We start from the raw sequence: 1,029,050 nt of genomic DNA on the forward strand, positions 1-1,029,050 counted from the left end.
ATCTGGAGCTCCCAGATGCCAGGTCAGTCTGGCTGAAGGCTTCTTGCATATATTGCTGATCTCTCCCAGCCAGACGGTAAGCCTCCAAAGGGCAGGAACTGTCATGAGGACATGGCAAGTGTCAAATAAATATTTTTAAATTATTGATTATTTTATAGTGCCTGAAAATTTTACATATATGATCTCATGTCATAGTTTGCTCAAAAAGTGAAAAAATTTAAAAGATACTCTTTATGCTGGAAAATTAGGAAAGGAGGGCAAAGAAGGAAATTGATTGGCCATGCAGGTTCCTGTTAGCCTTTGCAAAAAACAGAGAAGTCTTCCTTCTTTCCTTCCTTTCTTCCTTCTCTATTTTCTCCCTTCCTTCCTTCCCTCTTTTCTCCTTTCCTTCCCTCCTTCCTTTCTTCTTCCCTCCCTCCCTCTCTCATTCCCTCCCTCCTTCTCTCCCTCTTTTTCTTCTTCTCTGCTTTCTTTCCTTATTTATTCATTTATCTGCTCATTCATCCTCCATATAGCATGTGCACCTACCATATGCAGAATTCTGTGCTGGGGTGGGTAGGGTGGGAGGCATGAATATGATGTTCTTGCTAAAGAGCTTGCAGCTTGGATGGAGGAACAAGACTAACAAACAGAAAGCACCTAAGCAGCCATCTGTATTTAGGTGGTATAGACAAGGAGTACAGGCAGGAAGAGGTTGCCAAATGCAAGTCACTGTGGCCACACAAGGCACTTGAAGTCTATCCCAGGATGAAGAGACAGAGCAGGACCTTCAAGGACAAGTGAGACTTGAACCTGTGAGAGGTCTGGGTGGATAGTGCAGTGGAGCTGCCCAACTGGTGTCTGGGGCACAGCAAAGAGGCTGGTCTGTACAGAGCCAAGGGTTTGTGCAGGGCTGGTGTGGACAGTATGTTACATGTGCCACTTTTCCCATCAAGCATTCTCCCAGGACCCTGCTTCTGCAAGTATTGATTACTCTGTCTTCCAGCTCCATTTTGTTTATGCACTATCTTTGGCCTTTTTGGAGACACTGTAGTAAGCCTGGCCCTGTACCTCTCTTTGCATACCCCACCTCCAGCCCCTTAGTCTTCCTCATGTGTCTAGTGAGTGATTGCTCTGAAAGAAAGAGAAGGAAAATCATATTTTCTACCTCTGCTGGGCACTCAGCTAGAGCTAGTGGCGCATAGGAGCCATAGGCTCTTCCAGTCCTTTCAGGCAGGAACTAGTGCCCTACAGTGTAGGGCAGAACGGGGGCGAGGTGGAGTGCACAGGCTCCTGCTGTTCTGAGAGGTTGGGCCACAGTGACCCACAGGCCTGTTTCCATTTTCAGCCCTAGCTCCTGAGATGCTCACAGCTAAAGGGGGTGGAGAAAGAATGCTCCAGTCTTAGCCCCTGAAGACATCAGACAGCCCTGCTCAGTGACCAGTGAGAAAGCACCCACCAGGCCCATTAACCCAGAAGCAGCAGCAACACGTTTGAGTCAAGAGGGTCAGCCAGCCCCAGAAAGCCCTCACTTGGCCCTCTCAGAGACTGCTACTGGGGCCCTAATTATCTCACCTCTAAGGGGCTGGCCCTGGCTGGATCTTCATGGAGCTGTGAGCTTGTTGCAGTGTCTGGGCTTGCTTTCTCCAGAGCCCAAGTCCCCTGCAAAAAAAAAAAAGAGAGAGAGAGAGAGAGAGAGACAGCTCTCAGAAACCCAAAATGAGGATGATTTAAGCAGGTCCTCCTGCACTGAGCTCGGCTTATTCCCACACTAGGCCAGCCAAAGAACCAATCATTCAAGCCACCCTTCCCCTGCCAGCTTTTTTCTGTCCTGTATCTGGGTGGTGCAGTTTAATTATTCATCCATGCAGGAACTATTTATCCAGTGCCTACTATGTGCAAGATACGAGATCCAGCAGAAAGCAGAAACACTCTATCCCTCACTAGCTGAGAAGCCTGTGGGGGTTACTTTACCAACTTCCTTCTCTGCCTTCATGATAATATCTGCCAACATGGACCTTTCCTCCCCAAACCACCTATGTCCCAGAGCTGGGGTGACACACGTGACAAGTGGCAATCCTCAGATGGCCCTTGCCACATCCTATCTCCCCTGAGCGGCTTTTCTCTCTATGAATCTGCAGGTTCTTTAGGCAAAGATTCTGTCATTTGGTCTCCTCATCACTACAGGGCGGGTCTGAGATGGCACTCAACATGCATTTGTGGGATGGAATAGAATAAGACAGGAGAGCCCAGCATAGGCTGTTTTTCCCTGGGTGGCACAGCAAGCCACCAACAGCCCCAGGGGTCACTAGAGGGGTGTGGCTATTTGTTTCTTCTTGGCAGTCATGTTAATAAAGCTATGGATTGCTGGGGGAAGCAAGCTTGTGATTCAGAGAAGTTCATTGAGACCATATGGACTTCCCCTAGAGGAGACTCAGCCCTTAGTCCATGCAGATGTAGAACTTAGCCACGGAGTAGAGCTCACCTTCCCAATGCACCAACATTAACTGGGAAGTTGCCATGTGCTGGGCACTGAAGACACAGGTACGGCAGGGGATTCAAGCAGTCCAGTGCCACAGTGTTGCTGAGCCTCAATTGTCTCTTCTGCACACCCCTGGAGGGCATGGATATACCATTGTCCTCACCTTGTCACCACCCTCTGTGACCTTGTATTCATTAGGTGGGATACGGGAGAAGTAAAAGACAGTGAGTCCAGCTAAGCCCCAGTGCAGTGCAAAAATATCCCATTGATCTATCAAAACTCAGTCCCACCAATGCCTGCCTGCTCCTTGAGCAGCTGAAGTCCAGGCCTTTCCCGGGGCGCACCTGCAGGCCTGCCGCTGTCCGTGGTGCTAATGGCTGTGGCTGCCGGACTTCCCTTGGCAGGAAGGAATCAGGTTTCAGAAATCCAGGAATTAGCTTATGTTCCAGGCTTTGATGTGCGGCCATAGCTCTGTGTGGAGATCTCAGACACTCCATATATGCCCTCCCCTCCCTGCTCATGCCTACACAAGAGACTTCCTCCCTGCCTGGGCCGGAGGCTGGGTGGCTGAGAGGAACAGTTCTTGCCTTTCGGACTCCCTATTTCCTGCCTCTCAGCTACTTGCTCTATATACCCACTCTGACACACACACACACACACACACACACACACACACACACACACACACTTCCCATGAAACACAGCTGTAATGAGGCAACCACCAGCCCTCTCCAACAGGCAGAAGAGAGAGAATTCAAGCACGAGGCTAAAAATGCAGCTTTGACAACATCAAAAGGGCTTCCTCCCAACTGATTGTATCCTGCATGTTCATGTTTTGTAAAGTATTTGGAAGGAACACATGATCCTGTAAGATTCATTTAGGGAGGGCCTGCAACTCTGTAGAAGGCAGCCAGGCAGTGGGTGGAATTTTGGGGTCACTGGGAACCAGAAAAATCCTCCAGCCCCCACCACTCTACCAAAGGGTCTGGGCTTCACTGGAGTCACTTTGGGGACAAGGCAGCAATTCTCAAAGAATTTTTCCATCAGTGAAAGAAAAAAAAAAGCATCCCTGGGTAAAATTGGTTTCAAAAACTGTGTCAAAAAACTTTTGTAAAGACCTTCTCTCTACAAAAAAAAAAAAAAATTAATTAGCAATGCATGGTAGTGTGTGCCTGTAGTCACAACTACACGGGAGGCTGAGGTGGGAGAATCACCTGAGCCTGGGAGACGAAGGCTGTTTTGAGCCAAGATTGGACCACCGCATTGCAGCTTGGGTGACAGAAGACCTTGTCTCAAAAAAAAAAATACATTTTTTTTGTTTGATGAACTTTTCAGAACCTTTACCACACCAACAGTCATTGTGTTATTTTTCCCTGATATATTTGGCCAGATTTTATTTACTAGTAGAGCTTGGGTTCTAGAATATTCTAGCTTGAGTTGCACACTTAGCTCTGGCACTGACTAGCTGTGTTGCCTTGATCAAGTGTCTTACACTCTCTGTGCACTGTTTCCTCGTCTGTGAAATGGGAATGAAGGTAGCACCTTTCTCATAGGGCTGTCATGGAAGTTAAATGAGTCGATGCATGGAGAGCTCTCAGAAGGGAGCCTGGCATGTAGAAAACCCTAGAAAACTGTTATGTTGTATTATTCACAGGGACACTAATATTTGTGATACTCATTCTCAGAAATTCTGGGTTGAGGCATTGTCTCCCAAAGGCCCCCACAGTAATGCTTTCTGGGACATGATTTGAGAAGAGGAAATCCTTTAGAAGCTTGCATTTCTCAAAATGGGGGCAAAGATTTAACATCACAGAAGGAAGTGTGTTTCCACTGTCCTCCCTCCTGCAAGCCCAGGCCCTATTGTGGTTCTACAGTCCCTTCCCCTCTCCAAACCTCAGTTTCCCCCTCTGCCAGATGGGTGTAACCACTCAAGCCTTCCTTAACTTGGAGAGTTGGGGTTGGGGGAGATACGGAATGAGAATCTCCCTGTTCCACATTTAATTCCAAAGAAGAAGAGGAAGAGGAAGGGGAGGAAGAAGAAGAAGAAGAAGGAGGAGGAGGAGGAGGAGGAGGAGAAGGAGAGAAACATCTCCCTGGACAGGCTCTGGAGGCAGAGAAGGAAGGGAGACCCTGTCTTTCTCCTGGGCGGTGGACCGAAGAGGTCTTAGTCGGCTCCAGCCCCCCAGCCACTCAGCCAATCCCCAAGTCCTGAGTGGAGGCGCCTCCACTGCTCTCTCCTCCCACTCCTTACAATGAAAGTTAACACGGAGTCATAGTTCTAGGCTGTGGGTTCGGGGGCACTCTCAGGAAAGGAGGATTCCCCCAGGGGCCAGAGTAGTTCACTCACCAGGAGGGTGGGACCAGTAGGGGCAGTTTAGGCAAAGCAGCACTTCAAGTGGCATTAGTCATTGCAGCTTCCTCTGCCCACCTGCCCACACACCAAGCTCTCAGCTCCATGCTGCCTTAACCCAGGCCTCACACACCTTTCTCATCTTCTGAAACCTCAAACAATTGCATTCAGCCCATGTGCCATGCAACAGAGCCATTCTCTGAGAGTTGAGTGCAGCTATCTCCCTGAAGCCCTCTTAAAACGCAAATATCCCAGGGAAGAGCAACTTATCCAGCGACTAACACCTCAGTCTGAACCGATACAGGCTTTCTAAATGATAGAAGATGCTCTGTGCAGCCTGGGAGCTGAGAGCCAGGGATTTGTAAAAGCCGACCAGAGGAAGGCAGTGCACGAAGTGGAAAGAGACTGGATCTTGGCACCAGAGCTCGGTTCAGATTCTGGCCTCTTATTGTTGGGTGATGCCCTCTCTGAGCCTGAGCTTCCTCACCTGTCTAATTGGTGTGATAGTAACAACTCCCAGGTGCTGATGAGGAGTACACAAGATCATGTATTCAAAGTGCCTGGCACAAGCCGGGCGCAGTGGCGTGCACCTCAGCTACTCAGAAAGCTGCGGTGACATCATTTGCACCCAGGAGTTCTGGGCTGTAGTGCACCCGGAGTGCCCATTGGGGGCCCATACAATGTTCAGCATCAATACAGTAACCTCCTGGAAGCAGGGGATCGCCAGGTTGCCTCAGGGAGGGGTGAACCAGCCAAGGTTGAAAATAGAACAGGTCAAAACTCCCTTGCAGATCAGTCATGGGATCGTGCCTGTGAATAGCCACTGCACTCCAGCCTGGGCAACTTAGCGCGACCTCGTCTCTAAAAATGTATTTATTTTTTAAAGTGCCTGTCACACAATGAGCACTGAAACATTTTGTTTCCTCATCCCTTTCTTCTCACAGTGGGAGAAGCAACATGAAGATGAGGAGGGGGTGAGGCTGAGGCCCAAATCAGGCTGTCACGCTGGGAGATTTATTTTCATCATGGCTGGCCTGGTTGTTTTGGGGGGGAAGGAGGAAGATGTGGGGGTGCCTCTCCAGCTGCTGCACTTGAAGGCCCCCACAGCCCCTACTCCCACCTCCAGTACTGATGGCAGGCACTGGGGGGGTGGGCGGGGAGGTGGGCGAGCAAAGCCCTGAGGCAGCCTGGCTGTCACCCTTGCCCCTTCTCACTCTGCACCAGAGACCTCTGCCTCATCCTCAGGCTGCCAGTCGGCAAAGCCACTCTACATGCAGGAGGGTGAGCCAGCTGGCTGAGCTCAGCCCCGGGTTGACACAAACACGGGAAGATTCTGCAGGAAACACAAGGCAGCCACGGCCTCTGTCCCTGAGAGGAGCAGTGAGGGAGCCGCAGGGCTGGGCTGCGGCGTGACACTAGGGACGTGGGGGGAATGCAAGTGGGTCCAGACCTGGGGGCCACCAGTGCAGGAGCAAGGGCAGGCCGGCCATCAGAGCTGGGCGGGGAGGGGGGCGCTGAGCTTGGCGTGGGAGTTTCCCCAACGGACTGTGTCTTCCAGGGACCCTCGCCCCTCATGCCCCTCTGCGTCCTGAAGGGAGGAGGCACCACCCCTCTGTGGCATCTGCTTTTTAGGGCTGACGATGGAACAAGCTCATGGACAGGAGTGAAGCCCCTGGCACATAGCAGGTGCCACAGAAGGGTGGTGAAGTCTGCCCTAGATCAGAGATCATTCAGGGGGTCTGTTAACTTGGATGAAGAAGAAATACACTCTTATCACTAACATCAGGAAGGTAAGCAAGGAACCACACATAGAATTGACAATAAGTGTGACTTTGCCACCAAGAAGAATCACAAAGTTTTATTTTATTTTATTTTATTTTATTTTACTTTAAGTTCTGGGATACATGTGCAGAATGTGCAGGTTTGTTACATAGGTATACTTGTGCCATGGTGGTTTGCTGCACCCATCAACCCGTTATCTAGGTTTTAAGCCCCGCACGCATTAGGTATTTGTCCTAATGCTCTCCTTCCCCTCGCTCCCCACCCCCAAACAGGCCCCGGTGTGTGATGTTCCCCTCCCTGTGTCCATGTGTTCTCATTGTTCAACTCCCACTTATGAGTGAGAACATGTGGTGTTTAGTTTTCTGTTCCTGAGAATCATAGAGTTTTCATAGCCCAGTACAATAATCACAGATACATGACATAGAGTTGTGTGACATGTAGACCCCAATAGTCCGGTTAATGGGATGCTTTAGTTAAAAAGTACATAGATTACTGTATTATAAGTTTATGTTTTAGGATATTTTGATGATTACTTTTTAGAAATAGTTTCCTTTGTAACCTTTATTTTACTTAATGCATATGAAAGAATCATTCAGAGGAGGGGTCCATGGCTTCACCAAGATGAAACAGGTCATTGGCATGAAAAAGGTTAAAACGCTGTGCCCTGGAACCAGGAGTTTATGATCCAGGCCTGCAGCATGCTGTATGACCTTGGCCACATAACTTCATTGTGCCTCAGTTGCCTCAACTATAAAATGGGGATAATAAACCTGTGACATATGATGCTTGGGGGGTTAAATGTGACAAAAGTCTTAGCACTCTGTGTGCCATACAGTGAGGGCCCCAGCATGGGCATTGATGCACCGTCTTGATTCCTCCTGCCTTTCCCAGGTACAGGGAGCTTCCCCAGCCTGCCTGCATCTGAGAAGATTCCACCAGAGAAACAGAACCAATAGGAGACATATATTAAGAGTTGTGTTGCGGCCAGGCCTGGTGGCCCATGCCTGTAATCCCTTTGGGATTACACTTTGGGATTACAGCACTTTGGGAGGCCAAAGCGGGCCTATCACCTGAGTTCAGGAGTTCGAGACCAGCCTGACCAACGTGGAGAAACCCCGTCCCTACTAAAAATACAAAATTAGCCAGGCGTGGTGGCAGGCATCTGTAATCCCAGCTACTCGGGAGGCTGAGGCAGGAGAATCACTTGAACTTGGGAGGCGGAGGTTGCAGTGAGCTGAGATGGTGCCATTGCACTCCAGTCTGGGCAACAAGAGCAAAACTCCATCTCAAAAAAAAAAAAGAGAGAGATGTGTTGCAAGAAATCGGCTTACGTGACCGTGGGGGCTGGATCCATAGCGCAGGCTCTCAGGAGGGGCAGTCCAGAACTCTCAGGCTGATGCTGCAGGCCACAGGTGGGATTTCTTCTCAAGAAAGCCTCAGCTCTGCTCCTAAGGCCTTTCAACTGATTGACTCATGCCCACTCAGATTATTGAGGGCTATCTCCTTTATTTAAGGTTAACCGGCCCAGTGCAGTGGCTCACGCCTATAATCCCAGTATTTTGGCAGGAAGATTGCTTGAGGCCAGGAGTTTGAGACAGGACTGGACAACAGAGCAAGAGCCTCATCTCTACAAAACATAAAAAAATTAGCCCGGTGTGGTGGCACACTCCTATACTCCTAGCTACTCTGGAGGCCAAGCCGGGAGGATCACTTGAGCCCAAAAGTTCAAGGCTATACTCCTAGCTACTCTGGAGGCCAAGCGGGGAGGATCACTTGAGCCCAAAAGTTCAAGGCTGCAGTCAGCTATGATCAAGCCACTTATACTCCAGCCCAGAAAACAGAGTGAGACCCTGTCTCTAAAACAACAACAACAAAAAACCCCAACCAATTGTAGATATCAACTACATTGCTGTGGCTTGAATGTCTCCTCCAAAACTCAATCTGAAACTTAATCCCTAATTTAATAGTATTGGCAGGTGACAGGGCCTTTCAGAGGTAGTTGGGTCATGTGGGCATTCATGGATTAATGGGTTAATAGATTAATGGGTTATCATGGGAGTAGATTAGCTATCACAAGAGTGAGTCTGTTACAAAAATCCAGCTTGGCTCTCTCTTGTGAGCCCCTCCCCATACGATGCCCTGCACTGACCATTAGCAAGAAAGCCTTCATCAGATGGACCCCCTCAACCTTGGACATCTCAATCTTCAGAACTCTAAGAAATAAATTTCTTTTCTTTATAAATTGCCCAGTCTCTGGTATTCAGTTATAGCAACAGAAAATGGACTAAGATACACATCTACGAGATACCTCCACAGCAACTCCTAGATTAGTGTTGATGGAATAACTGGGGATTGTAGCCTAGCCAAGTCGACACCTAAGACCGGCCCTCATGTCACCCAAGGACAAGACAGCGAGGTCCTGAAGAGTTTCATGAAGAGGAGGGGAAGGAGAGAGTGGGGAGCTCAATGTGGACCCCTCAATTAATTTCCCAAGTGCTCAATGAGGCCTGCCCCACCTCTCATCCAGCTCCTTGGCCAGGCCCTGCCCCCACTCACCTCTCTTATGTGGGACACGTGAGCCCCTCCAGTGTGCCAGGAGCACATGGGTACAGGCACACATAGAGAATGCCGTGTCCACAGGAAACCCAGTGAGCCTGAAGGGCCTTGGCGTGCCATTTACAGGTCACTCACTTGGGCCAGGCCTCACTAGGGATGCCAGGGTGAACAAGACGTGGCCAGTGCTCTTGAAGGGCTCCCACCTGGTGGAGGTAGCAGACAAGTAAGGGGACAAAGGCCCCTCAGAAGTACACATCTGGTGGGCCGGGCGCGGTGGCTCACATCTGTAATCCCAGCACTTTGGGAGGCCGAAGCAGGCATCACTTGAGGTCAGGAGTTCGTGACCAGCCTGGCCAACAGGTGAAACCCAGTCTCTACTAAAAATACAAAAATTAGCCAGACGTGGTGGCGCGTGGCTGTAATCCCAGCTACTCGGGAAGCTGAGGCAGGAGAATCACTTGAACCCGGGAGGCGGAATTTGCAGTGAGCCGAGATCACGCCATTGCACTCCAGCCTGGACACAGAGCGAGACTCCATCTCAAAAAACTAAAAAAATAAATAATAAAAAGTACAAATTAGGTGTGGTTATCGCCTGGAGAGCCAGGAGCATCCTTGGGAGGGGACTTGGGGAGGGGTCCGCTGGGCTGCTCTAGCCCACTCTGGGCCAGAATCGTGATTCTAATTGCAGGTAGGCTTTACCCTATCAAAGCCCCCTGGGCTGGGGACTCTGTGAAGAAGCAAGATGTGCTTGAAACCTCCCTCTCTGCTGAAAAATCTAGACAAGCTCCTGACCGGCTGCATTGCTGCTTCAGCCCCTCCTCAGGGAAGCGGGAGGCCCTGGGTCTCTACGGGTGCTCTGTGAAAGACTGCAGAGGCTGGTGGGGCTGCATTCCTGTCTGTCTGCCTAGGACAGTGCCTACTGACTTCTGACTGCTGCCCCATGGTCCAGGGCTCCAGGTACACCACTGCAATGTCACTTTGTGCTTGGGGTTCCAACTAGACAAAAGCCCCACGTTGCACAGCCCTTGAGCCGTCCCGGGTAGCATGCCCCCTGGTGGCCGTGGGCAGTTATTACCGTTAATCCTTTCTTGCCCAGATGCCTCTAGCGTAGGCCACAGCAGCCGGCCGGGTTCGTTGTGTCTGGAAAGACCAGAGAAGGGTTCCCGGAGAAAGAGGCCGTCTGATCGGAGTTTTATGAACCAGAGGATAAAGAAAGGAAGGGATTTCTGGGCCTCAGAAAACCACATGCCAACGCATGGGGGTATTAAGGATAGGGGCTCTTGAACGCCCAGGCTGGTAAAATCTAGAACGGCAGAGGGAGGAGGGGTAATTTTTCTGGTTGGTAGAAATAAAGTGGGGATGAGGAAGAGCACGAAAGTCTGTCGGCAAACCTGAAAGTGGGAGCGAGCTTTTGTCAAATCCAGGGTCAACCTGAGCTCTCATTAATTGGGAAACTGGAGAGTCAGATCCTCTAAAGAAAGTGGAAATATTTGTTCTAAAGAACCCCTGCCAGGTCCCCGTTTACGTGACTCATAAAGAGGCCTTCAGGCAGAAAGGATCCCAGTGCACCAGTAACAGAAGGGCTCCAGGACCAGAGGGAATGGACAGGGAACCACCACCCACACCAAGCACAGGCCCATTGTCGGCATGAGGAGCCTCGCCCCTGCAGATCACCTCCCAGAGGGGAGCGGATCAGAGATTAAATTCCACACCTTTCTACAAAATCATAGCAGTTTGAAAGTGCCAAGGGGAGTAGGTGAGGAGGTTTCGAGGCATGTATGCAGCCGTTTGGAGACACCAGCCATGTCGCCTGAGTTTTCTGATGTAATCCTCATAACAACCATTCCAGATTTAAGTGATTAGTCCTGTTTTACAGATGGGGAAACTGAAGCTCAGAGAGGTTAAGCAACTTCCCCAAGGTCATACAGTAGCCAAGTAGCATAAGTGGTATTCGAACCCAGTTCTATTTGGAGCCTTCACAGGCTTTTTGCTGCATTCCACAAGAGTCTGTATATTCAGAAGCAAGTCTTCCACAGCCATCATAAGTCATCCTCACAGCCGGCTGGCAGGGAGGGAACATTGCCACTGTAGCTGGGATCATAGATATCGTGGTCTCCATTTGACGGATAAGACTGAGGTCTGGAAGAGAGTCAGTCAGTCTGTGTGATAAGCCTGAACCACCCTCTCCTTCAGTTCCTCCCCTAACCCAACATCCTCCGGGTCTGGAAGGACAGTGTCTTGAGCAACTTCTTGCAGCTATACTTCTCCAGCTAATAGTCTAGAAAACCGAGCCTGGTCCCGAGTCTCCTCCTCGGGGTACGAGCCGAGGGCACTGATGGGGGTCAGGAGGTGCTGGCTAAAAGACGGTGGTGCAGGTGCCCCTGGCTTTAAGCGCGCCCAGGTTATAAAAAGCTTGGTTCCCATGCTGGCCCTAATTCTCCATGCACTGAGTACCTTAGGTCCCTTCTCTGGGTCTGTTGCTCCCCTGTAAAACAAGGGGGTGGGAGAAATGACCTTCAAGCTCAAACACCATATGTCCACCTGGGTTGGTATAGCAGATTGCATTAGTTTGTTAGGACTGTTTTAACAAATGCCACAGACTGAGTGGCTTAAACAACAGACATTTATTCTCTCACAGCTCTGGAGGCTGGAAGTCTGAGATCAAGGCAGTGGCTGGCAGGGTTGTTTCTCCTGAGGCCTCTCTCCTTGTAGCCACCCCTCTTCTCCCTGTGTCTTCACATGGTTGTCCCTGTGTGTGTGTGTCTGTGTCCTAATCACCTCTTCTTATAAGGACACCAGTCACAGAGGATTACCGGCCACCCATAGGACTTCATTTTACCTTAATTATCTCTTTAAAGTCTCCATCTCCAAATTAGTCACATTCTGAGGTACTGGGAGTGAGGACTTAAACATACGAATTTGGAGGATAGGACACAATTCAGCCTATAACACAGATAGAAGACACTGCTCATTTTAAAAAAGAAGTAGCAGGCTGGGCGCAGTGGCCCATACCTGTAATCGCAGCACTTTGGGAGGCCGAGGCGGGAGGATCACCTGAGGTCAGGAGTTCGAGACCAGCCTGGCCAACATGGTGAAACCCCGCGTCTACTAAAAATACAAAAATTAGCCGAGCATGGTGGCATGCTCCTGTAATCCCAGCTACTCGGGAGGCTGAGGCAGGAGAATCACTTGAACCTGGGAGGTGGAGGTTGCAGTGAGCTGAGATCGCACTGCTGCACTCCAGCCTGGGTGACAGAGCAAGACTCCGTCTCAAAAAAAAAAAAAAAAAAAGAAGTAGCAGTCCCAGCCCTTTAACAGCGAACTTCTGATACATTTAAAACAGAATCTGATTCTCACTTTTTCTTCCAGGCCCACTTCAATGCCACTAATGAGGCCTATCTGTCTGCAATCTGATATTAGAGGCCAAAAATAATCTTTCTATTTGCCACTTACTGGGCACCAATGTCCTACCTGACACATGCTGGCTCAGGTGGGGGAGGAGGTACGGTCCCTGGCCCTAGGAACGCTCCATCTTAGAAAGAGACAGAATGTGCTGGGGTCAGAGTAAAAAGTGCATGGGCTTCAGCAGCAGATCCCAGCATGGCTACCACCAGCTGGGGGACCTTGGGCAAGAGCCCCCTGTGAGCCTCAGTTTTCTCACCTGGTCAATGGGACTCACACTACTGCGGCACACATTGTGCGCCCACATTGTCTCGGTGCACAGGGGCCACCCTTCAAACTGCCAGGGTCTGCACCTCTGTGCCCAAGGTGCAGAAAGGGCTGGCTGCCAGAACCCACTCTGCATTTTGCCTCTTTGCACCCGAGGCTGGAAGAGCCCTGGAATCACTGACTCGCTGGAGCATCCATTCACCAGTGGCCATGGGAGCTGATGCATAAATATTCCAGCGCTCTGGTCCTTCGAGAGGGACACTCTGTGACATGCGTTGCTCACCTGTGACATGCCCCTCCCAGCGTCTCCTGACCTCCCCTCCCAAATGCACTACTTGCACTTGCTCTCATTCCCATTCTGCTTGCTCACAGGCTGGATCACACAAGACCACACATGCGTGTACACTCGTGCCTGCCCATGGCAAGTATTCAAAAACTGCTTGCTATTTTGTGGGTGGTGGTGAAGGGAATAGTATATTTATAATACTTCAGGCCAGGAATATACATCTCCTCTGTTTTCTGACCCTTCCAGGAGTAGGGTGGATTCCACCCGCTTTTTTGTAAGCCCTCAGAAGTGCTCCAGGCTCTCTGCACACCCCCAGATCTCCCCTGAGCTTCAGCCCTCACCCAGCTCCCCAGTCAATTTGGCCCCTGTGACGATGTTGGTGGGGGGGGCGGGGGCAGGGGAAACAGCTGGCCCTGGCTCCTGACAGGCACTCTGTTCCCATCTCAGCTGCCTGGCCCTGCCTGTGGCATCCTCAGAGACCCAGTGGTGAGTACTTCCTTGGCCCTTTAGGCCCCTTTCCCCAATCCAGTAGTGAGACACGGGGAGGGGCTGGCAGAGACACAAGTCTGCCACCCTTTCCTGGACAGCCTTCTCCTCTCTGGCAGCAGGAAACCACCCCCTACTCCCACTCCAGACCTACGCTCACACTCCCCGTCAACCCCAAGTGCCACTCCAGTCTGGGGTCCCTCCCTGAGCTTTCATAAGCATTGCAAATGCCCAATTCCTTCATTGGCTGGGGAGGGCAAAGCCTAAATGGGCAGTGGGCTATAGATGGTGGCCTTCCAGGCACTGGCAGCAGGACACTTCAGGGCATCATTCAAATGCAGAGGGGAGAGCATTCTGCCCAAGGGCAGGCCTATTTGGGGTGGGCAGGGCAGACTTACAATGGAGACTACCATACTTACGTGGCTCTCTGCAGGCCACGTGACCCCTTCCCTCTGCTCCATGTGCCCAGGATTCAAACTCAGGCTAGTCTGATTCCCAAAACTGTGGGCCTCAGTTTTGGGAAAACTGAGAAAATTGGGCCTCAGAATAGGGATAGGGATGGAGATGGAGATGGAAGAAAATAAACCAGGCCCTCTGCCTGATCCCCTCCCTACTTTGGCTCTGGGGTTGGGAGATGCTGCAGAGGCTTCATCCACTCTCTGCCCCGACCCCCTAACTCCCTCTCCTGCTCTGTCCACTGGGCTGGACCCTGTCTGCTGGGCCTATCAGGGCTCCCCGTGTGTCCTCCACCAGCCAGCAATGGCCAGAGAGCCCAGCTGGCCCCAGCCTATCCCCTGCCCACCCTGGGCCCTGCTCAGAGGACAAGGCTGAACTGATTCTGTCAGGAAGGGTTAGTCTTGTCTCAGGCCTGGCTGAATGCAAAAGGACGAGACAAATGCATGTGGACAGCCTCGATCCGGAGTGCTCTGTCAAACATGCTGGCCACCTCTCCGGGAAGATCACTCAGACTCCTTGCATCCCATCTTGGGAAGGCTGGCCTGAGGCTCCAGAGAGATGTTGGGAGATGCCAGGTGCCTGCAAGCCAAGGGCCCTCCGGGGAAGGGTGTCAGGACCCGCTGCTTCTTGCCTCTTGCAGAGAGGGCAACAGCTGGCTCCTTCTCCTGCCCCAGGTGAAGACTGATCAGATACTGATTCCAGGATGAATCCAGCAACATTAGGCCCTGCCTGGTCCCATGGTAGCATCTGGCTGGGCTTTTGGCCTATAGTCGAGTAGATAGAGGGAGGGCTGATAACTAAGTGACTACAACAGGACCTCCCTGTGTAAGGGTTCTAGCTTATTTCCACACTCTTCTGGCACAGACAGGTTGGCAGGGCAGCTGGTAGCAGGCACAGCAGATGGAATGTCAGGAATGAAATCCACAAGACTCCAAGCCCCTCCCAGGGTGAGCTTGCCACAGGCCACACCAGGAAGCTGAGCTCCTCACCCAAAGCCTGCCAGTGCCTACGTGGCAGTCATTCCCTTGTCAACAGACTTCCCACTGGCTTCTCTTGCTCCATTATTAAAAGCAAGAACCAAAAACTTCACTGAGGGGATAGAATCCCACTAATAAGCATGTCCACGCTTTGGGTCATCTTAGGGGCACAGAAAATCTGAGTATCCCCCATAGCATCAGGCAGAGCAGATTTCTTGTCAATTAGCTCAGTTGGTTGGAGGCTGCAGCCATGAACATGCTGGCCTCAGGGCCCTCACAACACAGGTGGGTTAGGGAATGAATGAAAGTTCAGCTATTATTCCTGCCAGAGACTCCAGGCCCAACCTGGCCTCTAATGAGCTATGTGACTTTGGGCAGGCAGAAAAGTGTCTCTGCTATGGTTTGAAGGCATCCCCCAAAGGCCTCCAATGCAACAGTGTTGAGAAGGGGGACCTTTAAGAGGTACGTGGGTCACGAGGGCTCTGCCCTCACGAATGGATTTGTCCTCATCGCAGGAGCGGGCTCATTATCATGAGAGTGGGTTGGTTATAAAATTGAATGTGGCCCCATTCCTTCTCTCCCTTTCCCCCATGTAAGGCCCCACCAGACATGGCCCTCCAGTGGTGGAGTTCCCAACCTCCAGAACCACGAGACAAATGAACTGTTATTTTTTCATAAATGACTCAGCCTGCAGTACTCTGTTACAGCATCACAAAATATGCTAAGACACCCCTGAGACTCATCGGCCACCTGTCTGTCAGCTTTGCCGCAAAAATGATTTGGGAGCAGCTATAGTCAACTTTCCTCAGACTACCTCCTGCTGGCACATTACGGCCACCTGCTGTGTGCCTGGTGTTTTTCTAGGTTCTTGGAATAAAGTGAACAGGCCGGGTACGGTGGCTCACGCCTGTAATCCCAGCACTTTAAGAGGCTGAGGTGGGCAGATCACCTGAGGTCAGGAGTTCGAGACCAGCCTGGCCAACATGGTGAAACCCCGTCTCTGCTAAAAATACAAAAATGTGCTGGGCATGGTGGCAGGTGCCTGTAATCCCAGCTACTCGGGAGGCTAAGGCAGGAGAATCGCTTGAATCCGGGAGGCAGAGGTTGCAGTGAACCGAGGTCTCGTCAGTATACTCCAGCCTGGGCAATAAGAGCAAAACTCCAAGTCAAAAAGAAAAAAGAAAAAAGAAAAAAAAAACAGAAAGAAAGAATAAAGTGAACAAAGCAGGCAAAAATACCTGCCCCCAGAAAGATCACATTCAGTGGATGTGCCCATGTTCCTTCCTCTTCCTAAAGCACTCACAAATATCAACATTCCCCTGAACTCACCACTGAGAGTCACTTCTCAGCGTGACAATGTTGACCAGTCTTCACCTGCTGTGTAAAGCAGGCCTGCCCTATAGTGACCCCCCAAACAGGTGCAGAAGGCAGGTCCACCATCAGCCCATGGCCAGCACACCAGTTAGATACCTGCTGTTGCCAGGCAGCTGTCTGCCAGCCCGTAGGCACTAGAGAGCCTTGGGGCCTTTCCTGAGCCCTTTTAAAGAAGTGCTTCCTTTAGACATGGACTCTCAGGCCTGCTCAGAGCGGGGAGGGTGCTGCTCCGCCCCAAGGCCTTCCCTCCATCCTTTCCTCTGGCAATCACCGTGATAGCAGCAACGCCCAGCCTGAGGCCTTGGGTGCTGCTTCCCTCAGGAAAACTGGCCAAAGAGTAGACAGCAGATACTTTCTCCATATTCCCACCCCCACAACACAGGCCAGCAGCACAGCAGCTGTAGACAAGATTTCATAAAGAACTGGAGGACAAGAAAGGGGAGATTAAGGAGCCCTAGGCTCTAGGGCCTGGCTCACACAAGAATGGTCTTCCTCCTGCCAACTTCTTGGCCTTTACAAAGGCCCCACCTGACCCAGCCCAGCCTCCTGGGCACTGGCCAAGTTCCACACCAAGACTACCAGACCCCGCCAAGTCCAGGCTCAAGAGAGAAAGCCAGACCCTCTCTCCTTCCACCTACCTGAGAGAGGCCTGTCCTCAGGTGTCTGGCTCACAGATGGGGGACCCAACTGGGAGTCACTCCCTTCTGGAAGCCCCAGGCCCTATAAACAGGTCCCCGGCCTCACTGCTGGGCCTCGGCCTGGAGACAGCGGCTCAGTGCAACACAACCACGCCAGAGCTGATCAGGGGAAACCCACGCAGCAGTTGAGGGGGCTGGGGCTTTGCGGGTGCAGTGAGGGGACTGCTTCCCTTCAGTGGAGTTGCTGCCGCAGGTGAGGGGAGGAAGATGAATCTGAAGGTTCTAACGTCAGCCCACAGGCTGAAGCGAAGGCTGGCCTGAAGTGTTCCACCTGGGCCCCCACCTGAGCGGCTGAAGAGTTCTGTTTCCTCAAGGCCCACAGAGCTCCTCAGAGGGAAGCTTTAGTAGCTATTTCCTTAGGAAGGCAAGTATGTGTGCAACATTTCCTAATAAAATGCAAAGGCTGTTGGAGGCACTCCAGCCCCCTCATTTAGCTCTGAGGTGTAATTAATACATAAATTAAGCTCCTGCAGACTCACAAATGTCCAAGAAAAAAAATGAAAAATATAATTAGTTTGCCCATCTGACTCCATCTGTCAGCTCTGAGCTCAATGCTCAACGTAGCAAATCCTGAGGGCTTTGGTCTCGCATTGGCTGGGCCCGGCGCTGCTCCTGCCCTGCTCCAGGGAAGTGGGCCCTCCGCAGCAGCTGCCCAGAGCCCGGGCTCTGGACTCAGCCTCCAGGGCAGCAAGGACTCTGGAGTACACAGACTGCAGGCTGGGAGCCGGGGCACTCGGCAGAGCAGCCAGGACCTTCTCTGTGGCCCTGAGCGCTGGCTAGGGGTGGCAAGGGCACCCCGGGGAATTTGCATGTGCCTCTTGCTGCCATGTTCCTATTTGTGCAGACCTGGAAGTGGGCGGCAGAGCCCTGAATGGGCTAAGACTCGCCCTCCTCCTCCAACCTGTCACCTCTGTCGCTTACTATCTGTAAGAAGAGAAAGGCTGCAAAGGGGAAAGGGAACTCGAGAGGAAGGCACCGAGGAGAAGAGAGGAGACAAGAGGGCATTGGGGGAGCAAAGGAGGCCACTCACACAGGAGGATTAGAATTAACAACTACCCCCACCCCAGCTCCCCCCAACACACACTTACACACGCTTGTATTACACCGGGGATCTCACACACATCCGGTCACTCAGTATTCAGCACTCTAGGAAAAGAACAAACAAATGGCTTGTCTTTCATCCCCCAAAATTACTTATGTCATAAAATTAATCCATATTTGTTTCAGAAACATTTAAATAAGACATAAGGGGTATGGCATTAAACGTACCCCCAAATGCCTCTTCCCCTTACAAGTGGGGATCATCATTAAAAACTTTTGTCCCAGAAGTGGTGACTCAGGCCTGTAATCCCAGCACTTAGGGAGGCTAAGGTGGGAGGATCACTTGAGGCCAGGAGGTCAAGACCAGCCTGGGCAACACTGTGAGGTCCTGTCTCTAACAGAAAAAAGAACAGGAAAATTTAAAAGGAGGAATGAAAACAATTGTTTAAATAATAATTTGGTGTGTATTATTTAAAGTACATTAATATTTGGTGCAATCGTTTTTGAAAGGGAGATTGTACTATACATGTTGTTTGGCAACTTAGGTGCTCGCTCAGGCACCAGGCCACACACATCTTGGGCATTCCACATCTGGGTTTTGAAAGTAAAATTATAATAAGAAAATAAGCAAAGGTCAAAATGGGTTGGAAAAAAATTATTTACACAGTGAGTTTTCTACTTTATCATACCAAGAAGATGACTTCTCTAATTATTATTATTTTTTTTTAAGATGGAGTTTCACTCTGTCACCCAGGCTGGAGTGCAGTGGCGCAATCTCAGCTCACTGCAACCTCCACCTCCTGGGTTCAAGCGATTCTCCTGCCTCAGCCTTCCAAGTAGCTGGGATGACAGGCTCCCACCACCACATCAGGCTAATTTTTGTATTTTTAGTAGACATGGGGTTTCATCAGGTTGGCCAGGGTGGTTGCGAACTCCTGACTTCAGGTGATCCACCTGCCTCGGCCTCCCAGAGTGCTGGGATTACAGGCGTGAGCCACCGTGCACCCGGCCCCTAATTATTATTTACGTAGAACAATATCAAAGATATTTTTCTTCCTAACTCTATACTCCTTGACAAGAAAAAAAAAGAAAAGAAAGGAAGAGCCCGCGATATATAATGGTACATTTGAAAATGAAGCATTTGTATGTGCGCTCACATGAGTACATATATATGTATTACATCCATATGCATGTATGTGCATAGACTGTTTCTAGAAGAATTCACAAGAAACTGGTAACATTTGTTGCCTCTGGGAAACAGATTGGCAACTGGTAGAAGGTGACTGACTTCATTATAAACATATTTTGTAATGTTTTAATTTTCTGTCACATGCATTATTACTTTTTTCCTTAGAAAGGATTTTGGTTTTGTCTATTTTATCGGAAGAGGCAAATTTTAACAATAAAAACAAAATGACTGACATTCAGCCATAGTCCCACCTCTCTGAATTACTCAGATCTACTGATTTACATGTAGATTAAATGCAAATGAGGGTGGCACTATGGTTGATTATTTAGCAGCTCAGCAATATGACCAATGCCCTGTTCCCTTCTACCCTTCTGCTCTGCCCCCTCGGCTTGTAGACTTTGTCCTTGGGCTTCCTAACCTCATTGCTACAAGAGTCAGGCACATGATCAAAACAAGACACTGCCCCAAGGTAGGAAAGAAGCCACCTCTTCCTTCCTATTTTTAGGAGAAAAATCTTTCCCCCAAAGCCCTCCTGCAGACTTAGCCCACATATCCCACTGGCCATATTTATTTCCCATGTCTATGCCTGAGCCCATCTCTGGCAAGGGAAAGGGACCCCTTTGGACATCCCAGGGCAAGCAGGCCTCCTCAGTGTTATCAGACCAACTACCCCTCTTGAAAACAATGACTGTATTCTTGTAACCACCCAACCTCAATCCAGAAACAAAATTCACAGATCACAGAATGTACCTACAAAAACATATTTCAAAAAAGAATCAAAACGAAGCCCTAGCTGTCACGTAAAGGAGAAAGTAAAAGTAATTCAAGACAAAAGAGTATGTTTTATAATAAGCAAAGGCTCAGGCAGCAGACTCTACAGAACATAATGAAGTGGTGAGATGCTTGCAGCTGCACACGGAAATGCCAAGGTTGCCCCATCATACATATAGACAGATGCGGGAGATGACTCACCCAGCACGAGGCCATTGCCACTGGCGGCATGATTTTCCAAAATGGCGAACAACTGTTGGTAAAGCTTCAAACAAAACACAGTGCAACCTCCCCTTGATTTATACAGTAGGATACTTCCTAGGAAATTTAGGGCATATTTAAAAACATGCAAAAAGATACTTGGAGCTCATACATCAAATGGAATGAAGTTTTAGGCTTAAAAAGGACTTTCAGCTACATAAAAGTCTCATGAGACATCAGAAAGTCACGTGGGACATGGAGCCATTTCCTCTTAGAAAGGACTGTCTCACACATTGTAAGGTATTTAGCCTTCCTAGACCCCGTTTATTGAAAGATGATAGCAAGGGCCCTCCCCACAAAATGTCAAAGCCCCCACCAATTTCCAGAACACACTTAGGGAATGGTTCTGTCCCTTTCGAGAACTCCTGGCTTAGGCCAACCTGCCTCTCCCAGCCCAGGTGACCTCAGAGCTGGGTGGTTGTCTGAACAACATTCAGGTTCTTGCAGGAAGCATAGAAGGCGATTAGAGGTTGGATAGATAGTCAACCGTCTGTTCATCACAGAAGCATTTGCACATATTTGTCTCTAGCTTTGCCTTTGTATACATATTTTTAAATACAAATAAAATACGTATTTAAAATATGGCCAGGTGTGTTGACTCATATCTGCAATCCCAGCACTTTGAGAGGCTGAGGTGGGAGGATCAACTTGAGCACATGAGTTTGACACCAGCTGGGCAACATAGTGAGATCCCATCTCTATAAAAAATTAGCCAGGTGTGGTGGCATGTGCCTGTGGTCCCAGCTACTCAAGAGGCTGATGTGGGAGGATCACTTGAGCCCTGGAGGTTGAGGCTGCAGGGAGCACTCCAGCCTGGGCAACAGTGAAACTGTTTCAAAAAAAAAAAAAAAAAAAGACAAACAACTGATTTACCGAATGGGCAGAACTTCATGGCACATACTTGGCTTTCTTTTTCTTTTTCCCCCATCACTGTTTTTCAGTGCTGGCTGGTCAGCTCTCCTCTTTCAGCCCTTGGATGACAGCTGGGGCTGTCCCATAGCTTTTCAGTCACTTTGAGCTATGTCATAACTGTGGTCATATTTTCAAGCATGAAAAGTACAGATTTGTCTCAATCAAAACTCAGTCTCACAAAAGCCACTTTCCTCCCCAGCTCAGTGCCCACCCAGTGGGCAGGAGGAGGGGCAGGTCTGTTCCTTTTCTCCCTCGCTGCCACCCTCAGTCCAAGTTCGGGTGGGGAAGAGTTGATTAGAGGATGGGGCAAAGTCTTAGAGGGCCGGACGTGGGTGATCCATCACACATACCCATTCTATCTTGGCCTCTAGGGTGGATTTTGAGGAGCCCCCTCCCCATGATGATCTCTGCACTCCACAAGGAGTTCCTCGATGTGACGGTGCACTCTCTAGCTGGTCTTCTGTGGCATGCCCCCTCTGGTACCCAGTGGTTCACCCCTCCCAACCAGCCTTTCCCTGGGGGACCTCTCCTACCCAGCAGGTGAGTCTCCTGAGTGGGCTTCTTTCAAGATACCTGAAAACCCAACTCCTGGGAGGTTCACTTGCTCCAAGGAAACTTGTACATCTTTGCCTTGCCTAAGAGTGGAGGAGCAGCTTCCCCACAACTGACCCTGTAATAGAAAAAAACAAGGTGTTTTGCCTATTCTCACACACAGAACTCCCAACACCAGATGTGTGGAGCATTTCCCACATACCAGGCAATTCTCCCTTGGACACCAGCTGGGTGTCCTCTAATTCAGTTCAGTTTTGATCCTATCTACCTGGAGATAGCATCAGATCCCACAGGTCGATGGCTCAGTCCTGCGAGACTGCCCCTCTAGAGATGCCAATCTCAAGTGCAGGTTGTGACCTGTGCTTTGAACCATTGACTATATATTGGGGCTCCCTCGACTCCCTCGTTGGGTGAGATTAATCTGCTAGAGCAGCTCATAAAACTCAGGGAAATGCTCTATTTATGTTTACTGGTTTATTAATAAAAGATGTAATAAAGAATACAGATAAGCACCAGATGAGGAGATACATAGGGTAAGGTCTAGAGGGCCAGCAGCTTCTGTCTCTGTGGAGTTGGAGTGTACCACCCTCCCAGCAAGCAGATGTGTTCTCCAACATGGAAGTTCTCTGAACCTCATACTTAGCTGAGGGATTTTTTTTTTTTTTTTTTGAGACAGGGTCTCACTCCGTCACCCAGGCTGGAGTGCAGTGGTGCCATCTCGGCTCACTGCAACCTCCACCTCCCGGGTACAAGTGATTCTCGTGCCTCAGCCTCTTGAGTCGCTGGGATTACAGGCGCTTGCCGCCACACCCAACTAATTTTTGTATTTTTGGTAGAGACAGAGTTTCACCGTGTTGGCCAGGCTGGTCTCAAACTCCTGATGTTAGGTGATCCCCCCACCTCGGCCTCCCAAAGAGCTGGGATTACAGATGTGTAGCTCAGGGATTTTTATGGAGTCTTCATCACATAGGCATGATTGATTTTCAAGTCCATTTCCAGCCCCTTTCTCCTCTCCAGAAAATGGGTCATGGGGCTGAAAGCTCCAAGCTTCCAATCATGGCTTGGTCTTTCTGCTGACAAGCCCCCATCCAGAAGCCCACCAAGAGTTGCCTCAATAGAACAAAAGATCCTCCTTTTACCCAGGAAGTTCCAGGGACTTTAGGAGCTCTGTGTCAGGAGCTAGGGTCAAAAACCAGATATTAGAACAAAAGATTCTCCTAGCACCTGTATCTACAAGGATATTAGGAGTGCTGTCTCGGGAATAAGGACAGAGACCAAACATTGGAACAAAAGATTATCCTGACACTTCTATCACTTAGAAAATCACAGCTGACCCTTCAACAATGCAAGGGTTAGGAGTGCTGACAACTGCCCAACTCCTGCCTCGCACACGGTTGAAAATTTGTGTATAACTTTTGACTCCCCCAAAGACTTAACTACAAGCCTACTGTTGACTGGAATCCTTATGGGTAACATAAACAGTCAATTAACAGATATATCGTATATATTTTATATACTGTATTCTTACAATAAAGTAAGCTAGAGAAAAGAAAACATTATTAAGAAAATCATAAGAGAAAATATATTTATGGTGCTCTACGGTATTTATTGATACCATAGGTCTGCACCATGTGTTTACAACATGTATCATCTGTCTGAAACGTCAGGCAACCTCAGCTGCTGACCTTAGTCTATGGTACATATCGAGCAATTCAACTTGTTCCTGTGAGGTCATGACCTTACTTCTTAGGAGCTCTTCCAGCATCACTAGTGGCACTTCGTATGGGTCCCATGATGCTATTCAAGGTTTACAGTATTGCACTAACCATGAAAATAAATGAGAACTGAGAGAGATCATGGTTTTCACTGCAATATGCAATTTACTGGAGATTGCAATAGTAAATTGTAAATTGCTATATGCAATCTACTGCTCACGTGGAGATGGTCAGTATTTCATAGTGTTTTAAGCAGACACTCGCAACACGAGCTCACCGCAATAGCAACAGGAGGTAGCTACAAAAATATTACAGTAGTACAGTGCTTACTACAGTGAATTTTATGTAGTTATGATTGAATACTTCATCTTTACATTTGTTTACATTTCCCTCAACTACAAATGGTGCCATGTATGATCTGTGTTTTTTGCATGTTTTCATAAATTTTAACTTTTTATAATAGATTTGTGTAATTTTATAGTAGTAACTTATAAAATAGACTAGTACTCGCATATACTTTATGCATTCATGACATACCTAACTTTTTGTTGTTCTTTTTTGATATTTCTGGGCTACACAAGGGCAGTGACATGATCGTAGCGCACTGTAACCTGTAACTGTAAGTTTTTTCAAACTGTCACAAATCTCAAAAAAAAAATCTAATATATTTAATGAAAACTATCCAAGTATAAGTTGACCCTTGCAGTTCAAACCTGTGTTGTTCAAGGGTCAACCTTACAAGGATTTTAGGAACTCTGCTGGGAACTGGGGACAGAGAGCAATGTGTATATTTTGTGTTATTTCAGGTGCGTTTGCTCATGCCTATAATCTCAGCACTTTGGGAGGCTGAAGGGGGAGAATTGCTTGAGGCCAGCAGTTTGAGACCAGCTTGGGCAACACAGAGAGATCATGTCTCTACCAAAAAGATCCCAAAAATTCATATTCTCCCTCCTCACTTTACCTCACACGATGCTCCAAATCAGTCTCCCACCTTAAGAATTCTCCATAAGCAAAAGCCCATCTTGAATCCCACACTCTCAGGGACCCTTGCCACACTATCCCCCCAATTTTCTTTTCTTTCTTTATTTATTTATTTATCTTTAAGACAGAGTCTTGCTCTGTCGCCCAAGCTGGAGTGCAGAGGTGCGATCTCGGCTCAGTGCAACCTCCACCTTCTGGATTCAAGCAATTCTCCTGTCTCAGCCTCCTGAGTAACTGGGACTACAGGTACATGCCACCACAGCTGGCTAATTTATATATATATATATTTAGTAGAGATGGAGTCTCACCATATTGGTCAGTCTGGTCTTGAACTCCTGACCTCAGATGACCCACCCGCCTCAGCCTCCCAAAATGCTGAGATTACAGGTGTGAGCCCCCGTGCCCGGCCTCCCAATTTTCTCATTGGCCAGTCACTCTGGTGCCCTGGGGACTAGCATCCAGCTAAGGGATAGATGCCAGCTGCTCTCTCAGTGCTATGGTTTGAATGTTTGTGCGCCCTCCACAATTCATGTTGAAAATCCCCAGCACAACAGTATCGAGGGGTGGGGTCCTTAGGAGGTGATGAGGACATGAGGCCTCTGCAGTCATGAATGGATTAGTGCCCTATAGAAGGGCTTTAGAGGCTGAGTCCCACCTTCCATCCCTCCACCATGTGAGGACACAGCATTTGTCCCCTCCAGAGGATACAGCACAGGTGCCATCTTTTAAGCAGTGAGCAGCCCTCACCAGACACCAAACCTGCCAGTGCCTTGAACTTGGACTTCCGTCCTCTAGAACTGTGAGAAATAACTTTCCATTATTTATAAACTACCCAGGCTCAAGTGTTTTGTTACAGTGGCACAGACGTACTAAGACTTGTGGGTACCCACAATTCCATAAGCCATTTTCTTTGCTTGGCCTGGGCATGACCCCCTGTGCTGTCCCCGTGAAGAAAAAGGATAAACCAACAAACTCTATGAATTAACTTCAGTGAATCTCGTATGTTTCTAATCTTCTGCTTTGGAGCTTTGGCGATAAAGAAAGATTAGGAAATTAGATTAAAAAAAACTAACATTATCTTAAATGACCCATATTCCCAATCAATATCTCTTCCCTTGAAACTTGGTGTGTATAAATCCAATACTTTTTAATGTATTTGTATATACATATGTAAACATATACAAATATATACATCATATATATGTATGTATCTGCCTAAATAACCACCTGGAGTTAGCAGGTTCCATACCTGCAGGATGCAAGCAGGGATGGGCAGAGGCAGGCTGGTCAGCTTCCAGGTATATATATATATATATACTCGGAAAATACTTGCTATTAGTTTGGTGGTTTTATTATTAACGTAAATGATGTCTTGCTGCACATATTATTCTGCAAGTTGGTTTTCCCACATAATGTGTTGGACATCTTTTAGCCCCATTTCACACTCTTAGCCTGCCTTTTGCACAAGAGTTGCTGTGGCAACAAGCTGCCCCCAGGTGTAACCTGACAGCTTCACTTCAGCTGCACCAGGTATGTCTTTCTTTCTGCCCCAGGCATCACGGTATACAGGCAAATCTTGAAGTGCCAGGGAGTCAACCCTCCCTGGAGCAATCCTTGCCCAATAGGAGAAGGAAGCCAATGAATAAATATGCCAGGCCTCGAGGTCTTAGGCCCTCAGTCTAAGGCATAGTCTACATGGTTTCTCTGGGAGTCCTCAGTTAAACTGAGCCCCGACTGCCCACAGCAATGGCCAGTGTTAAAAGAACAACCTTAACCAGATTAAATTTAACACAGTTTAACTGAGCAAAGGACAATTCGTGACTAGGGCAGTCTGCTGAGCCAGAGTAGGTTTAGACAGACTCTGGTGGAAGATTTATGGACAGAAAAAGGAAAGTGAAGCACAGAAAACAGAAGTGAGGTTCAGAAACAGCTGAATGGGTCGCAGCTCGTCGTTTGCCTTATTTGAACACAGTTTGAAAAGTTGGCCACCTTTGATTGGCCAAAACTCAGTGATTGACACAAGAGTACGTTACAGCCTGTTTACATTTCCCTGTAGGCTATAGTTTACTATGCACAGAGAAACCTTTAGGCTGAACTTAAAATATGTAAGGAGGAAGCTTTAAGCTAAATTTGATTTTTGTTGTTGTTGTTGTTTTGTTTTGTTTTGTTTTTTGTTTTTTGAGATGGAGTTTCACTCTTGTTGCCCAGGCTGGAATGCAGTGGCATGATCTCGGCTCACTGCAACCTCCGCCTCCCAGGTTCAAGTGATTCTCCTGCCTCAGCCTCCCGAGTAGCTGGGATTACAAGTGTGCACCATCATGCCCAATTAATTTTTGTATATTTAGTAGAGGGGGTGGTTTCACCATGTTGGCCAGGCTGGTCTCTAACTCCTGACCTCAGGTGATCCATCTGCCTCAGCCTCCCAAAGTGCTGGGATTACAGGCGTGAGCCACCGCGCCAGGCCACTAAACCTCAGCCTCCCAAAGTGCTGGGATTACAGGCGTGAGCCACCGCACCAGGCCACTAAACCTCAGCCTCCCAAAGTGCTGGGATTACAGGCGTGAGCCACTGCGCCAGGCCACTAAATTTAATTTAACAGTAGCTTAACACATGGCTGGATGGGCTTTTCCTACTTCCTTGTTTCATTCTTCCCAGTCCTCCAACTCTTGACTCCTAGATTTATGGACCCAAATAAATGACTCAAATGCAGTCCCTTTGTCTCAGGTTTTTGGTGGAATCCAAGCTAAAACACTAAATAAAAAATGTTGTTAAAAATAAGTTTATTTTGGTCATTATTGATCCACTTGGAGTGGTCCTCAAAATGGGATCTAGGGAATCGGTCCCTGAGGCTGGTTTCTGGGAATCCACAAATGCAAAACTATTTCCATAGTCACACTAAGGAGGTGTGGCCTTTTCAAGAAATTACATTACCCGTAAAGTGCAATAGACGGAAAACAGAAGCCCATATGAGAATCCAGCTATCTTCTAGCAAGCCAGAAGTAAAAGATGCCAGGTGCAGTGGATCACATCTATAATCCCAGCACTGAGGATTGCTTGAGCCTGGGAATTTGTGACCAGCCTGGGCACCATAGTGAGACCCCCATCTCTACAGATAATTTTTAAAATTAGCCAGATGTGGTGGTGTGTGCCCATGATCCCAACTACTCGGGAGGCTAGGAAGGAGGATCACCTGAGTCAGGAGGTCAAGGCTGCAGTGAGCTGTGATTGCACTACCACACTCCAGCCTGAATGATAGAGTGAGACTCTGTCAAGAAAGAAAGAAAGAAAGAAAGAAAGAAAGAAAGAAAGAAAGAAAGAAAGAAAGAAAGAAAGAAAGAAAGAAAGAAGGAAGGAAGGAAGGAAGGAAGGAAGGAAGGAAGGAAGGAAGGAAGGAAGGAAGGAAAGAAAGAAAAAGAGATCTGCAAAAAAATGTAAAACAATACCACTCTTCTCACTAAATTTTTGTACTTGGAAAACATAGTCATTTTTCACAAAAATGCTATTTATATTAACATAAGTATTTTGATGTGCAATGGACTTATTTTTGTTATTTTCACATAAAGATTGTTTAAATTTCTTAGTTTTAATTTCTAATACTGTAAATATCAGTAGATATAACCCATGTAAACAAAAGCTTTTTGGGGTCCTCAATAATTTTCAAGAGAGAAAAAGATTGCCAAGACTAAAAAGTTTGATAGCTATTAATAGAGTTCATTGCTTTTAACTTCTGAGTCCCATGCATACTTCATTATTATTATTATTATTATTTGTAAAGACAGGGTCTTGCTGTGTTGCCCAGGCTGGTCTCAAACTCCCAGGCTCAAGTGATTCTCCCATCTTGGATTCCCAAAGTGCTGGGATTACAGGTATGAGCCACAGTGCCCTGCCTCTTCTTTTAAAATCTAATTATGTATTTGTTATCTCTTACATTTTTCCTATCTTTCTTTTTTCTGATTATGGCCCAAAAGGGGAAGATTTCTGCCCATGCTCATGTTACTATCTTGAAATTATTTCTTTTCAGACTCTCTAGTTCAGGAAAAAGGTCCCCTGCCACATCAAGTGGCCACGGAGGAGCTTGGGCCTGTGATGTCCCCTCCCTTCTGCCTAAATGACCACCTGGAGGCAGCAGGTTACATACGTGGAGGATGCAGGCGGGGATGGGCAGAGGCAGACTGGTCAGTTTCCAGGGCACACTTCGGGGGCATACAAGGGACAAAAATGTGACGGTGGCTCAGGAGGGCACCAAAGATGGCCAAAAGCTTCTGCTTTTAAGGTGGCAGTAGGAGGCAGTTAATGGAAAAATAGAAACCAATCAAGCTACGTCTGCCACCAATGAAAATGAATTATTATTTATTCAACAAAATATAAGCTTTTTAAGAAAAAAAAAATAGCAAACGCTCAACCCACTTGCTAAGTTCCGTTGGGGTATAATGGCATCAGCTCTGAGTGCCAACTTACCTTGGCAAGGTGGTTGCACGCCCTGAGGATATGTACACCTTCTCCGCTGCTGGCCAGCTAGATGACCTTGAGCAAGCCACCCACCCTTCTGAACTTCGTCTATTTGGAAAATACAGACATTAATACCTCATAGTTTGTAATGAGGCCTTAGAGTCCACATATTAATCGTTCAGAACACAGCTCAAAAAAATCTAAAACTTCTGGTGGGGCACAGTGGCTCACACCTATGATCCCAGCACTTTGGGAGCCTGAGGTGGGAGGATAGCTTGAGCCTAGGAGTTTGAGACCAGCCTGGACAAGATAGAAAGGCCCCATCTCTATACAAAATATAAAAATTAGCCAGGGGTGGTGGCACATGCCTGTAGTCCCAGCTACTCAAGAGACTAAGGTAGGAGGATCGATTGAGCCCAGGAGTTTGAGGCTGCAGTGAGCTATGATCACACCACTGCACTCCAGCCTGAGTGACAGAGCAAGACCCTGTCACCAAGAAAAAAAAGAGAGAGAGAGAGAGAGAGAGGTGGCTTCAGTGGGCCGAATAGCAGAGATCCACTGGGAGCATTAGCAACATCAGGGCCATTGCTTCAGCAGCCTGGAACTAAAGAGGAAGAAAGCAAGAAGCTTCAGGAGATTGAACAGTAGGAAGGAAGGAAGGAAGGAAGGAAGGAAGGAAGGAAGGAAGGAAGGAAGGAAGGAAGGAAGGAAAGAAGGAAGGAAGGGAGGGAGGGAGGGAGGGAGGGAGGGAGGGAGGGGGAGAGGGAAGCATATGAGAAAGCGAGGCTAGGAGTCTTGGAGTCATCCTTGACTCATCTCTTATTGTAGTCATTGCCAGTACTCACAGCTCTCAGACAACAGTGAGGAAACAAGTTATTTTCAACATTTCAGGAAGCTAAATGGAAACCATGCACACAACAAGGTTTCAAAGTTAATTGAGGATCAAGATTTTCTGCTGTTGTCTGGTAAGTTATCAATTCTGATTTTTTTAAACCTGATTACAGGCATCCACAAAAAAATATGCAACTAACATCATGTTTAATGTTGAAAGACTAAATGCTATCCTCTGGGATTGGGAGCAAGGAAAGGGTATCCACTCTCATCACTCCTGTGTACTTAAAAAAAAAAAAGAAATAAAACATATGTTCACACAAAAGTCTGTATGCAAATGTTTATAGTGGCTTTATTTATAATTCACCCCAACTGGAAACAACCTAACATGACCTTCAGCTGGTGAATGAATAAGCAAACCATGGTACATCCATACAATGAATTACTAGACAGCAAAAAAAGAAACTGGTGATATAGGCAACAACCTGATGAATCTCAAATGCACTGTGCTTAGTGAAAGAAGCCAGGCCCAAAGGACTACATACTGTATGATTCAATGTTGTGACATACTGGAAAAGGTAAAATTATAGGAACAAATCAGTAGTTGTCAGGGTCTAGTGGCTAGGGAAATAATTGACTACAAAAGGACAGCAAGGGGGAATTTTGGGGGGAATTGGAACTGTTCTGTATCTCAAAGATGGGCATGATTGATTACATGATTATGCCAAAATTCATTCATCAAAAATGTAAATTTTTATGTATGTAGATAGATTTTATTTTAAGTGAATAAAAGGAACAGGCAACTTGGAAGCAAAAGAGCAGGAGCCGGGCCAGGCCTGCGGCTAGATTCAGAAATAGGGTTAGAGGGAATGATCGAGGGGAATGACCCAGGCAGCCACAGCTCTGGAGAGACGGCTGCAGGTGGACAAAAAGCAGGTGGAAGCGCCCAGCAGGACCTTGACCAGACAGGCAATGGGAACATAAAAGACAGCAACAGATTGCAACATCATGTCCATGGGCTCCCAAACCTGATATCTCAGAATCACTTCCAGAGCTGATTGGAAAGACAGATTCCATTGCTAAGCATAGTGGCCTGCACCTGTAGTTCCAGCTACTCCAGAGGGCTTGAACCCAGGAGGTTGAGGCTGCAGTGAGCTATGATCGCACCACAGCGCTCCAGACTGGGTGACAGAATGAGACAAGTCAGAATGAAAGAAAGGAAGAAACAAAGAAAGAGAGAGGGGGAAAGAAAGAAAGAAAGAGAGAGAGAAAGAAAGAGAGAGAGAGAAAGAAATAGAGGGGGGAAAGAAAGAAAGAGAGAAAGAAAGAGAGAGAAAGAAAGAAAAGAAAGAAAGAAAGAAAGAGAGAGAGAGAGAAAGAAAGAAAGAGAGAAAGAAAGAAAGAGAGAGAGAAAGAAAGAAAGAGAGAGAGAAAGAAAAGGAAGGAAGGAAGGAGAAAGAGCAAAAGAGACAGAGGGAAGGAAGGAAGGAAGGAAGGGAGGGAGGGAGGGAGGGAAGAGGGAGAGAAGGTGAGAAGGAGGGAGAGAGGGAGGGAAGAGGGAGAGAAGGTGAGAAGGAAGGAGGGAGGGAGGAAAGAAGGAAGGAGGGGAGGGAGGAAGGAAGGAAGGAGGGGAGGGAGGAAGGAAGGAAGGAAAGAAGGAAAGAAGGAAGGAAGGAGGGAGGGAGGGAGGGAAGAAGGGAAAGAAAGAAAGGAAGGCAGATTTCTACTGAGGCTGCCTCTTTATTCCCCTCTTTATTCCCCTCAGAGAGGTCATTTAACCTCTCTGATCTCTGTGGTTGCTGTAGGGACTAAAGGACACAATCCTTGGGAAAGTGCTTGGCACAGAACTTTTCAGCTTGCTATGGGGAGTGCCAGCCACCGGCAACAGGTGTGACTGCAGGGGAAAGCCCCGTGCAGGTGAGAGAAAGGGGCCAGAATGAGAAGGGCTTTGTAAGGCTGGGACCACTATGTTGGGTCTGCTATGGAGGGGGGAGCTCAGGAGTAGGCAGGGCAGATTTGAACATGGGAAGGGGAAAGCTGCTGCTGGAAGCAGTGGCCCATGCCCAGGTGCATGGAGAAGAGAGCCTGGAAGCCTCTCTTGGTCCCTCTAGGCTGGCAGAGGCAGGGCCCCACATTGGCAGTGGTGTGAACAATTTCCCCTCATCATGGGGCTGCTCATGGCTGTGAAACATGGGATGGCACTAGATTTGGTCATTAAGTAAATAGGATAAAGAAATAATTGGAAAATGGATCCCTGCCTGGAAGGAGTGGAATTGTTCCTGGGGCTATTGTTGTCCGGCATCCTGCTTTCTGAGTAATCTCCCGAGCCAGGCAAGGAAGGATGTCAGGCTTAGGGCTGATGAGAAACTTACACTTGAAAAGAGCTCAAAATTACCCATGACAATGGAAAAGCCTTTGTATCCTGAACAGAGAGAGGAAAAAGACTCTGAATCTTCTCTGGGGCGGGAGGAGAGGGAAGATAGGAGGGCAGTCTCGAGTCACAGAATGTCAAACCCAGGACCCCTGTGTCTTTCCAAGTTGGGGGCACTGGCCAGGGAAGGATCCTGGTTCTTCCGGTGTCTGGGATGATGAGGCTGGTCCTCAGGCAGTGGGAGGCTGGAGGAGGGGGAATGTGTGAAGACCACATGCTTTCGCCTGCAAGAGCATCCATCCATGTCTTGGTCACTGCAATTTACATCCTCCCATTCAACCCTCAGCACACCCACCAAACCAAGCTCCTCCTTGCACCTTGATGGGCAGAAAGTTGGAGTGATGATTATCTAAGACAGAGCCCTGAGGTGAAGAACTGGTTTTCTGGTGGAGGGGGTGAGGGGAGGATGGAGGGAGCTATCCCTTCCCTGTCCCCGCAAATCCTTCAGCAAAAAATCCATAGTGTTGAGTCAAAATGCCAATCAGATGTGCCTCTCAGCAGCTTTAGGCCTGGACTTTGACCTCAGCCCCAACCCCCACCCCCACAGGCACTCAGCCTAAGCTCCCATTCTGCACCCTCCCCACCCTGGTTTGCAAAATGCATCAAAGCAGAAGCTGTGCTTTTGCCTTTCCTTGTAACTTCTTGTCTGCAAGCTGTATTAGATGCTTGCTGGTGTTTAAAACATTTTCTATTTCTCTAAAAAAACAAGTTGGGGCACCCCAAAATGAAGCCTCCCAAGTTCGGTCAAACATGCAAGATTGCCACTCAATTTCTCCATTCTAGATGAGAATAGCGAGTCCCAAAGGCTCGTGGGTGTCTGCGGCGTTGCACTCACTTAACTCACTTGTTCAAAATACAGGTGCCAGGGCCTCCCCCCCGAGCCACAGAACCTAAATCCCCAGAATCAATAACTTTCTTTAAATAACTAGATGCTTGATTTAAAGGGAAAACTCTATTTAAAGTGCTGTATCCCTCCTTAAAGACAGATTGTCCTACACGAAGCAGCTACATGCAAAATGAATTATAGGAGTGTCCTTGGTTTTACAAAAAATGAAAAGCATTGCAATTCTCCAAACATGATAAGAAAGGAATTTTTTTGTTAAACTCTGAGAGCAAAACAATTTACTAGAAGATACAGATGCAAGTTGAGTAAGCAAGCCAATAATGGAGAAAGGAGGAATTTTTACAGAAGCAGTTTTTCCTCACCCCATCTGCATTTCATGTCTATTAAAACACATGTCATGCAACGAAAAAATCAAAGCAGTATGGTTGGGTACACACATTAGTGGCTTTCTGTATGGTTAGTGAGATGAAAGGACAGAGAAAGCTATGCTGGAGTCATCAGGACATGGTAGAGCCCTCTTGTGAGCTGCTGGAACACATCAGTTGCACGTACGTTCTCTTGCTGGTGCAGCCCATCCGGTCAGAATCTGTCGCTCACAGTAGCTGTTACTGAATACTGTCTGCTTCTTAGCTGAAACCTTACCGTAGGACCATCCGGCCCTGCTCCTTTCCCGTTAACATGTAAGTTGTTCTCAGACCCTACCTTTTCCCTTGGTTTCTCATGGACCGTGGCCAGGACTTGGGTGTCCACAGCCACACCCACAAAAGAAGTGCCTGTTCCACCCAGGACCTCTGGGTTAAATGACCTCTCTGAGGCCACACAGGATCTACAGCACAAACTCAGCTCAGATTATAAAACTTGCACTCTGAACGACTGCCCTAGCCAGCCCCACCAAGGCCATGAGGGGCCTCCCAGAGCCAAGTGCGACGGCTTCTCTTGGCCTCTGCCTCCTTGACCTGCAAGCAATATTTGACCCCACTTCCCTTCCCGTCTCACACCCTCCTGACCTCCTCAGCTCTCCTTTCTGGTCTCTCTTCCCCTCTCCTCACACCTCCAATTGGATCTTCAGCCTTCCTCTCCTCTCACTCCACATTTTTCAGCTGGATTCCTGTGGTTTTCACTCTTATCTCTCCCTATGCCTGCCAAATCTGTGTGTTCAGCTGTCCGAACTTCTCAGCTCTACATGTGTGTTTGCAAAGGCTTCACCATCCTCCCCACACTTCCTCTACCAGAGGCTGCACCATGGGTCACTGGGCCTCAATCTTCCTGCCCACTCAGGTAGAGGCTCTAGGGTCAGCTTTGCCTCCTGCCGGATGCTGCACTGCTGGAATCAGCTGCCCACACTTCTCTCCTTTTGTATGGTGTCCTCACTGAAACTTGGGCGGTGTCCCTTGGAGTGCCTTGAGAGCTGATGATTGCCACCCTCTCTAAGAGCCTACAGACCCCTGATGGATATGTGTCCTGGAGCCCCTCACACAAGCCCAGCCCTCTGTGTTAGCTAGACAGTCAAGTGGGTGCACACAGGGCTAGCACCACCGCGGCTCAGAAGCCACCTTCCCCTGGAAGCCACTCCTTATATCTGGGCACTTTCTCCTCTGGACTACCCTTGCATTGTGTTGTTCTATAGGAGGTGCTGGAGACAGTGATAAGAACCCATGGCCCCTGCCCTCAAGAAGTTCTCCAGTTTTATTGGTGGGAGCAAACAAATAAACAGACAGACATGGAGAAAATGCATCAGGTCGGGTTTGCATGCAGGAAGTTGTCACTTGCGAGGGAATGACAGAAGCAAAAGTGGGCAGAGGGAGAAGTTAAACCAAGGTGCAGTCCCACCAGAGGCCTCAGAAGAACCCATGAGAAGCTCTGAAACTGGATGGGCTTTCAGAGTTGTACCAAATGGAGGCAAGAGGGCTGGCCTCTACCCCTGTCTCATCCACTAGAATGTGGGCTGCTCCCAGAGAGGGTGTGAGTGAGTTGGGGCAATACATCTGCCTTCAGTGGAAAGCAATTAATTCCCAGAGAGGGTTGCAGCCATTGCTCCTCCAGCAGCCAGGGATATGAGTACCTGTGTGCAGATGGGGACCTGGGCAACATGCCACAGCATCCATGACACGGCACAGACAGGGATGCCCAAAGTGGGGGCTGGCCAAGTCAAAGATGGGGGAAGTAATGAGGTGATCATCAGATCTTCCCATTTCACCTGGGCATTGACCTACATGTAGGTGTTTTTCAAGTGGACAATCTTTAGTTCCCTCTGCTCCTCATCATACAAGTATACCAGCAATGGCTAATGTTATCTTTGCACTTGCTACATGCCCAGCTGTGTCTTAGCTCTTCACATGCATAGCTTATTTAATATTCACAAGAACCCTACGAATTAAGTAATACTGGCTAGGCACAGTGGGTCCTGCCTGTAATCCCAGCACTTTAGAAGGTCAAGTTTGGAGAATTGCTAGAGCCCAGGAGTTCAAGACCAGCCTGGGCAACATGGTGAAACCTCATCTCTACAAAAAATACAAACAATTTGCTGAGCATGATGGCAGACACCTATAGTACCTGCTACTCAGGACCCTGAGGTGGGAAGATCACTTAAGCCTGGGAGGCAGAGGCTGCAGTGAGCCAGGATCGCACCACTGCACTCCAGCCTGGATAACAGAATGAGACCCTGTCTCAAAATAATAAATAAATAAGTGGGCCAGGCACGGTGGCTCTTGCCTATAATCCCAGCACTTTGGGAGGCCAAGGCGGGTGGATCACTTGAAGTCGGGAGTTCAAGACCAGCCTGGCCAACATAGTGAAACCCCATCTCAACTAAAAAGACAAAAATTAGCCGGGCATGGTGGCACACTCCTGGAATCCCAACTACTTGGGAGGCTGAGACAGGAGAATCACTTGAACCTGGGAGGCGGAGGTTGCAGTGAGCTGAGATCATGCCACTGCACTCCAGCCTGGGCAACAGAGCAAGACTCCATCTAAATAAATAAGTAAATAAATAAATAAATACATAATAAAACTATTGCCCCTGTCTTAATGTAAATGGAACATGAGGCTTAGAGAGGTAAAATGACTCAAGGTCACACAGTAAGTCAAAGGCTGAGCTATCTCTGCCCTTTCTTCTTCCTGGTGTACACCTTTCACCCTGCAAAGCTCAGTGCCTACCTTACTTGCTCTATCAAACCTTCCCCATTTCCCTCAGAAAGACCAAGTCCCCCTCCTGGTCTCTAGAGAACAAGCTGCCCTGGACCACACACCTTGGCTTCCAGCCCCTTCACCATCCTAGACGAGGTCACCTAGAAGGTTCCATCCAGACTGTGAATGTCCCTCTTTAACTACAGTCTCCAGTGAACCCACAACCTCAGGGACATATGACCTTGGAGGGTTAAGTGGGATTTCATTTCCCTGACTCTGGACCTGGGCTTTGCTAGCACACCTCTCCCACTATGATAGCATTCGCTTAAGGCAGCTGAGCCCCGTCAGGGGCTCCCTGAGCTTGTGGTCAGCTCAAGCCATCACATCTTTCTCATCTGTGCTCTGGGAAGCTGCCTCTGCTTGGTCTACACAGCTGAGACAATGGAGCCTGGGTGGGCTCAGGGGCCCCTTCTGCTGGGAACCTGCTTTGAAACAACATATCCATTGCATTCACTGGAGGAGCATCAGAAGTAGACGGTAATTTGTGTTTTTTCTTCACTGGATGCCCTAGGGTGGGTTCCCCCGAAGCAGACCCTGAGATGAGCATTTATGCAACTGATCGAGGATGTGCCCAGGAGAACCGGATAAGGGACTCAGAGTTGGAGGGAAGATACTAAGAAAATCATGCTCCAGGCAAAGTCCCAGCCTCGGCTTGATATAAATTACACTGACTTGAGGCAAGGGAGCTGGGCTCTCACACCCCGGCTCCAGTCAGCCACTGTTTCAGGGCTGCCCCAGGAGGACACCAGCTCCCAGCACTCTTGCCGTCTGTGCATGCATTCAGCACACTGGCACCCCCTCAAAGGCCAGCCATTTAAGAGGGGCACAGGTGCTGGGGCCACAAAGCACCCAGAGCCCAGTGATGGGTGCACAGGCACTGTAAAAGTGATATGAGGGCCGGGTGCAGTGGCTCATGCCTGTAATCCTAGCACTTTGGGAGGCTGAGGTGGGCGGATCACCAGGTCAGGAGATTGAGACCATCCTGGTTAACACGGTGAAACCCTGTCTCTACTAAAAATACAATAAATTAGCTGGGTGTGGTGGCACACGCCTGTAGTCCCAGCTACTCGGGAGGCTGAGGCAGGAGAATCACTTGAACCCAGGAGGCAGAGGTTGCAATGAGCTGAGATTGCACCACCGCACTCCAGCCTGGGCGACAGAGTGAGACTCACCTCAAAACAAAACAAAACAAAACAAAACAAAAAAAGGGATATGAGAGGATCAGAGCAGCGTCCCCTTGCCTCCTGTTACCAAGAAGGTACCAAGCCGTTGTTCCCTCAGGTTGTTCCTCATTCCATGTTGCTCAGCCAGCCAAAATCAGAAGCTGCCAAGCCACCTGGGGAAACAAGGCACCCACCGAAGCTCTTGTTTTCAAAAGTTTGAGCTAATTAAAGTTGATGGAGCTGGATTTCCCCTGAAGGAAAGGATACCAATGTTTGGGAAGGTTAGGATTCAGAGAAAGAAGCATTTGAAGTCTTCCCCAGGGCCTAGAAATTAAAGTCTAGAGATTTGGGAGGGTCTCTAGAAGGGCAGGAACGCAGGCCTTCACCTGAACCACTTCCTAAGCAGATAGCCAACCTCATATGGGAGATTCCTAAAGGGGCTGACATCAAATCCTGAGACTCCATAGTGAAGACCCCAAGCTGCAGCCTCGCCTGGAAGTATAGGAACTTACCAGAGTATCCAATGACAGGAGAAGTCCAGAGGGCTCTACCCTGAATGTTCACCATGGATAAGTCCTGCCCCAAACCTGACAGATACAGATTTCTCATCTATCTTGACAAATGGGAACTTGCAGCCAGTTTAATTTGCCTCAAAGAAAATAAAATAATGTGACATTCCTTCACCCCCAGCAAGAACTAATCCCTTTCTCCAGTGCTCCTACAGCAGGGAGGACATTTCCCTGATATTGATTTTTCATGACTGTCCTTCCTCCCTAGGAGACCCTGATCTCCTTAGGGAAGAGGTGGTGCTTTTTAAACCATTTCTGCAGCCCAGGTGCCTATCAAGGCCCCAGCATCCAGTGGGTCTCAATAAATGAGACCTATCATAATTAACATTCCCCTACCTCAGCACATGACTCATCAAAGTATTACATGTTGTTTGCACTTCTCTACCCCCTCCCCCTTCCCATCACCTCAAAGCTCTCCAAGCACACATGAGCCACTGCTCATAAATGTTGCATGAAAGAAGGGATGGATGGATGGATGGATGGATGGATGGATGGATGGATGGATGGATGAATGGATGGATGGATAGACAGACAGATGGCCTGATGGATGAGGCTGGTGAGCAAGTGAAAGAGTGCTTGTTTTAGAATAAGCTATTTAGGCCACTGCCATTTCCTGTTGGCTGAGCAATGAGCATGCCACAGGGCCAATCAGCTCTAAATGCAAGGCGGTGCATGGCCAGAGGAAAGTTCCTGCTGTCTCTCCTTCACCCTGACAGCCATGGCCCCAAGGGCTAACAGAGGCCCTTGAGACCAATTCTGCCATCAGGAAGGAAAAGCCCTGCCAAAATATTTGCATTCAGAAAGTTAGCATTTATAACACAGTCAGAGAACTATGAAATATCTTCCAGGCCAAGCACTGGGCAATGCCATGTTGGTGGGTTCTGATGAGCCCTGGGAAACTTACTTGCACCTTTTCAGCCCCTAACCCTATTACACAGGCCCCTGCATGGAACAAATGCCTTCATCCTCACATGTTGCTGTTGGGAGTGTACTTTGATACAGCCTCTACTCAAGAACAATTTGGGAATACCTATAGACATTTTACTAACAAATGTGCACGCCATTTGACCCAGGAATTCTACTCCTAGGAATTAATCCTGCACATATACTCACGTATATGTACAAAATCCCCATATACAATGTTTGTAAAAAGCACGGTGTGAAAGCCATCTAACTCTTCATCAGAGGGACTGGGTAAATAAAGGATGTTCTGCAGCCATCAAAAAGAATGAAAGTTCTACATGTTCTGATATGGAACAATCCCCAAAATATATTGCTAAGAAGGAAAAAACAAGGTGCAGATCAGTGTGCATCATTTACTACCATTTGTGATGGTCTTATATAGCACAGACCAGTTCTGGAAGGATCCATAAGAATGGGTCCCAAGGGCTAGGTGCGGTGGCTCATGCCTGTAATCCCAGCACTTTGGGAGGCCGTGGCGGGCAGATCACCTGGGGCTGGGAGATTGAGACCAGCCTGATCAACATGGAGATATCTCATCTCTACTAAAAACACAAAATTAGCCAGGCCTGGTGGCACATGCTTATAGTCCCAGCTACTCAGGAGGCTGAGGCAGGAGAATTGCTTGAACCTGGGAGGCGGAGGTTGCAGTGAGCCAGGATCGAGCCATTGCACCCCAGCCTGGGCAACAAGAGTGAAACTCGGTCACAAAAAAAAAAAAAAGAAGAATGGGTCCCAGGAGTTGCCTCCAAGGAAGGGACCATGGGGACTGGGGACTGAGGACTGGGAGACAAGAGTAGAGAAATGCTTCTCATATTGCACAATTTTGAATTTTTTTGTATCATGTGTATGTATTACTTATGCTTAATCAAATACTCAATTTTAATATTAATTTAAAAAAATAATAATATCCCCATCCACCCAGCCAGGTGCCATAGTATCTGACATTCTGCCAATAGGGAGTCACAAGGTTGAAGTCTTAGATTGAACATTGTTTCAACATCATTTCTCACTGGAAGCTCTTTATAATGCAAGCCTTACTAGAACTGGTTTAAGTGTGATCCAACCTATCAGACCAACTTTCCTCTTTCGGGCATACAAAAAACTTCACTGGGCATTGACTTTGTCCTACACACTTGCCCAGGCACTGGAGAGACAGGGAGAACAGGGCTGACCTCACAGTCAGCCAGGTGGACAGCTGCACGCACAGAGTGGTGGCAGTGCACAGGGAGTGGTGGCTCTGCACATGGACTGTGGGCCCTGCATGGGACTAGTGGCACTGTGTACAGAATGATGGCCCTGTACAAGGAGTGGCAGCCCTGCATAGGGACCTATGGCCCTGCACAGGGAGTCGTGGCCTTGCATGAGGCCGGTGGCGGCCTGCACGGGACTGATGGCACTGCACAGAGAGTGTGGCCCTGCACAAGGAGTGGTGGCCCTGCATAGGGACTTATGGCCCTGCACAGGGAGTTGTGGCCCTGCAAAAGGAGTGGTGGCCCTGCACAGGGACGGGGCAGATATACCCTGACATTTGAGGAGACTGAGGCAAGGATATAAGTGGGAGAGAGTTAGAATTTCGAATTCTCAGACTCCTTGGGTTTCATGCTGGAACACGCTGGCATGAGAGAACCAGGCCTTGGCCTGTGGCCCAGCTCCCTCCTCTTCCCACCTCCTGCCCTGTCCCACCCCATCAGGGGCTTGCACACACACACACACAGACCCTTCAGCCCTCAGAGCCAAGCTCCTTGCACACAGACTCTTTCCACAGTCAGCGCCCTTAGCTCCTGTCAAGCCTCCAGGTACACACAAACCTGCGTCTCTGCTCGCCTGCACAAGGAAGGACCCAGCCAAGTGTCCCAATAGGGCCTGGAAGCGATCTTGATGCCATCCGGGCAGAAAATCCCAGGTGGAGTACAGCCGGATAAAGACAGCCCAGGTTTCAGGTTGGCATGTTCCTCCGGTTCTGCAGATCCCTCGGGCCCTGGAGAAGGAGATGGCCAGAGGAGGATAGCAAGGCCTTCCAAAGTGCAGTCCCGGGTCACAGCCCACCTGCCTGGATCTAAGGACGGTGTCGCTGAGGCTGTGGCAGTGGGAGGTTCCAAGACACGGTGAAGGCCTGAAGGAGGGGGTGGCCCTTGCTAAGACCTGTGGCCAGCTGACAGGGCTCCCCAGCACTCTGTCAGTAAGGCCCTTCCAGGAAGAGGGAGTGGCTGGACAAGAGGCTGTGTGTGGAAGGCAAAGGGGAGAAGGGAGAGAGAGGGCTGGTAACCCAATTCCTCTTCCTGCCTCCCTACACTTCAGCATCACCCTGTTCACGCCCCTTGCAGATCTCCCACAGCACTCCCTGTGTACACCTTTGCTGCTCAAAGGGTCTACACAAGCCAAGCACAGTGGCTCTTGCAAAGGTGGGAAGATGTCTTGAGGCCAGGAGTTTGAGACCACCCTAGGCAACATAGTAAGACTCTGTCTCTATTAAAAATAATAATAATTTTTTTTTTTTTTGGAGACAGAGTCTTGCTGTGTTACCCAGGCTGGAGTGCAGTGGCGTGATCTCGGCTCACTGCAACCTCCCCTTCCCCAGTTCAAGCTATTCCCGTGCCTCAGCCTCCCAAGTAGCTGGGATTACCGGCACCTCCCATCACACCCAGCTAATTTTTGTATTTTTAGTGGAGACAGGGTTTCACCATGTTGCCCAGGCTGGTCTCCAACTCCTGACCCCAAGCAATTCGCCCACCTCGGCCTCCCAAAGTGCTGGGATTAGAGGCGTGAGCCACCACAACCAGCCAATAATAAAAATTTTTTAAAGGGTGATCTAAGATCAGCAGCATGGCCTCGGAAATTGGAAATGCAGACCCTCTGGCCCCACCTCAGAACCACTGAATTAGAATTTGTATTTGGATAAAAGTCTCAGGTGAGTTCTGCAAACTTTGTAATTTGAGAAGCACTGGTCTACACCACACTCCAGCACCTTAACGCAGCTCCATTTAGCAGTGGTGGACATTGCATCATGCAGTGCATGGTTCCTTCTTGAGTGCAGCTTATGGAAGGAGGGGGAGTGACAGGACTGAACTTATTGTTCAAATCCCCTTGTGGTCTTGGGGTTCTTGGTTGCTCACTGCAGAGTTTATAGGTGAAATGAGCAGCTGTCCTCACCTCTCCAGCACCCTTGGAATGGAAGAGGCTGCCCTGAGCTGGGCTGCCATCTCCTGGGTCCTCAGTCTCAAGCCGCTTTCTGATGTCAGTGAGCTCTTTGAAGTCAGGTCCGCATCCTACACAGGGTAGGTACAGGGGGCCGGGAAGGCATAGAATACACATTAGGTTGGATCTAGCATCTGATCCACCTCCCCATGTTTCACGAATGGGCCAGTGGGTGAGTCTTAGGGAGGGCTAGGCCCTGCCTCTTAGAGGAAGGCTTAAAAGGCCCCAACCTACTCTTCTTGGCCTGGTCAGCTGGAGGCAGGCAGATGCCCCAAGTTCAGACAGTCAGATACTCCCACCAGGGATTTGGGTCTATGGTGAGTGACATCTAGAAGCAGGGCCAGCCAGAAGTCCTTCTTGGGGCTGGGCACAGTGACTCGTGCCTGTAATCCCAGCACTTTGAGGGGCTAAGGCAGGAGGATTGCTTGAAGCTAGGAGTTTGAGACCAGCCTGGACAACATAGCAAGACCCTCATCTCCACAAAAGTAAAAATAATAATAATAATAACCAGCCATATTAGAGCATTCCTATAGTTCCAGCAACTCAAGAGGCTGAGGTGGGAGGATCACTGGAGCCCACGAGGTCAAGGCTGCAGTGAGCTACGATTGCCCTCCTACAGCCCAGCAATTGCACACCTAACCCCACATACACATAATCAAATAGAGATTATACATTCACGATTGAAGCCAAAGTGTTATGACACAAAACTTACCCTTAGGACATGTCATAAGATCTGATGTTTTATATTTTTATTCTTTTTTGTTAAAGAAAGAGCTTGTTGATCCAACCCTCTAATAAAGCTGAAAGCCAACATTTGCAAACACTGGCAGGTGGCTGCGTGTCAGGGTGAGGTGTCACTGAACAGGGTGATAAAGCAAGATCTTGTCTCTAAAATAAATAATATAATATAATAAATATAATATAATTAAGTAGAATAATGAAATATCCTGCTGGCCAAGGTGGCATCCCCGCCCCCAGCAGCAAAGTCAGCAGGGCCAGTGGTGGCAAGCTGGTGTCCACACCAGTGGCCACAGTGTCATGTCCAGGCAATCTCTGCCCTATGACCTCAGCTGCCTTTCCAGCTGTCTTTGGTTTCTGCCTGTTTCCCTTCAGCCTCCCTAGATTCTGGGAGGGGCCGGTGTCCTGCTCCAGGTAGGCAGAGTCCAAGTCTGTTGTGGGCAGAACTCTGATGATCATTGCAGGGGTGGGAGGAGGGATGGAGGGAGCATGATGCTGGCAGAACCTCCATGGCATCTGGGGAATTGAAGGCTGTTTTTTGCTCAGTTCTCACCATCCAAAGCAGCATGAACAGTTTTCACCACGCCTCTCTTGTGGATGCCTGTGTTCCTGGTACACACCTCTGCTATGACACTTATCACCTGGTATTAGTTAAGCATCTGCCTCCTTCATTTGCTGTGGGTATTTAGAAAGCAATCCATATTTCCTCTCTGTATGCCTCAATTTCTCCACCTTTATTAGAGGACCCAGGATAAGATTATTTCTGAGGCTGCTTCCATCAGTGGTTCTGTGAGCTGGCCCATGTATTCAGCCAGTCAGTAGGCCATCAAGCATGCATCTACGCAAGGCACTAGAAGGGTTACATACAATGGGAAACTGAGGCCCAGAAGGAGGAAAGATGAAGTGCCCAAAGTTAAGGAGATAAAAGCAGAAGTGCAGGTAAGAGAAGGAGTATTCATATTACTGCAGGAATCCAAATTCTACAAGAACATACGCTTGTTCTTTAAAGGGAGCCCTCGCTTTAAGCATTATTTGCCGATCAATACCCATTAATAATTACAGGACATGGGCAAATATTCTAGCAAAGGTCCTGAGGTCTTCCTAGATGTGCCCAAAATAACAAGGACTCCCCCCGCAGGTGGCACCAAAAGTCGGAGGATGTGTTGGAAGCTGACCTTCCCCACCTGTCCCTGCCTCACCCACAGTCACCCACCCCTCTAGGATGTAATGGTGAATCATTCAACACATGGGCCACCTTGGGAAGTCGCTTAACCTCTCTCCCTTTTCACGTTATAAAATGGGCATAGTCATTACACAAATGCATAAATCAACCTCAATTTTCTCATCTCTAAGTGAGAAGGTTGGACTGGAATTAACAAGAGGATCCTTGAAGTTCTTTCGAGCTCTGACATCCTCATCCATTGCAAAGCGGCTGTGAAACTGGATTATGTAAGGTCCTGTGGCCCCACCAATTGTTTGGCACATCCTGTCTTTTTCCCTAGCTAGATAATGATGTGGCTGAGGGCAGGGACTGTGCCCACACTCACCAGGTGCATGTGAGTCAGCGTCTGGATTGTGTGGCCCCGCTGGGGCTGCCCTGGCTGTATCACATGCCTCTTGTGCCCATCTCATACCCCTCAGCCACCCTCTGACCACAGCATTGCCCGGCGTGCCCCCTGCAGGCTTTTATTCTCCTGCAGCCCCAGGGCCTCCTCAACACTATGATGTGAGTCACCTGAGAAGCCCAGTCCCACAGGCATGCACAGCTCAGGAGTGCAGGACTGTCAAGGACTCTTGCAGCAACCCTCAGCCATGTGGTAGGTATGTGGGGTGCAGGGTGGGGAGGCAGTGGCATACACACTCCCCAGAAGCTTCAGTGGGATGGAGATCAGCTCAACAACACACCTTTGACTTGACTTCCCCTCCTTCTCCACTTCACTCCCCCAGCCCCTCACCCTGCTCCCTGAGCTCTCCTCCCAAATAAACTGCATGCATGCAGGCACACATGACCAGGCTGAGGCTCTGCTCTTAGTGGGATACCAGGCAAAGACACCTGCCCTAGGGATTGGAGCCTAAGCCAGAGGAGGCAGGAGGGTTTAGGGCACCAGCCAAGAAGTGCTTTCCAGATGCTGAGTGGGATCCCGAATAAGGGAAAGGGCATCTAACATAGAATGAGGAGGAGATAACACAAGGGTAGAAATAACCAAGAAAGGGGATTTCTCTCAGATGGCTTTAGAGGTGCTCCCAGCCATTGCTGGGCTCACATGGCTCACATGTCATAATTTTTGCCAAGGCGGTTTCACTGCCACCACCACCCCGCTCAGCCTCCAGTGGCTTGTCCACCCATGGCTGTGGCCTCTAACTGGGCAGGATTTTATAGGCTAGGAAGAAAAGTAGGGAATGTTAAGGGAGACGGAAGTCAAGTTCAACTTGGAACCATCCCAGAATGTCCAGCAGGAAAGGCCCATGGATGTTATAGGCTACAACCCTCTCAGTGCTCAGCGGAGGAACTAGGAGCAGAGAGGGTGAGTAAGTCAAAGGCACCCAGACCTTGTAGGGAATCCTGTGTCCCTGCAGGATGCAGAATGGATGCTTCTGAACCCTGCCACACCCTCAGGGTACATGTCAGAGCACGTGTGTGGCTGGGACAATCCTCCATCTATGTTCCTCACTTACACCGGCTCCAGTTTAGGAAACCCAAAAGGCTACAACCAACCCACCACCACAGTGACCACAATGTACTTGGTGACACCTCACCTTGACACGCAGCCACCTGCCAGTGTTCACAAATGTTGGTTTTCAGCTTTATGCGAGGGTAGGATCCAACAAGCTCATTCTTTAATGAAAAAGAATGAAATTGTAAAATATCAGATCTTATTACATGTCCTAAGGGTAACTTTTATCTCATAACACTTTTGCTTCAATCATGAGTGTATAATTTCTATTTGATTTTGTGTCTATGGGGTTAGGTGTGCAATGTAGAAAAGCTTGAAAACCATTGCCTTATACCCATTTGAAAAATGAACCACCAAACAAAGGCTTAAAAACATGAATATTTGTCAACCAAAAGGAGAACTCCTGGGCCTGGAAGAAACATCACGATTCAAGTGCTGCAGCACGAAAGAAGTTGAGGCTGGATTTGTATTCAGCTTGACTGTTTGTAAAGCACCATGCACCATGCAACTGCCTTCAGTTCCTTTTTTTTTTCTTTCTTTTTTTTTTTTTTTTTTTTTGAGATGGAGTTTCGTTCTTGTCGCCCAGGCTGGAGTGCAATGGCACAATCTCGGCTCACTGCAATCTCCGCCTCCCAGGTTCAAGAGATTCTGCTGCCTTAGCTTCCTGAGTAGCTGGGATTGCAGGTGCCTGCCACCAAGCCTGGCTAATTTTTGTATTTTTAGTAGAGATGGGGTTTTGCCATGTTGGCCAGGCTGGTCTCAAACTCCTGACCTCAGGTACTTGGCCTCCAAAGTGCTGGGATTACAGGCATGAGCCACCATGCCCAGCCTGCCTTCAGTTCTAACCACTAAAGGATTCGTGTTCTCAACTGAGAAACAGCCATATGGAGGGGCTTCCTGCAAGGGCACTGAAGATGTCAGAGATGATGCCTGTGGAGCACCTGGCACAGAGGAGCTGCCCTGCTGACTGCAGCACAGCCAGTTCACAGGGGTGAGCCCCGGCATCAGCTTAGGGAGCATCCCTTCTTGCAGCTCCTCCCCCTAGCACACTCTCCCACCTCTGCTCGCACAGGACCTCTGTCCAGGAGTGCTTACGGCAAGGTTTCTGCCTCAAAAACAGGGCTTTTGGGGCTAACTGGGAGTGTAAGGGTAAAAGGAAAGCTTCCACTAGGCCCCCCCGATTGTTCACTGGAAATGAAGGGACAATAGGAGATTAATAGGAGAAGAAGGCATACAAATGTATTAACATACATAAACACAGGAGCCATGAAAATATGAGGCTCAAAGAAGAGCCAGATGACTGAAGTTTAAATAGCACCCTCTTCATAGGAGAGAGGGAAATGGGGGTAGGTAATTTTCAAGGTTAGTAAATAATTTTGAGGGAAATCAAATGGACCCAGAAGGCAGACATTTTCCTGTAAATGTCCTCTTAGGAAGCTGAATGGGACTGCAATTTAAGGGAAAGTGAGGGGCAAAACTGCATTGTGAACAAAGGTTGTCTTATTACATAGGTAAAGTCTCCCTAGTCATCCCTCAAAGCTGCCCTCAGAAGAATAGATGAAAAGCCTGGGCTTAGTGACAGCTTTTACTCTTTTCTCCTTGCAGGTGGGTGGTTAATCTTTCCTGGTTATTTGATGAGATTTCTAGGGAGGGGGCCTTAAGACAGTTGCATTTCTTTTGGAAAGAAGTGTCCATAGTCAGATATGGAAATTCTAGACAGCCTCTTTTTCCTGCACTTGGGGAGGGGGCAGAGGAGAAACAAGAGAAGATTGGAAAATTCTTGGTTCTGAGGCAGCTTCTAAGGACTTGCATTTTCCTTTAATTCAAAGTGCTCAGCCTGCCAACACTTCCTACTTTGGGGTATCATTCTCTGTGACCCCACAGGGGAATGGGGTCTGTCCTCAGAGAATGGGGGAGGACCTCAAGGCAGCAGGGCAGAACTCCAGGGTGAGAGTCAAAGATGGTTTCCTGGACCTGAGACTCCAGTGGGGTTCATGCTAGAGTCACCCCAGTCTTCAGGCTCACTGCCCAAACACGCACTTGAGGAAGTCTGTGGGGGCAGCTCCTTGTTTTGTTCCTCACTGTCATTTTCCAAAAGGCAGACAAGCCCTGGCCGCCTTATGCCCAGGGCTGAGTCCACACCATGCTACACGAGCACCTGAGGGGAGGCTCCTCTCCAAAGTGCATTACCAGGGCCTGTGCTAAATTTTTCAGCAGCCTCTTGTCTCACTAATGGTCCCGGGAAATAGACTAAGCCTCCATCCCCAACTAAGTGCTCAGGCCTCCCCCACCTCTGTCCTGCCTGGGCAAGAAGCCCAGCGCCGCCCCACAGCCCAGCTCTCCATGCAGCCTCAGCTCCCAGTGGCCCTCTGCCAAGGACTTGCGCCTCTGCAGTGGGATGCAGTGCCTCATTTTATCCATAATTGTACGTGGTCCCTGTGTGATGTCCGGGGACGTGAAAAGTTGTGTCTCATTTCATTTGGGATCCAGTTAAATTCCCAAATGCTGCAACTGAGCAGGAATCTCAGTGCTCAGAGGCCAGCAGTAGGAGGAGTCTGGCTGCTGGGCCCGGACACCTGGCCTCTCCGGCCTCTGACCAGCTCTGGCCATTGGTCACCACCCTGGCTTTGTTGGGTATTAATCCACCACACTCTGCCTGGCTGATCCCTGAGTCAGAGCCAGGCTGGGATTTGTGGGTCTCTGAGCCCACCAGCCTGTGACTCCCAAAAAGAGAGCACCCTTGCTACTTGGAAGGCTTGCCACCATGCCTAGCCAGCACTCTTGCTTTCTAAGCTGAAATCATTATAAGATAGTCCCCTACTACCTTCTACCCAGAAATGTATCCCCTCACAAAGTATATGTTCCCACCCTATCCCAATCCTACCATCGTGATTTCTGAGTACTTTCCAGAAAACTGTCTCCACTGGCTCCCAAGGGCAGAGCACTTCCTCCAGCCTCTGGAATGTCCACCATGTTGATGGTGCATGGATGATAATGACCCCACGGATGAGCTCTCTCCAGTGGGATCACGAAGGGAGAATGGGATCCCTGACTCCCCACAGAACAGCTCGGCCCAGCTGTGAGGTTGAGCAAATACACTCAAAGCTCAGCGTTAACCCAAGTCCAGCGCTCTCAGCTTACACAGGTGGCAGCCCAATCTTAGTGCTCCACTCAATCCATGTCTATGTATACTTAATTCTCTGGAACTAAAATGGGGAATAGGGCCAGGCACCATGACTCAAGCCTGTAATCCCAGCACTTTGGGAGGCCGAGGTAAGTGGATCACCTAAGGTCAGGAGTTCGAGACCAGCCTGGCCAACATGGTGAAACCCCATCTTTACTAAAGATACAAAATTAGCCAGGTGTGGTGGCGGGCGCCTGTAATCCCAGCTACTTGGGAGGCTAAGGGAGGAGAATCACTTGAACCCAGGAGGTGGAAATTGCAGTGAGCCGAGATCGAGCCATTGCGCTCCAGCCTAGGTGACAAGAGTGAAACTCTATCTTAAAAAATAAAAATAAAATAAAATAAATTTTTTTAAAGGCCGGAGGGACTAAGATGGGAGTGGGAAGGAGGGAGGTTCCAGCTCAATCCTCACCAGCAGATATTCCTGCATCCTCCATACCTGAGCCTTCAGACCAATGCTCCCCAGGCCCAAAGGGGACCTCCCTTTCAAGTATAAGGCTCCCCTAATTCCTCACCTTAGGATCTTTAAGGCAGATGACTGCCTTAAAGAACATATATTCCTTGCAGCAAGAAAACCCAACTCCCAACACCCCACAGAGTGTGGTCTGGCCTGGACAAGTCTGCCCTAAGAAAAAAGCGACAAAGACCCTTAGTAATTGAAACAGACTTTAAGTACCATAAAGATGAGCTTTCAATCATTAAAAAAAAAAACGTTTACTGAGCCAGGCACCAGGCCTAGGAACAGAGAGGTGCATCCAGGCTGCCATGTTAGGTGGGCCTGGGCCCCACTGCTGGGGTCAGAAGGTATTAGAAAGGGTCTGGTCTGCTGGGCGCGGTGGCTCTCACCTGTAATCCCAGCACTTAGGGAGGCCGAGGCAGGCAGATCACCTGAGGTCTGCAGCTCGAGACCAGCCTGGCCAACATGGTGAAACCCCGTCTCTACTAAAAATACAAAAATTAGTTGGGCATAGTGATGGGCACCTGTAATCCCAGCCAGCTACTCAGGAGGCTGAGGCAAGAGAATTGCCTGAACCCAGGAGGCGGAGGTTGCAGTGAGCCAAGAAAGCGCCACTGCACTCCAGCCTGGATGACAGAGTAAGAGTCCATCTCAAAAAAAAAATAAAATAAAGAAAGGGTCTGGAAGCTCTAGGTGACCTCATGCTCACATCTATACGCACACCTTGATACATTATTTATGGATCAGGTGGCACAGCATTGCAGGCAGCAGCAGGGCAAAGACAGTGTGGAATCAGAGTCGGGCAGCGTTGGATGGGATTCCGGTTCTGCCACCACTGGCTATGTGATGGAAATCTACCACATCTCTCCAAGCCTTGCTGTCCTGTTTTATCAAATGAGGACATTGTACTGAATCACAAGGTCTGTACAATGCCCGTGCATGTGCCTGGAATCTTCCCCTCTGGTGTCCCCTCAATGCCCATGGTGCTTCCTGCACAGGGTGTACCATAGTTGCTTGCTGTCTCCTGCTGAAGCCTGCTGTGAAGAGGGACTGTGTGGAGGTAAGGCAGTGGGCCTCTCCCTGTGAGGTCCTCAGGGGGCTGAAGGCAAAGTCAGAAGTAAAAAAAGAGAGGGGGGACCCATCCCCAACCAGCTGCCATCCCAGGGCACTCAGCCTAAGGCCACTGCATTTGCATGCTATTTACATAAATCTGCATATACACTGTATTCCCACTCTATCTTGTAGGCAATTATTGCATTTAGGCAGCTCTGCATTCCAGGAAGGGGCACAAGCAGAGATGTGATCCCCTGAACTTCATGACAAGAAGGTACCCGAAGCTCCTCTCCCACCTCCAGCAGCAAATGTCTCCCCTGGGGCTGTCCTGTGTTGTGTTTGAACCCTGCTCTGGGGCTCCTGCCCGCCACCTGTAGTGGCTACCATCAGAAGTTCCTGTTAATTGGGGATGGCAGGGTCACCACATCTCTACTCTTCTCCCACTTCTCAGCAGTTCTAATTTAAACCAGGTTAGAATCTTCCCACTTGGTAGTCTGGTAGGGAAATTATAGTTAACAATAATTTATTAATAAGTTAAAATAGCCAGAAGAGAAGAACTGTAATGTTCCCAACACACACAAAAAAGATAAATGTTTGAAGTGAAGCATTGAAGTGATGCTCCAATTATCCTGACTTGATCATTACATATTGCATGCAAGTACCAAAAGATCACATGTACCCAAAAATATATACAACTATGATATATCAATTAATTTTTTAATTGATTTTTTTTCTTATTTTCCTGTGTAGTGGCAGAATCACAGTTCACTGCAGCCTCAACCTCCTGGGGTTCAAACAATCCTCCCAACTCAACCTCCTGAGTAGCTGGGACTATAGGCCCTCACAACCATGCCCAGCTAATTTTTTGTGTGTTTTTGTAGAGATGGGGGTCTCATTTTGTTACCCAGCTGGCCTGTAACTCCCGGGCTCAAGGGATTCTCTTGCCTCAGCCTTCCAAAATGATGAGATTACAAGTGTGAGCCACCGACTCTGGCTGATATATCAATTTTTTAAAAAAAAGGTTCTTCTCCAGGCTTCAATGCGACTTCACCTATACCAGGTGTGAGCGGCCCTCATGTCCAGGTGGGTGGGGCCAGGCATCTGCAGGGACCTCAGGCTTCTTGGATTGTTTGGGATGGAGGCCCAAGGAGGCGGAAGGTCTGGGGTCTCACCCAAGCTGGCTCTCCCCAAGGAATAAGAGTAATCACATGGGCCTGGAGCAGAAAAGGGAAGAGAAGGGTCCCCAGGAATGATGATTTCTGGGGCTTCAGGAAAGAGTGTGGAACTGAATGGCAGAGCTAAGGGAAGACTAGGACTTACAACCACCAAAATCAGGCCCTCCAGCTGGGTTCGGGGCCAAGGGAGAGTGCAGCCTGGCTTCTGCCATTCTCCTTTCATCCCCCTGGAGCTTCTGAAATCCACAGAATTGTGGTGAAGGACAAGGAGCCAAGGGCTCACAGGCGAGGGGAGGCGGGGAATTCAATGTGTTCAAGGCCTACATTGCACATCTGCCCTTGGTTTACTCTATCTAATGTTCCCATTTGACCGGTAAGAAAACTGAGGCTCAAGATTCAAACCCAGGTCCTTGTAACTTCAAAAACCTTGTTCTTTCTAGGTGTCAAAGTCAATAGATGGGCCACGGGGCTAGCAGTCACTTCTCTTCCTGGACTTGGCAGTCAAGGGATAGGACCTGAACTAAATTGCCTTTCTACAGACTTTTCAGCCCCAACCAGAGGCCTGCTGCAGGCAGTTGTTTGAACTCCTTGATTAAATGTTCAGCCCCTGGCCTGGGCGGCAGACTCCCAACACACAAGACTTACTGAGTCCCCCAAATAGACTTCAAAACACAGTCCTGAGACTCTGCCTGCCAGTTGCCCATTAAGCTCATCCCAGCCTGGCATCTTCCTTTGTTGGTCCACTCTCCCTATGGCTACCAGGGAGAAAGTCTTTTCAGAGATGAATAAGGGCGTCCAGACAACAGAGATGTAGTAGTAGGAGGTGGAACCAAAACAGAACCAGGGGTCTGAATCCTGGCTCTGCCACTTTCTGAGATATGTCACATCAGACAGGTGACTTAACCTCCTGTGTCTCAGTTTCCAAATTCAAAAACGGAAAATGTATTATGACGATCAGATGAGTTAATACAGTCAAAATGCTTCTTAGAACAGCATCTGGGATGTAGCAAGCACTCAAAAACATATTAGCTATTATGATCACACAGAGATGCATACCTCCTAAAATCTTTCTGGGCTCCCACCGCCAGCATGATAAAGCCTCACTTCTCACCAAAGGCAAATCAGGCCTCTCATCATCTGCCTCCTCCCTCCCCAGCCCCATCTCCCGAAGCGCCTCTCAGGGCACCTCTGCCCTTGCACAAGGCAGGGCCTGTTCCTAGCAACTCTCAGAGTAGCAGTGGAAGTTTCCAACACCAAGATCTCAGATACCTCAAGCTGGCAGGAGTGCGAGGTCCAACAAGAAGAGATTTTATGAATCAGCCAGCCATGGGGGTGGGGCATGGCCAGGTTTCCTGATTCCCAGACCAGGGTGCCAACAACACCTACTGTTCATGTGAGAAAAGGAGAAAGAGGAGGAGGGGCCACTGGCGTCTTTTGCCCACCTGGGGTTCCTCGCTGTGGGAGAGGGGGAGGCCAGAGGACAGCAAGTTCCCTGAGAGCCTCTCAGAGAAAAGGAGGGTTTAGATCATCACACAGGATAAGGAAGAAGACCTTTTCCAAGGGGGTGGAGCAGAGCCTGCCTGGAGGTAAATTTCCTTTGGGAACTGTCTTCTTCAGTATTTCCCTTCCTCTCTGAACACCGTTTCTTTTCCTTTCAGATTATCTGACAGCCTTTTAATGAACACCTACTAAGTGCCCAGCACTTTCCTGGGAACTTAATTCTTACAACCTGTTAAGAGGTCTATACACTCATTTTACAGTGGAGGAAATGGAGACTTAGCGGAGATGTGAAATTTGAACCAGGTCCGTGTGGTTTCAAAGCCTGCGCATGTTCCTTTACCCTATGGAAGCCTCCAGAAGCCAAGGTCTCATCTCCCCTCTTCCCTGGAGGCCCCAAACCTGGGTAGCTGTGCCCCTAGACCTTTGAGGGAGGGTCTCGAGCCATTATCTCCCTTACCTTTTCTTGCAGTGACTTGGCTTCTCCCAGGCTGCCGTAACCAGCAAACGCCTAAAGATGGCTCTGAGACGATGGCCTTCTGTGTGTGTGTCCATGAAATCAGGTAGTACACCACACAGAACCAGACTCTCAGTGACATGCCTGATATTCCACAGACCTGCATCCGAGCTGTGCAGATCTCAGGTAGACACAACCAGTGATTGGGGATGGCTGGTAGGATCTTGCCTAGGCAGGCCAGGGAGCTCTGTGAGGAGTGTTTGGGAGAAAATCCCCCAGGTTCATCTCCCTGCATGGACTGCCCCTGCTGGGCCCTCACACTAAGCTGGTCCTGGTCCTCAGTACTGAGGGATCACCACAGGTGTGTAGGCCACAGCTCACAGGAGCCCTCCACCTAGCGGGTCAAAGGTAGTGGAAGATCTGAGAGTCAGGCAGACCTGGTCCAAATCCCGGATCTGCCATTTCCTCACTGCATGATACTAAAAAAGTCACTTCTTCATCTGAAAAATGGGGCTGATCCCACCCATTCTGCAGGGTCTCAGTGGGGATTGAAGGGGGCTGACCTCAATGTAGCACGATGCCTGCCCCAGGTGGGACTTCAGCAAACTCTCTTTCCTTTCCCTTCCCTCCCCTTGAAGGCCAAGACCAAGGAAACAGAATTGGGCATGCCAGAACATATCCCAGCCCTGTGGGGTGTATTTACCTCCACTTCTGATCACAGTGTGTTTGCGTATGACCTTGAGGCCAGTGACTTTTACACCTTGCCTATGCTGGGCTGGGCTGTGACTTGGCTGTGACTTGCCTGCCCTGAAGCCAAGCCTCAGCTGACATGTGTCTTTCCACCACCCCTGCTGTGCTGAGTGAGCACCAGCCACCTGTCCCATTGTTCCTGCCCCAGGCTGTGTGTGGAGAGTGGTCTGACAGGGCAGACAACACCCTACACTCCAGATGTGTTGAGGTGAGCTCTGGGGGTCAGGAAAGAAGCAGGGAGGGGCACAGTGTGAACATCCTGTGCAGATTTCCCCCCAACTGGCCCCCCAGCTGGTTGGGTTTTCTTTTCTCAGTAACTCCTGGCAGAAGTCCAAGGAGGCCTCCTTCTCCCAAACCCTCTGTCCTTGGCTCAAAAATCCAGCAGAGGACGTGCCACGACCACGAAAGGTGACAGCAGTCAAGGGGAAAGAGGACTCCCTTACTGGAGTGCACAGAAGTTTCCTATTTATTTTGCTTACGCGGTTGACTTTTTCCAAAGGCTGCTTGGGACGGCTTACCTCGAAAAGCTTAGCAATAAGGCTAGTAGTAAATCAGACAAAAAAATCATGGACTGGGGGAAAGAAAGTAGCATTTAAATATATTTAATAAGGACGATATAGTCGTGAACATGTGCCTGAGTATCCTGGCTACCACAGTAAAAGGGGAAATATGATCAGTTATGGGAAAAGAGTAAAAATATTAATCATGATTTTTTTTTTCTTGGAGCTTTGTGTAATAGGCACTGATGTTGAAAAGGGTAGAGTTATTTTTCCATATTTGTAGAAATTCAGAAGATTATCAGACTATTTGCCTCACAAGGACTTTTTAGCAAGCAAAAAGTATGATATTGTCATGCACCCTGGTGAGGGGAAGTGTCATCCAGTTCTAGGTTTCTGTGAATCTACCTTGATGCAGGTGTTCAGGGAGTAGTGAGTTTCCTCAGTTGTAATGTAGACCAGCGCTTCTCAAACTTAAACACGTATACAACCTCCTAGGGGGTCTTGTTAAAATGCCATTCTAATTTGGGAGCTTTGGGGTGGCCTGACACTCTGCCATTCTAAAACCCTCCCAGGCCATCATGATCACCACCTTCCGAGCAGCAAGGGGTTAAAACCCAGGCATCTCCCATGATCTAGTAGTGAGTGCCTTTCTAATCGCCCCCAGCTGAAAGGCAATGCAATGTTATCATAGACGGGCAAGAAGAATCTCTTCCTTGGCTCTGTAAATGCTTCCGGGATGTGCTGGGTCAGCCTCCCTCCATTCTGGTTGGCGATCTTGGTCTAGTCACAAGCCAAGACCGTTGATCATACACAAAAGTTTAAGTACCTACTACGCGCCAGGAAGCTCCCTCAGAAAGATGGTTGGTCCTGCTCCCCCACCCACCCTCCACCCTGGCATCTTTTATCCACTCTTCCTTCAGCAACTGCCTTTATCAATGCTCCCTTGAGCCAAAATAAACAAATAAAAAGCAACTTCCTTTGGAAGCTACTCCATACTCTTGCGCTGGCCACAGTTACATCTCCCTGCAGATACACAGATTCTCATGACACAGAGCTCAGACAGTGCTTCCTCTCTGGAGGGCTCATGTTTCGAGAGAAGACTGGAAGGAGGACAACCTTATGCTCCAGTAGAATTCCAAATTCTGGGGTGCAGGGACATTTCGTGTGTGTATGTGGAGGGGGGGGTGTCCTAATGCCCTGTAAGCCACACTTTATAATGCTGTACAATATTGGGTCACCATCATGGGCCATGGAAAGCAGAATCTGTGAGGTTCAGTCCCAGGCTCCAGCACCCCTTTGTCAGCTGGCCTCCCCGCTCAGTGCCCTCTCCCACTACCTGCCCTGCCTCAGCTCTGACTGCTGCTGATGTGCCTCCACCCATCAGGTCATTGTGATGGCAAAGACAATGCCTCCATTTGCCCTGAATGCAGCCTTACATAGGAAAGAGCTTCCTGTGCTCCAGAACTTGGAGGAGTCCTGCAGCACCTGGTCTAGTGGGGAGAGCATCAGTGGGGAGCGGCACCTTTCCTGCAGCCACGGCCCACTGGGCAGGACCAGATCCAAGTGGCCTGGCTTCTGGCTAGGGTGTCAGAGTACATTGGGGCATACAGCTTCCCGTGGCCATCTCGTTTTCATGGAGGATTTATTTTGTGAAGTGGACCTGCTCTGTCCCATCCTATAAATGCTGGATTAATCCAAGAAGCTGAGGGTGAGCAACATCCCTCTCCTTCCTGATCAAATAAGAAATAAATCTAGATTTTCTCCTGGATGCTATTCTCTTCTTAGCCAAACAGCTAACCTTGTCTTCAAGGAAAAAGGGCAATCCCAGGGGCTCTGTAAATTGAATATTCAGCAACTCCAGGGGCAGACATCCCTAAGTGCATAAGTGGAGCACCCCTCTGAATCAGCATCACACCAGCTGGGGGCATAAAAAGGAGAGCAGAGTAGGCAGGAGCTGTGGGGACATTTCTGAGATGCTAAAAGAGGCAAGGAAGTGTGAGGACGGGTGTGCATTCATGCAACAGGTATTTACTGAGCACCTACTATGAGCCAGGCAGTGCTCTATCCATTAGAGATACGGAATTGAATAAAACATAAAAATCCCTGCCCAGGAGGAGCTCACATTTCTATGGGAGAAGACAGTTACTGAAAAACAGTCCAAAAAACTCTATTTTATAGTGTGTTCAGAGGTAATACAGGCTATGGGGAAAAAAAGAAAGCAAGCAGGTACATGGATGAGGAATGGGGGCGATCAGCGTGGGCCTCACAGAAATGATGACCTTTCAGCCAAGACTTGGAGGAGGTAGGGAGGGTACCTGGGGATGCCTAGGGTCCAGGCAAGGGGAACGGCAGGGGTCAGGATCCTGTCAGATTCATCTGAGGTGGGACTGAATGTGAGCAGAGAGAGGGAGACAGAGGATGAGGGCAGAGAGAAGGCCAATCACACTGGGCCACGGCTATTGCAAGGACTTTACTTTTGCTGGGGGAGGGGGTAGAGTTTTGAGCAGAGGAGAAATGCGATCTGGCAAACATCTTGCAAGGATGGCTCTGACTGTTCTATCCTTGGCAGAGGACACCAGAGTCTGGCCCATAGAAGGTGCTCAACAAAGCTCAGCACATTGCACTCCTCCCTGGAGTAGGAAAGGGCTCGTCTGCTTTGGGAAATTTGGCTCTCAAGCTTCTGGAAACACCTGACCCCATGCCAGGTGAGACAAGCTCACACTCAAGGCCCCCTTAGTCCAACGGTCAGTGGACAGAACAAGCACCAAAGGTCAACGGCGTGGGCGGTGGCCTCTCTGCCAAAGTGTGTGGGCCCAAGTAGGGTATTCACCTCCCTCCCTGTCTGTGAGAAATTTCAGACCCCTCTACTTTTTCCAGCAGGAGTTCATGTTCCTTTTAAGATAATCCTCTATAGACCTCTGGCAGCCCAGCCTTCAAAATGTCTCCCCCTGTCTCTCTTACTCATGGAGAGCCCCGCTTCCCCGCCTCAAAAAAAAGTCTTCCTCTCTCTTACTCATGCATGGAGAGCCCCACAAAAAGACACTGGTTCCCAGGGATTCTTCCAAAGATGCTGGAAGACCTCTCAGTGTTTGCATTTCCCAAGCTCGGTTTCCTTGTGCTGTCCTTGGGCATTAAAGGAAGGCTATTCAGCCATCCCCATCAGCAGGAGCAGGCATCAAAAGAACAGCTACTGCAGGGGGAGCATATTAGGGGCACCAGAGGGGGCTAGGAACTGGGTCTTGTCTTCTCAAAGTTTACAACCCACTGCAGGGGCCACTCACCAGCCCTGGCACCCTAAGGGCAGGAACCTCCATTGGGCACGTGTGTCTCCAGCACTGGGAGCACTGTCTGGCACCTGGGGCACTGTGAGTGTTGAATGGATAAAGGACCTGTAAGAATTGCCATAAGAGGTGTTGCCCTGGGGCAAGGTGGGACAGGAAAGTTCTTGCAAGAGAAGAGAGGCTCTGGCCTTGGGCCCTGGCTGAGCAGAGAGCTGGGAGGTGGGTATTCGGGTAGGAGGAAAGCTGTGGAGGGGGAAAGCAAACTGCCTGCGGGGGTGGGGGGGTTCTCGGCGGGAGTTGGGGGTGGAGGGAAAGGCGCTTTACAGCAGCACTCCCTCCACAGGGAGACCAGAGCTCTGCCTCTTCCTCCCCACCGTGCCCTTTGGGGTCCAGTTGTGGGGCCTTCCTTGAGGCCCAGCTCCTGCCTCTGGCCTCCGGAGGCTTATCTCCCCAACAGAGGCTGGCTCCCCAGAAAACAGGATTCTTAGACTTCCTAAAAATAACCTGAAGCTCCTTATCAGAGGCTAATAGTGTATGTCTCCCAGGAATACTCTAGAAAGAGTACCAGGGGTCAGGAACCCCCACTCAGCCTCCACGAATCTGAGCGGAAAAGCCCGGGTCTCCTCACCTGTAAAGAAAATAACTGCAGCCGGCAAATGTGACCACAGGTGAGAAGGGGCTTCGGACCAGGGCGCACACCTCTAGAGAGGTGCCCACAGACAGCCTCCCCTTACTTACGCCCTGCTTCGCTGCAGTGCTGTGAAGCCATCGGCATTGGAAGTGCGGAGGGCAGCGGGCAGTGCCCCAGGGGGAAGGGGGGACGGGTAGGGTTTCAGAGCCCAGAAGGCCTAGACAGGGAGGCAGCTCCGGGAGAAAGGTACCCGCCATCCCACCGGTCTTGGAACCTGAGGACTGCTGGGAAGGGTCAAAAGTCTGCCCTAAGGGTGGACAAGGGACAGAGATTGGGGGGGGACCACAAAGGCCTGGGCGCAACCTTGTTGAGAGGGAAGGGATCCGGACCCAATCTGGAGCCCTGGTCTCTTCCCACCTGCAACCGTGGCTGCCACTTGGCCTCGGTTATAAAATGGACAAGGATTCGAGGTGCTCCTCAGGTTAAGAGAGGGGGGCCTAGAGGTCACCCTGGCCTCGGTGCCCTCCGTGGCCGGGTTAAGAGGAGGTCCCGGAGTTCTGCTCACTTCAGCCGTGTGCCGGGCACTGCAAATCAGGAAGTGTTGGCGCCGGCTGGCGACCTCCCGCCTGGGGCCAGGGGAGGAGGGTGGTTGGACGCTGCCACCGCTGCCGGGGCTGTGCAGGGCTGGGCGGGGAGCGAGGACCCGGCGGCTCCTGATTGCGGCCCCGGGGGAGGTGGCCGAGCCGGATAAGCTGCGGCGGGCTGGAGGGCGGCCACCTCCCCTGCAGGTCCGGCCCTCCCGGGCGGGTGGGGCGCGGGGGAGGAGGAGCCTCGGGCCGAGCCACCGCCTTCGCCGCGGACCTTCAGCTGCCGCGGTCGCTCCGAGCGGCGGGCCGCAGAGGTGAGTGTACCCTCCCCCGGTCTCCGCGGGGCTGCGTGCTGCGCCCGGTCCCCGAGACGCCCGCCCGGTTGCACCCTGCGCCGTCGCTGCGCGGACCTCGGGTGCCGCCACACGTCTGGAGGCGACTTCTGTCCCCTGGGACCGAGCCACGTGCGCCCGGCGGCAGAGAAACCGGGTTCCGGGGCCCCCACCCCGTGTGCCTTCCTTCCCTAGGCGTGGAAGCCGCTTGCGCCGCGCAGGTTAGGCAGGGCCGGCGGCGACAGTGGCGGGGAGCAGGCTCCGGAGCCCCGGGTGCAGATGTGGGCGCCCCTCCGGATGACCCCGGCTGAGTCCACAGGTCCCGTGTGCCCCACGGCTGGGGCTCTGGCCAGCGGTCCCAAAGGAGGGCTGGTAGCTGTGGGCGGGGATCTTCCAGGCTCTTCCTCGCCAGACCTCCCAGTCCCTTCGCAGCCGAACAGGGCAGGGACAGGGGCAGGTGCAGGGGCTGGGCAGGGGCGCCCGACCTTGGTCCCCAGGAGGAGGCTGGCCTCACCAGTGCCCGCCTCTGCCCGCGGAGCCCTTGCCTGGCAAAGTTCCCCCTCCTGCCCGGCAAAGCTCCCCCTCCTGCCCACTTCCCCGAAATTTGGGGACAGGCTGCCCGGAGAGGTGTGGTTGGAACTTTGGTCACTCTGGGTAAATGAAGGGGAGGGTGTGCCCAGATAATATGCGGTTTGGGGACCAGAAAGCCGGATCCGTGGGGAGAAGCAGGAAGGTCCCGCTGGAGCCCTGGCAGAGGGCACAGAGAGGCCTCCCAAATATCCAGGGCCACCTCAGAGATGGGCTCCAGAAGTGGGGATTCTGGAAATGCCCCCAGGGAGGTATTTCTGTCCATCAGAGTGCAGCCATAATATAATTAACAGCAGATATTCCCATTTATGTGTGCCAGGCATCTTGCTAAGGGCTTTGAGCACAATATCCCAGTTAATCCTCACAACAGGAAGGCACCATTATCTCTTGTTAAAAATGGGGAAACAGCCTCAGAGAGTCCACGTATTTTGCAAGGATACACAGCTAGGAAGTTGCAGAAGTAGAATTTGAACCCAGAGTTATCTGACTTGGAGCCCAGAGGAACCTACCACTGGGGCGAAACAGGCTGTGTCCTCACGGGGATTCTGGCAGCCCCAAGAATACAGTGCTGAGAGCCAGAAGGTCCACAAAACCAAAGGGTCTCACCTGGGTGTGTCCTCTCAGTCACCTGCAAGGCTTGTTAAAAATATAGATCCCCAAGTCCCATCCGAAGCTGACTGAATCAGCTAGGGGCACCTGGAGGACCCAGACTATGTCTTACTCATCTCTGTCCCTGGTGGCCTGCAGAGGGGCTGGCAAGGAGCAGGTGCTTAGTGAATGTCTAATGGGTAAGTGGGCGGGGTGGGGTAGATGGTGTCACTAGTGTCCTGAAGGGGGCTTAAATGGAGCAGGTGGCCTCAGCCAGGCAATCCGGCAGCAGGTATGGAAGTGACACAGTCTAATGCTGGCCTCAGAGCCAGCAGGGAGCTCAGGCTGGGCCACTTGTCCACCTGGGGGTTGAACAGCCTGCCCCAGGTTTGCTGAGGTCCCCAGGACCAGGCCAGGTCAAGCTGGGATCACACATGTTCCCTCTCCAGCCTAGAGATGTCAAACAGGTAGATTCCTCTCCCATTCATATCTCCTATCCTTGGCCCACAGCCCTTCCCTTCTTGGACTTATCAGAGACCAAGGTGCTGGGCAGGGCTTCAGGTGGTTAAAAAGTGAAAGTTCTTGAGTGAAGTCCAAAGGCGCACACCTGAGAGCTGAGTGGGCAAAAGGTCGCTGGCTGAGTGCTGGGGATAGTCTGGCTTTGGAGTCAGATGGACGAGTCCAAATCTCAGCTCCTTACCCCGTAACATGAAGCCCTCAGCTCTCTGAACCTCTGTTTATTTGCAAAACCTTGCCAAGGGCTTCAAACAGGATATCCTCATAAAACAAGTATGCCTATTTGGGGGACTAAGTGTGTGAAGTGCTGAGTTTTAGGAGTGCAGTAAATATCGGATCCCTCCTTCTTCACCTCAGGTTTGCGAGTTAACCAGTGAGGGGCCTTCCAGGCCTAGTGCTCTTGTAGACCGAACCACTAGCTTTCCTAGAGAAGGCAACTGAGGCCTAGAGAGTGGCCTCCAGGTTCCGTGCTCTGTGGCAGAGCTGGCCTTGGCTCCAAGTCCCAGGGTTCCCAGCTCAGTCTCAGCTGATGCCTCCCAGCCTGGCGGTCTACGCTGCCTGCTACATTCCCTGTCCAGCTACAAATGAACAACTGAGAGGGCTGGGGTGAGATTCAGGCAGGCTGGGGCAAGGGAAGGAAGCAGGTCATTTGGGGAGTCGGGCTCTCTGGTCTTCCAGCTGAGGCTGGATCCACTCTTTCCTGTCCACCCACGGTGCGTAGTGGCCAGGTCTTCCTGAGCTGAGCAGGTTGAGCACTATGAAACTGCTTTCTAGCATCTAGACCAGGGAGTTGCCTCTTGATTTAAAATGAGGATGTTTACCAGTTTAAGTAGTTATTAAAACCTAAGGCCAAGTTGGTGCCTTTCCTCCCTCTAGGAGTTGGAAGGGTGTGTGCTTTTTTCTGCTCCTACCCCACCCCTGCCAAACCATCCCAATTTGAGAGGCTGTGGAGATTACAGAACTTGGAGAGGAGAGGGGCAGGGATCGGGGTTGGAGACTAGATGGTTTTCAAACATTGGGCTACAGAAGTCCCTCTTCCTCCCATCTGTCTCCTGCAGCTGGGTCCACCCACCTGTCCAACACAGCCTCCCACAGGTCCCGGGCCTCTTTGTGCTCCAACCGTCACATCCTTGGCATGCCACACACCCTCACCATCCTGCCTGAAATGCCAGTCCTCATCACTGACATTCAGCCTCCCATGTGCCAGCATCCGGGCCAAACACTTTATCTACAGGAGCTCATTTGTACCTGGAGACTCTTAGGAGGTCGATAATGTTATTCTCCCAACCATGTGACTTTCCAACTCCATATGGACCCCAACCTCTTTTTTTCCACCCCTAACCTGAGACTCCTAGCCACTAACTAACTGCCACATTCTCCTGTCCAAATTCTGCCTCATCGGTTATTCATTCAACAAACACTTACCGAGCACTAACTTTGAGCCAGGCACTCTAAGACCAGCTGAGTCCCACTTCTGGCAGGATGAGTGTTGTTGTCATCAACCACCCCACAAACACCCGTGCCCTCTGCGTACTTGCGAATCTGAGTGAGGAGACACGGTGGCAGTAAGGCTCAGGACCTATAGCTCATGTGAGTGAGCAAGGATGCAAAACCAAAGACACCCGCTCCCCTCACCCACTGAGCTGGAGGGATCAACCACTGTGCCTGCCATCAGGGCTGATGGGCGACTGCTTGTGGATCACAAACTCTTGCGTTGTCACTTCAACCCAGGGGCAGAGTGTGTTCCTCTTCAGGTGTGGCCTGGTCTCGTGAGCCCTGCACTGAATGGGCCAGGCGTTCATTGCTTCAGCACCGTAAGAACACTGTCACCGGAGAATTGTTCGATACTCAACTCTTCCCAGTCAGTCTGTCTTCTGCATGCCCACAGTTACCGGGCAGCGTGGGCAACAAGTGAGCACTGATTGTTCCGCAATCAGGCTGTGACTTACTCCATCTCTGCCTTCTGCTTAATGAGAGCCAGGTGGGAGTTCAGCAAAGATCACATGTTTAAGCCTTGTTATTAAACACGTTAAAAAAATACTGCCCCAAGATTATAAAGCCGACTTCGGTACATATAAAGAGATTTGGGGTCGGTGAATGGGCCCACTAAGCTTTATTTTGTGGTGTCAGCTGTCTTGGTTCATGTGTAGACAGCAGGGCTCCCAAAGCCAGCATGCTGGGGTCTGTGAGGGAACAAGCTTCCCATTTCTTGTATTTATTTATTTATTTATTTATTTATTTATTTTTTGGAGACAGAATCTCGCTCTGTCACCTAGGTTGGAGTGCAGTGGTGCCATCTTGGCTCACTGCAACCTCTGCCTCCCGATTTCAAGCAATTCTCCTGCTTCAGCCTCCTGAGCAGCTGGGATTACAGGTGTGCTCCACCACACCCAGCTAATTTTTGTATTATTAGTAGAGATGGGGTTTTGCCATGTTGGCCAGGCTGGTTTTGAACTCCTGACCTCAGGTGATCCACCTGCCTCGGCCTCCCAAAGTGCTGGGATTACAGGTGTGAGTCACCACAGCCGGCTGCTTCCCATTTCTATAAGCATCCGACTGGTGGGGTGGCCAGTAGGCTGTGGGGAGTGGTGCGTGATTTTCCTGGTGGGCTTGAGAGAGTAACAGTATACCCCCAGTCAGGGCAAGTGTCTCTCTGAAGGTGAACTCTGGGTGCACAGCTAGAGGATACAGTGGCTGTGAGCTGGGCCCTCCAGGTGAGGTCTGGCCTGCCCATTGCCACAGTGGGCTTGCTGGCATCCAGGGGGGCTTTCTGGGTGACTGCCCAGGCCTGCACATGAGTCAGTAGCACGCTGAATGCAGTGGAGTTTGAGGGGACCCACCACTGTCCATCAAATCGCCCCAACCTGGGTGAAAGGCCAGAGCAGCTGCGGGAAGTGACACCAGGCCCTCTGGAGATGACCCTCTGGCCCTTGGAGATGTCTCTGGACTGGCCAGAAAGAAGGTGGTGCCTGGAACTGGAAGGGAAGGAAGCAAGACAGTGCTGGGCCCAGCAGCCAGAAATCAGGGTGATGGGTGGGTGGAGGGGCAGGCATCTGGGAAAGCCCTGCCCTCCTGGTGTTCCCAGATCTGAAGGCTGGAGGCTGGAAACCTTGTGTCACCTGTGCTGGTGTGAGTTCCATTGGGGCTGCCGCTTACCCTCCCATGACCTTTAACATCTGGCATGGCTTGTGGGGGGTGCTGAGAGGAGGAGAAGTCTCAAGGCTGAGGGAGCTCAGGGTAGAGCCAAGGTCTCAGTGAGAACCCCAGGGGGCAGCTGTCACAGCTGACCTGGAGCCCTCCAGGAACGCGTACTCTCCAGCTCCTGTACTCTCAAAAGCAACAGAAAGGTTTGCTTTCCTCAGGTGCGGTTTCCTCACAGTGCAGCTTCTCCAAAGAGATCTGGAGACCCCCCAGCAGCTTTGACAGGAAAATAGAGTCCTATCCACCCCACACCAACACACTGAAGTAGAGACTCTGGGCCTGGGGCTGCCCAGAAACCCACCCACTTAAACTGCCCGGGCGATTCTGGTGTTCACAAATATTTGAAAGCACTGCCTGACACCTGCTGGCTCAACAGGTGTCCACCTAGGCTGGAGTACAGTGGTGCCATCTCGGCTCACTGCAACCTCTGCCTCCCAATTTCAAGCAATTCTCGTGCCTCAGCCTCCCGAGCAGCTGGGATTACAGGTGTGCTCCACCACACCCAGCTAATTTTTGTATTATTAGTTCACCTAAGCAGAGAGCGATGTGAGGGGCTGTGAGGATGTGCAGGGGTGGAGGGCACTTAGGTCCCTCCCTCAGCTGACCATAGAGCACCCAGAGTGGCAGAGGGGCCACGTGCAGTGAGTGGCCACAGCAGAGCAAGGAAAGGTGCACACAAGAACAGTCCTAAGGAAGACATGTGTTTAGGGGTTTCATATTCACTGTTTAATCATCAGGACAGAGAGGGAAAGCAACCTACCCAACGTCACACAGCTAGCACATGGCTGGACCGGAATTCACACACATCTCTGTCCAGCTAGGTCCCCCAACTAACACAGCTGCCTGTCTGAATTCAAAGCCGGGAGAGATTGTCAGGGGTGGGCGTTGGGGGAGATGGCAGGTGCCTTAAGTGCCCAAGGCCTTGGGCTGGATCTTTAAGGAAGGGGGATTGGGATGGGCCAGGAGGTTGTCAAGATTGGAGATGGAAAGAATGCCATTGGCTGTGGTGGGGGGTGGAGTGGGCAGGGACTGGAAGGAGGGGTAGTGGAAGTCAGTCCCTGCCTACAGGCCTGTGTTAGACTCCGCGGAGATTCAGGAATCTAGCCCTGCCCACAGGGGCTTTCACTCCAGTAGAAGAGAGGAGACCCAGGGGGCCACAGCAGTCAGAGAACAATGAGGCCTTGGCTTGGTGTTTGGTGATGATAGGGGAAACCTGCCCAGAACCTGTTTATCAGATGCTCAGGGATCTGAAAAACAGGTTCTGCATGTGGGCTTGAGATAAAGATGCCCGGGATACTTAGATGTGCCCTATTCCAAGATCGCTAGGTTCCAAACAAGTTGAAAACAATAGAATACACTTATCCCTAAGAATGGGCTTGCACATAATTCACTTCAACAATGCAAAAGCTTCCAAACCTCCAGCCTCCTTTGGGCTGCCGGTGTGGCCTCCAAGGTCCACTGAAAAGCCATCCCCAGCCAGCAGAAACATGCCTGTGTCTTCTTCAGCCCCCGTCCATGCTTTGCCCTGGAGACAAGTGCTGTCATCTGTTTGTGGGTCTGTCTGTCTGTCTGTCTGTCCGTCTTTCTCCCCACTGTGAGCACTGACAAGCAAGTAAAGATGACAATGAAGCCTTTGTGGGCACCAAATGCTGACAGCATTATCACTAAGCCAGTGGCAGCCATGGTGACTGCAATAAATTTCCCCCACAGAAATTGATAAATTGCCACTTTCTGCAGCCATTATGTTTGCCTTTGTATCCCGAAGAGTAAACGCCTCTCTCCCTTTCTCTCTCTCGCTCACGTGTGTGTGCGCGCGTTAGATGACATTTATTCATTTTATGCATCCTGGGTTCTACTGGTCGTCCCACCTCAGTTCCTGTAGCAAAGAGACTTGAGTCTGAGCCACTAATTATCACCCGTGAGGTTTCCTCCCCGAGCAGGAAGCAGCAGGCCAGAGCTGCGCTCTCTCAGTGCACTCTCCAACCAAGCATCAGTCACCACTCCCGGTCCAGCCCCTGTGGCCAAGAGCTGGCGTGCAGGCTGCGGGAGGCAGCTGGCTGTGCAAGACCCTGGCAGGGCCCTCGCCTCCTGAGAAACCGAGAGTCAGAACCAAAGCCAGGCTGTCCTGGTTGGAGACTGAGCCAGAAAGGGTGGCTCACCTCACGGTGAGGCTGTCGAGTGACCTGAGAGCCTCAGACCCTCACGTCAGCCGGATGTCGCACCAGCCTGCTGTTGGTAAGTCTGGCTAGGACGCAGATCCAAGGGGGCATGGGTCGTGTGCAAACCCCTCCCACCAGCTCCCTCACCACCTGACCCCTGCCCTGCTGGAGGGTGCCCCTTGAATCTCCAGGAGGTCCGAGGAACTCGACACCTCCCAGAGATCTGTACTGCCTTGGAACAGGCTGCAAAAAGTGCAGTATGAAATGGGAAATATGTATCAGCTGCACGTTTTCATGGCCCCCTTTGGAGGAAAGGGAGTCCAGGTTATTAAGTCAGGAGGCTTTTAAATTTCAGGGGTTCAAGGATTTATCACACACAGTTGCGTGTGTGTGTGTGTGTGTGTGTGTGTGTGTGTGTGTGTGTGTTTAAGGATGTTAATGTTTATGATGCATTTCTGTGGAATGCAGGCCCATTGGGAATTGTAAATTTTTCTTATTGGTAACCATTTCTGCATTGGTTTAGCACGGAACTGCTGCTGCAAGTAAATGAACCAGATTTTTCTGGAATGATTCGAAAATCTAGCTGTTTGTAAAAAGCTCTCTAAATTATTCATTCACTTTTATTTTGCACAGTTGTGTGACGGTAAACTCTTTTCCATCAGACGAAACTTGCGCGCACGTGTATTTCTGCGGGGATTGGCTCGAGTGTGCTTGAGTTTTCTGTATTCTCTTTTGTAGGAACTTCTCAGCCTTCCTTTTAAAAAGATAATAATTTTTTAATGATGTCTAAATAATGATTCCAGGCAGTATTACAAGAAATATAACAGTAAAACGTTTGTAAGAGTCCATCAGAAAGGGAAAATGCCCACAGAGAAAAATAGAAATCTACCAATTAGATGTGTGTGGCTATAAGTGAGCTTTTAAACCATGATTTGAGACTGGCATCCTCTGGCCTCTCTGCCCTCAGGTCAGCTGTGGGAGGCTAGGGGTGGGATAGCAAAAGGGACCTGGGATCAGGTGGGGCTTCCTGGACCCCAGGCCCAGTAAGAATGAAGCCTAGGGGTTCTAGGATAGGGGGCAGCCCTGGATTTGCAGAAACAGCCTGAGAATGAGGGGCTGGAAAGTATGAGTTGGAGCAGCTCAGTGAGGAGACAGAAAACTGAAGCAGAAGAAAGCAGAAGACACCAGAGTCTGGTGCTGACTGGGTGACTGGCTGTTACTCACATCCTGAGCAATGAGCCACAGACCCTCCCCACCCCAGAGGCAGCTTGAATGCAGGGACTGGATGGGCCCAGGGCACAGTGGATCCGGGGCAGGCAAGAGCCAACTCGGGGCCCAGAGGAGGACCTTTAACCTGACTGGGCCTCAGTTTTCTCTTCTGCAAAGTAGAAGGAATTATAGCCTTCTGCAGGTCAAACCCTGTGCCCACATCCACAGGCACGATCCCCGACTTCGCCTCGCTGGCACTTCTCTGCATTTGACTCCTGGTTATTGCAGCTGTGCCCATGCCAGGCATTTGTTAGGTGCTGGGATGTGCCTGCCCCGCTCCTCTCTGTTGGGGAAGACGGAATTCATGCTGTAGGGGAGGCCCGGAGTTTCTACATGGGGCAGTCACAGGGTGGGGGACTTCCCTGAAAACTTCTTATTTGCATAAAATGTGCGCTGCTTTTGACTTATATTGTAAATTTCAGATCCATAAAATGGGAAAGACTTTGCAGAAGCTGTTATTCACTTTACCTGACTGGGAGATGTAGATTGTTCATATCCAAGGGTGTTAGTTTTAATACTAACATTAGCATGTGGGGAAGGGTGATCGAGATGGTGGGGAGTAGGGCCCCCCACCACCTACCCCTGGGACCTCTAAGGGAAAGTACACACCACCGTATGCTAGTTGCATCCTGTTACCTGTGCTGCAGAGCCAAGGGGCCAGAGGCAGGGAAATTAATTCTGCCTTGTAAAGGCACTGGGCCTTCCTGTTGAATTTTGCTACTTGCGGGGAAGGCACTTCCCAGGCAAAAAGATTAAGCCTATAACCTAAGCAGAAAGCAAGCAAGAGCTTTGGGTGGGAAGTGGCCAGAGACATAGATCAGGCAGACCCAGGTTTGGAAGGGCCAAGGAGACAGCACATCTGCCAATGGCAGCAGCTGGGCCTCACCTGCCCTGACACCCCCACCTAATGGGGACTGGGCAGAACCCTCCAAATGGTTGCCATGCCCTGGCCCAGGAGCCTCCAAAAACCCTGAAGCCATTGACTCAGCATCCCTGAAGCCTCCTTCCATGAGTACCCCCATACCAGGCTGCACCTCAATGCACCTTAGATCTGGTGTTTGATTTTCACTTTGACCAGATCTGCAGCAGTCTCTTTGTTAATATTTATTTCCAGTGTTTACATTCATCTTTGCATAAGTCCTCAGTGTTACTAAGTTTATCAAATAGCGAAATGCTTGGCCAGGTCTAACAATGTCACCAAGCTGCAGAAGGGATTAGAAACTCATAGTATTATTATTTCATCACCACTGAGTACAAGAGAGCCCCAGCTAGGTTCTGGGGAGAACAGCTATGACTCACAAATACTCCCCTCCCAACTCACAAATACTCCCCTTAGAATCTAGTCCTTAAATCATTCAAACCACAAAAATGTATTGAGCACTTACTGTGTGCTAGGCCCCGGTAGGTGTTAGAGGCACAGAAATGAGTTTTTTATTGGCCCCCATCCAATGAGGTGACAGACAAGAGAACCAGTGTGTGCAGCCAATGTTAATGTGACAAAAAGTGCAGAGTTAGTCCCAGAGCGTGAAGTCCTCCCTGTCCTAGGCCCAGGTGGAGGCCAGGAGCTGCTCCCCGGGCTGCCTGGACCAGACTTTTGAGCTCTTGGGACCCTGGCGAACATCAAAGCTGTTGCAAAAGTCAGAGCTCTTGCAAAAGTTGGAGCTGGCCCATGGCAGGTGGTTGAGAAGTGGCTACATGACTCTTCCCATGCAGAGCGGTTAGAGGGTGGAGGCCGATTTCCAGTATCCCTGGGAATCCAAAGAAAGAGGCCACTGAGGGGCAGGGGAGGGCCCCTCCGAGGCTTCCAGAAAAAGGCAGTGCAGCAGCTGGGCAAACCAGGATAAGGCATGCATCCCTAAGCCCAAAAATCAGGTGATGTGAGGCAGGCCGAGCTCCATGGCAGACATGCTGAGCTGCCTCTGTGTGTCTTGGCTAACTCTGCCCTTTCCTAACCCCACGGCTCACCCTGCCCAGGAGCAGGGATGAGGCCCATCCCTGATTCAGCAAATCCTGTGCCATAACAAGGGGAGGGGTGGGGGCAGCCACAGCCCACAAGACCCACCAGTCCCAGGGTTTGTGCAGCTCCAGGTCTCCCTGGAAAGCAAGAAACCACCCAGCTCCAGACGCTGAGGCTGCAGATTCAGCTGCCACTGCCTGATGGCCTCCAACCTGGCTGGATTAACTGGCCCATAGGGAGCTGGCTGCCCCCACAAGCCAGCTCCCTGGCCTCCCTGGGCAAACTAAAGCCCTCCTCCCTGGCTCCATAGCGCCCGGTCATCCCCTCATTCCAGCACTTTGCTTCTTCCTGCATTGTGTAGCTGGCCTTTCTCCTAAGAGCCTTAAAAGGGCAGGTCATCTTTGGCCACCTGCATGGCCCCGGCGCCTTGCTTCATGCTGGGTACACAGCAGGTACTCTGGGAATAACAAATAAGAGAATTTGTCAGAGGAGGTTTGGCAGGATGGACTATTGCATAGAACTGCACAGACTGTGCACTGCACGCCTCCAGAGGGCACTCTCCACAGGGATTACTATGTAAATGGCACCTCCTAAAGTTGTGCAGCATAGGGACCCTAGGGCTTGAGCATGCCCCACCCGCCTCCGCTGCTTCAAGCCCCTGGCCTTGGTGCTGACTGTTGGGCTTTCCTCTTCCCCTTCCCAACCAGCACTGACCATCATCCTTCCCATACGCTGGCGATGGGTAGTAATGAACTGTCCCAGTGAGCAGTTCTCCCAGACTGGGCTGTCAAAGCATGCTAGTGAGAGATTCCTGGATGGCAGGCAGGCCATCTGGATTCTTGCTCAGCCAGGAAACTCTGTCCTCTGGGAATATCCTCCCAGTCAGGGTGTTAGGGGGCTCCTGGATCCCCAAGATCTTCATGGTCCCCTAGAACTGCTCCTCTCCCCAGCCTGCAGTGGGCCTAATGACCCACATGTAGCCAGGGAGTGGTCCCCATGGGGTTTGTTTTATTGACTCAGCTAACAATGCCACAATGACTCTGATTGCCTTCTTCTCACCTGAGAGACCCAGCTCTGGGCAGCCAAGGGGTACGTAGGGACAGAGCATATGCATGTGACCCTCAAGATCTAGAGGAGCTCAGAGACAGCATGGATACTCGAAGCCCCCGTGAGCAGGGAGGACTTTCTGGACCAAGTGGGCTGGGAGCTGGGCCAACTGTAAAGACCCAGGGAAAAAAAAAGTCAAAACTGAGTTGCTCTTGCATGCAAGTGAGTGGTTAGTTCATTGACTCCGTCCACAGCCCTTTCCTGAGCAGCTACTGCAGTGGTTTTCAAAGTGTGGTCCCCACACCAGCAGCACCAGCAATTCTGGATGTGGAGCCCAGCAATATGTTTTCATCAGTCCTCCAGGTGACCCTGATGCAGCTCAAGTTTGACCTGATGTGTCCTAAGTGCTGGGGTTTGCAAAAGTGAGTTTTACTTAGTTCTCACCTTGAGGAGCTTGGAGTGGGGGAGAAGATAGACAGGAAAGAAAACAGTACTGTCCAGTGAGACGTATTGCTCTGGAGGGCCATGGAGGCAGAGGAGCAGTTGGTATAGGCTTGATCCTTGCAAGGGTAAGTGGCCTGGAGACCCCAGTGGCATGACTGTCCTCGGCAGGGAACCAGATGTTGGGACCAGCATCCCCTAGAGGGCTCAAGGAGCCCAGTGCCGACCCCAGTGCCCCAGTGCCCAGCCACCAGGGCTGTGGCCCTGAGCAGCAGGTCCTCCTACTCTTCCCTCCACCCCAGATCTTCTGCTCTGCTCTTCCCCCTTCTTCTTCCCACTCCCAAGTCCCAAATAGTAGCAGGTCTTTTCCTCCGATTGTCTTGGGGAGAAATGGGCATGTACCTCCAGGCCATTATCTTAGAGCACATTTTTAGAAGATTTTAAAGTAAATTTTTCCATTAGGCAGAGAACACCGTGTATTGATTTGGGTGCATCTATTTCTGCTTTACCCAGACAAAAAGATTTACAAAATATCCTAGAGAGGAATAGAATTAAAAATGAGTAAATTTAACAGGCTCAGAGCGTAGCACTTTATTTGTCTCATATAATCCTTGCCACACCTCATTAAGGTGAGGAACATCAGCCCATAGTGCAGATGAGGAAATGGGGCTCAGGAAGGTGAAGTGACTTGGCCGGGCCGCCAGCTAGCAAGTGGTCTGGTGGGATATGAAATTCCATCCCTCTGCTGGGCCCTTGCTGGCTGACCTTGCAGTTTACTAAGGTGACTGATCCTGAATAAATCCAGAGTGTTCTAACGTTTTGCTGAGCCCGTGTCCTGTTGGCTGCATTGTGGGGAGTGGCCTGGCCTGGCTAGGGAAGCTCTCAGTGACCAATTGTGGCTTCAGCTGTGTTATTTAGAGAATCCCAGGGGCTGAAATGATCCTCTGCCTGGTTAGGGAAGGGATGACTTTAGGAGGAAGAGGGACCTAATGCCCCACTTAGCAGATCTGCAGCTGTGTGCATGTTTCCACCTGCACATCCTTCTATAAACCCTCAGCCATGTGGGTGAGCAGCAGACGGTGCCTCCCCCACTCCCCCTGGAACACATCTGCCCTGTTCACTGACCTGGGAGCTGGTGGGGTGGACCTCAGACCCCAGCACTTGGCACACACACATCATCCCCTGGGCCCTGGAATGGCTTGCATGGATGGCAGAGAAATAGCTGTGTGAGCAAAGGCCAAGAGAACAGTTTAGCCCAAGGCACCATTTTTACAACAACAACAGGTAATGGTACTGATTATATAAGCCTCACTTGTCCAGAGGTCACGGGGCTTAGGAACCTCAATTATGTGGAAAACAAATAGGACATAACTTCAGAAGGTTGCAGAGCCACTGTGCTAGTGTGGTCTTTGTGTTGCTATAAAGGAATACCTGAAGCTGGGGAATTTGTAAAGAGAAAAGGTGTTTTTCAAAAGGAAGACAAACATTTGAATGCTCTGGATTTATTCAGGATCAGTCACCTTAGTAACCTGCAAGGTCAGCCAGCAAGGGCCCAGCAGAGGAGTGGATTCATATCCCACCTGACCACTTGCTAGCTGGTGGCCTGGGCAAGTCACTTCACCTTCCTGAGCCCCATTTCTTCATGTGCACCATGTGTGCAGAGATCACCTGGGGAGAGAGGAAGTAAGAGAGAGAGAGAGGGTAGGGAGGTGGCAGGCTCTTTTTAACAAGCTGCTCTCGAGGAAACTAATACAGTGAGAACTAACAGGGAACTTACTTGCTCCTCTGCCCTCCCCCCAGCCAGGGAGGGAATCCACCCCCATGACCCAAACACCTCTTATTAGGTGCACCTCCAGTATTGGAGATCAGAATTCAACATGAGGTTTTTGGGGGACAAACCTCCAAACCACAGCAGCCACCAACATTGGTGTTACAAAATCCATCCAATGACATAGGCTCATGGAGCGCGCTTAAGCTGTCATCCAAAACATGTTTACTCTTGGTTTACACACACTAGTAGCAGTCTGCCATACCTCAATTTCCTTTTTTATTTTAGGTAACAACTTTTTAAATAACCTTACTGAGCTATGCCTCACATCACCACGCAATTCACCCATTCAAATGGTGAGTTGCATGGTGTACCCGTGAGGATCACTCCCCATTTTCTCCAAATCCCCCATTCTGGCCACCACTAATCTACTTTCTGTCTCTATTGATTTGTTTATTCTAGACATTTATATAAGTGTAATTATGTAATGTCTGGCCTTTTGTAATTGGCTTCTTTCCCTTAATGCTTTCAAGGTTCACCCCTGTTGGATGCATACTTAGTTCTCTTTATGGCTGAATATTAATCCACCGGATGGATAGGCCACATTTTGTTTAACCATTCCTCAGTTGATGGACGTTTGAATTGTTTCCACTTTTTGGGTATTATGAATAATGGGTGAAAATGTTTTTGTGTGGATATACATTCTTCCTTCTCTTGGATATATAGCTAGGAGTGGAGTTGCTGGGTCATATAGAAACTGTTTAACGTTTTGAAGAATTCCCAGGCTGTTCTCCACGGTGCCTGCACCATTTTACAATCCCAGCAGCAGTGTAGGAGGGTTCTGATTTCTCCACATCCTCCCTGTCTTTTAAAAAAATATATCATTGTAGCCATCCTAGTGGGTGTGAAGTGGTATCTCATTGTGGTTTTCATTTGCATTTCCCTGAGGGCTAATGATGCTGAACATCTTTTCATGTGCATTTGTATATCTTTTTTGGAGAAGTGTCTTTTCCAGTCTTTTGCCCACTTTATGTAGGTTGTTTGTCTTTTTAATACCGAGGTGTAAGAGTTCTTCAGATATTTAGAAACAGGTCCCCTTATCAGTTATATGATTTCCTGAACTTTTCTCCATTCTGAGTTGGCTTTGCACTTTCTCGATGCTGTGCTCTTTCGATTTCGTCAGCAGCGAATTAGCAGGACCTGGGGGGCTTTAAGAGGTGAGCAGGCAGACAGACAGCGCCCACAAAGTCCTGAGGATGAGAGAAGAGGCAGAGCTTACACAAAGGCTCTGTGAAAACTGAAGATGGACCCCAGGCAGGTTGGGGTGATCCCTGGGGTGCTGGATGAGGATCTGATTTTGTACTGCATTTTGGAAGGATTTCTGCCCCCAGAGGCTACATAGGCTCCAGTGGTGTGTGCAGTCAGGCAGAGAGATGCACAGAACCTCTACAGTGTGCCAGGCATGGTGTGGGGTTCTGGGTGCATGTGGAACAACACACAGCAATCTTGCCCTCCCAAAGCTCAGGGAAGTGGGGGCGGGGGGTGGACAACGAGCACATGAGAAAAAGACCACAGGGGAAGAACTCCCAGAAACATCCCAGCCACAGCGCAATGCCCCAGGTGTATATGGCCCTTGGCTACTTCATGCCCTTGAGGGAAAATCGGTATTTTCATTTTACACTTGATGAAACAGGTTAGAGAAAGGACTGGCGTGTCCAGTACCTCCCAGTGAGAAGATACTCAGAGTAGACCCCAGATCCAGGTCCTTCCTCTTTCCCTCTCTACACGTTTTCAGTCTAGAAAAGAGTTCTGTGCGAGAATTTTTTTGTTTTTGTTTGTTTGTTTGAGACGGAGTCTCACTCTGTCGCCCAGGCTGGAGTGCAGTGGCGCGATCTCGGCTCACTGCAACCTCCGCCTCCCAGGTTCAAGCGATTCTCCTGCTTCAGCCTCCGGAGTAGCTGGGATTACAGGCACGTGCCAACACACCCAGGTAATTTTTGTATTTTTAGTAGAGATGGGGTATCACCATGTTGGCCAGGCTGTGTGCAAGAATTTATGTTTTCACTTGTGGCTTGCTGAGCCCTGGTGCTGGCTGTGGGCACATACTCGTTCACCCAGGGACATGCACTGTTGATGGGTCCTTGCACTCTGGGCTATCTTGGGCCCCGTTTGCTCAATGCAGGCCCCTCTTTCTGAAGCGCTTTTCTTGGGCTCACTCTCAATTCGTCAAAGTTCGGCTCAGGCCCACCTCCTGCAGGAATCCTCCCAGTCCCCGCTGTCCGAAGTCAGTACCCTTGTCAGGAGACCTTAAACACTTTAGTCCACTGCCTGGCCCTCCCATGGGGCAAAGGTCTCCAGGGTGTGTGTGCACTTCCTTGGGGCTTCTTAAGGCTCATTCCCTGGGATTAGGGAGGACATACAGAGCCTCCTTGCACCTACATTTGTTTACATATTACTTATACCACATACAACGTTATAGGGCACTGCTGCATAAGTGTACATTTTGAATGTATTTTACTTATAAAGAAATAGAGCAGTAATAGGAACATGTGCCCCTAAATGTAATTTTACTGACCAGACAAAAAAAATTTTTTTTAATTGAAAATAAGTAGCTGGACGTGATAGCATGCGCCTGTAGTCCCAGCTACTCAGACTCAGAAGTCTGAGACAAGAGAATTGCTTGAACCTGGGAGGCAGAGGTTGCAGTGAGTCGAGATCGCGCCACTGCACTCCAGGCTGGCGACACAGCGAGACTCCGTCTCAATAAATAAATAACTAATAAATAAACAAAAATTTAAAAAAATTGAAGATAACTGTGGGCTGCTTGAGGACAAGAACTGGGTTATTTTCTCTCTCTTTGCTCAGTCAGTCCCCACATGGGAGGCGTGCGAGGCACCCCGTTCTTGGCCTGCAGGCCGCCCCCACTCCATCTGGCTGCAGGGTGCCACAGCCAGCCTCTGATTGCCAGTGGCCCCAGCACCTCAATCCATACCGACCTCACAGCAAACCCTCCGTGGCCACAGCCTGCCCTGGCCACTCATGTCTGAAAGGTGATCGGTGTCCATGAAGAAGAGGCCATGGGGCTGTGGATGTCATGTGGCCAACTGTTAGTGGCCTGCGCAAGAGCAGACAGGAGCTGGCAGGCAGGCCCATGGGCCAGGCGTGGCTCCCAGCCATAAACACAGGCTGTAGCCCTGCCGGGAAGAAGGAGGGGACAGACAAGCCTGGGCAGAGACCCAGAGGGGACCAGGACACCCGATCCTCCATGGCAGTTCTGTCCACAGCTTGGGAGGAGAGGCAGGCAGGTCTGCAGGCAGGAGACAGGCCTCGGCCCACAGAGCTGCAATCTGATCCCATCTGCTCCCTCTCCAGTTCTATAAATAGAACCCCCAGGGAGCCAGGGCCCAGACAGGGTTAGTCACACCCTCACCTCAGGCCGCAGGGACAGGCCTCTGGGACTTCCAAGACATGTACCACCTGTCCTGCCCCCAACCCCTGCCAGCCTTCAGCAGGAGGGTTCATGCTGAGCATCAGGAGGGGGCAGAAGAATTGAACGTGGCCACTGTCCATGAAGAAGTTAGAGAAGAGTACACACAACACACATGCACACAAGAATAGGACACGTGCACACACACACACACATGCATACAAGATTAGGAAACACAAGTGCACACACAACCAGTCAGAAATGAGCTCTGAGCTTTTACACATATTAACTCATTTCATCCTCAAACAGTCTTTAGAGAGGTATAATTAGTGTTCCCGTTTTAAAGGTGAGGGAACTAAGGCACAGAGGAGCTATGTAACTCACCCAAAGGCACCCAGCTACTGGCATGTGAGGCCATGATTTCTCCCCAGCAGCCCCACCCACAGCCCGTGCCTTTAACCACCTGCCTGACCCCTCCCAGCCAAGTGGCTCCGTCCCTACATCAGAAAGGTCAAGGAAGAGGCCGCCTAGGGAGCAGTACAAGGCAGCATTACAACCTGGCATTTTCCTGTTGCAGACTGCATTTTGGTGGCAAGAGAAGCTTTGGAGGTGCTTAACGTTTAGTTTGCATTTATCCTACCGCTGAAAAGCAGGGACCCTTAGGACCATAAGTCTAGGACTTTTCATAGCACCCTAGACTGCTGGGGATGAAAGGGGCTTGGAGCTGAGCTGGTGCAGCAGCTCCTGTTAGAGAAGCCACCCAGAGAGGCCCAGGGACCTCCTATGTCCCAGCGCCAGTTAGGGGCAGACGTGGGACCAGCTCCCCTCGGCTGCAGCGGCCTCCATATCAGCTCCCTGGAAGGGAGCAGATGCCAAGTCAGGTTCTGAGCAACACCCTCAAGGCCCAGCCCTGGCAATCCCTTCCCACCTGTGATTAGGTCTGGGGTTCAACAAAAATAGGACTCAAAATCTGGATCTTCTCGCCTTGCTTCACTTTGGGCTGGTTCAGTTTTGTTTCGAGGTAAATCATTCGAGGTTTTTCAGGGATCCTCAGATGCATGTCTGCGTGAAGCCGTCCTGGCTTCCCCTTCGGCTGCCCCCTGGGCAAGAGCCTGGGCCATACCTGTGCCATTCCTGAGCTCTGTCTCTAGCTGCCCTATGTCCAGTCATTGGCGATGGGTCTTATTCAAGCCCCCTTTCCCCCAACCCACACTAGATTGTAAGCCCTCAGGGTGGGGACCGCTTCTCACTCATCCTTATATGCTTAGGAGTGTTCAGCACAAAGTCACTCAGGAGATGGCAGGCAGCGGGGAGAGGGCAGAGACAGAGGAGAGGCTTCTGTCCAGAGGGTTCCTACTTAGGATCATCCAAATCATCAGCAAATGTTGGAAAGATGGTCTGGGGGCCTCAGGCTGGCTACTCTTCCTCCCCATCAGGGCAAAACTCCCCGGGGGCTTGTGTCTCCCTGTGGTTGGGGACAGGCCTGGGTGTATCTGTCCCAGCCTTGACTGACCACAAGGGGAGACTTGGCCCTCCCGACCACAGGAGAAGAGGGATTTGAATTCACCTCGGCCCAAATTGCAGATGCTGGCCTGCGAGCCCTGAGGCCATCTGCAAGGCTCCTGGGCTGACATAACTGTCACCCAGCTCTTCATCCTCCTTCCCCGGGGCTGAAGGGGTGCCTGCAGGGTCTTCTGCCCTCCCTCCACCTGGGCCCTACTGCTGGCACGGAGCTTCATTTCTGTTGGCAGCCAGTGTTTGCTTAGTGATTACTGAATGCCGTTTGCTGGGTGCTTATGATGTGCTCAGCACTGTTCTAAGTGCTTTACACAATTGACTTATTTACTCCTACAACCTGCCCATAAGGGAAGTGCTGCCATGGTCTCCCTTTTATAGCTGAGAAAACTGAGGCACAGATAGGTCCATGGTCACACAGTTAACATAAGGCAGAGTCAGGACCAGAATCCAGGCGGACTGGCTCCAGAGCCCGGCTCCTGGACCGAGCAGCCTTGAGTAGGGACCTGGTGCAGACCCGCCTGCCGTGGACTCACTATAGGATGGGTCAGGAGGCCCGTTGTCACCTACAAAATGTAGCCCACCACCCAGGAAACGCTCCCAGAACCAGGCAGAAAATACTGTCTCCTATTCACAGGGTGGCTGTGCCTGGCGTGAGTGTCTTGGCGGGTGCCTGCATGTCTGTGCAGGAGTGCCACCCCCATCTGTGGACTCGGAAAGCATGATCCCCACAAAAGCAACCCCTCAGAGTCTCAGCTCAGCCAATCCCTGTTATCCTGTGACAGGCAGGGCCATGTTTCAAAACCATGTTAAAGATGAGCAAGAGGCTAAGGAAGTTTCCCATGCTGGCAGAGGCAGGACAGGAACACATGTCCCCTGACTCTTGACATTGAGAATGCACCCCCTTCCACCCACCTGGCCTCTTGTCCCAGCCAGTGTGGTCCCAGCTATGCAGCTCTCTGGGACATCTCTGGAAAGCTCATTGTTCTCTGTCTGGGCAGTAAGACGGAGTGAGGCTCTGACTGCCGAGGCAGACAGACCTGCCTCCTGCTCTTCCTCCCCTCAATTATTTGTGCTGCCTGAAACAAGTTCCTGAGCCTCCCTGAGCCTCAGTTCCCTCCTCTGTAAAGTGGGAATGATAACTGAATCTACTTCCTGGGGTTCTTGTGAGGACCAGAGGCCCATCACCCGAGGAAAGGCCTGACAGCAGCAATGGGTGTATGGTAGGCATCCATTAATAGGAACTGCTGCTGCTGCTGCTGCCTTATAAAAGGAAAAATCACAGTTTCAAAAACCTCTTAAGATTGCATGATTTGTCATCTGAGAGCAGAGATTGTGATCTCCATTGACAAAGATGGAAGCTGGGGCCCAGGGAGGCACACAGACTTGTCTGAAGACACACAGCTGCTTCATAGCAGAGCCGGGCCCAGCCTCCTGGTTCCCCTGCCCCATCTTTATGTCAGTCCCTGGATCCACTCCCTCACCTGGTCAGGTGTCCAGAGGTTCCAGGAGAGTGTTGTGGAAAAGTAGGAAGAGGCAGACGCCCATGGAGGGTGTTGAAAGCCACCCCAGCTGCTCTGCTGCTTCAGGGCAGGGGATCTTAAGCCCTGTGGAACTGTAGGCTGGTGAAGCTTGTGGACTTCTGCTCAGAATAATGTTCTTACATGCACCAGACAAAATAGCTTAGGGTTACAAATGAAATATATTATATGGAAACACAGCGAAAATATTTTTTAAAAAAGACTACAGTAGCATTAGGCATGCTTCTTTATTAGCACATTAAATGACAAGCTCTAGTGGCAGATCTAATGTCTACCATAATTTTATTTTTACTTTTATTATTATTATTATTATTATTATTATTATTATTATTATTATTTTGAGATAGTCTTGCTCTGTCACCCAAACTGGAGTTCAGTGGTGCGATCACTTCAGTCTTCAACTCCTGGGCTCAAGCGATCCTCCTGCCTCAATGTCCTGAGTAGCTGGGACGACAGGCGTGTGCCACTGTGCCTGGCTAATTTTTTTTTTATTTTTTTAGAGATGGGACCTCCCTGTGTGGCCCAGGCTGGTCTTGAACTCCTGACCTCAAGCGATTCTCCTGCCTTGACCTCCTGAAGTGCTAAGATTACAGGTGTGAGCCACTGCACCTGGCTAGCATGGTTTTAAATTTGTGCTCAATTTAAATGGTATTAGGATAAATTATTTACAGGTAAATTTATGATATGATCTTGGTCAGTATTAATGAAAAATTATGTTGCCTACCTTCATACTTAAAGGAAATAGCAAATTTTAGTTAGAAGTTGGTGACAATTAATATATAATAATTTTTCCATCCAAGTTTACTGTAGACCGATGGCCCGAGTTCAGGGTTTCCTCCACATCCACTCATATCTTGGGCTCAGCAAAGAAGATCACAGGGCACCCACTCTATCTTAGGGGCCCATTCACTTGTCTCTCAGTCCTGCCCTCAGAGATCAAGGTTTGGTGTTCATTCATTCATTCATTCAGCAAACACTGAGCACTGCCTCCGTGCCAGGCTATGATACACAGTGAGGTCCAAGGTCAGATGAGATGAGGTCCTGCCCTCAAGCTGTTCACCATGCTTCAGGGAGAGCATAAGAAGAACTGCTCCAAGATGCAAAATGTAGACAAGCATAGGGACATGCTCACCCTTCCTGGTCATCAAACACCCAGCGATGGTGAGGTTGGGGTTAGATGGTCACTCCTGGCTAGTGACACTGTCCATTGCCTAATCCTTTTGAAAAGAAGTATGGCACTGCATCACATTGGTCATGGAAATTCCAGAGTTCCCTTTCCCAGCACTCTCACTCTGCCAGTTTTTCCCGAGGAAATCATTCAGCAGGAGGGACAAAGGGTGGAGGGCAGAAGTCATCCCTGCTCTTCCTGAGTCTGTGCTCTCCCCAGGGAAGGGGCTGTGTTGTGTTCAGCTTGTTCCCCTGGTGCTGACACGTGGTAGCACTCGGTGAACACCTGCTGGGTGAATGTCTGACTGCCGTGTAGTTACGATGTATAAGAGGAGGGAGGTGGCAGAAGGGGCAGTCCAGGAGCCCTCCACTGACCAGGTTCCTGACTTCTCTTGCAGCCACCAAAATGCCAGAAGAGATGGACAAGCCACTGATCAGCCTCCACCTGGTGGACAGCGATAGTAGCCTTGCCAAGGTCCCCGATGAGGCCCCCAAAGTGGGCATCCTGGGTAGCGGGGACTTTGCCCGCTCCCTGGCCACACGCCTGGTGGGCTCTGGCTTCAAAGTGGTGGTGGGGAGCCGCAACCCCAAACGCACAGCCAGGCTGTTTCCCTCAGCGGCCCAAGTGACTTTCCAAGAGGAGGCAGTGAGCTCCCCGGAGGTCATCTTTGTGGCTGTGTTCCGGGAGCACTACTCTTCACTGTGCAGTCTCAGTGACCAGCTGGCGGGCAAGATCCTGGTGGATGTGAGCAACCCTACAGAGCAAGAGCACCTTCAGCATCGTGAGTCCAATGCTGAGTACCTGGCCTCCCTCTTCCCCACTTGCACAGTGGTCAAGGCCTTCAATGTCATCTCTGCCTGGACCCTGCAGGCTGGCCCAAGGGATGGTAACAGGCAGGTAGGTTCTGGGGGAATAATACCCATCGTAACAATAAATATAAATGGCTAATTTTCATCGAGTGCTGCCAGCATGCTCTTTTTGATATGTTATCATAACTAATCCTGCATCACTGCAAAATTCCATTTTACAGAACAGGAAATTGTGGCTCAAAGACATTAATGATCTTACTGAAAATTCCATAGCTGGTAAGTTGGGATTTGAACCCAGTTCCTATGGATCTGAAACCCATGTTCTTTCTGCTATGGTAACAGGGTTTCCTAGAGGGCAAGGAGGAAAAGGTTGATGGCTTTTTGCTATTTGGAGCCAAGAAGGAGAGAGACTTGGCTTTTAGAATTGGACTCAGAAGGAGGAAAGTAACACACTTATGTACCCGGCCCTGAGGAAGGCAGGCATGTCTCAAATTTTATCGTATTTATTCTAAGGGCTTCCAAGAACTGATTTCTCAGAAAAGTCAACAGCAGGTTTTTCTGGGGCTAGATAATGGCTCCACGGAACAGCTAGAGCTGCATACGTTTCTTGCCACGAGGAGCTCTTACCAAGACAAGGTGGTTTTTAATGCCACCTTGGTTTTTAATGCATTTTCTTGGCGAAAGAATGCCAGACTCCATGTGTGAGAACTTCCACCAGTGAGTCGAGCCCAGGTGCCAGGCTCTGTAGGACAGTTTAAAGGTGCCCAGCCATACCTGACTACAGCACCTTAAATGCAGGCTGCATCATGGGACTCCCAGGTATGGACCAGGAGGAACAGTGGAGAGTGTTGGATGCAGGGCCTGGAGGGAACGGAGCAAGCAAGCTGGCTGGAAAAGACTTGGAGGAGGGCTTTGACCTGGGCCCACCTCATGCTGTCAGGCTCAGGGAGCAGGGAGTGCATTCCAGTCTGAGGGAACAATCTGAAAAGGCACAGAGATAAGAAACAATGCTCCTAGACCTCAGTTTTCTCACCTGAAAAATGAAGACTATAGTACCTACCTGCGGGCTCATGGCAAGGCTGAGAGATCATATATGTAAAGCTCAGCATAGAGTAGGTGTTCAGTCTGTGTTTGGAGACTAAACTGACCAATGCAGTGTCAACAAGGCCCACGGGGTGCTTGGGGATCTGAGGACTGCAATGTGCCTGCAGGGGGACCTCGTGGGTCAGAGCAGCGGGCTTCAAGGCGGAGAGGGCAGGCTGGAGCTGGCTTGTAGAAGGCCTTATGTGCTGGCTGAGGGCTCTACTGAGCCGAGGGACATCATCAAGGGGGGTGATTCTGAACTGAGGGATGGAGCTGCAGCCACAGCTGCCCATTCTGCACCATACGCAAAACTCTTTTGCTGAGCGGCTCCCAGGGCAGGCCACGGCCTTGGAGACAGCCATGTCGGGGGCCCATGGGGACTACCTGGATGAGCATTTTGCTTGTGGTTGCTGATGTCCACGAGCTGGGCAAGATGCTTACTGTTTGCAGCTTCCCTCCTTGAGTAGTTGGCCTGGCTTGGCAGGTGGGCCAGAGGCTGGGAGGCCTGGGCAGCAGAGAAAAGACCCCTAGCCTGGGAGCTAGAACCCCATTGGCTCCCACCTGTACCATTGACTGGCAGCTCACTTGAACAAGTCCCTGCCCCTCTGGCCCTCGGTTTCCTCAGCTGCTCAGTGAGGCCCTGCCCACTCCTGTGGCCTGTGACGCCGTCTGACTGCCCCACTTTTCTCCCGCAGGTGCCCATCTGCGGTGACCAGCCAGAAGCCAAGCGTGCTGTCTCGGAGATGGCGCTCGCCATGGGCTTCATGCCCGTGGACATGGGATCCCTGGCGTCAGCCTGGGAGGTGGAGGCCATGCCCCTGCGCCTCCTCCCGGCCTGGAAGGTGCCCACCCTGCTGGCCCTGGGGCTCTTCGTCTGCTTCTATGCCTACAACTTCGTCCGGGACGTTCTGCAGCCCTATGTGCAGGAAAGCCAGAACAAGTTCTTCAAGCTGCCCGTGTCCGTGGTCAACACCACACTGCCGTGCGTGGCCTACGTGCTGCTGTCACTCGTGTACTTGCCCGGCGTGCTGGCGGCTGCCCTGCAGCTGCGGCGCGGCACCAAGTACCAGCGCTTCCCCGACTGGCTGGACCACTGGCTACAGCACCGCAAGCAGATCGGGCTGCTCAGCTTCTTCTGCGCCGCCCTGCACGCCCTCTACAGCTTCTGCTTGCCGCTGCGCCGCGCCCACCGCTACGACCTGGTCAACCTGGCAGTCAAGCAGGTACCCACCCCATGCCCTTCCTCCCTCTGGCAACTCAGCACATGCTTGTCCAGCACCTCCCCCCCCCACCAACCAGGTGCAGCCGATACCCACGGGTGCAGCCTTACCAGGTGCCAACTGCAGATTCTGTTCCAATGGGGCAGCACCCACATCCTCCTGCCCAAGATTTTGAGTATCAGTGAACAAAGCAGATGAAAATTCCTGCCCCCATGGGTACAGCCCAGTTGGGGCAGACTTAAACAAAATACAGCAGTGAGTCATAGTGGGCGTTGAGAGGATCAGGAGTGCTAAGGCGCAAAGGAAAGCAAGCGTGGGCGGTGGGGGTGCAGGTTTGAAGATGGTCCAGGAGGACTTGCAGAGTGAGTGCTATGTGAGCAGAGCTGGAAGGAGGGGAGAGGGGCCGGTGGCCTGCTGGGGTGATGTTGCAGGCCACGGGGCATAGTCCTTGGGCAGAAGTGTGCCTGGTACGTTGGAGGAGCAGCCAGGAGGCCCATGTGGCTAAAGCTGAACAAGGAGGGGGTGGCAGGCGAGGCCTGAGAGGAAGAGCTTCAGCCTTAGGCTCCGAGTGAAATAGGGAGCTGGTGAAGGTTTGAATTTAGGTGTTGATCGGCCTGACATTTTAAGTGGTTCTCTCTGGTTTTTGGCTGAGAACAGACTGTAGGAGGTCAAAGGCAGCTAGCTGCTGGGGCCAGCGAGGAAGCCGTGCATATGCCCAGATTTGAGGCAGTGGAGGCTGGAGGCAGTGGGAGCAGTGGAGGAGCAAGGAGATCCTGAAGGCACATGTGAAGCTGGAGTGCATGGAATTGCCGCTGGAATGGCCCCAGGGTTTTGTGGGTGATCAGGGATGACTCTGGGGTTTGGGTCTGAGCACCTGAAAGAGAGAGTTGCCATCAGCTGAGATGGGGAAGGCTGCAGGAGTGAGCATTCCAGGTTTAGGTTTGTTGTTGTTGTTGTTGTTCTTTGTTTGTTTTACTGGGGGTGGCACTAATCATTCATTTAGAAAATTCATATGGGGCTTGGTTGCCAGCAGGGTTCCTGGGAAGTGGAGGACCTTCAGGCCACACCAGGTGGGGACCCAGGCATCAGCTGGCACCTGTGCCCACAGAAACAGGCCCCTGATGCTCCCTCCTGGTCCACAAGCTCATGGGGCTTGATTCTTAGTCCCAAGCTCACATCTTCAGCAACACTGTCTTTATTTTCTCCAAATTAATTCCACCTCCAGTGCCCAGCCCCGGGGCTGGTTGATGCATAGGTCCTGCCCACTCCAGGACGCTAGTCACCCAACAGGGTTCAGCCCAGGTGCTGGTGAGACACTTCTCATCCACCCCTCATTCCAGCCTGGCAGCCCCTGCAGCTCCTGCTCCTGCTCAGAATGCAGGGACCTTGGTGAGGCTGGGCCCTCCCCTAAACACCTAGCACAGGGCCATCCCCTCCGAGCATGGGGGATTGGCAGGACTGGGAAGCAGGGCTGGGCACCTCCTGAGAACCACAGACCTCAGCCCCTACTCACTGTCAGGGTTGCTGCTTCTCTGCCAGCAGCTACTCGACTGCCCTCGTCCTTTGCCACCCACAGATACCGGCATCATTGCATCTGTGGGCTCAGAATTTCCTAAGACAAAGGAAGAACCCCAGACTTCAGGCAGAAAAGCAAGATGCTTGATGGAAATGAGAGGAAGGGAAGAAATCAGTCATGAACCCTTAACAAGAGCTCGCTGTGTTCCAGGAACCATTCTAAGAGCTTCGTACACCACTGTGAATTCATTTAACCCCATCTCATCCCTGTAGGCCAGGTGCTATTATATCCTTATTTCATAGATGAGAAATCTGAGGCACAGAGGGGTCAAGTAACTTGGCCAAAGTCACACAGTCAGTAAGTAGCACAGCTGGGATTCAGATCCAGCTATTTTCCAGATCCATGCTTATACCCACGCTGCTTTCTACAGGCAAACCAAATTCACAATTGAGTAAATGATTTCAGAACTAGGTCATTCATTCACTCATTCACTGAGCACCTACTCTGCCAGGCCCTGGGGCCACAGAAAGGAGTAAGAAAGACACAGACCATCTGGCTCCTCGCCTCAGCTGGTGTGGGGCGGTGTGGAGGCCTGAAGGCTAGAGGCTGGACTCCTGCTCTCCAGCATCGCTGACTGGAACAAAGATCTTGACCTTGAGCAAGTCACAGCCCCTCTTTTGTCCTCGAGGCCCTGATGTGTAGATCAAGCTCTCTCCTAGTGCTAATGTTTTCAATGCTCTTTGACGATATTTTCTTACTGACTTCTACAAAGCACCAGCCCCTTGGCAGGAGGCTCTGCGGGGCTCCCTGGGGACTAGTACAATGTTGCTGCCCAGGACGGGGCAGATCTGCATGGAGGAGCCCACTCCCTCTCCCCTGAGCTGGCAGGTATTTCCAGCAGCAGTGGGAAAGACGGGGACGGTGCCCACTACCCCCCAGGGTAAAAGACACACCACTGCTCCCTCCCTCCCCTGCCACCCTTCAACTGCCTTTGTCTAAATTCTCTGCCCTGCCAAGGCTCTCCCTGATATTCTGTTAACCCAATTCTGCCCTGATGCAAATACCAGGGCACAGAGGGGCGCATGCAAGGTAATTTTCCCCGTGTCCCAAAAATCTTTAGGGCTGCAGGCCCTGGTGAGGTTGCCAGGCAACCATCCCTCCCGCAGGACGAGATCAGTCAGAGACACCGAAGGCCTCTCATGCAAAGGGGCTTAAACTTGTTCTGCAGAGTTCTTAAGGGCAAAACCAGGGCTGATGTGGTTATGTCGGGGTGGGTGGTCGGAGGGAGGCAGGGGCTTGACACACAGCAGCCCAGATACGGGGAGGTGCCCAAGCCTGGGCACATCCAAGCAGATTCTGGATGGTCCATGGTAAGCCATGCCCGCGGTTCTGGGCCTGGGCACCTGAGGCTGTTCTGCCTTCAGCCCCAAACAGCAGGGACTCCTGGGTGGCTCAGGCTTGATGTGTGGCTTCTGCTGCCAGCCCATGGGCACCTCACCACAGGGTCCCCACATGGCCACTCACCACCCCAACTGCCCACTAGGCCCTTGGGTCAAGGGAGCACATTAGTCTAGGCACAAGAAACTCCTCCAAGATTTCCTTACAGCCCTGAGTCTGCAGATTAGGAGGCAAAGGTGTATGCCAGCTGTAGAGAAAACCTTTGAGACCATGTTTACAGACAGTATTATTACCAACAATAACCGATATTTGTACAGGGCATTTGGATTTGCTTGTGTATTTCCCTGGAAATACACATTTCAACATCAAACTCAAAGATCAAGATCAAAGAAATGTTTAACCTGCACACTGTTCTCCTGTTACCTTCACCCCGTTCTCCTATTACCTTCACCCCAAGCTACATCTGCACATGGCTGGCACAGGATGGTCTGAAACTCTCATCTGACCATGTCACTGCTGAAAAGATCCAGTGACCCCAGTGTCCTTGGGATAATGGTAGAACCCTCACTATGCAGCTAGACTCCCTCCGCAGCCTCATCTCCCCTTCTCCTGTGACGTGTCAACACTTGGGTCCCATACTGTCCTCTAAATGGGCAGAGCTCATTCCTCTCGGCTTGGAACGCCCACCCCAGGACACCTTGACAGCTTGCAAACTCCTATTCCTCCTTCAAAACCCTACCTCTGTTAAGCTCCCCCAGACTATCCCCTTACTTCCCCATACCTGCCTCTGTAATCTGTTGCATTTTGTAAATACTTTTTTATTATTTTTCTTACACACTACTTCATACCCGACTCAGAGGTCCATGACTGGGTCTTCTACACCTTGGGGTCCATGGTTCCTAACACAGGTTCACAGTGCATGCTCACTGAGTGACTGATTTTTAAATTGGCCACCACAGAGCCAATATCAGGCATCTTAAGAGGAGTGCACGTAGAGCTTGGAGCAAGAACTAGTCTAACTGCCTTGCTGCCACTAAGAACAACAGCCATTTATTACATTAAGTGCCCACTGTGTGCCTGTTCCATGCTACTCATTCCACAAACGTAATGCTTTTAGTCCTGCAGTAACACAGCAAGATACAATGATGCTATGAGCCAGGAAAGGGACTGCCCAGGGTCTCATGACTGCCCACCAGTGGCAGAGTCAGCGTCAGAATCCAGGCCTATGGTCTCTATGCCCCAAGGTTGCCCTTCCACACCCTGCCACCCCCTCCTCCTCTGAGTCTGGCAGGCAGTGAGTTGGTACCACTCTCTTCCCATCCATCACCCACTATGAAGACATGGAGAGGGGCTAATGCTGCAGCCTCACTGGTCCTTCAGCGTCTGACCTGCAACCTAGAGGGAAATCCCACACCTGAATGCTGTCTTTCCATCTCTTGTTGATGAACACTCTCCTTGGCCTTCTCAAGGAGAAGGTGGTGAACTTGATCATCTCTAAACATAGAGACTTACTTACTAGGGGAGCTGTTACATCTGCGTTCCAGTTAGCCATGTGTGCCACTGGTCACCAGGGAGCTCTGAGCACAACACTGTGGTTTAATAGGCTGGCTGAGAATCTCATGGACTCCTAAGGCTGGCTTAGGTTCTGTCCTCATGCGGGTCTTTGCCATCCACTGCTCCCTAGCCCACCTCATCCCTCCCTTCCCAGCGTCACTGCAGACTGGAAATGTTAGAGGAAAAAAACAAGGCATTTTACAAGCCAATGTGGTATACGTGTGTGTAATCATCCAAACTCTGACTTGTGACATTAACTGCCTGATCTTCCCGAGGCGCAGAGAGGAATGACTAATGAAGCAGAGTTAAAGAACAAACAACTTCCAGCGAGGAGATGACTTACTCAATTCATGCTGTGAGGTGTGAGTAAGACTTCTCTGGGCAGAGGTACGGAGGAGACCTCTCTGCCCTCTGCACGCCTTTCCAGCTAATGGTGACTTCAACCACAGCAGGCACATAAGCAAAATCAAGAGAATTTCAGACATGACCTCATCCAAACCTCCTAGGTAGAGAAACTGAGGCCCAGAGACAGTCTTGCCAGAGTCACATGCCACTGGTGGTCAGGACAAGAGGCTGGGTCCCTAGACTCCTGGTCCCTTAGTGGCTTAAAGTCACCAAAGTGAGCCAGGCCTGCCCTAAAATAGAACAGAGCCAATCATTTTTCACAGATTGCAGGAAAAGCACTCAATGGATGGCATTTTCTCTGTTTCTTTAAACTTTCTCTTATAAGCTGTACAACCATTTTGCTCAGCCCAGTGGATTCACTTTTAATATTTTATGTGGTAACTGAGCTCGTGTTTTTTTTTTTCTGCTGAAATTGTTTCTCAAAAAACCTGTATGAGTCATTCTGTTTTGAGAGGCTGCCTATTAAAGTGTAGTCACATCTTCTAATGGAAATACTGTTCCTTGTTCTGCTGACATTATAGAATAAAAGTACCAGCATTTCACAGTGTTTCACAGAGAACACCTTGACTTCCAGGAACTCTGCTACCCGGTCTAGTTGCACCTTGATAAAAGTTCTTCCTCATGAGGGCACTATGCGAGTGAGTGTTGGCTGGGCTAGGAGGGGGCTCAGTGGCAAGGTGGGGAGAGAAGGGTCAGAAATCTCCAGGTTCATAGGGGCTCCCCAATTTATATGTCCTGGAACTTGGTGGGGGGGCCCAGATCTCTGTGAGGGCAGGGTAAGGGCAGGTATCTTTATTTTCTGTAGCCCAGGGCCTGGCACACAGTAGGTGCTTCGTAAGTGGTCACTGAACTGCTTGGTGAATGGCCGTCAGTCTCTCTTGCCTGGCAAAGTTGAGCCAAGGCTGTGTGCCTCAGGCAGAAGTAGAGAACTGGGTAGGAAGAGGGGAGGCTGAGAGCTTTGGGTCGGGGAGTGTTGGGGGCTCAGTGTCTGTATGTGTCTTTGTATGTCCTGAGTGTGAGCCAGTGATGGGGGCAGTGTGGGGCTCCAGGAAGACAGAGGGCTCAGGGTGAGACAGGCTGGGAAGGGAAGCAGCCAGTAAGGTGTGAGCTCATTGGCTGAGGGGATTCAGAGCTAGGAGAGCTCCTCTCTCCTGTCCTGGGATTCTGGGGCCGGAAAACCGTGAGACGGAGCCATGCTTAAGGGCTGTATTTCTGGTTGACTCCTTACTCTGCTGATGTGACTGTTCTGATTGGCTGCCCCGGGGCAGATATGTGAAAGCCCCAGGAGCCCCGGTCATTGGCACCAGGCTGAGTGGGTCCTGATCCCAGCTCTGCATCTGTTAGCTACATGTGACCTTGGGAAAGTGATTTGATCTTTGTGCCTCATTTCCTCCATCTCTAAAATGGGCTAATAGTGATCTCTACTTTGTGGGGTGGTTTTGAGGATTCGATGAGTTAATGCCTGAGAAACGCTTATCACAGAGCCAGGTAGCGTCAGGTGCAGTGTGAGCGCCCGCCGTCTTGTCTTTCTTGTGTCCTTCATCATTGCCCTCCCGGGGCACCAGCCTTTGCCACAGTGTTCATGGTTTTCCTTCCATCCATGTCAGGTCTTGGCCAACAAGAGCCACCTCTGGGTGGAGGAGGAGGTCTGGCGGATGGAGATCTACCTCTCCCTGGGAGTGCTGGCCCTCGGCACGTTGTCCCTGCTGGCCGTGACCTCACTGCCGTCCATTGCAAACTCGCTCAACTGGAGGGAGTTCAGCTTCGTTCAGGTAAAGTAGTCTCTAGTCTGCCAGCCAGCTTCAGCGTGGCCCTGGCCCACCTCTCATGAGTAAGTGCTCTGCCTTTGAGAACTGCCTGGGCTCTGATCATCTGCACAGCAGGACCACTCGGTGAGATGCCAGGCCTTCCTGACCCAGAGGGCCCATCCAAGCCTCTTGATAGGGGCTGCCTGCTACAAGCTTAACCTCCCAACACATGAGGAAGCCAGACACAGGCATGTGAAAAAATTACAGACCAGGACACTGAGCCCTGGGTCCACCATTCTCAAGCTTCTAGAATTCTTGAGCTTTCCAAACAAAATTGAATGACATGAAGTCATTGGACATTTTGCTGGTCTAGGTAGGAGTCATCATCTACCTAGACATCCATCTAGGTAGGAGTCTAGGGAGTGAGCGAGCCTAGCCCACCACCCTCCACCCCTCATCTCAACCTGGCTCTGTTGTTCCCCTTAACCCCTTGATTCATGCAGCGTGGATGAGACACAAGCATTAGGACCCCAGTTTATAGGGGATGCGACACAGCTTTTTCCCAAGGATGCCATTCCTATGAAAAAATCCAGAAAAAGGAGGTCTGTCATCAGATGAATTTGAGAAAAGATTTACTTCCCCCTAAGAGATCACAATGCACTTTGGCACATCAAAGATTCGAATAACATCTACAACAAACAAACCTTTGTTAATCAGACTTATTGGAGTGTTAGCACCCTCCCCCTCCTTTTTTCCAAATAACAGCTATCAGCACTCCACAAGCTGGGCGCTGTGGCATGTGGCTGGGATCCCAGCTACTAACAGAGGCTGAGGTGGGAGAATCACTTGAGCTTGAGCGATTCTTCCAGGAGTTAGAAGTTCAAGTGTCCAGCCTGGACATCATAGCAAGACCTTGCCTCTTAAAAAAAAAAAAATACTCCACAGAACATACTCTGGGAAATGCTGCTAGTGGCAAAAGTTTCTTTTTGCATTTGTTCATTCAACAAACATTTATTGAGCACTTACTGCAGGCCAGGCATCCTGCTAGGCCTGTGATGCAATAGAGAACAAGACAGGCAGAGCCATCTTTCCATGATAAAGGAAACGGAGGCAGGGACATTGTTTACATTTCTTTGGCATCTCCCACTGTTCTCCACACAGAATCTGCGGTCAGTGTTGGCGGATTAACTCCTCCCCTCCCATGAGTGGGAGCTGACTAATGCTGTATCCTGCCATTGTAACAGGGCAGAGAACAGCCATCCTATCCACCCCCACTATCAACAGAAATCTGTGCAGGGAGGACGTGGTACAGGACTCAGGGACAGTGACAGCGTAATGCTCTTACGTAATCCAAATTAATTGCTCCTGACCAGGGATGCTTCACATCCATTGGAACAACACAGAGTTGTAGCCGTGTGTTTTTTAAAGTGTGTCTGCCTCTGAATCTCCCTGGCTCTGCTCATCTCAGAAGGTCCCTGGAGGAGGGCTCATGGCTGACACATGTTAGCATACGAGAAGGGGAAGAATTTTATTTATCTGCCACTAATCCCCATGTGTCTCATACCCAAATCTAGGATTTTCCTCTTCCCACCTGGAGTATCCGGCGTGCATGGTTTATCCACAATTAAAGCAGACTGCAGGCTGCTCCCCTCACCAGAAAGCCGCTCCCTTAAGCAGCCATAGATTACATGCCCTGGCTCTGCCTGCCAGAGAAAGCCGGTGGATTTGATTTTGTTAGCAAGAGCTGACTGAGACCCTAGCAGCTGCATTCTACTTTACATATTAAAGAGTGGAAATACAAATAGGACAGTCCTTTTGCCACTGCAAGAGCAGGGGGGGTTAGGTGGGTAGAAAGGCAGGATTTTACTTGTGGAAATCAGTGCCTGCCTTCCATCCACAAAAACCAGATGTCAATATGGAGGAGGCACATGTCAGCGGCGCCTGGGAAGCCTGAGTTCCAGCTTTCCCTCCCCACAACCCTGCTCTGTAACTGTGGGCAGAGCATGTCTGCTCCAAGAGCCTCAGTTTACACCCCTGAAAAATGGAGTTAATGCCTTACAGGGATTTTATGAGCCACAGTAAGAGATTATGTGTGAAAGAAAAATAAAAAGCATTTTGCTATTATTCTTAGGGTATCTGGCCACATTTCCATTATCTCTGACTAAGGTACCAACCACCGATTTCTGAGTTCAGTAGGAGACAGTGAGACAGAGGCCAAGGAACCCCAACCCTGGGCCTAAAAGTGGTCCAGTCAGTGTTTGCAAACTGGCGGACACTCACTAGTGGGTCATGCAATTGATTCCATGGATCACAAGCAGCATTTTAAAAATGAAATAAAATAGAATGACAAAGAAAACAGTGGAGTGTTTTGCATGGTGTCGGGATACTTTTTCAGTTATATGGAATTGCTAGTTTTATTTGCAAATGTAGCATACCTCGTTGTCTACCGGACAGCAGAGTAAAACATGGTTCTTACTGTGAGTCCCTGTCAAATAGGCTGAAGCCAGAGCCCTCTTGGAGAAACAGAGATAACCCAGGCCTGCCTCCCATCCGTGGACTCAGATGCTGAGGGATGGCTCTGGCAATCTATTTTTGCAGCTCCCTAAGTGACTGATAGGTGCGCATGCCGCAGTGTGTGGCAACTTCCAGTGCAGGAAACACAGGCAGTGGAACCCGAAGACCTGAATCTCAGTCCCAAGACCCCCACTTACCTGCCCCGCATCATCAGACAAGTTTCCTAGGCCCTCGGAGCTTCTGCTGCTCACTTGTGCCTGTGTCCACCCCATATGGTCATCAAGAGGATTTGAGCTGGACACGTTAAATGCAGGATGCGTGCAGCCAACAGTGGCATGCTGGCTTTTGAGGTAAGCTGCAACCTTCTCCTTTAAAGTTAGCGTGGCTAGTGAGAAGTTACCTGAGCCCCATCACCCTCCCCTACACACATGTCCACAGCAGACACCAGGCTATGGGGACAGCCATGGTTCTTGAGGGGCCTTGGCTGACCCCTAGATCTGTAATGCTTTTGTTACCGGAAAAGGGTCCCGATCCAGACCCCAAGAGAGGGTTATTGGACCTCACGCGAGAAAGAATTCAGGACCTGTCCATAGAGTAAAGTGAAAGCAAGTTTATTAAGAAAGCAAAGGAATAAAAGAATGGCTACTCCATAGTCAGAGCAGCGGCATGGCTGCTCAGCTGCTTATACTTATTGTTACTTCTTGATTATATGCTGAACGAGGGGTGGATTATTCATGAGTTTTCCAGGAAAGGGATGGCAATTCCCAGAACTAAGGGTTCCTTACCTTTTTAGACCATATAGGGTAACTTCCTGACATTGCCATGGCATTTGTAAACTGACATGGCGCTAGTGGGAGTGTTTTTTAACATGCGAATGCATTATAATTAGTGTATAATGAGCAACGAGGTCACTCTCGTTGCCATGTTGGTTTTGGTGCTTTTGGCTGGCTTCTTTACTGCAAGCTGTTTTATCAGCAAGGTATTTATGACCTGTATCCTGAGCCGACCTCCTATGTCATCCCGTGACTAGCAACGTTTAACCTCCTGGGAATGCAGCCCAGTAGGTCTCAGCCTCATTTTACCCAGCCCCCCATTCAGGTGAAGTCTCTCTGGTTTGAACACCTCAGACACTTCGTTTAGCTAAAAACCATTGAAACAGTGTATTGATTCCACAAAGAGGTGACTTGTGCTTGCATTTATCCTTTTGTTCCCAAATCTGTTTTCAAAGTTTTACATGTTGTTTTGTGTTCCTTTGGGTATTTTTTTTTTTTTTTTTTTTTTTTTTTTGAGACGGAGTCTCACTCCGTCACCCAGGCTGGAGTGCAGTGGCACAATCTCGGCTCACTGCAACCTCTGCCTCCCGGGTTCATGCCATTCTCCTGCCTCAGCCTCCCAAGTAGCTGGGACTACAGGCGCCCGGCACCACACCTGGCTAATTTTTTTTTTTTTTTTTTTTTGTATTTTTAGTAGAGATGGGGTTTCACCGTGTTAGGCAGGATGGTCTCAATCTCCTGACCTCATGATCCGCCTGCCTCGGCCTTCCAAAGTGCTGGGATTATAGGCGTGAGCCACCGCACCCAGCCTTCCTTTGGTATTTTTTTGTTATTGTTTTGGTTTGGTTTGGGTTGTGCTAAGTGTTTCAATTCAGCCAGTTTTAACTGGCTGTTAGATATTAGACTGCAAAATACTCCAGTCAGAGCAGCTCACCTGCGCAGAAAAATGAGGGTTCAGCTTTTAGAACCTAAGTTCTTTCCCAGAGTTAGAGGAACTGCCTGTGACCTTGCCCACTCCAGCCACCTGCCTGAAATAATGACAAGACCAGCCTGACCCCAGCTTCATGAGCAATTGTCCAAAGCCCCTTTGTGCCGTAGTAATTGAGCACCAGCAGGAGCTACAACGACCTGGCTGTTTCTTTTTTGCTAACAAGCTTACGTATAATAAAAATGGCTCTAGCTTGGGGATCTTATTAATCGCCTCATGACAATCCCTCTCCTTTTGGGCTTCTTTGGGTTCTGGGATTTTTAAATTGTTCCCAAGGAGAGTTTTTGGGAAACAAACTCCCTGGAATCATGCAGGCTTCCCACTGGGACAGGAAAGTCAAAGGCCCTTTGTTATTGGCTGGCCTTTGGCTGTCAGCCCTTGCTATGAACCACTGGCCTGAGGCTGGAACTTCCTGCTGTCTGCACCATGGGATTTTGAATGGCACAAGAATGAGGCTATATGAACAGGAGGAGCTGACTGCCACTGGTGGGCCTGGGAGCAGCGTCTCCACACTGTCCCTGTGCAGAGCCCAGAGTGCCCAGCAAAATTCATCACTCTCCAGATCAGGGGCTGGGGACAGTGGCCCACACAGACCAAACACTGGAGCTACAGGGCATGTCACCCGAGGGAGATGCAAAGACCTCACTGGGGCTACTAAGGCTGGCTTTCCAGGCCTGGATGGGCTCCCATTGCTGCACCTCCTGGGAAAGCCCACGACACAGAGGTGGGCGCCAAAAGGCTCTCAGTGGGGCTTTGTCTAAGGAACAGATAGGTCCAGGTCTTCCTCAGGCAAGTGACCTGAGCAGAGGGGCCCGTGTGGACTTTTCACCCTGAAGCTAGAAGGGTGTGGTGACGACAGTCTCCTAAATGAGTGGCTTTAGTCCTAGCTGCCCATCAGCCTCATCCGCCGAACCTTAAAAAACAACAGATGCCCCGCCCCAAACCAACTTAATCTGAATTTCTGGAAGTGGGGTTTGGGCACTAGTATTTTACCCAAGCTCCCCGGGTGATTCTAATGTGTAGCAAGGTTTGAAAACCACAGTCTAAAAGCCACAGACTGTTAAACTCTTGGGGATAAAGGGCATCACCCAGCCATCTTGGCAACACCAATAAGTCCACAATGAGGAGGGGTGGGAGGGCCCACAGTTAGTTAGGGCTGGGCACCTGGCTGGGGAACATCAGGGTGATTGACTTCAAGACTTACTCTTTTTTTTTTTTTTCTTTTTTTTTGAGACGGAATTTCACTCTTGTTGCCCAGGCTGGAGTGCAATGGCGTGATTTTGGCTCACTGCAACATCCACCTCCTGGGTTCAAGCGAGTAGCTGGGATTACAGGCATGCGCCACCACACCTGGCTAATTTTGTATTTTTAGTAGAGACGGGGACGGGGTTTATCCATGTCGGTCAGGCTGGTCTTGAACTCCCAACCTCAGGTGATCTGCCCGCCTCGGCCTCCCAAAGTGCTGGGATTACAGGCGTGAGCCACCGCACCCAGCCAAGACTTATTCTTGATGGTCAGTGCTGGGGACTTTTTTAACCACAGTCTTCCACACTAAGAGATTAGAATTTAGAAAAGTTGGGGTGGCTCAGAAGTTGCAGGGGATTTGGAATTCTTGACAGACACTTCTGGAAGTGGCAAGGATTTGCTTATGTGCAACTGACAGTCAAGGAGTCTTCTCTTTGGGAGGTGACCACATTAAAATGATAGGAATTCACTGTGGGTGACAGCATAAAGCCAATCGTGGCTTCCTCACTCTTCGTGGTGAGCCAGAAGTTGTTAAAGACTGGGCCAAGAAGATTCCAAAAATGGACACAAAGCCAAGAAGAACCAGAGAGGGTGAGGAAGGATAGAGAAGGTTTTATTTGGTTATTTTACTTGGGCCCAAGAATGTTGAACGTGAGAACCTGTCTGTGAAATTGTAGTGTGCAGCCATTGGAAAATGTTTATTATTATCTTTAGCAAAAGCTTTACAAGCAATTCTCCCACACCATGTTCTTTCACTCACTGACGTTCACTGTCCTGGTGTCTGTCCTGGAGCAGGAAATGAAGGGACACACACACACACACACCAGGGAGGAGCAAGAACGGGGCCCAATGTGGAATCAGACCCACTTAGAAACACTTCTGAGGGGAGTGCAAATGAGAAGCGTCTGTCAGCCGAGGCTCTGGATTGATGCCAACAAGCTGGGCTAGAAGGGAATCCAGGAGGCTCAGTCCATGCAGACCACCCAGAGGTCTCAGTGTGCCGCCACACTTAAATTACACCCTCGCAATGTCTCCTTGGAGAAAATGCATATGTGTTCATTGCTTGATGGGTCATCGCTATTTCCATCCCTGTGTAATAGACGTGGGAGGTCTCTCCCAAAGCTCTCAGTGGCTCACCAGTGCTAGCAGAATTCAGTCAGAGCACCCCTGTGCCACGACTCCCTCGCTCTCGGTGCCCTCTGCTGTGTCACTTGCCTGCCCTGTCTAGGGGACTAGATGGAGGCTACTGCAACTACTCAGCGCTTCCCCCTCTGACTTTAGCTTTGGAAATTACTTATCTCCCACTGAAGTTGATTAAGTCGCCTGCCCAGGGTTCATATCAGTTGAACCAGCACCAACAGTAGAACCTGCATCTCTTCCTTCGTGGTCCACGAGAACTCGTACATGCCAAGAGGCTGGAGTCATAGAGCAGCACTTCCCAGCCATTTTCACATTGCATCTCTTACAGAAAGTCATGCTTTGGGTGGTGGATCAGCCACTCTCGGCTGGAAGTGACCCACAAAAGCCCACACATTGTTCAAGGGGTGTGAAGCTCCATTGTAAAATGGCCGGGACCATTTCCATTTAGAGTTGGGATGGTCTCTTCTCCCAACGGTCACTAATCTCCTCCAGATGGAAGAGTAGGCCCAGCGGGGTTTCCACCCGGGTTGTTTATAACCCAGTGTGGGGTGGGAGGTGAAGGTCTAGCATGCACAGAGGGCATCTGTGTGGTGTTCTGGGGCTTTCTATACGGTGCCAGGTCACCCAGACCACAGGCCCCGTGAGTCCCCTTCGCTACTGGTGCCAAATCCACGTGCCATCTGTAAATTATTTACTCTGCATTTATCTTCAAGCTAATTTAAAATCAATCCACTTTTTGTCTGATCTTAACTTAGGCCAAATGTTATCTGTGAAATTATGATTTTGGTATGCAAGCAGACACTTGTTACTCTAATATACATTAAAATACACACATAACTAGTAAAATTTATACACACACACACACACACACATATACATGTATATGTATATATATATTTAGAGACAGGGTCTTGCTCTGTTACCCAGGCTGGAGTGCAGTAGTGCAGTGGCACAATCTTGGCTCACTGCAACCTTGACCTCTTGGGCTCAAGTGATCCTCCCATCTCAGCCTCCCAAGTAGCTGGGACAACAAGCACATGCTGCCACAGCCTGGCTAATTTTTTTGTATTTTTTGTAGAAACAGGGTCTCACTATGTTGCCCAGGGTGGTCTTGAACCCCTGGGCTCAAGCAGTCCACCCACTTAGGCCTCCCAAAGTGTTGGGATTACAGGCGAGAGCCACCGCAGCAGGCCTTAAATGTTTTTTAAACTTCTTTGAACTTAATTCCATCTGAAATCATCCAGCAGCCTCCAGAGATAACAAATAACAAAGTTAAGGAAAAAGCATGGTCATATAGTTATTGTATGGAATCCGTGTGAATTGGTGGGTCCTTAGACACCTTCAGCATAGAAGCATTATTCCCATTTTCCTGTTGTGGAAGCTGAGGCACAGAGAGTTGAGAGTTATCATAAGATCACACTAAGAGAGTGACAGGACTGGGGTTCCAACCCATAGCGGTGAGTACTAAAGCCACCCTCCTTCCCCTCCGCCAGGCCAGCAGATGAGTCGTTGGCAGGATCACTGCATCTGTCATCCCCTCGCCCTCACTCCAGCCTTTTTTTCCCTCCACAGTCCTCACTGGGCTTTGTGGCCCTCGTGCTGAGCACACTGCACACGCTCACCTACGGCTGGACCCGCGCCTTCGAGGAGAGCCGCTACAAGTTCTACCTGCCTCCCACCTTCACGCTCACGCTGCTGGTGCCCTGCGTCGTCATCCTGGCCAAAGCCCTGTTTCTCCTGCCCTGCATCAGCCGCAGACTCGCCAGGATCCGGAGAGGCTGGGAGAGGGAGAGCACCATCAAGTTCACGCTGCCCACAGACCACGCCCTGGCCGAGAAGACGAGCCACGTATGAGGTGCCTGCCCTGGGCTCTGGACCCCGGGCACACGAGGGACGGTGCCCTGAGCCCGTTAGGTTTTCTTTTCTTGGTGGTGCAAAGTGGTATAACTGTGTGCAAATAGGAGGTTTGAGGTCCAAATTCCTGGGACTCAAATGTATGCAGTACTATTCAGAATGATATACACACATATGTGTATATGTATTTACATATATTCCACATATATAACAGGATTTGCAATTATACATAGCTAGCTAAAAAGTTGGGTCTCTGAGATTTCAACTTGTAGATTTAAAAACAAGTGCCGTACGTTAAGAGAAGAGCAGATCATGCTATTGTGACATTTGCAGAGATATACACACACTTTTTGTACAGAAGAGGCTTGTGCTGTGGTGGGTTCGATTTATCCCTGCCCACCCCACCCCCACAACTTCCCTTTTGCTACTTCCCCAAGGCTCTTGCAGAGCTAGGGCTCTGAAGGGGAGGGAAGGCAACGGCTCTGCCCAGAGCCATCCCTGGAGCATGTGAGCAGCGGCTGGTCTCTTCCCTCCACCTGGGGCAGCAGCAGGAGGCCTGGGGAGGAGGAAAATCAGGCAGTCGGCCTGGAGTCTGTGCCTGGTCCTTTGCCCGGTGGTGGGAGGATGGAGGGATTGGGCTGAAGCTGCTCCACCTCATCCTTGCTGAGTGGGGGAGACATTTTCCCTGAAAGTCAGAAGTCACCATAGAGCCTGCAAATGGATCCTCCTGTGAGAGTGACGTCACCTCCTTTCCAGAGCCATTAGTGAGCCTGGCTTGGGAACAAGTGTAATTTCCTTCCCTCCTTTAACCTGGCGATGAGCGTCCTTTAAACCACTGTGCCTTCTCACCCTTTCCATCTTCAGTTTGAATGACTCCCAGGAAGGCCTAGAGCAGACCCTTTAGAAATCAGCCCAAGGGGGAGAGCAAGAGAAAACACTCTAGGGAGTAAAGCTCCCCGGGCGTCAGAGTTGAGCCCTGCCTGGGCTGAAGGACTGTCTTCACGAAGTCAGTCCTGAGGAAAAATATTGGGGACTCCAAATGTCCTCTGGCAGAGGACCCAGAAAACCACACTGGCTCCAACTTCCTCCTCATGGGGCATTACACTTCAAAACAGTGGGGAGCAACTTTTCCACCAAAGCTACAAACCTAAAATGCTGCTGCCCCAAAGCACAAGAGGGAAGAGCACCGCCGGGGCCACAGGACGTCTGTCCTCCAGTCACAGGCCATCCTTGCTGCTCCCTACTGACTCTAGCTTACTTCCCCTGTGAAGAAACAGGTGTTCTCGGCTGAGCCCCCAACCCTCTGCAGAACCAGGTTGATCTGCCACAGAAAAAGCATCTTTGAAGACAAAGAGGGTGAGGTCTTCATGAGTCTCCTGGGCCCAAAGCCATCTTCTGATGGAAGGAAGAGAGTAGGGCCAGTGAAGGCTGCCCAGAGAGAATGTCACAGATGAGGCTGCCCCTGCCCCCCCCCCGCCAGGGAGGTTTCATGAGCTCATGTCTATGCAGCACATAAGGGTTCTTCAGTGAAAAGCAGGAGAAGAGCCCACTGCAAGGATAGCTCATTAGGCACATGACCGATGCAGGGAAGGCCATGCCGGGGAAGCTCTTCCTGCAGGTATTTTCCATCTGCTGTGCCAAGGCTGAGCGGCAGAAACTTGTCTCATAAATTGGCACTGATGGAGCATCAGCTGTGGCCCACAGAGAGCCTTGCTGAGAAGGGGGCAGGTAAAGCAGAGATTTTAGCATTGCCTTGGCATAACAAGGGCCCATCGATTCCCTACTAATGAGAGGCAGGGAGAGCATGGGCAATGGAGACCCACCAATGATCCCCAACCCCGGTGGGTACTGGCTGCCTGCCCTGGGCCAGGGAATGGCTCCTTATACCAAAGATGCTGGCACATAGCAGAACCCAGTGCACGTCCTCCCCTTCCCACCCACCTCTGGCTGAAGGTGCTCAAGAGGGAAGCAATTATAAGGTGGGTGGCAGGAGGGAACAGGTGCCACCTGCTGGACAATCACACGAAAGGCAGGCGGGCTGTGTACTGGGCCCTGACTGTGCGTCCACTGCTGTCTTCCCTACCTCACCAGGCTACTGGCAGCAGCATCCCGAGAGCACATCATCTCCACAGCCTGGTAAATTCCATGTGCCTCTGGGTACAAAAGTGCCTCAACGACATGCTCTGGAAATCCCAAATGCCACAGTCTGAGGTTGATATCTAAAATCTATGCCTTCAAAAGAGTCTCTGTTTTTTTTTTTTAACCTGGTAGACAGTATAAAAGCAGTGCAAATAAACACCTAACCTTCTGCAAACTTCAGGCTTTTATTTCTGCCATGTAGATCACGTATCCATTCGTCCACTGACTCGAGAAGCCTTCAGCTTGGAGCCTGCTCTCAGGCAGGCAGTGTGCAAGGACTTGGGACTGCCAAGGTGAACACAGTGATCTGTGCTAGAGCTGGCCAATGAGGAAGGGCAGATGTGCAGACCTAAGGGACTAAGGGACATGCCAGGGAGGAAATGGGCAAGATCCAGGTGACAGAGTGTCGGGTGGGGGTGTGGGGATGTGAAAAGGTGGCTTCCTGGAGTGGTCTGAAGGCTGAGGCCTCGGTGCAGGTAAAAGCAGCAGAGCTTCTTGAATTATAATGTGCCTGGGAGTCACCTAGGAATGTGGTTCGAATGCGGGTTCTGATTTGTGGTCTGGGGTGAGGCATGAGACTGTGCATTTCTAATAAGCTCCTGGGTGACCTGTATGGTGATGATCCTCGGACACTCCGAGCGACAAGAGCTTAGATGGCATTCTTTGCCTCTGCTGTGCTTAGTCTATGGCACACTAATCTGTACACACACATCTCTGTCCCCTCAATCCTCCCCATGAGCCTGCATTCCCCTGGCAGCCCTGGCAAGGTACACGTCTGTACAATGCTATCTATGACCCCCGTGTTCTCTTAAAGGCAGAGGGAGAAACACTCCATCTTGGAGCCACAGCCTTGCACTTTGTGCTTCACGAGGGCTGCGGCACATTGGCCCTGGGTCCATCAGGAAAACAAAAGGAGCTCTCTTCAGAGACCACCCAACTACCATGCAGCCGAGCCTTCCTGCTGAAGCAACCAGACTGCCTTATGGTACAGGGCAAGGGGGCAAGAAACCCAGTGCAGAAAGTGGTCTAGTGGCTAAAAACCATTTCTTGGGAACAATAACCAAAATACAGCCCTGCCATTTTGAGTTCATTATAAGGATTTTCCAAAGAAAGAACCATGGCCAGTAAATACATTCATGACAAACAATTTTCAAGGTGAAAAGCATCTTGTCCTTGGAGGTTTACTTTTCTCCTCTGTGTCCTCCCATGCATAAAGCTGAGAGAGTTAACTTTACAAAGAAGTAATCAAATAGATGAAAAATACCCCCTACCAAGGTAGCCCATGTAAGAACTAAGGAACCACCAAAATCACGCATATCAGTTCAGGAGAGAAAGTTATCATTTAGCTGTTTGACACGTTGAATCTTTTCCAAAAGCAATGAAGCTAGCTCTTGGAGTGCAGAAGCTCTCTTGTGCTGGGCCACTTCCCTGGTCTCAACCAAGAGAGAGTTGGCTCCACTAAAGCAGAAATTCTCAGTCCCATCCACAATCACTGACTTCTTCTAACAAGTCTTCTGAAAATCTCTTTACTAATTTCTGAAATGAAATTCAGAAATAATATAACCTACCTATGCATATAATTTTTAAAATCAGTGTAAGGTCTAAATTGAAACATAAAGTAGAAATAATTTACACTAATACATATATAACATTAATAATGAATAATTATTATATTAATAGCCTTACAATAAATAAATTGGTTTTTAAATACAGTATATTCAACTAAACATTGTTGGCTCATTTGTAGCTGACATTTTAAGATAAAAGTGCGTGTGTGTGTGTGTGTGTGTGTGTGTGTGTGTACTGTGTCCACTGTGAGTGTTTGAAATTGTGTTGAATGCTATGAAGAAATCACATAGGGTGAAGACCAATAAATGTCAACTAGATTTGGAAACATGGAAACCTAATGGTGAGAATTTCAGTAGGATGTTGAGGGTAAAATCCAGATTGAGTATGAATAAGAAGGAAATGGAGACAGTAATACTGGACAACTCTTCTGAGATTTGGCTGTAAAGCAAGGGAAAGAGAAAGGATGGGTAATGGGAGGGGTATGTGGGGGTTGAAGGAGGGCTGGTTATTTTTTTCCATGGTTCTGACCTAAACATGTTTTAAATGCTTCTGGGGAATAAACAAGGTGAAAAGGAATGATGGAAGATGAGAGAGAGAATGATAGAGAATCACAAAGTCCTGGAGGACATGGGAAGAGATGGAGTGCAGAGTACAGGTGGCTTTAGAGGAGGAGATTGTCCTTTACAACTAGGAGAGAAGGGGAAAAGAAGTGGCTGAGTATTGAGGGGAGGGGCTAGTTGTGATGACACAGCATGTGACAGTTCCCTTCTGATGTTGTCTGTTCTTTTTAAAAAAACAGTCAATCCCTTCTGCTGAGAACAGGGGAGGAGGAAGGTTTGGCTCTGAGGGCTGAAGAGGGACAAAATGGCTGAAAATAATTGTTGGAGAAAATGTAAAGGGAGCAGACCAGAAAAACTGATAGGGTTTAAAAAACAAAAACAAAATTTGATTATAACCATTTTTTATCCAGAGTGAAATATACCAAATTGTGTTTCCTGGGAAGTGTGCAAAGTAGATTTTTGTTTAGTTAAATTCCATTTTCCCTCACCAGTTTCTTTAATAATTCTAGGTAGTTTGTCTTAGTTCAGTGTCATCTCTAATAGTCACTCAGAAATGCCTTGGCTTCATTTTTGTTTTCTCTATTCAGAAATGAACAGTCACAAATGGAACTTTGATGCACTAGGCAACCAAAAACTTCCATTGCCAATCCTCCCATAAAGTGAATAATCAACACTCTTGCTTATTGAGGGTTGATTGCATTTATTGGACCAGAAACCTAACTTATATCTATAATTCTCATATATGAAGAGTCTATTCTTAAAAATCTAATTTTAGCCAACATTTAAAACTTCTGCAACTAAAGAATTCATGTGGGCTTTTAACTTCCTGAAGGGTCTTCCTGCTTAAAACACAATTAGTTCCTAAACAAAAGACATACTTTTTAAGGCAATACTGAATTTGCAGGAAGTAAGGGAAATCATCAGGACAGAAAATAAATGGGAACACACACAAAAATCAAAAACAAACAAACAAAAAAAAGCTCTCCTTGGCTCCTGGCAGAAGCAAATGCAAGTCCTTTCTGAAGAAAAGCAACCTCAGTTCAGATCAACCAAATAAGAAGCTTAATATTTACAATTAATAAACCATAGGTGAGACTCAGTAGAAACAAAACCTGAAGGACTTCGAAGAACAGAATCGTCAAACATACGATAATGATATATTAAGTATCTAAAGAATTAAAAAATAGAGTTGCAAAAAATAAATAAGCAATAATATACTATAAAGGCACAGGCATGATGAAAAATGGAATTTTCAGAAATAAAAAATTGTCAGAAACAAACTTAATTTGGTGAGTTTAACAGCAGATTGGAGAAAATCGTGAATTTTAAAAGCTAAAAAAATTACCCAGAATGCAAAAGAGAGACAAATGGATAGAAAATATAAAAAAGTCATTAACAGAGATAAAGGTTAAAATGAACAACTATAACATACAAATAGCTGGAGTTCCAAAAGGAAAGAATGGTGAAGAGGCAAATTTTAAAGAGATAAAGACCAAGAATTTTCTAAAACTAGTGAATTACTGGTATCCAAAAATGCTGAAAGTGCAATGTATACCATCAGGCAGGAAAGCAAATTTAAAAGTAAAGCTACAGTTAGCCACACTAAGCAGCTCTTAAAAGCAGTCGAGAAAAATTATAAATGACCTACAATTGTGGAATTACAACAGACTTCTTAACAATATCAATGGAGATTAGAAAATAGTAGTCTAATATCTTAAAAGTTCAGGGGGAAGTGATTGCCAACTTAGAATTTTAAATCAAGCAAAACTGACTTTCAAGATTGAGTGCAAAATAAGAATGTTTCAGATTACAGAAATTGAGAGCTTACCAACAGTTCTTTTCTGAAGAACTTCTAAAAATATACTTCAGATAGAAAGAAAATGATCCCAGAGGGGAATCTGAAAACAAGAAGAAACAGTGAGTGAATAAGTGGTGACCCTCAAGGTAAATCTAAGCAAACCTTTTCTCTATAGAAGAAGAATATCTATGTAAGTGTTTTTTTTTAAAGGACATACTAGGCTGGGCACGGTGGCTCACGCCTGTAATCCCAACACTTTGGGAGGCCAAGACAGGTGGGTCACCTGAGGTCGGGAGTTGGAGACCAGCCTGACCAGCATGGAGAAACCCCACCTCTACTAAAAATACAAAATTAGCTGGGCGTGGTGGCACATGCCTATAATCCCAGCTACTCAAGAGGCTGAGGCAGGAGAATTGCTTCAACCTGGGAGGCGGAGGTTGTGGTGAGCCGAGATAGTGCCATTGCACTTTGGCCTGGGAAACAAGAGTGAAACTCCATCTCAAAAAAAAAAAAAAGACATACTAACTGGCTAAAAACAATGATATGTAAATAAGGGATTGAGTTAAAATGTTCTGAGGCTCATATTTGTTTAGAGGTTGGGGTTGGGAAAGTTATGGGCTAATTTAGATCTTGTTAAGTACATCTAGAAAAATGTCAAGGGTAACCATAAAAAGCTAAAAGTATAATGCCAAAATCCTTAGGAAGGGAAAAAAATTTTAATTGGATTTTTGAAAAACAAGAAACAAGAAAAATAGCATAGGTAAAGCAAGACACAGAAAACAAAAAGTAGGTATTAGAAAAAATCCACATATATTCATAATTGTGAAACAGAATACCATGCACTGGTATCAATCCTTATGAGGGGCACACCATATGTTGGATACCAGGAGAGGACTCTAAACACTTTGCCAATTTTTGTAAAGATTCCTGTATCTGGTGGATGCCCAGGTCTGGCAGGAGTCTTTACACAAACACAGCTTCTAAAGGTTTTGCACAAACCCAGCTGCCGGAGTCTGAGTCTGGTATGACAAAACACCTGCACAAGTCAGGCAAAGCCGACTTATTACTCACAGATATGTAGCAAAGATAGAAGCATAGAATCCGTGGGGAGCTGGTCCCCCAGAACTCAAGCAAGCTGCCCAGGGCAGACGGAATCCCATCTGCATATGCCCAACTTCACACTACAGCTGAGGGACCCTGAAAGCAGTCCACTCTGGATTTTATACCCTACAGGTACTTAAATCACTGAGCTTAAGCATTGCAGAGCACCTTGTTCTGAGAGGAACAAAGACAAAGCCCAGGCTGTTCTAGATGGTTCTTCCTTATCCCAGGATGTTACATTCTCAGTACATTCTGCCCAAGAATTGTAAGAAGGAGCAGGGAGAGCTGAATCAGCCAAGGTCATTCAAGGACTTGTCCTCCTGCAATAATCACAATAAATACAAATGGATTAAACACTTCAGTTGAAAGATAGAGATGGTCAGATTGGATTTTAGTTATATTTATAAGTGGCATACCTAAAGACTCAAGGTAAAGACATGGAAAAAAGTAAGTTAGGCAAAATCAAACTAAATTAACATTGGAGTGGCTAGATTATTATCATATAAAGCATATTTTATGAGAAAAGACATTATTAGGAATACAGAGAATTACTACATAATAATAAAATAAAGATTTAAATATTTTAGAATAATGTGCTTTTAATAATATAGCCTCAAAATATGTAAAGCAAAAAAAAAAAAAGAAAGAAATGTGAACAAATCCCTCATTATACTAAGAGATTATAACAAACAGACAATTATATGCATGTGTGCACATGTATGTGTGTATAACAACACAAGTTGGATATAATACGAAATAGAAAAATTATATTTTTCTCAAGAAAACAAATTGAAAACATATTATACCATAAAGCAAATTTCAATAAATTTCAAATAATAAGTATCGGCATTCTCTCAAGTGAGTGCAAGAAAGTTAGAAATCAAGAACAAAATGCTATATATATGTGTGTATATATATGTATACATACATATCATATATATGTATACATACATATATATGTATGTATGTATACATATATGTGTACACACACATATATATCATATATATATATTTATATTTTAGAGACAGGGTCTCACTTTGTCACCAGGCTGGAGTACAGTGACACAACGATCACAGCTCATTGCAGCCTCAAACTCCTGGGCTTAAGCAATCCTCCTGCCTCAGCCTCCTGAGTAGTTGGGACTACAGGCACACACCAGTGTGCTCAGCTAATTTTTAATACTTATTTTTTAGAGATGAGATCTTGCTATGTTGCCCAGGCTTGTCTCAAACTCCTGGCTTCAAGTAATCCTCCTGCCTTGGCCTTCCAAAATGCTGGGATTACAGGCATGAGCCACCATGCCTGGCCTAAAATGCTATATTTTAAATGTCTATACATTTTAAAGCTTTAAATACACATTTCTAAATAAGTCATTAATCAAAGAGAAAATTACACTGAAAATTCTTCAAAATTTTTAAATGTGAATGATTATTAAATATCTTCATATCAAATATTTAGAGATGCAGCAAAAATACTGCTTGGAAGGAAATCAATAACCTTGATGAAAATCAGTACAAAAAGAATCCAACCCACAGAAAGTAAAAGATAGATACACACAGAAAGATATACTGAATGTAAGAGTAGAAATTAGTGAACTAGGAAACAAAAATATAATAGAGAGGATTGACAAAGCCAAAGGTTGGTTTTTGGATAAAACTAATCAAACAGATGAATCTCTGATAAAGCTGATCCTGAAAAACGATAAAATGCTCAAATAATTGTAGGCATAAAAAGGAGAGAAAACTGCAGATGAGACAGAAATTTAAAAGATAATAAGAGAATCTTATACATGAGATTATACAAATAAATTTGAAACTTAGAAAAATATAACTTACCAAAACTGATTCAAGAAAACAAAAAGTGAGCATGTAGACCAGGTGCAGTGGCTGACACCCGTAATCCCCAGCACTTCAGGAGGCTGAGGCAGGAGGATCACTTGAGCCAGGAATTCGAGACCAGCCTGGGCAACATAGCAAGACCCCATTTTTACAAAAAATAGAAATTAAAAAAAATAGCCACGTGCCTGTAGTCTCAGCTACCCAGGAGGCTGAGGTGGGAGGACCACTTGAGCCCAGAAGGTGGAGGCTGCAATGAGCCATGACTGTACCACTGCACTCAGCCTGGGTGACAGAGTGAGACCCTGTCACTCAAAAAAAAAAAAAGGAAGAAAGAAAGAAGTAACTATATATCTGTGGTGATGGGCATACAGTGTATAATGATGTAATACGGTCTAACTTAGCAGTAATTACATTAAATGTGAAAGGATTTAACACTGCAAGAAAAGGCAGAGATTGGCAGAACAAATAATTCTTTTAAATGACCCATCCAGGCACAGTGGCATGTGCCTGGAGTCCCAGTTACTCAGGAGGCTGAGGTAGGAGGATTACTTGAGCCCAAGAGTTCAAGTCCAGCCTGGGCAACATAGTAAAACCTCATCGCTCGACAAAACAAAACAAAAACAAAAAACCCAAAGATTTGAAAGTAAGAGGATGGGCCAGGCACAGTGGCTCACACCTACAATCCCAGCACTTTGGGAGGCTGAGGTGGGCGGATCACGAGGTCAGGAGATGGAGACCATCCTAGCTAACAGGGTGAAATCCCATCTCTACTAAAAATACAAAAAATTAGCCAGGCGTGGTGGCACACACCTGTAGTCCCAGCTACTCAGGAGGCTGAGGCAGAAGAATTGCTTGAACCCAGGAGGTGAAGGCTGTGGTGAGCTGAGATCATGCCATTGCACTCCAGCCTGGGCAACAAGAGCAAAATGGCATTTCAAAAAGAAAAAGAAAAAAGTAAAAGGAAGGAAAAAAGATAGGCAAACAGTAACCAAAAGAGAACGGGATGACTACATAATAATGAACATTTTATAATAGTAAAAGTGTCAATCCATTAAGACTATATAAATTATAAACATACATGCAACTAACAATAGAGCCTCAGATATGAAGTAAAAGCTGTCAGAATTCAAGGGAAAATAAACTATTCAACAATGATAGTTTTTTGTATTTTTAGTAGAGATGGGATTTCACCCCGTTAGCCAGGACGGTCTCCATCTCCTGACCTTGTGATCCACCCACCTCAGCCTCCCAAAGTGCTGGGATTGTAGGTGTGAGCCACTGTGCCTGGCCCATCCTCTTACTTTCAAATCTTTGGGTTTTTTGTTTTTGTTTTGTTTTGTCAAGAGATGAGGTTTTACTATGTTGCCCAGGCTGGACTTGAACTCATGGGCTCAAGTCTACCCATTACTGAAAATACCTCATTTTCAGTAATGGGTAGAACAACTAGACAAAAGACTACCAAGGAAATAGAAGATTTGAACAATACTGTATACAACTATACTTAACACACATCTATAGAACACTCTACTCAACAACAGCAGAATATGCATTCTTTTATTATTCTTTTTTGAGATAGAGTCTCGCCCTGTTGCCCAGGCTGGCATCCAGTGGCACGATCATGGCTTACTGCAGCTTCTACCTCCTGGGCTCAAGTAATCCTCCCACCTCAGACTCCCGAGTAGCTGGGACCACAGGTGTGCACCACCACACTCAGCTAATTATTAATTTTTGTAGAGACAGGGTCTTGCTATGTTGGCCAGGGTCTTGCTAAGTTGCTCATTTCGTAGAGACAGGATCTTGCTATTTTGCCCAGGCTGGTCTTGAACTCCTGACTTCAAGTGATCCTCCTGCCTCGGCCTCCCAAAGTGCTAGATTACAGGCATGAGCCACCATACTCAGCAAAGAATACACATTCTTTTTTTTTTTTTTATTATTATACTTTAAGTTCTAGGGTACATGTGCACAATGTGCAGGTTTGATACATAGGTATACATGTGCCATGTTGGTGTGCTGCATCTATCATGCTATCCCTCCCCCAGCCCCCCACCCCCTGACAGGCCCCGGTATGTGACATTCCATGCCCTGTGGCCAAGCGATCTCATTGTTCAGTTCCCACCTATGAGTGAGAACATGCGGTGTTTGATTTTCTGTCCTTGTGATAGTTTGCTGAGAATGATGGTTTCCAGCTTCATCCATGTCCCTACAAAGGACATGAACTCATCCTTTTTTATGGCTGCATAGTTTTCCATGGTGCATATGTCTATCATTGATGGACATTTGGGTTGGTTCCAAGTCTTTGCTACTGTGATTAGTGCCGCAATAAACATATGTGTGCATGTGTCTTTATAGAAGAATAATTTATAATCCTTTGGGTATATACCCAGTAATGGGATTGCTGGGTCAATCTGTATTTCTAGTTCTAGACCTTTGAGGGAGAATACACATTCTTAAGTACATATGGAACATTCTCCAGGAGAGACAATCCATTAGACCACAAAATAAGTCCCAATAAATTTTAAAAGATTAGAATTATAAAAAGTATGTTCGCCATAGAATAAAATTTGAAAACAATAACAAAAATTAATTTGGGAAATTCACAAATATGTGGAAATTAAAAAACACTCTTCTTAACCAAGAAGTCAAAGAACAAATAAGAGAACTTAGAAAAAAATTTGAGATGAAGGAAACAAAATAGCATACCAAAGTTTCTGGGGTACAGCTAAAGCGGTAGGTACTTGGAGGGAAATTTATAGCTGTAAATAACTGTATTTAAAAAGAAGAAAAATCTCAAATCAACTACTTAAACTATCATCTTAAGAAACTAGAAAAGCGGAGAAAACCAAATCTAAAGAAACCAGAAGGAAGGTAGCAACATAAATTGATACAGAAACTTGAGAAAACAATTTAGCATTATAATGTTGAGCCTTTACATACCCTAACAGCCTGTAATTTCTCCCCAAAGTATATTTAGAAAAATTCTTGTAGGTGGGCAATAGTGAATGTATATAAAAATATTCAATGTAGGCTGGATGCGGTAGCTCACGCCTATAATCCCAGCACTTTGGGAGGCCAAGGCTAGATCACCTGAGGTCAGGAGTTTGAGACCAGCGTGACCAACATGGTGAAACCCCGTCTCTACTAAAAATACAAAAATTAGCCAGGCATAGTGGTGCACACCAGTGATCCCAGCTACTTGGGAGGCTGAAGCAGGAGAATCACTTGAACCCAGGAGGCAGAGGTTGCAGTGAGCCGAGATCGTGCCATTGCACTCCAGCCTGGGCGACAGAGCAAGATTCCATCTCAAAAAAAAAAAAAAAATTCAATGTATATGAAAACAACATGAAGATTCTGAGAAGGTGGCAGCCTTGATGGTATAATTATTTAATCTCTTCAAATCCCCCATAAAGATACACAAAGCAGCCAGGATTGCAAAACTAAAAACCCATGGAAAATCCCTACAACAAACCAGATGACACTGAATCCCTACAAACCCTAAAACATAAATGGGTGGAGACACACCTACAAGATCTGCATGGTATCAGCAGCTGTGTTGGAGGACACAGAAGGAAGCAACAGAGCACCTGGTAGGCCTCAGAACTGTGAGGTCCTAACAAGGGGAAAGAAGTCAGGCTGGCAGGAGCAGAGGAAGCAAAAAACAGAAAGCAGATAAGGTATAAGGGATTTTATAAGGTCCAAAACACATAGCCCTCCTGTACAAATAACTCACAATCTTCCTGTTCTCAACTGTGCCTTCCTGTGCCAACCCTCAACTAATAAAATAATGCAATTTAGTTCCCTGCAACCTTGGCATTATCAGTACTGCGCAAAGCCCTCTTCAGCACATAGCACAAGCACCATCCTATAAAATCCCCAGGAAGCCTATGTTTCCTTGCAGTCAGTTCCTCTCTTGCTAACCTGCCTGTTGCATCCTTGCAACCTATTTGCCTACTTTCTCTAATAAATCTGCCTATTTTAAACCTACAACTGTCTTGGCAAATTCTTCTTACTGCCCATGCTACTGGCCCAGATAGTCACTGATCACCTGCAACAAGAACTTTAAAATAATCAAGAAACAACTATTGTAAAGCCACCAGGCAGGTGGAGGACAGCACCTGACCCAGGGAGGTATTTGTATCCTTCAGTAAAAGCATGTGAGTTCCAAAGGTAAAGTCAGAAGAGGCCAGGGAAGACTGGGCCTAATAAACACTCCAAACTAACCAGCCCAAGCCCCTATCCAGAATAGAACCCCAGCTGGGAACAGACTCCAAATTGAGCACTTCAGGAAAATAGAGAAAAGCAAAAAAGAGAACCCAGACTACAGTAGGGGAGAACGGAATGGAAGTTCTCAGGAAGTGAGGTGCCCTATTTTTAAAATACTGAACAAAAACAACAGAAGAGAGTGCTCTACCATTGTGAAATGAGAAAAACCCTTAAATTATACCTCCTTTCAAAAAGTTCAGGAAATCTAATATTATGTAAACATAAGTAGCAGAAAAGGATTGAAGTCAAATCCCACACGGTTATTCAAAGAAAAAATAAAAAGTAGAATAACATCCCTGCAGACGATAAAAGCATGCCAGAGAAACACACGGGTGAAAACGACAGCCTAATATTTTGACATAAAAGCAAAGGGAAGGGAGGGGAGGGGAGGAAGGCACAGCTCATCTGTGGTATTCAGTAATGGGGAGCACAACTGCAAAGAAAAGAGGCAATGAGCACAAAAGCCAGGCTGGCGTTTACTCTTGGAGGAGGGGCGTGGCATTGCATTTGGGAAAGTGAGCCTGGCAGGCTTATGGGGTCAGAGTCAGCTTCCTTTATGTGGGGATGTTTAAAGGTGTTTATCTTGTAATTTCGTTAACCTCTCATTTTGTCTTATGCTATATATACACGTATATGTATAACGGTGTTTTTTGGTTTTGGTTTTGGCTTGTTTTTTGTTTTTGTTTTTGAGATGGAGTGTCACTCTGTCGCCCAGGCTAGAGTGCAATGGCGCGATCTCGGCTCACTGAACCTCCTAGGTTCAAGCGATTCTCCTGCCTCAGCCTTCGGAGTAGCTGGGACTACAGGCGCCCACTACCATACCTGGATGATTTTGGTATTCTTAGTAGAGATGGGGTTTCACCATGTCAGCCAGGCTGGTCTCAAACTCCTGACCTCAAGTGATCAGCCTGCCTTGGCCTCCCAAAATGCTAGGATTACAGGCATAAGCCACCGCGCCTGGCCATAATGGTTTCTTTTTTAGCAACTAAATTTGTTTAAAAGAGTGTTGATTTCAGTATTGTTCATAATTGCCCCAAACTCCATTGACAGGAGGGCATGAATAAATTGTGCTATTCAGATGATGGCCTGTTATTCAGCAATGAAAATAAATTACCTATTCTTCCAGTGAAACTTAGAGACATGATTATGGACAGGGAAAAAAACAAGTATCAAAAACCTACATGCTATATGATACCATTTTTATAAGCCTTAGAAACCAAGCAAAAATGAAACAGTGTATTATTTAGGAATACATACATATGTGATTTTTGAAACTATATTTTAAGGAAGCAAGGCTGGCAAACGCAAAATTTAGGATAGACTGTATACCACGATAACATTTTTATAATGCTCAGAAATCAGCAAAAATTAAACAATATTGTTTAGGAATAAGTAGACCCGTGATTTTTAAAACTATTCTTTAAAAAAGCAGGGGAATGATAAACCCAAAATTCAAGCTGGTTTTTATTTCTAGGGAAGCAAGGAGCATGGGATAGGGGAGCTAGACCCAAGTTTTCTTCCTAGGTCGTGTGGTAGGTTCACAGTATACTTTTGATTATCATGTTTCATGATTCACAAATGTGTTTTATATGAAGACTTTATCAGATCTGCACACTAAGAATACAAATTAAAAATTGAATTCTCTTTTTCATCAGCAATTCATCTGTTCATTCATTCAGTTATGCAACAAATAGGTATTGTGTGCCCGCCCTACGCCAGGCCCTGTGCTAGGTCCTAGGATAGGGCAGTGAGCAGACACCATGGCTGTCCTCTCAAAGTTCACAGCCTCCTGGGACTTTCTACGCCACTGGTGATGGGGCCAAGTGGGAAATGGCTTTTTACAAATCTGCAGAGAGCACTATTTACAATAGCAAAGACTTGGAACCAACCCAAAGGTCCATCAATGATACACTGGATAAAGAAAATGTGGCACATATACACCATGGGATACTATGCAGCCATGAAAAAGAATGAGTCCATGTCCTTTGCAGGGACATGGATGAAGCTGGAAGCCATTATCCTCAGTAAACTAACGCAAAAGCAGAAAACCAAACACCACATGTTCTCACTCATAAGTGGGAGCTGAACAATGAGAACACATGGACACAGGGAGGGGAACATCACACACTGGGGCCTGTCAGGAGTTGGGGGCAAGGGGAGGGAGAGCATTAGGATGAATACCTAGTGAATGCAGGGCTTAAAACCCAGATGACAGGTTGATAGATGCGGCAAACCACCATGGCACATGTATACCTATAAACCTGCACATTCTACACATGTATCCCAGAATTTAAAGTAAAAAAAAAAAAATCTGCAGAGAGTAAGAGCCAGGACAATCCATAATCAGGACCTTCCATTTCAGGATAACCAGGAAATACCTTGTTGGTATGACTTGAGGGAGGTAATTTTTAAATTAAGATAGTTAAGGCAGCCAACAGGAGACAGCAAAAACAGCAGACAGGCACTCCAGGCCGGTGGTTCCCAATACTGCCAATGTTGTTCCCCAGAGAAGTTTTCATCATCTTAAGCAATGTGATATGCACATGCATGCAAACATGCACACGCACACGGGTTATTCGGAGTTTATTTCCTCCCTATGTTTCTGTGTTAGGATCTCCTTTCATTTACGTATTGATAGTGATGATAGACAGTGGTCGGACTTTGTTTAGGGAACTGTGGTTTGGTTTTTAATGTCCATACTTAGTAAAATAAAGAGCTGCCAAATCCAAATCAATCTCTAAGATTTAAATTCTTCATTATGTAAACCCTGAAGTTTGAGAATCATGGTCCAGTCATGTTTGAACCTAGCACTTTCCTTTTTGAGTAGGAAGACTGAGGTCACTTTTCTCTTTTTTTTTTTTTTTTTTTTTTTTGAGACAAAGTCTCACTCTTGTCACCCAGGCTGGAGTGCAGTGGCACAATCTCAGCTCACTGCAACCTCCACCTCCCAGGTCCAAGTGATTCTCCTGCCTCAGCCTCCTGAGTAGCTGGGATTATAGGTGCCCACCACCATGCCTGGCTGATTTTTGTATTTTTAGTAGAGACGGGGTTTCTCCATGTTAGCCAGGCTGGTCTCAAATTCCTGACCTCAGGTGATCCGCCTGCCTGGGCCTCCCAAAGTGCTGGGATTACAGGCCTGCGCCACTGCACCTGGCCTGAGGTCACTTTTCAATACTTGGTTAAGACCTTGCTTGGCCTCAGGAGTAGCCTGGCCTTGACTCCCTGCCCAGCACCACCCCCATCCGTAGGGCCTGGAGGAGTTCCTCAGCTTATCTCTGAGCAGAGCTGAAAACCACCCTATGGCTGACACCAAGGTGAAAGGAAAGGACTGGTACCTAATAGCAAAAGCAGCAGTATATGTGTGTGCATGTGTGTATTACTACAAATACATCTGTTCCGGCAAGGTATCTCTACTACAGAATCAACCCGCGGGAATGTTTAGCTGAGGCTCCAGAGACCCTGTTGAGGAGTGTGCCGTGTCTGAGGTCAAGTAAGTGCTTAATCCACTAGCTCCTTCTTCCTTGTATCTGCCAGTGTGGCCAGCCGCTGCATCCATTTCCGTTCACCTCCACCATATCTGCCATTTCCACCCAGGCTTGGACCTCATTTCTTTATATCAACGTTTCCTTCAAATCTACTCACTTGTTTTCCCTGAAAATGTTTGTTTGTTTGTTTGTTTGTTTGTTTGTTTGGAGACGGAGTCTCGCTCTGTCTCCCAAGCTGGAGTGCAATGGTGCGATCTCAGCTCACTGCAAACTCCACCTCCCGGGTTCAAGCGATTCTCCTGCCTCAGCCTCTGGAGTAGCTGGAATTACAGGCGCCCACCACCACACCTGGCTAATTTTTGTATTTTTAGTAGAGATGGGGTTTCACCATGTTGGCCAGACTGATCTCGAACTCCAGACCTCAGGTGATCCACCTGCCTTGGCCTCCCAAAGTGCTAGGATTACATGCGTGAGCCACGGCGCCCGGCCTGAAAACATTAATTTTTAATGTTCCCTATGGAGAGGCAGCATAGCACAGAGGTTAAAAACACAAAATCCAGGCCAGACATGGGGACTCAGGCCTGTAATCACAGGAATCCGGGAGGCAGGAGGATCACTGGAGTCCAGGGGTTCAAGACCAGCTTGGGCAACATAGTGAGACCCCATCTCTACAAAAAATTTTTTTAAAATATTACTCAAGCTGGTAGTGCACAACTGTAGTTCCAGCTTCTCAGGAGGCTGAGTTGAGAGGATCACTTGAGTCCAGGAGGTCAAGGCTGCAGTGAGCCATGATTGCACCACAGCACTCCGGCCTGGCTGACAGCAAGACGCTATCTCTAAAAAAAAATGGTAAAAAAAAAAAAAGGAACACAAAATCTGGAGCCACACTGCCAGGGTTTCAGCACCACTTCTACTACTTCCTAACCCGATTTAACCTCCTCTTGCCTCAGTTTCCCCAGCTATAAAATGAGGGTGATTATAGTTCTTACCACATAGGTTTGTAATTAGGTTATGAGAAAAATGACAGCTTCTCTTTTAACTTAATTTTATTTTTAGCTTTTATTTTAGGTTCGGTGTTACACAGGAAAACTCATCTCATGGGGGTTTGTTGTACAGATTATTTCATCACCCGGGTATTAAGCCCAGTACCCAAAAGTTATCTTTTCTGCTCCTCTCCCTCCTCCCAACTTCCACCCTCAAGTAGGCCTCGGTGTCTGCTGTTCCCCTCTTTGTGTCCACGTGTTCTCATCATTTAGCTCCCACTTATAACTGAGGATATGTGGTATTTGGTTTTCCGTTCCAAGAGTTTCTCTTAGGCTGAGGTGGGAGGATAGCTTGAGCCAGGGTGGTCGAGGCTGCAGTGAGCTGCCATCCTGCCACTGCACTCCAGCCTGGGGTGACAGAGTGAGACCCTACCACAAAGAAAATAAAAAGAGAGAGAGAGAGAGAATGAGAATGACAGAGAGAGAAAAAACAGTTTCTCTTTTTAAGGTATTTAAAACAGATCTTCCACAGAGTAAGTGCTATATAAGCGTTTGCTAAATAAACATCCTAACATGAATAGGAAACCGTTATTACTGGCTATAAGACCTTAAAGCAGTTACAACCTCAAAATAAATAAAAACAAAATAATATGATTAAATTCTAGCTAGATTTTTTACCTGCTAAAATGCTTGGTGGAGACCCGCTCTCAAAAGAACAGAGAGAGGGAAGCAAGTGAAGTCTTAAGGACGTTGCCATCACCAAACTGAAACCTCTTCCTCACTCAACCAGAAGACCTGAAAGAAAACTGAAGTAACAGTAACTGTCTTACTGCGCTACCCACCCTCAACCATCCCCAGGCCCACTAGGAGCATGTTGTACATGTTCTGGAAAGTTCTGGAAAGGCCATTAAGATATAAAAATTGGTAGCCAGGTGTGGTGGTGGACGCCTGCAATCCCAGCTACTCGGGAGGCTGAGGCAGGAGAATCACTTGAATCCAGGAGGTGGAGGTTGCAGGGAGCCGAGATCATGCCATTGCACTCCAGCCTGGGCAACAGAGCCAGACTCCGTCTCAAAGAAAAAAAAAAAGATATAAAAAGTTGGGAAAGTGAGAGGTGTCCCGAGAAGCCCACATACATGAAAAATGAAACCAGGCAATCCTATGTGGATCTATTTATCACAAACGCCGCTGGGCTGCAAGTGAAATCTCTTATACCAATAGGTCGGCTCTGATGCAGGGAGTCTGTTTTCACTTTGAACTGCTGTTCATGGCGCTGCCAGGGTGGGACTGTCACTCACCAAGCCTCCTTCCTGTCCTTGGTCTGGGGTGATTCGGCACTTCCCAGTAGGTGACTCCAGATGACAGCCAACAGCCAGCTTGCTCCTGTTCTCTTTCGCAGGCAGAGCTGGCTCTTAATTTTCATGCATTTATTCTTTAGCCACTTGAGACGCCTGGCTGGAGGGATGGGTAAGAGATTTGGCATCTTGGTGCCTCCAAGCCTCCCGTCCAGCATGGTCCAGGTTAACAAACACCTGTAAAGCGTCCGTCTCTGCCGGCCCTGACGGACAGGGTGAGCACCCCGGTGCATCCTCCCTCCTAAGAGGATTAAGCGGGGTGTTTGGAAAACAGAGCTGCATCCCTGGAGGGAAGGTGCCACAGAGACATCAACACACAGTTCTGCATAATCGGTTCAACAGCAGAACAACAAAAAGGGGAAGAGAAGATTAAAAAATAATCCAAATGTCATAATACTGAGGAGTGTGATGAAATGGGCAATCGGGTGGAAGCATTAAACCTAGAATCACTAACCACCCCCGCTTCACTCTTCAAAACTCAAGGCTGCGGGGGGAAACAACATGCTCGTCCTTGGGAGAGCTCCTCTAAGCCCCTCCTGAAAGACGGATGTCCACTTCTGAGGCTGTCTTTGAGGATGGGCACAGGGGAAGCTGTGGCAGTCCAGCCACTCTGCGGGGATGTCATGAATAATTAGCAGGGTCCTTCACAGTGGAGGGCAGCCCTAGTCTCTCTCCCTCTTCCTTGGTGGGAAGGAAGCCCAAGTCCCTGAGAGACACTGGTGAACATCTCCCTGGAGGCTTTGGGCTGACTGTCAACAGTGGCACCAAGGTGTAGCTCGGGGCAGGGGTGCAGGCGCTTAGCACTCAGCAAGATCTGTGGGCCTCCTCCCTGCCTCCCATTCTTTGTCATGAGCTTGGCAATGGAAGCTTCCAGTCCGCCTCTCAGTGCTGCACCCCCTCTGCCCACACTCCTGGGCATCCAGCCCAGGGCCTGCCTTGGTGCCAGCTCTGCCCTTCCTGCCTCCTCCTTCCTGCTTTGCCTTCTCCCCCTCTCTCTTCCCCATATCCATTTCTATTTTACAATGGTTCTTTTGGTTTTTTTGTTTTTGTTTTTGTTTTTTTCTTGAGAGGGAGTCTGGCCCTGTTGCCCAGGCTGGAGTGCAGTGGCGCCATCTTGGCTCACTGCAGCCTCTGCCTCCTGAGTTCAAGCGATTCTCCTGCCCCAGCCTCTGGAGTAGCTGAGATTACAGGCGCCCACCACCACGCCCAGCTAATTTTTGTATTTTTAGTAGAGATGGGGTTTCACCATGTTGGCCAGCCTGGTCTTGAACTCCTGACCTCAAATGATCCAACCGCCTCAGCCTCCCAAAGTGCTTGGATTACAGGTGTGAGCCACTGCACCTGGCCCTATTTTACAATGTTTAATGACCCAAACTTGAGGATTTTTCCACTTCTCTACACCATATAATCAAATCAAAAAATCAGATATTAGGCTTTGACAATGGGACTGAATCTTGGAAACTGGAAAGTCCAGTCTCAGGACATCCCGGAAAGTTGAGCACACAAGCAAGTCCCATGCAACTGTGTGATGAAACAGCCCCACACATCCGGGAGCACAGCCAAGGCGTCCTGTGCCACCTCCCTGGTAGAATCTGGCTTTTCAACTTGCTCACCCATGAGAGGAAAGCGGTTTTAGACATCAGGCTTACCCCTCTCCTAAGCCACACCCTTTTCTCATTCCCAGCTGAGGAACTGAGCCTGAGACACTGAGGTTCCCAGCTGCCTCCATGATTCGCCAGCACCCAGCTTCAGTTTCACATCCTCCCAATCGTCATAGCCAGGACAGCATGCCTCACTGACCACGAGGGAATGTCACATCCCGCCTGGCTGAGCCATGCCGCAGACAGGCTCCTGGCTAAGCACTTGGCCGACACCCCAATATTCAATGCTGACACACCACAAAGGCATAAGTAGGCTAATTTTGCGGATGATGAAAATAGGACTCAAACCAAACTGTGTACAGTTGTAGGGCTTATTGAGGGCAGAAAACTTCTCCACAGCAGGTCTCTGGCAACCCAGAGCCCCTCCCTGCACTCCTGCGTCCCTGTCACTGCACCCATAGAGCCCCCAAGAGGCCTCAGTGGATCACCGGGCTTGCATAATTTTTATCTGGGCATACATTACCAAATTACCTCCACCCCAAAAATACCGTTCCAGGTTTCCTGTTACTATACGGAAACACTGATGTACATCATCAGCCTGTGTTCATTTTGTATACTCTCCATATAGTGGGTGGGTTGTTTTGGGATTTTGGTTTTTTTTTTTTTTGCAACCTAAAAGCTAAAATACTTTTCATGTTTAAAACTGAAATTCATATGCATGGACAGGACATTTTTAAAAGTAAATATTTCATGGGTATTTGTCAACAGAATCTTATGGTTGATAATTTTGTAAACGATTTAACCCATCATTTCATGTGAATAAATTAAGATTTGAATATCTATAGGTAGCATAAGGTGAAAAACCTCTAAAATTTGAACCCGTATTCTGGGATGGGAGACCTTAGGCAAATTAACCTGTCTGAGCTTCAGTTTTCTCATTTGTAAGAAGGGGATGTAATATCTGTGTTCCAGGATTGTGGCGGAGATCAGAGGAGGTCATCTACCAAAAAGCCCCCACCATCCTCACAAAATACCATTATTCTCATCATTTCATTCTTAGGTTGACTTAAATAGGGAATACAAATGTATTTACATATTCTTATTAAATTCTTAACAATCTGATAATTTATTCAAATCCAAATCATATGTAGATAATAAAATTATCTACTGTGCATAAAACCATTAGAAAAGAATGACTCAATAACTATCACCTGACATTTTATTTAACATGATATAGTGCGATAGTCTCGGCACAAAGTGACCTTAACTGCTTCCAAATTCCTTCCTTATTTTTCCTGTAACAAATCATATGGTGAAGGAAGACCTTCATCAGGGTCACGTAACTTGGAGGAGCTTCTTGGGGGAAGTGCACAGGCATCTCTGCGGGCTGTGGAGGAAAAGGCCCCGGAATTGGCCCCAGTGGGGCTTTTTCCCAAGAGGATCTGTCCCGTTTCCCTGTTCATGTGTTGCGTCCTCAGTAGCTGGGACCCCATTTTCTCTGTCGTATCCCACCCCCAACACCTGACCAACTCAAATCAGCACATATATTTTAAACAGGTAGTGGATATCCAACACTGTGTCAGGGCATGGAGAAAATGGAAAAGAAACCAAAATTGTGGTCCTAGTGCTGAGACACAGGTAATCTCATCAAGCAATTTGGGCAGAGGCTGAGTTACCTGGATATTATTGCTGGTATCTGAATTTCTTAATATAAGTTCCAGAAAGCCTGGTAACTTTTAGAAGAGTATATGGTATAGCAAGGAAAGTGAATCCATTCATTCATGCAGAAATAACAGACCCTTGCATTTATCAACTCCCAGTGTGTGCAGGCCATGGAGATGCAAGAGTAAGCCTGATCTTCAACCTCAGGGAGAGCCACATCGTTTGGGGAAGGTCAGTATATAAAAAAGCAAGGCCGGCCAGGCACAGTGGCTCACGCCTGTAATCCCAGCACTTTGGGAGGCCAAGGCGGGCGGATCACGAGGTCAAGAGATCGAGACCATCCTGGCCAACATGGTGAAACCCCATCTCTACTAAAAATACAAAAATTAGCTGGGCATAGTGGTGGGCACCTGTAGTCCCAGCTACTTGGGAGGCTAAGACAGGAGAATTGCTTGAACCCAGGAGGCAGAGGCTGCAGTGAGCCAAGATCATGCCGCCGCACTCCAGCCTGGTGACAGAGCAGGACTCCATCTCAAAAAAAAAAAAAAAAAAAAAAAGCAAGGCCACAGTGTGTGATCAGTGCTCCAGAGGACTGGCCAGCACACAGCAGGATGAAAAGGAGAGCAGGGACCAGTCTCCTGGCTGTGAAGTGCTGGGAAGGTGGGATGGAAAGGACCTTAAGGACAAGATGGTCCTTGGTTGTGCCTCCCAGGATGAATGCTAGTCTGGTGGAACATTCAGAGACCAGAGTGGGAAGTCTGAGAAAGTGGCAGCATGGTGTGCCCAGAGAGAACAGGGTAAGGGGACAGGGGAGAGCTGGGGGAGACAGGAGGAGGTGCCAAATTCCATAGCTGGAGGAGAAGCTGGAGATGTAGCCAGAGATCAAACCAAAGAAGCCCCACTACACCATGCCAGAGTGTGCTCGTGATTCGGAAGGAAACAAGGACCCATCCGATGGTTCTGAACAGGGAGGGATACAGCAGTCAGACTTGCATTTTTAAAAGATCACTCTGGCAGCGGCATGAAGGCTGGACTCGGTGGATGAGAGTCTGCAGGGAAGGACACCAGACGGGAGAGTGTCTCTGCGGTCAGGATGAGAAATGATGAGGCCCAAAGCAGGGCAATGGCGGTGGGAAGGGAAGGGGAGGCCGTTCTCATGAGATGTTCATTCCAGCAATTCTGAGCTGACTTCTGTTGAGGAGGTATCAGCAAGTAGTGAAAGGCAAAGAAGGGTTTCACTTGCTCCAGCTATGGACTAGGAATTTCTTCTTAGTACCCCCAGTGAGCAGAAGAACCTTCTTTCACCTGCGAAGTCCCTCCTGATGGTTGGTTCTGGCAGGCTCCATCACTTAGGAGCTGGGAAACCTCGGGCAGGTCACTTTACCTCCAAGTGCCCCTTCCCCATCTGTAAGATGCAGATAACTAGTACCTACCTCACAGGGGTTGTGAGCAGTAGTGAGTAAATATCTGCAAAGTGCTTTAGTGAGGCCTGACAGGGCAAGCACTTGATAAATGCTGGCTGTTTTATGCCTGGCTCAGTCTCGCTTCTGATGGCTTGTCCTGCAGAGCTTGCTGGACCTTGCTGGAAAAATACTTGAAATTTTGAAATATGGCTTTTGTCACATATGCAATATCCACATAATGGAAGTGCCTACCAGCCAGAAACCAGGCAACTATCACACCTCAGTCCCCACCAGCTCACCATCACAGGTTCCCATGTACATACATACACACCGCCCGAGACCCTCTCCCACAACCCCACCACAAGGGCCTCTGCCCTCAAGTATACAACTTTAGAGGGTTATTTGAAAGCAGGGCTAATAACATGTTTTTTTTTTTAATAAGACATCACATATACATTTTTAAGATGGGAAGTCTCTGTTTTTGTTGAGAACAACAAAGGGGAATATGACATGGAAGATCTGAGGAGACGTGATATTTGTTCGAAGACATTGAGGCTCTTTCTTGATTCCTTGAGTTTTTTTTCATGGCAGAAATTTTTAACTGACATGAAGTTCTGGTTATGAAGGAAATTCTAGAAGACAACACATCTTCTCTCCTTACTCCTGAAGGAAGAGGTTAGATTTGGACGCAACTGTGTGTGTTTAAAATAAAATGGCATTGTTCTTACTTAAATTCCAATTTCTTATAATATTAGAGTTGGTCTTCAGTTAGTTGGTTGTGTTGGGAGAGTGATTTGGACCATATACATTACCCTCAAATATTCAAAAATGAAGGCCCAAATTTACCTATGGTGACAGAAATCACAGCAGTAGTGGCTGATGACAGAGGGCAGTGGTGGGTGATGACAGAGGGGCAGAGAGGGGACTGTGATGGCACAAAGGAGGTTTTGGGGGTGGTGGGCATGTTCTGCATCTTGACTTAGATGTGGGTCGTGCACTTGTCAAAACCCAAAGAACTGCATATCTAAGATCTTTGCATTTCACCATCTGTAAATTATACTTCAATTTTTTTTTTTTTTTTGAGACAGAGTCTCACTCTGTCGCCCAGGCTGGAGTGCAGTGACGCCATCTCGGCTCACTGCAAGCTCCGCCTTCCGGGTTCCCGCCATTCTCCTGCCTCAGCCTCCCGAGTAGCTCGGACTACAGGCGCCTGCCACTGCGCCCAGCTAATTTTTTGTATTTTTAGTAGAGACGGGGTTTCACCGTGGTCTCTATCTCCTGACCTCGTGATCCACCCACCTCAGCCTCCCAAAGTGCTGGGATTACAGTATACTTCAATTTTAAAAAAGTAAGGGAGAGAGCAAGCAAGCAGATTTCCAAAGTTAAACATGAGAGGCTGATTATTCATTTACATCATCTCCTCTGAAAACCCCATTAAGATGGGAGTAAGGGGATAATACAAACATAAACTCATGAAGACAAAGAGACCCAGAGAGAGGACATCGAGGACAAGAGAGTTGATCCAAGTTTTGAAGGCGGGAAGTGGATGGAAGGGTGGAATTGTAAGAGCAGAGAAAGCTCCAACCCCGACACTGGCAGAAAGCACCATCCACCAGAAGCTAGACACTCACCCTCAGAACCTGGAAGCCGCAGGCCTTGCTCAGGCCAGAGACTGGAGAGGAGGCACTCACCTGCTTAGGGTCAGCTATTCCCCTCTGAGGACAAGTCACCTCCCCAGAACAAGACACGTGGCAATGGTAGAACCCACAAGCTCCATCCCCTCAGCCTTGGTGAGTCACTCCAGCCCCCAGCCTCCTCTCCCTCTCTTACACCTCAAGCCTTCTAGCAAAATTTCCCTGACTCTCGAAGGCTTTCAGGGAAAACCGAAATAATCTGTCTTCAAGCTGCTCTACTTTCAAGTGTATAAGCAACCCTGGGCCAAGACACTGAAAAAGCCAACATGTTGGAAAGAGAGGAAGAGAGAATACAGAGAGAATTGCTGGCTCTAGAAACTACTCTGTCCCTTTGACTTGGAGCCCGAGGAAGGCCAGTTACCAGGACCTTTGCAGGCAGGTCCCAACGCATTTCTAGCAAACACGGGGGCCTTAAGGCTGCAGAATGTGCGCTATGTCAGGAGGTCTCATGCAGCCAGAAGGTAGGGACATACTGTACTCTGCCTCAAATCAGCCTTCTTAAGATTCTACTCTCCTGTGGTTTAGCTTCTGTGTTCCATCTTGCACTTAACCAAGTCTCCTTGACATCTTAGTCTGGAAGCGTCTACCAGCTGTGGTGTCTGCATTAAAGCGCAGGGTGGCCGGGCGCAGTGGCTCACGCCTGTAATCCTAGCACTTTGGGAGGCTGACGTGGGCAGATCAGGAGGTCAAGTGATCGAGACCATCCTGGCCAACACGGTGAAACCTCATCTCTACTAAAAATACAAAAATTAGCTGGGCGTGGTGGCACGCGCCTATAGTCCCAGCTACTTGGGAGGCTGAGGCAGGAGAATCGATTGAACCCAGGAGGCGGAGGTTGCAGTGAGCCGAGATCGTACCACTGCACTCCAGCCTGGCGACAGAGTGAGACTCCGTCTCAAGAAAAAAAAAAAAAGTGCAGGGTGGCTTTGACAGGACTGGGGACTGGAATTAGACACCAAGGGGGTCCACAGAGCTATAAAGAGACCCTGCCACTTTAGACCTTGTCTCAGGCCCCGCTCGTAGCCCCAACTCAGCCCTCTGCCGGTAGTAGTTCTCTGCTGTCAGCCACACCCAGCTAAGCCAGGAAGAGAGACCACAGAGGCACCGCTCTGCACCAGGGCAGACTGGTTTTTATTCTGTCTGCTGCCTTAAAGTGAGATTTCTTAATTTTTAAAATAACCTAGAAACAAACATAGGGTTTTGTACACTATCCAAAGAGTTACTGGCATTGCCTAATTATGTGTGAGAACATTCAGTCTTCAGAAGGGAAGAGGGACATTCCCTCTGCAAAGTAATTCCTGCGTCCCTGCCCCTGCATGGGAGTCACCATTTGACCCCAAAGCTCTGGGCACTGCTTACAGGCTCACATATGCCCAAGCTAAAGGACAGCTTCCAAGCCCCTCCACCAAGCAGAAGAACGTCTCCCTGCAATTGGTTTGAGAAGGAATTTTTTAAGCACCTCACCTGGGCCAAATGGAGGAGGCTGCCTATCAATTGTTGTACTAGGAAGCATTTAACACAGAAGCCATAGAAACCGGCTCACGACCTTTCAACCTTCAGCTTTAAGGAATCCTCAACAAATATACAGGGACGTTTTCCAAAGCGTTGACACATTATTAGTCTTCTTTTTAGAAATGGCCCATCATTAAATAGAGTGGTATAAAAGAAAAAGAAGGAAATAAGACTATAGAGGTAAAACTGACTAAAGTTAGGTATTGGCTTTGAAATAATTAAGCATTGACTTTTAAAATAAAATTTTAGGCTGGGAGTGGTGGCTCATGCCTGTAATGCCAGCACTTTGGGAGGCGAAGGCGGGTGGATCACCTGAGGTAAGGAGTTCGAGACCAACCCGGCCAACATGGCAAAACCCTGTCTCTACTAAAAATACAAAAATTAGCCTGGCGTGGCATTGCACGCTTGTAATCCCAGCTACTCAGGAGGCTGAGACAGGAGACTCGCTTGAACCTGGGAGGCGGAGGTTGCGGTGAGCCGAGATCGTGCCACTGCACTCCAGCCTGGGCGACAGAGTGAGACTCCGCCTCAAAAAAATAATAAAAATAAAAATAAAATTTTAGGCAGTAGCAATTGCATGGTCGCTGTTGAGCACTAGTACAACATGCCACCCCATCTACAAGCTGATGGCTTTGACTTTCAGCTATCAGACGCCAAGGCTGACTTACAGGGGGACAAACCTATTGAACACAGTCCTTAACAAATGACTGACACCGGCTCGGCCTCATCAGTTCCCAGGCCCAGACAGACTCTGCTGCCACCTGGTGGCTGAAGGGTAGGCAAAGGCGGACAAGTGCAGAGCCACTCCACCTGACCTGCAGCCTGGACTTCTCCGCGTAACGAGGCTCTGCTAATATGGCAGGAAAGGTGTCATACCGAGGAGAAGCTGCTCGGCAAGATGTAAAGATGAACGGCTGGGCATTAATCGGCTGGTGCCTGGCAGGTATCTAGAATATTCTAACTACAAAACCTGCCTTTGCAAGATTTTTCTTCCCAGAGATTCTATTTCCTTGAACAAGCTGTGTATCCATTCATTCTACCACCTCACTCCACCCCATCCCACCTGAAGCAAGTTACAGCCAGAGAATAGTGAAAGGGACGGCTTTATCCTTATAGAAAGGAAATTTAAAGTGCCGGCTGTTGTTAATGAGCCCATTACTCCTAATTGGGGAAAATTGCAACCAGAAGAAAGGGGATATGTCAGGGAAACATGTGACAGGTAATGTGCTCAGGGCTGGCTGAATCCAAGGGCAAGGCACCTCGGGAAATGAAATGGGAAGAGAAGGTTCTTGGAAAATAAAAAACGAGTCCTTCCCTGGGTCCAAGAACACTGCTGGGTGGTGTGGTTGGAGCTGACAGGTGGAGGGGGAGAACGGGCAGCAGCCGGACACCCCTGCCTTGTAGGAAGAGGCCTGGCTCCACTGCCTAGCACTCATGGGGGACAACCTCCTATTCAGTGTCTAAATGTTCTCTCTGCGCGATGGGATTAGTAGTATTTCTTTGTAAAATAGCAGTGTAACAGAAATTATTCCCCAAAACAATATGTTTAGTCAGGCACCGAGCTAGGTCACCTTAACAAAGTCACAGAGAAATTCTGGAAGGTCAGTGTTATCATCCCCACTTAACAGAGCCAGAAACTGAGACCTGGAGAGGCCAAGCAGCTCACCCAAGGTCACACCTCCAAGCTAGCAACAATGCCTGTGTTCTTCCAACCCCGGGCTGCCTATGTCCAAGCGGAGCTCTCTCTTCCCACTCATGCTTGCCTAAAGCAAACACAGAAAGACAAATGATTCCAATATATGCAAAAGTGCACCATTTGCCTTTTCCAATTTGTATAATTTTAAATGTCACCACAAGTTCACTTCTAGGTCACTTTTAAAACAAGCAACTTTGCTTTAAGGCAAGTGGGGAAAAAAATTCTGCCTTAATTTGTACAGTTGTACAATCCACTGTTCAGTTTTCTACTTAGTTTTCCAGGGAACAGTTCAAACAGAAACAAATGACAATCTAGGACACTTATCTTGCCTATTGTGACTAACCACCACAGCGTTTGAGTTTTGTTTTGTTTTTTTTCCAGCTGGTAAAAAAGCCCTCACAGGAGGCTCAGGACCGCCTCCGGGCATACGCAGAGCCCTAGCGGCAGAAAAGAACTGTCAGCCGCATGAAAATGCAAGTGCAGCAGTGACCCGAGTCAGACCGACAAAAACAAACTAACTTTCAACACAGGTTTTCATCTCATTTCCTCAACTCCATTTGAAACACATATGCACACAGGACTGCTGACCAATTATTCCAGAGCTCAGTCTATACCACTTTACACATCTGGATGACTAATTTCAACTAAAGAAACTCCTAGAGAGTGTATTCAGTCTACACAGATCTGTTAATACATTGCTATGGGATGAGCTTCAACAAGCTGTAAAGTTTCGCTTTAACATTCAAATACAATCTTAGGCCAGGTGCGGTGGCTCATGCCTGTCATCCCAGCACTTTGGGAGGCTAAGGCAGGCGGATCACCTGAAGTCAGGAGTTTGAGACCAGCCTGGCCAACATAGTGAAACTCTGCCTCTACTAAAAATACAAAAATTAGCTGGGTGTGGTGGCATGCGCCTGTAGTCCCAGCTACTCAGGAGGCTGAGGCAGGAGAATCGCTTGAACTCAGGAGGCAGAGCTTACAGTGAGCCGAGATTGTGCCACTGAACTCCAGCCTGGGCGACACAATGAGACTCTGTCTCAAAACAAAACAAAACAAAACAAACAAACGAACAAAAAACAAATATAATTTTAAAGTCATTCTCTCATCCCAGAAACATCCCTGCTGGCCTATGAAGTGCCAGCCACTGTTCTATACATTGGAGACATTCTAATAGCAGAAGACGGAACAGAAAAGGATTTTTAAAAAAGTAAAACAGAGATAGACAAATGAGTTTTGCAAGGGCAAGCATTTGCTATTTTATCTAGGATAAGCAGAGAAGGCCTCTTTTATGGCATTTGAGCAGACAGCTGACAGAAAGGGAGAAAACCATGCAAAAAATGTAGAAAAGTCACTGCAAACAGAGGGAAGAGCAAGTGCAAAGGCCCTGGGGCATGTGTATGTTTACCAGCTGGCCCTGGGGCGTGCATATGTTTGGTGTGCACCAGGAAGAGGACCAAGGCCAAGGTTCTTTCTCTGAGTAAGGGTTTTGAACTGAGGCATGACAGGATCTGACTCATGTTCTAGAAGAATCACTGTGATGGCTGGGTGAAGAATTGCAGCGGGGCAGGAATGAGAACAGGAAGAATTGTAGTGGGGTAGAAGTGAGAGAGAAGTGAAACCCAGTTGGAAGGAAGGTGACTGCAATAGTCCAGGTAAGAATGGTGGTGCCTTGGACCCAGTGGTAGCAGTGAAAAAGGTGAGAGGCGCCTGGGCCCTGGATATACTCTGAACGCCCGTGGAGCAGACAGAACTGGCTGATGGCCTGGCTGTGGGGGTAAAAGAAAAAAGAGATATATATCCAAGGTTTCTGGCCTAAACAAATGGAGGACTGGAGGTCATGTCCTTCAGTGGAGAAGACTGAGCATGGTCCACCCTCAGGGAGAAAGCTCAGAGGCTCAGCTGGAGTGTGTTATCATCTGAGGCATCTATCAGAGGATACCTATCAGCCACCTCACCAGGGATGGGGAGCACCCAGCAGGGACTCCAGCGGGCAGCTGGGCTGTGGACTGAAATCCGGAGTCTGCAGCATTTAGTTGTTATTTAAAGCTGGGAGCACGCATGAGGTCATCTAGGGAGAAGATATAATTAGAGAAGTCAGAGGACCGAGCCCTGGGGCCTTCTACATCGTAAAGGATAAGGGATGAGGAAGAACCAGCAAACGAGATGGGGAGGAGTGACCAGTGAAGCCAAGCGAAGCAAGTGTTGGCAAGAAGGGTGTCAGTTGATTCCATGTGTCCAGCACTGCTGAGAGGTGAAGCAATTCCAAGACAGAATCCTATTCCTGTGGCAACAGGAACCTTTGGTGACCTTGGCAAAAGCTGTCTCAGCAGAGTGCTGGACGGAAGCCCTCATGGAGGAAAGAGGGTATGGAGAACTCGGTTCAGGAATTTGGCTGTGAAGGGAAGATGGGGCGGCTCTTGTGGTAGGGTTCGGAAGGGAGAGCTGTCCGTATGCTGGTGGGGTGCAGAACTTGATGGTGTGGAAGAGGGAGGACAACGCTGAAGTGTGCTCATTGGTGTTCCAGAGGTGGGGAGCCCAGGCACGAGGGAGGACAGATAGCACTACTCGCTCGCCCACCCACACAGGAAGGCAGGTGAGGGACATGTCCGGGAGCAGGAGCATGTTGTCTAGGATGGCCCGAAGTGAAGACAGCAGCTGGGAGTGAGAGGAGGGGTCTCAGAGTTGAGGGTCTAAAGGAACCTGGAGAGCGAGCGGAACTGCAGGGCAGCGTGAGGACCTGACTGCAGCTCAGCAGCCATGACCGACAGCGTGGCCAGTCAGCACTCGCCCTCCACCCCACCACGCGCAGTACAGCTAGCTGTTCAGGTGCAGGTGTAGAAGGCGGAGCGCGGCAGGGTTAGGCCTGGGGCCAGAGGGGTCCGGGCAGCAAGGGTCTAGGCAGAGATTGATGAGAAGGCATAGAGGATCTCAAGTCAGGGAGTGGGATAGTGAGAAGACAGCAGGATCAGTGAAGGTGGGGGTTGAAGAGCCTTGGAGGGGGCACCAGAGGCAGAGAAATGGAAAGTCAGGAGACAGCAGTCAGAGAACGGGAGGTGGATATTGAGACGGTGTTGTGGACTAGGGTGCAGTTATTAATGACTACGGCAAAGGTGTGCCTCCAGGAGGAGGTGGCTGAGACAGAGACGACAAGAAAGTTGCAGTGAGTTCTTCAATGACCTAAGAGGCCCCAGGGTACAGGAAGGTTTGTCTATGTCTATCCTGAATTACGAGAGATAGCTGCGGTCAGCCAGGAGCTAAAATCATCAGGTAATAAGGGAGAGTGGCACAGGGCCTGCAGGTGTCGGCAACAAGGTTAGGGGACGGCAATAATGTATAGTCCGATGGCATAAGCCTCAAGGTCACAGGATGGAGGGAGGAGGAAGGGGCACTGATCAGGAAATTAAATGAGGTTGTTGTGCTTTGCTAAACAGAATTAACACTGAGTGGATTGAAGATGACAGCTCCCGATCTTACTGCTCTCATTCCCCACCAAATCAGAGATGGAGGGGAAGAAGCCCTCACCACCCTCCATCCCTGCCACTTGCCTTAGTCCTGTGAAGGAGTCACAGCCTTAAGAGTGCTCTGGTGACTGCTTTGATCGACCAGATTTGATAGATCACAAGAATGCCATTATGGACGACAGTTTTTTTCCTGTGTATTGGACATAATAGAAATGAAGTTAAAACCAAAAGCTTGAGTCTCTAAGGCAGCATTCCCAAAACGGTCTGCCCTTACCTATTTTGAAAGAGTCACATGACTTCATCCGGGACCTGAAATGGATTTTCTCCATCTTAAAATCTCATGGCCTACGAATGACATTATTCACTGAACACTCATCCAAAGTGGCAGCAGCACGGAATGGAGGAGGGTCACTGCTCCCTAACAAATCACACCGTCGAGCAGCACAACACACATCCTGTATGTTTAAGTCATGACAACTATATGACCCTCTCGCTGACTAATGATCAACAAATGAGCCTCCAAAGGCCATTATCGAAACTCTTATGCTCATATTCTAGCCCAAAATGCACATTTGGGGATGGGGAAAGTGGTCTCAGGTCTGATTCATTGAATAAATATATCTCCTTTGATGGAAAGAAATGACAAATGTCGTGCCTTCCTCTTCCACTCCTATAAATGCTAGAAGTGCAGAGTGAAAGGTACAGAGTGGCCATGAGATGCATACTGTGGCTTCACGTGAGAGATGGGTTCTTTCCAGGCCTGCAGACAGAAAGGCCCACTGTCTTGATGGTGGAGTTCAAAATATTAACCTCAGACCAATCAAGTCAATATTCCACTTCAATTAGCTTTGCTACTCTGAGCAATCATGAGAGTTTCTGAAAGCAAAATGAGGTGAAACTGCCCAGAACCAATAATCAGAGCCCTTCTCCCAACACACATGCATGCATACATGTATGCATGTGTACACGTACAGTGAGAAAAAGATGACAAGATTGCTGGACAACTTCTCTAGTGGGCAGAGGGGTCCCAAGTACAGATCCTTGGACACTCAGGCCCACGATGCCCCAATATGCATTAGCAGAAATGGGGAAGCCCCTGCTCTTCCCCCTTGTCCCCAGCAATCAGCAGAAGGTTTCCAAAGGGGCTCAGGCCAGGCCAGTTCTCTGGGTGTCCAAATAGGCAGGAACTTCACCATCTCTCCTGCCTGTGTCTGGGGCAGGCAGAAAAAGAAGGAAAAGAAAACCCGTTTGCTACGGCAAAGAAGTTCCTCAAAGTCACATGAAACCTGGCCCAACTCGTGGGACCAGGGCCCAAGTGTTCCTTTGGCAAAGGCAAGTTCTCTTCAAAGGAGAATAGAAAAATGCCTGTAAAGGGGCGCCAACAATGCAGATGGGGAACTGTCTCTTGGCTGTGGTTGACCACCTTTCTACCATGTTTCTCCTAGTGCCCAACTCCCTTTGTTTTCAAAGAGTGGCAGAAAGTAGGATTTGAAGCCAGAAGAGACCTGCTCTTTGACTTATCAGATCTTAGGCCTTGGACAAGTGGCTTAATCTCTGAGGGTGAGGGTTCCTTGCTCCAAAATGAAGTTGCTGCTGCTGCACTCACTCTCACAATAAGTACCCGAAGACATGTAATAAGTGCTCACTTCCTGCTAGGCTCTGTCCGTAAGTGCCTTGTAGGCAATGTCCCACTTGATCACAAAACTCTGCAAAGTGGCCCTTATTATCTCCTCCATCTCACAGATGGGGAAACCAGGACTCCTCAGAGCTCTAGCACAGTCTACTGTGTGGATTAAATGAGATAATATAAAATACATACAGTGTCTGACACACAATGGTGATTTTTTAAAAAATGAGACTTCTCAACCATCTTTAAGAGAGTGATCATGCTTTGAAATGCATAACATGACAATGCTTTAAAATGCATACCTATATGTTTAAATAACATATGTGCAAAAAAAGAAAAAAAGGTCTGAAAGTATGCTCACCAAGCTATGCAAAGGAGTGACCTTGCAAGAAGAGGATTTTTACTTTTTTTTAATCTTCAGAATTTTGTTGTTGTTGTTTTGAGACAAGGTCTGGCTCTATAGCCCAGGCTGGAGTGCAGTGGTGTGATCTCAGCTCACTGTAACCTCTGCCTCCCAGGTTCAAGCCATCCTCCCTCCTCAGCCTCCTCAGTAGCTGGGGCTACAGGCATGCACTACCATGCCCAGCTAATTTTTGTAGAGATGTGGTTTCACCATGTTGCCCAGGCTGGACTCAAACTCGTGAGCTCAAATGATCACTGGCCTCGGCCTCCCAAAGTGCTGGGATTACAGGTGTGAGCCACCATGCCTGGACCAGAATTGGTTGTTTTAACAAGCAAATGTGACTTAAAACACATGAAAAAGCTCAGAAACTCTAAAAAATAGACATAGAAAAAATAACCTAGATGGAAATATGTCAAAATGTTCATGGCAATTGCCTGATGGATTTTTTCTGCTTCTTTTGATTTCTATACATGTTTTGGTTTTGTTTTTACTAATTCATTTTTTATGAGACAGGGTCTCACTATGTTGCCCAGGCTGGTGTCAAACTCCTAGGCTCAAGCAATCCGCCCCCCTCAGCCTCCTGAGTAGCTGAAACTATAGGCATGCATCACCACACCTGGCTTGCTTTTAGTCATTCTTAACACAAATACATTCTCCTTATGAAATTATGGCATACGCCTTTTGTGTTTTCAGAAGGCCTTCTCTACCCCAAGGTCACAAATATAATCCATTTTTTCTTCTAATAAACTCATCATCTTGTTTTTCATGTTTAGTTATTTAACCCATCTGAAATTTTAGTGAATGGTATGAAGTAGGACCCTTAACTGTTTTTTTTAAATACTTGGCCATGTGCTAAATAATCTTCCTTTTCCTCATAATTACAAATACTACCTTTATTAGCTATTGTTTCCATGTAAATTTTATTAGTTTCCATATTCTATTCCATTGATCATTTTATCTAGTTCTGTATCATTACCAACTTGTTTTGATCACTGAATCTATTTTGACATCTAGTAGGCAACCACCCTTTCTTCTAGCCTACGTTTTGTTTTTCCAAATTGATCTTGGCTATTCTTGCATATTCTTCTTCCAAATGAATTTAAAAATCAATTTGTCAAGTTCCATGATAAATCCTTTGGGATTTTGATTGAGACTGCATTTATTTATGGATTAGGTAGGTATCTTCCATCTATAAACATGTAATCTATCTCTATTCAGGTCTTTTATACTCATCTAATAACACTATTTTATAGCTTTTGTGAACAATACATTTTAGGTTCAGCACTCAAGTCTCTTAGTTCAAAAAAAACTTAATCTTCTTGCAATCATATTGTCTACAAATGAATGTTTTGCCTACTCCTTTCCAATATCTGAGAATCTTACTATTTTTCCTACTGGCTACAATAAGACTTGCAGAAACATACTGAATAGTACTGGCAATAGTGTTCATTCTTGTCTAATTCATATTTTTTGTGCTGGAGTGCAGTGGTGCAATCACAGCTCACTGCAGCCTTGACCTCCTGGACCCAAGGGATCCTCCCACCTCCGCCTCCCAAGTAACTGGAACTACAGGGGCAAATTACCACACCCAGCTAATTTTTTTTTTTTTCTTGTAGAGACGGGGTTTCATCCTGTTGCCCAGGCTGGTCTCGAACTCCTGAGCTCAAGCAATCTTCCCGCCTCAGCCTCCCAAAGGGCTGAGATTACAGGCCTAAGCCAATGCACCCAGCCGCAGCCTCTTATTCATATCTAATAGATTTGCTGAAACACTTCTCCATTAAGTAGGTTTTCTATGAGCAAACTTCATCAAGTTAAGGGTATTTCTTTCCCTTGCTAATTTTTATATATGCATGAGCAAGAATATCATCAAATGCCTTTTGGCATCTATTGAGATAAACATAATATTTTTTCTCCTATATAGATTTTGAAAAGTATATTGAGAGATTTTCTAATTTTGAATCAATCTTCCATTCCTGGTAAAAGTCCTTTTTAGTCACAATACATTTTTATTTATTGTAAACACAACAGAAATGTCTTTTCTCATAGCTGTGGAGGCTACAAGTCTGAAATCCAGGTGTCAGCAGGGCTCTGCTCCCTCTGCAGGCTCTAGGGAACAATCCTTCTTTGCCTCTTCTAGTTTCTGGTGGTTGCTGTTGATACATTTATTTTTGATTTTTTTTCTGTATTTATAAGTGAAAATACTCTATATGTACCTTTTATAAGAAAAATACATACCAAAAAAGGTACTATACATACATATTTTTGCATTATCTACTTAAAAATGCACAGGTAAAGATATGCTTAATTTTATATTTTAAAAAAGCCTGGTATGCAAATTGAATGCGTGCAAAGCAAACAAATGGAATATGTTTTAACCTCTACTTATTGAGTTCCCTATTTGGATTACTGCTGCCATCATTAATCCAGCCACTCAACTCCAGCAAGAATCACTGAAGTCTCCATTCCTTCCTCCCCACACTATCCCCGTCCAGGCATTCACCAGGTCCCAAACATTCTAAGGTCATTCTACCTCAGGTCTCCACTGGGAGGCTGCAGGATGGAATGGGGGAAGTCAGGATTTTAAGACAGATTTGGTTCCAATCCCATTGCACATGACTGCATTCTCTTGAGCAAATAACTTTACCTCTCTGGGCCCCAATTTCTTCATCTATAAATATACATGCTACCATTGAAGAACTGTGGTAAAAGTCAAATGAGATAACATATGTAAATTAACTACCACACCATATTTGCCACGGAACGCACGATCACATGGTAACACCAAGAACCTCCCCAATCCTCCTCTTCCCCTCGGCCCCTGCCCTAGGCCAGGCCTTCCAAACTTCACCTGCTCAATGATGTCTTCTAGTCTTTCTGCCACCTGGACATTGCTGACAAAGCTCACTTTCTAAAATATAAATGGAATCAAATACCTGTTTAAATCATGCTACTGGCTCCCATCTACCTACTAGATACCGTTCTAACTCCTTAGCATGACTTGTAAGGCCTACCTCAACCTACCTTTCTGGCCTTATCTTCCTCTACTCTGTTCCATGTACTTTACACTCCTGTATAGATGCTCCTCAACTTACAATGGGGTTAGTCCCAATAAACTCATTGTTGGTTGAAAATATTATCTAAGTGAAAAATGCATTTAATACACCTAACCTATCAAACATTGCATTAGCTTAATCTACCTTACATATGCTCAGAACATTTACATTAGCCTAGAGTTGGGCAAAATCATCTACCACAAAGCTGATTTTATTGTAAAGTATTAAATATTTCATGTAATTTATTGAATACTGCACTGAAAGTGGAAAACATAATGGCTGTATGGGTACTCAGTGTTTCTACTGAATGCCTACTGCTTTCATACCACTATAAGGTCGAAACATCATTAAGTTGCACCATCTATAAAAGTCAGGGACACTAAAATTTGCGCTTTCTCCTGAAACCTCAAGCTCTTTCACAGTCCTTTGCCTTTGTGTATGCTATTCCCTCTTCCAGAAAGCCTTTCCCTTCTTTTCTTCTAAGCAAAAATTCCCATTCAATCTTCTAAGACACAGCTCAACTGGTACTTCTTAAAAACACACACACACACACACACACACACACAACTAATTTCTGTCAACAATGCTCTGATGGCAGCTTTTTCTGCTATTCTTAAAATCATTTGCTTGTACTATGTCTTTCTCCATTCACTGAGGCAAAAACTGGGTCTTATTTTCCTCTTTATTAACTCCCCCAAAACTACATCATCTGTGTATTCAACACTTTGCTCCTGAATGAAACAATGAATAAAATAAGTAGAATTTATCTTAAAGAAGACCCTATTAACTTTTTCAACAAAGCAAGGCATCTTCTAATCATGTTAATCAGAGTTTCAAAGTTGATTTGTTAAGAAATCATAGGTTTTCTTAAGTTAGACGTGACCATAATGAAACCAATTTGCCCTCCTGGCAACTCTGAGGACTCAAGGAGCAATGGCAGAGCCGGCTAAGCCCTCCGGCACTCAGGGAGCAATGGCAGAGCTGGCTAAGCTCTCCGGCACTCAGGGAGCAATGGCAGAGCTGGCTAAGCTCTCCAGGACTCAGGGAGCAATGGCAGAGCTAGCTAAGCTCTCCAGGAGTTCTGATTAAATGCAGCCTGACTGAAAGGCCTCTGAAATAAGGACTCCACAGGTGCTGGCGGTCAGCCATAATCAGGAACCACAAGTATTATATTATTTAGAAGGAATGTATCTTCCAGGACATAGACTTGTTCTCAATGAACAATTTTCTTCCAGAAGTGCAAGCATCCTGCCGCTTCCTCTCTCCAAATAAATGAGTTTGATTCTATGATAGTTTCTTCCTGAAGATGGAAAACACAGCTCAAGAAAGAAAAGAAAAAAAAAAATCAGCAACATTATTTGTATAGGCTGCAATACTTTAAAAAAAAAAAAAAAGTAACCTTCCTACATCATAAAACCTCCCTAAAATATACACAATTCAATTGCACATATGGTGGTATGTATCACACACCCTGAACTAAAAGGTAGCCATGAAGGTCAAGAAACTCAGAATTTCTGGTAGCCACAGACAGAAACAGTTGCTCTAATTAGAAACTACAGAAAAAATATACAATAAACAGTATGATCTTAGTCTTAGAATCTTTTTAAGGAGCTCTACATGCAAGTCACAAAAATAATTCCTAATTTTAGAAAACAAATTATAATTTAAGAATCAATATTCCACAATAATTTTTAATAACAATTTATTTCCCTTTAAAAAGATCAAATGTTTTTCTCATAATATATTATTTTACAACAACAAAGAAAAAGAAAGAGAGAAGGAAAGACCTGAAGAGAAAGAAATAACCAGATTTTAGCTCAAAGAGTATAGCCTGGGATTAATTTTTTAAGATTTGTTTGTCAATTTCAAAAATTCAGCAGTGGAATAAAGAGCTTAATACAGGTATGCAAAAAGGAAGCCCTCGAGATGTTTTCACCAGGATGAAATGGGATTAGCTTTGTAGTTCTTATAATCTTCTTCACAGAAGAATGCAATTTCAGTTTCACTGGCTGAAAAAAAACAGAAAATGGAAAAAAAGATTTTAATGTAAATCTAAATTTTAAACAAGTATGGAAATCCATATGACTTTGATTCGGTATTTCAGAATAGCTTCAGATGCCCAAAGTGAAAAAGATGAGTTATTTGTTGGGTCGCACAATGCATTTTACCAAATCAACAAGAAGTTTCAGGTGAAGTTTTAAGAATCAAAACCTCAAATGATTTAAAAGTAAAAAAGAACAAAAAATAAAAAACCAAAAATTAAAATCAAGAGTTAATACAAGAATCTGGTTTTCAGGAAATCATAAAATTGCTCATTTACAGTCTTTTTTACAGTGCTAGGAAATAAAAAACCTTGATTTTTTTCTCAAATATGCTACTCAGGTACTGAAGGAAGGGGAGGGAAAACTCTTTTCCCCCCCTGAAATTAGCCTGTAGGTATAATAATTTAATACTTAGAGGATCAGTAGAATATTTTACAGATCACTTTACATTCTCCCTCATGACCCATCAAAATATGTGTCTGAAGAAGTTAATTTTTTGCCCTGCTTATGATTAATTCATGCGGCTTCAACAATATGCAAAGTGAAAGACACAAATTGGCTTCTACCTCAATACCTTCAAATACCTCTAATTATTCACAAGGGAGATGGCACAGCTAAAGGACCCATGAAGGTTCAGAGCAGTCACAATTCTTTCAACCTAGCAGGTCAAGGACTGCGTCTTCTATAACAATAAGTCAGCAACATTATTAATTCAGGCTAGAGACAAATCTGATGGAAAGCCTTCCAGTTATTAAACATGCAATTCTTTAAGGTGTTGTGCCAACAAGTTCCACATTCATTTTTCAAATTAAACCAGAAGTTAATACAGTCTGCTTGGCTTTTACAGAAAGAGCAAAAGGGCCTTCAGAATCTCCACAAGAAAACAGACAAGATTATTCGTAATGCATACTGAGCACTCAATTAACATACTCTCTAAAAACAGACAAGTAAAACTCTCCAAGTCAAATAAATAGCATAATAAGAAAGGGTGCCAAGGATTACCACTCGTCTCTTAGTTTACAACTCTCATCTCATCATTAGACTTTATCACAAAATAATGAAATTAATGAGATTAGCATGCCATTTCATTAAAAATGTTTTTGCTGTTTTCAAGAATATCCAATTTAATGTTTGTTAATCATAAGCTACCCATGCTCATTACAGAAAATAAACAAGTGTCAAAAGAAGAAAATAAAGCCACCCATAGTCACAGATCCTCATTCCAGTCCTCTACTATATCTTCAAGATTAAATTTAATCTGAGTAGATGAAAATCAGACTGCAACCTCGCATGACAAGGAGCCTGTGGGGGATACAGCACAGAGAAACTGGAGATCAATAAGGAGGAGCTGTAAAAAGATGCACCCTGTGCAAACAGTAAGTTAAGGTACAGTTAAATTTTACAAGAAAGTGGCATCTAAAAGAATGGGTAAAAGACTCCTCCACACTTGGAATCAGTGGGAAAAAGAAAATCAAGAAAGAGAGCTTCAAAAACTTCAATATTCAAAGATATTTGGAAATCTATCCCTTATAGAAAAAGCTCCTGGGGTTTCCTTTTTTGAAGCAAAGCATGCCCAGAGGTAGATGTATATAATTTGCAAGTGATTCTAATCAACCTTCTAATGAAGAATGAGCAAAAGACACCCTGTTCTTAATAATCACAGAGCAAGGTTTTATCTGTGATGTGCTATTTACATACAGAACTTTACACAGTGCTTTGCCCACACAGCACTTCGCTCAGTCCACGCTAACTGTAATTACAATTTTCACTTACTGCAGTTGACATTTATCTGAACCCCTTTTGAGAAACTAATATGTTGTGTGGCTCTTCAGCAATAGTAGGTTCAGAGAAGCTGCTGGAAAGCAAGGAGTTCTGTTTTGACACATAGGTTCTTTTGGATCCAGTTAACTGAAACATCAATCCATTATTTACATAAGGCATTTATGCTAGCTCTCAAAATGAGAGTCTGCAGTGTAAAGATTTTATTTTCAGATGACTGCACTTGTTTTCAGGAAATCTAGGTAAACAAATGGGTTAAACTATAATACTTCAGGCTGATTTAAAAAATTTTTCACCCTTAACAAATTGGAAAACACACAAATTAAAATTTACTCCAAACATTCAAAAGTAAAACATTAAATGGGTTTTAAATTTTAGTAATGTGGTCCTTAAGAAGAAGTAGAATATAATGTTTTCTTACATCTGTAAGACTCTGTGGAAAATGTTTCAGAGAATGATTTCAGGGACTTATGCTGCAAATTTATTTGCCAATTTATGTGAAAACCAATTATAAATGATTTTTAAGGTTTCTACATCATCACTTTCCACCATTATCCCTTAAATTCCTGCTTCCCAAATACTATTTAAAATGGCTCCTTTAAAACTGGCTGGGGATGAACCCTCAGGAAGTCTACCTTGTGCTGGTCCCCCAGGGCACCTGATTTTAAATTAAATGTGCTGCAGGCGGCAGTGCAGTCAGGTGCAGAGTGCCTTGGCATGGGAATCTGAAATGAATGTGCAATCTAAAATCCAATAAATACACTGCCACTTCATCCCTTCGTCTTACTATCAAATGAAACCAAGAACCCTCCAAATACATTTGCAGGATCCTTTTAATACTGATGTTCAAGTTTAATGAAATAAACACAAGCTAGGGCTTTCAAACTTTGGATATAAAATTAATCATTTTATAATGCTTCCAGACAGACAGACAAGACACACACACACACACAACTTTAACAGGAACATAATGATAATGACTTTAAATGAAAGAATATAAGAACAATCGATTTTAAGTATAAAATCCCAAGAAAAATTAAATGCAATGTATTTAAACTCTTAAACTAATTTATCTCAATAAACTCATCTATCAACAAGGATTTACCCATATGTCTGAGTCCCTAGCCTCATGCTAGTCAGCACCAACGTAGTATGAGGCACAGCCCCTGTTGTCTGGAAAAAGGAGCCTGAGACACACGCACTGATTTTGTGGTACAGAAAATCCACAATCTTGGAAGCTGACATGTGACAATAACTGCACACTGTTGACAAAAAAAAATACAGGAAGGGCGAGGTGTGGCTTCTGTGGCAATCTGAGACCAAAAGGACAAAGTTTCACCCTCTCTCCCGCTCTAGGAGTATAGCCTAGCCTCCCAAATGTCATAAAATCCTAATCTATAAATCATTCAAAGCTGTGCTCACAGCTGAGTTATATTTCTAAGTTTTCATCACCAACAGACGTCCCAAGTGCTGTGCCTTTTATTTCATGACTTGCTTCAAATATTTGTTTTGGATCTGCTGGCAGAGAAGATTTCAAACTACAGTTTGAAGAAAACAACTAGCCAAAAAAAAAAACAACAACAAAAAAAAAAAAAAACAAAAAAAACCTCGGTCTTTGATAGACTGGGTACATGCCTGTAATTTCCACCATGGTGTGGGAAGGTAAAACGGGAAACACTCTACAGAGGTTCACTCTGAGTCCTGCTTCTGGAATCCCCCAGTTTCCTGGGTCCGACACCCACATTACCGAGTAACCAGATTATCACTGTTTCTATGTAAGAGTGAAGAACGGCCACCATAACATACTGTCGAAGGAAGAAAACACGCATGACCTAAAATATTGCTACCCAGAAAAAGAAAGGGAATGGGACTCACACCTTAAGGAAACACAAATCAAACATCATCCCGAAAGAGAAGGGGGAGCCACAGAATCCCACAATATTAGCTGTACAGACAAGATCACCCAAAGGGGCGAGGCGTGAACGACAGGGTTCCAGTTGGGGGCAGATGACAGAAGTGACACGCAAAATGAAAACGAACCACGAGGGAGTTCTGGAATTATTACAGGACCTGGCTTGCCGAGAATGCTTCCCTCAGATAAACACTTAGAGTTTGGCCGCTGTATCTTGTTTTAAAATGTTTCCAATGAAACACAACTGGCTTTGGAAGAGTTACCCAGCCACAATTTCTCTCTTAAACCAGACCAGATTCGAAAGACAACAGTAGTAGAATGTAGCAAAATGAAAGAGAGAAAATAACACTTAAAAAAAAAAGCTTACATGTAAATTTATTACTTAGGGGAATTAGCCCATAAAACTACAATTGCTGACAAAAAATTATAAGTAACATTTCTAGGTAAAAGTCTCTTCTTGCTTCTACTGATCAAATCTTTTTGAAGTACGTATTTTCGTACTGGGTCCACAAGCAAAAACTCCACTGACGTCAGGTGTAGAATGTTCCACGGGGATCTGCAGTGCAGATAAAAAGCCAAAGGATGAACTAGAGAATTTCTCCCTGAGAAAAGAAATCTTCAAACACCTTTTTTTCCCCTAATTTCCCCACTTGCAGCCTTTCTTTTCCTTTCATGACTACTGCAGAAAAGTCCTAACGATAAATTTGTTACCCTGGCATTATTCCCATGGCAACTGGCTGTGATAGCAGTGACAGCTCTACAGCAAGATCAAGCAGTGAAAAGGGAGACAGAGATGACTTCGAATTTTTCTCTTAAACCTCTTAAAAATCTAACCAGACACGGCACTGAGGGAGGGAAAATTCCCTAGAAAAATCACATATTTCAGGCCAGGCACAATGACTCACGCCTATAATCCCAGCACTTTGGGAGGCTGAGGTGGGCAGATCACTTGAAGTCAGGAGTTCAAGACCAGCCTGGCCAACGTGGTGAAACCCCGTCTCTACTAAAAATACAAAAATTAGCTGGGCGTGGTGGCACATGCCTGTAATCCCAGCTACTCAGAGGCTGAGGCAGGAGAATCACTTGAACCTGGGAGGCGGAGGTTGCAGTGAGCCGAGATCGTGCCACTGCACTCTAGCCTGGGCGACAGAGAGAGACTCTGTCTTAAAAAAAAAAAAAAAAATCACATTTCAAGTATCATTTTCACAACTCAATTCTCACTAGAATTTTTTGTTGCTCTCCAGGTACCCTCATCTCCTTCCCCAGGTATAACCTCAGCTTGTCCCCAAGAGCATAGCAACACCACTCTAGATAACAAAGAGAAAATCGCTCCCTGCAGGGACCCAAATCACCCCGAGCCCAGGGTTGCTGGCTTGCCGGAGTTCGGAGTTAGGAGTTCGGAGGGCAGTTTGGAGTCCTCACAACACCCTGAAATGAGTGGAGAATCTGGGAAAATAATCTGACTCTGATCCAGGACCAATAGCCTTAAAGTAAGAGGACAAAAAGAGGGATTTGCTTCTCACCTTTACAGATGGTTCATTACATAAGTCAGTTTGAAATTAATCACAACAAGACCAACAACTCAATATTTTAGTAAAGTCAAAACTTGCCAACTGCCTTCTCCAGGACAGTTTCCAAACAAAGCAGTTGTTCCTGAGGGCCTTTTACACACATCACTCCGGATGCCTTCATTGTTTTACACAACCTTTATGACAACCTTCTAGAATAGGTTTCATTATTCTGTTTTTACAGAAAACAAAATAGAGTTTCAGAGAGGATAAGAGGCTTACAGAAAGCAAGCAAAGCACACAGCCTTCATTCTAACCGATTTTCCCCAACTTCATGGGTTTATACTTTTAAAAAAAATTCGTCCTTTAATTACAAGGAATACATGTAAACTGTAGAAAAATTTTTAAATCACCATAAAAGCAATTAGATAATACAGAAAAGAAAGAAGAATATCAATTACTGGCAATGCCAGCACCTCAAGAAACCATTTCTATAATTTTGGCGTATGATCTTTTCTCCATATACGCATAAACAATAATCTTACATGTATACTTTAAACATTTTAAAACAATAATGGGGTCGGGCACAGTGGCTCATGCCTGTAATCCCAGCACTTTGGGAGGCCAAGGCAGGTGGAAAACCGAGGTCAGGAGTTCGAGACCAGCCTGGCCAATATGGCAAAACCCGGTCTCTACTAAAAAATACAAAAATTAGCTGGGCATGGTGGTGCACACCCATAATCCCAGCTACTCAGGAGGCTGAGGCAGGAGACTTGCTTAAACCCAGGAGGTGGAGGCTGCAGTGAGCTGAGATTGTGCCACTGCACTCCAGCCTGGGCGACAGAGCAAGACTCTGGTCTCAAAACAAAAACAAAAACAAAAAAACCCAAACAATAATGGTATCACACAGTATGTTCTATTTCTATTCAATAAATCAAGCTCTACATCAGTGCTTCACATACAGGGAAGGTCAGGGCTAACCCCACCACCCTTCTGAAGACTTAGCACAACCTCACAGCTTGTCCCTGTTGGCTTAGAAACAAGTACCATTGAAATTCAAACTTGAGAAAGTCTTATTGGTCAAACCGACCCACAGAAAATTCAAGGTCATATTCATTCCCGACGGTGGTATAAGAGTATCCATTTTCCTACACCTTGAACTCCCTTGGACAATGCCACTTTTTCATGTCTGCTAATCTTATAACAATTGCTGCTGTCCAAGGTCACCCAGACAGTAAAAGACAGAATCAGGTTTTGGACCCAAGCACTCTGGCTCTGGACTCTGTTATTTTCATAGAGATGAGCATGCTAATTGTTGTGCAGGCTAATCTAGAGCTCCTGGCCTCAGGCGATCCACTAGCCTGGCATCCCAAACTGCTAGGATTACAAGCATGAGCCACTGCACCTGGCCCCAGACTAGAGTCTTAACACTAGACTCTACTACATAAAACAGTATCTATGTACTCATTTCTAATAAGTACTCATTCTCTCCTAATAAGGTGGAGCTATTTTTTATGTGTGAGTTATTTCTTCTATCAATAGAATTTTTCTTTTTCATAGTAATTACAAGGGCTCTTTATAAAGTCAGGCTAGTAACTTTTCTTTTTTTCTCTTTTTCTTTTTTTTTTTTTTTTTTTTTTTTTTGAGATAGAGTCTCACTCTGTTGCCCAGGCTGGAGTGCTGTGCTGGAGTGCAGTGGTATGATCTCAGCTCACTGCACCCTCTACCTTCCAGGTTCAAGCCGTTCTCGTGCCTTAGCCTCCCAAGTAGCTGGGATTACAGGCGTGTGCCACCACACCTGGCTAATTTTTGTATTTTTAGTGAAGATGGGATTTCACCATATTGGCCAAGCTGGTCTCGAATTCCTGACCTCAAGTGATCCTCCCCGCCTTAGCCTCCCAAAGTGCTGGGATTATAGGCATGAGCCACCATGCCCGACCCCAGGCTAATAACTTTTTATCTGTTGTATATGCTGCAGATATTTTTCAAAGTTTATTGTTTCTCCTTTAACTGTGTTTACAGTTTTTAGTTTATAGGTAGTCAAATTTATCACTTCTCCCCCTTTATGGCTTCTGTCTTTGAGCTCATGCTTGGAAAACTCTTCTCCTTCCCAAGATTATGAAATTATTGAACTACACTTTCTTTTTAAAAAATTTTTTTACATTATAACATTTAACCCATCTACAATTTATTTTGTAATAAAAACAGAGATGAGATACGAGTTTGAATTTTATTTTCCTGAATGCTTTGGCAATGGGCTTGACATAATTTTCTGGCTAAATCATTCTTTCCTCACTTATTTGAAATGTCAACTTTATCATCCTGTGAAATATTACCCTTTTTTTCATTTTTGGATTCTCCAGTGTTTTCCATGGAGCTGTCTGTCAACACCCCCATTAATATCAGTCTGTAATATTCATTATGCTTTATGCTTTAACAACAAGCAGGGCTACCTTATGGGTGCTACATGCCCCAATCACAAAGGTGCCACCTGCTACAATAATATAATAGCATTTAAAGAAACAAATGCCAAATTTAAAATCATTCTTCAAAATAACAACCTTACATATTCATAACATGGAAAGACAAGAATATTCTAGCAAATATTGTAGACATCAACACAGAAATCAAGTCTAAGATTTCACAACATGGTATTTAAGATCCTATTTAACTCAGAAGATCTATGTCAGGAATTCATGCTCATCACGTGAATCAATCAGAAGTAAATTCCTGATACAAGTGATTAAAGTAACTCAAAATAATACTTGTCAAAAAAAAAATTCAGGCTCCCAATGTGCACCTCACTAACCGTGTTCCTTAACAAGTGCATATAAATAATTATGAACAATGTGAGGCCGAGGCAGGCAGATCGCCTGAGGTTAGAAATTCGAGACCAGTCTGGCCAATATAGTGAAACCCTGTCTCTACTAAAAAAATACAAAAATTAGCCAAGCGTGCTGGTGCACACCTGTGGTCCCACCTACTCAGGAAGCTGAGGCAGGAGAATCGCTTGAACCCGGGAGATGGAGGTTGCAGTGAGCCGAGACTGCACCACTGCACTACAGCCTGGGCGACAGAGTGAGACTCTGTCTCAAAAAATAAATAAATTAATAAATAATTAAGAAGAAGCATGGCTTGTGACACTGCATCCGTCACCAACCGCAGAGGTGTGTGAGGGGCACACTGCCTTTAACCACTCAGACCTCCCTGACAATCTCCACTCCCTCTCCTGCCAGATCAGCTTTAGGTGTACATATACGTAGAATAACAGTGACATCTAATGGTCACAAAACATGTCACATAACATTTATTTAGAATAAAACCACATGCACATTCTAGGCTGGAAGGCCCAATCAGGTACTTTTCAGCTGCACACACCAGGTTCCTATTTTAAATTCCATGCCTTGGTGGGCCCTGAGTGATTCGGAAGACTATCAAAAACCACACTGCATGTGATACCAACAATGCGTTTCATTATTCCTCATTAGTTCTTACTATGTCCATTTCTCTCCAACCATCGGCTCAAGTGACAATGATAAGAGTAAGTAGACGTGGTACTTACAACCCGTCACTTAAAATGACCCTCAGGAGAATTCTGAGCATACCTTCTGAAAACAGCCATTTGCATTCTGCATATTTGGAGAGCAGACACCTACTGTCCTCAGCCAAGAGATCGGAATGCACATCATTCTCATCCTCCTCCTCTGAACAGTTACCGGGCAGTGTCAGGGGGACCAAGGACAGCATTTACTTTCCAGTGAGTTATCCAAATACCATCAGCCAGGCCTCAGGATAGGCCGGCAGAGGTCCCCCTCCAGCAACACAAGGCCCCCTTCCTCACCGATTCCAGCTGCTTTCAGAGTGCTGTCTTCTTTCAGCAGGAGTCTTTCGTCATCTTCCAAACTCAACACAAGTTCATTTGTCTAAAAAAAAAAAAGAAAATCTGCATTTTATCAGTACTTACATGGGTTTGTTTGGTGAGACTTCTCAAAGACACAGAGTTGTAACTCTGAGCACAGCAATAATCTAAGTAGATTCCACTGCCCTGGCCGTAATGAGGGCAGTGAACAGAGGCACAGTGAGGTCCTGCCGAGCTCACGCACCACATAAAGCAGTGGGGACAGTTCTGTGGCATGGGCGTGAAGTCAGATCAGGATGCAAATCCAGACTCCACCAGCACCCAGCTGTGTGTTCTCAACAAGCTACACAACCTCTCTAGGACTCGATTTCCTCATTGGTAGAAAAGGGGAGGAGAGGCCCCTTCCTCATCACCTGTGGTAAGGGTGACAGGATGGGGCATATAAACCCTCAGCAGTGCCGGCCGCAGGGTGAGCACTCTCTCTTAGCTGTCACTGTTCTTTTGCTGCATCATCATCATCATCTTCTGCCATCCTCACCTGGTCAGCGACAGAGCTGAGCTTCCAGCTCTGGCCAGTCCGACTTCTGAGAGAAGCAAGTATACTTCCTTTTTTCGTTTTGTTTTTCGAGACAGGGTCTCACTCTGTCACCTAGGCTGGAGTGCAGTGGCGTGATTATGGCTCACTACAACCTCAGTCTCCAAGGCTCAAGCAATCCTCCCATCTCCAGCCTCCTGAGTAGCTGGGACTGCATACATGTGCCGCCAAGCCTGGCTAATTTTTTTTATTTTTAGTAGAGACGGGGTCTCACTATCTTGCCCAGGCTCGTCTCAAACTCCTGAGGTCAAGTGATCCTCTGACCTTGGCCTCCCAAAATACTGGTATTACAGGCATGAGCCACCACACCTGGCCACAAGTATACTTCAAACGGCCAGAAGTCCACATATCTAAAAACCTTGCCCAAGCTAAAAAACATCTGGTTCCATGTCACATTAATTGGAATATTTCTCTATGTGATTTGGGGTGGGGGTAAATGAGAGTGCTCTCCAGTGATATTTACAAATCCAGTGAGACTCATAAATACAAGTGAAAATTTAAACTTGCTATTGACTGGGTGCGGTGGCTCATGCCTGTAATCCCAGCACTTTGGCAGGCCGAGGCAGGCAGATCACAAGGTCAGGAGATCGAGACCATCCTGGCTAACATGGTAAAACCCCGTCTCTATTAAAAATACAAAAAAATTAGCCGGGAGCGGTGGCAGGTGCCTGTAGTCCCAGCTACTCAGGAGGCTGAGGCAGGAGAATGGCATGAACCTGGGAGGCAGAGCTTACAGTGAGCTGATATTGCACTACTGCGCTCCAGCCTGGGCGACAGAGCAAGACTCCATTCAAAAAAAAAAAAAAAAAAGTTGCTATCTGCCCCTAAATAGCACAAAGAGATAACCACTAGTGGCACACAGCACTACTTGTCAACCAGAACACACCTGTTTAGCAACATATTCTATTTGTAGAATACAGCTGAGACAGAGAGTCAACAGAAAGGCCTCTCAGCAGCCAAATCAGAAGCCCAAGCCACGCAGGGTTTATGGACCTCATTCACTGCAGAGCACAGGGGCTTAAAACTCCAGAGCATACAGATTAAAAGAAAAAATACTTTACTCAAAAAATCATTTTAGAATAGGTAATACAGTCTGTAATCCCAGCACTTTGGGAGGCCAAGGCAAGAGGACTGTTTGAGCCCAGGAGTTTGAGACCAGCCTGAGCAAGATAGCAAGACCCGATCTCTACAAAAAAAAAAAGTTTTATTTAATTAGCTGGGTGTGGTGGCACACATCTATACTACTAGATACTCAGGAGGCTGAAGCAGGAGGATATCTTGATCCTGGGAGGTAGAGGTTGCAGTGAGCTGTGTTCATGCCACTGCACTCCAGCCTGAGCAACAGAGTGAGATTGTGTCTCAAAAAAACAAAAAACAAAGAATAAGTAATATCTACTCATTATACAAAGTTCTCCAAGCATATATGAATAGAAAGTGAAAAGTCAGTCTCCTTCCAATCCCCATCCACCAGCTATCTAGTTCTCCAGAGAGGACTGGGACCACTGAGAGGACCTGTTTCCCACACCCTCCCAACACAGTATATTAGCAAAGCCTTCTGATCCTTGCCAATCTGACAGGTGTGGATTAAGTATAGTCTTAATTTGTATTTTATTATGCTTAAAGTTCTGAATATTTTCTATTTTTTAATGGAATTGTAGGCTAATTTTTCCAATAGAATTGTAGAGTCTAGAGCATCTTCACATGCTAAGGAAATTCGGCCTTTTCTGTAAGTTAGAAAAATTTCCCCCACTTTTCATTTGTTCCTTGCTTTTCTCAGTGGTTTTTTTTTTTTTTTTTTTTTTTACATAGAAGGTGTTAAATGAATTTTCGTGGAATAAATAAGTTAGTGAATGAAGTAAAATGTATCAATCTCATATCGTTTCTCAGTTTTCTGTCATATTTAGAAAGCCCTTCTTCACGCCAAGATTTTTTAAATTCCCTGTTCTCTTCAAATATTTTTAAGAATTTCATTTTTTGAATTTTTCATCGTGGAGAATTTCAAATATACAATAGATACAGAATAGTGTAATAAACCCCCTGCCCTGTACCCAGGACCCAACTTGAACAAATTATCAAGTCATGTTCCATCTGTTTCATCTCTATCCTCATCTATGGGTTTAATTTTTTAATCCAAGGGGTATTTATTTTGGCATAAAGAAAAATACATGGATTCAACTTAGCTGTTTTTTAGATGTTTATGCAGTTATTCAAATACTATTTATTGAGTCCTCCATCTTTTCTTTACAAACTTGAAATGCCATATTTACTATACATTCAATTTCCATATTTGGAAATATTGGGGTCTATTTTGGAACTTTTAATTCTGTGCCCTTAAACTACCAGTTCATGTGACAGTGCCATACTGTTCTAATTACTATCGTTTTATAACATGTCTTATATGTTAGAGCTAATTACTCTCATTTCTCTTTTTCAAAATTCTCCTGATTATTCTTATTTTTTACATACTGATTTTAAAATCAGCTTATTTAGTTTACATATAAACACAAGTATTGTATTTTATTGGGGCAGCATTAAATATGTAAATTAAGAGAGAACTGATTTTACGCTGTTGTATCTTCCTATCCAAAATATCCTAAGCATTTCTATTTAAGTCTTATTTTGGAACTCTCATAGCAGGTTTTGTTTTGTTGTTAAGTTGAAGTACAGTTTCACACAATGAAACGCACAGATCTTGAGAGGAGTTCACTTTAATGGGTCTGAAAAATTAATCGCAGAGTTTAGATGCGTATTTTCAAGTGTGTGTGTGGTGAGGGGTGAGGAAGGACAGCAGCATTTTAAGTTTTCTTTTTAAAGACCTTGCACATTTCTTATAAAGTTTGTTCCAGGATATGACTTCCACACATAAAATGGAAATTAAAGTTTTTATTTCAATCTTAATAGAAATTATTCCGACTTTATAAACACACCACTGATTACCATCCATAATACACACACACATACACACACACACACACAGAGGAGGCTCGGGTGGGAAGGTATCCAGTCAGTCTTTTTATTGTGGGAATGGGAAGAAATTTCTGAGGATATGTAGTAACTGCAATTAGGAAAGTCTCTAAGCCCAGAAAATTAGGGAAATGGGGAAAATGCCTTTTATGAATGAGTTCATTAAGACAAAGGAATTATTTAGAAGTCTCTCCTTTCAGCTGACGAAGGAGATTAAAATTACAGCTGAGTTGGAACACTAACAGGCCAAGCCAGCAATGCCACAGGCCCCGCAGATGGGGAATAGAAAATGAAAGGACAACAATAACTTGGAAATGAGAAAAATGACTGTGAACTGGATAAGGCACAAATGAGGACATGTGGATGAAGTTTCTCTGAAGTTTTAAAACCGTATCTGTGAAAATATATTGAACTCTTCCCTTAGAAAAGTTGAAGCAGAAACTTGCAGAACCATCCCCAGGGCATCTTAACTAGCATTGTTATGATTTGGATCAAAGTTCATAAAGCCAGATTCCAGAAGCACTCTGAGTGACTTAATTGTTTTGGGAGTCCTCCCTTAAACAAATACATTGTTCAACTGGAAAAACAAGCCCTAATTTTATAACTAGAACCTGCCAGTGTGAAACATATGTCTTAAATATAAGTAACAATTCTAAGATTGTTTTGTCTTCCGATGACAGGATAATTTCCAGATTTTTTAAATGTTATAATACTGATAATTTGAACATGATGAACTATGTCTCCACTAAGATAAAGGAATAATTTACTACTTACTCCTTTTTGGCAACATGAGCATATGAAAAGCCAAATGATGTAGAACATGCAGCAATGAATGGAGAATGGGGACTTGCTTTGCTTTACAACCTTTTTGAAGAGCGTATTGTTTTATTTTAACTTTATTTTATATTTGTATTTGTATTTTAGATGTATATAATACACAAAAATATAGAACATTACCTATTCTCTACATTTTAGGAATGAGGTTGAAAACATTCCTGTCCCAGAGGAGAGAAATTGGACGAAGTCCAAATATGGTGGCCACACATTCTAGTACCAATCAAAAGGGCAGATTCCATACCACAGCCCCAGACACGTGTGAGCATGACATTTTGAGGCATTTCACAATGGATATTGTAAAACTGGCATATACAATCCTTGGTATAAAAAATAAAGTTACTAGAAGGAACCAAGCCTACTAAACCCTTGACTTTTGCTCAGTGAAACTGATTTTGGACTTCTGACCTCCAGAATTGTAGGAGAATAAATGTGTGTTGTTTTAAGCCACAAAAATATTTTTTAAATAACATAAATTTTAAAACACAGTTACTAATCAATGGTCAACAGACATAGCCTCATGCCATTTTCTTGTGATCTGTGATACGCATTTATCTGAAAGGTGATTGAGTGTATGGAGTGCATCTACGACTACAGAAGACAATGAAATAAAATGAATTAATAAATACTTCATTCAAAAATTGTTATGGAAAAACTCCTATGAGCCAGGCACTGTGCTAGGTATTGGGATATGACAAATAATATCTTATTCTTGAGTAGTTTATATAATACAGGAAGATTACTGCTTTAATGAGGACTCTATGGAAGGCCAGAGATTAAAGAAAAAAAGATCACTCTGCTCTGTCTGTATGATAAACAAATCTTTGACTGTGGCTTCATAAAAACGTTACTCTAAAAAAGTAAAAAAACAGAAATATAAACACACAACAAACCCATAAATAAACAGCTCTCTTTGGGAAAGGTAAGACAACTTCAGGATTGCAGGCCATGGCCTTGGTGGAGCTAAAAGGTGTGTTCCCAGAGCCACAGTTCTGTGCCTTCTCTTATACACAGCAAGAATCAAATTAGAACAAGTGAATTATTTGTGTCTGCATCTGGCCCTTTTGTTCTGGTACAGAATTAAGAAAATCAAAGACACTGGATTGCCAGATAATAAGCAGTTTCTTTTATCTGTAAATTGAATTTACTTTTCCAAGTTTTATGCTTATTTTATGTTAAATATGTGCTTGATAAACAAAATATGGTATACTTTTTTTAATTAACACTTTTTTAAAAAGGACCTACTACTAACAGGGAAATAGCTTATTTTTCTTCAATGAAAAAGCTAAGGCAGTAAAAAGGGTACCTACAAAATAAAAAGCGCTATTATAATGGGAAATATTTTAGATGTACATGTATTCATTCACTTATTCACAAATTCAACCAACATTGATTACTTGCTATGTGCCAGATACTGTACCTGTGGAACATACCTTTGATTTATGTGCTTGATGAATAATCTTTAGTGCATCTGAAAGAAAAAAGCAAGTTATCTTTTTACACAGTTTATTCTAAACTTCTTTTCAAATTATTAAAATGGGTGGAGGGTGGCTACGAAATTGAGAAATGTAAGTCCTTGTTTTATAACCAGACTCATTTAGAAATATACTATACAGCAAAAGAAAAATTACTTCTGTAGATCATTAAAACTGAAGTAAAAGATCTTTATCTTTTAAAGCCTTGGTCTTTGACACACAGCAGTGTGTGTGTCAGAACTTTTTGTCAACTCAGCACATTTTTTCTTAGAATGGAAGACAAGCAAATCAGATTACTGTACCTTGTTTTTTTGGAGTCAATACAGAACAGGATTAGCAAATAATGTAAAAAAAAAAGTCTTAAAATAGACATTAGCAAATGCAGTTCAAAAAAATCTATTCAGATGAGATATAATGACAAGAGAGCAAATGATGATACAGGTGTTGCCACTCTCAGTATTCAAACACTGTATCTAGGACCACCGGGAATCTGAGCAAGGCTGCTAATGCCCCAGGAATATCACTATCTGTCTCTTGGTTTGCAAATACTGCACAGGCTCACACCATTTCATCTGCTCTATTCAAACCCAACTTCACTCCTTAATTTGTTTATCTTGAAGTCAGGCTACACTGTGCACTTCCAGTAAGTAATTTCTCCACACTTGGGTAAAATTCGAACTCAGCAACAATCAGCCCTTAATTACATAATCTACACAGCCATTCAACAGGTTGAAATTCAGAAAGTTTCCGATTCTTCACTCGTTTTTATTTAAACATTTAATGAATGCATTATGATTACAGTGTATTATTGAATAAACTCCCAAACTTAAACTAAAACTCATTCCTATCAATCACGTTGTAACAAGGAATTCCAACAGTGACAGGAAATGAAAGGATCTATTTTTAAAACAGACCTTATTTAACTATGTTCTCATAATACACAATAAGGTGGCTATCTAGATAAGAACTAGCACTCTGAATTTGCCCATTATTTTAAATAGTCAACTTTCAGTTATCTATTGCAATTTTTTTTTTTTTTTGAGACGGAGTCTTGCTCTGTCGCCTTGGCTGCAGTACAGCAGCATGATCTCAGCTCACTACAAGCTCCACCTCCCAAGTTCAAGCAATTCGCCTGCCTCAGCCTCCCGAGCAGCTGGGATTACAGGCTCCCACCACCACACCTAGCTAATTTTTGCATTTTTAGTAAAGACAGGGTTTCACCATGTTGGCTAGGTCTCGAACTCCTGACCTCAGGTGATCTGCCCTCCTCAGCTTCCAAAGTGCTGGGATTACAGGCATGATCCACTGCATCTGGCCTTGTAATTTTTTATACAAGGTCAACATAATCCTCAGTAACTCTGTATTCCTAAGAAATAAAAATAAATCTAACCTAAGTAAAATATGCATATTAGGGATGTAAATAAACCATAATTGCTAAAAATAAGCTTAAAATGTGTGTAAGAAAATAAACAAAGTTGACTTTCAGCTTATCTAGTATTCCAAATTACCTATCATGTCCTTTTTCTTACTATAGATATGTTTATTATTTGAGACAAGTGAGAGAAGCCAATAGTATTTTTAAAATAACAGGAGCTCAAAGTCTGTTGCAATCAACCTGCAAAACTATAGTCTGACCTTACTAAATATTAATCCTGTTCTATATATTTTGCTAATGAGCCTTTAAACTAGAAATCCTGCTGCTCTAATAGGTTTGGCAAACACACAATTAAACGGCTACATATTTTAGCAGAAAAAGAAATGTTTTGAAGAGAAGTTTTTGCCAGATTTTTCTCTCCAACAGAAAGGGGTGTGACCTGAGGAGTGGGTAAGAAAGGAGAAATGACAAACCAGCAGAGAGATGTATTACTGTCCCTTTCTGTGTTGAATAAGCTGCTTCCCTTGTTCTTGCTTCTTTCAAATAATCCTCATAATTATCACAAACAATACCTGTGGGCATTGTTTTCTTAATACAAATTCCTTGAGGAAAGCAACCTCATAAAAATATCATCTTGTATTTGTGGAGCATCACACACAGCTTTATGAAACAGAGAGGGATGAGCAGCCCACACTGTACAACAACTACATTCTTGTGTGCCCTCATGGGTCATGTCTAGGCGATAGGGATTTAAGATAAGTAGCATGCGTGGTAAATCAATAATAGATGTGGATGCCAATTAAATGGGAGGAGGGCTCTGAGATATCTCAGGCTCTTGGTGGCAGAGAGAATCAGCCCTTTGCCAAAGGGTAGGGAGACAGTGACTGGCAAAACTGAAATCTGACTCCACACTCTTTCCACTCCCGAATACCTAACAAAGTGCCCTGTCCCGCAGACCGTGAGGTGGCAGTCCCGGATGACAATGACAGGTGAAAATAACACTGCAGCCTTTCTTGTTCAACAGAAAGCAGAAGATTGTTAAACAGCCAAGTTCAGACAAAGCCACTTGAAGTCTATCAAAACTCGAGTGGTTCTATAATTTCTTCACAAATAAATGTATTCATTTTTTCTGCCAATTCATCTGAATAGTATAGAAATACTAGGGCAGAAGGAAGTTAATAAGATAGAATAGTCTAAAAGGTACATTATCTACCACAATAATGCTTAGCAACTTGGATATTCTAACGCTTTCATTATCTAAAATTTCTTTCAAAAGAACTTACATGGAACACAGCTTTGCACATAGACATATAGATACACACATACACACACACCATGAAAAAAGGAAACCATATGTAACTATTCTAATTTAAAATGGCATCTGTAAGTTGATTCAAGTTTAAGGCTATATTTCAAGACATTATACTTTGAAAGCCTTGAAAGCCACAATTGAGAAGTTTCATATTTACCTTAATCATCCTTTTTATTCCTTTATCTTATTCAATATTGAGTATGTAAATTCTTTAAGCCCAATAAATCAAAGTACTTTCCACTCAGTGCCTTCAACTTCTGCTTCACTACCCCTTATAACCTCACAATTAGTTTCTGGATATTAAAATGCATACACACGGCGAAGATTGTGATTTCAAAGGATTTTAGGTCATAAGTTGTTCTATCAAATGAGAACAGAATGAAAAGCCACTCCAAAAAAAAATCTAAGGTAATAAAAAATTTATACTTTAAAATGTCTGCACCAATTAAGAGAAATATTTATTAGGTGCATCATACCTTTCAAATGAAGTCTCAAATTCAAAGTTTGGTGAGTGTCACTCTGCTGAAGGTTAATAACTGTGCCATCTTTATAACAAATAATGAATGACAACATCTAGCTTCTTACCTTATTACTCCATTTTTAAATCATCAATTGTAACACATAAAACTACTATATAACATGCTCAAATTATTGGCATTTAAAATGTTAAATCCCTTCTTTTAATTCTTAGTCTTCAATCATTTTTCCTTTTCTAATTACCTGGCAGAGAAACTCGTTTTAAACACAGTTTTGGCAAACATGCTACTCTTTGCAAATACGCCACTTCCTTACTATTACAATTCATTTCAGCAATATACTAGCATTCCTGTATTTCTAAATAAACTTCCAAATTGGTTTTTATTTACAGATAGTCATTTTTGAAAACAAAATTTAAGTTTGTAACAAACTAATGCAAAATTGTATTTATATATATTTTAAAAGAATAAAAAAATGGTTACCATATTTATAATTTCTGAATGGTGGTGGCAGGTTGGTCCTTAAAGGGATATCTACAAGAGAAAGATTATTTTTTTACACAATAAGCAAATAGACACTCATAGAATATGCACAGTCTTTTGGTTCTATTCTTTTCTATCTACAGACTAAGTTACCTTGAAAAACCTGACAGAACACAGAATAAATACATCACCGAAATCCAAGGGCCATCTATATTAGTCCATTCTCATACCACTATAAAGAAATACCCAAGACTAGGTAATCTATTAAAAAAAATGTTTAATGGACTGGGGAGGCCTCACAATCATGGCAGGTGAAAGAGGAGCAAAGGCACATCTAACATGGCGCCAGGCAAGAGGGTCTGTGCATGGGAACTGCCCTTTATAAAACCATCAGATCTCACGACACTTATTCACTACCGTAAGAACAGCATGGGAAAAACCCACCCCCATGATTCAATTCTCTCCCACCAGGTCCCTCCCCTGACAGGTGGGGATTATGGGAGCTACAATGCAAGATGAGATTTGGGTAGGGATACGGCCAAAGCATATCACCATCTAAAATATTAGAGCTATTGACAAGATGTTGAGTTGTTACTATCTGAACTAAGACTTCAGTAACACTATTAAAAGAATGTTTAATTTCATTAGACAACAGTATCTATGTATAGTTAAAATATATACTAATACACTTGTGTGAGACATATATATATATATATAGCTGATGTTTGTTTAGCATATGAATCTGAGAGCCCCTTATGGGTCTTTGGCCATTAGTGGAAACCAATGATCTAGAACAATCTTATTACTCCACCAAAATTCATATAACCAACAAAATAACTCCTCTAACTCCTCAAAGACAACAAAACACAGTAAATATTCTTTTAAAAACATATTCCAAATGCCAGTACTAATTTTAATTAATATCTGCTGGTACAACACCTAACAGAGAAATGTGTGTATATATGTGTATATATATATATATCTCAAAATTACATATGCACATACTCCTTGACCTAGCCATTCCACTTCAGAATCAATGAGTGAATGAACGAATTTATTGATTAACTGATTGACACAGGGTCTCATTTTGCTGCCCAGACTGGAGTGTAGTGGAACAAACATGGCTCACTGCAGCCTCGACCTCCCAGACTCAAGTGATCCCCCTGCATCAACCCCCCAAGTAGCTGGGATTACAGGTGCATGCCACCGCACCCAGCAATTTTTTGTATTTTTTTGTGGAGATGGGGTTTTGTCATGTTGCCCAGGCTGGTCTCAAACTCCTGAACTTAAGCAATCTGCCCACCTTGGCCTCCCAAAGTGCTGGGATTACAGGCATGAGCTACTATGCCCAGCCGGAAATTTATTATCATAGAACTATACTACACACGAGTGTGTGTAAAATGACATTCATAGAAGGGTATTAACTGCAGCATTGCTCACAGCAGCAAATGTTAGGAAAAGTCCAAATGTCCTTCAATTAGGTACTCGTTAAGTAAATCATAATATGCCCAAACAATGAAAAATACTTTTCAACTGTTAAAAGAAAAAGAAGGAAGCTCTCTACTAACATGATAAGATCTTCAAGTTACATCAAGGCTAAAGAGATATGAGAGAACATTATTTTTAGGAAGCTACCTTTTGAGTAAAAAGGGGGTAAAATGAGAATTTATGGTGGGATTTGCTTGTACTTGCTGAGTGGGGGGTGGGGAGGGCAGGGGGGTGCTGCACTGGTCAGACAGAGACCAGAAGGGTAAAGGAGACTTTTCACTATATTCCTTTCCACATTTTGATCTTAAAACCACATGAATGTGTTACCTACTAAAGAAAAGTAAAACAAACAAAAAATATCCACGTATCTAAATTAGGAAATGTGAAGGTTTTTGAGACAGGGTCTTGCTCTGTTGCCCAGGCTAGAGTGCAGGGATGTGATTATACTCACAGTAGCCTTGACCTCCTGGGCCCAAGCGATCCTCCCACCTCAGCCTCCCAAGTAGCTGGGACTACAGGCGCTCAGCACCATGCCCATAGTCCCGGCATTTTTTTTTTTTTTAATAGACAGGTTTCACTAGGTTGCCCAGGCTGATCTAAAATTCCTGGGCTCAAGCAATCCTCTCACCTCGCCCCGAAAGTGCTGGGATTACAGGCATGAGCCACTACACCTGGTCAGGAAATGTGGGTTTTTTTAAAATGCTTTTTCAAGATCAAATACGTATCAAATTAAAATATAATTGATTAATTTATGTTACAAGCATTTAAAGCACCTACTACCAGGTATTCCAGGAACAGAGTAAAAGAGGAGCTGCCCACTCATGACAGCGTGTGCTCCAGTGGTGAATGCTGTAACAAAAGTACGTTTCCAGCCAGTGCTATGGTCCTAGGAGTGTGGTCCTCACCCCGGCTGCACGTCAGGATCACCCAGCCTGGCACGAGTGGATCTGACTCACGGTAGGCTGGTCCCAGGCAGAGATATTTAAACACAAAACAAAACAAAACAAAACAAAAAAAACCCTGAGATGATTCGTACTCAAATTCACCCAGAGGCCAGACAGGTGACAACAGGTAAGTGAAGCAGGTCAAACAAGGAGGGGCAGTGAGATCTGAGAGCATGCGCCCATCAAAGGGGGCTCTGCCAGTCAGTGCTGACTGATCACAGTGCTGTAGGAACATGAGCCTGGAGTGGCCACACCTAAAGATTTAAATGGCAATGCTACAAGTCTAGGGTTTTAGGTGAAATTTCTTGACTTTTAAAACACTATAGGCCAAAAGAAACCTCTCTGGAGGCAGGATTTGCCTGCCAGATACCAATTTGAAACCTCTGGCTTAGGCTTACCAGAGCATATGTACTTCATTTTATTCTTCTTGTGTCTCCATTATTTGTGAATTATGGGCCAAAGCAGTATTCATTCAACATCAGAAAGGAGAATTAATTCCATTTAATGTATTGACATTTATATTTCCTGAATTAGACAATGAAACTCCCTGAAGAAAGCCGTGAGGTGAAGAACAGATGGCCCCATGAAGCTATTATCATTTAGAGATGTCTACGACTGAAGAAATCAAATCAGTCTTATGTTCAATCCAGACTTCTGAGAGAAGAGACAACGACCAGGACACAGCGAGCACCTATTCTCTTCCTGCCTTTACATCTTAACTGAAGTGCCATCTCCTCTGACAACCCTTCTAAAGCGGGGGTCTTCTCTGATATTGTTTCCTTCATAACAGGTTTTACAATTATAGTTTTGTCTTTTAACTTATTTTTGTCACTATTTCCTATGAATTTATAAATTCCTCGGGATGAAAACGTGGGCTGTCCTCTCAAAACCTAGGACCATGTCCGGCCCATAACAAATTATCACAAACTGCTTCCATGAGGGCAGGGACCACAGCCTGTTTTCTTCATTGTGTTGTCAGAACCTAAAATAGTGCCTGGTACACAGCATGTGCTCAAAATATTCATGAAAGAATACATATAATTTAATGCCTACAGTTGCCAGTGGAGAACACTGAGGTCTCAAGAAGTGCCTGGTCAGCCCAAGGTGTCAAGAGCTGGGACCAGAACCCTGCCCTCTCGACTCCCCTCCTGCAGCACTGAGAAGGGTGGGAACTAAAGCAGTTACCTTCCACAGTGGCAGAAAGACAGATTAGACATTAGACACACTCCAGTGAGATAAGAGCTTTAACCAAAATACATATAAAGATGCCTGCAAAGGAACTGGAAAAAAACAAACATGTTCTTTATGCTAAAGGTCATTTTTAATCTTGCGCTATTACAAATAAAGCTGGGAACATTCACATGGAGGAAATTACTTTCATTCTCACAGGCACATACTGTCATTCCACCTAGAAGTGGAATGGCTGGATCATACAATAGGTATATGTTTAGCTTTCTAAGAAATTGGTGGCCGAGTGCAGGGGCTCACACCTGGAATCCCAGCACTTTGGGAGTTCAAGGCAGGAGGATCGCTTAAGTCCGGGAGTTCAAGACCAGCCTGGACAACATAGCGAGACCCTGTCTCTACAAAAATAAAAATTAAAAAAAGACACACCTGCAATCCCAGCACTTTGGGAGGCCGAGGCGGTTGGGCCACCTGAGGTCAAGAGTTCGAGACCAGCCTGACCAACATAGTGAAACCCCATCTCTACTAAAAATACAAAAATTAGCCAGGCGTGGTGGCGGGTGCCTGTATTCCCAGCTACTCAGGAGGCTGAGACATGAGAATCGCTTGAACCCAGGAGGCAGCGGTTGCGGTGAGCCGAGATCTTGCCATTGTACTCCAGCCTGGGCGACAGAGCAAGACTGTCTCAAAAAAAAAAAAAAAAAAAAAAAGACATGATGATGTCTGTAGTCCCAGCTACTCAGGAGGCTGAAGCAGGAGAATCACTTGACCCATGAGTTAAGGCTGCAGTGAGCTATGGTTGCACCACTGCACTCTAGCCTAGGGGAGACAGAGCAACACTGCCTCCAAAAAAAGGAAAGAAATGATAAATCATTTTCCAGAGTGGCTGTTCCTTTTAATATTCCCACTAGTGGTATATGAGAGTTCCAATTCTTCCACATCCTAGCCAAAACTTCCTATGGTTACTCCTTTTAATTTCAGTCATTCTTATGGATGTGTTGTGTAATCTCATTGTGGTTTTAATTTCCATTTCACTAAAGACTAATGATGAGTATTAATTAATGTGCTTATCTGCCATACATACGTCTTCTTTAGTGAAGTGTCCGTTCAAATATTTTGCCCACTTTTAATTGTGTTGTGTGTCTTATTATTGAGTTATAAGAGGTTTTGGTTTTGGTTTTAATTCTTATTATTCTAGATAATAGTTCCTAATAGTTCCTTGTTGGATGTATGTTTTACAAATATCTTCTCCACATCTGTGGTTTGGTTTTTCATTTTTTTAGTATATTTTGAAAAGGAAAAGTTTTTAATTTTGCTAAAGCCCAATTGATTTTTGCTTTTATAGTTTATGCTTATTGTGCTGTATTTAAGAAACTTTTACCAAAATCAAAGTCTCTAAGGTTTGTTGCTGTTTTCTTCTAGATGTTTTATAGTTTTACCTTTTACATTTAGTTCTTGGCCAATTTTGAGTTATTTTTGTATATGGTAGGAGGTAAGCATTGAGGTTCATTTATTTGCATATGGCTATCCAATTGTCCTAATACCTTGCTTGGGAAAATTACACTCTCCTCAAAAATACCTTGAGCAAAAATCAATTTAACACATCTGTGTGTCTGTCTCTGGACTCCGCTTCCATTAACGTATATGTTTATCTACACACCAGTATCACATATGCAGTACTTGATTACTATAGTTTTATAGCAGTAAGTCATGAAATAAGGTAGTGTAATTTCTTCAACTTTTTTCCTTCTTTTTGTGAGTTATGACGATTTTAGGTCTTTTGCCTTTCCTTACAAATTTTAGAATAAGTTTGGTATTATCTGAAAGGAAAAAAAAAAGCCTGCCAGAATTTTGATTAGAACTGGAATCAATACCACAGTTTGAGGACACATGACATCTTAACAGTTTTGAGTTTTCTGATCCATGAACACAGTATACCTCTCCATTTACTTAGGTCTCTAAATTTCTCTCAGTGATATTTAAAGTTTTTAGAGTAAAAGTCTTACACTTCTACCAAATGTATCCTAAGTATTTCAGGTTTTTTGATGTTTTATCATTTTTTTTTCAGTTTCCCACTGTATATTGCTTGTAACTAGAAATACAATTAATTCTTGTACACTGATCTTATATCTTAATATCTTATAACCTTGCTAAGCTCAGTTTGTAAGTTCTGGTAGCATTTGTATAGATTTCATAGGATTTTCTGCATAGATAATCATATTGCCTGTGAATAATGACAGTTTCACGTCCTCCTTTCAAACAGGGTTGCCTGTTACTTCATTTTCTTGCCTTAATGAACTGGCTAGAACTCCAGTACAATGTTGAATAGCAGTGATGATGAACAGATGTCCCTGCTTCCTTATTTTAGGAGGAAAGCACTCAGTCTTTCACCATTAAGCATGATGTTAGGCAACAGTTTTTCATACTCTTCATCAGGTAGAGGAAGTTCCTTTTTATTCCTAGCTTGAAAAGAGTTTTTAGCAGGAATGGATTTTGGATTCTGTCTTCAATTAAAATAATCTTATAGTTTTCTTTTCTTTACTATTAATATGATGAATTACATGGATTTTTTTTTTTTTTTTTTTTTTTTTTGGTGGAACCAGCATTGCATTCTTAGGATAAACCCTACATGGTCATTGATATAGTTTGGATGTTTTGTCCCCTCCAAATCTCATGTTGACATGTAACCTCCAAAGTTGGCGATGAGCCTAGTGAGAGGTGTTTGGGTCACGGGGGTAGATCCCTCACAAATGGGTTGGTGCTCTCCATGCTATAATGGGTGCGTTCCTCCTCTATTAGTTCACGTGAGATCCGGCTGTTTAAAAAGAGCCTGATATCTTCTCCCTCTCTCTCTCTCTTGCTTCCTCTCTCATATGGCATGCTATGTGGCATGCTGACTTCCCTTTGCCTTCCACCATGGTAGTAAGCTTCTTGAGGCCCTCACCAGAAGCACATGCCAGCACTAAGCTTTGGGTATGGCTTACAGAACCGAGAGTCAAATAAATCTCTTTTCTTTATAAATTACCCAGCTTCAGGTATTCCTTTATAGCAATGCAAACAGACTAACAGAGTCATAATGTATTATCCTTTTTAAATATTGTTGGATTTGATTTACTAAAGTTTGGGCAAGAATTTTTACATCTCCATTCATGATGGATATTGGCTGGTAGCTTTATTTTCTTTCAACAACTTTTTCTGGTTTGGTATCAGGGTAAGGATGACCTCAGAGAATGAGTTGAAAAATATTCTGCCCCCCTCCTTTTTTTTTTCTTAAGAGACAGTATCTCGCTATGTTGCTTGGGTTGTTCTCAAACTTCTGGCCTCAAGAGAACCTCCTGCCTCAGCCTCCTATATAGCTGGGATTAGAGGCAAGAACTATCGTGCCTGGCTCCCATCCTTCTTCTGGAAGAATCTCTGTAGAATTGAGATTATTTCTTTCTTAAAAATATGGTAGAATGTACCAGTGAAACCATCTGGGCCTGGAGTTTTCTTTGTGGAAGTATTTTTTAACCATAATTCCTTTTAAAATACAGAGTTGTTCATGCCGTTTCTTTTTTAGTGAGCTTTGATAGTTTGGGTCTTTGAAGCAATTTGTCCTCTTTATCTAGGATACTGTACTTATTAGCATTAAATTGTTAAGAATATTCCTTTATTATTCTTTTAATATCTGCAGAAAGTCTGTAGTGATATGACAACTGTCACTCCTGATACTGGTAACTTGTATCTTCTCTATTTCCTGATCAGTCTGGCTAGAGTTTACTCAATTTTATTGATCTCCAAGAATCAACTTTGACTGTTATGGATTTTCTCTATGGTTTTTCTATTTTCTGCTGTGATCATTATTATTTCTTTTATTCTGATTATTTTAGGTTTCATTTGCTTTTCTGTTTCTAGTTTCTTAACATAAAGACTGAAATCATTGATTTGAAACCTTTTTTAATATTTAGGTGTTTTAGTACTATAGACTTTCTTTTAAATACTATTTTACATGCATCCCACAAAATTTGAAAAGTTGTATATTCATTTCCACTCAGTTCAAAATACCTTCCCTTTTGATCTCTGCTTTGACCCTTAGGCTATTTAGAAGTGTGTTATTTGGTTTCCAAATATTTGGAGATTTTTCCAGAGATCTTTCTGTTATTGATTTCTAATCTAATTCCATTATGGCCAGAAAATAGACACTGTCTAATTTGAATCCTTTAAAATCGATTAAGACTTGTTTTATAATATGAAATCTGGACTATTCATAAACGCTCCATGTGCATTTGAAGGAAATGTGTAAATTCCACTATTGTTGGAAGCAAGATTCTATAGATGTCAATTCAGTTGATTGGGTTGCTAGTGTTTTTAAGTTCTCTTGATCCTTACTGATTTTCTATTTGTTCCATTCCTCTATTTCTTCCTGCAGTTCTATGAGTTTTTACTTCATTTATTTTGAAATTCTGTTGTTAGGTGCATCGTTATGTCCTCTCAGTTGATGCCTTTATCATTATGAAGTGATAGTTTTATCCCTAGTAATATTTTGCTCTAAAATCTACTTCATCTGATACTAATACAGTCCCTCCACTTTTCTTTGGATTCATATCAGCATGGTATAACTTTCTCATCCTTCTATTCTTACTTGATTTTTATCTTTAAAGTACATTTCTTGTAGGTAACATATAATTGGGACTTCCTATTATATGTCTGTCTTTTAATTGGGGTATTTAGACCATTTACTTTCAATGTGATTATTGATATGGTTAAAGTTTGCTATTCTTTTAAATTTGTTCTCTATTTCCTCTTTTTCTATCTTCTTTTGGATTGTCTATTTGACAATATTTTATGATTCCATTTTATCTCTTTTTTTAGCTCATTAGCTGTAACCCTTAGATTGTGGGGTTGGGAGGCAGGAGTTGCTTTGAGGTTTACAGTAAACATCTTTATCGGTCTACCTCCAAATGATACTATAACACTTTGTAATAGCAAAAGATTCTTCCATTTCTCCTCTGCTGGCCTTTGTGCTACTGCTGTCATAAATTTCCCACAAAACCCACAATACGTTGTTGTTGTGTTTCTTTAAATGGTCAAATATTTTTTTTAATTATTTTCAAAATAAGAAAAAATATTTTATATTTATTATATTTACCATTTCCAGTACTCTCTATTTCTCTGTGTGCATCCAGATTTATATCTGGTATCATTTTCCTTATGCCTGAAGAAGGTCTTCCAACATTTCTTACAGTGCAGATCTCCAGGTGATGAACTCTTTCAGCTTTGGTATGTCTGAAAACATCTTCATGTTGGCTTCATTCCTTAACTGCTTTAAAGAAGTTACTCCAGGCCAGACACAGTGGCTCACATCTGTAATCTCAGCACTTTGGGAGGCTGAGGAGGGCAGACCACTTGAGGTCAGGATTTCGAGACCAGCCTGGCCAGCATGGTGAAACCCCATCTCTACTAAAAATACGAAAAAAATTAGCTGGGCGTGGTGGCACATGCCTGTAGTCCCAGCTACTTGGGAGGCTGAGGCAGGAGAATCGCTTGAACCTAGGAGGCAGAGGTTGCAGTGAGCCAAGATCATGCCACTGCACTCTCCATCTCAAAAAAAAAAAAAAAATGTTAATCCAGTATCTTCTTTCTGGCACACACTGATTCTGATGAGAAGTTGGCTGTCAATTTCATCTTTGTTCCTTTTTATGTAATGTGTTCTTTTTTCTCTTGCTGTTTTTAAGATTTTTTTTCTTTACCACCAGTTAAGCAGTTAGATTATGGTATGCCTTGGTGTGGCTTTCTTCATGTTTCTTTTGCTTGGGATTTGTTGAACTGCTGGGAAATGTGAGTCTCTAGTTTTCATCATATTTGTAAAATTTTCAATCATTATTTCTTCAAATATATCTTCTGTCCCCCGTCCCTCTCTCCTTCACTATCTCCAATTACATGTATATTTGGCTACTAGAAGTTGTCCCATACCTCCCCACTGCTTTATTTTTTCCAGTCTTTTCCTGTGTTTCATTTTAGATTGTTTTGTTGCTATGTTTTCAAGTTGACTAATTTTTTTCTCCGCAGCATCTAATCTGCAGGCTAATCCTGTCCAGTGTATACCCATCTCAGACAATATTTTCAATTCAGGTATTTTTAAATATCTTCCATTGCTAACATGCTCAATCTTTCCTCTAGCTTCTCGAACATTTTGCAATATGGTCATAATTATCTCCATCATCTTTGTTTACTAATTTTATCACCTGCAATATTTCTGGGTTGGTTTCAATAGACTGATTTTTTTTTTCTGCTCATTATGGGTCATACTTTTTTGCTTCTTTGCATGCCTGTTAAGTTCTGATTTGATGCTAGACACCGTAAATTTTATCTTGTTGGGTGCTGGATATTTCTGTATTCCTGTAAGCTTTCTTGAGCTTTCTTCTGCAACACAGTTAAATTACTTGGAAACAATCTGATCCTTTCAAGTTGTGCTTCTGAACTTTGTTAGGTGGGACCAGGACAGAATTCAGTCTACAGCTAATTTTGCTCTACTACTGCAGCAACACCCTTCTGGATACTCTGCCCGATAACCTGTGAATAACAAGGTTTCCACTCCAACAGGTGGAATAAAAACTATTCCCAGCCCTGTAGGAGCTCCGAGCATTTCTCATTCTACTAGTTTTAGGTGGTTCTTTCCCAGGCTTCCAGTGGTTTCTTTACTTGCTTGCACTGATCCATACACAACTGAAGACTCACACTCTGCATATCTTCAAAGATCCTCTGCAAATCTTCAGAGCTCCCCATCTCTCTGTGCAGCTCTCTATATCCCTGTACTCTGCCCTGTGAACTCTCCAGGGTCCACTCCAGACTGCCAGCTCTGACTCCTAAACTCATGGAACCCACCAGCTTTGCCTGAATTCCCTCTCCCCGCCCTGTGGCCTGGAAAGTGGCACAATCATAGGGGTCACCATGTCTGTTTCCCCAATCCCAGGGAAATGATTGTTTTATATATTATACATAGTTTTTTTAGTTGTTTAATGTAGAAGAGCAAGCCTGGTACCCTGGTCCCACTCCATCTTGGCTGAAAGCAAAAGTTTATGACGTATCTATTATATTCTGAAAATTATTTCCCACTTTGCACTGCGTTTTTCTTTCATTTTATGTTTTCCCACCTTTGAACTTAAGACTTCAGAATGTTGCAAAAACTAATTTAATATTTCATTAATAGAAAGGAAGGTCACGAGAAGGTAACCACTAACTTTTCTCATACAATTAAGTCTCCATAAAAAAAAAATCAGTGGAAAAATTTAGGCAACTTAACAAATATACTACTGAAAATTACAATGCCCCAGGGGAGTCTGAAATGTTAAAACACACATTTCAATACAAAAATCAATAAAGTCTAGAAAACCATTGAAATATCAAGAGGCAATAAAATAATTCTTTGCCTCACAGTAAAGGCTCTAAAAATAGAAGTGGTACAATTTGTAACTTATTATTGGATGCTGGATCTACATTAGAAGACCTTTGAGAAAGCATAAACACCTAAAGGAAAAAAAAAATAAAACTAAGCCAATGACTAATCTATATGGACAAAGAATACCAAACACCTAATAATCAAAACTATGCACCAACATTCAAACCTGATAAGGTATCCTTATCAGATATGATGGTAAGATTCAAAGGTTAAGCTATATGCTTTTTACTTTAATTATAAAATAATCTAAATTATAGAAAAGCACAGAGTAGAACAAAAAATTCACTTAACCCACCAACCAGATTTTACAAATGTTAACATGTAGTCATATTACTATAGATCCTTTATTATTTTTTTTAACTAAGTAAAACAATCTGGATGCAGCTAAAGCCTTTCTATCTTTTGCCAGTCCCACTGTTACTCCCTTCCTAGAAGAAACCACCTGCCATCCCTAGGTTAGCACACCCGCTCTGTTGTTTTACTCTCGTTCCAAAGACTAATAGCCAGGGATGATAAAAATAGTTTTGTTTTGTTTTGTTTGAGTCAGGGTCTTTCTCTGTTGCCCAGACTGGAGTGCAGTGGCACAATCAAGGCTCACTGCAGCCTCGACCTCCCAGGCTCAAGCAATCCTCCCATCTCAGCCTCCCAAGTAACTGGGCTACAGGCATGCACTACAAAGCCAGGCCAATGTTTTTACATTTTTAGTACAGATGAGGGTCTTGCTATGTTGCTCAGGCTGGTCTCGAACTCCTGCATTCAAGTGATCCTCCCGCTTTGGCCTCCCAAAGTGCTGGGATTACGGTGTGAGCCACCACGCCAGGCCAAGTATTATTTTGTGTATTAAAATTATAAAGTACTTAAATTAAAGAATGCGCAGCACATCCTGTAGTAGAGTAGTAAAAACAACAAAGCATTGCCTTAACAGTATGTTGAAGGAACTGCCTCACGTGATAAGGCAATAATACATTATGACTGTGCTGCAGCCACATTATTGTATTCCTTTCAAAAAAAGAGAGGCTTCAAGGGACGGGTTCTCTACAGAAGAGTGCCAGATAATACATGTAGAGATAATCATAGAATTAGAAAAATCACAATTTTTCAACCACCAATGATTCAGATAAGGATCATCAATAAATGCTAAAACCATAAGAAACAAGATATGTAAATGGTCTCAATGTTGATCACTCCATAGACTACTTATAAATTAGAAAGACACTTTAACATCAGGAAAATCTGGTGGATGGCACCTTTAGCCAAAGGATTTAAATCTGTATCACCAATGAAGGCATAAACTGACATTCAGTGTTTCCTGATGTGATGCAACAAGGAGGAATCACCTACATCAAGGCCAGCAAACTAGTTTGGTAAAGGCCAGCGAGTCAGCATTTTAGGCTTTGTGGGCCAGTCTCTGTCTCTGCGACAGTCTGTCACAACTATTCAACTCTACTACTAAATCACAAAAGTGGTACATATATGGTCCACAGACTGTTGTTTGTTAACCCCTGACCTACATGGTAATCCTGCCAAAACTGCTTAACCCGAACCTAATCATGAGAAAACAATCTAGACAAATGTAAATTATGTAACATTCTGTAAGACACTGGCCTAAATTTTTCTTTAAGAATCAATATAATGAAAAACAAAAGGTGGGGGATTGTTCCAGATTAATGGAGATTAGAAAGATATGACCTGTCACAAAATGACATGAAGGACCCTTCAATGCGTGTTCAATGCATGTTTCTCTGTTCTTTTTTTCTTTTTTTTTGTACAGATGGGGTCATACTGTGTTGTCCAGTCTGGGCTCAAACTCCGAGGCTCAAGTGATTTTCCTACCTCCACCTTCCAAAGTGTTGGGATTACAGGCATGAGCCACTGTGCCTGACCCCTTCAATGTATATTTCTAAGTAAAAGAAGCCATTCTGAAAAGTCTACATACTGTATGATTCCAATTCAGTGACATTCTGGAAAAGATACAGAGATAAGAACAAAATCAGTAGTTGCCAAGGGTGCAGCATGGGGAGGGAAAGGATAAAGAAGTGAAGCACAGCGGATATTTTAGGCAGTGAAACTATTCTGTACGGCACTGTAAGGGTGGCTACATGACATTACCCATTTGTCAAAAACCCAAAGAACTTTGTAGCACAAAGAGTGAACCTCAATGTATGCAAAGCAAAAAAAAAAAAAAAAAAAAAAAAAGGTCGGGCACAGCGACTCACACCTATAATTCCAGCACTTTGGGAGGCCGAGGCAGCGGACTGCCTGAGTCCAGGAGTTTTGAGACCAGCCTGGGTGGGCAACACAGCAAAACCCCGTCTCTACTAAAAATAAAAAATTAGCCAGGCATGGTGGCATGCATCAGTAGTCCCAGCTACTCAGGAGGCTATGGTGGGAGAATCACCAGGGTCCGGGAGGTTAAGGCTGCAGTGAGCCGAGATGGTGCCACTGCACTCTAGCCTGGGCAACTGGAATGAGACTCTCTCTCAGAAAAAAACAAAATATATATATATATATATTTAAGAAGTCAGAGGATACCAGGAAAGAATGCAGGTGGTGACAAGAGAATCTAATCTATCTGTACTACAAATGCTACAACAACCTTACTGAAGGGAGTAGAAGAAAAAGTGCTGACCTAAATAACTCTGGCAATGAACAGATTTTGTAAGACTACAGTGCTTATGGCGAAAGGACACAAAAGGACTGTATCTAACTGATATCAAGTTGCTTCCCATGGGGATACACTGCTATACCTGTATGCTAGAATTAAACAATTAAATAAATGGATAGCAGATGGTGGGACCACGTTTCTCACTGTTGGTATGGGAATTAACAGATAAGCAAGGAGAGGAAGCTAGAATGACCCACAGGGTAATGGATCAGAGATGGAAAGATCAGTAAGAACTCACGTTTAATGTATTTGTATATAGATCATTACATATAAAAATATTTATAGATATGTACATACGCACAGGTTAATACAGACACATATATTTCTTTGCCTGATCAGCTGAGACAGTTTAAAATAACACTCCTTGGCCTTTAGATATCTACCATAGAAAAAAGAAAGAAAGAAAGAACACTCTAGTAGCAATGAACACATCTAGTACCTAGATCCTGGTTTCTAACACAATTTTCCACTAAAAAAGAACTGAGACTCCTTGGAAATAAAGCTGATTCTAAGAACAGGGCATGTACAAGATGAGTCTGGAGCATCCTGTAGTACCAGAAAGTAAAAGTACTGAACACGTGCACCCATGCACACTGAGGGCATATGTCAGAGGAGCACAGAAGGCAATTGAAAGAGCTCCCAAACCTAGCAAAATCTGAGCAACAAAGTCAAGTCTGCCACACAGAACTCCAAAGGATTTTTGTACATGGTTTATTCTAAAGGAAGGGAAGCATAACTCCCGAGTGTTTAACTGTGATATGAATTCCTTCTGAAAAGTACCATTTGAAAAGGGAAGGAAAAAAGAGTAACTTTACAGTAGAGAAACCTGACATGACTTCAGCCACTTAATCAACGTCAATGTCAATAATCCTAAATGATGTGGAAAGCATACACCTCTGATACTATCTGATAAAATCACTCTGTGCCTCTGTGACCTTCCTCTCAAAAATCCATAAGCCCAGTCTAACCATGAGAAAAACATCAGACTGAACTGGAAGGTTGGACAGAGCTTCCACAGTGTTCTTTTTCATAGTTGGGATGACTTTACATTTGGAAACCAGATCTAAAGTATTAGTAAGAATCGAAATGCTTGCAAATTAAGAATAATTAAAATAATTTTATGTTATCTAGATAATTGGTTTGTCTAGTATTCTGAATCTAAAAAATACAGTCATCTATAGATGGTAATATATTATGATACCTCTATGATCATAATATTTGATTAATATCCATTTCCCAGGCCAGGTACAGTGACTCACACCTGTAATCCCAGCACTTTGGGAGGCTGAGGCAGGCGGATCTCTTGAGATCAGAAGTTTGAGACCAGCCTACCAACATGGTGAAACCCCATCTCTACTAAAAATATAAAATTAGCCAGGCATAGTGGCGCACACCTGTAATCCCAGCTACTCAGGAGGCTGAGGCAGGAGAATCGCTTCAATTCAGGAGCCAGAGGTTGTTAGCCGAGACCACGCCACTGCACTCCAGTCTGGGCAACAGAGCGAGACTCTGTCTCAAAATAAATAAATAAATTTATCATACATCAGAAATAGGTTTATTATATTTATATGTAAATATATACATTTATATTTATTATATTTATATGACTTAAGGTTTTGATGACGTGATGATGCTCTAGGGCTGTGATTCTCAATGGGGAATGAATAAAATTTAACCAAAACTTTTTGGCTGAGGAGAAAATACAAACAATTATGGCAGGTAACTAGGTTAACCTGTGGATGGCAAAACATGACTACGAAAGAAAAGAACATTTAGAAAGCCTTGGGGAGGGAGGAGGATCGAAAAATAAAATTTAATTTAAAAAGAAAGAAAGAAAGGCAATAAAGTGTGTAAAATAACTCCAAGAGATCTTTCTTCACAATGCCCATTTCTGTATCTGTACAAAATTCCCTATGCCACTATGTCAGACAATCTCTTTAGCACTCAGCACTCAAAATGCTAGAGCAAGATGAACTAAATTCAAAGACCCTTTTGACACGGAGTCCATCCATTTATTTCAGAGATCCCACTCAAGCAAGTGAGGCAGTAGAGAAGAATAAAGAAGCAATTTAGTGCAGTGTTTAGTAAGAGTACATGTTTGACACTTAACATGCCTGGGTTGATTTGCAGCTTTGCCTTTTATTACCCATGCAACATCAGGAAAGTTTCATTTATTTATTTATTTATTTATTTATTTTTTGAGACACAGGCTTGCTCTGTGGTCCAGACTAGAGTGCAGTAGTGCAATCAAAGCTCACTGCAGCCTCAACTTCATGGGCTCAAGCGATCTTCCCACCTCAGCCTCCTGAGTGCTGGCACTACAGATGTATGCCACCATGCCCAGCTAGTTTTTTGGGGTTTTGTTTTGTTTTTTTTTTGGAGAGACAGGGTCTTGCTATGTTGCCCTGGCTGGTCTCAAGCTCCTGGGCTCAAGTGATCCTCCCGCCTTAGCCTCCCAAATTGCTGGGATTACAGATGTGAGCCACTGCAGGTGGCCAGGCAAGCTTCTTAACCCCTCTGTTCCTTAGTTTCTTCACCTGTAAAATGGTTCCAACTTTAGAGGGATGCTGTGAGGATGAAATGAGATAATCTAGGTAAAATTCTTAGTATAGTACCTGATACAGAGTAATGTTTGCTATCATTATTATTATTACATATTTCAAAAATCCCTCACTATCAAACTGTTTGGTCTTTGTTATGTACACAATTCATAAAAGGCAAATCTGTGGCCCACCAACCTTTCAGAGTTCCATAGTACCTCAAATCAGATGACAAAGATAGGCTTGGACACAGAGCCCACAACTCAGAAAAGTCTGTACCCCAAAAGTTCACCTTTTAGTCAGTGGAACACATTTCCCTAAGTGCACAATTGAAACAAGCAGTGGCTGTTATTCCCACTGCAGATGAAAGGTGTGAGTAGGTGGGTCTGAGCATCTCACTGTGACCAGTACCACTGCTCTGCTGGGGAAGGTATCTGTGGTACCTGGAAAGAAAAGAACACCGTGACCCTGGAAAAAAGACATCTTCCCCTGCCATTGCAGCAGCTTGAAAATACATCTTATTCTCAAGGACTTCAAGAACCTAGTCTGTACTGTACAAAGAACATCATAGCACTTGCTGTGTCAACATTAAGAAACACTGTAATCCACAATACACACAAAGATTATAAAATAAAAAAGTACGGATTTGTTTCTATTTCAAACTCTGACTATGCTTTGGGTAATGACCTTTCAAAAGCAGGACACTTTCTAATTGACACTGTCAGAGACCAGGAAGTGCCCCCCAAAATATGCCTCTTTAGCTAAGGATTTTTTTTGAGCTAAAGGCAATTAAGCAGCAGCAGATGGAGGAAAGCTCTCGGCCCTCCGTTTGCCTAAAATCAGGACATATAATAGATTTACAAAGAGAAAAGGTATCCTGCCCACCTCTCTCCCAAGGAAAACAAAGGTTAATCACTGAAGACAACTTTAGACCCCTATCAGTCTGGAGACAGCACAAGAGAATCCACATTAACGAGCTTTACTAACTAGCCTTAGTATTCAGTTTCCCACAAGTTGTCACCCTGAGAGATTTAGAGTTCATTTCCTTTGTCTTGTCACTTCTCTAAAATTTTACTGTTCTTTGTTGAGGATGCTACCTAATCTGGGGGAGTGAGGAGAATGAGAGAGAAAGGGGAAGAGGAGAGAGGGGAGAGAGTGAGGAATTGTTTCAAGGTGAGCAGGTCTATGTGAACCTGCCCCAGAAAGTCCGAGGAAACTGAGAGGCTGAAGAAAGAGGCTGACATATTCAGTTTCTTAGAAAGACATATTTAATAGGAACTTACAAACAGAAGCCATGTCTGTGTCTCAGGCTTTGGCAGGACAAGACAAGGGATCCACGCACCACTACCCCCCAGACCCAGGGCTTATATCATAGGGAAAGGGTGATCTGAAGGGATGTGTAGGGCAAGCAAAGTACAATAACATCAAGGTTGCTTGACCTAAGGTCAGGATTTATAGTAAGTACCTGTTCTTACATAGGGAATAGTAGATAACCTGGAAATCTTAGAGGTATCTTGAAACTGGGGCTAATGAGAAGTCAATATGGCAGATCAGTATCCAAGATGGAGTTGCTTTGGCCTCCGCAGGAATAAAACAAACATAGCAAAATGTTAACACAAGGAATCTGTGTGAAGAACATCCAGGAATTCTTTGTCTTGTTCTTGCAACTTGTCTATGAGTTTGAAATCATGTCAAAGTAAAAAAATTACATTGGATATAAAGCAATACCTTTGTCAAAAGCAATGGAACTATACAAGAAATCTGCAGATTGCACCATATGTAAATAACACTTCAATTAAAGTAATGAAACCTTATTTTAGATGTTTTCTCAAAGTTCGATGATTGGAACACTTCAATAATTAAAAATGGAGAAGAGAAACCCATTGAGGACATAACAGAATGAAGACTAACTTCATGCATACTTCTAGTTTGAAACAATCAACTAGCACCGCCGTTTCTGTGTCTGTGACCACAATTATCAGCAGCTCTCATGACTTCCTGCTGTACAGCCTCCGCTCCCCTCCCACCACACTTCCCCATGTGACCACCCCACACCCTCTGTGCTCAGCTGGGTACCACAATCAGCTACACTACACCCGCTTGCTAATCAACCTCCAAATACATAACCCCATTAACAACAAACCTAGATATTACTTTTAATTAAAAAAAAAAAAAAAGAAGCCAAAAATGACGGTCACAATCCCTCATGAGGACACAGACTATTCAGTGAGAATCCTTGAGGGAGGCCCTCTGCAGATGCCAGGGCCCAGAACCGGGGCTCGCCCAGCACCTGGCTTGGAACCCAGGTTAATCTTTCAAAGTACTTTAGGATTTGTTAAAGATTATTATTAATGTCATAGTCAGCTATTTTTAAAAACTACTAGTAAAACAAAATGGCTTTCACATCTCATACCTTGCTTTAGAAATACGATAAATTCCTTTACAGTTTGGTCCAAATTCACTCCGTGATACACTACAGGTTTGAAATTGCGATGTTCAAAGGAACGGATGAGGCGAACTGTGATGGTCACTTCTCCAGGAGCCATGTGAAGAAATTCCTGTGGCAAGAGACATGAGAACCATCTAAATGAAGCCAGCTCACAGTTGTCTACCAGCACCTAGCCTGCATCTCTATCAGCTCTCTGGCACCAGCCCCGCTCTTCCATGCTGCATGATCACTGACAGAGTTCCCAAACAGAAGCCAGGTTCCAGAGTCCCCAGAAGGGTCCCAGTGATTATACCCACCTATCCACTGCAATCCTGGACAGCTCTGTCACAGTCACAGATGTTCTGACCAGCAGAAAACTGACAGAGTACAGAAGATGAACCAAAGTAACACAGGGGCATGTGTACGTGTGGAAACAGAGAAGCAGGACGGCCGAACACAAACACACAGCAGACACACGCCTATTGTGGGTGCCCTATGTCCGTGGGCCCCTCAGCTGGCCCTGAGATGGAAGCACATTTACATTAGAATCAACTATCAACAGACAGCATTTCAATTTCATAAATGCTGCCAGATTTCAGGGCTTATTTAATTATATACGATGGTGTTACCGTCTTTCACATTACTAAAGCTGAGTATGTATAGTTCATCCTAAAACTAAGTACTAGGCACATGTACCAGGTCTTAATGTTATCTCATTTAATTCATTTAATTCTCTAAACAAAACATGAAGCATTTTGCCTCATGGTTTCGTGAGAGAATTAAATGAGATAACATTTTAAAGATGAGAAGACTGACTTGGAGAGATTGCATAAACTGCCCAAAATCATGAAGCTGGTAAATGATGGAGTCAGGATTCAAGCATCAATTTAATTGCAAAGTTCATGCTTTCTAATACACACACACACACACACACACACACACACACACACACACACACACAAATTGGAAAACCACCCCAAATTATTTCCTCCAAAAAATGTCTGCACAGTTGCCAATGTTTTTTTCATGCTTAAAAAATATTTTTGTTTTGAAATATTGTAAGCAAACAGTTAAAAAAAAAAAAAGAACTTGCTACACTACCCTGTCAAATCTTAACATTCTGATGCATTCTGAGTCTTTTAGGAAGAAAACACATCAGAAGCCCCATGTACCCTCCCCAATTCCATCAGCATTTTCTGCCCTGGGACGACAGAGCAGTGACTCGCACACACCATTCCAATACATAATTTTACACTCTAATTCATATCATTTGAATCTACAGAAAATAGACTATTATGCACAGCAGTAACAACACTTTCTATATTTTTTTTAATCTTGTTTTGTTTTGTTTGAGACAGGGTCTCACTCTGTCACCCAGGCTGGTCTCCAACTCCTGGGCTCAAGTGATCCTCCTGCCTTGGCCTCCGGAAGTGCTAGAATTATAGGTGTGAGCCACCATGCCCAGCAACACTTTCTGTTATATATCAGCAATGCTTACATGCCAGATACTACTCTAAGTGCTTAGCATTCATTAGATCATCGACTGCCCACTCACCTCCAATCACCCTGTGAGGTTGGTAAGATCATCTCATACAGAAAAAGTGAAACACAAATAGGCTGAAGTACTGTGCCCACAGATACACAGTATGGTTAACTTTACATACATGGTGTATTATAGGTAGCTTCCACAAGCCTTTCAGCATCGCTTTTCATTTATCTATGTTGAAAGATGTAACTCTAACTCTCACATTCACTTTCTGAAGTATCAAAAACGCATTTGTTTTAAAGATACGAGCAGGGCATAGTTCTATCTAGTAGCACCTACTTTGTGCTACTTACAACTTTGCATGTAACTTTAAACCATAATATACAATAAAAGTAAGTACTAGAAAAAAAATACCTGTAATACTGATAAATGTAAGGAAAGATATACAATATCACTAGTAGTCAGGGAAATTCAAAATAACAGTGAGACATATCACTCATCTAACTGATAAATTACAAAGTCTAACAATACCTACTATTGGCAAGGGTAGAGAACAATGAAAACCTCATCAGTGACGGCAGGGACTTAAAGGAGCAGTACTTTTGGAGACAATAAGGCGATCTTTAGTAAAACTGAAGATACATATACCTTTTGATCCTACAATTTCATTCATACATAGGTACCCTAAGGAATCTCACATATATATACAAGGAGGAACCATAAAATAACATTAATAGCAGTGTAATTTTTTAACTGCAAAAACTGGAAACAACTGTCCATCAACAGCAGAATTGATAAGTAAAGGATGGTGTACTCCTACGATAGAATATGACAAGCAATAGAAATGAATGGATTGAAGTACAAGCATTAAACATGGATAAATCTCAAAAATACTACCACGAGTGGAAAAAAGCAAGTTGCAGAAGAATCAGAGCATCCTGTACTATCATTTATACAAAGTTCATAAACATAGTCTTTATTTCGTTTGATAGGAGACAATTGGCCAGGCGCGGTGGCTCACCCCTGTAATACCTGCACTTTGGGAGGCCGAGGCGGAAGGATCATTTGAGGTCAGGAGTTCGAGACCATCCTGGCCAACGTGGTGAAACCCAGCCTCTAATAAAAATAAAAAAAATTAGCCAGGCATGGTGGCGGGTTCCTGAAATCCCAGCTACTCTGGAGGCTGAGGCAGGAGTATCACTTGAACCCAGGAGACGGAGGTTGCAGTGAGCAGAGATCGTGCCACTGCACTCCAGCCTGGGTGCCAGAGCAAGACTCGGTCTCAAAAAACAAAAAAGAAAAAAAAAAAGAAAGGAGACAATTATCTGAGGTGTAGGAAGAATTATGTACTTGGGAAGGAATAAATTGGGGCTTCAATTATATTAGTAACATTTTATATCTTAAGCAGATGTTAGGTATATGGGTTGTTTGTTTGTTTGTTTGTTTGTTTTTGAGATGGAGTCTCACTCTGTCGCCAGGCTGGAGTGCGGTGGTGCCATCTTGGCTCACTGCAACGTCCCTCTCCCGGGTTCAAGCAACTCTCCTGCCTCAGCCTCGTCAGCCTCGTGAGTAGCTGGGACTACAGGTACGCGCCACCAGGCCCGGCTAATTTTTGTATTTTTAGTAGAGATGGGGTTTCACCATGTTGGCCAGGCTGGTCTTGAACTCATGACCTCGGGTGAACCGCCTGGCTCGGCCTCCCAAAGTATATCATTCTTTATGCCTTTTAGTATGTCTGGAATATTTTATAACATACACAAGCAAGTCACATTAATTTGGCCTAGAAAGTCTCTCTGAATCTTATAAGCATGTTTTGTGGTTAATGAGTTTAACAAATCTTTTCACAATTTCAATATTAGTTACTTCACTATTTCTTATTAAATCTGGCTTACAATGCTTCTCAGAAAATCGTATCCCAGAATCTACCACATAATAGCAGTTCAGCAAATACCTACAAAATTAAAATTTAAAATATACTGAAGTATTCAATAAGGAGTAGCTCTTCAGAAAGAGACATATAGAAGCCTCTTGTATTTTAGAAGCAGTGTTGACAGGTTTGCTAAAGCTATGACCACGTCTCCCTCTTCTCACCCCCTAAAACAACAAAAAAGCCCTCCCATACACACGCATATGCACACACCTATACCTACACACACACACACACACACACACACACACACACACACACTGGGAAGCGCTGGAATGCAGCCCAGTGTCCCTAAGAACCTAGAGTTGAACAGATTTAACTTAAAGATCAACTCTGCTTCTTAGCTGCAACTGTCTGATATATAAATAAGAATTCCTTAAAAAGCTGTTCCATGTTAGCCGGGCGTGGTGGCACATGCCTGTAGTCCCAGCTACTCGGGAGACTGAGGCAGGGAGGTGGAGGTTGCAGTGAGCTGAGATTGCGCCACTGCACTCCAGCCTGGGCAACAGAGTGAGACTCCATCTCAAAAAACAAACAAACAAAAAAACAAGTCGTTCCATTAATTTAAGAAATTAACATACATAAAACACAATTCCTCACACACAGGATCTCAATAAGTAGTAGCTGCTTTTGTCATTATTATTCTATTTGGATTAAAATAGGTTTGGGTATAAAGACAGCCTATATAAGCAGCAGATAAAGATAAATTCCCAGATGTAATGAAGCGAAGGCTGGGCAGGCTGGCACTTGCATTCCTCATGAAACTGTTTTTCACAATTACAGGTTTGTTATTTTCACTTAATAAAAAGCTGCCCATATGCTGTACTTAAATAGTTGAACTTTTCCATTTAAAACCCCAAAATTTGTGTTATATCTAATTTTGGACAACTATTGTCATCTTTCTTTTATGTGCTTCAATTTATACTCAGTAACAAAACAATAGCTACTATCAGAAGGACCATTATCTAATTTGCCTTAAGGACAGTGGGACATAGGCTTGTTTGCCTAGAGGAGCTGCCTCAGCTTAGAAGACTAACCTTACAGATAATAAAATCTGACATTTTTCCCAGAAAGTTTGGCCTAGTTTTTTAAAAAAGTGAATCTGATCAATTTTTAAAAGTATTCCTCAAATGAAAAGGCAGAGAAGCCAATAAAAATAAACTTCAGGATAAATTAATTAAAAATATTCAAGGATATAAAAGATTTAAATAAATGAAATGATAGACAATGTCCTTAACTACAAAGGTTCAAAGTAGTAAAGAAATCAAGTCTCCCTAAATTGACCCATTGAATAAAATCCCAATCAAAATAAAAAAGAGCTGTTTGGGAATCTTGACACAAACAATTCTAAAATCCATCTAGAAGAATCTGTGAGCTTTGTCAGCAAAGTCATAAAACAACAAAAAAGAAAAGAGACCAGTGACACCAATTATTAAAACACATTATAAAGCAACTGTTACATAGGAAAAAGCTTGTTTGATTTTCATAATTTTACAAAATCCAATAACAACTATTTTAAATGCAAAATCAAGCCACGGTAATATAAAATCGGATACTGGAGCAGAAATAGATGGACAAATCTGTGAAATCTAACAGAGAAGTCAGACTTAAGATTATAGAAAATTTAATATAAGATGAAAGTGGCATCTCAAATTAGTGGGGAAAAGATAGTTTCCTTAATAAATGGCATTGAGAAAACTAATAATGGATTTGGGGAAAAGTAACAATGGATTCTTATCTCACTCCTTATACAAAATAACGTGTCTATGAAACAAATATTTAACTATAAAATCATGAAGAGGCACCAGAAGAAAATAGGTACATATTTTTATAATCTTAAGATAGGAAAAGCTCTAAGCAAAGACAAAGCAGCAATCATCAAGGAAAAGACTGATAGTTGTAACAACATAAAAATGTAAAAAGAGACCAATATCCTAATAGAAACAAGGATAAAGGTAATTAACAGGCAACTGGCTAAACTTAAGCCAATAATGTGAAAAGATCAGCTTTACTTCCAACTAAAGAACTGAAAGAGAAACAGTTATCAATTTTGCCATCAGACTGGTATAATAAGAAAAATTGAAAACTGGCCAACCAGTGTTGGCAAGGATATGGAGAAACAAATATTTTTTTATAAACAACTGGCAAGAACATAAAATGAAACAGCCTATCTGGAGGTGAGTGGGTAATCTGTACCAAAATTTTAAATTTGTCTACCCTTTGATATGGCAATTTCTTTTCTAACAATTCACCCTGAGAAGAGAATCATATCAATTATTTTATAAACCCATGGGTTCATAATGACACTTTTTTAAAAAGCTGGTCATTCTGGAGGCTAACAAGGCACTAATTTGTTTTTCTGAAAAGTGGCTTTCCAAGTGAGGGTTGGTAGAAATAAGAAGTCAAACATTTTACCCTTCCTTTCTTGTACAGACAGTATTTCAGCGTTATCAAATAGCTGATGAAAAAAAGTTTCTTCTTTATAGAAGAATTACAGCTAAAAAGTACTAAAAGAATAAAATTTTGGCCAGGTGCGGTGGCTCACGCCTGTAATCCCAGCACTTTGGGAGGCCGAGGCCCGCGGATCACAAGGTCAGGAGATTGAGACCATCCTGGCTAACACGGTGAAACCCCGTCTCTACTAAAAATACAAAAAATTAGCCGGGCATGGTGGCGGGCGCCTGTAGCTACTCAGGAGACTGAGGCAGGAGAATGGCGTGAACCTGGGAGGCAGAGCTTGCAGTGAGCAGAGATCGTGCCACTGCACTCCAGCCTGGGCGACAGAGTGAGACGCCATCTCAAAAAAAAAAAAAAAAAAAAAAGAATAAAATTTTAAAATCCTAATTTACATACCTATCAGGATGGCTAAAATAAAACACAGCAATAGCCCCAAATGTTGGTGAGGGTGGAGAAATTCACATACATTGCTGGTAGGAATGTAAAATGGTACTAGCCAGTCTGAAAAAGAATATGGCAATTTCTCACAAAACTAAACATACCCATTATATAACCCAGTAATTGCATTCTTGGGCATTCATGCTAGAGAAACAAAAAGTTATGTTAACACAAAAACCTGTATATGAGTGTGCACAGCATATCCATGTGTAATGCCCCAAAACTGGGAAATAATCCAAATGCCCTTTAACATATGAATGGTCAGGCAAACTGCAGTATATCCATATCATGAAATACTAGTCAGTAATAAAAATAAATAAATTATTGATACAGGCAACAATCAGGGTGAATCTCAAGGGAATCAAGCTGAATGAAAAAAGGCAGTCTCAAAAGCTTGCATACTGTATAATTCCATTTTTATGTCATTCTTATGATGACAAAATTACAGAAATGAAGAATGCATTAGGGTGTTGCCAGGGGTTAGGGGAAGAGGGGGAAAGAGGTGTCATGTCTGTGGCTATTAAAGGGTAAAATGAGAGATCCTTGTGATGGAAATGTTCTGATTCTTGACTGTAGTGTTACCCATTTTTATCTACATGTGATATAACTGCACAGAACTAAATGCATACACACACAGGCATACACATATATACACACACAAGTGTATATAAAACTAGTGAAATCTAAATGAGGTTCATTGCTTGTATCAATTTCAATTTCCCGGCTGTAAAATTGGACTATACTCAAGCAAGGTGTTGCCAATGGGGGAAAGTGGATGAAGGGAAATGGGATCTCTGTATTATTTCCTACATCTACATGTGAATCTACAATTATCCCAAAATAAAAAAATTCCAAAAATTATCATTCTGAAAACTCTAATGAAATGAGTGTAGGTGATGATCATAAAGCGGTGTTAAAACCATCAGGTAAGACTGACGGGGAACTTCAGCATGGGTACATCTGGGGCTGACAACACCTGAACTTCATAATCAACATTAGTGAATGAATCGAGCCTCCAGATCTCATTCCCAGTTTATCAGCTATGACAGGGTATGGAAGAACATGTTAAATGACACCACAAGGAGGCCATCAGCCAAGTTCAGATGGTGGAAAATTGTACTGGAAAAATGACTCGATTTCTTCAACAAATGGCATGAGAAATAAAGAAAAGAGAGGAAGGCTATATATTAAAAGAGACTTAAAAGAGCTAATCTCAACGGATGCAACATTTAGTCTTTGTATGGATCCTAATTTGTATAATATTAGATGATATTAGGAATTAATGTTAATTCTGTTTATATGATATTATGGTTGTGTTTTTAAGTCCTTATCTTAAAAGACTGAGGAATATACAGGTGAAATGATGACCTGTATTTGCTTTCAAATACCCTAGCAGAGGAAAAACAATTATAGAAGCGTAGATTAAAAAAAGAATAGTAGAGACCAAGCATGGTGGCCCACGCCTGTAATCCCAGCACTTAGGAGGCCGAGGCAGGAGGATCACTTAAGCGCAGGAGTTCAAGACCAGCCTGGGCAACATATCGAGACCTCATCTCTCCAAAAATAATTTTTTAATTAGCTGAGTGCAATGACCTCAGCTAATTAACCTTTTTATCTTGAAATAATTGTAGATTCACATGTAGATTTGGGAAATAATACAGCGCTCCCATTTCCCTTCATCCACTTTCCCCCACTTGGCCACATCTTGCTTGAGTATAGTCGATTTTACAGCCAGGAAATTGACATTGATACAAGCAATGGACATCTATAATCCTAGCTACTTGGGAGGCTGAGGCAGAAAGATCACTTGAGCCAGAAGTTTGAGGCTGCAGTGAGCTATGTACTGTGCTCCACACCACTACTCTCCAGCCTGGGAAACAGGACAAGGCTCTGTCTCAAAAAAAAAAAAAAAAAAAAAAAATACTAGACCATTGTTAACTGTTGAAGTTGGTTATGTATGAAATCTCATATACTATTCCATTTGTAAATGCTTGACATTTTTCATAATAAAAACATTTTGCAAGAAGACTATAAGTGCGCAAAGGTGTACATTCAAAGATTTTCTTTCACTGAAATGTTTCTAACAGTTAACAAAATTAGAATCCACTTAAATGTCCAACAGTAAAGAAATGGTTAAGTAAATTATGCCACACAGTAAAACAAAATACCCTGCAGCCATTAAAGGGTGATATGGATGTATGGATACCAACTTTGAAAGATGGCCATGACATACCAGTGAGTAAAAAAACAACTTAGGCTGGGCACAGTGGCTCACGCCTGTAATCCCAGCACTTTGGGAGGTCAAGGCGGGTGGATCACCTGAGGTTAGGAGTTAGAGACCAGCCTGACCAACATGGTGAAACCCTGTCTCTACTAAAAGTACAAAATTAGCCAGGCGTGGTGGTGCGCGCCTGTAATCCCAGCTACTCGGGAGGCTGAGGAAGGAGATTCGCTTGAACCGGGGAGGCAGAGGTTGCAGTAAGCCAAGATTGTGCCACTGTACTCCAGCCTGGAAGACAAGAGTGGAACTCTGTCTTAAAAAAAAAAAGAAAAGAAGTTAAAGGGCTCGGTGCCGTGGCTCACACTTGTAATGCCAGCACTTTGGAAGCCCAAGGTGGGCAGGTTGTTTGAGTCCAGGAGTTCAACAGACCAGCCTGGGCAACATGGTGAAACCCCATCTCTACTAAAAATACAAAAGTTAGCCCGGCATGGTGGCGTAAGCCTGTAGTTGCGGGGCTGAGGTGGGAGGATCGCTTCAGCCTGGGAGGCAGAGGTTGCCAAGAGCCAAGATTGCACCACTGCACTCCAGCCTGGGAGACAAAGCCAGACCCTGGTCTCAAAAAAACAAAACAAAACAAAAATTAGAAAATTGCCTGTGTACAGTATCACTGCATGTTTGTAATGTAGGTGTGTTACATGTGAACATAAGCATGGAGAGATGTCCAGAAAAGCCTTTACCAAAACATTAACAGTGGCTGTCTCTGAGGGGCAGAAATCCAAGAGACTGTTACTTGTTTTATATACTTTTTAATATTGTTTGATGTTTTACCAATCATGTGTTTTTAAATTAAGCTATTTCCAGTATACTTGTATTTTCACTTTTCTGATATATGTGTATGCATCAACAATAAGTTATTTTTAAAACTCAGCTATTTCCATTTGTTTTTAAGAAGGAAGAGACAACAGAACAAAGCAAACAATACCAAACTTACAGAGTACTGGAAAGGAGGGAAAGGCTAGGAACTTAGTTATACTCCTGCTATGTACCAAGGAACACCAAATAAATCCAAACAGCATTCGGAGGCACCAGAAGCAGGTCACACGCCCAGAGGAGTCTGAACTTGTCCCGCTGCCTCTTCAGTGGTATACGTCAACATCAAAATCTGCTTTTAACATATCCCTCCAGCTACAATGACAGCTCACAGTTCCCCACACCCACCACGCTGTTGCCAAGCCTCTACCACACCTCTCCAGCCCCAGCTTCTCTCCAAAATCCCTCCGCCCCTCACCCTCTTTGCTTTCCCACAGAGGCTCCTTCAAGACCCAGCTCAGGGGGCTATCTTCTGCAGGACACCTTTGAGCTGGGCTCCTCCTCTCCCCCAGGCTGAGCCATGGGCCCCCTCTGTATGCTGTAGCACCTATCACTCGATGTCGATGTCATCTGTTTTAGAGGTCTGGCCCACAAGCTCTTTAAAGGGAAAGAATGCTGTATGGTCCGTTTTTGTAGACCCAACAGCTTGTGTAGCGTGAGGCACCTCAGAAGCCCCATAAATGTTCTTTTTAAAATTGTTAATTTTGTGTAGAGCTAGGGTCTATGTTGTCCAGGTGGGTATTGAACTCCTGGGCTCAAGCAATCCTCCTGCATTAGCTTCCCAAAGCACAGGATTACAGGTGTGAGCCACCACGCCCCGCCCACACCGCCCCCCGCCCCCCCACCGTCCCGCGTAAGTGTTTGTAGAACTAATGAGCAGTTAAAGGGAGGAAAAAAAACCTGATTTCTTCCATTTCCTAAGGACACACGAACATGGCAATCTTGCACTAGAGACACAGGACCCAAGAAAATGTTTGAGATGTGGAAAAAAAATCAAAATTAATATTAATTATATATTTATAATATGTAACAGTTCAACAGCAACTTGATTCTATTCATAATTATATATGTTAGATTTAATGTAGGATACGTGTATATTTCAACACATAAGACCCAGGTGGTGCTTTGAAAAGTAAGAGTGCCTAGGGCTTGGGAAGGTCTTTAAGCCTCCCTGCCTAAAAAACCTGTAGTTCTAGCTAGTAACTTACCCAGCTAGTTTGGGGCAATGCAGAAAAGCCCATATGCAAAGCAAAACAAAGCTCTTACAAACAAAGCAAACACAAAACTTCCATAGGAACTGCCTTGCATGGAAGTCCCAGTTCGATGGCCAGTAACCACTGCATCAGAGCAGCCCAGCACCCTCCCCTCTGCAGCTGCTTTTTTGGTCCAAGCTGCAAGGATGGTGAGGAGGGAAGCATAGCTTGGAAGCTTTGAGACCCCATAGATGAGATGGGCCTTCAGCCTTCAGTCCTGGAGCCTGTGGTGGAAATTCAGCAACCAGGCAAAGCCAGAACAAGCTAACTGCAACGCTCCTTAACTTGCCCAGTGGTTCCCCTTCCCAAGCTGGCTGGTCTCCCCAGGGCAGAGCTCTAAGCTGCAGAGTTATAAACCAGCAGGGGCAGGCTTCTGGATGAAAAACTAGGCACCACACATAAAAGCTCAGAGCCGAGCATCCAGATAAGCACAAAACACCCACAAGATACTTGATTGTTGATGTTACACTGATCTCTGTCAGCTCAAAAAAAAACATCACTACAGTTGATTCTGGTTGTTGGTAGTAGTTATGGTTTATAAAGTTGGCTGTGAACACTGAATTAGCAAATCCTGAACCACTGCTCCTAGGGGAACTACAGGATTAGGGTCTCGTGAGCTCGACTTCACATTTTGGCAAATGATCAATACATAATCTTGTTTCATGCATGTTTCTGTTGAAAGAGACATTTATTATGTGTTGCTAATTCATCAGCATTGAACTCACAGCCAACACCACTCACAGCCTGCCTGAACAAAGCTTATCTAACACAATATTTAATATTTTCTCCATAAGGCACATCACAGCCTTCCTGCGCCTAGGAACACTTGACTGCACGTCTGCGCTATGCTTGGGGGACATTTTAAATAGCAGAATCACCAACAGAAAAGCATTAAAATGAAAAAAACATGGCAATAAATAGTCCACAAACTGGTCACTTGTTTACAATATAAGAGCTGAAACAAGAAGGCAGAGCGACTGGGCACGGTGGCTCACACCTGTAATACCAGCACTTTTGGAGGCCCAGGCGGGAGGATCACTTGAGCCCAGGAGTTTGAGATCAGCCTGGGCAACATAGCAAGACTCTGTCTCTACAAAAAAAAATACCAAAATTAGCTGGGTGTGGTAATGTGTGCCTGTAATCCCAGCTACTCAGGAGGCTGAGGTAGGAGGATCCCCTGAGCCTGGGAGGCAGAGGTTGCAGTGAGCCAAGATTGCACCACTATACTCCAGCCCCAGCCTGGGCAACAGAGCGAGATCCTGTCTCAAAAAAAAAAAAGCATAGTGTTGTCTTGTTTGACTTCAGCTGGGAATGTATTGAGTGACTCAAAATTTTCACTGCTCTGCACATGTCCAAGAATGACCAAGAAAGTGCCATGAATATTGCTTTTGGGGTTACAAATAAATGTTAGTATGTAGGTGAATTTGCAAATACAGAATCTGAAAATAATTAGGATTGACTGTACTACCTAAAAAACCTGGTATATATGCCTTATGGTATTCGAAGAAAGCATCTTCTTGACTTTTTTGTAAGAGAATGGAATCCAAAATGAGCTATTAGAAGCTTTAAGGGTAGGAAAAGCACTCAGGCACTAAGGCAGTTAACATGGAGAAGACCCTATAACCACTTGCGCACTGACTGACCTTCCGTCATGCCACACGCAGGTTTCCAAGAAATTATGCTTATGACCAGAATTTTAACAAACTCCTAGAGAGAATCATTTTGAAAAACCAAAATATTTTATAAAGCATATATACTCCCTAAATTTAAGTACTGTAAAATTACACTTGTCATATATCAACTTTGCTTTAAAGTTTGTCTTATCCAAATGAAAAAGGTACAACTTTCAAAAAGGGAAGGTTCTAACCACTGTTCAATTAAATTTGGCCTAAAGCTGCCTCCACAGGTAATGAACTGCACCCTATCTTACTATGTAAACAAGCTGCAACCTAACCTGCAAGTGTATTCTTGGAATAAGTAACTGAGTCTCAGCCAATCACAGCAGCCAAACTTTCAGCCAATACAGGCTGCAAACTGCCAAAACATGTCAAAATAAGGCAAAAGCCAAGCTGTAGCCAGTCAGACTATTTCAGTCTCTCACTTCTGTTTTCTGTCTATAAATACCACCTGCTGGGTATTTATAGACAGAAAATACTGTTGCTGGTTAGAGCTCTCTGAACCTTTACTGGTTCAGATGCTGCCTAATTCATGCATTGTTTCTTTACTCAAATAAATGCTGCTAAATTGAATTTGTCAAAAGTTTTCCTTTTAACACCAGATTCTCTCTCTCATTATAGACAGGTTATATATATAGAGAGAGTGTATTAGAGTGATTACATATACATACCTACGTATGTATGTATATGTAATCATGCTAAATGCTTAATTCTCCTCAAGATTTAGGAACCAGTATCACAGGGCAGAGAGTCCATCACCTTCCTTTTAAAACAAATAAATCAATAAAAAGAATATATGAAATACAGTTGTTACTGTTCTTTTCTGTGAGGAAACTAAATTGGCAAAGGTGAGCAGATATAAAAGGAGAAAGAGCAGGAAATTGTTAAGAAGAAAATCACTGAATATGCAAATGATTCTGAAACTGCCCTTAATGATTTTGGAGTAAATAATCCTTAAGTACAATTAAATAGCATTCAAATATGTCATTTTATCAAAAAAAAAATGTTGTTTAAGGCCAGGGGTGATGTGGGGGAGCCTAAATTATTTTTATTATCCTTCTTAAAAAGATGGAACACCTAGCATACTGTTAGTAGATGAATGATAAATGCTCACCATTTACAGAAAATTTAACCTTGGCAAATTAATAACTTTATATTAATTTCAGTTTAAGTTTAGAAGAATGACAAATTAAAATTAATTCACACTTAGGACTATGACTAAAAGTAAAATGTTAATTGCATTTTAATCTACTCTGGCCTACTTCAAAAGCATAATTTTAACTCTTGGATGGAGAACGAAATTTTCTTCTAAAAATAGATTTCGGTAACAATGAAATATCAAGAGCTGGACATTATAATAAAAAGAAAAAAGGTAACAAGAATTTTCTTTTTTTTTTTTTTTTTTGAGAGTCTCGCTGGAGTCTTGCTCTGTCACCCAGGCTGGAGTGCAGTGATGCGATCTCAGCTCACTGCAACCTCTGCCTCCCATGTTCAAGTGATTCTCCTGCGCAGCCTCCAGAGTAGCTGGGACTACGGGCACACGCTGCCACGCCTGGCTAATTTTTGTAGTTTTAGTAGAGATGGGGTTTCACCATGTTGAGCAGGCTAGTCTCGAACTCCTGATCTTAGGTGATCCGCCCGCCTCAACCTTCCAAAGTGCTGGGATTACAGCTGTGAGCCACCACGCCCAGCCCCAAGAATTTTCTTTTTAGGACAGACTGGAGAAAGGGTGGGAAAAGGATTGGGAGAGGCTGGTTGAAGGTACAGTTGAAATTAAATAGGAGGAATCAGTTCTGGCGTTCTATGGTTAACAGTACATTACAAAATAGCTAGAAGAGAGATTTTTAAATATCCTCACCACAAAGAGATAAATGCATGAGGCAATGGTCACACTAAATACCCTGATTTGCTCATTCTACAACTTATATATGTATTGAAACATCAAATTGTGCTCCCCAAATATGTACAATTACGTGTCAATTAAAGAATCTGCTTTAAATTTTTTCAAAAGCATATTTTTTTAAAATATGAAACTCAGCATTTATAAACTACATTAATGGCAGGGCACGGTAGCTCACGCTTGTAATCCCAGCACTTTGAGAGGCTGAGGAAGGCAGATCACTGACGGATCACTTGAGGTCAGGAGTTCGAGACCAGCCTGGCCAACATGGTGAAACCCCGTCTCTACTAAAAATACAGAAAAATATTAGCCGGGCGTGGTGGCACGCTCCTGTAAGCCCAGCTACTGGGAGGTTGAGGCACGAGAATCGCCTGAACCAGGAGGTGGAGGTTGCAGTGAGACAGGATCGCACCACTGCACTCCAGCCTGGGAGACAGTGTGAGGCTCTGTCTCAAAATATAAAAATTTTTTTTAAAAAACCCTACATTTATAAACTAGGACTATATGAGGGTTAAATAACATTTGAAAACTTCTTGGCATTTTTTTGTTGTTGTTTAGCTGCATAATACAAATGAAAGCACCATTATTCTAGAAGAGTTGGTTAAATCATCTTTCACTGACAGAACTTTTGAGAAAGATATTTTCAACATATTCATTTATAAATGATTTCAAAGTCTTCAACCTCAGCCATTTTTTAGATAGGTCAAAAAAATAAAATCTTCCACCTCTAGGGGTTTAGGTAACACAATAGGTACAAGATAAATTTTAGCTAATCTGCTGACTGGCACATGCTTCTCCATGCTGTAACTGCTTTACTGCATAATGACATTAGCAGCTGACCTTCCCTGAGGAAGAACCATAATCAGTTCCAAATAAATATATCCTTGATTACTGTTCACATCTAGAATACACCACCCACTGACAAATCAACATCTACAATTCCTCAGACCTGCCATTATGACCTTGAATCTGGAGCAAATACACAAAACCATAATTCGTTTTCTCTGCTCAAGATATGCAAGACTCTCCATAAACCATTCTGGACAGTTGAGTTTTCCCAAGGGTTGGAGACTTAACCATTTAGAAAGAATATTTCATACACTTTCTTAAACAAGGTATACTGGGTATAAATTCTATTTTTCTTGATTTGCAACCATCAGTGAGAATATTAATCCTTGTACTGTGTGTTGGGAGACATTTCTCCATGGGTCTCTCACACGTCTGCGTGTCTTAGAAGCAGAGGGGCTGGCTGCTTTCATTCTGAACTATCTTTCAAGGATATGTACATAGCGAACAGCTTAGAAAGACAGAGACAGTATCTCCCACCAGACTGTCCAGTAGCATGAAGACATCTCACTCCAGGGTAAGGCTGGGCAGGTTTGCTTGCAGCCCTTTATAAAGAATTTGATTTACCTAAACCTGGGGTTCTACAGCTGTGACATAAACCCACTGCACATGCAGTAGCAACTGAGCTACTCTGATTGCCCCTGTGGGACCTATAGGGAGGAGGAATGGAATAAACTCCTCCTCTCAGTGGTGGCATTAGATTCTCATAGGAGCGTGAACCCTATTGTGAACTGAGCATATGAGGGATCTAGGTTGCATGCTCCTTATGAGAATCTAATGCCTGATGATCTCAGATGGGACAGTTTCAACCCAAAACCATCCCCCTACCACCCCATCCATGAAAAAACTGTCTTCCATGAAACCGGTCCCTGGTGCCAAAAAGGTTGAGGACTGCTACTCTACAACACCATCCACCGAACAGGATGTAATGGACATTTATAGAACACCCCACTAATGACTGCAAAATACACATACTTTTCAAGTATCCACAACATAGATGCCAAGACGTCCACATCCTGCACCACAGGAAAAAACCATGACGAGTCTGAAGAAGTGAAATTAAACAATGTGTTCTCTGACCACAGTGGAATCAAATTAGAAATCAGAAACAGGAACCTACCAGGAAAGTCTTCAAACACTTGGAAACTAAGCAACAGACTACTAAACAAGCCCTGGACCAAAGACGAAGTCTCAAAGGAAACAAAGGCCAGGTTCGGTGGCTCTCAGTTGTAATCCCAGCACTTTGGGAGGCTGAGGTGGGCAGATCACTTGAGGTCAGGAGTTCCAGACCAGACTAGCCAACATGATGAAACCCCAACTCTACTAAAAATACAAAAATCAGCTGGGCTTGATGGCAGGCACTGTAATCCCAGCTTCTCAGGAGACTGAAGCAGGAGAATCGCTTGAACCCAGGAGGGAGAGGTTGCAGTGAGCTGAGATCACTGTTCTCCAGCCTGGGTGACAGAGCGAGACTCTGTCTCAAAAAAAAAAAAAAAAGGAAACTAAAAATACACTGAACTGAATGAAAGTGGGACACAGTTAAAGCACTGTGAAGAGGAAAATGTATAGCACTGTGAAGAGGAAAATGTATAGCACTGTGAAGAGGAAAATGTATAAATGCATAAATTAAATGAGAAAAAGTCTCAAGTCAATAATCTAAGCTCCCACCTCAAGAACCTAGAAAATCAAGAGCAAAACAAACCCAAAGCAAGCAGAAGGAAAGAAATAATAATGAGTGGAAATCAATACAATTGAAAACAGAAAAACAATAGAAAATCCATGAAAAAAGAGGTGGTTTTTTGAAAAGATTTTTTAAACACTGATGAATCTTGAGCAAGACCAGCTAGGGAAAAAAAAAAGAAGGCACAAATAACCAATATTGGGAATGAAATGGAGGATATCATTACAGGCTCTGCAAATAGCGAAAGGATAATAAGGGAATACTATGAACTAATTACATACATACATTTCACAGCACAGACAAAATGGACCAATTTCTTAAAAAACTAAAACTACCACCACTCACCAATATGAAATAAACAATATGAATAGCCCTATAACTATTAAGGAAATTAAATTCATAATTTAAGAACTCCCAAGAAAGAAATCTCTATAAGAACCTGATGAGGTGCCTGGAAAAAAGGAAGGAAGGAAGGAAGGAGAAAAGAAAAGAAATCTCCAGTCCTAGAAGGTTTCACTAGAGAACTCTACAAAACATTTAAAGAAGAATTAACATCAATTGTACACAACCTCTTTCAGAAAATGGAAAAGGAACATTTCCTAATTCACTTTATGCAGCTAGTTTTTCCACAATAAAGCCAGACAAAGCCATTACTAAAAAAAAGACAACAACAGACCAATATCCCTTATGAATATAGACATGAAAATCCTTAGTAAGACATTAGCAAATAGAATTTAGCAATACATAAAAATAATTATACACCCTGACCAAGTGGTTTTTTCCAGAGAAGCAAGGTTAGTTTAATATTTGAAAAGCAATCAATGTAATCCACCAAATTAACAACCTAAAGAAAAATCACATGATCACATCAAGTGATACAGAAAAGGCACCTGACAAACTTCAATGGAGACTCAACATCCACTGACAATAAGGACTCTCAGAAAAACAAGAAAAGAGGGGAACATCTCAATTTGATAAAGAGCATCTACAAAAAACAAACCAAAAAAAAAAAAAAACTAGAGCTAACGTTAGACTTCATAATGAAAGACTGAATGCTTTCCCCCTAAGATCAGGAACAAGGAAAAATAGCCATTCTCACCATTCTTATTCAACATGCTGCTGGAAGTTCTAGCCAGTGAAACAATGCAAGACAAGGAAATAAAAGGCAAAGAGATGAGAAAGGAAGAAATAAAACTGTCCCTATTTGCAGATAACATGATTATCTACACAGAAAATCCCAAGAATTCTCAAAAAACAAAAAAATCTGGAATTAATGAATTTGGCAAAGTCACAGGATACAAAATAAACATACAAAACCAACTATATTTCCAAATAGTAGCAATGAACACATGGAACACAATATACAATATAAATACAAATACAAAATACAATAACATTCACAATCACTCAAAAACAAGTATTTAGGTGTAAATCTAACAAAACATGCACAATAATATTGAAATTAGGCCAATTAATAACACTGCAATGGCCTCTAAGTTTTTAAGTGACAGGAGGAGTTGTTAGTCTCTCATTTTAAATCAAAAGTTAGAAATGATTAAGCTTAGTGAGGAAGGCATGTCAAAAGCCAAGATAGGTTGAATGCTAGGCCCCTTGCACCAAACAGCCAAGTTGTGAATACAAAGGAAAAGTTATTGAGGAAATTAAAATGCTATTACAGTGAACACACAAATGGTAAGAAGGCAAAACAGATGGCTCACGCCTGTAATCCCATCATTTTGGGAGGCCTAGGTGGGTGGATCACCTGAGGTCAGGAGTTCAAGACCAGCCTGACCAACATGGAGGAACCCCTGTCCCTACTAAAAATACAAAAATTAGCTGGGAGTCGTGGTGTGCATCTGTAATCCCAGCTACTCAGAAGGCTGAGGCAGGAGAATCACTTGAATCCGGGAGGTGCAGATTGCAGTGAGCCGAAACTGCACCACTGCACTCCAGCCTGGGTGACAGAGGGAGACTCTGTCTCAAAAAAAAAAAAAAAAAAAAGGCAAAACAGCCTGTCGCTGATATGGAGAAAGTCTGAGTGCTCTGGATAGAAGGCCAGACCACCCACAACATTTCCTTAAGCCAAAGCCTAATCCAGAGGAAGGCCCTAACACTCTTCAATTCTATGAAGGCTAAGAGAGGTGAGAAAGCTATATAAGAAGAGTGAAGCTAGCAGAGGTTGGTTCATGATGTTTAAGGAAAGAAGCAGTCTCCATAACAAAAAAAGTGCAAAATGAAGCCTCAGGTGCTGATGTAGAAGCTGCACCAAGTTATCCTGAAGATCTAGCTAAGATTGATGAAGCTGGCTACACTAAACAACAGATTTTCAACACAGACAAAACAGCCTTATATTGGAAGATGAAGCCATCTAGGATCTGCATAGCTAGGGAGAAGTCAACGCCTGGTTTTAAAGCTTCAAAGGACAGGCTGACTGTGGGTAAGGGTTAAGGCAGCTGGTGACTTTCAGTTGAAGCCAACGCTCACTGATCATTGTGAAAATCTTAGGGCCCTTAAGAATTATGTTAAATCTACTCTACCTGTGCTGTATAAGCGGAACAACAAAGTCTGCATGACAGTGCATCTGTTTACAGCATCGTTTATTAAATATTTTAAGCCCACTGTTGAGACCTAATCCTCAGGAAAAAAAAGATTCCTTTCAAAATATTACTGCTCATTGACAATGCACCTGGCCACCCGAGTGCTCTCATGGACATGGACAAGGAGATTCATGTTTTCATGCCTGCTACCACAATATGCATTCTGAAGCTTATGGATCAAGAAGCAATTTCAACTTTCATGTCTTATTATTTAAGAAAATACATCTTGTAAGACTACTGCTACCGTAGATAGTGATTCCTCAGATGGATATGGGCAAAATAATACGAAAACCTTCTGGAAAGGATTCACCATTCTAAAGGCCATTAAAAATATTCATGATTCAGGAGGAGATCAAAATAGCAACATTAATAGGACTTTGGAAGGACTCCAACCTTCATGGATGACTTTGAGGAGTTCAAGACTTCAGTGGAGGAAGTAACAGCAAATGTGGTGGAAATAGCAAGACAACTAGAACTAGAAGTGAAGCCTTAAGATGGGACTGAACTGCTGCAATCTCATAATAAAATGCCAGCGGATTAGGAGTTACTTCTTATGAATGAGCAAAGAAAGCAGTTTCTTGAGACAGAATCTACTCCTGGTGAAAATGCTCTCCCTGTCGCCTAGGCTGGAGTGCTGTGTTGAAACGACAAAAAAAGCGTTTAGAATATTGCATAAACTTGTAAAGCAGCAGCATGGTTTGAGAGAATTGACTCCAATTTTGAAAGTTCTGCTATTGATAAAATGCTGTCAAACAGCATCTCATGTTACAGAGAAGTCTTTCTTGAAAGGAAGAGTCAATCAATACAACAAACATCATTGTTAGCTTATTTTAACAAATTGCTACAGCCACCCCAACCTTCAGCAACCACCGCACCAATCAGTTAGCAGCCATCAACATTGAGGCAAGACCCTCGACCAGCAAAAGGATCATGACTCGTTGAAGTCAGGTGATAGTTAGCATTTTTTAGCAATCAAGTATCTTTAATTCAGATATGTACATTTGAGGCCAGGCACGGTGGCTCATGCCTGTAATCCCAACACTTTGGGAGGCCGAGGCAGGTGATCACCTGAGGTCAGGAGTTTGACCAGCCTGGCCAACATGGTGAAACCCCGTCTCTACTAAAAATATAAAATTAGCCAGGTGTGGTGGCACATGCCTGCAATCCCAGCTATTCAGGAGGCTGGGGCAGGAGAATCGCTTGAACCTGGGAGGCAGAAGTTGCAGTGAGCTGAGACTGCACCATTGCACTCCAGCCTGGGCAACGAGAGCAAAACTCTGTCTCAAAAAAAAAAAAAAAAAAAAAAAGATATATACACCTGTTTGACATAATGCTATTGCACACTTTATAACAGACTATACGTATAGTGTAAACATAACTTGTATATGCACTGGAAAACCAAAAAACTGTGACTCATTTTGCTGTGATCATCATTTTATGTCAGTGGTCTGTGACCAAACCTGCAATATCTCTGAGGTATGCCTGTAGACAAGTGATTGGCAGCAGCTTAATTCATAATAGCCAAAAAGTGGAAACAATAGCAATAGCCTTCAAAGAGTGAATGGTTAAACTCTTTCATCTATATGATGGAATAGTACTCAGGGATAAAAAAGAACAAAACTATCATTCACTCAACAAGCTAGATGAATCACCACAGAATTATTCTGAGTGAAGAAAAAACAATACAAAAAGGCTATATACCACAATTTCATGATATATAACATTATTGAAATGATAAAATTATAGAAATAGAGAAGAAAGTTGTGGTTGCCAGGGGCTAAGGAGGAGCTAGGTAGTGGTTGTGGCCACAAGGCAGTATTAGGAATCTTTGATGATGGAAATATTGTTACCTTACTTAAATGTATCAATGTCAATGTATTGATTGTGTTATGTATTCTATATGGTTTTGCAAGATGTTACCACTGGGAGAAACTAGGTAAGATGTACAAGAGATCTCTCTAGGCTACAGTAGTCCTCACTTACAGTTCCACTTTTGATGGTTTGAACCCAAAATGGGTTTCGTGGGTTTGTTACCCACGGCCAACCACTGTCCAAAAATATTAAATGAAAAATTCCAGAAGTAAACACTCACACTTTTATTACAATATATGGTGATAACTGTTCAATTTTATTATTATTTTGTTACTCTCTTACTGTGCCTAATTTAAAACTCAAATTTTATTATAGATATGTATGTACAGTCAGCCCTCCATATCTGTGGGTTCTGCCTTTGCAGACTCAACCAACTTCAGGTGAAAATATCCTGGGAAGAAAACGATAAAAAAATACGGATACACACACAAAAAAATTGTAAAATACAGTATCACAACTATTTATATAGCATTTACATTGTATCTAGTATTATAAGTAACCTAGAGATTATTTAAAGTATACAGAAGAATGTGCATAAGTTACATGCAAATACATCATTTTATATAAGGGACTTGAGCATCCATGGATTTTTGGCATCCATAGGAGGTCATGGAACCAATCCCCCACAGATATTGACAGACAACCATGTAGGAAAAAACATATATAGGGTTCAGGCCTCCATTGGGGGGGTCTTGGAATTTAGCCTCTGAGGATAAGGAGGGACTACTATATTTTTTATAACCGCACGTCAATCTATATAGTTAGCTCAAAATAGTGTTTTTTTGAACAACATTGCCCTTTGAAGGAATTATTAGCCAAAGCATGTCAGCAGATCTTTTTTTCTTTGAGGCAGGGTCTCTCCCTGTTGCCTAGGCTGGAGTGTAGTGGCAGGATTATACCTCACTGCAGCCTTGTCACCAGATTTTAATACAGTGGCGTTTTGAACAATAGGAGTCCAACTTCTATTTTTTTCCACCTCTGCCATCCCTGAGAAAGACCAACCCTTCCTCTTCCTCCTCAGCCTACTCAGTGTGAAGATGACAAGTCTGAAGACCTTTATGATCTACTTCCACTTACTGAACAGTAAATAATTTTCTCTTCCTTGTGATTCTAGTAACATTCTTTTCTAGTTTACTTTTAAAAATACAGTAAATAATACATATAACATATAAAATGTGTTAATCAACTGTTTGTTATCAGTAAGACTTCGAATCAACAGTAGGCTATTAATAGTTAAGTTTTAGGGTAGTCAAAAGTTACACACAGATTTTTGACTGTGTGGAAGGTCAGTGCCCCTAACCCCTGTGTTGTTCAAGGGTCAGCTGTATTTCTAATTTTCTTGTTGACAGGCAGAAGAGTTTACTAAGAAAATTCACCTCTAACAATCTAGTTTCAAGGCATTTTCCAGGTGGTTTGTCATGTGCAGCTAGGAGCTAAATAGGCAAAGATGTAGAAGACAATGTAGATTTAGAAGAGAATATATAACACATTTTTATTAAAGTATGAAGTTGAACAAGAACTCAGTACTGAACTCAAGATATTTTCATTATTCCTGCCCATAATCATGAATGCTTCTAAACAGAGCGCAGGCAGCACCTGACCAGTGTATGACCAACTCATGGAGAAGCAATTCTAAAGGAAGTCCTGTCTTCCTTACTTCCAGCCAGCCTAGGATACTTCCCTATCAGAATCTTCCACTCCCAAGCCATCTCTGCAGCTCACCTCAGCCCTAACCACCCCCAGCCCAAGTTGGCTAGGCAAAAAGAAGAGGAAGAAGAAAATGGTAAACATGTGCATGCCACACCTGTTTACTCTTCTCTCCTGCCCGCCTTGCCACAATTCCTCTGAAGACGAACACCCAAAGGAAGGAGAGGGTAGGAATGGCACAGGACTTGCTAACACCTCCAGCTGCCAGGCCTCCTCTCACCAGTTATGAGGAAAGCCAGGCTTCATTCTTACCCCACCCCCACCAACTCTCACCTCCCTCAGCCTTCACAAAAAAACTCCACCCATACCTCCCCAATCCTATCCAGAAGCATTTCCAAAGTCCCTTCTTCCCTTTAAAACTAGTCTCCTGGGCCAGGCGACATGGCTCACGCCTGTAATCTCAGCACTTTGGGAGGCCGAGACGGGCGGATCACGAGGTCAGGAGATCGAGACCAACCTGGCTAACACAGTGAAACCCCGTCTCTACCCAAAATACAAAAAATTAGCCGGGCGTGGTGGCGGGCACCCATAGTCCCAGCTACTCGGGAGGCTGAGGCAGGAGAATGGCGTGAACCCGGGAGGCGGAGCTTGCAGTGAGCCGAGATCGCACCACTACACTCCAGCCTGGGCGACAGAGCAAGACTCTGTCTCAAAAAAAAAAAAGGCAAAAAAAAAAAACTAGTCTCCTCCAGCTCTGCTGAAGCCCTGCCACAGGAGTCACATTCCAAGTAACCGGAAAGAAAATACAGAATGAATGTAATCCATCATTTGTGGATACCCTAACCCTCGCCTTATAGTAACTCTAGTTACTAGAGCAACTAGGAAGCTCTCCTGAAATCGTAGTTCATTTTCTGGTGATTAGGTTACTTTCAGAAATTAGAGGTTTCATTTATACTAAGAAACTTAATATGAAACTACTATTCCCACCTAATGAGCAAGAAATGCTTTCACTTATTAATATATCTTGCCAGGGCGAGGCACAGTGGCTTAGGCCTGTAATCCCAGCATCCTGGGAGGTCGAGGCAGAGGGATCACTTGAGCTCAGGAGTTCAAGACCAACCCAGGCAACATGGCAAAAACCCATCTCTACAAAAAATTAGCCAGGCATGGTGGCACACACCTGTAGTCCCAGCTACTCGGGAGGCTGAGGTGGGAGAATCATCTGAGCCCAGGAAGTCAAGGCTGCAGTGAGCCATGATTGTGCCACTGCACTCCAGCCTGGGTAATGGAGTGAGACCCTGTCTCAAAAAAATAGAGAGAGAGAGAGAGACAGACAGACAGACAGACAGACAGAGATAGGAGAAAGGGGGAGGGAGAGAGAGGTAGGGCAGAGAGAGAGGGAGAGGAGAGAGGAGAGAGAAGAGAGAAAGAGAGAGAGATCTTGCCCATCTGGCTTTATTCTGAGACCCACCGAGTGAAGCCTGTGGCAGACAAGAGTGGTTTCTATGAAAAAAATATAAATAAATAATAAATAAAAAGTGGTATTCCCAGATGTGAAGGCAAACTACAACAATGACAATGGCCTCTCTATTGATTGGCAGGGTCAATTTGGCTGACAAGTTGGCTGGTCAGGTTTCTCATCTCCAGGTGCTCTGCTTCCAAAGCTGGGAGTGGTACAAAGAGATTACATGGTCCTTGCACCAGAGTTCATCTACTTTACTCAACCCCATAGTTTTACATTCAGTTCTAACAAATTTAGATGGTTTCCAAGTTCAGTTAATCAGACAGAATAAATCTTCATAGAGAGAAAAACACTTTATTCATTCAACAACTATTTGTTGAGTGCCTAAGAAGTGCCAGACACTTGGAGATTCAGCAGTGACTGATACACAATGACCCCATCTCCTCCTGGCTTATGTGTGTTTGGTGGGAGGCAGAGGCAGAGGGTTAGACAGTAGAAAAGTAAATTAAAATTAAAATAATTGTAAATAAAATAATTACAACATGTTACGGTGGCTAACAAGGACATAAACAGAGCTGAGGATCTTGCATTCTCAGAATTATGAAAAGCAATATTCAATCAAGGCCAGGCGCAGTGGCTCACACCTGTACTCCCACCACGTTAGGAGGCCAAAGTGGGAGAATCCCTTGAGCCCAGGAGATCAAGACCAACAACATAGCAAGACCCCATCTCTACAAAAAATAAAAATAAAAATAAAAAAATTAGCCAGGCATGGTGGTTGTGCCCACATTTCCAGCTACTCGGGAGGCTAAGGTGGGAGGATCGCTTGAGGCCTGGAGTTCAAGGCTGCAGAGAGCTGAGATTGTGCCACTGAACTACAGCCTAGGTAAAAGAGTGAGACCACATCACACGCGAAAATAATTAAAAAACAAAAACTAAAAAACTAAAAGCAACTGATCTTTGAGAAGTGATAACTGCATTCTCAAAGTACCTAATCTCAACAATACCCTAACTTAAAACCTGCTGACTAGGAGATGTATTTGACTGCAAATCTGGCCCACACAAGCAATAATCTGAGTTTCCATCAAGGAAGCTGTAAGCACCAAGTAGAGCAAAAACAAATCCAGGCCTCAAATGGAAAAAGCAGCTCTGAATTGTGATTTTCGAAGAAACCTGCATTTCTTACACTTCAGTGTACTTTCCCCATATTTAACTCCAAGATTTTTGTTAATTTGTTTGGTTTTCCTTTCTCAAACAAAATTATGCTCAGACTGAAAACCCTAGATTTGTTCCCTATTGCATCTTCATTTCTTCCCAAACATTCCATAAAACGTGACCTACATTAAGTTAGCAAGTTAAGTCTGAAAGCGTCTACCTTCCCTGGGGAGGGGGAAGGTGTAGGCAGGGCAGAGATTTGTAGTCCAGCCCTCTTGCCACAAATTATGAATTAGAGAGGAATGACTTTGCTTTTTTAATGATCTCCAGAGAATTTTCCATCATTTCCCTCTCTTCACCCAGCTCCTTTGCAACCACTGCCAGAGAAGTCTTCCTTTAGCTTCTTAAACATCGATCCTAAAACACTTCCAGACACCTGTGCTGCTCCTTTCAGTTCCCATGGAGATTAGGCTGTGTAACAATCTCGCAAAGACGTTCCCCTCCGTCTCCTCATCCTCTTTTCAAACCCTTTTACGATTTCCCATCTCACTCAGCATGACAGTCAAAGTCCCTGTGATGGCCAACTTCTGCATCACCTAGCCAGTCTGCCACCGCCAAAACTCTCCAGCCTCATCTTTCTACTCTTCCCCTGGTTCCTTGCCCACGCCTTTACACTTGTTCTCTGCTTGGAATCTTCCCTCCCCTCCTTGAGGAACTTTCTCAAATGTCACCTTCCCTCAATACTCCCCCTCCTCCATTTAAAACTATAAACTTCCAACTCTCTAAGCCCCTAAAGTACTCTATATTTAACTTATTGTATAAACTACTGTCCCTACTTGTAAGTTCCAAGATTGCAGGGATTCACCCGCTTTGTTCACTGCTGTCTGCCAAGGTCTAGAACAGTGCAAGTTACCCAACAGGAGTTCAATAAACAGCCATTCATTTAACAAATATTTGCTGAGCACTTCGTCCCGTCCAAGTTTGTTAAATCAAGACAAATAAGACACCGTCCCTGCCTTTAACGCACCAGATGGAGAAATGCACCACAGACATAAATGTGCAATACAGGCCTGACACTACGGCCACAAGCAAGTCAAAGAACGTGCCAAAAGTTCAGAGGAAGAAGCCTCGGCTTCGCCTTTCGGGAGACCAGTCCAGCTTTCCACCATCACGCTGCTCATCAGGGACCATCTCCGGGGGTCTCCTCTAGACCCCAAGGGAGGAGCGGGTCCCGCCCGCCATTCCCAGGTCTCAGAGTTTACTTGTCCAGAGATGCAACTTCCGGCCTCTTCAGGCCGGGCAAGATTTAAGGAAAGAAAAGAAACATAAGGACCTCCGTTCTTCGGTCTCCGTCCCCTCCCCTTCCCCCGCGTGCCGTCCCCACAACGGGCCAGGACTGAACCCAACTCTCGACCAACTCCCGGCAGCAAAACTAAGCACCCTACTTCCGTTGTCCCCACCTGTTCCCGGCGTCCCCTTCGGCTACTCCCGGCGTTTGCGCAAGCGGTCCCACGTGGGCTCGGGCGGGGCTAGCGCCGCGGCGGGGGCTGGGCACGCCCCTAGCGCATAGCTGGCTTCTGATTGGCTTTCCGGTGCTCGCCCGAGCAGGGTTGGGGCGAGTGGACCGCGCCTCTAAAGGCGCTTGCCAGTGCAATCTGGGCGATCGCTTCCTGGTCCTCGCCTCCTCCGCTGTCTCCCTGGAGTTCTTGCAAGTCGGCCAGGATGTCTCAGGTACAGCGCGTGCACAGCCAGGCTGCGAAGGTGCAGCGGGCGGGAGGCCCGTTGGGGGCTCAGCCGGCTGCCAGAAGCTCTCGGGCTCTTTCCTTCCGTGCCCCTCACTTGCTCATGGGCCCATGCCTAGCCCTGATTCGTTGGACAGAGCCTTGTGAGCGGGATTTTCCGTTTGGGGATTTCTAAATCTGCTGCCCACCCCGCAACTGCCGGAAAGTTGCCCATGGGGTGGACTTCGCTGTGTAGCGGGAGAGGGGTGGGAGTCGAGGGTGCTTGATGGAGAGATGGGGGAAGGGGTTGCACGGATTGGAGGAGCGAGGAGACTCAGTCCCCATCCCGAAGCACAGGGCAGGACGTCGCGGCGGAGTGGGGAAGCGAGGAGTCCGTGGCCGAGAGCTTGGAGGTCAGGGGAAGTACGGGGCCGGCTGCTCAGAGTGCGGGACGAGGAGAATCGCGGCCCGGGGAGAGGTGACCCAGGGGCCCCTCCCTTCTCTCCAGTGTAGACCCTTGTCTGAGACCGAGCTATGTGGGGCGACCTCTGGCTCCTCCCGCCTGCCTCTGCCAATCCGGGCACTGGGACAGAGGTCGGTGTTGAACGCGCGGGCCCCAGGGGGAGGGAGGGGACCAACGGGCTCCGGCGCTGACACCGCGGCACTCATGCCCTGTCCCCTTTCAGCTGTTTCCAGCATACTGTGCCCCGTCTGTCCTCAGGCCAGGGCTTCGCTGCAGCCCCGGCCACTCCCTAGTGCCTGGCCCGGTGGTGGCCAGGCAGTTGGCCGCGCTGCTTCTCCCGCAGAGGGGACCCCCACTGGGGGCGAAGGCTTGGCCTGCCCTCTTCACTGCTGTATTTCCAGACCTGATGCCTGCGTTTGTGAGAGCTCTGGATATATGGTTTTCGATTGAATGAGTGAACTGGAGGGGCTTCCCCTTCTTGTGTTGCTGAATCTTTCTAGCTGCCCTGTTGGGGCAGGGAGGGGCAGACACACTTCAGGGGCTGCATTGCCCGAAGGGTGCCACCTTTCCCACCTCTCCATCCCCGTAACTGGGCTGTCATCAGGCCACAGTAGGATTCTTACCCTCTCCCACCCAGAGGAGGCCCTCAATCCTCTCCTCTCCCTTCCATTTAGGCTGAGTTTGAGAAAGCTGCAGAGGAGGTTAGGCACCTTAAGACCAAGCCATCGGATGAGGAGATGCTGTTCATCTATGGCCACTACAAACAAGCAACTGTGGGCGACATAAATACAGGTATGCAGAGCGGGGGTTGGAAGGGCATCTGCTCATCAAAGCAGGCTCAGCAGCTCAGACTGGAAGTCCCTGGGAACTTCACTCTCAAACTGCCTGAGGCCCTACTCTTCAGGTGGGGTATGGTGATGGTTCCTGAGGTGGAAAAGACCATGTTCCGGATTCTCAGTGTCTCCAGTAGTAACAGAATTCAAATCCTGGTTTTAGAAGGTCTTTACTGGTTATCACCAGCAGCTACTCTCTACTAGGGAAGAAGCAAAGGCTGCAGCTTGGAAAAGACTTGCTGAAGGCTCTCAGCTCAGTAGTATCATTGTTGAGCCGTTCAGCTTCTGCCCTAGATGGGCAGGATCAAAGTTGGAGCACTTTTTGGAGCACTTGACAGCCTGGCCAAGCCTGATGTCAGGAGCAGAGAAGCACCTGGTTTCTTGGGCTAGGTCAGAGCATTTCGCTAACAAGTCTGTGCCTTCCTGATGATAACTTTTTCCCTGCCCAGAAATCTTGGTGCAGATTTTGAGGCTGTGCTTTGGACTGTCATGTTCTGTAATAACATCTTTCCTGCCTTGGGCAGGTTTCATTCTGTCCCTAAGTCCCTGAAACATGGGTGGATACTGAGGCAACAGCGCAGTGCATTCTGTGCAAGGACTCAGGGTTATCATGGCAGCACAGAAGGGAGGTCTCCCCTGCCCCTGCTGAGGAAGAAGGCGAGCATGGTCCCTATTTCCGCAGTAGCTGGGGTGGAAGATGGAGCAGGTGGGCTGGCTGCCAACCAGCTGGAAGCAGGAAATAGTACCCAGAATGACAGATCACAGGCAGTACCATATCAAACCCTGGGGTTCACATGGAGCACTTAGTTGAAGAAGGTCTTATGGCGAAGGTGAGTTTTACAGTGAGTTCGTAAACTCTGTCCTTCCAGGGAGGGGAAGGAAAGGTGAAGTGGGGGAGGCCAGAGGTGCCAAGATGCTTTTCTGACAAACAGTATTTTCACAGAGACTGGCCTGTGCCCGTACTAGAGTTACCGATTTTCACATGAGTCTAGATAGACTGGCATAGGAATCTATCACTTACTGATCAAAGAGGTGTCATCGGCTCTCTCTAGGGCTGTACTATACAGCCCTATTACACGATTATAAAACATGATAGTCCAAACACGATAGTTTAGTATAATAGCCAGTAGCCACATATGACTATATAAATTTTAACTGAGGCTGGGCGCTATGGCTCATGCCTGTAATCCCAGCACTTTGGGAGGCCGAAGCAAGCGAATCATGAGGTCAGGAGTTTGAGACCAACCTGGCTAACGTAGTGAAACCCCATCTCTACTAAAAATACAAAAATTAGCTGGGCATGGTGGCATATGCCTGTAGTCCCAGCTACTTGGGAGGCTGAGGCAGGAGAATCGCTTGAACCTGGGAGGTAGAGGTTGTGGTGAGCCGAGGTCGCACCACTGCACTCCAGCCTGGGCAACAGAACGAGACTCTGTCTCTAAAAAAAAAAATTTTAACTGAAAATAGTTAAATAAAATCAAGTTTAGTCTTCATTCACAGGAACCACATTTCAGATGCCCAGTAGTCATTTCAGGTACTTGGTGTGGCAAGTGGCTCCTGAATTGGACATTGCAAATATACATGTACATTTCCATTTCCACCGCTTGGAGAGAGCTGTCGAGGAGTGCTATTCTAGGATCCTGATGATGACCACAAGGGCAGTTTGTTTCAGCTGTCCCTGGGAACACTTCCCTGAAAGCGCTCAGGGACATTTTCTCAGGCACAGTGCTCCAGGCTACGGACTCTGATTGTTCCCTGTGGCTTTGGGGCTGGGCATCGTAGTGAAATAGGACAACAGGGAGATGGTGAGTGTGTTTCCCAACTGCAGATGACAACAGGTCTATAAGCATAAAGTCATCATATAACTTAAAGAAACCTTACCCTCGGTGAAATCTCCCACAGATCAGCAAGAAATAGACTAACAATTCGGTAGAAAAATGGGGCTAGGATATAAACAGTTCATAGGAAAGGACACCTGATATCATTAATGATTAGGGAGAGAAATTGGGTAGCTAACAGCAGGGGTGAGAGAGAAACTTTATAGTATTTTCCTCTGTAGCTTTTGAATTTTAAGACATATGAATGGATTTTTTTTTTAATTGTAATTAAAGTATAATTTTTTTAAAAGAGAAATTTTGGAGTCATTTAACTTGTAAGACAAAGGCTATCTTGTAATAAGAATACTGTTCTTCCTATTTGCTCTAGATTTTAAGTTTGGATTGGCATACATTGGTTTTCTTAGGGCAGAACCCACTCTACTAGACCTATTTAACCCCATGACAGAGCCTAGAAGGAACAGGTGTAATAGAAGATGGCATTTATGGCAAGAAGGTTGATCAAGTTCTCCATTAGAATTTGAACCAGATCTAATGCCTTTTCTTCCCTTGTTTAAGAACGGCCCGGGATGTTGGACTTCACGGGCAAGGCCAAGTGGGATGCCTGGAATGAGCTGAAAGGTAATTGTTCTAATCAATTTCTCTCATTTGTGAAACCCAGTAGTGAAAGAGTCTTCATTATGAAGTGTAAGGGAAGAGGAGAGAAAACAAAGTCAATGGGGCACGTGTGGGAAACCAGCCTGACCTGTGCCAGAATGGGAAAAAACCGGGCCACCTACTTTTTCTCCTAACACCATTTATGCCTTTTCTAAAAGCACCATCTCTGAGCAGGAGCATCATCTAGAGAGGAGGGGCTGGGAACCAGGCCACTGAAAAATAGTTTGGGAAATGATGTAGTTGGCGTAGGCTTTGGATGTGTTCAGAATAAGGGGTGGTTTCCTGTCTGCAACTCCCTCTCCCCTACAAGGCCAGGCGGTGACCCCCTAACCCCAGTGGCCCTCCCCAGTTCCTTCCTAGCCAGAAGGATACATAAAAGAAGGGAATGAGCTAATGCATGGCCTGCCGCTGGCATCGTAGGCTCAGTGAATGGAGCCATTATATGCTAAGCACCAGCAGCCAAGAAGTATCCAAGCTCGTACTTAATCACGTGCCACCTGCAGCAGCAAGACCCAAGAGTTGGCACCAAAGCTCCTGGCAGCATTAGTGTTCCTGCTGGCTAGTTTCTGAATAAGCCCTCTGTCCTTCTGCGAATGAGAAACCCTTGAATTCAGAAAGGGCCACAATACAATAAACACACTCCTAGGATCTGCAAGTAACTGGGAAGGGAATGCCCATCTGCCTGCCCATTTTCATGGGACATTTCCATACCATCCTCAGGCCCCATGTACTCTCCAGTGCTTCAGAACAAGCTCTGAGTTCCAAAGGGTCTCTATCCTTCACCATAGAATCCAGGAAACTGGGTGTCACTGTCTCTGAGGGATACATTCAGTGTCCTTTCTACTGCAGCAAGAAGACAAAGATTTGTCTCATTCCCCTCCAAGAAGCAGCCACTTTTGGTCAGAGTTCCTGAAACTTTTCTCATAGCCTCTCTCTGGGGAGAAGAGGGTGCCTGGCTTTGCTTTTTCACTGCCAGCTTAACAGCTCTGGAAGATAGGAGCCCAAAACAGAGACACTGAAAAGGCCAAAGCCAATATCAGCCACGAGAGTTAGCAGGACCAGTAAAGTCACCACGATGACAGTTTCCTACCTGTCTGGAGGGTGGCACCTCTCTCCCAAGGCTCACAATGGCCATTCCCCCAGGACAGGTGGGGGACGCAGGTGTCCAGCAGATGGGCGACAGATCTTGGCCAGCCCCACCAGGCTTTCTGAGCACAGTTGCTTATGGAGCATTCACTTCGGGCCAGGTTCTGTGGATACTGTCTCCTGTAATTAGTAGAATCTCAACTTTATTAAGTGAGAAACTGAGCCTAGGAGAGTTACAGCAGAGCTGCCTGGGGCTCTGGAGGCTGCTTGTTTCCTACCATGCTACCTCCCTGACACATAATCCTGTCGATTCCTTACAGGGACTTCCAAGGAAGATGCCATGAAAGCTTACATCAACAAAGTAGAAGAGCTAAAGAAAAAATACGGGATATGAGAGACTGGATTTGGTTACTGTGCCATGTGTTTATCCTAAACTGAGACAATGCCTTGTTTTTTTCTAATACCGTGGATGGTGGGAATTCGGGAAAATAACCAGTTAAACCAGCTACTCAAGGCTGCTCACCATACGGCTCTAACAGATTAGGGGCTAAAACGATTACTGACTTTCCTTGAGTAGTTTTTATCTGAAATCAATTAAAAGTGTATTTGTTACTTTAAATAACTTTAGTGATCTGAGTTCTTGAGATCATTTACTCTGTCTGACCTCAGCCTTGCTTCCTTTTTCTAAAGACCTCTGGTAGTGCTTCAGCTGCATACCTGGTAGAGTATAAGGTGGGCAGTCCTGCCCTGCACCCTGGCCTAAGGTGTGCTGGCCCTTTGTGGGGAGGAGGAGGATGGTAGAAGTGACCTTTCTCTCTTCCTTCCCAGTTCAGCCACGCCGAGGAAGATGAGGCAGGCTGGCTGAGACCACAGTCTGCAAGTACTTCTGACGGGGACGTTCCTGCCCCAGGACCTGTGTGAGGCAGGGTTTACAGTGCTTGAGGTTTGTCTGAGGCCCAGCTGGTCCCTGATTCCAGAGTGCATGAACCAGAGTGGAAGCCCCCATCAAGAATGGAGTGTGAACCTGACAGGAGGCGTTCCCCAAGTCCCAGGGGAAGCCACAGACAGCTGTGTGGGCAACAGTCAGTGGGCAAGGGGTGTGTCCTCTGCAAGGAGCAGAACCCTGGGAGCTTGCAGAGAAGAAAGGCTGGAGCTTGACTCTGGAGGACGTAGGAGGTAGATTGTTGAAAAGTAATAATGAAGAAAAGGAGATAGCTCTCTAGACCCTTCTTGCCAGATGTTCCCTTCCAGCTCTTGGGTTTACAATCCCGCTGCCCTTTGCAGTGGGGATCATACCTCAATATTGTGTAACGGGGATTACTGTGCCCATTATGTGAGTGAGGAAATTAAGGCTCAGAGGTGATTTAACTGGATCCAAGCCCAGGGCTCACTGGCCAGGAGGGCCCTGTTTGTCCCCCTCCACCATGTTCCCTCTCATGGCCCCTGGCTGCCACTTAGTCTGCACCTCTGCTGTGTTGCAGTGAGTGACATCTGTCTCTCTGGGCTAGCATAAGGTGCTGGTGTGAAATCTGTCCCTTGGGCTGTGCAGCTCACTCCGGAAGAGTGGCTTAGACAAGGAGGTCCCACTTCCAAAGCTGGAGTGAGGCACAGATGAGAGAGACTTTTAGGCACCTCAGGTGACTAGGTCATAGCCGGTTTGGGAGATGCCCTCCCCGCTCACTAGAAAGTACTTGTACTGGTTTCTCAGAAAGCAGTGTTTGTGCAGTTCTGAGAGCACCAGCAGCCTGGGGCTGCACCTGCTCCTGTGGCTCCCACAGGAGTCCTTGTACCACCCAGGGCTGGCTCACAGGGTGTCACTTGGGGACAAATTATCAGGGAAACCCACCCCCAATATTTCAACATAGGCTGTTTCTATTTTCCATAAGTTTCAGCCGGCTGAGAAATAAAGAGAAAGAGTACAAAGAGAGGAATTTTACAGCTGGGCCGCCAGGGGTGACGTGACATATCAGTAGGACCGTGATGCCCACCTGAGCCTCAAACCAGCAAGTTTTTATTAAGGGTTTCAAAAGGGGAGGGGGTGTAAAACAGGGAGTAGGTACAAAGATCACATGCTTCAAAAGGCAAAAAGCAGAACTACTAATAAGGGTCTAACAAAGATGACATGCTTCTGAGGGAACAGGACAAAGGGAAAAAGCAGAACTACTGATAAGGGTCCAACAAAGATCACAAGGCAAAGGGCAAAAGCAGAACTAATGATAAGGGTCTATGTTCACTGGTGCACATATTGTCTTGATAAACATCTTAAACAACAGAAAACAGGGTTCAAGAGCAGACAACCAGTCTGACCACAAATTTACCAGGGCAGAGTTTTTCCCCACCCTAGTAAGCCTGAGGGTACTGCAGGAGACCAGGGTGTATCTCAGTCCTTATCTCAACTGCATAAGACAGACATTCCCAGAGCAGTTGTTTATAGACCTCCCCCCAGGAATGCATTCCTTTCCCAGGGTATTAATATTAATATTCCTTGCTAGGAAAAGAATTTAGTGATATCTCTCTTACTTGCACATCCGTTTATAGGCTCTCTGCAAGAAGAAAAATATGGCTCTGTTCGCCTGACCCCACAGGCAGTCAGACCTTATGGTTGTCTTCCCTTGTTCCCCAAAAATCGCTGTTATTCTATTCTTTTTCAAGGTGCACTGATTTCATATTGTTCAAACACATGTTTTACAATCAATTTGTACAGTTAACACAATTATCACAGTGGTCCTGAGGTGACGTACATCCTCAGCTTACGAAGATAACAGGATTAAGAGATTAAAGTAAAGACAGGCATAAGAAATCACAACAGTATTATTTGGGAACTGATAAATATCCATGAAATCTTCACCATTTATGTTCCTCTGCTGCGGCTCTAGCCGGTCCCTCCTTTCGGGGTCCCTGACTTCCCACAACATCTCTCCCTTTCTTTTTATATAAATGTGCCATGGCGATGAAGTCTTGTTCGTTTTCTCGGTTTTGACGCACGATTCTTTGACTGGTCCAGCACACTAAAAACAAGCCAATTAAACAGAGAAACATGATTGCAAAATTTACTACAGTGGAGCCCCCAATAGACTTAATCCAAGTCGTGGGGTTTAATCCAGAAAGACTTCCTGCCACCTGATCTAACACCTCAGCTCCAGGCACAATGGATAAACGAGCTTGAGAGGCTTCAAAAATTTGTTTATTTAATTTAGTTATGTCCAAGGATAAATTATCTTCCCTACCCAGCAGGTGTCCTTTGACCATTTCCCATGAATGATCAGTCTTGTTGTAGGAATATGGTGTGATACAAAGATCAGAAGTATTCCAATCAAATAGCATTTGCATGCGATGTTTGAGACTCATTAGCCAATCTCCAAGCCAAATAACAGACTGTCTTAAATCATTAATTTGATTAGCTAATTTTTGATCAATGCCCTGTTGAGAATTCCACATTTTGGTGGAATTGGCTTGCCAATCATTAACAAAATGAGCGATTTGAATAGATTGGTGTAATGCCACTCCGGCAGTGGTGGCCAGTGCAGTGACTGTAATTAGGCCCATGATCACAGCAATTAAAGTGAAAGCAAATCTCTTAGATCTTTTGAGAATTCGTTGTAACACTTCATTAATTAAATGTACTGAGGGGGAAGATTCCCAAGTTCTGGGTAAAGTTACCGGTATCCAGATTCCTTCTCAAGCTCAAACCAACATTACACTTTTCCTGAAGTCAAAACGGGAGTTAACACAAGTGTATAAATGACAGTTAATGCATTGGACAGTTTGATTGTTCATCCAAATTTTGATATTTTCCACTAACAGCATGTAAGGAGGCTTAACACAACTCACAACTCTGTATAGGAATTGTCAGGCTGGAGGTAAACAAAGCAGAATGTTTGAATCTACGTTGATACTGAGGGAGAGGGGCAGCGGGGGTAACGCACGATGTTCTCCACCATAAAGAAGCAATCCAAGGTGCCTGGGGATGCCGAAGAGGTAGAGGGGCATACCTGGGTCAAGAAGAATTATCATAATGCCAATTGGAGTCTCATAAAGGAGGATCGGCATCAAAAAGAGGAAAAGGGTTCAAAGGGGATTTATCATGGGGTTCAGAATCACGGATGCGAGGGGCGGTAGTGGGGATAACAGACAGAAAAGTTTCCCCTTCCCATACTCGCAGTCCGGACATGGCAAGAGCCAATTTCCAAAGTTCTGGGTGTTCTGAACTCAGAATGGGGAATATCATATGAGGCCTCAGGGGGGTAATGCCCTTATCTTCCCATTTTAAGGGAAAGAAGGAGCTGACCTCCTATGCAAAGTAAGATGAAGATCCTCGTCCTCCCAATAAAAAAATAAAATAAGTAGCCTCCAGGCCTTCCCTTCTGCCAGAGGAGCAATTGTTTTTTAAATAGCCCTTTGGTGCCCAGTCTATTACTAAACTATATGAGTAATACTACTGCATGTGAATTAACACAATCTTCCCAAATTAAAGTTTTAGATGGGCTCTCAAAATTTTTAGGACATGGTTTTCCTACAGGTTTACATTGAAAGTATGGGGTATCTCCTATTACTCCCCTTTTCATTTGTCTTAAAGGAGAAAGGGAGAGGCCAGAGACCAAATGTCCCCATTCCCCTGTGGCTAATCTCTCCGGAAGATAAGCAGCCCAGACTTGAGTTAATAGATGGATACAACCAGGTGCATGTCTGAGGCACAGAGGAGGGTATTTATAACCCATAGTAACATTAAATGCAGTGCCTTCTCCTCCTGGTTGAGCAGGGCAACGGTCATCTGTAGCCCCAGGCATCCACACACTATCGTTAATATAGATTTCTGCAGAAGCATCCATCCAGGTGAGAGGTCGAATAAGTGGAGGACCCCTCCGTTCGGGGTCCCTGACTTCCCGCAACACAAATGAGATTGTCAGTGGGGGCATCACCAAGCGTCACCTCGTCTGTGAGGAGCCCACAGCACCTCTGGTCCATCTTAGCTGGAATCTGGCTTTAGTGACACACTGACTTGTGAATCCTACTTCAGTCTCTCAGTGCTAAATCATGTATCATCTCGGAGCCACAGTTCCCTCATCTGGAAAATGGGTAGAATCTGCACCTCACAGTGCTGACAAAATGGATCAGTGTTTAGCGCAGTGCCTACCCAACAGCAGCTGGTTTGTGGCCCAAAGGTCTCCCTGGCAGGCTGGCCTGGCCTGGTTGCACAGTGCTGCTCCTCACCTTAGCAGGGCTTCAGCAATTTAGGGGTCAACCACGCAAGTAAGTGGGGGTTATCTGAGGATGTCCTCCCCAAACAAATAGTTGCAAGATTCACAAGTCTGGAAATCGGGGCTGAGGACCAGGAGCCAGCCAGAAGGGAACATGGAAAGGCCACTGAATTTCAAGTGGCAGGGGCTTTCACTCAGTCACCACCCAAATTAAATAGACATGGGACAAGGTATGTCACCTCTGTAAGCCTCATATTCTTCATCAGTAAGCCGGGGCTGAGCAGAAGGTCATGTGTCCATTGAAAGCCAGAGAAGGAGAAAGAGAAAACCCCCGGGGCTGGCTGGCTTGATCAGAACCAGGCTTGGGCTGGGAAGTGGTGAGGGGGTAGTTGAAGTACCCACATGATTAAGGGTGCTTAAAATTAAATTATAGGTATTTGAAGTTGAGGATGAGCCAAGAGACATCATCAGCGAGGGCGGCTTTTGCACAGTTGTGCCTTTGGGGTCTGGGTCAGGGCAAGACAAGGCCTGTGCCCTTTGCAGCTCCCATGGAAGAGAAGTTCAGAATGTGTTTTCTCCTGTTTATTTTGTGGTCACAGTCTATCTCTCTTTCAAAAGGACTTGGGACAGCTAAGAATAAACCCCAAAATAAGGGAAGTCCTGTGCTGGACCCTAGGGTTTAAAGATAATGAAGACTCATTCTTGCCTGAAAGCTGTAAACCGCAGCACAACAGATGTGCCATGGGGGGGCCTCTCCTCCCACTCCAAGCAGAGAACCCATCCCCTTCTTGGTAACAACCCGCTGCGTCAGGTACAGCTCAACCCTTGGAAGAGTAGGAATCATTGGTCTACAGTTTTTCTTATTTTATGGTTTTTGGTAAGTATCCTTGCTAAGTAATGAATGAACATAAGTCTAAACTGTAAATATTTTCTTTTTAATGTAGCTGTTGACAACCAAAATGAGTGACCGAGGCAGGTGTCCCCATCAATGGAGCTTTATTGAGCCAGCTTTGAGGGCGTGCCTGGGAAAAACACACGAGCCACACAGACAGATCTGTGGCTGTTTTTCTTTTTCCAAAGAAGCTCTGGGGAGGTTTGGTATTTATACAGTTTCCCTAAAGGGGATGGGGGCGGGGTGGCAGTGACAGGAATGGTTACATACTTGTGAGACCTCAGTCAGTGCCTACTAAGTCTACGTTTTACTAAAATAAGATTTGAAGGAAAAGGGAATAGAGGAAGCAGATGTCTCAGGGAGGGGTGAAGGAACAATTAATCTCATCTTTGTTCTGTACCTGGGAAGATAAGCTGATAATCTACATTATCAGTGTGGAGTCCTTGGAAAGGACTGGTTTCTGTTAGCCCTTAGGATGGTTAGCCAGGGAGAGGGCGTAATGAGGTATGTCTGAACTCCCATCCTATCATGCTCAGGAACTCAGCTTCCAAGGTTTCTCTGGGGTCCTCTTGGCCAAAAGGGGGTACGTTCATTCTGCTGGGGAGCTTGGATTTCATTATTGATATGGCTTGGATGTGTGTTCCCTGCAAATCTCATGTTGAACTGTGAGTCCCAATGTGGAAGGTGGGGCCTGGTGGGAGGTATTGGATCGGGGCGGGGGGGCCGGGGGTGCTCGTTGATCCCCCATGGATGGCTTTAAAAGTCTGGGCCCTCCTCCTCCTCACTCTCTTGCTCCTGCTCTCATATGTGACACGTTTGCTGCCTTCCATCATTGGAAGCTTCCTGAGGCCTCACCAGGTGCAGATGCCAGTACCATGCTTCTTGTATAGCCTACAGAACCATGAGCCAATTAAACTTATTTTATTTGTAAATTACCCAGTCTCAGGTAATTTTTTATTAAAACACTAAGCAGTGCCTAACAGTGATTTCTCATTTCTCTCCTTTGGCCAGGATTTGCCAGAGGCAGCATAGATGACCAAACTTTTATTTTGTCACATATTATTGCCAGGATGGTGTGGCTGCCTGCCCCATGTCCATTCTGTCCCTTGGAACTCCTATTCCCATGGGACTTAGAGCCAAAAGACTTACAGCCAATTAAATGTTCTAGGCCAGATGAGAATGGAGGTGGGCAGGCACTCATCAACCTTAGAACATTTTAAGAGCCAAAAAGCAAGATTATAAAATTGGCTTCTCTATAAGTTCTATGAATTGAGCTACTGTAGTCTTGTTCTTAGTTAAATATGTAGCAATGTAAAACTATTTGAGCTAAGGAACTTAGAGACTTTTGTTGTGCCAAAATGTTTTTTTGCGGTCTCCTTAGAAATTTGTCCTAAGGTAGTCAATAAATTATGTCATATCTCTAGTTTCATAAACCCCATAACTGGGAACAATTATACCCAGAAGCCTTCATCACAAGTGTCTTGATGTCCTTAGCAATTCTCTTTTAAGTCTATGAGAAGCAAAAATTTCTTTATGGTTGGGATGGTGAAAAGGAGCCACACAATGGCCCAGGAGGCAAAGGCCCTAAGCTGGCCAGCTGTTTGAGCATCTATGTGCCCATCCTTGATTTGGAGAGTCTAAACCAATTCTATTCCTCAAAACCGACCCTTACAGTTTCGCATATCCACCTGCTTTATGATCGTCCCTGGGCCTAGAGGGAGGGTGCTTGAACAGTTTTAGCAGCAGGCATTAGTAATGAAAAACAGATCAAGCCTAGTGGGTATGAACCCCAAAAATCTGAGACAGATCTCAGTTAATTTAGAAAGTTTATTTTGCCAAGGTTGAGGATGCGCACCCATGACACAGCCTCAGGAAGTCCTGACAAGATGTGTCCAAGGTGGTCGGGGCACAGCTTGGTTTTATATATTTTAGGGAGACATGAGACATCAATCAATATATGTAAGAAGTACATTGGTTCCATCCAGACAGGTGGGTACAACTCGAAGCAAGGACGGGGCTTCCAGGTCACAGGTAGGTGGGAGACAAATCATTGCATTCTTTCGAGTTTCTGATAAGCCTTTCCAAAGGAGGCAATCAGATATGCATCTATCTCAGTGAACAGAGGGATGACTTTGAATAGAATGGGAAGCAGATTTGCCTTGAGCAGTTCCCAGCTTGACTTTTCCCTTTAGCTTAGTAATTTTGGGGCCCCAAGATTTTCATTTCACATTTTCCCCTTTTTCTTTTTTAACATCTTTTGGAGAAAGCATTTGAAAAGAAAATGAGTTTCCGGTCTCAGGTTGCATCTGATCTCTCATGGCTAGGACAGTTTATTCCTATATGGTTGGGTTCCAAAAGCTCATTAGTGGCTTTGTCCTATGAAGAGAAAATAGAAGGAGGAAGGGGAGAAAAACAACAACAAACAAAAGAAGGATCCTGGAAAGTGGCTTATGTATGTAAATAGGTTGCTGTTATTTTCTTCTGAAGTTTAAATTGTCTAGCTTCAGTTCACAGGGCTTTAAGAAAGCACAGCTTAGTTTTCAGTGATTTCAAATTAGAAAAAAAACTGGGAAAGAAAGGAAAAGAAAGAAGAAAAAATTAAAAATATTATGTTGGAGACTTATAGCCAGGAAAAATTAGAATTCAGCCCAAACTGTAGAAAATAATAAAAACTGAAAATTAGGCAAGATTAGAATCTAACAACAGGTGTACTATAGTTTTTGAAACATAATTTTTCTCTCTCCAGTTTCCCATTTTTACTAAAGACAAATCATGGTAGGACCAATTTGCTTTATTATACTTGGCCAGATTATTTGTATAAAGTACATCAAGAATAATTATTTTTCACTTAGGCTTTTTAAAATTGGCTTTGATGGAACTTTCTCTCAGATAAGACTTTTTAAAAGCCAAACCCAGCCATGGATTTGTATCATCAAATACCTATGAGTTGGGTGAATCTCCTCTCCTCTTGAGGTCCCTGGATAAACCTGGGGCTCCTGGGCCTATCAGAAAGTGACATTCATTACTAACCACAGGTCAGAAACCCTTTAGAGGGACTGTGTAGACAAGGTATGAGGCCAGTTTCCCCAAGGGCTTTTATTGGCTCCATAAGTCAAAGTTGATTCCTTAAAAGAAAGCATACCATTCCAGTCAAAGCCTTGGTAAAATAACCAGTTTCTCCAATTGTGTCCTGTTACAAATGAAAACAGATTCTTACTGCACTTGTGCAAATAACTGTATTGCTGTAAGTTAAGAATACTCAAGCCTGTAATCCCAGCACTTTGGGAGGCCGAGGCAGGTGGATCACGAGGTCACGAGATCGAGACCATCCTACCTAACACACGGTGAAACACCGTCTCTACTAAAAATACAAAAAATTAGCCAGGCATGGTGGCAGGTGCCTGTAGTCCCAGCTACTCAGGAGGCTGAGGCAGGAGAACAGCGTGAACCTGGGAAGCGGAGCTTGCAGTGAGCCGAGATCACACCACTGCACTCCAGCCTGGGTGACAGAGCGAGACTCTGTCTCAACAACAACAACAAAAAGAATACTCACAAATAGTTTTCAAATTCTGGAGAGATCAGGTAGAGAGAAACATATGCTCTAAATTTTGTTCATAGGAGTGTACTAAATTGTTAAAAGCTGTCAATAGCTCAAAAGAAATTTTCAAGACTGAAACACAAAACAAAGGATCAGCAACGTTTTAAGCAAAAAGTCAAAAAGATTAGTTCAGTCCAGGCAGTTAACTCCTGTTCTGTTTGATATTCATGAACATTTTAGCTCTCCATGAGTCCTGAAAGTTTTTCCTCTATTCTGATGCCACAATCTCCAAAGTTATCGAAACCTGCATTCAAGAGCACCTGTTAGAGTTTTATAGCTGATTATAAAATCATCTTCTAAAGAGGACCAAAACAAGACAACAATTGTCCATGGGTGAGAAAAAGTTTTAGGGCAGCCATAGTCAAAGACACAATTGACAAGGAAATTTGTTACCTCTGTCTCACACAATAATTTTAACGTTACAATTATGATTATTACTGATAATGTACACTAAGTCACATAAGAATTACAGAAGTTTCCCATAATTTTGGAGCACATACCAATAACATTTATACAAATACAGTCCAAAGAAAACCAGACACCATTTTATATTTGACAATACTTCCTGTGTAATTTTTGTTCCAAATAAGCCAAATTATGTCATTTTTGAAGTCACTTTTGAAGTCACTTGTTCCCCATAATTTGGAACCTTCCTTTGGATATGATCAAGTCAGATATAGAGTTGGTCAAACCCAATGGGAAAAAGACTGAAACAACAACAAAAACAGAAACAAACAACAACAACAAAAAGTTAAGCAAAACAAACAATTGTACAACTTAGGTGATTACTGAGCACTCTAATGGTAAGGAGAAACTAAGACCAGCTGGTTGTTAACTTTAGCCAAGACAAAATCCCAAATCAGCTACTTACTTAGGGATGGGTCTCATGCTGAAGACTGCTCTCTCCTATCCTAAAAGCAGGGAGGATGGAAACAGAAAGATAAAAGGATCTCAATTCCGGGTGGCTCTGAAGAAGTGTTGAATTATCCCTAGGCTACTTACCTCAAAATTTATTCCGTAAGATAATAGATCCTTGTGTGTTTAAACCACTTTTTTCAGGAGACCGCTACACGCAGACAAATGCAATTCCTAGGTAATAAAGTTACTGTAGTTAGTCAGGGCTGTGCCCATATTAGGTAAGTATGGTAAAGTCCTAGGGTATGGGACCCAGGATTCTGGAACAGAAACTATTGCATTTATAGTTATGTGACAGTCTCAAAAATTTGGTGCTCCAGAAGTAGAAAATGAAAAGGACACAAATTTAAGGGGCTCTTTGAGATGGAGTGTCGCTCTGTCGCCCAGGCTGGAGTGCAGTGGTGAGATCTGGGCACACTGCAACCTCCGCCTCCCGGGTTCAAGCAATTCTCCTGCCTCAGCCTCCTGAGTAGCTGGGATTACAGGCGCGTACCTCCACACCTGGCTAATTTTTATATTTAGTAGAGACGGGGTTTCATCATGTTGGTCACGCTAGTCTTGTAATCCTGACCTCGTGATCCACCCTCCTCAGCCTCCCAAAGTGCTGGGATTACAGGCATGAGCTACCGTGCCTGGCCTAAAAGTTTCTTACATTTGGGTTGTGAGCCTGTATTCCGTATTTGTTACATTAGTCTCTGCACTTTTCAGTATTTTTAAAAATAGTGGGCATGGGATGTAGTGGGAAGAAAATCACTGTAGCACTCCTCCAGGTCAAGTGGGCATGAAGAGACATCCCTACAAAACTTCCTCACTGATGAGGGAAGTGGATTGGCTTAGCTCACTGTGGTAAATTGGATGATTGTTCCCAACCCCTGGCACCCTCCGTAAAGGATTATCTGTCTGTGCCCTTCACTGTTCCAACCTGAAGTGTGCCCACCAGAAGTGAACTGCTCGTCCCCACCCATTCACTCGAGCTTGGTCATAGGACTTGCTTTGCACAACGGCATGTGATCAGACATGATCCAGGAAAGAGCTTTATATGAGCTTGTGTGGCTTAGCCGGCCCTCTTGAACTTCTGCCATCTGCCATGGGAAGAAGATGCCAAGGAGCCACTGTTGCCAGGTACATGAGAGATAAGCAAGGCCTACCTGAAGCTAACCACAGCCTTGAGCAAGTCCAACTGATCCCAGATAAGCCTGGCAGAGCCACCATCAACTGAAGGCCTGTGAGCTAGAAATTAACAAATAAATCTTGTAAGCCACTGAGTCTTAGGGGTTGTTGATCATGCAGCATTATTGCAGCAGATGTTTATAATGAACATCTGATGTTTTTGTCTGTCTGGCATCCTTCTCTCAGCCTACTAAGAACAGTTCCTCTCTCTTTGCAGCAACTGCCAAAAGGTGCTTCTGGCAGGCTGCCAGCCACAGTACCTCATCCCAGAAGTGGATGTATCAGGAGTCCATTCAAGACAGCAGGAAGGGAGAAGAAAGGATAAAAGGGTACCCTTCCTTTTTAAAGATTTGTGGTTAGCAGAATAATGATCTACCCAGAGAGGTTCGTGTCTGAATCCCCCAGAACCTGTGAATAGATTAGGTTGCATGGAAAGGAGAAGTAGGGTTGCTAATCTGCTGATTTTAAGGTGGGGAGATGCCTGGATTATCCAGATGGACCCGGTGTAATCACAAGGGTCCTTAAGTGTGGAAGAGATAGGCAGAACAGGCAATGTCAGGATGGTGCGATGTAAGAACAACTCAGTCAGCCATCACTGACTTTGAAGATGGAAGAAGACACTAACCAAGGCACGTGGCAGCCTCTAGAATCTAGAAAAGGTGAGGAAACAGATTCTCCCCTACAGCCTCCAGAAGGAACAGCCCCCCAGACACCTTGATTGTAGCCTGGTGAGACCCATATCAAACTTCTGACCTCCAGAACTGTAAGTCAATAAATTTATGTTGTTTTAAGCTACTGCATTTGTGGTGATCTGTTACAATAATAGGAGCTGATACAGGATCTTTCTGTAAAGGACCACACACCTGTCATTGGCCAGAATTTAACCACCTAGCCATCCCTAGCTACAAGAGAGATGGGCACATTGCCAACATGAATAAAATCAGGAGAATTTATGTCATTACCAGGGGAAGGAGGAAATGTATGTTGGAGTGAACAAATGGCAGCCTCAGTCACAGAATCCCATTCCTCTGGCCACAGTGACGTTCCAAAGATGGGCATAGGAGTCAACAACACACTAGCTGTCCTCTGAGATCGTATTTGGACGTTAGAAGAAAAATCTCTTTCTCATGGAGATGCTAAGCCTGGAGCTTACTCTAGCCACTCCCTCCACCCTGCCACCCACCAGGAGAGAATGAGTTCAACAAAAAAGAGAGGAAGAGCTAAGAGATGGACATTGTTCTAGTTCTCTATTTTTGTGTAACAAGTCACCTCAGAAATTAAATTAGTGGCTTAAAATAACAACAATCACTTTATTATTATTGTTTTCATGGCTCTGGGGTTAGTTGGGCTCACCTGGGTGGGTCTTGTTCAGGATGGCTCCCAAGGCTGCACCTGATGGTGGAGGCTGGAGTCCCACAGAGCTTCCTCACTCATGTGTCTGGTAGATGATTGATGCTGGCGATTGGCCAGACGCCTACACCTGGCTCCCCATGTGGCTTGGGCTTCCTCAGAGCATGGTGGCCGAGTTCCCAAAGTCGGTGTCCCCAGAGAGTGGGCAGAATTTGTGTCACCTGGTATAACCTAGCCTCATAAATCACACAGCATCCCTTCTGCCATAGTCATAAGCCCACCCAAATTCAAGGAGAAGGAACATAAACCCCATCTCTTCATGGGAGGAAAGTCAAAGTCATATTGTAGGAAAGGCCCATGGGATGGGAGATTGTTGCAGCCATTTTTGGAAAATATAAGCTGCAAGAGATTCCATATTATCACATGAAGCTTCAATCAAACTGTCCTTTCCAATGTAACTCTTTTTTGTGTATGCTGGTACGAGAGAGGTTTCTGTCATTTTCTGGCTACAACAACATTATACACACGTCCCACAAGACTCCATAAGTGGTAGTTCCCTTTCCCCTGTTCCTTCTTTTCCAGTGGCCCTTCACTTTCCCTGTGGATGGTGGAAATTTGTCACTAAAGCTGTCTGTGTTGCAAGAGAGCATAGCAGCAACCTTTGCCACTATGGACGGTTATGAAACTTTTTCAACATACATAAAAGTTGAAATAATTTTACAGCAAACTCCTGTGTATTCACTACACAGATTTTCTTTACTTTAGTTGCATTATCTTTTTTTTCTTTTAAAAAAAAACATTTTGTAGGAATGGGGTTTTTCTGTTTTGTCTACACAGTTCATAGCCCTGCCTTACAACTACACTTTCGGGAAGTTTTATAATGCATCTGCCCCAGCCGAATGCAGGCAGAGCCCTGCTCTTCAGCAGTAGGCTTTGTTCCGCCTACCCACAGACTCAACATTTCCATCAGTACGAATCTAAACTGGAACCTGCACTGTCTTTACAGTATAAGCAAAAAATTTGCAAATTTTGCCATATTCTTGGACAGACTGTAAAAAAGATTTTTAAAAAAAGAAAAGAAGGCAAGGAGCAGTGGCTCACGCCTATAATCCCAGCACTTTGGGAGGCTGAGGCAGGCAGATCACCTGAGGTCGGGAGTTCGAGAAACTTTAGTAGAGACGAGCTCGTCTCTACCAAAAATACAAGCATGCCTGTAATCCCAGCTACTCGGGAGGCTGAGGCAGGAGAATCACTTGAACCCCAGAGGCGGAGGTTGCAGTGAGCCGAGATGGCACCATTGCACTACAGCCTGGGCAAAAAGCAAAACTCCATCTCAAAAAAAAAAAAAGAAAAGAAAGAAAAGAAAAAAGATTTGCAAATTGATTTTTCATCTCTTTCTTTCTTTTTAATTTTAATATAGCAAGCTTATCCTTAAGCAAATTGATTTTTAAGAGATATTAAACAAGCCTTGGCAATATTGCCTTCTCAATCCCCAGAGAGAAATCTTCACATCCCATCTCCAAACTGCTGCATTTTAAGAAATATTTTTCCAAATATGAAAAACAATATGCATGCATTGCAGAAAACTTAGAAAATATTGAAAACTATAAAAAGAGAACAAATAATCTCTCATAATCATTTAGCACATAATGGGAATCATACTGTGTATAAAGTTCTAAACCTGATTTTTCTCCCCTAAAGTATATCATGAAAAATGTCTGCATAATATTTGCATCGCATTGTTAAACTATAATTTAATTAGTACACTATAAGCAATACCCTATTTTTCCTGTTATTATAATAATTTGTTAAACTTTTTTTTTTTTTTTTTTTTGAGACGGAGTCTCGCCCTGTCGCCCAGGCTGGAGTGCAGTGGAGCGATCTCGGCTCACTGGCTCACTGCAAGCTCCGCCTCCCGGGTTCACACCATTCTCCTGCCTCAGCCTCCCAAGTAGCTGGGACTACAGGTGCCCGTCACCACGCCCGGCTAATTTCTTTTTGTATTTTTAGTAGAGACAGGGTTTCACCGTGTTAGCCAGGATGGTCTCGATCTCCTGACTTTGTGATCTGCCCGCCTCGGCCTCCCAAAGTGCTGGGATTCCTCGCCCAGCCTGTTAAATATCTTTATACATGGATCTTTGAAAACATTTTTTTTGCCCCTAGAATAGATATACTCTTGGATATAACTTATTGAGTAAAAATGTATGATCTTTTATACATATTGTTAAATTATTTTTGTAAAAACCTGTTACTAGTAATGTATAAAAGTGCCCTCTCACCAACTTCTTGCTAGCACTGAATATTATTATTTTAAACATTGTTGTTTTTATAATTCAGCCGGTAAGTTGTAGCTTGCAGTTTCAGGCTCCCTTGAAAGTGAAAAAGGTTTGATGGCTGCCTTCTCCAGGATTCTCTTTAGCGGCCTCTGCTGCTTCAGAGGCAGTCTTTCTCTCTCTATCGCTCTCTCTCTCTCCCTTGGGGCCATCTTGCATAATTTCTGGTTTCCTCCTTCCTGTTGTATTTTGGAGTTCTTCCCACAGACTTTTTCTTTTTCAGTCCCAGCTCTCCACTTCAAAGTCTACTTCTGCCAGGGTGCAGCAGGTCAGATGTTTTCCATTAACTAAGGTAGTATATGTTAAATGGTTAACCCAGAACCCTCTGGAGTCAGCAGAGGTGTTGAGTGGAGCTGTGCCTGCCAGGAAATGCCCCCTTATCCTCATTTCTGCCCATTGGGCAGAGCAGCATTTTCCGCTTGGCAGAGCAGGCCTGATGCAGCGCTCAGAGGGAACCAAGCCAGTGCTGGCATTGCTGCCAATAGCTACTGAGGAAGCAATCTCCTTAACGATACATGTGATCAAGACTCAAAAGCTTAAAAGAGAACCTGTAGATCTTGCGTGGGCAGAGGCCATGAGTCATCTAGAAATGGTGTTTGGGGCTGTGAGCAGATGACACCATTTCCAGTGGAGACAGTCACGGGACAGACTGCAGGACAGAACTGGGACCTGGGATCTGCAGAAGCCACATGATGGAGTGATAAGACCACCTGGCCTGGGCCAGGACGCAGACCATTCTTTTAGCCACACCAAACTTTAAAGGACTTTCCATTTGTTATTTCTCTCCATTTTATTATGAAAATAAGTTGAAAGAATTTTCCAGCAAACACCCATGTGTCCACTACATAGATTTTCTCACAGCATTTTACACGAATTGCTTTTTTTTTTTTTTTTTTAACATTTTGTAGAGATGGGGTTTTGCTATTTTGCCCAGGTTGGTCTCAAATCCTGGGCCTCAGGCAATCCTCCTGCCTCGGCCTCCCAAAGTGCTGGGATTACAAGCATGAGTCACTGCACCGGGCTGCATTATCATATATTAATCCACCTATCCATCATCCCTCTATCTCTCAAGCAATCTAAATTATTTTTTCTGTGAATATCAAAATAAGTTGCCGATGTCAGTATGCTTCCCCAAAAAACTGAATCATGTATATTATTAATCAAAGTTCAGTATTTATTTACAGTCCATTATTTCCTTAGGGAAAGATTTATATACCACAGATTGCATGCAAAAACGTGTACTGTGTGATGTTTTAACAAATGCATATACTTGTACAACCCAGATCCCTATCGAAATATAGAACATTACATCCAGAAATTTCCTTCATGCCCCTTCCCAGTCAATATCTGTCATCATGGTCCTAGAGGCAAATTCTGCTCTGGCTTTTTCTACCGCAGATTAGTTTTGCCTGTTCTACAACTTCCTATAGATGAAATTATATATTTGTATTTTTGTGTGTGAGACTTCTTTTACTCCATCTAAGGACACTTTACTATGTAGGAGGAAACTGGCAAACTATAGGGCCTGCCAGGATCCTGTTTTTTGTTTAGGAACAGAGAAAACCTTTTTTCCTAAATCGAATTTTAAGTGACAGTAAGAAACACCATTAAGGGGGCAAAGGTTTCCTATCTCATTCTATGGAGCCAGCACTGCCCTAACACCAAAACCAAACAAAGACATTACAAGAAAAGAAAACTGCAGACCAGTATCTTTTATGAGCATAGATGCAAAATCCTCAACAAAATATTAGCAAATTGAATCCAACAGTTTGATAGAAAAGTGTAACTGACTTTGGGAGGCTGAGGCAGGCAGATCACTTGAGCTCAGGAGTTTGAGACCAGTCTGGGCAACATGGCAAAACCCCACCTCTACTAAAAATACAAAAATTAGCTGGGTATAGCGGTGCACTCCTCTAATCTCAGCTACTGGGGAGGCTTAGGTGGATGGATTGCTTGAGCCTGGGGAGGTTGAGGCTGCGGTGAACCGAGATCATGCCACTGCACTCCAGCCTGGGCAACAGAGCGAGACACTGTCTCAAACAAAACAAAACAAAAAAAAACAAAAGAAAGAAAAGTGTAATCACCCAACAGGTTCTCCTTGCCCACTGCCTAGAGAGAGCTGATTTATCAAGACAGGGGAATTGCAATAGTTTAATTCTCACAGAGCCAGCTGTATGGGTGACTGCAGTTTTATTATTATTCGAATCAGTCTCCCAGAAAGCTAGGGGATCAGGGTTTTTAAGGATAATTTGGTGGGCAGGGGGTCAGAACATGGGAGCACTGACAGGTTGAGTTGGAGATGAAATCATAGGGAGCTGTGCTCTTGTGCTGAGTCAGTTCCTGGATGGGGGCCACAAGACCAGATGAGCCAGTTTCTCGATCTGGGTGGTGCCAGCTGATCCATTGAGTGCAGGGTCTGATCTTAGGTTTTGCAATAGTAATATTATCCCCAGGATAATTTGGGAGGTTTAGAATCTTGCAGCCTCTAGCAGCGTGACCCCTAAACCATAATTTCTAATCTTGTGGCTAATCTGTTAGTCCTGCAAAGGCAGTCTAGTCCCCAGGCAGGAAGCGGATTTGTTTTGGAAGAGGGCCGTTATCATCTTTGTTTCAAAGTTAAGCCATAAACTAAGTTCCTTCCAAAATTAGTTTGGCCTGCACCCAGGAATGAACAAGGACAGTTTGGAGGTTAGAAGAAATATGGAATCAGTTAGGTCAGATCTCTTTCACTGTCATAATTTTCTGTTCTAATTTTTGCAGAGGCGGTTTCAAAAGAATTATACACACAACCAAGTGATATTTCTCCCAGGAATGCAAGGCTGATTTAATATTCAAAATCAATTAATGTTACTCATCACATCAACATGTTAAAAGAGAAAAATCACATGATCTTATTAATAGATGCAGAAAAAGCATTTGACAAAATTCAGCATGCATTTATGATTAAAAAAAGAAAACTTCAGTAAACTAGGAATAGAGGGGAACTTCCTCAACTGGGTGAAGGATATCTACAAAATATCTATAGCTAACATCTTACTTAATAGTGAGAGACTCAAAGCTTTCCCACTAAGGAAACAAGGAATAAAGCAAGGATGTCCTCTCTCCCCACTCCTTTTCAACATTATCCTGGAAGTTCTAGCTAATGCAATGAGATGAGGAAAGGAAATAAAAGAATACAAACTTAAAGAATACAATAAATACAAATAAAAAATACAAATTAGAAAGGAAGAAATAAAACTATTTTTGTTTGCAGATGATATGATCATAGTCAATGAAAAACTTCTGGAACTAATAAGCAATTATAGCAGGATTCCAGGATACAAGGTTAATATACAAAAGCCAATTACTTTCCTATATACCAAGTGGAATTTGAAATTAAAAACACAGTACCATTTCCATTAACATCCCCCAATATGAAATCCTTAATTATAAATCTAACAAACTATATCCAAAATTTTTATGAGGAAAAGTACAAAATTCTGATGAATGAAATCAAAGAACTAAATAAATGGAGGTATATTACATGTTCATGGAGGAAGACTCAATATTTTCAAGATGTTAGCTCTTCCTCAGCTTGATCTAATTTAATGCAGTCCCAATCAAAATTTTATCAAGCTATTTTGTGGATATTGGTAAATTAATTCTGAAGTTTATATGCAGAGGCAAAAGATCTAGAATAGTGAACACGATATCTTCAAGTACAAAGTCGGAGGACTGACAGTACCTGATATCAAGACTTACTATCAAGCTCCAATAAGACAGTGTAGTATTGATGAAAGAATAGCCAAATAGATCAATGGAACAGAAGAGAGAGCCCAGAAAATAGATCCACATAAATACAGCTAAGTGATCTTTGACAAAGGGGCAAAAGCCACACATTGAAGAAAAGATAGTCTTCAACAAATGGTGCTAGAACAACTGGACATCCACAAGCAAAAAAAAAAAAAAAAAAAAAATGACTCTATGCACAGGCCTTCCCCCTTTCGCAAAAACTAACTCAAAATGGATCATAGACCTAAAAGTAAAATGCAAAACTATAAAGCTTCTAGAAGATAACATAGGAGAACACCTAGATGACCTTGGCTATGGTGATAACTTTTTAGATACACACCAAAGGCATGATCCACAAAAGAAATGTGTGTGTGTGTGTGTGTGTGTGTGTGTGTGTGTGTGTGTGAGTGTGTGTGTATTTTTGTAGAGACAGGGTCTTACTTTGTTGCCCAGGCTGGTCTCAAACTCCTGGGCTTAAGTGATCCTCCCGCCTCAGCCTCCCAAAGTGCTGGGAATACAGGTGTGAGCCACCGTAACTGGCTGACACACAAAAAAATTGGTAAGTTGAACTTTTTAAAAATTAAATAATACGGAATAGTCACACTATGGAATAATATACAGTAACAAATGGAAAACGACAACCTCATGCAACATATCCTACAAGGTTGTCAGAGGAACATGTAAAGGGAATGCTGCAAGGTTCTCAGAGGGACATGGCAGAATGGTCTGGTGGAATGGGCCCAGGTCTGGAGGAAGGAAGGCCTTGGGGCCTGATGAGCAAAGTGTGAAGTGTCTAGAGAGGGAGCTTTGGGACAGAGTACATAAAGCATGGGATTTACTTCAGTTCCAGCAGGCCTGGTTTCAAATCCTGGCTCTGCTACTTACCGCTAACCTCTCCGGAACTCCATTTACTCATCACTAAAAGGGATTATTATGATGATTGAATGAAATCAAATGTGTTCAAATGTATAAAGTGCCTGGCATCCAGTACCTACTCAATACATGGAGTGAGTTTTATTATGTGGAGGGAACAAGGTTTTTCAGTGGACTAACAAAGGGCGTGGAATCTAAATAATCTGTCTGTGTGTCTGTTGCCCCCACTGCCCGATGGACAGTGGAATAGGGACTGCACCTGGCACACGGTAGCCATTCAGTATGAGCATTCAAAGAATGAACCTGCATAGGAAGCACTGGAGCTCCTATGACTGAACCAACCGTCATTTTGGGGGTCCCCACAAGCTTACTCAAGTCCTATTGCCTGGCTGACTGTGCAGCCTCTGCTTTTGGTGGCTGGAATTGACACTGCAGGTATAGATTTATGCCAAACCCTGATCTCTTTATGCAGAGCCCAATCCTGGACCCCACCGCCTGCCTCTTCTCACCTGCCTGGTGGGATCTGAGAGGGAACTGCTTCTCTGAGTCGCCTCCTGCTATGCCTCCCCACCCCAACTTTCCCCTGCCTAACTGGCCCCAGGTTATAGCACCCTTGTATGGCCTTGAAAAAGCTGTTCCCTCCTCTCTTGCAACTGATAACACCCTCCTCTATCCAAGCCACCCACAGGGACACATTTCTATCACAGAACTCTAGATGCTTTATTTTTATTTATTTATTTATTATTTTGAGAAGGAGTCACACTGTGTCACCCAGGCTGGAATGCAGTGGTGCAATCTAGGCTCACTGCAACCTCCACCTCCTGGGTTCAAGCGATTCTTCCACCTTGGCCTCCTGAGTAACTGGGATTACAGGTGTGCACCACCAAGCCTGGCTAATTTTTGTGTTTTTGGTAGAGACATGGTTTCCCCATGTCGGCCAGGCTGATCTCGAACTCCTGACCTCAAGTGATCCACCCGCTTCAGCCTCCCAAAGTGCTGGAATTACAGGCATGAGCCACTGCCCCCAGCTACATGCTTTGTTACAATTATTTGTTAGCACAACTGCCTGCTTCCTCCTGGGTAAGGTCCTTGAAGGCAGCGGCTGTATCTTCCCTGTCTCAGAGGTTAGCCACATAAATCCTCAATAAACACACTTATTGAATGGATGAACAGATGGGTGTCAAAATTTCATCTCCTTCTTGTCTTCCTCAGCTGTACCCCATTCAAGGTATTCCAAAACAAATTCTATTAGTAAATCCCCACAGCCAGCAATCATTGCCACACTTAAGATACAAGAGCCCCCCTTATCCACAGTTTCACTTTCCAAGTTTTCAGTCTCCTGCAGCCAACCACAGTCCAAAAATATTACATATAATAAGATATTTGAAAAAGAGACAATTCACATAACTTCTATTATACTATATTGTTATATTTGCTCTATTTTATTATTAGTTATTATTAATCTCTTACTGTGCCTAATTTATAAATTAAACTTTATCATAGGCATGTATTCATAGGAAAGAAACATATATATGTGTGTATGTATATATATGTATATAAAAATATAATTTTATTGCTCAGTCATGGGAAGCACAAAATAGAGTTCTTGCTGAGTGGATGGCTCCTTCCAGGTTCTGCCTCTGCCTTCCTTTACAGCCTTGGGGGCCTCTGAGCTCAGCATGAGGACTGGGAAGGACAATGGAGGTTTTTGTTTTTGTTTTTTTGAGCAGAGTCTCGCTCTGTCACCCTGGCTGGAGTACAGTGGTGTGATCTCAGTCCACCGCAACCTCTGCTTCCCAGCTTCATGCGATTGTCCTGCCTCAGCCTCCCAAGTAGCTGGGACTACAGGCATGTGCCACCACACCCAGCTAATTTTGTATTTTTAGTAGAAATGGGGTTTCACTATGTTGGCCAGGCTGGTCTTGAACTCCTGACCTCAGGTGATCCTCCTGCCTTGGCCTCCCAAAGTGCTGGGATTATAGGTGTGAGCCACCGCACCCAGCCAACAATGGAGGTTTTGATAGGCTAGGTCTTGAATTGACATGCATCACTTTTGTTGATATTCCATTGGCTAGAATTCAGGCACAAGGCACCCAAATTGTAAGAAAGGCTGGGAAATATAGTCCAGCTGTGTGTGCCCAGAGAAAAGAGGAAATGGTTTGCTTAGTAGTCGGCTAGTCTCTGCCACACCACCTTAATGGGAATTATTTTACCAGTTCAAAGATTTGAGAATTTAGATTCGGCTCTATCATTAGCATCAGTAGACTATTTTCATATCAGAAGGGCTTTTGTGTGGTAATTAATACTGCCTTGATTAAACAGAATGCAGTTTTAATAAACCACATTTAGAGAATGATTTTTCTTTAACATTTGGACACTGATTACAGATGTTATTCAATACATTTCCTATGTGACTTAAACTAAAATTATGGTTTTATCATGACAGATTACCTCACACTTCAAATATTCTACTCCAGGAGTCAGCAAACTGAGGCTCACTGCCTGATTTTACAAATAAAGTTTTATTAGCACATAGCCACACCATCATTTCCATATAGTGTATGGCTGCTTTCCCTGTACAACAGCAGAGTTGAGTGGTTGCAACAGTAACCACATGGCCTGTAAAGCCAAAAACATTTACCTCCTGGCTTTTTAAGAAAAAGATTTAGACTGAAACAAAATATCCACAAATATACCAGACAAAAGATTACATTTAAACTTGTTCTAAAATACCACCAGTATGAGCGTCCTCTTTCTTTTTTTCTACTTTTTTTTTTTTTTTTTTTTTTGAGACAGAGTCTTGCTCTGTCTCCCAGACTGGAGTAAAGTGGTGCTATCTCGGTTCACTGCAAACTTTGCCTCCGGGTTCAAGCAATTCTCGTGCCTCAGCCTCCCAAGTAGCTGGGATTACAGGTGCACCACTATGCCCAGCTAATTTTTGTATTTTTAGTAGAGACAGGGTTTCACCATGTTGGCCAGGCTGGCCTTGAACTCCTGACCTCAAGTGATCCACCCGCCTTAGCCTCCCAAAGTGCTGGGATTACAGGCGTGAGCCACTGCACCCAGCCAGGAGGCTTCTTTTTTTTTTTTTTAAGATGGAGTCTCGCTCTGTTGCCAGGCTGGAGTGCAGTGGCACGATCACGGCTCACTGCAACCTCCGCCTCCTGGGTTCAAGCAATTCTCCTGCCTCAGCCTCCCGTGTAGCTGGGATTACAGGCGCAGGCCACCACACCTGGCTGATTTTTGTAGTTTTAGTAGAGACTGGGTTTCACCATGTTAGCCAGGATGGTCTCAATCTCTTGACCTCGTGATCCGCCCCCTTCAGCCTCCTAAAGTGCTGGGATTACACCGCGCCCAGCCAGGAGGCTTCTTATAATCACCATCCTTACACTTGTCCTTTTACCTTTTTAGAGCTTGTAACGCATATATTGATACCTTCAAGCGATACAGCAAACATATCCTGAAAAACAAGGAGCAGAGATTAAGTAGAAGAAGAAAGAGAAGGAGGAAAAGGAAGAGGAGAAAGAGGGACAGGAGGAAACATATGCTTGTTTTATTAGGATGCTTTTTTTTTCATAGATTATTGGGGGACAGGTAGTGTATTTGGTTACATGACTAAGTTCTTTAGTGATGATTTGTGAGATTTTGGTGCACCCATCACCCAAGATTAGGATGCATTTTGATTAATTAGGACAACTAGAGATCTCATCCCCCAGAAGTCACGGATGCAGTCTGGACAGCTGGTCTCTCTGGGAGACTCACCTGGTCCATCATTGTGCAGCACTCTTGGGCATCGTTCTACTCTGGGGCTTTGTGTGACTGACAACACTGATAGGTCCTCCTTGCTTTTCCTGGTCATCTCTCACTTGCTCACGCTTCCATGTTTATTCTTTACCACTTACACATGGAGAATGCGTCTTACATAGACTTAGAAACAGACATATCCACACTCTCCTCACTACTGCAATTTATTTAAATACTATCTTTTTACACTTTCTATAAACATTTCTTTTTCAGGTATCATTATATTCGCATGTCTTTTTAGACTAAACTTATTCTTAACAATACAAGTATTCCATTTTGATGCTCAGATTATGATAAATTGTTGCCAATTGTTACAGTTTGGCCAAGCAGTTCTTTTGGTGCCAAATTTTTGAAACCTTCCATTGTTTGGGGCCAACAGCAGGATATTCTAGGACCATCCTGATCTTTCTTAACTCCCAGGACACAGACAGGCCATCAGTTACCTTCTACTAGAATCCTGATTCCTTTGGTGTAGAGTTATATTAGAGTACAAAACCTTGGCACTTAGAATTAAGCAAAATACTACTGCTTACTGCTGAGTCTTTTTTTTTTTTTTAAAGACAAGGTCTTATTCTGTTGCCTGGACTGGAGTGCGATGGTGCATTTAGAGCTCACTGAAGCCTCGAACCCTTGGGCTCAAGCTATCCTCCCACCTCAGCCTCTCAAGTAGTTAGGACAATGGGTATGTGCCACCTTACCTGGCTAATTTTTAAATTTTTTCTAGAGACTGAGTCTCACCATGTCCAGGCTGATCTCAAACTCCTGTCCTCAAGCAATCCTTCTACCTCGGCCTCCCAAAGCTTTGGGATTACAAGCGTGAGCCACCATGCCCGGCCTACTGAGTCACTTTTGAAGCTACACACATAGAAAAAAGATGTCTTTTGAACATGTCATTAATGCCCTTTCAAACTGATTTTTTTTATTAAATCCTAGAAAGACAAGAATGTTTAAAACTCAACTTTATGAAGACAGACAAGGTTTTCTGACCTCCAAACACTTCCCATTACTTATCAAAAGTAAAGCTTCGAGGGATGAGACTAGACCATTAATATAAACTACAGTATCAAGAAGATACAGAATGACCAGGCTGTTGCGCTCCATGAGACAGAGGAGGGCCTCCAAGGAGGTGTGAGGGGGCAGAGCTGGCAGGGAGGGAGGGAAGGGCTGGAGGTGAGCCCACAGTGTCTTTCGCATCTTCTTGGGCTGAGTACGGAGGAAGGAGGCTAAGTCCTACAAGAGCAAAATACTCAGGTGGTGTGGGGGTGGGATGTTGGATCCGACAGGTGGCTCCTTCCCTGCTTCTGGATACTCTGCTGGGTCTTAGGAATGCTGAGGCCCCCTGCCTAGGAGAATGGGGCCCCAGCACTGAGGGCCAGGCCCAGAGAGCTCCAGCATCCAGAGATGCCCAGGGGTCCCAAAGGTAACCCGGGGCTGGCTCCCTCTGAGGAAGAGAGCCTGAGGAGGAGGAACAGGCTGGACTTTAGGGCCAGAGCTTGAAAAAGAGCGACATCCAGGCCTCAAGGATGGCAGCCCCAGCAAGCGCCCAGGCAAGGGCAGGCCAGCCCAGGCCAGCAAGCACCCAGGCAAGGTCAGGCCAGCAAGCGCCCAGGCAAGGGCAGGCCAGCCCAGGGACTTGGGGAGAAGGCCTGACACGGCCCTGAGTTCCCTAAGGCACTCACACCTCGGTAAGGGATCCAGTGGGGGCCCTGTGACAGTTCCAGGCCAGGGTCCATCCTTCTGCCCCTATCCCCTTGAGAAGGAAGGGTGAGAGAGGAGACCCCTTCAGCGAGGAGAAGAACTGATGGGAAGTCTTAATTCTGAAGGGGCTAAGTCTTTGAAAAAAGTCTCTTTTAAATTGGAGAAGACTGAGATACTTTGACTCAGCAAGTCACCCACTTCTCATCACTCCATACCCACCCTCAGTGGACTGGAAGCAGAGCACGGTGAGGCTGGGCCAGTGATGGAAAACAAAGACGGGGCACATCTGGCTAAGCCAGTGATGGAAAACAAAGACGGGGCACATCTGGCTAAGATAGACCACTCCCAGTCTCCCGACCAGGCAAGGGGAGTTGGGGGAGTGGGGTGGCTCCACCTGCGAAGCACTTTGAGCTTTTGTCTCCAGAGGATGAGCGGATACCTCTACCTACCCAGCATTTTCACAGCCTCCTGGAGACAGGGTCATCCTTGGTCCCCGCAGAAGCAGGGTGCTCATTTGTGAAAGCCCTTCACAGCTTCACCAATCAACGCTTTCCCTTTGCTGCCTGTGTTGCAACACCGTGAGTTTTTCCTTTTCCAAATATGAGTTCTTTTTTTTTTTTTTTTTTTTTTTGAGACAGAGTCTTGCTCCTTTGCCTAGACTGGAAGCAGTGACGTGATCTCAGCTCACTGCAACCTCCACTTCCTGGGTTCAAGCAATTCTCCTGTATTCTCCCGCCTCAGCCTCCAGAGTAGCTGGAATTACAGGAGCCTGCTACCACACCCGGCTAATTTTTGTAGTTTAGTATGGACAGTATTTCACCATGTTGATCAGGCTGGTCTCGAACCCCTGACCTCAAAGGATCCACCCACCTTGGCCTCCCAAAGTGCTGGGATTACAGGTGTGAGCCACTATGCCAGGCCCAAATATGAGTTCTTTTAATTTGAATGTGTTTTTCTGATACACATGCCCCATCCCAAACTGAAGATTTTCATCTCTCTCTCTCTCTTCTCCCACACACATACACACACACGCACACACCCACTCACTCCCTTTAAGAATAGCCCTGGAAGGCCTGTCCTTCTCAGGGACATCCTGGGACAGTCCCATTCATTTCAGGAGCTACACATGCTCAGAGCCTCGTACCTGTGAGCTGCTCCCCAAGAATGGGAGCAGAACTGCCCTTTACAAACACCCGCTTCCAATTCTCCATTTTCAGCATTTTTCCCTTCCTTTTAGTCCCAGCCCCAGAAATGCTTAGGATTTAATGCCGTCTGGGAATATTTGCTTTCCAAAAGGAGAAATGGGGAACAATGCAATGCTCTACCTGAGAGATGACTCATCCGTGGTTCATGCTCAGGCATCAGAGAGCAAGGGAAGCTGCACCGGGGCGAAGCTGCCTTCCTCAGGGCTCCTCCTGCCTCCCCCCAGGGGACACTTCCTTCCCCAACTGCACCACCTGAGACGCCCCAGTGCTCGCCTGGATGTCCAGGCAGGTTAAATAGCTAATTACAAGAAGAATAGTCAACAGCAGCATTTTGGAGCTGTGCACCAGGAAGTCTATTCTATGCTATTACATGGACTAGGCACTAACTTATTCTTTCTTCATAGAGTAAGAAGCTGAGACACAGAGAGGTTAAGTAAGTTGTGCAAGATGCACAGTTGGTAAGGGGCAGGGCCGAGCTGCAAATGCAGGCATCTGGCCCCAGAGCCCTCACCCTAACACTCCACGTTGCCTCCTCTTGGGCTTTTCATGGAAAAAAGGAAATGATGACTCTCCACTTCCTCCTGCCCCCATCTCTGTCCATCCTGGGGACAGGGAGAGCCTGGGACAGAACAGCCCTGGAGCAGACTCACCCACCATGCCCAGGTCTGAGGTGGATCCAGGGTAAGGAGGAGACCCTGGACAGAGAGGGAGCATCACATTGACCGGGAGAAGGGATACAAGTTGCCCACACCCACTGCTGGGTCCAGGGGGCCTAAAGCAAATGGAGGCCAGGTTCTCACCTTTACAGAGGCCGCTGCTGAAATTCTTGGTCTTTGGGCTCACATGTTTATAGACTGCAACACTGCAGTCCCGCATTAGGCTCTGGAGATACACAAATAAATAAGATGTCTCCCTGCTCTCCAGAGTTCCCTGTCACCTGGGAACCATGTGATGAAACCACTGCAGCACCTCTGGGTCTTCTTCCCAAATAATCTAACCCCAATCTGATCAAAACCCCAGATCTATCAGCTTTCAGGAAATACAGGGGGCAGGGAAAGAACGCGTCAAGCTACTCCATGGGGATACAATCAGCAAAATCTGGGTGGCACAACAAACAATCCAGTTTTGTCGAAATAAAATACATGCTACGGGGAAGTAAAGAGAGGAGAGCCTCTGAGAGACAAATCAACACAGCACAGTGCATGGACCCTGGGGGATCCAGACTAGAACAAAGTAACTTTTTTTTTTTTAAGACAGAATCTCACTCTGTCACCCAGGCTGGAGTGCAGTGGCGCGATCTCAGCTCACTGCAACCTCCGCCTTCTGGGTTCAAGCGATTCTCCTGCCTCAGACTCCCGAGTAGCTGGGACTACAGGCATGTGCCACCATGCCCGGCTACTTTTTGTATTTTTAGTAAAGACGAGTCTCGAACTCCTGACCTCAAATGATCTGCCCACCTCAGCCTCCCAAAGTGTTGGGATTACAACCAGTTCTGCAGCAGATGCCAGCTGTGTGTCCTATAACTTAACTCAATTCTGGTACTGTCTACCTGGAAGCAGCATGAGGTGAGGACCTAGCCCCACGAGACTGTCCCTGCTTCAGATGCCAATCACAAGCACAGGTGATGTCTTGTGTTTCTTACCGATGGGCTGCTCTCAGGGTTCCCATGACTACCTCCTCGGAGTCAATTACTTTGCTGCAGTGGCTCACAGAACTCACAGAAACACATGTTTACCAGTTTATTATAAAGGATATTACAATGAGGAAAGAAAATAGCTCTTTTTTTTTTTTTTTTTTTTGGAGACAAAGTTTCACTCTTGTTGCCCAGGCTGGAGTGCAATGGCGCGGTCTTGGCTCATGGCAACCTCCACCTCCCGGGTTCAGGTGATTCTCCTGCCTCAGCCTCCCAAGTAGCTGGGATTACAGGCACCCGCCACCATGCCCAGCTAATTTTTTGTATTTTTAGTAGAGATGGAGTTTCACCATGTTGGCCAGGCTGGTTTCAAACTCCTGACCTCAAAGGATCCACCTGCCTCAGCCTCCCAAAGTGCTGGGAGTAGGGGCGTGAGCCACCACGCCCACCCCAGAATATAACTCTTATCTGAGGAATGGGAGCCCTTTCAAATTATTAGGCCCAGAGAGGAGGCATTGAAATGAGACTGCTGCGATCACATCCTCTTGCCTGCTTTGAGCTATGTTGCATCTCTTGAAACTGCTTGCTATTGCCACGAGTAGCTGTGGATTAACCTAATTATGCCTCACCCAGCATATAACCCACATCCTATAGCGTAACAGTGTATAGCCAATTGCTAATCGATGTCATTCCTGAAAAACAGAATTTCCGACAGAACTTTATATCAGCCATTCCCTGTTTCACTTTTGTTTCCTTTAAAAACCTGCCTGCAAAAAAGGCCACGTGAAGCTCATATCCAGGATTACTTGGGTCTGAGTTTTTTGGGCAGCTGTCCTTATTTTTGCTCAAGTAAACTATTTTCTTATTTTTATTTTTTATTTTTTATTTTTGAGACAGGGTCTCGCTCTGTCACCCATGTTGGAGTACAGTGGCACAATCACAACTCACTGCAGCTTCAACCTCCTAGGCTCAAGTGAACGTCCCATTTCAGCCTCCCAAGTAGCTGGGGCTACAGGTGTGTACCACCAAGCCTGGCTAATTTTGTGTTTTTTGATGAGATCGGATCTCACTATGTTGCCCAGGCTGGTCTCAAACTCCTAGGCTCAAGTGATCCTCCCGCCTTGGCCTCCCAAAGTGCTGGGATTCCAGGCATAAACCACCACACCCAGCTCAAGTAAACTCTTTAAATCACATTTTGCACTTCAGCCTCTTCCTTTTAGGTTGACACAGAGGACGCAGATGAACATGTTATGGAAGAACATGTTATGGGAGAGGCATGGGAGAAGAGTCTCAGAGTTTCCATGCTCTCTCTGGACACGCCACCCCCTAGGAACTTCCATGTGTTCCACTGTCCAGAAACAACCGAACCCAGTCCTTCTCGGTTTTTATGGAGGATTCATTACATATGCATAATTGATGAAATCATTGGCCATTGGTGACCAACTTAACCTTTAGCCCCTCTGCCCTCTCTGAAGGCTAGGAGTGGGAGTGAAAGTCCCAATCTTCTTGGCCAGCCAACAGTTAATTCATCAGCATACAACAAGACACATTGCTTTAGAGATTCCAAGGGTTTTAGGAGTTGCGTGCCAGGAAACAGGGATGAAAGCCAAACATATGTATTATATCTTGGCCAGGTGTGGTGGCTCACACTTATAATCCCAACACTTTGGGAGGCCAAGGTGGAAAAATCATTTGAGTTCAGGAGTTTGAGACCAGCCTGGGCAACATATCCAGACCTCATCTCTACTAAAAATAAAAATTTTAAAATAGTAGCTGGCCCATGTCTGTAGTTCCAGCTACTCGGGAGGCTGAGGCGGGAGGATTACTTGAGCCCAAAATATCAAGGCTGCAGTGAATCACAATCACACCACTGCACTCCAGCCTAGGCAACAGAGCAAGACTTTGTCTCAAAACAAAACAAAAACATATATCTTATCATGAGTCACAATACTGTATCACAAGCACTTACTATATGCCAGAGACTGTGGCATATGCTTAACACATATTATTGCATCTAATTCTTGCAATGACTCTGAGTTAGGGATTGTTATTATCATCATTTCAGAGATGAGAAAACAGCAAAAAGAGGATAGGTGGGTTACCCAAGTCACCGGGACTTTACAGCGGAGCGCCTGTCTCCATGTTCTTGGTGCGATGATCTATACCAGTGGTTCTCAAAGTGTGGTCCCTGGACCAGTAGCCTCAGCATCACCTGAGAACTTAATGGAAGAAAAATTCTTGAGCCCCACCCCTGACCTGCAGCATCAGAGGCTCTGGGGGTAGGGCCCAGCCATCTGGGTTTCAGCAGCCCTCCTGGTAATTGATTCACATTGAAGTTTGAGAGCCACTCTTCTATACTCTACTGCCTGCTTTTGGCCCCATCCTGCAGCAACCACCCAGTGGAAAGAAGCCATGTGAGCTTGGAACCGAAACAACCCAGTTGCAAGGGCAAAGAGGGCAAGAGTGATAAGGTGGTGCTTTTCTAAGCACCAGAGGCTGTTGCAACATCCCGGAAGTTCAGAAAGCACCCAGGGTGCAGGGCCAAAGATTTCTGGTTTATGATCCTTCAGCTACACTGCACTCTTTACACAGGTCTCAAGGAAATTTCTGCTCAGCATTTAAAAATCAGACCCTAAAAGAAACAGAGCCTGAAGGTGTTACCCGAAAACACCGGGGTTCATTTGCCTGGCAAGTAACAAATGACTCCCCACAAGAACACAGGTTTTGATCAATAGGAGTTTTATTCTCCAAAGCAGTGTCTCCCTGACGGAAGTGACAGAAGGGTTTTATGGCGGTGATGCAGACAGCAGAGGGTGCATTGCTGCATGGAGAGGGGGGTCCTAGCGGCGCAGGCACAGCAAGTCATCACGCCAGCATGTGGGTTGCATGTTACGGTTATAAAGCTACAGCTCCACCCAGGGTGGATACTTTAGCATGGTCATCAGGAAAGTTCACTGAGCCTCATCTATAAGTTGCTGGGGTCTGTCAGGAGTCAGTTCCAGACAACTAGGTGACCACATGCCACAAAGGGTTTGGGAAAACCAGGCTGCAGGGCAGGAGGCTGTAAAATACCCTGATTGCTTGAGTGGATTACATTCCTGTAGTCCCTGGAGACCCTCCCTGTCTGCTTACATTTTTGGTAAGTTCTCTCTCCTTCCAGGCATTGTTCCTATTCTGGTTTATTTTTTTCTTTTTTTGAGATAGATGAGACAGAGTCTCGCTCTGTCACCCAGGCTGGACTGCAGCAGCACAATCTCAGCTCCGTCCCAGGTTCAAGTGATTCTCCTGCCTCAGCCTCCTAAATAGCTGGAATTACAGGCACGTGCCACCACGCCTGGCTACTTTTTGTATTTTTAGTAGAGACAGGGTTTTGCCACGTTGGCCAGGCTGGTTTTGAACTCCTAACGTCAGGCGTTCCATCTGCCTCGGCCTCCCAAAGTGCTGAGATTGCAGATATGAGCCACTGTACCTGGCGTTTCCATTCTTCTTTCATTCATTCACTGACTCATCAAACATTTGCTGAGCACTGCCATGTGCCACTCACTGCGTCCAGTGCTGAGAATGCAGATGAGCCATGGAATGGGACGTGGCAGTAAGTGGAAGCTTCCCCTGTTCCTCCATGGCACCGCTCCTCCAACCCCGTTCCTGAGAAGTCCCCAACCTCCAGCCACGAAGGGGTAAGGCCACTTCAGATAGGAGCCTCCAGGGCTCTGCAACTGTTGTGCCAATCGTTGGATGTGAGGTGGGGAGCATGCACAGGCAAGTGGACTTCGCAGCACAGGGACAGGCGAGCCCATGGAGGGAGCCCCCACCCAGACAGAGAGCCCAAAAGTCCCCCCAGTGCTCTGGGTCCAGCGGCCCTAGCTGTGGATGCCGTGACTTGTCCCCAGGGGCAGGGACCAAGCAAGGGGGACTAACACTTATTAAACACTTACTTACAGGGCACAGCTGGTTCTTTCCACCCCAGGGAGTCCTCACAACGGCCATGAGTGTTATCCCTGGTTTCCCAGTGAGGACACAGGAAGGCTGAGGGTCTTGTCCAAGGTCCCACAGCTGGGAATCAGGTTCCTGTCCATCTGATGACACCCCCCATAGCTCTGTGCTGCCTCTGCAGAGGGTGGCCACTGGACCTATCATGCCTCCATGGTATTCCTAGGAGCTGCTTTAGCTCAAGGAGTTTGGTGTAGAAACACAGAGCCTTGGTCTCACCTCTAACCAGCTATGTGGACCCCTTAGGTCTCTTCTCCCCGGAGACCTCCTTTTCCTCATCTGTAGACTAACAGGGTAAGAAGGCCCAGGACTCTGTCCTCTCTGGATCCACACACCTGGCCTCTGGTCCCATCTGCTCTTGAACCTGTATCTCCTATGCTCCCAGGCAGGACCTGCAATGAAAATGCAGGGCCCCTGGCCCCAAAACTATTCAGAATGTCAAAATGCCCTTTCCTACATTATACATTATACATTTCTTCAGATCATAAGTTTTGTTGCCCACTCAACACCAGTGGCAGTTTGGAGAAGGGAGAGGCCATCCAGACCCACACATTGGGCCAAGCAGAAGGCACCACAGAGACCCAAATCAGTATAAAGAGGGGTTCTAAGGATCAGAAAAGGTGAAATCTCTCCCACAAACCCCAGCAGAAGGCATGGCCCGTCTCACTCAAGAAGAGTTGGGATGGGAGTGTCACTGTCACCGGGTGTGACAATGGTGACAGCAGAGCTTAAAGCAAGCACGGGTCCTTCTGAAACAGGGAACTGTGTGTGGGTCATGCACTCACGAAGCTGGCCCTGGTTGGACAGAATCTGGCAGAATTTGGTGGCCCTAAAGAAGAGCCAGGTGCCATCCATTGCATGTTCTCAGGGTAGGAGCTCCTGTACCTCATGTCCTAAGGAGTGCCTAGAAGACAGGAAGCCCTGCCAGTAGGGGCCTGTGGCTGACACCAAGAGCAGCCAAGCCAGGAGCCATTCTTCCCTCCACACCTGCTAGCAGGTGCCCAGGTCCAGACTCACACCTGGTGTATGCCAATCATAACACTCCCATCCCAACTCTCCTTGAGCGAGAGGGGCCATGCCTTCTGCTGGGGCTCGTGGGAGAGATTTCACTTTTTCTGATCCTTAGAACCCCACTTTATACTGATTTGGGTCTCTGTGGTGCCTTCTGCTTGGCCCCATGTGTGGGTCTGGGTGGTCTCTCTCTTCTCCAAACTGGCACTGGTGTTGAGTGGGCAACAAAACTTATGATCTGAAGAAATGTATAATGTAGGAAAGGGCAAGCTTAAAATGGATGTTAGAAAAACTATCATGCATTTCTGCATTGCTCGCTGGAATGCTCACTCTTGACACCTTCACCTCCCAGGGCTGACTTTGCAGAGGCTGCCATGCTGAGAGGAAGCCCAAGCTCCCCCCACATGGATAGACTCCATGGAGAAGACCAATCACCTGACTGCACCCACCTGAGCATCCCCCAGCTGGAAACACCAAAGAACAAAGCAAGACTGGATGTTAGACCTCACAGTTCCTTAAGTCAGGCTAGGCCCTTCCTAGGGCTCCTCTACTGGCCAGATGGATGAAAATTCTGTGGGCTTATACAATATGGTGGAGTCTCCTCAAAACAGAAGGTGTAAAATTATTTATCTCATATTAGGTTTGAAAGCTAATATTGATTTAGAAGAGACCCATTTAAGAAAGAAGTCTTGAAGCTTGAGCCATGCACCTCTCTGGCTCCAAGCCAGTCATTTTTGAACTGCAGTCTTCTGTCTTAGTCCAATTGTGCTTCTATAACAAAATGCCTGAGACCAGGTAATTTATAAAAAACAAATTTATTTTCTCATAGTTCTTGAGGCTGGGAAGTCCAAGATCAAGGCACCAGCAGGTTCGGTGTCCAGTGAGGGCCTATTCCTCATAGATGGCATCGTCCAGGTGTTCTCTTGTGGCAAAAGGAATGAAGGGGAGCAAAGTCTCTCCCTTTGGCCCTTTTTTAAGGACAATAATCTCACCCATGAGGACAGAGCCCAAGCGGCCTAATCACCTCCTAAAGGCCCATTTCTTAATATTGTTGCTCTGGGGATTAAGGCTCAACATGAATTTTGAAGTAGACATGAACATTCAAACCACAGCACTTCCAGTCCCTCAAAGTGCAGAATATGAGCTGGAAGTGGGAGGGGTCAACAAATGACCCTTGACTAAGGGAGCTGGATCACCACCACACAAGCAGCAGCAGGGATGGAGAGCTGAACCTTGGCCTGGGAAGGGGATCCAGGAACATGGCAGGCCCTGGATGCTGGACCTCCAGGGCAGAGCAGGACCAGACGCCAGGCTGACTACTATGGCGAGAGGAATTCCTCCTATTCCCTGTATGAGAAATGGGAATTTTACCATCATCCTTAGAATGCAGAAGCGACATTAGCATTAACATTTACACTTTTAATTGTTGTTGCTGCATTTGGGACTCCCAGCTCTAGGCAATATGATTGCCAAGCCATTGCCATTTGTTACTCCACTAAGGGACATTTGGGAACATCCTGCCTCCCTGGGTTCCAGTGTCACTGCAGCCAGAGGCTGTGTGGGAGATGGGGAGGGACCAGGTGTGCTCCTGCCATAGGGCTCCCCCATCACTGGGTAAACTGAGGCTTGGCCTGATGTCTTTCTAATTTAAAATCGCAGGACCAGGACCTGCACCACTGGACAAAATGAAAGCACCTGTCCCTGCTCAGGAGACAGTGAGAGAGCTTGGCAGTTGGGATGGGGGTTGGGGGTGGAAATAAACAAAAAGATGTACACAAGAAATGGCTGAAAAACAAATAAAATGAATGCTAATGAATACTGTGCAGACTGACTCAGTATATTCCCAGGTACAGTGACCAGTGTGCACAGCCAAGTCCACATGCTCAGTTGCAATGGTGGTCAAATCTCTAGGGAGCCCCCAGCTTCAACGTGTGTGGCTTTTTTTCTCCACTTCAGTTTCAAGTCCCACAGCAAACTGGTTGGCCCACTGGGCCTGGATCTAGGAATGTAGATCCAGGGTGTGGATCTGAGTGTGCCTCCAGCCTTCCCTCCCTAGGGTGTCTCTGTGCAGTGGCCTTGTTCTGTCCTGCTGGGGAGGGACTTTCTTAGGCAGAGAGGAGGGCAGTGGCTGCTGACTGCCCCACCGACGGAGACCCTAGAGGAAGAAGGGACTTCCAAGTGTATATATAATGCCCCAGAACTGTCCCATTTAGGTTGACTAGGCACTCACCCCTCAGACCCATCCATTACTGTCACCACCCCCAGGCCATGTGCCCCTTGCCACAGCCAGGAATGACAGGATTCTGAGACTGTGGCTCCATTGGGAACGGGTAACGTGGGCAAGGGGAGAGGGCCAGTCTCCCCCCAGAGAACAGGGCAGTGCTACCAAAAGAAGAGGGAAAGAGACACAGAGGCACTAAAATCTCTTATGTCTGCAAGATGTGTATATGTTTGTGGCAGTGGGGTGCCAGACTTGGGTGGGGAATAAATCAATTATTTGTCTGTAATGTCAGGCAGAGGCCAGCAGAGGGAGATGTTGGAATGTGTTGGGATTTGTGGGCCCTCTACCCACAGACAGGACTTGGGAAGCCAAGTTTATTCTCGGCTGAGACATTTGTGTTGGTGGTGACCCCAGTAGTTCAGTGTACACTAACTTTGTCTTATGTACAAAACCATTTAAAACAGTGTATAAAATTACCTTCAGACTACATGTAAAAGATGTATATGAAAAAAATGAATTTCATGTTTAGACTTGGGCCCCGTCTTCAAGAGATCTCATTCTGTATATACAGATATTCCGAAATCTGAAAAAAAAAAAAAAATCCAAAATCTGAAACACTTCTGGTCCCAAGCATTTTGGATAAAGGACACTCAATCTGCATTGAATTAACAGCACCGCCCAGCTCAGCGAGCCTGCCAGGGGCGTGAGAGCCCTGAATCCACACAGTCTGCTCCAGTCCCCACTTAGATTTTCCCCAGAGGGAGGCATTTCCTGGTGCTCTTCTCACCATCTAGGCAGCTGGGCATTCTGAAATGTCTCCAGGAAATGCCGTTGGGAGATTTCTGAGACTCTTCAATCAAACCCAGGCCTTCAGGGAGCACCCAGGTTGCAAGTGGTGAGTCCAGAGTGCAAGTGTTGTGCTGAGAGTGCTGATGGTGCAGAAAGCCCTGGATTTGAAACCCCAGATGCAAACGAGCTTGGGTCAGCTGCCTGACTTCCTTGTGCTTCTGTTGCCTCTCCCTAAAATGGAGATATAGTAGTTCCTGCCTAAAAAGTTTGATGCGGGCCGGGTGCGGTGGCTCACGCCTGTAATCCCAACACTTTGGGAGGCCAAGGCGGGCGGATCAGGAGGTCAAGAGATCGAGACCATCCTGGCCAACATGGTGAAACCCCGTCTCTACTAAAAATACAAAAATTAGCTGGGCGTGGTGGCGGGCGCCTGTAGTCCCAGCTACTCGGGAGGCTGAGGCAGGAGAATCGCTTGAACACGGGAGGCAGAGGTTGCAGTGAGCCGAGATCGCGCCACTGCACTCCAGCCTGGCGACAGCCTGGAGACTCCGTCTCAAAAAAAAAAAAAAAAAAAAGTTGATGTGAGGAATAAATGAAACAATACATTCTAGCGTGCCTAGCACAGTATCTAGTACACAAGTGCTCAACAAATATTATAATAATATTGTAATCCCTAACACAGACACACATTGGAATAACCTACGTAACTGGTTGCACATAAATCTGTCCCAAATATTTGCAGCTGACCCCTTCAGGCAGGAACAGCCCATCACAATGGATAGAAAGCATGTTAAATGCCTGTGGGCTCCCTGCCTTCTTAAGGACACATGACCCAACTTTTCCAATTAACTTGAGGTCACAGAACATCAATCAGTATATTATGTGTTTTTGTTTTATTTTAATTTTTGTGGGTACATAGTTGTTGTGTATATCTATGGGTTACATTGGATGTTTCGATACAGCATGCAAAGTGTAATAATCACATCAGGGTATATAGGGTATCCATCACCTCAAGCATTTATCTTTTGTGTTTCAAACAATCCAATTATACTCTTTTACTTATTTTTAAATGTACAATTAATTTTTTTTTACTGTCATCATCCTGTTGCACTAGCAAATACTAGGTCTTATTCATTCTTTCTAACTATTTTTTTGTACCCCTTAATCATCCCTCTTTCACCTCTATCCTCACCCTCCCCAGCTACCCTTCTCAGCCTCTGGTAACCACCTTCTACTCTTCATCTCCAAGAGTTCAATTGTTTTAATGTTTACCTCCCACAGATAAGTGAGAACATGTGATGTTTGTCTTTCTTTGCCCAGCTTATTTCACTTACCATAATGACCTCCAGCTCAATCCGTGTTGTTGCAAATGATAGGATTTCATTCTTTCTTTATAGCTGAATAGTACTCCTTTGTGTGTATGTACCACGTTTTTTTATTTCTTCATCTGTTAACGGACACTCGGGTTGCTTCCAAATCTTGACTATTGTGAACAGTGCTGCAATAAACATGACAGTGCAGATACTTCTTCAATATACCGATTTCCTTTCTTTTGGGTGTACACCTAGCGGTGGGATTGCTGGATCATAGGATAGCTCTATTTTTAGTTTTTTGAGAAACCTCCGAACTGTCCTCCATAGTGATCGTACTAATTTACATTCCCACCAGCAGTGAATGAGAGCTCCTTTTTCTCCACATCCTTGCCAGGATTTATTATTGCCTGTCTTTTGGATAAAAGCCATCTTAACTGGGGTGAGATGATATTTCACTGTAGTTTCGATTTGCATTTCTCTGATGATCATTGATGCAGAGCACCTTTGCATATACCTGTTTGCCATGTGTATGTCTTCTTTCGAGAAATGTCTATTCAGATCTTTTGCCCATTTTAAATCTATTATTAGATTTTTTTTCTATAGAGTTTTTGGAGCTCATTATATGTTCTGGTTATTAATCCCTTTTCAGATAGGTAGTTTGCAAATATTTTCTCCATTCCATGGGTTGTCTCTTCACTTTGTTGTTTCCTTTGCTGTACAGAAGCTTTTTAACTTGATGTGCTCCCATTTGTCCATTTTTGCTTTGGTTGCTATGCCTGAGGCAAAAAGAAAAGTCTTTTCCCACTCCAATGTCCTGGAGAGTTTCGCCAATGTTGTTTTTAGTAGTTTCATAGTTTGGGACCTTAGATTTAAGCCTTCGATCCATTTTGATTTGATTTTTATATATGGAGAGAGATAGGGGTCTAGTTTCATTCTTCTGCATATGGATATCCAGTTTTCCCCCAGCACCATTTGTTGAAGAAACAGTCTTTTCCCCAATGTATGTTCTTGGAAACTTTGTCAAAAATGAGTTTACTGTAGATGTATGAATTTATTTCTGGGCTCTCTATTCTGTTTCACTGGTCTGTGTGTCTGTTTTTAGGCCAGTACCATGCCATTTTGGTTACTATAGCTCTGTAGTATAATTAAAGTCAGGTAATGTGATTCCTCCAATTTTGCTCTTTTTGCTTAGGATAGCTTTGGCTATTCTTGGTCTCTTGTGGTTCCATATTAATTTTAGATTTTTTTCTATTTCTGTAAAGAATGTCATTGGTATTTTGATAGGGTTGCATTAAATCTGTAGATTGCTTTGGGTAGTATAGATATTTTAATGATATCAATTCTTCCAATCCATGAACATGGAATATCCATTTTTTGTGTCCTCCTCAATTTCTTGCGTCAGTGTTTTATAATTTTCATTGCAGAGATCTTTCACTTCTTGGTTAATTCCTAAGTATTTTATTTTATTTGTAGCTATCGTAAATGGGATTGCTTTGATTTCTTTTCAGATTGTTCGATGTTGACATTTACAAATTTTTTGATTTTGTATGTTGACTTTGTATCCTGCAACTTTGCTGAATTTGTTTATCAGTCCTAATAGTTTCTTGGTTGGGTCTTTAGGTTTTACCAAATATAAAATTATATCATCTGCAAACGAGGATAAATTTGACTTCTTCCTTTCCAATTTGGATGCCCTTCATGTCTCTTTCATCTGATTGGTCTAGCTAGAATTTCCAGTACTACATTGAATAACAGTGGTGACAGTGGACATCCTTGTTGTGTTCCAAATCATAGAGGAAAGGCTTTCAGTTTTTCCCCATTCAGTATAATACTAACTGTGGGTCTGTCATATATAGCTTTTATTGTGTTGAGGTATGCTCCTTCTCCACCCAGTTTGTTGAGGGTTTTTATCATGAAGAGATATTGAATTTTACCAAATGCTTCTTTAGCATTCATTAAAATTATCATTTTTTTTGTCCCTCACTCTGTAAATATGATGTATCGCATTGATTGATTTGTGTATGTTGAACCACCGTTGCATCCTTGGGATAAATCACACTTGGTCATGATAAATGATTTTTTTAACATATTGTTGAATTCACTTTGATAGTATTTTGTTGAAGATTTTGGCATCAATATTCATCAGAGATATTGGCCTGTAGTTTTCATTTTCTGATGTGTCTTTGTCTGGTTTTGGGATCAGGGTAATGCTGGCCTTGTAGAATGAGTCTGGAAGTATCATCTCCTCTTCTGTTTTTCAGAATAGTTTGAGTAGCATTGGCACTAGTGCTTAACTATTTGGTAGAATTCAGCAGCGAAGCCAAGTATGCTATGTTAATTTGGTGACGCCAAGTATGCTATGTTAATTCAATGCGGGTTGAGTATCCTTTTTTTTTTTTTTTTTTTTTTGAGACGGAGTCTCGCTCTGTCGCCCAGTGGCACGATCTTGGCTCACTGCAAGCTCCGCCTCCTGGGTTTACGCCATTCTCCTCAGCCTCCGGAGTAGCTGGGACTACAGGCGCCCGCCACCAAGCCCGGCTAGTTTTTTCTATTTTTTGGTAGAGACAGGGTTTCACCATGTTAGCCAGGATGATTGCGATCTCCTGACCTCATGATCCACTCGCCTCAGCCTCCCAGAGTGCTGGGATTACAGGCGTGAGCCACCACACCCGGCCAAGTATCCTTTATCTAAAATACTTGGGACAAGAAGTGTTTCAGATTTCAGATTTTTAAAAAGATTTTGGAATATTTGCTTATACATAATGAGATGTCTTGGATATGGGGCTCAAGTCTAAACATTAAACTGATGTGTTATATACATCTTATACACATATTCTAAAGGTAATTTTATACAATTTTTTAGTAATTTTGTGCATGGAACAAAGCGAACCTTCAGAAAGCAAAGGTGTCACAATCGCAGCCACCCATGTGGACAATCTGTGGTTGTTTGGCATCACCATCACTCCTGACTCTGAATTTATATGCTACCGATAGGCAATCATTTTCTTACCATTATTCACATGTAAATATTTAAGAGTAAAAAATCTTACATATCATTAATAGAGTGAAAAAATAATGTACTCATGGTAATTAAGCAGCATAGTAGCATCACCAGAACACCTGGATCAGCTGCAAAACAACAGCAACAAACAACGGCAGGCTTTTGTTGTCATTTTTAGTGGGGTTTGTTTTTTGTTTTTTGTGTTTTGTTTGTTTCTGAGACATGGTCTCACTCTGTCACTCAGGCTGGTGTGCAGTGGCACGATCATGGCTTACTGCAGCCTCAATCTCCCTAGGCTCAGGTGATCCTCCTGCCTCCTGCCTCCATGCCTCCTGCCTCTGCCTGGGACTACAGGCACATGCCACCATGCCCAACTAATTTTTTTTATTTTTTGTAGAGATGGTTTTCGCTATGTTGCCCAAGCTGGTCTCCAACTCCTGGGTTTGCCATTCTCCCACCTCAGCCTCCAAAACTCTGGGATTAAAGGCATGAGCCCCCAGGGTCCAGCTAATATGTTTTGAATAAAAAGTTACTGTGTGCTGTACTTTATTTCGTAGGTGAGAAGAAACATCAGAAGCAGTTGAGGGCCCAGGAAGTGGGTCTTGTAGAGATGAGGAGGTATTCTGCTGGATGGCTTTTAGAATGTTTCCTCCAGAGTCCTCTGCCTTATTCACAACTGTTTTTGTCTTAAAATCTCTCTTGGATTTTATAAACTGACATGATTTCTTGCTCTGTTAAACTGCTCCAGCCCTTCAATAAGCCCATCACACATTTTCACCACATGGTCTATAGGCACTTTTTCTGCAGTGTTACATTAACAATAACATCTTCATATCTCTATTATTATGATCAACTAGATTTAGAGCCATTTTGGCTTTTTCACCATCAGTAAATGAATGAACAACTAGAGTCTCCTTATTGATCTTGAAAACTTCTTCAATATCCACTTCTCCCAGCTTAGAGACAGATTCTGGAGGTTGTTTTTTTTGTTTGTTTGTTTGTTTGCATATGTAAGGGGGTCAGACATTGCTTTTTTCCCACTTGACATACGGAATCCTTCAAAATCACCACCTTGTTCATTGTCATCACTGAACATAGTTGCAGGCCAGACATTGTTCAAGGCCTACACAACTGTCTTCACTGTGTTCCAAGCATTTGCGACAGCATATATGGCATCCTTCTTGCTAAACTTCTTTTGAAAACCTTTCACACCCACACTTCTGTTCACTGCTGTTAGCATACTGTTCAAGAAAGAGTTTTTATATTTACTCTTTGTTGATTTAAGGATACCCTGGTCACATGGCTGAATTAATAGAGCCATGTTTGGGGAAAGTACATGGCATAAACATTATTTTTTATGAGAATTTCAGCCAGAGGATGAGCAGAACAGTTGTCAAGAAATAACAAAATCTTGCAGTCAACATCTAGTTCAGCTTCCCAGCAGTGAGAACAAGCCACTGGTACAAAATGTTTGTGAAGACAATCAGAAAAGATGTCCCTAGTGATTCATGCCTTTCTGTTAGCATAATAATAAGCTGATAAATTCTTTCCTTGAAAACAGCAAGAATGCAAGCTTTTTCCTATCACAGCAAGTGTACACTTAGCATGCCTGCCACATCAGCACATCCCAGCACAGTTATTCTCTCTGTGGCATCCTTAATTCCTGCAAGGTCTGTCTCATTAGCTGTAGTCAGTGTCTTTTGGGGGCAATAATACTAAAACAATGATGCTTCATCAGCATTATAGACTCGTCCTGGCATCAGATTTTCATCAGCAATGACCTTGGCAAACTCATCAGTGAATTCCTCCACTGCTTTGTGATCAGCAGATGTTTCATCACCAGAAATCTTTAAAAATGTAATGTTATGTCTTTTCTTACATTTCTGCAAAGAATCTGTTGAATATTTACAGTTCCCTTTAATTTTTAGTTCATTGTGACACATCTTTGCTTGTATCATGATCAGCATACCATTAAGGGGCGTGTGTTCATGGCAATGCTGATAGATCCACTCTTTCAATACACAATTGGGATCTTCATTTTTAGCTTTATGCAGTGTTTTTCTATGTTTCATTAACTTCTTCTGTTCATCACTCTCAGTGTAGAGCCTCAACAGTTTATCCTTCTGTTTCTTCAGGTCATATATAATGGCCATTCAAACACTATACTCTTCTGTAAGACGTTTTGCATTTGCACTGCTCTCCAGCTTTTTCAACAGCTTGACTTCCTGTGCTATACATATAAATGTTTCCTCTTTTTGTTTTGCTGTTACCCATAAAGGTGTCTGCAGGCCTTTTTGACATTTTCAAGAACATCTCTTCACTACAGGAAGAGAATTAAAAAAAAAAAAAATGAATAATGCACACACCGTCAGGCCTTGTCCCCACGTACTGCATTGTGGGAAAGCTGCCATTGGCACATCCAACCTGTACACATGTCATTTTGTTACCCTTTGTGGGTGTGCTTGTGTGAAGGAACCTAGGCATGGGCAGAAAAGATACATTGCAACTGAAGGGAACTGGGACTGTCTTTTTTCCCTTGGGGACTCCAAATAAACCGTGTGTTGTACACCTGCATTTTAACTGTGACCCATCATATGAGGTGTAAATTTTCCACTTGTGATATCAAGTCAGCACTCAAAAGTTTTGGATTTTGAGCAAAGTGTGGTGGTGCATGCCTATAGTCCCAGCTACTCAGGAGGCTAAGGTGGGAAGATATTTGAGCACAGGAGATCAAGGCTGCAGTGAGCTATAATTGCACCACTCACTGCACTCCAGCCTGGGCAACAGAATGAGACCCTGTCTCTAAGAAAATAAAATTGAATAAAATGTAAAAGTTTTGGGTTTTGGAGCATTTCAGGTTTTGGACTTTCAAATCAGGGATGCTCAACCTGTAATGATATCAGGGACCCTATTTGATGGTAGAGGAACTTCTGGGGGGCTTGTTCCTTGGTTCTCACTTGTGTTGGACACATGTGAAATTACCAAGTAAGTGGCATGTGGACAAGCAAGAATAGCTTCTCTTTTAAGGTATGTGTGTAAACTGATGCAGCTACACAGATCTCCAGCACACACACACAGAGGCAGTCTCTAACTTACCACATTTACCTACAGGAAGAGCCAACCCCAACCCTCCACTTCTGAGCTCATGTTGCTCTAGGGCAATTATAAACAAACAAATGAAACTCCAAGATCAAAACATCTCCTGAGAACCCAGAACAGATGAAAAGAGTAGAGCAAGAAACTAAGGAAAGCAGAAAGCCTTGAGGGCAGAGGTTTGCAACCTCGAGTGCACATTAAAATCACCTAGGGAACTTTAAAATATGCCCTTGTCCAACCATACCAAAACTCCGAGTTCTTTGGTCTGGGACAGGGGTTTGGTGGTGTTTTCTAAAGCTCCCAAGTGGGCCAGCCATGGTGAGTCACGCCTGTAATCACAGCCCTTTGGGAGGCTTGAGGTGGGAGGATCATTTGAGGCCAGGAATTCAAGACTAGCCTGGGCAATACCGCGAGACCTCCTCCTCCATCTCTACAAAAAAAAAGTTTTAAAAGTTGGCCAGGTGTGGTGGTGCACACCTGTAATCCCAGCCACTTGGGAGGCTGAGGCAGGAGGATGGATACCTTGAGCCCAAAAGTTCAAGGCTACAGTGAGCAACGAAATCATGCCACTGGATGACAAAGCGAGACTCTGTCTCTTAAAAAAAACACATAAAAATAAAAATAAAAAAGCTCCCAGGTGATTCTAATGTGCAGTTAGAGTTGGCAACCCTAGCTTAGAGTCTGGCCTCAAAAGTTTCACTTTACTCTCAGAGTAAATTCCCTAGAGGTTCGCTTTACATTTCTACACTGCCAAATAGCCTGAGAATTAGAGACCTGTTATTGTTCACCAATATCTTCACATTAAAAGTACTTCCCTCCACTTCTTGGAGGGGAGTAAATCATCCATTTACAACTAAATGTTCATTAGTTTCTCACTAATTGAGTTCTAGGTCAATGAAGGAAGAAAAGTTGGCAAATGTGGTAAAGGGCACCTGGGTTGACTGTGTGTGCCACAGCCACAGCTGAAGAGTCTAGGACAATGGTTTTCAACCAGCCAGCCCAAACTATTAAATCTGATCCTCTGGAGCAGGGCCCAAGGGTCCAAGCATCACCCTCCCTCTCCTCCCCACCTTTTTTTAAAAAAGAGACAGAGTTTTGCTCTTTCGCCCAGGCTGAAGTGCAATGACATGATCATAGCTCACTGCAACCTTGAATTCCTGAGCTTAAGTAATCCTCCCAACTCAGCCTTCCAAGTAACTGGAACTACAGGCATGTGCCACCATGTCTGAAATACACACACACACACACACACACACACACACACACACATATACACATATAGCTTGAAAGAGAGTCTGGCTATGTGTCAAAGCTAGTCTTGCACTCCCGTCCTCAAGTGATCCTCCCACCTCAGACTCTCAAAGCAAGCACTGGGCAGCATCCATATTTTTAAAAGCTCCCCATGGGAGTCCACTGAGCAGCCAAGGATGGGAACCACCAGTCCAGTGGGTGAAAGTATCAGGAAGCAGAACATTAGTACAGGAAAGTAGAAGAAAGATATTACCTGTTGTCAGTGTTGAGGCTGAGAGCACAATACCCCCAAAATACAGTGCTTTGGCATATGCTGAGCACTTTTGAATTAAAGGATACTAGAAGGCCTCAGAAGCTCTCTCAGAACCAACGATTTTCTTACTTTCTCTTTTTTCTCCGTCCACCAAACCCCAACTACGAAGCACAGGGAGGTGCTCTCTCTGGAGTTCCCTTATGTGACTAGGGAAAACTTCTTCCAAAAAAATGCAATTTCTTAAGACCCTCTCCTTAGAATGTCATCAAATACGCAGGAAATACTAATTACTGGAGAAAAGAAAAGACTAAAAGTAGTCATCATGCCCAGGTGAATGTTTTTTTTGTTTTGTGTGTGTGTGTGTGTGTGTGTGTGTGTGTGGTTTTTTTTTTTTTTTTTGAGATGGAGTTTAACTCTTGTTGCCCAGGCTGGACTTCAATGGCACGATCTCAGCTCACCGCAACCTCCACCTCCCAGGTTCAAGCGATTCTCCTGCCTCAGCTTCCTGAATAGCTGGGATTACAGGCATGCACCACCACACCTGGCTAATTTTGTATTTTTAGTTGAGATGGGGTTTCTCCATGTTGGTCAGACTGTCTCAAACTCTTGTCCTTAGGTGATCCACCTGCCTTGGTCTCCCAAAGTGCTGGGATTACAGGTGTGAGCCACCACGCCTGGTGTGGATGTTTTACCTATTTTTCTGAGGGCCGCTCCAAGAGATTACTTGGGAGACTTTATCTGCATAGTAAGACAACCTTTGTTCATAATGAGATTCCGCCCCTTACCTTCCCACCATATGACCCAGTGCCCAGAGAAACTTTGTCCCAGACCATTGTCTGTCTTCTGGCCCATTTATTCCCCTTGAAAATCATTTACTAACCTCTCACAATTTCCTGCATTCTGCAATGAAGAGGGCACTATTTAAGCTTTGGCCTTCTGGCCCTTCTTCGGGTCTCATGTTATATATGACTCCTGTTCTTATGCATATCAATACGTTTGTACGTTTTTTCTCCTTTTAATCTGTCCGTTGTCAGTTTGAAGGAAAATTATCTCTGCCACTACTTTGAGGGGGAAAATTTTTTCCTCTGCTCTCTTAGGTTTGTTGACTGTGGGTCTGCAAATTAAACTGACGAAATACAGATTAGAAAGAGAAAAGATAGATTTTAACAATATACATACGAGAGTTCTTGTATGTAATAATATACGTACAAGAAAAAATGTGCCTCAAGGAGATGGTTAGAATTTTGGGTTTATATACCATCTGACTAGGGGAAGGGGGCAGAAAGGACACTTATAGGAAAACAAATGACTTTGGGGAAAAGTAAGTGGGCCTTTAGGAGATAGGACAGTCTTGTGGCAACATTTGTTTATATGTAGTGCTGACTTCTAGTGTGTGATGATAAGAATCAATCTTTACCTGGGTGTAGTGGCTCATGCCTATAATCCCAGCATTTTAGGAGGCTCAGGTTGGAGGATAACTTGAAGCCACGAGTTCAAGACCAGCCTGGGCAACATAATGAGGCTCTGTCACTACAAAAAAAATAAAATAAAATATTAACCAGACATAGTGGTGCAAGCCTGTGGTCCTAGCTACTCAGGAGGCTAAGGTAGGAGAATTACTTGAGCCCAGGAGTTTGGGGTACAGTGAGCCACAATGATAGCACTGCACTCCAGCCTGAGTGACAGAGTGAGACCCTGTCTCTTAACTAACAAACAAAAAGAATCAACCATCCCTGTTGTTCTTGGGGGAGTAATTTATGACAACTGAATTTGAATAGTAGTAGAACATACCACTCCAAAATGTGCCACTTTGGCATAGAATTATTTTGACCTGAAGGCAATTGAGAAGAAGCAAATACAAGAAAAGCTTTCTGCCCTCTCCCCATTTGCCTAAAAGCAGGATAGAAATTTGTAAAGATGTCCTCCCTCCCCTTTCTACCAGGAAAGACAGAAGTTAGTCACCAGAGAGCTGGAGATGATCCTAGATTCTTATCATCCTGGAGACTCCCCAAAGGAATCTACATAGCAAACCTTGCTAACTAGCCCTTATGTACCATTAATCTCCCTATATATTTCCCTTCCCGCATATTGCTACTCTAGAAACTCAAAAGTCTTTTTCCTTTGTCTTGTCACTTCTCTAAGAACTTATTGCTCTTTCATTAAGATGCCATTTTAGTCCATTTGCATTGCTATAAAGAATATCTGGGCCAGGAGCAGTGGCTCATGCCTGTAATCCCAGCACTTTGAGAGGCCGAGGTGGGCAGATCATGGGGTCAGGAGATCAAGACCATCCTGGCTAACACGGTGAAACCCCATCTCTACTAAAAATACAAAAAAATTAGCCTGGCATGGTGGCAGGTGCCTGTAGTCCCAGCTACTCAGGAGGCTGAGGCAGGAGAATGGCATGAACCCGGGAGGTGGAGGTTACAGTGAGCCAAGATCGAGCCACTGCACTCCAACCTGAGCGACAGAGCGAGACTCCATCTCAAAAAAAAAAAAAAGAATATCTGAGACTGGGTAATTTGCAAAGAAAAGTTTATTTGGCTTATAGATATGCAGACTGTACAAGAAGCATGGTACCAGCATCTGCTTCTGGTGAGTGCCTTAAGAAGTTTCACCCATACTGGACGGTGGAGAGGAGCCAGTGTGTGCTGAGATCACATGGTGAGGGAGGAAGGAAGAGTAAGAGGAGAGGAGCTGTTGAGCTCTTTTCAATAACCAGATCTTGCAGGAACTAAGAGTGGGAACTCACTCACTCTGGTGAGAATGGCACCAAGGCATTCATAAGGGATCTTCTCCCACAATCCAAATGCCTCCCACCAGCCCCACCTTCAACACTGGGGATCAAATTTCAACAGGAGAGTTGGTGGGGCCAAACAAATCATATCCAAACCATAGCATTCTGCCCCTGGCCCCCCATGTCTCATGTCCTTCTCACATTGCAGAATATAATTATTCCTTCCAATAGTCCCCAAAAGTCTTAACTTGTTCCAGCACTGACTCAAAAGTCCAAAGTCCCATCTGAGACACAAGGCAAGTTCCTTCCAGCTATGAGACTGTAAAATCAAAAACAAGTTGTTTACTTCCAAGATAAAATGGTGAAACAGACATTGGGTAAACATACCCACTCCAAAAGGGAGAAATCAGCCAAAAGAAAGGAGTAACTGGCCCTATGCAAGTCCAAAACCCAGCAGGGCAGACATTAAATCTTAAAGCTTCAGAATAATCTCCTTTGACTCTGTCACCCTAAAGGAAAAAACTGAGGCAAACTTAATAGAAATAGGGAATTTATTTGAGCCAAGCTTGAGGATTGCAACCCAGGGGTATAGATTTGCCCTGAATATACACTCTGAGAAGCAGCAGTTACAAGTGGATTTTTAAAGGAAAAGAAAGGCAATTCCTAAGTTGTTTACCAAGCATTTGCATTAAAATAAGATAAGATATTGATTGGCTATACATTGTTCTTTGTATCATGAATTCCAGGAACATGAAGGTAATGAGTGAGACAGCTAGTTAGGAACAAGATGTCTTTCAACAATTGTCCCCAGGGATGGGTGCAGGGGAATGAAAGGGAGGTGAGAAGTAGGATGGGATGAAAGTCCCATGCTCATGTCTCTCACATAGCTCAGACTGCCCTAAGCTATTTTACTTTTCTCAACTCCATGTCCTGCATCCTGGGTACACTGGTGCAAGGGGTGGGCTTCCAAGACCTTCGGCAGCCCTGTGTCCATGGCTTTGCTAGGTAAAGCCTACATGGCTCCTCTTACAGGTTGAGGTCTAATGCCTGTGGCTTTTCCAGGCTGAGGTTGCAAGCTGCTGTCCCACAACTCCACTAGGCAGTGACTCAATGGGGACTCTGTGGGGACTCCAACCCCACATTTTCCCTTGGCACTGACCTAATAGAGGGTTTCTGTAGGAGCTGTGCTCCTGCAGGAGTCTTCTTCCTGGGTACTCAGTCTCTCTTATACATCTTCTTAAATCAAGATGGAATCAGCCAAGCCTCTACCACTCTTGCATTCTTCATGCCTGCAGACTTAACACCATGTGGAATCTGTCAAGGTTATAGCTTGTGCTCTTCCAAGTGGTGCCCCAAGCAGTTCCTGGGACCCTTTGAGCCATGGCTGGAGGTGGAGCAGCAGGGATGCAGAGATCATCATCTTGAGATGGTGCAGGGAAGTGGCATCCTGGGCATGGCCCCTGAAACCATTCTGTCCTCCCATGCCTCTGGCCCTGTGATGGGAGAGGTGGCCTCAAAGATTTCTGAAATGTTTTGGGGGACTTTTTCCCATTGTTCTGACTATTAGCACCTGGCTTTCTTTTATCCATGCTAATCTCCCTAGCAAGCGGTTGTTCAGCCAGATTCCTCACCTGAAAATGCTCTTTTTTCCTGTGCCACTGGCCAGATTATGGATGTTCCCAATTTTTATGCTCTGCTTCCCCTTTAATTGTAAATTCCAACTTTAAGTCATTCCTTTGCTCTCAAGTTGATTTAAGTTGTTAAAATCAACTTGTCACTAATCAAATACTATGCTGCTTAGAAATTTCTTCTGCCATATACCCTAGGTCATCACTCTTATATTTAGCCTTCCACAAATTCCTAGGGCATGAACACAATGTGGCCAAGTTCCTTGTTAAGGCATAACAAGGGTGACCTTTGCTCCAGTTCCCAATAAGTTCCTCACTTCCATCTGACACCTCCTCAGCCTAGACTTTGCTATCCATATTTCTATCAGCACTTTGGTCACAACCACTTGATTAGCCTCTAATATTTTAAGTTCTAAACTTTCCCTCATCTTCCTGTCTTCAGCTGAGCCCTGCAAACTCTTCCAACCTCTGCCCCTTATCCAGTTCCAAAGCCACTTCCATATTTTCAGGTATCTTTATAGCAATGCCTACTCTCAGAATCAATTTTCTTAGTCTTTTTGTGTTGCTATAAAGGAATACCTGAGGCTGGGTAGTTTATACAGAAAACAGGCTTATTTGGCTCATGATTCTGCAGGCTGTGCAAGAAGCATGGCATCAGCCTCTGCTTCTGGTGAGGCCTCAGGAAGCTTCCATTCTTGGTGGAAGGTGAAGGGGACCCAGTGTCACACTGTGAGAGAGGATGAAAGAGAGGGGAGGAGCTGCCAGGTTCTTTTCAACAACCAGTTCTCGCAGGAACTAAGAATGAGAACTCACTCACTCCCATGAGAATGGCACCAAATCATTCATGAGGGATCTGTCCCCAGGATCCAAACACCTCCCACTAGGCCCACCTTCAACATTCATATTTCAACATGAGACTTGGAGGAGCCAAACAATCCCTATCCAAATCATAGCCGATGCTGTACAAACCCGAGTTGTATCCCCCTTTTGAGTTTGCTCACACAAGCGTAATACACATGTTAATAAACTTTTGTTTGCTTTTCTCTTGTTAATCTTTCTTTTGTCAGTTTAACGTACAGGGGGCCAGACAATGAACCTAAGATGGGTAGAAGGAAAACAGTTTTTCCGCCTCTAGAAGTTCTTCTTGGGAAGCTCTGTTTTTAGGCTGATAAAAGGTTTAGGACAAACAAAAACAAAACCATTCTCATATGCCTTCAATTCAAAATAACGTGTATGTCATAGTGGTATGTTCTGGGCCCCTTCACTATGAAACAGCTGTGGCCAGGCCTACTCTCCTTTAACTGTCAAATAGAGCAAATGTGTATGTTTACCCTGGGGCACCATCTGTCTCCTGGACACCCCTTGCTCAAACCTCAACTCTAGCCCCCTCATTCATCTTCAGTGGGGAAGGCTGATGCCAGAGGGGAGGACAGAGAAGACATTTGAGCATTATGCACCTGGGACACAGGTTGTGCACACCTTCCAGCCCACTAGTACCTTATCCTAAGCATGTTAATACACTCCCCATCTCTTATCCTGCCTTCCTGCTGCATGTTTTCAATTGATCTAACATGCCGTGTGACTCAGGCAGCCTAATTTGCCCTATGAGCCTTTCTATTTTGTGACCTCTGTCTCAGCCTGTCTGGTGCTGTACTTAGAGGCTTCCATAGCATAAAGATAATTCTCTACATGACAGAACTTGGACAAAGATATTCATCAGTGTGGTTGGCTGAGGGGGACTCTGAAGCGACCTAGTTGTTCACCACTAAAATGAACAAATAAAATGCAGTGGATGAATAGCAGGGTAATCACAGCAGTGAGAGGCAGTGAACTAGATTAGGAGCTTACAAACTTTTTTTATCATGAGCCACAACATAGAAATACTTTTTACATTGTAACATGGGATCTATCTATCTGTCTATATCTATCTATCTATCTATCCATCCATCCGTCTTTGAAAAAAATTCATAAAAATATATTTAATTATGTCTGAGGCACTCTGACATTTTCTATTCATTTTTAATAAATGTTAGTTATGGTCCCACCAAATTCGTTTCACTAGTCACTAGTGGGGCCTAGCCTTTCATTTGCAAAGCACTGACTTCAATGTACATGTACATCAACAGAGATGGTCTTAAATCATGCTGTTGGGGAAGAATAGTAGGAAACAGAACAAGATTTATAGCACAATGCAACTCAGGAAACAAAATCCACACACACACACACAAGGATACACACCTGGTTACAGATATATATCAAACACATTAGAGGGCGTGCCACTATAGGGAATGAAAATAGAGTCTGAGGAAACACATGAAAAACCAACCCTAGAAGGACCTTGAATGTGAGGATTCTGTCAATATGCCATGATCTGAGAAGAATGGTTAATGGGCTCTGAACCAGAGTCCAGCCAAACAAAAAGATGGGGTGGAGGTGGGTTTCCTGCTGGAAAAGAAATTTGAGAATCATGTAAATATTCACAAAGTACTTAGGAGCTGGAGAATATTGTATTTAGAATTCTTTAAACGTATCATTAAAATGGGTTCATAAGGATACAATATCTTCTGGTGCAAAGTTGGAAGAGAGAAGGGTCCCCTCGCCATCAGTGTAGGTGAGACCAACTGAAAGGAAGTGTAGGCTTAGAAGTTTGCAGTCACAGAACAAGGCTGGCCAGTGTACCCACCACTTGCTTCAGAGGAGGGGGCCTGGGACCAGGGACACCTGCCCCCAAGGAAGAGCTCTCTGTTGGGTGGACAGCCCGGCCTCAGTGCTAGCCCCTTCTTGTCCATAGTCCCTGTGACCCAGGAGGCCATGCTTAATGCCACATGACCCTGCCCCCAGCCCTTGGTCACAGCTTTTGGGGATAGCGTTGGGCCCCTAGCTCTGGAGGAACCAGCTCTCAGACTGCTGGGTTATCATTAAACCAAGCAGCCTAGCTCGACTGGGCTACAGAGATTCTCCCTGAGGAATCTGAGCCCAGAAGTGGAGAGATCATTTGCCACAAGGGGTGAGGGCTGCTGTAGAGCAGCCATGAGCTGGAGTCCAGGCAGGAGGCTGCAGTGGGTGGCGAGGTGGGGAAGGCAGATGGTGGTGGGATAGCGAGATGCAGATGTTGCAAGCATGGCTGGGTTATCATCTCACCAGCACAGCAACAGAGCTGGTCTTACAAGCTCAACTCTTACGAGGGCCAGCAGATGACATAGAGGATGGACAGAGCCAGGCGTAAGACTGGTGGGGCCCACAGAGCATAGCCTGTCCATAGGGCAGCACTGCAGGGCTGTGGCCATTGTTCTCATGTGGCCAAGTGATCCTCAGGGTTCCAGATTGTCTCATTTTCAAGAGAAGCCAGGGTTGGGGCTCAGAAAATGATACCCCAAAATGTGGCGCTTTGACTTACTGACCTGAACAAAAAGCCTCTGACGGTCTCTCTGATCTTCCCCGGCTCCATCCTTACTCTCCCAAAGAACAGAGTGAAATTGTTCTCTGAAGTTTCCTAATCTGCCTGAAGTCTGGACCCACTGAAGAAGAAAACAATGGCTCCTGGTCCTTTCCCTGAGTTTTCATTAACTGAACTCATATGGCAGGAAGACCGAAGTCTGTCAACACACCTGGGCAAGCTTTTGTCACAAACTATTGTCTGCTCTGCAGGCTCAACAGACTCTGTTCCAGGCCATTGTGTGTTCTTCAAGACCACTGAATTCCCCTAAAGATCACTTAGCACCCCTCTGAAATCATTCATACTTCTCCATCTCCCTCTCCCCTAGAAAGAAGTGTACAGAACCATCTGTACCCCATCGTGTGGTGGGGTGACCACTCTGTGATTCACCCCCTTGCATGCTAATACATTTCAGTGCCACAACTCCTTTTGCAAGTTGACTTTTCAGTAAACCTTCAGAGGGTAAGAGAAGTTTTTCCTTGACCCCTACACCAGAAATCCAGAATTTAGCATAAAATCCTCTACTTTTTTTTTTTTTTTAACTAAAAACACTTCGAGGCCGGGCATGGTGGCTCATGCCTGTAATCCCAACACCTTGGTAGGCTGAGGTCGGAGAATTGCTTGAGCCTGGGGGGTTGAGGCTGCAGTGAACCATGATGATGCCACCGCACCACAGCCTGACCAACAGGGTGAGACCCTGTCTCTTTAAAAAAAAAAAAAAAAAAAAAAAAAGCCACACCCAACACTTTGTGGAAAAAACAATACAGGACTACAGGCTGAGGATGATGGGCAAGTGCTGGCTGAAGGTCTGAAGTCCATCCCCTTACCCTATTCTCCTGGGGAGGCCACCCTGCCCCCAGTGAATTCCCCGAGAGATCCCAGTTTCCCGTATTGCTCCTCCCAGACCCTTTGACCCAGACTGCTTTCCTTGTAAACATCAAATCTAACAACCTAAGTGGTGGGGTGTTTCCTGGGTTTCCCCAGAGCTTAGGCAAAGCCCTGTGTAAACCATTTAACTTCCATAGTCATCAGCCCAGTCATGCCCAGTACTCATGCCCACACTGTTTCTTCTTTGTCCCTCACTGGTCATTCTGTGCCCACCAACCAACTCCTGGTGCCTAACTTTGCTTCTTGGGCACTTTGATCCCAGCAGGGGTACCCTGATGAGGAAAGAACACAGATCCACTCTGGGGAAGAGATGATCTGGCAGTCCGTGCTGTACAATAACTCTGGGTGCATTTGTTTATTGTCTCCAAGAGACTGAGTGTCCCAGAGTATGCTGATAAGTCCAATGTCCAAGTCTGCGAAGAAAAAGTTGATAGAAGTCTCTCCCGTGGGGGTTCGATGTGTGCCTGGAATCTGTGGGGTCCTGATGCCTCTATCTGTCTCGAGGGAGGACTTGACTTTGGAAAGGGAGGCCCTACAGAAAGGCCACCCTCAGAGGTCCCATCTACATCATTCTCCCTCTCCCCACCTCTCTGGTACCACCTCTAAATACAGAAACACCTTCAAAAAACTCACGTGGGTTAAGTTTCCCATATACAGACACGTTTAGAAGAAAGTTTCCCATATATAGACATATTTAGGAAAGATACTAGTTCCTCCTTGTTTCACTCATTGCTTCAAGCACAGCCAGCCCACCCCTGCATTCCCCCTTAGATGCTGGGTGTCCCCGATGGGGCTGCTGACAGGCCCTTTCTTCAGTTGCAGGGTGAACATCATACCTGTGACCCTTCCTCACCCAAGGGGAAGGCAAGGAGGAAAGACTCAGGGGAGGGCGGGGAAACTCTTTGGCTCCCAGCCGGCTCACACTAAAATGCGGTAAACAAGGTCTGTGTTGCAATCGGGCGCCTGAGAGGAGGTCAAGGAGGTTGAATGCTGGGCTGGGGCTCAAGGCAGAGCAGGGCAGGGCGCAGGGAGCCCTAGCTGGAGGGAAAGGAACCAGCCTGGAAAGGTCTGGAATCAGGAAAACCATGGCGTGGGGGCTGGGAGAAGAGGAAGACCTGGTTGGTAAAGGCGGGGCAGCAGGAGGAGAGGAGAGGGAAGAGGCCATGGGCCACAGACAAGGCAAGACCTGGAGAGGTCAGAAGTACAAGGCACGGGCGGCAGGGAGGGTGGGTCATCCTGGCACCATGCAGCTTTAAAGCTACCCAGTGAGCTTCAAGGGGCTGCTCCTTGCCAACTCCCTGCTATTACCTCTGGGTGTTTGGAGTGTGTCTGCCCCACCTCGTCCCTCCCACCTTCCAACTCCTCAAAAGAGAAACTTCCAGCACTGGGAACTACCCCCAAGACTAAATCTCCGCACAGGGGAGTCGCCTCTCAGATCTAAGTTTCCCTGGGAGCAGGGACCGCGCAAACTTAGAGCCCCCTGGAAACTGGATGGTAAAGATCATGAGTTATTTAGACTTATGCATATGCCAGCCGGGATGGTGCACCTGACACCTTATGCACATTCATTGCTTCATGGGATCCTCTCAACACCAGGAGGGAGATGCTTCCCATTTGACAGAAAAGTGAGGAGCACAGAGGGGAAGTATTTGCTCAGAATGCATTAGAAGCCTGGTTCTTCTGTAAGCAAACCTTATTGACCAACCTGTATTTAGGGACTGGGCATGGAGTGGTGAAAGAGGGAAAAAGTCCCAGCTCTCATGGAGCCCATGATATTTTAGAGAGGGAAAGGGACAATCCAGGAAATAGACAAATAGCCACTTTCAGCTAGTGATCAAGAATTTACAAAGGTAAAAGAGTGGCAAGTGGGGGGTGGAGTGTTACTCTGGCTGGGAAAGTCAGGAGATGCCCCTGAAAAGGCCCTGCAGACACCCAGGGGAAGGTCTTGGCAGGAAGGTCGGGGGCTGGGGGGCCAGGAACCAAAGCTTCCTGAGCCTTGGAAAAGAGGGATGGGAAGATGCTTGAAGGGACAGAGGAAGTGAGAGTGAAGGCTGTTCCACAGGCATCCAGGCTAGAGAGGAGGGGATCTGGGGTGGGCTGAAGCCGGGCAGGCACTGGAGGGGCAGAGAGGAGAGGATGGAGTATATGGAGGGCGTGAGGGCAAAGAGAGCAGGAGGATGTGGAGCCTGAACTACCGAGGCCTGGGAGAGAGCAGAAATGGAGAGGTAGGTTTGGACTCTAAAACTCAAGCACTTTACCATTGACAGGGACTTTGTCTTTTTCTTCTTTGTCCCTCATTGGTCAGGACAGTTGTGACTACATAGTAGGTATTCAATCACTTCATTCATTTAGTCAATGAATATTTATTGAGAACCTACTACATGCCTGGCTCTGTCGTAGGCACCAGCGATACACTGGTGAACAGGACAATGCCCTTGGCCTCTTGGAGCTTACATTAAAAGGGGGAGAGAGGACAAGTAAATATGTGTATGTGGGCAGAAGAGAAAAGAGAATGGAGGGGCTGTTTTAGATGTGGGGGTCGTCGTAGGCCTCTCTGATAAGGTGACATCTGAGCCCAGACTTTAAAGAAGTGAGCTGGTGAGTCTTAAATGGGAGTATCTGGAGGAAGAACATTTCAGGCAGAAGAAGCAGCAAGTACAAAGGCCCCGAGATGAAAGAGTGTTTGCTGACTGAACAACAGATCTAGTGCTTGTTGACTGAATGATCAGGAATTGTGTCCCTACCAATACACTTGAAACTCTCTAAGGAACATGCCTGGATCTTCCTCATCAGGCAAGAGTGGTCAGAGGGGTGGGAAGGAGCCACTTCCTGCCTTTCTTTAAGCCATTCCTCTTTCCCCAGCCCTGGCCAGGCCTAGAAGCAGGGGTCAGGGAGGGTCAAGTGCCGAGTCTGTCACAATCTGGACAAAGGGCAGAGAAAGTCAAAGAATAGGCAGGCTCCATGCTGTCCCACAGCCCAGTACTCATGCCCATGCTGTTTCTGCTTTTAACACCTGGGGGTCCACCCGGTAATCCAACCCCCACCTCTGCCCCTGCCATGTTTCCCCTCACACTAAAACTCCCTGCTTCTCTGGACATTCTTCTCCTGGTGCGGTATTTGTCTCTGCAGGGTTTAAGGGAAAGCTTCTTCACCCTCTGAAGTTTCAATGAAAAATAAACTCACAAAAGGCACATTAAATGGAGAAAAGGTATATACATTAATTCAAGGTGTACACCCCGGGAGAATCACGGAGTATGCCCACCCCTCAGCAGTGCTCAGAAGCTTCTATACTATCCTGGCAGAACAGGTGATGGGAGAGGAGAGAAGACGAATTCTGTAGAGGGGCTAGCCGAATGGATCAGGGAATAGAGATTAACTTGCCGGGTGTGGTCACATTCTCAGTCCTACAGGGAGGAGAAGAAACACAATTGTTCCTTTTGGTGGGTCTGGATGTTAGGCAGATAAAGGAACTTCAGTTTCATCCTGTGTTTTGGGAGAGACGGTGAGGGGAGGGAAGGTCAGAGAGACCTTGAGGCTTTTTCAGTTGTGTATGTCAAAGCGCCATGCTTTGGGACTTCTGACCCCAATACCTCTGGCTATCTCACCAGGATTTGAGAGGGCTGTGGATGCTGCCACTCCCCGCACCACCCCAACCCCCTAAGCCAGAGAGGTACCAGGAGACTCCAGGTCTTAGAGTCTCAGCTCAGATTCCACCCAAATTCTGGCCATATTCCCAGTCCTCATGTGAGCATAAGATGATCAGAACTGGATAGTCACTTCCTCCTTATTATTCTTAAGTCATTTCTGCTTCTCCAACTATCTTGCTGACAAGACATGTTGCTCTAAATTCTACTGATTCAATACTTTTCTATTCTTACCAACAAAGCGTAACAGGCTGTGAGAAACATGCCTGACCACACACGAAACTGGAGAAGGCAGTGGGTGCAGATGACCCGACCTGACTGTTCTTCTGATTTTAATTCCAGGCACTTCCCTCTTGGCCAGGTGAGATGCTATGATCCAGAATCTCACCTGGGAGAGCCCACAGGGCATTCTTAGGGCTCAGTGAAAGGATACCCCCGCAACAGGACAGGTCTTCCTTTCCCATGTGGGCTCTTTATCCAGAACCCAGAGCTGCGGAGAGTCTGGCTTCTGGGACCCTTGACTGGGGAGAAAGCAGGTGGGGGCCACGGAGGGAAGGCCCCAGAGCAGAGAGGCACCAGGCTGGCTGAGCCTGGGCAGCTGCCCTTTGCCTTAGCTCAGTGGTTCTCAAAGCCTGGCCCCCAGGCCAGCAGCACCAACATCACTTGAGGCCACTCAGCCAGAAACTCTGCAGTGGGGCCTCGCAATCTGTTTTAACAAACCTTCCAGGTGACTCTGGTGCAGAATGGTGGCAAGAACTCAAACCTGGACTAGGCCTGCTGGGTAAGTGGAGTCCCAGCTCTCCAGTGGACTCAATGTGGGTGGCCTGGGCCAAGCCTTCCTGTGCCTGGGCCATTTCTCCGTTTGTCAAGCTCCAGGACTGGGGTAAAGGATTTGACAAGGTCTGTTGGGCAGGGATGGAATCAGATGAATATCTAAGTGGAAGATATACAGACAATTGTAACTACCCCTCTTTCTCACATGGCTCTAAAGGGGAAAACAGATGAGTGCAGTTGCTTTGTCTTTGGGTAAAGTCACCAGGAGCTGCCTGCCTGAGTGAACCAGACAATTTAATGTGTGCCATTTAGTGAGGGGCCTTGTTTTACCACCACATTTGAGGATGGGGGGAGGGAAGCCTTTCTGTTGGAATTTGTGGCCCTTGGACACTCCTCCCACCTCCACCCTTTTTGGCGGTAAAAGCTTTTAGGTGCTGCCTCTTTAAGAACTCAGATCCGGCCGGATGCGGTGGCTCATGCCTGTAATCCTAGCACTTTGGAAGGCCGAGATCGGTGGATCACCTGAGGTCAGGAGTTCGAGACCAGCCTGACCAAAATGGTGAAACCCCCGTCTCTGCTAAAAAATACAAAAATTAGCAGGGCTTGATGGGGCGCGCTTGTAATCCCAGCTACTCGGGAGGCTGAGGCAGGAGAATCGCTTGAACGGGTTTGAACCCAGGAGGCGAAGGTTGCAGTGAGCCGTGATCGCGTCATTGCACTCCAGCCTGGGCCACAAGCGCTAGACAACGTCCAGAAAAAAAAAAAGAGAGACCTCAGTTCCCATCGAGGTGGAGAAAAAATAACCACATTTGTTTGGCATATTTGCATTTTTAATAGTCCCTGAGGAGTTCAGGAGGAAACAGGGTTTTACATCCCCTTTTAGGGACGCAAGTAGGATTGCCCCAAAAAGTTCCACTCCGTTCACACTCAGCGAGGGCCCGGCAAGAGCCCCACCTTTCACATTCATTATTTCCCTTACTAACCGAGGCTCCGAGACGCTAAACAAGCAGCCCAAGGTCACACCGCAGAGTGAGGGCAGCAGAGCCTCTGCGCCTGCCTCCTCCCTTCGGACCCTGCCGCGTTCCCAGAGGCTGGACTCAGCAAGCTGGAACAGGAATCGAACCCTCAGGCCCTCGTCGCCGTCCCAGCCCTCGAGGAATCTGCGCCCCAGGCGAAGCTGTCCTCGGAGGTTCGGGAGCGTCGGAGTGACTTCCCGATCCTTTCCCCTGGGACCCGAGGGATCCCTCCCCCCAAGTGCCGGGTCCTCCCCGCGGCTCCCCAGGGGCTCCTCCGGCCGCCCTCGCTGACTCAGCGTAATCCGAGCCGCGGAGGGCGGCGGGGTTGGCGGAGCCCGCCCGGGGTTAATCGCCGAGCTTTGAACGCCCCCTCCCGCCCCGCCCGCCTCCAGCAGCCGCCCCGCCCCTGCGGAGAAGTCCCGGGCTGGCGCCGGCGGCCACAGCGGAGCAGCTGGAGCGATCGAGGCTGCAGCGCGGCCGCCGGGCGCAGCATGACTGCCGTCGGCGTGCAGGTAGCCGGCGCCTGGCGGGGCGCTGACCCGGGGTGCTGCCCCGCCGTGGGAGGTTGGGGGTGGGAGGACGGAGGGAGGGGCGTACCCACCGCGAGCGCCGGCGTCGGGCTGGGGGTGCGAGCGCCCCCCGTGCCCGCCCCCTGTTGCAAACCTGGGTCCGGAGGAGGCTGGGCGGGGAGCAACCTCGGGGGGCCTGCCTGCCTCACATAGCTGCTCCCGAGGCGCGGACTCCGGCTGCTTCTGCTCGCGGCCTTGCAAGCACCCGAGGCTCCCAAACTTCATTTGGAAAGATTTTTCTTCTCTTTGGTGTCACCAGTGACTTACTGGTCAGTTTACCATAAGGGTCCCCCTTTGTGAGAAATGAGGCGCGTCTGGGGTGGAGGGACAGAATCGACTTGCAAAGTGAGGCTTATGTAACAGAGGATGCGTCTCTTGGGAAGTTAGACCTTTCTGGGGGTGGAGGTTAGGAAGACCGTCTCCCTCCCCAAAGCTGCGTTTGGGGTGCTGGGCTGGGGGTGGACTTGCTGAGTCGCGCGGACACCTCAGGGAAAGGCTCTGGCGAGGGAAGAAGCCCGTGTCTCCGAAGATTTGGCTTCTCCTTAGCGTAGTGCACGATGTTTATGTTGGCTAAGAACCTACACATTCCTACCCGCTCCCTCGGGCCTGCTGCTCCCCAAAGGGAAGTCAGTGGGTGGCGGTACCGCTGCCCAGCGGGCGAACTTCCTTTCCGCGCAACTCGCCCGCTGCAGAGTCTATCCGCTGGACTGTCTCCAGGATTAGAGAGGCCCGTTGACTTCGTGTACAAACGCTCAGCCACAACACTGACCTAGTAGACACCGTTCTGCCCATTGTATAGATGAGGTAACCGAGACTCAGAAGTAAGGTGCCCTCCGTGGCTGGCCAAGGAACAGAATCAAGATTCAAACCCAGGGCTTTCTGGCTCCAAATCCCACTGGCTCCTCCTGCCTTTACCTAACGGGAGAAACCCCACCCACAGGACACCCCCAAAACCGCTTCTATAGCCAGGACCTAGGCACCTGGGCGAAGCCGGGCATGGGGCGCAGGGAATTCCTCCCCTTTGTTCTGGGGGATGTCTGGAATCCCGGCCAGGCAGCATGGTGGGACAGACCAGGTGCGGTCCCTCCCCTCTAGGAGCTTACAGCCCATGTAGGGAGAGAGACTTGGAAACAGGGCATGGGGGAGCGAATGCTAAATTAAGAGGTGCAAAAGTTGCCAGACGGGGAAGAGGAGGAAGCCTGGTAGCAAGGTGGGAGCTCAGCTGGGGAGGCCACAGGCTCCAGGTGAAGGGCGGGTGCTCCGGCCGCTTCGGGATGATAACTCTTCATCCCCACAACCATGACTTGCCAGGGGGCAAACACAGGTAGGAAGCAAGTTCTGGGTCATGCAGGCAGCGGTGGGCCAGGCTGCAGCTGAGAGGAGCAGAGGCAGGCCGGCTCATCAGGAGGCTGTGAACTTCCAGGATGTTGACGATGGTGATGGCCTCACCTGGGTAGGGGCAGAGTGGGTGATGAGGGGGAGCAAATATGGGAGACATGTTGGGGATGTGCGGAATGAGTTGGGAGGAGCTTAATTTGTCTACCTGGGGGTGCTTTGGTTAAGGGGAACACATGAGGCCCTGGGTTATAGGAGGAAGACCATGACATTGGACTCAGTAGCCCAGTAGTGTCAAGTGACCCTATTCTATAGGTCACTAGAAATCATGCAAGGTTACAGATGAAAAAGGAAAATGCTTACATTTTTAGCAGAGCAGTTAAGCTCCAGAGAGATTTAAGTGATTGCCTAAAGGTACCCTGCAGGGGTCCTCTAGGTCAGGGGCAGGACTTGACCTCCCCGCTCCCTTCTTTTCCACTGCACACTTGTCCAGCTGCCCTCCAGTAGCCGTTTCAGGCCCTGCATCACTGAAAGCTGGTGGAGATGCCGGGTGGTTAGGAATGAAGACTCTATATGTGTTATTATTGTTATTAATATTAATAGCTACCATGAGTTGGGAGCGGCCCGTGTACCATGCATCTTTATATACAGGATCTCATTTGATTCCTGGGAGTTTCAGTGGTGGCCAGAGAGTTTAAATGAAGCCCTACTTTGGGGCAGGAGCGGGAGGAAACTAGATGAGGTCAGCTGTCTCCACTTTCTGATCCTGACGTGACATCTAAGGGCCTGGAGATTAAAGTCCAGTCTGCCTAGGACAGGTAGGGCTGGAGAAGGGACAGGACGTGCCTGTTTTCCAGCCAGCATGCTGTCTCGGGTTAAAAGGTTTCTGGGTCCTGTGATTTGTTCTCTGCCTGTGGTGCTCCTCCTTTTTAGGACCATTTATCATTCTCTAGGGACCTTGTAACCTTGCCAGGTGCCTTCATGGCTACGACTTTCCTGCAAGTGTCATTAACTTCATTTTCTAGATGAGGAAACAAGGGCTCAGGAAGTTAAGAAACTGCCCAAGGACAAACACCTCTAATGGTTTGTGGAGTAGACACAGGTTTTCAAAGTTTCCTTTGGTTTCTTTCTTACCGGTAGATTTTTTTTTTTTTTGTAATAAAATGCAATACAGACTCCTGGACCCCCAATGTCCCAAGCAGGTACAGGGCTCAGTTGAAGTGAGGAAGGGGATGCAGAGCCAGCCTGCTCAGCTTCCCTGCCCACCCGGCTTCAGCACTGGAAGCCCCACCAGGAGCATGGGGACACAGTTTGAGAACCACAGCCCATACTCTTAGCTCCATGTTTTTGACCGCACCCAGGCTGCCTTCATCTCAGCTAGGACCCAGGCTGGTCCTAGCTCTGGCATGGCCCTTGAGGCATCCCTCTGCACGCACCTTTTCCTCACCAAGAGGGCATGGGGCACAGGGAATTCCTCCCCTTTGTTCTGGGACATGTCTGGAATCCTGGCCAGGCAGCGTGCTGGGACAGACCAAGTGCGGTCCCTCCCATCCAGGAGCTTACAGCCCATGTAGGGAGGGCTGTAAGGGCTCAGTACTGAGCCCCTAGCACAAAGGCCCTGTCCTTAGAAGGCCCTAGTCAGTATTTATTCGCTGAACGGATTCCACCTCCTGCATATCATACAATTGTCTGGGCAGCCATAAAGAGCTTCATTGTGCTTTAGGTGAGTGATCTCAGGCAAGTCACCTGCCCTCTGCATAGTTTCCTTCTCTGTACACCCACCATGGAGCTTCCTACTTTATCAACCTCATAGGTTTAAGAATAAAATAGGATCCTACTTAAGGCAGAGGTGCTGAAAGCAAACTGCATCCTTATTCCTGTATCCCTGGGGTTGAAATTAGCGGTAGCTCCTGTGTCTGGGGCATGTGAGCAGATACTCTTGCTGGGCTCTTTGACCACAGGAGTCTCCCAGAAGCAGGGCTTTATTTTATGTCTCACACAGAGAGGAGTGGCCCAGACCTGCCTCAGGAAGCCTCCATTTGCCCATGGCATAGGACACACCCCATGTTCCTCACTGCTCCATTCTCCTGGGTCCTAGCAGTGACCGTCATGCGTGCCTGTTTTGCATACCTCCCAAACCGAGGTGTAACCTGGGCAGCTTCTAGACACACTGCAAAGCAGGTCATTTAATGTATGACTGTGCAGGAGACTCAGTTTAAAGGAGCTTCAGACGGAAGTGACAGTGGTTGCCAATGACCTTTGACTTATCTCACAGCTCTCCCTTGAGCACCCACTGAATGCCCAGGTATTGGGGACACAGCAGTGCCTAAACACAGAATGTGGTGGTGTGGGGGTAGGGGGCGGCCTTCCCAGAGCACACAGTGTTGGAATGAGACAGAAATAATATGTAACTACAAACTGTCCTCAGAATGGTGAAGAATTTGAACAGGTGCCTGACACAGAATACCAGGAGGGGCCTGACTCTGGGTTGAGTGGGCAGGAAAGCACTCTCTGTGGAGGAGACTTTAAGCTGAGACATGAAGAATGGAGAAGAGGTGTTGTCCTGGAGGGGTGGCAGGAGCTGCAGAAGAGCCACTACAGGCTTAAGGGCCAGTCATCTGAGGAAAGAAAGTTCTAGACATGGGGAGAGGGGAGTGTGCTGGGAGCTGAGGTTGGGTGGGGAGGCGGAGCGGATTGTGAGAGGCTTGTGGGCTGTGTAAAGAGTTCCTGAAGTCTTTCTTTTGCTTTCTGGGTCAGGGCTTGGGTGCAGTGCCCGGGTGGTGTCCTTGAACTGTGAGATGAGACACCTCACTGGACACCTAGCCTGGCTTGCCAGGAGACCGGGGTGGGGGCGCCTCCTTCCAGGGCTGAACCGGAAGTGGAGGAGAGCTGCAATGGCCTTCCCATGCCCAGAAGCTGCAGGAGCAGACAATGGGGTTGGCAAGCTCTGGGTAGGGTACAGGCCGCACAGGTCTGAGGGCAAGATGCAAATGTCACTTTCAGTACCAAGAAAAACGAGGCAATAATCTAGAGTCCTGGGCTGAACGTGGACAGCTCCCGAATCATCAGGTGGGTGGGGATTAGGACAAAATCGTGTATCCTGGGGAGATGGAGGGAAACAGAACTGTGTATTGGTGTGCTAATGTCTCAGTGCTTGGTACAACCCTGGCAACTCTGCCAGGCCGTATTCTTGTTTTATGTACAAAGAAACCGAGGCAGGCTGCATGCTCAAGGTCATGGGATGCAGGCACGACAGGTTTTCTGAACTCAGAACTGACTCAGATTTGCCAGTCGGTTTGGACTTCTCACCCACTCTGAAGATCACAAAAGAAAGAAAGGTCAGGAAGCTCTTAGTGCCTGGTGAATACTGGATGGTAAATGCTCACAGGTCTGGAAGGGAGGAAGGGTTCCCCCCAAACGGTGGGTCTGGTCTGTTCCGGGCTTCACAGGAGACCAAGCAGAGAATAAGACAGTGCGGAGCAGGATGGAGGGCTCAGGGGTCTTCCCTGCAGAGGTTCCTGGGGGCGTGGCAGGGCTGTGGCTGACAGGGTGCTTCCTACGGTTTTTTCCAGGCCCAGAGGCCTTTGGGCCAAAGGCAGCCCCGCCGGTCCTTCTTTGAATCCTTCATCCGGACCCTCATCATCACGTGTGTGGCCCTGGCTGTGGTCCTGTCCTCGGTCTCCATTTGTGATGGGCACTGGCTCCTGGCTGAGGACCGCCTCTTCGGGCTCTGGCACTTCTGCACCACCACCAACCAGACGATCTGCTTCAGAGACCTGGGCCAGGCCCATGTGCCCGGGCTGGCCGTGGGCATGGGCCTGGTACGCAGCGTGGGCGCCTTGGCCGTGGTGGCCGCCATTTTTGGCCTGGAGTTCCTCATGGTGTCCCAGTTGTGCGAGGACAAACACTCACAGTGCAAGTGGGTCATGGGTTCCATCCTCCTCCTGGTGTCTTTCGTCCTCTCCTCCGGCGGGCTCCTGGGTTTTGTGATCCTCCTCAGGAACCAAGTCACACTCATCGGCTTCACCCTAATGTTTTGGTGCGAATTCACTGCCTCCTTCCTCCTCTTCCTGAACGCCATCAGCGGCCTTCACATCAACAGCATCACCCATCCCTGGGAATGACCGTGGAAATTTTAGGCCCCCTCCAGGGACATCAGATTCCACAAGAAAATATGGTCAAAATGGGACTTTTCCAGCATGTGGCCTCTGGTGGGGCTGGGTTGGACAAGGGCCTTGAAACGGCTGCCTGTTTGCCGATAACTTGTGGGTGGTCAGCCAGAAATGGCCCGGGGGCCTCTGCACCTGGTCTGCAGGGCCAGAGGCCAGGAGGGTGCCTCAGTGCCACCAACTGCACAGGCTTAGCCAGATGTTGATTTTAGAGGAAGAAAAAAACATTTTAAAACTCCTTCTTGAATTTTCTTCCCTGGACTGGAATACAGTTGGAAGCACAGGGGTAACTGGTACCTGAGCTAGCTGCACAGCCAAGGATAGTTCATGCCTGTTTCATTGACACGTGCTGGGATAGGGGCTGCAGAATCCCTGGGGCTCCCAGGGTTGTTAAGAATGGATCATTCTTCCAGCTAAGGGTCCAATCAGTGCCTAGGACTTTCTTCCACCAGCTCAAAGGGCCTTCGTATGTATGTCCCTGGCTTCAGCTTTGGTCATGCCAAAGAGGCAGAGTTCAGGATTCCCTCAGAATGCCCTGCACACAGTAGGTTTCCAAACCATTTGACTCGGTTTGCCTCCCTGCCCGTTGTTTAAACCTTACAAACCCTGGATAACCCCATCTTCTAGCAGCTGGCTGTGCCTCTGGGAGCTCTGCCTATCAGAACCCTACCTTAAGGTGGGTTTCCTTCCGAGAAGAGTTCTTGAGCAAGCTCTCCCAGGAGGGCCCACCTGACTGCTAATACACAGCCCTCCCCAAGGCCCGTGTGTGCATGTGTCTGTCTTTTGTGAGGGTTAGACAGCCTCAGGGCACCATTTTTAATCCCAGAACACATTTCAAAGAGCACGTATCTAGACCTGCTGGACTCTGCAGGGGGTGAGGGGGAACAGCGAGAGCTTGGGTAATGATTAACACCCATGCTGGGGATGCATGGAGGTGAAGGGGGCCAGGAACCAGTGGAGATTTCCATCCTTGCCAGCACGTCTGTACTTCTGTTCATTAAAGTGCTCCCTTTCTAGTCCTTTTTCTGCCCAGAAGTAGGTGATGTTATTGCCCTCAGCCCATTTCATTCTACACTGACTCCTTCCCATTCCCTCACCTGTTGAATTCTGGCTCCCAGCAATTGCATGGGTTTTTGGTCTCTGCCCCGGTCTTGTCACTGCTGCAGGTTCCTTTCCTGGTCTGGGCTGAGTGCCTATACCTACGTCTATTGTGATGTTTTAAATTTTTTATTCCAGGATGCATGGAGTCATGAAGCTGTCTGCTTTGTAGGATATAAGGCCATGGGCTTTAAGGTTGAACCACCAAGGTGCCCAGAGTCCATGGAGATCATCCTGGAAAGGTTTCCATGAATTGCTCAGTTTTACAGAGTACAGAGCTCATCAACCACACTGGCGGCATCTTAGCCTGGGAAATGGGAACCTGGAGCAATCTACAAGTTGCAAAGGGGATGTGTAACCCCCTGGTTTCTTCACGGGGAGGGGATGTATGGAGGTGGGGAGTCAGGGCCCAGAGAGGGATGCACTTGTCCAGGGTCACCCAAAGCTGGGAGTAGAGCTGACCCACCCACCAGCAGGATGCCTTTTCCTTGACACGGAGGGGAGTTTCTCTACTTCCCTCCAGAACGCTACCCCCTGAGCACTAGTAGGTTTGGTTTTGCAGAAGCGTTCAAAAATGGAGTCCTTTTTCATCCTCACATGGGGGCAGGGAGTGCAGATATTCAAAGGAACCAAGAACGAGAGTGGAGGGTGAGACTGAAGTCCCCAGGAGCTTAGAGGGGCAGCAGATGGCCCCTGTCCTTCCCTGCCTGGGAGCAGGGAGAGCACAGACACAGCCTTGGAGCATGGGCATTTGAAGTCAAAGGCCCTGGACTGAACTTCCGCCACCTCTTTGCTTAGTAGCTTGGGCAAGTCACAGGGCTTTGGTGGACCTGTCTTCTCTGAAATGGGATCATGCCCCATTTCCTGCTGTGTCTGCCTCAGGCCGAGGACATCTGTGTGGAAGAGCAGGAAAAATAGGGGTGTCCCCCTCACACCCTGTTGGGGGTAGTAAAAGGGGGGATAGTAAAAGGGACTGGGGGCCCTGGGGCTTCCCTGGCCTCCGTGGTGACTTTATCATATTATTTTAGCTGTTGTCCTGAAGGTTTGGGTGAGAGCTGCTAACCAGGTGAGTTACAGTAGGAGACAGACAGCATCCGCCAAGGGCAAACATTTCATGTTGGCTGGGCCTTCTAATCTGGTCCCTGAGTAACTGAGCTGGGGGACCAGGGAGGAGCCCGCCTCCTGCGGGAAGGCATTGGGAGCAGGCAAGAGCGTACACCCTCACCTTGTGTCAAGGCAAAAGGATGGACAAATATAGATTGAATCTCATCCCAGGCACCATTTATTTCCCTGTCCCTTTCTGGGACCCCTGAACTTCTCTTCCCAGAAGAGCAAACGAACCAAATCCCAGGCCCTTGTCCTGCCCCACAGTGCCTCACATCCCTTCGGAAGAGTCCAAGGCCTGGGGAGGGGCATCTTCAGCTGAAGGAGGACACAGGGTGTCTGCTGGGAAGACTGGCTGTCCCACAGCAGTGCCCAGCCTTCGCAGGACCTCTCTTGGTCTCTGTCCGTGGGTGACCCTGCTCCAGCCTCTCAGATGATGCTGGTCCTGCAGGTGCCCTGGCTCTGCTCCAAGTGGCTGGCCTTGGTGCTGTTGCTGAAGGAGGCCACGGGGTGCAGTGGGAACTCACGGAGGTGCCATTGCTGCCACTTCTTCTGAACCTCCAGCTGCACCTGCCCGGGAGACCAGCCATCAGCCCAGGAGGAGAGGACAGTTCTGTGCCTGGAGCCCTGCTCACTCCCCCAGTGACTCCACGCAGGCCCTGCCACTCCTGCCCAGCTGCCCTGTCCCCTAGCCTGCAGGCCACGCAGATTGACTGTTTCCAGCCCCAATGTCCAGTAGCTACTGAGGGTCCCCTCTCTCCTGGGCACATGCACCTGCAATCTCATTACATCGTGTCTTAAAGAAAGGACTTGTGCACCTTGGGACAAGTGTGTGCCCTTGACATTACAAGAGCAGTGGTGGGGAAAGCTAGCTCCCTGGCCCCCAGGCTGAGAGGAAAAGAATCCCGGATTAAGCCAGAGGCTGAGTTCTCTGAAGGTCTGGGGCACTGACAGGGGCTACTGGGCAGAGGGCCAGCTTAGAGGAGGGTGTGGTCTGAAGGTGTGGGTAGGGCAAGGCCTGACTCCACTCAGTGATGGGTCCCCAGTGATTTTAAGTGATTTAAGATGGGTCCCCACTTATTCCCAGGAAGCCACCCAAGCTCAGAACTGATCTGGGAACTAGGGAGTTTCTCTTTGTAAATTTCCTTCACAATTCCCAGCTGCAGCAGCTGAACCTTTGAAGCTAGGCTTGATATTTGATTTTTGGGAAACATCAAAGATCACTCCCATTCAAGTGCAACAAACCAGATAGATGGTCAGTAGTCACAGAAAGCCTTAGCTCATGTTAACCACATAGCTCTGTATGCCCAGAGCCTGGGGTCCTGACCCAGATGCTCCATGTGAGGCTCGAGTCCTCAAAGTGAGTGTGCAGTCTCCCAAGGAGTCAGTGCTCATCTGGAGGTCCCTAAGGATTGAGCTGCAGACAGTTCTGAGTCACCCGTTTCACATATGGGCAGACTGAGGCCCAGAACAGGGCAGTGACTGAGATCGCCCATTAAGCAAGCAGCAGGGCAGTCAGGAACCTGGGTTCTGCCCAACTTTCCTCCTGCATTTGCTGAACAGATCAACATCGGCACCAGGAATGCTTGTTAAAAAACACTTTCTCAGACCCCAGTCCAGACCTACAGAATTTATTTCTGTGGAATGAGAAACTAGGAACAGGGTCCAGCCATGGTTTGAACAAGCCTTGCTCCCATTAAGCAAATTCAGACTCCTAAAAGAACTGGCCAAGCCACCTGCCACCAGACCCAGGACTCCCTCTGACCCTTTCCATCCCCCTTCCTACCACCCCTCCCAGGTAGCTCCTTCTGACCCGGAAACCAATGGCTAGGAGCTCTCCTGGGTACCTGGGTGACCCAAGACTACTCACCTCCCCATTGAGGAAGCAGTAGAGGACGGCCACCACCAGTCCCTGCCAGAAGAAGAGAGGTAGCAGGGTTAGCACAGGTGCTCAGCATGCGGCCTGAACCAGCTGGCCAGCTGCACCCTCCCCAGGTCTCTTAATCACCAGCTACAGGCTCATTTCCCCACCTCTCTTGCCTCACTGGGAATTAGGCTACCTCTTGTGGGCTGCCCACGGTGGCCCTGGCTGTGCTGGCTCATCCAGCATAAACTGTGAACTCCTTGCAGCCAAGGGTAGGCTCCCTTTTGAACACATATGGTGTCAGGGGGGCTGCTAACCCAGCCAGCCGGGATCAGGAAGCTCACCTGGGAGCCACAGGGATGGGTGGCACCTGAAGTCCGCCCACTCTGCCAGGAGGAGTGCAGGCTGCCCAGGGTGAGACCCTGGGCCCTGTGTGGTCTTATTTCAAGATAAACTGGAAATCTGAATATGTTTAAATGTAGATAACTAATTCAAATTGAAAAACAAATGTGTAGGCAGAACAAACTATGTACAGGTCCCGGCCAGCCAGTGGTGAGCAGGGTTGGAGCTCCCTGCTTAATGGACAGGTGGGTGCACCTCCGTGCTCAGAGTTTTATGTTCCCTGGTGTGGCAAGGTCTGTGCCTGTAAGACCCTCCCTCCCTGGTATTTGGAGCTCCTGATTTCCTGATGGTGCCCCCAGGATCCTGGTGTGGAGCTCTGTCAGGGGAGGGACTCCAGGCTGGGGCGCCTGCTTGGAGCCTAAGAGGCCTCCAGATCAGCAGGAAGCAGTGTCTCTGCGGCGCATTCACCCTGCTCCTCTCCTTTCTCAGGGACCCACCTCAGGCCACCCTTCTCTCCCTTACGGGCCTGCCCTCCCCACACAGAGGCCTGACCTCAGATGGCCCAACTCCTCCTCCCTAGTCCCACCCAGGCCTGCCTGTAGCTACTTATGATATTGGAAAGGAACCTCGAAGGGTGATGAATCAGCTCATCGATGGTGGGCTTAATATGTACAACTTCTCAGGGATATTGGCATTTTAAAAAGAGTTAGTGGCGAAGCTGGAAGGGTTTGCTTTAGAATTTCAGGTATCAATGACTGCTACATAGACTGGGGACTATTTGAGGGGCAGAAACACTCAGGGCATCGGTTTCCAAGTATTGCTGCACATTAGAATCACCTGGGACCTTTTATCCAGGTTGCACTCCCCAGATCCCAGTAGCTGGGGGCATCAGCAGCTTTTAAAGATCCCCACACAGTTCCAAAAAACGGGCATCATGGTCCGGGAACTACTGTCAGAGAGGGAGTAAAAGGCACTTCAAGGCAGGCTTTGAAATGAAACAGACTTGGATCGGAGCACAGCTAGGCCTGAGTAATTGTAGGTCCCAGGTGCTTCATTTAACCTCGCCAAAGCTCTCGGAGGCAGGTGGGAGGATCTTCACCTCACAAGCGAGGGAACTGAGGCACGGAGGGGTTTAGGCATGCCTGGAGCTCTGTGTGCTTGGCCCAGAGCCACGAGCAGGCCAAGGATGCTGCCCGTTGCATGGGCTAGGGTTGCCTGGCCTCCGCTGCGCTAGGGTCCAGGGACACATTTTCACTGTTCAGGGGAGGGAGTTAGCTGTGCTCCAGTGTATATAGGGCAGGCCTCACACAAGCCAGCAAGTTTACTAATTTCCACCGTGATTCTGCGATCATTAAGGATGAAGACTTTGAAGAATTTTAATGACATGAAGAAATGCTCATGATGGGCATGATAGAGAATTAAACAAAACAAGCAAGATACAAAACCATACACATCATGATCCCAATTATGTGTGTGTATCTTTGTGGAAAGAAAAGAGACGGAAGTAAACACACCAACACTTTAACAGAAGTTATTTCTGGGTTATGACGTTCTAGATTTTTTTCTTATTATTTTTCTTTTTTTGAAAAACTTTTCCTTATTTCCCAAATTATTCACAATAAGCAAGCATTATTTATACAATTAGAAAGAGTGAATACATATTTTTTTTTGGAGACGGAGTCTCGCTCTGTCACCCAGGCTGGAGTGCAGTGGCGCGATCTCGGCTCACTGCAACCTCTGCCTCCCAGGTTCAAGCAATTCTCTTGCCTCAGCCTCCCGAGTAACTGGGACTACAGGCACACACCACCATGCCTGGGTAATTTTTTGTATTTTAGTAGAGACAGGCTTTCATCATGTTGCCCAGGCTGGTCTCGAACTCCTGAGCTCAGGCAATTCGCCTGCCTCGGCCTCCCGAAGTGCTAGGATTACAGGCGTGAGCCCCCGCGCCCGGCCATAAATACATTTTTAAAGAGTATATGACAGTGATGGTGTTATTACAGTTGTATGTGTTCTTCTTTAAGCCCCGTCTTTTAGAAATGCACACTAAACTCTTTGAAGATGAAATAACATGATGTTTTGAATTTACTTAAAAAGATGGGGGTAGTAGGTAGGGATGGAGATGAAACAAACAGGCCATGAGTGGATACCGCTGAGGCTGGGGATAGGTAATGGGGTTCATTGTCCTATTCTCTTCACTTTTGTATATGAAAAACATTTTCTCATGTGTGTGTATATATAAGAATATATATACATATTCTTATATATATATACACATATGTATATATACATATGAATATATACACATATGTATATATACATATGAATATATACACATATACATATGAATATATACACATATACATATGAATATATACATATATACATATGAATATATACACATATATACGTATGAATATATACACATATATACGTATGAATATATATACACATATATACGTATGAATATATATACACATATATACGTATGAATATATATACACATATACGTATGAATATATATACCCATATACGTATGAATATACACATATATATACGTACGTATATATATACACATATATACGTACGTATATATATACACATATATACGTACGTATATATATACACATATATACGTACGAATATATATACACATATATACGTACGAATATATATACACATATATACGTACGAATATATATACACATATATACGTACGAATATATATACACATATATACGTACGAATATATATACACATATATACGTACGAATATATATACACATATATACGTACGAATATATATACACATATATACGTACGAATATATATACACATATATACGTACGAATATATATACACATATATACGTACGAATATATATACACATATATACGTACGAATATATATACACATATATTCGTACGAATATATATACACATATATTCGTACGAATATATATACACATATATTCGTACGAATATATATACACATATATTCGTACGAATATATATACATATATTCGTACGAATATACACATATATTCGTACGAATATATATACATATATTCGTACGAATATATATACATATATTCGTACGAATATATATACATATATATGTATAAAACTTTAAAAGATCCTTTTTCTTCATCAACATTCGTATGAGAACATCAGGAAAGTGCTTTTGATTTTCTCTTGGCAAGACATTTTCCTAGAGAAGTAGTCCACAGTCCCAACCATTAGCCCCAACTCTGAGGGACAGGAAGTCCCCATCCATGGCCAGGCAGACCCGGGTCCAAGCTCTCAGCATGGTCCCTTTTCTGAGCCAGGTCAAGTCCTTCCACCCGACTGGTCCTCAAATCCTCTACCTGCTAGATGGGCCATTGTGTGCCCAGCCTCCCTGGACGTTACAAGAGCAGTGGTGAGGAAAGCTAGCTCCCTGGCCCCCAGGCCGAGAGGAAAAGAATCCTGGATTAAGCCAGAGGCTGAGTTCTCTGGAGGTCTGGGGCACTGACGGGTTACTGGGTAGAGGGCCAGCTTAGGGGAGGGTGTGGTCTGAAGGTATGGGTAGGGCAAGACCTGACTCCACTCAGTGATGTGTCCCCAGTGAGGCATCCTCCCTAGAACCTGTAAGTAACAGGAAGACCCTACCCTGAACAGAGCTCTAGGGATGAGGGGAGGGTTTGAACCCCTGCTCGCAGGCCGAGGCCACCCCAGTGAAAGCTTGGCTGGACAATATCGCCCTACCGTGGAAATGTCGTTAAGGACTAAGTCCTTTAAAAAAAACTACTGGGAGAATTTTGTCTCAGGCCTAGAGCCTATAATCACTGGCTTCTCCCGGCCGTTAGTTTGATTTTGTCTTATGGATATGCGAAATTTTGAAACAATTGTTTTGTCTTTGCTTTGGCTACTGGGAAGCTCCCTATCATACTTATGACCCATCTCTCCCTCCTGTATAGAACTTTATCGTATTTGTTTCTGTGTAGCAACCCAACCAGTTGTACATTCTTTTTTTCACTGATCCTTCATCGACTTATTTTTTGTCCTTTGTATGTTTTTCCCAAAAGCGACATTGCATTATTTTTGGAAGGAAATAGCTATGAGTAAATAAACAAACGGCATTGTGAAGTTTGGGATTCACGTTCAGGCTCCCTCTGCCCAAACACGTTTACTGTTGTTGTTTTTAAGTTCACAGCATCTTGTGGAATTAGTAGGTAAGCGCTTTTCCACCTCACTTTATTTTTTAAAGTCAGTTTTTAGTTTTAATAATTTGCATATGCACATGGTTTCAGAGAATCAAAGGATTCCTGTTACAGAACCAGCAGCCTCCTGACACCCCACCCTCACTTCCTTTTCCTCACATGCGACTGCTCCTTGAAACTCTCTTAACTGCTTCTAAAAAATATGCTGGTGTCGCCACTTGAGGAGTTTTCAGTCTAGGGCATTTTCTATGGACTTCCCAGTGTGAAGATGAGGACAGTGTTCTCTTCCAAACACCCGCCCCACGCTCCCGCGAGGCTCATCTTCCCGCCCCAGTGTTTGATGACTTGGCCATCCGCGCTTACGTTATTTTGACCATGTATATGTTATTGAGAGTTGTACAATATAGTGTACTGGGGCTACTTTTCCTTTTTATTTTCCCTGAAGTCAGTCTCTCTGTCTCTCTTAGTTTTATCTCCCACCCCCATTTGACTGGTGGGGACCAGGGATCCCACTCAGGGACCTGTAGCACTGTCAGGTCCGACCCCTTCTTCCCCTGGGTCTCTGCCAGATAAGGCATCTGGCTCGCAGTCTCTATGCCCTCCACTTCTCCCTAAGGACACAGAGAACTCCTCTTTTCAGCTGGCAGCCCCAGTCCTGGAAACTTACCTGGAATGAGCCAAGGGCTAGTTCAAAAAACAGCTGGATCTCCATAGCGTCCTCTGGGGAGAAGGCGAAGACGATGTAGTGGATGCCAAAGAGGGGGATCAGCAGGAGAGTGGACCTGGCCAGGCGCCTGGGGACACAGAAAGCCTGTAGCCTCCACTCTGCCTCCCTGCGCCCTTTCTCCTCCTGTAGGCACACAGCTGTGCCACTCCCCAGCTCGGGACTGACTGCTGAGGCTGGCTAGCAGTACCCCAAACTTTTTTGTTTTCATTTTTTATTTTGAAAGTTTCTAACTCCCTCATATCCATCACTCAGATACAACAATTTTTGACTCATGGCAAAGCCCCAAACTTTCTGATCATGCACCTCCATCAGTAAAAAGAAAAAAAAACGGTACCTACACCATTAACTTTATTTATAAATTACGTGCCTATATCACTGCTGCTCTATGTCTAACATCATACAAGCAAAGCCGGCTTTCTCATTTGCTAGATAATAAATATCTGTAGGGACAAATTCTTGTATTTTCTTCCCAGATTAGGGTTGCCAAACTTAGCAAATAAAAATACAGAATCCCCAGTTAAATCTGAATTTCAGATAAACAATGGACACCATGTGGGGGTATAAATATTGAAAAACGATTTGTTGTTTATCCAAAATTCAAATGTAACTGGGCATCCTGTATTTTACCTGGCAACTTTATCCCAGGTCCCCAGGAATCTGACACCAAGTAATCTGAGGCACTGTCAGATTCTCAAAACACGAAACACCATGGAGAAGGTCTCTGGGGGACACTAATTTGTCCTGTTTTTGTTTTGTTTTTTTCTTCTTTTTGAGACAGAGTCTTGCTGTGTTGTGCAGGCAGGAGTGCAGTGGCGCAATCGCGGCTCACTGCAACCTCTGCCTCCCAGGTTCAAGTGATTCTCCTATCTCAGCCTCCCGAGTAGCTGAGATTACAGGCGCCCTCCACCACGCCTGGCTAATTTTTGTATTTTTAGCAAAGACGAGGTTTCACCATCTTGACCAGGCTGGTCTCGAACTCCTGACCTCAAGTGATCTGCCCACCTTGGCCTCCCAAAGTGCTGGGATTATTGGTGTGAGCCACCGCGCCTGGATGCTAATTTGTCTTTAATATAATTTATGGGCTGAATTATGTCCACACCCACTGCCAAATTTTTACACTGAAGTCCTAGCCCCCAGTATCTCAGAATGTGACTGCATTTGGAGAAAGGTCTTGAAAGAGGAGGCTAAGTTACAACAAGGATGGAGTGGGGCCTAATCAAATCAACTGGTGTCCTTAGAAGAGGAAATATGGACACACAGAGGGACACCAGGGATGCCCACACACAGAGCAAAGACCCTGTGAGGACACAGCAAGAAATGCTTCAGAAGAAACCAAACCTGTCGACACCTTGATCTTGGACTTTCAGCCTCCAGAACTCTGAGAAAATACATATCAGCTGTTTAAGCCACCTAGTCTGTGATATTTTGTTATGGAAGCCCTAGAAAACGAACGTATTTCTCTTTAACATTTGAAAGGTCTTAAGTGTTTTTGGATCACGCACTTCCCTAAAATCTGATGAAACCGAAGGTCATCCTCCTCTGAAAATACACATACTGTACCTACACACATTTGTGTGAATTTCAGTCTTTGAAGCCCATGTGGAGACTCCCTAGCCTTGCCCCAAGGATAAGATCTCTCTGCCGTCAGGCTTCCTGCCTGAGATTTCTTAGTGTTTCCACCCCCATACAGTGTCTGAGGCTCTAAAATCAGACCATTCCCCGCAACCGCCCCCATGTACCTGGTAAACTTCTTACGACTAGGTCTACAACGTTTCCTCCGTCTCCAATAGCTAGCACCAGTTAAGTAAACAGTAGGTGCTCAGTAAATGCTTGCTGACTGACCATGCCTCAGTCTTTGCCCTTCACTTACTTATAATGGCTGACTTCATTTCCTCTTGTTTCTTGGGTTCTAAGTTTTCTCATCAGGATTCTTAGAATGTTTATGAAAAGGATGAAATTAATCTGCAAAACACAAGGCAGAGGTGGGGCTGAAGGCATCTTGCTTTTCCAGCCACCTCTCCTGGCCCTGTCCCCTGGACCTGAGGGCAGAGAAGACATTGCAGACACCACAGCCAGGATGGCCCACCAGTGCTGCCGCTCCTCTCCATCCCCTCCCCACCCCCAGTCCTGGTGAAACACTGTCTAGAGTCCATGGCTGGAGGCAGCACTCCCTCCTGCCCCTGGGCTGCAGAAGCTCTAAGGTCTGCTTAGTTGCAAGGCAGATCACTCACCCGTGCAGAGCATTGGAAGCCCCCGGGGATATTGTTAAAATGCAGGTTTGGGGTGGACCTGAGATTCTGCATTTCTAACAAGCTCCCAGGTAATACAATGCCAAAGCTGAAAGCCTTTACAGCAGTGGTTCTCAAAGTTTAGGGTACCCATTGCTGGGCTCTAACCCCACAGGTTATGGTTCAGTAAGTCTGGCGTGGGGCCCAAGAATTATTTTTAACAAGCTCCCAGGTGATGCTGAAGCTGCTGGTGTGAGGACCAGTTTGCAGCTCAATCGCCAGCTTCAAGAAGCCACCCTTGATTACTTCCCTTTCCTGATTCACCGTATTTAGGGATAATATTGCTGTGTAAGAGCACTTAAAATATCTTTTTTTTTCTTGCGAACTATGATTGGAAGAGAAAATATCTTAAAAGGTCAAATGCATGTGTCTGTCAAACATGTATGTGCCTAGTTATCTGCCAATTCAATTGTAACTTCCTGAAGGACAGGAACGCAGTCTTTTTATTCATTTTGGTGTCCCCTCCCCCAACCCCAGTGCCCAGTGCCAACAACATTAGGAAGTTGCCCACATGGTAGCATCTCTCCCTCCCTCACACACCTGCTCCAGCCATTTTATAGAAGCAGGGATCAGTGGAATCACCCAGCCTCACACCCGCATTGTTCACACAAGCAGCCTGGGGCCTGGGAATGCTTGCCAAAAGACACAGGATTAGTGGCTGTCTAGGACTCCTGGCCCAGCACTGCTTTTCGGGGAACCCTGCTTCTCTGCAACTTGCTTATGCATCTTGTTGTAAGCTGGCTATGCATGCTATCAACTCATTAAGGCTATTTAGTTTAATTTTGTTTGCCTTAGAGTTGTATTTAATTTAATAGGGAGCACTTGAAGACAAAAAAAAGAAGGAAGGAAGGAAGGAGGGAGGGAGGGAGGGAAGGAAGGAAGGAAGGAAGAAAGAGGGAGGGAGGGAGGGAAGGAAGGCAGGAAGGAAGGAAGGAAGAAAGAAAAAAGAAAGAAAAAGAAAGAAAGAAAGAAAAATAAATAAATAAATAAATAAATAAATGGAGGGAGGGAAGGAAGGAAAGGAAGGAAGGAAGGAAGCAAGGAAGCAAGCAAGCAAGCAGAAAACAAGGAAAGAAAGAAAGTCTTTAAGTTCCCAAGAATGAGTCCATTTTTAAATAGTGGAATTCCAGGCCCCATGCTAGGTTGGTAGGGAGATATTTTGCATCAGGAGTGCTCATCCAACATCCTCAATTGCTGAATAAACCACAGCCCTCTGAAACCAGCCCTGGACACTGGAGCTGGCCGTCCTTCATCCAGGGTTGTCCTGGGCTGGGCTCTCCGAGTCCCAGAATAACAGCGGGCTTGCTTAACTAAATGAGGAAACAGCCTCCAGCATGATATTATGAAGCCATGGCAAATCAGTTTATCAAGGAATTCCACATGAAACAGGAAAGCTCACATCTATTGCTAAGTGAAAAACAAAAAACAAAAAAACAAAAAAAAAACCTAATTAAGGATTTTGAAAAAGAAAAGTATGTCTGCTCAAAGAAGAAGGAGGAAGGAAAACACATGGTCATAACATATATGTAGCTGGGAGAATGATGAATGATTTTTTTTTTCCTTTTTAAAAAATACATTTTGTGCCAGGCACAGTGGTTCACACCTGCAATTTCAGCATTTTGGGAGGCTGAGGCAGGCAGATCACTCGAGTCCAGGAATTCAAGACCAGCCTGGGCAACACAGTGAAAGCTCATCTCTACAAAAAATTAGCTAGGCGTGGTGGTGGGAGCCTTTAGTCCCAGCTACTCGGGAGGCTGATGTGAGAGGGTCACCTGAGCCCAGGAGGTGGAGGTTGCAGTGAGTCATGGGTTGCGCCACTGCGCTCCAGCCTGGGTGACAGAGTGAGACCCTGTCTCAAAAAGTAAAACCAAAACAAACATTTTGTATTTTGCATTTTTTGCTCAGATTATGTAATTAAAAAAGAATAAAAGAAGGTTGTCATGGAATGGTCCTCTCCTCTCAACCAATCCCAAGATGCCACCCAGGCAGCTACTGGAAGAGAAGGGGCCCTGTCCTGTGCCCTCTCCCCCTACCCCACGCAGGTGAGCCTGCACAGGACACTCACTTTCAACTGGTTCTGCAGCCTTGGGCATCCCTGGGCTGTCCGTGTGGATGTTACTTCCAGCCAAGGGACTGCTTCCATCCATGAGATGATTCCTGTGTGTCCCCATGTGCCTTCCCTCCTCTGTCCCCCTATGCTGAACCATACCCATGGGCTGGGCTACAGGACTCTACCCTGGCACAGAGCAGAATCGCCTGGGGACCAGTACCCAGGCCTCTTGCCAGAAAAAGAAATGGAATCAATAGCTATCAGTATTTTCTAAAAGCTCCCAGGTGATTCAAAAGGGCCACCAGGGTTGACACTCACAAGCTCCTGTCCAAGATGGTCACCCAGCATCTCTTCCCTGGGGCCGCCCCTCCAGGCCTGAGCCCACTCGCAGCACTGCAAAGTCCCAAGACCATGACCCCACTGAGCTTCCCCGATCTGCACTCCCACCCTCTTCAGTGATCTCAGCTTAGCGACTCATCCCAAGTTAACAAGCAAATCCCTAGAAAAATGTTCAAGGCCCACAGGTCTGAACCAGTGAAGGTGGAATTTCAGGCCAATGGGAGCCAGCCAGTTTAGAACAAGGAGCTCTGCTCACCACACTTGAGCTGCTGCTTGTGGGAAAGAACCAGGTTCGCAGGCTCTTGCCTCCAGCTTACCCCTCACTGCACTCCCACACATTCTGCAGGGGGCAGAGCTTCCACACCCCACGCTGCTCACCAACCTCACAAACACTGTGGTTTATCCCTCCTGGCACCTGCAGGGAGCCCTGTCCTTCCACCCTCTGCCCCTGTGGGCTGGTCACCATTTCCGTCTCTCCCACTGATCCCCAGCTAGGGAGAGGAGGGCCACTCACCAGGATGGAGAGGATCACAGGACCACGAATGATCCACCAGATGGATGCGTTGGCATTGATGTCCCAGCACCTAAGGGAGGGACAGCTGGGCATGGTTATGAGCAGGAGCTGTGGGAGCTGGGCTAACCAGCAAGGACATGTTCCCTGAGGTGGCCCTTGGTATGAAGGACCTGTGTTTGTGGCACTGAGCCCCTGCAGTGGTGTGCCCAGCACCATTAGAACACCCCCTCCTGCCACCCAGGAGCACTGCTGGGGCTGAGGGAGTGGCCACCTGTCTCCCTGCGAGAACCTGAGAGCCGGGAGACTCCCAGATCCAAAAGTTAGCTTACTGTCAGAATTCACCAGCGAGCACGGTGGCAAACTCAGCTACCAACAGAAGCCAGGAAGATGACATCAGTAAGAGAAGTGGTGGATGGCTGACATGTGACCTCAGGATCTGGGGACATCAGGCCTGGAGGGTACTGAGCAAACTGGGGAGCATGTGCCCTGTCCAAGACAGCCGCAGCTCTGCTCCAGCTTATTTTTGCCACAAGGAAAAATGGAACGTGTTAAAGGACCTCTCCATTTTTTTCTAGACAAGCTGAAAATCCAGATTTTTTGAAAAAGTGAATTCACCCAATACAAAAATTACTTTGAAGCAATTATTTCGGGCTAAATTTGGACTATAGACACTTGGATGTCTCATTTGACCTCATCCACTTATTGGCCTGGTTGTGTCATTATGCCCCTGAGAAATCAACTCCCATGCTGCCCCGCTGCCTCGCTGCTGCCCTGCTGCCTCTCCTCTTCCCCAGCTTCTTTTAAGCTTGCTTCCCATGTACCTACTCCCAGGTGCGTCCCCTGGGCTCACTGCCACCCTCAATGCCTGACTTCTTTAGAGTCTGGCTCTGCAGGGCTCCTAAACACCCAGGGGTAGAGAGGCATCCAGGAGGGAGATCCCAGGAGGAAGAAAAAGCTGGACTGGCCCTTCCTTGAGTTTCTTCCATGGAGCAACACCTGCCTGGAGCCCCGTAGCTCTTGTCTGGCATCTGACCCACATGCAGAGCGGACAGGCAGCAAGAAGACAGGAAGGCCAGGACAGTGCAGGCATGGCCAAGGCTGCTCGGCCCACCTGGAAACACACCTGGGAAGCAGTGAGCATCAGTCCAGGGAACTCATCTGTGGCCTCTACTTTGAGAAAAAGGCCTTTCCTAGATAGCTCCAAAGAAGTAACTATGCTGTTTGAAAAGCTGGACGATGTCAGATACATTCTTGTTATCCTCCTTCCGTTAGCTTACCCAACATCTTCCAGAAAGTGTCTGGCAATAGCCCACAAAGCAACAAAAATGGCTGGAGAACCTGAGGATTAAAAACAAAGGGAGGGGCAGAAGAGAGAGGACTCAATTTTCAACACACATATCAGAACAGGACAATTGGTTACCCCAGCCCAGCTACTGAGCAGGTGCCAAGATTTGGTTTCCACAGAAACCCCTCTGCCATCTTGTGCCATCTTGTGTGAATGTGGCACCATGTGCCTCAAGGGTGCCGGGCATGCCCTGGGGACTATGGCAGAATCAGAAGGATCCCAAAGGCCACTTGGTGTTAGGGGTCTCCTGGGAACCCAGGCCAGACTCCAGAGGACCACTGCAAAGTATAGAGGGGCTGGGACTCCTGGGCAGGCTCGTGGACACATGGAGGCAGCTGGAGAGCCCCCTTCTCATACTGTGATCTGCCTGGCCACGTGCAGCGGGGAGGAGGAAGTGGAGAAGGGGTGGACACAGGTCATGAAAGAAACGTTGATTTTATTCAAATATTGGTTTGTAAAAAGCTTGGCCATTTAACAGCTAAGGTAAGCCATCACTGTCATGTTTAAACAAAAATATAATTTGGACTAGAGATGAGATCAAGTCCACAAGAATTTAGAAGAGAAAATACAATAACATTTCCTGACTTCTAGTTAAACGTGGCAAACTGAACTTATACATTTATCCCTACTTCCCCTGAAGCCCCTCTAAAATGATAATAAAGAAATAGAAATGGTAAAAGCCCGTAAGGACAAAGACTGAGAAGGAAGGGCAGAGTAGAGGAGAGACGGCAACACGCTTAGGCACACAGAAGCCTGCCAGAGGAGTGGCAGCTGATGTCCCGAGCAGAGGAAGCTGAAACAGAAGTGCTGTCTGGGGCAATGCCGCTGGGGAAGTGCCCAAGGATGCTCTAGGGCCAGGGCACCCGGTACCCAGGAGGCAGGCGGCAGAGTGGGGCTGGGGCAGGAGGATGGTTTGAAGTCTGGATAAGAAACAGATAAGCACCCCAGGCGGCCAGCACTACCCTCACCAGACTGAATAGTCAACTTCCAACAGAGTTTATTCTCTGGAATTACTGAACCAAGGAGAACAGGGCTGCAGCCCAGCAGAGGGTTGGAGGGGTTGCTCAGCTGAGCAGGAATGGAGTGACAGTCTACACCAGCGCTCAAGGTGGCTCTTGAGCACCTGGTATGTGGCTGGTCCCTACTGAGTTGGGCACTAAGTGCAAGATAGATACCATATTTTGAAGACTTGGTACAAATAAAAGGACGTAAAACATGGCCAGACGCGGTGGTTCATGCCTGTAATCTCAGCACTTTGGGAGGCTGAGGCAGGTGGATCACCCGAGGTCAGGAGTTCGAGACCAGCCTGGCCAACATGGCAAAACCCTGTCTCTATTAAAAAAACAAAAACTAGCCAGGCATGGTGGTGCATGCCTGTAATCCCAGCTACTCGGGAGGCTGAGGTGGGAGAATAGCTTGAACCCGGGAGGCGGAGGTTGCAGTGAGTCAAGATTGCGCCACTGCGCTCCAGCCTGGGTGACAAGAGAGGAACTCCATCTCAAAAAAAAAAAAATGTAAAATATGTCATTACCAATTTTTATATTGATTATACATTGAAATGATACTATTTTGGTCACCTTGGGTTGAACAGAATAGATTGTTGAAACAAATACTGCCTGTTTCATTTTACTGTGTTGATTGTGGCTACTAGAAAATTTTAAGCTAGATGTATGGCTCAGATTCTTTTTTTTTTAAGCAGAAATACTTAAATCAGATTCTATTTCTAGTGGACGTGCTCAAGCTGAATGGTAAAAGCCCTGGTCCCCGGGCCGCTCAGTTTTCAGGCCTCTACTGAATGGGCTTCTACCCCTACCCCAGCCCTCTACCCTCTGCCCACCTCCCTGCCACTGCACGCTGGAGATGAAAGGATTCTCTAGAGGAACTGAACAGCCCCAGACAAAGAGCCTATAGATAGCCATGGGGGGACCCCCCAACACTTCCAGTCCAGTGTCCCTTGAGAGACAAACCCCACACCCCCAACAGCCATTAGCCGGCTCTGAAGTGATTCATTCTTAAATAGGAACAGACAGCCAAGGTCACCAACATCTTATTACATAAAAGACACAGACCAAAACAATCAGAGAAAAGGAACTCAGAGGAAACAGACCATACAGGAAGCAGAAGGAACTTGGAACAAAACAACTCTAAGGAACGCCATCGGAGAGATAAAAGGTCGTATCTACAAGACACAAACAGGATGCTGTCAACAGGGAGTGCCCGGAGAACAAGAAAGGGGGCTTAGGAACGGAGCATATGATAACCACAATTAAACACGCAATAGACGGGTTGGAAGATAAAGACTAGGAATCTCTCAGCAGAATAAACAACAGTGGAATGAAAAGTAGGAAAAAGAAATTCGAACATTAGAGGTTATTCCAGGATGTACAACATTAGACTAAAGGGAGTTTCAGAAAACAGAGGATAAAAAACAGAAGGAAAAAACAATTAAATAGATAATGTAAGAACATTTTCAAGAAATGAAAGACATGAATTTTCAGATGAAAGGGACACCGTATGCCAGGAAAAACGATGAAAAAAGGCCTGCATCACAGCACATCCCTGTGACATTTCAGAACACAGAGAGAAGATCCTGCAGCTTATGTAGAAAGGAGTAAAAAGTTCAGGAAGCAAAATGGCATGGCACATCCCATAACACTGATGCCAAAACACAAGACCCTCAAAATTCTGGGGAAAATGATTTTTCAACTTTTTTTTTTTTTTTTTTTTTTGAGATGAAGTCTCACTCTGTTGCCCAGGCTGGAGTGCAGTGGTCTCAGCTCTCTGCAACCTCCACCACCCGGGTTCAAGTGATTCTTCTGTCTCAGCCTCTTGAATAGCTGAGATTACAGGCACCCACCACCACCCCTGACTAATTTTTGTATTTTAGTAGAGACAGGGTTTCAACACGTTGGCCAGGATGGTCTCGAACTCCTGACCTCAAGTGATCTGCCCACCTTGGCCTCCCAAATTGCTGGGATTACAGGTGTGAGCCACTGTGCCTGGACTTCAGCTTGTTTTATGTCCAGCAAAATAATGAATTAGGTATGAAGGTTGAACGAAGATATCTTCAGACATGGGATTAAAAAAATGTTCCTTTCAGGTGCTCTTGGTTAGACAGATACTGGAGGATGTGCTCCAACACAACTAGAGAGTGAACCAAAGACAGGGAGATGAGAAAGAAAGGAAACAGGATTTGTGGAAGAAGGTGAAAGCTAAGGGAGCTGAGCAAATCTGGAGAACAGCCAGGCCAAGTCAAGCAAGAAGGCAGAAAGCTCTAGAAAAAAACACTGGCAAGTATACCAGGTTGAATAGTGTCTCCCTAAAATTCATGTCAACCCAGCACCTCAGACTGTAACCTTACTTGGAAATAGGGTCTTTGCAGATGTAATTGGTTAAGATAAAGTCATACTGGAGTATGGTGGGCCACTACTCCAGCATGATTGGCATCCTTATAAGAAGGCCATGAGAGACACACAGAGAGAGAAGACACAGAGGAAGAAGTCCATGTAAAGACATAAGCAGGAATGGGGCTGATGCAACTACAAACCAAGGAATGCCAAGCATTGCCAGCCACCACCAGAAGGTAGGAAAGAGATATGGGAGGGATCCTCCGTCAGGGCCTCCAAAAGAAACCAACCCTGCCAACGCGTTGATTTCAGACTTCTGGCCTCCAGAACTGTGAGAGAGTAAATTTCTGTTGTTTTAAGCCACCAAGTTTGTGGCAATTTGTTAAGATAGCCTTAGGAACTAATACAGCAGGAAACAAACAAATAGGAACTGATAGATTTCCTATTGCATTTGATGATTTGGAAAATAAATAGCATTGGAAGGCTGTCCAAAGAATTTGAGAGAATTGATGCTGGCAATATATATATATAAAAAGCAAAGGAAAAATGATTCCAGGAAAATAAAAAGTTAATAAGATTGAAAGTAAAATTATTGTACACCACTTGTCTCAGTGGTAAACACTATTTACATAGATATAATAATGTATACACTGAATCTGATTTAGCCAAAAATGATAAGAAACTGTAAAGGAAGAATGGAGGTAGAGGATTAAGAATTTTATATTCTTGGTCAGGCGCAATGGCTCACAACTATAATCCCAGCACTTTGGGAAGTTGATGCAGGAGGATCGTTTGGGCCCAGGAGTTCAAGACCAACCTGGGAGACATGGCAAGACCCTGTCTCTACAATAAATGTAAAAAATCAGCCAGATGTGGTGGCATGCACCTGTAGTCCTAGCTAGTTAGGAGGCTGAGCCAGGAGGATCGCTTGAGCCCAGGAGCTTGAGGTTGCAGTGGGCTGTGATTGAACCACTGCACTCCAGCTTGGGCCAAGAGAGTGAGATCCTGTCTCAGAAAAGAAAAAATAATTTTATATTCTTATCTTCCATCATGTGGAGTCAATAACTAATGCTTCAAACAGACAAATCAAGAAATAGTAGTGTATTGATTTTAGAAACACGAGAGTAAATCTTAGGAGGAACAAGTTAAAAGAGTGAAAGGCATTAACTCTGGAGGCTGAGCTCGGGAATAAGAAGTGAAGGCAGGAGATTTAGCTTTTGTTTATTATAAACCTTGTAGTCTTTTGTTTAATTATTTAAACCAAGTACATGAATGACTTTGATAAAAATAACAATTAAACAAATGCCTTGGGCTGGGTGTGGTGGCTCATGCCTGTAATCCCAGCACTTTGGGAGGCTGAGGCAGGAGGATCACTTGAGGCCAGGAGTTCAAGACCAGCCTGGGCAACATAGTGAGACACTGTCTCTACAAAAAATAAAAATAAGTAAATAAAAATTAGCTAGGTACAGTGGTGCATGCCTGTAGTCACAGCCACTCAGGCGGCTGAGGCAGAAGGATCACTTGAGCCCAGGACGTTGAGGCTGCAGTGAGCCAAGATTGAACAGTTGCACTCCAGCCTGGGTGACAAAGAGAGACCCTATCTTGAAAAAAAAAAAAAAGCCGGGCGTGGTGGCTCACGCCTGTAATCCCAGCACTTTGGGAGGCCGAGTCAGGTGGATCAAGAGGTCAGGAGATTGAGACCATCCTGGCTAACACAGTGAAACCCCGTCTCCACTAAAAACACAAAAAATTAGCTGGGTGTGGTGGTGGGCACCTGTAATCCCAGCTACTCAGGAGGCTGAGGCAGGAGAATGGTGTGAACCCGGGAGGCGGAGCTTGCAGTGAGCCCAGATTGCGCCACTGCACTCCAGCCTGGGCAACAGGGCAAGACTCTCTCTCAAAAAAAAAAAAAAAGTCTTGCCTCAATTCTTAGTGCTTTGGGCAAAGAACATGGGTTTTGAGAGGCACTTGTTCATTATCTTCCATCCTTAGTGGCAAGTTGGTGGGAAAGTTTGCAAAATTTGTAATGGTTTAAGTTGGTGGCTCAGTGTGGCCCCTGGACCAGCAGCATGAGCAACACCTGGGAACACGTCAGAAATGCAGTCTCGGGCCACCCCAGACCCACTGCCTCAGAGTCTCTGGGCGGGGAGTGCAGCAAGCTGGGTTTGGCAGACCTTCACCCATGCTGAGGCAGAACCGCCAGTGCCAGCCGCTCACTCTCACTCGCTGAGTGGCAGCCTGGCTCATCTATAAAGCCTGCGCTGTCACTATTTTCTGGATACAGACTCACACCTCAGCCGCTCTGAAAAAGTCAAAGCTTTGGGTAAGTGTTAAAAACCTTAAACGTGCTCACTCCTTTCCACTCAGGAATCCATATCCTGGGATTCTGTATTACATACAGAAAACACTTTGCCCATAAAGGTATTCATCACTGTGCTATTTATAATAGTGAGACAACCTAAATGTCCAAACAATAGGTATGTGGTTAAATACATCTATATCACATCTATCTATCTATGTGGTAGTTTAAAATGTTTATGAAAGATTTGACATAATACAGAACATGCTTATGTGTTAATGGGAAGAAGCGAAATTCAAAATTCTTCATAGAGAATGACCACAGCTATGTGAGGAAAAACTGCAAGTAGAAAAAAAGGTTGGAAGGAAATCTCAGAAAAAGTTCAATCTGTGGGACTAGGGTAATTTTTTTTTTTCTACTTAAAAAAATTTTTTTTACAAGGTTTTACAGTAGGGGTGTACCCATTTAAGCAACCTATCTTTGATGAAATCAGTATAATTTCAAGCAGGGGCCGTTACCTTCGCATGAAAAGGGCTTCTCACAGATAGAGGGGCTTCAGGCCTTCTAGGGACCCTTCAGGGTCTCTTTGGTGTCTGGCAGGCAAACAGGCCAGGAGGAAGAGAACCATTGCTGTTTTATATGTCACTCAATTCTCAGCACCCAGCACAGGGCTGGCGTACAGTAGATGCTCCACAAAGATTTGAAGAAGAAAGGAAGGTTCTTATTATTTCATTCCAACATCTTAAAATCCTGTGACAGAGATACTATCACAATGCAGCTTTGTAATCCCTGAACACAGGAAGTGCTCAAAGAATGTTGAATAAATTATGGTCCTGATATTATAGATGGGAAAACGGTCCATGTTCATACAGCTGAATCTTGGCGTATCTGGGATTTAAAGCTTAGTGAACTGGGCTCAGTGAGTTGGGTGCTTTTTTGGCAGAGCCAGCTGCATAAGGCAAGTCCCTGGTCCCCAGGCACTCTGGGATTGCTGGCCTCTAGAGACGTCGGCATAACTCTGCAACCTCCCGATGGCCCGGGGTCAGGTGCTGACTGGGCTGCCAAGGTTCAGAAGCAGGAGGGCTCAGCAAGCAGGAGGGCTCAGCAAGCAGGAGGGCTCAGCAAGCTCTGCCAGCTCAGGCAGCTCCCCTGATCGGGAGACAGGGCCCTTGTAAATAAGGATTTAGACAAGCAGAAAAGGCAGCACAGGGCATTCCTGGCAGGGACACTTCTTAAAGGCACCAGGAAGAAACCAAAAGAAGCTAATGCTTGGTGCACATGACTATCTCTGTAAGCCTTTGAGTCACTCACAGGAACCTGGCTCTCTGTCTAGAACTCCTTAGGGTAACGTTCATGTTTATCAAATGAGCAACTAATGGATGAATGGATAGAGGAATGGATGGATGAGTGGGTGGATGTGTGCATGGGTGGGTGGGTGGATGGATGGATGGATGGATGGATGGATGGATGGATGGGTGTTAATGGCAGGGTAAAAGTTAAAGGGCTTTGGAAACAGACAAGTCTTGGCTTGAATCCTGAGGTCTGTCCTTGTTTACCATGTGAGTTGGTATGTTACGTTGTGTCTGTGAGCTGAGGTCTCTGAGAGGCCTCTGGAGATTGCTACGATGATTAAATGATACATGTAAAGTGCTGAATCCAATGCCTGGCACATAGCAAGTGCCCCTAAAATGGAAGTTGTTTGTCGTCTTCATTGACCGAAAAGGAAAAGGGACAGAGATGGAATGGGGGCCCGCACTTGGCTGTCTCGCTCTCATTCTCCCTCTTTCCTAGACAATGAATCCCGAATTTCCTTTAGGAAGTCATGTGGTTTGAGTAGCTAAGGCCAATCAACATATTTCATTCTCTCAGGCCTCTGTGACTAGTTCAAGGGTGTCTATGAGATTCAAGCAGTCCAACCAGAGTGCACCTCAGAATATTTGCTAAGAATGCTGGATGGAGTCTCTTTCTTTCTCTCGTTGGAGTTCGGTACAAGGAAGTCTCTAGCCCAGAAGCTGTTGGCCATTCCATTGGGAACACCAGCTTAACTACAAAGCCGATGTTACGAAAGGCAAAGTAGAGACAGAAAGCAACAGTGTGACGCTGCTGGATTCAGCCTCTCCTGAAGTTGGTGATCACTGGACTTTTCAGTTATATGAGCCAATTAATTTCGTTTATGTTTAAAGGTTTACAGATTTTCTGATGCCAGCAGTCAAAAGCGTTCTAATACAGAAAGGAAGCAAGAAAGAGGACGTAGGAATGCACCGTCTAAAGGCAGACGAGGCAACAAGTATTGGGTGGGAACGAACTGTAAAAAGCTCTAGATGCCAGAAACTGGGGCTAAATTTGAGCTAGGATTTCCCACTTGACAGATAAGTAAACTGAGACCAGAGGGTTAAACATCAAGGAACTTGTCTAAGATTACACAAGTTAGCTGGATGCGGTGGCTCACGCCTGTAATCCCATCACTTTGGGAGGCCGAGGCGGGCGGATCACCTGAGGTCAGGAGTTCAAAACTAGTCTGACCAACAGGGCGAAACCCTGTCTCTACTAAAAATACAAAATTAGCTGGGTGTGGTGGCACATGCCTGTAATCCCAGCTACTTGGGAAGCTGAGGTAGGAGAATCACTTGAACCTGGGAGATGAAGGTTGCAGTGAGCCAAGATCATGCCATTGCACTTCAGCCTGGGCAACAAGAGCAAAACTCCAACTCAAAAAAAAAAAAAAAAAAAAAGATTACACAAGTTAGTTAAGTGTGGAGCTGGAACTAAAAGCCGAACCCTCCGACTCTCGACTCAGCACCCCTTCCCACATACCATGCAGATATCAGACCCAGGGAGAAACATACCCCATCCGAATGCCACAAATCCCTGGAGGTACTTTCTTTCAGAGAAGAAGGAGATGGCGAGGAGTGTGTGAAGGTAGAGGCCTTCCACCAGCAGCCAGGAGTAGTTGGCCATGATGCAGTACTGGAACAGCACCATGACCAGCTTGCAGCCCGCCTGGAGAGAGAGAGGCAGCTGAACCCAGGCCGGGTGGCAGTGGGGTTCCCTCTGGTGAGTGGCCCCAAAGGGAGCAACAGGGTGTTGTAGGGGCAGGAGCCAGGCCACAAGAGCGGGCCTCTGGGGTTCAAGGCCATCTTCTGTGGCCTTCCTCCATCAGGCCTGCAGCATTCTCTAGAGAGTAGGAGTCCACAGGCCTAGTGGGTTCAGTCAAGCTGGCCAATCAATGAGCCATCATAGGAGCAGGAACTAGGTTCAAATCCTAGCACTGGCTGCCAGGCTAGATGAGGAGGCAGTCCTTCAACTACAGAACTGTGTCGGATACTGCCCAATCCCCTCATTTTTTCAGATGAGGAAACCAAGGCCTAGAAAGGGAAGAGATTTCTGAGCAAAGGGTTAAAAAAATCTTTTCTAAGCTCAGTTCCCTTGCAAACACATAATGAAGGGATGTGCCAACTCTGTTAGGAGGTACCACTGATTATGGTAAAAATGGCCCTGGCTGGTACATTGCACTCTCCACATATCTGATGGGGATGTCATGGAGTTGGACTTCCCTGATGCAGTGACTGACTCTTTTAACAGGCATGTCCCCTGCAGGGATCCCCGGAAGTTATGCCTGTAGAATTGTGGGGCACCAGGCTTCTACACCAGCACAGCTCCTGTACCTCTGCCATGGTAGGGCCTTTGTCCTTTTCTTTGCATTGGGCTGTCCCCTGGGGATGGGACAGCTCCCGGGATAGCCGTAGGGCTGCTGCAAAGACAAGCCCGAGAAGGAGGAGCGCCCGGTGCTGCCTGGGGACAGTGGTGGTTCCTGCCTTATGGCCTTCCCAGAGGCTCTGACTCCAGGCAAGGCCCATGGTTGACTTGTGAGTCTAATGTTTAGTAAAACCTGAGAAGGTTCCCTGCTGGGGCATTGCTGGCCTTGTCCACTGCTGGTCAGTAATGAAGCGTGGCTAGGATTTAAGGCTCCTGACTCCCAGCAGGTACTCTTGTTTCATCCTGGAGACCTCCTTGAGAGACATGGATCCTACCTGAAGAACCTCTCAGTCTGAGTCAGAAAATACACACACACACACACACACACACAACTCTGAACAATACAAACAGGTGAGTGGTAGGAAGTGGCAGGCAGGTTGGCTGAACTAATCTCAATTTCCAATCTCTTTTCTCCCTTGCTCGCCTCTACTATAGAGATTGTGATAGTAAAAAACTCTATCACCCTGCTTCCTTTGCGATTAAGTGTGGTTACATGACTCAACTCTAGCCAATGAGATGTAGGTAGGAGTTTCTGGGGAAGGTGCCCTTTCTCAATAGAAAGGCAAAGCTGCCCAAAAGATAAAAAAATGTTTAACGTTTTACCTTTCTCCTTCTTGCCTGGAACACAGACAGGAGGCCTGGGGTTGCAGCAGTCATATTGCAACCATGTGGTATAAAGCATGACATCAAAGGCCTACTCTAAGGATGGCAGTGCGGAAACAGGGGAAAAGACTGTGTCCCTCATGGTATCACACAGCCATTGCACCACCTCATCTGTGGACTGCTTACGTAGGAAACAGCCCCCATTTGTTTAAGACCCCAATATATAGTTTTCTGTTATTCGCAGCAAAAGGAATCCCAACTGACACACAGGGTGATTGCAATGAATTGAGTCATCTGGGCATTTGGAAGGAGAAAGGGGGTTAGATTTAAGAAAACACAACGTTTTATTGCAAATACATTTATACAGACATACTGGCCCATGCTCACCCTTTTCTTTTTATGACCAACCCCCACCCTCTCCAGACTGGGTCATCTTTCTTCAGCTGGGAACTGGCAGAAGTAGGGAAAAGAGGAGTCTCCCTATATATCTAATTCCTAGAGTGACCAGTTCACTCCTGGACACTGGGAGTTTACGGCAACCCCCATGAGCTTCTCTCCTACATGACCCAGATTGTGCACATGTGGCTGTGGAATCTCCCTGAACCTCCTGGCCCAGTGTCAGCACTGGCTGCTTTATCCTTGGTATTAAGTGCAGCCTCAGCAGGGGCTTGGGGGAAGGACAACTAGGCTACTCCCCTCTCCAAAGCTAGGCTGGGGAAGGCAGGCGGGCCTGGCGACATCCTGGGGCACCCAGACATATTACCCTGTGGGCATCGCAGTAGGTGACATCATCTGAGGAGAAGAGCACGGCGTCCTTGATGAAGTTGGACAGGGCACGAAGGATGAAGGACACGAACAGGTGCATGTGGATGTAGTTGCGAGTGCAGTGGAGCCTCCTGCAGGGAGAGAATGTAGGGACATAGAGGCCAGAGCCTGAGGGGCTGGGACTCAGCCAGGCCCACCTGCCACCAGTGCACTGGGGAAACTGAGGCCCTAGACTTCAGCTCTTTCCGGGTAACACATTCTGTGAGCATAACCTGAATGAGGAACTGGGTCTCCAGGTGGCCAGTCTAATTTGCTACATGCTGCAGTGAGAAAAAAAAAAAAAAAGGCCAGCCACAGTGTGGCTCACACCTGTAATCCCAGTACTTAGGGAGGCCAAGGCAGGAAGATCACTTGAGGCCATGAGTTCAACATATTGAGACTTCTGTATCTACAAAAAAATTGTTTTTGTTTTTAATTAGCTGGGCATGGTGGTGCCTGCCTGTATTCCTTGTACAAGAGGCTGAAGTGGGAGGATTGCTTGAGCCCAGGAGTTCTACCATTGCCACTGCACTCCAGCCTCAGCAGCAGAGCAAGACTTTGTCTCTAAATGAATAAATAAAAAGCTGGGGCTGTAGGGGCAACATTGTATTCTGCCCTGACCTACCACCATCTCCAGCTCCCAGAATTGTTTTGGGGGAGGGGTGAGGACGGCAACCAGAACGGGAGAGGGCTAGGGGCACAGAAGGAACACAGGCTGCGGGGAGAAAGCAGACCCTGGCTCTGCCACTTAGCAGCTATATGACCTTGAGCAAGACTTTTCACTTCCCGGAGCCTCAGTGTCCTCCTCTGCTGCAGGGGACAGAAGTCAGTTACTTGTTCTGCTTCTTCTGGTACCGGAAACAGGCTTTCTTCTGGGAAACCCATTCCAGCTCTGGATTGGGAGGGCTCCACCCTTCTCACCCTCATGACAGACTTGATCAATCAGAGTGCTCCATCGCTGTCCATAGTGATTGGCTCAGAGTTGGGCATGTGACCTAAGCCCGGCCTATGAGAACTCTGAGGACTTTTACTGGAACCAGAGGGGAAGAGGCTCTTGTTGGCCCTGGTGTTGCTGAGCTAGCAGGATGAATGCCAGCAACTGCTGGTGGTTGTCTCTGCCACTTCTGCAGAAAGCCTCCCAGAGGATGAGGCCAACCCAGAGCAGTGGAATGGAGGGAGACGGACCTAGCTGCTGATGCCACTGAACACCTAGATCCAGCCATGCCTACAGCAGATGCCCATGAACTTGCCACTTACATGGGTCAGGTCGCCTTTGTTTTTCTTATGCTGTTTCGAGGTGGATTTCTGTCTCTTGCAACAGAATCTCGCTAGTACTACTGTAAAATGGGGTTCCTGTTACCTATCTCATAGCATTGTGTGAAAATTAGAATACATATAAAGCGACCGGCCGCAAGTTCTCAGTAGTGCTTAGTAAATGTTGAAAAAATAAAGGGATGAATGAGGTCACAGGAACCTCGATGTTTTGCCATAGGTCAGCTTTAGATCAAGAGACGACAAGGTAGTTCACTCAGACCTTCCTCTTTCTGTCCTGGGTGGTTGAGAAGAGACCCAAAGTCTGTACCTGAGGAGGGCTGGGGTATGGAGAGCTGGCAGTGTGTTCTCACCGGAAAGCACAGAGGATGCCAAGGGCGACCAGGAGCATGACCAGGGAGGAGCTGTAGCCCACGGTGTACATGACTTTCAGCTTCAGCAGGTAGGAGTGCTGCAGAGAGAGGCACGTGTCAGCCCCGCCGGCCCTCCTGGCTAGCTCTGCCTTCTGTGCCTCACTGCATCCGCTTCAGGCAGCTTGAACCCACCGACGCTGCTATTCTGTCCATACCTCAAGGACGCCAATTCACAGACACATAACACCGTAACATCCTGGCATTGGAAAAGCCCTTAGGGATCATCTGATGATCCCTAAGGATCATCCCTAAGTTTGAATTGATGCCAATTCAAACTTCCATCTTATGTATAGGGCCCCTTACCAACTCTCTGAATTCAAACCTTTGCTTGAATACCTCTAGAGACAAAGTGCTCACTGCCCTTTGAGAAAGTTATTTGGTGTAAAATAGCACAAAATATTAGATTTTGTTTATGTGAAGCTAAAATCAATTACTTGCACCACCTATTGGTCCATTTTCTGTCTTCTGGATCCACTTAAAATGGATTTGTCTTTTATATAAGGCAGGTTTTATATAGAAAAGTTACAAAGGTCATACAGGGAGGCCTGCCATTTTTTAATACAGCTATTCTGCCCATCTGTTTCTCTTTCATTTTCTCTATGTCAAATATTCCCTGTGTCAGGTCGGGTGCGTTGGCTCATGCCTGTAATCCCAGCACTTTGGGAGTCTAAGGAGGAAGGATTGCTCGAGCTCAGGAGTTCAAGACCAGCCTGGGCAACATTGCGAAACACTGTCTCTACAAAAAATTTTAAAATTAGCCAGGCACAATGGTGCACACATGTGGTCACAGCCACTCAGAGGCTGAGGTAGGAGGATCACTCCAGCCTGGGAGGTCAAGGCTGCAGTGAGCTGTGATCCAGCCACTGCACTCCAGCCTGGATGACAGAGTAAGACCCTGTCTCAAATAAATAAATATATACATACATACATACATACATACATACATATTCCCTGTGTCTTTAACCTCTTTCCACAATCCTTCAACCTTTAGTTAAATTAATATGCTCCAGTTTGTTAATGTCCTTCTTAAATAAGACCCCCAGAACCACATAGCTGAAAAGCTCCAGATGCATTCTCTGACCAGGAAGAGGTAGAAGGGATCCATCACCTCCCATCTCCCCTGATCTATACATTGCGCGCCTATGCAGCCAAGCAGGCATTCACTTATTCAGCAGCCACTTCACACTATTGGCTCATCTTTGAGTCAAAAAGATCTAAGTGGAATATTGGTCAGAAAATTAAAAGATCTGGCCAGGCATGGTGGCTCACACCTATAATCCCTGCACTTTAGGAGGCCAAAGTCGGTGGATCACTCGAGGTTAGAGTTCGAGACCAGCCTGGACAACGTGGAGAAACCCTGTCTCTACCAAAAATACAAAAATTAGCCAGGCATGGTGGCGTGCACCTGTAATCCCAGCTACTTGGAAGGCTGAGGCAGGAGGCTCGCTTGAACCCGGGAGGTGGGGGTTGCAGTGAGCTGAGATTGCACCACTGCACTCCAGCCTGGGCTGGAGACCCTGTCTCAAAAAAAAAAAAAAATTGAAAGATCTGCATTTAGGTCCAAAAAATAAAGTATCAAAAAGAATCAAGGGAATAAAAATTAAAAGAATAATTTTTACCAACCAAACTAACAAATATGTAAAAGTAATAATTTCCTCTGCAGGTGAGGGTATAGTGGGACTCAAAACTGGTTCAATCTTTCTGGAAGGTAATATAGAAATATGTATCAAGAACCTTTGAAATATGACCTTTTGACCTCCCTTCTACCTTCAGGAATTGATTCTAAGAAATAATCAGAAATTTAAAAGCATATTTATACATGAAGATGTTTATCACAGAAGTATTAGTGATAAAAAAAACCCAAATGTCCAACAATAGAATAGTTACATCAATTATTTCAAATACAAATTACTTTCATGGTATACCGCTAATAAAATGTTGTTTACCAAGAATTTAAAATGAGTCAGGACATGCTGATATATTATTACATGAAAAAGCAGAATTCAAACTTTACATGTGCAATGTGATTCCAGCTATATGTAAAAACATATTAGGGAATTATATGAAAACTGATTCTGCTGAGAATTTTTAAAATAAATAAATTTTAAAAAGATTTATATGAAATTACCTTTTGTGTAGATCCAAAATGATTGAATATCAACACAAAAAATAAAGAAAACAAAAAAACTGAATATCAGCCATTCCATGTGGTTCAATCTCATACATACAGAGAGACAAGATTGTAAAGAGATATGGCTGATGTTAACAGTGGTTAACTTTGTATTATAGGCTTGCAAATAGAGTTGTTATTTTCTTTTATAATTTTTCTATACTTCTAATTTTTCCACAGTGGATAAGGGCTATTTATAACCAAAAGAAAAGGGTAATTATTTTTTTAAGAAGGCACAAGAATAGAATAGGGGAAACCTGGCTGACAGCTCTTCATGGGAAAGTAACCTTGAGGTTAGAAAGACCCAAGCTCCATGGTGTCACACAGTGTACTGTAGAGAAAGAACACAGGCTTCAGAGCCAGGAGACAAGGGTTCCAAACCCGGACTGTGACTCACCAACTGTGTGACCTTGAGCAAATTATTTAACTTCTTTGAGCCTCAGATTCCTCATCTGCAAAATGGGGATAATAATATCTACCTTGCAGACTTGTTGGAAGAACAAATACAGTGTCAGATAGAGTACCTAGACAATGCCTTGGCATGTAGGAAACACTCAGTGTATGGTAATTTTAATTTTTCCCCATCCCACCATCCTCCTTCAAAATGAGTCAGCGGTTTGAGATGGTAGGAAGTCTGAGCATGAAATGGCTCAAAAATTAGCTTTATTCTCAGTTACACTGATGGAGTGCTGTGGGCAGCTGGCCACGTGGGAATGTTTGGAGAGGCTAGGCATGTTATTTTAAGAGTCACATTAATAAACTGAAGCATTTCCAGAGGAGGGTGATTGTGTCATCTGTAGAGTACATGAAAAAACTGGGTCCATGACACCTGGAGGGGAAAAACACACACTTAGAGGAGAAAAGTGTTAGACTGAACAACATGTAGAAGAAGGGCCAGACCTCATGTGTGAGCTCCAGTTGGGGGAAGTTTCCAGAAAGGAGGTAGATTTTGACTCGGGGTGACTGATCATTTTCTGACAGCAGGAGGTGGCCTTCGATAGGAAGGCTACCATGTGACATTGAGTTCCCCACTGATGTAACTGCTCTCCTGAGAGCCAGGAGTCACCTCTCAGGGATGTGAGGAAGACCCTTGAAGGGCAGTGGGTTGCCTTGAATTAATGGTTCCTAGGCTTTGGGACATCAAAGACCTGTGAAATGTCAAAAAATTGAGGACCAATATGTTAACATATAATCTCGCCATGTACAGATGAGCCGCATTGCAGAGGGTGTCAGCCTCACTCCTGGGGATACCTGGACCAGCCTGCAAGAGCCTGAAGAGGCACAGGGTGACAAGGGGGGTGTCATGCAGAAGATTCTGCACTGTCCCGTGGCTGTGGCCATTGCTTGCCAGGTGACCAGCCCGCTTCTCATGTAGACCCGTTCTTGCCTTGTAAGGTAGGAACCATAAGACCTCACCCACCCAGAAACAGCCTTGCTCCCTGAAGGTTTCATGTGACCTTCGGTCCTTAGCTTTTTTTTTGTTGGTTTTTGAGACAGGGTCTCACTCTGTCATCCAGGCTGGAGTACAGTAGCACGATCATGGCTCACTACAGCCTCAACCTCCCAGGCTCAAGCAATCTTCCTGCCTTAACCTCCGAGTAGCTAAGACTACAGGCAAGTGCCATCACACTCAGCTACTTAAAAAAATTTTTTTTGTAGAGATAGGGTCTCCCTATGTGGCCCAGACTGGTCTTGAGCTCAGGAGTTCAAGTGATTCTCCCAGCCCAGCCTCCCAAAGTGCTGAGACTACAGGCATGAGCCACCACACCCAGCCAGTCCTCAGCTCTTAACATCTAAAAGTGTGCACCACTCCTGGAGGACATGGGGCCCAGAAGCCTCACTGTTGTCTGTCCTGAATTCAGTTGCCTCTCTTACTGCTGTATGTTCTGACTGTACCACCTGCTTTCTGTAGCCTTTAGATCATCTGTCACAGACATTTTTTGTTAAGGGACAGAGAGTAAATATTTTGGGCTCTGAGTGCCCTGTGGTCTCTTTTGCAAATACTCAACTCTGCCCTTGTCATGTAAACGTAGCCTTACTGTGGTAGGAATGGGCTTGGCTGTGTTCCAATAAAACTTTATTTACAAAAGCAGGCAGTGGAGCCTCATTGGGTCCAAGAGCTACAGTTTGCAAATCCCATTTTATTTACCCATGTGACATCTATGTGCGGTCTTACTGCCAATCTGAGTCCACTATTGGTGTCAGTAATATTGTGTGTCAATAATATAGTGGTGTATACCAAGTAAGGATGTCACAAAAAGAAAAGAAGAAAAAAAGAAAAGCAACTAATACATACCTTCACCCTCAGTTGATAAAAAGACATTTTAATAATAAGAAATAGGATGGTTTAAATCTCAGAATAAAGAACAAAACTCGTGCCAATTTGTGGACTGGCATTTAGGGACCGGTGAATCACGTGGTCAGGAAACCCTTCCAATCTCAGAGCTGTTGTTTTGTTTTGTTTTTTTAATGCAAGCTGAAGCCAAGCTAGGTCTCCTTTCCACCATTTTTGGACAATCATTTTTCTGAGTTAAGTCCAAAGCGTTACATTTTCCTTTATGAAATTTCAGCTCCTTGGTTTGGGGATTTTACAGTTTTAATCTTGGCATGAACGTTGTGGTTAAGGCCCTGGGCTCCATTATTCGTACTGATTAGTGTAAACCAACAGTTCTCATTGTGTGGATGTTTTTTCCTATTTTGGGGGCAGAGTCTCGCTCTGTCGCCCAGGCTGGAGCGCAGTGGCGAGATCTTGGCTCACTGCAACCTCTACCTCCCAAGTTCAAGCGACTCTTGTGCCTCAGCCTCCCAAGTAGCTGGGATTACAGGCACACGTCACCATGCCCGGCTAATTTTTGTATTTTTAGTAGAGACAGAGTTTCGCCATGTTGGCCAAGCTGGTCTCAAACCCTTGACCTCAAGTGATCCACCCGTCTCGACCTCCCAAAGTGGTGGGATTACAGGCATGAGCCACTGTGCCTGGCCTGTGGCTGCAATTTCTGATGGCAGTCATCTTACAATGCCAGCCTAAGGAAGAAGCCACCAGGACAGCAGGGAGAGAGATGCAAATGACACAGACCCTGGTGATTCTGTGGTGCTGCCTCATCAAAGAATCCTGAAGCCCATTCTCTGCATTTCCAGTTACGCAAGCCACATGTGCTTATTAAACCAGTTAGAAATGTGTGTTATTTGCAGTACAAAGCCTTCTTATGAACCTCATCCGGCCACCCATCATGATATTATTCCTTTTTAGTTTTATGGATTTTACAAATTTGAAACAAATAAGCCCCCTCTCTTCATATAAGTCGATGATAGAACTGTTCCTCTGCAGAAGGCAGAGCCCACTCACCATCCCTCCAAGACCACGAGTGCTCACTCCTTGTCGAATCTCCTTATTAAATCATCCCACTCTGACCAGATCTGAAGACCTCGTGTATGTTCCCAATGGGATGACAAGCCCTGGGAAGGAAAGAACTGCTTCCTCTCCCTTGGAGCTTGCCTTCCTCCACATAGAGCAAGGCTGATGCGCTACAGAGAGAGGGGTCTTCGCAAAATGCAGAAGACGGGGTGCTCTGACACACAACTTCCTCCCTTCTCCCTGAATTCTGCCACTCTCCACCCGTGCTTTCTCCCATGACCTCACCCTACCCTCCAAGGGACAGGCAAAGCTTGCCCATATTCCTTCTAGGGAGTTTAGCTAATGGGACCTGCTGAAAGTGTACTCCCTGGGCGGGGCACACATCTTATGGGGAGGTATCAGAAGACAGAGGACGGAGCACTGGTGCTTTTGGAGCTAGGCTTGGTTTAAATCCTACCTCCACTACTTTACAAGCATGTTCCTTAATCCCTGAGCCTCAGTTTCCTCTTCTGCAAAGTGAGGAAAACAATGAATGTACAGGATTATTTTGAGGATTTAATACAATTGCGCATCAAGCAGCTGGCACTCAGTAGATGTTTAAGTGCACAAACAAATATTTATTGGGCACCTCATAGGTGCCAAGCATTGTGCTGGGCACTGGGGCCTGGAAATGAACAAGACTCTCTGATTTGTCACCGTGATTTTGCCCAGACCCAACCCTGGCCCACAGCAGGTGCTCAGTGAGTGTTTGTGGAGTGAATGAATGCCTTTGAGGAGCATGTATTTTAGTGAGAGAGATGGAGGCAGGTGGCACACGCTGATCATTTTAATGTAACATGGTAGGTAATAGTTGGAGGCCAACACCAGGCTCTAAGGGAGCCCTTCCCGTGGGGAGGGGAAGAAAGGGCTGGCATGGATGGGCCCGAGGGGAGTCTCAAAGGATATATAAGAATCAGTCAAGAAAAGAGAGGAGGAAAGTGCTCTCCAGGCAAGGGGCCCTAACGGGGGCAAAGGCCCAGGTGGGAGGCAGGATGGCACAGTGTGCATGAGATTTGAGAGAAAGGGCCATCCTGGGAAAGGACAGTGATGCAGAGTGAGCTGAGCCCAGACAGGGCCCTGATGGCCACCCTCAGAGGAAGCCTCTGGAGGTCCCCAGCAAAGGTCAGCCGATTGCCGAAGGGAGCATCCCCTCAGCTAGGGCAGCTCTGCAGCCGGACTCCCTCCTTGCTTATCAGAGCCGGGAGACTCCTTCGAATGCTGTAAACATTTTTTTTTTTAAGAGACAGGGCTCAATCCTGTCCTCCATTGCCCAGGTTAGAGTGCAGCGACACAATCACTGCTCACTGCATCCTCAAACTCTCCAGCTCAGGCGATCCTCCTGCCTCAGCTTCCTGAGTAGCTGGGACTATAGGCACGCACCACCACGCTCAGCTAATTTTTAAACATTTTTTGTAGATCCAATGTTTCACTATGTTGCCCTGGCCTCAGGCAATCCTCCCACCTCATCCTCCCAAAGTGCTGGGATTATAGGTGTAAGCCGCCACACCCGGCCAAAAGCAAACATTTACTGAGCACTTACTGTGACCAGGCGCCCAACTCAGGATGCACATATATTAACTCATTTAGTTCTCTTGACAAGCCTATGTTGTCAGCATTATTAACACCATTTCCCAGATGAAGAAAGTGAGGCACGTAGTGATTAAATCTTCCCCAGCCCCACTAAGGTCAAGGTCGGAATTCAGACGCACCAGCCTTGCTCTGAGCATTTAGCCACTATGTTAGCGTCTCTTTCAGTTGAATGAATACAGCACCCCCAGTCTCGCGGTGGTATGCGACAGTTCCTACCTGTGCCTGGGTTCCTCCTAACCATCATCTCCGGGTCGATAGACCAGGGCAGTGAGGCAGACCCACTGACACCTCTGTGAGTAGGAGGCATGGGGACAGGGGGTAGCCCTTACATCCTGACCACTGTCCCAGGCCTGTGCCACCCTGTCCTCTCCCAGGGCCTCCTCTCCCAGGGCCTCCTCACCCTATAGGTTCCTGTCCCCGGGTTCGTGGGGTGGAGGTTGACAGGCTTACCCGCTTCTCGTTGGAAGAGTCGTTCACATTAACGCCACAGGCCAGATTAGGCCTGGGGAAGGTTTCTGACCAGCCATCCTGTGTGCAGTTTCGGAACAAGGAACCTGTGGGTGCCAAGAGTCCTGTAGGTGAGCCATGGGCCCAGGCACTGTGATTTTCATAGTAACATCTATTGTAACATGTAGCTGCTACAACCACTCTATAGTGTGGAAACTGAGGCACACAGCAGTTCCAGAACTTGCCCAAGACCACACCCTAGTAAATAGGGGGAAAGTGATTTGAACCCTGGGGCTCGGGCTCCAGAGCCCAAGCTCTTAAGCACACACCACGTGCCAGTCCCCCTTCTCACCCCAGCCGGGTGCTGCTCCTGATCCCAGGCCCTGCCACCGTTTAACAGGTGGGTACCCCGGAGAATCTGTGGTGGCTGCCCAGTACCTGGCCACTCCCATCATGACTTTTTCTCAGGCTCCCATTTTTACTCATCCTGCTCCATGGAAGTTCTGTTTTAAATGGAACTTCATGCCCTGCTCACTCAGCCATTTGAAAACCACCAGAGTGCCATTGAGATGAACCCCTCCAGGCAGCGCCCCTCACGGAAGGGTGGAGGGTCCTTCGGCCACGACCTGTAGGCCACCCCTCTGCATTTCTCTGCATAATAGATCGTGAGACCACCACAGTCCTCCGGCTCAGCTGCTCACTGCCCCCCACCCCTGGCACGAGGACGCATGCTGGGCCCTCTCACCACATGGGCAGTGGCTTCCCCGCCTCCCCAGTGCCTGGCCCAGAGCCTCTGCTTATCAAACGCGGGCTGGCTGGCTGGACAGAAAGGCAAATTGAATGGGGATAAAGAGCCTGCCCTGAACTCTTCTCATAGGGAAGAGGAGAGCACTTCCCCACTGGAGCTTTTACAGCAGGAGCCCAGCCTGCGGAAGGGAGCCACTAGCCAGGAGGGAAGTCTTGGAAGGCCACCGTGAGGAGTTTCCCTCCTCGGGCTGAATGGCCTCGCTGAATTCTGTACTCTGAGCTGCCAAGGAGGGCTGGGATCTGGCTCCCCAGCTCAGGCCGGTGTAAGTGTTGCAGGGGGCAGGATGCTGATGGCCGAGTCCTGTGGGTAGGAGCCCTGCCACCCCTTTGCTCTCACTGGAGCCTTAACAGCCCCAGCTGAGCGTGGCATGCTTCTTTACACAGTCTCCAGGGGCTGGGCCCCTGGCTAACAGGGTTTAGGGTCTAATCCTCACAGTGCCCCACTGAAGGAGGTGCTGCTGCCCATTTTACAGGACAGAACACCAAGGCCCAGAATTGAGCTATCATGCCCAGCCACAGCGTATGCTATCACTGTTCTACCCACCCACCGGGCCCTCTTCCTGAAGTCTCAGGGGCAGCGTCTAGGACCAGGAGACCGTGTCCTCTGAGATCTGGGCATGCCTGCCCTGTGGAGGCTCAGGAGGCCTGGAGCGCAGGTTTAGAAGCAGCCAGATCTGAGTCTGAAACCCAGTGCAGCCTCTTGGTCACTGTGTGACCTTCGGTGCATCATTTCTCTGTGCCACAAAATAATCACCCACACTGCAAGAGTGAGCAGGGAACATGAGAGCACACGGAAAATGCCTAGGCTGGTGCCAGGCACAGAGCGGGCACCGAGGCATCACTCCCCTCTCTTTTTGGCCTTTCTAAAATAGGCAGAAGTGGGAGGGGCTTGGAATCTTGGAATTTAGGCGAGGGGTGGGGAGGTTTCTGGAACTGAATCAAGAGAGTTAGGTTGTCAGATGGGAAACAACGGTGGTCAAATTTAGGCTGGGTGGATGGGAAAGCAAGTTAAGGGAACACAAATTCCCCCAAGGCCAGAATCGAAGGTTATAAGACAGCGCGTGCCTAGAGGCTGGGCTCCCTGTGGGCTCGCCCAGGGCAGCAGGCCTGCCCGTTTGGGGCCCTCTCCTCACTGACACAGCAGGACTCCCAAGACAGATGCTGCATGTGACCCAGGCCAGGTGCCCAGAGCTGCTAACAAGGCAGGGCCCCCTGCCTTCCACTCTGTAGAGCTGCAAAGCAGCTGCCTCCCCACTTCCCCAGGGCTGAATTCCTAATAGGTAAGGGAAACTTAACCAGGCACAGGCCAGTGTGCACCTCAGGGGACCCCTGAAAGGATGTTTGTGCATATATATATATATATAGATGTAGATATTTATATTATATATATAATATAAATAGATATTTATATTTATATTTGTATTATATTATAAATATAAAATAAATATATATATTATGTGCATATATATAAATATATAGATATATAGATATATATTTATGCAGTTCGGGGAAAGACTAGTCCAAAGCTTTCATCTGATTTTCAGAAGGCTCCGGGACCCTAATCAGGTTGGGAAGCATGACCGCTTTAAGGCCAGATCCTCACTAAGTAGGAAGAGAAAGAGGGCCAAGGGGATGCCGCTGGGGAATTGTGTTTTTTAATAAGGAACTCTGGAAGACCAGCGTCCTTTTCAGAATCAAAGGAATACACCCTAGAGGGAGCATTCTAGGCCTGGCATGAACAGAAACATCTGGGGGCAGAATCGGCCTGCGGTTTCTCCAGTCACATGGACCCCACCCCTCCTGTCAGGACCCATGTAGTAGGTGCCCTCAAGGAGAATTAATTTATTTTCCAGAGCACCTTGTCCTCACTGGGCGCTCCCCCTGGGGTTAGGGTTGGGGGCACCACCTAGGGAAGCCTGCCTTCCTGCCGGGAGATGAAGGGGCAGGAGTCTAATCAGACCCAGAAGTAGATCTATGGGGATGAAGGAGGGGTGGGTGGGAGTTCTTGATGATAAATTGAGGCCAGACAGCTGTTGACCTGTGCTCTTGGGCCACCCACCCCCAGGCTGGGTATGAACAACGTGGCCCCCACCACCCTGGAGGGAGCCCAGAGCCCAATAGGCAGGCCTTTGGTGTGGCCCTGCAGGCCCACAGCGACACCATGTGGCGGCGAGAAGAAACTGCAGCAGAGTCGGCACAGGACCCCAGCTTCCATCCTCACGTTGTGTGGACATGGTCCAGCTTCCTGCCGCGGACCATGAGCAATCCAAGGGTAGGGGAGCCTCAAGAGGGAGACACTGAGCCTTTACGTAATGAGGCAGGGAGGGGTTCAAGCAATTAATTGAGAAAGGATGTGACAGGACTGGCACCTGGTCACTTTGTGGCCGTGAGCACCAGCTCCGCCTATCCCCTCTGCAGGGCAGAAGGGACAGTGCTGCGGGAGGCGGAGGTGCTGTGGCTCTGGGAAGGCTGAAAAGGGACGGCTGCAAAGGAGAAGAGCTTCGAGTCCTTTCCATCAGGAGAAAAACCCGGTCAGCTGTGGAGGAGCACTGCACAGGAGTCAGAAAGTGGAGTCTGGGCGTGACCTTGCACCTGACCAGCCTGGGGCTCTAGGTCCGCCACATCTGGACTAATCTCCTGTGTCCTGAGCTCCCAGGACCCCAGAGGCAAGCATGGAGGGGCCACGCTGGCAGGTAAAGTTGGTAAGCTTGCGGGGGTGTGTGTGGCAGGGGTAGGGGAGGGAAGGTGGGAAGGAGAAAAAGGAAAAGAAGGGAGAGGAGTAGGGGAGAAGGGACAAAATTTATTTCCAAGCACAGCCTTACAGGGCAGGTCTTATTTATTTTCCCCATTTTACAGTCAAGAAAATTGAGGCTCCCCAGCAGTGAGCAACTTGGATCCCGGGGCTGACTGGCACCCAGCTAAAAGACATTTCCCCAGGTCCCTTGCAGTTAGATGTTGCCATGTGACTGAGTTCTAGCCGAGGGAATGTGGGCAGAGTGGGATCCTTCCCAGGCCCGCCCCTTATGAACCTCTGCTGTGTGGTCCTCCGAGTTCTTTCCTCTCCGCCAGTCAGCCTGGAAACTATGTGATGCCACGGTTGTGAGGTGTGGGGTGCTGGGGTCACCGTGTAGAGGAGAGCTGCCTGCTAATCAGGAATACCTGTTTCCTGTTCTGGACGTTTTTTGTTTGTTTGTTTGTTTGTTTGTTTGTTTGTGACAGAGTCTCACTCTGTCGCCCAGGCTGGGGTGCAGTGGCACGAGCTCAGCTAACTGCAACCTCAGCCTCCCAGGTTCAAGTGATTCTCGTGCCTCGGCCTCCTGAGTAGCTGGGATTACAGGTGTGCACCACCACGCCTAGCTAATTTTTGTACTTTTAGAAGAGATGGGGTTTCACCATGTTGGCCAGGCTGGTCTCGAACTCCCGACCTCAGGAGATCCGCCCACCTCGGCCTCCCAAAGTACTGGGATTACAGGTGTGAGCCACCGCACCCAGCCTGTTTTGGACTTTCTGTGGACAAATTTGCATGAAGGCTTTGAGATGTGGGGCATTGTCTGTTACAGCAGCTAGCATTACCAAGCCAGGAATTGGAGGAGCGGGTTTCAAGCCTGTCTACCTCATTTCCCCCAGTTCCCATAGTGTAGGGTGTTGAGTGAGGCTTCGAGGGAGCAGCATGTTCCCCAAATATGTGTGTGTGTGCACACATGTGCGTATGTACAGCAGAATTATGGTGAGAAGAATCTCCACTCCCTTCCCACAGTCTCTGAACCGTGGTCATCTTTGCCTTGCCTGACTTTGAAAGGCTGGTGGGTTTTAGTGTTAAATCACCTATTCTTGTTCAGGCTTCATCTGGCAGCTTTGCTGTCCTGCATGGACCAGGAAAGAGGGGCAGCTGCACAGCTTTTCTCAGTCCCTGTTATTATTACTCTTTACTGGATCAAGGGAAAAGTCCTGTGATCTGCAGGGGGTTTATGATGAATAAATGAGCCCGTATGTACATATAAAAATGTCCAGTGCATGGTCGACTTCTAATCAATGTGAGTCAACTAGGAAAATTCTTAAATCCGCAGCTGTCTTCTGGTAAGACAACCCCTCGCCCCAGGAGGCCAGGGGCTCCCAGGGAGCCAATTTCTCAGCAGGGCCTGACAGTGGAAGGAAGTATTTTGGAAGGCCAGGCCATTAGGGAGCCTGCCACTACCAGGAGGGGTTCCAGACATGGGGACTGGAACAAGGCCCCTGGTTGCTAAGGGGGCAGAAACATGGAAGGAAGGAAGAGAGCTCCTAGCTGAAGGGCCTGGGGAAGACAGAAGCAGGCCCAGCCTCCCTTATCGCCTTCCCCAGTGCACTGCCTCCTGCCCCCTTGCTTGACACCCTCAGAATTTGAGTCCACCCCACATTCCCAAGCAAGGCTTCTAATCCTTTGCAGTGATCTCCCCCATCATTGTACCCATACTTGTCCTCAGAGAAGGTTCCTTGGCCTCCTGCCTCTAAGCTGAGGCCCCACCCAGAGGGACACCCCTCAGCCTGTCCGCCAGGCCCCATGGGCCGAGTGGTTACCATTTCTGCTGGTGAGCATCCGGAGGAATCTCGGGCATTCCACCTCCACCATCCGGCCCGGCACAGAAGAGGGCCAGCAGCTTATGTTGTCCCACATCCCCTCACAACCTGCCAAGAAAAGCAGCATCAGACAAGGATGGGGGATGGACCGAGGGCTGCCCTACCATCCTGTCCACATCACCGACACCCTTGCCTGCCTGGAATTCCCACTAGACTACTTTCAAAGCTCTCATTAGGTGCTGACTCCTCAGGATCAGGAACCTATCCTGTCTAATGCACCCTTGGACTCTGCCATGTACACGGTAGTGCTCAGTGTTGAAGATAGAAGGAAGTAAGAAAGGGAGGGAGGAAGGGAAGAAGGAAAGAAGGAAGGCGCCCTCTCCTATAAGCTTTGCAAGTAAAGGTCTGGATTTCTCTGGAGCAGATGGCACATCTGTTGGCCAATCAGTTTGCATTAAACAACTAAGCAGCAATGGGTCTCCCTTCTAGCTTCATGGTACGACTACCTGGGGAGCTTTAGAAATAGACCTAGCCGGCGTGGCACACAGGGATCCTGCATGAATTGGTTTGGGTGGGCCCAGGCATCATGTCCTTTGAAAGCCTTACAGGTAATTCTAACGTTTGACTGCAGGGTTGAGAACTCTTGTCCCATGATTCTCAAACTTCAGCTTGCATCAGAGTCACCCAGAGGGATTATTAAAACACAGATTGCTCAGTAAGTCTGGGGTGGGGCCTGAGTATCTGCATTTCTAACAAGTTCCCAAGTGATGCTGATGCTGTTTGTCCTGGGACCACACTCAGAGCCACTGCCCTGGCCTATGGACACAGCTCCACAAGTGTCACCACTGTATTTGCTGCAAGAATATTATTGAGGATGTTGCTTTCTACATCACTTGAGTTCCCTTGATGAGGCCCCTCTGGAAGGAGAACCAGGTCTCAATGCAGTGAGAAGCTGAACTTATTGTGAACGACTAGTATACATAGACACTACATTTGAAGCTGGTTTCCTCTTTGATTTGGCTGCTAGGAAGCTCAGAGCCAGATGCGTGGCCCACTTCTGAAAACTGAAAGATTTTAAGATGAATAAAAAAAATTACTAGGTGTTTTCAATGCAAAACTAGGCATTGTCTAAGCACAGCCTTCTGGATTATCTGATTCAATGGGGTGTCAGGTCTTTTATTGTCTTCGAGCTACACTGCAACTCTGTAAGTTCTAGATGATTGGTAGCAATGCAAATGATTCTCGTCCATAGGCACAATAATTATTGTCCAGTTGAAATACAATTAATTTCACTTCCCTCCCTGTGTATTCAGTCAGCTTTGCATCTATTTGTAAATTCATGTTATCATTCTGCCTTATAGGTATGGTACTGTATTAGTCTGTTTTCATGCTGCTGATAAAGACATACCTGAGACTGGGTAATTATGAAGGAAAGAGGTTTAACGGACTCACAGTTTCACATAGCTGAGAGGTCTCACAATCATGGTGGAAGACGAAGAAAGAGCAAAGGGACTTCTTACATGGCGGTGGGCAGGAGGACACATGCAGGGAAACTCCCGTTTATGAAACCACCAGATCTCATGAGACTTATTCACTATCACGAGAACAGCATGGGAGAAACCTGCCCCCACAATTCTATTACCTTCCACCAGGTCCCTCCCATGACACATGGGAATTCTGAGAGCTACAATTCAAGATGAGATTTGAGTGGGGACATAGCCAAACCATATCAGTTACTTTGAATGCTATGAACCAGTGATAAGATCTTACTGAGTCCCTCACAAATTAAACAAGCTGTTCGGCAGGTATTCATTTTATATTTGTGTGTGAGCTGTGACTGTACTGTCTTTTAAGACATCATTTCACATAACAACTCACCAATTCTCCCAAAGTTGATCCAAGGGCAGCCACACAGGGAAACTGCTTCCTGCAACAGACTTCTGGAACCCGTGCCCTCTGAGAGGTCATCGCTGGGGTCAGGCTTGGAAGGGGCTAGAAATGAGCTGAGGGACACCCATGAGGCGAGCCGCAGTCAGCGCTCCTCCCGTTTGGGGAACATGGTGCAGGGCAGAGCCCAAAAAGAAAGAGCCAGGACTCAAGTCGGCCGACCCGGCCTCCAGGCCTCCCCCACCTTGCCAGCTGCCCTGCTCACTTGCTTATCTCTTGTGGGAGGACCGGCACCTCCCTCCTGAGGCTATCCAGAGGAAGAGCTCAAAGCCCAACTGAAAAGCCTGCCCAGAGCAGGCACTGGGACTGGCAACCCCTTTCCCGCTGGCCTCCCCAGGCCTGTTCCTTTTTCATCTGGATTCAGGAGGTTGGACTAGGCTGGGTCCCCTGAATGGCAATTCTTAGCTCTGGGGACTGGGCGATGGATGCGGTGTGCAGACATTGCGGGAGTACCCAGATGGCAAATGCTCAGCTTTTTTAAGGAGCAAGAACCTGTTTTTAGGCATCAATCTGACCAGACCCAAAGCATCCATAGTGTCCTTGACCCCTTCATCCCCTCTAAGTGAAATCTCCCTGGTGACCTGTCCCATTGCAGAAGTGTGACCCTCCAGCCTACATCAGAATGAGCTGGGTGCCTGTCAGAGATATGCAGATCTCTAGGCCCCAGATCCTCCTTGTGAGACCAGACCCAGGAATCTGCATTTTAAGAATTCCCCAAAAATGCCGCTGAAGTGGTTCCAGGGCTTGCTTTGAGAATTTCCACTCTGAGTCTCCCTGCTCCTCACAGCTGAGGGTTCCTCATTTCTAGGCTTAGCCCTACCCCTGGCTCCCAGGAGCAATTCACAGAGAGTGAGACAGGCAGTCACAGACCCACCAGTGGGGGTCACTACCAGCTGTGTCTTCACCTTGGTACCTGGGTACAGATGCCTCCCCCACCACCAGGCAGAGAGCCCAGGAGAGCACGCCCCTGTGCCTACGATGGGCCAGGCATAGCACAAGTGCTCAGCAAACACAGCAGATGAACAAATGAAGGGACGCCAGCTGGAACCACTGCCTCCCACACCAGTCCCGCCAGGCATCCCTCATAAACGGGCTTTCACCTTGACACCCAGTTGACTTCTACATTCTGCATCCAGGGCCTGCCAGCTCTGGTGCTGTGCTGATGGGGAGGAGCCCTGTGCGTCCCACACTTGAGCTCCTGTAATCCCATGGCGGTGCCCCCAGTTCCCGATGTGCCTGGCTCTACCCCCACTTTATAAACGCAGCAATCAAGCAGAGCCAGAAGTGGCTTCCCAGGCCACACAGCCAGGACATGGAGGGGATGAAAGCTGTCTCCACCCAGCCCTCCACCCACCTGACCAGTCTCCAGGTGACACCGGCCCCAGCTGCCAAGTGCCCTCCTTGTTCAAGCCAGGCTCTGGGAACTGGAGAGGGACAGAAGGGGTAGGGAACGGTAGGGTGGGCCGGGCCAGGGCCTGGGTTAGGGGGGATGCTGGCCTAGAGCGGGGCAGGTGTGGCCTGTTTCTCCCTGAAGAGAGGCCCAGCCCCTAGCAGGAGAGGGGAAGTGGGAGGGCCCAGAGAGGAACCCAGTCCTGAAATCAGGACGCCTGTGGGGGCTTTGGAGGCGGGGCAGTCCCAGGAGCCACAAGGGCAGGCTGCAACCATGAGCAAGGGTGTCGTAGAATTGTAGAGGGACACAGAAGGCAGTGTGTGGGCGGAGCTTTCACAGGACAGTGGAAGCATCTATGAGGCCAAGGGGCAGGGGTCTGTGTCCTTGGAGGCATATGGGAGATGAGGAACTCCTTGGATGTTCCAGAAGCTTCACCTGCAAGAGGAGGAGCCGGAGCTTCTCTCTGCTGTGCACTCCCCAGGGACGGCTCCGCCACTATCCCGAGGCTGCCCGTCTACATTCCAGCTGTGGACGCTGCTGGCTGGGCCTGAGCAGGGTCTCGGGAACTCAGCAGGCCTGCCGGGTAACCCTGGGCCTACCCAGATGCCTGTGGGATGGGGACTTGGTCCTGAGGACCCTTTACGGACAGCCCACTCTGTGTCTCCGTGCTGACCTAGCCTGGCACCTGGAGTCTCAGGAGGCCAAGGGTGACCCAGAGCCCTCTTTCCCTGTGCGGCCGTCTCAGGGTTGCAGCAGGATGCCTCGTTTCAAGTTGCAGCTCCCCTGCCAGCTCGGGTCAGCCTCTCTTGCATTGGAAGCAGCTGGGGCATTTCCAGAGCATGGAAAAAGGCAGGAGCCTTTTGCCTCACTTGTGGAAAAACAGATTCAGTGCTGGCTGGACTGGCCAGGTCAGCCAGGGTACCAGCCGCAGGCTCCAGGCCATGAGGCTGGACAATGCCTGGCTGGTTGGCCAGACAGATGTGGACGGTGCCAGCACGTCTGAGAGGCTTCCTAACTTGGGTCACGTCAGGCAGGGCCCCCAGGGATGCCTGGGGACAGGCCATGCCAGGCCTGTGCTGGATGCACATCAGACATCCTGGAGCTGAGGTTGACAGCAGCTCAAGGGTGAGTAGGGTCACTGCCCCACGGCGGAGATGAGGAAGCTGAGGTTCCAAGAGGGGGAAGTGAGAAGTGTGGGTGACAGAGCTGGTGATAATGGAGCTGGGATCCCACTCAGCCTTCCCATCTCCCCAGCCTGGGACAGGCTGCCTCCTCCAGGCTGGCCTTGGTGGCAGCAGACCTGGCTGCTAGCCCCCCACAGTGTTGATCGTTTCCTGAACACGAGTGACACTGCCTTGTTCTCTCCCAGCCCTGGCTCCAGCGTCTGGGCACAGAAGGCACAGAACAGACCCAGGGTTTCCCAGCGTGCGATGAGCTCACCACTCACTGGTGGCCTGTGCTTTTGGCTGGTACATGGTTGAACATTTTTTCATAGTTGCACTTTTTTAAAGAAAATGTGTATTAGAAACATTATAAAACTAGCATATCACATCTGTGATTTTATAGCTACTATTGTTTAGGATGAGGCTAAGTTTTTTAAAAGTCCATTGATTGAAAGGAAAACATATGAAGGAAATCATAGCACAGGAGGTGCGTGGCTCTAGCCAGGCTGGAGGGAATGTGGCTTGGGGGAGCTGGACAGTCCCTGTGGCCTCCTCAGTGCTTGTGGAGGCTGCCTTGCACGGTCCCCAGGCTTTGAATGCAGCATCTCAGACTCCACTCCGGGACTCCCCAGTCCCCCAAGCCAAGCAGGAATGGGAGGCAGGGGAGAGCGCTCCCAGCTTAGCTTCGGATACCTGTCCTGGCTCTGGCCTTCCCAGGGAGCCCTGGCAGGGAAGGGACACAGCCCAGGACTAGGGTCATCCTGGGCAGTTTTAGTTCCAGAGCAGCACAGCTCACTGCCTGACTTGGGGGTAAGCGGCATTCATTGAGATAGGGGATGGGGGAGCTTTGTCAATAGGGCCACACTTACTGAGCCACGAGGGAGGGGTCACCGCCCCAGGAGAGCCAGGGCTAGAAGGAATATACATTAGCTGTGTGGGCAGGCAGATCCAAAGCATGTGAAGAGCAGGGCTTCCCACGCCTCTGTCGTCTCTGATGGCCACCTCCGCCACCAATTGTCTGGCTGGAGGGGATGGGATGGAAGGCTGGGAAGTTTAAGTGGGGAAACAAGAGAAGACAATGCCACCACCTGGGGAGGAGGGGTTGCCTGCCCCAGTGCCCGTGGCCCAGGAGGACAGCATGGGATACCAGGTTGAGGGAGGTGGTATGGTGGAGATAGAATGGGCTTTGGACCCAAGCCTACTTTGGGTATGACACTTAACCTCTGTGAGCCTCAGTTTCCTCATCTATAAAATGGGCACAGTAATATTTCCCAGGATTTTTGAGAGAATTAAATGATATGTGGGTGCGGTGGAATACTTTCTGATCCATCAATCTCTTCTTTTTTCTTCTCCTGTTTTTTTTGTTTGTTTGTTTGTTTTTTGCCTTTTCTCTCTCCTTCCTCCTCAGATTGAAGTCACAGAGAAAGGCAGGAAAACTTCCTGGCTTAGGTTTCCAAAGGCCTCTGGGGGATGAAGAGGTATGCTGGGATAATCAAAGCACTTGGGAGAAAACAGAAAAAGAGCAAGAATTCCCAGAGACTGGGGAGAGATGGAGGGGAAGTGATGAGCTGGGACATGGAGGGTTCCAGAAGAGGTGCAAATACCCTGCTGCCCAGCCAGCCCTGAGGAGGTGGGATGGCCCAGAGGAGAAACAGCTGTGGGGGCAGGTCTAGATGGGCAGACCACACACAGCCTTGCCGAGCCCATGCCTCCCGGCAAAGCACAGGAGGGGCCAGTGGCCCAGGATAGACAGGGCTCTGCCAGTCACCACCTGTGACTAACACCATCATCAGCTGCAGGCGAGATCCCCCTGAACGTGGTGGTGCTACGTGAATCTCTAGCCACCTGGGAAAATTGCAGGGGAAGATCCAGAAATGTCTGCCATCCCAGGAGAATGCAATCAGAATTAAAGTCAGAAAACGGAGAAAGTTCTATTTTTGCCCAAAGGGGTTTATAGATAAAGATTCCTGGTCTTTATATTTGTGGAGCCCCTGGCCCTGGGCCAGGTCTGAAGCAGACCCAGCAATGTCAGCTTCCTCTGTCCTGCCCACAGGGATAGAGAGGTGGCCCCAGAGGCAGGTCTGGGTGGGTTGGGGGAGGACTGAGAGAGGGGAAAGGGCCATCTCAGAGGGCAGGACAGTGCCTGGGAGTTTGCCCTGCATTCACCTGGCATGGAGCCTCTATCCTCCAGTCCTCTATTTATAAATAAGCTCAGATGGCCTGATAAAAACCTGGGACTATTTCTGGAGCAATGTGTCAGGCTGCAGTGGCAGGGGGCCAGGAACAGCCCGGCCCCCGGGGCCATGCTGAACTGGGCCACTCACACCCCTCCATGTCCCTGGTGCTCACTTCATCGGCTGATGGGGTCACCAGGGAAGCCACAGCTCCTCTTTGTCTTGGCCTTGTGTCTGTCCTCTCCTACCTTCTGCTTCTGCCGGTGTTTGCTCTTTCCTCTGCCCGCGGACCGCCACATCCATCTCTCAGGCACTTCCACTGCTCACCCCCACTCATCCCTTTCTCCTCCCCAGAACCCACAGTGGCTTAGGACGAGCTCCTGCACAGCGGCCTGTTTCCCAATTGCATCGTGTATCTCTTTGCCTCTCTTGGCTCAGCCATGGCCCCAGCCCCAGGCCATCCAAGGGGCAGCCTGGTGAGGTTTCTTCAACTTTGCTAATGACTTGACCTACAGTCTTAAGTCAAGAAGGTGTCGCTCTCCTTTGTGATGGCTGGACGCACAGGAGCTGTGGTCAGGATGGGGCTAGAGGAGCTGAAATCCCAGGGCAACAAGGGTATTTAAAAACACATCGCAGGAGAAACAGCTAAAGAGTCTTGGAACCAGGAATCATAAGCTGTTTGATGGGATGAACTATCTTGGGAGTGATGAGGTCCCCATCACTGAAAGTATTCAAGCAGAGAGAGTCATGGAATTAGGAGACGGAAGAGCATCAGACACTGAATGAAGTCTGCACTACATGAGATGAAGAACCCTTCCAGCCCTGAGGCCGAGCAGCCACTTCTCTGGAGCAGGCTGGCCCATCTATGTCCAGGAGGCCAGCCCCAGGCTAGCTTCTGAGCACGGGGAGCTAAGTCCTTCGCCTTCCAGAGACTGCACAAAGTGTGTGCCACCTCCACAGAACCCTCCTCATCCACCCGAGAACTCTTCCTCACCTGACCTAAAGCTCTTCATTTCATACCACCTTTCAAGCGAATTAAGGATTAATTGCCAGCAGCAATCTCTGTCTTTGTTTGTTTTCTCTAATGGAAAACCTTTCTCTCGGGAGGGTAAGGTTATCAGTCATTCACAGCTCAGTTGTGCTGTGTTTGATTAGACTGGACGGCAAAGCTGAGTCCTGTTTCGGCTCTGTGCGATCCTGGGCCCCTTGGAGCCTGTTTTCTCATCTATGAAATGGGAGTAATAATAGTGCTTATTGCACAGTTGTTTTAAGAACTAAAAATTTAAATTGCCTAGAATGTTATACAAACATAAGCTGCCATATTTTGGAAAAATGAGCCAAGATCAGTGGTGCCAAGGGAAGAATGGGCAGAGGTGAGCTGTGGGCAGCCGTGGAGGATGGTCCACGGTGTGGCTGCCAGAGGGCATCGGGGGCCAGGCAACTCCAGAAAGGAGCTAGGAATGTTAGAGAAAACTGCACTAACAGCCAGCATGCGTGAAGAACTGATTCATACTACACCGTGGATGAACCTCAAGAACATTATTCTCGGCAAAAGCAGACAGACACAAAAGGTCACATAGCAAATGCTTCCGTTGATATGAAATGTCCAGCACTGGCAAATCCACAGAGACAGAAAGTAGATTAGTAATAGCCAGCGGCTGCAGACAGGGAAGGAGGGGAGTGATGACTTAATGGGTACAGGGATTTTATTTTGGGGTAATGAAGATATTTTGGAATGAGACAGAGCTGGTGGCTGCATAGAGCACTATGAAAGTGCTAATTGCCATTGAATTATTCACTTCAAAACAGTTAATTTAACGCTATGTGAATTTCACCTCAATAAAAAAGGTACAAAATAAAAAGCCTGTTTTCCTGGACCCATGCTCTGTGGAGTGGGCAACCAGCAGGTAGAGACAAGAAGGAAAATGGGATGTCATGACCCCACTTGAAGGCAAGGTCACTAAGGCTCAGAGAGGACCAGTGTCTTGCTCAAGGTCACAGAGCACCTGTGTGACACAGCAGGACACATGCCCAGGTCTGTCTGACTGTCAAGCCCACACCTTTCCTGTCACCACACTGTCCTTCTGGAACATTCTTCCCCTGGGGAGAGCCATGGCCCTTCCACCTGCCAGCTCTGAGGGGGTATTGGCCTCTGTAAACAAAGTAATAAATAGCCCTGTGGGGCAGGCCGTGCAGCTATTAGGGTGACCCTGAAACGTTCCCAGAAAATGCCAGTAAGACCTTGGCCACCTAACCCGGAATGGCTGAAGAGTTAATTTTTTATTTGTGATAAGTGTGGCGGGCTCGGTGACAGCTCCTTGAGTGGTGTTTCCTGTGACTGGTCTGGCGTTCAAACATTAACCTCTACCCCAGGGAGCTTAACCATTAACCCTGCACCCTCAACGGAGAGCCCCAGCAGCCCCTCCCCCCACACAGGTGTCAGGATAGAGTCTCGGTGCTGGGAGAGGCCCCCTGGACACCAGATCTAGGCCTTGGCCATTTCTCCTCTTAGTCTTTTAGGGGATTTTTCCTCAGACATCACACCCGCTCCACACTCCCAGATGGAGCCCTTGGCCCTGGCTTCTGACCCCCTCAGTGGGGCAGATCTGAAGACTTTTCCAGCAGGCAGAGTCCTTGGGCCTCTTTGGAGCTTTAAAACCATGTTTTCAAAGTAACAGATCCCCTTTCCTAAATGCACACTGCAGAAGGTCACTATGCAAAACAGATCCCAGTGACAGCTGTTTGTGATGGGTGGGGGGCCAGCTGAGCCACCCTTTCACCCACCTGCACGCTGGCCCTCCTTGGTTCAGCCGCCAGGGCCTGGCCAGACACCACAGCTCTTGCAAAGCCAGGGGAGCCCTTTTCTTAAGCAGAGTAAGGTCCGGAAGAGAGGGGTATGGTCAGGGCTTGCCCAGGTCCCCCCAGTGAGTGTGAGGCAGAAGTCAGGCAGGAATCCCCAGTGAGCTTTCTCAGCCCTGGATGCACGGTCAGGACCTGGCGGAAAGCGCTGGTTCACTGCATGGGGAGCCTTAGGGAAGAAAGATGACCGATTCTGCTCAGATCGGTCAACCTGGAATTGAGACATGGACGTGGGTGCAACTTCCCGGAGTAATGTGAATGTGCACTTGGCATTGGTAAGGTGACTGGGCAACAGGTTCGCAGAAGAGGCGCCACCCACAGGCAGGGCTGAGGGCCTAAGTGAACACCAGCCATTCATGGCAGAGGTCAGCTTGGCTGCACCGAAGGGCTGGGACAGAGAGGCCATGAGAGGAGCTTCTGCCTTCTTCAGGTAGTCATTCACTTATTCTCCACAACAGCGTCATGAAGTTGATCAGATTATTTTCCCCACTTTAAAATGGGCACATTGAGGAGTGGGGAGAATCCTCTAGCCCAAGAGCCCCATAAAGGAAGAGTGGCACCGACTCCGGCTGACTCTATTTGCTTTCTGCCTGGCATTCAGCCCTGCTCATTTCGTCAGATCCAGCAGTGAGTGGCCTCACAGCAGACCCTCTGCCGCCACGGGGAGAGTCTTTTCCTCGAACCGTGAGAGCCCAACAGGAATGCTGGGTGCCCAGAGGGGAGCAGGAACCCCATCTGGCGTGGTCACTAGTCAGAGCCTGAGTGGGGCAGGCAGAGCCGGCTCACCACTCCATAGGGGAAGGCCAGGGAAGACAGGGACTCACCTCTCTCCCCCAAGGTTAGACCCTGGAAAGCATCCCTCCACCGGTGACCAGGACCACGTTGCTCGCCTCAGCTAATTTGTGACAAGTTGGGCAGCTGGTGGCATTTGTGTCCTCTGCGGGGGCCTCACCTGCCTCCAAGGCTCCACCTCATCTCCCACTCTCTCCTTGGGGCCAGCTGTCTTTTGTTTTATCCTTTCTCCCTGCTCTCAGTCATGTATCTGCCCTCATTCACTCAGTAAGTCAGTCAACAAACACACACTGAATACTCGGTCTGGCAAGCCCTGTGTCAAGCACTGAGGAAGAAAGAAGGCGACACTGTAGCTGCCTCAGGCTGGGGCAGGGACAGTCCAGGAAACACACCTTTACAGTGCAGTGCAGAGGTGCGAGACGAGAGAGAAACAGTATCCTGCAGGAGTCGGGGTAACTCGCTTGACCAGGGGAGCTATGGGCATTCAGACATCATTCCTAGAGGAGTCTGAAAAGGTGGGTAGCTTCAGAGGGAAGAAGATGGAGAATGGTGTTGTAGCAGAGCAGTCTGCATGTGCAAAGGTTGGAGGCAGGAAAGAAATGGACAGGCAGGAAATTGCAAGCAATTTGGTTGACAGTTGAGCTGATTGGCAGTGTTTGGGGTGGAGATGTGGACAGGGGCCAAGTCAGGAGCTGGGCCTCATCCTGGAACCACTGGAGAACAGTGGGACATTTTAAACACATGTTATGTTAAAATAATCATCCCTTACTTCTCCGTGTAAACGAAAGTTCACCATCAGCCCCACCAGAGACTCCGCATTCTAGGCCCTATCTCACAGGGCTGCTGTCATTGGAATTTCAGGCATTGTCCTTGGGGACAGGAGGTGGGGGACACCCACAATTTGGCTGCACCTCTGGCTGGCCTTGTTGGTGCCTTGCTTCCTGCTGTCCCAGACGCAGTTTCCGGGGGTAGCAGGAAATCAGAAGGCTCTCTTTGGTGCCCCCATGAATGCCATAAGACCATGGTCTAGCTCCCCAAGTGCAGTCGGAGCCAGAGGGAAAGTGCAGTCAGGTAGAGGGAAAGCAAAGGCTCAAACTGTGGGAGAGATGTCTGTTCTGTCCCTGTCCCTTGCGCAGTGGCCGAGTGCATGGGCTAAAGCACATTTGCAGCATCCATGCTGCTGCCTCCGCTGCTCACAAACCCTCATGTTCCTCTGCTTCCAGCTGCTCCTGACAAATGAGGGCCGGGAGTGCTCCAGGCTGGCTCCTGGGTTCTCTTCCCTTCCCGCTCCTGCACTCTCCTGGTGCAACCTCAGCCTCACCTGCCGCCTATGCGGAGGTTTATCCCCAGCCTTCATCCCCACTCTGAAGTCTCACCTCTACACGTCTAAAACTACATGTGTGATTTTTTATCTCCTCTCCTCCAAAATGCTGATCTTCCTTTATTCCTTCCTCCAATTGCTCAAGTCAAACACCTGGGGGCCATCCTGGATTCTCCATCTCTCACCTCATTCCCAGTCCAGCTCATCACCATGTGTGGTCAGTGTCCCCACCCACACAGCTCTGCCACGGGGGTGTACCTCTCCAGCCCTTGCAGTGGAACCTGCTTGTAACTCCTTAGCCTTAACCTTTTCTGGGCACACCAATCTCACTTTCACCCACTGGCCCAGTATCCCTTTGTCTGGGGGCTTTCTCTAGCTACTGATTGTCCCTAAGCACAGCAGGCTGGAAGTGCAAGGGAATGAAAACTGCTCGCTCTGAAGCAGCCCCATCTCTGACTGACAGGGCACTGGTGGATGCATCCTCCAGCTCCTGTGCGACTTGGAGGCGTGTGTTCCACAAGTGCCCACAGTGATGATGCAACATTTGCCAGCTTTCTTCTCTTCCCTGTCTCGGTTCCCAGTCCTACAGATCTGGCCTGGAATCACCTGCTTCTGGGGAATCCAAACAATGACATCGTATCCAGTCCCAATGATCATATCTCTTGCCTAGACCACCAGGCTCACAGCGAGTCTCTCTGAACTACTCATGTCCTTTTCCAGTTCACCTCCCACACTGTGGCAGAGGTGATCTTTTCATAATGCAGACGGTAACACTCCTGGCCTCCTAAGACTCTCCAAGGCTTTTGCTTCTCTTAGGATAGGATGAAAATCCCCCAAGGGATGATGAGCCCCTGTGGTCTCATCCTGCAGCAGGATCCCTCATGTCTGTGCCCAGCAACCACCAGTCAGGCTCCGGCCTTGGCTCAAACGTCATTTCCTCAAGAAAGCCCTCGTGGAGGCCCAGGCCAGGTGAAGCCTCCTGATTAGACACTCAGGCAGACCCACATACTGTTCTTATCTCATCATTTTACATGTTTCTTTCTTTCTTTCATTATTATTAATATTATTTTTTTTGACAGAGTTTCACTCTTGTTGCCCAGGCTGGAGTGCAATGGTGCGATCTTGGCTCACTGCAACCTCAGCCTCCTGGGTTCAAGCGATCCTCCTGCCTCAGCCTCCTGAGTAGCTGGGATTACAGGCGCCCACAACCACACCCGGCTAATTTTGTATTTTTAGTAGAGACAGGGTTTCACCTTGTTGGCCAGGCTGGTCTCAAACTCCTGACCTCAGGTGATCCACCTGCCTCGGCCCTCCAAAGTGCTGGGATTACAGGTGTAAGCCGCTGTGCCCGGCAATCAATTTCTAATCACTTGATCCATGTCTCCCTCACCAGGCTGAGTCATGGGGACAATGGCAAAGGCTGCCCACTGCCATCCTTCTCTTCTTTCTTACTAGGAGGACCTGGTTTTGCTCCAGGTGGCTACATGCACAGCTATAAACTCAACCTGCAACATCCATTGCAGCTGGGGTGGCCATGCAGTCCTATTCCAGCTGATGAAGTATACACAGAAGTCACTGGAGACACTGGAGAGTGTCAGGAAAGTCTGGCTTCCCAGTATATCTCATCCTTCCTTCTAGTGAGTTTCTTCTACTTCCTGCCAGAAATGCAGGTATTCTTCTCTCCTCCCTGAAGGTACAGCAGCCATTATATGACCATGAGGACAGAAGCCACACATTCAGGCAAAAGAGAGGAATCTGGAATATGGCAACATCTTGGAACTTTGCTCCAGCTCTTTTTGTAATATGCAACAAATAAATTCCTGTCTGGTGAAACCAGTGTATCAGGCTCCTGCCACACACTGCAAAACGCATTCCTAAGTGATGAGAGCACAGCCGACAACGCTTGTTTCTCACCACTCACCTGACACCACCAAGTGCTAAATAAGCATTCTTTGAATGAATGCTTTTCATTTCACACCAACTCCATAAAATAGATGTCAAAACTGAGGCCTTGTTCAAGATCAGTCTGTCTAATTTAAAAGCCTGGGTTCTGTTTATTTTTCTTTCCCGCTGTCTTTCTTTTCAAATGGAAGAAAAATCATATAACATAACACTAACCATTAACCATTTAAAGTGTACAATTTAGTGGTTTAGTACCTTCATAATAAAATATTGTGGAAACATCACCTCTATCTAGTTCTAACACATTTTTACCAATTCCAAAAGGAAACCTGTACCCCTCAAGCAATCACTTCCCATTGTTCCTTCCTTCAGCCTTGGCAAGCACTAATCTAATTTGTCTCTACAGGTTTGGCTCATCTGCACATTTTATATCAGTGAAATCATACAGTGTGTTCCTTTATTTTACTTTTTTAATATTTATTTATTTATTTATTTATTTATTTATTTATTTATTTATTTATTTTGAGACAGAGTCTCACTCTGTCACCCAGGCTGGAGTGCAATGACATGATCTCTGCAGCCTCTACCTCCCGTGCTCAAGCGATTCTCCTGCCTCAGCTTCCTGAGTAGCTGGAATTACAGGTGCCCACCACCATGCTGGCTAATTTTTGTATTTTTAATAGAGATGGGGTTTCACCATGTTGGCCAGGCTGGTCTTGAACTCCCGACCTCAAATAATCTGTGCACCTTGGCCTCCCAAAGTGCTGGGATTACAGGCGTGAGCCACTGCACCCAGCCACAATGTGTGTCCTTTTGTATCTGGCTTGTTTCACTTAGCATTATGTTTCAAGGTTTGTCCATGCTGTAGAACATATCATCACTTCTTTCTTTTAAAGGCTGAATAATATCCCATTGGATGGATAAACCACATTTTGTTTATCCATTCGTCAGTTGATGGGCATTAGGGGTGTTTCCACTTCTTCATCCTTGTGAAGGGGGCTGTTATGAACATCCATGTACAGATGTCCATTTGAACCCTGGCAGTGGGTTCTTAATGCTATACCCCTCCTTATCCTTAGATGACAGAGAGCAAAGATGAGACGTTTAGTAAGGGAATAAAAATAAAGTTAACATTTAAATATAAACTTAGTGCTTAAAGTGTTGATTAATAATAATAATTAACATTTAAATTAGCAATATTTACAAGGCAGCTGTATTTAACACACTTTATCTCATTTATCATTATAATCCTGAAGAAGACATTATCACCTCCATTCTTCTTCTTTTTTTTTTTTTTTTTGAGACAGAGTTTCACTCTTGTTGCCCAGGCTGGAGTGCAATGGTGCCATTTCAACTCACTGCAACCTCTGCATCCCGGGTTCAAGCGATTCTCCTGCCTCAGCCTCCCTAGTAGCTGGAATTACAGGCATGCGCCACCACGCCCGGCTAATTTTGCATTTTTAGTAGAGGTGGGGTTTCACCATATTGGTCAAGCTGGTCTCGAACTCCTGACCTCAGGTGATCCACTCACCTCAGCCTCCCAAAGTGCTGGGATTACAGGCATGAGCCACCACGCCTGGCCACCTCCATTCTATAAATCAGAAAATGGAGACTCAGAGGGCTAAATAATTTGCCTGTGTTCACACAGCCGGTGAGTGTCACCTAGCAGGCAGGCCACACTACTGTGGACCCAGGCTGCCTTTCCTACTACCTCACTCATGGAGCTGGCAGGGAGGTGGGAGGATGAATGAGAGGAGAACTGTCTTGCAGAGAAATTCCCACCAAGCTCTTACGTTGGCCAAGTCAGCATGCAGAAGCTGATGATAGGAAAACACCGGCTATGTTTACTTGCCCAGAGAAAGGAAGAGTGGTGAGGATCTGGCTTTGGGGTCCATGCGATCTGCTCACCAGAACCACTCCAGCCCTGCCCCACCAGCTGATTGTCTGAGTGAGAAAAGCTGGACCAGCCTCCCACATCCCATCCTGGCCCAGGATAAGCTCCCCCTGCCCAGCAGGACCGGACATGCTCCACCCCCAAGAGAGGACATGGGCTGTGGCAAGCCTCATACCTGGCACTGGCTGCTCCGTGCCCAGGTCTCCTGTCTGCTCTCTGGAGAGTTCCTGCAGGCACTGGTCTTGCTCTTCCCACAGCACTTGTAGCACGTCACATAGTCGGGGAAGGGCTCCAGTCTGCAAGTCCAAAACCAGGGATGCTCATCATTGCCACTAACTCAATTTTGCCACATGGGGGAGAATGGGGCAAGACAATGCAGATTCAATGGGGATTCAAGTAAAGCAAAGCCCTTGCCTGCAAGGATCTCCTGGTCTGCAGGAAAGGTGGAGGCAGCCACTCCTGGGAGAGAATTCAGAACACAGCTGGGAAAGCTGGGATGTGCAAATCATCTGTGGCTTGTCCACTGCAAATTTTGCTTTTAAGTTTATGAAGGCTCCTGAGCCCAACAAGCTGTTTGCTTTCTCAGCATCTTATTCTACATCTGTGGGACTTACTTTATGCTACTCCAACTGTGTGAGTGTTTTCTTTTTTGAAAGCTTAGTGTTTTTTGTTTTCTTTGGTCTTGTTTTCTATTTTTCTAGAGACAGGGTCGTTCTCTGTCACTCAGGCTGGAGTGCAGTGGTGTGATCATAGCTCACTGCAGCCTTGATCTCCTGGGCTCAAGCAATCCTCCCACCTCAGTGCTCCCAGCAGCTAGGACTACAGGCCAGGCATGTGCCACCATGCCTGGATATAGATTTACACACACACACACACAAATGCAAACACACACACACAGATATATATACACACACATAAAAGAGAGAAGGGGGTCTCTCTATGTTGCCCAGACTGGTATCAAACTCCTGGGATTATAGGCATGAGCCACTGTGTCCAGCCTGAAAACCTAGTTTTGATTCAGACAAGTTCTTTAAAATGTACACTTAACCATCTTCTTGTCCCACAGAAGAGCGCATAATCACACCTAGAACAGCGACTGCAGGGAGGAGTTGGACAGGAGAGTGGAGGAGGGACTGGCACTCAGCTGTGACTTCCTCACTCTTTCCAGTGGCACACAGCTCACGTACTACTGCTCTTGTCCTCTTCCTTGTGGGGTCTCACCTGGTTCTTGCTGAAGCCCATAGTCTCTGGAAATTCCAACATAATGGAGCAGGGAGAGAAGACCCTGGAGACAAAGCCACATTCCAAATTGGCCCAAGTAATCAAAAGTTCTGGGCCAGAGAAGGACAGCTAAGGTAGCACTATGGTCAAATGGCTCAGAGGCAAGTAGAAGTCATCTTCTGATTAGCTCCTATTCAGGATCTTCCACATGTTACCACCCTTCACTAGTGCTATCGGAAAGGATCTACCAGCTGCAGCAACTGCTCCTCTCCCCGACTCCATGACACCAACTGACCAAGGTTTATGTTCCCCATGAAAAACACATCACCTCCCCTGGCCCAGAGCTTGTGATCAGTCATGGCCGGCTGTTGCAGAAACACCTGGGCCCAGCCAGCTCTAGGATCATAGAATGCTCATTCTTTCCCCACCTCTCAGCCTTAAGTTTCCATTTACTCTCGACACCATACAGCAAATGTGTTAATCATGTTGTTTGTCATTTAGACTCTTGATTGGAACAGGCAGTTTCCCTAAGAATATAGCAGTTGTCAAGAGAGCTGGCATTGGCACACAGCTCACGCACTCCTGCTCTTGTCTTCTTCCTTGTGGGGTCTCACCTGGTTCTTGCCGAAGCCCATAGTCTCTGGCACCCTCTGGCTTCTCAGTGGAGGAAGTGGAAGAGCTTGAGTGGAAAAATCCACCTAGAGATTGGCAGGCACTGCCTGTTAGTTCACTGGTCAGCACACATGCTGTTCAGAGCTGCTTAGAAATTAACATGACTCTCAACAGGACAGAAAGTGCTGGAGGTAGTGAGACCAGGTATAACCTTTTAAGTAATTTAAGGAATTGTAGATGGTAAGTGTCACAGAAATGTTCATACCCTTTGGCCAACTAACTGTACTTCTGGGAATCCATCCCACATGTGGGGAAAGCTTTATATAGACAGATTCTGTCACAGCTTTATATATAATATAGAAAAAAAAGACAGACTTCTGCTTCCAGAAAAATGGGTTAGATGTACTTTTCCCTATTACGTCTACTAAGTGCAAATAAGATCCTGGACATTATATACAAAACAAACATAAGAAGACTCTGAAAAGTGGAAGAAGAAGACAGATGGACTAGGGGCCCTGGAGCCCAAGAATGACCCAGTGGTGAGTCCCACCTCATATATCACAGGACTGGAGCTGAAGATGTTGGCAATAAGGAAGCACTGCCAGATAGTGACAAAAACAACCCCAGCAAATGCCTGATCTTTAGCCAACGACCAGGAAAGGGGCATCTAGCGAAACAGAAAACTTTTAGCCAATAACCACCCTACTCCTGCCAACCACCACAGAAAACCTGTGGCCCCACTCCCACATCCCTGGAAAGGTGAAGTAGGGAGTCCGGACCCCCACCCTTGCCAAGCCATAACTGGTAACCAGCCTTGGTGATGTTAGGAGGTGATACGTGTGTTTCACAGAGACTGCAAACTCTGGCCAGGGCAGTGCCAGAGAGGCCAAATAGGAGCTGTAACTTTCATCCCTGCTGTGTGGTAATGAAGTCTCCCCCAACCCATGATATCAGTGGAAACTAGACTACTACCCTAGTTCAGAAGTAACAAGGTCCTCCTCTTCATGTCTTCACCAGAAGGTGTCAGAGAAGTCCTAATGGAGAGTTGGGGTTTCCACTACCACCGAGTGGCACTGTGGCCACCCCCACTGCTGTGTCAGTGGAGACTGTGTGTGGAGCTGATACTCCCACCCCACACTTATCATCAGTCACTAGGCTCCTCCCCCACTCTGCAGGTGTCAAATAAGGCAGAGTGGGAACGTTGGACTTCTATTTTCACCTGGTCATAAGAAGGGAGCACCCATTCCCCCCACTTCCCCTCTCAAAAAAAAAAAAGCTAACTAAAAGAGAAGGCTTGAATAAGATCCACAGTTCCATAACATAAAATGAAAATGTCTATCTTTCATCATATCAAGAACCAGGAAGATTTCAAACTGGATGAGAAAAACATAATTAACAGATGCCAACACTGAGATGATAGAGTTGTTAGAATGATCTGACAAAGATTTTAAAGCATTATGAACATGCTAGAAACAAATGTAGAAATACAAACATCAGCAAAAAGGAAAGGAAAGGAAGGAAGGAAGGAAGGCAGGAAGGCAGGCAGGCAGGCAGGCAGGCTAAGCAAAGAAATAAAAGATATAAAGAAGAATCAAATGGAAATTTTAGAAGTGAAAAAGATAATAAACAAAATAAGCTCCGTGGATGGGCTCAAAAGCAGAATGATGGTGATGGAAGGAAGGGTGGATAGAGAAAAGAAGCAGTGACCTAGAAGATAGAACACTAGAAATTACACAACCTGAACAACAGAGAGAAAATAAACTGAAAATAAAAATTAAGAAACCTTGAGGAACCTGATGGGGATTATAACAAAATACCTAGCATTCATTTCTTAGGAGTTTCAGAAGGAGAGGAGAAAGAGGGTGGAGTTGAAAAAAGTACTCCAAAAAATAATGGCTGAAAACTTCCCAAATTTGGCAAGAGACATACACTTGTAGACTGAAGAACACAAACCAGCCCTAAAGAAGATAAATCCTTAAAAGTCCACACCAAGGCACATTATTTTTGAAAACTAAAGACTAAGAAAAAACCTAGAAAGCAGCCAGAGAAAAACTACACTTTATCTAAAGGGGGAAAACAGTTAAGATGACAACTGGTTTTCCATCAGAAGTTACAGGAAGATGGCACAATATTTTTAAAGTGCTGAAAGAAAAGTATTGTCAACCATGAATCCTATACTCAGTAAAAATATCCTCCAGGAATGAAGGGGAAATCAAGACATTCTCAAATAAGAAAAAGTAAAAGAATTTGTTGCCAGTAGACTCACCCTAAAAGAATGGCTAAAAGAACTTCTCTAAATATAAAGAAAAAGTTAAAGAAGGAAAACTGTAACATTAGCAAGGAAGAAGAACACAGTAAGCAAAAATGTGGGTAAATGCGATAGGTTTTCCTTCTCTTCAGTTTTCTAAATTATGTTAATGATTGAAGCAAAAATTACAACACTGTCTGATTTTATTCTAAATGTATATCAACTACATATTTAAGACAAGTATATTACAAATGCGGGATGATAAAGGGACAAAAATAGAGATAAGATTCTATACTATCCTTGAACTGGGAGCATGAGAACACCAGTAGCCTATTATAAGTTATGTATGTATAATGGAATATCTAAGAGCAACTTAAAAAGCTGCTTAAAGAGATACACTCAAAAGCACTGTAGATAAATCAAAATAGAATTTTAAAAATTGTTCAACTAACCCACAAGAAGGCAGAGAAAAGTAAACTAAGAAATAAAAATCTTAGAGAACAAATATAAAACAAAAAATAAAAAGGCAGATTGAAGCCCTCACATATCAATAGTGACATTAAATGTAAATGGTCTAAACACACCAATTTTAAAAAGAGAGACTGGCATATTGGATTTTAAAACATGATTAAACTATACACTGTCTACAAGAAACTCACTGTAAATATAATCTAGGCAGGTTGAAAGGACAGAAAAATATATATTATGTAAACATTAATCAAAGAAATCAGGAGTGACTATATTAATGTAAGATAAAGTACAGTGTAGAGCAAAAACAATAACCAGAAACAGAAAGACACATTACATAATGATAAAAAAAGGCAAGCTATCAAAAAATACATAGCAATGGTAAATGTGTATGCACCAAACAATCATGCTGTAAAATATGTGAAACAAAAACTGATAGAACTGAAAGGAGAAATAGGCAAATCTACAATTTTAGTTGGAGACTACACACTCTTCTCTTAACAATGGATAGAATAACTAGACAGAAAATCAGCAAGGATCTAGGAAAACACCATTAACAAAGACAATCTAATTAACGTTTATAGAACATTTCACCCAACAACAGCAGAATACACATTTTAATCAAGTGCTCATGGAACATTTATCAAGCAGATCATGTTGTGGGCCATAAAACAAAACACAACAAATTTAAAAGAACTGAAATCATATACAATGTGTTCTCTGACCACAATGAAAACAAATTAAAAATAAATAACAGAAAGAAAAATGGAAAATCTCCAAACACTTGGAAATGAAGCAACACACTTCTAAACAATCCATGAGTTTAATATTGAAAATGAATCAATGTAATTTATCGTATTAACAGCTGAAGAAAAATCACATGATCATATCAATAGAGGCAGAAAAATTATTTGAGAAAATTCAATGTCCATTAATGAAAAAACTCTCAGAAAAATAGGAACAGAGGGGAGCTTCTTCAACTTGATAAAGAGCATCCAAAAAAAACCTACAGCTAAAACCATACTTAATGTTGACATTTCTTGCCTTAAGGATGGCAAGATGTCTACTCTCACAATTCTTATGCAACACAATATTGGAAGTCTTAGCCAATGCAATAAGACAAGAAAAAGAAATAAAGGCATACAGATAAGAAGGAGGAACACATACATATACATAAGACACTCAGACAACTCAATAGCAAAAATAAATATACACTTCAATTTAAAAATGGGCAAAAGGACTAAATAGACTTTTCTCAAAAGAAGACATACAAATGGCAGCAGGTATATGAAAAATGCTCAACATCACTAATCATTAGAAAAATGCAAATCAAAACCACAATGAGACAGTATTTCACCCCAGTTAGGACTAAACTAAAAAGTGTAGTCCTAAAAGTTTAGTCCTTAAAAAGACAAAAAGTACTAAATGTTGGCAAGGATGAGAAGAAGGGGAATGCTTGTATACTGCTGATGGGATGAATTGTAGTACAGCTATTATGGAAAACAGTATGGAGGTTTCTCAAAAAACTAAAAATAGAACTACCATATGATCCAGGAATTTCACTTCTGGGTATATATCCAAAAGAAAGGAAATCAGTATGTCAAAGAGATATATGCAGTCTCATGTTTATTGCAGCACTATTCACAATAGCCAAGATATGGAATCAACCTAAGTACCCATCAGCAGATGAGTAGATAAAGAAAATGTGGTATATATACACAGAGGAATATTATTCAGCCATAAAAATCAATGAAATCCTGTCATTTGTGGCAACACAGTTGGAAATGGAGGTCATTATGCTAAGTGAAATATGCCAAGCACAAAAAGACAAAAAAAATCACATGTTCTCACTCATACATGGGAACTAAAAAGGTGGATCACATGAAGATAGAGACTAGATGGGTGGTTACCAGAGGCTGGGAAGGGTAGGGGAGAAAAGGGGTTGAAGAGAGGTTGAATAATGGGTACAAATATAGTTTTGATAGAAGAAATATGACTTAGTGTTTGATAGATCAGTAGGGTGACTATAGTTTAAAATAATCTGTTGTATATTTCAAAATAGCTAGAAGACAATAATTTCAATATTTCTAGCATTAAGAAAAGACAAATATTTAAGGTGATGGCTATCCCAACTACACTGATTTGATCTTTACAAATTATATGAATGTATATGATTATCACATGAACCCCCAAAATATATATATCTAAATGTGTCAATTAAAAAAATTTAATAACAAAAGGTTGAAAAAGAAAAGAAGTAAGCCAGACACAAAAAGACAAATATTGCATGTTGTCACTAGCATGTAGGAGCTTAAAAAGTGGATCTTGGCCAGGCATCGTGGCTCATGCCTGTAATCCCAGCACTTTGGGAGGCCAAGGCAGGTGGATCACGAGGTCAGGAGATCGAGACCATCCTGGCTAACACGGTGAAACCCTGTCTCTACTAAAAATACAAAAAATTAGCCAGGCTTGGTGGCAGGCACCTGTAGTTCCAGCTACTCGGGAGGCTGAGGCAGGAGAATGGGGTGAACCTGGTAGGTGGAGCTTGCAGTAAGCCGAGATCATGCCACTGCACTCCAGCCTGAACAACAGAATGAGACTCCATCTAAAAAAAAAAAAAAGTGGATCTCTTGGAGGTAGAGAATAGAATGGTGTTTACCACCTGCTGGGAAGGGTGGGGGAGGAAAGGATGAACAGATGTTGGTTAATGGGTACAAAAATACAGTTAGGTAGAAGGAATAAGTTCTAGCCTTTGATAATATAAGTAGGGAGATGATAGTTAGCAATAATTTATCATACATTTCAAAGTAGCTAGAAGAATTGTAATGTTTCCAACAAAAAGAAAAGATAAATGTTTGAGGAGATAAATATCCCAATTACCCTGACTTGATCATAACATATTGTATACCTGCATCGAAATATCACAATTACCTCCAAAATATGTAAAACTATGATACACCAATCAAAAAATACAAAGAAGAAGAAGAAGAAAAACCTATTTGCAGATAACATGACTGTCTACATAGAAAATCCCAAGGAATCTACCAAAAAAAAATCCTAGAACTAAAAAGTATATTCAGGAAGGTCTCAGGATAAAAACTAAACACACACAAACAAATTGTATTTCTATATACTTGCAGTGAGCACATGCACAGTGAATTAAAAACCCAGTGGCCAGGCGTAGTGGCTCATGCCTGTAATCATAGCACTTTGGGCGGCCAAGGTAGGTGGATTGCTTGAATCCAGGAGTTCAAGACCAACCTGGGCAAGATGTCAAAACCCCATTTCTACAAAAAATACAAAAATTAGTTGGGTGTGGTGTCATGAGCCCGTAGTCCCAGATACTTGGAAGGCTGAGGCAGGAGGCTTAAGCCCATGAGGTTGAGGCTGCAGTGAACAGAGATTGCACCACTGCTCTCCAGACTCAGAGACAGAGTGAGACCCTGTCTCAAAAAAAAGAAAATACAGTATCACTCAGAATCAATTAAAAAAAGAGATGCTTAGGCATAAATCCAGCAAAACATGTGCAGAATTTATATGCTGAGAACAACATAATGCTGATAAAAGGAATCAGAAGTCTAAATAAATGAAGAGACATACCATGTTCATGGATTAGAAGACTTGACATAGTAAAGATGTCAGTTCTTTCCAAACTATGTTTAACACAATTCCTATCAAAATCCCAGCAAGTGTTTTGGAGATACAAAGATTATTCTAAAATTTATGTAGAAAAGCAAAAGAATGAGAATACCTAAAAGAGGTGTTTTTTTTTAAGAAGTGAAATTAATTATTCATAAGTGCTAAAACCAGGAATCAACTAGGACTTCCTTCTATAGGTCAATGGATAAACAGATCATAATACAGACATACAATTGATGATTATCCAGTGATAAAATAAAGGAATGAGCTGCTGGGCACTGTGGCTCACACTTGTAATCCCAGTGCTTAGAGAGGCTGAGGCCAGAGGATTGCTTGAGTCCGGGAGTTCAAGACCAACCTGGGCGACAGAGTGAGACCTCGTCAAAAAAAAAAAAAAGAAAGAAAGAAAAGAAAAAAGAAGGCTGGGCATGGTGGCTCACACCTGTAATCCCAGCACTTTCAGCACTTTGAGAGACCGAGGCAGGTAGATCATGAGGTCAGGAGATCGAGACCATCCTGGCTAACACAGTGGAACCTCATCTCTACTAAAAAAAAAAAAATACAAAAAATTAGCCAGGTGTGGTGGCAGCCACATGTAGTCCCAGCTACTCGGGAGGTTGAGGCGGGAGAATGGTGTGAACCTGGGAAGCAGAGCTTGCAATGAGCCAAGATAGCGCCAGTGCACTCCAGCCTGGGCGACAAAGCAAGACTCCATCTCAAAAAAAAAAAAAAAAAAATAGAAAAGAAAAAGGAAAAAAGAAATGAGCCATTAAGTCACAAAAAGACACAAAGTAATCTTAAATACAGATTGCTAAGTGAAAGAAGTCAATCTAAAAAGGTTACCAGCTGGCAGTGGCGTCTTACACTTGTAATCTCAGCACTTTAGGAGGCTGAGGCAAGAGGCTTGCTTGAGTCCAGGAGTTCAAGACCAGCCTGGCAACACAGTGAGATCCCATCGCTTAAAAAAATTATTTTAAAAATTAGCCTGGCATGGTGGCGTGCATAGGATTGCTTGAGCCTGGGAGGTGGTGGCTGCAGTGAGCCATGATAGCACTACTGCACTCCAGTCTGGGGGACAGAGTGAGAAATAAATCATTCAATAAATTACATACTATATAATCTCAACTGTATGGAAAAGGCAAAAACTTTGGTGACAGTAAAAAAAATCAGTGGTTGCCAGGGGACAATAGGGAGGGAGAGTGGGCTAAGTTGGAATGGAAGAATAGGTGGAACGTGGGACTTTTAGGGCAGTGAATCGATTCTGCATGATACTGTAATAGCGGATACATGTCATTATACATTTGTCAAAACCCATAGAATATACAACACAAAGTTTATTGTAAACTATGAACTTTAGTTAGTAATATTGTATCAACATAAGCTCAGCAATTGTAATAAATAAACCACATTGATGCAAGATGTTAATAGGGAAAACTGGAGAGGAGGGATTGAAGGGGTATATGGAAACTCTTTGTACTTTCCACTCAATTTTTCTGTATACCTAATTCCTTTCAACAAAATTAATTCTATTAATTTTAAGAAAAGTGGAAAGAATCGGTTTACCTGATTTTAAGATGTATTATACAGGTACAGTAATCAAACAGGATATCAATGGAAGAATAGAAAAGTAGATCAATGGACACAATAGAAAACCTAGAAATAGACCTACGTAAATATGCACAACCAATTACTGACAAAGGTACAAAGGGATTCAATGAAAGGATCATCTTTTCAACAAATGGTGTTGAAGCAACCGAACATCTGTAGACAATAAAATGAACCTTGAGCTCAGTCTCACACTTTACACAAAAATTAAAATGGATCACGGGCTTAAATTCAAGCTATGAAACTTTTATTTAAAAGCATAGGAGCTCAGCTGCAGTGGTGCATGCCTGTAATCTCAGCACTTTGGGAGGCTGAGGCAGGCGGATCACCTGGGATCGGGAGTTCGAGATCAGCCTGACCAAGATGGTGAAACCCCACCTACTAAAAACACAAAAATTAGCTGGGCGTGGTGGCGCACACCTATAATCCCAGCTACTAGGGAGGCTGAGGCAGGAGAATCACTTGAATCCAGGAGATGGAGGTTGCAGTGAGCTAAGATTGCGCCACAACACTCCAGCCTGGGTGACAAAGTAAGACTCTGTCTCAAAAAATAAAAATTAAAAATAAATAAATAAATAAATAAAAGCATAGGAGAAAATCTTCAAATCTAAAGCTGCATAGAGTTCTTATGCTTGGCACCAAAAGCATGATCCATATAAGAAAAGATTGACAAATTAGACACAATAAAAATTAAAACCTTTGCTCCTTGAAAAACCATGTTAAGAAGATGAAGAGACAAGCTATGGAATCGGAGAAAATGTTTACAAACTACATATTCAAGGAAGGAATAATATCTAAAATATACAAAGAATGCTTGAAACTCAACAGTAAAGAAGCAAAAATTCTAATTAGATCATAAGCAAAAGACATGAAGAGATAGTTTACAGAAGATATACAGATGGCACAGAGAAATGCAAATCAAAACCACAATGAGATACCATCTCACACCAGTTACAATGGCGATCATTAAAAAGTCAGGAAACAACAGGTGCTAGAGAGGATGTGGAGAAATAGGAACACTTTTACACTGTTGGTGGAACTGTAAACTAGTTCAACCATTGTGGAAGTCAGTGTGGCGATTCCTCAGGGATCTAGAACTAGAAATACCATTTGACCCAGCCATCCCATTACTGGGTATATACTCAAATGACTATAAATCATGCTGCTATAAAGACACATGCACACATATGTTTATTGCAGCGCTATTCACAATAGCAAAGACTTGGAACCAACCCAAATGTCCAACAATGATAGACTAGATTAAAAAAATGTGTTGTGTGGTGGGGGGAGGGGGGAGGGATAACATTAGGAGATATATCTAATGTTAAATGACTAGTTAATGGGTGTAGCGCACCAACATGGCACATGTATACATATGTAACTAACCTGCACGTTGTGCACATGTACCCTAAAATTTAAAGTATAATAAAAAAAAGAAAAAAAAATGTGGCACATATACACCATGGAATACTATGCAGCCATAAAAAATGATGAGTTCATGTCCTTTGTAGGGACATGGATGAAGCTGGAAACCATCGTTCTCAGCAAACTATCGCAAGGACAAAAAACCAAACACCGCATGTTCGCACTCATAGGTGGGAACTGAACAATGAGAACACATGGACACAGGAAGGGGAACATCACACACCGGGGCCTGTTGTGGGGTGGCGGGAGGGGGGAGGGATAGCTTTAGGAGATATACCTAATGCTAAATGAAGAGTTAATGGGTGCAGCACACCAACATGGCACATGTATACATATGTAACTAACCTGCATGTTGTGCACACGTACCCTAAAACTTAAAGTATAATTTAAAAAAACAGAGAAAAAAAGATATACAGATGGCAAACAAGCACATGAACATGTATTCAACATTATTAGCTATTAGGTAAATCCAAATTAAAACCTTTATATGGTATCACTCCATATCTATCAGAATGGCTAAAATACAAAAGTAACAACACCCAATGCTGGCAAGGTCACAGGGAAATTGGATCACTCAGACATTGCTGGTAGAAATGTAAAATGGTACAGTCACTGTAGAAAACAGGTTGGCAGTGTCTTGAAAACCAACCAGGCAACTAAACATGCAACTACGACAGTCCTGGGCATTTATCCCAGAGGAATGAAAACTCACGTTCACAGAAAAACCTGTTCATAAATATTTATAGCAGCTTTATTCATAAAAGCCCCCAAACTTAAACAATCCAGATGTTTTCCAATGGGTAAGCAGTTCAATAAACTGTGGTACATTCATACTATGGAACCCTATTCGGCAATAAAAAGAGCAAACTATTGATATATGCACCAACCTAGACGAATCGCCAGAGAAATATGCTGAATGAAAAGAAGCTAATGCGAAGAAATTACATACTATATTATTCCATTTATCCATTTGTATAGCATTCCTTATTTTATTTTATAATATTTATTTATTTATTTATTTATCTTTTAGAGACAGGGTCTCGCTCAGTCACCCAGGCTGGAGTGCAGTGGTGTAATCATAGTTCACCGCAGCCTTGAATCCCCAGGCTCAAGAATCCTCCTGCCTTAGCTTCCTGCACAGGTAGGGCTACGCATGCACTGCCATAGCCAGGCTAATTTTTAATACTTTTTGTAGAAATGGGGTCTCTGTTCCCAGGCTGATCTTGAACTCTTGGCCTCAAGCAATCCTCCTGCCTCAGCCTCTCAAAGTCTTGGGATTACAGACACGAGCCACCATGTCTGGCCTATATAATGCTCTTGAAATGACAAAATTATAGAAATGGAGAAGAGATGCGTGTTGTCAGGAGTTAAGGACGGGGTGAGAATGGGAGAAAAGTGGAAATAACTATAATAGGGCACCATGAAGGGCCCTTGTGATGCCAGAAATATTCTGTATCTTGACTGCAGCAATGTCAATATCATGATTGTAATCTTGTACTGTCTATATATAGTTTTGCAAGATGTTACCATTGGGAGAAACTGGGCAAAAGTTACAAGAGATCTCTCTGTATTATTTCTTACAACTGCATGTTAATTTACAACTATTTCAAAATAAAAAGTTGAATTACAAAAAAAAGACAACTTAATTATCTGAGTATAAAAGAACATCTAGCTAGGTAAAGTATGTTGAGTCCATTTAACAGGATATGTTCAGGCATTACATATGATTATTTAAGGAAAGTGTTTAGCAGTACAGACTATCAACAGTAATACCGTGATGTTAAACAGGAAAATCAAGACAAACTTATATGTACAGTATGATTGTAATTATGTTAAATGTACTAATTTTTCAGAGAAAAATCTGGAAGAAAATGCATGAAAATATTATGAAAATTATCTTTTAAACCTTTTAAAATAATGTTTAAATATGCAGAGGAAGGTAGACAACCAATGTGTGTGTAGCCCTGCTATCACTAAGTGAACATGTCAACAGAGCTGCCATTTGTCAGGGGAATAGGGGAAGAACTCGTCCCCTGGCTGTCACTAGTAAGGTAGGCTGGGGACTCAGCAGCAGTTATTAGTTTAAAGAAAGAAATTATTTCTTTAAATCAAGGTTTCTGAACTAAGAGCCAAATTTGCTATGGGTGTCATATATGAAATGAAAGTCCGCATTCCATTTCCTCTTTCTCGTTCTTTTTTTTTTTTTTTTCTTTTTTTTTTTTTGAGGCAGAGTCTGGCTCTGTCGCCCAGGCTAGAATGATGCAGTGGCACGATCTTGGCTCACTGCAACCTCTGCCTCCCAGGTTCAAGCGACTCTCCTGCCTCTGCCTCCCAAGTAGGTGGGATTACAGGCACCAGCCACCACGCCCAACTAATTTTTGTATTTTTAGTAGAGATGGAGTTTCACCACATTGGCCAGGATGATCTTGATCTCTTGACCTCGTGATCTGCCCATCTCGGCCTCCCAAAGTGCTGGCTCATTCTCACTCTTACCACCCGTCTCTTTTGGCAGAGACTGTTTCCCCAGTAAATATTCTTCCCTTTCTCTAGTATAATCAAAACTTAACTAGGCAATTGGTTACCCACTTAGACACTACAGTTTCCAATTTCCTTGCAACTAAGGCGTGCCCATGAGATTAGATTCTAGCAATGGATTGGAGTGAAAAACACATGTGCAAATTCTGTCTCATGCCCTTGAAGGAAAGGGACGTGCCTCCCTCTTCTACGTGTGGATATTGCGGTGAACCATATTCAACCATGGGGATGGGAGTAACAGCCCTAAGGCTGATTGTTCTGCTGGACTAAGAGGACTAAACTTATCCTGGAGTTTGCTTCTGAACCTCCACATTCCATCATATTCTCTTTTCTAAAAATTTTCTTTTTCTTTCTTTCTTTTTCTTCTTCTTCTTCTTCTTTTTTTTTTTTTTTTTTTTTTTTTGGCAATCTCGCTCTGTTGCCCAGGCTGAAGTGTAGTGATACAATCATAGCTCACTGCAGCCTCGACCTCCCAGGCTCAAGCCATCCTCCCATCTCAGCCTCTTGAGTAGCTGGGACTACAGGCGCATACCACCACACTCAGCTAATTTTGTATTTTTTTGGTAGAGACAAGGTTTTGCCATGTTGCTCAGGCTGGTTTTGAACTTATGAGGCTCAAGTGACCCTCCTGCCTCAGCCTCCCAAAGTGCTGGGATTACAGGTGTGAGCCACTGTGCCTGGCCTAAATTAATTTTTTTCATTGATAAATAAAAACTGTATAGATTTATTATGCACATGTTGTTTTGAAATATGTATACACTGTAGAAAGGCTCTTATTGAGCTAATTAACATAGGCATTATTTCACTTTTGTGTGTGCGGTGAAAACACTTAAAATCTACTCTCTAAGCAATTTTCAAAAACACAATACATTGTTATTAACTTTAGTCATCATGTTGTACATCCATTGCGTCCTCTTGATGTTAATATACAGGAAGTAACTCAGACTTAGGAAATTTACTGCCAAGGACAGGAAAGAAGTATGCTGTAGTTACAAGTACTGGTCTCAACGCCCTATGGGGTTTATACATACATATGACTCCTATCATGGTGGGCGAGGTGTACTTCTTTGCTTGGCCTTGGCCGTGTGACCATGGTCAATGGGACGTTAGTGATTTGATGTGAGCAGAGGTTTGAAATGCTTACCTGCATTTCAGAACCTGGGGTAGCTTGCTCATCTTAGAATGAATGACAGGTGTAGAAGACTGAACCTAACCCAGGGGATGGAGCCAAGCCGGGAGAGCCCAGCCTGGATCAATCACACCCTAGCTCAACTGTAAATGCCAAGAGGGAAATAAACACTTATTGCTGCATGCCACTGAGATGTGTGCAATTGTTATGCCGCCTAGCTGACTGATACAGGGTAGGAAATAAACTCCAGGGCGGTATCAATGTGTGTGAATAGTGAATGAGGTTTCCCAAAAGTAGATGTCAATTTCCACTGTAAGAGTTGAAAGTCCTCTGGCAAAGAGGACTCTCTTGAGAGCAACAGAGCAAGGTTAGAAATGGGATAACATATCTATGATGGGAAGCCCTGTGCAAGAAGAGTTCAACTTCCTTGGCGATTTTCCTTTGGACTATAGAAACAGCAACAATGGAGGATAGTTTAACTTTTTCTTCTCATCCAACAATTCTTTTTTTTAACTGTGGTAAAATATACATAACATAAAATTTACCATTTTAACCATTTAATGTGTGCAATTCAGTGGTATTAGGTATACTCACAATGTTGTGCAACCATCCCCAGTATCCATTTCCATTACCCCGAACAGAAGCTCTGAACTCATCATTTAGCAATAACTCCACATCCCCCCATTTCCCCAGCCCCTGGTAACCTCTATTCTACTTTCTGACTCTAAGAATTTGCCTATTCTAGATACCTCACATAAATGAATCACACAGTATTGGTTTCATTGCACCTCGCTTGTTTCGCTCAGCACATTTTCAGGGTTAATCTATGTAGCAACACGTATCAGAATTTCCTTTTTTTTTTTATTTTACTTTAAGTTCTAGGGTACATGTGCACAACATGCAGGTTTGTTACATAGGTATACATGTGCCATGTTGGTTTGCTGCACCCATCAACCTGTCATCTACATTAGGAATTTCTCCTTAATGCTATCCCTCCCCCAGCCCCCTACCCCCTGACAGGCCCCGTGTATTATGTTCCTCACCCTGTGTCCATGTGTTCTCATTGTTCAACTCCCACTTATGGTTGTGAAGTGGAGCATCTCACATTTGTTTTGCCCTTGATCCTTCCTCTAAAATGTAACAAGCCAAGATAATGTGGGGGGAGGGGGTATGCCAACTAAAGAAATGTGTGGTGTCCACCAGTGTCTGTGAGACAGGAATGTCATTCTGCTGAGAGGACTGAGTCCATGTTTCCAGGTGGTGACCGGCAAAGAGGGACTGGGGTCCCCAGGGTTGCTGGGAGCGCCTGGGAAGAGCATGTGGCTCCTTGGAGCAACCACCCAGAAGATGTGGGAGATGAGAAACAAGCCCTTTTGCTATCTACATCAACCTAGAGAAGAGGGGGAGAGGCTGACATTTAGTAGCTATATGCATGTGTATATGTACACATATTGTATATATTCATTAAATTTAAAAGTATTAAATACATTTTAGTTGTAATTCACAGGAGGGACAAATGAAGATGAAAGAATTGCTGAACTTTATGTAAAATTTTCCTCAAAACAAGAGCTATTCATTTTTTTTAAATCCCTTTAAATTTTTAAAATTGAGTTTGTATAACCACACTGAGCCTTTTTTTTAAATTTGTACTAGTACCAAAGAGTATAATGACAAATAGTATTTCCCTTCCATAACCTTTACCTGCTCTCCAGGCAACCATTTTCAACTCCTTTTAGTTGTTTATTTTCATTTTTGTCTCCATGTTTTAAAATTATATTCTTGGCTGGGCATGGTGGCTCACGCCTGTAATCCCAGCACTTTGGGAGGCTGAGGCGGGCAGATCACAAGGTCAAGAGATGGAGACCATCCTGGCTACCGCGGTGAAACCCCGTCTCTACTAAAAATACAAAAAAAAAAAATTAGCCAGGCGTGATGGCGAGCACCTGTAGTCCTGGCTACTTGGGAGGCTGAGGCAGGAGAATGGTGTGAACTTGGGAGGCAGAGCTTGCAGTGAGCCCAGATAGCGCCACTGCACTCCAGCTTGGGTGAAAGAGCAATCTCTTTGAGATCTCCGTCTCAAAAAAAAAAAATTATATTCTTTTACTGTTGTTATTTCTTGGTTTTTAAATTTGAGACAGTCAAACTTCCTATTAGGGAAGAGAAAGATGAGATGTTTTAAAATCTCCCTACATATACTTCTCTCCTCATATATTACATATACTAATCTTCATTTCATTTTTAGTGAAGAATGGTCTACATTTATAATGACTTATTTTGACTAGGAAATATTGTTCGCTGCTGAGTCAAATCATGTAAAATGATTATGTGTCTTTCTTGTACATTTTGTTTTTCCTGAGGTCTATCATTATTGTTTTTTCATTGGATTAGTTTTCCATGTACATATGGCTAATTTTTCCAAGTGCTCCCACAGCTCTGTTACACATCTATCCACAGTCCTATTGGTTTTTCCTCCGGATATTTCTGTCTCAGAGTTCTCCTTCCTCTTGCTCCACCCAGGCCTGCTATCTGGCTGTGGTTTGGGGTGCCCTCTCCCTGTCTCCTGGCTGGGGTCTCATTTCCTAGGTATCATGGCTTTTTCCTTGGTTTGCTCTCATTTTGCAAAAGCACAGAATTCTCTAGTAACCTCCTAAGAAAAAGTACATGGGGGTAAATTTTTGAATCTTTGCAGAAGTGAAAATATTTTTATTAATTTGATTAATTATTAAACTAATTAACAATTTGGGTAGAAAATACTAGGCTGAAATAATTTTCCTTCCAAATTTTGAAGGCATTTCTCCTCTTCTTGTATTGTTAATAAGAAATCCAATTCTGATTCCAAATCTTTTGTATACAACTTTTTTGTTTTGTCCCTAGATATATGTAAGATTTTTCTTTGTTCTTAGGTATTTTGAAATTTCTTGAGGAAATGGTTGTTTTTAAATTTATTGATTGGATACTCAGTCAGCATTTCAATCTGAAGACTTGTGTTCTTCATTTCTGGGAATTTAAAAAATATTATGTTTTTAATTTATTATTTCCTCCCTTCATCTTTATGCTGTCTCTCTGGAATTCCCACTAGCAGAGTATCGGACGAGGTGCACTGATTCTCCAATCTTTTCATCTTTCTCTACTATTCTACCATTTTGTCTTCGTGATCTTCTTCCTCTTCCTCTTCCCCTTCCCCTTCCCCTTCCCCTTCCCCTTCCCCTTCTCCTTCTCCTTCTCCTTCTCCTTCTCCTTCTCCTTCTCCTTCTCCTTCTCCTTCTTCTTCTTTCTTTTTGAGATGGAGTCCCGCTCTATTTCCCAGGCTGGAGTGCAGTGGCGCAATCTCAGCTCACTGCATCCTCTGCCTCCCAGGCTCAACTGATTCTCCTGCCTCAGCCTCCCGAGTAGCTGGGATTACAGGTGCGTGCCACCAAGCCCAGCTAATTTTTGTATTTTTAGTAGAGACGGGGTTTCACCTTGTTGGTCAGGCTGGTCTCCAACTCCTGACCTCAGGTGATCAACCCTCCTCAGCCTCCCAAAATGCTGGGATTACAGGCGTGAGCCACCGTGCCCAGCCTTTGTGATTTTCTTTATAAAAGATTTCCTTGACATTATCTGTAGAGTTTTTTTATGAATGTTTTGTTTCATACATTTAACTTCCAAGAATCCTTTCTTACTCTGAGATGATTCCTTTTCTATAGCATCCTTTTCTAGTTTTGTGGCTCAGGCATCATTTTCACAAAGGATTTCCAAATATTAGTTGTACGTCTTAAGTTTGTCTCCTCTTGTCTACATGATCTGTTTCCTTGAGGCACTTTTCTCATGATTGTTTGCTTCCACATTGGAGGCCCTCCTCAATGTACGATCTAAGCTTGAGACAGTAACATAGTCCTTGGAAACACTGTGGACCTAAACAGCTTCTTGCCTGGTGGCCTTCACTGTAACATAACCAGGCCAAGAGGGAGCCCACTGCTGGGGTCTATGAGTGGACTCTCCTCAGTGTCTGGGGCCTTTCCAGGGTGCCACAGGATGACTTGACAGTTTCTCCTCTGCCTGCTACAGGCATTGAGGTTATTCTTTCCATACAGCTATCACTTCATCACTTTTCATTTTCCAAAGATTTCTGGAAATTTCTGCTTCATCTCTGTCTCTTGTTTTGTTCTCTTTGTATGGGTTTATACCTTTTCTATTCCTTTACTGTCATTTTAAAAGTGTTTCCAGAGACAGAGCAGATAAATATATGTGGTCAATCTGTCATCTTAAACTGAATGCCCTAAGCATATTTAAAAAAATTCCTCAAAAATTTAATAAGAGATTGTCAGAGAAAAATCACTAAATGGTACTTTTCTATATTATTTTATTATTTTTATTAACTAAACAAAAACATACATTACATATTCTTTCCTTTTTGGTTTCAGAGCCTGAGTCTAAGTCATCATTACATGGAGTTTTGGAAATATTGCTAAAATCATGTCAAAGTTTGGATTTTAAAATATTTAGACCACAAACGTTTTGTATAACTTTTGTCTTTTCCTAGAATTTTAAATCCACTTTCTTTTTTCTTGTTGATCACAAAATTCACAGGCCTTCACCTCATTAATTACACATCAGAGCTGTACTTCAAGGTTCTGAAGAGAACGGCTTTCTGTAACATTGCCTACTGTCTTCTCTGGGGTGTTCTTCAAGGAGCCCTTTGATTTTCTGAACTGAATCTTTTCTAGGGTCTTTTGCAGAACCATGGAACTGGTGCCCATCCATTGCTTTTCTGGGTAAATTCCACTTTTTAGTATCCCATAATTTTACATTGAGTTTTGGTTTTGCTACATAAAACTATGGTAATTTTTTAAAGAAGAAGTGCTTAAGTTGTAAACTGTGTGAGTCACTGCATGTCTAACAGTGTCTCTGCAGGGTGTATCACCCTTTGTCTCACTCAACACATAGTCGTGGTTGGTCCCACTGTGGTGTATAAGTTCACCTCTTGCTTGACAATTCTATGATGAACTTCCACCATCTCTTTCTTTGGGTTATTTTTCCAGATGGTAGACATGTTTTGAGGTGTCTGCTTAGCCCCTGAACCAACAACTGCCCCCTGGGAAGAACCCTTTCATGTCTAGGCTGGGTGGTTTATGCTGTGTGATCCTATCCCACTGATTAGACCAAAGGAGAAAACCTAACCAGGTGTGAGACAATCTGCCTTCCTTGGATATTTGGTGTTGGCATGGGGAGAAAGCCAATCTCTCCCATTTCCAAAGCATGCAAACTTGGAGGCTATGGAGCATCCATATACTATCCTGTAGAAAGCAACAGAAAAATCCAGTCTGCAGAGAGAAAGAATAACAAAGAAGACACAAATAAGAGAGAAAATATGTCAAGTGGGTTCTGTTAGCTATTTTGGAGTTTAATTTTGGACTCTTAAGTCAAGATGGCAAAATCTGGGAGGAGATATAATAAAAATCTTTTAAATTCTGAATAAAGGCTGGGTGCAGTGGCTCACGGCTGCAATCCTAGCACTTTGGGAGGCCAAGGCAGGTGGATCACCTGAGGTCGGGAGTTTGAGACCAGCCTGACCAACATGGAGAAACCCCGTCTCTACTAAAAATACAAAAAAATCAGCCAAGCGTGGTGGCGCATGCCTGTAATCCCAGCCACTCAGGAAGCTGAGGCAGGAGAATCTCTTGAACCCGGGAGGCAGAGGTTGCAGTGAGCCAACATCATGCCACTGCACTCCAGCCTGGCAACAGAGCTAGACTCTGTCTCAAAAGAAAAAAAAAATCTGAATAAGGTAAAGAGACTCAACATCATCTCTCTTCTCACACTTTATAATTACTTGCCTAACAACCAGAGACTGGAAAGATATCGCTTCAAGGGGGGAAAGGAAAGTAATAGTCTAATTTATACAATGAGAAATAAAAACAGGAAACTCATCATTATATAACCTATTCAAAACTCAAAATTTTAGCAAACATTTATTGGGCACCTACTATATGCTTAGCAGTCTGCCCATCACTGGTGACATGAAGGTGAATGGGACATAGATTCTGTCCTTGAAGCTCATGGTCTCCAACAGGGGCCAGAGAAGTCAATGGCCAGAGGGCCCAATGTAAGTGCTGTGAGGAATTTTAAATGGGAGTGGCATTGCCAAGTCTGCCATTATGAGAAGGAAGGAGGATGGGGTCAGAGTAGTAGTAAAGAACCCCTAGGAGATGGCTCTACCATTTAAGCAAGACGTGAGGATTGTCTTTGAAATAATTACTTTTCAGTGTCAACTTGACTGGATTAAGGGCTAACTGCATAGTTGGTAAAACACTATTTCTGGGTGTTTCTGGAGGAGATTGGCTCAGGAGTTGGTAGACTGAGTGAGGAAGATCTGCTTCAACGTGGGCAGGCACCATCCAATCGGCTGGGCACTGAATACAACAAAAAAGGCAGAGAAAGGTAAATTCACTAACTTACTCTCTCTCTTTCTCTCTCTTTCCTGGAACTGGGACACCCTTCTCCTGTCCTTGAACATCAGAATCCCAGGTTCTACAGCCTTGGATTTTAGAACTTGCACAAGTGGTCCCCCCATGGTTCCCAGGACTCTAGCTTCTGACTGAGTTCCACCATCATCTTCCCTGATTCTGAGGCGGTCAGACTCAGAACCACGTTGGCCTGAGCCATGTTGCTGGCAAGATGGAAAGGAAGGAGGTGCCCAGCACTGCATGCCTCTAAGATGTGTTGGGTATTTCCTAGTGTCTCAGTGTAACTATTCATAGTATCTCTTCTCTCTCAAAAACTGCATGGATGACCCTTGGTAGGATCCGGACTGGAAAGTATCTAGTGCATACAAATGGCCAACAGGTAAATGAAAAGCTGCTCAACATCACCAATCATGAAGGAAATGCAAATCAAAGCCGCAATGAGCCATCATCTCACACCTGTTAGGGGGGCTAATGTGGGGTGAGAACAAGTGCTAACAATGATGTGGAGAAAAGGAGACTCTTACATACTATTGGAAGAAATGTAAACTGGCTTAGCCATTATGAAAGACAGCATGGAGCTTCCTCAAAAAAATTCAAAATAGAACTAACATATGATTCAGGAATCACACTTCTGGTCATAAACCCAAAGGAAATGAAATCAGCACCTCGTAGAGGTACCTGTGCCCCCATGCTCACTGAAGCACTATTCACCATTGCCAAGATGTGGGAGCAACTTACGTGTCTCTCAACAGATGAATGGATGAAGAAACATGCTGCATATATACAATGGAATGCCAGTCAGCTTTAAAAAAGGAGATCCTATCATTAGTGACAACATGAATAAACTTGAAAGACATGGTGCTAAGTGAAATAAGCTGGTCACAGAAAGAAAAATACTGCATGATCTTACTTATATGTGGAATATTACAAAGTTGAATACAAAGCAGCAGGGAGTTGAATGGTGGTTGCCAGGGCCTGGGAGGGGGTGGGAATGGAGAGATATAGGTCAAAGGGTATGAAGTTGCAGTTACACCAGGATGAATAAGTCTAGAGATCTAATGTACAGCATGAAGACTATAGTTAATAATACTGTATCGGGCCGGGTGTGGTGGTTCACGCCTATAATCCCAGCACTTGGGGAGGCTGAGGTGGGCTGATCACCTGAGGTCGGAAGTTCAAGACCAGCCTGGCCAACATGGTGGAACCGCGTCCCCACTAAAAATACACAATTAGCCAGGCATGGTGGCGCATGCCTCTAATCCCAGCTACTCGGGAGGCTGAGGCGGGAGGATCACTTGAACCTCTTGAACCCGGGAGGCAGAGGTTGCAGTGAGCTGAGATCGCACCATTGCACTCTGGGCTGGGCAAAAAGAGCGAAATTCTGTCTCAAAAGTAATAACAATAATAATAACACTGTATCGTACACTGGAATTTTGCCATAAGAGTAGATTTCAGGTGCTCTTACCACACACACACACACATGCACACAAATGGTAACTTTGTGAAGAAACATATGTTAATTTGCTTGACTATAGTAATCACTTCACTGTGTATTTCAAAATATCATGTTGTACACTTTAAGTGCTTTTTTTTTTTTGAGACGGAGTCTCACTCTTTCACCCAGGCTGGAGTGCAGTGGCACAATCATGGCTCACTGCAGCCTCTACTTCCCTGGTTCAAGCATTCCTCCCGCCTCAACCTCCTGGGTAGCTGGGACTACAGGCACACACCACCACACCCAGCTAATTTTTAAAATTTTTTGTAGAGACAAGGTCTCCTATGTTGCCCAGGCTGGTCTTGAACTCCCAGGCTCAAGCCATCCACCTGCCTCAGCCTCCCCAAGTGCTGGGATTACAGGAGTGAGCCACCGTGCTTAGTCTACAATTTTTATTTTTTAAAAAAGATTATAAAAAAGAATCCAGTGAATGTGGCAAATCGAAGGGCACTGGTGAGGCTGGTTTCTGTGGGTGGAGCGTGGGAGCCAGGTTGCAGTGTGAGAGTGAGTGAAGTGGAGGCAATGAAGGTGGACGCGTCTTACAGGAAGCTGGCCACCAGGGGGCAGAGAGCAGAGGGCTATTTACTGCCTGGGCTGGATAGACTTGGGGAAGTTAACCAGCTGATGAGAAAAGTCAGCGGAGAGGAAGAGGGTGAAGGTTGGGTGAGATGGCTGTCATTGTGTTGTCCTGGGAAGGAAGTCGGTAGGGGTAGGAGTAGGGACAGGCTGTTGTCTGGGGAACAGCCTCTCTTCCACTTGGATGCTGTTATGGACTGAATGTGTCTCCACTAAATTCATATGTTGAAGCCCTACCCCCAGGGTGGCTGTATTTGGAGGTAGGGCCCATAAGGAGGTAATTAAGGTTAAACAGCATTGTAGTAATAGGGCCCTGATCCTATAGGATTAGTGTCCTTACAAGAAGAAATACCAGAAAGGTGTTTCCCTCCCCTCCCCTGCATCCACACACTCACTGGAAATGCCACATGAGGACAAAGTGGCCATGTGCAAGCCAGGAAGAGGGTCCCCACCAGAGACCAAACCCTTGGGGATCTTGATCTCACACTTCCAACCTCCAGAACCGCGAGATTAATTTCTTTTGTTTAAGTCCCCAAGTCTGTGGTATTTTGTTATGATAACACAGCTGACTAAGACAGACGGGAAGGAAAGGAACAGAGGGTACAATTTAGACACATCTGTAAGGGCAAGATGTTGGTTAGAAGTTCATCCAGGTAGTCTCAACTCTTGGGAAATGGAAGGTGAGCCCATCTGTTGAACATGAGAGGGAGGCGGGAGGTGAGAAATTTGAAAGACACGTGGCCATCAGGAGCACGCCTAAGAGCCTCAGGTGAGGGAAGTGGGGTGGGGCATGGCAGGATCTGGAGATGACTCTGGGAACCTCAGGAGCCTGCAGCACAATGGGCTAAGACTGCGGGACGTGATGAACCAGGGATGACCCTCCCCAAATGCCATCCTTGGAACAGACGCACAATGTAGAGGCTGGGTGGGCCCCAGGAGTCCATAGGAATGCTGAGCAGCCTTCTGTTTGTAATGTAAGCAAGTAGATAGCATCTGAGTATTGTGGTTTTACCTTGAGCTGCAGGTTGTCCCGAAGCCTGAGTGAAGGTCAGTGGTGAGAACCTACAGCTTGCTAAGAGCAGGGATGCAGAGACCAAGCTGGGGCTCACTGCAAGAGGCTGTTCTGGTGGTGGAGCTCGAATCCCAGATATTAAATCTAGGCTTTCAGCAAGGGGGTGCCAGGAAGAGAGGCTATGTCCTCCCTTGTCATGGTAGGAAATCTGGGGACTTCCCAACCTGGGTGGGGATCATGAGGACAGGGTGAGGTTGGGAAGTTCTGCGGGAACTCCAAAGGGTGACGATGCCAAAGCAGGTGGACTCCCCCTTTTTTTTTGAGACGGAGTTTTGCTCTTGCTGCCCAGACTGGAGTACAATGGCATGATCTCAGCTGACTGCAACCTCCGCCTCCCAAGTTCAAGCGATTCTCCTGCCTCAGCTTCCCGAGTAGCTGAGATTACAGGCCACCACGCCCAGCTAATTTTTTTGTACTTTTAGTAAAGACAGGGTTTCTCCATGTTGGTCGGACTGGTCTCAGACTGGTCTCAAACTCCCGATCTCAGGTGATCCACCCGCCTCGGCCTCCCAAAGTTCTGGGATTACAGGCATGGGCCACCGCGCTCCGCCTAAGTGGACTCCCCTAAACTGTTTGGGAACTGGTATCTCCTCCTGTTGGATTTTGTGACCCCATGCTCATTTCTGGGCCCCTCAATAAATGCTGTGTGTAACTCAGTATTTTTTTATGTTTCACAAATTGATTAGTTTAAATGAAAATTAATGCTATTTTGAAGTTTGGGAGATAATTTTATGACAGCTCCTTGGGCACCAGAAACCCGGAACAGGCCTCTCTTTTGGAGCAGATGCATGTGCTGGTTAAGAAGCTCTGCGGTGGCTCACGCCTGTAATCCCAGCACTTTGGGAGGCCAAGGTGGGTGGATCACGAGGTCAGGAGTTCAAGACAAGCCTGGCCAATGTGGTGAAACCCCATCTCTACTAAAAAATACAAAAATTAGCCAGACATTGTGGTGCATGCCTGTAGTCCCAGCTACTCAGGAGGCTGAGGCAGGAGAATCGCTTGAACCTGGGAGACGGAGGTTGCAGTGAGCCAAGATCTCGCCACTGCACTCCAGCCTAGGTGACAGAGTGAGATGAGACTCTGTCTCAAAAAAAAAAAAAAAAAGAAAAAAAGAAAAGAAAAACAAAGAAAAAAAAAAGAAAAAAAAACAAAAAAGAAGTTCCAGGTTTAAGGTCTCATGTCACCATGTCCAGCTGGGTGGCCTTAAGCAAATGGCTTCACATCTATCCAAGTGTCAGTTTCCTCATCTGCACCATGGGGCTAATAACTGTTGAAGTGAGTGTTAGTGTTAGGAGGGACTCAGCAGAGTGTCTGGTAGAAAATAAGAGTCAATTAAAGGAGCCTTCATCATCCTTCACTTATTAACTTCAGGGATAATAAAAATCTCAAAAGAAATCCACAAATACTTCTTCAGAAAACTAGAAAGTGTTTTTCCAGGTACACAAAAAAAATCCCCAGTGACCCTCTCTGAAAAGTCATCAATAATCAGCTCCCAGGCTGGGCATGGTGGCTCATACCCATAATCCCAACACTTTGGGAGTCTAAGGCAGGAGGATCACTTGAGCCCAGGAGTTCAGGACCAACCTGGGAGACATGGTGAGACCCATCTCTAAAAAAATTAAAAAATTAGATGGGGATGGTGGCAGGTGTCTGTAGTTTCAGCTGCTTGGGAGGCTGAGGTGGGAAGATCACTTGAGCCAGGAAGTTCAAGGCTGCAGTGAGCCATAATCGCACCATTGCACTCCAGCCCGGGCAACAGGGTAATTACCAGCTCTGCAGGCAACGCTTGCAGGCCTTTCTAAGGTTCTGCTCACTGTGCAGCCACAGGGCTTGTCAGCTTCTGGATCCAGATGCATGACCGGACAGGGCAGCGACCACCATGTACTGAAGGCTTCCATGTGCCAGAGCCTGTACTTGGAATTTTTATATTTCTTAGCCATCAACTGAGGAGGGATGGAGATAGGAGGGAAAAAGATGGGAAGGGAGGGTGGAATAGATCAAGGAAACATTCTCCACAGAAGTCCTTTGTCCAGTTTGGAAACTGGTTTTCATCAGGCACACCTGTTTCCATCCTCTGACTCAGATGCCGTATCACCAACCCCACTGCCCCAAACCCAATGTGAAATGAATACCTATTGTTAGCCCTATCTGTGTATCTGTCCTGAAACATGACAACCTTTAAGGCAACGGTTCTCAAGCAGGGGCGATTTTGCCCTTCCTACCCCCAGAAAAAATTTGGCAATGTCTAGAGATACATTTTCTGTTGTCACAGCTTTGGAGTGATCATGGGCTTCTAGAGGGCAGAGGTCCATGATGCTGCTAGACATTGTACAATGCACAGGACAGCTCTCAGAAGAGAGAATTATCTGGCTCCAAATGTCAGTAGTGTGAAGAAACTCTGCTTGAAGGAAAAACCAGCCCCACACACCTCACTTAACTCACTAAGGTTAACAAATTGGCAGTTTGCCAAATGTCATGGATTAAAAAGCCCTACCTTGAGTGACTCTTTCTCTACAGCCTGACACATTTCTGTACAATTTAGCAAGTAAGGAGTGCTTTCAAGAGGTGATTCTTCCTTATTTGTTGCTGCATCAGCATGATTTCATTCAGTCATCCATGCATTCATTCAACAAACACTCACTGAGCTCCTTCTTACACTGTGACAGACTCTAGGGATGAAAGATGAACAAGATGAGTCTCCATGTTCAAGTTCAAAGTGTGCATATTGGGGTTTGGGGGACAGATGTGTTAGTAAATAATTACAGTAATGTTCCAGGTAAAAGTTCTCATGAGATGTATGGGGGTGGGGCCGCAGAGGGGGCTGTGATCAGTATTTCTTATAGGGAGGCCTCAGAAAACTGCCCCATTCGGCCACTTTTTGGGTTTCACTTACAAGGGTCACTTCTGACGCCTCCCTATATGGAGTAGAGGGAGAGCGGTAATAAGCAATTTGGCCTCACTGACCCCCCTCCATTGGGAAGATGCCTATAATCTCCCTCAAGGGGGAGCTTCAAATGAATAAAAAATTATTTGAACACACTTAGATTTCAAAATCAAATGTGTGACCACCCAGAGTCAAACAGAAGGAAAGCAGGGCTCCAGAGGCTGGGAAATATTCCAACCAAAGTAGGTCAGTTCCACTCCTATTTATTACAGGAGTTCTCAGCCAAGAAGTGTGAGATCTAAGGTCTACAGAAGCCGTAAAATAACCCAAGGACCACGACTTATACACAGGAAACCATCTTGTGATTATGTAAGGCAGTAATGCACATTTGAAAATACAAGGGACCGCCGGGCGCGGTGGTTCATGCCTCTAATCGCAGCACTTTGGGAGGCCGAGGCAGGCAGGTCACCTGAGGTCAGGAGTTTCAGACCAGCCTGACCAACATGGAGAAATCCCATCTCTACTAAAAATACAAAAAATTGGCCGAGCATGGTGGCACATGCCTGTAATCCCAGCTACTTGGGAGGCTGAGGCAGGAGAATCCCTTGAACCTGGGAGGCGGAGGTTACAGTAAGCCAAGATCGCGCCACTGCGCTCCAGCCTGGGCAACAAGAGTGAAACTCTGTCTCAAAAGAAAAAAAAAAAAGAAAAAGAAAAAGGAAATACAAGGGGTATAAAAGACAGAGCCCTGGATGGTTGGGAATCAAGAGATCTGGGTGCTAACCTTAGTGGGTTAAGTGGGGTATGTGGGGCGAGTAGAGCTGCTAGTCCCGGCTCTACTACTAACTTGCTGATCTCGGGCAGCTCCCTTCTCTCTGAGAGTCTCAGTGTGCTCATTTTTAAAATGAGGGATTGGGACCATAGCATAATGAAGCATCCTTCCAAGGTACACTGAAGACTTAAACCAAGTGAAGCCTCTCATTTTCCCCTTCCATTTATTCCTGTGATAATCCAGGGATTTCCTTGAGATAAAAATGTAGGCTGAACCTCAGTCCTGCACTCGAGGTACCAGTTACGACAGTCTCAGAGTCACTGCAAATACTTAAGAAGGAGGCTGGGAGGGTCCCAAGGAAGGAGCTATTGCCTCTCCCACCCCCAGCCACGGAATAACACACCTTCTGGCTCTACCTGGCTTTGCACTGTCCCCAGTATCCCAGTTGGCATTTCTCCAAATTGGGAGTCAAAACTCATGAGTGCATGCTGTTGCTCTAGCGTCTTCCAAGGCCAGCACTGCCACTGAAGAGAGGAGGCTCCACGGTGGCAAGGGAGCTCCAAGCAAGCTCCAAATTGCACTCATCCCAACTACTGCTGCTGAAAGTCTTGGGGCTACCAGAAAAATGAGCATCTCCTGAGTGTCAACACTCTGGTCGGCTCCGGGAGCATTGGTTTTCCTTATAATCAAACCAGAGGAGACTAAGGGAAGACAAGGAGGCTGGACACCATGAGACTTGCCCAGGACAGAGATCAGAGACTCAGTTGGGTCCCCAAGCGCGTTCCCTGGGGAGCTTCTTGGAAGAGACGACTTGGGGACCAATTTGGAATGCTAGTGGGAAGGGATGATTCTGGAATCTGGCCCCCACCTCTAACCCCCACTCCCTCCCCATTCCTTCCTTTCTGCTGGTCTGGGTGGGGCCACTCTCTTTATCAGAGATCCCGGAGCTCAGAGAGGCCCGGGACTCCCAGGAATTTCTGTTGGAAAGAAAAACAAACCACCCATCCTGCCGCTATTATTATTATTATTATTATTATTATTATTATTATTATTATTATTATTTTCCTCCTCCAGCCCCTTGCCAGGACCTGGCTTTGGGGAACAGCAGCGCCCTGGAGCCACCAGGCACGCAGACATTAGGGAGCCGCATCCCACACGAGACGGTGTGGGGAGAGCGGCAGGCGGTCCCATCGCAGACCCAGAAGCTCCTGCCAGAGCTCCCTCAGGTTTTCCCATCCGCAGCCCGTGAGTGTGAAAATGTCAAGGTTTGGGGGCAGACTGATACTGATGTGGGTTCCAATCCTCTTTTTCTGACTTGCAGCAAGAATTTTTATTCCCCCTCTCCTCTCCTTTCCTTTCCTTTCTTTGTCTGTAAAGTGACGGTGATAATAGCAGCCTCGAAAGGTGATTACCAGGTTTCAAGGAAAGATTGGAGGCAAAGCGCCCAGGACACAGTAGGCACTGCCACGGGCGGCTCCAGAATTTCCGTGTAGGAGAGTTTCAGAAGCCAGACCAGAGGAAGGGGTCGGTGGTGGGCACAGGGATTCATCTTAGAGCCGCCTTCGTCTGGCGCGCACGATGTTTTTCTTTGGGAAAGGGTCCCTCCGGAGAAGAGCTGGGAGAGATTAATGTTGGGAGGATTGGGAGGGAAGAGTCCCTATTCCTCATGGGAAGATCTGCTAGTCCCTCTCCACCTGCATCCTGCCCGAGGCCGGAGAAAGGGCGAGACTGTCGCTCCCTCGGGTCCCCAGCCTGCAGAAGGGCGCAGTACTCACCGAGTGCGCGGCGCAGGCGAGCAGCACCGGCAGTAGTAGCTGCTGCAGCGGCGGCGACAGGTGGGGACGCATGGTGCCCGCACGTTCCCCGAGGGCGCCCCGACGTCCGCCTGCCCGTGCCCTCTGCCCGCTCGGGAGCTCAGCGCCCCGCGCAGGGTCCCGGGCTCCGGCCGGCCGCTGCGCCCCGAGGAGCCATGGCTGAGCCACCCGACCTGCGGCGGGCCCCGGGACTGCTCCTCCTCGGACCAGGTGGCCGCGCGCGCTAAGCCGCCCGCCCCATTGATCAGGACGCGGCTTTGCCGGCGCGCCTCCTCCACCCGGCAGGGACTGGCGCGGGGTCGGCGCGGAGGCTGGCAGGGGAGGAGGCAGAGGGAGGGCGCGGGGACCCGGAGTCGGCTCCCGCAGGCTGGGCCCAAGCTGGAGGAGGCCAGGAGAGGGCACGCTGGCTTAGCCTTCTACGCGGCAATCCCGCCCAACCCCGGGTCCGGAAAGAGCACTGTCTCTGGAGTCCACGGACAGAAAGCGCAAGCTCGCTGGGGGCCGGTGGGCAACTTAGGTCACCTTTGTAAGCCTCGGCTTTCTCATCCCTAACAACACGTCTGATAATACCCACTCTCGGACTGAAAGTTGTCACACAGTCGAGGCCCATTGCATCTATTCCCCCCGATAGCTACCTTGCACTTTATTTCCGATTTTTTCATTATTGAAGTCATTAGCGCTAATTCCATGAAGTTTCACTCCCATGAACTCCTCCTTTGATGATGACCAAGGAGGATCTGTGGTACACTCAGGCATCTGGGGACCGTCCTGAGGATGAACCCCCTGGGAGGCTATTTAAGCCTCAGGCAGGTAGTCCCAGTAGCCCTCTCCATCGGTGCTGTGTATCCTGGAGGTTTGCTTTTGGCCTCTTAGTACAAGGCGTCTCTTAGTACAAGACGTCCTCTTAGTACAAGGCGTCTCTTTTGGCCTCTTAGTACAGGGCGATGGCCCTTTTTTACTGTTACATAAAAAAGAGAGTCTCACCATGTTGCCCAGGCTGGTCTTGAACTCTTGGGCTCAAGAGATCCTCTCACCTCGGCCTCCCAAAGTGCTGGGATTACAGGCATGAGCCACTGGGCCCAGCACTAGATGGGTCTTGCAAACTCAATTTTCCTTAGTCTGCACTGGTGCCCACTCCCTTCCTTCTTCTCTCTCCTCCTTTCTTGATCTTTCTCCCAGGCACTTTAAGTACATCAGCTCATTTAATTCTCCCTCACACCCCTAGGTGATACGATGTCCATTTGACAGAGGAGGGCATTGGAGGTGGAGGAGGATTCATTACATGTCTGGGTACTGCAACTCAGAGGCTCAGACAGGAAAGCCTGAATCTACCCTTACATGGCTGACCCGACTCTCTGTAACTGGCCCTTACGCAGAAGGCCATGCAGCTGTTAAGGTAACAATGTGTTGTCCTTAGCAGCCTTCCCTACCGGAAGAGACTATTAGTAAATTGAGGCTGGTAAATCCCAGCAGAAATAAAAGGGAGGAAAATCCATTCAGCTCCTAGGTCCAAAACCAATGCTCAGTACACATCAAACCTAAAGTATACATAATCACCAACCCCCTGCTAGAAACTCTTTCTACATAAATACTCACCCAAGGGCCTAATGAAATGTGCAAGGATGTTTGCGGAAGCACTATGACAGTGGCAGGAAACGAGATGATATATGGGGAAAGGGAATCACCCTTATTTCTTTCTTTCTCATGGGCAGCAGTCATTACTATAATGCTCCTGACTTGTTTCTACCCCTTCCCTCTCTCTGTCTGTCTATCCCCCACCTCTCTCTCATGTGCACCCACACGCAAGCATGCATGCAGGCACGTATACACAGGTGAGGCCAGCTTACATGATTGATGCATTTGGAATAAGGAACTGGCATGAGTTCGGTCCCCTCCTCTCTCCTTCCTTTGACAGTGTGCCCCCCTACAGAGAGCCTGTAACTGGATTTCCCTGGGCCAGGCTGTGATTAGTGGTCGAGGCTCTACTGGAACTGGTCCAGTATGAACTGTTGTCTCTCTAATTCTGGGGTTTAGTTAGGAAACCCACTTGCCTACAAGTATAAACCACATTCTGCAATACTGACTTTATAAAGTGATATTTGGCCGCATCTGTCTTGATCTTATTTCTCAATTGGTTCAAGTTTCAGGCTAGAAAGAAAAATGTTATTTCCTAGGCTGCTTGAACCGCAGCACCCTAAATATCCATCGCAAAGTGCCTGAGGTAAGGACTTGCAATTTTTACTATACAGATTTCTGTGTTGTTTGAATGTTTTCTGTAACAACGCTGCGTATGGCTGTTTGGCGTTGAAATAAATAAAAAGAAAACAACACAAAAATGCAATCCGTGCTTTATACCAGAGCTTCGTGATATCTGATGAAAAAACAAAACAACATTAGTTCTGGGCAATTCAATACATTTCTGGCCTGTAGCAAGCCATTCTTGCTTAAATGGGAAGCTCTGCCTCTCAGAGAGTTGAGAAAAGGGATTGAAGTGCTCCCTGAAAGGTCCTTAAAACCTGCCTAAGACAATTTCACAATAGGGGTAGAAGGGAAGAGGTAGGAAAACTAACCATATATTTACCACCTGTCGTGTGCTGGGGAGTCTGTTAGGAAGCTCGGGTGTGTTATCATATCCAGTCCTCCAAGACCATAAAAGAGATGGGAACTTGAGGCTTAGGAAAGATAAGTGCTTGCCTCCATCAGCACAGCTAATAAGGGGAGGAGCCAGGATTTGAATTCAGGACTGAGCCCAAGCCTGTGTCGTGAAGGAAACAAAATATTTCACTCTATTATTTGACATATTTTGAGATGGCTGTTCAGAGGGCCTCCAAACAGAAGTAGCCCTGCAAGGCTGTCTTTTACTGGGGAGATTGCATCTGGAGAGAGAACTCTGCACTGATGCAGCCAGGCTTTCTCTGTGGAACCTCCCATATCCAGATCTAAGAAAGGTTAACTGAGAGTTCAACACCTTAACTGTCTGAAAGACACACACACACACACAATCTGTCCTCTCTTAGGCCTGCTACCTGTGAGGTTTCATCTGCATAACAAGCCCAACTTTACCAGCCAGGCCTCCTCTTCTCCACCACCCCCCAACCTATTTTGCCACACACCATAAGCCCCCATTCTTCCTGTAACTTCAAGATGGAATATGAAAGCGTCCACCCTCTGGCCATTTCTTTGAGTTGTGTTTTGAAAGACTCCTGTGCACATTTTAAAATTTGCATGCCTTTTCGCCTATGAATCTGCCTTTTTTTTTTTCAGTTGATTTTCAGTGGAACTTCAGAGGGCAAAAGGGAAGTTTTTCCTTGGTGCCTAGAGCTCTTTGCATGGTACTGGGATTCCTCTCCAACATGGAGATGGTCTCCTTGTACTTAGGCTTCACAAGCTCTTTTGTGTGCATCTTCTTATTAATTAACAGAGCTCTGTGAGGTAGGTAGGGATGAGCAGGCAGGGGCCTGGCAGAAGAAGGAGAAACTGTGGCTCAAACGGTTTAATCAAAGGGAGTTTAATGAAAGGACTATGTGCAGAGGGTAGGCAGGAACCAGCAAGGGATGGTGAGGTGGAGGGATCGGCAACAGGAAGTCTGAAGGGTGACGAAGACTCTCCTTGACTAAAGTTTAGTCAGGCTCCTCTAGCCCTCTTCCCAACTAAGCTTTGACCTTGGCCCCCCGTCCTGTTTTCAGTTTCCCTAGCCCAGTCTCGGTAAGGATCCTGTGAAGTGAGTTTAGGAAGATCTCCTACTCCACTCTTGATATCTCATCACTTTTGATATCTGCTTCAGTTCCTCATTCTCCACCTTTGATATTTAAGCCCTTGGTCTGCCTTTAGCAAGAATCCTATTTAGAAGGGTTTAGCAAGAATCCTGCCAGCACTGATATCTCCTCTTAGTAATTTTCCATCCACTGACCCTTACCCTGCACCTGGGCTGTAAATCTTCACTTATCCCTGTTGTATTTGGAGTAGAGCGTGATTGCTCCTCCCCATCACAAAGCCCCTGTTGCTATAGTCTTGAAATAAATCATCCTTACCATTTTGGCAAGTGTCGCAATAACTTTTTCTTTAACAAGGGGCAAAGAGTGAAAGCAGTGCTTCTAAAAGCTGGCAAGAGTTGTTCTTGGGAGAGAGGTCACCTATAAGGGCTGTTGGGGCTCAGAAACTGTTACCCCAAAATGTGGCATTTTGACATGCTGATCTGAAGAAGGCTTAAGGTCTATCTGACCTTCCCCTCTACCCCTGCCCAACCCCTGTCTCTCCCAAAGCATAGGACGAAGCTGTTCCCTGAAGTTTCTTTATCTGCCTAAAGTCAGGACCCACCAAGAACAATTGTTTTTCTTCTCCTCTCTGGTATCTCATTATCTATTACAGAAAGAAGACCAAGAATGTAACCATACCTCAACAGACCCTTTTACAAGATGTTTGTGTCTCAGACTCCTTCAATTCCAAAGAAAGCTATTTACAAGTTAATCTCTATTTCCCATCCATTCATTCTCCCTAGAAGTCATTTTGCCCCTCAACAGAATGACTCTCTCCCCCACTCCATAACCTGTTTTGCCATAATCTAAGCCTCCCATTCTTTCTGTAACCTCAAGATGATATTGAGAAAACTGTTACTTGAGGAATGCAAATCCTTTTAATTATCAGGCCCAGAAAGACATTAAAATGAGACCATGTTCACATCTTCCTCCCCACTTTGACCTATGTATTTATCTTTTTTTTTTTTTTTGAGACAAAGTCTCTCTCTGTTGCCCAGGCGCCCAGGCTGAAGTGGAGTGGTGCCATCTCAGCTCACTGCAACCTCCTCCTCCCGGGTTCAAGCAGTTCTCTTGCCTCAGCCTCCTAAGTAGCAGGGATTACAGGTGTGTGCCACCACGTCTGGCTAATTTTTGTATTTTTAGTAGTGATAGGGTTTCAACATGTTGACTGGGATGCTCTCAAATTCCTGGCCTCAAGTAATCCTCCCACCTTGGCCTCCCAAAGTGCTGGGATTACAGGTGTGCACCACCACACCCGGCCTATGTATTAATCTCTTGAAATCACTTGCTGTTGCCACGAAGAGCTACAAATTAACCTAATAATGCCACACTGGACACTATAACCCATACACCACAGCTTACCGCTTATAACCAAACACTAATCAATGTTATTCCTGTAAACCAATGAGAATTACTGACAGACAACTTTTCATCAGCCCACTCCATGTCCCCCTTTTCTGCCTTTAAAAATCCACTTGACAGCTACTCGGGAGGCTGAGGCAGGAGAATGGCGTGAACCCGGGAAGGGGAGCTTGCAGTGAGCCGAGATTGCGCCACTGCAGTCCGCAGTCCGGCCTGGGCGACAGAGCGAGACTCCGTCTCAAAAAAAAAAAAAAAAAAAAAAAAAAGAGTGAGGGCTTCAGTCCATCTTTGGACAGGAGGTTTAGGTAATGAGCACTGCAGAGAATGGCCTTTTTTCTGCCTCTGTCTCAGGACTGGGGTCAAAGTTTTTCTGCCTCTGTCTCACAGCGGAGGTTTGGGTCAAAGGATTGGCATTAGGCACCAGTGGTCTTGCTTTACGTAGCATACTTTCAACATTGCAGCTGCTTTCCTGTTTTTGAAATTCGGGTTTGATTTTTCATTTGTGACAAACTCCTTTGAGTTAACCAGCAGCTGGTTTTATGTACAACACTTATGGGGCATTGTTTTGTGGATGTCTAGGAGAGAGGACCCACCTAACCCAGGATGGTCATAAGCAACTGTGACCAAAAGAAAAAGTGGAGGGGGAATCTCTTGAAATACCTAAAGTAATTTATTTGCACACACAATCAGAAAAAACTGGCTGTAGAACCAGATAACTTAAATACGGGACTTGCCCCCAGTGGCACCCAAAATCCTTTAAAACAAATTCTGAGAAAAATTGCCTTCATTCAGGAGGCAAACCAAAGATGTCCATCACCAACACCTGAAGAAGTTCCCCAGGTCTTTGAGCCCCTGCCTGAAACTCCTACTGTGGCAGTTCCAGAGTCACTATGAACCGCATCTGGTTCTGAACCGTTCTGTGCCCAATTAAAAAGGGCACTCAATGAACAAGATGAGTCTCCAAAACACAACTTTGTTGCCCAGCTGACAATTGCTTAGGGTAATAAAACAGGTAATTAAAAGATTAATAGTCCTTTAAAGGGGGAAATGGATGAAAATAAAAGTGTTGAGCTTATAAAAATGCAGATCCAACAAATCTTTCCTAAACCAGAAGTACTCACTGACACTGATGTTGAAAGGCTAATATCCAGGGAATTTGCTAAACAATATTAGATCTGAAACAAGTTAAAAATCCTTTAAATGCGGCCAGGCATGGTGGCTCACTCCTGTAATCCCAGCACTTTGGGATGCCCAGGTGGGCGGATCACCTGACGTCAGGAGTTCAAGACTAGCCTGACCGAAACATGGAGAAACTCTGTCTCTACTAAAAATACAAAATTAGCCAGGTGTGTGGCACATGCCCATAATCCCAACTACTTGGGAAGCTGAGGCAGGAGAATCGCTTGAACCCGGGAGGCGGAGGTTGCAGTGAGCCAAGATTGTGCCATTGCATTCCAGCCTGGGCAACAAGAATGAAACTCTGTCTCAAAAAAAAAAAAAAAAAAAAGAGCCTGAAAATAAATAATTAATTAATTAAAATTAAAATTTAAAAATCCTTTAAATGCTCAAACTACCTTCTTTGTATCACCTGCAAGATTTGCCAAAAGAAAAAAGAAAATAAGTAAATAAAAGCACTCCATCCTGTGGTCTAGTGGCAAGGATCTGGAATCTGGAGCTCTCACTGCTACGGCCGATGTTCAATTCCTGGTGAGGGAACCAGTTCCTTTTGGTTTGATGTTTGCATGACTTTTGACTTTTAGGGATATTGCTTTGCCACTTGGGAGGGTGTCTTTGGGAAAAAAGATTCAAAAGCCAGAAATATCAGCCTTTTGTCCTGGCTGAAATCTAATAATAAGAGATTTGAAAGGAATTTTTTTAAAAGGAGCTCTATGGCCAGACTGTTACACACACAGACACACACAGACACACACACACACACACAGCAGAAAAAAAAATTCTGGTTTTTCTCTTTGGATCTTGTTTTTTGGAATTTTTTTTCCAGTGGCCTGAAATTATGTGCTTGGTCCTTGTGTTTACTTCCCTTCTTAAGGATTGTTCTCTCATTTGCTTCTACTCTTCCCTATTCTTTCTTTCTCTTTGCTGCCTTCAGTACCACAGAAAGAATCTAGAGGTGACATCTAATGATTCGAACACTTTAAGGAACATAGGAAAAGTACCACTGCCCCCTTTTGGTGGTCTTCTGTCTTCCTGTAGAGTATAAAGAGTTGTAAACAGATTTTTCTCACGCCTAAAACTCTACTCTTTTGTATTGTGTTGCCTGATCTCTTTGGCTTTTGGGGATATCAGAGATTGCTTTGTAGTGTGAGAGAGAACTTGACGTTGGTGTGTGTGATGACTGGCAACAGCTGCAGTTTTGGAGGTGGCCAAGAGCACTTGTTTACAGTAAACAGTTATTACTACAGGAGACTACTTATTTCTTTGTGTTTAGATAAGAAATGTGTGGTTTAAACACTTATAATGTCTTTGTAGCAAAGTGCACTCTGAAAGTGTTGCATGTGCTTCCCTCTTTTTGGGGACCTGGAAATCAACGTAAAAGTGAGATCCTCGATCTTTAAGGGTCTAAATGTTCTGCCTTCAGTTGTGCCTGCTTTTCACATATTTAAATCATTAGGCGCTAAAAACTGTAAATGCTTCGTTGGTCCTTTGGTCCTCTTCCTTAATGGGCTCCACCCTGATCCCAGTGGTCCAGTTGGAAAACAGACACTAAATTAAGTGCTACCTTAATTTACTTGATAAAGTAACTTGATAAATACTTGATAAATAAACTTGATCTCTTTATAAAATTATATGGTAAATTCCTATGATTTTGTATTGCCTTGACATCCATTTTTAACGTTCCTCTAACACACCCAAACTCCTTGAAAAAGCTTAAATTCTCTCTGTCTCTCTGTTTTTTGTGTGTGTGTGTATGTTTGGAACGTAAATTGCTACCTTGCTTTCTCTAAAATTCAGTAAGTGCTTGGACCATGTGGGACAAATAACCTTTAACTTGTTCCATTTACAAAGGCATAGTTTGAATCCAGCTGTCCTTTTAAACCAGTGAATTTTATTTGTCTTGTGGCCAAAATTATAAAATCAATGCTATAAAGTTTTTGTGTCTATCTGTATCTTTACATGTATGTGTATATGTCTGTCTATAGACTGTCTACATGAGTATCAAATTGACTTATAAATAAATGAGTACTCATAAGTTAAGTAAATAAGCCCACATGCTTTTCAAGTACACATGACTTTAATAATCTTCAGCACATAAAGAGTTTCAATACTGTTGGCAAAATAAAATAGAAATGCCTTCAGATATTAATTTAGACATTTTTTCCTGGGTTTCCATTATAAACCTTCCTGAAGGTTTATAATATCTCTGCTAGATGTTTTTTTCAATCCCCTGGGTTTACCATGAGCTGCTTTCGATCTTCTGTCTTCTATCTATAAGGAGACACAAGGATTTGGGACCTTTGTCTGTAGACACTCAGGTGAGACCCTAGAAAATAAGGCCAGAAAGAAATGTGGGTTGTACTAACAAAACTTTCCTTTTTTTTTTTTTTTGTTCTGAGCTGTCTCCCCTTGTGAGTCCTTGGTTAAGTCATAATCTTCATTACAGTTTACTGGCTTTGGTAAGTCACTTAAAAGGTAACTTTGGTTTAAAAAAAAAAGTCAAAAAGTCATAAATATCAGCTGTGTGTCCCAGCTAAAATCTGATAATAAAATATTTAAAAGGAATTTTTTAAAAGAGCTCAATAGTCAAAAGTTTACTTAAAAGTTTACCCTCAAAGGGCAAAAGGGAAAATTTCCCTTGGCCCCTACAGTTTGGCACAGTTGGTAGGACCAAAGCTCTGCTCTTCTGGAAGCTACACTTAAGGGAATCCAAGGCCTGATTAGCCCTCTGAAAGTTCACTGAACAATCAACTCACAAAGCACAAATTAATTGGAGACAGGCATGCAAAATTTATTAACATGTGTACAGAGAACCACAGAGTGATTGCCTACTCCCCGAGAGAGTACAGAGGCTTATATATCATCTTGAGGTGACAGAAAGAATGGGGACTCAGAGCATGGCCAAAACCAGATTTTGGTGATAAATCAGATGATAGTGGCAAGACAGGTTGTAGGAGGGAGAGAAGAGGAGGCTTGGCTAGCAAAGTGGTCATGTTATGTGGATGAAACCTCACAGGAATTTCTATGGAAACAAAAGAAAAACAAAGGTTAATGGTTAGAACAAACTATAGTCTACAGTTTTATCTATCATTTTTCCTTCAATTGAAAACAACTTTTAAAGTGCTCTAATTAGATAAAATTACTTTCCCTTCAAGAAAAACCACACTTTCATGCTTTTATAAGCTCACAGAGAAATTAAGAAAGTATCAAAAATATCATAGAAGCAGCAGCTTTATGATCTTCAAGTTGAAGGTCTCCAGTAAAGACCTTCAAACTTCTAGTATAAACCTGTCTGACCAATAAACCCAGGCAAAGAATGTCTAAATTAAATTGTGAAGATTATTTTATTTTACCAAAAATTTGAAAACTCTATTTATTTACCAAAGGTTACTAAAGTCACACGAACTTGAAAAGTATTTGTGATAGTTATTTAATTTATGAGTACTCACTCATCTTTAATTTGGTATCATGTGTAGATAATATATAAACATATGTTTAGACATATACATGTATGTAGACACAATGTATAACATACACATGCATACATGTATGTATTTTAACACAAAAGAGATAAAGGAGTTTAATGTAAAAGAGAATAGTGCTTTAGGCTTGAGAGAAATTTCTCCATTTATAGCATATGAAGTTTCATGAGATAAAACAGAGGTTCCTTCCAAAAAGAGGAGTCACCATGTTGGCCAGGATGGTCTCGATCTCCTGACCTCGTGATCCACCCACCTCGGCCTCCCAAAGTGCTGGGATTACAGGGGTGAGCTACTGCACCTGGCCGAGGTCAGATGATTTCTTTATGGCCAGTTTTTATACAGAAAGGCAGAGGAAAAGTTAGAGTAATATTTTTAGGTTTTTGTGGTTAGCTTTGGAGAAAAGGAGTTCTGGTTTCCATGATCTACCTTAGGGAAAAGGACCTGTTCCAGTGGCTGGCCTTTGGAGAGAGCAGGACTGAGAGATAGGCGGGCAAGAGAAGGTCAGAGAAAAACTTTTGCTTCTGAGGCCTTCATTTTGGGCCACTGTTTTCTGAGTCTCAAAATCTTGTTTATTCCAAAATAGCCATAAGAGAGGAATTGAAATGTTCCCAACACATAGAAATGGTAAATACTCGAGGTAATGAACACCCCAAAGACCCTGACTTGATCATTACCTAGTCTAAGTATGTCACAAAATGTCACCCATACTCCATAAATATGTGGAAAGATTATGTATCAATAAAAACAAAAACAGAACAAAACGGAATAAGAAATCCTTTCTCTGTGTCTTTGAGATGTATGCAAATCTTTTTAAAACCTAAACAAGGCTCTTGCCAATTTGCATCCCAGGAATGTGTTTCTTGGAGGCCTTAGATCCATCTCCTTGAAATGTGAACACCCAGGAGATGGCCCCCTGTCTTCCTGTCTCTGTGGGGGTTTAGCCTAGGCATTTGGCTCTTCGTTGTGATTTCCTGCTTCTTACAATTAGGAAATCTGAAACGTTTTCTTTTTCTATTTGATAAAGACAATTACATGTTTATAAAAGATTATATCTGCCTGGCCATATAAAAGGGTGAGGTTTCTATCTGTCTTGGCAAACTCTTGTGGATTGCCAGTGATGCACATCACAGTCTGGCTTGATGCTTCTTTCATCATAAAATAGTTTCATTGTTTTCCTCATTTTGTGGAGCAGATTCACCAGGTTGACAGATCTTATTTTTAATTACTTTTCCAATTATGACTTATGTTTCTTTGTGTTTTTTCAACAGCAATAAACGCTTGTTGGAGAGCTAACTTTCAGTTGATGAGTATTTACTGAACGCCTACTCTGTCCCAGGTGCTATGCTAAGATGACAGAGACCTGAGGAAATTGCCTTTGGCAGCCCCAGACCCACATAAAGCCAGGGTGCTATGATAGCACCCCCTCTCAGGAGGCCCAGAAAGATGACTGAGACTAGGGTTAAAGAAATAAGAGACTTGCATAATCACATATTTAGCAAACCTATTGGATGGCTGACACTAGCAACTGCAGAATGTATGGTGGATGATATTGCAAATTGTGATAAATTATATGGTAATATATAATGAGGGACCGGGCCAAGCCTGGAGTATTAATGCATTAGCTTGAGTCAGATCAGCCATCATTTTTGCAGGTCAAATACATTTGAATATCAACAATGTTGTGAGATTCAAGTTAATAGACATCTGTTGGTTTTGCTGTCCAGTCTTCATTCCCCCTTCTTCTGGCATAAGAACCTCCTTTCCCGGATTCTTAGACCATGTAACTTGGGTGGGGCTTTCTCCATGAGCAACTGCAGGAGTGAGCACATGACCCAGGCCTGGATAAAGAGCTTCACCCCATCCTCCAACCAACTAACCACAGTGATTTCTTCAGGGATGGGCACAGGACTCAACCTGGACCAATAGGGGTGGCACCAGCAAAACCTATGTGTTGGCATTATGATCAAGCTAAAAGGAAGATGGTAGCCTTTTCTACAGCATGAGGAGATCCTGGCTGAGAATGAAGCCAACTTGGCCGGGGAGAACCAAGAGATAGAGTGGACAAAATCCTGATATCATCATGTAGCACCTAGATACAGCTGTGACTGACGCCTCTCTCTCTCTCTTCTCCTGCCCCGCACCCTCACCCCCTTCCCATATATTTCAACTGTTTAAATCAATTTCCATAACTTGTAACTGAAAGAGCCCTGACTTATACTTAGGGAAGTCTCTCTGGTGAAGTGATCTTTGAGCTGAAGGGGCTGATTTGGGGCCAGGAGTGAGGGTAGGGGATGGTGAGGGGGAAGGAGAGTTCTGGGAAGGAAGTGAGAAATTGGCTACCCCTGCGTGTCTGGGTCTAAGGTCTTCACCACATGACTACACAAGTGCAATAAACTTGCTCTGCCCCGTTGCGGTGTTGAATAAACCAAACAAAACGATCTGCCCTCTCGTGAATGTCAGCTTTACTGGGAGCTGAGCTAATGTATTATTGATGAGGCATAAATAATGGGACAAGCATGATTTCCTATTCAGTCCAGAAGTACAAAGGTATAACACTAACATTTTAATGAGGTTTCTATGGCCCAGGCTCGCTGTTTACACTCTGGAAATGTGGACTGGCTTTCTCAGGAAAGCAGGCTTTTCTTTACTTTTCTTATTTCTCTCCTCCATTTGTCAGCATCCTTTTGAATATTTATATAAATTATTATAATTAACACAGATCGAATAAAAGAGAGCAAATAAGAACCATGCCTGAAAGGCACTGTTACTAGTCTTCCCAAGGCCTTATCTTCACTGGATGGAGCAAAGAAAGGTCAGGTGTACCCCCACCTCCCAGAGACTCCCCACATTTCTGCCTGATAAGGCCTTTGAAACAAAGACAAGAATGTTGACAGCAGACAAATCTAGTTTCAATAGTCCTCACTCAAACTGGCTGAAACAGCAATTAAGTTGTTTCTTGGCTCACATAACGAGAGTGCAGACACAGAGCCTGTTTCAGGGTGGACTCATGCATGGACCAGCCTCTGTTTGCCTATGGTTCTCTTGGCTCTGCCCTCCTTGGAGTTGGATAACACCAGGATGGTGGCCAGGTGGCTACAGCAGTTCTGCAGCTTCACATCCACAATTACCTCCAGAAGAACAGACTGTGGTATTCTATCAAAAATGTTGACACTCGGTTGGGCGCAGTATGGCTCACACCTGTAGTCTCAGCACTTTGGGAAGCCAAGGAGGGCTGATCACCTGAGGTCAGGAGTTCGAGACCAGCCTGGCCAACATGGTGAAACCCCATCTCTACCCAAAATACAAAAATTAGCTGGTGCGGCAGCACACACCTGTAGTCCCAGCTACTTGGGAGGCTGAGGCAGGAAAATCGCTTGAACCAGGGAGACAGAGGTTGCAATGAGCCAAGATCGTGCCACTGCACTTCAGCCTGGGCAACAGAGACTCCATATCAAAAAAAAAAAAAAAAAAAGATGTTGACACTCCTCCATCCAAAGGTAGTCTATGTTTCCTCTTCTTAGAACTGGGTGGGCATTCATAACTACCTCAACTAATGGATGAGGTGGATGTGATGCTGTATGACTGACTTCTAAGCCTAGGTCATAGAAGGGAATACAGCTTAAGCCTGGCTCTCTCCTGGGACACTTGCCATTGGGACCTGCGGCCAGGTTGTGAGGGAGTCTGGCCACATATGACTGTGTTGTCAGGCTCCCAGCTGACAGCTTTAGTATCAACCACCAGATGATGCTGTGGGCAGTCAGAATATGCCACCCCAGAACATCCTTTTTTGGCATATTTCAAGTTGATTATTTAGAGAACTGCAGATAGGAATAGTTCTGAAAGCTGTCCTTTTATAAAGGAAATTTATATTTATCTACAATAGTAAAGTAAACAGCAGATGCAAGCAAAGCTTTTTCTCTGAAGCCCCTTTATTTGCCTAAAGAAGAATGAGGGTCTGATATCTTCCCAAGACAGAGATTACCACAGGCAATCACCTATTCTTTTGATGGCTGTTACCTGACCTTATCAGCACAATAAGATAACCTTTGCTCACAGTGCATTTCCTCCCCTCACCCTCCAATAGTTTGTCACCAGCATCTCCCAGGAGCCTTTAATTCTCTTTTTATAACTCAAAATACTATCTGAGCTTCTAGACCTCATTGGGTTATTGGGTACTCACTTTCTTGTGATACCTCAGTGCATGTAAATAAATTGGCATGCTTTTTCTCCTCTTAATCTTTCTATTGCCTGTATATTTCAGACCCAAACCTTCAGAGGGGAAAGGGAAAAAATTTCCTTTGCCTCTATGATGACTTTAGAAGATTCTATCTTCCAGCTTTCATATTTTCCACCTGGCGCCCCAAACATCCATGGAGCAGAAACAAACCATCTCCGCTGTGTCTTGTCTAAATTTCCATCCCAGAAAAAACATAAGAAAAGATAAAGGATTATAGTTGTTTCAAATCACTAAGTTTTGGAGTAATATGTTATGGAGCAATAGATAATAAATACAACATAATTTTTAATTCTGAAAGGTGAAACCTATTAACAGCACAGTCAAATGACAAACTGGGAAAAAATTTTGCGACAGTTATCACAGAACAAAAGATGAATGTTTCTATATATAAAGAGCTCCAACAACTCAATAAGAAAAAGACCAAAAGCCAAATGGAAAAACGGGTAAGGGACATGGCTTTACAGAAAAGAAAACACAAACGTCTCCTAAACATATGAAAACATGCTCATCATTAGAGAAATGCAAAATAAAACCTCACTGAAATACAATTTTTCACCATCAGATTGACAAAAATGTAAAAGTTTTATAATATACTCAGTGAGGCTGTAAAGAAACAAGCACTCCTATGCATTACAAATAGGAGTAGAAATTAATACAACACCCATGCAAGACAATTTAGCAATAGTTGTCAATATTACAAATGCACAGATTTTTTGACTTAGCAATTCAACTTTGGAAACTTTTCCTACAGATATACTCGTATGTATATGAATGGATATATATGTGTCTGTAGAAGTGATGTACACATCTATACAAATAATTAAAACATTGCTTATAATAGCAAAAGTTCAGGAACAACCTAAATATTCAACAATGGGGAACTAGTTAAAGAAATATGGAATGTTACGTAGTTATAAAAAAGAATGAGGAGGTACTTCATGTACAGATATGGTATAATCATTCAGATATATTTTTAAGTGAAGAAAAGGGAGACAGAAAAGTAAGCAATTTGGGCTTTTTAAACAATGGGTAAGGCCAGGCACAGTGGCTCACACCTGTAATCCCAGCACTTTGGGAGGCCGAGGTAGGCCTCCCTCAACACTTGAGCCCAGGAGTTCCAGACCAGCCTGGGCAACATGACCAAACCTTGTCTCTACAAAAAAATTATGCCCGCATGGTGGTGCATGCCTGTGGTCCCAGCTACTCAAAAGGCTGAAGCAAGAGAATCACCTGAGTCTGGGGTTCCGTCAAGGCTGCAGTGAGCCATGATCACACCATTGCACTCCAGCCTGGGTGACAAAGAAGACTCTGTCTCAAAAATATATAAATAAAATAAGCAAGAGATAAACTTCTTACAAATATAAGCATACACACAATTGTTTTGATATGTATAATATATTCCTGTAAAGATAAATTCTGATCTGGTAACATGAGTTACCTCTGGGAGAGAGAACTTGATGGCAAAAGGCAGAAGAAGGAGAGAGATTTTTCACTTCTTGAATTTTGAACCACATGACTATATTACCCATATTCCAAAGATATATATAATTTAAACTTTAGAAATCACTTGGCATAACTCATTAATTAGTTACTTCTGCAAATATTTTTGAGGTCCCAGGATGTGCCAGGTAGTGGACAAGGCACTGCATACACTGTGGTGAACTAGTCAGCCTTCACTGAACTTACAGTCCAAGAAGGCAGATGTCAAAGAGGTCAACCCAGCAGCTATGGTCTGAATGTGTCTCCCAAAATTCCTTTGTTGAAACCTAACCCACAAGGTGATGGTATTCAGAAGTTAAGCCTTTTGGAACGTGTTAGATTATGAAGGTGAAGCCCTCGTGAATGGGCTGAATGAAACTGGCATAAGTGAAATGGGCTTATGAAACAGGCGTAAGGGAGCTCATTTACCCCTTCCACCACGTGAGGACATAGCCAGAAGTCTCCATCTATGAACCAGAAAGTGGTCCCTCAGCAGACACTAAATGTGCTGGTGCCTTGATCTTGGACTTCCCAGCCTGCAGAACCATGAGAAATATATTTCTGTTGTTTGTAAGGAACCCAGTCTAAGGGGTTTTGCTACAGCAGCCAGAATGGACTAAGACAGCTATGAAGGGAAAGAACACAGTACTGGAGACAGCACCAAGGTGCAGGACCTGATACAGAAAGAAAGCCAGGAAAAGCCCCACTGAGGAAGAAACCCTTAGGCTGAGTAGGAATCAGCCAAGTTTCTGGTTATTTATTGCTACAGAATAACCTACTATCCCAAAACTCAAAGGCATGAAACAACATCATTTTATTATATCTCACAAATTCTGGTGTCAAGAATTCAGGTAGGACGCCACTGGGCAGTTAAAGCAGTCATAGACCCACCCAGACTCAAGGGGAGGGGACAGGGACCCCACCTCTTCATGGAGCAGTGGCAAAGAATTTGCAGCCAGCTTTCACTCTCCATACCAGGCAAAGGGGAGGTGGGGAAACACAATGAAGCAGGGCGAGGAGGAGGCAAATCAAGGGGCCAGCAGCCAGGTCCTACAAAGCCCTAAAAGACTGTTAAGGATTTTTTTTGCCAGCCACTGTGGCTTGCACTTATAATCCTAGCATATTGGGAAGCTAAGGCAGGATCACTTAAGTCTGGGAGTTCAAGACCAGCCTGGGCAACACAGTGAGACTCTGTCTGTACAAAAAGTTAAAAAAAAAATTAGCCAGGCATGGTGTCATGCACCTATAGTCCTAGCTATTCTGGGAGGCTCACCTGAGCCCAGGAGTTCAAGGCTGTAGTGAGCTATGATGGCGCCACTGCACTCCAGCCTGGGCAACAGGGCGAGACCCTGTTTCTGTTGGGTGGCGGGGAAAGAGTGTTAAGGATGTTGAATTTTCTCTTCTGTACAATTTGAAGCCACCAAGGGGTTTTAAGCAAGGAAATTAACGGCTCCCCACGTATTACTGAAGCTTATAGCTTCCAAGCCTTTTATCACGCTTGTCTTATTGCACTCATATGGCAGATGCTGGGACACCTTTGTGTTCCACTCATTGTAAATTCTATAAGTGAATTTAAATTCAATGAGTGAATTGTGTTCACTCATTGAAATAAATAAATGTGGACCACATAAATAAATGGATTAAATAATTGATTATCTAATATAGCTATAATTATAGGGCTCCATCAGTTTAATTATTCTCAAACTTTAATGTGCCTATGAATCTTCTGGGGCATCTTATTAAAATGCAGGTTTTGGTCCAGTAGCCTGAACCAAAGTCTGGTATAGCCCAAAACTCTGCATTCCTAACAAGCTCCTGTGCCACAGTTTACACCTTGAGAAGTAAGTGTCCAGAAGTCATTATATGTCAGTTGTTTTCAGTGGGAAGAAAGAGAAAATGGAATGCAAGGACCAAACAAATAGAAGTGAAGTGACATCATCCAGCCCCAGGGTCTCTCTGTCTCCTTGTTCTCCTGTCCTTGTCACCTCTTTAACACTTGGGCCCCTCATGGCCTCTGATGGCAGCTGCAGTTCCGGGATCATTTCCTGACACTAAGAAGTCAAGAAGAAGAAAGATACTGTATCTATGTATATCTTCTTAGGAGAAAGAAAGTCTTTTCCAGAGGTCCCCAGAACCCTTTTCCTGTCCCCGTGGCCAGAATGGGGCTACATATACAACCCTAACTAAATCATGGGCAATGTCGGCAAGGGGATCAGGAATTCCATACTTGGCCTGGATTGCATTGTTTTGTTTTGTTTTGAGACAGGATCTCTGTCACCCAAGCTAGAGTGCAGTGTCATGATCATAGCTCACTGCAGCCTCCAACTCCTGTGCTCAAGCAATCATCCCACCTCAGCCTCCTGTGTAGCTGAAACTACAGGTGTGAGCCACCACATTGGGCTAATTTATAAAATTTTTTGTAGAGATGAGATTTCACTATGTTGCCCTGCCTCCTCTCAAACTCCTGGGCTCAAGTGATCCTCCCACCTCAGTATCCCAAAGTGCTGGGGATTACAGGCATGAGCCACCATGCCTGGCCTGGCCTAGATTAATCAAGGTCTACTGTTAGAATTGGGGACTGGGGAGAAACTTCAGGAAAGCTGTGGTTCCATTAGAAAGAAAGTGGAAGGAGGCAACCAGCAGTGTCCACTACACTATAAAATTCAAATGGGTTTACTTCTTATACAGAGACCTATGGGTTATCCATATATATAATAGGAACTTTGGTGATTTTTCTTAAAAAAGTTAAATACCAATTAAAAAGTGTTACCCAATATCCATTAAAAAGCATATGGAGTCTAAGGCAGAAAAATTGCTTGAGGCCAGGATTTCAAACCAAGCCTTGGTAACACAGCAAGACCCCCACCCCTACAAAAAATTAAAAATAAAAAAGTATATGAAAACAAATATCTCATGATTTGTGCTGGATGGAGAGGTCTGGGACTGTGGGAAGCATAGTACCTGTTCTGAAATCTACAGCTTTGTACCAACAAAACAGAAGGAACTAAAGCAACCTACTCTATAAACAAATGAATTGTTTCACCCCCTTGGCCAACAGTTACTGAGTAATCAATATGGACAAAGAACTGTGTCAAGGTGGCCGAGCGCCGTGGCTCATGCCTGTAATCCCAGCACTTTGGGAGCCGAGGCCGGTGGATCATCTGAGGTCAGGAGTTTGAGACCAGCCTGGCCAACAAGGCGAAACCCTGTCTCTACTAAAAATGCAAACAATTAGCTGGTCGTGGTGGCGGGCGCCTATAATCCCAGCTACTCGGGAGGCTGAGGCAAGAGAGTCTCTTGAACCCGGGAGGCAGAGGTTGCAGTGAGCCAAGATTGGGCCATTGCATTCCAGCCTGGGCAACAAGGCAAAACTCTGTCTCAAGAAAAAAAAAAAAAACTGTGTCAAGGGCTCTGGGAGATCCTAAGACAAGGTACAGTTCCCTCCCCCAAGAATTCTGCAGTTTAAGTCACAGACATGAATCATGTTGGGTGCAATATAAAGATAGTGGAACAGAGGGTTATGGAAGCCCAGAGGAGGGAAAGAGTCTTTCCGGACTGGTGGGTTAGAAGGAGGGTGGGGAGGAGAGGAGACCTTATCTACAGCTAGCCTTGAAAGATGGGGAGATTTTTAGTAAGTAATAATGGTAGGGGACAGAGAGGAATTGGAGAATGGGAAGATGGAAAAAATGAACATTTCCCATTGGGAAAGAGCAGGGAGGGAATATACGCATCCAGCACAAGTGGCAATGTAGGCAAGACAGGTACCCTCACTGGACTCTTACTATAGCCTCTCGTCAACATGAAGCCATAAGTAACATCAAGCAAGTATCAAAGCCACACAAGGAGGGAGTGAGACAAGGACAGTTCCTGGGAAAAGAGAAGCTTAAGCTGTCTTTGAAAAAAAATAATATTCATGGATGAGCAGGGTGGAATGGACCAGGGCAGGAGGTCAGAGGAGCGGGCACGGTTTCATGTTTACAACCCCTAAATATCAGTATCAAGGACATAAACAGTTTCTTCAATGAATAAATTGCAACAACTAACAAAGAAATGAAAGAGGAATCTGTTGATGAAAAGAGACCTAAAAGACACATCAATCTATTCCAATTTGCAAATTGTATTTGAATTCTGATTCAAACTCTAAAAATAAATATGAGATAATTTGAAGATGTTAATAAATTATAATTTTTAAGGTATTGTGGTTTTTTTAAGAATCCTTATCTTTTGGAGGTATATTTTGAAATATTTATGGATGAAATATCTGGGATTTTCTTCAAAATAATACAAGGAGTCAGGGAAAGATACGGATGAAACAGGATTGGCTAGGATTTGATCATCGTTGCAGCTGGGTGTTGAAGATCTATTTTACCCTTCGGTCTGCCTTTGTGTACGTTTGAAATTTACCGTAACAGAAAATGTAAAACAAACTACAAGAAAGTGGGCGTCGTGAGTGATGCCTGTCAGGTGAAGCCCCGCCCACTGGCTCGGGCGGCTCCGCCCCGTCCGTCTTCTCTCCCGCGCTCCGCTCTTGAAGGGTTCCAGTGTGTGGTGTTTCCAACTTTCTCATGTCCCCTCGGGAATCCATTCGTATCCCATGCCATAAGTCGCGCTGTCTATTCTTGACCAGGCCCGGCAAACTGCTCCGAGCTCCCAGGAATCACCCGCCGCCTCCGGTCGTGGCCCGCAGCAGCCCGGCTCCCCCGCCCTGGGGCGTTTGGTCGCGCCCGGCCGCCGGCCCTGGGAGCGCGTCCGCGTCGTCATGGCGACGCTCCGAGCGGGCGCCGGCGCTGGCGCCGGCCGAATCCGGCCCGGGAACCACCTCCAGGGTGAGCGGCCAGGGACCTGGGGCCCGGGTGGCCCAGGGTCGGCCGCTGGGGCGCCGCAGCCTAGCTGCTGAGGCGACCGAGCCCCGGGTGGTGTCCAGCCGCAAGTCGGCCGCGGCTTGGGTCCGAGGAGAGTCGGGCCCAGAGGGTGACCTGAGGATGGTGGGGGGAGCGGTGCGCGGGCCTGGGGCGACCCTGACCCTTAGCAGGAGTGGAATGAAAGGTCGCGGAGGGGAGGAGGCGCTTGGCCGGGGCGAGAGGGCCTGCCCGGGGTGAGAGAATGGGGCGAGGGAACGAGGGTGCGGCGGTGAGACCCGGAGCCAGGCCTACCGGGGCGGTGGGCGAGCCGGCGTGTGGGCGGCGTGGAGACCGCCTGGCTCCTGGGCCTGCCTGAAGCACAGGGGATGTGAGGCTCCGGGAGGAGACGGGCTGCAGGCTGATCCTAGGGCTGGCGTTGAAGGGCTGGAGGGAAGGGAAGCAGGTGAGGAGGGGGCCATGCAGCCTTCAGCGATGCTATGAGAGGTGGTGCGAGGGGAGGGGAGAAGAGGGGAGGGGAGGGGAGAACTTCTTTCTGAAAGTTATTGTTAAGCGCCTTCCTTCATAGATTCACTGCCTGTCGCTTGATGTTGTCCGTCTTGGGAGTCTGAAGCTATGGGTCTTCTCCAGAAAAAACAAAACCGAAAAAACACACAAAGATCCACACTAATTAACATTCCATTTCAGAGGCTTCGCCGACCAGCCCCATGGCCTGCGCAAGGGCCCCAAGTTAAGAGATTTAGTTGTGCAATATATAAGGGAATGTGAGATTTGTAAAATGTTGTTACAGGGTTATAAATTATTAACACCAAATGAGTAATAGAAGCAGTGATTGCTAAAGAATGTTAAAGTGTGTTGGGATCACTGTGAACTTCATGAAGAAAGTGGAACTTAAAATGAGTGTGTTAAGGGAAGGCAAATCGGACACAGGGTTCGACATGAATCAAGATCCACAGAGCTGGAATACCCCCATGTCTGGCACCTGGCTGGCCGTAGGTTTCACCACCTCCTCATCACCCCCTCCTCATCACCCTGTTAGCAGAGGGATGGAGGAGGGTGACTCTGAAATGCCAGTGTCCTGTAAACAGTGCCTCCAAATGTTAAAGGCTTCCATAGTCAAATATTCTAAGAAACTCATTTGGAGAAATCTCTGAAAGAAGAGTCTTATTTGGAAGTCTTATTTAACTGTTTACATCAATACTTTCCAAACTTGTTTGACTGAGAGCCTTTATTTTTCCCTTCTCGGGCCCCTGCAATGAACTCAAGAAGCATCTCAGAAGTACATTTCAGGAAAAGCTCCTGGGGAGAATCAAGGACCACAGAAGGGTTTGGAGCAATGGCATGACATTGGGTTGCAATGGGTTATGTAAGAAGATTAATGGGACAGCCATGTGTGGGAATGGAGTGGCCCGCAGAGAGGAGAGCCAGGGAGGGCATGAACCACAGTAAACCACACAGAGACGAGGTACATTTATCAAAGAAAGAGAAAAAATGTGCGTGGTTTCTCATGGATGATTATACTGCTGCTCTTTCCTCCCCAGGACATGACCTTTGGCTCTAAAAAGAAGACTCCATTTTTCATGATAAAATGGCAGTGGTGAAAACCCCCAGCAGAGGACTAAAGAATGCTAAAGAACCCTTTAATAATGCATCACCCCATCTCTTGAAGAACCTAGTGGAGGAGCCGAAAAAAAGAAAAGAAGTACCTAATCACCTCCTAGAATCAAGTAAGTGGCTAGAAGACAGATTTGCTTTACAGCTCACATCTTCCCAGGCGAGCCAAAGTCCAGAGAGCATAATGGGACTTTTAGTGCTGATTTATCTATATCATTTTATAGGCTTATACTAATTTTTATTACTAAGAACAGTAGTTCTATTTAGATCCATCTGCTTAACTGATAGGTTTTTGTGGGGTATGTAAATTAATCAAGTTCTGTTGCTTCTACTTCTTCTAATGTCTTTCCTATCTGCTCCCCTTATCTTGTTTCTCATGTTCAGCAGGCAGCTGGGACTCCTCCCCCACCACATTCTCCTCCTGTCAGTTTGCTTTCTAAAATCCTGGCTGGCTTTTATCCCTAATCTGCTCAAACTCCCAACAGTCCCCCTTGCATACAGAATAAAGTCACAATTCCTTTGCTTGGCCCCCTTCACTGTCTGATCTGAACCTGTCCACCCAGCACCATCCCCATCGCCATGCCCCACTCATTTCCAGCTCTGGCTACATGAGGTTCCTTCCTGTCCTTCGGACCACAGGCATTTTAGACCTTTTTGCCTTTTCATGTACATATCCTGTGTCTGGAAAGCCTGGGAAATCCTATAGCTATTATGGAAAAGGATAATCATTTTGCCTACATTTTTCCCATTCAATCCACACAACAATACATCATGAGGTAGGATCTATTTACGTTTTACTCTTGGAGAAGGTGAAACTCAAAGAGACCACATTATTTCCCCAACATGGCACACCTGGTAAGTGGAGAGCTGGTGTTCAGCCACCAGAGCCCTGGGTCTAGCTCTTAACATGCTTGGTTACCCACCACTCATCTTTTAAAGCCCATCTCAAATGTGAGGACATAATAGTGTATTTGGATATGCTTCTTTTGTCACTGTAGAACTTGTCAAGTGAAAATTGATATACTTGACCATTTCTGGGCATTAGAAGAAAAATGCCAGTTTTATATCTACTTCGTGGATCTAAAATAAAATCTTTCAACATTAAAAAAATCATAGAATAGGCCAGGTGCGGTGGCTCACTCCTATAATCCCAGCACTTTGGGAGGCCAAGGCGGTTGGATCATTTGAGGTCAGGAGTTTGAGACCAGCCTGAACAACATGGTGAAACCCCAACTCTACTAAAATACAAAAATTAGCTGTGTGTGGTGGCAGGCGCCTGTAATCTCAGCTACTTGGGAGGCTGAGGCAGGACAATCACTTGAACCCAGGAGGCGGAGGTTGCAGTGAGCCAAGATGGCGCCACTGCACTCCAGTCAGGGCAACAGAGCGAGACTCCCTCCCTCTCAAAAAAAGATAATCAATCAATAAAAATAAATATAAATAAATTTTAAAATTACGGAATATGGTAATTTCAGTGCTTAAAAATGACCAAATAATAACCTACAGAGATCGTCAGTTCCCCTACCACACCAGCCTTAACCCATTGTAGCTGTTCAGTTTGGCCCAAGTGGATGACAGTGACAGCTCACCTGGTGAGAAGAAAAAAACATCAAATGTTTCACACCCACTTCAGATGTATCCTAGAATTATGATGATCAAAGGGATGGGGTGAAGGTGTCTGTGCCTCATAAGATTTGGATGCAGTCAAAGTCAAATGTTATTATTTGTAAGAAGGTGGGCAGTACATTCATGAGGAAGGCAGATTACTGGTTGGAATCAGACAGACCTGGGGTTGATTTTTTTGTTTGTTTGTTTTTTGTTTTTTTGAGACGGTGTTGTTCTGTTGTCCAGGCTGGAGAGCAGTGGTACAATCACAGCTCACTGCAGTCTCAATCTTCTGGGCTCAAGTGATCCTTGCACCTCAGCCTCCCATGTAGCTGGGATCACAAGCGCACACTACCACACCCAGCTAATTTTAAAATTTTTTGCAGAGACATGGTCTCACTGTGTTGCCCAGGCTGGTCTCTAACTCCTGGGCTCAAGCGATCCTCCTGTCTCAGCCTCCCAAAATGCTGGGATTACATGTGTGAGCCACCATGCCTACCTTTTATTTTTGATTACCAGCTGTGGGCAAGTTTCTTAACCTTGCTAAGTCTTACCTCCTTCATCTGTAAAGTAGAAATAATACCTACCTCAAAGGGCTGGAGTGAGGATTATAAACAAATGTATGCATAGCACTGCCTGGCACAAAGCACTTACATAGAGTGGGTTCTCAGCACCTTCTCCAAACATCTGCTCCTGCCTAAATAAAGAGCTGGGAAAATTTTTGTAGACCTGGACACTTTTGTGAGCTCAGCCGTTTAAAAGGGACATTCACATGACACCAAAAGCAGTTTGAGACTTACTGTTCCGAGTGATAACTTTTCAGAGCTTTAAGTTTTAATATTACTCTACATCACATTGTAATTCTAATCAGAGGAAATCAAATAATAAAAGTTAAATACATAGTAATAAACTTAAGTGTGCGGTGTTTGGATACTTTGATCTGGGTATTCATTATGTAATAAGTAATCTCAGTGCTAGGCAGAGCAAAGACAGGCCATGTGCTCTTTATGAGCTGGTGATTTATGACAAAGATGTGTACAAAATGTGTGAAGAGCAAATTCTTTTACTAGGTAACAGACAATCTACCTGACTTTGTATTGTAATGATAGTATCTCCCAAGTGATGTTTAAAAATAGAGAGGGAGAAAGAGTTCAGTTTATTTAGAACAGATAATTAATCTTGTTGACAGCTGGATCCAATGTCTGCAATTTTCATATGCTTAAAATGCCCTAAATTAAAGAAAGCTATGTTAATAAGGATCAACTTTAATTTAATATTTTCTTTGATGTCTCATGATGTGCTTATCTACATTGTTTTTATAGAGGTTTATGCAAAACTTGTGAATAATAAGGTCATACAGGCAAGACCTGGCATAATACATTTTGGAGGCTATCAAGTAGAAAAACAACACCAACAGATTCTGGTAGGTACTTTTTAAATGGGATAATTAATCATCATAATGAAGTGACAAAAATGTTCTGAATTTATATTATTCACTTATCTAAAGCACAGCATAATCAGCCGTAGTGCAAGAGTAAATTGGGCCAGAAAGGTAGTTCTATGATGAGAAACTTTAAGGTTGCATCAATGTCTTGGACAAGTTACTTTCCTCTTGCCAAAGGCTCCCCTTGCACTCTTTCCAGATAGGTGTCATTGCTGAGTGACTCATAGGGGCCAGATGCTGTGCTTCATGATTTACATGATTTAATTTAATCCTTATGCTAGCTCTGTGGAGGCTGCATTATTCCTCTCATTATATATATAGATGAGGAAACAGAGACTCCAAAAGATTAAATAATTTATTCAAGGACATAGAGCTGCTTAGTGTCAGAGGCAGAATTTGGCTCCTGGGCTGCCTTTCTCCAGATCACTCTTGCTCCAGTCCTGTAGCACCAGGAAGAGGGGTGTCCCTTTCCTATGAAGCTCCAGCCAGGGCTTCCTTTTACCTGCGTGGGTCAGATGCCCATGCCTAATCAGTCACTCTGGCCAGAGAGAATCTGTCTAGGTCCAGGGAGGCAGGGGTCAGCCCCACTGAAGAACAGGCTCCTGAAGAGACAGCTGAAGGGCTGGACTGCAAAGTAGCCAAAGCCTATAGCAACTGCTGTTTAGCACAGAGCCACACTGAGGCCCAACTCTTGCTGGGTCCCCTTCATTGACCTGGATGTTGACTAGGGTGGGCTCTGCCTTACTTCAGCGTCCCACCTAAGCATCCTGTGCGTAAATGGACCTGAACAACCTCAGTGACTTCACCATGATCCCCTAGTCATGCCTGGCAGAACTTCTCAGAACTACTCCAGTTCGGCCCTAGATCCAGGCCAAACTGGCCCCATGTGTTGTTGGGGAGGGGCGGAGGTGGGCTCTTTGCACATGCGCCCTCTGAGACTCTGCCTTTGTGTGTGATGTCCCTCCTGTGGCCCTGTCTCCAGCCACCACAAGACTACTTTTAGATGTACGCATTCTTAGAAGCCGTATCTTAAGGTAGATTATTTTAAGAAAGTTCTATCACGTTCGATTGTTTAGAGTGAGGCAAAACACTGGAGGAAACTGACAAATAGTAAAGGTATCGGGAAGGAAATTTCCGTCAGGAAGACCCCAAAGAACAGAGGAGAACACAGTTTCCATGAATCCTTATACAATGAAGTGAGTAGCGAGAATAGATGAGGAGGGGAACCTGTTAGGTGCCAAGTATTTCCTCTTAGGAAAAGGATTAGGATTTGAAACTCTTATTAGGAACTTCACCCATCAACCTCCAAGGTCACATTTCTTACAACACAGCATCAAAGACCAAAGTTAATGATTCATTTTGAAGCCTACTGTTCGTGGTTATAAGGTTTGCTGTCTATGCTGTGGTAGGATAGATCTAAAATAATTATGATTCATAATTACTAATTGTTTATAAATGAAATATATGCCAAAGGCTAAGATAAAATTTTATTACTTGCTCCTTATGCTTTCTTTCTTTTCTTACTGCTTTATTGAGTGATCATTTATTACCATAAATTTACCCATTTACAGTATGTATACAATTCAATAATTTTTAGTGTATTCTCAGAGTTGTGCAACCATTGCCACAATCTAAGTTGAGAACATTTTTATCACTTGAAGAAGAAACCCCACACCCACTTTCAGTCACTCCTTATCCCCTATTCCCCTCCCACTCCCACCCTAGGCAATCACTCATCCAGTTTCTGTCTATAGATTTGCCTCTTCCTGGACATTTCATATGAACGCAATCATACAATACCAGGTCTCTTGTGACTGACTTCTTTCACTTAGCATAGTGTTTTCCAGGCTTATCCAAGTCATAGCATGTAGCAGTACTTTATCCCCTTTTATGGCTGAACAGCATTCCATTGTGTGGATAGATCACATTTGGTTTATCCACTTATCAGCTGATGGATGTTGGATTGTTTCCACATTGGGGCTATCATGAATGATGCTGCTATGAACATTCATGGGCTTGCTTTTGTGGACATATTTACCATTCCCTTGGAGATATACATAGGAGGAGCATTATTGGGTTATATGGTTTGTTAGCTTCCTGTGGCTGCCATACCACAAATTTAGGGTATTAAAGAAACAACTAACAAAGTCATAAAGACTTACTCCTGTGTTTTCTTCTAAGAGTTTTATAGTTTTAGCTTTCATATTTAGACCTATAGTTTATTTTGAGTTAATTTTTATGTATTATGTGAGGTAGGGGTTCAACTTCAATCTTTTGCATGTTCTACCATCATTTGTTGAAAGGACTATTTTTTCCCCATTGAATGGTCTTGGCCCTCTTGCTGAAAATCAATTTACTGTAAATGTAAGAGTTTATTTCTGAACCCCCGGTTCTACTCCATTGACCTGTATGCCTACACTGATGGAAGTACCACCCTTAATTACTGTAGCTTGTGGTAAATTTTGAAATCAGGAAGTGCGAGTCCTCCAGTTTTGTTCTTTTTCAAGACCATGTTGGCTATTCTGGGTTCCTTGCAATTCCAAATGAATTTTAGGATCAGCTTTTCAATTTCTGCAAGAATACTTTTGGGTTTTTGATGGGAATTGCATTGAATCTGTAGATCAATTTGGGGAATATTGCAACCTTAAGAATATTAAGTCACAATTCTTTTTTATAATAAATGTTTCGTAACTTTTGTCACTAGCCCTAGGATATTTTCCACCTGTGTGGGTTCTGAAGAGGAGGGCTCACCTTCCTTAAAATAGACTTTCCTCAGAATTACATAGTTATAATTAGCTTGCTAAGGGTCCTGTAGTTTCAAGAAATATTGACATTTTTTAAATGATGGCAACTATTAGAGTTAATAATGAACTGGTAAGTTAAAAGTTGCTATACCAAAAAAATTAACAACATAACACTTTTGGGTCACAACATAGCTTTTTAAAACTGGCCTTTTTTTTTTTTTTTTTTTTGCTTAGTATAATGTTAGTGATTCCAATAATGTTACTAAACTTAAAAATATTTCAGCCTCCTCATAATTTTAATCATATTATTGTACACTTTACTATTTATTTATTTCATAATAAATAGAAATATTTCTTTCTTTAATAAGAAATAAATAGAAATATTTCTTTCTTTAATAAGAAATAAATAGAAATATTTCTTTCTTTAATAAGAAATAAATAGAAATATTTCTTTCTTTAATAAGAAATAAATAGAAATATTTCTTTCTTTAATAAGAAATAAATAGAAATATTTCTTTCTTTAATAAGAAATAAATAGAAATATTTCTTTCTTTAATAAGAAATAAATAGAAATATTTCTTTCTTTAATAAGAAATAAATAGAAATATTTCTTTCTTTAATAAGAAATAAATAGAAATATTTCTTTCTTTAATAAGAAATAAATAGAAATATTTCTTTCTTTAATAAGAAATAAATAGAAATATTTCTTTCTTTAATAAGAAATAAATAGAAATATTTCTTTCTTTAATAAGAAATAAATAGAAATATTTCTTTCTTTAATAAGAAATAAATAGAAATATTTCTTTAATAAGAAATAAATAGAAATATTTCTTTCTTTAATAAGAAATAAATAGAAATATTTCTTTAATAAGAAATAAAGAGAAATATTTCTTTCTTTAATAAGAAATAAATAAATAGATAAGAAACAGCATATTATTTTGTTATCTCTAACGAAGTTGTACTCTCTGGTTGATGTTACCTTGTTTCTAATAGAGTTAAGGATTTTCTTCTGTTTAATTTCACCCACAGTTGGTGAGAGTCCCCATTACATGCCAAACAAAGTGTTGAAGCATTATGGGAAATGCTAAGATAAATAAAATCAAGGAGTTTTCCAAGTAGCAGAAAGTGTTTCAAAACCACCAAATAACTCAGACATGAGACCAGGCAAGCAAGGTGGCATGAGGAAGTCCAAAGAAAATGTTCTGTGGAGAAAAGGCACCGTTTCACCTCTGTAGGAGGGTGTTGGAGGCGTGTGGAGGAGAGGCCATTGGGGGTAGCCCAAAAGCCAAGTAGGAAGTGGGGAGAAGGGATTTGGGGCCCAGAGAAAGACATGCAGGGGCTTGAGTTGAGCCAACAAACGGCGTATTTGGAGGCTGGTTTGCCTGGATGGTAGGGCTTTGGAGCGGGTAATGGAGAAGGTGAGACATGTGGGTTGGGACAAGAATATCAACGTAAGGAACGTGCATGTGATTCAGAAAGCAGCAGGAAGTTAAGGAAGTATTTTTGAGCAGGGTTATGATGCATTTGAGGAAGATCAACTTAGTGGAATTTTAAAGGATAATGTGGTTCTCAACATTTTCTTTCATTAGCATCCCTTAGGGAGACATGAATGAGAGAAACTAAATACTAAGGAATAAGATTTTGTCAGGTAGGATTGAGCTTTGGAAGGTTGTAGCCATCACAATGTCTAAGATTCCTTTGTCCTCCCAAGAATCAGTTTTCACTTCCTTCCCTTGTGGGTAATTTCACCCCCACTGAGAATTCGTGGGGAGCAAGGGAGTATGGTTTAGTTATTGAAAAAGATATGAAGCCTCAGCTCGGCGTCATTCTGCTGCAGAATGGAGACCATGTCTGTCTTTCATATTGCTGCTTCCCCAGCACCTTGTGCAGTGCCTGACATGCAGAAGGCACCCAACAAGCCCTTGTGAGTGAAGGATGTGGAACTCACTTTAATGTAAGAGTTGTGAGGTTATTAGAAGAGTGGCAGAGGCTCATTAATTCCAAGTAAATACAATGTAAAGTCTAGGTGGTCATACTGCTTCGATCAGACATTAAATCAAACAAATAGATAAAAGTAAAGTGATTTCATCTTAATAACATTCTCGGAAATCTTGGGAGAGCCAGCCCCCTGTTTCCACGGCAAAGTGAAGCGGAAGCTTAAGGCAGTTACCTTGAAATTCTTGCCAAACAAGGTGGAAAATCCAACAACTGCTTTTATCTTGGTTTTGCTACAGCAAACTATGCAAATTGCCCAAGAATGGAATGACTGAATGTGTATTTAAAACCACAAATAAATTGTTCATTAACATTTCAGATCAATCCAGATCTGGCTAAAGGATCTGAAACATTTTGCTTGCATTCATGTTGAAATCAGTGTTTCAATTTACTTTAAAATTTGAAATAATGGTCCCTGGTTTTCTCAAAACCAAGACCCCTTAAATTTGTTTTTACCTTTGTGGAGTGATTTGGTCCTGGAAATTATTAAGTAAATAATCCATCAATTTTCCTTTAAGACAACCAGTGTTGCTATTGCCAGCCCAAAACAAAATTGTTAGCCTAAAAAGTCTTACCTTAAATAAATGAACAGTTTCTTCTGGCTTTGTCAAATAATATTTGTTTTTACATCAGTTTACATTAGAGACCTATTCTATTACAGCCTTAGAGACCCTGAAGATCTTGCATCTCAAAATCAGGGCCATGAATCGCATTGGCTTCTCAGTGTGTGGGGTTGGGGGAATTGAAGCCACAGTATAAACATAGTACGTCTTTCTAGAGCATCAATTTTACTCTTGCATTTTGGAGAAATGCAATATAGAGCAAAATTTTAGAGTAAATGCATGACCAAGATGCATTTTAAAATAAAACGCTTTAAAGAACTTATAAGGCTGCTTGAATTTGTCCTTGGATCCCTTATGTTAAGTATGAACCTTCTTTGAGAAGCTGTGTCACTGAACTTGCAGGCCAAAGTGTTGTGTTTGAAGGTTGTGTTTGAAGGGTCGGGACCCACTCCAAGCCAAGACTTCACTGGAGGGCAGGTTCTGCCATTCCCTCTAGAAGGAGGAGAATAGACTCCCCCAAGGAGACACAGAAGGGAGCCTGAAGCAGCATGGGATTGGGGGTGAAGAGAGCTGTGAGCCCTCTTGGGGAAATTCCTACAAATCCTGAGTAATGGCTGTTAAACTTATGACTATTTTATGTGTGGTTGATGGTTTTTGTGGGGTTTTTGTGGAGTGGGAAGCGGTTCTGAAAAACTCTAGAAGGGGCTGAATTTCACTTTGGAGTAAATATGGTGCCCTGTGGAGACAGCACCAAGGAAACAGGGACCCCCAGGCCAGCAGAAGGTCAGCTCCCAGGGGAACAGAGATTCCGGAGGGACTAGGAGTTCTACTGACCAAAAATTGAAACACAGGGTAGGATTTTAGGCAATTTTATGTTGCCTAAGGGTAACGCTGGATTACTTGTGTTTTGTTATGTTTTCAAATAAACTCTTCATATTAATTTAACATACACTTTCTAAGCACTTTATTCATTTTCCCAAGGTTTGTTTTTCCTTTGAATGATTATTATTTTCCCCAGTTTTAGTTATAAATGGAAAGGCAGGACTGCCATTTTATCCCTGAAGGGATATTATTTATAACGATCTAAAAATAAAGCTGATCTGCTGATAAAGTATTAAAAAAAAGACAGGAAATGCAGGCTGGGCACTGAGATGTGCTGAGCCATGAGACGGTAGGATGTAGTGGAAAGAGCCCTAGCCCAGAGCTGGAGACCAGGTTCTAGGTCCAGGTCTTGCACTCACCCTGTGGCATGGACAGTACCAGGTCACTGTGTCTTCATGAAATAAGGACATTGCACAAAATGGCCTCTGCAGTCTTCCTGGGCTCAGACAAATCTTTGAGAGGACAAAGAACATGGATGATTATGGGAAGCAATGAGTATTTGCAACCAAAAATTGAGAACTGCAAAATTAATAAAATCTTCCTATTTTGGAAGTCAGGCTTTTGGATGTTGACTTTGTTTTCTAAAGTGTAGAAAATAAGCTGTTCATTTTTGCTATAATTTGTCATGTTTTGTTGTTGTTTTAAGTTCACTGAAAAAGCTCATTGGCACGATGTCCCCTGGAATTGTCTTAGACATTATTTGGTTGAAATATCCCTGCCCGCACCATCACTATGTCTGCTGACTGCCTTCTCTGCCATCCACCACGTGGATCACAGCTCACTGCTGCCTCAAACTCCTGGGCTCAAGTGATCCTCCCACCTCCGCCTCCCAAGTAGCTGGGACTACAGGTGTGAGCCACTGCACCCAGCTGTCCAGGCCTTCAGTCTCCACTAGTCTCCATTTCACTTCAGATCTTAAGCAGAAGCTGAACGTTTTCTTCCTGTTTCTGAGCTCCTATTAACTAAATATCTACAGTTTTGTTTGAGTCTGTTGTTTCTTATTTCTCTGTTGATCCAAATGAACAATTCCAGTTCAAGAATCTTTTAAAGGTGGACATGGGAAACTATAGTCAAATAATGTATCTTTTATTATCACAAATTGGATCTATGTTGTTTTATTCTCTAAGAAAATCATCTAGTATTTTCTTATTGCTAAATTTTTTTTCTTTTTTTTTTTTTTGAGACAGAGTTTCACTCTTGTCACCCAGGTTGGAGTGCAATGGCGCGATCTCAGCTCACTGCAACCTCCACCTCCCAGTTCAAGCGATTCTCCTGCCTCAGCCTCCCGAGTAGCTGGGATTACAGGCTCCCACCACCACGCCCAGCTATTTTTGTATTATTAGTAGAGATGGAGTTTTACCATGTTGGCCAGACTGGTCTCAAACTCCTGACCTCAGGTGATCCACCTGCCTTGACCTCCCAAAGTGCTGGGATTACAGGTGTGAGCCACTGTGCCCAGCCCTCCTATTGCAAATTTTTTACTCACTTGACAATATAGATATTATGTCATGAATTCTAGCATGCCCCCTTCATGTTCAAATGGGTAGTGGGTAGATTTGGATTTGCTGTGACATACTCATGTTGGAGGAAAGGTCAAGTCTCTTTATTTGTCCATAGGTGCTGGCTGGATCTCCAGTCTTGGGAGTTTAGGTTCCTGTCTTCCTTGGGACCATTCAGGAATACTGGAAAAATGGAGCGAACCCAGCAGCTTTGAGGACAGATCTCTGTTCTGGTCTTCTGCCCATAATGTCGCTTGTTGGAAACTGATTTAAGCCAGTGAGCTTATTTCTAATTGTCAGGCAGATATTGAGAGTCTGACCCTGACAGCATGTGGGAGTCATAGGTCCACTCCTCAGCAGCCTTGCTACAGGTGGTCGGCTGCAGCGAACAGGTCTGAGAAGACACTCTGCAACACATATGAACACTTACTAGCAAGCAGGCAAAAAGATCATTGTGTTTGTAATCTCACGAAGTCCCAGCTGCAGTTCCTAGTGGGGAGGCTTTGATGGCCGCAGGTATGACAACTGGCTGACCGAATACTTTAGTAAAGTGCAGAGCATGGGGGACTAAGGGAGTCTGGGGCCCTTGAATGTCATTCTAAAGGATATTGGTCTTTTGCACTCACCAGATTGTCATACCCCTTTTGTTTGAGAGTGGAAATGCCTGGATAATATTTCTAGTTAATCCATAGATTCTGAGTATCCTTTCTGCTACTATAGAAGACTCTCCAGAATGGATTTAGGTGGCATAATTGAAACACTCTGATGGCTGCCTGTGGAGTGTAGATGCTGGGTTAGGATCCTTCAGTGCTCACAAAGCACTCCTAGAAGCCAGGCACGGTGGCTTACGCCTGTAATCCCAGCACTTTGGGAGTCCGAGGTGGGTGGATCATGAGGTCAGGAGTTCGAGACCAGCCTGACCAACATGGTGAAACCCCATCTGTCTCTACTAAAAATACAAAAGTTAGCTGGGCCAGGAGAATCACTTGAACCTGGGAGGCAGAGGCTGCAGTGAGCGAAGATCGCGCCACTGCACTCCAGCCTGGGCAACAGAGCAAGACTCCGTCTCAAAAAAAAAAAAAAAAAAAGCACCCCTAGAGTGCAGATTGCTGATTTCCTCTAAGCTTAACCACTCCCAGGGTACATATTAAAACCAGCTTATGCACCCTTGTTTGTTGCAGTGTTCTTACTGAATTATTTTTAAGTAATAACAGATGATAGAACCACTTCCACTTCCAGCTCTTCCTGGACTCCAGCTTGAGGACTTCACAGCCCTCCCCCAATGAGAAGCATGGGGACAAAGCTCTTTGTTAAGATTCCAGGCCTGGGGCTGAGTGGCCCCTCTCCATCCTCAGGCGGGCCCTGTCATCCCAGGACTCTGAGTGTGATGGACTCAGCAAACCTCTCCTCCCAGTCTCTCTCAAAAGGGCTGCTCTCATGGGTCTGGCCCCTGGGAACTCATATCTTCACCAAGACTGCCCATGTGCAGGGCCCCTTGGAGGCCAAGAGAAGCCTGGGAAACTTTTTGTTTGGGCTTTTAACAAGTTTCGTAAGAAAGGGAAGATACACCAAAACAGGGTCACAAAAATTGTAGTGCTTTAAGAATGTTCACATGTAATAAATAAGAACTTTTTAAACACATGCATGACCAGACACAGTGGCTTACACCTGTAATCCCAGCACTTTCAGAGGCCAACGTGAGAAGACCCTTTGAGCCCAGGAGTTCGAGACCAGCCTGGACAACATAATGAGACCCCATCTCTACAAAAAATAAAAAATAAAAATTAGCTGGGCATGGTGGTGCATGCCTATAATCCCAGCTACTCAGGAGCAAATGCAGGAGGTTTGCTTGAACGCAGGAGTTCGAGGCTTCAGTGAGCTATGATTGTGCCACTGCACTGCAGCCCGAGCAACACAGAAAGACCCTGTCTCAAAAATAAAAAACAAAAAACCAACAACAACAACAAAAAAACACAGGCAAACACAGTGTACCCTCATCAGGAGAGAATGTCTAAAGTCTAATTTAGGGCATTGAAGAATGTCAGTCCTCAAGCAATGGGACTTCCAAGCCCCTGGGACAGACCCAGCGTCTGGCCTAGACTTCAGAAACCAAAGGTCTCTTAACCTTCTCCTGGCCCAGGCAAAGCCCAGATCCCCAGAATTCAAAATTCTTGTGTCCCTTTCAAACGAAGGAAGGAAAAACACCTTTCCTCAGAGACCCAGCTGACATATCCACCAGATGATCCTGCCTCACAGGGATGGCCTTCTCCTGTCACTGTCAGAGAATTCCCACCCTCAACTTCCTTTTCATCTGCCCAGGCGTGGATTGGAGGCTGTCTTAGTCACGTTCTTTTTCCTGACTTTCTGATGGTCTCAGTGTCCTCTGGGCCCCTAAACCAGTGGCATGTAATTAGAGAACCTTTAGGAATTGGTGCCTGACTTAGCTCGATTGAATCGCAGGACTAAATTGAATTAAACAAAAAGCACTTGCAGTAACATTCAGGACTGTGGGGAGGGGGCCCTAAAGGATGCTAAGTCTCGGGCTGGGGTGGGAGGGTACTGCAGGTATTGTTCCTAAGGGGGAAAGTGGGGACATGGGGCACGTTTTATAATTCTTGAAATGGTGTGTGTTATGTTTATTATTTTTTAAATGGTGTATGATGTATTTCAAATATTTTGAAAAGTTAAATATAGGATATCTCCTCAAATTCTTTTAGGAACAGATGAAGTCTACATAAATGAGGTGAGTATGCAAATAAAGCCGTGTATTTCCTCTAAATACTTCTTTTTCTCTCCCAGCATCTGGTCAATGTTTCCAATGAAGACACACGTGTTCATATTTTACCCCCGCAAACCAAATACTTTGAGATCAATTATGTAAGAAAGGTAAGCGTCATTGGTTTACCTGTTCTCCCACGGTGTGGTTGTCTGCGTCTCAGGCCTGTGTGGGGTGGGGGGTGTGTGGTGTGTTGTCACCCCCGGTGCTGCTCTCTGTGCAGTCCGGGGCTTGTCCCAACAAGATGCCACCTGTCTTCCAGGAACACCACCTGGTCCCTGGCTTGTCCCTCACGGTCACCGTTACATTTTCTCCAGATGAGTGGCGATACTATTATGACTGCATCCGTGTTCACTGTAAGGTAGGTCTCTTAAAATTGCTTTTTTTTTTTTTTTTTTTTGATGGTGGGTTAAAACTTACATTCTCAATGGTGGCAGAAAGAGAGGTGGAATGACCACTGAGAGCTTTCTTGGCCCAGTACCGGGTGTTCCCCAGGTCACCAGTGTGACTGGCGTGCAAAGCTTGTTGCCCAGTGACATGGCCCAAGATGGGAAAGTGTTAGGCTGCAGAGGACCTGGACAGAGTCAGGAGACGCGGTTTGCTGCAGGCTTCCCACTGCCCTGTGCCTAAAGCTTCATCTATCATGTGGTGCTGGCAGTTGCCGAAGCCTTTTCAAATAACTTCAACATACTCCCTTAAATGCTAGGTTGAAAAATTTACAACCATCCAAGTTATGATTATAAACACCAGCCACTGGCCTATGCCTGGGAATGTCTGCAGAGGCAGCCCTGGTGCAGGGGATGGGGGTGGTTCCGGGAGGTGGGGACTGTTTGAGTTCTTCTGAGCCTTTCCTAGGTCACCTAATTCATCCTTTGGCCTCCAGCCAGAGCTGCCGTCATTCCTTCTCTTAAAACTGTCCCCTCTGCCCCTCCCTTTGCTCTATAGTCCAGACCCCAGTCTTCAGCTTGAGAAGCCATTAGGTTAGCTAAATTATTGATGTTTCAAAACCAAAACAGAAGAGTATACATTAGTAACAAATGAGTTTCTACTTTTTTTCTTTTCAGGCAAATTTCCTACAATCTGCACAATAAGGTGACTTGCCGTGAAAGCATTTCACTTTTTCTTTCCAAAAAAGTTATAAAAATTTGCAAAGTTAACTTTTATAAATTGATAGTGTTGTCTCTGACTCACTTCGTCATATTAGAGATGCATTTCCATAGGGGGAGGGAAAGAATCTTAGACCCAACATACCCACAATAGTATTTTAGATCAAGAAGCACATTTCCTTAAGAATATGATAGACCATTATTATTTTTTTGGAGTTTCAATTAAAAAAAAAATGGCCAGGCGCGATGGCTCATGTGTGTAATCCCTGCACTTTGGGAGGCCGAGGTGGGTGGATCACCTGAGGTCAGGAGTTTGAGACTAGCCTGGCCAACATGGTGAAACCCCATCTCTACTAAAAATACAAAAAATTAGCCAGGCCTAGTGGCATGCACCTGTAGTCCCAGCTACTCGGGAGGCTGAGGCAGGAGAATCACTTGAACTCAGGAGGTGGAGGTTGCGGTGAGCCAAGGTTGCACCACTGCACTCCAGCCTGGGCAACAAAGCGAGACTCCATCTCAAAAAAAAATAAAAAAATAAAAACAAAACCAGAATATTGCTTTCAGATGGAATATTCTGTGCTGAACAGAAGAAGAATGCCTAGAACAGGCATTGTATAAAATGCCAGGACACATTTCCTGTTACTACCAAATAATGCTAATAATAATACCTCACTTTTATGCAGTACTTTTGACATTTTAATGCCATCATCTGCTTTAATTCTTAAAAATGCCTTTAAGGAAAAATATGATTATCTCCATTTTGCAAAGAAAGAAACTATGCCTGGAGAGGTTAAAAGTCCTTCTGAAGGTTAACGTCATATGAGACAAGAAGCAAGTTTCTGTGCCCTCTTGCCAATACATTGTTTTCTATTCTGTGCTGTCTGGATCAGATGATTCTGTGCTGGTTTCTCTTTTTCTTGGGCCACTAAAGACTGTGTTTCTTTATAATTTTCTGAAATAGAAGCAGATAGATTACTGTCTTCATATCTCTATGAGGCGTCATTATCTTTAGCTTCCTTGGATAATAGCGAACATCATTTCAATAAAGAGTACTTAAAATTTTCTACGCTTTGTTTATGGCTAAGAAAACTCAGTATGTCTAATGTTGTAGTTAAGCGCTGAAGTTTCTTAAGGAAATATTTTTTAACGATGGAAACAAGATAAGAAATAAAGCATCTACAAGTTTGTCTAAAAGTTGTAGTCTTCAGAATGTTAAACTTGACTTTTTCTGGTTAATTTTAGGGAGATGACACTTTGCTTGTTCCTATTCATGCCTATCCAGTCATGAACTCACTAGACTTTCCTTCATTTATAAATCTGTCAAATGTTCTACTTGGTGAAAGGTGAGTTACCAAAATGTCAACAAAATGTATAGGATGTGAAAAACTAAGAGATACTCATACAAAACCTTAGACTTTTGTTTTTCCTAATGGAAGTTCATCCTTCCACCTGAAATAGACTGGACTTGTCATTGTAAAAGGCAAAAAAAAAAAAAGCAAAAGCAAAAACCAAACATGCGTCAAAAGATCATAAGCAAGAAAGGGAATTTATTGGGTCAATTAACTGAAAGGTGCAGTCCGGGTGGATCTTCAGGTGCCTCTGGATCTAGGGATTTAAATCCGGTTGCAGGAGCCTGACTCTCCCCATATCTTAGTTCCACCATCTTGCGCTTCATTCTCAACAGGTCCCCTTCATGGGGGCAAGACAGCCTCCAGTAGCTCCAGACATTAGCCTGGGGATGAGGTGATTGGAGAGGGTGGAGGGGTTGGGGGCATTCAAGCAAAACCCCAGGACTGAGGCTTATCAGACCTCATATACCCATCCATTAACCAATCTGTTTTGGAGACAAAGGCAAAGACAACAGAATTTCACTATAGGAGCCAATGCTCAGATTCTCTCCTTTTTTTGGTGAATGATTCCAATGTAATTTAAGGAATGTCTTGTTCTTTCAGTATATACTAAAAGTCTGTCCCTAGATGGATATTGAGCTGTTAGATATTGATATATAGTTGCCCTTCAATATCCATAGAGGATTGATTGGTTCCAGGACCCCCCACAGGGTCCATGGATGCTCTAATCCCTTATGTCAAATGGCATAGAGTGGGCCTGGTGGCTCACGCTTGTAATCCCAACACTGTAGGAGGCCGAGGCAGAGGATGGCTTGAGCCCAGGACTTTGAGACCAGCCTGAACAACAAAAAAGACCCCATCTCTACAAAATAAAAATTTAGAAGTTAGCCAGGTATGGTGATGTGTGCCTGTAGTCCCAGCTACTTGGTAGGCTGAGGCAGGAGGATTGCTAGAGCCGAGGAGTTTGAGGCTGCAATGGGCTGTGATCACACCACTACACTCCAGCCTGGGTGACAGAGTGAGATCCTGTCTCTAAAATATAAAAAATAAAATGGCATAGTATTTACATATAACCTATGCACATTCTCCTGTGTACTTCAAATCATCTCTAGATTACTTATAATGCTAATACAATGTAAACACTATGTAAATAGTTGTCATACTGTATAGTTTAGGTAATAATGACAAGGCAAAAAGTCTATACATGTTCAGTACAGAGATAGCCATCCATTGCTTTTTCATATATTTTTGATCTGTGGTTGGTTAAATCCATGGATATGGAACCCTCAAATGCAGAGGGCCTAGTGTATAATGGCCATGCCAGTTGTTAAAATATTTAAATACTTCTGTACTGGTTGGAAAATATATACTGTCCTGAGTCCCCTATCCCTCCACCCCACCTACCTGGACTCTCCCCTGCCCCCACCTGCCTCCTCCCCATTGATGCAGCAACTAAGGGGTTAATACCTAGCAATTTAGGAGTGGAGGAGGACATCTGCAGGACCTGGTTCCAGCTTTATACAGTATTCACTCTGATTGATTGCTGTCTGTGAAGTGCTGATGGGTTGATATTTTGAATATCACTCATGGTGAAAAGAAGACTAAATAAAGGCTCCAGTTCTGGAGGCCTCAGAGTCTAATGGGGATAGGACCATGTCATCAATTAATCACTCCAGTTGCTAAGAACAACTCATACAGGAGGTGACAGCTGGGTTATCCTCCAAGGATGCCATGGGCTGGGGACAAGAGGATGGCACCGCAGGCAGAGAAAGAGCCTCTGCAAAGGCGTGATGGCAGCAGAGAGCATGGACTCCATCTTGCAGGTGATGAATGGCCACTGGGAGATTTTAATCCACTCAGTAGCTGGTAAATGCCAGATCCCTCTAGATATAGGGCCAGCAGGTAGATAAAGACTGTGGGCTTCAGCAGGCTTATGGAGGGGGAAGCAAGGCCTAAAGAGCCTGCAGGCAGCACTGAGCAGGGGACTGTAAGCTGCTGATGACCGGGTGGATCAAGTTAGAAAGAGCAGCCACAGAACCCTTTTAGTGGTGGTAGAGGCTTATGGACCGTGCATATGAGCTTTGAGGTCCTTCTTTTTCAGTACAACCTGCTGTCCTTGAATGGAACTCCAAAGTTTAGATCTGGAACAATTTCCTTGGTTCAGCTGTTGCGTTGCCCTCCTCTCTGCCCCCTCCAGAGTGAGACAGTAAGCTTCTCACTCACTCTCTCTGCTTACTTTTGTTTTTAAAAAGCTCTTTAAAAATTGTAAAATAAATAATACATATAAAATAATCTATAATAATTTGCACAGTTTGAATAATAATAATAACAATGAATACTGGTTTTAAGGCATGAAATATGACCATTACCTTTGCAATCACTCTTCTGAATCTTGTAATAACCATTCCCTGGGTTTACTTTAGTAGTTTTGATGCATGCACATGCACCCCTAAATCATACATTGTTTAGCTTTGCCAGTTTTTGATCTTTACATAGATGGAATCCTACCGTGTAAGTTCTTTTGTAACCTGCGTTTTTCATTCAACATTATGTTTTTGCGGTTCAGCCACATTATTATACACAGTTGTAGCTCACTGCTATATACTGTCCACTGTATGAATTCACCACAGTTTTTTATCCACTCCACTGCTGATGGACCGATGGGTAGTTTCCACTATTTTGTTTTGTTTTGTTTTGTTTTTGCTATGCTGAACATTGCTGGCATATATCCTTGTAAAGTACATGGCTCCTGTACACATGTTCTAGAGCTTCTCCAGGGTATATACCTAAATGGGGAATTGCAGGTCACAGCACAGATTGGGTTACTATGTAATGGCTGTCTGTTTTCTAAAATGGTTGTAGGCCTTTACACACCCACCTGCAGTGTGTGAGGATTTCTGTTTCTCCTACATTGTTGCTAACAATGGGAACTATCAGACTTCTGCATTTTTGGTGACTTTTACATTCTTAGCCCCGTGCTCTTCCATTCTCTCTTTATTTTTCCCAAAAAGTTCTGCAAGAACTCCACCACAGTACTTCCTCCTTCCCACTCACCAACCCTTCCTGTGTTCGCTCACTCCTCCTCAGTATTAAATGGTCTGTGCAGGGACCCCAAGAGTTTAAAAAGGTGAATCCTTCCTTGCAGGGTCCACTCACTCTCTGAATTTTGAGAACAGATATTTCCTTTGAGTGGGCAAATATAGCAATTTTTATCAAAGTTGAAGTGGCAGAAAACAACTAACTCCCTAGTTCATTAATTCTTTTTTATTTTCTTCTTTTTTCCCCTCTATAAATTACTTTTTGTTTGGATCATAAGCCAGGCTTATGAGTTGAGAACAATGATTTATAAAACTGGTGAAAATAATATGCCTAATAATGCAGACATCATCCTTGGGCTCTTAATACAAAAATGTACCAACCTCCCTAGAGGCTGTTCCCAAGCTACTTTGTATATAACACCATTCATTTGTAACCAGAATGAAAATTTCAGCTAAACAGTTTATTTAACTGTGTTATTGTATATAATGATGTGATATTTTTAAAAAATCTTTCAAAAGATAAGCATGCTACTGTTTTCCTCCAGACATTCTGGCAGCAGGCATAGCCTTCCAAGACTTCATACCCTTAACGTAATGGCTTATAATCAACTTTTAACTACTCAAACTGTCCTATGCTACATTCAATCCAAAATGTGTGGTAACAGGACAGGGGGTGACTACTAGAACACGTTTTCAGCTAAAGTGTTTTCTATTAATCCTAGGCTACCCTGGGGTTGAAGGTATCATTTGGGTGGGCTGTTTATTCAGTATTCATTCAGTCGGTTAACAAACCTTTATTGAATGCCTTCCATGTGCCAGGCACAGTGTTAGGTTCTGAGGATGCAGAGATGATCAAGACCTGGTACCATGACTAAATAGACAGTTTCCATTCCTAATTCAGTGTATGCTGAAAAGGGATGACCCGGCTTGGTTGAGGTCAGTTGGGGGCAGGTAGGATGAGGAGCTCAGGCACCACTTCCAGGAGGAGGACATGCCTGAGCTGAGTTTGGAAATTTGACTAGAAATGAGCCAGCAAAAGGAGGGTGTGGAGTAGAAAAGAAGAGGGGGTGTCCCAGGAATCGTCATCTGTAGAAAATATTAAAGCAATCAACTCTACTAAAAGTGAGTCGGCTTTTGCATGTTACCATGCACTAACAATTCTGAATATTGCCAGTGATAAAAATACTCCTCCTGCAAGGGTGGACTTGCTCCCGACCACCGCCTCTGATGCATGAGAAGCTATCTCCTTAAATGCCAGTCTCACCTTTGGTCTCCTAGCTTGCCACTCTCATTTTTGTTCGTGTCACAGCACTTTGTTTCCTGTGAGAGCCATCGAGCTATCCTACTCTGTGCTGACTGCAGTCCAGCCTTGCTCCTTCTCTGCCTTAGCATGAGTACCCCCCCAGCTCCTACAGACATGAGCAGCCTCAACGTGGCTCCATTCCTTTCTGCAGGGGCAGTTTGTCATTGGATTATGGGCCTAGAAATGTGCACCTCTGAGTGCTGCCTCTTGGCCCGTGTCCCAGCTACCTGGCAGCTTCTGAGCCCTACCTCACTGGTCTTTCCTACCCGCACACCCCACTCAGAGGCAACTCCTGGGTCAGTGCCTCTTTTGGCTTAACCGTCTACTTGTCATGATGTCTTTCAGAGATGGGACTTCTGACCGTGCTTGCAGGGTTTTTTTTTTCCTTCTAAGTTTTAGATTTTATTTTTATTGTATTGTATCAAAATATATGTAGCATAAAATTTACCATCTTAACCATTTTTATGACTATTTATCTTACCATAATAGGGCCTGGAGATTTTTGAAGACTTTATATTCTTATAGCAGTTTTTAATTCATAGCAAAATTGAAAGGAATGTACAGAGATTTCCCATATCTCCCTGCCCCATGCATGCAGAGCTTCTCCTTATCAACAACCCCCACCCAAGTGCCGTATTTGTTACAATCAATGAACCTACATTGACACATCATTATCACCCAAAGTCCATAGTTTAGGGTTCACTCTTGGTGCTGTATAGCCTGTGGGTCTGGACAAATGTGTGGCATATGTCCACCATTGTAGTATCATACAGAGTATTTTCACTGCTCTAAAAATCCCATGCTTCTATTCATTCCTCCTCCAACCCCCACAACCACTGGCAACCACTGTTTATTTTTTTTACTGTCACCATAGTTTTTCAGAATGTCATATAGTTGGAATCATATAGTATTTAGTCTTTTTCTGATTGGGTGCTTTCACTTAAAATATGCATTTAAGTTTCCTCCATATCTTTTCAGGGCTTGGTAGCTGATTTATTTTCAGTGCTGTATAATATTCCATAGTATAGATGTACTACAGTTTACTTATTCATCCACCTACTGAATGGCATCTTGGCAGCTTCTAAGTTTTGGTAATTATGAATAAAACTGCATTAAACATCCATATGCAGGTTTTTGTGTGGATGTAAGTTTTCAATTCCTTTGGGTAGATACCAAAGAACATGATTATTGGATTGTATGGTAAGAGTATGTTTAGTTTTAAAAGAAACTACCAAACTATCTTCCAAAATGTCTACAGTGATCTACTCTGATGATTTCCTTTAATTGGTGCAGTTAGACTACTGATGTTCACAGTGATTACTGATATAGTTCTATTAATATCTAGCATATTTGTTAGTTTTGTAATTGTTGCCCTTGTACTTTGGTTCTCTTTTTATCTTCCACTATTTATCTTCCTGTGGTTTTAACCATGTATTTTATGTGATTCCATTTTCTCTCTTTTCTTTTAGCATACCAGTTATATTTCTTTGTTTCCTTTTTTTAGTGGTTGCCCTAGAGTTTGCAAAATGTATTTACAACTAATCCAAGCCACTTTCAAATAACACTGTACTGCTTCACAGATAGTTTGAGTACCTTAAGATAGCAAAATAATCCTAATTTCTTCCTCTCCTCTCATGTATAACTGCTGTCACTCATTTCACTTATATATAAGTATACATTAGCATTATGTATACACATATCTGTGACTATTTGAACGTATAAGATATATACATAAGAACACATAATTGAAGTCATTGTTGCTATTATCCTGAACAAACTGTTAGCTGTTAGATCAATTAAAAATAAAAAATAAAAGTTTTAATTTTACCTTCATTTTTTCCTTCTTCAGTGTTCTTCCTTTATTTTTATTTTTATTTTTATTTTAAGTTCTGGGATACATGTGCAGGATGTGCAGGTTTGTTACATAGGTAAATGTGTGCCATGGTGGTTTGCTGTACCTAACAACCCATCACCTAGGTATTAAGCCCAGCATGCATTAGCTATTTTTCCTAATGCTCTCCCTCCCCGTGCCCCCCACCTCCCGACAGGCCCCAGTGTGTGTTGTTCCCCTCCCTGTGTCCATGTGTTTTCATTGTTCAGTTCCCACTTATATGTGAGAACATGCAGTGTTTGATTTTCTGTTCCTGTGTTAGTTGGCTGAGGATAATGGCTTCCAGATCCATCCATGTTCCTGCAAAGGACATTATTTCATTCCTTTTTATGGCTGGATAGTATTCCATGGTGTATACGTACCACATTGTCTTTATCCAGCCTATCATTGATGGGCATTTGGGTTGATTCCATGTCTTCGTTATTGTGAATAGTGCTGCAACGATTGTTCTTTCTTTATGTAAGTTCAAGTTTTGACCCATATTATATTAATTTTCTCTAAAGAACTTCTTTTAACGTTTCTCGCAAGGCAGGTCCACTGGCAACAAATTCCCTTGGTCATTTTTGTCCGAGAAAGTTTTTATTTCCCCTTCACTTTTGAAGGATAATTTCACAGGGCACAGAATTCTGAGTCGGTGGTTTTTTTTCCTCTCAACACTTTAAATATTTCACTCCACTCTCTTCTTGCTTCCATGGTTTCTGAGGATAAGTCTGATGTAATTCTTATCTTTGTTTCTCTACTGGGAAATTTTTTTTTCCCTCTGACTTCTTTCAATTTATTTATTTATTTATTTATTTTTGAGATGGAGTCTCGCTCTGTCACCCAGGCTGGAGTGCAGTGGCACAATCTCGGCTCATTGCAACCTCTGTCTCCTGGGTTCACACCATTCTCCTGCCTCAGGGACTACAGGCACCCACCACCACACCCAGCTAATTTTTTGTATTTTTAGTAGAGATGGGGTTTCACCGTGTTAGCCAGGATGGCCTTGATCTCCTGACCTTGTGATCCACCCACCTCGACCTCCCAAAGTGCTGGGATTACAGATGTGAGCCACCGCACCGGCCTTCTTTCAATATTTTTTTTTCTCTCTGGTTCTCTGTAGTTTGAAGACAGTATGCCTAAGTGTAGGGTTTTTTGCCTTTTTTTCTTTTCTTTTGCATTTATCCTCAGTGGTTTGATGTCTGACATTCATTTATGGAAATTATTAGGCATTGTTTTAAATATTTCTTCTATTTTTTTTCTTTCTTCTCCATCTGGCATTCCCATTACATGTATAATATACCTTTTGTAGTTGTCCCACAGTTTTTGGATATTCTGTTTTTGTTTTTGTTTTTCAGTCTTTTTTCCTCTTTATTTTTCTGTTTTAGAAGTTTCTATTGATATATCCTCAAGCTCAGAGATTCTCTCCTTAGCTGTGTCCAACCTGCTAATAAGCCTATCAAAGGCATTCTTCATTTCTGTTATTATGTTTTTGATCACTAGAATTTCTTTTTGGTTCTTCTTTAGGATTTCCATCTCTCTGCTTACACTTCCCATTTTTTCTTGCATGCTGTCTACTTATCCATAGAGCCCTTAGCATATTAATTATAGTTGTTTTAAATTCCCTGTCTGATAATTTTAGCATTTCTGCCATTTCTGGTTCTGATGCTTCCTTTGTCTCTTCAAACTGTTTTTTGCCTTTTAGTATGTCTTGTAATTTTTCCTTGATAGCCAGACATCATGTACTGGGTAAAAGGAACTGCTGTAAGCAGACTTTTATAATGTGTTGGTAAAGTCACAGCAGGAGGGTATTCTACAATCCTGTGATTAAGTCTCAGTCTCTTAGTGAGCCTGTGCCTCTGGACTGTGAACTTCACAAGTACTTCTTAGTTGTCCCTCACCTGCTTAGGTGAGACAGAATGGCTAGTGGGCTGGAGCTAAGTCTTTTCATTCTCCCATGTGAAGACTAGAGCTAGCTAGAACTGGGTATTTCTCTTTCTGATTTCACAGCATGAACAAAGACACACTTATACTTTCCAAAAAAGTCTTATTCAGGTATAATTCACATATGATAAAATTTGCTAATTTAAAATGTACGATTCACTCTTTTTTAGTATATGCAACTATCACCACATGCAAGTTTAGAACATTTTTATAACCCCCCCAAAAAAACCCATACCAACACCTATATCCCACTCTCAAACTTTCCAGCCTCAGCCAAAGCTGATTTTACTTTCCATCTCTATAAATTTGCCTGTTCTGGACATTTTATATAAATGGAACCATACAACATGAGGTCTAGTGTGACTGATTTCTTTCACTTTGCAATCATGTTTTCAAAGGCCATCAACTTGTAGCTTATCCAACTCAAATCACTACTTCATTCTTTTTCATTGCTGAATAACATTTCATTTAATGGATATAACACATTTTATTTATCCATTCATCAGTTGATAAACATATGGGTTGTTTCTACTTTGGGGCAATTATGAATAATGGTGCTATGAACATTTGTGTATATGTTTTTATAAGGATACATATTTTCATTTCTCTTGGTAAATACCTAGAAGTGGAATTGTTAGGTCATATGGTAAATCTATGTTTAATATTTTAAGAACTGCCAGACTGTTTTGCAAAGTGGCTGTACCATTTACATTTCCACCAGCAATGTATGAAGGTGGATCTCTTGAGCTCAGGAGTTCAAGACCAGCCTGGCCAACATGGTGAAATCCCATCTCCACCAAAAAATACAAAAAAGTTAGCTAGGTGTGGTTACACCGTTAAATTAGTATAACAACCCCCTTTTTTTTTTTTTTTTTTTTTTTTGAGCTGGAGTTTCACTCTTGTCACCCAGGCTAGAGTGCAGTGGTGCAATCTCGGCTCACTCAACCTCCGCCTCCCGGGTTCAAGTAATTGTCTTGCCTCAGTCTCCCAAGTAGCTGGGACTACAGGTGTGCGACACCACACTCAACTAATTTTTGTATTTTTAGTAGAGACGGGGTTTCGCCCTGTTGGTCAGTCTGGTCTCGAATTCCTGACCTCAGGTGATCCACCCACCTCCGCCTCCCAGAGTGCTGGCATTACAGGCATGAGCCACCACGCCCGGCCAACAACCACTTTTTTTTTCAAGCTTTTTTTCTTGAGACAGAGTTTCACTCTGTCACCCAGGCTAGAGGGCAGTGTCAGGATCTCGGCTCACTGCAACCTCTGCCTTTCAGGCTCAAACAATCCTCCCACCTCAGCCTCCTGAGTAGCTTGGACCACAGACATGCACCACCACACCTAGCTAACTTTTTTGTATTTTTTGGTGGAGATGGGATTTCACCATGTTGGCCAGGCTGGTCTTGAACTCCTGAGCTCAAGAGATCCACCTGTCTTGGCCTCCCAAAGTGCTGGGATTACAGGCGTGAGCCACCACACCCAGCCTAACAACTACTTCACAGCTAAAAAAGAAATACTGTACATGATGAGAAAGCACAAAGCTGATGGGAGACCATAAATTCAGCAAAAGGTGAATTCAGAAGGGTATGTTTTCCCTTTCACATAGAATCAATTGGGACAGAATTGTCAGAGGTTGTAGGATTTGTGTTTAATACCACTAATTCTGCTTTCTTACTTTGGGGTTGCCCCTTACTTTGGGGCTGCCCCTTACTTTGGGGCTGCTTTTGCAGTCTGGGGAGAACCTCTCTTAGGGTAGGATGAGACCTCAGCACATTTTCCCCAAGGTCCTGAATTGGGCTGGTATGTATTCGTCAGATGCATTTTCAGTGGCTGGATTTGATGGTTATAAATTTTCCTTACTGAGATAAAATTCTATGTGGGCACTTGCCAGCCACCTATAAACAACTTTGGTGGCTTGAGGTCTGGTAAAATGTATTTTGACAGCCTCTGTAAATAACAGAAAGTTGCATTCCAGTTTCTGTCCAACATTTCCAAGTCAAACACAGCATCTGTGGGGTGCAGAGGACTTTCAGTTCTCTTTCCCTTCTGTAGGTTGAAACTGTGCTTTATAACTAGATATCCTAACCATTATGGCTGGTTAAAATTTATAATTATTCAATATCTTAAAGAGTATTATAGATAAAATACAATCTCAATCTTCTTATAATAAGTAAATATGGATATGCTTATATTAGATACAGAAATTTTATATTTTTCCATTCCCATGGTTCTAAAAAGATTCATGTTAATTCATCATGCTCTGTAGTTTACCCAACAGCGTCTTCCTGGTACCAGATAACTAGTTGAAACTTGGAGCAGGTCCAGTTGGTTGACCAGTTGCTCTCCCATCAACTCATTTTCCTTGCACCAAGATGACTTTAACCAATTGGTTAGCGTGCTCTAGACAAACCTGCCTGAAACTCACCTGGGGAAGTGATGACAAATCCAGGAGAGGATCCACTGTGGATCTGGTGGCTGAAGATCTGGTAAAATGATGCCATGGGCAAGGCCGCCATGGGCTCCTGCAGCAAGTGGACCATGTACTCATCTCAAGGCTATAGAGGCTCTGTAGCCTGCAGGGCCACATTAACAACATTCACAGAAGAGGCTCCTGGTGACTCCATTCCAAAGCCAGGATACTTTAGCTTCTTGAACTTTTATGTCATAAGGTCAGAAATTTACCAAAGGATGCTTTTCCTTACTTAGTGAATCTTATGGCTCCTTTTAGAAAGCGTGGGAACAACCAAGGTCAGAATATGATGTTTGAGTGTAACCAAATTCTCCTACTGCCCCTGGAGCTTAAAGCATCTGGGCCACATGGGAATGTGCACTCTTAAGCTAGTGCTAAGAAGGAAGATTGATGGTGAGAGTTTGCCCCCACGTAGACAGCCCCCAGTCTTGCATTGTGCCAATAAACAGTCTCTAGGAGAGGGGGCTGAGAACCAGCTGTAACTGGGTTAAAATGCAGATGTCAGGAGAAGACGATCAAATTGATGTTCACAAGTGTTTTTTGAAGCCCTCCCTACTCGGAGAGAAAAAATTCACTTTTTTCAGCTTGTCAAGGGAAACACTGCTTACTCATATGAGGGACTCATTTTATGTGCCCCAAGCTTGAAGTTGATGGAAAGGAGCAGCAGCATTTTATGAAAGCATCTGACCAGGGTGACGTGAGCTCACGACATAGTCGTTCTTTACTTTCACCCCTATTTGGGTGTAGAATCCACAGTGAGCTTTTATTGCAAATTGATATTTGCATAAAACAATTCTTGTCATTTAACAACAGCCTAGCTGGGTGCACCTGTAGTCTCAGCTACTCAGGAGGCTGAGGCAGGAGGATCACTTGAGCCCAGGAGTTCGAGGATGTAGTGAGCTCTGATGGTGCCACTGCACTCTAGCCTGCAACAGAGCGAGACCTCATCACTAAGAAGTAAAGAATTTTTAAAAAGCCTAAATGTTTATTATAGGAAAAATTCTTCCATACATTGTTGTGTAAAACTTCTTTAATTTAATATACCTTTGCTGACCTAATGTCAGTCTAGTTACTCATCTTGACCCAGTCTCTTTTATGAATTTTAGCAAGAAAAGAAAATCATCCAACCTCTAAACTATAGGGATCTGTAATGCAATAATAAAAGGGCCTACATATTTCTTCCTTTCATTTACCGAAGTGGGCGCCACCTTGATATAGTCAACAAAGGGAACTTTCAGTGGAAGACTTGGGTTATTCTTTTCAAAATTTTCTCACAAAATGTTAAATTCTAGACTTGTGGTTCCTAGAGAAAGCAAATGATAGACTGAAAAACCTAAGATGAAGAAAGCCAGTGTTGACCTTATAAAAGCCTACCTTGAAAATGGTGATACTCTGCTCTCCTCCCCTAGACTTTGTGCAAATGGGTCAATTGGTTTGCATGAGGCCAAGGGGTGGAGTGGTACAAATCTGGGAACAACGTCTAGAGCAGATGATTGTATGTACCAGGGGCAGTGGTTACAGGTGGAACCTTTTTCTTGTTTAGGGTTTTCTGTCTAGTCTGTATAAACTCTTGGAATGATTCATTACATTCAACAGCATGTACACATTGTGGCTTCTGTGAAACTACCAAGCTAGTATCAGTACTGAGAAGTAAGAAACTTTAAACTACTATTAGAAAAAGTGTTCATGGATGAATTCCCACGAATATTTAAGAATATAACATAGGGAATTTCAGAGTCTGCGCCACAGTACATTCCTGGAAGGAGCAAAGGTGACAGTTGTGGATGGTTTTTGGCCCTGGAGAGACACCCCTACATTGAGAGTGCTTTCTGGGTTCTCTTCCTCCTTGCCTGATTAATACAGCTGTCAAACCTGACACCTGAACACTGCACAAGTAGCCACCTTTGGCCACTGCTTCTGCTGCAGCAGCCCAGGTTTGTAGTATCTGCACACACATGCATGCACACACACACACACTCACATACATGCACTTTTAATGTAGTTTCTAGCATGTGATTATGTAATGCTTGTCAAAATATTTAGAATAGAGTAACTACCAACCCATTCACTGAACTGACTATAATTTCTTAAATAATTTTTTAAATTAAATCTGCCCCAAATTTCTCACCCCAGATTCTTATATACTGCAATTTCAAAACCACAAGTATTTGAATTTAAGTTGCTTTGTTTTTTAAAAATGGATTTCTTACTCCAGCACCAAGTGAGCTTCTTGTTTTAATTATTGCTGGTGGGTAAGGTATTGGGACCAGTAAACTGGCAGCTGGGGATCCTGCCGGCTGTTTCAGGCCAAACGTTATTATGGGTCATTTAGCTCTGAGGAAGTGTGGTTTGAAGATGGTCAGTGTGTGGTTTCTTCTGCTGCCTACTCTAAGAGAAAAGGCTAGCAGCAGTTTTTAGTGTGTCCTCTTATCTTTCCCCAATAAATGCTATAGTTTTCTCAACAAAAAAAGAAATTAGTCTGCAGGATGCTTTTCATGTCCCTTCACATCCATCTTAGCTGCCTTCCTCCCCTCGACCATGGCTTTCGCTCCTGATGCCAGCTCGCCGTGTTCTCGGGCCCCAGCCACAGGCCCTTGCTCCCACCTCCAGTCGGCCCTCCTGAATCTCCTTCCTCACCCCACCTTCCTCCATGTTATCTGCAACTCTGGTGAGGTGCAAAGAGCTATTGTCAAATGTGTTAATTATATTAATACTTTCATCTTAAGTGCAGTTAATATTTAATTTTTCATCAGTATTTTATACTGTATAATTTCACTCCTATGAAGTATTTAGAGTAGTCAGATTCACAGAGACAAAATAAAATGGTGGTTGCCCGGGGCTGTGGGGAAGCAGAATGGGGAGTTGGTGTTTAATGAATATAGCATTTCAGTTTTGCAAGATGAAAAAGTTTTGTGGGCAGACAGTGGTAATAGTTTCACAATAGCATGGCTGTACTTAATGCCACTGAATGGTACACTTAAAATGGTTAAAATAGTACATTTTATATTATGTACATTTTACCACATTTGTTTTAAAAACCTGTGTTTTTGAAATATGAATAGGGTACATATGATCTCTGCAGATGACAGATATCATGTCATCTGGTCACCTCTAACTTGTTCTGAATTCAAGTTAGCTTCCAGAGAAATGCCTTCACTTCCTTTACCAAGTATGAAGAGGTGGCCTTATTTAATTCAGTTTGTTCCCTAGTGTCTTCAGAATTCTTCCTTTTCTTAAATTTCTGGGACAGAGGTGAAGGTGGAGGGGTGGGAGCAGCTTTACCAATAGGTGGGACTAAGTCAGGTTGAAGAGGGAACTGAACTAAGAGCTAGGAAGTCAAAGGTCAGGCCAGGAGAGAAACCATCAAGCCCCCTTGACTCTTCCATTCCACTCACTTTTTTCTTTTAACCTTAAACTAAAGTTTTATTTGGGAATTTTAACTTCATTTCTTTTCCTTCAACTTTTATTTTAGGTTCGGGGATACATGCACATATTTGTTACACAGGTAAACCCATTTCACAGGGGTTTATTTTACAGATCATTTCATTACCCAGGTACTATGCCTAGTACCTAATAGCCAGTAGTTACTTTTCCTGCCCCTCTCCCTCCTCTCACCCTCCACACTCCATAGGCCCCAGGGTGTGTTGTTCACCTCTGTGTGTTCACGTGTTCTCATCATTCAGCTCTCACTTACAAGTGAAAACATGCGGTATTTGGTTTTCTGTTTCTGCATTAGTTTGCTATTTGATTCCCTTTACCTCTAATATTGGTCTAAGTTTAATCTAAAATGAGGGTGGTGTTTAATTCTCTAGGTGTAAAAAATAAGTAAATGCTTGTTACTTAAACGTTTCTTTATGTAAATTTGTGTTTATCTTTATTTGATTATATCATTAAAGTTTGTGGGACTACCGTACTTCTGGTCTGAGGCTCCAATCCCAGTGAGATTGATTGTGTCTTTGAAAACAAGATAAGCAACACAGGAAAGTTCAAAAGAACATAAATTATCTTAGATAAAAGAGCATTATTTGAAAGTTAAAACCTATTTTACCCTCAGCTCTTTATAGCTCTTCAAATTGTTGCCCGTTTCTTTGGGGATTAGGGTTTAATCAGACAGCTAATATTGTGTCTTATTTCCTTCTGTTTTTGTTGATCACATTCTGAATATAGCAATTTATATCTAAAGCTTAAATGAAAATAACTGGCGAGTTCCCTGACTTTCTTCCTTCTCTCTATGTGTATGCCGGTCCTTGAGAGGAGGTTGGTAACATTTTATAAAAGGTCTTGGCATTTGCCTCAGCTCCAGCTGCTATAGCAAATTCCCATAGACTGGGAGGCTTAAAGAACAGACATTTCTCACATATCTAGACTGAGAATTGTGAGATCAGGGGCCAGCATGGCTGAGCTCTGGTGGGGGCCCTCTACCAGCTTTCCTCACATGGGGTGGTGGGGAGGGGCTCCAGTCCCTTCCTCTTCCTAAAAGGACACTAATCCCATCAGAGGGTGCCACCCTCATGACCTCATCTAAACCAAATCACCTTCCTAAGTCCCCACCTCCATCATGGGAATTGGGGCTTCCACATATGAATTTTGAGGAGACACAAACAGTCCATAGTGGGATGTTATAGTCCTTTTTTGATGGTTGCTTATTAGAAGAAATGCCCTCTAAAAAGCTTAACAAACAAGGCACAGAGGGATCAGTTTCAAAGAGAGCAGCAGGAGGGAAGGGGACTGCAATGTAAACAACGCAATGCCAGGAGCTTTTCTGTAATATTAGAGACCTACAAGAGGGGCTATAGTACAGCAGGTAAGAGCTCAGGTTCTAGAGACCTGGCTTGAAAACTCCACTTCACCATTTATTAACCATGTGACCTTGGACCTCTCTATAGATCAGTTTATGTATCTATAAAATGAGGATAATAATAGTACTTACCTCATAGGGTTGTTAAGAGAGTTAGATGACATATAAGCACAACAGCTGGTACATATTAAGAGATAGTACCAAAACAAAGACTTTAAGATTGCCAAATTAAGATGGCATCCAGAAATGGGGTAAGATAATCATTCGCTGAAGGAGAAATGAAGCAGGAAAGAGAATGTTCTTTGGTTTCCTTTTTCTGTATAAAAACCACCCCGAAGGTAGTAGCTTAATGTATTATAACAACAGTAATTTATTTTGCTCATGGATCTACAACTTGGGCATGGCCTGATGGGGAGTGCTCCTCTCTGCTCCATGCACAGCCAGCTAGGGCTGCTCAACTGGGAGCTGAAAGACCCACTCTCAAGATGGTCCACTCAAATACTGGCTATTATCTGGGAGCTCAGATGGCCTGAGGGCTGGAAGTCTGGTTCTGTCCTGGTAGGTCTCTCCACAGGCTACTTGGGCTTCCTTACAACATGGTGACAAGGCTCTAGAATGAGCATCCCAAGAGAAATGGAAGATACCAGTTGCTTAGGCCTTGGCCTTAAGAAACAGGTACAGCATCATTTCCACTGTATTCTATTAGTTAAGTAGTCCTAGAGCCCAGAATCAAGGAAGAACACATAGACTCCACCTCTAAGTGGAAAGAGTGTTGAAGAGTTTGTAGACTTATTTGAAACCTGCCACAACAGGTAACCCCAAAGCTTGCCCAGGCTCGGATTATTTCCTGAGTCTTCTGTACCTTCAGAGGGGAAAGAATGGCACACGATACATCATTGTTGTCCACATCCTTTGATCTATGAATGATTCTCATATCAATGAGCAGTTGACAATGGAAAAGTCCTACTAAATTGACTTAACCCTAAAATGAGATCACTGGGCCTATTAACTCCAAGCTTCACTTGGTAGTGATACCACCACATGTTATTGTCTATGTTATAGCTTACCTTATCCATACATCTCTGTGTGAAGGCTTTCTTTTATCTTGATGTTTCCCTCAAATTTCATACAAGTATAATAACTAATGGCTAATTTATTGTGCCCTCTGAACCTAGTCATCGTGGAAAAAGTTAGCATTTGTCATGCTTGTTGTCAGTTAACCTTCTTTTTCCAGAAAAGAAGCCAAATCCTATTATGGTAAACTAGCCTCTTCACCCCCCTCTCTAGATATCGGGAATTTTTAGTTAGAGTATATTTTTAATTAGACAGTATATTTGATTTTATGTTAAAGTAAGTTCAAGATCATTTGTTCTAGAGAAAGGACAAGAAAGAAATTTGAATTTCTATTAAGTCATTTTATTATATTTGCTTTCTGTAAGGCAAATTTTGCTTTCTTCTAATAGGCATAAAATTTCCACATGATTGTAATATAAAAGTCTACCATTTAAAAGGTTTGAGTTCAATTTTATTCAAATAAGGGATAATTATTTTAAAGTACTTAATATATTTCTATGTATAGCCTTAGCATAATTGATAAAATGTTTAAATAATAAGGTAAGAGGGATAAAAGTTGTAGTTACTTCCAAAAGCACTAACATGTACTTGCCTTAATATTTTAGTTGCCTGATTCCTCTAAGTTACAGAAGAGCTCTAATTCAGTATCCTACTCACTTCTCAGAAATAACAGGCACGAGATATATATATATACATATATATATGTTTCTTCATTGTATATCAGATTTAATGGTATTTAACAATGAGAATTTAGTTTAAAATGTAAAATTCCACCCAGACTCTAATAGGATTCTGTCTCTTTAAATATGAAGAACTTCTAAATAAACTTCATATTAGCCAAAATTCCTTTTGACTCAAATTCATCTGGACTGTCTTTGATTTATGATTATGGTGGCCATGCAAACTAATTTGACATGCATAATATGCACAGCAGTAGTGAAAGCAAAAGTTCAGCAATTCCACTGAAAACTGTACTACTTGCACTGCTATATCTGCTTCTGAATTATGGTACTTGGAATTTTGTGCCCTTAAGGAACTGTTTGTTTTTCCAGACTGGCTAATGCATCAGGAACTTGGCTTCAAATAATTATTATTAAACAAATACCCTGACACCTTTTCTATGGGACTTATCAGAGCTGTGAAATTAATTGAAAATTGAGTATATGTAACAAATGGGAAAAGCTCCAGGAGTTTTTGTTTGTTTCAATTCAGGAAAATGCAAACATGCAGCTTTTAGCAGAGGAGCCCTGAGTATCAGACTTTGCTTTGCCGGGACAGCTTTGAGCAGACTCCTGGGTTACTGACCTAGGGCAACACAGCCTGTGTGGCTGCGTGAGTCCACTGGCGTCATCTTCAAAGACCATATTTGGGCCTTTCAACACTTCACATCGCGCATTACCCAAGGCCTGCTTAGGTTCTGAGGGTCAGAAATACCTCACACGCATGTGTAACTAACTTGTAATGTTAGTTTTATCTACCCAGCGCTGGTAGAATAGCTGACACTCAGTGGGGCCTGAGCACCTGTTAGCATGAATTGCCTTACCTTCATATATTCTGTTTTTCAGAATTAGGAAACATCTCACAGAGTGAAGATTGACTGCATACCTCTAACAGAGCCTGATTTAAGACAGGATTTGTGAGTTTGGTAGACAATCCTATGAAGTTTTCATTTTACTGTTGACTGAAGACCATACACTGTACGGTGACCCTTATTCAGAATTTTTATCAGAAACCTAGGGCCCCTGAACATGAGTATATAAAGTCTGATGCAGGCCTATACCCTATTGGGGATCTCATGTGCTCACAGTACAGCTACGCTCCTCTCAAAGAGACATCATAGCTAAGGAACAATGTTTTAAAAACAAGTACCAGTGCAAATTAATTAGAAACAGGGCACTGCCTGACGTTAGGAACTCTGCATTCAGAGTGTAGATCTCTCAAAAGTACAGTTAGAGACATCTGGTCAGGATGAAGCAGTGTGCGCAAACTGCAATGAACCTTTTTTGTGCAAAATTACTAGTTAGTGACAAACAAAATATAAAGAGACCTCCAAAAAGACACACTCAGGCTCAGAAACAAGCTGAACAACTCCACAGAGCAGGAACAGCATAGAAATGCTGAGTGGGTTGCAGGGTGGAGCCACAGGCTTGCAGGCTCCAGGTTTTGAAGCAGTCAGGCAGTGTTGGAGACCACTCCATGGGGTAAAGGAGACTGCAAGTGTCTCACTGATTCAGGGGATCCGCACTTGGCCTGCAGCCAGGAGAAGAGGTAAGCTGCCCCACCTTTGCACTTCCCACGAAAGGAAGCTGGAAACCCTCTGCTGACCTGTTGCCTGGGCCTGGGGCCTCGTCCCTGGTTGTGGACAGAGGACAGTGTAAGGGACAGTACTAACCAGCTTGTGGTGCAGAGGTGAGCCATGTTACCTGCTGGCCCAGTGACTGAGTTCACTGTAGCACTAAAATAGCTGGCTGGCAGGAACCCCAATATGCAATTATAAAATTGAATATAGATTAAATCCTTTTACTCAAAATGAGCCTGCAAATCCAAATTCCAAAACACACGAATAAATCTTGTGCTAAGAAAGCCAAAACCCAACAATCAGAATATAATTGAATGAAATTAATTATTAAAAACAGTTTAATAAAACTTTAAAATAGATACACTTAGGATTCTTAATGAGATGATTGAGGCAAACTTCCATTTTAAAATGTCAAGAAATTATGAAACAAAAATAGATGGACATTGTTTTAAAGATCAGATAGATAAAAAGAACCATTTAGAAATCTTAAAAATTCAAAATATAGTCACCGAAAACTTAAATCTCAATAGACTGAATAAACTCTATACTGGACACAATTGAAGAAAAGATTAATAGATTGGAAGATAGTAATAATACAGGAATTCACCCAGTATAGAGTACATAGAGGTTACATTTTACATGAAGGGAAATTAGGGGGTACGGAAGCTAGACTGAAAAGCTCCAAGATATATGTGTCTAATAAATTGGAGTTCTGTCAGGAGAGAGTGGAGGGAATGGTATAGAATAATACCAAGCTTTTCAGAATTAAAGATAATTATGAAGATTTGGTAAGTGCATTCAAATATGAATATCTAGCAGGATAAAGATAAATTTCTACCTAGACACGTAAGAGTCAAGCTGCAGAGCATCAAGAATAACGAGAAATCTTGCCTGTAATTCCAGCACTCTGGGAGGCCAAGGCAGGAGAATCACTTGAACCCAGGAGTTTGAGACCAGCCTGGGCAACAAAGTGAGATCCCATCTCTATAAAAAATAAATAAATAAATAAGAAAAAAAAGAGAAACCTTAAAAAGCTGCCAGAGAGAAAAGAGTGATAATCTACAAAAAAGTGACAGCAGTTCTTCATCAGCAACAAACAATTAAGGAAAGATGTGGAGTAAATATTTTCAGAATGCCAGGGGAAAATAAACAGTCAACCTAAAATTTTTCCCAAGGAAGAAAATAAAAAATAAGTTTATTTACGTAAGAATTTCCCACACACAATCCTCACTAAAAGAAAATTTAAAAGGAATATGCCAGCAAGAAGAAAAACATATTTGGAAAGTAGCCATGGGAATGGAAGGAGAATGGCAAACACCAAAATTAATTACATATGTTGGTAAATTTAACTAATTAACCATTTTTAAAAGTCAGTACTTTTTGTTGTTTAAGCTAAAACTACAACTCAACATAGCATATACAAGATGGAGGGGTAAGAAAGAGTCTTCAATAGGCAGGTAGGGCTGACCACACTGTATTTGGGAGGATAGAAATACTAGGTATGTTTAGACTTTGTTGGGAATTTTCAATAAGTAAGACATATCTTTTTTTTTTTTTTTTTGACAGGGCCTGTGCTCTGTCACCCAGGCTGGAGTGCAGTGATGCGCTCTCGGCTCACTAGAACCTCCGCGTTCCAGGCTTCAGCCATCAGCCCATCTCAGCCTCCCGAGCAGCTGGGACTACAGGCACACGCAACTGTGCCCAGCTAATTTTTGTATTTTATGTAGAGATGGGGTTTTGTTACATTGCCCAGGCTGGTCTTGAAGTCCTAAGCTCAAGTGGTCTGCCCACCTCGGCCTCCCAAAGTGCTTGGATTACAGGCGTGAGCCACAGCACCCAGCTGTCAATAAGACATATCTTTAAAAAATTTAGAGTAATAATTAAAATTATAGAAATGCAATCTATAGCTGCCAAGTCATAGGAGGAAAAAAGTAGAAATATAAAAGCAATCAGTCCAGCAAGAGGCAAAAGAACAAAAATGAAGCAAAGTTGTTTTTTAGAAAATACAAAACAAGGTGGTAGAAATAAGTTCAAATATATCTATTATTAATTGTAACAAATGAAAACCTATTAAACTCACCTATTAAAGGAAAAGATTATCCTACCTGCTAAACATTTTTTAATCCAGCTATATCCTGCTTTCTGGAGACACACCTAAAATAAAACTTTTCAGGAAGCTTGAAAATGAAGGAATGGAAGAGGTATGTATACCAAGCAAATTTTAACGAAAAGAAAACTCATTAATTGGGAAAAAAAAGCTTAGAAATAGACAAAAATTTCCTTGACCTGATAAAGGCTATCACAAACTTTCTAGAAACATCATTCTTAGTGGTAAAAAATTAAAGTATTTCCAGTAAAGTCAAAATAAGAAAAAGATGCTCTCTTCACTTCCATTCAGTATTATACTAGAAGTCTTCAATGCAATGATCAGAAAAAAATACATGAATTACAACAGTTGGGAAAGTAAATAGGAAATAGTCTCTTTTTTTTTTTTTTTTTTTTAGATTTTATGACTCACACTGGGATTATAGGCACAAGCCACTGTGCCTGGCCTAGACTGTACAATTTTTTACATAGAAAATCTAAGGAAATCTACAGATAAACTTTTACAACCCATAAAAGACTTTAGCAGGGTTTTAGATCAAAATCCAAAAGTAGCATTGCAATACACTAGTAATAAAGAATTGTAAAAGACAAACATTCCATTCACTATGATACAGAAGCTATAAGATACCTGGTGCTATGGTCTGAATGTTTGTTTCCCCCTCAAAATGTATGTGTTTAAATCTAACCCCCAAGGTGATCTATTAGGAGGTGGGGCCTTTGGGAGGTGATGAGGCCATGAGGGCAAAGCCCTCATGAACAGGATTAGTGTCCTTATAAAAGAGATCTGGAGAGCTTCGTAGCCCCTTCCATTATGCGAAGACACAGTGAAAAGATGGTCATCTATGAACCAGGAAGTGGGCCTGCACCAGACACCAAATCTGCCAGCACCTTGATCTTGGACTTCCCAGCCTCCAGAACTGTGAGGAATAAATTTCTGTTGTTCATAAGCCACCCAGTCTGTGGTATTCTGTGACAGCAACCCAAACATACCAAAACACCTAGGGAAAAACTTAACCAAAATGTATAAGCTCATTATGGAGACACTTATAAAATTTGATTGAGGACATAAAATTAAACCTTAATAAATTAGAGACATACCATGTTTATAGTTTAGAGCAGATTTCAATTTTCTCCAAAACAATGATTGATAAAACTGACTACCTTAAAATTAAAAATTTATGTCCAACAAAAAACACCATAAATAAATCAAAAAATAAACTATGGCTTGGAAAAGATACTTGCAATGCATATAATTAACTAAATTAATATTAGAATTTACAAATGAGGCCAGTCATGATGTCTCATGCATGTAATCCCAGCACTTTTGGTGGCCAAGGCAAGAGGATCACTTGAGCCCAGGAGTTCGAGACAAGCCTGGGCAACATAGTGGGAACTCATCTCTACAAAAAATTTAAAAACTAGCTAGGTATGGTGATGCACACCTGTGGTCCCAGCTACTCAGGAGACTGAGGTGGGAGGATCACTTCAGCCCAGAACATCAAGGCTGCAGTGAGCTATGATTATGCCACTGCACCCCAGACTGGGTGACAAAGTGAGACTGTGTCTCAAAAAAAAAAAAGAAGAATTTACAAATGAATAAGAGAACAAAACCAATGAATAGAGAAATGGGCAAAGGATATGCACAGGCAATTCACAGGAGAGGGAACCCAAATGAATACACAGGAATAGAAACTCAACCTCAAAAGAATGAGAATGAAAGTGAAATGAGATGCCATTTCATCTCCATCAGGTTGACAGAAGTTAAAATGCCTGAGAATCCTAAATGTTGGTAAGCAATAGAAACTCTCCTATTCTGCTAGTAAAGGTGTAAATTGGTAAAGGGCTTTGAAAAATATTTTAGTCGTATCTAGTAAATTTAATATTTTTACTTTGCTACTAACCAGAAGTCCCATTTGGGGTTATTCCTAAAGTAGCTCTACTGCAGGTGCATGTGGAGTCATGCAGTAGGATCTTCACTGCCACATTGCAATAGTGAAAAAATGCAAACAACCTAAATGCCCATCAACAGGAGAGTGGCTGAATAAAGTGTGGTATAATTATATAACAGAATACTCTTCACTCGTTAAAATGAATGCACAGAGCTTTACATATATCCATGGATAAATCTCAAAAACATAGTTTGAGCAAAAATAGCAAGTTTCAGAGCAATATTGTTAAAAAACAAACAACATACTATATATTTTATACATACCACATATTTTTATGCATACATATGTAAGTAGTAATATTACTAGAATGCATGAGAATGGTAGAACAGTGAATACAGGGTAGGGGTCACTTATAAAATTTGATTGAGGACATAAAATTAAACTTGAATAAATTAGAGACATGCCATGTTCATAGTTTGGAACAGATTTCAATTTTCTCCGAAATAAAGGTTGATAAACCTGACTATCTTAAAGCAGGGAGGAAGAGGGAGAGAATTGGGGAAGGAGCTACAAGGAGCTTCAACTCTTTTGCAATGTTTTATTTCTTTAAAAACATCATGCTGATATACCCAAAGCAAAAGATTTGTTAGAGCTCAGTAGTAGATAAAGGGGTCGTTATTTTATTGTTCTTTACATTTTTCTTTATATTTGAAATATTTCACAGATTTTTTAAAGATAATAAATTTTAAAGCCAAATAAAAATGTTTTGGGCATAATTTTAAAAGCCACATGTGAGTTATGTCATATCCCCAAAATTGCTACTGAAAAAAGGGTTATTTCGCTTCACACCAACAAATATTTATTGAGCCTTTGGTCCATGCGACACTCTGGGATACACTGGAGACCCAAATGGACTTGGTCTTTGCCTTCATAGGACTCTGAATCTCCAGGGAAGACAGACACTGGGCAGGTAGGGAAGCCTGTCATTATTGGAGAAGTCCACAGACAGATGGGTTCGGATGGGTCCTGCCCAGAAGGTAGAGCCCAGCTGGTCTGGCAGCTCTGCTCAAACCAGATTACAACTGTGTTCTCCTGGGAGTATGAACTGGAAAATGAGAGGGGATGGGCTGTTGGCAGGGAGACCAGAAGCTAAAAGGATAAGAGGCAGGGCCAGCCTCGAGGCAGGAGGGCTGTGATGGGGTGAGGGCTCAGAAGGTATGGGGTAGAGAAGAGATGTACAGAGTCAAAGATGAAGCTGGCTGGTGGCTTAACGAGAAGGGAGGGGTGCAAAAATATCAGGAATGCAGGGAGTGGCTGGGTCACTTGAAAGGAAGCACTTGACTTCCTGCTGCTGCAAGGGGACCCAATAACCTGCCCCCAGCACTGCACAGGATGTAGAATTACCCTGGAGAGCTCTGCTCCCCCAGGCAGTCAACTCTGGCTGACTTGGATTGCCCTGATTGAAGGAGAGGACATTATGGGAAGCATGGGGCACTCCAAGAAATGCCACTGCTGCCACAGCTCCTGGGGTGCTGTAAGCAACAGCTTCAAGCTAGCTTAGAGGTCCGCCTTGTCTTGGGGTGACAGACCATTTCTGAATACATAGACCTCCTCCACGTTCTCTAATGGTTGCTGGACTTCTGACCAAATAAAGAGTACCTAGCTTATTTCAATCAAACACAGCCCAAAGTGTGGTTTCTTCCACACTGTCCCGTCCAGGCTCTGTGAAAGGCCAGGGGTCTCCCAGGCTTTCTATAAGCCCATCTATTTGGCCTTTCCTTGGTTCGGTGAGGCCGAGCTCTGTGGTAGAGACTGCCTTTTCCCTATCGCTGCAACTCTGGAAAATAAACTTAACAGTACTCGAGAGGTAGCAAGGACAGTGGGGTGAGGAGTATGGATACCCAGCACAATCGACTACATTAAATCATGGTTCTGCCACTAACTATGTCACCTTGTGTGGAACACTTACCCTCTCTTGTGCCTCAGTTTCCTCTTCTGTAAGTGGGGATAATCACGGCACCACCTCATAGGATTAAAATAGTTAATACATGGGAAATGCATGGGGTTACTCCTGGCACACAGGAAGTGCCAGATCAGCATTGGCAGTCATCATTGTTTATTACGTAACTTGAGTCTCCATTCCTTGCTACCAAAAGAACCAGTTATAAAGAAAAATAATATTTTTATTTTCTTTTTTGTTTGTTTTGCAGCAAAACTTATGTTATTCCTTTGCAGTGCAGCTGCCCTGTAGATTTTGAGTTTTATATCACCTTGATTCAGTCTCATCAAGCCTTTGCTATTGAGCCAACATCAGGTAAGGAGTGTCAAGATTTCAAGTTCTAAAAACAAGAATAAGCTGCATTCAAACGTTATATTTTCAAACACATATCAGTGATGAATTTTACACATAACTGACCTGATGTAAAATGGAATTGGACACGTCAGAATAACGACACTTTGGGATCATTTGTATCATGCAGATAATTTTTAATAATGTTCAGGTAAGTTTCTTCCATGATCGAAACTTGAAATCAGAAATTGATCCATTCCAATGCTAAGTTTGGCTCCTGGTACATCCTTGGTTTTGTATCCACCTTATAATTCAATTTCAGATAAAATAGGAATCTTCTTTCTTCCAGAGCTTTCAGAATCTTAGTGAAGGGTCTGATGAATTTGTCTCATTTGTGGTGTAGACAGTATGTTTTTGCATGCCCCAGAGGACATAGATCACTAGGCTGCTAAGGACATTTGAAAGTGAGATTTTACACCTAAAGTAATCTCTGCTTCCCAGTTCCTGTCTCTTGATATTTAGGTTTGGGATTTAAGTATCTGTCCACAGTGGTCTACTGTGGTCTACTGTGGACAGATATTTAAAATTGTTAAATTTAAACAATTTAACAATTGCTAAAATGGTTTTAAGTCCGGGTATTCATTTGTTTACAACTCTTTCAGTACTGCAAGTACATATTTTGTCCAACAAATGAGTGTTTAAAGCAGAAACTGTGAATTAATTCTCAATTATGAAATGTACTTAGATTATTTTCTAGAGGACCAGGAGCCATTCTGAGATTTTGTAAAATATAGGGTAACCACTGTTTATATTGCAAAAAACAGGACTTGATTCTCTTTTCAGAGAGAAGAGGTTTATTGTTTTCAGCTGTGTGGGCCTAAAAATGAAGGGAAAATAAATGGTCACTAAAATTATACTAAACAAGATAATATTTCAGATGTTAAGTATAGTTGATATTCTCACAGTAGGTCTTTCTGTGGGTCCCTGCCCCTCTGATGGTCCATAATTCTATTAAGTTCCATGGGCTGAAGGGACCACTACAATTTCTGAGCAGTCATGATGGGAGCCGTTTTAGACAGGTCAGCGTGCAGGTTTACAGGTATGACTGAGGTGGGTACAGACAGGAGTCCAGGAATTCGTAGTGTTGGAATGAACTCACATGGGACTTGAGATCTTGAAATGAGCTGACATCAGTAGCCAGGAAAAGGAAGAAAAGCTCAATAGCTTATGGCCTAGCCATACTTCTCTAAAAAACTGTGACCTAAGACTCAGAATATTAATTTACCCAGTGGGTTTTGAAACACAACCTATTCAAAATCAGGGTACTATATAGATAATAAAATACAGCATTAAGCAGAATTGACTGACAACTATGTATGACACACTTAAAAAAATCATGCAGGCCTTTCCCTCCGTGCTCAGATTATAAAATGCAGGGCCACATAATTCAGACAAATGCATGATACATGAGATACTTTGTCTGATTCATCAGGTAAGAGATTGTGGTTGTTTTGGTACTTTGTTTATTACTTAATATTTTAAATTTGTCCTTTAAGTGAAATTAAATTGAATATACCAGTTTGGAGTTGAGAGAGAGGGGAGTGCTAGGGACATACACTTGGATGTCACTGGGTGTTATACATTTGTACAGCCATGGGACTGGACACGAGGTCACCTTGGGAGTGAGTGTGGATAGAGAAGTGGACCGAGGGCCACTCAGACACTCAGACGATAGCAAGGGGAGGTGGATCCAGGAACAAAGAAAGACCAAGGAAGAAAATCAGGAAAGTGCAGTGCAGAAGAGGAGAATGAAGGAGAGAGGGAAGCCCTGCAAGCCAGGGCTCTTGGACTTTGGGACCCGTCTTTTGCTGGTTTGAATGACCTGCATTGTGTGGATGGTGTTGCAGATGTGGCATTCCAAACTGGTCTCATGGGCTCTGCCCTTCAGCCTCCTCGGTAGCTATTTTGTGAATCTCAGGTCATCGTTGCTCCACCAGTCTCAGGAACGTTCTTGGTTTGGTTTCCCACTTTGATGGTGTATCAGTACATTGTTGGCTGTTATACTTTTGAGGTTCCAGAATTCCACCTGCAGTGAAGAAAGCCTTGGCTGCATGGAGAGTGAGTGCAGCTCAGGCAATCTTTGTGCTTACTGGTCTCCTGACTTGCCAGGCATCTGGCTTGACTTGGAGGCCATACAGCTGGACAGTCTTGGATGGCTTTTTGGCCACAAGGCATTATTGCCTCCGTTTTACAAACTGGGTTCAGATAGACTAAGAAACTGGGCTAATTTTACACAGTTAGCATGTGTATTTGTAGACACTGTTTCAAGCACGTGTTTGGTAACTTATTTCTAAAAGACTTGGGACATCCCTAGTCTGTTAGGTTATGAAGCCATATCTTCTCTAGGAACTAGAAGCATCATCTACGCACACCTTCCAGGCATTTTATGCTGAAGTTTGCCAAATGAAAAAACAATTTGAATCAAGCTATTAATAATTCTATTTATAAGGTATGCCCTCAACTTTAACTCAACTGGCCATCCTTAAGATGCAGGTGGGCTCTGTAGCCGTCAAAAGCTGGACCTGCTGTTGTTGGGGGCCAAGATATTCCTGAGGCTGGAGAAAATGAATAAAGGATTTTATGACCTTCCTGTACTGCTGACAAGAAATCATATGCAACCAAAACTTCAAGAACACTCTGTTGATAATTTTGGAAGAGCCAGCAATGCACGACTTTGGCCAAGATATTTTTTTTTCCGTGAAATCTGAAGAGAAGTATTGACCAAGATCTTATTAGCATCGGAGATCAGGCAAATGCCACAAAAAAATTGTTGAACTTGTCTACTTGTCACTATTTTGTGATCCTGGACATTCCCTTGTTGTCACAAATGCTAGGGAAGAATGCATCTAACTCATATAAATGGTAAATTATAGCATTAAGTGGCTGGCTAAGCAAGAGTTCCTTGGGGGCTGTTGCTTAGAGTTCTTATATAAAGTTTCAATAAGTTCATTCTCTTTTTTTAATTATAAGAAAAATATAAGCCACTTACAAATAATTTTATATTTTGCATTTTCTTCTGAAAGGCACATTTTTTACAACTTTATATCAGTTTGGGAGTAAACCCAGAACCTCTGCCCTTGCCTTGGCCTCAAACCACTTTTTGGTTCTAGACATTACCTGGGGGCCACCAATCCAGCAGGAAGCACCTTCTAGCAAAGAATGAATCCCCATCCTCCAGCATGAGCACAAGGACACCAAGCGCACTGTACCCTGCCTGTTGAGGTTCAAGGCACTTTCATGCAGCACCTGCTCTGGGCAGCCTGTCTGGACTTGCCGCTAGTCCAATCATCCCATCTCAGCTGGGCTCAGCCATACTCTTGGCCATACCTGCCACTGTGCTGTCCACACACCAGCATTCACCCACTTACATTTCAAAAGGGAGCATATGCTGGTTCCTTTTTGCATCTTTTTTCTCCAAAGGCCCCTTGGCCCCTGGCTGAGGTAGTTTATCACATAATAAGCCCTACCTGCAGGGTCCAGCAGCCTTTGGGATTCCAGAGCAGAGCCATTACATCCACAAGGGAAAATAATGAGGGGAGGTTTCCCCTACTTCTCCTCCCTGCCTCACTGTACTCCTGCGGACAGGTGAGACAGAAGACCCCCAAACCCCAGCACAAACTGTGCGGGGTACAGATCAGGATTGTCAAAGGGAGGGTGAGACCAGATCTCCAGCACACAGCGCAGGCCCCCATAAAATGCTTCTTGCTGGTAGTTAAGACCATGATGAACAGCCTTATCTCAGAAAACACATAGTGGCTATATGACTGCTTACAGAAATGAAAACATGCAGGCCTTTGGCAAGGTTCACTTCCAAGAAGTGATGGAAATTAGTGAGATAACCGGCAGAGGGCCTCTGATAATGATAAACTTCCAGGTCAGCAAATGGAGGAACAGCTGGGGGCCATATGCAGGGTTGGAAAAGAGTCCTTACCAGAGGTAAAATAGAGAGATCAAACCTTTAAAAGATTTTCCAAAGCACCAAACCCAATAGTGAGGAAGGGAGAATAATTAGGGATAGTTAATATATGAGATGCAAATGAGTTCCCTAGCTTTTAGAGGACGTAGGTAATTAATAATGACACACTGAAGAAGTCAGGAAAAGCTGGACAGACAGGTGGCAATTTTCTGTCACATTGGTAGCAATGGTCAGTTTTACCTGGTGCTCAATATACCCTTGATGGGTGGCAGTGGTTGCACACAGCGTGGCTGGCATGATGTTCATAATTGCTTCTATTTACTAATTGTTAGCCGCATGCCAGGTGCTGTGCTAAGCACATCACATGCACCATCTCATTGAATTCTATAACCCTGTCCAAGAGGACCATTTGATGGGCTGTCATTCTGGGCTGCTTGAGCTCAGTTGACCACAGCAGCAGTCAGTGAACTTGACCCAGAGGACAATGCCTGTATCTTAATGAAACTCTTACCTCACACCTCTACTGCCCATACAGAAGTGCTTGTTCCAGCAAGGCCAGGAAGAAGTCAGATGGTTTGGCTCAGCCTCTCACCCTGCTGGGAAAGCCAGTCTTCCAGGAGGCTGGAAGAGAATGTGGCTTTCGTGATCGACAGCAGGCACTTCTGCGGGTCCCACAACACTGGTCTGGGGTAGGTGCTGTGCCAGAAAACAGGCAACAGCAACAATGGGAAAAAAAGAGCCACTCCAGGTGTAAAGTATAGAAGAAATGAGGTTCAGCAAATAAAAATATTTCTTTAAAAATGGCTTTATAAAAAATGAAATGTGTTTATTATATAAATATTAAAACACTGAAGAAAAGTACCAAATCCAAGTTGAAAAAACATTACCGAGAATCTCATCACTCCAGAAATATCATGAACATTTATCCCTGCAGACACCTCTCTGTGCCTATGTACAAAGAGGAGAAAGAGGGAGGCTGGAGGCATACGATGATGCAGAGACACGGAAAACTACAAGAAAACTTGGATCATATGATATGTAAAAATGATGTTACTTGATATTGACTGAAGAAAAACAAGTGAAGCTAAAAGGAATTGGTGAACTTCCTTGGTATATGCAATATTCATTCCTAAAATTTGTTGCTAAAATTAAGAAAAGAGATAATGAAGGCATTAAGAGGTCAGAGCCACTGTCTTCTTCAACTGTGTGCCTCACCTTCAGCTGGAATCTTGGCCATGGAAAATGGGAAACAGCATGCATGTACTTTCTCCCTCCCCTCTTAGAACTCCCGGCTTTGTCGTACCCTTCTATGTTGTCTATAGCATTTATATTCTCTTTTGTGACCATGAATGCTGTAGCTATTTAGTTCCTATTGAAATGGAGCCACAGATTTCACCTCTGTTCTTTATTCCATGTTCCCTACATTCACAAATTCTTCACTTCAGTTTTTCTGGCTGTCTGGATGCTGTCACCTAGTGGCTTGTTAACCAGAGGCTCCTGGGGCTGCATGCCTCCATGCTCGCATGTTTGACAGTGTCTCTCTGCTGTCTGCAATCTTGAAAGACAACCTGGTGAGGTCTAACAGTCTTGGTTTCCAACTTGGTCTATCTCAGAACTTAGTAGACCTTGCTGATCGTCCCCGGCTTTGGCTTTGCTAGGAATTTGGAGGCTGGGCTGAGTTGTTCCCCACTGAAGGTGAATTCTGGATGCCCTCAGAAATTTTCTTTTTAGTCTTGAGGTTAAGCAGTTCACCAGGATATGTATTGGTGTTGTTCTGCATCATTTTTGTCCCCTGGAAAATGGCATGTCCTTTTGATCTGGAGAAAAATGACTTGTTATTTTGGGAAATGTTTCAACTAGTAAAACCTTGAATGTTTTCATGTTCTATTTGCTTTGTTCTCTTCCTCAGGAATACCAATTATGTGTGTATGTTGGTTCTCCTTTGCCTTCAGTATCTATTATCTGCTTTAAAATAATTTCATTTTGTGTGGATTTCTCATTCCTACCTGCCACATCCTTACCTGTGTTTTCAGTGTGTGTGTATGTGTGTGCATGTATGTGGTATTTGCATGAGTGTGGTGTATACATATGAGTGTGTGTTTATTGTTGTTCCTTTGCTGATGTTTCCACCTCAGTGCTTGTGTTAGTCTGTGTCTTGCTATAAAGGAATATCTGAAGCTTGGTAATTTATTTTTTAAAAAAGAGGTTTAATTGGGTCTGTAGGATGTACAGGAAGCATGGTGCTGGCATCTGCTCCTAGTGAGGCCTCAGGAAGCTTCCAACTATGGTAGAAGGCAAAGGGAGAGTAGGCGGTATCAGATGGTGAGAGAGGGAGCAAGAGAGAGGTGGGGAGGTGCCAGGTTCTTTAAACACCAGCTCTCTTGGCCGGGCATGGTGGCTTACGCCTGTAATCCCAGCACTTTGGGAGGCCGAGGAGGGCGGATCACGAGGTCAGGAGATCGAGACCATCCTGGCTAACACAGTGAAACCCTGTCTCTACTAAAAATACAAAAAATTAGCCAGGCGTAGTGACGGGCGCCTATAGTCCCAGCTACCGGGAGGCTGAGGCAGGAGAATGGCGTGAACCTGGGAGGCGGAGCTTGCAGTGAGCTGAGATGGCACCACTGCACTCCTGCCTGGGCAACAGAGCGAGACTCAGTCTCAAAAAAAAAACAAAACGAAACAACAACAACAAAAAAAACCCCACCAGCTCTCATGTGAACTCAGTGCAAGAACTCACTCATCAGTAAGAGATGGTGCTCAGCCATTCATAAGGCATCCACCCACATGACCCAACACCTTCCACCAGGCCCCACCTCCAACAGTGGGAACCACATTTCAACATGAGATTTGCAGGGGACAAACATCCAAACCATAGCATACAGTTCCTTTTCTTTTTCCATGTGTCTCCTGAGCTCCACCAGTTCTCTTTTCGTCTCCTTTGAGTGTGTTCTTACATTGCTTTCTTGAATTCTGGTGACTATTCCTGTGATGAGGCATACTGTCTGTTTTCTTTAAGACTCTGATGAACTACTTGTGTCCTGAGGTTGTCCTCTTTTTCATGTGTATTTTTTTTTTTTGAAACAGAGTCTTGCTCTGTTGCCAGGCTGGAGTGCAGTGGCATGATCTTGGCTCACTGCAACCTCTGCCTCCCAGGTTCAAGCGATCCTCCTGCCTCAGCCCCCTGAGTAGCTGAGACCACAGGTGTGCACCAACACGCCCGGCTAATTTTTTTTTGTTATTGTATATTTAGTAGAGATGGGGTTTCACCATATTGTTCAGGCTGGTCTTGAACTTCTGACCTCATGATCCACCCTCGTCAGCCTCCCAAAGTGCTGGGATTACAGGTGTGAGCCACTGCACCCAGTCATCATGTGTATTCTTTATGTGATTTTCTTTCTGTTCCTCTCCTCCTTCAAAAAGTATTAATTTTTAGTTTTGCAGTTTATATGCACAGCACCTGTGGTGTTCTATTCAGCACTCTACTCAATGTTGAATACAGTCTGCCACCAGCAAAAGAATAATGTGGAAGAAGGGATAATAATTTGAATAGCTAATGCTTACATCGTGCTTACCATGTGCCAGACACTACACTGGATGCATAAACTCATTTAATACCCCAGCAACTCTTATGAAGTAGATTCCATTATTCTGTCCACTTTGCTGATGAGGAAGCTGAGGCATGGAGTGTTATGTAGGTTGCATGAGGGCACAAAGTTGGGAAGCAGCAGAGCTGGGGTTGCAATGCAGAGAACCCAGCCCCACAGTCTGTGTATTCAAGCCCTCTGAGAGAACATCTCCCATCTCTGCTCAGTGGTCACAAGGGCTGGTGGCTCCCAGGAGAGTCACCTGTCCTGTGTGCTGCTGTACAGTGGTCACGACTCTCCTCCCTCCCTACCAGGTCACTTTCAGCGCCTTCTGAACTGGGTCCAAGGTCACAGACAGTGGGCATGGTGTGGCAGCCTAGCTGCTTCTTCAGCCCCCTCCCCTGCTGGTCTGTGATGCTGGGGTTTGGTCTCTTTTATCTCTGTCCCTGCTCAAGGCCCAGGCAGACTCCTACATTTTGTCACTTTAACCAAAGAGTAGTTAGAGACTTTTCCAGGGCTGTGACTCTTACTTTAGGAGAAATCTGCACCTCTTGGTTCTCGGCATGCTCCCATGTCTCAGTTTACAGGACTTGGTAGTCAGGCTTTTTGTTTGTGCTTTAGGATTATAGCCACTTCCCTATTTAATAGATTTTTTTTCCTTACCATTTTTACCCTTCTTTTCCTTATTGTTTTGTGATTTTTGAAGAAGGGTAGTTGAGCTGAAGCTTTACTTCACTATCTTTTGCCAGAAATGCTCTGCGCTTGGTTTCTGCCGGGCTCACCTCCTCCCTGTGGTCTTACATACTTCATCTGTCCATTCATTCCATAAGTAACTACTGAGCGCCTGCTGGGCATCAGACACTGGTATAGGCATTGGGTACTGCAGAGAGCAAGACAGACCTGGTCCCTGCTGTGTTGGAGCAGAGATGCCAGTCGGGGGAGACAGGCAGGCCTGCAAACAAAAGACATTGTCCAGAGCAAAAATGGTGGTGAGAAAAATAAGACATGGTGATGTGACCAGGTGACTGCTCTCAACTTGGTGGTCGAGAAGAGCTTCTTGGAGGAAAAGTCATGTCAGCTTAGACCCAGTTAACAAAAAGGCACCAGACTTGGGAAGAGGGTTTCAAGCAGAGGAAGCAACCCACACAGGGCTGCAAGGCTGGAACAGGCTCGGCAATGGTCACATTCAAGGGAAAGACGAGAGCCCATTGTGGCCAGGGTGTGTGAGCAAGGGGAGCAGTGTGCAAGGCCTATTGGAGAGGCCTGCAGGGGTTCGAGGAGGGTGGGTATTAGGATTGGGTTCTGAGTGGGATGGGAGTCTACTGGAGAGTTTGAAGCAGAGGGTGACATGGCCTGATGCATATTTTAAAAAGTCTCTTTGGCTCCTGAGGGGAATGCAGGTTGGAGTAGCACAAGGTGGGCACAGGCCTCCCCCTCAGGAAGGAGCTGAGGTTGGCTCGGATGGGTGGTGACCTTGGAGATGGTGAGGGACAGATGATGGAGTGAATGGGCTCCAGCAGTGGGTGGCTAGGGGGTGCGCTGCACTTCCTGCAGCTCCTAGAGCAGGCTCTGAAGCCCCTCCAGTCGCCCTGCCCTCCATGGGTGCTGTCTCCGCGATGTTAGGCACCAATGCCTGTGTGCTGCACACATTGCTCCTGGCCAGCAGCTTATATACTTGATGGAAAAGGAATTCCTGGCCTGGGATCCTCCCCAGCATCCTCTACTCAGACTCCTTCTCCACATCCCCCCATCAGTACAGGCACAGCCCTCAGGTTGTCTGGTGTTGCAGCTGAGGTCTGCATTTTGGATATTTGATGAACAGGGATGAAACAGAAAGTTAGTAGATTCCAAAAGACTTAATTTTACCACTTATTTCGAGTTCCAGTCAAAAAAGCTTGCGGGAGGGAGAAAGGAATAAAAGATTAAAATAAGTACTAGGGATTGTTAGCGTCTCAGTATGCACACCACACGTGTCTTCATCTGCTATGGCTGAGCAGGGGTTGTTCTTCCTGGGAAATTTAGACATGAACAGTATCCAAAAGCCCTCAGGGCTTCTCTTTCACCTCTTCATGATAATGTCCAGGCCTGTGTTTTAAAATAGACCTTGTAGAGGCCACTGAGTCCTTGTCTTCTGAGCTGTGGATCGCCTGCACTTGGCACTTTTGTGGAGCAAAAGGAAGACCTAGTGCTTTGGGACGCTCATCCCAGTGATTTGGCATCATGAGGCAATTGCCTCTTCCTGTGTAAGAACTCAAGCGGGTCAAGTGTAAGTTTTTCAAAGAAATATTTCTTCTTTCTGATATTTTAAAGACAATTTAATACACAATAAATTGTTTCTTGTTTTATTTAGCATAAGGATTGAGAAGGCCACATTTATAGGACACACACTATGTACCAAGCACTATCCCAGACCCTGTACATTATTTTCTCCTTTAAGCCTTGTCTCATTTTACAGATGAGAAAACTGAGCCTCAGCTAAGGTAGCCAAGCGGAGTTACACAATTCATGTATAATCAAGCAAGGTCTAAGTCAGGGTCTGTGTGGTCCTGGGGCCTCTCTGTTGCCCACACTCCCTGGGCAGCAGCAGAGGCTGGGGAGTGTTGCCACTGTGAGTGGGATGGTAGCCCTCCTTTCTATAATCCAGTGAATCGAAAGCATTGCTAGAATGTGGATGATTTTAAAGCTAAATAGCTATTAATTTCCCAACATTAGCTTTGAGAGATCGAGTTGTTTACCCAAAGTCACCAAGCTAGAGGAACCCTAAATCTTGGAATATTAAAACCAATACTTAGAATGTTACCAGTAGAGGGTGTCCAGGTTCTTGGCGTTTTGAACAAGGAATTGGACAAAATACACAAAGCAAGGAAATAATGAGCCAAGAAAAGCAGAAATTTACCGAAAAACGAAAGCGTACTCCACAGGGTGGGAGCCGGTGAGCATAGGGCCTCAAGAGCTCTGTTATAGAATTTTCTGGGGTTTAAATACCCTCTAGAGGTTTCCCATTGGTTACTTGATGTACACCCTATGTAAATGAAGGAGTGACCCCCAATCAGAGGCTGAAGTTACAAACTTAGACTCCTATGCTTTGGTTGCTTTCTGCAATCAATCAGAGATACTTTCAATTTTCCATCTAACGCACAGAAAATGTGGGGGTTTTACAAAGGGAGTAGCCTCCAGTCCTTCTGTTGCTTAGGTGTGGAGAGTTGGGGTTTTCTTTCTGATTTAGTTCTAGGAGGTCAGCGTGAATCGGCCTTAGGTTCCTTGTCTCCAGACTCTTTTCTGCCTCAATAACACCTTAAGTATGTGGCTCGAATGGCTCTATGACAATTTAGGGAGAGTGATCTGTACTTTTTGAGATCTTTGAAGAAAAAATTATTTTAAAATTAAATAATTTTACAGTGTTAGTACAATGTTGTAGTAACACTGTCTGGACATGGGAAAGAAGAAATTTTTTTTAATGTTCCCCATCCTGGGCCTCACTGCCATAACAAGTAATGTGCTTTTGTTTTTCTGTCTCCTTTTAATAACTTTTCATACTTTTGCACATGCTTTATATAATTGTAGTCCAAGTGAAGACACAGTGGTATTTCCTCATGACTTCATTTATTTCACTATATTATTTTTCAGTGCTGTTACTTTTTCTTTATGATACCCATCGTATTGATAAACTAGGGTGTTCTTAGCCTTCAGTTGATTTCTGAGTTTTTTCCTCTTCTCTTTGTCTCTGCTCACCACCCTCCATGTCCTGTGATTCCACATTACCCCTGGTTATGTTAAGGGTGGTGATCTGAAATTGACCAGATGAAATTGGCCTGGAGCATAAGAGAGCAATTTGGGGTGGGGGTTGCCCTTCTCACTTTAAAAGCATGAAACATACTCTCCTTTGTGCCACTGTTAGTTTTGGCTGAGCAGTAAGCTGTAACTCCTTGGCACGCCTTTTACAGCTGCTAACATTTGACGATCTGCTGCTCCCTGTGTTAACTGGCATCCCTGTTAATGGAAAAAGCAGTGTACTCTGGTTGCCTAGACTACACCTTCACAGTGTGCTTTATGTATTAGGTCTGAGCTGGCAGCACTTAAAAATAAATCAGCCGGGTCAAGGCAAACATTAATCCTTGCTTCCAGAGCTTGTCTTTATTTTTTTAAGTTAATGAGCTAGAGCAGAAGCAATAGAATGCTTTTATTTTAGAGCCCCGGGTCAATTTATGGGTTAAAGGGGGCTATTTTCTGACCAAGTGGGTGGTCAAAGTATTGAAGCCCCACACATGATGGAGAGTCACAGTTTCTATCCAGCTGGTCTTAGGTTGGCTGATGGACCCAAGGTCTTTTGCTGATTCCCTCCTCCCTGCAGTGGATTCTAAGGTCACTAGTGGGTATCATTGAAAGAGTTTGACTTCTGCTCTCAGGAAATTGACGAAGACCTATTTCTAAAGCACTGTGCTGGGGATCCAGGAAGATATAAAAGGTATGGGGCTGGTGTCTGCCTTATGAGCTTGATACCTAGTTGGGAGACAGGGAAATTTTGAAAGGTAACACATCAAGGGAACGCGAGTTCAGTAGGGCTGACTGAAGGTTCCTGTGGAGGGAGAGGCATAGGGAGTTTGGTGTAATATATAGGTTGATATAGGCTTTTAAGTTTGGGTTCATTCACTCATTCAACAAGAATTTATTGTGCTGGGAATGCAGTAATGAGCAGGTGCCTGCTTTCCTAAAATTTACACTCTAACTAGGAGAAGGCAGATGGTAAATGCAATAATTTCCGGGAGTAGGATGAAGCTAAAAGAAAATCTGGAGAGAGTTCTTCAGGCCTAGGGAATTGCAAGTGCTGAGCCAGTGCACAGTGCAGAGCCAGCAGGAGCCAATGAAAAGGGATTAGAGCCAAGGCCCTTTCGTTCTCATACTCCTGCTCCCACCTCTCCTCACAAGGGGGGCCTTTCCTTTCCACCCACTTGCTTCCCCCTGCCTGTTGGTATTCATGTCTTGACTTTGTATTTTATGTTCATTTGTTTATTTATTTATGTTTTGCTGTCCCCCACTAGAATGTAAACTGTGAGATCTGGGATTTGTTTTGTTTATTGCTCTAACTTTAGTGCCTAAAACAGTGCCTGGCACACTTATTAAGTGCTTATTAAGTAAGCACTTAATAAGCACATGAATGGGTGAAGGAAAGGCCCATGTGGTTGGGCGCAGGGAGAAGGGAGGGTAGCACAAGATTCAGGAAGTGAATGGATGCAAAGGAGGGCATGTTTGGGGGGACTGTGCGAGGCCTCTGCAGGGACAGTGGGAGGACCAGATGCACAAGGGCAGACGGTCTCATCTAGAAAGCAAACCTAAGAGCCTTCAGTGGAAGTCAGAACATTCGTCCTCCAGTTTACATTCTAGTTGGGGACAGCAATAAGTAAATAAATAAATAACATTGATCCTCCCTTTCTTCGCTTTTTCTCTCCACATTTGTTAGCACTTACTATGTTCCAAGCCCTGTTGGCACCAGAGATACAAAAGAGGAATTAGGCACAGTGTGATATTTGACTCTGGGGAGAATAACAGTCCATCCTAAAGATTTGAAAAGAAAGAATCAAATTATACAAAGAAAGAACTGAATTATTTGAACACAAACTTGTATGTGCGTTCCTAGCTTTTCCTGTTGCTTACAGCATTAATATTGACATCTGGTAATTTGCTTACAGATGATAGTTCTGGGAATTCATGTCTGAATCGCTAATGCAGATTGATGTGTATATATTTGTAGAAGTGACACAATCAAATAATTATTGTAAAGGATTAATATAGTAATTAATAAATAAGATCAATGTAAACATGCAGAAGTTGATTCACATGTATTTAATGAAAAAGCTACATAAGGATAATAGAAAGACTGTGTTTGTGCTTAGCATGGGAAGAATGTACAGTTGACCCTTGAACAGCATGGATTTGAATTTCATGAGCCCACTTATATTCAGATTTTTTTCAGTAAAAGTTAAACCGACTGTGCCTGCCTCTTCTTCCACCTCTTCCACCTCTTCTGCCTCTACCACCCTTGAGACAGCAAGATCAATCCCTCCTCTTCCTCCTCCTCAGCCTATTCAACACGAAGACAAAGAGAATGAAGACCTTTGTGATGATCCACTTCCACTTAATGAATAACAAATATATTTTCTCTTCCTTATCATTTCCATAATGACATTTTCTTTTATCTGGTTTATAGTAAATAATACATATAACATATACAATATGTGTTAATTGACTGTTTATGTTATCTTTAAGGCTTCTGGTCAACTGTAGGCTATTAAGTTTTTGGGAAGCCAAAAGTTATGTGTGGATTTTCAATTGTGTGGGGAGTCAGTGCCCCTAATCTCCACATTGTCAGAGGGTCAGCCATATTTGTGTGTGTGTCAGCATGTGACTGGACTTGGCAAGAAGAGAGGGTATCACATTTTCTCATTTCTTTCCTCTCAGGAATAATTCCGGCTAATGGGAAGATGACTGTGACTATTAAGTTTACACCCTTTCAGTATGGGACTGCACAAATAAAAATGCAGTTATGGATTTCGCAGTTCAACTCTCAACCATACGAATGTGTCTTCACCGGAACATGCTATCCCAACATGGCCTTACCGTATGGCGTCTTTGCAGTGTTTTTGTTTATTTTTAACCCTTTTTTGAAAATCCAAGTCTTCCTTTCTTCCATTCTGTCTTTCTTGTAAAAGAATGTCATCAAAAACTTATTTAAAATGATGAGCCAACATAAGATATACTGTAAAACATAACAGAAATATAGAATATATCTATGCTAGTAGCAAGAGTTGCTTCTGACAAGAAGGGAAGAAACAAGAAAAAGGGATTTTTGAAGGACATGTTTTTTCACTGATCACTACTGGTGCACTGTTGGAATTTTTTTACCATATGCATGTCTTATTGCCTAGTCGAAAATTTAAACAATAGGGCCAGAACAACATAACTGTTTTTAAGGTTTCCATATAGCATTTTAATTAATTGAGTCCCTGCTGTTTGCAGTGCCCATTGCAAAGCTCAGTGGGAAATGGCCCACAACCTCAAGAGACCAAAATAAGTCATATAACAAGTGATTTCACATGAGGCAGTGACAGAAATGTCTGAAAAACAGAAATGTTTGAAAAACACGGGAGGTTTTCAAAGCACCATCAGACTTCAAGTCAGAGTAAAGATGTGAAATGGGATTAAGTTGTGCTTCATAACAAATCCTTTCTGAACTTCCATTTCCATTTGAATATGAGCTTGTACTTTTACATGTCAGTACCTCTGGTTAACATCATGATTTTTTTCTTATACCCAAGATTTTTATATAAACGTTAAAAGTTGCTGGGTATGGTGACTCGCGCCTATAATCCCAGCACTTTGGGAGGCTGAGACGGGTGGATCACCTGAGGTCAGGCTTTCAAGACCAGCCTGGCCAACAGGGTGAAACCCTGTCTCTACTAAAAATACAAAAATTACCTTGACGTGGCATCCTGTCTGTAATCCCAGCTACTTGGGAGGCTGAAGCAGAATCGCTTGAACCTGGGAGGCAGAGGTTGCAGTGAGCCGAGATCACGCCACGGCACTCCAGCCTGGGTGCCAGAGCGAGACATCATCTCAAACAAACAAACAAACAAAAAAGTTGTCACAGTATAAATACCAATCTTAGAAGATTCTGACAATTATTTTGAAAATGATAGGGAAATATCTTGGTTTTCCTCTTCTTTGCGCATGGATACACATCACATATTCACATCATTAAGCATATTACAAGTGGAGTAGCAACCTTATATCAAAATATGAACTCACTCCATGATATCTTAGATATTTATATCATGATTTTTCTTCCTAAAAATTCAAAGCAGCCTAAGTCAACTGTAGGATATTAGTGTGGCCTGCTGAACCCAAATCCTGCAAATAACCATCATTGAAATCACTCGGGCAACAAACAAGTAGAACTGAACACAAATTTTAAAACTGCTGATTTTTCTGGTGGCAAATAAGCAGGTGAGCAAAATGGTGTTTGCCACTTCACATCAGGTGCTACAATACTCAAATGACTTTCTTAAAGACATAACATGAGTGCGATTTTTATTTGTATATCCTTCCATGGCTGTGCTTTTACATGCACGACAGCATTGTATGACAGAAGCACCATACAAATGCAGGTGTACGCTATTTCTAAATTATTATGTTAGTATCTTATCTGGTATACTCTTGACATTGTCAAGGACTATGTCTTAAGATCTGCATGTCTCTCCAAAACTGCAAATAATATTATAACATATAAATTCTATCATGAAGGGAAAAAAACTAGCTGTAGTTTCTGAACAGGAAAAAATACTGGCTGTAGTGCTCTCTGAAATTTTCATAGATTGCTTTCTTCATTTCATTATAGGGTGTGTGATAGACTTACTCATGTCTAAATTTGGCCCTGCCAAATTCCACATGTAACTGATTTATCATTTTCTTAGACCTCTTCATTTCCGTCATCGACGTTGAGGATATTGTTTAGGAGGCTGCTTTTTAATGCCCCCAGGTTTAGTTGCTCCCCAATATTTAACAGCAGAGGTGGTGTCAAGGCTCCACTGAGACAGGGATGCTGAACCTCAGTTCGCTACCTGGCTAAACACCTCACCCTTCACATCAGAGCATGTCGGTGGGTGGGAGTCTCACCAAGGGACACGTTCTCCCATGCCCTGGGTTGTAAGGATGCTCTTACATGAGAGACATTAAATTTGAGGTTGCTAACATAAGTTCCATACAATGCAACCAGGCCTGTTCAGTGGGTGGTCAGCAAATACATATTAACTGTCAGAGTGAGTGAATGTTCACCTATTTTTATCTTATTTTTGTACTGTCATGGAAAACAAATGTTTATCCTATAAAACAATTGTCCACACATCGTTGCTTAAAGAAATGCTTCCCCTAAGCTATTATGCCAAATTGGTACTGAACAAATAAATTTTAAAATGGTTATTTTCAAAATCGTAACTTTGCCTTGTGTTGCAGAAAAATATAACTATTTAGATAAAAATAATTTCTAAAAAAAGAAAAAAGAAATGCTTCAAAGGTAGCATTTCTGAATAGAACACAGTTCTACTGCATCTCATAACAGATAACCTGAATAGCTTCTGCGGGCTATTAGCTGCACTACCTCTAACTACCATGTCCAAAGTCAGTTTCTAATTACAGAAAAGATCCCAAACATTAGTCTGAGTCTCTTTTTGAAACATCTTGCTACAAACAATTGGCATAATCATTCTTTTACTAGGAAGATAAATCAAGGTAAGATTTTTTTAAATGTAATAAATCTAGCTATTGAAAACCAACAGGCTAGAAATTGATTATGCTAGACCTTGAGAGCATTTTTCAGCATGTCATGTTTTCAGTCAGTATGTTCTTTAAGAATGTAAAGCAATGTAATCCCAGCACTTTGGGAGGCAGAGGCTGGTGGATCACAAGGTCAAGAGATCGAGACCATCCTGGCCAACATGGTGAAACCCCGTCTCTACTAAAAATACAAAAATTAGCTGGGTGTAGTGGTGCACGCATGTAGTCCCAGGTATGCGGGAGGCTGAGGCAGGAGAATCACTTGAACCCGGGAGGCAGAGGTTGCAGTGAGTCATGATCATGCCACTGCATTCCAGCCTGGTGACAGAGTGAGACTCCATCTCAAAAAAAAAGAATGTAAGGCAAAAAAAAACCGTTGGTGGGCAATTTTGATATCGCTGATTATACTCTAATGCACTGACATCACATTTATTTTAGTAGACCACTGTTGGGGCACACATTTATTTTCAGTTTAGGTATAATAAGGGACTTCAAGTTGTGGTGTTATCAGAAGGAACATAAAACATTAGGAACCTTGAGTTAATGGCTTATTTACTAATTTAACACTTGTTTTAACCTATAGATTAGAAGAGTTTGAAAGGTTGAATACCCTTTCTAAGAAAGTAAACGTTCCTCCAGAAAAAGCAATGATGCATATAAATTTTCACCGACCGCCAGCGAAGCCGAAGCCTCAGAAGGTGAAGGTACGGTGGGCCTTGTCCTTGGTGCGATGAAAGGGTGACAGAGGGGCAGACTAACTGATTTCCCTATTGATTTGGTCTCTTAGGAAATTGAGTACCAGAACCTCAGATTTCCAGTAGATTTATCGAATCCATTTGCTGTGGCAACTGTTTTAAACCAAGAACCAGGAAAATTGAAGATTAAAGAATTAAGAGAAGGTAACCAGTTGATTGGCCATAAAGCAGCCCCTGAGCAGAATATGAAAGAGTCATTGCTGGTCACACTGATTACCTATGAACAACAAAATTCAGTTAGATTGCTGTTATGCCTCGCCATTAGAAATGTGTTTTTCTCTCCGCACATGATTTTAATCTGATTACTGGTATAAACATTGTCTGCTCCTGCCTTCAGTTTTGGACCAGGGCACTGAAATTTCAAAAACGAGACAGATGAAGGAGGCACTCTTTGAACAGAAAGTCAGACAGGACATTCACGAAGAGATGGAAAATCATCTTAAGTGGTAAATATTGAGCAATTGTTTGTATCAAGTGTCAGTACAGTTATTTTTAGGTGATGATCTTTTATAAATGAGAGACAGTAAAATGTAATAACCTTTTAGGTACTTTGGAGAATTTAATGATTGTTTCACTGCCAGTGGTCCTTCAGTAGGAAGTTTCTATTAGGAATAAATATATGTGACCAAACCACACTGTTTGCTAAGTGTGACCAGTGGCAGGACCAGAGTGAATTGTGGGAGATGCTCCCTGCTGCTGCTGGCACCCCCTCACCCCCGGACAGATCTGGGTGCCTTGGGCACCCCCAATCTCACCCCCATCATCCTCCACCTCACCAGGAGCCCCTGTGCCTTGGGCTGTGTGCCCCAGAGGCCTTCTGGGTAGCCCAGTGGGGTGAGGCTCTGGGGGGCTCCTAATGGAGGTTTTAAAACTGAGATGTGAGAATTCTTGTGCTTCTGTGCCCAAATTAGAAACTTTTTCACAATTTTTTTTTTACCAGATCAGACCAAGCATATGCATGTGTACAGATTTAGCTGAAAAGTAAACTCTTTTTTTTGAGAAAGGGTGTCACTCTGTCACCCCAGCTGGAGTGGTCACATAAAAAAGATATGGTCACATAAAAAAGTGCATATAAATGTTCATAGCAGCATTATTCATAATAGCCAAAAAGTGGAAACTACTGAAATGTCTAGTAACTGATAAATGAACAAGCAAAATGTTGCATATCCAGTGTTATGGATATGCAACATTTGCATATTTCAATGTTGCATATTTCAGTGTCACATCATGGCCGGCTGCACCCCCAGCCTCCCAGCCTAAAGTGATCCTCCCTCTTCAGCCTCCCAAGTAGCTGGGAGCACAGGTGCGTGCCACCATGCCCAGCAAATTTTTTTTTTTTTTAGAGATGGGGTCTCACTATGTTGCCCAGGTGGGACCCAAACCCCTGGGCTCAAGTATTCTCCTGCTTGACCTCCCAAAGTGCTGAGATTACAGGTACGAGTCCCCATGCCTGAGCTAAAGTAAACTGGGCTGAAAAAGAGACTCTTGGAGAGTGTCATTGAGAGGCTGCCTACTCCATGACCCAGCCTCCACCCTTCCCGACACATGAGAACACGCCCTCACCTGAAGCCCTCTGAAGGTGCCCACCGGGCTGCTCCCCTGTCTCTGGGGAATGGCCCTTGTTTCCATCAGAAATCCCTTCTGTCTCAGCTTAAGTCTATAGTTATGGTCCCGCCTCAGTTAACGGGAAGTACTCCAAGGAACTGAAAATTTTATGTTTATAAACACCTTTTCCCTATTATGAAAAACAGGTAGGTCATCATTGTAGGAAACCTGAAAACATGTTTTTTTACATATAGAGAAGGAAAAAAAATCACGGTGATGCCCCCAGTCAGCAGTGACCAGTGACCACTGTCAGTGCTGGTGTTTTTGTTCTTTCTATGCATCTCTGTATCAGACTTGAAGTCACATCCCAAATCCCATTCTGAATGCTGTGTTGTTCCTTTAATATTTTTCCCAACTTTTTATGTTGAAAGATCTTAAACTGACATACACTTGACCTCGGTTCACTAATTGTTGACATTATGACACATACACTTCCCCTCACTCCACACACATGCACACACACACCTGCATGCACCTTTTTCCCCTGAGCCATTTACAGATAAATTGCAAATATCAGGAAGCTTCACCCCAAAATACTTCAGTATGTAGCTCCTAAGAACAAAGACATTCTCCAACATTATTATAATCACTTCCAAGAGATTTCACACTGATAGAATAATATTATCTAATAATCAGTCTTATGGGCAAATTTAGCCAGTTGTCCCAAAATGTACTGTATACCTAGTCTTTTTAAAAGTATTTATTTTAAATTTTATAAAAATGAAATAGAGACAGGGTTTTGCCACATTGCCCAGGCTGGTCTCGAACTCCTGACCTCAAGCAATCCACTAGCCCTGGCCTCCAAAGTGCTGGGATTACAAGTGTGAGTCCCCACACCCGGCCCATACCTGGTTTGTTTTTGTTTTGTTTTTGAAGAGAGGTGTCTGGGGTCCAGTCAAAGATCATACCATTTGTATTTAGCTTGCATGTCCCTTTAGTCTCCTCTAACCTAAAACAGTTCTCTAGAACATCCTTCCACCTCCACTTTAAAAATCATAACTATTATTTATTTAAGATATGTGCTGGGTTTCGTGATGAATACATTGCATATTAGTTTCTTTAAATTGTGATAAAATTCATCATTTTAACCAGTTTAAAGTATATTGTGCAGAGGTTTTTAGTAAATCCACAATGTTGCATGACCATCACCACTACCCAATTCCAGAACATAGGCATCACTAGAAAAAGAAACCTCATACCCATTATCAATCACTCCCCACTCCCCACCCCCTGGAGCCCCTGGCAACCACAATCTACTTTCAGTCTCTATGGATTTGCCCACTCTGGACATTTCATATAAAGGGAATCACAGAATACATAGTCTTTTGTGACTGGCCTCTTCCACTTAACATGTTTTTAAGATTCATCCACATCATAACATGTGTTAGTACTGCATTCCTTTTTATGGCTGAATAATCTCATTGAATGGATATGCAACATTTTGCTTGTTCATTCATCAGTTACTGGACATTTCAGTAGTTTCCACTTTTTGACTATTATGAATAATGCTGCTATGAACATTTATATGCACTTTTTTATGTGACCATATCTTTTCAGTTCTCTTAGGTACATACCTAGGCGTGGAACTGCTAGGTCATATGGTAACTCTATGTTTAACTTTTTGTGGTGCCACCAAACTGTTTTCCATGGTGGCCAAACCATTTTACATTCCCACTAGCAACATATGAGGGTTTCTCCACTTGCTCAGCAATACCCGTTATTTTCCATTATTATCATCATCATCATAGCCATCCCAGTGGGTGTAAAGGGGTATATTTTTGTGGCTTTGATTTGTATTTCCCTAATGATTTAGAAGGTTGAGCATCCAGATGTTGTTATTCATAACTATTTAAGATAAGCTTAACTTTGTAGAACACATTATTCATCTTAGTTATGTTGCTGAAGCCTCTATAACTAACTTCTCTATCCCATGTGTCTCCTCCAGCATCTCAGGGTTCCTTTTCAGTTTTGGAATATAGTGAAATATTCCATCCTAAAGTTGACTCTGGTATTCTGATGGGTTCTGGACACAGTTTTTTTTTTTTCTCCCCAGGCAGGTGCACCTTGGTAAAGATCCTATGTCTTTTAAACTTAAAAAAGAGCTTACTGAAGAGTGGCAAAAAGCATGTGCCAAATATAAGGTCAGAGTTACTGCTAATTTGCTATCATTTGTTTCGCTAGATGTTTTTAAATTCCTACTATATGCAAGATGCCAGGTGGAGGAAAACCCACAGTTAAGTTGGGAGTGGGAAAGGCTGACGACAAGTAAATTGTCAACCATAAATCAAGACTGGCTATAAATGTCACCAGAGACCTATACTAAGTTTTGTGGGGATTCAGAAGCCAGAGAGGAGAGAGAATTCATCTGATTGGAATGCTTCCTGGAAGACATTGTATAATTTTTTGAAAAGTAGCAAAGAGGACAAAGGCATTCACATGGAGGGAATGGCTCAAATTCGAGCTGGAATTTTGAGTTGGGGTCCCCTGTCCCATGATCTACAGAGCATGAAGACAAAAGAGACCCAAAGTTGGTAACCAGGACCCACATCAGAGACAGATGCAAATGATAGTCCCAAGTCAGAGACCCTCAAAGGGGCTGAGCAGAAAAAGGGAAAGTGGGCTGAGGGGAGTGGGACCACACCTGGGGTGCCAAGATAGCCCCTGTAGGTTCAGGGATGGGAACTGTGGGACTGTCCAGCACCCATGGCCTCACCATGCTTTGAAGATGGTTGTTACCTACACACAGGTGCAGAGAACACTGAGGACAAGTCCACAGTGGCTAAAACACAGGATACACATGGGCCAGAGGAGACAGGAGTCTGCTGGGGCTCTGTGTCTGAATTTAATTGGTAGGACTTGCAGAATGATCACATATTATATTAATTGGCTCAGACTGCCATAACAAAGTACCACAGGCTGGGTGGCTTAAAACAGCAGAAATTTATTTTCTCATAGTTCTGGAGGCTGGAAGTCCAAAATCAAGTTCTCAGCATGGTTGATTCCTTCTGAGAGCCATGAGTGAAGGATCCATTCCAGACCTCTCTCCTTGGCTTATTGGTGGCCACCTTCTCCTCATATCTTCATGTGGTCTTCCTCTGTGTCTGTGTCCTAATCTCCTCTGATATAAGGGCACCAGTCATATTGGATTAAGACCGACTCTCACAGCCTCATTTTAACTTGGTCACTTCTTTAAAGACTCCATTTCTAAATACCATCACATGCTGAGTTCTAGGGGTTAAGGCTTCAATACAGGAATTTCGAAGGGACACAATTCAACCCATAACACAGATTTTTGAGCTGGGTAATGTGAGGTTCAGGTAGACTGACTTGGCAGCAGTGGATGGGTGGGATTGGGGAAAAACATTTCTTGTCAGATATGAATATGTTTCTCATAGAGAATGTACTTTTCTTTCCAGATTTGGAGTCCAACTAGATATTTAAATAAATTTGTCTTATTTTTCTTCATTTTTCATAAGACAAAAGAATATAAAATCATTACATTGGTAAATCTTTGCATTTAGGAAAAGCACATATTAGATGTGCATTTAAATTTAGTTCCACATGTTCAGATTCTTTGCATGCTTTCTTAAAAACAAAACATCAAGTATTGTCTGTCAACCCAACAGTGGAATGCTGTTTTCTAACCTTTTTAAAGGTGAAGTTGGCACAGACATGCCCAGATCAGTCATTGTGGGCATTGAGGCTGTGGCTGCGGGCAGTGACAGCCAAGGAGCAGTCCCATCCTTAGCATGGCTCCTGGGGCAAGGAGGATGAGCAGGCAGCCCAGACGCCCTGGAATATGGGAGATCAAACGTCTCAGGGACCCCATTCTGTGTGTCCAGGGGATTTTATCTGAGAGCTGAGTCCTGGCAGGTGACCCAGTGGCACGGAACTCCTGGAGGCCCCAGGCATGTGGTGGAAACAAAGAGGAGAAATGGTGGGGGAAGGAAGGAGATGGCCTGAGAGTGAGATGGCACAGCCCTCAAGGATGATGAGCTTTTACTCATCATCAAGTCAGCAGTGTCTTAATAAAGATATAATAAATCTCCCTTGCCATTATTCTAGCTAGTGATCTATTTGCCAGTCCCTTCTTTATATTGCCTATTTTATTTTACTCCTAATGCTGGTGGGGGTCTGGGTCTCCCCACGAAATCTGTACTTTGAACTTAATGTGTTCAGTCTCAAACTCAACTTCCCAATATGTGCCAATCAGAGCTAGGCAGCTCACCACCCTGGTGACAATAACACACCTCTCTTATTTCTGATTAGGGTGTTAATGTGATGATCAGAATAGATTTATTCCAAATAAGTCTTTTAAAATTTTTATAAACAGTATACTTAAGAGCCAAGCTGGTTTTTGAAGTTACCCAACAAACAATTAATAGAACACACAGATAGGCAAAAACTAACACCATCTGCGGAGTACGCAGTCCCCTTTCCCACCTGGGCAGACACATATAGACACTGAACCCAGCCCAGCCAGCCTACCCCAGGAGTCACTGTTGGCTCCTGGGAATAAGAAAAAGGGCCCAGGCGTCATCAGGGAAGCAGGCAGGTGAAGGAAGGAGAGCAGTCTGGGGTCACTCACCTCCGGGGAACCGCAGGTTGCTTTCCAGCCCAGGAAGACCTGTCAGCTTCCACCACCCAGGAGAAGGAAGGAATCCCCACATGCCTTCCTTAAAACCTGACACCTGGATAATCGACTCTGAGGAGCTTAAAACTTTACAGGGATGTTAAATGTCTTTTTAATGAAATTTGTATAGTCCCATAGTTACAGTTTCCTAAAATTCTTTCTATGAATGTTAAGTGTCTTGGAAATAATTTCCAAAGACACTATCTTTTAGTTATAAAAAGAAGGTATCTACTTGGGAGGCTGAGGCAGGAGAATGGCGTGAACCCGGGAGGCGGAGCTTGCAGTGAGCCGAGATTGTGCCACTGCACTCCAGCCTGGGTGACAGAGCGAGACAACGTCAAAAAAAAAAAAAAAAAAAAGGAGGTATCGAATCTGTGCTTCGATAAGAGCTCCCTATGTTTAAACAGTGTAATCATACTGATCTTTTTTACCCACTTGTGTTTCACCACTTCCAATGGGAACGTCGTGGGTGGATTTGGCCAATTGCTTAATGGGTTTCTACAAGTTTTAAAGACAAATTGTTTTACGCATTTATATTCAACTTAAATTATTTTGATGATTAAAAACCCAGCTAGACAGAGGAGATCCTATTTTGGATGAGGAATTTCAGCGACTTAAAACAGAAGTTAGCCATAAACGGGTTGTTCGCAATCAAGAAGAGGTGGGTAACTTTCCTTTATTTAGAATCTGATTATTGGCAGCTCTTTAAATGCTTATTTTTTTGAATGCTAAACAATTTTATAGAAATCCTTTACCAAGAGATATTTAATACTTTTTAATTTGCATACATTTTCAGAATGTTACCATGTTTTTGCAAGTAAAGCATCAAAACTTGTAATTCATGTTTCTCTTGAAATGAACAGCACTACATACTTTGGCCACTCCTTTTCATCCCACTACTTTCTCATTTTAGGTCTCCTTTTTTGTTTTCCTTCATTCTCCAAGCCCCTGTCCACAGGTCCTCAAGGTGGGTCCCTTGGCCTCTATTCATTATCCTCCTTCCCTTGGTAGAAAGGATACAAAGTCAGAAGTCAGAAGCCAGAGTCCTAGTTACAACTCTATGACAGATTTGGGACCTTGGCAAGCCTCTTGGCTGTGGTGCCTTACTGTTCTCAAATCTAAAATGAGTACTGTGGCCCCATCCACCTGATTATCTCTGTCTTGTAATATTAGTTCATTGTCACACTGCTATGAAGAAATACCCAAGGCTTGGTAATTTATAAAGGAAAAAGGTTTAATTGACTCATAGTTCTGAATGGCTGGAGAAGCCTCAGGAAACGTACAATCATGGCAGAAGAAGAAGCAAATACTTCCTTCTTTACATGGTGGCAGGAATGAGAAGAATGAAAACCAAGCCAAGGGGGAAGCTCCTTATAAAACCATCAGATCTTTTGAAAACTAAGTCGCTATCATGAGAACAGGATGGGGGAAACTGCCCCCATGATTCAGTTATCTCTACCTGGTCACTCCCATGACATGGGGATTATGGGAACTACAATTCAAGATGAGATTTAGATGGGGACATGGCCAAACCATATCATTCTGCCTCTGGCCCCTCCCAAGTCTCATGTCCTCACAATTTAAAACACAATCATGCCCTTCTATGAGGGTCATGTCTTGAATTATGGAAACTACAATTCAAGACGGGATTTGGGTGGGAACACAGCCAAACCATATCATTCCACCACTGGTCCTCCAAATCTCATGTCCTCACAATTTAAAACACAATCATGCCCTTCCAACAGTCCTCCAAAGCCTTAACTTATTCCAGCATTAACTCAAAAGTCTCAGTCCAAAGTCCTATCTGAGACAGGGCAAGTCCCTTCCACCTATGAGCCTGTAAAATCAAAAGCAAGTTAGTTACTTCCTAGATACAATGGGGGTACAGGCATTGGGTAAATATACCCATTCCAAATGGGAGAAATTGGCCAAAACAAAGGGGCTACAAGGCCCCATGCAAGTCAGAAATTCAATAGGGCAGTCATTAAACCTTAAAGATCCAAAATTATCTCCTTTGACTCCATGTCTCACATCCACGTCATGCTGATGCAAGGGATGGGCTCCCATAGCCTTGGACTGCTTTGCTCCTGTGGCTTTGCAGGGTACAGCCTCCCTCCCAGCTGCTTTCACAGACTGGCATTGAGTGTCTGTGGGTTTTCCAGGTGCACAGTGCAAGCTGTCAGTGGATCTACCATTCTGGGGTCTGGAGGATGGTGGCCCTCTTCTTACAGCTCCAGTAGGCAGTGCCCCAGTGGGGATTCCGTGTGGGGGCTCCAACCCTACATTTCCCTTTGTACTGCTCTAGCAGAGGTTCTACATGAGGGCTCTACTCCTGCAACAAACTTCTGCCTGCACATCCAGGTGTTTCCATACATCCTCTGAAATCCAGACAGAGTTTCCCAAACCTAATTTCTGGACTTCTGTGCACCTACAGGCTCAACACCATGTGGAAGCTGCCAAGGTTTGGGGCTTTCACCCTCTGCAGCCATGGCCTGAGCTGTACCTTGGCCCCTTTTAGTTATGGCTGGGACACAGGGCACTGAATCCCAAGACTGCATAAAGCAGCAAGGCCCTGGGCCCAGCCCACAAAACCATTTTTCCCTCCTAGGTCTCCAGACCTGTGATGGGAGGGGCTGCCATGAAGACCTCTGACATGTCCTGGAGACATTTTCCCCATTGTCTTAGTGATTAACATTTGGCACCTCATTACTTATGTAAATTTCTGCAGCTGGCTTGAATTTCTTCTCAGAAAATGGATTTTTCTTTTCTATTACATCATCATGCTGCTAATTTTCCAAACTTTTATGCTCTGCTTCCCTTTTCAGCATAAGTTCAATTCCAAACCATATCTTCGTGAATACATAAAACTGAATGCTTTTGACAGCACCCAAGTCACCTCTTGAACACTCTGCTGTTTAGAAATTACTTCTGCCAGATACCTAAATCATCTCTCTCAAGTTCAAAGTTCCACAGATCTCTAGGGCAGGGGCAAAATGCCCCCAGTCTCTTTGCTAAAACAAAGAAAGAGTCACCTTCATTCCAGTTCCCAACAAGTTCCTCATCTCCACCTGAGACCACCTCAGCCTGGACTTCATTGTCCATATTACAATCAGCATTTTGGGCAAAGCCATTCAACAAGTCTCTAGGAAGCTCCAAACTTTCCCACATTTTCCTTCTTCTGATCCCTGCAAACTGTTCCAATCTCTGCTTGTTACCCAGTTCCAAAGTTGCTTCCACATTTTTGAGTATTTTTATAGTAGCACCCCACTCCTGGTACCAATTTAGTGTATTAATTAGTTTTCACTCTGCTATGAAGAAATACCTGAGGCTGGGTAATTTATAAAGGAAAGAGGTTTAATTGACTCACAGTTCCACATGGCTGGGGAGGCCTCAGGAAACTTACAGTCATAGCAGAAGGAGACACAAACACATCCTTCTTCTCATGGCTGCAGAAGCAAGAAGAATGAGAACCAAGTGAAGGGAGAAGCCCCTTACAAAAACCATCAGATCTCTTGAGAACTAACTCACTATCACGAGAACAGGATGGGGAAAACTGCCCTCACGATTCAATTATCTCTATCTGGTCCCTCCCACAACACCTGGGGATAATGAGAACTACAATTCAAGATGAGATTTGGGTGGGGACACAGCCAAACCATATCACTGGTTAAAAGTCCAACTTTTAATTTCAACGATGATAAAATTCTAATCTCCCACCTCCATCATTCTCACTTTTCTTTGCTAGGTTTGCCATATCTGAATTATTTTTACCACATTTCTCCCTGCCCTCCTCCTCACTAGATTTATTCTGGCCACAAAGTCTTGCCAATGGCGCTTCCATGGGCCATATCAGAGTCCAACCTTTGGGTGTCCCCGATGACTAATCCAACAGGTTTTTCTGTCTGTATAACTGATCTTCTTCCCTCTCCTCTGCAGCTCATGGCATAAGCCAAAGTAAGACTGATTCCCTTCTGCTGTCTCTTTTTATATAATTTCCTTATTCAAGAACCTACAGTGCCTCAGGCTCTGGCCAGCCTCACTATACCCGCAGACACTCTTTCCTCCTTATTCATTTACTAACTTAGATACACTGGTGCCCAGGACATGCAGGCACATGTGGGACAATACATGTGTCAGCGCTGGGCATGCAGGGCTGAGTAAAGTAGTCCTACCCAGCCAGGGGATCTCACAGCCCATGCCTTTCAATTCTGGATGCACTGTCAGCACCACCACATGGGATTGGTGACTTTATTCTTCCTCAAAGTCACATGTGTTTGCTTGAGCTTTCCTAACTAGACTATAAGTTTCTTAAAACCCTAATCTTGTCCTCCACTTTTGGCCCCCAACTCAAGAAGTGTTCCTTATAATGCTGTGTACACTAAAAGTGCTTAATAAATAAATGCTCACTAAGCAATACAACAAATAAATAACAACTTGATTTGGGATCAAACTCTAAAATGTTTTTATTAGATGTTTATGACAGGAGTTAAAATTTAAATGTAAGATGTGCCTATATTTTATATTCACAGAAAATCAAGGAATTTCATCCTACTTTTGATCCACTCATTAATAACACTTGGCTCAGCAGGTCCAGGGCACAAAAACGGTTTCAACAAGTAGCACGCAAGGTAAGTCTCAGCACCAGCTGGAAATGTTGATTTGTTTACTCATCAGCATAAGGAAATCAAGCAATGGTGGTTTGATAACACCTTTATTGAGATACAATTTACACACCATAAAATTCACCCTTGTAAAATGTACATCAGTCATTTTTAGTATATTTATAGAGCTGGGCAGCCATCACCCCTATCTAATTTTAGAACATTTTTATCACCTCAAAAGGAAACTTGGTGCCATTTTCAGTCACTCTCCACTCCCTCCTCCCCACAGCCCCTGGCAACCAATAATCTACTCTCTGTCTCTACGGATTTGCCTTTTCTGGGCATTTCATATAAATGGAATCATACAATATGCAGCCTTTTAAAAAATCAATTTATAAATTTATAATTGACACATAATAGTTGTACATATTTGTGGGGCACAGTGTAATGTTTCAATGCATGTATACATTATATAAGAATCAAATCAAGATAATTACCATATCCATCACTTTAAACATTCAATACATGGCTTTTGGTAACTGCTTCTTTCATATAACTTATTTCCTAGGCTTGTACATATTTTAGCATGTATCAATACTTCATTCTTTTTATGGCTGAATAATATTCCATTGTATGGATAGACCACATTTTCTTTACCCATTCATCAGTTGATGAAAGTTTCAGTTGTTTTCACCTTTTGGCTATTATGAGTAAAAATGGGATATTGATCAGTTACTTCTAGGGAGAACAATTGAGAATGTCTGAGGGATCGTACCTCTAGCATCCAGGCTTAATGCATGCCTTTCAGAGTTGCCATCTCCCTTCTGTGGCTTCCTCACCCTCATGCTGGTCCTCCAGTGGCTTCCTGTTATCAGGATAAAACGAAGACTTCTGAGCCTCATATGCCAGTAAAGGGTGTCATGTGACCCCTGGTCTGGCCGCAGCCACACCCCTCTAGCAGCCACTGTCCTCTCGTTGTCCCAGTCTGGTCTGCCACACACATCGTACTCATTCCCTGCTACTACCCCTGTGAATCTGCTCTCAGCTCTGACTATAGTGCCTCCCCAGCTCTGCTCCATGGGACTGCACCTGTCCTTTGGGCCAGCCTGAGTCCACTTTTCCTACAAGAGGCCGTCCTTGTGCACTTTAGTATTTAGGGATCTCCTCGGTGCCATGTGCTTCTTGTGCTGCCTGTAAATCTCTCATCTCTGTCACTTGTGTGTGACTTCCCTGGTGGGCAGGGCCACACTTGAAGCCAGGGAGAGCAGTGGATAAAGCCTGGGCTGTGGAGCAGACTGCCTGCACTAATTCCTGGTGCTGCTTCCTTGCACTTTCTGATCCTGGACAAGTTATATAACCACTGTGCCTTAGTTTCCTCACCTGAACACTGAGGACAATAATGAGACCTGTCTCAAAGTGTTGTTGTGAGGATCAAATGAATGAATATATATAAGGGACTTCAAATGTTGTGTTACAGCTTGTCTTCCAGGCAGTCTTCTCAGCCTGGACTTGTGGCAGTCTAGGTAGAGGAAGGCAGAGATCACTGCCTTGGGGACCTACTCACCAGCTTCCAAGGCCCCATGACCCTCACCTATTTACCAGCCTCCAAGGCCCAAGAGCCAGTGTCCCTGGTAAGGCTTTCCCTGGGTGGTCTCTGCATATGTGCAAACAGAGTCCACCATGACATGCTCAGGGCAGGGAGCACAGTGGTAAGAAGAGGCAGCACAAAGCTGTGCTCCCAGGGAGGAAAGCACAGCCATTGACAATAGAAAAACAACAGCAAGAGACTGGCCAGGCTGGCTTGTTGCTAATGGGACCACCTTGGTCCTTCTGCACTGAGCCTTCCAGCCTGAAAAAGGGTATCAGCAATGATGGGCTTTGTTCTGAGTAATGGCTCAGACAGTTCCAAAGCAAGCCCTGTCAGTTCTATGTGCCAATGTGTCGCCAGCCAATTCTTTGCCTAATCTCCTCAACTACAGCCACAGACCAGGCTCCCAGCATCTCTTGCCTGGACCATGGCCACAGGTTCCCCTACATCCAGTGCCATATGGCAGCCAGAGTTGTGTTTGCAAAACTAAAAGGTGACAGTGTCTCTCCCCTGCTGAAACCCTCCGAAGATGTTCTGTAACAGTTGAAATAAAATACACAATTTTTATCAAGGCTACCAGGTCACATCGGATTTCTCTGTCCTTTAAACATGTCTCCTTTGTTCCGGCATCAGGACCTCTGCACTGGCTACCTCCTCTGCTCAGAGCTCTCTTGCAAACATCTTTCCATTGTTGTCCTCTCACCATTCAAGCCTTGCATCACATCTCACCTCTGCAGAGGCCTTCCCTCATTATCCTTGCATAAGTGGGCAGGCATCCCACCTCCAGCCCCTCCAGTCATGGCCTCAGGCATTATCCTCTTATTTTCTTCAGGGTATTTATCTTGGTTTTTTCTCTTGGTATTTATTGTCATCCCACTTTGCCTCCTATACACACGTGGAATATCAGCTCCTTGTGGGCAGGACATTTATTTGCTCCTTACTGTATCTCCAGTGCCTTGCACAGGACAGGGCACTGAGTAGCCACTTTATAATATTTGTTAAATAAAAGAGCCATTTGGGCTGGCAATATGGCTGAATAGGAACAGCTCCTGTCTGCAGCTCCCAGTGAGACCAATGCAGAAGGCAGGTGATTTCTGCATTTCCAACTGAGATACTTGGCCCATCTCACTGGGACTGTTTAGACAGTGGGTACAGCCCATGGAGGGTGAGCCGAAGCAGGGTGGAGCATCACCTCACCCAGGAAATGCAAGGGGTTGGGGAACTCCCTCCCCTAGCCAAGGGAAGCCATGAGGGACTGTGCCATGAGGAACAGTGCACTCCAGCCCAGATACTACACTTTTCCCATGGTCTTCACAACCCGCAGACCAGGAGATTCCTTCGGGTGCCTACACCACCAGAGCTCTAGGTTTCAATCACAAAACTGGGTGGCCATTTGGGCAGACACCAAGCCAGCTGCAGAAGTTTTTTTCATACCCCAGTGGTGCCTAGAATGCCAGTGAGACAGAACCACTCACTCCCCTGGAAAGGGGACTGAAGCCAGGGAGCCAAGTCATCTAGCTCGGCGAATCCCACCCCCATGGAGCCCAGCAAGCTAAGATCCATTGGCTTGAAATTCTCGCTGCCAGCACAGCAGTCTGAAGTCCACCTGGGACACTTGAGCTTGGTGGGGGGAGGGGCGTCTGCCATTACTGAGGCTTGAGTAGGCGATTTTCCCCTCACAGTGTAAACAAAGCCACCAGCAAGTTCAAAATGGGCAGAGCCCACTGTAGCTCGGCAAAACCACGGTAGCCAGACTGCCTCTCTAGATTCCTCCTCTCTGGGCAGGGCATCTCTGAAAGAAAGGCAGCAGCCCCAGTCAGGGCCTTACAGATAAGACTCCCATCTCCCTGGGACAGAGCACCTGGGGAAAGGGGCAGCTTTGGTGCAGCTTCAGCAGACTTAAACATTCCTGCCTGCTGGCTCTGAAGAGAGCAGCAAATCTCCCAGCACAGTGCTCAAGCTCTGCTAAGGGACAGACTGCCTCCTCAAGTGGGTCTCTGATCCCTGTGCCTCCTGACTGGGAGACACCTCCCAGCAGGGGTCTACAAATACCTCATACGGGAGAGCTCCAGCTGGCATCTGGTGGGTGCCCCTCTGGGATGAAGCTTCCAGAGGAAGAAACAGGCAGCAATCTTTGCTGTTCTGCAGCCTCTGCTGGTGATACCCAGGCAAATAGGGTCTGGAGTAGACCTCCAGCAAACTCCAGCAGACCTGCAGCAGAGGGGCCTGACTGTTAGAAGGAAAACTAACAAACAGAAAGGAATAGCATCAACATCAACAAGAAGGATGTCCAAACAATAACCCCATCCGAAGGTCACCAACATCCAAGACCAAAGGTAGATAAATCCACGAAGATGAGGAAAAACCAGTGCAAAAAGGCTGAAAATTCCAAAAACCAGAATACCTCCTCTCCTCCAAAGGATCACAATTCCTCGACAGCAAGGGAACAAAACTGGATGGAGAATGAGTTTGACAAATTGACAGAATTAGGCCTCAGAAGGTGGGTAATAACAAACTCCTCCAAGCTAAAGGAGCATGTACCAACCCAATGAAAGAAAGCTAAGAACCTTGAAAAAAGGTTAGAGGAATTGCTAATTAGAATAACCAGTTTAGAGAAGAACATAAATAACCTGATAGAGCTGAAAAACACAGCACGAGAACTTCATGAAGAATACACAAGTATCAAGAGCCAAATCGATCAAGTGGAAGAAAGGATATCAGAGATTGAAGATCAACTTGATGAAATAAAGCGTGAAGACAAGATTAGAGAAAAAAGAATGAAAAGGAATGAACAAAGCCCCCAAGAAATGTGGGACTATATGAAAAGACCAAACCTACGTTTGACTGGTGTACCTAAAAGTGATGGGGAGAATGGAACCAAGTTGGAAAACACTCTTCAGGATATTATCCAGGAGAACTTCCCCAACCTAGCAAGACAGGCCAATATTCAAATTCAGGAAATACAGAGAACACCACAAAGATACTCCTCGAGAAGAGCAACCCCAAGACACATAATCATCAGATTCACCAAGGTTGAAATGAAGGAAAAAATGTTAAGGGTAGCCAGAGAGAAAGGTCATGTTACCCACAAAGGGAAGCCCATCAGACCAACAGCGGACCTCTCTGCAGAAACCCTACAAGACCGAAGAGAGTGGGGGCCAATATTCAACATTCTCACAGAAAAGCATTTTCAACCCACAATTTCATATCCAGCCAAACTAAGCTTCATAAGTGAAGGAGAAATAAAATCCTTTACAGACAAGCAAATGCTGAGAGATTTTGTCACCACCAGGCCAGCCTTACAAGAGCTCCTGAAGGAAGCAATAAATTTGGAAAGGAAAATCCGGTAACAGCCACTGCAAAAAACATACCAAATTGTAAAGACCATCAACACTATGAGGAAACTGCATCAATTAATGGGCAAAACAACCAGCTAGCATCATAATGACAGGATCCAATTCACACATAACAATATTAATCTTAAATGTAAACAGGTTAAGTGCCCCAATTAAAAGATACAGACTGGCAAATTGGATAGAGAGTCAAGACCCATCAGTGTGGCGTATTCAGGAGACCCATCTCACATGCAGAGACACACATAGGCTCAAAATAAAGGGATGGAGGAATATTTACCCAGCAAATGGAAAGTTAAAAAAAAAAAAAGCAGGGGTTGGCTGGGCATGGTGGCTCATGCCTGTAATCCCAGCACATTGGGAGGTCAAGGCAGGCGGATCACCTCAGGTCGGGAGTTCGAGACCAGTCTGACCAACATGGAGAAACCCCGTCTCTACTAAAAATTCAAAAATTAGCCGGGTGTGCTTGTGCATGCCTGGAATCCCAGCTACTCAGGAGGCTGAGGCAAGAAAATCGCTTGAACCCGGGAGGCGGAGACTGTGGTGAGCTGAGATTGTGCCATCGCACTCCAGCCTGGGCAACAAGAGTGAAACTGTGTCAAAAAAAAAAAAAAAGCAGGGGTTGCAATCCTAGGCTCTGATAAAACAGACTTTAAACCGACAAAGATCAAAAAAGACAAAGAAGGGCATGGTAAAGGGATCAACACAAGAAGAGTTAACCATCCTAAATATATATGCACCCAATACAGGAGCACACAGATTCATAAAGCAAGCTCTCAGAGACTACAAAGTGACTCAGACTCCCACACAATAATAGTGGGAGACTTTAACGCCCCACTTTCAATATTAGAAAGATCAATGGGACAGAAAATTAACAAGGATATTCAGGACTTGAACTCAGCTCTGGACCAAGTGGACCTAATAAATATCTACGGAACTCTCCACCCCAAATCAACAAAATACACATTCTTCTCAGCACCACATTGCACTTATTCTAAAAGTGACCACATAATTGGGAGTAAAACACTCCTCAGCAAATGCAAAAGAACAGAAATCATAAGAGTCTCTCAGACGACAGTGCAATCAAATTAGAACTCAGGATTAAGAAACTCACTCAAAACCGCACAACTACATGGAAACTGAACAACCTGCTCCTGAATGACTCTGGGTAAATAACGAAATGAAGACAGAAATAAATAAGTTATTTGAAACCAATGAGAACAAAGACACAACATACCAGAATCTCTGGGACACAGCTGAAGTAATGTTTAGAGGGAAATTTATAGCACTAAATGCCCACAGGAGAAAGCAGGAAAGAACTAAAATCGACACCCTAACATTATAATGAAAATAACTAGACAAGCTAGCAGCAGACAAAAAAATAACTAAGATCAGAGCAGAACTGAAGGAGATAGAGACACAAAGAACCCTTCAAAAAATCAATGAATCCAAGAGCTGGTTTTTTGAAAAGGTTAACAAAATAGATAGACTGCCAGCCGGACTAATATAGAAGAAAAGAGAGAAGAATCAAATAGACACAATAAAAAATTATAAAGAGGTTATCACCACTGATCCCACAGAAATACAAACTACCATCAGAGAATACTATAAACATCTCTATGCAAATAAACTAGAAAATCTAGAATAAATGGATAAATTCCTGGACACATACACCCTCCCAAGACTAAATCAGGAAGAAGCCAAATCCCTGAATAGACCAATAACAAGTTCTGAAATTGAGACAGTAATTAATAGCCTACCAACCAAAAAAAAGCCCAGGACCAGACAGATTCACAGCCGAATTATACCAGAGTTACAAAGAGGAGCTGGTACCATTCCTTCTGAAACTATTCCAAACCATAGAAAAAGAGGGACTCCTCCCTAACTCATTTTATGAGGACAGCATCATCCTGATACCAAAACCTGACAGAGACACAACAAAAAAAGAAAATTTCAGGCCAATATCCCTGATGAATATTGATGCAAAAATCCTCAATAAAATACTGGCAAACCAAATCCAGGAGCACATCAAAAAGGTTATCCATCACGATCAAGTCAGCTTCATCCCTGGGATGCAAGGCTGCTTCAACATATGCAAATCAATAAACATAATCCATCACATAAACAGAACCAATGACAAAAACCACATGATTATCTTAATAGATGCAGAAAAGGCCCTTGATAAAATTGAACACCCCTTCATGCTCAAAACTCTCAATAAACTAGGTATTGATGGAACGTATCTCAAAATAATAAGAACTATTTATGACAAACCCACAGCCAATATCATACTGAATGGGCAAAAGCTGGAAGCATTCTCTTTGAAAACTGGCACAAGACAAGGATGCCCTCTCTCACCACTCCTATTCAACATAGCGTTGGAGGTTCTGGCCAGGGCAATCACACAAGAGAAGAAATAAAGGGTATTCAAATAGGAAGAGAGGAAGTCAAATTGTCTCTTTGCAGATGACATGATTGTATATTTAGAAAACCCCATTGTCTCAGCCCCAAATCTCCTTAAGCTGATAAGCAACTTCAGCAAAGTCTCAGGATACAAAATCAATATGCAAAAATCACAAGCATTCCTATACACCAATAATAGACAAACAGAGAAACAAATCATGAGTGAACTCCCATTCACAATTGCAACAAAGAGAATAAAATACCTAGGAATACAACTTACAAGGGATATGAAGGACCTCTTCAAGGAGAACTACAAACCACTGCTCAAGGAAATAAGAGAGGACACAAACAAATGGAAAAACATTCCATGCTCATGGATAGGAAGAATCAATATTGTGAAAATGGCCATACTGCCCAAAGTAATTTATAGATTCAATGCTATTCCCATCAAGCTGCCATTGACTTTCTTCACAGAATTAGAAAAAAACTACTTTAAATTTCATTTGGAACCAAAAAAGAGCCAGTATCGCCAAGACAATCCTAAGCAAAAAGAACAAAGCTGGAGGCATCATGCTACCTGACTTCAAACTATACTACAAGGCTACAGTAACCAAAACAGCATGGTACTGGTACCAAAACACATATATAAACCAATGGAACAGAACAGAAGCCTCAGAAATTATGCCACACATCTACAACCATCTGATATTTGACAAACCTGACAAAAACAAGCAATGGGGAAAGGATTCTCTATTTAATAAATGGTGTTGGGAAAACTGGGTAGCCATATGCAGAAAACTGAAACTGGACCCCTTCCTTAACACTTTATACAAAAATTAACTCAAGATGGATTAAAGACTTAAATGTTAGACCTAAAACCATAAAAACCCTGGAAGAAAACCTAGGCAATACCATTCAGGACCTAGGCACAGGCAAAGACTTCATGACTAAAACACCAAAAGCAATGGCAACAAAAGACAAAATTGACAAATGGGACCTAATTAAACTAAAGAGCTTCTGCACAGCAAAAGAAACTATCATCAGAGTGAACAGGCAACCTATAGAATGGGAGAAGATTTTTGCAATCTATCCATTTGACAAAAGGCTAATATCCAGAATATACAAGGAACTCAAACAAATTTATAAGAACAAAACAAACAACCCCATCAAAAAATGGGTGAAGTATATGAACGGACACTTCTCAAAAGAAGATGTTTATGTGGCCAACAAACATATGAAAAACAGCTCATCATCACTGGTCATTAGGGAAATGCAAATCAAAACCACAATGAGATACCATCTCACGCCAGTTAGAATGGCAATCATTAAAAAGTCGGGAAACAACAGATGCTGGAGAGGATGTGGAGAAATAGGAAAGCTTTTACACTGTTGGTGGGCCTGTAAATTAGTTCAACCATTGTGGAAGACAGTGTGGCAATTCCTCAAGGATCTGGAACCAGAAATACTGTTTGACCCAGCAGTCCCATTACTGGGTATATACCCAAAAGATTATAAATCATTCTACTATAAAGACACATGCACATGTATGTTTATTGCAGCACTATTCACAATAGCAAAGACTTGGAACCAACCCAAATGCCCATCAATGATAGACTGAATAAAGAAAATGTGGCACATATACACCATGGAATACTATGCAGCCATAAGAAAGGATGAGTTCATGTCCTTTGCAGGGACATGGATGAAGCTAGAAATCATCATTCTTAGCAAACTAACACAGGAACAGAAAACCAAACACCGCATGTTCTCCCTCATAAGTGGGAGTTGAAGAATGAGAACACATGGACACAGGGAGGGGAACATCACACACCAGGGCCTGTCAGAGGGTGGGTGACTAGGGGAGGGATATCATTAGGAGAAATACCTAATGTAGATGGCGGGTTGATGGGTGTAGCAAACTACCATGGCACGTTTATACTTATGTAACAAACCTGCATGTTCTGCACATGTATCCCAGAACTTACAGTATATATTAAAAAAAAAAAAGAGCTGCTTACAGAATGGAAAGTGATGTAAATAAATTATGGAATGAACAATACCCTCAGCCACAGCTCTGGGCTCAGGTAGCACTCACCTGCAGTAGCATCAGCTCTGAAGGCAAAGCTCATTGGTAGGCAGTTAGCATTGCCCATAACCCACAGTGCTATTGCTGCAGAATCACCCGTGCCATTTGTCCTTCAACTCTGAAAATAGCACAGTGGTAGCATTACTATTCAGACATATCCAGAAGAAACAACAAAGAACTAGTCATTCTTTCCACACTGGAAATATGAGAAAATCAAGGCTCATAAATTGAGTGGGACAAGGCCAGATGACAACTTGATCTTTTTTGTATTCAGGCAAGTCAGTATTGCCCAGACTTTGAAGTCCCTGTGGCCGCAGCCTAGGGAGAGTAGCATGCCACACTCCCTGTGGACTCTGACTTGCAGTGGCAGTCTCAGCTCTTAGTGTGGTTGGGGAAAGTGAATTAGGTTGAATGCCAAAATGAGCGTGTGTTGATTAATAATTTGAAATCATTATCCACTCCAATTTCAGGTCATGATTCAGGGACGATTATTCAATATGCTGAGTGCTGTTCGTGAAATGGACAAAGAGAGTATACTGAGAAAGATTGGCCAAGCAAAACAATCGATAGCACAAGGTGAAGTATGGCTGCAAAGCACAGAGATGCCGAGACTGATCATGCCTCTGAGCGTGAACTTTCCTTAGAATGAAGTTAGCTCTATGCAAATAAAAAATTTTCACCAGTCACAAATGTTAGTTTCCTATCCTTGCTATAACAAATCACTTGTGCCTTCTGCTTCCTCTTGTCACCAGAGACTAGGTTAGTCATCATTTATACTTGCTGATTGACTGGCTGAATATGGTATTTTCTCAACCTAGCATTCACACATTAAGCCTTTTAAACTTAATGGCTTAAAAGAATGCAAATTTATCATCTCACAGTTCTGGAGGTCAGAAGTCTAAAACCAAGGTGCTGGTAGGGCTGCGCTCCCCCCAGGGGTTTCAGGGGAGCCCAAGTCGTTGCCTTTTCCAGCTCCTGGAGTCCACCTGCATTCCTTGGCTTATGGCCCCTTCCCCACATGACTCTAACCTCTTGCTTCTGTCCTCACATCTCCTTGTGTGAGTCTGACTCCCCTGTTTCCTTCCTATGCAGACTCTGATTATATAAGGCCCACCTGTCTAGTGCAGAATAATCCCCCATCACAGAGCCCCATCTGCAGAGTGCCTTTTACCATGGAAGATAACACATTCACAGGCCCCTGGGAATGGGATGTGGGTACCTCTGAGTGCCATTATTCAGCCTATCTGATGATATAAAGTGGATCTCTGTGCCAGGTTTGGCTGAAATACCTACCCACTTGATAATGAACAAGGTCCCCCAACCCCATACCAAGTTGTAATGTCTGTGAAGTTTGGCTGTGACTAGACCTCCTGTTTTGTGCCCTCTGCTTCTTCTTGTCACCAGAGACTAGGGTAGTCATCATTTATACTTGCTGATTGACTGGCTGAATTTGGTATTTTCTCAACCTAGCATTTGCACATTAAGCCTTTTAATCTTGTATGGTCTTTCCCTAAGTTAAGGAAATTTCCATGCTGGCCACTGTGGCCACTGTAGTACATGCCTGTAATCCCAATACTTTGAGAGTCCAAGGTGGGAGGATCACTTGAGCCCAGGAGTTCGAGACAAGCCTGGGCAACATACATAGTGAGACCCCTGGATAATTAAAAATTATCCAGGACCGGTGGCATATGCCTGTAGTCCCAGCTACTCAGGAAGCTGAGGTGGGAGGATCAGCTAAGCCCAGGAGTTCAAGGTTGCAGTAAGCTATGATCGCACCACTGCACTCAAGCCCAGGTGATAGAGCAAGACCCTGTCTCTGAAAAAAAAAAAAAGAAAGGAATTCCAATCCTCTGATGCCCAGCTTGGCTGGGACTGTTGGAGGCCCACTCTCGGTAGCTTCTGGGAGCCCAAACACCATATCGCCATCTTCTCCCAATACATATATTCCCAATCCACAGTTTGTTTGCCAGCCCACAAGCAGGCCCTAATCTTTCCAGACTCTTCCTCCCTTCCTGGCCTGAGCCTCTGAGCCTGGCTCAGCCTTCCCCATCCTCCCTAGGCACAACCACACTCCCGTCTGCCACTCCACTGAGACCCAAATGTGTATTTTGTTTTTCAAAATATTGTACAACATTTTAATGATTCTTTCTTCCTCCTATATTAATTTTTATCTCTGATGTTGAAGTTTCTAATAAAGAAACTCTTTTTTCTAAAAAATTATAAAATTTACTTGTGAATTCCATGGGTCTGTGTAGAAAATGTCTTCATTTACTTCTTTAATCTTTTTCTTTGCTTAATTCATCAGAAATATTTTAATTATGAATTATAGTTTTTTGGAAATAAAGATAAAATTTTTTTAACCAGAAAGGAGGTTGAGGTAAGGAACCAATGGGACAGTAAAAGTGGATATATATATATATATATATATATATACACACCCACCCACTAATTGGTATATGGAAAATATGCAAATATATATGGTGATTTCCCATAAAAATACCTTTAGTACCCCCTAAAAGTGCCCTTTTTTTCACCCATAGAGGCGAATTTCTTCAAATTCTTCCTGAGGCGGATCAGTCAGGATGATTATACCAGCCGGTTCTCTGTGTCGCCCAAGGAGGTGCTGCCCTTCGCTTTCCCAGACTGCAGCCCACCCCAGGACTCCAACGAGTTGGTAGGTGCCGTCAGGCTTGGGGGCGGGGAGTGGACATGATCATGATCGTGTTGGGCAGATACAAGGCAAGCCCTACCTCAGTCTCAGTCCCTTCACCTCCTCCCAGAGGCTCCAAAGGAAGATGAGGAGAGTATTACCAGTGGAAAACCAGGGATCATCTCCTGCCATCTGCCTTGCTCCTGATACACCTGCACAGAGCTCCCTGGTAACCTGGACTGGGTCCTTCCCAGCCTGAAATGCAGCATGAGCACTGACCCCCGCCCAACTGCCCTGGAACTGCGCCTGAGTGCAGAAGGGCAGAGAGAGGAACCGAGAGGGCCCCACCTGGCCCAGGGAGGCAGGCTCTGCTCAGCTTGGCCCTTCTGCTGCCTGGGCAAATGGTAGAAGTCAGGGAAGGGCAGCCCTCAAGTCTGGGCCTGACCTCATAAGAAGGGAATGTGGCCCCAGAAACTGACAATCTAACCCATCAGACTCACAACCCACTTCTCTCTCTCTCTCTCTCTGGGGGGTGTGTGTGTGTGTGTGTGTGTGTGTGTGTGTGTGTGTGTATCTTTCTCTCTTGGGGTAGCAGGAGGTATAATGGCTCATCCTTCTTCCCTTCGGGCACAATGGTGCATTATTGAAAAAGTGAGAGTTAACCCTTAGGTTGTATTTACTATACATCAGGCAGTGTCTTAAGTCCTTCCGGTTCATCTCATTTAATCTTCAACAAATCTACCTGATAGGTTTACCATTTTTCAAATGAGGAAACTGAAGCACAAATTCACATAGCCAGTAACAAAATGTTGCTCGAGTTCACATCGTTAGTAATAAAAAGTATACTCAAATCAATATTGCAAGTGCATGTGCAAAATATTTTGTCAATTTCAAAGAATAAACTTGTCATTCACATTCTAAAATATTTGTTAAGCATTGCAGGTAATCTACTCAAGAATTACGGGACTGAATTTAGAAATTCCACATGTTTTCTGCTTTTGATAATTGTGTGACTTAAAAGAGCAGAATAATTAGTTCCTAAAGAATAAAAATCCTGTGATTTTCAAGCAACAATAAATGTCTGACACTCGATAATTAATGGGGTGAAGAGGTTGATGGGGTGGAAAGAGATCCTCACTGTGCAGTGGAGCCCCCCTCATTATTTTTGAATAATTTGAAGCTGATATGTTTCATTTGATATTTTAGTGCTACAAAGACTTCTCTGCTGCTCAGGGTTATTGAAAAATAGAGCGCTCAGCATTCCTGTCTATAAAAAAGAATGAATTAATTTATTTTATAAATACTGTATTTCATCAATTGTAAGATGCCTTTTTCTTACATTTAGCATCTCAAAATTGGGAAATGGTGTCATTGTGGCATATTAACGTTTCATCATATTAGTTTAGTGATGGTGTATTAGATTAGGGGTTGTATGCTATTTTTTGAGTGCCTGTCATATTCAGGCACCATCCAGATCCTCTGGGTGTTTGAGGCAGACTAGCATGCAGGAAGTGTATTAGGCAGTTCTTCGGGGGTTCACACCTGTGGAAGGCAGATAGAGGGGACAGGATTGGGTGGAGAGAGAAGTAGGACTGGGGTCCACCTCAACAAAGGCCTCAGCTGGGCCTGTGAGAACTCTGAGGCTGGCACAGGGTGAGAGGACACAGCATGTTTCCCGTGGCTTCAACCTGCCATGGAGGTGAGCTGCCTGGGAGGAGCGCTTGACTCTGACTGATGCAGTGCCGTTCAGATGAGGCAGCCCCTGAAGAGGGCTCCCCTGCCCCCAAGAGGTGTTTCTATCCCTACACTCCTGGCAGCTAGGGACTGAGTCCTTCAAGCCTGAGTCCTTCAAGCCTGAGGAAGTTTCTGAGTGACACGTTGCAGCCTCCGCAACCACAGAAAATAAGAGACTCACATCCACTAGGAGACATGGAGGAGGGGGTGATCAGGGCTGCCTTCCTGCCCTACAGATCAAGTGGCAACTGTGGTTGCAGGAGGAGTTGCTCTGAGAGTAGAACTGGTCACTAATGTTTCAAAATGTAGTGGAAACAGAAGCATAGCCACTCTTGCTCAGTGGTGATTGTTCTCTTTTTTTCTCCTTTCACATTTTAGGCTCCTGATGGCCTTGGACTGGTCCCAATTAAGTCTTCAGAAGTTCAAATCAAGCAGAGTTATTCCTTCTTCAATCTGCAGGTCAGACCTGTCACATAAATTAATTAATTGAGTTTCTTATTAAGTAAACAAAATATTCTTGAATTTGAATTGCAGTGTTTTATAGTTTTGCTTTATGGTAGATTAGACTGTGTGGCACACTCTACTGTTTTTGGATGGCATATGGGAGGTACAGCAGATTCTTTTCTCATAGTGTGGCTTAGGCAAACCAGGATTTCTACTCTGTGGATATACCTATATCATGCATATATGAAGCTATCTGAACTACGTATGTTAGAAACTTCAAGAAAAAATATAAGATAAAGTGAGCAAAAATTAGTCAGCCTTTCTTGAGGTATATGACCACTTCTGTTTTTTAAAATGAAAATATTTTGGTGTGCTTCTACACTTAAGCCGTGTAGTATGGTTGAGTAATCATGAACACTCATGTGTGCTGAAACCCAGAACAGGGCTCAGGACTTTCACTAAAGTCTGTGCAGTCTGGTCCAAACCAACAATAGCCACAATCCGATGACTACAACATGGTGCTTGTCTTACTTTTACCACCAGGAAGCTCGGAAATGCTGTTGTTGAGAAGTAGATCCCACCAAATGGTAACAGGTTTTTAAGGATTTTCAATCTTCTTTCACCTTCAGGTTCCTCAACTGTACAAAATTAAGAGATATCAGCCATTCTCTGTCCACAAGTCTTCAACAAGTTACAGACCTCAAAAGCTTGCCCGAGCCCTAAAGCAAGGAGCTGAGGTAACACACCCCCATCTTCCAGAATCTCTCTCATCTTTTCCCTCTTATCCTGGCATCAAAACTAACGTGCTGTCCTTGCTCCTTGTTAGGATGAAGTCACCACCATCACAGCCCTTCCGAAACAGGACTCCACAACTCAGCTCTCTGGCAAAACATCAGTCTTGAGCATGAAACCACCTGAGGCCTTAGCCATGTCTCTAGATTATGATCCTCTGTATGTTTTTGTAAGTGACAACTGGCAGAAGCCTTGTTTTCTGTGTTCCTTTATTTCAGCAATTACTCTATAGGAAACAGAGCACTCATTGGGAATATTTTTTCTCTTTGGAATTTCAAGTGTTAAACAATATCTGACCTTTAATATTGTTTGCCAACCTTTATTTTTTGGAGAATATCAGTGATTCCGTCTTTTAGCAATTCCTGCATTTTTAATGAAAATAATTTTATGATCTTTTCTAAATATCTATAATATGTACATATAGGCCAAAGAAGAAATTGAAAAAGAAATTAGCAAGTATTTTTAAGTGAATGAAAATGAAAACAAACAAAAAATCTGTGGGAAATTAACAGCACTACACACCTACATTGGAAAAGAAGAAAAGTTTCAAGTTAATGTCCTAAGCTACCCCTTTAAAAAATTAGAAAAAGGAGGGCAGATGAAACCAAACTAAGCAGAAAAAAGAAATAATAAAGGTCAGATTGAAAATCAATGAAATAGGCCGGGCACAGTGGCTCATGCCTGTAATCCCAACACTTTAGGAAGCCAAGCCGGCAGATCATTTGAGGTCAGGAGTTTGAGACCAGCCTGGCCAACATGGTGAAACCCTGTCTCTACTAAAAGTACAAAAAAATTAGCCAAACGCGGTGGCACCTGCCTATAATCCCAGCTATTCAGGAGGCTGAGGCAGGAGAATTGCTTGAACCCAGGAGGAGGAGGTTGCAGTGAGCTGAGATCACGCCAGTGCACTCCAGCCTGGGTGACAGAGCAAGACTCCATCTCAAAAGAAAATCAAATGAAATAGAAAGCAGAAAAACAATAGAGAGAAAAACTGGTCCTTTGAGAAGATCAATAAAATGAATAAACCTGTAACCTAACTGATCAGGAAAAAAGGCAAAAGGCACAAATTACCAATGTCAGGAATGAGGAAGATGACATCACTACATATTCTACAGATTTTAAAAAGATAAGAAGTTAATATTATGAAAAACTTTATGCCAGTAAATTTGATGACTTAAGTTAAATGTGCAAATTCATTAAAAGGCACAAACTGTAAAATCTTATTTAAGAGGAGATAAATAGCCAAAATAGCTTTATATCTGTTAAAGAAATTGAATTTTTGGTTGAAAACTTTCCCACAAAGAAACCTCCAGGCCCAGAGGCCTTCACTAGGGAATTCTGCCAAATATTTAAGGAAGGAATAATACAAAATCTACACGAGCTCTTCCAGGAAATGGAAGAGAAGAGACTAATTCCCAAATCATTCTGGAGGCTAGTATTACTCTGATACCAAAGCCAGACAGAGATATTACAGGAAAAAAAAGAAAAGATCAATATCCTTGATGAACATAGATGAAAATATTTTTAACAAAATTTTGATAAATCAAATTAATTGCTATATAAAAAGGATAATGTATCATAACCAAATAGGGGCTTGAACCAGGAATACAAGATTAATTTAACATTACAAACTCACTGTAGTTTACATATAACACACCAAAAAGGAAAAACATCTCAATAGTAACAGAAAAATTATCTAACATCCATTCCTGATGAACACTATCAGCAAGTGCGGGATAGAAGGGAACTTCCTCAACCAAATAATGGTCATCTATTTAAAACCTAGAGCCAACATCAAACGGAGTAGTAAATCACTGAATGCCTTCCTCCTAAGATCAAGTATAGGGCAAGGATGTCTGCTCTCACTAATTCTATTCAGGATTATAAGTATAGCCAAGGTAACAAGACAAGAAAAATAAATAAAAGGTACCCAGATTTGAAAAGAAGACATAAAGCTGTCTTTATTTACAAAAAAAAAAAAAAAAAGATTGTCTATCTAGAAAATACAATGAAATCTACAAAAAAAACTACTAAAATTAATAAGGGAATTTAACAAGATTGCAGGATGCAGAATCACCATATAAAAATCAATTATATTTCTGTATACTAGCAACAAACATTCTGAAACTTAAGTTTCAAAAGCCATATCATTTAACAATAGCATCAAAACATGAAATATTTAGAGATAAATATGACAAAAATGTATAAGACCAGTACACTGAAAATTATAAAACATTACTGAGAGAACTCAAAGAAAGCCTAAATAAATGGAGAAATAAACAGATTAATGGAACAGAATAGAGGATCCAGAAATATATTCATTCATACATTATGGTCAACTGATTTTTGACAAAGGTCAGAGGTAATTCATTAGAGAAAAGATAATCTTTCAACAAATAATGTTAGAACATTTGGATATCTATTTACCAAAAACAAAAATAAAAATTTCAATTAGTACCTCACACCATCTACATAAATTAATACAACATGGATCATAGACCTAAATAGAAAACCTGAAACTATAAAACTACTAGAAAACACATAGAAAATCTTTGTGATCTTCAATTAGACAAAGATTTCTTAGATAAAACACCAAAAAACCACAATCCATAAATGAAAAAAAAATGGATTAATTGGACTTTGTCCAAATTAAGAATTTCTGTTAATGTTAAGAAAATAAAAATATAAATTACAGACTTGGAGAAAATATTTGGAAATTGCATATCTGATAAGAACTTGTATCCAGAATATATAAGGAACTGTCAAAACTCACAAAGGAAACAGTCAACAGAATGAAAAAGTGACCTACAGAATAAATAAATATATAGTCAGCAAACTATATATTTGATAAGGAGTTAATACCAAAATATATAAGAAACTTCTACAAATCAATAGTAAAAAAAAAAACCTAATAACTCAGTTTAAAAAGTGGGTTAAAACTTGAATAGACATTTCTCCAAAGAAGACTTATAAATGGCCAACAGCTATATGAAAAAAATACCACCAATCCTCAGAAAAAAAATGAAAGCCACAATGAGATATTACCTAACATCTGTTAAGAAGGCTATTATCAAAAAAATAAAACACAGTAAGTGTTAAGGAAGATGTAGAGAAATTGGAATCCTTACACACTATTGGTAGAAATCCAAAATGGTGCATCCACTGTAGAAAATAGTATGGAGGTTCCTCAAAAAATTAAATACAGAACTGCCATATGATCCAGCAATCTGCTGGGTGTGGTGGCACATGCCTATAGTCCTAGCTACTTGGGAGGCTGAGGCAGGAGGACCTCTTGAGTTCAGGAGTTCAAGGCTGCAGTAAGCTGTGATTTCACTACTGCACTTCTGCCTGGGCAACAGAGTGAGACCCTGTCTCGAATAATAATAATAATAACAGTAATAATAATAATGTGATCCAGCAATCCCACTTCTGGATATGTTTCCAGAAGTATTAAAATCAGGGCTAGGCATGGTAGTTCATGCCTGTACTCTTAACACTTTGGGAGGCTAAGGCAGGAGGATCAGTTGAGCCCAGGAGTTTGAGACCAGCCTAGGCAACATAACAAGACACTGTTTCTACAAAAAATTAGTCAGGTGTGATGGCAGAAGCCTGTAGTCCCAGCTATTTGGGAGGCTGAGGTGGGAGGATCATTCGAGCCCAGGAGGTCGAGGTTGCAGTGAGCCATGATGGCACCACTGCACTCCGGCCTGGGTGACAAAACAAGACCGTGTTTCAAAAAATAAAGACAGAGAAAGAAAACAGGATATCAAAGAGATATTAGCACTCCTATGTTCATTGCAGCACTATTCACAATAGCTAAGATGTGGAAACAATCTAAAAATCTATCAACAGATGAATGGAATAAAAAAAGTGGCATATTCAGACAGTGGAATACTATTCAGCCTTAAAAAAGGAAGGAAATACTGTAATATGCAACAGCATTGATAAACCTTGAGGACATTATGCTAAGCTAAATAAGCCAGCCACAGAAAGACAAATACTGTATGATTCTGCTTATATGAGATATTGATAATAGCCAGATTGACATAATCAAGAGTGAATGATGGTTATCAGAGGCTGAGAGAGGGGAAAACGGGGAGTTACTAGGCAATAGGCATAAAGTTGCAGTCAAGAAAGACAAATCTGCTCTCACAATCTGCGGTACAACATCGCACTTATAGCCAATAATGCACATTTAAAAATTTGTTAAAAGGGTAGTTCTCATGGTAAGTGTTGTTACCACCATATAATAAATAATTTTTAAAAGAATTATCAGAACTCAATAATAAGAAAGCAAACAATCCAATTTTAAAATGGGCAAAAGATTTGAACACATACTTCACCAAAGAAGATATACAGATGGCAAATATGCACACGAGAAGATGCACAGAATAATACATCATTAACAATGCAAATTAAAACGTCAATGAGATCTCTCTGTTAGAACACCTACAATTTGAAAAACTGCTGGTGGGAATGTAAAATGGTACAACTACTTTGGAAAACTGTTTGGCAGTTTCTTACAAAGTTAGCAGTTAACATACACCCACCATATGTCCAACCATTCCATTCCTAGCTATTCACCCAAGATAAATAGAAGCATTAAACTTGTGCAAGAATATTCATAGCAGATTTATATGTTCCCAAACATATAAATCTTGGGTAAAAGAAATCAGACAAAAAAGATTACATGCTGTTTTGTTCAATTTAGTTAAAAGTCTAGAACATCTGAAGTAATCTACAGAGACAGAAAGATTGGTGGCTGCCTGTGGATGGGTTGGGTGGATGGTGTGGAGGGGCAGGAAGTGAGGATGGGGGAATGATGAAGGGCATGAAATAACTCTTGGGGGTGATGGAAATGTTCATTATGTTTATGACGGCAATGGTTTTGCAGGTGAAACAAATGTTATATCAAACTATGTAATTTAAATGTGTCATTTATTATACATCAACTATACATCAGTACAGCAGTAAAAGTAGGAATTAGGAGACCCTAAGGAAGGAAAAGAAATACTGTAGTGGTTACAACCGGTGAAGCATTATAGTGAAGTCTTGGGCTGATCTCTGGTCATTCAGTCTGGAGGAGGGAGGGTAAAGGGCTCTGAGAAAGAGGTGTCTAGGAAAGGGTAGGCTCCAAGCACTAACAGTGCAGTTGAGAGTCTCGAAGACTCAAGGATTGCATAAAGGCACATCAAGAAAAGAAGAAGCAATTATAATCTACAAGGGGGGAAATCAACTGAACATCAGTATGTGCTCCAAATAGGAAACCAAACTAAAATTTGACATGATTTTTAAGAGCTGATGGAAAAATCTAAAAATATAATCCATTTGGCCTTGATACCAGAACTCTTCTCTAACGGTGGCCCAGAGGTCATGATATTGAACCTTTAGCCAAAATATAAATAAGTAAATAAGCCAAACCCGTAATCCAAGCCTCTACTTGGCCTGGAAGAGAAACATATTTACATAGCTGAGAGTAAATGCTACTTATTAGTTTTCAACTTTTAGAGACAACCCATGAGCAAAGCATGAAGGTCTTGGCTGTAGTTCCGGAAGGCAAATGTTAAGAATCTCAACAATATCAAAGGAAAATTGTGAAAGCAAGAAGAAAAGGTACAGAAAAGCAGAAGAATGATGTTTTGATTTCACCTGAAGGGGAGTTGAAATACTCAACTAAAGATGATGTACAAGAAATAGGGGTATGTGTGTACCATTTCAAGTCACAATGGTGAGCAAAAGCAGAATAATGTAATCTTCAAAATAGGAAAGAAGTTTGGAAGGGGCATTTGTGTACCTAAGCGAAGTCCTTGTCTTGCATAGTAATGAGTCAGTAGATACTGCCTGAGGTTGACAATCAAGAAGTGGAAGAATAAGCATGATGTTTAGAGTTAGGGTGGTGACCACCAGAGTCACAAAAGCCAGAAACAAGGGAAAGAAGCAGCCTCTGGGATGTGGGCCTGGGAACAGGAAGGGCCTGCGGAACCACTGCTTTTCCTCACAAATCCTTGCAGCCGAGGTGAGTCGCTACCACATGCATGCGTTAGTTTAGGAAAATTAAAATTAAAAGCATCATGGGGTGACCACTGAGACCAGTTACTCTGGGAGCAATGGGGATCTGAAGGATGACAACTATGGGAGACAGTGCCATTGCCATTTCCACAAAGACTGCATTCATGAACGCCTGGCCCAAGGCAGACCAAGAGAGGCGGCCACATGGCAGCTTCACATGCCCTCAGTCAACCAGAGTAGAAGACACTCCTGAAGCCCACACAGGTCATTTCCCCTCCCCTGGTGTTGTGTACCTTTGCCCTCACACTATCCCCATAGGGTGGGCCCAGCCCCACTCCCCATCACACTGCCTCCCTAAATCCTGCCTCAACCACAAGTGCTTACCAAGGTGTATGCTTGTTTCCACATTACTGTGGGCATCTCAGATCCCCTCAGTGGTCATCGTTGCCTTCCTGCCCTCCCCACTCGTTTATATCCAGGAGTTGAGCCCAGAGCCCTCTCCCTACCTTTGCCCCAGGCCCTCATCCTGGCCCTCAAGTGGCATAGCAGCCTCTGCACCAACGCTTACCTCCTTTCCAGCCTTCTTGACTCACCACCGCTGGGCCCTCCCCTACCTTGCATCTGGGTGCCGGAATGCATTCAGGTCTAGCTGCATGTCACTTAAGTTTGGGGGGACATTTGTTTCTTGGCAGTGAGATTGAGTTTCCATAAGCTAAGTGGTTTTGTGGGGCGTTTTTAACTTGTTTTTAAAAGTTAGACAAACAAACAACAGAATCTCAGTGTAGTGGTTATTAAACATCAAACATCTGAGGTTAAACAGCTGGCAGGGAGGGGCGCTACGTTGTTTGGGACAAGAATAGGGTTTTTGTTTTACGAGCCTCTGAGAGAACAGTAAAAGGCTCTATATTTTAGTATTTTGATATAATTGCTCTGTGCCTCCATTAGTTCTGCTGGAAAATTAATAAAAAACAGGATCTCCCTTAAAACCAGATACTACTTCCAAATGGAGCCTTCCTGAATCAAACACATTACCAAAACAATGTTAAATGTTGACATTTCCTGATACATCGAATGTCATCCTCTTTTTTGTCATCTCTTTAAAGTAGCTTTTAAAAGCCTATTTTTGTTTTCAAAAGCAGAAGCTTATTTGCTTTTTTAAACCAGTGTGCTCATTTAATAACTCCCCCTAATTCATCAGCATTAGCAACAAATACTCAAAGCTGTTTTAAGCTGTGATTTCGGTTGTACTTATTTTCATGGGAGTTTAGTAAACCCATATGGTTTGTAATGAAGCTCTTAAGCCAGAAAAGTGACATTTATGAATGACTATGATTTTTTAAACGCTGCCGACTTGAAGACACCTCTGCTCTCCTGCTTCTCTTTTCCAGACAAGCTGACATGGAGTCACAGAGTGTTAGTGCTAGTGGGAGCCACAGACAGCATTAGCTGATGCCTGTCCTATGCCTGGCTTAGAAACTGGTAAACAGAAAAGAATATTTTTTCCCTGTCTTCGGCAGAATCCCAACCCAGGATTATTTGCTGTAATGCATCCTCTGACCTATGCAGAAACGTTGATAGATTACCATCTATGCTCTCACCCCAAGTACAAATTCACCAAAGAGTCCCGCCACGGGTCCAGCATTCCTGTCACCCAAAAGCAGTTTCTCCATCACACGGTAATGTCATCACCAGGCTCACTGGCAGAGTGACCCTGGGCTGCAGGGAGGGGCAGGGGACAAGGACAGGGTCACAGCTGGAATTGCGACAAAGGTTTGCCGCCACAGCTGCAGAACAAGAATGGTAACACCGCCCCTCATACCGCCAGCCCTAAAGGGGTACAGGTGGAGACCCCGCACCGCCTTGTCCTGACCACACCTGCCTCTCGGGCTGCCTGCTACCCTTTGTCAACATTCCTCTGGAAGGCTGCACCTAATGTTCACGTGTTTGTATTTCAATCATGTAAAAACAGCCACACGGTATGCACAACCGTTGGTCTGACCTCCTCTCTCTTTGGCCCCAAGTGTAGAAACCAGAATGGACAAAGTAGTGGAGTGACACATGCAAAGAAGTGGCTCCAAGGAATTACTTCCCCCCCAGGGAACCACCCTGACCTGAATATCCCCTGACACCCCTTGAGGATTATCCTCAGGCCCTTCAAGCTCAATTAACCCTTAACTCAGATTATGAGCTCTCTCCCCACTTCTACCAGCCACACCCTCAACTGCCTCCTCTTCCTGTGTCACCTACTTGCCTTTCTGTTTTATGGACTTTGTGTAGTTACCCATGAGATCCTTTCCCTCCTTCTCCCCCATTCCCCTCATCTAACCACCCCGGGGGGGTGGGGGGGCGGGCACCGGTGTGCCACTGACACACTGATGTGCAGACCTCCCTCTAGTCTAGCCCTTGGCCCACTGCTGCTGCAGTCAGCCTTCCCTTCAGAGAAATCTTCCTTATGCACGAGTTGATCCTGTCATTTCCTGCTCGAAAGCCCTCCGTGGGTCCCCGCTGCCTGCTGTAGCAGCTCCAAGCTCATTAGCTTGGCCCACAATGCCCTCGTGACCTGCCTGGCTCTCCAGCCACATTCCCTTCTGCCTCTATCATGCACCCTGCACTCAGCCCAGCCGGGGGTCTCCTTGCAGCGCTCGCCTCCCACGTGGCGCGCGTGTGCAGCTCTCCTGCCTGGAGTGCTGCTGGATGAACTGCCATCCTCTCCAAGTGTTGCATTAGCATCACATTCACAATAAACAAAATAGATTCTAAGGCCGCAGCTGCCCTCCATCCCGAGGACATGTTGCTTGTGCAAGTGCCTAATGAAGCAAGGGAAGCAAACCTCGCCTTTGTCTCTAATTCTGTGTTGCACTGTTTAATGTGCTTTGCTGAAGCAATTGCCTTTTTGCTTCAGAAAAATTCAAACTGAATGAAATTACAGATTTTGGTGCTTAGCCTTTTAAGTCTGAAAAATAGTTGAATAAAACAAAAGTCCTTCAGAAACTTTACCTCACCAAACAGTTGCTTCCCATGTGCTGACTTTCCTTACAGGACATTATTCCCGGAATAATGCACTGGAAAAGCTTCCAGTCCCTGGTTCTCTCCTCCCTGCCGGACCCCTCCAAGATGGAGACCACAAAGAGGTAAGCACAGCTCATCTGTTTGCTCACGAGTATGTGTGCCCCATGTATTACAGAGGCAATGATCCCCAAAAGTTAAATGCCAATAATATGTCAAACCATACTTTTAAAGCATGAGAGAAGTTTGCTAGTCAAAGAAATTTGATGATGTGTAACTGATTTTCATATTTGGAATTTATCTTGAGATACACTTCTTTGAAAAGTAATGTCCTAGGTGACGAATTGGCAATGCTTGAGTACAAGTAGACAACCATTCCATATAATTCAACTGAAATATTCATGGTCAATCTTTTTAAAATTCATAAATTGCGGCCTGGGTGACAGAGAGAGACTCCATCTCAAAACAAAAAAAAAAAAGGAAAAAAAATCATAAATTGCCAAGATTAGCCTTCCGCAGTCTCTGTATCCAGTTCCAAAGGATCCATGGCCCTCTTGTGCCACAGGCTGGCATTCACTGTGAGACCATGGCAATCCCCACACAGAAAACAGCCCTGCTCCAGATACACAATGGGTAGATCAGAATATTGTTGGATGATGAAAGAAGAAACTTAGAGTGACTACATTTTTGCTAATTTGCTTATTTAATAGCTCTTCAAAACCATAAGATATCAAAGAAGTAGCCTGGTGCCTTTTCATTAGACTCTGCCTGGCCAATCGCTGACTCCTGAGCCCTTGAATTCGCTTCTTCAGTTCACTATCCTTATAAATACAGCTAAGTGAGTGATTGGTGAACAGATGTGACTGGTGTCCCAAAATGATTATCATCAGCTGTCAAACAAAGTTCCAATCCTCTGATCCAGAATGAGGCCCACCCCAAGGTGGCAGAGCCCTGGCATGGCTCCAAGAGTGGCCAAGAAACCTGAGCTCTGCCACCAACCAAGATCAGTAGGTGATCTTTACACACACCCCAGCTCCCACTCGGGTAACCTGGATCCTCTGACTCAGAAACTCACCAGGGAGGCTACATGACCTCCAGGAGTCATGTGACCTCAGCCATGCCCCTTGGCCAACTCTCTGGGCCCAGTCCTCTTGTCAGTAAGACAAGGGGATTGGACTTGTTGCAAAGGCCATTCTCAGCGTTGATGTTTTAATTTTAGTAAGAGTACAAGAGCTCACCCAACTTGTAGTGTACAAGTGCAGCCGTCCCATCCACCCACATCCACCCACACCTCCCCAGGTATTTGAGGAGATAGTTGGAATCTGGGTTGTGACCCCAGAACACTGAATTTGACTTCCTCCTTCATCATCTTCATTGAAGGGCTTCATTGGTAAGCTCTTCCTGAACTAAGCCAAATGCAGCTGTACGTCATCTACGTCAAGGCTTTCCCATGTGCCGTCCCCTTGGGGTCACTTCCTTAGGGCTTCTCTACTCCTCTCCTTTGCCTGAAGATTAGCATGCGGTAAACAAAAAGCACCCAGCATAGGATTTGGGACATGGCAAGAGCTCAAAAATATGCTTCTTTCCAATTATTATACTTCATCCTTTCCTCAACCACCCTATTGCCATCTGAAAACCAGCATCCTTGTTCTACATTTTTAGCATATTTCTAGAATGTCAAATCTCCAGAACTGGCGGGAACAATGGCATGGAAGAGAGAAGGAAAGCTTTGGCATGGGAGAGACCTGCCTCCATTGTACACTGGATGTATCACCAGTTCAGTCCTTGGGCGAGCTACGTACTAATGAAGCCCTTCGAGCAATAATCTCCTCCTCTCTGAGGGAGAGGCAGTGATGGCATCCTCACATTTGTGTGTGTGTGAGGATAAAAGTGCAATGATCTTGTGAAGCATCTAGCATCATGCCTGGTGCATGCTTAGTAACTCTTCTCTCACTTCTACCCTCCTTCCCCGCCCACTAAGCGGCGCAGTCACTCCATCGCCACCAGATGGCGATAGTCCGTCACCACATTGACAGACTGCCTCATTTTGCTGCGGGGTGAGGATGCTTCAGAACTGACCTATGCAGTCAGTAAACCGGGTCTGGGGTGCTGTCAGCACACTGAATAAGAAAAATGAGGAATGGTGAGAAGTGGCGACCCGCTGACCATGTCCACCCGTTGTCAGCGTGTACCGTTCTTGAGAATCAAGAAAAAGCATCCTATTTTCTTTCCAAAGCAATGTCCTTGGAAAAAAATCTCCCGAGGCTGTTCTTTCAACAAGCAGTGAGAATGCAGTTACCTTGGGCTTGAATAACCATGAATTAAACATGAACTCTCCATGAATTAAAGAAAACTCTCGAACCATGAGTTGTTACTTTCAGCTTATGTGCCTGAGTGCTCTTGTTGGGCCAGTTTGTTTCTAAATAAACTGCAGTTGCATAACAGCTCATAAAATCAAGGGAGGATTCTGTATCTATCTTCTTAGCATGGATTTCCACGGGATGTAAGACTCTAGGTCATGTTTTTATTTCTGAAAACAGGTACAAAATAAGAAGTGTAATTCCTTTTTTAAGTTCTGTCTTAGTTCGTTTGGGCAGCTATAATAAAATACCATAGATGTAATTTATGAACAACTGAAATTTATTTCTCAGTTCTGGAGACTGGGAAGTCCGAGATCAAGGTGCCAGTAGACTTGGTGTCTGGTGAGGGCCAGCTTCCTGGTTCCTACATGGTTGTCTTCTCACTGTGTCCAAACATGGCAGAAAGGGGAAGGGAGCTCTCAGGCCTTTTTTTTTTTTTTTTTTTTTTTTTTAGATGAGATATCACTATCTTCCACGCTGGAGTGCAGTGGCATAATCATAGCTCACTGCAGCTTCAAACTCCTGGGCTCAACTGATTATCCTTCCTCAACCTCCCAAGTAGCTGGGATTATAGGTGTGCATCATCATGCTCAGCCAATTTTATTTATTTATTGTAGAGATATGGTTTTGCTACATTGCCCAGGCTGGTGTTGAACTCCTGGCCTCAAGCAATCCTCCCACCTCAGCCTCCCAAAGTGCTGGGATTACAGAAGTGGAGCCACTGCACCCAGCTTCTCAGGCCTCTTTGATAGGCACTAATCCTATTCATGAGGGCTCCACCCCTATGACCTAACCCACCTCCCAAAGGCTCCATCTCCAAATACCATCACATTGGGGGTTAAGTTCTTGTTATTTTTAATGTAAATAGGGATAGGGTCTTGCTATGTTGCCCGGGCTGATCTCAAACTCCTGGCCTCAAGTGATCCTCCCACCTCGGCCTCCCAAAGTGTTGGGATTACAGGTGTGAGCCACTGCACCTGGCCTGGGAGTTATGTTTCAACGTGAATTTGGGGAGAACACAAAATTCAGTCCATAGCAACTTCCTATAAATCCATTAATGATATTCCAACTTTGCAGCCATTTTGCTTGAATAAATTAGCTCCTATTACTTACGAGGTTTGCCTTGTATCTTTTGCCCCTGACAACTGTTTGTTGTTAAACCATGCAATATAGTTAGTGTTTATTTATTCCAAGTCATTTTTGTATTCGTAATAATCGAAGCAGCTCATTTATTTCTTTACTCTTCAGTAAATTCAGAGATAACTTGTTAAATCTCTTTGGACTTCCATAAAATCAGAGAGTCAGTGACAACTGAAGAAATTATCTAACCCAATAGTTCCCAGACTTTCTGATTTCATAGATGAGTGAAATGTCCAGAAGAACTTTGGGAACTGTCTTGGCATTGTCAGGGTTTTACTTTGTCAAGTAAGGACATTAAATATATATATGATTTTTTAGATGGAGTCTCACTCTGTCACCCAGGCTGGAGTGCAGTGGCACGATCTCAGCTCACTGCAACCTCCGCCTCCCAGGTTCAAGCGATTCTCTGCCTCAGCCTCCTGAGTAGCTAGGACTACAGGCGTGGGCCACCACACCTGGCTAACTTTTTGTATTTTTAGTAGAGACAGGGTTTCACTATGTTGGCCAGGTTGGTCTCGAACTCCTGACCTCAAGCAATCCGCCCACCTCAGCCTCCCAAAGTGCTGGGATTACAGGCGTGAGCCACCGTGACTGGCCAGGACATTAAAATTAAACAAAGCAACAGCCAGAAACATTGGTTTATGCCTATAATCCCAGCACTTTGGGAGGCCAAGGCAGGAGGATCACTTGAGGTCAGGAGTTCAAGACCAGCCTGGACAACATGGTGAAACCTCGTCTCTACTAAAAATACAAAAATTAGTTAGGTATGGTGGCGGGCACCTGTAATCCCAGGTATTCAGGAGGCTGAAGCAGGAGAATCGCTTCAACCCGGGAGGCAGAGCTTGCAGTGAACCAATATTATGCCACTGCACTCCCGCCTGGGCAGTGAAACAAGACTCCATCTCAAAAGAAAATAAACAAAAATTTAAAAAATAAATAAAAGCAAAACAAATTTTAAAAATGCCCAACCACCATCTACTGTCATCACTATTTCAATTTTAAATGAATATATTTAACACACACAAAAAAAGTGAGAGGAACTGGTCTCAGAATTTAAAAACTGGGTAAGTTTTGCTTCATGAAAAGCTCTTGGTTGCTGCCATTCCATTGTGCTAGACCAGCCTGGTCCCTGGCGAGCGGCCCAGACCCTGAACTTCTCAGTCACTCTTCTTAGTGGGAATTCCCTCTGACTATACATGTTCTAAAGTAAAGTTTTGGTAGAATTTTCTAATATAACCTGGATTCTTTATCATGAAGTCAGTTACTAACAAGGATAAGCTCTATGTCTCCGGGCCCAGGTTTGTTTTGGTGGGAAATGGGATTAAAGACCAAAATCTGGGTGCTATGTATACACATTGCTTCTGGGGTGGGGCAGGGTTTGCTTCTTGGCCTATTCAGCAGACAAAGTCAGGGATACACACAAACACACACACACAATGTACACACAAAGATATATGCAACATACATATATATGTAATGTATGTGCATATAAACACACATATACATATCCATATTTTAGAAAGCATGAATTCACACCAATGCCTACAGTTCCAGTCCATATCCATAGAGTTATTGCTTGCTTTCCACCATTCCATATTTGTATCTCCCTTCTTCCACTGTGAGAAACCTGGCTTCTAATACATTTACTTACTCAATCTTATAATACATCAAAAATCATTTCAGAATTGCTTGATCCATAACCACCTTAATAAACATGCAAAATAAGTTCAGATTGGTTTCCAGGTCCCCCCCCCCACCCCCTCCCACCCAAGTCTTTGGGTATGTAGTCAAATAACTTGTAGTAAGTTACTTGGGTAATTTCTTTTTCTTTTCTCTTTCTTTTCTCATTCCTTTAGCTCTCTCTCTCTCTCTGTCTCTGTCTGTCTCTCTCTCTCTCTCTGTCTTTCTTTCCTTCCAGTGTGTTTATGGAATTTCTGTGAAGTATTATGATTTGTTTCAGTTTGCTTTCAGCCTTTGTTTTTTATTTCACTTTCTTATTGATTTAATTTTATTTTTTCAATATTTTGAACATTAACGTTTTCCAAACTCAAAACTACATTAAAGGCATATTCAGGGAAGTGTCCCTCCCACCTCCCTCCAGCCCCTGGCAGGTAGCCAGCTTGGTCTTCTAATGTATCCTTCCTGTGTTTCTCTTTATAATGGTAAGCAGAATATATACATTTTTCTTTTTTTCCCTTCTGTCTTATACAAAAAGTGGCATTCTAGATATGCTTTTCTGCATTTGTTTTTTTCACTTACTATCTCCAGAAAGTCATTCTATATCAGCTCACAGATGCTTTCCTCATTCTCTTCCCATTAGTCAAAACCATGGTGCTATAATTTTTTTTTCAGCCAGTCTTCATACTTGACAAGGGGGTGCATTTTTGCACAATAACAAAACAAAGATAAGAATCTTATCACAAAGACATATGTGCACACACAAAGGAGCCATCAATTAATCCCTGCTTTCCATTGCTGCCTCCTGCCCTACCTTCAGCCTCAGCCTTTCCAGCATCTGTGAGGAGGTCTGTTTCCTTCCGAGTGGGCTCCAGGCTCTGTCATTCTTCGCTGTTTTTCATGAGACAGCATTCTCTAGGGTTCTAGAAATTTATTCCAGAAAATGATTGAAAACTTTTATCCATTGATTTCTTTTCTGTTGTTCTCTTTGCTGTTGTGTGTTCGGTTTTTATTCCTTCTATATCATCTGAAATGTGTGTATGGAAGGAGTCGAGACCCCAAAAAAGTGCTCATTCCATCCACTTGAAACAAAGAGCTGTTGCCAAGTTTAAAAATAACAATGTATTTTCCACCCTATCTCAATTCCTTTAACATTCTCAATAGCCAGGAATTTTTATATAAAGCTCTAAAGTTATAATACTAAACAATACACAAGGAGGTGGGGAGGAAGATATGAAATGGAATAGAATGTCTAAGAAGGAGTATAAAGGTGGAGGGAAAATACTAGGACCAAAAGTAAACTACCTGTATTAGCCTGTTCTCTCATTGCTATAAACAAATGCCTGAAACTGAGTAATTTATAAAGAAAAGAGGTTTAATTGGCTCATAGTTCCATAAGCTGTACAGGAAGCAGGACAGCTTCTGCTTGGCTTCTGCGGAGGCCTCTGGAGACTTACAATCATGGCGGAAGGCAAAGGGGAAGCCAGCACCTCACATGGCCAGAGCAGGAGGAAGAGTGACGAGGAGGTGCCACACACTTTTAAACAACCAGATCTCAAGATAACTCACTCACTCACCATCATGAGAACAGCACCAAGGAGATGGTGCTAACCCATTCCTGAGAACTCCACCCCCGCGATCCAATCACCTCCCACCAGGCTCCACCTCCAACACTGGGGATTACTATTCAACCTGAGATTTGGTGGGGACAGGACCAAACCATATCAGTATCTAACTACACTCACCCCAGGAGATAATACAATTTTAAACACTACAAACTGAAAAATTCTATGATTCTCTTTTTAAACTCCAGGAAGTGTCTTACTTGGCAACATTCTCCCAGGTTTGCCTGGGGCCTATTGCATCCCCTGCCTTTGCCTCTGGGAACCATAAATGGCTTTTCAAGAGTGAGGGAGGACAGAGTAGTAGAGGCCTCGCCAGCAGTAAAATAAAAATTCTTTAGAAAATTATGTAAAGACCCCAAGACTTCTAGTGTGACTCTATCTTTGACTGCTTGTGTGGTTTTTCCACAGCTGCGATTCCTTCAATTCATTTATGCTTCCGATAGACGTCCCTGCCATCCTTGATGCCTTACCAGAAGAGGACAGACTAGAAACAGTAGAACGGTATTTTTTTTTTTTTTAATCTTTGGCCTCTAATGTGGTCTGTTTTCCAAAAATATGTGAGGTGCTGTGAGGAACTTCAGAATAGCACACAGTTCCTGAGCTTGCAACTCAAATGAGAAGATAAGGCTAACACCCATCCATACCATCACCTAGATAAGATGTTAAATTCGTGGTGGAGAATCGACAGTCTCTAAGCTCTATGGCTTCCTGATCTTTAGCTCTTCCAGGAGCTCAAGGGAGAGATCTGAGGTGGTGCCAAATGGCCTTGGAAGGCTTCAGTGGTCACATGGACTTGGGTTAGTATGTGAAAGATAGGTAGGACTTGGATGGGCATAAAGAAATACAAGTCCAGAAGTAAGGCACTTACATTTGATTTTACTGATCAGCACGCAACAGCCAGTGAAATGGTTTTGAATCTCCTATCCGTATGCTCATTTACAATTGATGGCTACAGACACAGCAGCAGAGCTGAGAATGGGAAACCTGAGCCAAGCAAAGCCTGTGCCCTTGTCCCAGGGCAGCTTCTCCATCATGAGCACCACAGCATACAGCATTCGTACGTCCAGCTCACACGTGTACGTCCAGCTGGCTCACCTGGCATTGCCCCATTTGCAAATGCCTCTAGATCTGAGTCATTACTTCCTCTTTTTTAAAAATATACTTAGCTACTTATTATATCACCACATAATTTCAGGGAGAAAATTAGAAGTTCCATATGTTTTAAAGCAGATACTTTCTACCAGGCAAAAGTAAAATTCATTTAAGTTTTCTAGTTTAATTAACCAACATAGCATAAGGTTGTATACAAACTCATCTCTCATTAAAATTAGATTCCATTAGAAGATTATAGAGCACCCGAAATGTTGTATAGAATAGTGTGATGAAGGGGTAGGCTGTGGGTTCAACACCACCACCACCACCACCGCCACTCACTCACAGTACACCTTGGGCCACTGACTTCACCTCTCAGTGCCCCAATGTCCTCATTTTCAAATGGAATGATCCCAGGACCCATCTCATGGGTGGCTATGAAAAGCAAATGAATTACTACATGCCCAATGTTTAGTTCAGTGCCTCACACATAGTAAGGTTTTGATAATTAGATATACTACCATTAATGACCCTGGTATTCCAAACCCCTAGCCCGCTATCTGACACTTGGTAGGCAAGCAACAGCTCACTTTAGAATGAAGTTGTATCACCCAATAGTAACATTATGAGAAAATAAGCATAAGAGAAGATACATGGTTAGATTTCCAAAACATCAGATGAAGAGGTATTCATATCCCAAGAGGTTTTCCTCCATCCAGTGTTATGTCTCAAGTGTAGAAAATGAATACATATTTCTGATATTTTTAAATTTTGATTTTTCATGTCTTTGGGGGTATAAAGGAGCACCTGGATCTGCTGCTGTATCTGTGACGACAGAGTCGGGGTATAGCACAAAGAAGGCCACCAGCCCTGCATGACAAGAGCTCCGGCACATTAGGAAGACTCTTGGTCCCAGAGTTCCTCCCTACCCGCTATTTCCTGAACTCCTGTTACTGAAGACCCATTCCTTTAGCTTTGCGCTTTGTTTCTATTAAACTACCTCTGGGGAGGGAACATTTTAAGTCTCACTTATAACTCAGTATAAAATCACCAGAGCGTTTTTAGAGTTCAGGCTTGAGGGTCAGTGGCAGGAGAGGTGATGGGAATGAGAAGACTCCTGGTCCAGTGGGGAGTTCTGGGAAAACACGAGGAGGGGACAAGTGAAAAGCTGGAAACACAAGAGGCCAACTTAGCTGCTTTACCAAAAGCCAGATGCTCCTGCGTGCTTCTGTTAGACTGGCGTGAAGTACTGGCATGAAAGGTCTGGGCTGTGATCACTGTTCAGGCAAAGCGCCCAGCCCTGTGCCTGCCTGATCATTCTGCATTTGGTTCTGACTCCTGCGCTGGTAGCAGTTACCTGGTACTGCATTGCCTTGAAGTGAGTGAAGGAAGTGTTCTGAAGTATATTTCTGTGGTGAGATGGATGTCTTCATTTTTATTTGAGATGCAGCTCATGAATGAATTGTGCCTATACATGGTCTTTGCTTTCTCACTTCACGAATGAAGCTCTCAGTATTTAACTCCTGTCACTTATCAAAATATTATGGAAACTACAGACGGTACCTGGCTTACATAGGTTTGACTTATGATTTTTCAGCTTTACAGTGGTGTGAAAGTGATTCTCATCCAGTACACTCCTCGACTTATGATGAGGTTCTATCCAGATAAGCCCATTATGAGTAGAAATTATCATAAGTCAAAAATGCACTTTCAACTCACGATATTTACAACTCATGATGGGTCTAATGGGACCTAACCTCATTGTAAGTCAAGGAGCGTCCATATTTATCAACATATTTTTCTGTTTCTTTGACATCTGCAAAGGTTCTTAGGTCTAGTTTAGTGAGACAGAACGCAAGAACAGTAAGTCAGGCAAAGCAGATGTATGACTCATAGATAGGCAGCAAGAATAAACAGAAGCCTAGGATCCAGGGTGAGCCAGTCCACCAAGGCTTAGTGAAGCTGCCCAGCATTGATGCAGTCTCGTCTGCATGTCTCCCACATTGCATCACAGCTGAGAGACCCCAAAAGCACTTTACTTTGGGTTTTATTCCCTGAGTGTCACAGGGATCGCTGAGCCTAAGCATTACAGAACTTTCTGTTCTGAGAGGAACAAGGACACAGCCCTGTTGTTTATCTTAGGATGTTGCATTCTCAGTACATCCTTGTCCAAGAATTGCAAGAAAGAGGGGGAAGAGCTGGGTTGACCGAGGCCATCTGAGGACCTGGCCTCCTGTAGCAACCCTACTGATAGGCACTCCTTAGCTCCATTGTTCAAAAATGTTTTCATTCTTAACACATAAAAACTTTTGCATTCTAAATTACACCATCAGCTGTGATAAAGCAAAGAAATTCTGATAACTCAAGCACTGATAGCAAATTATCACTGTCATGATCAGACTAGGATCACTGCCAGCCTGCTTGTGATTGCAGGAAATGGTTTATTACACATGAGACTACAGCATCTTTCACACCATATATACTCAAAAATAAGTATTTGTTGATTACGGTTTCTATTTTTTCTTTTATAAACACATACTATATTGATAGTTTAAGTATATTTTTACAAGTAAGTAATCAATTAGTGGAACCCTAAATATGTGAGGCAAATAAGACCTGCCCACATGCAATGATACTTGACAATACCTGAGCTTCTAGAGCTTGGACTTCAGTTCCGAAAAGGAATGTTGATTTGCCATCTACTCAAATCACTGCATGACAGCATTTCTTGAGAGGACTGCAGCCAGGGTGGGATGATTCATATTTGCTTCAGCTTCTTTCCGCCAGGCCCACTGGGGAGATGTTCAGCAGATACAAACATACCCAACTCCTCCTCCATTCAGCACTGATGTGCACACTATTTTGACTCCGTTTCCTCATCTTTGAAATGGGAATAGTTGTATCTACTTCATAGAGGGTTGTCAGAATTAAAGGAGATGCTGATGCTGATGAGAATAGTAATTATAATAACCAACACTCACTGAGCATTAAATGTGTGCCAGGGAGTGCTTTGCAAACAGTCTCATTTAATCCTTATGATGAGCTCTTATTATTATGCCCACCTTTGAGACAAAGAAACTGCTAATGGGAAGATAATGTTTGCAAAGCGCCAGCATAGTGATTTGCATATAGCAGCTACTCAGTAAATATTAGCTTTCAATCTAATGAGGCTAGAACAACTTTTGCAGATTTCAAGGGTATTTTTCTTAATAGAAAATTGTCATGCCCACCTCTTTTTACATATGTCACTGCTGAGTAAAGTGTCCCTGTTTGTAATTCCAGACTTCTGAAGCCTTTGTTGCCCTTTGATGATCTTGGAAGCATTTCTCTAATTGAGTGTGGTGGAGATGGGTGCTGTCAAAAAATTAGTTGTCCTGAGAATCACTGAAACTAGAGGCTAAGTTTCCCAGCCTCCCTTGCAGTTAAGTTGTCCATTTTACTAAGTGTTTGCTGATGGAATGTTAGCAGACAAGATACAGCCCATTCCTGAGGTCAGCTCTGAACAGAGTGAGTGTGTCTCCTGCACACCATCCCTCCCTGCTTTGCTCCAGCTGAAACCCAAACATGCAGTGGCCCAGCCTGAACCATCAAACAACAAAGCTCTAGGCCAGAGGTCAGCAGACTATAGCTCGGAACCAAATGTGGCCCACCACCTGTATTTGTAAATAAAGCATTATTGCAACACAACCACACCCATTCACTTACGTATTTTTCTATGATTTCTCTCTTGCTACAACAGCAAGAAAAAAAAAAGTTGTGTAGTTGTAACAAAGACCATATGACCCATTAAGTCCCTAGAGAAAAAGTTTACTGACCCCTGGCTCTAAGGGATAGCAGACCACAAAAAGATCGAAAAAAAAAAAAAAACTAGACTATTTAGCAATATAGTGTTTAATTTTAAAGCCATTGTGGGCTTTCTAGTTGTCTTCTTTGCTGTTGATTTCTATTCTAATTCCATTGTGGAGAGAGAACATATTCCGACTAATTTTAGTCTTTTGAAATCTTTCAGGCTTTCTTTATAGCCCAAGATATGGTCAATTTTGGTAAATGTTCCATGTGCACTGGAAAATAATGTGAATTCTGTAACCCCCATTTTTAAAAATTACTTTTTATTCTCTGGTTATAAATAACTACCATTATGCCTACCATTGTTTGTTGGTGGACAGCAATTTATCAGCCTTATGCTTCTTTTAATGTAAACAACAAAAGTAGATGGAACTAAAGTTGAATACCACAAGAATTGCATAACTCCTAAATGATCACAATATTTCATTCCTATTTTTACACTGGGAAGGAAAAGCAGTGCCCACTAAACATCTTATTACTTTGCAGTGAGCTCTGTGAGCAGAATGTAGAAGTTATGTTGACTCCAGAAATGATCAAAGTGGAATTCCCTATGTTGAACTACAAGGACATCAGGAAGGAGAAGTAAGTGGATGCTTTTATGCCTTATTAAAAGGTAATCTTGGATGAAATTTGTTCTGCATAAAGTACAAAAGTGTCATGTTGTCTGAGTCTAAATAGCTCAGTCTTTGAAAGAGACACATTTCTGGTGCTTCATATATTTAGATGTGTATTTTATTTTAGGCACAATTACACTCCCTGAAATCTTGTTATCAAGTAAGCCTTTAAAAACTGAAATCAATTTTCCATGTGCTTATCAATCAATTTCAGGATGTGTTTGTTTCTCATTAATAGCTGATTGAGTTTCATTCTGTATAAAGAACTGGCTCTGGAGCCAGACCATCTGGAGCTGCACCGTTTGTACATAGAAAATCTCAAGCCAAGTTATTGTCCTTATCAACTCTGAGCCTCAGTTTCCTCATCTGTAGCATGCAGAAAATAAAATCTGTCTGTCACAGGGCAAATGTAAGGATGAAATGAGATGCCAGCCATGGAAGCACCTAACCAGTTGCCTGATGTGAACCAGAGCTCAGTAAATGTTCTCTCCTTCTCTCCATCAGGGGCTAACTAGCCAAGCAAGCATCATCCCTTGAAAAATTGGTTTCAAAAACACAGTAATAAACATATAAAATGTGTTCCTCCTCATTGTAATGAAAGAAATACAAATTAAAACAAAAATTTTGAAGAATACTTTTTAATGTAAACCACCTATAGTTCATATGCTTTATAAGTTTGAAATTCCATGTATAAACTTTATTTTTATTCTTTTTCTTTGAAAAATGCCTTTATATTATGTTAAAAATTAGAAAATATAAAAAATTTTAAATATGATAAAAACAACCATCCAAAGGTAGTAACATACATTTTGTTGTGTGGTCTTCCAAAAATATGGATATATATTTATATTTATATATTTATATTATGTATTTATATATGTACTTATATTTTAAACCATGTATATGGTTTAAATATACATTATATGGTTAAATATATATAGTTAAATATATATTTTCCATATATATGGAAACCATCATATGTGGTTTAAAATATAAATACCGGGCGTGGTGGCTCATGCCTGTAATCCCAGCGCTTTGGGAGGCTGGGGCGGGTGGATCACCTGAGGTCAGCAGTTAGAGACCAGCCTGGCCAAAATGGTGAAACCCCATCTCTACTAAAAATACAAAAATTAGCTGGGCGTGGTGGCAGGTGCCTATAATCCCAGGTGTTTGGGAGGCTGAGGCAGGAGAATCGCTTGAACCTGGGAGGCAAAGGTTTCAGTGAGCCAAGATCGCGCCATTGCACTCCAGCTGGGTGACAAGAGCAAAACTCCATCTCAAAAAAATAAATAAATAAAATATAAATACATATGGTTTTAACAAAATTCAATCATATTATACATATTGTTTTATCTTCTGCACTTTTATTTAACAACATATCATAAGCACATACTTATAAATATACATATGAATTATTATATTTCCGAGTAGATGTACCATAATTTATTTAATCAACAATCTGCCAATGAACGTGTAAACTCTTTGCAGTGTTTTCCGTTATCAATAGTTCTGCAACAAACATCCTTGTGCTATAATTCCTTTCAAACTTATCAGACTGTTTTCTTAGGATAAATTCTAGATCAATGCGCATTTTAAGGTTTTAATATATATTGCTTAATGACCATCCAGATAGTGTGTTACCATCTCTCCTACTGGTAGAGGTTAGAGCTGCCTGCATTCAAATGCCCTGGACAACATGGAATAGTGTCATCTTTTTTTTTCATCTTTATCAATGAGACAGAACTTTTTAAAAGACCATCTCATTATTTTAATTCTTTGTTTACAAGTTATACTAAAAACTTATCTATGCTTTTCAACCATTTCTCTTCTTTTATGAGGGACTTGTTTTGCCTATTTTGCCTATATTTCTTCCTTATTTGCAAGAGTCCCTCATTTATTAAAGATAATTACCCTTTCTTATATATGCTGCAAATTTATTTTCTCAGTTTGTCGTCTACTTTGTTGTGGGGGGCCTGCCTTTTCTGAAAGGAATGCTCACATTTCTTAGAGCTGTATGAGGTCTCTCTGGTTTGTCTGTGATAGTTCCAGAGACCTGCAGCAGCCAACACTGCTCAGAAAACAGATTGGCAGTTTCTGGTAAAAGAAAATGTAAGAAACAAAATTTTAAATGGAATTCCAGTAAGCATCTGTTTTGATCAGTTAATTAATTAATTAATTAGTTAATTAATAGAATATTGTGTTCTGCTACCCAGCACATAAAACCTCTTGCACCTCAACACATAGATGCACTTTGTGTTTTGCTTCAAGTTTCAAAAAACTGACCTAGGGTTTTAAATGAAAACCTTTTTTTTTTTCTACTTCAAATATTACCTCTGGACATAGAATGGCTTGCCCCAGGAGCAAGGTAATATTCAATACCTATCTACTCACTTGCTCTTTTACATGAGTCTTCACTCTTCATACCATGGAGCTAATGTTGAATGGCATTTGGTTATCAAATTATCATTAAACGAAATAGAATTTATTACTTTACATATTCACTCAAAGTGGTATATCATTTTTTACGTATTTTTAGTACTTTACAGAAAAACAAACTAACAATGAACTATAAACATTTTCTGCACACCAAGTCAGCTTCTAATTTTTTCAAAAAACATACATACATTTCACACATTTGCAATAAACATTTCCATGACATTTTTAATTTACCTCTTTGGCAGGTAAAATTATTTTATGTACATTTTTTGTGAACGAAAATTGTCAACATAATTATCATTTTATTGGCTGCATAGTATTTCAGCAAGTTGATATCCCACAGACCATTTTCAAAAGTGATTTGGTTCAGAAACTCTCCTCAGCTCACATCAAGCCTAATCCTGTGCTCAGTTTTTCCTTCTCTGTTCTTACTTTTTCCTCTTCCTCACCTCCTTCTCTCCAGCCAGAAGCCAACAGAGTCCTCCCTGCCAGACACCCAGAGCCTGGACAGACAGGGACGGAACAAAAAGAACACATCAGCAGTGTCCCATTTCCCCCTGAAGACTGTTCTTTATTTGGTTTCTGGCAAACATTTATTTTCATGGATGCAAAGAATCATCTGCTCTCACTCAATGGCTGAAATTCACCAGAGAGATTCTCTGCTGCCTGGACAGCGGTCTTGGCCCTTTCAAGACCCACAGGGGAATCACATTCCCCACAAAATGTTCAAGGAACTGTGAGACTGTGACTTTAGTTGCTGACACATTTTTCAGCACTCCTTAGATCAACACAGTATTACTCAATCATTAGTATCTCTAAGGGGAGACAGGATCTATATATTTTTAGACATGATTCCATAAAATGGTACCAATTAATTTCTTTAATTATGTGCATTAGGGAACATCTTAATTCTCCATTTTCAGGTATTTCTGGTTTTCCAAAACTGTCAGCCATTTGCCAAACATGTCACCCTCTTTTCAAAAATGTCTCAGAAGCACTTTATTTTATATTGGATTTATATTGCCCAAGCAGATTATATAGCTGAGTTCACAGTCTTTGAACAAGACATATGGCCTTTTAACCAAAACACTCGTCATTTCCTCCCACATATCTGGATGCTGGTGAGCACCATGACAGTCTCTGAGCCGAGTCTCCATCTTAACCCTTGGCCCCAGCCCACCAAGAGGCAAGCTGGCCCCTAAGAAGCCCAGGTCCTCCCCATCTCTCCGCCCTTTGTCTACTCCCACTGCACCCATCAATTGATAGCCTCATTTTACACCACGTCCAGTCAAAGTTCTACCCAGCAACCCCCGCCACACCAACATCAGCCTCGGCTCCACTCAGCCACTACTTGGTCCAGGTGCACAACTCTCCCTGAGGTGCTCACTCTTCTGGAGCCATTGCCAGAGTTAGAAATAGTGTGTATCTACCTCATTCATAAAGATGAAAAACCAGCCAGCATTGACTGAGCACTTAGAAGACCTCACACCAGGATCTCTGTGAATAAGATCTCATTTCACCTTTGCTACAATGCTGGGAGATGGGAATTACACCATTCGCACATCAGGAAACAGGGGCTGTGGATTCTTGGGTAACTTGCCCATGCTCAGAAACTGATGCAGCTGAGGCCAGAAGCCAGGTTTGAATCATTCATAAGCTGAGTGTTTTCACTGGTAAGTAAACTATCACTAACTGTGGTGAAAACCTTCTTTGTATATTAAACGAAATGCTCCTCCGACCTTCACCAGCACTGCTGGCGGGGGGTGATTTGCGTGGTTTTATTAAGTGTCCTCATGTTTCCTTCTTGGGTTTTTTGATACTCAGAGAAGTGAAAGATCAAGCACAACCAGCAGAGAAGGCCGGAGAGAAGCTGCTCGAGGAGATGAGGAACCTGCGGGGCAAAGCACTCAACACATACCTGATTCTAGAATGAAAGTCACCAGTAGGTCAGTCCCTTCCATTTGCTTTCCGTGGGCCACTGTGGCCCCTTGCGTCCATTTACATGCCAGCCATCTCTGCAATTAAAGTTTCTGGATAAAAAAATGAAATGTAGAGGATGTATATATCTTTTAAGTGATAATTATAAATCTTATATTTAAAAATAAAATGGAGTTAGGATGATGACAGCGTTGTTAGCTTCTTGGTGCGGTGTTTAGTGCCGGAATGCTTCTGAGCAACATGTGATGAGAGACTAAGAGCCGGGCACTGGCAGCTGTTTCTGGGGGTCTTTTGGAGGTGTGGTGTGGTGGGAGACTGGTTTTGGGGAGGGGATGCTCTCCCACCTCTGCAGAAGCAGCCCCCTCCATCCCTGGGGCATCACTAGATTTGGCTTTGGAAGAGCAATACTGGTATGAATGCTGGCTCCCCACATAGCTGTGCAGGTGGCAGACAGTGGCAGGGGACCTGGACCTGGAGAGGACACTGTGAGGTGACTAGAGCTTGCACCAGTTTCCCAGGAGGAAGCATCCTCCTGGGAACTCACAGAAGCACCTGGAGCAGGAGGTCACTGCAAGGGAGCCAGGAGTTCCAGTGAACACATGTCAGTAAAAACCAGGCCTCAGTATTGTGTTTGTGAACATGACTGCCTTCATATGCACAGGCCAGGAAGGCTGATGACATTTGGGTTGTGTTATAATAACCCAAAATTATCCAAATATATTTGGATGTATTCCCTCCACTCATTTTTCTATGAATACATTTAAATAGCTGGTATCAGACTGTATGTTTGTAGTCTTCATTAACTCATTGATTCTGAATCCCAGTCCTGCTCTTACTCACTATGTGGCCTTCTTAACATTTCTGAACTTCATTTTCCCCTCATGCAAAGACAAGTGCTCACCTTACATGGGGTTGTGAGGATTCAATTAGGAAATGTGCAGAGTATACCTGGCATAAAACAAGAGCTCAAACATGAAAGTTGCCCTTCACTCACAGGGCAGGACATAAGCATCAGTCATTTTTTAAAAACTTTTTATTTAGAAATATTTTTAAACTAAAGGAAAACTTGCAAAATAGTACAGAAAGTTGCCATCTATATTTTACTCAGATTCCTCTAACATTAACATCTCCTGCGTGACAATGATCAGAAACAGGAAATTACAATCGGTACAGCTTTATTGAGTAATGTCCGTTCAGTGTTCCAGGAGTCCACACTGCGATTGGTCAACGTGTCCCCTTCTTCTCCTCATCTGTGACAGTCCCTCAGTCTTTTCTCATCATTTGTGACCTTGACACCTTTGACAGTTGTTTTGTAGACTGGCCTTCAGAGTGTGTGTGTGTCTAATGCTTTCCCAAGACTAGGGTGAGGTTATGCATTTTTGCAAGAATTCCACAGAAGCGTTATGTCCTTCTTGGTGCATCTTATCAAGGGGCTTGTGATGTCGATATGTCTTCTTACTGGTGATGTTTACCTTGGTTGCTTGGCTAAAGTGGTGTCTGCCAAGTTTCTCCACTGGGACATTAATATAATCATGGGGAGAGACTTTGAGATTATGCAAACATCCTGTTTCTCCTCAGCTTTTTTCCCACTCTGTATCTACGTATCTTTATATGAATTCCCACTTTAGCATCCATTGGTGAGTGGGTCTTGTCTGCCACAACCATTACCATGATGTCCACTTAATGATAATGTCCATGAGCTGTCCCTCACCGTCATTTAGTTACTTCTTTATTCAGTAGATTTTTATATCAGCATGGAATCATGGACATTTATTTTATTATATAGGTTATAATCCAACACTACCGTTGTTTATTTTGTTCTCAAATTGTTCCAGCTCTGGCCATTGGGAGCCCCTCAGGTTACACCTCTGACCTTTCAGTGCATCCTCGACCTTTCCTAAGCACATCTTTACCTTCCAGCATCACAGTATATTCCAGACTCATCTGTATCTTTCCCACGTCAGCCCTGGAATCAACCATTTCTCCAAGGAGCCCTGGTTCCTTTCACTGGAGAATGGCATTTAGAAATCAAGACCTGCTACAGCAACTGGTACTTGTTGCTACTGTGGTCCAATTGCTTCCGAGCCCTCTCAGTGGCCAGAGCTAGAAAATACAAGTATTTATACTGAGCCCCCCTCAACACGCACACACACACACACACACACACACATTTTCATCTCTCTATCTTTATGTCTTGTATATATATCAAAAAACATGAATTATGGCCAGGCGTGGTGGCTCACGCCTGTAATGCTAGCACTTTGGAAGGCCAAGGTGAGCAGATCGCTTGAGCCTAGGAGTTTGAGACCAGCCTGGGCAACATGGCAAAACCTCATCTCTACTAAAAATACAAAAATACAGAAAATTTAGCCAGGCATGGTGGCAAACACCTGTAGTCCCAGCTACCTGGGAGGCTGAGGTGGAAAGATCACCTGAGCCCAGGAAGTCGAGGCTGCAGTGAGCCATGATCACACCACTGCACTCCAGCCCTGGTGACAGAATGAGAGCCTGTCTCAAAAAAAAAAAAGAAAAAGAAAAAAAAAAAAACGCATTGATACTGATGCTTCCAATTCCAGTCCAACACCTGGGGTTTGTTTTGGCCTTCCTCCTTTCCTTAATTGTAACTTCTTTCCCCTACAGTGAGCAGCTTAGCTCCCATCATCTACGATGTATTACCTTATGTGTTGCTTGGTGTATCCGTAAAGTAACATCCCATTTGCTAACACATCTCCTTGCGAGAAACACATTTACTAACTACATTACAGTATTGGTGTCCTTTTTACTTTGGCTTTATAGAGTCCAGTTAAAATACTGGTTCCCGAATTGCCTGGGCTGGTTCTGTTGCTTTCTTTGTCTCCTACTCCCATCAGTGTGGTTGTGTTTTCATATGAGTTAGGTTCATGTGTTACTGTTTGTATTTCATCTTGGGTTCCCCTACACGCTAGTTGGGTTTAATTATTTATTTCAGGGTACGTGGAACATTACGATGGCTCTAAATACAAAGATACTCAGAGAAGTATCATTCCTTCTCATTCCCAATCCATCTCCATTCCGCCATCTTGCTGCCCCATGGGTACCCACCCTTCCCACTGTGGGCAACCATCTCTTTAGTTTCTGGTTTATCCTTCTTGTGGGTAATTTTTAAGGCCCCCAAGGGCTCCCATGTGCTCCTCTGCATTCCTCCTCCACATTAACCAGTCACTGGCCTGACCTACTAGCAGTTTCCGAAGCATAACCCACTCGTCCGCACCCCTGGGCCTCTGCACATGCTATTCCCTATGACCTCACCACCTTCTTGCTTAGTGTCCTTCTCACCTAAGGTTTCCCCAGGCCTCTGCCCCTTGGCCCCTGTACTGACCTCTGAGGCAAGGCCTACCTAGTCCCTGCTTCTGTGGAGAGGAAGGGCCCAGGCAATGTTTGTTCAGGGAATTGCTTCCCTCAGCATCCACGCTTAATACCATGCTGTGCACATCACTTCGTTCACCAACATCCAACCAGCAGCTACTGAATCCCTGGCTACTTCCACCTACCCAATCTCCCTTTCTTGCTGGGTGCCCCACATTGCATTGTTGGTGTGAACTTTCTGGCTCCAGACTTTGAGCCTGTTCCCATGTCAGTGCATGTACTTATGTCCATTTCAGTTTCCCCACCTATAAACAAGAGCCAATTTCTCTTATTTCCCTGCTCTCCCCAGGTTGAAAAGGTCGTGGCCCCTTGGAAAGATTGTATTGACTGTGTTGGGGATCTGGTGCCACCTGGTGGTTGCCACAAGAAAGGCCTCTCCTGACTCCCAAGTTGTAACCCGTTTCCACCAAATCGACTTCCAAATAATATTTATCAGATCATCATCTGTGCTTTTCTTCCTTGTTTCAGACCACTTTTAGGTGGAAAAGGCAAAGAAGGCTTATATGTATTTTCTTCCATAATGAGTCCATCAGAAAAAGTTCCTTCGGTGAAATCGTTGACCACGTGATGTTTGGGGACTCCCTATGGGATCAATCATCCGGGTTCCTTAGAGACCATGGCCATAATCAGGGGCTGGCCAAGGGAATGAGTATCCCTGGGTTCAACAGCTGTTTCTGAAGACCTGCCAGTTCCCCTGTCTTGCATTAACTCGGGTTATCATGCCATTCTCCTTCTAAGGCCAAAGATACCTGTAACCGAAGAATCGGGATACTTCACTGCAGTCACTTCATTTTTTTTTCTTTTGAGGCAGAGTCTTGCTCTGTCACCTAGGCTGGAGTGCAGTGGCACAATCTCGGCTCACTGCAACCTCTGCCTCCCAGGTTCCAGCGATTCTCCTGCCTCAGCCTCTCAAGTAGCTGGGATTACAGGGACCCGCCACCACGCCCGGCTAATTTTTCTATTTTTAGTACAGATGGGGTTTCACCATATTGGCCAGGCTTGTCTCAAACTCCTGACTTCAAGTGATCCACCCGCCTCAGCCTCTCAAAGTGCTGGGATTACAGGCATGAGCCACCATGCCTGGCCAAGCAGCTTCATTTTAGAAGTGATTATTATTGCTTTCCTTTCTAGAACTTCCGGTTTGTGAAGTATTTTCTCAATGATCCTCAAAACATTCTAAGACATAAAGTAGCTGTTATTAGTGTGATTTTATGCAGAAACTCAGGCCCAGAAAGCTTCATGGACTTACCCAATTAGCAGAAGAGCCAGGTTTGGGCAGGATCTTGGTTTCCTGCAAAGGTTTCGTTGCCTAGCCAGGCGTGGTGGTGTGTACCTGTAGTCCCAGCTACCTGGGGGGCTGGGGTGGGAGGCTCACCTGAGCCCAGGTAGTCAAGGCTGCAGTGAGCCATGATCCTGGTACCCAGTCCACTCTTCTCTCTACTACATGGTAATCAATGAAAATATTACAGATTTACATTTTTTAACTTTTTATTTAAACTTTCAGCTTTGGAGTCTCTAAGAGTAAAGATATTATGTGATGATATTTGTATTTTACTTAATTGCTTATTCTTTAAAACATGTAATATAGAAAAAAATACAAATTAGCAAATGTCCTTTGCTCTAAAGAAATCAGCTGGCAAGTTTGCCCCACCCAGCAGCAGCCATGTCTTACTCATTTCTGTATCCCCAGCATGCAGCAAGATGTTTGGCACAATGCAGGCTCTCAATAAATGTTTTTTGAGGCTGGGTATGGTGGCTCACACCTGTAGTCCCTGCACTTTGGGAGGCTGAGGCAGGTAGATCCCTTGAGCCCAGGAGTTCAAGACCACCCTGGGCAACATGGTGAAAACCTGCCTCTACAAAAAACACAAAAATTGGCCGGGCATGGTGGCCCATGCCCAGCTACTTGGGAGGCTGAGGTGGAAGGATCACTTGAGCCTGAGAGGTCAAGGCTGCAGTAAGCCGACATTATGCCACCACACTCCAGCCTGGGCAACAGAGCAAGACCCTGTCTCAATTTTTTAAAAATTGGCTAGGTGCAGTGGCTCATGTCTGTAATCCCAGCACCTTAGGAGACCGAGGTGGACGGATTGCTTGAGCTCAGGCATTCAAGACCAGCCTGGGCAACATGGCAAAACCCCATCTCTACAAAAAATACAAAAAAGATTAGCCAGGTGTGTTGGTGCACATCTGTGGTCCCAGCTACTGGGGAGGGTAAGATGGAAGGATCACTTGACCCCAGGAGGCTGAGGCTGCAGTGAGCCAAGATTGTGCCACTGCACTCCAGCCTGGGCAACAGAGCAAGACCCTGTCTCAAAACAATAGCAATAATGTTTGTTGAATTAAGGAATATAAAAGAAATGTGAAAACTATGTATCTAATATTCATTTACATTTTCACGGACAAGTATGTTCATAGAGTCTATTTGCTATAAAAAATATAGGAGTTGGTTCTAATAGATAAAATTTAGAATCCAGAACATCCGAGATGGAAGGACATGGAATGTCGTCTAGCCCCACCCTGGTAAGTATTGGTGGAATCTCTGTAAATTTATCAAGTCCATGCAGTTTCCTTGCTTTTTATTAAAGAAGGGGAAGTAACAGTATTGACGTCATAGAATTGTTGTGAGGTTAAATGAGATCATCCTGGTAGCACAATGCACAATAAATACACAATAAATATTAGCTGTTATTAGGATCACAATATTTATTTGTTAAGGGAGTGAAGCTGAGTCCTCACTCACCACTGCATCTTCTTCAGTTATCCTTTCTACCCTCCACCCATTCATCTCCTGTGCTCCAATAGCTATGTTGGGATCTATGCATGAAAGAGAACTCTCCAGATGGTGAAGGAGATGGAGCATTGCACTAAAGAACACTAGGCCAGGCGTGGTGGCTCACAGTCTGAAGTGCCTTAGCACTTTGGGAGGCTAAGGCAGGAGCATCGCTTGAGCCCAGGAGTTTGAGACCAGCCTGGGCAACATAGTGAGACTTCGTCTCTACAAAAAAATTAATTAGCCAAGCATGGTGGCACGTGCTTGCAGTCCCAGCTACCCAAGAGGCTGAAGTAGAAAAACTGCTTGAACTCACGAGGTCAAGGCTGCAGTGAGCCATTATCGCCACACCACTGCACTCTAGCCTGGGTGACAGAGTTAGACTCTTTCTCAAAACACACACACACACACACACACACACACACACACACAAAGTCTCTCTCTTCCAGCAGGGTTTTGAGGATGGGTTTCGGTAAATGTTTAAAGAGTGGAGATGATTAGAGTATGGACTCCCTGAAGGTAGGGGAATGGACTTGGCCCAGGGCTACTCATGTCTCTTCCAAAGATATGGAGACATCCCTCTCAGGTCTCTTTGCCCAAACCATGCAGCCTTCCCTTTTGGATTAAGACCACTGGCCTCCTGCTCTCTCTCACTAGATGGCATCACAGAGAGGTGTTTCAACATGAAGGCAAGGAGACCTACCTCTCCTGGAGGACATCTTGCAGGAGGCCTGGGAGCACCAAGAAAATGGGCAGCCCCTTACCGTGAGGGAGAGCCACAGCACCCCTCCCCTTCCTCCTCACCATGAGCCCCATCAGAGCAAGCCAGGCAGGCCAGAAACTGATAGTCTGGCATTACAAGACAGGCTGAGCTTACCTTATCCCTTCTTTCAGGAATTTAGACCAGGAAGTAGAGAGAGACCAAGCAAGTTAGCAACAAGGACAGAAGCTGGACAGTTATAAAATGGAGAAATTGGGCGGGGCAGCTGCGATGGGCCATGAGTGACTGAAGTTGTAGGCAAAGAAGAAGTGGGTTTTTGGTGTTTGGAAAACACGAGGAAAAAAGTAGATGCACCAAGAGATAGCAAGAAGCAAGCTGGGATAGAACCCAAGCACACCCATTGCTGAGTTCCTGCCCCCGTTCCCAGCCAGCCCCTGGAACAGGGCCCAACCTGAAAACCACCTCTGTCCTGAAAAAGCTTAAGTGACTCTGCTTCTTACCACCAAAAAGCCTGATCAGATCTTGGCCAAGGCATGGACCCAGGGGTCTGGTGACCCATTCTCTAAAAGTGGTGTGTTCTTAGAAAAGTATTTCATTTCTGATACTCTGTTTACAGGAAGTTTGTTAAAACCACTGTGAAAAGACTTTTCAAGGAAGCAATGCACTTTGAGGTGTATATATAAGGTAGTCAAAGAATGCTTATCCCTCCCACACACCCCCATAACCAATAGTGCAAGCTTTACACATACACACACACACACACACACACACAAATACATATACACACACAGAGTGTGTGCCCTGTCTCAGGTCCAGCTGTCAATATCTCAAAAGCTAGAGGCCCACCAAATGTGGGGTGCTTTTTTTGTGCTTACTGTCCCTGGTGGTGGAAGTTGACCTCATTTGAGGCTGAATCTAGGGACAGGCTACTCCCAAGCTCACCACTGCCTGAAGCTCCAAGCTGGCCATCCTTGGGGTGCCAATGGATCTGTTATGCACCCAAACCTCCCCACCCCCCACCTTCCAGAAGTCCTCACCCCTGCTTCAGGCTGAGGTGCCCTTCTTCTTCAACAAGAAGAGCTAGCTATTCTAAATATATATGCACCCAATACAGGAGCACCCAGATTCATAAAACAAGTTCTTAGAGACCTGTGAAGAGACTTAGACTCCCACGCAATAATAGGGGGAGACATTAACATCTCACTGTCAGTACTAGACAGATCTATGAGACAGAAAATTAACAAGGCTAATCAGGACTTGAACTCAGCTTTGGATCAAGTGGACCTAGTAGACATCTACAGAACTCTCTACTCAAATCAACAGAATATACATTCTTCTCAGTGCCACATGGTACTTATTCTAAAATCGACCACATAACTGGAAGTAAAACCCTCCTCAGCAAATGCGAAAGAACTGAAATCATAACAAACAGTCTCTCAGGCCACAGGGCAATCAAATTAGAACTCAGGATTAAGAAACTCACTCAAAACCACACAATTACCTGGAGATTGAACAACCTGCTCCTGAATGACTCCTGGGTGAATCATGAAATTAAGGCAGATATCAAGAATTTCTTTGAAACCAACGAGAACAAAGAGACAACATACCAGCTTCTCTGGGACACAGCTAAAGCAGTGTGAAGAGGGAAATTTATAGCACTAAATGCTCACATCAGAAAGCTTGAAATATCTCAAATTGACACCCTAATATCACAATTAAAAGAGCTAGAGAGGCAAGAACAAATTAATCCAAAAGCTAGCATAAGACAAGAAATAACTAAGATCGGAGAAAAATTGAAGGAGATAGAGACATGAAAAACCCTCCAAAAAATAAATGAATCCAGTAACTGTTTTTTTTAAATTAACAAAATAGACCACTTTAGACTAACAAAGAAGAAAAGAGAGAAGAATCAAATAGACACAATAAAAAATTACAAAGGGAATATCACCACTGACCCCACAGAAATACAAACTACCATCAGAGAATACTATAAACACCTCCACGCAAATAAACTAGAAAATCTGGAAGAAATGGATAAATTCCTGGACACATACACTCTCCCAAGACTACACTAGGAAGAAGTCGAATCCTTGAATAGACCAATAACAAGTTCTAAAAGTAAGGCAGTAATTAATAGCCTACCAATCAAAAAAAGCCCAGGACCAGATGGATTCACAGCTGTATTCTACCAGAAATACAAAGAGGAGCTGGTACTATCATTCCTTCTGAAACTATTCCAAACAATTGAAAAGGAGGGACTCCTCCCTAACTCATTTTGTGAAGCCTGCATCATCCTGATACCAAAACCAGGGAAAGACACAACAAAAAAAGAAAACTTCAGGCCAATATCCCTGATGAACATTGATGTGAATATCCTCAGTGAAATACTGGCAAACCGAATCCAGCAGCACGTCAAAAAACTTATCCGCACGATCAAATCGGTTTCATCCCTGGGATGCAAGGCTTGTTCAACATACACAAATCAATAAACATAATCCATCACATAAACAGAACCAAAGACAGAAACTCCATGATTATCTCAATAGATGCAGAAAACGCCTTTGAAAAAATTCAACATCCCTTCACGCTAAAAACTCTCAATAAACTAGGTATTGATGGAACATATCTCAAAATAATCAGAGCTATTTATGACAAACCCACAGCCAACATCATATTGAATGGGCAAAAGCTGGAAGCATTCCTTTTGAAAACCGGCACAAGGCCGGTTGCAGTGGTTCACACCTGTAATCCCAACACTTTGGGAGGCTGAGGCGGGTGGATCACCTGAGGTTGGGAGTTCAAGACAAGCCTGACCAACATGCAGAAACCCTGTCTCTACTAAAAATACAAAATTAGCCAGGTGTGGTGGCACATGCCTGTAATCCCAGCTACTCATGAGGCTGAGACAGGAGAATTGCTTGAACTTGGGAGGCGGAGGTTGCAGTGAGCCGAGACTGTATCATTTGCACTCCAGCTTGGGCAACAAGAGTGAAACGCTGTCTCAAAAAAAAAAAAAAAGAAGAAAAGAAAAAGAAAGAAAGAAAACCAGAACATGACAAGGATGCCCTCTCTCACCACTCCTATTCAACATAGTATTGGAAGTTCTGGCCAGGGCAATCAAGCAAGAGAAAGAAATAAAGGGTATTCAAATAGGAAGAGAGGAAGTCAAATTGTCTCTGTTTGCAGATGACATGATGTTATATTTAGAAAACCCTGTCATTGAACTGATAAGCAACTTCAGCAAAGTCTCAGGATACAAAATCAATGTGTAAAAATCACAAGCATTCCTTTATACCAGCAATAGACAAGCAGAGAGCCAAATCATGAATGAACTCCCATTCACAGTCGCTACAAAGAGAAGAAAATACCTAGGAATACAGCCAACAAGGGACTTGAAGGACTTCTTCAAGGAGAACTACAAACCACTTCTCAAGGAAATAAGAGAGGACACAAACAAATGGAAAAACATTCCATCCTCATGGGTAGGAAGAATCAATATCGTGAAAACGATCATGCTACCCAAAGTAATTTATAGATTTAATGCTATTCCTATGGAACTACCATTGACATTCTTCACAGAATTAGAAAAAAAAATTTTAAATTTCATATGGAATCAAAGAAGACCCTGTATAGCCAAGACAAGTCTAAGCAAAAAGAACAAAGCTGGAGGCATCACGCTACCTGACTTCAAACTATACTACAAGGCTACAGTAACCAAGACGGCATGGTACTGGTACCAAAACAGATATATAAAAACCAATGGAGCAGAACAGAAACCTCAGAAATAACACCACACATCTACAACCATCTGATCTTTGACAAACCTGACAAAAACAAGCCATGGGGAAAGGATCGCCTATTCAGTAAATGGTGTTGGGAAAACTGGCTAGCCATATGCAGAAGACTGAAACTGGACCCCTTCCTTACACCTTATACAAAAATTAATTCAAGATGGATTAAAGACTTAAATGTAAAACCCAAAAACCCTGGAAGAAAACCTAGGCAATACCATTCAGGACATAGGCATGGGCAAAGACTTCATGACTAAAACACCAAAAGCAATGGCAACAAAAGCCAAAATTGACAAATGGGATCTAATTAAACTAAAGAGCTTCTACACAGCAAAAGAAACTATCGTCAGTGTGAACAACCTACAGAATGGGAGAAAATGTTTACAATCTACCCATCTGACAAAGGTCTAATATCCAGAATTTACAAGGAACTTAAATTTACAGGAAAATAAACAAATGACCCCATCAAAAAGTGAGCAAAGGATATGAACAGACACTTATCAAAAGAAGACATTTATGCAGCCAACAAACATGAAAAAGAGCTCAACATCACTTATCATCAGAGAAATGCAAATCAAAACCACAATGAGATACCATCTCACACCAATCAGAATGGCGATTATTAAAAGTCAGGAAACAATAGATGCTGACAAGGCTGTGGAGAAATAGGAACGCTTTTACACTGTTAGTGGGAAAGTAAATTAGTTCAACCAATATGGAAGACAGTGTGGTGATTCTGCAAGGATATAGAACCAGAAATACCATTTGACCCAGCAATCCCATTACTGGGTGTATACCCAAAGGAATATAAATCATTCTACTATAAAGACACATGCACACGTATTTTTATTGCGGCACTGTTTACAATAGCAAAGACGTGAAACCAACTTAAATGCCCATAAATGATAGACTGAATAAAGAAAATGTGGTACTATACACCACGGAATACTCTGCAGCCATAAAAAGGAATGAGATCATGTCCTGTGCAGGGACATGGATGAATCTGGAAGCCATCATCCTCAGCAAACTAACACAGGAACAGAAAACCAAATACTCCATGTTCTCACTCATAAGTGGGAGTTGAACAATGAGAACACATGGCCACAGAGAGGGGAACAACACACACCAGGGCCTGTTGGTGGGTGGCGGGTGAGGGGAGGGAACTTAGAGGACAGGTTAATAGGTGCAGCAAACCACCGTGACACATATACCTATGTAACAAACCTGCACATTCTGCACATGTATCCCTTTTTTTTTTTAGAAGAAATAAAAAAAAAGAAGCCCTAGGAAAAGAGCAATCGGTGAGAGAGCACCCCAATCCCACCCCTGGCTCCAAGCCATTGGAACAGCAAGTTTAGTCTACCCTGGGAGTGAGGTGCTGATGTGGTAGGGGCAGCCCTGGGTGAAATATGAGAGTGAAGTTTTAAAGCAGACAATAAGACTGAGTTTTAACCAAAATCAGACTGTGTTAGCAACTGATATTGACTAACAAATTACAGACTGCATCATTGAGGAAAGCTGCTAGTAAGCTGGACATCTGGCAGTTTACAGCAATCACTGGAAAAATAAAGTCATTTCTCCAGTCAGATGAGGTTCACAGGGGAAAAAAGTCATTTTATTTATCACTCAATGAGTCGGTTTTACTCAAACAATTCACACTACAGTCATCACCAGAATTCCCAGCTTCTGATGTCAAAAAGATACTAAGGAATGATAGCTGATGGAAAAATAAGGAGCAAGAGGGTGAAGTGGAGGTACAGCGCAGGCCAGCAAGGAATCCAGGACTGGATTCGGTCTCTGAGGGTCACAATATAGAGCATGGCAGGTTGCAGTTAGTAAAAGGATATTGTGTACTTGGCAATAAGAGAAGCTAGTATCTCAGAGAAGACCAAAAAAATGAAAATCTTTATATATTTGAACAGGTTTGAATTATCAGTTGAGTTAAACTGAAAACAATGATATGATCCCTTGACATTTAAAAAATATATCTTGGGCCAGGTGCGGTGGCTCACGCCGGTAATCCCAGCACTTTGGGAGGCCGAGGTGGGCAGATCACGAGGTCAGGAGTTCAAGACCAGCCTGGCCAATATAGTGAAACCCCATCTCTACTAAAAATATGAAAAATTAGCTGGGCATGGTAGCACATGCTTGCAGTCCCAGTTACTTGGGAGGCTGAGGGAGGAGAATTGTTTGAACCCAGGAGGCAGAGGTTACAGTGAGCTGAGATCACGCCACTGCACTCCAGCCTGGGTGATACAGCAAGACTCTGTCTCAAAAAAAAAATAATAAAAATAAAGATAAATTTATATATATATATTTTTTTCTGGGTCTGCCTCTCATGTGGCCTACTGTGCTGTCACTCACTCCCAGCATCAAATAGAGTGACCTCACATGTGCCCAAAGCACCCAGATTTTGGTCTCAAATGCAGTTCCCCAGTAAAAGGAATTTTGGTCTCAAATGCAGTTCCCCAGTAAAAGGAACGAGGGTTCCTTGAAAAGTATCTGAGCAAGGATAATTTACATCCTAGAGCAAGGATAATTAAGATGGGTCTGAAGCATCAATTTGCTGCCAGAAAGAAAGTATGCTTCCAAAACTATCCAGAGCAGTTTTAAAGGCTAAAGAAGTCGGCTTAAAGGGACTCTCAATCAGCAAAGTATGATGGTTTTCGCATTTGAAAGAAAGCAATAGTTCTCTGCAGAGCCGTATGAGGCATGTTAAAGGAAACAAAAAGAAAGAGAAAAGAAATAAAGAAGAAGAAAGGCATGTACAATATTTTAATGATGTTTACAGTTGATTGACCAAGCTGAACTACACGCATACTATATTCAAGTACTCAAGTTTTGGTCAACTTCACAATTTCATTATTGCAAATCAAGCAGTTAAAAGATTCATTGCAATCCTAGTAGGGGGTCCAGAATCTTAACAGCTCTACTCAGGCAAAGAAAATTTATGGAGGATCCTACTATAACAGAAAAGATAAATAGTCTTGGATAGTCTAATTCTGCCCACAGATACCCAGCCTAATAGAGCCCAGCTTATGATGAATCTCCTGGAAGCCTTTCTGGCCCCCTGTCCTGCGCACGAGGACCCCCCAGCAGCTCAGCTTACTGCACCTCAGCATGAAGCGGCCTGAGATGATGGCTCTGTGACCTTGGGTTAGGAGAGTATGTCTGTAACCCCAGGAAGAATAAAAGAATCTATTCAAATTTTCCATTGATACATTTATGCTGGTTAGTTTATCTGTAATAAGGAGTTCTGTAATCATTCCACCATTTCATATGTACTTCAGTTTTAAGATGTTTGAAACAGTTAAGAGAATCTGGCCTGGCACGGTGGCTCACACCTGTAATCCCAGCACTTTGGGAGGCTGAGGCAGGTGGATCACTTGAGCCCAGGAGTCCGAGACCAGCCTGAGCAACATGGTGAAACCCCGTCTCTACCAAAAAAACAGAACAAAACAAAACAGAACAATTTAGCTGGGTATGGTAGCAGGTGTCTGTAGTCAGGAGGCTGAAGTGGAGGATCCCTGGAGCCTAGGAGGTCAAGGCTGTAGTGAGCTGTCTTAGTGCCAACTGCACTCTAGCCTAGGTGACAAAGCAAGACCCTGCCTCAAAAAAAAAAAAAAAGAGAGAGAGAGAGAGAATCTTAACTGTTACATTTCTGTGTCTATTTTTTTTTTTTTTTTTGGATTTTTGAGAGTTGCTTTAAGGCTTAGGAAGATTTTACTTATTAAATTTGAAACACTACTTTCTGTGGGAGACTTGATGGCTAGTTTTATGTGTCAACTTGACTGGGCCAAGAGACACCCAAATATTTGGTTAAACATTCTGAGCATGACTGTGAGGGTGTTTTGGATGAGGTTAACATTTGAATTGGTGGACTGTGCAAAGCAGGTTGCCTTCCCCAGTGTAGGTGCACCTCCTCCAGTCCATTGAAGGCCAGAATAGAACCAAAGGCACAGTGAGAAGGAATTCTCCTGCTCTGCCTGACTGTCTTAGAACTGGGACATCAGTCTTCTCCTGCCTTCTGACTCAGCCTCAGCCTTGGCTCTCCTGCCTTTTTAGCACTTTGGACTCAGACTGGAACTACACCATCAGCCCTCTTGGGTTTCCAGCTTGCCAGCTGCAAATCTTGAGTCTTCTCAGTGTCCATAATTGCATGAGCCAATTCCTTATAATGTCTCTTTAAATAAACATTTGCACGCACACACACACACTCACACACACACACCCGTGTGCATGCACACATATTCTACTGGTTCTGTTTCTCTGGAGAACCCTGACTAATACAGCAGGTTAACATATTTAAGAGAATCAGCTAAATTAAATTTGAAAGTGTGGTTTGAAATGTCTAAGGAAATTTGATCAATTAAGTACAGAAGTGGTACAGTATAATTAAGAAAGATTTAATCTGTAAACCCTAGGAATTAACTGAATGTTAATCAAAGACAAGTAGAAAAAAATCTCATTTTTTATACAAAAATTACTGGACTTATTAATAAGATGACAATATTTGTAAATTGGCACTTTAGGTTTAAGAGACATAGGGTATTCAAACTTACTGCTTTAATACAGTACTGAAAATGTTAGTAACTCTTAAGTATTCCTTTTATGTCCAAAAGCCCCCCAAGAAATTTTTTAAACCCATCTTATGCTGTGTCAACCATGGTTTCCTGGGGGCTTATCCATGTATTCATTTCCTGTTTATCCCCTAATCTAGCCCCGGTCACTCACCCTTGCAGGCCTCCCAGGGCCGTTTCACTGTGACTTTGGCAGGCTTGGTCCATCATCAGTAAACCCCCGCCCCACCTCCTCTCGTTTGCTTGCTCTCCGCAAAGCTTGGCTGTCTTTGCTGAGGACACCACAGCCCTCTCCAGTGAAGTCACTTTCTTCCCCATATTCCCCTGAAATCAGGGCAGAATGCATGTTCCCTTTTCTCCCCACAGCCATTTCCTCCTATACATACCCCAGCTCCTTTGAAACGCATGCCACCAGACCATTCCAGTACCCCCCATCCTTGCTGCTATCTACCAGCTTCCTGGTTGCTTCCTCTCATTCTTGAATTGTTTCAGTGCTGTGGTGTGATCCCTGATCTTTACCACTCCCCCTTTCCCCAGTGGCCAATGCCACTGAAAGAATAGTTTATTACTTGCAGTTCCTGAGAGGAGGGAGGCACACCATGCCACACAGAGCCACCCACCTGGGGAAACACCAGGTCAGTCAGGAGGGAGGCAGAAGGAGCCAGGGGAAGGCATGGCCCAGAGGCTTCATTGTGGTTTTTTGAAGGAATAGGCAAGGCAGGGTAGTCACACTGAAGCAAGCGTAGGATTGGGTAGTTAAGATGCTTTCAGTGGGCTGTGGAGGATAGGGGTATTCTCCAGTTGTCCAGTACCTAATCCTGGGGATATTTAGAGCCAGGAGAATACTGACTTGGAGTGTGAAAAGTAAATAAAAGAGGTGGTTGGGGTATGGGCTGTGGATTGGTTGGTTTGCATATGAAAGGCGTGCTCATGGGAGAGTCATTCGCCATCACTAGGAACCAGTGCCCTGGGAGGGGCAGTCTTTCCAGGATTAGTAAGGCCTCCCAGATGTCAAAGCTTCATAAAATATAGAAAATAAAAATGATTAATATACCCCCTAACTTTTAATCATCTTCTCTTCCACCTCACCGCAGCTCCCGCAGACATGCCCTTGACCTTGTCATCACCAAATGGATACCACCTCTGAAAGGTCCATTTCAAGACTCCCACCCACCCTGTACTCACCTCCTTATACTTCTACCTGGCTTACTATGGTGACCCCATTAGAACATTCCTTATGTTCCACCAGGCCAATGATCTCGCTATCTCTTCCTTCTGCAAAGTGTCTAGGAACAAAGTGCTTAGGAGCAGCACAGGGCACATGGTGTGTAACATTTAGGTGTTAAGTAAAATAGACACCCCACAGGCCCTCACTGTCCTCCCTGCTGGCTGAGAGTTCATGGTCCATCACTATGTCATCACTTCTTTGCAAACACCCTCACCAACCTTGCCCCTTTCTCTCCACTTTGTACTTGACTGGCAAACCCAGCTCTAATTAAACCCAACTATCCATCTATTTATTCTTGTACCTGAGCATCCCAACATTGTTGGAAAGAATCACACAACCATACTAACTTGTCTCACCAACGTTGTGGTTTTGTCCCAGATCCCAAATGGGCACTCAACGGTACACAACAATCATTTCATTTTCCTGGTAGAAAGGTCTTTCTTTTCCTCACCTAGAAATGTACATCTCTTCTGCTTTCTTCAAACCTTCACCACTCCCTCCCTACTCTGTCCCCACTGCACTTTCACCTGATGACCTCACTCCATAGATCACTGGGAAAAAGAAGCAGCATCCAATAAGGACAACCTCTCTTCCCAGCACGACTTCACCAGCCTGGGCCCATTGACCATAGCTTCCCTCCCGTTACAGTGAGGAAGTGCTCCTGACCCCCCTCCTCCTCCCTACCCCGGACCCATCCCCTCTTACCTACCCATGGAGAACCTTCCTGCAGTGGTCCCTCTCTCTGGCAACAAACAAAACAAACGAAGCCCTCCTTGCACCCCATGTGCACCTTGAACCATCACCCCATCTTTACTCCTCTTCACAGCCAGAAGAGTGGTCCATATTCCTCACTGCCCATTCTCTCTTCAACCATTCGAACATTCCTGCTCACCTCACAGATCAGCTCTCATCTAGGTCACCAGTGACCTGCCATTGCCATTAGAATAACATGCAAGGACCTCACTCCAGCTTACAAGACTGTGGCAGTCCAGCCCCTGCCCACCTCCCCAAAGTCCCCTCCCACCTTCCCCTCAGGCTTCCCTCTCATCCAGCCACACTGGACTTTCTGCCCCCTGGGCCCACAATCCCATTCCTGCCCTTGGGCCTTGGACCTGGCCATTTCCTCTGCTGAGGACATTTTCCACACATACAGCCCTCTCATGCTTCCCCTCACTCAGGTTTCAGCATAGACATACCCTTTTCGGAGAGGCCTTCCCTTACCACCTTAGCTAAGAACCCCCTACCCTACCTTTTTTTTTTTTTTTAACTCTGGTAAGATAAGTCTTTATCCCTGCCAGGCACAGTGGCTCACACCTGTAATTCCAGCACTTTGGAAGGCCGAGGCAGGCGGGTCACCTGAGGTCAGGAGTTCAAGACCAACCTGGCCAACATGGTGAAACCCTGTCTTTACTAACAATACAAAAATTAGCCAGGTGTGGTGATGCTCACCTGTAATCCCAGCTACTTGGGAGGCTGAGGTAGGAGAATCGCTTGAACCTGGGAGGTGGAAACTTCAGTGAGCCAAGATCGCACCACTGCACTCCAGCCTGGGTAACAGCGTGAGACCCTGTCTCAAAAAAAAAAAAAAAAGATAAGACTTTATCCCTAAAGTAAAATATCTTATTTTCTTATGTTTGCAAGTGCTGAATAAATACAAAATATAAAATAAACGAATGAGCAAACACTTACGGGAAGTTTGGCCAAACCCACAAGTAGCAGAGAGGAGGGGGCAAGAAGTCAGACTCCAGCTAGCAGAGCCAGGGCCTGTGTGTGGGTTCTGCCGCTAAGATGCCTGGCTGGCTGGCAGCCCAGGAGCACCATTTATGGGCACAATTGTGGGCCCAATTCACAACCCCCGCAGTGCACTCCTGGGTGTTGTCCCCAGCCAGGGCCACCTGGCAGGGGGAAGACGGGCTCCACAGCAGGAGCAGACCACAGCCAGCCCCAGACCTAGAGTAGGACATTCCTGAAAAGGAGAATCCCAGCAGAGGAGGAGAAGGGACAAGAGATCTGTCACAGCCATTCCTGAATCCCGACAAACAGCAGCAGCTCAGTGCTGCCTCCCACCCAGCTGGCAGCCGGGCAGCCGGGCAGCCTGTGCTGACGGGGCTGGACATTTGCAACACTCTGGCCTCACCTAGAGGGTTGTAAGGAGGTTTTGGAACCATATAAGCTTCAGCTCTGAGAGCCTGCCTCCTAAACCTAAAGTCACCCAAGGTGCTTCCCTCTGGGGCCTTGCCCGTTTTGTTGTGGCTGCTTCTTTCTCAATGCCATCCACTTCTGCACTCAGGAGAGGATCTGGCTGAGAGCTGGGATTGGACCAACTCTCACCTCACCAGTCTCTACAGGAAAAGCACTCCAACCTGCCCCTTTGACCACCCATAAATTCCAAAGAGTCTTCTAGAGTTCAGATACCCGGGAACCACCCTGTGGAGAAGTGGCCGTTACCTCCTTTGTGGCCCTACCAGAGGGAAGAGGGGAGGACTCTTTGCTCCCAGGGGTTCATGTGTCTGCTTTAATGATCAGGGAGCTACGGAGGACTGTGACTTTTTCTTATCGGTGTTTTGCCCCCATCACTTGGCACAGGGTAGGAGCTGAATGAATAAGTGTAAGAACACATAAGTGGGAGCATTTCAGATATTCAGAAAGCGATGAAGGAGGAGCTGTTGGAGATGGTTGTACCTGCAAGCACGGGATGCAGATGACCACACACTCTGACTGGGAAGCCCAGCTTCAGGCAAAACACCTGCCTACCCCATGGGTTCTCACTCCTGACTCCTGAAAAATAACTCTCCCAGGTGCTTCAGTTGAACGGTTGATAAATGTTCTATCAGCTCTGCGGTAGGATTGGCCAACCTACATATATATGCATTTTTTAAATTGAGATTAAATGCACATTACTTAAAATTTACCATTTTAACCATTGTAAAGGGTAAAAATTTACGGGTTTTAGTCTATTCACCATGTTGTGCAACCATCACTACTATCTAATACACAAACATTTCATCACTGCAAAAAGAAGCCCCGTACCTGTTAGCAGTCACTCCCATTTACCCCCTCCCTCATCCCTTAGCAACCACTAACCTGCTCTCTGTCTCAGTGGATTTGCCTATTCCGGACATTTTATATAAATGGAATGATACAGTCTTTGTCCTTTTGTGTCTAGCGTCTTTCACTTAGCATAATGTTTGTAAGGTCATCCATGTTGTAGCATGGCTCAGTATTTATTCTTTTTTATGACTAACTAATATTCCGTTGCATGAACTATGCCATAATTTGTTTATCCATTCATCAGTTGATGAACATTTTGATTTCTACATTTTCACTAGTGTAAATAGCATTGCTATGAACATTTAGGTACAAGTATTTGTTTGAGTGCCTGTTTTCAATTATTTTGGGTATATTTCTAGGAGTGGATAGCTGATTCATATGGTAATTCTAAGTTTAACTTTTTAAAAAAATTACTATTTTTTTTTAGAAAACAGGGTCTCACTATGTTCCCCAGGCTGGCCTCGAACTCTTGGCCTCAAGCAATCCACCTCGGCCTTCTAAGTAGCTGGGACTACAGGCACAAGCCACTGAGCCTAGCTTAGCTTAAGGTTAACTTTTTGAGGAAGCTCTAAACTGTTTTCTACAGTGGCTGCACCATTTTACATTCCCACCAGCAATGTATGAGGGTTTCAGTTTCTCCACATCCTCTCCAACATATATTATTTTCTAGGTTTTCTTTTTCCTTATAGAAATCCAGTGGTTGTGAATAATATCTCATTGTGGTGATTTGCATTTCCCTAGCCGCTCTGTGATCAGCCCTAGTGACTGATACTAGTGAGCACATTTTTATATGCTTTTTGGCATATATTTGTATATATTTTTTGAGAAATGTCTACTCAAGTCATTTGCCCATTTATTAATTGGCTTGTTGAGTTGCTAAGAGTTCTTTATATATTCTGGATACTACACCCTTATCAGATCTATGATTTGTAAATATTTTCTCCTATTGTGGATTGTCTTTCCACTTTTCTTGATAGTATTTTTCATGCACAAAAGTTTTTCATTTTGATGGAGTCCAACTGGCCAGCCTACTTTAAAAAATTTTTTTAAACTTTTTATTATGGAAATTTCCAAACACACACAAAAGTAGAGCATGGTATGATGAAGATCCCTGAACCTGTCATGCAGCTTCACAATAACTAACACTTTGTCAATGTTGTTTCATCTGTGCCCCTGTTTTTTTGTTGTTGTTGTTGTTTGGATTTGGTTTCGTTGGAATATTTTGAATCAAATAGTAGACATTGTGTCATTTCACCTGTAAACACTTCAGTATGCATCTCTAGTAAGAATTTTTTGGTTTATATAAACTCCATGTCATCATCCCATCTGATGAAATAAGCAATAATTCATTAATATCATCTAATATTCAAATCCAAATTCAAATTTCTCCAAGATGCCTTTTGTTTGTTTGTTTGTTCCTTTGTTTGTTTGAGACAGAGTCTCACTTAGCCACCCAGGCTGGAGTGCAGTGGCACAATCTCGGCTTACTGCAACCACCATCTCCCAGGTTTTAGCGATTCTCCCGTCTCAGCCTCCTGAATAGCTAGGATTATAGGCGTGTGCCACCATGCCTGGCTAATTTTTGTATTTTAGTAGAGACGGAGTTTCACCATGTTGGCCAGGCTGGTCTTGAACTCCTGACCTCAGGTGATCTGCCCTCCTTGGCCTCCCAAAGTGCCAGGATTACAGGCGTAAGCCACCGCGCCCAGCCCAAGGTGTCTTTTTTACAGTTAGTTTATTTGGTTCAGGATCCCAATAAAAGTCACATATTGCATTTAACTGCAATGACTCTCAAGTCTCTTTTCTTTTGAGTCCCCCTCCTTCCCTGTTTATGCCATTGATTTGTTGGATAAACCACGTCATTTGCCCTGTAGAATGTCCCACATTCTGGCTTTGGCTGAGGTCACATTGCACTATTTACATACAAACAACTGAGCAGCCAAAATTGGGGGGGGGGGCTCAGAAACAGAACAGACTTTAATAATAATAGCTAATGGCTAGGCGGCACAAACCGTGAGGCACAGGTTACATATACACCAACTCATTTTATCACACAGCTAGTAAGGGGTGGAGCCCGGCTTTAACCCTAGGCAGTCTGTTTTCACCCTCTGTAAAGGATTGGGCATGGCTGTGTTCCAAGAAAACTTTATTTACAAAAGCAGGTGGAGAGCTGGATTTGGTGCACAGATTAGATGATCCCTCATCTACCTCACAGAGCAGCTGGAAAGGAGAAATGACAGATGGCACGCTGCTCTGTGGACTGTACAGTGTGAAGCACCTGGGAGGAGCTTGGGGGGCAGCGAACATGGTAATAAACATAAAGCTCAGAGCTCCCCGCCAAGGGTGAGCGCTTCCAGACGGAGAAGTACACGGGCCGGCCAGTCAGATGGGCATGGGTTCTGATGGGGGCCCTGCCATAGGCCGCCTGGTGACCCACGCGGGGCTGCCGTTCCTTCGGGGGTTCAACGGCATGATCAAAGACACCGGGATGTGTGTGTGTGTGTGTGTGTGTGTGTGTGATGATCAAAGACACCGGGGTGGGTGTGTGTGTGTGTGTGTGTCATGATCAAAGACACCAGGGTATGTGTGTGTGTGTGTGTGTGTGTGGCATGATCAAAGACACCGGGGTGTGTGTGTGTGTGTGTGTGGCATGATCAAAGACACCGGGGTGTGTGTGTGTGTGTGTGTGTGTGACGGAGTCTCGCTCTGTCGCCCAGGTTGGAGTGCAGTGGCGTATTCTCGGCTCACTGCAACCTCTGCCTCCCAGGTTCAAGCGATTCTCCTGCCTCAGCCTCCCCAGCAGCTGGGGACTACAGGCGTGCGCCACCACGCCCAGCTAATTTTTGTATTAATCAAAGACGCATTTCAACGCAGAGGAGGAAGTGCTAGCGGACCCACCCCAAGGTGCACAGTTAGAGAAGGAGCCTCTGCGGCGGCCGGAGCCCCCCACGGACATCCCCTTGAGGCCCCCCCAGCCACACCCCCAAGAGTCCCGCCCCCAGACCCGTCGAGCGAGCTCCCCTCCCTGAAATCCTCGCCCCGAGATCTCCGGCCGGCGAGCTCCGCCCCCTGAAGTCCCCATCCCAAGATCCGGGGCCGGCGAGCTCCGCCTCCCGAAGTCCCCGCCCCCAGATCCCCGGCCGGCGTGCTTTGCGGCCGCCCTGCCGCGCGCACATGTAGGCGTTCCGAGCGGCGGCGGAGGTGAGCGCACGGACGAGCGGGAGGGACCCTTCTCCGGCCTGATGCGACCCGGTAACGCGTTCAGACTGCGGAGTAGCCTAGGGGCCCAGAGTGGAAGCGTAGCGAGGACCCCTCTGCGGGGCTCCTGCAGCCCCTCCTCCCCCAGCCACCGGCGGGCTGCATGGTACTGTGTTCTAGGCCCACCCCGCAGCGCGATGGCCCTAGGGACGTTGGACTTTGGTCCAGACCTTTCCTTTCTTAGCCTCACTTTCCGCATTGGGAAAAAAAAAAAGCCCGAATGATAATGATTCTTATAGGAGTTCTTGATTAAGATAGGCCAAGCGGTACCCTGCGTTTTTGTTTGCGGCAACTCATTCGTTGCTCATTAAGCACTTTTCACGGACAGGAATACAGTAAGTTTCAATCAAAGTGAAATAATTGTGAATTTTTACTGACGTATTCACGGATGAAGTGATAGGATGCCCGGGGATGTTTCAAAATAAACCAGTTGGACGGAAGTGTGGTGGAAAGAGAAATCAAACAAGATTGGCCATGAGTTGATGGGATTGAAGTTGATGGATGTACTATTTTGTCTACTTTGGTATATGCTTGTAATTTGGCATAACAAGTTTTCTAAAACAAAAAGTTTGCTGTGGACACCTGACTATGCCTGTGTTAGCTTGCTAGAGCTGCCATGCCGAAGTACCGGAGACTGGGTGGCCCAACCAGCAGAAATTTGTCCTCTGGGAGTTATGGAGGCTGGAAGTTCAAGACCAGGGTGTTAACAGGGTTGGTGTCTTCTGAGACCTCCCTTCTTGGCTTGTAGGTGGTAGCCTTTTCCCTGGATCCTCACATGATCTTCCTGCTGTGCCTGTTTGCATCCTAATCTCTTCTTATAAGTACACCAGTCAAATTGGATTAGGATCCATACTGATGGCCTCATTTTATCTTAATTATCTCCTTAAAGACCCTGTCTCCAAATACAGCCACAGTCTGAGGTACTGGGGGTTAGGACTTAAATATATGAACTGGGGAGGAGGAGGAGACACAGTGCAGCCCATAACACTGTCACTTCACTAGCTTAGGATTTTGGCCATTTAAGTTTTCACAGCTTTGAAATAGGGTTAGCTGTAGTAATTAGGTCATGGGGTTGTGAGGGTTCAATCGGTAAGAGTGCTCAGAACTGAGTCTAGCATATAGTAAGCACTCAATAAATTGAACACGTTTTTCCTTATAAATTAGTAATCATAGGGCTTTACCATGGGATGAGTGGAATGAGGCAGTTGGAGTGCCGTGCCCAGCGATGGGAATAAAAGTCATTACAGCCATTATTATAAGGAATATCTGCTGCTGTGCCAGACACTAAATGTTTTATGTATGTTTATTCATGTGCTCATCACCGCCACCCTAGAGGTGGGCCATTACGACACACCTGTTTGGCACATGGGGAAATTGACGCACAGAGACGGAGCTGGGATTTGAACACAGGCACTCTGGCTCTAGAGCCCACACTCTTCACCACTATGCTGTGTTACTTTGGTTTAAAAAGGTGGTGTGGACCCTGGAGGATGTTCAGTCTGCAGGCTGACCCAGGGAAACTGGCTGACTTCTCTTTTTCTTGGCCCAGATTGTCCGCAGTGACTACACTCATGGCAGGTCCCCTGTGGCGGACCGCAGCATTTGTGCAGAGACACAGGACAGGCCTCTTGGTGGGTTCCTGTGCAGGCCTGTTTGGAGTTCCAATCTCGTACCACCTCTTCCCGGATCCCGTGGTCCAATGGCTCTACCAGTACTGGCCTCAGGGCCAGCCAGCTCCGCTCCCTCCACAGCTGCAGAGCCTCTTCCAAGAGGTGCTACAGGACATAGGTGTTCCTTCAGGCCATTGCTACAAGCCCTTCACCACCTTCACCTTCCAACCTGTGAGTGCAGGCTTCCCAAGACTCCCTGCTGGGGCTGTGGTGGGCATCCCTGCCAGTTTCTTGGGAGACCTAGTGATCAACACTAACCATCCCGTGGTCATACATGGGCATACAGTGGACTGGCGGAGCCCAGCAGGCGCCCGGCTGAGAGCTTCCCTGACCTTGTCCCGTGAAGCCCAGAAGTTCGCCTTGGCCAGGGAAGTGGTGTACCTGGAAAGCAGTACCACTGCCGTGCACGCCCTGCTGGCCCCAGCTTGCCTGGCAGGGACCTGGGCACTGGGCGTGGGTGCCAAGTACACCCTGGGGCTCCATGCAGGCCCCATGAATTTACGGGCTGCCTTCAGCTTGGTGGCAGCAGTGGCAGGCTTTGTGGCCTACGCCTTCTCCCAGGATTCTCTCACTCATGCCGTGGAGTCCTGGCTGGACCGCCGCACGGCCTCCCTCTCTGCAGCCTATGCCTGTGGTGGAGTGGAGTTCTATGAGAAGCTTCTGTCGGGCAACCTGGCCCTGCGCAGTCTCTTGGGCAAAGACGGGGAGAAGCTGTATACACCCAGCGGGAACATCGTCCCCAGACACTTGTTCCGAATCAAACATTTACCCTACACCACCCGCCGGGACTCTGTGCTGCAGATGTGGAGGGGGATGCTCAATCCGGGCCGCTCCTGATGGGCTCATCACAAGGACACTTCCAGCTTGTGCAGACACCACCCTGCCATTGAGTCTGGAGGGCCCTGTTGGAGCCTTTGGACCTATAGCTCACGGCCAGAAAAATCACTGGCTTTGGAATTAAATAGCTTAGATTGTACTATAACCACTACTTATGAACTCAGGGACTATGAGGGACTATTCAGGGGCTATGAATCTGAGCCTTTGTTTCTTGAACTGTAAAGTGGAGATGATGTAAACCGCCTTGCAAGATTGTAGAGTTGGGTAAGGTCATGAACATAAGGGCCTGGCACAAAGGGTGCACTGTAAATAAACAGACATCCCTCCTTCTTGGTCGTTTTTTTTTTTTTTTTGAGAGCATCTCACTCTGTTGCCCGGGATGGACTGCAGTGGTGACCATAGCTCACTGCAGCCTCAAACTCCTGGGCTCAAGTGATCCACCCTCCTCAGGCTCTCAAAGTGCTGGAATTACAGGCGTGAGCCACCTCGCCCAGCCTCCTTCTTGGTCTTGAGTGCCACCAGGCTGTGGGAGTCAGGGCACACCTCAACACCAGGGTACTAGCAGTTATGTGAACACTTTCCTACAGTGAAGAACCACCCCTCAATTTAAGTGGTGGTCAAATCCCAATTTTCCTCCACTCTGTTAGAGGTTAAAAGACTAGAGAGCCCAAGATGAGAAGTTAGTGTGGTCCTGAGAGGCTGTTTTAAGGTGAGGGGGCCTTAAGAGTGTTGTGTCAGTCAAGGTCCCGTGGATGCAGATGGCACACTCAGGGAGAAGGAGACCAGCACGTGCCAGGAGAGTCCCTGGACCTGAGGGGAGGGGAGGTGTTCCAGAACTCCGAGATCTGTGGCATGGGAGACTTGGCAAGAGCTTCACTCAAATGTAGAGGAAGGAACAAACCATTGTAAGACCGAGGCCCTGCAGGGAGGGAGCCCACTGGCGCCATCCAGAGCTGTCAGCCTCCCCAGGCACAGCGTGGCCAGGGCTTGGAGAGGAGAGGCAGCAAGGTGGGGGTAAGCTTGGCTCGTAGGGGTCAGCAAGGAGAGCAGAGGGGTGGAGGTGGGCAGTGGGTTAGGCCTGGTCCCACTCAGGACCCAGGGGAGACTGCAGCCCTGCCCTGCTTATTTCCCTTGAGCCCTCCGGTGGTGGATGGAGCCGGGCCCCTGGGTTAGATCCTTGGACAGGACCACAGCAGGGCAAGGTGAGGAGAGTTGTGATCAGGGAGCCAGACCCAATTTGGCTTCATGACATCTTTTAGTTGGAGATGAGGTTTTCCCTGGGAAAGTATTTGAACACAGTGGTGGCAGGTCCTGGCAGTAGACCTGGAGAGGAGAGTGAGCCAGTGGGGCTGCAGAATGCAGTGGGAATGGCACACCTCCCTGCTGGGCCCCTCACTGTGGGCTGGAGCTCAGTGTGCTGGGCCAGCTCACGGGTCCTCACACTGGACCTGAACAGGCTGAGTTCCTGAGGGCAGCACATCCTTGCTCATTCCCCAGGCCCTGGTACCTAGGACGGCACTGGGCACGGGCTTGGAATACATAGGTGGATAGATGAGGCAGTGGCTGGGTGAACCAGTCTTCACTCAGGGACACACCATTTCATGGGGCCCCTTGGGGTGTCACCCACCTGCTGCTGCTGTACTTAAAGGGCCACAAGGCCATGTGAGGCCACCTCATTCCTGAGCAGTACGGTCTGGGGCCTGGATTTGATGGGCTCCACTTTCTCACCACTCCCACCCCCAACCCATCTGCTCTCAGTACTGCAGGAGCCATGATGGTTTCAGGCATTCCTGCTGATCTGCCCGAACCATTAGCGAAGGCAGCCTCACGATGGGGAGAAAAGGCTGCTTACTCAGCTCCCTCTGCTCCAAGTCACAGACCTTGTCTCCACTCACAGGCTGTTCCCAGTCCTCACACAAGCCTTACATGCTACCCTCCAACCTTGGCGCACACATCCTCCAGCCGTGTGTATGTGTGTGCGTGTGTGTGCGCGTGCATTGCTCCGCCTTGCTGCACTGTTCGCATCCTCCAGTCCTCCACAGCCCGGCTCAGGCCACCTCAGGCCCTCCCACTGAGAGCCCCCCTGGCAGGTTGGCTGAGCTCCGTGTCCCTTCTTCCCCCTCCCACCCTCCCACTGCATGACTCACCCAGCACCCAGCCTTGGTGCTTTCCCTCCCAGTAGCTCTCGGCTCCATCCCCTTTTCTTCATCTCCACTGGGCCTCCTGACTCTTCTCCCAGTTCTCCCAGCTCCTGGAAGTGCAGGTTTGACTGGGTGACTCTCCTGCCTAAAGCCCTTTAGAGACATCCCCATGCTTTCTGGCGAAAACCGCATCTCCTGCCCATCCGTGTCCCACTTTCCCTTGCTCTGGATCCTAGCCTCACTGCAGTTTGGTTCCTGAACTGCTCTCCCCTCCTGCCCACACAGCTTTCGTGTTCGCTGTGTCCTTGATCTGGGCTGCGGTCTCACAGCCTGCCCGGTGCTCAGTTATTTAGTGTTCCTCCTGCTGGAATGCCCAGGGGAAACTGTTCACTCACACGTTGCTTCTCCCAGGGAAGCCTCCCTGTCTCACGTCAGATGCCCGTTTATACACTGTCATACACCCAATACCTCTTCCTCGCCCTACTGCTGACTAATTAAGTTACCGTGGAGCTAGCGGCTTAGCATCTCCTCCACTGAAATGTAAAATCTGCAGTGGCAGGATCGTGTATCTTGTTTACAGCTCTAAATTGAGGCTCTCCATAATATTTATTTTTTGCAGTTTCAGTAACTAGAAACAATATTTTTTCATAAATGAACAGGGCTCTAAGCTATAACAGACACAGCCCCAGCTTCCTAAAAGCCTCTGAGCAATTACAGCAAGGCTGGTTGCATTCCTTGTATGCGGCCATTCTGAATCCTATCCGACCCTGTCCTGTTTCCCACCTTGGGACTTGCCAAGGACAGAGCCTGGCCCTAGTCATCCATGATTGCTGACATCAGTGGGGAAATCAGGACACTTCTGGGTCACTTCCTGTAGGGCACAGATTACTACCTAGGGCACCAGGGACCCTGGCTTTAGGAAGATTTTTTTATAATATTGCGTCCCTACACACAGGTCAGAGGTTGATCTCAGAAAGGTGAAGAAACATGCTCTAGGGCTTTGTCGCTAAGTTGGGTGGTAGGCAGCTGCCTTGTAACTGTCACCCTGCACTTTTCCTTCTCCCATGCCTGCTGTGTGCTGGAATCATTAGCACTCTGTCCTAGATCCCTTGTGAACATTGTTCTCCTGGCTTAGGCCTCGCCTCTCCCCATCCCAGGTTCATGGTTCTGTGGGTATGAACCTGCAAGGATGCCCGACATCCCAGAGCAACCAAAAACAGACCCAGGACTTGGCTGACTTACAGAAAACTACAACACACAAAGACTCCCCCTCCTCAGCCCGCCCCCCCCCCCCTTTGCAGGCACACACACACACACACAAACACACACACACACATCTGGATACAGCCAGAATACAGGGAGGGGAGTCTCAGAGTCATGGCGCTGATGCTGGCTCTGCTCTTCACTGACCCTCCTAGCCCTGCTGCCTCAGTCCCCACCAGTGTCCACAATGCAAGGTTCCACTCAGCCTTGCCTGGAGCTGGGCGCGCACACACACACACAAACCTGATCCCCATGTGTGTGTAGATCACAGGCTGAGTTCCAGATCAATGCATGGGTCCTCACCCGGCGAGGCCTCCTGCCTGTCTCCTCCCCACCATGTCCCTATAGTAACATAATGGGGCCTTTATTATCCTCCAGACACTGTGCTAGGTTTTTAGAGACATTTTCTCATTTATTCCCAATTGGGGCATGTGGTTGGTAATATTATTATTTCAATTTTACAGGAAAGGGAACATCACAGAAAGGTGAAGAAATTTGCCCTAAATCATAAAACTTTGTAAGTGGCAGAACAAGGATTTGAAGCTGGCAGTCTGGTTCCAGGTATCGTTCTTAAAACACTAAATTTATACTGTCCTATTTAGCCTGAAAGTTTCATGGTGCAGACTTATACTGTGGACTCCATAGCCCTTTTCCTCATGCTGGGTTAGAAGTAACTTTTTCAGGCTCACTATTTTTATTAGGAAAAAATAGTCACTGAGCAGAACTTCCGAGGAGACCCCTCCAGCTAACTGAAGAGAAAGGGACAACCAGCCTACCATGTTTAGTGCAGCAGGGGGAACAGGACGGAAGGGCAGGGTGTCATGGAGCTCTAGGAGGCACCAGCTGAGGAAAGGGGATCTCAGGAGGTAGGGAGAGAGCAGAGTGGGCAGCCAGCTGTGGGTTCAAATCCTGGCCTACCACTTTAACAGGGCGATCTGGAACAAGTGACTTCTGGTCCTGAGTTTCCTGTCTGTAAAATGGGTGCATTCCTATCTATCTTTCAGGATTGTTTTGACGATGAAAGTGAAAGAAAGTTTGCAAAATGTGGAGCCTGGTGAGGGCATATAGTAGGCTTTAAAAAAAAGATTGATTTTCTAAATGTTAGTGCTCCTAAATGGCATAAGGTGTTCAGGTCTTGGAGTTGCTGCCCAAATACCAGCAATTTCCAGAGAACTCGCTGCTGCCTAATACAGCTTTATTTTAAAGCTTTTCAAAGCCCCAGTTCAGTTAGGGCAGTTTTCCCAGTGGCTATCAGTTGGCATCTTCTGGAAGGTACTTGGCAGCAGCTGAAAGCAGAGGACACATGTGGCCTTAGGGGGAAACACCAGGCTGGAGAAGAGGGCATTAGCGTGGACGGTGGTCCTTTACACCTACTCTACAGGGAATGTTTTTCTTTTTCTTTCTCTCTCTTTCTTTTTTTCTTTTCTTTTTCTTTTGAGAAGAGTCTTACTCAGCCTTGGCCTCCTGGACTCAATCAACCCTCCCACCTCATCCCCCTAGTACTGGGAATACAGGTGTGCACCACCATGCCCAGCTAATTTTTTTTTTCTTTGTTGTAGAGATGGGGTTTTACTATGTTACCCAGGCTGGTCTTGAACTTCTGTTCTCAAGAGATCCACACACCTCAGCCTCCCAAAGTGCTGGGATTACAGGCGTGAGTCACTTCACCTGGCCCATACTGGTAATTTTAAAATACTAAAGCATTAAGTGTTAGTAAGGTTGTAGTAAAATTGATACAAGCATATGCCCTTGGTGACATTTGTGTTAGGCAGCTTTTAAGATGACCCTAATGATCCCTGGTCCTAATATTTTTGGCCCTGGTTCATAATCCACTCCCCTTGCTCCTCTTGGTTCTAAACAATAGAATACAGATATACATTGAGGGTATATCACCTCAGTGATTAGATTACAACAGATTATGACTTCTGTCTTGCTAAGAGGCCCTTGTCTTCTTGGCTTCACATGTTTTATCTTGAAGCACGTTGCCATGTTGGAGAGACCCACATGGCGAGGAACTAAAGGCAGCCTCTGAGCAAACAGCCAGCTAACAGCTGGGGCCCTTGGGCCACAAGGCACTGAATCCTACCAAGAACCGTGTGAGCCTGGAATAGAATCCTTCCCTACTCAAGCTTTCAGATGAGACTGCATGTATTAATCCATTCTCATGCTGCTATGAAGAAATACCCAAAACTGTGTGATTTATAAAGAAAAGAGGTTTAATTAACTCACAGTTCCACATGGCTGGGGAGGCCTCAGGAAACTTACAATCATGGCAGAAAGCACCTTTTCACAGGGCAACAGGAGAGAGAATGAGTGTCAGCAGGGAAAATGGAAGTAGAAAATCATCAGATCTCTTGAGAACTCACTCGCTATCATGAGAACAGCATGGGGAAACCATCCCCATGATTCAGTTACCTCCTACCAGGTCCCTCCCGTGATACATAGGGATTATGGGATTACAATTCAAGATGAGATGTGGGTGGGGACACAAAGCCAAATCATAGCACCCCAGCCTCAGCCAGCACCTTCACTGCAGCCTTGAGAGCCCCTGGAGCAGAGAAGCAGCTAACCTGTGCCTGGATTCCTGACCCACAGAAACAAGAAGACAATAAATCCATGTTGTAGTAAGCCATTTGGTGTGGTAACTTGGTATGCAGAAATAGATAACTCATACTCTTTATTAACTGGCATAATGTTTTTGGAAAGCAATTTGGCAAAACTTGATACAATCATAAAAGTTTATCTTTTGACCCAGTAATTTCAAACCTATGTATTTCCTAGGGCTGTAACCCCATAGAAACTGAATACTACATGCCCAAAGAGGTACATAAAAGCATTAGATATAAATACAACAAAATGACAATAATGGAAATGTTGAATAGCAGTGACTTTGGAAGTATCCACTTGTTGAACATTTTCAGCCATTAAAAAGTATAATTATGAAGACTACAGTAGAAGCATGGGGAAATACTAGTTATAAATATCAAATCTTTTTTTAAAAATGAGGTACAATCTGCATGGTGATTGCAATAATGTAAACATGGTAAAACCTAGGAGGAAATTCACAAAATGTAAAGTAGTTGTGTTATAGGGGAATTTTAAGTGATTTTATGAATTCAAATAATAAGGACTTAGCACTATATATATTTACGGTCACGCATCACTTAACGACAGGGATATGTTCTGAGAAATGCCTTGGAAGGCAATTCCATCTTTGTGTGAACATCATAGTGTACTTACACAAACCTGGATGGCACAGCCTCCTACACACCCAGGCTAGATGGTGTCACCTTTGCTACTGGGCCCCAAACCTGTAAAGCACGTTGTTGTGCTGAATACTGTGGGTAGCTGTAACGCAATGGTGAGGATTTGTGTATCAAAACATAGAAAAGTAAAAATACAGTAGTATTAATCTCATGGGACACTGTCATATACGTGGTTCCTCGCCGACTGAATGTCATCATGCAGCGTGTGACTGTGTGTAAGCATGAAGGCCTACTCAGAGGTACCCTGGACCTCCACCCTCTCCCTGCATCAAGGTGACAGATTCTGGCATCCCTGCTTCTGGCCCTGCATTCTTGGGGCATGGCCAGCCTTCTGTCTGTCGGTTACTGTGGTGCCCATGAAAATGTGCCACTCAGACCTGCTGCGGAGCGGATTTGACTGACAGCCCCAGCTGCTGTTTCTCTCCGTCCACCCATGCTTTGCCTCCACAGGCTGCTTTCCACCAGCGATGGAGCGTGGGGACAGTACTGCTGCAAGTGGATCGTGGGACTCCTCCAGTAGGTGACTGTGGCTCGAGAACTCCCCAGTGGCCTGGGCAAGCCTTTCTCAGAACTGCTCTGAAGTCTGAGGCCCATCCTCCCCACTCCTCCACAGATGTCACACCTGTACTGTGGTCTGAAGGATCTCCCTGCCTTCTATCCCCTCCTTCTTTGTCCTTCACAGGCGGTTCCCCCAATATGGCTCTTACTCATGCAATCCTGTCTTTGTGTCTGGTTCTCAGAGGACCTCCACTAACACGGTTACTCCTCACTCAGTCAGGTGCAGTGTGAGGTCCTGGGGACACTTGCTGTGAGTACCCTCAGCCAGCTCAGAGTTCTACCGAAGAGACTGACAAGTACACCTGCAGTGACAACACGTGAGTTCAGTGCTGTGAAGATGTGTGAGGGAGCATAGGAGGAGGGCAGCCAACTCAGCTGGGATGGGAGGTAGTCAGGGAGGACTTCCCAGGAGAGGTGACCCTGTTGCTGAAACCCCTACGAGTGAATGGAAGGAAGTCAACAACAATAATACCAAACACTTATTTAACACTTATTTTGTGCCAAGTGCTTTACATATAAGAACTCATAAAATTTCCACAACAATCCTATTATCCCCATCTTACAGGTAGGGAAATCAAGGCATAAAGAAGTCGAATGGCTTCTCACCAGCCAGTGCTGGGCTTGGGAACTGAACCCAGGCAGTCTGGCTCTAATGCCTGTGCCCTTAACCACTCCACCTTCACTTAGGCAAGTGAAACTGGCCATGGGAACAGCCTGTACCAAGCCAGGAATGAGACAGTTTATGTAGGCTTTATCAGGGTCCAACCAAGAGATTGAAACCACACTGTAATGTGAACAGAGAGAATTTAATATAAAGGATTATTATTCTATAAGGAATATTATTACTATTATAACAACAGAGGGTTGGAGTGATGAGGACTGGCTTGTAAGAAGTCCAGAGCCACCTGGACTCAGAGCCACCCTAGCTTTGGATTTCTTCCAGTCTCAGCCCCCTAGAGCCCTTGCTCCCCAAAGAGCCTTGCTCCCCGCTAGAGGTCAAAGGTAAGTCATAGCAATGGACCCAGACTCTTGTTATTACCCATGACATGGTTTGAATCTGTGTCCCCAACCAAATCTCATGTTGAATTGTAATCCCCAGTGTTGGAGGTGGGGCCTGGTGGGAGGTGATTGGATCGTGGGGGTGGCTTCTAATGGTTTAGCACTGTCCCCCTGGTGCTGTCTCATGAGTTCTCACGAAATCTGGTTATTTAAAAGTATGTGGCACTTTCCCCTTCGCTCTCTCCTTCCTGCTCCAGTCGTGTAGGACGTGCCTGCTTCCCCTTCACCTTCCGCCATGTTTGTAAGTTTCCCGAGGCCTCCCCAGAAGCCGTCATGCTTCCTGTACAGCCTGTGGAACCATGAGCCAGTTAAACCTCTTTTATTTATAAATTTACCCAGTCTCAGGTAGTTCTTTATAACAATGCGAGAATGAACTAATACAGCCCACCCCTACCCCATACCTCTCCTACCCTCTCCCCAGCAGGCTGTGAGGACAGGGTGCTCATGCCAAACCCTGAAAGCATTACAAAGGCTGCAGGGCCTAAGCTGGGGCCTGGGCCTGAGGAGCAAACTGAGGAGCAGAGCCCACGTGGAGAGAGGGAGGGAGCCGGCGTCCACATGCCACACGGACGGCAGTGTCACTGCTCTATCATCACATCCTGCGTGTTTATAGACTTCATTGTCATCATCAAATGAGACCTGCCAGAGTCTTAACCCCTTGACGCTGGCTCGCTAGTTAAGCGCGGACAGCTCACAGCCTGGCTGGAATTATGCTCGCTTTTACCCATCCGCATCAGGTGGACACTTTCAGCTCACTGGCTTGGTTTTCCAAGACCTGAAATCAACGTCAGTGTTGAATTTTCCCTAATTTTATCCACTTGTGAAAGACCAAAGTCCTAGCCCTTTTCCCCCACAGCAGGGACACCCTCACTTTCCCAGGTCCCTGGGCTGGTCCACTTCAGGGTTAAGCACAGCAGATTGGGAAGGCCCTTCTGGTTCCATAGCTGTGAGCAGCTCTGCAGGCCTGAAGCATGCATGTCTTTGTTGATTTTCTGAGGCAGGAAGGATCTGGAATCAGAGTCCTGGAAGCCTGGAGTCCACTGAGGTGCCCTTGCCGGGGGGCAAATCTGTGGGCGCCTCTCCAGGCAGCCTCTGGCCTCAGAGCCAGACCACCCGGGCTAAGATCCCGGCTCTGCAACTCACTGCTGTGGGCACGTTCCTGAGCTTCTCCGTGCCTCAGCTTCCCTCATATGTAAATGGGAATAATGACAGTGCCCAGCCCCTGGGGTTGGTTTGAGTGAATATTTTTAAAGCACCTTGGACAGTGCCTGGCACAGAGTTAAAGCCTGAGGAAACGGAGCATAGTTTCCATTCACCAGTCATTGCCCAAGGTGCAGTTGTCAAGCAGTGACTGAATTAGAGCTGGCCCAGGGTGATACTTTTGGAGATGTCTCAGGTGGCAGGGAGGTGAGTCAGGGTTGGCAGCACTGCCTCACACAACATTCTCAAGCACCCAGTACGGTTTTATTGATGTTGCTGACGCCCCTGCCAGCTGGGACCTCTGTAAGGGGCAGCAGTGGGCCACATCCACCTCTTCTTCCCAGTACTGGACCATGTCGCTGTTCAGGAAGTGTTTGCTGGACACATGACCTGTGTGAGAGAAGGGAAGGGAGTGTGGCGTGTGGGGAGGCCCCAGAGGTCCTGACGTGTCAAGGTCAGTTCAGCACACACTTCTCTGGGGGCCACATGGGAGAGGCTGCTGCGGCAAGGCCTGCAGACCCCAGTCTTGTCCCCTCTGGATTAGGCTCCTCTGAAAGGTCCCCATCACCTGGTGACATTGCTGTGGCAGCAGCTGGAGGCTGCCCTCAGCCACCGATCCCCAGGTCCGGAGCCACGTGCCCACGTCCTGACACCTGATTGTCCTGTGCTGGTCCCTGCAGATGGCCCAGCCTCGCAGTCTGGACTCCACCCCTGCAGAGGAAGCACAACCGATGTCACAGGTGCAAAGACCACTCGGGAGCTGGGCCACAGCTTCCCATCCTGTCCCGTCAGTGCCTCCCTCTCCTAAGCCTGGAGACCCTTCACTTCCTCTACCTCCTAACAACTCCTGTTGGAGCCATTTTGAATGCAGCCCTAAGGCTTTCCTTGTCAGCCAAATGGGTGTCAGAAGCCATCTGTGCCTGAGCTGGTGGCAGCTGGTGGGAAAATGCTTGCATCCATATGAATCGATTTTGTTTTGCCTCCTAAGATCTTCAGTTGAGCAAGAGGAGATTTGCTGAATTTTTCAGAGGTTGCATTAACCTGGGGAAGGCGGAACTGACAGCCCAGCAAAGGGCAGGAGGAAGAAAGCCTGGACACAGCTAGAGAGATCCAGCCAGTGTGAAGGCCTGTGGCCCGAGGAGGGAGCCGTGAGGTGTAGCCCAGGCCATGTCCCCAGGCGAACAGCAGCTCCCACCAACCCCTGACGAGGTCGGCGCTGGGGTGGCCCTCCACAGAGGTGGCAGAGTTGGCTTTTGGTGCCTCACCTGAGGTGAAGCTTCCCTTTGGCCTGTTCTGCCCAGCTCCATGCTGGAACTTCTTTCAGAGAACAACATCCCAGCTCCCACACAGTGCCTCAGGCTGTTTCCTCACCTTCTCATTCAGCCACCATGAATCCTTTAGAGAAAGGCAGGTAGGCTGGGTGTGGTGGCTCACGCCTGTAATCCCAGTACTTTGGGAGGCCAAGGCAGGTGGATCACTTGAGGTCAAGAGTTTGAGACCAGCCTGACCAACATGGTGAAACCCCATTTCTACTAAAAGTACAAAAATTAGCCGGGTGTGGTGGTGGCACCTGTAATCCCAGCTACTCTGAAGGCTGAGGTGGGAGAATCGCTTGAACCCGGGAGGCAGAGGTTGCAGTGAGCCGAGATCACGCCACTGCACTCCAGCCTGAGTGACAAAGCGAGATTGTCTCAAAAAAAAAAAAAAAAAAAAAAAAAAAAGGCAGGGATTTGTCCCCAGGTCCCTGTGGAAAGCAGTGGCTCAGAGAGGTTAGGTCCACTACACAAAGCTGAAGGCAGTGGGGCCGGCATGGGGACCTGTAGCATCCACACGTGAAGCCTGTGCTGTTTCCCTGTCCAGGTTGTGTCCACAGTGAGGAGGTAGGGGGTCACAGGTCAAGGCCGTGGCCGCAGTGAGGAGGTAGGGGCCACAGCAGCACCCTTTTGTGGAGCAGCAAAGCCCCCCTGGAGACCCTGGGGTGCCCCACCCTGTAGTAGGGTGCTTTTGGGGAGTGGGTTTGACGCAGTAGCACACAGGGCACCCAGGAGCCCTGAATGGGCATCTCAGTCATGCGGTCACTGTTCTGTCCTTGTATGACAGAGCTGGCCAGAGGCCTCATTGCTAAAGATCGGTCTCTCCTAAAACTTCCTCCGAGAGGAAGATGCGGAGTGAAGTTGGGTCAGGTTTTGGAGAAGGAGCGTCTGCACCACCTGGCCCTTGTTAAATGCAGTCTCAGGCTGGCCTGGGAGCCACTCAGACCGTCCACAGGCAAGATCCAGAGGCTGCTGTCTGCACAAGCTTCTCTCTGAGCTGACCCGTGTGTGTCCTAGAGGTCAAGATTCACTACTTTTAGGGAAGCCAACACTGAGGCTGACATTCTCTAAATACCTGGGGGCAGAGCCTCTCAAGCCCATGCAGCCTGAGGAAAAAGGCCTCAGCCACACCTGAAGCAAAGGGCTCCTGTGGGTGCCACGTGACCCACCCACATGACCGCTGCCCACCAGCTGCAGTCACAGAAGACACACATACACATCACACATATCACACACAAACATACCACATACACATCACACCACACACATCACATGCCACAAACACAACACACAAACATACCACATACACCACACATCACATACACATCACACATGCCACACACATCACACAAGCCACACACACATGCAACATACCACACACAAACACATACCACATACACCACACACCACATACGCATACACATTACACATACCACACATATGACACATACCACACACATCACGCACATGCAACATACACACACAACATACACACCACACACATGGCACACACAAACACATACCACATGCACCACATGCCACGCACATTGCACGTACCACACACATGCAACGTGCCACACAACACACAAACACACCACACACAACATACCATGCACACACAACACAAACACATACCACATACATATCACACTTACCACACATGTGCAACATACTACACCTGTGTGGTATACCACACACACACACACACACACACTATACCTCCACACACACCACTCACCTCACCTCACACACACACACCCACACACACACACCCCTCAGGCAGCATTTGGAAGTCCAGCCTAAATAAGGGTGATGTTAACTCACTGCCCCCACCAGATTCTCAGCATATCTGAAGCAGAGGTGTGGGGAGAGTGGGTCAGCTCTTAGTAGGGCCTTAGGGCCCCTCAGAGACAGCAGGGCTGGAGTTTAGTGCAGGAGCGGGCTCTGCCCTGGACCCTGTGTGTGCAACAGTGCTGTTGGCCGGGCACTGTCCCCATCCTCCTCCTGGCCCCTTTGAAGGTAGGTGTGGCCACATGACTGCTCTGGCCGGTGGATTTCATATGCGCAGGGTCACTTCCCCGCGAAAGCATTTGAGAGCCAAGGTGCCCTTCTCTGTCGTACACGCCCCTGATGGGGCCCCAGACCTTGGGCCCCCGGTGAGGGTGGCGGGGAGCAGAGCCCACTGCATCATGTGCTTGTGTCAGGGCAATAAATAAGCCTCTGTACTTTTAAGGCCCAGATTTGGGAGTTGCTACCACAGCATCACCTACCCCAGCCTGCTTATATGCCACACTTAGGAGCCAAACCACCACAAGGGCTCACTCACTCTATTTGGACAATTCATGTCATTTGGGCACTAAGCTAGAAGGACGTGTGGAGTGGCTCATTAAGCAGAGGTGAGAATTCTGCTCCTGGGAGGCAGCGCTGCAAATTTTTAATGCTTGGGTCTTTACAGCTCAGTGTCAGCGGATACGGCAAAGCCCTTCTGAAAAACAAACATCGGGCAATGATTGTGCAACACAGCTGCTAAAAATCCTTCATTTCTGGGTAGGAAAGAGTCTCTCTGTGTCCTTTCCATTGAAAGAGCATAAGCTCAACGAAGGTGACAGCCCCGGAATGTGGACAAATGGGACTGGGAAAACGCCATGTCTTCATTCTCTATCCCTCCCCCACCTTTCACACCCAGCCCTTTGAAAAGCAGAAAGCAATGCACAGATGTAAGGAGCTGTTTTCATTCTTGTGGTTACGAGCCCTCCCCTCTGTTCCCATGGCAGCCTGGCACACTCTGCCATGCACTTTTCACACTGCATTTTGTCTGCTTCCTTGTCTGTCTCTCCCAACTGGGCTGTGAATGTCTCACAGGCAGGGCCTGGCCTTCCTTCTTGCATCCTGGGCACCTGGCTGGGCACCTGGTCCGCTGGAGTGCTCAGTGACTGGTGAGTGGGTGGGGGATATGGGAGATGGAGCAAGGGCAGAGAGGTGGGGAGGAAGCGCCATGGAGGGAGGCCTGCGGGCTGAGAATCCAACCCAAAAGCATTTTGTGAGCACCCGCTATGTACAAGCCACAGCGCAAGGCTCTGGGGAAAAGTCCAGATTTGTAAGACATATTTATCAGTTTGTAAACACTCTCATATATGTTATTTTTTTGAACTTCACAGCACCCTGGGGTGGTAAATTGTACACAGTTGATCCTCTTTTGAGAGTGGATTTACAGAGTTGATGTGGTGTATAGCACAAATGGCAGTGGCCTTGACCGTGCATCTTGCTTTGAGTCCTGGCATTGCCCCCATCCAGCTGTGTGGCCTTGGGAAGCCTCAGCAGCAAAAGAAGGGGACTGGCTCTGCAGGGGCCCACTGCAAGCATGGCCCAGCCTGGCCTGAAACCTAGGACTGTTTGATTTACCCAACAAAAGGTGTGCAGCTGCCCTGAGTCTGTGGGCAAGCTCAGACCTCAGGGGTGAGCCACACTAGGGAGAGGCGCAAGGGGCTGTGACCATCTCATCTCTGTGGCTGCAGACCATCCTACAGGGCCTGGCCCAGGAGGCATGCAGTGAATTAATGCATGAGTGAGGTATAGGCAGCCTGAATGGGGACAGTGTTCAGAAATCCCAGCTGTTCAAAAGCATGAGGGCAGAGCTCAGTCCTCAGGGATTAAACTAGAACCAAGGGAAGAGTGTAGCTGGGTGGCAGCTGTTGAGGTCATTATTGAGGGTACTGTAAACCCCAGTAGGACTAGACCTGGGGAGAAGGTCTGTTGCTGGTATTATCATTTGTCACGGACCTCATGGTGACCACGGTGTGGGGGCAGTGCTTCACACAAACCTGCCACATCCCTACCACCAACCCTTCATTTATTAGCACACATTTATTGAACATCTGATATGTGCCAGGCTCTGTTCTGGGCCCTAGAGAAATCACAATGGATAAAAATGCCTGCTCTTATATTCTAGTGAGAGGCACAGCCAATAAACAAGGAATAAGTCATTATAGAGCATCCAGGATGATAAGCAGGGCAGCAGTGGGACAAGGGATGGGAAGGGCTGGGTATAGGGGGCAGATGCATTTCTCAACAGTGTGGCCAAGGACAGCCTACACTGAGAAGGTGACGATGGAGCAAAGAGGAAGTGAACCAAGTGGAAATCCGGGGAAAGAGCATTCCAGGCAGAGGGGAGACAAGGGCAGAGGCCCTGAGGCAGGAGCGGGCCTGGCACATTTGAAGTTGGAGCAGGGAGGTCGGGGAGGCAGGGAGAAGTGGAAATGACGTTGGGGAGGTGGGGGAAGGGGCCAGATTGTATAGGGTCTTGTGAAGGATGGACAGGAGTTTTCCCCACCTGTGTCTGGAAGCTTTTGTTCTAGCTTCACTCTGTTGTTGAAATCCATTGTCTCTCCAGCTACTCCGGTCTCTGAGGGAAGCACCCTGCCCTGGGGAAATTCTCACATGGCCAGACACAGACCTGGCTGACCAGCTGCAGGCTGGTGCTGACAGTTCCAGCACACCTTGGCTTCCTCAAGAGATCCAAAGGTACAGTTCCCAGAGGTGCTGGTCACACTCAACTTGCCTTGAATTGAACCACAACAAAACACGGAACCAAACTCCTAAACAGGACTGCAGGGTCAGGGTCTGCCTCCACTTCCCGTCTCCACATGTGCCTGCTTTAGGGATCCAGCTCTGTAGAAGTACAGGCTATTTGGTCAGGTGCTGTGGCTCATGCCTGCAATCCCAGCACTTTGGGAGGCCAAGGCTTGTGGGTCACTTGAGCCTAGGAATTTGAGATCAGCCCAGGCAACATGGTGAAACCCCATCTCTACTAAAAATATAAAAATTACCCGGGCTTGGTGGTGTGTGCCTGCTCAGGAGGCTGAGGCGGGAGAATCACTTGAACCTAGGAGGCGGAGGTCACAGTGAGCTGAGATGGAGCCACTGCACTCCAGCCAGGGCAACAGAGAGACTCTATCTCAAAACAAAACAAAACGAAGTCCAGGCTATTCTTTCTTACCTCCAGATATTTGCACATGTTGTTCCCTCTGCCTAAAGCACTGCAGGCCCCCCTTCCCAGAAAACTACTCGATTCCTCACCCCTCCCCTCTGTCTGTGCTGTCGTGGCTCCCTCAGCTTCCTCTCTCTCTCTCACTCTGGATTCCTTGCTTTCTGTCTCCCTCCTCTTCACAGCAACCTCGCTGAGGGCTTCCCCTCCACCCTCTGAAGGTTCACTGAAATGAACCGATACTAGACAGATTAAAGGCATGCAAATGTATGAATGTGCAAGTATGCACAGGAGCCATACAAAATATGAGGCTCAAAGAAGGGCCAGATGGCTGGAGCTTAAATAGCACCCTCTTCATAGGGGAGAGGGAGGTGGGGGAACATAGGCAATTTTGAGGCATAATAAATTATTTTTAGGGGAAATGAATGAGCCTAAAAAGCAGACAATAGCCTGGGATGAAGTTCCTCTGAGCTCCAGGGGAGGCAATGCCAACTTGCAGGAAGGTGAGGGCAGAACTTCACGGTGAACAAAGGTTGCCTTATTTTGCAGGCAAAGTCTCCCCGGTAATCTCTTGGAGTGGCCCTCAGAAGAACAGATGAAAAGTCTGCCTGGGTGTGGTAGCAACTTTTATTCTTTTCTCTTCTCCCGTGGTTAATCTTTCCGCTTATTTGATGAGATTCCTAGGAAGGGGGTCAAAGTGTTCCTTCTGGAGGGAACTTCAGAGAGATCCCCTCCCTGCACAGTTGGGGGAAGAAACAAGAGAAGGCTAGAAAGTCTTTGGTTCTGAGACCGCTTCTAAGGCCTTCCAACTTCCTTTCATTTAAAAGTGCTCAGCACACCGAAGCACCATACTTTGAGGTATAATTTTCTGAGCCCCAGCAGCTTGCACACAGGTGCCAAGACATCCTGGCTGAACAACAGGAGGTAAGGAAGCAAGTTATTGGCTCACTGGTTCTAATGACCAAACTTCAGGGTGAAGAGGAACCTAGGATGGAAGTGAAACAGCAGATGGGGGTCTTCTCCTAAGTGGCTTGAGATGATCTGTGAAAATGGTTCGCTATTCATTTGACCCAGAAAACCCTACTAAATCTTGCAAATCAAGGTGTTTCCATCTTTGTGTTCACTTTAAGAACACTCTTGAGACTGGGCGTGGTGGCTCACGCCTGTGATCCCAGCACTTTGGGAGGCCGAAGTGGGTGGATCACCTGAGGTCAGGAGTTCGAGACCAGCCTGGCCAACATGGTGAAACCCCGTCTCTACTAAAAATATAACAATTAGCCAGGCGTGGTGGTGGGCACCTGTAATCCCAGCTACTTGGGAGGCTGAGGCAGGAGAATTGCTTGAACCCAGGAGACGGAGGTTGCAGTGAGCCAACACGATGCCACTGCACTGCAGCTTCGGCGACAGAGTGAGACTCTGTCTCAAAACCAAAAGAAAGGACACTTGTGAAACTGCCCAGGTCATCAAGGGTGTGCTTATATGAAAAGCCACGAAGTGTCTGAACGATGTCACTTTACAGAGACAGTGTGTACCTGTATTAGTTCGTTTTCACACTGCCATAAACAACTGCCCCAGACTCGGTAATTTATAAAGGAAAGTGACTCACACAGTTCAGCATGGCTGGGGAAGCCGCAGGAAACTTACGTTCATGGCAGAAGGCGAAGGGGAAGCAAGGACTTATTCAACAAGATGGCAGGAAGAGAAGTGCCAAGTGAAGGGGGAAGAGCCCCTTATAAAACGATCAGATCTCGTGAGAATTCACTCACTATCACAAGCACGGCACGGGGGAACCGCCCCCATGATCCAATCCCCTCCCACTGTGGCAGGACTTTTCCTTAGTTCAGCTAAAGACAGGGCTCTTTGTCCCACAGCTACGAAAATTCAGGCTCGCAGACAATTTGAATGGTGAGTAAGACAGGGTTCCATTGTCTTGTTAGGCTAGAGTCCCTACTAGGGTGCTTCCCACCCGCAGCTAGAATCCCAGGTTCCACACAGGAAGAGGAGGGGCCAGGCTCCTCCCCACTGCAAAAGGAGTGAATTTCCCAAGGCTCCACCCCAGGGTGCAAGCCGGTTGGAGTTTTTCCAGGGACCCCCTCCCACCTGGCTGTCTCACCAAGAGGTCACTCCCCCAACACATGGGGATTACAATGCAGATTACAATTCAAGATGAGATTTGGATGGGGACACAGAGCCAGACCATATCAGTGCCATTCTGATGTTACAATGGGGGAGTTGGTAGTGCCCAGGCCAAGAAGTGAGGCTGGACACAAGGTCAGTGGTCCAAAAAGAGTGCTGAGTTTTTGTTGCACTAGCTTAAAAATGCAGAGAGCAATGCTGAACTTAAGGGTTTAGATGTAGATTCTTTGGTCATTGAGCACATCCAGGTGAATAAAGCACGTAAAATGCCCCTCCAGACTTAGAGAGCTCATGGTTGATTAACCCACACATGAGCTCTCCCTGCCACATCGAGATCATCCTTACTGAAAAGGAACAAATTGTTCCTAAACCAGAAGAGGAGGTTGCCCAGAAGAAAAAGTTAGCGCAGAAGAAACTAAAGAAACAAAAACGTATGGCTCTGGAATAAATTCAGCATAAAATAAATGCAATTAAAAGGAAACAGAAAGAAAGAAGGAACAGGAAACAGGAATGGGAACAAGAGGTGGGTGTACTTGGGGTATGGATCGTGGGAGGGAACAAGCAGGAAGCTGGGTGCCATGGGAATCTGCAGGCCAGTGACTTTCAAGGTGAGGCCAGTATCATTGTTTCTTTCAGTTTACTCTTGTTGGGAGCCTGAGAGTTCCCGTGGCATTGTCCTTGGCTTTCCGGGACATTTAAAGCAACGGTCAACTCGAGCTTGTCCACATGGAGAGAATGCCCCATCTCCATACGCCAAACAGGTACTATGTTAGGTCTTCTGATATATATTCTCCTTTAATCCTCACAACACTGCAATGGGGAGATTGTCTGCTTTGCAGATGAGAAAAATGAGACTTATGGAAAGGTTAAGGGTTAAGAACTTACCTACAGTTGCACCCACCATCGGGCCATGTTTCAAAAGGCAGCATCAACTGCAAAGGCCATGATCTTTTCTCTTTACTTCTGCCTCCCAGATTCAATGACAAGACCTGGCCTATGGTAAAATGGAAACACCATTTTGTAGGTCTCCTGGCTCCTAGGCAAGTGTCACTTCACTAAAGGCAGTTTTTCCTGCAGATTTCTGTCCTAGGAGATCCACATGGCTTTGTTTTTCTCTGCAGCTGTCCCGGCCTCTTTCATGAATAGGTAACCTTGCTTTTTCTGGCTGTTTTGAGATCTTTACATGCATGCATTTGCAATTCCCTCAGGCCAGGCCTGTGCTGGCAACCGCGATCACAGGGAGGACGCTGTCCCTAAAAGGCTCACAGCCTTCTCTTCTCTGATTCGCCACAGGTCTGACTGATCCTGGGGACAAGAGAGCCAAGGACAGAGCTGGAGGCAGGAGGGCAGGAATGTGTGGTGACCTGGTAGTTCTGAAACAGCAGGTTATTCCTCCCCCATCCCTCCCACCTCCTTTTCCCTTTATTCCTTTTTTCTCCCTATTTAAGGTGCTGTGTCCTTTGCCCCAGGGAAGAGGTATGAGAGCAGAAAGCAGAAAAAAGGAGTTGCTTCCTGGCTTTTGTTTTCCAAGCCTTCCTAGAGCCATAGGGGAACAGAAAGTTACTTGGGCTTGGACAAAAGATCTAGGAGAAAACAACAGGAGCAAAAGAGAGGAAGTTGAGCCAGGCTAAGGTTCCTGGGGCTGGGTGAAGGGAAAAAGGTGAAAAGCGGGTTCTGGGTCCTGCCTCCTAACTGAGGCCCTGGGAGGTGGCAGGACCGCGAGTGGGTTGAGGGGATTGAGAGCAGAGGGAGCCTGGCCCTCATTTCCCTAGGGGGTCGGGGGAGCCCAGTTGGGGGTGGGGTGCGGAGAGCTGAATAGAGCTCTCCTTACCTGTTCTTTCAGAAAGTCCGGTGTCCCAGCGCAGTGACAAGGCCACAGAGGGGTTCCAGTGAATCCCAGTGTAACCGCCCAATGGGTTCACCTTGCTGGCTGCCTAGACAGAGCCGGTTTATCAAGACAGGAGAACTGCAATGGAGAAAGAGGAATTCACGCAGAGCCAGCTGGGCGGGAGACCGGGAGTTTTATTATTACTGAAGTCAGTCTCTATTATTACTAAAATCAGAGTTTTTAAAGATAATTTGGCAGATAGGAAGGCTTGGGAAGTGGGGAGTGCTGATTGGTCAGATTGGAGAGGGAATCAGAGAGGATCAAAGTGAGCTTTTCTTGCTGTCTTCTGTTCCTGGGTGGGACAGCAGAACAGGTTGAGTCAGATTACCGGTCTAGTTTCTCAGCTGATCCATCCAGTGCAGGGTCTGCAGAATATCTCAAGCACGGATCTTAGGTTTTACAGTAGTGATGTTATCCTCAGGAGCAATTTGGGGAAGTTCAGACTCTTGGAGCCGGAGGCTGCATGACCCCTAAACTGTAATTTCTAATCTTGTAGCTAATTTGTTAGTCCTGCAAAGCCAGGCTGGTCCCCAGGCAAGAACTGATTTTGTTTCATAGCCAAACCATGAACTGAATTCCTTCCCAAAGTTAGTTTGGCCTATGCCCAGGAATGAACAAGGACAGCTTAAATGTTAGAAGCAAGATGGAGTCGGTTAGGTCTGATTTCTTTCACTGTCATCATTTCCTCAGTTATAATATTGCAAAGGCAGTTTCACCAATGTAACAAGTGAAGGGGTCCCACCATCAGGAATGTGGGGCCTCTCATGGGGACTCCTTGGCTGCTGGCTGCTGGCTGCTGGCTGCTGCCCAGGAACATCTCAGCAGTGAGTGAGATGGTGCTTATGAGGACAGATGACAAAGAGGATTGGTGGCTCCTATGTCTTGGCACTACATAAGAGTTCCTTTGTTCACCCACCTTGCTCTAGGACATAATCCCAGGGAAAGGGCAGGAGAGAACCCTGAAATGACTAAAATTAAGTTACTACCACTTTTTGATGGAATTGGAGTTCAAAATAAAAATGTAAAAATTAATGCAAAATAAAGTTACTTTTCTTATTCACCTGAGTCAGAGACAAGCAAAAATGCCATGGGATCAGGGGAAAAGGGCATAAAGATTGCACTGGGTGGTTGGGGAGTGTGATTGCAGAAGGCTTCCTGGAGGAGGTGAGGCTGAATTGAACATTTTAAGGTTCTTGATATGTATGCCGATTTAAATTTCCAATAGTGTCAGACCTCCTGCTCTAACCAAAACAGTCCTCTATCCCAGGGATGTCATCCCTTGGATGCTCAAAGCCCTGTGGGAACTTCTCAGGGGGCTGGTACCAGAGCCTGGGTGCATACTATCCTCAGAGTGGCCAATTCCTGTGACCGGGCAGGAGCCCGCTGGGCACTGTTTCCCGCAGATGCCCTATCTGGCCAGCAGGGGGAGCAAGCTCACCGTGGCCCAGGGCGTGGCCGGCTCAGCAGGAGCCCCCGGGAGAAGGGCCGGTGGAAGCCCAGAGAGCTAGGAGCGCCTCCTCGCTTTACTAGCCTGCTAGGGAGTGGCACCTTTGTCACCGTTAGACTTTTATCCCTCAGCCCTCAGCCCTGGGCCCAGCCCTGCATTTTCCTCTAGAACAGTTCTTTTGGGTGCTACTCCTGACTTGTAACTGGACAAAGAAAGTAGGAGTTGATGGCACATCATGGTTTCCAGGGACCTCTTGGGACAGCTGGGAGCGAGGCTGGGCCTCTGGGGTTTCTCGCCTGAACTCTCCAAGCCTGTGGCCTGTGGAGAGGCCCCATCCACTGAGTCATGTAAAATGGCAGATGTTGACAAATAATTATGGGCAAAGATGCCCATCACACTCATTGAGCAGGGGCCATTCCAAATGTCCCTTCATACTACTACTGATAATAACTTGTAGTCCCACCGTATGATGAAATGTCATTTAGCAGTTAAAAACCCTGGCGTCCAGGGATATTTAATGACATGGGATAGTGCTCACATATAATGTGGATGTTTTTCTCCATTCGTTCTTCCAGAATCATGCTCTGCCCTGCCCCGCACCCCAGGAGGTTGGTCCCATGCTCCGGATCACCCCGACTCCCTTCCCCTCTGGCTCCAAGCTGGATTCAGCCCACAGGAGACACCAGCAGAAGATGGAAGGCTGGGAGGAGAGGCTGGGATCTGTCTCCTCCACTCTCTGCCTGTCTCAGGGCCTCCAGGACTGCAGCTTCCACTGGGCAGCCTCCCCTTGATCCTAAGGGTGGTAACAGCTTCCTGCTATTGCCAGCTGCTGGGTGCCTCAACATCCTTTGTTGGTTTCCTTAAACTTGTCCACATCTCTGTAAATCATCCTTTACTAAATAGCCCTTCATCTGAAGCATCAGTATGAATGCCATTCCTGCCAGGACTCTGACCAATGCACATGGTAAGTGAAAAGAGAAAAATACAGAACTTTGTATTTAAAAAAAGGCAGATACTTTATCTGTATTATTTCACTAAACCCTCACAGCAATGCAGTGGAATGCAGCCGAAAGGAGTGTTGACACCAGATTCAAATTTAGAAAGCATTTGAAAGCATGGTCTAATAATGTCTCCATGGAAGAGGAAGAACATGCTGACAAAGGAAGTGAAGAAGGTACTCTAGACATTTATTCCATTTAGAAGCTGCCATAAGTTACTACCAGATTGTATTTTTTTAATGCATAATATTTTAACTCTTAAGAATGTACTTCTGGGCCAGGCATGTTGTCTCACGCCTGTAATCCCAGCAGTTTGGGAGGCTGAGGTGGGTGGATCACGAGGTCAGGAGATTGAGACCATCCTGGCCAACATGGTGAAACCCCGTCTGTACTAAAAATACAAAAATTAGCTGGGCGTGGTAGCGCATGGCTGTAATCCCAGCTACTTGGGAGGCTGAGGCAGGAGAATCGCTTGAACCTGGGAGGTGGAGTTTGCAGTGAGCCAAGATTGTGCCACTGCACTCCAGACTCCGTCTCAAAAAAAAAAGAATGTGCTTCTGATAAAGAAGAAGGGGAGGAAAGGAGGAGGAGGAAGGTAGCTTGATAAAGTAGGACACATTTTCATCGTTGTGCAAACATAAGAAAATAAAGTAGGCCACATGAGCTCAGATGACCTGGTTTTTCCCTAAGCCAAAAACCCAGCTTAGAATGGGAGGAGCTGACTTAATTTCTCAGAATCTCAGCTCTACCACTGTGTGACCTCAGTGTTATAAATCTGTAAAATGGTTATATTAATCCATGCCTTATGAGTCATTGTGTTGATTGATAGAGTCAACATATGGAAAGCATCTGGTTCTGTGCCCAGGTCCTGTGGGAACTCAGTATAATTTGAATTCCCCTTCCTGTCCCTTCAACCACATCTGGAAGGGAAAGTTGCGGCTCTGGCTAAAACTGAAAAAAGGAGTGTGAGACAAAAGCCTCATTTGGTGACCTAGTTCCTGGCACGTATTAGTGGCTCTTTTTAAGCAGCTGACAAATGGATGAATGAACAAATGAATGCTCTGCCCAGATCTCCCCTCCCCAGGCCAGGTCCCAGGCTGACTTTTCAAAGCCTTCTTGTACCAAAGCATCTTTATTCTCTATTCCACTGCTGTGTATGAGGTTTCCACAAACCTAGTGGCTTATTCCAGCACACATTTATTATCTCACAGTTCCTGGGCACAGCCTAGCTGGGTCCTCGGCTCAGGGACTCACAAGGCTGCAATCAAAGGATCAGCTGGGCTGCATTCTCATCTGGAGGCTGGACTGGGGCTGGTCTCAGAGCCTGGGCACACGCTGTTGAGTAGCCTCAAGGTCTCCCAAGTCTTACAGACTCATTCAGATTGTTGGCAGAATCTGTCGCCTTACGGTTGTAGGACTGAAGTCCCTATTTTCTTGCTGGCTGTCAGCAGGAACCCCTCTCAGCTTCTAGAGGTTGTCCATAGTTCCTTGTTATGTGGCATTCTCACAACATGGCAGCTTACTTCCACAAAGTCAGCACATACGAGTTACTCTCTCCCTTCAGCCCACTCAGATCCGTGTGTGTGTGTGTGTGTGTGTGTGTGTGTGTGTGTATAAAACCCCCTTTGCCATATAATGTAACTTAATCAAGGGAGTGACAGTCCATCACATTGGCCAGGCCATATTCTGTTGATGAGAAGCAAGTCCCAGTTTCCTCCCACACTCAAGAATAGACGGTGGGGGTTATACAGGGTGTGACTCATTGGGGGCCATTTTAGGGTGTGTCCACTACACCTATCACCTTAGAGTCCTGTTGGGTGACGAACAAACTTATGTATTTTCCTTCCATGTTATCTACTTGCATTTTTACCATGACATTCAGGAAATAATTCCTTAACCCCTGGTAATTGTGACAATGCCAGGAATTCTGGCTCTCTCTCTCTATATATATATATTATATATTATATATTATATATATTTATATATATATATATTTTTTTGAGGCAGAGTCTCGCTCTGTCACCCAGGCTGGAGTGCAGTGGCGCAATCTTGCTCAGTGCAACCTCTGCCTCCCAGGTTCAAGCAATTCTCCTGTCTCAGACTCCCAAGTAGCTGGGATTACAATTGCGTGCCACCACGCCCGGCTACTTTTTGTGTTTTTTTAGTAGACACGGGGTTTCGCCACGTTGGCCAGGCTGGTCTTGAACTCCTGACCTCAGGTGATCTGCCTGCCTCGGCCTTCCAAAGTGCTGGGATTACAGGCGTGAGCCACAGCGCCTGGCCGAATTCTGGCAGTATTTGTTGCTGGTTTCCTGTGGGGAAATGGAAGGGGTGGCCTCACCACTAGGAGTCTTCACGCTTTCCAGATTCACTGCTCAGATGGCCACTCACTTGTTCACATCTGTTCACCCATCTGTCAGCATATATTTCCTTTGCTGAGTGGCTAGCGCTGGGCCACAGAGGTAATGCTGCTAGTCTCTTCCTTGGTAACTGACTTTGCTTCTTTTATGTTACCTCCTTGAAAAGCTAGCTTCCTTTTTTTTTCTTTTGTTGACTAAAAAACATATTTTTTGCTTTGAATCAGGTATGTATTTACCTGCAAATAACACAAAACCCAAGAAACAGTGGGTTAAATAAGAGATTTATTTTAATTACCTTACAAGAGGTCCAGGGTTAGGCACTCCAGGACCGGTGAAGCTGCTCAAAAATGTCATCATTGTCTCAGCCTTCTTCTTCTCCCAGCATCTAACATTAGCCCTCATGGTCACAAGGTTGCTGCTGCATCACCAGGCATTGCACCCATGTTTCACACAGAAAGATGTGGGAGAGTAAAGAGACTTGCCTTTTTATTTTATTTATTTATTTTATTTTATTTTATTTTATTTTTGAGAAGGAGTCTCGCACTGTCACTCAAGCCAGAGTTCAGTGGTGTGATCTCGGCTCACTGCAACCTCTGCGTCCCAGGTTCAAGCGATTCTCCTGCCTCAGCCTCCCGAGTAGCTGGGACCACAGGCGCCCACCACAACGCCCAGCTAATTTTTTGTATTTTTAGTAGAGACAGGGTTTCGCCATGTTAGCCAGGCTGGTCTCGAACTACTGGCCTCCCAAAGTGTTGGGATTACAGGCATGAGCCACTGCGCCCGGCCTGAGACTTGCCTTTTTATTCTGGAAGGATCACCCACCCCGAGGACTTCCATCTACACCTCATTGGCCAGAACTTGATCACGTGATCATCAGTAACCCCAAGAGCACTGGGGAAGCAAATTCGTTTAGCTGGGCACATTATCAGCCTGAACAAAATCAAGGTTCTGGTGGCAGGAAGACAAGGAAACGGATTTGGGTTAGGTCACCACTGGGACCACTGTGGAGAATTAGGCCAAATCTCCATGGTTCCTCAAAGCTGAAGGTTCTGCAATGACAGCAGTGGATTCTTTCTGGGTCCTTGTCAGCAGGCGAAGCTGACACAGAAACGTTCTTGGTTTCTTTGCCAGAAAGGTGTTATCTGAGCTTCCAGCAGCTGCTGTAAAATGGAAATAATGGCTCTTCTGCCCCAAGGGCCCTGCTGTCCAGAGCTCTCTGGAAGGTGGCAAGAGGCCTCCATGGCAAGCTTGAAGGGATGAGATGCTAATGTGCAAACTATGCTTCAGGGTAGAGATGAGACAAACAAACAAAAATGCACAGAGAGAACAGAGCTTAGGCCCTGGACCTGTCTGGCTTCACATCCATGCCACTCGCCCCTCCCCTCCTCCACTCCGTGTTGCATGGAGCTGCCCCTGATGACTCCATTTTGGTTGGAGATGGGGCTTGGCCAACGGGGAGCACTAGCAGGAGATGGGGAGGTGGGAGGATGGGACAAGCCAAGGTTTTCCCTCTCTGTCTACCTCGGGTAGTGTCCCTGCTGCAGCTGCGGTTCTGCCATGGCTCCGGCGCCTCTCCCAAAAGGCCTGCTGTGGTTTCTGTTTTGCCCCTGTGCTACAGCCCCTGCTCTCCAGCGACAGCACTTTCCTGGCCTTGCCCCCCAGCCCAGGGTTGTCACATCTGACACTAATCTCAGGGTTGTGTGTTTGGCTGCTCAGTCTCCCACCCACTGTGTAACCAATAACCAATACTCTGCCTCAAAGTCCTTCTGTTTTCAAGACTCCAGTGGTCTTTGTCTCCTGGTTAGATCCTGACTCATACAAACCATACAAGAAATACCCAAACACCCATCTCTTAGCTTTAACAATGATTACCATTCTGCCACATTTGTTTCATCTATTTTTATTTTTGTGGAAAAAAAAATCTCAGGCATCATAATGTTGCTAAATGATTTCAGCATGTATCTCTGAAAAATAAGGACATTTTCTTACATAACAGGCATATTTAGTTGTTCACACCCGTGTTCACAAATTAACACACCTAACAACATGAGCAAAACTTCCTTATGGCCATCAAATATGCAATCCATATTCAAATTCCCCCGATTGTTCCAAAGATGTCTATTTTACAGTTGCTTTGTTCAAATCAAGATTTAAACAAGGTTCACACATTGCATTTGGTAGATATGTCTCCTGAGCGTCTTTTAATCTTAAGCAGTCCTCCCCACTAGACAATCACACGCAGACACACACACACACACACACACACACACACATACACACACACACAGTCGCACTGGCACACCCTGCTCATGCCCACTTCTCACATCACTCTTTGTAAAAACTATCCTGTCAGTTTTGGTCCACAGCCCTTCTCTCACAGGGCACACACCCTCTCCTCCCTTCTCTGGACCCCTAGAGACTCCAAGTCACTGAGCCACAGCTTGGTATTGACTCTTATTGTTTTCTACATTTCTTTGTTTTGTTTTCCTCATACTAGGTAATGCCCCACAGAGGCAAGAACTAAGTCTCATAATGACCTTAACATCAAAGAAAACTTAAAGGTTACCTATTCTGAGACTTGATTTTTCTTTTTTATTGTTTTACAATTTGCATAAATAATATGTCATCACTCATCTTATGGATAAAAAAACTGAGGCCCAGGGAAGCTAAGTAATTTGTCTAAGAATGCACAGCAAGTTGGCATCAGAACAGGCATCCACTTTGGGTGGATTTTCCACTGTACCATGCGCGTCTCTTTCCATTTTTCTGTGGCACCCACCACTGTGTTATGACATGCAGACAAGGGTCCTCACTAAGTGCCTGTGGCCTGACAGATTGTGGCTCTGAGGTCAGTGCAGTCGTGGCCATTTAGAGATGGTTACTGAAAGTTAATAATTGGTGGTTCCTGCCTAAAAATCCCACCACATACTACAATCCCTTTGAATTTTCAAGAAATATTTGGTCCATTAGGGATATCAGAAGCCTTTGGTGAGCCAGACATGGTGGCTCATGCCTGTAATCCCAACACTTTGGGAGGCCAAGAGGGAAGGATCACTTGAGCCCAGGAGTCCAAGACCAGCCTGGGCAACATAGTGAGATCCTATATCTACAAAAAATAAAATGAAATAAAAATATTAGGCTGGGCACAGTGGCTTACACCTGTAATCCTAGCTCTTTGGGAGGCCAAGATGGGCGGATCACGAGGTCAGGAGATTGAGACCATCCTGGCTGGCTAACATGGTGAAACCCCGTCTCTACTAAAATACAAAAAAATTAGCCGGGTGTAGTGGTGGGCGCCTGTAGTCCCAGCTACTTGGGAGGCTGAGGCAGGAGAATGGCATGAACCCAGGAGGTGGAGCTTGCAGTGAACCGAGATCGCGCCACTGCGCTCCAGTCTGGGCGACTGAGCAAGACTCCATCTCAAATAAATAAACAAATAAATAAATAAAAAGGAGTTTTTGGTCATGGTTGATAGAGTCATCCAGCTAATCTTAGGGAAAGAAGACCCAAAAGAAAGATGTCAAAATGTACGCACTTGTAAACCCATAGAGATGGAGAGCAGATTGGTGGCCGCCGGGGACTGGGGAAAGGGGAAATGGGGAGTAACTGGTTAATGGGTGCAGAGTTTTCTTTGGGGGTGATTAAAATGTTTTGGAACTAGATAGAAGTGGTGGTTGCACAACATTGTGGAGATACTAAATGCCACTGAATTTTGAGTTTAAGGTGATTAATTTTATTTGATGTGGATTTCACCCCAATAAAAATAAACTGGTTAGAATGTCCCAACTCAGCTCTGCTAGACCCAACCACACCCCAGCCTTGCCATCCCCTCAGACTGTGTAAGCAGAAGATGAGATTCCAGGGGGAAATTCCCCGGAGTTTATAGGAGCAGTGTATTGGGCAGTATTTTGGCTTTCCCCTCCTCAGTCAAGGGAGGCACTGCAAGAGAATTCCAGATCATGGATGCCCGTAAGAAGCACATTTGAGCATCCACGGGGCAGGATGGAGGAGTCTGCAGTGGAGCAGCTCACATGCCCAAGCCCTACCCGCGAGTTTCGTGGGGCAGCAGGTTTCCTGGCCTGTCTACCGGCATTGCCCCCAGGAGCCCACCCCAGACAGAGGGACTCCAGCTGTCAGAGGGAGAGGCTTGAGGGAGGGACCCAAAGTCATCCCCCTTGGGAGATGGCACTTGGACACCTGCCATCTTTTTTTTTTTTTTCTTTTTGAGACAGAGTCTTGCTGTGTCACCCAGGCTGGAGTGCAGTGGCACGATCTCGGCTCACTGCAAGCTCCACCTCCCGGGTTCACGCCTTTCTCCTGCCTCAGCCTCCTGAGTAGCTGGGACTACAGGCGCCCCCACCACCCCCAGCTATTTTTTTTTGTATTTTTAGTAGAGACGGTGTTTCACTGTATTAGCCAGGATGGTCTCGATCTCCTGACCTCATGATCTGCCCACTTCCGCCTCCCAAAGTGCTGGGGTTACAGGCGTGAGCCACCACGCCCGGCCCAACACCTGCCATCTTGAGAACAGCAGTAGAGAACCCACAAAACCTGCAAAGAAGAGGCTACGATCAAATGCCCAGTGAAGCGAAAAGATTATCTTCCCCATTGCACTCCCTCCTCTTCCCCAAGTCCCCAAGCACAGGAAGAGAGAGGCACCAAAAGAGGGAGGAGAGGGATGAAGACCGACCACCCCACCCTCACGATAGGTGCCTGGCTCGAGGCAGGCTGGTCTGAGGGAAGCGCAGGCAGTGGATATGATATCGGATTCAAGATTTGAGGCTTTGAAAAGAAAGTGGACTGGACCATAGGGGTTTTTTAATACCTAAAAACAACCAAAAAGCTATGGAATTATGAAAAGGAGATTTGGTATAAATCTCTAAAAAGATCTGGAGAAAAAATAGAATCATTTCATGTTTGTGCCCCACGGAGTTCAAACAGTTAAGTAAGTTGTTTAATCTCTATTTTCTCATCTGTAAAATAAGGATAATAATGCCTTCTTGCTGGGTATTGGGAATTTCAGTGCGGTAATATTCACAAAGCCCCTGGCACGTAGGCAGTCAATAAAACGAGGAAGAGAACTGCAGCCTTCAGAAAGCAGAAAACGCTTCAGGGCAGAAACACGCAAGTCCTGGGGGCTGACACTCCCAAACAAAGGCTCAGTTTTTCACATCGCCTGGGGCTTGAAATACTGATAGGCTTCTCCCTTCTGAGGCTGTCTTCCTTCCCTAACTAAAAGCCACCTTTGTCATTGCCCAAGAAGACCAAGTATGACCCAAGCCGCACTGAACACAGCAAGACCTGGGACACCCAAGGAAGCTCGACAAGGCGCTGGGGAAAAGCAAACTGAGGACTCTTCGTAGTTACCTGATGACTCCATGGAACAAAGGAGTCCAGGCCTTTCCAGAAGTCACCAGAACAGGCTCCCTGAGATGACAGTCCTGGGGTGGGAAAGGAGCAAGTTACGCCAGATGACCTGGAACACAAATACCCTGTTAGCCTGGCACCCACTGGCAGCTGTCACTGGACACCTGATGGGAGAGTTTATCCCAAAAGTTATGGGCTGGCAGCTCCGGCAGCAGAATTTCCACGTGCATGGTCCTGAGGACAGAGACAGGTCCAGAGCCTGGGGGTTGAGAACAAGAAAAAGGTGGAGCAGCCACGCTCCAGGGCAGCAAAGAGACCTGGATTTGTCTGAGGCGTTGGCGTTAAGGCACCCCTTGATGCGGCTTCCTAGATATGTGGTATGGCCTGGGGCTGGTCTTTGGGCCCGTTTCTTTATCTATAAAAATGGAGATAGCACCTCACTTTGATAGGTGGATTGTTGCTGTCAATTCTGTACTCTCTCCTGCCGCGTGGCTCTGCGGTGCCCAACAGCAGCAGAGTATATTTCACCCCCATGGACACTGAGGCTTGGTGATTGTGATGGGTTGCCTTGTGTCCCCTCTAATTCCTATGTTGAAGCCTGAACCCCCAGTATCTCAAAATGGGGCCGTATTTGGAGGTAAGGCCTTTAAGGATGATTAAGTTAAAATGAGGTCATTTGAGTGGACGCTAATCCAGTGTGACTGGTGTCCTTATAAGAGGAAATTTGGATACACAGAGACACCAGGGATGCATGGGCTCAGAGAAAAGGCCACATGAAGGCACGGCAAGAAGGGGGCATCCACAAGCCAAGAAGAGGGGCCTCAGGAGAAACCAGCCCTGCCAACACCTTGACCTTCGACTTCCAACCTCCACAGCTGTGAGAAAGAAATGTCTATCGCTTAAGCCACCCAGTCCATGGTACTTCGTTAGGGCAGCCTGACACTGAAAGTTGGTCTGCTTTTTATTACCAGCATGCATGCACCAGCAATTCTAAACAATGCCAGTGACAAAATGTTCCTTCCTGCAGCCTGGACTGCTCCCACCACTCCCATCCTTAGAACCTCACTGACTGGCATGACTCTTGTTAAGACTGTAATAAAAAGATTATTATTGGTATCAGCAAGAAAGCAAGAGTTAGCTTGTTGAGCAGGGGGTAAATCTCATAAGGATATGTACATTAAGTCAGCATTTACATAGTCTAAGAACACACAAAACAATGCTATATATTATTTAGGTACATACACACATAAAGCATGAAGATTTGCCTAGAAATATTCGACACCAAACTTATGATAATGGTTTTCTTTTTTTTTTTTTGAGATGGAGTTTTGCTCTTGTTGCCCAGGCTGGAGTGCAATGGCGCAATCTTGGCTCACTGCAACCTCTGCCTCCCGGGTTCAAGTGATTCTCCTGCCTCAGCCTCCTGAGTAGCTGGGATTACAGGCATGTGCCACCAAGCCTGACTAATTTTGTATTTTTAGTAGAGACAGGTTTCTCCGTGTTGGTCAGGCTGGTCTCCAACTCCCGACCTCAGGTGATCTGCCCGCCTCAGCCTCCCAAAGTGCTGGGATCATAGGTGTGAGCCTCTGTGCCTGGCCTGATAATGGTTTTCATTGGTGGGGAGAGCTGGAGGGGTAAAAAGAGGTCCATAGATAATAAAGGTGACTTGTCATATATTAGGCCATTGTGTTGTTCATTGTATGCATTGTATCGTATTATATTCGTTATATTATTCCCCATGAGTTTTTATATGATTTAAATATTTCATTTAAAAACTGTGCACCATCTGGCCTGGCATGATGGCTCAAGCTTATAATCTCAGCACTTTGGGAGCCCGAGGCAGGAGGATCACTCAAGGCCAGTAGTTCCAGACTAGCCTGGGCAGCATTGAGAGACCCCATCTCTTGAAACAAAATTAGCCAAGTGGGATGGCTGGCACTTGTAGTCCCAGCTACTTGAAAGGCAGAGGTGAGAGGATCACTTGAGCCCAGGAGCTTGGATCTGCAGTGAGCCATGATTGTGCCCGTGCACTCCAGCCTGGGTGACAGAGTGAGGCCATGTCTCCAAAAAGCAAAACAAAACATAACTGTGCATCAGTCAAGGAGCCTGCTCTACCCTCCACACCAGGGCAGACCCACCACCAGGCTCCATCTCCATTTTCTATGGACTGTCTTCCCTCCTGGCCTGGAGCCATGACCCGGCCTGCCGCTTCAGGGAACAACAGGTAGTTCAGGATGACTGAGCCCAGAAGTGGCACGAGACCAGGGATGTGGCTGAACAGATGAGTGGTGGCCAAGGCACAGAGGGCCTTGTGTGCCATGTTGGAGAACTTGGGCTGTGTATGAAGAGAGGAGTCACTGGGACAGATCAGTGGCTTGGTGACAGGGAGACAGGGTGGCATTGGAGGCATACAAGAGACAGTGAGGTGGGCTCTGCAACAAAGGGAGGGATGTGCAAAAGGAGTTGGTCAAGAGAAATGGGGACAGATCTAGCCCCATGGCCGATCTGCTGTAGGATGGCAGCCAGTTCCAGCTGGAGGTGGAGTTTTCCTGGGTAAAAATGGAAGCAGCCGGCAATTGCTATTTATAAAAATAACTACAAAGACTTGACAACCCAGAGAGAATGCTGAAAAAGTAAATTGAGGGCTGTTGGGAAAATGCTCAGTGTTTCTCATCTTCAAAGCATTTCCGAGACATGAGCTCATGAATCCTTTCTCCGTGGCCCTGAGAAAAATATAGAAAAAGAAGGTGGGACAAAGCATGGGTGCCTTCCCCAAAGCAGCAGAATCTGGCTGCTGGAGATGTTATCATGGGATGCCCCTCAAATGACCACTCCTTCGATCTGCCCCAACTCTGTTCCTCAGACCCAGCCTGGTTAAGGGCTTGGCTATGAAGCAGCAAAGGGTGAGGCAGGCAGAGTTGGCAGGCTATGACAGCAGCTGTGCTGGGGGTCACTGCAAGCCCCAGGGGGCTGCTTAGATCCTAGTGATGAAGGCAAGAAAATGGCCAGGGGGCAGCCTGGGCTACTGATCAGGGGTCACACTGACCCCACAGCCCTGGCTGAGGCACATGGGACTTAATCGTGAAATTGGTACAGGCAACAGCTGCAATGCAAGCTTGGGCAAGGAAGAGGGTTTGAACCCAGACAAGGCAATAGGGAGGGAATGAAGGGCAGAGAGCAGACAGGAAGTGTATGCCACCTTGTCACCTGGAATAAGAACTACCTGCTACAAGTGCTAGGAACCAGGCACTTGAGCTCCCATTGTCATGACCCCCAAAAGCCCAAAGCATGGAGGCTCTTATCACTCTTTCACAGAGAAAGAAACTGGGAAGGCCAGGTGTGGTGGCTCACACCTGTAATCCCAACACTTTGGGAGGCCAAGGCAGGAGGATCACTTGAGGCCAGGTGTTCAAGACCAGTCTGGGCAACAAAGTGAGACCCTACATCTACAAAAAATAAAAAATAAAAATTAGACAGGCATGGTGGCTTGCACATGTAGTCTTAGCTCCTCTGGAGGGTGAGGTGGGAGAATTGCTTGCCCAAGAGGTCAAGGCTGCAATAAGCTATGTTCTCACCACTGCACTCCAGCCTGGACAGCAGAGCAAGACCCTGCCTCAAAGACAGAGAGAAAAAGAGAGAGAGAGACAGAGACAGACGGAAGATTTCTTTTAGGGAGAGTATCTCGCACAGCAGCAGTAACGGGATTTGCATTCATCTCCTCACCCCCAGCATGCCCCCACTCATTCTTCAAGTTTCGACTCAAGATCCCCGCCTCTGGAAGCCTTCCCAGGCTGCCCTCAGAGGGAAAGAGCAGTTTGCTTTTCTGTGCCCAGCAGTCCAGAGCTGGCCCTGTGAGAGCACCATGGTGCTGAGCTGTAAGGGCTCATTGCTTCTCTCCCACTGGACGGTGCCCTGAGAAGGACCAGCGGAACTTCGGCTTCCCTTGCTGTTGCCCCAGTCCTGGCAGCAATCAGCTTCCTCTGCTTTCTTGTCGTTTCAGCTCCCCAGGACCTGGTGCACCCCATGTCTCCTGCAGGGTGACCGCTGGCTGGCAAAGCCTGTCCCTGTGTTGTTAAGTCGGATTCCCCAGAGGGAGAAGCAGACGGGCCAGCAGCTTGGGTCAGGTAGGCAACCCCGCGTCAGAGGGGAGGGTGGCCCAACCCACAAGTGCAGTGACCCATGGGCCCAGAACAAAGACACACTTTACCCACACCCAGGCATGTGACAGAGTGGACTGGGCATCTAAGTCCACTGGGGAAACAGCAGGAAACAGAACAGATGGTTCGGCTTGCATTCCGGTGGGGAGTTGGACAACACACGAGCAGATCCATAAAGTGATATCCGAGAGTGATCTGTGCCGCCAAGAAAGGAAGACAGGTCCTGCGACAGGGCTGACTGTGGAGCCTCCTTAGCCAGGCTGGACAGGGATGCCTCTCCCAGGAGCCCGCACTGGAGACTAGTGTGTCCCACCAGACTTCCACGTGGCCTGCGAGTGCTCAGCAATAGTGACAACAGGGTCTCTACTCCATGAAAAACCATCCCCAGACCCGAAAGCACTGCTTTCATTTCATGGTTCTGCACATTTTCTCCAGCCTCTGCAGTGAAAGATTATTTCATTGCCTTCAACAGAAGGCGTATTTGTGTGTGTACATATGCTTGAGAGAAATTTACTGAAAAGATGTGGGTACGAGACCAGCTGGCTGCACTTGCCACGCCAGGATCCTCTCTCAGCAATATGCCCAAGAGCTCGTGTTTGCAATGCTCGAGTCCCAGCCAGGGGAGAAATGGGTGTAAGGGACCCACAGGGGAACAATTTGTGTTGACTTGGAGCTCCACATGCTCCTTCAAAGGAAGGGAGAACCTTGGAAGGAGGAAAGGACTGAAGACTTTCCAGGGAAATTCAAGAGTCTCAGGCAATTAGTCAGATCCAGAATATAGATCCAATATTCAGAAGCAGAAGAGGGAAATGCAATTATTTGGGGGTCTCTCTCTTCTAGTCTCCTTCTGAAAAGCCCTTTTCTAAGACCTCAATTCCTATGTCTACTCAATGGGTATGATTCCTATCACTTTCTCGTAAGTACATTTTCCTTCAAAGTTTAAAAATTTTGTAGATCTTCAAGTGCGTAAGGCATAGTAGTGCTAAACAGAGGTGGAAGTAGTGAAGGGAGTTTTGAACGTAAAAACATAAATCGAGAGATGATGAACATGTTTACTTCTTCCTTCACCTCTCTCCCCCCACCCCTTTTTCTCTTCTTTTTTCCGTCAGTTTCTCTTTATGGTTAATACAAAAGGGACAGGCTTTTGCCAAGATCCGATTCTTCATGGGACACCATGGGCCTCAGGGGTGGGGCAGAGGCAAAAGACATCTCCCCTTGCTGGCCATTCTAGCATTCAGGACCAGCTACATAATTTGGGGAGCCCAGTACAAAATGAAAATGCAGGGCCCCTTGTGTAAACTAATTAAGTGGGAGGATCGCTTGAACTCGGGAGGCAGAGGTTACAGTGAGCCAAGATTGCACCACTGCCCTCCAGCCTGGGCAACAGAGTATGACTCCATCTGGAAAAAAAAAAAAGAAAAAGAAAAAAAAGAAAAGGAAAGGAAAGAAAGTCTGAGACAGTGGCAGGGCTCTTGTGAGTGTGGGGCCCCATATGCCTGCACTGGGTGCACCCCCAGGAAGCTGGCCCTGCCCATAGTTATGAGTGTAGATGTGGGTTACCCAGGAGCTTTTCTGTGGGCCCCTGGGTGGTGGATACACCTTTTGTCTGATTACTAGGCCACAGCTTCTTGGAACCTCTCTCAGTTCCCCCATGGCTGACTTTGCCATTGACTTGAGTCTTTTTTTTTTTTTTTTTTTTTGAGACAGAGTCTTGCTCTGTCACCCAGGCTGGAGTGCAGTGGCGCAATCTTGGCTCACTGCAACCTCCACCTCCCGGGTTCAAGCAATTCTCCTGCCTCAGCCTCCCGAGTAGCTGAGATTACAGGCGTGCGCCACCATACCCAGCTAATTTTGTTGTTGTTGTTGTATTTTTAGTAGAGATGGAGTTTTGCCATGTTGCCCAGCCTGGTCTCGAACTCCTGACCTAAGGTGATCCACCTGTCTCGGCCTCCCAAAGTGCTGGGATTATAGGCATGAGCCACCGCACCTGGCCAACTTGAGTCTTTAAAAGGAGGATGTGCCTGATACGTATTAGCTGATACCTCTTCCCGGCTCCTGCTTCCCGGTCCCTTCTCCGAGCTGGTTCGTTCTGCTCTCCCTAGGGGGTCTTCAGCACCAAGGGAGTGGGGGCACAAATAGGGGTCTGAGTAAGCTGAAATTGCAGGCAGGAATCAGAAGCAGAATTTTTATCTTAAATCAGAGCAAAAGGAATAAAGCGGACAGTTCCTAAAATGCCTGTGTTTCTAGAGTTTAGAATCTCAGTTTATGTTCCTTCTGGCAAACCATATACAAAGGATTCTTGCAGAACCACTGTTCCTTACCAAGCTGTGTCAGGCTGAAATCACCATTACGCTCATGTATATTTTAAGTCATTTCCCCCACTAAGGAGCACCACACACCCCACCTCCGTGAACATCCCATCCTCACTGCCCAGGGCTGACCTCTTTAAATGGGGACTGGGGGTTTGTTTTCAATCTAATGTCTCCAGCTGAGGTGGGCGAGTGCTTGGTTTCAGGCAATGGAGCAGGTGAAGGGAGGCCTTTGGCATTCACTCTTTCTCAATAGAGGTAAGATTTTCTTACTATTTTCCCAACGCCTCTGGATAATTATTTGCTACTTTCAAAGGAATGAGGCTCATATTTCAGAGGAAATCGCCATCTCACTCTTACTTCATGTGGCTGTCCTTACCACGTGACTAGGTCCGCATCCAGTGTGTTTTGAGCCCCCAGGTGCTGCCTGAGCCCCTGTTTTATGAAAAACAAATTGTTGAAAGGAGAGAAAGTGAAGAACAGTTGAAGAGAGGAAGAGCGGCAGAAACAGCTGCCACTGAGTAGGGATTGGTGAGTAGCTACTTCATAAACCCTGTAACAGGCTTTCGAGTCAGCACTGTTCCTGCTCTACCCAAACCCAGTCTCCCCACCTTCATTGCTGGGAAAGCCCCGATGTTTCCTATGAAAGCAGTTTTTTAAAATTGAAGTATAGTATTGTGTTTCTCGAACTTTAACGTGTGAGTGTATTGCCTGGCAATGTTGTTAAAGTGCAGCTTCTGATTCAGTAGGTGCTGGGACCTCGGTTCTGCATTTCTAACAAGCTCCTGGGTGATGTTAATGCTGCTGGGCCGTGGACCACACTTTGAGCCTCAAATATACCTACAGAAAAGTTCACGAATCATGCCCACAGCTTAATGGTCAACACACCCAAGTACCCATGACTCAGATTAAGAAACAGAGAACATTCCTTGTATCCCAGAAGCTGCCCTCCTGCCCCTTTCCAATCACTACCCTCATCCACCTCCCCTAAGGTGACAACACTCCTGAGCTCTATGCCATAGACTAGTATGGCTTGTTTTTGCACTTAATCTTAGCCAAAAGGCTGAGAAGTGAGATGTGTGGCTTCTTTCTAAACTTTACATAGTATGTGTTCTTTGGGGTAAAGTCTTGAACTTGATCAGCTGTCCAACCTCCCCAAGGCCAGGGGCTCAAGGAAAGCCACATCCTCCCCAGGCTCAGAGTGTGATTGCTGTAAGCCAAGCGTGGGTGCTGCCCCGGCCTCGTCAGTGACTGGTTTAGACATGGCATGAGGTGCAATTCTGGCTAGTGAGGAAAGTCTGCTGGGAGCTTTTGGGAAAGTTTTCCTTGTTGATGAAAAGATGCACAGAACAAAACACTCTTTGGTTTTTGTTTGAGGTTGTTGTTCCCAGAATAGTGGCAGTCAGCTTACAATCATGAAGGGAAACAGCTGAGGTCTCCAGTCAACATCTGAGGATGGGAAGGTGAAATGGAGTGGGAATGGGCCCAGGTCAGGGAGGCACTCACCTAGGGCACAAAGTTTGAGGGGTGCCCAAAATCTCAATCTCAGTAGTCAAGATTTTCTATATATATATTAGAGACAGTATCTCACTCTGTCACCCAGGCTGGTGTACAGTGGTGCAATCATAGCTCACTGCAGATTCGAACTCCAGGGCTCCAGAAATCTTCCCACCTTGGCCTCCCAAATAGCTGGGACTATAGGTGTGCACTACCACACCTGGCTAATTTTTTATCTTTTTTGTAAAGATGGGGGTTTCCCTATGATGCCCAGGCCAGTCTCAAACTCCTGACCTCAAGCAATCCTCCCACCACAGCCTCCCAAAGTGCTAGGATTATAGGTATGAACCACCGTGCCCAGCCTAGAATTAACAGTTTTAAAAATAAAATAATGCAAATATCCAAAATTTTTAAAAATATCAAAATTTTAAATAAACACAGGGTTACTAACAGTGCCATGCTGAGTGATACTGAAGCCCAGTGCAAAAAAAGAAAATCAGTAATGCTGATTGTCTTTACTTAAAATTTTGATATTTTATTCCCAACTTTTTTTTTTTTTGAGACGGAGTTTCCCTCTTGTTACCCAGGCTGGAGTACAATGGCGCAATCTCGGCTCACCGCAACCTCTGCCTCCCAGGTTCAAGTGATTCTCCTGCCTCAGCCTCCCTAGTAGCTGGGATTACAGACATGTGCCACCACGCCCAGCTAATTTTGTATTTTTGAGACAGGGTTTCTCCATGTTGGTCAGGCTGGTCTTGAACTCCTGACCTCAGATGATCCGCCCACCTCGGCCTCCCAAAGTGCTGGGATTACAGGCATGAGCCACCATGCCCAGCCTATTCCCAGTCAACTTTTTGCATTAATTTTCATTTTTAAAATATTGTCATAAATATTATTTATCTTGCTGACTGAATTTTTTTGGACGCCTGAAATTTCGTGCCAGCCTTGTCCCAACCCTGAGTGAAAAAGTGAAAACTCTGGAACTATTTTACCTCCAGATTTTCATTTTGTGAAATAATAGTTCTTATTGTTTAAGTTATTTTTTGTTGGGTTTTCTGTTTCTTGCAGTTCAAAGTATAATAGTCAATGTAAGATCAATTATCTACAAGTGCAGAAACCCAATTCAAACTGGCTTAAATAATGAGGAAAGTACTAGCTCATATTTCAGAGAATGCAGAGTAGTATGGGCTCTGGCTTTGTCTCCCTTCTGTTCTATCAGTATTTTCTCCATAACCTTCAGGTTTGTCTGAAGGTCAGGGTTGTATAATAAAGAATTTGTCTGGTCCTGTCTCAGGTTCCTGGCCCAGAGCTTCTTAAAATCTTTAGAATTTCCCAGGGGATAGGAGTGTTTTTGTTATTCATGAGCTCCATGGATTACACCTGAGTTTATGCTGAGATGGCTCAGGATTAAGACTGGTCACCAGAAAGACCAACCACGTAATTAGAGGGTTGGGGTTTTGAACCAGCCCTGCCTCCAAGGAGGGAAGGACAGCTGGAGATTGAGTTCCACCACATGGCCAATGTTCAGTCATGCCAATGGAATGGCACTCTGATAAAAACTCTGGATGTTGAAGCTCAGTGGATCTCCTGGTTAATGAACACACTGATGCACTGGGAGAGTGATATGGCCCAATTCCATGGGGAGAGAGCCCAGAAGCTCTGCATTCTAGAAGCTCTTAGGTCTTGTCCTATGCTCTTGATTGATATTCTTTATTATAAAACTATAATCATAATGTAGGCTTTCCTGAGTTCTGTGAGTCATTCTAGTAAATTATTGAACCTGAGAGGGATTGTGGGAACACCCAGATTTGTAGCCAGCTGGTCAGAAATGCTGGTGGTCTGAGACCCCACCTTGTGGTTGGCATTTGAAGTGAAACAGTCTTGTAGGGGACCGTGCCCTTTAACGTGTGGAGTCTCCACTAACGCCGGGTATTTGTATTTGCATCTGGGGAATCATATTACAGTACACCAGTTGGTGTCAGAACAGTTGGTATCAGAAGAGTCAGCCTCGTCCAGAGTCACAGAAGGGCTGCCAGCAGCAACATACCTACTAGTCTATTTCCAGCAAGAGAGATAGAAGAGCCTTTCCCCAAAATATGGAATTGATGACCATTCCTTCAGTCTTATTGTGCCCGCTTATGTCATCCTAGACCTAAGACAATCACCAGGAGAATGTCACATAATGATTGGTTTAAGCCCAGATTCTTAAACCAAGCACAGGGGATTATTGTGATTGGCTAATCAATCTTCCCATCCTGCCCACAAGAACCTAGAAATGGGGTCATTGACCCTTGGCCCATGTTAGCTATTTTGAGGAGTGGTAAATAATTAAACAAAGCTGACGTTCTGTTAGAAAGGGAACTGGGGGCCAGCTGTGGTGGCTCAAGCCTGTAATCCCAACACTTTGGGAGGCCACGTTGGGAGGATTGTTTCAGGCCAGGAATTGAGACCAGCCTGGGCGACATAGCAAGACCCCATTTCTACAAAAAGTTAGAAAAAATAAGCCAGTATAGTGGCACACACCAGTAGTCCCAGTTACCTAGGAGGGGATACGTGGACATATCACTTGAAAACAGGAGGTAAAGGCTGTAGTGAGCTATGATCGTACCACAGCACTCCAGCCTGGGCAACAGAGCAAGATCCTGTTTCTAAAAAAAAAAAAGGAAAAGGAAAAGAAGAAAAGAAAGGGAAGGGAAAATAAATAATGGAAGTTAGAAAGACCACCAACAGTCTAGCACCATATATAAGAGAGAATGGCCTTGATTTGAATCCTAAGTTCAATACTTACCAGCTGCGGGAAGAGACTCTGTTTTCTCATCTGTAAAAAAGAGGTAACAGTGTCTACTTGATGTAAGTGCTTATGAGGGTTAAATGAAAATGCATGGTGTCTGATATACAGCAGGTAAATAATTAAATGCATAGTGTCTAACATACAGTAACTGCATAACTAAATGCATAGTATTTGACACATCATAGGCACACAAATATAGTTCTTTCACCCAGTCTCCTTTAGACACTGAGTTCCTGGGGGGTGAGTGCAGTGCTTGCCGGGCATGGTGCTTGGCACATGGTGGGCCTTTAACAGATACTTATTAAAGGAATAAGGCAAGAGAACATCCCTCTGAATAACTGGAACCTTTTCCTTCTCCCTAATACTAAGGATTATGCAACTGTGTGGCCCATTCTTCCTTTGACACTAGGAACATTTTAGCTAACTGAATTTGAATTTCAGCTATAACAATTAGTTGGCCTTCCTAGACTACACATCTATGCTCCTCTGTATCTAATCGTGACTCTCTACTCCTAGTTTTCTCAGGCCTAATTCTCTACTTCTTTGTTTTTGTTTTCCCAGCATCATTTTGTTGTAAGTATCCCTGCTATAAGCCATCTTTGTGGAAAGAGATGGCGCAAAAACAGACGAGTAGACAAACCAAATGCTTTATAAAAAAGCCATCGAAGACACGTCAAGGAAGCCACTTTCCACCATTTATTAAATAAATTCTTTCCCAGGCCGGTCTGAGTCGCACCCAGACTTTACATCAGGCTTTGTTCCAGGTGGGTGGGGGTGCCAAAGGGAATACTGCGGCCTGAAAGACATCCAAGGAAAAAGGCTTCTTTTAGAGGCAAGTCCACATTACACAGTTGGCAATGCTAAGCTGAACGTCCTCCCAGCTTCCAGGGGGAAATGAAAGACATTCCCCCCATAGCTTTGCTTTCAAGCTCTTACAGCTGGCAGGGCAGGAGAGCCAAGTTCCGCCTTTTCAATGCAGGTTGTCACTTGGGTGCCAGGATCTGCTGATCAATTAGCCAAACATCCAACGTGAGAAAAAGGCCCAGCACACATCTTTTTGCTTAACTGTCATTAAATGCTCCATTTAACCCCAAAGAACCTGACTTTCTCTTTTTTTCATCTGCTATAGCCCAAGAACACCATTACTAAAGAATTTTTCTTGAAAAATTACAAAGGGAAGCAAAAGAAAGAAACATGATTTCTGAGCAGACCTCTCCTTCGCAGTTCTGCACCTGAGGCTCTTTGTTCTTCATGGGATCTGAGGTCTGGGAGGGAACTTGGGGATTCTCGAGAGTCACCTCATTGTACAGATTGAGAAGCAGATGCCCTGAGAGGTACAGTGACTCACCCAAAGTCACACAGCTGGTTAAGGGCAAGGGGAGGGCTAGACCCACATCTCCTGACTTTTAATTCACTCACTAAACCACATGCTTCTCCAGTACCGTACACTTAGCCACAAACTCTTTGAAGAGATTGAATAATTCAAACAGATGACGCCCTTGTAGAAGGACAAAGTGCGGGGCAGCCTCACTTCTATGTAAACCAACAACCCAAATAGCATAATGAAAGAGCCCAGTTTATTTTTCTTGTCACTCAAATTAAAATCATTTACAGGCAGACATTCCCTAACTCACAAATAAGCTGTGTCCTAACAGTGTGTTTGGAATTTGCTATTTAGAACCCAGGATGTGTTTTCTTCCTGGGAAATCACATGATCGAGTGTGGTCAGAACCCCAGGCCAGGTCACAAAGGGCGACTTAACCAATAAGTAACCACCGTGGAGTCGAAGGAACCCTTCATCATATTGTCTCCATGAAAAAACACATTCCAGGTTTCAAGTAGGAATAGTGGAAACGCAGCTATCCCACCAAGGTCCCAGTGCAAAGATGTCCCTCCCAGGCGCCTGGTGGGGAGCTGGGAGGTTAGGCTAGGTAAGAGCTAGGAAGCCGTGCAGAATTGTGAACTGGACATGCGCTTTGGGTGGAGACAGAACAGGTTTCCACTCCACTACTTAATAGCTGGGCAAGTTCCTTAACCTCTCTGATCCTCTGAAAAATGAGGATGGCAACAATACCTCACTGGTAAATTATAAGGACAAAAGAAGACAATGTCTGTTAAGAACCTATTTCCGTGTCTCGCATGTGTCAACAGGCTATCATTTATTATTGTGGTTGCTTGGGAGGAGAAGGACGGGCTCTGGTGGTTTGGAGAGCTGGGATGCTCCATTTGAGGAGGCAGCATCTGGGGTGAGGAAAGGCTCTTGCCATAGCCTGATGGGCAGGGGGCAGTGAGGGGACCCTGGGTTCTTACCCCCCATCCCTGCGCCTTAGGCAGTAGAAGTGGCAGCAGCTGTGGTTCCACCCCTGTCTGGGAGGAGGCGGCAAGGCCCTGGTGGGGCCCACAGTGGCCACTCCAAGCAGCCTGGTTGTTGAGAGGGTCGCCCTTGGCAGTGCTGGCTCATAAGCAGCTTCAGCCTTCCCCTGCCCTCTGTCATCATTCCTCCCCATCCCCGGGGGACGTCCCTGGCAGCTCCCACAGTGCTTCTCGGCCCTTTCAAGTCTCATTTCAGTGACTTAAAATGTCCAAGACAGTGTAACATCAAACTTTAAATTTTGTTAAGTTCAGTCTCCTCCCACAATCTGAGGCTTGCTCCAGGCTTAGAAGCGGCCTGAGGAGGAGTCGGGGGTCTGTGTTGCTAGTCTCTTCTCTCTCCTGGCTCTACTTCCAGCCCCCATTCTCACTAGCTGGGTTTCAGACCATCTGAGGCTAGGCCCAGAGGGAGAAGGGAGGGAGTTGAGCACAGCAGTGTGATCTGGCATGGGTCCTCTGGGTGTCTGATGCATGGGTGTTAGCTCTGTCCCCAGGCCCATGGCTCCAGAGCCCCTCAAAGCCCCTCACACCTGTCTTGAGGTAGGAAGGAAGTGCCAGAATCTTCCCCCAGAAATATGGTGCTCACCTGACCCAGTTTGCCTGGGACTAAGGGGTTTCCCGGGATGCAAGACTTCCATTGCTAAAGCCGGGAGAGTCCCAGGCAAACCAGCAGGAAACAGTCACCTGACCCAAGGGCGGCGGGCACATCATGACACTCAGCTCTCTCCCAAATAACCCTTTTCTCATGACTCTTCGGCCCAAGTGACCAGTGGGCTAGAGCTGGCAGGCCAGGTTTACACCTTCCTGGCAGGTCCTGCACAGGCAGCCTACCTCATGCTAGTAGGCAGATTCTCGGAATCTTCTAAATGGTTGTCTCTGGGGCCCCTGCCTAAAGTAAGACTCATCCTCGAATATGGACTAGAGGGATTTGCAGTGCCGTGGAGAATCCTGAGCTGAAAGGTTCACTGCATGCTTAGGAACATCTCAGCAGGGACTGAGATGCTGTACAGTATGGTGTAGGCTGTGGCCTGGGTTGAAATCTTAGTTCAGCCCCTCATTACCTTGGACTTTGTTACCTTTAACACCCCTGCGTCTCATTTCCTCACATATGAAATGGATGGATGATGGCCCCTACCTCACAGAGTTATCTGCAGCACTATGAGAATTAACTCATGTCACACATTGCCTGGGACATGGTAACTCCGCAATAGATGTTAACTCCTAGCAACGTTTTTATAGCAAGCCAGGATTGTGTAATAAAGACTTGAATATATTTAATAAGTTTCAAATCTACTGCAGGCATATTTTCTTAAGTTATTTTCTTCGTTTTAAAGCACATTGAAGAGCCAGTGTTGGCAAAGGCACCAGAGACAGGCCATGCACTCATGCTGATGGTGGGAGCGTAAATTTATAGTCTCTCTGGAAGGTCATTTAGCGATAGGTTTCAAAAGCCCTAAAAATGCTTTTGACCCAGCAATTCCACTTCTAGGAATTTATCCTGAGGAAATAATTGGAAAACTGGCTAAAGATTAATGTGCAAGATGGTTCATTGCAGTATACTTAAAACAGAAAAACATTTGAAGCTGTCTGAATGTCTTAGACGATCAGAAAAATTTTTGTTCATGCGTATAGTGAAATACTATGCAACTATTAAAAATTATGTCACGATCTATATTTGTCGACATGGGAGGGTGTTTATGATATATATAGTATACTTATATAGAGAGTGTACATTTTAAAATCATGTATATTCCAGGATTTTTTCTGAGCATGCGATTTAGTATTTAGCTGAGATCAAAATGTATATACAATACTGTATTTTGCTTTTGTTTTGCTTAATGTTATGTAAGAGTCATTTTGTACCATATATCAAACCTTCTATAAACTTCAATAGTAATAATATCCATCAAGTTGATGTTCCCAATTTAAATAACCAATCATTTATTGTTGGAGCAACTTATTCCAAAAATGTTTTAAGAGGTCGGGTGCGGTGGCTCACCCGTAATCCTAGCACTTTGGGAGGCCAACATGAGCAGATCACTTGAGGTCAGGAGTTCGAAACCAGCCTGGCCAACATGGTGAAACTCCGTCTCTACTAAAAATACAAAAAAATTAGCCGGGCATGGTGGTGCCTATAATCCCAGCTACTCGGGAGGCTGAGGCAGGAGAATTGCTTGAACCTTGGAGGTGGAGGTTGCAGTGAGCTGAGATCGCATCACTGCACTCCAGCCTGGGCGACAGAGCAAGACTGTCTCAAAAAAAAAACAAACTAAAAATGTTTTAAGGAATATATTGTTAACACCATCTTTGTGCCTAATACCTTTTTCATTTTCAGGAGCATTTTCTTAAAATTAATATATGTAAATTAAATTACTCAAACTATAGGAATATGCATGTATTTGAGGGGGACATAAATATTTTTAGGGCTTGCAATACATATTGACAAACTGCTTTCCAACAAGTTATACCAATTTATCCCAAGAATTGATTTGGAAATTGGATGCTTGTCCACTTTTCTCTGCAAAGAAAGAAGATTCCACTGTACATATGATGTCTTCCACAGATTTATTGTGCAAACTGAACGGATCACCCTTAGAGTATCTATCTGATCCTCTTGCCCTTATGAAGTCTCACACTTCCTGATGAAACTGTTCACCAAATTGCCACAGAAATGGAAAGAAAGGGGAAAAAAAGCAAAGAAAAAGGACTCCAGGGTAATGAAACCCCTACACATACTCACCAATAGATCAGTCTATGTGGCAAAAAAGTAATTTGATTATGCAATATGCAACTCAATACATTTCAGCAATTTTCAAGTGCATTTGAACTGCTCTTGAGAATGCCTTTATTTCAAAATTATTAACTATACAAAAATCAAGCGTGTTGAGAAGAAAACATCCTAGTAGAAGTCTCAGACAAAAACTGAAAGATAAAAGACTGGAAGAAGTTACAAAATGTCAAAAACTCTTTTGTTCTATCACAACAGAAGCTAAAAAGCCTGATAGACAAAAGCATGAAATTGAGAAGAAGAATCATAATAGCTAAGAAAATATAAATAATAAAGATGAGAAGAGAGAATAATTATAAAAATCAGATCATGCCAAAGTAGTACTTGATTAAGAGGAAGAGATAAATTTGGAGCATAATTGTTTGAATAACCCAATTTAATGAAGGGGAGTGAATCATATGAATATGTTGAAAGAAGGATTTGCAGTCTTGGTGATTTGATCACAAAATACAGACATCGACAACAATAACATGAACCCTACTACTAGGATTAGTTACTACTAGGGTTAGTGCCTACTAACATGTAGCCACTACTACAAGGACATCAACCAAAAAGAATAGGAAAAAAATATAGCCCAAAATGTAGAAAAAAAGCATACTATAGTGATATGTCCAAGTTAACCAATACAAATATTGTTATGCTTCTAGATTCTGCGATGTATGCAGTATTTGTTAGCTTTTCAGGATGTGCGATTTGTTGTGATTTCTCCTAAATTAATATTCACATTGATGCCTAATTTTGTCTTCATAATTTGATATTCTTTTTCTTACAATGAACTCCAGTTCCTATAAGCCTCAGGTTCCCAGAAACCTACATCTGCCCTGCTGTTAACACTGAGTGCCTGTAAATGTTCTTAGAGAAGATTCTAAGTCCAGCTCAGCTGATCTCCATCATCATACCTGGCATGTTTTATAACAAGAAGGGTTACCACAGCTAAAGTACTCTTGGGAAGGATTATGCAATGCCAGAAAGATTCTCTCTTCATAAGTCCCATAGGTGAAAGAGGGGTCAATTCACTGAAGCTGTCAACATTCAACATTCAGACATGGCCAGGCACAGTGGCTCACACCTATAATCCCAACACTTTGGAAGGACAAGCTGGGAGGATCACTTGAGGCCAGGAGTTGGAGACCAGCCTGGGCAACATAACAAGACCCAATTTTCTTCTTTTTTGTCTGTACAAAGAAAAAAATAAAAATTAGCCAGGTGTGGTGGTATGCACCTGTAGTCCCAGCTACTTGGGAGGCTGAGGCAGGAGGGATCACATGACCTCAAGAGTTTGAGGCTGCAGTGGGCTATGATCACACCACTGCACTCCAGCCTGGGCACCTGAGACCCTGTCTCAAAAAAACAACACAGTCAGATATTTACTGAGCATCTACTATATATGCCATGAACTGGGGACACAAACAAATGCTAAGATGCTAGTGAGAAAGACAGCTCTGCAAAGAAGCCATCAGTTTGGGAACCACTGCTACTCAGCTGAGCACACTCTTGAAGCAACTCTCCTTTCACCCACTGTCTTTTCCACCTAGCTCCAGGACCTGCTTCCTTCCCCATCTAAGACATGCCGTCTTAGGCAGACATCATAGGTCTCTTTAAGTCACAAGAAGAGTAGTTGTATGTCTGTGTCTGATCCAAGTAATAATCAAAATGTTCAATTTCATTTAAAGTTAAAGCGTCTCGTCTCTGGCTCGGAAGCCTGAAGTGATGGAGATGGTCATCTCCTCCTCCTGTCCCCTCCCTTCTTCCACCTCCCACTCCCTATCCTGATGAGGCATTGAGGTGGGGGACCAGGATGACAGAGCAGAAATGATCTTACTTGACTGCTTCAGTTGTGAGCTGCCATTGGGGTTTCTAGGGCTGACTTTTCTTTGGGGTGCTTTTGTGGGTTTCTTGGAGAAGCCACTTGAATTTCTGCTATAAAGCTCCCAACTTAGGGTTGCCAGATAAAAATACAGAATGTCCAATTAAATTTGAAGTTTAGATAGATAAAAATAAAAAAAGATCTAGTGTATGTCCCAAATATTTCATTTAACATATACTAAAAACATACATGTTGTTTACCTGACATTCAAATTTAAACGAGTATCTTGTATATTTATTTGTAAAATCTGGCAACCCTATCTCAACTACACTTTTCATTATGAGGTTGGGATGTGTGTAGTTGTGGGGCAGGGTCTCAGCAGCCCTTGGGTCTCTGGTTTTCCAGTGGCCCACATCTCTGTTGGGTCCCTTTGCCCTTCCAGGCAGCCCACTTGGGTGGAGTCCTATTCAAAAGGGCCCCCATCTGGTCCCTGGGAGCCACACACCTTCACCCCACTGCCCTCTGGGGCAGGGCACCACTGGCCACGGCAGCCCTGACTTCTCAGACCAGTCCTCACGTTTCCCCAAACACTGAAAGGTGTGGGGAGAGCTCTCCGTGCAACCCTTGTCACTTCCTTGAGGTGAGGGGAAGCACTTGCTGCCCCACCCCATGGAAGGGCAACAGGGGTGGTGGGAACACACAGCCCTCAGCCCACCCTCTTCAAGGAAACCCTCCCTGATGCCTCGATCTGAGGCTGGAAGTGCGCGAAGGGCTGACAAAGGAAGTTTTCCACTCACCAAGCTTGTCCTGGGCAGGGTCTCAGCACTGTGCGGATGTGCGGCTCCTTGCACTATTTTGTTCTGCCTTTGAGGCCTCTGCTGAAATGTCTAGATAACAGGAAAAGTCCCTTTTACCATCCAGTTATACTCCCTTGTTACGAGTGAAGTCCAAATGGGGCACAAGGGAGCAGGAAGAAGAGTTTATTTGGCTGGGCCTAGGGGTAATCAGGAAGGGGTGCAGCGAAGAGGAGCCGCCCCTCACTCCGTGCTGCACAGACAACATGCTTATGAATCTCCAGGGATCACGTTAAACAGCAGATTTGGCTTCAGTAGGTTTGGGGTGGGGCCTGAGATCCTGCATCTCCTACAGCTCTCAGGTGATGTCCTCAGATGCACTTTGAGCACAGAGGGGCTAGAGGGCTGTGTAGGAGGGGCTGCTAGGCCCTCGGGGGAGGTGGGAAGGAAGGGGCATTGCAGGCCAGGGAACAGCAAATGAAATGCAGAGGAAGACCTCAGGTCTGGTAACACTGCCTCCGCAGGTTCCAGTATGCGGTCAGAGGCTAAGAGGGCCACCCACACTCGTGGGAGGGGAATGGGGGAGCTGGCAGTAGATGAAGTTCCAGGGGGGTCCTGACTGTGCGTGAAAAAGCTGGAACAGGAAAAGCAAGCTGAGTGGGTTCCACTGGCGTCAGCTCTTGTAAAAACACTTGACGAGCTAGCCTACATAGTTGTATTTCACAAAGCCATGTGAACATTAATTACTCAGGGCATCTGATGGCTCGACCACAGAGTGCATGTGATGGACACATTCAAGTCCTGCTTTGCACAATGCCCAGCTGGCACTGGCAACAGCTGTAGTTCACATGACTGTCTCCTGATGTGCACAGGTGGTATGAGTCACCTGGAAAAGGTTTACTGCCTCAGTGTAACATCTGCAGAGGGTCAGCAAATCACATGGCCTAATCTGCCTGTGGGTGGCAAGCTAGCGGCCTCCTAAAGATGTCCACTTTCTAATGCCCAGAACTAGTGAATAGGTGACCTTACATGGCAAACAAAAGGGCCTTTCCAGATGTGACTCAGTTAAAGACTTTGAGATGGGGGGACTACTCGGGGTTGTTCAGGTGGGTCCAATCTAATCACACGAGTCCTTAAAAGTAGAGAACCAGCCAGGCGCGTGGCTCATGCCTGTAATCCCAGCACTTTGGGAGGCCAAGGCGGGTGGCTTGCTTGCTGGTCATGTAGACCAGCCTGGCCAACATGGTGAAACCCCATCTCTACTAAAATACACAAATTAGCTGGGCGTGGTGGCGGGTGCCTGTAGTCCCAGCTACTAGGGAGGCTGAGGCAGGAGAACTGCTTGAACCCAGGAGGCGGAGGTTGCAGTGAGCCCAGATGACGTGACTGCACTCCAGCCTGGGCGACAGAGCAAGACTCCGTTCCAAAACAAACAAAAAAAAGTAGAGAACCTTCCCCACTCATGGTCTGAGAGAGAGAGAGAGGTGAAAACTGAGGAAAGGTAGAGAGGTGGCAGCATGAGGAGGAGCCCTGCTGCTGGTTCTGGGATATCAGGGTTCATAGACAAGGATAAGAGAGAGGCCTCCAGGGGGGAGCTAAGGGATCCCCCCCAGTGACAGCCAACAAGGAAATGGGGACTTCAGTCCCACAACCTTGTCGAACTGAATTCTGCCAACTGACAAGAAAATGCATTCTCCCCTAGAATCTCCAGAAAAGAATGCATTCTTGTGTCCAAGTGAGGCTCATGTCTGACCTGCAGAACTGTATAATGATAAATTATGTTGTTTGAAACCGCTACATTTGCGGTAATTTGTTACAGCAGCAATAGAAAACGAATCCCCTGCCCAGAATGACTTCCTCCTTTCCTGTCGGACGAAGGCTCAGGCCTTCTGCTGAAAGCTCGCTCCCCTAAGTAGTCACACCCAATGCCGAATACTCCCCAGAAGCAGCTGCTATTTTCTGAGGACAATGAGTTGCTTGTAAGCCTGAGAACAGGACGAAAACCCACTTTGCAAGCAGCCCTGCGTGTGACGGGCATGCCCTCGGAGGGCAGGTTGGTTTTGCTATCTGCTTTCTGTCCTGCCTTTTTCCCCCCATGGGTCCTGTCTGGCTCTTTTGCTTTCTCACTTTGTGCAGAAAGCCATCTCAACTCTTCTCACAGGAGAATAGCTGTATGGACGTAGCAGGGGGAGTTACCACATGCCTACCTCCATGGTTTTCGAGAGGGGCCCCTGCCCAAATGTCTCAGTGGCCACCTTCATCAGACCATGGAGCAGTCAGAGCGGGAAGGGATTCTAGAGTTGGTCCAGTCCAACCATCTCATCTTACATGTGAAGGAGGAAAGGAAGAAAGGGAGAAAAATAAGAAAGCTGAGGTCAACCCTCCTACAGGGATGGGCCTGGCCAACAGGATCCCAAGGGATGACATAACATTGAAATTAAGAAACCAAGGAAAGTTGAGAACTAAAGAAAACAGAACCCAGTCAGCCAAGAGGCATCCTTGAGGGCCAACCAAGCCGTCAAACCTGGATGCCCCCGACAAGTCAGAAAGTCGGGTGCCTCAAGAGCCAAGCAGCCAAGAAATGGGGTCTGGAACTGGCACTTTGGTCCGCCTCTGTGCACTCACCCAGAAAGGGTGGAAGGGACCCTGGGACCAAGTGCCAAGGTCACACAACGGATGAATAGAGCTGCTGGACTTCAAACTGAACCATGCCATTTTGCCAAAGCAGTCATCACCTTCCGTGAATCATAAATGTTTGTTCAAAGCCACAAATGTATATACTCTTTGTATGTATACAGATTTTTTCTAAAGGTTAACATCTAAACAGATCAATTAAGGTCAGCCTTAATTTGTCTGAGCTTTTTGGTTAAAGTTTCCTGAGTAATTGAGCGAATTCAAGTTTCTGGCTTTCTCCTTTTTCTTTCTCCATTTAAAACATGATCTCATGAAATTTTTGTCCCAAGAAAGGCAGGATTACATTTTCTTTTAACAGTTTGAGTTGGTGTAGTGTATTCTTGGTTATCAGAATACTCATATAGCTTTAGGATTTTGAATTGGTAAATATTCATGATGTGTGAAAAATCATGATACATACTGTACAATCTCAGTGCCATAAAATTGGATGTTGTGCCTACACACGCACAGGACCTAGAAGAGCATGTCAAACTATAAACTGCCTGTGATTGTGAATGACTTTGTTCTTTGCTTCTTGCGTTTTTCAGTTTCCTATAATGCACATCTTAACTTTTAAAAAATAAAGGTTATTTTAAAAGCCAAAAAGAAAAAAAAAGATCTCTAACCTGTTGGCTGGTTAAAATTTGAGAAAATTAGACAAATGCTTACTTTTCCCTTTTTGGCTGACAAACAAAAGCCCAGTGAGGTATCCTCATCTGTAGAGATTTATGTCCTTTGTGGGGGGCCTGCTTCTCCCTCAAGATAGAGTAAAAAAAAAATCAGTGGTGTCACTTGGGCTCAAAAGGACAGAAGACTTGACACTGGAGTTTGAGGGTCCCAGAGGGGCTCAGCCACATAGACCTTCCTGCCCCACCCTTCCTACCACAGCCCTTTTTAGGAGCTGCCCCTACCCCCACAAGACTGTCCTTTGTTGCTGAACTATTAATTACTTAAATAGTCATTGATCACCTACCCTTTGCTAGGCCCAGGAGTCCTGTGAGATGGGCTCTTCCCTTAGTCCTCATTCCCACTGGCTATTGACACCATCCCCCGCTACACCCCCAATTCTACTATCCCCTTCCAGCCCGACACAGGACTTGCCTCTCTGAGCCTCTGACCTCTGCTTTCTCCCAGCATCTATTTTGGTTCTTCCTCCTTGGCTCAGTAAGTACATGGACAATCCCAGACCAGCCTTAAAGGCAGCCACCCCCCATGTTGGCCTCAGCCTCAGGGGCAGGGGAGGATCCTGGCCTACAAATCATGCACTCAGAGCTACAGTCCAGTCTCTGCAAGGACTGGCAGCAGACGGCGCTCACCCTGGGAGACCGAGTCCAGACACCTGTTCCCTGGCACAGCAGAAGCCCTCCACCCAGGCCCTGGAATGACAGCCCTGACTGATCTCCTGAAAGTGAGCTCTCCTGAAAGTGAGCTCAGGCTGTCCATCTTCCCTGAAGTCCAGTCCATCCCTTGCAAAGCCAGTTTCCGCTATCCCATCATGATTAATGCTGAAGCTCTCTTTCCAACCTTTGAAATGCCTTTTCATGCCATGCATTTAGAGAAAGGGCTCTGCCATCTGCAGAGGACCTGTGCGGAAATGTGGGGAAATGACCGTGTGTTTATTTATGTCATCCATTGTTAGCTAAGAATATCCAGGTGTTCTAATAATGGAGGTACCAAGAAAGGAAACAGTGTTGGATGGTGGGAAGGACGCTGGGCTCGGGGCAGGAAAACAAGTCCCACAGCCCAAGCTGAGTGACCTTCAGCAAGTTTTTGTTCTTTAGCCTCAGTTTCTTCCTCTGCAGAAAAAAAAAAAAATGAGTCTACAGTACTTGCTATGCTGACCTCAAAGGGATATAACAAGAATCCAATGAAAGGATGTATGTGCATCCCAAATTTGCTCAGGCCCAGCACCAGAGGGACAAATGAATCCACATTAACAGATGTCACTGGGGCCTCCCACCTGCTGACACAGGCCTCCAGCACTTCCCCATAGAAGTTTCACTGAAATATTTTTCAGAGTGCCTAGGTGTGTCTCAGGAGGACCCCATGCAACCTTCTTTCTCGGTTCACTGCCTGAGAAGACTCTCCCTATAGCCACTATGTCCCAAGCAGGGGCTGAATCTCAGGGCTCTCAAAGCTGCAAAAGACAAGAGGTGTCAAAATGGTCTGTCCCCTCTCGGAATGCACCCCCACCTCCTGACAGAGGGACACCTGGAGGCTGGGTCATGCTCGGGAATGTCCACGCTGCAGGTTAGTTCAGGAGAACATCCCTACGCAGAGGGCAGGGCCCAGGCTGAGGGGTTTATTCAGGTTGCCACTGGATCCACCCAGCTGCCTGGAGACAGGGATTGTCCTCATTTGACCAAGTCACACAGCTAGTAGTAGTAGGTGGTGGAACCCTGTGGTGGACATTGGTCATTCTGGCTGCTTAGCATCTAGGTATACTTATTCTATGCTTTCTTGCAGAAGTTGTGCAGTTTTCAATCTTATATTTAGGTCTATGGTCCAACCTGAGTTAATCTTTGTATATGATGTCAGGTTAGCATCAAGGTTCTTTTTCTTTGTATTGGATGTCCACTTGTGGATATACAGTACTTCTTATTTGGGAGGAACATCAGGGTAAGTGTTCCATTTGCCCGCTACAGAAGATTCCATTGCCCAGTACAGAAACCAAGCTGAAGGGGAAGCTTTCCGCTCTCTAGTTGCTTAAAGGTTTCACCCTTTAGGCAGACAAGCCAAAGCACATGGTCATTTAGGGATTAGATGAGGTGGCTGTGAACAGCAGTGACAAGTGCCCCTCCCAAGTCGGTGGCTCTCAAGGTGGCCTCTGGACTGTGCCTGTCCTCCTCTACGTCTTGCCCCCGCCAAGGCCTCCCAGCGGCCCCATGATGCCATGCGCTTCCCACTGCTCCTCACGTAAATTCCTTCTCTGCTAAAGTTAACCAGAAACAGTTTGTGTTTGCAACCAAATTTGCAGCTGCTACAAGGCAGAATTCAAACTCTGACAATGTCTTGCTAAAAAACCCATGTGCTTTCTAAAATACCGTTCTTGGTGCACTGTTAAAGCTTATGTACATATAAGACATAATTATTATTACAATGCATTAAATTGGATGATATCCTAGTGAGATAGGTGGCAGGGTGGTGGTAATCACGGAAAAAAGAAAGCTCAAACCATCAAGGCTAGATGCTGTCAAGCTACAGGCTCACAGAAAGCTTTGGGAGGAAAAGAGCTACACGAGTCAGGAAAACAGCAGATTAAATAGGAAGCACCCAGCTGGGTAATGCGATTCCACCGCCTCTTTTCCAAAGAACTAAATTCAGCTGTGGCTTAAAAAAAAAATTCCTGTATGGTTTGTGGGTGGTCATAGTCATGAAACCTAGAATTTTAAAGCCAGGAAGGACCTTAAAAATCATCTGACCTTCAGACCCGCCTGGGTTTTATAAAAGAAAATCATCTATTGTACTGGCCTCATTTCCTAGATAAGGAGACTGGTTCCCAGTTAGGTTGCAAGACTTAGGAAACATCACATGCAAGGCAGTGACAGAGCCAGACTACAGGGAGGCTTTCTCTTTACCTTCACCCTTCGGAAAAGGGTGGTGAACACAGTCCAAAAAGTCAGAGGGGAACCGCTCTTACACAGTGGGAAACTAGACATTAGTTTAAGTAAGAAATCAAATTGCATGTTATGCCAGTCTTGTCATCTCTGTGAAGTCACTGATTCATTCTCAAAACCATCACCCTGAGATATACCCACTCTTTCCTGTGTTTCTACTGGGGAACTATCCAGGTAAACCTCTCCTCCCAAGGTCCTCTAGAGTGTTCCTGAGGCCCATACTTAAATAAAGCATTTGAGGGCCAGGATGTACTTGAAGTTCTTCTTCAAAGTATGTGTTTTTCTGCAGTTTACACAGGCTGTCGTACATGTATCACCTGGGAGGAGTGATAGGCTGTGGCGTTATCTCAGTGCTATGGTTTTAGCTTATAGACAGTCATTCCCATTAGCCCCTAGGGAAAAGGGATGCTGAAGAAATTCAACAGAAGACCTAAAGTTTCTATCGAGGCATTTTCACACAATCAGCCTACACTCTGAGTACAATTTAGGGAAAAGCTTTCCTTCTCCAAAATGCATTTTCTTAAGAGGCTCTGGAAGTTAGGGGAGATGTTAGAGACAGCTGACCACCTTCCCCTGTGAAGGGGCCTCCTCTCCAGCCGATCCTCCCCAGCAGCCTGAGCTTCCTAGTCAATCAGAGAGCTGTGGCCCCCCACAGCAGCAAAGTGATGTAAGCCTCAGGGAGAATGAGATCGCTCAGTTTGTAGTGATGTGGAAAGTTCTCCAAGGTTCATTGGGGATGCAAAAGTGTGATAATTTGATCACATAGGTGTAAAAAATAAACATATATGATTTAGCAAAATACATAGACAACTTCCAAAAGGAGACACATGAAACCATTAACAGTGTTTGCTCCTGAAGAGCAGGACTGGAATATCAAGGAGGGAGGGGATATTTTTGCTTTTTGCTTAAAACATTTCTGTAATGTTTACCTTAATGGCAATAACAAGAACGATGAATACAGGTTACCTTTATAATTAAAAGTAGAAACTATTTTTTTTAATCCGGTTTCCAGTTTCCAGAGCATTAGCCCTCAGACCTGGGTGGGTGGGGCTCAAACATCCATATCTCAGTAAGTTCTTCTGATGATTCTAGTGTGCGGCCAGAGTTGAAAACCACCGGGTCAAGGCATTGAGGGTCCCTGGTAATGTAGGAAGTGGGAAAGGAGGTAATGTATGAAGTGTTATGGTGTTATCTTAATATGAATCTCTCTGTCAGGTTAGCTTCTGGGGAGAAAGAGGTGCTGGCAAAATTCAGCAGAAGAGCTAAGCAGTGTGTTTCCTGGGATAGAAGTGGGTTCCTCAGGTAGGCATCTCAGGGGGCAGCCAGAGGGCACTTGGGTTGATGCCCAGGAAGCGGAGAAGAGAAAGCAAGAGAAGGCAGTTCAGGCCCACGGAGCAGGCCTCCGAGGCCCCCTATGTCCCCAGAACCATTGGCTCCATAGCCTCTGTTCTCCCCACCACAAAGCAAGGACTTGTAATGTAGGAACCCACAGGCAGTTTGAATATTTGTTGTATTTGGAAGCCTCCAAATTCTGTTTAAAAATAATTCTGGGTTTCTTTCAAAAGGCAGGTTGGGGAGAAACATCTGGAATAAAATAAACCCGCAGACCACTTGCACAGACCAAAAGGGAAAGAAAAAACATCCCACTCCAAATTACGTTATTCCCAAAAGAGCCAGGAAAGACATGAATGGGGGAAGGAAGAGTAAAAAACAAACCTCTAAATGATGTTAAGAGAGGGTGGGGAAAACCAGGGTGGAGGTCGGTCTGACAGTACTTTGCTCTCACATTTTGGAAAGAAAGAAGTTCCATTTTAGTAATTTTGAGTCTTTCTCAAAAAAGTAATTTTTCTGTACAGTTCTAAATGATACACTTGAGTCAATTCTGAGGAGCTTCACACACAACTGGTATCTACATTCCCCTCATCCCCATAGACCTGGCTAAAGAGTCAGTGTCCTGGCAGGGCACGGTGGCTCACACCTGTAATCCCAGCACTTTGGGAGGCCCAGGCGGGCGGATCACGAGGTCAGGAGATCGAGACCATCCTGGCTAACACTGTGAAACCCCGTCTCTATTAAGAAATACAAAAAATTAGCCGGGCATGGTGGTGGGCGCCTGTAGTCCCAGCTACTCGGGAGGCTAAGGCAGCAGAATGGTGTGAACCCGGGAGGCGGAGCTTGCAGTGAGCTGAGATGGCGCCACTGCACTCCAGCCTGGGCAACAGAGCAAGACTCTGTCTCAAAAAAGAGTCTGTGTCCTACCCCACTAATAATGGTTGTCCTCTCAGGGAAAGCATGTTTCTGACAGACATTGTTCTCAGCAGCAGGGCTGGTGTCTGCATGTTCCATGTACTGAGTTGAAAAGGAGCTGGCATCCGCAAGATCTCTTTCAGAAGGGCTGATGAAGGCCTTCCAGATCATCAGCTGCAATTCCCATTGCAAATCAGTTCATCTTAGGAAATGTCTGCCGTGGGGACAAATCTTTACTGAGAGCCAACATCTCAATGGCTCATGTTGACTCCTTTAGGATAGCTAGGGGAGCCGAGCATTGCTCCCCTAGCATTGCTAAGCATCTAGTAGGGACCCTGTAGAAGTGATGTCTCTTATTCTTGCTCAGTCCTGTGAAGTCATTTTTACTGTCCACATTTCACAGATGAGGAAGTTGAGTCCTCTATGATAGCTAGGGGAGCCGGGCATTGCTCCCCTAGCATTGCTGAGCATCTAGTAGGGACCCTGTAGAAGTGATGTCTCTTATTCTTGCTCAGTCCTGTGAAGTCATTTTTAATGTCCACATTTCACAGATGAGGAAGTTGAGTCCCAGGGAGTCTGGGCTCCAGAATCAGGCAAATCTAGCTCCTCTACTCAGCAGTAGTGACTTCAGGCAAGTTACTTAACTCTCTGTGTCTCGGGTCCCTCCTCTTTAAAGTGGAGAGAACAATGAAACCTCTCTCATAGTAACAGAGAAGATTGAGAGAATGCCTCTCAAAGCATTTAGCAGACAAATATGCAACCAATAAATATTAGGTGCTATTGTTATTGATGTTGTAATGATTTAAAGGGTTAAATAGCTCACTTGAATTAAGTAATTCAGCACTGTAATAAAGTGCTGAAGCTGGGATTTTTGTTGTTGTCTTAGCCCCAGCACAAACTCTCATTACTCAGCACTGTGTCTCTAAGCTGAGGATGAAAGACAGAGACACAGACGTCAGACAGAGGCACCTGTCCTCTTCCCTCAAGGGACAGCAAAGTAGCTAAGGGTATAGATTAGGTAGATGTTGCCTTCTGGACACAAGGTTTATTTTGTGGCTTATTAGAGAGTGGGACTGACTGTCTGTCACCTGCTGTAACACAGGTCTAGGATGAGGCCCAGGAGAATTCTGCTGACCATGCAGCAGGCAGGGCCAGAAGCTGGGAACAGGCTGGCAAGGGCTGGAGAAACTGGGCACCACAGGCACTGGTGCAGGGAGGGGACACAAGGTCTGGGCACCGTGTCTGTGGGCTCAAAAGGCTGACAGTTTGGAACCATCTGGGGGATGTGGTCAGCCAAGCAGGCTGTTGGGGGAAGTGCCCAAGTCAGCAGGCTGCAGCTGAACTCAAAGGAACCTGACATGGATCTGGCAGCCAACGGGTGACCTGCAGGTGTGGAAAGTGGGATCCTGGGTTCTAGGGTCCCTTGGGGAGGTCACTGGCTATCAGTAATTTACTGGTAGCCCTGGCCATTCCTAGTCTTTCCTAGTGAGGGTGTGTGTAAAGAACCCACAGGAAGGCCGGGCGCGGTGGCTCATGCCTATAATCCCAGCACTTTGGGAGGCCGATGTGGGTGGATCACCTGAGGTCAGGAGTTCAAGACTAGCCTGGCCAATATGGTGAAACCCTGTCTCTACTAAAAATACAAAAAAATTAGCCAGGCATGGTGGTGCATGCCTGTAATCCCAGCTACTTGGGAGGCTGAGGCAGGAGAATTACTTGAACCCAGGAGGTGGAGGTTGCAGTGAGCTGAGATTGCGCCACTGCACTCTAGCCTGGCAACAGAGTGAGACTCCATCTCAAAGGAAAAAAAAGAACTCACAGGAAAATAGGAGTCAAGCACTATCATTGCTATGCTAGGCACTTTGCACGTCCCATCTCAGTTCCCACAACAGGCCCATGTGGTAGCTATTCTCATTCCCCAGGTTATCAAGGAGGAAACTGAGGCTCATACAAGTTAAGAAATTTGCTCAAGGTCAGCGTTAGAGTGTCTAATAAGCTAAATAAATGTCTGCTTAGGATACCTGCAAAGCAAGAGCACCTAAAAATTTGCTTCTGAAATAATTTTAAAATTGATTTTTCTAAGACTGCATCAAGGGAATCATTGCTGGAAAAAGAACTTTGTTGAATTTCCTTACAATTATTTTTATGCCCTAAACAGAATGGAAAGGGATAGGTGGAAAAAAGCTTTCTCCTCACTTTTCTCTCTTTTTATAGTGAGGGAATGAGGTGATTGGGAGGAAGAGGGAGGATTCTTTTCAAGAAGTCCTCAGAAAATGTCCTCCAACATCCCATTGGCTAGGACTGGGTCGCACACACCCCTAGACCAGTCACTGGCAAAGAGAAACCACATTGTGTTGATTGTCTTACAACAAGCACAGTGTGTACTGTGGTGCTGGGCAAATGGCCACATCAACAACACTGGGTTCTGTTAGCAAGAAGAAAGGGCCAACATAATGGTGGTTGAGTAGGCTATGGATGGAGCTATCGCAACCCTTCAGGTGCTCCCAAATCCCAGAGAAGCTAGGAAAGCACAGACGTTTCATTTACCAAATGGTTACCTTGGGTTTGGGATTTATTTACTACAGGTTTTCAAGAAGAGAATATCAATTGACCCTTATGGAGACTTGAATCCCATGACACAGTATTATTATTATTATTATTGTTTTGAGGTAGGGTCTCACTCCTGTCACCCAGGCTGGAGTGCAGTGGTGTGATCATGGCTCACTGCAGCCTCAACCCCCCAGGCTCAGGTGATCACCTCAGGTGATCAGCTTCTTAAGTAGCTGGGACTACAGGCATGTGCCACTATGCTTGGATAATTTTTTGTATTTTTAACGAAAATACATTGGTTTTGCCATGTTGCCCAGGCTGGTCTCGAACTCCTCAGCTCAAGCAGTCTGCCCGCCTCAGCCTCCCAAAGTGCTGGGATTACAGGCATGAGCCACTGCACCTGGCCAGACACAGTATTATTAGAACTATGTATGTTCTAACCAAAGCTTCCCCCCAATTCTGTCCCCTCTTTCTATTTCTCTCACCTTCTTTAATCAGCTAAGTGCCTTGTCACCTGTCTTCATTTAAAGTCCCCACTTCCCACTCCCTCCTCGACTCCCTGACATCTGGCTTCCACCTCAGTTTCTCCCTTGAAACTGTCTGGCAAAGGTCATGAATGAATATTAAGTTCCCCACTCCCTTGCACACTTTTACACTCACCGCTTACTCAGCTTTGTGACACATGGCACTGTCAACCCCTTCACAGTCTTCCAAGACTCTCCCCCTTGGTGCCTGGGGCCCTACTCTCTCCTCACCTTCTTCTGAGCTCTCTGGCTGCTCAGTCTCCAGGCTGGTTTACCACAGGGGCCTATTCCCAAATGTTGGGGCTTATTCCCAGGGTTCTTCCCTTTACTTCCTTTCTTCTCTCTCCAGACACTATCCTTACGACATGCACTACCATCTCAGATCTCTAATTCCAGTGCAGGCTGGAGACCTGAGCTGCAGATCTGTATGTTTAATTGACTTTTGGATAGAATTTCACAGGCTTCTCAAGTTCAATTACTTGTATTTATTTATTTAGAAACAGGGTCTTGCTCTGTTGCCAGGCTGGAGTGTAGTGGCACCATCATAGCCCACTGCAGCCTCAAATCCTCAGGCAGTCCTCTAACTTCTGCCTCCCAAGTAGCTAGGACTGGAAGCACATACTACCATGCCTGGTTATTTTTTTTTTTTTTTGTAGAGATGGTTTTTATATGTTTCCCAGACTGGTTTCATATTCCTGATCCTCCTGTCTCGGACTCCCAAAATGCTGGGATTGCTGGTGTTAGTCACTACGCCCGGCTCAACTTCTGCTAAATGGACTAATCATACTCTCTTACTTGCCTTTTCTCTTGTGCCTCCTCATCTTGGTGACTGGCACTACCAGCTAACCAGCCACTTGGCCAAGCCAGAAACCTGGGTTCCGCCATGCAATAGATAGATCAAGTCATATTGTTTCTATTTACCTGGTGTCTCAGGTATCTCTGTTCTCTTGTATATCCACAACTTCCACCCAGACTCAAACATATATCATAACTCTCTGGGTCATTACAAGGGTCTGAAACTGATCCTCCACCTTTATGTTCACCCTAGCCCCCAGCCTATGTGTCACCATCATGATGGTGGTCTTTATAAAATATGGAGATGATCATTTCTCCACTCTTTAGAAGCCTTCTATGGCTCTTCTCTGATGCCAACACATAATTCATGACATAGAAATGCAAAGGCAGCCCGTCTTTTCAGCCATATTGGCTTAGGCTCTCTCCACTCTAGCTGGAGACAGAAAGACATTACATTGCATTTTAATAGGTAAAATGTTTTACCTTTAATAACTTGGGTTGCTTGCATTTTTATAACTCTCTTTGATTTGTCCAGCTCCATTTTGGGAGACCATTATGTAATGATGTGACTAAGCTTCAGTCTGAAACACTGTGTGTCTGATTTGAATTGTTGAAACCTCTAAATTCAAGTTTCCTTATATGCTAAATGGGGATACTAATACTTGCTCAGAGGGGAGTTGGGAGGTGTAAATTCAGTGATATATATAACAGGCATGGCATATGGTAAGTGTCCAATCAATGATAACAGCTACTACTTATAGAGCAGATCTTACTCTGTGCCAGGATGGTTCTAGGTGCTTTTTGTTGTTAGTTCCTTTGATCTTCATAAAAATCTTATGAGGTAGATACCGTTATTCTTATTCTATGGATGGAGAAACAAGCACGGGGGTTTGCATAGCCCATCCAAAATCGCACAGATAGTAAGTGGCAAAGGGAGATTTGAATCCTTGCAGAGTAGGGCCAGAAACTATACTCTTTTGGTTTTGTTTTGTATTTTGAGACAGAGTCTTGCTCTGTCACCCAGGCTGGAGTGCAGTGGTGCGGTCTCGGCTCACTGCAAACTCTGCCTCCCAAGTTCAAGCGATTCTCCTGCCTCAGCTTCCCAAGTACCTGGGATTACAGGAGCGTGCCACCATGCCTGGATAATTTTTGTATTTTTAGTAGAGATGGAGATTCACCATGTTGGCCAGGCTGGTCTTGAACTCCTGACCTCAAGTGATCCACCTGCCTGGGGCTTCTAAAGTGCTGGGATTATAGGCGTGAGCCACCACGCCTGGCCCAGAAACTATACTCTTACCCACTAAGGGACCCTGCCTCTTCATAACTGTTGATCATTTAAATTAGTGCATTTATTTTAACTGTATGTACCAGAAAGTACACTTGGAGTTTTTAATAAATATGTTACAAATGATTTGGAGGAAACATAAAATATAAGGACTAATTTCTAGAATGTTAGTATAAAAGCAATAGAATGTCCTCTACCACACACAAAAAAACCAACCTCTTGATACATTGAAGATGCTTTTTCTTCACTGAATTGATCCAGGGACAAATTGCTTTGACATCATTGATACCAAAATAATTCAGACCAAAATTAAATCTATCATTCTGTAAATTAAGGAGTTTAGAAATTACTTCAAAGAGATTGACATTTTTGCCTTTTTCAAAATTCCCATTTCACAATGCCTTCATTTTGGAAGAGCTTCAAGCCAGAGGCACTTGTGGCTGCCCTTCAGGTAAACTTGACTTTTAGCTGGAGCAAAGTGCTCCACAGTCACAGCATTTACCTAGTTCTTCTTGGTTTGGATTTTTGCCAATCTGGCAACAACCATAGGTGCCCCAGGATGACTGTAGTGGTGCCCCAGGATGACTCAGGGACTGGAGTGTGTGCTTTATGTCAATACAGACAGTTCTCTCACTGCTTGGTCTCAACTCCATGAACACTTGGAAATTTTACCCCTCGCAAAGAGAGGGAGAATAAGTGTACAGGCTTTTAGATCATCCCTTCTCTGGTCTCCAAAATCCTTTAGGGCAGGGACTGTGTTATATTTACCTCTGCAAACCCAGATCCTGGCATGATGCCTGGCACAGAGAAGGCACTTAACTAAGCCAAGTGCTGGTGGGTTTAGAAGTCCTAGTTTATCTTCTTCTTCAACCAGAATTGGTTAAGAATACGGGTTGGGATGACAGAGTACCTACAAGGGACAGATATTGGTACCCTCTCATACAGGAACCTGGATGGTAGTGATAAAATGAGATATCAGTTGATAATATTTGAGAAATTGTCAAGTTGTTGGAAACACATATAACTTCCCCAAATAACTAAGTTGGAAGACTGTACTAGTTTGAATGTGTAGATTCTGGAATTCTTATAACAACAACAACAAAAAAGGCACACCATAATGATCACACTTTATAGTGGCACATGCTTCCTCTTCCCTATAAACCAAATGAAGATATAGTTCCAATTCTCTCCTCTTTTGGTTGATATTTCTCTTGCTCTTTTCCCATTAAGACTACATCTGTGATTCTGTAAAATCTTTCCTTCCCTTTCTTATTACCTAAGCATATAAAACATTCATATGTGGAAAGATTCTGATATGCACGATAATTCCAAATGCTGCAAGCCCAAACAGACTTAGAAAAATTCTCGATCTCCTACCAAAGCATGCTTAAATCAGAAATGTCTTAAAGCACTAAAAGAAAAAGGGAAAAATTTTAGGGCAAAGACCCAATTGTAGTAGCAAGGAAAACCAGTGGTTGAAGAGAGAGTACATGGAAGGGTATTTCCTCCCCACCCCAGGCACTCTGCAGTGACTTGATGGAGCATTGGGCAGGATCTTAAAATAATCCACTCTCCCATCAGACACTATTGAATTACTTATTATCTTCATAAACAAGTACTGCCATTAATTAATAACACTATGTACCAGGCGCTAGGCTAAGTGCTTTGTATGCCATCTCTTTTAATGTTCCTCACACTTTGCAGGTGTCAATAATCCATTTTTAGAGGTTGAGTAATTTGCCTAAGAACCTACAGCAAATAAATCTGTTGTACTCCACAGTCCAACTTCCTTCCACAGAACCAGTATTTCCAAGACAGGCCCAGAGCCTGGCATTGTTAGCAAAGCTGTGCTTATTAGCTGTGTGGGTGAGAGGAGCAAAGGAGTTAAGACCTTCAAAGTGCAGACAGCAGTGCCTGGTAGGGGGCAAGCACTCAATAACGGTTGCCAGTGTGCAGATGCTGTCCTTGATGAGGAGGGCAACCCAGTTTGTCCAGGTCGAAAGGGAGGCTCAGAGCACAGGTTAAGATGGGGCCAGGGCATGTGTTATCCTGACAGTTGCCTGGTAAAAGACCTGATCCAAGAAGGAGAAATGAAAATTAAGGGGAGAGCCTGCTTCAACCAGAGCAACTGGCCCAGATCTCCAAGCTCGTGGGGCCACGTGAGGATTCAATGAAGACCAGGAGGGTTGAGAGAAGGCAGCAAGGAACAGGTAGGGGGATGTTGTCTGGTGGTTTAAGTAACTGTCTTTGGATGCTAGGCACAGGGTGTAGAGCCCCTTCTGTGGAGACCTCAGACCTCTCCCCAATGCTAGCAGCAGCTCTTCAAGGTGTGCCTGATAGAAAGAGCCTGGGAAGAACACATGCCAACCTGACCACAGCAGTCAACTCATGGCCAATGAGGAGGGCCCAAGCTTGGGAGCAGTTGCCAATGGACATGCTTGCCTTGTATGTAATCAATTTTAATATGTTAATAAAATCAAAATGCAGTACCTTTAAAATGGGTCTCATACATGACAGCTCTCTGTCAACTGTGACACACAGTGGAAATGCTGTGTGTGAGAGGGAGATAGAGATGTGCTGGAACGGGGAGGGGCCAGAGGTCTGGATTGCTGGCGATTCGTCCTTCTCCACTGTGGCAGATGCTGCTACGGATCTTCCAGTTTCCAGTCTCCCCTCTCCCTCAGTATTAGAAGTGCAGAAGCCTCACATTTCAGCTGGGAACACTGCAGCCCTGCAGTGGAGGCCACACTTCTCAGGCTCCCTTGCATCAAGGTGTGGCCACATGACTGAGCCCTGGCCAGTGATGAAGTGACATGTGCCAGCTTCAGGAAACTCTCCTTTGAGCTGCAGGCACCTGCCTTTGCCCCCATTTCTTTGTCTCTTCCTCCAGTGGCCGCCTAGAATATGGATGCATTGGAGACCTAATCACCAACTTAGACCATAAAGATGGGAGCCACACCCTAGGGATCGCAGAGCAGGAGCTGGAAAGAGCCTGGGTCCCTGAGGACATCACAGAGCAGGGCCACTATGCCAGCCCAGGAGCGCCTCCCTCAATTATTCACAGGACAGGGACACGAACCTCTCCTTGTATGAGTCACTGTAGTTTAGGTTTTCTGCCAAATGCGGAAGGGACTATCTCAGTCTCTTGGATTCTTTTGTTAATTTTTGCTTCTTCTCTGCCTATGTGCAGGTCTCTTAGGAGCCCCCCTGCTGAACTGAGGAGGCTGAGGCTGACCCGTGTGTCTCAGCCGTTCCCCTTTGTGAGCCCCTAAGTGCCTTACAGACCATGTATTTATTAGTGGTCTATTGTTAATAATCATAGTAAGCTATCCAAGCTGACTTTTTACTGAGCTTCGGAGTTTCATGGTTATAAGAGAATGAAAACCTCAGAATAAAATATTAGGCTCTTTGATCTGTGTGAATAGTCACTCTTGAGCTGTTCTGGGTGTGTTTTTCTGTGATTTCCCAGCTATCGTGCTAAGCGTCGCACTCAGTCTCAGCTGCCTGTTAACGGCAATAGGAGGACTGATGCATTAGCATAACAAGGGATCTGCAGCTAGCCTAGGCGCTCTGAGTACTCCATGCACAGATGGGGTGGACGGTGGGCAGGGACCAGAGCTGGGTGGGGAGGGTGGAAGGGCATCTGAGAACAGGCAGGCATAGAAGGCAAGCGCAGGAGAGGTAGAGTCAGAGGGGTGGACAGAGATGGCTCACTGCCACTTAATAGGTATACAATGAGCATCTCTTGAAGAAAGAAAGGGAGGAGGATGAGAGGGAAAGAAGGAAGGAAAGAAAGAAAGAGGCTGCTAAGACCAAGTGCTAGGCAGCCAAAAAAGCTTTGGGGGTTGCTTCAATAGAATACACAGGACAAGAATGTACATGCAGGTGCACTGGGATAATGCTTCAGCAGGGTGACAAATACACACACACACATGGACACAGGCATATACAGACACATTGACTTATACAGATATACACATAGGTACATGTATGGTAGCCAGCCTCCACGATGGTCCTAATCCTTGCCTCCTGGTATTTACACCCTTATGTCATTCTCTCCTACAATGTATATGTCTGACTTGTGTAACAAATAGAATATTGTAGGCATGATGGTGAGTTCCAAGGCTAGGGCGTAAAAACTTATGGAGGCTTCCACCTTGCCCTCTCCGGGATCACCTTCTCTGCAGGAAGCCAGCCCTCATGTTGTGAGAACACTCAAACAGCACTATGGAGAATTTCACCTTCCAACTGGCCAGCCATGCGGTGAGCCATCTCAAAAACAGATCCTCCAGCCCCATTCTGGCCTTCAGCTCCAGATGATAGCAGCCCTGGCCACAACTTTACAGCAGACCTTAAGCCAGAACCGCCCAGCTAAGCTACTCTCGCTTTCCCAACCCACAGAAGCTGTGAGGTAACAGTTTACTGGGGTTTTATGCCAAAGGAACTTGCTAAGCAGCAATAGACAACTAATATAAACTATATACACACATAACTTTCCATATATATAATTTATAATACAATGCATATATAGTTTTTCATAATTATCAAAATAATGTGGATTTCCTGGAGAAATTTATGAGATAAGTACTATCATGATTCCCATTTTAATTGACAGGGAAACTGAAACACAGACAGTTCAAGTACTTAATCTAAGCAGTAAGTAGAGGAGACAGAATTTGATCTCAGGAAATCTGAGCTTATCACTATCTTATAGGATGGCACACTCTGGCTGACATTTTGTTGTATTTCCCTTCAGTCTTTTAAAAATACAGTTTAAAAAAATTACTAGACTTTATTTTCTAGAGCACTTTTAGGTTTGCAGAAAAATTGAGCAGAAAGTACAAAGAGTTCCCATACATTCCCTCTCCCCTCCCCTTTCACCTGGTTTCCCCTGTTGTTAACATCAGGCATTAGTGTGGTGTGTTTGTTACAACTGAGGAGCTGATATTGATGCATTAAGTTTGAGCTGGCATTAGGTTTCACTGTGTTGTACATTCAATGGGTTTTAACAAATGCATACGGATGTGTATCCACTATTATTGTATCATACAGAATAATTTCCTGCCTTCAAAATCCCGTGCTGCACCTGTTCATCCCTCCCTATGCATGCCATTCTTAAGCAGAGCTAATACTACATATACTAATTTTGCAGTTTTTAAATTAATATTGCATAAGTATTTTTTCATGTCAGTAAAACTTATAAGCATTATTTGTAATACTTGAATACCATTCTATGTGTGCATGGCTAAACCATAGCTCAATTTATTTATTCCCTTTTGTTGGGCATCAGAATTGTTCTCCCAGGACTCTTTTTTTTAAGTCCTGGGATGGAGGACCCTTGACAATTCAACTCAGCATCCTTAATGTAAGTGTGCATTTGTCTAAGGATGTATGTGTCAGCTTTAGCAAGTAGGTACAACTGCTGCAATTCCAACATCCTTAACCTGGCTCTGTCAGAAACTTGGAAACTATTGATTCTGTAAGTTATTTCTAGCCTGCCAGAGCACTTGTACTTATTCTCTCTCCCCCCAACCCCAACTTGGCTTTTAGAATAAGTTTTCATCAGTTCCCAAGAAATGAATCATTGTGAATACAAAATGACTAAGAGCATTTCTTTGGACCCTACACCCCACAACAGACACAGGCTGACCCCCTTGATGCGCTTCCAGGATTAACAAGGATCTGAGAACAAGCAGTATAGAAGTAGGGGCAATAAAGGAAATTGATGTTCTCTGAGATTGATTTGTCAAATATTATGTATATCTTTTGCCTGTTCCCAAATTCCTTCACTTAATTCTAAATTTGATTTTAACAGCCTACAAATTCCTGTTGGATTAAATCTTTATGACTCATCTGTACTTTCAAGTTCCTGTAATTGAAAATTCCATTTATATGTGATTTTCTTATTATTATAGTATCTTCTTTTGCACACCAGAGGACACCTGGGTGTGTATTTCAGGAAGGTATATAGACCTGTTTGGACTGGCCTAATAGTCAGATTGTCATCAATAAGAAGGAATGAGGCACACAAAATTTAAGCCTCACATTTAAGCCTTGCCCTGCCCTCCACCTACAACTCTCTCTCTGTCTCTCTTTCTCTCTCTCTCTCTCTGAAACCTGATGCTCAGATAGAAAGTTGGGTTCTAGGCCAGACGCGGTGGCTCACGCCTGTAATCCCAGCACTTTGGGAGGCCAAGATGTGCAGATCACGAGGTCAGGAGATCGAGACCATCCTGGCTAACATGGTGAAACCTCATCTCTACTAAAAATACAAAAAAATTAGCCAGGCGTGGTGGCGGGTGCCTGTAGTCCCAGCTACTTGGGAGGCTGAGGCAGGAGAATCGCTTGAACCTGGGAGGCAGAGCTTGCAGTGAGCCGAGATCGCGCCACTGCACTCCAGCCTGGCAGCAGAGTGCGACTCTGTCTCAAAAAAAAAAAAAAGTTGGGTTCGAAACTGTGTGACTTCGATAATCCTTAGTGCTAGTATTGACAGGAGAAGAACCTAAAGTAGTTAGAAACTAGAAGTGGTAAACTTGAACCAGCAACTGCAAGACTTTGTAAGTCACTGATTTTGATGAAAGAGACATTTGTCTCACTCATAATGGGCAGTTTGTCTTTTAATTCTGAGAAAGTTAACCTAAAAAGAGTGAAGCACAACCTTAATTTTTGTTTTAATGTGTTCCCGGAAATTCAGATTGAAGAATAAAAATGTATATAACTTGCTGAATGCCTACAATATAATTTAGATAACTTAGTTGGTTTTTCCAGTGAAAATTATTAGGCCACAGTAAAATGCTGGGTTAACCTGTCAACATTCAGTAGAAAATTCAGGAACTATAATAAATAGGGGGCCCAACAGCCTTTACTGAAAATTAATACAAATTTTAGTCAAGTGACTAGCAATAAGCTTTTAAGATCACCATTTGTTATAATCTATTATAAGTTTTGCTTTACCTCCAGCAAAAGTTCTCATATAAAATTGGAAACATTATTTAAACTGTTTAAATATATGATGATAACACATCAAATCTCTAGTATCTCACATCTACAAGATTACAACAGACTTTTGAATTTCCTTCCCCTACACCTCAGGCATAGAACAGACTCCCCTCAGTGCAAAGGTTCCCACGGCAGTGATTACTAACTAGGGATGGGACCTAGAAGGGTGTGGGTGACACATCGAAACTGGGTGGGGAAAGGAAGGGTATTGATGTAGCATCTCAGGTGATTCTGAGATGCCCCTCATGGGGAGATACTACCACTGTTTTAACCAGTGTGCCAGGTTCAATCCTTGCCCAAATGTAATCTCTCCTTCCTCAATACCATGACATTAATTTTTCTTAAATCATTCACTTTATCATCCTACTCCCTTTCTTACACACCTTCATCATCTATCAGTTAATGTTCATACTCTTCAGCTTGACTTTCAAGAAACACTGCACCTCTCCCTCCTACCGTCATCACAAAGCTTCATAAGATTAGAAGTTGGCTGTATCTCCTGTACTACCCCTTGCCATTACATTACCCTTTGAGAATGGTGCAGGAAAAATCAGTTTATTTCAACAATTTTTTTTTTTTTTTAATTTTAGGCTCTAACATGTATGGCTACGGGGGACCCAAGAGTAAACAAAAGCCAGGATCACTGTTCTAAGGAGCACAAAAGTCAACTGGAGAGAAGAGAGGAAACTGGCCATTGCAGCCTCACAGGCTGTGTGCTTTACTTGGGCACAGGGAATTGAGCCTTGAGTGATGGGAGGTCAAGGTGGCTTCTGGGAGGATCCAATCTGAGAGCTGAAATCCAAAAGGTGAGAAGGAATTTGGCAAAGAAAGGGAAGGCAGGACATTAAAGGCAGAAGGAAAAGACTGCATATAAAAGGTGAGAAGGAGTGACCAGCTCAGGATGGATGAGTCATCTGTGGACCAAATCTGTGCGGGAGATAGTTGACATATCTATTGCTGAAAATAATCTGGGGATCACTGAAGTCCAATCACGGTAATGTGGGATATACTTAGAAGTGCTAAAACCAGAGAAATTGTTGACTCAAACCAGTACATTGAACATGCCTGCTTGGTGGCAATGGACAGAAGGGAACATCCTAGAAGTGTGACAGGCTGTCAGAGTCTGTCTGTGCTTATTAAGCACTGTCCAAGGGACAGACACATGCATCAGTTGGGCATGAGTATTGTCATCACTAGAGGGAGATGCTCCATGGTGGGGCTGGGAGAGATCTCTATTCTATGTTCCCTAAATAACCTTCTCATGCCTGGAGACCTCCATATTGGAAAGAGGCTGTCATTATAGCAAACATCAGTATCTGGTCCCTTCCAAAGGCATATTTGCTTTAAAAAAGAGAGTGATTTTACTTTATAACCAGTTTCTTAAAAACAGTTTAGCATATGGACAGTGCCAAGTACCTGATTAATGTGTGTGTTCTGAGAAGATCAAAATTTGGGCTCTGTAAAGCCAAGGACTAGGCTCTGGGCCCTGGTGGCTCCATGGGGCTCTGCCACATGGAAGGCACTAACTAAGAGGTCAGCAGGCCTCCTCTTTAAATGCAATAAGAATGATTTGTGTGTCCTGCTACTACGGTTACTTGTGTGTTTTGCATCTCCTCTGTCTTCTCCTTGCCCCCATCTCCATCTAGAATGTAACATGGAGCAGTGTGACTCAAAGTGCCATGCTGTAAATGGTTTGTCACTGGTCCAAAACAAGATAAATCCAGAAACTGAGAGTAAGAGTTAGAACATTTTAGAGAAATTTGACAGAGTAATTAATTTCTGTTGAATCTGATAAAATATTGGAGTTTGCTTTTTATTATGCTGTATGTCTTTGTTTTTTCATTTCATTTTATAGTAATTCATTTCTACAAAAATATTGGTCCATGGTGAATTGGTCTTTCACCCCAGATAGTTTGAGAAGTACCAATATAGAGGGTAGGGATCCCTGTTTTACATTGATGGTGTATGACATTCAGTGCCTTTCCAAATGTTAACCTGGCTGCACAGTAGAATCACCTTGAGAGCTGAAAAAAATAAATCTTTATATCCCTCTATAGAGAGAAGCTTCAGCTCCACCCTCACCAATTAAATGAGAAGTGAGGTGGGATTAGGGTGTGTCAAGGGCATCTGCATTTACTAAAAACTTCCTTGGTGTTTCTAACTTCCAGCCAGGAATGAAATCCTTAATGTGGGTGGTATCCAATCAATGACCACAGGTTGAATGAATGACTAAAACATGTCAGCCAGCCAACAACAGGTGTTTATTACACAGCTGACGGTGCTGTACCAGGTGCTGAGTAACACATTATAAAGTCATGAAGCTTAATCAAGATTTTCCAATCTGATGATAAAGCTCCTATTACAAAACCAATACAAAACAAAGGGCACAGATTAATAAACCTACAATATTCACCCACAAATAAAGTAACATTTATGCACTATGGATGGATGAAGCCCAACTCTCTCTCTGTCTCTCAAAAGCAAACAGCATATTCAATAACATGTCACCTAATGGGAAAGAGATTTCCTTAGGCTGGTGTCTCCCCGTTGGTCAAAGAATCCACTAGATGTCACTCAAGGTCCCTCAAGGTTCCCTTTCACAGACTGCGTGGTCTTTAATTTTACATCAGATCATTTTCCTCACCAAACTTTGTCCCCACAGTCCAAGGCTCCTAATGGAAACCATGCAAAATGTAAGGCACAGAACATGCTGGTTGTTTGATCTCCTTCCATGGCTTTCCGTAGTACTCTAGGGCCACACCATTCATGCATCTATTCAAGAACAGTAACTGAGGGCTGATGTTCTACGACACATTAGTTTAAGCTGCGGTGGAATCATGATGAGTGAAAATAGCCTTGGTTCTGTCCTCACGGAGTTTACAGTTTAATCTATGAAAGCACTCTTCATTCTAATTTGTGTTGTTTATTTATTTATTAGTTCTCCCTTCAGACCAGAAGCTCTCAAACTTTTTTGGCCGCCACATCCAAGTAAGAAAGAGATTTTATATTGCAATTTATATTCACACAAATGCTCAAACACATAACCAAAGTTAAAGTTTCACAGTACAATGCTTATCTTCATGTTGTGTGATACACTCTGATATTTTCTAGTCTATTCCAGTTCCTTTTTTTTTTCAAAATGCTAGTCATGATCCACCAAATTGATTTCACAATCCACTAATAAGTCACAATCCTAAGAATAAAAAATACTTGACTAGAGGGCAATGGTAACCTCTTGTGCCTAGCAAATAGTAAATGAGCAATATATTTTTTTAAATGAATGAAAATTATGAGGACTAATTTGCATTAATGTTTACATTAAGAAGAAATAGATACAGATTAAGTGGTTTATAATATGTATAATCAGTGTCCTAAGAACACATTTCTATATACACATTACATTCTATATACGCAATTATAATGGATAATTTTTTTCAGATAATCTATACCAGCTATACTAGGTACACTATATATGCTGTCAATGTAATTTATTATTTCAGTCACAATCAAGGACTCACATATTTTAAATTCACATAATTAAAAATATGTTCATCTTGGAAAAAGAAGTCATAAGCAGCAATGAACTCTTTCAGATATTAAAACTCATTATAAATTCCAATAGTAAAAGAGCCTGGGATTAGAGACCACAGCAACAGAATAATGGCCTCCAAAGATCCCTAATCCATAGAACCTGTGAATGTTAGCTTGCATGGTAAAAGGGATTTTGCAGATGTGGTTAAGTTAAAGATTTTGAGATGTGGATATTATCCTGGATTATATGAGTAGACACAATGCAATCACAAAGATCCTTATAAAAGGGAGGCAAGAGGGAGAAAAAAAGGCAGAAAAGATGATGAGAGAGAGACTTGATGCCATGCTACTAGGTTTGAAGATGGTGGAAGGAGCCATGAGCCAAAGAATGCAGGTGGCTTCCAGGAGCTGGAAAAGGCATGGAAACAGATTCTCCCCTAGAGCCTGCCTCCTCAAGGAACACAGCTTGGCAACCTGTTTTGGACTTTTGATGTCCAGAACTGTAAGATAATAAATTTGTGCTCTTTTAAGCCACTAAAGTTATGGTAATTTTCTTGTTTTTTGGGAGTTTGTTTTTTTTTTTTTTTTTTGAGACGGAGTCTCACTCTGTCACCCAGGCGGAGTCCAGTGGTGTGATCTCAGCTCACAGCAACCTCTGCCTCCCAGGTTTAAGTGAATCTCCTGTCTCAGCATCCCGAGTAGCTGGGACTACAGGTGTGTGTCACCACGTCTGGCTAATTTTTTGTATTTTTTTAGTATAGATGGAACCCCACCTATACTATAACTGGCCACCATGTTGGCCAGGCTGGTCTCGAACTCCTGACCTCAAGTGATCCACCCGCCTCGGCCTCCTAAAGTGCTGGGATTACAGGCATGAGCCACCACGTGTGGCCAAATTTATGGTAATTTGTTACAGCAGCAACAAGAAATGAAAATAGAGATGGAGTAAATAAATAGTTCAATGGCATAAAGTAAAAAAAACAGTCTAGATCCAACAAAAACTTCGAGAATTTCATATCTGATGAAAGCAATTTGGTGTGTGTGTGTGTGTGCGTGTATGTGTGTGGGTGTGTGTTTATTCCATAAGGTGGTATTAGGACAACTGGATAGTTATTTAAAAAAAAAAAAAAAGCTACATCTCTATCCCCTTACACCAAAATTATTTCCCAGATAGCAGCAGAAGACCCATTAGCAATCCTGAGATCAGGATCATGGATTTTTAAGTATTTTAAAAACACAACTAAAAGTACTAGAAGAAAATGTGGGATTTTTTTAATGTGAAAAATACAAAACCCAGAATGATAAGGAAGAGGTGGATTATAGCAGTAATAACTCTCACACAGTGAGGCAATCAGTAGTCAATTTGGCAGCATTTATCAAAGTTAAACATGGCCATACACTTCAACCCAGCAATTGCATTTCCACGAATTTGTCTTAAAGAAATGCTTCATTATGTGTACAAAGCTTTATGATGAAAATGTTCTTTAGAGCATTATTTGTAACAGCAAAGTACTAGAAACAGCCTGATGCCCATTAATTAGAGAAAGTTAAATATATTATGGCTCAGCCCTTAGATGACATGTATCTACATGTTTTGTTAAGGAATGATTTCCACACACATTTGTAAGTGAAATATGGTATGATCCCTTGTGTGTGGGGAAAAGAGATGTAGGTTTAGCTTATATATTCAGAGAAAATTCTGGAAGTGTACACAAGAACTGTCAATAGTGCCTATCTTTTGGGAGTGGGACTGACAGTAGGAAGAAGTCTTAGATTTTTAAAATTTTACACTTTTTTGTAGAGTTCCTGATATCAGGATTGCTAATGGGTCTTCTGCTGCTATTCAGCAAGAAAGGAAAAAAAGGAAAGAATTGCTGAAAATGAAGAGGGAGAGCCATGCTCACATGGTGACAAATCTGGGCCAGCTGCCTCAGAGGTATATGGTATAGGATTTTGAATTTTTTTAAGTATATTTAACACAGCTCTGTGATTAAAGGAAGCCCAAGTCACAGAATCCTGAACTTATTGGAAACATGTGTGACACCTCTTTAAAGGTTTAAATTATTTAAATTTGCTTGCTTTTGCTTTTAAGTTATGCATGAAGATTCCAGGCAGGTAAAAAGATGAAATTCTCCCTTAACTGACTAGCTAAGGCAGACAGGTACCTAACCAAGGTCTCCTGTTGGGGACCAGGTTAGATAGGACTCACATTTCACTGAAAGCCTGTATACCTTTGTATGTCCCACCTCACCAGCGTAGGCAACAAAATCAAGTCAGTTTAAGTCATGTGCTTTTTTGAAGTTAAAATTCATACCACTCTGAGCTCTACCTAGCGAGTAGAGTCCAACCTTCTGTTGAGGTTCTTCTCCCTAGGTATCCCCAGTGATCCTACGGTTACTCATTTCTTCCAAAGAAGTCCTCTCCAGTTACTGATAGTGGGTGGCTGGTGAGTCAGCCACAGTGCCTAGTCAAAGTTTCTTCTTCACGGCTGCTGCCTGGGGTCACTGCCAAGGCCCATACAGGCAAGAACAAATGCTTGTTCCCTTCTGGCTGTAGCTACCCAGGGTTAAGAGAGGTCCTACCATTGACCACACAGTGCAAAACGGCCAGTCCTCGCCTGCCAACATCCTCCAAGTGTGGATACAACCTTTGCTCTTACTCTCCCAAAGCACAGTCAAGGGCAGACTGCAGACAAGGAAAAAAAAACAGTCAATAGCAGTGTCTGCCAATATCCAGTAATGTTTGAGGCCACTTTTGAATGAAAAAAAAAATTCTTGCTAACTTCCAACTGTTAAGTCATTTTAATTATGTCTCTTAATTATACATAAACTTTAGGTAATAATTTCTTATTCTTATAGCTCACGTCTATAAAACTAAAACAATTTTAGAAATTAAATTCACAAATTTAAAAAATTCAATTAATATGATGTATGTAATGTGTGGTGAATTATATTTGTTGTTTTGCTGAAATTAAATTGTCCTTTGATATGAGAATATGGAACTCACTGCTATGGTATGTACTTTTTTGTTTGGCATGCTTATAATTGACTTAATTATCTCAACATTCTTCTCTATTTGAATTTCTGTTAAACTTCTGTGCAGTGTGCCGTAAAGGACGTATGACCTTCACTTAGCCAGAATGCTGTCCTTTCCACAAGAAGTATTCTATTCTTTTCCCATTAGCCCCAGAAAATTAAATTTGTGGTTGGTGCCAAATACAAAATCAAGTGCAGGGTTTCGTTACAAGGTGGTCATCAAATGATCCAATATAGTGACTAGAATATATTAACTTTTAAAAGAACATAATTTAAGTAAGAGCAAAATATTTACATATTTTATAGATAATTTGCATATATTTTTTCTTAGACTCCAGTTTAAGGAACAGTAGTCTACACCCCTGCTACTCCAGGGTGGTCCAAAAGCCAGGGAGCTTGTTAGAAAGAGTCTCTAGGCCAGGTGCAGTGGCTCACTCCTGTGATCCTAGCACTTTGGGAGGCCAAGGCAGGAAGATTGCTTGAGGTCAGGAGGGTTCAAGATCAGCCTGGGCAACACAGTGAGAGCCTGTCTCTATTGAAAAAAAAAAAAAAAGAAAGAAATGCAGAATTTCAGGGCCCACTCTAGACCTAATGGATTAGACCATGCCATTTAATAAGAACTCCAGGTGATCAGCATGTATATTAAAGTGTGAGATATACTAATTTATTATTTCCCAATTCAATTTTCAGTGGGCCCATGTGAGCCTGGGGCACAGTCTAAAGCTCTCTCTCTCTTTTTTTTAAGGACAATAATTGCTTCTTCTCTTTCCAGGGTTGCAGGCAGGTAGATTTAAGGTGAACTCAGATTTTTCAAGGAATAATGGTGAGTATTGGTAACTTCAAAGGGTCCATCCTGGTGACTTGCAGGGGAAGTTCCACTCAGGAACTTTTGTGTCTTGCTTAACACCAGACACAAGACTACATGTAAGCCATGTGGCTCACATGTGTAATCCCAGCTACTCCGAAGGTTAAGGTAAGATGATCTCTTGAGCCCAGGAGTTGGAGACCAGCCTGACAACATAGCGAGACCTTGCCTCTAAACAAAAATTACATATTGTATGATTCTATTTATATGAAACATTCAATTTCTGGTGGAAGTCTCATATGATCTTTGGTTGGAGGATGACTGGATGTTGACAGATGACAATGAGGTGAAGAGCATTTTAGCAGAGGGAATGGCATGATCAAAGACAAAATGGAGAGTCAGAGGCAGGAATGCATATTTAGGGAGGAATGAATGAGCACTGGCTACAACAGAGATCTGGGAAGAAAAGCAAGTGAAGGAAGTAAAGCTGGAAACATGGATTGACAAGTTGCCTTTTTCAAATGGAAAAACTAACAGGTGTGAGGGAGAAGAGAGTCAATAGAAATTTCTGTCTTTTCCAGATTTGTTCACATTCCCCTGATTTGTAGTCATTTTGTCGGCTTGGGAAAGTGGTTTTTGAAAGATCGTCTTTATAAAGGTAGGCTCTGATAGGATGCTCAAGCTAAGAGCAAGGAAGGACAAAGAAGGCGCCTGGCGACAGAAAAGGGCACTAACAAAAATTGGGCAAAAAGGAAGTGTGGCGGTCCCCAAATCCCTTCTTCCTCCATTTCAGCTGAGATCATTCGCCAGTAGGCAACTGTGGTATTACCAATAAGTTTGTATCACCAATAAAATATTATAATGCACCTGGCTAAAAACCCTGGCGTGATAACACCAAATTCATGTTATTAGAAGGAATTAAATTTTAAAAAGCACACCGTTCCAGGCACACAGAAGGAGCCCCCGAACGTTTGTTTTATAAACGCAGGTTGGTTGCTGAGGCTTTGTTTTGGAGCCTACGTTTAGGAGAGGAAATGATTCAAAACTGCCCCCCAAAACCTATATCCTCCAGGAGCACTGAGGTTGGGGCGACCTGCTGCCAACTGGTCTGGTTTTCCCTTTTAACACACGCTTCTTGCCCACTATCCGGTCCCTGCGGTCAGTGGGTGCAGCAGGGGTCGCAGTCCAAACAACCAATCGCGACGCGGCTGCGGGGCGGGGGCCACAGCGCTCCGCCTCCCCCCTCCAATCCGCCCTCCCAATCCTCCTAGGCCGCTCTCTCTCGCACCTGCGTGTCCCTCTGCGCTCCGACTGGTGCGACTTCTCCCTGCGCTAGCGAGGCAGGGTTTTGGCCTCGCCTCTCGCGAGATCGCCTCCTGTTGCTGCCGCCGCCGCTCCTGGCCACTGACTGGCGGCGCCTGCGCAGCCGCCATGTTCGGTTGCTATGCTGCGGCCTAGGAGAGGGGGTGTGCTTGAGGGAGGAGGAAGAGATAGAGGAGGAGGAGGGGGAGGAAGAGGAGGTGGAGAAGGAGGGGGGTGACTGAGCTCCTCTTGCACTCTCACACACAAACGCTGCCCAGGATTACCCGCCAGCTCACGCCGCGCAGTGCGCTTTTCCGCTCCTCGCGCCCCACCACCAACATTGTTCTCTCAGGACTCCTGGGTCCCAGGGGCCGGAATTGGGCCTGAGCGGGAGAGGAAAGAGACTTGGCTTTGGCCGCGGGGTCGGAGGATTGGGGCCAGGCCCCCTCCCCCACGCACTTTTGGGGGTGTGGATTATCTCATCCCTGCAGGGAGGTAGGAGAGGTCGCCGGCTGCCCGCCTCCCTGCCACCTCCCCAGCGGCGCCGGCCCGCGGCTGCCCAGCAGCATGAGGTGGTGCTGGCGGCTCCGGGTCGTGGCGCGACCGCTGCGGCGGCGGCTGCTCGGGGGGCGCTGAGGTAGCCCCCCGGAGCGGCACGGAGGACGCGCTTCTCCTCTGCGCGCCGGGGCCTCGAGGCTTTTTTTCTCCAGCCGAGAGGACGCGGCTGTGATATACGAAGGTAAGAGGTTCTCCGGTCCCCGCCGGCCTCTCGGCCCTGCACGTTGAACGGGAGGCTCTTACCTGCATGTGTGGCTCCTGGGAGGTGAGCCAGGTGGGGCAAGCCGGAGGTACGAGGATGATTTGAAAGGAAGGAAAAAAGGACAAAAACAAACAAACAAACAAACAAAAAAACGCTTTCTTTCCTTTCTTCCTGGGACCTCTGCTTTTGCGGGGGTTATAGTTGGAATCTCTGTTATGGGTCAGCGAAGGGCCAAGGGATGGAATAGGTGCGGAGATGGAATGTTCCCAGTACCTAAACTCTAGGTAAAGCTTTGGAATCTTGAGTTTTCCATTGCTGGTAGAATTCCTTTTTTTTTTTTTTTTTTTTTTGGCTCATATGAGCGCTTCTTGCACGCTGCATGAGCCAACTATTCCTACCATTGAAGTTTTAAGCCTGTTATGATTCTACCAGTATATACCTGTATTTGGGAATCTGTAGTTGAGCCAAAAAAAAAAAAAAAAAAAAAGTTGAGATGTGGGTAAACAGTGATGCATTTCGCAGGGTTTCCATAAAATGGAACAGCTTACAGTTGCACAGGTGATGTGTGGATGTTTCTGCAAAACTTAGGGTGGAAGATTTTATGTCTGGGCTTGCATCATGTAGTGACATCAGTATGTACAAGGACGATTTGTAGGATTTTTCAAAACGCCTGTTCTAGGATAACTTGTTATGCATCTGCAATATGCCAGCTGCTTTTCGAATAAGAGGTTTCAGTAATACTAAGTTTCTGTGTCCAGATCTTGGGCCCAGTTGAAACAGTACAGCTGATTGGTCACATTTAAAACATATTTATGGAGAAAGATAAAAGGCCAATGTGTCCGACTTGCAAAAGACAATTAGAGTAGAAAGAAGACTGGAACAGTAAAAGCCAGGGCATTTTTAAATCTTGGTTTTCTGAACTTTAACGTGCCAGAGGAAAAAAATTTTTTTTCAATTTTAAGGGGGAAGGAGATGGCCTTAAAATAAAGGATTGTTCAGAGCCTAAACTGTGCTTAATGGAATAGAGCTAGGTATATCATCTAAATCTTGAATTTGACTAATATAAATTCAGCTTTCTTTTAAAGAAAAAACTCGTAAGCAGAAGTTTGTGTATTCTACAGAACCTCTTCACTAGCTCGTAAGTGTGATCATTTTGTGGACATCACTGTTTTTTTGTTAGAATAAATTTATGCTCCAATTACCACAAAAGCAATTTTTATGTCTCTTCGCATTTTTTATGGTACACATATCTTTGTTACATTTTGCATTGAAACACGCACGGTCCCATAGTATCATAATCTTCAGTGATTTATAAGAGAAACAGTCTATTTTGTACATGGGAATGTTTGTCATGTTGCCAGTCTGTTTTAAAAATTTGGCAAGAGGTTTTTAAAATCCAAGGAGGCACCACTATTTTGTAGTTTTTAAAAATATTAATTGAGTAGGTCCATGTTTATTAAGTTAGAAAATCACGAGTTCCTCAAAAGTAGTAATAGACGAGGATGTGATTTTTCTTACTGCCCATTTTCTAACATCTTAGCTTCAGAGCTGTAGGTATTGAATTGAGTCAAACTTGTGTTTTTTTCTTATGTTCTAATTAAATATCTTTTAAAATGTCCCTAGTAACATTGTTACTTTAAATTTATAACACCCAATTTCTAATTTAGGCTAGGCATAAAACCAGCATTGATTGAACGTACTTGCTAAAAATACTTTCTGGGTCGGATGTACTTAGAATGCAGCCTCAGGAAATTTCATTTGAACTATTCTGTGACCAGTGTACACTTCATTATTGTTGAAGGACTTTTAAAAAAAGTATAGATCTCTCATACTCGATTTAATCAGTTTGAGCATAGATGCCTAACTTTAAAAAAAAAGTATAATAAAGTGGGATAGTAATACAATTTACGTGAGATGGTAATAAAAACTTTTCAGCTTTTTTTTTTAACTTGTATGACTTCGTTAGGTTGTTATTAAACTGTGATTTGTATTTTTAAAATAGTTTTGTCTGTTAAACATAATTGAGGTGTACAGTACAGTATCCATTGTTATCTGTTTAGTATTTATTTATGACTTACAAACTCTAAAAGCGGGATCAGTGATCATGGTTTTTAGTAAGTTGTCTTTAAGGAGCAAAGTAAGAGACTAGCAGAAAATTGCAAGGAGGTTTGTTATTGAGAGTACTTCTGCCCCCCGCTTGAGAGTTAATATGGCCACTTTTAAACAAGAAAAGTTTTCCAGAAACGTGGAAATCTTGTTTGGTGTATGTTTAGGGGCAAATGTTTTAAAGTTTTGCCTAAATTCTTAGTTAGAATGCAAAATTGATCAACTCCCTAGGAATGGTTATTGTGGCTAAATATGAATTGTTGCTCCTATGTAAAATTTAGTTATTGGTAGAAGTTTACTAACTGAGTTGAATTTTGTTGTTTTCCTGGGTTATTGCATGTTATGAAGTTTTTTATGTACTATAATCCAGATTTGTTAAATTTGCCAGTTTACTAGAATAAGCTGTGAAGCCTTGAAGTTTGGCTTAGCATTCTGAAAATCCTTTTTATTGTTTGCCAGGAAAGCACTGTAGGAAGGAGGTGTTATCTCTTCATTTAATATTTAATGAGTAGTATAGATGATGAGATAGGATATAATGTAGAAATACCGTAGAATCTTCTTTATTGATATGAAAGTACCATTGTCTAGGAACAGCATAATTTCTTATCTTTTGCATGAATGGGGAAAAAGAGGAGGGGAAATTTATTAGACTCTTTCATTTCATTAGAGATATCTTCCCTCACATTCATTCTTCATTTCATTATTCTTAAGTAGAAACTTTGGAAGAGAGATGCAAGTATTTGAATTAATTAGTAAGAACAAAATGAAAATTACATCGTATAGACTATCATGAGGAAAATATCAATTTGGGTTGGTTATTGTGTTTGTATTTTTTAACAAGGAGGTTATATAGAGTAGTAGAAAGAAAAAAGGACCCAGAGGGGAAGAGTGTTAATATTTATTGTCTGTTAAGTGTCAGATCCTGTATAAGGGGCTTTTCATGTTGTCCCACTCACCAAGTATGCTTTATGAGGTAGGTATTATTAATCCCCTGTCCTCTCCCTGCCAAATAGAAGCTAAGGGAAATGAAATAACTTGTCTAGGCTCATACTTCTAGTAAGTGGAATTCTCTAAAACTTATTCTTTAGATCGGTTCTGTCCAATTAAACTTTCTGCAATGATGGAAATATTCTTTTTTCCTTCAACTTTATTGAAGTATAATTGACAAATATCATAGAAATATTTTTTGCACTGTTAGTTATGGTAGCCATTAATCATGTGTGGCTATGGAGCACTTAAAATGTGACGAGTGTGTCTGAGAAACTCAATTTAAAATTGTATTTAATTTAAATCAATTTAAATTTATAGCCAGATGTGGCTAGTAGCTATAGTATTGGAGAGCATAGCTTTAGGTCTGACTGCTTAGAAAATCTGAGTTGTAGTATTTAATCTTCCACTGGTTTATGCATGGCATTGGGCAAGTTGTTTAGTTCTGGGCTTCAGTCTAATCTGGTGTGAAAATGAAGGGGTCGCCACTAAGAGATTATCTCCAAGGTTCCTTCTTGCCTGAAGTTCTGTGACTGTTATTAAAACATACAGTAGCATTCAATATTCACAAGCATTATGTCTGAAAGGATCCCCTCCCCAATATGCTCACCCATTACCTAAAGATTTCTGTTTAGTCAGTTTCTCTTTTTGAGAAGCGTATGTATAAAGCACACATAAAGGATAGTGGATTATTCCCCACCTCCCCAACTGTTCGGCAAAAACATTGTGTAACTCAAGGCAGTACTTTATGATGGAACAAAGTTTGAATCTTTAAAGGCCATATTTTAACATGCCACCTTCCCGTTTAAAAATATATAGGAGTTCCCCGGTGCTTATCAAATTAATCCCAAATTTACCTGCTTGACCTTGAAGACTTTCTACCAACTTCATCTCATTAACCTTGTTTCTCATTCGTGCTTAAAAAGAAAATAGTCTTGTTTTTTCCTTTGTCCTCGTTTCCATAATTTAAACATCTCTGTCTCCAATTCATGTGCCTCCTCTTTAAACCTTTTTCAAAATTCACCTGTTTCTGGAAGAATGCTGCTTAATCCACTCACAAGGATCAGTTAATGAATCCTGGTAATAAGTACCCTAAGGTTAATATATGCTTGTTTAGATATAGTTTAATATCTTCTTAAGCTTTTTTTTTTTCTTAAGTTTTTATGTTACCTACTCTGTTTCCTTAATTTTCTTAGGTTAAAAAAATTAAAATAGGAATAGCGTCTTTTGTATTGTCTTATGAATTTAGTTCATTTTTCAACAATGCTACTTTTAAAAGTTGCTAATTTTTAAAAAGGATAAATACTGTAACAACGTTTACCCTTGATCACCACCATAATAGCTATTTTTTGTTTCTTTCCAGGTAATTGTTCATATTTAAAAAATAAAGTTGTGTGGTAGAGAGAATTTTGAGAGGAATATAATGGGAACATTGTATGGTGGAGGCTGTGCAATGTAGGGGAAAGATCACAGACTTTGGAGTCAAATCTGGTGTGGAATCTAGCGTCAAAAACCTCGGGCAAACTGTCTGATTTCTGAGTCAGGAGTCAAATCTGGTGTGGAATCTAGCGTCAAAAGCCTTGGGCAAAGTGTCTCATTTCTGAGTCAGGTGGTCTTGAATTGTGGGGATTAAGATACTATATGTAAGGCATCTAGCGCTGTGCTTTAAATACAAGAGATGATCAGTCAGTGATAGTTGGTATTATTTTTTCATTTTTCTATTCCCATCTTCATGAATATTATTTATTTATTTTAGCTACCCAAAGCCACCAAGGTCAATGAATATAATTTAAGTGATTAGTTAAACATTCAGGTGATATACCATAACTGATTTAGACATTTACATTTTGTTAAGCGGTTTTTTGTTTATTTCCTCAGTTTAAAACCCTAGGACTGGGATAATGGTCAAGTGTCATGAATATTTCTGTGCCAGATCTCTCTCTTACAGAAGTACCTACAGTGGTTGTTCTTGTTTTGGGAAGAAAAAAATGCTAATTTTATAATTGTATTTCATTGTTTTAATTAATGTAATTTGAAAATTTATTTGGTGATGATGTAATGAACATTCCTTTATATGTTAAGCAAACATTTGAAATGCCCATTGTAGTGGGAGCAGTGGTATAAAGGTAAATAAGACATGATTCTTGTCCTTGAGCTCAAATTCTAGGGTGGTAACACATGTCAACAAACAATTAACAATTCATAGTGACAGTGTAATAAGATCTGGGGAAAAGAAGTGGCATTTGAATATGGTCTTGGAGGATCATTTGGAATTGATCTGGGTAGAGAGAACAGCATATAGAAAAAGTCAAAGTATGAAAGAATGTGTGGTGTGTTTGGAGAAATGTAAGTTGTCTTGTTGGATATGTCTGTCTCTGTCTGGGTGGGTGTGGTTGTCTGTTCCTGTGTGTGAATCTGTGTGTGTGTGTGTGTGTGCGCGCGCGCATGTGCGTTGATTGCAGTGGGAAATGAAGTCTTGTGAGGGTCCTTGTGTTTGGGCAATGAGTGGGATCATTTTAAGACCTTTAAAATAGAGCTTCCCAACTGGTGTGCCATGAATGGTTTACCAGTGTTTCGGAGAGCAAGATACCCTTGTTTAATGGGACCTGGGCATATCAGATCCCCCTCCCCACCCTGCCCCAGGATGGTTTCTTTTGGCTTTGAATAGCATTTGTGGCTTATCCCAACGTGCTAAGAAATTATTATTTTCTTTGTTGCCAAGTTGGGAAAAGGATTGGGAAAACCACTGTTTTAGAGACTGTAAGTATTAGAAAGTTTATGGTTCCTACTCACCCTTGGCATCCACTATGGAATCAGAAATAAATATCAAATCCTAAAGTAAGCTTAAGGTAAACTTAAGAATTCTTAAGTCACCTTCCTCTTTCTCTCTCTTTTTCCCTCCCTTTACCCGCTGCCTCCCCCATTTCACTGGTGTATGCGCATGTGCGCGCGTGTGTGTGTGTGTGTGTGTGTGTGTGTGTGTGTCTGTGTGTGTGTGTGTGTGTGTGTGTGAAATATCTCTTTGGTGCCCTTGCGTTACTGGTGCCCTAAACATGCATTTAGTCTGCCTCTTGGGAAATCAGCATTAACATTCAGGAACAATTTAGAGGTATTTAAATAAGGGATGATAAGATTAGATGCAGGTTTTGAAAGGTAACTCCTGACTTCTAGATAATGATGCAAAGTTACAAGGATAATGCAAGGATGAGGTTAGAAATGGAGCAGAGAGACCAGATGCTGTTGCAGTGGTCCAGGGGAGGGATGATAGGAACCAGAAATAGGGCAATATAGATATGAGATTAGAACTGAAAACTGAGTAGTTTCACTAGACCTGAGAGTCCATTTGGACATGGGGGGAAAGAGTTGAAGATGATGCTAGGATTTCTTCTTTGGCAGCTTCCCTTCTTTAGCAAGGGAAGGCCAGATTATTTTTATTGAGCACTTCCAGTGAGCCAGGTATTTTGCTAGACAGCGAAGTTGTCACGAGTTCTCATTTAACATTTTGAAATAATTTCAAACCTAATGAGAAATCTCAAGAAAAGTACAACAAAGAGCTCCTGAATCGCCTTAAACTAATTTTTAACATTGTACTAGCTATGTACCGTGTGTATACACAGCTCAAGATGAGCCTGGAACACCTCGTGCTTGGCTCAGTAAGGCCTTTTCCAGATGCCCCAAGTGGTCACCTTGGAATTGTGTTTAGCCCTTTCCCTTTTTCTACTGTATCTAATTGGATCCTCAAATTTCAGTGAAACAACCTCATCATCTCTCATTTCTGGTCCTACATTTTAATCCTTATTTCTCCATTTCAGGGGAATGCACCATTTCTAATTTCATTTGGCTTTTTTCCTGAATTATTTGAGAGCAAGTTGCAGACATGATCCCTATCACTACTAAATATTTTAGTGTGTATTTAGCAAAACAGGACAATCTCCTACATAACCGCCAAATCAGGAAATCAACGTTGATATAACACTACCTTCAGGTCGAACCTAGATGCCATTCAAATTTTTCCAACTATCCCAGTAGTATCTCTCTTTTCTTTTTGGTCCAGCATCCAATTCAGGTTCACACATTGCATTTAATTGTCACATCTTTTAGTTTCCATCAGTTTGGAATGATTCCTCAATATTTCCCTGTCCTTTATGACCTTGACAGTTTTAATGAGCAGAGTCCTTTTTTTCTGTTACATGTTTTCCTCAACTTAAGTTCATCCAGTGGTTCCTCATGTGCAGACCGAGTGCATTGTTGGCAGGAATGCCATAGAAATAATGTCGTGATATTCTTAGTACATCACTAAGAGACGTGCTGTATAGTCCTGCTACTAGCGATGTTTAACTTTGAACACCTGTTAAATTCAAGTCTGCTGGGTTTCTCTACTGTGAAGTTATCGTTTTTTTCCTTTTGTAATTGGGAATTCTTATGTGAGAAGATATCTGGGAGTGTGTCAATAGAGCTGAAGGCTGTAACCACGAGCCTTCAGGTCTGATGATTGCTACCTGAATCAGCCACAACTGTGAAAGTTGTCACCTACATTTATTAGTTCATATTCTACTGAAAGAAGATTTTCTCCTTCTTCTCCATACATTTATTTATTCATTCATTTATATCAATATATACTCCTGGATTTGTTTCTGTTTAGTGGTTTATATTAGTTACTGTCATTTTAAAATTTCATTTTGTTGGTCAAATTGTCCCAAATTTGGCCTTTAAGTTGGCTCCTCTATCTCCTTGACCTGTCCCCCTCCTTGGTGTATTTCCTTACTTTCTGGCCTAACAAGATGTTCCAGATGATCTTAATACTCTCCTATCCCAGCTCTGAAATCATTTATTTTTCCAAGGAATCCTGATTTTATTTTACTTTTTTAAGTAGAGATGCTATTTAGGAACTGAGATCCGAGTGTTCAGTGTGTTCATTTCTGCTGGCATGTCATCACTTTTAGGGGGATAGAGCTAGGAAATACATATATGTATACACACATCTGAATCTGTTTCTATGCCTATGTACAGGTATTTTATAAGTTCACACTGATACAACCAATTCCAATCTAACATCTCAGGATTCGTCTAGCCTTTTCCCTTTCTGTATTTGTAAATCTCTTCTCCAGCAGTGATAAATTGGTTCCTATTATCTCCTCAGTGTATTTACTTATTTGCTCAATCCCCTTGTATGTGCCAGTCTTCCGACCCCGCATTAGTTGTCTCCTTTCTCCTTGCTTGCCGCCTCTGAGGCCTGTGGCATGGGGTCCTCAGAGCTTGCTGTCAGGTCCATGTAGGAAAGAGAACTTCTCATTTAATCTTTTTCCCCTCATTTAATCAGGACAGAAATTTGTTAGAAAGGTGCTATTCCCAGTTTTAAAAGGAGAACAGAGCTGAAATTCAAAAAGGTCTGTGTCTTTAGGCATGTTACTGTGTAAATAGCTGAGTAAATATTTTGCATTCAGATTCGTCTGATACTGAAGCATCTTTTCTCTCCTGTACTGCATAGCCTCTGAGTATCTGTGGAATCCAAAGTGGCAGGATTTAAGGTTGTATAGATGGTAGCTGAAGCAATGGGTGGGACTGTCACTGCTTATGAAGTATATATAAAGTTAGGAAGAGGCACACTGACAGAGCTCCTAACTACCATCACTGAAAGATTAAGGGCTCTCCGAAATCAAGAAGCCAGTGAAGAAGACTGAAAGAAAGGTTGTGAGAGAGGAGTGTGGTTGTGTGTTAGATGATGGTGAAGTAAGGAATTTCATGAAGCTGCCATGTTGCTGAGAGAAAAAGAGAAGACCAAGAGGCTTTGAATTTGACTGTTGGAAAGTTATTGATAATCTCAGCTAGTTGGTTTTCCAGTGTGTTCAGGCGAGCTGCCTGTATCAGAATTATGGAGATACTAATGAAAAATATGAACTCCCCAGGTCTCATCTCAGACCTTATAGATTCTTAAAAGGGGGAGTGGGGAGCCAGGAAGTGGTAGCCTGGGAAAATCTGCTGAAATGCTAAGGTTCTTCTGAGGTGTACTAGTTTGAGGTTTGTTGCTTTAGCAGAAGAGTTATAGTGGAAGAGTGTAATAAACTAAATTGAGGAAACCAAGTGTACAATGAATATAGATGAGACAGCTCTTCGAGAAGTTTGCCATAGAGGTAAAAGATCTCAGGTCATGGAAGAATAGGGGACAGCATCAAGAAAAATACCTTTGCGTTTCAAGGGTTACATACACCTTAACATTTGTTGGGATTAAGAGAAGGAAACTGTAATGGTTATTTTAAAGTTGGGTAAGCAAAACTAATTAGCAACACCTACTATCAAAAAAATGCCCTGAGTGAACTTTGATATGTATCTGGGATAGCTGCCTGCTCCCATTTTAAATGCCATCTTTTGGTAGGTCTTTGGAGTAATCCAAGGGTCATTGTTTATTTTGTTTTTAGTTAAATTTGTATCTTGTGTTTTTGTTATACAGTTGTGTAAAGAGCTTCTCTTTGCTCATTTTTATACAAACACGAATTCTAAGTATATTCTTGTATATAGACGAGTCACTAGCAATACAATTAAAAATTACGTCCAAAATTGGAGGTGACTTTAGAGGGAAATCCAATCCAGGGCTAATTTAATGTATTCTTTGAGCACCAGCTAGGTACTAGGCACTGTGCTTGGCTGTGGGGATACAGAATTGAATAAGACATGCTCTTTATCATCAAGATTATTGTTCTTTCTTCAGAGGAACTTGAAATCTAGTGTATAGCTAGAAATGGTACAGATAAGTCATAGATAACTATGTTAGTCTACAGTAAAATAAGTACAGATAAGTCAATGTTTAATTAATACAGCAGTGTATATTACCATAATTCTCAGACTTGTCATTTTAAAATTGTATTTAAATTGTATTTTCGTATTTGAATTGGCAATATGGCTACATGGTTCAAGTTTCAAAATAATATAAAAAGGCATATAATGAGAAGTCTTGATACCACTCCTTCTCTTTCCTGTTCTGTATAGGTAACTACTTTTATTTTTTGTATATTCTATGGTATTTATGCAAATAGAAACACATATAAAGATTACTGTTTTCCCCCTACCTTTTTTATGTAGAAGGTATTTACTATATTAATGCTTTGTACCATAATTTTTAAATTTAAAATATACCTTGGAGATCATTTGACTTCAGCATATAAAAAGCTGTCCCTTTCTTCTTCTTTTTAAAAAATATAGTAGTATGTTCTATTGTATAGATATACTATTAAGCTAACTAATTCTAATTATTTAAACTTTAAGTTTTAGACCCTTTTACTTGTGTAACCCATTTCCTTTCACCTCTTTCTGTATGAACTAGTGCTCCCTGAAGCATTTTACATTAATGACCTGCCTGACTTTTCTGTATCTAAAGGGTCTAACTTTTTTTTTTTTTTTTTTTGAGACGGAGTCTCGCTCTGTCGCTCAGGCTGGAGTGCAGTGGCGCAGTCTCTGCTCACTGCAACCGCTGGCTCCTGGGTTCAAGCGATTCTCCTGCCTCAGCCTCCCGAGTGGCTGGGACTACAGGCTTTTAAAAATCTTGTCAGCTTCTGCTTTTACTCAGTAGAAATCAGTTACCATGTAACAAGTCTGATTACCTTGAGACTCCCATGCTGTGAGGAAGCCCAAACTCTCACAGGAGAGACCAGAAGGCCATGTGGATGAGTACTTCAGTGAGGACACATGAAAGTGATGCCTTCTTGGACTTTCCATCCCAGCCCAGCCATCAACTGAATGTAGATGAGTGAATGATCCCAAATGATGCCAGATGACATCCAGTGCAGCAGAAGAGCTGCCTAATCTAGCTTTTACCCAATTCCTGGCCAGGGAATTGTGAGACATATAAATCCTTATTGTCTGAAAATAAATAAATAAATAAAAGTAGGTTTATTTGAGTGCAGATCTGTATCTGTTCTGCTCTGTCCTGGTTTTCTGTGTTAACAATGTCCTATTTTTAAATTCCTGTACTCCAATCTTGTAGCTGGAGCTCTCTGCTATCTACTGTAAGCATTGCCTGCTGCCATGTTTCCTTACTGTGTTTTTCCGTGATTGCTGGGATACCACCTGCTTATCTGACCTCTACAATGCTAAAGACCTGCTTGCCTGGATCACTGCTTATTGTCTGGTACTGTAAGCTCTGGATACTATTTTCTAACTGCCTGTCTCTATTGCCTCTCATCATCATTAGCGAGTTTCCCTCTTCTCCCCTAATTTTCCCTATCACAGCCCTATCAGCCCTTGAGTTTTAGTTTGTCAATGTGAAACTTGGCAAAACTTCTGAAATTATTTGGGATGATTTAAAATCTTCTTGATGTTAGTTGTTATAAGTCCATTATGCCTTGTCTGGACTCTTGTAGTAGTCTTTTTAAGTGCAGTTTGCTATAGTTTTGCCCTTTATAATCTCCTTTACACTGTAGCCAGAGTGATCTGACATTCATATCTGATCAGAATTCTTTTGTTATCTCTCCATCTCTCTATAAAATAAAATGAAGGAGTTTTCCAAGGGGATTAAAGTTATTTGGGAAATATCAGTTTTTAAGATAATATTATTTTTGTGTGTTTCTTTTTTAGATACTTGTTCATGAAAGCAAAATATCATTACAAATGCCAAGGACTTCCAAATTGTTTCATTTGCATTGAAATAAGGGAAATCTTTCTAATTTATCTTACTGTTTCCAGCCTAGCACAAATTGCAGTCAGTTATAGTGGCTTACTACAAGAAGCTGCTAGGGAAAATGGAATGTCTTCTTTGGGAAGGGATCGTGATTTGAAAAAGTTCTCTTAGGTGATTCTGATACTGTGACTCATTTTGTATCTGGCTATTTTTATGGCTTTTGATCTGTGTTATCATAATTGTTTATGAAAAGAATTTCGTAACCAACAGTTTGTTATATGCAATTCTGAAATTCCCACATCCCTAAAAAGCCCAAAAGTTTTGTTAACTAATTTGGCAACCAAACTTGACTTATACTGAGGTGAGACTACTTAGTCTCATTTATTCCACTTACAGTGTACATTCTTCAGATTCTCTAAAGAAATTTTATTTTATTTTTATTTTTTGAGGCGGACTTTTGCTCTGTTGCCCAGGCTGGAGTGCAGTGCCATGATTTTGGCTCACTGCAACCTTTGCCTTCTGGGTTCCAGTGATTCTCCTGCCTCAGCCTTCCAAGTAGCTGGGATTACAGGCTCACGCCACCACACCCAGCTAATTTTTTATATTTTTGGTAGAGACGGGGTTTCACTGTGTTGGCCAGGCTGGTCTTGAACTCCTGACCTCAAGTGATCCACCTGCCTCGGCCTCCCAAAGAGCTGGGATTACAGGCGTGAGCCACCGTGCCTGGCCCTTAAAGAAATTTTAAATAGCAATATGGTTGAATACAGGGTGCTGCCCTAGAATCAAGAATGTTACTTAATGTAAGGTATCTGTGCCGTATCACCTGTCTGTGTCCCAGATACTCTGAAATTCAAAACACTTCTGAAAGTGTTTTGAAGCTAGAGATCTTAGATATGAGATTGTAGAACTGAACCACCAACTTCCTAGCAATGGAAAGAAGTGGTACTTTGTTTTCTTTTGTATTTCTTTTTGGTGGTAATGTAGTTGAACATTTTTTCATGTTTATTAATTTCATTTCTTATATTCTTCAAATTTTTTGTTCATTTATCTGCTAGGGTGAATAGTTTTTCTTACTAATTTATAATATCGTAGATACTAATTGGTTTTCTGTTCATTCTAAGTTTTTGTATCTAGCATATTGGTGGAAAATGCTACAAGTTGAAAACGCACATACAGCTGATGTTTGAACAACATGGATTTGAACTGTGTGGGTCCACTTATACGTGGATTTTTTTTCAATAAATATATCGGAAAAATTTTTGGAGGTTTGGGACGATTTGAAAAAAACACAGATGAACTATATAGCCTAAAAATATCAAGACTTTTTTTCAATTAAGAAAAAAACTGGCTGGGCGCGGTGGCTCATGCCTGTAATCCCAGCTCTTTGGGAGGTCAAGGCAGGTGGATCACGAGGTCAGGAGTTCAAGACCAGCCTGACCTACATGGTGAAACCCTGCATCTACTAAAAATACAAAAATTTGCTGGGCGTGGTGGCGCACGCCTGTAATCCTAACTACTCAGGAGACTGAGGCAGGAGAATCACTTGAACCCAGGAGGCAGAGGTTGCAGTGAGCCGAGATCGCACCACTGCACTCCAGCCTGGGTGACAGAGCAAGACTCTGTCTCAAAAAAAAAAAAAAAAACTAAAAAGGAAAAATTAGATGTCATGAATACATAAAATATATATAGATACTAGTCTACTTTATCATTTACTACCATAAAATATACACAAATCTATTATAAAATGTTAAAATTTAACGAAACTCACACAGACCATACATGGTATCATTTGCAGTTGAGAGAAATGTGAAAAAACATAATGATGCAGTATTAAATCAACTGCACAAAATTAACCATCTTACATAATGTATTACTGTAATAATGTAATAACCACCTCTATTTCTAGTGAGTTCAGGTGTTGGAAGTATCCATTTAAAATGCCATGTGATGCTAATCATCTCCACATGAGTAGTTTGTCTCTCCAGTTAATTGCCTGTCACAATAAAAAGTGATCTTTTGTGGTTCTTGAGTATTTTTTAGCTATGTTTCATCATGTTTAGTGCAAATCATAAACCTTGAATAACACCATGGAACCCATATGAAATGCAGCTAGTGATGCTGGAAGTGCTCCCAAGGAGAGAAATGTCACAACATTACAAGAAAAAGTTGAATGGCTTGATATGTACCATAGATTGAGGTCTGCAGCTTTGGTTGCTTGCCATTTCAAGAGAAATGAATCCAGGATAAAGACCATTTTTTTGTTTTGTTTTTGTTTTGTTTTTAAAAGAAATCTGTGAAGCTGTTGCTACAGCTACACCAGCAGGTGCAAAAATCTTGCACTTTTTGTGAAATACCTTTTTATCTCACATTGAAAATGCAGCTTTTATATTAGTGCAGGATTGCTATTAGAAAGGCACACGTATAGACTCTAATATGATTTGAGTAAAAGCAAAGTCATTATATGATGACTTAAAGCAAAAGAAAGGTGAAGGATCTAAAGCTGGAGAATTTAACCCAATCCAAGGATGGTTTGATAGTTTTAGAGTTTGGCTTAAAAAATGTCAGGATAACAGCAGCTTCTGCCAACCAAGAGGCAACAGATGAGTTCCTAGGCACCCTTAAGAAAATCACTGAGGGCCAGGCATGGTGGCTTATGCCTATAATCCCAGCACTTTGGGAGGCCGAGGCGGGCAGATCACGAGGTCGGGAGTTCGAGACCAGTCTGACCAACAAGGTGAAACCCCGTCTACTAAAAATACAAAAATTAGGCATGGTGGCATGTGCCTTTAATCCCAGCTACTCAGGAGGCTGAGGCAGGAGTCGCATGAACCTGGGAGGTGGTGGTTGCAGTGAGCCAATATCGCGCCACTGCACTCCAGCCTGAGCAACACAGCGAGACTGCTAAAAAAAAAATAAAAAGAAAATCATTGAGGAGAAAAGATATCTGCCTAACAGGTTTTTAATGCAGATGAAGGTGCCCTATTCTGAAAAAAAAAAAAAAAAAAAAAAAAAAAAAGCCACAAAGGACATTTATTAGTAAGAGAGAAGTGAGCATCAAGATTTAAGGGAGGAAAAGATAGGCTAACTCCACTGTTTTGTGCAAATGCAGTCCGGTTTATGATCAGGACTGCCCTTATCTATAAAGCTGCTAACCCCCGAGCCTTGATGGGATAAGGTAAATACCAGCTGCCAGTCTATTGGTCATATAACAAGAAGGCCTGGACAATAACTCTTTTTCTGGATTGGTTTCATTTGTGCTTTGTCCCTGAAGTCAGGAACTACCTTGCCAGTAAGGGACTGCCTTTTAAAGTTCTTTTGATGTTGGACAATGCCGCTGGCCACCCGGAACCCTGTGAGTTTAACCTTATGTTGAAGTGGTCTGCGCGCTCTTCCAAACACAACATTTCTAATTCAGACTCCAGATTGATTAGTCCTAAGGACCTTTAGGGCTCATTACACATGATACTCTATGGAAAGGATTGTCAGCATTATGGAAGAGAACCCTGATAGAACATCATGGAAGTCTGGAGGATTACAGTATTGAAGATGCCATTGTTGTTATAGAAAAAGCTGTGAAAGCCATCAGGCCTGAAACTGTAAATACCTGCTACGGAAGACTTTGTCCAGATGTTGTGCATGACTTCACAGGATTTACAACAGAGTCAGTCAGGGAACTCATAAAAGAGATTGTGGATATCTATATCTATATCTATATCTATATCTATATCTATATATCTATCTATATACTTTTTAAAGGTTGAGGATGAAGGGTTTCAGGTATACATCTTGAAGAAATTCAAGAGCTAATTAGACACCACACCAGAGGAATAAATGGAAAATAACTTGATGGAGATGAGTGCTTCCAAACCAGTACCAGATGATAAGCAAGAAGATGTGGAAGAAACAGTACCAGAAAATAAATTAACTATAGACAGTCTGGCAGAAGGGTTCCACTTATTCAAGACTGCCTTTAACTTCTTTTACAACATGGACCCTTCTAAAATACGGGCACTGAAACTAAAGCAAATGGTAGAAGAACGATTGGTACCATAATATAAAGATTTATTTATTTATTAATTTTTTTGAGACAGAGTCTCAGTCCGTTGCCCAGGCTGGAGTGCAGTGGTGCAATCTTGGCTCACTGCAAGCTACGCCTCCTGGGTTCACGCCATTCTCCTGCCTCAGCCTCCAGAGCAGCTGGGACTACAGGCGCCTGCCACCACGCCCGGCTAATTTTTTGTGTTTTTAGTAGAGACGGGTTTCACCAAGTTAGCCAGGATGGTCTCAATCTCCTGACCTTGTGATCCGCCCTCCTCGGCCTCCCAAAGTGCTGGGATTACAGGCGTAAGCCACCGCACCTGGCCCATAATGTAAACATTTTAAGTGAAAGTTTTAAAAAGCCCAACAGAAATTACTATGTATTTCTGTAAAGTTACGTGGAGTGTGCCTGCCTCTCCTGCTTCCCCTTCCACTTCCTCCACCTCTTCTATCTCTGCCACCCAGAAACAGCAACACCAATCTTTCCTCTTCCTCCTCCTCAGCCTACTTAATGTGAAGACAGTGAGGATGAAGACCTTTGTGATGATCCACTTGCACTTAATGAATAGTAAATATATTTTCTCTTCGTTAGGATTCTTAACATTTTCTTTAGCTTTATGGTAAGAATTCAGTATATATAATGCATGTAACATACAAAATATGTGTTAATTGACTTTGTTATTGGTAAGATTTCCGGTCAACAGTAGGCTGTTAGTAGTGAAGTTTTGGGAAAGTCAAGAGTTACATGGAGAAATTAGACAGTGCAGGGGTCAGTGCCCCTAAACCCTGCATTGTTCAAAGGTCAACTGTATTTATATGGTAAAGGAGATGATCTTGCTCTTTTGCTCAAAATCCTTTAACGGCTTCCATTCTTTCTTAGAGTAAAAGCTAAAGTTTTTACTGTGGCCAAAAAAGCCCTACATGGTCTGTGGACCTGGCTGTCTCTCTGACCTTATCTTTGACCACTCTTCTTTTTCATTTTTCTCAAGGCACACTGGCCTCCTTTTTGTTCCTGGCACTGGCAGACTTGTTCCTACTTCAGGTCTTCATGTTTGTTCTTCCTTCTGCCTTGAACACCCACCTTTCTCCCAAGTGTTCCAGGCAGATGGAGTATGCACATGGCTCACTCTTTTACTTTTTAAGTCTCTGCTCAAAAGCAAATTTCTCAGCCATGGCTTTCCTGAGCACCCTATTTAAAATTGCTTTCCTACTCCTACATGGCTGTTCTCCTTTGCTTACCACCTCACATTATACTATATATATTTTTTTCTTTCCTCATTATAATGGAAGCTCCATGAGGGCAAGGACCTTTATCTTGTTTTGTTTGTCGATATATTCATGTTGCTTCTTCCTGTCTGGCACAATGTGAGGTACTTAATAGATATGTTGAACATGGGAGGGGTTAGGGAAAAGTAGAGGAACATTTATCTAATTGCCTAACACATGGACACTTGATTCGAGCCTTTAGTTATAAATATTCTGCTAATTCTGGTGTAACTAGAGTATTTTATATATATTTATTTTAGAGATAGGGTCTTGCTCTGTCTCCTTAGCTAGAATGCAGTGGCATGCTCACAGCTCACTGCGGTCTCAACCTCCTAGCCTCAAGTGATCCTCCCACCTCAGCCTCCCTAGTAGCTGGGACCATAGGTGTGTTCCACCATGCCCAGCTAATTTTTTTTTTTCCCCTAAGAGATGAGGTCTTGGCATATTGCCCAGGCTGATCTTGGACTCCTGGGCTCAAAGGATGCTCTGGTCTCAGCCTCTCAAAGTGCTGGGATTATAGATGTGAGCTACTGTGACCACTGGAAACAGTTGCTTTCTGAAGGAAGTATAAAAACTCTATAGAGACCGGCATTCTTTTTTTTTTTTCCTCTAAAAAAATGCACTAAACCTCTAACTAATAAAATATTTTTTGCTAGGGAAGAGAGGAACAATAAAGCTTTAAATATAATACCACATACACTATAAGACTGCCTCTTTTTAGACAAAAATAAAAATATTCTCATTGACTGGTAGTACTTATGAAAGATTGGCTTTATTGTTGGAATCTCATAGGGAGGAGACCAAAGGACAGAAATTTAGAAAATGGAGAGGGAGAGAGGGAAAGAACTAGCTGGCTGCTTCTAATGTTTCTAGTACTTAGGTAATGAACTGTAGATAGGAGAAAGAGTAGTTCTTTGACTCACTAAATTAATTAATATACGTCTGTTTTAGTAAATAATTTCACTGAATTATTTAGTTTCCATCCCTAACTAGACTGAGCTTCTTGAGGGCAGAGATCTAGATGTGTGCATATGTGTATCTCTAGCATCTAGCACTGTGTCTAGCAACTAGGAGCTATTCACATACTTACGTGAATAAACAGGTATATTGAAGGCATAGGTTTAGAGAACTCTGTAGGGCCTTAGTGGGTCGGGAGTGTGTTTCTTTCTTGCACGCACAGTACTTTAAATGCTGAAATGTATAAATAGGATATAGTGAGTTGTAAAAGATTAAAATAAGTTAAATAAAAAAGGAAAAGCCTTAGGTAAATCAGTTTGATGCAAGAAATGGCACAAATTAGATTCCTGTATTTAATATATAGTTAATATAAAATCTATTTTGACATTGTAATTCTTTATTCTTATCAGGTCGGTAACAATTGAGTAGAGGACATACAAAGGACATTTTGAAAATGCTGTCTGTACATCAGTGAATCCCAGTGTAGGTCCAGTGTTACGCATTCCTGTTTCAGATGATTGATTTTGCACATGATTACCAGGAATACTTTGTTGTCGTATACCATTTCTTAAATAAGAAGCTTCTTATTTAAGTTGTTGCATAATGACTTCTATATAAATGTGTTTGGTATGTGTAAGTACAGAGAGAGAAATTTTAGAGCAAAACCTGTTGCTACATTTGAATTTTTTTTCCTTCTACAGGGTATCAGTTTTATAGTTCATAGTTTTGGTAGCACTATCCTAAGGGAATCTGGCCCATTCTGTTGCCAAGTTCAGTTCACATGGCTTGAGGGAACCTTCTTTGTATACAGCGTTATAACAATAAGCTAAGTTAGTCCATTATCTTATACTACCAGCATTTGAATTTATAATTACATACAAAACATTGTGTAATAAACTAAGTTGGTAGCAAAGCAGATGGTCCAGTTGGGAATATTCCATTTCAAATAAGTGTAAAGAATTGTCGGCTGGGCGCGGTGGCTCACGCCTGTAATCCCAGCACTTTGGGAGCCCGAGGCAGGCGTATCACGAGGTTAGGAGATTGAGACTGTCCTGGCTAACACGGTGAAACCCCATCTCTACTAAAAATACAAAAAATTAGCCGGGCATAGTTGCAGGCACCTGTAGTCCCAGCTACTCGGGAGGCTGGGGTAGGAGAATGGTGTGAACCCGGGAGGCGGAGCTTGCAGTGAGCCGAGATTGTGCCACTGCACTCCAGCCTGGGCAACAGAGCGAGACTCCGTCTCAAAAAAAAAAAAAAAAAAGATCAGCTATCGAGGATACTTTTTCGGTGGGTAATTGATTGATGATTTTTGATAACTGTGGTTTTATTGTGTATGCATTTGTTAAGTATAAAAGCAGAATTTGAAATAATTCTTTTATTTTTTGTTTTTGAGACACGGTCTCTCTTTGTCTCCCAGGAGAAGGGCAGTGGTGTGATCTTGGCTTGCTGCAGCCTCGATTTCCCAGGCTCAAGTGATCCTCCCACCTCAGCCTTCTGGGTAGTTGGGACCACAGTCACTCACCACCACTCCTAGCTAATTTTTTGTATTTTTTGTAGAGACAGGACTTCGCCATGTTGCCTAGGCTGGTTTCAAACTCCTGGACTCAAGAACTCTGCCCTCCTTGGCCTCTTAAAGTGCTGGGATTACAGGCATGAGCCACCACACCTGGCTGAAATAATTTTTTTTTTAACTCTTTCCTCACAACTTTTTATTTTGAATAATATCATGCCTATGGAAAAGTAGTAAGAATGGTATATTGAACATCTGTATAATCTTGCATAGATTCATTAATTGATACTTTGCTTTCTTGCTCTCTCTTTATATGTACTTTGAAAATTTCTGAACTATTTGAGGATTGCAGATATCATGATCATAACACTTAACCTAAATGTTTCAGCATGTAATCATGCATCTTTTGGTAATAAACACATTCTTCTATGTAGCATGATCACACTCAGGAAATTTAGCATTGACACAATAATATTACCTAAAACTCAGTCTGTATTCCAGATTTCTCCAATTGTTCAAGCAAGTCCCTTATACTTTCTACCCTAACCCCCCGCCAAATCCATGATTGGATCAAGAGCTACACATTGCAGTAGGTTGTTTTATCTTTTTAAATCTACAACGCTCCCCCATCCTTTTACATCTACTCCTCACATTTTCGAAGAATCCAGGCAAATTGTTTTTTAGAATGTTCCTCAATTTGGATTTGTCTCATTGTTTTAGTTTTATTTCATCACTAGATTCAAGTTAAACATTTTTGGCAAGAACACTATATAAGGTGTTATGTTCTCAGTATATGACATCAGGGTGTCTATGATACCAGTTTTGGTGATGTTAAATTTGATTATTTGGTTAAGGTGGGATATGACAGATTTCTCCATTGTAAAGATATCGTTTCCCCTTTGTAATTAATAAGTAATTTATGGGGTGATACTTTTGGATTATGTATCTTGTTACCCAACAACTCTCACCCAGTGATTTTAGCATTTGTTAAGTCTTGCCTGAATCAGTTATAGTAACTGTAAAATGGCATTTTTCTATTTCTGTTCTTCCTTCTATATTTATCATTAGATATTATTTTTAAAAAGTTATTCCTCTCCCTCACTTAAAAACATTAGCATCACTCTGGACTTATGGATTTTTATTCAGAGTATTATAATCTATTATTTATTTTGGAACTTAAGTTGTTTCATATTTCCTGATAGGAGTTTCTTTAAACTGCCTCTCTTTTTCTTTGACTAGTCCTCAGTTAGATTTTGAGGGCTTACTTCCTTACTTACCAGTACAAGACATTTAGCCTCACCTTGTATTTTCCTTGCCCCAGCTCTGAAATCAGCCTTTTTTCTCCAGAGTCCTAATTTCTTTTAGTGAGGAATAGTATATAGTAGGTTAAGTATATTCAGTGTTATTGGAGTATTTTGACTTCTAGGTTCTAGTGGATAATTTTTTAAAAATGAGATTAACCAATGCCTCTAATTCTCATCCAGTACTGCAACCATCTCTGATGCCATATCTGACCTCTTGTGTCCTGTAGCCAGACTCCTGGTTCTCAACAATATTAATATTTATTCATTTGTTCAATCCTATAATAGACACAAAATAGTTTCAGAATGTTGCATCAAGACCACTGTCAACAACAAACTTTATAAAGTTCGGAGTTTTTTATATTTCTTTTGATTTATCTTCAGTGTATTCTGCTGTGGTTAGCAAACTGTGGCCTGTGGGTCAAATCTGACCACCACCTTTTCAGTATGGCCTGTGAACTAAGAATGCTTTTTAAGTTTTTAAGTTCTTTTAAAAAATAAAAAATATTTCATGACCCATGAAAATTACATGAAATTCAGACTTCAATATCTGAATTTAGAATACAGCCATACTCATTCGTTTACATATTGTTTATGGCTGCTTTCATGCTACATAGGTAGAATTAAGTAGTTATACCAGAGATCTTAATGGCCTGTAAAGCCTGAAATATTTTCTGCCTGGCTCCTTACTGAAAATGTTTGTCAATTTTAATACTATTATATTTAACAATTACTGGAATGCTTTTTTTCCTGCGTGATTGTGTTATATATTATTAGATTCATTTATTTACTCAATTTTAGGGAGAAAGGAATTTTTTTTAAATGTTGGAAATTGGCAGTGATCGAATTTTAGAATTAGAAGGATATTTAGTGTTCCTGTAGTCCCACACTGTCCAGTAGGATAACCACTAGCCAAATGTAGCCATTTAAATTAAATATAAAAAATTCTTGGCTGGGCGCGGTGGCTCACGCCTGTAATCCTAGCACTTTGGGAGGCCAAAGCGGGCAGATCACTTGAGGTCAGGAGTTCAAAACCAGCCTGGCCAACATGGTGAAACCCCGTCTCTACTAAAAATACAAAAAAATTAGCCGGGTGTGGAGACAGGCGCCTGTAATCCCAGATACTCAGGAGGCTGAGGCAGGAGAATTGCTTGAACCTGGGAGGCAGAGGTTGCAACGAGCCGAGGTCATGCCACTGCACTCTAGCCTGGGCGACAGAGCGAGACTCCGTCTAAAAAACGAAAAGAAAAAAAAATTCTTAAGTTATATGAGTCACATTTCAAATGTTTAGTCATCCTATGTGGCATGGTTCCTATATAGGACAGTACAGATTATAGATCACAAAAAGTTCTATCATTTTACAGATGAGGAAGTTGAGGTTCAGAAAAATGAAGTGACTGCTCCAAGGTAATAGATAGACAGTAACAGATTTAGAGTGAATCAGTGGCTTACTAGATATTACAGTTGTTGTGACATTTGTAATAGAAAAGAAAGACCCCTGTGTTAGGCTATGAAACCCCCCCACCCCCCTTTTTTTTTTTGAGACGACCTCACTCTGTCATCCAGGCTGGAGATCAGTGGTATGATGATGGCTCACTACAGCCTCAACCCCCCAGGCTCAAGCTATCCTCTCACCTCAGCCTACTGAGTAGCTGAGACCACAGGCATGTACCACTACTCCCGGCTAATTAAAAAAAAAAATGTGTAGAGACAGGATCTCCCTATGTTCCCCAGGCTGGTCTTCAACTCCTGGGCTCAAGGGATCCTCCTGCCTTGGTATTACAGGTGTGAGCCACCACGCCTGGCTGAAATCCCTTTTTTTTTTTTTACTAAATTCCAGATGAGTGCATCATAGTAACATCGAAATATTTGTATTTTGAGAGCTTAATGATTGGTTGAAATGGGTGCCCTGTTTTTGCTGCTTTGCACTCATTTGCATTCATTCATTTGAGTTCAGTTTTCACTCATTCGTATTCATTCATTTTTGCAGTAAGGACGTTTTTCCATTTGTACATTGATTTAGGAACATAGGAAGCTATCGGGAAAGGTTAGAAAAACTGGGGTATGCTAAGTAAAACAACAACAAAACTATTGATTCTCTGTCCAGCTGTAATCCTTTTCCTGTTAATGTCACCAACATACATGAGCAGGGTTATTCTCTCATTTGTGAGCCCTTACTGTAACAAAGGTCTCAGTATATGTGATTGTGACTTCTTTTCCCCTTGATTTTCTGGGGCAAGTGTTGAGGTGGAGATTGCGGAAATAATATATTGAGTGCAGTGAATCAGATTGAAGATTAGCAAACCTTACAAATAGTAATGTGTCTTTTTCAGTGATACCTTCAATTAGTTTAGGTGCTTCTGTGGTTGACTTTGAAAATAACAATCAGAATAATTTCAGCATGAAGAAATAGAAATCATTATGATATGGTGGAAATCTTTGAGATTAGACAGATCTGGATTCAAGTACTACTCTATTACTTTTGCCTGCGTAACCGTAGGCAAGCCACTTAATCCTTCTGAGGGGATTAACAAAAGGAACTGTCATTGTTTTAAGAATAAGTGACAGAATGTGAGATGTTTAAGTTATTGTTGCTGCATAACCATGCCAACATTTAGTAGCATAAGTTAATCACCATTTTATTATTTACAGGATCTCTCAGTGAGGAATTCAAACAGGGTACAGGAGTGAGAGCTCTTTTCTGTTCCACAGTGTCTGCTTGCTCATTGGCAATGGCTGGGGGTTGGAACACTTGGAGGTGGGGGATCCACTTCGCAGATTGCTTATTCATATGTCTAATGACTGAAGGATGGGCTCAGCTGGGACTGTTGAGCAGAGCACTTATGTATGGTTTCTCTATATGGCTTGGGCTTCTTAACAGCATGTTAGAAGCTGGGTTCTGAAGGGAAGCATCCTGAGAGTGAGTGTTCCAAGGGAGCTAGATAGAAGCTAAAGGGCTTTTCTGATGTAGTCTTAGAAGTCATATAGCATCACATCTACTGTACTCTGTTGGTCAAAGCAATTACAAGTCTCAAGCTTCTTCCCCCACCCCTCCTTCCCCAGAATCAAGAGAGGTGATGTAGACTCCCTTTTTTTTTTTTTTTTTTTGAGACAGAATCTCCTGGGCTCAATCAGTCTTCCTGCCTTAACCTACCACCAAGTAGCTGGGGCTACAGGTGCACACCACCATGCCCACCTAATTTTTTTTTTTTTTTTTTTTGAGACAGAGTCTTGCTCTGTCGCCCAGGCTGGAGTGAAGTGGCGCAATCTTGGCTCACTGCAAGCTCCGCCTCCCGGGTTCACGCCATTCTCCTGCCTCAGCCTCCCGAGTAGCTGGGACTACAGGCGCCTGCCACCATGCCCGGCTAATTTTTTGTATTTTTTAGTAGAGACAGGGTTTCGCTGTGTTAGCCAGGATGGTCTCGATCTCCTGACCTTGTGATCTGCCCGCCTTGGCCTCCCAAAGTGCTGGGATTACAGGCATGAGCTACTGCGCCCAGCTGCCCAGCTAATTTTTTTTTTTTTTTTTTTTTTGTAGAGATGGGGTTTTGCTGTATTGCCCAGGGTGGTCTCGAACTCCTGAGCTCAAGCAGTCTGCCCGCCTCAGCCTACCAAAGTGCTAAGATTATAGGCGTGAGCCACCATGCCTGGTCAGTCTTCTAACTCTTGAAGGGAGGAGTGTCTGGCATTAAAAGCAGCATAAGTCAAAGTTTCTAGTTTTATCAGTCTGGGTTCCTCATCCTTTCCATTTTTCTTCTATTCATTTTATGATACTGAGGAGGAAAAGAAACACCTCTAAACTTCCTCTTATACTGTTTGTTAACAGTAGATTAGAGTTTCTCAACTTTAGCACTATTGACATTTTGGACCAGATCATTATTTGTATGATTGTCCTGTGCAATCCGTGATGTCTAATGGCGTCCCTGGCGTCTCTGCACTGGAGCCAGTAGCACTTTACCCTTCAATTGTGAGAACCAAAAAATGTCTGCATACATTGCCAAGTGTTCCGTGGAGGACAAACTTGCCCCTGTTTGAGAACCACTGCTCTACATTCGTGTTTCTCAAAGATATTGATATGGACCAGCCACATTGATATCACTTGCGGGACTTACTGAAGTGTTATTTTTTCAGAATCTGGAATTGGGTCCCAAAAATCTGTATTTTTTAAAAACTCCTCAAGTGATTCTGATGCACACTTAAGTGAGAGAAATGCTGATATAGGTTATCCTTAAAAGCTGAATGACTAAGAGGTATATAAATGCTTTACTCACTGGTAATATACTGGTTTCAGGTCAGATTAATGGCATAGTAGAGTTGTTAAATATACTGTTATATATTATATATTATTTTGGGTTCCATTTCCATAGATTATTAGTGTAAATAGTATATCCATTCCTGTTTCATGAAATTTTTGTTTTTTAATTATTTTTCTCAGCTTTATTGTGAAAACTTTCAAACACAGAAAAATTAAAAGAATGATGCATATAATGAACACTTACATACTTTACCACTGAGAATCAAGAGCTGTTAAAATTTTGCCGTGTTTGCTTTGTGTGTGTGTGTCTACGTGTGTGAGAGAATGAGTGCACACGTGTGAGCAATCAGAGCTTTCCTGGTGTATATGAGAGAGAGACAGGGAGAGAGCAATCAGAAGTTTTCATGGTATGTATGAAATCCAAGTAAAGGAGAGAGAGGTGTAGGATTCTGCAGTATAAGTGCTCCCATGTGGATAGACTGATCCATTCATCTTCACGGTATTTAATCAGGATACCTTTACTCTCAAGCAGAGTTGATTTAGTGTAATGGATTGCAAAGTTTTAAAAATGCGTGCTTGGTTGAACACCTTTCTTTCCTTACTATTTAGTGGTTTTAATGCCACTCCAGTCAAATTACACTTCTCCTCCTTTCATATAGCCTAGGACAGTGCTACTCAACAGATTGTCTATGGACTGGGTACCAGTCCCTGGCCTATGAGGAAATAAATACAGTAAATGAGAGTGAGTATTTAGTATTAGTATTTTATAACAGTTGAGAGATACTTCACCTTCTGCTTAATAATGAAAAATTATGACTCGTATTTTTTGTGTCTTAAAAAATTTTATTTTCTAGTCACTTTTATTGTATTTGCAAACATACTGTATTGGTCTGTGTTCTAGTTACCTACTGCTGTGTAACCATCCCAGAATGTAATGATTTAAAACAATAACAGTAATTAATTTTGTTCATGAGTCTGTAATTTGGGCAGGACTTGGCAAGGAAGACTTTTCTCTTTTCATTGCAGTCAGCTGTAGTGGCTCAACTGAAGTTGCTCCACTCACATATCTGGCAGATTGGTGCTGGCTCTGAGCAGAGATTCTGTCAGTGCTGAGGGCTGAGGATCTCAGTTCCTTTCTACATGTGACCTGGGCTTCCTTGGAGGTGGGTGACTGGATTCTGGGGATAAGTATCCCCAGACAAACCCAGTAAAAATTGTATCTCCTTTTGTGACCAAGCCTCAGAAGTCACTGCGTCATTTCTGCTATCCTCTTATTCACTGAGGCAGCTACTAAGGTCTACCCACATTAATGGTGGAAGGGACATAGACTCCACCTCTTGGTGTAGTGGCAAAATTGTAGAAAATTGTTGCTGTCATTTTTGTTAAAATACAATCTGCCATAGCCTGTGATAGATTAAAAATGGAAGAAACTGGCCCTTCCCCACAGATACAACCTGAGAGGCACCACTGACCTGGTCCTACCTGGCTTTAGGTTGGGCACTTACTATAATACAGTTCTAATTTAACTACTATACATTTGGAAGACACCTTATTATACCTTTATGCAGTAGACGTAATATGGGACAATGGTGGGAGAGATAACAAAAGGCTAATAGGAAACTCGTGAATGGGTGTGTAGGTGTGTGTGGGTGCACACGTGTGCATGTGTGTGCATGGTGGTTCTGTTTTTGGCTTACAGGTTTTAGCATTTACAAATCTTCTCCTGGGCTGGTGGCTAGTTTTCTCAAAGGGATTACCAGTATCCTGCCTGGGCAATAAACCTGGCTGCTAGTGTTCCAGAAACCCAGTTGGGGAAGGACATTGAGGGAAACAGAGGCCAAAGTGATACTGATGTTTCTATATAATACATACTTTTTGAATACTGCTGAGTACAGAGCTCAGTACTAGGTGCTAAGAGAAATACAAAGGTAAAGCTCCTTTTATTTGACACTTTAATGTTTAAGTAGTATTCTTATTAATATTCAAGATCTATACATTATGATTACTACTAATAGTGATACTGCTATTAGAAGTAGTATTGTCTAACACTTTATGTATGTAATACTTCAAAGATTCCAAACTGGTTTTCAGATATTTTCTACTGCCTTAGCTAATAGATTAGCTCTAGTAAGTCGTCAGTACTTACTGTAGTACCTGGAACAGAGTGGATGCTTAATACATATTTTATTAAATAAATAAATGAATCTTTAAGGTATGGTAGAATGATTGCAGCCTCTGGTGTCTGGCTCATTAGGTCTTGTACTTTCTAGCAGTGTGGCAATGAGGGGATTGTGGAACCTATGTAGTTCTATTTCTTCATCTATAGAAATAAAGTTAATCTCTCTTTACACACTATATATAAAAATTGGTTGAAAGCATCAGGTATGAGTCCCTAAGTTGGTGTGTATGTTTTCCACTTCTAGTTTTAAAGCCCAGTATGTGTGGTGAGTAGAAGAAATTGCTGGTATTAAAGACTAGTATTAGACATTTTAGGCACTGAAGTTTAAAAATAGAATGTTGCCCCTAGGAGTAGGGCAGTGCATTATTAAATTAAGTGTTGAAATCTTTATGCCTCTTCATGCAACATAAACTTTTATTTGGAATAAATATGACATATTAAACAAAATTAAAGTTTATTTTGGTTTATTTAAAAATTTACCCTTGTTACAGTAGTTTTATTGATGTGTTCGTAAGAAAACTTAGGGTTTTCTTTTTCTCCCCAGATTAACTTGTTGTTTGCAAATTTTGACAGGGCTTTTGAAAATAGGTAATGTATTTTTAAAAAGATGATGGAGGAAGAAATCCAATTGAGTGTATTTATTTAGAATAAGAGAGATCACAAATTAAGAGATGCTAATACCACAAATTTCACAAAATTCAAAAATAAAATAATTTCACTAATTAACTGCCTGACACACCTCTAAACATTTGATTACAGAAACTTAGATCACTTCATAAAATGTTATGTTTTAAAAAATTGTTTTTAATCGAGGTAAAATATGAATAGCATAAAATTTACTAAAATTTACCATCTTAACCATTTTTAAGTGTACAGTTCAGTAGTAGTAGGTACATTCACATTCCTGTGGAGCCATCACCACCATCCATCTTCAGAATGCTTTTCATCTTTAAAGTATGAAATTCTGTACCCAATAAACATCTCTCCATTCCCCATTCTACTTTTTGTCTGTGATTTTGAACGTACTAGGTTCCTCATATAATGGAATTATATATAATATTTGTCATTTTGTTGACTGGCGTATTTGACTTAGCATAATGTCTCAAGGTTCATCTGCATTGTAGCATGTGTCAGAATTGCCTACCTATTTAAAGGCTCAATAACACTTCATTGTGTGGATATACCATATTTTGCTTATCTCCTCAATGGACACTTGGTTTGTTTTCATCTTTTGGTTATTGTGAATAATGCTGTTGTGAACGTGTGTACAAATATCTCTTTGGGACCCAGCTTTCAGTTATTTTGGGTATATAAGCAGAAGTGAAATTGCTGAATCATAGGATAATTCTATTTTTCATTTTTTGAGGAACAACTCTACTGTTTTCCACAGTGGGTGCACCATTTACACTCCCACCAACAGTGTACTTCCAGTTTCTCCTTATCCTTGCCAACACTTGTTATTTTTCTTTTTTCTTTTTTTTTTTTTAAAGTAGTAACCATCTAAATAAGTGTGAGGTGGGTATTTCATTGTGGTTTTAATATGCGTTTTCCTAATGATTAGTGATATTGAGCATCTTTTCATGTGTATATTGGCCACTTGTATATCTTCTTTGGAGAAATGCCTATTGACGTTCTTTGTCCTTTTTAAATTGGATTGTTTGGTTTTTGGTTGAGTTATAGAAGTTATTTATATATTCCAGACATTAGGTTCATCTGATACATGATTGGCAAATATTTCCTTCTCTATTGTGTTTTTAAAAATCGCTTTCTTGATGGTGTCCTTTGACAGACAAATAGTTTTAATTTTGATGAAGTCCAATTTATCTGTTTTTTTCTTTTGTTGCCCGTGCTATTGGTGTCATATAAAGAAATTATTGCCAAATCCAGTGCCATGAAGCTCTATTCCTATATTTTCTTCTAAGAGTTGTGTATGCAGGGGTTTATTTCTACATCCCATCTATTTTGATGTGTTGTTATTTTTGTTTTCATTTATCCATCTCAGAGGATTTTCTGATTTCTCTTGTGTTTTACTTTGACCATTACTTATGAATGCGTTATTTTTCACTTTCTTGTAAATTTTCCTAATTTCCTGTTAATAATTGATAATTTCTTCTTTATTATTTTTTGAGACAGAATCTCACTCACTCAGGCTGGAGTGCAGTGGTGTGATCTCGGCTCAGTGCAACCTCTGCCTCCCAGGTTCAAGTGATTCTCCTGCCTCAGCCTCCTGAGTAGCTGGGATTACAGGTGCATACCACCATGCTCAGCTAATTTTTTTTTTGTATTTTTAGTAGAGACTCGGTTTCATTATGTTGGCCAGGCTAGTCTTGAACTCCTGACCTCAAGTGATCCTCCTGCCTCGGCCTTTCAAAGTGCTGGGATTACAGGTGTGAGCCACTGCACCTGGCCACCTGTTACTCATTTCTAATTTTATTCCATTGTGGTTGAATAACATACTTTGCATGATTTCAGTCCTTTTAAATTTACTGATGATTTTTTATGGCCCTAATATATATTATTCTACTTTGGAGAATGTACCATGTGCACTTGAATAGATTCTATATATTTTTTTTGTTGGTCATAGTGTTCTATAAATGTCTGTTAGATCTAGTTGGTTTATAATGTTGTTCAAATGTTCTGTTTATTTTTCTGCATATTTTATTCATTATTGAGAATGAAGTATTGAAGTCTCCTACTATTGTCAAATTGTCTATTTCTCCCTTCAATTCTGTCAGTTCTTGCTAGATGTATTTTGGGACGTTGTTTTTAGCTGCATATATGTTTATAATTGTCTGCCCTTTTGTTCTTATACAATAAGAGTAAAACTTATTATCTAGTAGCACTTTTGGATAAATATCTCATTTTGACTGAAATTAGTATTAGTATAGGTATGGTAGCTCTGTTGTTACTTTTTTGGGGTATATATTTATATATATTTTTATATTGTTTATGTTTTAGAATCTGAAATATGGCTTTTGTAGAGAGCATATAATTGGAGCAGGGTTTTAAAAATCCATTCTGCTCATCTCTGCCTTTTGATTTGAGTATTTAGTCCATTTACACTTAATGAAATTACTGACAAACCAGCACCATTTTGCAAATGTTTTATATGTCTTTGGTCCCTTTTGTTTCTCTATTCATCTATTATTGTTTGTTTGTTGTTGTATGTTGATATTTTTAAATTTGTCATTTTATTTCTATTGTTTATTTCACTGTATCTTTTCAAGAAAATTTTTTCTTTGTGATTGCCCAGGGTATTTACTTATAACTATCTCATGGGGGGAACTGCAACTTAATTCAGTAGTATTCAGAAATTTTGCTCCTATATAGCACATCCTCCTTTCCCCTTCCTTTGTATTACTGTCACACAAATTGCATCTTTATACATTGTAAGCCCATCAACGTTGTATTGCTTTACGCAGTTATATTTTAAATCAGATAGGAGGAAAAAAGAGTTACAAACACAAAATGTATTTCTACCGTTGTTTACATTTAGCTATCTAATTACTCTTTTTTTTTTTTTTTTTTTGAGACAGAGTCTTGCTGTGTCGTCTGGGTTGGAGTGCAGTGGCACAATCTCAGCTCATTGCAACTTCTGCCTCCTGGGTTCAAGCGATTCTCCTGCCTCAGCCTCCCGAGTAGCTGGGACTACAGGCATGTGCCACTATGCCCAGCTACTTTTTGTATTTTTAGTAGAGATGGGGTTTCACCATGTTGGTTGGCCAGGATGGTCTCAATCTCTTGACCTTGTGATCTACCCACCTTGGCCTCCCAAAGTGCTGGGATTACAGGCCTAAGCCACCTAGCTTAGGCTATCTAATTACTCTTAACTGGTACTTTTTATTATAGGACAGATTGCTAGTGACAAATTCTTTTAGGTTTTGTTTCTCTGGGAATATTTAAAATTATTCCTCATTTTCTAAAGCTTTGTTTTGCTACATATGGTATTCTTTTTGATAGCCATTTCCTATTAATACTTTGAATGTATCATCCTACTACCTTCTAACCTTCATGTTTCTGGACTAGATATTGCCTTGTACTGTAATTGAGGATCATTTGTAAGTGATGAGTTACTTTCTTTTTGCGCTGGAGATTTTCTTTCTCTTTGATTTTTGACCACTTGACTATGGTATGTTTAGGTATAAATCTCTTTGAGTTTATCCTAATTGGAGGTCATTAAGTTTCTTGGATGTGTAGATTAATTTTTCTAAGTCAAATTTGAGGAGGTAGGTGCCATTATTTCTTCAAGTATTCTGTCAGCCCCCTTTTCTGTCTACTATCTTTCTCGGACTTTTATTGTGACTGTATTGGTATGCTTGTTAGTGTCTTTGAGGTCTCAGGCTCTGTTCGTGTTTTTTTGTTTTGTTTTGTTTTGTTTTCAGTCTATTCTTTCTGTTCTTGAGACTGGATATTCTCAGTTAACTTGTTTTCAAGTTGACTGATTCTTCTGTCTGTTCGAATCTGCTGTTGCGCTCTTCTATTAACAGTGGTAGAAAGTTCGATTTATGATTATGGAAATTGAGATGTCATTTTTAAACTGTCCTTTTATTTCAAAAGGATTTTTAAATTGAAAACATTATAAAGTGCTTTCTTTTATATTTGAGCTAGAATGTATAGAACCACTTATATAAATTATTTTTTAGGGTAAATTGATCACTTAAAGATTAGTCATTTTGTGTTTTAGCTTAGTGCAGTACCTATATTTCCTGGTACCTACAATAGCCCTTTGAGTTGGGTGCTATTATTATTTGTCCATTTCAGTGAAGCAAGTGAGGCAGAGAGAGGCTAACTAGAATAAACACACAACTGGTTATCACTGTTCTTTTCTTATTAACAGGTTTTATGGCTATAATCTATAGAACAATGCATAGCTGAATTGTTACAACGTCTGAGGTTAAAAGCCAATATTAAAATTTTTAATTTGCACTTATATTTACCATCACTGAAAGAAATAAGCTACATTTTATTAACATAATGAAGAAAAATTACCAAAGTATGAATTTTGCCAAGTTAAACTAATCTTGATGATAACCAGGAGATTGTGAACCAGAATATCTATCGGGGAACCAGCCCCCAATATTTCAACGTAGGTTCTTTTCTATTTTCCCTAAGTGTCAGCCGGTCTGAGAAATAAAGGGAAAGAGTACAAAAGAGAGAGATTTTAAAGCTGGGTGTCTGGGGGAGACATCACATGTCAGTAGGTTCTGTGATGCCCCCTGAGCTGCAAAACCAGCAAGTTTTTATTAGCGATTTTCAAAGGGGAGGGAGTGTATGAATAGGGTGTGGGTCACAGAGATCACATGCTTCAAAGGCAATAAAGTATCACGAGGCAAATGGGCAGGGCAAGGTCACAAGGCCAGGGTGAAACTGGGATTGCTGATGAAGTTTCATGTCCCACTGTGTGCGCATTGTCATTGATAAACATCTTAACAGGAAACAGGGTTCAAGAGTGGAGAACTGGTCTGACTAGAATTCACCAGGCTGGAATTTCCTAATCCTAGCAAGCCTGGGGACGCTGCAGGAGACCAGGGCGTGTTTCATCCTTACCTACAACTGCATAAGGCAGACGCTCCCAGAGCGGCCATTTTAGAGGCCTCCCCCTGGGAATGCATTCTTTCCCCAGGGCTGTCAATTATTAATATTCCTTACTGGGGAAAGAATTCAGCGATGTTTCTCTTACCCGTTTTCAGCAATAAGAGAAATATGACTCTGTCCTGCCCGGCTCCCAGGCAGTTAGACCTAATGGTTATCTCCCTTGTCCCCTGAACATCGCTGTTATCCTGTTCTTTTTTCAATGTGCTGAGATTTCATATTGTTCAAACACACATGCTTTACGAACAATTTGTGTAGTTAATGCAATCATCACAGGCTCCTGAGGTGACACATACATCCTCAGCTTACAAAGATGATGGGATTAAGAGATTAAAGTAAAGACAGACATAGGAAATTATAAAAGTATTGATTGGGGAAGTGATAAATGTCCGTGAAGTCATCACAGTTTATGTTTAGAGATTGTATTAAAGTCGGGCGTAAGAAATTATAAAAGTATTAATTTGGGGAACTAATAAATGTCCATGAAATCTTCACAATTTGTGTTCTTCTGCCATGGCTTCAGCAGGTCCCTCTGTTCGGGGTCCCTGACTTCCTGCAACAAATGTCAAAAATCCATGTATATTTTGCTTCTTAGGTGGTTTGACCATATAGTTTGTTTATTTGTTTCATTTTTAGTTTTTTTTTTTTTTTTTTTTTTTTTTTTTGGTGATAGTCTCACTCTTCACCCAGGTTGGAGTGCAGTGGCTTAATCATAGCTCACAGCAGCCTCGAACTCCTGGGTTCAAGTGATCCTCCTATCTCAACTGGGATTACAGGTGCGTGCCACCATGCCTAGCTAATTTTTGTTTTTTGTTTTTGTAGAGATGGGGTTTTGCCATATTGTCCAGGCTGGTCTTGAACTCCTGGGCTCAAGCTATCTGCCCACCTCAGCCTCCCAAAGTGCTGGTATTATAGGTTTGAGTCGCTGCACCTGGCCAGATTTTTTTTTAACAGCTTTGTTGAGGTAAAGTAGCATATAATAAGTGACATATGTTTAGAGTATAGTACTTGATGTTTTTGTTATAGGATCCGTGGGATATTGCTTAGCCAGCTGGAAACCTCTGTGGCCAGTGGCGCCTTTGCCTGAGTTTTGTTCTGGCCTGCTGGGCTTGTTCCATCCACTTGGCATGGCAGGCTGTACTTGGCTCCCGCTACCAGCCTGGATCCCACACCTGCCAAGGGTGAGCCAGATGTGGAGCAGCAAGGCGTGTGTGGAGCTGGGGTCCAGCCACTGTGCACAGCCAGGCATGCTGGCTGTTGCAGGGTATGCAGCTCCAGGTGTCGGCATGGGTGCTGGCTCTGTGCAAGGCTGTTGCTGGATCAAGCATACCATAAGCAGCTTCCACGGCTGACGCTGGGGAATGCGGTGTGGCACCTGGAAGCTTGGAGATGCCAGAAATCACGGAGCCTTGAAGAGGGTGTCAGAGCCCTGGCTTGGAGAGTTTCTAGGTCTGGGCTCCCTGAAGGGCTGCAGCATTTCTCTCCTCCTCTCTTCTGTCCTTCTTGTCACCTGCAGCAACGTGGTGGGCAAGAGGTGTGTTTCAGCCCTGTTTGTGTTACAGCTCTTTTAAGCCTGCCATTCAGCGGGTCCTGAGTTCTTGTCCTGTGTCCAGGAAGAATGAGGTATGCAGACAAGTGGAGAGTAAGCAAGACAAAGAGGAGCTTTATTGAGCGACAGAGCAGCTCAGAGGAGACCTGCAGTGGGCAGCTCCTCTCTGTAGTCAGAGTGTCCAGATGAGTGTTCAGCTCTCAGCAGAAAGGGTAGCTCCACTCTGCAGCTGGCTATCCCATTGTTTCTTCAGCTCTCAGCGGAGAGGGTAGTTCTTCTTGGCTGCTGGTTGTCCTGTTGTCTCCTCAGCTCTGAGCAGAGAGGAGACCCTGAGGTGGGCAGGTCCTCTCTGCAGTTGGTTGTCCCATCATCTCTTGGTGTCTGGCTGAGTCTGGGGATTTATGGGCCTCAGAGGGAAGTGCTTGCTGCTTGGTCCATGGGTGGCCATGGACGGACTGGAAAAGGCACCACAAGTTCCCACTCTGGTCCATGGGACCAGCAGCCCAGCCCCCAGGCTTCAGGCTCTCTGTGGCTTGAAGGTGGGGCTTTACCGGGGACCTGGCTGGCCTCTTCCACCCAGGAGCCTGACTCCTGCCACCGTTCATGGTGCCCAGGCTATTTGTGCCAAGGGGCGCCTGCAGGCCAGTGCTAAGCGGGCCTCACCCCCTCCTCGGCCTTTCTCCTGTGCTCGTTGGCACCCAAAGTCCAGAGGGGGCCAAGGTGGCAGGGGGCTGGCATGTCAGTACTGCTTCTGGTGTGTGCATACCTGGCTGGGTTGTGACAGCACCCGGGCTTGGCCTCAACTTGGCTCCACAGTCGGAGCTGGCGTTGACAACAGGGAGAGGCCAGGCAGTGGGAGCAGACACCTCTGAGCCTGTGAGGGCAAGGGGGGGCCTTCCTGGGTCCCCCAAGATTGCAGAGATGCCTGGGTCCACAACTGTAACTTTTGCAGCAACATCCATGCCTGGGGGGCGGGGCTTCTGCCTGCTCCTGGCTTCCACCAGCTCTGTGGAGCAAGGCACCGCCCTGGGCCCAGTTCTGCCTTGGGGCCCTCTATCCCCACCCCTTTGTGCCTAACATCACTGCTCCCTCACTGGTGGGTGACTTGCCCGGCCCCATCGCAATGGCTCAGGAGCGAGGGGAGGCATGGGGGCAAGGTGCAGGTGGCACTGCAGCCAGGCAAACCCTGCAGAAATGAACCCTACACTTGGGGCCAGCCTTGCGAATCCTGACTGCACCTTCTTTGGGGTGCCTGCGGGCCCCTGAGATGCAGTGGGGAGCATGATTGCCGAGGCTTCGGGCCTGGAAATGGGTCCTACCCGGCCATGCGAGGGCAGGGGTGGCCCAGAGGCTGCCTCAGGGATGCAGGACACAAGGGACCCACTGCTGCTCCCACAGCTGCTCCTGCTGCCACTGCTCTGGCCTCCCCACTGCAGCTGGCGTGATGGCAGTGGCTGTTCTGGATGGCCCGCTGCTGCCACCATCATTTTGACATATGTATACATCCATTAAACCACCACTACAATAAAAATAATGAACATATCTATTACTCCTGAAAGTTTTTTTGTGCCTTGATGTAATCCCTTCTCCCACAGCTCCCCCACTGGACTCTCATCCCCAGGGAACTGCTGGTCTGCTGTCTATCACCATAGCTTTGTTTGTGTTTTGTAGAATTTTATATAAATGGAATCATACAGTATATACTCTTTTTTTGGTCTAATTTGTTTCTCATTGTAATTATTTTTAGACTTGTCTATGTTGTTGCATGTATGAATAGTTCTGTTTTATTACTTGTATTCCATTTTATTGATATACTACAGGTCAATTAATATCACATATGAATAAACTAATTCACCTATTAGATGCTTGTTTCCAGTTTGGGGATATAATAAAACATTCATATACAGATCTTTATATGGATCTATGCATTTGTTACCTAGGAACGCAATGGACAGCTCATAAAGCAGGAATATGTTCAATTTTGTAAGAAAGTGCCAAACCGTTTTCCAGCATTGTTGTAACATTTTATATTCCCACCAGTGATGAATGAGAGATGTATTTTCTCTAGATCATTTCCAGCATTTGGCATTGTCACTGTTTTTGTGTGTGTGTGTGTGTGTGTGTGTGTGTGTGTGTGTTTTGCCATTCTGATAGGTAGGTAGTGATATCGCATGGTTTTAAATTGCCTGAGCCTAATGTCTCATGATGTTGAGCATCTTTTTGTATGGTTATTTGCCATCCATATATCTTCTTTGGTGAAGTATTTGTTCACATCTTTCGCCTTGTTTTTTTAATTGTTTTTTTCTTTTTATTTAGTTTTGAGAGTTCTTTATATTTTGGATACAAGTCCTATGTGCTTTTGCAAATTTTTTCCCAGCCTCTGGGTTGTCTTTTCATTCTCTTAACAGTGCCTTTTGAACAGCAGATAGTTTAATTTTGATGATGTCGAAAGAGTGATGAAGAAAAGATTAGCCACTCTCCACTGAATTCCCTTTTTACCTTTGTCAAAGTTACGTTGTCCATATATATGGGGGTATTATTCTGGACTGTTTTGTTCCATTGATGTGTTGTCTTATCTTGATGCCTGTATGACAGTGTCTTGGTTTTGCTAGCTTTATAGTAAGTCTTGAAATCAGGTAGATATACTCCCCTATGGTGACCATCTTTTTCAGAGTTGCTTTAGAAGTGGTAAAAGTAGATGGACATCTTTGTTTTGTTCCTGATATTAGATGAAAAGTGCTCAATTTTTTGCCATTAAGTGCGATGTTGAATATGTTTTCTGTAGATGTCCTTTATCAGGTCAAGAAGATCCAGCTGATCTCTTTCCTCCATTCTCTGCCACCTTCAGTCCATCTTTCTTGTGCTTTCTTGCTGCTGCTGCATATGGTCATGTCATTTGTCTTCTATGGCCTAAATCCTTTAATCTCTATTTATGGCAATAGAAAAAATAAACTAAGTTTTTGCCATTTGACCTTTGAGGTTAAAACAAGGTCGGAAACAGCATGCATATTTTTATTAAACAAAATAGATTATATTAACGTTAACAGAATTTTAAATATGAAAAAATTGTATCCCAGAATTTTAATTCCCCAGTCATGGTGTGCATTTGCCTAAGCGCTTCTTCTTTTTTTGTATTTGTTCATATCTTTTATAGTTCGAACATCATTTATGTTCAACTCTTCACTTAACATAATGTATATAACTTTTTACATATTTTTTGAACATAAAAAGTAGATTTATCTTGGTTTTCAAACTTTTAGAATATTTACAATTTTATAGGTACATTAAATATGTTTAAAGGAATAAACATTTTTATAGATTATTATTTATAATCCTTTTTTAAAAGAAATGGGCTCTTTCCTACTGTCAGCAGCTGTTTATACATATATACCAATTTTACTGCAACATCTTTTTTTTTTTTTTTGAGACGGAGTTTTGCGCTTGTCACCCAGGCTGGAGTGCAATGGCATGATCTCAGCTTACTGCAACCTCCGCCTTCCAGGTTCAAGCGATTTTCCTGCCTCAGCCTACCGGGTAGCTGGGATGACAGGCACCCGCCACCATGCCTGGCTAATTTTTGTATTTTTAGTAGAGACAGGGTTTCACCATGTTGGCCAGGCTGGTCTTGAACTCTGGACCTCAGGTGATCCTCCCACCTTGGCCTCCCAAAGTGTTGGGATTACAGGCATGAGCCACCATGCGCGGCCAACTGCAACACCTTTCAAATGGAAAAGTAAAGATGTGATAGATAATTTTATTTGATCTTCTTTCCCCTTTTAAAACATGAAGATTTAGCATATTTTTTCCCAAAGAGAGAATTTTCAAGTAGTGAATTCTCCAGAAATTAAGAATTACTGTATTGTGAAATGAAAAGTAAATGTGGCAGGAAGTGGGAATATATTTGATACCTTGGTAACTAAAAATATTGTGTTAGTTTATGGAAAAATCAAGAGCTGATTAGACAATTCACTTAAGCTTTAGGTCTATATTTATTTGGATAGATTAATACCATATTCAGGTAGGTTCTCCAAATATACTGTTTTATTAACTATTGTTTATTCATTTTCAAAGACTCAGCTTATAGTGTCAGACTAATTTATTCACAGCCGTAACTAGTGGAGTATGAGGCAGAAAAGCAGGCTGGGAGGAGTGCTGATTTTCAGGACCTGAAGGGTGGAAAATATACTGTTGATATATCGTTATGATTGCTTTATCGAATGTATTGTTTGATGGCTACTCCTCGGCTTCTCTCTGATCCAGTAATAAACCTTATAAAACCCAGGAGATAACCAAAATGTAGCTCTATACAATCATCTTTCATAGTTGTTATGGCAGGTGAAGTTGTTAGGGACATTTGAATGTTATTTTTCGGCTTCAGATCATTGGAAACTAGGATGACTTAATGTTCCTCTATTGGTCTGTAGAGATTGTAGTAGCAAAGTTCAAACTACTGATACTAATTTTTGTCACAGCTATTTTTAACCTCCATAAGTGAAATGCTGAAAAGTTATAAAGCAGGAACAGTGATTATTTCAATGATGACTGCTTCTTAGTATTGGAAATATTTTATTGACAAACTATCCAATCCAAAGTTATCAAACAAATTAGTAGAACATTTGAAAAATAAAAAACACTTCAGTTAATGATAACCCTTGTTAAGAATCAATAGAAATAAGACATGTGAGTAATGGCAAATTTTTCGTTTTAAAGTTGGCCATTTAAAAGGGAAATACTAGACATGGTAATTTGGTTATTATACTTTAGGTTGGGAGTATGAAGAATTACCTTTGTATCTGGCTATAAGTCTGCCACCTCTCAGCAAATTTGAAATAATTGAGCTTACAGATTCTCACCTTTCTAAGAAGTTTGCCTAATTTAGGCACTTTTTTCACCCCAGAATTCACTCTTCTTGGAACTGAAAGAATATGGTGGGGTTTATAATTCCAAAACATTTCCCCTGGAAACACAGGAAACGGAAAAGAAGGAAAAGACGTTAAAGCTGACTAGGTGGGTTAGCTTCAAGTGCTGGTTCTCTTTTCCTGTGTCTTCACTTCATAAAATCAGGAGTTGATCATGCTTTTAATGTAATTATTTTCTGGTCAAGAAAAATACCATATAGAAAACTTTAGACTCCTCCAGTGATGTAGTTTGCAAAATAAAAATGCGTTCTTTGACCATTATGAAAGTAATTTTATACAGATTTTTCTTCATTTTCTTAAGTTACATATAGAAGATAAAATAGAAAAAAATTGTGAGTCGATACATTCTTTTTGGGTAAAAGGGAGATAATACCTTATTAAAGGAAAAATGCGTAATGACTTCATTCCTCCAGATTGCTTTAAAGAGCCTTTTGTTCTCATATGTTCTTTTAATTCTAAGAGGATGCAATCATTATTTTTAACATTCCTCTACCTCCCACTTGTAGTAAGATATTTGAATTGTATGTATTTGTTTCAGGATTTTGTCAGAGATCCAGTTTCTCAGCATCTTTACCAAAATGCCACTATTTTTTATTTTGGCCGTTAAATAGGTATATGGTGGTATCTCATAATGGTCTTAATTTACATTTCCCAAATGGCTCAGATTGAGCATCCTTTCATGTGCTTAATGGCCATCTGAATATCCCATTCGGTAAAATGTCTTTTTATGTTTTTTTGCCCATTTTCTAATGGGATTATTTGATTTTTTTTTTTTTTTACTGTTGAGTTCTGAGAGTTTATTACATATTCTGAGTACTAGTCTATTGTCAGATAAATGTTTTGCAGGCTTTTTTTTTTTTACAGTCTGTAAGTTTTAAATTTTGATGATATAGCTAATTTGTCTTTTTTGTTGTTGTTTTTATGAATCATGCTTTTGATGTCACATCTAAGAACACTTCACCATACCTAGGTCCCTAAGATTTTCTAGTATGTTTTCTTCTAAAAGTTAGTGTTTTAGGTTTTACATTTAAATCTGAGTCAGTGAGTAATTTTTTGCATAAGGTGTGAGGTTTAGGTTGAGGTTCATTTTTCATTTTGTGTATGGATTTCTGATTGGTTCAGCACTGTTTGTTGAAAAGGCCATCCTTTCTCTGTTGAATTGTTTTTGTACCTTTGTTAAAAATCAGTTGGCTGTACTTGTGTGGTAATTCTATTTTGTTCCAGTGATCTCGGTGTCTCTACTTCTGTCGTTACCAACAGTCTTGATAAATGTAGGTACATAATCATAAAATCTGGGAGAGGGATTCCCAGTTTATTTTTCTTTGGGAGTGGGAGTATAGTTACTCCCACTTTAGTCTTTTTCAAAATTGTTTTTGCTACAATGATTCCTTTGCCTTTCCATATTAATTTTTTATTTTTTTTAAATTTGAGGCAGAGCCTCGCTCTATCACCCAAGCTGGAGTGCAGTGGCACGATCTTGGTTCACTGAAGCTCCGCCTCCTGGGTTCAAGTGATTCTCCTGCCTTAGCCTACTGAGTAGCTGGGATTACAAACATGCATCACCACGCCTGGCTAATTTTTCTATTTTTAGTAGAGATGGGGTTTCGCCAAGTTGGCCAGGCTGGTCTTGAGCTCCTGGCCTCAAGTGTTCTGCCTGCCTAGGCCTCCCAAAATTCTGGGATTACAGGCGTGAGTCACTGCGCCTGGCCTTCCATATTAATTTTAGAATAAAATTATCTAAAATAAAATTATCTACAAAAAAGTACTGGGATTTTGATAGAAATTACATTAAACCTGTATGCCTATTTGGAGAGAATTGACGTGTTTACTAGTTTGAATGTTCCAGTCCGTGAACATAGTTATGTCTCTCCATTTATTTAGATTTTCTTCAATTTTTTTATCAGCATTTTGTAGTTTTTAGCATAGAAGTTCTCTATGTGTTTTGTTAGATTTACACCTAAGTATTTTGTTTTTTGTTTAGCAGTTGCAAATTATACTGTATTTTGTTTGACTCCTCATATTTATTCCTAGCATACACAAATAAAACTGATTTTTGTATGTTGATGTATTGGGTGACCTCGCTGAACTTACTTATTAGTTCTAGGAGTGCTTTTGTAGATTCCTTGGGATTTTCTTTGTAAAATTATTTCATCTGCAAAAATGTTTAATTTATTCCTGTATGCTATTTCTTTCTTTTTCTGTTTTTTCTTTCTTTCTTTCCGTTTTTTTTTTTTTTTTTTTTGAGGCAGTCTTATTCTCTCACCCAGGCTGGAGTGCAGTGGCGCAATCTTGGCTCACTGCAACCTCCGCCTCCTGGGTTCAAGCGATTCTCCTTCCTCAGTCTCCCAAGTAGCTGGGACTACAACAGGCGCCCGCCACCACACCCAGCTAATTTTTTGTATTTTTAGGAGAGACGGGGTTTCACCCTGTTAGCCAGGATGGTCTCGATCTCTTGACCTTGTAATCCGCCTGCCTTAGCCTCCCAAAGTGCTGGGATTACCGGCCACCGTGCCCGGCGCTCCTCCTTTTTTTAACCTCACAGCATAGGCTAGGACTTGCAGCATTATGTTGCATATGAGTGGTGAGAGCAGATACCCTTCCTTGCCTTATTCCTGGTTATAGGGGAAAGCATTCAGGCTTTAACCATTAAGTATGATGTTAGCTGTGGATTTTTTTGTAGATGCTTTTTATTATGTTGAAGAAGATCCCTTTATTTCTAGTTTTCTAAGAATTTTTTATTATGAATGGGTGGTGAATTTTGTCAAATGCTTTCCTGCATTGATTAAAAAGGTCATGTGATTTTTCTCCCTTAGTCTGTTAATAAGGTGGATTATATTGATTGATTGTTAAAATATTGGGTGAACCTTGTTGCACCTTTGAAATAAAACCCCCTTGGTACATGGTATGTAATTCTTTTTACATATTGCTGAATTCTGGTTTCTTGTATTTTATTAAGGGTTTTTGTGTCTGTATTCATGAGGAATATTGGTTTGTAGTTTTCTTTATGTTTTTGTCTGTTTTTTCCATCAGGATAAAATTGGCTACATGGAATGATTTGAGAAGTATCCTTTTCTATTCTGCTTTCTGGAAGAGATCATCTAGAAATTGTGTTACTTTTTCTTTAAATGTTAGGTAGATTTTCCCAGGAAACCCTCTGTGTTTGAATATTCTGTTGGGGGAGTTTTAGAATTACGAATTTGATTTTTAAAATAGTTATAGGGCTGTTTAAATTTTCTGTTTCATATTGGCTGAATTTTGGCAGTTTGTGCCTTTCATGGAATTGGTTCTTTTTATGTCAAATTGATGTATAAGTTGTTTGTAGTATTACCATTTCAATGGTTGCAAAGTCTATGTGGTATCCTCTGTTTCATTCCTAATGTTAGCAATTTGTGTTTTCTGTTTCTTTGTTAGCCTTGCTAGAGGTTTATTATGTTTATTGATCCTTTAAAGAACTAGCTTTTTTCCCCTATTGATTTTCTCTATTTTTATTTTCTTTAATTTCATTGATTTATGTTCTTTGTTATTTCCTTCCTTCTGTTTGCTATGAGTTCATTTAGCTCATTGTCTAGGTTCTTGAGGAGGGAGGTTAGATTACTGATTTGAGACATTTCCTGTTTTCTATTGTATGCATATATTGCTGTAGATTTCTGTCAGCACTGCTTAAATCATATCTCACAAATTTTGATATGTTGTGTTTTCATTTTTATTCAATCAGTGTATCTTGATTTTCCTTAAGATTTCCTCTTTGTCCAGTGGATAACGTAGACTTGTTTAGTTTCTACGTGTTTGGAGATTTTTCTGTTGTCTTTCTGTTGTTGATTTCTGGTTTGATTCCATTGTTCTCAGAATACATTTTGCATAATTTCAATTATTTAAATATTTAGATTTGTTTCTTAGCCCAGGATATGGTCTCTCTTGAAATGTTCAGTGGATGTTTAAAAATAATTAATATTCTGTTGTCTTTGCTAGAGTGTTCTATAAATGTTCATGATTAGATCCTATTGGTTGTTAAGTTCTCTTATATTCTTGCTAATTTTCCTAGTTGTATCAATTATTGAGAAAGGGGAGTTGAGCTCTCCTATAATTGTGGGATTTATCTTTTTTTATTTCAGTTTGACAGTTTTGCTTCATGTATTTTTGCAGCTCTGTTGGTTGGTACATCCACATTTAGGATTGGTAATGTCTCGGTGGCTTGACCATTTTATCATTATGTAATGCCTAATCTGTTCTTATGAATTTTATTTGTTCCCAAGTCTACTTTATCTGATACTAATATAGGTACTCTTCTTCCTATTGATTAATGTTTCCATGATACATCTCTTTCCATCCTTGTACTTTCTACCTGCCTGTATTGTTATATGTGAGGAGAGTTTCTGGAAGACAGCATTATAGCTGGGCCATGTACCCCATCCCCACCCCCACTCCGCCAATCACTGTCATTTTAGTTTCTTAGAGACAGGGTTTCTGTCTGTCTCTGACACTGGGGTACAGTGGCATGATCATAGCTCACTGTAACCTTGAACTCCTGGGCTCAAGGGATCCTCCTACCTCAGCCTCCTGAGTAGCTAGGACTACAGGTGCATGCCACCATGCTCAGCTAATTTTTTTTTTTTAATTATACTTTAAGTTCTAGGGTACATGTGCACAACGTGCAAGTTTGTTACATAGGTATACATGTGCCATGTTTGTTTGCTGCACCCATTAACTCATCATTTACATTAGGTATTTCTCCTAATACCATCCCTCTCCCTGCCCTCCACCCAACGACAGGCCCCCGTGTGTGATGTTCCCCGCCCTGTGTCCAAGTGTTCTCATTGTTCATTTCCCACCTGTGAGTGAGAACATGCAGTGTTTTGTTTTCTCTCCTTGCGATAGTTTGCTCAGAATGATGATTTCCAGTTTCATCCATGTCCCTGCAAAGGACGTGAACTCATCCTTTTTTATGGCTGCATAGTATTCCATGGTGTATATGTGCCACATTTTCTTAATCTAGTCTATCATAGATGAACATTTGGGTTGGTTCCAAGTTTTTGCTATTGTGAATAGTGCTGCAACAAACATACACGTGTATGTGTCTTTATAGCAGAATGATTTATAATCCTTTGGGCATATACCCAGTAATGGGATCTTTGGGTCAAATGGTATTTCTAGTTCTAGATCCTTGAGGAATCATCATACTGTCTTCCACAATGGTTGAACTAGTTTACACTCCCACCAACAGTGTAAAAGTGTTCTATTTCTCCACATCCTCTCCAGCATCTGTTGTTTCCTGACTTTTTAATGATCGCCATTCTAACTGGCATGAGATGGTATCTCATTGTGGTTTTGATTTGCATTCTGGTCATCTCTGATGACCAGTGATGATGAGCATTTTTTCATGTGTCTGTTGGCTGCATAAATGTCTTTTTTTGAGAAGTGTCTGTTCATATCCTTTGCCCACTTTTTGATGGGGTTGTTTGTTTTTTTCTTATAAATTTGTTTAAGTTCTTTGTAGATTCTGGATATTAGCCCTTCGTAGATGGATAGATTGCAAAAATTTTCTCCTGTTTTGTATGTTGCCTGTTCACTCTGATGGTAGTTTCTTTTGCTGTGCAGAAGTTCTTTAGTTTAATCAGATCTCATTTGTCTATTTTGTTTTGTTTGTTTTTGCCATTGCTTTTGGTGTTTTAGTTATGAAGTCCTTGCCCATGCCTATGTCCTGAATGGTATTGCCTAGGTTTTCTTCTAGGGTTTTTATGGTTTTAGGTCTAACATTTAAGTCTTTAATCCATCTTGAATTAATTTTTGTATAAGGTGTAAGGAAGGGATCCAGTTTCAGCTTTCTACATATGGCTAGCCAGTTTTCCCAGCACCATTTATTAAATAGGGCCATTTCTTGTTTTTGTCAGGTTTGTCAAAGATCAGATGGTTGTAGATGTGTGGTGATATTTCTGAGGCCTCTGTTCTGTTCCATTGGTCTATCTCTCTGTTCTGATACCAGTACCATGCTGTTTTGGTTACTGTAGCCTTGTAGTATAGTTTGAAGTCAGATAGTGTGATGCCTCCAGCTTTGTTCTTTTTGCTTAGGATTGTCTTGGCAACGTGGGCTCTTTTTTGGTTCTATATGAACTTCAAAGTAGTTTTTTCCAGTTCTGCAAAGAAAATCATTGTTAGCTTGATGGGGATGGCATTGAATCTATAAATTACCTTGGGCAGTATGGCCATTTTCACGATACTCCTTCTTCCTATCCATGAGCATGGAATGTTCTTCCATTTGTTTGTGTCCTCTTTTACCCCAGAATTTCATATTCAGCCAAACTAAGCTTCATAAGTGAAGGAGAAATAAAATTCTTTACAGACAAGCAAATGCTGAGAGATTTTGTCACCACCAGGCCTGGCTTACAAGAGCTCCCGAAGGAAGCACTAAACATGGAAAGGAACAACTGGTACCCGCCACTGTAAAAACATGCCAAATTGTAAAGACCATCGATGCTAGGAAGAAACTGCATCAACTAATGGGCAAAATAACCAGCTAACATCATAACGATGGGATCAAATTCACATATAACAATATTAACCTTAAATGTAAATTGGCTAAATGCCCCAATTAAAAGACAGACTAGCAAATTGGATAAAGAGTCAAGACCCATCAGTGTGCTGTATTCAGGAGACCCATCTCACGTGCAGAGACACACATAGGCTCAAAATAAAGGGATGGAGGAATATCTAACAAGCAAATGGAAAGCAAAAAAAAGCAGGGGTTGCAATCCCAGTCTCTGATAAAACAGAGTTTAAACCAATAAAGATCAAAAGAGACAAAGACGGCCATTACATAATGGTAAAGGGATCAATTCAACAAGAAGAGCTAACTATCCTAAATATATATGCACCCAATACAGGAGCACCGAGATTCATAAAACAAGTCCTTAGAGACCTGCAAAGAGACTTAGACTCCCACACAATAATAATGGAAGACTTTAACACCCTACTGTCAACATTAGACAGATCAGCGAGGCAGAAGGTTAGAAAGAATATCCAGGATTGAACTCAGCGCTGCACCAAGCGGACCTAATAGACATCTACAGAACTCTCCACCCCAAATCAGCAGAATATACATTCTTCTCAGCACCACATCACACACCACATCCAAAATTGACCACATAGTTGGAAGTAAAGCACTCCTCAGCAAATGTAAAAGAACAGAAATCACAACAAACTGTCTCTCAGACCACAATGCAATCAAATTAGAACTCAGGATTAAGAAACTCACACAAAACCACACAACTACATGGAAACTGAACAACCTGCTTCTGAATGACTACGGGGTAAATAACAAAATTAAGGTAGAAATAAAGATGTTATTTGAAACCAATGAGAACAAAGACACAACGTACCAGAATCTCTGGGACAACTTAAAGCAGTGCGTAGAGGAAAATTTATAGCACTAAATGCCCACAAGAGAAAGCAGGAAAGATCTAAAATCGACACCCTAACATTACAATGAAAAGAACTAGAGAAGCAAGAGCAAACACATTCAAAAGCTAGCAGAAGGCAAGAAATAACTAAGATCAGAGCAGAACTGAAGGAGATAGAGACGCAAAAAACCCTTCAAAAAATCAATGAATCCAGAAGCTGGTTTTTTGAAAAGATCAACAAATTGATAGACTGCTAGCCAGACTAATAAAGAAGAAAAGAGGGAAGAATCGAATAGACGCAATAAAAAATCATAAAGGAGATATCACCACCCATCCCACAGAAATACAAACTACCATCAGAGTACTATAAACACCTCTACGCAAATAAACTAGAAAATCTAGAAGAAATGGATAAATTCCTGGGCACATACACCCTCCCAAGACTAAACCAGGAAGAAGTTGAATCTCTGAATAGACCAATAACAGGCTCTGAAATTCAGGCAATAATTAATAGCCTACCGACCAAAAAAAGTCCAGGACCAGACGGATTCATAGCCGAATTCTACAAGAGTTACAAAGCGGAGCTCGTACCATTCCTTCTGAAACTATTCCAATCAATAGAAAAAGAGAGAATCCTCCCTAACTCATTTTATGAGGCCAGCATCATCCTGATACCAAAGCCTGGCAGAGACACAACAAAAAAAGAGAATTTTAGACCAATATCCCTGATGAACATCGATGCAAAAATCCTCAATAAAATACTGGCAAACTGAATCTAGGAGCATATCAGAAAGCTTATCCCCCAAGATCAAGTCGGCTTCATCCCTGGGATGCAAGGCTGGTTCAGCATACACAAATCAATAAACGTAATCCATCAGCTAAACAGAAGCAATGACAAAAACCACATGATTATCTCAATAGATGCAGAAAAGGCCTTTGACAAAATTCAACAGCCTTTCATGCTAAAAACTTTCAATAAACTAGGTATTGATGGAACGTATCTCAAAATAATAAGAGCTATTTATGACAAACCCACAGCCAATATCATACTGAATGGGCAAAAGCTGGAAGCATTTCCTTTGAAAACTGGCACAAGACAGGGATGCCCTCTCTCAACCACTCCTATTCAACATAGTGTTGGAAGTTCTGGCCAGGGCAGTCAGGCAAGAGAAAGAAATAAAGGGTATTCAGTTAGGAAAAGAGGAAGTCAAATTGTCCCTGTTTGCAGATGACATGATTGTATATATAGAAAACCCCATCATCTCAGCCCAAAATCTCCTTAAGCTGATAAGCAACTTCAGCAAAGTCCCAGGATACAAAATCAATGTGCAAAAATCACAAGCATTCCTATACACCAATAACAGACAGAGAGCCAAATCATGAGTGAACTCCCATTCACAATTGCTACAAAGAGAATAAAATACCTAGGAATCCAACTTACAAGGGATGTGAAGGACCTGTTCAAGGAGAACTACAAACCACTGCTCAACGATGTAAAAGAGGCCCAGCTAATTTTTAAAACATTCTTTTTTGTAGAAACAGGGCCTCCCTGTGTTTTCCAGGCTGGTCTCAAACTCTTGTCCTGAAGCAATCCTCCCACCTCCCAAATCGTTGGGATTACAGTCATGAGCCACTTCACCCAGCCCAATCACTGTCTTTTAATTGTGGAATTTTACTTGGCAAGCGTCTCCTTGTCAACATAGTAAGACTTTTTTCCCCTACATTATTTTTATATTTATATAACAATGACTTTTACTTTGAGCTTTAATCTTTTGAAATGAATAATCTGTGAGAGATCAGCTCCAGGTATTATCACTGATTTGAAATACTATTTTCATTATATTTTGCTTACTCATTGTTCATACTGCTTACTACTTATTGCTTACTCATTCAAACATCCCAAATACTAGTCTTTCTTCTAGTTTAGTGTGTTTCCTTTACCTAATTGTCTTTAAGACAGAAGTGTTAGGTGTTTTAAAGTTTGAATCCTTAAATGCCTGAGTGTTTTAAGAGTTTTTTTTTCTCCTCCATGAATGTTAATTTTCTAGGTATATAAGTCAGTGTTTCAAAGAATTTTCTTTCACAACTTTGAAGCTACAGCTTCATTGTCTTTAAACATCTAGTATCGCTGATATCACTGTGATTTCTGTTGTTTTATAGGCCATCTAGTTTTTATCTCTTAGGTTAAAAATTCAGAAGCAAAGATTGGTCACCATTTCTATTTTGTTTTCTTAGGAATAATAACAATAATACTATTAGGTTGAATTTTGAGGATGGTTAAAATGAAGGGTTGTTTTTTTTTTTAAACTTCTTGGTTTCCCCAACACCTTAAGTTTTTTAAAAAAGGGAAGGGCCTGCCAAAATTAAATAATTTTTCCTCCTGTTGTCATTCTACAGTGCTTTAAAATACTTGCATCAATGAGTAATATCCAACTTCCTGAGGCAGCATAATCTTCCCGCCCCTTTTGGCTACTCCAAAGTTTACATATTTTGAATTGGAATATGACTTCCTTAAAAATTTATGTATTAAATCTTCTGGATGGAGCAGTTAAAAAAAAAACCTCTTTTTCAAAGCAGTGGTAACTTTAGTTTGATGATGAACTATATATAACTTATACCTACAATTCTTATTCTGGTGTTTCAAAATTTATAACTGTTTTCCACCTAAGTTTTAATTGAGAAATATATAATAACTTTGCCTTTTAAACTACAGCTTATATTTTACGAACCTTTTATTTAGTGAATTTTTTTTTTTTTAACTTAGACTTTGTGTGGACAGTAATGACCTCACGTTTCCGATTGCCTGCTGGCAGAACCTACAATGTACGAGCATCAGAGTTGGCCCGAGACAGACAGCATACTGAAGTGGTTTGCAACATCCTTCTTCTGGATAACACTGTACAAGCTTTCAAAGTCAATGTAAGTATTTTGTGTCTTTTAAAAAATAATCTCTGGCTATAAGTCTGAATTTAGACATATATGTAAACTAGGATTATTAAATTATAGTACAGTTTGAAAAGTCTTATTCAAGTAAAAAAGTCTTTTTGGTGCAGGATTGTATTAGATGCATGCTCTCATTCAAACTGGGTCTTTTTAAAAAGTGTTGCTCACTGGATGTTGTTGAGAAACCAACAGTGTGCATTTTGATTAGTAGAGCAGATCCATAGTATGTGTGTGGTTTTCATAAATGTGCTTGAGGGTGCCTGAAAAGAATTTGTTCTTCTAAATAATTTATACATATTCATGGTAATTTTACTTGTACTGTCTGTGAGTAAAATTTTTGCCAAACAAAAATAAATGACAGCCCTGATCTTATCTATCGTCTGAAATATTTATTTAACAAATATTTGTTCATCCTATTTGTGTCTAGCTTTGTTTGCTCATCGTTATTTGTGAGTTTTACCCATGTGGTGTGTTAACAGTAGTTAGTTCATTGTTACTGCTCTGTAGTACCCTTTTGTATGAATATACTATAGTTTACTTATCCTTTCATTTACCATTTACTTGTCCAGTTTATTGTTGGTATATATTTGGATTTGTTTCCACTTTGGGCTCTTACAAATAATACTGCTGTGAACATTCTTGTACATATCTTGATACATATAAAAGTGTATTCTCCCTTTTTATTTAAAAACTTTTCAACCTATATGGAAAAGGTGAAATAATATTATAATGAATACCCTTATACCCTTTACCTAAATTGACCCAGTGTTAACATTTTGCACATTTACTTTATGTTTCCTTCTCTCTACATGACTTTTTTTTCCTGAACCTTTTGAAAGTAAGTACTTCAGTATTCCGAGAATCTCATAATTACCACATCCCTAAATTTAACTTTATGAAAATAATAATATATGCAGTCTGTATTCAAACTGGAATTCTTATTCTTCAGGATGTTTTGGTATTTCCAAATTTTTCAGGATGTTTTCTGCTGTATTACTTGGGTATTTCCACACTTTGAAATCTTTAAGTAATATAAAATATGAATCTTACACCGGGGCCAGTCGGGGGATTAGGGGCTGGGGGAGGGATAGCATTAGGAGAAATACCCAATGTAAATGATGAGTTGATGGGTGCAGCCAACCAACATGGCACATGTATACCTAGGTATCAAACCTGCATGTTGTGCACATGTACCCTAGAACTTAAAGTATAATAATACAAAAAATGAATCTTTCTTATTTACCAGTTTAAGCTTAAAATTTTCTGTGTATTACTATATAGCAGGATTATGAATTTATCTCAAATTCCAAGCTATTTCACATTGAAAAAGGGGCTGCAGAGTAGTGAATATTACATCATTATCATTAAAAATACCTTCAACATTATCTAAAATACCCAACAGATTTAGGATTTAGTGTGCTTTTCTAAAAAGCTAAACTTTTGATTTCTTTTGTATTCTATCATCTGTTAATATATAGTTGGAATATAGGTTGCCAAACAGAGATAACATAAAGTGAAGAGAATTCTACTTCGTACAAATTTCTATTTAATAGAAACTCTCATGTATTAGACAGTTGATGTAAGAAAATAAGCCTTTTTTCCTATTATTCACGTGTTAGAATTCTTTTTTGGAAAAGGCATAAATTTAATAACTTTTGTCTTAGCTTAAATTTAGCTACTATTTAGTTTTCATTTTAACTATAGTTTTGAATGTATTTCAAAATATTGTAAAAAGGTTTGGTATGTTTCTCAGCTAGCATAATTTTCTGTTGAGCACTTTAGTTAACAGTAGTATGCTGTATTTTTCAGTGTAGTAATCAATGTGCTGTCTAGTTACTCTTTTAGAAAGACATATATATTAATGTACTTTTATATGTTTATATTTTAAAAATATATATTACATATATTTAGCTGGCAGTTTCAATAGACCTGGATATATTACCTAGAATGGTAAGTAAGCTTACCATTCTGTGGTGCTAGAAACTTTCTCTACCATTATCTCAGGTCATCAAAAAACTTAAGAGGAACAATATTTATGAAAAATTGCTGGTTATGTGGTATATTTATTCCTCTGGGTATTTGAACCCAAGCCATTCAAACCAAAAGAGTTGCTTTGTACTTTTAGGTAGATTATTTATCTTTTAATCCATGTGAATAGATCTCCAGTTATGTACTTTACAACCTGTGGAGTGGTATGTGGCAGCCTGCAAACTAATTGGGGGTTTGAAAGTTTTGGTGTTTGTTTTCTTGTGTCCACTTAGTACCATTAAGTCTCAGAAATCCTTTGTGGGCAGCTGCCAGGTTCACCAGCATTTCTCTGTTCACCAAGAAGGAGAACTACTCAGTTTCCTTTGGAGACTACCAGGCATTGGAGTCATTGCTTTTCATGAAAGATTTTTGCACCACAGGTAAAATATTCATGTTGCCAAAGCCTGCTTTGTTTCATCTGGTAGTTATCTCATCAAAGCCGTTTCTGTATTTTCTGAGGGAAATTTTTGTAATGAAGGAGTTGATGTAACTTCACTAGATCTTGCTTTTTCTCTGCTGTGGACATAGGAATGATAAGCCTGTTATCACTGGGTTTGTGTTGGCTTGTGTTGTTTCAATGTCAAGTCCTATTTTCACTGTGGCTTTGGTATAACCATTTATTTACTGTGGCCAACCTATGGAGTGTATTGTCCCTCTCATGCCGTGAATTCATTGTCACTAAATGAATTCATGATATGAGAATTCATCTCACCAAATATGTTTGCATTAACAACTCACTAAATATGTTTGCATTAAATACTTTAAAATGCATAGTGTCCGTACTACATGGATTGATGTCTTCAATCTATGAGGATTTTTACCCCTAATTTTTGACTTGACTTTTACTTTGGTGCAGCTGATTAACGTTAGCCTGTATGATGAACAAGGAAGGGCTGGGAGGACCAGCCTATTTTAGTTACTGTGACTGCGTAAGAAATTACCCTAAAACTTAGTGGCATAAAATAACCATGTATTGTCCTCAGGGATTCCGTGAGTCAGAGATTCACACACACACACAAAAGGCTTAATTTTGCTCCATTATGTATCAGTCCTCGGCTGGAAGACTCAAAGGCTGGAGGCTAGAATCATTCGAAGGCTTATTCACTCACATGGCTGTTACCTGAAACCTTAGCTGAGGCTGAGGCACCTATATATGACCTCTTGATATCCTGGACTTCTTCATAGCACAGTGGCTGGTTTCTTTCTTTCTTTTTTTTTTTTGAGACGGAGTTTCGCTGTTGTTGCCCAGGCTGGAGTACAATGGCACGATCTCGGCTCACCGCAACCTCCGTCTCCCAGGTTCGAGCGATTCTCCTGCCTCAGCCTCCCTAGTAGCTGGGATTACAGGCATGTGCCACCATGCCTGGTTAATTTTGTGTTTTTAGTAGAGACAGGGTTTCTTCATGTTGGTCAGGCTGGTCTTGAACTCCCGACCTCAGGTGATCCACCTGCCTTGGCCTCCCAAAGTGCTAGGATTACAGGCATGAGCCACTGTGCCCGGTCACAGTGGCTGGTTTCTAAGGGTGAGCATCTTTAGAGAGAGAGCCACACTGTAGCTATATTGCCTTTCCAGTCTGGCCTGGGAAGCCATGTAATGTTACTTTTTCCATGTTCTATTTGTCAAGGTTGTCACAGAGTTAAGTGAAAGGAAATAGACTGCATCTTGATAAAAAGTGGAGGATCATCATGTGGGATCAGAAATGTTGCCGTGGACTTACTGGGAAAATACAGTCTGCCAATATGGCATCCTGTGGAGGTGTCCATTTTGCCTCTTCCTCATCACTTACTGTACCCATCTTCCTACTTTCATAGATACCCAGAAATTTCATCCCAGAACTGTCTCCTTTGCTTCTCAAGGGATAGCTACCATATTTAAGGAGTCAGAGATGATGAAAGACAGGTTTAATTTTTATTATTTGCTCTTTGTGTTTATTATTTAAATTATTTACCCAGGTGTGCCATACTTAAAAAAAAATGTATATGTGTGTGTATGTGTGACACACACACATCTATCTTTTAAATTTGATCTATATGTTTTATTTTATAAGTGTATGTATGTACATGTAATTGGCGTATTCATTTACACAATTTTCAAAACCATATAGTTTTATAGGTCTTGAGTTTGTAGAGCCTCACTGCCAGTCTTCTTAGAGCTGAGTGAGAGGAAGGGATTGGAGAGGACTTACCTATTCACTATGTAGATTTTTTCTTATTATGCAGGCTCTGTCTGTACAATACAGGCAGTATAATCTGCCTGTACAATTAGTACAGTACAAATTAATCAGCTGCACATGATGCTCCTGATTCCAGAGTCCTTCTGGTTCATTTTCTTCAGAGAGTAAATCTCCAGTTCCTATGGTGATTGGCTGTAGGGGAGGGGAAGTGAGAGAAGTCATGTAGGGGCTGTTACTTGTATAGACTCTCAACATTTTTTCAGTCCTGACCCTGCCTTCTCTTTTTGAAAGATAATTTGTACCCCTATTTCTAGAGTTTGTGGGGTAAATGAACTTGCTCCTAGGCCTTTCTCACACTGTTAACTTTTTCTGTCACTTAAGGTGACCACTGAAGTTGCTTTTCATTTTCCAAAATTTTCTTAGGGTAGTCTTTTCTTTCATTACTAACTATACCTACACTGTTATTTTAGTGTGCCTTGAGCAAACATTTATGTTCAGCCTTCCTCATTTTTAACCTTGACATCTCTCAAGTTGATTGTCAACAGTGCCTACCTTGAAGGAGAATTTATTAAATACCAAACTTTAAAAAATAAAATCAGATGTTAAAATGGAATTTATCTTTAGTACAAAAAGACATGATAATTTTGTCAGCTTTTATAGTATATGAAAAGTCCAATATTATAGTGTATGATAGATTTTTAAAGCTTTTATCTATTTTGAAATCCTTTTTTTCTAGGCTATAATCATATTAAACACTAGAAAATTATTTTATCAGTCAAATTTAGAGTTGAGCACAATTAAGGTGACCATATTTCTTGTTTTATTATTTCACCTTGCTGTGGTTTCATCAGGCATATAGTTCTTGGGTCTCATATTATATTTGCCATGCATAAGTCTGTTACTGAAAATGACCTTTACTTCTATTGAAAGATTCTTGGGCAGTTATTCAATGATGATTTTATACATCTTTATTTTGAAGGCTTACTCTGTGACTATACACAAGTTGTTCTTGTCTGTGTTTCATATTCTTTCTTTGTTAAGAGAGAATAATATCTACCTGACATTAGGATGCTTAGCATTAAACAAGAATGTTGGTGAAGTGCCTGTTTATGTATCTGACTAGTATTATGCATTTAGAAAGGTTGACTTTCCTCTCTTGCTTGTAATCCAATTGATCCATTCTCTTGTTCCAGAAATGTTTTCTTGGAAATATGTTATTTTTGAAATTCCACAAAATAGCAATTTACTAATTGTTTGATGTGCATATATAACGTTTTCATCCATGTATTGGTGTACATATACTGCTTGCAAAACCCAATTTGTTTACTGGCAGTATTGATTAAAAATATATATACACAGAAATTTTAAAATGCCAGTTATTTGTAAAAAGTAAAGAGAAAACAATTGTCAAGTGTTACTTTTTTGAGAATTAGGTTTTTTTTATCCCACAGAAAATTGTAGTTATTCATGTACATTATTTAATAATTATTGAATACCTAACATACATTATGGAGTATAATTCAAAAATAGTTGGCAGCCATTAAATTATGAGAGAGATGTTGGATTCTATTTAGAAAGATTTTCAGCTTGGTTTTCCTTCTCTGGAAATTACATGTAGATTTTATTGTTTTTTGTAATATGTATAATGCACAAAACAGTGCAGTACACAGATCTTCATTATATAACTCAATGAATTATTTTATGTATACACCTGTGCAGTACCACCAGATTAAGGCATTGAATATCTCTCTCAATAAAAAGGATTCCCTTGTGCTCCTCTAAGTATAGTCACGCATCACTTAACAACAGGCATACATCCTGAGAAATGTGTCGTTAGGTGATTTCATCATTGTGTTGAGCATCATAGAGTGTACTCACATGTAGATGGTATAACCTATTACACACCTAGGATATATGGTATGGCCTGTTGCTCCTAGGCTACAAACCTGAACAGCGTGTTAGTGAACTGGCTATTATAACATGATGGTATTTGTATATCTAAATGTATCTAAACATAGAAAAGGTATGGTAAAGATACAGTATTAAAATCTTAGTTAGGCACAGCGGTAGGCACTTATAGTCCCAGTTACTTAGGAGGCTGCGGTGGAAGGATTGTTTGAACCCAGGAGTTTGAGTTCAGCCTGGACAGCATAGCAAGACCTTGTCTCTGAAAAATAAATCAAAAATCAAAAATTAAAAATCTATAATCTATGGCAGTGGTCCCCGACCTTTTTGGCACCAGGAACCGGTTTCATGGAAGACAATTTTTCATCGGACTTGGGTGTGGGGCAATGGTTTCAGGGTGATTCAAGCACATTACATTTATTGTGTATTTAATTTCTGTTATTACTGCATTGTAACATATCATGAAATAATTATACAGCTCACCATAATGTAGAGTCAGTGGGAGCCCTGAGCTTGTTTTCCTGCAACTATATGGTCCCATCTGGGGGTGATGGTAGACAGTGACACCCAAAGTGTGTTGCTTATGTCCAGTCTACTCCATAATCTCATTTTGGTTGCTGTCACTTCAGAAAACACTGCTTCATAAAGATAGGATGTTGGAAATGGAAGCAGGCTTTTCAGTGCTGTTGTAGCAATCTCAGGATATTCCACCTTGACTTTAATCTGGAATTTACGGAGATGTGAAGTTGTCTCAAACATACTTTTATAAGGCCACCATCATTTGCAATCTCAAGCAGTTGATTCTCTTCTAGCACGGACAAAGTTGATTCACCTGGTTTATTCACAAATGGGTCACAGATCCATGTAATGCTCGAATTCTTTTGAAAGCTGAGACCTATCTCAGAAGTTGCCATAGAGCTGTGTGAACAGACCTGAGTTAAGGGAATGCATTTGTCAACTTTTGCTTTTGTTGCAATTGCTTTTGTTGTCTTCGTCATGAAATCTTTGCCCATGCCTGTGTCCTGAATGGTATTGCCTAGGTTGTCTTCCAGGGTTTTTATACTTTTGGCTTTTACATTTAAGTCTTTAATTCATCTTGAGTTAATTTTTGTATATGGCTTAAGGAAGGGGTCCAGTTTCAGCCTTATGCATATGGCTAGCCAGTTATGCCAGCACCATTTATTGAATACAGAATCCTTTCCCCATTGCTTTTTTTTTTTTTTAATACTTTAATTTCTGGGATATATGTGCCCAACTTTTCTCTCTGGCTGCCCTTAACATATTTTCCTTCATTTCAGCCTTGGTGAATCTGACCATTATGTGTCTTGGGGTTGCTCTTCTCAACAGTTGTAGGTGTGTAGCATTATTTCTGGGCTTTCTGTTCTGTTCCATTGGTTTATATGTCTGTTTTTGTACTAGTACCGTACTGTTTTTGGTTACTGTAGCCCTGTAGTATAGTTTGAAGTCAGGTAGTGTGATCCCTCCAGATTTGTTCTTTTTGCTTAGGATTGCCTTGGCTATTTGGGCTCTTCTTCGGCTTCATATGAATTTTAAAATAGTTTTCTCTAGTTCTTTGAAGAATGTCAATGGTAGTTTAATAGAGATAGCATTGAATCTATAAATTGCTCTGGGTAGTATGACCATGTTAACGATATTGATTCTTCCTATCCATGAGCATGGAATGTTTTTCCATTTGTTAGTGTCCTCTATGATGTCTTTGAGCCGTCGTTTGTAGTTTTCCTTGCAGAGATCTTTAACTTGCCTAGTTGTGTTCCTAGACATTTTATTCTTTTTGTGGCGGTTGTGAATGGGAGTTCATTCCTGATTTGGCTCTTGGCTTGACTCTTGTTGGTGTATAGGAATGCTTGTGATTTTTGCACGTTGATTTTGTTTCCTGAGACTTTGCTGAAGTTGTTTATCAGCTTAAGAAGCTTGAGGGCTGAGACTATGGGGTTTTCTAGATATAGGATCATGTCAACTGCAAACAGGGTTAGTTTGACTTCCTCTCTTCCTATTTGGATACCATTTTTTTCTTTCCCTTGCCTGATTGCCCTGGTTAGAACTTCCAATACTATGTTGAATAGGAGTGGTAAGCTAGAGCCTCCTTGTCTACACATATATTTACATCACCCCTAAATCTGTTTTTATTGACTGTCTTGTCTCTTGATTGTCAGTCACTTTCCCCTGCTTTACACATCTGCTAATTTGTCGTTGTATATTGAACATAGTGAGTGAAATGTAGAGTAATGGACAACATACTATGGCCATGGGCCAAATCCAGCCTTCTGGCTGTTATTGCATGGCCTATAGCTAAGAATGGTTTTTTACATTTTTAAAGGTTATTGTTTTTGCTATGTTGCCCAGGCTGGTCTTGAACTCCTGGCCTCAAGCAATCCTCCTACCTCAGTCTCCCAGAGCACTGAGATTACAGCTATGAGCCACCATGCCCAGCCTCTGTTTGTTTTTAAAGAGAATGTACAACAGAGACTATGTGTCCTCAAAGCCTAAAAATATTTGCTTTCTGGCCCTTTATAGGAAAGGTTTGGACTCTTATTTGTTGGAGCTCTGGATTATTAAGTCCCTCTAAATAATAGTGAATTATATTATGGCAGGCAGTTAAATAGCCAGCAGATTACTTTGATCTTATGGAGATTAGTTTTAAGCTTTTTAAGATAGGTCTGTTTCACCTTTGTTCTTACTCCTAGGACAGAGTTTGTCTAGGGTCTCAACTAAGTGACTAAGGTGTTCATCAAGATATCTCTCCTCCGAGCCTGGACCACACCTTCTCAGAACTGCACAACCTCTGAAATCTCTGTTTAGTTAACAGCTATTTTCTCCTAGAAATTCTAACCCTGTGTACGCACATCCTATGAAGCAAGTAAGGACCAAAGGGCAATTTCATGTGTATTTTTATAGCTTTTTTCCTTTCACTTTCTCAGTTCTAATAACCTATCCCCAAAACCCTGGCACCATAGCAACCCCAAACATTAATTTTAGTTTTCTTATCCTAGCAGGACTACCACTGTCTGCTTGGGCTTTGTTTCTCCACAGTATGGTTTGGCAGGTGCCCCCAAGGAGAAAGCCAGCGTGAGACTTGATTCATCTGCCCTTTTCTCCCAAAGATCATAGCCCTGTGTTGGTTGGTATCTGTTGCTTGTAAATGTTACATACATGTTTTATTTGGTCTATATTTGGTCCGGTTTTTATAGATGCTTGTAACAGGAGAATATTGCAATACCAGCTACTCTATATGATCAGAACCCCAAATCCTCATTATTTTAAAATATGAAAACGTATCTCATTATATAATCAGTGAATTTTGATTTGAAACATTTAACATGTTACTTGCTGTATTTTCTGATTCATTGTTTACTTGACCCAGATAGTTGAGCCAAATAGGACTTAGATCTCAGTTAATAATAGTAAATATATTCATCTTATAAAATCGAAATGGCCCTTGCTTTCCAAAGATGGAACCCTAAACAGCTGGGCTAATGGATTTGATATTTTAGAAGATTTCATCTGCAACATTTGAGATGCACCTTCACACAAGTTGATCTGGGCATAGCCGTTGTCAGAGAAGCTTCTGTCCTTGGCTGATAAATTATTAATGCTTAATTATTTAACTTTTTTGTTTGTTTACATATCTAGCATCTTAAAAATATTTCATAAATATTTTAGCCTATGCCCTTTTTTTCTCTACTGTATTCACAGTGTGTAAGGAATACTTGGCTGTTGTTTTTTTTGTTTTGTTTAGAGACAGTGTCTTGCTCTATCTTCCAGGATGGAATGTGGTAGTACCACCATAGTTTAGTGCAGGCTTGAACTCCTGGGCTCAAGGGAATCCTCCCACCTCAACTTCCCAAGTAGCTGAGACTACGGGCATGCGCCACCATGACCACCTAATTTAAAAAATTCTTTAGAGACGAAGTCTCACTATGTTGTTCAGGCTGGTCTCTAACTCCTGGTCTCAAGTGATCCTCCCACCTCGACCTCCCACACTGCTGGAATTATAGGCATGAGCCGCGGTGCCTGGCCTATTTGGCTCTTAAATGTGCTGCCTTTTGACTTATTTCATATTCTTGAAGGGAATAATCATTTAAATATTTTTGCCATCATAGTGCTTTGTATGTCTCTCCTGAAGCTCATTTAATAGCATGTCCATCTGTGATAGATGTGATCTGTTCTTTGGGAAAGGATGTATGACATAGCTCTGTTTTCTTCCTAGTACTTGCATAAAGAAACTTTCAGTATTCATTGGAATGGAGTTGGTGAGCATAGAAAGAGTTATAGTTATCACATAAGGAAGCTACATGACTCACTCTCTGCTGCCTCACTGCTTCCCCTGGGTAATTGTCTGTCCTGATTCCCATGTGGATTCAAGAATCCCCCAAGGAAGCCCTGGTGGGAAGACCTGGAAGGTCTGGCTCTTTGCCCAGATGCTGGTGTTGGTGTTGATGTTGATGGATGTGCTCTGCTGATCATAATACTCTAGAGAAGAAATTGCATCTTATCTTTGAACCCACCATTCATAATGTTTATTCCTAACTCAAATTGGATAGTTCAGTATCTGTATATCAGGAATTTGGTTTCATATTAAAGGTAATATCCATTTATTTGAGTCTTTGCCCTTATTATTTAACATTCTTTTCAATAATTAGACTTAATAATTATGCTTCCAAATGTTTAAAATAAAGCTGGACTTGCACATATATATATGTATACTTTACATATATATATACACAGCTTTACATACACACATGTGTGTGTATGTAAAGCTGGACTTGCATGTGTATATGTATACACGTATACATGTATGCACACATAGCAAGATTTACTTTTGAAAATATTTATCCTGAAACTCCTTTATCCTCTTGGTAATTCAGTATAGTAGCTCTTCCTCTTAAATATTATTCCTAGTGACATTTTATGACTCTGTTTTTCCATTTACCTTTTGAATTCTATCCATAATTTTTTTTTTTTTTTTTTTTGAGACAAAGTATCACTCTGTCACCAGGCTGGAGCAGTGGCGTGATCTCGGTTCACTGCAACCTCCGCCTCCCAGGTTCAAGTGATTCTTCTGCCTCAGCCTCCCAAGTAGCTGGGACTACAGGCGCCTGCCACCATGCCCAGCTAATTTTTATATTTTTAGTAGAGATGAGGTTTCACCATGTTGGCCAGGATGGTTTCAATCTCTTGACCTCGTGATCTGCCCAGCTGGGCCTCCCAGAGTGCTGAGATTACAGGTGTGAGCCACCGCCTCTGGCCTCTATAATTTTTAGTGTATCAGTTTGGTTTCCACCAAGAAAAGTGACAGCTGTACTATGTGAGGAATTAGTAATAGTATTATGACACTTTTTTTTTTGAATGTGCAGACATTTCCTTTTGATGATTCATTTGATTTGTTTATGATAAACTTCAGAGCATGTAGTTTTGGCTTTCTTTTGCAATTATTTAATTTTTTCATGTAAAATCTGGATGTTGATAGGCACTTGATACATTAAATAGGTACTTAATTTTAGCACTAGGTTAATTTACAACTTTGGATTCACTGTATTTTTTGACATCACTTACTTTGAATCACTGTGAGATGACTTTCATTTTTCTTCATCAAGAATATCTTGTGTGGGATGTGTGCTAGTTCTTTATATCCTTCGTTTTTGAAAATGTCTTAAGTTTTACCCTAGACTTAATTGATAGTTTGGGTAGAGAATTTTAGATTGGAAATAATTTCTCAGAGTTTTGAAAATATTGCCTTCTATTAATATTGCTGATGAGGAGTCTGATACTATTTCAATTCCTGATTGTTTATGTATGACGTATTGTTTGTAGACATTTAAAACGTGTTTTCCTTTTCACTTTTTTTTTTGCTTAAATTTCATGTAGATTGTGCATGAAATCCACCAGCTTGCAATATGACACTCTTTTGCTTTCCACTATGCTTGATGTCCCTAGATTTGAAGCCACTTCAGTTTATCTTAGAATAATTCAGGGGAGGTATGGGATTGAGAACTGAGGGACACAACTGTTCCCTACATGGATCTTCAACCTTCCTTTCCCATTTTTAGCCTCATGCCTTATCTTGCTGTTTCTCACACTTATCCTCCAATGTTTGAGCCTTTCTGTATATTTGATTTGCTTCCTGTTGATATCTTTCTCTGCAGGTATTTGGTGTTTAGCTCTGCTGTCTCTTCCACATGCTTTCTATCTTCCAAAGTGTATTAGTATCCCCTCCCCCCCCCTTTTTTTTTTTTGAGATGGATTCTCATTCTGTTGCCCAGGCTGGAGTGCAGTGGCGTGATCTCAGCTCACTGCAACCTCCACCTTGCGGGTTCAAGTGATTCTCCTGCCTCAGCCTCCCAAGTAGCTGGGACTACAGGCATGTGCCACCATGCCCAGCTGATTTTTATATTTTTAGTAGAGACGGGGTTTCACTATGTTGGTCAGGTTGGTCTCGATCTCCTCACCTCGTGATCCACCTGCCTCGGCCTCCCAAAGTGCTGGGATTTCAGGCGTGAGCCACCGCACCCGGCCTGTGTGTTAGTATCTCTTTAGCCGATATCTTCTCTCCTTTTGTTGTTCTTGTGGTTTTTATGTTTTTAGTACATTCCTTCTTTTTTTTTCCCCCTCAAATTAGTGGGCTTTCAGGAATGAGTAAAGGTAAACACATTTTCAGTCCATCACATTTAACTGTAGGTTTAAGCATTTTTGAACAGTAAGTTATTAATTCTTTTTCCTTTAGAAGACTAACAACAGTGGATGGTGGTTTGCCATGACATTTGAAGTCACATTCTTGTATTTTAATTAAAATCAAGTTTTTATTTTTGAAGTTTGCCTCTCCCCCCATTTCTATTTTACATGTGTTTTGGGGACTATAACAAGAGTCACCTTAACCAGTTTGTAATCAAGCACCTAAATATTGCAATCTTATCTCAACCTTTATTCTTTTACTGTAACTGCTTCCTCAGTGATTATTATCTAGTTAAGAAATTCATCAGTTTATCAAGGCTCATTTTGTTTGACCTCTAGGAGCTTTAAAAACTGGTACTGCTCCTTATTTCAAGGAAAGCTCTCTTCTCTGTGATCACATTCTGGATATACTTCATCTGTTTCTTTTTTTTTTTTTTTTGGAGACGCAGTCTCGCTCTGTCGCCCAGGCTAGAGTGCAGTGGCTCGATCTCCGCTCACTGCAAGCTCCGCCTCCCGGATTCACGCCATTCTCCTGTCTCAGCCTCCCGAGTAGCTGGGACTCCAGGTGCCCGCCACCACGCCCGGCTAATTTTTGTATTTTTAGCAGAGATGGGGTTTCACCATATTAGCCAGGATGGTCTCCATCTCCTGACCTCGTGATCCACCCGCCTCGGCCTCCTAAAGTGCTGGGATTACAGGCGTGAGCCACCGTGCCCAGCCCATCTGTTTCTTACATATCAGTATTCCTTGAGGATTTACTATTGTCTTTTGTATCTTTTCACTTTCAATTATTTCGTGGTTGCTGAAGATTGTGGTATCTGTTATCTCTAGTTTGGATATCTTTCCACAACTCAAATTCTGTGTTTGCTGAAGATTTCAGTGGTGGTTTTAAAATCTTCGAAATATTTCTTACTGAGAGAGAGAGGCTGTATTCCCTTTACTTGAACCTTGGTGAGCCTTTATGAGTGCCGTTTTCTTCCAATAGAATCTGTTGAAAGAGATGTTGCATGACTTCCCTCGCTAGCTTAGAAAAGACCCTTCAGCTTCTGCTATTGTTTTATGGTAAACTCACTCTCGAAGAACTTTTAGCTGCTCTGTAAGAAGTCTGGCTCCCCTGAGGCCACCATGTGGAGACTCTGTGGAAAGACAACATGCTATAACTATATCTTTTTGATATGTTGTCTTTTCATATTCATTTAGTTCAGAATATTTTCCAAATTCCCGCTAGACTTCCTGTTTCCCCCAGGCATTATTTATATGTATGTCGTTTAGTTTTCAAATAGTTGAGGATTTTCCATATATCTTTCGCTTAATGATTTCTATTTCAATTCTGTTATGGCTAGAGAACATACTTTGTATGATTTCAGTTCTTTTAAATTTGATAAGGTTTGTTTTAAGGGCCAGAATATGACATATCTTGGTGAATAATCCATGTGCACTTAAAAAGGATGTCTGTTCTACTCTTTTTGGGGGGGAGGCAGGGCGGTGGAAAGGGCTAGAAATATCAGTTAGGTTAAGTTGGTTAGTAGTATTTTTGTTTTTATATTTTAAAAAAATTGAGACATTCTGTGTTGCTCAGGTTGGTCTCCAACTCCTGGGCTTAAACAGCCCTCCCACCTCAGGCTCCCAGGTAGCAGGGATTACAGGCACACGGTAGTGTTTTTATATCTTTGCTGCTTTTCTTTTAACTTTGTTCTATCAATTATCGAGAGAGTAGCATTGAAGTCTTCAAGTATAATTGTGCATTTATCTATTTCTTTCAGTTATATAATTTTTATCTTTTGTATTTTGGAGCCCTGTTGTTAGATACCCATTTGGGACTGTGATTTTCTTTTTGGTGACATGACTCCTTTATTATTATGTAAGGAGTTGAATATAAACATTTTTTTCTTTGAGATAGAGTCTCGCTATGTCTGCCAGGCTGGAGTGCAGTGGTGTGATCTCGGCTCACTGCAGCCTCTGCCTCCCAGGTTCAAGCACTTCTCCTGCCTCAGCCTCCTGAGTAGCTGGGATTACAGGCACGTGCCACCACGCCCAGCTAATTTTTGCATTTTTAGTAGAGACAGGGTTTCACCATGTTGGCCAGGCTGGTCTCAATTTCCTGACCTCAAGTGGTCCGCCTGCCTTGGCCTCCCAAAGTGCTGGGATTACAGGTATGAGCTACTGTGCCTGGCCAAATATAAACATTTTTAAGCCATATTAAAAGAAAGCAAGTTTTTATTTGGTAGTTGTATAGGGTCTTTCCTACGTATATACTTATTTCTATAAACTGAATAACTTCTCCCAGCTTTTCAACTTGTGGAAATTATCTTGTTTTTCAATGTGTTGTCCATCTATCAACTTGCTTAACTGAGATATGCTTTAGTTTTAATAGTTTTGAATAATATTTAGAGTATGTTTCTGTAGAAACAGCTTTTTTTTATATATCCAGATTAATATTACCGTAATTTTACTGGGATATGGCCTTCCGTTTAGTCATAGGTATTAATATCTATGAAGTAATAGTAATGTGTGTTTATTATGTCCACAGAGTTTTCACTTTTCACACTTGTTTCATTCTTGTCAGTAACAATGTGGTGGGGCAGTTACCTCTTTTTTACAGATAGAGGAATCAAATCCAGGGATTTTGCGGCTTGCCCACAGCCACGTGCTAAGCAGTAGAGCCCAGGCTAGAACCCAAGCCTTTTTTTTTTTTTTTTTTGAGAGGGAGTCTTGCTCTGTAGCCCAGGCTGGAGTGCACTGGTGTGATCTCTGCTCACTACAACCTTCACCTCCCAGGTTCAGGCAATTCTCCTGCCTCAGCCTCCCGAGTAGCTAGGATTACAGATGCCTGCCACCACGCCTGGCTAATTTTTGTATTTTTAGTAGAGACAGGGTTTCACCATGTTGGGCAGGTTGGTCTCGAACTCCTGACCTCAAGAGATCCACCCACCTTGGCCTCCCAGAGTGCTAGGATTACAGGTGTGAGCCACCACGCTCTGCCAATCCAAGCCCTTTGACCCTTCAAACTGGTGTTTTTATTTCCCACAACATCTGCTATCAATTGGATGGTCTTCTGTTTCATCTCTATATGTCATTGTGAAAAGTGACACAAATTTAAAAATTAAAAGTTATGGCCATGAAAGACTAAATAGTCTGTGATGCTGTTTTTCTTATCTTTTGTTGAACATAAGAATATAATAGTAAGTTACTAAGGAAGGTTTATTAGAAGTTCAGATTGGTGCTTTTCCACCTCAATTTTATAGGTCTGTGTTGGGACCCAGGTGTGTATATATTAAATGAGTACACAAGATAGTTCTGATGCACATATTCTCTGGCCTTACAGAGAAACACAGTTGGGAGAGATGGAGACTGCCTTGGCCTCATTAACATTCTATAATTAGCCATATATTTATAGAACACATTTTCCTATTTGTTCATTGCATATACCAAGTGAGACAGAATCAAAATCCATGTTAAAACCTAGCTGCACTATACTTATTTTTCTCCTCACTCATGGAGTAGGATTTTCTGTTTAGTGTTTTTCTAAAGCTGAATGAGAAAATAATCTGTACAAGGATAGTGTTTAGCAAGAGCTTTTGAGCCCTTACCGGAAACTATAAACTCTAAAGGAACTGTAAACTCTAAAGCAATGATTCCTAAATGGGGCAGACTTTGCATCTCCCCAACCCAATCTCCAAGGGACATTTGGCAACGTCTGTAGACATTTTTTGTTGTCACAGTTGGATGGTGGGTGCTACTGGCCTCTAGTGGCTAGAAGCCAAGGATGCTGCTAAACTTCCTTACAATACACAGTACAATCCCTCCCCTATCCCCCACAATAGAGAATGATCCTAATACAAAATATTGACAGTGTCAAAGTTGGAAAACTGTGCTCTAAGGTTAATATTCAATAACATATTTTTGATGAGTAAATTTTTAAAATAATCTTAGGTGAGTGTGGTTGCTCACGCTTGTAATCCCAGTGCTTTGGGAGGCCGAGACAGAAGGATTGCTTGAGGCTAGGAGTTCAAGACTAGTTAGGGCAACATAGCAAGACCCCTTCTCTACAAAAATAAAAAATAAAATTAGTCAGGCATGGTGGCATGCACCTGTAGTCCTAACTGCTTGGGAGGCTGAAGCAGAAGGATTGCTTGGGCCAGGAGTTCGAGGTTACAGTGAACTGTGATTGTGTCCCTGTACTCCAACCTGGACAACAGAGTGAGACCCTATCTCTAAAAATAAAATAGTTTTTTAGCTGCAGTTTTGATCTAACTAGGCGTTTCTTCTTCAGAAAGTTGAGTCAAGTGATTTTGTTTTGTCTGTAGCCGTACCCCTATACATACACATTTGCTTCCTAAGTTGATAGTGTGCGTTGTGAGAATACTTGAAGGTTGCTTGAAGATACTAATCACACAATGGATAAATAGGTATAACTGCATCAACAAACCGATTCACAAATCTTTTATCACCCTGTTGGGGGGAAATCTATTTGAGTTTAACCTTTAAAGGAAGGCAAAGAGGGAAAGTAGAATGTTTCAAAGTACTAACTTTGAAGTAGGGAGCATTTAAAATATAAAGTAAAATTTGCAAGTTTTGTGTGCATCAGCATTACATGAGAGTCTCCACTGAGCTGTTTGTTTACTTGCTAATTTTCCTTGGTCAAACAAAAACTTCTTCCCATTCTGAATGAATGTGAACTAGTATTTTATTGAGGATTTTGGCAGTGCAAGTGGGCCAGAAATAACTTTTTATTACAAGTATAGCATATATACAATAAAGAACAAATCTTAAATGTAAGACAAGAATTTATAAGGTGAAATCTCCTGTGAAACTATCACTGGATCGAGATAATAGAATATTACCAGTACTTCAGATGCGTCCGTTGTGCTTCCTTACTGTTACTATTTGTCTCTTGCCTAAAGTAGTCACCATTCTGAGGTCTGTCATTATAGTCTAGTTTTGTTTTTGTTTTTGAATGTTATTGAGTTAAACTATATGAGATTGTGTTTTTATAGGTTGTAATTATAAGCAATTTCATATATGTAGTTCAATCTAAGTATTTTTTCCCCATTGCTGTATAATACTTCATTTATGGTAGCTAGTGTCAATAGATGGCCCCCTACACGTACACTTGATACTCACACCGTTGTAAAGTCCCTCACCCCTTGAATCTTGGCTGGCTTCTAAGTGACTCACTTTTAACCCTGACAGTAAAGTTACCCTTTGTGGCTCCCAGTCATAAGAAGCCTTGCAGCTTCCAATTGGGTCTCCTTAGAACACACACTCTTGGGGACAGTCCATTTTAGACTTCAGCTGTCATGCTGTGAGATGTTCTCACCATATGGAGAAGCCATATGTCAGTGCTCTGGTCATTAGCTCCAGCTGACCTCCCAGCCAACAGTCAGCATCAGTTGCCAGCCATATGAGCAAGGCATCTTGTACGTCAGATTCAATCAAACTTCTGATGACTTTACTATCTGCTGTCTAACTGTAGCCACAAGTGAGAACCGCCATGTGGGCCCAGTCAACCCACAGAACCATGAGTAATACTAATATTTGTTTGGTTTATGTTTGTGTATTTGTCTTAGCATTGTGGTGTATTTGCTGCATAGCAACGTAAAATGCATCATTGCATGAATATACCAAAATTTATTCAGTTTACTGTTGGTGGACCCTTGATTTGTACACTTTGGGGCTACTATGAATACTGTAGCTCTAAACAGTCTTACAATACATATATTGGTGAATATATTCATATACTTCTGTTGGGCAATTATCTAAGAGTGGAAATGCTGGGTCAGCTTCAGGAGACACTGTGAAACAGTTTTCCAAAGTGGCTATAAGTATGTATGCTCCAGCAGTTTATGAGACTGCATTTGTCCCACATCTTCAAAAATACCTTATATTTTAAAATTTTAGCCATTCTGTTGCTTATGTTGTAGAATTTCATTGTGGTTTTACCTTCTGTTAGTGAATTTTCCCAACATCTTTTCACTTGCTTTTCCCAACATCTTTTCACTTTCTTTTTTACATAAGTAGAAGGCTCTACAATAAAAAGTATAGGATAGTAAATGCTAGGTGATAGGAATTTTTTATCTCCATTATAATCTTTTGGGACCACCATAGTATATGCAGTTTATCATTGACTGAAAAGCAGTTAATGAGGCACATGACTGTACTGAAAGCTTTCCCCTGAAACTGGAAACAAGGTAAGAATGTCCACTATCCACCACCCTTTATTCATTGTGTTTTTTGGGTTTTTCTTCCCATATATTTGTTGACCATTTAGGTTTCCAATTCTTATCTCACTCTTTCTGTGGTTTGTCAGTGATTTTTGTTTCTCATGCTGAAATCTCCTACTATGAGGGATTTGTCCATTTCTTCTTTTAGGACTGTCAGCTTTTTACTTTGTGTGTTTTTTTTGAACGGTTTAATTGAGATGTGATTCACATTAAAGTGGATGATTCACCTTTTAAAAGTGTATGGTTCAATGTTTTTATGTATCACAGAATTAATTTTTAAAAATTGTTGTAAAATACATATAACGAAATTTACCACTTTAGCCATTTTTATATATACAATTCAGTGGTATCAATTAAGTTCACAATGTTGTATAACCTTTCATGTCTACTTCCAACTTTTTATTTTGCCAAACAGAAACTCTAGCCATGTGGCAGTTGTTCCCATGATTCTCTCCCCTCAGCTCCTGTTAACCTCGAATCTTTGTTTCTCTATGAATTTACCTAGTCTAGATATTGGTTATAAGTAGAATCATACAATATATGTCTTATTGTGTTTGGCTTATTTCACTTAGCTTAATGTTTTCAAGGAAGCATGTAGCATGTATCAGAACTTTCACTTTTTTTTCATTCCAGAATAATGTTTTATTGTATGGGTATACCACATTTTGTTTACTCATTCATCTGCTGACAGGCACTTGGGTTGTTTCTACCTTTTACTTATGTGATTAATGTTGCAAACATTGGCATACAAGTATCTGTTCAAGTCTTTGTTTTCAATTCTTTGGAGTCTATACCTAGGAGGAGCATTTCTGGATCACGTGATAATTCAGTGTTTAACCTTTAAGAAACTGCCAAGCTGTTTTACATGGTGTCTGCACCATTTTAAATTCCCACCAGCAATGTACCAGGGTGCCTATTTATACATATCATTACCAACACTGTTATTTTCCAGGTTTTTTTTTTAATAGCTATCTTAGTAGGTGTCAAGTGGTTACATTGTAACCATTGTAGGTTACACTATTTTTGAGACTGCAGTCATTTACTGCATAATAATGTTTCATGGGCCATAGTCACAAAGGTGTGTATTCCTATATTTTCCTCCAAGACTTTTGTAGTTCTAGCTATTAATTTTAGGTCCAAACTTCATTTGGAGTTAATTTTCTATATGGTATGAGGTAGGGGTCCAATTTATTCTTTTGTATGTGGATATCTTTTTGTCTCAGCACCATTTGTTGAAATGATAATTGATATGGTTTGAATCTGTGTACCCACCCAAATCTCATGTCAGATTGTAATCCCCAGTGTTGGAGGTGGGGCCTGGTGGGAGGTGATTGGATCATAAGGGTGGTTTCTCATGAATGGCTTAGCACCATTTCTCTTGGTATTGTCCTCGCAATAGTGAGTTCTCATGATACCTGGTGTAACACCTCTGCCCTCTCTCTCTCTCTATTTTTTGAGACGAGTCTCTGTCACCCAGGCTGGAGTGCAGTGGCGCGGTCTTGGCTCAGTGCAGCCTCAGCCTTCCAGGTTCAAGCAGTTCTCCTGCCTCAGCCTCCAGAGTAGCTGAGATTATAGGCGCCCGTCACCACGCCCCGCTAATTTTTTATTTTTAGTAGAGACGGGGTTTCACCATGTTGGCCAAGCTGGTCTCGAGCTCCTGACCTCAAGTGAGCCACCTGCGTTGGCCTCCCAAAGTGCTACAGGCATGAGCCACCGTGCCTGGCTCACCCTCTCTCTCCTGCACCTGCTTCTGCCACATGAGACACCTTGCTCTCTCTTTGCCTTCCACTATGATTGTAAGTTTCCTGAGGCCTCCCCAGAAGCCAAGCAGATGCCAGCATCATGCTTCCTGTACAGCCTGTGGAACTGTGAGCCAATTAAACTTCTTTTCTTTATAGATTACCCAGTCTTGGGTATTTCTTTGTAGCAATATGAGAACAGACTAATACAATAATTCAGCAGTACCCAAACTTTTTGGCACCAGGGACTGGTTTCAAGGAAGACAATTTTTCCATGGATGGGGGGTGGCAGTAGGGCGTGGTTTGGGGATGAAACAGTTCTACCTGAGATCTGGCATTAGATTCTAATAAGGAGTTTGCAACCTAGATCCCTTTCATGCACAGTTCACAATAGGGTTCATGTTCCTATGAGAATCTAATGCTATCACTGATTTGAGGAGGTGCAGCTTAGACAGTAATGCTTGCTAGCTCAATACTCTCCCGCCCATCGCTCACCTCCTGCTTTGTGGCCTGGTTCCTAGCAGGCCATGGACTGATACTGGTTATGGCTTAGGGGTTGGGGACACCTACAATAATTCATTTTCACTTGAGTGGTCTTGGTATTCTTGTTACAAATCAACAATAAATGGAATAGTTTATTTTTGGACTCTCTATTATTTTTTGTTCCAATGTCTACCCTTATAGAAGCACCACGTTGTCTTATAGGTTCGTAGAAACTTTTGAAATCAGGAAGTGTGAGTTCTCCAACATTCTTTTTAAATATTATTTTGGTGCATACACATTTAGGATTGCTATGTCTTATTGGTGGATTGGCCCTTTGGTCATTGTATAATAATTCTTTGTCCCTGTTAAACTCTTTAGCTCTGAAATCTATTTTATTTGATATTATAGGCACATCTTTCTTTTGATTAATGTTTGCATGGTGAATCATTTTCATCATTTACCTTCAATCTACCTATATCATTATATTTTGAGTTTCTTTGAGACAACATATATCTGGGTCATGTTTTTTATATATACTCTGCCAATATTTGAGTCCTGGTTGAAATTTGAATTCCTACAGAGAGGACTTTTATTTACTTCTGCAAGTAACCTGTTGGCATCATCATACTAGAACCACTTGAAGTTTCTTTTTTCACTTGGGTTTTCTGACTACGTCATAGTAAGTTCTCAACAGACAGACAATTTTGATTTTATTTTTTAAGTTATTGTTTTGTTTTTCTTTGCCATTCTATGTGGTATGATTTTTGTTGTTGTTTACTTTTATTCTGTGAGAATAGCTCATAGAAAGCTTGTGGGTCTCTTATTGTATATCCATCCTGAATAGACCTTAATATCACTTTTGATTCCCATGTATATTCTGTGATCAAAATCGGAGGTAGAAAACTTAAGGACTAGAAACTGACCTTAACAGGTCTTACTAGGTAGGCTCCCTGGTTTCACTTTGCTTTGGATCTTTGTTTCTACTTTTTTTCCATGCTAGCTCAGTAACAGACTAAAACAAAAAGTTTCGAAAATAATTTATCTGGCAATTTTATTGTATTTGAGAGGAGTTTTCCATAATACGTTATCTCCTGTACTGTCTGTCAAAAAGAGGAGTCATTTTTTTTTGGTGTCTTTATTTGCACAGAAAGTTTTCATTTTAATATAGTCAGATTTATTTACTTGTTTTCTTTATTGTTCATACTGTGGGATCTTTTTCTGAGAAAGTTTCTCCTATTTTGAAAATATAAGGATATTCTCACATAATTTCTTCTAGAAATTTTATAATTGTGCTTTAAATTTATATTGAATTTTTCTGTATGATGTGAAATAAGAATCAACTTTTTTTCTTACTGATTTTTCAATTTGATTTCCCCCCTATTTTTAAGGAGATACTTGTATATCTTTTTCTCCTTATTCTGTTAATATTAGTAATTACATGTACTGCATTTGCAATACTGAATTTTCCATGAAATTCTTGTACCTTTTTTTTTACTGTGATGCAAAATCAGTTTGCTAATATTTTATTTGAGGTTTTTGCATCTCTATTCCTGCATGTGATTTGCCTTTATACATTCTTTTACGCACATTCCCTCTTGAATTAGAATCATAAGACTAACTGGGTAACAGTCCCTGCCTTCTCATTCTTTGGAATAGTTTAAGTAAACTGGAGATTATTTGCTCTTTGAAGGTTGTTAGAACTTCACAGGTTTGATAAAAGCTTTCAATGTCAGATGATTTTTATGTGTGAGATTTTTAACCACTTGTTTTTCTTTAATGGTTATAGGTCTAAGTGCTCTATCATTCTGTTCCCTTTTTTATTCTGATCTGTTTGTTTAATTTGCTTCTTTCACTTCCTTCATTGTTCTTCTCTAGTCTTGTCAGAAGTTTGTTGTTAATCTTTTTAATCCATCTTTAAGTAATTTTGTGGTATGGTGCAGTTTGGATTTTGATTGTTTTATTCTTTCCATGTGGCTATCTAGTTGGCTTATTGTTATCTCATTGAAAAAGACCTTCCTTTCTCGTGCTCTTCAGTACTACTTTGTTGTAAATAACATTTGTGTAGGTCAGTTTTCTGGGCCCTTTTTCCTATTCTAATGGTCTCTTGGTGTATCTGCATGCCAATCCATATTGTCTTAATTATTTTAGCTTAATAAATAAGTTTTTATATTGGATAGAGCAAATCCTTTTGTATCTTTAATACTTTTAATCATTTAAGTTTGTAATCTCTATAGTTCTAATTATTTGAAGTTTTAAAGGGATATAATTGAGTCCTGCTAACTCTTGTTAATAAATTGATTACTCTTGTGTCTTATAATTTTGTATTGTGACCTGGTCATCAGGTAAGTGTTAACTCTGTGAATCACCTTCAGTCGGAGTTACGGATGCGTTCCTGAAGATGTTTTATTTTCACCTCGGACTAATTTTTTTTTTTAATCACAGTGTTTCACCTTTGGGGTTCTGTAAACAGTATATAATGTAAAATCAAACTTCACACCCACGTGAGACTTTTCCTTCTTCATTCCAGATCCCATTTGGAGGCAGAAAAACTTAACTTGTTCTCATCTTGGGCTTATGGGAGGATTTTTCCCCCTCCTAGTCTACCTTTCATTCAGAAATGTTGCTATCCAGACTCTGGGCTTTCACTGGGAAAGACTTAGTTCTGTATCTCACCTTATTTAGGCCCAAGGCCTGCACATTTTTCCACCTGTTTGTGATAAACCCGAATTGCTCGGTTATTTTTCCCCTCTCTTTTTTCCAGTGCCCACCTGTTTTCTGATTGATATATAATACTTGTACATATTTATGGGTACATATGATACAGGGTGCATGTTACATGCATAGAATGTGTAATGATTAAGTCAATGTTTAGAGTATCCATCACCTTGAGTATTTATCATTTCTATGTGCTGGGAACATTTCAAATTCTCTTTTCTAGGTATTTTGAAATATATAATACTTGTTTTTAACTATAGTCACCCTACTCTACTGAGGAACATTAGTATTTCTTCCATCAGACAACCTCTCATCACCTCTCCCCAAAATTCACACACCTTTCCCATGGCTTACTTTTTAAGAAACCTGTCCATGACAACCCTAGCACAGTTACACCCAACTTCTATTTTTCCTTTCTGCACACTGGAGATTTCTTTTCAGCTTAGCTATGTAATTAAAAGGGTATTTGTTAATATTATCCAGCATGTTTTAAGTATTTTGTTGCTGAGATTTCTAGATTATCTAGTCTGCCATATTGCTGGAAAAGGAAGTTGGTATTTTAAAATAAGCTATACAAAGCAATTGTATATTGTTGGCTGAAAGAATTTCCCCCTTCAGGTGGGAGTACTAAATATAATACCCTTCCATTGTTGACACAGTTAAAAACTGTGTCTTTGAAGCAAAGTATTGCATAGTGGCTCTAAGCATGGACTCTGGAGCTTGATAATCTGGGGTAGAGTATAAGTCCTGCCACTCATGACCTGAATGATCTTTACAAGTCTGTGTAATCTCCCTGTGCCTCAGTTTTTCATCTTTAGAGTCTTAATAGTAACTATCTCATAGGGTTGTTTTCATGATTAAATGAGTCAGTCCATATACACTGAACAACAGTGTCTGGCAATAGTAAGCAGTGAATAAGTTTAGCTATTACTATTGTTGTTATTAACTTCATTAGATATAACTCTTACTTAGAGCTCTTATCCTGTATGTGAAAAATTTTCCACTGACTTACATATAGACAGCATTTTTCATTTTCAACGATAGCGTCCATACTTTGTATTTGGAGTACTGTATTGTTTGGTTTCCCTTCTTCCTGCTTTATAAAGGAGCTCAGGGCAGAAAATGGAGTCTATTGTCACTTCCTTAAGCCACTACTAAATTTTAAGTTATCCATCAGTAAGTAATCTTTTTCTTATCAAAATCAGTATGTTTATGTTATCTCTTTTTTTGAGACAGAGTCTCACTCTGTCGCTCAGGCTGGAGTGCAGTGGCACAATCTCAGCTCACTGCAACCTTCGTCCCCTGGGTTCAAGCAATTCTCCTGCCTCAGCCTCCTCAGTAGCTGGGATTAGAGGCGTCTGCCACCGCGCCCAGCTAATTTTTGTATTTTTACTAGAGATGGGGTTTTACCATCTTGGCCAGGGTGGTCTTGAACTCCTGACCTCGTGACCCACCCGCCTCGGTCCCGAAGTGCTGGGATTACAGGTGTGAGCCACCGTGCCTGGCCATTTATGTTATCTCCTGAAGTTTCTGCCTTCTCTTATTAATCACTCCCTCAAATGAAGATGTATTCCTATGATGGATTCTTCATTCAGTGAGGTGATCAGTCTATATTCTCTATAAGGATCTGAAGGATTTCAGTCACTGTTAAGTCTGTATGCCTTTGGACTAAACATTATGGAACGAACTGGTTCTTACAGACTTTCTTTCTTACTGACCTGCCCAACCTATTAAATAATTATGTTTTTTCTTATATGGAAAATAGTCCCTCTGTCCATCTTCAGGAGAGCATCTTTAGAAATGTGGAAGGAACCGGCCGGGCATGGTGGCTCACACCTGTAATCCCAGCACTTTGGGAGGCCAAGGCGGGTGGATCACGAGGTCAAGAGATCGAAACCATCCTGGCTAACACAGTGAAACCCTGTCTCTACTAAAAATACAAAAAATTAGCCAGGCGTGGTGGCGGGTACCTGTAATCCCAGCTACTTGGGAGGCTGAGGCAGGAGAATGGTGTGAATCCGGGAGGCGGAGGTTGCAGTGAGCCGAGATCACGCCACTGCACTCCAGCCTGGGTGACAGAGTGAGTCTCCGTCTCAAAAAAAAAAAAAAGAAAGAAATATGAAAGGAACCTCAGAGATCACTATACTAGTTGTTTTTAGACACTTAAAAATAAGTGTCTTTCCAGTGAAGATACGCATACATGCATACACCACTACACACATGGAGACTTCATATGTGTATGACGAATCAAGTTCATTATTATAGTTAAAGCTAGGAGCCCAGATTTGGCCTTCTTAGACTTTTCTTCCTCAGTAACTCAGCCTGAGACACTCAAGGAGCCTTAGACATTACACAGTAGAACTCTGGAACTGCTGATCAGGTCTTTCTTGTAGTTTAGGGTTGATGAAACTGGCCTGTGTAGCAAGAAAAATTCACCCAAGACTACTAACTAGCCAAATAAGAACTCAGCCTTAGTGATGGCAGTGGCAGCCTGTCTGGAGCGGCCGCTGCAAAGACACCAACTGCAGTGGGGGACGCGCAGCTGGGGCTGTGCACTCCACGGAGCCTGCGGGAGCTGGGAACAGGTGGGAGCCCTGCCCCCTTTCCAAGTTGGCAGAGTGGGAAACCTGCCCTTCTGGGGGCAACTGCAGCTGCCCAGCCACGGCTGCAGACCTGGGCATCCCTGTGCTCTCGCGGGGTCCAGGAAGCCCCTCAGCCCCTGCAGGCTTGGAAGTACCTGCTCCCACTGCCTGGCCTCTCCTCGCTCCCAGCGCCTGCTCCAATTTCCAAAGTTGAGGCCAAGCCCAGGTGCTGTGGCGACCTAGCTGGGTGTGTGTGTGCGCAGGGTGGTGATAACACACCAGCCTCCTTCTGCCTCGGCCCCCTCTGGACTTTGGGCGCTGATGAGCACAGGAGGGAGGCCTGTAGGGGGCTGAGGATGGCTCGTCACGGGCCTCCAGGCAACCCTCAGCTCCAGCAGCCTGGGCACCGTGGACGAAATGATTGATGGCGGCAGGAAGCTGACAGGCTTCTGGGCGTAAAGGGGAAGGTTCCCGGTGAAGCCCCACCTTCAAGCCAGGGATGACCAGAAGCATGGGGGCTGGGCTGTCAGTTCCAAGTTGAGTCCACAGCCTGGAGGGGGATAACTTAAAGTGCTTTTTCTGGGCCCACGCATGGCCACCCATGGACCGGTTAGCATGCACTTCCTCCCTTCTGAAGTCCCTAAAAACAGCCCGATTCACACAGATGTTGGGATTTACCAGCTGTGGGAAGGAGCTACCCACTTTGGGTTAGGTCTCCTCGACTCTTCGAGGCAATCTGTCTGTGGGAAGGGGCTACCCATCAGAAGTCTCCTCTCCACTGAGGGCTGGACACTTGTCGGGTCGACCTGCCTGTGGAAAGGAGCCACCCACCATAGGTCTCCTCTCCACCGAGAGCTGGACACTTGTCTGGACGACCTGCCTGTGGAAAGGAGCCATCCACTGTGGGTCTCCTGAGAGCTATGCTGTCGCTCCGTGAACTCCTCTCTGCCTTGCTCACCTCCAGTTGTTGACATACCTCATTCTTCCTGGAGGGAGGACAAGAACTCTGGACCTGCTGAATGGCAGTACTGAGAACTGTAACACAAACACGGCTAAAACACGCCCCCTGCTCGCCATGTTGTGGGCAACGAGAAGGAGAGAAGAGCTGCAGCCCTTCGGGGAACCCATACCTAGGGTACCCTTTTAATTACGTAGCTAAGCTGAAAAGAAACCCAGACCTGTGACACCCTCTTTGGGGTTCTTGTGTTCCTGGCATCTCCAAGCTTCCAGGCACCACCGTGTTCCCCTCATCTAGATTCAGGTGCCCGCATCGGAAGTCTCGTGTGTTACATCTGGTCCAGCCACAGCCTTGCATGGAGCTGGCACCTATGCCAGTGCCTGGGGCTGCCTGCCCTGGCTGTGTGCAGTGGCTGGACCCTGTGCTCACTCGCCCACACACCCCTCGCTGCTCCGCGCCTGACTCGCCCTTGGCAGGTGTGGAATCCAGGCCGGTAGCGCGAGCCAAGCTTCCTTCCAGTAGGAAATATGATGGGAAAACAGGAAGGCCGTTTAATTCAGATTAATAGAAGAAGTAGGTTTCAATGGAGACTTCAAAGGGAAAATGTGAACACTTTTTTTTAAAATACTTTTTTTTCCTTTTTATATCATCTTGTATTTTTCTTCAGTGGATGATTTCTGGTTTTATTGTTTGTTTGCTTTTTTATTTCCAACTTTTATTGTAAGTTCAGGGGTACATGTGCAGGATGTACTCCTGCACATGTACCAGGTGTAGCCTGCCAGGTCAAGTGGGCGGAACAAGCCCAGCGGGTATGAGCAATACTCAGGCAGAAGGTGCCGCCAGCCACCGAGGTTTCTGGCTGCCGAAGTGACACCCCATGAATTCTGTGACATTAATATTTACTGTTTCCATTTTGGCTTGGAAACATACTACCTTCCAAAGTATTTTCCCCTGCTGCAGGTCTGCAGAGCTGCTGCTTTGTCTTTCCTGCAAACTTGTCTTAACATATCTCTCCTTGTACTTGGTCTGCCAACAGGAAGCTCCTTTTGCCTGGCAGTTGTTATTGACTTAAAATTCTAGTGATAAAGCTAAATAAGATCTGTCGGGACCAGTCTCTTCATCTTTAGAGAAACAATAACCAGTAAATTAGTTTCTCTGTAGATGTATTATCCCTTGAGCTTTAGAGATTCTTTCAAGTACCTTGTTCTCTAGCTGGTCCTCTTGTGAAATAAGAAAGACTGAAGAATCTGCAACACTGGCAAAGGAACTAAAAGCACATAAACTTTAAAATTGCTTCTATTTGCTGTTTTATCATTCACTCATTCAGTTATTCAACTAACCAAATATGTATTGATTGTTTTATTTAACAGCCTACTGGGGATTTTGGTATATGTTAGAATTCTGGCCACAGTTTACCAATTACATTTATCTCTCTTTCTTACAGTTAAGTGTTGCCTTTTGCCTGTGAGTTTTCTTATGTACTTATTCTCTCTGCCTGAAATACCCGCCTCCAAACCTGGTGAACTTTTATTCATCCTTCAATTGTAACTTAAAACTCCCCTATTTCAGGAGGGTTTTTCTAGCACTCTTGAGTGAATTAAGGGTTTTTTCCCCTATGGCTTTCTTATCATAATTAAATTAATTATTTTAATTAGTTTTCATTCCCACACCCTCACCTCAAGTCCCCTTCTCCAATATGATACCCATGGCAATACTAATTTTAGGAGAATTTGCTATCATAAGGTTTTTTCAGTCTTGTATTTTTTGGTCCTAGCAATGTTTCTGACACATAGTAGATGCTCAATATATATTTATTGCATTTCTTATACTCGCAGAAGATTTATAGTGCTAATAATGCATGTATAGTATTTGTCTTCCAAGACATTGTTTCCAGAATCTTCTGAAGTGAGTGATGAGAGGACAAAACTTTCAAACACATAAATATGATTACTAAATGTTGCCTTTGTCCAAGAAATACTTAAAAATCATTTAGTTCACTTGTTAAGTATATCAGAAGTAGCAACAATTTTAAAAATACTTTTTTTGGTTAGTTTACATTTTAAAAATTGCAATAAAAATAAAACTGCAAGCAGGCAACCAAACACTGATATAAGACTGTAGACCAAAGTGTTCAAGTATTTCTTATAATTAGAGGTTCCTTATTATGAATAGTATTTGAAGATACTTCAGTGCTTAGGTAAATATCAACAAATGTGAAATTATTGTACAAAATACATTACAGGACATATACATTTTGCTATATGTTGCAAATATATATATTTGCTAAGCCATCTAGTTAATTGACTGTATTTAAAATTTTGTCATCAGTATGCAGCTTGCTTAGAGAGTAAGTTGTATTGAATTTGAGAAATTATGCCTTAGATTTGTGACTTATTGACAGGCTTCCTTCCAGTGGAAAGTATGAGGGGAAAACAGGAAGGCCATTTAATTCAGACTAATAGAAGAAGTAGGTTTCAATGGAGACTTCAAAGAGAAAATGTGAACACTTTTTTATTTAAATACTTTTTTTTCCTTTTTAAATCTTCTTGCATTTTTCTTCAGCAGGTGATTTCTGGTTTTATAGTTTGCTTGCTTTTTATTTCCAACTTTTGTTTTAAGTTCAGCGATACACGTGCAGGTTTGTTACACAGGTAAATATGTGCCATGGTGGTTTGCTGCACAGATCATCCCATCACCTAGGTATTAAGCCTGGCATCCATTAGGTATTCTTGATACTCTCCTTCCTCCCACCTCCCACCCTCTCACAGGTCTCACAGGTGTTGTTCCCTTCCTTGTGTCCCTGTGTTCTCATCATTCAGCTCCCACTTACAAGTGAGAACATACGGTATTTGGTTTTCTGTTCTTGTGTTAGTTTGCTGAGGATAATGGCTTCCAGCTCCATTCATGTCCTTGCAAAGGACTGCATAGTATTCCATGGTGCGTATGTACCACATTTTCCTAATCCAGTCTATCATTAATGGGCATTTAGGTTGATTCCATGTCTTTGCTATTGTGAATAGTACTGTGATGAACATAGGCATCCATGTATCTCTACAATAGAATGATTTATATTCCTTTGGGTATGTACCCAGTAATGGGATTGCTGGGTCAAATGGTATTTCTGCCTCTAGGTCTTTGAGGCATTGCCACACTGTCTTCCACAGTGGTTGAACTAATTTACACTCCCACCAACAGTGTAAATAAAACATTCCTTTTTCTCCACAACCTCACCAGCATCTGTTGTTTTTTGACTTTTTAATAGCCATTCTGACTGGTGTGAGATGGTATCTCATTGTGGTTTTGATTTGCATTTTTCTAATGATCAGTGATGTTAAGCTTTTTGGTTGGCCGCATGTATGTCTTCTTTTGAGAAGTATCTGTTCATTTCCTTTGCCCACTTCTTAATGGAGTTGTTTTTTTCTTGTTGATTTGTTTAAGTTCTTTGTAGCTGCTGGATATTAGACCTTTGTCAGATGGATAGATTGCAGAAATATTCTCCCATTCTGTAGGTTGTTTACTCTGATAGGCTTTTTTCTTTTTTTCTTTTTTCTTTTAGCTGTGCAGAGCTCTTTAGTTTAATTAAATCCCATTTGTCAATTTTTGCTTTTGTTGCGATTGCTTTTGGATATTTTCTTATATTTTAACCGCCCACCAGATCATAATTTTAAAAATTATTTTGAAAAATATTTTTTCTCATTAATAAAACCCTAGAGGGTTTGAAAGTGTAAAATACAAAGTTAAAAACCCTTGTGCTTACACATTACTGTAATAAACTTGTGTATTCCCACATTTTCTCTGCATATGCAAGCATACATACACATACATGTATGTGTCTATGTGTGTGTATGTGTTTATATGTATACATTATATATTCTTAGAGTTGGAGTCATGGAATACTTCCTGCTTTCTGTTACCTGCTACTTTTCCTCTTTCTGTATGCTTTTTACATACAAAGAATCTTTTTGGTTCTTTTTAATGATTGCAGATATTCCATTGAATGCATGTGTTTTTCTGTTACAATGAAGCAGAGATGTATTTATGCATATATATCTATTTCTCCAGCTGTAGTACTAATAGTATAGTTGCTAGCTCAAAAGGATTTACATTTTTAATTATCTTAGTCACACACTCCCATCTAAAAGGCTTGTGTAGATTTACACAATTTATGTTCTCTCTACCAGTTTATGAATGTATCTGTTTCTTCTCCCTTCCCATGCTCATTACTCAGCAGCCTTCTAAAGTAAATAATCATGGGCTTTTACTGCGTAATCAGATTAGCACAGTAAATGGTGGAAAAATAACATTATTGATTGAAAAGTTGGTTAAGAAGACATAAGCTTGCTGTTGTTTCTTTCATAGTTTTGGTGTTAAAATTTGCTGGTGTTTGAGGTAACTAATTTTAACTAGATTCAGGGTGACACTATCTGTAAGAAAAGATCCTGGGAACTTGAGAAGAATGAATCCATATTCATACCAGGTTAGTTCATGGAAATATCTGCTCTCAACATTTAAGCAAACTAAGAATGAATAATTTGTTACAGTTTACAACATATGATTTCATTTATTCCTCACGTAGATTTTAATCTGTTATGCAGAGGAGTAGAGTGAAACTCAGAAAGATAAGGAAGGCTCCCTCAGGTCACAGTTTATAAATGGTGGAACTTTTGTTTTGTTTTGTTTTTGATGAATTATATTGCATTTCTAATCTAAGGAAGCACGTGTGCATCAGGTCCTAGTATAAGGTCTACTAAATAACAGAGGCTCAATAAAAGTCTTCAAATTAATGAATTCTCTTTTGAGAGGAAATATTTTGAAGTCTTTAAAGGCATTAGTAGGGTTCAAGACTAAGAAAGAGACCACATGGCCTTATTACTTTGATTTTTACTAGGGAAAGTTGTAAGCATATAAAAGTAGAAAGAATTGTAAAAATGAACTTCTGTATATCCAGCTTTATAACAGTTATTAACTCATGGCCAACCGTTTTCATGGTGGAAATCCACTCAACACAAGATGACAACTCAAAAAAAGCTATAGAAAACAGAAAAATTCAGGTGGACTCATGATATAATAAAATAGTTATTGAATGCCTACTATTGATAGACGTGTAGAGTAGGGTTTTGGTTGTTTTGTTTCGTTTTTTTCTTTTTCTTTTGAAGTAATTGTAGGTTCACAGGATGTTACAAATATAGTACAGAGAGGTCTCATTTACTGTTTACTCAGCTTCTCCCAGCGGCCCAATGGTAACATCTTCTCTAACTGTGGTACAATATTAAAGTCCCATTAGTTGACATTGGTACCATCTACAGATCTTTTATAGCTATCACCAGTTTTTACATGCTGTCATTTGTGTGTGTGTGTGTGTATTTGCATGGATGTGTTACTTTTTACATGTCTAGATTCATGTAACAATTATCAAAATACAGCATAAAGTATTATATATGATGTTAGCTGTGAGACTTCATAGATGTTCTTTATCACATTGAGGAAAGTTCTCTATTACTAACTTGTTAAAAGTTATCACGAACGAATGTTGCATTTTTAAAAATGATTCTTGTCTGTCTATTGATATGATCATGTGACTTTTCATTAGCCTGTTACTATAGTGGATTACCACAAACAAATAAATTTTAAACAAATAAACTAAATATGGTGGATTATATTGAGCTTTTTTAGAATATTCTGCCAAGAATTGGTATGCATTTTTCTTTTTTTTTTTTTTTTTTTTGCACCGCCCTTAATCCATTTAATCCTGAGTGGACACAGCACATGTTTCAGAGAGCACAGGGTTGGGGGTAAGGTCACAGATCAACAGGATCCCAAGGCAGAGGAATTTTTCTTAGTGCAGAACAAAATGAAAAGTCTCCCATGTCTACTTCTTTCTACACAGACACGGCAACCATCCGATTTCTCAATCTTTTCCCCACCTTTCCCGCCTTTCTATTCCACAAAGCCGCCATTGTCATCCTGGCCCGTTCTCAATGAGCTGTTGGGCACACCTCCCAGACGGGGTGGTGGCCGGGCAGAGGGGCTCCTCACTTCCCAGTAGGGGCGGCCGGGCAGAGGCGCCCCTCACCTCCCGGACGGGGCGGCTGGCCGGGCAGGGGGGCTGACCCCCCCCACCTTCCCTCCCGGACGGGGCGGCTGGCCGGGCAGAGGGGCTCCTCACTTCCCAGTAGGGGCGGCCGGGCAGAGGCGCCCCTCACCTCCCGGACGGGGTGGCTGGCCGGGCGGGGGGGCTGACTCCCCCCACCTCCTTCCCGGACGGGGCGGCTGGCCGGGCGGGGGGCTGACACCCCCACCTCCCTCCCGGACGGGGCGGCTGGCCGGGCAGAGGGGCTCCTCACTTCCCAGTAGGGGCGGCCGGGCAGAGGCGCCCCTCACCTCCCGGACGGGGCGGCTGGCCGGGCGGAGGGCTTACCCCCCCACCTCCCTCCCGGACGGGGCGGCTGGCCGGGCGGGGGGCCGACCCCCCCACCTCCCTCCCGGACGGGGCGGCTGGCCCGGCAGAGGGGCTCCTCACTTCCCAGTAGGGGCGGCCGGGCAGAGGCGCCCCTCACCTCCCAGACGGGGCGGCTGGCCGGGCGGAGGGCTGACCCCCCCACCTCCCTCCCGGACGGGGCGGCTGGCCGGGCGGGGGGCCGACGCCCCCCACCTCCCTCCCGGACGGGGCGGCTGGCCGGGCAGAGGGGCTCCTCACTTCCCAGTAGGGGCGGGCGGGCAGAGGCGCCCCTCACCTCCCAGACGGGGCGGCTGGCCGGGCGGAGGGCTCACCCCCCCACCTCCCTCCCGGACGGGGCGGCTGGCCGGACGGGGCGGCTGGCCGGGCGGGGGGCTGACCCCCCCCCCCCACCTCCCTCCCGGACGGGGTGGCTGCCGGGCGGAGACACTCCTCACTTCCCAGATGGGGTGGCTGCTGGGCGGAGAGGCTCCTCACTTCTCAGACGGGGCAGCTGCCGGGCGGAGGGGCTCCTCACTTCTCAGACGGGGTGGTTGCCGGGCAGAGGGTCTCCTCACTTCTCAGACGGGGCGGCCGGGCAGAGACGCTCCTCACCTCCCAGACGGGGTCTCGGCCGGGCAGAGGCGCTCCTCACATCCCAGATGGGGCAGCGGGGCAGAGGCGCTCCCCACATCTCAGAGGATGGGCGGCCGGGCAGAGATGCTCCTCACTTCCTAGATGTGATGGCGGCTGGGAAGAGGCGCTCCTCACTTCCTAGATGGGATGGCGGCCGGGCGGAGACGCTCCTCACTTTCCAGACTGGGCAGCCAGGCAGAGGGGCTCCTCACATCCCAGACGATGGGCGGCCAGGCAGAGACACTCCTCACTTCCCAGACGGTGTGGCAGCCGGGCAGAGGCTGCAATCTCGGCACTTTGGGAGGCCAAGGCAGGTGGCTGGGAGGTGTAGGTTGTAGTGAGCCGAGATCACGCCACTGCACTCCAGCCTGGGCACCATTGAGCACTGAGTGAACGAGACTCCATCTGCAATCCCGGCACCTCGGGAGGCCGAGGTTGGCGGATCACTCGCGGTTAGGGGCTGGAGACCGGCCCGGCCAACACAGCGAAACCCCGTCTCCACCAAAACCAGTCAGGCGTGGCGGCGCGAGCCTGCAATCACAGGCACTGGGCAGGCTGAGGCAGGAGAATCAGGCAGGGAGGTTGCAGTGAGCCGAGATGGCAGCAGTACAGTCCAGCTTCGGCTCCGCATGAGAGGGAGACCGTGGGGAGAGGGAGAGGGGGAGGGGGAGGGGGAGGGGGAGGGAGAGGGAGAGGGAGAGGGAGAGGGAGAGGGCATTTTTCTTTAAATGTAATTTTTTTCTTTAAATTCACCAGGGAAACCATCTGGATCTGATTTTTTCTTTATGAAAAGTTGTTTCTAATTCAGTCTCTTTACTTATGATAGGTATATTTAAAATTTTTATTTCTTCTTGAGTTAATACGTGTAGTTTGAGTCTTTCTGGCAATTTGTCCATTTCATCTACATTATCTATCGGCATACATTTGTTCATAATGTTCCTTAACATCTCTTTTTTCCCCTTGTAACTTCAGTATTAATGTACCTTCTTTTATTCCTGGTTTTAATAACTTTTTACTCTTTTTTTGTTCTTTCTCAGTCTACCTAAAGGTTTATTAGTTTTTCTGATCTTCTCAAAAAACTAACTTTCGGTTCTGTTGATTTTCTTTATTGTTTTTTAATTCTCTATTTTATACATTTCTGCACTAACTTTTCTTTCTTTGTGCTTTGGGTTTAGATTTGTATAGTGTCTTCAGATAAAAGATTCTTTATATGAGATCTTTTCTTTTGTTATGCAGTCATTTGTAGCTATAAATTTTTCTCCAGTTTACCTGCATCCCATCAAATGTGATATGTTGTTATCTTCATTTTCATTTATATCGAAGTATTTTCTAATTTCTCTTGTGATTTCTTCTTTGACCCCTTGGTTATTTATGAGTGTGCTATTTAATATCGACATATTTGTGAATTTTCCAAATTTCTTTCTGTTACTGATTTCTAGTTTGATTCCATTTGTTGTTGGAGAATATGTTGGGTATTATTTCAGTTCCTTTAAATTTACTGAGGTTTATTTCATGGCCTACCATATGGTTTATTGTGGAGAATATTGCATGTGCACTTGAGAAGAATGCCCATTCTGCTATTGTTGGATGGAGTGTTCTGTCTGACCTGTCAGTCAGGTCTCGTTAGTTTATGGCATTGTTCCAAGTCTTTTATTTCCTTGCTGATCTCTGCCTTGTTGTTTAATATGTTATTGAAAGTTGAGTATGGGAGTCTCCAACCATTATTGAATTGTCTGTTTTATAGGTACATATATTTTTATGTTTGTATCTTCTGATGGAACGACCTTTAGCGTTATAAAATTTCCCTCTTTGACTCTAGTAACATTTTTATTTTAAAACTTTGTGTGATATTAGTATAGCTGTTCCACCTTCCTTACGGTGTAACTTTTTAAATCCTTTACTTATTATATATTTGTATTTCTGAAAGAAAAGTGTGTCTTTCTTTAGCAGCATATACTTGCGTCTTATTTTTTTTTTTTACCAGTCTGACATCCCTGCCTTTTGATTGATTTTTGTTATGTCAGTTAATGTTATTATTGATATGGTTGGATTTATATTTGTACTATTTTACTTTTTGCTTTTTTTGTTTCTCTTTTCCTCCTTTATTGCTTTCTTTTACATTCAGTGCATATTTTCTTGTGTAACATTTCAATTCCTTTAATGGTTTTTTCAGTTTTCTTTTTTTTAACTAGTTGCTTTAGGACTTAACCAGATACATCTTAACTTATCAGAATACTTCAGGCTTATAATAACTTAATTACAGTGAGATATAGAAATGTTACTTTATATAGCTCAGTTTCCTCTTTCCCCTTCTTGTGCTATTATTCTTATATATACATATATTACAAACCCAAAAATATATTCTGTAAAATTATTACTTTATATAATTTATGTAATTTTATGTCTAGTAAGCTGAGAGAAGAGAGGAGAGCAAGTATGTATATATAGAAATTGTATATTAGCCTTCTATTGATCATTTCTGGTGCTTTTCATTTCTTTCTATAGATTCACGTTACCATCTGGTATCATTTCCATAGGCCAAAACAACTTTGATTCCACTATAATTATATACATATACATATATATGTATACATATAAAAAAATATATAGAGTATATATATACACACATATGGTTTTATACTATTTATACTATAATAAATCAGTTAAGAAAAAAAGGAGATACTCTATATACACACACACACACACACACACACACACACACACACACACATATATATATATATTTTTTTTTTTTTTTTGAGACAGAGTTTTGCTCTTGTTGCCCAGGCTGGAGTGCAATGGCGTGATCTCAGCTCACTGCAACCTCCGCCTCCCAGGTTCAAGTGATTTTCCTGCCTCAGCCTCCTGAGTAGCTGGGATTACAGGCATGCACTACCACGCCCAGCTAATTTTGTATTTTTAGTAGAAACGGTATTTCTCCACATTGGTCAGGCTGGTCTCGAACTCCTGACCTCAGGTGATCCGCCGCCTCGGCCTCCCAAAGTGCTAGGATTACAGGTGTGAGCCACCATGCCTGGCCAGAGATACTCTGTTTTATAGTTACTCATTTACCTGTACCAGTGCTCTTTGGTTTTTCATGTAAATTCATATCACTGTCTGGGGTCACTTTTTTTCAGCCTGAAGAACTTCCTTTGGTATTTCTTGTAAGGTGGATCTGCTGGCAACAAATACTCTCAGTATTCATTTATGTGGAAATGACTATCTTTATTTTGCCTTCGTCTTTTAAAGATGTGCTGAGTACAAGATTCTTGGTTAGTGTTTTTGCCTCTTTCAGTGCTTTGAATATGTCATCCAGGTGTCTTCTGGCTTCTGTTGTTTCTTATGGCAAGTCAGCTATTCATGTTTTTGGAGTTTCCTCGTACATGAGGAGTTGTCATTTTTTCTTTTGCTGCTTTCAAGATATTCTTTGTTTTTTGGGGGCATTTTTACTCTAATGCTTCTTGGTGTGGATCGTTTTGCATTTATTGTACTTACAGTTCATTGAGCTTTTTGCATGAGTAGATTAGTGTTTTTCATCAAATTTGGGAAGTTCACATCCACATTTCTATTTTTTTTTTCTCCTTTTTCTTTTTCTTTTTTTTTTTTGAGATGGAGTCTCGCTCTGTCACCCAGGCTGGAGTGCAGTGGCTCCATCTCGGCTCACTGCAAGCTCCGCCTCCCGGATTCACACCATTCTCCCGCCTCAGCCTCCCGAGTAACTGGGACTACAGGCGCCCACCACCATGCCCGGCTAATTTTTTGTATTTTTAATAGAGACGGGGTTTCACCGTGTTAGCCAGGATGGTCTCAATCTCCTGACCTCGTGATCCACCTGCCTCAGCCTCCCAGAGTGCTGGGATTACAGGCGTGAGCCACCACACCCAGCCCACATCCACATTTCTTTAAATAATTTCTTCCGTTTCCTTCTCTCCTCTCCTTCTGGTACTGTCATTATACATACATTGGTGGGCTCTTAATGGTGCTTGCATATCTCTGAGGCTCTTAATTTATCTTCTTTTTATTTATTTTTTTTGAGACAGAGTCTCACTCTGTCACCCAGGCTGGATTGCAGTGATGCAATCTCGGCTCACTGCCACCTCTGCCTCCTGGGTTCAAGCGATTCTCCTGTCTCAGCCTCCTGAGTAGCTGGGATTGCAGGCACATGCCACCACGCCTAGCTAGTTTTTGTATTTTTAGTAGAGACGGGGTTTCACAATGTTGGTCAGGCTGGTCTCAAACTTCTGACCTCGTGATCCACCCACCTCGGCCTCCCAAAGTGCTGGGATTACAGGCGTGAGCCACCACACCTGGCCTCTTCATTCTTTTTTCTCTGTATTATTTGGATTATATAAGCTGTTGATCTGCTTTCAAGTTTGCTGATTATCTTTTTTCAGTTCAGATCTACTGGTGAGCCCCTTAAATATATTTTTCATGACAGGTATTTTTGTGAAAAACCATTTGATTTTGTTTTATAATTTCTATCTCTTTATATTTTGTATCTGAGATATTGTCATCATACCTTTCATTACCTCTTTAAGCATGGTCTCCTTTAGTTCTGTGGATATATTTATAATGACTGCTTTGAAGTATTGTTCAGTCTGACATGTAGGCCCTCTCACGAGCAGTTCCTGTTACCTGCTATTTTTCTTCTGTTTCTCTTATATGTTTCTGTTTCTTCTCCTGTGTTATGTTTTCGTTTAAACTTGACGTTTTACTTTATTTTATATGTTTTTGAGATAGGGTGTTGCTTTGTCACCCAGGCTGAAGTGCAGTGGTTGTGATCATGGTTCACTGCAGCCTCAACCTCCCAGACTCAGTTGATCTTCCCCCTCAGCCTCCTGAGTAGCTGGGATTACAGGCACACAGAAACACATCTGGCTAATTTTGTACTGTTTTTGCAGAGATGGGGTTTCACCTTGTTGCCCAGGCTGATGTCGAACTCCTGGGCTCAAGCAATCCACCCACCTCAGCCATCCCAAAGTGTTGGGATTAGAGGTGTGAGCCACCGCATCCAAGCAAACCGGACATTTTAGATTGTGTATTGTAACTATTGATAATATATTGACCCCTCCCTTCCAAGGCTTGTCGTTATTGTTTACTTGTTTTTCAGTGATTTGATTGAACTATTTTAGCCTCTGATATCTTCTCACAGTGCGCACAGCATTAGGCATTCTCACAGTCACCCTGGGATGACAGTGGTTTATCAGGGCTCTGTTTGACTCCTCTGATTTCTGTTAGGTTAACTACCTCTGTCAGTTTCATATGCAGCTGTTAAGCTTCAATAATTATTGTCTAATTTCTACATTTTTTTCATCAGTATATAAATAGAGCATAAATTGTTCCACAGTCTTGATCCAGTTAAATCTAAGCCCCTTTGCAGGGATAGTTCTTGAGGCCAATCTTTGATGTTTGTTCTGACTCTAGGAGGGTTCTTACTTTATTTGTCTTACCTGCTTATCGTATTTCCCTGGTTATCTCTGGTAAACTAGCTGACGTATGTTGTTTTCAAGAGCACTCTTAGACTGGAACTTCTCTATACTCGCTACCAAATAAAGTCAGTTTCTTTGGGTAGAGTTTTAAAGTTTTCTGTTCTTGTGGCCTGTCTCCCTTTAACACAGCTTCTCCACTGCCCTGGAGCTGGGGTGGGGACAGTGTTCGGCTTCTCTTGGAGTGAAACTCCTGCCTTACAAGCAGGGCTCTTGTAGGGGCAGTGTCCTTTACTTGATTTGCCTCTCCCTACATGGAATTTCTGCCCTATGAGTAAGCTGAGGCAAGGGTGATTAGGGCTCAGTATTCTGGACCATCTGTGTCTGAGGTAGAGTCTTGCCCTGCAGGCTTTGGGTGGAGGAAGGTTGCTTTTGATTCTTTGACATACCATTCTGGAATTTAAATTGTGATAATGTTGCTGGGAAGCATGAGAAGTGCTGGTGGTCTGCCTCTCCTATATCCCTTGACTAGGATCTGGGGAAGAAGGGATTTGCATCTTCCTGGCCATATTTTCCCAGAGTGGAACATTGGCCAGGGCAGAAGAAGGAGGGAGTGGGTTGTGGCTCAAGTGCCACAGGGTCTTGCTGATTTTACTGAGATTGAGTAGACTTTGTGGAATAAATGCTGTTTTCTTTGTTACTTTCTTTTAGGTGAATTCTCCAAGACTAAATTCTTGCTTTTTGTTTTTGTTTTATAATTTTCCCTAATAGTAGTTGTTATGCTCAGGAGCAGATCCATAGAGTTCCTTTCTGTACATTATTACTTGATTGATTTTTAAGCACTGAACCAGCCTTGCATCTGTGGTAAAACCCCATTTGGTCATGTGTATAATCCTTTTGAGATATTGCTCAGTTCCCTTGCTACTATTAATATTTTTTGAGGATTTTTGCATCTGTGTTCATGAGAAACATTAGTCTGTAGTTTTCTCTTTTATACTGTCTTTTTCTGTTTAAGTATCAGGCCAATGCTGGTTTCATAGAGCAATTTGGGAAGTTCCATCCTCTACTGTTTTCTGGAGGAAGATTGTGTAGAATTATTCTTAATTCTCATCTAAATGATTTGTATTTTTTAGACTTCTCCAGTGAAATCAGGCCCAGGAGATTTGTTTTTGGGGAGGTTTGCTTTGAAACTGTTGTTACCGGTGGAAGGTGTCCCGAGTTACCGGCAGTGAATCCTTACAGGTCTGCAGCAACCTTAATTCTTGCCTCCTTATAAGAAAGAATTCCACTGAGGGTCATATGGTAGAAAAAGAGACTGAGGCAAGTTTCAGCAGGAGTGGAAGTTTATTAAAAAGCTTTAGAACAGGAAAGAAAGGAAAGTGCACTTGGAAGAGACCCAAGTGGGCACCAAGAAGGTCAAGTGCCACGTTTAACTGTGATCCTAGGACTTTATAGGACTTCTGGCATCTTGGAACCCTTCCCCATGATTCTTTCCTTACGGTGGGCTGTCCATATGCACAGTGCCCTTCTTACCCTTTGGAAGTGAGCACATGCAGTGGATTTAGGAAGTTTTATACATGCCCATCTGAGGCTTTCTTCCCTTTTCCAGTGGTGTGCCCTCGGAAAGCCAGGCTCTGCTATTTTGTCTCTTAATGCACATGCCTGGGTTCCCTCACCCAACACCTGAGATTTTATTGGATGCCCTTTTTACTTCTCCCTGGGGCCTGCATTCAATTAACACTTTATAATGTTAACAGCTGTAGATTATCAGGAGATTGTCTGTCCCTGCCTCCGGCTGCTGAATTATCTTTAGAGAGGCAATGCAATAATTGTGGAACCATCACCTGATCACCTGACATTCCTGGTGGATGGGGAGAGCCCTCTCCTGCCTGGCTTATGCCTGCCTAACTACCTGTAACACTATGATTTCAATTTTAAAATTATTGTGTGTCTTTTAAAATGATCTATTTCATATTAGGTGAATTTTAGTAGGTTTTGGTCTGTGAGGAATTTGTCTGTTTCATCCAAGTTCTCAAATTTATGCTTAATAGATTCCTTTCTCCTATTTTGTTACCTTGTAAATGTTTTTGGAGTGTGTAGTTACATCCTCAGCTTTGTTGGGACAACTAAATTCCTCTTCAAAGACTCAACTTCCTGGTCATAAGTTGTAAATCAACCCTACCTCCTTCTTTTTTCCGCTTCTCCTTTTCTTGCAGATTGCGCGTTTACCCTATTTGGGAAAAAAAATTAGGTCTAAGCCAACGGGGATCAGCTTAGGTTGTGCGGTCTGACCCCAGCCAACAGGGGAAGGACACAGAAACAGGAGCTGTGTTAGGGTTAAAAACCCCTTCCTTCCTTTGTTCAGTGTGCTCTTGCAGTTGTAACAGGTGCAGGCAACACCCTTCCACCAAAGTAAAAGTGCCTTGCTGAGAAATTTTCTGTTTAGGTGCGGGTTTCTTTTGGCTACGCCAAGCACTTGTTTCTGACAGCTTCAATTCTGTAAAGGTTGATTTGTGTCTTTTTTTCCCCTTTTTATTTTAGTCTTGTTTGAGGTTTGTTAATTTCATTGATCTTTTCAAATTGACCAGATTTTTGTTTTACCAATTTTGTCTATTTTTTGTTTTCAAATACTTAGATTTCTGCTCTTTCCTGTATTCCCTAATTTTGGTTTATTTTCTCTTTTTCTAATTTTCTTTAGGTAGGAGCTTAGACTTGATTTGAGACCTTCCCTTTTTTTAATGTAACATTTAGGTTTATAAATTTTCCTCTCAGCTCTGCTTTGGCCTTATTCCACAAGTTTTGATATGTTGAGTTTTCTTTCAGTTCAGTGGTTTTTTTTGTTTTGTTTTGTTTTGTTTTGTTTTTCTCCAGAGTCCTCTTTGTCCTGTGGGTTATTTAGAAGTTGTTTAATTTCCAAATTTTTCCTATCTTTCTCTCACTGTGTTCTATTTTGATTTCATTATAGTCACAGAACACACTATGTGATTTCAGTTATTCTGAATTTAGTAAGGTTTGTTTTATGACCCAGGATATAGCCTGTCTTGTGAATGTTGATGGATGCTTGAAGAGAACATATATTCTGCTGTTGTCGAGTAGAGTGCCCTAGAAATGTCAGTCAATCCTATTAGTTAATATGTTGTTGGGTTCTTTTATATCCATGCTGATTTTCTTTTTTACATCTTTGCTGATTAATCTAGCAATTGCTGAGAGAGGGATGTTGACATCCCTAGTTATATGTGTCCCTTTTCTATGGCTTAAGTTGTTTTCTGCCATTTTATTACTAGTTTTATGACTTTATTATTTGTTTCCTTATTTTCTGTTTGTTCTGCTTTTCAATTCTGTTTTACTTTTTCTGCTCTTCTTAGATTTGTGGCATTTTCTAGAATTTCATTTTTGTTTTTATAGTGTCTTTGAGAGTAGTGTCTTTGAGTGTCTTTGGATAGCTTTTTTAGGTGATTCTTGCTATTATAATGTACATTAAAAATTTTTTATGCTATATCATTAACAACATTTTACCGCTTTGAGTACATATAAAAACCTTATCTACTTTTAGAGACCTTTGCCTTCCCCCTTTATAATATAATTATAATAGTATTGTGTTTTCCCCAATATAATATAACTGTGTTTAAGTATTTTTCTATATACATTAGGAGCACATCAAATAGGTATAATTTTTGCTTTAGCCTTTAAACATTTATTCTTAAAGAGAAGAATAGGCTTTTTTATTTACTTCCATTTCTCCCATTTCATTACTCTTTCTTCTTTTCTGTTGTTCCAAGTTTCTTCATGTTACTTACTTTCTGGTTGGAGAACTTCTGATAGGGCTCTGATGACTAGAGGAACACCAGGGTCCTTTGTCTCAGACCGATTAGATAAACAACACGGACACATGTGGCATGGTTTCAAGGTTTCAGTGAGTGGAAAGTTTAATAAGAAAGAAGGAAAAGGCTCCCCCATAGAGAGACAGAGGGAGCGGGGCTCTGAACGAAGAGGAAAACCCTGAGTGCACCAGAAAACAGTCTGTTATATTAGGAGGCTGGAGGAGGCGGTGTCTGATTTGCATAGGGCTCAGGGCATTGGTTTGACCAAGTGTGTCATTCACATAGTCTGTGAAAAACCTGGCTCTCCCACCCTGGCCTTTTAATATGCAAATGCAGGTCTCCATGATGTCCTGCACACGCGGAGTCATCTGGAGGCAGCCATGACACTTGGCACACATGGTGATGAGGAGGAGACGGAGGAATTACCATGCTGAATGGACCCAGTTTCTAATCACCAGCATTTGCATATCAAAGCTTGCTGGCCTGGCTTTTTAAGCTGCTTTTCTATTAGAAAAGAAATGTTTGAGGAGCTACCTTTATTAAAAGAAAAAAACCTTACTGAGGACTCCTTACCCTATCTGCGTAAAATAATTTCTTAATAACTCCCGTAATATTCCCCCCTGAGGAGATGTCACCTTAACTGCTGTTAGAGAGTTTTGGGTGACGACTCTTTCTGGCCACTTCCTGCTGAAAAGGGGCGTCAAGTGGGGAAGAGCAGCTAGGGTTCCTCTTGGAGTCGATCTAAGGGTCCTTGGAAGAATGGCCTGCCCATGCATGGTTCGTTTTGCAGCACCATTTGGAGTTTGATTGCTTCTAGGCAAGAGAAAACAATTTGAGTTATAGTATTGAGTATACAAGGTGCAAATATGAATACAAGATGTGTAAGCAAGAGGGGGCTTAATAAAAGAGCTAACCAATTCCGTAAAGATGATTGGAATTCATTAAAGAGGGATTATGGCCACCCGGGCTGAAGCCTGCGTTGTTTCTTAGCCTGTCAATTATTTTGATTTGATCTTTAAGTACCTGTATGTTTTCTTCTACTTGACTAGAGGTGTTAATCCAGAAACAGCGTGTTTCATTTAAAAGTGCACAGGTACCTCCTACTTCAGCTATGAGGACACCTAAGGCCTGTCTATTTTGTGCTACTACTGAGGTTTTTAGTCTGTAGATTGCTGTTGTGCCTCTATGACACTTAGAGTTGCTTTCCATCCTTGTTGTATCATAATGGAAATATTAAGTACTGATCTTTCAAGGAGAGGGGTGCCCATAAACCAGAATAGACCTCTGTCTATAGAATTTCTCATCCATGGTTTTTCTAAGATGATGTTTTCACGTGCATGTCCTCCCCAGTCTACCCTTTCAGTTAAATCTCCATACAAGGGCATAGAAATGATAGATCTCTTTGTCCAGCATATACAAGATAATGCAGTTTCCAGAAAAGACCCTAAGTTAGGGATGTCCCCAGATGATGCTGCTGTCTCGGTAGAATTTAAAAATAACAAGTTGGGAACTATTGCTACTATAGTACAAGTTCCCTTACAAGGCCTTGGGAGGATTAAGTTTATCCAGGAGCCGCAAAGAAAATATAGCCCTGTTCCTTGAAGGGACGGTTCTAAGTTGTGGCTTGTGAGAGACACCGGCAGATTTTTCTCATATCTTAGAAGTTTCCCTTCTTTACATATAATAGGGGCATCCTTGGGATAAGGATATCCGTCTTTAGGATAGTCATTTACGATGCCGTTTGGAATTTGACATGCCAAGTGAAAAGGATCCACCTGACAAGTGGAGTTTGGAAAAATCAGAGACGTAATATGCCCTGGCCAGTATCTCAGATGATCCTGTGGCAAGGGCTGTCAGTCCAGATGTCTCCAGTTCCCCCACAGATCTGTAAGCTGCTACTATGAGCAAGCATCATACAAGGGTCTGGAATTCCATGGGGGAATGTTTGGAAAGGCTCATGTGTTATTTTATTTATTATTATTTTTTTTTGAGACAGACTCTGTCTTTGTTGCCCAGGCTGGAGTGCAGTGGCGCGATCTCAGCTTACTGCAAAGCTCCGCCTCCTGGGTTCACACCATTCTCCTGCCTCAGCCTCCCAAGTAGCTAGGACTACAGGCACCCGCCACCGCACCCAGCTAATTTTTTGTATTTTTAGTGGAGACGGGGTTTTACTGTGTTAGCCAGGATGGTCTCGATCTCCTGACCTTGTGATCTGCCCACCTCAGCCTCCCAAAGTGCTGGTATTACAGGCATGAGCCACCGCGCCCAGCCTATGTAATTCTTTACATTATAGTCAACATGGTGACTTAGAGCATATCACTCCCATCGGGACTTTCAACCAGAAGGAGAGGCTAGATTCTGAAAGCCCCCCATTAGGGCTTCTCATCCTTTTAGATCGCTCCTGTTGCGTTTTCCTCCCCACATCTTTGAACTATCAGCAGTTACAAGTGTGATGTTACAGTATCTGAGATCTCCCAAGTATGGTCCTTCCCTACTGCTTTTAAAGCAGAGGGAGCCATTTGCTATTACCCGATCAACTTTTACCAGCCTGAGGGTGTGAAATTTATCTTTGGGGAGAATGTTGTTTGGCACTGGGGGAAGAGTGTTCTCCTGAGAGGAGTTAGTTACCCAGTTAAAAGTGCCCCCATACTATGTCCCATTTATGCCTCATAAATCTTTAAGGGTTAAAGGTAAAGCTAACAAAGGGAATCCTACGATGATGAGTTGTGGGTCATTGAAGGGTTCCTTAGTGTCATTAAACTGAGCAAACCACTTAGGACAGACCCAACAATTAGTCTTGTTGTCCAAATGGGCCATGGCTGATACTGCAGGAGCCAAAGGATGTGACATATTACTAAGTCTGATAAGAAGTCTTAACAGACTTATTGGTAGTAAAACGCTCATGTTTACTTCCTGTTAGTAACTGTTATTCATACTAGGAGGATAATAATTAAGCAAAGTGCTACAGTAATTGAGATTCTCTGTCCAATATTGTACCCTGAGGGTGCTACAGTCTATAATCCTACTGCAAATAGTAGAATGTAGCAATTCCTGCAGGTGTGGCATGGTAAATAACTTCCATCAAAAAGAAATTCTAATATTTGGCAATGAATCTTGAAAGGAGAGGTAGACACGGCAAAAAGTATTTGGTGAGGTAGGGGTGAGACTGAGTAAAATGAGTAGTTCTTACTCAGTTACTTATCTTTTGTGACTTTCAGCTTAAGATCTCCTATTTCTTTTTTACTTATATTTTTAAATTTTTTTTTATTTTGAGACAGTCTTACTCTGTCACCCAGGCTGGAGTGCAGTGGTGTGATCTTGGCTCACTGCAACCTCTGCCTCCCGGGTTCAAGGAATTCTCTCTCAGCCTCCCAAGTAGCTGCTTTTCAAGCTGCTTTTCTATTAGAAAAGAAAAGTGCAGGGCACGGTGGCTCATGCCTGTAATCCCAGCACTTTGGGAGGCCAAGGCGGGCGGATTGCCTGAGGTCAGGAGTTCCAGACCAGTCTGGCCAACATGGTGAAACCCCGTCTCTACTAAAAATACAAAAAAAATTAGCCAGGCTTGGTCGCGTGTGCCTGTAATCCCAGCTACTGGGGAGGCTGAGGCAGGGGAATTGCTTGAACCAGTGAGGTGGAGGTTGCAGTGAGCCGAGATCACACCACTGCACTCCAGCCTGGGTGACAGAGTGAGACTCCATCTCAAAAAAAATAAAAAAGAAATGTTTCAGGAGCTGCCTTTACTAAAAGAAAAAAAAAAAAAACCTTACCGAGGACTCCTTACCCTAACTGCCTAAAATAATTTCTTAATAACTCCTGTAATATTTCCTAGAGCATTATTTTAGGAAAATGATCTGTTGGTGATAATTTCCTTAAATTTTTCTGAGAATATTATCATTTACTCTTCATTCCTATTGAGTATTTTCTGTTGACATAGAATTCTGGATTGGCAGGCTTGGGTTTTGTTTGTTTGTTTGTTTAGCACTTGAAGTTTTTTTGTACATTTCCTGATATGGTTTGGATGTTTGTCCCCTCCAAATCTCATGCTGAAATGTGATTCCCAGTGTTGGAGGTAGAGCCCAGTAGAAGGCAATTAGATCATGGGAGCAGATCCCTCATAAATGGCTTGTGACCAAGCCCTTGGTGATATGCGAGTTCTTGCTCAGTTAACCTGAAATCTGGTTGATTCTGGGACCTCCCACACTGGCTCTTTTACTCCTGCTCTTGCCGTGTGATGTGCCTGCTTCCACTTTGCCTTCTGCCATGATTGTAAGCTTCCCGAGGCCCTCAACAGAAGCTGAACAGATATCTGTGCTGTGTATACAGGCTGCAGAACCATGAGCCAATTAAACTCCTTTTCTTTATAAATTACCCAGTCTCAGATATTTATTTACAGTGATGCAAGAACAGCCTAACACATTTCCTTTTGGCCTTCTTGGTTGCAGATGAGAAATTCATTCTAATTTGAATTGTCATTGCCTGTTGGTAATTTCTTTTTTTAAGTTGCTTTCAAGATGTTTACTTTGTGTTTAGTTTTTAGTATTTTGATTATGATGTGTTATAAGGTAGATTTATTTTGATTCATTTTGTTTGGGGTTCACTTGGATTCTTGAATCTGTATTTTTGTTTTTGCCAAATTTGTAAAAATTTTATTTTACAAACAAAATACTCAAATGTTTTATTATTTTATCATCCTAGAAACTCTTCCTCATCTCTTAAATACTGGAGTGAAATGAATGTCACCTCATTTTTTTCTTGTCCCACAGGTTGCTGACAGTCTGGTTGTTGTCATCTTTTTATTTTTTCAGTCTGTTTTTTCTGTTGTTCTTTTTTTTTTGAGATGGAGTCTCGCTCTGTTGCCCAGGCTGGAGTGCAGTGGTGCCATCTCTGCCTCCCAGGTTCAAGCGGTTCTCCTGCCTCAGCCTCCCGGGTAGCTGGGACTACAGGCACGTGCCACCATGCCCGGCTAATTTTTTATATTTTTTTAGTAGAGACAAGGTTTCACCATATTAGCCAGGATGATCTTGATCTCCTGACCTCGTAATCTGCCCACCTCAGCCTCCCAAAGTGCTGGGATTACAGGTGTGAGCCACCGCACCCGGCCCTTTTCTGTGTTGTTCTTATTGAGTAATTTCTATTGCTTTTTCTTCAGGTTCATTGATTATTTTTTTTCTTTCTTATCTTTATTCTTTTGTTGAGCCCATCTAGTCAGTTTTTATTTGTTATTGTATTTTTCAGTTATATAATTTGCATTTGGTTCTTTTATATCTTCTATTACTTTGCTGAAATAATCTTTGTTTTTTTCTAATTTCTTTTCAACAGCATTCATAATGGTTGCTTCCATTGAAACATTTTTTTCTGATGACTGCTTCCAAATCTTTGTCAGATAATTCCAATATCTGATTCCTTTCGGTGTTGACATCTGTTGATTGTGTTTTCTTATTCTAGTTGGGATTTTCCTAGCTCTTGCTATAATAAATGATTTTAGGTAGTATCTCAGACATTTGAGACATTTTGTTACGAGACTTTGGATCGCATTTAATTGGCTTTGTAGTAGGGAGTCACCTTGGTAGCATACAGGTCTTGGCTTACTTTTTAAATTTTGGTCAGTTTTACATGTAGTCAGTTCGTTGTTAAGTGTCCTATCCAGGATTACATTTCAAGATTTAACTATCCCTTTTTCCATCTACCTTGTCTCCTGAATCTTCTTCCTCCTGTCTGTTTGGGAGACACCACTTGCTACAGCTATGTGATGATAGCAGTGGAAGTCCAGGCTTCCTCTTCAGCTTCTCCTAGTACCAACTCAATAGGGGAAGCCGAACACCTCCTGCTACCAATAAGCCTAAGTGAAAGTTCAGGATATGTTTTCTGCTTCTGCTTAACACCACCCTAGAGGAGATATTATGAAGTACTACTCGGTACTGTTTGGAAGTGGGTATAAGTTCAGGCTTTTCACTTGCTGCCTGCTCAAACCAGGTGGCACATGAAACTAGGCTTCTTATTTGATTTCCGTGGACACTAGTAGAGAAGGGCTCAGTTTTTTTCCCATTGAGTTTGGCATTGTCAGGTTTCTGTCCTACCACGTACCCTTATCTGGTCCTTTTCCTAGAGAAAGCAGGCTTTTCTTGGGCTCTTTCATCAGCACCTATTAGCATTTCTGGGTAACAGAATTCTACAGTACCCAGTCTGTGATATATAGGAAGTGAAAAGAAAATGCAAGGTCTAGAGTCCAGAAATAAATCCATACATTTAGTGGAAGAAAGCATAGTTTCTTCAACCAAAGGTACATTGGATTCACCTTAGTAGCTTTTAAAAAAGATTAATGCTTGCTCTCTTCCCCAGACAAATATAATCAGAATGAGAGACAGGTCAGGGAGGTAGACTGTATCAGTATATAAAACATTTGCAGGCGATTTAAATGGGGGCCAACATTGAGAAGCTCTGTTTGAAGCACATACTTCCCATCATTGATGAGTTTTTTCAGATAGCCATTTGACCCAATTCTGGCCAATAAGAGTCTTTGTAAGGTAACTTTTACAAGGAAGCTTGTTCTTTTAAACATTGTCACATGGATATGAATCTTGGAATTGCTGTGAGCATCTTGCTAAAGGCTCACGAATATAGCCAACACTTGGAATGCAGATGAGAAAGATGGAAAGAAACCTAGTCTTAATGTCCCTCATCTGCCAAATTAGCTTGCGCTGGAGTCTTTTGTGCCTCTGTACTTTCCATTATATGAAAAAAAAATGTCCTTAGTGTTTCATCCATAAGTTTGAATTCTGACTGGTACCTGGAAGCTTCTAAACTGCTATAGCTAATGAGAAGAAAAACTAGTGGTAAAATATATTGCTATTCTCTACCATATCCATTTTCTGTTGCTATAACAGAATACCTGAGACTGGGTAATTTATTTTAAAAAGAGGTTTATTGGCTAGGCGCGGTGGCTCACATCTGTAATCCCAGCACTTTGGGAGGCTGAGGCAGGCAGATCACCTGAGGTCAGGAGTTCGAGACTAGCCTGACCAATATGATGAAACTCTGGCTCTACTAAAAATACAAAAATTAGCTGGGCGTGGTGGCATGCACCTATAATGCTGGCTACTCAGGAGGCTGAGACAGGAGAATCGCTTGAACGTGGGAGGCGGAGGTTGCAGTGAGCCAAGATCAGATTGTGCCATTGCACTCTAGCCTGGGCAACAAGAGCGAAACTCCATCTCAAAAAAAAAAAAAAAAGTTTATTTTGGCTGGGAGGTCCGGGATCAGATGGCCACATCTGGTCTGTTCTGAGGGTTGCGTGCTGTCATAACATGACAGAGAAGCAGAAGGGGAAGTGGGTGCATGTAAAAGGGATAGAACTCCAGGGGCAGCCTCACTTTATACCAACCCATTTGTGGTAATTAATCTAGTACTGTGATAGTGAGAACTCACTCGCTCCCTTGAGAATTAACCTTGTCCCTGGAATGTGACATTAATCCTTCTAAATGACCTAATCACCTCTTAAAGGTCCTGTCTCTCAAAATCACCATACCAGGGACCAAATTTTCAACACATGAATTCTAGGGGACAAACTCAAACCATTGCACATATTTTTCTAATATATGTTGTATATAAATGTAACGAGAATAAACTTCTCTAGTGAATTTATTGATAGGTATAGAAGTTTCCTCCAGTATTAGCTTTTGTTTGCTACTTATGTTAAGATGCCAGAGTAGTTGATATTGTTATTGCTTGTTTTGTCAAATTGCTTTCCCAACAGATATCTTTCTACCATGTTAGCAGCAATAAGTATTTCTTGTCTTTATTTTTTATCATTGGATTTTATTTTGGGGGTTGTTTGCCCATGGCATGTCATTATAATTTCCCATTTTCTTTTTTTATTTTAACTGAACATGTTGATCATTTGTCTGTTTTTACTCATAAGTTATATTTTTTATTGGAGGGGGATTATCTAATCATGCCTTTTGTACCACAGTTTAACAGCTTTGGAACTTGGGGAAGTTGTATTTACTCTTTAATGCCTACATGATAGAATTAGTATGAGGTTAAAATGAGATAGTTTTCTAAAGTTCTCTGAGTACTTTGGCAATGAAAATATTAGCAATCCTTTATCAGTTTGCTATAAATAATTGTTACCATCTTCGTTCCCCTTTTATGGCATTATAATACAAAATTATATTTTAAGTAATATTTAGCCAAATATGTCACTTTCCAGTCACAATTTAAATATAAGAATAAAAGGCATAACAAAATGATATAGATATATGCATGAGTTAATGTGGCAATAATATAAACTAAAAAAATATCGTGATAGCCTGAAAGTGAAAAGTATTTTCAATCAAATGTTTCTTTGTATTTTCATATTTATTATATGCTCTTTAAACCAGTTTGCCTAAGGTCAGGTTGTTTTCTAAAAGTGCTGTGTCACATGTGAAGTCTTTTTTCTCAACCAAGTCATTGGTATGAAAACAGTTACCAAGTTAACCCATTTATGCCTAGTGCTCCATTATTGGCTTGCTAAGCTTATGGGAGTTATTTATATCCTACTGCTCAAGGTCATTGCCAAGGCCTGATTTTTCACACAAAAAACGTTTGCTACCTCTGGCATAAATGGGTTAATAGATGAGGACAAAAGTCAACCAGGTTAAAAAATGTGAAGAATGTAACCTATCAAAGTTGATTTCATTCAATTTTTTTTTTTTTTTACAGAAACATGATCAGGGGCAAGTCTTGTTGGATGTCGTCTTCAAGCATCTAGATTTGACTGAGCAGGACTATTTTGGTTTACAGTTGGCTGATGATTCCACAGATAACCCAGTAAGTGTAAGATTTTGTCTTTCATTTTCATTTAGTTTTTCCTCTCAGTTTAGTGTAGAAAGTCCTTTCTGATTTACAGTGTTCACTGATTTGATGAGTTTTTTTTTTACTTGACTTAAATAGAGGTAATTCTTTTGCTTTTGTTCCTCTTTTCTTGACATTTTAATCTTTCAGAAGTTATTAGCTTTAAGGTTTTCATAATTATGTCAGGTAATGTCACTTTCATTAATTATGTGTCTCAGACAACTAAAAAGTAAATCCAATTTATGCCTGTTGACTGAAAGAGAGGAAATTGGGCATAAAGGTTAAAATACCTTCAGATGTATATAAATTAGTCTGCACTAAAGTAAAATTAGTTTTTTATTGTATTTATAGAGAGCTATTTCTAATAAAAATTCTTAATTTATTCAATGTCAAATTTCCAAATTTCATCAGAGACCCTCACAAATAAGATAGAGATTAAATTTCAGAGCTGTACAATTATTTGGCATTAAATTTCTTGGATTTTTACTTATTCTTCAGTAATTGCAATTGTGGTTCTTTTAATTAGATAGATCACATCATAGAAATAGAAGATAGCATGTGATGAATAATAGAAATGTTTACTTTGACAATTAAGTGTTATAAAATGCACTAAAGGATATACCTTACTCTGAACCGAGATAAAGGGTATACAAGCAAATTCTGATTGAATTCTTTGTAAATTTATATGCTTATACAGTGAGGGACTTCTGCAATAAAGTATATTCTTTTGATTAGTGTAAGAGGATCTCCATTTTGAAGGGAATATTTTGTATACTTTTAGAAAGATTAGGAGGCTGAAGAAATGGTTCTGGATTAATGTTTTAGAAATCTGTTTATAAGGCTATATTAATAGAAGGGCTATAGAAAATACAAATAATGTTTATGAGAAAAGTTGGTTTGTTTTTTTCTTCCTCTCTCTCATGGTTGGGATCTTCATTCTCTGAATGAATAGCTAGTGGGAATTATATATCAAACGTTAAATACTACCACTTATTTTTTTGACATCATTTACTGATTTTGTATTACAAACCAGTCATGGAAAAATACGAGGATGACACAAAGAAAAACAAACCAAGGGCCAGCTAGTTTCAGTGAAAATAAATGCTTTTATACTGAACTAAAATTAAAATAAACTTTCCTCATACTTTGATGCCTTCACTAGACCACTTGAGCTTCTTCAGGGGCCTAGAGTTATACTGTTGTTTCCTGATAAATAAACCCATGTAAAAATGGAAGTGAGTAGAAATGTCAGTAATGCAGCCTTTCCCAGGTTGAACCTAAAATAATCAAAAGGGTCAGAATGTAGTTTAAAGAGAGTTTATTCAAGTGCAAAGGTTGAGGACCTCAGCCCAGGATACACTTGCAAGTTGCCTTGGAGAGTGCTCTGGAGAACATAAGAAAGGTTCAAGTTTTTAAAGAATAAAGAGGATCACTCAGGAGAGTGAGTAAGTGCAAAAATTGTTCTTCAGGAATTCTCATTGACTTACAGAAATAACATTGGTTAGCGATTGGCTATACATGGTTGAACTATAGGGTGTATAACATTTTATGGCTACTTGGCTTCAGTCTGCAGCCCACATAGCAAGTAGCTTCAAGAGGTAACTATGTAGCTGAAGGGAGAGTGAGATGTGACTGCTGTTACTTTTTAAATGCCTTTCTTGCCCTGATCATTTAAAGGTGCTCCTATTCCTCAGATATAAGGTTTTTTTCCTTTCTTACCAGAAAGGCAAATTGTGAGCCAAGCAAATACCTGAAAGGTGACTGTTATACCTCATTAAGTATACCTCGTGAAGAGAAAAAATAGATAATTCTTAGCTCTTGCTGACCCTCATAAGTCAGGCCCTGTAGCTGTAGGCTGGCATTAGATTGACGGGGTAAGTGACAAGATGACAAAAGAGGAAGAGACCAGTGACTCACCACTGTAGTCACTACCATAAATATGAAAACAGTCCTTTTCAGGAAGTACTCCAGAAGGATTAATATCGAGATCATGTATACTACAAGAGATAAAAATTCTATCACATAAATTTGTATACAAAAAGACATATCATATACAAAAAGATGTAGGGCTAATTACACCAGAATGAATGTAGGGAAACAGGTATTTGGAGCTAGATTGATCTTTTTGCTGTCTCCTACTTTTTCTTTCTTTGTCTTTCTGTCTTGAGTATTCCTTCTCAAATAAGATACATTCCAAGTTCCAAGAGTCCAGTTGTTTATGATTCAAAGTAATTCTTCCAGAAAAGTTAGAATCATAGAATTTTAAAGGTCCAAAAGAGGCTTTAGAGATTATCTAGCCTCACACTCTAATTTTTCATAAGACATTATCCCAATCCAAAGCTACTTCCTGGCATTAGTGAAACTAGGACCTGGATCTCCTAACTCCCCATGCTAGTCTTGTCCACTGCACTGCAGTTTCATTATTTAAATATTTGGAAGAATTTCTGAGATGCCAAAATGTGTCCACAGAAAGATCTTTAGAGCACAAATCTTATAAACAGTGTCCCATTTCTAGTTGTCAAGAGCACAAATCTTGTAAGTAGAGTTCCAATTCTAGTTGTCAATGTGAAATTAAGGCTTTGAGGATAATTAACGGACTGAAGGAAAAAGATGCTATGCTTCAAGAGAAAGGAGTAGGGGAGTATCATTTATAAAACATCTGCTGTGAATTTGTTAATCAACTAAATAATATTCCATTTTATTCTCACAATACTTTCCTCACTTATGATGAAAGTGTCATTAAAATCATTTTAAAGATGAAAAACTAATACTTATAGAAGTCAACTAATTTGTTTAATGTCACGCAAATTAGTGAAGTAGCTGAGAAAGGACTTGAACTCAGATCTAACTTCAAAGCCTGTACTCTCTACCATATGATGTTGCTTCCCAAGTGATGATGATATAGATGCATAGGATTTACAGAGTAAATGAACATATTAAGGAGAGGAGGTAACCATATAATAAAATTACTATCAGTGATCCAAAGGAATTTGCTAAGATTCTACAAGAATTAATTCTCACCTATCTTTAGCTCATAATTTTTAAATCTTAAAACTTATGTATGTTACATATACATATGCACATGTATGTATATATTATGTGTATATGTGTATTTTTATATATTAGTTTTAGAGAATTAGAACTGTTGCCTTAGACATTGAAATTAATGTAATTGAGTTTATAATTGATAAACTTAAAAGGCACCTAGCATTTTGTTTTTTTCTCCTAAGTATGAAATAACAAATACAGAATAATAGCTGACGGTCTTTTCCTTTAGAATCTTCCCTGGTAATGAGTTCCAGTGCAACAAAGAAAATTACTTGAAGCTTTGACTTTTCAGAATTTCTCCTGCTTTAATTTAAAGCCTGTTTATCACAGTTTTAGCTTTTAGCATAATATCTTGTTGTAGTAGTAATAGTAAATGTATGTTGAATAAATGAGGAAAATAATATTGTGGTTATAATTCATTATGCATTATTTCTTTAATTTTATGAGCAGTCAAAGGTGGCTTTTTCTTAGTGGTCTTTATCAGCATGCTATTTAACAGAGGCTTGAGATTATATTATTCCTGTGCATTTACTGTTTCTTTCCCTATTAAATTGAATTATACTGCTCTTAAGTAGGATAGAGGGTAGATTATTAATTATTGTTGGCCTGATCTTTCTGCAGGTTCATTCTTCTGGTAGTTTTTGTTGGTTTATGATATTTGACTGGTTTACTCCTCTTTGCATAGCTCCTAACCCTGTGGTTTTCAAACTGGAGCTTGCATGAGAAACAACTGGAAGGCTTCTTAAAATACAGATTTCTGGGACCTATGCCTAGAGATTTCTGAATCAGAAGGTCTACTTTGGAACTCAAGAAATTGCCTTTCAAATAAGTTTCCTTGTATCACTAATGCTGCTAGTCCAAGGAACTATATTATGAAAATCACTACTCTAACCCAGTATGCTGTTAATTAACACTACTAAGTTATGACATATTTTTCTTGGGGTAAGTTTATTTACCCTTTGAAGATTTCTTTTATATAACTCAATTCTTACATTATTTATTTCATTAGGTTTGAGTAAATATGGGAAAAGTCACATACAGGCTGACCGTTATTTCAACAAGCCATGTTTGAATACATGGTTGCTAAAATGCTTAAATCTATTTTATATGTTTCACTATTTCTCTCTTATCTATTCATATGTTTCCACTGTAATATCTTAATTCAAGCTCTTATTTGCCTGTTGTGTAATCCTCTTTGGTAGCCTGCTAAATGCAATTTTTTGCTTCTTGTCTCGTTTAACTCTGTTGTATTTTGAGAGGGAATGGCAAAGAGACCTGGGGTGCACAGAAGTGTTTAAGAAAGAAGCAGGAGCATATGCAGAGATCAAGAGTGAAGAAACAGGAATGCTGAATTTGAAGAACTGGAAAAAAGTTTTAGTATTAAACCTTTATTTAATAAAAGGAGAAGGGGTAAAAGATGAGATTTGAGCATTACATGATATCATGAAAAGCCTTTTAATCCATGATAAAAATCAAACTTACCTATGAATTTATTTATATGACTAAACACAAGACTTGTATTTTACACATATCCCTGTGGTTATAGTGTAGCCAGCAACTAATAGACAGTTGGGAGATTGTTGGAATAAAGAAATTGCTAAGAAAGTAGTGGTTGGCTGTGGGGAATGAAGAAAAGAAGATGAGTGCTAGAGATAATTCAGTTAGGAGATAAAGTCAACAGGACTGGTTGGTTTGATTCAGATACAGTGAGTTCATGAGGAAAAGGGGTAAATCAAGGTTACTACTTCAAATTCTGCTTTTGGCAACTTGGTAAATAGAAAAAACATGCAAATAGTATTGTTGGTTTTCTTTTTTCATTTCAAATTGTTTATTTCTAGCATATAGAAATACAGTTAAGTTTGTGTATTGATTTTGTATTCTGTACCCTTCCTGAACTCACTTAATTCTAGTAGCTTTTTGTAAATTCTATAGAATTTTGTACCTAGATTATCATGTAGATATATGGTAAATTACATTGATTTTCAATTTTTAAACCAACTTTGTGTTTCTGGGATAAACCCCAAGATAACTAACTGATTGTATATTAACCTTGTATCTTGAGACCTTGCTAATACACATTACTGTTAGTAGTTGTTTTCATTGATTCCTTAGGATTTTCTGTGTAAATAATCATGTCTTTTGTAAATAGGGACAGTTTTACTTCCTCCTTACAAGTCTTTATCCTTTTTGTTTTTCTCATTTTTTAATTCATTATTGCACTGGCCGAAGCCAGCAGGGCAAAGATGAATAGAAGTGATAGGCGCAGACTACCTTGTCTTGTTCCTGATCTTAGAGGAAAATACCGAAGATACTGTTTCCCCATCAAGTATACTGTTGAGTTTTTCCCCTAAATCAATGTAACTGAGGCATAAATTACAGAGAATAAAATTCAGCAGCCATTCATAATGAAAACCCAACTAAACTTGGAAAAGAAAGGAACCTTTTTACTCTGACAAAGGACATTTAATAAATATTTAAAGATGCATCCAGGAAATGCAAAGTAAAACCACAATGAAGTAGTACTTCCTCTAGAAGTAGTATACCCACTAGTAGTATATCCAGTGAAGTAGTATATCCACTAGAATAATTAAAATTAAAAATTATTTCAATACCAAATGTTGACAAGGATGTGGAACAACTGATAAAATTGCTTGTGGTAATTTAAAATGATACAACCACTTTTTGAAAAATAGTTGGAAATTTTCTTGTAAAATTAAACATAGATTTAATATATACTGTTGGGAACAGGACCCCCCAAAATCTGGCCATAAACTGGCTCCAAAACTGGCCATAAACAAAATCTCTGCAGCACTGTGACATGTTCATGTTGGCCATAATGCCCACGTTGGAAGGTTGTGGGTTTACCGGAATGAGGGCAAGGAACACCTGGCCCACCCAGGGCGGAAAACCGCTTAAAGGCATTCTTAAGTCACAAACAATAGCATGAGTGATCTGTGCCTTAAGGACATGCTCCTGCTGCAGTTAACTAACCCAACCTATTCCTTTAATTCGGCCCATCCCTTCGTTTCCCATAAGGGATACTTTTAGTTGATTTAATATCTATAGAAACAATGCTAATGACTGGCTTGCTGTTAATAAATACGTGGGTAAATCTCTGTTCGAGGCTCTCAGCTCTGAAGGCTGTGAGACCCCTGATTTCCCACTTCACACCTCTATATTTCTGTGTGTGTGTCTTTAATTCCTCTAGCACCACTGGGTTAGGGTCTCCCCGACTGAGCTGGTCTCGGCATATACCACTGAGAAATCCCACTTTTAGCTATTTATCCAAGAGAAATGAAAACATGTCTCATAAAGCCTTGTATACAAATGTTCACAGTAGTTTTATTCATAATAGCCCAAATGTGAATTAACTTTAATGTCCATCAATAAACAAAGGGATGAAAAGTAACTGCTGTGTATCTATAGAGTAGAACACTATATGGTTCCATTTATATTAACTTACAGAACAAGCTAAACTGACACATAGTGACCAAAAGCAGATCAGTGGTTGCCTAGGATTTGGCAGACTGATTGCAAAGAAGCACAGGAAACACTTTAGGGTGATAGAAATATCTTGATTGTGGATGGTGGTGGTTACCTGGCTGTACACATTTGTCACAATTTAAACTGCATATTGCAAATGGGTGCAGTTAACCTGGCTGGACCCACAGTCTGTATTCTGTGTCCAATTTGGGAGCAGTATCTCTACTTATTTCTTAAAGGTTCAAACTCCTCTTTCTTGGGACTCTGGAGTCTAACTATACATGCATAGTTCAGCTGTCAGCCAGAGTTTGGAGCTAATCCTCTTTCTGAGTTCTCCTTTTCAGAATCTCCTCCTCAATTTTCTGTTTTTCCCCCACCCCCATTCCTAAACTCTGTCCTCTGACACCTCAAGTTAGTAAGGATGTCCTCTGCCTGTGTAGGATTTGAACTTGCCCGTAGGCAAAGATTGCTAATATATATCTCAGCCCTTGCAGTTTTTGTTTTTCAAGAGTAGACTTTCCTCCTCTTTCTGCCTACTTTTGGTTGCTTTCCAGTGTCAAATAGTACACTCATGAACACACAGAGAATAAAAATGAATGCCATCAGCAGACAAGAAATTTTCAAGATTTTTTAAAAGATCGAATGTTGACATTCAGTGTTGACAGGATTGGTGGAAGAGTCAAACCAGAGGAAAACTTACCAAAAAGGTGTTGAAGAGGAAAGATTTCTGGGTAATGTAGTACGGGTATCAAAGTGATTAACTGAGAAACTATTTGAGGCCACTTGGCCTCCTCTTTTCCCCATTTCTAATTGAACAGAGGGCAGCAGATACAGTTCCCTGCAGAATAAAGCTGTGTGTTAGGGTATGTTTGTTGGGGGAAGAACTCATTTTTCTTTAGCAATATGATTATCCACCTTGAAAGCTCAAATGAATCATTTGGAAAACTATTATAACTGGTAAGACTTAGAGCTCAACAAACATCAGTACCTTTTTATATACCATTTAGGAGACATACACCAAAAAATAGCAAATCACGTTTTTTTTAAAACCCAGATTCATTAAACATCTAGGAATAAACTTAAGCAGGAGTGTCAAGAGCCATATGAAGAAAATATAGAACTATGCAGGAAGATATAATAGAAATTATGAATAAATAGAGACACACCATGCTCATAATGAGGAATGCTCAGTATTGTAAAAGATGTCAGCACTATTTCAGTTTCATTGGTAAAACCAGTGGTATTGCTGGTTAGTATCTGAATGGAATTTTTGGGGAGAAGATTTGACAATAGGATCCTCAACTTCCTCTGGAAGAGAATCTGGATAAACTTAGCCAGATATATAAAATATAATCAACTCGTCCTAACAGGTATAAAAATGGAATATGATGACATAGTACTTAAAATAGTGTGTTCTTAGTATCGATATAAGTCAATGGGGTAGAAGAAACAGCCCAAGTATCAATTTTTGTCTATATGAAACATAGTTTATTATAATGATGGTATTCAAGATAGGTATTGGAACAATTGGTTAAAGATGAGAAAATATGTATTTAGATTCCTAACAGATACCATATATAAAAATAAATTCCAATGTAAATTTAAATGTAAAACAATAGTATAGTTGGGTAAGAGTTGGAAACATTTTTAATAATATTTGTTATGATCATCCTAGGCAACAATAGTTCCTGCATTTGTAAAGGAAATGTTGATAGATTTCACTGCATAACATACAGAGTATACACTGAGGACAAAATACCAACTGGAGGGAAATACTTGCAACATATGTAACATAATATTAAAATCTAGAAGAGCTTCTACAAATAATAAATAAAAGTCACATAACCCAATAGAAAAATGGGAAGATAGCATGAACAGAAGAAGAGTAACTATTAATAACAAACGTGACAAGATATTCAGCTTCACTGGTTAATCAGAGAGATGCCAATTACAATGATAACACTCTTTGCATACTAGATTAGCAAAAATACAGATTCACACTACCTGTTTCTGGCAAAGGCTCGGGAAATGTGCATTCTCAAGACAGTTGGTGAGAGTGTAAAGTGAAAAAGTGTTTTTGGAAGGCAGATGGCAGCATATATCAAAATTTAAAAATTATTGTATGGAAGAATTTCTCTTGCAACACTATTTTTAATAGGAAATAGTAATGGAAAAACCTGAAACCCTCATAAGAGAATAGTTGAATAAAGTATGTGACATCTGCTGGGCATGGTGGTGCATGCCTGCAGTCCCAGCTACCGGGGAGGCTGAGGCAGGAGAACCACTTGCGCTCAGGAGTTCTGGACTATAGTGCACTATGCTGATTGGGTGTCTGCACTAAGTTCAGCATCTAACATTATTAAATGCTTGTATGCAGGTGTACCACAGCATTATAAGGTATACTTGCTGGTATGTGAACAGAGGCTACCTCTTTGGATGGAAGAGTAGAATTGGAAGAGCCATAATAAAGGACTTTTATGTTTTTTTGCTCTGTATGTGTGTGAGAAAGAGAGAGAGAAAAAAAAAGCTTGAATGTTTTATATTGATACTGTTATTTTAGTAATAATTTTATTATAGAAAACAAAAGGATAAACGATCATTCATCTAAACTTGGCTATGCTTCCAAATTCCTTGGGAAACATAAAAAAATTGCTGACACCCTATGCCTACAGATTCATGGTTAGTTGGTCTATTCACCTAAATATCTGAAGAAAGTCCCTTTGCGAGTCTGATACTCATTGACTCATTCATAGTCACCCATTTGGTTAAATCACCTGATTTTATAATAAAATGATGAAAGACTTGAGAGGTGAAAGGGGAGCTGTAGTGGGAAAATATTCAGACGAGGATTTATTGAACCCCACTAGTTCTCCAGTATTGTTTTTAATTTTATTAAATTTTGTTTTAATTTTATTTAGCCATTGTTTTTGTTATTAATTTTATTTTATTTAGCGTAGTGAAAGGTAAAGTTGGGATCAAATCCAAGTTTTCCACACCTTTTCTTTCTACTGTTTTACTAAACCCTATGTTTTTTACTGGATCTAGTGACTCTCCAGAATTACTTTATTTGGGAGATGCTCTTCCTCCCAAGTTTCTAACTTAATTTCTAGTAAGAAATAGGATTGATTTATAAGAGAAACAAAAGGTTAATATCACAATGTATACAGCTACCATTAAGATGAGTAATGGCAGGTATTACAGCTAAAGATTTCTAAAAATGGATAGAAAATGGAATATTTTACAGATGAAATAGGCAGTACTTGATCTTTGCTATCTTGGGCATAAATACTTTCTCTTCCTGAAATATCTTACCTTTAACTCACATCCTTCACTCCCGTCACATCTTTTACCCTACCCCTCTTACCTTCACATTTTTTAAGACTCAGAGTAAAAGTCACTTTCCCTCTCAAGCCTTTCCTGACTACCACTACTCCCCAGGTACAGTTTACCTCTTTCTTTTTTATCTGTAGCAGTGATGATACTTTCTTGAGGTGATATGTTTCATGACTTACCAGTTTTTGAGGATAGGGACCATGTTTTGAACTTATATCACCCCAGTACCTGACACAGTGCCTTATAGAAAATAGGCTTCAAATAATGAATGAGTTAAGGGAAAAAAGTATACATCTAAAACTTGATACTGTGGAAAAGAATATAAGCTAGAATTTAATCTCCAAAGTGATACTGAAACAGATGAAGAAATAAATATATGGCTGTAATTTGTCCAAATTATATTTTCTTTAAGACCAAGGCTATTTACAATAGGAACCCTGAACAGTTTGGAGTTAAATTACTTTATTGATTGATTGAAACAAGGTCTTGCTCTGTCACCCAGACTGGAGTGCAGTGTGCAGTGGTGCGATCATGGCTTACAGCAGCCTCAGCCTCTCAGACTGAACCTCAACCTCCTAGCCTCCCGAGTAACCAGGACTATAGGCATGCACTACCACATCTGGCTAATTTTTTCTGGGTTTTTTTTTTTTGTTGTTGTTGTTGTTTTTTTTGTAGAGACGTGGTCTTGCCATGTATCTTTCCCCTAATTTGCAGAAAGATACAGATATGCAAATAGAAGAAGCTCACTGAACTCCAAGTACAATGAAAATGGTCGAAAGAGTTTTGAAAGCAGCAAGAGAAAGAGAAAAGTGACTTGTCACATAGAAGTGCACCTCAATGAAATAACCAGTGGATTTCTTAGTAGAAACCATGCAGATCTCAAATGTAGAAATTTTATTACTACGTTTTGGCAGATACAAAAATTAACTTTGTCATGTGAAGCAGTATATAGAGTAAACAAGAGATTCTTCCCAGGGAAAAGAATGGGAAATTGGCTTTGAAAAGATTAGAAACCATGAGTCATCAGGTAACCGATTAGCAATGTCTAATCGCTTTGAAAGGTTTGAAAAGATTAGAAACAGAGCTCCATCCCTAAGTAGACACTCCTTCATGAATGGGGTTGATGATGTAGTACCGTCTCTTGTTAGCTATCAGTGTTAACTAGATAGTTATAGTTTCTAATAAAATATTATGACATTTAAAATTCATATATATTGTATTGCAGACAGTTCAGCTTTTCTCAGATGTAGCACAGTAATCCAGCTAGTACAGCAGTTCTTGGCAAAGAAAATGCAGTCTGTAACTAAATATAGGTAGTGATATAACCCCAATGCTCATTTATATAAGAACAAAATTAAGGGTTTATCATATGTGATTTCAAGATGTATTAAAACAGTTACTTTAAGCAGTTCCACTCCCAGATATATATTGAAGAGACTTGAAAATGTATGTCCACACAAAAATTTATACACAGATGTTCATAGCAACATTATTCATAATAACTAAAATATGGGAACAATCCAAATGTCCATCAAGTGATGACTAGATAAACCAAATATGGTATAGCTATACAATGAAATATTCAGCAATAAAAAGGAATGGCATACCACAGCACACTCATTGGGATGGCTATAATTTTTTAAAGATAGTGTTGATGAGGAAGTGAAGAAATGGAAATCTTTATACATTGATATTGGAGATGTAAAAGGTACAGCCATTGTGGAAACAAGTTTGGCAGTTTCTCAAAAAGTTAAATATACAATTATCCTGTGACCCAACAATACTACTCCTAGGCATGTACCCAAGAGAATTGAAGACATGTGTTCACACAAAAATGTGTACACAAATGTTCATAGCAGTATTATTCATAATAGTCGAAAAGTAGACACAACCCAGTATCAGCCATAAAAAGGAATGAGTTATTGTTACATGCCACAATGTAGATGAACCAAGAAAACCTTGTCTGTGAAAGCAGACAAACACAAAAGGCAACCTGTTGTATGATTCCATTCTTACGAAATGTTCAAAACAGGTAAATTTGTAGAGACAGAATGTAGGTTAGTGATTGTTAGGGGCAACAGGGAAGGGTACATTGAGACTGACTGCGAATAGGTACAAGATTACCTTTGAGGGTGATGGAAATATTCTGGAATTAGATAGTGATGATGGTTGCACACCGTAGGGAATATACTAAAGTATAATGACACATACATGTTAAAATGGTAAATTTTGTGGTGCGTGAAATATGTCTCACTAAAAATAATAAAAATAATGCTGAGTCTTGGCATATGCATTTTATAATTTGATAAATTTTGCCAAGTTATCCTCCATTGAGATGGTACAATTTATACTTTCAGAAGCTATGTATGAGAGTGCCTGTTCTTCTCACGTGTGTGTCATCAAACGTTTTAGTCTTTGCCCAATATTACTGTTGAAAAATAATAACCCAATGTAGATTACTTTTGTATTTCTCTAATTATGATCAAGATTGACTATCTTGTCATATACTTAAATGCCATTTGTAGTTCCTTGATTGTGAACTTGCATTCTTATTCATTGCCTGTTTTTCTATTAGTGTCAGTTTTTTCTTATTGATGTGTAGAACTTGTTTATATATTATGTTTTTTCCTAGTTTGTTTTGCAACTTGATGGATTTTTACAATGAATGCTATTTTTACCATTCAGTAGTGCTTGTTATAGCACTGTTCCATCTTCCTGGTTTAAACCAAGAACCTTAACCCTATCTCACTGATATCATTGATGAGAGCAATTAAATTTCTCAGTGCTTATCTTTGTACTTCTAAGCTATGTCAGCTTGACACATCTGTGTATGTAAATGTGTTTGTATTTCTTTTACCAGAATATTTTGAAGGAGAACTGAATGAGGAAGACAAGCTTTCAATAGATTAATTGATCTGAAATTTTGATTGTAGACAGTCATTAAAGTGGATATAATTTATGACTTTTCCTAGAAGATATGAAGAACAAAAATCACTAGATTAATAGATAGATGGATGGGAAGGTGGATAAATGGTAGATGATTGAGGAAAGAAGTTTATTAAACAGGGCTGAAAACCCTACCCCCAGCTATTGAGTCATTCAGCAGGTTTAGTCCTTCAGTAAATTATTTATTTATTTATTTACTTATTTACTTTGCTTACTTTCTTATTTTGAGACAGGGGATTACAGGTGTGTGCCACTGCTTTTGACAGTATTTTTAACTCATATTATGTCAAGCCCTGTGCTAGGTGCTGACTCTACAGTATTGACTGAAACAGCTTTTATCCCTGGTTTCATTATAATCTAATGAAGGAGTCAGACAAAAAAAGACAAAAGGTGAAACAAACTTAATTGAGGTAATGTAATGAAGGGATATAATGTTCCTTACTTGTTAAATGGGAGCTGTACGACATACTTTTGGTAGGGTGGTCAGTTGAAGGCCTTTCTGAGGTGGCAGGCTTTAAGCTGAGACTTACGGATAATGAAGAGTACTGTAGGAAATCTAGAGGGCATTCTGTGAAAGGGAAGCTTGAAATTGAGGGCCTTATGATGGCATCTTTCAGAAACAGAAAGGAGGCCATTATGGCTGGAATTTAGTAAGCTGAGGTGGAAGAGGTAAGAAGAGACCATACAAGCTGTAGTGTAAGGACTTTGGATCTAGTACTGAGAAATTATCAAGAAGTGTTAATCAAATGAGTGACATACTCAAAGTTATGTTTTAGGACTATTCTTGCTTCTTTATGGAGCATGAAGAGGGACATGGTGATGAGAAAATCAACTGGGAGAGCAATTAAGAGGCGATAGAGCTTAGACTAGAGAGATAAGGATGATAAATTGATAAATTCTAGATACAGTTTGCAGATAGACTCAGTTGGATTTGATGTGTTGGATGTTATGGACAGTGGAGAGGAAATCATTGTTAATTACTCCCAGCCATTTATTTATTATTAAAAATCTATGTGTTCTGCCTGGATTTAATTATGGGTGGTAGAAGTTAGGTTTATAAATAATGATACATAAACTTACTTGGAAAATACTACCACATCTAGTACCTCATTTTGGGTTCTTTGATTTTTTTTTAATTGAAACATGTTAGCAGTTGAAGTTTTTCTGAATTCAGTCCTAATTGTCCAGAAATAGAGCTAAACTGGCCTTCAGAAGTATTGAAACTGCTTAAAATTTCTCACACATAAAAATCAATCATTCTCAAAACTAAACATTATATCTTTAAAAATTGGTGGGTTTTTTTCAAATGGGAGGTATTTTATTTTTAAAGGAATGAGGCAAATGTTATAAAATTTCTCCTCAGTGGATTTTCAAGTTCTGTAGTAGAATTTTGCCTGAATGAGTATAAAGCCCAAGAGCATGTGTGTGTGTGTGTGTGTGTGTGTGTGTGTGTGTGTGTGTGTGCGTGAAGGGTGAAGAGAATTTTGAAAACTTGCCAGACTTTTAAGAAATATAGTTAGATTAATGTGAATCACTTCACATTCACTTCAGGTTGCTGCAATTATTAACTATCTTTACTTATGAAATAGAGGTTGTTGCACATTGTACTGTTTGATGGAAAAGTCAAATCAAAATCTTAATATTAACACATTCACTAATTTCTAGCATAATTTTATTACATTTGATATGAAAAATATTGTCTGTAATGCAATGATTTTTTTCCTACCTGGGCCTTTTCTGAAATGCAGCTTTTAGCATTAATCTCCAAATGGAACAGATTTGCAAGAATCAATATAGTAGTTCCTCAAGGAAAAAAGAAATCAGTTTTATTTATTTATTTTTCAGAGGTGGCTGGATCCAAACAAACCAATAAGGAAGCAGCTAAAGAGTGAGCATACATATTTACTTAATGTTTTGCAAGTTTACTTTATAAAGATAAAGGATTAATATAGTCTGATTAATTAGAACTACTTTTATTAATTCTAGGAGGATCTCCTTACAGTTTGAACTTTAGAGTCAAATTTTTTGTAAGTGACCCCAACAAGTTACAAGAAGAATATACAAGGTGGGTTTATGGATATATTTTTCTTGAAAATATTGTCAAAACTCTAATATGAAATTTTGAAATTAATTAGGCAAAAAGAAATTACTGTGGTGTAATTCTGAGCTTTCCAGTCAGTACACAGAATAAGTTATGGCTATTCCAAGATAACGTTTTCCTCCTTTTTTGGATGGCTGGGAGAGTGTAAGGGGATTTAGAACCTCAGGGCTGCCCAGTCCAGCCCCAGCTTCCTGAACCATGTAAATATTAAAAATTTCTACTTGTGAACACTGCTTAAGTGTGGCTATAATTAATTGAGGTCATCAAATGTGCTGAAATTGTATCCAAAGGATGCTGTGTGGTGAGAAATTTGGGTTTTTTTTTTCCCATGTGAAAGCATATTCTAGTATCTTTTTTTATTGGGGAGAACATAGAATTTATAAAATATATAACCATTATTTGCGGGTCAGTAGGTACCTTTTGTCCCCTATGTGTTTTTAATCTTTGGTTCCAAAAAAATATAATGGAGTTTATAAAGGATGTTGCAGAGAGTGCACTAGCATGTTGAGGCCTTTACATGCCCACTTGACTCTCCATTTTAAGTCTCAGCTTATGTTACTATCTAATTTTATGGTCATTTCGACTTGACAGAGTATATACACATGAATGATCCAGATGAACATTTTGATAATGTTCTTGATTATAGGGTGAAATATTGAAGGTAGAAATGGAGAAATACCAACAGTGTAGTAACTGTCAGTATTAACCTGAATGACAACCTTGTGTGTTGCCTGAAAGACAGAATTAGTAATGAGTTATTTTACAAAGACAGTTAAAAATTAGCATGTTATACTCTCTGTAAAATTCTCAGATATAAGAATATAGGCCAGTGACTACATTCAGAATTACTCTAAAAGATAGGTGTCAAAATTAAAAAATCCATACCTAAAATTACCTATAGATGGGATGTTAAATTTTAATGTATTGGTTATCATTTAGGATACTGTCTTGGAGTAGAGAAACAAAAGGATAAATTATTTAATTAGCTGCAGCTGCCAGTTCTAAGGTGTTTGCAGAGTTTTCAGTAGTAAACCAAGTGAGAAAAATTAGATTGAAATTCTAGAGATTTCTTTTCAGTCAGTGTGTTTTGGGGTGGGTGCGCAGGTGTTCCTTTTTTTTTTTTTTTTTTTAACAAATGGGAGAACTCAGTAATGTAGTCTCTGGATTATGTAATCCTAATGCTTGCAACTATTAGTAGAATCCAAGCTAATTCCTCTTGAAAAACTAAGTTGTGGCCGGGTGCAGTGGCTCACGCCTGTAATCCCAGCACTTTGGGAGGCCAAGGTGGGCGGATCACGAGGTCAGGAGATCAAGAACATCCTGGCTAACACGGTGAAACCCCATCTCTACTAAAAATACAAAAAATTAGCCGGGTGTGGTGGCAGGCGCCTGTAGTCCCAGCTACTGGGGAGGCTGAGGCAGGAGAATGGCATGAACCCGGGAGGCAGAGCTGGCAGTGAGCCGAGATCACGCCACTGCACTCCAGCCTGGGCGACAGAGTGAGACTCCGTCTGAAAAAAAAAAAAAACAAAAATGAAAAACAAAGTCGTGTTATATGTATACACCTTAGCTTAATATTGTAGCCCTTAAAATATTGTCAGTTAAAACTATGTTTATAATGTACTTCACTTGAAAAACTGTCTTTGAATTTCTGAATGGAGGTAGAATGTGTTGATTCTTTTATAGCCTGCATTGAAAACATAATAAGGAAATAAATATGTTTCACTAATAAGTTGAAATAACTGCCTGAAGCAGAAGAAAGTAAAATCAAGTTTGATGGTAGTCAAGGAATTAATTTGCTCTCAGACCCTTTTATAATGGAATGTTATGGAATCTTATAACTGGTATTGTTTGGTAAAATGGGGTAAATGTCTAGTTTTTTGTAAATTTTACTACCATAGTGTATATCAGTGATTTTTCTACTCTGATTAGAAATTAGAATCATTTGGGGGAGCTTTAAAACCATAATGATGTCTTGGCCACATCCCTAGATAATTCTGATTGAACAGGTCTTAGATGGGACCTGAGCATAGGCATGCACAAGTTCCCCCAAATGATTCTAATATATAGCCAAGGCTACATATTAGCCAAAGCTTTAATGCTTGAGTAGCCTTAATGTGATGGTTATGATTAGTAACAGTGCACCTTCTGCCACAGCTGCTAAGTTTTCAGAACTAGTTTAGACCCCAGGAAACAGGAAATCTGCTGCACCTCCTTACCTTGAGATTTCAAGAATGTAAATAGTATATTCCCAATATGCAGATGAATCTGCTCAGTAATTCTTTCTCAGTTTTTAGCTATATGAAAGTTGACTCTGTTTGGTAGTGAGCCAAGAGGAGAAAATAAACTCTATGTAATACTAAATTAATTTTTAAAATATCCCTTTAACTAATGAATTAGTTTAGTTTAATTAGTGAAAAATATTCCTTTAATTTTGAAATTATGGGGGGGTGGGGGGCGGGAAAGAATGGAGTCAAACAGGTTCACCAGGTTAAACACCGTTTACTTTTAGCAGGTGCTAGCATCATTAGAACTGAATTTTTCCAATTCCTGAGATACATATACTAGGCAAGTTGATACTACTTTCTTCTTACAAATGTAGAAACTAAGGCTCAGCCACATTTTAACTAATTTGCCCAAGATCACAGGCTAGTTTTGCCTAGGACTTGAATTCTGGTTTCTACTTTTAACAGTTAAGTTCTTGCCTCTTGGTTAAATGAGTATGTAAGTAAAATTTGGCAAGTATAGGCATTATTTATGTCAGATTTACAATATTATGGCAAGGATATGCATGACCTTTAAATCCTGACTATAAGATTGTTTCTTACCAGGAACCTTTAACTTTGAATTTTTTTTTTTTTCTTTTTTTGAGATAGAGTCTCACTCTGTCGCCTAGGCTGGAGTGCAGTGGCGCGATCTCGGCTCATTGCAAGCTCTGCCTCCCAGGTTCACGCCATTCTCCTGCCTTGGCCTCCCGAGTAGCTGGGACTACAGGTGCCTGCCATCACGCCTGGCTAATTTTTTTTTTTTTGTATTTTTAGTAGAGATGGGGTTTCACCGTGTTAGCCAGGAAGGATGGTCTCGATCTCCTGACCTTGTGATCTGCCCGCCTCGGCCTCCCAGATAACTTTGAATTATTAAACCAAAACAGGCCTGATAGAAATATACTGTCTTGGATTGAGTAAATAGATTATATTTATAATATTATGCACTAAGCCTCACAAGAAGTTATATATGAAGCCAGGATGTTTGTATTCTTTTTTTTTGTAATGAATATCTGATTCTCTGAAAACCTCTTTGGTAATTTGAATATTGTCATGGAGCTCTTCAGTGACTTAATCAGCCAAACTAGAATTTCTAATGACTTTTGACTCTTGGAATATGTACTTTTTTTAGTTTAGTGAAATAAAAAATCTTAAGATTTCCTGGTTAAACATTTAAAACCAAAAAGTTTGGTCTTCTGCCACCCCTATACAACACAGGTGACTTTGCCCAAGTATTGACAAATCTTTGAGTGGGTTACCCACTAGCAGAGACCAAAGGACAATGCTATCTTGTAAGCAATGACAGCAGGCTTGTTAAAGAAAACCTAAGTTTTTGTTGGTTTCACAGGAAATTGAATACTTGACAATTCTAACAATAGTAGACAAAAGTATTCTTCCCCTGCCCCGCCAATCAAAGAGAGACTTCCTTAATTCACATGGAAGTGTATAGGTGCTTTTCTGTAACAGGCAGCTTCCTGCCATCTGATGATAAAATGATCAAAACGCTGGCCTGTCCTTGTAGCTGGCTTTCTATCTCAGACCAGCGAAAATCATCGCTGGTCTCTAGTGCATTGCTTACAATGCTCTTCCATGTTTGTGATACTCAGGTTTTCTATGCTTCCCACTTCTTTCTGCATATACCAACCCTCAAGAGTATTTCTCCCTCTGTCATGTAACTATTTGAAATCTTGAGGGCTTCTATAATGGAAGCTAGTGGAAACAAGACATTCGAAATACAAATTTCATACATCAAAGAGTTTTAAAGATTTAGATTCATGAGCTTATGAAATCTTATTTTTAAACTACTTTACATGTTTTAATATGTAAATTATAAAAGCAAATATTTAAATATGTTTATTTGTTAATGTAAGTATACAGTTTCTTAGAATTGAAATTGTTACAATTCTATTAAATGCTATCCTTTTTGTTTGTTTGTTTTTAAGGTACCAGTATTTTTTGCAAATTAAACAAGACATTCTTACTGGAAGGTGGGCTCTTTAAATTTCTTAAAAAATTTTTTGTAATGGACTTTAAAAATACTTTTTAAATCTGTGTTAAGTAATTCATGGTCATTGCAAACAAATTATTTAAGAAGGTTACATGTAGTGTGAATTCCTTTCATCAGATAAGTTTATTTCTTAACAGTTAAAATCAAATCACATGAAACTTCAAGTGTGATTGTTTAACAAATTATAGCACTTTTGAAATTGCTATGTTTAACCTTCGGTTGTGTATTTTTGTTTTGTTTTATTAGATTACCCTGTCCTTCTAATACTGCTGCCCTTTTAGCTTCATTTGCTGTTCAGTGTAAGTATCAGCCCATTTTTAGGTCAAATAGCATATAACTGTGGTTTGTGTTGCTAGTACATTGGCTTCAATGTGGGAGTTCTTTAGAAATGTTGCTATATAGAAAATAGTGACTGCAGTGGAAATGTAATGAAATCTCCAGTTAGTTAGCAATTACTATGATTTTTGAAAAAATTTCCTCTGAAATTGAGACCAAGAAGAATGTTAAATGGATTGCTGTGGCTTGCTTAAGTGGTTATATTAGAAACATAAGTATTTTACATCCAGAAATAGAATTAATGGCATCGCTGATTTGACTATAATAATTTAAAAATTTGTTTATTAAAATGTGAATGTTTTCCTTTCATTATTAGCTGAACTTGGAGACTACGATCAGTCAGAGAACTTGTCAGGCTACCTCTCAGATTATTCTTTCATTCCTAATCAACCTCAAGATTTTGAAAAAGAAATTGCAAAATTACATCAGCAACACATGTAAGAGTTTTTTAGTTTTTTATTTGATAAACTTCTTAATGGCATTCTTTCTAGAGAAATGTTTGAAATTCTAATATGATGGCTGTATTTAATATAGAACAATTACTGTTACCTAAAATAATATTATCATAAAGAAATATAGGTGATCTATGCTAAAAAACGATTTCATAGAATATATGAAGCTCATTTTCATTTCTATTCAGAGCCATTAAGCTATCTGTAAACAGATATTTATTTGCTATTGTGTAATAGTCTAAATAATTTTAGAATATAAACAGTATAGTCACAATATAGAGATCAGTCTGCTTAGTAATTCTTTCTCAGTTTTTAGGTATAAAGGACTTGATTCTCCTTGGTAGTGAGCCAAGAGGAGAACAGGAACTCTATATAATACTGAATTAATTTTTAAAAAATATTTCTTTAAGAACAGTACAGGTTGAACATCCTTAACCCAAGAGTTTGAAATTCAGAGAGCTCTAAAATTTAAAACTTTTTGAGCACTGACATTACACCACAGTGGGAAATTCTGCACCTGATCCCATGTAATGGGTTTCAGTCAACATTCGGTGAAAACTTTGTTTCATACACAGAATTATTTTAAATATTATATAATATTACCTTCAGGCTATGTGTATAAAGTGTATATGAAACATAAATTTCATGTTTAGACTTGGTTTCTATACCAAGATATTGCATTAAGTATATGCAAATATTTCAAAACTTGAAAAAATCTGAAATCTGAAACACTTACGATCCCAAGCATTTCAGATAAGAGATACTTAACCTTATCAATATTCATTCATTAACAATATTCATTCAACTTTGATTTTTTTGTGTGAGTATAATTTTATATATTATTTTTTCAAAAGAGATTTGTTGCCTTGAATAGAAAGTAATATTGTTTATTGGTTCAGAATTCAGTTGTGCTTCAATATACAATTCAGAATACTCAGGGAAAAACTAAGGCAGTGTTGCGTATTGGCTAAGAGTCTGAACTAAAGAGCCAGACTGCCTGGTTTGAAATTCTGTAAGATTACTTACTATCTTATAACCTTGGCCAAACTGTTTTATGCCTCTTCTTCTCTGTTTCCTTACGTAAACTGGGGATAATAAAAGTATCTATCTCTGGAGTTACTGTAGGTCTTAAATGAGTTTATATACATAAGGTTCTCAAAACCATACATAGCACATTGTAGGCACTGAAGAAATGTTAGCTGTTGTTATTATTAAGAAAACTTACTTTCTTTTACTAATAACTCATGTATCTAAAACAGGATAACAAACCATGGCCATTGAAACGGAGTCTCGCTCTGTTGCCCAGGCTGGAGTGCAGTGGCGCGATCTCAGCTCACTGCAAGCTCCGCCTCCCGGGTTCATGCCATTCTCCTGCCTCAGCCTCCCGGTAGCCAGGACTACAGGTGCCCGCCACCATGCCTGGCTAATTTTTTGTATTTTTAATAGAGATGGGGTTTCACCGTGTTAGCCAGGATGGTCTTGATCTCCTGACCTCGTGATCCGCCTGCCTTGGCCTCCCAAAGTGCTGGGATTACAGGCGTGAGCCACCACGCCCAGCCCCTATTGCCTATTTTTATATGGCCCACAGGCTAAGATTGTTATGTAGATTTTAAGTGGTTGCAGAAAATCAAAAGAAGAATAGCATTTTGTGGCATGTGAAATTTTGTGAAATTCAGTGTTCATGAATAAAACACTTACTGGAACACAGATACCCTCATTCATTTATATGTTGTCTATGGCTGTTTTCGCACAATGGCCAAGCTAAATAGTTGCCACAGAGACTGTATGTCCTAAAAGCCTACAATATTTACTGTCCAGCCCTTTGCAATAAAAGGTTTGCTGATTCCTGATCTAAAATAGACTAATGACTGAGTTTTTAATGGACTACCTAATGTGGTGAGGGGGCTATTTTAATCTAAGTAAATTCCATTCATAGTGAAAGTTATACATACAGCATATCAGAATCAAGAGTTTGAAGATAAGCCAGATTTTTTTAAATTTACCGATAATGAAAAGACTCTTAAGGAAAAGCTTATTGATTATATATATCTATTTGGTTTAAGTAAATGATTCATCAGATCTTTAAATGAAGAAAAACAGAAGTATCCACTTTAACTGGAGGGAGTATATATTTAATTTAATTTTATAGAAATTGGAAGTGTACTGTTTTTTTTGAGGAGTCGTGTTATGATCATGCATTAGCGGGCTGTTGGCTCCCTTTTCTAGTAGCATTAGTGAATAGAAAGTTTGTATCTTTGTTTTTGTAATTTGCTGCTTTTGCTCTGCTGTAGTCTGATAATAACAGATAACTAAGGTTGTAAAAACTATATGTGAAATAGGAGTAAATCTATTTTTAAAGGCCTTACATTTAGAGCAATGGTTCTTCAACTTGTGTTTATAAGAATCACTTGGTATTCTTGTTAAATATAAACAGTTTTGACCTCATCCTTTCTAAATCAGACTCTACAGAATAGTCTTCTTAAACCATCTGTGATGAAAGATGATTTCTTCCCCCCAGCTGTCATTATTGTGTTACTTATATTTTGTAGAATATAATAAAAATTAATTACTAGAAAAATAAAGTGGAGAAAGAAAACAAAGACGTAAAAAATACAAGTCCTCATTTGTTTGTTTTTTTGTTTTGTTTTTTTGCTGTTAGATTTAACAGATATTACCCAGGCAGATTGCTATACAAGCCTCCAACACTCAGGTTCCATACTGTGAATCAACCTCTGTCTGTGCACCACACTCTGAGAAGCACTGCCCTGGAGGTTGGCTTAGAATCTGCAAGTTTCAGAGATATCCTGTGTGATTTAAATGCAGATATGGTATATGAACCAAATTTTGAGAAATACTGCTTTTAAGTTATATCTAAAAGTGAGGGGTTTTGTTACAGTCACCCATATAAATAGTGAGGAGCTTTAAAAACTTGGTGTATTCTTGTATTTCTAGAAAATAAGACAGTATTCTGGAAAATAATAATTTGGGTTACTGAAAATGTGCCCTCCAGATAAGTTAGAGGAGTAGTCCTGCATGGTGTTTCATAGATTTAATTAGACTGCTCAGTTTTTTCAGATAAATAGCCTTTTTCTAATTTAGCCATATTTATTTGATTGATTGATTGATCTCATTTTTAACTTAATGATGTCTTTATAGAGGCTTATCTCCTGCAGAAGCAGAATTTAATTACCTAAACACAGCACGTACCTTAGAACTCTATGGAGTTGAATTCCACTATGCAAGGGTAAGTGAAGAAAACTTACTTTGATGTTGTTGAGTTAGGCTCCGTTACTCAATATAACATTTTTTAAGATTAGATAACAAATGGAATAAGTTATGATTGCTGCTGACACAGCTGCACTGAAAATTTCCTCTGAATTTAAGTATTTTCACAATAACTTAAGATTCAATTCCCGAATGTGAAGGATGGTTAATGTGGATTCTTCAAGGTAGTGTTTTATATGTAAAGATAATTTTTACAGACCGTAAGATATAGTACCTTTAGAATATTTATTTTAAAATATAATTGTTAGGCTATAGGAAAAGTGGCTTTTGTATACTTTTATAATAATGATCATTAAAAATGTTCTCACATCACTGAGGCCTGTATTAGTGCACTTACTTTGTTTTCATCATTTAAAAGCACTATTACGAGTTTTTATTTATAAAGCACAACATGGAGCATATTAACATTTTTATCTCCCCCCATCCCTGTAGTGAAGTGGAATTTATAGTCACTGACTTTTTCTATATTATACCGTGTGACTTCTTTTCCCTTGTGTCAAACATTGCTGCCTTTGAAAAACTGGTAACCTCCTGGCATAAGCATATTTGTGAGTGTTTATCCTGTATTTGTGTGTTTCCTCATGTTTTTCTTGAGTTCTCTATCAAAAGTTCTTGGAGTACAGCTATTCTATACCCAGTGAAAAGTGGAATTATAATCATCAGTTGAGTTGGTGATAGCGTTTATCTTCTCTTGGAAATGAATAGTTGAGCCTAAAAAGGATATCAACCTGAAAGAGAATTCAGAGCCAATATTTTTCTTAGATAATTATTTTCAATCATGTTAATACTCAGACACTCACAGGTACACAGATAGTTGTTGAAGTACTCAAAGTTCTACTTCATGTAATGGTTTTATCCTTTAGGACCTTACCTGACCATGTTCTGGGAGAGGAACATTAGTTCTTATGTTTCACAAAGCTTATGTCAATCTTTCCTTTAAAAGACCAGATGAATTGCTTTCCTCACATGATTTTATCTTGTAATTCTGAGTGTTACTTGGAAATCTTTTTGTCTGATTCCATTTAAAATGTGTCTCTTAGAAACCTTCAGCTTTCTTTTTTTTTTTCCTTCAACTTTTATTTTAAGTTCAACTTTCTGCTTTCTTTAAAATATGCCCCTTTATTTTCCTTCCTTATTTAGGGCCTATATCTTTTGAACATGATTCTTAAAAATGTAATGTACTGGTCAGTATTTGTGTAACTAGTTTGTTTTTTATTATAATAAAGTTTAAAACAGATGGAACTTTAAATATATGAATTAAACTATGGTTAAAAATAAAAAGGGGCTGGGCATAATGTATCATGCCTATAATCCGAACACCTTGGGATGGCGAGGCAGGAGGATTGTGTAAGCCCAGGTGTTCAAGACCAGCCTGGGAAACATAATGAGATCACATCTCTACAAATTTAAAAAATGACCTGGGCATGGTGGTGCATGCCTGTAGTCCCAGCTACTCAGGAGGCTGAGGCAGGAGGATCAGCTGAGCCCAGGAGTCTAAGGCTTCTGTAAGCTATGATCATGCCACTTCACTCCAGCTGGGGTGTCAGCAAGATCCTGTCCTTTCTTCTAGTATTTTTATAGTTTCGGGTATTACACTTTAGTCTTTCATTGTCTTGAGTTGATTTTTGTATATGGTAAGAGCTAGATGTCCAGTTTTCTTCCTCTGTATGTGGCTATCTGATTTTCTCAGAACCGTTTATTGCAGAGAATGTCCTTTCCCCAATGTAAGTTCTTGTTGACTTTGTTGAAGATCAGTTGGCTGTAAATATTTGGCTTTGTTTCTGGGTTCTCTAGTCTGTCCTATTGGTCTGTGTGTATGTTTTTATATCAGTACCATGCTGTTTTGGTTACTGTAGCCTTGTAATATATTTTGACATCAGGTAATTTGATGCTTTGTTCTTTTTGCTCCGGATTGCTTTGGCTATTTGAGCTCTTTTTTGTTTCTATATTAATTTTAGGATTGTTTTTTCTAATTCTATGAAGAACGATGTTGGTATTTTGATAGGGATTGCACTGGATCTGTAGAGTGCTCTGGCAATATGGTCATTTTAACAATATTAGTTCTTCAGATCCAAAGGCATGGGATTTTTTCTATTTGTTTGTGTCATCTTAAATTTTTCATCAGTGTTTTGTAGTTTTCCTTGTAGAGATCATTCACCTTCTTGGTTAAATTTATTCCTAGGTATTTTTTGTAGCTATTGTAAATGGGATTGCCTTCTTGATTTCTTTCTCAGCTAGATCATTATTGATGTATAGAAGTGCTGCTGATTTTTAATGTGTTGATTTTTACTGAATTTATTTATGAAATCTAAGCATTTTTGGTGGAGTCTTTAGGTTTTTTTTAGATATAAGATCATATCATCAGCAAAAAGAGGCCATTTGACTTCCTCTTTCCCAATTTGGATACCTTTTCCTTCTTTCTCTTGCCTGAGTGTTCTGGCTAGGACTTCCACTACTATGTTGAATAAGAGTGTGAAAGTGGGCATCCTTGTCTTTTTCCAGTTCTTAGGGGGAACAATTTCAACTTTTCTGTGTTCAGTATGATGTTGACTTTGGGTTTGTCATATATGGCTTTTATTATTTTGAGGTATGTTCCTTTTGTGCATTTGTTGAGATGTTGAAGTTTTTCAAATGCTTTTACAATGTCTTTTGAGATGGTTATATGGTTTTTATTCTTCATTCTGTTCTTGTGATATATCATGTTTATTGATTTGTGTGTGTTGAACTATCCTTACATTCCTGATATAATGTATTGTATCTGATTGTGGTGTATTATCTTTCTAACATGCTGTTGGATTTGGTTTGCTAGTACTTTGTTCAAGATGTTGGTGTCTGTGTTCACTAGGGATATTGGCCTGTAGTTTTCTTTTTTCTAGTTTTTGCATCTTTGTCTGGTTTTGGTATGATGCTAATGCTGACCTTATAGAATGAGTCAGGAGAATTCCCTCCTCTTCAGTTTTTTTTGGAATAGTTTCAGGAATGTTATTACTTCTTTGTGTGTTTGGTAACATTCAGCTTTGAATCCATCTGGTCCTGGGCGTTTCTGTGTTGGGAGACTTTCTTTACTGATTTCAATATCACTACACATTATTGGTCTCTTCAGGTTTTCTATTTCTTCTTGATTCAGTCGTGGTAGGTTATATGTTTCCAGGAATTCATTTCCTCTAGGTTTCCCAGTTTGTCAGCTTGTAGTTGTTCGTAATAGTCTCTGATGGGCTGGGCACAGTGGCTCATGCCTGTAATCCCAGCACTTTGGGAGGCCAAGACGGGCGGATCACGAGGTCAGGAGATTGAGACCATCCTGGCTAACGCGGTGAAACCCCGTCTCTACTAAAAATACAAAAAAATTAGCCGGTCGTGGTGGTGGGCACCTGTAGTCCCCACTACTCGGGAGGCTGAGGCAGGAGAATGGTGTGAACCCTGGAGGCGGAGCTTGCAGTGAGCCGAGATGGCGCCACTGCACTCCAGCCTGGGCGACAGAGAGAGACTCTGTCTCAAAAAGAAAAAAAAAGTCTTGATGATCTTTCGTATTTCTGTAGTATCAGTTGCAGTGTCTCCTTTTCATTTCTGATTTTACTTATTTGGGTGTTCTGTCTTCTTGGTTAGTCTAGCAGTTTATTAATTTTCTTTATCTTTTTGAAGAACCAACTTTTTGTTTCATTTATCCATCATTTTTTTTATGATCACTATTTCATTTATTTCTGCTCTGATCTTTGTTATTTCTGTTCTATTAATTTTAGGTTTGTTTTGTTCTTGCTATTCCAGGTTTTTGAGATGCATTGTTAGACTGTTAACTTGTAATCTTTCTCCTTTTTTTGTGTAGGCATTTATTGCTGTAAACATTCCTCTTATCAGTGCCTTTGTTGTATCCCACAGGTTTTGCTATGTTGTATTCCATTTTCATTTGTTTCAAAGAATTTTTTTATTTCCATCTTAATTTCTTAATTGACCCAATGGTCATTTAGAAGCATGTTGTTTAACTAATTTGTTGAGACTTGTTTTGTGGCCAAACATATGGCCTATCTTGGAAGATGTTCCATGTGCTTATGAAAATAATGCATATTCTGCATTGTTCAGTGGAATGTTCTGTAAGTGTCTGTTTGGTCCATTTGATCTAATGTTCAGTTTAAGTCCAATGTTTCTTTATTTTTTTTCTAGATTTGTCTAATGCTGAGAGTGAGGTGTTAGTCCCCTACTATTATTGTATTGCAGTCTGTGTCTCTCTTTAGATCCAGTAATATTTGTTTTATGAATCTGGGTACTCCAATGTTTGGTGCATATATATTTAGAATAGTTATGTCCTCTTACTGGGTTGATCTCTTTGTCATTATATAATGACCTTCTTTGTCTTTTTTTTTTAACTGTTCTTGAAATAATTAAAATCTGTTTTATCTGATAAAAGCTGAGGTACTCCTAACTTCTCATTTTCATTTGTATGGAGTATTTTTTTCCATCCCTTTATTTTCAGTCTATATGTGTTTTTAATGAAAAAGTGAGTGTCTTTTAAGCAACATATAGTTGAATTATGTATTTTAATCCATTCAGCCATTTTGTATCTTTTAAGAGGAGAATTTGATCTATTTACATTCAAAGTTATTGGTATGTGAGGTTTTGTTCTTTTCATATTGTTAATTGTTTTCTGGTTATTATATGTATTCTGTGTTTCTTTCTTTTTCTCTTATAGGTTGTTGTTTTGATGGGTTTCTGTAGTGATACTGTTTGAGTCCTTTCTCTTCCTCCTTTATATTTCTTTACCCATTAAGTTTTATACTTTTGTGTGTTTTCATGATGGTAAATGTCATCATTTTACTTCCAAGTTTAGGACTTTCTTGAGCATATCTTACAGAACTGATCTAGTGGTATAGAATTCCCACAGGATTTATTTGTCTGTGAATGATTTCATTTCCCTTTCATTTATAAGTGATAATTTTGATGGATATAGTATTCTGGAGTGGCAGGTTTTTTCTTTCAGCACTTTCAGTATATCATTCTATTGTCTTCCGGCCTATAAAATTTCTGCTGAGAAATTCACTGTTAGACTGGTGGGATTTTCTTTATAGGTGATGAGACACTTCTGCTATTTTTAGGATTTGTTCCTGAAGTTTCACTTTAGACAGTCTGATTATAATGTTCCATGCAGAACACCTCTTTACATTATTATCTGCTTGGGGGTACAAGTAACATGTAAATTTGGTCACCTTATCTTGCCTCAAATTTCAGGAAGGCTTTGCTCATTCTTTTTTCATCTCTTTTCTTTATTTTTGTTTGACTGGATTATTCTGAAAGACCTGTCTTCAAGTTCCAAGATTCATTCTTCAGACTGATGTAGGCTATTGTTGAAGTTTTCAAATGTATTTTGAATTTTTTTCAGTGAATTCTACAGTTTCAGTTTTTTGTTTGTTTGTTTGTTTGTTTTTGAGACGGAGTCTTGCTCTGTTGCCCAGGTTGGAGTGCAGTCGTGTGATCTCAGGTCACTGCAACCTCTGCCTCCCAGATTCAAGTGATTCTCGTGCCTCAGCCTCCCCAGTAGCTGGGATTACTGGCGCACGCCACCATGCCTGGCTAATTTTTTTTTATTTTTAGTAGAGATGGGGTTTCACCACGTTGGACAGGCTGGTCTCGAACTCCTGACCTCAGGTGATCCACCCACCTTGGCCTCCCAAAATGTGGGATTACAGGCATGAAACAGCTTCAGAATTTTTATTAGGTTCTTTAAAAAAATATCTCTTTGGTAAATTTCTCATTCATATCCTGAATAGTTTTCCTGACTTATTTGTATTGTTTTTCAGAATTCTCTTGGGTCTCACAGACCTTTCAAGTCAATAATTTGAATTCTTTATTTCATGCTGGGATTTTGAACTTTTCTTTTTGATTAAGATCTATTGCTGGAGAATTATTGTATTCCTTTGGAGATACCATATTTTCTTGCTATTTCATGTTTCCTGTGTGCTTACATTGTATCTGTGCAATAGTTGCTGCTGCTTATATTTGAATTTGCTTTTGTAGGGGAGGACTTTTTCCTGAAGATTTATCTGTGGTTTGGGTTGAGTAGGGTACATAGACTTCGATTCTGGCTGCATGCAGTAATATGGTCTCATTTATAGATATCGTAGACATAGCAGTGAGTAAAGTAGATAAAACTGAACCCTCCCAAAGCTTGCATTCTGTGGGGCAAGAAACAAAACTATAAATGAACAATTATGGGTATATCAGAGTATGTACTATTTGATTCCATTGAAGTTCAGTAACTAGCAAAATACCAGCCTATATTGATAGAAGTCAGAATAGCAGTCAGTTCTGGAGGAATGTTTATTAACTGGGAGACTCATGAGGGAGCTTTCTGGATTTTTCAAAATGTTCTATATATTGGTTTGTGATGGTTATGTTGGAGTGTAAATAGGTACGTGTATGTATGTGTGTAAAATTTTGAGTTGTACATTTAAGAAATGTGCATTTTACTATACAGTACTTCAGTTCTTTTAAAAAATTAAGCAGGTCATACATCAGATATTGATAGATGCTATGAAGAAAAGTTAAGCTGAGAAAGGGGAATTAAGACAAACAAATGAGGGATCAGGGAAGGTCTCACTGAGAAGGTAAACAGATCTGAAAGAGCCATGCAAACATCTGGGAGGAGATTATTCTAAGCAGAGGAAAGAGCAATGAAATAGTGTATATAGCAGTTCAAATAATAGCTAAGAGTTTAGTGTGGCTTGTGTAGTGCGAACAAGGAGAGGAGAGTATTAGGGCATGAGATCAAAGCAGACAAGAACTTTTAAGACTTTTTTTTTTTTTCCTTCTTTCTTTCTTTCTTTTGAGGCAGAGTCTTGCTCTGTCATCCAGGCTGGAGTGCATTGGTGCAATCTCAGCTTACTGCAGCCTTGGTCTCTTGGGTCCAAGTGATCCTCCCACCTCAGCCTTCCATGTAGCTGGGACCACAGGCATGTGTCACCATGCTGGTTGAATTTTTTTTTTTTTTTTTTAAGTGGAGATGGAGTCTTGCTATGTTGCTCAGGCTGATCTCAAACTTCTCAGCTCAAGCAATCCTACCTGCCTCGGCCTCCCAAAGTGCTGGGACTGCAGACATGAGCCACCACATCTTTATAAAACATTTTAAGGACTTTGGCTTTTAATTATAATCAAAACCATTAGAGAGTTTTGAGGCAATAAAAGACATGTTGTGAATTTACATTTTTAAAATATAACAATGACTTTTGTTTTGAGAGTATACTATAAGATACTAAGGGAAGAGACTGTTGGAGTGATCCAGGTGAAAGGTAATGGTTCTTGTAGTATTGGGGTGGTGGACAGTAATCAGATTTTGAATATATTTTGAATATGGAAGTGACAGCTTTTACTCATGTGTACTGGCTATGGGTGTGAGAGAAAAAGGATTTGGTAATTATTCCAAAGCTTTTGGCCTGAACTTTTACTAAGTTGGGAAAGACCTGGGAGAAGTAGATTTAGTAGAAGCATAAGTCAAGAATTTATCTTGGGACATGTTAAATTTGAAGAGACGTAAATCCTCACGAAAGAGGGGTAGGCAATTCAATTTATAGACCTGGAGTTGAGAGGAAAAGTCTGGACTAGAAATAATACATTTGGGAATTGTTAGCGTATAGTTAATAGTTAAAATCATGAGATGAGAGCACTGAGGAAGTAAATTTAGTAGATGTTGAAGAGAACAGGTCCTCAAAGTTAGAACACTTCAATGTTTAGAATTTGAAGAGATGAAGAAGAACCAGGAAAGAGAACCAAGAAGGAGCAGCCATTCAGAAAGGAGAGCCTTTCTTTCTATCAAAGACACAAATGTGTGTCTCTGAAGCCAAGTAAATCAGGAGCAGTCAGCTTTGTCAGATGATGCTGTTAGGTCAAATAAAATGAGGACAGAGAACTGGATTAGAAAAGTGGAGGTCACTGGTGACTTTTCAAGAGCAGTTTTGGAGGTGCAGTGATGGCCAAAGAGTGATGAGAGAATATGAAAAAAAAAACAAAAACGGAGAACAGTAATTTTGAGGGCTTTTGCTCTACAGGACACAGATAATAATAAGAGGAAACACCTATATAGCATTTACTGCGTGCCAGCCATCCTTCTTAGGGCTTTATGTATGTTAATCCCATTTAATCCTTACAACAGCCTTGTGAGGCAGGAGTATTATTATCTCCACTTTACAGATGAGGAAAATGAGACACGGAAAAGTTAAGTAATGTGACCATATAATCCCTATTTCTGTATTAAGAGCCAATTTATAGCTTCTTTCCAAAACCTCATTTTTAACCTGCATGTATTTGAAGACTTTTCGACAGATCCATTAAAATAATGAAACAATTTACAAATGTAATCTCTTGGAACAGAGAAAGGAACTCTTTTCTCAGATTGGAGCTATACATATGACTTTATCCATGTCACTCTACTGTACTCAAATCACATAGTGGTTTTCCATAATTCTGATGTGTGCTTTCACTTATTGTGACACAGCATTATTTTATTTTTAGTCAACCATCTTTCTATATCAAGCATCTTTATGAAAGCATAAATAGGTCACTAATTGTTTTCATTTTCACTGAATAATTTGTTTGCATTCTCATACTCCATTAGGCCTATATAAAGCATACAAACATTTTTTTCATCATTAATGAATGTATAAGCCTTTATGCCTAACTACATTAAAAATAGACATGAAAATTTTAAACAAGTGATATATTGGAAAAGAACATACTGCTACAGGATAAAAGAAAATAATTTCAACATATGTTACAGAAAATTTTTTAATATTCATGTTTTATAAAGAGTTCCCCAAAGGAATAATTTTTTTACAACTTGTAAGTAGAAACATATGGCATACAGATGTAATAAACATTTCACAGGAGAAATATAGGTGATCAATATTATGCACTTGTCACTAATAATGAAAACAAGGAGATACCAATTTTATCAGATTAGCAAAAGTTCAAAGGATTAAAAATAACTATTTTTTGCCTGAGTATGGGAAAGTGGACACTCTAATACATTGTTGAAATATAAATTTGTAGAAATCTTTTGGGGGGCAAATATGAATATAATCTTTGCTCACTTCCATTACTGAAACTCCATTCTTTAAAATATTTATAGATGTGTTAGAAAAAGTTGTATAAAGATAGAGGAAAATATACACCAAATTGTTAATAGCGGTTATCTCTGAGAATGAGGGAAGGAGGCAGGGAAGGTGATGAGGGGAGTCTTTGACTTCTTATTTGATATTTGAAATTGTTGTATATTGTTTTGAAATTGTTTTATAATTGAAAGTAATTAAGAAAATTAACGGCTGTCTCCACCGTGTAAAATTAATGTTGTTCTTATGTACATCATAACATTGAGTGGGTTTGCGTTATCGTACTGTTAACATGTGATAGTAGAGAGGTCAGAACATTTAAGTACCCTAGGTAATTAGTTTGTGTATAGTGTAGTAGTCTCCAAAGAAAGGAGGGGATGTTGGGAGGCCGAGGTGGGTGGATCACCTGAGGTCAGGAGTTTGAGACCAGCCTGGCCAAAATGGCCAAACCCCGTCTCTACTAAAAGTACAAAAATAAGCTGGGCATGGTGGTGGGTGCCTGTAATCCCAGCTACTCAGGAGGCTGAGGCAGGAGAACTGCTTGAACCTGGGAGCGGAGGTTGCAGTGAGTCGAGATCGCGCCACTGGACAAGAGCGAGACTCCATCTCAAAAAAAAAGAAAAAGGCCGGGTGCAGTGGCTCACGCCTGTAATCCCAGCACTTTGGGAGGCCAAGGCAGGCGGATCACGAGGTCAGGAGATCGAGACCATCCTGGCTAACACGGTGAAACCCCGTCTCTACTAAAAATACAAAAAATTAGCTGGGCGCGGTGGCGGGCTCAGTCCCAGCTACTCTGGAGGCTGAGGAAGGAGAACGGCGTGAACCCAGGAGGCGGAGCTTGCAGTGAGCCGAGATGGCGCCACTGCACTCCAGCCTGGGCAATAGAGCCAGACTCTGTCTCAAAAAAAAAAAAAAAGAGGGGATAGCGGTCTATACACCACAAGAGAAAGTGAAATGAACAATTAGGGTATGTGCAGAAAATGTTAGAACATCTGTTCATATTCAGTTTAAATATCATTTTTTTCCTGCTCTTTTTAAACATACTGTTGTAAAATAAAACACAGACAGGTATGTATATCTTACTGAATTACTGTAAGGCAAACATCCTTGTAACTACCACCTAGTTCAAGTGGTAGAATGTTGCCAGTTACTCCAGAAACCTTTTCCCAATAACAGCTCCTTCCTACATAGTATTTTTTTTTAAATAATTTTTATTACCCAAATGTGCCTTGGTAGAAACTGTAGCTTGGTCTTGCTGTTGTTTAGTTATTTTATTTGACTCACAGTAACTGAGATCTCTCTTTTTAATCTACAGGTTGTTGCTTCTTCTCTTGTGCTTAGAATTTACCTGTAAAGCACTGGATTATTTTACCTGTAGTTTCTTACAGTCTGGATTTTACTTGATCACATATTCATAATGTAATTCAACATAATTTGCTGTCCTCTCTATTTCCTGCAGATTGGCAGCTTAATCTAGCAGCATGTTCAGATTCAAGATTGATGTCTGTTATGTTCTTTTTTCAGGTGGTGCATAATGCCTGGGTTTTGCTCTTATTCTGTGCTAGCAGCCATTTATGCTGGATGCCTAGATCCATTAATTTATTGGAAGCAGCAAAATGGAGATATCCTAATATATTTTTGTTTTTATTTATTTGCTGGAATGATTTTATAAAGGGTCGTTTTCTTTCTTTTACTATTCAGTTACCCAGTGGTATAGTTCATATAGAAAACACATGGAAAAGAATGTTTGATTCTTTTCCTTTTATTTACCTGGTTTTCAAGGTAATGAATATGAAGTGGTGGATTAGATATTACTGATAAGATTTAATACAGTATAATTATTCTCCTTATTAAAGCTCAAATTAGCCCATCTTTGGTCACCAGTGGGGAGTGTTCTTCTTTTGGCTCGTAAGTTTTGTTTTTGAAACAGGGTCTCACTCTGTCACCCAGGCTGAAGTATAGTGGTGCAGTCTCGGCTCACTGCAACCTTCGCCTCCTGGGTTCAAGTGATTCTCCCACCTCAGCCTCTTAAGTAGCTGGACTAAAGGTGCACACCACCACACCCAGCTAATTTTTGTTTTTTGTTTGTTTGTTTTTGATAGAGACGGGGTTTCACCATGTTGGCCAGGCTGATCTCAACCTCCTGACTTCAAGTGATCCACCTGCCTCAGCTTCCCAAAGTGCTGGGATTACAGGCATGAGCCACCACACCCAGCCTCCTAAGTCCTTTTGACATGATCTTGGTCTAGCTTTGATAGCTTTTATGCTATCTAGTATTTTTAAGATGTTTTGCCACAGACATGAAATTAGCCATTTCTCCAAGAAGCCCTTTTAATGGAAAATGATATTTCAAAAATCTCAGTGTGGGTGCTAAGGATGCTTATTCCTACTGGGTTGGTCATTGTTTCTAGGCTTTTTAAGTGAACAGAGTTGGGCATTTGCTAGTTTCTATATCTATATTGAGATACACAGAATATTTTGGTTCTTAGGGCTCAAAGAATTCTACAATTCACATATCCTATAATTATTTACTTGCTTCATGCTATCCTGTAATTAAAGATAGTACTTATAATTACCATATCAGTTATTACTAGAACAATGAAAATTTTTAACTTTATCTCCCATTTTCTTTCTTTTTTCATAGTTGCTCTGAATTTACATTTTCAAGCCATATAGCCACTGCATGTTATAAATTCTCCCCTTTAATTATCATTTAATCATAGTTCCAAAGATAACTACATAGTTAAAGCTCATCACAAATCTTTATAATCTGATTGTGTATTAAACATTTTCTAGTAATATGACTGGCTAAGTGTAAGCATAAAATTACCATCAGAAATCAAATAACGTATTTGATAAGTAGGCTCTTTGGAGGAGTGTGAAATGATGTAATTGTTTGTTGATGTTCCAAGTACGATCCACAGACTGTTGCCAGTCTGTAAACTGTAGTTGGTCCGTGAAGAGACACATGCAGAAATTAAGTGTAAGATTTAGCTACTTTTATAGCAGTCTGACATAAAGCATGTTAGTGTGTTTTGCAAAAGCATCAGTAGCTGACAGATTGGAAACTTAAACAACAAAACATAACTGGTCCTTTTCCACATGTAGTTTGAAAGACACGGTTACACACAATCTCAGCCCTTATCTCTACAATAATTAGGTCTTTCAGATAAGTGGTTTAAGAAACAGATAAATATGAGAGAAACATGTAGATGTGGGCTAATAAAATTTTTACTGAGAAGATGGATGTAAGCTAGACTTTGGTTTGGTTTGGCTTGATTTGGCAGGGAGATATGATCAGAGATATGAGAACATTTTTAACACGGAATTGTGGGCACACAAAACATATCATAAAAATGGCCTGGCTAGAGTAGAAGATTTTTACCAGTTAGGGAGGAGAGATTAAATGGGAATAGTTGTATAAAGGCCTTGGATCCCAAGCTAAACAGCTAAGACATTTTCATACAGACAATAATAGGGAGCCATTCATGCTGCAAAAGAGTACAAGGTACTTTTTTCAATGCCTACGAGGTACTTTTTTCTATGCCTAAGAATCCAATAAATAGCTCTACTCTCTGTTACTTGGGTTCTAGTGAATAATTTATTTATTAGATTTATAGTACAGTATTAATAAGTGATATGAAGAAAAGCAAAATAAGGTATTTTAAATTAAGGTGGTCAAAGTGTATTTTTCTAGACATTGGAATTAATAACATTTGTGTCCCTGAAGGCTATAATACTTGTTCTCTCGTTTTATCTTACCCAACTCTAGGAATGCCTTGGGAACTGCCCCTTCAGTCTAGATATCTATAATTTAAAACTTGAGTTCCTACATATTTCTGAATATGTTATTTTTTAAACTTGTTTTTCTACTAACATTGTATCTTGATTGGCTTCTCTGTTTATTGGGTTTGGTATATCTCTCTAATGGTATTAGCTTTCCACAAATACTTGATGATTTTTGGTTATGTACTGTCTTTTGTATTTGTGATTTCTGGTTCACTTGGTTGCGAATGCTGTTTCTCTTTACTGTAGCCTGCCTTATGTGATGGTTAAGGTGGGAAGGAATACAAAGCCAGCTACAATGTGCCTATAGTTTGCCTCTTTCAGTTTGGGGTTCTCCATTCATTCCTTCTGAAGATTACCCTTAATTCTAAATTTTTGGACCTACTGTCCACAATTGCTGTTTTAGACAGGCTTCACACTTTCATTTCCTATAGTTGAATCCAGTTGGAGTGGGATTATGGGACTGTTCGGAGTTAATTACCACAGCTGCTCCCTACCTGATTATCCTGACAGTAATTTGCAGGCCTCTCTTAATTATTTTATCTATGGTAACTGAACTCGTACCTGAAAATTTCTTTTCTGTTTTTTACCTCCACATAGAGCAGTCTCTTTCCTACGTAGTTTGGGCTGTGGTTTTATGAATTTTTTTTCCTCTCAGTAAATCTAGTCTTACCACTTTATATCTTTAAGGATTCCTCAAAATGTCTGGTCCATTGATAACATATGTTCATATGTTATAGATTGTTTTTAAGTATTACAGATTCTTTTGCTTTATGTATATCTTCCCTAATGTATATCTTCTCTAATGTTTTATGAGGTTGGGAGCAGATAGGCTAATAGGAGTATATATTTACCCTTGCATCATTTAGGCTCAGTCTTAACATCTTGATCCAAACTTCTAATTGATGTCCTTTAAAACATGCTTTTTAATACTCTGATAATAGTGTACTAAAATAATGTTGATTATTGCTAGTCAAAGGCAGCCATGCAAATTAATATACACTGTTGCATTTGACCATTTATGTATTACCTTACCTAACAGATTAATAAGATTTTATTTCATTAGAAGTTATTGATACTATAAAGTATTTGTTCTAGGAAGACAATGATAAAATCTAGTTTATATTTTATTAATAAGTTCTATCTTCTGATTAAATGAATGGTAGGTGGTAAAAGCGTGCCTCCTGTATTAGGTTACTTGTAGAATCTTTTAAATAAAGAAGCAAAATGGTTTCAAGGTAAATTAGCATCTAAGAAATGTATTTTTATTCTACCCATTCTCTCATTAGTGTAGGTTAGCTATTCAAATTGGGTCATTTAGTTTGAAAACTCTCACTCATTCTTCAAGGCACAATTCAAATGTTATTCTCCGGGGTCTTCTAAACTCTCTAAGAATTGTTCTCTATTATATACTCTCATGATGTTTCTAATGTATTATATTAGTTATAGGACGTCTCATTATGTTGTAAATATTGCTTTATTGGGTTCCTTTTCACCAAACTCTGAATTCCTCCATGTTTTATTCATGTTTGTGATGTTAGCATCACAGTTACTTAGTAAATGGATTGTAATACTTTTAGGAATGGTAAAATGAATACTAAGGAAAAGGTCTCTGATTTCTGAATTCTTGGTTCCTATTCCAAAGAGTCAGTTCTAGTCATAAATTGTGGGAAATCCTGAGATCCATTTTACTTTAGATTAAAGAATTTTAATAAGACATTTCAGTTTGGTTTAAAATTTGTTCTTTATTTTTATTTGGTAATAAGTACCATTTGGGTTTCTAATTAGTATTCGGTTCTTTGCAACCTTTGAAAATGCAATGTTTAGTTTTAAAAATAGAATCCTATTTTTAAAATATATCTCTAACAAAGCCCATAAATTTAGATTTATCATGTTTTTATTCATTTTTTTTGAAGGATCAGAGTAACAATGAAATTATGATTGGAGTGATGTCAGGAGGAATTCTGATTTATAAGAACAGGGTACGAATGAATACCTTTCCATGGTAAGAACATCTATTGATACTTTTATGTTTACCACTGTATTACTAAATATAATAATTTATATTAAAGGCAGTGGCTGTTGAACTATTTTAATGTTGTCATTTTACTTGTGAGATAAACTTTATACTTTATCCCACTTAGTTAGCACCTACCAGAAGACACCAAAATGGTTTATTTCAAAATTACTTTTTAAAAATTATTACTTATGAGTTTTTCTTTTATGGAATTTTTGAAAGATGATCAGAGCTTTCCAGTCTTTTTAGCAGAGATTTGCCCCCAGGGCAAATTGTTTTACCAGCATCTAACCAATATGGGTTTTATCAGAGTTTAACCAAAGTAGGAGAATGGAAATACCCAATTTAGACCCCTCCTGCTTTCTTGTCTCACCTAAGGAGGGGTTGACCTGAGAAGCACCGAAGATCGCAGCCAAGAGGCACAGACCACTAAACCACTAAGACCTAATTACAGGATGAAAGAATGATTCCTCCCTGTCCCACACCTTACTGCCACATCAACATGGCTCATAAATAATAACAGGGAATCACAACTAAAATAACTGTAAGGCTCAGATTGTTTAGGAGTCCCTTAGGGAAACCTGAAGACAGCAAGGATGTGAAAAACAAAGATAGAGAAAATTACAACCTCTGACACCTACGGTTTGTACACAAACATTAAACATAGTCTTATGCCTTGCCAGGTCTACATAAAACTTCACACCAAAGGCATATTTATTTCTTTCTTTTACCCAGTATATCATATCCAGCATTTAGCAAAAAATTACAAGACGTGTCGAAAGGCAGTAAACACAATTTGAAGAAACAAAGCAAGGATGAGAACCAGACCCAGATATAGAAGAAATTTTGGAAGTATTATACCAGAAATTTAAAATAACTGTAATTAATATACTAAGGGAAAAGTATATGGAAAAAGTGTGTAACGTACAAGAACAGACGGAAATGTAAGCACAGAGATGGAAACCTTATGAGAAAGAATTAAACAGGAGTGCTAGAAATAAAATGCATTGCAACAGAAATGAAGAATGCCTTTGGTCTTATCGGTAGATTATACACAAGAAAAAAATGAGTGAGCTTGAAGATATGTCAATAGAAACTTCAAAAACCGAAAAGTGATGGGAAAAAGGAATGAAAGAACAGTATTTAAGATATGTGATGGGAATAAAGAGAGAGAAGATCAGAAGAAATAAATATCTGAAAAAATAGTGGCTGATAGTTTTCCAAAATTCATGACAGCCACCGAATCACAGATGCAGAAAGTTCAGAGAATACCTAGCAGGTTAAATAACCCAAAAATCCACACTTACACACTATCATAGTCATGCTGCAGATAATCAGAAAATCTTTTAAAAAGCAAAGCATAAAAAGCACATTTAACCTAGAGGAACAAGGTAAAAAATATGTTGTATTTCTCTTCAGAAACCATGTAAGCAAGAAGAAACTGGAGTGAAATATTTTGGTTAAAGTGTTGAAAGAAAAAACCCACCAACCTGGAAGTCTGTAGCAAAGTTATCCTTCAGAAGTGAACGAGAAATAAAGACTTTCACACACACAAACAAAAATTGATTGAATTTGTTACCAGTAGACCTGCCTTGTGAGAAATGTTAAAAGAAGTTCTTCATAGAAAAGGAAAATAATATAAGACAGGAATCTGGATCTACAGAAAGAAAAGAAAGCAGAGAGGGGACTTCAAGATGGCTGACTAGAGTCACGGAGGCACTTGTGTCTTCCACAAAGAAGGACCAGATCAGCAAGTAGATAAACACACAATGAATAGGACATTTAAAAGAGAACAGAAGAATTCAACAAGGAAGTGACAGGGAACCTCTGAGACACAGAAGGAGAGGGAAGCAAAGTAGCCAGCCTAGCCAGGATCACCTGAGAGCCAGGAGGAATTGCCCATTGCAAGGAAAAGGTAAGCAAGAGATCCTCAATAGTTCACATTTGCACCAAAGATTACTGCAGTCCTTCTTATATGAGAGAGGCCCTTGACCCTCATGGGCCGTGAGACTAGCATAGGGAGCTGCCTGAAGTCCACACCATGGCATTGTTTCAGAGAGGGAGTTTGCACTCCCTCTACACACCCCCTAAGACCCAGGCAGTTGCAACACAATGCCATTTTGAGAGCTCAGACCCCATCAGAATACATCCTGCAGTGAGGCCCAGTAGCTCCTGCATTTCCCCACTGACAACCCTCCATGTCCACACAGAGGGCTGCAAAGTTGCAAGACTTAACTGCACCCAGGATACAGCTAGGTCCTCGAGACTGTATCTCGTGCAGTGTCCTTCACCCTGGGGAATGGGCAGTGCAGTGTGCCAGGGAGGCTGTACCTGTCATAAAGGGAGATGAAGCATGTGCTCACCACAGCCTCAGAGTTGCCTGCACAGGGACATTACCATTGACAGCAACTCACATCCTCCGGCAGCAAGACCACTGTACAGCTGCATGTGCCTTTGGGGGGCTAAGTAAGGACTGGCCTATCTGAGCACACCTTCCAGGGACATTTATATGCCCTGTCCACCGTCACCAGTGATAACATCAAGGGCCTGAACAGAGGACCATCCCAGCTGCTGGCACCTGTATATGTTATTCATGAACCTAGAGATTGACCCACTTAGAACTGTGAGGGCCCTCACGTGACATCCAAGGGCCTGACGATAGATGTGCCTCGCCCTCAGCTACCACCTCCAGACACTGTTGGAGTCTAGGCATTGGCTGGCCATACCTGCAGCTGCTGACACACACACACACACACACACACACACCTTTCAGGGGCTCAATAATGGACCTACCTTGCCTGCCACTGGCACCTGTGGGCACTTCCCAGGGGCCCAGGGACTGGCTCGTCCACCCTGCCTCTACCACTATTGTCCCCCACATGCATAGCTCAGGACCCCAAGGGATAGCCCACTGATACTGCTGACACCATGCATACCACCTGGAGACCCAAGGACTGGCATGCCCAGCCTGCCATCACCACAGCTGGTGCCCATGAACCAGCCTACCTGGCATTTCCATCCCCAATACAGCTTCACCACAACCTCTACACCCTAAGCCACTGAGGAACTCACAGACACCTCTGACACTGATTAGAGCCAAATAAATAATGTGAAGACTATGCTACTGCACCCATCCAGAATCAAAGCCAAAGCACCCTATCCAGCCAACACTATAGGTACATCACAAGAAAAAGTTTGTTCCTATGACAGCCAATTCATAAAATTGGAAGAAGCACCTGTTACACCAGATGTGCAGATATCAACGTATAAGGACAGAAGAAATAAATGCCTGAAAAATAAAATAATGATATTAAAGAAATGCAATGATATATGACAGCTTGACAATACAGAGATATCAAGAAAACCATTCATAATCTGAATGAGAAATTCAACTGAGAGATATTTAAAAAAAAAAGCCAACAAATTTTGGAACTGAGTTCAGTGAATGAAATAAAAAATACAATAGAAAGCATCAACAATAGACTAGATTAAGCAGTAACAATAATTTCTGAACCCGAAGACAGGTCTTTGGAAATAACCTAGTAATTTTTTAAAAGGCTAAAAAAGCCTGAATGACAAATGGAACACTGTAAAGCAGCCAAATATTTGAATTTTGAAAATTTCAGAAGAGTTGGGCAAAGGCATAAAAAAAAAACCTATTTAAGAAAATACTAGCTGAAAGCTTCCCAACTCTTGCAAGACGTAGAGACGTTAAGATACCAGAAGCTCAAAGAACCCCACAGACATTCAACCCGAAAAGGTCTCCTCCAAGGCACTTCATAGTCAAATTTTTAAAAATCAGAGACAGAAGTCTAAAAAGAGCAAGAGGAAAGGATCAAGTCACACATAAGGGAATCTCCATCAGACCAATGGCAGATTCCTAATCAAAAACCTTACAGGCCAGGAGCGAATATGGTGGTATATTCAAACTGCAGATAAACCAGTAGAAATGCTGACTGAGGATACATCACCCAAGCAAATCTACCCTTCAGAAGTGAAGTAGAAATAAAGTCTTTCTGAGATAGGCAAAAACTGAGAGAATTCATCACCACTAGATGGATCTCACAAGAAATGCTTAAGGGAGTCCCTACATCTGGAAGTGAAAGGATGCTATGAACTATCATGAAAACACACAAAAGTATAAAATTCCCTGACAGAGCAGATAAGATATATCTAGAGTAGATGAGAAAAAGAAAGGAGTCAAAGGTTATTACTACAAAAAAAAAAAAAACAAATAATCAAGGGAAACAATAAGAGGATGAAAGGAATAAAGGATGTACAAAACAATCAGAAAACAATTAGCAAAATAACAAGAATAGATCTTTACTTAACAACATTGAATGTATATGGTTTAAGTTCCCGTTAAAACTTAGACACTGGCTGAATGGATGTAAAAAAAGAAGACCGAATTCTATGCTACCTACAAGAAACTCAACTTCACCTGTAAAAAGCACAATAGACTAAATGTAAAGGGAAGGAAAAATCCCATGTAAATGGAAACCAAGAGCGTACAGAAGCAGTTATTTTAGACAAAATATACTTTGTAAAAAACCATAAAAAGAGACAAGGTCAATATCAAATGATAAAGGGATCAATTCAGCGAAAGGATATAACAATTGTAAATATGTACCTAATACTGGAGCACCCAGATATATGAAGTAAATATTGTTAAAGATAGAGAAACAGACTCCAATACAATAGTAGTTGGGGACTTCAGCACACCAGATTCACCACTGGACAGATCATCTAGACAGAAAACAAACATTGGACTTAATCTGCACGGTAGACCAAAGGAACCTAATAAACATTTAAACAACATTTTATCCAACAGCTGCAGAATATGCATTCTTCACCTCAGCACGTGAAACACTCTTCAGAAAAGACCATATGTTAGGCCACAAAACAAGTCTCAAAAAAATTTTTAAATAGTAATTATATCCAGTATTTTCTCACACCACAATGGAATAAAACTAGAAATCAATAACAAGGAACTTTGGAAACTGTACAAATACATGGAAATTAAACAACACTCTCCTGAAAGACTGTTGGGTCAATGAAGAAATTAAGGCAGAAATAAAAAAAATTATTGAAACAAAAACAGCAACATAACATACTAGAACCTGTGAGATACAGCAATAGCATTGCTAAGAGAGCTATTTATAGCAATAAATGCTTACATCAGAAAAGTAGAAAGAGCTCAAATAAACAGTTTAATGATGCATCTCAAGGAACTAGAAAAGCCAGAACAAACCAAGCCCCAAATTTAGTCGAAGAAAAAGCAATAAAGATCAGAGCAGAACTAAATCAAGTAGAGACTGTAAAAATAATACAAAGGATCAACAAATTGAAATTTGTATTTTTTGAAGTGATAAAAATCAACTAACAACAAAAAAAGAAAAAATTATCTAGGTGTGGTGGCACATGCCTGTAGTCCTGGGTACTCGGGAGACTGAGGCAGGAGGATCACTTGTGCTCAGGAGTTCATCCTGAGTGACAGTGTGAGACCTGTCTGAAAAAAAAGAAAAGACAGAAAAAAACTACCAGCCAGTATTCCTAATGAATATAGATGCAAAATTCCTCAACAGAATACTAGCAAAGCAAATTCAATAATACGTGAAAAAGAAACATTTTTCACGTATCTACACGTGATCAAGTGGAGTTTATTTCCAGGATGCAAGGATAGTTTAACATACAAATATCAGTAAGTGAAATACTTTATTACATCAACAGATTGAAAACCAAAAACCATGCAGTCATCTCAGTAGACACATAAAAAGCATTTGATAAAATTCAACATCCCTTCATGATAAAAACTCTCAACAAATTAGGTGTAGAAGAAACATATCTTGACACAATCAAGGCCATAAGTGACAGTTCCACAGCTAACATCATACAGAACAGGTCAAAGCTGAAAGCTTTTCTTCTAAGAACTAAAAGAAGACAAGGATGCCCACGCTGACCACTCTTATTCAACATAGGACTGGAAGTCCTAGCCAGAGCAGTCAGGAAAGAGAATGAAATAAAGGCCATCCATATAGGAAAACAGGAAGTCAAATTGTTCCTCTTTGCAGAAAACCTGATCATAAAGAAAAGCCTGAAGACTCCACTGAAAGTCTCTTAGAACTATTAAGTGAATTCCGTTAAGTTGCAGGGAACAAAATTAATGTACAAACATCTGTTACGTTTCTGTACACCAATAATAGCTGGAAAAGAAATCAAGAACGCAATCTCATTTACAGTACCTACCAAATGTTACACTTAGGAATAAACCAAGGAGGTGAAAGATCTCTACAACAAAAACTACAAAACACTGATGGGAAAAAATTGAAGAGAACAGAAAAAAAGTAGAAAAACATCTCATACTCATGAATTAGAAAAATTAGTACTGTGAAAATGACCACACTACCCAAAGCATTCTACAGATTCAATGCAACATCTGTCAAAATATCAATGACATTCTTCACAGGCATAGAAAAAGCAGTTTCAAAATTCATATGGGTGGGGAGCCAAGTGGCTCACACCTGTAATCCTAGCGTTTTTGGAGGCCAAGGCAAGAGGATTGCTTGAGGCCAGGCATTTAATACCAGCCTACACAACATAGCAAGACCTCGTCTCTATAAAAAATATTTTTAAAAATTAGCTGGGCATAATGGCATGTATTTGTAGTCCTAGCTACTCCGGAAGCTGAGGTGGGAGGATCACTTGAGCCCAGCACTTTAAGGGTTACAGTGGGCTATGATCATACCACTGCACTTCAGCCTGGATGGCAGAGTGAGACCCTTTCTCTATTAAGAAAAAAAAAAATATTGTATGGAACCCTAAAAGATCCTGAATAGCCAAAACAATACTGAGTCAAGAGGACAAAGATGGAAGACATCAAATTATCCTGTGAAGCTACAGTATTCACAACAGCATGGTACTGGTATTAAAATAGACACATAGACCCAACAGAACAGAATAGAGAACATAGAAATAAATCCACGTATTTACAGCCAACTGAATTTTGACAAAGGCACCTAGAACATAGAGTAGGGAACAGACACCCTTTTCCATAAATGGTACTGAGAAAACTGGGTATCTATTGCAGAAGAATGGAACCAGACCCTTATCTCAGTATATAAAAAATCAGCTCCAAATGGATTAGAGAGTTACACGTAAGACCTGAAACTATAAAACTGCTAAATGAACATAGAGGAAATGCTTCAGAATACTGATCTAGGCAAAGATTTTATGGGTAGGTCTTTAAAAGTACAGGCAACAGAAAGAAAAATAGTCAAATGGGACTATCAAACTAAAACGCTTTTACATAGCAAAGGAAACAATCGACAGAGTATAGAGACAACCTATAGAACTGGAGAAAATATTTGCAAATTGTACATCCAACAAGGGCCTGGTATCCAGAATAACAAGGAACTGAACAGCAAAAGCCAGCCCAATAATTCATTTTTTAAAATTGACATTTCTCAGAAAAAAGACATGCAAATGGTCAAATTGAAGGTTTGTGGCAACCCTGCATCAAACAACTCTGTTGTTGCCATTTTTCTGCCAGCATGTGCTCACATTGTGTCTTTGTGTCATATTTTGGTAGTTCTCACAATAATTCAAAGTTTTTTATTGTGTATGTTATTGTATCAGTGATCTTTGCTCTTAGTATTATAATTGTTTTGGCATGCCACAAACCACACCCATATAAGACAGCTAACTTAAGTGATAGATATTGTATTGTTTGTTCTTTCTGCCCCACTGACTGGCCGTTTCTGTCTCTCTTCCTCTCCTTGGAACTCCCTGTTCACTGAGACACAACAATATAGAAATTAGACCAATTAATAACCCTTCAGTGGTCTATAAGTGATCAAGTGCAAGGAAGAGTTGCACTTCTGTCACTTTCGATCAAAAATTAGAAATGATTAAGTTCAGTGAGGAAGGCATGTCAAAGTCAAGATAGACCAACAGCTAGGCCTCTTGCACCAATTAGCCAAATTGTGAATGCAAAGGATAAATTTTTGAAGGAATTGAAAGTACTACTCCATTGAACACCCAAATGATACAAAAGTGAAACAGCCTTATTGTTGATATGGAGAGTATCTTAGTGGTGTGGATACATGAAACCAGCCACAGCATTCCCTTAAGCTTAATCCAGAACAAGGCCCTAACTCTCTTTAATTATGTGAAGACTGAGAAGAGAGGTGAGAAAGCTGCAGAAGAAAAGTTTGAAGCTAGTGCAGGTTGGTTCATGAGGCTTAAGAAAAGAGGTCATCTCCATACATAAAAGTTCAAAGTGAAGCTGCAGGTTATACAGAATATCTAGCTGTCTGGCTAAGTGATGAATGGCTACACTAAACAACAGGTTTTCAATGTAGATGAAACAGCCTTCTATTGGAAGAAGATGCCATCTAAGACTATCATAGATGAAGTTAATACCTGGCTTCAATGTTTCAAAGGACTGACTGACTCTCTTGTTGCGGAATAAAGTTGAAGCCAGTGCTCATTTACCATTCTGTAAATGCTAGGTCCTAAATCTACCTTACCTGTGTTCTAGAAATGGAACGTCAAAGCCTGGATGACCACACATCTGTTTACAGCATAGCTTACTGAATATTTTAAGTCCATTGTTAAGTCCTACTGCTTAGAAAAAGATTCCTTTCTGAATATTACTGCCCATTGACAATGAATGCACCTTGCCACCCATGAGCTCTGTTAGAGATGGCAAGGAAGTTGATGCTTGCTGTCACAATATGAATTCTGTAGCTGATAGATCAAGGAGTAATTTTGACTTTCAAATCTTTTTTAAGAAACATATTTTGTAAGGCTGTAGTGGCCATTGAGGATGATTTCTCTGATGGATCTGGGAAAAGTAAGTTGAAAACCTTTTGGAAAGGATTTACCATTCTAGATGCCATTGAGAACATTCATGATTCATGGTAGAAGGTCAAAGTAGCAACGTTAACCGGAATTTTGAAGAAATTGATTCCAACCCTCATAGATGACTTTGAGGGGGTTAAGACTTCAGGGGAGGAAGTAACTACAGGTGGGGTGGAAATAACAAGAGAACTATTATTAAAAGTGGAGTCTGAAGATGGGGTAGGGGATGAATTGCTGCAATCTCATGATAAAACTTGAATAGATGAGGATTTGCTTCTTATGGATGAGCAAAGAAAGTGATTTTTTGAGATGGAATCTACTATTGGTGAAGATGCTGTGAGCATTGTTTAAATGACAACAAAGAATATAGACTATTTCATGATAAAGCAGCAGCTGGGTGAAGAGGATTGACTGTTTTGAAAGAAGTTCTAGTGTAGGTAAGTGCTATCAAATAGCATTTGGCAATGTGGTCTTGCCACATTGTGGCAAGACCCTCCACCAACAAAAGATTACAACTCCTGAGGGCTCAGATGATCATTAGAATTTTTTATAAATTACTCTGATTTTTTATTATACAACTTGTTTTCATTATAGTATATCGAACTCTTAATAGACTACAGTATAGTGTAACCATAACTTTTATATCCACTGAGAAACCAAAAAATAGTGTGACTCACTTTATCACAGTATTCGCTTTAGTAGTCTGGAACTAAGCCCTCAGTATCTCTAAAGTTTGGCTGTACCAATATCCAGAATGAAAGGGGATAGCATTACAGACCCTACATACATTAAAAGCATAATAAAATCATATTGTGAGCAGATTTGAATGTTTGAATATTGATATGGTTTGGCTCTGTGTCCTGCCCCCTCCTCCACTAATCTCACCTTGACTTGTAGTCTCCATAATCCCCATGTGTCAAGGGTGGGACCAGGTGGAGGTAGTTGAATGATAGGGACAGTTTCCCCCATTGTGTTCTCATGATAATGAGTGAGTCTCATGATATCTGTTGGTTTTATAATCATCTGGCATTTCCCCTGCTTGCACTTCTCCTTCCTGCTGCCTTGTGAATAAAGTACCTTGCTTGCCCTTTGCCTTCTGCTGTGACTGTAAATTTCCTGAGGTCTCCCCAGCCAGGCTGAACTGTGAGTCAATTAAACCTCTTTCCCCAATAAATTACCCAGTCTCGGGCATGTCTTTATTAGCAGTGTGAGAATGGACTAATACAAGTACCATTAATAAATTTCACAACGTAGATTAAATGTGCAAATTCCTTGAAAGACACAAATTAAAAAATGACCTGAGAAGAAAAGAAACTTGAATAGATCTGTATCTATTAAAGAAGTTGAAATTATAATTAGAAACCTTTTGAACATTAGAACTCCAGGCCCCTTGTTGTGAATTCTATCGAACATTTAAAGTAGAAGTGAGGCCAATTTTACATAAGCTCTTTTAGACAATAAAGAAGGAACATGGTTTATGTGATTATTACCTTGATGTTAAAACCAGACTTAAGACCTTACAAGGAAAGAAAACTGCAGTTACTCATGAACATAGATGCAAAAATACCTAATAAAAGTTTAGCAAATTCTATCCAGTAATATATAAAAATGACAATTCATCATGTTCAAATGGGGGTTATTTTAAGAATATAAGGTTGCTTTAACATCTGAAAGTCAGTCAGTATAATTAACCATACTGTTATAATAACATAGAAAAACCATTTGAGCATTTCAATAGATGCAGAAAAAGAATTTGACAAAATTGACCATTCATGATTTAAAAAAATAAAGACATAGCTAACTATAAATACAAGGCACTTTCTATTTTGATTAAGGGCATCTACAAAAAATCTGCTAATATTATACAAAATGGTGAAAGTCTCAATGCTTTTTATATAAGATGAGGAAAATATATGCTTCATCTCACTACTTCTCTTCAGCTTTGTACACCAGGTCCTTACTAGTGTTTTAAAAAAAGAAAAAGGAAAAAGGAATAAAAGGCAAACAAATGGGGAAGAAAAAAGTATAATGGCTTTCCTTGTAGATAAGAATATATATATAGATTGGCTGAAAATAAAGAGATAAAAAAGGTATACCATGCAAGTAGTAAGCATTAAGGAGACTAGAATGACTGTATTATTATAATATATACAATGGTCCAACCAGTCTAGAAAACTGTTCTGTAGTTTCTTAAAAAGTTAGAAATATGTCTACCATATGACCTAGCTGTTTCACTCCTACCTGGTATTTGACCACCAGAAATTAAAGCAAATGTTTGTACAAAGACTTGCACACATGTGTTCAAAGTGACTTTATTTGTAATAGCCGAAAACTAGAAACAACTTAAATATTCATCATGAAGTGATGGCTATTTCCATCCATGTTGTGGTATATCCATAGAATGGAATGCTCCTCAGCAAAGTGGAGAAAAGATTTAGTGAAAAACACAATGCAGATGAATCTCTAAATAATTAAGCGGAGTGACAAGACAGATGAAGAAAAATACATACTGTATGCTTCCATTTATATAAATTCTAGAAAATTCTATCTGTAGGGACAAAAAGTTGGTCAGTGGTTACGTAGGCGGGATGGGTTGCTGTGTTGGAGTTCTAGAGGAGGATCACTGTGTGGCGGAAGGAATCTTTTGGAAGTGATAGATATGTTCACTATCTTGACTGTGATGATGGTTTGATAAGTACACATGTATGTCACACTTACCAAAGTATATACTTTAAATATGTGCATTTTGCATGTCAGTTATACATAATAAAATGCTTAAAAGGGAAAATGAAAAGATGCATTGGTGGTATAATGATGAGCCTAGCTGCTTTCCAAAACCATGTGAAAGTTAATCAGTAAAACAGTATAAAATAGTTATATGATTACATAATTGGCATTCCAGTAGAAACAGAAAACTTTGGACAAGTAGCAAAAAAAATTATGGTAGAGATAAATCCAAGTATGTTAATTATTATCGAAACTGTAAATATGTTGGATATTCATATTGAAAACATCAAACTGAATTTTTAAATCACTATTGATATAATCTATGTACCATAAATTTGCCTATTAAAGTATACAGTTTAGTGGTTTGTGGTATAGTTTCAGGGGCAGCATCACCATAATCTAATTTTGAATCATTTATATTACCCCTAAAAGATAACCTTGTAATTATTAGGAGCCATTTCCTGTTCTTTTCTATGCTTTTTATTTGCCAGAAGTCTTAGGCAATCACTAATCACTATCATATATCTCTATAGATATGCCTATTCTATATATTCTATTAATATTGAATGAGATCATGTACTGTGTGGTCTTTTGTGATTGATTTTTTTCATTCATTTTTGAGGTTCATCCGCATTGTAGTATGTATCAGTTTTGCTTTCCCCTTTATTGCTGAATAATTTTCCATTTTATGGTTATACCACATTTTGATAACCAGTTCACCAGTTTTTTCCCCTTTTTGGCTGGTGAGAATTATGTTGCTCTGAACATTTGTACAAGTTTTTGTGTGGACATGTTTTCATTTTTCATGAGTGTATATATCTAGGAGTGGAATACCTGGGTTTGCTAAACTGTTTTCAAACGTGGCTGCATCATTTTACGTTCCCACCAGCATTGCATGTGGGTTTAATTTCTCCAGATTCTCACCAGCACTTGTTATCTGCATTTTTATTATAACCATTCTAGTGAGTATAAAGTAGTATCTCATTGTAGTTTTTATTTGCATTCCCCTGCTGGCTAATGATAATGAGTGTCTTTTCAAGTACTTATTATTGTTTCATATATTTTGGATTATTCAAACTGGATTTTTAAAAATCAATCTGAGCCAGATGCAGTGGCACACACCTATAGTCCCAGCTACTCAGGAGGCTGAGGCAGGAGGATCACTTGAGCCTAGGAGTTTGAGGCCAGGCTGGGCAACATAGCGAAACCATGTCTGTAATAGGATACATTTTAAGATGGCAAAGGCAAACCTTAAACTGAAATGTAAAGTCATTGTAAAACCTCTGATGTCAAGTGAAAAATGCGTAGTATGTCTAATGATTTATTAACTACAGAAAGGAATTGTTCCAGTTAAAAAAAAATCAATCTTTATACTGTTTACAAGAGACATACCTAAAATGTTATACAAAATGACAGAAACATTGAAAAAGATAAACCAGGCATATAGAAGCCAAAAAAACGGTTATGGCTATATTACTGCTATATAAAATAGATACTGTTTGAAAGATTTTTAATTTATACATTGGTATTTTTCTGAAAAAACTTTGTAGCAAATACAAGTCACACACAATACATTTATAAGAAAATAAAAGTTATACAAAATATATATTATGCCACAGAGAGCATTCAGTGAAAAGATTTTTATTCATTGATTGATACCTTCCTGGGAATTTTTGAAATTAAAGTGATTTGAAACTGGCCTAGATTTCCTTTCTCTTGATCATTTAGAAATGAACAGTGTTTTTTGTTGTTTAACTTCTGAAATATCAGTGTGTCTTCATAAGATTTTTTGAATTGAGGCACCTGGCTTTTTTCCATAAATACAGTCAATAGTTACTCAATTTTTTTTTTTTTTTTTTTTTTTTTTTTGCTTCTGGAAATAATGCCCTCTCTCTATGACAGAATATTTTTCCCATGTCGAGTGAAAGCTCAGTATCCAAAAGTAAAATACAAAGTTTTCAAATCAGAAACCTAAACATGTCTCTTCTTCCCTATTCCAAACATGCATGCTTGAAAAGTTGACTCATGCATTTGCCTCTTCAAGTGATTAAAGTGTGAGAAGTTTATTCTTTGAGAATGCTGAGAGCTTCTTGGATAGATAGGGCCATAAGCCATAAAGATTAAGACTTAGAATTATCATGAAAATATTTACTTAGAAGACTGAGACAGGATCCTGAAGGACATTTTTCTCAGTAAGAAAGATCAAATCTCTTTAGCCTTATTACCCTTATGTCTTAAAGTTTACAAAGACTGTGTTTACTGTGTTACTTATTTTATGGTTTCAATGAGACAAAATGACTTGGCTCATATTGATTGTACTAATAAGGCTTTGAGAACGCTTATGGCATTATGTGGGTTGCGTTTAAGAAGAAGGGTGGTGTACAAAGGTAAATTTTTAAAATTTAATGCTTTTTAAAATTAAAAGTGTTTTTAGGGTTGTTGCATAAAGTAATGAAATCTTACATTTTTCCAAGGCTTGCTTATAGTTTTAGAGAGTAAACAACTAAGTTAGTGATAGTTTTTGAAATTTTAATTTGTGACATCTGTTTTTAAGTATTTCTGTAGATACAAAATTTTCCTCAGTTGAACACAAATACTAATTATTTTTTCCATGAAGCAAGAAAAACTTTCAATTCTTTATGTACTATGTGTATGTATATATGATAAAATGTTTAGATATTACTAAATATACACTTAAAACATTTTTTCATAATTTGTTAATATTTTTATCATTATTCAATACTTTGAATAATTTATTGTCTTTTGTCCAGGTTGAAGATTGTAAAAATTTCTTTTAAGTGCAAACAGTTTTTTATTCAACTTAGAAAAGAATTGGTGAGTACGGATTTAATAATTATTGACATAAATGAAGCCTTTTAAGAAATACCCATTCATGACAGAACTTTTCTATTATTAGTACAAGTGAAAGTGCAATTAATACTGTGGATAACTGCCCGCTGAGGTAATGAATTCACTTGTTATAACAAAATGTACTTGTTTTTCCAGTGTGTATGTGGTTCTAATTTAAAGTTCTTCTAGATATTCCTCTTGCTGTTTCTCGAGCTTAGAAACTGATTTCTCACACATGATGTTCATTGAAAACCTCAGGGTCCATTTTTGAAGGGCAGCAAATGAGCATTTCATATATCCCTTTTTCCCTACTAAATCTATAGTACTTACTTTCGTATATAAGTTCATTTTATTTTAGGGGAGCTGAGTGTTACAAGTTCATGAACTTATAACACATTGCCTCCCTTTGTTGGAGTGGTAATGGCTTTATATATTATAAATAACAAATTGAGTTGTCATGGAAAGTACAGTGTTGGAAATAATTTCATCTTGTTAATGATTTTGTCTGTTTCATTAAATCAAACTAACCTTATCCTTTGATGTACATTATTTCTTAGAAATCTGAGAAGTCTTGGCAAATTCATGCAGATTTCAAGATGGTTGTGTGTGTATGTGTGTAAAATGTATTTGAAACCATAAAAATGTCTTTGGGGCTGTCCTCAGTGGCTCAATCCTGTAATCCCAGCACTTTGAGAGGCTGAGGTGGGAGGATCCCTTGAGGCCAGGAGTTCCAGACCAGCCTTGGCCACATAGTGAGACACTGTCTCTACAAAAAAAAAATGGAAAAAAAAAATTGGCCAGGTGTGATGATGTGTGCCTCTAGTCCCAGCTACTCAGGAGGCTGAGGTGGGAGGCTCTCTGGAGCCCAGGAATTCAAGGCTGCAATGAGCTATCATCACACCATTGCACTCCAGCCTGGATGACATAGGGAGGCCCTGTCTCAAAAAAAAAAAAAAAAAAAGCCTTTGGGTACAGTGGTGGCTTCTACCTGTTATCCCAGCTACTTGGAAGGCTGAGGTGGGTGGATAGGTTGAGCCCAGGAGTTCAAGGCTGCAATGAGCTGATTGTGCCACTGTAGTCCAGCATGGGCAACAGAGCAGGACACCACTGCCTCTTGAAAAATAAAGAAAGTCTTTGAATCAGCTCTGTTGTATTGGTCTACTACGTGATTATAAACTATGGTTTATCGTTTATGTTCATAAAATACAGAGGGATTTTTTTCAAGAGAATTTTTATTGAAATAAAACATAATACCAAAAATGTGCATATTTTAAGTACACAACTTGATGAAGTGAACATATCCATATCAGCACCTCCAAGATATGTAGTATATGTACCGCCTTCTAATATGTAGAACTTTACCAGCACCCCAGATGCTTGAAATGTTGCTGCTGGAGCTGATGCCCACTTCCAGTCATTAAGCCTCCTGGAAGGTAAACATTACTCTCATTTGTATGACCATGGATTAGTTTGCTTATATTTGAACTTTAAAAATTGAAATTATACAGTTGTTGTCTTTACTGTCTGCCTTCTTTCCCTTAATATTTTTTGTGAGATTCATCCATGTTGTTGCATATAACATTAGTTCGTTCCATTTATGTATGGTATTCCTCTGAATGACTATGCCATAAATTATTAATTCATTCTGCTGCTAGTGGACAGCTTTGCCATTTCCAGGTTGGGGATATTATGACTAATGCTGCTAATGGAAATTATTTTACATGTTTTAAAATTTAGGTGATTAAAATATAATATTGTTATCTGGAAACTAGAGGACAAATATTTTACTTTAAGTAATCATAGATGGCACTGTAGAAGTCAACTTTTCTAATTAGACTTATAATAATATCCCATCATAATACTAGTGTTATTAATAATAGTTATAATATCCAGCCTTTATTGAGAACTTACTATGTGCCTGGTAAAAGACCAGTCATTTTCATATCACTGAATCCTCACTCTCATTTTCTGAAGTAGTGTACCAGTTAAAAATGTATTTACCAATAAGTGATAACAGCAACAATAGCTAACTGACAATTGATTAAAGACAGTATACAGGGATCCTTTTGTGGTTCATAAGCATGATGATTAGATTTTCATGCTATTGGGTGAGATATGCCTTCCTCAGACTTTGTTACAGCATAGGCACATTACAACCTGTCTGATAGGAGAAAGAAAGTAAAGATGGTATACAGGCCAGGTGCGGTGGCTCACGCCTGTAATCCCAGCACTGTGGGAGGCTGAGGTGGGTGGATTGCTTTAGGCCTGGAGTTCAAGACCAGCCTGGCCCACATGGCAAAACCCCATCTCTACTAAAATACAAAAAAATGGTTGTGGTGGCACACACCTGTATTTCCCGTTGCTTGGGAGGCTAAGGCACAAGAATCTCTTGAACCAGGAGGTGGAGGTTGCAGTGAGCCAATATCGCACCACTGTACTCCAGCCCGGACAACAGAGCTGGACTCTGTCTCAAAAAAAACAAAAGAAAAAAGGAAAAAAAAGACAGTATACAGGCATACTCTGCAAAAGGTGGCCTTGTTAATGTTTTCTCTCTAAAACATCTTTGTTTTTAAATACCCAAACTTCATACGATATACTTATCTCTCAGTACAAATTTTTTTGTGTGTTGTTTAGAAATTGGGCAAGAAAAATTTTTGTTACATTTCAAATATAATTGATAGAATATGGAAATTACTTATAGACTTTTTGAAAAGTATACCAAGTGTCAAAATGGGTGAATATGTATGCATCTTAGATGCTGACAGTGAGAAGCTTCAGTGCATCATAGTAGCTGAGACATTTTCTGTTATTTTGTGTAATGTTTGTGGCATATGGTAAAACATATGAACTATATATGTTAGTGCAAACAAAACAACTATTAACCATAATTAAGACAATTTTCTGGCAATCAAGAAGTGATGTTTTAAGCATATTCCCTTCTAATATGATAGTTTAATACTTTATACATGGGCATTTATTTGTGTATTAGTCACAGGAAATATCTTAATGACCTTTTGATGGGCAAGAATTTCTTTAACCGGACATAGAAGGAAACCTTCATACCCTTAAAAGATTGATGATTTGGACTATGTTAAAATTAATAACTCTGTTCATCAAAAGATATCACTAAGAGAGTGAAATAGTATAGACCATTATATAATACACACAGAATCCTTGGTTGTATATGCATCCTGATAGAAATATATGCCAGTGAATTGAACAGACACTTCACAAATGAGGATATCCACGTGGCCATTAACATTGAACCTCAATAATTATAAAGGAGGTTCAGATTATAACCAAAATGTGCTACCTCTACATACACAACAGAATAGTAAGGGGAAAGAGATTGATAAACCAGTGGTTGGTGAATATATGGCACATATGCTACTGGTGGGAGGGATTGTATATTGATCTACCCATTTTGGAAAACTGTTGGGCATTATCTACCAAAGCTGAGCATATGTGTACAACATATGACCCAACAACAAAAATGTGCATATGTGTACACCAGAGAACATACAGGAATATGCATGGCTGCATTCTTCTTATATCCCCAAACTAGAAATATAAAATGTCTGTGAACAGTAAAGTGGATAAGTTAACTGTTAAATTCATTATAATAGAGTACTATGGAAATTAGTGAATTACTGCTTCATAAACGTTGAATTTATATCAGAAACATAATGCTGAACAAAAGCCAGACCTAAAGACACATATGTTTGATTCCATGTATGTACAATAAAGTTCAAAAACAAGCATGACTATTCTATGGTGATAAAGGCAGAAGAGTGATTAACTTTGGGAAGGTAATCTGGTAGAAAGGGGAGACAAAGGATACTTCTGTGGTGGTAGTAATGATCCATTTCTGGAACTGGGTAAAGGTTACATGGTTGTATTTATTGTGTGAAAATCAGAGCTGTGCAATTATGGGATGTGAATGTTGCTATATGTGGTTTACTTTAAGGAAATTATTTATTTAGAAATTTGTACCAGTTTTCAAGAAAATGGAAAATTATTTTAGTGCTAATTTTAAATTTTGAATTATGTAATAGTGTTCAGAGCTGCTGAATGTTCTTTATTTACAATCTAGACAGATATTTTAAATTAGGAATATTGTTAAAAGTTGTGATGATATATTTTAACATTTAATTTATGGCCTAGAATTATATTTTGAAACAGAGTCATAGCTAATGTTGAAAACAGATACATATTAAAAGTTTGAACTCATTTCTAACTATGATCTAAGGTTAAAGTTCCTAAGAGTTATAATATGAATGAACAAGGCCAGCACGGGGGCTCATGATATAATCCCAGCACTTTGTGAGGCCAAGGCAGGTAGATCACTTGAGGTCAGGAGTTCAAGACCAGCCTGGCCACCATGGTGAAACCCCGTCTCTACTAAACATAGAAAAAGTTAGCTGGGTGTGGTGGTGCATGCCTTTAATTCCTGCTGCTCGGGAGGCTGAGGCACAAGAATCACTTGAACCCATGAGGTGGAGGTTGCAGTGAGCCAAGATCGTGCCACTGCACTCCAGCATGGATGACAGAGTGAGACTGTGTCTCAAAAAAAAAAAAAAAAAAAAAGACTGAGTTAGGTCCAGATTTTTCAGGCTTTTGCATATACTTCATTGCCTTTTTATTGGATAAGCAAAAAAGATCCTAGATAAAAGATCCCATAGGTTCTATCTATATCATTAACAAGTTCATGTTTACAAGGCTAGAATAATTTATCTGTCAAAAGTAAATTAAATGGAGCATTAGATCCTGACATTTTCCTGGTATTCTCTGCATTTTGTCATTTATTACAGCATGAATCTAGAGAAACATTATTGGGATTTAATATGGTGAATTACAGAGCATGTAAAAATTTGTGGAAAGCATGTGTAGAACATCACACATTCTTCCGTTTGGACAGACCACTTCCACCTCAAAAGAATTTTTTTGCACATTATTTTACATTAGGTTCAAAATTCCGGTACTGGTAAGTATTGCTTCTGTGTTAAGGCTTTATTGTTGGATTTTGTTTCCTTTCTTTAAAATAAAGATGTAGTTTATGGAACCATACAACCTTTGTTACACAAACTTAACTGAGTCAAAAATCCCTATGGATTGCAGCCTCTATATCAGTATCATTAAAAAGTTCTATAGGTTCTTGTGATATGCTACAGGCTTGAGAAACCAGTTCTGTGTTCTGTATTTGCTGTCATTATTTTCTGGAGTAAATTAACTACATTTACTTATTTACAATAAAGACAGATGACATAATTTCTATTGTGTCTTTATTAGATATTTGCTTGAAAACTTTTCTTTGTTCTAAGACACCCAAGGTATCTTATGCCTAAAACTATATAATTATTGTTTTTTAATTTAGAATTTAGCATATTTTTGGGTTGTCAAACCCTTTATTGTAAAGTGTTTAAAACAGTCACGAGGCAAAATCAGATTTAGTCATTGAACAGTAACCCCAGGTTCCATTTCCTAAAATTGTTTTATTCTTGATAGCTTTTATTTTTTCCTGACGGCAACAAATCTTTGGGGAATAACTAAATCTGAAGAAGCTCTGATTAGTTTTACCTTTGGAATTCTTAAAAGACCCATGCAAGCTAGTTTTTAAGTGGAACCTGGTAAGAATCATGTAGAAAGTTATTCATTATCTTTTAGTAAAACAAATGTTATTCATTCTTGTTTGTTTATGCTTCACATAATAAGATTTTTCATCTTTGATAAATAAAACCCTTGGCCAGTCGCAATGGCTCACACCTGTAATCCCAGCTCTTTGGGAGGCCGAGGCAGGCGGATCACCAGAGGTCAGGAGTTCAAGACCAGCCTGGCCAACATGGTGAAACCCCGTCTCTACCAAAAACAAAAAACAAAAAATTAGCTGGCTGTGGTGGTGGGCGCTTGTAATCCCAGCTACTTGGGAGGCTGAGGCACGAGAATTGCTTGAACCCAGGAGGCAGGGGTTTCATGAGCCGACATCTCGCCATTGCACTCCAGCCTGGGTGACAGAGCAAGACTCCATCTCAAAAATAAAAATAAAATAAAATGAAAAACCCTTGACCATTATGTGTTAAGATTAATTCATGTTATATGTTCATGAGAAAAATGTTTAGATGTTCCCAGAAAAGATTTAAATTGTAAACCTAAACATGTATAATTGCCTAATTTGTAATCTCCGTAAAAATAACAGTATGAAGCTTAGTACAGGATATGTCACTTGAAATACATGACTCCCACCCCAGAAAAATTAGTAAAAGTGGCTCAAAAGTTCAGTAGTAACAATTAAACAGAATTAGAATATTTTTAACCAAACAAAAGGCACAGTAATTTCCTAAGCAGTTTGCTGTCACGTTTAACTCCTTTTTTTTTTTTTGCCTTCCTAAAAGCAATTTTGAGTAAAGTAAGATGACAGTACTTGCAAATTTAAAAGCAAATAGATGGAAGGAGAGAGTATCAGATCTATAATGAAAGTCAAGGAAAAAGCAAAGAGCCTTACCTACTGTTAATAAATCTCAGCAAGGACAGAAGAAATCTCCACGGCTTTATGTGAAATGAGAACAGTACAAACCCTAAAGATATTCTTTCAATGAATTTAATTTCTGATTGGTTACCAGGGTAGTTATACAAGGACTACTCTTACCCTCTGTTCAAATTCTTTTTTCTCCTCTTTGTCCTTGCAAATGTGACATAAACACACACCATTTAATTTAGGTACAAAGAAATGAGTAGGACCAATAACCAGTCTTCAACTATAATTCAAGCAAGTCTCAGACAAGATGAGAAAAGAAAGTCAAGGAAGTTACCCAAACCATACCAAAGCAAACATAAAATTTACATACGGTGACTTCAAATACAAAAGACAGTTGAAGAAACCTGTTTGGGAGGAAATCATCACTGAAACAGAAGGAAATTTGTACCATAAATATTAATAAAAGCAAGTTCAAGGACAATCTGATTTAAAAAAAAAAAAAAAAAAAAAAGATCGGCCGGGAAGGGAGCAACACCTGCCATTCAGAAGGCTGTTACTGCCCTTGGGGAAGATTGGCCTAGTATTGACAAATTTTACATGTTTTTCGACAAAACTGGGATTAAGGACTATTAAATGGGATATGTACATTTTAGAAAGTTGAACAATTATTTTAACAGCTTTATTGAAGTATAATTGACACATAAGAAATGATCATATTCAAACTTTAAAATCTGATGTTAGTATGATGAATTACTTTGATTGCATTTCAAGTGTTAAGCCAGCCCTACATTCCTAGGATAAACCCCACTTAGCCATGATATCCTTTATATATATTGTTTGATTCACTTTGCTAAATTTTGTTTAGGATTTTTGCATATGTGTTTATGAGGGATATATCTCTGTAGTTTTCTTTCGTACGATATCATTTTCAGATTTTATTGTGTCAGGGTCAAATTGGAATCATGAATGTGTTGAGAAAGTTCCATTTTCTGGAAGAGGCTGCATAGTAATAATATTATCTCATTTTTAAATGTTTCATAGAATTTGCAAATTAATTCATCTGGGGCAGAAGTCTTACTTATAGGAAGGTTTTGAACATTCAAATTCTTTAATAGATAAGGCAATTAAGGTTTTGTCTTTCTTCCTGAGCAAGATATGGTAGTTTCTGTCTGTCAGCAAATTTATCCATTTCATCTAGGTTGTTGAATTTATTGGCACAGAGTTTATAATATTCCCCATTTCTTTTTAATCTCTCTAGAATATGTAATAATGTTGCTTCTCTCATTCTTGGTAACTTGTGTCTTCTTTTTTCCTTGATTAGTCTGCTAGTGGTTTATCAGTTTGAATTAAATATTTTAAAATAATGTAGGCCAGGCATGGGGGCCTGTAATCTCAGTGTTGTGGGAGACCAAGGTGGGAGGATTGTTTGAGGCCAGGAGTTCAAGTCCAGCCTGGGCAACATAGGCAGACCCCTGTCTCTACCAAAAGTTTAAAAACTAGCTGGGCTTTTGGCACACACCTGTAGTCCTAACTACTCAGGAGGCTCAGGGAGGAGGATCACTTGAGGCCAGGAGTTAAAAGTTACAGGACTATGATCAGGCCACTGCACTTCAGCCTGGGTGACAGAGCAAGACCCTGTCTCTAAACAACAACAAACAGTATGTATTCCAAATAAAACTTGTATCTTCAGGCTTATGTTACTTGTGGGCCATCCTTTGTCAACCAAGTCCTAAAGACAAAAACATGACCAAAAAATATTAAACATGATCACATTGCCATTCAAGTCCAAAGTCAACATATAGACATTATCCAATATGCAAAAACTCAGAGAATATAACATCTCCAGGACCTTCCTGAAAACATTTATTAAGTAGTAAAATTCAGCAAACCAGGAGATAAATCAGAATAATCCTGATTAAAAAAATAACTTTTTATCAGGTATAAAAAAATAACTTTTTATCAGGTATAAAAAGTTATTTTTATATAAAAAGCCCTGAGAGTGAAGATTAAATCCTCTCTATATAGAAACAATTCTTGACAACCGTGAGAATTATAACTGCAGAATAAAATTTAAATGGTATAAACTTTGCCAAAGTAGAATAAGTAATATAACTTTAAAAAAATGAGGCTGGGCACGGTGGCTCACGCCTGTAATCCCAGCACTTTGGGAGGTCGAGGCGGGCGGATCACGAGGTCAGCAGATCGAGACCATCTTGGCTAATGCGGTGAAACCCTGTCTCTACTAAAAATACAAAAAATTAGCCGGGCGTAGTGGTGGGCACCTGTAGTCCCAGTTACTCGGGAGGCTGAGGCAGAAGAATGGCGTGAACCCAGGAGGCAGAGCTTGCAGTGAGCCGAGATGGAGCCACTGCACTCCAGCCTGGGCGACAGAGTGAGACTCCGTCTCAAAAAAAAAAAAAAAAAAAAGCAAGGGACTAGTGGGAGGAAGTATTTGAATCCTTAAAGTTTGAAACAATTTTAGACATTAACACAGCAGTTCTTAAGGTTTTCTTCATCTTTTTTCCTTTTTTTTAATATGAATGGCAGTCTTTTTTATCTTTTATTTCACTGGAAACCAGTTTAATTTTTTTCGTTAAAAGTGGCATATATACCATAGTTTCATTGTAATAAAATTATTGTGCCTGTATGTCTAGCCTTTTTAATGTTTATATACATGAATTTCAGAATGATTTTTACCTGCTCATAATGGTGATGATTTCTTTATGGATAGGACTGTGGGTAAAAACAATTTTTTTGTTCTTTTTATATTTTTCTATGTTGCTTGAATAACTTATAATAAGCCTATATATAAAGAGAGAGAGAAAGAGAGAGAACTTTCTCATTGCTCAAAAGATAAGTATCTTACTGTGAAAGTTTAGTGTTCTGAAACTGGAACAGTTTTTCATTTTGTTGTAATGATAATACTAAATCCCTAATGTCTGTATTATGGACAATATGAAATATAAGCCTTTCTTTCATTAATTTTAAAAAAAATTGTTTCTTTATTATGAAATTTAACTTGTTACTCCAGCCTTTTGAGTAATAGTATCCCATTTGAATCTTCTTCACTGGAAAATTAAGGTATCAGTCAGAGTTCAGTCAGGGAAGCAGAAAGCCCTTTTGGTATTTCAAACAAAAGCAATTTAATTGAGGAAATTAGTTACATGGTTGTTGGAAATGCTGGGAAAACAAAAGGGTGGAAACATGGTTATGGAGAAAAAAACAAGAAGAAGGGGTAATGCCTAAAATTCAGATGCATTCAGGACTCCCTGGGCTGGAGTCCACAAACTACACCTGCTACTACACTGTTAGAGCTCTGTTTCCCTGACTGAACTCTGACTGATACATTAATTTTCCAGTGAAGAAAAATCAGTCTGCATCTTGCAGAGAAGTACTGCTTTAATCAAGGATGGGACCATCTACAGGATGCTCTTTCTCACTATACCCTATCCCCATGACTATTAAAGCAGCTGCCAGCAGCTGCCAGTTTCCTGCTCTGCCTTTCTCCACTTTCTGATCTTCCACCAGTACCTTCTAAAAGCAGAACCTAAGGCAAAATAATCTAGAAAATGGAATTTGTTTATCATAGCCCCTGCAAAACATAGGGCACAGGACAGGACTGGGCCTATGACAGCTCGCACATTAAATTGTATATACATAATTGTGTATATTTATAGTTTTAAAAAGTTAAGCTTTGCGTTTGTAGTCCTTAAGAACTTTAAAACATATCCAAAGCACTTTTTAATCATCAAAGTGGTTAGACATCTTGTAAATGAAGTAGGAATGGGAGAACTTTAAAACTTATCCAAAGCACTTTTTAATCATCCAAGTGGTTAGACATCTTGTAAATGAAGTAGGAATGAAGTAGGAAATGAAGTAAAAATGTTAACTGGACACAGTCCTGTCCCTAATGAGTATGCACTAAATAAACTTTTTTTCCCTTCATAATAAGCAGTGGTGGAGAATACTGGAACTGTTGTCATACTTAAAATGTTGAAATACTCTTTTGACTGACAGATGGTACTGGGACTATCAGATCTATTACTTTCTCCACCAGTCTCTTCATGTACATATCCTTATCTCTGTTCCAAAGTATCCAGAGGATTAACATCATTATTCTAATGTGGAAATACAAAACAGTGATGAACTTTAATTTATTACCTCCCTCTTAGAGGAAATATTTTCTTAGGAAAATTCAACTTGAAGTTTAAAAGTCATGGTAGTATTTCTCATTTTTCCGTTAAAATCTCATAAAAGTGCCATTCAGTTCATATTTACTGATATTTATCCATGGAAAATGGTCTTAAAATTGCTTGCTTAACTATGGAAACTGGCATTTGGCTGTTTTTATATGCATTAGATAGCTATATTTGTATATGGTTACATTTGATATACCGCAAATTTATGTTAATTCACAGTTAAGTAATGAGAATGTCTCAAATAAATGCTCTGAGAACTTTTATTAACAAACTTCATCTGAACACATTGGTGTACTTCAGAAGAAGATCAGTTTCTCTCTATCAACAATTTCCCTCTAGACAAATCAGCTTGAAAACAAATCTCCTAGTGCCAAAACCCCACCATTTTTCTGCCTTAGTTCCTTCCTCTAAACAAAAATCTGGAGCTGTTCTGTGTCTGGACATGGAGGGAGTTGAACACATCTTTCTTCATTAATGGGAGAAATGTAACTAAGCTTCATTCATCCAGGTAGAATTGGAATGTTGTCCAGTCTTTTTATTCTCTGCTTCCTTTTCTCTGCTAGAAATGTCTTGTCTCTTAGGAAGTTACACTATAATCATGTTATGTGTTGTCATTTTATCTTATAGTTCTCTTAAGACTTTATTGTTGTGCATATTTATATATTTCAGTGGGAGAACTGAAGTCCAATCAGTTCAGTATGGCAAAGAAAAGGCAAATAAAGACAGGGTATTTGCAAGGTAAGCCAAATCTGTTTCATTGTTTGAATTTTTTTAAAAAGATGGATTGAGTTTACTAAAAAGTTTTTCTAAATATTTTTTCTAAAGTTTTTCTAAATATTTCAAATTTTTGATTACAGAATTATCACAATTCTTTAACAGTAAATAATGTTGAGGGAATGATAAACTAGCTTGTCTAGTTTATTGATTCATTTTTTATATTAATAGTGTGCCAGGCATTGCAGTTCTGAATAGGCTGATCAAATATTATGTTATTAATATAATATTCTGTTCGAGGTTGCTCCACTTTTTTAAACATTTTTGAGAAATATAGTGACTTATTTCATGTTATCAAGCCATTTCCATATTTATTTAAATTATAATGTTAAGAGATAAGTTGTTTTATTTTTTGTTTTTGTTTACCATTTATTGTCTTTATTTCTTTAGGGTCTGTCATAGCCAATTTGCTTTTTTTTTTTTTTTTTTGAGACGGAGTCTTACCCTGTCATCCAGGCTGGAGTGCAGTGGTGCAATTTCAGCTCACTGCAACCTCTGCCTTCTGGGTTCAAGTGATTCTCCTGCCTCAGCCTCCCTAGTAGCTGGGATTACGCATGCCACCACACCTGGCTAATATTTTTGTATTTTTAGTAGAGATGGGGTTTACCATGTCAGCCAGGCTAGTCTCGAACTCGTGACCTCAGGTGATCCCCCCCACCTTGGCCTCCCAAAGTGCTGGCATTACAGGCATGAGCCACCACTCCCGACCTAGCCAATTTGCTTTTTAACAAGTGAAATGACATGATAAGATCTATGTTTTAGAAAATAGTATTATGAGCAATGATAGAGAATGGATTAGCGAGGAAAGCCTCGGTACCCAGAAACTATAAGGTAATTGCAGTAATCCAAGTGAAAATAATAAAGGCCTGAACAAAAACATTGGTAATGGAATGGAAAATAGGGAACAAATTTAAGGAACGTTTTGTAGGCAGAACTAGCAGAAGCTGATGACCAACTGGATACAGGTGTGTTAGAGACAAGAGTTTGTTTTCAGTGAAAATTACTTTGAGAGGCTAAGTCTTTTAATTAGTTATGTGTTTGGCATCTACTGCTATTAGAGGCTTGAGTTTTAATAAAGAGAACTAGAAAGTTTGCTTTTGATTTCACTTTGTTTAAATTTTGTTCTTAAGTCTTTATCTAAGAGACCTTCCTTCTTTGTGTTTCTGGAGTAAAGGGAGTTTTGTGTTCTTGGTTTTTTTCTTCCTCCTTCCAAAAGTGGAAATTGCTTTTTTCCCCTAGTAATATAAGTGATAGCTCATTATGTTTAAAAACTCCAACAGTATCAAAGAGCATAAAGAAAATTTATCATCCCAAGACAACTTTTTAAAAAAATTTTGATACTCATTATTCAGGATTTTTCTATGCATATACTCATAGAGACATTTTTATATATGTGTGTATATTTGTTTCCAAATTGTTTTAAACTATTTGTTGTTTGTTTTTATCATCTAGCATATCGTGCACATTTTCTTTGCTGTTCAAAAATCTAGTCATTTATAATGGCAATAAATCTTTTAACAGTTAAATTCTTTGATTGTAAACTGTAAACTTAACTTTTAGGATTCCTCCCTTTACTGAGCCACGTCCCTGCCTCCAGAGTAGGAGTTGTTGCTAAGACTTTGTAAGGATGTCACAGTAATATGTGACATACAGCTTACATTTAGTAGTCTACTATATGAGGAAATAATAGTTTATTACATTATGAATTAACATTAATAGAAGAGCCATAAATGGTAAGTTAATCTTTATTTTAAAAATCAAATGCATGAGATAATATACTTTATTTTCATTCTGTTGTGACTGATAGGAAAATTTGCACTGCAATATGAGGGGGTTGGACCAAACGGTGTCATGAGTTGTCTTCTAATCAAAAAATCCTATAATTTAAACCTGTGATAATGGAAAATCTTCACACCTAAATTACTTTGAATTCACTTATGGAAAATGAAATGAGTCCATGTATTTTTTAAAAAACGAATAACATTTCTTAAAATATTTTTCTGATTCTTAGTGTTGTAACAGCGTAGCAATATACTTAAAACTTTCCTTTCTTAACAAGTGTCTTCTTTCTGCTTGACTTTTATAAACAGTGTAGAACGTGCGATGTGGTCACTAGTTGTATGCAGCATATCCTCATACGAGTACCAGATCGTAGGCATATTTATGTATTAAGTTAATATCACATACAAATGGTTTCTTTATAAGTGTTAATGTTTTCATGTTTTGATCCTATCAGATTTTAGAAATAAGCAGAGTTATACCTGCATCTTAGTTGTTCATTTTGTGTATTCATTATTAAAATGTATAGTTGTTTAATAGGTTATTTTATAAAACAAATAGCCATGATTCCGTGAATAGTAGAGGTAAAATTTCAATATTATAAGCCTCAGATAACTCTCTTCCTTTTGTTTTTCTGGAATTGTGTGGTTCCTCTGAAATAATAAGGTATCAGCTACAATGAGGTTGTAATAGTACTGGGCTGTTTAATGATCTCTCTTTCTCTGAAAGATAAGCTTTTCTGGGATTGTTTTTCTAATATGTTAGGATCTAATTGTAATGAACAGATATATGTCTACCAAAATTCTCTAATGGTTTTAGTAATTATTAAGTTATTTTATTAAAGTACCAGATAACCTAGAGTTCTTTTTTTTTCTTTGGGTTTTAGTTGGCAATATGAGTAGATAGAAAAGGCTCCTCCTTAAACTTCTCATATAATAATTTTTTAGCAATCATTAAATGTTTTTTCTTTTTTCTGATTATCACCTCTTTGTGTTCGCCTCAGCAGCACATATACTGATTATCACCTCTTCAAATTGCTTTCACATTTTGCAGTTGTCATATAATATATCTAAGAAAAGAGAAAAACAATGTTCTCATACAACAGAAAAATAAGGTGCCCTAGACAGAAAAGAAGCTTACCACATCGCAAACACACTGATGCTGTGTGGTATTTTTTTCTCTGAAATTTCCACACTCAACAGGAAACATAGACAGCAAGCTTGAGTGGGTGGGTCCCTGAGGTTAAAACTGTTAATAAAATAAAATACATGAAGTTTGGTTTTAAGTTCAAAGTGTCCAGCCATGTTTAGTCCATTAACAGCAATAAAGTGTTCTGACGCTTCAGACTAGGTGAGTGTGCTGGAATTTTTTTTCTTCAAATGACTTTTTCCAGCTTTTAGAAAATGAAAGTAGTTGATCTATTGATTACAGTTAGTGAACTTTCATACAGCTTACATTTCGTAGTTTAATATTTGAGGAAATAATAGTTTATTACATTATGAATTAGCATTAATAGAGCCATAAATGTTAATCTTTATTTTAAAAATCAAAGTTTTATGCATGAGGTAATATACTTTATTTTCATTCTGTTGTGACTGATAAGAAAATTTGCACTGCAATATGAGGGAGTTGAACTAAACGGTGTCATGAGTTGTCTTCAAATCAAAAAATCCTATAATTTAAACCTGTGATAATGGGAAATGTTCACACCTAAATTACTTTGAATTCACTTACGGAAAATGAAATCTGAGTCAATGTATCTTTTTTAAAACTAATAACATTCCATGTCTTATAAAATGCCTACAAGATTTTTGATTAAGGAAATGTCATTAGGCCAAACTAAAAAAGTTTTAGCTATGAATTGCTGAAATGACAGGACACTTCTGTGGTGTAGATTCATAAGTAACTTAAATTTTTCGTGGTTTAGTAAAATTAATAGGCTAAAATATTGCCCTGAAAATTTGGATATTCATAAATCATAAAATTCAGGAGGTAGGGAGAGACCTATGGGTCATATTATGCTAATAAATTTATACATTTAGATACAGAAACATAAGAGGTCTGTCTAATAGGAAGCCACATCTAGAATTCAGAGTCCTTATCATTATTTTAATGCTTCCTACTGTACACATAATAACAATTTGTTCAGTTCTCTTTGGTCAGTGTTATTGTGCGTGTTAGTCCGACATTTCTTTTTACACGTTTAACATATTGGAAAGGAAATTCTAGCAGGCAGTGAAACTTCAAACTTCATGAGATCATTATGTATCAGAATTCTAATGTTATTAAGTTTTAATGTAATCAGATGAGTTAATATTGCATTTGCTTTGTGCCTTCCTTGGTAATTGTTTTTTTTTTTTTAGCCATACAGAAGTGTATACATAGTACATGATGAGAGAAAAATATCCCAATGAGCTAAAAAAGCAAGTCCAATACTACCTGCAATTCTTTATCAATATAAGAAAATCTGAAAATAAATCCAAAGTCACACAACAAAGGCCTATGATTCTTATTAACTATAACCAAAAATAGTCTTCATTTTTAAATTTTACTCAAATAGGTATTTCTACCTAAATTTTTATGATCTGATTTTTGTAGGAAGACAACAGGATGTTTCATTTTTTGTAAATTGTGCTGGAATGGAAAATACATATAGTTTTTATATGCTTCAGTTAATTACTGAAATATAAAACTGTTTACAAGATGATTTATTATATACTTTATATATGTAGCTTAAATTATTCGCCTCCACATTAACTCTGCACTTCATAAAGCCAGGCATTTAAAGAAATAACATATATTTTCAGCTAATTTTGTCTATTATCTGAATTTGCATATAAAAAATACTTTATTTGTTAACATTCCTAAAATTCTAAGGGTTTATGATCTCTGCATAGATCAGTATCTTTTGATCTGAATGAATCAATATGAAGATCTTTCTTTCTTTCTTTCTTTTTTTTTTTTTTTTTTTTTTTTTTGAGACAGGGTTTTACTCTTGTCACCCAGGTTGGAATGCAGTGGTGCTATCACAGCTCACTGCAGTCTCAAATTCCTGGACTCAAGTTGATCCTCTGACTTCAGCCTCCCAAGTAGCTTGGACTACAGGCACTTGCCATCATACCCAGCTAATTTATTTTTTGTAGAGACAGAGTCTCCTTATGTTGCCCAAGCTGGTCTTGAATTCCTAAGTTCCAGTGATCCTCCCACCTGGGCCTCCCAAAGTGCTGGGATTGCAGCACTGAGCCACCTCGCGCATCCAAGATCTTTTTTTAAAACATCACTTAGTTTTCATCTTTATCATTAGGATAGCTGATAATATATAGATTGGTAACAAAACATATCCTTTTACTCCCCACCAATAGACAGAATTATTAACCCTCCAAAATGTTTTTGGAAAAAAGGGAAAAATCCACTAACCTACTATATGTAAACAATTTTTTAAGTAGATAAAATGTAATATGCATAATTATTTTTGTTCTGTCTTCATTGAGGCAGAGGATTGGGATTTAGTTATAGAAGCATTCAGGAGATAATGTGCGAGGAGTTATTTAATACATCCCAAGATAAGCTAGTGTTCCAGATACTCTGGAATAGAAGTAGGTAGTATCTGTCTTGTCAGTAACATCTGAGAAAACATTTGGTAGCAAACCCTTCCCTTTTTACCTTTGTCCTTCCTTTTCTTGTTTCTTCTGTTTTTCTCATCCTTCTTATTGTCTATCTTACTCTTCCTAGCCTGTCTTACCTTTATTCTTCATATAAAGCCAATGTACATTCTTAGGAAGTTATTTGGTAAATAGCCTCTAAATGCATTAATTTTTTACAAGTAAACTCTTTATGTTGCTCATCTAGAACATAATCTCTGAAAACAAATTGTAGGATTTGATTCATGGTTTGGGGTATAAAAATAAAACTTTTAACATATTATTTAATTTATTTCTGCAGATCCCCAAGTAAGCCCTTGGCACGGAAATTAATGGATTGGGAAGTAGTAAGCAGAAATTCAATATCTGATGACAGGTTAGAAACACAAAGTCTTCCATCACGATCTCCACCGGGAACTCCTAATCAGTAAGTGTGAATTTTGTGACCAACATCAGGTGTGAATTTTGCTAATTTCTAATTATTGGCTGTATATTTTTATGCCTGAAGACAAAGATACGCAAAAATTGAATTCTTTTGGTGAAACATGATTTTTGTTGCTCCAGAGCATTATTTTCTCTTTGCCTGCTGCTCTTTGCAGAAGTAACATGGTATAGACTTGCGGAATGAGAGTAGCGCATTGAATAAGGACCCTCCACTCTCACTCTCCTCAACAGTTAACTTTCGCAGTTAAGAGTCCCTGATAAATGAAGATCTGTTAGACTTAAAATCTTGTATGGTTGTTGTTGACATACTCATTTTTCATGTGGATTCCCAGCAGAATTTCTAGGGGAGCATATATTGTTTGAAAATGCTTTGCAAGTGATTGGGATTCTCTTAAACCCCCAGCTCAACCATGGCTTCAGCACGTTCTATGGCCTAGGAAAAGGGGTTTCCAGCACCAGTCCCCATAAGCTTAGCTCTCCCTGAGCTAAAAAGCACTGTGTGATTCAGCACTTACCGTATATGTACTTCAGTCTGACATTGCTCACAAAAGTTGTATGTTTTGGTATAAATGATTATAAGTTCATAAACTAGCCAAATGTACCAGCCAAAGATGTTGATTATCTTAATTTGATAATATTACAAATGTTGTATGTAATTAAGATAATGGTAAACAATTGTGTGCCACCATATTAACATACTTAGTTAACCCATAAGGTTCACTTATAAAATACTTGAATTTTGGTATGAAATATAATATTTGAAGATGTCTTTTTTCATAAATGTTTTACACACATTAATGTTTAATAAATTTGTATAAAATTCTAAACGTGGCTGGGTGCAGTGGCTCATTCCTGTAATCCCAGCACTTTGGGAGGCCAAAGTGTGTGGATTCCTTAAGGTCAGGAGCTCAAGACCAGCCTGGTGAACATAGTGAAACCCCATCTTTACAAAAACATACAAAAATTAGCTGAGCATGGTGGCGTGCACCTGTCAGGGGGGTGGGGCAGGGATTGCTAGAACCCAGGAGGAAGAGGTTGCAGAGTTGAGATCACACCACTGCACTTCAGCCTGGACCACAGAGTGAGACCCTGTCTCAAAAAAAAAAAAAAAAAAATCTAACAGCTAGAGCATTGAAGGCTATTATCAGCTGAAGAATAAAGTTCTACCATATCAGAACAGTTTATACATAAACAGTTTGGTTCACAGAGCTTTAATACTTAACGTGTTAAAGTTACTCCTAGAAAAAAATGGACTTAGTAATTTCTGTCTTGCCAATTTCAGGTTGCTTTTATCATTTTTTCTTATAAATGATTACATATATTCAAAGCCTCATTAGCTTGTCTGAAGAAAATTCAGACCTTGTTTTTCTCTTCCCTTTTGCACAAACAGCCATTTCTCCATTTGTACCAGCAACACTAAACAATAATAGCAAGTTATAGAAAATAATAGCAAGTTAAGCCAAAGTACTCAAGTAACTAATTAACAGTAGCTCTGTTTAAGTTTTCTGGTTAATGAAACAATTTCAGGTATAATCTAAAAAGATTTTTTAAAATTCTGAAGAGATAGTACAAGGTGGTGGTTAAGAGCATGGGCCCTGGAATCACTGTATGCTTGAACTTGGGCAAGTTAATCTCTGTCTCATTTTTCTCATCTACAAAATTATATTTATAATAATGTCTTTCTTATAGTACTGTTATGAGGATTAAATGAAATGCTTAGAGAAATGTCTGACACATACATAAATACTGAAATATTGTAATTAAAAATTGTAATAACACTACTTTGTGTGACTGTCAAGAGGATGGCAATATAGTATTCAGTATCTACTCTAAGGCTTCAAAGAAAGTCCCATAAATAAAAACATTTATAACAATTAAAAAATAATTCAGACTAGAATATATTTCTAAATGATTTATTCTAATCCCTTTATTTTATAAATGCTGAGTAAGACAAAATCATAGTGACTAACACCTAGAAACATGAAGGCACTTAGAGATAGTAGGTAACTTTATGGGTAGAATCCTTGGCAGATTGTTGATTGTAACTCAGATCACTGACTTCCCATTCTCTGTTCCCTCTGTTTATATCACACTGTCTTTTTCAGAGATTGCTTAGTCAACATGGCTTGACTTAAAAACACATACCCCCTTTCTGATGTAACCATATATTAAGAAACTTGGAAATTTTGAATTGAAGCATATTTTTATTCAGTTTTTCTCCCTCTTTATTTAGTCGAAATTCTACATTCACGCAGGAAGGAACCCGGTTACGACCATCTTCAGTTGGTCATTTGGTAGACCATATGGTTCATACTTCCCCAAGCGAAGTGTTTGTAAATCAGAGATCTCCGTCATCAACACAAGCTAATAGCATTGTTCTGGAATCATCACCGTAAGAGCTTTTTTATTTTGCTTCCTCTGTATTTTCAAATGCCCCAAATTGCTTTACTTAAAATAATCTGGGAAATTAGGATATTCGATACAAGATTTTAATTATGCAACTTTTCAAAATGTGTATGTTTGCAATTATGCTCATTTGTTCCTGAGAGTTCTTGTTGCCTCTCCCTCCCCGACCCAGTCACTATGTTGTTATTTTGTTGACTTAGACAGTTCTTCAGTTTTTAGTATATAAACTCAAATATTTCTGCAGATGATGTAGCACTCTGGTCAAGGAGGAGGGTAGTTAAAGCAGAGTTTCCTTAATATTTTTAAAGGAAAAGAACCATAAGTATGAGTAAAAAGTGTTGAGAAAATTAAAATACTTACAAGATATGTAGATAGGTAAGAAGATTTTTTAATTTACCTATGTAGATAGGTAAGAAGATTTATTTCTTGAGAAGGAGAAATTGGTGTAAGATATAGTGAGTGCGATCAGGGGTAAAGAGTGGGCCCAAGAGTGGTAGGTGGAAGAGAGTACAGGTGTAGGGTCATGTTTGTCCCTGGGTAGGGTAAACCAAGGAAGACTGGCTGAGCTATCAAAACAAGTAGGAGTTCAGCCTGCGTGATGTATATCTTGGTAAAACATTTTGATTGTGTGTATATATTATTAAAAATGGAGAAATAGGACAGATACACACTGTACAATGATACCTGTGGGGAATTAGTTGGCAAGAAATAGGATTGATGGGAGATTTAATATTTTATTACTTTAGAAGTTATAATTCTAAACTTTCCAGTTGATTTTTAATAATTATATATGTTCTAATTTGAAAACTTTAAAAAGTATAGTAATTAAGGACATGATTGAAATATTGATTTGATTTTTAAAATTACATACTTCTGTGACATAAAAATGAATCATATGCAGGAATCAAAAAGCCTAATTATTACAAACCAAAACCAATATAATTCTTGAGGCCTAACAAAATTATCTTTATCTATTTTTAAAGGGCCTTTTCCAAAGAAAGACATATAAACGCAATTGAATATTTCCACATGTAAATTTTTTTTTTTTGAGATGGAGTCTCGCTCTTTCACCCAGGCGGGAGTGCAGTGGCGCTATCTCGGCTCACTGCAAGCTCTGCCTCCCGGGTTCACGCCATTCTCCTGCCTCAACCTCCCGAGTAGCTGAGACTACAGGCGCCAGCCACCACTCCCGGCTAATTTTGTGTATCTTTAGTAGAGATGGGGTTTCACCGTGTTAGCCAGGATGGTCTCGATCTCCTGACCTCGTGATTCGCCCACCTCGGCCTCCCAAAGTGCTGGGATTCCAGGCGTGAGCCCCCGCGCCCGGCCTCACATGTAAATTTTATAGATTCACAAACCCCCAAATCACTTGCTGATATGGTTTGGCTCTGTGTCCTCACCCAGATCTCACCTTGAATTGTAATCTCCAGGTGTCAAGGGCAGGACCAGGTAAAGGTAGTTGAATCATGGGGGTCATTTCTCCCATGCTGTTCTTGTGATAATGAATGAGTCTCACAAGATCTGATGGTTTTATAAGTGTCTGGCATTTCCCCTGCATGCACTCATTTTCTCTCCTGCCGCCCTGTGAAGAGGTGCCTTCCACCATGATTGTAAATTTCCTGAGGCCTCCCCAGCCATGTGTAACTGTGAGTCAATTAAACCTCTTTTGTTTATAAACTACCCAGTCTCAGGTATTTCTTCATAGCAGCATGAGAATGGACTAATACATTTGCCATCTCAAAACACCTTTATTCTACTTTCCTGACTTGAGTGGAGAAGCGAGTTCAGGGTAGCTTGGAACTGTGAAGAGTTTTTGCTTCTTCTCTCTTGTGCACAAGAATATAAAATGCTTGGAGCCTTCTCCTTGGACATATATTTTATAAGGTTTATGTGTTTGTATTCCATTTTGAATCTATATTACTGCATTTGACATTCAACCAGTTTTTAACCTTAAGAATAATGAGAGAGTTCTGAAAAGATAAGCTTAATAATAATAACTTACTTAGTTGCTTACAGTCACTTTTACATAAATTATCTCACTGTTCTATTCAGGAGAATTCAGTGAAATAGGAAAGATATGTAATATCCATTTTATAGATAAGAAAGCCACACTTAGAACACTTGTCCCAATTTACAGAACAGAAACTCGGGCTTTCTGTAGCATGAGAATCAGCCAGGAGAACTTTGTATCCCCAACAAGATGTTATAGATGTTTTTTGATTTGCAATTTAGATAAAATACTTTGCAGCTTGGAATCCATAGATTTCAGTTTTTCTGTTGTCCAAATGTGAAAAGAATTTAAATGATGTATTGGATTAAGCACAGAACATTTCAACATGTAATGAAATAGATTTTTTTTAAGGTTTTTCACATATACCTTTTTTTAATTGTCAGATAAAATCATCTTACCAATTATTTATTTAAGTGAGTACAGGAGGTTGCTTATACTGTTTAGAATAAAGTTACCATTTATAGGCTAAGGATAAAGTAAAGGAGACCACAGTCTACAACACAGCATGTGAATTGGATGGTTAAATTTATTAGCATACAAATTTCTAAAGGCGGCAACAGAGAGCTGCATTAACTGCAAAATAAGCTTTTTTTCACTGCTGTTGTTGAAGCATTTATAAGAAAATTTAAAGCTCAGTGGACTGAAATAAATTGTGCACATTTTTTCACACATCTTGATTGACATTTCTAACAAACTTTTGCTACTATGTGACAATATATTGCTCTGCTACCAGCATAGTACACTCGAATATAACATTTTCATTATTTACCCTCCACTTAACATTTTCCAAAATGTCAGATTGCCAAGTGTGGTGGTGTGCACCTGTTGTCCCAGCTTACTCAGGAGGCTGAGGCAGAAGGATCACTAGAGCCCAGGAGTTCGAGGATGTATTGCTCCATGATGGTGCCTGTGGATAGTCACTGCACCTCAGCCTGGACAATACAGCAAGACACCATCTTTTAAAAACCAAAACCAAAAAAAAAAAAAGGTCAGAGTTTAAGATAAGCAAGTTATTTTTGGTAAAAAGCCCCAATATGAATGTTGGGCATTTGGAACACTTTTAGAATTATATTGCCATCTTTCCTTTCTCTTAACAACCGAAAGTTAACACGAATAGTACTTTTTTTTAAATGTGGGATAATTTTTTTTTTTTTTTTTTTTTGAGACAAAGTCTCACTCTGTCGCCCAGGCTGGAGTGCAGTGGCACAATCTTGGCTCACTGCAAGCTCTACCTCCCGGGTTCACGCCATTCTCCTGCCTTAGCCTCCCGAGTAGCTGGGACTACAGGCGCCCGTCACCACACCCGGCTAATTTTTTGTGTTTTTAGTAGAGACCAGGTTTCACCGTGTTAGCCAGGATAGTCTCGATCTCCTGACCTTGTGATCCACCCACCTCGGCCTCCCAAAGTGCTGGGATTACAGGCATGAGCCACCATGCCTGGCTAATGTGGGTAAATTTTTTATGTGGGTAAACTGTGTACAGTATGTGTTTTGAGCCCTGGTGCCCCCTCCTTTAGTACATTTTAGGCAAATTATTGGTTTTAAATATGTTAAAACAATTGAGTTAGAAATGTTATCAATTAAAGTTAAATATGGATGTATATAAGCCCTGATATTTACTAATCTTGCTTTCTGTTCATTAAAATATAAGTGATTTGTGTTAGAATTTAAAATATAGCAGTATTACCATTTATAACCAAAAAAAGGGATTTAAAATAGTCATATTCTGGATATATTCTGATAAGTTCTGGGAGTTCTGTTGAGGCCTCAGATACTGACAGGGGTGGGGGATGCTTATTAGCATTTATCTGTTTTATAAATTGGCTTCTGAGAAACTTTTTTTTTTTTAGAAAAAGATTCCACTGCCACAAAAAGTTTGGAAACCTCTGATTTAAAACAACTTTCCTCCTTTTTGCAGTTACTTTGTTTTAGATGCAACTATATATCATAGTGTTTACGAGCACAAGCTCTGGATTCAGACTAGGTTTAAAACGTGGTTCCACTACTTCTAATTAGGTGACCTTTGGTGAGTTATTTTATCTCCGTAAGCCTGTTTCCTCACTGTTAAAAAACAGGGTGATAATAATATCTACCTCAAAGAGTTGCTATAAGCATATAATAATTATATAGCTTTTTTCAGTTAAGCTCTTGGGATATATTCCAACAACTTTTAATATATTATCAACAGTTTGTCTGGATATTTGAAGTGTGAGCATCTGGTTGAAGACAGTGAAGAATTCTCCAGATTCTCAACTTTATTCTTACATTCCTAATCACAAGATATTCTAGACAGACTTCATAATCCAGAAGTGGCTTTTTGTTTGTTTGTTTATTTAGGGACAGGGTCTTGCTCTGTTGCCTAGGCTGGAGTGCAGTGGTGTAATCACCGCTCACTGCAGCCTAGACCTCCTGGGCTCAAGTAATCCTCCCACCTCAGCCTCCCAAGTAGCTGAGACTGCAGGAGCATGACACCATGCCCAGCTAATTTTTGTATTTCTTGTGGAAACAGGGTTGCATCATGTTGCCCAAGCTGGTCTTGAACTCCTGGGCTCTAGTGATCCACCTGCCTCAGCCTCCCAAGTTGTTTGGGAGGATTACAGGTGTGAGCCACCGTGCCTGGCCATCCTCAAGTGTTAAATCCAGTTCCCCGAGCCATTCTTTCCTGGACTATTCCATTCTAGTCTTATCTAATGAATCTCCGCAGCTTTGTCTATACCTCTTCAGTTCCTTTTGCTTGGTCTTCAAAGCTTTGCCTTTCCTCCACCCCTCTCAGCTACTGGCACTGATGATTTCCATCTACAACTCAGTTGTCCCCAATTCCTATTCCAGTCTTGATCAAGTCTAGCAATATATTGTGAACTCTTCAAATACTAGGCTATTCTAGGACAAGGAAGTAAAAAAATCGAAGGTTTGAATAGAAGGAGATATCAAGCCATGGGGACTTAGAGAATGTAACATATTAGATGCTGTTGTATTCATGGCTTCAAGACTAATTACAGGTCCCCGGACACTGTAGCTGCAGTATGCTTACCTACCATTCATCTCTGGCTAAAGGCTCTGTCACTTGCACTTGGGAGCTAAGGGCAGACACCTTGAGTTTGGTTGAAACCAAGAATCTCAGGTTGCTGGGAGGCTTATTCTGGAATAGATTCCTACTGTTAAAATCACATGACATTGTCAGTTCTATTCTTAGATATTACTCATATCCCTGATAGTTTACACGAGCTTTTTAAAGTGCCTTGTGCGTTAATTGGTAATCAACCTGAAGTGACATTTACTTTGAAACACTGTCATTATCAGAATAAAGTAGCCAAAGTGTTAAGAAGCCTGAATTTTGAATCAGAATTTTATCTGTATCTAATGTAATATAAGTAGAGTATAAGTTGGGTTAAATGCGTAATTGAAGACTAGAATAACAGTAGTGGTTATAGTTAAATAAGACATGTTCTCTTGATCTACATCTTAGAAAATAAGGGTTTGTTTTTTTCTTTAAGAGACAGGGTCTCTTTGTCTCCCAGGCTGGGGCATAGTGGCGCAATTATAGCTCACCACAGCCTCAAACTACTGTTCTTGAATGATCTTCCCATTTCAGCATCCTGAGTAGCTGGGACTACAGGTATACACCACCATCCCCAGTTTATTTTTTTAAAAAAATTTTTTGTAGAGATGGTGTCTTGCTATGTTGGCCAGGCTGGAAAATAAGAGTTTTTTAAAGAGCCATCAATTTCTGGCACATTTGTATTAGTGTCTAACAAGAATATAGTTTTTGTTTTCTAGTCTATTGGAATAAATTTTATGCTTCTGTGACAGATTTCTATGTACAATTGTGCCTTTACCGTTTTTTAAAAAAAATTCATGATTTTCAAGGGTTGTTCATTTTTCTTTTTTAAAAGTAATAAAATAATCCCTTCAGGATTGCATTTTTTTCTCACTTTCCCTAACTCAGATCTTTTCCAGCTCCCTTCCTTAAAGCCAGTAAATGCTGGCCTTCTTTGAAAATTAAAGGTCTCTTTCTTGAGGGTACCAGCTGTAATTTCTGACAGGGCTGTGTTTCACTATGCTGCCTGGTTATTCTCCAAATTGCATCATGTCTCTTCATTCTCTTATACTTGGCAGATTTTTGTGTGTGTGCACTTAGAAATAGTATTGTTTTTAAGAATTGGACTGTTTCATGACATTATTTTTAATGTATCATTTCTAATTATAATGCAAGGTTTACCTATGAAAATCATCTTCCTAGATAACTGTTTAAGTAATAAATATATATGATAGCTGTACAATAGAAATGAAGAAGAAAGTTATTCATTAAAGTAAATTGAATTAATATTCTTGGAGTATGTCTTTTAAAAAATGTAATTGATAACCTTTGCCCAATATTTGAATTTCAGGAGTCTGTGTTGACATCCTTGATTACTTTTATAGACTTCAGAGTGTGTGTGTGTGTGTGTGTGTGTGTATAGAGTTTGGTTGTGTATGTATACAGTTTGGTTATTGAAATTAGAAGTATAGAAAAGGGAAACAGTTACAGGGATTACTGTGAGAGTACATAATTAAATTATAAGAGCTCCCTAGACTAACCTAACCCTCTGCAGCAGTCAGGCATATGGAGAGCCTGTCTGCCACTCTCTGAAAAGTTACTTTAATAAGAAAGTTACATAAGACAGTGAGAAGGCAGGTAGCTCTGTCCTGAAATCCAAAGTTTTACTGTCCTTTCGTCTTCATCTTAATCTATACTTCATTCTCCTCACCTTTTCCTTATAATTTGGCTTAAATCCCAACCTCAGCATTTATACTTGGGCTCTTTTCCTATCTGTATCTTCCTGCTTGATTTGATTGTTTAAAAAGAGGTTAAAAGAGGTTATTCTCAAATACCTGTAGTCTTGCAAGTAGCACGGGATGGAGATTTGTGTAGATTATAGAGCTCATGCTGCATCTAAAGACAGCAGCTGCCACTTGGCTTTATACAGTGTTTGACAACTGGTACTGCAGGCCCATTCTTTCCGGAGCTTCCAGATTTTTCATCTTGAAAATCTAGATTTGTATGCAATTTTAAAAATGTAATTGTTTAACTCAATTATTTTTATAAAAACAATGAATGGTCCAAATGTATGTTGGCCAAAATTGGCCCATAATCCATGAATTTATAACTGCTCTTTTAGGACAATAATGTCTAATCATAATTGCGCAATAAAAACCACCTCTGGAGGTGTTTCTTGTAACCCCAGAAGTAGAGATTCAACAGTTTTAGCAAAATGTACCATAGAATCAGTGCTGTCCCTCTCATGTAACTGAGTATTGCCACTGTTAGGCCCATACTGAGTATGCCACTGTTAGGCATAACTGAGTATTGCCACCGATAGGCCCATACAGGTTTGGCTCACTTAGATATACCACTGCTGATCAGGCTTGAGTTTCTCCTGTATATTTTGGTGCTGTATTTAAACTGATAGCTGGACCAAGAATAAGGAAGGTTTCCCTGACTCCATTTTCATATGTTCTCCACCTTACTCCCTTTCCCACAGGCTTTTAGTTTTAAATTTTTTTTCTCAGCTTTTAAATTTAGCTTTTAAATGTTTCCTGGTTATGACAACTGTATGCAAAGCAGAAAGAGTTTCTAATTATATTGCCTAAGTGGTTACACTTAGGTCCAAGTAAGGGGTGAGACCTGTTATATATGTCGAGTCCAATTACTTCTGGTATTTGTAAAGTTTTAGAGATTCTTATCAACTGCCTTTTAAAAATGTTGCATCTCTTAAGTTCTGCTAAGGGATGTCCATCTCTGTGTGCTCTAATCCTATGTAGTAGGCCGTGGTTGAGTTACATATCTCTATTCTAATCCATGGAAACATTTCCCTAGACAAGCAATACTTGAATCTATGGGCCCTTAGAAGCTTGTATTCTTGGCAGTTGAAAGTAACATAAGAACTACCACATTTGGGAGCTGGAAGCCCTGGCCATTAAGGCAGACCTCAATGAAGCTTTGGCTGAAAAAGAGGGATGTATGCTCTGATGCAGTCTTTGTAGACTTGGCAGAATTTAGAGCATTTGTGCCCTGAAGTATTTCTATGCAGACATCTAGGCTAAGTGGGCATTGCTGTTCACTTGCTTCTTTTGCAGTTATATTTTATACCATGTTATAAAATTTCAGAAAGACTCTAATCTCTCCTAGGAGAAACTTCTCTTTAAGACCATACAATCACATCATTCATTATTAATCCCAGCTGACTTCCTTGGCACTGATCATACTTTCTTTCAGTTTCACAACACTTATTTACTAGGTGTCTAGCAGCCAACCTCTCAATAAGCTTACACCTCCTCTACAAGGGAGAACAGATGTATCCAAGGGTCACTCTGGCAGTAAATCTCTGTATCAGTTATCTTGTTATGCTTGATCACAAATGAGCCTAACTTAAAGAGACATAACAAAAGTTCTTTCTTTCTTACATTGTATGTACATTATGTGTCATCTGTGGCTGTGCTCTACCTTATCTTCATTCTGGGTCCCAGACTGGTAGCATTCCCTGTTTGGGACATGGCTAGTCTCATGGGCAAGGGAAAAAAGAAGCATAATGAAATCATAAGCTGTTTCATTTTTTTCTTTTTTTTTTTTTTTTTTTTTTTGAGATGGAGTCTTGCTCTGTCGCCCAAGTTGGAGTGCAGTGGCGCGATCTTGGCTCACTGCAAGCTCCGCCTCCCAGGTTCACGCCATTCTCCTGCCTCAGCCCCCCCGAGTAGCTGGGACTACAGGCGCCTGCCACCATGCCTAGCTAATTTTTTTGTATTTTTAGTAGAGACAGGGTTTCACCATGTTAGCCAGGATAGGATGGTCTCAATCTCCTGACCTCGTGATCCGCCCACCCCGGCCTCCCAAAGTGCTGGGATTACAGGCATGAGCCACTGTGCCCAGCCCATAAACTGTTTCTTAAAGCTTCCTTTCAAAAGTTACACATTCCACTTCTACCCACATGTCATTGGCCAAAGCAAGTCACATGGCCAGGCCTAATGTCAGTGGGGGGAAGAAGAACTTTTTTTTTAATGATAATATCATCTAATACATTTTCCTTATCTCCAGACCTTATAGCTTGGATGTTAGGTGTCCCGTTAGTCAACAGAAGAGCAGATACTAGGTATAAAATGTGTGCTTCAGTGCCACATCAGCAGCCATGTGGCTTGACACAGTAGCTGTCATCTCTCTTATACCTGTCCTTAGGCAATAAGACAGTAATTCTTTTATCAGATAATAACGCCAATAGTGGTCAGTGTTCTTATCAAGAACAATTTTCCGCTTACCTATTTAATCTTTTACTTCTCCCAAATCCACGACTTCTGTGGATGCATACTTCTTAAGACACAAGTTGAACCACAAGTTTCTACTTTTGGCCTTTGTGGAATGCTCACAAGTAATGTTTTTATACATTTTATGCTTGTTAAAAGCTAGAGTTTCTGACCTGAAGTTACCTTTATCATATCTAGCTCTTTTTATCAATTCCTGTTGCCACAAATTGAGGCTTATGCTCTCTAATGTTAATTGGATTTTGTTTTCTCACCTTAAATCATATGTTCTGACAATATCTCAACCAGTTTTGGCTCTGGTGATGATCTCAGCACTCTTACTCAGATTTCCAATCCTCACTGCATCATTGAATTCATTACTTCCATGAATCGTATTTTATTTCTAAATAGATTAGGCCAATCTCTTAAGCTATTTAGGCTGGAATAGTTACTTTATCTGTGGAACTACCCAATTATCAGTTCTGGATTTTCTTGCCTACCTTATTCCTGGCTACCCGTGACTCCTCTGACAACCTTAAAAAAATTTTTTTGGAAAGATGTTTACTTTGTTATAATAGATTAATAGGTATCTTCACAGGAATACCTTGATAATATATTTTATTATATAATTGTTTATAAATTTGATAAAGTAGGAAATTAGATTTATTACTTCAAAGTTAGGAAAATTTTCATTAAAAAGTGGCACTTCCAAATAAATATGGTATTTAGAGCCTGTCTCCTACCAGACATTGTAAATATGTGGGTTGCTTGACCCTAACTTTTAAAAAAGTTATGAAACAACTTCCAAATTTGTTTTCTTGTCTAGATCACAAGAGACCCCTGGAGATGGGAAGCCTCCAGCTTTACCACCCAAACAGTCAAAGAAAAACAGTTGGAACCAAATTCATTATTCACATTCGCAACAAGATCTAGAAAGTCATATTAATGAAACATTTGATATTCCATCTTCTCCTGAAAAACCCACTGTAAGTAGCTTCTTCAGATATTCTCATTTTTATTTGAATTTTTAAAATCCTAAATGAAATTTCTTTTGTACTTTGGCAGTTTTTAGTTGTAAGTTGTATTACAGTACCTTCTCTTTTTCATCATATTCTTTGGTCCTGAATTGTGCCATGATGTATCTCAATATAAGTTCTATAATTAGAAGTGATCATGGAGTACATAGAGTATATAATTAAATAAGCTGTGGGGTTAAGGGAAGATTCCTATAAGAGATCATCTCTGATAAGAACTAGTCAGATTTTTTCCTTCAAAGAGCAGGCATAGAACATACTGAACAAACCTGCATGTTGTGCACATGTACCCTAAAACTTAAAGTATAATAATAATAAAAATTAAAAATAAAAATAACAATAAAGAACATACTGAATGAAAGAAGCCCAGGACAAATAGCCATGTGTTGTAGGATTTCATATATGTGAAATATCCAAAACAGTCAGATCTGTCAAGAGACAGTAAGTAGATTTGTGGTTGACTAGGCTTTGGAGGATGGCAGGTGGGAAAATGGGGAACGACTGCTAATGGATACAAGATTTCTTTTGGAATTGATGAAAATATTCTAAAATTAGATAATAGTGATGTTTGTACACCTCTGTGACAAGAGTAAAAATTATGGAAATATACACTTTAAATAGGTGAATGATATGTGAATTATATCTCAATAAAGCTGTTTTTTAAAATCACATATATCAAGCAGTGGAAGTATCATTTGAATTCATGTAACACTTATGAGCACCCTCTGTATACTCATACATATGAACCTGGCTTGCTATGAGCCAGATTCTACGGATATAGCAATTAATAAAGACAGACATGGCCCCTGTTCCTCCTGTCACTTAATAGTCTAGCATATGCTCGTAAGAATGCATGAGAGGATATATCTGGTTGGGCTAACTGCAAGTTATTAGTCAAAGAATTTACTCTTCTGAACTAAAATTTTTATTAGAATTATGATTTTTTACAAACTATGCATAATATAAGCATACAAAAAATATGCTTCCTATATATCTGAAGAATAGATTTTAAGTGAAGAAAATTACAAGTTATTTAATTTTGTCTTTTTAAGCCTAATGGTGGTATTCCACATGATAATCTTGTCCTAATCAGAATGAAACCTGATGAAAATGGGAGGTTTGGATTCAATGTAAAGGTAATCTGGAATTTATTTTATACTCAGTTTTTAAATTAAGATGTTCTTATTTTGGTAATATTTGACTAACATTTTACTTATTCTCTTTTTAAGGGAGGATATGATCAGAAGATGCCTGTGATTGTGTCTCGAGTAGCACCAGGAACACCTGTGAGTTATCTAAATGTTTCAAATAAATCCTGTTTTCAAGAATATGTACTTATTTTATAATTCTTACTAGTTTAAATAAAACAAGGAATTTCATCATTTCTTTTATTTATCAAGTGTCAAATGTTGGCTGAATCTCTTTAAGTTGCTGGGAAGTTAGTTTTGACTTGTTCTCTGTAAGTATTTAAAATCCCTGTTTTTATAAAGAAGCTATTTATGACTTTCATTGCTTCTAAAGCATTAACAGATTCTATCAAAATAACCCCCTTAAAAAACAAAATATAGACAGAGGTATAGTTTCGTGGGGGTTTTTGTTTGCTTGTTTATTTTTTATTAGAGTAATTTAAGTACATTATACTTGCCTATGCACTCCTTTAAAATTTTACTTTAAATGGAAATGATACTACAAGGATAATTTTTAAAACTTTTTATTATGAACATTCTAAACAAAAGTAGAGAAAACTTATATATCCATTATGATGAATCTCCTATTACTCATTGTTCAGCTTCCACAATCATGAACTTTCTGTTCATCATAGGACAATTCTTAACTAATTGTAGGTACATCATCTTTATTACTGTTTTATATAACAAGTATTGCTTTCAAATTCCTATTTATGTTGTCTACTCTGTTTACTTTCCTTTTTCTTACCTAAATGATCTTCAAGCACCTTTTATCATTTAACTGTCTCTCTGTTCTAGGAAAGGTATGAACCAGCAGCCTGAGAGAGGGAGGCCAGCTATGCTTTTTTTGGTGCTTTGCAGCAACCTCAAAGTTGGTTTGAAAATCACAATTGAGATTGATCAAGGATATCATGTTATGTGGTTTTGGTTCTGGTTTTTAAGGACCTTGTTTTTTGCGAAAATAACAGGGTACTCATGGAATACCCCTGGCATGAGCATAAACACAGAATAGTTTATTTAAATATAAATACATCAGATAGCTATTGAGGTGTCACACAAAACTAAAGAGCATGAATGCAATCACACCTCTACAGGAAACTTTTAAAATCATCGACTTTTCTGCTTTTCATCTGTTTCTTTTTATGTGATTGTTTGATTCCTCTCAGTGTGAATGAATTTGTACATTGAATCAGCCTACCTCTCAAGCCACTCCAGATAAACACTCCAGTCTAAGTAAAAACAGTGTACTTAGTAGCAGCTTCAAGCAGAGTTTTGTAACACCACTACCACACACACACACACACACACACACACACATCAGATTGTGACTCCTAAGTCTCCACTAAATAGAAATTGTGTAACTACCTACTGCTATTGTGATCCTCAATCCATGTAGTAGGATGTGACTACTAATAACTTCCAGGTTTGTATATTACCAGCTCAGTAGCCCACAGGGACCTCTCAGTCTAAATTATAAACTCCTGGGATGTAAACCCTTAATAGACCCAGCGTGGATCCTATTTCCTTATTTGAAAAAAGTCCGTTGTGACTGGGGGACAAGACCGGGGATATTATGTATAAAATGACTCCTGGGGACATACTATTAATATGTATGTAAAAGATGGGGACAAAGATGGTAGAGATAATCCAAAATTATTTATTTTATATATATTTGATGGGAAATATGAATATGATTGGGACTGCAGATGAAGGGATGAAGGATTGATGAATTATCTATCATGTACAAAGTTAATAGATAATATCTAAAACAGAAAAGAATAACAATAGAGAGATGTTAGAGATGCAGAGGTAAATACAGAAAGATATATCTAAAGTGTTGAAAAAAGTTGCCTCTAGAGATGGGGAGGTGGTAGGGAGGAACACAAATAGTTTCTTAACAGTCTTATAAACCTAGTCAAATCTTTTAATGGTGTGATTTATAACTTTGCTAAAAACAAAAATTTAAGACTTAAAAAAAAAGCAGTTGTATATCTTTTGGCCTGACAGTTTCACATTTAGGAATTTCTCCTAATGAAATAGTTTGACTAGGGAACAAAGAGTACTTACACAGGGATATTAATTATATGGTTTATAACAGTTTAAAGTGGAAAAATAATCAAATGTGGACTAGGGAACAAAGAAATACAAGGATATTAATTACAGTATGGTTTCTAACAGTTTAAAATGAAAAATAATCAAAATGCTCATCGTTAAAGTTGGGGAAACAAGTTATATGTTGCTTTGTGTCTATTGAGATGGTAATGTAACTATATAAATATGGAAATATATCCATACGATGGCATTATGGAAAAATATATAATTTCACATATATGTTTGAACCAGTTTATTAAAATATTAGATACATAGAAAAATTCTGGAAACGTGCTAAAAAAGTTAACAGTGGGTAATGGAATTACAGGTATTCTGTATTTTTTTAATTGTCTGGATCATGACAATGAGCATATATTGCTCTTATAATTAGAAAAGATAATACACATTTCTTTATTTACATGACAGTTGTAATAGTCAATGACTCACACGCATAAAAAAAGTATTCATTTTTCTGAGCAATGAATATGGATAGTTTTCAATTAAGTCAAGGATTCAGAGAATATTCTATAGATATATTCATTTCCAAACAGAATTCTAAGACTGTTAAGTTCTCTTTTTAATCTGTACATATTGTTGGTAATTTTTCCCTTCTGCCATGTAGAACTATGTTCCATAAATATTGGCTGGAATTTAGAGCAAATTAAAACATAGTCATTCTATTGGGGGAAAAAATTAAAACAATAGGAATTTATTATTTTTGTATTATTTTGTTAATTTAGAGATCACCACAACCTTCTAATTGGAAACCACAGTTTAGGCAATCGGGGGAAAAGGAAAAGGTTTCTGTTTTTGTATGAATACATAATAGTTGTACATGTTTATGGGATTCAAATATTTTATTGTCATTTTTTATATTGGACATCTTCTGAAATGGATAAAACAACTCCCAATTAAAGTTATGATTCTCTTTCTGTTTGATAATCTTAGCCAAAAGCCGTTGCTGCAACAAAACTCATTTTAACGTAGTTTATTGGCCGGGTGTGATGCTCATGCCTATAATCTTAGCACTTTGGGAGGCTAAGATGGGAGGATTGTTTGAGCTCAGGAGTTGAAGACTACCCTGGGCAACATAGTGAAGCTTTGTTTCTACAAAAAAAATTTTTAAATTCACCAGATATGGTGGCACACGCCTGTGATGCCAGCTACTCCAGTGGCTGAAGTGGGAGGATCACTTGAGCCCAGGAGATCGAGGCTGTAGTGAGCTATGATCACACCACTACACTCCAGCCTAAGCAACAGAGCAAGACCCTGTCTCAAATATATAGCAAGACCCTGTCTGAAATACACACACACACACACACAGAGCAAGACCCTCAAACATATATTTGAGCAAGACAGGGTCTTGCTCTGTATGTGTGTATATATACACACAAACAGTTTATTTAGACTTGTCAGATCAGAATGAAATGGAAATGAAAAATTGTAACATATCTGACAAAAGGCATATTAACTATAAGAGAGTTCCCTTTAGTGATAATGGATACAGTAAGAGATTCATAGCTATCCTCTTTAACACATAGACCACCTCTTTTTTTCTGCCAACTACACTATGCACAAAATAATGTGAGGAAAAGCTCTGTCTGCTATAGCCCATTATTACATTTTCCCCAGTACCATTGGCTCCCAATTCACTATACTTCAGGTATCTCAAAGACATTTACAAAAACTTGGAACTAATTGGTATACAAAAGCATCATACTGCTAGTGCACAGAGGGAATATATGAATGTCTGTCATCTACTTCACTACATAAGTAGACAAAAAAGCAACTTGAGAGAATGAGCATAACTCTAAATTTGAACGTTCCAGATTTTAAAGCTTTGGGTTGAATTATCTCATCTTCACAACAACTCTAAGAAATAATCAGAACTTTTCATTTTCAGATGTCTTTTCAGAACTTCAGATGTCTAATTAATCATTCATTTCAGAAGCAGCAGAGTAACTTCTAGACCAGTGTTTTTTCCACTAATGACAGTGCCTTATTGGATTTTATTGACTTTGTGTTGATAAAGAATTTCAGTAGTTGTGCTTTTATTTCTTCATGCCTTTACCACAAGCAGTTCCCTTTTTTGTAAGATCCAACCCCATCATTTCCTTCTCAACCTGGCCTATCATTCCTCAAAATTCACTCTCATATGTTTTCATTGCTATGTTCCCAGAACATGTCCATATTTCTATTTCTTTTGTCTCTTTTACCTTAATCGCTGTTTGTCTTCTCACTTTGTGCTATAGTGCAAGACTATAAAAATGACCATGCAAGATGAAATTGTGCAGGATCTTGATGATTAATAGGAAAAATTATGGTTGTTCCCATGACCTTTAAATTTATTGTCAAAACATTAAGAATTTCCTTTACTGTCTCTTATAAAGGTAAAAGGAAATGAAAAAAATAGTAAAGCTAATATAGGATTTTGTATCCTGTAATTCAAAACATTAGAAACACTGAGAATTTAAATGTTTTATTTTCTTGTGAAAACTCATTATGAGTAGTTTAAACGGTGCTTGCCTCCTCCCCGTGGTACAGCTTAGAATACCAAATGAGCTTCATTTCTTGCCTTGGCAAATTGTCATAATACTGTCTACTTGACACACTTTCAGTACTTTGTCCTCTGAACTTTTGATGTTGTGAAATATCTCCAAAAGTTCCTTTGGCTGCATATCTAGAGTCTCTCCAACAACAGTGTTAACATTCCCATGGTCATCTATTGCTTCTCTGACTCTATTTATGGTCCATTCAAACTTCACCTCCAGCATTATTCACTTTGCTGCACTTTCATCTTTTGTGATCAATTTCCTCTTTAGATTTAGGTTATTCATTTTAATATGGGTTTATCACTGGGAGACTAGGAGGCAGCCCAACTACATGCTTTCCTGTCTGCACTTGAACTGAAAACAGATGACCATCAGACTTTGGAAGAACTGATGTGACTGGCCACTGATGATGATGTGTGTCTATTATTTATGTAGTGATTTTTGTGTACTTTTTACAGTTATTCACGGTAAATGCACTGTGGTAACTAAAGTTTGAATTGTATTGTTGGGGGACTGCTGTTATTTAATTAAATCATGGTAACTGAAGTTTGTATGTATCTAGACAGTGTAAAGCTAAAGCTACTTGTGTGTATGTACTTGGAAATCATCAGTCTTATTTGTAGGTCTAGGCACATAATAGGTCATCAGGAAAGAAATTGTTGCATGAAGAAGGAACAAAAATACTCTCTCTGGCAAAGCTAGATTTCTACATTTTTTAAATAGATAATAAATGAAAGATGCTTTTCTATATGTAGTTTAGTTCTCCTGCTATTGGGTCTATTAAAATAAATTCCTGTGCTCTACTTTCAGAAAGTTGCATGCCAATCTGAAACCTTATCTATATTATATTACAGGCTGACCTCTGTGTCCCTAGACTGAATGAAGGGGACCAAGTTGTACTGATCAATGGTCGGGACATTGCAGAACACACTCATGATCAGGTTGTGCTGTTTATTAAAGCTAGTTGTGAGAGACATTCTGGGGAACTCATGCTTCTAGTTCGACCTAATGGTGAGTACTCTATGTAGTACCAGATAATTTATAGTAATTTATTACTGTTCATTACTGAGCACAGCAGCCAGATTTCTGACATAAAACATAAGTCACCTAAGTTTCCTGCTCAAAGCACAGTGGCTTTCATTGACACGTGGAGCAGAATTCAAGTTCTTTGCCCCCCCACCCCTTGCTCCCACTCAGCCTTGCTTACTTTCCTCTATTCTACACTAGCTTTCTTGCAGTTACTCAGATCTTCCAATCTAATCGACTTATTAGGGTTTTTATCCTTGCTGTTCCCTGTGCTGACATACTCTTTTTGATTTTGTTATGACTTATACCTATACTTCATTCAGGTCTCTGCTCAGATATCATCTTCAGAAGGGCTTTCTCTCCTGACTACCATAGCTAAAATGGTCTCCCATTTCCCCTAAATGGTAATAGTTGTAGTACTAGTACTCAATAAATACTAGTTGAATGAATGAGTAAATTTGAACTCTGTTCCACTTTTAGAAAATGCCATAACAAGCTATAGTTAAAGTGTTTTTAAAATACTGCCTTTGTTTTCAGTATATGATGTCTACTTGCCTAATCATGTCATCTCCCAATCTGGACAGCTGACTTGTTAATTCATAGTCATAGAATTCCAGGTTTGGAGAAAACTTGAATGCCGTAAGCTCTAGCTCTTTGGCTAATTGCACGAATTTCCTCCACAACAACCTCAAGAACATTCTACCAATATAGATAGAGCACTTTGTGGCTCCTGAAACAGGTCATTCCATCTTTGGATAGCTCAAACTATAAATTGAACTAAAAGTCCATCTTTCTTCAGTCCTGCTCCTAAGTCTGTCACTCTGTGCTATGCATTATAAGTTTAACCCCCTTTCCTTCAGTTTTTTGACAATAGCTAATTTTACCAGAAACCCACCTCCCTTTCTCCAGTTTAAGAGTCCTAGAGTCTTCAGCCAGTGTTCATATGGCATTGTTTAGAGTTCCCTCAACACTTTATCAGTCTGCTCTAAGAAAAAAGTTTTATATGTCTAATATCCCAGGATTAGACATATTCTTCTGGTTTTGTTCTATACAATTTACTATTAATCATTATTTTAGCCACAGAATAATTATTGTTAATGCCATATTACCACTTGAATATGTACCATAGGAAAGTGAAATATCATTCGAATTCTACTTGTCACCACCACACCCAACCCTGCAAAATTTTGCAAGGATATTTCTTTTTTGTAAACAAAAAATAAAAAATCCTCTTTGTACCTCTTGTTCACAAATAGGCGTTTTCATTTTATCTTCTCCACTTTGTGTTCTTTTCCATTAATGGTCTAGAATTGGCTTTCTAGGAAGATTAAAAGGACTTCAACAGAACATTCTATTTTGACTTTTCAAGGAACTTGTTCATTTAGACTTGATACTTAGGTGAGTCATTAGGTGTTTTCTGTCACATACAGCTACTTAAATTTTAAACCAGGAATAACATTTTTTTCTGTATTTATTGTATTATATTTTCTCTTGATAATAGATCCTAAAGAACTCAATAATATTAGCTAATAGTTATTAAAAACTTTCTGTGCACCTAGGCTCTTTTGTATATTTTCATTTAATCCTCATAGACATCCAATGAGATTGATGAATTATCCCCATTCTAGAGCTGAAGATACTTTGACACCAAGACATTCAGTTACCTGCTCACAGATTCATGACGCCACAGAGCCAGAATATGAACAAAAATCCATATGATGGCAAAGACCCAGCCTTTTTACAATTCCAGATCTCATCCTTTTGCTTTATAGTATGAGAGGAACCCACCAGGGTCTACTTCTTGCAAAATATCTTTCTAAATTGTTTCATAGTCAAAATACGGAGCAGAACCTGCATCTGTTTTCAGTGTGGGTCTGTCTTTTCCATTCTTAAAGTTTCATATAATTAAAATTTAAAACTGTGTTTGCCAAGAATATATTTTTGTTTTTCTGATCTTTTCTCCTTTAATTCTTATTTCTTCTTAGGCAAAATGTTGTCATACCTTTTTGTCTTTTCATTCTTCATTTCAGAAATTTATTTTTCTAAAAAAATGTATAGATATTCAAGGAGGAACCAGATCTCTTAGGCAAGGGTAAAGAGGCCCCTACCTTGGCTCCATGTTTTAGAAGGCCCTGCTTTGGCTCTCTTTCTTCTCCCAGTGGAGTCATAATTTTATAGGACCAAAAGGACATGCCAAGCTGTAACCTCCCTTCCCTTTCTATACCACTTTTTTTCAAACCTCAGTTCTGGGTCCAGATAACCCTGAGCCTCTCCAGATCTTCATGGGTATTTTCCACACATCCGTTCTCTCAAGGTGGGTTCACATGGTGTGTGTATCCTAGCCCAGAAGGTGGCTAAGAGGCTACAGTTTGTGGAGGGACAGGTATAGATATATCTTGCATGTGGGCTGGGATCTTCACATGTATGTTTATAAGCCCCTATGTTAAAAAATGGGACTGAGAGTGGGTAACGGTAGAATACAGGCCTAGGATCTAGGGTCTGAATCTCCTCACATTACCATGACCATGAATTCTGGCCTAGAATTCTCATTTATAGTCTGGCCTCCCAGGTTGTTTTGTAGATACATCACAGAAAGAGGATGAAGCATATTTTGTTTAGCACTGTGTTCAAGTTTTTTGTAACTTCTCATAGTTAAACATATGGTATATAGGTCTCTATTTGTACTCTTGCCCTAGGTCCCCTACAAATTAAGAGCGGGTGTATTCACAGCTGCTTCTCAGCAGCTCTTCTTTCTTACTGTCTCTTCAAGTTATAGACATTTTCAGCAATGTAGCCAAGAACACTTCTTCCCTCCAAAGGTACAGCAAAGCCCCTCAACTCCACAACTAGTTTCTGTCCCCCCATAGTGACACCAGACTCAGATCTGGTGTAATTCTTCACAAATGAATTATTTTTTGAACAAAACATTATACAGTGTATCTGGTAAATTCCTATCGTGTGAATTCATTAAGATTTCCACGTTTTGGGGTTTGTTTGATTTTTTTTTTTTAGCTGTATATGATGTAGTGGAAGAAAAGCTAGAAAATGAGCCAGATTTCCAGTATATTCCTGAGAAAGCCCCACTAGATAGTGTGCATCAGGATGACCATTCCCTGCGGGAGTCAATGATCCAGCTAGCTGAGGGGCTTATCACTGGAACAGTCCTGACACAGTTTGATGTAAGTAATATCATTATATATTAAAAGCATTTTGCTGATATTTGCTAACTAGTTTCATAGTTTCTTAAGTGCCTAATCTGTGCATTATAATTTCTAAACTAAAATGATATTCTGAGAAATGTTTGACATAAAGAGTTCTAAAATGCCAAGTTTTAAAAATTGCTCCCAAAATACTAGCTATGGTTATATAAATAGAATATGTTTTAAAAAGAGGGATAAGGAAATTTTATACATATGTCATCAAACTAAATTTTTTTCTATAGTTAAATAGCTGTTTTTTTGAAAGGTGGCAGATGAAGATAGGCTATTATATACTTTAAAATCCTGAGCTTGGCCAGGTGTGGTGGCTCACGCCTGTAATCCCAGCACTTTGGGAGGCCGAGGCGGGCGGATCACAAGGTCAGGAGATCAAGACAATCCTGGCCAACACGGTGAAACCCCGTCTCTACTAAAAATACAAAAAATTAGCCGGGTGTGGTGGCAGGTGCCTGTAGTCCCAGCTACTCAGGAGGCTGAGGCAGGAGAATGGCGTGAACCTGGGAGGCAGAGCTTGCAGTGAGCTGAGATCGCGCCACTGCACTCCAGCCTGGGCGACAGAGTGAGACTCCATCTCAAAAAAATAATAAATAAATAAATAAATAAATAAATAAATAAATAAATAAAATCCTGAGCTAAAGGAAAATAACTTTTATTTTTGAAGTTTATACCTTGTCATTTAATCTTTGTTTATTTTTCATTGGTGCAATCTTGAAAACTGGAAAAACCAAAACTTTCAGACAGATCATTATATCCAATGAACTAGAATGCTTCTTCAGTGCTTATAATGTGCATTTTGACCCACGATCACCCAGTGGATTTTGAAATGTTTTATTCAGACTATATCAACCTAATTTGTTTAAATTAATAAACCTGAATTTTTTTTTTTTTTTTTTTTTTTGAGAAGCGGCCTCTCACTATGTTGCCTAGGCTGATCTCAAATTCCTATGTCCAAACAATCCTCCAGCCTCAGCCTCTCAAGTAGCTGGAATTACAGGCATGCACAGCCATGCTAGGCTCCCTGGATAGTTTTTAATGTGTTTTTAGAAATGACCATCATTAATATTTGTTGTTCTGACATATATGTTATAGGTAAGTGTTTAACTATAAAACATTTAGGATATGTCTGTTTTTGTTCAAAAGTTCTTAGTTCATAGACTGTAAACACCTCCAAACTAAATGAAAGTTAAATGTTTTCTGCAGATTTGCTACTCACAACTTCAGGTGCTCCTGCTGTAAGCAGAATTGGTTTCACTAGTTTTACCACTTTTCAAAATATGACACATAATTTATGTTAGAAACTGAAGAATTCAGCTTTGCAAATCTGGTTCAGTACTCTACTAGACTATGGTATATCATTGTATAGATGACCTATTCAAAGGCAAAGAAACCTGTTTCCTGTTAGTGTAGAAACAAGTCTGGTAAACAAAAGAGAAATTGTTTATGGCTTTTGTTGGAATTGTACCTTTTTTTTTTTTTTTTAGCAACTGTATCGGAAAAAACCTGGAATGACAATGTCCTGTGCCAAATTACCTCAGAATATTTCCAAAAATAGATACAGAGATATTTCGCCTTGTAAGTATCTTATTGTCTCTGTTAAATTTAATCTTTTAAACATAACTTTACTAAAACATTATTTCTTTTAAATTTTTTTAGATGATGCCACACGGGTCATTTTAAAAGGTAATGAAGACTACATCAATGCGAACTATATAAATGTAAGTTTATTCTTATTATGCCTTTGCCATTTGGAAAAATACGAGCCACTATGAACTTTGAGGTTCTTTTTGTTAAAATCCTGACCTGGATAGAATATTAAAACTTTCAGCTATGAAAAATATTATTGAAGTAATATTAAAGAAAATATTTTGGTACTTGTGTATTAATACAGGTAGAGCAGTGGAATGGAATAGTCCAGTTCATAAATAGACTTAGATACTAGAATTTTGTTTATGGTAGAGGTGGCCTTTTAGATCATTGGAGATAGACTATCCAGTGAATGGGTGGTTGGGTCAACTGTCTAGAACAGGAGCCCCCAACCCCTGGGCCATGGACCAGTAATTGTCTAGGTTGCATGCTCATTATGAAAATCTAATGCCTGATGATCTGTGGTGGAACAGTTTCATCCTGTAACCATCCCCACCTCCCACCCTCCCAACCCCACTCCATGGAAAAATTGTCTTCCAAGAAACCAGTCCCTGGTGCCAAAAAGGTTGGGGACCACTAGTCTAGAATACGTCATTGTAAAGAGGCATTTTTTTTTCTTACCTGGAAAAAAAAATTACTATTTTTTTCTTAACTCTGTAATTAGAAAATTTCAAATGTACAAAATTAAAGCAAACCGTAAAATCAACCTTCATGTACACATCACTCAGTTTCAGCACTTGTCAACTGATGACAAACTTGGTTTCACCTTTACCAGGTTCTTTTGAAGCAGATCTTTATATCATATCGTTCATCTATAAATACTTTACCTCTACTCACTCTTGATGCCAACATGTATTTCAAATATATCAAAATGTAATTTTTAAAGTGGAATTATGAAATTATTTGAAGGAAATATGTGAAAATTGTTTAAAATCTCAAGGGGAGGTTTTTTAAGCTTAGATACATGTCTAAGCTTAAAGAGATGAATTTGACAAGGTAAAATTTGTTATTTTTGGTATGCTTAAAAACTACTAAAATCAAATGACAAATGGAATTTTTTAAATACTAGAAAAAGCTTATTTAATATACAAAGAGCTTCATAAATGAATAAGAAAAGTAAGCCTCGGCAACATATTGAGACCCCATTTCTCGAATAAAAATAAAAATATAAAAATATAAAAATTAGCAGTCATGGTGGTGCATGCCTGTTGTCCCAGCTACTCAGGAGACTGAGGTGGGAGAATTGCTTGAGCCTGAGAGGTTGAGGCTGCAGTGAGCCATGATCACATGACTGTCACTGGGTGACAGAACAAGACCCGTCTAAAAAAAAAAAAAAGAACAATGAAAATAATGGATGAAGGACATGCAAAGACAATTCATAGAAAAGGAAATTATGCAAATGACATTTTTAATAGTCATTTTTAAATTTATACAAAAGTAGAGAGAATAGTATAAAAGAGTCCCCCCATACCTCTTACGCAGTTTCAAGAGCTATCAACTAGTGGCCAATCTTAGCTAAATACTAACCTCCAAATTATTTTTAAGCCCAAATATATCACTGTATATGTCAGTTGAGTTAATTCTCACCATTCGATGTTGTCATGCTCTAGAAAGTCTTTGTACATGCTAAATTAGAGACTATTTAATCATTGCTTCTAGGGAAAATACAGGGTTAGGTTCCCCCAGGCCAAAAGTCACAACATTTTAATTAGCTGATCAATACATACTGTTGTTTCTGTTTAAAGACACTTTATTTAATATATAGTGCTGATTCATTAACATTTAACTCATAGTCAACAGCACTATAACTCATGCCTCAAGGAAGCTTATCTAACACACATATTTTCTCCATGAGGTATATCACATCCTTCTTGCACTTAGAAACACTAGTCAGCACTTTAAAACTACACTTGGGGGTCAGTTTTAAACAGCAAAATCACCAGTAAAAAAACCCAAAAGGTAAAAAGTAAGGCACTACATAGAATGCAAAAAGGCCACTTGTTTACAGTATGAGAGCTAAAACAAAATGAGTTGGTTTGTTTGATCTCACCTGGAAATGTGCATGTCTTCAGATGACTCAAATTTTTCACTGCTCTAAGTATGTCTACTAGATGACCAAGAAATCCCTGCAGCTGTTTTGAGGGTTATGAATAAATTTTAGCAAGTAGTCAAATTTGCAAATAGAGAATCCTTGATGGAGGATTAGCTACTTAGGAATATATCTCTGATAAGGCCTTTTTTTTTTTGGTAGCAAAACCACAATACTATTTTAACACTTAGAAAAATAATATCAGAGTTAAATGAAAAATACGTGCAGTTTACAAAAAGAAAAGTGCAAATGAAAACTTCAAGGAATTACTATTTCACCTGAGATTGAAAGAGCAAAAGTTTGGTAATACTACATGTAGGTCCACATCCTTTATGTGAAACCTTAGGTTAAATATACTATGGGGCCAGGCGCAGTAGCGCATTCCTGTAATCCCAGCACTAAAGAGAGGCATAAGCTGGAGGATAGCTTCAGCCCAGGAGTTTGAGACCTGCCTAGGCAACATTAGGAAGACCTCATTCTCCACATAAAGGGGCAGTGAGTGGGAGGGTGTAGAAAAATATGCTTTGGGATTCCGAATTTTTGGAATTTTGAAAGGGTATTTAGTACATATACTATAATAAGTAGCATCGCTGGCAGGCTATGGGACAAGTGCTCCATAATCAATATATCTGAATAGTTAACAGCAAACTATAGATATTCTCCCTAAGTAAGACTAATAAAGAGTGCAAATAGTCTTAGGTCAGTTCAGGTCAGATTTTGCTGTCAAATGAGCACAGGTTGGGGCAAGTTTACAGAAATAAAAAACATGAGGGCCTTAAATCTGCATTAAATATTTTCTTGTATATTTATACAGTAGAGCCATTTAAAAGAATGAAATTTTATTTACTCATCAAACATCATCTTGAAGATGAAGTAAAAAAGACAAGCAGAACAACATTATATATATAGTATACTACCATTTTTAAGCAACAGTTTTACAGAAAAGTGGGAAGTTGCATATATGTTTATATGTTGTATATAGAATATCCCTGAGAAGGCTATATGACAAACAGAAAAAGATTACCTTCCTGGCTGCAAACTAGAAGCTGAAATGGGAGAAGAGACTTTCTTTATTCACTCTTTGTTATTCTTTGAATTGTCATGTGCATATATCACCTTTTTAAAAAAAATTTAATCTCAAAATGTAGTAGGATAATGACTGATGACTCAACTTTCCCAAATACTATCTTACCTCTTTCTGAAAATTATGAATTTAAAATATTCTGATACCCTCTAAAGTTACTTTATATGTAAAAATTCAAGCTAAAACCAATGGCAGAATTTTTGTTCCTCACAAATTTTACCAATAAACTATTTACAGATAAGTATTTTTTATTTCTTTACCAAGTCTCTGCCTCTGAAACAAAATTCTGTGTTAAGCTGCTTTTAAAAATCATAATCGGCCGGGTGTGGCTCACACCTGTAATCTCAGCACTTTGGGAGGCCAAAGCAGGAGGATTGCTTGAGCCCAGGAAAATATTTAAATTCTTATTTCCACTAATTAAAAGATAAATACATGTAACTGTTGAACATTGCCATGAAATTTCTTCTACAGATAAAATAAGAAATTGTTAATAAAGATTTGTTTTACTGACGGCAGTTTATTGAGGTTAGTTGTATTCACTATAACAGTTAGTGGATGATTTTCCTATTCCTGATTACTGTAAAAAGTAATGCAAAACATTTTATTTTCATGCCCTTTTCTTTTTAGATGGAAATTCCTTCTTCCAGCATTATAAATCAGTACATTGCTTGTCAAGGGCCATTACCACACACTTGTACAGATTTTTGGCAGATGACTTGGGAACAAGGCTCCTCTATGGTTGTAATGTTGACCACACAAGTTGAACGTGGCAGAGTAAGTCATAGTTGAATCTTACACATTGCTTGGACTTTTTTCAAATTATACTGCACATATGTAGTCAAAATATTCATATTTATTTAAGCCTTTGTAACCTTTAATCTTCTTTTCTTGTGGTTTCTTGTTTTAAATCATCATGTTTAAGTGCATAAAACTGTGACTAACACATAAATAAATGTGACATAAGTGTTAGCCATTACTGTCATTGTTATTTAAAGGGATTAATATACATTTGTTAAGGGTCTTGTGTCTAACGTATATACAGAACTCTACAGTAAAATAAATAATGCAATTTAAAAATGGGCAATGGATCTGAATAGACAGTTCTCCAAAGAAGATATACAAATGGCTAAGAAGCACACGAAAAGGTGCTCAACATCATTATCAGGGAGATGCAGATCAAAACCTTAATGAGACTTTATATCCTAGAGGATGGCCAAAATAAAAAGGACGTATAAAAACAAGTTCTAGGGATGATATGGAAAAAACAGAACCCTCCTATTGTGGGTTTGTAAAACCATCCAGCCATTTTGGAAAACAGTCTTGTAGTTCCTCAAAGAGTTAAACGTCGAGTTGGTATAACTTAGTACTTCCATTCCTAAATCCAAAAGAGTTGAAAAGGTCTGTCCACACAAAAATTTGTACATGAGCATTCATAACAGCATTATTTATAATGGCCAAAATGTAGAAACAACTCAAATATACAAATAAAATGTGGTATAGTCTTATGGTTGGATATTATTTGGCAATAAAAAGGAACGAAGTAGTGATACATACTACAGCATGGGTAAACCTGGAAAACACTTAGCATAGTGAAAGAGGTCAAAAAGACCACATAGTGTATGATTGCATTTATATGAAATGTCCAGGATAGGCAACTCTGTAGAGACATGAAGTAGATCAGTGGTGGTCTAGATCTGGGGTAAGGATGGGGGAACGGATGAGGAAGAATGAACAATGACTACTAATTGGTATAGGGTTTATTTTGGGTGTAATGGGAATGTTCTAAAAGGGATTGTGGTGATGGTTGCACAGTTCTGTGAATATACTGAAAACTATTGTATACATTAAACGAGTGAACGGTATGGTACATGAATTACTTGTCATTACAGCTGTTTTAAAAAATCTTAAGATTTAATGAGGATTTTTGCTGCCTCAAAATATAGCCAGATTACTTACTATTAAAAAGGGAAAAAAGTGACAAAGAAAAAATGTCGGCTGGGCGCAGTGGCTCACACCTGTAATCCCAGCACTTTGGGAGACGGAGGCAGGTGGATCACCTGAGGTCAGGAGTTCGAGACCAGCCTGACCAATATGGTGAAACCCCGTCTCTACTAAAAATACAAAATTAGCCAGGCTTGGTGGCACATGCCTGTAATCCCAGCTACTTGGGAGGCTGAGGCAGGAGAATCGCTTGAACCCAGGAGGCAGAGGTTGCAGTGAGCCAAGATCGTGCTATTGCACTCTAGCCTGGGCAACAAGAGCAAAACTCCATCGCAAAAAAAAAAAACACTAGTCAGCAGATCGAGATGAAATTTATTAAATTTTTCTTGTAACTTTTATATGTTTGAAATTTATTAAAAAAACATTTTTAAAAATTGGAGAACATGAATCCATATGTATATAATTTTATTTATTATTTATTTATATCAATATCAGGTTAAATGTCACCAATATTGGCCAGAACCCACAGGCAGTTCATCTTATGGATGCTACCAAGTTACCTGCCACTCTGAAGAAGGAAACACTGCCTATATCTTCAGGAAGATGACCCTATTTAACCAAGAGGTAAGAAGGCAGGATATCTGTTCATTAGAACTGTTGTGTTCAGGGTAAAGACTGAAAGCTGAAAATGTTTTTAGTTTGAGTATTGGTTGCTAGGAAATACTATAAGAATTATTGAATTATTTATCTGCTTTAATGGGGTACTTTGGAATTTTATTAAGAGTATTATCCTATTCTATTATAAAATTAATGTTTTTCTTTAGTTTCTATGACTAAATATGAATGGTCAGTGAAAAAGTAGTCTGGTAAATAATACTACTGTTACTACTTTGCTTATTCAGAACAACTGTTTAGATATGTTTCATTATAAAAAAAACTTTTACTCCAAGTAGTATCAGTACAGTATTTGGGTGTGTCTGTGGAAATGGAAAAAACAATTGAAAGCTATTAAATTATTTTCCTTTTTTAAAAGAGTAGAGGAGAGCAACTTCACAGTCCCCTACCTATTAAGAAGGAAAAGGTTGTAACCAGGACCTTCTGACAGCAGATGGGGTGTAGATTTCTAATTGCCAGCTCTTAATTTTGCCTGAGTCAGTCCTCTTGGCTTCAAATGAAACTGATTAATAAATGATGGCTCAGTATCCCAATTGGAAGATGTATGTAGAGAGCGTCATGCTGCCAGTTCTGTCAGGCTGCTAGAGACAGTGCACCCTACTTTCTCTGCCTGCAGCTAGCTATCCCCCTGCCACCATCTTTGGTTTTGAAAGGGACTAAAAGAATAACTGCTAGAGAAGAGCAAATAGCCCAAGCTATGAGTGCCCAGGACTATCCCATCAATGGTCAAGCCTTTGGAAATGAGAACTCCCCTCCAACCCCAAGAGCATGATTAAAGGAAACCAGAGAGACAGAGTCTTACTGACGAAAAGGGAAGAAGCCAGAAGTTGTGCTGATTTATAGAAAAGGAATCTGGCATTGAATAAAGCTAAAATGACAAGAATTTTAAAATTTCAAAATTTTATGGGCTAGAGTCCATCAGAATGAATTTAGGGTTTGGGGACATATACTGTGTAGCTCATGGTCTAATGTAACAGGTCAAGCCAATATGATATTTCTTCATTTTCTCAAATAGATAATGAAAGATAGGCTACGTATGTTTATATAAAATAATGTCTATCTTTAGCATAGTCTCTATTATACTCCACCTGTAGATTATCCATGACAGTTTTATATACCATAGTGGCTTTTCTTTACACACCCTGAGTACATTAGAACTAAGACATGAGTTAGTTTCTAAAGTTTGAGCCAAACATAATTGGGAAAATGAGTTCGCTCCCATAAATACATACATACATGGATGGATTAATGATAGCAGATACTACCTCAAGTCTTGAATACCTTTTACTTTTACTCTTCAGGAAGCTCTCTTCAGTGTAAATGGCAATAACCATAGTTATAATTATAGTGTTGAATGACTATAGCAACCATTTATTGAGTATATGGTGCCAAGTAGCTGATGGGGTGATTTACAGGTCCTCTCATGGAGTCTTTTTAGCATAAGACTGATCCTTTAAAGTATAGATGTTATTTCATTTTTCAGTTGAAGGAAATTATTTTCTGAAACACTGAATGCTGTAACTGGCAGAGTCAAGATTTGAACCAAGATGTATCTAAACGCAATACTCTTACTGTCTCCGTTATACCAACCTTGGCTCTCCAAAAAGAATTAATCCCACTGATTTGACTTTGTGTTTTTATTAACTCCAATTTTTAATATACATTTATCTTGAGATTTTATTTTTCTGATTTCCATAATTTCATCTGCATTGTGTGAGGATTAGGTCAGCTTTGTTCACAAAAAATGTTTTTTACTTTACCATTTTTGCTCACCCAAGAATTCATTAGTTTTTTTTAAGCATTTCTCTGGGTCTTAATTTGTTTCTACCTATGTACTTGATTATCATCTTTAAAATACTTTACACATATAGAAATTGAGTTATAAAAAGAGTAGTAATGTAATTAGCCATACTTAAATGGATACAACTATTTCTGTAAAATAGTTTCTTTCCTTTTTGTTGAAATTTTGCATTTTAATGAGTTTATACATAACTTTTGGTGGAGAAGAGGAGTGGTTGGTTTTGCTTTCCTTCTAAAATTCCAATGACATGAATATATTTTAAAGATAATGTCATAGTACCAACAGGTTCATATTCCTGCTGTGCAATAACAGACGAATACACTGAGACAGCAGGGATGCAGCAGATAAAGAGTTTAATGATCGCAGGGTACCGAGCAAGGAGATGGGAGGAGACCCTCAAATCATCTCCCCAAGGAGATGAGATCTGGGATGGGGTTTTTAAGGGGATGGTGGAGAGCAAGGGGCTGGGAAGTTAAGATCGTTGATTGGTTGGGATAAGGTGGATGAAATCATCAGGAGGTGCATTCTTTGGTGAGTTAGCTTACCTCAGGGTCCTTTAGACCAACTGAGTCAGTAGTTTCATCAGTATGCAGGACCCAAAAGAATGTCTCAAAGGGGAAATCTAACATTTCATAATGTCCCAAGTTGTTATCTGTAGAGCAGTTAAGGGGAACTATAATCTTGTAATGGGTCTGTGGGATTCTGAGGCAACAGGCACCAACCAACTATGAGGACGCGGGTCAGAGAGCAGCTGACCTAGTGATCAATGCTAAGTGTGCTGCAAGCTGTGTTTAGTTTTCTATCTCCCCCTCCCTTCTTTCCTGATGAATTTTATGAGGTTTGTAGGGACAATTTCAATAATACATAAGTCAAGGTGCATAATTTTTCATTTGTTCTTAGAAAAATGAAAGTCGTCCACTCACTCAGATCCAGTACATAGCCTGGCCTGACCATGGAGTCCCTGATGATTCGAGTGACTTTCTAGATTTTGTTTGTCATGTACGAAACAAGAGGGCTGGCAAGGAAGAACCCGTTGTTGTCCATTGCAGGTACTCTGTTTTCCGTCTTTTATGAGTGTATAGCTGAACAGATACGTCATTTTTAAAAGAGAGTACATATTTTGTCCTTATGGTGTTATTGTCACTGTAATAATTAGAACTCAAAGCTATGCTCTGAAGGTAGGAGGCAAAGGATATGTTCTAACATATGATTGGCAGTAACTTTATCATAAGATATAAAAATAATACTGATTGCACTGATTCTTAGATGCTCCTCCTTTTCATATTTTAACACCTCTGAAATTGGTCTTAACAATTTACAATAGATTTGATGAAGTACAGTACTGTGGGCTGTCTTAGTCCATTTGTGCTATGTAACAAAATATTCGAGACTGGGTAATTTAAAAGGAACAGAAATGTATTTCTTATACTTCTGGATGCTGGGAAGTTCAAGATCAGGGTACACACAGGTTCTCATGAGGGTCTAATGAGGACTGCTCTCTGCTTCCATTATGGCACTTTGTTGTGTCATTCTCTGGACGGGATGAATACTGTTTCCCCACATGCTAGAAGGGACAGAAGGGGTGAACCCACTCTCTGAAGTCCTTTTATATAAGCGCTTTAATCCCATCAGCCCTCATGACTTAATCACCTCCAAAAGGTCCCACCTTTTCTTTTTTTTCAGTCGGAGTCTCATACTGTCACACAGGCTGGAGTGCAATGGCATGATCACAGCTCACTGTAACCTCTGCCTCCCAGGCTCAAGTGATCCTCCTGCCTCAGCCCCCGGAGTAGCTAGAGGTACAGGTGTACCACCAAGCCTGGCTAATTTTTGTATTTTTTTGTAAAGATGGGTTTTTGCCACGTTGCCCAGGCTGGTCTCGAACTCCTGGGCTCAAGGGATCCACCTACTTCGGCCTCACAAAGTGTTGGGATTACAGGTGTGAGCCACCGCGCCTCACCGGTTCCACCTCCTAATATTATCACATTGGTGATTAAGTTTTAACATAGGAATTTTATGGGACACATTCAGACAACAGCTTAGGCATTAGGTTACAGCCTAATATTTAGATTCCCTTCCTTCTTCCTTGCCTGTGGCTCCTCTTAGGACATTCATTGAGTACTCCTACCTCTCTTGAAGTGACCCTACCAAAGGCTTTGCTACTTCTAAAAGCTTTAAGTAAACAGCAGGCTACTCTTTCTTTCTTTGAGACCCAAGTCCCCTTCTGCCCTCAAAGGGCCAAATACAGTGACTTCAGTCTTTACTGCTACTGATCCAGAGATTAGGAGACAGTTGTTCCTCCCTATTACGGCCACCTTTGTTAAGTGATTTATTCAGAGGATATCTTGAGGTATCTCTTTATACTTAGACTTTCCAACACACTTTAAGAGTAGAGTTTCAAATCTTCAAAACAGATTATAGACCAAAATTTGAGAGGTAAAGTAGCAAGAATGGTGAAACACCATTTTATATCCCAAGTCCCTGATAACTACTGCATTCGTGTTCACAGATTAGAAGTTAAAAAGTTGTTCTTGGCTATCCCAGTGGTAAAGTTTAATTTAAAATCAGACCGGGAGCGGTGGCCCATGCCTGGAATCCCAGCATTCTGGGAGGCTGAGGCGGGCAGATCACCTGAGGTCAGGAGTTCGAGACCAGCCTGACAAACATGGTGAAACCCTGTGTCTACTAAAAATACAAAAAAAATTAGCCAGGTGTGGTGGTGCACGTCTGTAATCCCAGCTACTCGAGAGGCTGAGGCAGGAGAATCGCTTGAGCCCAGGAAGTAGAGGTTGCAGTGAGCCGAGATCGCACCACTGCACTCCAGCCTGGGCGTGAGCGAGATTCCGTCTCAAAAAAAAAAAAGATATATTTGAGTTTAAAATATTGTTGTCTTTTGTGCATTCGTTGATGGTTTATTATTGTCATTCTATCATTTTGCATTTTAAGGAGTTGCTCCAGTAAGCTTCTATTCCTTGTTCAGATTTTAAAAACTTAAATTTAACTCCTTTAAAATAGTATTTTTCCAACTAACGTGGTAGATGGAAGATACAGAACAAGTAATTGAGTCAGTGCATTTTTTTTCTGTTTTCAAAATATTCTGTATTTGGCTTACTACTTTTATAATTAAAATATTAAAATGATATTGTTCTTCTGTGTTATAATTCAGTTTTATGCACAAAAGCCACAAGTAGTTTAACAGAATAGTATCGGTAAGATCTTGCCTATATTTGTCTTTTTTAGTGCTGGAATCGGAAGAACTGGGGTTCTTATTACTATGGAAACAGCCATGTGTCTCATTGAATGCAATCAGCCAGTTTATCCACTAGATATTGTAAGAACAATGAGAGATCAGCGAGCCATGATGATCCAAACACCTGTGAGTACTGTACTTTATATACAAGTGTATATTCTTAACATGATGATTTTTGTTGCCAATGCATATTCTAAATCATATTTTTATCCTTTTTTATCTTTTCAATTCCTTGCCATGGTCAAATAACCTCTAGCACAGGGGTAAGCAAACTACTGCCCACTAGTCAAATCTGGCCTGCCACTTGTTTTTGTAAATAAAATTTTAGTGGAACACAGCCATGCTCATTTATCTATGCCTGCTTTGATATTATAGCTGCAGAGTTTAGAAGTTGCAACAGTACCATATGGACTGCTATTTCTAAAATATATTTAATATCTGGCCTTTTACAGAAAAAGTTTTGCTAACATGCAAGTTGCCTGGCATATTAAATCTTGAGTGCTTAAACAGGCACAGAGGAACTTGCTTTGTATTATTTAGTCAAGCTGAATGCTGAGAATGATAGTATCCCTGAACTGGAGAGTCTTGATAGACCTGCTTTCTGTGAAATAGCTGTGGTGAAATTGTTTTTCTTTTTACATAAAAACTTGCATTGCAGCGGCCGGGCGCGGTAGGTAGCTCACGCCTGTAATCCCAGCACTTTGGGAGGCCGAGGCGGGCGGATCACGAGGTCAGGAGATCGAGACCATCCTGGCTAACACAGTGAAACCCCGTCTCTACTAAAAATGCAAAAAAAATAGCCGGGCATGGTGGTGGGCACCTGTAGTCCCAGCTACTCAGGAGGCTGAGGCAGGAGAATGGCGTGAACCCGGGAGGCGGAGCTTGCAGTGAGCCGAGATTGCGCCACTGTACTCCAGCCTGGGTGACAGAGTGCGACTCAGTCTCAAAAAAAAAGAACTTACGTTGCAACAACAAAAATTACAGAAATTAAGTTACTTTTTAGTGCATTCTACACTGAGTATTAATTATGCTTCAGGAGCCAAAAGAAGAATCATGGAATTTTAGTGTTAAAATTATCTTTTGCACTGATTAAGACACTGTGAAATAATAGCATTGTTGGTGGAATAGGTTACTTGAAGGAAATTGACCTATGTGATCCAGTAAGTGCCTATAATTTTTTTGTTTTTGTTTTGTGAGACAAGAGTCTCACTCTGTTGCCCAGGCTGGTATGCAATGGTGTGATCATAACTCACTGCAGCCTCAGCCTCCCAAGCTTAAGCAATCCTCCCACCTCAGCTGGGACTACAGGCATGAGCCACCACATTGGGCTAATTTTTTTTATTTTTTGTAGAGAGGGGATCTCACTATGTTGCTTAGGCTGGTCTTGAACTCCTGGGTTCAAGCTGTCCTGCCACCTCAGCCTCCCAAAGTGTTGGGATTACAGGCATGAGTCACCATGCTCAGCTTGGTTTTTAATTACAGAAAATTTCAAACATAGACAATATAATGAATATCATGTTTATACTCAGATCCCACATTTGCCATATTGTTTCATCTGGATAGCTGTTCACTTTCCCTGTATTTGAAGCAAATCCTAGATATCATATCATTTTGTTCATATTTTAGTGTGTATCTCTAAAAGATAAGGATTGATTTTCCTTTTAAATAAAACCGCAGTACAATTATCAAGAAATGTAATCAATTTCTTTTTTTTTTTTTTTTTTTTTTTTGAGACGGAGTCTCGCTTTGTCGCCCAGGCTGGAGTGCAGTGGCGCGATCTCAGCTCACTGCAAGCTCCGCCTCCCGGGATCACACCATTCTGCTGCCTCAGCCTCCTGAGTAGCTGGGACTACAGGCACCCGCCACCATGCCCTGCTAATTTTTTGTATTTTTAGTAGAGACGGGGTTTCACCATGTTAGCCAGGATGGTCTAGATCTCCTGACTTGGTGATCCACCCGCCTTGGCCTTCCAAAGTGCTGGGATTACAGGCGTGAGCCACCACACCCGGCCATCAATTTGTTAATATTATCAAATTGGCAGTATTTAAATTTCTAGTTGTTTACTAAAAACCGTCTTTTTAAATTTTATAACAGCTTTATTAAAATACAATTCACATACCATAAAATTCAGCCGCTTAAAGTATACAATTCAGTGGGTTTTGTGTATTACAGAGGCTTGCAACTATTGCTACTATATAACTTTTATTTTTATTTTATTTTTTATTTTTTTGAGACAGAGTTTCGCTCCTGTTGCCCAGGCTGGAGTGCAATGGCATGATCTCAGCTCGCCGCAACCTCCGCCTTCCGGGTTCAAGCGATTCTCCTGCCTCAGCCTCCCGAGTAGCTGGGATTACAGGCACCCGCAACCACGCCCAGCTAATTTTTGTATTTTTAGTAGACACAGGGTCTCTCCATGTTGACTAGGCTGGTCTTGAACTCCTGACCTCAGGTGATCCACCCGCCTTGGCCTCTCAAAGTGCTGGGATTACAGGCATGAGCCACCAGGCCCGGCTATATAATTTTTAAAACATCTTCATTCCCTGCCACCACCCCACCCCAAAAAACCCCAAGCTCATTAACAATTATTCCCATTTCCCCTCATACCCTCTCTAACCTCCCCCAACCCCCAACCTCCAATCTAGGCAATCACCAATCTACTTTCTTTCTCTGTAGAGTTGCCTATTCTGGACCTTTTATATGAATGAGATCATACACTTTGGTCTTTTCTAACTGGCTTCTTTTAAGTAGCATATTTAAAGGTTTATCTGTACTGCAGTATGTATTATTACTTTATTCCTTTTTCTTGTTCAATAATATTTCATTGTGTATATTTTTACCACATTTTGTTCATCCGTTAATCTGTTGATGGACATTTATTTGGTTTGTATCCACTTTTTGGTTATTATGAGTAATGCTGCCATGAATTTTTATGTGAACATACGTTTTCATTTATCTTGGGTATACCCAGGAGTGGAATTGCCAGGTCATGTTTTCATTCTGTTTAACCTTTTGAGGAACGGCCAGTTGTTTCCAAAATTTCTGTACCATTTTGCAGTTCCTCTAGCAGTGTATGTGGCTTTTGTTTTCTTCACATCATCATCAACACGTGTTACTGTCTTTTTTTATTTTAGCCATCCTGCTGGGTATGAAGTAGTATCTCACTGTGAATTTGTTGTGCATTTCCCTGATAACTAATTGTATTAGTCTGTTTTCACACTGCTACAAATAAACACTTGAGACTGGGTAATTTATAAAGAAAAGAGGCTTAATTGACTCACAGTTCCCCAGGCTGTACAGGAAGCATGGCTGGGAGGCCTCAGGAAACTTACAATCATGGTGGAAGGCAAAGGGGAAGCAAGCAGGTCTTCACATGGCCGGCGGGAGAGAGACAGAGAAAGAAGCAGGAGGTGCTGCATACTTTCAGACAACTATGTCTTGTAGAGAACTCTATCACGAGAACAGAAAGGGGGAGGTCTGCCCCCATTATTCAGTCACCTCCCACAAGGCCTCTCCTCCAACACTGGGAATTACTATTTGACATGAGATTTGGGTGAGGACACACAGCTATACCATATCACTAATGATGTTAAGCATCTTTACATGTGATAATTAGCTATTTATTTGTATATATTTTTTGGAGAACTGTTCAAATCTTTTGCCTGTTTTTGAATTTGGCCGCCATTTTATTGGCGAGTTGTAAGTATTTTTTTTATGTTTTCTGGATAAAAGTTTCTGATCAGATCTGTGGTTTGCAAATATTTGCTTCCATTTTCTCTTTCTGTTTTCTTGATTATAGTAGTTGATGCACAGAAGTTTTGAATTTGGTGAAGTCTAGTTTATCTGTTTTTCCTTTATCACTTATGCTTTTGGTATCATAGATGAGAAATTATTACCTAACCCATAAATGAGTCTACAAGTTTTATAGTTTTAGCTCTTGCATTTAGCATTGATCCATTTTGAGCTAATTATTGTGTGTGGTTTGAGGTAGGGTTCCAACTTAACTCTTTTGCATGTGGTTACCCACTTGTCCCAGCACCATTTGTTAAAATGACTGTTCTTTCCCATTGAATTGTCTCAGGGCTCTTGTCAAAAATCAGTTGAGCACAAATATAAGAGTTTATTTCTAGACTTCCAATTCTATTCCATTGATTTGTATCTCTGTTCCTATGCTAGTACTACACTGTCATCATTACTGTAGCTTTGTTGTAAAATTTAAAATCAGGAAATGTAAATCCGTAACTCTTTTTCATTTTCCAGCTTGATTTAGCTATTCTATGCCCCTTGCATTTTCATATGAATTTTGAATAAGTTTATTCTTTCTGAAAAAATAAAAAAAAAACCAGCAACCAGAATGTTCATAGGGATTGGGTTGAATCTCTAGATCAAATTGGGAAGTATTGTCATAATAGTGATATCACATCTTGCAAAGCATGAACACAGGATGGTCTTTCTGTTTATTTAGGTATTCTTTAATTTTAATTGTAGTTTTCAGCATGCAAGTCTTGCGTTTATTTAAATTTATTCCTCAGTATTTTAGTATGTTTTGGTGCTATTGTAAATGGAATTGTTTCCTTTATTAACCAATAGTTTTGTGTGTGAGAGAGTGAATTTCTTAGGATTTTCTTTTGACAAGATCATGTCATCATGTCATTTGCAAATAGATATGTTACTTCTTTCCAATCTAGATGCCTCTTTCCTTTTTCTTTGTCTTTCTTGTATAAGTATCCTGGATAGAACCTCCAGTACAATGTTGAATAGAAGTGATGAGACCAGAACACTTGTCTTCTTCCTAATCTTAGAGGGACAGTTTTTAGATTTTCACTAATTATCATATTAGCCATGGATTGTTTATAAATGCCCTTTATCAAGTAGAAGAAGATCCCTTTGTTACTTGTTCATTGAGTGTTTTCATCCTGAAAGTGTGTTCAGTTTTGTTAAGTGCTTTTCCTGCATCTGAGATATCATGTGGTTTTTGGTCTTTTATTCTATTAAGGTGGTATATGACATTGATTTTTAGATGTTAAATTGACCTTGCATTCCTGAGATAAATCTCACTTGGACATAGTATGTAATGCTTTTTATATGTTGCCTGATTTGATTTGCTAGCATTTTCTTGAGGTCTTATATCTATATTCTTACATAATAGGATTTTTAAAAAGATTTTAATTATGGCAAAATACACATAACATAAAATTTACCAGCTCAACCATTTTTAAGTATACAGTTTAGCAGTGTTAAGTATACTTACATTTTTTTGCAACCAATTTGCAATTTCTTGCAAAACCAAAACTCTATATCCATTAAAAAAAACTCCCCATTTTCTCCTCTCCTGAGCCCTTGGTAACCACCATTCTACTTTCTGTTCCTATGAGTTTGACTACTCTAGATACTTTACGTAAGTAAATTCATGTATTTGTCTTTTTCTGACTGGCTTATTTCACTTAGATTAATGACCTCAAGATTCATCCAAGTTGTAGCGTAAGTCAGAATTTCCTTCCTTTCTAAGGGTGAACATACCACATTTTCTTTATTCATTTATCTATCAGTGGACAGGGTTGCTTTTGCCTTTTGCCTATTGTGAATAATGCTGCTAAGAATATGGGTGTATAAAGATCTCTTTGAGACCTTGCTTTCATTTCTTTCAGGTATATACCTAGAAGAGGAATTCCTGGATCATAGCACACATGGGCTTTTGGTTTTGTTTTTATAATTTGTTTAAAATCAGAATTCAGATATAGTCTACACATTTTGATTGGTTTATATGTCTCTTAAATCTCTTTTAATTGAAAGCTTCCTCCTTCATTTCTTGTTTTTTTTTTTTTTTTTTTTTTTTTTTGGTAATTTACTTGATAAACGAATCAGGTTGTTTGCAACATATTTCTGACGGCGTGAATTTTGCCAATTTACATCCTCAAGGTGGTGTTCTCTGTGTTTCCTAAAAGTGGTACATGTATGGCTTGAGCATCTTAGGTCATATATTCTTTCTTCAAACGCACATAATGTCTGATTGTCTTTTTTTTGTGAAGTTAGCACCCTTGAGTAATCAATCCCTGCATTCATTAATTCATTGGATTTGCAAAATAATGATATTCTAATTCTATCATTCTGTCTTTATTAGCTGGACTACTTCTTTAAAGAGAAACTTCATATCTACTATTTGGTTAGCAAGTGGTATAGCATGTGTAGGAAAGGCAAGAAAAACATTTGATTCTTTCCCTTTATCTATAAGCTTTCAATATAATGAATCATTTACTAGCTTCCTCCAAGGGTGATGACTTAAATTTATTTGGGTATTATTTTGAAATCAAGGATTTAAACATAGTTGATGTGTTTTAGCCCATTGTAGTTTTTGTTGTTGTTTTGTTTTGTTTTGTTTTGTTTTGAGATGGAGTTTCGCTCTTGTTGCCCAGGCTGGAGTGCAATGGCGCAATCTTGGCTCACTGCAACCTCCGCCTCCCAGGTTCAAGCAATTCTCCTGCCTCGGCCTCCCAAGTAGCTGGGATTGCAGGCGCCCGCCACCAGGCCTGGCTCATTTTGTTTTTAGTAGAGATGGGGTTTCTCCATGTTGGTCAGGCTGATCTTGAACTTCTGACCTCAGGTGATCCACCCGCCTCGACCTCCCAAAGTGCTGGGATTACAGGAGTGATCCACCGTGCCTAGCCTGTAGTTATTTTTCTTAGTGATATCCAGATTGTCCTATTTTTGGCCAGTGGGAGCCTGTTCACCTTGGCTTCTGAGTCCTTTTGTCAAGACCCTGGTAACTTTGATAGCTTTGTTGCTATCAGAAAATATATCCAGGCCCAGCTTGTACATCTTGTGCCCCTGATTTAGAATCAGTAGTTTCTCCAAGAAGCCCGGTTCTTTTTATTGAGAAACTATTTTAGGCACCAACCTCTGAGCACTAAGGACTTTTATTTGCTTGGGTTAATTTTTGTCTCTCAAAATGATAAATGGCACAACCAGTAAAATACATTTATCATAGGTTAATGCTTATGCTTCCAATACAAATTCAGGACCACAGTGTTTTTACTTAGCCTCTTTTACATCTTTAACAAGAATACTGGTTCTTTACAATATTAGCAATGAAAGACTTAGAATATCACAAATACTCCACATTACACAACTGTTTCAGAATAACAACACTACCACTATAAACAGTATGGCTAATGAAAAGAGTTTTCCTTTTTTTCACAGCTCTTTTTGCCCTTTGAGTATATTCTCCCACAGTATGCAGTCAAATTACTGAGGTGTTTGTTTGTTTGTTTGTTTATTTGCAGTATTTTTGAGACAGAGTCTTGCTCTGTTGCCAGGCTGGTTTGCAGTAGTGTGATCACCACTCATCGCAGCCTCAACCTCCTTGGCTCAAATGTTCCTCCCATCTCCACCTCCCAAGTATCTTAGGACTACAGGCACACACCACAGCACCCACCCAATTTTTTTTTCTTTTTTTGTAGACACAGGGTCTTGCTGTGTTGCCCATGCTGGTCTTGAATTCCTGGCCACAAGTGATGCTCCCACCTTGGCCTACGAGAGTGCTGGTATTACAGGCATGAGCCACCATGGCCAGCCAAATTACTGTTTTAAAGTCCCTTCAGGGATGGGTGCGGTGGCTCACGCCTGTAATCTCAGCACTTTAGGAGGCCATTGCAGGTGGGGATCACCTGAGGTCAGGAGTTCAAGACCAGTCTGGCCAACATGGTGAAAGCCTGTCTCTGCGAAAGTACAAAAATTAGCCGGGCATGATGGCAGGTGCCTGTAATCCCAGCTACTCCGGAGGCTGAGGCAGGAGACTCTCTTGAACCCGGGAGGAGGAGGTTGCAGTAAGTCAAGATTGCGCCATTGAACTCTAGCCTGGGTGACAGAGTGAGACTCCGTCTAAAAAAAAATGTCCCTTCAAATAGCTCTCCTCTATATGGTTGTCATCAACTAGATACACACATTGATTAGTTTTATGATATTGTCAATGCTTAGGGATTTTAAGATTTTTATAATTATATGCTATATTTACATTATTCCAAAGTATAAATCTAAAAAGGAAGGTATATTTAATGAAGTCTAGTCTAGTCTCTGTCCCTCTCCTGCTCCCATTTCCCTCCATCCCTTTATAAGAAACTATTTTTATTTATTTTATTTTATTTTTATTTATTTATTTATTTTTTTTTTTTTTGAGACGGAGTCTCGTTCTGTTGCCCAGGCTGGAGCACAGTGGCGCGATCTCGGCTCACTGCAAGCTCCGCCTCCCAGGTTCACGCCATTCTCCTGCCTCAGCCTCCTGAGTAGCTGGGACTACAGGCACCCACTACCACGCCCGGCTAATTTTTTTTGTATTTTTAGTAGAGACGGGGTTTCACCGTGTTAGCCAGGATGGTCTCGATCTCCTGACCTCGTGATCCACCCACCTTGGCCTCCCAAAGTGCTGGGATTACAGGCGTGAGCCACCGCACCCGGCCAAGAAACTATTTTTAAAATAATTTATTCTTCCATTGCTTTTTTTTTCTTAACATACATCAAGATAGATACTGTATTTTCTTCCCTTTCTTTTATAAAGGTAATATAATATATTATACGTACTTTACCTACCTTGCTTTTTTTACTTAATAAAATAACCTGGAATCATTCTCTAGTAGTTTGTAGACTTTTATCCCTTTTCTTCCCGACTAGCTAGTATTCCATTTTGAGAATGTACAGTAGTCACCTGGTCCCTGTTGATGGCAATTAAATTGTTTCCACCTTTTCTGTTATAAATAATTAGGCAATGAATAGCCTTGTTTGTGAATATGTGTTTTCAGTTTCTTTTTCTGGTTTATTTTTTGGATAGATTCTTAGAAGTGGGATTGCTGGGTGAAGAGGTAAATTAGGTTAATTTTCTTATATGCTGCCAAATTCCCCTTTATAGAGGCTGCAGTATTTTAACATCCCTACCAGCAACATATAAGTGAGTTTTGCCAACAAAATATATTGCCAAACTGTATTTTTTAACCAGTCTAGACTGTTAGTGAAAAATGGTATCTTTATGCAGTTTTGTTTTGCATTTTTTAAGTAAGCAAGCCAAGTGAGATGTTTGTCTTTTTTGGGGGGAGAGGGGACGGTTTTCTGACTTTTCTGATCAGTTCTGTTTTTTATATTTTATTTTTCAGAGTCAATACAGATTTGTATGTGAAGCTATTTTGAAAGTTTATGAAGAAGGCTTTGTTAAACCCTTAACAACATCAACAAATAAATAAGAAAGCAAAAAGATCTGGGATATGTGTTGGAAAACTGCTTTCCCTTATGTTCACTGTGCCATAATGCTGCTCGCAGGAAATGGCATTTTACAAAAAAAAAATGAAGAACTCAAAAAAACTTTGAAAACTTCAGCACTGTTGCACTTTATGTTTTAAAAAATGTCACTCTTTCAAAATCTATAACTCATGTATTTGAAGACTGTTTCATGCTTTGCTCCGAACAAATAGTAAATAACTGAGTATGTTCAGGGTAATTTATGAAATTTTGTGGTGGTGCCATGCAATCCCCTTTTGGTAGAATTGCCACAAACAAGGCTCAAAATTCTCATCATCTCTGTTATACACCTGTATCATGAAAGCAAAAAGAAGTAAACATCAGGAGTCAGCTCTGGTCTTTTGCAGTGGTTTGCGTACTTACTATACTGATTACCAGATTTTATTTTTAAAATTTTAGCAATATCGTTCTTAATATTAGCCAATACACTGCCTATGGATGCAGCACATTTTTCCCTGCACACCCCCTGTAGAGACCTGCCTGCTGCTCAGAAGAAGAAAGATGGAATTTGCTGTTCCCAGGAAATGCTGCACATTGTCCATTTACCAGCATCTTATAGAAAATATAAATATGAATCTACAAATTCTCTTGGATTTAATAATGTAACTTATATTTATCATAAGGTTGGCTTATTCCAAATCATGTGATTTCACATACTTGATGTAAAGGAATGCATGCATTGTGTCTTAACCCCTTAAGTGCCTTGAGACGTCCTTGTATGTCTAACGAAAAGGCACTCATTTGACCCCACTAGGAGGTATATATGTATATTGTACATTCGTATATTTTTATGCATTTTGAATAAGTTCACATTTTAAAAAACAGCTATATTGAGTGTTATACAGTCAAAGAAGGGTAAGGAAATTCTGTTTCTTACTCAGTACTCGTGATTTGCTATAAGAAGCAAAGATAATTTGTGTTCTACTGAGTGCACACTGCTGCTATGGAATTGTTCAAAATCTGCACATTCCTTTACTTGAGGGACTGAGGGGTTACGGTTTAGCAGCTCAACTTTAAAAGATGCTTTTATGCTTCAAATTTCATATTTATTTCATCCCTAACTTTAGGAAGACATCTAACATGCAGATTAATGTTAAACATATTGATAATCTAAGCTAAAGTTAGAGCAAATAATTGTGATTTATTCATGTCCATAACTAAAATATTATTCTTTAGCACTCATTTCAGTTAATATCAAGCTTTGTTCACACTGATATATTGATTGGGATTCTTCAAACGAAGAATGAAACATTATTGACTTATTTCTAAGTGTAATAACTCAATAACTAAATTGAGAATTTTCTTGTTTTTTTGTGTACAATTAAATTATTCCATTTTATATATACTTATTAAGTTATAAGCATGTTAATAAGGAGACTTTTGACTGTCCAGCCTAATGGAGGATCTGATTCCCATTAAGGATGTGGGAATTCCCGTATTTTCCTCTTCAGGTTTTTTTGTTTTTAAGTCTACAGAGAGATAGAACCTTAACATTGCCCAGTTTGATAAAAGTGAAAATTTGCTCACCTATACAAATGTTATTTTACACAATTATTTTATGTGGATTGGGGTTTTAAAAGATTCATTTCCTAGCAGTTTCTGAATATTTCTGTAAGATCTTGATAAAGTTTAGAGTCAAATGGCAGATATTTTGGAAAGCCATTTAGTATGAGGGGAAGAGTACACATTTTAAATCTTTGGTATAATCTAAACGATGTCATTTCAGACATTCAAAACTCATAATAATAAATTTCAGGAAATCAAGCTCCTAAACATTAATAGCCAAGATACCAAATAAATTATCATATTAAAATATTTAAGTTTATTTAAAGAGAGAAGTAAACATAAACTTATGTCAAAGAGAAATTCTCTTAATCTATTTCCTGACTTCACAGTCAAAACAGTATAAGATAGTGAAGTAACTTATAATCTTATTTGGTCATTCTGTTCTATAAACAGACAAATATAATTTAGGCTGCTATATGACATGATAAATTAAAAACTGAGAAAGTAAAATTATGTCGGGGTCTACACATTAAATGACTGTTTTGGCAGTTTTTCACCTGAATTTAAAAATAAAATTTGTCTGTTCTATCTGTATGGACAGAATATGACAACCATAGACCAAAAGATATCATTGTATAGATGTAAAGAGACAAAAGTCATGGTTGGCATGTTCTTTAATTTAGGGCCTTGTTTATACTTGTGAGTTTAATAATTTCTTGGCAATGAGCACTGCTGCCTTTTTAAATCATCAATGCCTGTCTTTAAATGCCAATCATTAGAAGTTTAGAATTACATTTAAATTTCTCATATATGAATTTTTCATCTGGGAACTACCCACTGTCGTCATTTTTATGTGCAGAAAAGATCCTTTTTGAAAACCATATTTATTGGGATCTTATTTAAATTTAAATTATCCTTTACAACTTCTTAAAATGAATATGCTAATAGATAAGACTTTATCCATTACATCTAAGAACTTTTTAACCTGTATATCAATCTAAATAGGTTTCTAGAAATAATCCTAGCTTTCATACACCATGTAGTTCTAGACTCCGTCCATATCAGTGTAACATTGTGTGATAAAATGCCAAATGTCTTGTATCTAAGCTACGCTCCCACTCTTCCAGCCACCCCTACCTCCCACCTTGACACCCTTAAGAAAGCAATGCTGACTTTTATTCTGACAAGTGGAAATCAATAGTGGTTAATCAAGTGGATTTTGTAAATGCTAAGAAGTGTTTGTGAAAACCTTCCCTTTCTGAGTTAGGATTGTTTTTTCCTGTTCATTTCAGGTGTTTTATTGAGCATCTGATTTGTGTCAGCACCATGTAAATATGATGAGGAGTATTTGGAATAGACTTTACATTCACCAGAAAATTGATAGTATTTGTTAAACCAATGCATCCATTCAAAATAGAGGCAGAGTAAACAGCCTAAGAAATGATTTCCTTTCTACAGTCTGCTAGGAGAAAGAGGTGAGAGGGGAGTGGTTGATGATTTTAATCAAGAGTAAAGGGAACATTTATTACATGAAATCTGACTTCAGTTGTGCAAAGGTATGTTAAGACATTAAGACAATTGCTGGAAGGTTTCAAATATGTGTACACACACATAGAGCTACTTTTGTGTGTTTATTTATATGTATATTTCACAAAGGCTAATGCCCACAGAGGAAAATGATTATTTTAACTTCTGGGTTATCATCTGCTGGCAGGGTCTGATCAGGTCTAGAGTATTTAAGGAAAAGTCTCCTGTCTTCTATCTCCACTAGAAGTACTGCAGCTTGAGAGCTGAAAGGAACTTGAAAAATGTTATCCAGTCTTCACTTAGCCCATTTTTATCGGCATTAGGAAATAGGGTTCAGCAATGGTTATTGATTTAGCAGTCTGGTCTTATATGATCTGCTTTCTAATTATCTATCTAGTATTCCTATATTATACTGGAACTTCAATAAATTATAACCTATGTGAATATCATAAATTCTTGTGAATTTTTGTCTATTTCCAGTAGAGAAGCATACTCAGCCAATGTTTTCACTTAATAACTATGACAACCTTAAAGGATGTCACTTAAGTTAGAAAATAAGCAGGCTTAAGAAGTGATTCTAATTAGGACCCCCACTCAGTTTGCTAGTCATGCCTGCCTGACAGAACATAAGCTTTTGTAAAGTATTTAGACTGATAACACATGCAGTATGAAAACATTATAGACTGCAGTTAGAAGACTAATTTTTTAAAAGCACTCAAAACATAGAACTAAGATTTAGAATATATGTCCATTTATAATGAAATAATTTGTGTTCATAATGTGAACATGTAAGATAAGTAAATAAAGCATTACTTGTTTTATAATATCAGGAAGAGAGAAGGAAACATTAGTTTATAACAATGTGCTATTTAATATCTGTATTTTGAACATTTAAAATACTCTGATGGTAAGGTTGCCAAAGTAATTTTGAATTCATAAAAATTGTTTATACCACAATAATGTGGGATATGTTTACAGGCTCTTTTATTTTGTGGTAGTTACTTTATAGTTCAGATGAATTTGCATTTCAGTCACTTATAGTAAATAAAGTATATTAAATATTTGTTGGAATAAAAATCTCAATGTAATAGGACATAGATAAATTATGCAACAGCCTGCTTTGATGAAAGCTGGTGCATTATGTGAGCTGCCACAGTTAATACTTTGTATTAACATTGCTTACTTCCCCCATTTGCTTCACCTATCTGACTACAATTGCTGGAATCATTCTTTTTGTGGTGCTTCCTCCAAGTGAAATAACTATGTTATTAAAACCTACTGGATTAATTTTATCAAATATCAGACTTACTGATCTCTTGGCAGAGATTTATTGGTGTCTCAGTGTGATCACAATACAAGTTGTAGCAACCATTTTATAAAACTCTTAGAGAATTATGTAGATAAAATGGAAATTACATAATCCTAAAACATTTTTGAGGGCTAATTGATAATAATTTCAGCAATTTTATTAAGAACCCAGTAAATTAATCCCTAATTTGTATGTTTTTTGTTCAACTTACCGTGTCTGCAACCATTATATAGACTTCATTGATACTCAGCAATTACTACAGTGTGTCTTACAATGTTATAAAAAACAAACAGCAATCTCTGTTTCTGCCAGAAGTTAGATATTTTTTTATAGTCCTGATGAATTTGTTGTGAGTAGACACCACATAGTTATTTCTGTTTGCATATAAATTTGCTGCTATTTATTTGTATGTTTTTCTACTGTAGTATGCTATTGATTTCTGAAGTTATAATCATAATTTTTATTTTAGTAATCCAAGCTAAATGGGCAACCAGAAGTAATATCTGCTAGGGTGCAATCCATCAGCATTGGTTCAGTGCATATACATAAGTAAACCAGTTTAAAAAAATTTTACTAAGCAAAAGGTAGTAGCAATATTGCTAGTTAAAGATTACCATTTTAGGGGAAAGTTCAAAGGTTTAACTTCCTGAAACCTTTTAAACTTTTCAGTGCAAGAATGAAAATGTTTGAAAGCCTTGTTAAGCTCATAAAAGTTTCATTTAAACACTGTAGAGTTTCCTACCTTTGTTGTGTAAAGGATATAGAAAATATTTTTCTATGGACAGAAGGTTGAAACTGTTAACTTCTTTAATTTCATTGTTTAAAGGAGATAAAATGTTATTTGTGTGTCTTTCATGCTGTAAAGAAAATGAATGTATCTTTCAAATGTCATTAGAATTATGGCTTGATTCTAAGGATACTCTATTTGTTTTAAAGTCTACACGGGATTGAAAAGAAAGGGAAGAGTATTACACTTCATTGTACAAAATGTAATTTTAGAAGAAAAACATTTTCATTATAAACAAGAGCAATCATTGAAGCATTTTCAGATATAATGTACATTCTTTTTCATTTTGCTTTGCCTCTAGAATAGAAACTTTTCAGAAAATTTGCACATACTGTTTGTAAGTATAAAATAATTGAATTCTAGACTTTTGGAGTGTGGAAGGGTGTTTGTGTGTGAAGGTAATAAATGTGTTGCTGCATGTGTTTACCATAGAGAACGTTGCCAGGCTTTGTCAAATGAGGACATTGTTGTGAGGGTGTGACTTTTGTGAAGCCAGAAAACTGTGCCTAAGATTCATTACAGTGAGTATGTGCAGAGGCCCCTGACCCAGTAAATGCTTTTTGCCTTTTTATTCCCAATGTCTTGGACAGTTGAGACAACTTGGCCCAACTCTGAATTGTAGCAGTGATGTCTTATATGCTTACGAGTTTATATTAATTCAGCTGAACAAGAACTACATCTTAAACCACCTTTGTAGGTATGATTAATACGTGCAACAGCTGCTTTAAAAGGTGGTATTTATTATTCATCACTCATGAAACTTGACTCAGTGAGGACTTCATTATTTTTATTTCTCTTTCCACGTCTCCAACTTTTTAAAAATCACTAATTTAACTCTTTGTTAAGTACTCAAGTACAAAGTGATCTCTTCTTTCATGAACTTTGCTATAACTGTTGAAAGGATTGGTGTCAGGCTCTCTCAACCCTGGGAGTTTCCAAAATTTAGCAAATATTACTTGTGATAAGCTTAAATGCCACATCGCTAAGTACAATTATTACCAGGAATCCGTCAAGGGGGAGATAGCCCCGCTCACACCCTTAGACCCAAACAGGTGCTGGTTCATGCTTTCTCCACAAATTGGCAGTTGGGTACTTCCCCACTGTCATCACAGTTGAGCTCATTTTAACATATATTCAAAGAAGCTTTTTAGTTTCTACTCCTGAATTGTAGTGTTCAAGTTATTTGCCTTCCTGGGTAAGAAAATTTTAACCCAAGTCTGGGATTCTCTGGCACCTGTCTTTTCCCATCTTTTAATGAGTTGGCAAGATTAGGTCAAATTTCAATGCTAAATTTGATTTTTTGAATTTTAAATAGTTGCACTTTATTTCATGCTGACCACCAACTTAATTTATACATTTTAAAATAAAATTATCCTAGAAGTGTTGTAAACGTGGGAAAATTTTAATTAGTGTTGGAGGTCATTAGATTGGACCCAGGTTTAAATATAATGATCTCTTCACAGCTTATTTGATGTTTAAGAGCAACTTGTGTGATCTTAGCTTTGCAGGTTTTCTGTAATTTATGTAGCACAATAAAGGATAACCAGTTGACTGTGTTACTGGACTCTGAGTTCTCACAGCTAGTTTCATCTAAGCTTGGTTTATTATCATTTCTGCTTTGGATTTTTTTGTGCATCACATGAATACTTAGAAATCCATTTGTTTTCAGTGTAGTACCTAGGGTGAAGTAGATGCTGCACAAGTAAGTTTAAGGGAATAAAAGTCCCGACACTTTATATACATGTTGAGGGGCACGATTTAAGAGACTGAAACAGTTTACATTAAACTGTTTTTATTTTCTGCCAGTAGACTCTATCTGCTTAAAAAAATAAAAATTGTTCAACCCAGTGTTCTCCAGCATCAGGACATTACAGTTGTAATCTATGTTGTAATCTTTTCAAATAAGAAAAGCTACTCCTTATTCTCTACAGTGTAGGCTTAATTTTAGAACCGATAATTTACTATATCTGCATTATTGATATTTTTAAGTAGTAGTTTTAAAAATAATTATTTCTATGTGGAGGGTGTTTTAATTTGGGATTTTTTTTTTCTTGTAACAGGTGCTATTTGTAAATATGAAGGGGAAAAGTCACTTAGTTAAAAGTCTAGCTTATGTCATAATTAAGATACAATTATTCATTTCATGTTTGATTCTATTAAACTAGTGGCAAAACAGAATTGGTCCCTTAGTTTTTTAGATTACCTTTCCCCCTATATCACAAAAATATCTCTTTCCATATGATCTCATAATTGAGGCAAAGAAGCTAAGGGTTTATTTAAAATGTGTATAAGCTTGAATTTGGTCAACACTGCATAATTTGAAATCACTCTGCATTTGTCACTGCAGCTTACTGTATGCTTGAAAGGCCTTGTGTGTTTGTCTTAATTTTAGTGAAAAAATTAGAATTTCTGCCATTCATGTACAAAAAAATTACAACTACAGCAAACAAGATAAAAATGCTGGTTTGCATTAATACTGTTTTAGTCTTAAGAGCAATTTATATTATGTGAAATGCTGTTACACATATTTTGTTGGCCATATTTCATTTTGAGAAACAGTTGTTCAGGTACAAACATGACAAACAACTCTAGCTATGACTCTTAATGTTCAATTGCAAAATAAAGATGTGCTTTAGTAATCTAAAGTACAGAAGTTTTGAAGATTATTTTATGGGAGTTTTTCATGGGCTTTTCTAACAGTGGTTATATTTAGTAACTGGTTATCAGGAATGGAGAGAATGACAAGTGTAAAATTTATTTCTGGAGTTATTGACTCACATAGTGGCTGTATTTGAGGAAAGGGAGTAGGTGAGGAACTAAAAGGGATTTAGAAGATTAAATAGTGTCTGAAGAGGCCGGGCGCGGTGGCTCACGCCTGTAATCCCAGCATTTTGGGAGGCTGAGGCGGGCAGATCACAAGGTCAGGAGATCGAGATCATCCTGGCCAACATGGAGAAACCCCGTCTCTACTAAAAATACAAAAATTAGCTGAGGGTGGTGGCGCACGCCTGTAGTCCCAGCTACTTAGGAGGCTGAGGCAGGAGGATCACTTGAACCTGGGAGGTGGAGGTTGCAGTGAGCCGAGATTGATTGCGCCACTGCACCCCAGCCTGGTGACAAAGTGAAACTCCATCTCAAAAAAAAAAAAAAAAAACAGTGAAGAGAAGATTCTGTTTAATTGTGGCCATTGCTTGGCTCCTGTCCTCTCCCAGTACCAACCCTCTATTCTGGTAATCCTAAGGTAAGACCTTGTCAAGCAAAATAAAGGACCTCTCCTTCTATCCCTGAAGTCAGCTTGCCTAAGTGCAGTTAGATATGCTGTTTTTCCTCTGAAAGAAAAGAAGTACCTAGAGAACAGGTAATAAATAAAGCAGAAAGGTGATTTTTGATTATGCCATGCCTTTGTTCTTATGTACATAATAAAAATTCAAACACTGTAATGAAGATCAAAATGATTTTTAACATCCTCTTCCTCATGCTCCACCCTAAGAAAAGCCCTCTCAAACCAGCGGCAACCTCTATTCAATTTCTGGTATTTTCTTCTGGGGTAAAAATGTGTACTTACATTTGTGTGTACGTGTACATACACGTTTTGTTAAAGCCAACAAGGTTGTACAGTATGTTCTTCTGCAGCTTGCTTTTTCGTCTTGGGATATATACAGATGTTGGGATACGTATATCAGCATGTTCAGATCTATCTTATTCTTTTTCACCACTGCCTAGTACTCTATCATATGGTTATACTCTAATTTCTTAATGGACACTTAGATGGTTTCCGTTTCTGCTGTGCAAACAAAGCTGCAATGAAAATCATACAAATGTTTTTGTTAATTGTTGCAAGTGTATGCGTAGGGTAAATTTTGAGCAGTAGGGTTGCTAGGTCATAGGGCACCTGCATTTTTATGTACTAATATTGTCTAATTGTTCTCAGACACAATTATACCCGTTTATACTCTTCTACCAAAGCATATGAGAATGTCTGTTTCTCCACATTCTTATTAGAATTTCATGAAACTTAATTTACCTGCTTATCTCAGAGAAGAAATATTTTGACATTCATTTCTTCTGTAAGGTTAAGTATCTTTATTGATCCCTTCTATTTTTTACATTACATTCCACATTGATTGCCTTTCCTTATTTTTATATTGGTTATTTGACATTTTAATCATGTGAGATGTTGGAAATTAAGGAAACTAGTCATTTGTCAGTCATATATGTTGCAAAAACCCACTGTGCTTTTTGTTTTGGGGGCTGACGGGAGGGATATGAGGACATTTTTAATGCTTGTATAAACAAACATACCAATCTTCTTGATGACTTTGGTGTCTACCTGCAAGGGCTTTACTCTAGTTCCTAGTCACATTCCATTTGTGACTGAAGCTTTCTTAACCACCATCCAAATAACCAACTCAGAAGACTGATACTCTGCTTTCTACTTTTGATCTCCCTGGCCTTGTTGACTGCTCTCAATTACGCTAGAGCTCTTCCAGTTCCACAAGTTAAGCTGTAAGCTTGCTAAAATCAGTTGTGCTTATGTGCTTTCATATGCATACAGATTTATCTTTATTATGTCATTTAATTCTATATTTCATAAGCCAATGAAATGAGAGTGTGAAAAGAAGGTTGGGCTTTTGTGAAAGCCTTTAAAAGTGAGTGATTAAAATTTTAAGGATTTTTATTTTTTTATTTTTCTTCATTTATTATTATTATTATTATTATTATTTCGAGATAAGGTCTTGCTCTATTACCCAGGCTGGAATCAGTGATGTGATCTCAGCTCACTGCAATGTCTGTACCCCAGGCTCAAGTGATCCTCACACCTCAAGCTCCCTAGTAGCTGGGACCACAGGTGTGTGCCACCACACCCAGCTAATTTTTTGTTTGTTTGTTTGTTTTTTGTTTTAGAGACAGGATTTCACCATGTTGCCCAGGCTGGTCTTGAACTCCTGGGCTCAAGTGACCCACCCACCTACCCAGCCACCTTGGCTTCCCAAAGTGCTGGAATTACAGGCATGAACCACCACACCCAGCCTAAGGATCAATGTCTTTAATTTATTGAAAACAGATATGACCAAGACAACTATGAGAGACTAACAAAAATATAGGTGACACACTTAAGGTTGTTTTTGTTTTTGTTTTGCTTGCAAGAAAGACTAAGGGATTACAAGGAGGCTTAAACCTATTGACAAAAGCCTTGGCCCTACATGAAAAGAATCACAAATGAATATACATTTATGTTTTTTAAGCTAAAACCAAATGCATGTAGTTTTTTTCCTTCTTTAAATGGTTTTTCATTTAATCAAGTACTAGTTCTGATCCCATCAGATATGTGGTCTTCTACAATGTATGTAGCAATTTCTCTGTTGAAAAATATGCAGACAGTTTTAAAATTTTTGCAGTTAAAATTGATATAGTTAGTATCCTTTTGTACATTTTCTTTTTTTTTTTTCTTTTTTCTTTTTTTTTTTTTAGACATGATGTCTCTGTCACCCAGACTGGAGTGCAGTGGGGTAACAACAGCTCATTGCAGCCTTGAATTCTTGTTTTCAAGCAGTCTTCCCATATGAGCCCCCCAGGCTCCAGAGTAGCCATGCCATTGCACCTGGCTAATTTATTTATTTTTTTGTAGAGCAGGGTCTTGCTTTGTTTCCCAAGCTGGTCTCAGAACATCCTGGCTTTTTGATGGCACCACTGCACTAGCTTAGGCAACAGAGTGGAACCCTGTCTCAAAAATATAACAAAAACCAGAAAACTCAACACAAAGCAGGATAAACTCTCTTCAACACACAGATATGTTAAATTATCAAAACCCAAAGACAAAGAATTTTGAAAGCAGAAAGAGAAGAGACTCATCAGGTAGAAGGAATCTTTAATAAGATTAGCAACAGATTTCTACTGGAAACAACAGAAGCCACGAGGCAATGAGATGCCATATTTAAAGTTCTGCGGAAATCTATATCAGCTGGATGCGGTGGCCCATGCCTGTAATTCCAGCACTTTGGGAGCCCAAGTTGGGAGGATCACTTGTGGTCAGGTGTTGGAGACAAGCCAGGGTAATACAGGGAAACCTGGTCTCTACAAAAAAAAAAAAATTTTTTTTTAATTAGCTGGGTGTGGTGGCGTGTGCCTATAGTCGCAGCTACTTGGGAGGCTGAAGTGAGAGGATCACTTAAGTCCAGGAGGTTGAGGCTGCAGTGACCTATGACAGTACTACTACACTCCAGCCTGGGCAACAGAGCAAGATCTTGTCTCAAATAAATAGAAGATATGCAATGGATTCCTCAGAAACAAAAAGGATCATAAACTATTATGAACAATTAATTATATGCCATCAAACTGGATAACCTAGAAGACATAGATAAAGTCCCAGAAACATACAACCTACCAGGACTTAATCTAGAAGATATAGAAAGCCTGAACAGAACTCTAACAAATAAGGAAATTGAAGTAGCAATTGCTAACAAAAAAAGCCCAGGACCAGATAGTTTCATGGCTGAATTCTACCAAACATTCAAAGAGGAATTAATACCAACACTTCTTACACTCTTAAAAAATAGAAGTAGAGAGGATACCTCCAAACTCATTTTATTAGGCCAGCATCACCATGATACCAAATTCAGACAAAGACATGATAATAAAACCACAGGTTAATACATCTGATAAACAGATGGAAAATTATTTAATAAAATACTAGCAAACTGAATTTCAAAACACATCAAAAAGATTATATACCATGACCAAGTGGGATTTATCCCTGGGATGCAAAATTGGTTTAACATATGCAAATCAATCACTGTGATACACATTAACATAATAAAGATAAAAGCTCAACATCCATTTATGATAAGAACTCCCAACAAAATAGGTATAGAAGGAAATTTCCTTAATACAAAAGGCCATTAATGAAAGCCCACAGGAAACATCAAAATAAATGAGAGAAAACTGAAAATTTTCCCATTAGTCTGGTACAGGGCAGGGAGGCCCACTCTCACCAGTTCTGTTCAACAGAGTACTAGAAGAACTAGCAAGAACAATCTCACAAGAAAAGGAAATAAAAGGTATCCAAATAGAAAAGGAAGAAGTGAAATTATCCTGTTTGCAGGTAACATGTTCTTATATGTAAAAACCCTAAACACTCCACAAAAAACCTATTAGAACTAATAAATCCAGTAAAGTTGCAGGATACAAAATCAACATATAAAAATCAGTTTTGTTTCTTCACAGCAATAATGATTACCTGAAAAGGGAATCAAGAAAACAATCCCATTTACAATAGCATCAAAAAGAATAAAATACATAGGAATAAATTTAACCAATGAGGTGAAATATCTGTACAATAAAAACTATAAAACATTGATAAAAGAAATTGAAGAAGATATAAATTGGAAATGTATCCCATATTCATGGATTGGAAAAATGGTTAAAATGCCTGTGTACTATCCAGAATACAGATTCAACACAATTTCTATGAAAATTCCAAAGGCATCATTCATAGAAATAGAAAAAATTCTAAAATGTGTATGGAACCAAGAAAGACCCTAAATAACCAACACAGTCTTAAGAAAGAACAATGTTGGGCCAGACACGGTGGCTCACACTTGTAATCCCAGCACTTTGGGAGGCCAAGGCAGGCAGATCACCTGAGGTCGGGAGTTCGAGACCAGCCTGACCAACATGGCGAAACCCCATCTCTACTAAAAATACAAAGTTAGCTGGGTGTGGTGGCACATGTCTGTAATCCCAGCTACTCGGGAGGCTGAGGCAGGAGAATTGCTTGAACCCGGGAGGCGGAGGTTGTGGTGAACCGAGATCACGCCATTGTACTCCAGCCTGGGCAAAAAGAGCAAAACTCCATCTCAAAAAAAAAAAAAAAGAACAATGTTGAGGCATCATTCTTCCTGATTTCAACTTATATTATAAGGCTGTCATCAAAATATTACGGTACTGATGTGAAAACAGACACATAGAACAATGGAGCAGAATAGACTCCAAAAATAAACCTTCACTGATATGGTTAAATGGTTTTTGGTAAGGATGCCAAGACCATCTTTTCAACAAATTAAGCTGGGAAAACTGAAAATCCACATGCAAAACAATGAAATTAGACCCTTCCACTATGCACAAAAATCAATTCAAAATTGAATGAATACTTAAACATAAGACCTGGAACTGTAAAAATCCTAGAAGAAAACATAGGAAAACTTCCTGACATTGGCCTTAACAATAATGTTTTTGGATACCACACCAAAAGGTCTGGCAACAAAAGCAAAAACAAGTGGGATCACATCAAACTAATAAGCTTCTGAATAGCAAAGGAAACAATTAACGAAATTAAAAGGTAACCCACACTTGGGACATATTTGCAAACCATATATCTTTTTTTTTTTTTTTTTTTTTTTTTTTGAGACAGAGTCTCGCTCTGTCACCGAGGCTGGAGTGCAATGGTGCAATCTCAGCTCACTACAACCTCTGCCTCCCAGGCAATTCAAGCAATTCTCCTGCCTCAGCTTCCCGAGTAGCTGGGACTAAGGCATGTTCCACCACTCCCAGCAAATTTTTGTATTTTTAGTAAAGACGGGGTTTCACCATGTTGGTCAGGCTGATCTCGATCTCCTGATGTCAGGTGATCTGCCTGCCTTGGCCTCCCAGAGTGCTAGGGTTACAGGCATGAGCCTGGCCTTGCAAACCATATATCTGATAAGGGGTTAATATCCAAAATATATAAAGAACTCACAACTAAATAGCAAAAATAAATAGCCCAATGGCATAAATAACCCAGTTATTAAATGGGCAAAGGACCTGAACATTTTTCCAAAGAAGGCATAAAAATGGCCAACAGGTATGTGAAAAGGTGCCCAATATCACTAATCGTGGAAATGCAAGTTAAAACCACAATGAGATACTACCTCACACTTATTAAGATAATCATTAAGTGTCAGTGAAGGTGTGGAGAAAAGGCAACGCTTGTACACTGTTGGTGGGAGTATAAATTGGTACAGCCATTATGGAAAACAGCATAGTTACATCGAAAAAAATAAACACGGAGCTACCATATGATCCAGATATGATAAAAGATAAGAGAGGAAGTATCTCTCTTCCGGGTATCTTCCGAAAAGGCAGTGAAATCAGTACATCATAAAGATAGCTGTTTTCATCCATTCAAGTACAGAAAGAGGCGGGGTGCTGTGGCTCACACCTGTAATCCCAGCACTTTGGGAGGCCGAGGCAGGTGGATCACCTGAGGCCAGGAGTTCAAGACCAGCCTGGCCAATATGGTGAAAACGCTCTCTCTACTAAAAATACAAAAATTAGCTGACCATGGTGGTGCATGCCTGTGATCCCAGCTACTCGGGAGTCTGAGACAGGAGAATCACGTGAACCTGGGCAGTGGAGGTTGCAGTGAGCTGAGATCGTGCCACTGCATTCCAGCCTGGTGACAGAGCAAGACTCCATCTAAAAAAAAAAAAAAGTACAGAAAGGGAAAAAAAAAGATCTCCGCACTCCCATGTTTTAGCAGCATTATTCAGAGAGTATAGCCCAGATATGGAAACAGCCTAAGTGTCTGTCGACAGATGAATGGATAAAGGAATTTGCAACACCATGGATAAACCTAGAGGACATTATGCTGGTTGGACTAAGCTAGACACAGAAGAATACTGCATAATTTTAATTATATGTGGAACCTTTAAAAGGCTACTAAACCGGGCACGATGGCTCATGCTTATATTCCCAGCACTTTGGGAGACTGAGGTGGGAGGATTACTTGAGCTCAGGAATGTGAGACCAGCCTGGGCAACATGGCAAGCCCCTGTCTCTACAAAAAAGTTTTAAAAATTAGCCTGGTGTGGTAGCATACACCTGTAGTCCCAGCTACTTGAGAGGCTGAAGTAGGAGCATCACTTGAGCCTGGGGTGTCAAGACTGTAGTGAGCCTTTTTGGTGCCACTGCACTCCAGTGTAGGTGACAGAGCAAGACCCTTTATGAAAAAATAAATTTAAAAATTTAGAAAGCTACTAAAAGATAAGAGAGGAAGAACTGATGTCCAATATGTTCAAAGAACTCTTAAAAGTCAACAGTAAGAAAACAGCCCAATCAAATTGAGCAAAGTATCTACACAGACATCCAAATAATATATACAGATGCCAAGTAAACATATGAAAGGGTGCCCAACCTCATAGGTCACTAGGGAATTTCAAATTAAAACAACAATGAAATGCCAACATACACCTATTAGAATGACCAAAATCCAAAGCACTGACAATATCAAATGCAGGTGAGGATGCTGAGCAATGGAAACTCTCATTCATAATTGAAAATGATACAGACCCTTTGGCATTTTCTTAAAAAATTAAACATACTCTTGCTACATAATCCAGTAACTGTGCTTCCTTGATATTTATCCAAATGAGTTAAAAACTGATATCTGGCCAGGTGCGGTGGTTCATGCCTGTAATCCCAGAACTTCGGGAGGCTGAGGCAGGCGGATCACCAGGTCAGGAGATCGAGACCCTCCTGGCCAACCACATCTCTACTAAAAATACAAAAATTAGCTGGGTGCGGTGGCACGCGCCTGTAGTCCCAGCTGCTTGGGAGGCTGAGGCAGGAGAAATGCTTGAACCCAGAAGGCAGAGGTTGCAGTGATCAGAGATTGTGCCATTGCACTCCAGCCTGGTAACAGAGCAAGACTCCATGTCCAAAAAAAAAAAAAAAAAAAAAAAAGATATCCACACAACAACATGCACACAAATGCAGCTATATTCATAACTGTCAAAAGTTGGAAGCAACAAAGATTTCTCTCAATAGGTAGTTGGATAAATTGTGGTGCATCCATACAACGTAACATTATCCAGCAATAAAAAGAAATCAGTTATTGAGTCACTAAAAGACATGGAAGAGCCTTAAATGCATATATTTTCAAAATTGTTAATGACCAAAACAAAGCATCTAAAACTATAGCTTCTGGAAGAACCACTCGTTCTTGCCCATCTTGTTCCTGTCTTGGAACTTGACCTTGGCCTCTCTTCGGGCCCTGCGTTTAAGAGCAGGATCTCTGAAGACATCGTTACTGACAACAGTTTTGTCCAAGGGGATATCCACAGAGTACCTTGTGGGCAGTAGATGATTTGATGTAGTTATAAACTTTCACAAAAGACTTGATGTTTGACCTCTTGGCTATCTTCTTGCCTATGGCAGCTGTCACTTTGCAGGGATAGTGGTCAATTCCAGCCACCAGAGCATGGCTGCAGAGGCGATCTGAGGTGCCATCATCAATGTTCTTCACAATGACGGCTTTGCATCCAGGGTAGTGTATGGCCAGGACAAACACCACTTTCCCAGGTTTTCATGAACTTGCTCATTTCAGCAGCAACCACTCAGACCTACAGCCTTTAAATACATATTAATTGCTAAGTGTAAAAAGTGGATCTGAAAAGCCTACATACACACTGTACTATACCAACTGTATGACATTCTAGAAAAAGGAAAACTATGGGGATACTATAATAAAAAGATCAGTGATAGGTGAGGAGGAAGACGGGGATGAATAGACAGAACACAGGATTTTTAGGACAGTGAACCTATCCTGTTCTCTACTGTAATGGTGGATACACATCATTATATATGTTCGTCAAAATCCATAGACTGTAGGCTGGGCGTGGTGGCTTATGCATGTAATCCCAGCACTTTGAGAGGCCAAGGTGGGTGGACCACCTGAGGTCAGGAGTTCAAGACCAGCCTGACCAACATGGTGAAACCCGTCTCTACTAAAAATACAAAAAAAATTAGCCAGGCGTGATGGCGCGCCTGTAATCCCAGCTATTCGGGAGGCTGAGGCAGGAGAATCGCTTGAACCCGGAAGGCGGGGGTTCAGTCGGCTGAGATCACCTCAATGCACTCCAGCCTGGGCAACAGAGGGAGACTCCATCTCAAAAAAAAAAAAAAAAAAAAAAATCCATAGCATGTGCAACACACAAAGAGTGAAACCTAAGGTAATTGATGGACTTTAATTAATAATGTGTCAATACTGGCTCATCAGTTGTGAGAAATGTACAGCAGTAATGCAAGATGTTAATAGAGAAAACTGTGGAGTAGAAGTTATATGGAAACTCTACTTTGTCCTCAATTTTTCTGTTAACCTCAAACTGCTCAAAAAAAATAAAGCCTATTATCAAAAATGTACAGGCAGCCCCACCCCCAACATTTCCCATCCTCTTCTCATGCTTTATTTGTGTACCTCACAGACTATATATTTTACTTATTTATTTTGGCTTACAGTCTAATTGTGTACTAGAATATCAGCTTTAGAAAGGTAGGGATGTTGTATTGCCCATTGCTGTGTCCCCAGTGCCTAGAACAGTGCCTGAAATATAACCCCTTAGATTTTTGGTGATTTTTTTAAAGCTAGTTCTGAAAGATTCATCAACTGTTTTATTTCAATGAATTGAAGAGTCTGACATAGAAAGGCATTTGTAAACAAACATGGAGAATATGATGAGATGTTTCTTTAATAGGCACCAGTAGGCCAATAGAGAAATCCACCAATAAAAAGTAAATGTAAGCTTTCTTTCTTTTTTTCTACAATGTTTTTACTTATTGGTGACTCACAGAACTTTCTTTTAAGAGACAGGGTCTTGCTGTGTCCCCAGGCTGGAGTGCAGTGACGCCATCATAGCTCACTGTAACCTCGAATTCCTGGGCTCAAGGAATCCTCCCACCTCAAGCTCCCATGTAGCTAGGTCTACAGGTGTGTGCCACAAAACCTGGCTAATATGTGTGTGTGTATATATATATACACACACATATGTGTATTAATACACACACACACACACACACACACACACACACATATATATATATATATTTTTTTTTTTTTTTTTTTTTTGTGGAGACGAGGTCTTGCCATGTTGCCCAGGCTGGTTTCAAACCCCTGCCTCAAGTGATCATTCCTGCCTCACCCTCCCAAAGTGCTGGGATTACAGGAGTGATCCACCATGTCTGGCCAGCTTTCTTTCTTTCTTTCTTTCTTTCTTTTTTGAGGAGTCTCGCTTTGTCGCCCAGGCTAAAGGACAGTGGCGCAGTCTCGGCTCACTGCAACCTCTGCCTCTCAAGTTCAAGTGATTCTTGTGCCTCAGCCTCCCCAGTAGCTGGGATTACAGGCACCCACCACCACGCTGGGCTAATTCTTGTATTTTTAGTAGCGACAAGATTTCACCATGATGGCCAGCCTGGTCTCGAACTCCAGGCTTCAAATGATCTGCCCACCTTGGCCTCCCAAAGTGCTGAGATTACAGGCGTGACAGGCGTGAGCCACTGTGCCTGGCCTGGCTAACTTGTTTTTGTTTTTTTTTTTTTTTTGGCACTCTGTCACCCAGGCTGGAGTGCAGTGGTGCAATCTCTACTCACTGCAACCTCAACCTCCTGGGTTCAAGCAATTCTCCCGCCTCAGCCTCCTAAGTAGCTGGGATTATAGGTGCGCACCACCACACCAAGCTAATTTTTGTAATTTTAGTAGAGACGGGGTTTCACCATGTTGGTCAGGTCTCCAACTCCTGACCTCGTGATCTGCTCGCCTCAGCCTCCCAAAGTGCTGGGACTACAGGCGTGAGTCACCGTGCCCGGCCGCAGCTTGCTGTCTTAAAGATCCATCATTAACTGTTTTCTTTCAGTGAATGGAAATGCTTGATGAATAAGATTTATTTATTTAGTTATTTATTTATTTGAGACAGAGTCTCACTCTGTCGCCCAGGCTGGAGTGCAGTGGCGCCATCTCGGCTCACTGCAAGCTCTGCCTAATTTTTTGTATTTTTAGTAGAGATGGGGTTTCACTGTGTTAGCCAGGATGGTCTCCATCTCCTCACCTCGTGATCCGCCCGCCTTGGCCTCCCAAAGTGCTGGGATTACAGGCGTGAGCCACCACACCCGGCATGAATAAGATACTTTCTAAGCAAAACTTTAGGTTATTAGAACCTTTTTTCTTTCCCCATTATGCACTATATTATATTGTGCCAATAACAATACCCAGCTTTAAAAGGGAAATGTAAGCATGCTTTCTTTAGGTTGCATCATAAACTGTTTTCTTTTAGTGACTGAAAGAGTTTGACACAGGAAGGCATTTTCAAAAGCAAACACTGAGAATGTGTTATCACAATATGTTTCCTTCTCCAATAGGCCCGTTTTTTTAAAAGCCTGTAGTGGAGATAAAATCCTAAGCAATATTCAGTATCCTAACTGGAGACAGAATCCTAAGCAATATTCAGTAAATTCAATATTAATCAAGGAAAGAAGAAGGAACCAGGAGCAGATAAATAGCAAGATGTCATATTGAAACCCAGTTATATTGATAATCATATTAAATATAAATAGTCTTTAAAAAAGCAGATCAGAGGTTGCTGGGGCTGGTGGTAAGCGGAGGGACGGTCCAAAAAGGAACACGAGGAATCTTTTGGCAGTGACACTGTTCTGTTTTGATCATGGTGGTTTTATGGGAATATAAAACTATCAAAAGTAACTCAATTGGCCGGGTGCGGTGGCTCACACCTGTAATCCCAGTGAGAGGTGACAGCGTGCTGGCCGCCCTCACAGCCCTCGCTCGCTCTGGGCGCCTCCTCTGCCTGGGCTCCCACTTTGGCGGCACTTGAGGAGCCCTTCAGCCCGCCGCTGCACTGTGGGAGCCCCTTCCGGGCTGGCCGAGGCCGGAGCCGGCTCCCTCAGCTTGCGGGGAGGTGTGGAGGGAGAGGCGCAGGCGGGAACTGGGGCTGCGCGCGGTGCTTGCGGGCCAGCGCGAGTTCTGGGTGGGTGTGGGCTCGGCGGGCCCCGCACTCGGAGCCGCCGGCCGGCCCTGCCGGCCCCGGGCAATGAGGAGCTTAGCACCCGGGCCAGAGGCTGCGGAGGGTGTGCTGGGTCTCCCAGCAGTGCCGGCCCAGCGCTGCGCTGCGCTCGATTTCTCGCCGGGCCTTAGCTGCCTTCCCGCGGGGCAGGGCTCGGGACCTGCAGCCCGCCATGCCTGAGCCTCCCACCCCGCTTCCGTGGGCTCCTGTGCAGCACCAGCCTCCCCAACGAGCGCTGCTGCCTGCTCCACGGCACCCAGTCCCATCGACCACGCAAGGGCTGAGAAGGGTGGGCGCAGGCACGGGATTAGCAGGCAGCTCCACCTGCAGCCCCAGTGCGAGATCCACTGAGTGAAGCCAGCTGGGCTCCTGAGTCTAGTGGGAACTTGGAGAACCTTTATGTCTAGCTAGGGGATTGTAAATACACCAATCGGCACTCTGTATCTAGCTCAAGGTTTGTAAACACACCAATCAGCACCCTGTGTCTAGCTCAGGGTTTGTGAATGCACCAATCGACCCTCTGTATCTAGCTAATCTAGTGGGGACCTGGAGAACTTTTGTGTCTAGCTCAGGGATTGTAAACGCACCAATCAGCTCCCTGTCAAAACAGACCACGCTGTTCTCTGTAAAATGGACCAATCAGCAGGATGTGGGTGGGGCCAGAAAAGAGAATAAAAGCAGGCTGCCCGCCCCCCTCCCCCAGCCAGCAGTGGCAAGCTTCCCGGGTCCCCTTCGACAATGTGAATGCTTTGTTCTTTCGTTTTTTGCAATAAATCTTACTGCTGCTCACTCTTTGGCTCCACACTGCCTTTATGAGCTGTAACACTCACGGCAAAGGTCTGCAGCTTCACTCCTGAAGCCAGGGAGACCACGAACCCTCCGGGAGGAACGAACAACTCCACACGCGCCGCCTTAAGAGCTGTAACACTCACCGCGAAGATTCGCAGCTTCACTCCTGAGCCAGTGAGACCATGAACCCCACCAGAAGGAAGAAAGTCCGAACACATCCGAACAGCAGAAGGAACAAACTCAGGGCACTCTGTCTTTAAGAACTGTAACACTCACCGCGTGGGTCCGCGGTTTCATTCTTGAAGTCAGTGAGACCAAGAACCCACCAATTCCGGACACACCAGCACTTTGGGAGGCCAAGGCAGGCAGATCACGAGGTCAGGAGTTCAAAACTAGCCTGGCCAACATGGCGAAACCCCGTCTCTACTAAAAATACAAAAATTATCTGGGCATGGTGATGGGCGCTTGTAATCCCAGCTACTCAGGAGGCTGAGGCAGGAGAATAGCTTGAACCCAGGAGGCGGAGGTTGCAGTGAGCCGAGATCATGCCATTGCACTCCAGCCTGGGCGACAAGAGTGAGACTTCGTCTCAAAAAAGAAAAGTAACTGAATTGTACACTTTAAATGGGTGCAGCTTATTGGAGGCAAATAATTACCGAGAAAATTTGCCTGCACATATTTGTTAAATTTATTTCAAGTATTTAATTTTTTTGATGGTTTTGTAACTGGTATTTTAAAATATCAAGTTTAAATGGTTTGTGTCTAGTATGTAGAAATATAATTGACGTGTTTATTAATCTTGTGCCCTGAAAACTTGCTGAAATCACTTATTAGTTCTAATTTCCATTTCATAGAGTCTTTAACATCTTTAGCATCTTGCTTTTGAATCCATATGCCCTTTTTTCCTGTTTCTTTCCTTATTTTATTCACTAGGACCTTCATTACAATTTTGAATAGAAGTGGCGAGAGTGGACATCCTTACTTTGTTCTACAGTTTAGAGGTAAAGTGTTCATTCTTTCACTGTCAAATGTAATATTAGCTGTAGGCGTTTTTTTAGACTTTCCTCTACCACGTTGAAGTAGTATCCTTCTAATGCTACTATCCTGAAAGTTTTCACCATAAATGGCTTCATATTCTGTCAAATGCAAAATCTGTACACAAAGCTATCAACATTATTGAGAGAAATTAAAGGAGACACAAATAAATGGCCTGGAAAACTCAATAGTGTTCAGATTGCAGTTGTCTCTAAACTGATGTATAGATTCAAAGTATCCCAATCAAAATCCAAGCAGTTTTTTTTTCCTAAAATTGACAAGCTGATTCTATGAACATTTAAAAATGTCTCAAAAAATCAGTTGGACGTGGTGGCAGGTGCCTGTAATCCCAGCTACTCAGGAGGCTGAGGCAGGAGAATTGCTTGAACCCAGGAGGCGGAGGTTGCAGTGAACAAAGTTCACACCCCTGCACTCCAGCCTGGGTGACAGAGCAAGACTTCGTCTTGAAAAATTTTTTTAAAAAAAGTAATAAATAAATAAAAATGTAAGGGAAGCTGTGGACAGTCTCCCCCAAAATATGTACATCACACATATAAAATTTTGCATAAAACATCAGGGATCTTGTGAATCTTTGGAAGCCTATCCGTTAGTCTCAGGTTAAGACTCTGATTCAGGCTGGATGGGATGGCTCACACCTATAATCCCAGTACTTTGGGAGGCCAAGGTGGGCGGATCACTTGAGGTCAAGAGTTTGAGATCAGCCTGGCCAACATGGTGAAACCCTGTCTCTACTAAAAATATAAAAATTAGCTGGGCATAGTGGTGCACACCTGTAGTCCCAGCTACTTGGGAGGCTGAGGCAGGAGAATCACTTGAACCCTGGAGGCAGAGGTTGCAGTGAGCTGAGATCGCACCACTGTACTCCAGCCTGGGTGACAGAGCGAGACTCCATCTCAAAAATAAAATAAAATAAAATAAAGACTCTGATTGTCCCAATAATTATGAAAGATATTTTATTATATAATAAATTCCCTGGCCAGGCGCGGAGGTCTCTTGCCTATAATCTCAACACTATGGGAGGCTGAGGTGGGAGGATTGCTTCAAGCCAGGAGTTCAATACCAGCATGGGCAACAAAGTGAGACCACAGTCTTTACAAAATAAAAATTTTAAAATAAAACAAATTAGCTGGAGGCAGTGGCATGTGCCTGTAGTCCCAGTTACTTGGGAGGCTGTGGTGAGAGGATCATTTGAGCCCAAGAGTTCAAAGCTGCAGTGAGCTAGTGCCACTAGTGAACTGCAGTGCCACTTGACTGCAGCCTGGGTGACAAAGCAAGGCTCTGTTTCTAAAATAATAAAATAGTAAAGTAAAATAAATAAATAAAATAAATTCCCTTACATATAAAGATTTCCCAAAGTTGTTCCTTTTATCTTTATGTTCATTCCTGTAGCTTTATAATAAAGTGAGTATTGATAGACAAGTAAGTCTGTGCTTTATTTTCTTGGTTTTTCTTATCCTTCCACAAAAAGCCACACCCCATAATAATATTTTTGAGATTTATTTATTGAAATTACATTAAACCTGTAGATTAATAAGGACATTTACACAAAATGAGGATCCTCTTACAAGAACATGTAACATCTTTGCAAGTATTCAAATCTTCTTTTATGTCCTTCAGTAATTTTCTTAAGTTTTAAATATTGTTTTTTTTGTAACTACTGAAAGTAGTGGTTGATATTATAAATGGAATTTTAAACTTATATTTCCCAATAAATTATTGTTCTGATAAAAAGGAAAACTTGATTTTTTAATATTTTCTTGAGTCTGGTAATGGCTTGTCAATTTTTTTTTTTTTTTGAGACGGAGTTTCACTCTTGTCTCCCAGGCTGGAGTGCGATGGCGTGATCTCCGCTTGCTGCAACCTCCCCGTCCTGTGTTTAAGTGATTCTCCTGCCTCAGACTCCAGAGTAGCTGAGATTACAGGCGAGTGCCACCACGCCCAGCTAATTTTTTATTTTTTTTTAGTAGAGATGGGGTTTCACCATGTTGGCCAGGCTGGTCTCGAACTCCTGACCTCAGCTGATCCACCCACCTCGGTGTTCCAAAGTGCAAGAATTACAAGCATGAGCCCCTGGGCCTGGCCTCTTTCAGCACTTTCAATATGTCATCCCTTTGCCCAATGGCCTCTGTGGTTACTGATGAGAAATCAGCCATTAATCTTACTGGGGGTGTCCTGTATGTAATGGGTCATGCTTCTCTTGCTGTTTTCTAAATTCTCTCTTTGTCTTTCGATAGTTTGATTATGACATACTCAGGTGTGGATGTCTTTGAATTTATTCTTCTCGGAGTTCAGTGAGTTTCTTGAACATGTATATTAATGTTTTCAACAAATTTGGCAAATTTCAGCCATTATTTCTTCAAATACTCTTTCTACTCTTTTTTTCTCTCCTCTCCTTTTGAGCATCTGATTGTACATATGTTGTTACACTTAATGTCTGTATTAGTTTTCTAAGGTTACTATAGCAGCGTTTCACAAACTACAGCCTTGAATGGTTTAAGATAGCAGAAATGTGTTTTTTCACTTTCCTGGAGGCTAGAAGTCCTAAATCAAGGTGTGGGGAGGGCCATGCTCTCTCGGAAGTATCCAGTAGATAATACTTCCTTGCCTGTTCTAGCTTCTTGGGTTCCATGACAATCCTGGGAATTTCTAACTACCAGATGCTTCACTTTAATCTCTGTCTCTGTCTGTCATATGGCTGCCTTCCCCTTGTTTTTATCTACATAGTCTTTTCTCTGGGGGTATCTGTCTCTTTGTCCAAAGTTCTCTATCTTGTAAGAACAGCAGTCATTTTGGATTAGAGTCTGCTCTAATGACCTGAAGTCATTGGACCTTAACTTGATTACATCTGTAAAGACCCTTTCTAAAGGGTCTTTTCCAGGGTCACATTGACAGATACTGGAGGTTAGTACTTCAGCATACCTTTGGGGGAATACAATTCAACTCCTAACAGTGTCCCACAGATCACTGAGGCTATGTTCATTTTTCTTCATTATTTTTCCTTTCTGTTCCTCAGACCGGATGGTCTTAATTTACCTACATTTAAGTTCACTGATTCTTTCTTCTGCCAGCTCAAATCTGCAAATGAGCTACTCTAGTGAATTCTTTATTTCAGTTATTGTACTTTTGCATATTCAGAATTACTATTTACTTCTTTTTGTATAATTTTTATCTATGTTCTCTGTTTAAGACGTCAGTCTTATAGTTTTCTTTAGTAATTTACATTTGTTTTCCTTGGTTGTTGTTTGTGTGTGTGTGTTTTGTTGTTTTGTTTTGAGACAGCATCTTGCTCTGTCTCCCAGGCTGGAGTGCAGTGGCATGATTATGGCTCGTCGCAACATTTACCTCCCACCATGCCTGGGTAACTTTTTTATTTTTTTTGTAGAGACAGGGTCTATCTATATTGACCAGGCTAGGCCTGAACTTCTAGGCTCAAGTGACCCCCCACCTTGGTTCCCAAAGTGCTGGGATTACAGGCCTGAGCCACCATGCCAGGCCCTCATTTGGTTTTTCAACCAAACAGCTGATTTAACGTCTTTGTCTAATAAGTCCAGTGTTTGGACTTCCTCTGGGACAGTTTCTATTGACTGGTTTTTGCCCTGTGTATGGGCTATAATTTCTTGCTCCTTGTCTAATGTTTTCTTTTTGAAAACTGGTCATTGAAATAATATAATGTGAAATGCACCATGGAATACTGTGCAGCCATAAAAAAGAATGAGTTCATGTCCTTTGCAGGGACATGGATGAAACTGGAAACCATCATTCTCAGCAAACTAACACAGGAACAGAAAACCAAACACCGCATGTTCTCACTCATAAGTGGGAGTTGAACAGTGAGAACACATGGACACAGGGAGGGGAACATCACACACGGGCCTGTCGGGGGGTGGGGTGCAGGGATAGGGAGAGCATGAGGACAAATACCTAATGCATGCTGGGCTTAAAACCTAGATGAAGGGTTGATGGGTGGATGGGTGCAGCAAACTACTATGGCACATGTATACCTATGTAACAAGCCTGCGTGTTCAGCATATGTATCCCAGAACTTAAAGTAAAATTAAAAAAAAAAGAACATAATGTGAAAACTTTGGCATTTAGAATCTCCCCTTCTCTAGGGTGTTTTGTTGTTGCTGTTTGTTGTTGTTGTTATTTGTTTGTTTCACAGCTTTCCTGAGCTAATTCTATGAAGTCTGTATTCTTTATTGTATGTAACTATGGAAGTCTTTGTTCAGTTATCTTAGTGATCACCCGATGACTGGATAGAGATTTCCCTAAATGCCTGGAAGCAGTAATTCTCCCAGTCTTCGCTAAAAGGCTTTATGTGTTTGCTGGGGCACACGTTATTTATTTATTTATTTATTTATTTATTTATTTATTTAGAGACAGAGTCTCACTCTGTCACCCAGGCTGGAATGCAGTGGCACAATGTCGGTTGACTGCAACCTCTGCTTCAAGGTATCCTCCTGCCTCAGCCTCCCGAGCGGCTGGGACCACAAACACAGACACATGCCACCATGCCTGGCTAATTTTTGTATTTTTGGTAGAGACAGGGTTTCACCATGTTGCCCAGGCTGGTCTCAAACTCCTGAGCTCAAGGGATCTGCCTGCCTTGGCCTCCCAAAGTGCTGGGATTACAGGCATGAGCCACTGCGCCGGCCTTTCAACATTTAGCCAGGTAATTTACAACTCTGGCTTAGCTTTTCACTTCCTGCTCACTAGGGCTTCAGGGTGTTCTCAGATCTTTCCTGACCATCTTTGTAGCACTGGTCACATTCATAGCCCTTTGCATGCAAGTGGCCTTCTAGATTCCCTTAAATATATCAGAGCTTTTCAAAGACCCTAAGGACTTCTCATCCCCAACTTTTGATTTTGAGATTATTTGTTGTTTTTGTTGGCCTATTATTTACTCAGCTGCCTCAGGCATCCATAATGTTGTCTTCAGCAAATACCCTGGAAAAAAGCGGTTTGTCCTGAATGAGCTTTGGTTGTGTTGTTGTTGTTGTTGTTGTTTGAGATAGAGTCTTGCTCAGTGGCCCAGGCTGAAGTGCAGAGGCGCGATCTCAGTTCATTGCAGCCTTCACTTCCTGGGTTCAATAGATTCTCGTGCCTCAGCCTCCTGAGTAGCTAGGACTACAGGCATGTGCCACCACACCTAGCTAATTTTGTATTTTTAGTAGAGACAGGGTTTCATCATGTTGGCCAGGCTGGTCTCAAGCTCCTGACCTCAAGTGATCTGCCCACCTCGGCCTCCCAAAGTGCTGGGATTACAGATGTGAGCCACTGTGCCAGGCCACCTGAATGAGCTTTGAATCACGTCAAATAAAGACAGTTTTGTCCATGGGGTTTTCTAGGGCACCACCAGACATCATGTAGTGACAGTTCTCTGGGAATGGGACTTTGAAGAAGCTGCTACTGTGTTTTACCTCCTCCAGGGGCTGCCAGGCTGCATTTTTTAAGGCTGTTGTGGAACTAGAAGGAGGGAGATTAGAATAGTGCAAGTTTAAATGCCCTAAAACTCACTGCTCTTATCAAGATTCAGCCATTTTTCCTGAATAAACATCTGCCAGATTGTTATATGTCTTTGGCTAATATGCAGAGTTCTGAAAAAACTGATTCTGAACATTTTTTACAGCCTTTTGTTGCTTCTATGGTGATGATTTTCAGAGATTTTTACTCTGCCATTTCCATCAACTTCTCTCAATACATTGTTTTTAGATACCTTATTTTTCAACATACTCACTGAACGGTATTCTGATTGACTATTGGCTGTTGCCAGGAAACCAAAACAATCCTCAGAGGATAAAGATTATAATGAGAAAATCCAGAGCCCTGTGAAGTAGTGTCTGCCTAAGTACCCAGCTTCATCTCCCACCACTCTTCCATTGTTCTCTGGCATTAACGGTGCTAAGAATAATGTCCCTAAACTGCACATTTTCCATCTTTGCATTACATTCTTTTAACTTTTTGAATTTATTTATTATTTATTATTATTTTTTTGAGACAGAGTCTCACTCTGTTGCCCAGGCTGGAGTGCAGAGGTGCGATCTCAGCTCACTGTAACCTCCGCCTCCCAGGTTTGAGTGGTTCTCCTGCCTCAGCCTCCTTAGTAGCTGGGATTACAGGCGCCCACCACCAGGCCTGGCTAATTTTTATGTTTTTAGTAGAGATGAGGTTTCCCCATGTTGGCCAGGCTGGTTTCGAACTCCTGACCTCAGGTGATCCACCCACCTCGGCCTCTCAAAGTGCTGAGATTACAGGCGTGAGCCATCACGCCCAGCTCATTCTTTCAACTTTTATCTCTATTTTATAAATGAGGAAATTGAGCTTCAGAGAGTTTAAGTGCCCTTCTGGAAGTTAAATAGCTAGTATATGGAGTGCAGAGACCAGAATGAAGGTCTGTCTAACTCTGAAGCCAAATTCAATATTCTTTGAGAGAAACTATTTTTAAAGGAACTATACAAATTTATATGTTTGAAAAAGTATTGTCATAACTTTAACCTGTACCTCATATTTCTCAAACACATTTTGGAAAATGGGCATTTAAAGTGTGATGAGAAAATTATTTCTTTAAAGGAAACTTGAGGTTTGAGTTATTTTTAACAAAACTCTAATAATCTCTAAACCCAGATTTTTTGTATCTGAAATTAATGTAACATTAAATAAAATCTTCTTTATGTATAGGAACAGGTTTAGAATAATAAGTTTTAAGATCTTGAAGAGATCTTAGAATCCTCTCTTCTAATTACCTCATTTTATTTTATTTTTTATTTTTGAGACAGTCTCGCTCAGTCACCCAGGCCGGGGTGCCGTGGTGCGATCTTGGCTCACTGCAATCTCTGCTTCTCGGGTTCAAGCGATTCTTGTGCCTCAGCCTCCCAAGTAGCTGGGACTACAGGCACCTGCCACCACGCCCGGCTAATTTTTTTGTATTTTTAGTACAGACGGGGTTTCGCCATGTTGGCCAGGCTGGTCTCGAACTCCTGACTTCAAGTGATCTGCCCGCCTCAACCTCTCAAAGTGCTGGAATTACAGGCGTGAGCCACTGCGCCCGGCCTAATTACCTCATTTTACACATGAGAAAACCGATGCCAGGAAAGATAATGCCTTGTCCAAATGAGTCAGTAGCAGGTGGTCGCCACTGATCTTTCTACCACAAGGTCTCCTAATACCTTCCCTGCCCCTGGTGTCAAGCAGTAGTCACAGGTATGGGAACAGTCACCTAAAGACCAAGTTACTCAATGTGTAGACCACTAATGTCCACTATCAACACACTGCAAGCTTGTTTGTAGGGCAGAATCTCAGGCCCCACCCCAGGCTTAAACCTTTTAATAAGATCCCCAGGTGACTCATATACATATTAACTTCTAGAAGCATTGAGCCTTGGCTCCTACCTTTTTCTTCCCCTGAGTCTCAGTCTCATCATGGTTTCACCAGTAGGCAAAACCAATGGTGAAATAGTTTCACTTCTGCCTCTCTATTACTCAGTATCATGAACTTGCCTGGAGCCATCAAAGCTTTTCTGATTTTTTTTTTCTTCCTAACAGTATAAATAAAGAGTATAGGCTACCGAGTAAGACACTGTTCCAGATAATCCTGAACAAAATGATGCATTAGGTCCTTTGCCCTGAGTAGCCAGAAGTAGGGGGAAAGCCTGGAGGCTTTGGAGAAAGAAATGACTTGTCTCCAACTCATCCTTCCATGTCTCTTCTCTGCATACTTCCAACCCCTGCCTTCCCCCATTCTGTTAGTGTGTCCTTCAATTAGCCAATGTGGCTAATCATTTAGTATGAATTAGTTTAAGGTCTTACTCCTCCCAGGAATATTTGCAAAGAAGGGAAGGGTGGAATTTCAAACATGCGATTCCGGCTCAGAAAAGATTTAGCTGGGTAAAAGGGAGCCACCAAATCACGTGAAAGTAGGCTTGGGCCGTGGCTCCATTTCAGGAGATCCTAGTCTTCCACTTGTAGCACAAAGGTTATCTTTGCTCCTAGGTCTGTAAAATTTGCATTGTCTTATATGTAGTATTGCATGATTTTGAAAACATGTTAGATGATTTACTTTGTGTAAGGCTCATAACTATTCTGTGGGGAAGCTGGCATCATCTTCATTTTACAGGACTTAAACTTGTTTGGGGCCTTTTAGCTTCCAAATCAAACTCCAGGCTCCTTGCAATATGCTAATAAAATTGTCTCTCTTATGGGCGTTTCTTTTTTTTCTTTTTTTTTTTTGAGATGAAGTTTCGCTTTCGTTGCTCAGGCTGGAGTGCAATGGCGCCATCTGGGCTCACCGCAACCTCCGCCTCCTGAGTTCAAGCGATTCTCCTGCCTCTGCCTCCCAAGTAGCTGGGATTACAGGCATGCACCAGCATGCCTGGCTAATTTTTATTTTTAGTAGATACAGGGGTTCTTCATGTTGGTCAGGCTGGTCTTGAACTCCTGACCTCAGGTGATCTGCCTGCCTCGGCCTCTCACAGTGCTGGGATTACAGACGTAAGCCACTGTGCCTGGCCATGGGAGTTTCTTATGACTGGTTTTAGTTTAGTTTAGTTTTGTTTTGTTTTGTTTTGAGACGGAGTGTTGCTCTGTTGCCAGGCTGGAGTGCAGTGGCGCTATCTTGGCTCAGACTCACCACAACCTCCGCCTCCCAGGTTCAAGCGATTCTCCTGCCTCAGCCTCCGGAGTAACTGCGACTACAGGCACGCACCACCGCACACGGCTAATTTTTGTATTTTTAGTAGAGACGGGGTTTCACCATGTTGGCCAGGATAGTCTCGATCTCTTGACCTCGTGATCCGCCCACCTCGGCCTCCCCAAAGTGCTGGAATTACAGACATGAGCCACAATGACCAGCGTGGTTTTGTTTGTTGATTTATTTTATTTGTACACATCTTTTAAATAGATAATGCTCTCCTAGATTCAGTGTTTGAGAAACAAATTCTTCATGATACTCACTCTTCTGAGGGTATTTTCTTTTCATGGCCCAATCTTGTTTCACCGGTACATTCGCTGCTTCCTCCCTACCATATCATCATGGCCATCACTGTTCTTTTGGAATGCAGGGCCACTTCAGTCTCCAAGAGAACTGATTCTTATGTCGGAATTCTCTCTAAGCCAATCTGTTCAGCATACTTTGACACGAATGAATGGCCTCACCAGGGTGGACCAGTTCAGAGAAGGCTGACTAAGGAAGCAAAGAGCCTGGAAATCAGAACAAGAGAAGATTTTGCAGGCTTGGGACAAGTGTCTTCAATGATTTAAAGGGTTGTGATGTGAAAGAGAGATTATGTTATTTCTTAGGGGTAGAGGTAGATTTACTGTGAAGATAAATCTGGTTTAAGCTTTAGGGCTATTGTGTGGCCTCCTTCCAAGACGCTGTACCTAATTTTGAATCTTTAAATTTGTGTTATTCCAACTAAAGACCTCTTCCCCCACCATCAAATTACAGTATATGAGTTACACAAAAACTGGATATACCCCTATCTGTGTGGAACCAGAGAGCAAACCAGGACCTAGGATAGAAGTGAAAATCTCACGTGAGGGTATTTGTTCAATATATTAGTTCAGTAAAAGAAAATCTTTCCATGGGCCAAGACAATGCCACCAGGAAGTGGGTTTTGGTAGGCACCTTCTTTTTTTTTTTTTTTGAGAGGAGTCTCACTCTGTTGCCAGGCTGGAGTGCAGTGGCGCGATCTCGGCTCACTGCACCTCCACCTCTGGTGTTCAATCGATTCTCCTACCTCAGCCTACCAAGTAGCTGGGATTACAGGCGCCCACTACCACGCCCAGCTAATTTTTGTATTTTTTTAGTAGAGACGGGGTTTCACCATGTTGGCCAGGCTGGTCTCAATCTCCTGACCTCGTGATCCACCCACCTCGGCCTCCCAAAGTGCTGGGATTACAGGCGTGAGCCGCCGTGCCAGGCTGGTAGGCACCTTCTATAGCTACCCACAGTTATTTGTCTCAGCAACATTCTCTCTTTGAGGCTAATAGAATTTGGATTTGTTCAGAAAGTTAAGGAGAGCCCTTGGTCTCCAGCTCCCAAGGGTGAATCCTGACTGGTCTAAGCCAGTCATGGTATTCTCTTTCCCTATGGCCTTTAATTGGTCTGAGTTAGGGCAGGTAGTGTAGTTCTGGCCGGAGACAGGGGGTGCTGGTACTTTCTTCTCTGAATTAAAAGACAAGGCTTCAGGTAAAGGTCTTTTTCCCCTTCCCTTTTATTCCTGAAACTCAAGAAAGCTGGAGATAAGCATCCGTCCTGTGGCCAGTATGCTAGAAGCATGAAAACCAAGGTCAACATGCTAAGGGTGGCAAAGCAGAAATGGTAAAGGGGTTTAGGATCCTTACAGCATTGTTGAGGAGCAGAACCAGTACTAATAGCTGCCTACCTCTAGATTACTTATGTGAGAAAAATAAACTCCTTATTTTTCAAATAACAGTTAAAATTTCCCATTACTTCCAGCCAAATGCATTTTTCCTTGATACAGCTATATTTAAGGAGAGGGCTTTCTCTGTCTCTGGCAGAAGTCAATTTTCTGGTGAATTTATCACGAAACGTGTGTTACAGAGGGTCCCTATGTCTAGAAGAGAGGATCTGGGGAGACAATGATTTGTTATTAGGAATAATTTCACATAATTAGAACATGAACAACTTTCTATGACTTGGGCCCTTAAGTTTCATCCTCCTTTCCTCAAGTCTTCATATTTCCTTTAGCCTATAACCATCTTTCTCAACAGATTTCTCTAACCTCATCCACAGCCTCCTTCAGTTCCACCTTTTTTTTTTCTGGAGATGGAGTCTTGGTCTGTCACTCAGCCTGGAGTGCAGTGGCGCCATCTCAGCTCATTGCAACCTCCGCCTCCTGGGTTCAAGTGATTCTCCTGCTTCAGCCTCCCGAGTAGCTGGGACTACAGGCACACACTGGCACGCCTGGCTAATTTTTGTATTTTTAGAAGAGATAGGGTTTCACCTTATTGGTCAGGCTGGTCTCGAACTCCCGACCTCAGGTGATCTACCCGCCTCGGCCTCCCAAAGTGCTGGGATTACAGGCATGAGCCACCGTGCCCAGCCCCAGTTCCATCTTTGATAGGAGATAGAAAAAAAGATTGAGCAGGATGGATGAAGAGGACACTGTTTTTCAAAACTGGTATGCTTTTCAACAATTTAGGAGAATAAGATATGTTTATAAGTATTGACAGAATTCACTTCCATTTCTGATCTGTAATCAGATAAACCAGAACTTTTCAAATGAGTAAACATCAGGTAAACATGGAAAGAGACAGTCTGGACAGGCTGAGGGGATGGCACTGAAGACCCTGCAGTTTTCCAACTGGCTAATCAGACCCCTGGGAAGAAGGAATGCTTTTCGGGGTACCTGGCCCAGGTGGGTTTGTTTGTTGTTTTTTGTTTTGTTTTGTTTTTAGACAGAGTTTCACTCGCATTGCCCAGGCTGGAGTGCAGTGCAGAGAAAGCAGCTCACTGAAACCTCCGCCTCCTGAATTCACGCGATTCTCCTGCCTCAGCCTCCTGAGTAGCTGGGACGGTTTTCACCATGTTGCTCAGGCCAATCTCGAATTCCTGAGCTAGAACTCTTGAGCCTTGGCCTTCCAAAATGCTGGGATTACAGGTGTCCAGGTGGTATTTTTTTAAATACTCTTTTTTTTTTTTTCAGACAGAGTCTCTGTCGTCCAGGCTGGAGTGCAATGGTGCAATCTCAGCTCACTGCAACCTCCACCTCCTGAGTTCAAAAGATTCTCCTGCCTCAGCCTCCCTAGTAGCTGGGATTACAAGCATGTGCCATCACACCCAGTTAATTTTTGTATTTTTAGTAGAGACGGGGTTTTACCATGTTGGTCAGGCTGGTCTCGAACTCCTGACCTCAAGTGATCCTCCTGCCTCGGCCTCCCAAAGTGCTGGGATTACAGGCATGAGCCACCACATTCGGTCTAAAGGACTTTATTATGAAAAATTTTAGATAGAATAGTTTAACGTCCCCATCACCCAGCCTCAGTTTATGGCCCATTCTTGTTTCATCTATACCATTGCTGCTTCCCCCTGCCATATCATTTCGTTTTTTTGTTGAGATAAAGATGCAAGATGACCAGCAACAATTCCTCCCATCCCTGAACACCCATGCTGCTCCTCTCATGAAGAGTGATGAAAATATTCCACAATTAGATTGTGGTTTGTGGTTCTACAACTCTGTGAAAATACCCAAAGCCATGGAAGTGTACACTTTAAGTGGGTGCATTATATCTCAATAAAGATGTTTTTAAAAGGTGGAGAAGGAAAATTTCTCTATTTTAATAATATTTAAAGAAAAAAAAAGAGGTAGAGTCTCTTTCATCTCCTTGAAACTGGGCGGCCTCTGTGATTTGCTTAAACCATTAACAGGCAGCAGAAGGGACGCTCCGTGACTGCTGGGCATAGCCCTTCATAGGCCTCAGAGCTTCTGTTTTCACTGTTTTGCCACACCAGCGGATCTGCAAGAGAGTAGCCCAGGCAGAACTCAGCTGTTCTTTGCAGCCACCCCAGCGGAGATGCCACACAGACCAGTGAAACCACCTTGGCAGCTCCAGCACCTGTTGAGCTGCCCAGCCAACACCACATGGGGCAGAGATGAGCTGCCAAGCCTGTCTACTACGTTTTGGGGTGGTGGAGGAGTGGGCAGTGCCAAATCCCGAGAAGAAGCTCAATGAGTATTTGTCTCTTTTCATTTCAGCAAGCAGAGGGTCCTCAAGGTAACACCTTCCAGTGGCTCCCCCACCTCTCTCAGAGCTCTAGCCAGGGCCCACAAGGCCCTACATCTTACCCCTTTCCTCTCTGACTGTCACCTCCTCTTCCTCTTGCTTCCTCACTTCTAGCCACACTGGACTTCCTTGAAAAGACAGACCTGTCCCCTTGCAGGGCCTTTTGCCCTTGCTGTTCCCTTCGGTTCTCCCCAGATGGCCACAGGGTTCCTCCCACACCTCCTCTAGGTCTTCATTCAAATGCTACCTTTTTTTTTTTTTTTGAGACTGAGTCTGGCTTTGTCGCCAGGCTGGAGTGCAGTGGCGTGATCTGGGCTCACTGCAACTTCCGCCTCCCGGGTTCGAGCGATTCCCCTGCCTCAGCCTCCTGAGTAGCTGGGACTACAGTCGGACGCCACCAGGCTCAGCTAATTTTTGTATTTTTAGTGGAGACGGAGTTTCACAGTGTTGGCCAGGCTGGTCTCGATCTCCTGACCTCGTGATCCGCCCGCCTCGGCCTCCCAAAGTGTTGGGATTACAGGAGTGAGCCACCGCGCCCAGCCAAATGCCACCTTCTTATTGTGACCTGCTATGTAAAATCGCAAACCCTCACTGCCTGTGGTTATTCCCTACTTGTACTTTTCTTTTTAGCATTTACCAATGTCTGACAGTATTTAATTTCACTAATTTATCTCGTTTATTTTATGTCTCGTTTATATTCCTGCTATAACGTAAACTCCGGGAAGGATTTTTGTCTGTCTTGGTTGTCTGTCGTATCTCGTGTCTAGAACACAGAACTCACAGTAAGTAGGCACTTCAATCAATTACCTGTAGAATGAACGGACTGAATGTCACCTTGTTAGAGTACCCTCCTGACCACACTCTGCTAAGCAGTAATCTTTTATTTCTCTTTCCCAGTTTTATTTTTCCTCATTTACACTTAATCACCTTGTGACACCTATTTGTTTACTGTTTCCCCAGTAGAGTGAAAGTCACTTTAACAGCAGAGATTTAAATGTATTTTAATCCCTACAAAGGAGAAAAAGGGAGGAAATACGTGACAGGCTCTCAATAAGTATTTGCGAAGGATTTAATCTCTTGAACGAATGGATGAATGAATCTAGCAGCCAGCTCCACCAGCCTCCTTCGTGATAGGACTAACTGGGGTCTGTCTGCGGACGGGCGCCTCCTCCGCGGGCGGAGGGCCGCAGCGGGAACTGGGTTTCGGCAGCGCCCCTTTAAACCAGCCGCGGACGCCCGGCTGCTGGCGCTAGTTCCAGCCCGGCCGGGCCCGGCCTCGCCGGTTTCTCTCCAGTCGCCGCGCCGGCCAATTTCCGGGGCGGTGTCATCGCCCGTTTAAGAGCGGAGCGCTCCGCCCTGGGGGCGGAGCTGGGAGGGAGCTTTAAGGGGTGGACGGGCGGGAGGTCGGGGTCCTCCGGGGATTAGAGCCGGTGGGCTCGTTGTGGGCGCCATTTCTCGGCGTCTACCGAGGAGCCGCCCCTTTCTCAGCCTTGCTCGGCTCTTCCCCGCTCTGGTCGCCGGGGCTGCGCCGTCCCCAGCTCAGGTAAGCGCGAGGCCCGGCGGCGGCGCCGCAGTACAGTCCGCTGCGCTCCTAGCCGAGTGGACCCTTCCTCGCCCGCGCCTGCGGTAGCGGCCTTGTCCCCGGGGAGGCGGGCGGGGGCCGCACCCAGACCCTAGGGCGGCCGGCCCCTCTCTCGTCGGGCCGGCAGGGCATTAATCCCGCCGGAGGGAGGGGCGGCGGCGGCCAATGAGGCAGGGCCGCCGAGTTTCGGTCGATACCGCGCGACGGGCCGGGGCGGAGGGCCCGGGGCAGCCGGGTTAATGTTTGCCGAGCGGACGCGCTCCCCGAGCCGCGGGTACCCCTCGCTGGTCCGCTGGGCTGCCGTCCAGCGGGAGAGACAAAAGTCGCAAGGGAAGGGGAAAAACGAACTGAGTTTGTGTCACTGTCTTGGTGGACTTTTCGAGCTAACCTGTATTTGAGAAAAACTTCAGTCTCTTGGGAAAGGAGAGGCAGGTGTGTTCCCATGAAAGACGAGGTCTGAAGGTCCCGCCCCGCCCCCACCCGGGACGGTTGTCGTGCTAATGATGGGTTCTTTGGTGTGTAAATGTTAATTGTGTCTGTGGTTACTCGAATTCTACCTAAGAGCGAGACCCAACTCTTAAAACGTTTGGCAATATTTTAGACTAATATTAAAAGTTTTTAAAGAATTACGGGGAAAATTCCCATAACCGTGTACATTTGTAATGTAACCCACAACTGCATTAACTCAGTTTCTAACATAACCCGTTGCTGAGCTCTAGTTAACCTTGTTGGATTATTTGTGCATGTAATATGCTGTGCAGGCTTTAGAAAATAGGTTAACATTATTCGAAAACGATATGCGTAACTGCTGTTGAATTACTCGCTTGCATTTTCTTTATTGGGAATACTGGGACAAAATATAGTGTTACCTTAAATGGCATTTGCTGTATGTTATATTGCTTTATCAAAAAGCAATTAACCAACCATATTGTGGCCACCAGTCATGTAAGAGTATACATATTTCATGACTAACTTTTGGGTTTTGGGTACTTTTTTTAACCAACTTCTGATAGGATTGCTTAAATTTGCATTTTATGATTCTAAAGGAAATCCTTCTAGTTAGGAACTAGAGTAGAAACTACTGTTTTTTGGAAGCCACATAAACCTACCATCCAAAAATTCCACTGTGTCATTCTAGTGTGTCAGGCGAGATGCGGGTTAAGCCAGCTGTTGGGCCAAAGTAGTGAACAAGCCAGACGAAGTCTTTGTCCTTGTGTGTGAGTGGGGGAAGTAGTCAGTAAAAAAGATAATAATTAACAGATATTTAATTACAATTTCTTTGTTATAAAGAAAAGGCTAAGAGTACTGAAAGAGATGTCGAATTTAGACTCACAAGTCTGAGATTGCTTTTCTGAGAATAAGACATTTCAACTATAAGTCTGAAGTTAGTCCAGTGAAATGGGAGCGGGTGGAAGAGAGGTCAACTGGAAAAAGAGCAATCCAGAAAGGTGGAACAGCTAATGAAAAATGGTCCAGAATTAAAAAGACTCTCCGGCCGAGCAGCAAGAGTACAAGAGCAGAGCAAACAGAGGGGAGTAGGCTGACAGATGGGTCAGGCAAGTAGGAGGAGCTGCATCTAGGACCAGGGCCATTAAAGATTTTAGAACAGGGATCAGATTTGTGGTTGCCAAAAATCCAGTGGCTGCAACATGAAGAGCGCAATTGGAAGAGTGCAGGTGGGAGGGGAAAAGTGAGTATGAGAAAACTTTTTTCACAATCATTAAAAAAAAAAAAAACCCACAACTTTTAGTGATCCATTCATATTATTTTTTTTTTCCATTAAAAAAAATTAGGCCAGGCGCAGTGGCTCACGCCTGTAATCCCAGCACTTTGGGAGGCCGAGGCGGGCGGATCACGAGGTCAGGAGATGGAGACTATCCTGGCTAACACGGTGAAACCCCGCCTCTACTAAAAAAAATAACAAAAAATTAGCCGGTCGTAGCGGCGGGCACCTGTAGTCCCAGCTACTTGGGAGGCTGAGGCAGAAGAATGGCGTAAACCCGGGAGGCAGATCTTGCAGTGAGCCCAGATCGCGCCACTGCACTTCAGCCTGGGCAACAGAGCGAGACTCAAAAAAAAAAAAAAAATTAGGTGGGGTCTTGCTGTGTTGCCCAGGCAGGTCTTGAACTCCTGGCTTCCAACAGTTCCGCCTTAGCCTCCCAAAGTGCTGGGATTACAGACATGAGCCACTGTACCCAGCCATATATTCTTGTTGTGACTTCTGACATGCCCCTCTTCAGAGAGAATCTCAACAGTTTACGTGTGTGTCTGTTTAGCGTGTCTGTGTGTGTGCATGTATCCCATCTCCGTGTAGGATGAAACTCTCTTCAGTGTTCTGTGATTTGATTTTTCACTTAGAAATTTTGTCATATCTAAGTCAACTATTTATTTAAAACAACTGTATTATGGCTGGGCTTGGTGCCTCATGCGTGTAATCCCAGCACTTTGGGAGGCTGAGGTGGGAGGAATCCGATTCCCTGAGGCCAGGAGTTTGAGACAAACCTGGCTAAGTAGCAAGACCCTGTCTCTACAAAAAATCATTGAAAAAACGTTAGCCCGGTGGGATGGTATGTGCCCGTAGCCCTAGGTGGGAGAATCCCTTGAGCATGGTAGATGAAGGCCGCAGTGAGCCCTGGGTGCTAGAGTGAGACTGTCTCTAAAAAAAAAAAAAAAAAAACATAAAAATAAAACAACTGTATTGTATGCTGTTGTGTGTACCATAACTTGTTTAACTGTTTGCACATTGATGAACACATTTAAAATTTTCTTAAATCAGTTATGCTCCGAAAAATCCTGTTCCTACAACTTAAAGCACATGTGTGATTTTTTTTCTTTAGGTTATCCTTCCAGAAATAGAACTGTTGAGTAAGGAATATGCATGTTAAAATTTCTAGTATTGGTCCGGCGAGGTGGCTTACGCCTGTAATCCTAGCACTTTGGGAGGCCGAGGCGGGCGGATCACCTGAGGTCAGAAGTTTGAGACCAGCCTGGCCAACATGGTGAAACCCAGTATCTACTAAAAGCACAAAAATTAGCTGGGCGTGGTGGCTGGTACCTGTAATCCCTGCTACTCAGGAGGCCAAGGCAAGAGAATCTCTTGAACCCGGCAGGTGGAGGTTGCAGTGAGCCGAGATCGCGCCATTGCACTGCAACCTGGGGGACTAGGTTGAGACTGTCTCAAAAAAAAAAAGAATTAAAAAAATATTAATAGCATGGTCAAGTCTCCCTCCAAAAAAGGCCAACGTAGGAGGATTATTTTTTCTCACATTCTTTTTTACACTATCTTGAGTCTTTAAATGACAGACAATATCTTATTTTTTTTCATTTGGATTTTCTTGGATACTGTTAAAGGTGTTCGTTTTTATGAACATCTTTTAAATTATCTTTTAGGACTTTTTCGTATCTTGCTCTTTGTTCTTTTTTTGATGTAGAGTCTCAGTCTCACTCAGGTTGGAGTGCACTGGTGGGATATCATAAAATGTTTCTTGGGAGATATTGGTGGAGTTAAAAGGAATATGTAGGGATTCTGTGACACAGGATTTTAGAAATCTGGGATAACAAGTACAGTCTTAGGCAGCTGAAATGAGACTGGATAGCAAGTTCCAAAGGGAGAAATACCTGGAAAAAAAAATCTGGAGAAAGAGACTGGGACCAGGTATTATATATGAGTGTTTGGAACACTGGAAAGTTATCTAACTAAAATTTTAGTTATTTCCTTGGGATTAGTTTACCTAATTACGCAAGAGTATACATGTGTAAAATGTGTAGGCTAATCTTCAGTGTATAGACATTTTAATATGGTACTATCTTAAAAATCGGATTTTATCGGGTTTATAAATAAATCTAGTTGAAAAAGTCATTTTATCTGAAGGCTTCTCTTGAAAAACAGCATTCTCCTGAATTCTTTTGCTCCCTCTCCTGAGGCAATCATTTTCACATTTTAAATCAAATGCTCTTACTGCTAATTGTTGATTTTTAAATTCTAGTAATGACCTGTTGGCTTGCTGTTACGCATCATGAGGAATTAGCTCTTTCCATATCTGTATCCCCTACCTCTTATTATGTACCTCCTGTCTGTTGTGGTTATTGTTCGATCAGTATTTAGTATTTGACATTGAAATCATTAGCAGCTGAGTCATGTAGTGTATTGTGATTTACTTTTCCTTTTCTGCACAGCTTCTTGTTTTCTTTGGAATTAATAGTCTTTTTGGCTTATTTGTTGGCTTATGTGTACTTAAACTCTCTTTGTTGTGCAAATGAAACACATGAGGATAGCAAAGTGACTTTGATTTTGTGTTTCCATTTAGTGTGCTATGTTTTAAAACCTGTTTTAACTGTTTTGATTAACATTAATGTTCTTTATAGAGTTAAGGAAAAAAGCATTAAAGTACTTTGACATTAAAAAGATTTATGTTAAGTAGTTATTTAAAATCTGTATGTAATAGAATATTTGACAAAACTTAGGAAATTTGAATTATATCTGTATTTTAGCTGAAATAGGTGATTGTTTTTGTGTTTTTATTATGAATGCTCAGAAAAGAAATGGAACTTCTCAGGATTTTTTTTGAGACAGAATCTCCCTCTGCCACCCGGGCTGGAGTGCAGTGAGGCATCTCAGCTCACTGCAAGCTCCGCCTCCCGGGTTCACGCCATTCTCCTGCCTCAGCCTCCCCAGTAGCCGGGACTACAGGCACCCGCCACCACACCCGGCCAATTTTTTTTTTTTTTTTGAGACGGAGTCTTGCTCTGTCGCCCAGGCTGGAGTACCGTGGCGCCATCTCGGCTCACTGCAAGCTCCACCTCCCGGGTTCATGCCATTCTCCTGCCTCAGCCTCCCGGTAGCTGGGACTACAGGCGCCTGCTACCACGCCCGGCTAATTTTTTTTTGTATTTTTTTTTAGTAGAGACGGGGTTTCACCATGTTAGCCAGGATGGTCTCGATCTCCTGACCTCGTGATCCACCTGCCTTGGCCTCCCAAAGTGCTAGAATTACAGCCGTGAGCCACCGCGCCCGGCCACTTCTCAGAATTTTTATGATCATCAAAGGATACCTTAGTGTCTGACATCATCTTGGGATATACAAGATGTTGTACATATAATTTATCTATTTAGAAGACCTGATGAACTTCATGAATGTTTGCCTTCTCCTGCCAAATCAGTTCCTGATAAAATGGTCCGGTAAATTTAGAAAGCTCCAAACTGTGGCTGTGTCTTATACATACAAGTCTTTTAAAACTTTGAATTAAAGTAACCAGCTTTTTAAATTAATTAATTTACTTTTTAATTGACAAAAATTGTGTATATTTATCATTTATAATATGTCTTGAAATATTTATGAAAAGCCAGTTTTAATGATTTTTTTTTTCAAATTTACTTGACCAGGAGCCCTTTTTGTTTTTTATTTACTTATTTTTTGAGACAGGGTCTTGCTCTGTTGCCTGAGCTGGAATGCAGTGGCGCAATCCCAGCTCACTGCCGCTTTGACTGCCTGGGGTCAAGTGATCCTTCTGCCTCACAGCCCCTCAAGTAGCTGGGACCACAGGCATGCACCACCACACCTGGCTAATTTTATTTTTAGTAGTGATTAGTTCTCACTATGTTGCCCAGGCTGGTCTTGAACTCCTGGGCTCTAGCAGTCCTTCTGCCTAGGCCTCCCGAAGTGTTGAGATTGCAGGCGTGAGTCACTGCACCCAGCCCAGGTGTCCTTTTTAGTAGCATTTCTACTAATGTTCACAGGACTTGACTAAATAATGCCATTTGACTGACTGCAAGTTGTGGAGAATCTCATTTTTTTCCTGATGCCATCTTTTTCTCTCTGTTTTTATAGTGACAAAAATGCTGAGTTTCTTCCGTAGAACACTAGGGCGTCGGTCTATGCGTAAACATGCAGAGAAGGAACGACTCCGAGAAGCACAACGCGCCGCCACACATATTCCTGCAGCTGGAGATTCTAAGTCCATCATCACGTGTCGGGTGTCCCTTCTGGATGGTACTGATGTTAGTGTGGACTTGCCAGTAAGTAGGTCTTGCTGAGCTCCAAATTCTGTTTGCGATTACTGTCTTTGTTTGTTTGTTTAAAAGCTTTGTATTGGTAACTTCTGGATGGAAATAAGTAAAGGTATTATGGGTTAGTATAGATCAGGCACTGTAACATTCAGGTACATGGATCAGATAACCGTAGACCAAAAGTACTTGGATTGGTGGTATTTCTCTTTGGAATTAGTGGCGATTACCTGAAACATTTAAATGACAGGGCAGTTATTGGCATGAGTCTGTTTCATGTGTCTTTCTATGTGTTCTTTGTGATGGCAGCACATGATGTAGTCTAGTGGATTTCTGACAATCCTTGTTGAACCATTATTAAAACGTTGTGAATCTTTGAGAATAACAACACTTAAATGTGTACTGTAAGACTTTTAGCTTCTATGCACTTCTGTATTTTTTAAAACTCTCCTTACTTTCTTCTAAATAAATATTTCCCCACAATTTGGTTTACTTGCAGACATTAATGAGGTGAAGTGAGAAAAAGGACTTTCTTCATACCCCTCAGCTCTGACTGCCTGTCTCTTTGCTCCTGAAGTATTTTGCATTGTAGGTTTTTCATACACTGTAGTCTTTATCTCAAGACAGGCTGTTGTAATTATATTTGCATTTTGGATAGATTTTTTTTTTTTCAGAAATATATAATCATAACTCAGTGTGAAACAATCTGACATGTTTGAAAGGGGTTAGCTTATTTTTTTACAGGACTTTTTGGGTGGAGGAGGGGAAGAAAAGGTTGGCTTTTTGGTTTTGGGCAGTTGAATATTTTTCTGAGTTGCTTGCTAATACCAAATCTCTTTCTCATGTCTTTGTTCTGCATTCAAAGACTTAACGGTAAATTACATCATTTGATGTGAGCTTCATAGGATATTCCTTAATGTCTTTTCTCCCCACAGACTTTTTAGTACACACTCATCTACCCAAAATTCAATTTAAAAAGTCTCTTTGGGCAAAGTGATAGCCTACGTGCTGCTGTAATACATAATTGAATAAGCTCGGGAAGACCTTAAACTCACCAAGTGAGAGTATAAGGAATTGGAGAGTTTGTTTAAATGGATGTTCTGATTAACTTAATAATTTGGAATGTATTAGATATGTACATTATACATTTTAAAATATTAGAATATGATAAAATTAATCAAAGACTCAGGATTTCTTGAAGTGTTTTGAAGTCATCATTACGTGTATTTGTTATCTTTGTCTATAAGAATGTATATTTTTAGGGTTTTTGATTCTGGACAACTTGAAAGCATCTAAATTTTCTTCCTGTAAGTGCTTCTTGAGGGTTTATCAGACATTCCAACATGAGATATTTTGTGAGGATAGTTTTCATACTCATTTCTTATTTGATAGGAATCTTAAGAGTTTTGTTTACTATTTCATTAAAATATCATTGGATATGTGGTGAAAAGCCTGAGATTGCTGTGTAAGAGACTGGAAAGAAATTTCTTATTACCTAATGTTTGAAGTATGAAGTTTCAGGGTTGTTGATGGACAAGCTGATAGTAGGAGAGTAGAATTTGTAAAAAAAAAAAAAAGAGGTTTTTAAAAACGCAGTGCAGTATGGAGGAGAAACAACACTAGCTTTTAAAGTGGTGGAACAAATGGCTAGTTACTGATCTGGAATGGTTTCCTAAACTTTGTATGCTTAGCTGGGTGTATGTGATGCTTGATCAAATTTATAAACTAGCTGGTCTCTCATGGGGACAATTGTAGTGAAACAGCTGGAGATATAGATTGGACTTTTTGTGAAACAAGAACAGTTGTCAGCCAGGTGCAGTGGCTTATGCCTGTAATCCCAGCACTTTGGGAGGCTGAGGCAGACAGAACCCTTAGGCCAGGAGTTCGAGACCAGCCTGGCCAACATGGTGAAACCCATCTGTACTAAAAATACAAAAATTAACCGGGCGTGGTGGCATGCGCCTGTAGTCCCAGCTACTCAGGAGGCTGAGGCAGGAGAATCACTTGAACCTGGGAGGTGGAGATTGCAGTGAGCTGAGATCGCGCCACTGCACTCCAGTCTGGGTGACAGCAAGACTCCGTCTCAAAAAAAAAGAAAAAGGAACAATTGGGCCAGGTGCAGTGGCTCACGCCGGTAATCGCAGCACTTTGGGAGGCCGAGGTGGGCGGATCACAAGGTCAGGAGTTTGAGACCAGTCTGGCCAACATAGTGAAACCCCGTCTCTACTAAAAATACAAAATAGCTGGGTGTGGTGGCGGACGCCTGTAATCCCAGCTACTTGGGAGGCTGAGGCAGGAGAATCGCTTGAACCCAGGAGGCAGAGGTTGCAGCGAGCTGAATTCGCACCACTGCACTCCAGCCCGGGTGACAGTGCGAGACTCCATCTCAAAAAAAAGGAACAACTGTCTTTCCAATTCTGTAGGTGAAATCGTACTTATTAACCTAACTCTAGGTACGTGCATGGATATAAAGTGGTCATTGGCCTGTTTTACTAAATTGTCACTAAAGGAAAAAATAGTCCAGAAGAATAATAATTTCTAAAAAAGAAGAAATGATTTCCCCTTTTCAGATTTATTTTCTCAACCAGTCTACTGTGATTCTGGGAGAAGATTTAGAATTGATTTTAGAAATTGAATGAAGCACATACTCATTTCCCATTACGATAAGGGTCTAGGATAAGGGTCACTAGTGATTATAGTTAGCCGTCTTCTTCCTTTAAAGAAAAAAAATTAAATAGGGTGAGAAGGCCTTTCAGTGAATGACAAAGGTATCAGGTAGAAATTTCTATCTAATTTTTAAGTTTTTTCTTTGAAAATACGACAGTAAACTTGTTTAAGAGCTTAGTATTGGTAAATAGCTTTAATGTAAAACCCTTATAAGTTTTAAATTGGGAAATGTTTGGTCAATTAACCAATAGATAACAATTTTTTTTCCTTTTTTTAAATTGTACTTTAAGTTCTGGGATACATGTGCAGAACGTGCAGGTTTATTACATAGGTATACACGTGCCATCGTGGTTTGCTGTACACATCAACCCGTCATCTACATTAGGTATTTCTCCTAATACTATCCCTCCCCTAACCCCCCACCCCCCGACAGGCCCTGGTGTGTGATGTTCTCCTCCCTGTGTCTGTGTGTTCTCATTGTTCAGCTCCCACTTATGAGTGAGAACATGTGGTGTTTGGTTTTCTGTTCCTGTGTTAGTTTGCTGAGAATGATGGTTTCCAGCTTCATCTGTGTCCCTGCAAAGGACGTGAACTCATCCTTTTTATGGCTGCATAGTATTCCATGGGGTATATGTGCCACATTTTCTTTATCCAGTCTATCATTGATGGGCATTTGGGTTGGTTCCAAGTCTTTGCTATTGTGAATAGTGCTGCAGTAATCATACATGTGCATGTGTCTTTACAGTAAGATGATTTATAATTCTTTGGGTATATACCCAGTAATGGAATTGCTGAGTCAGGTGATATTTCTGGTTCTAGATCCTTGAGGAATTGCCACACTGTCTTCCACAATGGTTGAACTAATTTACACTCCCACTAACAGTGTAAAAGCATTCCTATTTCTCCACATCCTCTCCAGCACCTGTTGTTTCCTGACTTTATTGATGGCCATTCTAACTGGCATGAGATGGTATCTCATTGTGATTTTGATTTGCATTTCTCTAATGGCCAGTGATGATGAGCTTTTTTTCATATGTTTGTTGACTGCATAAATGTCTTTTTTTGAGAAGTGTCCATTCATATCCTTCACCCACTTTTTGATGGGGTTGTTTGTTTTTTTCTTGTAAATTTGTTTAAGTTCCTTGTAGATTCTGGATATTAGCCCTTTGTCAGATAGATAGATTGCAAAAACTTTCTCCCATTCTGTAGTTTGCCAGATGATAGTTTCTTTTGCTGGGCAAAATAAAAAGAAGCTCTTTAGTTTAATTAGATCCCATTTGTCAATTTTGGCTTTTGTGGCCATTGCTTTTGGTGATATAGTCATGAAGTCTTTGCCCATGCCTATGTCCTAAATGGTATTGCCTAGGTTTTTTTCTAGGGTTTTTATGGTTTTAGGTTTTATGTTTAAGTCTTTAATCCATCTTGAGTTAATTTTTGTGTAAGATGTTAAGGAAGGGGTCCAGTTTCAGTTTTCTGCATATGGCTAGCCAGTTTTCCCAATACCATTTATTAAATAGGGAATCGTTTCCCCATTCCTTGTTTTTGTCAGGTTTGTCAAAGATCAGGTGGTTGTAGATGTGTGGTGTTATTTCTGAGGCCTCTGTTCTTTTCCATTGGTCCGTATGTCTGTTTTGGTACCAGTACCATGCTGTTTTGGTTACTATAGCCTTATAGTATAGTTTGAAGTCAGGTAGTGTGATGCCTCAAGCTTTGTTCTTTTGCTTAGGATTGTCTTGGCTATACGGGCTCTTTTTCGGTTCCATATGAAATTTAAAGTAGTTTTTTCTAATTCTGTGAAGAAAGTCAGTGGTAGCTTGATGGGGATAGCATTGAATGTATAAATTACTGTGGGCAGTATGGCCATTTTCATGATATTGATTCTTCCTACCCATGAGCATGGAATGTTTTCCATTTGTTTGTGTCCTCTCTTATTTTGTTGAGCAATGGTTTGTAGTTCTCCTTGAAGAGGTCCTTCACATCTCTTGTGAGTTGTATTCCTAGGCATTTTATTCTCTTTGTAGCAGTTGTGAATGGGAGTTCACTCATGATTTGGCTGTTTGTCTATTATTTGTGTATAGGAAAGCTTGTGATTTTTGCACATTGATTTTGTATCCTGAGACTTTGTTGAAGTTGTTTATCAGCTTAAGGAGACTTTGGGCTGAGACAGTGGGGTTTTCTAGATATACAATCATGTCATCTGCAAACAGAGGCAATTTGACTTCCTCTCTTCCCATCTGAATACGCTTTATTTCTTTCTCTTGCTTGATTGCCCTGGCCAGAACTTCCAATACTATGTTGAATAGGAGTGGTGAGAGAGGGCATCCTTGTCTTGTGCCAGTTTTCAAAGGGAATGCTTCCAGTTTTTGCCCATTCAGTATGATATTGGCTGTGGGTTTGTCATAAAAAGCTCTTAAATTATTTTAAGATACGTTCCATCAATACCTAGTTTATTGAGTGTTTTTAGCATGAAGACTTGTTGAATTTTATCAAAGGTCTTTTCTGCATCTATTGAGATAATCATGTGGTTTTTTGTGTGTGTGTTTGTTTATTTTTTTGAGATGAAATCTCACTCTGTTGCCCAGGCTGGAGTGCAGTGGCGTGATCTCAGCTCACTGCAAGCTCTGCCTCCCAGGTTCATGCCATTCTGCTGCCTCAGCCTCCCGAGTAGCTGGGACTACAGGTGCCTGCCACCACACCCGGCTAATTCTGTTTTTGTATTTTAGTAGAGATGGGGTTTCACCGTGTTACCCAGGATGGTCTCGGTCTCCTGACCTCATGATCCGCCCACTTCGGCCTCCCAAAGTGCTGGAATTACAGGCGTGAGCCACCACGCCCGGCCAATCCTGTGGTTTTTGTCATTGGTTCTGTTTAGGTGATGGATTACGTTTATTGATTTGTGCATGTTGAACCAGCCTTGCATCCCAGGTATGAGGCCGACTTGATCATGGTGGATGAGCTTTTTGATGTGCCGCTGGATTCGGTTCGCCAGTATTTTATTGAGGATTTTCGCATCGATGTTCATCAGGGATATTAGCCTGAAATTTTCTTTTTTTGTTTTATCTCTGCCAAGTTTTGGTATCAGGATGATGCTGGCCTCATAAAATGAGTTAGAGTCCTTTTCTGTTATTTGGAATAGCTTCAGAAGGAATGGTACCGCTCCTCTTTGTACCTCTGGTAGAATTCGGCTGTGAATCCATCTGGTCCTGAGCTTTTTTTGATTGGTAGCCTATTAATTGCTGCCTCTATATCAGAACTTCTTGTTGGTCTATTCAGGGATTTGACTTCTTCCTGGTTTAGTCTTGGGAGGGTGTATGTGTCCAGGAATTTATCCATTTCTTCTAGATTTTGTAGTTGATTTGCATAGAGGTGTTCATAGTATTCTCTGATGGTAGTTTGTATTTCTGTGGGATCAGTGGTGATATCCTCTTTATTATTTTTCATTGTGTCTATTTGATTTTTTTTTCTTGCTTTCCATTTGCTTGGTAAATGTTCCTCCATCCCTTTATTTTGAGCCTATGTGTGTCTTTGCAGGTGAGATGGTGCTCCTGAATACAGCACACCAATTGGTCTTGACTCTTTATCCAATTTGCCAGTCTGTGTCTTGTAATTGGGGCATTTAGCCCATTTACATTTAAGGTTAATAGATAACAATTTTTATATACCTACTTTCTTGTACAGATGCTAAAGGCTTTAAATTATGTAAGACTGTATATAGTTATACTTTTAAATACATGAACACCATCCCATGTTCATGAATTTGAAGACTTAAGGTTGGTAGGATGGCAGTACACCTCAAATTGATTGATGCATTCAGTGCAGTCCCCATGAGAATTCCAGCTGACCTATAGTTGTAGAAATTTACAAGCTGATTCTAAAATTCTTAAGATATTGTAAGGAACTCTTAATAGCTAGAACAATATTGAAAAATAATAACTAAGAGGACACACACTTCCAATTCTAAGACTTACTACAAAGCAACAATAAGTTGGTGTGCGACTGGCACAAGGATAGACACATAGGTCTGTGGAACAGAATAGAGAACCCAGAAACAAACCCATGCGGTCATGGGTCAGATGATTTTTGACAAAGATGCCAAGATGTTAAAAAGAATAGTCTTTTTAACAAACGGTACTTGGGGAAGTGGGATTGCCATATGCAAAAGAATGAAATTGGGCTCTCACACTGTATGCAAAAATTAACTCAGAATAAAGACCTAAAAGTATGAGCTAAAACTATAAATCCTTAGAAAAAAATAGGCATAATTTTTGGAATTTTTTATTGATATATCGTAGTCGTACATATTTTGGGGGTACATAGTGCTATTTTGATGCATGTATATAATGTGTAAATGATCAAATCATGGTACATGAGATATCCATCACCTCAAACATTTAGGAGTAAATCTTTAGATCTTAGATTTGGCACCACTTTCTGTTTTTTTGTTTGTTTGTTTGTTTGTTTGTTTTTGATACGGAGTCTCACTCTATTGCTCAGGCTGGAGTGCAATGACGTGATCTCAGCTTACTGCGATCTCTGCCTCCTGGCTTCAAGCCAGTCTCCTGCCTCAGCCTCCGGAGTAGCTGGGATTACAGGCGCCTGCCACACACCTGGCTAATTTTTTGTATTTTTAGTAGAGACGGGATTTCACCATGTTTGCCAGGCTAGTCTTGAACTCCTGACCTCAATTGTTCCGCCTGCCTTGGACTCCCAAATTGTTGGGATTACAGGCGTGAGCCACTGCGCCCGGCCTGGCACCACTTTCTTACATATGATATAAAAAGCATGAGCAACTAAAGAAAAAGTAAATAAATTGGACTTCATCAAAATGAAAAATTTTTCATTTAGCCTTCAAAGGAGACCATCAAATAAGTTACAAGACTGTCACACAGAATAAGAGAAAGTATTTGCAAATTATATATCTGATAAGGAACTTGTATCTAGGCTATATAAAGAACACCCAATTTAAAAATGGGCAAAGGATCTCTATAGACATTTCTCCAAATAGGTTATATAAATGACCAGCAAGCACATGAAAAGAAGCTCAACATCATAAGTCATCACAGAAATGCAAAATAAAACCACAGTGAGATACAGCTTCACACCAACTAAGAAGGCTGAAATAAAGTCAGATAATATTAAGTGTTGGTAAGGATATGGACAAATCAGAACTCTCAGACCCTGCTGGTAGGAATGTAAAATGGCGCAGCTGCTTTGGATAATAGTGGGGCAGTTATTCATATAGTACCACCTGACCCAACAGTTACATTTCTAGGTATATCTCCAAGAGAATGGAAAACATATTGCACAAAAGCTTGTAACGGATGTTCATATCAGCATTATTCATAATAGTTAAAAAGTAGAAATAACCTGGATGCTCATCAATAGGTAAATGGATAAATAAAACCTGTAATATCCATATAATGGGATGTTATTTAGCCATAAAGGAAATGAAGCGTACTGCTAAAACGTAGATGAATTTTGAGAACATTATTCTGTTAAAAGAAGGCAGTCACAAAAGACCATGTGATTTCATTCATGTGAAATTCCAGAAGAGGGAGATCTGTAAGGGAAAGAAAATAGATTGTGCTTGCTTAGGGCAGCCTGAGTGAGTGGGAACTGACAGGGTGGTAGGGGTTGACAACTATAATATATGGACTTTCTTTTTTTTAGGGATGGTGTCTTGCTACGTTGTCCAGGCTGGATTTGAACTCTTAGGCTCAAGTGATGCACCACTCACCTCAGCCTCCCAAGTAGCTGGGACTACAGGCACATGCCACGGTGCCTGGCTTAGGGTTTCTTTTTGAGGTGATGAAAATGTTCTAAAATTGATTTTTGTGATGGTTGCATATATCTGTGAATATACTAAAATCCATTGAACTGTTTATTTTGAATGGGTGAAGGTATGTGACTTACAGCTCAGTGAAGCTATTTTTTTAAATTTCTTTAAATTTTTTAATTTTTTTGGAGATGGAGTTTCACTCTTGTTAGGCTGGAGTGCAGTGGTGCGATCTCGGCTCACTGCAACCTCCACCTCCTGGGTTCAAGCGATTCTACTGCCTCAGTCTTCCGAGTCACTGGGATTACAGGCGCCCACCACCACACCCAGCTAATTTTTGTTATTTTTAGTAGAGAAAGGGTTTCACCATATTGGCCAGGCTGGTCTTGAACTCCTGCCCTCAGGTGATCCACCCGCCTCGGCCTCCCAAAGTGCTGGGATTACAGGCGTGAGCCACCGCGCCCGGCCGGAAGTTATTTTTTTTTTTAAAAAGAATGCATTGATTTTTGTGTATTTGTATTTTATTCCACTCAAGATTTTTTAGTAGTAAGAAACATGACTGGGCATAGTGGTTCATGCCTGTAATCCCAGCACTTTTGAGAGGCCAGGGTGGGAGGATAGCTTGAGTCCAGGAGTTTGACTAGTCTGGGCAACACATGGGTACCCCGTTTCAAAAGAAAATAAAAGAAATTAGCCAGGTGTCATGGTGGACACTTGTGGCCCCAACTATTCAGAAGGCTGGAGGTGAGAGGATTGCTTGAGCCCAGGAGGTAGAGGCTGCAGTGGACTATGATCATCCCACTGCACTCCCGTGTGGGCAACAGAGAAAAAAACAACAAAAGAAAGATACATAGGTTTAATTTAGAGGTGATATGCTTGATTTGTTACAGAAGAAAAAATCATGCCTGGAGACTGCTACGGTAATACAGATACAAGATGATGAGGCTGCAGACTTACAGTGACAGTGAGGCTGCATAGGAAAGAGTGCCTGCTTAGTACATGGATATGGTTGGCGGGAGGGGAGTGAGGACTAGTGCTTACTACTTGGATATAGCGTGGGGAGGGAATAAAGATGAGTAAAATACAGTTCTAACTCTGATGGGAGGGGCGCATATCAATTATGTCAAAGATCATGAGAAGATAGTCTGCTGTCATGAAGAGAGAAAAAGGATGGAAGTGAAGCAAAGAGTTTTGGTGGGATGGTGTGTTTGAAAGCCAGATTTTAGAGGGCTAAAGGAATTATTGGAGACGGTCATATTTTTTGGACCTCTTACAGTCCCTTGCACATAGTAGGTGCTTAATATTGATTAGTTTGTGGAAGTGCCTGAAGGGAAAACGCAGGATTGCTATGAGATTTGGCAATAGATGGAAGGAAGGAGATAGCACGGCAGTTGGAGAATGGCTGGTTAGGGCAGATCTGAGTTTCTTTAAGTGAATAGGAAAAATGTTCCTCAGTAATTGCGGTTTTTGTTGTTGTTGTTGTTTCTGAGATGGAGTCTCACTCTGTTGCTCAGGTTGGAGTGCAGTGACATGATCTTGGCTCACTGCAACATCTGCCTCCCCAGTTCAAGCAGTTCTCCTGCCTCAGCCTCTCAAGTAGCTGGGATTACAGGTGGCCCACCACTATGCCCAGCTAATTTTTGTATTTTTAGTAGAGATTTTTAGTATTGTATATACAATATACAAATTTTGTATTTCGTATATTGGTCAGGCTGGCTTCGAGCTCCTGACCTGAAGTGATTCACCTGCCTCAACCTCCCAAAGTGCTGGGATTATAGGTAATTGGTTTTATATACATAGGTAGAGATGGGAGGAAGAACATTCTAGGAGAAATACCTTCTGCTGAGAAAGACGGAAAGCTGATGAAAAGATAATGCTGAAACAGCCTATAATACACCTGTTGTTGTTTTTGAGTTTTTATTTTTCTTCTCTTTAGGCTAAATCCTAAATTTTTTGTGGACTGTAAGTCCCCAAACTAATGCTTTCAGATCTTTACTTTTAAAACTGGAAGTTGTACTCCTTAACCTAAAACTCATTATTTATCTTATAGTACACTGTCCATTTAAATGCTATACTAAAACTATAGATAAAAATACTACCGCCTTTGTCATGCAGGCCTTGGAATCCCAGCCCTGCCTGCATGCATACACTCAGCTGCAAAGCGGTTCCACTCCTCTCACCTTAGGGTCAGCTCCTATTCCCACGATGCCCGTCAGCAGGAAGAAGCCAGAGTTATTGACGGCTTTTTCCAGTCTTCGTAGCCCACACCTTGAGAATAAGGTGCTATGAAACACAAAGGGAGGGATTGAAACCGCCTTGGCAAAATTATGACTGAGGAAATGATGACAGTGAAAGAAATCAGACCTAATTAAGTCCATCTTGCTTCTAACGTTTAAGCTGTCCTTGTTCATTCCTGGGCGTAGGCCTAACTAACTTCGGGAAGGAATTCAGTTCATGGTTTGGCTATGAAACAAGATTGGTAATAACCATTTCCCGAAAAGACCCCCTTCTTGCCTGGGGCCCAGCCTGGCTTTGCAGGACTAACAAATTAGCTACAAGATGAGAAATTACAGTTTAGGGGTCATGCAGCCTCTGGCTCCAAGAGTCTGAACTTCCCCAAATTGCTCCTGAGGATAACATCACTACTGTAAAACCTAAGATCCGTGCTTGAGATATTTTGCAGACCCTGCACTGGATGGATCAGCTGAGATCACCCAGATCGGTAATCTGGCTCAACCAGTTCTGCCATCCCATCTGGGAACAAGACAGCAAGAAAAACTCACTTTGACCCCTATGATTCCATCTTCAACCTGACCAGTCAGCATTCCCCTCTTCCCAAGCCCCTACCTGCCAAATTATCTTTATTTTATTTTATTGAGGCGGAGTCTGGCTCTGTTGCCCAGGCTGAAGTGCAGTGGTACAATCTTGGCTCACTACAACTCCCGCCTCCCGGGTTCAAGTGATTCTCCTGCCTCAGCCTCCCGAGTAGCTAGGATTACAGGCACATGCCACTATGCCCGGCTAATTTTTGTGTTTTTTACTAGAGATGAGGTCTCACCATATTGGCCAGGCTGGTCTCAAACTCTTGACCTCAGGTGATCTGCCTGCCTCAGCCTCCCAGAGTGCTGGAATTACAGGTGTGAGCCTCCGTGCCTGGCCTCAAATTATGTTTATTTTATTAATTAATTAATTTATTTAGAGACAGAGTTTCGCTGTCATTGCCCAGGCTGGAGTGCAGTGGTGTGATCTTGGCTCACTGCAGCCTCTGCCTCCCGGGTTCAAGTGATTCTCCTGCCTCAGCCTCCTGAGTAGCTGGGATTACAGGCGTCCGCCACCACACCCAGCTAATTTTTAGTAGAGACAGGGTTTCACTATGTTGGTCAGGCTGGTCTCAAACTCCTGACCTCAGGTGATCCACCCGCCTCGGCCTCCCAAAGTGCTGGGATTAAAGGCATGAGCCACCACGCCCAGCCCCAGCCTCCAATTATCAGTAAAAGCTCTGATCCCCTAATGCTCAGGCTGATTTGAGTAATAATAAAACTCCAGTCTCCCACACAACCAGCTCCGCTTGAATTACTCTTTCTCCATTGCAATTCCCCTGTCTTGATAAATTGGTTCTGTCTAGGCAGTGGGCAAGGTGAACCCATTGGGTGGTAACAATACCTTGATGAACTTAATCATTGCAAAGAGGAGGTGAAGTGAGGGCTGGATCTGAAAGAGGTGGTGACCTGAAATAAATTTGTTAGGTGGGGATAAAGAACATGAGTAGCAGGTACTGGTGTAGATACAGATGACTAATGAATTTGTAGTGGGCCAGAGCTTTGTGGGTCTGTTTTCACTTTCCTGTTTCCAGTTTGTTCATTTTCAATAGCTACAAGGTGAGAAAAACATTTTATTTTTAATTTATGAAAATAAACAAGACATTGAACCTGTAATCAAGATCTCACATCCATATTCTACACACTCTGACCATCCTGGACCTTCTTACTGTTGCCTAAACATGATAGACCCATTACAAGTCTATGCTGGCTTTACACTAATTAGAATTATGGGTACAAGATAGTACAGAGGAAGCAGGATTTATTCTCTGTGGGATTATTGGAAGGCAACACTGATATACTGATTCTTGAGAAACCAGAATCAAGAGTTCATTAGAAGGGCGCAGTGTGGTAACTCACATCTGTTATCCCAGCACCTTGGGAGGTTGGGGTAGGAGGATTGCTTGAGGCCAGGAGTTTGAGACCAGCCTGTCCAATGTAGCCAGACCTCCATCTCTACAAAAAAAATTTTTTTTAAAGTTCATTAGAGGCATAAAGGACGTTCTAAGCAGAAAGAAATGCATTTTGCAAGGGTTCAGAGGCATGACTTATTGGGGAGATTATAAGCAGATAAAAATGCTGAAATGGGCCAGGCGCGGTGGCTCACACCTGTAATCCCAGCACTTTGGGAGGCTGAGGTGGGCGTATCATGAGTTAAGGCGTTCCAGACCAGCCTGGCCAACAAGGCGAAACTCCGTCTCTACTAAAAATAGAAAAATTAGCTCAGCCTGGTGGGCGCCTGTAATCCCAGCTACTCAGGAGGCTGAGGCAGGAGAATTGCTTGAAACTGGAAGATGGAGGTTGCAGTGAGCCGAGATCATGCTACTGCACCCCAGCCTGGGCAACAAGAGTGAAACTTCGTCTCAAAAACAAACAAAAAAGCTGAAATGATAGAGGAAATAGGCTGTGATATGTAATAATAAGCAAGGAACAGCTAGGAAGGACTATTTTGTGCCTGGAGTTTGCACATTGATCTGTAAATGATGAGGAATGATTAAAGGATTTTAAAGAACAGAGTGACATTTCTGTGTGGCAGTTTTAGGCAGATCACAGTCCATTGGCAGCTTCTGTCACTTCGTCTTCTGACTCTTGCCTACAGTCTTTTCTTTCCTAAACCCTTCCTTAGACTGTCAAGATTTCAGATCTTTATTTTGTTTTTATCTAGGTTAACAGAATTCTGTTCACATTTCCAGGCCCGGTTTTGAATATAGAATCTTCTGAAGCCTTTAATACGTGAGGCAGAATGAACAACTCACCCTCATTTCTTTAGCATTTTGTTATACTGTAAGAGTAACATTCACATTTATTGTGTTTAAAGTAGTTGTTTGTAATTTTATATTTAGTTAAGAACCTTGTGATTGCTTGAGGGCAAATATAAGCATATTCATCTGTATAACTAACATCTAACACATAATAGGTGTCTGTCTAGGAATTGAATATTATGTCAAAAATGTTTTTTTCCTGTAATGAAAATTTTCCCGTATGTATTGTTAAGTGCGTAATGAAATTAAAAACTCTGAAAATATAGAATGGGACAGAACCAATTGATTTAGAACACCATTTCTAAGGTTGATACTAGCAGGTTGATAATTATTTCTCCAATTTTGATTGAGTCAGGTATTCACTCACCCAGAATAAGTATTATCATGACCATGCTTTCCATCTTATCAATGATAACATTTTATTTCTGGGTTAGAATCAGAAATCTTCCTGAAACCAGCATACTACAGTTACTGCATTTACTTGTTATCTGTGACTTATTTTCATGAAATGGTATAGTTTTTTCTCAGGAAGGCTAGACTCAATGAAGTTTTTTAAAAATTACATGCTATCTCTAAAAGTAAGATGTTCTGAGAAATTCTTTTTTGGGATATCAGAATTTTGTTATGAGGTTGGTGCAAAAGTAATTATGGGCCAGGCATGGTGGCTCATGCCTGTAATCCCAGCACTTTGGGAGGCCAAGGTGGGCAGATCACCTGAGGTCAGGAGCTGGAGACCAGCCTAGCCAACGTGGTGAAACCCCATCTCTATTAAAAATACAAAATTAGCCGGGCGTAGTAGCAGGCACCTGTAATCCCAGCTACTTGGGAGGCTGAGGCAAGATAATTGCTTGAACCTGGGGAGGTGGAGGTTGCAGTGAGCTGAGACCACGCCACTGCACTCCAGCCCAGGCAACAAGAGCGAAACTCCATCTCAAAAAAAAAAAAAAAAAAAAAGTAATTATGGTTTTTGCAATAGTTTTTAATGGCGAAAACCGCAATTACTTTTGTACCAACCTAAAATAGATTGTGCATTGTTGCCCAGGTGTGATGGCTCACGCTTATAATCCCAGCACTTTGGGAGGCTGAGGTGGGAGGATTGCTTGAGCCCAGGAGTTTGAGACCAGTCTGGGTAACATTATGAGAACTCTGTCTCTACAGAAAAAGTAAAATACTAGCCAGCTATGATGGTGCACACCTGTGGTCCCAGCTACTTGGGAGGCCAAGGTGGGAGGATTGCTTGAGCCCAGGAGGTTGAGGCTGCAGTGAGCCAAGATCCCACCACTGCACTCCAGCCTGGACAACAGAGTTGTCCTGTCTGAAAAAATAAAATCATGTATCGTTTACTTCAGGAACCTATAAATGTCTTGTGTTCACTATTGGTTGTCTTAGAACTAGCATCTGTTAAGGAGGAGTCAATGTATAACCTTGAAAAGGTTTTTGTTCTGAGGACGCAGCTGTCTAGCTGGCAGAAGCCCATTCTTTCTCACCTTAGAACACAACTGTTGTATTTCAATAGTCTAGCAAATGATGCTTTGGCAGAATAAGGAGGAGAGTTATTTTTAAAGCAATGCTTCCCTTTTGTCTTGAAGCAAATATAGAATGTTGATGGAATATGAAATTGATTCTAGAGCTATGCCTTAGAATGAAAGTAATGGAAACATATAAGTTTGGTACCAGATAGATGAATTCAGCAGAAGACTTGTGTGGCTTTCTGCTGTAGTGTAGAAATATTTTGTAGTGTAGAATAAAAATACTTGTAGTGTAGTGATTGCCATTAGCAAATTTTAGCACAGTTAAATTTGTTAGCTGGGCTCAGTGTGACCACGCCTATAACCCAGCACTTTGGGAGGCTGAGGCAGTCAAGACCAGACTGGGCAACATGGCAAAACCCTGTAAAAACAAAACAAAACAAAACAAAAAAAAAACCACACACACGAAAATTAGCCAGGCATCATGGTGCACACCTGTAGTCCCAGCAACTTGGGAGACTGAGCCGAAAGGATTCCTTAAGACCTGGAGGTCAAGGCTGTGGTGAGCCATGCATGCCGCTGCACTGTAACCTGGGTAACAGAGCGAGACCCCATCTCAAAATCAGTCAGTCAGTCAAACTGTTAGCAGTACTTTGTTGTTGTTACAAGCATTGTTTAAAACCAGTAGTTTTCTTTTTCATTTCCAATAATGACTTTCTCCTCCTTTTCCATTGTGTTGCTAGAACAAATATGTTGAAATATTCAGTTGGTTTGTTTTATTATTTAAACGCACATACACAGTTGGGAATTTTGCATTTGTTGTAATTTCTGCCTGGGATTTGTTTTCTCTAGGTAATTACATAGTTATGTCACTCAGTCTTTTTTCAAATCTCCCTTATTAAATGGGCCCCATGTAAACACCATTTCCCATAGTTACCTTGTTCTGTATAACCTTTATCACTCGCTAGCATAATATTTTCTTCCCTTGCTAGGATATAAGATTCTTCTAAAAAAATTTTTTTTAAAAATTTTTTGTAGAGATAGGGTCTTGCTATGTTATCCAGGCCAGTCTCGGAACGCCTGGTCTTAAGTGATCCTCCTGCCTTGGCTTCCCAAAGTGCTGGGATTGTAGGCATGAGCCACCATGCCTGGCTGTTTTTTTCTTTAATTGAATATGAGCTTCTTGAAGGCAGGGGCTTACCTGTTTTGTTTTCCTGTTTAGTTGCTTAGAACAGTGCCTGGCACATAGTAAGCGCTCTATTAATGTTTGTTCAATAAACCAACTTCAGTGATAGAGTGCCTGTAGTTCCAGCTACTCAGGAGGCTGAGGTGGGAGGATTGCTTAAGGCCACGAGTTTGAGGCTGTAGTGCAGTCTTCACACCTGTGAATAGCCACTGAATTCTGGCCTGGGCAACATGGTGAGACCCCCATCTCTTAAAAAAAATTGTTGAATAAATCAAATTAGGAATAGTATTTGAAACAGATCTTTAATTTTAAAAGAAATTCATCCCTGAAGGAAGTTAAGATCACTCCCAATCATAAATTTTTAATGAGAATTCTTGCCCTGTTTGGGACAAGATAATGAAGTAATAAGGGCTTCTAGTGTCCTAAGATTAACCCATGAATGATCATAAAACTTAAGACAGAAAAATTAGTCCCAGGTAAGGAGTGTTGATACTGGAGTGTGTGTGTGGTAATGGTGGCTGCAGTCTGGTTTAGGGGGCTGCTCCTGTGGCTGTGGAAGGATAATTGAGGTAAAAGGCAGTTTGGATGGAGGTCTTACCCCCTGTTCCAAATTTGTCTTGATAATTAGTATCTCTTTTAAGGGGTGTGATAGCAATAACTCAGACAGTGGGTGGAAGTGTCTTCAAGAATAAATCATAATAGCACTGCCTAAAAAGTTTCTCACCTCTAAAAATCCTTATCCTTAAAATTCCCTTACCTAAATTTCCTACCCTTCCTCCACCAAACTCTTAGAGAGCAGTGAATTATTATTATAGAAAATGCCTCCTTCCCAATGCTACTTTCATCTGTGGACAAAGAATGAATTATTAACCTGAGGGAGTTGTTTGTATAATGGAAAGTGATTAACTGTGATTTTCTCTTGTTAGGGCTCTCCTCCCTAGAATTCTTCTATTCCCCCAGGGGTTTCTCAGTGCTAAATGTTGCTGATACAGACTAGAGTCAGGCCTTTCTCTTGTTACACATAATCTAGAGAAAGTAACTCATGTTCCCAAATAAATATGTCCAAAATAAGGAGACAAATGAGCGCAAGCACCTCAAAAGGCAAGTAAAAGATAACAAACTGTGTGTATGTGTGTGTTTTCTTGTTTTATGTTGTTAATATCTTTGTGTATATAGTAGAAGCAAAGGCAGATGGAATAAAAAGAAAAGTCTAATAAATTTTCTAAAAGATATTAACAACATGAAACAAGAACAAAAACTTACTTAATAGGACCAAAGGAAAATACTAGGTATAAGAAGTATAATCTATAGAACACATTTGATGGGATGAAATTAGGATCAGTTAAGGTGAAGGAGAAATTAGTGAGTTGGAAGATCATATTTAGAATTCTTTCCATAAGAGGAAAGAAAGGATATAATATGAAGCATAAAATAAAAATTAAGAAATAAATGAAATTCAAAAGTAGGAGTTCCTTTTTCCCCTAAGATCAGGAACAAGATAAAGGTATCTGCTGTTGCCACTTTTGTTCAACATAGTACTGGAACTTCTGTCCAGAGCAGTTCAGCAGAAAAAAGAAATGCATCCAAATGGGAAGGGAAGAAATAAAATTATCTCTATTTAAGATGACATGATCTTATATGTAGAAAACCAAAGATTTTGCAGGAAAAAAAAACCTTATGGTGCTAATAAGTTAGCAATGATCTGAAAACAAAATTAAGAAAACCATTTCATTTATAATAGCATCTAAGAGAATAAAATGCTTAGGAATAAATTTAACCAAGGAGGCAAAAGACTTGCAGTATAAAACACTGCTGAGAGGAATGAAAGAACATGTAAATAAGAAGGAAGATATCCCACGTTCAAGAATTTGGAGACTTAATCTTGTTAAGAAGACAGTACTACCCAAAGTGATCCATAGATTAAATGCAATTCCTATCAAAATCCAAACGATGTTATTTGCAGAAATAGAAAAACCCATTCTAAAATCCATATGGAATCTGAAGGGAGCCAAAACAATCTTGAAAAGAAGAAGAAAGTTAGAGGACTCACAGTTCCTGATTTATTTCAAAAGTTACTACGAAACTACAGAATCAAAAACTGTGGGGCTGCGTGTGATGGCTCACACCTGTAATTCCAGTGCTTTGGGTGGCTAAGGCAGGAGGATTGCTTGAGACCAGGAGTTCAAGACCAGGCTGAGCAACATAGCCAGACCCCATCTCTACAAAAGAAAAAAAAAAGCAGTGTGTTACTGGCAATACAGACAGACATTGACCAATGGAATAGAATAGAGAGACTAGAAACAAACCCTTGTAAATATGGTAAAATGATTTTTGACAAGGGTGCCAAAACCACTCAGTGGAGAAAAGACAGTCTTTTCAACAAATGGTGATGAGAAAACTGGATACCCACATGGAAAAGAAAGAAGTCAGACCTTTTCCTTATACCATATACAAAAATTAATGTAAAGATGGCTCAAAGACATAGAGACCTAAAACTATAAAATTCATAGAAGAAAACAGGGAAAAAATCTTCATGACATTAGATATGGCAGTGATTTTGTAGGATATGATAACAAAAGCACAGGCAGCACAACAAATAAGTTGGACTTCATCAAAGCTTTTGTGTATTAAAGGACACTGCCAAGAGAGTAAAAAGACAACCCACAGAATGTGAGAAAATGTTTGCGAACCAGATATATGATAAGAGATTAATATCCAGAATATATAAAGAACTCCTACAACTCAGCAACAACAACCAAAAGCCAATTCGAAAATAGGCAAAGAACTTACACATTTCTCCAAAGAACATATATAAATGGCTAATAAGCACATTAAAATATTTTCAGCATCACTAATCAGAATGGAAATTTGAATCAGAGCCACGATGAGAGAGACTGATTCATACCTATCAAGTGGCTGGTTTTAAAAAGTAAAAGAGAAAGTAACAAATGTTGGCAAGGATGTGGAAGAACTGGAATTGTTATACACTTTCAGAGGGAATGTAAAATAGTGTTGCTGCTGTAGAAAACAGTTTGACAGTTTCTCAAAAAGTTAAACATACGGCTGGGTGCAGTGGCTCACTCCTGTAATCCCAGCACTTTGGGATGCTTGAGGCCAAGAGTTCAAGACCAGCCTGGCCAACATGGCAAAACCCTATCTCTACTAAAAATACAAAAATTAGCCTGGCATGGTTGTGCACCTTAGTCCCAGCTACTTGGAAGGCTGAGGCATGAGAATCGCTTGAAACCCGGGGGTGGAGATTGCAGTGAGCCTAGATGATGCCTTTGCACTCTTGCCTGGGCGACAGAGTGAGACTGTATCTCAGAAAAAATAAAAAATATATAAATAGTTAAACACAGAATTAGCATATGACCCAGCACTTTCACTCCTAGGTGTATACCAGGAAGAGTTGAAAGCAGGGACTCAAACAGATACTTACACACCAGTGTTCGTGGCAGCATTATTCCAAACTGAAAAGATGGAAAAATCCCAAATGTACATCAACACTTGAAGAAGTAAACAGAATGGTATTTATATGCAATGGAATATTTTTCAGCTTTAAAAAGGAAGGAAATTTTGATATATTTTGCAATACGGATGAACCTTAAAAATACTGTGAGTGAAATAAGCCAGAAACAAGAGGACAAATATTGTTATGATTCTACTTATGTGAGATACATGGAATAGGCAGATTCATAGAGACAGAAAGTAGGAGAGAGGGTGAGTGAAATAAGCCAGAAACAAGAGGACAAATACTGTTATGATTCTACTTATGTGAGATACATGGGATGGGCAAATTCTTAGAGACAGAAAGTATTAATGGGAGAGAAGTTACTAGGGGTAATGGTGAGGGCAAGTGGGGGATGATTTTTTTAATGGGTATAGTGTTTCTGATTGGAATAGTGACAGGTTCTGGAAATGGATAGTGGTGACAGTTGTACAACATGGTGAATATTTTCAATGGCACTGAATTTTATACTTAAAATAGTTAAAATGGCAAATTGTGTTATACTTTAAAAAAAGGAGAAGTGAGGCTGATGTCTGTGAAGTTGGGTCAGTGTACTCGAAATTCCCCATGTGGTTGGAGAACTTAGGCATTGAAAGTAATTTTGTGGCCAGGCGTGGTGGCTCACACCTGTAATCCCAGCACTTTGGGAGGCCAAGTTGGGCGGATCACCTGAGGTCGGGAGTTCGAGACCAGCCTGACCAACATGAAGAAATCCCATCTCTACTAAAAATACAAAATTAGGTGGGTGTGGTGGCGCATGCCTGTAATCCCAGCTACTCGGGAGGCTGAGGCAGGAGAATTGCTTGAACCCAGGAAGCGGAGGTTTCAGTGAGCTGAGATTGTGCCATTGCACTCCAGTCTGGGCAACAAGAGTGAAACTCTGTCTCAGGAAAAAAAAAAAAAAAAAAAGAAGAAAGTAATTTTATGAATAAGCTAGAAGAAGTTGTTTAAGAAGTGGGGTATCTGACTTACTGATCTCAGGTGACATTCCAGGTGAAATCTAGATCAGGTATGTATTCCTCAGTGAATTTGAACTTGGAAGGTAGAGCAAAATTCAAATTCTAGCGTTGTCATTGTTTTAAATGTAATTTTGTCATATTACTAAAGCTTTCTGAACTTTTGTCTGTGCTTTTTATATATATATATATACGTATTTAAATGGATAAGTAATATGTGCTAAAAAAAAGATGGCAGCACTGACGTAGGAAACTTAAAATGACAAAGGAGAAATATTTGAGAAAACAATAGAGGTTGACGTCTAGAATTAAAGAAATATGAAAGATCTCAGGTTGAAGAGGTCCATATAGAATACAATATGATTAAGAAAAACTCACACTTGTACACAGTACAGTGAAATTAAAGAGTCTAAAAGTGAACAAGTAACATTACGAAGAAAGAAAATTGAGATTGACATCACACTTACCAGTAGCAGTGTTGACTGCAAGAAGATAATGGAATAAATTTTTTTTGAGTATGGAGAAAGTATTGAAAGAAACTGTGAACCTTGACATTTCTACCCATCCAACTGTCATTCGAGTGAGGGCATGATTAAAATATTCTCAAATATAGAAGGCCAAAGCCTTAGAAGATAAGCCATACAAAAGCCACATGGGAAACATTTTTGGAGAAAGAACTCAAATGAGTATTTGCAAATCTAGCAGATGCTGCAGGACATGTAATGTACACATGTAAGGCATGTACATTTTTGAAATACCCAAGTAGAAGTTGTTGTCTTTAAAAAGTTAGCTAAGAATAAAAAAGAATAAATAGAAGTATGTCTATAAAACTTGATGGGAATTGGGTGGAGGGGAGATTAGAGGACATGAAGGCATGGTCAAGTTCTTGATGAAAGGAAATATAGATGACAGATTTACTTATCTAAAAAAGCAAAGGACAAGTTGAGATAATAAACTTGTCAGTTAAAAGGCAGAGATTGATATGATAAACCAACTATATGTTCATTTTTTAATAGGAAAATACTATAAATCACAATTTAGAATTCTACAGATGGGAGAGGCATGGATGAGCAGTTATGAAAATTGAGGATCCCAACAATGCTTTTGCTTATGTGGATTATACCTACCAATAGTTACAGTATTAGAAATTAAAACTGAAAAAATTTTAAGTATTTATTAACTGATTAATCAATAATTGTCTATTAATATAGCAACAACATACCCCTTTTATGTTAACGTAATATAAAACATATTATAAAAATAACTATTTTCTAAAACAACAAAGAGCTTAGAAAAGTGGCATTGTTTTAAGCACTTTTGCAAATCTGTTTAATGTCTGGTTTAATAGAAGGTACTTGGATTCTCTTATCTGCTTCCACGTTCACTGTGTTGCAATGTGTTGTTTTGTTTCAGGTATATAAGAAACCTAGGACCTCATGAATCTTTTGAAAGGGTCTTGGAAACCCTCGGTGATCATGAGACCACATTTTGAGAACTGCTTTTTCCATACAAAGTTTCTTTCCTATTTATTACCCTACTATTTGGTGTCTTCTGCATCATCACAGTACTTTTCTTATGCTCTCATATTCCCCGCACCTCCCAGTTTTATTATTTCTTACCTTACGTTCTCTTCCAGTTTGATTCTTCTGCATCAAGCCTTCATTGATTATTCTAGTTTCTGTCTCTTCTCTAAAATCTGTTTGCAAGTGTAGTTTCACATATTTTGTACTAAAGTACTCTTAAGTTTTTTGTATTTTCTTTGTCCAATGACATTATGGCCCTTTTAAAGTAGGGACTCTAAAAATTGATTACAACACAAGAATTTATCCATACACACACACAAATATTTGTATCTCAAAATAGGTAATTTTTGTTGGTTGATTGGAAGTAACACTCTCCAGGAAAACACATAAATCGCAAATTTGTTTTTGGCCTTAAGTGATTTATTAGAAAACTGTAATGTCTTATGCATTATCTGCCACATGCTAATACTTTTGGTATTGCAAGTCCTCCTTTCTTCAAGAGATCTTGTATAACTAAAACCTTCTTTTGTTCAGGCTTGTTGATCTTATAAACCACTTATTGATTTACTTATTATCTTGCCATTTCAGAAAAAAGCCAAAGGACAAGAGTTGTTTGATCAGATTATGTACCACCTGGACCTGATTGAAAGCGACTATTTTGGTCTGAGATTTATGGATTCAGCACAAGTAGCAGTGAGTAACTGTTTTTTGGAAGTTTTAGCATAAGGAGAAGAAACAGGAAATTTCAGATGATATACTAATTGCTATAAGGCTTCCTATTCTTGATGTGTTATTGTGATATAAAGCTTTGACACCGCTCCCTCCCCCCACCTCCTTGCTTTAGCATCACCTGAAGTACTTGTTTTAAAAAATGTGAGTTCTGGTCCTAATTTCCTAACCTGAATTACAAGAACAAAAGTTTTCAGGATGGGGCTCCAGAATCTTTGTTTTTAATAACTGTTGTCTGGATTGTTGGGCACACAAGAATTTGAGAAACACTGTGTACTGGAAAGAATGCTAGAATGGGAGTTTCATGGGCTCTTGGGTAAACAATAGTAGTTTTTAATTTGCAAATGAAGTTGAGTAGACTAGGATATCTCTAAGTTCCCTTTCAGATCTGTGATTCTGTATCTATAAATAGTGGTACTTCGACATGCATTTCTGACAAGAGAACAGCATACATAATGGAGTAGAAAGTTGGAGGCTATTCAAATAACTGATTACTATATTAGGATTTTACTGGAGGATGTTTGAAAGAAAGTGGCAGATGAAAACATTGGGAGGTGGTTTAGTGGTTATATCATTCAAACTGAATGCCCAAAGTATTAAATAATAAATTGGCAATATTTACTCTCAAATAATTGGGATTAGGTAGTCTTCAAGCAGGGAGGTTTTATTTTCCTTCAGGAAGTTTTTTGTAGAGATATGTAGGATTTGGAATGGGGAGAGATTGAAGTCAGGGAAAGTTATTACAAATACTTTAGGATAAAAGTAATATTAAGGCCTGGACAGTAGGAGGCAGAGGAAGAGACCACAGATGATAAGGATATCATGGCATTAAGCCTTTTTTTCTGGAAATGTGTGTGTGTGTGTGTGTGTGTGTGTGTGTGTGTGTGTGTGTGTGTGTGTGTTTAGAGGGGAACTCCCAGCTGACTTTATAAAGCATCTGGGCTAAGTTTACAGCTGTGAATAATTTTAGCTGTCATTTTTTCATGACAACCCTTCCCATCATGCCTCCAAATTAAGTAACCATGAGCATATGGCAGCAGGGTATTGGTTAGGCAAATTTTGGCGCATCCTTGAAATTAATACTATGCAGCTCATTAAAAATAGCGGTTTTGGGCCATGCATGGTGGCTCACACCTGTAATCCCAGCACTTTGGGAGACTGAACCGGGAGGATTACTTGAGGTCAGGAGTTTGATACCAGCCTGTCCAACATGGCAAAACCCTCTGTCTACTAAAAATACAAAAATTAGCTGGGCCTGGGCATGGTGGCGTGCCCCTGTAGTCCCAGCTACTCAGGAGGCTAAGGTGGGAGAATCGCTTGAACCCGGGAGGCAGAGGTTGCAGTGAGCCAAGATTGCGCCACTACACTCCAGCTTGGGTGACAGAGCGAGACCCTGTCTCAAAAAAAACAAAAAGATGATTTTTATTTAAAAAAAAAAAAAATTAGCTGGGCGTGGCGGTGCATGCCTCTAGTTCCAGATAGCTGGGAGACTGAGGCGAGAGGATCCCTTGAGCCCAGGAACTTAGAGTTGGAGGCTGCAGTGAGCTGTGATTGCACCACTACACTCCTAACCTGGGTGACAAAGTGTGAGACCCTATTTCTAAAACAAAATGGTGATTTTTAAGTATTAATATGCTAATTGATATGGAGTGGTAGAAGTAGTCATAAAGGATTATAAGGCAGTATAATTGAATTTTTCTATTTTTTAAAAAAATCTAGGCCAGGAGCAGTGGCTCATGCCTATAATCCCAGCACTTTGAGAGGCTGAGGAGGGAGGATAACTTGAGGCCATGAGTTTGAGACCAGCCTAGGCAATATTGCAAGACCCTGTCTCTACAAAAATAAAAAAATTAGCTAGGCATGGTGGTGCATGCCTATAGTCCTGGCTACTTGGGAGGTGGGAGGATCGCATGAGCCCAGGAGTTCAAGGTTGCAGTGAGCTGTGATCATGCCACTGCACTCTAGTCTGGGTAACAGAGCAAGACCCTGTCTCTTAAAAAAAAAAAAAAAAGGATATATGGCCATGCATATACATGAAAAAATTGTGAAACTATTTTTCATAGTTTCAGAGTTTCTAATCTCTTGGTGACATTAGTGTAGGAGATATTTCTTTTATTTTTCTTTCTAATGTTCTTAATTCTCTTTTATTAGACTAAATTCACTAATGGCAGGGAATTAGTCTTACGTACCTCTGTCCAGCAGGTAGTAGGCACACAAAACATTTGTTGAATTTAATTCTAGACTTCTGTTTAGTTTGATAAAATCTTGGTTGCCTATTAATTTTAATATCATTCAGCTTTCACTTCTAGAATAATAGTAAAGCCTTACAATCAGATGAATGAACAGATGATATTAAGGATAAACAATCTGTGACTTCCTGTTTTTTGAGGCAGTGTGAGGGAAAAGAAAGTAAAAGTATGCCAAAGTTAGGTTTGAGTTACTTAGTATTTAAGTAACTGTGGAAAGAAACATGCAGTCATTACTAAGTTGTATTATTAGCCCTTTGCTAATATTAGCAATTACTGAATTCCATATTGATTTTTTTCTCTCATTTGATACACATATAGTGCCTTTCTTGTCATAATAATAAATTTTTGGTAAAGCCAGGATTAGAATATTTAATCCCTACTCTTTAGTTCTAGTTTATTCCTTCCAGTAACCAGAAATCTAGGCATTAAAATTCAACTTATAGGCTTCTGTTTACTTCATTTTATTTTTGCTTCACTAAAACACTCTAAACTATGAGTTGAGCTGGAAGAAGAGTTAGTAGATTAAAGATATTAAAAATGAACTCCAGATAAGCTAAACTTTTCAAGTTCTTACTCACTTGATTCCATGAGTCTCATGACATAAACAATCAGCTTGTTGTGTGGCCATATTCAACCTCAGAATGAAATGAAACCAAAGTGGGGTGAAGGGAAGCGTAAAATGCGACCAAGGAATTACATGCTATAATTTCACCCTCAGCATATGGCATGTCCATATATGTAAGGTTAATGTGCCACATTTTAGTTTATTGGTCACTATAGATCAGTCCAAAACGTCTATGACTATAGAATTATGGAGTCATCATGGAGATAACCAAAATTAGTAAATCGATGAAGCCAAAGTTCACTTTTCTTCTTATATAGACATATAATCTGAGCCCTGTTTTTAAAATTGTTTACTTTTTATTAGACTGGGTTATTTTACGTTCATGTACACATATTTAATTTCATAGTTGAAACAATCTCATGTTTATAGAAAGTTGCAAGGATGGTATAAATAACCATGTTTCTGGGACCATGTGAGAGAGAGTTATAGTGAAGATGTCCCATCACACCTGAATTCTTTAGTGTATGTGTCCTGTAAGCAAGCACACTTCACAACTCAATACAGCCATCAAAACCAGGAAATTAACACAATGATAGTACCACCATCTTGTCTCCTTAGACTGTATTCAGATAATGTTAACTGTTCCTGGTATGTTTTTTATACCCAAAAGATCCCACAGAATCATGCTTTGCATTTTTTTCTTTTTTTAAAATTTTTATTATTATACTTTAAGTTCTAGGATACATGTGCACAACATGCAGGTTTGTTACGTATGTATACATGTGACATTGGTATGCTGCATCCATAAACTTGTCATTTACATTAGGTATATCTCCTAATGCTATCCCTCCCCCGTCCCCCCCTCAATGACAGGCCCTGGTGTGTGATGCTCGCCTTCCCAAGTGTTCTCATTGTTCAGTTCCCACCTATGAGTGAGAACATATGTTGTTTGGTTTTCTGTCCTTGTGATAGTTTGCTGAGAATGATGGTTTCCTGCTTCATCCATGTTCCTACAAAGGACATGAACTCATCCTTTTTTATGGCTGCATAGTATTCCTTGGTGTATATGTGCCACATTTTCTTAATCAGTCTATCATTGATGGGGTTTGGGTTGGTTCCAAGTCTTTGCCATTGTGAATAGTGCCGCAGTAAACATACGTGTGCATGTGTCTTTATAGCAGCATGATGTATAATCCTTTGAGTATATACCCAGTAATGGGATGGCTGGGTCAAATGGTATTTCTAGTTCTAGATCCTTGAGGAATCCCCACACTGTCTTCCACAATGGTTGAACTAGTTTACAGTCCCACCAACAGTGTAAAATTGTTCCTATGTCTCCACTTCCTCTCCAGCACCTGTTGTTTCCTGACTTTTTAATGACGGTCATTCTAACTGGTGTGAGATGGTATCTCATTGTGGTTTTGATTTGCATTTCTCTGATGGCCAGTGATGATGAGCATTTTTTCATGTGTCTGTTGGCTGCATAAATGTGTTCTTTTGAGAAGTGTCTGTTCATACCTTTCGCCCACTTTTTGATGGGGTTGTTTTTTTTTTTTTCTTGTAAATTTGTTTGAGTTCTTTGTAGATTCTGGATATTAGCCCTTTGTCAGATGGGTGGATTGCAAAAATGTTCTCCCATTCTGTAGGTTGCCTGTTCACTCTGATGGTAGTTTCTTTTGCTGTGCAGAAGCTCTTTAGTTTAATTAGATCTCATTTGCCAATTTTGGCTTTTGTTGCCATTGCTTTTGGTGTTTTAGACATGAAGTCCTTGCCCATGCCTATATCCTGAATGGTATTGCCTAGGTTTTCTTCTAGGGTTTTTATGGTTTTTAGGTCTAACATTTAAGTCTTTAATCCATCTTGAATTAATTTTTGTATAAGGTGTAAGGAAGGGATCCAATTTTAGCTTTCTACATATGGCTAGCCAGTTTTCCCAGCACCATTTATTAAATAGGGAATCCTTTCCCTATTTCTTGTTTTTCTCAGGTTTGTCAAAGATCAGATGGTTGTAGATGTGTGGTATTATTTCTGAGGGCTCTGTTCTGTTCCATTGGTCTATGTCTCTGTTTTGGTACCAGTACCATGCTGTTTTGGTTACTGTAGCCTTGTAGTATGGTATGAAGTCAGGTAGCATGATGCCTTCAGCTTTGTTCTTTTTGCTTAGGATTGTCTTGGCTATATGGGCTCTTTTTTGGTTCCGTATGAACTTTAAAGTAGTTTTTTCCAATTCTGTGAAGAAAGTCATTGTTAGCTTGATGGGGACGGCATTGAATCTATAAATTGCCTTGGGCAGTATGGCTATTTTCACGATATTGATTCTTCCTATCCATGAGCATGGAATGTTCCTCCATTTGTTTGTGTCCTCTTTTATTTTGTTGAGCAGTGGTTTGTAGTTCTCCTTGAAGAGGTCCTTCACATCCCTTGTAAGTTGGATTCCTAGGTATTTTATTCTCTTTGAAGCAATTGTGAACGGGAGTTCACTCATGATTTGGCTCTCTGTTTGTCTGTGATTGGTGTATAGGAATGCTTGTGATTTTTGCACATTGATTTTGTATCCTGAGACTTTGCTGAAGTTCCTTATCAGCTTAAGGAGATTTTGGGCTGAGATGATGGGGTTTTCTAAATATACAATCATGTCATCTGCAAACAGGGACAATTTGACTTCCTCTTTTCCTAATTGAATAGCCTTTATTTCTTTCTCCTGCCTGATTGCCCTGGCCAGAACTTCCAACACTATGTTGAATAGGAGTGGTGAGAGAGGGCATCCCTGTCTTGTGCCAGTTTTCAAAGGGAATGCTTCCAGTTTTTGCCCATTCAGTGTGATACTGGCTGTGGGTTTGTCATAAACAGCTCTTATTATTTTGAGATACTTTCATCAATACCTAGTTTATTGGGAGTTTTTAGCACGAAGGGCTGTTGAATTTTATCAAAGGCCTTTTCTGCATCTATTGAGATAATCATGTGTTTTTTGTCTTTGCTTCTGTTTATATGATGGATTACGTTTATTGATTGGCATATGTTGAACCAGCCTTGCGATCCAGGGATGAAGCCCACTTGATCATGGTGGATAAGCTTTTTGATGTGCTCCTGGATTCGGTTTGCCAGTATTTTATTGAGGAGTTTTGCATTGATGTTCATCAGGGATATTGGTCTAAAATTCTTTTTTTGTTGTGTCTCTGCCAGGCTTTGGTATCAGGATGATGCTGGCCTCATAACATGAGTTAGGGAGGATTCCCTCTTTCTCTGTCAATTGGAATAGTTTCAGAGAGAATGGTACCAGCTCCTCTTTGTACCTCTGGTAGAATTCGGCTGTGAATCCGTCTGGTCCTGGGCTTTTTTTTGGTTGGTAGTCCATTAGTTATTGCCTCAATTTCAGAGCCTGTTATTGATCTATTCAGGGATTCAGCTTCTTCCTGGTTTAGTCTTGGGAGGGTGTATGTGTCCAGGAATTTATCCATGTTTTCTAGATTTTTTGTTTATTTGCGTAGAGGTGTTTATAGTATTCTCTGATGGTAGTTTGTATTTCTGTGGGATCAGTGGTGATATCCCCTTTATCATTTTTTATTGCGTCTATTTGATTCTTCTGTCTATTAGTCTTGCTAGCGGTCTGTCAATTTTGTTGATCTTTTAAAAAAAAACAGCTCCTGCATTGATTGATTTTTTTGAAGGGTTTTTTGTGTCTTTATCTCCTTCAGTTCTGCTCTGATCTTAGTTATTTCTTGCCTTCTGCTAGCTTTTTAATGTGTTTGCTCTTGCTTCTCTAGTTCTTTTAATTGTGATGTTAGGGTGTCAGTTTTAGATATTTCCTGCTTTCTCTTGTGGGCATTTAGTGCTATAAATTTTCCTCTACTTTATAGCTCTGGGACACTGCTTTAAATGGGTCCCAGAGATTCTGGTATGTTGTGTCTTTGTTCTCATTGATTTCAAAGAACATCTTTATTTGTGCCTTCATTTCGTTAGGTACCCAGTATTCATTCAGGAGCAGGTTGTTCAGTTTCTATGTAGTTGAGCGGTTTTGAGTTTCTTAATCCTGAGTTCTAGTTTGATTGCACTGTGGTCTGAGAGACAGTTTGTTATAATTTCTATTCCTTTACATTTGCCGAGGAGTGCTTTACTTCCAACTATGTGGTCAGTTTTGGAGTAAGTGTGATGTGGTGCTGAGAAGAATGTATATTCTGCTGATTTGGGGTGGAGAGTTCTGCAGATATCTATTAGGTCTGCATGGTGCAGAGCTGAGGTCAATTCCTGGATATCCTTGTTAACTTTCTGTCTTGTTGATCTGTCTGATGTTGACAGTGGGGTGTTAAAGTCTCCCATTATTATTGTGTGGGAGTCTAAGTCTCTTTGTAGGTCTCTAAGGACTTGCTTTATGTATCTGTGTTCTCCTGTATTGGGTACATGTATATTTAGGATAGTTAGCTCTTCTTGTTGAATTGATCCCTTTACCATTATGTAATGGCCTTCTTTGTCTCTTTTGATCTTTGTTAGTTTCAAGTCTGTTTTATCAGAGAGTAGGATTGCAACCCCTGCTTTTTTTTTGTTTTCCATTTGCTTGGTAGATCTTCCTCCATCCCTTTATTTTGAGCCTATGGACGTGTCTCTGCAGGTGAGATGGGTCTCCTGAATACAGTACACTGGGGGGTCTTGACTCTATCCAATTTGCCAGTCTGTGTCTTTTAATTGGAGCATTTAGCCCATTTACGTTTAAGGTTAATATTGCCATGTGTGAATTTGATCCTGTCATTGTGATGTTAGCTGGTTATTTTGCTCGTTAGTTGATGCAGTTTCTTCCTAGCATCGATGGTCTTTACAATTTGGCATGGTTTTGCAGTGGCTGGTACCAGTTGTTCCTTTCCGTGTTTAGTGCTTCCTTCAGGAGCTCTTGTAAGGCATGCCTCGTGGTGACAAAATCTCTCACCATTTGCTTGTCTGTAAAGGATTTTATTTCTCCTTCACTTATGAAGCTTAGTTTGGCTGGATATGAAATTCTGGGTTGAAAATTCTTTTCTTTAAGAATGTTGAATATTGGCCCCCACTGTCTTCTGGCTTGTAGAGTTTCTGCCAAGAGATCCACTGTTAGTCTGATGGGCTTCCCTTTGTGGGTAACCTGACCTTTCTCTCTGGCTGCCCTTAACATTTTTTCCTTCATTTCAACTTTGGTGAATCTGACAATTATATGTCTTGGAGTTGCTCTTCTCGAGGAGTATCTTTGTGGCGTTCTCTCTATTTCCTGAATTTGAATGTTGGCCTGCCTCGCTAGGTTGGGGAAGTTCTCCTGGATGATATCCTGCAGAGTGTTTTCCAGCTTGGTTCCATTCTCCCCTTCACTTTCAGGTACACCAATCAGACATAGATTTGGTCTTTTCATGTAGTCCCATATTTCTTGGAGGCTTTATTCATTTCTTTTTATCTTTTTTCTCTAAACTTCTCACTTCATTTCATTCATTTGATCTTCAATCACTGATACCCTTTCTTCCAGTTGATCAAATCAGCTACTGAAGCTTGTGCATGCATCACGTCATTCTCGTGCCATGGTTTTCAGCTCCATCAGGTCATTTAAGGACTTGTCTACACTAGTTATTCTAGTTAGCCATTCGTCTAATCTTTTTTCAAGGTTTTTAGCTTCTTTGTGATGGGTTCGAACATCCTCCTTTAGCTCGGAGAAGTTTGATCGTCTGAAGCCTACTTCTCGCAACTTGTCAAAGTCATTCTCCATCCAGCTTTGTTCCGTTTGTGGCGAGGAGCTGCGTTCCTTTGGAGGGGGAGAGGCGCTCTGATTTTTAGAATTTTTGGCTTTTCTGCTCTGGTTTCTCCCTATCTTTGTGGTTTTATCTACCTTTGGTCTTTGATGATGGTGACATACAGATGGGGTTTTGGTGTGGATGTCCTTTCTGTTTGTTAGTTTTCCTTCTAACAGTCAGGTCCCTCAGCTGCAGGTCTGTTGGAGTTTGCTGGAGGTCTACTACATACCCTGTTTGCCTGGGTATCACCAGCGGAGGCTGCAGAACAGTGAATATTGCTGAACAGCAAATGTTGCTGCCTGATCGTTCCTCTGGAAGCTTCGTCTTAGAGGGGTACCCAGCCTTGTGAGGTGTCAGTCTGCCCCTACTGGGAGGTGGCTCCCAGTTAGGCTACTCGGGGGTCAGGGACCCACTTGAGGCAGTCTGTCCATTCTCAGATCTCAAACAGTGTGCTGGGAGAATCACCACTCTCTTCAAAGCTGTCAGACAGGGACATTTAAGTCTGCAGAAGTTTCTGCTGCCGTTTATTCGGCTATGCCCTGCCCCCAGAGGTGGAGTCTACAGAGGCAGGCAGGCCTCCTTGAGCTGCGGTGGGCTCCACCCAGTTCAAGCTTCCTAGCAGCTTTGTTTACCTACTCAAGCCTCAGCAATGGTGGGTGCCCCTCCCCCAGCCTCGCTGCCACCTTGCAGTTTGATCTCAGACTACTGTGCTAGCAATGAGTGAGGATCTGTGAGCGTGGGACCCTCCGAGCCAGGCACAGGATATAATTTCCTGGTGTGCCGTTTGCTAAGACCGTTGGAAAAGCTCAGTATTAGGTTGAGAGTTATCTGATTTTTCCAGGTGCCGCCTGTATTAGGTTGGGAGTTACCTGATTTTCCAGGTGCCGCCTGTCACAGCTTCCCTTGGCTAGGAAAGGGAATTCCCTGACTCCTTGCGCTTCCCGGGTGAGGCGATGCCTCGCCCTGCTTTGGCTCTTGCTCAGTGGGCTGCACCCACTGTCCAACAAGCCCCAGTGAGATGAACCCAGTACCTCAGTTGGAAATGCAGAAATTACCTGTCTTCTCTCTACACTGGGTGATGTAGACTGGAGCTGTTCTTATTCGGCCATCTTGGAACCTCCTGCATTGTTTTGTTTTTTTTTTGAGACAGAGTCTTGCTCTGTCACCCAGGCTGGAGTGCAGTGACGTGGTCTTGGCTCACTGTAAGCTCCACCTCACAGGTTCAAGTGATTCTTCTGCTTCAGCCTCCTGAGTAGCTGGGACTGCAGGTGCACACCACCGTGCCTGGCTAATGTTTGTATTTTTAGTACAGACAGGGTTTCACCACATTGGCCAGGCTGGTCTTGAACTCCTGACCTCGTGATCTGCCCACCCTGGCCTCCCAAAGTGCTGGGACTACAGGTGTGAGCCACTGCACCTGGCCATGCTTTGCATTTAATTTTCATGTTTCTTTAGTTGCCTTTAACCTGGAGTACTGCGGTTTCCTTAGTCTTGCCTTGACTTTCATGACTTTGAAGCTTTTGAAGATACAGGACAGTTATTTTGTATATCGTCCCTCAATTTGGGTTTGTCTGATGTTCCCTTATAAAGTAGATTAATCTTGGCACCTTTGGCAGAAAAATAACCGAAGTGATTCTGTGTTTCGTTCTGTCCTATTGGGTGTCATGTACTTTCATTTGGTCCCATTACTAGTGATACTAAATTTGATCCCTTGATTAAGATGGTGTCTGCTAGGCCTCACCACTATGAAGTTATTCTTTTTTCCCTTTGTCATTAACTATTTTGTGGGCAGTTATGTTGAGACTTTTCCTCATCAAACTTTCTATTTATTTATGAACTAATAGATTCCTGTTTTAATTCAATGGGTTATATCTGTTACTATCATTTAATTTGTTGCTCAAATTTTCCCACGTATGGTCAATGGGAGCTGCTTCAAGATGGCTTCTATGTTCATTTGACATGGCCCCTTCATTCTTTGAGCTCTGCCTTACTTTCTGGCTTATGAAGGTATGCCATGTTCATCTTGCAGTGCCCTACTCCAGCCCTGGAATTAGCCAGTTCTCCAATGAGTCTTGTGACCAGATTTAGGGAATATGTGTTTATGTTTATTTCTCCATATCTCTCTCTCGAATACCATGAATACCATAACTTCAACACCCATAAATAATTGAAATTCCAGTCTAACACTACAGGGCTTCTTGTAGTTTTTTTTCTCTTTCCATATTTGTAGTTCTCTTCTATAGAAACCAGGCTATGATTATCACCAGTAGATTTACTATATTGATCACTCAGCATGTGTGGAACCAGTCTCTAGCCTCTCCCTGTGTACATGCTGGTCTTGCTCAGACAACCTAATTATTTCTGGACTGAGTTATTATTTTTTATTTTTATTTTTTGCTGTTTCTTTGATCTTGGATGGACTGAATTATTTGGAAAAAGGAAAGGATTGTGAAACTTGTCACCTTACAAATACACAGTGGAACGTAAAGCACTCCTTTGACAGTTGTATTGAAGAGTTATTACCTCAGAGATTTGGTTTGGAGTAGGAAGCTTAAAGAGAAGAGAGAAGGCATGCTTAAGTAAAAGAAGGAGTTGGTTTTAGTTAGCATGACGATGTCATTTTTTCTGTAAAGTAGGCCACTTAAAAAAAAGACAATTTACATACCATAAAGTTCACCATTTTAGATTGTACAATTCAGAGTTTTCAGTATATTTAGAATTGTTCAGCCATCATCACTAATTCCAGAACATTTTCATCACCCCCAAAGAAACCCTCTTACACGTTACCAGTCATTTCCCATTTACCCCTCCCCACAGCATCTGGCAAACGCTGTCTATGGATTGCCTATTTTGAAAATTTCATTTGAATGGAATCATGTAATAGGTGGCCTTTGGAATCTGGAAATGTACTTAGCATAATGTTTTCATGGTTCATCCGTGTTGTAGCATATCTTAGTGGTTGATTCCTTTTTATTGCTGAATAATATTCTATTGTATGAATATATCACATTTTATTTACTCATCCATTGATGGACATTTGGAGTATTTCTACTATTTGGCTGTTATGAATAATGCTGCTCTGAAGGCTGGGCATGGTGGTCTGTAATCCAAACACTTGGGGAGGCTGAGATGGGTGGATTGCTTGAGCCCAGGAGTTCGAGACCAGCCTGGGCAACTTGGCAAAACACTTGTCTCTACAATATACAAAAATTAGCCAGGTGCGGTGGTGTGTGCCTGTAGTTCCAGCTACTTGGGAGGCTCAGGTAGGAGGATTGCTTGTGCCAAACTTTTCCAGTGATGGCACCATTCCACACTCCCTACCAGCAGTGTATGAGGATTCCTGTTTCTCCACATCCTTGCCAACTTGTGATTTCCCCTTCTTTTTGTTTAGCCATCCTAGTTGGTATGAAATGGTGTCTCATTGTGGTTTCGATTTGCATTTCCCTAATGACTAATGATGTTGAGCATCTTTTCATGTGCTTGTTTGCCGTTTGTGTATCTTCTTTGGAGAAATGTCTATTCAGATCCTTTGCCTGATTTTTTAAAGTGTGTTATTTGCTTTTCTGCTGTTGAGTTGTAAGAGTTCTTTGTATTTTCTGGGTACTCAGCCCTAGTCAGATACATCTGCAAACTTTTTTCCCCTACTTTTCACTTTCTTGATAGTGTCCTTTGACAAAAGTTTTACATTGTGATGAAATCCAGTTTACCTACTTTGGTTGCTTATGCTGTTTGTGTTATATCTATCAAACGATTGCCTATTCTGAGGTCATAAAGATTTACACGTTTTCTTCTAAAAGTTTTTTTTTTTTTTGAGAAAGAGTCTCACTCTTCTCACTCCAGTCACCAGGCTGGAGTGCAGTGGTGCAATTTCGGCTCACTGCAACTCCGCCTCCCGGTTCGAGCAGTTCTCCTGCCTCAGCCTCCGAAGTACCTGGGACAACAGGCATCTGATTCATTTAGAGTTAATTTTTGTATATGCTATGAAGTTGGGGTCCACCTTCATTCTTTAGCATGTGAATATCCAGTGATCCTAACACCACTTGTTAAAATGACTTGAAGGGTCTTGTTGCATGCTTGTTGGAAATCTATTTACTATAGACTATAGATATGTGGGTTTATTTCTGGATTCCCTCTTCTGTTCCATTGATACATACATATATACACTTTTTTTTTTTTTTTTTTGAGACGGAGTTTCACTTTTGTTGCCCAGGCTGGAGTGCAATCATGCGAACTTGGCCCACCACGACCTCTGCCTCCCGGGTCCAAGTGATTCTCCTGCCTCAGCCTCCCAAGCAGCTGGGACTACAGGCATGCACCACCATGCCCAGCTAATTTTGCACCTTTAGCAGAGATGGGGTTTGTTCATGTTGGCAGGCTGGTCCCAAACTCGACCTCAGGCAATCCGCCTGCCTCGGCCTCCCAAAGTGCTGGAATTATAGGCGTGAGCCACCATGCCCGGCCTGTTCCATTGATCTTTATGTTGATCCTTATGCCAGTACCACAGTGTCTTGATTATGGTAACTTTGTAGTAAGTCTTAAAATTGGGAAGTGTGAGTTCTCCAGCTGTCTTCTTTTTTCAGTATTCTTTTGGTTATTCTGAGTCCCTTGCATTTCCGTATAAATCTTAGGGTCAGCTTATCCATTTATGCAAAAAAGGCAGTTGGAATTTTGGTAGGGATTGCACTGAATCTGTATATCAATTTGGGGAATATTGCCATTTTAACAATGTAGTCTTCTGATCCATGAACATGGAATGTCTTTCTCTGTATTAGGTTTTTAATTTTTTTTTTTTTTTTTTTTTTTTTGAGACAGAGTCTTGCTCTGTCAACCAGGCTGGAGTGCAGTGGTGTGATCTCGGCTCACTGGAACCTCTGCCTCCCGGGTTCACGCCATTCTCCTGCCTCAGCCTCCCTAGGTTTTTAATTTTTTAAAACAATGTTTTATAGTTTAAGTTTATAGAAGTCTCACTTCCTTGGTTAAATTTATTCCTAAGCATTTTATTCCTTTGGTACTATTTTAAATGGAATTGTTTTTATAATTTCATTTTTGGATTGTTCATTGTTAGCATATAGAACTGCAACTGATTTTTGTGTATTTATTTTGTATCCTGTAGTCTTGCTGAACGTGTTTATTAGTTTTAATGTGTTTTTATGTATAAGATCATGTCATCTGCAAAAAGATGGTTTTATGTCTTCCTTTAGAATCTGGATGTCTTGTGTTTTTTTCTTTCCTTTTCTTTCCTCAGTGCCCTGGCTAGAACCTTCAATAAAATGTTGAATAGAAGCAGTGGGAGTGGACACCCTTGACATATTCCTGATCTTAGTGGGGAAAATGTTCAGTCTTCTACCATCAAGTATGGTGTGGGAATTTTATAGATGCCCTTAATCAGATTGAGGGAAGGTCTTTTCTATTCCTAGTTCGTTGATGCTTTCATAATGAAAGGTCGTTGGGTTTTGTCAATTGCTTTTTCTGCATTTATTGAGAGGATGATGTGAAGTTTTTAAAAAATCTGTTTATATGGTATGTTATGTTGATTTTTTTTTTTTAATGTTGAACCAACCTTGAATTTTTGGGATAAATCCCACTTAGTCATGGTTTATAGTCTTTTTTTTTTTTGAGATGGAGTCTCGCTTTGTTGCCCAGGTTGGAGTGCAGTGGCGTGATCTCAGCTCACTGCAACATCTGCCTCCTGGTTCAAGCGATTCTCCTGCCTCAGCCTCCCAAGGAGCTGGGATGACAGGCATGCACCACTGTGCCCGGCTAGTTTTTGTATTTTTAGTAGAGATGGGATTTCGCCATGTTGTCCAGGCTGGTCTTGAACTCCTGTATGCAAGCGATCCTTTTGCCTCAGCCTCCCAAAGTGTTGGGATTACAGGTGTGAGCCACCACACCTGACCATTGGTTTGCCAGTATTTGATGATTATTTTGGTACTATATTCATAAAGGATATTAGTCTGTAGTTTTCTTGTGACTTTTTTTTTTTTTCTGGTTTGGGTGTAATGCTGGTCTTGTAGACGAGGTGGGAAAACCATCCCCCCTCTTGTATTTTTTTGGAAAATCTTGTGAAGGATTAGTGTTAATTCTTTCAACATTTGGTAGAATTTGTCATTGAAACCATCTGGTTCTGGGCTTTTGTTTGTGAGAAGTTTTTGATTATTGACTCATTCCTTTACTTGTTACAGGTGTATTCAGATTTTCTTTTCTTTCCATTTTGAGACAGGGTCTCACTTTGTCACCCAGGCTGGAGTGTAGTGACGCCATCACAGCTCACTGCGGCCTCAACCTCCCAGGCTCAAGGGATCCTCCCATGTCAGCCTCCTGAGTAGTGGGGGCTATAGGCACCCACCACGCCTGGCTAATTCTTTATTTTTTTGTAGAGATGGGGGCTCACCATGTTGCCCAGACTGGTCTTGATCTCCTGGATGCAAGTGATCCTCTTCAGCCTCGCAAAGTGCTGGGATTACAAGTGTGAGCTACCACGTCTGGCTGTGTTTTCTCTAAAGGCCACTTTAGAGAGTAAAAGGGGTACTTAATGAATGAGGGATTGGGATAGTAGGCATAAGCTGCCAGTATTATTCTGGTAAACCAGAATATATGGTCATCGTTGTTTTAGTGGACTGCAGAATACTACCCCATCGTCTATTTTAAAATCTAAATGTAATTTAATATCCTTTTATATAGTCCAGTGATGATCTTAAACTTAGAGTTATGAAATCTGTGGACTTACCCTAGAAAAATGCACATACACATAACGTTTTGTCTGTACATAGTAATTCAGATATCCCCCAAGCCCAACTATGAATTCTCCAATTTAGTAACCCTTCTTTAGCAAATGAATAACCTATAGCTTAAGGGAAGATGGATAATGGTATAAATCTGTGAGTTTTTCTGTTTAAATCTTTAAGACAGTTACGCCGTCAAACATTTATAATCTCTTTTTTTTTTTTTGCTGTTGGTACAACTTTGTTATTAAATCTCATTGTATAACTAAACAGATATTTTTATGGTAATATATTCTTTCTTGATGAAGGCTTAGGGAAACACTTTTTTTTTGCTGTCATAAAAATAGTACATGTAGCAAAGCCACCCATGACAGGAGCACTGCCAATATTAGTGGTTAAAAAAGTGACAATTTTGGGTAGTTTCTTGTATACAGGACTTTCCACAGTAGAAGTAATATATTTTTAATTTTGATATTGAGTGGTTTTAGGTTGGTACAATAAGACTTTGCAAAATAATTGGAGAGTTAACTGTACCGATTTCCTGGAGAACACATTTGATACATTTTGAAGGAACAATTTTCAGTCTTAAAATCACATGTTTACATGGACCAGGCAGGAGAGCAAAAGAAGGGAAGCAGGTTGGTGTGCACATTAAAGATTTTGCATGGTTATTTACTCCAAGAAGAAATATGGTTTCTCTCATTTAAAAAAAAATCTTGCTACATACTTGTTATGTTTTGTATTTTCCTTCATTTTATTTTATTTTTAAATAAAAGAAGCAGGGTTTTGCTGTCTGTGTCTGCCCAGGCTGGAGTGCAGTGGCATGATCAGAGCTCACTGTAGCCTTGATCCCCTGGGCTCAAGTGATCCACCCACCTCAGCCTCCCAAGTAGGTAGGACTACAGGTGTGCACCACCATGCCTGGCTAATTTAAAAAATAATAATTTTGTAGAGACTGCCCAGGCTGTTCTGGAACTCCTGGCCTCAAGTGATCCTCTTGCCTTGGCCCTCTAAGGTGTTGGGATTACAGGTGTGGGCCACTGTGCCCAGCCCTTTTCTCATTTTTGATAGGGATAGAGACAGAGAAATATAGATAGCGTGATGATAAATCATAGCTGATATCCAGCAGACTGTAGAGGATCAAAAAGGATTGGTGGAGGGGATGTGGTGAAGTGGGAAGCATTTTACATTTACCTGCAAAAGACAGTATATGGCAACTACCACCTAGCTCCAGGCATTTGCTGTTAAATAGGTTTGTTGTACCAGCATTGCTGGATCTTCAGGTATTTCAAGAAAAGCTGAAATCCAGATTTCAAGGCTAAATTGTCTATTTTTAAAAAGTTGTTAAACATATTTTTAAAAATAGCGTGGCTGATGGAGAAATCAAAGAAGATAAAAGTAAATGGAAAGACATTCTACATTGAATGGAAGACTCAACAAAGATACCAGTTCTCCCCAAATTGATATACAGGTTTAATGCAGTTTTTCTCAAAATTCCAGTAAGATCTTTTGTAGATATAGGTAAGATTATTCTAAAATTTATATGGAAAGACAGAGGACTACTAGAATGGCTAAAGTAATTTTAAAAAAGGGGAATAAAATGGGAGGAATCATGCTACCCAATTTCAAGACTTACTATATAGCTTTCATAATCAAGACTTTGTGGTATTGGCAAAGCGACAGACATGTAGATCAATGGAAAGAAATAGCCATACACAAATATGACCTCTGATTTTTGTCAAAGGTGCCAAAGTAATTCAGTGGAAGAATAGTCTTAATAATGGTGCTGGATTAGAACCTGTGGAAGAAGGAAAAACAAACAAACTAAAAAAAGTGCTGGAGCAGCTGGATATCTGTAAGACAGAAAAACCTTGACCTAAACCTTATACCTATACAAAAATTAACTCAAAATGGATAATGAGCCTGAATATAAAATATAAAACTATGAAACTTAGAGACAAATAAACAGGAGAAAATCTGTGGGACCTAGAGTTTAGAGAAGAGTTACTAGTAAACATGATACCAAAAGGATGATTTTTAAAAAAAAGATAAAATGGACTTCATAAAAAATTAAAAACTTTTGCTTTGGGAAAGACTCTGTTAATAGAACGAGAAGCTAAGCTACAGACTGGGAGAAAGTATTCGTATATCACACATCTGACCAGGAACTCGTGTCTAGCATATATACACAATGCCTAGCTGGGCGCAGTGGCTCACGCCTCTAATCTCATCACTTTGGGAGGCCAAGGCAAGAGGATCACTTGAGCTCAGGAGTTCAAGACTAGCCTGGACAACATAGTGAGACCTTGTCTCTACAAAAAAAAACAAAAAAAGTCTGCTGCTGTGGCTACTTGGGAGGCTGGGCAGGAGGATTGCTTAAGCCTGGGAGGTGGAGGCTGCTGTGAGTGTGACAGCCACTGCACCTCAAACCTGGGCGACAGAGCGAAACCGTGTCTCAACCAAAAACAAAACAAAACAAGCTCCTCAGCTCAACAATTAGAAAGCAAACAGTCTAATTCAAAAATGAACAAAAGACATGAAGAGACATTTCACCTGAGAGGATATACAGATGACAAATTCATGAAAAGATGTTAGACTAGCCATCAGGGAAGTGCCAATTAAGACCTCAGTGAGATGTTTTCACTACACATCTATCAAAACAGCTAAAGTACAACATGGTGACAACTCCAAATTTTGGTGAGAATGTGCAGAAATGGGATCTCTTATACATTGTTGTTGGGATTGTAAAGTGATATCGCTACTCTGGAAGATAATCTGGCAGTTTCTTTTAAAACTAAACATATACTTAAACCATATGACTAATCAGTTGTATGCCTGACCATTTATCCCAGAGAGATGAAGACTTACTTCCACACAAAAACCTGAGCATGATTGTTCATAGCATCTTTATTTGTAGTAGCAAAAAACTTGAAACAACCACAGTGTCCTACAGTAAGTGAATGATTAAACAGTGGCACAATCATACCATGTAATACTACTCAGCAATAAAAAGAAAAAACTATTGATACACACCAACTTGGATGGATTTCAGAGGGCATTATGCTGAATAGGAAATAAAGCCAGTATCAAAAGGTTATATATTATATGATTCTATGTATGTAACATTCTTGAAATGACACAATTATAGAGATTGAGATCAAATTAATGGTTGCTAAGGGTTAGGGATATTGGCGTTGGGGGAGTGGTGACTATAAATGAGTAATGTGAGAGAGTTCTTCGTGATAATGGAATATTTCTTTATCTTGATTGTGGTATTAGGATAGGAATCTAAATGTGATAAAATGACACAGAACTATACATGCACATTGTACCAATGTTGGTTTACTGATTCTAATATTGTACTGTAGTTATGTTAAAATGTAAGCATTGGCAGAAGTGTACACAGGACCGGGCCTCTTCTTACTATCATTCCAACTTTGTGTGAATCTCTAATTATTTCATAATAAAACCTTAAAAAATAAACATAGCATGGAACAAGCAAACCATGTCTCGGGAGCAAAATTTAATCCTCAAAAATATATATCTGTGCTTGGTGAAGTTTGAAAAGGTTATATATAGAGATTAGAATTTTAACTGGTTCAGGGAAGTTTTTTTTTTTTTTTTTTTTTTTTTTTGAGAAGGAGTCTCACTCTGTTGCCCAGGCTGGAGTGCAGTGGTGTGATCTCAGCTTACTACAGCCTCTGCCTTCCGGGTTCAAGCAATTCTTCTGTCTCAGCCCCTCGAGTAGCCAGGACTACAGGCACACACCACCATGCCTGGCTAATTTTTTGTATTTTTTTTTTTATTTTTTTTTTTTGAGACGGAGTCTCGCTCTGTCGCCCAGGCTGGAGTGCAGTGGCGGGATCTCGGCTCACTGCAAGCTCCGCCTCCCGGGTTCACGCCATTCTCCTGCCTCAGCCTCCCAAGTAGCTGGGACTACAGGCGCCCGCCACTACGCCCGGCTAATTTTTTTGTATTTTTAGTAGAGACGGGGTTTCACCGTTTTAGCCGGGATGGTCTCGATCTCCTGACCTCGTGATCCGCCCGCCTCGGCCTCCCAAAGTGCTGGGATTACAGGCGTGAGCCACCGCGCCCGGCCTTTTTTTTTAATAGAGACAGGGTTTCACCACGTTGGGTGGGCTGGTCTCGAGTTCTTGACCTCAGGTGATCTGCCCTCCTCGGCCTCCCAAAGTGTTGGGATGACAGGCATGAGCCACCACACCCGGCCTATTCAGTGAAGTTTTTAAAGAAAAATAAGTTAGTTAGATGGTAGGTATCATGCATCAGGTGTATCTTGTATAACGTGATACTGTATATTATGCTTTTAGAAAAGGGAAACGTAGATAGCATTTCTCATAAATACTTAAAGAATTTTAAGATGTCAGTATTAATTATGTTTTGTCTTTTTCTTAAATTGTTTGGAAAGCTTGTTTATGTTCTGTAATTTTTTTCAAAACTTCCTTGGTTCTTGATGTAAGCATGGGTAGACAGATGGTCCAACATGTGGCACCTGTGGAGAATAGAGCTGGTAGTTGCTCACTAGCTCTCCATTTTTTATTTTTTATACTGAATTTTGATTTTTTTGAGATCCCTAGATTAATAATATAAGCACTTCTAATAAAGAGAAGAAGATGACAAGGATGCCTACTATTACCATTGCTACTTAATTTCATAGTAGAAGTACCAGCAAATGCAGTTATGGAAGAGAAAATTATAAAGATTAGAAGGAAATAAAATTATCACTGGCAAATGATTGCATTGTATTCAGGGATTCAACTGAGAACACAATAGGATTCAGTAAGATAGTGGGAGGTGAAAAACATAGAAATAAATAACATGTTAAATGTATATATGTGTATATTGTAACACACATATTTGCTGAACAAGGAAGAACTAAAAAGTTGAAGGAGTAAGTCTAGAAAAGGATGACCTTGTTGAATTTTTCAGGAAAACTCCTGATCTTACTGCTGCCCAATAATGATTGTTTATAATTTATGGCTAATAATATTCTGAAGTTGATCATCTTTGTAAATCCTTGTCAGTATTCTGGATTTTAAAAAAATTAAAATAAATTAGAAGAAATGGAATCATCAGGTCAAAGAGAGAGAGTTTAAAGCTGTTTGATTATATTTACAAATTAAACTTATCAGTGTATGAAAGTAACAGTATGTTTTCTTTTATCTAGATAGTGTTGTTTTGTTTCAGTTAATATTTATTGCTACATTAGAAAATGCTGTATTATGAATATTCAATAATTCATTTAAAGAAATGTAGATCTAATTCATTTTATTTGTTCAATAATTATGGGGTTTGAGGCAATAGTTTTTTAATTTGATCCTCAGAAAAATCTCCTGTGAAGAATAAAAGGTTTAAGTGAGGTCTAGTGATTTCTAGAGACTGGATTTGAATTTATTATTTTGATTCTTAAGATATGGACTGAATACCACAGAGGATTCTGTTTAAAAATAGTGATGAGGAGTGTGGGAAATAAGATCATATAAGGCTCTGATGAACTTTTACTGGGTTCTAAAAATGTGTTTAGCTGTTTTAAAATAGAGGGTATTTTGAAGTGGTCAGAATGTGAGTTCGACTATATTGTAAATAGATACATGGTTGAACAAAATAAAATAAGTGGGCTGGGTGTGGTGGCTCACAGCTGTAATCCTAGCACTTTGGAAGGCTGAGGTGGGCAGATCATATGAGGTCAGGAGTTCAAGACTAGCCCGGCCAACCTGGTGAAAACCTGTCTCTACTAAAAATTAAAAAAAATTAGCCAGGTGTGGTGGCTCACGCCTGTAGTCCCAGCTACTTGAGAGGCTGAGACTTGAGAATTGCTTGAACTAGGGAGGCAGAGGTTGCAGTGAGTTGAGATCGCACCACTGCGCTCTAGCCTGGGCAACAGAGAAGACTTTGTCTCAAAAAAAAAAAAAAAAAAAAGTGAATTAAGTGTAAAAATGACCATCAAAACCTAGTGAGCTCCTATGCAATTTTGGCAGCATGCTGTCTCCCTTTTTAAAGTGTGTTTCCAAAATAGATTATGTACTTTATCTCTGGAAAGTGAATATATAACCTACATAACTCGTGAAAAAACTACCATATTACCCCTATAGAGTGTACTATGCTTATTACCTGGGTGGCAAAATAACCTGTATACCAAACCCCCATGACATGCGATTTACCTGTATAACAAACCTGCACATGTACCCCTGAATCTAAAATAAAGGTTAAAAAAAAATTCCTGGCCGGGTGCAGTGGCTCACGCCTGTAATCCCAATACTTTGTGAGGCCGAGAGGGGCGGATCACCTGAGGTCAGGAGTTCAAGTTCAGCCTACATGGCGAAACCCTGTCTCTATTAAAAATAATAAAAATTAGCCGGGCGTGGTGGCGGGCGCCTGTAATCCCAGCTACTCAGGAGTCTGAGGCAGGAGAATCGCTTGAACCCGGGAGGCGGAGGTTGCAGTGAGGCGAGATCGCGCCACTGCACTCCAGCCTGGGTGACGAGAGTGAAACTCCATCTCAAAAAAAAAAAGAAAAAAGAAACAAAAATCCTTAGAGCATGCTAATAATATGCAGAAAGGCACAGTGGAAGATATATTTTAATGGTGATACAAGTCTTCATTTGGAATGTCTTATAATACAGACTGTTAACTCAAAAAAAGTAGTCACTCAGGAAGTTTATAGTGGAATCTAGATCAAATTGAAGTGTTTTCAGTTAGAACACAGTAACGCTATGTATTCATCCTCTCTTTCCTTAGTATAGGTTTTTAACTTTTAAGATTATTCACAGTGTAAAAATTTGTTTTAAGATAATTCTTTAATTCAGAGCATAAACCTCTACTCACAGAAGTATCTTTTTGCAGAGGCAATTGGTTTGAAAGATGGTTAACATTTCTCTACTATAAGCTCTTTTGTCTTTGAGCAAGAGTAGTGGTGGTGCATTTCTTTATTAGAGACATGTAGGTTAAGTGATTAGAAGGCAGGAGTCATTGATTTGAAGAGCTGTTAACAGACCATATTTAACAATAGGGTCTGGGGTGAGGGTATGTATATGTTAGTGTTTTATGGACACTCCCTACCTGATTCTTTGTTTGGTTTACTTATGGCTGTTATGTTTGTGGTTACATATTATTTATATTTTAAGATACAAGTAGATAATTGTTCTTCCATGCCTAGTTCGATAGGATGCTAAGAAATGTGGCTTTCTACATCCTTTGATATATCTTTATCAATTAAACTTTAAAAGTGGGAAATAGAAGGGAAGTTGTCTCCTTTTTAAGGTACAGTGAAGAAAGAGAATCTTACTAGTAATCTATATCTGTGTGCTTTCACTTTTATCTTCTAGTGTAATATAAACTCAACTCCTAAAGACCCTGATTCAAGGAAAACACTATCAGTGCCTGTCTCTGAGGCCTGAATTTTCCAGGCCTCGGTCTTGGAATGTGGAGGAGATGAAAGAAAACAGACTTGAGAATATGCAAACATGAACCCAGACCTTTCCCAGAAGAACATCACCCAGAACTCCCACAGCTCCTAAATCTCACTTTAACATGTGTTTGATGCTTTATCTGAGTTTTGGGTCATCTTAAGGGAGTGCAGGTATTAGAAACTATTATATATAAGTAGAAAAGAGATGAAAATGCCTGCCTGGAAGATAACTATGATCCTTTTTCTCACTAGGGTGATTTTATGTTTATTTATGTACTTACATTTTAGAGATGGGGTCTTGTTCTGTCGCCCAGGCTGGAGTACAGTATCATAGTTCCCTTGAAGCCCCAAACTACTGGACTCAAGCAGCCCTCTCGCCTCAGCCTCCCAAATAACTGGGGGACTGTAGGCATATGCCACCATGCTCAGCTAATTAAAAAAAAATTTTTTTTTTTGGAGACCGGTCTTACTATGTTGCCCAGGTTGGTCTCAAACTCCTGGCCTCAAACGATGCCCCTGCCTTAGCCTCCTGAGTAGCTATGATTATAAGCAAGAGCTACTGTGACAAGTTAGACTAGAAAGGTATATTTGTGAGACTAGTCCTAAATAGTTTTAAACAGGGAGAAATTTAAGTTATAACTGTCTAAGAAAGACTTTAGATTGTTCTTTTTTTTTTTTTTTGAGATGGAGTCTCGCTCACTCTGTCACCCAGACTGGAGTGCAGTGGCGCAATCTTGGCTCACTGCAACCTCTGCCTCCTGGGTTCAAGCGACTCTCATGCCTCAGCCTCCCGAGTAGCTGGGATTACAGGCGCCTGCCACCACGCCCAGCTAATTTTTGTATTTTTAGTAGAGATGGGGTTTCACCATGTTGGCCAGGCTGGTCTGAAACTCCTGACCTCAGGTGATTGCCCGCTTTGGCCTCCCAAAGTGCTGGGATTGCAGGTGTGAGCCACCTTACCCGGCTGAGATTGTTCTTGAAATAGTGTTCTATTTTTTAAAAAATTGTTTTCTTTTTATATCCCTGAAAACTTATTCTGTCAAAATTTATATTTAGCCTATTAATTTTCAGTCCACTGATAATGTTCTTCACTCTGCCAACACACATGTGTGTGCACATACTCACACACTTGAAAAATTTTCTTCTTCCCTGTTTGAGGAAACTCTGGAAGGAATCAAGAGAAACCAGTAACATCTTGGGGAGGAGGAGTGCCTGTGTTATGGGGTGTGGGTAATAGGGGGCAGAGACTGGGGGGAACTGATGACCATATAGTTTTTAATATTACTAAAAAATTAAACCATTTGAATATATTACCTATATAAAACATTAAAATAAGGGGGTCCATGATTATTGCCTTAAGTAATATGTGTTCATTGTGGAGTAAGCGGATAATATAGGAAAGCACAAGGAAGAAAAAAAATCACTCGCAATTTCAACCAGCCGAGAGATAACATCTCTGTTACATTATTATTACAGATTATCTCTGTGAATGAAAATATGTATTTAATAGAAAATTGTATATCTTGACAAAACAATTTATAATGTCTAATAACCTGCCTTTTAAAATTTAACAATGTAAGTAATTTTTCAAATTCTTAAGTATTTGCTTTCATTATTTTTCGTGGATATATAGTGCTCTATTATATTAAAATGCTTTAACCAGTTCACTCTTGTTAGATACATAGGCTGTCCTAATTTTCTTTGATGAAATTTCTTGTAGGTAAATCTACACACATCCATAATGATTTCTAGGTGTAGAATTGCTGGGTTGAAGGCACATAGTTATTTTTGAGACATTATCTACTGTCTAGTCAGATTGCTTCCTGGAAGGGTTGTGCTCATTTGCACTCACTATGGTGGATGAGAGGCTACATGAAATAGTGCCCAGGTGACCAGCCATGGAATATAGGACAACTCCCAGTTCCATGGTTTTGGGGAGAAAATCTGGGGCATGAAAACTAGTTTTTTCTCTTACTCAGTATGTGATTTGCATCAGGCTGTAGTAGGTATTTGTGTCAGTTAAGTCTGGAATATTTGGATATTGGATTTCTGGGCTGGACAGTGATGGATGAACTGTTTACTGCTGTAGGTTGAAGAATTTTCTACTGAAAGAAAATTGAATTGTTTTTTGCTACTGGCAGGCCTAGTGTTCTGTTAATGGAAGGATGCAGACCGGAGCTGTTCCTATTCGGCCATCTTGCCAGCCTAGATTGAAAGATTAAAGATTGCTAGATTGAAATAGGCTTAAAAGTAGATGTCCAACTGAATTTATTAAAAGATGAGAGATGGCACAGTAGCCCGCGCACTTGAAATCTCAAGAAAATATTGCATAGCATTTAAAAAATATTTGCTGAACATTTTATTTAAACATGGAAAGGTATTTTGCTGCCACACTGATAGTTCAGTGAATTGCACTTTTGGATCTTGGAGAATGGAGAGAAGCAGCTAGGCAAATAATTGGCAAGAAAAGTAAACAGTTACAGTGCAGCTTTGTTTACCCACTCTGCCTATCTGCGTTTCTGAAATTGGATTCCTTGGCTCTGTGAACTAGTTAGCCTTCCTTTAGAGTGCTTGGAATTGAAAGCATGTCAGAGAGAACACAGTCACGTATATCTTAGTTGGATGTGTGTGTCCTGTCACTGTTAGGACTTGGTGGCATAAAGGAATTAATAATGAGAAGTGAGCTGGGAATGGTTTATCAGTGGAAATATCTGGAATAGGTTTTTAGGTCTATTTGTGTCATGGACATTTCGAAGTCTCATAGTCACAATGTTAACATTTTTTATTTGTGGAACAAAGACTTCTTTATTTAATAGATAGAACCTTGATTATGAGAAAGATCTAATTTTACTCTGAAGGTTCTTTTAAAGAGTACTACCTCTGAGGAGCATCTGTTTTGTAAAATTTGGGGGACATTGTTTCACCTAATTTTTGGTTATAATCTGCTAATAAATTTTACATTTTATTATAAGAATGAATCAGGCACTGGAATATGGGGATACTTTTTTCTCTAATTTTAACAGTTTTGCAAGAGTCATTTATTTGGGAAAAGTGAGGGAAATAAGGGCAAAATTTAGCATGTCATCCTTGTTACTGAGGGAGCAGAGGAAGTGTTTTAAGAAGTCACATGATGGCTGGCAAGATGGCCGAATAGGAACAGCTCCGGTCTGCAGCTGCCAGTGAGATCAACGTGGAAGGCGGGTGATTTCTGCATTTCCAACTGAGGTACCCAGCTCATCTCATTGGGGCTGGTTAGACAATGGGTGCAGCTCATGGAGGGCAAGCCGAAGCAGAGTAAGGCATCGCCTCATCCGGGAAGCACAAGGGGTCGGGGAACTCCCTCCCCTAGCCAAGAGAAGCCATGAGGGACTGTGCTGTGAGGAACGGTGCATTCCGGCCCAGATACTACGCTTTTCCCATGGTCTTCGCCACCTGCAGACCAGGAGATTCCCTCGGGTGCCTACGCCACAAGGGCCCTGGGTTTCAAGCACAAAACTGGGTGGCCGTTTGGGCAGGCAATGAGCTGGCTGCAGGAAGCCCAGGGGGCCAAGTGGTCTAGCTCAGTGGATCTCACTCCCATGGAGCCCAGCAAGCTAAGATCCACTAGCTTGAAATTCTTGCTGCCAGCACAGCAGTCTGAAGCCGACCTGGGACGCTCAGGCTTGGTGAGGGGAGGGGCGTCCGCCGTTACTGAGGCTTGAGTAGGCGGTTTTCCCCTCACAGTATAAACAAAGCCGCCAGGAAGTTCGGACTGGGCAGAGCCCATGTCATAATGACAGGATCAAATTCACACATATAATATTAACCTTAAATGTAAACGGGCTAAATGTCCCAATTAAAAGACACAGACTGGCAAGTTGGATAAAAAGTCAAGACACCTCGGTGTGCTGTATTTAGGAGACCCATCTCACGGACAAAGACACACGCAGGCTCAAAATAAAGGGAGGGAGGAATATTTACCAAGCAATTGGAACGTTAAAAAAAAAAGCAGGGGTTGGCCAGGCACAGTGGCTCACACTTGTAATCCCAGCACATTGGGAGGCCAAGGCGGGTGGTTCACCGGAGGCTGGGAGTTCGAGACCAGCCTGACCAACATGGAGTAACCCTGTCTCTACTAAAAATTCAAAAATTAGCCGGGTGAGGTTGCGCATGCCTGTAATCCCAGCTACTTGGGAGGCTGAGGCAAGAAAATCTCTTGAATCCAGGATGCAGAGACTGAGGTGAGCCAAGATCATGCCATTGCACTCCAGCCTGGGCAACAAGAGTGAAACTCTGTCTCAAAAAAAAAAAAAAAAAAAAAAAAAAAAAAAAAAAAAAAGCAGGGGTTGCAATCCTAGGCTCTGATAAAACAGACTTTAAACCAACAAAGATCAAAAAAGACAAAGAAGGGCATGGTAAAGGGATCAACGCAACAAGAAGAGCTAACCTAAATATATATGCACCCAAAATAGGAGCACCCAGATTCATAAAGCAAGTTCTTAGAGACCTACAAAGAGACTTAGACTCCCACACATTAATAGTGGGAGACTTTAACACCCCACTGTCAATATTAGAAAGATCAATGAGACAGAAAATTGACAAGGATATTTAGGACTTGAACTCAGCTCTGGACCAAGCAGACCTAATAGACATCTACAGAACTCTCCACCCCAGATCAGCAGAATATACATTCTTCTCATCACTACATCACACTTTAAAATTGACCACATAATTGGAAGTAAAACACTCCTCAGCAAATGTGAAAGAACAGAAGTCATAACAAACAGTCTCTCAGACCACAGTGCAATCAAATTAGAGCTCAGGATTAAAAAACTCACTCAGAATAGCACAACTACATGGGAACTGAACAACCTGGTCCTGAATGACTACTGGGTAAATAATGAAATTAAGGCAGAAATCAGTAAGTTCTTTGAAACCAATGAGATCAAAGACACAATATACCAGAATCTCTGGGACACAGCTAAGCAGTGTTTAGAGGGAAATTTATAGCACTAAATGCCCACAGGAGAAAGCAGGAAAGATCTAAAATCGACACCCTAACGTCACGATTAAAAGAACTAGAGAAGCAAGAGCAATCAAATTCAAAAGCTAGCAGAAGAAATAACTAACAACAGAGCAGAACTGAAGGAGATAGAAACATGAAAAACCCTTCAAAAAATCAATGAATCCAGGAGCTGATTTTTTGTAAAGAGCTCCTGAAGGAAGCTCTATTTTAACAAAATAGATAGACCACTAGCCAGGCTAATAAAGAAGAAAATAGAGAATAATCAAATAGACAATAAAAAATGATAAAATGGAAATCACCACTGATCCCACAGAAATACAAACTACCATCAGAAAATATTGTAAACACCTCTACACAAATAAACTAGAAAATTTAGAAGAAATGGATAAATTCCTGGACACATATACCCTCCCAAGACTAAACCAGGAAGAAGTCAAATCCTTGAATAGACCAACAACAAGTTCTGAAATTGAGGCAGTAATTAATAGCCTACCAATGAAAAAAAGCCCAGGACCAGACAGATTCACAGCCGAATTCTACCAGAGGTACAAAGAGGAGCTGGTACCATTCCTTCTGAAACTATTACAAACAATAGGAAAAGAGGGACGCCTCCCTAACTCATTTTATGAGGCCAGCATCATCCTGTTACCAAAACCTGGCAGAGACACAACAACAACAACAAAAGAAAATTTCAGGCCACTGTCCCTGATGAACATCAATGCGAAAATCCTCAATAAAATACCAGCAAACTGAATCCAGCGGCACATCAGAAAGCTCATCCACCACAATCAAATCAGCTTCATCCCTGGATTGCAAGGCTGGTTCAACATACGCAAATCAATAAACGTAATCCATCAGCTAAACAGAACCAATGACAAAAACCACATGATTATCTCAATAGATGCAGAAAAGGCCTTTGATAAAATTCAACAGCCCTTCATGTTAAAAACTCTCAATAAACTAGGTATTGATAGAAAACATCTCAAAATAATAAGAGCTATTTATGACAAACCCACAGCCAATATCATACTGAATGGGCAAAAGCTGGAAGCATTCCCTTTGAATACTGGCACAAAACAAGGATGCCGTCTCTCACCACTCCTATTCAGCATAGTATTGGAAGTTCTGGCCAGCGCAATCAGGCAAGAGAAAGAAATAAAGCATATTCATATGGGAAGAGAGGAAGTCAGATTGCCTCTGTTTGCAGATGACATGATTGTATATTTAGAAAACCCCATCATCTCAGCCCAAAATCTCCTTAAGCTGATAAGTAACTTCAGCAAAGTCTCAGGATACAAAGTCAATGTGCAAAAATCACAAGCATTCCTATACACCAATAACAGAGAGCCAAATCATGAGTGAACTCCCATTCACAATTGCTACAAAGAGAATAAAATACCTGGGAATACAACTCACAAGGGATGTGGAGGACCTCTTGAAGGAGAACTACAAACCACAGCTCAAGGAAGTAAGAGAGGACACAAACAAATGGAAAAACATTTCATGCTCATGGATAGGAAGAATCAATATCATGAAAATGGCCATACTGCTCAAAGTAATTTATAGATTCAGTGGTATCCCCATCAAGCTACCTGAAAAAGAGCCCGTATAGCCAAGACATTCCTAAGCAAAAAGAACGAAGCCGGAGGCATCACGCTACCTGACTTCAAACTATACTACAAGGCTACAGTAACCAAAACAACATGGTGCTGCTACTGAAACAGATATATAGACCTATGGAACAGAACAGAGGCGTCAGAATTAACAACACACATCCACAACCATCTTATCTTTGATAAACCTGACAAAAACAAGCAATAGGGAAAGGATTCCCTATTTAATAAATGGTGTTGGGAAAACTGGCTAGCCATATGCAGAAAACTGAACCTGGACCCTTCCTTACACCTTATACAGAAATTAACTCAAGATGGATTAAAGACTTAAACGTGTAAAACCTAAAACCATAAAAACCCTAGAAGAAAACCTAGGCAGTACCATGCAGGACATAGGCATGGGCAAAAACTTCAAACTAAAACACCAAAAGCAGTGGCCACAAAAGCCAGAATTGACAAATGGGATCTAATTAAACTAAAGAGCTTCTGCACAGTAAAAGAAACTATCATCAGAGCGAACAGGCAATGTACAAAATGTACAATGTACAGAAAATTTTTGCAATGTATCCATCTGGCAAAGAGCTAATATCCAGAATGTATAAGAAACTTAAACAAATTTTCCAGAAAAAAACAACCCCATCAAAAAGTGGGTGAAGGATATGAACAGACACTTCTCAAAAGCAGACATTTATATGGCCAGCAAACACATGAAAAAAAGCGCATCATCACTGGTTATTAGAGAAATGCAAATCAAAACCACAATGAGATACCATCTCACACCAGTTAGAATGGCCATTATTAAAAAGTCAGGAAACAACAGGTGCTGGAGAGGATGTGGAGAAATAGGAATGCTTTTTTTGGTGGGGGTGTAAATTGGTTCAACCATTGTGGAAGACAGTGTGGTGATTTCCTCAAAGATCTAGAACCAGAAATATCATTTGACCCAGCAATCCCATTACTGCGTATATACCCAAAGGATTATAAGTCATTCTACTATAAAGACACATGCACACATATGTTTATTGCAGCACTGTTCACAATAGCAAAGACTTGGAACCAACCCAAATGCCCATCAATGATAGACTGGATAAGGAAAATGTAGCACATATACACCATGGAATACTATGCAGCCATAAAATAGGATGAGTTCATGTCCTTTGCAGGGACATAGATGAAGCTGGAAACCATCATTCTTAGCAAACTAACACAGGAACAGAAAACCAAACACTGCATGTTCTTCCTCATAAGTGGGAGTTGAACAATGGTAACACATGGACACAGGGAGGGGAACATCACATACTGGCGCCTGTTGGGAGGGTGAGGGACTAGGGGAGGGATACCATTAGGAGAAATATCTAATGTAGATGATGTGTTGATGGGTGCAGCAAACCACCATGGCATGTGTATACTTACGTAACAAACCTGCACGTTCTGCACATGTATCCCAGAACTTAAAGTATTTAAAAAAAAAAAAAGTCATCTGTCAGGTTTTAGGTCGTTTTTGTTCACGTGTGTCATAAGCTTGCTATGGTGGATATTGGCTAGATACTCTTCCTTCTCACCTCTTTTCTCATTCACTTGGGTTTTTCTCTTGTGAAGTATTTCCTTGCGGTTATCAGTGTAGGCACAATGAAAAGTAACTTTTAGTAATTCATTCAAATTTTAAAGTTCTGTCATCTGCTTAACTAAATTTTTGTTTTTGTTTTTCAGCATTGGTTGGATGGTACAAAAAGCATCAAAAAGCAAGTAAAAAGTAAGTGCAGACAAAATTATTTGTGGGGGGGAAAGGAAATAGAATATATTAGAAATTCTGATTTCTAATAGGATGTAAGAAATCATGTTTCAGATGAGTTTTTTAGCATTTCCATTTTCTAGAAATTATTTTATTCTGATACACTGAGCTACTCCCCAAGTCATGTAGGCTTGATACTAATCTAGATTAAACTGCATTGGGGCTTAACTTTCCAGGAGAAAACCTTGCAGCTTGCAAATGGGATTGACTTTCCCCGAAATGCTTAATGGTTATTTTTTAATTAGTTGTGTTGGAATTTTCCTGTTTGGCATCTGCCCTAATATTGAAAGTATTTTGAGACTTTGTGATATTTTAAAATTAAGAAAAATGAAACAATTCACATAAAATGTTAGTGTCATTCAGAGAGAGAATACCATTGTTTATTCATTATCCAACTTGACTTTTTATCAGACTTATTAGGGCACCTCAACTCTTGTCTCAAAATAATGAGACCACTGAGATTATAGAAGTTAGTGAACTTGCTGAATTGTATTTGTGTGGGAAGATTCACCATGAGCAGTTAATAACATAGGCATTCTTCAGTGTAGCAGGTTTTCAGGGCTGTTAGGTTGCACAGTCAAGACTTTTATTTGATGCATTTGGCTCTGAACTGTTAGAATTAATCTATAGCTGTCTATTCTTGGGATGAGAGTTAATAGTAATATGATGGCTTGGTACATTAAAAAACAATCTAATTGAAGCCTATGATCTAACCTGCAATAATGCCATAAAAACCTCATCTTTTGTCTCACTTCAGTAGATTTTTGACCAGTTTTCTGGCTGAAAAGTATTATTTAAGTAGTTTATTTTATTAAAACCTTTTTTTTTTTTAAATGACAGTTGGTTCACCCTATTGTCTGCATCTTCGAGTTAAGTTTTATTCCTCAGAACCAAATAACCTTCGTGAGGAGCTAACCCGGTAAGAACACCATCTAGAATTGTGCCAGGGTTATTTTGATAGTTTTGAAAGACTGTCTTTATATTGTTTCCAATTTATAGCCAGCTAATAAAATGGATTCCTGTCCCCTGGTAACAAGACCTCAAATAATAGAATTTTATTCTGGGACGTGTTTTTTAAGTGTATGATTCTTTTCCTTTAGCATTTTCAAAATAAAGAGTTGGTTTCTTAGCATCCTCCAAAGGTGACTAGTGAGTTCTTTTTTTTAAGTATCACTCTCAACTCAGGAATGTTAACAGGATTCACATGTTTCAATACATTGCAATATTATATTTATTGATGTTGAAAATAATCTATCTTTGGCCACAGGGAGTTTATTCAAATTGGCGCCCAACTTTCTTTACTCATTGAAATGCCATTGATTAATGAAAAACATTAGATTCTGATTGGTTTGAATAGTTTTGAATAAACCTTATGTTGTATATACTTATTTTAATGTTATCCTGCCTCCTTTGTATTTATTCATGGTCTCTATTATAAATTCATTGCTCCATATACACATACTATTTATTAAATGAAAAAGTTGAGCTTTTGAGTTCCTTTAGAAGGGTTTCCTTTAGAACACCTTGACAATGAGATAGTAGCTATCATCTGTAGTTATATCCATGTCTGTATCCCTTCACATAACAAGTAGATGTCTCGCTCTGTCATCTAGGCTGGAGTGCAATGGCATGTTCTCAGTTCACCGCAACCTCTGTTCCCCCAGGTTCAAGCAGTTCTCATGCCTCAGCCTCCCAAATAGCTGGGATTACAGGCACGTGCTCACACCCCCAGCCAATTTGCGTATTTTAATAGAGACGGGGTTTCGCCATGTTGGCCAGGCTGGTCTTGAACTCCTGGCCTCAAGTGATCCACCCGCCTCGCCCTCCCAAAGTGCTAGGATTATAGGTGTGAGCCACTGCACCAGGCCTTTAATTAAGAATACTTCTAAGATCTAGTGTTAGATCAGTAGGGTGATTATAGTTTACAATTACGTATTTTACATTTCAGAATAGCTAGAAGAAAATAATTCAAATATTTCTAGCATAAAGAAGAGAAAAATATTTAAGGTGATGGATACCCCACGTATACTGACTTGATCCTTACAAATTATATGAATGTATTCAATTATTTCATGTATCCCCAAACTATGCACATCTTTTATACATTAATACAAGTAATTTTTAATGAAATAATACTTCTCAAGTTAGAAGTGTAAGATTTTTTTTCACAGTCGATTGTGCTGTTGGGTTAAATTTGTGCCTTTCATTTTTCTTAGGTATTTATTTGTTCTTCAGTTAAAACAAGATATTCTCAGTGGAAAGTGAGTATTAGTTATTTAAGGATAAATGCACATTTTCGTGAGTGGTTGAAAAATTATTTTGAAAATAAGTTTATAGTTGTAAAAAAGAAATGGTCAACATAAAACATGTATTATTTTCATTTGTCTTAAAATGAAGGTTATGAAATCAACTTGTCTAACAAACTTGTGTTTTGGTCTCAGATTAGACTGTCCCTTTGATACAGCAGTGCAATTGGCAGCTTATAATCTGCAAGGTAAGCAATTCTTATGTTGACTGTTAAGACTCAAGTATAATCTTTTTTGTGTGTGTTTTTAGTTAAAGAAGATTCTAATTATGTGCAAGAAAAGAAACAACACTGTTTTTGTATAAACTTGTATCAGGGTCCAACTCTGACTTTTACTTGTTTTAGAACATTGCCTTCTTTTTCTTCTCTTTCATGTAATTGCGCCCTTTCCACCTAAAGTGTTGAAACGTCATACTCTACCTGATAAGTCTGTAAATGCTAAGATTGGGCCTTCGGCTAACTTTTTCCTTAAAAGAAATGCAGTTATGTAGGAGTGAATTGTTGGTGAAGCCATATAGCTTAGCAGTCCTTTTGCTCCAAACCTACATTTTGTTCAGAAATAACCACAGATGAGTACATACATGTTTGTGCATTGTTCAGATTTTTCCCTGCTGCTTTCTCCCCCCGATTTTTTTTAGTTCCTTTCAGTTATTTCTTTAGGATTAATAATTTTAAAATTTTGGAAGACAGGGACTATATTTAGATTGGTATATGGGGTCATATTCAGTGTATATCAGTATATTCTTTTGTTTTGTTTTTTTTTGAGACAGGGTCTCACTCTTGTCCCCAGGCTAGAGGGCAGTTGCATGATTGTAGCTCTCTGAAGCCTTGAACTACTGGGCTCAAACGATCTTCCTGCCTGAGTAGCTGGGTCTACAGGCCATTAGGCCTGGCTAATTTTTGTACTTTTTTTTTTTTTTTTTTTTTTTTTTAGAGACGAGGTCTTGCTATGTTGCCTAGACTGGCCTGAAACCATCTTCCACCTCAGCCCTCCCAAAGTACTGTGACTATAAGCATGAACCACCACACCCAGCCTTAGTAATATTCTTAATAGATGCCAGTTAATTGTCTTTTAACGATTGCTAAATTTTTTCATTTATTCACTATAAGGTCAGAGGTATTTCTTTATGGAAGTCTAGAAAGCAGTTTTCAAAGGTTAAGTAAGCACTGAAGTGTGAATACATTAAGAGAAAGATATGTAATTAAAAATACACTACCAAAAATAAATATGAGATATATGTGTATGACTAATATGCCAGATTTACTTTTGGAGACTTGTCTGAGTATTATGAATTTTTGTAAGAAATTCCTAAGAATCTTTCTAATCTTAGCAGTTTTCATTAATGAAATGGTTTTTGAAGGATTTAGCAGGAAATACATATAACTTTTGAAACTTATGTTTATAGCTGAACTTGGTGACTATGATCTTGCTGAGCATAGTCCTGAACTTGTCTCAGAGTTCAGATTCGTGCCTATTCAGACTGAAGAGATGGAACTGGCTATTTTTGAGAAATGGAAGGAATACAGGTATCTGGCGTTTGACCATACTTTCTTTAAAATCACCACAACAGTTATTTCATATTCATTTTCTTCTGTTTCTATCCTTGGTATAGAATTTATTTTATATTTATTGTTACTTTAAAAATCATTGTTTTAAATTTCAGAGGTCAAACACCAGCACAGGCTGAAACCAATTATCTGAATAAAGCCAAATGGCTAGAAATGTATGGGGTTGATATGCATGTGGTCAAGGTAAGCATTGTGTTGTGATGCTTTTTTAAAAATTTATTCTTTGGAGGTTCGCAGTGACTGTGGAATTTTTCAGTATGAGGGAGGGCATGGAGTTTGCATAAGCTAGCACTGGGTACTTTGGATGTATGGTTAAAAAGTTTGAGATTAAATACCAAATGACTAGAATCTCACAGAAAGGTTCATTATAAGAAAGAAGAGAAGCAACCAACATCCCTAACAAGGTACTTGGTCCTTTTAAGCTGTTATTTTATTTTATTTTATTTTTTTGCTATAAAAAATTGTTTTAAGCTTTTGAGCCATTTGTTATCCTTTTTACTTCCTGTTATACGACTTACACTGAGTAGGCTCTGTTAAAATAATTCAGGATGCAAAGTTGAAGATTTATAGCTTAAAGACTTTGATAAACTTTAGAACAGCTTTGTAGTGATTTAAGTTATTTCTAGTTTAACTAGTAACATTTTTCCAGAAAGGCGGTTGTATTAGTTCATTCTCGCACTGCTATAAAGACATAAATTTATAAAGAGGTTCAATTGGCTCATGGTTTTGCAGGCTGTACAGGCTTCTCCCTCTCAGGAGGCCTCAGGAAACTTATAATCATTGGGCAACGTGAAGGGCAAACAGGCACATCTGTACATGGCTGGCAGGAGGGAGAGAGAGCAAAGAGGGAGGTGCTACACACTTTCAGACAACCAGATCTTGTGAGAACTCATTCACTATCATGAGAACAGCAAGGGGGAAGTCCGTCTCCATGATTCAGTCACCTCCCACCAGGCCCCTCCTCCAATACTGGGGATTACAATATGACACAAGATTTGGGTGTAGACATAGAGCCAAACCGTATCAGCAGTCTTTTCCAAAATACATGATTTAAGTGGTAAGTATAATATGGGAAGAATGTGGAAACAGCTTTGTTTGTAGTGGGAGTGTAACTACCCACTTTCAATGAAGATACACTTTAAAACTCTAGTGTTTCAATGACTAGAAATAAAAATATATGCATAAATTTTTCTGAGAATATTATTATGGATACTCTAATTGTTGAAAACATCTCATATATTAATATTAGCCTGTATATAATTAATACAATTCAATACAAAAATAAAATTTAAAAGTTGTGTCAATGTGAAACCTGTTTTGTACAAATAAAGCTAACACATTTTTCTCCCCTTAAATTAGGCTAGAGATGGGAATGACTATAGTTTGGGACTAACACCAACAGGAGTCCTTGTTTTTGAAGGAGATACCAAAATTGGCTTATTTTTTTGGTAAGCAAGAGTTATTGTCAAAGATACTTACTGTTGTTTTGGTTTTTAATGAGTAAATAAAGTTAATACATAAACAAGTTTGGAAATCAAATAGTTTTGAAAAACTTGTCAATGAAAGCAACTGTCTCCTGTCACACTATTACGCATCATTATTCCTACTCTCCAGAGGCAATTATTAAAACTCTTCTAGCTGTATTTCCCATTAGTTTCAAAGTATACCACAATCTATATCTTGATATAAATATTTATATTTTTATATGTATCAGATGTTCACATGGGCACTTTCTCCCTCCATGTAGTCATGTCATTGCTTTTAATATTTATTATTCCACAATCCCTTTACCCCCTATTGTGTAAGAGGAAGATACTAATATTTTTATCCCTTCTCTAAGCTGTGCTCCTTATACTGTTCCAGCTTTTATCGTTCATACTTTTAAATTACATTTATGTTTTACTTTTACATCAAGGATAGATTTTACTTGGATTTCTTGGCCATAATTGAGTCCATCAGATTTTGTCTGGTATTCTAAAAGCTGAGAATCAGGGTACTGTTTACAATAAGATGTCTCTATCAGAATAGTACAGAGCCTAGGTGTTTACTTTTGTACACTAGACAGGGACTGTTAGCGCAAAGACCTCTGGCATCAAACTCAAATTCTGACACATCCAGTTACTTTAAACATAGCCCACTACGTATATTTTTAGCCATTTCTGCTTTATATATCCCATGAAACTGCACCCTAACATCTACTGGCCATAGATAAGGCAAGCTCTGTAGATTAAAGGACCCCAAAACCACTGCTGCCTTTCTGAATTCTCTGACTCAGATCCCTCACACTTAACTGCTGAATGCCATCCCCTAGGCACTTAAGCCCCCTCTCAGGTTCCCCTCTTTACTGAGAGTTTCCTTGCCCTCCTCCCCATCTGGTGGTAGCCTTGCAGCTGCTGTCTCTGGAAGGTCACCTGCTATGAAGGACCACCCCTATCAGGCAACCCTTTCCAAACACTGCTCGATAAAGCCTGTTCTGTGGTACATTTTCTTGATCAGCTCGGAAGTCCTGGAACTCACAACTGGTATTACATTTCCTTTCTTTTTAGCTATTTGTTTTTGTTCTAGAGTTCTTGGCTTCCCCATCTCACATACCCCACACATCCCTTTAAATTACCTGCCTTTGTCTTCTCCTCAAGCTTTTTTAAGTTATCAAGGGTTACATTAAATGGTCCTTCTGTTCCCTGTGGAACTGTTTGCTGCACAGGTTGCTTTCCAGCTTTTATCTTGAGACTTCCCTTTCCTGTGTTCTCAGCTAGGGTCCTGCGTGGTCCTCCCATGGTTTCCTTTTTCTTTGTCCTCCCTGCCCCCGCTAACTGCCTAAGTAAAGAAAGTAACTGCCTAAGAAAAGTAATTTGTTTGAATGCTTAAATGCCTTAAAATGATTTTTTTGTCTTTTATTCTTTCTTGATAATTAGGCTGAGGATAGAATTTTAGGTTGAAAATTATTTCCCTCAAAAAATTGAAAGTAGTATTTCTTTTTTTTTTTTTATTATACTTTAAGTTCTAGGGTACATGTGCAAAGTGTGCAGGTTTGTTACGTATGTATACATGCGCCAAGTTGGTGTGCTGCACCGATTAACTCGTCATTTACATTAGGTATATCTCCTAATGCTATCCCTCCCCCTCCCCCAACCCCACGACAGGCCCCGGTGTGTGATGTTCCCCTTCCTGTGTCCAAGTGTTCTCATTGTTCAGTTCCCACCGACGACTGAGAACATGCGGTGTTTGGTTTTTTGTCCTTGCAATAGTTTGCTGAGAATGATGATTTCCAGCTTCATCCATGTCCCTACAAAGGATATGAACTCATCCTTTTTTATGGCTGCATAGTATTCCATGGTGTATATGTGCCACATTTTCTTAATCCAGTCTATCATTGATGGACATTGGGGTTGGTTCCAAGTCTTTGCTATTGTGAATAGTGCCGCAGTAAACATACGTGTGCATGTGTCTTTATAGCAGCATGATTTATAATCCTTTGGGTATATACCCAGTAATGGGATGGCTGGGTCAGATGGTATTTCTAGTTCTAGATCCTTGAGGAATCGCCACACTGTCTTCCATAATGGTTGCACTAGTTTACAGTCCCACCAACAGTGCAAAAGTGTTCCTGTGTCTCCACATTCTGTCCAGCACCTTCTGTTTCCTGACTTTTTAATGATGGCCATTCTAACTGGTGTGAGATGTATCTCATTGTGGTTTTGATTTGCATTTCTCTGATGGCCAGTGATGATGAGCATTTTTTCATGTGTCTGTTGGCTGCATAAATGTCTTCTTTTGCGAAATGTCTGTTCATATCCTTTGCCCACTTTTTGGTGGGGTTGTTTGTTTTTTTTTCTTGTAAATTTGTTTGAGTTCTTTGTAGATTCTAGATATTAGCACTTTGTCAGATGGGTAGATTGCAAAACTTTTCTCTCATTCTGTAGGTTGCCTGTTCACTCTGATGTAGTTTCTTTTGCTGTGCAGAAGCTCTTTAGTTTAATTAGATCCCATTTGTCAATTTTGGCTTTTGTTGCCATTGCTTTTGGTGTTTTAGACATGAAGTCTTTGCCCATGCCTATGTCCTGAATGGTATTGCCTAGGTTTTCTTCTAGGGTTTTTATGGTTTTAGGTCTAACATTTAAGTCTTTAATCCATCTTGAATTGATTTTTGTATAAGGTGTAAGGAAGGGATCCAGTTTCAGCTTTCTACATACGGCTAGCCAGTTTTCCCGGCACCATTTATTAAATAGGGAATCCTTTCCCCATTTCTTGTTTTTGTCAGGTTTGTCAAAGATTGGATGGTTGTAGATGTGTGGTATTATTTCCGAGGGCTCTGTTCTGTTCCATTGGTCTATATCTCTGTTTTGGTACCAGTACCATGCTGTTTTGGTTACTGTAGCCTTGTAATATAGTTTGAAGTCAGGTAGCGTAATGCCTTCAGCTTTGTTCTTTTTGCTTAGGATTGTTTTGGCTATATGGGCTCTTTTTTGGTTCCGTATGAACTTTAAAGTAGTTTTTTCCAATTCTGTGAAGAAAGTCATTGTTAGCTTGATGGGGATGGCATTGAATCTATAAATTACCTTGGGCAGTATGGCTATTTTCATGATATTGATTCTTCCTATCCATGAGCATGGAATGTTCTTCCATTTGTTTGTGTCCTCTTTTATTTTGTTGAGCAGTGGTTTGTAGTCCTCCTTGAAGAGGTCCTTCACATCCCTTGTAAGTTGGATTCCTAGGTATTTTATTCTCTTTGAAGCAATTGTGAATGGGAGTTCACTCATGATTTGGCTCTCTGTTTGTCTGTTATTGGTGTATAAGAATGCTTGTGATTTTTGCACATTGATTTTGTATACTGAGACTTTGCTGAAGTTCCTTATCAGCTTAAGGAGATTTTGGGCTGAGATGATGGGGTTTTCTAAATATACAATCGTGTCATCTGTGAACAGGGACAGTTTGACTTCCTCTTTTCCTAATTGAATAGCCTTTATTTCTTTCTCCTGCCTGATTGCCCTGGCCAGAACTTCCAACACTATGTTGAATAGGAGTGGTGAGAGAGGGCATCCCTGTCTTGTGCCAGTTTTCAAAGGGAACGCTTCCAGTTTTTGCCCTTTCAGTATGATATTGGCTGTGGGTTTGTCATAAATAGCTCTTATTATTTTGAGATACATCCCATCAATACCTAATTTATTGAGAGTTTTTACCATGAAGGCTGTTGAATTTTATCAAAGGCTTTTTCTGCATCTATTGAGATAATCGTGGTTTTTGTCATTAGTTCTGTTTATATGCTGGATTACATTTATTGATTGGCATATGTTGAACCAGCCTTGCGTCCCAGGGATGAAGCCCACTTGATCTTGGGGGTAAGCTTTTTGATGTGCTCCTGGATTCGGTTTGCCAGTATTTTATTGAGGATTTTTGCATCGATGTTCATCAGGGATATTGGTCTAAAATTCTCTTTTTTTGTTGTGTCTCTGCCAGGCTTTGGTATAGGATGATGCTGGCCTCATAAAATGCGTTAGGGAAGATTCCCTCTTTTTCTATCAGTTAGAATAGTTTCAGAAGGAATGGTACCAGCTCCTCCTTGTACCTCTGGTAGAATTTGGCTATGAATCCATCTGGTCCTGGACTTTTTTTGGTTGGTAGACTATTAATTATTGCCTCAATTTTAGAGCCTGTTATTGGTCTATTCAGGGATTCAACTGCTTCCTGGTTTAGTCTTGGGAGGGTGTATGTGTCCAGGAATTTATCCGTCTATTCTAGATTTTTTGTTTATTTGCATAGAGGTGTTTATTGTATTCTCTGATGGTAGTTTGTATTTCTGTGGGATCGGTGGTAATATCCCCTTTATCATTTTTTATTGCTTCTATTTGATTCTTCTCTCTTGTCTTCTTTATTAGTCTTGCTAGCAGTCTATCAATTTTGTTGATCTTTTCAAAAAACAACCAGCTCCTGGATTGATTTTTTTGAAGGGTTTTTTGTGTCTCTATCTCCTTCAGTTCTGCTGTGATCTTAGTTATTTCCTGCCTTCTGCTAGCTTTTGAATGTGTTTGCCCTTGCTTCTCTAGTTCTTTTAATTGTGATGTTAGGGTGTCAGTTTTAGATCTTTCCTGCTTTCTCTTGTGGACATTTAGTGCTATAAATTTCCCCCTACACACTGCTTTAAATGTGTCCCAGAGATTGTGGTATGTTGTGTCTTTGTTCTCATTGGTTTCAAAGAACATCTTTATTTCTGCCTTCATTTCATTATGTACCCAGTAGTCATTCAGGAGCAAGTTGTTCATTTTCCATGTAGTTGAGTGGTTTTGAGTGTTTCTTAATCCTGAGTTCTAGTTTGATAGCACTGTGGTCTGAGAGACAGTTTGTTATAATTTCTGTTCTTTTACATTTGCTGAGGAGTGTTTTACTTCCAACTATGTGGTCAGTTTTGGAATAAGTGCAATGTGGTGCTGAGAAGAATGTATATTCTGCTGATTTGGGGTGGAGAGTTCTGTAGATGTCTTATTAGTTCCGCTTGATGCAGAGCTGAGTTCAATTCCTGGATATCCTTGTTAACTTTCTGTCTCGATCTGTCTAATGTTGACAGTGGGGTGTTAAAGTCTCCCACATTATTGTGTGGGAGTCTGAGTCTCTTTGTAGGTCTCTAAGCACTTGCTTTATGAATCTGGGTGCTCCTGTATTGGGTGCACATATATTTAGGATAGTTAGCTCTTCTTGTTGAATTGATCTCTTTACCATTATGTAATGGCCTTCTTTGTCTCTTTTGATCTTTGTTGGTTTCAGGTCTGTTTTATCAGAGACTAGGATTGCAACCTCTGCCTTTTTTTGTTTTCCATTTGCTTGGTAGATCTTCCTCCATCCCTTTATTTTGAGCCTATGTGTGTCTCTGCACGTGAGATGGGTCTCCTGAATACAGCACACTGGTGGGTCTTGACTCTTTATCCAATTTGCCAGTCTGTGTCTTTTAATTGGAGCATTTAGCCCATTTACATTTAAGGTTAATATTGTCATATGTGAATTTGATCCTGTCATTTGATCCTGTCACAGCTAACATGCTGTGATGTTAGCTGGTTATTTTGCTCATTAGTTGATGCAGTTTCTTCCTAGCATCGATGGTCTTTACAATTTGGCATGGTTTTGCAGTGGCTGGTACCAGTTGTTCCTTTCCGTGTTTAGTGCATCCTTCAGGAGCTCTTGTAAGGCATGCCTCGTGGTGACAAAATCTCTCAGCATTTGCTTGTCTGTAAACTATTTTATTTCTCCTTCACTTATGAAGCTTAGTTTGGTTGGATGTGAAATTCTGGGTTGAAAATTCTTTTCTCTAAGAATGTTGAGTATTGGCCCCTAGTCTCTTCTGGCTTGTAGAGTTTCTGCCGAGAGATCTGCTGTTAGTCTGATGGGCTTCCCTTTGTGGGTAACCCGACCTTTCTCTCTGGCTGCCCTTAACATTTTTTCCTTCATTTCCACTTTGGTGAATCTGACAATCATGTGTCTTGGAGTTGCTCTTCTGGAGGAGTATCTTTGTGGTGTTCTCTGTATTTCCTGAATTTGAATGTTGGCCTGCCTCGCTAAGTTGGGGAAGTTCTCCTGGATAATATCCTGCAGAGTGTTTTCCAACTTGGTTCCATTCTCCCCTTGACTTTCAGGTACACCAATCAGACGTAGATTTGGTCTCTTTACGTAGTCCCATATTTCTTGGAGGCTTTGTTCGTTCCTTTTTACTCTTTTTTTCTCTAAACTTCTCTTCTGACTTCATTTCATTCATTTGATCTTCAATCACTGATACCCTTTCTTCCAGTTGATCAAATCAGCTACTGAAGCTTGTGCATGCATCACGTCGTTCTCATGCCATGGTTTTCAGCTCCATCAGGTCATTTAAGGACTTGTCTACACTAGTTATTCTAGTTAGCCGTTTGTCTAATCTTTTTTCAAGGTTTTTAGCTTCTTTGTGATGGGTTCGAACTTCCTCCTTTAGCTCAGAGAAGTTTGATCATCTGAAGCCTTCTCTCAACTCGTCAAAGTGATTCTCCGTCCAGCTTTGTTCCATTGCTGGCGAGGAGCTATGTTCCTTTGGAGGGGAGAGGCGCTCTGATTTTTAGAATTTTCAGCTTTTCTGCTCTGTTTTTTCCCCGTCTTTGTGGTTTTATCTACCTTTGGTCTTTGATGATGGTGATGTACGGATGGGGTTTCGATGCGGATGTCCTTTCTGTTTGTTAGTTTTCCTTCCAACAGCTGCAGGTCTGTTGGAGTTTGCTGGAGGTCCACTCCAGACCCTGTTTGCCTGGGTATCACCAGTGGAGGCTGCAGAACAGCGAATATTGCTGAACAGCAAATGTTGCTGCCTGATTGTTCCTCTTGAAGCTTCGTCTCAGAGGGGTACCCAGCCGTGTGAGATGTCAGTGTGCCACTACTGGAGGGTGCCTCCCAGTTAGGCTACTTGGGGGTCAGGGACCCACTTGAGGAGGCAGTCTGTCCGTTCTCAGATCTCAAACTCCGTGCTGAGAGAACCACTGCTCTCGAAGGTAGTATTTCATTTAGTTTTGCATCTGGGTGTTCTTGCTAGGGACTCTCTGAGAGACTTGAGTTGAACACCTTTACGGTTGTCCCTTGATGCGTGAAGAACCTCAGGCAATTATCTTCCAATTTTTTGGGTGTTAAATCCCCTCATACCTCCAGCTTGTCCTGTGGGCAAATGTAACATGCTTCCTGGCCTAAGAATGCTTTAGGCAGAGAGATAAAGAAAGCTCCTTTTCTGCCTTTTTATAAGGTTGTCTTGAGAGTTAATTAATACTTGTAAAGCACTTAGAAGAATACTTAGGGCAGACCAGGTGGCTCACTCCTGTAATCCCCACCAAGGCAGGGGCTCACCTGAGGTCAGGAGTTCAAGACCAGCCTGGCCAACATGGTGAAAACCTGTCTCTACTAAAAATACTAAGATTAGCCAGGCATAGCATGGTGGCACGCACCTGTAATCCCAGCTACTCTGGAGGCTGAGGCAGGAGAATTGCTTGAACCTGGGAGGTGGAGGTTGTAGTGAGCCAAGATCACGCCACTGCACTCCAGCCTTTGTGACAGAGTGAGATTCTGTTTCCTTTCTTTTTCCTGCTATTATTTCTTCATTATTGTTTTAGTAAAGCTCTTGTAAAGTTATGTTTTACATCTATTTTATATGTTATATTTAAAGATTAGTCAATCGGAGTGTCACATTGTTTCGACATTCACAATTTATGGAAATACAGAGTTCAAATGTGTGGTAGGTGGTTTGGAATTTACAAGTAGGGAGATACAGTTGGAAAGCGGGCCATAAAGCGAGGTTAAAAAAATTAAGAAGTATTTCCTCTACCCAAAATTCCTGTTGAAAACAGAGTTGAGGCTGGTTGCAGTGGCTCACGTCTGAATTCCAACACTTTGGGAGACCAGGGTATGCGGATCACTTGAGCCCAGGAATTTGAGACCAGCCTGGGCAACGTAGCGAGATGCCGTCTCTACAAAGAATACAAAAATTAGCCTGGTGTGGTGTGGGAGTAAGGCTGAGGCAGGAGGATTACTGGAGCCTGGAAGTTCACGGCTGCAGTGAGCTGTGAACACACTACTGCAGTCCACCCTGTGTAATGGAGGGAGAACCTATCTCAAACAAACAAAAAGAGTTGAAAACCATCGTCAGTGTTTTTCTTTATGGCTGTTTTTTTTAAGCTTTATGGTCGTTCCTATGTCTAGTTCCTATGCTGCTGCTCTGCTTTAACACTGGAACAATTTTCCCTAGACCTAAAGAATCTCTTACACCATAATCGAGACCTATCAAATACATAGATTTCATTTTCCTTAACATTTTTAATGTCTGATATGTGCAACCTCAATTTTGTCTGAGATTTGCTTTTGAAATATGTACTGTGTTTTTCTGTTTCCTGTCTTTTGATGGGCATTGCAAGTTACGTTTACCGTCCTGTCAATTTTTAGTTCAGGAGTTAGATGGTTAAATGTATTTGAAATAAAAACAATTTTTTTCATATTTAGAGAACATTTGTTTGTAATTTGGCTTTTATTCTCTTATTATATTATAGGCCGAAGATAACCAGATTGGATTTTAAGAAGAATAAATTAACCTTGGTGGTTGTAGAAGATGATGATCAGGTAGGAATAAAATTATATTCTATTACTTGTGTAACAGTGACTGTATTATGTGGTAACTTATTTCTCTAAAAGAGGGAATGTACCTCATTGTTTTAAAGAGCCACAGAATGCAAACAGTATAATTAATGCTTTAAATAATTTCCTTACTTGGGTCATACCATGCTAAAAATATGGTTTTCTGCCCTTAGGATGAAAAATAATATAAAAGTGTCTTCTTGTTTCCTCATTGATCGTATATCTGAGGTGTATAAAAAATTACATTTAAGTGAGCCAGCCAGTCACCCAGGCTGGAGGGCAGTGGCACTGTCATAGCTCACTGTAACCTTCACCTTCTGGGCTCAAGTGATCCTCCTGCTCACTCAGCCTCCTGAGTAGCTGGGACTGCAGGCACATGCCACCACCACGCCTGGCTGATTTTTTCATTTATTTGTAGAGATGGGATCTCAGTATGTTGCCAAGGTTGCTCTCAAACTCTTGGCCTTAAGTAATCCTCCCATCTTAGCTTCTCAGCATGTTGAGATTACAGGAGTAAACCATTGTGGCAGACCAACTTTATCTCTTTATTAACTGATCAAAAAGATCTACCTAATAATAATAAAGCCTTTTGAATTAAAGATTACCTTTGTATCAGTTACAGTGTGGTTCTTAATTGATACATGCTTGGATGCAACTCACATGCATTGTTCTTAATGCAAGAAGCCAGATTTAAAAAATTATGTATTGAATGACTCCATTTATCTGATACTTTAGAAAAGGCAAGAAGAATTTTACTTTATGCAAATTAATAAATTTTAACATATGCATACAGATACAGATAAAAGCAGTTTGAGCAAAATGTTAACAGTTGTTGAGTCTAGACACTATGTATATGGGTATTCAGTTTTTCTGTATGTTTAAACATTTTTATAACGATGAAAATTTTTTTTTTGAATCCAGTTCTTTCATTTTCCTCTGCTCAGTAATTTGACTGCTATACTTTTCCTGTTTTAAACACACAATGGGATACTATGCAGCCATAAAAAAGAATGAGATCTTTTTTGCGGGACCATGGATGGAGCTGGAGGATATTATCCTTAGCAAAGTAATGCAAGAAGAGAAAACCAAATACTACATGCTCTTACTTACAAGTGGGAGCTAAATGATAAGAACTTATGAACACAAAGAAGGCAACAGCGGACACTGGGATCTACTTGAGTGGGGAGGGTGGGAAGAGGGAGAAGAGTAGAAAAGATAACTAACTGAAAGATAACTGGACTTAATACCTGGGTGATGAAATAACATGTGCAATAAACCACCATGACACGTGTTTACCTATGTAACAAACCTTCTCTTGTACCCCAAACCCAAAATAAAAGTTAAAAAATAAAAAAGAGTGCTGCTCTGAACACTAAGGTGTATGTATATTTAGCTTTTGTAGGTACTGCCAAACCTCTTTCCAAAGTATTTAATACGAGTTTATACTCCCACCAGCAATGTTATTGGTGTTTTTTTTCTTTTTTGCTAATGTTTGGAATTCTGTCTTTTTCATTGTAGCCATTCTTGTGGAGTAGAATGTGGTTTTAGTTTGTGTTCCCCTAATGACAACTCTGGTTTAGTACTTATCTGTGTAGTTATTGGATATGTGGATATCTTCTTTATGAAATGCCTACTCAAATCTTTTGCTTATTTTTCTATTAGGTCATGTGCCTTTTAGTCATTGAAAAAATTCTTTGTATGTTCTGGATATTAATTCTCTGTCAGATATTAGTGTTGCAAGTATCGTCTACTCCTTGTTTTGCCCTTTTTCCACCACTTTTATTTTTAGATGACATATAATAATTGTACATATTTATTGCATACAGAGTGATATTTTGATACATGTATACAATGTGTAATTATCAAATCAGGGTAATTAGCGTATCCATCTTTACTGTCTTAATAGTGTCTTTAAATAACCTGAAAAGTACCAAAAATTATAAAATAGATAACCATCTTATTAATGATCTAGATTTAACATTTTTTACATTTTGCTTCAGTTCTCTTTTAGAGAAAGATAAATACAATTATGTGCATGAATAAATAATACCAACTAAAGTCTAACCCCCTGACTACCTACCCCCTTTCTTCTGGTACCTGGTCACCAATTTTGGAGGGTATTATTCTCATATATATTTTGTAACTTTTTCCAAATATTAACTCATGTTAGAATTGTTTTAAAAACTTGCATAATTATATATATTTGCAGCTTGCCTGTTTTATCTAAACGTGTACCTATGTAGATCTAACATATATATATGCTATTGTGTAATATGAATAAACAATAGCACATTCATTCATTCATCATTTATTCATTTATCCCTCTGCATAATTTTTTACATATGCCTCTATTTACTTGACCATTTCTCTTTTTTTGGACGTTTAGGGTTTGTACCAAGTTTTACTATTATAAATGAGACTGAGGAAATATACATCTTCATATATAACTTTTGATGTTTAGGAAATAATTTTCCCCAGAGAGGCAGTATAACTTAGTTGTTAGAGGTGTATGTAGATTCTGGAGCAAGACTAATGTTTAAGTTCATTTCCGGTTTTCTTTCTTAATAGCTTTGTGATTTTGGGCTTAATTTCTTTGAGCCTCAGTTTCCTTATCTATGAAATGGGGCTAATGATAGTATCTACTCATTGAGATAATTTATGTGAAATCCTTAGAAAAATTTCTATATGAATGTTAACTATTATAATTAGACTCATGGCAGTGTGATTACTATGACAAAAATGTGAGCATTTTTAGGGCTGTTGATGCATACTGCCAGATCTGATATGATTCCTCAAATTATAATTATACAGTTATCCCAAATAATGGCAGATAAAATCTCATTTTATGTCTCTCTCACAAATGAGATCATGTAAGTAGAGGGGAATAACTCCTAGGAATAATTTTGTATTGGCTGATAAAATGAGCAACTTGATTTCAGCTCTGCCCTTATTATGTTGATACTATAAAGAGTGTCTGAATTTCAGGGAGCACACTAGATCCTTTATTCATGGATGTGTTTGTATCTCAGAAATAGGAGATAGGACTGTTTGAATTAGTAATCATCCTTTTATATATACTTTTCTTTTTCAGGGCAAAGAACAGGAACATACATTTGTCTTTAGACTGGATCATCCAAAAGCATGCAAACATTTATGGAAATGTGCTGTGGAGCATCATGCTTTCTTCCGCCTTCGAGGCCCCGTCCAAAAGAGTTCTCATCGATCAGGATTTATTCGACTAGGATCACGATTTAGATATAGGTTAATTTTAATTGCTGTTTTATCTGTCTTTCATTGCATACAGGCCAAAAAATTTAGGCCAATCTTCTCTTTTTTACAGATATGGTAACTAAGGTATAGAGGAATAAGGTGGTTTGCCAGAGTCTTCCATTGGCCAAAATAAAATAGAAAAAGTGGTATTGTTATTGGTTATAATTTCTTGAATAGATGCGTAAACAGTAATTGTATAATGGCTTTTATATCCCTCTGGATGTTTACTTTATATATTAACCCACTCCCAGTTTATCTATTTAACAAGAGTTTTATGGACTCTCCACCCACCACTGGATACCATATAGAAAAGGGTTTCTTGCACTGAATGGGATATTAGTCTGGATAACATTTGTGGTCCTTTATAAACCTGAAGGTCATTATTCTCATGACTCCTTGTTTGTTGTCATGAGTTAGAAATGTTTTGGTTTACTGCAGAGTGGATTATTGGTTGTGAGTTTTCTGCATGCCATGGAAATCAGTTAAAGAAGGAATGGATTGTACCAATAATGTGGCCAGTTGATTGTGTGGAGTTAATAGAAGTAGTACTGTAGTCTACTTATATTAAAAGTAAGGAGGCATTTTCTAAACAGAATTTAAATGGAAATCAAGGAGAATAAGACAGTAGTCTTAAAAAACATTTCTGGAAAATTATACTGAAAAGTGAATATCACAATTAGAAAAAGTAACTGAAAATATTCTTTTAATTACACACTTTGCACTGAGGAATGTAGATGGGAAAGAGAGGGAGTTTCCATAAAAGGACAGATATTTCAAACTTATTTAATGTGTACTTAGGTGATATGCATGCATATGAGAAAAATAAAACCAACATAATCTGTTGCATATTTCACAAAAGCCGAAAGAATGATATGGTAAAGAGAGAGATCGAGACTATTAGTAGCTGTTCCTGTGCGATGAAGTTTAGGATGATTCTTTTAAGGAGAACCTGAATGTGGACTGTCTTATTTGTGTGTGTTTATTACTGTAGACCTAAAATTTCCCTTACTTCTGTTATGCCTCATTTAGTGGGAAAACAGAGTATCAGACCACAAAAACCAATAAAGCAAGAAGATCAACATCCTTTGAAAGAAGGCCCAGCAAACGATATTCTAGACGAACTCTACAAATGAAAGGTGAAGTGCAACCCTCTTTCAAAGGATTATTTTTCCTTGGCAATTAATTATGTGCTGGTGTTGTTTCCATAAGAGGAAGTTACCTGAATCTCCTCCTCAGGTCTGTTCCAGTCAACTAAAGTACTTTTCTGGCAGAATCAATTTCATGGGATACACAGAGAAAAATTGCCTGTATTGTTAGCAGAGATTAAACTTTATGTTAATCCCAATTCAAATGATAGTCTGAGGTTATGTTCAGTTTTTGTATACAAAACTGTTTCTGTAGAGCAACATATTCTCTCCCTTTTTGACTTACAGATCTCATTCTAAAACATCCCTTAATCCCCTTAGGAATTTTTAAAAACATTTTTATTTATTTATTTATTTATTTATTTATTTATTTATTTTGAGATAGTCTCACTCTGTTGCTCAGGTTGGAGTGCAGTGGCATGATCTCAGCTCACTGCAACCTCCACCTCCCAGATTCAAGTGATTCTCATGTCTCAGCCACCTGAGTAGCTGGGATTACAGGCATGCGCCACCACTCCTGACTCATTTTTGTATTTTTAGTAGAGATGGGGTTTTGCCATGTTGGCTGGGCTGGTCTTGAACTCCTGACCTCAAGTGATCCACCCACCTTGGCCTCCCGAATCCTAAAAGGATTACAGGCATGCCTGGCCAAAACATTGTCTTGTGATGAATTTTTTTTAAGTAAAATTTATTTCATATTGTATTATAATATTAAGGATTGTATTAAATACCATTTTAAAATATATTCATCATTGTTATACATAGACATTTCCTAATTCATAATTGTTACTTGCTGATTAAGATCAGTTATATAAGAAAAAGCACTATTTACCTTGACAAATAAATTAAACCTTGTGTTTGGTTTTAAACTGAATTTGCATTAAAATGAATTTGCATTAAAATGCAAATTTAATTTTAAGTATTTCCACTGTCAGAGTCATCACCAGTTGTCCAAAAACAGCTGTAATGATCTGATGTTTGGCAGTATTGACTTTTTTATAAAAATGATTTATACTCATAAGTTTTGGTGTGGCTGTAAATTAAATATACAGCTATAAATGAATTGTGATGATTTTAAAACCCTAAGTTTCCTCTTGGTTTCCACTGATGATAATTCATAATCAGTCAGCTCACTCTGGAGGCTTACAGATTGGTTCTGTTTAAAAGGAGGAGATATATATGCATTGTATTGCTTTATTTGAAAAATGAAAATAATTGCCATTGTTGCCTCTATGGTGTGAATCCCAAAACACTTTGGTGAATTGAAGGTTTTTAGATTTATGGTTGGGGCCAAATGTGGTGGCTCACACCTTTAATCCCAGCACTTTGGGAGGCCAAGGTGGGAGGATTGCTTGAGCCCAAAAGCTCAACTCTTAGGAGTTTGAGACCAGCCTGGGCAACAGTAGTGAGACCCACCCCTATCTCTACAAAATCATGAAAGACCCTTTCTCAAAGAAATAAATTTATGGTTGTGAAACATGGCTTGTAAAGCAATTAGTTAAAGTTTTGCTTTGAATAGTGCAGCAGTTTATCATGTAAGATGAAACTAATGAGGTGTTATCTTTTTTCTTCTGTTAGCATGTGCTACAAAACCTGAAGAACTTAGGTAAGTAATGTTTTGCAACTTAGGAATTGGTATAGAATTTGGGATTTATGTAGTTGCTATCATTAAACAAATATTTAAGACCTATCAAAATGTCAAGTTGTCCGTAAAGCACCAGGGATATGTCAGGGAATAAATGAACATGTAATGCCAGATAAAAGTGACATGATGAAAAATTAAAGCAGTTTAAGGAAGTAAAGAATGGGGTCGAGGCAGATGAGCCATTCATAAAGAGAATGACATACCTTTGTTATTGGCAAGTGGCTGAGGATCTTAAGATAAATTATGATCCTTATACATAAGAAGCACAAAGGAGAAAGGTTGATTTGCAAATAGGCAATTTTCTTCCTGGGATAAATCCCACTTGGTTGTGGTGTATAGACCTTCTTTATGTTATATGTTGCTGGATTTCATTAGCCTGGTATGTTTTTGGATTTGTGTGTCTATTCATCAGAAATATTGGCCTGTAGTTTTCTTATAATGTCATTGTCTGGTTTTTTATGTAGGGTGGGTAATACTGGCTTTACAAAATAAGTTTGTATATGTTCCCTCCTCATCTATTTCTTGGGAAGAATTTGTAAATAATGGGTATTAATTATTTAAATGTATGGTAGAATTCACCATTAAAGCCATCTTTCTCTTTATGTGAATCTTAAAAATTCTTATGAGAGATCTGTTCAGATTTTCTTTTCTTCTCTTTTTTTTTGTTGGGGTGGGGGTAGGGGACGTGCAGGGCCTAGCTCTTTCACCCAGGCTGCAGTACAGCAGCTTGAGCATGGCTTGGCTCACTGCAGCCTCTCCCTCCTAGGCTCAAGTGATCATCCCACCTCTGCCTCCCAAGTAGCTGGGACTACAGGCACTTGCCATCATGCATGGCTAATTTTTAAATTTTTTGTAGAGATGGGGCCTCCCTGTATTGCCCAGGCTGGTCTCAAACTCCTGGGCTCAAGCAATCCTCCTGCCTCTGCCTCCCGTCTTGCTGGGATTACAGGCGTGAGCCACAGCACCAGGCCCTCCCGGATTCTCTTTTTCTTCTTGATTCAGTTTGGGAGTTTGTATCTTTCTAGAGTTTTATCTCTTTTATCTGTGGTATCTAGTTTGTGGGGATACAGTTTGTATTCCCTTTTCCTTTGTATTTCTAAAAGTTCCATAGTAATATCTCCTCCTTCCTTTCTGATTTTTAGTATTTTGAGTTTTTTTTTTTCTTGCAAAAAAAAAAACTAGTCTAGCAAAAGGTTTGTCAATTTTGTTGACGTTTTCAAATAGAAAAGCTTTTGGTTTCATTGATTTTTCTGTTTTTCTGTTTCATTAATTTTTGCTCTATATTATTTTTTCCTTCCACTTTAGGTTTAGTTTGCTGTTTTTCTAGTATTTAAGGTGGAAGATTAGGTTATCTGAGATCTTTATTTTTTAACATTTAAAGATATTAAATTTCCTTTCAAGCACTGCTTTAATTCAATAAGTTTTGCTATGTTGTGTTCTTGTTTTTTGGTTACCTCAATTTATTTTCTAACTTGTGATTTCTTCTTTGACTTGTTTGATTACTTAGGAGTGTGTTGCTAAATTTCCTTGTATTTGTGAATGTCAAAATTTTATTTTTTTCTAATTTTATTCCATAATGGGTAGAGGACATACTTTGTATGATTTCAATCCCTTTAAACTTATTGAGACTTTTTTTATGGCCCCTCCATATGAGTCACCCAGGAAAATAGTTTATGTGTACTTAAGAAGAGTATATATTTTGCTGTTTCTGAGTGGAGTGTTTCATAGATGTCTGTTAGTTTATTGTGTTCAGATCTTCTGTTTCATTGTTCATCTTTTGCCTAGTTTTAATCCGTTATTGAGAGTGGAGTATTGTAGTCTACAACTATTGTCTATTTCTTCCTTCAGTTCTTTCTGTTTTTGTTTCATGTATGTTGTGGATTTGGGGTAGGTATGTATGTGTTGTTAATTGTTATATTATCCTGATGGACTGTTCCTTTTTATCTCTAGTAACTTTTGTTTTAAAGTTGATTTTATTTGATGTAAATATTGCCAGTCCAGTTTTCATATGGTTGCTTTTCCATGATATAACCTTTTCATCAAGTCTGGAAGTTTTTACCCATTATTTCTCTAGATATTCTTTATGCTGTCTTTCTCTTCTCCTTCTGGAATTCTCATTAACATGTAAGTTGTTACACTTGATGGTGTCCTACAGGTCTCTGAGTCTGTTCGCTTCTCTTTATACTTTTTTTTTTTTAGACTACATAATCTCACTTGACCTGTCCTCAAGCTTACTGATTTTTTTTTTTAAACCACTTAAATGTTTGTTTCACTGGCGAGAGTATCTACTTTTGTTTTCAAATTACCATTCTGAAGGTCTTGCTTCTGATGGCTCCATTAATTAAATTTAATTAATTAATTAATTTTTTTTGAGACGGAGTCTTGCTCTATCGCTCAGGTTGGAGTGCAGTGGCATGATCTTGGCTCACTGCAACCTCCGCCTCCCAGGTTCAAGCGATTCTCCTGCCTCAGCCTCCCAAGTAGCTGGGATTACAGGCACGCACCACCATGCCCACCTAATTTTTTGGATTTTTAGTAGAGACAGGATTTCACCATGTTGGCCAGGCTGGTTTCGAACTCTTGACCTCATGTGATCCGCCTGTCTCGGCCTCCCAAAGTGCTAGGATTACAGGTGTGAACCACCACGCCCAGCCGGCTCCATTAATTTTAATATTACTTATTACAATGAGGCTATATCTGTGGTCTCATATAATGCTTAATAATTGGTATGTATTAGAGTCTCCTAGAATGCCTGTTAAAGATAAGATTCAGACCATACCCACAAATCTAATTTATTTTTGAATTTGTCTGTACTCTTATATGGCAGTTGTCTCACTAGACTTTTTTCAAAAGAAGTTGGTTATTTTTGGATATTGAGTATCATCAGCCTCACCTTGAAATGTCCATTTTTTTTTCACTTTGAAAGCTGTTAAAGCCAGTCCGTGATTAGTGATTGACTATAATAGCACTCCGCTTTCTGAACAAGGACTCCCCTCAAGTTTCTTTAGCTGTCAATAGGCTGTTGAAAATAAATAAATAAATATAACAGGGAGGAAGTGAAATTTCTGTGAAACTCTCTCCGTGAGATTTTTATTAGGTAAAAAAACAACATTTTGTGCCTTTTCTGTGCTGTATACTTTTATTTTTCTTGGATTTATTTATAAGCTATGTTTTTCAGAAAAGTAGAGTAATGGCTGGGAGCAGTGGCTCATGCCTGTAATCCTAACACTTTGGGAGGCCAAGGCAGGCAGATCACCTGAGGTCAGGAGTTTGAGACCAGCCAGACCAACGTGGCAAGACCCCATCTCTACTAAAAATACAAAAATCAGCTGGGCGTGGTGGTGCGCGCCTGTAATCCCAGCTACTCTGGAGGCTGAGACAGGAGAATTGCTTTAACCCTGGAGTCGGAGGTTGCACTGAGCCGAGACTGCGCCACTGCACTCTAGCCCGGGTGATAGAGCAAGACTCCATCTCAAATAATAAAAAGAAAAAGAAAAATGGAGTAATGTTTGAGATTTTTCTGTACCTTTGAAGCTATTTTGTTTATTTAATGTATTATGTCTTGCTTTCCTGAAAAGGAGGCTGGGATATGGAATATTAGAGCTTAAAGTAAAAAGTGAGTACCTGCTAAAGTTAGCAGAAATGTAAACAAAGTATTCAGCAATGGTACGTAGTTGAAAAATTAAGGCTTTTATTTGCAAAATAGGAGGTTTTTCTTTAAGATGTTCTGAAACACATTTCTGGTAAAATATGAATATATATAGTGCCTGTTTTGGAATTATGATTAATTTAACTTTAATGGCTAAATGTTGGTGTCTCTTCATTAGTGATGCTTTTGACTCTGGAAAACATAGCAGAAATGGTATATTTAAGGAATGGTTTTTTTTTAGACTAAGCTTTTAGAAATGAGATGTAGTGGGGGACCCAACTCTCCTGAAGGTTATTGAGCACCACCCATCGCAGTGCTTGAGAAAACCTGAGCTCAGACTGGCATGTTGTATGCCCTTTCACTCTTGCCCTTCCATTTCTGTTTGTATGAACAGTTTTGCTCTATTGAACCATGGAAAACAGTACTGTTTGAAAAGGCACAACTATTTGACCTGAAAATCTTCTCGACCTTGTATTCTGCAGTTTTGTAAAATGCCCATTTGAATAACAGATTTTTTAATTGGCTAATGTCAGTCATTTTTCTTGTACTGTTTTGGCTCTTAACTATTCTTGTGAGTCATGAATACTATAAAGTATTTAAGAGGTGATGTTTTAAAGGATAGTTGACATTTCAATTACTAGTACTTCTTATACAGGCTTAATATGCAGTCTTGAAGACAGGAAAGAGGAAAAGAAAAAATGGTAGAGGAAATCAAATGAGTAGAAGGTATACTATGTAAAAGCAAAAATGGTCAGTTATTGTATGTAGTCCTTTAAAAAGGGAAGCTTGAACTAGGTTAGTAATGAGAAATAATTCAGTAATTCCTTCATATTCATGGAAGTGAAAGAATGTATATAATTATCAGAAAATAATGCTTTCTGTATTTCATACAATTTAAAACAGGAAGCTATGGTTCAATTAACATCACTTATAAATATTTTGTTCTCATGTTAATCTTATTGATCACCTACTAAAGTTATTTCTAGTTAAAGGAAAAGCTTCAGAGAATAACCAAGGAACTGTGGACTAGTAGGTCTAACTTCTGTACCAAGCAGGCTGGGTGAGATTTCATTAAGACTTAGGATCATGGGTATTCTAGGAAGAGCAACATGGTTAGTAAAAAGAAATTGTGCCTGATGGGTATAATCTTTAAAATTGCCATGGCAGTGGATCTGCACTAAATTGTTTGTTTTGTGTGTGTGTGTGTGTGTGTGTGTGTGTGTGTTTTGGTGGGGTGGGGTTTTGTTGTTGTTGTTGTTTTTTGAGACAGGGTCTTGCCCTGTCACCCAGGCTGCAATGCAGTGGCATCATCATGGCTCACTGTAGCCTCAACCTCCTGGGATCAGGCAGTCCTCCTGCCTCAGCCTCCAAAGTATCTGAGACTACTACAGGCACGCACCCTCACACGTAGCTATTTTTTAATTTTTTGTAGAGTTGGAGGTCTGGCTCTGTTGCCCAGGCTGGTCTCAAAGTCCTAGGCTCAGGCAGTCCTCCTGCCTCGGCCCCTGAGAGTGCTAGGATTACAGGCATGAGCCACCATGCCTCACCAATAGTATTTCTTTGAAAGGTATTTTGTTGTTGTTGTAATCACTGTTATTTGTATTTTGCTAATATTAACTCATTTAGTTGTTCTAACAGTCTCATGCAAATGAGCAACCCAAGGTGTACAGAATAGACCTAGTGACACAGCTTGGCTTTGAACCCAGACAGTGATAGTGCAAGTTATAGTGACTCAACTTGTAATTGATCTGTAGTTCTTAAAAAAATAGAATATAAAATATGTTCACTCTTCATTCCCCAGCGTTTTAGCAGGGCCTCTCTTCATTCTTAGGTTCTTAACTGGTTGGCTTTCATTATCAGGTAGCGGTTTTTTGCTCTCACCTTGTTAGAAAGGCTTCTGGATCCTCTATTCAGAGGTTGTGTTTGAGAGCTTTGCCTGTTTCCTCTTAGTAGAATGACATGTTGGCTGGTTATAAAATAATATTCTTGATTACTGCTATGGGAGGCCTTTGCCAACCTGATAATTGGTAGTGATTTACTTTTAAATCTGCTCGGGGTACCCGAAGTATTCTTTCCTTATCCTTGAAGTTGAGTGGCTGAACAATAGGGGATCGATTGCATTTCATTTTCTGTCTCATTTTCCTGAAACACAGTGCTGTCGTTAAATCTGTAAATTATTTTCTCACTTTCAAGGAATTTTTTTATATTTTTGAATTATTTTTTACATTAGTTGAATTTCTTACTTCAGGGATACCATTTATCCTTGTTTTAGAATGTCTGACATTAGGAAACTTTTTTTCTCATTTTGTTGTGAGTTATAGTTCATCTTTGAGTTTTTATTTTACTGAATTTTTTTTTCTGTTGTTCTGTAGTTTCTGGGTTTTTTTTTTTGTATTATAGGTTGAGGGTTTTTTCAAGTGCTTTTTGTGGGAATGGCGGGGTGGGGATGGGTACAAACTGAACTGAAAATTTTTTTTTTTTGAGATGGAGTCTCGCCCTGTCGCCCAGGCCGGAGTGCAGTGGCACGATCTCAGCTCACTGCAAGCTCCACCTCCTGGGTTCACGCCATTCTCCTGCCTCAGCCTCCCAAGTAGCTGGGACTACAGGTGCCCGCCACCACACCCAGCTAATTTTTTGTATTTTTAGTAGAGACAGGGTTTCACCGTGTTAGCCAGGATGGTCTCGATCTCCTGGCCTCGTGATCGCCCACCTCAGCCTCCCAAAGTGCTGGGATTACAGGCGTGAGCCACCATGCCTGGCCTAAACTGAAAATTTTAGAACGTGTTTATAAGTCATTTGGAGAGGAAGGTGTACACAGAGAAGTTTCAAACTTTCTAAACCTTTTATACTAAGGCCTTTTGAGTTATAAAACGCTGAGTTGTTGCCGACACTGGAAAATCTTGAGGGTAGGAATATACAAAAGAAGTGACAGATAAGTTTATGTGGGATTGTGTTGCTGTCTTTGTTAGGCCATCCTTGATAGCTGTTGTCCAATGAATAAACAGTTGTGAAGTATACCTCTAAAGCATGATTAAAATATAGGTGTATGGAAACATCAAATGAGCAACTATAGAAAAGCAAGTATTTGCCTATAAGAACAAATGTTTTCAGGTATCTGACATTCTTAGTTTTAGGTACTAGCAGTAGTTTTATTCTTTATTTGAAACAAAACGTTAATATCTTTAAAATAAATATTTTATTAGTGTATGTGTTATCTTACAAAATGAAGTCCTGAAATTTCATATAGGGTTTTTAATTGATTTTTTTTTCCCATTACAGTGTTCACAATAATGTTTCGACCCAAAGTAATGGCTCCCAACAGGTAAGACAATACTAAGCTTCTAAAACACTGGATCACCCGTTAATTATGGTAACAGTAGTAGTATTGATTGGATTTTCATAGTGGTGTATGTAACCCTGCACAAATTATGTGCATTTTCTTTTCCTTTTCCCTTAAGTGGTTCAGTAATAACTTCCGGTTATTTTATTCTCTAAGATTTTGTAAAGGAAACCGGTGCTCTATAAAACATTTTATGTCTCTGTGAATCCAAGAACATAATTTAACTGACTACTAATATTTCATTCATTAACTATCTCTAAGGTGTATATAAAATTCAAGCATTTGTATACATTTTAATTGTTGGCTTTGTAAATAGTACTCCATTTTAGTATTTGTTGGTGAAGAGATCTGTTATCGAGGCAAAATAGATAATTTTTATAATTTTTGTCCAAAGGCTTGGGGGATGAGATCTGCTCTGCCTGTGAGTCCTTCCATTTCCTCTGCTCCTGTGCCAGTGGAGATAGAGAATCTTCCACAGAGTCCTGGAACAGACCAGCATGACAGGAAATGGTTTGTTAATTCCTTAAACTAAAATAAAATATTGCCTAGTTAATTGTATTTGGAATTCCAAGTCATAATCTTAAAGTACTTTAAATATGATTGAAAGCAAATTATTCATATTTGTGAGCTGGAAAGCTTATTATTAAATAATCATATTGAGATGGGGAAAATAAGGATGTTGGTGATAAAGGGAGTGCAGTTGTCTAAATGAAGACCATCAGACAGCTGTCCTTACTTATTATTTATTTGAAACAAAACGTTAATACATTTAAAATAAATCTGCCCTTATTAGCTTGATGTGGTAGTGGTGGATGATTCTCTGCTGAAAAAGACAGTAGAATATTTTCCCAGGTCCGTAAGGAAAGTATATCCACTACGTGTTATTCCACACAACATGATGCTACTTTGAATGTGTTTTTCTCATTAAAGACGAAGGGTAAAGTCAGAAGCAAAACATGATTAAAATCTGATAAAGCATGAGATACCCTAAGGAGACTGAGAGAGAATCTGATGACAGGAAAAAGATACTTTAATTATTTAGACTTCCAGGTTCTTTTTTTAGATTAATAGTAAATATACAAATATGGATACTTTGTGTCTTATTGGAGTTAATCACTTGAGTTTATCCTTTCCCAAATAAATATATGTGGCTTGGTGGGGGCTCCTTGGGGATTATTTGATTCAGTGGTCATGTTGGGTGTATCACCTGTTCAAGTTATTTGTCTGTTTGTGAAATGAATTTTGATAATTCATAGGATTTTTCTCTTTTTCTCTTGCTCTTAGTTTGTTTAGTACCTGAAATCTAATGCATTTCTGTGGTGATCTCAAGGTTTTGGTCAGCTTTCTGTGCAGCCAGTTCTTCCTTCATGGTGGTGGCTCAACAGTGGTTGGTGATTGTTTTCAGTCTTTGCTATGTAATTATTTTTCACTGTTATTTTGGCTTAACTAACTGCAGGGTGCCTTGCTCTTGATACTTGGGTGTATTTTTATTTCAGTTCCAAATAACTTGTGATTAGTTTATAAGATTGAGTTCCCTTCTCCCCTGGCCCCATTTTCTCCTTTTTATTTTCTTTCTACATGGGTATGTGGTGGTGATACTTTGTGTATATTTGTGTGCATCTGGGGACACACTTAAAAGTGTAAAGAGTGAGGCTTATAAATGTCAAATTTATTTTTGAAAGTCATTTTTAGAAAGTTTCTTCAATTTCTTATGGAAAACACAGCTCCTGTAAGCAGTTATGTTTTATCTCATTGATGTTACCACCAAGTTCTGTTTGCAAGGAAAAATAGTATTGAGACTTCAGCTATAAAGGAAGTGTCTTTGCCTATTATGTTAATATGGAGTGAGGGTCTGATTAGTTGGGATACTATATTACGACACTGAATCTTTGAGTTTTTCCATATGAATAGGTACATATTTAAACCTGTTTGATTTGATTTGTTAGGTACTACTTGGTTTCTTTGATGCATCCTTTAGAAAGAGCATTGAATTTATTAAATTTTAAGGAAAATGAAAAATTTGGAGCTGTGTGTTCTCCTTTCTTTATGTGGTTGTGCTGAGACCTCCTTTGCTGAAATAGAGTAAAGTGATGCTCTTTATAACATAATAAGCCTCAGTGTAGGTCAACAAGGGCATGGAACTGAATATAGAGCTGGCATGTTTTGGAGATAATGGACTCTCCCGCCTTAATTTCATATGTGTTCTGCATTTCATTCTTTTTTCTGCATGCTTTGATTCTTGTTAATGCTTTCAAAAGAATATAAAGCAGTCCTCCTTTAGAAAGTGATAAATGGTTAAAATTTGGAAATGCTTCCTATGTTTGAACAATTGGGCAGAATAATGGACCATTCTATTGCTTGCAGGTAACTTTCAACCAATTTAATCTACACCTACTCCCTGTTCAAGTCTTCAGCATTTTTTTGCTGGTATCTTTTAAATGACACCATTATTAGAGCAAATGATTTGGCATATCAGTGGCTTAGAATAATCAAGTATTTAAAATTTCACTTTTTGAGAAACAATTCATGTATTGTAAACCCATAAATCATTTGTAAGCAACAACAGAAACAAAACTGAATAGTGTTTAGAAAACCTTGCATTGGTAGGGGAGAACATAAACCTAATTTAGTTTTCTAAATTTTTAGAGACCATAACTTGAGGGTTGTGATTTTTGTGAGCCAGGTCTGATGAACAAATTGTATTTCAGTTAAAAGAAAGATGATTTTGTTATTAAAAAAGCCTTCCAATTTTGTTTTGAAAAATTATTTTAGTTAATTTATTTTCAGTTTCCCTAAGGGATAAAGGTGAAGATTAATGTTTTGGTTGAGTTAGAAAGATAACACTTATTAAAAATGTATTTTTGCACATATTTTATATTTGGGGTGGCATTTTCCTTTGTAGTTATTTTAAATATATGCTGCCCTTTCTGCCATGTCACAAGACTTTGATTTGCTTTCTTTCTACTGGAGGACTCTGATCAGTTCTGACCAAGAACTGCATGTATGCATGTTTCACTCTTAGAATTCTATAGGCCTTTTCTATAGCACTGTGATAAAAGGTGCCTAATATGCTTACTAAACTACTTCTTGGAGAGGGTGTATCATCTCATCACATTATCTGTACCTGTTGAATTTCATTTTGAGGTCTTGTGAACTTTGATTATATAAGGAGCGATGATTCTCTATTGCTAATTGGGAACATTGATGTAAAATTACATGGCCTCTGAAGGTAGATTTTTTATTTTTAGTGCTCTTTCTGAATTTTGTTTCCTGCATTTCAGTTCTGTGAAATCCCATAATTTGAGGAAGAATTTTCACAGTTTTCCTTTTCCATATATGCTTTTGTCCTTATGTAGAGTTCTTTTTTCAAATATTTGAAGTTAAGTAGATTATGAATATTTTTTTCTTCTGATTAAAACCCCTAACAACATTTCTGCTTTTAATATTAGTAACAACATCAGGGACAGATACAGAGTGTCTTGCTTTCTGAGAAATTTCTTCTTTAATTCACTTAGCTGACTCAGATTACTTACATGTATTTCCATATTGGTATTTTTCATTACATGTAACTTTGTGGATTTCCCCCACTTTGTTATTCTTGAATGTTATCATTGCATGGAGTAGATGCTGGTAACTACTCATAGCAGCAGTGCATGCTAGTCACATTACCTTTCCCCTTTATTGTCTCTTACACATCCATTTTCTCCTATTCCTATTGACTAACTGTGCTCCCCTCCCACTCCCCAACCATCCAGGCTCTCTGCTGCCAGCGACTGCTGTCAACGTGGTGGAAACCAGTGGAACACAAGGGCCTTGCCCCCACCCCAGACCGCACATAGAAACTACACTGACTTTGTTCATGAGCACAATGTGAAGAATGCAGGAATCCGTCATGATGTTCATTTTCCTGGCCATACAGCCATGACTGAGATATGAGTGTTGAGCCTCTTAGGCTTTGGGACTCTTTGTCATGCAAGTTGATGGTATACATTATCTGGTGTTTATAAAGGATTAATCACATTAGGAGTATTTGGGAGAATTTACAGTGAGTCACTAGTTGTTCAGTGCTGTTTGTAATTGAATTCTTCCATGAAAGGGACAAGGAATCAAGGAAGCCATATAGCATCAATGATAATGACAAATGTTTGTGTTGAAAAGAGTGTGTATACCATTGTGGTTTTGGAAGAGTTTTCAGACCTTAGTATGTTCACACATCACCAGACTGTATCTCAGGAGAAGGTTTGTGTTTGTGAACAAGGTGCCCATTATTCCCCCACCACATGCCATCCAAAGAGATCGAGGTTAAAAGAATCAGACACACTAAAAACACAGTGGAAGCATGTCTAGGCATAATATATCAGCCTTTTGAGATATTTATTAAAAACTTGTTCTTATACACTATTTTAATATGTCTAAAGTGACACATACCTTAATTTAAGTGCCTAAGATTTTAATTAATATAATTTTTAATTACAAACACTTTTACTTTTTAATAAACACGAATATTTTAACTTACCAAAAGATTTAGAGATCACATTAATAATGTGGCTCATGTATAGAGAAATCTGAATGGTTAGTTTTGAATGGTTAACTGATTAACATTCAGTTATCATAACAGTTAACCAGTGGTTAACTGAATGGTTACATTACTACTGAATGGTTCTATAAAATGAAAAACATATTTACTTTGTCTTTTCATTTGACTGGCTTTTCTCTTTCATCTCATACACCTGACAGATTACCCAGGTTTGCAACAGTCTCATAATCTGATCCTGTATAACCTTTAAAATAAAATTCTGAAGCCAAAACCATATGATTTTTAGATTGTATTACTATTTTTGATCCTTTTTAAACTTTAGAATTTCAAGCTCCTTGGTTTAATTAATAGAAGTGAATTAGCTGGAAAAAGTCCATTTCTGATAGGAAAACATGTTAAGGGAAGCATTTCTTCTGTCTTTTTTTAGTTTTCTTTTATATTTTAGAAAAATTTTCAAATTTTTAAACTATGTACATAGAAATTTATAGATATTTTATATTTCGAAGAGTTTATAATGCTTCAAGATAATGAAGCTTCATTATAAACAGCTTAACTCATTTAATGCATCCTGCTCACATAGAGGTTGGTTTTATATCTCAAATCCTTCCTGCCAGACAAAGATTAAGGTTTCAGAGGGCTTAATACTGGACTATTGGTTTAATACTGAATGGTTGGTTGCAGTTTGTCCATAGAAGACCTAAATAAGCAGAACTGACTAATATTTAAAGAATGAAATTTGTAGGCAGGTTTCAATCTGAGTTTAGTATAATTATGTGTAAGAGGATGGCCACTCAAAGTATTTAGCACATCCTCTAAATATAAATAGATCTGTATCTTAAATAGCCCGGCTCCCACCTCTTTAAGCCCATCATCGTTTAGCAAGCTTAAAAATGGCCACTAATGTATGGCCCTTATAGTTGTTTTAGACTTTACATAGCTCAGATGATAATTGCTAAGTATTGTCATGGCTGATTTTTTTTCTTAAAAGAGAGGAATTTGGATTATAACATTTTAAGCACAGAAGCTCTGGGTTGTGCCATTCAAGAAAAGGTTTCATGGGTATGTATATCATTAAAAAAAGTACTGTTTCTATAGTAAAAACCAAAGAGGCACAATGAAGTTGTAAGATTTGACTTCACTCACTTTAAAATTATTCTTAATCTGCAGGACATGCTCATATAATGCCCCATATATATCTTAGCAGATTGTAATTGAAGAGTAAGATCTTCAGTTCATATTGAAAGTGGCCATTTCTGTATTTATAATTTGAGTTAATCAGTACTGTTACATTTAAGGGAAGATTCACCTCATGATTTTTCTTTTGTTGAAAACCTTGTTGTAAAGAATTGATTTGCGAATTCCTGATGAGAGAAACTGGATTGGAGGGGTGTTAGGGATGGAGGCAGCGATAGGGGTGAGGAAAGTAAAGGGCTAAGGCTGGATGGTAGTAAAATTAAACTTGTCTATTTTATAGAAGTTCCCATATGCTTCAGAATTTCATATCAAATATTGCAAATACTTGTTCTTTTTACTGATATTTGCAAGATGGATATATATGTTGTTTCCAGAGCTCTCAGGTATTTATAAGTAGCTCAACCTAAATTAAATAAATTGTCACCAACCTATTTACACTCTACATTTTATTATGCCTAAAGAGTCAGTGATGATAAATTCGGAATTAGAGAAGTAATAACCTCCAGAAGCACCTTACTGGGTCACCATCCTTTTGATCAAAGGGTGTCATCAGTACAGAACTTAAGTATTATGTCATTTAATTTACAGTGCTTTGGCTAATTTTATTTAACTTAATTAATTTAACATCTTGAATTAGGTTGGTTACATTTTGACTGTTTTTACAGTCAAGGAAACTTGTAGAAACACAGCAAAGCTAGTGACCTTCACACTTTCACGCATGAACATAAATGAGCTCATAAGATCATCGTCTCTTTTTGTTGCGTTTCAAAGGCGTTTACCTATCTTGGAGTAAGATCTAACATTTCTGACCTTGATAGGATAATCATAGATAACATACTTTTAAATGAATTTACAGAGAAAAATAAATTTTATTTGTCCTACTATGTGTATAATATGTCTGTTTTGAAAAGCACCTAGTATACAAACACTAATATTGTAATACCAGTATAATTCAAATCATCTTTTTTTTTTTGGAGGGGAGTTTATTTAAAGTGTTGGCCAAAAAATGTTATTTATAACACTTGGTTGGATCTTTTTTTAAAAATTTCTTTTCATTGTTGTTCACTGTTCAAAAGGTACATCGCCAGGTTGGATCTTTTTATTTACTAATGTAAACTGAACAAGTTTGAAGGTGGTTGTCCCCTATTAGTTCATCGTGCCCCAGTGGTGGGAGCTATAGTTGTTTGAGCCATGGTACTGTCTTTGGTCAGGGCACACTCTTCATTTCTAAACCATGGTTCATTGCTTTGAGAGGCTGTTATTTTAGTGTTAGTCTTTGAATATTGGTTTGAAAATATTACAGTTACTATTTTTTATGATTGGTATTAGGACTTATGGATTTGCTAAAACAAAATCATCTTGTCTCAATAACGTTTTCTCTCTTTCCCACCACATTCTTCCTTCCTGAATTTTAATATGTGTTATACCACATCATCAGTTATATCTTGCTTTCCAGGATTGTTGTGAATGCTTGTATGTGAGATGCTTTTACATAAGGGCTAGGATTTGGAGATAATTCTGCGGTGGGGAAACAACTTTCTCTCCTTCCTTCTCCATGCCAGCCTCTTCCCCTACCCCCATGTATAAAATGTGATTTGTCAGATCCTTTCTAGATACTATGAATCGTGGATTTAGATATGGTAGTCTTCCTCTAACCCCCTTTTGCAGAACATAAACATTTCTCATCCTCTGTTCATACAATTTTTTACTTTAGTCACATGAAAACATTGTGAGAATGGAATCTTGTTCCATTAACGTTAACCTTGGTGGTGTAGAAATTAGGACATGAAGCATGTCACTTTCAGTGTAAAATATGTCAAGGAACTTCATTTCTTTCATCAATTCCTGACAATTGCTAATGTAGTAATGCACTTTAGTTGCTTTGAGCACTTTGGGCTGGTGAGAAGGGAAATACATAGTGTCTTTGTTAAAAGAATGAGTGAAGAGAAGAGAAAATTTTAAAAGAAATTGGTGAAAGGAAAATAACTTTGGCTTTTTTATTGTTATTTTTATACTGAAGTAGACAAACAATTGTTCCTGTTCTTCCTGAAGGAATTGTTGTCACAATTTTATTATTATTAGATAATTACCTAAGCTTCTGTGTTACAAGCTGTGGCCTCAGTTCTAGGTGGTGGTGCTTGAGTGAACATTTTACATTTTGTTCCTGACAGCTGGCCAGCATTGTGTTTATATTGGCATGGAAAAGAGATATCTGATTCAGAGAACAGTGTTTTCCAAGGATTGTGACTGAAGACTTCCTTAATGGTGTAATAATGTACCTCCTCATAAAAACAGGTTTGACAGCTGTAGCTCATTTTTTGTTGTTGAAGGAAGTTTTATTTGTTTTGTTTTTAACTACTTTTAATAAAGAATTGAGATCCAGTGTATGATTAAGATTTGTAAGAAATTGCAGATTCCTTAATAAAGCTCGCATCTACAGACATGACTAATCATTGATAATAATAAATGCAAAATATTTTAAATTATTAGGGGTAGAGTTAAAAAATGAAAAATAAAAGGTTATGATAATAGGAAGATGATTGCTGGCTTGATTTACCTTGTGGAACTAGTTAGAGGAGTATTCAGATAAATTGTGGAAAACATTAGAGGATGCAAAATACCACTGGAATTTATACCCATTAACAGAGAAGAGTTTCTTATTACAAAACTGTATTTGTAGCCCCACCAATAGCTTCAGGAATTATTTAATTATAAACTGTAGAAGTTTGGAGATAAGACCTGTGTTTAATAACTCGCATTAAATCTTTCTGGGGACATCATCAGCAAAACTCTTGGATAATTAGAAAGACCTGGGAAGATTGGGTTCTCTGGAATATCCAGGTTATCACTTTGAAATTTCACAATCATGTTGGAATAATAACATTAAAATATTTGAGTAGTAAAGGCATTGAATATCAGTCTGAGTCATCCACATTTGGTAAGGAGGCCTGGGGCATTTGTTGCAGTGAAAGATTTCAGGAGTCTTGTATTGATATCTCTTTTTTTGATTCATCTTATTTGTTGGACACCTACCAGAGTACCTCATTGGGTCTTCTTTATACACAGCCACTTATCATTATGCCTTTCCACATACCCTTGAATTTCTTGACCCTCTTCCTGTTGTATGCATCTGGTTAAATCCAACTCTGTATACTCTGCATATAGCTGGTGAATGTGAAATACACACAAAATTTTTGAGTGGTCTTTAAATTTTGACCACTAAGCTCAAGTGAGCCTTCAATGCTCCCTGATACCATATTACATTTCCTTAATCTATTTGTTCTCCTACAATGCTGGGCTGACTTTCTCCTCTTACAAACCACTTCCTCCTCTTACAAACCACTTCCTCCCTTCCTACTCTGTTCTCAGCTGATGACCTTGCTTCCTACTTTATTGAAAACATAAGCAATCAGAAGAGGTCTTCTCTGTACTCCCACCATTTTATCAGTGAACTTACCTGCATTTGGGAATTTGTTCCTTGCTTTCCCTGCTGTTACTCTAGGTGAACCATCCATACTCTAAGGCCCAGGTCCTCACTAGTCATTTAGATCCTCACCTCAAGTTACTCAAGACCATCATTTGAGCAATCCTCCGTTTTGTTCTACTGCATCGGTTTTCCCTTTCTACTGAAGTATTCTCATCAGAACAAAAACTTCCTAAGATAGCTCACATCATTTAAAAAAGAACTCCCTTGAATCTACCTCTTTTGGCAATTCCTCCATTTTTTTGTTTCACAGGTAGCAAAACTGTTTGCTTTGTAAGAATTGTCTATACTTGCTATCTCTTCTTTCTCTTAATCTCTTGAACCCATTCTAATCAAACATTGTCCCTGACACAGAGGACTGGGTATGATTGTGCAGATTGCATACTGTACAAGAGTGCCACATTTAGGAGAATGATGTTCACATAATTTATGACAGTGATTTTCCAGCAGATGGCACTAAGTGTCTTGTTCCGAAAAGATTAGTGTATTTGACAATTTTGCAAATTGGATGTGTCTTTTCAGAGGAGCATTGTTTTAATCCATATAAAGGCTCTGCCTTGAGTTAATAGTGTTATGCTACTACTCCACCAAAATAGCTTTATTAGATCACAAATGACCTGCATATTTCTAATCCCACAGTCCATCTTTTAGTCAGCTTAATTAGCATTCAGAAATCGCTCACTTCACGAAATTGTCATCACCTAGCTTAGAGATGTCACTATTTTTTATTGTCTTCTAACCTCCCTTCTAACACGCCATTGTCTTCTAACAAGCCATTGTTTTTAATCCCCTTTGCTAATGCCTACTTATCTCTCCAACCCCTAAACTCTGTTTAAGGAACTTTCCCGTAACAATTTATTCCCTTTGTAATATCATCCAGCATTATGGTTTTAAATGCTATCTATACACACTGGCAATTTCTCAGTTTATATCATCACCCTGAACTTTTAAATTTCCACACTTACATATCCAACTGCCTATCTGACATCTCTACTTAGGCATCTAATATAGGCATCTCATTTTAAATATTCTTTATTTTGAGGTAATGTTCAGCTTACAGAACAGTTTCAGGGATAGTACAGAAATTCCCACACCCTCCTGCCCTACCTTCCCCTATTTTTTTTTTTTTTTTTTTGAGACCAAGTCTCACTCTTGCCGAGGCTGGAGTGCAATGATGCAATCTCTGCTTACTGCAGCCTCCGCCTCCTGGGTTTCAGCAATTCTCCAGCCTCAGCTTCCGGAGTAGCTGGGACTACAGGAGTGCGCCACCATGCCCAGCTAATTTTTGTATTTTTTAGTAGAAACGGGGCTTCACCATGTTGGCCAGGCTGGTCTCAAACCCCTGGCCTCAAATGATCCTGATCTGCCCGCCTTGGCCTCCCAAAGTGCTGGGATTACAGGTGTGAGCCACCGCTCCTGGCCCCCTGTTGTTAACACTCCACATACATTCCATAACTTGTACCAATGTTAATTTCTTAGATTTTGTTTGTTTCACAAAACCTAAGAAATTAACATTGGTACAATACCACAAACTAAACTGGACCTTACTCAGGTTTCACTAGTCTTTCCACAAATTTTCCAGGATCTGACCCGAGATCCCATGTTACATTTAGTCCCCTTCAGCCTGTGACAGCCATTCCATGTTTTTCATGGTTGGCCAGATGCCTTGTGGAATATTTCTTGATTTGGGTTTGTGTGGTATTTTCACATGATTAGTTTGAGGCCACGGATTTGGGAGAAAATACTGCAGAAGTGATATTGGGCATCCCGAATTTAATATGTTCAAAATTGGACAAATATATCTCCTGACCCCTGCAGTTTTTCCCATCTTTGTGGTTTTTGTAGCTTCGTAAGTGGCAGTTCTCTTTTTCGTGTTGCTAAGCGTGTCTTGGGCTCTACTTTAGACCTGCTGAATCAGAAACACTGGAAGTGAGGTCCAGCAATCTGTTTCACATGCCCTCCTGGAGATTCTGATGCATACTGAAGTTTGAGAAGCACTGACTTAGACCAGAGCACCTTATAGTCATCTTGACTCCTCTTTGTCTCACACTCCAGATTTCTTTCAGAATCAGTAAATTCTGTCAGTTCTGTCTTCAAAATGTATCCAGGTCTACTGCTTGTTACCATCTTTACTGCTCCCATCCTGTTTCCATTTGTTGTCAGCCCTGCCCTCTTACCTGGCCTCCTTGCCATTGCCCTTGCTCCTCTACTGTCTGGTACTCCTTTCAGCAGCTGTAGTGATAACAGCAGATCATGTCATTTCTCTGCTTACACCTGCCAGCGTCCTTGTCTCGGAGTAAAACCTCAGATCCTCACATTGATAGAAACATGCTTTTTCCTCCCTTTATCTTCTATCAATCCTGACCTTGCTTACATCCAAAGACTCATCTTCTTATACTTGCTCAAACATACCAAGCATGTTCTCTCAGGATCTTTGTACTTTTACTGCTTCCTGAGTATTCCTCCCTTCAATCTCTTATGGTTCATTCCGGCACCATCAGGTTTCTTATTGGAGAAGCCTTTCCTGACCACTCTGAAATAATCATGTTCCCCGCCCCCTGCCCAGTCTTCTTTTTATTTCCTGTCTGCCTTACCCTGCTTTATTTTTTCTCACTCCTTTCATCTTAGTATGTGTTTGTTTGTCCTCTCTATACAGATAGTCCCTTATGATGATTCTTAGGATTTTTCAACTTTATGATGGGTTTATGAGAGTATTAAGTGCATTTTTGACTTACGATGGGTTTCTCAGGACATAACCCTATTGGGTAAGTCAGAGTGTCCGTTTTTCAACAGAATGTACGCTCCGTTAAGGGAGAGCATTTATTTTGTTTCCTTCTGTATCCTCAGACACTCCATATATATTATTTGATTGAATCAATGAATACCAAGCATGTCTTGGCACATCTGGTGATGCAGAAATAGTCAAAATACTGTTCTTGGCTTCAAGAAATTTATACTCAAACTGTGGAGATAAACAGTTTTACAAATAACTGATAAAGTGCTAAATCCAGCAAGCAAGAAGAGTAGAAGTGGTTGAAGTTAAGAAGGCTTCTTGGCATTTGCATCAGGTTTCCAGTGAAACAGAAAGGAGCTTTGAATGGATAAATCATTACGGGCCCAGGGACCTATAGGAAAAGAAAATTCTAAAGTAGCTAAGTGCAAGGTGTAGTCCAGGAATGATGAATCAGGTTTGAGTAAAGAGTATAGAATTTATGGGAAGGTATCGTGATAATAATAGCTAATACTTGAGTGCTTCTGTGCCAGACATTGTTCTGGAGGTACAGCAGTAAGTATTCACTCTAGCAAAGCATCCTCATTTAATCCTTATGAGGATCTATAAGGTATTCAGGCTAGTGAAGAAATGAAGGCACAGAACAATGAGGCTGGGCTTCAAACTCAAGACAGCTTAGTCCTAGAACCCAGCCTTGGCTACTGTACTGCCTCCATAACTCTGTAAAGGTTGTTGGGGTCCAGATTGTAGAGAGTAAAAAGGAATGTAATAATTCTATTTTAGGGGGCAGTGTGAAGAATGAATTCCAATTGGTGGAAGACTGGATTGTATTATAAAAATATGCTGCCTCCATTCTATGTAATTGTTAAAGAATCAGGTCAGTTTTCATGTACTTTTACTAGAGGATATCAGTGACACTGTTGAGTTTAAAACTTAAGTGTCTGAGGTTTGTTCCCATTTTTGTGAAAGCAACCAAATCATGTATATATTAGTAAGTGCACGCACACATGCAAGAACCTAACTAGATAAACAGGCTTTCAGAAAATGGGAGTGAGGGTAACATTGCTTTTCTTAGCTATCATTCACAACTTTAACAATAAATTACTCCAAATTATGGAAGGAGACAAGGAAAACTGCTTCAGTTTACACAGGCAAGTGTCCATGAAAAGTAAGGAAATAGGTAGAAGAAAGAATGTCTTTACATATTTCTTTATACATTCTTGAGAGATGGATATGAACTAAGACATTACCAAAGCCACAGATTAATAATATTATGTGTAACTACGTTTAAAAAAATTTAAGTGTATAATTCAGTGGGTTTAGTTTATTCACAAAGGTGTACAACCATCACCACTATTTAATTCCGTAACATTTTTATCCCCAAAAGAAACCTCTTTCCTATTAGCAGTTACTATCAATTATTCCTTCCTACTAGCCCCTGGCAAACACTAATTTACTTTGTGTTTCTATAGATTTGCCCATTCTGGAAATTTCCTAAAAGTAGAATCATACAGTGGGTGTTCTTTTGTGTCTGACTTTCACTTGGTATGGTGTTTTCAAGGTCATCTGTTTTAGCATGTATTAGTACTTGATTCCTTTTAATGGCTTAATAATATTCCCTTGTATGATGCCCAGTGTTTTATTTATCCATTGTCAGTTGATAGATATTTGAATTTCTGCTTTTTGTGAATGATGCTATGAACATTGAGGTGTAGGTTTTGTATGAACATGTGTTCTCAATTGTCATGGTTATATCCATAGGAGTGAAATTATTGGGTCATATAGTAACTCTATTTTTAACATGTTGAGGAACTGCCAAATTGTTTTTCAGAGTGGCCACACCATGTGGGTTCCAGTTTTTCCACATCTTCACCAACACTTACTATTGCCTGTCTTTTTTATTATAGGCATCCTAGTTGTGAAGTAGTGTATTGTGGAGCTGGATGATGTTGGTATATTTTGATCTGCTTATTGACTTTTTGCTTATCTTCTTTAGAGAAGTATCTACAGACAGTTTCCAACTTAATGGCTTGACTTAAGAGTTTTCAACTTATGATGGTGTGAAACTGTTGTAATTTTGACATAATGTTGAAATTTGAATTTTGATCTTTTCCTGGGCTGTAATATGTGGTACATAAGATATTGAACACTTTGTTTAAAAATAGGCTTTGTGTTAGATGATTTTGTCAAACTGCAGGCTAATGTAAGTGTTCTGAGCACAGTTAATGTAGGCTCGGGTAAGCTATAATGCTCTGTAGGTTTGCTGTATTAAGTGCATTTTCAATTTACATTATCAGGATATAACCCCATCATCAGTTGAAGAGCACCTGCATTTCATTCTTTGCCCATTTAAAAAATCTGGTTATTTGTCCTTTTATTATTGAATTGTGAGAGTTCTTTATATATTTAAGATATAAGTCCATTAGCAGATACATACTTTTGAAAATTTTTTTATTCTGTGCAGTATGGTTGGTTTTGGAGAATGTTCCGTTTGTACTTGAGATGAATGTATATTCTGTTAGTGGAGCATTCTGTGTATGCCTGTTCAGTCTTTGGTTTATGATACTGTTCATCTTCTGTTTATTTATTGATCAGAAGATAAACTTATCTAGTTTTTCTGCTCATAAAGTGAAAGAACTATTGTTGTCTATCTCTAAACTTCTGATTTAGCTTTATGTGTTTGGGTACTCTGGTTTTAGTTATATGTATGTTTATAATTGTAATATTTTCTTGATGATTTTCCTTTTGTCATTGTAAAATGTCCTTCTTTGTCTTTAGCAACAATTTTTATCTTACAGTTTCTTTTGCTTGATGTTAGTATAGCCACTTCATCCCTTTTTTCGTTAGTGTTTGGATGGTACATTTTTTCCTTTTTATTTCAGTCTTTTTGTGTGTTAGAATCTGAAGTGTATCCCTTCTAGACAGCATACAGTTGGATCATGTTTTTTAATTCATTTTGCCAATCTCTGTCTTTTAATTGGACAGTTTAACATTTACATTCAGTGTACTTACTGATAAGGAAGGACTTATGCTGTTTCATTTGTTTCTGTATGTCATGTCTTTTTTTGTTTCTCACTTCTTCCATTACTGCCTTTTGTGTTAAGTAGATATGTTCTGGTGTACCATTTCAGTTCTTTTTTCTTTCTCTTACTATTTTATTTATTTGTTTTTTGAGACGGAGTCTCACTCTGTCACCCAGCCGGGAGTGCAGTGGCACGATCTCGGCTCACTGCAACCTCCACCTCCTGCCTCAGCCTCCTGAGTAGCTGGGATTACAGGTGTCCACCACCATGCCTGGCTAATTTTTATTTTTTTATTTTTAGTAGAGACGGGGTTTCACCATGTTGGTCAGGCTGGTCTCGAACTCCTGACCTTGTGATCCGCCTGCCTCGGCCTCCCAAAGTGCTGGAATTACAGACATGAGCCACCATGCCTGGCCCTCTCTATTTTAAAACATTGTTTTCTTAATGGTTACCCTGGGGATTATAATTAACATTTTATGTTATGTTGTGATCTGATGTTATGTGATATGTTATGTTGTGTTATGTTACGTTACGTTACGTTATGTTATTTTTCGAGACAAGAGTCTTGCACTGTCACCCAGGCTGGAGTGCAGTGGCACGATCTCAACTCACTGCAACCTCTGCCTCCGAGGTTCAGGCGATTCTCATACCTCATCCTCCTAAGTAGCTGGGATTATAGGAATGCACCACCACACTCAGCTAATTTTTTGTATTTTTAGTAGAGACAGGGTTTTGCCATGTTGGTCATGCTGGTCTTGAACTTCTGGCCTCAAGTGACCTGCCCGCCTCAGCCTCCCAAAGTGCTGGGATTACAGGTATGAGCCATACTGCCCAGCCTACAATTAACATTTTAATTTAAAACAATCTAGTTTGGATTATTTGGACATTAAATACCAATTTAATGTCAGTAGTACATGTAAACTTTGCTTCTATAGAGCTTTGTCTCCCACTTTGTGCTGTTTTTCTCTTACAGAATATGTCTCTGTGCATTGTATGCCCATCAACATAGATTTAAAATTTAGAAAAAACATTTTTCCAGTATTCTCATCATTTCATCCAGCTTTCACAATGATTCTGCAGTGCGCTTTCCTTTTCCTATATGATTGAAGGAGGTAATTGAGTCTTCTGCACCAATCTGGTTCTTAACCTCAAATTTAGGAAGATTAGGAAAAGCCTTATACTGGAAACTTAAACATGAAAATAATGTTTCTTGCCAAAAGAAGGAAAATTTTCTTAAAAGTAATGATGAATGGCGTTTTGTTTTTTGAGATAGGGTCTTGCTCTCTCTTCCAGTCTGGAGTGCAGTGGTTTGATCATGGCTCACTGCAGCCTCAATCTCCTAGACTCAAGTAATCTCACTTCAGCCTCCCAAGTAGCTAGGACTATAGGCACATGCTACCACACCTGGCTAATTTTTTTATTTTTTTTTATTTTTTGTAGAGATACAGTCTCCTCTGTTGCTCAGGCTAGTCTTGAACTCCTGAGCTCAAGTGATCCTCCCACCTCAGCCTCCCAAAGTGTTGGGATTATAGGCATGAGCCACTATATCTACCTAAATGTAGTAAGTCTTTATGCTACTACTGAAAAAAAGAATGAATGTCAAAATACACTAGTGTGTTTGTGAAAACAGTACCAACTGGGAATTTGCGTAATATAAAAATCCAAAAGGATTTTTCCATTTAAAGCTTCTACTAGAAAATAATAAAAACATCTTGGATGTTACCCTTGAAAATATTTTTCATTTGCCCTTAATTTTAAAAATTTATTGTGAAATAAATATATAGAGAAAAGTTTATAAAAAATACAGTTCCAGTTTGAGTATCTTTCTTCAGGTTAAGAAATAGAAATTACCACTTCTTTAGAAGTTCTTCTGGTCTCTTAATCCAAATTCATGCCAACACTCTAACTCCCAAGTGAGTTGCCAGGGTTCATTGCCTTCCCCAATGCCTTATTCCTATCTCCCTTCTTCCCTGCGAGAAACCTGGCTTCTATTTGGTTAATATGTGCTAAACAGTTTCAGAATTGCTATACCCATGCCACTGTCAACAACAAATCTAAGTGACATTTAGTATTTCTTCATGGTTCTCCTTTTTAGACAGAGTATATAGTTGAAGTATTGCACTTCAAATTTACTTGGATTAGTACCCTTTCCTCCTCAGTGTGATTATGGTATTTATTTGGTCGTAGATGAATTTTAATTTTTCTAGATATTGCCTGACTCTCCTTCATTGAGGATTCTGCATTTGACCAGCAGAGTATGAGAGTGCTTCTACCTCTCATAGCCTCACTGACAAAGGATCAAGAAAGACTGGGATTTTTGCCAATCTGAAAAACAATATATGGTATCTAAGTGTGTGTTTTTTTCCTTAGAGCTTTATCGAGGTACACTTGGTGCAATAAAGTGCATCTTTAAAGTGTTTTGAGTTTGGACACAGACCCGTGAAACCAACACCATAATCAAGATTCATGATGAATATGTTCCACGTAGTTTTCATTTAAATCCCTCTCAGTAGCATATTTGTATGTTTAAGAGCCATTTGCATTTTTTCCATAAATTGCTTGTTCCTCTCCCCCTGCCCCCTCCCCATTTTTAAACAAGGCTGTTGGCCTTTTTCTTCTCTACTTTTAAGAAGCTTTTTTGTGGATAATTGGGATATTAACTCTGTGTATTTAAGCTGCAAAAATATATTTTCAGTTTTTCACTGTTTACTTTTAGTATTTTTCTGTGCGAAAGTTTTAAAAGTTTTTATATAAGCAGATTGATCCGTTTTTTCTTTAATAGTTTCTGGAATTTAATAGAGTTTTCCTCACTGCTACATTTTAGAGGAATTCAGCTATCCTTGCCTCCAGCACTGTATGGGTTAATTTTCTTACATTTGAATCTCAGATCCATTTTGAAACTTGGTTTAAGATAGGAGTAATGAAATCTAATTTTGTTATTTTCCAGATGGCTTTCCAATTATGTCAACCTCACTTTTCAAGAAATTCATCATGGTGCTGAGGCAACTGTATGTCCACATAGAAAAGAATAAAATTGTACCCCCGTCTCAGACCTAAATTTATTTATTTATTTATTTTTTCTTTAACTTTTATTTTAAGCTCAGGGGTACATGTGCAGAACGTGCAGGTTTGTTTACATAGGTAAATGTGTGCCATGGTGTTTTGCTGCACAGATCATACCATCACCTGGGTATTAAGCCAGCATCCATTAGCTATTCTTCCTGATGCTTTCCCTCCCCCACACCCCCGACAGGCCCCAGTGTGTGTTGTTCCCCCTTCCTTGTGTCCGTGTGTTTGCATCATTCAGCTCCCAGTTGTAAGTGAGAACATGTTTGGTTTTCTGTTCCTACATTAGTTTAATGGCTTCCAGTTCTATCCATGTCCCTGCAAAGGACGTGATCTCATTCCTTTTTATGACTGCGTAGTATTCCATGGTGTAAATGTGCAACATTTTCTTTATCCAGTCTGTCATTTATGGGCATTTAGATTGATTCCATGTCTTAGGTGCATAGTGCTGTGATGGACATATGCATGCATGTATTTCTACAATGGAAAGATATTCTTTTGGGTATATGCCCAGTAATGGGATCAGTGGGTCAAATGGTATTTCTGCCTCTAGGTCTTTGAGGAATTGCCACACTGTCTTCCACAGTGGTTGAACTAATTTACATTCCCACCAACAGTGTAAAACATTCCTTTTTCTCCACAACCTCACCAGCATCTGTTGTTTTTTGACTTTTTAATAATAGCCTTTCTCCATGGTGTGAGATGGTATCTCATTGTGGTTTTGATTTGCATTTCTCTAATGATCAGTGATGTTGAGATTTTTTTTTTATGTTTGTTGGCCGCATGTATGTCTTTTGAAAAGTGTCTGTTCATGTCCTTTGCCCACTTTTTAATGTGCTTTTTTTCTTGTAAATTTGTTTAAGTTCCTTGTAGCCTCTGGATATTACCTTTGTCAGATAGATATATTGCAAAAATCTTCTCCCATTCTGTAAGTTGTCTGTTCATTCTGCTGACAGTTTTTTTTTGTTTGTCTTTGTTTTTGTTTTTTGTTTTTGCTGTACAGAAGCTCTTTAGTTTAATTAGATCCCATTTGTCAATTTTTGCTTTTGTTGCAGTTGCTTTTGGCATTTTCATCATGAAATCTTTGCCAATGCCTCTGTCGTGAATGGTATTGCCTTGATTTTCTTCTAGGGTTTTTATAGTTTTCGGTTTTACATTTGAGTCTTTAATCCATCTTGAGTTAATTTTTGTATATGGTATAAGGAAGGGGTCCAGTTTCAGTTTTCTGCCTATAGCTAGGCAGTTATCCCAGCACTATTTATGAAATATGGAGTCCTTTCTCCATTTCTTTCTCTTTTTTTTTAACACATGCCAAAGATTTATTTAGTTAATTAAAGAGAGAATCAGCAAGACGGTGTAACGTATCCAAAGGAGAATTTAAAAACATACATAAATATAGGCGATCAGAAAAACCTGCAATGAATTTACAAAGAGATGGAAACAAGTCAATATCCACAATTAGCATAATCAAATACGTGTCTATTTGAGACAATTAATTTGCATTTCTTTGGGCAAAAGCACTTGCATGATTTTCAGCTCAATATAATTTACATAATAAATTATATTAAGCTCAAAGACAATAAAAAGCTAAGAAAACTCAGTAGAGTATGCTAGATGAGTAAGCATTTTTAATTTTAAAATCTTTCATAATTTTTCCTCTAAGATTCCATCTACATGACTATTTGACCAGTTTAGAATACAAATAAATATGCTCCACTGTATTTATTGTAACCTCTCATCTTGGATTTTTGAGGAAAAGAAAAACTTCAATTGTCTGAGATGGATATGATAAAAATATGTGACAGGGTGGTGGGCCCAGTGGCTCACACCTGTAATCCCAGCACTTTGGGAGGCTGAGGTGGGTAGATCACCTGAAGTCAGCAGTTCGAGACCAGCCTGGCCAACATGGTGAAACCCCATCTCTACTGAAAATATAAATAAAACTAGCCAGGCGTAGTGGCACGTGGCTGTAGTCCCGGCTACATGGGAGGCTGAGACAGGAGAATCGCTTGAACTCAGGAGGCAGAGGTTGCAGTGAGCTCAGATTGTGCCACTGCACTCCAGCCTGGGTGACAGAGCGACACTCAATCTCAAAAAAAAAAAAAAAAAAGGAACAAGAACAAGAAAAAAGAAAAAAAAGCTGTGGGCAAGTAGAAGCAGTTACCAAAAGTTTGCTAAAATGGAACATACACCCTAGGATTGTTTAATTCTAATCACAATTGATGTGAACATAGACATGTAAACAGGTGCTTTTTTTAAAAAAAACCTCTCATTAATAAAATTAGTATAAAGAAAGAAAGAAACAGACCATCTAGGCTGTTACACCTGGAAGCTCAAAAAAACCCATAAAGGTCTTCATATGGTATTGTTTGTGGTTAAAGACTAAAATAATGAGGGGATTGAGAACTGTAAGTTTTGAAAAACTGCAAGGGAAATGGGAAAGAGACTGTTCCAGCTTTTTCTTCTTATTGCTTCTTCAATTAAAATTATTTTAGGCCAGGTACAGTGGCTCACGCCTGCAATCCCAGCACCCTGGGAGGCCGAGGCGGGCAGCTCACCTGAAGTCAGGAGCTCGAGACCAGCCCGGCCAACATGGCGAAACCCCGTCTCCACTAAAAATACAAAAAATTACCTGGGAGTGGTGGCCGGCACCTGCAATCCCAGCCACTGGTGAGGATAAGGCAGGAGAATCGCCCAAACCCAGGAGGCAGAGGCCGCAGTGAGCCAAGATTGTGCCACTGCACTCCAGCCTGGGCAATAAGAGCAAAACTCCATCTAAAACATCTGTCCAATTGAGATGGTAAAGCCATTGAAGGGACTCTACTATGGTCTGAAAGTTTGTGCTGCACCCTTTCCCTCCAAAATTTATATATTTTTTATTATACTTAAGTTCTAGGGCACATGTGCACAACATGCATGTTTGATACGTAGGTATACTTGTGCCATGTTGGTTTGCTGCACCCATCAACACATCATTTACATTAGGTATTTCTCCTAATGCTATCCCTCCCCCACTCCCCCTCCCGACAGGCCCCAGTGTGTGGTGTTCCCTGCCTTGTGTCCAAGTGTTTTCATTGTTCAGTTCCCACCTATGAGTAAGAACATGCAGTGTTTGGTTTTCTGTCCTTGTGATAGTTTGCTGAGAATGATGGTTTCCAGCTTCATCCATGTCCCTGCAAAGGACATGAACTAATCCTTTTTTATGGCCGCATAGTATTCCATGGTGTATATGTGCCACCTTTTCTTAATCCAGTCTATCATTGATGGACATTTGGGTTGGTTCCAAGTCTTTGCTATTGCGATTAGTGCCACAATATACATATGTCTTTATAGTAGCATGATTTATAATCCTTTGGGTATATACCCAGTAATGGGATCTCTGGGTCAAATGGTATTTCTAGTTCTAGATCTTTGAGGAATCGCCACAATGGTTGAGCTAATTTACACTCCTACCAACAGTGTAAAAGCATTCCTATTTCTCCACATCCTCTCCAGCATCTGTTGTTTCCTGACTTTTTAATGATTGCCATTCTAACTGGTGTGAGATGGGATCTCATTGTGGTTTTGATTTGCATTTCTCTGATGGCCAGTGATGATGAGCATTTTTTCATGTGTCTGTTGGCTGCATAAATGTCTTCTTTTGAGAAGTGTCTGTTCATATCCTTTGCCCACTTTTTGATGGGGTTGTTTTTTTCTTGTAAATTTGTTTAAGTTCTTTGTAGATTCTGGATATTAGCCCTTTGTCAGATGGGTAGATTGCAAAAATGTTCTCCCATTCTGTAGGTTGCCTGTTCACTCTGATGGTAGTTTCTTTTGCCATGCAGAAGCTCTTTTATTTAATTAGGTCACATTTGTCAGTTTTGGCTTTTGTTGCCATTGCTTTTGGTGTTTTAGTCATGGATTCCTTGCCCATGCCTATATTCTGAATGGTATTGCCTAGGTTTTCTTCTATGGTTTTTATGGTTTTAGGTCTAACGTTTAAGTCTTTAATCCATCATAAATTAATTTTTGTATAAGGTGTAAGGAAGGGGTCCAGTTTCAGCTTTCTACATATGGCTAGCCAGTTTTCCCAGCACCGTTTATTAAACAGGGAATCCTTTCCCCATTTCTTGTTTTTGTCAGGTTTGTCAAAGATCAGATGGTTGTAGATGTGTGGTGTTATTTCTGAGGCCTCTGTTCTGTTCCATTGATCTATATCTCTGTTTTGGTACCAGTACCATGCTGTTTTGGTTACTGTAGCCTTGTAGTATAGTTTGAAGTCAGGTAGCATGATGCCTCCAGCTTTGTTCTTTTTGCTTAGGATTGTCTTGGCAATGTGGGCTCTTTTTTGGTTCCATATGAACTTTAAAGTAGTTTTTTCCAATTCTGGGTAGAAAGTCATTGTTAGCTTGATGGGGACGGCATTGAATCTATAAATTACCTTGGGCAGTATGGCCATTTTCACGATATTGATTCTTCCTATCCATGAGCATGGAATGTTCTTCCAGTTGTTTGTGTCCTCTTTTATTTCTGAGCAGTGGTTTGTAGTTCTCCTTGAAGAGGTCCTTCACATGCCTTTACCCAGGTATTTTATTCTCTTTGAAGCAATTGTGAATGGGAGTTCACTCATGATTTGGCTCTCTGTCTGTTATTGGTTTATAGGAATGCTTGTGATTTTTACACATTGATTTTTGTATCCTGAGACTTTGCTGAAGTTGCTTATCAGCTTAGGTGATTTTGGGCTCAGCAGTCCTTGAGCCCAGGATATGGTGGTCTGATTGTTGGTTGCACAGATATTTCTAATTCTTCCCTTCATTGCAGACAAAGTTTTGTTTTTTTTTCACTTGAAACTTTAAAACTCTAAACTTGTAAATAGAACTTTTTCAGCCTCTGTTCCTGTCTAGAAAACCTGGTCCCCTGGTTTCAAGTAGTGCATCTGACTGTTGTTCACCGCCTCCTCACATGAGGTGTTTTGGTTTTCATTTTCCCCAGTGCTGGATTTTTGACCCTGGTGCCTGTTTTCACTCTCAGCCCTTCACGTGCCCCCTCGCTTGAGCCACACTGCATTACAAGGAGTTGATCACTTGTTTTAGAAAGGGCTGAATATCCCACTTGACTTGTCTCTTAATTACTGTATTGATCCATATAAAGTCAACTTTTCCCCATTTCTAGCTCATCATTTATAGATATAAGAACCATCTTACTTGTAATCATTGAAACATACTTTAAATTACAAAAAGTCCACTTCTAATTTAACAATTTCCCCTTTCCCCATTCTCAAAATGTACAGTGGTGCAGTGGTGAATGGGGATGGGGAGTGTTCGTCCCTTTTTTTTTTTTTTTTTTTTTTTTTTTTGATACAGGGTCTCACTCCTGTTGCCCAGGCTAGAGTGTAGTGGCACAATCTCGCCTCACTGCAGCCTCCACCTCCCGAGTTCAGGTGATTCTCCCATCTCAGCCTCCTGAGTAGCTGGGACTACAGGCGTGTGCCACCATGCCCCGCTAATTTTTTTGTTTTCAGTAGAGATGGGGTTTTGCCATGTTGCCCAGGCTGGTCTCAAACTCCTGGACTCCAGCAATCCTCCCACCTCGGCCTCCCAAAGTGCCTGGATTACAGGCGTGAGCCACTGCACCTGGCCTGTTTGTTCTTTTAGTCTTTACTTTCTCCCCTTATTCTTGTGGTGCTCACATTGAGGGATGAAGAATAAAGAAGAGGAAAGGGGGCGAAGACTTACTTGGTTGGTTCTTTGGTAATCCAGTGATGGCGTATGTGCAAATGCTTGCTCTTTCGTGCTTCTCATTAGTGTGTTTTCTCAGAGGCCATCATAGAACCAGTCACTTCCCCAACACAGGCAATATACTTCATATTTCACCTCTTCCGAAACCGTTCTTCACTCCCCTCATTTCTGGCTCAGCTCCTGCCCACAAGTACCCTTTTACTATTTAGATCATCTGACCTTGGTACATTTTGGAGTTTCATTGATTGGGCTTAAAGTTGGACTTAACACTTGGCCCAGGGGAAGTACATGCATTCTTTTATTCCTCTCAACTTTTTATTTTGGAAAACTTCAGACCTACAGAAAAGTTGAATGAATGGTGGGTGAATAACCATATGCCCTTCCACTAGATTCACCAACTTAATATGTTATCATATTTGCTCGCATTTATTTCATTTTCTTGGCTGGCTAATGAGAATCCCAATGCAGACATGACGTTACTTCATTCCTATGTACTTTTGCATGAATCTCCAAAAATCAAAGATAGGTTTTTTTATGTTATACTCTGAAAATTTAACATTGATATGGTACTGTTACCTAATATACAGTACCTATTAAGATTTTCCCAAATGTTTCAATACCTTGTATAGCTGTTTTTCCTCCTGATCCAGCGTATAATAAAGATTTCAGTTCATTTTTCATGTTTCTTTAATCATGAACAGTTCCCCCAGCCTATTTTTTTTACCTTTCATAACGTTTGACTTTTTTTTAAAGGAGTCTACACCAGTTCTTTTGTAGAATGTCTCTCAACTTAGATTTGTGTGATTGTTTTTTCGTGATGAGATTGAGGTTAAACATTTTTACTAATGTTTTGTTAAGGTGATATCACCAGAGTTCTTTGTAAAAGTACTTTTTCCTGTGTAATCTGTGGAGTGTCATTTTAAGACCGAATGGATTTCTTATTCCCTAACAGTCTTTTACTCTGTAGTTTTAGCATTCATTGATAATTTTTGCCTGTATCCATTATTAACTTGATATTTGTAATATGGTGATGTTCTAATTCTGTCATTTCTTCTATAGAGAGAAGATGGTTTTCTTATGTAAAGAACAACTTTCCTTTTTTCTCCCACCATCAAAAGAAATAATTTATTGTCAGCATAGACTCATGTATTTTTTCAGTGTGTTATTATCTGTTTCTGTAATTATGCATTTTGTTGTGCAGCTTGTTCCAAACTCGTCCTCTAGGGAGTCTATGCATTCTTGCCCTGCCAAACAGTGGAAACACCGCTTGTCCAACTGCCGGCCTTTTCCCTCCATTGGTAAAGTTGGCCCCAGGCAACTTACTGAGTTTGGACCTCTCATTGCTAAGGGAGGCACTTAGCTCATGGGAAATATATTTACATATGCTCCCAAATGTGCAGATTCATATGTTGAATTTTCCTAAGAACACTCCCTGTGCCACCCACACCTGACATATGCCTGGTAGTTTCTGTGGCTCAGTAATCCCCCACCACAGAGTAAGATGCCTTTCTCCACTTTCAGAGGTTCTTTTAGAGCCTCCATTTACCTGATGTGATTTTACAATGCCCCATTCTCCTGGGGAAGTAAGGAGAAGAGTCACAGTTCTTTTTAGTCCTTTGAATTCTCTCACGGAATGCCTTTTGGGATTTTTTTGTCTTTTCTTTTATGGCCTGATGTGGTGCTCTAAGGCTCACTTTTAGTCCTGTGCAGGTCTTTAGAATATGAGATGTATTGGTTTGCTAGGACTACTGTTACAAGGTACCACAAACTGAACTTTGTCTCAGTAAGATGTTAGAAGTCGAAGGGCAAGGTGTTGGCAGGGTTGCTTTCTTTGAGGACTCTGAGAAAGACTCTATTCTGTGCCTCTGTCCTAGCTTCTGGTGGTTTGCTGGCAGTCTTTGGTGTTTCTTGGTTTGTAGATGCATCACCCTGATATCTGCCTTTGTCTTCACATAGCATTCTCCCTATGTGTATCTGTGTCCAAATTTCCCCATTTTATAAGAATATCAGTCATAGCGGATTAGCTGCCTACCCTACTGTAGTATCACCTCATCCTAACTTAACTATAACTTAATATAGTAAGTAATATATATATACGATATTAACTTATACTAATATATATACAGAGAGTTCCTTGTATGCTTTGGATAACTAGCCCCTTATCAGATACATGATTTGCAAAAATTTCCCCCCCAATTTGTGGCATTTCATTTTCATAATGGTTCTTTGACACTGAAACATTTATAGTTGTGATGAAGTTCATCTTCAGTTTTTCTTTTATGGATACTTTTGGTGTCATATCTAAGAATACTTTACCCACCCAAAGTCACAAAGATTTTTTTCTTCTATATTTGTTCTAAAGTTTTACAGTTTTTACTCTTAACACTTAGGTCGCTTATCCATTTTGATTCAATTTTTGTGTATAGTGTGAGGTAGGGTCTAAATGAATATTTTTGCCTGTGGATATCTGGTTGTCCTAGTACCATTTGTTAAAAAGCCTGTCTTTTCTCCTGATTTATCTTGTCAAAAAGCCTTATATTGTCAAAAGTTCCTTATATTCCATAATATAGACTCTCAATTCTGTTGTTGATTTACATGTCTGTCTTTGTGCCAGTATCAGCCTGTCTTGATTACTGTGGCTTTCTAGTAAGTTTTCAAATTCAATAGTGTACATTCATTTTTGAAATTGTTTTGGCTATTCTAGCTGCTTTGGCTTTCATAAATCTTAGGATTGGCTGGTCAATTCTACAAAAAAAATCCTGCTGGGATTTCGATAGTGAATACATTGAATTTACACATCAGTTTGGGGAGAAGCCATCTTCAATATTAAGTGTTCCAATCTGTGAACATTAAAAGTCTATTTATTTAGATCTCCTTTATAAATGATTTTCAGTGTACAAGTCATACATAGCCTTTATTAAATTTATTCCTAAGTTTCTATCCCTTTTGATGTTACTGTGAATGAAATTGTCTACATCAATTTCCTCATGAGTTTACTCATTTTTCATGTATAGATATACAATTGATTTTTCTTATATTGATCTTGTATTCTGCAACTTTGTGGAACTTATTTATTTAGGTTATTTATTTAACCTTACTTATTAAGGTTATTTTTTTCCCTTAGGTTTTCAGGTGGGAGGGCAGACCAGTCCCTTTCACTCCATTTTGGCTGGGAGGAGAAGTCTACTCAAAGGGTTGTGAGAAATGAATAAAACCATTTGAGATAAAAACTTTTCCATGAATCTTATTCCAACAAAGACCTTGTTAGTATAGTCCCTCAGTATCCATGGAGGATAGATTCCAGGACCTCCCTGAGATACCAAAATCCGCAGACGCGCAAGTGCCTTATATGAAATGGTGTCGTGTTTGCATGTAACCTACATGCATCTTCCCATATACTTTAAATCATCTGTAGATTACATAGAAAACCTAATACAATATAAATGCTATGTAAATAGTTGTTAAACTGTATTTTTAAATGTTTTTTTAATTTTTATTTTTGTTTTATTTTTGATTCATGGTTGCTTGAATTCACAGATGTGGTGGAAATTGCAGATACAGAGGGTGAGTAGTGTTTTAATTTTTCAAGTTAAATTTCTTGGTCTAAGTAAATTTTCTATTTCCATTGCAGCATTCCTCTGAATATTGATTTGCTGAATAGCCCAGACTTATTGGAAGCAACGATTGGTGATGTAATTGGGGCATCTGACACTATGGAAACATCCCAAGCACTGAATGACGTTAATGTAGCCACCAGGCTTCCGGGATTAGGGGAACCTGAAGTTGAATATGAGAGTAAGTAAATGTTCCATTATACATCAGTGATACCTTTTTATCTTCCTTTGAAATAAGATATTTAAATCAGCTTCTCCAATAATATTTTTTGTACTAGTTCAACTTTTAAATTTAATTCAGAAGAGTTATGCCCTCTTGCCTTTTTGACTTAAGGTAACACTGAAATATTTAAGATAACATAATTGAGGTCATTAAACTTGTGTGTCATTTATAAGACATTAAACATTTAAGAGTCTTCAAACTTGCTTTTTGCTTTTTTTCTAGAGTGGAAACATTTTCTAGGGCATAGGATTGAATGAATATTTGAACATCCCATTAGCTGTTAGAAAGTATTTTGTTATTAATGAGGATTATTATTGCCTAGGCCCACAAAAAGAAATAACACAGAAAGAATGGTGCTTTAAAACACACACACACACACACACACACACACACACACATTTTTGAAGGTTAAAAGGAGACAGTAAATCTCTCATTGAAAATGTCTATGTATTTGTGAGTTTAGTTTTATATGAAAGCATAACTTGTTTATAAACAGCAGTTTCCTGTTGAATCTCACTGTAATGCATGTTCATTTTAAAGCAGCTTGTATTTATTTGGCTCTTGACCATTTGATTTCTATTGGAGGCTAAAATTAGCCACCATCATTAAACAACTCAGAAAATTGCCCTAAGTATGCTGTTGTCTCTGAGACTGTAGAATACAATAATATTTAGTAATTTAGAAATAAATGTTAGTGAAAAGTCACACAGTGCTTCTGATTAATAGAACATGTTGAAGTATGACTGATAAGTGGTGCTAAAAATTTGTGTATTTCCTAAGAAATAACTACAAACAAATGTTCTGGTACATCATGGTTTTTTTTTTTTTTGACATCTAACGTGTTTAAATTGTGCTTGTTAGTCTCAGGTCAGAGAAATAATAATTTAACTTATTATATTGGTAATTTCAAAGTAATTTTGATTTTTTAAGGTAGTAGTCTGTTATTAGATTAAGAAAATATCCCCCATTACTATTTCTCATGTACTTTCTCTGTAGTAATTTATTTCGAATAGTCCAGTTTTGACAGCCTTGCCCTGGACTCCACTTCTTGTTAGCAATGCTTGCTCTTGTTCTCACTTATATGTGGGAGCTACACAGGGACATAAAGATGGGAACATTAGACACTGAGGATTCCTAAAGGAGGGATGGACTGGGAAAGGGCTGAAAAACTTCCTATTGGGTGCTGTGTTCACTTTCTGGGAGATGAGATCAGTAGAAGCCCAAACCATGGTACCACGTAATATACCCTTATAACAAACCTGCACATGTGCTCCCTGAATCTAAAATTAAAATTAGGCTGGATGTGGTGGCACATGTCTGCAATCCCAGCTACTCGGGAGGCTGAGACATGAGAATCGCTTGAACCTGGGAGGCAGAGGTTGCAGTGAGCTGAGATTGTGCCACTGAGCTCCAGCCTGGGCCACAGAGCAAGACTCTGTCTCAAAAAAAAAAAGAAAGAAAGAAAGAAAAAATTAAAAAAAGAAATTTGCTTTTCGTTTCTAGAAAGAATTGAGACCATAGCAAAGCCATCAGGATTTAGATTCAGCCAGAACCATGACTATCTTAATGCAGAGTATTTCCAGGGTTAAAAATAAAAACAGTCTCCTTTATAGAGATGGCAGTATTGATTTTATTTACATTCCACTTGATATCCATTACACTAATTCACAAAGTTTAATTTTTTCAGTGCTGTAATAGTGTTGTATTAGTATCACTTATTGAATACATACTTTTTGCAAAATATATTAGCTTAGGATTTACATGGTAAAATGAACTAGGAATGCTTAAAAAAAGATCAAATGAAATATAACTCTCCAAATATTTGGAAATCTGATATATCAAAGAATTTGTTTTATGGCACTTTATTGGTGAACCTTGGATGAGCAATTTGCAAGTATGGGGAAATAGACTGTACATCAGTAAGGGGAAGTTTTTTAACTGTTTATGCTGTATAATAGAAATAGGTTCCTGGCCAAGCACAGTGGCTCACGCCTGTAATCCCAGCACTTCGGGAGGCCAAGGCAGGCGGATCACCTGAGGTCAGCAGTTCGAGACCAGCCTGGCCAACATGGCAAAACCCAGTCTCTACTAAAAGTACAAAAATTAGCCGGCCATGGTGGCAGGCACCTGTAATCCCAGCTACTTAGGAGGCTGAGGCAGGAGAATCAGTTGAACCCGAGAGGCAGAGGTTGCAGTGAGCCGAGATGGCACCACTGTACTCCAGCCTGGGCAAGAGTGAGACTCCATCTCAAAAAAAAAAAAAAAAAAGGGTTCCTAAGAGTTAGTGAGCACCTCATTACAGAAAGTATTAAAGCGGAGCTTGAATGTTGTCAAGGTTGTGGCAGAGGAAATTCTTGCATAGTGTGGGAGTTTAGTTCATATGACCTAATCCATTCAGACTTATAACATTTGCTCAAAATCAATCAGTGAGAATAATTAGAACATTTTTATGTTAAGAGTTTAAGGTCATCAATCTTGATATCCAATTGTGTATTTTATTTTGGTTGTAATGTCAAAATCCTGATTCACATAGGTAAATAGTTACAAATGGTAACTAAAATAGCTTGTGCTGCATGGCAGGATGTTCCTTGGACAAAATAGTATAGCAGAAAAAGGTTTAACAACAACAAAAAGAGTATTCAGGATGGAGTAATTTGAAGCATAATAAAACCAGGAGATGGCAATTAAGTAAATGGACAGGAAAGATTTTGAGAAGACCAGTGTTGAATTACTGGTGCTCAGCTTTGGTTGTACTTAAAATCACCTGGAGAGTTTTAAAAACTACCAGTGCCAGAATCCTACCTGAAAAGATTTTGTTATAATTATTCTTGGGTGAGCCCTGGGAATGAGCGTTTCTTGAAAGCTCTCCAGCTGATTGTTAACGTGTATCCGGGGCCTCCACTCAGTTAATTGATGGCCACTTTTAGAAGATCCCTTTGACCCAGAGGATATGATTTCAAAGTTTCCCCCTCTTTTCTTCTTTCTGATCATATAGAAATTATTAGGCATTCAACCTTTTTTGTCAAGTTGACAGTGTAAAATTTTATGCACACATCAAATTAATCTCTGCAAAATAAGATTATTTCAGGACAGTTAATTTTAAAAGTCTTCATTTAAAGATGAATTGTGTTTAATGTATTATGTTTTCAGTGGTTAGAGGACTTTGTAATGTATTTTGCCACTAGGAAGAACATTATGAAGACAAAATGCTTGTCTTGCGTCACACCTGATGGTACCAATATATAATATGTTGAATCAGTGAACGAATAAATATATATTCTTCATTAGTTTGTTCCACATAAATTTAGTTTTAGGCAGTAGTCAGGGCCAACGAACAAAGATGGCAAAGTGTTGAGGTTAGACATGAGCCTGGGTTGTGGTTATGAAAGAAAAGGATCATGTCACAAGTGTTCTGTGCCTTTTGGGTCTCTTGGCTAGGTAAACCTTCTTAACCACACATGCTAGGGAGATTTCACATCTACTTGCTTTTTAGGAGTGCTGCAGATATAGGGTGGTGTTTCTACTTAGGATTAACTCTTATTCAAATTAATGGACAGATAGCTGGTTATGGAAAGAAAATATATTTATTTTGTGTTTATCTGGATTATTACTTTTAGTTGATGATAACTGATGTTGAGAAGACAAAACAAAACCATACCCTCACACAGCTAGCTGTGACAGCCTGGCAGACTGGGGTTATTTTGCCTTTTTTTTTTCTTTTCAGCATTAAAAGACACCTCAGAGAAGCTCAAACAGCTTGAGATGGAGAACAGTCCTTTGCTGTCCCCTCGATCCAACATCGATGTTAACATAAACAGCCAGGTATTCAGATTTCCCCTGTGTATACCTGTTACACATCTCCAGAGCTCCCAGAAATATTTTCTTTCCAAAGACAGTACTTTCTTTTTTCTTTAGCTGGGAAATCTGTCTGTGCTGAGTTCTTATAAACCTGTTTTCTCATTTTAAAGGGTGAAATATGTAGATGTTTAGGAGGGAAGGGGGAAACTTGCACAGCAAAGTGAATTGTAAGGTGATTTCATGATTTAAAAAAAAAAACACAGTCAAGATGAGTGTTAAACCTTTTATTTTGATTGACCCAGTCTAGTTGGAAGACTTGCTGAAGCCTTTTGAAATTACAGAAGGATTTGTTTTAAAGAGAGCTGCTCTGTGGTATAAACAAGAAAGAGAATAGAATTTCAGATGCTTTAACTTCATCTATCATTCCTTTCTCTCCCCTGTCCCCTTTGAATTTTTTTTGTTGTAGGGTGGGGGATACATACCAATTACACCAATCAAGCTTCAATTTATAGTTTGGCTATGATTTTCTTATTTCTATGTTAAGTAACTTATAGAAAGAGCTAAAATAAATTGAATGAGATGGAAATTTTATAATTAATCATATCAGCTACCAGATGGCCCCACTAAATGGAAGAGTTGATTTTAGGTAATGACCTGGAAATGGCCTTTTTTTTCCCTCTACATACAGACAACTGATAACATGACCAAGATGAATTTTGTTTTTGTTTTAAAGAGGAAAGGAGAACGGCTGACTCACGGTGTTCTTCCATTCTTGGATAACTAACTGGAATTCCTTTAGAGACCAGCAGAGAGTAGAAAGTGATTGTCTTCTGTCTCGCACTCGCACTGTTATGATTCAAACTGTCTTTCGGGATCCAAGCCTTTTTTTCCCCTTTCTTTCTAATACATTTTTTATTAGAAATAGCTGTTAGAAGGTGATTCAATTTCAGAAAGGCTTTCCATTTTCTTGACTTTTCAGTATTCTATCCCACTTGTCTGTTTGCTTTTACAGTGTCAGTTTTTTAAATATATCTCTGTAAAGTAGGGGAATGCAGGGCCAGAGACAGAAGGATAAATGGAAAACTTTAGATAAAAGCTTTAGATGATTAATAACTAATGGAAATTTAGTGGAGGACTGGAATGACCCTAAAGAATGAAGCCTGGTAACACTTGGGGGTAGGGAGGAGTGGGGGGCGGGGATTGTTGGCTGTGCTCAGAGTTCATGGAAATCTATTGAACAGCTACTTGTTTCTTTGTAAAATGTCCTGCTTATCTCACTATGATATAACTGATCCTCTGAGGCAGAGAGTCTGCTGCATTAGTTTTGAAGCCTTGAAAAGATGAGGAGGAGTGTGGGTTCAGGATAGGAGAGTAAAGGAGCACTTTAGGTGAAGGACAGAGTGCCATCAAAGAACTTTTAGGGGATCATATAGCTAGGAAGAATAACAATATTTAGTGAGGGTTTACTCTATGCCAGACAAGAATAGAAGGAAGGAGGGGATGGAGCAAGATGGCCAAATATAACCCTCCAGTGATCATCCCCCTTGCAGGAACACCAAATTAAATAGCTCTCCATACAAGAAAGCACCTTCATAAGAACCGGAAATCAGGTGAACCATCATAGTACCTGGTTTTAACATTATACCAAGGAAGGAGGCACTGAAGAGGGTAGGAAAGACAGTCTTGAATGGCTGATGCCACCCCTCCCCTATGGAGGAGTGTGGTGCTGAGAGAGAATCTGTGCTTGGGAGAGGGAGAGCACAGTGACTATGGCACTTTGTATTGGAACTCAGTGTTTGTTGGTCTGTCTGTCGGAATGGAAAGCAATGCAGGGCACAATTTCGCTGGTGCCCACAGAGGCTGCATTTAGAACAGCCCTAGCCAGAGAAGAATCTTCCATCCTAGCAATTGGAACCTGAGTTCCAGCTAGCCCACCGCTGTGGGCTAAAGTGCTGTAAGCTCCTAAATAAATTTGAAAGATAGTCTAGGCCACAAGGACTACAATTCCTGGGCACATCCTGGTACTGTGCTGGGCTCAGAGCCAGTGGACCTGGGGTACACATGACCTAGAGAGATACTAGCTGGAGGAGCCAAAGGAGTGCTTGCATCACCCTCTCCCAGTCCCAGGCAGTGCAGCTTACAGCTCTGGGAGAGACTTCTTCCACTTGAGGAAAGGTGAGGGAAGAGTAAAGAAGACTTTGTCTTGTAGCTTGGATACCAGTGTAGCCACAGTAAAACAAAGCACCAAGCAGAGTCCTAAAGCCTCCATTTCAGGCCCCACCTCCCAATGACATTTCTAGACATACCATGGGCCGGAAGGGAACCTGCTGTCTTGAGGGAAAGTATCCAGTCCTGGCAGGATCTGTCACCTGCTGACAAAAGAATCCTTGGGTCAGTGGTTTCCAGGCAGTACTTGTCATAGGCCTTGGGCAAGACCTGGTACCATGCTGGCTTCAGGTGTGACCCAGGGCATTTTCAGCTGTGGTGGCCATGGGGAGAGACACCTTCTGCTTGAGGAAAGGAGAGGGAAGAATAAAAAGAACTTTGTCTTGCAACTTGGGTAACAGCTCAGTCACAGTAAAATAAAGTACTGAGTAGATTCCTACAGTTCCCAACTCCAGGCCCTAGCTCCTTAGACGGCATTTCTGAACTAGCCCTGAGCCAGAAGAGAACCTGCAGTCTTACAGAGAAATGCACAAGTCTGGCTGGATTCACCACTTGCTGACGGAAGAACCTTTGGGCCTTGAATAAACATGAGTGTTGGCCAAACAATAGTCACCACATACCTCGGGTGAGACCCAGTACTTCACTGGCTTCACTGGCAGGTCTGACTCAGCACAGTGTCAGTGGGTAGCCACAGGGGTGCTTGTGTCGTTCCTCCCCCAACTGCATGCAGCTCACTGAGAAGAGAGAGACTTTATGGGAGAAAGTGAGGGAAGAGAACAAGAGACTCTGCCAGGTAATCCAGGGAATTCTCCCGGATCTTACCCAAGACTACCAAGGCTGTACCTTAACAAGCCTGCAAGAGTCACAGCCTTACTGGGCATGAGGTTCCCCCTAATGCAGATATGGCTGGAGTGACCAAAAACTTGTATCACAACATTCAGTTCCCTTTGAATAACTACAACGGCTTCTTAAGACAGATGGGTAGAAACAAGCCCAGACTGCAGAGATTACAATAAATACCCAACTCTTTAATGCCCAGACATAAACAAGCATCCAAGATCATCCAGGAAAACATGACCTCACCAAACAAACTAAATAAGGCATCAGTGACCAATCCCAGATTGACAGAGAGAGATATGTGACCTTTCAGGCAGATAATTCAAATAGCTGTTTTGAGGAAACTCAGTGAAATTCAAGATAACACAGAAAAGGAATTCAGAATTCTATCAGATAAATTTAACAAAGAGATTGAAATAATTTTTAAAAATTAGCAGGAATCCTAGAGCTGAAAAATTCAATTGACGTAATGAAGAATGCATCAGAGTCTTTCAACCACAGAATTGATCAAGCAGAAGAAAGAATTAGTGAGCTTGAAGACAGGCTGTTTGAAAATATAGTCAGAGGAGACAAGAAAAAAATGAAGCACTCCTAGAAGATCTAGAGTATAGCTTCAAAAGGACAAATCGAAGAGTTATTGGCCTTAAAGAAGAGGTAAAGAGATGTGGTAGAAAGTTTGTTCAAAGGGATAATAACAGAGAATGTCCCAAACCTAGAGAAAGATATCAATATTCAAGTACAAGAAGGATATAGAACGCCAAGCAGACTTAACCCAAATAGGACTACCTCAAGATATTGAATAATCAAACTCCCAAATGTCAATGTTAAAGAATCCTAAAAACAGCAAGATAAAAGAAACAAATAACATACAAGGGAAATGTCAGTGTTAAAGAATCCTAAAAGCAGCAAGAGAAAAGAAACAAACAACATACAAAGGTGCTTCAGTAAGTCGAAGCAGACTTTTCAGCAGACACCTCACAGGCCAGGAGAGAGTGGCATGACATATTTAAAGTGAAGTAAAAATTTTTATCCTAAAATAGTATATCCATGTTTGAAGATACCCTTCAAACATGAAGGAGAAATACTTTCCCAGACAAACAAAAGCTGAGGGATTTCACCAGACCTGTCTTATAAGAAATGCTGAAAGGAGTTCTTCAATCTGAAAGGAAAAGATGTTAATGAGCAATAAGATAATCATCTGATGGTACACAACTCACTGGTAATGGTATGTACACTAACAAATACGGCATATTATAACACTGAAATTGTTGTGTATAAACTATTCATATCTTTAGTAGGAAGGCTAAAAGACTATCAAAAATGTAACTACAACAACTTTTCTAGACATAATATAGTAAGCCATAAATAGAAACAACAAAAAGTTAAAAAGCTGGGGGTGGGGGTGGCGGTTTGAAGTTGAAGTATAGAGTTTTTATTAGTTTTCTCTTTGCTTGTTAATTTTTTTTTTTTTTTTACTATCAGTGTTGTCATCAGTTTAAAATAACATGTTACAAGATGGTATTTGCAAACCTCATGGTAACCTCAAATAAAAAAGCCTACAACAGATACACAAAGAAATAAAAAGCAAGAAATTTAAACATACCATCAGAGAAAAGCACCCTTCACAAAAAGGAAGGCAGGCAAGAAGGAAGAGAAGATCACAAAACAATCAGAAAACAGATTGAAATGGCAATAATAAATCCTTACTTATCAATAATAATATTGAATGTAAATGAACTAAACTCTCCAATCAAAACACAGAGTGGCTACATGGATTAAAAAAAAAAAAGCCCCCAATGATCAGCTGCCTACAAGATGCACATTTTACCTATAAAGACCCATAAAGACTGAAAATAAAGGGTTGGAAAAAGATATTCCATGCAAATGGAAACCAAAAAAGAGCAGGTTATTTATATTAGATAAAACTGATTTTGAGACAAAAACCATAAAAAGACAAAGAAGGTCATTATATATTGATAAATGGTCAATTGAGCAAGAGGATATAACATTATAAATAATATATGCACCTAAAACTGGAGTACCCAGATATGTAGAGCAGATATTATCAGAGCTACAGAGAGATACACCTCGGTACAATTCTAGCTGGAGAATTCACCCCACATTCAGCAGAGGATAGAAAATCCAGAAAAATTAACTCAAAAAATTGGATTTAATCAGTGTAGACCAATGGACCTAATAGAACATTTTATCTAGTGGCAGCAGAACATACATTCTTGTCCTCAGCGCACAGATTATTCTCAAGGATAGACCACATGTTAAGTCACAAAACAAGTCTGAACATTCAAAAAAACAAATCATTTCCAGTATCTTCTCTGACCACATGGAATAAAACTAGAAATCAATAACAAGAGAAACTTTGGAAACTATACAACCACATGGAAATCAAACAATATGCTTCCAAATGACCAGTGGGTCAATGAAGAAGTAAGGAAATTTTTTAATTTCTTGAAACAAATGAAAATGGAAACAAAACATACTAAAATCTATCGATACAGCGAAAGCAGTACTGAGGAAAGTTTATAGCAATAAGCACCTACATCACAAAAGTAGAACAATTTCAGATAAACAGCCTAATGATGCATCTTAAGGAACTAGAAAAGCAAGAGCAAACTAAACCCAAAATTAGTAGAAGAAAAGAAATAATAAAGATCAGAGCAGAAATAAAGGAAATTGAAACCAAAAAATACAAAAGATCAATAAAATAAAAAGTTGCTTTGTGAAAAGATAAACAAAATGGACAAACCTTTGGCCAGATTAAGAAAAAAGAGAAGACTCAAATAAATAAAATTGTAGATGAAAAAGGAGACTTATAACTGATACTGCAAAAATCAAAGGATCATTAAGGATTAGTATGAGCAACTATATGCCAATAAATTGGAAAACATTGAAGAAATGGATGAATTCCTAGACACATGCAGCCTACCAGGACTGAACCAAGAAGGAATCCAAAACCTGAATAGACCAATAACAAGTAACAAGATCGAAGCTGTAATAAAAAGTCTCCCAGCAAAGAAAAGCCCAGGACCTGATGGCTTCACTGCTGAATTTTACCAAATATTTAAAGAAGAACTAATACCTATCCTACTCAAACTATTCCAAAAAATAGAGGAGGAAAGAATATTTCCAAATTCATTTTATGAGATCAGTATTACCCTGATAACAAAACCAGACAAAGATACCTCAAAAAAGGAAAACTGTAGACCAGTATCTCTGATGAATACTGATGCAAAAATCTTCAATAAAATACTAGCAAACTGAATTCAACAACATATTAAAAAGATAAGTCATCACGTCCAAGTGGGATTTATCCCAGGATGTAATAAGGATGGGTTAGCACATGTAAATCAATCAAGGGTGATACATTATATCAGCAGAATGAAGGACAAAAACCATATGATCATTTCAATTGATGCTGAAAAAACATTTGATAAAGTTCAATATCCCTTTGTGATTAAGAAAAAAAAACTAAAAAAACTGGGTATAGATGGAACATACCTCAGCACACTAAAAGCCATGTTATGACAGACCCACAGCTAGTATCATGCCTGAAAGCCTCCTTTAAGATCTGGAAAAAGGCAAGGATGCCCACTTTCACTGCTGTTATTCAGTGTAGTACTGGAAGACCTAGCTAGAGCAATCAGACAAGAGAATGAAATAAAGGGCATCTAAATTGGAAAGGAAGAATTCAAATTATCATCAGATGATACTATTTTATATTTGGAAAAAACTAAAGAAAAAGAAAAACAATTAGAACTAATAAATTCAGTAAAGTGGCAGGATACAGATCAACATACAAAAATCAGTAGCATTTCTACATGCCAACAGCAAACAAACTGAAGAAAAAATCAGGAAAGTAATCCCATTTACAATAGCCACAAATAAAATGAAATACCTAAGAATAAAAATAATCAAAGAAGTGAAAGATTTCTGCAATGAAAACTACAAAATAATGGTATGAGATATCGAAGAGGACACAAAATTTGAAAGATATTCCATGTTCATGGATTAGAAGACTCAGTATTGATTCAATGTCCATACTTCCCAAAGCAGTTTGCCAATTCAATTTAATCCCTATCAAAATACCAATGATATTCTTCAAAGAAATAGAAAAAAATAATCTAAAATTTATATGGAACCACAAAAGACTCAGAATAGCCAAAGCCGTCCTGAGAAGAAAAAACGAAACTTTAGAACTCATAGTACCTGACTTCAAATTATACTACAGAGCTATAGTAACCAAAACTCATGGTATTAGCATAAAAACAGACACATAGACCAATGTAACAGAATAGAGAAGCCAGAAATAAATCCATACATCTGCAGTGAGCTTACTTTTGACAAAGGTGCCAAGAACATACACTGGGGAAAGGACAGTCTCTTCAATAAATGGTGCTAGGAAAACTGGATTTCCATATGCAGAAGAATGAAACTTCTATCTCTGCCATATACAAAAATCAAATGAAAATGGATTAAAGACTTAAATCTAAGGTCTCAAACTATGAAACCACTAAAAGAAAATATTGGAGCAACTCTCTAAAACATCAGTCTATGCAAAGATTTCTTGAATAATATCCCAAAAGCATAGGCAACCAAAGCAAAAATAGACAAATGAGATCACATCAAGTTAAAAAGTTCCTGCACAGCAAAGGAAACAATCAACAAAGTGAAGAGATGACCCACAGAATGGTAGAAAATATCTGCAAATTACCCATCTGACAATGGACTAATAACCAGAATATATAAAGAGCTCAGACAACTCAATAGGAAAAAAATCTGATAATCTGATTTTAAAATGGGCAAAAAATCTGAATAGACATTTCCCAAAAGAAGACATACAAATGGCAAACAAGTTTATGAAAAGGTGCTCAACATCACTGATCATCAGAGAAATGCCAATCAAAACTCCAGTGAGATATCATCTCACCCCAGTTATAATGGCTTTTATCCAAAAGACAGGCAATAATGAATGCTGACGAGGATGTGGAGAGAAAGGAACCCTTGTACACTGTTGGTGGGAATGTAAATTAGTACAGAAGTACAGAGTGCCTCAAAAACCCAAAAATGGAACGATCATATGATCCAGCAATCCTACTGCTAGATAATATGCCCAAAAGAAAGGAAATCAGTATATCGAAGAGATATCTGCACTCCCATGTTTATTGTGGCACTGTTCACAGTAGCCAAGATTTGGAATCAACCTAAATATCTATCAACAGATGAATAGATAAAGAAAATCTGGTACATATACACAATGAAGTACTATTCGGCCATAAAAAGAATGAGATACTATCATTTGCAACAACATGGATGGAACTGGAGGACACTATATTAAGAGAAGCCAGGCACAGAAAGACAAACTTGGTATGTTCTCATTTATGGGAGCCAAAAAACGAAGAATTAAACTTGCGGAGATAGATGGTTACCAGATGGGAAGGGTAGTATGGAGGGTGTGGGGAAAAGTGGGTATGGTTAATGGCTACAAAAGTATAGTTAGAGTGATAGAATGGGTAAGAGATAGCATTTGATAGCATAACAGGGTGACTACAGTCAATAACTTACTGTACATTTAAAAATAACGGTATAATTGGAATGTTTGTACACAAGAAATGATAAATGTTTGAGGTGATGGATACTCCATTTACCCTGATGTGATGATTACACATTGTATGCCTGTATCTACATATCTCGTGTACCCCATAAATGTATACAAGTACTATGTACCCATAAAAATAGAAAAGATTTTTTAAGAAAAGAAGGAAGAATTCAGTATTGTACTACTAATAAAGGACATGTGACTACCTTGCCTTAACTCTAGTCAACTTGAGTAGAAGTTGAGCCCCCCGATCTGAAAATTTAAAATTCAAAATGATCCAGAATCTAATACTTTTTGAGCACTGATGTGATGCACAAAGGACATGCTCATTGGAGCATTTTTTATTTTGGATTTTCGTATTTGGAATGCTCAACCAGTGTATAATGCATATATCCCAAAATCTGAAAAAATACAAAATCTGAAATACTTTTAGTCCCAAGCACTTTGGAAAAGGGATGCACAACCTGTATTGTGAAAAAGTTGATTCATGTTTTATTAATGTGATGCATTTTTAATAAAGGCTGATTTCTCTACCTCTGCTATCAACAGTTGTTGTTTGCTTAAGGAATGCAAATTAATCTTAATGTTGGCCTGACTAAAGTAATTTTAGGAAGAAAACCTACTGAAAATAAAATACGTCATTCTAAAGTAAAGCATGATTTGTTGGATGACTTGCCCTAAGAACTGAGAATGTCTTAGCCAGCAACCTAATCTTAAGGCTCAGACTAGCACTACTGACAGCAGAGTTGACAGTGTTGTAAGAGCCCATTGTAGAGAGATCACATCCGGCCTGCATTATGCAGGATTTATACAGTCACCTGACATGCCTTATGTACTGTTGGTTCAGTTCTAAAAATGTGTTTATTGCCTACTTTTTGTAAGATAAAATAAATACTGTGTGGAATTCGCAGACGAGTGGAATGACAAGTTCTTGACCCTCAGGAAACTTTAGCCCTGTCTAAATCCCACAGAAGTTAATATTGCAAATGGCCATCTCCAGTGACCACTTTCTTTCCCAGGTCTATTATGCTAATTGAATTTTCAGATGATAACAGCTGGGAAGTACAGTTTTTGAAAGACAAAATCAGGATCCATGAAGGCTTGGATAGATTGGAATGACAGACTGGGTTTAAGAACATAGACTTTGACAAATCATAAGTACAGGGCTAGGGTAGGGGACTAGAATATCACAGCAGCATGTATTTAAAAAGTAAGAATATGTAAATGAAGTATGAATCAGCTGCCAAAGAGTTATGTTGTCTTAATTCAAAGGGTTCAAAAGGGGAGGTTCAACTATTTTTTTCATTTCTGGATAGCACTCTAAAAATGATATAGAAAAGTGGCAGTTTGAGAAGAGAAGGATCTGTATGGTGAAGGGTCTTGAAACTAAGTTACAATTTGGGATTATTAGCTAGATGATTGCCACGTAGAAATCTCAGGAGAGAGCATGTTAACCATCTTTAGATATATGAAGAGCTATTATGTGAAAGAGGAATTAATGTGACTTGCTTTTTAATGGCCTCAGGGAAGAGTTAAGGTCAATGAATATGTTAGAGGTATGCAGATTTGACCTTAACACAGGAAAGTGTTTCCTAACAGTCATCTGACCAAGGAAGTAGCAAGTTTTCCAGTGTGTGATGTTTCTCAGGCTAAGACTAAAAATTACCCACCTCTTGAAGTATTTTGGTGGTTGGATGGACTCTTGTAACTTCCAACTTTGAGATGCCGTGATTCTAGGAGTTGTCAAGATTCTTCTCTTTCTTCATCCCTCCTCTCTGCAACTTAGTCTCTGTGCTTTCTTTTTTAAAAAAAAAAAAAAAAAAAAACAAGGTAAAATATACATATATAATTTACCATCTTGACCATTTTTAAGTGTATCGTTCAGTGGTAATAAATACATTTATATTATTTATTTGTCTCCTTCATTATCCCCTTCCAGACTTCGGTTTTCTCTTGACCTATGTCTGAAATCCTTTAGGATTTATGACCTATCAAGATCTATAGATTTTTGAATTACTTCCTTCCCCTTAATTTCCTAAGGCAATCCAGAATGTTCTTTATCTTCAAATTTTATTTCAGGAATCAGTTTTTCTTGTTCTTTGATGAGCAGTACTTTGTTTTAAAAGCATAAAGGAACAGAATCTCAACTGCATTCAGCGAGGACAGTGGGTGCAATTAAGGCATGTGTGAGCTTTAGCAACTAGTATTTTTGGGCTAAAAGATGAAAAGTAGGGCATGAAGTCTATTCTCTTGACCAGAGGTTGGCAGATTATTTTAGTAAATATTAGTAAATAGTAAAGGACCAGATAGTAAATATTTTAGTCTTGCAGAACCTCGTAGTCTCTTTCACAGCTACTTAGCTCTGCCAGTTGTAGCATGAAAGCGGCACAGAGGAATGAATATGGCTGAATTCCAGCAAACTGTGTTTATACAACAGGTGGTTGGCCAGATTTGCCCTTTGGGTTATAGTTTGCTACAATTTTAGGTTAGGCCCTACAGAGGCTGTTCCTTTTAAATCCAGAGCTCTTCACAGATAGATGACTTTAAGAATTGCTTATGCCTGAAATAAGATATGGCTGCTTAAGACACATGATTTCCTGATTGTCTGCAGATGAACTTTCATCAGTCTATTTCCTATTTCCATATAACTATAGTGCATCAGAGTTGATTATAGTATATTTTTAAAATATCTAGGAGGAAGTGGTGAAGTTGACTGAGAAATGCCTTAATAATGTCATTGAGAGCCCAGGATTGAATGTCATGAGAGTTCCTCCTGACTTCAAGAGTAACATTTTGAAGGCTCAAGTAGAAGCAGTGCATAAGGTAAGCTGCCTTTGATAGATAGCCCTGGTGAAGTGAAATGAGCATGGGATGTAGAGAGTTGCCTTCCCCAACTCTAAATTCTAATCAAGCTAGATTAATGGTGCAGTCAGGGAGTTAAAAAATAAGAGTAAAGATGCTCAGGGGGATACGAAGGCTAAAAAAGCCAAATTTGTATAGAAGTGAGCCTTCAATGTTTGCCACTTTGATAGCCAGAAAGCCTTGTGATTTTTAAAGCCTTATTTCAGTATTAAATCTATGATTCTAGGTCTGTCTTTATCCATCCACTATTCCCCACAACCCATCTACCCTCAATTTGGCGATATGTTTATGTAATTAGCAAAAAGAGTGAGGTACAAGGTGAAGAGTTGGCTGTGCCATGGTGAAGGATGGAGGGGGTAGGGACTAGCTTCCATGAGAGATGCGGCAGCCTTGTTCTCAAAATCAGCTTTTCCTTGGCTCTCCGTGACTTTCAAACTTACATTCTGTCCTAAAACCAGGACAGAAGCCTGCCTCACTAAGTCAGTTGTCAACTAGGATTTCAAATTCACCTGTTATGGAGAAGATGCAGTTTACCCATCCTGTCCTCAGGTACAAGCCTTGAAGAGACCTGATTGGACTTTAGGAATATTGTTCATGTTCTTTTTCCATTTTCTCCCCAGAATATAAACATGTTTTACAACATATTTACATATAAAATAAATATAAAATATGATAGTATTGACTCTAGAATCTCATTTCTGTTCTACCACCTACTAGCTTTGTGACTTGGGCAAGTTAGTTGATTTCTCTGAGCCACAGTTTAATTATGTATAAAATAGGATAATGGTAGTACCTACCTTAAGCTGGGTTGTAAAGGTGAAATAAGATAATTAAAGGACATGGAATAGTGCCTGGCACATAATGAGCATTTAGAAAGTGTTGACCCTCAATAGTTATAGTAGCAGTAGTAGTAATAGTTATTATTTGCTATGGTCTGAATGGTTGCATACCCCCGCAAAATTTTTATGTTGAAACCTAATCCCCAAAGCCATGGTATTAACAGATGGGGCCTTTGGTAGAGCCCCCAAGAGTAGGATTAGTGCTCTTATAAAAGAGCCTGGAGGGAACTTATTTAACCCTTCAACCATGTGAGGATGCAGTGAGAAGGCGCCATCTATGAGGAATGGGCCCTCACCAAGCACTAATTCTGCCAGTGCCATAATCTTCTGTTTCTCAGCCCCCAGAACTGTGAGGAATAAATATTTGTTATTTATAGGCCACTCAGATTATGTTGTTTTGTTAGAACAGCCTGAATGGACTAAGAAATCATTACCTTACATTTCAGTTATCATTTTGGATCTTTCTTGACTTGAGGAATAGAGAAGTAACATGAGTAACCCTAAAGTAAAGGGATTTGATTTTATAGTGAAAAGACCTTCTCATGAAGAGAAATCCAGGATCAAATACCTTCATTGTGAAATCTACTAAACATTTATGGAAGAAATATTAGCAGTTCTACAAAGTTTTTCAAAAAGATAGAAGAGGAAGGAACACTTCCCAATTCATCTTATGAGACTAGTGTCACCCCAGTACCAAAACCAGAAAAAAAATACAAGAAACTACAGACCACTACTCCTCTTGAACATTAACTTAAAAGTTCTTAACAAAATATATTCAAAACTTTATAAGTAGGATCATACATCATGACCAAGTAGGGTTTATCTTGGGGAAAATGTTGGTTTATCATTCAAAACCCAAGATAGTTCACCATATTAAAAAATACATAAAATTGTCTCAATTCATGTAGAAAAGCATTTCACAAAATTCAACACCTGTTCATGATAAAAACTCTCAGCAAACTAGCAAAAGAATGAAACTCCTTCACTTTGATAAAGAGCATTTATGAACAAAATCTACAACATCATAATTAATGATGAAAGCCACATCCACTGAAATAGCTAAAATTAAACACTGACCATCCCTGTGCTGGTGATGATAGAGCTCCTGTGGTGCACATACATTGCTGGTAAGAACATAAAATTGTATAAACACTTTAAAAGAGTTTGGCAATGCATCAGACATACACATATCATCTAACCCGCAATTACATTCTTAGATATTTGCCCAAGAGAAATCAAAACTCAGGTTAACACAGATGTTAGTACATGAATGTTCCTAGCAGCTTTATATGAAATAGCTAAAAACAGATGATTGTGATGTATCTATACAATGAAATGTCTGAATAAAAAGGAATAAATTAGTGATTTGTACAACAACATGAGTGAATCTCAAAGACATCTCCATGCTGCTCTAAAGAAGCAGATGGAAAGGATAGGTACTGTGATTCCAATTATATGAAACTGTGTAAAGTATAGATCATCATTTACCTCAAATAAGGGTTTTTTCATGGGATTATGTGGGAAGCCTCAAGGGAATATTGAGGCGGGGAGTGGGGGAGATAGTAGAAATGTTACATGATGTTGGCTAAACACTTGTATGCCTTTAAAAAAATTTATTAAACTGTACTTTAAAAAAAATTGGTGCATTATTGATGCCAGGTGCGGTGCCTCATGCCTGTAATCCCACCACCTTGGGAGGCCCAGGCAGGTGGATTACTTGACATCAGGAGAGTTCAAGATTGACTGACCTACATGGTGAAACCATGTCTCTACTAAAAATACAAAAATTAGCCAGGTGTGGTGGCACATACCTGTAATCCCAGCTACTCGGGAGGCTGAGGCAGGAGAATCACTTGAACCTGGGAGGCAGAGGTTGCAGTGAGCTGAGATTGTACCACTGCACTCCAGCCTGGGGGACAGAGTGAGACTCAATCTCAAAAAAAAAATAAAAAATGGGTGCATTATTGAGAACCATCTAGTAAGATTGTGTGAATTTGTATACCAAATAAAAAAAGGAATCTTTGATTATTAATTTAGGTATGGGGTAAGATTGTACTAGGTACACTGCTGGTATTTCCATAGATAAGGTATGATTACCTCTTATTTTAATTAAAGCAAACTGATATTTCTGTTGTTACCAGAAAGAAATGTAAATTTCTTGTTACTTTAGTATCCTCAATAAAGATTTACTTTTTTTAATATTTCATTTTCTTAGGTTACAAAAGAAGATAGCTTATTAAGTCATAAAAATGCCAATGTTCAGGATGCTGCCACAAACAGGTACAGTTCTGGGTAGACTGAATTAAATTGATGTTCTTATCTATCTTTGTCTTTTTTTTCTTCTCAGTCTGTCACCACATGGTTTCAGGATGTCTGTCTGAAAGATAGCTTGAATTCACTCTATTGTATCCATTACAGACCACTTAGTACCTAGTTTTATATTATTTGAAGATGTTCCTAATTAGTCTCCCAACATTCCCATTTATCTTCAACTGATTCGAACCAACAGAGCAGAAACCGTCTTAAAGATATGTGTGATCTTTTCAGTCACCTGGTAAGGAGTGTGTATTATTCTCTTACAGTAAACTTTCATGTCATCCTGTTATCACAATGGCCTTGTTCTTATCAACTTACTTGCCATGGGTTCTCACAGTAATGTAGTTAACTTTCTTTGCTGCTCCCTCCAAGTCTCTTCTGCCCTTGCTCCCTTTAATGAGTATTTTGGCATTTATTTGTCTTGTTAGTTAGGCTTTTATTCCATGCTTTATGGCCATTGACTTTCTTCACCACTGTGAATCTAATGTTCTGTGCTTAGTGTTAAAAAATGTTGAGCAAATAAATGCTGTTTCTTTTTTTACTGTTCAAAACTGATTCAGTCAAGGAATATGATTGTGATTAATCATATTCAGTTCCAGATACCGCAGTCAACATGGCACCACACATAGTATGCATAGTGTATAGCACTTTATATTATAATAGTTAGTACTCAGCAAAAGTACTAATTGGTGATCAGGGTAAAGCTAGAATTACAACTTGACCTTGTAACTAATGCTAATTGCCAGGCACGGTGTCTCAGACCTGTAATCCCAGCACTTTCAGAGGTCAAGGCAGGAGGATCACTTGAGGCCAGCAGTTTGAGACTAGCCTGGGCAAGATAGTGAGATCCTGTCTCTACAATTAAAAATAAAAAATTAGCCGAGCATGGTGATCCACGCTGTAGGCCTAGCTCCTCAAAAGACTGAAGAGGGACAATCTCGTGAGCCCAGGAGTTTGAGGCTGCAGTGAGCTATGATCGCACCACTGCGCTTCATTCTGAGTGACAGAGTGAGACCCTGGTTTTTTTTCTAAGGGGCCAGGCCGTGGTGGCTCACGCCTGTAGTCCCAGCACTTTGGATCGCCTGAGGTCATGAATTCAAGACCAGCCTAGCCAACATGGTGAAACCCGTCTCTACTAAAAATACGAAAATTAGCTGGGCATGGTGGCGCACGCCTGTAATCCCAGCTACTGGGGAGGCCAAGACAGGAGAATTGCTTGAACCCAGGAGGCAGAGGTTGCAGTGAGCCGTGATCGTGCCACTGCACTCCAGCGTGGGCAACAGAGCGAAACTCTGTCTCAAAAAAAAAAAAAAAAAAAAAAGGAAAGAAAATTCTGATAACCACTGTTAGTAATAACATTTTTAGTACTATTGTTATTATTGAAGTCTTTCAGAATAAAATTTTTTGTTTGCCAGGAGAAGGGTAATGGGAACAGGACTGCCCAATGTTCATCAGAAGTTTCATTGAACTCTTGAAGCTGGAAAGAGCCTAGAGCATACATGCAGATTTATTTTTCTAAATGCCTGTTCATATTTTGAAGAATCTATTTTTCCCCTAGGATTTCAAATGCATCCTTTGAAATATACTAGGTTCTTATATAAACATGGGTGTATTTCTAGATCTTTTCCTTCTCTTTTAATCTATTTTCCCCATGCTATACAACACTGTTCTGTTTTACTGTACCTCCTTTTTGAAAATGCAGTATTTTAGGCACAGAGACACTATGGAGAAGTATATAATATACTGTATATAGTATACCTGTATACCAAATATCAAGCTTTGTCACATCTTAACATTTTACCATAATAGATTTAGATCATTTTTCTTTCTTTTTTTTACTGACATAATTCACATACCACAAAATTCACTCTTTAAAAATACACAATTCAGTAATTTTACAAAATTGTGCAACCATTACCACTATAATAAATTCTAGAACATTGTTTGAGAATGTTCTAGAAACACCATAGGTCTAGAAACTCCTTACCCTCACTCCTTACCCTTTCCAGACCTTAGGTAAGGTAGAAACCTTCATACTCACTATAATACTCATCCTAGTTCTCATATATACTCATCCTCATTCTACCTTACCTAAGGTCTTCATACTCACTAGGATGAGTATTATAGTGAGTATGAAGGTTTCTACCTTACCTAAAGTCTGCAAACACTTTACCCATTAGCAGTCACTCCATATTCTGCTTCTTGCCCAGCACCTGGCAACCACTAATCTACTTTGTCTCTGTGGATTTACCTACTCTGGACAGTTTATGTCAATGGAATTATACGTGTCCTTTTGTGTCTGGCTTCTTACATTCAACGTAATATTTTCCAGATTTGTCCATATTGTAGCATATGTTGGTACTTTGTCCCTCCTTATGGCTAAATAATATTTCATTATATAGATATACAACATTTATTTATCCATATATCAGTTGATGGACATTTGAATTGTTTCCACTCTTTAGCTATTGTGAACAAAGCTAGACGTGAATATTTGCATACAAATTTTTTTTTGTAAATATACTTTCAGTTCTCCTTAGTATATACCTAGGAGTAACACCATTTCTCCTCAGTCATATGGTAACTCTATATTTAACTTTCTTAAGAACTGCCAAATGTCTTCCAAAATGGCCGTAACATTTTTCATTCTTACCAGCAATGTATGAGGATTCCAATTTCTCCGTGTCATTGACAGTGCTTATTATTCTCCTTGTTTATTATACTCATCCTAGTGAGTATAAAGTGTGTCTCATCTCATTGTGGTTTGATTTGCATTTACCTAAGGACTAATGATGTTGAACATCCTTTCGTGTATGTCTATTTGGAGAAATGTCTATTCAGATCATTTATTTTTGTAGTAACAGCTTCATTGATAAATTTGATTCAAATACCACACAATTCATCCATTTAAAGTGTGCAATTCAATAGTTTTTGGTACATTTTTGTACATTTAGTACATTCTGTATTTAGTACATACAACCACCATCAGTAACAAATTTCAGAATATTTTCGTCACCTCAAAAAGAAATCCCCTGCTCTTTAACTGTAACCCCATCTACCCTGCACTGCCTTTCCCCTAACCCTGAGGAAGTACTTTTCTACTTTCTGTCTCTATAGATTTACCTATCTGGACATTTCATATAAATGATACTCTGTAATATGAGGTCTTTTGTGTCTGGCTTCTTTCACTTAGCATAATGTTTCCAGGGTCATCCATACTGTACTATTATGTATCAGGACTTTATTTCCTTTTATGGCTGTATAATATTTCATTGTATGGATATACCACAGTTTGTTTATTCATCTGTTGATAGACATTTAGATTGTTTCCACCTTTTGACTGTTAGGAATATTGCAGCTATGAATAGTCATGTACAATTTTGTGTTTGAACACCTGTTTTTCAGTTACACATCTAGAGTAGAATTCCGGAGTCATACGGTAATTCTGCTTTTAACCTTTTAAGGAACTGCCAAACTGTTTTCTACAACCACTGCACCATTTTCTATTTCTCCCAGTAATGAGTGAGGGTTTTTATTTCTTTACACTCTCATGGTATTTCACTGTACTTTTTTTTTTTTTTTTTTTTGAGACAGGGTCTTGCTCTGTCACCCAGGTTGGAGTGCAGTGGCACAAGCACAACTCATTGCAGCCTCAAACTTAGGCTCAAACGATCCTCCCACCTGAGCTTCCTTAGTAGCAGGGACTACAGGCACATGCCACCATGCTCGGCTAAGTTTTTTTTCATTTCTGGGAGAGACAAGGTGTCACTGTGTTGCCCAGGCTGGTCTTCGAACTCCTGAGCTCAAGCGAGCCTCCCATCCCAGCCTTCCAAAGTGCTGAAATTACAGGTGGGAGCCACCACACCCAGCCTCAGTGTACTTTTGATTTGCATTTCTCTAATGATTAAGAATGTTGGGGATTTTTTCATGTGTTTGTTGGCCATTCGTGTAACTTCTTTGGATAAATGTCTATTCAAGTCCTTTGCTCATTTTTTATTTTATTTTCTTATTTTTTAGAGACATTATTGCTCAATCACCCAGGCTGGAATGCAGTGGCACAATCATAGCTCACTGTAACCTTGAACTCCTGGGCTTAAGTGATCCTCCTGCCTCAGCCCTCTGAGTAGCTAGGATTACAGGCACACACCACCCTGCCCAGCTAATTTAAAAAAAAAAAGTTTATTTTATTTTATTTTTTTAGAGATGGGGTCTCACTAAGTTGCTCAGACTGGTCTCAAGCTCCTAGCCTCAGGCAATCCTCTTACCTTGGCCCTAAAAAGTGTTGGGATTACAGGTGTGACCTACTGTGCCTGCCCACCCCATTTATTTTTATTTCTTTTTTTTTTCTAATCCCATGACAGATTACCCATTTTTAAATTGGGTTTACTTTATTGTTGAATTGTAGGAGTCCTTGATTGAATATCAATTCTTAATACTAGACTCTTACCGAATACATGATTTGAAAATATTTTTTCCCATTCTGTGGATTGTCTTTTCACTTTCTTAGTGATCAGCCTTTTGATGCATAAAAATTCTTTGTTTTGACGAAGTCTAATTTATCTACTTTTCTTAGGTTGTCTGTGCTTTTAGTGTTTTATATAAGAAACCATTGTGAAATTCAAGATCATAATGATTAACAGTTGCATAGCTTTGGCTAGAACTTCCAGTATAGGAAACATATTTAGATCTTCTGTCTATTTTCAGTTAATTTTTTCAGCTGGGCATGGTGGCTTATGCCTGTAATCCAGGCTGATGTGGGAGTATTGCTTGAGCCCAGGAGTTCGAGACCACCCTGGCTAACACAGTGAAACCCTGTCTCTACTCAAAATACAAAAAATTAGCCGGGTGCCTGTAGTCCCAGCTACTCGGGAGGCTAAGGCAGGAGAATGGCGTGAACCTGGGAGGCGGAGCTTGCAGTGAGCCGAGATCACGCCACTGCACTCCAGCCTGGGCGACGGAGCGAGACTCCATCTCAAAAAATAATAATAATAATAATAATGCAGAAAAAAACCTATTAGATCTAATAAACTCAGCACAGTTGCAGAATACAAGATAAATACACAAAAATCAGTTGTATTTCTATACACTAGCAGTGAACAGTTTGAAAACAAAATTAACAACTATGTTACAACAGCATAAAAGATTTAAAAACCTAGGAAACAATTTAACCAAGGAGGCAAAAGACTTGTACACTGAAAACTACAAAACACCACTGACCTCATGATCCACCCACCTCGGCCTCCCAAAGTGCTGGGATTACAGGCAGGAGCCACTGCGTCTGGCCCTTTTTTTTTTTTTTTTTTTTTTAAAGACGGAGTCTTGCTCTTGTCACCCAGGCTGGAATGCAATGGCGCGATTTTGGTTCACTGCAGCCTCTGCCTCCTGGGTTCAAGCGATTCTCCTGCCTCACCCTCCTGAGTAGCTGGGATTACAGGCACCTGCCACCATGCCCAGCTAATTTTTGTATTTTTAGTAGAGATGGGGTTTTACCATGTTGGCCAGGCTAATCTTGAACTCCTGATCTCAGGTAATCGGCCCGCCTCGGCCTCCCAAAGTGCTGAGATGACAAGTGTGAGCCACCACACCCAGCTGGTTTTTTCTGCATTCTATAAGATTTTCTATATACATGATTATGGCATCTGTGAATAGCGATAGTTTTACTTCCTTATTTCCAGTTGGGAAGTTTTTATTTCTTTTTCTTACCTGATTGCTTTGGCTAGAACTTCCAGTACAGTGTTGAACAGAAGAGACAAAAACTGACATTCTTATTTTATTCCTGAAAGGGATAAAGGGAAAGCTTTCAGTCTTTCACCATTGAGTGTTGTGTGTATGTTTTTCATATATGCCCTTTACCATACTGTGGAAATTCCATTCTATTCTGTTTGTTTTTATCATGAAAAAGTGTTGCATTTTTGTTATATGCTTTTTCTGCATCAGTTGAGATGCTCATCAATTGAGATTTTTTCCTTCTTTCTGTTAATATGGTGTGGTTTTCTGATGTTGAACCACTCTTGTGAACTTCTAGAACAAATCCTACTTGGTCATGTTATATAAGCTTTTTAATATTCTTCTCGATGCAGTTTGATAACATTTTTTTTAGGACTTTTGTATATATATTCATCAGGGATATTGGTCTGTAGGTTTCTCCAACTCCTGGCCTTAAGCAGTACTTCTACCTCAGCCTCCCAAATTGCTGGGGATTATAGCTGTGAGCCACCATGCCTGGCTGGTTTGTAATTTTCTTACAATGTCTTTATTTGACTTTGGTGACAGGGCAATAGTGTTGGCCTCATAGCATGATTTAGGAAGTGTTCCTTCTTCTGCTGTGTTTTGGAAGAGATTGAGAAGGATTATTGTTAATTCTTTAAATATTTGGTAGAATTCACCAGTGAAGCTATGGTCCTGGGCTTTTCTTTGTTGGAAAGTTTTTGATTACTGATTCAATCTCTTTACTTGTTGTAAGTCTATTCAGATTTTCCATTTCGTCTTAAGTCAGTTTTGGTAATTTGTTTTCAGGAATGTTTGCATTTCACCTAGGTGATTTAATTTACTGGAGTAAATTGCTCATAGTATTTTCTTCAAATCCTTTTTATTTGTTTTTTACTGAGAGGTTTCACCCTTTTTAATTTCTGATATTAGTTGAATCTTTTCTTCCTCATAAGTCTAGCTAAATATTTGTCAATCTTGTTGATCTTTCAGTGGACTAACTTTTGGATTTAAGTTTTTCTTAAGTTCTTTGTTTTTCTAGTTCCTTAAGGTGTAAAGTTAGGTTATTGATTTTAAGATCTTATTTTTAAATGTAGGGATTTACAGCTATAAATTTTATTCTGAGCGTTGCTTTTGCTGCATTTCAAATATTTTGGTATTTTTTTCATTCATCTCAAATTATTTTCTAATTTCCCTTGTGATTTCTTCCTTTATTGTTTTTTGAGAATGTTTTATTTAATTTCTGTATTTATGAATTTTCCAGTTTTCCAATTAAGTTATTTATAATTTCATTCATTATGGTAAGAGAAGATATGTGGTATGACTTTAGTCTCTTTAAATGTATTGAGATTTGTTTTGTGGCCTAACACATGCAGTCTAGTAGAGAATGTTTTGTATGTTCTTGAGAAGAAGGTACATGTACATTCTGCAGTTATTAGGTGGAGTGTTCTATATATGTTCATTAGGGCTCATTGGTTTATATTATTGTTTAATTCTATTTCCTTATTGATCTTTTCTCTGGTTGTTCTACCCATAATGATGAATGGAAGTGAAATATTTAAATATCAAGTTACTATTATAGAATTGTCTATTTTCCCCCCTCAGTTCTTTACATATTTTGCTTCATATATTTGGGTCTCTGTTGATAGTTCTGTATATGTTTGTAATTGTTATATCTTCTTGATGGATTGAATCTTTTATCAATGTATAATGTGTCTCTTTGTCTTTTGTCCTTTATCTTTTGATTTGAAGTCTATTTGTCTGATATTAGTATAGCAACCACAGCTGTCTTTTGGTTACTATTTGCATTGAATATCTTTTTCTGTCTTTTCAGTTTCAATCTATTCACATCTTTGGATCATAGTGAGGCTTGTAGATAACATACAGATGGATCATTTTAAAAAATTCTTTCTGCCACTCTCTACCATCGTAATTTTACTTTAATCCACTTACATCTAAAGTGATTACTGATAAAGGACTTCTTCCATTGTAGTATTTGTTTTCTGTATGTCTTTTGTCAATTTTGTTCCTCAGTTTCTCCATTACTGTCTTCTTTGTTTAACGTTTTTTTTTTTCATGAGCATACCCCTTGATTTCCTTTGCATTTCCTTCCCTATATGTATTTATTTATTTATTTATTTTTTGAGACCAAGTTTCACTCTTGTTGCCCAGGCTGGAGGGCAGTGGCACAATCTTGGCTCACCGCAACCTCTGCTTCCCGGGTTCAAGCGATTCTCCTGCCTCAGCCTCCCGAGTAGTTGAGATCACAGGCATGCACCACCATGCCCGGCTAATTTTTTTTTTTGTATTTTTAGTAGAGACAGGGTTTCTCCATGTTGGTCAGGCTGGTCTCGAACTCCCGACCTCAGGTAATCTGCCCGCCTCAGCCTCCCAAAGTGCTGGGATTACAGGCATGAGCCACTGCACCCGGCCCCTTCCCTATATTTAAAAATTTATCCCTTAGTGGTTATTTTGGAATCAAATTAGCATCTTATACAGCCTAGTTTGAATTAATACTATATATAGCTTCAATACTCTGCAAAACCTTTGTTCTCCTGTATGTGTGTGTTTCTGCCCCTTTATTTTGTTATTGTCACAAATTACATGTTTATGGGCCAGGCGTGGTGGCTCACGCCTGTAATCCCAGCACTTTGGGAGGCTGAGGTGGGCAGATCACGAGGTCAGGAGATCAAAACCATCCTGGCTAACATGGTGAAACCCCGTCTCTGCTAAAAATACAAAATATTAGCCGGGCGTGGTGGCGGGTGCCTATAGTCCCAGCTACTCGGGAGGCTGAGGCAGGAGAATGGCGTGAACCTGGGAGGCGGAGCTTGCAGTGAGCCGAGATCGTGCCACTGCAGTCCAGCCTGGGCGACAGAGCAAGACTCCATATCAAAACAAAAAAAAAATTGCATATGTACACATTGTGGGCCTATTAAAGTTAATTTGTAATTGTTTTATGTATTTATCGTTTAAATAATAGTGGAATAAAAGAGAAGTTATACCCAAATTGTAAAATACTTACTTTTATGCTTACCTGTTTAATTACCTTTACCAGTAATTTTCTCTATTTTTCTTTATATGGTTTCGAGTTACTGGGTAGTATTCTTTTCTTTCAGCTTGAAGATTCCCTTTAGCATTTTATGTAAGGAATATCTACCTGTAAGAAACTTTCTTGGCTTTTGTTTATCTGAGAATGTCTTAATTTCGCCTTCATTCTTGAAGGTTAGTTTTGTTGAATATAGAATTCTTAGTTGACAGGGTACTTTCTTTCAGTGCTTTTAAATATGTCATCCCATTGCCTTCTGGTCTGCATGGTTTCTAATGAGAAGTTGGCTTTTACTCTTATGAGGATCCTTGTACATGATGAGTCGTTTCTGTCTTGCAACTTTCGAGAATCTCTCTTTGTTTTTGTCTTTTGACAGTTTAATTAATATGTCTGTTGGGGATCTCTTGAGTTTATCCTGTGGAGTTCATTGAGCTTCTTAGATGTGTAGATTCATGTCTTTTATCAAACCTATTGAATTTTCAAGTATTATTTATTCAAATAATCTTTCTATCCCTTTCTCTTCTCCTTATAGAACTCCTGTAATACGTATATTAATATGCTTGATTATGTCCCACAAGTTTCTCAAGCTCTGCTCATTTTTTTCATTATTTTTTCTTTCACCTCCTGATACTGAATAATCTCAGTTAACCTGTCTTTAAGTTCACTGACTATTCTGCCTGCTTGAATCTGCTATTGAAATCCTCTAGTGATTTTTTTATTAAAAAAAAAAAATGGAGACACAGAAGCTGGGCAGCCTCCATGGGGCTTCCACACACTGGGGCTTGCTTCCGGCCCCCAGCGACTCCAAGGGGATGAGTGAATTTAACTGGCAAGGAGCAATCTGCTGTCACCCTGGGCCTCTGGAATCCTGGCAGGAAGAGGCCCCACGACCACCACGGACACTCGAGTTGCAGGGAAAGCTGCTTAGAGAAGTGGTGGGGCAGCAAGCCAGCTGATGTGGAGCCCAGAGGGTTTGGTGCAGGAGCATCTATTGTGGAGCATGGCCAAGGACAGCCATCCCCCTAGGGTCAACTTGCTCCCATAGGAAACTTTAGCCCGAGGAGAACTATCAGACCTGAACTCTGCAGGGCGATCTTGTCCATCAGGTAGGGCTGCTCTGAACTGAGCACCCCTTGGTCTGATGGTCCCCCAGGACCCCAGCCTGGCCATACCTGCTTGCCGGGAAGCCTCTGGCGTCCTTGGAGCCAGCATCCTGGCTTTTGCACTGGCAGACTGTGCCTGACTTGCAGAGAGTTCCTGTAGGGCGGTCCCCACGGCCATGCACCAGCCTGCCCACTCCCTCCCCACACTTCAGCTTCCCCCTGGGGCTACAGCAGTGCCCCACATCGCTTTGCTAGCATGTGTGTGCATGGGCTGGCTTTGTTTCCTTGCCCCACCAGTGCACCTATGTCCATGCACCCTGCCCTGCCACTGCTGCAGCAGGAGGGCATGTCTCTCCCGTGTCCCATCAACTGCCACTGCAGTCACAACCTTGGCAAGCACAGGGCCAGCCAGCACTGTGGCAGGAGTGAAAATAGGCATGGAGAACAGCAGATTCTCCCCCATCACGAGCAACCACCCCTGCCTGCAGTGCACAGAGAAAGCACACAGACCTGTATTACATAACAGTAAAGGGTTCAGTTCAACAAGAAGAACTAACTATCCTAAATATATATGCACCCAATACAGGAGCACCCAGACTCGGAAAGCAAGTTCTTAGAGACCTTCAAATAGACTTATACTCCCACACAGTAATAGTGGGAGACGTCAACAGCCCACTGATAGTATTAGACACATCATCGAAGCAGAAAATCAACAAAGATATTCAGGGCCTGAATTCAGCACTGGGTCAAATGGACCTAATAGACATCTACAGAACTCTCCACCCCAAAATAACAATATACATTCCTCTCATCACTGCATGGCACATACTCTAAAGTTGATTACATAATCGAACATAGAGTATTCCTCAGCAAATGTAGAAGAACTGAAATCAGAACAGCCACTCTCTCAGACTACAGCACAATCAAATTAGAAATCAAAACTAAGAAATTCTCTCAAAACCATACAGTTACATGGAAATTAAATAACCTGCTCCTGAATGGCTTTTGGGTATATAATAAAAATAAGGCAGAAGTCAAGAAGTTACTTGTAGCTAGTGAGAACAAAGATATGACATACCAGAATCCCTGGGACACAGCTAAGGCAGTGTTAAGAGGGAAATTTATAGCACTAAATGCCCACATCAAAAAGTTAGAAAGATCTCAATTTAACAACCTAATATCACAACTAAAAGGACTGGAGAACCAAGAGAAAACCAACCCCAAAACTAACAGAAGATAAGAAAAAAAAAAATTAGAGCTGAACTGAAGGAGATCAAGACACAAAAAAACACTCAAAAAATGAGGCTGGGCATAGTGACTCAATGGCTGTAATCCCAGCAGTTAGGAAGGTGGAGGCAGACGGATCACTTGAGACCAGGTGTTCAAGACCAGCCTGACCAACATGGCAAAACTCCATCTCTACTAAAAATATAAAATTAGCTGGGCGGGGTGGCGCATGCCTGTTATCCCAGGTACTTCAGACGCTGAGGCACAAGAATAGATTGAACCTGGGAGGCGGAGGTTGCAGTGAGCCGAGATTGCAGCACTGCACTCCAACCTGGGAAACGGAGTGAGACCCTGTCTCAAAAAAAAAAAAAAAAAAATCCAAAAAAACCACAAAAGATCAATGAATCCAGGAGTTGCTTTTTTGAAAAAATAATAGACCGCTAGGTAGACTAATGAAGAAAAGAGAGAGGATCTAAATAAACACAATCAGAAACAACAAAGGGGATATTACCACTGACCCCATAGAAATACACATAACTATCAGAGAATATTACCAAACACCTCTATGCACATAAACTAGAAAATCTAGAAGAAATTAATAAATTCCTGGACACACACACTCTCCCAAGGCAGCCAGGAAGAAATTGAAACCTGAACAGACCAATAATGAGCTCCAAAATTGAATCAGTAGTAAACAGCCTACCAAACAAAAAAAGCCCAGGATTAGATGGATTCACAGTTGAATTCTACCCAATGTGCAAAGAAGTGCTGGTACCATTACTGCTGAAACTATTTCAAAAAATTGAGGAGGAGGGACTCCTCCATAACTCATTCTGTGAAGCCAGCATCATCCTGATACGAACACCTGGCAATGACACAACAAAGAAAGAAAACTTCAGGCCAGTATTCTTGATGAACATCAATGCAAAAGTCCTCAACAAAATACGGGCAAACTGAATCCAGCAGCACATCAGTCCACCACAATCAAATAGCTATACCCCTGGGATGCAAGGTTGGTTCAGCATATGAAAATCAATAAATGTGATTCATCACATAAACAGAAATAAAGACAAAAACCACATTATTATCTCAATAGATGCAGAAAAGGCTTTTGACAAAATTCAACACTGCTTCGGGTTAAAAACTCTCAATAAAAGAAGTATTCAAGGAACATACCTCAAAATAATAAAAGCCATCTCTGACAAACCCACAGCCAACATCATACTGAATGGGCAAAAGCTGGAAGCATTCCCCTTGAGAACTGGCACAAGACAAGGATGCCCTCTCTCACCACTCCTATTCAACATAGTATTGGAAGGCCTAGCCAGAGCAATCAGGCTGGAGAAAGAAATAAGGGGCATCCAAATAGGAAAAGAGGAAGTCAAATTATCTCTGTTTCCAGACGACATGATTCTATATCTAGAAAACCCCATAGTCTCAGCCTAAAAGCTCATTAAGCTGATAAACAACTTCAGCAAAGTCTAAGGATACAAAATCAGTGTACAAAAATCACTAGCATTCCTATACACCAACAATAGTCAAGCTGAGAGCCAAATCAGGAACGCAGTCCTATTCACAATTGCCATAAAAAGAATAAAATACCTAGGATTTTCTTGGTTTCCAGGGAAGTGAAGGATCTCTACAAGGATAACTACAAAACACTGCTTAAAGAAATCAGAGATGACACAGACTAATGGAAAAACATTCCATGCCCATGGATAGAATCAATATTGGCTGGGTGCAGTGGCTCACTCCTGTAATCCCAGCACTTTGGGAGGCCGAGGCGGGTGGATCACGAGGTCAGGAGATCGAGATCATCCTGGCTAACACAGTGAAACCCCGTCTCTACTAAAAAAAAAAAAAACAGCCGGGTGTGGTGGCAGGTGCCTGTAATCCCAGCTACTCGGGAGGCTGAGGCAGGAGAATGGAGTGAACCTGGGAGGTGGAGCTTGCAGCAAGCCGAGATCGCGCCACTGCACCCCAGCCTGGGTGAACCTAGGGAGACTCCATCTCAAAAAAAAAAAAAAAAAAAAGTGACAATCAATATCATTAAAATGGCCATATTGCCCAAAGCAATTTATAGATTCAATGCTATTTCTGTTAAACTACTGATAACATTCTTCACCGAACTAGAAGAAACTATTTAAAAATTCATATGGAACCAAAAAAAAGCCCAAATAGCCAAGGCAATCCTAAGGAAAAAGAAGTAGCTGGAGGCATTATGCTATCTGACTTCAAACTGTACTCCAGGGCTACAGTAACCAAAACTGCATGTTGCTGGTATAAAAACAGACACATAGACCAATGGAACAGAATAGAGAGCCCAGAAATAGTGCCACACACCTACAACTATCTGATCTTTGACAAAGCTGACAGAAACAAGCAATGGAGAAAGGCTTCCCTATTCAATAAATGGTGCTGGCAGACTGGATTTTTAAAATGTGGTATGTACACACCTTGAAATACTGTGCAGCCATAAAAAAGAATGAAATAGAATGAAATTGTGTCCTTTGCAGAAATATGGGTGGAGCTGGAGGCCATTATCCTTAGCAAACTAACACAGGAACAGAAAACCAAATACTGCGTAAAGTGGGAGCTAAATGATGAGAACACGTGGACACATAGAGGTGAAAAACAGACAGTGGAGCCTGTTAGAAAATAGAGCACAGGAGGAGGGAGAGGAGCACAAAAAATAACTAATGGGTACTAGGCTTAATACCTGGCTGACAGAATAATCTGTACAACAAATTCCAATGATACAAGTTTACCTGTATAACAAACCTGCACATGTACCTCTGAAGTTAAAAAAAAATTATACTTTTCGGCTTCAAAGTTAATTCCTTTTTATAATTTTTCTTAATATTCTATATTTGTTGGTACATTGTTTTCTTGGTTTCCTTTACTTCTTTGTCCACAGCTTCCTTTAACTTTTTAAAATATTGATGCACTATAGATGTACTTTGTTTCAGGGTACATGTGACAATACGTTAAGCACTTGGGCACTTAGGTCAGTTCCATATTTTGACTGTAGTGAGTAGAGCTGCAATGAGAATGAGAGGCAGATGTCTTTTTGATATATTGATTTTCTTTCTTTTGGATGTTTACCCATTAGTGGAATTGCTGAACCATATGGTCATTCTCTTTTTAGTTTTTGAGGAACCTCCATACTGTTCTTTAAAGTTGCTGTACTAATTTACATTCCCACCAGCAGCGTAAGAGGGTTACCCTTTCTATGGGTCCTCACCAGCATCTGTTATTGCCTATCTTTTTTATTAAAAAACCATTTTAACTGGAGCGAGATGATGTCTCATCATAGTTTGGATTTACATTTCCCTGATGATTTTGAGCATTTTTTCATATACCTTCCCCTACATGAATTTGTTGCACTTCTTTCCTAAGCCCTTTCTTTGAAAATCCTGCCTGTACCTGTACAGGTCCTACATGATGTGAATTTATCTTTTTCTTCCTAGTGCTGTGTTAAATGAGAATAATGTGCCCCTCCCCAAAGAGTCTCTTGAGACTCTGATGCTTATCACACCTGCCGACAGTGGTTCTGTTCTAAAGGTAAGAATACTTTTACTTCTTAAAATTTTTGCCAAAGACAGTTTTGAATTGAATCTTGCAGTATAACCAAGGGCATCTAGTGATTACTGAGTGACACTGGGACTTAAGATGTGAGAAGAGCAGCCGAGCACAGGGGCTCACACCTATAATTCCAGCACTTTGGGAGGCCGAGGCATGTGGACCACTTGAGCTCAGGAGTTCAAGACCAGCCTGGGCAACATGGCAAAACCTGTCTCTACCAATAATACAAAAAATAAGCTGGGCATGGTGGCATGTGCCTATGGTCCCAGCTTCTCAGGAGGCTGAGACAGAAGGATTGCTTGAGCCTGGGAGGTGGAGATTGCAGTGAACTGAGATCACACTACTGCACTCCAGCCTGAGTAATACAGTGAGACTGTCTCAAAAAAAAAAAAAAAAATGTGATAAAAGCATTGAGCCACAGTTCTCTAGGGAGAATCCTGTTGCCACACTACTCACAAGAGGATCTTAGGGTTTCTTCTCCAGTTTGTATGTACTTTGTTTATATTTTGGGGGTGGTTTTGAATGTTGGCTATGCTTTCACTCATTTCCTTTTAAGATACAGTGTTGCATGCAAATAGGGACTAAGTGCTTCTTAGATGAAAGAATTAAGGGATCTTTTTGAATTAGTAGTTTCATTTACTCTAGGGCATGGGTCCCCAATTCCTGTGCTTCGGACCGGTACTGGTCCATGGCCTGTTAGGAACTGGGCCACACAGCAGGAGGTGAGCTGCAGACAACCATTGTCGCCTGAGTTCCACCTCCTCTCAGATCAGCTGTGGTGTTAGATTCTCATAGGAGTGCAAACCCTACTGTGAACTGTGCACACGAGGGATCTAGGTTGCTCACTCCTTATAAGGATCTAATGCCTGATGATTTGAGGTGGAACAGTTTCATCTCAAAACCATACCCCACCCCCAAACCTGGTCCTTGGAAAAATTGTCTTCCACAAAACTGGTCCTTGGTGCCAAAAAGGTTGGGGACTGCTGCTCTAGGGAATGTAAGCTGTGTGAGAGACACCTGTTTTGTTCATTGCTGTATCCCTCAGGCTGGTCTCAAACTCCTGCCTTCAAGCAATTCTACTACCTTGGCCTCGCAAAGTGCTGGGATTATAGGCAGCCTAAGTGTCTCCAATAGTACCTGGTACATAATAGGCATGAAATATTTGTTGATTGACACAAACTTTTTGAAATAACAGGGACCTATCACTATCACTAATTGCACTGCAGCATAACCAGCTCATCCCAACTTCTGCCTTTTCTGTATCCACTCGCTAAACCCTTAACAATTCAGAAATCATAGAAACCCAGTTTATTGCCAATGAATGTTTTAATTTGCAAGTTAAATTAAAAATTGCCCTTGCATGAACACTTACCATTTGTCTTTTTTATTGCATAATGTACATCTGTTGTAATTTGCCAAATACCTCACAAAAAGGAAAAATTAAAGATCACTTGTATTCTCACTACTCAATGAAAGTGTATAGTTGGTATTTAGGTATATAAGTATCTTTCAGATTTTTAGGGTTAAAGAAAAAACCCAACCTAAAATATCTTCAATCAGGCATTTCTTTTCTGCTGATGAAAATCTGAAAAGATACATTGACTAATCATTGGAAATCATTAAGCAGAACCTGAGATGTTTTTGAAGCAGAGAAGGACATTTAGTTCAAAGATTTATTGCATATATAGTATGTACCAGACAACTTGTTAAGCATTAAAGATTCAAAAATGAATGAATGAAACATGGTCTCAGCTTAACTGCATATAGTCTAGTGGGAGAGAGAATCGTAATACATTGTGGTAGACTTGCACAAGCTGTTATGGTGCACTTAGTCCAGGCAGCAGGGTGGGAAGATGCGAGAGGAGAGAACAGTTTTTCATGTTTTTGTGATTTAAATTAAGTTGCACGTTGAAATATGAATAGGAGATTCTCCAAGACCTGAAGGCATATAAGCAGAAATGGAAATGTGTAAATGGGTGGCTAAGTGTGGTGGCTCATGCCTATAAGCCAGCACTTTGGGCCAAGGCGGTAAGATGGTTTGAGGCCAGGAGTTTGAGATGAGACTGGGCAACATAGGGAGACCCCGTCTCTACAAAAAATTTTTTAAAAATTAGCCAGGCATAGTTTGGCATGCCTGTAGTCCTATCTTCTTGGGCAGCTGATGTGGGAGGATAGTGTAAGCCCAGGAAATTCAGGCTGCAGTGAGCTATGATTGTACCATTACACTCCAGCCTGGGTGACAGAGCAAGACCGTGTCCCTCTGCCCCCCCCCCCCCCAAAAAAAGAAAGAAATGTATGAATGAAGGGCTCTTTTTTGTTGTGTGCTATGCCCTAGGTTCCTATTGTTTATTGCCAGATTGGCATTTTATCTTTTGTTGTTTTAAAATTCTCCCAGACCCCCTCCCTCACAGTAGAGAATTGTGTCCTTTATAAGGTACTTCAAATACTGGTTAAACAAAAAGTATTAACATTTATAGGGAGAGAGTTCATATTGTATTATTTTACAAACAGAAGCACCCATAAGTCTAGATAAAGGAGCATTTGGAATTTAGGCACCTCCTTTATCCAGTATCTCCTGTGCTGAACCTGTTACTGGTTTTTTTTTTTTTTTTTTAAGTTCAAAGTATGATATTACCATACAGAGTAGTACCATTCTCATCTAGTCTAAAAGTTAAAAGGCTGGGCACAGTGGCTCACACCTGTAATCCCGGTGCTTTGGGAGGCCAGGGTAGGAGGATCACTTGAACCCAGGAGTTCAAGACCGGCCTGGGCAACATAAGTGAGACCCTGTCTCTATAAAAAAAAAATTGGCTGGGCATGGTGGTGCACACCTGTAGTCCCAGCTACTTGGGAGGCTGAGGTGGGAGGATTGCTTGGGCCCAGCATTTTGGGGCTGCGGTGAGTTATGCTTGTGCCAGTGCACTTCAGCCTGGACAGGGCAAGATCTTGTCTCAAAACAACTTTTTTTTATTTTTTTGTATTTACTTTTTTTTTTTTTTTTTTTTGAGATGGAGTCTTGCTCTGTCGCCCAGGCTGGAGTGCAGTGGCGCGATCTCGGCTCACTGCAACCTCCACCTCCCGGGTTCATGCCATTCTCCTGCCTCAGCCTCTCGAGTAGCTGGGACTATAGGTGCCCGCAACCACGCCCAGCTAATTTTGTGTATTTTTAGTAGAGACGGAGTTTCACCGTGTTAGCCAGGAGTGCCCGGCTGTATTTACTTTTTTAAAATTTGTTTTGAGGCAGAATCTCACTCTGTCATCCAGGCTGGAGTACGGTGGTGTAATCTTGGCTCACTGCAGCCTCTGTCTCCTGGGCTCAAGTGATCTTCCCACCTCAGCCTCCTGAGTAGCTGGGACTACAGCTGAGTGCTACTGTGCCCAGCTTAGCTCAGTTTTTGTAAAGATGAGGTCTCACTATATTGCCCAGGCTGGTCTCAAACTCCTGGGCTCAAGGGATCCTCCCGCCTTGGCCTCTCAGAGCGCTAGGATTACAGGTGTGAGCCACTGCATCCAGCCAAAATAATTTTTTTGTAATTAAAAAGAAAAAGTTAAGAGCCAGAATAGTCATAACCCTACCCAAGTTTTGTCTTACCAAAGGAGAATAGCTATTTGAAAATTTACATAGCACTTCAGCTTTTTCACATCCTGATTGTAGTATAGGTTTCCCTCCATGCAGAAGTGGAATCATTAACAACCATGATTTATGAGTGTCCCTGTGTATTTAAAGGATTAACACTAATCAGGCCTGTGTCAGAATTATAAATTGAGAGGATATGGAAAAAACTTAACATCTGATGATAAAGGGGTCATTTAACAATTCTAGATTCCTGTCTTCCATAGGAAGCTACAGATGAATTGGATGCCTTGCTTGCATCTCTAACTGAGAATCTAATTGATCACACAGTTGCACCTCAGGTAAATATGCTTTAAAATAGTATGATGGAAAGAAATTTCTGTTTTGAAAAATGTTCCTGCTAGATTCCAGTTTTTTCCTTTTTAATAATTCAGTTAAACTTTTCATTTGATAAGAGTTTATGTTTTAATAACCACTTAGCATTGCCTCTCTGTCCTAAAATTTTACCACTTTGAATTTGTGTATCACTGTCTACAAATCACATGTCTCTATAAGCCTTTTATAATTCAACATCATATTAAATGAGAGAAAACATGGGGATAAAGCAGTTTCTTGAGACAATAAGGATATATTTAATTTTTTAAAAAGTTTTATAGAAAGATGAGAGCGTAAGAATGGCATTGAACATATCAATCATTATTACAGTCTGGAAGATACTGTATTAAGTATAGTTGTCCCTCAGTATCTGTGGGGGATTGGTTCCAGGACTCCCCTTGGATACCAAAATCCATGCATGCTTAAATCTCATATAAAATGGTGTAGTGTTTGCATATAACCTACACATATCCTCTAGTATATTTTAAATAATCTAGCTTACCTCTAATATCTAATGCAGTGTAAATGCTGGTAAACAGTTGTTATATTGTATTGTTTAGGAAATAATGACAAGAATAAAAGCCTGCACATGTTCAGTACAGACACAACCATCCTTTTTTTCCCTCCAAATATTTTCGATTTACAGTTGTTGAATCCACAGATGCACAACTCATGGATATGGAGGGCCAACTGAAACAGTTCCTTCCCTCCAGGGATGAGAGAGATAGAAATGACTAACTTTGCTGGACACGGTGGCTCACGCCTGTAATCCCAGCACTTTGGGAGGCCGAGGTGGGCAGATCACTTGAGGTCAGGAGTTCAAGACCAGCCTGGCCAACATGGTGAAACCCTGTCTCTACTGAAAATACAAAAATTAGCCGGGGGTGGTGGTGCACACCTGTAGCGCCAGCTACTCGGGAGGCTGAGGCAAGACAATTGCTGGAACCTGGGAGATGGAGCGTGCAGTGAGCCGAGATAGCACCATTGCACTCCAGTCTGGGCGACACAGTGAGACTCCGTCTCAAAAAAAAAAAAAAAAAAAAAAAAAAACAGAAATGACTAACTTTGTACCTTATGAGTGATATGACGAGAATTGCTGTAGGGGCTAGATGCCATCCTGAAGGCTTGGAAATACACATGATACTGAATGTTTGCATAGATCATTAATTCTCAAATTTTTGTGTATATCAGAATCCCTTGGAGGGGACGTTAACACACAAGATTGCTGGGCCCCACCTCCAAGTTTCTAATTTTGGTATATCTTGGGTGGGGTCTGAAAAGTTGTGTTTCTAACATGTTCCCAGGTGGTGCAGATGTGGTCTGGGAACCACCCGTTGGGAATGACCAGCTTAGATTAATAAACAAAGACTTTACCAAGGATAAGAATTAACTGCAAGTGTGGAAAAGTCTGTCAAACTATTTTTTGTTTACTATTATTTATGATATTTTTTCTCTCTTATTTCCTGCTGTTAACATGCATCTAAAAAGTATTGGTAGGAAAGTCAGATTTTGTGGGTTTTTTTTTTTTGAGATGGAGTCTTGCTTTTTTGCCAGGAGTAGCGTGATCTCAGCTCACTGCAACCTCCGCCTCCAAGCGATTCTCCTGCCTTGGCCTCCCGAGTAGCTGGGAGTACAGGCGCATGCCACCATGCCCAGCTAATTTTTGTATTTTTAGTAGAGGCAGGGTTTCACCATGTTGGCCAGGATGGTCTTGATCTCTTGACCTCATGATCTGCCCACCTCGCCCTCTCAAAATGCTGGGGTTACAGGCGTGCGCCACTGCGCCCAGCCTGTGTTTTTATTCTTTTGGTGGTTATCTAATTTACTAATACCTGGACTTACATTAGTTTTTTCTTATGAGTATGTAAGGCCACCAATGCAAGGACTAGTCTAAATTACTAGTAAAATGGGTGGGTTTCCTTAGTTTATAATTCTACACATAGATGACCTATAATAGAAAGTTAAACATATAAAAATAATGTATCAAAGGCCCTGTGAACCAGGAGCAATATGGGTGTTTTTATTGCGCTTTCTTCATGCATACATGATAATTAGAGAATGATCTGTATCTAAACAGATTATTTTTCTGTGTACTTTCTTGTTGCTCTTTATTTGGATTAGTCACAATCCATTGTTCAGGCTGCTACCAAGAAGGCTATCATTATTTGTAATTAATTAACTGAAATTTCAGAAAATAAAATGTTAAACTGAATACTGGGTGTGAGGTAGGGGCAGTCCTATTAAGTGAACTGAAAGTAGTAATAGATTCTTGAATGGTAAATTTTTAGATAAGAGATTCTCAAAATTATGACACTTTCTTAAGTGGTGAGGGATAGCATCTGTGTTGTATAACAGAAAAGGGTCTTGGATTTAGAAGTCCATGTCAGCTCAAGGAACACCATTAAGAATTAAGAATTGCCCTCCTAGAATGGATTTCATAATAGATGTAAGTAAGTATTATAAGTATGAAAATAAGTCAGTCTTTCCAAAAAGTAAATACATACATATAAAATTATTTCAGGTGTCTTCCACATCCATGATCACACCCCGGTGGATTGTTCCGGTAAGTTCATGTTATTTGTGATTTTTCTTCTGGCTACCCTTTCAGGGTAAGGCCTAAAGGATTACTAGGTTCTTTGTTTTTCCTTAAAAACATGAGGGTTGTTATCAAAGCCTTGTTAACTGAACTTAACTTAATGGCTTCAAGCTAGTGGCTTACCCTTTCTGGTTGTAAATGTTTGTCAGGATGCTGGCAGAAACAAAAGTAAAAGTCTCAGATGAAGAATAGTTAAGAAAAACAAAACAAACAGTCATAATTATCAAAACCATCTTCGTTAATCTCATAGTCATTAGTGAAGCTTGATTTGGAGCTGAAGTGCTGACCAGGCAGGTATTGTTACCCTGTATTTAGTTGTGTGTGTATCTCCCACAGCAGAGTGGTGCCATGTCTAATGGACTTGCGGGATGTGAAATGCTTTTGACAGGGAAGGAGGGACATGGTAATAAAGATGGAATCTCACTGATCTCTCCCCCAGCGCCATTCTTGGTAGATGCTGTGACCAGGTGAGAAAATTATTTCTCATTTGCAGTTCTTAGGCATCTGTTAGGAAGAAAAAAATAATAAAACTTATTATCTCTAAAGCAGCAATGTCAATTCTTCCCTAACTGAACTATATTGAAATGGGGCAAATCTTTTTTCTGTTTGTTATTTAGTGTAGTGGCTTTTTCTTGTCAGTAGCAATTTTCTACAAAACTGTATTAGCGTTTCTTTATCAAGTCTTTGCTAAAGATGTTAACAGGCTTATCTTTGTAATAGTTGTTTTAAAGTCAATTTGTATTGTTTCCCTTTACGCTTTACTATTTATTATGATTATGCCTACTGTAATAGTGATGAATGATGGTGCCCGTCAACACAGGTGAAGAGGTGCAGTATAAGTGGGTAAGTTAGGATACTCCTAGGGTGAGAGCCCTGAGATGCCTTTACCAATACATGTTGTGAGCTCATTTCAAGGCGTTGCTTGCTACAGACAGAAACTAGACTCAAAAACTAGAGCTTTTTGTTCAGCATCTGGTTCTTCAACTTTTGATTTGCTAGAACCATAACTGCACCTGTTTTACAAAAGATTTAGAATTGCCTTCACTCCTACCTCAGACCTTTTTTCTGAATATATCCCACATTTCACATATCCTCCTTGAAAATGTGGGTCGGTTGAAATACATGCTTTCCTAATTAGAGAAAGGTAGGATGAATTATTAGAGATCATTAACTTGAAAGAAATTCAGTTTAATTTCAAAATTGTCTCCACAGTGTTCAAAGTAGCATATTACTCAGCAAACAAACACTTATTGAATGTCTGTGATGTACCAGGCATTGACTGATATCTGACACTAAAGATAACAGTGAACAAGACAGATGAGAGACCTACATTTGGGAAGCTTACATCTAGTAAAAGAGTGCTTTATACAAATGTAATGGATTATTTTTCTAAGCATTTGTATGCCTAATAATGATCACTGTAAAAATAGAGCTGCACACAGAGAACCCGACGGTAATGCTTTGTAATTGAATTTACACAATAAAATGTGAGCTCTTAAGGACTTTCACATTAAAAATTACAGATGAAAGCAGAGCTTATCTCTTTCTTCCTAGAACTCATGGAAAGGAGTAATAAAGGGCTTAAAGACATAAAAATTACAAATAAACCAATGGAACAGAATAGAGTCTGGAAACAAACTCATATGTAATACAGTTTTCTGGTTTATGAAAAAAATGATGATGCAATGCTGTAAGGAAAGAATGGTCTTTCTTTTAGTAAATCAGCTGGACAGATTAGTTGTCCCTGTGGGGAAAAAATAATAATCTTGACCCAACTCCATACCATTCACAAAAATCCATTCTGGATGGATTGCAGATCTAAATATGAAACATCAGATAATAAACTTATAGAAGAAAACATGAGTGAACTTACTTGTGACCTTAGAATAGACAAAGATCTTTTAAACAGCTCACAAGGAGCTTTAGTCTTACAGGAAAAAAATCACTTGGATTATATCAAGAAATTTTGTTCATCAAAAAATGTAATTTCAAGATATTATGGAAGGGGAAGCCACAGAATAGGAGAAAACATTTGTTCTCCATCCCTCCTTCTGTCTCTCTCTCCCTCTCTCACCCCCTTCCCTTCTCCTTCCTCCGCAACCTCAGTCTTAACTTTGTATGGCAAAGGACCCACTCATATCTAGAATTTATAAAGAGTTCCTCCAAATAAGTAAGCTAAAGATGATAGCATAATAGAAAAATGGGCAAAAAGCTTGAATAGGCAGTTCACAAACCAATATCCAAATGGCCAGTAAGCATTCTAGACAGTGTGCAACTTGATTAGTCCGTGGGGAATGTAAATTCAAACTACCATGTCACAGTGCTACATTATCACCAGAATGGCTAAAATGAAAGACACATAGTACCAAGTTTTGGTGAAGATATGGGGCAACTGAAACTCTGTAAATTGGAGTAACCACATTGGAAATAGGTTTGGCAACATCTACTAAAGCTGAACATATTCAGTGATTCTATTTTTATATAAATACCCAATGGAACTGTGAATATATGTCCATCAAAAGACATGTACAAGAATTTTTATAGCACCTATATTCATAATAGTCCAAACTGAAAACCTTCCAACTGCACATTAGCAGTTGACTAGATAAATATTAGAAAAGAGCAGTGAAAATTAATAACTACAACTAAAATGTAGCAGTATAGATGAATCACATAAACATAATTGTATTAATTGTCTACTTCTGTGCAACAACTTACCACAAAACTTAGCAGCTTCAAACAATACACACTTATAATCTCATTTTCTGTGGCTCAGGAATCTGGATGTAGCTGAGCTGGGTTCTCTGCTTCAGGGTCTCTCACAGGCTACAGTCAAATATTGGCAAAGGCCAGGTTTTCATCTGAAGGCTCAATGGAAGGAGAGGCACCAGCCAGAGCTCTTGGCAGGATTCAGGATCTGAAGACCTGTTAGACTAAGGAACTCAGTTCCTAGCTGGTGATTGCCAAGAAGCTGCCCTCAGTCCTTACCATGTGGGCCTCTCCAAAGTAGTTCCTTACTTTATTCTAGCATGCAAACTGAGAAAGCAGTAGAGTCTGCTAGCAAGACAGAAGTCACAATCTTGTATAGTCTAATCACAGAAATAACATCCTTTTACCTTTGCTATATTCTGTTGTTGGTTAAAGTAAGTCACAAGTCCTTTCCACACCCAAGGGCTAGAGATTACATAGGAGTGTGAACAGCTGGAGATGGAGATCTTTGGGGTTCATCTTGGAGTTTCTCCACTGTAATAAGGATAAACAAAATCAAGTTCAAACAGGAGCACAACTCTATAATGGTTACCCTTGATGTGCTAGTGAATAGAAGAGAGCCCAAAAGCAGCTTTGGGAGTGCTAGTAGTGTTCCGTTTCATATTCTACATGCTGATTACAGAGGTGTATTCAATTTGCAAAAAGTTGTTCAAGCTGTAAACTCATGCCTTATGTGCTTTAATATATAGATGTTATAGTAATTTTTAAAAATGATGACTGGGTCCCACCCATCTCCACAGATTTAGATTTACTTTGCAGCGTTCTCTGTGTGATACTGTGTTTCAAAGGCATCAAATCATGAGGACAAAGAACAGGAAAGGAGACATCAGCAATTAAGAGACCTCAACAAGTTTTGGGAAGCAGCTAAATGATAAGTGGTAACCAGTTTAGCAGAGTGGAGTAAACTAAAATCTAAGCCTGAATAGGGGAGGGAGTAGAAACAAAATAAAAAGCAAGCCAGTTCACACTGCAGAACCCTGAAAAGGCAACGAAATTGTAGGTACCAGATACTTGTGAAGATGGGGTACAAAGTGGAGCTGAGAATATGGGGATTGGTTGAAAGTATTTATGCCCATTTCACTCATCTGCCATCCCACTACCCTTGCCCATTTTAGCATAATTCTGAAGTTTTCCCTCGGGAGGAGCCAGGCCAGAGAGGCTCTGGATCTTGGAATTTCCATTTGGAGTAAGGCTCTAGACTGAACACGGGAAGACTAACTCAAAGTCCACACACTGAAGGGTGAAATTTCCAACGTTCCTTCTTTTCTCAGTTTCCTGAATGCTGTTAGCTAAGTATAAATGTCTGAGTTGAAAAAGAGGCTTATTCTCTGGAGAAGCCAACCAACCAAAGAGAAAAAGGCCTGCACATACATTTTTGGATCCTCTGATGAAATTGCCAGGAATCTGCCAAATAATCACCAGGGAGCCCATTCGTTGATGAGTTTTGCCCATATATACACAGGTCCCAGACACATTCCAGAGCTTTTCTTTGAAATACAAAGAGAGCTAACGATTGTCAGATATGTGAGGAAAGACCAGAACAGGTAAACTGAAAAACAAGGAAATAAAGGCAATGTGAATTTTGACAAATAGAAGTAGGAAAAAAAGGCAATGTAAATAACAAAAGAAAAGGTCACAAAATCATAGTATCTGAATTTAGAGCGAAGATACTGTATCCATGCAACAATAACAGGAAACTTAAAAAAAAAAAAAGGAAAACAAGCATTTTTAGAAATTATTAACTATATTAAAAATGAAATCCAAAGAGTGTGTAAAAGATAAAATTGAGACAATCTCCCAAAATGTGTAGAATAGAAAGATGAAAACTGGGAGAGAAAAGAAAATTGGAGGATTGGCCTAGGACGTCCTATATATGAATCATAGGAGATCTAGAAAGATTACAGTCAATGGAAGGAGGAAATTGTCAAAGAAAGGAATCAAGCGTTCTCAGAACAGAGGACTTGAGTTTCTAGATTAAAGAGGTCTGTTGAGTACCCAGCACAGAGAATGAAAATAGACTACACCAAGGAGCATCATGAATCTTTAGGAGGTCAAAGTTAAGAGAGGATGTAAGTCTCCAGCAAAGGGGAAAAACGGAGTACGTACAAAGGATTGGTAATCAGAATGGCAGCAGACTTTACTGACAGCTGGAGATATTGGAGCAGTGTGCTTTCTGAATTCTGGAGGGCAATTTCTCACCCAGAGTTTTCCCAAACTATCAGTGAATTCCCAAACTATCAGTGAAGTGTGAGATTAGAATACATTTTTAGACATACAGTTTCCCTAAAATATATACTTTCCATGTAGCCTTCCTCAGGAAGCTACTGGAAGATGTGTTCCATCTAAAGTGGAAGATATGTTCCTCTTTTTTATCCAAAAAAGAAGTCATGGGACCCAGGAGGCAGTAGAGAGGTGCAGGGATTTACCCAGAGAAAGGTGAAGGGAGGTTCCAAGATGGTAGCTGCCCAGTGGGTCTAGAAAGGATCCTGTCCAGATTCAAAAAGGAGGATATAGAGTTGCAGAAAGGATTTTGCCAAGAAAAACACAAACAGGCTCCCCACCCTCCAGTTTTTAAAAAATTATATTACATGTCTGAATGTACTGAGAAGAGATCCATGGTTTACCTGAGAGGTTAGGGATAGATGAGAGATTTGTATAGAAAACTGAGAAGTACTCGGGAGGCTGAGGCAAGGAGATCGCTTAAGACCGGGAGTTCAAGACCAGCTTGGGCAACATACTGAGACTTCGTTTCTAAAAAACAACAACAACAAACCCACTAAGCCATCACGACAACAAAAAAATGAGGCAGTTATTCAGTCCAGGGAAAATAAAAGTTACATAAAACATGAAATATACTGATAGTTGTGAAAATATTTACATAATTACAACAAACACTGAATTTTAACATCATCAAAATTGGTCATATAGCTGTGCTGAAAAGATAAGAAGGCAGGATTGTGGGGCTGGGGAGAGGGTGGAAGAAAGGTAAGCCTTCACAGTCCATAGGAGGAAGTCATTGTATAAACACCTCACCCAGAACAGTCAGAACTTTGGGGGGTCGTGAGGCAGAATCTCTGGAGACAGGTTTGTTTAAACATTGGCTGCTGGGCTCCACCCTCATAGTCTGATTCGGTATATCTGGGGTGGGGTCTAAGAATTTGCATTTCTCCCAAATTCTAGAGACCCCACTTTGAGAACCAGGGACACAGAAAAGTGAAGGAAAATACCAGGAAAAGAATCAGTTGAAAGTGTTTGTCCCTCAAAGTAGGAATAGAGAGTGGTACAGGTGACTCTGTTTCATTTATAAATCTTGTTACCACTTTCAACATTTTAAGTTATGTCCTTTGTATTATGTACTTTGATATCGTTTTACATCTTTAAACTTTTTTTAGAGACAGTGTCTCTCTCCATTACCTGGGCTGGAGTGCAGTGTCATGATCATAGCTGACTGCAACCTCCAATTCCTGGGCTAAAACAACCCTCCTGCCTCAGCTTCCTGAGTAGCTGGGCTACAGGCATATACCACCCTCACCTGGCTATTTTTGTTGTTGTTGTTGTAAATACGTCATCTCACTTTGTTGCCCAGACTGGTCCCGAACTCCTGGTCTCAGTGGATTCTCCCACCTCACTAAGTGCTGGGATTGCAGGCGTGCGCCACCTTACCCAGCGTGTTTTCAGTTTTCATGAAACCAAATCAGATGTCGTTACTTCCTTGCATCTAAACTCACGCAGTTCACTGACAGCAGAAATTCACGAGCCCTCATGCAGAGCCCATGAGGGCTTCTTTTTCACACGGCTCTAACAAAATAGATTAACTGGTAGGAACACAGACACGGCCATGTAGGAATATGTAAAGAAACACAGGGCTGGGTGCAGAGGCTCATGCCTGTAATCGCAGCACTTTGGGAGGCTGAGGAGGGCAGATGGCTTGAGCCCAGAAGTTTGAGACCAGCCTGGGCAACATAGTGAAACCCCATCTCTACAGAAAAATACAAAAATTAGCCAGGCATGTTGGCACAGGCCTATAGTCCCAGCTACTTCTACTTTTGGGAGGCTGAGGTGGAAGGATCATTTGAGCCTGGGATGTTGAAGCTGCATTGAGCCATGATTATGCCACTGCACTCCAGCCTGGGCGACAGAGCAAGACCCCGTCTCACAGAAAAAAAAAAAGGAGCAGCAGCAGCAGAGAACAGCCTGAGTGTGTTGCCCTTGAGCTCAGCACAGCACTGTTCTTGATACTCATACTAACCCTGACTCATTAAGAAATGGTTAAGTGTGTGTTTAACATATTTGCTAAGAAGGGGAAATTGTGCTGTCTTTATATTTTATTTCAAAATGAAATAAGCAGTGTTTATCCAGAAATTTCCCTTCTATGGAATATCTCATTGCCAGGTTAGGTGTTACTACATATTGACTTAGGTCTGTAATCTGCTGTACCCTCAAAATGCTCTGTGTGGCACTAATGGAGACATGAATGTCCTCCTCCAAACCCCAGGGGTTCCCTGAGTAACCCATTCTCTCTTCCTTTCAGCTCTGGTCCCATTTTGGCAGAAGAAGCTGTCCTGAAGCAGAAGTGTTTACTGACCACTGAGCTCTGAGGGCCTGTAGCTGGAATACGCATCTCTCCAGCATTCCGTCCTGGGATCCGTTTCAGCTAGAATATGTTGGATTCAGGAGCTTGTCCATTATTTGTAGGTAAAAAAAGCTGCACGTAGATTTGACTTCAACTCCGTAAAAAAGACAGCTGTATTTTCCGTCCAACTGGAATTGTTGAATCACACTGCATAGCTGCCCAAAAGAGAGTGTTTGGTCTTGAACTTTCTATACTTTTATAAATGTTACAAATTCCCGAAAGAAGGGAATTTCTTTTTCTGGGGTTTCCTTCAAACTCTTGGCTCCACCTAGCGGTTCTATTTGTTCATAACAACTTCATAACAAGCCTGCCTCTGGTAGTCAACAGCCTTTTGAAAGCTATTTCCATCTAGTATCAGGGTGAGAGCATCCTTGATCTGGCTGCCTGTTAGAGAAATTGCACTTTTCCTGACTTACCTAGAAATCAAGAATTTAGGAAATTAATGTGGACACTATAAAGGCAGACTTAGGGCCAACTTTTTTTTTTTTTTACAATTATTACAACACTAAAGAGAAGTTTAGAATATAGAGAGTTTTTAAATGTCTCCCATTCTTTTGATTTCTTACTGTACTGGCTATCTTAATATTTCAAGTTTACATCAAGATAAACCCTGAGAAGAACTACGGAGAAATCAAATAAAATCCTGTCATATTTTTTTCACCCTGCCTTTCCACAGGAAGCACTCACAGGCACCACACACGTATCATGTAACTTATCAGTGGGGTGGGTTACTGTTGAAGAGACCCTGGGGCATTTACCTCAGGCATCTGCACTCCTCCGAGCCCGGTGGAGAATGCAGGCTGCTGTAGTCTCAGGTAATGAAGGCACAGCACAGCAGTACTCCACATTGTTTCCTATTTGGACATAGACTTCATTTCCTTTCAGTATAAGCTGAATAAATTTAGAGCTTTCAAACTGGAAAAAAAAATGAAACAAAACAAATACACCAAGACCAAAATAGGCAATAGGAACAGGGGTGAAGGGATGTTGTTTCTTAAATACCTACCATGTATGAAGCTATACACAGCATATACCGAAAGAACCTGCATTGCACTAGGAATTCTGTGTTAGTTTAAAAGAGATCTCTAAAACTTCCCCATCCCTTTGGGCCTGTACAAAGAAATTCTGGATGTTAAAATAATATATACTCATCACAGAAAAATAAAGTATAGCAATGTCCATCTGTAATTCTAATACCCAGAAATAACGCTATTTAGCTTTATAATTTTCGAATGAACAAGGTAAACCTCGGTTGCCATGGGGAAGAAGGATGATGTGGAAACCATATTGGTAAAGTTGTTAATCCCTCGTTATGGAGAACTGATCTTAAGCTATACCTCCTGGAATTTGCTTTCTAGTTTTCTGTCCTGCAATATGTATATAATTAAGCACTAATTTGTACTGCTTAGCATAAAAGAACATCCAGTCTTAGATCCTTAAAACTTCATGGATTGGACTTTCCTGGGCTCCTTATAACATAATCGTGTGTCCAGGCAAACGCACACTAGTGTCTGACTGGAAAGCTCAGGAATTTTAATCTTGCACTGTTTCCCAGGGAGCTGTAGTGATTGGAACCCACGTTTGCACAAAACATTTTTGCAGAAGGAAAGTCAACACTTCTTGCTGGCTGCCTCCCCTTAGCCATTATGCTAAAAACAGCTTCTGAGTTTCACTGGTGGGGCTCTTGCCAGTTCTTAATTATAGGACATATTTTCTCAAAGCTGAAGGTGACACCTAGAACCAGGGGCTTGACCCAGGACATGATGGAATGAGCATCAAATTTTCAGTGTCTTGGCAACCGTAGATGTCCTACAGGGTTACCGTTGTGCTGCTCACCACAGAGCAGCTGAGGCATTATGCCTTGGAAGACCTAAATCTCCCATCCAGTTCAGGAGGTGACAACATCCTTATTTTAAACTTCCTAAAATTAGGAATTAGGTAGTTGGACATAGTCTGTGACCTTTATGTCGTTGGATACCTGTATTCTTGACAGTTAGAATATTGGTAGGGACTTTGTTAAAATTCACTTGAATTTCAAGCTCAGAGGAAACTTTGTCTCATGCCCTGACATGAAGTGGCAAACACGGAAGTTCATACTTGAATGCTGAATTGGCCCCGACAGATTAAATGCGTGTTGGGGATTGGTTTCCTGTCATAGCTGCTGCTGCTGCCATGCGCAGAGCTGCTGTAACAGCTCTTCCTGTTCTGCTCCCCTGAGAACAGTGTGGTGGGGAGAGGCAGGGCTGAGGTGGTCTACGAATGTGGCAGGTAGGGAAGGGGAGATGTCTGTCTCTTGAGAAGAGAGAGGCATGTGTGCCGGCATCCTTGATGGGTTCAAAGAGAAAGGTTGGAGATGATAGTGGGTGAGAAGCAGGCTGGTGAGACTGGGCTGAGGTTGGAGAAGGGGCAGCCGGGGGCACTGCTGAGGGTTTGCCGTGCACGCCTCGGACGGAGCACGGTGGGGTGGCGGGGAGCAGATAGTGCTGCCTCCCTGCGGGCAGACAGGAGAGGAACCTCAACTCAGTCCATTTCATAGCCCTGATAGGGGAAGTGGGAGTTGACAGGATGGTTTAAAATAAGACGTGAAGGTTTCAGTTACCTGCTCTAGACTTTGCCTGAGAACTTGTAAATTAATCAGTGAGACCTAATTTGTGACATGTCAGTAGCATCATCTTTTGACACACAGGAGGTCATGGTCATTTCATTCCTACTCTTCAGGAGACACTGCTGAACAGAGGAATGATTCTGTTCCTTGTGTGCTTACTTCCTTAACATTTATACATTGTTTTAAGAAAAAACTTTTAAAAATATTTCTTATAGTCTCCTAACATTTGTCTCTAGCCTTTGCCTTTGTACAATCACAGATATCCTATGGAGATTTAAGGATGAAAGCCCTGAGTTGTTCTTGGGTTCTTGGATCTGGACTACTTGTTATCTTATGCTTCTCACTTCTGGCTAAAACTTGCACCTCTTCTTCTCTTAGCTAAGCCCCAAAATGAAGATTTCCTTCAGAAGTCTTGTTAGCAGAATTATTTATCAGTCACAGAGAGAAAAATCTGCTATTTTTCTAAGTAAGAGTCTCGAGAAGCAGAGTTTTTGTCTTGTCATTGAGAGGAGTCAGCAGTCTTGTTCTGTAAAGGACCAGAGATGGTAAATACTGTCCCACTCAGCTCTGCTGGCGCAGTACAGCAGCAGCAGCCCCAGCACAGCTGTGTTCCTGCGGAGTCCCCTTTACAAAGCCGCTGACCCCTGATGTGAAACTTTGTAGAGCAGCAGAGTGGCTGCGTGAAACGGGAGGCTGGCAGGTCCTCAGATAGGTTCTGCAGTGTTACCTGTCACTTGGAGGCAGCCAACACTTCTGGACATTGCATCCTTATTCACACATGTGGCAGCTGAACGAGGTGCTGTTGTGGGTGTCTCAGCTCTGAGGGTCTTTGTGAGCTCCCACTGTTGTGGGTGTCTCAGCTCTGAGGGTCTTTGTGAGCTCCCACTGTTGTGGGTGTCTCAGCTCTGAGGGTCTTTGTGAGTTCCCACCAACTTTTAATTATTCATGCCCTTGACCATGTGGTTGCTTGGAGACCTGGGGTCTTCTGCAGACTGAAGAAGACACATTTCTAGATTATTTGTCCTTTTTATCCTCTCAAAAATTTAAACACTGTACCTCTTCAGTGGTCAGAAGAAAGTTGGAAACTTTTCCTACATATTAGGCGTTAGTATGAGGACATTTGTTTGAATTATAGAAATTTGCCCTGAGCTGAACTGGGTTGTGTTAACACATTGGTAGAGCTATGATTCCTTCCCAGTTCTAAGAGATACGATCTGTAAGTCCCTATGTCACCACATTGCTTGAGATGATCATTCAGTTACTTGTCAGGATTTCTCCTCTTCAGAGAGATTTTTTTTTATAGCACAGATTCCTTTGCCCCTTTTATCTCCTTATCTGGATATGATAAGTGGTTATGAGGGTCTCACTAACTATTTTGTGTTTACCTTTTATATGTGTAAAACTTTGCAGTAGCATTTAAAGTGTAATTTATTTTTCTATCAAGTGCACTATTCATTTAGTGTGTTCCAGTTTTATATGACTTGTATTAGAAACACTGCACTGAGTTGTTTGTACACTGAAATGAGAACTCTAGATGTAACTCTATTCAAATAAACCTTCGTGAGACATTCATGTTTTTGTGCACTGTTTCTGTTTCTTGGAACTGTGATTCCTACATGCTGACCTCAACAGAGTTAGACCAGATCCACTGTTGGTACAAACCTGAGGAAGTGAGCAGAAGCAGCCGCACTGTTTTTAGGTTGATTTCCATGTTTTTGTGGTGTAAATTTGGGAGTAGGGGCATTTTCAAAGGTTGAAAACCTCATTGGTCATCCCCAGCATATCCTGGAAGGCACGGTGGTCATTCCAAGGACAGCATGGTGCAGTATCACCACAGCTTTGGACATCGGATCTGGGCTCTACTGCTTAATACCTCAGGTTTTTTGTCTGAAATGGCACATGAAGTGTGTGTCACAGCGTGTGGTAGAGTATGCAGGTGTTGACTTCTCCTTCTCTTGGCGCCCACCAGTCCCCAGCCTTCTCTGGGTTTGCACTGCACCATCCAGCGAGGAACAGTGCCACCTGGGTTGGTTTCAGGACTTCTGCTGGGCAGAGTCATACTGCACCATATGGGTGTTGGCAAAGCTGAGAAAAGTTGGAAGTCTTCTCTTTCCCTCTCCCCTCTGTTTTCTGCCTGGGAGAGAGGCCCAGTTGGGCCCTGGAAACTAAGGAGCTTTTCTCTGCTTTTTGGAGATGTATGGAGAGGGGCTGGAACCCAGATGCAATCACCTGTACCAGGAGCTCTTCTAAGAGGAAGTTTTTGGCAATAAGTAATGAAAGCCACCAATAAGTAGCGAAAACAACTCACTGGAGAGATAAGGACTGACAGGAAGATGGAGGATGGGCAGCAGTGGAGGTGGAGGGAGTGTGGATGGTGTCTCCACAGGTGCTGCCTTTAGAGGGCACCCTGGCCAGGCTGTGGTTCCCCAGAAGGAAGGGGAATGGATACTGGGCTACCAAAATAACCAAAAAATAAACCCATTGTGTCACCCAGAATGGGCTTTTGTGGCCAGCACCAGGCCTGGAGGGGCTAAGAGGGTACAGATCTCAGGTCACTAAGGTTATTGTCAGGCCCAAGAAAAAGAACTCACCATTAGTTTGGTGGCAGGGTGGTGAGTCAGAGTGATCTGTCTCTGGCCCCATCCTTGTCCCAGCAGATGTTCAGCCCACTGTGCTTAGATTCCCAGGCTCGTCCTGAGGAGAGACCAGCGGGGTGGCAGAGCAGCCCCTCCCCCACAGCAGGGAACCCTCTGCAGCCCAGGCTGGCGTATCCTTCACACTTGAAGTGCACCAGTCAAGGATAACAGTCAGCACATGCTCTCAAGCTAGCAAATCATGATGTTAGGGCAGGAATTGATTTTCAAGATTACCAGTCCCAGCCCCTCAGTATGTAGATAAGGTCAAGAGAGGGACAGGAACTTGCCCTAGGTCACATGGCTAGGGATGGAAATTCAAGTCTGTGCATCCAGGACATCTTCCCTCAGCACTGCTTGTCTTGGCTCCCTAAACTAGACTTGCAGCAAATAGTAGTCTGAATCTGCTATGTCCCCAAGGCCCTTCCAACCTGCATCCAGAATTTCCACAGGGGAAGTCAATCTATTCAAATCCTCATGGCTCCAAGCAGTACCTCCCCAAAGGAGAAGAAAACCATAACATGGATCTGGAGGGAGCTTCTGCCATCCTTCAGGGTTCCCGAGGGCCTGAAATAGCCCTTCCTCTTGCCTGGGTTGTAGCCGATACCCTTTACCTTGGAATGATCTTTCCGTTTACCTTGTGCTGTCCCCTTAAGAGCTCTGAGTACCATTTAGGTGGTGAATTCATAGGTATTCACGGGAAAGCTGCACCATCTCCCTGGAAACTCTCACTTGGTTTGCTGCTGATTCTTAATCTTGTTCCAGGTTAGGAACTCTTGCAAATACGGAAGCATGGCAGCTTTGCATGCAATTTCATGTGCTTGGCCATGCATGGTGGCTCACACCTGTAATCCCAGCACTTTGGAGAAGCCAAGGTGGGTGGATTTTTTGAGCCCAGGAGTTTGAGACCAGTCTGGGCAACATGGTGAAACCCTGTCTCTACAAAAAAATACAAAAATTAGCCAGGCATGCTGGTGAGCACCTATAGTCCCAGCTATTCAGGAGGCTGGGAGGATCGCTTGAGTCCAGGAGGTTGGGGCTGCAGTGAGCTGTAATCCACTGTACTGAAGCCTGGGCAATGGAGTGAGACCCTGTTTCAAAAAAAAAAAAAATTTCATGTACTCATTGATCCCCCAGGGATTCTCAGGTTGGAAGCCCTGCTCAGTGGACTAACAATGGGAATGTCAGGCCAAGGAGCTGTTGGGATGGAGTGGGCAGAGAAACAGGCAGGCCTCTGGGGCAGCTGGCAACTCCTCTTAGCTTTGGTGAGTAATAGACGCTCAAGAAACGCATGTTCGGTGAAGCCTTCAAAACATACAAAGTTCTCTGCCTAAAAGATTAAAGCACACAACACTTTTAGGCCAGCCATTTTATATGAATTAGTACTGAATTACAACATACTACACCCTGTTGGAACTCCATCCACCAATCCCTCTGCCTTATCCTTGTAAAATGGGGATGATTCTAATACTTCCTCACAGTGTGGGAAGTTAAATGAGTTAATACTGCAGAGTGCTTACAAGTAAAAGTGCTAACAAATGTTTCCAGTGTGAGTTCTTGCCATTATTTATGGTGATGGTGGTCTGTTCTTAGCCAATCTTAATTGCTTTGCGTTCTTCCCACCCACATGGTGAATTACCATCACTGGAGAGATCCAGCCACCATTTCTGAGGGCCTGGTCTCAGCTGCAGGAGGGAAAGCACCCACAGAGCAGATTCCTGGTCACAACTTCTTGGGTCCACCTCACCTCCAGGACTCAGTTGCCTGCTCTGTTTGTACTCCAGGGCTCCATGGCAGCTGTCTCATAGTCTCCACTCTGTCCCTCTTCAGGGGCCCCTCATACTCTAAGCAAATGACCTCATGTCTACCTTGCAGATTAAAGCAGAAAGCATCAGGCAGGAGCACTCTCAGCAGCCCTTCCTGTGTCTGCACCCACGTTTCCTCCTCCCTCCCTGTTTAAATGGACGTGCTCATTCCACAGCTTGTGCCCCGGGTCCCTGACCATCTCCCTTCTAAGGGGACTTACTCTGTGGATCTTTTTCCTATCTCCTGTATCTTTATGCTATGCTTCCCCTAAACACCGTTTCACTATAAAATTGAAACCTTTCCAAATATTTCCCCCCTTAAGACAGGCAATAGAAAGTTCTCTTTCTCACAGCTCCCTCTGGTGTCCTCCATGTTCTCTCCTTCACAGCCACACTTCCTGAATGGGTTACCCGCTGTCCTGAGTACAGCCACAGTACTCAGGCCTTCTTGGCCTGGCCTCATGACAGCATTCCATGTCCTCTTTTCAACCACCCCTCTTTTCTTGGTTTATTGGTTAGGAGAGGGTAGATTACACTGTAGTCATGACCTAGAAAATCTCAGTGGCTTACAAGGGTCAACAACGTCATTTGCAGGGCCTACTGCAAAATGAAAATGCAGAGCCCTATTTAAAAATTACTGAGGATTTCAAGATGGTGACAGCAGAGCATTAAACCAAACCCAGGACCCTTCTCAGTGACCGACATCCACAGAACCAGCTCTGCTTACGATGAAGTTCATTTCTCATGCCACATTTCAATTGCAAGTGACAAGAGGGCTTTCTGCTCAAAGCCACGTAGAGACCCACGTCAAGAGACTTGACGTGTATTTATGATCTCAGAGACAAGGAACCACACTTGGGCTTGTCATATTTTTGCCTACAAGTGACACACATCACAGTTGCTTGCATTTTACTGGCCAGAACAAATCACTCAGGTGTGTCTGAGTTCAAAAGGTGGGCAGGGCACTGACTATTTGGTGAAGTAATATAGCATCCTACATGTGGTTTAACACCAACTTTTCCTGGTTATTCTGCCAGTCTGACCACTACTTGGTATCCTTTGTCTGACTTTCCTCTTCTGCCTGTTCCTTCAAAGCTAGGGACCCTCCTTCTCGGTCCCACCTGTTCTCATTCTCGGTCCCACCTGTTCTCATTCCCACACTCCTGAAGCTTCACATCCATCCATGTGCTGGTGCCTCCTAAATCCCTGTTACCCAGATCTCTGCCTGGATTCCCATTCCTACCTAGTTCCATTTGGATTTCACAAAAGCACCTTAGACTCAGTATATCTTAAGCCAAACTTAAAAGTCTTCTGCCAAAGCCCCCCTCCCCTCCACCTGCCAAAATTGCTACTTCTCAGTGGCCTGATCTCATTGAACTATCTGAACTGACTTTGATTTGTGTTTCTCCTCCCCTGTCTGATCAGTCTTCAAATCCCACTGAGTCTGTCTCTGAAATACCTCCTTATCTCTGCAGCTACATCCCTTGAGTAAGTCAGCGTCTGGCCTGAGCTACTGCAGTTACCTTCCCATTGGTCTCCCTGCACTCAGCCAGTCCAATCCATTTTCCGATCTATAGCCAGAAATAGGTCATGATCCTCCTCTGCTTGAATTCCCTCAGTGGCTTCCCATTGCCTTGAAAACAGAACCCAGACTCTCTATGGCTTCCACGGCATGTTCTACAGCTCTCCCTCATGACTGGGCCTTTCCTCATTCTGCCAAGAACTTGGTTCTCCAAGGTATTACCTCGAGGGTCCTTGTTTTGGGGTCAGGTCACATGTCACTTCTCCAGATATCCCTCTGAGCACCCCAATATCAGCCTGTCCCTCTTTGCAATTGTTACTTGTTTAACTGTCTTCCTCAGTCATATAAGCTCATCCATTGCAGCATCTGGGTACCCAGCACGCTGTCTGCCATGCAGTTGGTGCTCACATATTTGTCAAATGAATGCTGAATTGATTAAGCACTCACTATGTTCCTCTTTGTTTCCTACTAGGAACTTAATTTAGGTTTCCCCATTTGGTACTCTTTATCAAAACATGTTAGGTGCTTACAAAGTGCCAGCAAGTCTTGCTGCCAGTAGGTGTTGGACCAGGATTTGAACAGGTCTGTTTGACTCTAATGCCTGAGTTCAGCATTTCTCAAACATCAGGCATTCACACATAAGTGACCAATCATCCTGGTTTCCCCTGGGCTGAGAGGGTTCCTGGGACATGGGACTTTCAACACACACAAAAACAGGAATGTCCAGGGCATACCCGGGACCATTTGTCACTCTATTCACCACCGTCACAATCTTTGCCACATGTGTGTTAGTTACTTAATGTTCATATTTTTATATTTTTGCTTTTTTTTTTTTTGAGACAGAGTCTCACTCTGTCGCCCAGGCTGGAGTGCAGTGGCGTGATCTCTGCTCACTGCAAGCTCTGCCTCCTGGGTTCATGCCATTCTCCTGCCTCAGCCTCCTGAGTAGCTGGGACTACAGGCGCCTGCCACCATGCCTGGCTAATTATTTTTTGTATTTTTAGTGTAGACGGGGTTTCACCATGTTAGCTAGGATGGTCTCGATCTCCTGACCTCGTGATCCGCCTGTCTCAGCCTCCCAAAGTGCTGGGATTATAGGCATGAGCCACCGCGCCCAGCCCATATTTTTATATTTTATCAACTTCCTTTCACATAGCCTCATCCTAAAATGTAAATTACAGCTTTTAATGGGCTATTTGTATTTTTTCTAATATGCATGTAAAAACAATTATTAAAATGAAAAATGTTTCATCTGTATATCACATGAAACCATCTCAAACATCCCCAGGGGTTGGCTTGCCACACTCTGGGAAACCCTGGCCAACCCATGCACTGCCCCAGGCCCATGAACTGTTTTTCCTTCCGGCTTCTGAGCTCTCCTGCAGAAGCACTGTGCTAGCCCCTCCTATAGCTGGAGTGTCAGCACTGTGCCTGCTATGATACGTAGGTTAGCTCTTTCAGTGGCCACAGCCACTCCACAAAGATGGTTATCACAAAGACATAGATGAGCAACCTAAACCTGGGGAGGGGGGGACAGTTGGTAAGCTGCTTGTCTGGGGCAACATGGATGGTGCTTATCATATTCAGTATATAAACCTGGGTCAGCCATGGTCTATCTCAGGCAAGGCCAGAAGCATGGGCATAGCTTCTTGGGCAGGCCTGGTTGATTTGGGCTAGCCTTGGAACTCTTCATCTGTCTTTTTCTCAAATATGATCTACAGCTGTTGTCCTGAGCTCTTTGACCTCTGCCTTGACACTTCCCATCAACTGAAAACTGCCTGCATTCACACCAGCCCTCTCCGCCAGGTCCATTTCTGGGCCACTACAGAAGGTCCTGCTTCCACTGAACCCACTCAGATAACCTGCTTTGCAGCTCAGCATAAGAGTATGTGCACATGGCTTCACAGTATTCTGTGACTTCCTCTCCTGTGCAGGGCCGGGTCTAGGGTAAAATAATTGAGATGCCTGGAGCACAAGATGGAAGAGGCTTCCAAGACATGCTAAGATTTTGAGAGAACAATCCTGTCACTGGCTTTGAGATGCTTCAGTCTAGTTTCCAGAGGTTCAGGGAAACTGGGGGTCTGGGAGGCGAAACTTATTAGCATAATGAAATATATTTTTCCTTCATTTTGTTGACATTTGCACTGATAGCACAAAAACAATGCTGGGTAAAACTGGACACCTTCAACATACCAGAATCTCTGGGACACATTCAAAGCAGTGTGTAGAGGGAAATTTGTAGCACTAAATGCCCACAAGAGAAAGCAGGAAAGATCTAAAATTGACACCCTAACATCACAATTAAAAGAACTAGAAAAGCAAGAGCAAACACATTCAAAAGCTAGCAGAAGGCAAGAAATAACTAAGATCAGAGCAAAACTGAAGGAAATAGAGACACAAAAAACACTTCAAAAAATTAATGAATCCAGGAGCTGGTTTTTTGAAAAGATCAACAAAATTTATAGACCACTAGCAAGACTATTAAAGAAGAAAAGAGAAAAGAATCAAATAGATGCAATAAAAAATGAGAAAAGGGATATCACCACTGATCCCACAGAAATACAAACTACCATCAGAGAATACTATAAACACCTCTACGCAAATAAACTAGAAAATCTAGAAGAAATGGATAAATTCCTCGACACATACATCCTCCCAAGACTAAACCAGGAAGAAGTTGAATCTCTGAATAGACCAATAACAGGCTCTAAAATTGAGGCAATAATCAACAGCTTACCAACCAAAAAAAGTCCAGGACCAGATGGATTCACAGCTGAATTCTACCAGAGGTACAAAGAGGAGCTGATACCATTCCTTCTGAAACTATTCCAATCAATAGAAAAAGAGGGAAACCTCCCTAACTCATTTTATGAGGCCAGCATCATCCTGATACCAAAGCCAGGCAGAGACACAACCAAAAAAGAGAATTTTAGACCAATATCCTTGATGAACATCGATGCAAAAATCCTCAATAAAATACTGGCAAACCGAATCCAGCAGCACATCAAAAACCTTATCCACCATGATCAAGTGGGCTTCATCCCTGGGATGCAAGGCTGGTTCAACATACACAAATCAATAAATGTAATCCAGCATATAAACAGAACCAAAGACAAAAACCACATGATTATCTCAACAGATGCAGAAAAGTCCTTTGACAAAATTCAACGCTTCATGCTAAAAACTCTCAATAAATTAGGTATCGATGGGACGTATCTCAAAATAATAGGAGCTATCTATGACAAACCCACAGCCAATATCATACTGAATGGGCAAAAACTGGAAGCATTCCCTTTGAAAACTGGCACAAGACAGGGATGCCCTCTCTCACCACTCCTATTCAACATAGTGATGGAGGTTCTGGCCAGGGCAATCAGGCAGGAGAAGGAAGTAAAGGGTATTCAATTAGGAAAAGAGGAAGTCAAATTGTCCCTGTTTGCAGATGACATGATTGTATATCTAGAAAACCCAATTGTCTCAGCCCAAAATCTCCTTAAGCTGATAAGCAACTTCAGCAAAGTCTCAGGATACAAAATCAATGTACAAAAATCACAAGCATTCTTATACACCAATAACAGACAAACAGAGAGCCAAATTATGAGTGAACTCCCATTCATAATTGCTTCAAAGAGAATAAAATACCTAGGAATCCAACTTACAAGGGATGTGAAGGACCTCTTCAAGGAGAACTACAAACCACTGCTCAATGAAATAAAAGAGGATACAAACAAATGGAAGAACATTCCATGCTCATGGGTAGGAAGAATCAACATCGTGAAAATGGCCATACTGCCCAAGGTAATTTATAGATTCAGTGCCATCCCCATCAAGCTACCAATGACTTTCTACACAGAATTGGAAAAAACTACTTTAAAGTTCATATGGAACCAAAAAAGAGCCCGCATCGCCAAGTCAGTCCTAAGCCAAAAGAACAAAGCTGGAGGCATCACGCTACCTGACTTCAAACTATATTACAAGGCTACAGTAACCAAAACAGCATGGTACTGGTACCAAAACAGAGATATAGACCAATGGAACAGAACAGAGCCCTCAGAAATAATGCCACATATCTACAACTATCTGACCTTTGACAAACCTGACAAAAACAAGAAATGAGGAAAGGATTCCCTATTTAATAAATGGTGCTGGGAAAACTGGCTAGCCATATGTAGAAAGCTGAAACTGGATCCCTTCCTTACACCTTATACAAAAATTAATTCAAGATGGATTAAAGACTTACATGTTAGACCTAAAACCATAAAAACCCTAGAAGAAAACCTAGGCAATACCATTCAGGACATAGGCATGGGCAAGGACTTCATGTCTAAAACACCAAAAGCAATGGCAACAAAAGCCAAAATTGACAAATGGGATCTAATTAAACTAAAGAGCTTCTGCACAGCAAAAGAAACTACCATCAGAGTGAACTGGCAACCTACAAAATGGGAGAAAATTTTCGCAACCTACTCATCTGACAAAGGGCTAATATCCAGAATCTACAGTGAACTCAAATAAATTTACAAGAAAAAAACAAACAACCACATCAAAAAGTGGGCGAAGGACATGAACAGACACTTCGCAAAAGAAGACATTTATGCAGCCAAAAAACACATGAAGAAATGCTCACCATCACTGGCCATCAGAGAAATGCAAATCAAAACCACAATGAGATACCATCTCACACCAGTTAGAATGGCAATCATTAAAAAGTCAGGAAACAACAGGTGCTGGAGAGGATGTGGAGAAATAGGAACACTTTTACACTGTTGGTGGGACTGTAAACTAGTTCAACCACTGTGGAAGTCAGTGTGGCGATTCCTCAGGGATCTAGAACTGGAAATACCATTTGACCCAGCCATCCCATTACTGGGTATATACCCAAAGGATTATAAATCATGCTGCTATAAAGACACATGCACACATATGTTTATTGCGGCACTATTCACAATAGCAAAGACTTGGAACCAACCTAAATGTCCAACAACGATAGACTGGATTAAGAAAATGTGGCACATATACACCATGGAATACTATGCAGCCATAAAAAATGAGGAGTTCATGTCCTTTGTAGGGACATGGATGAAGCTGGAAACCATCATTCTCAGCAAACTATCGCAAGGACAAAAAACCAAACACCGCATGTTCTCACTCATAGGTGGGAATTGAACAATGAGAACACATGGACACAGGAAGGGGAACATCACACACCGGGGACTGTTGTGGGGTGGCGGGAGGGGGGAGGGATAGCATTAGGAGATATACCTAATGCTAAATGAGGAGTTAATGGGTGCAGCACACCAACATGGCACATGTATACATACGTAACAAACCTGCAAGTTGTGCACATGTACCCTAAAACTTAAAGTATAATTATAATAAAATAAAATAAGAGAAAAAAAAAACATTTAAAAGACAAGCAAACAATGGGAAAATCCTCTAAGTCATATATACTATACTTAGCCCCTAGGTGCTGTGATGGAAGACATATAGGTACTGGTTCAATGTTTATATTAAGAGCTTCATAATATAATGTGAAAAAAATGAGTGTACTCAGATAAGATAACTGTGCATTCAAGAAAAAAAAAAAAAAACTGGGCACCTTGGCAAATCAAGAGCAATGGCACCAGGCTGTATGAGGAGTCCACTGCCATTTGGTGGGGGTTTTAGAGAGCCTGAAGTGAAGATTTGGAATTGGAAAAATGGAAACAGCTCTGAAAAACAGATTTTATGGAAATTGAGTCCAAAAGGGTCAAAACAGCTGCTCACAGAAGTGTGTGGAATTTTCACTCTGTTGTCACATTGCTTAAAAGGCCATAAAGCTAAAGATTTACTTGGCTTAATAAGGCTCTTCTTTCATCAGTTATTTCCTGGATGACATGGCCTTAGTATGACACACAAAGTTCCACTCCACTGGAGGGGGAGGCCCTTCCCTGGCCTGCATGTAGACACAGGTTGTGTAGGGATTTGGGGTTGCAGGGGGGGCGATGATCAGGCCATATTGAAACCTGGTGACTTGTGAAGGGAGGGCAGTCTTGGTAAAGTATCATAGAGGACAGACTTTGAAGCAAATGAGGATAGTGAAGTCCATAAAATAGAAACAATCTGAGATAGGCAAGCACCAAAAATAAACCTGAGTTCATAGCAGCCGTATTAACAATAGTTTAAAGGTCAGAATAGCCCACATGTCCATCACTGGATAAATGGATAAGCAAAATCTGATGTATCTGCAATGGACTATTATTCAGCCACAGAAAGGAATGAAGTACTGCTAAATGGTATGACATGGATAAGCCCTGAAAACATTATGCTATGTGAAACAAGCCAGGCACAAGAGGTCACATATCGTATGATTCCGATAATATGACATATGAAAAGTAGGCAAATCCATAGAGAAAGAAAAGCATATTACTGGTTCCCAGGAGCAGAAGGGTGGGGAATTTGGAACAAGTACTTAATGAGTCCCCTTTGGCGGTGATGAAAATGTGTTGGAACTTGATAGAGGTGATGGCTGTACAATACTGTGAATGTACTAAATGCCACTGAATTGTACACTTTTAAATAATTTATGTTTTGTGAATTTTACCTCAATAATACAAAAACACTGAAGTGAGAGCAAGGAAAATTACCAGGAAGAAAGGCAGACATTACATAATGATGAAAGAGTAAATTCACCAAGAAGACATAATCCCAAATGGGTATGCACTAAACAAAAGAGCTTCAGAATCCATGAAGCAAAAGCTGATAGAATTATAAAGAAAAATATACAGATTCTCAATTATAGTCAGAAATATCTTCAACACCCCTCTCAATATACAGAAAATCTGTAAGGATATAACAACTTGGACAATACTATCAATCATCCTGACCTAATTGACGTTTATAAAACACTTCACCTACTAGCACTATGATGCACATCATTTTCTAGTGCACATTGAAGATTTACCAAGATAGATTGTGTTCTGGGCCATGAAACAAGTCTCGATAACTTTTAAAAGATTCATATCGTGCAAAGTATATTATCTGACGATAATGGAATTAAACTAGAAATCAATGACAGAAAGGTATCAGGAACATCCTCTGGTATTTGGAAATGAAATAACCCACTTCTAAATTACTTACTGGTCAAAGAAGAAATTAAAAGGAAAATTAAAAGTATTTTGAAATGAATGAATATAAAAACATAAAAATCTCAAAATTTGCAAGCAGCAGCTAAAGTAGTACACAGAAGAAAACTTATGGCACTAAAGGCTTATATTAGGAAAGGTCTCAAATCAATGACCTCAATCCTTACCTTACGAAAACAGAAAAATGAGAAAAGTAATGAAATCCAAAATAAGCAGAAATAAGGGCACACTAAAGAGTAGAAATCAGTGAAAAAGAAAACAGAAAATTTATAGAGGAAATAAAAGTCGCCAAAGATGGTTCTTTGAGACCAATAAAATTCATAAGCCTCTCATGAGTTAAATCAGGAGAAAAAAAAAAGGAGAAGTCACAAATTACTAACATGAGGAATATGAGAGGTGATAGAACTACAGAATCATCAGACCTTAATAAGGATAGTTAGGGAGTACCATGAACCTTTTATGCCAATGCATTTGGCAACTTAGAATAAATAACATATTCCTTGAAAGACACAAAGTACCTGAGGGACTGATGTAAGGTGCTCATCTCTGTTTTACCTAACTTGGAATTCAGGCCAGAAGAGCAGTGAGCATCACTCAGAAATTCTTCAAGCAGAACTAACAACCCTCAGACACCTGGAGCCAAAGATAATAGTTGAAACACATAATAGACTGCCTGTGTCAAAACTGGGGAAAATTTCTTTGGGAAATTAGGACATTCAAGGCAGCTGTTTATACTGGGGAAGTTAGAAAGCCACACATGTGCCCAGGGCAAGACCCATGCTCAGAAAAGACCTAAATTTTCCCCTGGGGCTTATTCCTAGACATAGTGCAAGCCATAGTGCAAAGAAAATGCCCAAAATGTTAAAGGAGGGTCCTAGGACACAGTGAATTTGCAAGGCCTGGGAGAGATACTTTTACTTTTTGTCTGTTTGTTTTAGCTCCTGGCACTCAAAGAAATCTGTCAAAACACTAGCTGAACACAAGTGACCACACCCAACAAGAATTATTACAGTCTTTCCAATAATATTTTGAGCAAGTCACTAAACAAATGGACTACTATGTCCTTCACCAATTAAAAAAAAAAAAACAGAAAAACCTGAGCAAAGGGGAGAATTTGATATCCAGAGTTAATACATTATAATATTTCAATGTCCAGTTTTCAAGAAAAAAATCACAAGGCATACAAAGAGGAAAATATGGCACATTCAGAGGCAATAAATATACAACAGAAATCATCCCTGAGGAAGGCTAGATGTCAGAAATTCTAGACTTTCTTAAATATGCTCAAAGAGCTAAAGACATGGACAAAACACTAAAGGAAAACAGAACAACTATGTATACAAAATAAGAATATCAGTAAAGAGGTGGAAATAATAAAAAGGAACCAAACAAATGCTGGAACTGAAAAAGTACAGTAATTGAATGAAAATTCACTAGAGGGGTTTAATAGCAGATGTGAACAGACGAAAGAAAGAATCCGTGAACTTGAAGATAGGACAATTGAAATTATCACATCTGAGGAACAGCAAGAAAAAAGAATGAAGAAAAGTGAACAAATCCTAAGGGACCCATGGGACTCCATCAAGCAGACCAATATACAAATAGGAGTTCCTGGTTGGCCTGAAGGTAGTGATTCATCTCAAATGATTGTTCACAGTCAGTCACAGATTGAAATCCTTGTTCTACTTTTTCTTCCCTTCTCACTACTGTACTTGACTAGTCTTTTTGAAAAAAGAAAAAAACAAATAGGAATTCCAGAAAGAGGAGAGAGAGAAAGAGTCAAATAACATTTGAGGAAATAATGCCCATAATGCCCCAAATTTGATGAAAGACATAAACCTACAAACCCAAGAAGCTTAACAAACTCTGAGTAGGATAAACTCAATAAGACCACATCAGACACATTATAATCAAATTGCAACTGGATCCCTTCCTTACACCTTATACAAAAATCAATTCAAGATGGATTAAAGACTTAAACGTTGGACCTAAAACCATAAAAACCCTAAAAGAAAACCTAGGCAATACCATTCAGGACATAGGCATGGGCAAGGACTTCATGTCTAAAACACCAAAGGCAATGGCAACAAAAGCCAAAATTGACAAATGGGATCTAATTAAACTAAAGAGCTTTGCACAGCAAAAGAAACTACCATCGGAGTGAACTGGCAACCTACAAAATGGGAGAAAATTTTCGCAACTTACTCATCTGACAAAGGGCTAATATCCAGAATCTACAGTGAACTCAAATAAATTTACAAGAAAAAAACAAACAACCACATCAAAAAGTGGGCGAAGGACATGAACAGACACTTCGCAAAAGAAGACATTTATGCAGCCAAAAAACACATGAAGAAATGCTCACCATCACTGGCCATCAGAGAAATGCAAATCAAAACCACAATGAGATACCATCTCACACCAGTTAGAATGGCAATCATTAAAAAGTCAGGAAACAACAGGTGCTGGAGAGGATGTGGAGAAATAGGAACACTTTTACACTGTTGGTGGGACTGTAAACTAGTTCAACCACTGTGGAAGTCAGTGTTGCGATTCCTCAGGGATCTAGAACTAGAAATACCATTTGACCCAGCCATCCCATTACTGGGTATATACCCAAAGGACTATAAATCATGCTGCTATAAAGACACATGCACACGTATGTTTATTGCGGCATTATTCACAATAGCAAAGACTTGGAACCAACCCAAATGTCCAACAATGATAGACTGAATTAAGAAAATGTGGCACATATACACCATGGAATACTATGCAGCCATAAAAAATGATGAGTTCCTGTCCTTTGTAGGGACATGGATGAAATTGGAAATCATCATTCTCAGTAAACTATCACAAGGAC

The 1,029,050-nt window shown here is 42.2% G+C and overlaps 9 protein-coding genes, 7 long non-coding RNA genes, 1 other non-coding gene and 3 pseudogenes across 103 annotated transcripts, besides 63 other annotated features; 12 read left to right on the forward strand and 8 right to left on the reverse strand.

Moving 5' to 3' along the window:
* RN7SL468P (RNA, 7SL, cytoplasmic 468, pseudogene) lies at positions 5,381-5,674 on the forward strand (annotated as a pseudogene).
* On the reverse strand, positions 6,660-42,208 carry LOC107985941 (uncharacterized). Its single transcript, XR_001739665.2, has 3 exons — positions 42,104-42,208; positions 40,762-40,931; positions 6,660-11,288 (listed from the first exon to the last, which is right to left on the reverse strand). It is a non-coding gene; the product is annotated as an uncharacterized LOC107985941 (long non-coding RNA).
* Positions 31,329-32,167: an enhancer, noted in NCBI's record as "NANOG-H3K27ac-H3K4me1 hESC enhancer chr2:119953346-119954184 (GRCh37/hg19 assembly coordinates)". NCBI's record gives its function as "activates a minimal SCP1, AML or CMV promoter by ChIP-STARR-seq in naive H9 embryonic stem cells {active_cell/tissue: H9 hESC(naive)}" and the evidence as "EXISTENCE:reporter gene assay evidence [ECO:0000049][PMID:30033119]".
* Positions 32,168-33,005: an enhancer, noted in NCBI's record as "NANOG-H3K27ac-H3K4me1 hESC enhancer chr2:119954185-119955022 (GRCh37/hg19 assembly coordinates)". NCBI's record gives its function as "activates a minimal SCP1, AML or CMV promoter by ChIP-STARR-seq in naive H9 embryonic stem cells {active_cell/tissue: H9 hESC(naive)}" and the evidence as "EXISTENCE:reporter gene assay evidence [ECO:0000049][PMID:30033119]".
* Positions 53,057-54,256: an enhancer, noted in NCBI's record as "MED14-independent group 3 enhancer chr2:119975074-119976273 (GRCh37/hg19 assembly coordinates)". NCBI's record gives its function as "activates an origin of replication core promoter dependent on BRD2, BRD4, P300/CBP and CDK7 cofactors, and independent of MED14, by STARR-seq in HCT116 cells {active_cell/tissue: HCT116}" and the evidence as "EXISTENCE:reporter gene assay evidence [ECO:0000049][PMID:35650434]".
* Positions 53,627-54,223: an enhancer, noted in NCBI's record as "H3K27ac-H3K4me1 hESC enhancer chr2:119975644-119976240 (GRCh37/hg19 assembly coordinates)". NCBI's record gives its function as "activates a minimal SCP1, AML or CMV promoter by ChIP-STARR-seq in naive H9 embryonic stem cells {active_cell/tissue: H9 hESC(naive)}" and the evidence as "EXISTENCE:reporter gene assay evidence [ECO:0000049][PMID:30033119]".
* Positions 54,432-54,726: a silencer, noted in NCBI's record as "tiled region #13360; HepG2 Repressive DNase unmatched - State 4:PromP, and K562 Repressive DNase matched - State 12:CtcfO". NCBI's record gives its function as "represses a minimal TATA promoter and a strong SV40 promoter by Sharpr-MPRA in HepG2 and K562 cells {active_cell/tissue: HepG2 | K562}" and the evidence as "EXISTENCE:reporter gene assay evidence [ECO:0000049][PMID:27701403]".
* Positions 59,136-59,915: a silencer, noted in NCBI's record as "silent region_11899". NCBI's record gives its function as "represses an Ori minimal core promoter by ATAC-STARR-seq in GM12878 lymphoblastoid cells {active_cell/tissue: GM12878}" and the evidence as "EXISTENCE:reporter gene assay evidence [ECO:0000049][PMID:35858748]".
* Positions 59,393-101,211, forward strand: STEAP3 (STEAP3 metalloreductase). Of its 6 annotated transcripts, XM_011511403.2 has the most exons (7): positions 59,393-59,447; positions 66,179-66,593; positions 74,922-74,989; positions 81,048-81,547; positions 83,238-83,765; positions 90,243-90,407; positions 98,616-101,211. In XM_011511403.2, exons 4-7 carry the CDS (start codon positions 81,056-81,058, stop codon positions 98,895-98,897), a joined length of 1,467 nt encoding a protein of 488 aa, XP_011509705.1. In that variant the 5' UTR covers positions 59,393-59,447; positions 66,179-66,593; positions 74,922-74,989; positions 81,048-81,055; the 3' UTR covers positions 98,898-101,211. The 6 variants fall into 6 exon arrangements, with proteins under 6 accessions (XP_011509705.1, NP_878919.2, XP_047300851.1 ...); NM_182915.3 differs by lacking the exon at positions 74,922-74,989; XM_047444895.1 differs by lacking the exon at positions 74,922-74,989 and having other exon boundaries at positions 66,299-66,593.
* Positions 59,976-60,045: a silencer, noted in NCBI's record as "silent region_11900". NCBI's record gives its function as "represses an Ori minimal core promoter by ATAC-STARR-seq in GM12878 lymphoblastoid cells {active_cell/tissue: GM12878}" and the evidence as "EXISTENCE:reporter gene assay evidence [ECO:0000049][PMID:35858748]".
* Positions 68,498-68,697: an enhancer, noted in NCBI's record as "active region_16446". NCBI's record gives its function as "activates an Ori minimal core promoter by ATAC-STARR-seq in GM12878 lymphoblastoid cells {active_cell/tissue: GM12878}" and the evidence as "EXISTENCE:reporter gene assay evidence [ECO:0000049][PMID:35858748]".
* Positions 70,219-70,268: a silencer, noted in NCBI's record as "silent region_11901". NCBI's record gives its function as "represses an Ori minimal core promoter by ATAC-STARR-seq in GM12878 lymphoblastoid cells {active_cell/tissue: GM12878}" and the evidence as "EXISTENCE:reporter gene assay evidence [ECO:0000049][PMID:35858748]".
* Positions 75,641-76,157: an enhancer, noted in NCBI's record as "H3K27ac-H3K4me1 hESC enhancer chr2:119997658-119998174 (GRCh37/hg19 assembly coordinates)". NCBI's record gives its function as "activates a minimal SCP1, AML or CMV promoter by ChIP-STARR-seq in naive H9 embryonic stem cells {active_cell/tissue: H9 hESC(naive)}" and the evidence as "EXISTENCE:reporter gene assay evidence [ECO:0000049][PMID:30033119]".
* Positions 76,158-76,674: an enhancer, noted in NCBI's record as "H3K27ac-H3K4me1 hESC enhancer chr2:119998175-119998691 (GRCh37/hg19 assembly coordinates)". NCBI's record gives its function as "activates a minimal SCP1, AML or CMV promoter by ChIP-STARR-seq in naive H9 embryonic stem cells {active_cell/tissue: H9 hESC(naive)}" and the evidence as "EXISTENCE:reporter gene assay evidence [ECO:0000049][PMID:30033119]".
* On the reverse strand, positions 79,981-84,630 carry STEAP3-AS1 (STEAP3 antisense RNA 1). Its single transcript, NR_046721.1, has 2 exons — positions 83,873-84,630; positions 79,981-82,440 (listed from the first exon to the last, which is right to left on the reverse strand). It is a non-coding gene; the product is annotated as an STEAP3 antisense RNA 1 (long non-coding RNA).
* Positions 89,970-90,913: an enhancer, noted in NCBI's record as "H3K27ac-H3K4me1 hESC enhancer chr2:120011987-120012930 (GRCh37/hg19 assembly coordinates)". NCBI's record gives its function as "activates a minimal SCP1, AML or CMV promoter by ChIP-STARR-seq in primed H9 embryonic stem cells {active_cell/tissue: H9 hESC(primed)}" and the evidence as "EXISTENCE:reporter gene assay evidence [ECO:0000049][PMID:30033119]".
* Positions 91,239-92,105: an enhancer, noted in NCBI's record as "NANOG-H3K27ac-H3K4me1 hESC enhancer chr2:120013256-120014122 (GRCh37/hg19 assembly coordinates)". NCBI's record gives its function as "activates a minimal SCP1, AML or CMV promoter by ChIP-STARR-seq in primed H9 embryonic stem cells {active_cell/tissue: H9 hESC(primed)}" and the evidence as "EXISTENCE:reporter gene assay evidence [ECO:0000049][PMID:30033119]".
* Positions 94,975-95,748: an enhancer, noted in NCBI's record as "NANOG-H3K27ac-H3K4me1 hESC enhancer chr2:120016992-120017765 (GRCh37/hg19 assembly coordinates)". NCBI's record gives its function as "activates a minimal SCP1, AML or CMV promoter by ChIP-STARR-seq in naive H9 embryonic stem cells {active_cell/tissue: H9 hESC(naive)}" and the evidence as "EXISTENCE:reporter gene assay evidence [ECO:0000049][PMID:30033119]".
* Positions 100,883-100,982: a silencer, noted in NCBI's record as "silent region_11902". NCBI's record gives its function as "represses an Ori minimal core promoter by ATAC-STARR-seq in GM12878 lymphoblastoid cells {active_cell/tissue: GM12878}" and the evidence as "EXISTENCE:reporter gene assay evidence [ECO:0000049][PMID:35858748]".
* LOC105373581 (uncharacterized) lies at positions 101,184-106,565 on the reverse strand. Its single transcript, XR_001739666.3, has 2 exons — positions 106,233-106,565; positions 101,184-105,063 (listed from the first exon to the last, which is right to left on the reverse strand). It is a non-coding gene; the product is annotated as an uncharacterized LOC105373581 (long non-coding RNA).
* A 10,123-nt stretch (positions 106,566-116,688) lies between these two features.
* Positions 116,689-202,710, reverse strand: C2orf76 (chromosome 2 open reading frame 76). Of its 9 annotated transcripts, none has more exons than XR_007069609.1 (8): positions 202,349-202,393; positions 175,386-175,530; positions 156,713-156,763; positions 153,025-153,062; positions 147,181-147,262; positions 117,930-118,086; positions 117,310-117,426; positions 116,689-117,060 (listed from the first exon to the last, which is right to left on the reverse strand). XR_007069609.1 is itself a non-coding variant. In NM_001322329.2 (7 exons), the coding sequence occupies exons 3-7, from the start codon at positions 175,516-175,518 to the stop codon at positions 138,031-138,033; spliced, it is 381 nt and encodes a 126-aa protein (NP_001309258.1). In that variant the 5' UTR covers positions 175,519-175,530; positions 175,718-175,920; positions 201,995-202,710; the 3' UTR covers positions 137,784-138,030. The 9 variants fall into 9 exon arrangements, 6 of the variants coding, with proteins under 6 accessions (NP_001309258.1, NP_001017927.2, XP_016858843.1 ...); XR_001738623.3 differs by having other exon boundaries at positions 117,310-117,437; XR_007069611.1 differs by lacking the exon at positions 156,713-156,763.
* Positions 127,609-128,110: an enhancer, noted in NCBI's record as "NANOG hESC enhancer chr2:120049626-120050127 (GRCh37/hg19 assembly coordinates)". NCBI's record gives its function as "activates a minimal SCP1, AML or CMV promoter by ChIP-STARR-seq in naive H9 embryonic stem cells {active_cell/tissue: H9 hESC(naive)}" and the evidence as "EXISTENCE:reporter gene assay evidence [ECO:0000049][PMID:30033119]".
* Positions 129,771-130,271: an enhancer, noted in NCBI's record as "H3K4me1 hESC enhancer chr2:120051788-120052288 (GRCh37/hg19 assembly coordinates)". NCBI's record gives its function as "activates a minimal SCP1, AML or CMV promoter by ChIP-STARR-seq in naive H9 embryonic stem cells {active_cell/tissue: H9 hESC(naive)}" and the evidence as "EXISTENCE:reporter gene assay evidence [ECO:0000049][PMID:30033119]".
* Positions 130,272-130,772: an enhancer, noted in NCBI's record as "H3K4me1 hESC enhancer chr2:120052289-120052789 (GRCh37/hg19 assembly coordinates)". NCBI's record gives its function as "activates a minimal SCP1, AML or CMV promoter by ChIP-STARR-seq in naive H9 embryonic stem cells {active_cell/tissue: H9 hESC(naive)}" and the evidence as "EXISTENCE:reporter gene assay evidence [ECO:0000049][PMID:30033119]".
* Positions 142,892-143,393: an enhancer, noted in NCBI's record as "NANOG hESC enhancer chr2:120064909-120065410 (GRCh37/hg19 assembly coordinates)". NCBI's record gives its function as "activates a minimal SCP1, AML or CMV promoter by ChIP-STARR-seq in naive H9 embryonic stem cells {active_cell/tissue: H9 hESC(naive)}" and the evidence as "EXISTENCE:reporter gene assay evidence [ECO:0000049][PMID:30033119]".
* Positions 147,517-147,576: a silencer, noted in NCBI's record as "silent region_11903". NCBI's record gives its function as "represses an Ori minimal core promoter by ATAC-STARR-seq in GM12878 lymphoblastoid cells {active_cell/tissue: GM12878}" and the evidence as "EXISTENCE:reporter gene assay evidence [ECO:0000049][PMID:35858748]".
* Positions 148,831-148,930: an enhancer, noted in NCBI's record as "active region_16447". NCBI's record gives its function as "activates an Ori minimal core promoter by ATAC-STARR-seq in GM12878 lymphoblastoid cells {active_cell/tissue: GM12878}" and the evidence as "EXISTENCE:reporter gene assay evidence [ECO:0000049][PMID:35858748]".
* Positions 187,912-187,961: an enhancer, noted in NCBI's record as "active region_16448". NCBI's record gives its function as "activates an Ori minimal core promoter by ATAC-STARR-seq in GM12878 lymphoblastoid cells {active_cell/tissue: GM12878}" and the evidence as "EXISTENCE:reporter gene assay evidence [ECO:0000049][PMID:35858748]".
* Positions 201,967-202,226: an enhancer, noted in NCBI's record as "active region_16449". NCBI's record gives its function as "activates an Ori minimal core promoter by ATAC-STARR-seq in GM12878 lymphoblastoid cells {active_cell/tissue: GM12878}" and the evidence as "EXISTENCE:reporter gene assay evidence [ECO:0000049][PMID:35858748]".
* Positions 202,347-202,496: a silencer, noted in NCBI's record as "silent region_11904". NCBI's record gives its function as "represses an Ori minimal core promoter by ATAC-STARR-seq in GM12878 lymphoblastoid cells {active_cell/tissue: GM12878}" and the evidence as "EXISTENCE:reporter gene assay evidence [ECO:0000049][PMID:35858748]".
* DBI (diazepam binding inhibitor, acyl-CoA binding protein) lies at positions 202,536-208,102 on the forward strand. Of its 12 annotated transcripts, none has more exons than NM_001282635.3 (5): positions 202,536-202,773; positions 203,118-203,203; positions 203,747-203,864; positions 206,299-206,361; positions 207,804-208,102. In NM_001282635.3, the coding sequence occupies exons 2-5, from the start codon at positions 203,144-203,146 to the stop codon at positions 207,875-207,877; spliced, it is 315 nt and encodes a 104-aa protein (NP_001269564.1). In that variant the 5' UTR covers positions 202,536-202,773; positions 203,118-203,143; the 3' UTR covers positions 207,878-208,102. The 12 variants fall into 12 exon arrangements, with proteins under 12 accessions (NP_001269564.1, NP_001269562.1, NP_065438.1 ...); NM_001282633.3 differs by having other exon boundaries at positions 202,536-202,649; NM_020548.9 differs by having other exon boundaries at positions 202,536-202,649; positions 203,123-203,203.
* Positions 202,597-202,926: an enhancer, noted in NCBI's record as "active region_16450". NCBI's record gives its function as "activates an Ori minimal core promoter by ATAC-STARR-seq in GM12878 lymphoblastoid cells {active_cell/tissue: GM12878}" and the evidence as "EXISTENCE:reporter gene assay evidence [ECO:0000049][PMID:35858748]".
* Positions 203,457-203,656: an enhancer, noted in NCBI's record as "active region_16451". NCBI's record gives its function as "activates an Ori minimal core promoter by ATAC-STARR-seq in GM12878 lymphoblastoid cells {active_cell/tissue: GM12878}" and the evidence as "EXISTENCE:reporter gene assay evidence [ECO:0000049][PMID:35858748]".
* A 57,351-nt stretch (positions 208,103-265,453) lies between the features above and the next one.
* On the forward strand, positions 265,454-274,063 carry TMEM37 (transmembrane protein 37). 5 transcript variants are annotated; one of them, XM_011510659.3, is made up of 2 exons: positions 265,454-265,542; positions 272,448-274,063. In XM_011510659.3, the coding sequence occupies exons 1-2, from the start codon at positions 265,486-265,488 to the stop codon at positions 272,997-272,999; spliced, it is 609 nt and encodes a 202-aa protein (XP_011508961.1). In that variant the 5' UTR covers positions 265,454-265,485; the 3' UTR covers positions 273,000-274,063. The 5 variants fall into 5 exon arrangements, with proteins under 5 accessions (XP_011508961.1, XP_047299401.1, NP_899063.2 ...); XM_047443445.1 differs by lacking the exon at positions 265,454-265,542 and adding an exon at positions 266,769-267,144; NM_183240.3 differs by lacking the exon at positions 265,454-265,542 and adding an exon at positions 267,413-267,483.
* Positions 267,185-267,564: a silencer, noted in NCBI's record as "silent region_11905". NCBI's record gives its function as "represses an Ori minimal core promoter by ATAC-STARR-seq in GM12878 lymphoblastoid cells {active_cell/tissue: GM12878}" and the evidence as "EXISTENCE:reporter gene assay evidence [ECO:0000049][PMID:35858748]".
* Positions 267,848-268,354: an enhancer, noted in NCBI's record as "H3K4me1 hESC enhancer chr2:120189865-120190371 (GRCh37/hg19 assembly coordinates)". NCBI's record gives its function as "activates a minimal SCP1, AML or CMV promoter by ChIP-STARR-seq in naive H9 embryonic stem cells {active_cell/tissue: H9 hESC(naive)}" and the evidence as "EXISTENCE:reporter gene assay evidence [ECO:0000049][PMID:30033119]".
* SCTR (secretin receptor) lies at positions 275,402-360,042 on the reverse strand. 13 transcript variants are annotated; one of them, NM_002980.3, is made up of 13 exons: positions 359,714-360,042; positions 329,987-330,107; positions 314,370-314,477; positions 309,012-309,115; positions 301,348-301,445; positions 299,682-299,814; positions 297,406-297,559; positions 288,846-288,906; positions 287,569-287,638; positions 284,248-284,339; positions 282,318-282,444; positions 277,117-277,158; positions 275,402-275,816 (listed from the first exon to the last, which is right to left on the reverse strand). In NM_002980.3, the coding sequence occupies exons 1-13, from the start codon at positions 359,783-359,785 to the stop codon at positions 275,676-275,678; spliced, it is 1,323 nt and encodes a 440-aa protein (NP_002971.2). In that variant the 5' UTR covers positions 359,786-360,042; the 3' UTR covers positions 275,402-275,675. The 13 variants fall into 13 exon arrangements, 9 of the variants coding, with proteins under 9 accessions (NP_002971.2, XP_011509923.1, XP_047301359.1 ...); XM_011511621.3 differs by having other exon boundaries at positions 287,569-287,653; XM_047445403.1 differs by lacking the exons at positions 275,402-275,816; positions 359,714-360,042 and adding exons at positions 316,248-316,372; positions 331,033-331,781 and having other exon boundaries at positions 276,830-277,158; positions 287,569-287,653.
* Positions 309,228-309,779: an enhancer, noted in NCBI's record as "H3K4me1 hESC enhancer chr2:120231245-120231796 (GRCh37/hg19 assembly coordinates)". NCBI's record gives its function as "activates a minimal SCP1, AML or CMV promoter by ChIP-STARR-seq in primed H9 embryonic stem cells {active_cell/tissue: H9 hESC(primed)}" and the evidence as "EXISTENCE:reporter gene assay evidence [ECO:0000049][PMID:30033119]".
* Positions 310,330-310,880: an enhancer, noted in NCBI's record as "H3K4me1 hESC enhancer chr2:120232347-120232897 (GRCh37/hg19 assembly coordinates)". NCBI's record gives its function as "activates a minimal SCP1, AML or CMV promoter by ChIP-STARR-seq in primed H9 embryonic stem cells {active_cell/tissue: H9 hESC(primed)}" and the evidence as "EXISTENCE:reporter gene assay evidence [ECO:0000049][PMID:30033119]".
* On the forward strand, positions 312,013-322,905 carry SCTR-AS1 (SCTR antisense RNA 1). Of its 2 annotated transcripts, NR_147846.1 has the most exons (3): positions 312,013-312,508; positions 320,278-320,347; positions 321,398-322,905. It is a non-coding gene; the product is annotated as an SCTR antisense RNA 1 (long non-coding RNA). The 2 variants fall into 2 exon arrangements; NR_147847.1 differs by lacking the exon at positions 320,278-320,347 and having other exon boundaries at positions 312,013-312,517.
* Positions 316,498-317,009: an enhancer, noted in NCBI's record as "H3K4me1 hESC enhancer chr2:120238515-120239026 (GRCh37/hg19 assembly coordinates)". NCBI's record gives its function as "activates a minimal SCP1, AML or CMV promoter by ChIP-STARR-seq in primed H9 embryonic stem cells {active_cell/tissue: H9 hESC(primed)}" and the evidence as "EXISTENCE:reporter gene assay evidence [ECO:0000049][PMID:30033119]".
* Positions 322,616-327,023: an enhancer, noted in NCBI's record as "VISTA enhancer hs1941". NCBI's record gives its function as "enhancer in: other[11/13]" and the evidence as "EXISTENCE:transgenic organism evidence [ECO:0001131][PMID:17130149]".
* Positions 324,202-325,121: an enhancer, noted in NCBI's record as "H3K4me1 hESC enhancer chr2:120246219-120247138 (GRCh37/hg19 assembly coordinates)". NCBI's record gives its function as "activates a minimal SCP1, AML or CMV promoter by ChIP-STARR-seq in primed H9 embryonic stem cells {active_cell/tissue: H9 hESC(primed)}" and the evidence as "EXISTENCE:reporter gene assay evidence [ECO:0000049][PMID:30033119]".
* Positions 379,952-380,061: a silencer, noted in NCBI's record as "silent region_11906". NCBI's record gives its function as "represses an Ori minimal core promoter by ATAC-STARR-seq in GM12878 lymphoblastoid cells {active_cell/tissue: GM12878}" and the evidence as "EXISTENCE:reporter gene assay evidence [ECO:0000049][PMID:35858748]".
* On the forward strand, positions 380,008-495,882 carry CFAP221 (cilia and flagella associated protein 221). 13 transcript variants are annotated; one of them, NR_073132.2, is made up of 25 exons: positions 380,008-380,069; positions 381,644-381,829; positions 384,644-384,744; positions 395,248-395,334; positions 395,487-395,585; positions 397,573-397,673; positions 422,678-422,781; positions 436,777-436,936; positions 438,177-438,321; positions 440,231-440,351; positions 440,435-440,546; positions 440,740-440,848; positions 444,061-444,148; positions 447,212-447,301; positions 451,170-451,268; positions 461,142-461,247; positions 463,212-463,345; positions 465,434-465,514; positions 466,129-466,236; positions 466,326-466,460; positions 473,818-473,976; positions 475,340-475,431; positions 482,517-482,609; positions 487,533-487,628; positions 491,921-492,220. NR_073132.2 is itself a non-coding variant. In XM_006712353.4 (25 exons), the coding sequence occupies exons 2-24, from the start codon at positions 381,691-381,693 to the stop codon at positions 492,027-492,029; spliced, it is 2,523 nt and encodes an 840-aa protein (XP_006712416.1). In that variant the 5' UTR covers positions 380,008-380,069; positions 381,644-381,690; the 3' UTR covers positions 492,030-492,042; positions 495,729-495,882. The 13 variants fall into 13 exon arrangements, 10 of the variants coding, with proteins under 10 accessions (XP_006712416.1, NP_001257978.2, XP_016859040.1 ...); XM_006712353.4 differs by lacking the exon at positions 438,177-438,321 and adding an exon at positions 495,729-495,882 and having other exon boundaries at positions 491,921-492,042; NM_001271049.2 differs by lacking the exon at positions 438,177-438,321.
* Positions 409,688-409,737: an enhancer, noted in NCBI's record as "active region_16452". NCBI's record gives its function as "activates an Ori minimal core promoter by ATAC-STARR-seq in GM12878 lymphoblastoid cells {active_cell/tissue: GM12878}" and the evidence as "EXISTENCE:reporter gene assay evidence [ECO:0000049][PMID:35858748]".
* Positions 409,868-409,917: a silencer, noted in NCBI's record as "silent region_11907". NCBI's record gives its function as "represses an Ori minimal core promoter by ATAC-STARR-seq in GM12878 lymphoblastoid cells {active_cell/tissue: GM12878}" and the evidence as "EXISTENCE:reporter gene assay evidence [ECO:0000049][PMID:35858748]".
* Positions 410,148-410,257: a silencer, noted in NCBI's record as "silent region_11908". NCBI's record gives its function as "represses an Ori minimal core promoter by ATAC-STARR-seq in GM12878 lymphoblastoid cells {active_cell/tissue: GM12878}" and the evidence as "EXISTENCE:reporter gene assay evidence [ECO:0000049][PMID:35858748]".
* Positions 465,860-465,969: a silencer, noted in NCBI's record as "silent region_11909". NCBI's record gives its function as "represses an Ori minimal core promoter by ATAC-STARR-seq in GM12878 lymphoblastoid cells {active_cell/tissue: GM12878}" and the evidence as "EXISTENCE:reporter gene assay evidence [ECO:0000049][PMID:35858748]".
* Positions 484,998-485,198: a silencer, noted in NCBI's record as "peak3833 fragment used in MPRA reporter construct". NCBI's record gives its function as "represses an SCP1 promoter by STARR-seq MPRAs in K562 erythroleukemia cells {active_cell/tissue: K562}" and the evidence as "EXISTENCE:reporter gene assay evidence [ECO:0000049][PMID:32103011]".
* Positions 514,607-514,836: a silencer, noted in NCBI's record as "silent region_11910". NCBI's record gives its function as "represses an Ori minimal core promoter by ATAC-STARR-seq in GM12878 lymphoblastoid cells {active_cell/tissue: GM12878}" and the evidence as "EXISTENCE:reporter gene assay evidence [ECO:0000049][PMID:35858748]".
* Positions 514,760-559,177, forward strand: TMEM177 (transmembrane protein 177). Of its 13 annotated transcripts, NR_148341.2 has the most exons (17): positions 514,760-514,835; positions 521,217-521,313; positions 522,312-522,433; positions 524,469-524,534; positions 524,793-524,893; positions 530,604-530,695; positions 532,539-532,669; positions 533,682-533,744; positions 535,905-536,029; positions 536,390-536,414; positions 536,562-536,653; positions 537,112-537,304; positions 539,179-539,567; positions 539,652-539,777; positions 551,329-551,452; positions 554,215-554,325; positions 559,062-559,177. NR_148341.2 is itself a non-coding variant. In NM_001105198.2 (2 exons), the coding sequence occupies exon 2, from the start codon at positions 516,413-516,415 to the stop codon at positions 517,346-517,348; it is 936 nt and encodes a 311-aa protein (NP_001098668.1). In that variant the 5' UTR covers positions 514,760-515,176; positions 516,391-516,412; the 3' UTR covers positions 517,349-517,677. The 13 variants fall into 13 exon arrangements, 3 of the variants coding, with proteins under 3 accessions (NP_001098668.1, NP_085054.2, NP_001098669.1); XR_007082535.1 differs by lacking the exons at positions 530,604-530,695; positions 532,539-532,669; positions 533,682-533,744; ... (7 more) ...; positions 554,215-554,325; positions 559,062-559,177 and adding an exon at positions 516,391-517,612 and having other exon boundaries at positions 514,760-514,784; positions 524,793-525,969; XR_002959349.2 differs by lacking the exons at positions 524,469-524,534; positions 530,604-530,695; positions 532,539-532,669; ... (8 more) ...; positions 554,215-554,325; positions 559,062-559,177 and adding an exon at positions 516,391-517,612 and having other exon boundaries at positions 514,760-514,784; positions 524,793-525,969.
* Positions 533,248-533,397: a silencer, noted in NCBI's record as "silent region_11911". NCBI's record gives its function as "represses an Ori minimal core promoter by ATAC-STARR-seq in GM12878 lymphoblastoid cells {active_cell/tissue: GM12878}" and the evidence as "EXISTENCE:reporter gene assay evidence [ECO:0000049][PMID:35858748]".
* RPL17P15 (ribosomal protein L17 pseudogene 15) lies at positions 534,162-535,754 on the forward strand (annotated as a pseudogene).
* Positions 535,767-536,966: an enhancer, noted in NCBI's record as "MED14-independent group 3 enhancer chr2:120457784-120458983 (GRCh37/hg19 assembly coordinates)". NCBI's record gives its function as "activates an origin of replication core promoter dependent on BRD2, BRD4, P300/CBP and CDK7 cofactors, and independent of MED14, by STARR-seq in HCT116 cells {active_cell/tissue: HCT116}" and the evidence as "EXISTENCE:reporter gene assay evidence [ECO:0000049][PMID:35650434]".
* Positions 535,767-537,432: a biological region, named in NCBI's record as "MED14-independent group 3 enhancer GRCh37_chr2:120457784-120458983".
* Positions 536,220-536,825: an enhancer, noted in NCBI's record as "NANOG-H3K27ac-H3K4me1 hESC enhancer chr2:120458237-120458842 (GRCh37/hg19 assembly coordinates)". NCBI's record gives its function as "activates a minimal SCP1, AML or CMV promoter by ChIP-STARR-seq in naive and primed H9 embryonic stem cells {active_cell/tissue: H9 hESC(naive and primed)}" and the evidence as "EXISTENCE:reporter gene assay evidence [ECO:0000049][PMID:30033119]".
* Positions 536,826-537,432: an enhancer, noted in NCBI's record as "NANOG-H3K27ac-H3K4me1 hESC enhancer chr2:120458843-120459449 (GRCh37/hg19 assembly coordinates)". NCBI's record gives its function as "activates a minimal SCP1, AML or CMV promoter by ChIP-STARR-seq in primed H9 embryonic stem cells {active_cell/tissue: H9 hESC(primed)}" and the evidence as "EXISTENCE:reporter gene assay evidence [ECO:0000049][PMID:30033119]".
* Positions 537,433-538,038: an enhancer, noted in NCBI's record as "H3K27ac-H3K4me1 hESC enhancer chr2:120459450-120460055 (GRCh37/hg19 assembly coordinates)". NCBI's record gives its function as "activates a minimal SCP1, AML or CMV promoter by ChIP-STARR-seq in naive H9 embryonic stem cells {active_cell/tissue: H9 hESC(naive)}" and the evidence as "EXISTENCE:reporter gene assay evidence [ECO:0000049][PMID:30033119]".
* Positions 538,646-539,250: an enhancer, noted in NCBI's record as "H3K4me1 hESC enhancer chr2:120460663-120461267 (GRCh37/hg19 assembly coordinates)". NCBI's record gives its function as "activates a minimal SCP1, AML or CMV promoter by ChIP-STARR-seq in primed H9 embryonic stem cells {active_cell/tissue: H9 hESC(primed)}" and the evidence as "EXISTENCE:reporter gene assay evidence [ECO:0000049][PMID:30033119]".
* Positions 550,870-551,371: an enhancer, noted in NCBI's record as "H3K4me1 hESC enhancer chr2:120472887-120473388 (GRCh37/hg19 assembly coordinates)". NCBI's record gives its function as "activates a minimal SCP1, AML or CMV promoter by ChIP-STARR-seq in naive H9 embryonic stem cells {active_cell/tissue: H9 hESC(naive)}" and the evidence as "EXISTENCE:reporter gene assay evidence [ECO:0000049][PMID:30033119]".
* Positions 551,006-551,254: a silencer, noted in NCBI's record as "fragment chr2:120473023-120473271 (GRCh37/hg19 assembly coordinates)". NCBI's record gives its function as "represses an EF-1alpha promoter that drives an FKBP-Casp9 reporter gene in an ReSE screen in HepG2 liver carcinoma cells {active_cell/tissue: HepG2}" and the evidence as "EXISTENCE:reporter gene assay evidence [ECO:0000049][PMID:32094911]".
* Positions 551,372-551,871: an enhancer, noted in NCBI's record as "H3K4me1 hESC enhancer chr2:120473389-120473888 (GRCh37/hg19 assembly coordinates)". NCBI's record gives its function as "activates a minimal SCP1, AML or CMV promoter by ChIP-STARR-seq in primed H9 embryonic stem cells {active_cell/tissue: H9 hESC(primed)}" and the evidence as "EXISTENCE:reporter gene assay evidence [ECO:0000049][PMID:30033119]".
* Positions 553,504-595,273, reverse strand: LOC101927764 (uncharacterized). 7 transcript variants are annotated; one of them, XR_007087215.1, is made up of 4 exons: positions 595,191-595,273; positions 565,845-565,934; positions 558,080-564,415; positions 553,504-554,229 (listed from the first exon to the last, which is right to left on the reverse strand). It is a non-coding gene; the product is annotated as an uncharacterized LOC101927764 (long non-coding RNA). The 7 variants fall into 7 exon arrangements; XR_001739677.3 differs by lacking the exon at positions 553,504-554,229 and having other exon boundaries at positions 558,761-558,878; positions 559,019-564,415; XR_001739668.2 differs by lacking the exons at positions 553,504-554,229; positions 595,191-595,273 and adding exons at positions 569,184-569,270; positions 569,831-570,545 and having other exon boundaries at positions 558,761-559,083.
* Positions 595,023-595,132: a silencer, noted in NCBI's record as "silent region_11912". NCBI's record gives its function as "represses an Ori minimal core promoter by ATAC-STARR-seq in GM12878 lymphoblastoid cells {active_cell/tissue: GM12878}" and the evidence as "EXISTENCE:reporter gene assay evidence [ECO:0000049][PMID:35858748]".
* Positions 595,172-595,466: an enhancer, noted in NCBI's record as "tiled region #5959; HepG2 Activating DNase unmatched - State 1:Tss, and K562 Activating DNase unmatched - State 1:Tss". NCBI's record gives its function as "activates a minimal TATA promoter and a strong SV40 promoter by Sharpr-MPRA in HepG2 and K562 cells {active_cell/tissue: HepG2 | K562}" and the evidence as "EXISTENCE:reporter gene assay evidence [ECO:0000049][PMID:27701403]".
* Positions 595,183-595,442: an enhancer, noted in NCBI's record as "active region_16453". NCBI's record gives its function as "activates an Ori minimal core promoter by ATAC-STARR-seq in GM12878 lymphoblastoid cells {active_cell/tissue: GM12878}" and the evidence as "EXISTENCE:reporter gene assay evidence [ECO:0000049][PMID:35858748]".
* On the forward strand, positions 595,481-820,458 carry PTPN4 (protein tyrosine phosphatase non-receptor type 4). Its single transcript, NM_002830.4, has 27 exons — positions 595,481-595,943; positions 645,396-645,550; positions 698,095-698,202; positions 712,882-712,924; positions 713,023-713,101; positions 717,345-717,389; positions 717,656-717,708; positions 718,062-718,182; positions 721,354-721,441; positions 736,277-736,365; positions 750,738-750,801; positions 755,628-755,800; positions 762,157-762,225; positions 767,983-768,108; positions 770,359-770,517; positions 780,640-780,799; positions 781,900-781,983; positions 782,077-782,133; positions 787,532-787,688; positions 790,716-790,882; positions 792,403-792,493; positions 792,575-792,636; positions 796,366-796,512; positions 798,175-798,303; positions 801,056-801,204; positions 803,396-803,531; positions 812,543-820,458. Exons 2-27 carry the CDS (start codon positions 645,413-645,415, stop codon positions 812,627-812,629), a joined length of 2,781 nt encoding a protein of 926 aa, NP_002821.1. The 5' UTR covers positions 595,481-595,943; positions 645,396-645,412; the 3' UTR covers positions 812,630-820,458.
* Positions 595,683-595,982: a silencer, noted in NCBI's record as "silent region_11913". NCBI's record gives its function as "represses an Ori minimal core promoter by ATAC-STARR-seq in GM12878 lymphoblastoid cells {active_cell/tissue: GM12878}" and the evidence as "EXISTENCE:reporter gene assay evidence [ECO:0000049][PMID:35858748]".
* Positions 595,683-596,337: a biological region, named in NCBI's record as "H3K27ac hESC enhancer GRCh37_chr2:120517730-120518354".
* Positions 595,713-596,337: an enhancer, noted in NCBI's record as "H3K27ac hESC enhancer chr2:120517730-120518354 (GRCh37/hg19 assembly coordinates)". NCBI's record gives its function as "activates a minimal SCP1, AML or CMV promoter by ChIP-STARR-seq in primed H9 embryonic stem cells {active_cell/tissue: H9 hESC(primed)}" and the evidence as "EXISTENCE:reporter gene assay evidence [ECO:0000049][PMID:30033119]".
* Positions 617,891-618,110: an enhancer, noted in NCBI's record as "active region_16454". NCBI's record gives its function as "activates an Ori minimal core promoter by ATAC-STARR-seq in GM12878 lymphoblastoid cells {active_cell/tissue: GM12878}" and the evidence as "EXISTENCE:reporter gene assay evidence [ECO:0000049][PMID:35858748]".
* Positions 696,764-696,813: a silencer, noted in NCBI's record as "silent region_11914". NCBI's record gives its function as "represses an Ori minimal core promoter by ATAC-STARR-seq in GM12878 lymphoblastoid cells {active_cell/tissue: GM12878}" and the evidence as "EXISTENCE:reporter gene assay evidence [ECO:0000049][PMID:35858748]".
* Positions 749,899-750,099: a silencer, noted in NCBI's record as "peak3834 fragment used in MPRA reporter construct". NCBI's record gives its function as "represses an SCP1 promoter by STARR-seq MPRAs in K562 erythroleukemia cells {active_cell/tissue: K562}" and the evidence as "EXISTENCE:reporter gene assay evidence [ECO:0000049][PMID:32103011]".
* On the forward strand, positions 752,877-752,983 carry LOC124906163 (small nucleolar RNA U13). Its single transcript, XR_007088751.1, has one exon. It is a non-coding gene; the product is annotated as a small nucleolar RNA U13 (small nucleolar RNA).
* Positions 828,727-829,198, reverse strand: RPL27P7 (ribosomal protein L27 pseudogene 7; annotated as a pseudogene).
* Positions 842,532-842,826: an enhancer, noted in NCBI's record as "tiled region #12882; HepG2 Activating non-DNase unmatched - State 2:TssF, and K562 Activating DNase matched - State 8:EnhW". NCBI's record gives its function as "activates a minimal TATA promoter and a strong SV40 promoter by Sharpr-MPRA in HepG2 and K562 cells {active_cell/tissue: HepG2 | K562}" and the evidence as "EXISTENCE:reporter gene assay evidence [ECO:0000049][PMID:27701403]".
* On the forward strand, positions 843,400-848,263 carry LOC107985817 (uncharacterized). 3 transcript variants are annotated; one of them, XR_001739205.2, is made up of 4 exons: positions 843,400-843,740; positions 845,706-845,860; positions 847,199-847,217; positions 847,952-848,263. It is a non-coding gene; the product is annotated as an uncharacterized LOC107985817 (long non-coding RNA). The 3 variants fall into 3 exon arrangements; XR_001739206.2 differs by lacking the exon at positions 843,400-843,740 and adding an exon at positions 845,492-845,623 and having other exon boundaries at positions 846,871-847,217; XR_001739204.2 differs by lacking the exon at positions 843,400-843,740 and adding an exon at positions 845,492-845,623.
* A 372-nt stretch (positions 848,264-848,635) lies between these two features.
* On the forward strand, positions 848,636-1,014,678 carry EPB41L5 (erythrocyte membrane protein band 4.1 like 5). 13 transcript variants are annotated; one of them, XM_047445208.1, is made up of 25 exons: positions 848,636-849,240; positions 854,636-854,823; positions 877,565-877,669; positions 908,737-908,779; positions 909,659-909,737; positions 911,035-911,079; positions 911,260-911,312; positions 912,530-912,650; positions 912,788-912,875; positions 914,052-914,140; positions 922,730-922,799; positions 925,906-926,075; positions 927,114-927,220; positions 928,808-928,835; positions 935,803-935,845; positions 936,258-936,373; positions 963,247-963,410; positions 967,177-967,274; positions 978,562-978,690; positions 981,784-981,848; positions 996,440-996,533; positions 1,000,395-1,000,469; positions 1,003,025-1,003,066; positions 1,003,415-1,003,566; positions 1,010,400-1,014,678. In XM_047445208.1, the coding sequence occupies exons 2-25, from the start codon at positions 854,644-854,646 to the stop codon at positions 1,010,464-1,010,466; spliced, it is 2,223 nt and encodes a 740-aa protein (XP_047301164.1). In that variant the 5' UTR covers positions 848,636-849,240; positions 854,636-854,643; the 3' UTR covers positions 1,010,467-1,014,678. The 13 variants fall into 13 exon arrangements, 11 of the variants coding, with proteins under 11 accessions (XP_047301164.1, XP_047301166.1, XP_006712714.1 ...); XM_047445210.1 differs by having other exon boundaries at positions 1,003,436-1,003,566; XM_006712651.2 differs by having other exon boundaries at positions 848,636-848,769.
* Positions 848,812-848,981: a silencer, noted in NCBI's record as "silent region_11915". NCBI's record gives its function as "represses an Ori minimal core promoter by ATAC-STARR-seq in GM12878 lymphoblastoid cells {active_cell/tissue: GM12878}" and the evidence as "EXISTENCE:reporter gene assay evidence [ECO:0000049][PMID:35858748]".
* Positions 903,838-904,425: an enhancer, noted in NCBI's record as "H3K27ac-H3K4me1 hESC enhancer chr2:120825855-120826442 (GRCh37/hg19 assembly coordinates)". NCBI's record gives its function as "activates a minimal SCP1, AML or CMV promoter by ChIP-STARR-seq in naive H9 embryonic stem cells {active_cell/tissue: H9 hESC(naive)}" and the evidence as "EXISTENCE:reporter gene assay evidence [ECO:0000049][PMID:30033119]".
* On the reverse strand, positions 1,000,737-1,010,443 carry LOC105373582 (uncharacterized). Of its 2 annotated transcripts, XR_923257.4 has the most exons (3): positions 1,008,493-1,009,307; positions 1,006,216-1,006,342; positions 1,000,737-1,003,603 (listed from the first exon to the last, which is right to left on the reverse strand). It is a non-coding gene; the product is annotated as an uncharacterized LOC105373582 (long non-coding RNA). The 2 variants fall into 2 exon arrangements; XR_007087216.1 differs by having other exon boundaries at positions 1,006,216-1,010,443.
* Positions 1,012,693-1,012,792: an enhancer, noted in NCBI's record as "active region_16455". NCBI's record gives its function as "activates an Ori minimal core promoter by ATAC-STARR-seq in GM12878 lymphoblastoid cells {active_cell/tissue: GM12878}" and the evidence as "EXISTENCE:reporter gene assay evidence [ECO:0000049][PMID:35858748]".
* Positions 1,014,679-1,029,050: the final 14,372 nt, after the last annotated feature.

Source organism: Homo sapiens, chromosome 2, assembly GCF_000001405.40.
Source record: "Homo sapiens chromosome 2, GRCh38.p14 Primary Assembly".
NCBI lineage: Eukaryota > Metazoa > Chordata > Mammalia > Primates > Hominidae > Homo > Homo sapiens.

Coding starts and splice junctions, on each gene's coding strand:
- DBI (NM_001178017.3), top strand. CDS start 202,896: ATGGAGAGATGGGGGAAGGGGTTGCACGGATTGGAGGAGCGAGGAGAC. Junction 203,088..203,746: donor GAATCGCGGCCCGGGGAGAG/GTGACCCAGGGG, acceptor CCTTCCATTTAG/GCTGAGTTTGAGAAAGCTGC. Junction 203,865..206,298: donor TGTGGGCGACATAAATACAG/GTATGCAGAGCG, acceptor CCCTTGTTTAAG/AACGGCCCGGGATGTTGGAC.
- PTPN4 (NM_002830.4), top strand. CDS start 645,413: ATGACCTCACGTTTCCGATTGCCTGCTGGCAGAACCTACAATGTACGA. Junction 755,801..762,156: donor GGTTCAAAATTCCGGTACTG/GTAAGTATTGCT, acceptor TATATATTTCAG/TGGGAGAACTGAAGTCCAAT. Junction 782,134..787,531: donor GAGTAGCACCAGGAACACCT/GTGAGTTATCTA, acceptor ATTATATTACAG/GCTGACCTCTGTGTCCCTAG.
- TMEM177 (NM_001105198.2), top strand. CDS start 516,413: ATGGCAGGTCCCCTGTGGCGGACCGCAGCATTTGTGCAGAGACACAGG.
- EPB41L5 (XM_047445208.1), top strand. CDS start 854,644: ATGCTGAGTTTCTTCCGTAGAACACTAGGGCGTCGGTCTATGCGTAAA. Junction 909,738..911,034: donor CTTCGTGAGGAGCTAACCCG/GTAAGAACACCA, acceptor CATTTTTCTTAG/GTATTTATTTGTTCTTCAGT. Junction 927,221..928,807: donor ACGAACTCTACAAATGAAAG/GTGAAGTGCAAC, acceptor TTCTTCTGTTAG/CATGTGCTACAAAACCTGAA.
- CFAP221 (XM_017003551.2), top strand. CDS start 381,691: ATGGCAGTGGTGAAAACCCCCAGCAGAGGACTAAAGAATGCTAAAGAA. Junction 447,302..451,169: donor TTGTTCGCAATCAAGAAGAG/GTGGGTAACTTT, acceptor TTATATTCACAG/AAAATCAAGGAATTTCATCC. Junction 466,461..473,817: donor ATGATCCTCTGTATGTTTTT/GTAAGTGACAAC, acceptor TGTCTTCGGCAG/AATCCCAACCCAGGATTATT.
- SCTR (XM_047445399.1), bottom strand. CDS start 359,785: ATGCGTCCCCACCTGTCGCCGCCGCTGCAGCAGCTACTACTGCCGGTG. Junction 330,108..359,713: donor TCGCCTGCGCCGCGCACTCG/GTGAGTACTGCG, acceptor TTGGACTTGCAG/ACTGGAGCCCTTCCCCGACT. Junction 287,654..288,845: donor CACTTTCTGGAAGATGTTGG/GTAAGCTAACGG, acceptor AACCATGCCCAG/CTGTCCCTCCCTTAGGTGCT.
- TMEM37 (XM_011510659.3), top strand. CDS start 265,486: ATGACCCGACCTGACTGTTCTTCTGATTTTAATTCCAGGCACTTCCCT. Junction 265,543..272,447: donor GGCACTTCCCTCTTGGCCAG/GTGAGATGCTAT, acceptor GGTTTTTTCCAG/GCCCAGAGGCCTTTGGGCCA.
- C2orf76 (XM_017003354.3), bottom strand. CDS start 175,518: ATGGCTCCTGGAGAAGTGACCATCACAGTTCGCCTCATCCGTTCCTTT. Junction 147,263..153,024: donor ATCAAGCACATAAATCAAAG/GTATGTTCCACA, acceptor TTTTTTTTTTAG/ACAAATGAACTTGTGTTGAG. Junction 138,108..146,944: donor CAAATGGCTGTTTTCAGAAG/GTATGCTCAGAA, acceptor GTTTTTTTTCAG/CCAGTGAAACTGAAATTGCA.
- STEAP3 (NM_182915.3), top strand. CDS start 66,572: ATGTCGCACCAGCCTGCTGTTG. Junction 83,766..90,242: donor TCAACCTGGCAGTCAAGCAG/GTACCCACCCCA, acceptor CATCCATGTCAG/GTCTTGGCCAACAAGAGCCA. Junction 90,408..98,615: donor GGGAGTTCAGCTTCGTTCAG/GTAAAGTAGTCT, acceptor TTCCCTCCACAG/TCCTCACTGGGCTTTGTGGC.